This window comes from Phodopus roborovskii, unplaced genomic scaffold, assembly GCF_943737965.1.
Source record: "Phodopus roborovskii unplaced genomic scaffold, PHOROB, whole genome shotgun sequence".
Classification (NCBI taxonomy): domain Eukaryota; kingdom Metazoa; phylum Chordata; class Mammalia; order Rodentia; family Cricetidae; genus Phodopus; species Phodopus roborovskii.
In genome coordinates, this window is record NW_026126515.1 from 735,001 (window position 1) to 1,792,500 (window position 1,057,500).

General features: G+C 42.9%; 13 protein-coding genes and 2 pseudogenes across 29 annotated transcripts in view; 6 read left to right on the forward strand and 9 right to left on the reverse strand.

Moving 5' to 3' along the window:
* Atp6v1d (ATPase H+ transporting V1 subunit D) overlaps positions 1 to 5,348 on the reverse strand; it is a 15,276-nt gene extending 9,928 nt beyond the window's left edge. Inside the window, exons 1-2 of the mRNA XM_051196196.1 lie at positions 5,157 to 5,348; positions 971 to 1,088 (exon numbers count right to left, since the gene is read on the reverse strand). Of these exons, the coding sequence (XP_051052153.1) occupies positions 971 to 1,088; positions 5,157 to 5,197 (159 nt within the window). The 5' untranslated portion in view covers positions 5,198 to 5,348. The remainder of the gene's footprint in view (positions 1 to 970; positions 1,089 to 5,156) is intronic.
* Positions 5,349 to 5,457: 109 nt separating this feature from the next.
* On the forward strand, positions 5,458 to 27,154 carry Eif2s1 (eukaryotic translation initiation factor 2 subunit alpha). 2 transcript variants are annotated; one of them, XM_051196195.1, is made up of 8 exons: positions 5,458 to 5,595; positions 10,230 to 10,471; positions 15,890 to 15,969; positions 17,309 to 17,460; positions 21,604 to 21,710; positions 23,269 to 23,366; positions 25,010 to 25,153; positions 26,618 to 27,154. In XM_051196195.1, the coding sequence occupies exons 2-8, from the start codon at positions 10,231 to 10,233 to the stop codon at positions 26,741 to 26,743; spliced, it is 948 nt and encodes a 315-aa protein (XP_051052152.1). In that variant the 5' UTR covers positions 5,458 to 5,595; position 10,230; the 3' UTR covers positions 26,744 to 27,154. The 2 variants fall into 2 exon arrangements, with proteins under 2 accessions (XP_051052152.1, XP_051052151.1); XM_051196194.1 differs by lacking the exon at positions 5,458 to 5,595 and adding an exon at positions 5,717 to 5,930.
* Positions 27,155 to 30,435: 3,281 nt separating this feature from the next.
* Plek2 (pleckstrin 2) lies at positions 30,436 to 46,026 on the reverse strand. Its single transcript, XM_051196193.1, has 9 exons — positions 45,957 to 46,026; positions 40,653 to 40,817; positions 37,372 to 37,553; positions 35,767 to 35,858; positions 35,287 to 35,474; positions 34,969 to 35,070; positions 33,400 to 33,483; positions 31,841 to 31,919; positions 30,436 to 31,198 (listed from the first exon to the last, which is right to left on the reverse strand). The coding sequence occupies exons 1-9, from the start codon at positions 45,996 to 45,998 to the stop codon at positions 31,071 to 31,073; spliced, it is 1,062 nt and encodes a 353-aa protein (XP_051052150.1). The 5' UTR covers positions 45,999 to 46,026; the 3' UTR covers positions 30,436 to 31,070.
* A 37,611-nt stretch (positions 46,027 to 83,637) lies between these two features.
* LOC127230867 (40S ribosomal protein S23-like) lies at positions 83,638 to 94,692 on the forward strand (annotated as a pseudogene).
* A 5,697-nt stretch (positions 94,693 to 100,389) lies between these two features.
* Positions 100,390 to 142,139, reverse strand: Tmem229b (transmembrane protein 229B). Of its 12 annotated transcripts, none has more exons than XM_051196202.1 (3): positions 142,011 to 142,139; positions 114,918 to 115,098; positions 100,390 to 103,746 (listed from the first exon to the last, which is right to left on the reverse strand). In XM_051196202.1, the coding sequence occupies exon 3, from the start codon at positions 103,723 to 103,725 to the stop codon at positions 103,222 to 103,224; it is 504 nt and encodes a 167-aa protein (XP_051052159.1). In that variant the 5' UTR covers positions 103,726 to 103,746; positions 114,918 to 115,098; positions 142,011 to 142,139; the 3' UTR covers positions 100,390 to 103,221. The 12 variants fall into 12 exon arrangements, with proteins under 12 accessions (XP_051052159.1, XP_051052157.1, XP_051052156.1 ...); XM_051196200.1 differs by lacking the exon at positions 142,011 to 142,139 and adding an exon at positions 141,661 to 141,991 and having other exon boundaries at positions 100,390 to 103,743; XM_051196199.1 differs by lacking the exon at positions 142,011 to 142,139 and adding an exon at positions 141,661 to 141,991.
* Positions 142,140 to 165,932: 23,793 nt separating this feature from the next.
* Plekhh1 (pleckstrin homology, MyTH4 and FERM domain containing H1) lies at positions 165,933 to 212,828 on the forward strand. Of its 3 annotated transcripts, none has more exons than XM_051196189.1 (29): positions 165,933 to 166,072; positions 174,708 to 174,859; positions 183,036 to 183,098; positions 184,050 to 184,199; positions 187,455 to 187,538; positions 189,541 to 189,622; positions 189,713 to 190,467; positions 193,393 to 193,471; positions 193,977 to 194,068; positions 195,681 to 195,831; positions 196,006 to 196,142; positions 197,174 to 197,284; positions 198,292 to 198,372; positions 198,660 to 198,821; positions 199,680 to 199,760; positions 200,110 to 200,292; positions 200,844 to 200,952; positions 201,764 to 201,876; positions 202,592 to 202,768; positions 202,992 to 203,089; positions 203,769 to 203,946; positions 204,417 to 204,572; positions 205,634 to 205,734; positions 206,458 to 206,599; positions 207,545 to 207,687; positions 207,797 to 207,926; positions 209,669 to 209,755; positions 210,019 to 210,165; positions 210,621 to 212,828. In XM_051196189.1, exons 2-29 carry the CDS (start codon positions 174,737 to 174,739, stop codon positions 210,774 to 210,776), a joined length of 4,071 nt encoding a protein of 1,356 aa, XP_051052146.1. In that variant the 5' UTR covers positions 165,933 to 166,072; positions 174,708 to 174,736; the 3' UTR covers positions 210,777 to 212,828. The 3 variants fall into 3 exon arrangements, with proteins under 3 accessions (XP_051052146.1, XP_051052147.1, XP_051052148.1); XM_051196190.1 differs by having other exon boundaries at positions 196,006 to 196,133; XM_051196191.1 differs by lacking the exons at positions 207,797 to 207,926; positions 210,621 to 212,828.
* A 6-nt stretch (positions 212,829 to 212,834) lies between these two features.
* Pigh (phosphatidylinositol glycan anchor biosynthesis class H) lies at positions 212,835 to 221,827 on the reverse strand. Its single transcript, XM_051196198.1, has 4 exons — positions 221,566 to 221,827; positions 216,359 to 216,568; positions 214,921 to 215,004; positions 212,835 to 213,830 (listed from the first exon to the last, which is right to left on the reverse strand). The coding sequence occupies exons 1-4, from the start codon at positions 221,743 to 221,745 to the stop codon at positions 213,738 to 213,740; spliced, it is 567 nt and encodes a 188-aa protein (XP_051052155.1). The 5' UTR covers positions 221,746 to 221,827; the 3' UTR covers positions 212,835 to 213,737.
* Positions 221,828 to 252,316: 30,489 nt separating this feature from the next.
* On the forward strand, positions 252,317 to 276,894 carry Arg2 (arginase 2). Its single transcript, XM_051196192.1, has 8 exons — positions 252,317 to 252,517; positions 253,324 to 253,396; positions 267,608 to 267,785; positions 269,805 to 269,964; positions 270,887 to 270,981; positions 271,089 to 271,193; positions 271,946 to 272,082; positions 276,411 to 276,894. Exons 1-8 carry the CDS (start codon positions 252,383 to 252,385, stop codon positions 276,614 to 276,616), a joined length of 1,089 nt encoding a protein of 362 aa, XP_051052149.1. The 5' UTR covers positions 252,317 to 252,382; the 3' UTR covers positions 276,617 to 276,894.
* On the reverse strand, positions 276,854 to 293,757 carry Vti1b (vesicle transport through interaction with t-SNAREs 1B). Its single transcript, XM_051196197.1, has 6 exons — positions 293,481 to 293,757; positions 286,304 to 286,362; positions 284,793 to 284,984; positions 280,096 to 280,269; positions 278,366 to 278,427; positions 276,854 to 277,165 (listed from the first exon to the last, which is right to left on the reverse strand). The coding sequence occupies exons 1-6, from the start codon at positions 293,593 to 293,595 to the stop codon at positions 277,069 to 277,071; spliced, it is 699 nt and encodes a 232-aa protein (XP_051052154.1). The 5' UTR covers positions 293,596 to 293,757; the 3' UTR covers positions 276,854 to 277,068.
* Positions 293,758 to 296,739: 2,982 nt separating this feature from the next.
* On the reverse strand, positions 296,740 to 312,448 carry Rdh11 (retinol dehydrogenase 11). Of its 2 annotated transcripts, XM_051196212.1 has the most exons (7): positions 312,361 to 312,425; positions 309,461 to 309,579; positions 308,971 to 309,126; positions 306,963 to 307,067; positions 305,809 to 306,018; positions 303,181 to 303,370; positions 296,740 to 297,486 (listed from the first exon to the last, which is right to left on the reverse strand). In XM_051196212.1, the coding sequence occupies exons 1-7, from the start codon at positions 312,423 to 312,425 to the stop codon at positions 297,381 to 297,383; spliced, it is 951 nt and encodes a 316-aa protein (XP_051052169.1). In that variant the 3' UTR covers positions 296,740 to 297,380. The 2 variants fall into 2 exon arrangements, with proteins under 2 accessions (XP_051052169.1, XP_051052168.1); XM_051196211.1 differs by lacking the exon at positions 309,461 to 309,579 and having other exon boundaries at positions 312,361 to 312,448.
* A 16,245-nt stretch (positions 312,449 to 328,693) lies between these two features.
* Rdh12 (retinol dehydrogenase 12) lies at positions 328,694 to 339,711 on the forward strand. Its single transcript, XM_051196215.1, has 7 exons — positions 328,694 to 328,834; positions 330,644 to 330,762; positions 331,202 to 331,357; positions 332,125 to 332,229; positions 333,027 to 333,236; positions 336,423 to 336,612; positions 339,538 to 339,711. The coding sequence occupies exons 1-7, from the start codon at positions 328,767 to 328,769 to the stop codon at positions 339,638 to 339,640; spliced, it is 951 nt and encodes a 316-aa protein (XP_051052172.1). The 5' UTR covers positions 328,694 to 328,766; the 3' UTR covers positions 339,641 to 339,711.
* A 7,286-nt stretch (positions 339,712 to 346,997) lies between these two features.
* Zfyve26 (zinc finger FYVE-type containing 26) lies at positions 346,998 to 408,733 on the reverse strand. Of its 2 annotated transcripts, none has more exons than XM_051196214.1 (42): positions 408,611 to 408,733; positions 407,860 to 408,136; positions 406,079 to 406,157; positions 402,485 to 402,574; positions 399,957 to 400,479; positions 399,376 to 399,497; positions 398,651 to 398,815; positions 398,431 to 398,519; positions 397,411 to 397,571; positions 396,580 to 396,792; positions 394,445 to 395,056; positions 394,159 to 394,245; positions 393,099 to 393,167; positions 392,579 to 392,730; positions 389,292 to 389,493; positions 388,100 to 388,363; positions 387,338 to 387,457; positions 387,060 to 387,224; positions 386,075 to 386,293; positions 385,005 to 385,107; positions 382,364 to 383,109; positions 380,324 to 380,520; positions 379,256 to 379,360; positions 377,782 to 377,904; positions 377,252 to 377,428; positions 374,926 to 375,172; positions 373,928 to 374,026; positions 370,939 to 371,102; positions 368,747 to 368,883; positions 366,890 to 366,921; positions 365,925 to 366,061; positions 364,396 to 364,616; positions 360,868 to 361,015; positions 360,415 to 360,624; positions 359,014 to 359,232; positions 355,556 to 355,753; positions 354,315 to 354,514; positions 353,406 to 353,547; positions 352,865 to 352,924; positions 351,212 to 351,394; positions 350,575 to 350,619; positions 346,998 to 348,949 (listed from the first exon to the last, which is right to left on the reverse strand). In XM_051196214.1, exons 2-42 carry the CDS (start codon positions 408,051 to 408,053, stop codon positions 348,746 to 348,748), a joined length of 7,623 nt encoding a protein of 2,540 aa, XP_051052171.1. In that variant the 5' UTR covers positions 408,054 to 408,136; positions 408,611 to 408,733; the 3' UTR covers positions 346,998 to 348,745. The 2 variants fall into 2 exon arrangements, with proteins under 2 accessions (XP_051052171.1, XP_051052170.1); XM_051196213.1 differs by having other exon boundaries at positions 397,411 to 397,574.
* A 958-nt stretch (positions 408,734 to 409,691) lies between these two features.
* Positions 409,692 to 923,804, forward strand: Rad51b (RAD51 paralog B). Its single transcript, XM_051196216.1, has 11 exons — positions 409,692 to 409,747; positions 411,033 to 411,141; positions 412,501 to 412,614; positions 415,259 to 415,375; positions 429,464 to 429,600; positions 439,295 to 439,414; positions 441,382 to 441,565; positions 772,329 to 772,425; positions 876,737 to 876,840; positions 912,867 to 912,945; positions 923,357 to 923,804. Exons 2-11 carry the CDS (start codon positions 411,058 to 411,060, stop codon positions 923,371 to 923,373), a joined length of 1,053 nt encoding a protein of 350 aa, XP_051052173.1. The 5' UTR covers positions 409,692 to 409,747; positions 411,033 to 411,057; the 3' UTR covers positions 923,374 to 923,804.
* LOC127230909 (small nuclear ribonucleoprotein-associated protein N-like) lies at positions 564,855 to 565,560 on the reverse strand (annotated as a pseudogene).
* Positions 923,805 to 978,051: 54,247 nt separating the features above from the next.
* Positions 978,052 to 978,615, reverse strand: LOC127230881 (NADH dehydrogenase [ubiquinone] 1 beta subcomplex subunit 11, mitochondrial-like). Its single transcript, XM_051196167.1, has one exon. It carries the CDS (start codon positions 978,613 to 978,615, stop codon positions 978,157 to 978,159), a length of 459 nt encoding a protein of 152 aa, XP_051052124.1. The 3' UTR covers positions 978,052 to 978,156.
* Between the last annotated feature and the right edge of the window lie 78,885 nt (positions 978,616 to 1,057,500).

The following is a 1,057,500-nucleotide window of genomic DNA, read 5'->3' on the forward strand; positions in this document are numbered from 1 at the left end:
GGAAGCAAGAAGAGACCTAGCAAAAGAATCTTTAGTTTTGAGAATGATTCTGTATTGTTCACACACTACTGCCCAAGATAACCACTGAACAGAGCCTACTATGTGCTGACACTACTTCAGGCACTGGAAATAGAGTACTGAAAAGAAAAAATCCTTACTCTCGGGAAATCAAATTTTCTAGTAGGAGTGAAATAATCAAGTAAGAAAATACCATACAGTAGTCTGTGCTAGCATAAGAATAAAATGAGAGGTCACCCAAGTAAAAAGAGTAGTCACTTCACCTTGGATATCAGCAGTGGCCTCTCTGAAGACATCAGAATGACCGCAGAAGCCAGTCAAAAGAAGTCCTAGGGGCCAGATACAATGTCTTATGCTGTAATCCCAGCACTGAGAGACAGAAGAACTGCCATGAATTCAAGACCATCCTGGCCTACAGAGTAAGACCCTATCTCAATTTTTAAAGGACTAAGAGAAAAGCATGTTAGTCACAGAACAGAATGAAAGGCCCTGGGAGGGGACATCAGGAAGAGAACTCCCCGAGAGGCAAGCATGGCACAGATGAGACCAAGTGACTCTGCAGACATACGACAGAATTCAGGTGTTATAATGAACTCTTTGCAACTTAATCTCTATGTGTACATGTGCCAGTATTCTTTTGCTATTATTACACCTATTATAAAGGATTATTATTTTTGATAGGAGAAAAATTGTTTTAAACAATGTAAAGAAATATTAGGAAGTAGATATTTAACTCAATGGTGTGTATTTAGCACACATGAGGCCTTATGCCCAATCCCCACCACCAGAAAGAAAGAGAGAGAGAGAGACAGAGAAGGAGAAGAAGAGAGAGAGAGGGAAGGAAGAAGAGAGGAAATATTGGGAGGAAAACTTTCAGTGCCAAAGGCCTTGCTTGATTTTCCATAGACATACATATTAAATAGATACCCTGTTAAAGCAAAGTTTATTCTACCTCTATTATCTTCTTCAGAATCTGTCGAAATCGGAGAGTTAAGGCATCAGATTTTTTCTTCAGGAGGTTTCGACCAGTCTGTGCTCCTTTTAATCGAGCTTTCATGATGGTCTGTGCCCTACAAAAACAAAGAAAACACATTTATTGTCACCACTTAGAAGACACAAAAATACCTCCACAGCAGAATGTGTTTGTTCAAGTGCAAAGAACAGACCTATCTACAAGAAACCAGACATGACTTTCTTTAGGAAATGAGGCTTAGGAAAAACCTCATGATCTTACATTTTTACTGCTATATTTTATGGTACATTCTACACCTTATCCACAATGATGCATTGTATTTCTATTACTGGCATGGTGTTAAAGTGCTTCTGTGTCCTAAAGCAACACCCTGTTCACCTGTGAGTGGCAAGCTAACCTTGGAGTGAAGCCTCCTAAACTTAGTGCATTTGTTCCTCACCAGAAGTCTCAACCCTGAAGTAACAGTGATATCTAAAGTGATATTGCTGTTGTAGTTTTCACATGACAGATAAATTTTAATAGTGAAAAAGTGTTTGGGTAATGTCTCAACAGACTGCCCAGCCCAGAAACAATAGCAAAATAGCATGTAGCAATGAATCTATGGGCAAATCCTCTGATTACTAAAAACTTTCACTAAGAGGTTATGGTAACAGATAAGTAATTCTACAAATGGAAGAAAAAAAAAAAAAAAAAAAACCCTTAGCCTTCACCTTTAGGAAAGTGGGGCTCAGAAAAGTAGCGCAACTTCCCCACAGTTAATCACTGAAGAACAGGCAAGCAGGAATCTGAACCAGATTTGATTAATTCCAGAACCCACCCAAGTCTCAAAAGATGGCTCCAACCTTGGTTCACCAGAGCTCCATTCCACACTGCCTCCCCTGAAAGATGCTAAGTTACAGCACCAGAACAATTCTCCATCTGAGAGATAGTTAGCAGTGGACGACTGCAGAGACTGGCCTCGCCAGGTCTAATCCTGCTTCAGCCTCCAGCCTCAACAAGAGCCATCCACAACAATGTGTACACTGAACATTCTTCACTGTTGACACTAAATACCAGGATTGAGATTCAAAAGATTGGGTGAGGGACTGAGAAGATGAGTCAGTGTGTAAGGGCACAGGCTCTTCAAGCATAAGGAACCAGTAGACGGCCGGGCAAGTCTGCATGTGTCTGTAACCCCAGCACTGGTAGGCAGAGACAGACAGATCCTAAGAGCTCCCTGATTAGCCAGTCTAGCCCAAACCACAGGCTTTCCAGGGAGACTGTCTCAACGAAAAGTGGAGAAAGCTATAGAAGAAGACACCAGACATCCTGTTCTGACCGCCACAGGCACATGCACCCATATACCTGCATGCAGTGTGCACACGCGTGCACAGGCGTGCGCACACACACACACACACATACAGTGCAGGCACACACTCACATAACTGCATGCAGCGTGCACACGTGCACATGGAGTGGGAAGAGAAAGTTGGGTAAGATTTAGGTTGATTGGAGCACTACAGATACCTGCAAATTTGGAACTCATAGATGAAACTTGAGTTCACTCTAGATGACTGTACTTCTGTGAATGGGAAGTTTTCAGTAACTGAGATTCTAGAGCAACTGGAACTGAGTATGAAGTGTGAACGCCTGTAATCCCAGCACTTGGGGGTAGAGGCAAGGAGACTGGAAGTTGAAGGTCAGCCTGGGATATATAATGAGTTAGAGGCCAGCCTGGAATTTTAAAGAGAAAGGACTTCTATTAACTTTAAGGTTATGTGCCTTTTTTTTTTTTTTTTTTTTTTTTTCCAGCTTGAGACAGGGTCTTATTTATCCCAGGCTTGTTTTGAACCCCTGACCCTGACTCTGCTTCTTGGATGCTGGGTGCTGGGCTTCAGGCATACGCCACCACACCCAGTTTTATGTGGTACTGGTATCTGAGAGCCAAGGCATTGTGCATGTTGGCCAAGTGCTCTACCACTGAGCCACCCATCCCTAGGCCCTTTTGGGCCTCCTTTGCTCCCACCTAAAATTGTTCCATTTTCCGGTCATGCCTGAATGAAAGCAACATTCCACAGGAGAACAGCACCAAGTGTATGCACATGGAGTCACAATCAGTACTGTGTGACCTAGACCATGGCTGTCAAACCCGTTCCTCTCTATTTCAGAGCTGCTCAGCCATACAAAAAAACAAAAGTCTGACCTTCAGCTAAAACAGTGACTTTGTCTCCTGCTGAATCAAAGACATCTGACTGCATGACAAAGAGCCTGCTGTCAAGCTGTGGGAAAAATATTGACTTCCTACACCTGACTTCCTCTGGAGCAGCTGAGTGCTCTCAAATAGCTGTTTTCACCCTCACACACCTATCATTTGTCTTACCTCAGCCCAAAGAAGCCCACTTTCACCTCCTAGTCCTAAATTAAAAGGTCCAAGTAAAAATGAAAACTCGCAGCATTATGAATACCGATTAAATATGGCCAGACATTATTTGAACAGTGAGACCACTGACAGCAAGGCCAATAAATAAAAAAAGTGAGCTCCATTCTGGGTCATGCAGACATGCCTGTGTATTTTAAAGATGGTGAAAACTGAAAACCACTAAGGTTGGTGAGTCCACCAGTGGCTGGGTCAGCCTCGTCTGCTCACTGACAATTAGACAAGTTAGGATTCTAGCCTTCCACAGAGTCACAGAGATGCCATCCTTCTGGTCCATTACCTTTCAAAGAAGGGCTCTCTTAGGTCCCTGACACATGAGTTACACAAAATATATATCCAATTGGAAAAACTCCTTTTAATACATGTTCTGTGGGAGAGAGGTCTAGGATCAGGTATTAGCTAAAACAAATATTTACTTCTGTCTGCTTTAGAGTTTTGTTTGTTTCACGCAGGCATGGTTATTTTTAGTTTTGAGGAGCTGGGGGATTCAACCCAGGACCTTGTGTATGCTAGGCAAGAGGTCCACCACTAGTTTCTAGAAGCCATGTTGGTATCTCAGTAAAGTTATTACATTAAATGTTGAGGAAGTCTTGCTCTGTATCTGATCCATAGGCGTTGCATTTCTCCACAACTAGCCCATTTGAACAGTTAGTACAATCTGCCATTTCAAAGTCAGTGAGGTAAAGGCTAAAAAGTATTTAAAAAAAAAAATTGAAACTCTTTCACTCATTCAGAACTACATGCACCCTGGCAGAGACAGGGTTCAAATATAACTAAAGAGTCCTCAGAGTCTGTGAGGAGAAAAGAAGAAAGATAGGATAAGGGAAAAAATACAGTATCACACACATACCCCACCCGCCCCAATACAGAAACTCAATGAAAAGACCTAAATATTAAGAGTATAAACTGATGTCCTTCTTCAGAAACAAAAGAGAACACAAATAACAATCTACACGTTGTTATGCATATTTGAGAAAACTTCAAAATTTCCTTTACAAACGTCATTTCCCTGGACAAAGATGTCAGGCCAAAACAGAAAGGCAGCCTGCAACTGAGCCGATCCCAAGACGGGGCGAGGGGGGGGGTGTCAAGGAACATTTTTGTGGACCGCCTATGCATTTACAAATGCTTCCCTCAACCAGGGGGTAGCCCATAGATGGGTGGGAGAAAAGATCCCGCCAAACAAACATCCGTGTGACAATGACATATGTGACACTGCTAGAGGTAGAAAAGAATACCGTTATCACGAGCTTGAGGGGCGCAGGTAGGTCACCCAAGGCAGGTGACATTGGACGGGACCCAAGATTAAAACGGACAGCTGAGCTAGGGCGACTCATTCAATGCCTCTTTGGCCTAGAGGTCTATCACTGACATAACTTCCATCTGACAGCTCTGCTCAAAACCACCTTAGCTTCTACCCCTCAGCACTGGCGAGCCCTGTGAGGCAGAGGTGGCGAAGGCTCGGTTATGTAAACTGTGTGTGGCTCAGAGGGTGTGTGGGGGAAATGAGTCAAGACATCAGATCTCCAGAAGAGCCAGCAGGAGGAACCCCCTTTCGTTTGGACTCAGAAGGATCAGTGAGGGGGCCATAAGGAAGTCTGGCTCTGAACGCACGGGCAGACCCCGGGGAAAGAAAGCTCTTGAGCGGCCCAGAAAGCAAGGAAGCTGGCTGGTGGCCAAGGGTACGAGGGATGCGCTCCGGGAAGGTGTTCCCGAACCTGGAGCCACTGGTCCTATTCTTCCACTTACATTCGCGAAGGGAAGATTTCGATCCGGTCTTTGCCCGACATTCTGACGGCGACTGTTCGGGTCGGGCCCCAAGCCGGGCAATCGTGACTGCAACACCGCCAGAACTGGCTGCCCCAGAGCCTTCCTCCACGGGAGTCAGCTGATGGGGGTCACTTGACCCTCTCGCGTTGCTAAGAGGCTACAGGATACCGGTCCCTACTTCCGGTTCCTATTGCGAGAGGACTGAGAGGGAGGAGAGGGCTGGGCGTGAGGAATGCCCGGATGTGGAGGCGCGCGCAGCCCGGAATTCCGGGTCCCTCCACAGCCCCTCCCGCCGGCGGCTCGCCGGTGCAGATCGCAGCATGTTCTGAGTGACGAATCAGAAGATCACGCCCCTCCTCTTCCTCGGCTTCCCCGGCTTTCGTCACAGCGCCATCTGTTGGTTGAGTAAAACTTAAACGTAACCATTCTGGAGCAAGGAGCAGAATCTGACCTCTTCTTTAAGCCTTGCAAGTCCCCTCCGCAGAATCTACCAAGTGCGGAGGAAACGAACTTTTCAGGTCGTCCTGTGGTTCACACCGCTCACGTCTGGAGGACCAAGACTCTATGGTAGTGGTAACGAAGGGCCTTTTCTGTCGGCGCTTGCGCAGTGAGAGGTGGGGCCGCATGCGCGCTGGGTTGAGCGAAGCGCACGCTGAGGAGCTTTGGCGTCCGGTCCTGGTGTACCGAGTTTCTTCGTTGCTGTTGAGGAGCGCGGCGTGGGACCCTAGTTCGGGATTCACACATACACCGCAGGTGACTGGCCCCGCACCTCGCTGTCCCCAGGAGTTCACTTCAGCCGTGTCCCGTGACAGGAGTGATCGAGCGAGGCTAGGCCCCAGGCCATCAACCCCCGTTTCCCGTCCTTGCGCGGGAAGTGCCCGGACCCCGTCGCCCCCGCCCGCTGGTTATTCCCAGGGTCGTCTCGCCAGTCGGGTGTCTGGTGCTGTGAACCACAAACGTGGCTGTTGGGGCTGAGGGACCGGCGAAGGAACGTGGCCAGCTAGGTGCCTACACCTTCTGGTGGGGAGGCCTCCGGAGAACGCCGCGACACCCCACCCCTGGCTCCCGACGACTGGGCGCTTGGCTTTTACCCGGCCTGAGAATTTGGGCTTTTTTTTTTTTTTAAAAAAAACCTTTTCTGCCCCAGGATAATACCAAAACTTTCCTGACTCGGTGAAGACTGAGTCTTCGCCAAATAATAGGATAGATCACCGTGTTTCAAAAAAATCAGGTTCAAGATACTCCATAATGTTACCATTAAAGTTGAAGATCGTTAAGTTTTCTTTCTAGTTATGCGTTTCGGGAGAGTGAAATCATCCCTGGAATTGAAAAATTATGCCATTGGCTACTGCAAGAATAGAAATGGCATCTTTTTAAATTATGGAAGCTGAAAGCCTAAAATTGTGGGAAACTAGAGCTAAATGTGTGTTCACACTCGGGGCCTTTTAATAACCCCCCCAAATTTAGTGTTCAGTTTTCATCACTGTTTCTTGAAGAAAGGGGGCATCCACGAAGTCTCAATTTTTCTCCCCATTAAGTTGTGGGGGGGGGGAGCTTGACTGTCATGTCAGTTACATGAAATTGTAGTGCCTTTTCTCAGTGCTTATGACGCCAGATGGCAGGTGCTGATCTCAGAAGGTGTGGTTGTACTGGTAAACTTCAGAGCTGAACAAGTCTTTGCCCAACCGCTATGGTGACATGACACTGCATTGGTTCTAGTAAACACCTACTGTTAACAGGGGCAAAATGCTGATAATGTAAGGTATTTGAATTTAACTTCGATTTTTGGGCAATATCTTTTGAATAGTGGGGTTTTGTTTGTTTTTCTTCCCTTAGACAGTGTTTCTCTATAGCTTTGGAACCTGCCCTGGAACTTGTTTATGGGTTTTTTTTTTTTTTGTCGTTGTTGTTGTTATTTACATCAAAACGACATAACAGCCTGTGTGGTGGTGTGTGCCTGTAACCCCAACTACTTTAAAGGCAGAAGTGGGATCTTGAGTTTGAGGGGTGTGAAGTGCTTTAATCCCAGCACTCCGTAAGCTTGAGACTAGCCAAAGCTACAACAGTGAAAACCTGTCAAAAACGGGGAGTGGAGAACGTGTAACAGTATTGTCATACTGTGATATATTGAGGCTTTATGGATAAAAGACACATCAGATTTAGTGTCAAACGACTTGGGTTTGGCTGGGTTTGGCTGAGCATACCTGTAGTGCTAGCACTCTAGAGGCAGTAGCAGGTAGATCTCTGTGAGTTAGAGGCCAGCCTGGTCTACAGAGCCAGTTCCAGGACAGGCTCCAAAGCAATACAGAGAAACCCTGGGGGGGGGGGGGACCTAGACATAGTGTAAGCAGCATACAACATACCATTAGCAATGCCCCATTATTTATTCTTTATGGGGGGGGATTTGTGCCTTCTGAAGTAGTAGCTATATCTCCCCTCTGTGTCCTCTTACCCTGTTGCTTGTATTTAACCAACAGATTAAGCCAAAGCATCCCTCTACTATTTGTTGAAATTTTGTTGAATAAATAGGATAAACAGCTATTAAATCCCCTAAAATTGTTCCACAATTATTTATTGAAAGTCTGTTTAATTCTCAAGTTCTCTATAGGTATTTGAAAACATTTGCACCCCTACCCTTAAGAGAAGCACTGTTTAAAAATGAAACAACTGTTTCCAAATGAGTAATTCTGGCTGAGTGTGGGATTGCTTTTGTTTACTAAATCCCTGTTTTGTTGAGCTGAGAAAGAAATTAGTCTGTTGCTTTTGGTTAAACAGTACTGTTGGTTCTGTCATAATAGTTTGGCCTAATTTGCGGCATATTTTTCCAATACTTAATGTGTATATCAGTATTGCTTTTTGTTCATGTTAGATGTTTCTACTAGTGATATTTTTTAATGTGTCCAGATTTTAAGAGCACGCCCCTGTTCAAAATTTAATAGGCTCAGATCTTGACTTTCACTACACATCTGGAGACTTTATTCAAGAGCCTTTATTCAAGCTTGAGCTTGGACCCTACATCTATCCAACATAGTGGTGAGGTCAGAAGAGCCACAAGCCCAGTTGGGGTTATTGCGGTAAATAAGGATCAGGATAAACAAATAGGCCGAATAGATGTTTATTCAGGGAGAAATAACTTACAACCTAGACAGATGAACACCAGGAAATTCAACCCGATCCTCTCCTGTCCGAGTCACGCCAGAAAGAGAGAGCGCCTTCCTGGCCCCCTCCGACCTCCTTCCTCAGGTCACCTCCGCCCATCGCTGTTCAGGCTTATATTTGTCTAGGAGTGTCTTGGCGAAAGGAGGTGGGTGTTTGCTATACTAAAGGACGCATGGTGATCCTATCTATAATGATTGGAATGTGAGGTATTTTCCCCTTGGATGGTCCGTTCCTGGGTTTTGTTTGGGTGGTCTCAGTTTGTGGTCTTTCTTGGAACCAGGTATTGCTTTAGGGTAAACTGAAACTCAAGCCTACTCTTTGGCCAATCTGTTGAGCCTGTCATGGCTAGGCCCTACACCAATTAAAAGTAAGTTACTGAATTTTCACAATTATATCCTTAGGCCTTTAGGTGATGCTTATACTACCTATCTTCTGGGCTCTGACACAGTAAGTAGGTTGTGATTAATAGAAAAACATAAAAGACCTCAGCTACAATTAAAGTTTGAGGACTGGCTTTTTAAAGTATAGTGCTAACTGTGGTATGATTTTTCAGCATGTGGGTCACTAAAGAGATGGTGCTGGAAACTGGGTGGATCAAAGAGAATAATTTTAGGTATCTTTAAAGGATGGGGATTAAAAGACAAGAGCTATGGAGATGTATAAAGCATGTCTCAAGATTAAACAAAATAAAAATAAGACTGGAGTAAAGATTGGTGGTGAAGTACTTCCCTAGCATAGGCAAGATCCTAGAGTCTCAAAGTATTGGAGAATAAATAATACATTAGATTGTAGTCACTGAATTAAATTACTTGTTTTTAAAGGAAATAAATGAAAACAAAGTCTTTTTGTCTTCAGAAACAGCATTTCTTTGTAGTTTTGGCTGTCCTGGAAATCTCTCAGTATACCAGGCTGGCCTTGAGCTCACAGCAATCCACCTGCCTCCTGATGCTGGATTAAAGGTTCATGCCACTGATGCCAGGCAAGAAAATGAAGTCATTTTTATTTTGTGGGTATTGTGTCATATGTATATCTATACTGTGTGCTTGCAGAGCCCACAAAAGCCAGAAGAGGCAAATCACCTTGAATTTAGTTAAAGATGGTTATGAGCAATCCTGTGAGTGCTAGAAACCAAATCTGCATTTGTTGGAAGGGCATCCAACCACTGAGCCATTTCTCTAGCCCCTTAATAAATTTTTAGGTTGTGATACTGTAATTTTGGCACTAGGGGTGCAGCTCATGAGAGACAAGAAAGGATTGTTTTGTGTGTAAATAGAAACTTAGCTCAGTCTGTAGCATCGCAGAAAGGATTGGTTGTAATATTTGCCACAATGGTTAAGGAGTAATCTTCCCTTTGTGTGCTGTGTGTTAGCATATGCCATGTGAGCCAACAGTGATGACTTCCATTCCATATTTCATAAAATGTTGGGTGATGATTTATTGTATTGGTGGGGTTTGCTTTGTTTTTGTTTTAAGATAGCATCTAGTTACGTTGCTCAGGCTATCTTTAAACTTGTAATCGTTTTTTGGCTAAACCTGGGAGCTTTGGGATTACAGGTATGCACCACAATGCCCTACTTAAGTGGTAATATTAAAATAGTGATTTACTCTTGACATATTCCTTTAATCCTGAGGTTTCACGGCACTTTATAGATAGTCATTATTTTTTTATTGTTCCTCCAAAGTGATTGCCTAAGCATTATGAAACTATGGAGCAAATAAAAACTAAACCTTGGTTCCTGGGTACCTGTCCATTTTCTGACATTTAAGACGTTTAAAGAGATGAGACTAGAGTCTACTTTCCTTTGTCATGTTCTTTCATTGTCAGAATCTTCAAAATAATTTTTACCCTAACTCAACTATTTCTATTTGTTTGTTTGTTTGTTTGAATTACAGAATGCCGGGTCTAAGTTGTAGATTTTATCAACACAAATTCCCTGAGGTGGAAGATGTAGTGATGGTGAATGTAAGATCCATTGCTGAGATGGGAGCCTATGTCAGCTTGTTGGAATACAATAACATTGAAGGCATGATTCTTCTTAGTGAATTATCCAGACGACGTATCCGTTCTATAAACAAACTGATCCGCATTGGCAGAAATGAATGTGTAGTTGTCATTAGAGTGGACAAAGAAAAAGGTAAGTGAGAAAAAAAAAGCTAAGAACTATAAATTACAAAACTACAAAAGTTTGTTGTTAGAAGACTTATTTTAAAGTACATATTTTAAAATACACTGTTGTTAAACTACTAAAATTCTTTTATACATGAAGTTGTTAAAGAAGCTTTTGGAAGCTGAAAAGATAGCCAGTCAATTAAGTGCTTGAGGAGGGTGAGTTCATTTCCAGAACCCAAACAAAAAAGCCAGGTTTGGAGACACAGGCTGATAATCCCAACCCTGGGGTATTGGGAAATCTGGGGATTTGAGACCAGCCAGCTGAACTTACTGAGTTCCTGGCCATTGAGAGATCTATGTCAAAAGTGAAACTAAACAGCTCCTGAGAGTCTCCTATAGCCTTGACTTACATGTGGCATACATGTGTATACACATATGAAGCCACATGAACATACTCACATCTGTATATATGCACAAGCCTCATTTCTCTAAAATTGTACCAGTTAGCCAGCTAAGAAAGAACCTTTCACAGTAGTAGTAGTAGTAGTGGTAGTTTAATAAGTACATTCTAAAGTTAGTTTTGTGGCCAAATAACTTGAAACTTCGGTATGTATGAGGATTTTGGTAATTAACTCATAACCAAAAAGAAAGAAACCTAGAATAATAGTTAACTTATCTGTATTTATAAGGGGAAGCCCCTGGAAAGAGTCAGCTCATAACACTTCCAGACAGCAAGTTCTCAGTACAAAGGTATATTAAGGGGTGAGGGGGCTGCCACCTCTGGACAGGACAAAAGCAGGCAGCAGGTATTTCTGCAGGGGAGGGTTTTTAAAGATCTTAGGTGCCCTACTTGAAGAATCTTCAGTATGCAAAAAAAAGTGATCTAGCACAGTTCCTTTCTTCCAGTGTGGACTATCAGTTTTGGACAGCTTTTTGATTTCACCTTATTACTTACACAGTTAATTTTTATGCATGCCTGGTGTTTATGCTGCTGGTAAATGTCTTGTCTAACAGGATCTAACTTTCTCATATTAAAACAGATCTCCTTGTTGGACTTGATGGTACACACCTTTAATCCCAATACTCCAGAGCCAGAGGCACACAGATCCTTGAGTTTGAGGTCAGCCTATTCTAAAGAGTGAGTTCTAGAGCAGTCAGAGCCACACAGAGAAACCCTGTATTGGAAAAACAAAACAAAACACTCAGGTGACGAAGGCTGCAGAGATGGTTTAGTGGTTAAGAGCACTAGCTTCTACTCTAAAGGACCTGGGTTTGACTCCCCAAGTACCCATGATTGCTCACAACTGCTTGTAACTTCAATCCTATTCTAGTTTCTGAGGGCACTGGGCAGGCAAAAGACCCATACATGAAAAAAAAATTAACTAATAGATGAATGAATAAATAAAATTAAAACAAAACTCCTACAGGCTTTGTATTTTGCTTTTGTTCTTACCCTGGAGTTCTCACATTAGAACAGTCAGATACCATTTTATTAAAATAAATAAATAAATAAAAATGACAGCATAGTTAACCAAACTACATTTTAACTGCTTCTTATTTTAAATTGGCACAGTACAAATAGGTTCTGCTATAGAAATAATCTTACATGTATCTGTTCTATTTTTCTGAAATATCCTTCTTAATGGCATCTGAAAATATACCTGATTCCTTTGCAGTTATTTTATGTAATATTTTATGTAATAAAGAATTATAAAATAAGGCAGTATTTGGGTCCTACTGTTTTGGGACAGGGTTGTGAAGACTTAAAAGCTGAAAATATGTCAGCAAACTCAGTGGTGGAAGACATTAAAAACAAGTCTAGTCATCATAGGTATGCAGTTTTTCACTCCCGACCACTAATTAGCTGACCTGAAACTAACACCTAATAAATTATAGTGAGAGTGATAAAGCCAGTGCCTACTTAATAGTCCAGCATGATTTACATGGAATCTGGGGGAAAAGATGAGTTAAAAAAGAAAATGACCATTCAGCACTGACTAAAAGATTTTGCAGAATCTGTGGGTGGGGGACAACACAAACATTCTAAGTGCCCTGAATAGCCACAGCAAAATGAAAAATAGTGGTAATGGTAAAGAATCAGAGCAGTAGTTCTCAGCCTGTAGGTAATGGCCCCTGTAGGGGCCTGTAGGGTCAACTGACCCTCACAGGGGTTGCCCAAGACCATCAGAAAGCTCAGATATTTGAATTATGATTCATCACAGTAGCAAAATTATAGTGATAAAGTAGCAATGAAAATAATTTTATGGTTGGGGCTCACCACAACATGAGGAACTGTATTATAGGGTTGCAGCATTAGGAGAGTCCCTAGTCTTTATATAAATTCTGCCTCAGTCTGTGTGATGCCTCAATTGATAGACAGGTAGCCTTTAAACATCTAAAATCTGAAGATTAAAATTATTTCCTACTTGAGTCCACTTAAGTAGTTAATTTTTCCTGATGAAACAACTTCCAAAAAATCCATATGCTTAAAGGGAATATATAGTAAGCCAGAGCCTACCCCAAATATCATTCATAATGTCAAAGATATATCTAATACTGTTACACACAGGAGACAGGAAAAACAAAACAATGGCCAAGGGATAGTTGTGGGGATAGTTACTAAGATCTACCAGAGATAATCTTTGAATTCAGTGACAAAAGTGTTTAAAGTGATTGTTATCCAAACACATTAGGAAACTGTTCTTTTAAAGAATGAATAAAAGGAAATCTTAAGAAATTACAAAGTCTTACAAATTACTACTGAAATTCTAGAAATGAAAAATTCACTGGATAGGCTAAAAGATTGAAGATGATAGAACATTGGTAAACACTGAAAATTAGCCAGTCTAAAGGGCAGAAAATATTGGGGGAAAATACAGATAAAACATCAACAACCATCCAGTATCAAAAGTACTATACCAGTAGATGAGAAGGGCAGGAAATGTATTTGAAAAAACAAAAACCAATGCCTGACTGCCTAGGTTATAGTGAGACATTCCCCAAAAATCGAAGGTTTCCTGTAATTATTGAAAATCAAATCTTGAGTTTACAAACTGGAAAAAACACAAGTTTTTATAACGTAAATAATAATTAAACTAAATGCACGCATGTCAAAAACATTGTGGGGATGGACACACACACAAACAGTACATAGTGTGTACGGGGGTAGAGATACAGAGTACGCTGCTCTACTCCGAAATAGAGGCCAGGCCTTGGAAAGAAAAAGTCGTTAGAATTGTATATCCAGTGATAAGTAATACCAAACAAAAGTCAAAATAGAGGTGTTTGTTTGTTTGTTTTTGTGGTGAGAAACTAGGAATTTACTCCCAGATAGAACTGCACTAAGGAATACTAATACCCTAGGCTAGTCTTGTGTTAACCTGAAATGAAATGTTTAATAATAATATTTTCCCTTTCTCCTAATTTCTTTACAGTGTATTTAGTTGTTTGTCTTATTTATACCATCGAGATATAAATTTATGAAAGTGACTAAGTGATAACACAGGGAGTGATGGCAGGGAACAAGCAGGTGTTAAGCAGTTCTTAGCCTAGGTTGGCCTCAAATTCACAAATCTGAGCTACCTACAGTACCTGCCTGCCAGTGCCCTCTTAAATTCTGGCTGGGTGGGTGACTGACAGAGCTGACCAGTTTGAATAATTCTGAAAGGTGCTGTGATAAAAAGGTTGCCAATAATTTATTTAATTCCTCCTGATTTGATAAGGGCTAACTACAATATTGGCATACTACGTAAGGATATGTAGATTCCTGATTGGGTAGTTAATATAATTATAAGCCCATTGATAAACTTTTCTAATAATTGGTTGGCCCTCAGAGATCCTTTCTCACTGAAATTATTGAGACCACAAGTATAAGAACAACATTGAAAATACATAGATACATGCATGGTGGTGTAAGTCTTTAGTCCTCAGGAGGCAGAAATAGGCAGATCTCAGTTTGAGGCCAACCTGGTCTACAGAGTTAGTTCCAAGACAGTCCGGACTACACAAAGAGAATCTGCCTCAAAAAAAAAAAAACAAAAAGCAGGATGTTAGTGGTATAAATCCCAGCACTTGGGAGGCAGAGACTAGTGGATCTACTGGCAGGCCATTCTGATCTACAGGAAAACCAAGACTACACAGAGAAACCCAGTCTGGAAAAAACAAACAAAAAAAGACGGGGAGAGGGGCATACTAGACTCACTGGTGCATGACTATGCTCTCAGCTAATCAGAAGATAGAGGTAGAAGGAGCACTCTAGAGTTCTTGGCAGTGTAGAAAGACTGTCTAGGCTGAGAATTGCTTAGAGTGTTTCTCTAACATGAAATTGAAATCTTGGGGTGATCTCTGATACCATAAGAAAAGATAGGGGAGAAAAAACAGTAAGTATAGTATTATTGGCAATTTTGATTTGTACTGTTTCAGTTACCTACAATCCCAAAACACTAGTAATTGTCTTAACTCAAGAAAAACACCAATGCACATAAAAATAAATCATTTGAAAAATAATGCTGGGACAATTGAATGTCCGTATGCTAAAAAATGCAGAACATGATTCATAAATACTCCTTTTTTAAGAAAAACCTAAAATCATAGACATAAATTAAATTTTAAACTAGCACTTTTAGAAGAAAGCAAAAATAAATTTTTATAACTTTTGCTGCAATTTCTTAGATTAAAACTTTACTTCTGTAAGAAGAAAAGATAATTGGACTTCTTCAGTGTTAATAAAGATTAAGGTTGTTTGGTAAATATTGTTAAGAGAATAAAAAGGTAAAAAAATTTTGTGTGTATATTTTGTATTGTGGTCTCGTGACCTTTGTTATGACCAGACATATGATTGTGGGTGTGTCCATGGTCTGACTATTTGACAAATTCTGTCATCTTTTATGAGTCCTATTTCTTCAGGTTATAAGGCCAGCATCTCTGAAAGAGAATCTACTATGCAGATTTTTTTTAATGGGGTTAAAAGATGCTTTAGTCCTGCCTTCTGGATGTATTGGTCATGCAGAAGAATGTTATTTTAATTGAAGATCACCTCTCTTTGGATTGTTTGGTTTGGCTTTGAGATAGGGTTTCTTGAGCTGAGCTAGATTTAAACCTACCTGCACCTTCTAAGTTCTTGAATTAATAGGCATTTGCCACTACATCTGATTTGACAATAATAGCCTCTTAATCACATCATGGTAGGAGAGGCATTTAAGTAGCTTTCAATTAAATAATTAAAAATTATTAATTCCTTCCAACATGATCAAGAATGTATAACTACCCTACCCTATAGTAAAAATATTTCTGAAATTTTATATAAATTTCTCATAGTATTTTGTCTATGATTTTCATGGAGATAATTATAAGCTCAATCAGATATTTAATTTGCTCATAAGATTGTTTCTAATAGTGTTTATATTTGAACAAATAAAAATTATTTTTAAATATTTTCTCACAGGCTATATTGATTTGTCAAAAAGAAGAGTTTCTCCAGAGGAAGCAATCAAATGTGAAGACAAATTCACAAAGTCCAAAACTGTGAGTTGATTCTCTTTGTTAAATTATTAATGTATATGAGGGTTTTGCCTGCGTGTATGTGTGTGCATTATGGTTATGTCTGGTTCTCAAAGAGGTAAGAAGAGGCATCAGATCCTCTGGAACTGGAGTTACAAATGGTTTGAGTCACCGTGTGACTGCCTGGAATTGAACCTAGGTCTTCTGCAAGACCAGTAATGCTCCTACCAACCAAGCAGTCTTTCTAGCCCCTGATCCTCTGTTTTCAACGACATTGTTTCTAGTTTCTTTGCCTTTTATTAGGATTTTGTTCTTTTCTGCTGTGTGTGTTCCTGTCCACAAAATACCAAGAAAATATTTAAATAAAAAGTTTTTGGTTTTGTTTTTTAATTTGGGTTAATCCAGTATGATAGTTTGACACCTGAAAAGCAGCTCTCGGAGTGCACCTGTGAAGGATTTGTCTTGGCTAAGGTTAATTGATGTGGAAAGATCCATCTTATTTGTGAGAGGGACTGATAACTGACCAGGGGATCCTGGCATGTATGATGTAGAGTGCAAGCTGAGCACTAGCATGTGTACAATGATTCATGCTCTCTACTGTTGACTGCTGATGTGACCAGCTTTCCCAGACTTCTGCCTCTCACTTCCCTGCCTGAACTGTAACCTGGTGTTGGAAGCCAAATAAACCCTTTCTCCCTTGTGTTGCTTTTGATGTGAAATGTGAAACAGCTTTTTGTTACATTTATTTGTTTTGGTAAGTGTGTGCACGAGCACACATGGCAGATGTGTAGTAGAGGTTAAAGGGCACTTGTGGAAACCTAGTTCTTCTACCATATGTGTTCTGGGGATTGGACTCTGGTTATCCCTTTTAACATTTACCTACTCACTGAGACATCTTGCTAGCTTATGAAATACCTTCTTAAATATTTTTCTCTAAACTTGTATTATTTTTTGGAGTTTGTTGGGTAAGAAAGTAGAACATAATTATTAAATAGTAAACAACAAAAGAAATATTAAAGCTCTTAACAGTTTTCTCCTTAAAATAGTATGGTTTTCTATATACCTGATATATGCAAGAGCTCTCTTGGTAAGGAAAGATACTAAGTTACAAGTGAAACAAATTTAGAGATGTTAATCTGTTTGAATGTCCCGAGTTGTGTCATATTTCTGCTTGTTATACCCACTTCAGTCAAGTATTATGAAGTACTGAATATTTCTTTATGGAGAAAGAACTTGTAGTTAAGAGATGTTACTGTTCAGAAATTATTGAAGTGTAAAATTACATCTTCTAGTGAAGTATGAAAAGCTCCTTATTTGTGGATCTCTAATTTTCAAATTACTGAGTTCTTCATTTTGTATCTAGGTTTATAGCATTCTTCGCCATGTTGCTGAGGTATTAGAATACACCAAGGATGAGCAACTGGAAAGCCTGTTCCAGAGGACTGCCTGGGTCTTTGATGACAAGTACAAGAAACCTGGATATGGTGCTTATGATGCCTTTAAGCATGCAGTCTCGTAAGATAACCTTGATTCTGACTTTGTTTCATCTACCAAGTATTAACACACAGGCTGCTTAGCTAGGATCTAGTCATACAATATCCATATATTAGGTCCTTGTCATATTTAGCTTTAAAAATATTTCAGTGAAAGGCCTGTGATATGGGACAATCCTATGTGGTCAAGGATGTACAGTTTTCATATGCCATATTTACTTGGTTTCATCTCACACTACTTTCTTATAAATTTCCTTTCCTAGTCATTGGGTCATTGGGTGATGTCAGGACCAATGTGGATGTTTCATCCAAAATAGTACAGCTTCTTGCTTACTGCAGTTGCTTGGACTTTCATCCCATGCCACATTAACGAAGCTTCATGTGGCCTCACCATGGACCTTTTAACCAAGTTTGCTTTGCCTTAAAACCTGTAGTTCACACATTCTGTTCTTTTACCATAATCCTACTGTGTGTCTTCTTAAATTCTTATGTATTAGGCTTTGGTCCCAAACCTGTTTTTACTGATATCCAGCCTTCAATTGACAACTCCCAACTTCTCTGCAATTGTGGATTACTGACTACTGCTGGAAAAAGTAGTCATTTGGTGTCTCTGTTTATCCAAGGTCTCACTCAGCTATGTCTTCATTGCTGCCCTACATCTCTCAGCTCTTGGCTAGTTCCTCCTCCCATTTTTATGGTGTCTGTTTTAGAGTTTCTCGGTGTTCTTCCTCAGAAGCAGTCACTCACTCATGGCGGATCTGCACTCTACCCATCTACTTTCAGACCATTTGACCAGATCATTTCTCCTGTGCTCTTGGGGTTCATGCCCTTTCTGTTCTCAGACTAATCCTACAGCCTGTCAGCCATTCCTTTGCTTGGATCTTCAGCCTTTTCCTTTATTGATTTCTGCCCTTACCATAAAAATATTCTCATTTTTTCCATTTATGCCAAAAAAAACAATTTATCTTTCCCTTGACTTTCTTATAGGTAGCATCATGTCCTCTCTTGTTACAAGTTGTTTTCCCTCCAGCCTGGTCCCACAGCCGTGCCAGCCCCAAGTAACACAGAGAGATGCTGTATTAGATATAAAGCTGTTGGCCAGTTACTAGTGTTTCTTATTGTCTAGCTCTGTCTTAAATATTAACCCATTTCTATTAATCTAAGTGTTTTCCACATGGTCTTATCTTACCAGAGAGAGGATCTAGACCTCTATTTTCTCAAGTCCTACCTGTTGACTCTCCCTCTCCCTGAACCTCCTGAGACCTAGTCCCGCCTATCTTGCTTTCTTATTGGCCAACAGGACTTTATTCATTAACCAATAAAAGAAACACTCTCTAGTAACCACTTACTTGTCCCTGCTTGCTGATTCTGCATATTTTCCTCCCATTCCTTCATAACCGTTAATGCTGCAGGAACTCCTCCCCACCGTTAATTCCTAGCCCCTGGGAATGAGAGAGGAAGACTAAGCCTGTTAGAATCTTCAGCATACCAAATTACCTGCTGTGACTCTGTATATGTGAGAATTTGTAAGAGAGAGGAGGATAATAATAGATTACACTGCCATAGTCCTAACATCTTCTAATATATGTTATTGTCCTTATGTTATAACTGAAGAAACAGAGGCAAAGATCAGTTTGTTCAAGATCAGACATCCCAAAATTTGTGTCACTGATATTCAAACCCATGCACACTAGCTCCATCCAGATCGTGTACCGTTCACTCTTAAGCACTATCTATCCTTCTGTTCCGTACTCCTTAGTCAATAGTTTGGGGGGTTTTGTATGGGATATAGAATCCTCTTGGGTGGCTTTTTACCTCTCCTTAATTCTGCATGTCTGTGTCTCACTGGTGGCTCTCTACACACCTAGGTTCCTCCTCCTCATTTCTCCCTGGAAATCCCACTTGTACTTTCCTGGCTAGCTAATGGCCATTTAGCTTTTTATTACATCAATCACAGGAACACATCTTCACAGTGTACAAATATTCCACAGCACTCATTAATGTATATCATTATCACTTACAGTTTTACAATATACATTTTGAGCGCCTCTAATCCAGAAGTACAAAACACCCCCAAATTCTGAAAGTTTGTGTACCAACATTATGGCCTAACCTTCTGTGACAAATAATAGTTAAAATGCAGACACACTAAAGATTGTAGAAAATAATGTCTTTAAGGTATTTATATGAGCTACACTCGATTGTAAATGAATTTCTTGTTCAGACTTGGATCTACTTCTGGAAATACTTCATTTGTATAGATAAATACTCCAAAATCTTAAAATGAAGACTATTTATAGTCTCAAGATTATAGGGTTTTGTTTTTGTTTTTTTTGGTTTTTTTTTTTTGTTTGTTTGTTTGTTTGTTTGTTTGTTTTGTTTTGTTTTGTTTTTACTCTTGGCTGTTTGCCTGCCACCTAGCTCCCAAATAGTCACACAAAGGCTTGGTCTTATTTATGAATGCCTGGCCTCACCTTGACTTGTTTCTAGCCACCTTTTTTAAGATTATTTCATCCATTTTTACCTCTGGGCTTTTACTTTTCTATATACCGTTCTTTACTTCTTACTTGTGTGGCTTGCTGTGTAACTGGATGGCTGGCCCCTGACATCTTCTTTTCCTCCTTCCTCTCTCCTTGATCTCCTCTTCCCATATTTCTCCTATGTATTCTCTCTGCCTGCCATCCCCACCTATCCTTTCTCATATCTCACTACTGGCCATTTAGGTCTTCATTAGACCATCAGGTATTTTAGACAGGTGGAGTAGCACAGCTTCACAGAGTTAAACAAATGCAACATAAAAGAATGCAACACATCATTAAACAAATGTTCACACCGCATAAGTAAATGTAACACTTCTGCAACTAATATTCCACAGCACAAGATTTCACAAGGATAAGATATATAGTTAAACTTTAATCCATTGTTTTATCTCTCTGAAGTTGCATTTTGCCTTATAAGGTTGAGTAAGGTTTTTCCATATTGAAGATGTATACCTACTTCCTCTTAATCTGTGTATCATTTCATTTTGGGAATATACACTCTATGTTCCTCTATCAAGAGATTTAATTTCTCCATTTTTCAAGTAGTATTGTGAATAAATGTATGTGTGCCTTTTTCTAGATTTAATAAATATTTACATCTATTTGGTTTTGCCAAATTACACTCCAAATTGGTTCTATAGCTTATATTCCCCAGCAACTGCAGAGGTAGATATTACTGTTTTCCCTCCTCTTCACCACCATTTGGTGTATATGTCAGGTTTTTTTCTTTTTTTGCCATAATTTGTATGCCCCTGCTTATTGCTGAAGTCAACAGCTTTGTATGTTTATTGATTATAAATGACAGTCTAAGTCTGTCTTTGTCACCGTATGATGTTGTAGATATCTCTGTCATTTGTGCAAGCTAAATGAAAAGTCCTTCTTATGCAGATTCTATCACTTTTCATTGAGATCCCATGTTAGTTTGGATCCTTATTCATATTAGTCCTTTATTGCATAATATAACTTATTGTAATGTTCCTCCTCTGCATTTTAAGGTCTACTGTCCTTTTAGTTACCCTTTTGGGGGAGCAGTTCGGGGCAGGAGTGCTGGGATTAAAGGCATGTGCCACCACTACTCAGCTCCCTTTTAGTTATTTTTTTCTCGTTGTCATTTATTCAGTTTCATGCCAGTGTTAGCTAAGCCCTTCCCTGATCTGGGTCTTGGACCCTTGGTATGATCTAATGAAATGCTGATTTTTGCATGAAGTCCCTCTGAACCTCACTAACTGGCAGTTCCTGTTCCACTGCCGAGGTAGATTCTAAGTCCTTGAAGTAGATTCTAATTACATGAAAATGTTTAAGTTAATTATAATAGAATATCAGATTTATATTAAAACGTATTAAATTGCTTATTTTAGCCAGATTTTTGTTTGAAAATCAGTTGAGTGATTTCTGTTTGTCACATACTAAGTACATTGCTTCACTTAATAGAGCAGTTCTATGAGACACTTGTTCCATCCTCAATTTACACATTTGGAAAGGGAAAAGAACACATGCAAATCAAGATTTCAATTGCTATACTAAAAGCTTTGCTTTGTTATTTGTATCATTCTGTGGTCATGTGTTTGGTTTCCTAGTTATCAATAATGTTACCATTATATTTCTTGTTTCTTTGTTTTTCTCAGAGACCCGTCTATCTTGGATAGTTTAGATTTGAATGAAAATGAACGAGAAGTACTCATTAACAATATCAATAGGCGTTTGACACCACAAGCTGTCAAAATTCGAGCAGGTAAATGGCTTCTAAATGACTTTTTAAATACTGTATGTTCCTAAACAAGCTGTTAAATAATGAGACCAAAATATTTGTTGCTACAAACCTTTTTTTTTTTTTTTTTTTTTTTTTTTTACTTATTTAGTTAGTTTTGGTTTTTCAAGACAGGGTTTCTCTGTATTGCTTTGGAGCCTGTCCTGGAACTAGCTCTGTATACCAGGCTGGCCTCAAACTCACAGATCCACCTGCCTCTGCCTCCCGAGCTCTGAGGCTAAAGGCGTGCAAGTATAAATTTTTCTAAATATTTTTTTTTTGTAAAAACAGTTTTAAGTTTTGGTTAGAGTTTGGTTGAGTTTTTGTTTTTTTTTTTTTTTTCCCCGAGTGGGGTGCTTGTTTATTGAGGGCTCTGGGGTTTTGTTTTTGCTCTTAGAAGAATCAAACCAGGGCTTCATAAATGCTAAGTTAGTACTCTACCGCAGTCTCATACTCCCAGCCCAAGAAATTACTTCTACAAAAGCATAAAATATATTGAATGAAAATAGTCCTAGAAGTTCAGTTAACCTTAATTTATCCCTTTTACAAAAAGAATTATTATTTTGCCTTAGTATACAATTTAAAGTATTTCAACAGGACAGTGATATCCTAATATGCTTCTGTATTTGACCCGATGTCAGTTATCTAGAATATTTTCAGACATTCTTCCTGTATACATAACTTTACAAGATCATGTGTCACCCTGTGGGTCTTGACCCTTTTGGGGGGTGCGTGACCCTTTCATGGGAGTTGACTATCAGATATCCTGCATATCAGATGTTTACGATTTATAACGTAACAAAATTTTATGGTTGGGGGCCACAGCAACATGAGGAACTGTTAGAGTTGCAAGGTTAGGAAGGTTGAGAAGCACTGTTCAAAGGGGGAGAGGTATAAAAATCAGAGTGGACCACATTCTTAGCATTTGCGAAGTCCTGGATTTGCTCCCTGGTAAAAGTGTATAAATATTAATGTTTCTTCCTAATAAACATACGGGGGGGGTGTTAGCTCAGTTGTAGAGCGCTTGACTAGCATATGCAAGGCCTTGGGTTCAGTCCTCAGCTCCAAAAAGAAAGATACAGATTTTATTAATTTTTCACAATTACAAAACTATATACTTACCTGTCTATTACAGGTGTTCTAAAAGATTTGCTGGGTTAGGCAAGATGGCGAGAGCTGCTCCCGCATGTTTTCTCTTTGACCTCCACACACTTGTATGCACCTACATACACAAGATAGTAAGTGTAATAAAGTAGAAAGAATTGCTGGACCAAATGGGTGCAGTTTCCAAATACATATTTTGCTGTCAGAGTATTTGATATTTTTTGTCTTTTGTAAAATTATCCTGCCTCAGTTTCCCTATGCTGAGATCACAGGTTTGTGACTACATACATAGCTATAATCGGGTATTTTCAGCTGTAAAAATGTATTTCTGATTGAGGTTAATGTCATAAGTATACTGGTATAACTTCAATATCTCTGATTCTTTTGTCTTTCCTTATTGTCATTTCTGATACCAGCTTTTGAATTTTTGTAATTTTAGATATTGAAGTAGCTTGCTATGGTTATGAAGGAATTGATGCTGTAAAGGAAGCCCTGAGAGCAGGTTTGAATTGTTCTACAGAAACTATGCCCATCAAGGTAAGTTATGCATTTTCTCCCACCCTGCTCATTAGAACCTTGTGGATGACCTGTGTGCTGGCACTTGAACCCAGTCCAGTCTCTCTCTCTCTCTCTCTCTCTCTCTCTCTCTCTCCCTCTCCTTCCTTTCTTCCTTTCTTCCTTTAGGTTGGTTGTGTTGGGTAGGAGATACAGCTCACTGGTAAAGTGCTTGTCTGGCATATTGAGTGCCCAGAGATTAATTCCCAGCATCTAAAAAGTAAAGGTATCATGGGGATTGAAGAACTACTTCAGAAGTTCTACTCTTGCACAAGATCTGAGTTGAGTTCCAGCCCTAGATATAACACTTCAGGCACCCATATACCATACACACACATCAGGTACCCACACATAATTTAAATAAATAAATGTCGAAAACCTGTTATGTCTCATTTTTAAAAATCCCCCCCCCCCCAATCTCAGTGTTGAACAGTCTCTTTGTGATATTTCTTGGGAGGTTGTTTAGATCTGCCTGCCTCTGCCTCTGAGGGCTGGGATTAAAGACATGAACCACCACCACCTGCCTTTTTGTTGGTCTACCATCACAATGAATGGGAGAAGGGTTCCTATTGTGAGTGGACCAGCAATATTAAATCTTTACAGTGAGGAATTCAGTGCCCAAAATGTTCATAGTCCCTTGAGAAGGGTAGCATTCTCAACAACATACATTTAGCTTTGAAGAAGCTTGTCTAACTGGATAGTCATTACTGGATTTCTTCCATCAGTTTAGACATAAATAGCCCTTTACTTTTACTTTCTTTCTTTTTTTATTATTGCCAGGCATGGTGGCACATGCCTTTAATTCCAGTCCTTGGGAAGCAAAAACAGGCATGTTCCTGTGAGTTCAAAGCCAGCCTGGTCAATAGAGTATGAGACCTTGTCTCGAAAGGGGGAGAAAATATAATTTTTACTCTATGCAAGTGTACCATGTCCATGCCTGGTGCCCATAGAGGCCAGAAGAGGGCATCAGATCTTCTAGAACTGAAGTTACAGGTGATTGTGAGTCACTATAGATGCTGAGAACCAAACTGGAATCCTGCCGAGCCATCTTTATAACTCTACTTACCCATTATGCTGATGACAACTATCCGAAATGCCCAGTCCCAGTAGTTATAATTTTTCATATTTAGTATTACAGTAGACTATATGAGCTGGATTAGATCATTGTATCAGTGGTCTGTTGCTGATTGATGGTTAATATTAATTAGTTTACAGCTTAACAGATTTAGAGTCCACCTGTGCAGAATTGTCTTAGTTATGTTTGTTGAGTTTTACTGACCCACTCACTGTATAAATGGAGAGGGAACTGAGTAGCTACATGCATGCATTCATTTCTGTCTTTTGACTGCAAACTGCAGACATAGCTTGACTGTTTCAGATTCCCACTGTTTTGACATTCCACCTTGAAGGACTATGCCTTGAATTGTGAGCTAAAATAAATCTTCTCCCATAAATTGTTTTTGTTGGAGTATTTTTATCAGCTCAATGAGAAAAGAGGCTGTTAATAAACTGATGGAGAACTAGGAGGCAAGTTGAGATGATGCCTTCATAGAGCAAATTAATAAAGTAATTCTTGAATTCTGGTTAAGTATATTCATAGCTTCATTTTTTTCTTTCTTCTTTAGATTAACCTAATAGCTCCACCCAGGTATGTGATGACAACAACGACGCTAGAGAGAACAGAAGGCCTCTCTGTTCTCAATCAGGCTATGGCAGTCATCAAAGAGAAGATTGAGGAGAAGAGGGGTGTGTTCAATGTTCAGATGGAGGTGAGATCATTGTCTTATTTTTTACTTTGTTCTTAATGCTGTTTTGTTTTATGCTGTTGATATAGGAGATCCCTCGTAGTCCAGGTTGGTCTCCAGCTCGCTATGTAATCAAGGCTAGCTTTTAACTCCCTGGTGACCTCTATTTATTTTAATTTTCTTTTTAGTGTATGTTCACAGGTATGCTGACTCATGGGTGGACATATGACAGCCAGAGGCCCAGTGTCAGAGATACTATGCCTTGTTTTGTAAGACTCACTAACCCTGAAGCTTAAGAGCCACCTATCTTCGCTCCCCTTGGTCTAGGTTATAGATGCACACCACTATGTCCAGCTTCTGTATGGCTGCTGGGTTTGAATCCAGTCCTCATACTTGTACAGAAAGCACTTCATCTACTTAGCTGCCTTTGCAGCATCTTAGTGCTCAGATGTGGGGCCAGCACGATGGCTCAGTAGGTAAAAGGCTCTTGCTACCAAGCCTAATAATGACCCATATTTGGTCTCCAGGACCTATGTTAGAAGGAGAAAACTGACTCCCAAAAGTTGTCTTCTCAACTTCAAAAGCACACTATGGTTTGCATTCCTACACACACAAATAAGGTATTATTGTTATATCAGATGAATTGAATATGATGGTTCTTGCCTATAATCTCGGCACTTGGAAAAATTGAGGTCAGGATAATTGCCTAAAGTTCAGAGCCAACCTTGTCAACATGCTTAGGCTACCTGCCCAGTCAGACTAGTTGTTGGGAATAAAAAATTATGAAGTATAAAGTAACCATTAATACTGAGTTCCTAAAAAAGGGTTTTTGTTTGTTTGTTTGTTTTGTTTTTTTTGTTTTTTTTTTTTTTTTTTTGGTAATGAGAACTATTAGCACTTGACTGTCATATTGTGGGACAGATATTTGGGCCAATGGTGTTAGGGTCTTTCCCCTCAGGAAGAAAAAGAAAAAAAAAAATTGCTGGGCATAGTTACAGAAATCTAATTTCAGCACTGGGAGCCAGAGGCAGAAGGACTGCCTTGTCTATATAAGAAGGCCTGCCTGCCTCAAGTAGTTATCTGTCTTTCCCTCGTCTCGATATAAACAGAACCTAATTTCTATATGCTGTTTGTCTATGTGTATAGAACAGTTCATTCTCTGAATATTGAGCCCAGAATATCCATTAAAAAAAAAAAAAAAAACAGGACGTTGGTGGTTCTCTGTTGTGGTCACTGAATTCTTGTTTCCTGTTTAGCTTATTAAAATGGCAGACGTATTGTTCCATTGTAATGTGCACTATTTCCTTGTACTGTTTCGTACTTTATTTTACCTTTCAGCTAATAGAACTTATTCACTGCTAAGTCAGCATGGGTATGACTGAATCATTAGAAAAGAAAGAACACTGGCCAGTAATACTATTGAAGTCCAATTTGCTCCACTTTTTTTTTTTTTTTTTTTTTCATTTTGAAATTATACCTCTTCCACAGCCCAAAGTGGTCACAGATACAGATGAGACTGAACTCACAAGGCAGATGGAACGGCTGGAGAGAGAAAATGCAGAAGTGGACGGAGATGATGATACAGAAGAGATGGAAGCCAAAGCTGAAGATTAGCCTGTGGAAACAGCCCAGTTTCAGGAATACAAAGCAGCCCTTCCTGGCTGTAAGTCCTAGACTTGAAAGTTTTCCAGTATTGAAAACTTCAAAGCTGAATATTCTTATTTCCAAGTATTTAAGTATTCAACAAACCAGAATCTAAACGCCCTCCTTCGTGTCAGCTGTTTTCACACAGAAGCTCTAACACCTCGAGCATTTTCAATGGAGTGGCTTGATTTGACCAGAGACAGATCTTCAGAGCAGTCCTAAAATTGGGCTCTCGGTTTCCATTTCTGATGTTCATGGATTGGCACTCTTATGGTTCAAGGCCTCCATGAAATTTACCAGGGACACCCAACACAAACAGTCCCAACCTTTCTATACAAAATGTATTCAAGCAAGCATCAAATAAATTTCTGGGATATTTAACTTAGGCTTCTTCCTTCTCGTCACCAGTTAAACCCAATCTGAATGCTCAGATCTTAATTATCTTTCTATGTTAGAAGTAAAAGGGTAAGTAATCAAGTGACCTTTGAGTAACAGACTTTCAAAAGGAAAGTTTAGGGTAGCAATTGTAAATGTAACCATAGTGAATTTGGTCCCAAATAGAGAAAAACCTTGAAATTGAATTAAAGGATTATGTGCCTGTTAACCAGTTTGAGACCAGTGACAACTTGTATGAGAGGTCATCACACTTGGTCCCTTTGGTGTATACTAAATGACTTACCTTAAATTTTATAAAGTACTGCTGCTTTGATGTAGTTAACTTTGAGCAACATCATCCAACTGAAGGGGACATTTTCCTCTTTATCTGGTAGATGCTACTTAGATCTTTAGAGTTAACACAATTTTTTTTTTTTTTTTTTTTTTTAAATACAGTGTTCTGGCCACATGTATGTATCCCTGCAGGCCAGAAAATAGCACTAGATCTCATTACAGATGGTTGTGAGCCATCATGTGGTTGCTGGGAATTGAACTCAGGACCTATGGAAGAGCAACCAGTAGTGCTCTTAACCTCTGAGCCATCATTCCAGCCCCTGACCTTTTTTTAATATTCCTATTTTTACCTTCACAGATTAGTAACATGTATGAACTTACAGCTACAGTAGTCAAATGTAGAAAATCATTTAGTTTGCATGCTTATCTTAGGATACTTGTACTATTTATTATCTGTAGGCAAACTTAAAAACCTGGTTGGTCCAGAACTAGACTGAAAATCAAGGGTTCTAGAATTGGGTATGGTAGCATATGCTGATGGATATAGTACTTGGAAGGCTGAGGTGAAAAGATTCCTTGAGCCCAGAATTATTGATCAGCCTGGGAAACCATTGCAAGACCTGTATCTCAAAAAGATGGAAGTTAGTGTTGGAGAGATACTTTGCCACTTATGAAAGTTTGTCCCCTTATTTAACATAGTAGTCTATGAACTTTCTGGTTTTTTGAGACAAAGTTTCTCTGTATTGTTTCGGTACCTGCCCTGGAACTCGCTCTGTAGATCAGGCTGGCCTCAAACTCACAGAGATCTGCCTGCCTCTGCCTCTTGAGTGCTGGGACTAAAGGCGTGCGCCACAACGCCCAGTGAGCTTTTTAATCTAATGATCTAACCTCAGATGACCCATTGCCAGTAGGCATACCATGTTACTGGTATTATTTTCATTGCTACTTCATGACTTAATTTTGCTACTGTCATAAATCATGAAAATGTCTCTGGTTTTTGAGTCAAACATACTCACAAAAGGGAGCCCAACTCACAGGTAGAGAACTGCTGGTTTAAAATCATCAAGAAGCAAGTTTAGGGCCTGGTATGGTAGTGTATGCCTTTAATTCCAGCAGGTACGGAAGCAGTTGAAGGCCTAGCTGATCTATATATCAAGTTAAAGGCCATGCAAGACTGCATAGTAAGACAAAGCAAAACATGAAGATATATGACCAAAGCTTCAATGACAACTATAGTCCCCAACTATTCTGAGACACAGGAGTAGCACAAATTAGAGACCAGTTTGTGCTACTGCTCTAAGGATTTAATCATATAGTTGAGTTACCCTAGTGTGCCTAGCATGTCAAGGCCCTGGGGAAAAATGCATTATGAAATATAACAATGTCCTTTTCCTGGTAATTATTTACTGAAATTTTTTTATATTAAAACAAAATTTAAGACAGGCATGGTGGCATACACCTAGATCAATCAGCCTGGTCTATAGAGCAAGTTCTAGAACAGACAGGCTACACAGAGAAACCCTTGTCTCAAAACTAAAAAAGTAAAAGTAGCTGGGGTTCCATGATGATTTTTATCCCATCTTAGCTGTTTTGGTAGGTTCTACAGTTGTGTAAAACGGTGACCTTAGCCAAGGGAAAGATCAGTCATTCACTAACACTGATGAAAAGAACACACTAAGATATATGAGGCCTAAACTACTCACCCAGCCATGGGAGACTGAACAGAATGGACAAGGAATGGAACAGCTTACCATGTCTTGGTTTTCTCACCAAAGCCTTTTCATTAAACGGTTCTGTGTTCCTTCTTCTGCCTTTAATTGGTCATTAATCCATACAACAAAATGGGCAGTATTTTGTCCTACATTAGTTGGTTGAAACTGGCCAAAAAGAAATGTAAACTGCTTAAAGTTACAATTTCCATGAATATGTTCAAGTTTTTGGGTTTTTTTGTTTTGAAGATCAAGTTCTTCATGAGCTGCAGAGATGTGCCTGCCAGTCTGCCAGCCTCTGTGGCACTGAGCAGGTACACAGCAGAGATTTGTGTCCTTGTTTTTTTGTTTGTTTTGCATCAGGAACAGTTGGCGTGGGTAGGGATGGAAATGGTCTAGTACCTTGCCAGCTTTGTCTGAAGCTGACGATACCTACTTTAGAATCCTTGTCTCGCCCTTAGCAATGGGAAGTATGGCTGTGTTGGTTTGGAAGCAGGAAGCTATCAAACCAAATACAGCTTAATTCAGATAAGCACCTATCAATGCCCTAAAAGTAATTCTGGGTACATTAAACCTGGAAAGATGCCAAATGAAAGAAATGGTGCCTGAAAAGGCAGTCTCTTACAAAGTTAGGATAAAGGGAAACAAGTACGCTCTTGGGATGCCTGACTATTCAGTGTCTGGTATTCCAGACATTAAGAGGAAATCTATTTTAAGAGAAGTTTTTACTCAGACACTTTAGAAATATCCATTCCCCATAAATGTAAGATATATTTTATCAAAGTCCATGCCAATGTCCTTGGCAAGAATGCTGGTCATAACTTGTGCCAGATTACTGTATAAACTTAATAAAAATGTTTATAAAAACACTGTATGATACAGACTTTTCACTTTAGGTTACCCTTCCTAATGGGAAAGTTTTTCACTTATTTTAATGTTCATTTTTAGACCAGTCTTATCCCTGGATTTAACTTTTGTCATTTTGTCATTTGTATCTTTGTCGTTTAGAGGGCTCCTGCTCCACATTTTGTATAGAAAAGCTGTATTTCTGCCTTTTTTTTTTTAAATATCTGTAACAAATTTCTTCAGGAATATCTATGACCTCTGCAACTTGTGATATTTGCTGTCTTACTCTGCAAAGCAAACTATCTTATGAACAGTCAAGTTTGCCAGCATCCCTACCTTAAAGTGACAGGTCACTTGAGGTTTTCCCCATAACTAGTCTCTGTAATACATAGGGCCTTACAGGGAGTAAACCTATGAGGACCATAAAATTGCAATAACTAGAGACTAATGTCAGTCTTTATTAATTACAGGGACGTAAATTGTTGAAATCACTTAGAGCTGTCTTGAGACTAGAGTAATATAGCAAAGCCCAAATTAGTGTTCCAACAAAGAGATGCACACTACTATGGTTCCCAAAGACACAGATGTGCATGCATGCATTCATGTGGTTTCTCAAGACAGTTTCTCTGTAGCCCTGGCTGTCCTGGAACTCACTCTGTAGACCAGGCTGGCCTCAGAGTCACAGAGATCCACCTGCCTCTGCCTCCCAAGTGCTGGGATTAAAGGTGTGTGCCACCACCACCTGGCAAGACAGATTTCTGTCCTGAAGGGCAAAAGTCTAGATGATGCCACCTGACAGCCGTCCCAGCTTTTCAGGTTGGTGATCAGAAGACAAGTAATCGCACCACCACTGTGAACTGAGGAGCCATCTTGAGCAGTCTCGCTCCAAAGCTGTACAAAATGGACAATGTTAACGTCTTTTCCAATAATTGAACCAGGGCCTCAGGATTGCTCAGGCAGATCCTCTACCACTGAGCCATATCCAAGTCCAGTATCTGTTTTGCTCCAGTTCTCCATGAAATCCCATCTCTATCGGTTGATAAAAATGAGGACCCTGGTCCTGTTCCCTTAGGTCATGTTAGCTTCTTGATAGCTTCAATCCACTCTGCTCTCTCAGCCTTGCTGCTGGCCTGGATGTAATAGTGTGTGTCGTCCTTCGTGATCACTTTGAAGAGATTTCCTTGGACATTCCCTTTGACTCCTATACATGAGGGGGGAAAAAAGGATTGAATAACCATGACAACTTCCAGCTTGAAGCTACGCATCAACTAAGACAAAAAAAAAAAAAAAAACTGGAGTATTTCCACTTCCTACAGCCATAAAGCCTACCAGTGGTTATTCTGAGCATTTGCAGCTTCCTTGCTTGCCCACCCCATGCTAACCATAGACCTACAGTTTTATTCACATCAAAGAATCCCCTGTTTATGTTAAAAGAGGCACAGAATTTGATGTTTGCTTTGATATTGAACCTCAATTTCTACATCCACAAGATAGAAGTGATACTACCTTGTAAATTAGTAAAATTGTAAAATTAGTGTGAATAGAAAATGAAAGCATGCCATTAACATTAATACACTGTAGCCCTTAGCTGTAACTTAGGTGGAAGTTTACAGGCCATCAGCACAGAAACTAAGAATATAAATAAGGATTATTCAGTTGTATTCTTAAAACACAAGAATATTAGTTTTTAAAGTGAACTTCAAGAATCACATCACTGTCTCATTAAGGAAAGGCCCACTTGATTCTCAGAGCTCAGGCTCCCCCTACCCTACCCATCAAGGGACATGACATGCAGATGGAGGCCCCAGAGATCTTTTAAGCCAGAGCTGAAGTTGCATCTTACCAGTGGGAACACCATTATCCTCCAGAGCAGACACAAGGGACCCACGAAGAGAAAACCCACCTACCGGCCTGTTCTCTTCCTGTGGAGGAAGAGGCCAATTAGTAATTCCATGAACAAACCGAAAAAGAAGACACATCTCCCCTGTAACTGACCTGCCAAGCCACTTCAAATTCTCTAATAGATGTGGCTGAACCTGGGCATCATTTGCCCAAGCAACTTGTACCAATGAGGCAGTTACCAGGTCTGGCAGAGTTGAACAATGGTTTCGTTCCACATTCTACCAGAAGTATGCACCGGCTTCCTTAACCTTTGTCAACAATATATAGTTATGACGGGTATTCCTGCACATTGGACATTGTTGTGTAAGTCTCTAATGTGCTTGACATGAAACAAGACTGGTTTATGGTATCTGGATGGTTAAAGAGCAACTTTCTACACCAGGAGCACCGGCCCTTGGTCCCTTCTGTTAATAATCAATACTAAATGGGTGGCTCCCGCAAATAACACTAAAACAGTTAAGTAACAATGCAGAACTGTTGACAGATACCAGAGGAGGGAAACATCAAGAAGGGGCCCATCGCTGCAGCCATCTACAGCAGGCAGTCTCAGGGGACACCGAATTAGCCTTGAGAAGCAGGTCCTGGGTACTGGAATAGATATAGCCCAGCAACAGGAAGGGTAAACAGCAAATAGCAAAAGGCTCTGGACTCATCAGGGGCACAAAATAGTTGATGCTACATTAACAGTTAAATGTAACACATGCTTATACATTTGTTGATATTTTCCAAGTCTCAGAATTTGTGTGGCCGGTGAGAGTTTGAGGTTCAATCTGGGATGATAGCACATGCCTGTAATCCCAGCATTCAAGTTCATCCTTGGCGACATAGTGAGTTTAAAGACATGCTGTCTTTAAACAAAATTAAAAAGGATTTGAAACAGCCATGGTAGCAATACCACTAGAACCCAAAGAAAGGTCAATGGGTGCCTTCGGGGGGGGGGGGGGGCCCAAGGGTTTCATCCCTCAGTCAGTTTTCCTTCTAATCCTCTTCCTAGGCCTTAGCCTCCTCATTGTGCTTGGCAGGGAACAAGAGGGTTCCTCTATGAGGCTAAGGATTCCTGACTGAAATTCATATCAAAGGCAAGGCCGAACACCCTAACTAGAGAGCCATTTTCCTTTTGATGAGAATTAGATTAACTCTGAGTGAGGTGGTATTTATCAGAAATGAGGAGCAGCAATTCCTGACACAGGACAGCAATTCCTGTGTAAATTAAATACAACAAAAAGAAAATTTTCAAAGGTGGATGAAAGGGATGAAGAGCCTGGGAGCATCACTTAGGAGTCTTCCTCTCTCCCTTTGTCCACAAAGCAGGCTTTGGGGAAAGGAAAGGGTACTTCTCAAAATAATGAAGGTCCATTCATGAGATGTGGGCACAGAAGACCATGCACTGAGCAGACAGAGCAGTGTGGCCTGCAAGGAACCATGGTGTGATGTGGGAGAGGAGACACTGCAGCTGCCCACTCTGCTTGAGACTTTGGAAGCTGGACATGGGTCACTCACTTTGGAAGGGTCATAGTAATGCAGGAAAGCCGGGTCCTTCCTCAGAACGAATCGGCGCACCTTCCAGTTTTTCCTCTTGTGCCCCTGTAGGAAGGAAAGGGCTCAAGCTCTACATTCCCTTCTCGTTTCCATGCATCCATCAAACAAAACCGTAACAAGCCTGCCTGCTCCAATGAGACTACATTCTAAGGACAGTTTGAAAGAAACTCAAGGATTACAGTGACACGGTCCCTGCTTAGTGGCACCTCAGCAAAAATGCCACACTAGTTGACAGAGAGCTAAGAGTTAGCGCTGAAAGAAAAGAGGCACATTACCCCAATACTCAGGAATGAAAGGATAAGGGGCTGAGTCTGGAGCTCAGTAGTAGTGTTAGCCAAGTAAGCACAGGACCCTGAGTTCAATTCCCACCACTGAACAGCAACAAAAAGGCAAGGGGGCTGGAGATAAGGCCAATCAGTTAACAACATTTGCTGCTCTTGAAGAGTACTCGGGTTCAGTTCCCAGCACTCAAATGGTGGCTCACAACCATCTGTAACACCAGTTCCAGAAGATCCAATTCCCTCTTCTGGTCTCTGTAAGTACTGCACACACATACATGCAAACAAAACACCCATATACACACACACAAAAAAAAATCTTTTTTAATAATACTAAATATTTTTAAATAATTTTAAAGGAGGACAGAACAAACCTCAACTAGATCACCAGTTCACAAGCCACATTGCACACAAGGTCACCAACATTTTAAGGGTCAACTTGGTCCAAATCAACCCTATAGCTACATGTATATTTGTGCATTTTATTGTGTGGAAATCAATGTAACATTCTATATCAGAAAAAAAAGATCAATTGCCAGGGCGGTAGTGGCACACACCTTTAATCCCAGCACTCAGAGGCAGGTGGATCTCTGTGAGTTCCAGACCAGCCTGATCTATAAAGCAAGTTCCAGGACAGGCTCTAGAGCTACACAGAGAAACCCTGTTTCAAAAAACCAAAACCAGAAAGAAAAAGAAAAAAGGAAAAAAAAAATCAATTACAGTCTACGATACAGTGTATGGTAAAGCCTAAATAGTCAGATATTAACCTCTGTGTGTGACTGAGTGTGAAAGAAACTTTCTCTGAACTCACACCCCAGGTCACAAACCTCCCTTAGCACCTAGAGTCTCTCTCATCCCTTCTTCCACTCCCGTGGGGACCTCAGTTCTTCCCTCGGTCAGGGCCACTGTCAGGCCCAGCAGCAGCAGGACCCTTGAGATAGACCATTTCGTCTATGGTAAAAACAGCAGATGGTTCCTAATGTTCGACAGGCTGGTGACACATGTGACATGGAGCAACAATACACAAGTTGCTATTTGATGTGACAGTTACTTGTGTTATATTTTTTCATGTGACAATTCTTGGGTCTGGTACACATATGTGAGAATAAGCATGCGCCGGTCTTGGATTTGCCTCTTGTGGCTGGGGAGGGGAGTTCTGTGGATTTTACTAATAAAGAATGTACTCCAGCATCCTCAGCTCCTGCCTCCCTCTGGGCTCATCCCATGTCCTCCTGCTCAAAGACAGCCATACCTGCTTGGATAGGTAGCCTTGTTTGACCACTAAGCCACTTAACTCCATGGTGCTGAGACTGATCTCTTCCTTGGAGCTTACCTTCTTCTTGTAGCTTTCAGCCTAGTGGGAAGGGGAAGGCGAGGACTTGTTACAAAGGAACCCAGTCCCAGGCCAAGGGGGCCACAAAGACAAAGAGAATTCCTCATCACAGAAGCCCCTTGAACTCCTCAGGATAGAACTGTTCCCCAACCCTGGGTCTTCCCTATGGCTCCAGACCCCCAACTCCTACCCTTGCCATTTCCTCCCCTCCCTAGAAGAACCCAACCTCTAACTCACAAAAGTGTACAGGGCTGTAGAATCATCCAGAAACTGCTCGGCCAGATCCCCTGAGCGAATAGCTCCCATGCTCCGGACCCCAACTGGCCTGAGGAAGTTCTCTTCCATAAGCATGGAGGCCAGGGTCACTCCCTCCAGACGGCTGGCTGCAAAGCTGCTGGAGATGAGCCAGTCCACCAAGGAGGAGCCTGTGTCAGTACAAGGACAGGCACCTGTCAAACCATGTGTTAGCTATACCCTAGCCTACTCATGGGACTTGGTCAATTACCCCATTGACCTTGACCTCCTGAGGAGTCTCAGGTTCTACCTAAGAGCAGCCTGACAGTCATACCCAATGCTCAGAGCTGTAGCCACTCCCTCACAGACTATCCCATTTCTTAGCAGACAGCTCTGTCCCCATTATAATTGGTTAAGCAGTTAGATGGGCTCTAGTCACTATGTCCCAGGTCTCCAATCTGGCCATGGGATGGATAGGCTCACCCAGGAAGGTCTTTTTGTAGGTGCTTCCCTGCTCCATGTTAGGACACGGCCGGATTCCACTGCTGCTGTCATGCATCTTGTCCACAATTCGACTACATAGGAAGAAGGCAAAGAAAGGACCCTGGTCATAGTGTCCACTACAGGGAGGCTCCAAGAATCATGGTATCAGTTCATGATACAAAGCAAAGGACAGATGATATGACATACACTACAGTGATGGGAGATGTCATTCTGTAAATGTTTCTCATACTGGTTAATGAATAAAGCACTGTTGGCCAATAGGAAAGGAAGATAGGAGGGACTAGGAGACAAGGAGGAAATAGGAAGTAGTAAGGAGGAGCCAAGATGGGGAGGCTGGAGAGAGCAGTACGCGGCAGCTGGCTCCGGGTAAGAAGACCACGTGGAAATACATAGATTAACACAAATGGGTTAATACTTAAGACAGAGCTAGCTGATAAGAAAGTAGTAACTGGCCAACAGTATAATATCAAATACAGAGTCTCTGTGTGTTATTTGGGGCTGGCACGGCGGCGGGACAAGACCAGGCGGCGGGAGGAAAAACCGTACTTCTTACACTACAGAGACAGGCTTTGGTTATAAATCAAAATCCAAAAGACATGGTTTTCAGATGCTCTTCTTCTTGATTGTGTAAATGTTCCAATATTTCCACACTGGGCAACTATTACTGGTCATATAAGCTAAACAATTGTGACTGCTTAAAACCTCATGGCTCCATGTGATCTGTTACATGTTTTCTGAACTCCTCCAGCTCCGCCTCTGTAGGTTTCCTTTCAGGACCCACCTCAGGCTGTTCCTGCCTGCACTCACCCTGGCTTAGCAGCTGTGTGGACCCACAGATGGTGTGCACACTAGACTTCAGAGGCTGGTGTAGAGTTCTTTGAGTTCAGGGATGGACTTGCATCCCATCTAGGATGGTCATAATAGTGCAGCTGCCTGGGAGGCTATGGGGCATGTCTGATGGAAACACCTGTCATACATCTCTATGGCATGGTAGATATCACCATCACCATTAGTTGCCTGCTGTGACAACTGCTACCACCAATGAAAGACCTTCTGTATGCATGTCCCTGGGGTGAAAGGCCCCTGAGGATGCATCTATTAGTGCTTACCTCTCTGAACACCTGGCACAATGCATGACATTCAATAAGCACTCAATAACTATCTCTTTTTTCTTTTTAAAATTGACACATAATAGTTGTACATATTTGTTATGTACTCAGTGATTTCGTAGATGGCTGAATGAGGAATCCCTCCAAATAATAAGGCAGCCATTACTGACCACCAAACTGCCGATGAGAACTATCTAAGTACTCTGCCTAAAACAGAATGGTGGTCTCTGCTTCATTCACTGAGGTATTATGACTTGGTGAGGCCCTGAAAGGTTACACAGGAGAGAGGAGCTAAATAAGGCAAGCTCCAGGAGTCAACCCAGCATGACCGGGACAGAGAAGACCGCTGGCCCTGAAGCACAATGGTGGAATAGCCAAGCCTGTGTTGTACCATAGGGTCCCTCTCCCAACTAAACAGACAGGAGAGGCTTCAGGGAGGCCGGACAGAGTCAGGGACAGGCAGGTGGACACTCACTGCAGGCTGATGTGTGGGGGCAACTTGAAGGAGTTTTTCTGTATATGGAGTTGCTGGACCTTCCCCGGCTGCCCCGCGTGGATAGCCCCTGTTATCTCAAAGGCCCAGGAGTCCCTCTCCTCTCGAGAACAAGCCTCCAGGAAGTACTCAGTGGAAGTTCGGGTCTTCAGCTTAATGAGGAGCTGTGAGAAGAGACAACCAGACACTAATACTCAGAGGAGAACTGGGTAAGGAAATGTTGGTAGCAGGAATGACAGGATCAGAGAGGCTCCTGGAGGTCATGTATCCAGGGATGCCTAGGACCCAACCCTGCCCACACTCAGCAGGGGAGGCTGTACGGATTGATTTGGATATATCCAAGCAAGGAGTGCATGGCCTCCTAAAGCAACCTTTCCCTTCCGCACAGGTTAACGCAGTGCTTCCCAACACGGTGGCTCTGACTCACCCTTCCAGAGCCACAGCCTTACTCCTTATCACAGCCCTTCTCTGAAGAGGGAACCTCCCAGGCTCACTCAGATGGACCTGAACACAAACCTCAGCCCTGCAACTTGGCTAGGAAGGCTTGATCACCCCAGGAGCCTCGCTGAGCTGAGTCTCCCCTTGTAATAACACACTACCATTTACCCCTACAAGAGTGCCAGTAAGAACCCTTCCATCCCTGTCTCTAGTTCAAACATTACCAACTCATCCACTCATCCTTCATGTGACACGGTTTCAACTCCTTCCCAAAAGGTTTGCCCTCTGCTACATGCTCAGCCCTTGGTCAGCATTCTCAGAGAACCCACCCAGGATGGAACAGCCTGCTCCAGGACTAGGTGGAGAGAGGACTGCACTGCTAACAACCCATGAGCACAAGGACTGTGAGCAGATACTGACACAGCGGACTCACGCTTGGTGGACTTGGGGGCCACTTCTCTACCCTCTAACTGGAGGCTTTCTTAAACCTGCTGCGGAATGTCACACGTTGGCACTCTTAAATGCTACGTGTAAATTAGGGCGTCCATCCCCAGTGATGGGGATCAAACCCAGGAGCCTCTCTAAGACATCTTCCTTCTGGTTATGGCCACCAGCATATTCACAAACAGCCTGTTTTGCTTTTGAACTTACAAATATCCTTCATTTAAATCAATAGGAAACATGGGATTAAGTCATGGCTGGCTTGCTGTCCCAAGGAATATTATGCAGATGTTTTACCAAGTTAGCATCCACTGGCCAGCAGTATGGAAGATTGAATTGAACTTGTTATTATCCAGCTGCAGTTCACCATTTTACTGAAAAAATGTTTCAAGAGGGCCTAAAAATGACAAATGAAACCCAAACACACTCAATAGCATGCAAACACGCATGTATGCATGCACGCACATGCACACACACACACACTTTATGACTTGTTTCTAGAAAACCTATTGATTGTTCTCAATCTTTTTCAACCCAAAATACCCAAGCAAATACTACAAAATATTCATATAAGTAACACCATTCCTCATTCTTCCTAATGGTTCTTAAGGGGCAGCAGGTTGAGAATGTAACCTATGAGTTCAAGGCTTCATTCACTGATACCCATGGATTTCCTCTTTAGAACCATCTGACATATCTGCCAATCTTTCTTCTTTGTTCAAGATTATTAACTCAACAAACATAAGCTATCTGCATGTACCTAGATGCTGTATCAGTCTTCTGGAGGGTGACATTGTTTGCATATAACAGTATTATAAGTCTACAAAATAAAATCAACTTTATCTACCCCATATCCAAACCTTTTCTTTATTTACTTTTGGTTTTTCAGGACAGGGCTTCTCTTTGTGTAACCCTGGCTGTCCTGGAACTCCCTCTGTAGACCAGACTGGCCTCGACCTGCCTCTGCCTCCCCAGTGCTCGGATTAAAAACATGCACCACCACCATCCAACTCCATCCCCAGTTTTGATCAAATTATTTCCCTTATTGTCTGTGTGTTTTTTGAGATAGCATCTCACCATGTTGTCTAGGCTGCCCTGAAATTCTGAGTTCTGACACTCCTCCAGCCTCAGCCTCCTGAGTGATGGGGATTGCAGGTGTGAGCCCCTATGCCCAGCATCTAAAAAGACTTTTCAATAGTTCATTCTCTAACTCAAAACCTCCAGTAGCTCCGCATTGCCTCCATCTGGTCCCAGACAATCTCCCATCACCCCTTCAGTGAGCTTTCCCTTCTAGCCCCATCAGCAGGCCTTCACCCCCAGGGTCCCTACTTCTGAGGCTGTACTTGCCCTAGACAACCCATAGTGGTGCCCTCCTCTGCAGCTCATATTTACACCATCGTCTGGGACTCTAAATGTTTTCAATGACGATGTGTTGCTGATGAATAGAAGCCACTGGACAAGTGCTCTACCACTGAGCTACACTACATTCTCAGCCCCTGACTTGCTTAAAAAGAAGATTTATTCCCCGTGTGTGTGTGTGTGTGTGTGTGTGTGTGTGTGTGTGTGTGTGTTTGTGCACCTCATGCCTATAGGTACCTTTAGAGGCCAGAGGGCCAGATCCCCTGGGACTGTAGTTATAGTTATAGGTACTGGAGTTACAGCAGTTGTGAGCTGTCTGATATGAAGGCTAGGAACCAAATTAAATGCTTTTAACAGCTAAGCCACCTCTTAGCCCCATTAAATTATAGAAAGGGTACATTAGCAGCCCTGGCTAGCCTGGAACTCCTTATATAGACAAGGCTGGTCTTGAACTCACAAGGGCTTGCTCTGTCTCCTAAGTGCTGGGATTAGCCACCACACCTGGACAATTTTTTGATGTAGGGTCAAAGCTGCCCCTCACTTCTGAAACAATCCCAAGACAGCAAATTTTCTTGCATTTTATGCCCCCAAAATTTGTGGTCATAAACCTTGAAGGAAACTGCAAAACAAAAAAACAAACAAACAAAACAAAACAAAAACCCCTCACCCATGCTTCTGTCTAAGAGACCATTGTTGCTGACATCTGGTGTCTTCCTCTGGCCTCTTCTGGCTAGTTTTTAGTTTCTGGTTTTGTTGTGAATTAGTGCCTGCCTCCTAGAACACTAGCTGTTTTTTTTTTTTTTTTTAACAGATCATCACTTTCTCAAACAGCCTTACCACATGTGTGTAATGCTGTCACATAATCGTTTTATCCCAATTTTTATAAATGACAAGTGAGAGCTGGGAGAGGTTTAACTATTCGCCCGAGTTCATGAGACAGTCAGAATCTGAACCCCAATCAAACAATGATAACAAAGGGGCAAGGTGTCTAGAACAAGGGACCAGGCATCAGGATGCTCACATACCGGCCGGTTTTCATACTCCAGGCAGGGGCAGGTGATGGTGCAGCCATCCAGGAGTATCCTTCCCTTGGGTGGGGTCACTCGCCGGCCACCCTCTAGCTTGTAATACAGGAGCGTGTTCTGCCGAAGGATAAACCATCGTGCCTTCCAGTTATGGACAATGTGGCCCTATGGACAGACAGACAGACAGGAAAGGCTGGTGGTGAGGTGATGCAGGGGGAGGATACTGCACTAGAGAGAGGAAGCCCATGCTTAGGCAAGCAGTGTGGGCTGAGAGTCAATGTACAGTGAAGGAGGGAGCAGGCATTTTGTCTGGCTCTCCTTCGCTCCTCTCTCCTGAGTTGAAGCAAAAGCTTTTGACCTTGACATTTTATTTCCTATTGGCCTTTGCCAGTGGTAGGGCTCCAACTCAGGCCCTCTGGCATGTGAGATGTTTTACCTGAGTTATACCCGAGTTATACATCCCAGAACCGGTTCATAAAGCTTGAGAGAAACTGCAAGATATAAGGAAAAATCACTCACCTGTAAACTCTTTTAGCACAAGGCAGCCATTGCTAACATCTGGTGTTTCCTTCCAGTTTTCCCCCTTTACTGTGTCTGTCTGTATACAAGTATTCACAAATGCATGTATGCATTTAGACAGGATGTGTGTGTGTGTGTATTGGTTTAGACAGGGTATGCATGCATGTATGTACATATTTAGACAAGCTCTACGTAATCCAGCCTGGCCTGGAACTCATGTTTCTCCTGCCACAGGTAAGGTAGTGCACAGCTTTAATCCTAGCACTCCTGAAGTAGACAGGCAGATCTCTGTGAGCTCAAAACCAGCCTGTTCTACATAGAGAGTCCCAGGCCAGCCAGGTCAGTGTCTCCAAAAATAAATAAAAGCTTAGAAAGAAAATTCAGTGTGTGTGTATACGTATGTAGCTAGGGACTGAATCCAGGGCATCATGTGTGTGAGGTAAGTACTCTATGACCTTATTATATCCCTAGCCCCTAATAATAAAATTCTAAAAATTAGTATCAATGATTTTTTTTGTGGGTGTGTGGTGGCAGAAATCAAACCAGAGCCCCTGAAACACTAGGCAAGCACTCCACTATTGAATTGCAGTCCCCAAAATGTTTTATTTTTGTTTCTTAAGGACATCAGCGTCTTGCCCAGGCTGGGATTACAGATGTATATTATAATACCCAGAAATTGGTGTATTATTTTTATAATTGTAAAATAAATTTAAATTCAAATAAGCAAGCAATCTCGATGAGCAATTTAGGTTTGTCTGATGAAGAAGGCAGGCAAGAGAGCACACAAGAGCACTACGGGGCATGTAGCCCGGTGGTGGAGCCCTTGCCTAGTCCTGGCAAGGTCTGAGGTTTGAGTGTCAGCACCAAAACCATTGTAGCATTTCCTCTTCAGGAGCATCGCATGCTTCTACGTGACTCTGGCACTGAGTCCTGTGGGGCGGGGATGGGGAAGTGATGGGTTCCTGCTAGGCACAGTTTGATATTCAGACCATGAGGAATTTATAGCAGAAGCATAACAAGCTCGGAGTCTTAGGTTTATAAGATCCCTCTGGAGCTAGGGATGAAACCCAGCAGCCACACTAGTTAGCCATAGAGGCTGGGCAGTGGCGGTGCATGCCTTTAATCCCAGCACTAGAGAAGAATAGAAGAAGGGAGGAGACAGGAGCTCAGGCAGCCTGCAATCATGCTAAGGACAGGATCTCCTCTTTTGGTCTGAGCCTTGGAAGAGGCAAGAACTCTCTAGTGGTTGGCTGCTTTGCTTTTCTGACCTTCAGCATGAACTCCAATATCTGTCTCTTGGTTTTAATTATTCGTGCTACAGTTCAGTCACCAGTACCACGCAAGCTGGTGATACAAGCCTGTATTTAAGGGGTAGAGGTAGGAGGATCAGAAGTTCAAAGTCATCCTCATCTACATAGTGAGTTCAAAGCCAGCCTGGATTAGAGACTGTCTCAAAACACAATTGGTAAATCAGTCATCAGTCTGGTCAGGATTATCGACACACGGATCTGTAATCACACCTGAGACAATCATTCTGACCATAGTGTGTTGGGACAAGTGAATGAAACAATGAGACTGCTGTGGGGGCTTCAGCAGAAGGCTCTGAAATAACCTCACACCTTGTAGGAAACCACTGCTCTATGGACAAGCCTCGGTGCACACAGGCAAGGTGAGACTAGATTCAAATAAACCCAGCCTACAGCCCTCTACCTAGGCACTGGTTCCCATGCATGGAGAAGCCTCTCTCTTCAGGCCTCTTGTCTGTAAGCCACTGACTGGGGCAGAGGCCAGCTCCTTTAGGGGAAAGGAGGGGCCCCATGAGATGGGCCGGCACCTCAGGGCTGTGCCCTTTAAGGAGGATACTATACTCCCTAACTCTCATGATAAGAAAACAGCCAGGCAGGGTAGCTGTGAATCCCAGCACTTCAAAGACAGAGGAAGGCGGACCTCTGTGGGTTCCAGGTCAGCCTGGTCTACAGAGCAAATTTCGGGACAGCCAGGGCTGCACAGATAAACCCAGTCAAAGAAGAAAGAAAGAAAGGAAGAAGGGAGGGAGGGAGGGAAGGACAGAAGGAAGGAAGGAAAGAAGTGGAAAAGGAGAAGATTTAATAACAGGCTTTTTTTTTTTTCTGTATTACAATCATTTATCTCAGGAGTTAGATAGGTGGCAGCGGTGTCTGGTTTATTATTGGTTGTCTTATTTGTTGATTTGAGACAGAGTAACTCTATATAGCCTAGGCTAGTCTCCAACTAAGGATCCTCCTCCCTCATTCTCCCAAGTGCTGAAATACAGGTGTGAGAGCATCTACACCAGGCTTCTGGAATATTTCATGCATAAAAAAATATCTTCTTGGGCTGGGATGTAGATCAATTTGGTAGAGGGCTTTCCGAGCTGGATTGAATCCTCAGCACTGAATAAACTAGGCATGATGGTGCATGCCTGTAACCCAGGACATGCGAGGTGGAGGCTGACAGATCAAAGAGTTCAAGGCCGTCCTTAAATACACAGAGTGTTTGAGGCTACAGTGGACGGACTACATAAGATCCAGTCTTGAAGAAAATGATAAAGCTTTTACTGTATGTCCTCGAGATGAAGTCCCAGAGTCCTACAAGTGATGCCTCCAGGCCTCCAAGCCTGGCTGCAGCACCTGCTTCAGCTCTCCTCACCACAGAGCTATACATACTCCTCCACCCCCACCCCTATGCCCCACCCACACCCACAAACAGACTCAGCTGCTCCTCTCCTCTGAGAGCCAGGCCTGGCAAGTGCCCTGTGTTCTGCCTAGAGTCTGGTTCTTTCTTGTCTGGGCAGGGTTAGGAGCCAAACCCATCATGCCGCTGCTTGCCTCCAGCCAAGCCTACCAGGAGTTGGCTGTTCTGTTCTTTTGCTTCCAGCTCAGACTTTCTACATCCCAGAGCTGGGAACCCTCCTAAACCACCCAGGGCCACCGTGACCTGTGAGCACGTGGGTTACTACTGCCACTTGAGAGGAAAGTGGATTTGCGTGGCAGTGGGAACAGGCGGTGATCATAGCAGGGGTCTTCGGCCGACTTCCTCACTGTGCCGGCAGGAACAAGCGCAACTTCCACTTGCCTCAGGATGGGGCTGGAAAGAGGCATTGGCGCCTCAGCCACCCTGTGCTGACTCTCTGGATTCTAAGCCAGGCCCCCAGAAGACAAGGGCAATCCTCTTCCATGTCCTGGTGAGCCTAGATCTCCTGTCTCTACGCAGTAGTGGGAGTGGGAGTCATGTCGGTAACTCCAGAAACAGGCAGAGGCCCACAGACCCTGTCTGAAGGATTTGACCAGAAGGTGATCCCTCTCCTTCACAGGCCCTTACCACAGCCTTGCAATCACCAGCAAACCACACATCACACCAGCTCAGCCACCTCACAGGCCGCAGTAGAGTGGACACAGACGTGACCTGGGTGAACCATCTCATCATCTAAATGACGAACACACAAAGTGAACATGGAATTCTGGACAGCTGGACACCAGCCTGACCCCCTGACCTGGCATCAGCTTCCTATCCTCCTTGCTTGTAACTTTGAACAAAGCACACCTGGTCTCCCTGTATCACGCACTGTGCAAAACAAGGCAGACATATGTAAACAGAACATGAAAGGGACTTGAGCCTTCAGCGCTATCAGGCTGTGTGGCCAGGTAAGCCAATGAGGACAGTCTCTTTAGCCTCCATCATCCCCACTTCGTAAGGCTGTAAGCCCAGAACAGCCAAAGGGCTCAGCTTTAGATGTATATCTGTATGCTTTGCTAGTATACTAATATAAATGTTAGTGTTGACATCAATGTTAAATTTGTTTTCAGATGTTAGGGATCAAACCCAAGGTTTCCTGTATGCTAGGAAGTGTCATACCACTGAACCCTAAAATTTTCTCTTCCAGGTCCTTTCATTCATTTTCCCTGCCCTTGATCCTAGGTATCCTGGAGTCCCAGAGTCCCTTAGCTTCTTCACTGTGGGGTGATGGGCAACGGACTGGGCAACGGACTAATGATGGAACTCATGTTCCATCTAATACTCACTCTAGGCAAGCTATTCTATCTGATACTCAATCTCCTCATCTATAAGTGATAGCAACAACCATTCTGGTGCCAATCACTAATCTTGCAGGACTTATGAAGGATGAAACAATACAGACAGCTAAGTGGTAACACACACACACACACACACACACACACGAGAGGGGGTACCACCCTCCCAGTTGTAAAGTACACAGCAAATCCATGGTGCTTTATATTTCAATACCATACTGTCATGTTTTAATTGACACATGACTGTGCATATTCATAGGTACATACATTGTGATGTCAGTCATAGGCATGGTGTGCAACGATCGCTTCAGGGTAACCAGCCTATGCATCACCTCAAACATTTATTATTGTTTCACGGTGTTGGAAGCATTCAAAATCCTCTTAGCGATTTCAGAATACACTCTTAAGAGCAGTCCACCACAGTTAAACTTCTGCCACAGGATGTTAGAGTCATTCCTTCTTTCCAGCTGTCCACCCTGCACCCCACACCCTTAGGATATTTTAAGGCATGTGGGGTGTGTGTGTTCCTGGGACTGAACCTAGGGCCTCTGGGCTCAGGCTCACCCCCACCCCCACCCCCCAGTAAGTTGTTTTAAGAGATTCATTCTAGAGCCAACCCAGAACCACACTAACCAAGCCGGATCCGCCAGCGGGAGCCTACCTCGTCGGCGCGTCCAACCACCACCTGCTCCGCTGTCCCCATGGCCACGCGGGCGCAAGGCCGGAGCACACTCACCCTCTTCACGAGGAATCCCTCCTTGAGCACGCCGTCCTCCATGTCGCCAGTGCAGGTGAGCTGTCCCCCGCGATCCCGCGATCCGCCGCCTGTGCCGCCCGCGCCCAGGAAGCCGCTCCCGCCCAGCGACGCCCCCTGGCGCGTATCCAGTGCCAGAGCCTCCGGCCCGCGGGCAGGAAGTCTGGCCGGGTCCGGACTTCTACACAGACCTTCCCACGCGAGGTGCCCAGCCTGCCAGCCCCACCCCGCGCGACCCGCGGTGATGGCCCAAGTAAATGGCCCTGGACGGGTGTCTAGACTTGTGAGCCATCCATGAGTGCGGAGGAAACAGAGGCAGGAGAGTGTGTACATAGGATGGAACTGAGCCAGGAGGGCAAGACAATCACAAGTTTAAGGCGGCTGGTGCAATCTACAGGATGATGATGATGAACAGAATATCCTGAGAGAATCAACGCACTGTCCTACTATGCCATGCTGGCACCTGAAACAGAAGGGAACTATGGGTAGTGCTGATTGGCTTGGAATTCCTGATATTTCTTCTTTACTCTGCAGAGGGAAGAGCGCAGTAGGCAGAAGAAAGGTCCTGGGGTGCCTAGAAGGAAGGAATGAGACCTCCTAGACTAGAAGAAAAGTGGACTGCTGGCAATAGAAAGACGACAGCTCCCAACCCACCCTAGGGTTCTATGCTGGGCTGTGCCCACTGGTATCTCTGTAGGTCTGTAACAGACCTACACCTTCACCTCACATCAAAGCCAGGAGACCTGACAGGGCTCACGGTACTGTGTTACCAGGCAAAAGCTTCCTAGGTTTTGAATCCAAAACAGGGTTTGCATTCCCTTTTCAATAGTAGTGCTAGGTTGCACTTTTACTATCCCAACTCCAGGAGGCAAATCCTATATTTTCCAGGAAACTGAACTGTCAAGCCATTAACACTTGCTGAAGGCCTCACAGCCCCAGGGCATTTTTAGCAGGACTCAGACCCAGGGTAGGAAAGGCTTGGAAAGTTTGATCCTCAGACTGCCAGCCTCTGCTTCTCGGAGGCTCAGACACACTTTTTCTTTGTGTACATACTCCCCTGTTTCCTCCCAGCTCAGGGATGGATGGCTCACAAGTCTAGACACCCATGAGTACTCTGAAAGGGTCAAGTTGGTCTTTTCTCCCCCAGTACATCTCAGGAAGGCCTCTGCACTTCGGTGGAGGGAAGCCCCTGTGGTGGGCCATCCTGTCTGACTCACCGGACCTTCAGCATGAGTCACCTCCCCTGTCTTCCCCAATCTGTGCTGACTATACCACCAACTCACCAGGGAACCATGATGACATAAGCCCAGCTGAACCACAGGGAGGAGACTGGAGGGGGACAGAAGTAAGCAGAGATGCAGATAGCTTGGATTTGGGGAGGAAGCAGGGCGAACCTCCAGGCTTGGAAAGGAAGGTAATGCCTTTCATGTGTTAGTGTGTAGAGAGAGCTGTTAGGTCGGTGTTTGTGTGATGACTCTGCCTGATATGAATTCTACAACTAGAGTCATTCCTCTGGCTTTGGATAAGAATCTTCTGTTTACACACAGTACAGCCTTATTCACAATTAACACACATTGGTTTAATGAGTTGTCAGAATGGCCACCTACCCCTAGAAATCATCTAATCAAACACACACACACACACACACACACACACACACACTGAGGAAAAATAATTTGCTTAGGGTCTTCATCCATGTTGTGTCAAAGCAGGGCTAGAATGCCAGAATCCAAACTAACAGAGCAGTATGTTGCAAGGCTAGCTCTTAGCAAACACTGGGCCATCTCCCTCAGGAATGGTCAGCTTCAGAGACAATGGCTAGAGAACCAGAAAGCACTTCAAACTACTGTTCCCAGGAACTGAGGAGATTGACAGCTCGGCTGTTAAGGGCACTTGTTGCTGTTGTAGATGACCCGAGTTCAATTCCCAGAATCTACACGGTTAGCTCATAGCTACCTATAACTGCAGTTCTAGAGGATTCAATGCCCTCTTCTGATTTCCATGGCAACTAGGCATGCACAAGATACACATATATGCATGCAGGCAAAACACTGATATATATATATAAAACAAATAAATAAATCTAAAAAAAAATCTGCTCCTATAGGGCAGTGTGGTGAGGGATACCTGTAATTCTAGTACTCCAAAGGCAGAAGCAGGAATTTGGTGAGTTGGAGGCTGGCCTGGTCTACATAGTGAGCTATAGGCCACCCTGGGCTAAACAACGAAGCCCTCTGTGTTAATTACTTTTCTATTGCTGTGATAAAATTCTAAGACCAAGGTGACTTAGAGAAGAAAGTTTATTTATGTTTCAAAGGAATAAGAACTTATTTATATTCCAAAGGAATGAGCTTGTGTTGCAAAGGGGTAAGGAAGCGGAAAGATCTGGTCCTGAACTGCAAGCACAGAGCAGGAAGACAGAGCTGTGAGTGAGCTGAAGCTATCTGACTCTCCAAGCCAGAGACTCTTCCTCCAGCAAGGCTGCACCATTTGAAACTTTCAACCGTGACCTTCTTTTACTTCCAATAGTCAGCATGCATACCAACAAATCACTAAAATGATTCAAAAGGATGGTTTCCATAGTTGCATAAAATTTCATTACGCTGGCATCATAACATTTAATCATTTCTATATTGGTTGGTTTAGGGTCTCTTTATCTAACCCAGGCTGGTCTTGCACATAAGAGTCTTCTGCTTCAGCCTCCTGGGTGCTGGGATTATAGACATGTACTAAATCCTCCATACTCATACCAAGCTGCTTTTCCAGACATGTGATCTCCCCACCAGCAGCCCTGTGTCCACGCCAGCATCATGGTGTCCACACCAAACATCGTATATGGTATTTTGGGAAACTGCTGGTTTCCTTATGAACCATAGGCTGTACCATCTGTCAGAATGAACCCCAGCTTCCTTGAGCAACTCCCCCTGGAAGTGACTGAGCATTGGAAGAAGACTGGGTCAGGGAGGTTCCAGGCAGATGTACCTAGCACAGCAAAAGGGGGCATATAGCATCCTAGAGCCTATGTGTGTCCAAAAGTACTCCTAAGCTTGAGCAGGGTGTGTAGCGCAGGTCCTGGGTTTGGTCTCCAGCACTAGGATAATAAGAACAACAATAATAGCAGCCATTGTAAATCAGGGAGTATTCCTATTCTCTCTCCCAGCATTTCCTTCATTCATTGACAGCAGATGTGTAGTGAGTATGTCAGGTATGTCAGAAGTACAAAGCAACAAGACCAGTTCACAGGGCTCACCCTTGTCAATCAGCAGCATAACACGATAGATGCCACTCAGTGACATAGTGAGAAAGGGAAGACGATCTAGGCAGTGGTGGCAAGTGCTTTAGTCCCAGCACTCAGAAGACAAGCAGGCAGATCTGAGTTCAAGACCAGCCTAACCTGGTCTACAGAGTGAGTGCTACACAGAGAAACCCTGTCTTGGGGAGGGGGAGGAAAAATAAATAAACAGATAAACAGGCAGGCAAAGACAAAAGAAATTTTGCCTAATTCATGACTCTGCTCAAGTTCATCCATTAAGTTGCCTTGCTAGAGAAGGAATACTTACCAGCCCACAACTTACCCTGATTCTCCTTTTCAAATCTATCAACGGTTCAAAAGCAGTTCAATATAGAAATTTATTTTAGATTTTTTTCATTTAAATTTTAGTCTTTTCCCAGATGAATGATGTAATCCTCTTTTCTTTCTTTTTTCTTTTTTTTTTTTTCTTTTTTCTTTCTTTTTTTTTTGAGTCAAGATCTCACTATGTAGTTCAAACTGATCTCAGACATGCTATGTAGCCCAGGTTGGCTCAAACACAAGATACTCCTGCCTCAGTCTCTCAAGTGCTACAGGTTGAGGGAACATCGCCTTTCTGACACACTTTCTGTGGGGACAGTGCAGTGAGCCACAGCTGAGCTGTGACATCCCACAGTGTTAAACACATTTCAGTTTGAAATGGGTTTATGGAGACAGACCCTCACTGTGAGTCAGCCAGTGTCCATGTTCTTTCATTCACTGTTTTGTTCTTTCATTAACAGACTGACACTATCAGAAGCGCCAAGCATGAAGTGCTATGAGCAGTTCGCAGACTTTGCCCTTGCCTCAGTGCGGACACTACGGATGTCACTCACCACGGTCCTCTCTCCATCCCAGGTGACCCCCTTCTACCCTGGTGCTTCAGGAAACAGCATCTCTCTAGAATCTAGATGCTGAGCAAGTCGTCTGCAAGGGCCAGAGCCCAGCTTCCCTGCTTCCTGCCTGTGGGATCAACCCTGCCTACCCCTTAGAGAGCCAGGCTTCAGAGAGCCACTCCCGTGTGGACTTTAGTAAGGTTCTGGGTGGAGCAGGATGATGACTCAGCCCTGTAAGCAGGCAGGACCCGACCTGTTGGAGAGAGATAAGGGCCCCTCCTTGCCTGTCTTGCCCATTTCCCTCCCTTTTCTCCCTTCCCTAATTGTTATTCTTGGAAATTAGGTTTTCCTTTTGTTTGTGTGTGTGTTGGGGGGGGGGGGGACTAGGGGAGGCATAACCTTGGTCTGGGGATGTCTGGGTGCAGGGCAGGAAAGACTGCTGAGGTGCCCGGTGTGACTCTGGTCACCTCCTCTCTGCAGGCCTCAGGAACTCCAGGGCTCTTAGCAGGACCACCTGCTCCCGTCGCTTAGAACAAGGAGATTGTGCAGCACCTGGCTGGGCCAAGGGTTCAGCTTCACACAGGGCTGCCTCCTCCCAAGGCACTGCCCATTCACCAAGCCACAACCTTGCAGGACTGCAGCCCACAGGTTCCGGCTTTTTTTTTTTTTTTTTTTTTTTTTTTTAAACTTTGTGGAAAGTAGCAGCAGGGAGATGTGAGTCCTAGATTAGGTAAGCCTCATTCTAAGAAATCTCTCTCACAACCTAGATGGAAACTATTCAGGAAGAGAAGAAGTAAAATCCAGGCGACCCTGAAGGTGTGCTGACACCGGAGGAACCTGGAAATTCCCTAACACGACCAGCCCTCCCCAGGCAGAGGCTTTTAATTCCAGCTGAAGATCAGTCCCCTGGGGAGGGTGGAGAAGCTACAAGGAACCGCTGGCCCAAGGGCTCTACCCTTTCCCGGTACTCTCACTGACTTGGGGCGGCCAGAAAGTTCAGCTAGGCCTTCCACCTGCACCTTGAGGCTGGCAGGTAAGTGTCCTGATGGCGCTCCTTACTCCAGCCCCACCCTTGGGAGAGGCTGCCTGTTGCTAGGTGGAGCAGTTTGCTGGGGAAATTAAAGTCGGGTGAAGGCAACTCCAACCAGCCTCAACAGCAGAGCTAACAAACTGAACTGATTCGAAGCCATCACGCACGCTCTATGGTTCCTTCAACCGGGTTGCTCCAACTAGAAATGCCCAGGGTGAGTCTGATGCTTCTAGGGCCAGTGGCTGCTGAGAAAGTCGGCCTGCATCAGGCGGCCCCTAGCCAAAGAGCCAGGAGACAACCCACACTTCCCTGCTGGGCCGCTCTGCAGGGAAGCAAATAAATAGCGGCAAATTTTAAGGAGGCACAAGCTTATGCAAAGGCAGGATCTGGCCCTGAGAGTGTGTGCCTCCTTAAATGTTGCTCCCACTCAACTTCCCCGGGCCAGCCTACGCAATCCTAGACTTGTCTGGAAGTGGGACGTCAGAAGCCTAAAGCGGTGCTTTTGATTCCTTGCAGGATGCCTGCCCACTCTGTTCTTAAACTCGAGGATCCCCTAGTTTTCTGTAGGTAATAATACTCTCTTCACATTCGAAGACCAGAAATTAAGATTAAGGTCTATCGAAGGCAAGTAAGGGTATGTTTCTAGTAATTGCAAAAATGGAATAAGCAAACCACAGACTGCAGGCTCTGGATTTGATCTTGGTAAAGTGTATATATAGACAACTACACTGAGCCTGTGGCTTTGTTTAATTTTATTTTTAAAGAATCATTTTTTAGAGATTTATTTATTTTTAAGATTGATTTATTTAAACATTATATACATGTATCTAGCATGTGTGTATGTGTACCACGTGCATGCCTGGTGCCCAGTGGGGGGCGGTGCGGAGGGGCTCTCAGACTCCCTAGAACTAAAGTCATAGATGGATGTGAACACTCTGATGTGGGTGCTGGCAACTGAACCTGGGTTCTCTGTGAGAAGAGCCAGGTGCTCTTTTCCCCATTTATTATTTTTTTTTTTTAAATTTGGGAATTTCACACAATGCACCCCAATCATACTTGCTTCCCATTCCTCCCAGGTCCACCCTCCCACCCTTTTGTCCTCCCTCATAAAGAAAAAGAAATACATCGAGTATTATTCCCACTGGGCAAGAATGAGACTACTACCATCATTTTGAGCCAAGTTTGGAGCAAGCTGTGGTGGATTGAATAGGTATGGCCCCATAGACTAACGTATTTGAATGCTTAGCCTATAGCTAAGTGGCACTATTAGGAGGTGTGCCATTGTTGGAGGAAGTGTGTCACTGTGGAGGTGGGATTTGAGGTATCATATGCTCAAGCTACACCCAGTGTGGGACACAGTTCACTTCCTGTTGTCTGCAGATCAAGATGCAGAACTCTCAGTCAGCTCTTTCTCCAGCACCATGTCTGTCTGCATGCTTCCACGCTTCCCCCCATGACGATAATGGACTAAACCTCTGAAACTGTAAGCCAGCCCCAATTAAATGTTTTCCTTTGTAAGAGTTCTGTGTTCATGGCGTCTCTTCACAGCAATAGAAAACCTCACTAAGACACAGCTTTAATTAAATACTGGGCAGGATGATGGATTCTGGCCAGGTCCATTCCTGGGTTCCAAGAAAATGGTGACCAATCACATTTTGCAGAGGTTTTTTTAAGGGCAAACTCGTAAGTCTCCTGTATTTCTCATCAGATCCAATCAGGGGCAAGCACACATCCTGATGTATTTCCTGCCTATGTACCTCCTACCTACATGTGTTCAAGCACATCTGGTGCAGCTGGGTCAAACAAACTTGTTTAGAAGGGAGAAAACAAACAAAAGCCTCCAGTATTTCAGGAAGTATCTGTCCTCGAGCAAGGGGCTTACAGGCTAGAGGCATTTTTGTTTTATTGATCTCTTAAGCACAGTAATTAAAACCTAAAACATAACTCTGACTCTCACACAAGTCCAATTTCTGTTGCCCATATACTCTGGGAACATGGTCAAGCTCCTAGTGGCCAGCCCCTTAAAGATAATTGAATTCTCCCTCACCTCTGTCACAAGCTATCGATTGTGAAGAGCTACATTCAGCATCTTTATCACAGTTTTAAAGAACCTCTCTCTCCAGTGGCTTCCTATCTGGACTGTTCAGTGTGTGTGTGTGTGTGTGTGTGTGTGTGTGTGTGTGTGTTTAGAGGGGAGAGGTTGCCACAGAAGCCTTAAATGACTCTCATTATCAATTATGAGTCTGCAGTCATCAATGCCACTTCAAAAGGAGCTTCCCTGTCCATAACATCTGGCTGCAGCATGGACCATGGATTCCCACATCAGCCCAGTGCTCTTAAACACTGACTAATCACTACTGACTTTCTGTTTTAAAAGATTATTTATAAAAGACCATTGGAGCAGAGGCTGAGTCCTCTCTCTAGCTCCAGGACTCTGCTTTTTTTTGGGGGGGGAGGAGGAACTCACTATGTAGATATAGACTGGGGCTGGCCTGGAACTCACAGATGTAGTCCTATCTCTGCCTTGGAAGTGCTGAGTCATGCCCACCAGCCACTTTGTACTCTCAACATGCTGTTAGTCACTTAAGCGCTGTTTCATGAATCAGGGACACACCTTCAATTGGAAAGTTATTCCCCTCCTCCAAAAGAGGAGAGACAGCTGAGGTTCAGCCGCTGATAGACACTTTCCACCAAGCCGAACAGCCTGAGTTGGATCCCCAGATCCTGCAAGTTGTCCTCTGAGCCCCCCCACAACATAAATAAATCCAATTAAAGATAAAAGAGGACTCCTTGAATCCTGAGCCAGCTGTATAATTTGTGGCACCTGAGATAAACTGAAAATGCATGCCCCTGGTTCATATTTACTTCAGACATGAGAAGTCAGGTCTTAAAGATTCCATGTAGTGGCTCTTGTCTGTCATCCTAGTACTTGAGAGGCTGAGGCAGAGGGAGCTGGGCTTGATTCTGAGACCCTGAGACCCCCGCAACAACAAAACAAATAACAACAAAAATCAAAAACCGAACAAAGGCACCGTACCTTTCAATGCACACAGGATTCTAAGAACTGGGTGTGAGCTTCATAAGGTTGTTGAGCAGACGGGAAGGCCTCCGGACATGCTCAGTTCACACCACATCTATTTACCTGAAATTAAAATGGCATTTTGAAGGTGCATTTAGTAGTCTGTTTCTAAGGGTGCCTGCCTCCCCAGGCTAACAGGGCTACTGGTTATGTAACATGGTCTCCAGGCAGGTCTGGGAAGCTCTTTCTTCTCTGTGGTGGCCTGAAGACCGGGGAGGGCAAGTGGGTAACTTTGCACATCTCAGATGCCAGGGTATGCTGGTATCAGCCAGTGATCCCCCATTTGGGAGATGGAAGCAAGAGGGCCTGGAACTCAATGTCATCCTCAGCTACTATTGAGTTTGAAGACAGTTTGGACTACATGAGACCCTGCTCTTGTCAAAAAGGGGATGGGGGCCTGGAGGTTGTGGAGATGGCTTAGTAAGAGCCCTTGCTACATGCTCTAGTTTGTTTTGTCAACTTGACACAAGTTAGCATTGTCTGGGAAAAAGGAACCTTGATTGAGAAAATGTCTCTATTATTCTGGCCTGTAGGCAAGTCTGTGGGGGCATATCATTATCATTATCATCATCATCATCATCACCATCATCATCAATGATTGGTGTTCAAAGATCTAGACCACTATGTGCAGTGCCATCCCTGGGGAAAAAGGAAGCTGAGCAAGCCATGGGGAGCAAGCCAGTAAGCAGCATTCCTCCATGGAGTGCTTTAGTCCCTGCCTTAAGTTCCTGCCCAACTTCCCTCAGTGATGAACTGTGACTTGGAAGTCTAAGATCAAATAAAACCTTTCCTCCCCCTAGTTGTTGCCAGTGTTATATCGCAGCAACAACAACAACAACAGCAAAACTAGAACACCACATGACCCTGGGGACCTGAGTTAAAATTCCCAGCAACTGCATAAAAGAGCAGACATGAACACCTGGAACCCCAGTGCTGGGGAAAGGAGAGAGAGAGAAAGATCATTGGAGCTTCCTGTCCTCTAAGCTCCAGGTTGGGGAAGACCTTGTCCCAAGGGAATAAGGTGGAGAGTGATGGAGGCGGACACCTCACAGTTCCTACCCTGGCCACTGCATACACAAGTATATGCAATCACGTGTGCATATACAACACACACACACACACAGAGAGAGAGAGAGAGAGAGAGAGAGAGAGAGAGAGAGAGAGAAAGAGAGAGAGAGAGAGAATCGTTCCAAGCTTGATGATGGCCTCCAGTAGGCCCCACAGAGATAACATTGTAACCATTGAGTAATTCACCTGACTGGCTTCTAAAGATATGGTCTGAGCCTTTGGGAAGAGCTTGAAATGACGTGGGAGCTGCAGAGATGACCCTCCCCATTTGATCTCTGGAATAGACACATGCTATCGTGCTTTGTGCGCTTCCAGTCTGTGTGTTGGGCTTTTGTATCTCCCCCCTTGCTGTCACATTTCATTGCTTTCAGAGTGCTCCTCCGGGAGCTACTCTGTAGACTGCTGACCACCTGATACACTCTAACAAATAACCCAGCGTTTTAGAACAGGGGCTTACCCTAAAGGACAAATGGCATCTACTGAAGACATGGGAAACATTCTAGTCATATGCATGGTTTTCCTTATAATGTTTTTAAATCATTAAGAGCTAAGCCTGGGTTGAGGAGATAGCAATTAGCCAAGTGCTTCACTTACAAATACAGGGATCCAGTTGTGGTGTAACATACTTGTAATTCCAACCCTGAGTAGGAGAGACATGAGGATCCTTAGGAATTCCTGGCCTGTCTAACCTACTTGATGGGTTTCAGGCCAGTGAGAGACCCTGAGGTTGGCCTTTGGCTTCCACCAGGCACACTTGTGAGCCACTCCTCAAAACCTAGGATGAGGACTAGACTTGTAGCACAGTGGTTAATGATTGCCCAGCATGAGAGACATGGGAAGAGACAGTGAGTCCTAGCGTGGGAAGAGATGGCCTCATTTGGAGATAGCCAGTTCTTAGAAATAGAAGGAGCATACCTTTGATATCTAGAGGCACCCCTCTCCTATCTGGCCTGTACACTGAAGGAGACAATACTCTTCTGCCTTAATCGTCCCTTAGCCATCCCGGGGTCATGTGGCAGGCAACTAGGGACCACCCCTAAATCTTAGAGCTGCTTGTGGAAATTTCCAGACTGTCCCTCCCTGCCTGACCTTTCCCATACAAATCTCACTAAAGACCATGGCCTATGTCTTCTCCTTCCTCATGTCCTAGACTTCCTGACCACCCAGGGTCCTCTCTGTGGTGAGGCCCTGGGTGGTGTGGCATGCTGCACTTCCTGTCTGCAGACATGTGAGTACAATGAACTTTGTCCATATCTTTCTTGCTTCTTCTTCCCGGGTGCATCTGGACCATCACGTTAAGCGTCCCAAACACAACTTCTCCAGGTTTCCTTTTGTTCAGCTGATCTGTGAGCTTGTGCTTGGTGAACAAGGCTGCCAGGTACTGGATGAATGGAATATCTGTATAACCTACAGGGAAATTGACAGCAGGAAAATGCATGTTTTCATATAATGCCATTGTTATTATTTTAGTTGTTAGAGTTCCCAAGGGCTAGAGAGATGGCTCAGTGGTTACGAGCATATACGACTCTTGCAGAAGCCCTGAATTCGGTTCCCAGCACCCATAACAACCACAGCTCCATGTAACTCCAGATCCAGGAATCTAACACCCACTTTTGGCTTCCATAGTGCATCACACTCACCTGCACAAATCCACACACAGATATACACAAATGCATGTAATGAAAAAGGAAAATGAAAAAGGAAAGGAAAGGAAAGAAAAGAAAAAGACCAAAAACCTTTGAAACAGTCTCACAGTGTTGGCCTGGCTGGTGTGGAACTTGATGTGTAGACCAGGCTGGCCTTGAACTCATAGAGATCTGCCTGCTTGTATGTCTCTGCCTCACATGTATGCCTGATGCCTTTGGAGGCCAGAAGAGGGTGTCTGAACTACAGTTATTAATAGCTATGAAGTGCCACATGAGTGCTAGGAACAGAACACATGTTTTCTGCAAAAGCAGCAAGTGATATTAACCGCTGAGCCATCTCTCCAGACCCATGTAATCAACCTTGATAGTAATAACAATGACTGGACAGATGGCTTAGTGATCAAGAGCTCATACTCTCTTACAGAGGCCCCAGGTTTGATTCCCAGCATCCACATCTGGCAGCTTACAACTACCTGCAACTCCACCTTCAGGAGCTCTGATGATGTCTTCTGACCTCCACGGGCACCTGCACTAATATATACTTACCTCTTAAATTACACACACACACACACACACACACACACACAGAGCTAAAAATCAATTTAACAACAGTAAATAATAATACTACTACTACTAATAATAATATCTGCAATGTATTGATTGCTTTTCTATCACTGTGATCAAAATCCTTGACAGTAGAGGTTTCCCAGGGCATTCAAAGTCATCCCCACACACATTGAGTTCAAGTCCAACCTGGGCTACTTGAGTCCCTTTCTGAAGAAGAAGAAGAAGAAGAAGAAGAAGAAGGAGAAGGAGAAGGAGAAGGAGAAGGAGAAGGAGAAGGAGAAGAAAAAGAAGGAAAAGAAGCAGCAGCAGCAGCAGCAGCTGGACATAGTAGTGCACACTTTTAATCCCTGCACTTGGGAGGCAGAGGCAAGTGGATCTCTGTGAGTTCAAATCCAGCCTGGTTGATGTAGGAAGTTCCAGGACAGCCAGGGCTACACAGAAAAACCCTTTTTTGAAAACAAAAACAAAAAGAAAAATAACAAACAAAAACAAAACAAAAAAGCAAAACAAAAAATGTGGTCAAGCTTGAGTTAGTGATTTTTTTCTTTACTAATGTTAAAATATAGAATTCCCTCAACATTGTCCTTGGCATTCTTTCTTCTGTTTGATTTAATCTATTGGTGACATTTTCTGTTGTTTTTGTTGCTATTATTGTTTGTTTTCTTGAGACAGGGTCTTACAAGTAGACCAGGCTGGCCTAGAACGTACTATGTAGAACAAGCTGGCCTCAAACTTTTGGCAATATTCTCCCTTCTCTGAAGGGTGAGTATATTATGCACTGTGGTTTTTGTTTGCTTTATTCAGCTTTTTTATTTTTATTTTTTTAATTGTCATCAGGCTTGACAGTCACTGCCTTTACCCACAGAGCCACCTCACTGGCCTTTCATTGAGGTTTTCATTTCTGAAATTTCAGATTGAACTCCTCCCCCATCCCAGTTTCTTTGCTCAGTTTCTCCTCCATGTGGTGGCTTTCCTACACCTTGATATCCTTACTGTATTTCCTCTACTACCTTCGTTGTTGGTGGTGGTTGTTTTGAGACAGGTTTCTCTGTGTGGCCCAGGCTGTCCTGGAATTTGCTCTGTAGTCCAGGCTGCACACTAACTCAGAGATCCCCTACCTCTGCCTTCCAAGTGCTGGGACTAAAGGCATGATCCACACCCAGATTTTAAAAAAAAAAATGTAATTTATTTATTTATATTTTTGAGCCATAGTCTCATCATGTAGCACTTGCTGTCTTGGAACTTGCTATGTAGGCAAGAGTAGTCTACACAGCCAGTAATACCCTTAAAGTGTATATATACATACATACATACATACATACATATATATATATATATATATATGGCCCCATCAGTGACCATAAGGGGAAAATGGCAAATATGTAAGTAGGAAGCAAAAAATTAATTATGGTAAAAGTGATGATAACAAATGAAATAGACGAAGGGTCCAGAAAAAGGAGAAAGAAGAAAATGAAAAACAAACAAACAAACAGAAGATTAGGGGGAGGGGAGGAGAGGAACAAAGGGGAAGTACAAGTAACCAACAATCTCACATTGTGTGGCAGCCAATTTTAAAAGCATTTTCTCAGAGTGGCCACTAGGGGACAGCCAAGCCCTGGGTAGTTGAAATGGTCACTGGCGGATAAGGAGGCTGTGACCCATAGCCTTAGCAGCTCAGGAGATCCAAGCAGGAGCCCAAACCTCTGTCCTGTGACCCCTCCTTTCTCTCCAGGGTCCTCACAATAAATCAAGACACAATCGGGGCTTTCTATCTGCTGCCCAGGACCCTACGAGAACTTCATTTTAGGATTTATTTACCTTTGTCATCCAATTTTAGTTCTTAGTTCCCTGGTTCTATTAGAATACTGCCTACTCTGCAAAACAATGCATTGCTCCGAGGACCTAGTGGCTAATTTAACCTTCCAGATGTACTCAGACTGGAGGGCATTTGATCCCCAAGCATAGAGGTTGAAACCGTTTCTTGAGAACCCTGCTTGGGTTGTCATATTTTCCTCCCATTTAGGGATCATTGCTAAAAGTCTCTTGCATGCTTCCCTGGGTCCCCCGGAGGTGTTCATAGGAGCTTAGAGATGTCCTATTGGCCCCCAACCAGATGGGGTACCTCTGACAGCTTCTAGAACATTTAAGAAATTATCTACCCACATACACAAGGTGTCCTCAATGCACCAAGCCCAAAGTTGCATCTTGTTCCTTAAGACCATAGAGAAATACACAGGGGTAGCTGGGAGATGACTGGATGGCTAAACGCTGGTCACTCAAGGGAAAGACCAGAATTCAGGCCCATCTGAATCCAGCCTCAAACACAAGGGACCCTCCCCCCAGAGTGATATGGCAAGAAAGACTACATCAGCTCACTCTGATTTGGCAGAGAGACCGATAAGAGAAATCAAGAATAATTTCTGAAATCAACTTTGGACCTCTAAATGTATATCGTACACATTTGCTCATGAACATGTAAACACACACACACACACACACACGGATGCAAATGAAAAAAATCTAAAATTTATAGACTGTTGTGGGATTTTCCAACAGAGAAACAGGATAAAAAGCTTTCTGCCAGGAAGCAGCATTTATTTGTGCTGGCATTGGCTCAGCAGATTTACACCCAAAGGCTGAAAAGTGTGGCAGGGTAGCTTTCTGTACCCTTCGTTAGTTCACTTTTATGTTTTAGCCCCTTCTTTATCTCCCTTATATGGTAACATACATTCTACTTGGCAGTCTGTTACAGGGTCAAGACAGAGTCATGCATGCACACACAGACAGACACTGGTTATGACATGCTCCTTTCCCTCTGTTCTGGGAGGACCCTTTACCACAAACCAAACCATGCTGTTTATCATGTGCCTTGTTCTAAGTACTTACATGCATTTAATATTTGAAACAATCCTCTAGGGGGCGCTATTGCGGTGCCTGTTGCATGAATGAGGATGAAGCATTTTTACTAAAGTCGAATGCTAAATGCAAGGCTTCAAACTTCAGCAGCCTGACTCCTCAGCTGGCTTCTAAGCAGTATGCACACTGCCTTTTCAGACAACCAAGCTTTAATCTACCTTACAACCTTCTTCCTGCACTGGACTAAGTCAGGGAAAGAAACTTGGTTTATTCAGCTCAGTCCTGTCTTTCCAAGCTCAGACTTGAGGCTGGTCCTCTTCTTCCTTACGTGTTGGGCATCTGCCATTCTGTGTCTGTGGGTGAATTCCTGCATCCCCTCCTTTGGGCAGCCAGCTGTAGTGGCATCATGTTTGGGGGAGCAGGCACAATGATGCTAAATAACCACAGGGATCTTCTGTCCATGGAGGACCAGGGTCTTCAATCCTGGATGCTGAAACCACAACCCCAGGGAGCACCCAAATGAGCTCCTACTCTTCCTTATAAGGGATCACATCAGTCCCAACACCAAAGCCACACCCTAAGGCCATTACCTCAAGTCGATTGACAGAACAAGATGCCACTACAGACATCCTCCTCATATAATGTTAAGACAAAATAACACTTTTAAAAAAATATGTTCCTCTTATTTTGTGTATATGAGTTTTGCCTGCATATATAACTATATACACATGCGTATATGTATGTATGTATGTATGTAAGTGCACCAAATGTGCCTACTGCCTAGAGTTACAGAGGGTTGTAAGCTGCAATGTGGGTCCTCAGCAAAAGCAACAATTGCTTTTAACCAGTGACCCAACTCCAGTCCTCCTCCTCCTCTTCTTCCAGGGTTTCTCTGTGTAGTCCTAGCTGTCCTGAAACTCACTTTGTAGACCAGGCTGGCCTTGAACTCTGCCTCTGCCTCTGCCTCTGCCTCCTGAGTGCTGGGATTAAAGGCATGCACCACCATTGCCCAGATCATTTAAAGACCTTAATGTTGGTCTCCATGGCAAGTGGAATTACCTCATAGAAGTCAAAGAGATGGTAGATCACAACATTGGGAGAAGTGTTAAGGCTCAAGACCCATCATGCCATTTTTTATAAATGAGAGCCCACAGAGATGAAATAACTTGTTCAAACCCATGGGACCCCATCAGGCTGAAGCTAAACTAAAAGCAGAACATTCCACTAACAACGGCATCATCGATGATTAAATCTAATGTCTAGATGATCATTGCAACACCCCAGCAACCAACAGTGAGTCCTTCGTATTGCCTTTCAGTATAGCTTTAATTTGGAATGAGGGCAGAGAGTTTTATTTACTTTCGGTTCTTCATTGAATGTTTTCAAAAATCATTGTTTTTAAAGACAGGGCTTCATGTATTCCAAGCTGCCTCACACTTGAGATGCCCTTGAGCCTCTGAAACCCCTGCCTTCACCCCCTCAGTGCTAGCTAGGATTCAGATGCATATACTGTGCTGGAGAAATCTTTGTGCATTCCAGGCAAACAATGGAACAACTGAATTAAATCCCTAGCCCTAAAATGTTTTCCGGGGCTTCAGAGATGACTCAGGGTTTAAGAGCACTTGATGCTCTTCCAGAGGACCCACATCAGGCAGCTCACAGCCACCGGAACTCTCGTTCTAGGGTATCTGACCACCTCTCCTGGCTTCTGCTGGTCTCACACACACACACACACACACACACACACACACACACACACACACACACACACACACAATTTTTTTAACATTTTATTTCAATAAAGACATAGAGCTGAATGTGGGACATGATTCAGTAGCTGGATATGCCCTGAATTTGATCCCCAGCACCCAAAAAATAAAAATAAGAAACTAGGGACTGACTTCAGAGGAGGCTCATGGGTTTATAGCTGGTACTGCTCTTCCAAAGGACCTGAACTCAGTTCCCAGTGCCCGAGTTAGGTAGCTCACAACTCCCTGTAACTCCAGCTCCAGGGCATCCAATGCCTTCAGGAGCACCTGAAGCTGCATGTACATATACATAATAAAGCATACACATACATAATTAAAATAATAACCATACATCTTAAACAATCAAAAGACCCAGAGCCAACACACCAAATGAGAAAGATACAGAGTGACACATGTAACCCCCCCCCAAACCTTCACACTGTCCCTCCTGCCCCATGGGCCACCACTAGTGATTGGGAATATCTACCCAGAGGTTCACCATTTAAACAATAATTTTTCATACATCATCTCATTGGAACCTAGCATCAACTCCCTAAGATACACTGGGTATAAATGGTTATTATCTCCATTTACAGACAGGGCTTCAAAATGGTTAGTGACTTGTCCAGAATTAGGTCTCTAAAAATGGTAGAGCCAAGATCGAAAGCCCAGTGGTCTGAAACTTTTGAATTATGTCCCACAGTATCCCTTGATGACAGAGTCCTGGGTGCTTAAAATCAGAAGGAGCTGTAAATAGTCCTGCTACAAAGACAGATTTGCAGTTGGTCAGGAAACAGGAGAAATGTCCTTCCTTCATGTTTGCATGCCAGAGGGGACTACTCATGCTCGGCGTCGGGCAGGCTAGCAGGACACCCCTCCTCTGTCCCAGCTGATCCAAGGATGAAAGGCCAGCAATGAAGAGACTCAGGAAGACAGGAGTTGGGTGGGGATGAGGGTGACTGGAGCCCTACAGCTGCCCTCCAGGAGAGAGAAATGTGTATTCTCAGGGTGTCCCCTGAGAGGGGTGTCCTTTGGAGGGTGGAAGTGAACCTGTCCTGTCTCTCTCCTAGGTCCTGGATGATGTTGGCAATGTCCAAATGTCTTGATTTGTAGACACATCCCTTTCACCCTCTGCCTCATTCACCACATGGCTTCTCCGTGTGTTTTCTCTTTTATAAAGACACCAGTCATTGGCTGAAGGGTTCGTCCTAATCCAAGTATGACCTCATTTTAATTGATTCTGCTTGCAAAGGCCCCATTTTGAAACCAGTCCCATTCAGATATTTTGGTGGCATGAATGTTGAGGAGACACCGTTCAACTTTTTCATATGTTAAATAGAGACAGCACTTATGGAATATTCTGAGTCTTTTATTGAATGAGTAATGTCCTAGCCCGGGAAGGCAGTGCAAAGATAATTCTGCCCATTTACAGGGAAGGAAAAGGAAAGAGAGAAATGCCGTTGTAAGTGTCCTCAGAACAGTACAAAGGCGTCTGCTGGGTCAGGAAGGCAGAAGTGTATCATTTTAGCCACGTGGCTTTTGGGTGAAAATGCTTTTATTTTGGTAAGACTGAGGACGAGAGCGGCATAGGAGAAGGAAAGGGGAAGAACAGGCTTACTCAAAACAACCCAGAAAACAAAGTATGTAGCCGGGAATGAATCTACTTTGGAGTAAAATGTATTTACTTTTTAAATAAAAAAAAAAGTTAAGTGGGAAGAGTAAAGAAAAACCAGATCCATGAAGGGCTACATTTTGATTCTGATTTAAAAAAAGGGGGGCCCGCGCCCGCCCCCCCCCCCCCCCCCCCCCCCCCCCCCCAAGAAGAACTTTTGTTTTTAGTTATATGTCTGCGTGAGCATGTGCACATGAGTACAAGTGCCCTTGAAAGCCGGAACCACGGGACCCCCTATAAGAGCAGTTGTGAGCGTCCTGGAATGGATACTGAGAGCCACACCCCACTCCTTTGTAGGGGTGGTACCTGCTTCCAACCACTGAGCCACTGAGTCTGTATGGGGTTTTCCTTTTGGTTTTACGTTTTGTTGTTGTTTGAGACAGGGCCTAACAATGTAGCCCATCCTGACACGAACTTTGTAATCCGCCTGCATCAGTCTTGTCAGTGCCGGATCACAGGTGTGTGCTATCATGTCCAGCTCAAAAGATACCTTTTGAGGAAAAAGAAATGTGCTGATGAACTCAACATACTCACTATATTTTATCAGAACAAAAATAAGAAAAGATAGCCCAGTGTAGTGGCTTGCAAGCCTTTAATCCCAGCACTTGCGAGGCAGTCAAATTGATCTTTGTGGGTTCGAGGCCAGCCACTGATACACAGTGAGGCCTTGTCTCAAAAACAAAGAAAGGAGTTAGGGGACTAGCACGGACACTGTTGAAACAGATGTGTTGTTTAAAGACTTAGCTTGAAGCGAGCAAGCGTCCACACAACAGTGCAAGAAAGAGTCGCTACCCAGCAAACACGTCAGCACGGCTCAGCGTCAGCTTTGATCCAGCGTGCTCCTGTGGGTCACACAAAACCAGAGGAAGACACGGCAATACAGATGACTTTCAGCTGTGACGGGAGAGCGTTTTAAATATCCCTGCACCAGACATCGGATACAGGAGGGATGATCTAAATCTGTTCTTAAAAGCCTTTTGTGCCACCAAATGCAATAAAGCAAACAGGAAAATGAAAGCCACAGATGGGGGAGAAACACATATAGCAAATAAAACATTCTGCCCAAAATAATTGAAGAAGTGCCCCAAGTTAAAAAAAAAAAAAAAAAAGCCAGAATCCTGATCCATTTTGATAAGAATCAAAGGAAGAGTTCACACACATAAATAAATAGGACGAGCAACCAAACTGCAAATCTTGAACTTGCAGTCTAGATAGCTTTTCTATGATTTGTTTTCTTCTTCCCTCGTGTGTGTGTGTGTGTGTGTGTGTGTGTGTGTGTGTGTGTGTGTGTATACTGCACATATGTGGATGGGTATGGATGTGTGTATGTGTGTACTGAACATATATGGATGTGTGTGTGTGTACTGCACATATGTGGATGGGTGTGTTGCATGTGGAGGCCCAGTGTTAATATGTGAAATCATCTTCAATTGGCTTTCCATTTTATCCTCTGCCAGTATGGCTAATCTTGCTGGCTAGTGTGTTCTGGGGGAACCTGCCTCTCAGTTCTGAGACTAGAATTACAGGTGAGCCACCAGTGTTTCTGAACCATTTTCCAGTTCCGTTTCCCCATTCTTTATTTTTATTTATTTTTTAAAATATCTTTTTATTAAGTATACAGTGTTCTGTATGCATGTACGCCTGCACTCCAGAAGAGGGCACCAGATCTCATTACAGATGGTTGTGAGCCACCATGTGGTTGCTGGAACTGAACTCAGGAGCTCTGGAAGAACAGTCAGTGCTCTTAATCTCTGAGCCGCCCCAAACTCTTTATTTTTGAGGCAGAGTTTCACTACGTATCCCAAGCTAGCCTACAATTCTTCATTCTCCTGCTTCAACAAACACTTATGTTGTTATAAAAACCAATTTAAGGCCAGTCTGGCATAACACATCTTTAATCCCAGCACTTGGGAAGCAGATGTCTGTATAGGTTCGTAGACCAGGTTGGCCTCAAACTGGCAGAGATCTGCCTGCTTCTGCCTCCTCAGTGATGGAACTAAAGGTGTGCACCGCCGCCGCCGGCTCTCTGTAAATTTGAAACCAGCCTGGTCTACATAGTAAGAAGTTGTCTCAACACCCCTCCCCCTCCCAACTAGTAGGTTCAGGAGTTAAAGGCCAGCCTTGGCTACATAGTGGTTCAAAGGCAGACTGCAATACATGAGGCTCTTCCTCAAACAAAACAGAAATCAAATTTAGCCAAGCATAGTGGTAGATGGCTATAACCCAACACTTAAGAGGTGGAGGCAGGAGGTTCAGAAGTTCAAGTCCAGCCTGTGCTATGCAAGCCTGTCTCAAAAGGAAGTAAAATCTATTTAAGTGCTGCAATTTTGTGTTTGGTAATGCAGACTTCCCTGAAGCTAGTGTGGTAACACCGAAAGCATCGTTTGTACCCTTTGATTCCAGTCTAATTTCCACAGATGTGACTAAATAAAGTCACCTAGGAGCTGGGGTGCGGAGTCATTGCTGCAAAATGCTCATTATGGTATTACTTAAGTTAAAAAACAATTCAGAAATTAGGTGTTTGTATGAGGATTCTCATGGTGGAGTCTAGGGAGTTGAGGCAGGAGGATGGCCAGCCTTAAAACTCTGTCTTAAAAGTAAAGGAGTCAGGACTGGGTAGATAGCTCAGAAACACTGAGACATTCTTGGAATAAAGATCTTCCAGGGCTCATCATTCAGAATCTTTAAAGAGAGCCCGTGAACAAGCATTTTATCACCGGACCAGATGATCCATTACCGCACTCACGCTGCACTCAGCCAGACTCTAAGCAAACCACAGACATGAAAGCCCTTGGAGGACTGAAGAGGGATTGAAACAACAGACCATGGACGCCCGCAGAAGTAAAAAGATGGTTAGCAAGGGTGCAGAGAACATTCCAGACCCAGGGGCATCAGCAACTGCCCCCCCATGAGATGCCCCTAACAGGACGCAGTGGCCATGGTAATTGCATAGCCATAGTGTTATATTTAGTTCTAAAAGCCCCCTCAAAATTCAGAATGGTCATACAAGGATTTTTTTTCTTTGTATTATAATTACATTTCTCCTTTTCCTCTTCTTCCTCTAAGTGTCCCATCTACCCTTCCTTGTTCTCTTTGAAATTCGTGACCTCTTTTTTCAGTAATTGTTGTCATATATATATATATCTATATATGTATGTATGTATGTATGTATGTATGTATATAATATTCATGAACTTCTCAGTGTGTATAATGTTAGGCTTGTTTTCAAGACTGACTGCTACTGATAACCAGTAGGTGTGCTCTTCCCTGGGGAAGACTATTTTCCCCAGTCTCAGCGTCCCTTAGTTTTCCGTAGTCCGTTGTGTAGGGTCGAAGCCTCATGGTCTTTCTCCATCCACTTTGTCCTGCCTATTGGCGTTGTCCTTGCTCAGCTCACGTTGGTGTCTTTATGGATGCGGCTTCTGACATTGCTAGGAGACACAGCCTCACAGCAAACTCCCTGATCCTCTGCTCCCACAGTCTTCCCACCCCCTCTTCCACAATGATCCCTGAGCCTTAGGTAAGGAATTCATACAAGGATTTTTGTTTGTTTGTTTGTTTTCATCATAAGCCCAGGCTGGTCTCTTGAAGAATTAATAGGACACCTACAGAGAGTCTGTGGGATTCTTGCCTCTAGCCATCTGTTTGGGTACCACTCTTTCCTTTAGTCTCTCAAGACTCCAGGCTTCAAGTGACTAAAAGTCACATTGCTGTTCCTGGTCTGGATGGCATGGCATAAGCATCACCCCACTGTGACATTAGCCTTGTCAATGGAGACACCACTAGGTGAGGGGTGCCCGTTAAGTTTGCTGACCACATTTTTGCACTGTATACAGTATCACAAACAAACCATTAGAGGAGGCTCAGCAGGCCACTTACTGAGGCTGCCAGTCTTCTGCAGGGGAGGGACACAGAACTGATTGCCAGTTACTAATGCTCTTCTGAGCCTCTCTGGCTCCCAGGGGGCTTCCTTCCCTGCACACTGATCCCTGAGGCCCAGATGTACCACCACAACTCTGCTTCCCACAGAAGACGTCTTCCTGGAACCTATAGATCCATTCTTGCCCAGAGTCTTGGGGCTTCTTGCCAGGACCTGGGGGTGTCACACGATACTACTTTCCAGCCAAGGGTGGTCAACCTCCCCCAAGAAGGATGGGCCAATGCCGAAAGCCAGGCTAATAGACTCCTGTGTGGGAGTAGAGAGTCTACTTTCTACCAGGGAGCCAGTAAGGAATATTATGGTAGCCAGGCCTATTTCAACAATATGCCCAAGTTCTGTTCTTGATGCTTACGGCCCTGAGCATAATATACAAACTTCTTTTGAAACAGTTTCTTTTTTTCTTCTTTCTTTTCATATTTTTTAATTTAAATTGGTACCAGCTTGTTTTACATGTCAAACCCAGTTCCCGCACCCTCCCGTCCTCCCCTGTTAACCCCCACCAACCCCCATCCCATCCCCTTTATACTTTTGGTATTAAAATATTCTCTCTTCGGCTGGTGCAATGGCATGCACCTGTACTTTCAGCTGTGCAGGAGGCTGAGGCAAGGCTGAGCTTCAAGGGTTCCAGACCAGCCTGGGCAATGCAGTGATACTAGTGTCAAAGCAAATAGAGCAAAACCCAGATATCTCTTCTTTTATAAATTATAAGTGAGAATTGTTGGTGCTGTGGTTATTCACAATAAATTATGATAATTTATTCTGATTCATGCAATCTAAAATTCTGTTTACAAATGGGAAACTGAGCCCAGAGAGAAGAACCCAAAGCCAGGAGCCTAGGGCCCCTGATTTCCAGCACAGGTTTTTGTTTTTCGAGGTAGGTTTCTCTGTGTAACAGCTCTAGCTGTCCTGGAACTCTCTCTTTGGCCAGGCTGACTTCAGATTCACAGAGATCTCCCTGCTTCTGCCTCCCCAGTCCTGGGATTAAAGGTGAGCACCACTACCACCCAGCCAGTACAGGGCCTTTCACTAGAACCTTCCATAGCTAGTTTGGGCCTTTTTCATTTGCAAGTGATTGAAATATAACTCAAATAGCCTGAACCAAAGTGAAAAGACAAGTCTTTCAAGGAAAAAGAGAAAAAGATTCTTGACAGAAATAAACAAAACAAAACCCCCGATTCCCATTAATCTCCTAAAAGCCAGTACTTCCAGAACCAAAGTCTGGGCTATGTGGCTCAAAACCTCCAACTAACTTAGGAGGCAGACACAGGTGGATCTCTGTGAGTCTGAGGCCAGCTTGATCTACAAAGTGAAATAGTAAGACTTTGTCCAAACAACAACCAAAAATAATCCAATGTTATAATTAGAAACCAGACATACTAGCATACACTGATAATCATAGAGCTTGGGAGGATGAGGCAGGAGGATTATGAGTCTGAAGTTAGCCTTGCTTTCACAGGGAGCTCACCTTTCAAAACAAAACAGCAAAACTCTGTAACTGGGTTTCCCATCTCCTCATTCATACCAGTAAACACACACACACAAACTCCCTCTTCTCTCCTCTTGTCTCCTCTCCTCTCCTTTTCTGAATCTACTCTAGGAGTCATTCTTTGCTGACTCACAGCTTCTCTTAGGACACACCTGCACAAATGTCTAAGCAACCCAGGTCCAACTGATCTCTCCTGTTGCTGGGGAGGTGGGACATCTTCCCTAGCAACCACCATCAGAACACTCTGTCCTGGCAGCCTTCAGCTGAAACTTATTAGCTGAGTAATTGTGGGAAGTATCAGGATTTTCTTTATCCTGTTGCTGATGATCAACACATACCCCAAGAACTAAAAATAAGTGACAAGTCAGCCTTGTTTGAAGCTGAGTAACTGAGTTCTCCTCAAAGATCAAACCTCCTTGATATGGATGAGAAGTTGTCTTAAGTACTAGTGTGTGATTCCAATACTTAGGTGGGTAAAACACTAAAGTGTAGCTTTGAATTCTACCTCGAGATGGGACAGTGCCATGGTAGGCAAATCACCATGGTTTCACCGGTGCAGCCCTGATTCACTGAGCAAATGGGTTCCTTTCCTACCCATCCGCCTGGCTGATGGGCAGAAGGAGGCAAAGCCAGAGGAAGACATCAGACACCATGCCTAACAGTTGTGGTGCCATTAGCCCCTCACAAAGAACCTCATAGCTTGCCTTGTTCCTAATCCATTTTCCCAGCTAGAGACCATTATTTAAAAAAAAAAATTGAAGCCACAGGATGAAAAAAAAGCATCAACTTCCATTTGAGGAAAATAAATCTGAATATAATATGGAGTAGAATGCAAAACTTAGATAAACATTTTAATTAATAATTACTTCTAAAAATGTTTTTAAGAGACAGTTTCCACTATCTTGCCTAGCCTGGCACTGAACTCCTGGACACAAGTGGTTCTTTTGTGTCAGTCTCCAAGTCCTTGAGGCTACTGATGTGTCCTACCTCCAGGTGGGCAATCTTATATCTTTCATTTTAGTATGTGAGTGTATGTGTGGGTTCTTGTATACATGCGCCATCTACTTGTGTGGAGGTGGGACACACACACACACACACACACACACACACACACACACACACACACCCCTCTCCTGGATCTACTCTAGGAGTCTGTTTTCACCTGCCACCTTGATGAGGCAGGTGGCTTTCTTGTGTAAGCTGGTGTGATGTGTACAACCCATTAGCTGACCTGCAAGCTTCTTGACAATTCTGTCTCTACCTCCCATCTCGCTGCTAGAGTGCTGAGGTTACAGGTGCAAGTTACATCTGGCCCTTTTAAAAATTTTTTTTTAAGTATGGTGTTTTTCGTACATGTATTTATGTGTGCTGTATGTGTGCAGTACCCAGAGAAGCCTGAAGATGGCATCAGATCTCCCTAGGACTGGATTTAGATATGGTTGTTAGCTGTTGTGTGGGTGCCGAGAACCCAACCCATGTCCTCTGGAAGAGTAGCCCATGCTCTTAACGGCTGAGCCACCTCTTCAGCCCACACATCCAGATTTTGGCATTGGTTACAGGGATCAGGCTTGTGCAGTAAGTCTTGTCACATGATAAATCATCTCTCTGGCCACGATGAGCAATTTACAATTAAAAAACTACATTGAAAAGGAATGCTCCATTGTACTTGTCGCTCTGTCTTAGAGGAAGTGCTCTTCCTCCAAATCCCTCCCTGGTGAACTTCATCTCTAGACACATTTGGTACGATCTTCAGCAAGGGACAAGGAGTTTGTGACACAGGAAGACAAAGTTAGTCCTCCCAGGCTCTGCCTCTTTCTCTCTTGTTTCTCCCCACTGAAGATTAAAATGAACTTCTAAATTCAGGTTCCTGCTCTGTGAACCCAGCTGTTTCCTTAGCTTTCCATTCGTATAGCGAATACTACAGACAATGGACTTGTTAACAAGAAAAGGTTTGTCTGGGTGTGGTAAAACATGCCAGTAATCCTTAAACTAGGGAGGGTGAGAATGGATTGCTGTGACTTTGACTACATAATGAGTTTCAGATCAGCAAGAGCTACAGATCCAAAACACAAGCAGATGAGAAGGCGCAGTAGGTAAGGGTGCTTGGCATCAACATCAAATCTGGGAGAAGAGAACCGATTTTTTTTTTTCTGAGACAGGGTTTCTCAGTGTAGCTTTGGAGCCTATCCTGGAACTCCCTCTGAAGACCAGGCTGGTCTCGAACTCACAGAAATCTGACTGCCTCTGCCTCCTGAATGCTGGGTTTGAAGGCGTGTGCCACCAATGCCAGGTGAGAGCCGATTCTTAAACACTGTTCTCTGACTTCCAGATGTGCTTGTGTATGTGCACGAACACATTTTGTGTGTGTGTGTGTGTGTGTGTGTGTGTGTATGTACATATATGTATATACATACATACATATATACATATATATATATAAACAAATGGAGAAAGAGAGGAAGAATATTTGTTGTTGTTTTGGTTTGTCTTGGAAGCTCATGACTCATTAGCTCCCATGGCTTTGAGCCCTCAATGCAGCGTGGCAAGAATGCAGAACTGTTCATTCAGGCTAAGAAGCAACAGGAAGGGAAAAGGTCTGGGTGTGTGATTTCACAGTAGAGCCCCATTCTGAGGGAAAGACAAAGGGCAGAAGAGAAGAGCGGGCCCTTCTCGTGTGTCCTAAGGACACCACCATTTCTCTACAGTGCCCTCCTGGGGACACAACCTTTACCACATGAGCTTGTGGAGAACAGCCAACATCCAAACTGCAGACCCAGATGACCACAGTATCAACTTCCATTTGAGGAAAATAAATCTGAATATAATATGGAGTAGAATGCAAAACTTAGATAAACATTTTAATTAATAATTACTTCTAAAAATGTTTTTAAGAGACAGTTTCCACTATCTTGCCTAGCCTGGCACTGAACTCCTGGACACAAGTGGTTCTTTTGTGTCAGTCTCCAAGTCCTTGAGGCTACTGATGTGTCCTACCTCCAGGTGGGCAATCTTATATCTTTCATTTTAGTATGTGAGTGTATGTGTGGGTTCTTGTATACATGCGCCATCTACTTGTGTGGAGGGGGACACACACACACACACACACACACACACACACACACACACAAATGGGAAACACACACACACACACACACACACACACACAAAACACACACACACACACACACACACACACACACACACACACACACCCCTCTCCTACAAAGAGTAACCTCACAGAAAGGACCTTCCGTCCATCTTACTCCCACACATACCCCCCCCCAGGGACAACTTCTCCAATAGGTTCAGGACAGGCAGTGTCCAGGGCTCTATGATGACTCAGTGGTAACTTAGTTACCCAGATATTTCATTAAACATCATTCAGAGTATCTACGAGAGTGTTTCTGAATTAGATTAATATCTGAACCAGGACACTGACAAAGTGAATTGTGGGTAGGTCTTATCAAATCTGTTAGCAGCCTGAAAAGAAAAAGGGAAAGGAGGGGTAAGGTATGAGCAGGCTCCCCTGAGACATTTATCTTCTGCTTTGGAATTTTGTCTCTGATTGGAACTTAAGAAATGACTCTCCAGGGTCTCCGGCTTGCCAAAGGCAGATGACAGGATGTTTCAGTCTCCATATGCACAGGAGACATACGTATCTTCACCCTGTTAATTCTGTTTCTTTGATGAACATAGACAGACCTATGAAAATATTTTTAAATTTTAAATTGTAATTTCTTTTAAAACTGTTAGGAAAGGGCTGGAAAGATGGCCAGTCAGTAAGTGCCAAGCACAAGGAAGTGAAACCGTATCCCCAGAATGAAGGGCTCCAGCAAGCCTGCACATGGCAAACACAGACCTGAGCGCAGCAAAACAGGTTTTGCCATTTACCCCTTTCTCTCTCCCTTTCTTAAAACTATTAGATTACTTTCCCAAAGCTAACCCCCAAGACCCATTCCTTTATCTGGCCACTGACACATCCCTGAGACAAAACATCAAGGTCCAACAATCAAAATTTACCATTTGGCTAACATGTCCTTTCCCCCTTAAAAGCCCAATCCTGCAGGAACAGCCTCTGCTACCCTGCTTCACAGCCCCTCTCCCCAACTCACCCCTCCAGGGTAATAAATCTCCTTTGTGCTGAGAACTTGGTGTCTGGGTATGTCCTGTACCAACCCTGAGGGGGCCTGGCTTCCCTTACACAGAACACATGTAAATCTGTCACATCCAGGATCACACAGAGAGAGCCTGTGTCAAAAAACAAAACAAGTCAGGTACAGCAGAGTAGTCCCATCCCTGGGAAGGCAGAGACATGGGATCTCTGAGGGTTACTAGCCATCCAGTCTAGTGAACTCAGGGAGTTCCTTTCTTCAAAAAAAAAAAAAAAAAAAAAAAGTACACTGAACAGTGATGAAGGAAGATACCTATTGTCAGCGTCTGGCCTTCACGTGCAAGCACATGCATGTACTTGCACACATAACTATTAGAAGGAAAGCTAGCTGTGGTAGTGCACACCTGTAATCCTAGCACTGAGAAACCAAGACAGGAGTTTGAGACCAGCCTGGGTTACAACCCCCACCCCAAACAAACAACAAAAAACACTTGAGGTGTAGCTCGGTTGGTAGAGTGCTTGCCTACCACACACAGAGGCCTGGATTCAGTCATCAGCACCAATTAACCCAGTGTGGTGGCCCAAGCCTGTAATCTTAACAAACAGGATGGTGGCGGCCAGACTCTGTAGTCCAAGGATTGCCTGAGCAATTTGAGTATCTTTTTCAAACCAAACCAAACCAAACCAAACCAAACCCAGAGCCATGGTTTGAGAGGCGCCTCATAGGTAAAGTGCTTGCTTGCTGTGCAGGCAGTAGGGGCTGTGTTTAGTCTGCAGCATCACATAAAGGCTGAGCATGGCAGCACACGTCTGTAACTCCAGCCCTGTGGAGTAGAGGCAGGTGGGTCTGGAGGCCACTACCTAGCTAGTCAAATAGAAATGCACCAGGAGTTTTCTTTGGGACCACCAGCCAGCTCCCAAATCATGACATGGAGACTTATTAATTATGAATGCTCAGCCTTATTTTAGCTCTCATAATCTGTTTCTCTTTAATCTACATTTTGCTTCCTTCCTTCCTATATATGTTACTTTCCTGGTGGCTGAGCAACTGCCTGGCTTCTGGCCACAGGTGTCCCTCTCTTTCTCCTCGGTTGTCTCCTACCTTCTCTCCTCTCCTCTCCTCTCCTCTTCTCTCTTCTACTTATTCTCTCTGCCTGCCAGCCCTGCCTATCCATCTTTGCCTAGCTATTGGATGTTCAGCTCTTTATTAGACCAATCAGGTGCCTTAGGCAGGCAAATCAACACATCTTTTCATAGTTAAAGAAATGCATCAAAAAACAAAGGTAACACATCTTTAACAAAGGCCGCAGAAACAAATATTACACATCGTCACATAGGTAAAGTAATATTCTACAACATAAATAAGTGTAATACATCTTTGCCTAGTTAAATATTCCACAACACAGAAGTGGCAAGCTTCAGGTTTAGCAAGAGACCTTGCTTCAAAAACGAAATCTAAAACAAAAGGTGTTGAGCCACAGAGTAACACACCCAACATGACCTCTGTCCTCCATGAGTGCATACAAAGGCATTGTATCTGGGCAGGCTTGCGCTATACCTGCACACACATGTGTATACCCCACCACACACGAAATGACAATAATGAACATATACAAATGAATACAATTCAAAATGTTTGCCTCTTAACAATGAAAACCATAAAGTTTTAAAAGGTTTTCATTGGAACCAGCACAGTGGCTCCGTAGGTACAGTTTATTGAAAGGCTGATGGCCAAGTTTGATTCCCCAAACCGGCATACAGGTGGAAAAAGAAGTGATTTCCACATGAATGCTGGGCTGTGGCATGTATGTCCCCACATCCATGATATACACACATAACAAAGGAATGATCAAATGAATGAAAGAATGAGTACTGTTGTATGGAGGAATAGACCCACAAAGACACAAAACCTAAGACCCATGCCTTAAGACCCTGCTAACATTTTTCAGCATACCCCCTTCTTGAGCCAAAGTCCACCTGAAGAGAGGACATGGTGTTTCCATGACCTTCCACTGACCCTGAAGAAGAAATTATTTTGGAGTCATCACTTTGAGTTTTGTCTAAGAATAGAATTATGTGTGTGCTGTGGAATGCTGGGGAATGACCTGGTCATAGAGAGGCTTGCAGGCAGGATGAACAAAAGGTGAGAAATATTTTTTTCTGACAAGGATGGCTGTCCAGGGGCTGCCCGCCTCCTCTCCAGTCTTTTCTTCCTCTGTGACCTGTCCTCTTCCTTGTTTGATCAGGTTGACCTCTGCCTCCTGTAGACCAGGACTCAAGTATTTACTGCCCATGGTAGGCCAGCTACCCTCTCAGGAGGTAGAGATGAACAATTGAATGTGGGTGTCGTCAGGGAGATGGCTCTGTAAACAAGCAGCTCTAACTACTCAGCTCTGTGTGCTCTCACGGGGATCTGGATGAAGGAGGAGTGCTCCCAGAGAGGAAGGAGCTGTTGAGCAAACTTGGAGGCATGAATGTGCACTTGACCATCAATGTGGCCTCAGTGGAAAGGGAGGACCGCAGAACCTTCCATAGGGAAGAATTTGTGATTATCAGAAATGGGATGAAACATAACAAAGGCTGCAAAGAGTTGATAAAAACCTGTTCTTTGAAGCATAAAGCTATTTCTTCCAACTAAGAAATAGAAACAAAGGGCTGGAGAGATGGCTCAGTGGTTAGAGTTCTTATTGTTCTCTCTTCCTCTCTCTTTCTCCCTCTTCTTCCCTCCCTTCCTTCCTTCCTACTCCCTTCGTCCCCCCTCCTTTATGAGACAGGGATTCTCTGTATATCCATAGCTGTCCTGGAACTTGCTCTGTAGGCTAGGCTGGTAGGCTGGTCTTAAACTCTGAGTTCTGTCTGCCTTTGCCTCCCGAGTGAACTTGTAACTCCAGCTTCAGAGGATCTGATGTCCTCTTCTGGCCTCCATGGGCACCTGCATGGGCATCTGATCCCTGGAATTGAACTCAGGACCTCTAGCAGAGCAGCCAGGTCCCTTAACCACTGAGCCATCTCTTCAGCCCCCATGTGTCTCTTGTTTTTAATTGCCCTCGACTTTGAGGAGGAAAGGGGGTACAGCAGGCTCCTCCGAGGCTTTCCTTACTCCCTTCTCCCCCTGTCATTCCACTTCCTCCCGATGCTTTAGCTGACCAGAAAGAAGATCCACCGGCATGGCTAGAGGAACTGACAATATTTCTTAGAATCACAGAACTCAGACCATCCGATGCTCTTGCTTAGTACTAGCAACAGTGGGTTCAAGGCCATCATATGATACAGCTAGAGAAAAAGGAGAGAGGCAGCCCCTGGAGTAGACCCCACCCAGTGTGCAGCTGCCTTACCCTGCTTTCCCCTTCCCTCTCACCCCTGAGTCCCGCCCCATTCAAAGGCGGAGCTTTGAGGAGCTGGTCCCCTATCTTCTTCGGGGACAGCTTTGAATGAACCAATTCATTCCTCCCAACTCTCATCTTCCTGATTTGATCTCTTGGGGAGGTAGGTGCAGGATGTTGATTGTAGTAACAGGGAGTAGCCATTCTAGGCAGGTGGTTCACACCTCATTGGCAGTGGGGAGAATTCCAGGGTTCTAAGAATGCAGGTAGACCCTCATAGTCGGAAGGAGAAATCTAGGAGAGTCTGGCCCACTTAAGGCTGGCTTTTTTTTTTTTTTTTTTTTTTTAAGATTTATTTATTATTCTGTGTTTCTGTGTTCTATCCACATGTTTCCCTTCCCTTCAGGCCAGAAAAGGGTACTAGATCTCCATATCTCTTTACAGATGGTTGTGAGCCATCATGTAGTTGCTGGGAATTGAACTCATATCTTCAGGAAGAACAAACAGCCAGTGCTCTTAACCAATGAGCCATCTCTCCAGCCCCAAAGCTGTGTTTTAGTTAGAGTTTCTAGTGCTGTGACAAAAAACCATGACCAAAAAGCAAGTTGGGGAGGAAAGGGTTTATTTGGCTTTATACTTCCGGATCATAGTCCTACTGGAGGAAGTCAGGACAGGAACTCAAGCAGGGCTGGAACCTGGAGGCAGAAGCTGATGCAGAGGCCATGGAGGAGCGCTGCTTACTGGCTTGCTCCCCTTAGCTTGCTCAGCCTGCTTTCTAGGACCAACAGCCCAGGGATGGCACCACCTAACATCCCTCCCCCCATTGGTCACTAATTGAGAAAATGCCTTACAGCTGGATCTCATGGAGGCATTTCTTCAGCTGAGGCTCCTTCCTCTGATGACTCCAGCTAGTGTCAGGTTGACAAAAAGCCAGTCAGTACAGGCTATTATCTGAAAACAAGGGCGTTCAGAAAAGGAGAGAAGGTTGGCCCTTGCCAGTTGAGTTGTCTGCACCAGGCACTTAGAGGCTGTCTGTTAGAAGCATGGACTTTTCACTTGGGTCTAATGATGTCTACTGTCAAAGAGCAAATCTTAGCCTGGCATCACTGTCTCTATTTGCCACCCATTTCCTTTGCTGCTTTAAGCTTTGGGTCCAATACCTGTACAACCCTGCACTGAGACCTGTCAATCATTTAAGGAATACTCATTTAACACTGGTAGTCCCAGCTCGTCATGGTGTTACCCGCCTTTAATCCCAACATTTAACTCCAGCACTCAAGAGAGGCAGAGGCAGGCAAATCTCTGTGAGTTCAAGGCCAGCCTGGTTTCCATGGTGAGCCCTTGTCTCAAAAAAAAATTTTTTTTTTTAATTAAACACACTGGTAGTCCTCCACATCAAAGCTGACATCATAATTACCAGATTTCACAACAGCCTGCTCCAAATCACCAGTGTAGTGCCTGGAAGTTGTCAGTCATTATGCTAAATCTAAAGACAGGCTTCATTGCTGACCTAGCTCTGCCTTGGCTTTCCTTCCCTTCCTTCCTCCTCCTCCGTCTAATTCTTTATTTTCTCTATCTCCCTCTCTCCATTCCTTGGTTTTGTTTTAATTTTTAATTATGTGTATGTGGGAGTGTGGTGTGTGCACATGCGTGCAGGTGTCTGAGGAGGTCAAAGCTGTGAGATCCCCTGGAGTTAAAGGGGGGTTCTGGGAACCAAACTACCGTGCTCTGCAGGACCAGCCAAGTGCTCTCAACAGCTGAGCCATCTCTCCAGCCACCTGTTTGGTTTTGGTCTGTTTGCTGAGCCTCACTGGGAGAATTGCAAAAACTTGCAGTTCTTCCTTGGCTCCATGCTGTCTCTCCCACTTAGCCTTTCTCGGAGTCATCTCTCAAGCAGTTGTCTTGGATTCCAGTAACAAATCTGATCAACAAGTGTCTGTGGCAAGAGGAGGAACTACCCCACCCCTAAGGCAGTGTGCATTTCCTTATCTGTTGCAAGATTCCTATGATGGTTCTTGATATACAGAATCAATCCTGTTCCTATTTACCAACAAGTTTTTTCCCGTTTGGTATTGGGGGCAAACTCCCTGCCTGGTCTGTTGAGACCCACCCCTGATCTAGGCTTCCAGACTAGGACTGGAGTAATGTTATGAAACGTGGCTTTAGGCTTCTAACCTGTAGTGTCCTAGCTTCTTGGAAAGTTTAGCCTAATGAAACACAAATAGTGGATTGCCCTTTGACTCTGTGTTCTTGCTCCCAAACCTGTGGTATTGCCTGAATGATAACAAACTTGTTTCTAAACATGCTGGTGTTCACCATAATGAGGAGAAAATCTAAAACATCTTCAGGATGGGGGTTGGATGCCAGAAAAACCAACACATAATTAAAGGGCAGGGATACTGACCTCTCCCAGGGAGGGGAGAGGCAGGAGAGGTTGAGCTATAAACTCTTGAACCATTAAACCCAAGACAATTCCTTGTTGGTGAAGAAACACATTGCTTCATATGTCTCTGACTGTTCTGACTTATGCCCTCACTCTTAAAGCCATCACCATGAACTTTCCTGCACTCTGTTCTCATGAATAACCATTCTGAGAATGTAGTTAGAATCCCCTATTCTGTGGTCAACCAGATAGTGCACGTCACCTGGGAACCCAGCCCTTGGCAGGCATTATAATGAGAAGTATGGATAGATGTACAGGGATAATCCTTTAATTTCAGAATTCTAATGCAATGCCAGGCATGTAGTGTCAGAACTGGGTAGCCAGGTGTAGAGAGCCACCGGTGCCACTCCCGAAGATGGCGCCCGTTTCCTGTCCATGAGCCAGCAAGGCACGGTTGTTTTCCACCCAAAGGATAGCAATGCGCATGCGTAATACACGTCATGGGGTGTTTGTCATGAGTATCGTGGGCTGCACCAATCAGTAACGGACACGACTCCTCTGAGCATATATAAGCAGAGCCCTTTTTCCTCCTCGGGGTTCTTCCTCATCTTGCAGTAAGAGCCGCACAATAAAGCTATGCTACAGAAGAATCCTGTTGTTGAGCGTTGTTCTTGCAGGCGAGGCGACAGCGCTTGACAGCCAGGCTATATAGAAGAAATGGTATAGAAAAAATAACACATATTTGGTACCACACATACCCCCAAACAAACTACCTTCAGAAGTGACATCAGAAAAAAACACACACACAACGGTTATTCACAAGGAAACATTAACCTGGCTTAAGGGGAGTGAGTCAATGAGCATACAAACACACTATGTACCACACACATATACCTCCACACACACCACATCACACACACACACAAACATACCACATACATATACACTACATCACATACAACATCACACGTACACACACATACCATGTACCACACACACATAGACACACCACACACACACACACCATATTATGTACCACATCACACACACACACACACACACACACACCATGTCACACACCATCTCAAATTAAAACACCAAGCAGCTCAGATGTCTTGGCCTGTTCTGTGCTGTGTAGTAAAGGACCCTTGAGGGCTGGAGAGACACTCAGCAGTCTAGAGCACTTGTTGCTCTTGCAGAGGACCTGGGTTTGATTACCAAGCACACTTGTGGCTCACACGCATCTGAAACTCCAGTTCCAGAGGATCAATGCCCTCTTCTAACCTCTCTGGGCATGAGGCAGGTATGTGGGACACAGACACATTGAGGCAAAACACTAATACACATGAAATAAAAATAAATCTTTAACAAAGACTACTCTAGACTGGTAAATCTATAAAACTAGAGTCGGAAGGCCAAGATCAAGGCAGCAGCAGGTCCAGTGTGTGAGGGAGGCCGGCTCCTGTTTTAACACGGCACCTTGAAGGCTGCATCTCCTGGAGAAGGGTGGCATTGCCCCTCGCTCATGGGGAAGAATCATGAGAGAACAAAAAGGAATTTGCTCCTACAAGTCTTCTTTAAAAGCCTTGAAGTCCACCCACAAGGGAGGGACCCCCACTGTATGATCACCTCTTAGAGGCCTTGTCTTCCAGACTGCTACAAAGGTAATAAAATTGCAACAAGGACTGAGAACTAAATATTCAATAGAGGACTAAGAATAACTACATCTTCTATTCATTTTAACCACAAGCTGGGTAGTCCTGATAGAGCCCTCATTGCATGCCTGTAATCCCAACTGGAGGATTGTGAGCTGGTGGGGTTAGCCTGGGCTACATGGCCCTTGAGATACACAAGTTTCCCCCAGCAATCTGTCCTCTTAACCTCCAGGCTGGTGAAAGGCTCCCTCGGGCTTCAGCACATGGAAGCCTGGGTGAGGCCAGTTCTCTGGGAGGATGCAGAAAAGAAAAGGCAGGCTAGGGAGCACCATCCCAGCTACCCCACACATTTGTAAAATGGGGGAACCGAGGCCCAGCCCTAAAGTAGGATTCTATGATTCTAAACTCAGAGCTCCCACACTCTGACACACGTATCCCAGCGATTCTAGAGTAGAACAGCGGACAAGGGGCTCATTGAACAACGGGATTCTTAGGACAGCCAACAGCCTCCACAGTACCTCTGTCCCACCGGTAGGTCAAACATGCTCTGTGAAACTGAAACCAGAGAATGGAGAACCAAACCAAGAGAGGCTGTGCTCTGGCTACGAGACAGGTGTTTGCCAAGTACCATATCCACTGTTATCCTGGCTGCTCTCTAGTATAACCTCCCTCCAGAGGGGCAGAATGGGGGTCAGCTCTTGCCACCTCAGGGGTCCATGCATCTGATGAAACTTTAAGATACCAAAGCTTCTGGTTAGGGTGGGTGATGACTATAATCCCAACAGAAGGGTCACGAGCCAGGGGCTAGCCTAGACTACATAGCAAGACTCTGTCTCAACAAACAAACAAATAAATGAATGACATGAAAACTCAATTACTATGCACATGACCTACCTGCTATTCTGGTTGAGGCCAGCCTATAAGACATATTGAGTTCTGGGTTAGTCAGAGCTACAAACAAACAAACAAACAAACAAACAAAAACCCCAAACAACAACAACAAAAACAGATAAAAATGTTGCTGACTTGTAAGATGGGTTAAAGCAGGTAGGAGCACATTTAGTTGCTGAGAAATAAGGATCCAAACTCAGATCCAAATAGAGCAACTAGATGGATGAACTTGTGTGCCAGATCTAGCCTCTGCCAGATTTTATTGGCTCATTTTATTATACTTTTTCTGCTTTGGTGCTGGGGTTTAAACCCAAACTTTCAGAACATTAAGCATTCCCTACCCCTTCTGCCTATTACTGTAACATAAAGTTTTATTGGAACACAGCCCTGTCCATTTGTCTCTATGCTCTCCATGGCCTCTTTTGTGCTGTGACAGCAGACACATGGGGACAAAGCCCACACATCCTTAAAAAATGCCTGCTATCTGGCTGACTTATCTGGGCAAGAAAAACCAGAGAGGTGTGCTTTACAAAAGCAGAGGGCTGCTTTACAAAAGGACTGGGGGACTTACATGTACAATCGAAATTTGTCTCTCACATTCTGGGAACTGGGCTGTTAAGGCACTAGTAGATTCCGTGTCTGATGGGGCAACTCCTGGTTCAAATACTGCCTTCTGACTGTGTCCTTGCTTGGTAGGAGAGAAGAGGTCTCTCTTGGGGCTCCTTTAGGTCTACTAATCCCAGCACCAGAGTTACACAATGATTGTGACTTTAGGTCTCCTAATACCGACACTTTAGGAGTTAAAATTTCCACATTTGAAGGAGCATATACTTACCAGGGAGATTTGAGTTTATAGCAATTAATGTGACAATGGAGGATAGTTATCTAGTCTGTATTAATTAATAGCATTATGACATTTAGTCGTTGTATTAAGCAGACCGAATGCAATATCAAATTGGCTCAACACAAGGATGCATTGGAAAGATGCCCTGAGGGAAGGCAGGTGTTCCCCAAGAATAGTCTAAACAATACCTTTCTTCCAATCTCTGGCTTGTGCCTCTCCCTTTGCATAGATTAGTTACCTATGCGTCAAAGCAAGGAAGTAGCCAAGCAAACAAAGACCCCAAATGCATATAATGAATGCCCCCTCCACATCTAAAGCAATCCTCTAATCACTAGTTCACTTTTCTTCTTTCCCATCTGCCCCAGGAAGCTGGCATCCCTCAGCCTCCCCTGCAGTTCAGGGAAACGATTGATTGACACCTGACTGATGAACGTGGGGAAAGCAGTCCACAGCCCTTTCAGGAGGAGGTCAACAGAGCTGGAGGCCTTCTCCATGCCTACCCATGTTCACCCTCTTCCTTGCAGCTGGAGATGGGAGATTTTTATTTTACATTAATTTTAAAAAATGCATGTGTGTGTGTGTGTGTTTGTGCCATACGTGTGTGAGTTCTGAGGTTAGAAGAGAGCATTAAGATCTCCCCAGACATGGTAGTTGTTAGCCTCCTGACCTGGGTGCTGAGAACTGAACTTGGGTCCTCTGAAAGAACAGAAAATATACTTAACCACCAAGTTGTCTCTTTGTTCATGATTTATATTATTTCTTTAATGTGTGTGTGTGTGTGTGTGTGTGCGCGCATGCACATGCAACATGCATGCACACATGCAAGTGGGTACAGGTGCCTGCAGAGGACAAAAGAGGGCATCAGATCCCTTGGAGCTGGAGCTACAGATGCTTTTGATCCACTAGATGTGGGTGCTGGGAGCTGAACTCTGGTCTTTGCAAGAGTAGCAAACCTTCCTAACTGTTGAGCTGTTTTCTCCAACCCCCTGTTTGTTTGGTCTCAGAAACTTGTCTCACTATGTAGCCCAAGTTGGCCTCAAACTCAAGGTTTCTCTTGCCTTAGTCTTCCAAGTTCTGGGCCTGCAGGCATGTGCCCATGTCCAGTTGATGCTGCATATCTATCTTCCATTTTCCATCATCAGAGAGGCACCGGGGCCCCAAAATTCTGTGAGACTAATTAGAGAAGGTTAAACTGAGTGCCAACCTCTTAGCTAATTACCTGGGCTTGGGAGCAGAACCATGGTGAATCTGGAAGCCTCTACTGTCATCACAAGAATGGACTTTGGTGGGGAATACTCTGTTTCTGGAAAAAGTGGCAAGTTGGGGAACGGCAAGGTAGAGAGTGACAGAAGGAGGCCCCAGACAAGAATGCTGGCCCGCTTTGGGACAATGGGGTGTTGTGTTCCCACGCAGCACAAAGACCCTGAGTCAGGGCTCCTGACAGACCCATTAGAAAATGCTGGGAATACAGGAAGTGGTGTGGTGACCTAAGCCAACCCAAGGCAATTGGGGATAATTAATCTACAGATAGAAGAACTGGCAGGGCAATTGTGATTCTCTTCAAGGTTGGGGAAGGCTGTTCCAAAAGGCCCAAAGAATGGTCAGATCAGGACAGTCTGATGGTAGCCCAGCTTCCAGAAGAACTTCCAACCAAGAGGGTGCTCTCTGCTGAGGACAGGGTGCTGTACACTGCTCCCCACTACACAATCCCCTCCAATACTGAGTCTCAGAATGACCTCTAAGTGTTTATCCCATCTGCTCAAGAGAATCTCTGCCCCACCCCTCACCAAGCTGCCTCCAGGTGGGCCTTTTCTGTCATCATCTTAGGTAAGGCTTCCTTAGTCCAACTTTTGTGTGCTAGAAGCACAGGAAGCTTCAGGCCTCACACATGGGGAAACTGAGGCACAGTGCAGTCATAGTGATGTATTACTTTCTGAAAAGAGGACTGGGTGGCTGAAGCCTCTGGCAGATGTACTTTAAATCAGAGGCTGGTGGTGAAAGTGACTGAAATGTGAGCTTGAGGGCCGTCTGCTCTGCCCCCTCCCAGGGACTTGCTTGGTGCTGTAGCACTGGGTCACAGAGAGTGAATTGACAGGTTATCTGTCCCATTGCGTGGGAGGAGGCAAGCCTACCTATAGTCCCAGCACTCAAGAGGCTGAGCAACATAATGACACCTGTCTCAAAGCAAACAGAAAACAAACAAGCAAACAACAAAACAAAAACAAAGAAAAGGAAAACAAATAAAGACAAAGGTAAAATTAAAAAGAAAAGAAAAAAAAAATCCCCATTGTCTGGTTTCAGATACTTCCTGAACCTGTCAGTCCTCTGCAAATGAAGCCCAGAGAGACAGAGCAAGAGAGCAGGATGGGGCAGAACCAAGGGCATCCTGCGGGAAATGATCACAAGGTCTGCTTGGAGCTGCATGTCCCTCCCACCTGGACATCTTGCATCATCCCACTCAGGTGCTCAGTGCTGACTGGCTGAGTCCTTGAACGGCCTTCCCTTAGCTCGTCTGTCTCCATTCTTCCCACCAAGGACATAGACAAAGATTTTAGCTGTACCTATTTCCCCCCAAATTGCTGATGCTCCTGGTCGTTCCTCTCCTATGCCAGGTCAAGGAGGTGTCCAGGTCTTCATCATGGCAGAGCACAGGTTCAGGGCTGGGGCCCAGAGAGCCAGCTGCTGACTCAGAAGTGTACGTGGAACCATCTGCTGGGCAGCACTGGGGTGCCCAAGCTGCAAAGAGAGTGACATTCAGAGGTGACCTGAACCTACAGCTCAGCTTTGGGCATCTGGGAGACACACGAAGCAGCAGGGTGGCCGTCACTGCAGATATTGGTTCGGTAGTTTATCAGCTGCCTGAGTTTTTCAGGTCCTCAGTTATCTTATCAGTAAGTGTGTGTGTGTGTGTGTGTGTGTGTGTGTGTGTGTGTAGGGGGAGGTCCTTCCCTCTTAGGAGGGCCTTTAAAAAGGTGCCCAAATGGTGGCACAGGGCTGTCATCCTAGCTACTTGGGAGGCTGCCTACACTTCAGAAGGTCAGGTCAAGGCTGGGCCAAGCAACTTCATAAGAACTCCTGCAATTCTTGCTTAGCATCCACCACACACACACACACACACACACACACACACACACACACACACACCCATCAGCAGGGCAAAGGCTGGCTGTAGGACAGCACCACTTGTTACTTCATGCTGCATTTCCCAGGACCAGGGCAAAGGGGTTTGTGCATCACCCTCTGAGCTCCCCATCTTCAACATAATCAAGTGCTTTGGGGGTTAATGTGGAAAATTGGATGGCTTCATGCTGCATTTCCCAGGACCAGGGCAAAGGGGTTTGTGCATCACCCTCTGAGCTCCCCATCTTCAAAATAATCAAGTGCTTTGGGGGTTAATGTGGAAAATTGGGCGGCTTCATACTTGGCAAAGCACTCTGAACAATGCTTGGCATAAGAGCGTAAGCAGCGGGTAGAGACACACCTGGTGTTCTCTGCACCCTTGCAGACCTGTTGAAATTCATTCCCCAGCATTTGATAAACGTGCCCTCTTTGAAAATGTTATTCTCCCTTCCTTCTAAGAATGACACCGTCAATCCTTCCCTCCTTCATGTGGCACTAAATTCATGACTTCCTTTGATCTCTCCATTTTCCAGCTTTCTGACCTCTCCCTCTCCCATCAAAGCCAGCAAAGCCCTCTGTTCACACCCTCCGGTTTGCAGCCCAGACTTCCCCAGTGTACAGGACTCTGAACGCCCGCCCCCCTGCACTCTGTCTTGACCCAGGCAGCAGGACACAGGGTGCACAGCCAGGATCTCTGCCTTAGCGGGTGGGTGGGGGGGGGGTAGAGTGAGCAAATGGATCATTAAGCAGGCCTGATATGAAAGGGGGGCGTAGCCCAGCAGCGGTAGTGCTTTCTTGGTGTGTGCACAGTTTTGCATAATTAGAGGCAGCCTCCTGGGGGTGACCAAGAAGGGGCTGGGAACAGTGTCCCAGAGGAGAAGATGGCTCTGAGGCCAGGTCAGCGATACCAAACACTTCGCATTTTGCTGGTCCTTGTGCTCGCGCTATGGCCACGCCAGGGGTCTACTATAGACCCTAGTGGTCCCATCCTGCTATCTCACCTTTCCTACGCCCCACTACCCCTCAGCTTCTACCTTTCCTGTGCCTGCAGTGTGCTTTCCCATGGCTCTGGCTCATGGCTAGCAGCCCGCTTCCTTATGAACTTGGTACAGCTATGGCTTCCTCCTGCTGGCCTTGATCACGGACTCCCATTGCCAAGCCCCCCCCCCCCAAACCAAACCATGCAGCCTCATTTTGTAGTTCTGAGGTTAATTAATTCGTTTTCCTTCCTTCCTTCTTCCCTTACCTTTCCTTCCCTTTTCTTCTTCTTCTTCTTCTTCCTCTTCCTCTTCCTCTTCCTCGTCTTCTTTTTTTGTTTTGAGACAGGGTTTCTCTGTGTAGCCCTTGCTAGCATGGAACTAATGCAGTGGACCAAGGTGGCTTTGAACTCAGATCTGTTTGCCTCTGCCTCCTGTGCCCAGCAAAGTTATCTAATTCTTATTTCTCCTATAGTCCAAAAATAGGTTGGAGTAATAACTGGAGGAGAGACTAAGAAATGGATGAGGCAGGACAATGTGTTTGTTAGTCCTGAAAAGCTATGAAAATTACTGTTTCCTTTAAATATCACGAATAACAATCACTTATTTGTAGTAAACTAACATTTATCAGCTATCATAATGCTGCTGACGAGTTCATTTTTTTTTTCATCCATCCAGTGTTTACTCAGCACTGGCTTTGGGAGAGGCACAGTTCCCAGCACTGAGATGCGGAAGCTATGCACACACGGTTCTTGCCTTCTTACATTTGGCTGGGCCCTGGGCACACTGAAATCCCTCCCCAGGGGCTGAAGAGATGGCTTGGGGGTAAAGTGCTTGTTGAACAAGCCTGAGGACTTGGACCCCCAGCATCCGTGGGAAACATGGGTGTGGCAGCACACATCTCTTATTCCAGTACTGAGCAATGAAGACTCCCTGGGGCTCTCTCATCACCCACCCTAGTCAGTCAGTGAGTTCCAGGTCCAGTTAGAGATGCTGTCTCAGAAACTAAGGTGGAGGGGCTGGAGAGGTCTCAGTAGTTAAGAGCATCTGCTGCTCTTGTAGGGTCCCAGATTCGGCTCCCAGAATCCACCGGGTGGATTGCAACCTTTGATTACTCCAGCTCCAGAGTATGCAACACCCTCTTGACTTCTGAGGGGGACTCTAGGCACACATGTGGTGCACAGACATGCATGCAGTCCAACACTCATAGACATACAATTAAAAAACAACAATGAAGTGAAGAGTAACAGTAGAAGACACTGCCACTGACCTCTAGCCTTCACACAAGTCTGCATAGGTATGTGCACTGCACACACATGTGTATAGGCACATATACATACCACACACAACCTTAAAAAAAGAAGAAAAGCTAACTTTTTAAATTAATTTATTTATTTTTATTTTACATGTCGATCCCAGTTCCCTCTCCCTCCCTCCCTCCTTCCCTCTTACCTTCTCTGCCCCCTCACATGCACCCTGACCACCCTCCCCTCCCAACCCCCTACCCTAATTCCACATGTAGGGCAATGCCATCCAGGTGGGGTCATGTAGATCTGTCAAGTCATTTGAAGCAGGGACTAGGACTTCTCTCCTGTCTCTAGGTTAAGGCAGTATCCCTCCATGGGGGATGTGTCTGCAAGGTCCTTTTGTGCACCAGGGATACATCCTGGTTCCACTGTCTGAGGTCCCTTAGACTGCTCAGTCCTTCTGGCTGAGACTCATATTCAGAAGGGCCTGAGTCAGTCCCATGCTGGAATACCAGCTATCAGTCTGGGGGGCCGTTAGCTCCTCCTTGTTCAGGTCAGCTGTCTCTATGTGTTTCTGCAACCTGGTTTTGTCCTCTCCACCTGCATCTGGATTCTAGTTCGACTCAGTGTTTATGTATGGGTGTTTGCTTCTGTTTCCAACAGGTACTAGATGAGGACTCCATGGTGGTGGATAAGTTAGTTGTTGATCTAAAACTATCTGGGAAGGGCATTTATGGTAGCCTTTCCACAGTTGCTCAAATTGTGAGTTGGCAGCAGTAGTCTTGTAGGTCTCTAGACCTTTCTTTAGGTTCAGTTTTCTCTTCAAACCAATAATGGCTCCCTCTTTCATGTTCTCTCTCTCTCTCTCTCTCTCTCTCAATAGCCCAGAGCAAGGAGTCCATTGCGGTTACAAAATGCCGGGAAGGACCAAGGTGGTTGGCTGATGACTCTGGGGCCTGCTGTCCCTTACCTCAGCAGCCAGGAGCGGGAAATGAAGGGTGAGCTGGCTGATCAGTTGTGGCAGCGACTCCTGCAGTCTGTGAAATCTGAGGAGTTAGGCTGAAGACAACTCTTGCCTCTCCTTCCCTGTCCTGGCGTGAACTTTGAGACACTTGTCACAGCAGATACAGATGACAGGATCAGGGTGCAGACTGTCTGGAGAGGAGGGATCTGTATGAAGTGCTTCATCCTCAGGTCTGATGAAATGCTATGGTGTACACTGTCTTTTATGGACTCATCATAACATCTGCTAGTTCCCTGATTCAGTCAAAAACAATGTTTACTGAGCTCCTAGATCCATGCTGTACTGGGGGATCAGTCTACCGGAGCTGATGAGCTGTGGTCCCCAGCTTCCTGTAGATTATCTGGGCAATGGTTTGCTCTTTATTATCTTAATCTGAGTGTGTCTGATATGGTGTGCATGGGTGTGTGTGCATGTGCCAGTCTGTGTGTTTATGTGTAAATGCAGGTGCGTATGTGTTTGAGTGTGAAGGTCATAGAACAACCTCAGGTTTCACCCCTCATCCTCCACCTTGTTTGAGATGGGGTATCTTCTTGTTTGCCACCATGTACACCAGGCTAGCTGATCTGGTAGCTTCCAGAGACTTGCCTGTCCCTCCCCCACTCTCATGGTGGGAGTGCTGGGATTACAGATCCCTGCTACTATGTCTGGCTTTCCATGGCTTAAGTCTGAACGCAGGTCCCCATTGCTTTCCGTGCATATACTTTATGCACTGAGCCATCTCCCTAGTCTTCTCTCTTTTCTTGCAATTAGTGTGTTTATCTTTGTTTCTTTGGTTGTCTGGGATAGAGTCTCACTGTTGCCCAGGCTGTCCTTAAACTCTCACTCTCCTGACTTCAGCTTCTTAAACTCCAGGGTTGGAGGTGTGGACCATCTCATCTAGTTTAGGATTTTGGTTTTTTTCAAATGTATCAGTTAGGATCTCCACTTGATCTTCATCAGTGTTGAGCATAATCTTCTAAAAGGTGGGACCTAGCACAATGCAATATAGGACATGGGAAATGGCATGGCGTGGATTTTGAAGGAGTAAATTCATTCTTGGAAGAGTGAATTGTTACAAATCAAGGATACGGACACATGCCTGGTTTCATTCGTAAAACACCAGCACCATGTTCTGTGGACTCCCTAGCCAGCAGAATTCACAGCCAAATAATTTTCTTTACTTTGTATGTTTTCCAACCTCAGGTATTTTGTTATCAACACTGGATGGAGAAATATACTGTTGTTTCCATTTAATGAACAGGCAAGAGAGACAGGGGAATTACTGGCATTTTTCTTTTTAAAAGTTTTTTAAAGCTGTTTCCTTACTGGTGAGAATTGTTTAGTGTGTGAATAACTGCCCAGCTTGATGTGTCTGTGGGAAGATCACCTGGTGATCTTAATTTCCCTTGTGAATTTTGTTTGTTTAGTTTTTGGTTTCGAAGCAAGCATTCACTCTGTAGCCAGGCTGGCCTTATACTTGCCATACTTCTCCTGAGATGCCTGAGTGCCAGGTTCACAGGTGGGCCTAGAGTAAATTTTAGAAGATTCACCTAACCTCAAGAGTCTGACATCAATGCTTGGTGAACTAGCAGAGGCTCCATAGCTATCCTGAGTGAGTTTTTCCTATTCACAGTTTCATTGTTAGTAGCTTCTAGCCATATCAAGCCCTGGATAGGTTGGATGCCTATTTAGAGTTCTTCGTGACATTCCTCTCACCCAGATGCCCATCTGGATAAACTCTGCTTAAGCAACCTCATTGGCTGGATGCAGACACAGCTGAAAAGTCTCCCTGGTTACACATAAACTCCTTGGGGGTCAGGGACACAGCTAAGAGCATATTGCTCTCAACTCAGGCACTCAATAAGGCCTAATTGATTAGCTGATTGGGAACAACAACCACAGAGTCAAAGTGCCTGGAAAGACAATCTCCCAAAGGCTGCCTGCAGGAGTGGGGGCAGGGAGGTTCGGGAAACAAGTGATTTCAAATCAATGTGCTTGCTCATTCCCAAGGCAAAGTTTAAAGTGAATGACTGAAACATTATTTTAGAACACTGTAAAACTGTAAATCCAATAATGGGGGAATAGTTAAGCTAACTAGGTTATATATTAAGACCTTGAAAGGGTCTATAGTTATTTAAAGGCAAGGATGTTGTCTATTTCAATGCAGAGAAATGCATACCAGGTACTAAAGTGGGAAAACCCAAATCTGTAAAGAATGCAGAAATACATACATACATACATACATACATACACACACACACATACACACACACTTAAAAAGACAAGAAGAAAGCATGGCTGTGCAATAGCTCATTTTCAAATTTTAGTTTACTATCATTTCATTATCTTATGTGTATGGGTGTTTTGCCTGCATGTATATCCTTACACTTCATGCATGCCTGGTGTCCACAGAGGCCAGAAGAGGGTGTTGGATCCTCTGGAACTGGAGTCACAGACAGTTGTGAGCCACCACATGGGTGCTGGGAATAGAACCTGGATCCTCCAGAATAGAACTGAGAACAGCTGGTGCTCTTAACTGCTGAGCCATCCCCTCAGGGTTTGCATTTTTTAACTGTGTTTTTATTTATATGCTGGGGAATGATGCCAGGGGCATGCCATCATATGCATGTGGAGGTCAAAGGATTTGCTTCAGGTTATCAGGCTCAGTGATTGGTGCCTTTACCTGTTGAGGCACTTTGCTGGCCTACTAACTCATGTTTTAAAATATAAAATTCATAAAGCAAAGACTGGTCATAATAGAGTCAAATGTCATGGGAGAAGAGGTCCCTGAGCCAGATGACCCAAGGATCACAGTACTGACAATCTAGATTATGTGATCTTAACCGTATCCCTCTCCTTCTCAGCTTGTTATGTGTGCAGTGGCAATTATAGTACTTGGCCTGCCTGTCTTACCAGGGAAGGATGGATGTATCTTTCTATATCCCATGACACATATTCATAAGCATAAAAATAACAGTACCTTTGATGATAGGGTCTAACTCACACATGGCTCAGATGCTACAAAATATACAAGATAAAAGAGAATGTTTGGTGCTTGCTTTTTCAGGAGGCAGAAGCAGAAGGATCTGTGTGAGGCCAGCCTGGTCTATATAGTAGAGTTAGTCTAGCCTGGCTACCAGTAAGACCCTGTCTCAAAGGCAAATAAATGATGATGATAGACAGATAGATAGATAGATAGATAGATAGATAGATAGATAGATAATAAGAGACAGATATATGCACACACAAACACATGAGACAGAGAATATTTTTCTTATGCTTTGCATGCCAGGCACTTGACAATCACTGTCTCAGCTAATCTCTCCACTTCTCTGAGAGGTCAGACTATTATTAGCTCCATTTTCAGATGATGCTCAGACAGGTTATATAACATGCCCCAATGCATGAATCAGGGGCCTGGAATTCAAATTCAGGGCCAAAGTCTGGGATACCAAATCTTTTGTTGGGCAGTCAAGATGTTCTAAGGGCACATGGGGTGTAGATTGCGATGTCTGAGAAAGGGGGCTGATGGCAAACATTCACGAATATGAAGCAATCTGGTCCTTCCCTTCTGTGGCTCTTCCTCTCACCCTCCCTTCTTCTAGACAACAAAAATCAGTGACCATCTCTGGGGATGACATGCAAGCCAGGACTGGGTCAAGTGCCTTCCCAGCGGAGTTACTGGAAGGAAAAAAGTACACAAATAACTGCAAGGGATAGACAGACAGACTCAGAAGACGAGGAAGTATTTCTTAGGATGCGAAGGCAGGCACAGTGAGATGTTTCTGTACACGGTGCCATCTGGTCCTGCTGGTCAGCAGACATGAGGTCCTGGGGGAACAGATTGAGAGAAAGTCAGCAAAATAACGTCTAATGTCATTGTGTTTCCACATCTAAAGGAATCCAAAGAAAAGTCTTGCCACTTTGGTGTTTAATGGGTCCAGACAGGCTCCTGACTCCCACCTTGATGTCTGGCAGCTCACACCGTTACAGAAGCTACCCATGAGAAAGGCAGGAGGTGCTGGGGACTAGCTGACCTTGACCGCCTGTGTCGAAAGAACTCCCGTGTAGCCCACTGCAGAGAAAGACAGCAACTAAATTGGATTAGTCCCAGAGGGATCAGTCTGTATTGTGGTGTATATGTAAAATTTGAAAGGTCTGGATGCTTTCTCTAGATTTCAGCAGTTATCCCAAAGCTCAGGAAGTGAAGCTATGCAGAGCAATAGAGCACAGACTGTGTCGGGGCACATCTACTGGGAGAGCTGTGGGAGTGAGGTTTGAGGTATGAATAGTGAAGAATATATACACTTGCTAAATCCTGGCCCAACCTTGAGCTGAGGTAGGAAGGTCAGCCTGACCCTCAGGTATGCATAGCACTTTACAGGACCCATAACTCACCTGCCATTGTTCTGATTCTGTAATTGCAAAGCTTTCTGTTCCCCTCCCTGACCAAACAGAAAGACCATAGTGACACACTGTATTCTTATTAAAAACTCCCATATCCTGTCATATTTGCTAACAGCCATCACAGCTACCCTCAACAGGAGATACCAAACTTGTGGTTTTTACCTTTGTAAACTCCCTGCTGGGGCTGGAGAGATGGCTCAGGGGTTAAGAGCACTGGCTGCTCTTCCAGAGGATCCAGGTTCAATTCGCAGCACCCACATGGCTGTTCACAACCATCTGTAACTCCAGTAGACCTGACATCCATGGCAAAACACCAATGCACATAAAACAAAAACAAATGAAAAAAACAAAACAAATAAAGAAAAACCCTACCTGGGCACAATCCCCTGACTGGGTTTATGTTGTTCAATAAAAACTTTAAATTCACAAAGAGATTGTCCTGGTCTCATTCTCTTGGTTAGGAACAGTGTGGCTACAACAATAGCTCATGAAATAGGAAGAGAGTTTGAGGGCTAAGTGTTTAAAAGCAGAAGATCAAATGCTTTCAAAGGGGTTTGAAGATGTAGTTCAGTCTCTAGAACACTTGCCTGGCTTCAGCCCCCAGCGTCACATAAATAGGTAGAGCGGTGTAAGCCTGGAATCCCAGCAGCTGGGAGGTAAAGTAGGAAGATTAGAGTTCAAGGTCATCCTTAGCTACATAGTGTCACCTCAAGGCCAGCCTGGGTGACATGAAACCCTACTTCGGAATATTATTTTAACTGTGTAAAGATGAGCTACATTTGTTTATGTTGTGGAATATTATTTTAACTGTGTAAAGACGGGTTACTTTTGTTTATGCTGCATTTGTTTAAGGATGTAAAGATATGTGTTTAATTATGTAAAGACATATTACAGCCAGTCGGTGGTGGCGCACGCCTTTAATCCCAGCACTCGGGAGGCAGAGGCAGGCGGATCTCTGTGAGTTCGAAGCCAGCTTGGTCTACAAAGATACATAGAGAAACCCTGTCTTGAAAAACCAAATAAATAAATAAACTAAACAAGCATTTGCTCTCAGGCCCGTGGCACTGACAAGACCGGCAAATGTCATGGTCTCCATACTGCCAGGAAGCCCCGCAGTCGTGGACAGGACCAGAAGTGGCATTATAAAAAAACAAGAAAGCCCGCTTGGGCACAGCTTTGAAGGCCAATCCTTTTGGAGGTGCCTCTCATGCAAAAGGAATTGTGCTGGAAAAAATAGGGGTTGAAGCCACAAACAGCCGAATTCTACTATCCGGAAGTGTGTCGGGTGCAGCTCATCAAGAAAGGCAAGAAGATCACAGCTTCCATGCCCAATGATGGCTGCTTGAACTTCATTGAGGAAAACGATGAAGTTCTGGTTGCTGAGCTTGGTCGTAAAGGTCATGCTGTAGGTGACATTCCTGGAGTCCGCTTTAAGGTTGTTAAAGTAGCCAATGTGTCCCTTTTGGCCCTGTACAAAGGCAAGAAGGAGAGACCAAGATCCTAAATTTTGACAGTGGAAAAACAGTAATAAATTTTCATATTCTGAAACAAAAAAGATGTATTGCATCTGTTTCTGCCTAAGGCACCTGATTAGTCTGATAAAGAGCTGAATGACCAATAACTAGGCAGAGAAAGGAGAGGCAGGGCTGGCCGGGAAAAAGAATAATAGAAGGAGAACTCCAGGCACAAGGAAGAAGAGAGAGAGAGAGGAGAGAATGAGGGATACTCCCGGGGCAACAAACAAACAAACAAACAGGCAGCGGCCAGCCAGCCAGCCACGGAGAAGCGGTGAAAGTAAGATGTGCAGAAGTAAGCGCCGAGGCAAAAGAGAAACGGTTAATTTAACTTAAAGGAGCTAGCCAGAAATGAGCCCAAGTTAGGACAAGCATTCAAAATTATTAAGTCACTATTTGGGAGCTGGTTGGTGGCCCAAAAGAAAAATCCTGGCACAAAAACCTTGCCTCAATAAACAAAAGAGCAACAACAAAAAATATCTTAGAAGTGAGGTGTGTGGTGGAGATTTGCACTGTCCACAGAGCAAGTTCTCTTTGCTGGCCATGCTCAAGAGAAGGGCCACAGCAGCAGGAAAACCAGTTGATGTCAAACCAGAAGAGAGTTTGTTGGAACCCATGAGGGGAACAAAGTAGTTAAAGGAAAGGCTGAGAAAACAGCGGAAACCCAAACACGTCCAATTATCCAGATAACAGGAATTAGGGGACAGCCAGCTTAGGCTTTGAGTTGAGGTTCAAATGAAAGAGAATGATGCTGGTTGCCCTGGTTCAGACCTGAGGAGAGGACCCGCCAAGACCACATCCAACAGGAAAGAGGACATTCTGCCAAGTGGTATGTTGTGACTAATACAAAATATGTTTCCACTAATGTGTTTTGTTTTGTCAGCTTGGGTATTAAAAATCTCATGTCCTGGGACCCCTTAGCCTAGGATAGCTGGCCATTCTATAACCAACAAGGTGGTGGGCTAGAGTGAAAAATCCCCCAAAGACCTTACCCTCACATTGCTTAATAATATGGATGTGTAACACTCCGTTCAAGATACTTGCTAGGCAGACTGGAGCCCAATGTACGTCTTGCTGCGGTGAACCTTTGCGGTGGTCATCCTGGGGATGGGAGGGTCAGTATGCATCCTCAATAAAATGAGCCAAATCTATGAATGGCACTGTCAGAGGGACACTGCCTCAGCGTCTTGTCAAATGCTGTCTTAGTCACTGCTCTGTTGCTGTGAAGAGATGCCATGACCAAGGCAATTCTTATAAAAGAAAACATTTAATTAGTGACTTCCTCAGAAGAGTAGTCCATTATCAACATGGCAAATGGCGTGGTTGAAGGCATGGCAGGCATGGAACTGGAGAAATAGTGAGCTCACAGAGAGAGTGATCCCAGGCCTGGTATTCATTTCTGAAACCTCAAAGTTCACCCCTAGTGACACACTTCCTCTGGCAAGGCCACACCCACTCCAACAAGGCCACACCCACTAAACCCTTTAATCTGTTCAAATATTACCGTTCCTTGGTAACTAAACATTCAAACAGATGAGTCTATAGGGCCATTCTTATTTAAACCACCACAAATGCCACACAGATGGTAAGAGGCAGAAACAGAGGATAGAACTAAAATTAGTCTGACAATACACATACTGTCTGCCTCTCATGCCCTTTTGTTGGGTGTTCTAACACTGCCAAGACCTCAATACTCCACAGGTCTACAGGAAGGATGGGATCTGAGTACTCAGATGGATGGCTCTTATAAAAGATTTGGGTGGGGCACATGTATTTGCAGGTTCACAGGCTCTCAGAACTCACAGGTGTTGTCTATCCCAGAGCATGGGTTCTCATGTAGCTGGGAGAGAAAGGGTTGCAGAAGCCAGACCTACCTTTCAATCCTGCCGACCTCAATCCATGACCCAGCCTCTGAGAGGGGAGGCCAGATGCTAGGGTTACAAGGACTTCCAGGATCTCCCTGTAGCCTGTTCTTACTTGGTCCCCCTCCTCAGTAAGGATTCTCTATAAGGACCTGAGCAAGACCCTGCTTCTTTCTTAGAACCCTGACATGTTTTAGATAAGTTTCCCTTATAGCTCTGTGTAGTAAGATCTGCAGCCAACGCCAGTATTGGGAAGTGATGGACCTTTAATAGGTGGGGTGTAGTTAGTTACTGGGTTGTGCTTGTGAGGGGGTCTTGCATCCTGACCTTTTTCCTCCTTTGTACCTGGCCATAGGGGTGGGCAACAGGTCTCCTCTGACATACACTCTTGTGCGATGATCTGTGCTGTCATAGGCCTAAAGTAAGGGAATCGGTTGGTAATGGACTGAAATCTCTGAAACTGTGAGCACAATAAACTTTTCATGTGGTGGAAACTTCCTGTTCAGAAGGTGCGATTACAGCAGAGGCAAAGACTATACATCCTCAGTGGATTTTCTTCTGTAAACTATTTGACTCTAAACAGCACCCTTCCCCCAATATCACAATAACATGCCACCAAAATGAACCAATGGGTGAATCAATAGAGCTGTGTCTTTGGCTCCAAGAGGATGCTGGCAAGGCTCAGGGACTAGTGGATTTGGTGGGCACAGACTGGGAGAGTTGTCTGGACAGAATTTCTAGTTTTGGCTCCCTAAAAGAGTCTATGATATTCTGAAACACCAATGTCATTTCTCAGCTGGTCAAGTGGATGGCTCATGCTGAGGCAGGAGAATCACTGTAAGTTTTAGGTTACATAGTGAGTTCCAGCATAGCCTTGGTTACAGTGTTAGGCTGTGTTTTAAGAAAAGAAAATGGAAAGAAAAATCATTCATCAAGAGGTCCCTAAGGCACTCACTGTGTTCTGGCTTCAATCTTCTCCACTCTCAGGTGAGATTGCCCAGGCATAGAAAACCTATGTTTTCAGGACAGTGAGAACCTAGCACATCACAGGATGGCCTTCAGGACAGCACTGTGTTCTTCCTGGGTTCCCTTACCTGTCCCTGCAGACAAGCAGGGTCTCTGTTGGAGAGTGCCCCCATGGAGAAACGCTGGCACAATGTCAAAGTCTTCCTCCATGATCATCCGTCATTGCCACCAGCCTGGTCCCTGCTCTTGGAGGTTTCCAGTATTGAGCTGAAGAACTACAAGGGTGAGTCCTTTGTCCTATCTGAATTTGCAGAAGGGCCTGGCAGAGGGTTCATGTCTTGTCATGAAGAGGTTTCATCTGGTAGTTTCAAGCCCTGTGAGAGTACATACACCCAGGCTTCTCTCAAGTTGAAAATAGGATCATTGAGAAAAGCCTGGAACAAAAATACAACTGTGTAGGAGGGACAGAACGGGTGTCATGGATAAATCTAGCATGTCAGAGGCCAGACTTTCACAGCCTCCTCTTCCAGGAGGGGTCTTTGGCCAGTTGTCTTGTCTTGGCTACGATGGCATTCCATACTGCCTACATCTTAGCCCTCAGAGGCCCCATCCTGCTACTCACAAATATTTCCATCTAGCTTTGCAAATAGCACTCACAGAAGATGAACTCAAGGGACCCAGAAAGCCCTCAGTACCGAAGGGCACCTGACGCCTCACAAATCCTCCTTGAAAGATCTTCTGTCAAAACAAGCGTCACAAAGCTAGGAGTCTTGCCATGTGCCTGTTGCCAGCTGAGACCGGAGTGGTCTGGCCTAGGAGTTTAGGCCAGTGTGGACAATATAATGAAACGATGTCTCAGAAAAGGGGGTGGGCAAATCCAGGCTAGGCATGGTGGTGCACAGCTTTAATCCCAGCACTTGGAAGTAGAGGCAGGTGGATATCTGTGAGTTCTAGGCTAGCCTGATCTACATGGCAAGATCCCAGAAAGCCAGAAAAAAACTAAAATTTAAACAACAACAACAAAATGTGGCGAATCCAAGATGGTAGCCTGGATGTCAACAGTCCTCCTGTGTAAACCAGGGACGTGATGGTACCCATCTGAAATGGAAGAAAAGGAAAATGTGTGTGGGCACCTGGTGCCTGGCTGAAGAGCCACAGGAGCCACAGCTGCAGTTAAGTGAGACCCAGTGTCTCTAACCCTGTGGCTCTATCTTCCTGTATCACCTTCACAAGGAAGGAACTCATCTGTCTTTTTTTGGCTGTGCCAGCTCACAGGGCAGCAATGCACACTTTGGGAAACCTGCTCTGGGAGGAAAAGCTAAGTTTAAATACTTTCTTTGCTGTTGCTAACATTAGGCTTTTGCAAAGGTTGGGAAGGTTTTAGAAAATGCAGACCCTGGCATGACCTCTCCTAAGCCATTTACATGAACACTGTCTTTTGTTTTTCCAAGACAGGGTTTCTCTGTATTGCTTTGGAGTCTGTCCTGGAACTCACTCTGTAGACCAGGCTGGCCTTGAACTAACAGAGACCTGCCTGCCTCTGCCTCTGCCTCCTGAGTGCTGGGATTAAAGGCTGCGCCACCACCTCCTGGTTTGGACACTGAGTCTTTACCCTCTGGATTGGGTTGGGGGGGGGAGAAGGAGGAATGGGGTAAAGTGCCAAGAAAAGAAGCAGACTGAATTAGCATAAAAACGCTGTGACATGGTGATGTACCTCTTGTTGTCCCAGGACTGGAGAGGCAGAAACAGGAGTGTTCCTGGGATTGGCTGGCCAGCCCATCTAGCCTTATTGGTGAGTTCCAGAACGATGAAAGACCCTGCCTCAAAGGAGGTGGACAGCATCCCCAAGGAGAGATACCTGAGGTTGTCCTCTGGCTTCCCTATACCTGCACACATGTGTGCATGTGCACCTGCACATACATACATGAGGGGATAACAGGAAAAAAGCCACTCACTGAGCTGCTCCCTAAGAATAAGGCTTAGATCCTCTCAGTGCAGGTCCTGCCTTTGTTTCTAAGACTTTCCTCATTGGCCTCTTTCTACAAGATCTTACTCTGAATGAACCACCTTGCAGATTTGTTAATACTAACATGCAAATGACTGTTAGAGTGCTTTATACTGGCTCAATTTTATAAGATGAATTCTCAAAGAAATAAAAACTTTCAAGCGAAGGAGTTATGTGCATATGGTAAGAGCAAAGGCCTCCCCAGGGACTTTTTAAAAAACATACTGCTATCCAGGCTCTGTAACCTGGCTGTGGCTCAGGGGCCAAGACATTTGAGTTTAGCAGACCAGACCAGATAGCTGTTTTTGAGACAAGGTCTATGTAGCCCTGGCTGTCCTGAAACTTGAGCTGTAGACCAGGTCTGAGAGACTTTTCCTTCCGGAATGAGGAATGAGGAAAGTAGTCAGGGGTATGGTGTGTGTGGCAGAGCCAAGGTACTCAAAGTAGGAAAGGTCTGCGTCTTCCAACGGCCATTCTCAGGGCACATAGCATTACTAGTAAAGGGCTGTGTGTTCAAGGATTGTTTTCATGTTGTGCAAAAGGGTTCTTGCCTTGTAGCCTTTCTTGGAGTACCCCCAAGCCTTCTCTAATTATGGGGCATACCAGGTTATTGCCAGTATGTCTAAGAGTGGCTCATCTCATGAACAGGTGTCAGCAACCCATACGCTGCTGGGACTCTGCCTTTGGCCTGGGACTGCAAGAGCTAGGGAGCATTGGGGTGGATTCAGGATACTAGAGAAGATCAGGCTGACAGCAGGGCTACACCCTCCTCACCACCAGCCATCCTGGCTCAAGAAGGTGTGATGCAGATAACGCCAAGCATGAAGGGCCCAACCCCCAGTAGCTCCTTGGAAAAGGGCCCCAGCTTGGAACAGATGAGTCACAGGCCGTCCAGGAACACAAACACCAGTATATTTTATGTGCACAATTATGAAAAGGAAAAGACAGACAGAGACATAGCAGGCAATGGGCTCACAAATCAGTCATGAGATCTGTCCAGTTGGAGGACAGTCCTATCCACTTCAGAGGCCCTGTTCCAAAGCTGGGGCCTGTAGCTCATCCAGGTATGGGTAGCCTCAGGGCAGAAGGCACTTCCCTTGCCTTATTCACAGTTCGTGGCTAGGCCTCTCACCTGCTTCCTGCAGTGACACTTTGCATAGCCCAGAGCTTCAGAAATAGATTCTCACATGGGCTGACCCACTCAGCAGCCTTCTGGGAGATCCACGAAGAGTGAGGGACCAGGACAAAAGGGACTCACAGATGCTCCCTATGTATTATTGCTGTGAAAAAGCACAGGCCATTGTGACTCTCTGGCATGAGGAGGGGCCAGGGCACTGGAAGCCTAGCAGACATCCAAAGCAACTCAACCATGCAGGGCAGCATACTTACTATCTGCAACTCTGAGATGGCTGCTTTGGGCCTGGAAGATCAGAGGCTCCCTTAAAAAGCCAGCAGACTCCCCGCTGCGCAGAAGGGCTAGATTACCCCAAACTTCATGCCCCGGTGCACTAAGGGGTTGGAGCCCTGAAGATAGTAAAGCAAGAGCTGAAGTCTGGGCTATTTGATGATATCTGAGCCTGCAGGTCTGTGGCCAGACCTTACGCCATAGCCTCCCCTGGCTGGGGATTCTGTGCCTATGGGGGCCATAGGAGAACAGGGGCCTACATAAGCAGACCGCTGTGCTGAGTATCGCCAGGCAAGCAGGTTCACTCCAGGAAACCCACCTGGCATGGGTTAAAGGGTCTTGAGAAAAATGGTGCCAGGGGATTCTGCAAGGCAACATCTGGAGTGCTGAGGCCAGGGGCCACCCAATGGCTTTCTCTAGTTGAGAACTGGAGTCTTAATGCTGGGAAACCTCAACAAGCCACTGGATTCAGTTGTAAGGTGGCCTGCAGAGGCATGAGGATTCAGGGGATTGAGATAACATGAAATTGGAGGAAGGAGCCTACAAAATAAGGAGTTCTCCCCACGTGTGGATGGAAAGCAACCACTCCCTTCGGAAGCCTGAATCTCTGAAACCCACAAAGCCCTGGAATCAGGGTTACAACAAAACCAAGAGATGCTCCTCCCCTCCTCCCCCACAGAATGGTGTTTGGTGATGAGATGCCTACCCAGGGATACACTACATTCTGTCCTGACCAGAGAAGTCTCTCTCCCAGCCTAGGACATCCCTGCTGCTGCTGGCACTGGCCTGGGGCTGTCTGCATACTTCAGAAACTCTCTCCCCAAGAGGCACTGTCACTTTTTAAATGATCTGTAGGAATGAAAAGGCTGACTTCTACCTCAGAGCCTCCAGAGTGGCCAAGAGGAGAATGCAACGTGGGATAGACACTCTTCGATGGACTGACATCCTTTCAGAGAGTGGAGGACAAAATCAGAAGGGCCTAGAGTAAGGATTTCACCCGTCCACTGCCAGCAATGGACCCATCACGGGAGGGAGACAGCCAAGCAGACAATGCCCATGAGTGTAGCAGGGTTAACACTGTTTGAGGAGCAAGCTCAAAGGGGCAGCCTGGCCAGGAGCTGGAGGAGAAGCAGCCCGGAGGTTAGCTGCTGAGCTGAGGCTATGGTAGAACTCATCTTTTTCCAGAAAAGGGGCTCCAAAGAGCCTTCCATGGGCTTTCCCACACCTGTCTTGTTCCTGTGGGTCTCCAACTAGATACGTGCTCCCCTTTCTCACAGAAAGACACATTGACCAACTGGCTTATAAATAAACCAGTATGGGAAAATAGGACCTAGAACTCTGCCTTTTTTTCCTCCACTATGAATCCACAGAACACCTCTAGGCCCAGATGAACACTGAGGGAATACTATGGATTTCCAGTAGGACCTCTGCAGGGAGGGGGCATCAGACCACTGTCCCCAGGCCAGGGAGAAGGCTGCCCCCAGTCCCCAGATGAAGGTAGAGGGAAGGCTGCAGGAAGGCAAACGGGATCCATTTTAGAGCTGTGCCGCTGGCCACTGCTGTGTTCTGTAGGGAGCTGGGAGCGGGGAGGATATGGTGACTGACACAGGGGAAAGGGCTGCCTGCTAGTGGTAAGTGTCTTCAACATAAGAGAAAGGGGAAACGCCACCGAACACACGGGATCGAAACCTCCAAAAGCCCAAGGTTGGTGGGAATCCAGCACCACAGGGGCCCCCAGAAGGCCAAGGGAACAGCATGGGGCCTTTGGGGAGGGAAGGGGGCCAAAGGAAGTTTTCCCAGCCCTTGCACAAGAGCCATGCCACCAAGCAGCCTATTGGCTGCTGGGTCCCTCTCAGGTTGCAGCTCAGAGGCCCCTGGGGAGGTATTGGTTGCAAGCAAGCACCTGAATATTGTCTAATGGGACCAGCCAAAGCCCAGCTGAAGCCAGGGGGCAGGTGGGGTGGTGGCCCCAACAGCAGCCAAGACCTCCTCAGACCTTGCCTCCCACCTGTGACCCCAGAGTTCAAGTCCCTTTGCCAGAACAGGCCTTCTGCTTCCAAAGTTATCCATGAAGTCCAACTGTTCATTGCCCAGGCCCCAGCCCCCAGGATGAATAGAGAGCCATGGACCAGTCCCAGTGTCCTTCTGTTGTCTGGACCCCCAACTTCCCAACACCATCCCACTGCCCACCATATGTGGTTGTGATTGCCCTACTGGGGGCAGGGCTTGTGCTGAACCAAGAGGTAACCCCACCAGCTGGTCTCTCTGTCCTTGAGTTCCTAGGAGAGACCTTAGGTCCTCACATTAGTCTTCTGACTTAGTCGGTCTTGACGTGGCCATTGGCCAGGGCTGGCGGACTGGCGGGCTCCCCGGGCTCTGCGTCCTTGTCGAAGCGTAGGCGGAGGGTGTTGCGGATGATAAACTGCTCCATGATGAGGGCCCCACAGAACCAGGGCACAGCGTACTCCAGGGTGATGAGACCCATGAAATCAAAGTCGAACTGGGAGTAGTCCCAGGGACAGGCGTTGAACTGGCGCAGAATGAAGCCGGTGGTGAACTCCCACAGGTAGGTCCAGAGCGTGTAGATGAGGCAGCGCACCAGCAGAGGACAGCGGCCGCGCAGGCGCAGGTACATGCGTTCCACGATCAGGATGGAGGTGCCATAGATGAAGAGGGCCCATACGCTCGTGACCCCAGGGAACTTCCAGTTAAAATTCACCACAAACTCCCAGGCCGCAGTGAACATCACCTCGCAGAAATAGCCGTGGATGGCATACAGGTACCAGCGGGACAGCGCTGTCAGGGGCTCGGCAGAAGCCATGGTGACAACTTGGGCTTCCTGCTGGGGATACAGGGAGACACATGAGGGAAGCCACCTTTCACCTTTCCCTGCCTCCTGTTCCCCATCTCTGCGGTAGCCAGGCTGGAGGCGATTTCAAATCCGTTTCGCCTTTCCCCGTCCTCTCTCGAACTAACCATAGTCCCAAACTTCTATCCTGTTGCACTACCTTAGTTCCCTGTTACCCCTTAGCCAGGCAGGCCTGGGAAATGACGGGAAGAAAGCATAACCCATTGCTTCTTTTGAGCAACCCTACTCAAATACTACAGGGAGATGTCTGCTGAGTCTACTGAACTCTGTAACACTTATATGGTTGTCTGAGGTTAGTTGAAGAAGTTAGCTGCCTTGTGCTACAGGTGCCCTTCCTCAGCAGGTCCATTGGGAACCATGTTTCTCGTTGCTGCTCCTACAACAAACAGTTCCAGGTCACTCAAAATCTGAGATTAAGTAGTCTCTCTCTCTCTCTCTCCATCTCTCTCTCTCTCTCTCCATCTCTCTCTGTCTGTCTCATACATACACAACACTATTTTAACAACCTGTTGAGTCTCTCATACATTTCTCTCACATTTATGTATACAGAATGTCAACATCATAACGATATATCACCATTTTTATAGTTTTCAAGTGTATGAATTGATAGCATTAAGACATTCACAATGTTGTACAATCATTATTGCCATGATTTCCAGAACCTTCTTAACATCCCAAACAGAATCTCTGCACCAGGGCTGGGATGTTGCTTAGTTGGTAGAGCTTGCCTAACACCATGCAAACTGGGTGTAACCCCAAAGAGGTAGAGATAGAAGGATTAGGTCGTCTTCAGCCGCATAGAGAATTCAAGGGACAGCCTGAGCTATACTGGCCTTGTCTAAAAAAATGAGAAGGAAACTATTGTTAATTGCCAATCCTCCCTTTCTGCAGCTCCTGGCAGCCATTGTTTCAGCCTCTGTAGACTCTCACGATTTTTCTCTTGTGGCTGACTTACTCGATTAATGTAATGTCCTCCAGGTTTATTCAGGTTGTAACCTGTGTTGGAACAAATCCCCTTCTTTTGGAAGATTGGAGGAATTCCACTGGATGGAACATTCTGTTTCTCCACTGTTCATAGATGCCTGGTTGACTTCCATTTTTGAGTAGTGCTGTTACACATGGGTGAACAAGCATCTATTCAAGGCCTACTTCCAGATCTTTTGGGTCTATACCTAGACAGGAATCATTAGGCCACATGGTAATGTGTGGCAGCCTTTCTGAAAAACTGCTGTACTGGGTTGGAAAGATGTCTTAGTGGTTAAGAACACTTCCAGAGGACCCAGATTCAATCCCCAGCATCCACACGGTGGCTGTCAAGTATCTCTGACTCCAGTTCTAGGGAATCTGACATTCTTCTCTGGCCTTCGTGGGTACCAGGCACACATGTGGTCCACATGCACATAAAACACAATACACATTTTAAAAAATTATCAAGAAATGTGGTGCTCGTTTATACATTTCACAGCCTCAGCAGAACATGTACAAATTCCAGTTCCTTTGTATCACTGTTAACATTTGAGTTTTGTTTTCTCCATAATATCCATCTTAAACTAGGTACCTTAATATGATATCATTGTGGTCATGTTTTATTTTTAACTGCTACAGTAGATGAGTCTTGGCCAACCCCTTTTCCCTCCTCCTCTCTCAAACCTCACTGCCAGTCTTCAAGGCCTGGCTTTCCTCCCATCAGGCATCCCTAAAGCCTTGTCTGGCTCCTAGGCCTCTGACTGTTATCTAGGGCTCTATCTTAGAGGGTCTGGACCACTCATGAGGCCCATTATCAGAAGCCAGTCTATTTACTTTTTGATGCATGAGCCCTTGTGATTCAACTAGCTCTCTAACTTCTTGAGTGAACTCCCTGAGAGTGACTGTTTCACAGTCCTGTTACCCAGCTACTTGCCCCAGGCCTCTCTTCTGTAAGAGTCTAAATAACACATCTTGTTTATGAAGAGGGCAGTATGGGAGAACTCACTGTTTATCAAGAATGAGTTTTGTCAGCTACCAGTGGGCATCCAGCTTGACATTTACCAAATCTCTCTCCTAGGTAGGGCAAGGGATAGAAGTTACCAAGGTAGATTCTGCAGTTTGCCTACCTGACTGAGAATCCTAACACCATCTTTCAGCTATACAGGCCTCACTGCAATAATACTTACCCACCTTTTTGTCCCTTAATCACATTTTTTAAAACTTGCTCTTACTTAAAACTCATATGAAGCCAAAGTGTGGCGGCATGTGCCTATAACCCTAGCTCTCGGAAGGCTGAGACAGGAAGATTGCAAGTTCTAGACCAGCCTGGAAGACACAGCAAGACCCTTAGTCAACACAACTTAAAGGGGGGGTGCTGGTTTTCCTACCATACAGAGGTCCTACATTCAATCCCCAGCCCTATGTAAACCGGGCATGGCACTACATGACCATATTCTCACCACTTGAGAGGAGGAGGAGGAACAGAAGAAGTTCAAAGTCATCCTTAGCTACATAGTGAGTTCCTGTCCAGCCTGAGCTGCAAAAGATCTGAGAGGGTGGCAGAGGGGAAAGAGAGGAGGAAGGGGAGAAAGGGAAGAGAGGGGAGGGAGGACATTTTACTGCTGTTTGATATGTGAGACTGGGAGGGACTATCATCTGCCCACATCCCCGGGGTCTGTAAACAGAAGAGCTCACAGGAGAGCCAGTTCTCAGGTCCCACCCAAGACAGCCTCCTGCACAGACCTGTGCCTCCTGTCTCTTCATCACCTTTCCTAATGAAACATGATAGCATCCTTGACCTGCCATTCAAGGCTCCCTTATACCTCTCCCACCTTATTCCACTATCCAGGCCTCTCAGCCTGGGTCTTGTTTATTCTGTTTGGTATGCCTTCTCTAGTCCCTTCAAGCACAAACCTGGTGTCTGGGTGATCTTTAGAACAAATTTCTCCTCTCCCCTGAATTTCCACAGCACCCCCACCCCTCTGATGCTGATTGTTTTATTAAATTCCATTGATAATTTTCAGTACCAAGCCAGACCTTATCCACTCGGCCAACATAGCCTAGACCTCTTCCTTCAGTAATACAACCAGATTCAGTCTCTTTCCGGGACACCTTTTCCTGTGCCCTGTGGGTACCTCAAGCTCCTTCCTAAGTCAAACGCAGTATCTTTCCCCCAAACCAGTTTCTCTCCTTTGACCCTTCCCGATTAATGGCTACTGTGTTGGGTTCATTGATACCCCACAAGGATGACAGTAGTTCTCAATAAGTAGCAAATGCCACCAACCATAGCATTTATAAACCGTGTCCTAAGTCACCGGTCATTTCCTATTGTAGTTCAGGCATCTGTGGGTCAGAAGATCTCGGCTGGCTTAAGTCATGAGGCTGTGAGTCACCATGGCTCTGTCCTGTGCTCAGCTGGGAAGGTTAAACCAGGGTGACTCTACTCCCTCCACCAGTTTCTCATCTTCCTCCTGGACCCAGCAGACTAACACTTATCTCACAGTAAGTGGTAAGGCATAAACCCAAGAGCAAACCCGCCCAACCACACATGTGTTTTTCACTCTGGCCAAGAGGAAGAAAGAAGGGAGGGGGTCACTGTTAATGGTCCAGGGTACAGTTGGAGATAAGGAATAACATCTAAGGTTCTGTAGTATACTAGGTTAGCTATGGCTGATTGCAATTCATTGTGAATCTCAAAGTAGCAAGTTGGGAGGACTTTGAATGCTCTCAAAAAAAAGGACTCATGTTGTAGGTGCCAATCACCCTGATCTGATTATGCATTGTGTACATACGTGGAAATGTCACACTGCACCTCATAAATAGGAAAATTTACTACATGTCCCTTAAAGGGTTTATGTTTGGCAGGGTCTGATGTATCCTAGTCTGGCTCTTGAACTCACTGAGTAGCCAAAGATAACCTTGAACTTCTGATTCTCTTGCCTCTCCCTACCAAGAGCTGGGATTACAGGCTTCCTGTATGCTAGGCAAGCACCTAATCAACTGAACTATATATATATCCCCATTCAAGATATTTTTTGATATTAAAATTATTTAAATTATTTTAAAAAATAAAAAGGCAACCCATTATTTTAAAAAGCCCTGCTTACGCCCTGTGAACATCTCATTGGTCAAAGTCAGTCACATGGCAAAGCTATGAACCCCTGGACTTTGCATCTTTTGACCCTCTTGGGAATCCATCTCCTCCTTGCTGCTGTTCTGGTTCAACCTCATCTCACCAGGCAGCTGTAAAAGTCTCCCAGCTTTGCCTTGCCTACTTCCAGTTCAAACCCATAGCAAAAGTGTATAGAGAAGGCGAACTTTCTAAAATGCCAGTCTGATGTTTCTCTCCATTAAAAGCCCATTAGTGGATTTTCAACATCAGCATCCCTCAGAGATAGCTGGCGAACTCCTCCTGGGCCCTACTCTGCTTCTGGATCCCAGCCAGCTCTGTGCTTTGGATGCCAGCATCACTGTCTTTGCGGGATCCCCTTACCCCTACCCCTATCTGCCATAGCCCATGAATTGCCATTCCGCAAGACTCAAGTGCTGTCCACCGTCCTGTGTGCCACCTCCACACACCTTGTTCATCTGTCCCAACAGCCAACCCTCACTTTGCTATGATTCGTTCAAAGGCTAACTATGTGAACAGAAAATGCCAGGACTTGAGGCTGTGAAATTAACATTGGATTTTGCAAAGGCATATTCCCATATAAATGTGCAAAACATTCAGCACAAATTGTCATCGGATAAGATTATATATGGGTTTTCATTACATTTTTCTGTATATTCTAGACTTGACAAGTAAATGGACCCAAGAAACTTGAAGTCATGTAAAACCGATGTAGATTTTTTTCCCTCCTGAGGCATCCTCAATTCAATTCACAACTTAAATGTGAACAGTGTAGTCACTGAGCTCAGGAACCCTAGATCCTAACTGTTTGAGCCTCAGATCCCAAATCTGTAAGATCCTTAGCAAACTACCTCACTGCACACAGCCTCAGTTTCCTTTTAAGTAAAGTAGGGGTAATATGAATGACTACCAGTAATCATGAGGATGAATTATCTAGCTACTGCTAAACATTGCAAAAAAGGGCTAGAGAAATGACTCAGGTTAGGATCACTTGCTGTTCTTGCAGAGGACTACGGTTCCATACCCAGCACCCACATGGTGGTTCACAACTGATTATAACGCAAGTTCCAGGCGGTCCAATGTCCTCTGCAGTAACTTCATGCACATGGTATACTTTCATACATGTAGGCAAAGATTTACATATATAATCTAATAAAAAATAAAATCTTAAAACACACACACAAATATTTCTGCAAAGATCATGTCCTTCCTGGCATAGCTTCTCTTGCTCCTAGGGTCACCTTCCACTTCAGACCATGTACTATGCCCCTGCCCTGGCAAGCCCACTGGCAGCCTACCCCACTAAGCAGGCTGCAAAGATATCGAGCCATGGAACCAGAAAAGCCTATGAAACAATAGTCCCACACATACTGCAAGGGAGACCAGATGTGAGGTCCCTGCTTCTCTGTGGCTGCCTACAGCTGAATTCAGAGAAAGGCCAGCCCTGAGGGTCAGGCTTGAAGATAGGATAGAATAAAAAAATAAACCTTCCTGGCACAGCCTTGCAAAGCTCCACTGTTTTGTAAATTTCCTCCACAGACCAAATAAGAATAGACTTGGGCCATAGGTCACAGCAGAAGGGGCTGGCAGTTTAAGACAGGTGGGCCAGGCACAGAGTTCTAAGACTGCTGGGCCCCCTAACCTGACTCAGGCCCCTTTAGACTCGGGTCTGTCCCCTTGCCCTGCACTCAAGCCCCTGACTCCTCTCTAGGTAGGGAAATCCTGGGATGGAGAGTTTCAGTGGTCTCCCTAAAGCAGCCTGATATGACTGTGTGTGTGTGAGAGAGAGAGAGAGAGAGAGAGAGAGAGAGAGAGTGTGTGTGTGTGTATATGTGTGTGAGAGTGAGTGTATGTGAGAGAGAATGTGTGGATGAGGGAGAGTAAGTGTGAGGGTGAGTGTGTGTGTGAGAGACAGTGTGTATGTGTGTGTGAGAGAGTGTGTGAGTATGTGTAGTTTGTGTGTGTGTGTGTGTGTGTGTGTGTTGTGTGTATGGTGCTGAGGATCAAACCCAGGACCTTGAACATGCTAGGCAAGTATCCTGCTACTGCACACCTTCCCTAACCCAATCCTCTCCCCCCCCCCCCACGTCTTTGTGTTGACTCTAAATCCTGTCCTACTTGTCTCTGATCTCTCCTTCCTAGATTGGCCAAGATTAGTTTTCTCAGCTGGGGAAACCACCATCCCTAGCTTTCCCAGGTGACCGGAAGAGCTGAACTTCAAAACCTTATCAGCAGAAGCAAGATGGAAGGAGTCATGTCTAAGGAAGGGAGAAATCTAGGACAAAGGGGAGCCAGCTCAGGGGGAAAAGTGAGGAGGACACGACAGGGAGCAGAAGGAGCCTCAGGCATGGTTCCATTTCTTGTCAGCAGGAAGTAGTTGGGTGGCTGGAGGGGAAGCATACCTAGGCAAGGTCAGACCTTGTCCAAGGGTGGTGTCAGAACACAGCTGGTTCACGAAGGATGAATGTGAGCAACTGAACGACCTGGCTGGGGCAGAAGACAGGGGTGAAAACAAAGGAATATGAGAGTCTTTTTGGTTGGAACGTGCTCAGGTGCCAGGTAGAATACTGACCTGAGAATATTTCTGAATATCACCCTCAACTCCCATTTCTTATAATCTAGGTGCTGTGCCTGAATTTGTATCTCGGACAGGCTCATCCCACCTTCTACGGAGCCCACCAGGGCCACTCTGTTCTTCCCTCCCTCCCACCTGGCTTCCTTTGCCCTTATGCCCCTTCCAATAACTCCTTGCTCCGCTCTGGAATCAGAGCCCTGGGAAAGTCTACAGCAGGAGCCAGCAGCTCTGAGGACAGTAGCCCTCTTCTCCTGGTGATAAGCACCACATTCTAAGGACCGTGGCAAAGACGGGACAGCCCAAAGGCAATCAGGGTGGCACAGAGGAGAGTGGCCAGGATTGGAAGCATGGGGGAGGGTAGTACTTGGAGAATGTGGACGGTTCACCCTACTTTGTTGGTCTTTGTTGGTCCAAGAACACGGTGTCCCTGAGAAGGATCAAAACTCAAGTGACTGGCAGCATAAGGAGACAAGGGGTGGGGTTAAAGAACAGCTCACCTGGAGCTCTCAGAGTCTGCTGAGCTCCACCACAGGGTAGCATCACACGGAATGGGCTTTGGAGACAGGTGAATCGGCCTTAAGAGACCAGGATAGTCAAAGCCAGATGGAATGGTTGCCTTTGGCTTTTCCGTAAATTCTGGTCTTATTCCAGGAAGGTAAGATGTTGCAATACAATAGCTCTGGGGATTTCTGCCCAGGGGAACGTCTTGCTAGGCTTGGTATCCCATTCTCTCCCTGAACTTTACCTCTCACAGCCAAGCACCTAAAGCACTACCATTCCATGCTCTGAGGAGCCACACAGCCCATCTAGAAGATCTCTGGGCAGGGCCGGGGGTCCGGCCCCCCCCGCGGGGGGGGGGGGGGGGGGGGGGGGGGGGCGGGGGGGGGGGGGGGGGGGGGGGGGGGGGGGGGCCGGCCCCCCCCCCCCCCCTTTTCCCACCCCCCACAAACGAAACGGCCCCCCCCCCTCCCCCCAACAAAAAAAAGAAAGGAAAGAAGCAACCGGGGCACAAAGGGCCCGGCGGCCCCCCCCGCCGCCCCCAACCCCCCCCCCCCCCCCCCCCCCCCCAAAAAAAAAAAAAACAAAACCAACCCCCCCAATAAATACCAGGTGTTCTTCCCAGCACTTTCCTTGTTTTAACTCAGAGAATTCTGAAGCCCATTTTACAGAGGGGCAAAAAAGGAGGCAGAGAGATGCCAAATAATTAGTGTATGTTCTCACAGCTCTAAATGGCTGAGCTAAGAATTAAACCCTCATAAGTGTGGCTCCAGGGCCTTCAACCCTAATCAGCATCCTGTGAGCCCAAGACTGGCTACAGGCAACTCTGAGGTACATTTTCCAAGGTGCTGTCTCTAGATACTGAAATGGCATCTGGAGGATCAAGAAGATTCATGGAAATGCATGTGTGCTTCTCACTGAACTATCCAGCACGCTCAGAACTAAGTGTTAGACGTATCACAGGCTCCTTGCCTATTTCTCAAACCAAATTCTGGCAGGAGCCATGCACAAGTACTCCAAGGTCAAAGCTAACCCTCACAGGACTGTGGCAGCAGCCACCCTTCAGGGCCTCAAGCCATGAGCCATTTAAAGACCCTTTGCCAGGGCACACATTACCTAGTACTTTCCTAAGTGCCAATCCACCCTGGTATGGAAACCTGAAACAGCTCAGCCCTGCTCTGGAAATGCCAGCCAATAACAGTGGCCTGTGTACAGGATGTCCAGAGAAGCCATCTGTCCAACAACAGCCAGGGTGTCAGAAACAGCCACCTCACACAAGGCTTTGGAAGGATTCAGACACTGAGCACATCCCATACGGGAAGGATGGAGGTGGGACTGTTCAGGGGAATGGGAGGGCCTGGGAAATGGAATCTGTCCTGGCCCAGAGATTTGCTGGGCTTCAAATGCAGTGGGTAAATAGCAGGTTGGAGGCCACAGGCTCGGCATCCTGTGCACCGTCTAGAATGCTGTTGTTAGACACTTCCGTGTGGCTGTGTCTCTGTAGTCACTCAAGTCTCGACTAAGCTGTCACCCCTCTGAGATCTTCCCTGAGCCCCCAATCAATCACAATTGGACTTTTTATTATTCGAATCATCCCATCTTCAATCGTCCCATTAGAAAGTGTAGCACTTTCTAATAGTTTGCTCCAATTGCAGTGAAAACCCTGTTAGGGATGAGGTTTTGTTTCCTTCGCTGAGGTCTGGCAGTGGTGCCTAATAGGGTCTGGGGTAGATGAACAAATAGATTTGATGTGGGTAGATCAATGGGTAGATGGATAGCTAGACCCAGACAGACACAAGGCCTTAAGCATGAGAATGGGTATAGAGAACTAGCTAGCTCAGCCTTTCTCCTCTCCTGCCTGTCCTCTCTTCTCCTCTCCTTTCCTCTCCTCTCTTTGGGAAATATAGCCTTTTAATTTTTTAATTCTAAAATTTAAAAGTACATTTTTTCAATTACTAAAGTAACGTGTTCACAGCTAAAATTTAAATGTTATAGAAAGAAATGACTTAGCAACCAACCCCCCCACCCCCCATTCCACCTCTCAGAGAAAGTCACTATTATTAATGGTGCCTTCTGCAACTGCCCTGATTAAACTGTTGTAAAAGAAGCCAGCCCTGGCACCACAGAACGGAAGAGCATTCATAACAAAACTGAAATCACAGAGCCGGCATCTCTTCCCCTTTGCAATCTTCCCCAGGTGCACTTTATAAGTCGCTGTAAGGTACAGTCTGTTACCTACCTCTTTCACGTAGATCAGAACCATCTTTTCCAAGTTCTGCAGCCTGTGTGCTCATCCTTACAATAGCTATATAATACCCCGCCAAGTGGAAAACTATAATTTACTTGACTAAGATATTCAACAAAGGTAATAATTGTTTTCCATTTCCCCTATTACAGAGAACACCACAGAAATACCTTTTACGCCTGTAACAAAAGAAATGTAGTCATAATCTTCTTGAGACTATTTCATAATAAAAGACCCACCTATCCCTTCCTTCCCTTCCTTTCTCTTCCTTCCTATCTTCCTTCCTTCCAAATTTTCATTTTAAACAGAGTCTCATTCAAAGCTGGATTCAAACTCCTGATCCTCTTGCACCTCAGTTAAAGACATGCACCCCCCACATTCAGATAGCTTTCTTGTTCTCTTTCTTTTCTTCCTTCCTTCCTTCTCTCTCCTTCCCCCAGTTCACACAGGGCCTTGCTATATAACCGAGACTAGGCTAGCCTCTATCCAGATATCTGCCTGTCTCTGCCCTCCAAGTGGGGGTTTACAGGCGTGTATTCCCATGCCTGGCATGAAAGCCCCTCCATGAGTAATTCTGAAATGAAACCCCTGGATCAAAGATGTGACAGTCTTCAGACTAGGGGTGCAGATTGCTATGGGAACCTGTGCTGTGTGATGAGTGCATCTCTCGTCTGGGTCACTACATCCCCACAGTGACTTCCATGAATATTTTCCTCCCCCCAGTCCCCCTCAAGTGCAGGTTAACTCCTCCTATTCTGGCTGCCAATCAACTCAAGAACACCTCCTTCAATGACCTGTTAGTAGCACACTGACTTTGCAAGCATAAACAGACTGGTAAATAGGTTCTGGCTCTCAGCTAGGAGAATGGAGATCTATCTACAGCTGAGAAATGACCCAGTTGCCATGTCCCCACTCCCTGCATACGCCAGTATGGAATCAACTCTGGCTCCAAGAGACCAGCCCATGCCCTCTTTAGAGGCTGTCCCATCAAGATGACCTCAGTGCCAAGATAGCCATAGTGTCAACTGCCTGCCCTGCCTTATTGGAACCTTCTTCTTTCTGGTCCCTGATCCCTCTGCATTGACATAATGGCCTTCAGGACTCTGAGACTTGGGTAAGCATTCGATTATCATTCTTTAAATTATCATCAAGGAAAGGCCAGTGTCAAATACTGGGATGGGGGCCAGATGGAGACAGGCACACTCTTCAGTCAAGGCCTTTCACCCTCTGTGGCGCTTGCCTGGACTAAGGAGCCTCTGCTGAAAGTGGGAGGGACTTGTTCTGCTGACTTCCTGTCTCTTTTATGGTATCTAAGAGCCTGGATGCTCTACCCAACTCTTTCAGGGCCAGGGCATTAACTGCTCATGGTGTGGGAGCAGAATTCAGATTCTAGGTAAGGCATAGCCCCCATCGTCTGAATGGAAAGCATCCAGGAGTCTCTTGAGGAAAAAAGGACATGGGAAGCTACCCTCTCCCCAGTGTCTGGTTTTATCCCTATCAGCCAGGCTGGGTCTGGCTCAGTTTAGAGGCTATAAGACAGCTCCAACAGTGACATGGCCTGAAACTGCTCAGCACTTCCCTCCTATTCCAGAACTGTAGCCATGTGACAAGCCCTTGGACAGGAAGCAGGCTGAGAACTTGAACCTCATGGCCTGTATCCATGCTGATGAGGTGCCAAATGGGAAGGCAGACAGGGTCAGTGACCCCCTACATGTCTGGAGCATACTCACTTAACACAGCCTTGACTATGTGGCTGGGAACAGACATCAGGATCGTTGTGCTGCTGAGTCCCAGCTTAACCTTGTCTTGGTATCAGGCTGGACCTTGGTGCCATTTTCAGCGTTATAAACAAGCATTCACCCCGGGGCTCAGCTAATTCTTGGCTGGTTGGCTGGCAGCTTCCAGGTGTCTCTGGGAATAAAAGAGGAGGCCATCATTAGCTTAATCTACCCCTATCCTTAACCACCAGGTTAACTAAAAGGTAGATCTAAGACCAAGTACTCAGCAACAGGCCACCAAGGTCCCTTTTCTAGGACATTTCTGCCATCCCTTCTGCTCAGGGCAGGTCAATCCAGACATCAGAGGCTGGGATGGTTCTCTGGCGATCATCTTGAGGGGTTAAGACTTAGGGGCGTACATGAATGAATGGGCACTTTGAAACCTAAAAGGAGATAGCATTTTAGAATCCAGCTCTAGTCTGAGCTTGAAAGCACACCTCCACAAGCGGTTGGAGACATCTCTTTGCAAGGGTAGTCAGAGCTGCAGGGAAGGAAGGCAACACAGGATACTTGGTTTAGCATTTAGAGAATTAAGTATACCATACAAGTAAACAGAGGAAGTAGAAAGTGTGCTAAGTACCACCCACAACCTGAATTGAGCCCAATTGTATACCCCTTTAATCCCAGCACTCAGAATTCCCCAAGTTCGATGTCAGGCAGGGCTATGTAGTGAGACCATGTCCAAGAAACAAACACAGCAACGGAAAGCCCCAAACCTTAACTGTAATCCACTATTGTAATACTCATCTCACCGTATCAATACCCTGATTATTGGTGAGGTTCTTTATGGTAAGAACTGGCTATAAACTGATAAGAATCTTACTTCATACAGCCCTTTGCCACATACATTCTATTCTCTCGACGATATTCTCAATTCTTTTTTTTTTTTTCTTTTTATAAGACTGGAGATTGGACCCAAGACTTGGCATATGCTAGGCAAGGGCTTGACTACTGAGTTATATCCCCAGATCTTTAAAAATTGTCTATCTCAAGTAAGATACACCCAATCCTCCTGCCTCCCAGTAGATAGAATTACAGGCTAGGCTAGCGAGACTAGCGAAACTTGACTGTTTACTTCATGAAGACTCCAGAATTATTTTGTCCAAATTGAAGGTACCAGAGCTGCCTCCGCACTCCCCTTGATACAGTGCCATCTATGCATGTCCCCAGACTGGACTTTGCCCAGCACATGTGGCCATTTCAAAGCTGACAATAATGTGGGCGCTGGCTGAGAGGTGGCACCCTCACCCTCACAGATGGGAAGAACTTGGAGGTGCCCACTTGTGCTGCTACCCAGAGGCTTCTGAATGGAAGCAAATCCCTTCTCACCGTCACCTAAGCTACCAACTTGTCAGGCAACAGACTGCTGACAAATTTAAGGACAGGGACCTAAAATGTACCCTGCTAAGATTGCTTTGGGGACACACCTGTCCCCATGTCAGCTCTTTCCCTCATCCCCAAGGCCTCTGCACAGAGGAAAGTGAAGGTATACACTCTGTGTGTGTGTGTGTGTGTGTGTGTGTGTGCACGCGCGCGCACGTAGGCTGCTATGCTCAACCCTGCCTGTGTCTCCCCAATTCCTCCATAAACAGGAACCTCAGCCCTCTCTCAACTGTTCATCTCCCTCCCCTCTCCTAGCCTGCCTGACTGGGGAGGGGACAAAGGTCACCCTGGCACCTACCTATCACCTTGAGGAAAGAGTCCTAGTGAGGCATGTTCCATTTTCTCCACTGTTAGCTCCGCCATGGCATGTGGCCTGGTGAGTTCAATCCCACCCATGGGCACTTCCCCTTTCCTGGGGCCAAGGCAGGCCACAGCAATAGCACATGTCAAAACAGAAAGAGAAACCAAAAAACCACATCCTGCTCCTTCAGCCCGCTGCTGCTGCAGCAGTCCACAGCCAGCAGGAGATGACACCTCTGTAGGAATCCACCTCTGCCTGGGTACCTTCTGCTTCTTTGTCTGCTGGCTTTTTCGGAAAGATGGATAAGATGCTAGGGTCACAGGCATCCCACCTTTTTCTGCAAGTGTACAAACTGTCCCCAGATCCCTCTCAAACTCCAGTCTTCAGGAACAGGATCCTGGGGACAGAAGCTCAGGGGCTTTCATGGGTCTCATAGCCCAAGTGAGAAGCATGGGCACCGTGTGAATGTGTCAAGTGCTCCCCCGACAGCTAACATGCAGGTAGGGTTGGACTTTCTCAAGCTTAGCAACTCTCGGGATTTCCTTAGGACACCGTGGTGCAGGGAGGTGGTGGTGTGGACATCTACTAAGGCATAAGATGTTAAGAGATTTGGTCAAATCTACATCTCTGACTCAAGCCCCAGGCCTTGGGTACCTCACTCCTTTGAAGCCCTGCACACTGTGTCTTCAAGCTGCTCCCCACCTGAACCTCAAGTGCAAGACCCACATCTACTCAGGTCTTTCACACAGTGTGATCTACTCGGTGCATCCTATGGCCAGCTATGTTGCACACAAACAGCACTTTCTTTCCCTTTTCTCCATTAGCAGGCCTGATACGCTCCTGGGATATGGAAGGATCAGGGATGACTACTCAGTTTCAGGCCCTCTCTCCTCGCAGCCTGCCAGCTCCTACTCTTCCTACCACACTGCTCTGTGAGACCATCCACAGCCTCTGGTCACCCTATCATTATATTCCCAGGAGACTTTGAGCAAGTTTCCACAAAACTTGTCTTCCCACTAGAAAATAACCTCACTCGTGTTTATTTCCCCTACCACAGGAGGAATTCCTGGAGACCACAGATCTTCTGTGGGATGGCTGGGTAAGCAGAGAAGAGAAGGATCCGGCTAAATTCTTGAGTGATGGAGTCATCTAGCCTGGTATTAACCAAAGCTAGCAATGCCCAGAGTTCGTCTCTAATATCTAAGGCACCTTCATGAAAAGGAAACTCTCCCATTAAGCAGCATCAAGGGGGTCTGCAAGGCTGCCTTTGCAGATGAGCAGAACAAAGGGGATGTTCTCCTTTCTTCCACGTCCAGGCACCATCACAGACTGGGAGTGGATGGCCTGGGTCCGGACAACACAGATCTGTCTGAAAGCACAGTGGGAGAGGGGCTGGGAACAAAGTGTCCCAGGGAAGTCATCCTTGGGGATGCTACAGGCTCATACACAGGCAAAGGTCTAAGTAGGTCCAGGTTGGAGGATAACAAAGCCCATTGTTTCTACAGTATGCACGGGCAGTCCGTTCTCATGAGGAGGGTTCATTTCCCAAAGAGGCTTAACCAGCAGCTGCTGGCAGGAAAGTCTCCACATCGTTTTCTCTCCCCTGTAACTATTTAGGGTAAGCTGGGCTTGCAGGGTTCAGTCTGCTTCTCTGACTGGAATCTAAATCCTCTCACCTACTCCATCTCCATAGCCCGGGACCTAAGAAGAGAGCCAGAAAGAGGAAAAACAAAACAAAAACAAAAAATAAAAAAACAAAACAAAACAACAACAAAAACCCCCACCCATTTGCAGGCCTTTCCCAGCAGAAATTCCCAAATCTCCCAGGGAAAAAAAAAAAAAAAAAAAAAAAAAGGTAAAGACCAAATATTCAAACCGAGCTTGGCATGTGCCTGTAATCCCAGCACTCAGGAGGTAGAGGCTAGAGGGTCAGGGGTCCAAAGCAAACTCAGCTGCTTATCAAGTTCTACATAAGACCTTGTTTGAAAACAAAAACATCAAGCCCACTGATAAAAAAAAAAATAATTGATGGTTCACCAAAACAAGCAAACAAAAACACCCTTATAATCAATACAGAGTACTTCCGTAACCAGCTCTGGGGGAACCAGAGAGAGATTCCTCAGCAGATACCCACGGCTTATCCTAACAGTTTATTTTTACTCTGGCATTATACTCTGAGATAATGCCAGATCCCACAAAGTTGAGGGTTCCCTCCATATGGCTGCCTCACCTCAGATGCCAAGCACAGTTTCCACCAACACTTCTGACCACTGACTACAAACCATTACTTCTAGGCCCCCTGTTTCCACTGATTCCTTTGCTAGGATGTCTCAGAGAACTCACAGAGACACCTACCTTGACCTCGGCAACCGGATGAAGAAATAAGTGGAACAAGGTAAGGGTAAACGTGGTAGGTTTGCACTCCCAGGGCCCTCTTAGCATCTGGGAACACAGCAAATGTTGATAGTCTTGTCATGAGTTTTTATACTCTGAGAGGTTGATGCTAGGGCTAGAAGGTCCACCCCTCTAATCTCTTTATCATGAGGTGTTTTGGTGATTGGCTCCATCCTAGCTAGGGCTCCACCCTAAGCATTTCATTAGTGAAAACTCAAGTGTAACCAAAGGGGCTCATTCAACTGTGTGAGCTTATTCTATAGTGAGACCAGCCCTAAAGGCTTCGGATTTGGCAGGTTCCCAAGCCACAGAGTGACCACCCAACGCTACAGACACAATTGGAATCCAAGTACCCTAAGGGACAGGCGATTTATCATTATCCCCGGGGAAGTGAATAGGAGGCACAGGCATGGAGATGGCAGCTGACCCCACAGTGCACTTGGTTTTGGCCTTCCATGTGGCTCCTTGCTCCTCTGGATATCCCTGCCTGCTCCTCATCTCACCCCCATCTTCTCTTTAACTTACGGACACCTTGTCCTGTCACCCTACTGTCGTCTCTTTCTTCCTCATCTAGACCATTCTACCTTATTAAGTCCCTTCCAAGCCCTCTCTAAGAAAAACCCTGATTGCCTAACTAGTACATCTGGGAGTGTGGTCCTTGACACCCCCCCAACACACACACACACACACACACACACACACACAGACACAGAGAGAGAGAGAGAGAGAGAGAGAGAGAGAGAGAGAACCTCTTTCTTTTCCCTCCCACAATGCTCAATGGCACATGGTAGCTCCTGCCTGCTGCCTGAAAAGCTGGACAGCTGCTGAGCTTTCTAATTAGCCGCCTGGCTGCTGTCCCAGAGCTAGGCATGTGTTACAGTAAAACATCCCTCACCACCTCCTTTCATCCATAATCCCCCCCCCCCCAATACTGATCCCAACAGGTCACAGTTAGTGGCTCTAGAAGCCCAAGCACATGACACTAGCAAGACACCTCCTGTCAACCGTAAGAGAAAAAATAGTGACTTTACGCTATAGAGTGACCAGGAATTTGTCTGCCCCTCCCCCACATCACTATCTATGTCTTAGAGTATACCTCAGGTCTTCTGGAGCAACAGGGTCCCCTCAGAAAGTAGAGGTCATTTTTGTGTTTGTTGTTTGTTTGTTTTTATTAAACCACAGCTAGACTGGCCTAGCATCATGGCACTGGTGGCTTGCTTCCATGACTAAGCTACCCCTGAGATTTCTACCTGGCCCAAGAAGTCCTTTTATTCAAGTTCACTGTAGACCAGGCACTTATTCACACCAAGGTGTGAATAAACTAATGTTCTTTCCCCTTCACCCCACAGACAATTCCCACCCCGTTGCAAGGTACCCAGTGTTCTGTACAGTTACCAGTTCAGCCACGTAAAAACCCTGCCGGCCAAGCAGAGGTCTACCAGCTAGAAATGCTCCTTTCAGGCAGGGACTGGGTCCTTGTCGGCCACAATTTAATAACAGGTTTAATAAGTGAAGACAATATGAAATGCATTGACTGATGGTCTAAATGTCCATCTGCCTGTGATCAGAATTTAAGTAGCCTTATCACACCCCACAATACTATAGCTAACCTAATAATAGTTCATTTTAATGAAAAAGCTCTTACAGCCTCCCCTACCCAACCCCGAGACAGGGTTTCTCTGTGTAGCCTTGACTGTCCTCAAATTTGCTTTGCCTGCATGAATGTCTTTATGAGGGGATTGGATCCCCTGGAACAGGAGTTACGGACAGTTGTGAGCTGCCATGTGGGTGCTAGAAATTGAACCTGGGTCCTGTGGAAAAGCAGTCAGTGCTCTTAACTATTGAGCAATCTCCAGCCCCCAAACTTGCTTTATAGTCCAGGCTAGCCCTAAACTCACTAAGATCTACCTGCCTCTGTCTCCCAAGTGTGTTTTCACCGATTGGCTATTGAATATTCCATCTTATCCAGTTAATATGATGAGTCTTCTGTCACTGTCAATCAAGAAAATCCTAAGACAGGCATGAGGATCACACATCCACATGCCCAATAGCGGCAGCTCTGTTCCTTGCAGACAGAAAGGGAACCATGGAGAACAGGAGAGAGGTCAGACCTCAAACATGGTGAGTCAATTTGAGCAGAACAGCTATGACTTCAGACATTCGAAATCTCCCTTCTGGTCATTGTCTGGACCTCAATTGCCAGAGAGAAAAATTAACCTTCCCTTTGCCAGCAACCTAGCAAACCTTAACCATCCCCTGGAAACAGCACTCATGGGGACCAGAGATAAGGCATAAGTCAAGAACAGGTTTGACAGACTTTGAAGACTCCCCATGGAAGGCATCACCCTCCCTGGGGAGCAGAAAGGGGATGGGATAGGGGATGGTGGGGGGAACAGGGGAGGATGGTAAGGTGTGGGAACTGGGATTGACATGTAAAACAAACTTGTTTCAAATTTAAATTAAAAAATTATTTTAAAAAAAAGAAAAAAACTAAATAAACAAACAAAAAGAACAGGTGGTGCACAAATTCATTTTTTTCTAAAAATTCCAAAAACATGATGTCCAATTGGACAGTCACCACACACAGGAGGTTATTTAAGTTTTAATACATAAAAGTGCATGAAATTGAAAAATCAAGGTCTCGGATGAACTAGGCACATTGCAAGTATTCAAAGCTATACGTGGTCCTTGTCTGCCATATTGGACAGCAGATATGGAATATTTCCACCATCCCAGGAAATGTCACTGGATAGCACTGCTCTAAATTTGCTAACACTGAGTTCCATTCTCTTGGAACTTGGAACAGAAGGCCGGAAATCTTGGCCTTCTGAACAGGTATCTGCCTTCTCCAGAAACAGATCTAGGTGGCCAAAGCTACCATTTGAAATGAAGGGAAGGTCAACCTTTCATAGAAGTCATAGTCTACTGTCTGGACAAAAACTTCTTTTTGTTTGTTCTGTTTTTTGACACAGGCTTTTTCTATGTAGTTCTGGTTGTCCTGGAATTCACTCTATAGACCAGGGCTGGCCTCAAACTCAAAGAGATCCACCTGCCTCTGCCTCCTGTGTGCTGGGACTAAAGGTATACACCATTACCTCCCAGCTCTGAAGAGTGATTTCTATGCAAGAGACCAGAAGATGGTCATGGCTATTGATGAATGAAGCCAGCCCTTGTGTCTCTGGCTATAGCTCAGTCCATGGGTACTGCTCTTCCATGTCAGACAGCCTTTGACTCTATACACATCTATGAGACACACATAGACCCCAACTGATTTACGAGACTGAAACTCAAAGTGGTTAAGAGACTCACATAAGTCTATAGCTAAAAAATTGTCTCTACTAGTATCTACCCCACACTCAAACACACATACACACCACTCATGGAAATGGAGACTAAGGGGGAATGTCTAGGAGGATTGATTTGCCTATAGCAATGGGCCATTTATAACTGACAACAGTTCCTCATAGAAGAAAATCTCATATGGACTACCAGAGATCACCTATATGCCCAGGAGAGCCACCTTCTGAGGGTCTGCCAAACAAGGCTTGGAAGGGACTATACCATAACCACAGGAAGGCTGCAGCATGGAAGATAAATCTGTGATGGCAGTTGGGGTCAGAAGGAAGATAGGGCATGCCATTTCTCCTGAGTAAACAGGGAAAGGGTATAATGCAAATTTATTTTAGGATGCTCTCTGTCCTACAGGCTCCTGATCTTTACATCCCCATGTTCTAGACAGCACTTGACATAGAGTATCCATCTGTCAACCTGGAGGGAAGGCAGGGTGTGTGTCCTCCAAGAATGAGGAACTTTGCTCAAGAGCAGCCTGAAGGGCAGGTATACTGGGGTGCCAGGTATGGACCAAAGTTCCTCTGTGGAACTGTGAATGCTGCTGTTGCTCTCCACCTGATTCCATCTGGCCCATCGCTTTCAAGTGATGGCATACAGGAAAGGTTGTCAGACATTTGGCAAAGCAGACACAGGCCACCTCAGGCACCATCATCAAGAGTTCAGCAATCCTGGCCCCTCCCTAGGCCTCTTGCTGGACAGCTCCATCTACTGAGCAAGCACCCAGCCTTGCAACACACTCAAATTATGGCTCCAAACAGCAGTTAGGCAAGAGTAATTAAAGGCAATGTTATCTCAGTCAGCCTCTCATTAGCCACATAATTAGACTGCTGAAAATAATTAACATTCCTTTTGACAAAGGAAACAGAGGACCCATTACATTCATTAAGGCAGCCTCAAGCCAGCCCGAGGAGGCTGAAGAAAAGAACTCATCACCTAGTCTTGCCGGCAGCACAGTGGTGCTGGGTGACTCAGACTGAGTGGCAAGTCCCTCTCCAGGTCAGGCTGGTGGGTGAGCTGATGCATTGTGACACTGCATACCTCCATGGATCTGTTACAGATAATAATAACACACATGAACACAGGGAGAAAACAACCAGTGAGGGCAGGAAGCCAAGGGTATGCACCTACCTCCTCCTGGCCCTGAGCATGACAGAAAAGACATTTTCTAGAAACAGTCAAACCAGTACTGCACCAGGAAACAAGAAGGAATCACAAGGCCCTCCTAAAGACAGAAAACAAGTGAGGATAATTAGAGGAGACCACCCTCCAACCCAATTAAAAAAAAAAAAATGAACTAGCAATAAGGATCGCTGACTTTCACAAAGCACATGTGATGGACTTTGGTCCAAGCATGTATTAACTCACCGTGACTTAGCAACTGTCATTGCCTCTCCTATATAAAAAGACCCAAAGTGGCTACAGTAAACTTTGCCGAGATTGCAGTGCATGGGCTCGTACTGCAACGCCAGCAGCATGGCCACGGATTCTCTGTTCCACCAGAGGGGCACTGTCCAGGGTCCACATTTAAAGTGAGCACATGTGGGACACCTGGGTGGGGAAGCAGAGGTGGACACTGGGATAGAGGGGGAAGGAGACATCTAGACCCCGATGCTGCCTAGCAGGCATAACCTAGCTTCCTGGAAATAACAGGGCACAAATGGTGGCCTGCGCTGGTGCTCAGAATGACATTCCCAGAGAAGTGACCAGAAAACTCGAAAGGAATGAACACACAGTATTCATGCAAAACTGGACCAACAAAGACAAACAGGGTAAAATGATTTAAAATATGATAAATAGAAGTCGGTTCTCTCCTCCACCATCTGGGTCCTTGGAATTGAACTCAGTTCATCAGGCTTGGTGGCGAATACCTTTACTCACAGAGCTATTTAGCTGACCCCAGAAGCTACTTTTTAAAATATCTAGCATGATCCAAGTACTTAATAGGATTTTGTTGAACAACGTAAACCAGCATTAGGTCCTGTCTCCTACACCAACCAGACCTTACCAGAGCTGTCCATAACTGGCTATCCCTCCAACACATATTCTAGCCTCTTGGGGGGGGGGTCTTTGCTCAGAATTCTTACCCCCTACTCCATCTGGAATACCTGTCTCTCATCGTTGTTCACCACTTGTCCTACATCACACACTCGAAGAGTACTGTCTCAAACAAAATGAAAAAGAAATCACTCTCTGTGGAAAGAGTCTACCACAATCCTGCCCTGAAACTCTTAAAGGCACTAATTTTCCAGGGTCCCAGGACAGCACTGGTTGACCTGTGCAGTGAGCTCACAATATTGACAACTAATAGGCCTCTTACCTTTCAGCAGGTTCAAGCCTTGTCTTGGTAAGCAATAGAAAGCTAAAGAGAGGGCCCCAGGGTTCCTTTAATACCCCAGTGCATGCAATAAAGCTGAGTAACACCAGCAGTCACTGTTTGCTGTCCATGTCATCTGCAGGAATAACAAACCAGCTTCTACTGATGGGAGAAGGACGAGGAAATCAGGTGTGGAGAAGCCGTCACTCGGTGGGCCAGGCTCAGCACAGCTGGGCTCTCACACGAGGGCCATGCCTTCCAAATGACCCACCAGGCGGTAGAGAGATTTGAACTGCGTGACTCACTGGGCTAATCAGGAATACCTGTGACCCATTGGGCTAATCAGGAATGCTGTAAACACATGGCTGGTTGGGAACCTGAGCAGAACAGACATGAGAGCAAAGCAGGCAGAAAAAATAGCAAGAGACAGCGTCTCCAGACACGAGAACTCTACCCTGAGATGTCAGTCACCTGCCAAAGTGTCCCTCACAAGCATGCTCTCTCCCTCCCTCCCTCCCTCACCTTGCTTCTCTGCCATTTTATTCCTTCCTCTCTCCAGGATCAGGTGTTCTGTATTCTAGAGCCAGAAGATGGGGTTAAACATTTGGAACTACCCCTACATGTAATTGATGTATTCTGACCACTTGTTTTATCCATGAGCCCCTAAAAGTGAGTCAGGCTACCAGTTAAAACAAGAGCTTTTGAAGTTTCAAAACCTTGCCGGTCTTGTTCACGCGTAGGCCTCTGGGCCATGTTTCTCCCTTTGAAGGCCTCACTTGGGCTTCCTCGGGCAGATGGTCCATTTCTAACACCCTCTACCATCCCCTCTTACACATCTCAGGCACTAGCCCCTCCTCTGGTTCACTACCCAGCTCTGTGTGGCCACTTGAAATAACACTCAGCCAGAGGGTCTTTAAAGAGGGTCATGGAATGTAGCAGGAGATGGAGCAAACAGCCCATCACACAGATTCATTCACTTAGTAATGCAGAAGCCCTGATGTGCATCTCAAGTGCAAAGACCACTGAATGCTAACAGGCCAGCAGGAATGCTGGAGCACAACAGGGAATCAGGCTGTTCCGTTTGTTTGTTTGTTTGTTTGTTTGTTTGTTTGTTTGTTTTTAATGTATGCATGTGTGTGCTCCATCTGCCTGCAGGCCCAAAGAGGGCATCAGATCCTATTATACATGGTTGCGAACCACCATGTAGTTGATGGGAATTGAACTCGGGACCTCTGGGAGAGCAGCCAGTGCTCTTAACCACTGAGCCCCAGAAAAACCAATAACATGTTCCCTTATTTCAGTGCTTTTCATTGTAATAGTGGGATCTTTTAAGTTTATCCTATTATCCATGCATTCACTGATATGTTCATTAAGCAACCAGGCAGCACCTATTTATTCCGCCAGGTGTGTATATGCAAAGACTGTGGAATCAGATGCCCTAACCCAGACCAAGCATCTTGACACTTTATCAGGCACACTCATACATGCAGAGGACACCAGAGAAAAATTATTTACCCACTGGGATTGAGGGTGGGCTCAGTGGCAGAACAACAGTTAGTTGACTAGCATGTTTGAAGCCCAGGTTTTGGTACCCAGCATGAGAGACCAGATATCCGTTCTGAAGGCCTCCAAAAATTTTAATCCAGCCTAATAGTAAATTAGGGATTGTGATCCCAAATGCTAGTGAGGATTGAGTAAGCAACACACTTAGTTAAAGACTATTAAGAAACCCAACACGTGTCAGCCCAGAGCCATCATGAGAGGTGACTGACAGGACCCATGAGTGATTAACTGGGAGGAGTTGAAGACACACCCACACTCTGCCCCTGGCAGTTATAGTGGGGTCATTCCAGGAAGAGGTGCAGCTCTGGGGACCCACAGAAGCTGTGTTCCAGATCTCTTTGTGTTTGAGATGCCAGTAGGACAGCCATCTCAAGGCTGGACATGGCCTTGGAGCCTGGACAGGGTGGAGCACAGCAGGGGAGGAGGGTGAGATCTGAGGCTGATAGAGGATGAAGGAGCCAGAGGATGACACAGGAAAGCAGGAGAACACTCGGAAAAGGATACTGGGATTCTGGGGAGGTGGAGGCAGGAGGATGCCAGAAACATTTAGCTACACAAAGACTGGTGACTGTTTAGAAAGAGGTGGCTGTGAGAACGGCCACTGAGCTGCACAGGGATATGCTGAGGACTTGAGAAATCAGCTCACAGAGCAGAAGCTGCGGACGCAGACAGCCCCATCTCCCCTCCCCTTTCTCCTTCCTTCTTTTCCTTCCCTTTCTCCCTTCTCTCTCCCCCTTTGAAGATAAGTCTAAGGGTTTGTAAGTGTTAGAAGGAAATCACAGCGAGGGAGGGTCTGCGAATGGGATGCATCTTGTGGGGTTCATACTAATGTCCTGGACTGGGCTGAGTGTCCATCTATAAAGAAAGCATAGTAAGCTCCAATCCCAGAGTAGGCAGGATACATGTGCCACTTTATTTTTATCTTGATTTATTATTATTATTATTATTATTATTATTATTATTATTGCTGTTGTTTTTATTAGTAATAGTGGTTGTAGTAGTAGCAGCAGTACTGGAGATGAAACTCAGGGCTTCTCTCATGCTAGCAGGACTTAGCACTATATCCTCAGCAAATGTATATTGCTTGAATCTTCTTGACAGAGGAGATACTCAGACATGTAGAATCCACTGTAACCTATGTAAGGTCATACAAACACTGTGCTACTATAAGCTAGACCACAAGCAGCCAGTGCCTGGCCCATGGCTCTTCCTCCCCAGAAGAGAGGGTTAGAGAGCAGCTGTCAACACCACAGTAGATCCTACAGGTTCTGAGAAGTACAGCAATACTAACAAACAAGGACTGGGGATGTGATTGGGTGGTTCCCGCTTGTTTTTTACGTACAGCCATAAACCCTTGGCCACATTTACAATTCCTACATGACTTCCGAGTGTTCCAAGGAAAGGAACACTCTTAATTATGATTATAATTATATTTGTTTTGAGGTGCTAGGAATTGAACCCAGATCCTTATCATACCAGGCAAGCACAAGGTCATGGCGACAGATTCCCAGTCCCTTTTACATGCTCTTTGTTGTTTTATTCTGGTTTAGTTGAGACAGAGTCTCAGTATGTATCCCAGGCTGGCCTCCAGTGGAAAGCCTCTTCCCACAGCCTATTAAGTACTGGGATCTCCGGTATAGGCCACCACACCCGGTCTTAGCGTGGCTTTGCTGGGTGCCCAATTGGCCAGGAATACCATTAACATGTAAATCAAAAGAATATCCTACTTTATAGTCTTTGGAACATGACTAAGACATCATTTTGGAGAATGGCATCAGTCCTCAGGAGCACCTTTCCTAGTATGCTGAGTCACCCACAACACACACCTGTATCATCTCATTTCTGGTGTCACCCACAACACACACCTGTATCTCATTTCTGGTCGTCCCATTCTCTGTGATTACTGTGCAAAGATTTCAGCCTGACTTCCAGGTGACTATGCCAAAGCAATTAATTACACACTAAATAGCTGACGTTACAGGATAATTAATTTCTTCCTTTGTTTTTCTTTAAAATTAAAGTCAACTTTTTATACTGACTTTAAAAAAAAAATAATGTAGAGGCAACATGTATGGTTGCACCTGTCTGTAATCTCAGCACTTGAGAAGCAAAGGCTAGAGACAGAGAATTTGAGGTCAAAATAGTTCAAGGCTAGCCTGAACTAATCAAGACTATCTCTCAAAAACAAAACAAAAGCCTGAAAGGCATGGCTGCTGGTTCATGCCTGTAACCCCAGCTGCTTGGGAGGCTGAGGCAGGAAGGATATAAGTTTGAGACCTTACTGGGTACAAAGTAAGTTTAAGGCAAGCCTGGGCAACTTAGTGAGATCCTGCTTTAAAATAAATATACTGCTAAGGGCTTGAGCTATAACTCAGCGGTAAAGTACTGGGACCAAGATCCAGTATCCCCTCAGAGAGAGAGAGAGAGAGACAGAGACAGAAACAGAGAGAGAAAAGAAGAGAGAGAAAAGAAACACAAATAAAACCAATAATAACAAACAAGGGCTGGTAATGTAACTCAATGGTTGAACACTTGTTTTTTTTTTTTATGTACAGCCCCCAGTTTGATCCCCAGAACTGAGAAAATAGACAAAGTTTATGTATATATAGGCAGGTGTCAGTGTCTGTGAATTGTTTTCAGATTATATGAATTTTATTCAGAGTAATTAGGAGACACTACAAATTAGTTGACTAAAAGGGGGTTGTGTCTTCAAAAGTAAAGGAAACCAAACCGCCAGGTGACAAGAAGGTGGGCAGAATTACAGTCGATTCAAGACCCACAGAGTAAAGACACTGGTCTTTCCCTGACACAGACTGGAGCTCCCAAATGATCAATATATAGATGAAATGGCCAATCTTCAATTGAGCACCTTTGGGAAATGTCATTTACCTAACAAATTCAAGTTACGCTGTATCTCAGCGTTTTCCAGCTCAATATAACAATAGAAAGTTCGAGAGTAATCTAGAGAGGACAGGGAGATGACAAATGGTTCAGTGTCTGGGGGCTGAGATGTGCTTAGAGGAAGTCCAAAGAACAGGTGCCAAGCTGAGTCTGTGGGATATCTATCTGCCTTAATGGATATGAAGATGAGTAAACAATATGCAAGAGGATGCTTAGAGATATTTATGGAAAACGCCATATCGTGAGGAGTCATGGACAGGAATAGGGACAGAGAAGGGGCAGCTTCAGAAAACTCCTGAGGGTTAAAATGGCAGAGCTAGAAATGTTTACAGCTCAGCCTCTAGAGAGGAGCTGATTAATTAGTCAGGGCAAGTGGCCTAACCTTCCACAGGCCTAGCCATCACTTCTCAACAGGGACAAAGTTGTGTAGGGGCTGTGGAAAGGAGGAAAAGGACCGGCTTTGTGGGAAGGTCTAGAAGCAAGGCCTATGTCTGGCCAATGTGCAACTTTGCACCCTAATTCCTCCCAGTTTCCTAGCATAAAGAGGAGGAGAAAAGGAGCACAATCATAACCTATATTCTTTATTGTTTTTGCATGTCCCATGAGCATTTGAAACTACTTTTTAATTTTCAGATGTGAGACCAACAGGAGTGGTGGCTTATGCTTGTAGTTCCCAGCCCTTGGAAGGATGACGTAGGAAGGCAACCATAGCACAGGTTTTAGGCCAGCACCCAGCAATTCAGCACCCAGCAAAGCCACTCTAAGACCGGGTGTGGTGGTATACACCGGAGATCCCAGTACTTAATAGGCTGTGGGAAGAGGCTTTCCACTGGAGGCCAGCCTGGGATACATACTTATCTCAAATAGCCAATCTAAACAAATCAATAATAAAATGCCCAGTCAACACAACTATAGGGATCTTATATAATAAGCAAACTGATGATTAATAAGAAGTTGCATTACTTCCCAGATGGAATAGGGTCAAACAAGGTCTTGGGGCTCCAAAGACCCAAGCACAGCAGATGCTTCCAGAAGACTTCAAGTCTATTTGTGTGAGCTTACATGCCAAGGAGGGAACAAGGTGTAGCCTCTAATAGGTGTGCCCCAGTTCATCTTAGAGCCACAGCCTCAGAGGTTCAAGAGTCCTTCAGTCACCAACACGGAGTCCATGACCAGGTGAAACAAGAAAAGCGTTGGCAGCTGAGTGGTGTAATGCTCAGTGGTGATCACACTTGGGATGTTGAAGCAGGAAGGTTCGAGGCCAGCTGGGGCTACATAGCAAACCTCAGCTCAAAAACAAACATGACTTGCTTGAAGCCCAAAATTGAAAGCAACTTAGGAATGAAGATTGTGTGTGTGTGTGTGTGTGTGTGTGTGATATTTATGTATACCTTTACAACTTCTGGAAACAGGTCAGGGTGAGCCATCTAACATGTGTGCTGGGATCTGAATCTGGTATTCTGCAAGAGCAGCAAGAACGCTTAACCATTGAGCCATTTCTCCAGCTACCAGAAATAGTATTTTAATGCAACATTTTAAAAACTCTGTAGATCATGGGCAGCAGCAGAAGCTTCATGGGACCAGGGCTGGGGTTCAGGAGAAGTCAATGAAGTAGAGACTTCACAGAAGTTCTGTAACATTTGAGGAGTTCAAGAACCTGTCCCACCATCAGAACCAAAAGCAGCTCTACCGAGAAACATAAACGTAACATCCCATGCCTTTGCAATTCAGAATGTTTTAGATTTTGAAAAAGCAATTCTTAGCACATATTGTAAATGACACAACCAGGGGTAGGGAATATTCCTGTAGATAAACATACTAACATCTAACATCCCTGCCGTGACAGCTATGAACACACACACTCTGCCATGAGAGTAGCTACCCAAAGATGATGCTCTTAGTCCAGATCAGGTCCTACTATCACCAGTTAACTCCCAGTTTTACAATGTTTCTATTTCATTGCCATTAAAGAGGCCTGGCCATGATGAGATTAATTAGGTCTCTAAAAGGGGGAAAGGTAGCAGATTGGACCTGGAGTGTTTGTTTTAAATTTACTCTGAAAAGAGTAAATCCACAGAACCTTCACCTAAACCATGACCACCCAGAGAATGTGATTTATAAAATCTGGTCAAGTCTAGAACAGACATTGTATGAATTATTTTCCTGACTATATTATACACATCTTCTGCATGTAAACTGTTTGCAGAGTCCCAAACCCTCAGGGTCTTAAAACTTAATAGAAAACAAAAGAATAAGTAAGATGTGGTGGCTCCCAACTACCTGTAACTCCAGTTCCAGAGGCTTCCCCGCCCTCTCCTGACCTCCTCAAGCCTACATCTACGTAGTACACATACATACACTCAGGCAGACTCAGATACACAATTTTAAGGGTAAATACAATCATAGACTATTGCAAGTTGAAGGGACCTGACAGCCTAAAGGGGATGGGACAAAGGCTCAGAGAAGCCAGAGCTTGGCATAGGTTAGCACTAGGCAATTGGTGGCACAGAGAGATGAGAAGCTATGATTGCCAACTTCATGTTCACTGACCTTGGCATAAAAGCATGCAATACTAGCAACTTGGTGATGAAATGACAAGAGGAGTTGAAAGTTACTAGTAGAAGTGGTTTGGGCCAAATATACCTCTGTGACTAAGATGAGTTCTAATGTAGATAGACAGATGACAGCCCTGTAGCTAGCACATCCGTGGGAGGCAGTGAGGGCATGTGCATGACAGGTCATTTAGGCAGGTGGATTCAACTCTGGTAAAAGACACAGATGGAGTGGTTGGAATGGGGAGGTGGGGAGAGGGAAAGACAAGGCCAGGAGAGTTCCACTGCAGAGTGAGAAACCTACAAGTACCACTGAAAACAGCATCTGTCCATCATATGTGTGTCATCTTCATGACCCCTCCCTTATGGGAAGCAGCAGAGCTTTGTGGTTTGAAAGTGCATGCTCCAGGGTCAGATTTCCTCCATTCAAATCCCAACACCAAAGCCAACTGTGTGACCTTAGGCAAATTGCTTTAACCTCTCTTTGCCTCAGTTTATTCATTTGTAAAGCAGAGATAATATAAGTACCTCCCTTGTGGGGATTGAGAGTGCATGTTCACTGTACTAAAAACAGCACTTAGCACTACAGTGATCCTCTGTGTCTGAAGGCCACTGCTTCTAGGGAACACCCACAGATACCAAAACCTGCAGAAATGCAGATTCCCCTATACAAAATGCATATAACCTAGGTACATCCTCCCCATGTTTTGAATCACCTCTGGATTGCTTATCATACATAATAAATACTACATAAACAGTTGCTGTGTTGTATTGCTTGGAAAATAATGATCAGAAGAGGCTATACGTGTTCAGTATAAACACAATGTTGGTTTCTTTTCTTTTCTTTTCTTTTTTTCTGAATTGTTTTGATCAGCAAGTGATTGAATCCAGAGATACATGACCTTTGGATATAGAGGAATGACTATGTAAGAACTCAATAAATGTTAGTTGTTCTAATTAACCTATTAGATCAACTCTGTGTGTATGTTCATGCATGTGCATATTCCTGGGTGTGTGTGTGTGTGTGTACATACATCTTGTGTTGACGTTAGTCTTCCCCCACTTTATTTTTGAGACAGAATCTCTTGCTGAGCTTGCCATTCACTGACTCAGGTAGGCTGGTTGACCAGCTAGCTCCAGGGATCCACTATCTCTGCCTTCCTAGTGCTGGGCTCATAGGTATATGTATATGGTGCCTCATTTGTACACAGGTTCTGGGGTTCAAGTTCAGGTCTTCATGCTTGCATGAAGCACTTTACCAATGAAGTCATTTCCTCAGCCTCAAAGACATGATCCTTTCTCCTGCTTTAGCTTAATGATTGCTGAGTACAAACTACGACACCCACCTTGACAGTTATGGTTGTTGTTGGTTGGTTGGTTTTTTTTTGAGAAAGGGTTTCTCTGTGTAGCCCTGCTCATCCTGGAACTTTTTCTGTAGACCAGGCTGGCATCAAACTCAGAGATTTGCCTGCCTCTTCCTCCTGAGTGCTGAGATTAAAGGTACGTACCATCACTACCAGGAATATTTTCTTAATTATATGTATGTATATGTGCCTGTATGTGTGGGTATATACAAATGAGTGATAGTGCTTATGGAGATCAGAGGCATTGGATCCCCCTGAAGCAGGAGTTGTAGGTAGTTGTTGGGGTCAGAGCTTTGGTCCTATAGAGGAGAAGTGTGTTCTCTTAACTACTGAGCCATCTTTCTAGCCCGGATAGTTATAGGTTTAATGAAATACATGTAACAAGAGTTAAATCAGAAATCCTAACTAAGATATCAAGATACAAAAGGTGTGGTGTTCTCAAGTGTGACACAGTCAAGGATGAACATTTTCCAAAAAAGGTGTACGGGCTCCTCCCTCACACTGAGGGTACAAATGGCCAGGATAAGTGGGCACTGGAAAGTATCTGTGCAGAGGAATGTGGAGGGCACTGCTCCTGAGCTACGGCCTCACCCTCCTGCCACAGAGAATTTGCTCTGAGGGCTGGGTGGTGAGAAGAGCTGCCACAGGAGGACCACTCAGGAAACTTGGTGTCTGGTCCCTGCAAGTGAGAAGACAGGGTGAGGATATGCAGATGGTGAGGCATGCAGATGACAAGCCAGACTGACCATCAGCTGCTGGAAGATGAAGGGAGATGCTGAGCAAGCAGTAACCCTGTGTTCCAGGATCACTGCTCTGAAGGAAATGGGATTGGTGTCTAGGAGTACCATGAGGGGGTGAAGGCAGGTCTCACCCAAAAGGCCTGTTTGGACAGACTAAAGAGGAAAGAGGCTGAAGGTGAATCGCTGGCTTTGGAGACCCCAGGACAAGAGAAATAATATGGATGAAGGCTAATTTGCTCTTTTTTTATTTGTTTATTTTGAGACAAGGCATCACTTTACAGCCCAGGTTATCCTGGAACACACTATGCAGCCTTCACTGGTCTTGAACTTGTGTCAAACCTCTTGATTCAACCTCCCCGATGCTGGGATCATAAGCTTGAGTCACCATGTCAAGTGATACATTTTCCATTGTGAATATCTCAGCAGCTAGAGAGAGAGCGCTCTCTGAGAAACCCGTGAGCATGGGCACAAGAGAAAGAATCAGCATTAAATGCATGCTGGGCCCAGGAAACAATAGTGCTGGCCTGTCCTTTGCAATTCAGTGGCAAACACACGGATGATGAAACCCTGAACTGAAACCATGTGTGTGGCTCAAAGTGACCACAGGACCCTCTACTGCCTCTGAACAACCAGAAAGCTTAGAAAGCCTGACTAACTGTCCATCCCAGGCAGACAAAGAACTGACTCACTCCGTAAACATAAAGGCATCATGGGACACAGTACTGTTTCTTGAGAAGCTATTAGAATGAAATGTTTGTCCTTGCAGTTAAAATGGCCTCCCATGGAGCTGGAGGGGTGGCTCCATGCTTTTGAGTCCTGGCTGCTCTTCCAGAAGCCACGGGTTCGAGTTCTAGAATCCCCATGGCAGGTTATAGCCATCTGTAACCCTAGTTTGAGGGTTTTCCAATGCCCTCTTCTGGTCTTCTTGGGTACTACATACACATAGTGTGTAGACATACACGCAGGCAAAACACACACTTAATTTAAAAATTTAAAATAGTCTCTCATACCCTCAGAGGTATGGTAATCACTATTAGAAATAACTGGTAGAGGGAAATAGAGAGCAAGGAGGAAAAGGCAGAGAAAGCAGGAACAGAAATGATTGGTTTGGTGGGTCCAGTGGGACCTCGCGCCTTCCTCAACCTTGAATGCAATCAAATGAAAGCAGAGGATGTAAAAGGATGAATGAGAGAGTGGGCAGATCCTTATATACATGGCCTTGCTCAAAGGAAACTCCGATGTCAGCAAAGAGGTCATGACCTCAGCACACAGGCTGAGCTCATGGTTTGGTCTTGTCCCTTCAGGCAGAGATAGGGCAGCGGTAGAGGTGGGGCCTCATAAACACGGTGTTACCCAAAACATGTCAAGCAAGGTCCCAAAGTCCTGAAGACCTAGGGAGCAGCAGGGGAGGAGGAGAGATGACTCTGCCAAACTCAAACGCAGAATATAAAACATCCACAAATGCACAGCTGGGGACAGTCCCTGAGAACTGTCCTGGGACCATGAGTTCTCCCTGAGAAAGGCCAGAATTACCCCAGCCCATCGGATCATCCAGTACACTTCCTAGAAGGAGGTTAGAGACAGTCTCATCTGGAAACTCCTATTTTATAAACGAAGAAAGCAAATGCCAGAGAATTAGCATCCCTGTAGAGAGTGACCAAACTGAGACCAGAACTTGTCTTCTTGTCCCTACCATGTGATTTCATCAAACAGCATTTCAAACTCTAATATGGTCATCCCACCTCTCCAAGGCCACCTCCAAAACTCCCCTTTCTCTCCATAATTACCTCCAAATGATATGGGAAATAAAGTCAAATTGTCTAGGAATGAGGACAGCTACCATTAAAGTAGCTGGTTATCTCTAAATGGAGTAATTAATGGCCTAAGTCCTTTCTCAGACTAGAGTAGCCTGATGGATATAGGGGAACCTGATGAACATAAGGTAAACTGATTTTTTCAATGCTAGGGATCAAATGCCTCGTCTAATGTTTTGTGTACGTTGCAAAGTATATCTGGGATTCAAGTCATAATCAAATTCCACAGATGTATAATGACAGGCAAGGGAAGAGCTTGGAGGACAAAGACCAGAGTCAAGAATTAGCTAGGATGAGCTGCTGTGACAGGCAGGAGGGAACAGAAAGGGAAATGCTACCCAAGACCCTGTTCAGCAAGAGGAAAAATGTTAGCATCAGAATGAAACAGGGTTTAGAAGTTATATTGCTATGCCAAGCAGAAAGTCTGTTCCCTTTACAATAACTTCCAGGCCATCTGGTCTACTTCCTCACTACAGGGTACACACTTCACCCTCTCCTGAACACTTATGAGGATGCTGGTTTTTAAGACTCCGTGTGTCTGTCTTCCTTTAGCTGGCAATGTTTAACCCACATCAGACTCTCCTTATATGCTCACACCACCTCCACTTTCAGTCACTCACCATCGTTTGTTCTACCAGTCAACCAATTCAACACTCACAATCTGCATGCAGCAGAATCAGATCTCGTCCCAGGCCCAATCCGGACACTTTCTAGCTGCATGATAGGCAGCCACTCTTGAAGAAGCTGGATCTTTCCAGCTATAAAATGGGGATGATCAATAGTAGCTTCTTCACTGATGTGAGAGAACATATGATGAATGCTTAGCTCAATGCCTGGCATATAGTAAACATTCAGTACATGGCGGCTGCTAACTGTTAATGCTCTGACCGATGAAGCCAGTTGAAATTCCATTTGTGGAATTAAGTCTCAAGGCACTGAAATGGGTCACCCAAGGTCAACTGAGCAACCGAGTTGTGGAGTAGCCCCCAGATTTCCTGATTTTGGAGGTGTTTGGCAGTCATTAGTTTCCTTAGAACAATGTCCAGTAACCTAGAAGCCTAGATGTCTGACAATATCCAACTATCACAGCTGGTGATTTAATAAGTGCTCTCATATGCCAGAAATTGGGCAGGCATAGGAAAGTTTGAAGGCACCTAAATTAGGTCAGTATGAGAAGGTTACCTCATCCCTTTGGGAAATAAAAAACAAAACAAAAGTCAACAACAACAAAAAACCAATTCCTGCACAATATCAGAGAAAACTCTGGAGATGCTTATGCTCCCCAATGATAACAATATTTATTGTCCATATTTATATTATGATATAGATATAAGTGTGACCAATGTCCAGTTTCTTTATTCCTGGCTTTGTGTGTGTGTGTGTGTGTGTGTGTGTGTGTGTGTGTGCTAGGAACAAGATGAAGGGAGAGTCTAAAGACTAGGAACTAAGATGAAAATAAGTTGAGAACACCCTTTAGACAGACAATGGGGGTTGTACATGTGCTAGAAACAGATCCGTGATGCTCCCTGAGGACTAACTCTCATAGTATTGGAAGGAGCTATGCAAGCTGCCAAAGGAGAAAAGTAATCAATAGCCCGACCCAGCTGTAAAGGCTATGCACTGCAACAATGATGGGCCTGGCAAGATACCCCCGATGGTGCAATAGCTGCACTTTTATCTTAGTGGTGACCCACAGCTATCTAGTTGGACTTAAGGCCTGCTTAACAGGAAAGAAGTCATGCCAGGTACTGCAAACTAGCCAACTGCTCATGGCTGGAGAGGTCACAAACACCGAGAGAAGAACCCACCACTGTCAGTTTCCTAAACCAATATCATTTCTAACAGTAATCTACCCGTTTATCCTTATACCTACAGGTAAGTGTAGTTCTTTAATTAAAGAACTTCTTTTCATAACAAGTGGAGACCATCACAGAGACCCACAAGTGTTCAATGTAGAGAATAAATGACTGTCATGGTCCCCATCCCCAACTGATGCATCTACAACACAACCCTAGACCTAAGGGTCAGAGAAAATCACTGTATAAAATTCTCAAAATTTTAAATGATAACAAGACATAGAATGGCCATTATTAGCAAGAATCCAGGCCCATTGCTGTTCTGACTGGAACCCTATATTTACATTTATCTCAAAGCATGACCGGCTTCCTCAGAAGTTCCTCTCTGTGTCCCTTCAATCTCTTGGCTGGCATCTCTACACTTAGGGCTGATATCAAGGCCCTACTAAAACCTCTCTTGTGAAGATGGACCAGTCCTGAAAATCATGGGATAGGGGTGCCTCTTAAAAACTGAAACAATGAATGCACAGACCAACTAAAAGTCATTTATCATTCGAGCCCAACTGCAAAAGCAGTCAGAAGTGGATGACCCAGTGTGTTCCAGATGCAGGGCCTCTGGAGAGAAGAGGTGTGACACAAATGTCCTCACTAATTATGTCCCCTTACCAATTATATCTCCCAACACTACATGGTCAGTGAAATGTTGCCAAGATTCCAGAGGAAAGAACAATTTTAAGACCCAAGTCCTGCCACGTAGGCTGCCATAATACTAATGTCTTTTCTACAACACCAGTTATGACAGAGACAAGGAGGTCTCACGGTCCCCAGGGCCATCAGAGAAAAAGGGATGGTGGAGTCTAGAAGTTCAGAAATGCATACGGCAATAATTGTGTTTATTCTTTAGATTGCTAGACTTGACTATGTCCAACCCCATCACAAAACTGTCAGCATTAGAAAGGGACGGAAAGTTTCCTTTGAGAGCCTACAATTCACCCCCCCCCTAAATTTACAGGTAGGGGAACTGATGTCAAAATGCACATTAAGTAGAAGCTTTGCATGGAGACATGCAGGAACCCACTCCTGAAGCCTAATTCGTGTGAGCAAACAGGAGCAAGCAGGCGTTCCATGTTAGCCTGAGAATGAGCAGGGTCACCCACTCAGCCTCCATTTTATGGTAGGTAAGTGCGCCAGAGGGAGAGACCATTTCCTTTTCCATAAATGACAGCAGCATGGAGCATCCCATAGCTTGATCTCAGGAACTGTATTATTTTTTCCAGCCAAGGTGTCATTATATAATCCTGGTTGGTCTGGAGCTCTATTTGTAGACCAGGCTGGCCTCAAATCCTCTGCCTTTACCTTCTAAGGTCTAGGACTACAGGCATTTGTCACTATGCTCTCGAACCAAACCTACAGCGCCAAAATTCTCTTCAAGTATCTTGGAAAAGTATAACCCACTAATCATAAGATAATTGATTGTAACCCTTCTCAAATCCCAAGAGAAGACTGTTAGCACACCACAGCCAGTGTACTGGGTGTGTCTTAAGGACAATAAGCAAGTCGCCGGCTCCTGTCCCTTCCCCTCAAACTCCATTACTCTTTATGTTTCAATAACAAACTCTGGTTTCTGAGGGGGTATGGGGGGAAGAAGCCGAAAATATAGCCACTTTGAGATTATCTTAATCCCTTTCTTTACTGCCCCCCTCGGCCAGGTATGAACAAAAGGAGCGAAGAGTGTGCTAAGGCCAGACTTACACTTTTAAAAGGAATGTTTCTAAGCTAAAAAACAGAACAAAACAAAGCCCACTAAAATCCAAACCATCTTGTCTGCAATTATCGGGTGGAAGGGAGGAGGGGACAGGAGGGACACAAATTCGAGAGCAGTAGAACAGGGGAATGTGCACCTTTTTTCCCCCAAGGACAGCCAGATCTGATACGGCTGCTGCTAACCAAGCTGCCTCACTTTACTGCCCCGAGCCAGCTCTCCCTTTAATTAATACCAGAGGCTCCCCACACCATCAGAGACCCTTTTCAGAGCTTTGAAGGCAACTGTCACTGATGCCCTGGCTTGTTTGTCATCTCCTTCGAAAAGCTCCATGATGTCCCATGAGCACAGGCAGACAGAGCAACTTTTCTGATAAAAATGACACTTTTAAAACTAACACCAGCCTTTCCCTATCGCAAAAGCTGCAATTTAGCCCTTTCCTGTAAAATGACACTTTCCACCTTTAGAAACAACACACAGACCAGATTCAACTGAAATAAACGTAGAATAAAGCTTACTAACTCTTCTAAAGTCTTCCGTTCAAGAACCCTGGCTCTTAAATCAGTTTATAAATGTAGGAAATCATGTCCCACCACTTTCAAAGAGAGTCAGAGGAGCTTTATCTTCTTACCTGGAAGTCTGTGTATCTGGGGAGCAATCTGCAATGCCTTCTCGAACCCTTTCTGCTGGGGAGGTCAGGTCAGTGCCACCGTCCTCAGCCGTGAATCAACAGCTTGGGATAAACCCAACTTGGACTGAGCAATCATCAACCCTGCCTAGCCAGAGGGAGGAACTCTACAGAAGTGGGGCTGTCTGTGTCACCTGAGTTAGCTACCTGACCTAACCTTAGCCACTTTAGTTCTGGGACCACAGATGGAATGCTCGGGGACACTTCCTTTTTTCCCAGCCACCCCTTACAAGTCCTGGAATCCCCTTAATTCTATCTTGAAGAGGCCAAAGTCAGCAGAAAGTCAATTTGTCATTTCTCTCCTAAGACCAGCATTCCATCTCCCTTACTGCCTGACTCTGCTGCTGAACACAAAATCTCAGAAAGGAGAAAGAATGCTTCATCTCAGCCTACCCCATCCATGTGTCTAAACCCAGCTGTCCTTGCAGACCCACCCTTGGTCCAACCATGGTTGTCACTAGCTCCCTCACAGAGACACAAGATGATCACCCCGAAGTCCAGAGCTTACTGCACCTCCTGTCTCCAGGCAGACCATAGAGAGAAGCAGATGGGCTCTGCCTTCTAACCAGTTAAAGGGCCTAAGCTCCTAGACGACAGTGCTGCCACAGGACAAGAGCCAATGGTCACAGGCAAGCCCTCTGCAAGCTGTAGGACCTGGTCCTGGAGACAAAGCCTGGGGATTGGGACCTTGGAATACAGCAATTTTGTTTTCTATGGAGAAAGATCCTATACTATCCATAAGGCAGGGTCCACCATGCCTCTCTTTGACTCCTCAGGAACTTAGGCTTCCTGAGGACCCCAGTCGGAAGATCACTTGTTATTGGGGTGCAGAGATAATTGATGAGCAGAGCCCCCAAGGTTACACTGGTTCCAGTAAAATCTAACCGATGTCAGAACAGCCTGGCACCACCAACTCTGTGCCTGAAGTGATCATACATACACCCACCTCTGGAGAAAACCCTGGGAAGAGAGGAGAAATTGGTGAGGGAAAGCAGGGAAACGGTTGGGTTTCTCACTGGTCATAGAAAGGGAGAAAAGAAGACACATGGGAAAGACTCCATAGACTCGCTGGCCTTGCCAGAAACAGGGATAAATAGCTCCCCATCCCATCCCAGCCCTCCATTTCCCACCAGGAAACAGAGGTGGTGGTTGCAGAAGAAGAACTGGGCACTGACCCAGGCACCCACCTGAAAAAGAGTGTCAAAGAGTGCAACGTACCATCACCCAGTCCTTTCATGCACACGGGAGAGAAGTCAATACGGTCCTTTTGACCAGCAAAGTCAGGAGGGTCTGAGGTTCTCACTCCCAAGATCCGACTCTCCAGCTTCCATCCAGTCTGGCGCCCCCATCTGTCCTTTCCAGAGGGCCTAAGGGTGCACTCCACTGGGTTGGGGGGAGGTGACAACCTTCAGAGGTCTGAGATCCTCAGCCGGATCTTTCACACTCGCCTCAATCCGGCACCTCTTTGTTTCAGGCAGGGAAAGTTGCCAGTGTGCACCCCTTTAGCCAACACGCCCCCCTGTGCGCCCATCCCCCGCAGGGAATCCAAGCTCAGACACCATCTAATCTGCCGCTCGCTCTCGAGCCCCAGCAGACGCTTCGAAACCGAAAGCAACGAAGAAGCGGGATCCGGTAGTGTCCCTACACGGGGTCGCCGGGTCTTCCCCATCACCTCCCCATCACCCGCGCCCCCGCGCTCGGCGCTGCCCGCCCGGATCAGACACCTCTCTCCGCGGCAGAAAGGCCTCTCTGCGGACATCGCGGGCACCTACCGGTGCGGGGCCGGGGACGAGGACAGGGCAAGGCAGAGCAGGGCCGGGCGGCTGTCTGCCCGACGCAGGTGCGGCCAGGAGCACGGTCTCTCGGGCTGGCTCCCGCTCCTCCTCCCGCGCCGGGACTCGGGGCGCTCTCCTGCGCCGCCTGCTCCCCGCCCCCCACGCCCGGCGCTAGGGCTCCCCCCGCGCCGAGTGACCCGCCAAGCCTCCCCTTCGCCGCCCGCCCGTCCGCCTGCGACTATTCCCGCATAGAGTGTCCGCGGCCGCCGGGGCGGCACGGGGCCCGGGGAGCTGCAGCGGCTGCTGCCCCACCGAACCCAGCCCCAGGCGGCGACGGCGGCACTCACCCATAGTACGGATGCGGCGCAAACTGCACATGCTCGCGTCTGACAGGCGCTCTGCCCCCGGCCCTGTTTAACTCCTTCGGCGCCCGCGTGTCCTCCGGGCCCGCTGCCCCCACCAACCCAGCCTCCTCCCGCCACCCATCCTCAGCCTGCTGTCTCCCCTGCCAGGACTCCACCCGCAGCCCCGGTGGCTCAGGTGGCTGCAGTGAAGATTCCTTGGCCCTTCCTGCCCGGGCCACTTCTGCATTCCAGGTGTGGAGTGAGGGTCACCTCCCGATTTGTAGGAGTTGTAGGGAAACCCTTGCCCAACATTCACTCTGGTTATCGTGAAGACTCAGGTTACCAGAGGTCCACACTTCACACGGTGTTGCATACCCACTGTGTGCCCATATTGTGTTCCATGAAACTCAATCATAGAAGCAGCCACGCCAGGTCGGGTTATTTGTTTGTTTGTTTTACCATCGTCATTGTTATTATTCTCATTTCTAAGATGCAGAAACTAGAGCTTGTAAAATACTAGAATTGCCTCATTCCAGGCCTGAGTCTCCAAGGTTCACGATATGGCTCATAAAAATTAAATGGAATATTTCTTTCTGAGGTCCTCTTAGGAGGTGCAAAACAATGTATGTCACGGTAAAAAACCTTAGCGATTTGGATTACAGAATTTGGGAAATCAGCTCAGAGAAGCCAAGTGTAGATAGACCTCTCAACTAGTTGTGGGTCCTGTAAGAAACCGGAATGAAATTTCCCATTCCTGCACTAACCCCAGGACCTGGCACTTCAGCCAAGAGGAAAGGATAAAAGTCTATAATGCCTCATGGGGAGTTTTGTTTTTTTTTTTTTTGTTTTTTTGTTTTTTTGTTTTTTTTCTTTTTCTTTTTCTTTCTTGCTTTCTCTCTTTCTTTTTGTGAGGTCTGATCTTGAACTCCCCATCCTCCTAACCTCCAACTGCCCAATGCTGGGATTGCAGGAAGGCCCCAACAGTTAGCATGCAAGTGCAGGGATGTCCTTTTTGAAATAACCAGAGGGAACAGTCTTCCACAATTCTCACATACTCTGAGTGCCTAGGCCTAATCGGAGAGCTCTGATGGTTGCATCTCTAGGCTGAGACTGAAGCTCGGTGGAAGAGCAAGTGTTTACCCTCCTGGAGGCCTAAGACTCAACTTCAGTGGGCATTCATACATTTGTGTGCATGCATGCTTGGGGCTCGCACATGCCCCTGCACACACAAATCGGCCTAGAAGGAAGAGGGACATTTAGGGAGAGGCACGACTGTAGTAGTCAGGGTTCTCTAGAGGAACAGAACTGATAGAAAAACATATATATGGGATTTATCAGAGTGGCTTACAGGCTGTGGTCCAGCTAATCCAAAAATGGTTGTTGCCCAAAAGACGGGTCCAAGAATCCAATAGTTGTTCAGTCCAGGAGGCTAGATGTGTTACTTGGTGTTCTGTGTACATTGGAACCCAGTAGAAGTAGGTTTTAATAGCAGTGAAGGAATTATCTCAGCAGCAGAACAGATAAAATTGCCAGTGAGCATGAGACAAGCAGGCATAAAGCAAAAGTCTTTTTTCTACCATGTCCTTTACATAAGCTGCTACTAGAAGGTGTGGCCCAGCTTTAGGGAGAGCCCTCTAACCTCAAACAATTCAACCGAGAAAAATCCCTCACAGATGTGTCCAGCTGTTTGAGCTTTTAGTTAATTCTAGACAACCAAGAATATCCATCCCAATGACCAAAGAAATGGCAGAACTTACTTCCTTAAAAGAATTTATTTGGGTGGTAGTGGGCACAGGGCCTTTAATTTTAGCACTAGGGAGGCAAAGGCAGGCAGAACTATGTGTTTGAGGCCAGCCTGGTCTACAGAGTGAGTTCCAGGACAGCCATGAAACCCTACCCTGAAAAAAAAAAACCAAACAAGCAAACAAAAAATTATGCATTTGAGTATTTGCTTGCATGAATGTGTATCACTTTTGTGCCTAGCGCTCTTGGAGGACACAAAAGAATGTTGGAACCCCTGGTACTGAGTTATAGACAGATGTGAACCACTGTGTGGGTGCTGGGAACCTAACCTGGGTCAAGAGCAGCAAATGCTCTTAATTGCAAAGCCATCTCTCAAGCCCCATAATGTGCCAGATGACTAAAGAGGTGTCACAAGTCCAAGGCAACACAAGTCTAAGAAAAGAAACACAAGGTTCATTCAACCAGTCTTGCCCCACTCGAGACAAGAAGCCAGGCTGCTTTTCTACTTTCTGAAGCTCATTGGATCCTGTGTCTTCCCTAGATTGCTTGATGAGGCCATGGGTCTGCCATCAGTCTATGTCCTATCTAAACTGGAGTGGGCTCTGTGGACCAGGGGCCTTAAGCCCATCCCCAAACATACCTGTTCTTGGCCTGGACAATCAATCTGTTCTGTAAGAAACTGCACTGGGGCTGGGGATGTAGCTCTGTAGTAGAGCACTTGCCTAGTACATTCAAGGGCTGGATTCCATCTAATACCATGAGGGAAGCAATGGAGTTCAAGTAGGAATGATAGGCATTATCATGGGCTCCTCAGTAGGGGAAGGACAAGGCCATGTGATGCCACTGATGAGAACTTTTGGCCTTCATTGTCCTTTCTGTACTAGAGACAGTATCACCTACCTTATGACTATGATATAATAATTCAATGATATGATACATGTGAAGTCCTCAGCATACAGTAGGCTTTTAATAACAAATGTTCTGTTGTGGGTAAAGCAGGGTGAAGCGCTCATGTGGGTTATACCCTGGACCTTGTCATAAAGACATAAGACTGCCCCCCTGACAGACATGTTGGCTAGAGTGATCTCATTAAACCTAGCATCAAGGTTGAGCTGATGGAGGACATCCTCTGCACCCCTTCAGGGGACAAGGTCTCCTAGACCTCTCTGTTTGGCAGCAACTTGGCTGTGCTGGGCTCTGGGAGGCAGCACTGTACAGACAAAAGTGTCAAGAGCTACGGGTAGCAAGCTCTGAATTCCCAGCAGTTTAGGTATTAGGTCCAGAAGGCACAGTACCTACTGCCAGGAATATTTTTAGGGGACGACAAAAATGCATATTTTTTTTTACAAAAATTGATGCAAAAAATAAAATTTGGGGTCAAAGGAAATGTTTTCATGTAATATTAATATTTCCATCCTTATTCTGGAACAAGATGCCAGTAGGAGAATGCAAAGGAAGAGTCAGGAACTGAGACACGGGCTTAGCACCATGCCATCTTGTATCACCACTCCCAGGGGATTTTCCTCCCTCCTTTAAAAGGGATCATTTCCTCCTACCATCAGTTTACACAGCTGACCTTTCTTTGGGCAGGGCAGCTATTTCTATCTCTCATTACATAAATGGGGAAATAAAATCTGTGTAGCTTTGTCAAGGTTACACTGCTGCTAAAAGCAGAATATAACTCAAACTCAGGTTTTTTAGCATCCTAACCAAGATCTTTTCCACCTGCACCGGAATGAGAAATAAAATCAGTCATACCCAGGACAGAGCAGGGAACCTAAAAATAGTATTCAAAGCAATGAGTGGGTCCCCAGGATTTCCACCCAAAGAATGCTGAGCCCTTCATGCATTGTTGTGACAAGGAGCTGGGAAAGCAGCCCCTGCTGAAGGCAAGAACCACAAATTCATGGCTTTAGCGACTCAGGTATACATTAAAGGTAGAGGGGCCCTGAGAGAAACCAAGACCCAGCACTCATACATGCAGAGACTGTCAGTTCCTTTCTCCTTCTTGTCTTAAAAAGTCAATGGAGCAGTGTGGTGGCCCGCACAGGCATATATTTTGCACACACAATCCTGGGCATATATGTATCTTGGGTCCAGGGATATGACTATATTTGCCATGCAAACCTGAGGACCAGAGTTTGGATCCCCAGGAACTCACAGAAACATTGGATGAACATGGGGACGTGCTTTCATTCCAGCCCAAGAAGTCAAAGACAGAGGACCTTCAAACCAAGCTGGTAGGTAAGACTAGCTATGTCAGTAGCTCTGGGTTTGATTGAGAGACCGTGCCTCAATGGATGAAGTGGAAGAGAATGATTCCTGAAATCAACCTGGCACCTCCTCATGCACAGGCACACAGGTTTCCCCACAAATATGCAAAAACATGCAAGCATTCATGCACACCACACATACACACATAAAAATGGGAGAGGTCTTAATTAGGATTTTTGCAGTACCGGAGATCCAGACTTCATTCAGACTCCATATCCTAGCTGGATGTCTTAAGGCAGCCCATCTTCCTCAGCCTATTTCTTCATCTGCAAAGTGGTCATGGCAACATGTGACTATCATGTCATGTGAATAACATGATATGTAAAAGGTGCCTTGTAGGGTACCAGGCACAAATTACCTAGCAGCACTATTAACACCATCATGAAAAGTCCCTGCCACAGTCAAGATGCATCCCTATGATGCAAAACTAAAAAAGGTCTTAAGTATCTGTGCCAGCTAATCTTAATGTCAACTTGACACACAAACCAGAGTTATCTGAAAGAAGGGAACCTCTTATCTTAATTAGTGATTGATGGGGTAGGGTGCAGCCCACTATGGGTGGTGCTGTCTCTGGTAGTCCTGAGTTCTCTAAGAAAGCCTGCTGAGCAAGTCAGAGGAAGCAAGCCAGTAAGCAGCACTCCTCCACAGCCTCTGAGGCAGCCCCAGCCTCCAGGTTCCTGCTCTGTTTATGTTCCTGTCCTAACTTCCTTCGATGATAAACAGTGATATGGAAGTGTAAGTCAAATAAACCCTTTCCTCTCCAACTTGTTTTTGGGTCTTGGTGTTTCATCACAGCAATTAGTAATCCTAACCCAGAGAGTATCTATGTAGTCTTTAAAATGTATTGTTCAAACTAAGATCTTGGTCATATTTTCTGAAGGATGTGAGATTTCTGCTTTTCCTAGAAAGCAGACCATCCATAAAGGGCTTATTCTTGTCTCCAGCATAAGGAATGCTCTTGGTGATTTTTGAAGGGATTCAGAAAGATTTCTTCAATGCTTATTACGAAGTACTAGTTCCCTGGTGTTGCCCTTTGACCGTGAGTCAGGACAGATATGGCTCAAGAGATTAATTTCTATGAAGACTGGCCCAGAAGAGAAAGAGTCTGGGCACAAAAACCAGAGACCAAGAAAGGACCACATACAGTCTACTGAAGATGCTGTGATAAGAGAAGTGAGGCAGAGGCAGGAAGAACATCATATTTGGATGGGCTTTATAGGGAAACAAGTGAGGTGAGAGATTGGGGGGAGGAGGAAGCAGGTATCTTGGTAAGAGTCAAAGTAACATGCTGGCATTTAAAAATGGGAGTTTGAAACCCTTTCTGAGATAGTCTTACTCTATTGCCAAATCTGTCTTCGAACTCATGGTGATCATCCTGCCTCAACTTCTCACATGCTGAAATTGCAGGCATGAGCCACCACTTCCAATTAACAAGCCTTTCTTCGAATAGGAAAGAAAGGTTACCAAAGAGGCTAAGGACTATGAATCTGTATCATTTAGAATTCGTTGACTAGGAGCTCACGTAGACCAGGTTGGCCTGGAACTTGCTGTGTAGCTAAAGATGACCTTGAAATTCTGACCCTCCTACTTCCACCTCTTGTTTAGTGTGGACTGTGGGGTTCAAACTCAGTTCTTTGGGCTTGCAAGGCAATCACTTTACCAACTGAATTCTCTCCAGCTCCTCATCAGAATTCTTACAAACTTTTAAAAAACAAAGCAATAAACTCAGACATGGTGGCAGTACCATTAGTCCCAGCACTTGGGAAGCAGAGGCAGGGGAATCTCTGTCAGTCTTACTTAGGCCAGCCTGGTCTACATAATGAGTTCCAGTCTAACCAGGGCTACAAAGTGAGACCCTGCCTCAAATAAATAAATTAAAAAAAAATGACATGTGTACATTGGCATGTGTGTTATGGCATGCATGTAGAGGTCAAAGGTCAATTCTGAGGACTCAAGTTTTCTCCTTTTGCCTTTACATGGGCCTTAGGGATCATCCTCAGGTCCCCAGGGTTTCATGGCAGATTGAAGGCGTGCGCCACCACCACCCGCCTCCCCCTTTTTAAATCAGTCTTCTGTACTGTCCCAGTAATTTCTACTAAGTACATTAAACTACACAATTAAGCAAATTAATAAAATAGAGATAAAGTATACGTGAAGGAAGGAGAATAAAGGAAGGAAGGAAGAGATAAAAGAAAGGGGAAAGGCAAGCAAGGAGCAAGAGAACACTGGGTGGGGGGAGAAGGAGAGGGGAAAGACTGGGCAGTGGTGGCGCACGCCTTTAATCCCAGCACTTGGGAGGCAGAGGCAGGTGAATTTCTGAGTTTGAGGCCAGCCTGGTCCATAGACCTGGTTCCAGGACAGCCAGGGCTACACAGAGAAACTCTGTCTTGAAAAACAATAAGACAGTATTCACTTAGAGGATGCCAGGTCAGGAGCTGCTTGCTTACCTCCTCATGGATGTTTGCTGTCTGGAATCTGTTTAGCCGCTAGCTGCCCTTCCCTTCATGTGGGTAACAGACTTCCGACTTCTGACTTCCGTTTCACTGATCACCTCTCACCCACTATGGCTGGGGCTGGGAGGCTGATACTTGAGAGGATCCTGCTGGGCCTTTCTTCCCATGGCCAAGAACAAAAGCGCCTGACTGACCTAACACAGGAAAACTGTGAATAGACACAGTAAAAAAGTTGGAATCTAATGTTTCTGGTGGCAGAAAGCCTTGAGGAGACTCTCACGTACTTCTCATGACCTTCACTCCCCAAACTGACCTAGTCTAAATCGCACGCACACGGGTGATATTCACCTTTTATTTTATTTATTTATTTTATTTTACTTTATTTTATTTGAGATGTCTCTCAATGACCAGGAGCTCAGTGATTCCCATCAGTCCAGTTGGCTACATCTTCCCAGCACTGGGATGATTAATCCATGACATCATATCCAGTGATTTGTTTGTTTGTTTGTATAGTTTAATGTACTTAGGAGAAATTACTGGGGCAGTACAGAAGACTGACAATAAAAAGAGAAGGGAAAAAAAAGGGCCAGATGGTGGTGGTGCACACCTTCAATCCCAGCACCCAGGAGGCAGAGGCAGGTGGATTTCTGTGAGTTTGAGGCCAGCCTGGTCTACAGAACAAGGTCCAGGGCAGGTTCCAAAGCTACAGAGAAACTCCGTCGTGAAAAACAAAAATATAAGAAAAGAAAGTAAAAAGAAAAAACATGTACTTGAGGGCTGGAGAGATGGCTGTTAGGCAAAGGCATTTGCTACCAGACTTAATGACTCAAGTTTGGTCCCTGAGACCCACATAGTAGAAGGAGAAAGCACACTCCCAACAGTTGTCCCCCAACCTCCATACATTCAGTGGCAGGAGCTCCCCCCGCCCGCCCCGCCCCCTCACCGTGTACATACACATACAATTTAGAAAAGCATGTACTTGCCTATAGGACAACTCAGAAAAGTATAGTGAACAGACAGAATCTGCTACAAATACCACTTCATTGCCACCAATAAAAAATTTATTTTGTTTTGTCTTTTCTTTTTTTTTACAAATCCATGAGCTGGCATTGTCTAGAAAATTTTATCAGGTTTATTTATTATAATGTATTATTACAATTTTAGAACCTTGTTCACAGAAACATGACTTACATTAACATTTCTACATCCTGCATTTATATTAAACATTCACACAAAAATGACTGAGGAAAAACTTTCAATATGTGATTTCTGTCCCCTATTTTTCCATATATTTAGGTACCTTTTGACTGCAAGTTTAAAAAGAAATGTTCATAACTACTAATAACAGGAGGAAAAAGGAAAACTCGTTTTCAAAATGAAATGGTTTCCCTCACAGTGGACCCAGACTTAGGGCAGGATATTTTCTGGCAGTTTCTAAATGCTTGGCGTAGATAGCACACAGGTTGCAGTCTTCAAAAAGTCATGCTAGCGAGGCCTTGTTTGCTTTCTGCACAGCACTATGGAGGGCCACGCTCTAGAAGCATAGATCTGTTTTGACTGTCAGAGGAATTTCTCCCACCAGGCTCCACAGAAGAGTCTGAATTGGTTCCATGGAGTTCTGATTAACTCTTAATTTCTCCCAGTGCCACCACAGGAGACCTGTCACAATAATGTTTCTTCACCCCTCCAGTAGAGGGCGCACTTTTACGTGTGTGTGTGTGTGTGTGTGTGTGTGTGTGTGTGTGTGTGTGTGTGTGTGTGTGTGTTTTGTTTGTAGCCAATTGCTTCCTGGATGCTTTGCATGAGCCAAGTTGTAAAGGACCCCCTAATTTATCCATTTCTCCTTTGACTGCAGCTCACAGAGCTAAAGGTAGCTCTGGCACAGTGGTTAGGAACACAATTCAGTTTTATCATTGTTGATGTTTGGTTTTAAGTGAGAGCCTCAATGTATTGCTTAGACTGACTTCACACTCCAGGGTTCAAGCAATCTTCCTGCCTTGGTTCCTTGAGAATCTAGAATTACAAGTGTGCACAACTGCTTTGAGCTTTCCCACAACCCCCTATGCTGGGGATTGAATCCAGGGCTTCCTATGGCTTCCTACATGCTAGACAAGTATGGTACCATTGAACTGTACTCCTAGCAAAATGAGGTTTTTCTATATACCCCAGGACAACCCAAGCCGTATTGATATCCTTCCACCAGGATGGCTTATCTATCACAATTGGCCCCCATACATTCATATATTTGATTCCCAGTTGGTGACCTGTTTAGGAAGGATTAGGAGGCATGGCCTTGCTGGAGGAGATGTGTCACTGGGGGTGGGCTTTGAGTTTTCAAATGCCTCTCTCTGCCTCTTGCCTGTAAGCTCTCAGCTACTGTTCCAATGCACAGCCTGCCTGTCGCACCTTGAGCTGTAAGCAAGCCCCCAATTAAATGTTTCCCTTTATAGGCTGCCTTGGTCATGGTGTCTCTTCACAGCAACTCACTTTTATTACCAAAGTCCACAGTTAACACTAGGGTTCACTTGCACATTTTAGGGGCATGCCCAACAGTGTAGCATGTTATACAGGATATTTTCACTGTCCACAGAAATCTTCTGTGCTTGCCATTGCTGCTAGGCCCCTGGTGACCACAAATCTTTTCATTGACTTCTCCAAATTTCATATATTTGGAGCAATACTTTTTAATAGTCTCTTTAAGTAGGCTTTTCCCGTTTAATAGTATGCATTGTCCAATGGTTTGGTGGTGCATTTTTTGCATAATGAGCTTAAATATTTCATATCCTAGCTTCATCATGGAAAAAACACCCACAAACTTCCCTTATTTAGCTTTTAAAGCAAATATTAGGAATTACATATCATTCCTGATTCATTGTTTTTAAATACTGAATAACATTTTGTTGTGAGTGTACATACAATTTGCTTATCCACTCTCCTACTGAAAGGACAACATTGTTGCTTCCAACTTTGGTGATTAAGAACAAGGCTATTAGGGTTGGGCTGTAGGACTGTGGTATGGCATGTGCTTCAAATGAGCAATCCTAATCCTCAACATTGTGACAACTATCTGAGTATGGTAGTACAGGTCCCAGTTCTCAAGAGGGAAACCAGGCTTGGCAGGTAGAAGCGCCTGTTACCCACGGAATCCACATGGTACGGGCAAAGAATTCATTCACACAAGTTGTCCTTTGACCTCCACATTCATGCCACCAAATAAATAGATAATACAAACATAGGAGGAGTCAGGCATGGTGGCACACATCTTTGATCCCAGTACCTGGGAGACAGGAACAGGAGGATCTCTGTGAGTTTGAGTCTAGCCTGGTCTACACAGCAAGTTGCAGACCAACCAGGGTGACATGGTGAGACACTCAGAACGAATGAATAAATACATAAGAACAAAGGTGTTATAAATGATGTGGGGGTTTGGGTGTGGGCATACATTTTCAGCTGCTTTGGGTGAATACCAAGGACCTTAAGTGATGGATCACCCAGGGAGTAGGTGTGGTCTAAGAAGTCACCAAACTGCCCTCTCAAGTGGCTGCACCATCTGTATTCCTACCAGCAGTGAAGGAAATTTCCTCCACACTCACCCCACCAGGAGTTTCGAGTGCTGTTGATCTGGGCCTTTCTGTCAGGTGTGTGGTGGCATCTCCTCACTATTCTTCAAATGCTTCTCGGTTATGAGAGGAGAGGGGAGAACTAGTTAGGTCTCAGGAAGACCACAGAAGGCTCTGACATAGTTGTTGGCCAATATTGTTTATCTTGCGGAAGTTAGTGTAGAGCTGGGTGGCATGCAGCCATCAGCCAGAGCACATCATTTTTATAAGGGAAGTTCATAAATTACATTACAGAGGCTGATGTGTGGGCTTCACCCACCCAGTGCTCAGGTATGAATGGATTTCTACAGGAGAAGCCAATGCAAAATGTCAGTAACAGTCATTGAATGTTTATAGAGCATCAGAGGATTGAAAAGAGAAAGTCATGGCCAGACAAAAAGCATTAGGCTCTGGGGACACGATCAAGGTGACTGAAGGGACAGGAATGTACACTTTTACGGAGCTCACAAATAATTTTTCTACTTTGGGGTATATTTCCCCCCACCACAACCCTTGGCCAACATCTCACTATGTAGCCCAGAGTGGCCTCAAAGTCACAACTTCCCTCCCTCAGCCTATAGAGCACTGAGATTGACTACCCTTACCCTTGGCTACCTTGGGTTATTCAGAAGTCATGTCCCCTCCTTCCCTTCCTCCCTCCTTCCCTTCCCTTCCCTTTCCTTCCCTTCCCTTCCCTTTCCTTCCCTTCCCTTCCTTCCTCCCTTCTTCCCTCCTTCCTTCCTTCCCATTATTAGAAAGAAAACGCAGGGGAGAAGAACTGTGCACCTTGAACCCGAAAATAAGGAGCCCACGATTCTGCACTAATGGGAATTAGCCATAAAGCATTAAAACATTAACCAGGGTACCGAGGAAAAAGCAGGGTGCTGCCCAGCACCATGACAGACTTGAGTGGGACAAAGAGACCCATCCTCAGGTGCAGGGTTGTCTGCCCAAGGCTCCAAGGAGAAATCGTGGGCTGGCCCGGCACCACAAAGCTCCGGACAGACTGGCGCTATTATGGTGAACTGTATGGTGTGGAATGGGGGAGGGAACGGTTTATGTCCCGTGGACAGAGGCACATCTGAAAAGGTCAAAGTGGTCAGGACTGGGCTGACACGAGTGATTTCATTGCCACCTAGGGCCATAATGATGTCTGGGCCTGGGCTGCTGCCAAGGCCCGAGTCTGGGTTCATGGCCCTGATGCAGCCATGGTCTGTGTTGATGTCCCTGGCTCCTGATACCACAGTGCTGCAGCTGGTGAGGGGCAGGACCAGCTCTCCCACTTGCCTCAGGCAAAGAGGGGTGTTGGGGAGGGGAAGACATCTCTCCGCCACCCTTGCCACCATGTGGCATGCTCACATTCTCAGGGTGGCTCACCTCTGCTCCAGTCAACAGGGTCATCTCTGTTGGGCTGCCCAAGTGAGGTGCAGGGCCCGCTTCCCCAAGTGTTGCCGATGGTGAAGAGGAGGGTCAGTTGCAGCCTGTGAGGGGACCAGGCCAGCTCTGCAGCCCTAGCCTATCCCAAGCATTGGGATTAAAGACAGGTGCTACTATCTATGATCTGTGTGTGAAGGGGCCAGTCCTGCAGACCCAAAACTACAGGATCTCCATGATGCAGGACAATAGGATATCCAAGAGGAGTCCCAGTGAGGGCCCAGCACAAACCAGAGGCCTGGAAGCAGACCAGTAACTCTTTGCAATGAACACTTTCAAAGTAAAGATATATGGATAAAAGGATTTACTGCATGACTCACTGTGTCACACTACAGCTTCCACAGCGAGATTGATTTTTCCCTTTTATTTCCCCTTAAGTTTTGTTTTATTTTATTTTGGGGGGAGATTGCAAGGGCAGAGGGCAGGTATGAAGGGATGGGGAAAAGAATCGGGTCAAGATGCATGATGTGAAAGACACAATAAATAAAGAGAAAGTCAACAAAAAGGATAACAACAAAACATTAGTCACAACCCTGAAAATTAGTGCAGGCTCAAAAGGCTGCAGCAAATTAAGAGAATACAAGGTCATAGCTAAGGAGATGAAAGTGAATGGCTGGAGGTGTTGCTCGCTTCTTAGAGTGCTGGCCTACATGCACAGAGCCCTGGCTTTGATCCCCAGCGCCACATGATCTGGGAGTGGTGGGACATGCCTAAGACCTCATCTGTGAAATCCCAGTACTCTGGGAGGTGGGTGCAAGAGGGAAATGTCCAGTTGTCCTTGGCTATACAGCAAATTTGAGACCAGCCTCGAATAAAACCTGGTCTCAAATAAATTTTAAAAATACGGTATTAAAGGGAAAATTTAAAACAAGAATAGGAACACATATTAAACCACATCACTTCAGATATCTAACTGGGTTTAACTGGGAAGGCTGCACAGTTTCTGTAGGAGATAATTGGCTAGAACACATAGGAATCATGTCTCTCTCTCTCCCTCTCTCTCCCTCACTTCCATCCCTACTCTGCTATTGTCCTTTCTGGTCCAGCCAGTCCAGACACTGGCCATGATGAACAGAATTTCTGCCCTGGAGATTAAAAACCAAACCCCTAAGCTGATCGCCTCCCTCCCCACAGTGCCTCCCTTTGCTAGGATACAGGGAGCTCAGTCGTCAAAGGGACAAAGGAGTATTGTTAAGGAGAGCATGGCTGTGAGAAGGCTTCTCAACTAAAAGCTTTTATGCTGCTGTCTAAGCCATTCTCCCCCCAGGGGACACCGTGTGCTTGTCCCAACTTTACCATATCAGTTCAAAGGAAATTTCAGCCAGACATAGGCTAAGAATTTCTATCATGACATCTCATCCAAGCTGAGATCACCAGCCCTACTAGGTCCTGGGATAAGGTAGAATGGGAAAATATTTTTTTTGCAGATCTGAGTCCAGGGATACTTCCCCTAGGAGCTGGTAGAGAGCAGGCTGCCCTGGGGTGCAGAGATATGTGGATTGCATCACAGAAAGTAGGGTAAAACCAGGCTCTACTCTTATTACCCTTCTTGTCCTGGCCCTTGGAGAATTTAGTCACCTTAAGGGGAAGCTGGGACTCTGGGAGGGTGATGACAGCTTCACGGAGTCTATCTTGTCTGGAAAACTAGTTCACTTGAGGCATCGCATTAGCTTCAGATGCGTGCTGCTCCAGAAACTTCTATCTAACATCCATTGATGTACTATATATTTGGTTAAAGATTTAGACCCCATGGGTAACAAAGATTTACACCTATCCATTATGGAACAACAAACACACAAGACAGATTGTAACTTACCCCAACTCCAAGAGAATGTCTCAAATTCTCACCTGCTGTGCAGTGAAGGGCCTGTGGCTATGTGCTCCACAGCCAGGCTTTACTCTTTAATACACTTGATTTGCAAAGAAAACCCTCTAGTTTGAACTCAGAATTGACCAGCATTTATACAGCCAAGTACTCACATTCCCTCAAAATACTACTGCTCTTCTTTCTGGCTCATGTCTTAGATCAAGGTCAGATATATCCTTCACAAAGTGCAGATATGGGGAAGGCACAGTAACATCTTCGCTAGGATTTTTCTCCCAGTCTTTATAGGCCTAAGCAGTGATGTCAAAGTATAGATCTATAACTTCCCCCCTGGAAGACTAGGGGAGGTCTGGGGTTAGGGAGGGGAAAACCCAGGGTTTCCAGTGACTCAGAGGAACAGCATGATAGGGAGTGTCTTTTGTAAGAGATATGTATTTAGAGGGTAGCCTTAAAAGGAAACTGTTATTCAGTGGGGTACCCTCCTGTAACCCCAGCTTTTGGGGAGTGGAGGCAAGAGTCATCTTTGGTTTGAGGTCATCCTTGTTTGAGGTCCTATCTCAAAAATCAGAAAATATGGTGTGGTGGTATGTAGTGAGATATTCACTTTGTCTCCTTCTGTGGCACTGACCACGACCTTTAGGGGGTGGAGCCAGGGGCGGAAGTGACCTGTAGAAGGAGGTCTGAGGAGGAACCCAAGAACGCTCTTGCTGGCTGGACGTGGAGAGGAGAGCATCTGGTGGAACCTGCTGGTGTTCATCTGTCTAGGTCGTGAGTTATTTCTCCCTGAATAAACATCTATTTGGCCTATTTGTTTATCTTGATCCTTATTAACCGCGATAGTGGTGCATGCTTGTAATCCTAGTACTTGGGAGGCAGAGGCAGGGGGATGGGGAGTTCAAGGCCAGACCTGGGGAGATAGCTCAATAAAGGAGAAGGAGACGAAGAAGAAGAGGAAGAAGAAGACAAAGAAGGAGAAGGAGAAGAAGAAGAGGACGAAAGCAATCAAAACCAAACCAAACCAAACTTAAACACCACCCTGTTGCACATAAGCCTAACGACCTGAGTCTGAGTTTGGCTCTTCATTACTGCCATCTGTAACCCCAGAAGCCCCACCAGAAACAGGAAGTAGAGACAGGAGAGCCTCCAACAGCTTGACCGCTAGCTACTCCAATTTATGGAGAAGCCAAGAACTCCTCTCTCAAACCCAAATCCTGCCCTCTGACCTACACACATGCTCAATGGCATGTGTGCACCTGTACATACACATACAAAAGTGCACACTCATGCATATGACACATACACAAAATCATTTAAAATGATATTTTAAAGGAATTCAAAATCAGCCCTGGAGACATACCAAGCTAGAGCCAGCCTAAGTTATACTAGACTGTCTCAAATCAGCAAAACAAATGGTTTGCTCAATGGCCCATGATGACCCCTTCGTGTTCTCTATGATTGTGAGACTGTTAATATTTCATCTCATCCTTTACTTTTCACTGCCTAAATCAAAATTCATGCTCTAGAAACACACTAGACCTTGTGGGCTCCAATCTTTACCCTAACTGCTGGGTTTGAGTTTGATGAAGCCCCAGGGCTAAGATCAAAGGAAGGACCATGAGGGAATCAGGGGGCAGTTAGAAGTAAGGATGGATGCGGGTGGTTATAAAAGGGTGACAAGAGGCAGACGAAGGGAGACAGGTTCAGGGCTTCCTCCTGAAAACCACTCCCCAGAACTTTGTTAAGCTAGGCCTCTGGGCCACACCCAACTAGCACATGCTTCCTTCTTTTCTCAAGTGTGGAAAGTGTCTGAAAACAGCATCTCACTGGTGGGATGTGAGATGGACTTGGATTAGAAATAGAAGGCCAGCTTAACTCTGTCCCCCAGACTTGTGTCTGCTTCTTTAATACTTGGGCAACTGCCAGGCCACAAGAACATAGTGTATAATAGGAACCCAGTAATGCTGTTGTGGTCATAGTTTAATTGCTTTGAAGAGATAATAGGGGATCCACACAATATTAGAGGCATGTGAGTCTCCTCTGACCTAAAATTGATTCCCAACTCCCCAGGGTCCCTGTTGCCATATTCCTTCCCAGTATCTCATCCAGTTGGAGACAGGACTTACAGGGCTGGCACTAAACCTGAGGGATGGGGCCACATTTGCTCTTGGACAGGGAGGTTGTGGCTTTATTGAGTTGGTTGTCAACTTCCCTGAATCTCAGCTTTCTCCCTTACGCATGAGATCAATACATTTTAAACATTTTAGTAGCTTTTATTAGCAAAATGATTCATGCTTCTTTTAAAATGTTTATATAATATAGAAAAGAACAAAACATAAACTAAAAAAAAATTATATTGAATTTCTTCTTTTTTCTTTCTTTCTTTATTTTTTTTTTTTTCAGATGGACAGAGTTCATCTGTGTAGCTTTGGCCATCCTAGAACTCCCAATGTAGATCAGGCTGGGCTCAAGCTAGGTGATCCACCTGCCTCTGCCTCCTGAGTGTTGAGATTAAAGGCATACACCATCACTATTGGGTTTATATTGAATTTCTTTATCCAAAGAAAAATCATGGTTAATTTGGGGGGGGCACAGGTCTTCCGTATATGCTTATAAATCATATTTCACATACTTTTATTTATTTTTAAATGTTTTTGTTTAATTTGGGGGAATTTCATACAATGTATTTTGATCATATTCATTCCCTCCCCAACTCAATTTTTATATCTATTTACTTTATTTTTGTGTATGAATGTTTTGTCTGCATGTATGTCTATGCATCCCATGTATGCCTGGTGCCCTGCAAGGTCAGAAAAGGGAGCTAGAATCCCTGGAACTGGAGTTACCATGTTTGCAGCCACTGTATGGGTTCTGGAAATTGAACCCAGGTCCTCTACAAGAGCAATACACTCCCAACTGCTTAGCCATTCTTCTAGGCCCTACCATTTTTATTCTCCATACTTTTAAAGAAGTTGCTTCACATGGCATTAAGAATTTTTCCATATCAATAAATGCAATCTTTTACCTTAAGTTTTAATACAATATGGTATTTGAGTCACCATAATATTTATTTACTAGGCCACAATTGAAGATTTGCATCCTTCCTCCTCCCTTTATTTTGCTCTTATTGCTCTTATGAATACTAAAAATATCTCTTGTTCTTCTTCTTGAATGAGAACGGCCCCCCAAAGGCTCATATGTTTGACTACTCAGTCCCCAGTAGGTGGAACTGATTGGGAAGGATTAGGGGTGTGGCCTTGTTGGGGAAGGCATGTCACACTGGTGGTAGGCTTTGAGTTTTCAGTCTCGGTGTGTTCTCTGCCTCCTGCTTGCCATTTTGAAATGTGAGCTGTCCCTGCTACCGAGCTTTTGCTCTGCCGCCATAGACTCTAACCTTATGAAACTATATATAAGCCCAATTAAAAGTTTTCTCTCTTTCTTTCTATTTATTTATTTATTTTGGTTTTTCGAGACAGGGTCTCTCTGTGGCTTTGGCGCCTGTCCTGGAACTAGCTCTGTAGACCAGGCTGACCTCGAACTCACAAAGATCTGCCTACCTCTGCCTCCTGAGTGCTGGAATTAAAGGTGAGTGCCGCCACCACCACCTGACTCCTTAATTAAGAGTTTTTATTACTGTGAAGAGACGCCATGACCACAGCAACTCATAAGGAAAACATTTAATTGAGTTGGCAGCTTACAGTTTCAGAGGTTCATTATCATCATGGTAGGAGCATGGAAGCAAGCAGACAGAGGGTAGCTGAGAGTCCTACATCTTGCAAGCAACAGGAAGTTGACTGAGACACTGGGCAGTATCCTGAGCATAGGAAACCTCAAAGCCCACCCCCACAGTGACACACTTCCTCCAACAAGGCCACACCCACTCCAACAAAGCTACACCTCCTAATAGTGCCACTTCCTATGGGGGCCAATTACATTCAAACTACTACAGTGTATTTGTCTGTGTATGGGTATGTGTGTGCATGCATGTGCAAGTGCCTGTGCAGACTAAAGGCATCAGATCCCACTGAAGCCAGAGTCATGGGTGGTTGTGAGCCACCCAATGTGGGTGATGGGAACCGAACTTGGGTCCTTTGCAAGAGTGGTTTGCACTCTTAACAACTGACCCATCTCTCCAGCCCCTTTTTAAAAGGTGCACTGTCTGTACCCTCCCTGGACTCATATCTGCTGAGCAAAGCCTCCAGTGAGGCGTGAAGCTGAGTACGCTCAAGCTCATCCCAACTCAATGTCCCATTGCTTTACTGCTAGAATACCAAAGATGACTCTTAAGCCTTGCAGCTGAGGAAGGGAGAGAGCATGCTTTCCATCTTTCCCAGCTGTGCCCTTTTCTCTCCCTAACATCCAGTGCAGGAGTTTGAGTCCAGGCCCTGACATAAGCCAAGCAAATGCTCTACCACTGAACTACATCCCTAGCCTTGCCCTCAGTGTTTAGAATCACCAAGGTTTCCCGTCTGCTCCCCTGAGATTATATAAAATCGAATAGGAGGGACTGAATACTGCCTAGAGTAAGTGTTGTAGATTGCCAGTTCTGTCCCCAGAGCTGCAGAAAAACAAAGGAGAGGAGTAGGGATACTACAGAGAGTTTAAAGTCTTCATTTCAGGTTAAGGAAGTGGCTTAGTTGGCAAGGTGCCTTCCTGACATTCCGGAAGCCCTGGGTTTAATCTCCAGTACCACAGAAACTGAGGAAGCAGCCGGGAGGTACATGCTGGATAATCAAAAGTTCAAAGTCATTCTTTGCTATGTAGCGAGTTTGAACCCAACCTGGGCTACATGAGGCCCTTTCTCAAAAAACAAAATATCTCTACTTTAAACAGAGCTTAAGGCTCCACTATCGTCTCCATTTGAACAAAGTACACAATGGTCAAATCAAAAGGGAACTGATCTGGCCCTTGGCATGTCTGGGAGTCAGAAAGCTGGAGTTCTGGGGCCTTTGGAAAATTAAACAGGCCATCGTGGCCACTAGATGGCACTGGGAGATAGCCTCTCATTTCCCTCTGGGTCATGCCCAGAAGAGGGAGGACAGGTTCTGTCTGAGGTGATCGCCAGGAGCAGTGTCCAGGAAGCTATGAGGCTGGTGCGTGTAGAACGTGGCAGATGAGGCATGACCTGATGAAGGAGATAGCTTCTGTTGGCCTCTAACTAAACCAGTGTGACCAGACCTATCAGTCCCTGAGGTAGGCCCCAAGAGTGACTAAAGGCATGCTCTTTTGAATAGTCAGGCAGAGCAGGGCTTGAGTCCTGGTTTGGCTGCATATCTGTTACCTTAGTTCAGCTCACTCGTAAAATGGAGATAAAAACAGCTTCAGGCATAGAGAATTGTGAGAACTAAGATGACTCCTTAGAAAGGTTTTCATTATTTCCCTTCCTGATTTTCTTATTCAAATGCCTCATAAAACACTTAGCAGACACCAGACAGTGGTGGCACATGCCTTTAATCCCAGCACCAGGGAGGTAGCAGCAGGTGGATCTCTATGAGTTTGAGGCCAGCCTTGTCTACAGAGTTCCGGGACAGGCTCCAAAGCTACAGAGAAACCCTGTCTCAAAACAAAACAAAACAAAGCAAAAGAGCACTGATTAAAACTATAGATTCCAGGTTCTAACCCTGACCTTCTGAATCAGCAGGCCTGGGGGTGTGTAGGATGCTGTGTTTTCTCTTCCTTAGGACCTGTCTGGTATATGTATTGACTAGTAAGCCATACATCATATTCTGACATTTTTGTGCTTGCCTCAGAGCATAGCAACTCCAGAGGGAAACACAGGGTAGAACGGATATAATTACAGCATTATGTCAATGCAAAATGATCTGTCCAGTGCAGCTGTGGGCAAGGAGGAGCCAAGCAGGGGCAGCTGAGTGGGTTGAGAACAGAAGGAATGGAGAAGGGAAGCTGAGTGGTGGGCCGTGGTACTTAGAAAATGAGAACCAGATAAATATATCCAGTTCTAGATCATTGTAGAGCTTGCATCTAGATCCATTGTAGAACTTCAATCACAGTTTTATGTGGTCTTGTTTCTCCATCAGCATTCATCAATGATGAAAACAGTGACTGCTCATATCAATTCAGAGAAGGATGTGCTGGGCAGGGACCAGTCCTAAGTGGGTGTCAGATTATCCAGCAGAGAAGCCCATGTGGGGAGAGACCCTAGAGTTCTAAGAAGCCAAGAAAACTCAAGTCAATGACAGCTAGCTGTGGCCTTTGGCTCCTTTTCCATGGTAAATACATGGCAACATCAAGTACATGAGTTTTTAGATAACAACATGTAATTTCTGGAATCCTATTTCCAGAATCCAAATTGCTGTTCTAACACTTAGCTTAGTTCTTGGCACTTAAAAATGCTCATCAGATGCTGACCACTGTTACCTGTTCAGCCGATGACAGATACAAGCTAAAGAAGTTGTCTTTCTCTCTCTCAACCCCTACCTCACCAAATTGACTTAACTTCAGCCTCCAAAAGCTCATTTGGGGTTCGGATAACAATGCAAGAGGTCTGGGGTTCTGATTTCATATGTTCAAGTCATGTTTGCTGCATATGCACTCTGGGCCAGGAGGAGAGTGTGGAGCACAGCCCAGTCCTAGGCAGCTGGGCTTGCAGGACCTCACCATGTTCTCTGTCTGGTCCTCTTCTGAGCCCCTGTTTTCTCCAATAGGGTTCCAGCTTTCAGGAGGCAGAGGCAGGTCTATCTCTGAGTTTGAGGCCAGCATGGTCTACATATCAAGTTCCAGGACAACCAGGACTGTTTCAACTCTCCCACACACACACAAATATTAAAAAACAAACAAACAAACAAATAAAACAAAAACTCACTTAGCAGATACCCAAGGAACATGTTCACTCCTTGATGAGTATTAGCAGGGTCTCCCTTATTTTCAGTGTCCTGGAATGACTGGCTGTGACCAAGCTATGTTTAGTGATGTTGCTTTTATCTCATCTGGCAATTCTCACACTAGTAAGCACAGTGCTTTGTGCCAGGTCCTGGCCCTCCTGAGGTGTGGGATTAAAGGCTGAACCACCACCTCCTGTCTTAATCAGTGCTCTTGGGATGTTACAATGTAAAGTCAGATTAGGAACATGTCTATCCACTCATCAGGGTCTTCCTTGACCAGATTCTCTTTCCATTCCATTCTTTCTTGTTACCTTTAGGCACCATGCTGATCCTTCCTGCTTTGTTCCTTCAGGTTTGCTTTTTTTTTTCACTAACAATTCACACATGCTTATAACAGGCCAGACTCTAGGGCTGGCCTTTGATCTCCACCTTTTAAACGCCATTTTAGGAAGTAACCGATTCCTGTTCCACAGAGGAAAACCCTGTCTTCCCCACCCTCTGCCTGGCTAGAGGGTGTAGCTAGATATGTGGTCACTGAATCAGGGCCATCCTGTGTACCCTTCTGGGAATAGCCAAGAGTCTAGGGTAAAGTCTATGCCAAGAGTTCACATGTGTCTTCTTAGCTTAGAAAGTAGCAAGTACTTAAGACATGTGTATTGGCAAGGAGCTGAATGAGTGGATGGAAGAAAACGGAATACTGGAAGTTAGGGTACCTTTTGCTCATCTACCTTCAACATTTATTCATATTCCTCTCTCACTCTCCACACTTCCTTCCTCCAGGTCCTCTGACAATTCTCTTTATGCCCAAACCCTGCCCTTCTAGCCCACCTTAGGATGATGACCCCAGACTTCTCTGGCTCAACTCATAATTATGCTAGCTGCTTCCAAAGGATCAGTAGTAAGTGACCTCTTGATGTCCCTAAGGGCTACCATATCCCTGGCTATGAGGGAGAGATTAGACTAGGACTATCCCTACTTCTCTATTCCTAGAAGTCTGGGTTCCTCTCCCCTTTCTCCTCTGCTCACCCCTCCCTATTCTTCTAAAAGAAGCAGGCAGAATGAAGGCTACTTTGAATTGTGGAGGTTTTAGTGAAATGAGGGGGAATGGTCTTTGCAGCCCAGAATCCTGCTCAGAGAAAACAGGCAGTCTCTTGAGGAGGTAACTTATTAATCACTCTGTAATTCTAGGGGTCTCCTGTTTCTCTATCCACGAGAAACAGGAATTGAAGTTCTGTAACAAAGAAGCTCTTTAAAAGCAGATTGCTTGTCTTGACCATCTTCATATCCTCCCACCCCAGACTTAGTGGAGTGTCTGCTAAATATTTGACCTCCAGAAAATACTGCTCAAAGATTGGATAAAAAAGCTACCACATAGAGGTCACTCGTGAAATGTCAGATATCATACTATCTTATTCAGCTCTTTCAGATTTACTTTTAATTTTTACTCACGTATGTGTGTTTGTGTGTGTGTATGTGTATGGGTGCCCAAGGAGGTCAGAAAAGAATGTTGAATTCTTGGAAGCAGGAGCTACAGGCAGTTGTGAGCCACTAGAGAATGTGGGTAATGAGAACTGAACTCAGGTCCTCTTAAAGGACTGCAAGCCCTTAATCTCAGAGCCATCTCTCCAGCCCCTTCAATTAATTATTTTTAAAGAATTTATTTTTAACAACACTTTACAAAAGAAGAATTAACACAGAAAATCCGGCAACTTCTGGAAAGTCATGTGGCCACCAAAGTGACAAAGTAGGGTCTTGAACTGGCGTCTTCCCTTTGCCACAATGCTGCTCAAGAAACGAAGCCCAGACTAAGAGACTGTTACACTGATTCTGTCAACATGCCAGCCTCAGCCTTATAGTGTGTGTATACAAACAGACTCCTTCTCTACTCCCAGAAGTGGGGTTAGCAACTGAAGTGTTCTAATCACGAATCTGCACTCCAGAGCTTGGTTACAGAAGCACTTCAAAGGCCATCAAAATCTATATCCAAGGCCTTAATGTGCTTGAGAGATACTAGAAATAATCTTTCCTTGGTGAAATAAGTGGTTTACACAACACAGAACCAGCCAGGAAATTATGTGGGCCCTGTTGCCCTTGAATGAATCAGAGCAGGCCAACTGTCTGCCTGCCTTGAAGTAGGGTAGGTAACTATTTTGTGCTTGCTTGCTGACACATTAACATTTAGCTAATTTGGTCTCAGCCATTTTTAATATCTCAACTGTAGGAATGTATAAGAGGACAAGAGGCCTTTGCTCAGAGGTTCCATTGCTGCTAATACCAGAACTGTGCCACTGCCAAGGAGCCAAATTGGTTCAGGCTGGATTTCATCCCCACCTTCCAAGAGTGTCCTGTGGGATCGTTGAAGCCAAGGTGACAGAAAATGATAATGTCAGGAGTGGAAAGCAAGCAGGATGTGGTGGTACATATTTTTTTTTTTTTTTTTTTTTTTTTAGTCCCAGGATTCTGGAAGCAGAAGCTGGCAGAACTCCATGAATTCAAGGGCAGGCTGGTTTACAGAGTGAGTTCCAGACCAGCCAAGGCTACAAAGTGTGATCCTGTCTCAAAAGAGAGAGGAGAAGTGAAAAGAAGAGCTGCTTTATTAGTGATGAAAGTAGGTTATAAATACATATGCATGAATATAGATAAATGCATATGAATAAATGAATATGCGTGTATGTGTATGGATGTATACACACATACAGTATATACTTAATGACAATAGTTGTGTTTAGTAGGGGTGATCTGCCACACTAAGGACCCGATGGGAGAAAGACCTAGTTTCCATTGTTAGCCCTCTGTATTTGAAAGTCACATTTTGCTCTTGATTGCTTATTCAGACTGAATGGTGGATCTCCCTTTCACAAAACCCAGCGGTCTTGCCTATAGGCCACTTGTGCCACCTACTCAGTTTAACTGCTTTCCTTAGTGCCTGAGCTTTCAAAATCGTGCATGAGAATGCCTGAGGTTTGCCCTAGGATCCACTCCCACTCCCAGATTCAGATTTAAATCTGGGGTGGGGCCAGGGACTTTTCTTTGTGGGGGTTTGGAGTGAATGTCCCAGCCCTACTTGGAGTTTTGTTTCTGTTCGGTCTATGGAACTGAGAAAGCCAGCTCTGTGTCTTTTCTTTTTTTGGTGCAGGGGATGGAACCTAGAATCTCTTTCATGAGGCAGGCCCAGCCAAAAGAAGTAGTATCCCAAAGCAAGCGATCCTTTTACTAGGATTCTTCACTTGCATCTTCCTCAGCCCGATCGCCTAACCAAACATCAAATGTCCCATTCGCTCTGGATGTGCGATTATTATGGTGTGAGTTAGGTATTGCGACAAAGGCCCCTTGCCTTTCTGACTCCCTGGCCGTCGTCGCCTTTAAAATAAGAAATACATAACACAAGCAAACAAGTTCTGTGAGCTGTAGTGGCACGCTCCCCCTTGGCTACAAACTACAAATCAGCTGTACTGCTCCCAATAACCAGGCGGTACTTTCTAACAGGTGGCTAGACACTCTCCGGGACATCCTCCCGGGGAGGGGTCCGGTCTTGGGAGCATCCCGCGGAGGTCCCAGCTGTCTGGGGGTCGCGGCGCGCAGCCCTCCCGGCGGCCCGGGCCGCGCCCCGCGGTGGGAGGCTGCGGCTGCTGAGGTCATTTCCTGTGCCTGGCCGCGAGCTGCCCGCCGAGCGCGGTGCGGACACAGCGGGCGCGGCGCTGCAGCCGGCGCCGGGGCGGGCTTTGTGCGGAGCTCCGGGGACCTTCCAGGCTCCGACCTCCGCCCGCCACGCCCACCGCGACCCCTGCTGCGGGGGCGCGGAGACCCGGCGGCCTCTCGGGACGGGGCTGGAGCCGCTGCAGGGCAGAGGCGCGCGTGGCGGCCGGGGGCGCGGCGGGACTCCCGGCGGCTCACTCAGGTGAGCGGCCCCGGGGGCCGGGCCGGGCCGGGGCGGGCCGGGAGGGCCGGGGGTGTGCCGCCGGGAGAGGGCGTTCGGCGGCACGGACTCGGCTGAGTCCTCGCGGCGGGGAGGGCGACTCCGGAGCAGGTGCCTCCCTACCTGGGAGCCGCCGGTCAGGCGCAGGCAACCGGGAGCTCCTGGACACCCGCACTGGGGGGCGGTGACGAGCCTGCCCGCGCGCCGGAGGTCCTGCCATTTGGCACCGGCTTGATCCAGTTGCTCCTGGGAAGGGCCCCCGAGACGTACGTGCAGGCTTCCTTCCACCTCGGTGCTCGCCGCTCTCAACCCTTCCGCTCCCCTCAGCACCTCGTCATAGGTTGTTTCTGATGTGATTTCTAGATGTCTCTCCTAGGAGTCTTAGGCGTCAGGCTGGACTCCTACTGACATTTTGGCCAAGCCAGGAAAAGAGCCCAGATTGGGCGCTAAGTGACATCAGGGGCTTTGTGTCCTAGCAGCCTTAGGAATACATCTCCCACGGAGGGTGGCAGAGGCAGCGGAGACCGTCCTGTGGAAATAGAATGTTCTCCCTGTTGCTCCTTCAGCGTACTTCCTCCCTGCCAGTGTTTTGCCTCCATCAGCTTCGACTGTGAATCCACCTCATAAAAGTTACTGACACTGATAAAAGTCTGGGTTCCAGGGGAACGCTCGAAAGATCGTTATTTGAACATGAATACCCCCCATCCCGGCAATGGAATAGCTATCCTCAGCACCAGACTTTCTAGACTATCTTCTGTGCCCGACACTGTGGGGTGCAATATTCATCACTCAATTCATCACCTGTTCACCTTCCATTGTAGAGGAAATTAGGACTCAGAAAAATTGTATCTTGCCCAAGGTTATAATGAAAGACTGTAAAGGTCACGTAGAGACGAGACTCAGACCTAAGCCTTCTGGATTCCAAATGTGATATTTTTGCCCTCCCCTAGCTGCCTAAGGGAACTGCTCAGAGCTGTGATACTGTTCACTCTTTGGTCCCAAACTTGGGGAAATTAACAATTACCCTAAAATAATGTGCTGAAAAAGTCACCAGCAATAGGAGAGAAGTGCGTTCCTCTCATTCCACTCTTCACAGTGTGTGTGTGTTTTCTTTTTTCTTTCTTTATGTCTGTTCATCTTTCTCCTTTCCCCTCCCCTCTTTCCAGATGCTCATACCAGCCCCCCTGCCTCAACCCTTCTAGTGCTGACATTATAGCCACTCGTCCCTCTTTATCATTCTCTTTCTTTCTAATCTGTACCCCTCAGAGAGTGGGGAGGCTTATGCATGTAGGCATTGAGGGATATTAAGCTGTGCAGGGATCCTCTCCCTCCCTGCATGCTGCTGCTGAGCCTCCTGATGGGCCAATAAGCTGTCTAACCTTGCCTTGCTCTCTACCAATAGCTGGTTTTAAACTGAAATTGTATTGCAGCCTGGCATGGTGGCCCATCCCTATGATCTCAGTACATGGAAAGATAAGGAAGGGGGATCACTAATTCAAAGCAAGTCTACTATGTAGCAAGTTCCAGGCCAGCCTAGGCTGCACAATAAGACCCTGAGAGAAAACCAAAAACTGAAGTTGGTTTGGAGAATAGGCACTTAACTGTTGGCTGAAGTATGAATTAGGAGAGCCCCAGGGGATAGCACTTCACGATGTACATTACTTAATCCTATGATCCTGTTTCTAGGACTTGCCTTCAGATCTATGCTGATACATATAAAGTGAGGCGTATTCATTGAATAGTCATTGTAGTAGTGTTTATTTTAGCAAAAGGTTGGAAACAACTCAAATGCCCATCAACAAGGGATTCTTAAATAAGATCATGGAATGGCCTCACGATGGAATCTATTAAGGCCCTTGAAAGCCTGGGGGTTAGAGAACACAGTAAGGATGTGTGCCGAGAGGAAGAGCTTCAGGTTCTTCCGGTAAGTACAGTGAAGACAGTCTACAGGATGGTACAACAGTTGAGAGGGCTTGCTGCTCTCACAAAGGATTTGAGTTTGGTCCCCAGCATCTACTTCCATGGTAACTCCAACTCCATTCCATCTGACCCCTGTTCTGGCCCCTGTGAACACCAACACACACATGTGAAAACACACACACTATATGTATACATGCTATGGTGTGTGTGTAGCTTATATGTGAATGCCTGTACTCTTGTTAGTTCTAAAGAAAAAAATACTGCTGAAAGTACAAGGGTGGGAAGGAACCTTACTATGCACCTTATATTCTCCTTTTTAACGCTGAAAAACAAAAAGACAGTGTAATTGTTAAAAATTACCATTTGGGGATGGCAGTGAGCATATTCATGAACCATATGCTCAGGAACTGCTGGTTTGCCTTTTGTTTAGTGGCAGCAACATCAGCTGTAAGTATCGATGCTTATATACTCAACAGGGGTTGGATTTAGGTAAATACTCTTTTAAATTTTCAAGGAAATTCTATGGAGTGTCTTCCCCCTCCCTCCCTCCCTTCTTTTCCATTGTGTCAGGTTTAGAACCCAGGCCCTCACACATAGTTACACACACCCCTCCCAACCCCCCACCACAGCCCCACTGTGTTAGTCCCAGCTATCCTAGAATTAGTCTCCTCCTGCCTCTAGCTCTCAAGTACTGGGATTACAGGACACCACACCCAGTTGAAATTACCTTTGTTTGAGACAAAGTCTCTCCATAGCATAAACTGTCCTGGAATTTGAGGCTGTTTCTCTGCCTCAGCCTCCTGAGTGCTGGGATTACAGGTCTGAATTATAGCTTGAAATAGCTGTTTTGACAGAAAGATAGTTAGATGTAGGCAGCTTCATAGGTCTCAACTGCTATCAGTTCTCTCATTTTCAAATATCACCATCAATTTCAAAGTGGGACAGAGAACCAGAGAAGTTAAGCAGATGGGTTACTAGGTGTCTGAGCCAGTATTCAGAGCCAGGAGGTTTGGCCTCAGCTTGGAATCTTCAGTGCTATGCTGTTTTTCCTTTTTGATACTTAGGTTCTCAGGGCTAAGGCAACCCCCCCCCTTCCTTTACCTCCTCCAACACTGTCTGAAGCCTGATGCCATTACTCAGTAGAGATGGAGTGTTTGCTGCTGTTTTGCTCAGAGGACAGTGCTGAGACCAGAGGAAACCCCATGTCTGCTCACCATCTCCTCCCAGGTGCATGAAAAGGAGGCAGGGAGGTCTTCCTTTCCCACAATTGGCCTTTAAAAGATCAGCCCTGTATTAGGTGATAGTCCATCCTTAGAAATGGAAGTCACTAGGGTCCTCACATTCCAGAAGTAAGAGGCTATGTCACCCTTTTCTTCTTCTTTTCCTTTTTGGCTTTTTTAAAACTAATGGTCCCTGTGCCTCAGCCTCCAGAGTGTGGGGATTACACATGCACAGCACTGTGCCTGGCTGTCTGGTAATGTTATTGGAAGCATTACTTTCCTGCGTCTGCAGTGACCAGACTTGGAGGCTTGCAAAATAGCAGATCTTTTAACAGCTTTACAGCTTCAGTATTACACATAGGGATTACCAAAAATTAGCTGAAGTAAGTTAAATCTCAGCATTTTGTGTACTTCTGGCTAAATTCTCAAGTTTGCCCCAGAGATCCCAGGGCAAGTTTGTTTTCTCTGATACAGACTGAATCCCAAATCACCAAAATGTTCTTAGTGTCTTTCCCCCACAACCTCTTCTACCTCCAGCCCTTGCCTCCAGCATGGCCCTGGGGTCTCTGGCTGGGATTGAGGAGCTTCAGAACTGCAGGTAGGGCTCTGGCAGTCATCTGGCCCACTTGTCATGGGGTGATGAAGTTGCTGAGTGAGGCACAGGAGTATTTATTGTGCTAGAGTCCTTACGTCATTTGTTTCTGTTTATCCTTGAACATCTTTTTGGGTGGTACAAGTGCAAGGAAACTTAGCAGGTGAAGTTAAGTTTATTAGTACCTTCCCTTAACATCTCTTGTTTTATAGCTATTGGTCTTAACCACCTGCTTTAGCCTGAAGAGCCCCTCCCCCCCACCCCCTGGGGCCTTTGACTTGGCAATAGATACCTTACTCTAGATCTGATTCCAAACCCTTAAATCCCCTCACATGCCCAGGCAAGCCTAGCACCAGCTCAGCCTTCTGAGGACTTGTTAGCATCCCTAAGGCAGGGAAAAGGATTTACCAGATCACTTGATAGTTCAGAACTATGAAGTCATGAAGCTGCCCGAATGCAGAAAGCACTCCTGGAGTCTACGTGTAATCTCAGATATGAGAGCCAGGTGAACACTAGAAATAGAAACAGTTCCAAAATTCTAGGAAACTGATAATCTGGCATTTCTCGGTCCCCACAGAATCTCTGCAGCACTTGGTACAATCAAAAGGACTTAAGTAATTAAATCAAACTCAGGTCACCACATTTCCTGAGTCCTGCCCCCAACCCCTGGGTCTTCTTGGGTGCTTTAGTTCTTAGCCCAGAACAGAGAACAAGACTTCCCAAGTCCTAGTCTCAGATCTGCCACTTTTCCTGTTTATAGGCTGGAAAACAAAATTTCCCTAAAGGACAAGGAGATTCAAATGTGAAGCCTCCCAGCTTCTCCCAGCCCTCCTAGGCTCTGTTTGTCTTCACAGCAGAGATCTTAGCTCAGATAAGGCCATGTTTTGTTTTTGTCTTTTGTCTTCCTGCTTGTTCCAGTTGGTTCCAGTCTTTTGAAGTGGGAATGGCTAGGAGGTCACAATGTCCCTATTGTCTAGGATGACACTTCTGGACTCAGGTCATGTGTCCAGTGTTCAGAGGCTCCCAGAGCCTAAAGAACCAGACACTAGACCTCTCAGTGGTGTGATTGTTCTGCCTTTCTCTCCAGGTCTCACATGGCCAGTGTCTGAGCTTGTGGAGGTTTGTGGTGGCAGGGTATAGTAGTCTCAGGTGCCTTGGAAAATCTGGGATCTAGGTTTACCTTAGTGCTAAGGCTTTTGAACGATACTTGAAAGTACTTTTCTTATTCTTAACAGTTTACCTTACTCTTTGTAGAATCAGGAAAAGAATGCCCGCCACCCCTAGGCTAGCAAGTGTACTGCTGGTGACCTGTATCCTCCATTTTGGGGGTGATGGTGAATGAGCCCCAGGCTATGGGACTGTCTGTAGAAGTTACTCAAACTGTTCCAGGTGACCTTCTGTGTGGGGACAGTAGTGCCTTCCTACCACTTTTAGATTGACCTGAGGGTTAAAGAGACTGCATGTTCCTGCCATACAATAAGGACTCAAGAAGTGACAGCTGTTTGTAATGCCTAATGGGAGAGGCCTAGGGCAGGCAGAGGTAGGCAGATCTCTGTGAGTTCCAGGTCAGCCAGAGCTACACAGAGAAACTGCATGTCAGAAACAAAACAAAACAATAAACAAACAAAACATAATGGGAGAAACCAACTAATCAAAGTTAAGTGTGAAGGGGAAAGCAATTGGTGATTAGTATTGCTCCCAGGTGGTCTTACTGTCTGGCGAGAGATCGGAAAGTGACTGGGTTTTTAGAGGCCACATGGCTCCTGAGGATCAGAGAAGAGGATTCAAAACATAACACATTTGGGTCTGGAGAGATGGCTCACCGGCTGTTCTTCCAGAGGTCCTGAGTTTAATTCCTAGCAACCACATGGTGGCTTACAACCATCTGTAATGAGATTTGGGTCCCTTTTTTGGCCTTCAGGCAGAACACTGTATACATAATAAGTAAATCTTCAAAAAAATGTTTTATTATAGAAATTTCAAAGCCTAAGAATTAGGCTGACTTCATGGACCGACCACCCAGCTTCCCAAACCATCCAGTAGTTAGGGCTAGGGTATATCAGAGAGGTAGGGAGGACACTTAGCACACATGCGTCCCTAGGTTAAAATTTACAGCAACAAACACACACACATACATACACATACTTGTTACTTTTTTAAAAGTAATTTAAAAATATTTTGAGATTATAACTATATCATTTCTCTCTTGCCTTTATCCCTTCTAAACTCCCCCATGTATCCTGCCATAGGTGTGTGTGTGTGTGTGTGTGTGTGTGTGTGTGTGTGTGTGATGCTTGTTCAGGTCACACTTGTCACTATTGTTTTAACTTTTGTGGGGGGGGTTGCCTGCATGGGTGTTCACTATCCTGCTCACCCTGTGCCTCTGTCCCCAAGCTCAGTTGTGAGCAGAGGCCAGAAGGAGTTGGATCTCCTGGAACTGGAGTTCCATAGGGAATTAAGTCAGGATCCTCTGGAAGAGCAGCCAGTGTTCTTAACTGCTGAGCCGTCTCTCCAGCCCCACATTGGCAGTTTTGACAAGTCTTACTTTGACAAGTGTTTTTACCCCACTCTGTTGCCATTGGGTATTTTTATCAATTTCTCTGAAAATCCCATGTAACACTTAACAGATGATGTTAAAGAATACTATCAACCTGGAACTATTAACAGTCATTTCTTAAAATGATTTGGTAGTCAGGTGGCCGTATATCACAGTTTGGGAGATTACAAGTCCTGATGCCGATGGAGCCTTCCAACTTTCCTCTCTTGGTGGCCCTGTGCCTCTGTCCCCAAGCTCAGGCACACTCATTCCTGCTTCTTTTCTCATCCTTGACCCAGTTTTTCTTGTCTGAACTACAGGTAGGAGGCATCGGGGTAAATTCCCCTGCTGGCTGGGTTATGAAAGGTGGCTTTCACCAGAGCCTGGAGCAAACATGTAGAAGTCTTCTGGCTTGCGTCTTATGACTTGAAGGGGATGAGAGAATGAGTGTTTGTTTCCAGTCAGAATGAACTGATGACAGCTGGCAAGAACCCAGCTAAACAGAAACGTGCCAGTATTTCCAGTCCACTGTCAGCCCACCTAACATCCGCAGAGACAGAGAATCAGGACTAAGGTGAGAACCAGAGCTCTGCCTCCACGTAGCCGTGTGTGACCTTGGACGAATCTGTATTTCCAATTTAAGGTTGACCTAAACACCAAGGCCCCCACCCCTACCCTCAACGCTTTTCCCTGCACCTGTTTATCTACATGTCAACTGTGCGTGTTCAGTGGAAACCTTGAAGGCAGGTGCTGGTGAGAAAGTGAGGAAAGAGGGTCACTGCTAACAGGAAGGTAAATATGCACTAATGCAAACAGGAAGGTAAATGTACACTAATGCAATAGAGAGATCACTGTGGAAGTTTCTCAAGAAATTAAAAACACGGAAGGAGTTCATGGACCTCCACCCCTAACTGAGGAGCTATGAACAGTTTTCTTTGAGGGTGTGGCCCCTGGTAGGTACATCATTCTCCTGTGCATGGCTTCATACCCACAAGTATATGAACACTATGAATCATAGTCAAGTGTTTTTTTGAAAATGTAATAAAAAATTAAAAATAGAACTTCCAAATGACCCAGCTATATTACTCCTGGGCACACTCCCAAAAGACTTCATATCCTACCACAGAGATACTTGCTCATCCATGTTTCTCGTTGTACTGTTCATAATACAAAGGGAACGGAACCAGCCTAAATGTGCAACAGATAATGAAAATGTGGCATATGCCAAATGGAGTTTTGTTCAGCTATAAATAAAAGTGTCATCATGAAATTTGTAGAAACATTGATAGATCTGGATATTATTATATTAAGCGAGGTGACCTAGACTCAGAAAGACTGTCTTGTACCTCACATGTGGATCTTAGCTTTCTGTGTGTGTGTGTGTGTGTAGCTTTTGAGCAAGCGTGGGTATAGGCTATTATTGTAGAGCACCATCCTCTAAGTTTAACTGCCATCATTTCATCACAACAGCTGTGACTGTTTGCAAGTGACCCCCCAGATAGGGCTTGTTGACTGTTGACATTCCCGAATAGAAGGAGGGGTTGGGGAGGGTCTTTGGGCCCTCCCCTGAGATTCCTGAAGCTCCCAGCTCACCTCCCAGCCAGTTGTATGTAATTATGCCCTCATTTCACATGGCCTTGTGGTGCTAGATGATATAGGCTGGAATGTTAACTGGAGTGAGGAGAAGCCATCTATGCAGCTATGGGGGAAGTTGTCATTCATGCTGGGGTGAGACTACTGCGTGGTCGCCCACATTCCTGTAAGTACCCTTTACTCCTGTTCTGTGGAGGCCTGATGAAGTCATTGGTCTCCCAAGTGTGTTGTTGGTGCCCTCCCTATAAGGAGGGAGTTGGTGTTTTTTACGTCTCCCCAGGGAAGGAGTTCCCGAAACTGTTGTGAAACTTTAGGGAACGAACAAGAGAGGGAAGAGAGGTGTTGAGGAAGGTGGGCGGGCAATAGAATGCTTGAGACGAGAAAGTGAAGAAGGTGCCAGTGGCTCCCAGTGGGGCAGTGGGCTGGGGAAGGAGAATCTGACAAAGACAAATTTTATTTGAAAATACCACAGTAGAACCTAATGCTTTGTGTGCTAATTAAGAGAATTTACATGCTTTGTATGCTAATTAAGAGGATTTAAAGCCTAAGGACCACTCACCAGGTTCCTAAGGTGTCCCAGAAGCAGCTCAGCGCCTGGCCCTGCAGCTGGGCACCCTGGGCCGAGAAGCTGGAACACGAACGATCTCGGGAGAGCTGGAACCACCTCTGTTCCACACCCTGATTTCTCTGCCCTTTGGTCATCTGTTCCTCCTTCCTCACGTTCCTCCTCCTCACTCTTACCTTTCCCTTTCTCAGTGTGCTCCCGGGAACATCTGGATTCCACCATGGCAGAAGTCAAGGTGGAGGTAGCCCCCGTAGACTGGCAGAAGCGTTGCCTTTCCCTGGAGACACAGCTTTTCCGCTTCCGCCTTCAGGCCAGCAAGATAAGGGAGCTGCTGGCCGACAAGGTGAGTCCCTGGAGAGCAGGAAGTTCCCTCACATCGGGGCTGGGGCCAGTAGCCATTGTCAGGGTCGGAGTTGAGAGGGGGAGTTGGGGAAAGTGAACTCCTACTGAGACTTTGCTGTGTTTTTAATTAAAAATGAAAACTTCTAAGGTAGCTTTTTTTTTAAGTCACTAAATTTTTCTCCTGGCTATGACACCTCAGGTTCCACACACTAAAGAACGACGCAGTCCAGCTGGGTATGCTGTAGTGCAGCTTTAACCCCAGCACTTGGGAGGCAGAGGCAAGCAAAGCTTTATGAGTTCAAGGCTACAATAGTGAGACCCTGTCAGAAACAATTAAAACATTTTAAAAAATGATGCAATCATCTTGGTCCTCTGTCACTTTGAGTCCCTCATGGCTCATATTTCTTTTACTATGTATTGCCACAGCTGTTAACATCAGTTTCATTCTCATTGTGGACTGGATGATTTTCTTAGAACAACAGAAATCTCCAACCTCCTGCCCATCTCCATAAGCAGATGAGCCTCAGCAAGTGCCTGATTTTCTGGGGACAGTAAATAAGCTTTGGAGCCCTGCCTGGCCCCTAGCTGCCTGGCTTTACAAACTGCCACCTCTCAGGCCTGGACATGATGTATACCTTAAGTTATTTTGAGACTGGAATCTGATGGCTTATATAAGCATGAGGACGCTAAGTAATGCCAGCAGGTGTTGTCTGTATAAGCTTAGGTAGGCTGGTCTGCAGAACTCATCTCTTGTCACATTGCTCTGGGAAGATACATTCAAATGGCTGACTCTCAGAGGTACAACCTGTTTAGAGAGTGGAAGCCTGCAGTAAAAACATTTGTGTAGAAATACGAGAGTTTAGTGACTCAACTAACTGTTCCTTGGCGGTTCTTAGCTAACCCTTAGTACAAAGGTAAAGTTCAGCTCGCCCTTTTAAGTAAGGTCCAGGCCTTGATTAGTATAGCTGGAAAGAATGGAACACATGACCTGCCCTTCTGATAGCCTGCATACTGAAGTTTGGGAAGGCCAGCGGCATTCCCACGGCCGAGGTGTGGCTTTGGGCTAGATTGGCTTTGGGCTCTTGAACCTTGGGTCTTTTGGCATTGCATAGGGTTCCTATGGGTGCCAGCCAGGTACTGCCAGTGGAATGGCAAGACTCCAGGCATCTGAGGGAGAGGGCAGCAGGTCAGATGGATGGTATGGTCAGAACCCCTTTGCCAGAATCTTCTGGGGGGGGGCTACTGGCTTAGAGTATCTGTTCTTGGGTCACTGTAGTCCTCTTATTCTAAGTCTCTGGGGTGCTGTTAGTAATCTGTGGTTAACAGGCTCCTAGAAGATGGTTTTGTCACTATGGAGTTTGAGGACCTTGCCTTAGGCCCTGGTCTTGGGGGAGAGGAAGAAAAGTTAAGGGGGACATGCTCAGCCAAGTGGGCTGAAAGGGGGATAGACACCAAACAGCCTCAGATAAAACAAAACAAAGGAAGGACGCGTGAATGAAGAAGGGAGCACATACTTCTAAGTGAGTAAAGTAAGGAAGAACAAAACAAGAGTGCTCAGCGTTAGCACCCGAGTGAGGTGGGGACAGTGGCCCCTTAGTCACATAAGTTCCAGGTTTGAATTTTTATATCTGTGGAGTCAGATGAGGTTTGGCTGCCTGGAGCTAAAACTGAGTCTCCTGTGTAATCTGGACTGGTTATAAATAGCAAGGTAGATGAAGGTAAGGAAATCACCCACCAGCACCACAGATGGCCACAGCTTCTCAGACTTAAGGCTCTGGGGAGAACAATAGTTTACTGTTAGACTTATATAGCTGTGTGATTTAAGAACCTGAGTTCTGGGTCAAGGGTGACATGGGAGAAATTCTAGGAACAGAATTGCAATCTCCTTGGAGGAGGAGCAAGACTTCAATCCAGGTCACTCAGGAGTTCCAGGAATCAAAATGAGCCTTAGTGAAGATGAATGTGTTACCTAAAATGACTAGTGCCCGGGGGTGGGGAGAATCTGTAGTTAGGAGTTCACACACACAAGAAGTAATTGGACTTCTAATGATAGACGCATGGACAAGAGACTGTAAATTCATTGAAAACACACTGATACAGAATAAAGAAATGGAATAACAGTGTCCAAGAGGATCATGTTCCCATTAAATTAGTATTCCAGTGGGTAGGTTAAACATCAGGTTGGTACCGTAAGCTACACCGCGTGTCTGTTACTAGAGATCAAACCCAGGGCCTTATGAATAGAAGGCAGGGGCTCTGCCTAGAAGATAGGAACAGGCAGAGACCACCAGAGAAAGCCACTAAGAAGACAGCACAGAGAAATAAAGACACAGCAAGATGTGAGAGCTAGGACGAGGAGGCTCTGTATGTTCCAAATCGCACACTATCACAGCCATGGAGGAGAGCATGAAGGAGAGGGATCATCTGAGAAGATAATGACAAAAGCATTCCCAACTTGACAAGAGACGTGAAGCCTCAGATTCAGAAAGCAGAAGGAATGAGGACAGGGTGAAACACTTAAACATCACTCTCTTCTGTTTTAGCTGCTTAATAGTGTGTCCTGCTATAAGAAAGAACCAACACAAGGGCTCAGGTCAGACAGGTGCTTGTGTCTGTCATGTGTAACTTCCCAGACAGAAGCAGTCCAACCCTGAGCTTAGAGATGGTTCACCCTGATGCCCATGGTTCCTCTCTTTCCTTCTAAGTGTATGATCCAGAGGGTGCATGTGTTCTTCGGCCCAGATTCCCACTGGCCATGTCTTAGACACGTGGTTACACACAGCATCAAAGAAAGCTGGGAGATGTCTTTATTCTCAATAGCCGTGTGCTTAGCTAAAAGTAGCCGGGCGTTTTATTTTCTAGAGGAGAGAACCCATGCCGAAACAACCAGCTGTTCCCCTCCCTCCTCATTTTGTGGTACCGGGGCTAGAACCCAGGACCTCATGCATGCTAGGCAAGCATTCTGCTGCCAAGCTACCTCCTCAGTTGTCTGCTGTCTTTGAGTCCAGAATAAATGAAAGTTATAATGAATAAAACTAGGTTATACATTAACTTTCAGATCACTACAGTGAGGAAATGAAATTAGGGAAAGTCTGTTGAGGACAGACTACAAATAGGAAAGTAAGTATAGAAGAGGGGAGTATGGTCCAGGTATGATAGTGCATGCCTGTAATCCCAGGAGGCAGAAGCAGAAAGATCAGGTCAAGGTTGGGCTACATGAGACCTTGTCTCAAAAAAAAAAAAAAAAAAACAAAAAAAAACAAAACCACCACAAGAGGAAAGGAACTACAGGAGGGACAAAATGCAGTGGTAGAAGTAAATCTAAATACATTAGTCACAGAGGACATGTAAGGAATACATGAAGTGGGAAGTGTTCTAGTTCAGTGCTTGTAACCTCTGCACTCCGGAGACCAATGCATCCGCCTCCAGCCACACTGGGGCATCAGCTAGGCTTCAAAATCTTGGTTTTTCCCTCAGCTGTTTTATCCAGTGGGTAAAGGGTAGTAGTAAGAATGTTGGACACCCACTTTTGAGGTGCTGGGCATCAAGCCCAGGGTAAGCAGTGCTCTAGCCTCTTGAGTTATGCCCCCAGCTTGGGGTTGTGGGGGTTAACAGTCTCACAGAGCCCAGGCTGGCTTTAAACATCTAAGTAGCCAAGGATGACCTCAAACTCCAAATACTTCTGCCACCAATTCCCAAGTGCTTGGATTATAGGCAGGCACCACCACACCTGGCTTGAACCCCCTTTTCACAGCAACATTTGAAAACCAGAATGACGACGTTTCTTAGCTCAGGTAACCCTTTGGCATGGTGGTGCTGTGCTTGGGTGTAGGAGACTTCCTGCTGCTGTGGAGCTGGTATTTCACAGCGTTGCCACGCGTCATAAGTTGCTGTGGACATGGGGAGTTGAATACCAGATCGGTGCCAAGTGCTTTTCATCGGGTTGCTACAGCCAAGTTCTGGGGAGCTTATGAATCTTAACTGCAGCTGGTGAAAGTAGATCCTTGACAGCTGCGTAAACCTGACACCTCCTTGGCTGGCACACCACTACAGACCCACACACCAAAAGGATAACTGAGGACATGGTCTTAGGGACCCCTTGAGAGGAAGAACAGAGCCCAAATGAAGGGTGACCTAGGCCCCGGAGCCAGACCTCACAGCTCCAGGTGTGCCTCTTACAGGAGACATATCTGCTGCTGCTCATGGGGGGGAGTATTCAGGGGAAGGGAGAACTGAAACTTAAAAGGTGACATTTCAGCTTGAGTACACCTGTGAGCACTCCAGCGGCAATGGAGAAAATCTGTTTTCATAAAAGCAGAAGCATTTAAAATTTCCCTACATTCAAGGCCAGTATTGGTAATTGATGAGTCCAGCAGAAGATGCATGCGTAGGCATCATGCTTTGCTCCTTAAAAAGCTTCCGAGCGTGGTGGTGCATGCCTTTAATCTCAGCACTCAGGAGGCTGAGGCAGGAGGATCGAGAGCTTGAGGACAGCCTGGGCCACATAGGTAGACTCCTCATCTCACAAACTAAACCAAAATAAAAGTTCCTGTAAATTTTATTTTATTTTGTTATGTGTATGGGTATTTTGCCTACATGTATGTATATGCCTGGAGAGGTTAGAAGTAGGAATCGGATCCCCAGGAACCGGAGTTACAGACAATTGTGAACCACTGTGTGAGTGCCAGAAATCAAATCCAGGTCCTCTCAAAGAGCAGCAAATGTTCTTAACCGTTGAGCCACCTCTCCACCCCCTTGAAAGTCCTTTTTAAAAAGAAGGACAGGAGAGATGGTGCCAGCGTTAAGAGCGCTTGCTACTCTTGCAGAAGACCTGAATTCAGTTCGCAGTGTACATATTTGGCAGCTTGTAACTGCCTGTAATCTAGGGGATCTGACACAGGCACCAGGCACTCATGTGTTGCACATACATGTATTCAGGCACTCACACACACATACATAAAGTAAATCTTTAGAGAAAAGGGGTGAGGGGAACAACCCAGAAGTTCTAGATGTTTCAATGTTCAGAAACTAGTTTTGGGAACTCCTTCTCCCCGCCCCCCCCCCCTAAAGAGGCATAGAAGTGATGCAAATTGCTCTTGAGTGCCAAGTGTCCAGAAAGATACTGAAAAGGATGGTTGGCAACAAAGGAGCATTGGCAGTTGTGGGGCAAGGCTGCTTGCTCATGGCTGACAGGAGGTGCCTGGCTCCGGATGACCTTACGTTTCCTTCTGGGTCTAACCATTGTTGGCCACTCTTGCCCCAAGTGAAAATGCTCTGTCTCCATGGGACAAAATTCGAAAGTGTCAGATAGTTGTGGAAGGTCATAAATGTGAGTTATCATTTCCCACAGAACGCCTGTGGCTTCTGAGCCACAGAGTAGACATGAGGACGAGGACTGCAGTTTTCAGTATTCCATTGCATTCTAAAATACCCCCCAGTCTTTGAATTAATTAGATGCTTTCAGTAAGGTAACACCCTCAATACTGGTTAGCCAAAGCAAACAGAAACTCTATCAGAAGGACCAGGGCAGCAGGAAGGTCTTCATTTCTGTCCAACAGCCTTGACATGGTGAGGCTTACACTTCTGTGCAGCTCCTGACCTCACTCTCGTGACTCCAGGCTTCAGAATTGTAGAGATTTATCCTGGCCAGTGCTGAAGGGAGAATTATTTAATATGGAGTTGGTCGGCACCACTACCTATCATCCGGCCTTTTTCTCCAGCCACCTAGTAGAATTTTACGGGCATGACAGCCACTTCTATGACTGTAGTATTGCTCTGTGCTATGTGAAACTGCCTGAAGGCCAGGGAACTCCAGGACTTCTGGTTTGAGAAAGTTCTCCATGCTCTAACCGATGCCCGAGTGGCTCATCCAGCCTCTCTCTTGGCTTGAGTTGAGGGTTTTGGTCATGATGATTCAGTTTAGTAGAGGGGAAAAGAGGAGGAAGTGCTTGAACCTTGGTCCTTTTCACGTGATGGCAGACCTGTGAAGTATAAGTCTTTGAGTTTTACTTGGACCTTTGGTAGAACATCCCACCAGCTGCTCCTCAGGTGCAGTGGATACAGAAAGTAGCTGTGTCTTCTTGATCCTAGAAAAGATGAACAAACGGACAAGGGAAGGACAGCCTCAGAAAAAAAACAAAACAAAACAAAAAACCCCTCAGGTCCTCAAACATGACCTGAGGCTCTAGTGTGACTTTCCCTGTCCTACACCAGCAGGGCTTCTTCTCTTCCTGTCACATCTCTGCTCAAGGAAAGTAGAATGTAGCTGAGGTGTGCCCATGAAAAGATACAGACAATTGCTTGCTGCTGTCTGGTAAATATCAAGCCAGGGCCTAGGCTAAGGGAAAGAAGGTCGAATATCTGGAGAGGTCAGATCCTCAGTGAATAGTGAGGTGAGGGCTGGAGCTTGGTAAGTAGGGGACACTGATTCTATCCAGCCGCCAAGAGGACAAGGGTGAGGTATGCGTCAACTGAATGAATAACGTAGGTGTGTTGCCCTGGGGTGGAGGGAGGGGAAGCAGCTGGCACTATCTCAGGGAAGGCACAGGACCCTTGACATGAGAGTCAGTCATAAACATTTGCCTTTGTGTGAGTGGTTTATGTAGCACATAGAGGTGTGTCAGCTGAGGGAGAACCTATACTCCACTTGTTAAGCTAGGAGCTTGTGCGGCTGAAGAGGAATGCTCTGAAGGCCATGATCTGTTCCTTAGGCTGCAACTTAGATCTGGTCCCTGATGAGCCTGTGAATAAGATTCCAGAATTAGTCAGGTGTAGTGGTGCATGCCTTTAACCCCAGCACTCAGGAGACAGGCAGCCAGATAGATCTCTTTGTAAGTTTGAGGTCAACCTGGTCTACAAAGAGTTCTAGGACAGAGGACACCCAGGGTTATATAGAGAGACCTGTCTCAAAAAAAAAAAAAAAAAAACCCAACAACTCCTCAGACCTAAACATTATGCCTCTCCTGGCAGGGAGATAGACTCTCCCTGACCTGTGTGCTTCCAGGGCCTTGCACATGCGAGGCAAGGGCTTTACCACTGTACTGTACCTCCAGCCAGCAAAGTAGTGAGTAGGTAGGGTTTCTTTTCAAATTAACTTTTCATAATTTTTTAAATGTGCATGCATGCATGATGTGTTTGTGTAGGTGCACATGTCATGCCTTGTGTGGAGGGTAAAGGTCAACTTTGTGAAGCCACTCCTCCCACCTGAGATTGAACCTAGGTGACCAGGCACAACAAGTGCCCTGAGCCATCTGCCTGGTCCACTATATGGTTTGGTCCGTCTGTCTGTCTATCTGTCTGTCTATCTATATATCTATCTACTTATTTTTTAGGATCTATCTACCTATCTATCTATTTATCTATCTATCTATCTTCTATCTATCTATCTATCTATCTATCTATCTATCTATCTATCTACTTGTTTATTAGGACATGGTCTTGTGTGGCCCAAGCTGTCAGGAATTTTTTTTTTATGAGGTTATCTTGTGGTTTTTTCTTTTTAATCTTTCTGTCTCCATCTCTCAGGGCTGTAATTGTAAGTGTACACTGCTATGCGCTGTACAAGATAGACTTTTAAAAGTTCGTTTTATTATTTAGTGTGCACGTGTGTGTACATGTATGGTAGTCAGAGGACAGCCTTCGAGAGTTGGCTCTTGCCCTCCTCTGCTGCCACCACGGCACTACCTGGCTCATTCCCTGCCAGTCCTGTTTCTGAATGCCATTACCCTCCAGCTGGGAAGATACCTCTGGTGGGGAGAGCATTCCCTTACCAGTGGCAGAAGGTGGGCATGCATAGACGCATGCTCCACGCTGGGTACGTGGGCAGTCAACAGCATGGCCTTACCCATCACCAGTGTAGAGAGGAAAAGTCACCAGAGAGAAGAGACTAAGGCAGGGTTGGGGCAGCGGTGTTCAGGAAGAAAACAGTGACCTGCCATCCTATACAAGGGGCCTTTGTCCTGTAGTGATGACCACAGCAGTGACACTTCATCTGCTCTGTAAACTTGGGATCGGGGAGCTGAGAATTGCCATGAAAATCTTTACCCTGATAGCCGGGAGCCATTTAGGCAGGCAGTTGAAGTCTGGCCTTCAGTGGTGTCTGTGTCCTTGAGTACCCTGATGCCACCTTCGACATCAGGCCTTGGTAGTAATATCTCCCTTCATCTCTGACTGAACAGATGCAGGAGCTGGAGCAGAGGCTGCTGGAGGCCGAGCAGAGAGCTGAGAATGCGGAGACTCAGGTAACTGGGCATGGGGTGTGGTGGGAGAGTGCTAGGGCAAATGATCTTCCCATCACATGGGCACACTCTTCAAGAAGAACCTGCAGCTGAACACATTAGGTACAAGGAGCTTTCTGTGCCAGTGAAGGAGCCTTTGGGTAGGCTTGGTGTAGTGGATGGGTACATTAGTCCACGCTGGCTGTGCAGTCCTGTGCTGCAGGAGCAAACTGAATGTGCAGCCTGTGATTCATCGTGTTTAGTCCTCGTGCCTGGTACACTGGCAGTAGGATTGACCGTGGAACCAGCTTGCACTGTGATTGAGGAATCCAGCCCGAAAGAGGCTCCATGTCTTTTAGCCGGTCACACAGGCATGTAAGCCTATAGGGTCCACATGCATCCCAGGATAGCACAACAGATTTGTAGGTGACACTGTCATGTTACAATGTCAGTGTTTGGACACTCCCGCCTGGAACATACAGCCCTCTTGGTTACCACTGGGGAGAATTTGCTGGGGATTTGTGTACCAGGTTTCAAAACCTTGAGTCCAATACAGCTAGTTCAAGTCATTCCGGGCTACATAGAAAGATCTTGTTCAAAACAACAACACATGGACGTCCTATGAGAAGTATCTTTGTCCCAGTGGGGTAGGAGCAGATGTCCTCCCGAACCCAACTGTTCAACTCCTTCCTCACATCACCCCTCCTCCCCACCCCACAAAGATGGTGGCCCAAGATGTAGCTGGTCTTTTCAGAGTAGCCAAGGTAAGTTTCCCTTTTGTCCGTTCCTTCTTTTGCTCAGAGAAAAGCATCAGTGGTCACTTCATTAATTGGTTGAGATTGTCCTGTGTAAGAACTCTGCCTAGGAGGCATATTCTGAAGCATCAAGGGGTTAGCCCACTCCACATTGTATTAGCCATCGCACACTCTACTTGAGTGATCTGAGACCTTATGAGGACTTGTTGGTACTTTTCAGGTGGGTGTGATGGAAGAGAAGATGAAACTGTCCAATCTGAAGAATGTGGACTCCACAGGTAGTTTGCACCAAAAGTACCAAGAATTGCAGAAAGCCATGCAAAGCAAAGATGAGCTCATCAGCCAGCTGGAGGCACAGCTGGAGAAGCAGGTAGGGGCTAATAAGAGGCAGAGCCTACTTCCCTTCTCAGCATCCGTATCAGTTGGCCTCAGCATCTCAGCCCCTGTGCCTGAGCCCTGCGTGATGAGGAACCCATTTTTTCATGAGACTGTTGTTTTATGTGGCAACCCTTAGGACTTCCTCACGTTTGTTCATTAGAAGCTCAGGGGATGTAGAGGAAGCAGACCCTGAGGCATACTGATCTGGAGGTGAATGTCACCTCTGCTGCTCACTGCTCTCTGGGGAAATTGCCTGACTCACTGATTCCCATTTTTACAGCTCCATACAATAGAGGTTATGAAACATCGGGGATAATTTCCTCTAGGTATCTGTGTATATAATATCAGACACGTGGTTGGGGCTTGGTAAGGAGATCTTTTCCTGTTCTGTAGAGGCCTTGTGCCAGGCCAGCATGTGCTACTTGATACTTGGCTGTAGTGTGACTGAAACTGCATAGGACTGGATGGTGAGCCTTGGTCAGCTGGTGGGCCAAAGTTTCCCAATGAACCTGAGCAGGCAGAGAATAGAGTTGCCACTGAAAGTGGAGACTTCTCACAAGTCCATGGGAGCCTAACAGGGCCACTGTCCAGTCCTGCATGCAGCAAGTTAGCATTCTTGCTCTTAGGGACTTCATAACCCCACTGGCCCTTCTACTACTTCTGTGCCCAGACTTCCTCCCTTTCATAGCCTTATTACCACCATCATGCAGCCCAGTATGGCTTTGAACTCCTTATCATCCTGCCTCTGCCTTCCAAGTGCTGGGCACATGCCACCGTATCTTCTCCATCCTAGTTCCAACTCTCTTGTCGCTGGTTTCAACTGCCCATTTTCCCCTGGTGCCACCTCCCCTCATCCCCAATCACAAGCCCAGGGTAGAGTTGGGAGACTTGGAAGTAGGCTCTGCAAAGGTCTCAGCTGATGTAATCATTGTGGGTGAATCTTAATTGTCAGTATTCACTGAACATTCCCTTACTGGATGTGCCTTGTATGCAGTTGGATACATTGTGTCCAGGAAGATAGAATTTTATCCACTGATTTAGAGATTTTTTTTTCCCCCTTTGAGTAGTTCATAGTTGAAAGAAGTGGTCAGTGAGGCAGAATGACTTGATTTCAGGTTATAAAAAAAATTGCTTACAGTTATAATCAGGTAAAGATCAGATGAGAAAGAATGCTGTTCTTTCAGTCATGACTGATTGAAGATGAGCTGTTTCATTTCATCCCTAGTCCTCAGTTTCCATGACTATACTGAGAGGATGTCAGGAGTCCACTGGCGTTTTGTACAGGGCCAAGGAATTTAATTGGCTTTGGCTTTGCAGGCCATATAGCCAGCGTTGCAACTGCCCAGTCCTATTGTCATAGGGTGAAATCAGTATCAATGATCCGTAAATGAGTGGGTATGGCTGTGTTCCAATAAAGCTTTATTTATAAAATTATGTGTGAGACAAACAGGGGAAGGCTGAGTTTGGCCTCAGGGCCATTGTTTTACCAGCCTCGAATGAAGTCTTCACATTCCCAGTTCCTTTTCATAGACTTCAGTTGGAAGTCTGTTTCCGTTGTCTGAGAACTGTTTTTTCCTAGAAGTTTAACAAGAGTCATTTTTGCTCAGTTCTGAAGAACTGGGGGTCACCATTGACTCCATGCTTTTCAGGTGCGAAAGTAGTTCTCATCGTAAGCTGGCTGACAACTGTGCTATATGCACTGAACTCTGTCCTCTTATTTTACCCTCAGAATGGCCCAGCAAGAGAATATCTTATCTCTCCTTTAGAGGTGCAGACTCAAGGCCATAGGTTTAGTCCCTAATATTTTACAGCAAGAAAGTTTCATGTAGAATCAAGTCATATTTCATTTCATCCTGTAGTTCTTTTTAAGCCCTCCCCCCCCCCAAGTACTGACACTCAAACTTACACTCTTATGTGGTACTCCACTGTTCTGCCACTGAGCTGTAGCCTCCGTTTCCACTGTCTTTAGTTGCAAACCTTTTCTCTCTTGAGATGAAGTTTGCTTACTGTATGGTGATAGCTGTCCTAGAACTAGACCAGGCTGGCCTCAAACTCAAAGATCTGCCTGCCTCTGCCTCCCTAGTGCTGGGATTAAAGGCCTGGCTAGATGAGTATCTTTTCAATTATTATTTTGGGACTACTATGTCTGTGCTCAGTTAGCTCTCTCTTTTTTTAATTGTAAGCATAATGTATGCTATAGTAAAGAACAGAACATCTGGAAGGGTCTAAACTGCTAAGTAGCATTTCCCTCTCTCCCCGGTGCTTCACGTCCACTCCTCACTGGTCTCTTGGGTATCAAAGCTCAGCAGTGACTCTCGTTTTGTGGTCCTGCTACGTTTGTTTAAGTATCTCCTACTTGTGGACACTCGGGCTAGTTCAGGTTTTGGGTTGCTATGTTGTGTTGCTTTCTCAAATGGTATTGCTATGACCGCTTCCTATGCTCTGTTAGACCAAGGGTATGTATGTTTGAAACATGGCTTGATGTTGTCTGTATCCACAGAGGCCTTGAGTTTGTGTGAGAATTGCTCCCAATATTCTTGACATTTGCGGGTAATATCAAACTGGTCTGATAGAGGGAAATAATGTCCTATATATCTGTATAGGGTTAAGCTTCATAACCTCTTCTGGGCCCTTTTTTTGTTGTTGTTATTGACTTCCTGTTCGTATCCTTTGCATGTTTATTGTATTGTTCACGGTAACCAGCTGTCTGTATGTGTGTTGTTTTTGTTACAAATCTTTCTCCAATAGGTCTTTTGTTTTGTTTTGGAAATGGGTCTCCCTATTTGCCCAGGCTGGTCTTGAACCTGTGCTTAGCTGCTCTTCTCACCTCAGCCTGGTGCATAGATGAGTATACAGGTATACACACCCTGGCTGACCCTCCATTGATATTTTAGTTTGTTTAGCTGCTTTTCTTTGTCACACAGTAGCTTATAGAGACGGTATATGGATTTAATATTTTGTTTTTCCCTCGGTGGGTTTTTGGGGTTTGTATTATGTATAGGACAGAGCCCTTCCCACTTTCAGTTTTGTTTTTTCAGGATTTTGTTGTGTAGTCCACCTGATTGATCTTGGGATCCACCTGCCTCAGCCCCCCAAGTGCTGAGTAGTATCATGCCCAAGAAGATATTTTTAAAAGCCTTAACAGAGTCAGTTTTCTCTGCTGCGTCCGTCACTCCATCCGGTCCTTCTCCTGGCGTCCCTCCTCCCTTGCTGTTGCTGCAATTAACTAAAGGCTTTCTCCTTACAGAAGCAGACAAGAGCCGAAGAAGCCAAAATTGTTCAAGAAAAAGCTGCAAAGATCAAGGAATGGGTGACAGTAAAGTTAGCAGAGGTGAGTGGAAAGCTCAGCCGAGGTCCTGCTCAGGAGCCCGCCTCTGCTGGATCTGCTGTCTCGCCCACAATCCTGCAGAGTGAAAATTCAGACACACCCAGCTTCACTTCCCTTTTCTCCACATGTCCTTCCAGTCACTTCCTTTCCTCTTACCTTGGTCAGCGTTCCTGAAGCCTCCTTCTAGCCTAGTACTGGGTTTGAGGTTGGGGAGATGGGATTGGTATCATGAAGTTTCTGAGAATCCTGTCAGCTTCTTTTTAGGCAGTATATTACAATGCCGTTTATTCTTTCTCTTGTAAGATATTGTAAAGTGTAGGCTGGAGAAATGGCTCAGGGATTAAGAGGGTCTAAGTTGGGTTCCCCATTCCTAAATTAGGCAGCTCACAACTACTTTCACCTCCATCTCTGGGGGCTCCAACTCCCTGGCCTCCATAAGCACACACGCACACATGCACGCACGCACGCACGCACGCGCACATCAATACCAACTAAAATCAAATCTTTTTAAAAGAATGTGGTCAGGCTTGATATGGTGGCACATACCTTTAATCTGGGAAGGCAGAGCTCAGTGAGTTTGGGGCCAACTTGAACTATACAGTGAACCCTGTCCTCCCCACAAATTGTGGTAAAGTATACATAAATATTGCCATTTTAACTTTTTTTTTCAGAATGGTGCTAAGCACACATAATATAGCAGCCATACTGGGTGTCTATCACCACCACCTGTTTCTAAAGCTGCTCCTCACCCCAGATGGAAACTTTGTTCACATCAAGTACCTCTGGTCCTCTCCTGTCTCAGCCCCCTCTTCCTGTCTAACCATGCATTCTGTGGTTTGTCACTGGCTGCAGCTGTGTTTAGGAACCCAGAACTAGACACGATAGCATTACTGGCAAGCAAATGGCTTTCTAACAGACAGAGGGATGTGAGTTCTTGGAGGCAGAGATCTTAGAATAAACTAAGGATCCACAATCCCCTTCTGGCCCTTGCTTGAAAAGTGTTCAAGAAAATTGTGCTGGGCTCAATTAATTTTTTTTTAAAGATTTATTTATTGTGTATACAGTGTTCTGCATGCTTGTACACTTGCATGCCAGAAGAGGGCACCAGATCTCATCATTGATGGTTGTGAGCCACCATGTAGTGGCTGGGAATTGAACTCAGGTCCTCTGGAAGAACAGCCAGTGCCTTTAACCTCTGAGCCATCTCTCCAGCCATGGGCTTAGTTAATTTAATGGAAAATACAGTCACCACGAGGACAGAATTCACAGATAGCATTCGCAGAGAAACAAAGTGGATGTAGAGAAGAACACTCTATAACTACTTAGCTAAAGAGCAGATGTGGGTCGAACTTAATTGAAGTGTAGGAATGCACCCGGAGGAGGTAAAATGCAGAAAGCAGGGGAATCTGGTAAGCTAAGAAGAACCGTTGTCTTTTGGGGGGAGGGGACAGAGTGACTGAAGGGACAAGTCAGGAGGTGTCAGGTGCTGACAGCTGCTGTCTCAGCTTGCAAGGTGGTCAGGAGTAGCAGCTTCAGAATCGCTTAAGCACTTCACTGAAGGGAGATGCGGTTTTCTGTGTGTGCTATATTTCACAATTAAAACAAAACAAAAAACAAACAAAGAACAGTAACAGTTCCAGGCTGGCATGGACTATGTAAAGAGACCCTGCCTCTCCAAAAAAAAAAAAAAAAAAAAAAAGGGTATCCAAGTCACGGTGTATCTATGTACACACACACACACACACACACACACACACACACACATATGGGGGGAGAGAGAGAATAAATTAGAAAAGCAAGTGCAGGGGCTGCCAGATGGTACCATGTGCTATTTTCAAAGATTTGGACTTCCAGGCTTGTCTCGGATTACACATGAGCAAGCAGGGGTTGGGCACTCTAAACCTGTTTCCTTACTCCTGGGTATTAAACCCAGGCCTCGGGTGTGGCTTTACCGCTGAGTGACAAGTGGCACAGCCCCCTAACCCTTCCTTTCCTTTTTGCCCAGCTTGAGACAGAGAATGAACATCTGAAGGCCTGCAATCAGCAGCTGGTGGAGCAGGTGGAGACCCTTCAGGGCGCCCTTGAGGGTAGGCAGACCCGGTGTCTGGGTACGGCAAGGTGTAGGGCAGAGTGGGAGACTTTCTCAGCGCATATGCCTGATGTTGCCTCATCTACAGATCTCCGGATGACACCTTCCGAGAAGCTGCAGGTGGTCCCCGAGGGAACCCCAGAGGGGAATCCTGCCCCTACAGGGCCCAGAGCCCAGCCTGTGGAGCAGGACAGTAATCCCCACACTCAGGTTTTGAAGGTGGCTGTGCCTGTACCTTCTCTGGGTACCCTGCAGAACAAGGACTCTGTGTCAGGAGCCAGAAGTCTCGAGGATTTGAGCTCCAGTGTGGTCTACCCTGGGGAAACAGCAGAGGCCAAGACCCTTAAATGTCATCCTCAAAGAGAGGGCTCACCCAGCCAGCTGTTGGAGAAGCCTGGCGGTCCCAAACATGGGTCATCCTCTTACAGGGACGATCTGCTCCCTGCTCTGGGAGGGACCTTCCCTGGGACTAAAATCTCTGCCAGGGAAGGTGGCCCTGGTAGTAGCTTGACTCTGCCGAAGGTTCGGGCTCCCAGTAACCTCCGGGACAGCTTCCAAGTGGCCAAAAGGCACCACAGTCAACCCCAGGTGGGCCCTGGGCATTTTGACCATGTGGTAAACATTAAGATTGGGGCCCTGCCAGCCCTGCCCTCATCTGGCTTCTCCAAGTCTGAGTGCAGAGCTAAAGCCCGGGAAGAAGCAGAGAAGATGGAGATGGAGGGGCCATCTCCAGTGGGGAAACAGGGAGGAGGAGAGCGCCTGAAGCCCCCCAGAGCTGCACCAGAGGAAGTGGAACTGGAGAAGAAGCCACCCACACCCCCCCTGCACCGGTTTCCATCCTGGGTAAGTGACGTGGTCGGGGTTGGGCAAGGGGCAGAGCCAACCACAGGCATGGTGTTCTGAGAACATGCGGGCCCAGGAGATAAGGCTCGTCCACACAGCCTTGTGGAGGGCTGGTAGCCAGGCCTGCCTGACCCACTCACCTCGGCAGGGCAGAGCCAGAATCTGAAATGATATGTGCCACGCGCCAAGCTGGGTGCTCTGTGATTTCCTCAGTTCCTTTGATCCTGAGGCAACACACGTGGAAGTCAAGAGCTGTGTGTGCTCTATATCAAGCCGCCGGTGTTGAATTTCTACCTGTGAGCCTGGGCATGAGTTCCGTGGCCCAAGTTTCCTGTCTTTAAAAGGAGGGTGATAGTGACTAGTAGGCTTGTGTGCCGTGGCGCCCATGTGAAGGTCACAGGACGCCTTACAGGAGCCAGTTTTCTCCTTCCACCACAGATTCTGGGAATCAAGCTGTCAGGCTTGATGGCAGGTGCCTTGACCCCCTGAGCCATCTTGCTGGTCCAGCTAATGGGGTTCCTGGAAGGATTAAATGTATGTTGAGGGGATGGAGGGATTATGCAGCTGTTCCAGAGGACCCAGGTTTGAGTCCCACCCAGTACCCACATGTTCCCTGTTCACATCTGTCTGTAACTCAGTTTCAGGAAATCGAGTGCTCTCTTCTGGCCTCCTCCTGCACCAGATGCACAAGCGGTGCACAGACATACATGCAGACATACCTCCCTACCTACTAAATAATCAATTAAAACATGTAGTGAACAAACGCTTGTCGGTGATTAGTGGTCCACCGTTACTGGTATTTTTGTCTCTGAGCATCATGTCACAGAGACATGATGTCCTGAGCAGAAGTGGTGGTCCAGATAAAATACGACTGAGCATGCATTAATACAGAGTAGAAATGGGGCATGGGGACCGAGGTCATTCTTTCTGCTGTTCTCCTTCTTTGACATCTGTGACAAAGGTTAACTAATAACAAGGAGGGTGGAATATCACTGGTTCACAGGTTGGTGGTGAGGATGGCCTGGCGGCCTGGCACAGAGCCTGACATTTGGGGGTAGCCTCGTCTGTATAAGGGATTGGGTGCTATTTCTCCCTTTGATAGACAGGAACCTGCTGCCTACAGTTTGGTCACTTTCCCCGGTCATGTTGTTGGTGAGGGAACTAGCCTTCCGGTAGAGGTCTGGCCGCCTTGAAGCACAGCCCCAGCACTCTAGCTGCACTGCCCCTGGGGACATGGGCACGTGTGTCAATCTTTGAATCGAACCCAGCGCTGCAGAAGTGCAGGGACATCTGCTCCTGGCAGCAGAGACAATGGGCTGCTCTCCGGTGGGTTGGAGGCCCCTAGTTTCAGCAGCGTACTCCCAGTTCAAGGAGCTTCGCACCCGGGCTTTTGGCTGTACCCTTAATGGTCACTGCAGGGCCAGCTTGTGGGTTGCTCCAAGAGCACCTATGGGACCCCAGTCAGAAGTGTTGAGTAAGTCAAGTGTGGCCCATCGCCAGCTGCACTCCAGGGTGGCAGTGTTAAGGCTGTGTCAGACCTGACCCTGGCTTCCCTGCTCCTGCTGGCATCCAAGAACCCACATTATCAGCATGAGGAGAATTTGTCTGCAATTTTCACTTCCCTTTGTAACTTGCTCCTGAGGGAAAGAAGACATACTGCTTGCTCACCCAAGCTCCCTAACGAAGCTTAGGTGTCTCCCTCAGGCGGGGCCAGCCAGGCAATAACTTTCAGGAGCAAAGCCTGGAATCCAGAGAAGGGCATTCTTGGTCCAGGTAATTGGCTGATCAGTACACCTGCCTTTCGAGTTTGTACGGCTCTTTTTCTTTAAGTCTTTCAACATCGTGAGGGAGACCCTCGGTGCCCCTTGGCCAACAGAGCTATCTTTCATTTGACGTTCTTCCCTCAACCTTGAGCTTTGTTTCCTTATGCAGTGAGAGCCTGTCCTTGGTGTAAGTCCGTGATCAATATGAGCAGAGATCCCTATGCCCAGTTACTCCTCACATTGATGAGCTGCCCTGCCTGAGCGTAGGCACCCTGCCCCAGTCTCTGTGTCCTGCTCCTGTCTTGCTGTAACCCTGGTTACCTCAGCATATCATTCCACGTCACCCCCAGCTGTGCTGCTCTGGGGCCAGTATTCATCCCAACCCCTTCCAGCACGGCCCTTAGTTGCTTCTCTAGTCCAGCACGGCTGACTTTCCTGGTCAGCCCCTGTGACTCACCAGTCACCTGAGAGGGGATGTGTATTCACTGTAGGGCTAGCAGAGCAAACAGCTCTGGAGCAGCCTGGGAAAGGCCTTCTTGGCTGTTGGAAGCAAAACTCTCTTCCTCTTGAGTTCACTTCAGACCCAAAGGCATGCATAGTTAGTGCCAGAATTGTCTGCAGAAGTGTTTTACCTTAGGGGTCTGGAGCCCTGTTGGACTACACTGCTTTGTGATTGGCCTTGGAGGGCTGACACATGCACTCTGCTACATACGTGTGTCCTAGCCTTCAAACAGCTGAATTACAAACATCTCTATCCCTGTGGCTCTCCCTTCCTCATTGTCAACACTCCCAACCTCTGGGGTGAGACCCAGGGGTCACTAAAATAGGCAAGAATCCAAGAAATGGAGAGACATTTACTCACCCGCTCTCTTTGAACCTCCTTTGCCTCAAGGGGAAAGGAGGAGGCCAGAGGGAGTGAAAATCTGCTGGGCATGAAGTGTTTACCATATGCATTAATTAATTACTTAATTTGATTCCATTGAGTAGACTCTTAAAAAGTCAGTAGTATTTTAGAGCTGGGGAATTTGCTTAAAATTCCTCAGCCAGTGACCAGCTTGTCCTGGGTGGTGGACCCAGGTCTGCCTATCCCTCAGTCCTGTTTGCCTACACTGTCATGGAGGGGCTGAGGTGAGCAGTCCTTGACATCTTGGACTTGTTACAGGAGAGCCGGATCTATGCGATGGCCACATCAGGCATGCAGCTGTCAGATGTGTCATCCCAAAGTGATGCTGCCTGCTGCAGTGAGTACAAGAGGGGCAAGAAGGCCTAAAATGTCTTTGGTGGGCCTGGCTCCCGTTCCCTGGGGTTCAGCAGGCAGTGAGGGCTGCCTAGAACCAGAAAGGGGGTTGGTTGTATAAGTTCAGCTCATCACCTAGCACGGAAGTGTCCTAAAGTCCTGCCTTCTAGCTCACAGTGCTTGCCTCCTGCAGGCCTGAACTGGCTGGGAAGAGCCCTGAGCCCCCTGACTCAGAGGGGCCCTGCCCCTGGCTCAAGAGTCACGGACCACCCATAGCATCTGCAATGATGGGCGCACATTCATAACTGACTTGAGCAAGAGCGGGACATGGTGCAAGCTTCCCGGGGGGAATGATGGGCCCTTTATCCACGGGGATCATGATCCCCAGGAAGTCAAGGGAACAGGAAGCAGGGAGAGGAGATAGGAAGACTTTGGCCCAGTTCTCTGCCTCCCCAAGCCTCTGGCTGACTTGTACCTCCTGAGTTCATCTCTTCCCTCTTCCCCCTCAGCTTCAGGCCCTCCTGCCCTTGCATTCCCTGGAGCTTTCTCTGGCCTCATCTACAAGAATGTCACTGTGCCTGTCTACACAGCACTGAAGGGGGTAAGAAACTGCTAGGACAAGAGGGGCTGTCCCCATCAGGACACGTACCTGCACTGGGGTTGGAGGGTCAGGTGTCTTCAACAGTGACTGTGGTCTGGTAGCTCAGCCCACCATGTGTGGGTTTTTTTTTTTCTTTTTCTTTTTCTTTTTGGACGAAAACAAGTTTATTCGTTCACTGCAGAAGGCAACAAGCTAGGCAGTAACAAGAGCACTGCCCACCCATCATTTAATCTGATTTATAATTTATCATGAGAGTTTAGCATGTAACTGCAACATGATATTTTCATCTTTTTGCTACTAGTTTTTGTTTGATTTTGCAGTGCTTGAGTTAGAACCCAGGGCCTCTTTTTGATAGACTGTGCTATACCACTGAACTACACTCCCAGCCCTTATTCATTTTTAAATCCCATTAGCAGATTTTCTTAGATGAATAAAAACACAAAAGTAAAAGGAAAGCTTTCTCTCACGTTGCTTTCTCCCAGTTCCTAACCCTAACGTAGGCTACCATTAATGTGCTGGCACTTACTCCGTGAGGCCATCTGATGCAGTTGCAATGGTCTACAAATGTGCATGTGTGCTTGCACACAGGCTCTCCCTTCCCTCATCTCTCTTCCTCTGTCGCTCTCTTCCTCTCACACATGCAAGCACACACATACTCACAGAGGATCCCATACACATCAGCCCATGTCTTAGTTCCTCACCTAACCACGTGTCAGCCTGCCCTTCAGTGTCTTTCTGTGTGTTGGAGTAGACAACACTATAATTGGTTCGGGTCTTCCTCTCCTGACTTAGAGTAGCATGTATCTGTCTCTTTCTAAAGTAATGTGGCAATGGGCACCATTGTATGTACACACCCTGTGCACTTATGTTTTTGGAGAATACATTTCTCAAGATAGAATTTGTGGGCAGGGTCTGTGAATGCTTTAGATTTTGTAGGTTCTGCCAAATTACTTTCTAAAAGCACTTTGTGGGCTGTGGGCTGGAGATGCAGCTCTGTGATAGTGCACTTGCCTAGAAAGAGTGAGACTTGGTGTTCTATCTTTAGAACTACCAAAAAAGAAGAGAAAAAAAAAAAAAAAACCAGGGACGTTTAAATGCTCTGTCACAACAGTTCATTGTTTTGAGACAGGTTCTCAGTGTGTATCCCTAGCTGGCCTGAAACTTGTCATATAGAGCAGGCTGGCCTCAAACTCTTCAGCGATCTGCCTGCCTCTGCCTCCTGGGTGCTGGGATTAAAGGCCTGTGCTACCATGCTCAGCACTGGGGTCATCTTTTGGCTGTGCCCCTGCCACACTCTTACAACACTTAGAGGGTTAGTCTTGTGTTTGGAAGATGTCCTGTCCCACACTTGGCCTGTGGAATGGCTTTCTGGCCCCCTAGTGGAAGAAACAGGAGCCCTCTGGAGAGCCACAGAAGTTGGGGTAAGGGAGTTGGGGACCCGAAGAGCAGCATGGAGGTGAGACCACAAGAATGAGCTCACTACCTGGGACTACTGGCTAGTCAGCAGTGCCCCAGCTGGGTGATGGGCTCATGCTGCCCCGGACAGGCTGTGCTGTTGTGGGAGGGGCTTGTTCCGAAGCCTGAGCTGTAGTTGAGGGGGTCTGTCTTCCAGAAAGCCACACAGATCAGCAATGTGCCTTTTGTGGATGAATCCTCTGGATCTGATGATGACTGCAGCTCTCAAGCGAGTTTCCGGATGTCAGTCCCCTGCTCTGAGTATAGGAAGACCAGTGGCCTGGGCAGCCCCCGGGCCATCAAGAGAGGTACACAGAGGAGAGGGGACTCAGTCTTTTCCTGCTTCATCTCTGCCAGGGCTCCTACCAGTTTTACCCTCAGCTCTAAACCCAGGGGATCCCAGTACATAATGGAAGCATCTTCTGGCCATGGGTATTGGGAGTGGTGGTGACCCCAGCCTTCATTCCTTCCCCTGTGACCAGGAGTCTCCATGTCCTCGCTGAGTTCTGAGGGTGACTACGCCATCCCTCCTGATGCCTGCTCACTGGACAGTGACTACTCAGAGCCTGAACACAAGCTGCAGCGTACCTCATCGTACTCCACTGATGGGGTGAGCAGAATACATAGCCCTATGTGTGAATGGGGAAGGGGCACTGGGCAGGAGCGAACCTGAGCAGAGGCTGCCTGAGCCTCAGTCCCAGCAGGAAGCAGGGAGAGAGAGGAAGGGCCCGGAGATGGTAGAGAAAGGAGGCTCTAGAAGTGTTACAAAGACAGCTGTGCACAGACCCCAGGATGGAGAAAGACAAATCCAGGGAGCTCCTCAGACCCCATGAGGGTTAAACCTGTCACCTTGTTTAATCTTCAGCCTGACCTCAGATGCCACCATGAGCTAACAGTTTAGCTTTAGCAGGCCAGGTGCTGGGGCAGTGTTTGGCTTGTGTTTCATGTCTCATTTGCCTCATGGTCATTGCGGTGTTTATGGATGGGCAGCCTGGGGCTCAGAGACCTCCCTCCTCTCTCCTGCCTGTGATGCCTTGAATGGCCCTCCCCTCAACTGGTCTTGGTAAAGGAATCTGGCCTTTGCTTTAGAACAGCAGGTCATACATCAGATATCCTGCATATCAGATATTTACATTGAGATTACACATCAAACAGCAGCAAAATTATAGTTATGGAGTAGCAACGGAATCATTTTATGGTTGGAGGTCCCCACAACATGAGGAATTGTTCTAATGGATCACAGTATTAGGAAAGCTGAGAACCACTGGCCACTGTTTCCTGAAGCCTACCGTGGCTAGCTTCTCTCTTACTTGCAGCCCTGATCTACCACCTTCTCATAGTGAGTTAGGTGTTTCTTCCCTAGTTGTCATTGGGGTCCACACTTACTTCATTTTTCTTCTGGATCTCGTCAGTACAGAGCCTGGACATAAACACTCATAGGTGGGCAAATGATCTTTTCCCTAACAAACAAACAAAAACGACATAGCATAGTAGTAGTCTAGATTCTTTTGTCCTGTGTGGGGTCCAGGGATCTCATGTGGCCTCCCTTCTGTCCCCTCTGTCCCCCTGTCCCTCCTTGCCTTCCACCCCTCAGGAGCCTCATGTGACTCTCCCTTTTTGTCCCTTCTTTCCTCCTTGCTTCCACCTCAGGAGGCACTGGAGAAGTCAGGTTACCTGCTGAAAATGGGGAGCCGGGAGAAGACATGGAAAAGGCGCTGGTTTGTCCTGAGACAGGGACAGATCCTATACTACAAGTCTCCGGTGAGACCCTGCCCCGGACATGATCACGGGGACCACAGCCTGGACACACGCTGTGTAAGGGGCTGGAGGAAGGGCAGTGTGGCTTCAGGCCTTCCAGGTGGAAGATTTGGCAGCCTGACTGGCCTTGGAGGTGCTGAGCCACACAGGGGACTCTGAGGTGGTCACCTATTCTGAAAATAAGCTGGGGAGGCTATCAAGGCAGACCAAGGCCAGATGGCTGGCAATTTCCTCTTCCTTCAGAACTGATTTCTTCTTGCCTTGCAAAAGGATGTTCCCAGGCTGCCCTTACCTTTTCTGGATTGTTTACAGAAAAATCCATTGCTTCCTCTTTTTCTTTCCTCCAGTGTCTGGAATTGAGGGCCTTGAATGTTGAGAACTAGTTTGGCAGAACCAATCATGTTTTAAAGTGAACAAAAATGGATTTGTCTCTTGCGTAGCTATTTGCCTAGTCAGAGTTGTCTCTAGCTCTGTGTTAAGGATTGGGCTAAAATTCCCCCCTGAGAAACGTGGCACTATCAATTAGTAATGTCTGCAATAATGCTGGAAAGGATAAGAGTGACTTATGTGCCACTTAATTTGCTATACCTGTGGGTATAAGGATTAAATAGAAAGGTTTGGTTTTGTTTCCTCTTTGAGCTGGGTCTTGCTCTGTTGCCTAGATCAGCCTCGCCCTCCTGCCAGGCCTGCTGAGTAGCTGGGACTATAGGCACTGGGCACCACACATAGCTTTGTCAAAGGACTGTGGTGGCTTTATAGAGTGATAGAAACCTAGTAGCTTCTGATCAGATTTCTCTCCTTTCTGAGATCTCTTGAGGCCTGCGGTAGAGGGTCTCATGTTCCTAATTATGGCTTTGTTTTGCTAGAAGAAGAATCTAGAACAAGTCACTTCACTCATTGTACCATAGCCTGGGAAGCTTGGGAATCACTTTGTGCCTGTAACTTGGAATAAAAAATGATCTGAGAAGCCTCCAAATTCCAGCGTTCTCTTCCTTGCTCCTCCTTTACAGAGTGATGTCATCCGGAAACCTCAAGGTCAAGTGGATCTGAACTCTCATTGCCAAATTGTTCGAGGAGCACAGACATTTCAGGTGAGCCTTGTCGTAGCAGCTGGATTTTAGATATACAGGATGGTGTAAGGTTTAGATATGACTGTGATTGAAGCAAAGATGAGGCAAAAATAAGCATGAATGAATGATTTCATACCAGGAGTAGGACATGATTTTAGGTTGTAAGAATGAGAAAGACGAGACAGAATGAGAGGTGAAGGGAAGAAAGTCAAGGAAAAGGAGGGAGAGAATAGGTGGCAATTTGGAAGGCCCAGGAGGTCGAAGGATTTATCTTTCACTGGTTCTAATCCCCCTCTCCACCCCCACAGCTCATCTCGGAGAACAAAACCTACTACCTAACAGCAGAGTCCCCCAGCCTCCTGGAAGAGTGGATCCGCGTCCTACAGAGCCTCCTGAAGGTGCAGGTCATTGGACCTCCAGCTCTGCATCAAGGGGGCACCAAGCCTACTGTGAAGGGCTGGCTGACCAAGGTACAAGCAGAACGGGTGAAGTAATGAAGCCAGGCATGGGAGTGCCCAGAGATGGCGGGCTCTTTCTCCAAGAACTGCTTAGCCAGTTTGCCCTCAAACCTGGTCTGAGCATACAAAATGATGGTGGTGATTCTGGAAACAGACAGAGGTGTGGGCTGTTAGAATAACTGTTCTCAAGACAGAAGGGAAAGAAATGTTTTTCCTTAATCGTTTGGGAAATTTGGCACTGCCCCTGAAGTGTAACTAGCGGTGTCAGGATTAACAGTACAAAAAGCCCTGCATAAAGCCAGTGTGGCTGCATTCAAAGCCTAGTACCCCAGGTTTGCCTGAAGGCAAATGCCTTTAACTAGGGTTGTCTTGGAAGCAGAGACCCTAGTTAAGCCCAGCAAAGGGAAGTTAACTAGGAAGCACACTAACAGGGTGAGTTATTGTGGATTAGATCAGGAACAGTTATTGTGCCCAGCAAGCTTGGTGCTCAGACTCTTTCCTTCTGAGCCTCTGCCTTCCAGCAGCCCACTCTTCATCCCTGGGAGTATTCAGTTGCTGTTCCCTTCTGATTACAGTACCTTACTTAAGGCTCCAGACTGTCAGGGCCTTTATTTACCTTGCAACATCCTTACAGCTCTGGCCTATGCTAGCTAGCAGGTTCTTCCATGTCCATATTCTGATTTCCTGGATAACCTTTCAATGGCAGGTCATAGGTCTCTGAGTGGCCCAGTTGTGGCTGGCTTACCACAGGGTACGTATAGTCTCACTGTGAAAGGAGACAGGTCTCTGGCAACCTTCCTGCCACCTGTCTTGGCTAGTCCTAGATTTATTTTGGAGTCCTGGTTCTAATGAAGTCGTTTCATTTCACAGGTAAAGCATGGCCACTCCAAGCTGGTCTGGTGTGCCCTTGTTGGGAAAACCTTCTACTACTACCGTAGCCATGAGGACAAGGTATTTCATCAACCTCCTAACAGCACCTCCTCCAAACTGTGCACAGAGCATGCCACTATGGCAGTCCCCAGCTTTACCTTCTACCACACCACACCCTATGACAAATACAAAGGTCACCTGTCCCACTCCCTCGGAGCATGTGACCAGTGTCATGGCCGGTGTAGTCAGCTAGCACTTTCTGAAGCACAGTATTCTGCCTCTGGCCTGGCTGCAATGCTGCAGCCTTCATCTCCTCATCCTCCCTGCTCTCCACACCTTTGATCTCCAGCCCCACATTGCCTAAGCATTCGGCAAAGGGAGACTCCCCTGTCCACCTGTTGTCCTATTCACGGAAGGCTCGTGTCCACAGAGACCCCTGGGCTGCCTCCCTGTGCGGGGTGCTCACATAGAGGAAGTGGATCGGTCCTGTGACTCCGATGAAGACTATGAGGCTGGAGGAACTGGACGGTTACTCTCCTCCCACTGCACCTTGGTGATCCACCCCCCAGAGCACAGCCCCACCTACCTCCTCATCGGCACCAAGCATGAAAAGGTAAGGCATGAGCTGGCCCTTTGTGGCCTAGCTTGGACATGGGTTTTAATTTCCCCGCTCTGTGTTCTCCTGAGCTTTCCAAATTCAAGTTTATTTCCTCTTGGACACTGAATGGGAATGCTACTTTAAAGTACCTATTGAACTCATTCCTAGTGACCAGCATAGCATGTCTTCATCACAGGCCACAATATAGTACCATACACACTTGGAAATGTGGGTTTACACCCATCTGATCCTGTCTTTCTCTTTAGACTGGTGACCTTGACTCATGCTAGCTAAACTAGTGAAAGTTTACTCCCCCCTACCCCCAAGACAGGGACCCTCTGCCTCAGCCTCCCAGATCCTGCTATGACATCATAACAGGTACACCTCCATTCCCATCTTAAAATTGCACACTTCCTTTTTTGCAGGGGAGTGGTGGGAGTCGAACCCAGAACCTCACACGTTAGACAAGTGCTCTGTCACTGAGCTCCACCTCCTGCCCCAAATCCAACACTTGCCTCCACTCTTTCTACTTCATTAGCATCTGATTCTTTTCTGCCCTCTTCCAGGACACATGGCTTTACCACCTCACGGTGGCTGCTGGTGGCAGCAGTGCCAAGGTGGGCACTGTTTATGAGCAGCTCATTAGGAAGCTGATGGATGGTGAGGGAGACCCAGGTAAGGCAAGAGTGGCTTGGGCTGAAGGGGAGTGGCAGGGCGCTTATTGGACAAGAAGCAGAGAGCACTCCTATATCTAAGCTGTTAAACATGCCTGGGGAAACTCCCACCCCATGCCCCCGGGCCTCTGTCTGGTCAAAGCACTGAGGTTACCGCTGGATGTGAGGGAATGTGGGAAACAGACTTTCCAGGCACCTGGGTAAATGTTCTACTCTGTTTAATCTGTAGCTTTGCTAGCTATGCAGAAGACTTGGGGGTAGGGGTTAGGGTAGGGGCGAGGGAAGGCAGCTGGTTAATCTATAATTAAGAGTTTGTTAATAAATGAAGCCTCAGTTTGAACCAGACTAACCTAATCCTGGGATGTCTGGAGTTCTTATTTGACAACTAATTCTCAGGGCCCTCATGAACTACCCAGAGGTGCACACCAGGCATACTTTTCTACTACTGCTCTGAGGGCTGGTCTGTTTCAGATTGTGCATCTGCCCCTTCAGCTTGATCTGCAAGGAAGGCTATCCCTGCATGCAGACACTTGTGCTCATCAGCACTCACCACGTCATCTCCTTAGCCTGGGTGTGGCTCCTCAGCAAAGCTTTGGCTGCCTTCCTCAGCAGCCGTGTGAGGGAATGTGCTGTGTACAGTACATACCTAGACGGCCTTCAGTCTGTAGATGATCAACCCAGAAAAACCCATGTTTCCAGAGTTAAGCCACTGCCTTCCTTGCAAGTCAGGGGTGGTGGTGGGAGGGTATGCAGCAAGCTCTTTCCTCTGTGGTAACTGCTACCACTCTCTGGTCTGTGCTCTGTATGTGCAGACTCCCCGCTCTGGAGGCACCCCATGCTATGCTACAGTCGTGATGGGCTATGTAACTCCCTTACCACCCTGCCCTCTGAGGCCCTGCAGACCGAGGCTCTCAAGCTCTTCAAGGTAACATGGGAATGCAGCCCAGGCCTGTTGGCTGTTGGTGCCCACATGTCCCTGGGCTCTGCTTGGCACAGCTCGAGCCCATCACCACACAGGGGACCTGTGTGGTTATGGGATGGCCCAAGGGTTGTGGAGAGGATGAGAAAGTCCCACAGGGTCCCCTTTATGACTTCCTTTATAGCAGGTCTATAACCCTTCTGCAGGCCAGGAGGAAGCTCCTAGGGCTCTGGGAGATGCCAGCCAAAGCTCTCCCTTGAGGAGCTGCCATCCCCTTCAAGTAACAACAGAAAAGGCCCAGTTCGCACCACAGTTCGCACCACTTCTGAACATCAGAAATTCTGACCTAGTTTAGTCTTCTTTGTGCCCATCTGCATTTTCTGGGGGGAGGGGAAGAATGTGTGAGGAGAGGAGGCCAGTGTGGTGTTAAATGCCCACAATCACAGCACACAGGCGGCAAAGGCAGGGCTTGGACTTAAATGTCAGTCTGTGCTACCTTGTCTTGCAAACATGTTTTCTGCTGATGCAGGCAAGCTTATGTGTTGCTTATGTAATGAAAACGGGGCTATTCTGCTCCTAAAGGAGTCCCTTCCAGCCTCACCAGCAGGAACAGTGCTCCCTCTAGAAGGGGCTGTCTGTCCGTGAGCTTGAGCTTCCCGGTGCATGTCGCAAGAATAACCACTGAACCGCCCTGCCCATGCCCACTGTCGTCTCCTTCCAGTCCTGCCAGCTCTTCATCAACGTGCCTGTGGAGGCCGCCTCCGTGGACTACCACGTGTCCCTGGCGCAGACAGCACTGCAGGTGTGCCTTGTTCACCCTGAGCTACAGAGTGAGATCTACTGTCAGCTCATGAAGCAGACCAGCTGCCGCCCACCGCAGAAGTACTCTCTTATGCAGGTGGGCACACAGCTGTTTAAGGATGGGGGGGGGGTAGCGGGTGCCTGGGCATGGCTGCCCAGTCTGTGCCTGTCAGGATGTGATTGCTGTCCTGGGCAGGGCTGACAAGGGAGTTGAGATGCTGGTGTGGAGAGAGAATGGTGAAATGGTGAAGGTGGCGTAGCTCGGAGCTGCGAGCGCGGGGCCCCAGCACCCATCTCATGCTGCCTGTGCTCTGTGGCAGTGCTGGCAGCTCCTGGCTCTGTGCGCCCCACTCTTCCTGCCCCAGCATCACTTCCTCTGGTATGTCAAACAGCAGCTTCACCGCCACGCAGATCCCAGGTGAGAGAGCATTTCCCCTGCCACTCCTACCCTGCTGACGGCCATGCTCCAGAAGGGGGAGGGGGAGGATGGGGTTGAACTGCCTGCATCTCCCCTCAGATTAGCTTGCTTGTTGAGACTTTACCCACCACCACGAACCCATGAGCAGGTGGAGACCTGAGCATACTTTAGCTTCTTTGAACACCAATCATGTGTCCTTGGGTATTCTGGGAACATTCTCATGTGGAGCCATGCTATCCCAAATTATCCTCAAATGTTTAGTCTGTATTCTGGTTTCTGTAAGAAAATATCTATGCGGGGGTTGGGGTGTAGCTCAGTGGTAGAGCACTTACCTGGTATGTATAAGACCCTGGGTTCGATCCCTAGTACTAATTTAAAAAAAAGAAACCAAAGAAAATATCTATGGCAGCCCTGTGCTGTAGATAGGTCCTCGGGGACAAATTGCAGTGGAAGGTGCTTGCTAACAAGGTTGACAATTAGGAGCAACATGGTAGGACAGGGCCAACTTTCACAAGCTCTGGTTTCCACAACAGTGCCTGCACCTGAAATAAAAATGTAATAACATCCCATACTAGTTTTAGGTCCCTACACCCTGTCCAGTTCTTATCCTGGCTAAGTCTGGGTGTGCACCTTAGTGTGCCAAGGGGAAGGAATTCCTACCCTTCCCATCTGTTTTTAGAAGTGAAACTGGCCAGTATGCCACATACTGCCAGCGGGCAGTGGAGCGGACCCTGCAGACAGGAGAAAGGGAGGCCAGGCCATCGCGTATGGAAGTAGTCTCCATCCTGCTACGAAACCCCTTCCACCACTCCTTACCCTTCAGCATCCCTGTGCACTTTGCCAATGGGACCTATCAGGTAAGGAAGTTGCGCATGCTCCCTAACCCCAAGTCTTTCCAATCACTGTCCAGAGAACACTTCTAAGTGTGCTAAGCCTTGTAGGCTTTCAGATTAATAGGCACATCAACAAAAGAGAGGGCCTAGCTCTGAGGCGGGAGTGGCATTAGTGTAGGTATGAAGGAGAGAGCTTGAGTCCTGAAGTGCTGTACTATGGTGCCCTTTAGGTGGGTCTTCTGAGCCTGCTGCATGACCAGGGAAGCTGAAACACTGGGCCAGAAAGTAGCATGAGATAGACCCCGAATATTGACTGTAGGGAGTGCCTAGGCCTCTCTCATGTCGCAGTTTACAGTGGGGGCTCAGGTCCCTCTGCACGTGAGTGTGTGAGTGTGTGAACCAACTGGCTTTGGCCTCTTGCCCTCACCCTGTGCCCTCCCCCGTGACAGTGCTCAGGAAGTTTGTTGATTCGTGGTGCCTCTCCCTGTTTCCAGGTCGTTGGTTTTGATGGATCCTCCACAGTTGATGAGTTCCTCCAGCGGCTGAACCAGGAGACAGGCATGAGGAAGCCATCCCAGTCTGGTTTTGCCCTCTTCACAGATGATCCTTCTGGCAGAGACCTAGAGCATTGTCTTCAAGGGCGTGTGAAGGTAAACAACCCCCCCAACACACACACACACACACACACACACACACACACACACACACACACACACCTCTTAACTCAGAAATGTAGGTGGTGGTGGGGACAGAGCTCATTCGGTGTGTACCTAACTAACAGGTCAACGGTCTGTCTGGTAATGGAGACCAAGATGATCTCTCCAGGCCGGCATTCATGTGCCATCCTAAAATATATCTGTGCATTCAGGAAAAGTTACATTCGATCTTGAGTCTGGAGACAAGATCCTCATAGTTCTGTCTCCCTTAAGGGACTATGTAGCATTCAAGGGAAGAGTCTCTTGGCTCAGTGTAGGGATGAGCAGGCCTTGCCCAGCCTGCCACCAGTTATATCTGCCCACTTGGGTCAACAACTATAGAGTAGACCCCATGGGAGCCATGTTGTGCACTATCACCCAGCTTTTACTCGTCTGCCTATACTTATAGATTCAACCATGGTTTAGGGAGGTGGGTCCTCACCCCATACCTCTACAGGTGAAAGCCTTTAAAAGAGACAGCTGGACTGTACAGTGGTCTGGGGCTAGTTTCACAAGGGTATAAAGCATTTGTGGGAATGTATTTCCACACTGGATGGGTGCATTTCGCCCTGTCATCTGCTCTCTTTGCTGTTCTAGAACAAAGGGCTACTCTAAAGCAGTGCATGGAAAAATTGCCACGCTTCTTTCTAGTAAATGTGTGTAAGGCTCTGGCCATAGCAGGCATTTTACTGAAAGGAGAATGTGGTGAGTGAAAGACAAACAGAGGCACGATGCCACGGATTTTAACTGGTGCCTGCCTAGTTCCCCAAGAGGTCAGCCCTCACTCACAGAGCCAATGAGGCACAGTCCTTTCTTGGGTGCTCAGTACATCATGGTGCCACCTACCTCTTCACTGAAAGGGAACTGGTAGGCACCTCCCATCCTGGCAGCCTGGGGCCTCACAGAGCAATCTTCTTAACGACAGAACCCTCACTCGGCTCTATCACAGTCCAGCTCTGGCTGGCCCTTACTCTCCTCACAAGGGGCTTTTCCAACTATATTTTTGTCTATTTCAGATCTGTGATGCCATCTCCAAGTGGGAACAGTCGCTGAAGGAGCTGCACCCAGGAAAGTCTGAGGGTGGGACACGTGTCGTGAAGCTGATGTATAAGAACAGGTCCTGGGAGCTGCCTGACGGGGGTGGGGGGGTAGGGGGGTGTGAACATGAGGGCTGCCATGGGGCACCAGCTCATCCCCTCCCAAACTGTTCCGATAAGGCAGACAGGCCTATAGTCACCACCCTGAGTGACAGATATCAGGTCCTCCTCCCAGCAGCTCAGGGGTTCATTTGGTCAGCCTTCTCTGTACTACATTGTGGACATGAGTATACATACATGTCACAAAAGCATACCAATGTCATGGGATGGCTGTATGTCCCCTTCTGTGAGGCTAAAGATATTTAAGGCTAAAGAATAAAACTTCTCTGTATTTCAGGACACAAACAAGTACTTTCTACCAATTTAAATATGAGAAATCTATCCCAGTATATCTCCAGGCATATAATTTTCATAGTCTCTTAGAGTCTTAACTTATTCATAGTCTCTTAGAGTCTTATCCAGACCCCGAATAAGCTGTGATTCAAGGCACCAGATTACTCATGCAAAATGCAGTAAGTCTAGTAGTGTGTTCAGAACGAATCTCCTGCTCCTGCAGGTGAGACCTGCATGACCACAGCTAGGTTAGGCTTGGCTACACATTCCTTTGGTAGTAGAAAAGAGGCTTACAAATGGCATAATCAGTTATCTCCACTTTAGGGATCAACGTAAAGATCCAGAGGAAGCCCTGTCATTCTTGGCTGGGGTGCCAGCTGAGACCTGGCTTCTTACTGTCTTCCCTATAGACTATACTTTCGAAGTCAAGTCAAAGGGGAGACAGAGCGAGAGCGGCTGCTACTTGCTTTCCAAACCAGTGGAGAAATTGTGGCAGGAAGATTCCCAGTGACCAAGGAGCTAGCTCTTGAGATGGCTGCCTTGATGGCCCAGGTGAGTTTCTCTCTGGTAGAAACACCATGAGACCTTCAGGAGACTGCAGATCCTGTGGCAGCAAGGAGAGAGGGGCTCTGTGGTACAGAGAAAAGTGACGCCTTACTCACTGCAGAGGCTGTGTGTGGAATAGGACTGGGAATTGAAAAGCTGTCTCTGAGTCCCAGTCTTCTTCCAGTGTGAGCACTTGGCCAAGTTACTTCTCAGTGCTTCTGTTTTTCATGTGTACTTGGGAAACGCAATTCTCCCCTCCCTGCCTCCAGGGTATGTAAAGAGGCAGAGTATGTGACACAAAGCACATGGTAAATTTATGAACCACCCCAATGCTAAGTAGAGAACTAGAAAGAGCACAGCTTCAGAATGCTTCTCCTCTGTATTGCCTTTAGGAGGACATCTGCATGGGCTGTGTAGGATACCTTAACGGTTCCAGTAAGAGCAGATTTATCCAGATGTGGTTGCACAGGCATATAATCCCGGCATTTGGAGAACTGAGGCAGAGCTGGCATAAATTTAAGTCCAGTCTGGGTTCCAAGCCAGCCTGATCTACACAGTGGCTCTTCATAATTATAATCATCAATATGAATACTCTGTAGCAAGCCAGATGTGTTCTTCTCATCCCTACTTAGGAGAACAACATTGACACTCAGAGTTTAACTTGAACAAAGATCCAATGCTGACAAGTGGCTGGAGCTAGCTGTCCTGACACCAAGCCCTCTTCTGTCCTCTACAGTCTGTGGCACCTTCCACCTTCTAGCATTTAGCTGCAAATGGGAGCTGATCTAGATGACCTAATATTGTAGGACCCTAAGGATGCTTCTCTAATGTCTATGGAACATGGGATAAATCCTTATCATTATGTGATAAACAGCAGTAATATGGTAAGGGCTGCTTAGCCCTCAGACAGCAGCCGAATCACCCCCGGACTGTTATCTCTTTGTTCCTCAGGTGGAATACGGGGACTTGGAGAAGCCTATCCTGCCAGGTCCTGGGGGTACACCTCCTGCCAAAGCTCAGCATCTCCTCCAGCAGGTCCTCGACAGGTTCTACCCAAGGCGCTATCGAAATGGAGCCCCCCCTGAACAGCTGAGGTAGGCTGGGAGGCAAGGTCTTAAGAGGAAACCTGTGGGACCCTCAGGGCTGTGATGAAAACAGGTGGGCATTTCACTGGTACCGTCTCTTTCCATCCACACAAACCAGGCACCTGGCAGACATGATGGCCACCAAGTGGGCAGCACTACAAGGCTGCTCTCCTTCTGAGTGCATCCGCATCTACCTGACTGTGGCTCGGAAATGGCCTCTCTTTGGTGCTAAGCTCTTTGCTGCTCAGGTGAGTGACAGGAAAAGGAATTACCCAAACCCCCAGAATGCTATTTCTCCTGGAGCTCCGCCCTCTTCTCTGCTCATATGTCCTTCAGTCCAGTCTGTAGCCCTCACCTCCTCACCATCAAACCCTAGGAGTTGCTATCTCCCTACCCATTTCTGGCTGATTCTGAGTTCCATGGTCCACAGTGGAGTTATAATTCATTGTTTATCTTCATGCTTCCTTTATTGACTTGTCAGTGCTTCTCCTGCACAGACAAGCTCAACTGATTCACACGTGAAGATTCAGACTTTAAAGGTTTGGAAGACAAAACAGCGTATAACCTAAACAACTCCTCTCTACTGGCCACCCAAAGGCCCAGAAGTAGACAGAGATGGACCACCCAGGGGAATCAGCCTACTCAGACAACAATTACTTTCACCTCTGCACTAAGGCCAGGAGGCAAACAGTAATTTCGGTTGGAAGTTTTCCTCAGTAGGTATCTAGTATGCATGAACTTTACAGATAATCACAGACATTACCCTGTGACCAGACATTATAATCAGGCATTGAGACTGGATCAAGGTCCTGATCGTTACAGCTGCAAATCAGAAAATGGACATTGCTCATCTATCTATCATACACAGACAGGTTGTTGAATACATAGTATTTCTAGTTCTAGCTGTTTAAAGTTTAAAAAATGAAGGAGATGGCTCAGCAGTTAAGAGCACTGCCTGTTTTTCCAAAGGACCTGGGTTTGATTCCCAGTCTACACAGGGTGGCTCACAACTGCCTATAATTCCAGTCTCAGGGGATCCGACATCTTCTGGCCTCCTTGGATTCAGGCACACATATGAGACACAGACATACATACAGGCAAAACAACCATACACATTAAATATAAACTTTCAAGAAACTTTAGAGAAATGAACAAATCAGTCCCTTGCCTTCAGGAGACTTTCCAACTAGTGGGAACAGAATAATCGGGGAGTTGTACATTATTGTTCATAACCCTTCCTAAGCAACCTTAATCTGATTAATTTTGGGGATATGCTGGGAACCAAACCAGGACCTTGCACTTGCTAAGAATACTTCTGCTATACTTCCCTAAGCTATACCTCCAACCTGTGTGTGTGTGTGTGCACAAATGCCGTGCAGTACAAGTACAGTGGTATTATAATAGAATGCCACTGGCCTGAAAGGTTGGAAAAAGCTTAAAAAACAAAACAAACAAAAACAACAAAAAAGGATATCTGTCTTCTTCCGCTAGGCCTTTGCATAGAGAGCAACCTGGAGTATTTCACTATAGCCCTGAAAAAAACACCCAGGAAATGGACACCAAGTAGTCCCAAACTCACTGAAAGGACCCTAAAATCCATCCCATTCAACTCTTGTCTTCCTACTTCTTTTATAGTCCCAAGGAAATTGGTTAAAGCAAGATGTACTTTGCTTGTGAGAGACTGAGGTGTAGGAAAAAATATCCACCAACTGGGCTACACCCCAGCCCCCAGGTTGACTGTACCCCACTGCTCAGAGCTTGCCACCCAGTGTCTTCCAGGTGTGATTCCCTCCCTTTTGGGGGGGCGTTAGGTGGCAGAACCCCAAGGCCAAATGCCTCGTGCCACAGCATTCCCTATGTTATATAAATGCTATTTTCTGTTTTCCACAAGATATGGTTACTCATCACTCTCTGAGCATATCTTCTTCCTCGGAAAGTACTTAGGTTCAGTATCTCTCAGGGTGGGTCTGACTGCCTTTTGTTTCTGCAGCCTGCCCAGTTGTCTTCCAAGGAGAACACTCTGGTGTGGATCGCTGTGAATGAAGATGGTGTCAGCATCCTGGACCACCACACCATGGTATGAGAGGAAATGGCTGGTTCCAACCCTTCTGAAACACTAGTCTTCCCTGCCGTGGACTTAAGACGCTTCAACCAAGTGGCATGGTCCCCTCTTTCTAACCTCTGCTCCAGCAGTGTTGTCCTATAGTCTAGATGCAACTTATAGACATCAGGATTTAACTCCCCCAAATTATGGCCACCTTGGGGCTCTCCCTGGTAAAGGCTCCCTGTGTCTGAGACAGGGTGGAGTTTTCCCTGAACTCAGTTGCCTTCTTTCCACAGCAAGTGCACATCACTTATCCCTACTCGTCAGTGACGACATTTGGTGGCTGCAGGGATGACTTCATGCTTGTGATTAGATCCACTCCAGACCAGAGCTCTGGGAAAACCCATATTGACAAGTTGATCTTCAGAATGCCTGCTCCCAAGGTGGGTCTGACAGCTACTATAACAATTCACTATGGCTTGGTGTAATGTGGTAAGCTTGGTGCTTAGAGAGAAAACTTTGGACAGGTTCTGCCCCAAGTACAATTGTTGGCCTTGGTATGTCATCAGCATCCCACAGGGTTCAGTTGGAGTAGTATGTCCATCTCGATACTGAGCTGGTACTCGGTGGAAATTACCTGGTTCAGCTATGGAGGTTGCTGTTCCTCCATTTTTCAGGAAGAAACTGTGCATCTCAGAGGTTCTCTAGGCCAACAGAGGTACATTTTACTGGGTCTCTAAATATCACAGTAGTCTCTTTGGGACTTTTCTCCCGAGTGAGCAGTTTAAGAAAGCAGCTAAAGCCCAGGAGGACTATGTGTACCCAATATTATAGCCAGTGAGAAAATCAGCATTCAAGGCAAGGCTATTCAATCTCTTCACTTCTCTGAACTTCTCAGATCACAGAAACTACCTTTATGATGGCCAGCTACATGAACCACTGTTCTGCAACTGTGAACCTATCTACCAAGCTGCCTGCAGCCCGCCAGCCCCGAGACCTGGATGGACAGTTCTTTGCTTCTGCGTCCTACACTAAGGGGCCGGCTTTGCTGTGAACGTTTCTCTCCTCCATATCCCTGCCACTACTGGTGCCTCTAGGGTTAGATTTATATCCTGGAGCGTACTACTACTGTGATGGGCCTAACGGCCCCTCCCAAAACTGTTCTGTGAAATGTGTATTTCAGGGTCTCTGAAACTTTTTTGTGCTCTTTAGGTGCCTTATCTTTCAAGGCCCAACATTTTAAAATCTGGACCCAACATCAAAACCACTTACTATTTCCTTTACAAGAATAGTGACTGTGGATGCTACCTGATTCTAGACTGAGACAGGGATGGCCCATTGTTACCAGGGCAGTGGTACTGTACTGTATTTGGGGCTTCTGCACTGATGCTCAGGGAAGCTTATCTTTTTATACTGTACGTGGTCCTTATGTGGGGGCTTGTTATACTTGAAGTTTTCTGAGCATCCCTGAACGTAGGACTAAAATTCCTAATTCACCTAAACTCTGGCAAATGCCTACAAATCTGAAACTGGACGACTTTCCCAAATGGAAATAATGACAGAACTGGAGAAAACACGACAAGCTTTCCCACTGCTGGTGAGGAGGCATTTGCTATGCCTATTGGGGCTACAGCTCTATTCTATTCCTGTTAAGATTCAAGCTTTTTCTCTCACACTGGACTAGGACAGGCAGGGATAGACCAGTCTGCACCCTCCCTGTGCCATTTTAAGGCCCAACAGGGCTTAGTGAAGGCTGTGCTCACTACTGAAGGACGAGGTAGTCATTATCTCCCCACCCTCTGAAAGACCAAGCATGTGAGTTGTGCTTGTTGCTGCTCTACGAGTCCAGGGGACAACACATCAGGAACACTAAAGACTCCTCCATTCCTGGAAGGCCTGGGTTGCTGACCAACACTTCTGGTAGATTATCTTCTGGATGATATCTGCCCTAGTAATATGTGGAAATAGAAGGTTTCTTCAGCTTTTGCCTTCCTGAGAACATTATAATCCCTCTCAACTCAGACTTTCTAATTGATTTTGATGAAGTTCTTTATCTCCACCTCTCCGCTAAGTAATAAAACCCACAAGTTCTTACTTTGATTTTCCAACATGTTAAAAAACAAACAAACAAACAAAAAAAACTTAAGTTTATTGTGTAGCTCTAAGGCAGTTCTTTTAGTAACATGGACGAGGGGATAGGAGCAGCACCCAGAAAGTAAGCCTTTAATCCAACAATATGTATGCCACATACTACAAAAAAACTGCAAAGCCAAAATTAGTTTGTTCAAATGCCTCAGCTGCTGTAATCTTTTTTTTTTTTTTTTTTTTTTCCTCATCCTTTGACCTGACAAACAGGACTTTAAAAGGCACAAGTGTCTGCCTTCTGAACAAGTTTGACTTGCAAGGCCGGCAGCCATTTCTGTTCCAATCCCAACTCCTGCCCCAGTACTGGGATTCTAGTGGACACAGGTCTACCTCAAGTCACATCACTATAGTGTCCTGACAACTCCTTCAAGGCTAGTGTGAAAGGTAGAGAATGCAGTTGCAGTGGGCCACATCCTAAGTGGTTCTTAAAGCCAAAAAGGATATGGTCCACTTTCTGGTTGTTTTTGTTTTGTAAATAGAGCTCCAAAGAATGGAACTGTTTGTACTAGACTTGGAGGTCAGATTAGCTGCCTCCTTTTCTCTTGAAATTTTCTCCTTTCCTCTCCTTCCTCTGGAAGACAGGGTCTCACTATGTAGTCCTGGCTGTCCTGGAACTCACTGTGTAGACCAGGCTAGCCAAAAACTCAGAGATCCACCTTCCTCCTGAGTGCTGGGATTAAAGGCAAGCACCACCTAGTCCAGCTCCTTTTCTCCAGGAATCTAAGAAACTGCCTTAGAAACAACAGCTTCTGTAAATTGGCTGCTTCATCCTTTAATATGACAGTCCCATGTCTGGGGACCAACACAAAAATTTCTCTTTTCATCTAAGCCCTCTTGGCCAAAGCAGCTTTTGAAACAATAGAAAATACCAAGTAACAGAAAGGTACTAATGTGCTTGACACCCATGGCTGAAATGCTATGTATGCCTGTCAATAATAAAAGCTGTCAGTGAACCGGGCAACTATGGTGTGTTTTGGATATTTATTTATTATAGTTTGAGACAGTGCCTCACCTGTTGACACCCTCTATGTGCTGGGACTACAGGCATCCACACCATTCCTAGCTAAACTGTGGATTAAGAAACATCCTGCACAGATCATAGGAGCTGGGTGGACCAGAGGCTAGCCCTTTGTAAGGCATTTTATTCCTAATTCATACATAAAAAAAAAAACAAAAAACATTTTCCCTAACTTTTAGACAAGAGTTCAATACAGATGGAAATTATATTTTTATATTTTTCTTATAAAATTTGGTACCAGACTCAATACTCCACAGATTTTAATACAAACACTTAGAAATATCAAAGTGCTCTTCATGCATATTAGCCCTGGATAGCCTCAAACTCAAGATCACCTGCTTCTGCCTCTTAAGTCCTGGTATTAAATGTGAGCCACTATGACTGGCCTACTTTTTTTTTTAATAATTTATTTATTTTTATTTTACATGCATTGGTGTTTTGCCTGCATGTTTATCTGTGGAGGGGTGTTGGATTTCCTGGAAGTGGAATCACAGACAGTTGTAAGCTGCCATGTGGGTGCTGGGGATTGAACCCAGGTCTTCTCTAAGAGTAGCCAGTGCTCTTAACCACTGAGCCATCTCTCCAGCCCGACTGGCCTACTTTTGATATGACAAAATCTTTACAGTCTCCCCTTGATTAGTAATGTAAATAAACCTGTAAGGGGGACTTTATGATACATCAAGACTCTGAGTCACATTCCAGCCGCCTCCTCTATGGCTCTGAGATCATCTCATCCATTTTGGATCCCAGGACTGTGTCCACCTAATGGTTTTTACAGTGTACAAGATAAACCAGCCATTATGGTCTAGGAGTCCTCTCCCATAAAGACAACAATGCTTTGAATGCTGAGGTTCAGGGGCTTGTTGATGTTGCTTTCTGGTGTGCCAGAATCTCCTGGCAGCTCCTGTATACTTCAATCAAGCAGTCCAACCGGGGCTTGGCACTCTGAATTCCAAAGGGAGAAATGCAGAGTCAAGGAGAACAGAAGAAGAATCCACCTGCAACCTCAATCTCTCACATATGTCATGGCACAACTATGAGCTAAGAGACAAGGTCAAACCTCTAAACTCTCCAAATCTGGCCTTTGTGAGAAATAAGACAGCTTTTTTTGTTTTAAGACAAGCCCTCTGTGTGTATGCTGGCTGTCCTGGAGCTTACTATGTAGACCCTGGTGACCTCAAAAGACCTGCCTGCCACTGCCTCCTGCTGGGATTACAGGCATGCAAAATATAGTTTTTGGCTTGACAAAATTTTATGACAGTGAGACAGACCATCTCAGAAATTGTTACAAGTTGTGAAATACACCTCAGAGACAAGATGGACAGCTTAATAAGTACATTCTGAAAAGATATTGTATTATGAAATATAAAGTGTAATACAACTAAAATTAAAAGTCACAGAATAGGAAAATTATATGTAGAAAATCTATTTAATAAATGTTAACTATTCAAAATAACACAAAATTATTACAAATATGTAACTGATTTCTAAGTTCAACTCAGCTAGTAGAGGAAACAGGATTTAAAACAAGAGGATTACAGGCTTATGCCACCAGTGGTTTCTTATTGTAAGATCTAGTCAATCTAGTAATCTAGTCAATATTTAAAACCCAGCAATAAAAAACAAACAAACCCTAGCAATAAAATAGTTAAATAAATACTTCAATATAATGGAACATAATCTTTAAATATACTGGCTGTGGTAGAAAAGGCATTATATAGACAGAGTGAGAGCGAGAGAGATAAATACATAAAGTATCTCAGTGGTAAACTGAAAGATTTGAAGTAGAAGAATGTGATTTGTAAGCAGAAGTGGTTATATGACTGGTAATTGTCTTCTCTAAAGTTTTGGTGAATTATTACTATTTTAAAGTGTACCTTTATCAGAGAGGGGATCCTGAGATCTTAAAAAGATCCTTTTATTCATCTCCAATACTCTGAAAACAGACATTCATGTCTGCCTGGACAAAAGAGGCAAGGGGATGCAGACAGAGAAAAGACAGGCTTTCACAGCAGAAAGGAAGAACACTGCTCACCTGGAAGACAGGAACTACTTGGGAGATCTCATGTGGCTTTCCTGGGTCCTTCAATAAGATGCAGAGATAGTAAATCACCTTTTGCTGTAAGAAAAGGCACCAGACAGGTCTCAGAGAAATACATCTTGTTTTTTTTTTTTTTTCCTTCAGGGGAAGATTAAAATCCTTTTCACAAATTATCTCTAAGTAGAAAAATATTTGATAACTTTTGAAGTAGAAGAAAAGTTTGTTTTCCTCCTTTATTTTTATTTGATATATAAAAAATATCTTTTTGCTTTGTTCCTGAGTCAGGGTCTTACTATGTATCCCTGGATAGCCTGGAACTTGCACATAGCAAGTTAGCCTGGTTCACAGCAATCCACTTGCCTCTACCTCCCAGATTCTAAGATGAAAGGCACAGCCACCATGCCTAACAACAAAAAAGTCACCAAACTGTAATGTACTCACAAATAGAAACATCATAGCTAGATTAAGGTAGCCACCCAAGTCTCAAACTCTGTATGATCAGAATGTCCACTCTGAAGCCACAGAGCTTTGCTTAAGGCTATACTTATACTTTTATGCCACATATCCACAAGACAAGAAAAAAATAAACAGAGTTGAAACTGGAATAATATATCTTCTGTCACATTTCATGTGTCCCTTTGACTACATTCTGTCCTTTAAAAGACATCCCCCATCGGAAAAAGAAAGGAAGGAAGGAAGAAAAGAAAGGAAGGAAGAAAGCAAGCAAGCCAAGTATGTTAGTATGAACTGGGAGTCCTATCAACCAGGAGACCAAGGCAGGTGGCTGCTTGAATTTAAGTATTAGAGGCCAACCTGAGCAACACAGTGAGACCTCCTTCCCAGAGAAAGCAAACAATCAAACAAACAAAAATGCTTTTGCATCTGAGCTAAAGATAAAGTTGAGATGCTGACTCTCTTCTTACACAACAACATATTACCTCCACAACAGTCAATTTATGCATTTGCTATGCTTTTTATTAGAGTACTCCTATTTATAAAAAAAAGGAAAATAGTTTGTTAGCCAGGCATGGTGACACACATCTTTAATCCCAGCACTCAGGAGGCAGTGTCACACTTGGCAGCAACTGTAAGCATCTTGTTTATTACATCTTGACTCATCAATGGGATGTCTGAGTGAGTAAACTATACCATTGTGGAAATGTGTTCTGTGATGTCTGTACAACCAGCAAACTGGTAAAGGATGCATTCCTTAGAATATACCCCATCACTGAGGAAAACATGACTTAATTTAAGTTTCTCTTTTATGGTTCTCAGGTATACTAGCCAAAACCAAACTACTTGTATTGGAACGGAGGCTCCTTAAGTTTAATTCTGTGGCAATGAATGCTTTAAAACTCAGTTTAGATCCTAGCACACCCTATGGGCTGACTGCCTCCTCTAGAGAGCCCAGAGATACCACCTAAACACTTACCATGTAAATAGCCTCATTAATGATAACATCCTTGACCTTGTCCATCTCTATAAAGGTGGTACTTTCTTTGCCTGAAGCATAGGACGAAGTCATCTGGATGCCAAGTGAGTCGATGATTAATAGAGTCTCTTGATCAATCTTAACAAAATGAAGGTAACCAAGCAGGCCTATGATGGTGATGAAGATAGCAGCAGAAAGGATCATGCTGTTCTGAGGAGAGAGCCAGGCAGTAAGATCACCAAATGCTCCTATGCATATATCTATGTTACATGGTGAGTTAAATGGACACGGAGGGAGTAGGCTTTGCTAAGGTCACTATGCTGTGAAGTGAATAGATGGGGGAACATGCATGAAGGTGAATCACTTTCTCTTGAGCTCCTAAAGTGTTTGAACAGCATGCAGAGTGAAAAGGATCCAGACTACTAATGTTTCTGGGAAGCTCCCAGAAAAACATCTGCCATCACATTTATCTCAGATAATTTTCTTCTCAACATTTCAACCCAGTGCTCCCCTTCTCATATTCCCCTGCAGAGTTTATAGCACAAAATCACAGACAGAACAGCTATGAAGTACTTAGCACAGTACCTGATACTATTCCTTAAGTGATAAATAGCCACTTAAATTTTCCTAACAGAATTTGGAATAAATTTTGGTTTAGAAGTGGACGTGTTGCAATCCTAGCCAATGAGATGTGGTAGTCAGAGGTCTATAGACAAGGCCAATTTATTATTATATTTTTCAAAAGATGTGTAGAAAGAATGGAGAAAGGAAAGCGGGGAAGGGGCATTAAGATGGCATCATCCAGGAATAGTCTATAAAGCAGGATTTAATTGGTGCAGAGATGTATTAGAGGTTTGTGGTTTCTGGTGGATACACTCTCCCACAAAGACAGTTTCTTTCATTTGCTTCTCACACTCTTTGCTCCTCTGATTCTTCAGAAGGAAAATGTAATCACTGAATGTCTTAGGGTTTCTACTGTTGTGATAGAACACGACCAAAAGCAACTTGGGGAAGAAAGGGCTTATTTCCGTACATAGTTCCACAACACAATCCATCACTAGCACTCAAGGAAGTCGAGCAGGAATTCACAGGGGCAGGAACCCGGAGGCAGGAGCTGATGCAGAGGCCATGGAGGAATGCTGCTTACTGGCTTGCTCCCCATGGCTTGCTCAGCCTGCTTACTTACAGAACCCAGAACCACCCAGCCAAGGTTGGCACCACCCTCTCTGAGATGGGCCCACCCACACCAATCACCAATCAAGAAAATGTACCCCAGGCTTTCAATGGCCAACCTGGTGGAGGCATTTTCTCAATTGGAGTTTCTCTCCCAAAATGACTCCAGTTTGTGTTGTTGATATAAAAAGCTAACCAGCACACCTATAATCAAAAAAATTGAGTAACTTTGGACCACATTTACAAAGCCAAGAAATGTCTTGCTCTTCATACTGACTAGTCCCCTTTACTCTAGTCAGATTTTTCTAAGTATTCTATGACCGCAGTGCCTGTCTTTAATGGACTTGCCCAGTCGTTCAGGAATTGTGCTAAGTCAGCTTAAGAGAGGTCATCACATGCACAGTATCAGATCACAATGTCCTTTGAGGGCAAACCCCAATGACAAAATACCCCACACAGGCCCCATCTCTTACAGTTTCCACATTTTGTATTGTTGCCTTTTCTGTTTTTTTTTTTTTTTTAAACACATGAGCCTTAGGAGGACATATCAAATCTAAATTGTAGCATCTGCCTTCTGTAATAATCCTAACTAGACATGCATAGCAGTGCACACTTTTAATACCAGTACTAGGGAGGCAGAGGCAGAATGATCTCCCTGAGTGGCAGGCTAGCCAAAGCAATATAATGAGACCTTGTCTCAAAACAAAAGACAAAACAAAACCCAGCCAGGCATGGTGGTACACTCCTTTGGTCCTAGCATTCAGGAAACTGAGGCAGGTGGATCTCTGAGTTTGAAGCCAGCCTTGTCTAGAGTGAGTTCCAGGCCAGCAAAGCCTACACAGTGAGACCCTGTCTCTAACAAACAACAACAACAAAGAACTAAAAACAAGCTGGAGAGAGAGCTCATCTGTTCTTTCAGAGGACCTGGGTTCAATTTCTAGCACCCACATGGTCGCTCACAACTGTCTATAATCCCAGTTCCAGGGGATCTGACACCCTCTTCTGACTTCCTTGGGCACCAGGCACATATGTAGTGCAGACAAACATACAGGCAAAACATCCATATAAAATAAAATTTAAGTAATAAAAAGGACAAAAAGAATATGGGATAGAGGCCTACAAAGCTTATAATAGTAAAATGGCCTTTAAAAAAAATGTTTGCTGACTTCTATTCAGATAATTATTTTTGGTTGAGAAACAGCAGAAGACCCAGAAACACCAAGTTTCAGGTAATTAACTTCCAGGTGTAGGGCAATGTCTTGTAAACAGTCCAAACCGAATAAGCATTATGGAAGAAAGGCTAGCTAAAACTCAGATGCAATACTGATTTACTGACTATAAGTGTCAAAGGAAGGGAGTGGAAAGGAAGAAAGGAGAGAGAAGGAAGGGCATAAAAGGATGAAGAGGGAAACAGAGAGAGAGAGATCAAAGTACACAGGACTGTTCCATGAAGACTTCCAAGTCACATGACCTCATTGGTGCAGAGAAGGCAGTGCGTGCTGATGGTTGGAATAATGTTCACAGAACTGTGAATTCAAAAGCAGGGAGAATGACAGGGTGAAGTAAATGCTTAGAGAATTTCACCCACTTAGCTTTCAGTTAAGATAATCTGCCTCAAAGTCCATTTTTCTGGCTAAAATTCTAACAATGCACTATTCATTTGAGTCAGGGTTTTAAGCCACATATTTGAATGTCTCCTTTCAGAGTTCTTTTCACTGCAGATACTCATTACCTTTGTGAATAATTTGAATAGGAGCAAAGATCTGAAATTCTGGCCCACAGAGCCCCTGGGAAGTGTCAGAGTATAGGGGGTATGCATTACTTCTGCACTTAGGGAGCATTAGGGTAAATGTGCAAGAGAGAGATGAGTACCATAATTGGCAGAACCAATTTTGAGCTGGGTGTGGTATATACACCTGTAATTCCAGCACTTGATGGGGGCTGAGACTGGAGGATGGGAGTTTGAGGACAGCCCAGGCTACATAACAAGGCCCTGTATCCCAAAACAAACCAACAAATATCAAACGTAACTGCCTGAGATCTGTTAGGCTAAAGCACAATGGAAAGGGATTTCAAAGTCAAGCTGCCCAGGTTTTGATGCCAAGACCTTTCCCAACACCAAGACTATTACATTACTATTCTTTCTGAACCTTTGTCTGCTTCTAAGGCTGAAGTTAGAAATTCAGCAAAATAGCTAGCACTCTGGGCATTTAATATGTTCCTCCTTTCAGATAATTGCACAGGTATGTGGAACATAGGCTAGCGTTAAAGATCAATTGGGCACAGTGATGCATCCCGTTAATACCAGCATTTGGGAGGCAAAGGCAGGTGAATGTCTTTGACAAGGCCAGTCTGGTCTACATAATGAATTCAAACAAGTCAGGGCTACATGATAGGACACTAATGCCCCTCTGCTGTGGAATAATCCTTCTGTACACTGTGAAAATGTGTTGCTCTCATTGTTAATAAAAAGCTGGCAGGATTTTCAGGAAAGAGAGAATGCTGGGAAGAAGGACATAGTCGGAAGAAGCGACATGGGAAGTTCACAGATGAGGTAAATGAGCTTGGGGCAGCACACAGATTAACAGAAATGAGTTTATTTAAATTGTAAGAGCTGGCTGGAGCCAAGCCTAAGCTACCAGCTAAACATGTATAATTAACTTTCCATGTGGTTATTTGGGAGCAACTGCCAGGACACAGAGAAACTCTGCCTACACCCCTCCAAAAAAGAATAAAATTTCAACTATATTATAAATTTGGGAGGGGGGTTAGGTCAATTTAGTAACTTCAACTGACCTGTTAAGAAACTTTCAGATGCAAATTGGTACAAACTGGGGTCTTTAAAAGGTACTATTTATATGTTTTGTTTTGTTTGAGATAGGGTCTCACTATGTAGCCCTGGTTGTTCTGGAGGTGAGGATATACACTGATATAGACCAGGCTGGCCTCGAACTTAGAGATGTTCCTGCATCTGCTTTACTAGTGTTGGGATTAAAGGCCTGCTCCATCATATCCAGCATAGGATTTATTGTGTGGTGGTCAGAGAACAACTTTTGGGAATTGTTCTTTCCTTCGTGTGGGTTTTGGGGATTCAACTAAGGTCATCAGGTAAGCAGCAGCTTACCTTACCTGCTGAGCCATCCCCCAGGCCCTAAATTAGTGGCCTTAATTTCATCTATTTCTATGTAAGTTATTTTGCTCTGCCATATGCTTTGATAACACAAAACCTAACAGGCCAGGTATGACGCAGCACATCCTTGATCTCAAAGGAAAACAGAGAGACAGGCTCTACATAGCTTGGCCTATAATTCATATATACACTGAGACCCTGAAAAAATAGTAAGAAAAAATCGAATAGATGTTCTAATACAAGCAATATGCAAATTACAGAAATATACAGTTCTGGTGTTCTTAGCTCTTTTAAGATCACTCTCGGAATAATATATTCATTTCAGGGCACTATACAGGGAACAGAACTCATCCCAAGCCAAGGCCAGCTGGATGACCCTTTTTACTTGAGAACTGTCACAAACTCACAGCATTCGACCTTCACAATATTATGAACCATTCATTCCACCGTAGATATGTGAAAAAGTAGGCTCTGAAAGAAAAAAACACTAGAGAGTCTGGAAACTGAGCATAAAAAAAAAAAAATGCTCTAAATCTGGCAATTCTTTAGAAAGTGCACTTAAATTGGTGAAGGGTTGGGAGAGGGGGAGGTAGTTGACATGAAACGCAGAGATAAGGAAGCAGCAGAGCACTCCTTCTGCACGCGCAGCTGCGTGGGCAAAAGCACTTTTCTGGAATTCTGTGGTGGGCTGGCTATTACGGACGGCGAGGGGTGATGGGGAGGTAGGCTCTGGGGGTGAGCAGGGCCGCCGCCGAGGGAGCACGAACTGCTTGAGAACAGTCCAGCCACGCGTGGGGCGGCGTCCGGAGACCCAGCGAGTCCCTACCCTGCGGCCGGGTCCCGCGGGTCAGCCCCGAGGCCTTCAGAAGCCGGCAGCCTGCGAGGCTCGTGAGCCGGCCTTTACCTCGCACAGGGTGAAGAGTCCGTAAGCCGCCAGCCACACGGCGCAGGTGACGGCGGTGAGCGAGCGCAGCGACAGCCGAGGCGAGCTGAGGCCGAACTCACGGCAGTAGGGCGAGTAGTAGCGGCGCCGCAGGGCCAGGCGGCCGCCGCAGATATCGGAGAAGCTCTCTTCTTCCTCCATGGCCCAGTGCGCCAGGCGCTCGCGCCGCTCTAGCCCACCGGGAGGACCGAAGTCTCGCTGGCTCCCGACCGGCCTGGAAGCGGCTCGGCCCCGCCCACCACACGCTCCGCGCAGCCGTATTGCACAGGGGGGGGGGGGGGGGGGGATGCAGGCCGGCGCTAGAGGATTGAAGCTGGTTCTCCCAGTTTGCCCATAGCTCAGACTGCCCCTGTTTGTGGCACCAGTTTTGGGCAGATTAAGATCTCTGTTCACTGGACTGACTCATTTATATGGCTACACCAGAATGAGCCCCAAGAAGTGGTCCACAGGTGTATTCATTCACGAGTTCATTTCCTTGCGAAGGCATTTTAGGTAATGAAGATCCCTGTCCCCATGTAGCTTCTTTCCTAGTAGGAAAAACAGATGTGGACGTAGCTTAAAATAGTAGTATTGGCAGAAAAAAAAAAAAAATCAGACCAGTAGAGGAGGACTGGGAAATCTTAAGTAAAGCTCCCATCACTAAACCTACAAGGATGAGGACCACACTGGTCTGGGGGATGTTTTGGGGAGAAAAATCTCCGGGGGCGGGGGGAGGACCAGGAAAAGCAAAGCTCTGAGGCTGGAACAGGGTTAAATCACAGGGATCAAAATACTAGAGAGGCTAGTAAGCACGGATAAACAAAATTAGGAACATGGGTAGGCCAATGACTCGGGTTTGAGTTGGACAGATGGCTTAAGCTGTTGAAAGAGTATGTTAATCACAGACACAAATCATCATGGCCACATTAACTAAAGCAAGCGATTAATTAAAGCAAGCTTTTTTATTCACATACACCGGCTGCCTCCCACTAAGACAGGGTTCAAGGGTCAGCGTTGGATTTGAGGAAGACAAAGCTTTTCTAGCTCAGGTTTCCAAATAGGGGATGTTGGCAGACAAAATAATAGAAGAATATAAGCATAACAAGTTAGTCCCTCTTGGAAGAAAGGCAAGGTTACAAGGTGGGCATATGAAGGTAGTCATAACTAAGTAGTCATAGGTGGTCATATAACCTTTTGAACAAAGGTTGGGTTGTCAGACAGCTATAAACAACTTTTTCAAACAGACATGATTGCTGTTCCTGGAACAGGCAGGTACAGGACCATTTGTAGTTAAGGTTACATGTGGGGCATGGCCCAATATTTGAAAAACAGGTTTAATCATGAACAGGAAGGAACCTAGTTTGTCTTTACTGTAAGATGAGTTTTAAGCCTAAGATGGTGGCAGTCTGGGGAAAAACAGCCGGGGGAACCACTACTAGGCAGTCTGCCACACTTTCCAAAGTCTTGGATTTTAGAACCAGGCAATACATTTGCATGGATGGACCACTACTGTGGCAGTACATGGACATAATCTTACTTCTGATGATGGGTAATTATTTATACTGATTTTTTTTGAGAACTTGAGTCACTGTAAATATGAATAATGAAGAAACAAAGGTAACCAAATAATTCAACTGACTTTTCATTCTGAGGCTTAGACTGGGTTTTAAAAATCTTTTTCTGGAGCCTTTGTTTAGTAGTTCTAAGAATACTGTGTTATGAGCCATCCAGATGGCTCCAAGGCTGATGCCTTGGCTTTCCTTCGTGAATCCACGTCATGGAAGGAAAGAACCAGCTCTCACAAGTTGCCCTGCGATTGCCACATGCTCACTAGCTATGGCAGGCGTGCACTCACACATAAACAAATAAGCAAATACTTTTTAAGAATGCTGTCGTATAGTGTAGCTTGTATTCTATTTGATTTTGGCCGGGGGTATTTCAAAACAAGTTTCACTCTATAGCCCAAGCTGGCCTCCAACTTGTGACCCTTGAGCCCCAGCCTTCTGGGAAGTGCTGGGGTATGTTCTAGTTCACGTGAGAAAGTGACAGGCTGCCACGCATATAAGGCCAAATTCCAGTCCTTATTGGCCAGTTACTGTGAACAGGCCAGAGCCTCAGGAACACTCTGGGCCCCAAAGCTTAGGGGTATAGCATTTTTAAAGGCAAAACCCATAGTGACATCATTATCAGGTGTAGGTCAGAGAACCTTGTGACAATTGTTTGGGCGACACAGTCAGCAGATGTTTTGGTTGTGCACTTGAACCGTGGCCAGGGTCGTGGAAGGTCCTGAATTTGTCACCAAGGCAGGCATGACTATTCATGGGTTCAGGGGCCAAAAAACACCTGAGCAGACATAAAACGGAGTCAGAGTAAGATCGGGACAAGTGACATTTCCTGAGTCTCTTCAGTTAAAGGCATAAGCTACTAGCCTGACTTCTGTTTAACTGTTTTGTGTCTTTTACGACATATGGAAATGTCTTAGTTACTTTTCTATTGCAGTGACAAAAACACTATGACCTAGACAACTTACACAAGAATACATTTAATTGGGCCTCACCATGCCAGAATGTTGAGTCCATGCAGGCGGGTGGGCACTGGAGCCTTAGCTGGGCTGGCTGGTGGGCACTGGAGCGTTAGCTGAGAGGTCACACCTGTCCACAAGCACAAAGTGATGGGAGCACCAACTGGAGTAGTGTGGGCTTCTGAAGCTACAAAGCCAGTCCACAGTGACACGCCTTCTTTAACAAAGACACATGCCTTCCAATCCTTTCCAAATAGTCCTACTTCCTAGAGACCAAGTATTCCAATATAAGAGTCCATGGGGTCCATTCTCATTCATCCCATCACAGGAAAAAAGTAACATCTAGGACTAGGAGTGGTTCCCACTACTCCACGGGGATGGAAGTTGCTGCCCCCTAGTGGCAAGTTGAGGCAAGTCCTTAGACCTGGTGAAGATAAAGTTTGGGCACTTTTCCTACGGTGTTTGGCAACAGTCATAGTGTGAAGTTTTCTGTCTTCCTCCTTCGGCAGGGGGAAGCAGGCTTTCCTGCTTTCCTCCATGCATGTGTGTGTACCTACATTGCTCTCTTCTTCTGCATCTGGGCTGAGGTACGCAAGGAAAAGGCAAAATCAGGGAGTGAAGCACTGGGTTACTCCTCAGGCCCAGGATCCCTAGCTGGTCTTCTGGAGTGAAAGGGTGTAATGTCTTTTCAATTACCTATCACAAAGCTCATGGCCAACAGGCCTATAACCAAAGGTGGGTAATAAGCAAAACTATAACTATATTATTATTATTATTATTACTGGTTTGAGACAGGGTTTTATTGTGTAGTCCTGGCTGTCCTAGAGTTCACTCTGTAACCAGACTGGCCTCAAACTCACAGAGATCTGCCTGCCTCTGCCTCCTGAGTGCTGGGATCAAAGGTGTGTGCCACCATACCTAGCCAGGCTATTGTGATTTGAACTGTGCTAGTACACACCATTTTGTAAATACAAATGAACAATTTGGGAATTTTAGCTATTTCTACAGACTTTATAATTCATTTAAAATAGCCACATATCAATTACTAATGTGGTTTATCCAATAAAGGTGCTTGCCACAAGTCTGTCAACCTAATTTCAATACCCAGAATTCACATGGTGGAGGGAGAAAACTGTTGACTTCTGATCTCCATTTTTATGTCATGTACCCCTCCCCTTTATTTAGGGGCCTAAGGGATGGCTCAGCAGTTAAGAGTGTTCCCTGCTCTTTCAAAGGACCAGTTTCCAGCATTCATGCTGTATCAGGCAGTCATAACCGGCTGCAACTCCAGCTCCTCTTTTGGCCTCTGCAGGCACCCATACAAGGCAAAAGATAAAAATAACAGTAAGCTCTAGAGTAGCGATAAACAAGAGACCAACTCCAGTGAGTCAACTTGTGAGTTCAAGGCCAGCTAGAGCTACCTAGTGAGAGTGCCCAAAATAACCCCAAAACAAAAACAACACTATTTGACCTGAACAAGGGGGAGCTCATGGACCCCAGACTGATAGTTAGAAAATCATCATAGGACCGACCCAGACCCCCAAATGTGGTTCTCAGTTAGAAGGCCTGGGCAGTCTACGGAACCTCTGACAGTGTAACCAGGATGTATCCCTAATGCATGAATGGACTTTGGGAGCCCATTCCCCATGGAGGGATACTCCCTAGCTTAGAGACACAACGGAGAGCCTAGGCTCTATCCCAAATGACTTGACAGATTTTGATGATCCCTCATGGAAAGCCTCACCTTCCCTGAGGAGTGAATGGGGGAGGGTCTGTGGGGAGCATGGGGTGATGGGAGGGGGAGGGAACTTGGATCAATAGGTAAAATAAGAAAAAAATTAAATAAAAAACACTACTAAAACAAAACAGTAACCTTTTTTTTTTTTTTTAAATTATTGTTCTATTATTTTCCCACTCAATGAGAAAGTCTATGTAAGAAAAAACTGTCGGAGCCTGGAACACACCTTTAATCCTAGCACTTGGAGGCAGAGACAAGTAGATCTCTGTGATTTCAAGGTCATCTTGATCTACACAGGCACAGGACAGCTGAGGCTGCACAGAGACCCCCTTAAAACAAATCAGAACAGTGATGTCAGAGAGAAGGCTCATCCTAAACAAAAACATGAGGACCAGAATTCAGATCCACAGCCTCCTGGGCGGGCATGATGGCCCATCTGTAATTCCAGAACACCAGAGATCCCTAGAATGAGCTAACTACCTAGACTACTCAAGTTTGGGAGCCGGGGTCCAAGTGAAAGACCCTTTGCCAATATGTTAGGTGAACAGGAATTGAGAAAAACACCTGGCATTAACATGGGGAGTCTACACACTCATGCATGCACACACACTTGCATATACATACATGAGTATACATATGCACATATACCACACACTTGGTGTCCTGGAAGGCCAGGGGTAAGAAACAAAGTGTAGCAAGCAGAATTCTTTCTCATGGAGTCACAGCGCCATCTTGTGGTCTTCCACAATAGCGACACAATTTAGTTCTTGGCTTTTGTGTGGAAGGGGTCTCTCTCCTCCTGACGTCAGGATGTCTTGTGTCCTTGTAACCTCAAGTGCTGGGTCTACTTTTGGTGTGTTTGGTTGGTTGGTTTTGTGACACTGAAAATTGAACTTGGGGCTTTCCTTGTACAAGTGATCTATCGAGTGACATCTTCACTTTTATTAACCAAACTTACAGGAAAAACGTTTTTAAAAAGATGAACCTAGCAAGGCTTGGTGGCTCACATCTGAAATCCCAGCACTAGGGAGATGGAGGTGAGCAGGACCCTGAGTTCAAGGCCAGTCTGAACTATGAGTAATGAGACTGTCTCAAAAAAAAAAAAAAAAGCGGCTCTAAACATAAATGACAAGTAGATTCAGCTAGATCTTACAGGACTTGTAATCACAGTCTATGAACCGACAGACCAGGTTCGCTATTCACCTCCATTAGCCAATTAAAAGAGCCAAATTAATGGTGAAAAGCAAAAAGAGGAGATTTATTACATATGGCCACATTGTAAGAGGGACAAAGAGATCCAGTGACCTCTCCCTCCCTGGCCCCACCCTTAGGGCCCCATCCTTAGTCCATCATCATGACCCCAGCATGAAGGTAAGGCTTAAGGAGAAGGCAGGTCATGTATAATTAGATAGTCTGGCCAAGTATGGTCCTCCAACTAGACTTAACTCAAGTCTCTCCTGCAAGGTCAGACAAGTTGTCCGTCTTTCTCTTGGTGAAAAATTCCCTCCTCTGGCTGCCATCAGGGCTTCTACCTTGTCTTCCAGCAGAAGATTCCTGGGGAAATCCAAAGAAAGGAGCATATCTGTTTCTGCAGAACACCCATTCCTGCCAGGCAGGCTGCTTACACTTTCAGCTCATTTTTATGAGCTCATTTTGCACTACCACATCCGAAGAAAAACAGGATTATTCTTCAGGACACAGGCTCACTATTTATCCCTGGCTATCCTGGAACTCACTCTGCAGACCAGGCTGGCCTTGAACTCACAGAGATCTGCCTGCCTCTGCCTCCGGAGTCCTGGGATTAAATCACTGGCTACTGTGCTTGGCATAGAACTCTGACTACTGGATTATCTAACTCACTGCATGCTAGAATCACTGGGGAACTTTAAAAACCTGTGCCTGGATCCACCTCACTGTTAGAATAAAAGGTTTTGGATGTGAGTATTTTCTAAAACTCTAAGTTCCATTTAAGGAGCTGCCAGGGTTGAGCTCTGTGAGGAAGAAATCTTGACATCCTCAGTTCAGAGTCCAGAGGTGAGAATATTGATTCTCAACCCATGGATGGCAAACCCTTTGGGGGTTGAACAACCCTTTCACACAGGCTCTGTGTATAGTGATATTCATAACAGTAGCAAAATTACAGTTATGAAGTAGCAATGAAATACTTTTATGGTTGGGGTCACCACACCACGAGGAGCTGTGTTAAGGGGATCAGGACATTAGGAATACTGAGAACTACCGCCATAGTGGGTAAAGGCCTGGGAGTTAACTGACCACATACAGAGAGGATCGTTTACACTGTGGGGGAATTGCTCTGTTGTAGGGTACCCACCAGAGAACACTGCTTTAGGACATGGGTTTAAGCCAGTAGAAAGTCTTTATTAGCTGGCCAGCAACTACCCTGGATGTCCAGGATCCCAGTGTAATTCAGAGCCTTTCTCAGGGGACATTTTAAACAAAAACCATATCCTGGGTTGATATACTTTAATTAGCAGTTACCTGGAAAACAGAACTGCAGAAGCCACGAAACAAGGTTAGTACATTTAGAGGCTTTTCCAGAACTGTGGTCTTTGATGGATTAGGTCTTGTTTTCATTTTTGGCAGGTGCTGTCTGTGTGCTGAGTTTTACAGCCTGAATAGTACTTCCATCATGGAGTCAGTTGCCCTAAGATCTGAAGGCCTGTTACAGCTAAGTTATGAATAACTCTCTGAAGAACCAGACAAAGGTATAGTTATAATAACAAAAGAGTGGGTAGTTCTGCCCTTCGGTGAAAAGGGGCTGGAAGGTTCTCTTTGCTTTCTATTTGGTACAAACAGAAAACAAAATTAGTTCTATCTGGTGCTGAGTCGTTCTTTTCTGAGACAAAATTTCTTTTTTATGTTATGTGCACCCAGCTCTAAATATTAGTATTATTTTCTTAACCTTTATGACTGTTTTGGTATTATTCCCAAGAAAGCTTTTCTTTTCTGTCTTTGGTGTTGTTGTTTCAAGTCTCTGTGTAGTCCTGGCTGTCCTGGAACTTGCTCTGTAGACTGGGCTAACCTCAGACTCAGACATCTGCCTCTTTCTGCCTCCTGGGTGCTGGCGTTAATGGCTAGCACCACCACTCTGACAACTTTCTTACTGTAACTTGGGTATATAACTGCTTTCTATTTTTGAAATTCAAGGTCATTAGCTGGGCTTTACTGCTCTTGCTGTTGTATGGTAGACATACTTGCCTGGATACACTTCTATTCTGGAACAAAGATTTCTAACTAATCCCAGGGCTGTGCTTCCTAGTGCAGACCCCATGACCTCCTGGTTCCTTCCTGTTACCCCATCTCCATCCCTTTGTGACACCTACTGACCCGAAGAAGCACCCTCTACCAAGAACCTCACAGCCAGTCCTAAATAGGGTGTCTTCATCTAATATCTTCCCTAAAGGCTTGGACATCTGTTCAGAAGAGGAGAAGGAATGAGTCTAAGAGCCAGAGGTGGTGGATGAATCCAGACACAACAGGATTGATACAGAGACCACATGGGTTCAAGCTAGACAGACAGGGTCCCATCCCTAACCAAAAGCCTATTTGCAATTGATTACTGCACTGAATACTCTGGGCATATCAATCAAACTCCAGGGTAGGCCCCACACCCAGGAGGAGTTGGCCAACACAAAATGATCCCCATGGTTTGTTTTGTTTTTGTTTTTGCTTGTTTGTGTGTGTGTGTGCTTTTTTGTTTCATAAAATCTAGTTTCATGATTATAACAGGTGCTAAAAGTGTACTTGTATGTTTTAAGATGTGATAAGACAAAGTGTTAAAAACCATACTAGAAGCTGGGCAGTGGTAGTGCACACCTTTGATCCCAGAACTGGGGAGGCAGAGGCAGGGGCATCTCTGTTAATTAGAGGCCAGCCTGGTCTACAAAGGGAGTTCCAGGACAGCCAGGGCTGCATAGAGAAATGGTGTCTGGGGGCAGGGGTGGATTTTTCCTGAGAGGTAAAATGACTAGCTACTTTCATTAATTTCAGAGGCATGGCTGAGGTGGCGCTCTGAAGGGACAAAAAGGACTGGCTTACACAGAGAAATGTCTTCCTTGGCTTCCCACCCTGCTAGCTGTGCAAACCCAGTATTTAGGACTGATTGGTTGGCATTGACTACAGGATGGGGGGAGGGGGCTGGCTCAGTAGTAGAGCACTTGCCCAGCATGCTGGTGGCCCTGAGTTCCATTCCTTGCATCACAGGGGGGGGAAAGAAAGTTGACTGCAAGTGGCAGAAGGGACTTCCTGGAGGCTGTTTACCTTGGCAGTTGGAACAGGAACATGCCTGGGCAAGGGCTGCAAAGTTCAGTGTGTGATTATTCCAGGAACATAGAGTACCTGGGTGACCCCCATTTAGAAGATAGCAACCGGACTTTATTTTGAACATGGGTCCAATTAGCCACTTGGAGCCTTATTTGGAGACTCAAGAGATGTTTCTGAAGTGACTGCAGGTGTGACACTTGTAATGCAAAGTTTATTCTTAGACATTGAGTCAGAGAGACCTTTGTCACTGCTGTGGCCAAGGGTCATCATGTTTTTGCAATAGCTTCTCTGGTCACTCTTTAAAGCACCGAGACACTTCTGATTGTAGACCCTCACACTTGTGACAACAGACAGGTGGTACTGGGATGGGAGTTGTCCCAGTATGGGGGGGGCAATAAAAATTAGGATGACAGAAGGCCCCTGTGAACTAGATGAACCTGTTGCTAAGGAAAAGCCCCTGAGAGCCAGGCACACACGGAGCAGTGCGCTGTGTATCTTATGTATCTTACGCTGGTAACTGCAGTTTTCCTGCCTCTTGCGGGCTGCTGAGACACAAGCTGGACGCCAGTGTCCCTCAAAGGCAGTGACCGGAGCAAGTGTTAGCAAAACAGAACCAAAACTTATCTAACACTCCTCTTTCGTCTTACATCGCAACAGTCTGACTGACGAAAGAGGAGTGTTAGATAAGTTTTGGTTCTGTTTTGCTTTTTGTGGTTGCTGGTTTGTTTTGGGGGACCCTCAGGAAAGTTTGTATAAGTTGACCCCATGCTTCTGGAGAGATGGCTCAGTGGTTTAGAGCACTTGCTGCTCTCTTCCTAGAGGTCCCAAGTTAGATTTCCTGTACCCACACCAGCGGCTCACAGCCCCAGAAGATCTGATACCTTCTTCTGGCTTCTTTGGGTACCTGCCCACACGTGGCAAGCATACATGTGCGCACACACACACACACAGATAGGTGTTGAGATAGGGGTAGTGGGAGAGCCGGCTCAGCAGTTACTGGTGCTTCCTAGAGCCCATGTCAGGTGGCTCACACCACCTACAACTCTAGTTCCAGGAGATTCAACTCCTGACCTCCACAGGCACCTGCACTCATGTATACTTATTCACACAAAGACATACCCAGAGACCCCAGAGAGGAGGGATGCTGCTCTCTTTACATGGGCGTGGTCAGCTTGCTTTTTTTTTTTTAACCCAGGACTACTTGCTGGAGGGGGGGTGGTCTGATCTCTCTCTCTCTCTCTCTCTCTCTCTCTCTCTCTCTCTCTTTCTCTCTCTCTGTTGATAACAAGCTAGTGGGCTCTCCCTAGTCTTGCCTTGACTGGTCCTCACAGCAGGGATCTGGGTTCTGCATGGTAGGAAGTATCTGCCTTTGCCAGGGTTTTGTCAGAGGCCCCAGATCCCAGCTGTTGCAGCCCCAAGGCAAGCTCTGCTCTAATCTGAAAGCCTCATTGGACCAGGGAAGTTTTGGGTAATTCTGAGTTAGTTTTGTCCAAAGAAACAGCACATTACAACTCTATGGACAGTAATTTTAAGTCATGAAGATGTTTGGAATGGAGGAGATTGCTGGTCATTAGAAAAGGCTATAGAACATAGATTACTCACTTTTCACTCACCTAATGGAGTCTCTGAAATATTTACTGGGTAAGAAAATTAAGATAAATATGTAAATTAAAGTGTTTATACTTGATCTTGAAATACAGTTTCTAAGTCCTTTGTCTGGAGTGTAGGAGGTTTGGATTCAGGAGGACTTGTCTAATGTAATCCTTGTGGACTAAGAGGAGGAGCATGCTAGGCAAATTCTCCACCACTCAGGCAAACTTTATTTTAAACAGTGGCTTGCTATTGGGGAACTGCAGCAAAGCACAGGGACACTAGTTTGGATCCCTAGGGCCCACATGAAAGCGTGGCAGTGTGGCATGTCTGTAATCCCAGTGTCAGGCTGAGGGGAGGCCTTTGGGGACAGGTTTATAGTCACCAGGCTCTCCAGAAACATGAGCTCCAGGTTCAGTGAGAGATCCCCTCTCAACAAATGAGATGGAGAAAAATGAAGAAGTTAGCTTTGATCTCTGGCCCCCACACATGCTCATGCCTGGGCAAGCCCAACATGGAAACACACACACACACACACACACACACACACAGAGAGAGAGAGAGAGAGAGAGAGAGAGAGAGAGAGAGAGAGAGAGAGAGAGAGAGAGAGCCTGTAGACCAGGGGCTGGCTTGTGTCAAGAAAGTTTCCACACTGTCAGCAAACAGAGACACAATACCTGGGGAACAGTCCTGACTGACATTTAAATTTGACTGCAGGTGGCAAAAAGAAGCTTCTGGAAGCTGCTATCTTGGGGTTGAGACAGGGACACATCTGAGCAAAGGCTGCAAGTTTCAGTGTGTGGTTCTTCTAGAACACTGTGCATATGACCTCTCATTGGCAGCTGCCTATCAGACTTGGCCATTGAACTGAGACCCAATTAGCCACCATGGACCCTTCTTGGAGATTCAGCTTTGCAAATGGACAGACAGATTAAGAGACATACAAGGCAAGGTCTGGAAGGTCTAAGTGCAGGAACATTCCTTTCTACAGGACTGGGCTGTCAGACTCCTGGCTGTGGGTGTGTTCTTACTTCCTGGAAGCTCTCTGATCTCAGTCTATCATTTATTCATTTATTTAATCTTTTTATTTAACTTTATTTTATGTGCATTGGTATGAAGGTGCTAGATCCCAAGGAGCTGGATTTACAGACAGTTCTGAGCTGCTATATGGGTGCTGGGAATTGAACCCAGGTCCCCTGGAAGAACAGCCAGTGCTCTTAACTGCTCAAGCCATCTCTCCAGCCCCTATCATTTATTTATTTAGTTACAACTTCTTACTGTCTAGTTCAGGCTGGCTGTAAGATTACAGCCATCCTGCATCCTCCTTCTGAGTGCTAGGGTTTACAAGTGTGAGTTACCTCGCCTTGCCTAGGATGCTTTCATTTACTCCTGTGAGTTTGTTCACAGGCAAGAGGCTGGTCCTGTAACCCTGTTGTTACAGTTTGGATCTGAAAATGTCCACCTAGACTGGGAGCTAACAGATTGGTTGGCAGCTGATGGGGAGGTGATTGAATTTTTGACCTCATTAATGAATATATTCTTCAACATCCTTGTTCAGTTCTTGGCACATTTTCTCATATATAGTCAAGTATATGATTAGTTCCAGAAATGGAACCTACAGCAAAAATCAAACAAAAAGTTTATAATGTATATTTTATAAAGGTATTTTGACTAATATAAAGCTTGATCGCTTTCTTTCTTTCTTCCTTTCTTTCATTACTTATTTATTGAGACAAGGTCTCACTCTGTAGCCTGGAACTCCGTATGTAGATCAGGCTGGGCTTGAACTCATAGAGATCTGCCTCTGCCTCCCAAGTGCTGAAATTAAAGGCATATATCATCATTAATGGTGGTTTGGGTGAGAATGGCCTCCATAGGCTCATTTATTTGAATGCTTGGGCCCCTGTTGGTGGAACTGTTTGGGAAGGATTAGGGGGAGTGGCCTTGTTGGAGGAGGCGTGTCACTGGCTTGGAAGTTTCAAAAGCTCACGCCATTCCTAGTTAGTTTTTTTTCTCTGCCTCCTACCTGTGCTTACAGATGTGAACTCTCATCTGTTACCCCAGGGCCTGCCTGCTTGCTGTCAGGCTCCCTACCATGACAGGCATGGACTCAACCTCTGAAATTGTAAGTTACCAATAAACTCTTTCTTCTATAAGCTGCATTGGTCATGTCTCATCACAGCAGTAAAAAAGTAACTAAGACACCGTGCCTGGCTAGTAGAAAGCATTTCTATGTCCTCTCATTTTCTGTTACCCTTGACTATCAAAAATTAGGTAAGGTGGCTAGGGTGATGGCTCAGTGATTAAGAGCACTGCATGCTCATCCAGAGGGCCTGGGATCCATTCTCATCACCCACAAGGTAGCTCACACTGTCTGTAAGTCTAGTTCCAGGGGATTCAATGCCCTCTTTTGGCCTCCATGAGACCAGGGATGCATGTGGTATGCAGGCATACATGTAGGTAAAACATACATATAAAATAAATAATAAAAGAATTTTATAGAGGGGTAGATAGATGGCTCAGTGATAAGAGCACTGGTTGTTTTTCCAGAGGATCTGAGTTCAATTCCTATCACCTTCATGATAGTTCACAGTGGTCTACAATGGGACCCAATGCCCTCTTCTGGTGTTCAGATGTAATGCAAAGTACCCACATACATAAAACATGTAGATAAAATCTTTTTTAAAAAATTTTTAAGAAAGATGATCTAAATTTGTATGGAAAGTTCGATTGAAGAGGTCTTTGAATACATAGTTAAATCCAAATTATATTTACAATAAAATCATCTGCTTTTATTTTACATTTTTGTTGTAAATCCTTGTTATCAACCTCATAAACCCATAGCAAGGTTTCCCTTTTCTTTTCCAGCCTCGATTTTCAGAATCGACATTTAAAAAGCACCAGATCAAAGCTATCTGCCTGGAAGCTCAAAGTTAACATTTTAATCTCTGTAGTTTGGTTAGGCCATGCCAGGTTTCCTATCGGTGGTAATGTGGGGTGGGATACAGCCAGGCAACCATCCTGGCCTCAGTCACAAAACCACATCTTAGATTAGACACATGAGGAATTTATCCTGCACTGAATTTTTTTAAATACAGTAAAGAGGAAGTAGCCACAGGCACATTGGTTACTTTTAGGGTTATAGGCTCATCTCATTGCTAATTGAATAGCTAACATTAAGGAATCTGTTTAATATGTGCTGCTTACTGGGAATTGCTTCCCGGCCTGTTACCAGGGGGGTGGAGTTCCCCTCTTACATGTCTTGGGGACAAATCCACTCCAACAGATGTGTAAAGCATGACAAAGGGCATAATGATCTGGGGGGCTTCCGGGATGGCTCAGCAGGTAAAGGTGATTGATGCCAAGCCTAAAGACTTTGGTTCAATCCCCAGGACCCACATGGTGGAAGGAGAGAGCTAACTCCCAAAAGTTGCCCTTTTTACCTATTTGTGAGCTGAACACACACACACACACACACACACACACACACACACACACACACACTCACTCACAAATAATAAATGGAACAGAGAGAGGGAGGAGGGGAGGGGGGGAAGAGAAGAGAGAGACTATTTTTGTAAACCTCAAATCTGACACATAGAATCTGGAGATGATTATTTCTTGAAAAATTCAGCCACAGATCTAATTGCAAACTTCCTTTTGAAAGTACCTTTAAAAATCTTGTTTTGTGTGTATGACTGTTTGCCTGCTGCTGTATGTGCTGTATGTGCACCACATGCCTGGCTGCTACTCATGGAAGCAGGAAAAATCCAGACAAGGGGTTAGAGCCCCTGGAACTGGAGTTACAGACAGTTGGGAGCTGCTATGTGGATGTTGGGAATTGAACCCAGGCCCTCTGGAAGAACAGTTAGTGCCCTTAACCACTAAGCCATCTCCCCAGCTCCATGAGTGAGAAAGAGGTATGTTTAATAGATTGTTTCAAAGTGCAAGTTTAAGAAAAATAACAGAAATGAACCAACAAATAAGAGATGGACAAACAAGTCATAAGTTAAAAGGGTTTTTGTTGTTACTTAAAAAAACCAAACACTTTTATAAGAGACAGGAGCTTGAAGCAACAGGTTGGATTTTACCCTTCCACAGCAGCCAGGAACTCAGCTAGGAACTGGAGCAATGCTATATTGAAGAATCCAAGGACTTCCCTGGATGAAACTGACATCGGAGAAAACAAAACAATACACTAATTGAGTATTTTCTTGCTATCAACAACAGAAAGCATTCTGGAGGATGCTGGAGATAAAAATCAAAATTTTTATGGCCTCTCAGGGATGTGTATGGGGCTGGGGCTTGACTCTGAGGCGCTACTGTATGTACCAATAGGCCTCAGGAAGAACAATAAAGAATCTACCACTTCTTTTGAAAAAGCACTGGCCAGAGTCTTGAGTTACTTAAAACTAGAGGAGGGGTTGCTATTACAATATGTAGCCATCCTTATACAAGAACAATGCCTAACAAGCACCATTAGGCCTTTAAAGTTACAGGTCTAACTATGATAGAAGACAGAAAGCTCCCACCTCTTTGTGTCTCCCTGTCTCTTTGTCTCTCCATATCTGTCTTTTTCTCTCTCTGTCTCTATATATTTCTCTCTCTCTCTCTCTCTCTCTCTCTCTCTCTCTCTCTCTCTCACACACACACACACACACACACACACACACACACACACACAAAGACTTGGAAGCTCTAAGTAGCCTACCTTGGTTTCAATTTTTAGCACAGACTTAAAATTGTGTTGCCCAACAGAGAGAAGCTGCTGCTCCCTCAGGTCTCAGCCAGCCAGTCATGAGCAAAAGTACATGCCTAGCATCCCAGCACTCTGACAGTTGAGGCAAGTGAGTTGTGGTTTATTTCCTTTATTATTTTTTAAAGATTTATTTATTTTGTGTGTTTAGTGTTTTGCCTACATGGATGTGTGTTCACTTATGTGCATGCCTGGTACCCAGACAGTCAGAAGAGGTGTCATATCCTCTGGAACTGGAGTTATGGATAGTTGTGAGCTACTGTGTAGGTGCTAGGGATCAAACCCAGGTCTTCCGGAGGAGCAGCCAGTGCTATTAACCACTGACCACTAGGCACCCACCGATTGTGGTTTTAGGCCAGTCCCAGCTACAAAGTGAGACTGTCAGAAAGAAGGAGGAGAAGGAAGAGGAGAAAGCAAAGACCTAAACCACTAGAGGACAGTCATGGGATGGATTTCCTTGGTATTGCTGGATTTTTGCTAGATTTTAAGACTTCAATTAGTGTGCCAGTCTGTAAAGCCTTAAAGGGTTTGGATTCTGATCCGTTAAAATGAATCCATGCTTGCCAGCAGGACAGAATATTGAGGTTTAATAAGGATCAGGAGAAACAGATAGGATGAATAGATGTTTTATTCAGGGAGAAATAACTCACAACATAGACAGATGAACACCAGCAGGTTCCTGGTCCCAAGGATGCCTCTGGATGTTCTCCTGTCCCTGTGCTGCAAGCAAGAGACCTCCCAGAGCCCCTTCCTCAGACTTAATTCCCTCAGGTAACATCCACTCCTGTCCCCACCCCCAATGGGTGTGGTCTGTGCCACAGGTGCCCACAAAGTGAATATCTCACTACAACAAGAGGCAACAAGTTCAACTGGAATGCTGATGGCAAATGCTAGGGGATGTTTCCCAGCTAATTGTGTACTACTTACTCCAAACAGCCGTGAAAGCAACAAAAGGGTGTTTCCCATGGTTGAACCATAGCTGCCCTTCACCGCACTTTACTGGATGCTGAGTTTTTCACCCTGCGGACCTGGGGAGATGGTTCAGCAGGGAAAGCACTAGCCATAGCAAGTGTAAACACCAGAGTTCAGATCCCCATGTCCGGTAGAAGAGATGGCAGAGACAACAGGAATCCCTGGAGCATGATGGTTAGCTCAATCAGCAAGCTCGGGGCTCAAGTGAGTGAGTGAGAGAGCCTGCCTCACTGTTTAAGTGGGGAGTGAAAGACGAAGATACACAAAGTCAACCTCTATCTTGTACATGTGCATACATGCATACACACCATCACACATGCACATAAGCAAACATAAACACACATACCATCCAAAAAAAAATAATTTTTACCAACCAGGTGCCGACTTTTAGAGCAAAGTGGTGCCAATTGCCTAGAGCTAATAAAACAAACAAACAAACAAAACAAAACAAAACAAAAACAAAAAACAGGCAAATATCAGGCTATAGTACACTTCAAATGACTATGGTTCCAAGTCATCATTGTACAAAAGCTGTGGCCTAGCCTAGTAAAGCAGGTCTGCCCTGACAAACCAACAAGGCAGGGAAGTTTTCACTGTTGGATAGAGCTTCTTTGGATGAGGGTGCTGGCTTATGAGTTATACCATAAGAACTATATGCCTTCATTGGCCAAGGGATAAAGGCAAAGCTCCTTTACTGAGATATCAGCAACAGTGTTGACAAAGACTCCACAAGTGCCAGCCAGGAAGAAGGTGAAAATATGCACAGGTTTAGGTATGCCTTTCTTGTCATTCATCAACATGCAAAAAGTTGGCCAAAAAAAGAGAGTATGCCACAGCAAATAAACTGCCCGAATGCCTATCATCCCTGGAAATTAGACACCTTCTCATACTCACGCACATGGAAATGCCCTCAGAAGATCAAGGTTGTATTAAAACAAATAATCCCCTGGTTTTGGCTGCTACAATGGTAAAGAATGACAATAGATTGGCTTGTGTTTTGTGGTAGTATGATGAGAATGACCATCCGTAGGCTCATATGTTTGAACATTTGGTCTCCAGTTGGTAGAATTGTTTGGGAAGAGTTGGGTGTGGCCTTGTTGATGAGATGTGTCACTGGGGGTGGGCACTGAGGCTTCAAAAGCTCATACCATTCTGAGTGATCTCTTTCTCTCTTTCTGCCTCATGTGTATGAATGAGATGTGTGCCTCTCTCTCAGCTTGTGTGTTATCTCTCAGCTACTGTTGTAGCACCATGCCTACCTGTCCACTGCCGTGATGGTTACTGACTCACTGTGCTAGTTTGAATGTAATTGCTCCCATAATCTCATAGGGAGAGGTACTACTAGGAGGCTTGGCTTTGCTGGAGTGGGTGTGGCCTTGTTGGAGGAAGTGTGTTACTGTGGAGGCGGGCTTTAAGGTTTCCTATGCTCAGGATACTTCCCATTGTCTCAGTCAACTTCCTGCTGTAGAACTCTCAGCTCCAGCACCACACCTGCCTGCACATAACCATGTTCCCCATCATGACAATGGACTGAATCTCTGAAACTGTGAGGGAGCCACCCCAATTAAATGTTTTCTTTATAAGAGTTGCTGTGGTCATGGTGTCTCTTTACAGCAATAAAAACCTAATGAAGACGTTCACCCTCTGAAACTGTAAGCCCCAAATAAACTCTTACTTCTGTAAATTGCCTTAGTCCTGGTGCCTTATCACAGCAAGAGAAAAGTAACTAAGACACATTTCAAAAATGGTAAAGATAAAATAACTTTTGCCAAGATTTACCTCTTTGTCTGTTTGTGTTAGAGTGTCTCTTTGGAAGGGACTAAAATCAAACACACTTAAAGTTCTGTTCAGCAAAACCTTTCAGGCACCTGGAACACTTTGCTTCTCATTGTAAATATGGAGGAATTTTTTAAATTTTAAATTTAAAATTTTAAATAAATATTCTTATTCTAGGTCTGTCTCCATCACATAGACCTCTCTACTCAGGGGACCAGTGATGGTAACTTCAAGCTATTCTTTCTTTCTCTCCCTCTCTCCCTCTCTCCCTTTCTCTCTTTATGTGTGTGTGGGGGGCAGGGTGTTTTATTAGACACAGATTCTCTGTGGAGCCCTAGGTGACCTGAAACTCATTTTGTAGACCAGGCTGGTCTTGAACTTAGAGATCCACCTGCCTCTGCCTCCCAAGTGCTGGGATTAAAGGTAAGTGTCAGCACACCCAGCTTCAAGCTATTCTCAGAAACGTGTTTTGTATCTGGTCTTCCTGGCTATCCTGATGCATGGAAGGATAAAGTTTAGTCTGAATTAAAACTGCCTGATGGAGAGGCAGCAAGATGGTCAGTGGGTAAAGGCACTTGATTCTGAACCTGGTGACTTGAGTTCATCCTTGAAACCCACACAGTGGAAGGAAAAGGCAGCCTCCTACAATTGTTCTCTCATTTCATAAGCATGCTATGGCTTGGGCCCTAAATAAATACTGAACAAGTAAATAACAACACAGACACCCCTGTGACTGGGGCAGAGGAGATCAAATCTCCTGAACCCACCATATAAAGTCTGGCATGACATCAAATCTTTAAACTCTGCTCCCGCATTGAGAAAGGACATGGAGATAGGAAAATCCTTAAGAGCTAGTCTGGCACATGCAATGGTAAATAGCAAAGAGATTCTGTCTCAAAAAAGGTGGAAATTAAAGACCAGCATGCAAGGCAGTCCTCTGACATCCATATTTCACAAATGTTTTCTATTTATTTGCGTTTTTAAAAACAGTCTAAATATGAATATACTGTAAGCTTTAAGCTTGAGCCTTTTCTTTTATTAAATCAGGTGGACAAATTTGACAGTTAGGATCTCTTGGCCAGGAATGGTATGAAAAAACATTGAAAATAAGTAAAAGTTTAGGAAAGAAGATAGGAATATGCTAATGTTATGGTGCATAAAGTAATTAAATATATTATCAAGGAGACTGGGATGCAATGGGAGATGACAGAGGTGGCTATATTTATATATGTATGTCTATTTGAGAACTAGGTATATAATTTTTAACATTTTTAAATGAGTACATTTTTAATTTTTAAGAAAAGGTTTATTTATTTCAGGAACACGAATGCTTGGTCTGCATAAATGTCTGTGCACCATGTGTGTGTCTGGTGTCCAGGAAGTCCAGAAGAGTGTGTCAGATCCCCTGGAACTAGAGTTACAGATGGTTGCAAGCCACCAGGTTGGTGCTGGTTGCTCAACCTAAGCCTGTGCAAGAGCAACCTGTGCTCTTAACCACTGAGCCATCTCTGCAGCCCCAGGTGCCTGGTTTTTAAATGAGAGGCTAATACCATATGAGTTCTCCTTGTGTCACGGTATATTTCACCACTAGAGGTGGATTATCATTGTCAGCAGAATGTCCAGAGTAAATCAAACACTGTAATCCCAGGTAGAAGGTAGCCTGGGTGCTTAGCTAGCAAAACCACCTGGGGCATGATTCTCCATCCATGATAAAGTATTTTATGGCTGAAATGGAGAAAGTTGCCATCAAACAACCACTCAACTCAAGCCCCAGTGGGTCCTGTTCTGGCTCGATGCACTTCCCCTCTGTTCAATATGGGCAGCATGATCTGAGACTGAAGGCCCAGAGCCCAAAGACTGAAATAGATAGACATCTGACAGCGCAGAACTGGAGTGAAATGCTAAGTATATTTCCATTCCTTACCATGTGTTTGGCAATCAGCAACAGGGCCTTGGGGCAGCCATCCCATCTAACCTGCCCTTTGTGACATAAACAGCATTGGCATAAGCCAACCAGCAATAAGGATATTCTCGAAATAATGACCTTTGCTCTCAAGATTAAAAAAAAAACAACTGAAAAATATCATATGACTATGATGGTAGGGATCAAATGCGCGTCATCTGCCCACCGACTTTAGGAAGATATCCCCTCACCCCCAATTCTGTGATTGCTTATCATCTGCTTGGAGAAGCCTGGGAACACCCCCAACCATATGTATAAACTACCACTTCCTGTCAAGATGGACTTTGTAGGAAAAGAGTTCTCGATCCCTACCAACCCCAGGTGTTATGGACTGGAGTTTATGAGGCTGTAATCAGAACCAGCCCATGAGCCCCGGTCCATTCCTGAGTCAGGGTGTGTGGATGAGGGTAAGGCTAGCTATTGACGATGAAATAAAGACAGAGACATAATATGATGTCAGGAGGGCAGATTTAGTCCATATTGAATGAATGTGCTCAGTTTATTTCATACACCAACTTAAGTAATCAATCAAAAGTGGGACAATGACAGAAGACTTATATTATCATGTAGGAAGGGCAAATAGCAATTACTTTCCTTAATCCTAAAGACACCCCATAACTGTTCATACTCTTTGCCTTTAGGGTGAGTGTAAACCTGTCTGGGCCTGTCTATTGTTATTTAGATAGGAGCCTTTCACCTTTGAGGCCCGGGCATCCTGCAGCTGTTAAGCTAATGTCTTAAGGATAATAGGAGTCATGTGAACTCTCTGAACTCTCTGACAAGAATGGAATGGATTCCATATACAGGTCCTGACAATCCCCTCTTCTTAAATTAATAAAATAATACCTGTGTTTCTGTAACAGGACAGATGGCTGTCTGAGGTTTCCTTCTTCAACTTACCAGTGCTTACCCATCCTTGGAGCAAACATTCTGTAATGTGTGACCTGTCTTGGGTTGCCTGGAGAGAAGATCTTACCCATCCTGGGTTATCAGCCTCTGTAATGAATGTTAGGGGGTGGTGTATAGCTTGATGCTACGCACCTTTAAGCCAACTTTTCATGGAGAGTTCACAATCGAGCTTGTCAATGCTAGGTAACATATGTGCTTTTACGGCTACCATAATCTCCTGCAAAAGGAGAGGATGAATCAAGTTAAAATGGCCTTTTAAAATTGGTCTGGGGTGTCTTGAATGGCTTTGGATCTATCAAAGTCTAAATCTGCCTTTTTCATCATATTGTATCCAAAGTCTCCTGTCAGAATGAGTTCTGACCTTTTACGCCCATAAACACTTACATAGCATAGCAAAGGTTACAAACATCAATATTTCTAGTGTGATTAGTAACAATAGGCATACAAATCGACTGGGTTACAATTCTCATAACTTCAATTTGATCAAAGGATAATAAAATGGTCTCATGATGGGTGGAGTATGAATAACTCCACAATTCTGAGCTTTTCCCTTTTCCTGTCTAAATTCCCATTCTCCACTGCTTGTAAAGTTCAAAAATAGGTTTGAGATACCACAGTCCTTGTGTGCTGAATATTAACTGCAAACTTTTGTCCATGCCCTGTTCAAATGCTGCAGAGGATCTTCTGTCACAGATCACACCCATAATAGTGTTCAGTTGTCCTAGATGAGTCCTCCCCCCTCCCAAAGGGAAAAACTGGCAAAAACAAGTTCTGTGTCCCAAGATGTGAGCCCAGTGAATCTTGATTCCCGCACTTGATACCCAGGGTCTCATGTATTCTCACGCTGGCCTCACACTCATTATGTAGACAAGGATGATCGGGAACTTCTTTGTTTTATATGTATTTGCTATTCTACTTTATAAAGCTACTGCTTTAACCAGAGTTACTCCATCTGGAGTACAAGGGCCAAGATAGAATTAGTCTACATTTTGTTTGTTTGTATAAGCAAACCACCACCATTGGCCAGCACACTAGGAGGCACAAACCGATGGTGTCTGTGTGCCAGTGAAGAATTGCACCTGTGAATGTACCAAATCAAAGGAGAGACACGACTTATAGGTGTCACTAGACTTATCCCTCCCCTGAGACATAGAATGGAGCCCAGCAGGACTGGGAGGTGGCAGACACTGAACAATTACTTTGTTGCTCACTGTGATGCTGAGTTTTGATTGCAGACTTGTCATAATACAGGGTCACCTAGGAAGGGAAACTCTGTGAGGAATTATCTGGATTAGGTTGGCCAGTATGCCTATAGAGAATTGTCTTTCTCTCTTTCTTTTCCTCTTCCTCTCTCTCGCTCTCTCTCTCTCTGTCTGTCTCTTCCTCTCTTAGTTTTTTTGAGACAGGGTTCCTCAATTACCAGCATCCACATGGTGGTTCATGATTATCTGTACCTCCAGTTTTAGGGGATCAGACACCCTCTTTTGGCCCCTCTGGGTTCATGCCTTTAATCCAAGACTTCCGAGGCAGAGGCAGGCAAATCTCTGAGTTCGAGGCCAGCCTGGTCTACAGAGAGAGTTCCAGAACAGCCAGGGATACACAGAGAAACTGTCTAAAACAAACAAACAAAAAAAAAGAGAGAGGGAGGGAGGGAGGAAGAAGGAGGGAGGGGGATTGGGGGAGGGAAGAAGAGAGGGCCCTTGTTCTCCAGATGGAGTAACTCTGGTTAAAGCAGTAGCTTTATAACGTGGAATAGCAAATACATATAATATAAAACTAACAGCCTTAGTGGTCCTGGAACTCCCTTTGTAGACCAGGTTGGCCTCAAACTCACAGAGATCTGCCTGCCTCTGCCTCCGGAGTGCTGGGATTGAAACTCCCACCCAGCTGGGATTTTCTTAATTGGGCCAGTTGAGGTAGGAAACCCTCCCTTGAATGTTGCCAGTACCATTTCACGGCTGGGTCCAGGACTGGATGGAGAGGAGAGGGAGCTGAGCACTCACGTATGAACTCATCACTCTCTTTTCTTGACTGGAGGAATAGTGCGACTGCTTTGAGCCTCACCACCTCAGTCTCCCCACTGTAACCCAGAAATGTAAGCCAAATAAAGTCTTTCTCCCTAGGTTGCTTTTGTTAGGGTATTTTATCACAGAACAGAAAATAAAAAACTAGGGTATTAATCATGATTCATAAGCCTTGTCCAGGAAAAATAGCAGAGCAAAAGACCTCCACAATGGTCCTGGGCTCCAACTCAAGGGCGTTTGCTGTAGCGTTGCAAGTAGAGTTGCTGCAGACCAGTAACCCTTCTGCTCCGCAGGGTTGTCTCTCCCTCTCTCCCTCTCTCCTTCCCTCCCCCACCCACTCCCTCCTTCTTCCTCCTTCTCCTCTTTTTTTTTTTTTTTGTAGACCAGGCTGGCCTCGAACTCAGAGATCTGCCTGCCTCTGCCTCCGAAGTGCTTGGATTAAAGGTGTGAACCCAGAGGGGCCAAAAGAGGGTGTCTGATCCCCTGAAACTGGAGGTACAGATCATCATGAACCACCATGTGGATGCTGGTAATTGAACACTAGCTCTTCTGCAAAAGTAGCAAGTGGTTTTAACCACTGAGCCATCTCTCCAGGCCCTACGAATGCATTTTCACCATATAGCTTTTGAGCTTGCTGTCCCAGAGTAAAGAACAGGCTCATCTTCCTTGAGTCTCTGGCTCGAAAAAGAGTTTGGAGAGACGCTTTGGCATCCTCTAAATGTCTCTACCTCTTAGCCCATTACTCTGCTTTATTTTCTTCATGGCATTTCCTACCATCTGAATTGTTATTTGTAAATTTCTTTTTACCTCATTATTAATTAATTTGTTTGTGGTATTGGTGGGCATGTGCAGCAGTCAGAGGAGGATGCCTGATGGCCCACGTTCCTCTCTCCTTTATTCCTTTGAAATGGAGCCACTCACTGGACTTAGAATGTGGCTTTTGGGCAGCAAGCCCCAGTGGTCCTCCTGTCCCTGCCCACTCCAATGCTGGGGTTATAGGCCCATGTGAGGCCATGCCTGGTTTTTTATTTGGTTTCTGGATCTAAACATAGGCCCCCATGCTTGCGTAGCAAGCTTGCTTATGCACAGAGCCATCTCTCCTGCCCCCATCTGAAATCGTTTGACTGTTTGAGCCAGTGCTCCAGAGGTGATGATCTACTTCACCTGTCTTTGTATCTGCTGGCGGCAGGTAGGGAAGTTCCTTGCACACACCAGGAACTCTGTCCATACCTGCAGCGAGTGAAGGAATGTATTTTTAACTCTATGGAGAAGCTCTAAGGTATGGTTGATGATGGCAACTAGCACATAAAGGAAAGAACTTTCTGGGCAAGGGCTTTGGTATTCCAAAGGTTAGCCACAGACCTAGGCCTGTGAGTAAGGGCTTTCACAGTGTCATATTTGCTGTCTGTTGCAGCTGTGTGTCAAGTGCTGTACACAGGGAGTAATAAAATGATGGCCAGAAGGAGTCACGTCCCCGCCTTTGAGAATTTAATTTTTGCTCAATTCTCTCAGACTCACAGTCTGAAACTTGTCCTTAGCAACTTGTCATTTTCAGGAAATTTGTAAGCTACTTATTAAACATTGCCTTCTTTAAAAATCAAGTTATATAAACTTAAATTTAAAAATACAGGCATGACTGTAGTCCCAGCACTTGGGTGCCAGAGGCAAAGAATTAGGAGTTCAAGGCCAGCCTCAGCTACATAGCTAGTTTGAGACCCTAGGAACTGGGAGAGAGCTTGGTTGGTAGGAGTCTGTCTGCATAAGCCCAAAGGTATGAGTTCAGGTGCACAGTGCCCCTGTGAAGAGCTAAACCTTTGCACTGAGTGTGGGACTTAGGGGAGACAGAAGGGTTTGCTGGATTGCCAACCTAGCAAACTACTTGCCAGATCTAGGTTTAGTGAGACCCTGTGTAATGAGTCTTTTTTCTATCTGTCCAGCCAGCCCCCCCAAAAAATGACATGGAGACTTACTATGAAAGCCTATCTTACAGGGTGGGCTTGTTCCTGACTAGTTCTTATAACTTAAATTAACTCATTTCTATTTGTCTATATCTGGCCATGTAGCTCATGGCTCTTACCTCTCCTCCTGCAAGTCCTGCTTCCTTTGCATCTGGTTGGTGGATCTCTCTGCCTGGAAGTCCTGCCTTTACCTCCTGCCTAGCTATTGGCTGTTCAGCTTTTTATTACATCAATCACAGCAACATGTCTTCACACAGTGTACAAATACCCCACAACCCTGCTTCAAGGGAAAAAAAAGTGAGGAATAATAAAAAAGGACTTCCCCTGTTCCCCTCCTCGTGTGTGTGTGTGTGTGTGTGTGTGTGTGTGTGTGTGTGTGTGTGCATGTACTGGTACGTGCAAACAGGCATAGGGCACACAGACACACACAAATAAAGACATAAGTCCCAACCATAACATTTTTGTGTTGCTAAATAAATAAGGACAATATATTCAGCACTTATTACTGCCATTAAAACAAACAAACATCTCTCACTATTATTTATGCTCCTGAGCTTAATTCTGTGCGTTGTGTCCACGTGGTGAAAATTTTACATAATGAGCACCTTTCTCAATGCCACCTTTGGTTCATATGTCAGAAGTTTGAAGTCAGCTTCCAGGAGTGTTTACACCATGGAAATCAGCAAACATCACAGTTAGATTTCACTGGCTTTTATTCTCCTACAGGCACTCAACAACACCCCCCCACATCCCTCAACCCCCCCCACCTCCCCACCTCCCACCCCTCACCCCCCTACTCCCAGCAGTCCATGAAAGATAGAATGTGGGTTGCAGTCATGGGATTAAAGAAGTGGAACTCTAGGTCCTCCCATGAAGAAAGAAGGGCTGGAGAGCTGGCTTAGTGTTTAAGGTACTGATTATCTCTGCTGGAGTTCAGATCCAGCACCCACATCAGGCAGCTTATAAACAACTGTAATTTCAGCTCCAAGGGATATAACACCTCCCTTTGGACTCTGTGGATATCTGGGTACACATGTGCGCGCGCGCACACACACACACACACACACACACACACACACACTTATTATTTTATTTACTATTATTTTATTATTGTTACTAATTTAGCTGGGCATGGTGGTGGGTACTTTTAATCTCAGACTTGGGGGGCTTAGGCAGGATAACTGCTGCAAATTTAGACTGACCTGTGCTACATATTGAGTTCCAGGCTTTCCTGGACTTCAGAGTAAAAATGTCTCGGGAAAGGGAGGAGACTGGAGAGATGGCTTAATGGTCAAGAGTTTGTACTACTTTTGCAGAGGACCTGAATTCAGTTCCCTGCAACTCACAACCATCTGTAACCCCAGGAGATCCAACACCTTCCTCTGAATTCCGTGGGCACGTGCAAACACTCTAAAATTAAGAAAAGTAAGTCTTTAAAAAGAGAAGAAAGAATCCAGGGAGAGTGGTGCATGCCTTTAATTCCTGAACTTGGCAGGTGGATCTCTGTGAGTTTGAGGTCAGCTTGGTCTACAGAGTGAGTTCCAGGACAGCCAGGGCTTCGTGGAGAGTCTCTGTCTCAGAAAGAAGAGGAGGAGGAGAGAGAGGAAAAGAGGATGTTTGCTTAGTATGTGTAAGGTTTGGTCCCTAGGACCACAAAAATAAACACATAAATAAATAAGCAAGCCAGGAAGAAGGGTAATCCCAGCACTGGGAAGGAGGGAAGACAGTGGGTTTGAGACCAGCCTGGTTACATATGGAAGTTATAGCTAGCTTGAACAATATAGCTGTGTGAAAATAAGAAAATAAAAACAAAGCTAACCAAACAAATAAAAATCCCCTCTAAAGCCTGGTGGTGGCGGCACACACCTTTAATCCCAGCACTCGGGAGGCAGAGGCAGGTGCATCTTTGTGAGTTCAAGGCTGGCCTGGTCTACAGAGCTATTTCCAGGGCAGCCAGGACTACACAAAGAAACCCTCTCTTGAAAAAAACTAAATTGAAACAGAATCCCCTCTAAATTGCTATAATTTTGCCATTTAGCAAATCTAGACAAACTATTTCAGACATGTGGAAATAATAAGTAATACTTTTGAATTTGAAGGGATAACAGTGTGAGGACTCAGAACACAAGACCCCCAGAAAGTGAGTGGCATGCTGTCTACTTTGAACTAAAGGACATTGGAAGGACAGTCTCTCCCCTCCTATCTCCTGTAACCCTCTCTTCTTTATTTTCAGAGAACCCAGAATTCCTCTTTCCAATGGTAGTCCATGAAGACCACAGTGAATTTTTATTAATTTTTTACATTCCAATCCCAGTCCCCCCTTCTTTCCACCCAAACCCTCCACTCCCTCCCCTCCTCCATGGAGAGGGTAATTCTCCCCTAGGAAGTCTACTAAGTCTGTCCCATCATCTCCTTGAGGCAGGACCAAGGCACCTCTCCACCCCCACACCTCTGGGTATCTAGGCTGGGCAAGGAATCTCTCCATACAGAATGGGCTCCACTAAGTCAGTTTGTGCATTAGAGTTAGATCTTGGACCCACTGCCAGTGGCCTCATATATTGTCCCAGTCACAGCATTGTCACCGATATTAAGGGAGTCTAGTTCAGTCTTATGCAGATTCCCTATTTGTCAGACCTGAGTCAGTGATCTCTCACGAGCTCAGGTCAGCTGATTCTGTGGGTTTCCCCATCATGGTCTTGACTCCTTTGTTCATATTATCACTCCTCCCCCACTTTGATTGCACTCCAGGAGCTTGGCCCATTGGCTAGTTGTGGATTTCTGCATCTGCTTCTATCTGTTTCTAGAAGATGGTTCAAGTAGTTATGGATTGTAGGCTGGCTATCTTTTGTGTTATGTCTGGTATTCACTTATAAGTGAGTACATACTATATTTCTCTTTCTGGTTTTGGGTTACCTCACTTAGGATGGTTTCTTCTAGTTCTGTCCATTTGTCACTGAATTTTAGGATGCCATTGTTTTTTACTGCTGAGTAGTACTCCATTGTGTAAATACTGTGATTTTTAAAAAATGATTTATTTTTTAAAAAAAGATATTTATGAGCGCTCTATCAGCATGTACACATTTATGCCAGCAGAGGGCATCAGATTCCACTATAAATGGTTGTGAGCCACCATGTGGTTACTGGGAATTGAATTCAGGACCTCTGGAAGAGCAACCAGTGCTCTTAACCACTGAGCCATCACTCCATTCTCCTAAAGATTTATTTTTATTTTATGTGAGTTGGTGTTTTGCCAGCATGTATGTATGTTTGAGGGTGTGGGATCCCCTGGAACTGAAGTTAGACAGTTACAAGCTGCCATGTGGGTGCTGGGGATTGAACCAGGTCCTTTGGAAGACCTTAACCACTTAGTCTTAACCACTCTTAACCACTAAGTCATCTTCCCAGCCCCAACTACAGTGATTTTTGTAACTTTGGGATGTATTGTGTCAGAATGTTTGACTTTAAAAATTGTTGAGTTGCTGACTCAAGTTTATGAAAAATGTTCAATGAATTATGCCTGGGAATTCAGAACAAAATTTCCAACAATTACTGAAATGGCCCTAAATATTTATTTGCTAGTTTTTACTATATATTATATGAAGTGGTGTTCTCAGCATTGACATTCATAAAAATCAAAGCATCAATTCTAAAAAAAAAAAAATGTTGAAGAGTTCTGTCCTACTTCGCTTCTCGGTTGCCTTGAAAAACTGCTGACCAGAAAGGTCTTTATCAGGGTTACTATTTCTTTGAAGAAACACCATGACCAAAGCAACTTGGGGAGGAAAGGGTTTAATTGGCTTACAATTCCACATCACAGTTCATCATCAAAGGAAGTCAGGACAGGAACTCAAGCAGGGCAGGGGTCTAGAGGCAGGAACTGATGCAGAACAATGGAGGGTGCTGCATATGGGCTTGCTCTATCTGCTTTCTTTTAGAACCCAGGACCATCTGTACAAGGATGACACCACCCACAGTGGGCTGCACCCTCCCCCCATCAATCACTAATTCAGACAATGCCCACAGGTGGATTTTATGGAGGCATCTTCTCAACTGAGGCTCCCTCCTTTCAGATAATGCTAGCTTGTGTCAAGTTGACATAAAACTAGCCAGCACAAGAACCAACTTGGGGAAGAAAGGATTGGGGCAGGAGCCATGGAAGAAGCTACTTGCTTTTTATGTCTTGCTTAGCTTTCTTTCTTCCTTTCTTTCTTCCTTTTTTTGAGAAGTGCTGGGAGGAGATACTAAGTGAAAATTGTCCTAGGTTTCTTACCTAACACAGACCACTGTAGGTGGTGCCACTCATAGGTGGGTGGCCCTGAGCAAGCCTGTAAACAACACTCCTTTGTGGCCTCTGCTTCAATTCCTGCAGGTTCCTGCCCTGTTTAAGCCCTCAGTGATGGAGTATGACCTGAGAGTTATAGGCTGAGGTAAACCTTTTCCTCCTCAAGTTGCTTTGGTCATAGTGTTTTATCACAGCAATAAAAACCCAGAGCCCTGGGGGATGGAGAGATGGCTCAGAAGTTAAGAGCACTGATTGTTCTTCCAGAGGTCCCGAGTCCATTCCCAGCAACCACTTGGAGGCTCATAACCATCTATAATGAGATCTGATGTCCTCTTCTGGTGTGCAGGCATGTATGCAAGTGGCACACTGTATACATAAAAATACATCTTAAAACAAAACCAAAAACCAAAGCCACTTTAAAAAAATCACAGCCTTGCTAGGTTCAAGTAATATTGGGGTGACATTGTTTACAGCACATTAAACCAGCAGAGGGGGGTGGGAGGAACACTTGTGCTAGCTATCCCCTGAGACTAAAAGCCTTTCTTTATACCAAGAGCCTTGGAGTTAGTGTTGCTATGGAGACTTCTGAACTACTTTAGAAAGAAGCATGTAAACTGACATCAGGTGAAATAAATTTCAATAAATTGGAATCAGGTGAAATAGAATTCAGACGTCTTTAGGAAAATGGATTTGGGAAAGAAATGGGTTTAGATTTTTGTTTGCTATAGTGTTGCAGTTAAGAGTGTGATGTTAATAGTCTTGCCACTGTATGAAATATTAAATATGTCTATTCTATCAAACACTGCAAACTTGTGTTTACTGCAAAGAATTCAAATCTTTTTATCTGCCCTGCCTTGCAGTGTCTGTGTAGTCAACAAGCATCTGATTCCCCAGAAGCTGGAATTGCAGGCTGAGGACAAAAGTCTGCAAAAACTTAGGTCCTCTGCAAGAGCAGTATGTGCTCTTAATTGCAAAGCCCAGCAAATCCATTTTACTATTAACACCACGAGTAGCTGTTTGCTATTTTGGGGTTTGTTTTAGCCTCCTTTTAGTTTAGAATGGTCCAAATATGTTGGTATTGCTGGACTTTAATAACCAGTACTCTCATTATTCGTGTAAAGAATTGAAAACAGGGGCTGGAGAGGTGGATCAGCAGGTAAGAGCACTTGTTGCTTTTGCAAAGGATTTGGGTTCGATTCCCAGCACCCTCGTGGTAGCTTACAGAGGCCTGTAACTCCAGTTCCAGCAAATCCAACATCCACTTATCACCTCCCCAGGCACATGCACGAATGTGGTGCACAAACATGCATACAGGCAAAACACTCATACATGTAGAAAAGAAATAAAGCTTTATTAAAAAAATTGAAAACACCTAGAAAGTAGTTGCTTGGTAAATCCTAACTCCCCCATTAGGAATATCTGAGGTAAATGATGAGTCTTTATTAAGAAGCCCACGAGGATTCTGCTCCGAGTCTTGACTATTCAAAGACGGGGTAAAATTTTCTAGGATTTTAAAGCTTTTCTAGGATTTTTAAGCTTTGGGATGGAAAGCTGCAGATGAATGCTGGTTTGGTGGGCTGGCTTGGTGAGACCAGACCATAGATAGCCAGCGCCAACTCTTCAACTGAGATAGCGACTGCGGCAAGTACAAGTGTGTGAAGAAACCTAGAGATCATGTGTGGAGTTCGTGTGTTCCACCGAGGTCTCCAATCTGGCGAGGACCTCTACTTCCCGGGAAACTACACACCTGCCACTCAGACCAACACCTAGTTGGATCGGATCGTCAAGGCTTAAGCATCGGGACGTGTCCAGGGGAAGAGGACACGCCCACTTTGGTGACTCAACAGGGGGCGTGTCCCAAGACCTAGAGAGAAGTGGTCCTCCGAGAAGGTGTGCCGGGGGCTGGTCGGGGGCGTGTCCAAGTGATGCTGACATCACAGGGCGGGGCGCCCGCCTAGTAAGGCAGTGAAGCCTTGGGGTGGCGGAGCTCACTCGACATCCTGAGTCGCACGGAACAGCTTCTTCTATGGTGAGCCCCTCCCTGCCAATCATGTTCCTGAGGGGCAGCGTCTCGAGTCTCCTCCGCGCGCAAGTGCATTGCCTCCTGACTAGATCTGCCCACTCTGTGGCTGTGGTCGGAGCCCCTTTCTCTCAGGGACAGGTGAGAGCTGGGACCCGAGCAGGCTGGACGGGGAGCAGAGAGAGAGTGGCGTGGGCTAGGGGTGGAGTGGGGGGCGAAAATGAGGGGAAACGCCACGGGGGAGCTAGCGGGTTCCCGCCGCTAGCACCAGAGCGCACTTGGGATTTTCTCTGACCCATTGAAAGATGAGGGACGGCATCGAGAGGGCAATGGGCATCGAGAGCGCAGGGCAATGGGCATCCAGAGGGCGGGCTTCTGAGGCTCCCCTCCACCCCCAGGACGACAGAGAGGTCATTATTTCCAGCTTGGGGTGGTTAAGGGATGGAAAAGGAAGAGGACTATATGGAGAGCTGGAGAAGGCAAAACCGGGGTCGTTGAAAAATTGTTCGAGAGGTTAGAGACATCGACCTGGGTGATTAAGGAAGGCTTCAAGATCTATTCTTGCCCAAAGAGCATTAACCTGGAAAGAAACCAATGCTGGTCCCCAGGTGCTTTGTTCTGTCCTCAGTGAAAGAAGCCTGCTGCTGGGGAGGGCAGGGCGCTCACTGAAGGGAAAGCCCAGCCAGTCACACAGTCCCAGCCCCTGGATCACAGCCTCACTCAATCCCTTCCCAGTCTGGGACTCCTCTGATCCGGCTCTCAGTGAGATACTCAGAAGGTCGGTTTGCTTTCAATAACGGAACTTTCCCTCCTCCATCCATTAAGCATTTAATGAAATGACCAGACCTCTCTAGTAGAAGTTTTGGTGCTGTGGAAGGTTTGCAGAGGAGTTTGTTGCTTCTTTCCTTAACCTTTCCTTACATCTGTGGGATTTGTATGATTCACAGAAAAAGAAAGGAGTGGAATATGGACCAGCTGCTGTTAGAGAAGCTGGCTTGCTGAAGAGACTCTCCATATTGGGTAAGTGGTTGGTCGGATTTTCAATTTCGGGAGTGGAACCAGCCTGTTTAGAATTGTGTCTCTTATATACCGGCCCTGTGGTATCAGCTTCACACCTGTTACTGGGTTCCTTCTGCAGAGAAACATTAGGGAGTCTTCAGGGGAAGTGTTGTTGCAAATATTGTGGAGGGAGTGAGGCAGAACAAAGTAGTAGGTCCTGGAACAGTGAAGGACACGTGCAGCCAAGGATGCTAACTAGCTGTGGCTTTAACTGCAGTTAGCCTTTTCCCGAAACATGGTAGCTCCCCTCACTCAGTCTTTATATGTTTGAGTCATCAGTGTCACAAGTTGCCTCACTCCAAACTATTTCCTCTCTGCAGTTAACAGGCTTGTATTATTGTAATCAGGACATAGATGGGTTTTTCAAAACTACCTAATTATGAATTCATTTGAGTGACTTGTTAAAAGCAGTTCCTAAACTCCTCCATGGAAGAGTTTTGACTCAGATCTGAGGCGGGGCTAGATAGAGCTGTGCATTTTTATAGGCCTCCTTGTCATATTTGCAAGTTTCTGTGTTGCAATTAAGGCAGTATTTAGGCTTTTAGGACCAGAAATAAATCTAACCCAAACATATATGCCATATCTACAGTAATGGAGGGCTATTAATACCAAAGGCACCAAATTTTAATACCTTTATGGTATCTAACCCACATATTTCTAGCCTGTCCACAATTGTCATTAGGACTATTCACATATCTTTCCTGGTGCTGTGAATACAAAATTTACAGTCAGTAGAGAGCTTTGACAATGGGAATGCAGAATCTGGGTGAACCATCTTGGTCCACTCTCCTGTGAAACAGTTGCTGATTGTGAGGCCATTCCAAGGGCCACTCTGTCTTCCAAAATCAGGAATAATGAAATCGCCTAATGTGTCCCTTATATGTGGGACCACAATGGGAAACCAAAGACAGGTGAAAGAAAACCACCAGCGTTGAGCAGGTGAACCAGTGGCTTCATTAGGCTGACTTCCAGGAGGATGGATGGGTGAGGGGTTACTTACAGGGACATAAGGACTCAAAGGCAGCTACACTATTGAAATCCCACCCTAGTTTGAATATCAAAATAACTGTAGTGGAGTGCACTTTCTAATTAGCAAGGGTCAAATTTTAAAGGAGAGAAGGCCTTTGACAAGGTAGAGATTCGAAGATTCGAGATGTCTTTGAATGGACTTGAGTAGATTATGGGTGATTGTGTGAAACAAAAAAAAAAGCAGATTTTTTTTTTTTGAGGCATGGTCTCTCTATGTATCCCTGGCTGTCCTAGAACTTGGCCATATAGACCAGGCTGGCATTGAACTTGAAGAGATACACCTGCCTCTCCCTCTGGTGTATGTCGCCATGCCTGGCAGGAAAGCGGATTTGAAGATGAAATAAACTTGGTTGGGAACATGATGGCTTTTCCAAAGGAAGATGAGGAAGTAGAACAAAGGTGGGGAAGCAAGCAGGCTTCCTAGAGGAAGGTCATAATTGGATGGAGCTGCACAAATGGAGGGAGGTTGAAGAAACGTCTCAGAATGAAGAACACTTGCTGCTTTTGTAGAGCAGGTTTGGTTACCAGTACCTGCTGTGGCTGCTCACCGCTGTCGGTAATTGCAGGGGGTCTGATGCCTTCTGGTCTCCATGGGCACCAGGCATGCACAAAGGTGCACATACACATGAGAGATTAGGGGTTGGACTTCTTGGTAGATAAACTGATAAGGAGCCATGAGAATTTCAAGACTTCTTCCTCACCCTCCAGACTTAAGACAAAATAAAAGCCTGGCAGCTTAAAACAAAGGCCTTATAGACTTTTGTCTCCCACCAGCAGGGGTCCTGCTGATGGACTGACAAGTTCAAAGCCAGATCCAGGACATGTTATTATGACAGTTGTGTACCGATCAACCAACCTCTTTCTACAAACTGACCAGTTCTTCGGAGGCTTAACCCCTAGCCCTCAAGAAGAGACTGGATTTTTCCATCTGTGCAGAGGCCCTTTTTCTCTGTGTGTCTGCTACATGTGTTTCCTCAACCCCAATAACCGTTCCTGGTTGCTGTGTTTGAGATTACACTGCTGTAACCTGTTGAACCCAGATTTCCCCTGCCTAATTCTTTAACTGGCAGAAACCAAACCCAATCAAGACCCCTGGGCTGTATCACATACAAACACAATGTGCAGGTAAAAACTCATACACAAAATGTGGTTGGTCATCTGGCTCTGCCATAATGAACAAATGCCAGAGACACATCATTTGTGTATTTTTGGGTCTCCCAGGAAGGGACCTAGGAAGGACCAATCAAAGAAGTGAAGTCTTGACCCAAGGAGGGGAATGTTTTGGGAATAAAGCAGGCAGCTGTGTGATAAGAAGTCTAGCAAAATAAAGGATGGCAGGTCTCCAGGCATGAACAGGAAAGTTTCAGTGTAATGGTGGGAGGGAGCCAGGCTGAGCCATCTCTGTCACACAGTTCTGCTAATGCTTAAATGCTACTGCTGGCTCTCCATCAGCCATACTCGCATTAGTAAAAACAAATTTCTCTTCTGCTATCAGAAAAAGTGTCAAGTGAATTCAAGAAGCAACGCCTTAGGAGAAAAGTAAGGTGAACTTTGTGATGAGGGACCAGAAAATTCCCAGGTGGCTTCTTGAATTCTGACACTCGTGGCCAGCTAACAATGTCCAGTGCTTTTATACAGCGGTCCTAGTAATTGTGGCCTCTTTACAACCATAGCTGAGTCACGTTACTGTAATTACAAAGTGAGACTTCAGAGTGTTCACTGTGGCTTGTTGCAGCCTCTAAGCACAGCACGTTCCTTCTACTTGTAATAACAAAATGGGGATTTCCATGGTGGTCAGAGCCTAAGTAGACTCTGGAGCAGATGAACGCCTGTGAGCCTTGACACAGCAGTACCCCCCCACCCCCTCAGGTTCTTCAGTTTGCACATCCTGCCTTGTTTTCATTGCAGCTAAAGCTGTGGCCACTTGACCTAGGTTCCACCAAGGAAAGCATGCATAGCAAATTTTGATTTGTAATTCCAGAAGGGACTGCGACAATGCCTTCATTGGAATATTCTGTATCGTGGGTGTCATTAGACTTTTTTATTTTTTTTTTAACTTGGTGTCTTACTGTATAACCCTGGGTGGCCTGGAACTCCAGGGTGACCTCAATCTTGCAGCAACCCTTCTGCCTTTGCCTCCCTAGTCCTAGGGTTATAGGTCTGTGTCGCCAGGCCTGGCTTTAGATTTAAATTCTTAACGATTCTCTTAATGATTTCTGGACAAGTCTCAAGACTAAGTTGTTTTCCTGCTCAGGCATGTTTCTGTTGTTGGCAGCTTAGAGCCCCCTAACTAGTAAGCAAGGGCCAACGAGGAAGATTGCTGTGAGAGCCTTGATTATAAAGTTTTGATTTTCTGCTCCCATCCACTTACACAATCTTTTTGTGAGTTAGTCCAGTTTCAGTGGCCTTTCATCTTAGGCTATATCTAAATTCTTTTGTATTTCAGTAACTCCCTGCTCTGATAGGTGCTTTGATTTCTGAACTGTCACATTCCTTACTATAACTTCTGGAAACTTCAGTCTAAAGTCTTGATTTGCTTACAGATATCTTCAAGTTCTCAATAATAATCTACCTATTGTAACATGGATTTTTTTTAATTCTGATTTTAGTATGGTTTAGAACTACATAGCCATCAAAACACACTGAACTTAAAATGTGAATTAATATAAAGTATGCCTCAAATCTGTTTTGCATTTTTCTTCACATCTTCCCAAGTTTCTTTCTTGTTCTGTACCTTCTTTGCTCTGTACCTTCTTTTCTCCCTCCTTCCTGTTCTTTCAGTACCTATCACTGTGTATCCCAAGCTGGCCTCAAGCTCACAATCTTCCTGCTTTAGCATCCTCAGTTAGGAATTACAGGCATGTGGTACTGTGTCTAGCTTAGGCTTATTTTTCTTAAGACCATCGTTCAGGCATTAAAACTATAATGAACTGGGCATGGGGGTGCACGTCTTTAACTTGGTGGTGGAGGTGGGTGGATCTCTGAGTTTGAGGCCATTCTGGTCTAGGTAGTGAATTAGAGGGCTAGCTGGTGAGAGGCTGTCTCAACAACAACAAAATGATGAGCATATTCATTTACTGATGTGTGTGCAGGGTTGAGCATATTCATTTACTGATGTGTGTTCAGGGTTGAGCATATTCACTTACTGATGTGTGTGCAGGGTTGAGCATATTCATTTACTGATGTGTGTGCAGGGTTGAGCATATTCACTTACTGATGTGTGTGCAGGGTTGAGCATATTCATTTACTGATGTGTGTGCAGGGTTGAGCATATTCACTTACTGATGTGTGTGCAGGGTTGTAATATATTTGCATATTTGGTGTAGAGTGGTGCTAAACTGGAGATGCTAGACCTACCCTAGTAAACAGAACACGTTTCTGTTTGAAAGAGGTATGACTGGAAACGGAAATGTAAAACCAAGGGAAGTATGTCAGTGGGTGTGAGCATTTACAGAGTAAGGAGAAACCAGGCATGGGGACAGCAGAGGTCAGAGGTGGGTAAGCACTGTACCTGAAGATAGGAGACGTTGCTGGAAGGGGCTAAGTGAGCACACCTGGACAGGAAGGAAAGGAGTCTGAGAAAATTTAGGGGAACACTATTTCAGGCAGAGAGAACAGTACGTACAAAGACCCTGAGGCAGATCTAGAATATTAATGGTACAGAGCCCATTCCAGAGCCCAATTCAAGACTGCTGTGTTCAAAGGGGTGGGTCATCTACTTCAGGATTTTAGCATCGACAAACAGTTTGAGGAAATTCTCATTATTTGACAATTCCAGTAGTTTCTCCGAATGCTCTGTTTTAAAGGTGTTTCTTTACTTGACTGATGCAAGTCAATAGGAAAAAGAATAATCTTTTTATAAATGGTGTCAGAACAATTGGATACCCATGTGCCAAAAATAATTTTTTAAAAAGGACTCCCCCTTGATAGCATTTATCAAAATTCCTAATTGTCTCAGGCTGGAGAGATGGCTCAGTGGTAGTTATGGCTGTTCTTACAGAGGACTGGGGTTTGGTTCCCATATTTCTCCATATTGTAGTTCCAATTCCAGGAGACTAAACACTCTTCTGACATCCAAGGGCACCAGGCATGCACATAGTTCACATATATTCATACATACATGCTGGCACTCACACATGTACATAAAATAAAGATAAATAAGACTTTAAAACTTTTTAAAACTTGGCATGTACCAAAGTTCTAAATTTAATGTGAAGATATAAAACTGACAAAGAAACCATAAGTGTGAAATTTTGTGAATTTGAGTCAGACTGTAGTTTTTTAACTATCTTACCCAATCACCAAAATCACATATAACAAAAATAAGAATAGAGCTATTGGATTTCATCAAAATCAAAACTGTGAACCTTGAACACATTTATTTTACGAAAGAAGGTGGATGTAAAAGGCTACCCATTGGTTCCTTAACTGTGAAATGTCTAGAGAGGGCAGGTCTTTGGAGGAAGCAGCTTAGTGGTTCCTGAGGGCTGAGGAAATGAGGAATGACTGCAAACAGGGTTGAGGAGGAAGGGTACTGAAGCTGTCTTAGAATTAGATAGTATTGCCATTTTTACAACTTGGTGAATATATTAAAAGCCACTGAATTGTAAATTCTAAGAATGAATTTCATGGACTATAAATTATATTGCTAACAAACTACATAGATTGCTGTGACTGAAAAGGAAATATGGGACCTGCCTGTTTTCTTACATAGTGTTTGTTTTACAAACACCGAAAAAAATATTTTACATAGACTTTACAAATCGTGTCTCTTGACAGATTAGATCTTAGGTTATCAATTTAACATTTCTTGTTTGGGGGGAAATCTACATTAAAAAATGAAATTAATGTCTTTAGGATGCTGTTTGAAACACTGGTTTGTCTTTGGAACAAAAATTGGTTGCTAGGTTGCATCAGTAGTGAATAGCAAATATCAGAATTTCTTATCACTAAGGGAGTAGGGCATTGTGTAGTCACTCTTTGGTATAAAAAGGACAATCTGCCTTTGCAGGGAGAAGGAAATAAAAGCGGAGCAACTGTGAAAAAGCAGCCAAGCATAACTTGTGTAGGATTGTATATGGGATAGGAAGCTAAGCTGTTGTTGAAGTGAGCTTCTTTAAAATGAAGTTTTGCATTCTGCTCTTGTCATTAACATCATGTGGTCTTTGGAAGATCAAATGACAGAAAATTGGCTTTATATTTCCTTTGGTGATTGTGTCAGTCCATTTTGTATTGCTTTAACAGAAAACCTGAGACTGGGTGATTTATAATGAATAGAAATTTATTGGCTCTGTGTGGAGGCTGAGGAATCCAGGATCAAGAGACCACATCTAGTGAGGCCTAAGTTTACTGTCTCTTAACATGACACATAGTATCCCATGGCAAAAGAAACCAAGAATTGATTTATAGCTTCACACTCTTGTAATCATTACAAGGAGACCCCACGATCTATATGTACACTCTTCCCATCAAGCCCCATTTACCACCACGGGTGCATTAGGATTAGGTCTTCAACACATGATTTTGAAGGGGCATGTTCAAAACCATAGCAGCAGTCTAGCATGAGACCAAAATACTGCACTGGCCTGAGCCATCTTGCCCCTGTGGGATGGGCCATCTGTCATAGGGAAATAGGAGCTGAAGCTTGAGTTGAGAAATACCATCTTTTTAGGCTTCCCTTTTGTTCATTTATGTTTGTTTTATGTGTTTTGCCTGCATGTATGTATGCATGTGTACCAGATGGGTGCCCGGTGCCCTCAGAGGCCAGAAAAGGGCATTAGATCCCCTGAAGCTGGAGTTACAGACAGTGCTAGAAATCTAACTTGGGACCTCAGAAAGAGCAGCAAGTACTCTTAACTTTCCAGCCCTTTAAAAAACATTTCTGTGTTTGTACACAGTGTGCACATAAAAGTCAAAGGGCAACTTGTACAGTCTAGCAGGCACAGTGGTGCATACCCATAAACCCAGTCAGGACCCAGGAGCCTGAGGCACAAGCCAGTTTGGTTTATACAGTGAGATCTTGTCTTAGAAAATTTAAAAACAAAAACACATGGTTTTCAACACCAACGTCTTCTGAAGATCCTACTGTAGTCCTGCTTACATTTCCCATGGTGGTTCCTTATCTATGATCTCAAGCCTTTACCAACTCAGATACAAACTCTTAAGTTCTCCTCATCATCCCCCAAATTAGTTGTAATAACAAGAGCCAGTTTTTCCTCTATCATCAGAGTCTGCACCTGAGCTTACACAAGAACCTGAGATAGCAGCAGTTGAAAAAAAAAATAACTTTACTTTCAAATAAACAGTCTGGAGAGAGGTCTGGGACTGGTTTAGTAGCTATGGCCTCAGGCCTAGATTGTTACTTCGTGCTATTGGCCAGGCCTCTACTTAATGGTCATACACTCGTTTCTGGAAACAGGCTAGATGAATGAACAAAAGCCGTGGCAGGACATTTCTTTCCATGTACTTGTTGGCTGGCACTGGTTGTGTGGGCACATCCGGTTTCTAGGAAAGCCTTCTCTGTGGACAGAAGGCCAGATGTTAGCCTTCAACCATGCCATTAAGGTCTAGATTAGGGGTAAAACTTCTTCCTTTTCACCTGAGAACATTTTATACAATTCTATTGTATAGGTATACACATCATTTTCTGATAATCATAAATTTGCTTAAAAAACAACCAAACAAACCCCTTAGTATACACATTTTAACATTTATTAAAGACAGTAAATAGCAAATCCATACACTAATGAGATGGGTGTGTCTAGTCTAGTTTTATACAAAATTAAATTTTGAACCAGGTGTGCTGGTTCATGCCTATAAATAACCCCAGTGCTTGAGAGGATAAGGCAAGAGGATCATGGCAAGTTTGAGGCTGTCAAGGGACATAGTGAGTTCCAGGCAAATCTGGGTACAAATATAAGACTGTATTAAAAAAAAACTTGGCTGAATTTTTTTTATTTTTGCAGGATGTAGTTACTGTCAATATTTTCAAAGTTATTTTTATTCTATAATCATCAACTTTGGGAATGCTGTTTCACACAAATATATAATACAAAGTGGAAGAATTATGTTTGGAGTTATGTCAGAGCCACAAATTCAAGCCAAAATTCATGTAATTAGAAAAACATTTTAAGTCAATTTTATGAATGTTTTGCTGCATGTATGGATTGCATCATGTATGTGCTTGGTGCCTAAGGTGGTCAGAAGAGGCAAAGGATCTCCTGGAACTGGAGTTACAGACAGTTGTAAGCTGACATGTGGGTGCTGGGAATCATAGCTAGGTCCTTTGCATGAGCAACAAGTGCTTTTTAACCTGTGAGAAAAGCCATCTCTCTAGCCCCCATGTAATGACTTTTTTTTTTTTATTGAAACTGAAGTCAGCAACTCAAACAGTAAGTGTATTTTTACCTTTAAATTACTTCATTTATTGTGTGTCTCTGTGAGTATTGGGTCTTCTCACCCAAAACTATTTAACAAAAATGATGCCGACTTATGATAAACAAGTTTTGGGAAGTCTTAGGTTACAACATCTGTTTCAAAGAAAACCTAAGAGGAAGGATGGAGAGGGAAACCACAAAGATGCCTCATGTAACCTGTAATCCCCTAGTCCTGCCCTTCCTTGATACATTGTTAATATTATTACCATGTAAACACTAATGGCAGGAAGGGCTTAGAAACTCACTGTCCTTTGAGATCATCACTCTTCTATGAAGTCTGGGGACAGAAGGCTGGGACTCTTTCCCCGGTGTATGTGATTACAATTTTAGGCCACAAATTTTAAGTCATTATTATTAGGCTCAAGCATTTTTTTTTTCTTTTTTTAAATGTAGGGTCTGACTATGTAGCCCCAGCTGCCCTGGAATTGTTACATAGACCAAACTAGAACTGAAACATGGTGATCTGCTGCCTCTGCCTTCCAGGTGGGGATTGAAAGCACACACCACTATGCCTGGCTCAAACACACCATGATTAATTAAAATAGAAACCATTACAATCAACACATTTTTTGCCATGGTGAAGTTTATTCCTGTAGTGTAAAACATTCCTGCTTTGGAATTTGGAAGCACTTTCGGCATCCTGCTGGTTGCATTAAAGGCTGTCAGGATGTTTGAAGAAATGGTAGTCTGATGGAGAAAGGTCAGGTGAACATGGTGGATGAGGCAGGACTCCATTGCTCAATTGGCTCAACTTTTAAAGTGTTGGCTTTGTGATGTATAGTGTGGCCTTGTTGGGGAGAACTGGGCCCTTCTGCTGACCAATGTCTGCTGTAGGCATTGCAGTTTGTGGTGTGGTCTCATAGGTTTGAACAGGCCTTCTCCATGCCTTTTTCTGTCACTGCTGTCTTGAACCTGGGGAGACCTGTTCTTAGATACAAAAGAGCAAAACCCTAGGTATGACAGAGCCACAAGCCAGGCTCCTGAATCACAGAGGAAAGCCTGCTGTTTACCTGGATGGTACACAGACATGGCTGCATTCAAGCTATCTTTTTGAGTAATTCGCTGTAGCAACTTAGCCTATTCCATCTAATTCAGTCTTTAAAACTTTGCATTATGCATAAAGGCCCGTAAGAATACAGTTTTCAGGTTTGGGGAGTAACATAGGAGCCTGTAGCATTAGATACTTATTCATTTTTACAAAGAATTTCTATTGCATATAAGGGCAGAGGAAAAATATACAGCAAAACAGCATGGGTACAAATTGTACTTGCAGAAGGCCCTTACTTGACTCCAGCAGTTAGAGAGGCAATCATATTGAGTAGTAGGTCATTTAGGTAGGGCTTTTCAAGACATAAGCCCCTTTAGGGTCTGCCTCTTAGTTTTGTATGAACACGAGGCACAGCTCATCAAGTTTTCATGGCCAGACTTGTGTTCACTATGTAAATTACCAAAAAATGCATGCAACTGGGCATAATTAGATTGAGAAATTTTCCTCCCAGTATGCACTGTCAAGAAGCCCTTGTAGGTGCTTGACGCACCTGGGAAGTGAGTGGGAAACAGGAAGGCTGTTGGGTGAGAAGGAATCAGTAAATAGAATGGATAATCTGTGTTTTTAAAAATTATTTTTATTTTATATGTGTGGCTATTTTACCTTCATGTCTGGTGCCTGCAGAGACCAGAAGAGGGCACCTGATCCTCTAGAACTGGAGTTATTTATAGGGAGTTGTGAGCTACCATGTGGGTGCTGGGAATTGAATCTGGGTCTCTGGAAGGTAGCCAGTGTTGTTAATCACTGAGGTATCTATCCAGTCCTCCAGAGTTGGTAATCTTAGAGTCCATATTGAGTATGAATGACCTCCAGCAGTTTAGTGTCTGGGGGATCAAATGTAGGATCTTATGCATGCTAACCAATTGCTGCCCTCCACCCCACCCCCCTCCTAACGTTACTGCTGGTGAGTTACTGCCTAGTCTCAGAGCTGCACAGTTAATGACCAAAATCCTCTCATGAAATACAGTCTGATCCCCCTGGAGTACTGCAGGAAGACTGCCAGGTTCTTTTTAGACCCGATGCAGTGCATGTGAGTAGAATGTTGTTTTCTGTCAGGCTTATCTCACTTTACACCCTGGTCTTCTTGATTGGGTTGAGTGTTCCCTAAGTTCTATTATCTTATCCATTGGAACTTTAATATCCTTGTTTTTCTTATTGGTCATTAGGAGATTTCTATGAGTTAAAGGTTTGGCAAGTAGTTCTGAAAGTTAATATTAACATTATTATAACCTTTTGTATTAGTCAGGGTTCTCTAGAGAAACAACTTCTAGAATGACTCTCTCGCTCCCCCCCACCTCTCTCTCTCTGAGTGTGTGTGTGTGTGTGTGTGTGTGTGTGTGTGTGTGTGTGTGTGTGATTTATTAGACAGAATGGCTTACAGGATGTGGTCCAGCTAGTCCAACAATGGCTGTCTACCAATGGAAGGTTCAATAATTGAGTAGTTGTTCAGTCTATGAACCTGGATGTTTCAGCTATATTTTAAAAGATTTATTTATTTAGTGTACATTGGGGTTTTGCCTGCATGTATAAGAGTGTCAGATCCCCTGGATCTGGAATTACAGTTGTGAGCTGCCTTGTGGGTGCTGGAAGTTGAACCTGGGTCCTTTGGAAGAGCAGCCAGTGCTCTTAACTGCTGAGCCATCTCTCCAGCCTCTCAGCTGGTTTTCAGTATACACTGAGAATGCTGAAGACATAAGCTCTAATAGCAGTGAAGGAAAGAGGACTTGCTACCGAGTGTGAGAGCAAGCAGGCAGACAGAGGGCTTTCTTCTTCCATGTCCTTTATTATAGGCAGAAGGTGTGACCCAGATTAAAGGCCAGTCTTCCCACTTCAAAAGATCTGGATTAAAGGTGTATCTATCCACTTTAAATGATTCAATTAAAAAACCTCCATAGGTGTGCCATTAAGATTTTAGTTAATTCCAGATGTAGGGAAGTTGACTACTAAGAATAGCCACCATACCTTTTCTAGTGAAAATTGAAATATTACAAAACCCCAGGTATGTCCAGTTTCTTATACCACATTAAGAACCTCATGCTTGATGTGGTGTAAGGAAGTCCCTGAGACAAACAAGGACATAGAGACATTCTAGAATAGGAATCATGGATCTGTCCAGCTGGGCTGGAGAGATGGCTCAGAAGGTTAAGAGCACTTTACTGTGTTAGAGTACCAGAGTTCAGTTCCCAGCATCCACACTGGCTTCCCAGCCTCCTGTAACTCTAGCTCTAGGGGATTTTACACTCCCCTCTAGCCTCAGAGTGTCTGTATGTGTGCCATATGGATCCAGGTGACTGGTAAGCTGGAAGAGGTTTCAGGTGCCCCAGAGCTAGAGTTAGAGGAGGCTGTGAGCTGCCCAGTATAGGCACTGGGGACCGAACTCCTGTTTCCCAAAAGAGCAGCAAGTGCTCTTAGCCGCCTCACTGATCACACAAATGTAAAAAATATTCTTTTTGTTTGTGAATTCTCAAAATTTTTTTTTACATTAATCTATTGTGTGTGAGAGAGCACACATGTGCTGTGGTATGTGTATAGAGGACAGAGGACAACAGTTGCATCTCTTCACCCACCATGCATGTCCCGGAATCGGAGATCAGACTTAGATTGTCAGGATTGGGGCACAAGAGCCTTTAGTCTATTGGCCACCTTGCCCAGCCCTCCCCTCAAACTTTTTTATTTAGGTATGTGTGTGTCCAAGTGTACATATGTGTACCATGTATGTGCAGGAGCTAGAAGGTGTCAGAGCACCTTAAACTGGAGTTATAAGTGGTTTTGAGTTACCGTGTGGATGCTGGGGTCTAAACACAGGTCCTTTGTATGAGCAGCAAGTGCTCTTGACTGCCGAGCCATCTCTCCAGCAGCCCCAACCCACAAAGACTTTTAAAACAACTGTTTTATTTGGTCATTTTTCTGTTGGTTCATGAGCTTGTTGGTTATTTTGTCCGTTTGTTACAAGCTAGAGTCATCTAGGAAGGGGGAATGCCAATTAGAATTGTTTCCATTAGATTGGCTTGTGAACAAGTCTATGAAGGCAGTTGCTTTTGTTGTTGTTGTTTGAGACAGGATCTCTCTATGTAACCCTAGCTGGACTGGAACTCCCTACAACGACTAGGTTGGTTTGGAATAGAGAGAAATCCACCAGCCTCTGCATCCTAAGTGCTGGGAATAAAGCGTATGCCACCATGCCCAGCTGTGGGGCATTTTCTTCTTGAGTGATGATTGATGTGGAAGGGGCCAGCTCATGTGGGTGGTGTCTCCTCTGGACAGGTGGTCCTGGGTTGTACATGAGCAAGCTATCAAGCAGCATCCCTCCAAGGTCTCTGCTTTAGTTCCTGTCTTCAGGTTCCAGCTTTGAGTCCCTGCTCTGATGTCCCTCAGTGATGGACTATGACCTGAGATGTGTATGCCAAACAGAGTCCTCCCCAGGTTAACTGTGGTCATGGTGTTTGTTTATCACAAAAGACAGGCAAACTAGAGCAATTCTTAGTGTCCTCAGCCTGTTGTCATAGTCATCATCTACTTGCCTGTAGTTTCTTCTTTCTTTAGTTAACTAGATCTCCTTTGGGACCTTATATAATTATTTCTTAACAGTGCAGCAATCAAAAGGCTCATAAAAAATTTTTAACCAAATTATCTCTCTTGAGAAAAGATGAAAGTTTTCTGTTTTGCTTCCAGTATCCATTTTTGTTGACAACTAAGGTTGGCCTTAATGTCCCAGGTGATTGCTGCCTCATTGTTTTATCTGAAATAAAGTTATATTAAGCAGTTAGAACAGGGCCTGAGCTCCATAAGTAATGAATAAATGTTAGATTATTTTTCTCTTTATGCCCACCAACTTCTTATTATTATTGGGTAAATAATAATAATTTGGCTTGCCTTGACCTTGTTTATGTAACCATGGTGACAACGTCTGAGCCTCCTGCCATCACTTCACAAGTACAGAGGAGTGCCACCACGTGCATAGCGTTTTGTATTGCTAGGCAATACTCTACCACTGTTACATTTCCAATTCCTGACTTCTTAAGACATTTAGCGTTATGTATGTATATTTGCAGTATGTATATTTGCATGTGTGTATATGCTATGTGTGCTCCGGTTCCTAAAGAAGACAGAAGAGGGCACTAGATCTCCTGAAGCTGTAGTTACAGGCAGCTGATGTAAGCACTGCCTCAGGTCCTCTGGAAGAGCATAAAGTGCTCTTAATTGCTGAGCCATCATCTCTCCAGCTCAGCTCCTGATCTCTTATTCTAGAAAAACTAATTGATACTTTATTTTTCTTGCAGTGCCAAGGATCAAATCAAGGGCAAGTATTTTTGTCCTAAATTAACAGTACTTTATAGCCTGATCGGTTTTTATTTTAATTCCATTTTATAATTCTGAGATGTGAGGTCTATTTGTTTTTCTACCTATCTGGTAGTTCTTAGGTCAATAATGGCTCTGGATTTCACTGTACAATGTGCAGCTTCTAGAAATGGTGTTCATAAGGGGGCCTACTTACTTCATAGGATTGAGCTAACCTTGTCAGTCAGGTGACATTCGGAATTGTTCTCCAACAAAATGAGGATGATATGACACAATGTTGTCTTCAGTTACTCATAGCCCATGCCAATAGAAGTTGGATTGGTACCAACAATTCATTTTATTGTTCTTTGTTTGCTTCAGGATGCCACCTAAAAGACTTCGGAGACCTGAGTTTTACTAAGGTCCCCAAAGATGATCCGTACAATAATCTGGTAGTGTACCCTCGATCAGTGGGCCTTGCCAACCAGGAACTGGCTGAGGTAGTCAGTAGAGCTGTGTCAGATGGTTACAGCTGTGTCACCATAGGAGGAGACCACAGGTAAGCTGGGAGCATGAGTTCTTTGGGCTTAGTGATTAGTTTCTTCATTTCAGTGTCCTTACTTGGAGAAAAATACACAACAGACAAGACCACGCATGCTCAACACAACAAGTGTGTAGGTAGACTAAGCAAGGTCCTTGAGAAGCTGAGCTATTTTGGAGAACTGGTAGGATCCATTCACAGGTTGAATTTACATGTTTTTATAAGCATTTTTGCTGTTACAATTGTTGGTGATCCTTCCTTGGGATGCTAATACATTCTCTCTCTAATACAGATAGTCAGTCCTTTCCATCTTTCTTAGTGATTTTTTTCCCCCAAAGTATGAGAATCCTCAACTAAGATCTATTAGGACTAGAGAAAATAAATACATGTAAAATGAAAACTGAAAAGTACCAAATACTACCGGATTGCAGTGGCGAGAGAGGTCTGGGCTAGCGTAGTCAGATTTCACCAGGGCGTGCGGTATGAGCTAAGCAGTGAAAGTAGGAGGGACTGCACTACTGGCATTGAACACTTACTGCTACTTTCAGTTAGTCAATCATCCTAACAATGTCATCAGGGAGATACGGCTTTATCTCATTTATTGCTAGAAGCTCTGAGGGACAGAGGTTAGATAACTTGTTCTAGGCCCAGTGCCAGGAAGTAGCAAGAACTGGCATCTAAATCCACAGTTTCTCTTTTTGATTCAGCCTAGTAATTTTCCCTGAGGTGTTCAGAGAACTTTCTAGATAACTATCGGAAGTTAAACCTTTGCTCCAGCTACGGAAGCAAGTAGATTCCTCTTTAGGAATAAAAATTCAGGCAGGATAAGAAACGGGTCAGACTCAGGTTCTCTAGCGACGACTGGGAATTCAGTGGAATCAACCAGAACAGAGGGCAAGTGTCCTACCTCCTACCTCAGTCCCGTCTCTGAATGCTTAATTTTGTAACTCCCCCCTCCCCATTTGGGGTGAAGTCTCACTGGAGGAGACCTTGTCAATGTGATAGCCATGGTCTTTAGGTTTTCTTTTTGTCTATAGCTGTATAGACTGCAACCAGGTTACTTATCTTCAGTTCAAAGCTAAAAGTTGCCAGAGTTTTAGAGTCTGTTAAATTCTAGCAGGAGGGAAAAAATGTATAATTTGAATGACTTTTTTTTCAGTGGTATACATGAGCCTTTTGACTTTAATGTCTACAACCCCATTTTCCAGAAGTGTTACAAGAAAGCTTTACAGCTGATTGCGTGTGTTGTGCTTGGAAGTAACTCGGGATTTCACACATACTAAGGCAAATGCAGGGTCTTGTAGCTACACCTGCAAACCTGCTTCCTAGTTTTTATCTTTAAAGAAGTTAGTGTAAGTTGGATTTAAAGAAGTTAGTGTAAGTTGGATGTAGCGGCACATACCTGTAGCCCCCGCTACCTGGGAAGCTGAAGTGGGACAACTATATGAGCTCCTTAGACACCAGCCTAGCCAACGTGCAAGACCCCGTCTCAACTGGACAATAAAACCCCCTTTAATGTTCCATATTTTTTGAAATGGAAGGTATTAAGCAGCTTTTCTGCAAACTGTCATAGGCAAGACCTCATTGCTTAACTAAAATGCATTCACTGGACAAATGTTAATATTTGAGCTCCTCCTCTGGGTCAGAGCTAATGGGTCTGGGGAGCAGCAGTGACATGGGTCTCACTGCAGATAGCCAATCACCATACACAATCTTTGTGTGTATGGGTGTTCGGCTTGCCTGTATGTCTGTGCACCACGTGAGTATAGTGTCCCCAGAGGCCAGAAGTGGGTGTTGGATCCCCTGCGACTGGAGTACTAACTCTTAAAGCTTCATCTTTCTGTGGTCTGATCCACTTAAAAGTTAATCTTTGCGAAGTACAACTGACGGACTTTTGGCTCACTGGAACCCAGCCTCAGGCCAGACCCCGACTTTGCCCTGGGGACAGAGTGTAAGCAGTGTTGGCTGAGGTTATCTGTTACCAGGCATGTTTGCCAAGCAGAAAGCCTTGAAGATTATTGTATTTGTTCTTTGCAGCCTGGCAATAGGTACCATTAGTGGCCACGCCCGGCACCGCCCAGATCTCTGTGTCATCTGGGTTGATGCTCATGCTGACATCAATACACCCCTCACCACTGTATCTGGAAATATCCATGGACAGCCACTTTCCTTTCTTGTCAGAGAACTACAAGACAAGGTAAATGGACCAAAATGAGAAGGCAAATGGCTTGCAGGGTTATTATCCTGGGGCTTTAGGAATCTGATTGAGATTTGGATAAAGGATGGGCTGAATCTGGCTACCACAACTCTTCCACTTGTTACATTATTCAGGACAAGGCAGCAGCTGGATGCTAGGGCTACAAAGATAACTAGGTCTCTGTTCTCAGTGGGGGCCATAATCGGTTAGAAATTCAGTTTGTGGTAGTAAGTGATAACTGCAGTTATCACTGGACACTACCATAGCCAGAGGCTATGTCAGAGGTTCCAACACTCTAAAACACACTGAAACAACACTGATTTAGAGGCTAAGTGACCCTGTGCTTACCTTTGGGTACAATTCTTCTGGGTTCTTCAAAAGACAGGGGGGTCTATGCTAAGCAGACAAGACTATATCCTTCCCCAGTGAGAAGCCAAGCTAAGCCAGGACAGATGCAAGAAGCAATCTGTAATAAGCAGAGGGGTAGGAAGGACTGACCAACATATTCCTGCTACCTAGGTAGTTAATGAGAAACCTGGTCACCTTCGAACACTTTTTAGTTTATATTGTTTTTGTTTTGAGACAGGGTTTCTCTGTGTAATCCTGGCTGTCCCAGAACTCAGCTCTGTAGACCAGGTTGACCTCGCACTCAGAGGCCTTGAACCTGCCTTTGCCTCCCGAGTGCTGAGATTAAAGGTATGCACCACCTCCATGCAGCAGAAGATTTTTTTTTTTTTAATATTCTCAAGAAACCTGTATTTTGCAGCTGCCCCTCTGAAACATTTCCAGGGGACAGTTTTCTCTCCTAGCTCAAGCACGCTCTGTGTCATTTAAAGCATATATAGAATGGACAGGAAAGTGACAGTATACTCTTAGGATCAAATGGTGATTATCTTAATGAGTAAAAATTTCCTCTTTACAGGTACCAACACTGCCAGGATTTTCCTGGGTCAAACCTTGTCTCTCTTCCCCAAGTATTGTGTACATTGGCCTAAGAGATGTGGACCCTCCTGAACAGTAAGTCGATGTAAAAGAGTTAAGTTTCAGGCCGGAAGGCAAGAGTCCCAAATACACATTTATCAAAACTGCCTTTAAAACTAGAGTCTTTCCTTTTATCTCACCAGTTTTATTTTAAAGACTTATGACATCCAGTATTTTTCCATGAGAGAGATTGATCGACTTGGTATTCAGAAGGTCATGGAACAGACATTAGATCTGCTGATTGGCAAGTAAGTCATGATAATGCATGTCTACTTCTAGGTCCCAAGGGAACACAGGGCAAACTCTGGGAGAGCTGCACACTTAAAGCCCTTATCTTGAATACAATAACTTTACTTCTTAAATAAAAGAAAAACACGGACATATATATTCAAATCTAATTAAGCCACTGACCCATTCCGATTCCCAGGAATTCTGTGAGCATCTCCTTATGAGAAGTCTTCATCCATTGTTGCAGTGGTCACAGTTCTTCCTCGTTACCACTACATCTGAGGTTCTGTACTAAGCATAAAACTGCATGCTGGTTAGGATAATTTTCTTATCTTCTGGGTGGTCAAGGTCAGAATGGCTGGCTAAGGTCACTCTCTAAGCCACTAAGAAGGTCATTTGCTAAGAAGATGTATGTTTGTTTCAGTCATGGGTTAGCTGCCCTCAAGTTAGCATTGGAGGATAAATTTACAAGCCTAAAACTGGATTGTGTTCAGCTGCAACAACTATAACTTAGATGAAGCTAACTTAATTAGTACATCATGTAAGTGAAGAATTATGCATTGGAGTTTTTCTGAGGCATACAAAATAAATAGCAGTATCTTAAATTACAATGTAAGAAATTTATATGCCAATCTGAGTAATTAATTCCCAGCAATAGAAAAATCTAAAAATATGCTGAATTAACAAAGCACCAGGACTAGAACAAAATCAAGTTGTCAGAGTGAAGCCTACAAGCATAACCAAATACACATTCTCTTGTCTTCCTTTTCAGAAGACAGAAGCCAATCCACCTGAGTTTTGATATTGATGCATTTGACCCTAAACTGGCTCCAGCCACAGGAACCCCTGTTGTAGGGGGATTAACCTATAGAGAAGGAGTGTATATTTCTGAAGAAATACATAAAACAGGTATGTAGTAGCTAAGTTTGCAGCCTGTTAACTACATATATGAAACAATGCCAAAATTTCTTTCTGAAGGGGCTCTTTTTCTATATTATTGAATTTATTTTTGGTTAGAATTTTATGGCCCAAAATCATATAGCCAGATTAATAGAGGATATAGATATTTAGAGGTATCTTTGGATCTGGACTGTACCAAAATATGCTAATACTGAACAGGAAATCATGTCACTCACACACTTAGTAGATTCAATATACGAACAGAACACAAACATGCAGTCCCATATCTAAGCTGTCTAAAGGCAGATTAAGATAAACAAGGCCAAGCAGCTCACTTTCTCTAATTGTCAGGGGTTGTTGATTTCACTGGAGATGGGATTTGGAGTTAAGTTCGTCATAGTCTTCTTTTGGAGACAAGGTCTCATGTAGTCAAGGCTGACTTGAAACTCATGTTGGGGGGGGGGGTTGACTCTGAATTACATGTCCCGCTCTCACTGCCCAGGTGCTCAGAGTACAGGCATGTACCAGCCACCATGTCTAGCTTTTAAGAGGGTGTCTTGAATAAAAAATTAAATATGGTCAACCTCCAATATCATTTCTCAGGTACCACGCATATTGTTTCTTGGCTCTCGTACTTATATGGAACTCACTGACTAGGCAAGTTGGCTAGCCAATGAGCTCTAAGATCCACTTGTCTCAGCCTCCCTAACTGAATCACAATCAAGTGGCATTATGCCCAACTTTTTTTTTTTTTTTTTTTTTTTTTAACACAGGCTCCCTAGGATTCAGTGCAGATCCTCACGCTTATACAACAAAACACTTTTCTCCCCAGTCTCAATCTTGAAGACAGTTTAAGTTATTACCTTTCTCTTTTTAATCTCTTCCTGGAGCTTGGCGGTAACCTTAATAAGGAGGGTACCTTTACAAGAATGACTGATAAAGGATTGAGGTGAATTCTAGATTATAGAGAGTAACTAAACTACCACATGATACAACTTCACTCATTATTGCATGAAACTGGGAGACAAAAGCAAACAGAACCCCAAGATTCAAAAGCCAGGGCCTTTTGTTTTTATGCAGAGTCCCACTTATGTAGACCAGGCTGGCCTTTAACCCATGATCTGCCTGCCTCTGCCTTCCAAGTGCTGGGATTAAAGGCACACACCTCACAACTGACAAGGAATCCTTTAGAAATTACTTATTGTGTGTGTGTGCGTGCGCACACATGGAAGTCAGAAGACAACTTTCAGTCGACTCTCTTGCACATCAGACCTTTGCCCTCTGACCCATCTCACCAGCCCTATCTGGATGGAACCCTTAACTAGTAGAATAGAAATGGGGATTGGGTCCCAGAGTGAGAATTGCCTATCAGATCTGACAATAGAAAGACAGACTTATTCTTAGATCCACAAACAAATATTGTCAATGATCTTTTAGTTAACAGAGAACTTGGAAGTTTAATACTTCGCATTGCTTCATCCTGGAGGGGATTAATAACCCTAGCAAGCAGTTGTAGCAATGTGTGTCTCATGTTCCCCTTCTGTTGTGTTGACATAACATTGTCAACACAAATAACAATTTGCTTAAACTAATCTGCAGGATGTCAGTAATCTGGAATCAGAGGCAATCTACATTTACATTTTTTTTTTTTTTTTTTGATGGTGCAAACCCTCTTTAGGATACTTTAGGATATGCTAGACACTAGGCTCAACCAGCAGGAATATGACAGAAATCACTAGGGACACAATTTGTGCAGGAAATAATGACAATACAATGTTAACATCCTTGGTCATTGTAGTTTTGTACAATAAACTATGTATCACTAAGAATGCAGGAACCAAGCTTGGCAGTGGTGGCCCACACTTTTAATCGCAGCACTCAGGAGGCAGAGGCAGGTGGATCTGAGTTTGAAGCCAGCCTGGTCTACAAAGCTACACAGAGAAACCCTGTCTTGAAAACAAAGCAAGAATGTACAGTTTGTCATGTACCATAATGTAATATAAATAAACCATATATTAGAATATACTTTGGCTTTATAGCCATCCTAAATATTCTTAAATACTCCTGTTACTGAATTCTAGTTTGTTCAAACTACTCTGTAAGAGGTAGATTAGCCCAGAGTAACTGGTTAAAAATGTAATCCAGGATCTTGGGGAATAGAACTTCTGGGGAGCAAGCAGAGGCTTGCTTAGCTTAATGACAATGCTGTTTCTCTCCCCTCTCCTAATGCGCCCAAAAGGGAAGCTTCTGGTGTCTCAGACTTCTCCAGGGATAACATACCATTCTGATTTCTCTGTATTAACTGAATTCTTGCCTTTCATGGGCTCAGGCTCTCTTGGGCTCCTCTGCATCTGAATTGTAGGCCATCAGATGTGTCTAGTACATCTCTAACGTGTCCTGTTCTTGGTGTCCTTAGGGAGGGCGAGGTGAATATCCGGTCCCCTGGTGTTGGGGATTTTGCCCCCCACCCCCACCCCCCCAAAAAATTATTTTTGTTTAAAGAGCCTAGGCTACCATCATCCGAGTTTTTATCCTATACAAAATTCCCCAAAGGGAAATATCAAGAAACATTAGGAATGAAACTTAAAAATGTGCTCGACAAGTGTGGTCTGTCTGCAAGGTTGTAATGTTGGAACTTTGTCAGAAGGCAACGGTCACCAAGTGGTGGTTCATGCCTCGCCCTTCCTCTTGATCCATATGCCCTCTTTCACTGTATACTCCCTGTAAACATGTGAATGAATAAAAATCTAAGGGATGAAAGGCATGTTGGACAGTGGTGGCACACACCTTTACTCCCAGTACTCAAGAAACAGAGGCAGATCTGAGTTTGAGACCAGTCTGTTCTACAGAGTGAATTCCAGCATGTTCAGGGCCATACCGAGAAACCCTGTCTTGAGTTGGGGAAATCTGACGAGAAGTAGGCCAGGTAAGGGGGAGAAAGAAGTGGAAGGCAGATATGGATAGGTTCTTCCCTTCCCTCAACCCACTCCAGACAAATCAACAGTACTGAGGACCTGGGCACAAACTCATACCCTCAGAGAAGGCAACTGGAATCCAGATTGAACCAGTCAACATATGGCTGGATCTTTCTTTTAACGAAATGTCAAGGTACAGGGCCAGTCGGATAAGAGACAAAAACGTGACATAATGTGGAACCTCTTCTTTGATCTAAGTTATGAAAGTTTGGACTAGCCTGGGATAGCAAGATCTTGTCTCAGAACAAGAAGTTTACAGTAGTGGCATGTGGGGTGGTGCTTCAAGAGACATTGATGGTGAAGCTAGGGGGATTAGGTAAATCAATTGCTGCACAAACATGAAGACCTGAGTTTGGATCCCACAGATAGCACATGTCTGTAATCCTAAGGTTCCTGTGGCAAGATGGAGACATGAGAATATCCAGGAACTTGGCCAGATATGCTGGCATATGCAACTAAAGACCTCCACATGCATACGTTGGCAGATGTGTACACACAACACACACCCATACACACCTTAACAAAAGGGTAAAAGCAAGCACTGGTGGGGCTGGAATGCAGCTCTGTGGTAAAGTATGTGCTTAGTATGCATAAGACCCTGGGTTCAGTCCATAGCACTGGGTGGGAGGGACAATGACCAGTAAAAACCCCAACAGATAAGACGCTTATTACAGTAGTTGAACAGGTATAGACCTTGTAATTTTTTAGTCCTAATAGTTATTTTTAAACTTGTCAAGTGGATGAGCTGCAAAGGGCTTTGTTTTTTTGAGTGATATGAGTGTCCTACCTATATATATGGATGTACATACACATTGATTGATGCCCAAGACAGCAGAAGGTGTTGGATCTTTTGGAATTAAGAGCTGTAGACACTACTGAGCCACCATGTGGGTGCTGGGAACTTGTAACCATTGAGCTATCTTGTCAGAGCATCATAGTTTGAGTCAGGGCATCTCTGTAGTTTTGGCTGCCCTGGAACTCACTGTAAACCAGGCTGACCTTGAACTCAAGATTTGCCTGTCTCCCTCTGCCCCCCAAGTACTGGGATGAAAGGCATGCACCATCACTGCCCAGCTGTTTTTTAAATTAATTTTTCGTTGATGTTTGTGGGGAGTGGAGGCCAGTGGACAACTTGCTGGATTGGCTCTCTTTAACACCATGTGGGACCTAGGGATCAAACTCAGGCAATCAGGCTTGGCAGAGGCACCTTTACCTACTGAGCCATCTTGCCAAACTCAGAGGGCTTTCCGACAGCAGGCAACTTTATGTTGGAAAAGGACATTTTACCAGGTGGGACAACCTCAATGAAAGCAGCATCGAGGGAATTTGCTAAGGTCATCTTCTCCTATCTTAATTGTTCAGGACTGCTGTCAGCTCTGGATCTCGTTGAAGTCAATCCTCAATTGGTCACTTCAGAGGAGGAGGCCAAGGCTACAGCCAGCTTAGCAGTGGACGTGATTGCTTCGAGTTTTGGTCAGACAAGAGAAGGGGGACATATTGTCTATGACCACCTTCCTACTCCCAGTTCGCCAGATGAATCAGAACCTAAAGAACGTGTGAGGATTTAGGAAATACTGTACACTGGCACCTTTCACAATGAATGGCACTCCAGAGTTGCAAGGCATTTAAGGGGACAAACATTAAATGGCTGTCTGGATCGATAACTGTCTTACTGAGAACTTCTGTGTGCTCTCACAATTGTAAAATTTCCCTTCTCTATTTGGTAACCAATAGTACTACTGTAAATGTATTTGTTTCTGTTTTTTTTTTTTTTTAAGTTTACAAGATATTAATGTTATGACATGTAAATTTGAAGGAGTCATAAACAACATTTATTACCTTAGTATATTATACTGGTCTTGTTACTGTTCCTTCACAATTATGTGGTTTTCCATTGCCCTCCCTCCCATAGTCTGGCTACACAATGCATTCTTGAACTGTTAGCCCACAGCAGCAATATTTATGCCTAACACTATTCGGAGTCAACATTCTGGTCCACAGTCCCTTCCCTCCAGGAAGTTCAATGGTGTCTAAAGAATTTGTAGTACACAAGCCCGACCAGGATGGCTAGCTCCAGGATGATGATGATGGAAAGCAGTAGCTTGTTGGTTGTCACTCTACAAAGACAAGCACAGTAAGTAGACATGAGTCTGGGTAACCTTATTTCTAGCTGTTTCTAATGCTGTACACAGTGAGGCAGATAGAGTTTGTTCACACAGCCACTTAGCAGTTAAGTTCTACACCCTTTGGCTAGTGACAATTCATGGTTTGCTTCAGCTGTAACTGAAGGACATCACTAAGTACATCACAGCCATGTGGGAAACAGGGATATACATACCAAAACATAAACACAGACTCTTGATTGGAAAAATAACCTCCATTTATAAAAAATTTCTGCTGCTTAAATATGGTCCTGTTAGTTATACATACTGCTTTGAGTGCACATTAAAAGCAGGGTTTGGGGTACACTTCAGTTTCAAAGTTAGGCTCATGGATGAGTCCTGCTTTTAGGGGAAGTAACTAGGGGCCCTAAGTAATGCTTTTTAGTTTCTTGGAAACTTCCCTTCCCTATTTCTCCCTTTCTGTTCTGCTATCTAAGTAGACACTCTCTAAAAATTTTACTTCAGATTATCACCTGATTTCTCCTTATCTTACAGGAATTCACCACTGTTTGGGAAAATTCTACTCCAAGTGCTAGTTAAATGAATGAGTTATTGTAGTTCTTGTTAGCTTACATGTACACAAAGACGTGCCACACTACTATGCACCCAGGTTACCCCCAGTGTCAGCTCCCCTTTGGCCTTGTTTTTGCTGCTGTGAGTACTTACCTCAGGTTGGTTGCTGTAATTAGTCCATGTGTATGCCCACCACAGTTCACTTGTGGCAACTAGAGGACAACTTTGGAGATGCTTCTCCCTCTCAACTCATCCCAAAACCACTTTTACCACCTTCCAGCTTATTTTGTTAATATACAACTCTGAAAAGGGCCTGCCATGAAAGACAAGGACCAAGCCTTATCAGTACTCACACCGGGTGCTGACAAGGCTGCTCAGTGAGTAGAAAGCGTATCAGTTCCTTAGGTCTCCTCTGAGAAATGGAGATCAATGTCCAGCAGACAGGCTTCCTACTGCTTTAACAAAGGACTCTATCCTGAGATTTTAACTACACAAACTCTATTCTTTGGGTGGGTGGAGTGCTTGTATAGCACTAAGGTTATTAGGATATTTGGTAAGTTACTGTTTTAAGCTTTCTTAGTTGGAAATCATTACATCTCAAGAAGTTATGGGCTTCTTTTCCTTTCTTTGAATGAAACTTACTTTCTGGACATTGAGCGGAGAATCTTTCGGCTTTTGCTCAAGTTTTCATTTGTGTTTACCAGCTGAAAGAGAAAGTAACAATCATTTTCTTCTTTCAAAACATTCTATAGAATTTGAACAGTGGGCATGTAAAGATCTTCATTAAGAAATGCAAAGAAAGCCGGGCGGCGGCGGTGGTGCAAGCCTTTAATCCCAGCATTCAGGAGGCAGAGAGTTCGAAATCAGCCTAGTCTACAAGAGCAAGTTCCAGGACAGCCTCCACAACCACAGAGAAACCCTGTTTAGAACAACAAAAACAGAAATGCAAAGAAATCAATGAGGAAAAATCACTGTATCTCACGTTGTGTAGGAGTGGGTGGCTGTGAGGAAACTAATTCTTCACCTTGGCTATTGAAAAGAAAGGCTAAAAGCATGGTAGCACACACCTTTAATCCAAGCACATGGGAGGCAGAGGCCAGCATGGTCTACATAGTAAGTTCCAGGACAGCCAGGAAAGAGGTGTGTGTGTGTGTGTGTGTGTGTGTGTGTGTGTGAGAGAGAGAGAGAGAGAGAGAATAGTGTCACAGTTGTAACACCCAACTTTTCTGACTGCTTCCCCTGTCAGTGACTGTAGAACAATTTAATATTTGTCAAACACTAGGAGAACCTTCTTAAGGGTTTATTTTATGTGTATGAATATTTATACCACATGCATGTATGGTGCCCACACAAGTCAAAAGTGAGCATGGGGTCCCCCAGACCTGGGTCCTTCATAAGAGTAGTAAGTACTGCCTTGTGAGTTAATGCTTTTGGGATCTTAGCTTTCTTCCTTTTTCCTTCCTTCCTTTTTTTTCTTGCTTGAGTAGAACTCAGGGAACTAGCCCCAATGTACCTTTCTCATTTGATTACCTGTTACTAATCTATTTAGAAGGACATTTCAATGATGCTCCTTGTTGTCTCTCAGATCAGTTTTAAGTTCAACCAATCTACTTATACGATCTGTTTGCAATTGTGTAACAATTCCATAGCTTACATTGAGATCAGCATTTTATTGTGAATTTGCACAAAATGAGAAAACGGGAGAATTGCTTTAAGATGTACAAGAAAATCTCTTCAAATCCTCCCAATGAGCTAGTACTTTTCCTGTCCGAATCCTGACTAAAATGTTTTCAGTTAAAATTTGCCTGAGGACATACTAAGAATGTAACATGAACAGGCAAACCATTTTTTATTCTTTTAATTCATTGTAAACTAACCCATTTTATATAAAGGAAAAAGGAATTTCTCAAATCCTCTTGTATACAATCATAGTAGACCAGAGAACCCTAATATTATCAGTTGACCTACATATTTCTGCTTTCTTTCCTCAATAGACCAACTTACCTTAGATACAGTCACAAATATATACATACATATATGCATTTTTTTGTATGTATGTGTTGTATGCACACATCTGTGGGAATGGAGGGCACCTTCTAAGGGTTCTCCACCTTACTAAGAAAGGATCTTTCAATCAAACCTGGCCACACTGACTAGCAACAAGCTCCAAAGATCCAACTGTTTCTAATGCTTATCTCTCAACTCTGGGGTTTCAGATATATGAGTGGCTTTTATTGACTGACCCATCTCCATAGCAATGTAAAAATTAAGTACAGTATGGGACAGGGAGAGTTATTCCCAGAATTCAGACCTCCTGTAGTGTCTAGCCTTTGTATGGAGGAGCCACTCCCTCACACATTGCATAGACTTACTCTATTCTTCGTGCGTTCCAACTGGTCTCGCTGCTCCCCCAACTCTTCTATGATTTCTGTACCAATCTGGTCAGTTTCTGTGGCAATCCGATGAGAACGCTCGATGCTTTGGGTGGCCCGGTTCAGGCTTTCCGTGCCTTGTAGAAGCAATGCTCTTTGAGACTGTAGCCGATTCTGGCAGGAGTAGGGGAAGGGACGTGTGAGACTTATTTATTCCATTATAAATTTATTAATACATTCCTTGTGACCTTCTTGTGCAAAAGGGAGGTAGTGAGCAATCATTTCATTAGTTTTTCCTTTAAATCTGCAAGGCATTGGTTCTAGGACACTCTTGCTGAAGTCCCATGAGCAAAATAGTGTAGCATCTACATATTAACATACAGACATCCTCCCGATAAATTAAATCTTTAGATAATAAAAAGTAAATTCTATGTAAATATGGTTCAAGAGAATCATGACCAGATAAAGTCAGATGTCCTGCATATATAAGAAAGTTTTAAAAGATTTGTATGTGTGTACCAGGGGGCCCATGGATGCTATAAGAGGGCACTGGATCCCTCAGCTAGATTTTTTTTTTTTTTTGAGGCAGGGTCTCACTGTGTAGTTCAGGCTGGCTTTAACTCAGAGATCCATTTGCCTCTGCTTCCCAAGTGCGAGACGAAACAGGTTAAGTGACACCATGCCTGGGAGGATGCAATACTTTTAATCCAAAGCTCAATATCCAGTTGCAGTGGGCATGAAGCTAGCCAGCTGTGCTTTTAAAACAGAGTCAAAGATACTAATGAATTGTAAGATCCTGTTCAAGGTCACAGACTAAAGAGGTACATCTCACTGCCTGCTATACTTTGTGATGCAAGAGAAGAGACTTAAAAAAAAAAAAAAAAAACAAAACAAGCAAAAAACAAGCCGGGCATTGGTAGGTAGCGCACACCTTTAGTCCTAGCACTCGGGAGGCAGAGGCAGGCAGATCTGAGTTTGAGGCCAGCCTGGTCTACAGTGCTAATTCCAGGACAGGCTCCAAAGCAATACAGAGAAATCCTGTCTCAAACAAACAAACAAACAAACAAACAAACAAAAAAACCCCCAGCATTTTCCCTGTGAACAAGCATAAACTGGTTCATTACTAGCAACTTCAGGCAGCAGCCAGACTGGGCAGGAGGGTGCAAAAATCACTTGATAATGCAAAAAGCCTGCAACTTTAAAACTATTTGCTTAAATATTTACTTATTTATTTAGAGACAGTCTTACTGTAATTCAAGCTGGCTTCAAACTCATCATGACCCTCCCAGCTCAACCTACAAGTGCTGGAGGTCCAAGTGTGTGTCATTATGCCTGGCCACTCTTTAACTTCAGTAGTGCCACAAGTAAACAACTAGCCTCTACAACTCTGGAAAATGATTAGTTCAGGGAAGATAGGCTTGACTGGTACTGAGGGCATTCTTTTTCAGCACAGAAGTCATTAAAAGCCGGAACCATTGCCACATTCTTATATTTAAAAAAAACAAAAACCAAAAAACTTATGTGGCTAAACCCTCATGGCAAACAGTACTCTAGTTACTTGTTTACAGGGAAGGTAGAATCTGTGCCACAAGCAAGCTTCTTTGCTGCCCTAACTCCCAGGAGCTCTAAATTTTAAAGTCCCCACTGAACTTTTCCTCCATTTACAATCCTAAGCATGACCACAAAAGCAGCCTAGGTCAGGCCAGCATTAGTAACTATGGCAGGGTTGGGTACAGTACTATGGCAGGGTTGGGTACAGTACTAAGTTCTAACCTACTGGAAGCACATACAACCAAGAAGGGCTCAGTTCACAGAGCTTATTACAGAACAGGTAGCAAACAGCACAGATGTTCTTGTTCATACATACAAAATAAAGGATGTAATAAACATATCGGGGCTGGAGAGATGGCTCAGGGGTTAAACTGCCTGCTCTTCAGAGGTCCTGAGTTCAATTCCCAGCACAAAGTGGTGGCTCACAACCAATATAGTGAGATCTGGTGCCCTCTTCTGGCGTGCAGGGATACGTGCATGCAGAACACTGTGTATGTGATAAAAATAAAATAGGGCTAGAGAGATTAGTGGCTAAGAGCACTGGCTGTCTTCCAGAAAACCTGGGTTCAGTTCCTAGAACCCACAAAGTAAGTGGCTCACAACCACCTGGAACTCCAGTTCCAGAGAATTCCAATAACCCTCATCTAGCCTCTATGAGAACTGCATGCATGTGATAAACAGACATGCAGGCAAACACCCATACACATAAAAATAGACCTTAAGGAAATAAAGATGAAAAGAAAAAAAAAACATTTTTTTTTTCCAAGACAGTTTCTCTGTGTAGCTTTGTAGACCAGACTGGCCTCAAACTCACAGAGATCCACCTGCCTTTGCCTCCTGAGTGCTGGGGTTAAAGGTGTGTACCACCACCGGCCAGCTGAAAAAAAAATATTTTTTTTTAAAAATAAAATATGGTTTTAAATGATTAGGCTAAAGAAAGCAAGAAATGGCAATAATAGCACATAAATCAAACTCAGACATGGAATAATCCTATTAAAGATAGTGTTATCTACAATGACATATGGACTTGGGTCAGGTACAAATCCCTTATGATGTCAGCTACTCCAATGCTCAGTCAGGAGGCTGGATTGGGTACTTGAGGCCAGTCTGGGCAACACAGTGACAATCCCCTTTCAAAAAAAACTTGTAAGTTCTGAAATTAATAAATTTAAAACAAATGTTTGAACTTGTCAACCCTGTTTTTTTTTTTTAGGGGAAAGTAGCAAATGACCAAGGTAATTATTTATTTGGTATACAATGTTCTGCCTACATGCCAGAAGAGGGCACCAGATCTTATTATAGATGGTCTGAGCCACAATGTGGTTGCTGGTAATTGAACTCAGGACCTCTGGAAGAGCAGCCAGGGCTCTTAACCTCTGAGCCATCTCTCCAGCCTAACCAGGGTAATTTTTACAATTTTTGTTAACAAAAATTTGCCTTTTTCCAGTCTGCCATCAGAGGTATGCTCACACGTATCCATTTCAAAGTTTTTTTTTTTTTTTTCTTCAAAAATTGTGTATGAAAAGCCAGGAGCTAAATGTAAGGATTATGTGATCAAGGCTTTGAGAAGCAAGTATTTGCAGATTAGGTTCTAGGCTAGAGCAAAGCTGAACAGCTTCCTTGCTGGTACTGTTCTTCAGCTGGTACCCCATCAATGTCTGGGACCCTGGTACTGAGTGCCTGCCTATGCTGGTACACACAAATGTGCTGGTCTGGCTGCCATTTGAGGAGCACTGGTTATGGCTGACACAGCATCAGACTCTGCAGCTGCTCAGCCATTTCCCACAAGCTTAAGTCTCTAAGCACAGTCACGGTGAGCTCTGTACCATAAGCCTCCAGATAGAAGCTGATGAGCTTGTCAGTGAGGTCTATGGTGTCCATCTGCATCTGGGCCCCCAAGGCATCAGTCATAACCCTTGCATGGTAGCATTGACAGCAGCAGCCTCACTTTGAACTCTTTGAGCTCATCCACTGAATGGCCTCCCACACCTGCCCCATGACTCTTGAGTTCCCAGCCTCTTACCTTGACTGCCACCTGCCTCCATTTTAAAGTTTTACATTACTCCCAAAACACGGTACTTTAACATCAAGTCAGTATCACTTTGTTTCCCAAACACTAATGAAGACCCATCATAAAGTACCATTTAAAATTCTACTGCTAGCCTTTCTGTAGATGTTAAGTTTGCAGTGCTGGCCTCCTTTCCATTTTTTTTTTTTTTTGAAAAATTCTATGTCAATTTTGTTCTTTGCAGAATATATCCAAATGCAGCACACTAAACCTAATCTTTGTCAAGTTTTTATTTTATTCCTTTAACTAGCCAGTTCTCTAATTGTTTTCAAGATATGGGTTCTTGAAGTCCAATTTTATGTCAGAATCCTTTGTGTTAGAAGCATTTTAGCTGTCTTTACAAGACTAGGGTGTCAGGATGGCCCTACTAGGAAGCACCCTATAATTCTTCTCTACCAGTTGCTGAGTCATCTTGATATTAAGCTAACAGAAAGCTTGTATTAGTCTTGTAAAACAAAACAAACCATCAGGAGGTTAAGATAGGATGATAACTTGAGCTAATACAAAACCCTACCTCAGGCTGGAGAGATGGTTCAGTGGTTAAGAACACTAGTTGGTCTTTCAGAGGTCCTGAGTTCAATTCCCAGCAACCATATGATGGCTCACAACCATCTGTAATGAGATCTGGTGCCTCTTCTGGCCTGCAGGCATACATGCAGGCAGAACACTGTATACCTAATAAATCTATTTCAAAAACAAAAACTTACAAACCTAACTGAATTTTGGGAATATAGCTGAGAAAATGATTCTAAAATTTATATAAAATAAAAGTTCAAAAAGAAAAGGAATTAGATCAATAGGTCAAGATAGAGTATAACTAGGAAGCTTCTAGGTTGCTAGAAAAAAGTCCTGTTCTATATCTATATGTATGCACACAAAGAAATCTGGGAAGATTTGCATTAAAAAGAGTATGTACTCGAGGGGAGAGTGGGACTAGATGCAGGAAAAAGACCAGGACAATAAAAACCCAAGACTCCAGTATGCACTGATGTAACTGTCACCCATCTGGTTCTTGTACCACACACTCCTTACGGGAGGAGCAGCCATTGTTCGTTCTTATCAAACACTTACCACTTACCAAATGCTCGTTCTCTACGGCATATGCTCCGTACTTCACATCTCCTCGGCCTCCAGGTGTGGCTGTCAAAGGTGTACTTCTCACCTCACGGTGGAGTTTGGCAAGGTCCTTCCGGTAGTTTCGAAGCTTAGACATCATGGGGTTACGGAAGGTCAGGGGTGCATACCGTAGTTCTTCCTCCATTTCTGCCAGCTGGGATGGCAGAAAGGGGTAAGTAGACGGCCTGGTTTCTCCCTAACCTGGGCACACACTTATTTTAAACTTTACCACTGGCTACCCAAAACAGCTACTATATTTTTGTGGTACACAAACACCACATTCACTTTTAGTGCCTGGAATACTTTCTAGTAGACACTCACTCAAGAAAGTACATTATGGGGCTGGAGAGACAGTAAAGTGCTTGCTTTGCAAATATGAAGACCTAAATTCAATTCCCAGAACCTATGTAAATAAAACTGGGGGTGGCAGTGTACTTATAATACCAGTACTGGCTGGCCAGTACAGCCTACTTGGCAAGTTCCAGGCTAGTGAGAAACCCTGTTTCAAAAGAGAATGAAGAAAACAGCAAGGTGGATGGAACCTGAAGAATAAGGTCACTTTTGTTAATGTGACCCACATGTACACATGTACTTCTACAACACATGTAAGTGTGACGCATGTACCAGCGGGAGAGTGCCTACCTACCAATCCCAAATATGTGTAAGGACCTAGGCTCTACACCTAACACTGCAAATATGTGCATGCAGGCACGTGCGCGCGCACGCACACACACACACACACACACACACACACACACACACACACACACACATACATGCATGCTCCATGAAGTATTCATCTGTGCTAATAAGTTTAACAAAGGTCAGTAACTGATGTCCATGGCCAGCTTCAGGAAAGGGATGGGAATGGCCCTACTACTTATATCAGGAGTGCCTCATCATAGGCTTGTACTTCAGCAGTCTTCAAAACTTTATTTGTGTTTGTGAGCTTCCTCAACATCCATTTCCACCAGTCAGCCTCATTTAGTAAGTGTGATGACTAGTGGTGTTAACTTGGCAGGATCTACAATCACCAAGGAGACATAATTCTGGACAGCCTGTTATCTAGGGTAGCCTCTAGGGATGATTTTGATTGTATACTCAAGGCTGCAAAGGATTGCCTACTGTGGGAGGCACCATGCCCTACCTAGCATCCTGGACTGAGTGGAGAAAGGCAAGTGAGCAGAAGCATGCATTCACCATCACTCACTGTGATTTGACCAGCTGCTTCAAGTTCCTGCTGCCTTGTTTTGTCTACTACAATGGACTGTGCCTTGAAATGTGAGCTAGAATAAACCCTTTCTCCCTCAAAACACTTTTGCCAAAGTATTTTATACAATAATGAAAGAAAACCCAAGAGCTATAGTCAAAATCAATAGTAGACAGGAAAAGGTTACCTGTTACGAAGTCATAGAATTTCTAGAAAAGACCAAAACCAAGTACAAGAAACAAGGACTTGTTCTCTGTCCTCACCGTTTCATTTGCTTCCTGTTGTTTTTCATCGAAATCTCTGACCAGCTTCTTCTTCTCTTCTAGAAGAGACAGGTGCATTCCAAACATTTATTACTGCTTCTATGCATCTGCAGAGGCCATTCATTCCCTGTGCTTAGAATACCCTTCCCATTGTTTCCTGGATGGGGTGGTAACTCCTTGCAGAGGGTTAGAAACATTTGGAGACGTACTCTCTGTGCCTGAGGGTACCTACTGCATTGGCTTTTAGTATCCAGGAAATATTCCTGCTGAGGACAAAGTGTAGCATAACAATTATTTGGTTCTAAAGTCAACAGCATCCCTATTACAGGTTTAAATTAATAATCATTTTTAACCTTTTCTCCTCCCCATACTCATGGAGGGGCAGGCACTCTCATCAATATGAATGTCTGCCACTACTGTGTTTCCAAAGTGAATGTATAACCGCCACTATTCTGCAAAACAAACTCAAAATTCACCTACTCTGCTCACTAGTGTGATACATCTCTCTATGAGACTGTCATTCTTTGTTCAGCCCTCCACATGTCATTGTAAGTACTGCACTTGCTTGTTTGTTTAATTAGGCTCTCCCTAAGTTGGCCAGGCTGCCTTCAACTGTGCAAAGCTCCTGGCTTAGTCTCCAAAATGCAAAAGTTATAGGTGAGTTCACCTACTCCTGCCTGGCTTTGTCTTCAACAGAAATTACTGATCTTCCATTTTAGCAACAAGAGAAAAAGCTTCAGTGTCAAAGTAAAAAAAAAAATAGGTAAATTAATATTATTTCACCTTTACTATGTTTCTTCTGATCACTTATAATGTGAAGATTTTCCGCTTAATATATATATTTCTTTTAAAGCTAACTGTATTAGCTGGGCACATCTTTAGTCCCAGCTTTTGGGAGGCAGAGGCAGGTGGATCTCTGGGAATTCAAAGCCAGCCTGGTCTACAGAAGGAGTTCCAGGACAGACTCCAAAGCAATACAGAGAAACCCTGTCTAGAAAACAAACAAACAAACAAAACAACCCAACTATTAGACACACATATTTTACATGAATACACTGATAAGGAAGAATGTCTAAATAACAGTAAAAATGGCATCTGACATAGTAAAAATGACTAAGGTACTTGGAATTCTATCACCTGGTAAACCCTTATAGGGGGAGAGCACTGGTTATTGGGGGGGGAGGATTAGGTTCTAGAACCAGTATCAGACCTGCCTTAACACGAAAGCATGGTAATTTTCTTCTTTTTATGGCTATAAAACAAGGAAGCAGATCATCCCTTCATCTCTAACAAGCAGCAATCAGTTTTATTGTGAAGAATTTGAATTTTTAAAAATGAATAATATACATTCACTGGGTGTGGTGGCTCACACTTTTAATACCATGCAGAGGCTGGTGGACCTCTGAGTCTGAGGCCAACCTGGTCTACATAATAAGTTCCAGAGCTACAAAACAACAAAAACCAAAACCAAAAACCAACCAACCATAAAAACAGACAAACAAAACCAAAAACAAAAACAAAAAAAAAAAACCCATTTGCCTAAATGAGCTACATGAGGAAAGCTACACATAATCTACTTATTACAAAGTTACCATTTTGAACTCATTTTTTTTCTCTTTTGAGACAGGGTCATATATAATTCAAAACTCACCATTTAGTAACCAAGCATGACCCTGAACTTTTCATCCTCTTGCCACCACCTCCCAACTCACCATTTGCTACGTTCACCCACTGCTGTTTGATACTCCCTTAACACAAGGCACTCCAGCAAACTATTTTTTTGTACTGCTTACAGAACAAAAATCTCCCCAAACAGGGATCCATTAATTAATTAACAACAATAAAAATGGGGAAAGGTTTAGCCCTGGAAAAATGGTGCACACATCTTGACCATCTGGGATGTAACTGAGATGGACACCAAAGCATGTTACTGTTCCTGAGGGGCTGTGCTCTGAGCCACCAATAATGAAAACACAATCCTTGCAGCCAAAACCGGCCACTTGCATGGAGCAATAATGGATTCTTGTAATCACGTGCCTCAAAAAGTCAAGTGTCACTACTCCTATGACTCAGTCTATCTCCAAACTCAAGCACACCCTCTTCATGACCCAAGCTAGAAAGCACATGACAGCAGTACTGCATACACACTTCTATCCCCTCCCTAGCCTGGATCTTTCTAGAACTGTGACATTCTTTATTCTGCCTTTGTTAACCGATCTGAAAATCTACACTCAAGAAGCAAATTCTAGAACTACTCAAAGTGAAAGTGGCGGGAGAGGTAGCAGTTTGATGAAGGGGATGTGCTTTCCCCATGTCTCTGTGTCACTGGTTTTTCCGGAGCTGCATTTCTGCCCGATTGTACAAAACCCAAGTGTACTACTGTGAGTGCTCTACAGCTCATATGCTATACTTCTAGGAAATGCACACCTTTCAGAATATAGCTTCATGTTTCAGCTCTTGTATGGAGTCTGAGATTTATCACAAAGGGGAGGCCTAAGAAATCACTCCTTCCTGGGGAAGATGTTAGAAAAGCTCTTCCCAGTCTTGGTTCCAAGATGACCAAAAAAAAAGGAACAAGTCACATCAAAAAGGCAATTCACTGTATGATCTGAAACAGGTGCATGCCCCAAGACAAGCCATTAAGAGGCCTGGAACATTGTACAGGCTGCTGCGGTCAGAGACATTTTCAAAGCGAGTGTCTTTGTGCTTATGTGCTTCCCAAGCTGAATTGCTTTGGGAGCTGTGCCATTCCTAGCAAGGGAGTCAGGAATCAATCTTGTGAAACCAGAATGATTTAGACCTGCTGGTGCTGCCCCTCAACCTCCACCAAAGCCCATTAGAACAGAAAAACATCTGGGAAAAACAGATGCTGGAAAAGCAAATATTCAGAAGTCAAGAGGCTTGTTTCTATTCCACTTTGAGGCCACTAACTGCCTTTTTGTGCTTTAGTTTTACCCACCAGTTAACATTACAGCTAGGATGGATCTCAGAGATTATCAACTCATTTTACAACTTTAGAAACTAGAATCTGGACAACTAAGTATATTCCCTAAGTGGCGGGGACCTCATGGTGACCACTGCTGCTTGACAAAGTTCCAGTATTTCAACATTGCAGACCATACTTCTCCAGCACTTATTTTTACTTTTATTTTTAATGATTCTCATTACTAATGCCTTTCCTTTTGGGAAATTTTGTGAAGGATATAAATGTGTACAATGGTAGCCTTTCTAAACAAAATAATTTTTTTTGGAAAAAAAAAATTGCCACCACTGTGGAGCCAGGAATTCCACTGTGCCTTCCTAATTACACCAAGAACAGGAATGTTAGAGATTTCATCCCAAGGATGAAATGCCTACAATTTAGATCCAGAGCCTGAGGCCATTAAGGTAAAGGGTTCAGTTAATAAATCCAGAGAAATCAGAATGGTGTACAATATAACGGAAAAGAGTAAGACATCAGGACCTTCCCTTTTGGGAGAATTATGAGGGGAACAGGGCCATGTAGTAAGACTCAGAAACTGTACTATAGCATCTGCTCCCCAGAAGTCCGTTTCCAAGGTCAGGCTTTGGAAAAAGGTCTCCATTTCCTAGGGAGCTAGAGGAAAGTTCCTGTTTGATAAAGCAGTTATTCTTATCTCTAGCAAGAGGAACTTATGACCGTTCCATTAACATATGACTGGTGTCTATTTTCAAGGTCAATGCCAGATTCCTCAAACCCTGATCTTAAGCCACACTCCAGCTCACATGGCCCTGTCTCCCATTTAATCCTATATGCAAATATACAGTATAAACGTGTAATCTTGTCTCAATTAAAAGCTGCTGGCAGCCAACCAGATTCACCCTCAGGTCTTGTCTGTCTCTTCCTTGCCTTCCCCACCCCTCTAAACACCCACAGATCCTCTTTGGGACCTGAACCCCTGCTGAAGCAGGTCTCCGGCACCTAAGGCCACAGGAGTTAAGTATATGGTAACACTAGCTTTAAGAAGAGAGTCTCTTGACTTGGAATTCATTTCTTCTACACATGGCTGTGTACAACTGAAGGGTGTTTGGGTACTCTTAGAGTGGGCACCCTTTATTATTTTCTTTTGTTTGTTTGTTTGTTTTTTTTTTTTTTTTTTTTTTTTTGAGACAGGGTTTCTCTATGTAAAAGCCCTAGCTCTATAGATCAGGCTGGCCTCGAATTCACAGAGATCCCCCTGCCTCTGTCTCCCGAGTACTGGGATTAAAGGCGTGTGCCACCACCACCCGGCAGATTGCATCCTTTAACAACCAGTAAAATATACTAAAAAACAAAATAAAAATCTCTTACTCTTTTTAGGGAGCTAGAATTCATGCTAAAATCAACCACAAGGCAGAACTATATAGTGGGAAGGATAGGCACCCCCAACCAAGAATGAGTCAATGGCAGCAATATGCATACACCTAATCTGTCAGGTATGAGTGAAGGGTGAGGGATCAACTGTCTCATTTGATAAATGGGTTAGCACCATATTCTGGAATAAAGTGGAAGTAGGTTTTGATAAGCAGAAAAGGCTCAAGTTAATGCACTATGAATGCTGGCACCCTATCCTTATGGAATATTGGCTTCTTAGTGAAAAAACATGAGCTCCATTTGCTTTTTGCACCCAAGTGTGGCATTTCTATGACCTGTAACTTCTATCTGTAGACTAACAATGTACTCATATGTTGACTAACCCTTTTATCAATGAAACAGTTGATCCTTCACCATTTCATTTGTAAGTGCAATGCGGTCATACGAACTCCAGAGGGCACGGTAGGCATTCAAATGGTATAGATTAATGAATTATCATACATGGAATGCCACAAAAACTTCCTAACTAGGACACACAGTGATAGTTGTCCTTCAAGGGCCAAGAGCAAATACAGACTACACTTTGGGGAAATAAGTATCTCTTTTGCTTTTATTGTTTTAATAGGCGTATATATCCATTTGAAAGAGTAATGAAAATATGGGAAAAAAAATAGAAATTATTCTGCCTACTCAGCTATTTTCTTCTAAGAACTCATAGTACCTTTAACAACCAAAAACATTTTACAAGAGTTTAAAAAGTATATATTTTGTTCATTTTATTGTTTGAGACAGGGTCTCAACTGTATACTCCAGGCTGGCCTCGAACTCAGAGAGGGACCTGCCTCTGCCTCCTACATGTGCACTACCACACTCAGGTACAGATGTGCTAGGCACTCTTCTAGGGAGTTTATGATACATGCTACACAGAACAAAATACTATCTCATTTCTAGTTCATTAGTTCCCAAACTTAAGCTAGCCCCAGAAACCTTTTGAGTGTAGTAAAGATAGACTGCTTGTCCCAGCAGTTGCTGTTTGTCTGGGTGGAGGTGAGCATGTGCGTCTAACAAGTTCCCAGGTGGTGCTGATTATAGAGCACATTTCCAAACTGCTTTTCTAGTCACAGAAAGCCAAGCAATACAAAATATCATAAGTATATAAAGTGTTAAGTACATTAGGAAGTAAATGTTCTGAGACTGGGTGTTAGTGGAGCATGCCTTTAATCCCAGCACTCTGGAGGAGGCAGAGGCAAGTGGATCTCTGAGTTTGAGGTCAGCCTGGTCTACAGAGAAGAGTTCAGCCAGGGCTACACAGAGAAACAAGAAAATCAAAAGTGAAAATCAAACAAACAAAAAAGAGCACCCTGAAAATATCTGTATAAAGAGCTAATATTTTAAATGTAAATAAAACAGTAAGTTCCCAAATATTAATAACAGCTAGTAGCTCTTGCTATTGTCAGATGGCATTTTTAAGGGTATATTTTAAGGGTATTTTTATTAATTCATTCATTCCTCACAAAAAAACCAAACCAAAACAAAACAAAAACCCCATGAAGTTAGATGCTGTTTCATTTTGTAGAGGAAACTACTAGTTTGGTTAAAATAACTTGCAAGGTCACATAGCTACTAAGACAGTCTGAAGCCAGCCTTCCCTCCCTCCCCCCTCACTATATAAAATCTATGTCACACTCTATAAAATCTAGTCTGGACCTCTACGCTGCTAGGTAGCATAGGCAGTTCAAGCTGCCCTTTAACTCACACAAGATTCTCCTGTTTCTATAGACCAGGTGCTGAGATTATAAGTGTTTGCCACTGGGGCTGGTCATTGGTGCCACATGTCTTTAATCCCAGCACTGGGGAGGCAGAGGCTGGTGGATCTCAGTGAGTTTGAGGTCAGCCTAGTCTACAGAGAAAGTTCTAGGACAGGCTCCAAATCCTGTCTTGAAAAACAAAACATTCTTGGTTTTTACTCTACTATATTTAATAAATTCTCGATGATGGTTTTAATGGCAGAAAAATATTTTGTCATGCTAGATACAGAATACCTTCTATTCTATAGGTGGACAGTCACATCTACAACTCAAACGAACCTGCTCCTCATATTTAAGTTCATCCATTCAACTGATCACGTGAGAAAACACGGAAACTTTTCTTTCTTCCTATTCTTATCCACCATTCTCATAAGTCTGCCTCAGAACCACCTGTTGGATTTAATGCTCACTCTCCAGAGTCCCATGCTTACCTAGTCAACTGCCACGGAAGCTCCTAACACAGCCTCATATCCATTCTCACATCCTCTATCCAGCTACCGCAGCCTTGCTTCTAAAATGAAATCCACATTACTCAGCTGCTTATGTTCCTTACGGATTTTCCCCAAGACATCCAAGAGTCTCGAAGTGACACATCCCAGTTCCTCTTCAACGTGGCTGGTTGACTTCCCTCACTTCCCGCCTCTGTCTCACCTATATGCTAAACTTTATGGTTAGAATTATTTAAAATTCTTCATTGCCTACCAAACGCCTACATCCCCAACCTCCAATTACGATTTTTTTTTTTTTTTTTTTTCCCGTCTTACTAAAACACAGGACCGCAGATTTATGAACCTCCTATGCTCCTGGGAGAGGCAGACAGCCAGATAGCTAAGATTTGGGGAGGGAGGGCGGGGACCTAGGACATGAGAGGATCCCTAAGAGACGACACCCTGATGTCTACCTCATTGCACGCCCCGTCACGCCAAGCGGCTGCAGGAGACCCTGGGCTTCGGACAGCAGCAGGGGGCGTGCCCGAATGGGAAGCAGGGAGCCGGGGATCCGCATCTGGGAGGACAGCACCCGGCGGTGTTCTGGTCTGGCCCCGCCCCCGCCTCACCTGTCCCCGCGGTCCCCAGCAGCCGCTCGGGCACTCCTCGTAGGTCTTCAAGGAGGCCGCGGAAGATCTCGTGCAGCTTCTCGAAATGCTCGGAGGAGGCGGCGGAGGTGGCCATGGTGCAAGCTGCACGTGAGCGTCGGCCTCTGAGATTCCGGGCACAGGGCCCACTCCCTCCTCAGCGCTCAGCTGCCGGGTCCCGAAGCCATCACCGCGACCGCCGCACCCGGGCCACCCGGAACCAGGCGCTTCCGGGGTCCTCTGAGCCGGACGCCCTCCCCCTGCTGTCACCGCGCGGGCGCTGGGCGCCGAAGCCTGACGGAAAGCGGGGCGGGGACCACTCCCCGCTACTTCAGGGGCGCGGTGCCGCGCGGGGGACGAGCAGCTGCCTCCGACCTGGAGACGGCCAGCCGGAACTGGGGAGCTATCAAGGCGAAGGGCCAGAGGGAGCCCGCGGGACGGGCGCTTCGGACGCCTTATCCGGGCCCGCCGGCCCTGCAGTGCATGCTGGGGGTTGTAGTTAAGTGAGGGAGCTCGGCTGATGGTTGGCAGCAGGGCAGGGGCGTGAAAGGTCAGCCCTGTTGCGCAGTAAGAGGCTGGAAAAGCATAGGAGCCTCTACATTAACCTGTTATCGCAGTTCTTTCAGCGCCCCGCCCCCCGACTTCGACTAAATGTTCACTCTTAACCCTTGATAGATAGATGAGCAGAATCCTGCCTGCCCTCAGATGGTAAAGCACTAATATTGGGGAGATTACGTGTCGCATGCTTTCAGAAGAGGAAACTGGTCCTCTAGGGGCTTCACCTGTGTGGTTCATTAGGCTGTCCTGGGTTCTCACATCAGGTTAAGCATTGACGCTGTGTAAAGACCGAGTCATATGTTGAACAAAATAGGTTTTGTCTCTGCCCTTGGATAATTTATGATCTGGTGTAGAAGACAGACCCGTGTTACTGCATCTAATCTGCCGTTAACAACAACCATGAAGTCCTTCCTGGCCTTCCATGGGTATTAGTTCCTATGTATACTGATGACATGGATTGCACAAACAGCCCACTCTCAAGTTTACGTGAGAGCTTGGTATTTATACATGGAAAGATATGTATATATGGGTTCAACTGAGGGGAACAACACTTATCTAGCATAAGCAAAGTCCTACAATCCATTTCCCAAGGTGTGTAGGGGAGTGGGTTCCTGGGAGAATGTTTTGGTGATTTTTGTCTTTGAGGCTCTGGGTTTTACTAGCTTAAACTCATTGACCATTGAATTCAATAAAATGTAATATACATTGTGCAGAGATGAAAAAGTCTAGGGTTGGCATTGGTGGTGCAAAGTCCTTTTTTTTTTTTTTCTTTCTTCTTTTCTTATAAAGTTAAAAGATGGGCCAGGAGTGATGTCACATGCTTTTAAACCGAGCAGTTGGGAGGCAGAGGCAGGTGGATCACTTCGGTCAAGGCCAGCCGGGTCTACAGAGTAAGTTCCAGGACAGCCAGGGCTACACAGAGAAACCCTATCTTGAAAAAAAAAATTAAAATATTTAAGTGTGTGTGTGTGTGTGTGTGTGTGTGCGCGCGCGCGCGCATGTGTGATTGCAAGTGTACTGCCTGTGGAGTCCAGAAGGTGGTTTTGGAACACCTGGAGCTGGAGTTACAGGAGGTTGTGAGCTGCCGGTCACCCAAGTAAGAGTTGTGTGACCCTAACAGCTCTGTTGTCTCTTCAGTCCTAAGCCTTGCATTTCTTTTTCACATAAAAGAGGTACAGATAAGGAGAGCCTGCCATGACCAAGAGCTATGGAAAGTGATTTTTGAACAGTATCATGAAAGGTAAGAAGGAAATAGATAATTTGATGATGGGTCTGATGATCACAACTCAAATTACGGCATGTGGATGGTAGTTGTACTGTAGTTATTCTCAGACATGTCATCCGTTAGAAGGGAAACAGCTGTATACAGTGTTTTCTTTAAATGACAATTAAACTTTTGTTTCATTCTTACAGTTATAATCTGGAACTAAAAAAACATAATAATTCAAAAGAACCTTTATTTTCATTGGCAGTGGAGTATAAATTAAGTAAAATATTAATTCACTTATTCACTGCATTATCAAAAGTTTTCCAATTTCCCCCATAAACTCACTTTAAGTATATAGTTTAATGGTCAGAACAAGCCCATCAAAATTATTAATTTACCAATATTAGAAGTGTAAGATTGTGGTCCTATCAGTCTTACACATTCAGATTAAAATATAATTGTCAGTCCAAGAAAATGGCAAACTCTCTTAGAATAATATCCTCCAAAAAAAGTGATGGGACATGAGGAATTCCCGACTCCCTTTGCTGACAAAAACTCTCCAAATAAAGCACAGAATCTTAATTGACGCTATCTCTACTGTCTTTTGCCTCACACATACCAGGAAAGCACTCGCCTCCATTCCTGAAATTGACATCATTTTTTAAACAAAATGATTTGTGTGTGAGTGCCTGCATGTGCCCATGGAGGTAGACTTGGGTGCTGGATTCTCTATGACTGAGGTTACAGATGGTTGTGAGCTGGCATTTGGTCCTAGGACTTGAGCCAGGATCCTTTGGAACAGCAGCCAGTGCTAAGTCATCCCCCCCCCCCCCCATTGACATCTTAAGCTAATATAAGGAAATGCTCTGAAAGGTTATGAAATTCACTGTAATTACCAGTGTCAGTCCTTAGGATAAATTTTCTAAATAAAGACATTAATTTTTCACTCTTGTGTTTTGGACTGTTTCTTCACACACACACACACACACACACACACACACACACACACACACAGTTCAATGGTGTTGCTTTCTAAGCTGTCTATTACTGGTTTTCAGTTTCGTTATTTGTTCATTTGTTTGTTTTTTAAGATTCTTAACTGAACCCTTCCTATCATTTATTACCTCCCAGGATTTTTTTTTTTTTTAATCTTCCCTGATGCATCTCTGCTTCTCAGTGACTGATTACACTGTACAGGGTCCCTCTCTTTGCAGCCATACTCATGAAAGCAAAGACTCTACATGGGTTTGCTTCACCTCTGGTCATTTGTCTAAACTACAGTCTGATTTAGGACTTTTCCTTCGTGGCCACCTTGGATTTTGTGGAAACACTCCCAACTGCATGAATACACAAGAAGATACACAGAGATCAACACAGTGAAAATGAAAAGGCCTTTCGTCTTCTCATTTCCTAGGAGAAACAAAGGCATAAAAAGAAGCCTCCATGGATCTGGGGTCAGTAACTGAAGCCAAGTGACCCAGCTTCTCCTAAAGCTTCATTACCTCCTCATTGGGCTGAGAAACAGGAAAATGACAGTTTAGCTTTATTTTTATTTCTGTTCTTCAAATTCCACAAACTTCATAGAGAAGGAAGCTCATCTGTGGTCTGGACATGGGAAAGTGTTTCAGCAGCAAACACTTCAGACTGACAGATTTAGTCAAGACTTTCCTCTAGGTATCCAGCCGTTGGGGCCACAAAGGCCTGCTCCTGAGCCAGGTCACTGGACTCCTGGGGTTCAGCTGAGGTTGCAATGGAGCTCTTCAGGGAAAGCTTGGTTGATGGGAGGAGCTACACCTAATCCACATTGCCATGCCCCAATCCTTCTAGGGTTCCCATTTTCCTAGGAGTAGCTTTCCAAAGGAAAACAGGAGCTCCATAGGTCATATGAGGGTCTTCTGTCTTAGTTCATGAAACCACTAGAAATGATGGCAGGAGCAGGAACAAAGTAAATAGGTACAAACTTAAGGTGTTTAAAGGCACTGGCAATGTACTGGGATTTAGCTGGATAGATACCAAGCAGGTAAGGCTCCAAGTTCTGCTCTTTGTACTCAAGGTTTTGGCCACTTTGAAGAACAATCATCATCTCATCCAATCTTCTTTTGAGTCCAAACCACCACTTACCAATCCATAGGGAGTCCCAGCAGGTCACAGCTGACATCCCACAGCCGCCTGGCTATTGTCTCATTACGACCTTGGCTAGAGACCCATGCCAAGTGGCAATCACTGGAAGGGAAACAGAGACATTTGAACTGAGGGTTAAAAATGGAATTTGTGCTCGGTGATGGTGGCAGATGTCTTTAATCCCAGTATTCGAGAGGTAGAGGCAGAGGCAGAGGCAGGTGGATCTCTGAGTTCTAGTCTACAGAGCTAGTTCCAGGACAGCCAGGACTATACAAAGAAACACTGTCTCAAAGAAAAAAAAAAAAAAAAAAAAAAAAAAGAATGGAATTTGCTTTTGGCTTAGTATAAAAAAAAAAAAATATGACAGGAAAACAGTCTAGTGTTCACAGGCCCCAGGTACTACACAGGAACAATGTTCTCTGATCCTTCTGTTTGTTGGCACCTCTCTATCCAGCCCAGGCTGGCCTGGCAGACTTGCTCTCTGACTCAGCCTGGCTTCAAACCCATGAACTTTCTGCCTCTACACCCTGCCCTGAAATGCTAGGATTATAGGCATATGCCACTACATGATTGGAGATGTCATTCTGTAAATACGTTTCTCTTATTAGTTAATGAATAAAACCCTATTGACAAATAGGAAGGCAAGAGGTGGGATTAGAAGACAAGGAGGATTCTGAGAGATGTAGTAAAGAGAGTCAAGATGTAGAAACTTGAGGGAAGAGATTTGGACCCTCTCTCAGGTAAGATAAGACCACATTGAAACACTTAGATTGACAGAAATGGGTTAATATTTAAGACAAAGCTAGCCAAGAAGAAACGATAGTAACAGGCCAACAGCTTTATATCTAATACACTGTCTCTGTGTGTGATTTGGGGCCGATGCAGCTCTGGGACCAGGCTGGCGGGAAAACTGCTTGTAACAACTACATCCAACTTATTCTCTAGTCTTTTCCCCCAAGAAAATATTTCTACCTTCTCCCTATTACTATCTCTTATCAGAATGCTTTGTCTGTTACACAGTGTGATCAGTGCTTCCCTGACACCTGGATAGCTCCATCTACTTCAAATGAGGTGGCAAGTTCTACCCTTCAAGGCCTTGGACAGTGACAGGCACTAAGGTCCTATTGCACACGGTGGCCGCAGAAGGCATCAGTACACGAGTGAAGAATGCTGGGGCCCTAGCTCAGTGATTGAGCACTACCTAGCATGCTTGAAGGCTGTCACAGGGGGACCTGGGGGAGAGAGAGGGGGACAGGAAGAACAAAAGCCTAACAGAGTGAGAGGAAGCCACTTCCACAATACCAAGCCAACTCTGAAATAATGGCAATAATACCGATCTTCATGGTTCTGATTCTCAACACTGTTGTGTTGGGGACACAGTTAAGCCACAGAAAGGTATTCATATGTCTTCTCTGCATTGCCATAACTGCAGGGCAGACATCCAAACAAACTCTGTACCACCTAGAAAATTCTTTCAAGGACAATTCTTTTATTCATTGTAAATTCTCTGCATCTAGTACATTTTGTATGTGCATGTATGTGTGTATACACCGCTCATATGCACACATGTGTACATGTCATGTGTGTATTTGTGTCTGTGGAAGGCAGTGTTTGACGTCCAATGTCTTCCTCAATCACCCTCTACCTTATTTTTAGGACAGGGTCTCTCACTGAACTAGAGGCCACCAATTCAGCTAGGCTGGCCAGCAAGCCTCAAAGATCTTCCTGCCTCTGCCTCTCAGTGCTGGGATTGCAGGTGTGTACCATTGAGCTGGTGAGTGAACTTAGGTCCGCATATGTGAGATGCTAGTTACATGAGAATCATTTTATCCAATGAGTCTGCCAGAAATGCTGGTGGGAACACAAGCAAAGAAACTCTGAACAAACCAAAGTGTTTACCAACTGAACAACTGCCCTGTCCTCTTGAGTACATACTCATGCTGGGGTTCTCCTTGTGCTTTGTCCCTGATTTGTCCTCCAGAGCAGTAGTTCTCAATCAGGGGTGACATCCCTCTCCCAAGGAAACTTGGTAATGTCTTCCACAACTGTAGTCACATTGGATAGGGGCCTACCAGTATTTAGTAGGGGGAAAGCAGGCTGCTAAAGATCTTACTGTGCACAGGGAAGTCTCCCACAAGAAAGGACAAGTATTGCAGCTCAGAAACTCTGCTTTAGATTTAAACTTTGCTTGCCATTAGAAAGAACTCCTCTGAGGACAGCTGGCCTCCCCATGACACAAAGTGTGAAAGACTCTGTCCTCATCCCTACAGCTATAGGAGGCTCAAAGTCTTTCCCAGCAAGACTTCCCACCAGCATTGGTATAGCTAGAATTAGATGTTCTTTCAACTTGCAAGGCTGGCCACAGGTAAATGAGGCATGTGTTGTTCTCCAGGACCTAGCCACGCCTCTCTGAACTGAGCATCTATATGAACTCTTCTCCCCTTTGGTCAGCTATTTGGTCACAGCAAGGAGGAAAGTAAATAACGTGGGCCTTGATATTGTATCACATTAAAAAAAAAATTGACTTGAATGGATCTGAGCCCTCACTGAAATGCTAAAGCTGAAAAAGGTTAGAAGGAAATATAGTACGGCAGTATACCCCTGTGATCTCAGGTAAGGAAATGGTTCTTGGATATGACACCAAAAGCCCAAATGGAAAAGAAGAATGATAAATTGAACTTAATCAAAATTAAAATTATACACTTGAGCGTTAGGGATGTAGCTCAGTGATTGAAGCTCTGGGGTCAATCCCGGCAACACACACACACACACACGCACGCGCTTGCACGCACCATATTTAAACATGTTTGAGCTTCAAAGTATACTATTGAAAAAAGATGAAATGATAATTCACAGAATATGAAAATGTATTTGTCTGTATTTGATAAAGGACTTATATCTAGACTACAAAGAACACCAAACAATAAAAAGAAGAAAACCTAAGTTAAAAGTTGGTAGAGGAGTTGAAAAGACAATTCTCCAACAAAGATGCACAAATGAACAGAGCATTTCAGAACAAAATGCTCAATACAATAGTAGCAGGGGAAGGAAAAGGACAAGCTTCTATTTCACACACACTGGATGGCTGTGGAGAAACCAAACAGTCATACACTGCCAGTGGACATGCAAAATGTTACAGTCACTTTGGAAAAGCCTGGTAGTTCCTCTACAGTAAAACACGAAGTTGCCCCATGGCTCACAAATTCTACCTCAGACCATAAGAAATGTTCATACAAAAATATCTGCATGGGTCAGGTATATGTCTACATGGTGGTGTATGTCTTTAATCCAAGTATTCAGGAGGCAGAGGCAGGAGGATCATAATTTCAAGGCCAGCCAAAACCAAACCCAAAACCAAAAGACAGAGCTGGGACACAGTTAACTCACACTTGTAATTCCAGCACTTGGGAAGCTGAGACAGGATAGCTGTCACAATTTCTAGGTCAGCCCTGTCTCAAAAACTAAAGTGAAATCAAGCAAGCAAATAAAAATAATAAAATAATAACTATGTGAATGTTTATAGTATTATTTAAATAGCCAGAAAGCAGAATTATATGTTCATTTTATGCATGGTAAGTGATGCTATGTCCATACAATAAAATATTCTTCATAATTAAAAAGTAATTAAATAATATGTGTTTTGGCATGGATGAAACTTTAAAACATTATGCTAAGAGAAAGAAGACACAAGATTCTAGGTATATAATTCCATTTATACAGAACATTGAGAATAGGTAAATCCTTAGAGATAAAAAGCAGATTAGTGAAACCAGGCAGATGAACAGTCACTAAAACAGTCAAGGCCTCTGTCAGAGCAGACTTCTACATGACTCATCTACATGACTGCTGCTGAATCAAATGAAGTAAGATTAATATCCACAGTATGAGAAATGTCAGTTCAATAAACAGATGTGCCAGTACATACCTGTAATCTAAGCATTTGGGAATTAGAGCAGGAGGATTATGAGGCCAGCATGAGCTACAAGAGTCCATGTCTCAAAAATCAATCAATCAATCAATCAATCAATCAATCAATCAATCAATCAATAAGTAAATAAGAGACCAGTATGGTGATTCACACCTTCAATCCCAGCACTCTGCTCAAGGTCAGCCCGGTCTACATAGCAAGTTTTAGGATATCTAAGGCTAAATAGTAAGACCCTGTCTTAAAAAAATGGACAAAGCTATTTATCTAGTGTACAGTGCTTTTAGAGTTTATATAGTTCTTAAACTTCAGATCCTCATTTCCATCTATCTGCTATACATTTCTACTTGTGTAGCATGCTGATATCACATACTAGAGACATATAGTCTCAGGTAGACAACAGTTACTTCAACAAAATATCCATTTCATTTTCAATTTTTTGGCAGTAGAAAGCTTACCCTCCTAACAAATTTGTCCTCTTTGGAGAAAGCATGGGAAATAATGGAACTAAGACTCAAGACAGTTGGTTCCAAAACAGTTCCCAGACAGCTGATTGGCCATTGACCATTCCAAGTCTGCCCTGTGGTCTTCCCTGTAGATAGAAAGCCATTCCCATCTAATACTGTAGCATATTTCCTTCTGACTTGTTAGCCAAACTTCATGGCCACAGCTGAAGATAGATAGTAGGTATAGATGGGATTTAATATGCTAGTTATTCTACTTGTGCATATGTTCAAACTTTACATAATAAAAGTTGAGGCAGAGGTGGGCAAATTGTGAGTTTGGGGTCGGTTTGGATTATACAGCAAGACTGTACCTCAATAATAATAATAATAAATAAAATAGAAAATAAATAAGAAATAGGACTGGGGGGTTAGTTTAGTTGGTCAAGTGCATGCATACCTTGGAAGCATGAGGACTCATGTTAAAAAAAAAAAAAGCCCAGATGTAATCCCAGGGCTGGAGATTGAGATGGATGAGTTCTGGGGTTCACTGGCCAGTTAGTCTACCTTGGCATGTCTCAAGCTAAAGAGACATCTTTTCACTTTGTGTCCAGCCCCTTCAAAAGGTGTCACCTGAAGCTGTCCTCTGGTTTCCACATGTAAGACACACATGCACCTTCACTCACACTAACATGCTTACAACACATCCAAAAACCAAGAACAGGGCAGGGGATAGAGAGCAGTGAGAACACTTGACTTTGCACCACAGAGGGCCTGGGTTCCATCCCAGCACACAGAAAATCATAAAACAAAATACAAGCAATCTGTTGGCACTATTTCAAATTTGAAGATAATAGAGAAATATAGATTAAAAATAAAACAGAAGCTGGGATCCAAAAATAGAAGAAAACAGGATTGACATGAGAGATGGGATGAGAGAGAGAGAAAAAAGAAACACAGAGAGAACACTATCATTACTGTAAATGATGGTATAAAAATAAAATCAAACCTAGCAGGTACTACAAAAAATTCGAACAGGCCAATTCTCCTATTAAAAGAAAAATCTTAGAGTTAAAGGACAAAAGCTATTTTAGGAAATGAACTTAAATTGTAAAACTTTATTGCTATTTTTATTTCATATGTATGAGTGTTTATCTGCCTGTACATCTGCGCACCATGTCCATGCCTGGTGTCCCTGGTGGCTAGAAGAGAGTGTCAGATTCCTGGAAACTAGAGTTAGGGACAGACAGAGTGACTAGGTACTGTGAACAGAACCCAGGACCTCTCAAAGAGCAGCCTGTACTAACACAGCCATGTCTCCAACTCTGGGAAACACACATTATACAAAAAGCATGTACTATATCAGACAAACCCAAGTTTTTCCTGCAAGCAATAACAGCTCATTTTCAAAGGTGGATACATTCATACCTGAAGTGACTGCCACTTAGGCTCTCAATGCCTTCCGTTAAGGCACAGTACAGGCTCGTCTGGGCTCCCTGTTGAGGGGTCTTGATGAAAAGGAAGAAAAGTTGCCACATCCATCTCATAAGTGATGAGTGCCGAATCAAATCAGAATCGACTGTGCCAGGGTGGACAGAATACGTCGTCACTCCAGAGCCTGGTACAGGCAGGTGTCATGTCAAGAAGGAAGAAAAGACTTGATGTTACCAACTAATCAGAGCAAGGCATGTGAAGACACGTATGACTCCCATAGACCAAGTCCATGCTTCTGGTGACATCACTCACACTACTCATTGTGATTTATGCATGTTATAGATTCAGGAACCAGTGTCCAGACAGGCTTTACCCTGCTCTACGGCAACAGAGCTGGGACCAACCTCAGAGCAGCTCTTTACACTGTTGGCATCCTCAAACTCCCTCTTAGGCTTCCATGACCCCATGCCTCTTCCAGTGTTCTTCAGTCATTAGATGTTTTAACTCGGTTCTAGATATCCTCAGTTATCACTTTCTACCCAAACACCAAGCCTCAGAATTCCCATGGCTCACTAAACTCCCACCTTATAATTCTATGATACTCATGCTTGCTTGATTGTTTTGAGATAGGGTTTTCCTGTGTAGCTCTGGCTATCCTGGGTCTCAATCTGTAGACCAGGCTAGCCTCAAACTCAAGAGACTGGCCTGACTCCTGAGTGCTGGGATTAAAGGCGAACATCACCACTGCCCAGCTGAGGTTCACACTTTCAAGAAAGATTTCTGTTTTGCTTTGTGTGTATGTGTGTCTCTGTGTGTGTGTGTGCCATGTGTGTGGGTGCATGAAGAGGACAGAAGATCCCCTGGTGATGGAGTTATTAGCCAGGGACTGAACTTGCAGCAAGTGCTCTCAACTGCTGTATGCTCACGTTTATACATCTATACCCCAAACTGCTCCTTTGAATGGGGGTAAATTTGTATTCATTACATAGAAAGACCACTGAGATCTTGTTAGAATTATAGTTCCTCATGTATGCAAATGCATAGGAAAATGACTGGCAGCTGCTGACGGTGGTCATTTGAAGGGTGGGGCATGAATGGAAGCCTTTTGTCTTTAGTGTACATCTAAACTATTTGAACTTTTTTTACAGTATTATCCACACATAACTAGAGTGACTTTACATGTATTTATTGGTTACACAAACACTTAGTAAATTCTCTCTTCCTCATTAGATGTAAGCCAAGTCAAGGAAGTACCTGAACATGTCTTATCCTGTACTTCATCCCCAAGCCCTAACTAGGACATGGGATGCATGTTTGTGGATGCCAGATCTTCTCTCGCATTAGGGTTCCTGTATTATACCACTATTGTCCACTTAATCATCACAGTTGCCAGGGTTCCCTCACCGTATACTCTGCTTTTTACCTAACTCACACTGGATGTATGTCGCTACCTCCGGGTCATCTAAACTTCCTAACAACCCTTAGTAGTTCTTACTGTCACTTCTCCTTATCTATTCTGGGCTGATAAAGGATGCCTTGCCCTAGGCATGGAATCAGCATTGGGACGGAGCTGACCACTTGCTTCCTTCCTCTCATTCTTGCAACTTTGTGGCTGCCCTTGCAGTTTGATTACCACTTCAACAGTATAGCTCTAGCTCCTGATTCCCTGAGCTTGAATTCAGTCTGGCTCAACTCCTTAGCACTGCCCACTCTAGATTCCCTTTCTCTTTATTATAATGCACAGCAGGGGCTGGAGAGATGGCTCAGTGGTTAGGAGTACTGGCTGCTCTTCCAGAGGTCCTGAGTTCAATTCCCAGCAACCACATGGTGGCTCACAGTCATCTGTAATGATATCTGGTGCTCTCTTCAGGCATACACAATAAATAAATAAATCTGTTTTAAAAATGCACAGCAGACAATGGTAACTACCTCTGTGTACTTGTGACTACAAATTCCCCATCTCAAGCATATTTCCCCTTTTATTTTTAAAAAACTATTTTATTGTTATGAGTGTTTTGCCTGCATGTAAGTATGTCACATGTGTGACTGGTCCCCAAAGAGGTCACAAGAAGGCATGCGATCTCCTGGAACTGGAACTGTGGATGGTTGAGCCATTATGCGGCTGCTGAGAACTGATTCTGGGTCATTCACAAGAGCAACAAGCACTCAGCCCCTTATTTGACCTTTACCCATTAGAGAGACGCCTGCTCCCACCGTCCACTAATCCCAGTGCGTGTTTCATACTAATGTCTGCTATTAAATTCCATTCCACTTTATCAGTAGAACTGAAAAACCCTGACTTGCTTGTGAGGACTGAATGGACTGTGACAGTGACCCAGGAAGCAGTCCTCACTGTACCTAGGAGGAACAAAATCTTGGAAATGTTGGTAACTTGCTGTAGGTCAGACAGCAGTAAGCACTGGGGACAAGTCTTCAGAGTCAAGAGTCAGAATTTCCCTGCCCCCAGCCAGCCACCTCCAACAGGCAACGTGCTCTACTTACAAAACCATACCCGGTAAGACTCATGGCGCGTCCATGAGTCCAGGCCAGGGGCTCTGGAAAATAGTTCCCATTCTGCAGCTTTTCGCTGCCTCTCATACTGCTCTCTCCTCCCATGCTCACCTTTCAGCCTCCTGGCCAGTTCCTGAGTGAAGAGAATGTTGGCTAATTTGCTGTGGCAATAGGCAAGACCTGCACTGTAGAACTTCTCGCCTTGCAGGTTATGGAAGTGGATCCTTCCCAGGTGATGTGCCAAGGAGGACACATTGACTACCCTTGATGGGGCCGAGTCCCTCAGCTTTCCTAGCAGCAAGTGGGTCAAGAGGAAGTGACCTGTTGAGAGAAGGTAAGGCTATCAGAGTCGTTCAGCGCCCGTGTGGGGATAGGAAACATGGGGGCAAGCAGAGCTCAGCTATGGGAGCTGGCTGTGATGGCAGCCGTGATAAGGTGACATAGTACTCAGGAACGAGGCCCAGCACTGCGACTTTTCATTATAAACTAGAGCGCAAAGTCACAGGGGATTTAAGGAAACAGAAACAGCCAAAGACACGAGACACCCTTACACAAGGCAGGTCTGTGCTAAGGCTGAGTCCTGTTTCACTTCAAGAGCCAGGAAGACCACTCTCTGAGAGCAGACAGTGGCTCACACTCTGGAGGCTAAGGCAGAAAGATCAGGAGGAGTTGGAAGGGAGTCTGGACTGCATAACAAGACTTGTCTGCAAAACAAATGACCATAAAGAGCACATGGCCTCTACCTGATTCTGACCATAAGGATAAGCAACACATCCGTCAATCTAATCAAGCTGTTCAAATATACCCCCGACAGAAGCCAGATCTAAATTACAGATTTAAAAAGTAGGGAGAGGACTTGAAGTTAAGAGTGCTTGCTGCTCTTCCAGAGGACTGGAGTCTGGTTCCCAGCACTCATATGTGGGGACTCACAACCACCTATAACTCCAGCTCCAGGGGACCTGATGCTTTCTTTCAGCTTCTGCAGACACATACATACATATATAGCATATACCCATACAGATATATGAGTGCTCTGTGTGTGTGTGTGTGTGTGTGTGTGTGTAGTAATAGTAGCTAGCAGTCGTAGGCAGAAGTTGAAGCAGGCCTCAGGGTTGGTTAGCTCTCAGGTTTCAGGCACTTCTCATCTATTTATTATGCATGCCCTGAGCCCCAGTGATGCCACAGAGAGGGTTCAATTTGACCCCTGAATTTCCCAAGAGAGTTTTAGGTTTCCTCTGGCTTTAGACTGAGGACAGACTTCTCACCCAAGTGGTTGACTCCAATGTGCATCTCAAAGCCATCTGCGGTCTTGGAGTAGGGGCACATCATCACTCCTGCATTGTTGATTAGGATGTGGAGGTGCTTTTCCTCTGCAGGAAGAGAAAACAGCCATGTTTTCACATCTCAGGAACCACCCTCACTACCCGGGCCTAGGCCTCCAAGCAGGGAGTATGAAAGCAGGAATGCAAGACTTCACTCTTTCCCCCATATTCCCTTTCGGTTACTTCACTATTGTTCTTTTATTGTAAGACTAGGACTGATATCACACTTTTACAGGGCAAAGTTCCACTTTCCACCATAGAATAGTATATCCAGGCTTTCCAAAACTCCTTACCCAATGTCTTGTGCAAGTACTCCATCCATCCCTCCCAGCAGAAAAACTTCCCAAACTGAATGGAAAGACGTAGAAGCCGGCAGGGAAAGGATACCCCATAAGCACTCATATGTCTAGGATTGGGGCCCCCAAAGAAACCTGGCACCTCTCTCTTGTAGTTTATTTGCTTGTGTGATTTGTAATTCATGACTGTAAACTCTTACAGGTGGAAGTTGTTTTCCATAAGTCTAGATCCCTGGGTGATGGGGGTGGGACACACCTGCGCAGTACTCTTGGGTCTACTTTTGGTGAAACACTACAGCTTTCTAAAAAAAAAATGTTATTGTCTTTATTTATTTCCATGAGAGAGAGGATACATGACATGGAGTATGTGTGGAGGTCAGAGGACAACTTGTGGGAGTTAGTTCTCGCCTTCCACCATGTGGGTTCCAAAGATTTGAACTCTGGTCATCAGGCTTGGCAGCAAGCACCTTTACCTGATGAGCCATCTTGCTGGCCCCACAGGCTTTTAAATTAAGATGCTACAACACTTAGTAGAATGACTTCATGATATAGCTTGGATTCTAATTTCTTGCAGATAATTTCTTGCACCCTTCCTTCATCTATCCGGATCCTACATGTGTGTTTGAATGAGATGCTCTGTACATCTTGGGCCTTTGAATGCTTGGTCCCCAGTTGGTAGCTCTTTGAAGATAATTAGGTACTGTAGCCTTGCTGGAGGAAATTTGTCACTGGGGACAGGTTTGAAGTTTCAAAAGACTTGTGCCATTCCCAGGATATCTCCTATGACCTGCTTACACAAGATGTGAGTTCTCCGCTGCTCCTGCTGCCTTGCCTTTGCTCTGCCTTCATGGACTCTAACCCAATTAAATGCTTTCATTTAAAGCTCACTTGGTCATGGTATCTTATCACAGCAAGAGGAAAATATTCACTACACCAAGAAAGGGTAAGCTGCTTTATTATGGCCCTGAGGTGGGGCCAGAGGTTTGTTTTTCTTTTTAGTACTTACACCACGGACCAAATGACTCTCTATGAATCTCAACCTCTTATAGAATTCCAGCTTTCAAAGGCCTGAGGCCTCATCACTTCCCTATCCCAGCATGGACATTTATGACAGACCCTACCAAGCCCAGCCCATATTAAGTTCTGATGTTCCTGCTACTTTAGATCTTACTCACTGTGGTGGGTTTTGGGCTCTGTGGTGGTTTGGATGAGAATGGCCCCCATAGGCTCATGTATTTGGATACTTCATCTCTAGTTGGTGGAACTTTTTTTTAAGAAGGATTAGGAGGTGTGGTCTTATTGGAGATGGTGTGTTACTGGGGTTTTGAGGTTTCAAAAGCCCATATCATTCCCAATTAGCTATTTCTGCCTTGTGGTTACAGATCAGGATGTGATCGCTCAGGTCCAGCGCCATGCCTGCCTACCTGCTACCTGTCCCGCACTATGAAGGCCAAAGCCTGTAGCCTTCTGGAATTGTGAACTTTTATAAGTTGCCTTGGTCATGGTGTCTCATCATGACAACAGAAAAGTAACTAAGACAGGTTCTCTCTTTGTTTTTACATCCAGAAGATGTCCCTTTGATAATATATTGACATGACATAAATAAAATTATGTTGCAATGGCCATTAATATATATAGTCTTTGTCTCCACTTACCAGCTAAGAAGTCTTTGGCAAAGGCTCGAATGGACTTGGTATCAGCTAGGTCCAGTTTTCTTACCAGGACCTGATTGTTCCCTGTGGTGGCTTGGATCTCGTTAGCCACCAGTTCCCCCTTTTCTACATCCCGGCAAGCTAAATACACACGGGCTCCTGTCAACCAAATGAAGGAAAAATTGAGAGAGTGAACAGATGCTGAATGTCCCAGATATCTTACAAAACAGGAATTTTTATCCCTTACTTCATAACAGTTGTATTTGAAACAAACGAGCACAGAAAAAAAATTGAGATGGTATGTGTTATTTTTTAAGTTTTTGTTAAGTGCCCATTATATGTAGAACATCATAGAAGACTCAGACTATAGTAGGAAATAAATGAGGTGCTTGGAGCGTTCTGACATTCCAAATCTGGGAAGAAACAATGAATATGGTCATCACTGTGAGTGGCAAAACATCAGCAGGGGCGAGTTGGGAGCAGGTGCACTTGCCTCTTTGGGCCAGGTCTTTAGCAGTCTCTTTCCCAATGCCTGTGTTAGCGCCAGTGACTATGGCTACCTTCCCAGGAAGTTGGACTTTAGATGTACACACCCCACTGGACAGCATTTTCCTACAGACACAGGAAAACATATGAGTTCTTCATTATCTGTTCCTGCTGAGTGCTCCTGCAATTCTGCCTGCCTTCCAATGGCAAGGCTGAAATTGCTTTCATTTCTTCAATGTTATTCTTTTATAAGCTTAAGCTGAAAAGTGATGAGGCCAGCAAGACACCTTAGCAAGTAAACATGATTGCCTCTAAGCCTGTAGACACCAGTTCAATATCTAGGACCCATATGATGGAAAGTGAGTCCTCCTGGAAGTTGTCCTCTGACCTCCACATGTACACCATGGTACACACATATATATCCATCCCAATATACGATAAATATATACACACAATAAATAAATGTTAAAAAATGAAAAAGAAAGAAGGCAGCCTTCTGCTCTTAAGCCAGGTATAATCTTACCACTTTGGAGATAAAGAATTGAGTCCAAGGTCAGCCTGGGCTACTAAGCAACTGTCTCAAAAAGAAAAACAAACAAAACTTTATGCTCTTGTTTAAGGACAAAAAAGTGATAGCATTTTAAAGACAAAATTAGATCTGGCTGGGCATGGTAACAAATATCTTTGATCCCAGCACTTGGGAGGCAGAGGGATCTCTATGAATTCCAGGCCAGCCTGATCTACATAGTGAGTTTCAGAACAGCCAGGGTGACGTAGAGAGATGATATCTCAAAAAACTAAAGCAAACAGAGGTTCTATTTGCTCCCTAAAGCACAAGACCTGGGTGAGTGAATGATTGTTCAGGCACCTGATTTCCGTTTTAGGCTTAGGAAATCATAAGACTCAACCAAGCAGAAGAAAACTGATCTTTGCATGTCCATCTGTGACAAATGGCATTTTATAATCTTAAGAATGGCTAATCCAATTCAAAGAGTAGAAATCGTAGTCTTATGAATCTAGGTTGAAAATAAGAAAACACATTCACATATTTTTAAAAATACATTTAAGAATGGGTAGGGGCTAGAGAGATGGCTTAGTGTTTAGGAGCACTGACTGCCCTTCCAGAGGAGTAAGGTTCAATTCCCAGCACAGACATGATGCCTCACAGCCATCTGTAACTCCAGTTCCAGGGGACCCAGCACCCTCACTGAGACATACATGCAGGCAAAACACCAATGCACATAAAATAAAAATAAATTATATATATATATATATATATATATATATATATATATATGGACTTAGCTTGGGATAAAAGTATGTATTTGTCATGTGGAAAGCCCCAGGTCTGATTACTAAGGTCACACATTAATAATACACACAGAAAAGTGAACATTTGCATCTTGTTGTCTAATTGGAGTTCTTGTTCCTATGTTGTATGCTCTATAGCCTTTCCAAATGGACAAAGCACAAACACAACTCTCAGATGTTTTCTTTTTATCTACAATCTTTGGATTAAAAGCATCTGTTGACTAAGAGTGTATTTTGAAAGAGCATTTCAACCTTTTCCATTGAACCTGTTAATTGTGAGCAGCCACTGAAGCTACTGCTTTAGGCAAACTAACTCATGGTGCCAACTGAACCTCTCTGCTCAGGCATCAGGGCCCCTGGCTGTCTCTCACAACCCTTCAGACTGACTTCAACACAGACAAATCCTGGAGACCTGTACTTGGTTCTTTCTCTGTAATCAGAAAAAACAAAAGAAGTAGTCAACTGTGAAAGCCCATCTCTGGCCCCACTCCCACAACCCCCAATGGGGATACTGCAGGCCTTAGAGTGTTCTGTTCTCAGAAACATCTCGCTGGACCAAGTTCCGGTTCAAGTGTTTGTTCAGATTCTATGTGGATATGAAGATCTGGTGGTAGACAGAAATTCGTGTTTTCATCTGCGTACAGGCACATGTGTGCCTACTACACGTGGGAGCAGTGAGTATTCAGAAAGAGGCCATCAGGGAGAGAAGGGAAAATAAAAAAGGGAGGGAAGCCGGACTTCATAACCATTTACTATGGTAAGAAATTACAGGATTATCAGGCACAGTCTCAGATCCAATAGGAACTAAGGCCATGCTGCCAGAAGGAAGGGAGGGTTTATTATTGGTCCGCCGTCACTCCTGGTGACTTATTCAGAACCAATCAGTGGGCTGTCCCTGGTGTAGACCGTGGCTGATTCTCTGGCGGTATATGGCCAGCTTTGGGCTGATCTGACACCTGGTCAAGAGACCATTTTGCTCTCTTTCACTCGTTCCTTCCCATACTGGTCCCTAGGATTCTAATTCAACCCCCCACTCCCCCAGGGAAAAGAAAGCAATCTCCCCTTTCAATTCTCTCCTCTAACACCTGCACGGAGGAGTGAATAGCAGCAGTGTGTGCAGTGGAACTACAGATAAAACTCGGGTCCGGTTCAGAGATCAAAAAGTGCAAGCCTCTGTAGTGCCTCAAGGGCTGAAAGCAAGCACTGCTAGACAAAGGCTGGTTCTAAGCGTGGGAGTGGAGGAAATAGCGTTGAGGGTTGCACCCCATGTTAGGGTCTGAAGCCCGCCATGCTCTTCTCGGGCTTTCCCTGAGCCAGAAGCAGGTGGCGCTAGAGGAAAGGCAGTCCAGAAAAGAGCAAAGCAGGATGCTGGGGACCGGGAGCCCTGACACTACCACCAGGGTCTGGTGTCTCGCCATGCGCACATTCAGGGCACCAGGATCTCGCCTGCAGTCCACTGGACTCCAGATTTTGGCTATCTAAAGGTCTCCTCCCGTTTTCCCAGTTTTCCTAGTCAGTCTCAGTTTCTCAGTCTCTCTCTCTCGCACGCGCGGGGGCGGGGGAAAAACCTGGCAAGAAAAGGCAAATCGCACAGACCTGATTTTTGGCGCAGCCAAGTACAGGATGAAGGGAAGACAGAAGAGCAGCAGGCACACAACCATCTCGGCACCACCGTAGCACAGTGGAAGTTGATGCTCCAAAGTAGCTGGCCAACTATGGCTTCTCGTTCCTAGACACACCCCGATTCAATTGTAACCGCCCGGGAGCAGAGCCCTCTGGGAAATGTAGTCCAGGATTTGGCCCACCACCTAGCGGCGTAAGTGCAGAGTGATTTAGTTCCAAGCACTACCAGACTTTGAACTATGAGCTTGAGGAAAGCAGGAGAGGCAGTATCCAATGGCCTAGGCCCTATGGGATCATTGAACCAGCCCTTCTCCGCCCTCTGCTCACTAACGATTCTTTGGAAACCACACCGGTTTGCTTTCTCCGGGAGCTAAAGTCCAGTGCTTTGTTCAGTTTTCCCCAATCATATTTAGAAAATTACCACATTTTGTCTGGGAGATAGCATCTGGTAAGTATTCTGAGGCCGAATGCACATGAGAGGAGCCGTTAATTTGACAGTTGGTGAGATAGAAGGCATCCTTTCTCAGAGACTCTTTGTCCTATGGGGGCAAAGCAAGTCTTTTTGCCCGAGAGAATCACTGTTGTCTGCTTTGAACTATGATGGTATCCATCGTAATTTCCCAAGTACTTGATTATTACTTGATAATAAAATAATAGTTTTTACGATGGTGTCATGTGTTAATCCTCAAGGTAGCAATAAATTTCTCAGAATGGCACAGTTGATTTTGTTCACTTATGAAAATATTTAATCCTGTCTTGAACTAAGGCCAGTAACATTTCTCTGGGAACAGGCAAGCTCTGTTCAAGTTTTTCTTTCATCTTAGATCTATTTCATGGGAATGAACATGGTTTAAGTTTTAGCAAGTCATTATCGATCTGTGATTTCTCATCTACACTGATAGTTTCTGGTTCTTTTGCTTAATTAATTTCCATTTAGTTGGAAGACACCTGTTCCACAATTTGAAGCAATATGTTGTATAGCAATGGAGAGGAGGTTCCTTTACAGGATACATATTCTTACAGATTTAGCATTTGATTATTTAGTAATCATCAGAGTTTGTAACTTTGTCATTGTGATGTCATTTGGATAGCAGCTCACGGCTCAATAAAAAGTCTTTTGTGTGTTCCCTTCCTTGTGCATTTTACAAAAGTTTACAGGTAACCCCTCTGTGAACTAGACTGTGCTGAGCCCGGAGGGAGCCAGACAGACATAACCTCCACCTTCTCAAGCTTAAAGGATGTCAGGGAAAGCCTTAAAGGGGGATTACCATAAATAGATCATGGGAAGGTTGTGGAGGAGAATAGAGAAAGCTTTGTCAGTTGATGAAAGGCAGGGCTGTCCTGCTCTAGAGATCAGTAAGAGAAAATGGCATTTGAGTTGAGGCCTCAGGCACATCAACACATAGTGTTGTAATGAAAAAAAAAAAGTGGCTGGAGAGAAAAAATATGCTATGTGACAGAGCTCATGTGGAGAGGGTTTTTACTAGGGGAAAGGGAATGGGAAAAGGGGGAAAGAGGGGAGAGACCAGCCTCTGGGGACAGGAGCAGCAGAAGAAAAAAGAGAGGCAGAGAGAGATGGGCGGGGGCAGAGAGCCAGGCACAGAGAAGCAGAGAGAGAAAAAGAGAGAAAACTGGGAGGTAGACAGAGCACTTTTTAAAGGGAACTTAGTGAATGTGCACACCTCGTGCTCTTAGTCATTGCAGCTGAGGAAATATCCTGTCAGAACCCCAAGGGCAGGCCAGTACAGATGAGATGCCTGAATACTAACACATAGGAGTGCCAGAGGAAAGACCCCCCCTCACCACCCCCACCAGCAAAGGGCTCTGAGTTGGGAAAAGCAGGATAGAGTGCAGAGGACTTGGGGGCAAGGGGAGCTGGAAATGACAGTGGCCTATGTTTATATGGGGCTTATTCTGTGGCAGACCATGGCCAAACACTTTATGTTCCCCCTTCTCCTTTATATTCTCTTCTCCCCCATAGCCCATTGCTAAACTGCCTCAGCTAACCTCAAATATATTAGCTCTTTAAGTTCTTTAAAAAAAGTTTTTAAATTTACTTATTTTATGTATATGGGTGGTTTGCCTGATTGTAGGTATGTACATGATATAGAAGGAAAACTAGTAGATTCATTGTATCTTTAAAAATAGTTTTCTCTGTATCTAAGGTAAACATCAGAATGAATAGTTGTTTTCTAAAAGACCTTGAAGAAATCATTGTGGAAAACAGTGTTCTGCTATCTTCAGAGTTGTGTTTCTGAAGGAGCTCTACAGCCTTTGCATGACTTTCGTCACAAGACAGTCCTGGCACACCTGGAGTGTCTTGCATTATTGGATCCTGCAAAGAGTACACAATAAGACTAGGGTTGCAAGTGTGTGATGTTTTCCATCAGAAAACATAAAGATTAGATCAGAGGCTGTGGTATGAGGAACTTGTTTTACCCAAAACACAACTTTCATGTAACAATCAATAAATAGGCCTTTGCATGGCTGTTTGAAGTTCAGTCAGTTCATAGAAACTATTCTTCCCTGCTGCGACAGAGCCTGGATTGCATCCTGGAGTGACCCTCTTTCTTCAACTGACCCAAGCAACACAGCACAGTGCTCATGCCTGGTGCTCAAGGAGGTCAGATGAGGGAACTGGATTCCCTGGAACTGGAATTACAGACAGGGTGAACCACCATGTGGGTGCTGGGAACTAAACCCTGGTCCTCTGCAAGAGCAACAAGTGCTCTTAAGCACTGGACCATCTCATAAACTCTAACTCTTCTAATTTCTTTGTGTTTTTGTTTTTTGAGACAGTGTTTCTCTGTAGCCCTGGACATTCTGGAACTCTCTTTGTAGACCAGGCTGGCCTTGAACTCACTGAGATCTGCCTACCTCTGTCTCTGCCTCCTGAGTGCTAAGATTAAAGGTGTTCACCACCACTGCCCTGCTTGTTTGTTTGTTTTTGAGACAAGAATTTTTTTGTGTATCCCTGGTTGTCCCAGAACTCACTTTGTACTAAATCAGGATGGCGTTGAACTCACAGAGATCCACCTGCCTCTGCCTTCCTAGTGCTAGGATTAAACAATGTGGCTCACCACACCTGGCTAACTCTTTTAATTCTTGTAAGTGTGGAGCAGATACTAAATTTTTCCCCCATTTTTACCAACAAGGAAACTAAAGTTCAGCTAAAGTATTAAGTTGGTTTGGCCAGAGTAAGGGTAGCAGCAGTGCTGGAGCCCAGACTTCAGCAGGTAATGTCCCTGGGCTTTTCTGTCCTTAACATTAAACTGTAAGACCCTAATTTCGGGATCCGGATAGGCCGATGGGAGAGCCCCCGAGACACAAACACCAAAACCAGTAAGAGGTGTCTATTGAATGAGTGCACTCAGGTGTCAGCAATCTCGGGGAAAGCTGCACACCCCTCAAAGGTTTTTTTTTTTTTTTTTTTTTTTTTTTTTTTTTTTTTATAGAGAAAGACCGCAAATCAGCATACATGCACCAGGCACAAGGAGACTGATTACAAAATATAATCTCATGTTTGAGAGATCACCCAGGTGTGACCTGTTCTTCAAAGGATAAAGGAAAAAACACAGAATGTACCTTGTAAAGTCCCCAGAGTGTCCCGTTGGCCAGGAGTGACCCAGACAGGGCTGGTCATCTGGAATTATTTGTTCCAGGGTTGGGGCCTATTTCCTTGTTGTGGGCCAAGACCTGAGAGAAAAGTCTTTCATACTCTGGCTTTCTCTTGGCTGTAACTAGCCCTATTTAACAAGATCAGCCTAGTATATAACCACTAGCCCCATCACCATAGTAACCTTTCTTGTTCTCATAATTCCTGATCTTTCCACCCATGTCAATGTCCATTCTTTGTGATTGTCTATATTCTGCTTGCAAGAACTATTCTCCTGCCCTTTTCCTACATCCTTGCTCTACAAATTAAAGTCTTTCAAAACCATACTGCCAAAAGATGAATCTGGAAGCTTATCCCTGTACATATACATATTTTCATACCCAACAACATTAGCATATAATTTCAGGTGATTTGATCCATCATCCTTACTTGTGAAACCTAAAAAACATTAGTTAAGGGTCTTGAAAAAGGGCTCAGCAGTTAAGAACACCAGCTGCTCTTTTGGAAGACCTGGGTTCAGTTTCTAGCAACCACATGATGGTTAACAACCTTCTGTGACTCCAGGTCCAGGGGATCCAATGGCCCCTTCTGGCCTCCTCAAGTCTCAGACATGCACATGATGCACAGACATGCATTAAGGCAAAACAGCCATATGTAGTTGGATTTTCTTCTACTCTAGCCTCACCTTGGGCACCAAAAATTTTTTTTTAACTCTTTATTCTTTGTCCTCTTTGGCTCTTTACTCTTCTGGGGACCTGTCACCCAGCTACCAAATAAATCAAACCCAGAGTCTTCTTTCTCCTAAATCCCAGCCTTAGTTTGGCTTATTTCTTGCTAGCTTTTCTTAAATTATCCCAACTACCTTTTGTCTCTGGGCTTTTTCCTTTTCTTACTTCTGTATCTCTTACTTTCACTCTTGCTCTGTGGCTGAACGTGTGACTGGGTGACTAGGCCCTGATGTCCTCCTCTCCTTGTTCTCTCTTGCTCCTCCTTTTTCTTCTCTTCCCAGACTTTTTCTTCTGTTTATACTGTCTACCACCAGCCCTGCCTATCCTAATCTCCTGCCTCAACATTGGGCATTTAGTGCTTTGTTAGACCATCAGATGTTTTAGACAGGCAAAGAATAACAGCTTCACAGAGTTAAATAAATGCAGCATAAACAAAAGCAACACATCCTTAAATCGTTAAATAAATGTTCTACAGCATAAACAAATGTAACACACCATAAAATAATACTCTGCAACACCCATGTGCATAAAATAAGAATTAAAAAGCAAAAACATTGGTTAAGCTGAGCATGGTACCAAACACTTTTAATCCCAGCACTAAGGAGGCTGAGGCAGTTGGATATCTGAGTTCCAGGCCAGCCTGGTCTAAATAGGGCTACACAGAGATACACAGAGAGAACTTGTCTCAAACTCCCCACAGCAGTGATGATGATGATGATGTGGGTCATTTCCTTAGAGATGCTGTTTCAGAGAAGAACCTGGAGGATCACTAAAGGAAGGAAATAGTGGCATGGAATGGTGATGAAAAAGGCCAGAGAAATTGGAGATGTATCAGGTTTAATTTGGAGGAGGAAGGGTTAAATATTAATTAAAACTTTTTTAAAAATGTGTATGAATGTTTTGCCTGTATGTATGTCTGTGTACCACTGAAAGACTTTAGTTTGCAGAGCAAGGATGTAGGAAAGGGGCAGGAGAATAGTCAACGGACGTTGACATGGGTGGAAAGGTCAGGAATTATGAGAACAAGAAAGGTTATTATGGTTATGGGGCTAGTGGTTATATGCTAGGCTGATCTTTTTAAATAGGGCTAGTTCTGAATCATCAAACCTTTGTGGAATAAATGAAGGCTCTAAATGTACAGCCAAGAGAAAGCCAGAGTATGAAAGAAGTTTCTCCCAGGTCTTGGCCCACAACAAGGAAATAGGTCCCACCCCTGGAACAAATAATTCCAGATGACCAGCCCTGCCTGGGTCACACCTGGCCAGCGGACAGCCTGGGGTCTTTCCAAGTCACTCTGTGGTTTTTCCTTTATCCTTTGAAGAAGAACACACCTGGGTGATCTCTCAAACATGAGATTATATTTTGTAATCAGTCTCCTTGTGTCCGGTGCATGCATGCTGACTTGCGGTCTTTCTCTATAAAAAGAGCCTGAACCCTTTGAGGGGTGTGCAGCTTTCCCCGAGATTGCTGACACCTGAGTGCACTCATTCAATAGACACCTCTTACTTGTTGCATCTCCTGGTTTTGGGGACTCTCCCGTCGGCCCATCCGGATCCCGAAATTAGGGTCTTACAGTTTAATGTTAAGGACAGAAAAGCTTTATAAAAAGAGCCTGGACCCTCTGAGGGGTGTGCAGCTTTCCCCGAGATTGCTGACACCTGAGTGCACTCGTTCAATAAACACCTCTTGCTTGTTGTTTCCTGGTTTTGGTGTTTGTGTCTCCGGGCTCTCCTATCAGCCCATCAGGACCCCAGAATTAGGGTCTTACAAGGTAACCCAGAATGGCCCTGAATTCAGTCCTTCTGCCTCAAAGCCCTGAGCATTGGGATTATAAGCATTAATAAAGGAAGTGAGCAGGGCATGAAGATAATGAAGCTACCTAGGTCAAGGCAGAGCTAAGACAAGACTGAGAAGCAGGACTCAAAGTTCTCAGGGAAACAGCAGAGTAAGAGGGACCTGATTATAGACAGGGACCAGGAACTGCATTTCCACCACCTGAGCTAAATTGGGACCAGCATAGTGGGGCATTGTTGTGACAGACCTGACCATGGTGTTTTGGGTAGAACTGTGGAAGTACTTTGGGCTAGAAAAGCCATTGAGTTGAGAGCTCAGTGGGATGTTCCAGGGAGCTTGGAAGGTAAGAACATTAAAAACAGTACAGATGATGGAGGCCTGTTTGTATACCAAATGTGTGCAATGTTCACTGGGTGTGTATGGGGGGACAGGAAAGACGGTGTGGGTCCCCTGGAACTGGAGTTAAAGATGGTGGAGAGCCACTATGTGTGTGCTGGGAACTGAACCCAGGTCCTCTGGGAAAGCAGAAATTACTCTTATTAACTACTGTATTGCTTTGGAGCCTGTCCTGGAACTAGCTCTGTAGAACTCACAGAGATCCCCCTGCCTCTGCCTCACAAGTGCTGGGATTAAAGGCATGTGCCACCAACGCCCGGCCTAGGTGTTTGATTTTTAAGGACTGTGGGACTTTTAAAGTTTGTAAAATATTTTATGTTGTGATGTTGATGCTAATGAGTGATCATAGGAGGGAACAAGAGAGGAATGGTTATGGCTAAACAGTGATAAGTTTGTGTGTAAATTGTAAAGGGGTTAATTGTCCTGGCTAATTTTATGTCAACTTGATAAATCTGAAAGGGGGAACCTTAATTGAGAACATTTCTCTAGAGGATCCAGATATAAGGCATTTTCTCAGTGGTTGGTGGGGGAGGGCCCAGCCCATGGTAGATGGGCTGGTGGTTCTGAGTTCCATAAGAAAGCAGGCTGAGCAAGCCATGTGAGCAAGTCAGTAAGCCTCCAAGATCTTGTCCTGACTTCATTCAATGATGAGTATTGCCATGAAAGTGTAAGCCAAATAAACCCCTTCTTCCTCAAGTTGCTTGAGTCATAGTGTTTTGTTGCAGCAATACAAACCCTAACTAAGACAGATAGATGTTCTTGAATGTGGCTGAATCTGGATCAAAGGGTCATTTGAGCAGAGACAGTCACAAGTCTAATGTGTTGCATTATTCTCAATAGCTAAGATACTGAAGCGCCAGGTGCCACAAACAGATGAAACGGCTAAAGAAAATATGGCTGTAGTAATTACTTTTTTTTTTTTTTACTACTGTGATAAGACATTATGACCAAAGCAATTTATAAATGAAAGCATTTTCTTGGGCTTACAGTTCCAGAGGACTGAAGTCCATGATGGCAGAGCAAAGGCAGCAGGAGCAGCTGAGAGCTCACATGTCAAACCACAAGCAGGAGACAGAGAGCACACTGGGAATGACATGAGCCCACCCCAGTGACACACCTCCTCTATCAAGTCCACACCTCCTAATCCTTCCCAAACAGTTCCAACAACTCAACTGGGGACCAAGTATTCAAACATAGAGCCGTGGAGCCCATTCTCATTCAAACCACCACAGTGATAAATACATACAATAGAATGTTATTCAACTATACAGAATAATGAAATTATGTCATTTTCTAGAAGATGGATGGAACTGAAAATTGTCATGTTAAGTGAAATGAGCCAGACTCAGAACGACAAATATCTCATGGTTTCTCTCATATGCATAATCCAGATTGAAATATAAATATGGTAATATATGTGATATGTATATGAGGGAGACTATAAGAGGAAAGTAAGGGGCCTAAAAGAGGGCAGAGAGAAGAACAAGACAGAGCCCTCCCCAGTGAGGGTGGGAGAGAAAAATAAAATAGTGCTTGTCTTCTCTCTTATGGAATCTGGATTTAACTCTCTTCCTATCTAACTATGTATTTATCTATGTATCTATGTATCTATCTATCATCTGTCTATCTATCTATCTATCTATCTATCTATCTATCTATCTATCTACACACACATTAAGAAAGTATTGGGGAGAGAAAGCAATTTTGTGGAAGGAGGGATAGGAGAGAATAGTAGAGGGCACATATTATAAAGTGTATGATGATATATATGTAAATGCTATATGAACCCTACTACCTTGTTTATATGAACCCTATTACCTTGTTTTCTAATTTTAATAATTTAGAAAGGTGGATGCAAGCAAGGGATGGCTGCAAAGGTCAGAGGTGCAGACAGCAGCCAGGGAGAACATGATAGGCCTGTAATGCCAGGCTGGAGCTACACTTTTATGTTATATCAAGCCATGAAGGGTTTAGACAGAGGAAAGAGGCACTGAGTTCATGTTCTGTCTCATCTCCCAAAGAAATTACAATGCTCATCAAATCCATTTCTCCCTCCCAGACTTCTCTGAGAGCCAGACCTATGTTTCCCACCACCCACAGGCCCCTTTATCTGGATGTCCTAGTCCTCTCCATGAATCCCTTTGGTTTGGTGAATAATATCATCCTTTGTATACCTTCAGAGAGCCTGATGGATGCTGTTTGATAGTATCTTTCCCCTTGGATAGGTTGGGACCTGGCAAATCACCTCTCCAACACCACATTCATTAATCCATACTGGTAAAGTGCTCAACTGACATTTGGAAAGAAATGAACAATCTTACGGCTTAGCACTGATTTATAGATCAATATCTCGTTCTCTCTCAAATTTACACACAGGTATGGATTCCAGGGTTGTAAGATGTCATTAGTAAGGGATCTTTGTTTTATTGCTTAAGGTATTTATTTTGCAAATGTGAGTTGAGTAACAGTTCTCCAGGGCAGTTTTGTCAAACCATTGTTCCAATTATTCATAGTTGGGTAATGCTCCACCCACACTTAAGAATTAAATAAAATTTACTTTAAAATGGTCATGATTTAGTCATGATTAGGAGTTCAGGAGGGATCCACAGGGTGATTCTTCTATGCCCTAAGGAGCTGACTGTAATGGCTCCATGGGGTACAACTGACATGTGGGTAGGTCTGGGGAAATCCAAGAAGTTATCCCTCAAATGTCTCAAGTTTTGACAGGAGTAACCAGAAGCCGAGCTTGGGTTTGGCCACTCTCTTTGTAGTCTTAGGACCTCCCTATGATCCTCCCAGAATGCTAGTTGATCAGCTCCTCCTCCTCCTCTTCCCCTTCTTTCCCTTCTTTCTCTTCCTATCTGTTTTCTTCTCATATTTTAGGAATCTTATTATTTATTTACAAACTCCTTTGCATAGGATAGTTATAAAGCAAAAACTCAGGTAATAGAACACTGGTTATACCCATACACAATAGAATACGATTTTAGCTGTGCATGCAGATCCAGTTTGTTGGATTTCTAATAAAGATGCCTTTGGGTTCCAGGAGTGATGGTCAAGAGACAGGAAGACTCCTAAGTCTGAATATAGAAAGCTGCATGATGCCACCTTTGTATGGTCTGTTATTCAAGAAAATGACATGGAGGTCACCTGGCCTTTAGCTCTCCATAGCCAAGAAGACTGAGCACTGATGCTGTGCTTAATCTCACAGGTGTGACTCTACTGAAATTAGCCTTTTGGTTCTCTATAAGACAGTAACAATTGTTCTCATACTAAATGTGCATGAAGACATTTGTCTGGTTTTTGATGTTCTTAAACTTTTTTTGGAACTATACATTTTCCCCCACTCCTTTTCCCTCTCATCTTCCCTTCTACCCTCCCATATACCCCCTATGCTCCCAATTTACTCAGGATATCTTGCCTTTTCCCCCTTTCTAGGTGGATCCATGTGTGTCTCTCTTAGGGTCCTCTTTGTTACTTAGGTGCTCTAGAGTTGTGGACTCTTTGCTTGTTATCCTTTGCTTTGTCCACTTATGGATGTATACATATTATATTTGTCTTTCTGGGTTACCTTACTCAGGATGGTTTTTTCTAGTTCCATCAATTTGCTTGCAAATTTCAAGATATCATTTTTCATGGCTGAGTAGTCCTCCATTGTACAAAGATACCAAATTTTATTTATCCATTCTTTGGTTGAGGGGCATCTAGGTTGTTTTCAGTTTCTGCTATTACAAACAATGCTGCTATGAACATAATTGAGCAAATGTTCTTGTGGTGTGAGTGTGCATCCTTTGAGTATATCCCCAAAAGTGGTATTGCTGGGTCTTGAGGTAGATTGAGTCCCAATTTTCTGAGAAACTGCCATACTTGTTCCCAAATGGCTGTACAAGTTTGCACTTCCACTAGCAATAGAGGAGTGTTTCCTTACTCCACATCCTCTCCAGCATAAACTGTCATTAGATCTTGGCCATTCTGACAAGTGTAAGATGGTGTCTCAGAGTTGTTTTGATTGGCATTTCTCTGATGACTAAGGGTGTTGAGCACTTTCTTAAGTGTCTTTCAGCCATTTGAGATCCCTCTGTTGGTTATGCTTTTATTGTTATGTGTGTGTAGAGGTCAGAGGACAACTCCTCCCTCCCCCACCCCCCAAGACATTGTTTATCTGTGTAACAACTCTGGTTGTCCTGAAACTCAGCTTTGTAGACCAGGCTAGCCTGAAACTTACAGAGATCTGCTTGCCTCTGCCTCTTGAGTGCTGGTATTCAAGGTATGCACCACCACTATCCAGTTTAGAGGCAAAGTTCTCTTCTACTTTTCTGTGGATGCTTGGGCTCACACTTGGGTTCCATATGAGCTTTGTCTACTGAGCCACCTTGCCACGTAAACTTTTATTATTATTATTATTATTATTATTATTATATATTCATTTTATTTTTTATTTATGTGTATGTAACTGTGTCTGTGTGTCCTATATGCCACCTGTGTGTAGGTGTCTGAGGAGGCCAGAAAAAGGTGTTAGATCCCCTGGAGCTGGAGTTGTAGGTGGTTGTGAGCTGCCATACAATGTGGTTGCTGGGAACTGAATTTGGGTAGCTTAGAAGAACAGGAAGCGCTCTTACCTAATGAGCTATCTCTCCAGGCCCCCTAAAGTTTGCGTTTTTTAAATCAATGACTTTTACAGGGAAGGCATTTTATTACATATTTTCACTTGCAAGGATGAAGGTTTCAATTTCTCTGCATCACTGCCAACACTTGCCATTTTGTATTTGATTTTAGCATTTCTTGTGAGTTAGTTTTCCCTGATGATTAAAGAGGCCTTTTTGTGTACTCATTGGTCATTTTGGTCTTTGGAGACTTTTTTTTTTTTTTTTTTTTTTTTTTTGAGAAATGTTCTTTGTAATCCATTATTTGTCTGATTACCTCTCCTACTCTACTGCCTTTTGCTAAACACAGTGGCCATGAAACAATACAGATTTATTTTGTCTTATTACAATTTCTTTGTGGAAAGGCATTCGAAAGCAGTTTCTCTTAGGAGTGCACACAGCCTTGCTGTCTGTGCAACAGCCCATTCAGCCAAGAGAAGGGAAAAGTATTGTCTCAAGGGAGTTGACTACTTAAAGTTTAAAAAAAAGCAAAGTGGTTGGGCATGGTGGAGTATGCCTTTAACCCCAGCACTCTGGAGGCCGAGAGCAGACTCTGAGTTCAAGGCCAGCCTGGGGGAGCCAGTTCCAGGACAGTCAGGGTGATAGAGAAACCCTGCTTTGAAAAACAAAAGCAAAGTAATGGGGAATTTTTCTGGACTGACAACTGGCTAAGGTTTATGATGGTAAGATTAGTGAAGCTAAAGGAAAGGTGTTCAGAAATGCTCTGTGTGGTTTCCCTCCAATATTTCTGTAACATTTCAAAGTAAGATGTTTTACAAAGCAAATGTGATCTGCCATGATTCAGGAAAGGCTGAATACATGTTTTTGGTTTCTCTACAGAAAATCCTGTCTATAAAATAATAATTATTAGAAGAGCTTATCAAAGCACACAGCAAAGAACCACAAAGGAGCACTGCAAACTGGCTTGCTCCCTGGCTCACTCAACCCTACACACAGTGTGTTAGGCCCTCCCACACCAACTGTCAATTATGAAAGTGCTCCACAGACTCACGTGCAGGCCAATCTGATGAAGGCTATACCAGATAGCTTTATGTCAACTTGACACAAGCTAAAGTTGTCTGAGAGTAGCGAATTTTAATTAAGAAAATGCCTCCAAAGACTGAGCTGCAGGCAAGCCTGTAGAGCATCTTTTTAAAGTAGTCAGTGAGGTATGGTGCCTAAGGACCTTGATGAGATCTGTGGACACTCAAGTTGGCAGGAGTTTTTGATGACTTTGCCCCCTCCACCTCTGAGCAAATTACCATAGTTTTTTTCTTTTCCTTCTTACATTCCTTCCTTTCTCCCCTAATTCTGTAGTCCTAAGGATCAAACTTATGGTCTGTGGTCTTGTGTGTGCCAAGCTAGCTTTCCGCCAACTGAGCTAACCTCCACCTCCTCTGTACCGTCCTTTTCACTTTATATCCCTTTCCAAACCTAGTGTTCAGCTGTCTGCATTTGGATTAACCTCTGTAGGAGTGTCTTCACCACTCCTCTGAAATCTATTGTGGTGGTTTGAAAGAAAATGGCACCCAAAGAGAGTGGCACTATTAGGAGGTGTGGCCTTGTAGTAGGTGTGGTCTTATTGGAGGAAGTGTGTCTCTGAGGAGGCAGGCTTTGAGGACTCATATATGCTCAAGATGCAGCCCAGTGTCTCAGACCATTTCCTGTGGCCTGCGAGGTGTAGGACAGTAGGCTACTTCTCGAGCAACATGTCTGCCTGCACGCCTCCATGTTACACAGTGATGAATATGGACTAAACTTCTGAAGATGTAGGCCACCTTAATGACATGTTTTCCTTTATAAGAGCTGCCATGGTCATGTCGTCTCTTCACAGCAATAGAAACCCCATCTAAGATACCTATGATGTTTAGGTTAGCTTTAAATTCCCCCTGCAACCTTCTGAGTAACTGAGGCTGTAGGCATAGGCCACAATCTCTGACTTGTCATCCTCTCCTGTTGGACTTTGTGAGTCTTTTAAGATTCACAAAATTGTGTGAAACTAAAAAACCAGAGAAAAATTCTCTGGACCGAGTAAGCTTATTTAGGATTAGATAACATTATATTGGAGTACTGATGCTGCAATAAAATATCAGTGTATTCAGGGGGTGAGGGTATGTGTTTTGGAAGTGTAATGAGAATTACCTGAGATATTTTTGAAAGAACAATGTATAGTAACTATTATAGGATAGGAGTGAAGCAAGTCTGAAGATGGACTATTCTTGGGCAGATATCTTGGAGAAATGGTTTTTTTCTCTCCTTTTTTTTCCAAATAAGTATAATTTGAGAATTTAAAATAGATACAGTAAAATATTGATTTTGCTTTCCTCTGTTCATCAAGCCATGATATTTTATTAATACATTTAATCTACTTAATACAAATAGAATAATATTTTCTGGATTTTGTGATATTTGTGGCAACTGTTAGTTTTTATATTTGTAATATACTATACTACTAACATTTTAAAAAAGATTTTATTTATGTGTATAACTGTTTTGTCTACATGTGTGTATGTGTACCATGTGCATGCCTAGGGAGGCCAGAAGAGAACATTAAATCCCCTAGAATTAAAGTTACAGACTGTTGTGAGCACCATGGTGGGGCTGGGAACTGAACCTGGGTCCCCTGCAGTAAGTTCTCTTACCTGTTGAGCTATCTCTCCAGTCCTGGTATTGACTGTTTTTTGTTTTTTGTTTTTTTTAAAGTAAATTAAAGGTATCAATTTATTCTAAAAACTTCAGCATGTATATCATTAACTATAACTGAATATTTTACTTAGTTTTTTATTTTTATGTGAAATTTATGTATGATGAAATATAAAAGTTTTAAATGTATATTTTTCATTTTGATCAGTGCATAGGTGCATAGATCCATCATGGGTCCCTGGGACTGAACTCGGTTCATCAAGCTTGGTGGCAGGTACCTTTACCCAGTGAGCCACCTCACTGGCCACTCTAAAGTCCAACCCAAACCTCTACCAAAGCAGAACATTTTTTATCCTCCCAGAAAGTTATTCATGAGAGGTATGGCTTTAACTTTTTAAAACATTGCATTTATTTATTCATGTATATGTATTTTGTCTATGTGATCGCATTGCACAGAATGCACATAGGAGTTAAAGGTAAATTTTAAGAAGCTGGTTCTTATCTTCCATCTCTTGGATCCTAAGGATTGAATTCAGGCCATCAGGATTGGTTAGCAAGGATTTTTACCTGATGAGCTACCTCATTAGCAGGAGAAGTGTGCTTTTGACCTGCTCATGTGCATAGACCCCAGATATTGTAGGATAATGGGGTGAGCAGTGGTAGACTGGATGGAACTGTGAGGAATAAACTTTGGAAGGTCAAAATGATTATTAGGTGAACAGTATCCTGGGCCCTGAGAGATATGAGTCATTTGCTGCAGGCTGTAAGCAGAATAGCTTGGCTGGACCTGAGTAAAATGTACAGGATCTAAGTGAAACTTTGCTGTGCTCTGATGGGAGATGTCATTCTGTAAATATGTTTCTCTTATTGATTAATGAATAAAGCTGTTGGCCTGTTATCAGTGTTTCTTATTTGCTAGTAACCCATTTCTAACAATCTAAGTATTTCTGTGTGCCAATAACATACCAGAGCTGGGCTGCATCTCAGTGTTAGAGAATGCAGTTAGCACAGGTGAAGGTCTGTATTCACTCTCTAGCATCAGAACCAAACTCTTACACAGGATTCTCCCATGGATTCTACATCCTGAAGGACAGTGTTTCCCAGTAGAAGTGATTGTGCCCTACAGTGGACAGTTGACTATGTCTGGAGACATTTTTTGATTGTCACAGGAGTAGTGCATAGGTATCTTATTCAGTGGAATCCTGGCATCCTGTTAAACATTCTCCAATGCACAGGACAGTCCTTCACCATTTTACAACCCCAAGAAAAGTCAATGGTAGTTAGCAATCACAGCAAATTATTATTATTATTGAGAAAAGTGATGTGTTATGTTACCTTTTAAGATCAAGAAGAGAGTCTGGAGAGATGGCTCAATGGTTAAGAGCATATACTGCTATTACAGAAGACCCTAGCTTAACTCCCAGCACCCACACTGGGTGGCTCACAACCACATATAACTCCTGTTCCAGAGAGATTGGAAGCCTACCTTTGTGAATACCTGCATTCATCAGTCTATACCCTCTCCCATACACATGATTTAAAAAAAAAATTTTAAAAAGGTCAAGAAAGAGGAACAATAATTCATTACTGAATAAAAGAAATACAAGCAGGTATAGTGAGTGGCACATGCCTTTAACCCAGCACTTGGGAGGCAGAGGCAGGCGGATCTCTGTGAGTTTGAATCCAACCTAGTCTACATAGTGAACCAGTGACAGGCCAGCCAGGATTATGTGGTAAGACCTTTTATTTATTTGGGGGTTTGTTAGTACATGCATATGGAAATTAGAGGGCAAATTTTCAGGAGTCAGAATTGTCCCTCTGCCTTCTCTTTGAGGCGTGGCATCTCTTGACTCTGTTGCACTTTCAGTCCCTCTAGCCCCGCCCCCCAGCTTCCAGCATCCGTTTTGCATTAGTATTACTGTGATTACAGTTGGGAGCCACCTCTTCTGGCATGAGCCACCACATCTGGCTTCTCCGTGAGTTTGGGGGATCAAACTCAGGTCGACAGGCTTGCTTGCTTGGTTTACCCTCTCCCGGGCCCTCACTCTTCTATTTTAAATATTTCAAGCATCGTTGGGTCTTGGGCTTTTGTTTGTTTGTCAGCATGCTTGCTTTTTTTGTTTGTTTAACAGGATATTGTTATATTGTTTAGGCTAGTCTTGAATTTGTAGGCTCAAGGGGTCATCCTGCTTCACCCTCCCAAATAACTTGGATTGAAAGAATGTGTCACTATGCATGGCTTTTATGAAGTCTGCTGATAAAATTAAACATATTCTATCTTGAAGATACGGTGGTTGGGGGAACTCCAGTTTCACCAAATTCTCTCTGCCAGTGAAAGGTGAAGCCCTGATCTTCCCTTAAGCCCCACCCTCTCCAGGACTACATCTCCCAGGAGGCTGTGCTCTGTGGGTTCTCGGATTTAAGTAGGATTCTGAGCTCCGTTTAAGCCAGCCTGTTGCAGAGTGCTCTAGAGCACTGCCAGGAGTTGGAGCCAGAGAAGGATCCCGAGGCCAGGTTGAGGGTGGAAGCTGGAGCCCCAGGAACCAAGAGGTTGACAAGATGTTAGTTATCTTGGGACTGTTCACGTCTTTCCTCTCGATCTTGTACCTGACAGCTCCATCCATCAGGTTTGTCTTAATCCAGGGATTCAACAATATTTAAAAAGTCCTGCAGTGGTAGCTGGCTGTGACTGCTCAAGGAGAATAGAGACGGCGGCGAAGGAGAAATTAGTGCAGTAAAAACAGGAAAGGAGGGGTTGTGGATGCCACCGCTGTGGAAAATGAGAAGGAAGCACCTGGGTGGGCAGAGGAGGGGCTGGTTTGAATTCTGATGCTAAGAGAAGGCTGAGGGGATTGCTGTCCTGGATCTTTCCTTTGATCCCTTTAGATTTCTCTGACACTTTCCCTTTCTCTTCTGACCCTAGGTAAGGTGGGGTGACATTGTTTAGGGACTCATTGTGAAGTAGTAGGTACTCTGGGAAGGAAACAAAATCTCCTCCCTTGATACTTCTCTCAGTAAATGTTTTGGAAATTGCTCATTCACTGTGGGAATCTCTGGGGCTGCCAAAGAAAGGGCTATTCTGGGTGGAGAATTAAAAGTTTGCTAATGATTAAGAAAGGTCCATAGGATCCAGGCGTGGTTGCATTTGCCTTTAATCTCAGTACTCAAGCGGCAGACAGACAGATCTCTGAGTTCGAGGTCAGCTTGGTCTACAGAGTGAGTTATAGGATAGTAAGGGCTAAACAGAGAGACCCTGTCTTAAATTCCCACCCCCAAAAGAAGGTTAGATAGACATACTAGGGACAGAGTGTCAGAGTATGATACTCCATCCTGACCACTTTTAGAAATGACTTGAATATCTTTGGGCTTCAGTTTTCTCCTTTGCAGTGTAGAAATAATACTGAAATGGCTGGGGTGGTTAATATAAATTACTTATGGAAAGATAGTATTGTGGACAGTATTTAGCTTGGGAAAGATAGTGAGCATAGAGACAGTCTACCCTGTCTACCCTGGGGTAGACAGTGAGTGTAGGGAGTGTCTAACATGGAACAGACATTGAGTGTAGAAAGTCTAGCCCTGGGTGGACAGCGAGTGTAGAAACTGTCTAGCCTAGAAAAGACGGTGTATAGAAAGTGTCTAGCTCAGTGTCTGTCAGCCAGTGATGTTCAGGAAGTGTTCCAGCCTCTCTGGTCTTGTTTTCAACAAGAAAGTTTTCTCTGTATGCCAGCGGACTGAATAAAACCCTTAACACAGTGTCAGGAAAAAAAAAAGTCTCTCAGGATGCTCTCCTCTCTAAAACTGAAGAGACAGCTGAAGGGTGATACTTACACGTGTCAGCCCAGATGTTGTTCACCAGTTTCTGTGGTGACTATTGGAGCCATAGGGCTCAAGGCTATTGAATCCGCAAGTGTTCTCACCCATGTGTTTCCAATGTGGGTCAGAGGAGGAAGCTGGCCTATGGGAATCTAGAGATTGGATGGATATCTTTGTTATCTGACAAAGGATACCTTCATTGGCCCTGGCTCAGGAGTACTTTCTCTGCTCGTTCCAGTGACTATTATCTGCTTCTGGACACACAACCTTCCCATCTATGCCCATGGGCTGGCCACTACTTTGCCCAATCAAACAGTGACTTATGCAAATTAACTTCTTTTTTGCTTGTTCATTTTTAGAGAACAGGGTTTCTCTGTGTGGCCTTGGCTGTCCTGGAACTCTGTAGATCATGCTGTCCTGGAACTCACAGACAGCCATCTACCTATGCCTCCCAAGGTTGGGATGAAATGTGTGCACAACCACTGTCAGCTCAAATTCATTTCATAACATTTTATGACTCCAATTTAAAGCCCTCCCTCTTTGGAGTTCCGTGGCCTTGTTTTTTATGCATCTCAGCATGAGATTGGAAAAATGGTGTCTGATTTTCATCCCTTTGATGACAGGAAGTTCTTTGCTGGTGGAGTTTGTACAACGAATGTGCAGATTCCTGGGAAGGTAGTGGTTATCACAGGTGCCAACACAGGCATTGGCAAGGAGACCGCCAGAGAGCTTGCTCGAAGAGGTGAGTGTTTTCCCTGTCTCCTTGGGGCTACACCTCCTGCCCTCTTCACTGGGATCCTACCTGGATTTCCTTTTTTTTCTTCCTGGGTTTGGAGGCTCTGATGGGGATTCAAGGAGACTGGAGCCCAAGTCCAATGTGACACTAATTTACTCTGGCTTTCAGCGTAGCTCCCTCCCTCCCTGTGCCTTCCCTACTTTGGGGAGTAGGAAGAATGATGTCTCTCTGTAAAATTGGTCAAGTCTGTTATTCTAAGGTAGACACTGAGCAGAATTAAATATTAGAGTGTAAAATGAGGGTTCCCAGCTGGGCTGTGAGAACTCAGAAGTGGCAGTATGGACACTCCACAACCATACAGACAGCTGTGAGTACGCTCTACCCATCAGCTGCAAGCTCACTTCCTGTGCCTCTTTGCACATTGCCCTTTCTCCTTTGGCTCAAGGAGCACGAGTATACATTGCCTGTCGAGATGTACTGAAGGGAGAGTCTGCTGCTAGTGAAATCCGAGCAGACACCAAGAACTCCCAGGTGCTGGTGCGGAAACTGGACCTATCTGACACCAAATCCATCCGAGCCTTTGCTGAGGGCTTCCTGGCAGGTAAGGTTCCCATGAGTAGCCAGGAAGGCAGGGAACTAAGTGTAGGGATGTTGCCCCGCCCAGGACCATATATGGCCCTTGCATCATACCCATGATCCCACTGGACAGGTTCAGCCACATGAACCAGCAGGACAGGGAATTGGCAAAGGGATGGCAGGGGGACAAGCTGGGCAGGATCTTTATCAACATTTTGCTCCACAGTGGGAATCTTGGAGGTTTCATCTCCATGTCTGAGCTTGTATCATGGCATGAGGTGTGGCCCTGATGCTGCTCTTTTCTTTCATCCAGAAAATCAACCTTCTGTGACTACAAGCACTAGATGAGTTTGTGCCATTGTCAAAATGTTCCCATGTCTTGGAAAATTGCCAGCATCTACCAAGGACTACAGGTCCTTGAGGGACAAAGTCTAGGTGTGCCTTGTTTTATCATGTCTTCCCAGGGCCCATCAATGTGTGTCTGGTCCAGAATTGGTGGCTAGTACACATTGGCCATATCAATGAACAAATGGTATCCAGAAAGATATCAGCAAGTAAAATCAGAAACCCAGTGACAATGGTGATTCCATATCAGGCAGACAGGTCCACATGGGGAATAGTTATTGACTTCTGAGGCAACATCTTATCTTAGAAGACAGGAGAAAGATGAGTGATAACCTTGCCTAGCAAAGAGTGTTCATAGGTGAAAGCTGGGGGCAAACACTGGAGACAGTGACTGGTGGCTAGAAGATGCATTGCTAGCCACAGGATCTCCCTGATTGTACTCAACAGAGGAAAAGAAGCTCCATATTTTGATCAACAATGCAGGAGTGATGATGTATCCATATTCTAAGACAACAGATGGCTTTGAAACCCACTTGGGAGTCAACCACCTGGGTAAGTATCTTTGTGTGGCTAAAAAGTGCATTATAACCCACTTTGTTTTCTGTAGGAAGATGGCCCTGCACAATGCTTAGGATCTCCATTGATCCTCATGGAGCCTTGTAGGGTCCTCATGGGGTCCTCATAGGATCCCTTTACATAAGACACATTGCTTGTTTGTGCTTTTCTAAGCAGTCAAAAAACATGACTCTGTTTCAATTCAAAAGCCCCCATCTCAGAAGATACTAGGGAGAAAAATGTCATCCTTGGATGGTCTAGTGGCAATACAGGGCTTGCTGGGCAGGGCTAACCTGTGGGTATTTAGGAATCTGGATTTGACAAGGGAAGTAACAGCTATATGAAAACCAAAGCAAGCCTTGGGCTAGTGTGTGTGGGTGAGTGAACCCTGAGAAATTGACACACAAGATAAATTGCTGTTCAGAGTTCAAGATTAATGTTCTAGTCAAGAGAGCATGTGGCATATTCCTGAGTCCCAGAGTACCCGACTTACTATAGCTTTCTTTCTGATGAGTACATGGGGACCCGTAGAGTTATGCAGAGAAATTGGAGGCTAGCAGGTGGGCATATAAACAATAGGTACAAAAATCATTACTACCATCTAGCTTTGACCCCTGCTTTGGAGAATTGATTAACTTAGAGGAAGTAACCATTTAGTGTGGAGTGACTCATGGTATCAAATTTTATTCACACTCAGAAGACAGTGAGCTACTATGCAAGTCCTGTCATAGGTTTCCATACCCCGAGTCTAGAGCCATTCTACCCTTGAGTTTTCCTTTTGGATTTGTTTGTAGGCCATTTTCTTCTCACTTACCTGCTTTTGGGGCGGCTGAAGGAGTCTGCACCTGCACGGGTGGTAAACCTATCCTCAGTGGCCCACCTTGGTGGCAAGATCCGTTTCCATGACCTCCAAGGCGAGAAGCGCTACTGCAGTGGTTTTGCCTATTGCCACAGCAAGCTGGCCAATGTGCTTTTCACTCGAGAGCTGGCCAAGCGGCTCCAAGGTATGTGTGCAGAAAGAATAAAGTATCCTATTATTTAAACAATAAAAGCAGGGTCTGGGGTCCAGATTATAGGTTCATTGAAACTTCTGGTACGTACACATTTTAGTATTATTAGGTATGACCCAGGGAGTGATCTATGATAGCCATGCTCTTTTGTTTTGAATAAGTGAGTTTATTAAATATCTACAAAATAATAGAAGGATGGATAGTAGTAACAGTTAGAAGCAGTGGGTAGATTCAAGACCATCAGATCAGGCGCTGACAACATCTAGCAGAGACAACTGGAGTCACCCAGTTGAGAGAGCAAAATAAAAGGTGATGTCACCTCATCAGGGGCTTACAGACATCGAGTGGAAAGTAACTGAGGAAGCCCCATTGTGGCAGCCAGTTGGAGTTCTGATTGAGAATACTGGATAGAGCATAAAATTGCTTCCAAGTAAAAGAACAAATAGCTTCGGATAAACATAACATTATCAAAGCAGGCACCTACAACACCCAGCAGGAACGGACTATTGAAATTGAAGCAGTCAGATGGAATTCCCTGTTGGGCTTTTTCTCCGTGGACGAGCCTCCAGTAGCTGAACTTTGTCCCTGTCCAGGCGTTTTAACGTTACAGGATAGGCAATAGTAACCTTGGTTGGAAGCAGTTTGTCATCTAGCTGTCCTCAAGAACCCATTTTTAACACTCCCAGCTGCTTGCCATCTTTCCCTCTTCCCATTCTAGAGACAGGGGCCATCTTGACCTAAGAAAGGATGGAGTTAGGGGTGGTGGTGGTTGGAAGACATTTGACATAAATATGCTTGAGTCTGAAGGGGGGCAACCCCATTTCCAGAGCTGGCTTCCCAGTGAGCTCAAATAGAACATAAAAATTTACCAGTACAATGTACATACAAGAAGGGACTTGGTGTGCTGAAGAGAAGGAGGCTGCTAACAGAGTGGAGTCATTGTCCCATGGGAAGCATCACACTGAAGAGACGCTGAAACTCTGCAAAGTTGCTTTAAGTTTGTTGCCTTTTTGCCTCCTATTATTTCGTTTCATTTTCACAGCCCTTTGTAACAGTCAGAGTGGCATTATTACTCCTATTTTGTAGGTTAGGGCTGAAATCCATCGTATGGCGAAAGGAGTCAGGGATTACTTTCATAGTTCATAGAAGCCAGAACTGGAGCTTGGGCTTTGTGCTCTAAGCCTTGAGTCCCTCCTCCTGTTTACCTTCCCCTATGTACTTTTCTCTGAGCTCCAAAGGGGACTTTGCCTTCCATCAGGGAGCTAGGGCTGGATTTCAGGCTCCTGGGTCTGAGTTCTTGCCTGTCTACATACTGTGCTCGTGTATATGTAGACATGTTCCTTAAACTTCTCCAACTGCCTCCTTAGCTGTGAAATGAGGCCTTAATCCTTAATAATTCTGCTCTTCCCTGGGGTCTAGATAGTCTGTGGGCTCTGATGTCGCTTGAGTTTAGGGACTATTTGCTATTGTGAATAATTCAGAATGCCCAAGCAAAAGGGTAGGATAATCATGGCAACAAATAGTAATAACAGGAAGCCTTATGTGCCAGGCACCATAGAAGTCCCCAAATGTTCTTATGACATAAGCGTTTCTTTCCCCTCCATCTACAAATGAAGAGAATGGCAGAGCTGTATTGATGAATTCATTTAAGTACATTTCCTATCCAAAACAGTCCTCACCAAGAATCTAGCAATGGGACTCACACTCTTTACTACTCTATGTGGGGCACAGATCTTCGTCTGCAGGCTACTAGATAGGATGTTGGGCAATTTATTTAGTTGCTCTGTGTCTCACTTTGCTTTTTTTTGTACGCGGCATTTTAATGTTACCTATGGCATAAGCCTCTTTTAAGAACTGAGGCATAACCAGCCCCTGTCCCCTGCTCTCCAAGTCCCCCTGCCCCTGATCAGTTGAGTAAGAAGCCATGTTCCAAAAAGGAGAAGGGTGGCACAGAATTGCCTGACCTTGGTGTGACACCGCTGCTGGACAGAGCTGGTGTGAGAGGAAATGACCACCTTCCATCATCAGATGAATGCCGTACCATGATGCCTTGAACTCAGAAAAACCTGCATGTTGCTGGAATGAAGTCTAAATTGCTGTTCTTGTGTTGATTTTCTTACCCATCTCCTCCTTTGTCAGACCTCGCCTTTATTTTCTTCCAGCTTTGAACAATATCTACTTTCTAAGATAGTTACAAATTGTCCAAAATTGATGAGTTTTTTTAAAATAGAAAATATGTATTATGTGGCCAATATCCTCTTTAACTTGGGTGTGAGAGATTCTCTGCTGTCACATCAAAGAAAGGGACAATATTCTAGTGTCTATTCTTGTTTAAGGGATCCACTGTTAGAGATATGCTTTATGTTCATAACTGATATGGCTGGAGAGCCATATTTAGTTTATATCAGCATCAGAAGTGAAAAATGTGGTATGTTACATGTGTCAGTGTACAGGAATGGCCTGCTCTTTACATAGCAGAAACTGAAAATCAGACACTCTTTGCATTTTCAAATTAGAATCTCAAAACTTTTGTAGCTTTCATTTAAGTCACCAGGAGACTCAGAGTTATTAGTTAGACCATCTTCCAACATATAGTTTAGCATCTCACTGAATAACTGATGCAAGCCATTAGTGGCTGATTGATCCAGTGATAACTCTGTTGTATAAGCCAAAAAACCAAAACAAACAAACAAACTAAAAAAAAATGAAACAACACAGGGAAAGTGGCCCTTGCTCATAAAAAAATACTGAGAATGAGGGGGTACGGAAGTCATGTTGGGGCAGCTTAATGTCCAATAATTCCCCCATTCCCCCTCAATCCGTACCTCATAAATGTGCTTGCCCAACTAACCTCTATCCCCAACCTTTCAAACAGCTCCTCCCATAGGAATGACAAGGATACTGCTATTAATGATTAATGCTACTATTTCCCACGTTTTTATTAGTAGTCTGTAAGCCTCCATATAAGATAACATTGAAATAGGACTCTTCTTTTGGAGCATAGAAAGCTGAGAAGGCTATGTAGATCTTTCTCAAAGAGATGAATTCATTACAGGGCAGAGTGAGTAGAACCTTTTGAACCCTAGAGAGGAGGTTTCCTAAGTCCCTTCTTTTCATTTGGGTATTTTGCCACAGGGTTCAGAGTATGTCCTTGGTCTTACTGTGTTCTCTTTGTTCTAGGAACGGGGGTCACTGCCTATGTAGTACACCCAGGTATTGTCATGTCTGAGATCGTCAGACACTCCTTCCTGCTCTGCTTGTTGTGGAGGCTTTTCTCACCCTTCTTCAAGTCCACCCGGCAAGGAGCTCAGACCAGTCTGCACTGCGCACTGGCGGAGGGCCTGGAGCCCCTGAGCGGCAAGTACTTCAGGTACGGGGTGGCAGTGCAGGGTGTGTTCACTATCCATGTGTCTGTGAATCCCAGCTTTGCACTGGTCAGACCTTTGTGCTGGATCATGGAATCCAGGCTTGGGATGGGTTTGCAATCTGATTGCTGTGAGTTTTCCAGAGGAACTTATGTTAGAAAGAATTGCTTTTGTGGTACGTTTCTGTGAGCACCGTTGCTTTCTGAAAACCGTTATAGGCTTTCCCTGTTGGTTATGCTATATAACGAGAGTGTTAGGGAACCCTCTGGATTTTTTTCCTTTAAAGATCAACTGATCTGACGTTTGCATTCTTTGAAACCACTTTGGCAAAAAGTGTTGTGCGTGTGTGTGTGTGTGGGGGGGGTCACGTCTGCACAATGTGAACCCTTACTTCAGTGATGTCCGGGTTGGCCTTGCCTGTTGCTGTGTAAACACAACTCCATGTACAGTCAGAGCTTCCAAATAAGAAGTTCAAGATAAAATCTCCTTCCCTTTCCTTGACTTAACCCAGCCTGGTCCACTGTCCATTGCTCAGCAATGGGAGTCAGTTTAACGTCTGCACTAGGGGATGGATGACTTGAGTTCTTGGCATGTGTTTGACCGTCATCTAAGTGTGTTATGTGTTTTAGTTCATATTGTCATCTCAGCTGGCCTTAAATGCAAGAGTTCCAACTGCCTCTGCCTCTGGTATGTGGGATTGGAGGAGTGTGCCAAAGCCAGCCCTTGATTTAGTTTAGAGGGTTTCTCACTATGAAGTCCACTCTGGCCTCAAACTTATGATTGTTCTGTCTCAGTCTCCTGAGTGCTGGGATTGCAATGATGTCCCAGCATGCCTACTTTCTTTTTCTGTTTTAAATTGTCTGCTAGAAAAATCTGAATTATGTATGTGGCTCATATTTGGATTGCATAATTTTTTTGTTGTTACTGGTTTTGTTTTATTTTGGAGGAACAGAGTCTCTATGTTGTCCTGGAACTCACTATGTAGATCAGGCCGTCTTCAACTCACATAGTTCACCTCTGCTTCCCGAGTGCTGGGATGAAAGGTGTACACCACCACACCTAGCATACATCCAATTTCTATTGAACAAACCTACCCTTACAATCTGAGCATTAACATTACTGACTTATGAATGTGACAGATATTTACTGACTTATGAATGTGACAGGCAGTCATTTAATATGACTTCAGATAACAATTGATAAGGGATTTTCATAATACAATATGAGAAAACAAACAAACGAAAACACTTAGAATATAAAACCGTAGGGACTGGAGACATGCCCCAGCAGCTAAGAGTTTTTTCTGCTCTCACAGAGGACCCCAGTTCAGTTCTCATCACTGAATGTCTCATACTGTCTGTAACTTCAGCTCCAGGGGGCGGTGTGTGTGTGTGAGTGTGTGTGTGTGTGTGTGTGTGTGTGTGATGTCCTCTTCTTGCCACCCACCATAGGCACTCATTCATATGCACAAGCTCTCACACAGACACATGTGGATACATACAATGAGAAATAAAATATTTTTTTAAATGGTTTTTCAAGACAGGGTTTCTCTGGGTAATAGCCCTGGCTGTCCTGGAGGTTACTTTGTAGACCCGGCTGTCTTTGAACTCACCGAGATCCGCCTGACTCTGCCTCCCAAGTTCTGGGATTAAAGGTGTGCCGCCACTGCCCGTCAAAATAAAATCTTTTTAAAAACAATCATGTGAACACCTGTTTCTAATACATAGTGAATATTCTAGAAAGACTAGTTAGTGGGTACTAACTACTAACTACTTCTAGGGAGTTGAGGAAGAGTCAGGTAAGATGTAAAATAGGATTGCAACTTCTTATTCTGGCTGTTGCCTTATTATTTGAAATGTTTTGGAGGGTCATACATATATTTTCTATCTATATAATTAAAATATATTTTAACAACAAAAAGACTTCTTTCTCAAACTAAATACAACATAATCCCACTTTTGTATAAAAATAAAAATAAAAATAAAAAAAAACTAACATAAAAAAGTCCAGCCAAATGATAGGCTTTTATTTTTATCAGAATTATATTTTCCAAATACCATATAGAAGTGTCATAAATATAAAAGCTAGAACTCCAGTGGGGTGGTCTATCTCTTTTCCATTTTCCTTCTCATCCTTGGCTCCTCTGCTCACTCTAAAATAGGGCAGTGTTTAAGTAGGTCTCATTGGGCACAAGTGGCTCTGGATGAATTCAGAATTTCTCTAAATTTAGTAAAAAAAAAAGTCATTGTGATGTTATCTGTGACTTTGCCACCACAGAGTTACATTGAATTATTGAAGATATTTCAAAATGCCTCTTTGCCTCACAATTACTTTGAAATAGTTGGGTATCAGTATTGCCTCTTGTCGATCATATTAACAAAAAGCCTATGTGTTATTATTTCAGAGTTTAAGTATATGTGCATACATGTTTGTATTTTTTTTAAGATTTTAAAATTTATGTGTGTATGTGAGTGTATGTGCATGTGGGAGGGGCTCACGGAGGCCAGAGAGGATGTTGGGTCATCTTGATCTGGAGTTTCAGGTGCTAGTGAGCAGCCTGGTGTGGTTCTGGGATGCAAACCTAGGTCCTCTGGAAGAGCAGCAAACACTCTTAGTTACCAACTCATCTTTCCTGTCCCCACAGTTTGGTTTTTCAAAGCCTAACTGTATGTAGCACAGGATAGCCTCAAAAGTCACTCTATAGCCAACGATGACCTTAAACGTCCGCTCTACCTGTGCCTGCTTCCCAAGAACTATTTAGGATTATTTAGGCTGACCACTACTCCTGACCCTGGAATACTTAAGAATTCATTTCAATGTAATTTCTTCAAATCCAGTGCACCTATTTTATACAATTAGAAGTCTATTCTGAGAAATGTGCCCCGAGATTGTCAGTTTTCACTCTTTTGTTCACTCTCTGTGCCTGCCAGTGACTGCAAGAGGACCTGGGTGTCCCCAAGGGCCCGGAATAAGAAAACAGCTGAGCGCCTGTGGAATGTCAGTTGTGAGCTTCTAGGAATCCAGTGGGAATAGTTGGCCAGAAGAACATGGCCTTTTCGGGCCCAATCCACACTGTAGTGAAAGAGGACCAAAGAGAAGGTCAACCCCGAAAGGATTATCCTCCTGGCCTGCTGACTCCACACCTACTCAGAACCTTCTAGAACGCTTTATACTCACAACGTTCTTGTGAGGCAGGGCCATAGTGCGGAGTGCTATTCACACCTACAGACCATTCTCCTCAAAGACTTAGAGAACGCACAACTCTCTGGGGTAAGAGGTCTGCATCGATGCCAGGCTGGACATGGGGTGGGCAAGGAACCTAGGAAATTGGGTCAGTTTCCTCAGCAGCACCATAAACACTCACCTCAATGATCACAGGAGCCCCAGCATTGCACATTTCTGTGAACTACAGCCTCACACTCTAGATTGGCCTCTTCTCTCTTTGAAATGAAATGCTGGTCGCTGAAGTCTGGGCCAACTCAGGAAGAAGTGGGTCATTTTGGCCAAACTTCACTTTTCCCTTTGAGGATCCTGCAACTATTGCTTGAAGCTGCGCCTTCCCATTTTCCACCATGTAGATCCCCCCCCCCCCACTAAACTGTTCTGTTTACCTCAATTTTTAGAGAAATAAAGATTTGTGTTCATCTCATTGCTGTATTTATTTTCTCAGGGAGAAATGGAAGAAAGGAAATCAGTTGGTTTAGTGATCCATATGTTACCTTACTGAGCCACTCACACTTACATCCAGAACTTTCTTAGAATACCGTGTCTGGGTACAAAGTGAAGCTAGGCATTCACTCGGGTTTCTTTCAGTGCCAGGGTTTTATTATGAGAAGTGAGAGGTGCAGCTTAAAATATAGAGCCTCTTAGCTCCACCATGGATTATGACCAGATAGAGATTCAACATGTAGATACAAAAAGAATTTCAGACGCCTACCAATCTGTCTCCCTAAAGCTGATGGCTCTCATTCCCTCTGGCTTCCCTGTCCTGTGTTGTGGCCCTTATGACCTCCTTGCTGAAGGTTACTTAGAAAAGGTGGGCTGTCGTGGGTAATATTACAACCCACTGGCCCAAGAAGTCATGTTACAGATCCCAGATCTGAGGAATCCAAAGGACCTCTGGTGATACTCTCTTTTCTTCAATACAACATAGCCTTAATTTTTTTATTATATATTAATTGTATGAAGTTATGGGTTTACTTATGACATTTCAAACATGTAAATGAAGTTCTTAGATCATATTTATCCCCATTATCCATCCTTATCCTCTTGCCCCTGGAAGTAGCCTTTAAAATCTTTTATTGTTAATTCTCTCTTTTTATGTAATGTGAGTGTGTATGTGTGAGTATGTATATGAGTAAGTATGTTTGCAGGTGAGGGAGTGTGTGTGTGTGTGTGTGAGTGCACATTGTAATTTAAAAATCAGCGCTACAGAGAAAGATGCCATGCAACTGAGTTCACTTGGAGGGGATTTTTTTTATTGGGGAAAAATGAATGGGAAAAGGCAGGGGGAGAAGGGAGACTGGCCTGAGAGACAGGAGCAGTAGGAAAGAGAGGCAAAAAGAGAGAGAGACAGAGAGAGAGAGAGAGAGAAACAGAGACAGAGACAGAGAAGCAGAGAGAGAAGGATGGGAGGTGGCAGGCCCCTTTTAAAAGGGAACATAGTGAATGTGCACCAATAGTGTGCTCTTAGTGGCTGCATTTGAGGACATATTCTGTCAGAACCCCAAGGACAGGCCAGTACAGATTCCTGAATACTAGTGTGTGTGTGTGTGTGTGTGTGTGTGTGTGTGTGTGTGTGTGTGTGTGTGTAAGATGCCAGGCACATCTTCTGGGCCTAAGAGATCTAAAAGATGCAGTGGGAACAGTGATGCCGGGGACAAGCTTGAGGTGGGGTTCACATATATGTCAGAGGGGGTTAGATAGAGGCAAAAGCGGGCAAAGCCGTGTGTAGGCTGCAAGAAGCTCGCTGCTCTGGCCCCAGGCATCATACTCATACTGAAGTCAGCATTAGATGCTGTAATGGAAACTATGTTTGTCAGTTGTCACATGCTGTTCAAGTTTGAAGCTGGCTCCATTTCAGACCCAGACATGTTTGTCCCAAAGTGTCCCCTAAAACTCATGATCCAGGAAAGGCTGGCCTTGTGTCAAGGAGAAAAGAGGACAGCAAAACATCCTGAATGAAAATATGCCCTTGAGAACAGGAGGGTGAGTCAGCAAATCAATGCACTGTTGTCGAGCGCTATTGCCTTGCCTGCAAGAACAACGCTCAACAACAGGATTCTTCTGCAGCTATGTTTATTGCGTGGCTCATTACAGCAAGTTGAGGGAAGATCCCGAGGAGGAAAAAGGGCTCTGCTTATATATGCTCAGAGGAGTCATGTCCGTTACTGACAGTTGCAGCCCGCAATGCTCGTAACGGTCACCCCATGACGTGGATCACGCATCCGCGCCTTGCTGGCTTATGGACAGGAAACCGGCACCATCTTCTGGAATGGTACCTGTGGCTCTCTACACACTGTACTCTTAAGAGCAGCTGGAAGGTAATCACATAATATGCAAATTCCTGTGGGAACAGCTAATTGCAAGTCTCACGGGAAAGGAAGGCATTCTGCCTGGGACCTCGTTATAAATCAGGGACTCAGGCTGGTGGTTTTCCTGGGCTTCTTGAGCTGCCCTGCCAGAAGATGGAAGAGCCAAATCTGATGTCCTACCATGCTATTTGTCTTTTACTTTTTGTTTTCTATATGTTTAACGTATTCCTTTGAAACTTTGAAACTCTAGATGTAGCAGATGACAGACTCCATCATTTCCCCTGCTGTTCCTGTGCTCCCGTGAGCCATAGCCTCCCTCAACCACAAGCTACACACCATCTCTCCACAGCTTCCAACCAGCACCCAAAGTATTATCTCCTGTTCTGTCTAGGCAAGGAAGAAGTGTCAGCCTTGACATTTTCCAGATGCGATTTTTCCCAGTGAGTAACCCAAAACCTTGGCCACACATCAGCAATGCTGTTGTCGGTGGTGGAGAAGAGCTCAGGGGTGACTGTTGTCTCCACCTCTTTCTAACCGTTCCAGCTCCCTTGCCACTGTTATTTCTGGATCCTCTGAGGTTCTGACACCTTTAGCTAAGCCAGCCTACTGGTACAAAGTATCTTTCCTTTAGCTTGTTTGATAGACTCTCCTGGATTTCTATAAAACAACACTAGTTGCTGGATACAGTAATACAGTGTGGCATTGAGCTGAAAGATAGAACATTTCTAATATTCAGCCATTTTAATCTATTGCCAGTCTAAAGCAGACATTTCTCTGTTTTTTTTTTTTTCCTGAGAAAGAGAGAAGGACAGAGAGAGGAGAAGGAAAGAGAGAAGGAGAGGGAGAGAGAGGGAGAGAGAGACTGACTCAGTATGTACCCAAGACCAGTTTGGAACTTGCTACATGGACCAGGCTTGAATTTGCAATCCTTCTGGGATTACCAGTGTTTGCCACCATACCTGGCTTCCTGGCCTACTTGCATCATTCTCAATTTCTTCATCTTCCAAATAAATTTTGACACCAGCTTTGCTTCAGTATATTTTCCTCCATCCCCAGGTCATGTCACTGTCAGGTAATTTCAGTATTTATGTGGTTGACTGATTATTAGAAGTGAACCTTCTAATACAGAGATTTTTATTTTTGAGATAGGGTTTCTCTGTGTAGTCCTGGCTGTCCTGGGACTCACTCTGTAGACCAGGCTGGCCTCAAACTCACAGAGATGCGCCTGCCTCTGCCTCCCAAGTGCTAGGATTAAAGGTGTGTACCACCACTGCCCAGCCTAATTGAGACTCTTAATAGCCTTAGTATACATTCGTAGGAGTTCATCCAAATTTTATTCAATATGTTCGGCCTGTTTTCTCTATGATCTCTATTAGCTAAAACAAGCAGCCAAGGAGACAGAGAACACAAAGAACAGCTTATTCTAATAGAACAAGAGTTATCTGGAAAAAGAAACAATGCTAAATTTCAGTTGCTTACTACAGTTAAGAGTTTATTTCTTGTCCTTGTCACAATCTGGAGAAGAGACAGAGTGGCCTGTGTCACACAGCCATTAAAATGTCAATAGTGGACTGTAGAGATGGCTCAGCAGTTAAGAGCCCTTGCCGTTTATGCAGAGGACCCGGGTTCAGTTCCCAGCACCTACCTGGAAGCTCACAATTTTAGTTCCAGGAAATCTTATGCCCCCTTCTGGGCTCTGAGGGCACCAGGTGTACATGCGATGCACAGACATATATGCAGGCAAAACACTCATACACATACATAAAAATACACGAACTCTTTAAAAAAAGTCAGTGGCCCCATTGACTCCTTCACTGGATGTCGTCTGTGTGGAGCAGGGAGGACATGAGGCCCAGTGATGTTCAGCTGAGTAGTTACAGCCACGTCTGATGATAAACTATCATACATGTTTTTTTATACAATTTATTTCTCGCTTTCATCCCAGCTTTGATTTAAACGTTTCATTTTGTTCACTTTTTTACAAGTAAATTCTTTTCCTGTCTCAGGAAATGACTTCTATATTTGGTGTTTTGGTAAATGAGTTATTCCTACCTACACATAAATAGTCAATTTCACAGAGAACAAGAGTCCAATGGAGGTGTTACCAGGGGATGTGGGAATGTTTTTGTGAGACATTGCCCATTCCATAGTGGGCTTTTCAGTGATGCAATTCCAGAGACCTACCTACCTATGCTTCTCTTAATAACCACAGTAAGCTCACTGGTTCACCAAGCTATGCTTGAGTGGAGTTATTTCTTTCCTCTGTCATCAGTACCTGAGGCCAGGTGAATATGTTTTTCCATACCCAACCCCACCCCAAGAAAAATAATGCAACATAGGAGAGAGGGTTATACCAAGAAGAGACTATTTCTGCCAGGGTAATGTGATTATTGATATTTGCTTGCCCAGCCTGGGTATTAGAGTCTAATTGCCTGTGATCTACTTTGCCTAAGCCTCAGCCAAAGACATCTGGCAACTTAGCCTGTCTCAGGGTTCTAAACACAGTGCTCATCGGTCTTACACTCAGATGGAATGTTCCAATATTCTTTGTCGTAACATGTCTTCCTGTCATAGCCACACCAGATCTCATTCCACCACTGGCATTTGTTTGCTGTGTTTGTTTTTTGTTTTGTTTTGAATGAGAAACCGGATGAGCTCAGATTTCTGGGGAAAGATGATGACAGCAGCGATGCGAATCTCTCGGCTCAGGTATCATCCTGCAAACATATGCCCCGAGAGGAAGGCAAGCAAACAGTTTTAAGCTTGAGTCTTGCTCTTCTCAAATATCATACAGGTAGGCTAAAAAAAATTCCATAGATCAGTTGGTAGTAAAAACATAGTTGGCTTTTTTTTTTTTTTTTTGTCATCACGATAGGAGTCCCAAAATTTAAAAAATGGCAACTAACTTTTAAGAAGGTCTCAAGATGCTATCTGTCTCCCATCACCTGAACAAGAATCTATGAAATTGAGACCCTATCTCAAAAGCAAAGCAAAACAAAACAAAGCAAAACAAAAATCCACAAAGTTTGTGAATGGTGGAAGGGCAAGAATGGGGGAATGGTGGTAACCTTTCACCTATTTCCACCCCTTCACCTGAAGCAGGCGCAAAACATACCAAGTTTTCTGATGGTAAAGGGTACACTAAGAGGATTTTAAATGTAATTTTATCTTTTATGGTGGAATTGGGGGACTGAACGTAGGGCTTACACAGACAAGACAATTGTTGTACGTTTAACCACATTTGTAGCAACTAATAAAACAATATAAACATAAACTTTTCATTGTTTATGTATATGGGTGTTTGGCTTGCATATATGTCCGTGCACCATATGTGTGCCTGATGCTCTTGATGGGGAGAAGAGAGTGTCCCATTCCCTGGATCTAGAGTTGTTGGGAGGAACCTGCTGGTCAGAGATTGCCTTCTGCCATGGCTTGGCAGCTCTTTCTGAGCTCAGCAACATGGAGGTCTCCCTCTGCCCAGTAGGGGGTTTCCTGCTCTCTGACTTATTTCTAGTGTGACCCTTGACACAGTTCCTTGGAGAATCTTTCCCCCCTGATGCCTATATGTTAATTAGACATAGTGCTAGATAGGGCTGTACTTCCACATGTGATAACTAAGACTTGTACTAGGAGCTGTATAATAGGAACATGATGTTTAGTGAAAATTAGGTGATGTCCCACCCAGTGTCTCATCCTTTACAACTCCCCTCACTCTGGAATAAAGCTGATCTCTCTAACTGAAACAGTCTCCTGGAAGGCTATTTCTACTGTGTTCATAGGTCATCCAAAGTTCTGTTCCTTTGTCCTTGTGGACTGGTGGCCAATGGACCATGAGGAAAAAGGGGACCCCACGTGGAGTTACAGATGGTTATGAGTCTGTATGCAGGTTCTGGGATAGAACCTGGGTTCTCTGGAAAAATTGTCAATGCTCTTAATCCATCAGCCATCTCTCCAGTCCCAAAGGGAGCTGAGCAGGAGCATTCATTGCTTTCCTCTTTGGTTTGAGACAGAGTCTCACCATGTAGAATTGGATGGCCTGGAACTTACTAAGTAGAAGAGGTTGGCCTTGAACTCAGAGATCTGCCTCCTGAGTGCTGGGATTAAAATGATATGCATCACCATGCCCAGCCCCTTCTCAACGTTTTAAAATTTACAGTATTTATGTCCATAGTGTGTGTATATGTATGTGTGCATATACATTCATGCCATGGTGTGTACATGGAGGTCAGAACACAATTTGAAGTCAGTTCTTTCTTTCCATCTTTGCATGGGTGTCATGGACCAAACTCAGGTTGTCAGGTCTATGTGGTAAGTGCTTTACCCACTGAGACACCTCCATGACCTACTAGTAATTTTTTAATACACAGGGAATTTGATAAAAATGCAAACTGAAAGTCACCAGTTACTACAGGAATTATTCAAAAGAAAGTTAGCCAGTTGAACTTTCTCTCACTCTCACCTTTACTTCCCATAGAACTCACGAGCAAAAGGAAACAGTCTGGAAACAAGGAGCATGAAGGCAAGAGGATTAGGAGTACTAGATCACTTTCAGCTACACAGCAAGTTCAAAATCATCCTAGCCTACACAAGACCTTTACTCAAAACAAATAAAAGTCATGGGCTGGAGACATGGTTAGGTAGCTAAGAATACTTGTTCTTATACAGGACTTGGATTCAATTCCCAGCAACTCTGACAGCTTACAACTACCTATAACTCCAGTTCCAGGGGATCCCATACCCTCTCTGACCTCCACAGGTGCCAGGGATGTATGTGGTACACATACATACATGCAGGCACTTGTACAAAATTAAAAAAAAATAAAGTGTTTATATAAATGAAGCCATGAAGCCAAGAATAGGTGGGATAGGCAGTTTATTGTGGCTTGGTTGTAGAACACATAACCCTCAACAAGTACAATGGTTTTGATGTTATTGTTGCTTTGCAGGAGACCACAGTGATGTCTTAGGTATGCAGTGTCTTCTCTGTTAACCTGGTCAATGGTTAGCTATTTTGTAGTTCAAGTTAGGAGAAAGTCAGGGACTTAGAACCCAGGCATGTAAAGTGCTTATTCTCAGTGCAAAAAGGACAGCCTTGAGTGTAAGCAGACACCGGGCAATGGGAGTTCCTGGGAGCTGGGCGGTGTGTTCGACAATACAAGGAAGGGAAGGTCAGACTGCACCCTTAAGGGATCTAGTATTTTCCTTCAGCCTTTCTTCTCTAATAGGACCGAAGTTTGGACTCTGACATTAACAGTTGTTTATAAGAAAAACTTGGTTCAGAAGAAACGAATAGGGCTTTTAAGCACCAGAGACACTAACTTCAGTTTCCAGTTCCTGTTGCCTTGGCAGCAAAGAGACCAATAGGCTGAGCTCTGCCTGGTGGGAGACTTGGGGCTACAAGCCTTTCTTTAGGGCTCTCATTTGCAAATCAGTCACTGAATGACAGAGCCTGTCTCAGCACTGACTCATCTCAGGTGAGAAGATGCGCAGATGCATAGTAAACCCTTCATCTGGTTCCCCACCATCAGATGAGACTTATTTGTTACCCCCTTGTTCTGATTCATCTGAGGACCCAACTGTGATGTGAACCCCATTCCCTTAGTGTCCTGCTACCTCAATGAGCCAGGTCTTTGCATATTCCAGTCCATGGTCCCAAGGAGACTGAAGGGAAACATGAGGGATAGAGAAATAGTTTCTTAACTAATTTCAAGAGGCACAATCAAGAATGAAACTCAAATAGGTAGAGCCCAGCCGTTAATTTAGTCCTGGATTCTGGCTACCATCTCTTTCCCTAGATGCTGAAAGGAAAAGCCATGTGTTCTTACCCATTCATCCTGCAGCAGGGATACTGACAAGAGCCAGCTCTGTGCTCCAAGAGACCTGTCGTGTCCTCCCCTCCCCCACACCATGAATGTGATGGGGCCTGGCCACAGCCTGTCCAGATCTGACCATTTATGCTGTCACCAGAGCTTTCAGATGCCTGCACCTGAGAGCCTTGTGCTTGTGAGAGGTATTGCCAGGAAAGCTGTCATCTTTCACAGGCAAACTCCTGATGCTTTCTCTGAATTTTGGGGAGAGAGAGAAGAAGCAATCTTTTTGGCATTGCTTTGTAATTCTCTGTGAACCCCTCCTGTTAAGAGGAATCGCTAAAGCGTGTCTGCACAGCAGGGAGGAGCTGTGAACAAACGGGATGACCTAGGATAAGAACCAAAAATGCAGGGAAGGTTTGCAGACCAGCAGAAAGTAGGAAGTAAAGTGCCTCTCTTCAGTGGAGGAGTCTCATTTGTTTAGAAAATGCTTGGGCGTAAACATGAGTGCACAGGAGCATGCACACGTATGTGCACACATGCACACACACAGTCACTCTGAGGTAGAAAGAAGTGGCTATCTCCAGACAAACATAGATTTTACAACTGTACATGGCACTTGTGTGAAAGGACCTGCTCTTGCCCACACAGACAAGTAGGGTCCAACCTACTCCCTCCAACCTGGGGCAGGGCCAGAAGTTCCATTCCGTAGGAAGACGGGCATGGAGGGCATTGCGTAGCTTTGGGCCTGTGGTCAGAGCTCCCAGGCTATGGTTCCTAGGTTCTGCTGCCCAGGGTCACTTCCTGGAGCCTGAGCCATGGGCACCACGGGAGTGGCTTGTCAGAAGCCACTGAGCACAGATGTCTTGTACTACAGAATCGCCACTGCTTTTGGCTGCCTGCTGCACCTGCTGGACAAGGGCGGCAGCCTGTGAGTGTTCTTGCTTCACAGCGATCAGGTAGGCAGAGCGCAGTTTGCAACATGTCAGATAGGCTCGAACCTAGTGATTGGGTACAAGATATTTGAAAAGAAATGATCACCAAAGGAACACGAACAAACATAAGTGACATCTGAAAGCACCAGTAGATAAACAGGACTTCTCATTCACCAAAGTGATAGCTAGGCTCTTACCTTCATTATTTCACAAGAACTTGCAATGCTCTAGACACCAAGCTATTGCGTGGCTTTATGTTCTAATGTAAAACGCTATCACAGATAAAATAAGAATTTAAAAACCAAGGTAGCTGGGTGTTGGTGGCACACACCTTTAGTCCTTTCCGAGGACCTCATTGAGATGTTGCATAGACAGTGAGGAGACGCTTAGAACACACTCTCCTTTGGATCTAGACTGAAAAAAAAAATGGCCAGCAGGTTCCACAGGGACTGAATGCCGCAGCTCTGTGGTTGTGCAAGAAACCATTGCCTGACACTAGTTTTTATCCTGAGGGACTCCATACTCCATAGCTGGAGAAGTTGTCTCCCGATTGCCAGCTGGTCTGGCTTTGTTTCTTCAGGACTCTTCTAGACTGGAGGCCTTCCTGAAGATGGCAGGATGATTGATCCCATGACTAACTGCAATCCATGACACTAATAAAAACAAACTGGCTGGCACTTCTCACAGAGGTAAGGTAAAACAAAAGACGCAGTTATTTCCCAAACAGGGAAGAGTTCATGGGCCCCATGGGAACACTGTCTTCCAATGGGTTGAGTGGATGTTTTGGTTTAAATGTGAAATACCCCCCACAGGCTCATGCATTGGAACAATTGATTTGTAACTAGTGGTGCTGTTTTAAAAGGTTGTGGCACCTTTGGAAGGTGGAACCTTGCTGGTGGAGAGACCCTCCCCACTTCCTGTTTGTCCCTCCTTCCTTCCTTCCTTCCTTCCTTCCTTCCTTCCTTCCTTCCTTCCTTCCTTCCTTCCATTCTTTCTTTTTAAAATAGCTTTTTAGAGACAAAGTTTCTGTTTAGCCCTGGCTGTCCTAGAACTAGCTCAGTAGACCAGGCTGGCCTCAAACTCACAGAGATCCACCTGCCTCTGCCTCCTCAGTGCTAGGATTAAAAGCCTGCACCACCACCACCTGGCCTTTCTCTGCTTGGTACCTCTGGATGTAATGTGAGCAGCCAGTCGTCTCCTCTGGCCAATGTGCCTTTCCTTCCCCACTACAATGAAATTCATCCCTCAAACTTTTAAGTTAGAATAAAAATTTCCTGCCTTAAATTGCTTCTTGTTAAGTATTTTTTTTTTTTTTCATAGCAAAGAGAACCGTAGCCAATTCAGTGGGTTTTTCTTACTGTACTCTATTCCCCTCTCCCAGAATAAAGACCCCTCCCCTGCCCCAGGAACCTCGTACAGTGAGTCAGCCTGAAAATGGAAATGAGTTGCTATGGCTATCTGGTAAGAGACCTCAGAATCACATGGAGGTTTAAAAACACTCACAGGGATAAAGAATTGGGAAGGCAAAGGCTTGGGCAGTCAATATTCATCTGCCCTATCTATTCCCTCTGGAGTTTTAAACCACTGTCTAGGTCCTGGGAAACAAAGAAACTGAAACACTGTGTGGGGCAAGGAAGGCCTCAGCTAGTCTCTCAGTAGCAATGCCAGGGCTACGAGACACTTTTGCTCACCTTGTTGTCATCTCTGTGTATTGCCTGGATCAGTCCCTCCAGCTCCTGTGTACAACAGAGATATAGCAGCCATGAGAGGAAGAAGAACCTCCTGCCTGGGAGCCTCAGCTCAGTCACAGCCACTGTGACTCCACGGTGGGCATGCCCGCTTGATCCTTCTCACTACCTCTATTCCCACTACGAGAATAAGGAATGATGGCTAATGAAAATGCTCTGCTTGGGACTGTGGCACAAGGAGCATCTCCTAAGAGGCCCATGCTGAGCTTTCACAAATGAATGTGGCTCTGTTCACCTCGTCATAGGGAATGATTTGCAGGTACCATGCTTCAAAGGCCCACTCTAATCTATCTCATCAGAACACAGGAGTAAACTGATGGATGCTTTCTGGAGATAGACATCATACTCATGACCTCTACAGAGGTAGACAGTTGTTAAGGGTGAGGTCCTGTTGCCGGGCCGCTCCAAAGCAATACAGAGAAACTCTGACTCAAAAAACAAAAACAAACAAAACAAAGAAGAGTGAGGTCCTGGTTTCAGAGAGTCAGAGAGAGAAACAGATCTTGTGATGAGGAGGAGGATGAGGATGGGATGATCCTGAAGGAGATAGTGGACCCAAGAGACCCAGGAGTGAGCGCACCTGTGGTGGGATCCTCTTGAAGGCTTCCAAGCAGTTAAGGAGGATGGTGTCGCCATCACTTTTGGCTGCCATGCCTGACTCACTGACACATTTGAGCAGCTGTCGGATCTCGCTGTATTTCTCTCTCTCCACCAGCTGCCTGGCAGCTCTGCAGTAGGTTGCAGCAGCATCCAGCTGGAAGTCCTAGGACAGAATGTGGGACGATGGACTTAGGACAATGGGAGATGTCCACAGTGGGAAGTGATTCAGTAACAGCAGGGAACACAAATATAACAAAAACGGGAAAGCAAGAAAGTTCTCTTTGGAGTCAGGCAAACATTTAAGAAGTGAGTATAAATTTGAAGAGAAAACAGACTCTACAGAAATGTCCAGAGACCTACAAGGATAACCCCAACTAACAATCTGAGCAATACTAGAGAGACTACCTTAAATGCCCTTCCCTAGAACCTTCCTAGAATGCCATCCTAGAGCCTTCATCCAGTAGCTGATGGAAACAGAAGCAGACACCCACAGCTACACACTGAGCCGAACTCCTGGAATCCAGTTGCAGAGAGGGAGAAGTGATGAGCAAAGGGGTCAAGCCCAGGCAACAGAAACCCATAGAGACAGCTGACCTGAACAAGAGGGAACTCATGGACCCCCAGACTGATAGCTGGGAAACCAGCATTGGACTGACCCAGACCCTCTGAACATGGGTCTCAATGAGATGGCCTGGGTAGTCTACACGACCTCTGACAGTGGAACCAGGATGTATCCCTGGTGCACAAAAGGACTTTGGGAGCACATTCCCCATGGAGGGATACTTCCTTAGCCTAGAGACAGGAGGGAAGGCCTAGACCCTACTCCAAATGACTTGACAGATTTTAATGATCCCCTCCTGGAAGGCCTCACCCTCCCTGTGGAGTTGGTGTGAATGGGATGGGAGGGGGATTGGGGGACATGGGAGGATGGGAGGGAGAGGGAACTGGGATCGATATGTAAAATAAGAAAAAAAAAAAAAAAAGATAAAAAAACCCAAAACTGTCTCCTCACGATATGAAATGGTACATCCTACTTGTTTCTATGGGGCTTTCTTTTCTTCAGAACAGGGTCAAGGCTGATTTTCAATACCCAAGTTTCCTGTCCCCATTTCCCAAACACTGAGATTCCAGAGTTTGCCACCATCAAAGATATTCTACTTAATTCCTAAGACCAATTTCTCTCCCCTGACTCACCTTTCTCTGGGAAATGGTACATGGAGCTAGTGTTTCTCTGTTAAGAGCTACCCTAGTGTTGAAACAGATTATCAAGACTGACTTGCTGAAACCTAGTCCCGGTTAGTCAGTATGCCGCAGGACGTGGGAACGATGACCTGGCTACTCCTTCTAGACATGTTCTGCTGAGAAGATGAGTGGCATTTCTGCAGTGAACCAGTTGTGGGGAGCTGTCTTACATGTGCTCCTTGATATGTTTTGAGATGCTAAGGTTGGCTTCTGGCTAAGTGGCATAGAATCTGGCATCTGACCCAGTTCTGTTACCGGTTCTGATTTCCTCCTTAACGTACATGTAAATCTGCTCTTCCTGGGACAAGAGTATTTTCTAAGGAATAGCCTTTCCCAGAAATGTCAGGTGTGGGTTCCCTTGCCATACTCTTGAATAATACATCATACATACCTGCAGAACACGGAATGCAATTCCAAAACCATCTTCCACATTTTTCCCTCCCAGCATAACCTGCAGGGAGAGGGAAACACACTTAAAGGAATCGTAATTGTTCAAATACCTTCTCAATAAAAAAATCAGGGTATTTATCTTTATCATCATCATCATCATCATCATCATCATCATCACTATCAAGTTTTTATGGAGACAGGATCTCCCTACACAGCCCTAGCTGGTTTAGAACTCACTGTGTAGCTCCAGCTGCCTTGAATTCACAATGATTCTCCTAACTCTGCCTCCCTAATGCTGGAATTACAGATATGAGCCAACACACCAAATCCATTTATTCAGTTATTAAATATATGTTGAGACTCTACTGAGCATCCAGGTAGAGGTACAAGTGACCAAATGGACTCTATCACCCGCCTGAGGCATGAATTCCAATGGGGGAGGAAGCCATCAAGCAAACAACTGAAATAATCCGATAATTGCAATTGGGATAAACATTCTGAAAGATGTCAGCGGTCTGCTACAGGTGAAACCCTACACGTACCTTGCAGGCAACTTCCATTTTCATGTGGTTATTTCCAAAGAGTGTTGGCAGAGGCAAAGTGGTGACTTGAGAGGTCCCAGCACTTTCACAGCGGTGTAAGAATCTGGTAACTTCCATTTGTAGCTGAAGTGTATTCATATGCCTATGGGGACAGGACACGCATGGTCTAGCCACACCGGCTCTCAGAGGAGTGCGTGTCTGGGGCTGGGTAACTGGCTCATAAGAAGATGGCAATGGAAAGACCGAAGCAGTGACATGAAAGGAAGGAATAGCCTCCAACAGCTATGGTTAGACAGAAACGAAAGCCCCACCCCTCCACCCCATAATCGTTAAGGTGTACTGTGGGGTCGGACCACGTTCCAGCACTGGATCAATAAATATTTACTGAGTATCTACGTGGCAGGTACAAGAGTGAGAAGGGAGGCTTGAACCCTGCTCTCACAGCTCATGGCCTACAGGAGAGATGGACACAGAAGAGGCTTAGTGTCTGAGTCTAAGGGGACAGTAAATGGGAGTGGTGGAAAATTTGTTAGATCTAGCCACACTGCTGGCCTCAAATTCACAATCCTCCCGTCTAAGCATTTATTTTAGACATTATGTTCAAAATAGAGGGGTTGACATGCAAAAAAAAAAAAAAAAAAAAAAAAAAAGCTTGGGTTGAGGATCCTGGAGGCCAGTGGCTGATGTGTCCTAAGGAGGAAAAGAGGGACAGAGGGAGATCATTGTTGCTCATTGTAAGGAATGTGGGGTTCAGTCTGGCCACAGCATGGGATTTTAATCCCTCCCTACAGTAGCTTTTCAGGCTGTAGCAGACACTGTCATCCAAGGCTGACGATGCCTTTCTGTCCCCAGTGACACTCAGCCCCAGTCTTTCTGCCTTTCTCTGCCTTCTCCTGAGCCTTGCCATACCTGGACACATCAGCAGCGGTCATCTTCTTCCGGAAGAAGGTGGTTTTCTTCTTTCCGGAGCTGCGGGATGTTTCTTGGAGGTAGATCTTCAGGTGGTCCTTGGCTTTAAGCAACCATGAGAGCTTCTCTCCCAGCTCTGTGTAGGACTTTGCTTCGTGACTGAAGAACCAAATACAGGTCATGGCAGCCCGGACTTGGTCCTAGGAATGAGAAGTGACTGTTCGTTTTGGGAGAGATCAGAGATGTCAAGGTGGGGGTGGGTGGAGGGAATGGGTGGGGTGTCATGGGAAGCCTGATCTGTTATCTCCTGATAAAGCAGACCTTCAGGTTCTGGCCCTGTGATGTCTCCATCCCTAGATCCTCAATTCCTCTTGACAAGTGTCTACTATCACCAGCCGAGTAGCATTTTACGTCAGTTATCACAGGGTCCCAGAGACTAAAGCCTGTCAAGCTCTTGGGTGGAAAACTATCTCACCACTGTAGAGTTCTCAAAGAAGATCCTTCTGATTCTCCATTAAATACAGATTCACTCTTGATTTGGCATCAGAAGATCTCATTTCTTTGAGATTACAGTAGTGAGAACCCTCAGACAGTTAGGGGAAGCTTGGTCCTTCTCCTTTCATGCATTTTCTTTTAAAGACACCAGCTTTCCAGAACATCATTCCTTATGGATTCTGTATCTTCTCCTTCCTTCGTTCCTTCCTTTGTTCCTATCTTCCTTCCTTCTTTCTCCTCCTCTTCTTCTAATTCTCCTTCAGTTTTATATTCCTTGAATTCACTTTTCAATATTAGTTTCATTTTATTTTATGTGTGTAGTATTTTGCCTGCATGTATGTTTGTGCACCCATCACATGTGTGCCTGGAGTCCGAGGAGGTCAGAAGAGGGCATTAGATCCCCTGGGGCTGGAGTTATAGATGGTTATGAGTCACCATGTGGGTGCTGAGAACTGAACCTGCATCCTCTGGAAGAGTAGGCAGTTCACTTAACCACTGAGCCATCTGTTCAGCCCCACATTTTTTGAATTCTGAAGAATGTTATTATGGGCAATATGAAAGTTTGGCTCTAAATGTAGGATGAAAATCTCAATATTTAACAATGTTGGGGGCATGGTAGATTTGCTCTAGGGTCCAATACGAAGGTCAGGGATCAAATGACTGTCCTGTAAGCTCATCGTGCACAGCCTCTCCTGCATGACAAAGCCCCAGTGATGGGAGTGGAAGGGAGGATGGGTGATTATTACCTTCATAAACTGCTGCAGCTCATACAGAATGTGGTAGTAGTTTTTCTTCTGCAGGTGTTGGCAGGCAGCGATCAGGTATGTTCCCCAGCTCTCCAAGGTTGGATCAATGGATTCCAGTAAGTTTTCCAAAGTGTGTAGCTTCCCACTTTTATAGCTTGGCTGGAAAATGCCTTCTATGAAGACTTCTGGAGGACTTTCCTGGAGCAGGAAAGAAGGTCAGATGTCAGAAGTGTGGGACTGGTCCTGGTGGTCTAGGGTTTGCTCTGAACCCCAGCATCCTCCTAGGGCGGTGCTCCCTAGCCTTTGCATCACAGGTTCCTCTGAGAACCCCTCTCTAACGATGCTCCGCTCTACTCCTTCCTGGAATGGCTCTCTACACTCACTGCTCTTCTTTGTCTCCTAGGATTTATCCCTCTAGTAGCACTTTTGCCCCACCCCCAAAAGCTATTGGCATTGCATGCTCGATAACAAGGAAACTCTACACTGTCAATTCTATCAGTATCAGTTCTTTGTGGTATTGAGGATCCAATCCAGAGGCTCAAATGCTAGAAGAATGACTTATTGTTCCCAGCTAGTCCAGCAGCTTTTGATGGAATAGTGACTGCCTCCTCCTTGAAAAACTTTAAGCTGAAAATTTTCATTTTTACTAGAAACTAGTCCGTCTAGGTTTTCTTTTAACATCTCTGGCCACTCAATTTCCTTATCTGGTTCCTCTCATCCTTGTAGGATTCCGTTTCTATCTTTACTTTTCCAGTGATTTTATCCTGTCTTGTGGTTTTCCATGCTGTGTGTGATGATATCCATACCTCTATCTCCAGCCTGCTTATCCCCCTGAACCCCATAAACTGCATCTCCTGTGGGACCCAGCTGCCTCTCAACATGCTTTCCAGCAAAGCCAACAAATTCAACACACAAAAAACCCTTACTCTTGATTGTTCAATGAAACTTGCTCCTTGCACACTCCCCTCTTTCTCAGTCATAATACCATCCTTCCAATAGCTCAAGTCAAAAGCCTCAGGACCATTTTCTCCTCAAACTCTGGTATAAAATACTTCAGCAAGTTCTACCACTGGGATGCACTCAGAAGCTGCCCATGTCTCACACCCACAAGCTGACCCACACCACCATCCCATTCACTTGGATTACTGAAAGGGCCTTCTCCATGGTCTACCATCTCCCACTTTGTCTCTTCCATAGAAAGCCAACAAATCAATTTTGTTGACATATGACTCAGTTAAATTACTCTTCTGCTCACTACCTTCCAATGACTTTATTTCTCATTCACTATAAAGCCCGGCTTCTTACAATGTCTCCATATACTATGTTTTAGCTCTTACCCTCCCAATTGTATCTGTTGTGGCCCTGGCCCCATCAATTTGGGCTTCAGCCACACTCACCCTTGTATTTGTTACTTCCTCTACCAGGAGCACAATTCCTCTAGTCGTTCTTGAGTCTTTTAGCCCTTTACTCCGACACCACCTCCTCTGGGCACCTCATCTAATATTTTATAACCCTGCTCTTCTTCTGCCACCTCCTCCTCTTCCTTCTTTCCTGTCTACCCTTCCTCTGCCCTCTTCTGCCTCCTTCTCTTTTACACTCTTCTTCCTCTTTTGATACAGGGCCTTTCTACGTAGTTTTTCCTGACTATCCTGGAGCTTGATCTATAGACCAGGCTGGCCTTGAACTCATAGACTCTGACTCTGCTTCCCAAGTGTGAGCTCCAGTTCTAAGGATCTTTAACCTCTGATAAGCTTGAACGGATTAAAAGAACTTCTCCCAAGAAAAACGAGGAGGGGCTGGGCATTCTGGATAGATGGAACAGTGCATGAAGACTAGCAAAGATAAAGATGTTAACATTTCATGAGTCTGGGATATAGAACATCAATAGCATTTGTGGTGGAAAAAAATCAGAAACATGGGAGTTGGACCGTGAGCGTGCAGCTGCATACTAAGGAGTTGGCTTTCATCCTAACGATTCACAAAGGTCTTTTGGTGAGAGGGTGTTGTTTAGTAAGTTCATAGGGGGGGGGGGGGCAGAGTGACAGGGAAGGGAACAGACAGAAACACATTTTCTGTGTCTTTCCCACCCTGCACTCCTACTTGCTTGAGGACAAAGGCAAGGCTCCTAAAAAAGTTCAAGGGTAGCTGATGACAGGGGACAACAGAGATGGTTTCCTTGCTAGCTTTGTCAACTGTAAAGCAAGGACAGTGCTGTCATTAGCTTCCACTGGGACAGCACCATAAGCAGCTTATCTCTGGCTGCACTTATCCAAAGCAACAGGACTTGATGGTTTATACCCTGTCTGTGCCTGGTAGAAACATCTTTACTTCTCAATTCATGTGCAGAGGGAGGGGAAGGGCAAATTAGATTCCAAATAAGGCTCATTCTATATGGTTCTTAAGACATGCTTAGCAGCGGAGACACAGTAGTAGCCACGCAACAGTCTCCATTTCACTGATTACGATGCTGGATTTCTCTTGGAGTCATCTAGAAGATGTGTCGATTTGCAAACCATTGTTGGATGTTGTTCTGATTTAGTGTGGCTGCATGATGTTAATCTGTGGTAAGCTCCTTCAGTTTCCTATGGAATTTGCTAAATATCAGTCACTTTGTCAGAAAGTTACTATGGAATGTTGAGATAAAAAAGGAATACCGGGCCTGTGAGGTTAAAAGGTCTTGTTATGCATTCTGACCATCTGAGTTTGGTTCCTTGAACCCATGTAACAAGCAGGAGTGTGTATCTGTAAGCTCAGAATTCCTATGGAGAGATGAGAGGTAGATGCAGAAGGAAGCTTATGGGCCAGCTAGCCTAGAGTATGCAGAACAGTGCAGAGACAAGAAACCCCATCTCAAAGGTAGAAAGTGAGAACTGACTCCTGGAAGTTGTCCTCTGATCACAACCACGTGCTTTATAGCCTCTGTGTACAGACTCTCTGACACAAATAAATTCTCTCTCTCTCTCTCTCTGTAAGTAAACAAAGGGTGATGATCAAGGAAGCAACGCTCTAGGTGCTGTTGTCTCCAGTGAAAGGTGGCAAGGGAGTGAGAGAAAACCAAAGGAGAGGACATGCTACCTCCTATGGGATGCTCATTTCTGTGACAGCTCTAGATACACACTGCCCTAGGCCAGGTGGAAACCAAGAGGTAAGCAAACGTGCCTGGGGTTCCATGAGACTCCCACTGAACATCTCACTGCAGAGACCAGGCTGATTGTCTCACTGTGCTCTATGCCATGGGAGAAGAATAGAATTTGCTATTGCTGGTCAGGAGAGAAATTTGGGATTTAATTTGAGACTTGCTGACTGCATCGGATGACTGTATAGACAAAGCCTTTTGACGTGACTCTGTTGGGAATGATCTCATAGCCGGACACTGAGTTAAGCCTACAGGGAGTGGTCAAGGCAACCACTGCCCTTGGGCGGTGTCCGAACTCTCGGGCAGTGTCTGAATGTCTCACCTTGTTGAGCAGGTGCAGTAGGGCTTCCCTAAGGCAACTATGCCTCACATAGAAGCTGATGATGGCCAGGTTGGTGCTGTAGTTGTGCAGGTAGAAGAGACATTCTTGGTAGTAGGTGTTGTTCATGATCTTCCCATCAGGGATTACCTCAAGGAAGAGGCTCTGGGTCCGAAGGGTGGCTTCCAGTTCCCTCAAGGTGGCAAAGTAGTCGTCATCTTGCTGGCAGGGAAAGAGAATATGAGATAAAACATGGGAAGTACTGAGTCTGCGCAGCCATTGCAAGTGGAGTCCACATGCCTCTATTGAAACCTGAGGGAACATTTAACGAGAAGAAACATAGGGAGGACACAAAATTCTCTACAATAGGGTACAACTCAAGCTTCATTCAAAAGCATAAACCCAAGAATTAACTTTCATTTTTCTTGTTTATTGAGACAGTCTTCCTGTGTTATGCAACTTGGCTTTGAACTCCAGCACCTCAGAAGTGGTTCTCCTTCTTCCAAGCTTCCCCCTCCCCGCTTCTCAAGAGGCATGCATCACTAGGCCTGGCTCTCAACGAATCTTAACACTAGATGGGCTTGGCAGTGTACACAAGGCCAAGGCATAGGATTCATGAGTTCAAGGCTGCTCTGGATTATACCAAATAAAGCCAGGGACTGGGAGATGGCTCAGTTGTCAGAGAGCTTGCTGTGTAAGTCTGGACCCCAGCACCCGTGTGAAGGTTGGTGAGCTGGTGTGTATCTGTAACCCGGGTTCGGACAGGCAGATTCCAGGGCCTAGGGGCTAACCAGAGAGTTTATCTACTAGAAACAGTGAGTGCCACGTTCGTTGAAAGGCCCTGATTTGAAAGGAAAACAAAGCGGGGTGCAGCAAGATGGTTCAGTCAGTAAAGGCACCTGAGACCAGCCTGACCTCTGAATTTGACCCTGGGAACCCACTGGTCTGACTCTGTAAGTTGTCCTCTCACTTCTGTGAGTGTGTGGGCTCACACAGATACACATACCCAAAACAAATGTAAAGAGTGATAGAAGACAGCTAACAATGACCTCTGGCCTCCAGACATGCATGCATGGGTGAATACATATATATGTACACATATGAATACACGACAAAGCACTCAATTCACACACACAAAATGGAATATTAAAATTAACTGATCTGGGTATGTGATTCTAATTTTTTGGATACTTCTATAGCTTCTTTTAGAATATTGACTTTGTGTTACTTATTTAATGATACAGTCACTCATTTAACTACACATAGTACAAACAGACAAACAAGCAAACACACACAACATCAGCCTAGCAGCCTCTGAGCACTATTAACTGAACTGAAGCCAGTCCTCTCACTGGATCCTTATGGTTCCTACCTCTTACTGGATGGGGCCTGCTTTGCTCTTACCAAGGAAACGAGGGGTCTTGCTGTGGACTCCAGGTACTCAACCACATCCTGGACTAGCCTTGAGCCATGACTCAATTGATTGAGGTCAAGGGGAGGCTTCAGGCAGCGACTGAACTTCTCCCGTGCAGCAGCGAGGTTCCCAGCTTTGAGGCAGGCCATGCCCCAGGCATGCCATGCCCCCGTGGAATCGAGCCCGGTCTTGGTCGAGACCTGGAGGAAAAATTGCTCCATCTGTGAGAGTTGTTTACCTTCAGGTCTAGGAGTCTGCCTAAGCATCTCTTCCTTCTCCCTAGCCACCTGCCCACCATCCTCGTGCTGTATTTCTCACACTGGCTGGCTGCACCCTGGATGCATCCAAGGTCCAGACAATGGAGAGATGGTGAGACCTGTTCCAGGGCTAAGCAAAGGAAACTCATGACAGCCGGGTAGAAGGACACTTTATTTTAGCCTCACCTCGACACCCAGTTGGTAGTACTCAGCTTCCAGAAGCTGGTTTCTCAGCCTGGTTACAGCAGCTGGCTGCAAGATTTGGTCTAGAGATGGCACATGGCGATAGGCAGCGGCGACTAAAATATGCAGGACATCTACCTTGCTGAGGTAACTACAAGGAGAAAGAGGGCACCGTACGTGAGTCTGTGTTGTGTTTTGGAGTAATTGTTGCTTGAAGGTTCTTTATTTCATCTTCAATGTCAAGTGTGATTATAAGAATTATAGCATAGTTTCTAGAGCCAGGTTATTTATTTATTTATTTGAGACAGGGTTTCTCTGTATTGCTTTGGAGCCTGTCTTGGAACTAGCTCTGTAGACCATGCTGGCCTCGAACTCACAGAGATCTGCCTCCTGCCTCTGCCTCCTGAGTGCTGGGACTAAAGGCGTGCGCCACCAGTGCCCAGCTGAATCAGATTCTTTTAACCCCACTTCCATCTTAATAGTTCTGAGACTTGGCTCAACTCACTTATCTCTTAAGTAGATATAAAGCAGGAAATTTTAACTACAAAATGAAATGTATCAAATGAAAGAGCTTGGGATAGTGTCTGGAACTTTTGTAGCATTTTATAATTTGTTAATATTTGAGTTGGGATGCCCTGGGTTTCTGTCTGAGACAAGTCCTCTATATTGAATATGGGACGTTACCCATTTGCTTTTGGCTCTTTGGAACTCTGCTTGGTTTCAAGAGAGTAGGGAATATGAATCATTGACTCAGGGGCTAGAGAGATGGCTCACCAGCTAAGGGCACTGGCTGCTTTTCCAGAGGACTTAGACTTGGTTTTAGCACGCACATGATGGCTTACAACTACTTGTAACTTCAGTTTCAGGGGACCTGACACCATCTTCTGGATTCTCTGGGCACCAGCCACTCATGTGGTACACATACACACACAGACAGAACATTCATACATATAAGATAAAAATAATTCTCAAAAAAAAAACAAAAAACAAAAAACAAAACAAAAACCCCACTGACCCATATTCCTGGTTGGAACAGCGGATTCACCATTACTATTTCCTGGCGGTGGCACTAGGCAGGGGCACCTTGGCCCTTCTCGGCTAGTCTCTTGGACTTCATATTCTCTCTCCATTCAAGGATGGCCTTCCTTATATCCCACTGACAATCTTACACCTTATTCCTTTGGCAATCTTACTCCTGACAGTGGAGGACTGGAAAAACACTAAGACATGGCCCAGAGGGCCAGACCATTCCTTCTGCCTGACGTGACAAGCACAAACCCATGGTTCCTGTCTCAAAACCACAGCAAAAAAAAAACAAAAAAAAAAAAAAAAAAAAAAAAACAAAAAACAAAAAAAAACAAAACAAAACAAAAAAAAAAACAAAAAAAAACCTTGTGGCTCCTGACTCATCTGCTTAGCAGTTTTCCTGGAATCCATACCTTTAGTGATTCTCAATCTGGTGGGGACAGGGTAGGAGAAAGAATAGTGTGTGGAATAATATTTGAAGCCATAATATAACTCTCCATTTGGAAATTGAAAACATTTGAACTAGATGATGTGTTTTTGTTTAGAAATATATTCATTTTATCTGTTCGTTCATCAGACATAGTAGGAGAAGTGATAAGAAAAGGGGTCAAGACTAGGCTACAGAAACCCACAGAGACAGCTGACCTGAACAACAGGGAGCTCATGGACCCCTAGACTGATAGCTGGGAAACCAGCACTGGACCAACTCAGACCCCCTGAACATGGGTCTCAGTTAGAAGGCCTAGGCAGTCTATAGGGACCTCTGACAGTGGAACCAGGATGTATCCCTGGTGCATGAAAGGACTTTGGGAGCACATTCCCCATGGAGAGATACTCCCTTAGCCTAGAGGCAGGAGGGAGGGCCTAATCCCTACTCCAAATGACTTGACAGATTTTGTTGATCCCTCCTGGAAGGCATCACTCTCCCTGTGGAGTGGGTGGGGAATGGGATGGGAGGGGGCGTTGGGGAGCATGGGAGGGAGGGAGAGGAACCTGGGATCAATATGTAAAATAAGAATATATATATATATATATATATATATATATATATATATATGAACGAATGAAGGGGACATAGTTCAAAACAGCATAATCGGGTTTGTATGGTGCTGGACTTGCTTCATGAGTCATGAATTTGGGTGGATAAGCAAGGAATTAGGAGTTTTCATTGTCAGGTTAATGAACAGAGTCAGAGCAGGTTGTTCAGGAATCTGAGGGAAGTACCAGGCACATCCTTCCCATTTCCACCGATGACTCATGTTCCTGCCGTGAATCAGGTGCCCACTGCCTCCCCAATTAAAATTTTTTTTTTTCCTTCTTGTGTGCGTGTCAGTGCATGTTGGTGCAACGGCATGTGTGTGGAGGTCAGGGGGCTTGTGGGAGCTGGTTCTCTCCTTCCACCATGTGGGTCCCAGAGATAACTTCAGGTAGTGAGGCTAGGTGGCTCCAGAATGTTTTTAAAGACTCATTATCCAGAAGTCCTGGAGGTCACAGGCAAGACCAGGGTGGAGTTATGTGTTCTTTTAAAAACTAGAGAGTTCCACAGACACAAAAGCTACTTCCCTAAATGATTTTAATGACAGATTATCTAGTTAAGGTCCTTACTTGCTTCATGACAGGATGTAAGTAGGGAAACTCTATGTACTGGCTAGTTTTATGGCAACTGGACAGAAGCTGCACTGATTTGGGACGATGGGCCTAGACAAGTATATATTTTCTTGATTAACGATTCATGTGGGTGGGCTTAGCTTACTGGGGGGGAGGTGCCTGTTGGGAACCAGCAGACTGCTGACCCCGCCCCCGACGATGGGCGGGACGCTCATGGCCACGTCTTCTCTAAGTCATGGCTTACCTGGCTGCTCAAGCTTTACCTGGCTGCCAGGGGACTCAGTTACACATGCGTAAGTTTCCCTTTTAAAGCAAGCACGCTAAGCTCGCCTCTCTCTCTTGCTCTTTCTCTCTCTCCTCTGCTTTCGGTTGGCCACCAGCTACCCCCCTTCCTCTCCCCTCTCTCAATAAACTCCACGTGGGTGCTGAGTCTCGTGTTTGTGTTTTATAGGCAATAGTTGTATCAAAAGAACAACAGTGCCAACCCTGGACAGGTGGCCCTGAGTGGTGAATAAGAAAGGATTGGAAAGCCTGAGTAGCAAGCCAGCAAGCAGCATTCTCCATGGTCTATGCTTTGGTTCCTGCCTCCAGGTTCCTGCCCTGACTTCCTTCTATGATGGACTATGCTATGTTACTGTATGTCCTTTCCTCCCATAGTTTTATCATGGTAACAGAAAGCAAATGATCATAATCAGTGTTTGAGGACTTTGGGCTGACAGAGGGCAAGGATGAGCACTTGTGATTAGGTACTTGCATTTCATTAACATCAAAATGAGATGTGTGTTAGCAGGTCTCACCAGAGCAGATGGGAAGATGGAAAGTCAAAGTAGAGTCAGAAGAGGAAGCCAGATAAAACACTGTCACCAGGTGAAAGAACGGAGGCTGGTTCTTATGTACCTGTCACAAAGAGCCAAGTCCTGGCTTCGGCCAGCCTTGACGAACATCATCTTGGCGCTGAAGAGCAGCTGCTTCATGATGTCTATGAGCAGCCCTGCGTCCAGCTCTGGGTTGGTGAGGCCTTTGGACAGCCTGCAACAGTGCTCGATCAGCTGGTGACCACAGGCAATGCTGTCTCGGTGCAGGTTCAGGACTGCAATGCATAGGGAGGCACTGGGGGCCTGCTCAGGGCAGAGAAGGGAGAGAAAGACAGTGAAGTCAGGGACCCAAGCATTTTTCAAATGCAGCTGGATGGGAGAAATCACCACCCCCACGTCAAAAGGCTGGAATCCACCGCAAGAGGAAGCCAGACATTGCACAGCAAAGCAGAAGCAGAAGCAGAGCTAGCCACATGTCAGATGCTTTAAGTTTCACTGCTGGGGCTGCCGCTGCTAGGTTTTGTCACATGGTGGGAAGAGGACAGTTATGGCCACAATTCCTCCTCCTCGTCCTCTCTCTCTGTGTCTTTCTGTCTCTCTGTTTCTCTCTGAGACATAGTCTCTCTACATAGCTCTGGCTGTCCAGAAACTCACTTCCAACTTCTTGACAATATCCACAGGTGGCCTCCTTTTTCTCCTCACCTGTCCCACAACTGCAATCGTTCCTATCAATGGCTTAGATGACAACAGTCACTCACTTAGCTGAAGTCACTGTTTCATGTCCTGAACATGCTGCTGCCCGATCAACACCCATGAAGCACACCTGTAAAATTTCCTAGGTGTTTATACCTATCAGTCACTTCCTACTGTAGTCTTTCTCAATCTTACCACATGCCCTTTACTTCATCAATAATGTCTCCTGATGCCCTAATCATGCCCTGTGATTTCTGACTCAGTGCCTTTGCTTAGAAATTTTAGTTTTTGTTGTTGTTGTTGTTGTTGTTGTGTGTTTGCGTTGTGTTCACGCATGTGTGTGAAGGTGTGCGTGCACTTATGTGTTGAGGCCACAGGCTGGTATTCTCTTGAATTGCTCTCCACCTTTTTTTTTTTTTTTTTCTTTTTCTTTTTTGAGTCAGGGTTTCTTCCTGAACCCTGAACTTGTTGATTCAGCTAGAACTTGTTAGGCAGCAGGCCTCAGGGATCTGCCTGTCTTTGTGCTGGGACTATATAGGCACATGTTGCTGCATCTGTTTTTTTTTTTTTTTTTTTTTTTTAGTGTGGATGCTGGGGATCCAAACTCAGGTCCACATGTTTGTATGGAAAGCACTTTACCATTCACTGAGCTAAACTCCCCAGCCCCTAAACAGTTCAGTTTCGTGCTCTATCCTTCCTCTATCCTCACCCTCCCTTCAATCTCCACCTTTCTGCTTATCATACTCTTCCTGGTTTCTTCCTGTACATTTCCTGGGATGTCCCTCATCTTCTGCCTAACTGGTTTATTTGCTTTAGCTTTCACATAGTTGTATAGTAAGCAAAGACCAGGCTGTAGTTATCAACTGTCATACTGTTAGACATCATAAAGAAACTTAAGTGGCCATTACACTTCATTACCTGCTCATAGTAAAATTCACTCCGCACCAGCTCATTTTCTTCCTCATTTAGGCTCAAGATCCATTCCACCTCAGTTGCTTTGGGGACTTTCACCACAGCTGAATATGGAGGGCTTTCATCCTTAGAGCTGTCTGAAACTAAGAGAGAGTTGTCAGTCACTGGCTGGTCATGCAGTCCGACAAGCTGGTGTGCAACACAGAGAGGTTTCTTCCTGCTGTCTGAGGGTCCCTTTTCGTTCCCTTTTAAAAACTTATTTATTTGTTTGTGTGTGTGCCTGCATGAATTTATGTGCGCCATGTATTTACATGTGTCCACAGAGGCCAGAAGAGGGCATCAGATCTTCTGGAATTAAGAGTTACAGGCAGTTTGAATCACTGAGTTTGGGTGCTGGGAACCAAACCCAGGTCCTCTGCAAGAGCAGTAAGTGTTCATAACTGCTAAGCCATTTTTCTAGCACCTTCCCTTTTTCCTTTTGCTTTCTTTAGGAAACCCCATAGATACTTCAAGTCCTCTTTCCCAGCCATAGGGCTGGGATGAATGTCACAGTATTTGTGTCATGACTGGTGTTTCACACAAGAAACCCTGAAAGACATTTCTCAACTGTTGGATACTCCAAGAACTAACCTGCTACGGAAAGAGACTGGCCAAACTGCTAACAGTGATCACCTGAGGGTAAGGACAAAGCACTGGATGATAGGACCATGGAGGAGGGAGCTGGGGTGCAGTAGGATGGGGTAGCCTATAAAAGATAAGGATCAGATTCATGGGTTGTTGGCCTTCTTGGTGCTGGAGGCTAACAGGCCTAGATAAAGGCCAGTGTGAAGACTGTCGAGGGAAACAGCTGATAGGAAAGCCAAGATTTCTCTCTGGCGAATCCACCAAATAGATTGAGTAGCCATATGGGATCAGTTGAGAGCCACCTCCAACACACAGTCAGAGCCACAGAGAAAGTGATCAGGCCTTACCTTCTGACTGGCATGGGCTCTCCTCTGGTGCACTAGAAACAGAGAAAGAAAACAAACATCTTAACCATTTTGAGCTTAGTGAATGGCACTGACATTTGCTCTATCAGTCACTGGTCAGGGAATTAATCATGCATTAACTCCTTCTCTCCCCAGCTGGTCAGTCACAACTGTCTCTTACCATGTTTTGTCTATTTTACCTCTTACATATCCATTTAAATGTCCCCATCTCTCTGTGTCTGAGGAGGAATCTCATCATTTTTCGCTGGAGTAACTCTCCTTGACTTTGCCTGCCTCCCCTCTACTTGCGACTGCAGGGAGATTTCAAGAATTCACATCTGGTCGTATTCTGCTCCTCCCATTGAAGAGTCCTTCAGAAGCTGCGCGGGTTGAAAGGCCTCCACACCCACAGTGCAGGAGAAAGGCTCTTGAGACCGGTCCTGACTGCCTCTTTAGTGATCTCTTTTCACCCATGACTTGCCCCCAAGCCATAAAGGCCCCACTGTCCCACTACCAGCTCAGGCCAACTTCTACTGGTGCCACCAGGGGCCACATTTAAAATGAGTACATGGAACATGCTGACCAACCCCAGTCCATGATGTCACCAGGGAGCAAGCCCAAGCCTTGTGCCAGTGTTCAAGTCTTCCGGATTCAGCTCCCAGCTTTAAGTACAGGGTCACCGGTCAGAACCCTAGCCTGCTACAACTCCTCAAATGGTTGATTTCTTTTCTCCTGCTTCTGCCTTTGATGGGCCTCCCCGACTTCTGGGCATAATGTTTCTTTTCTGTTCTGTTCTTTTTTACATTTCTTTTCTAACAACTCCTCATTCTCTAAGACTCACTTCCTGGGGTCCCCTCCAGAAAATTCTCTGGCCTATCTGGGCCAATTTGTGTGTACAGTAGTCACTATACTCACCCAGCCACTTTGTAGAGTGTTTAGTGGCTGTCTCCCTAGTCAAAAGGGGGTTCCTTCAGGGTAATGTAACTACTGCAGAGTCCCCATCAATATTGATGGCTCACTTAAAACCCTGTAAGGATGGTGTTTGAGTCATCCCTGTCTTACCTTTGGCAGGGGAAGGCACAGAGTGTATGTTAGGGTCTCAGGAACTATACAATGCATATGGCATGTTTCCCTTCCTATGCTGTCAATATGCATGGCAAAACTACTGAGTAGTATATAAAATCTAGTTGTAAAATAAAACATGAGAATCTGAAGTGATATTGCTTTTGTATGGCTGATTTCACCCAGATGCTCTAGGAACCTTCTGCTTTACACTCTCACTGAAAAGTAGTAGAAAAAAAATCCAAGCAACCAGGAGGCAGAAAACATCGCCTTCATCCATCTGCCTTGCCAGAGGGAGGGAGAGTTTCTGAAATTTACCTGAGGCTAACCCTATGCAGGAAAGTGTAAGGGCTTGTCTGTGAGTAACCAGGCAAGAGGACTACTCAGTTTAGGACTGAAGCAAATGAGCTCAAACATTTCAGCGGGTGTGGACATGTCTCCCTGAGTCCTGCGGGAGACACACGAAGCAGGAGTGACCGGGAAACAGGACAGGTGGCCAAGTGGGATCATGACCTCAGTGTGTACGTAGATGGGCTGAGGACCAAAGTGTCTTGATTTCAGAAAAGCCAGCCTGTTTAGAACTCTGACCACTTCCTTCTCATCCCTACTTCTCGGCAAGAAGTTTCTCTGATGAGGTCATCCCGTAAGCATTTCACAGTACAGTTAATGACACTGCCCGGTGTTCGTGTTAAAGCAAACACATTTGAAACACTGCACAGAGAGAGTGCTAGAAGTGTAAGTACCCTGGGGAGGCGACAGCGGTACACAACAGTGTTAGTCCTGCTGCAGGACACTCACTCTTTGTTGTAGTAACTGTAGCACTGGTCACACACTCGTGTAGGGTTTTCCCGGCAGCCTTCCACCTCCATTTTCTTAGTGGAGCAGGAACCACACACTAGCCGTCCACAGCGGCGACAGTGATGACGCCTGTTAAACTGAGGAAAGCCGAAGGGATGGAAGGAAAGGGAGGGATGAAAGTGAGATTGTCGCCCACACATTTACACTTGGTTTTTGCTAACCACGACTTATTAAGAATACCAGGCACTGGGGTTTTCACTGAAAATGAGCACACTGTCCCTTGTCCTTAGGGGACTGGGGATTTCGCTTAGTGCACAAGGCCCTGGGTTTGATCCTCAACACCTTCCCCACCTCCATATACATGAAAGAAAAGAAAAACAAAACAAAACAAAAAGCCTTCCAAACTGAAATTTTAAAGTATTATTCAGTTAAGGGACAAAGGTTCCAAGTCCTGAGAAGTCTGTATTCAACAGCTCCCGACAAGGGTTGCTTCTATGTGGAAACAACATGCCAAGACCCTCTAAAAAGCAACAGTGAAGCGGGGCATGGTGGCTCACATCTATAATACCGCCACTTGGGAAGCTGAGGCAGTAGGATTGCTACGCAGTGAATTCTAAGGCAGCCTGAACTATAGCAAACCCCAGGAAGGGACCTCGGAGTCCTGCTCTCACGACCATCTGACAAAATAACTGTTTAAGCTCCTTTTGAATGTGGCCATAGTGTGGGGGACTGCAGACGGGGGGGGGGGGGGGGGGACAGGTTGCAGAAACAGTGACCAAAGCATGGCTGAGGCCTTCTAAGAGCTTGCGGTCTATGTGAACAGCAGAATCTTCACTGAATATAGCTGGTCTTGACTATTAACATACTCCAAGCTTAGTAACCCAAGTAAAAAGTTTAAAAAGTTCAATAAGAAGAGTTTTGCTTAGCCAGTGAGGACCACGCTTCTATAGAGTGGATGAAGGCAAAGCAAGAAGGCAGCCTTTACCAAATGGTTTATGGTATTAAAACTTTAAAAAGCTTTATTTTCTTTTTATTTATGTGTCTGTGTTTCTGTTTTTGTGGGTGAGTTTGTGCATGAGAGTTCAGGTGCCCAAAGAGGCTAGAAGAGGGTACAAGATCCCCTAGAACTGGAGTTACAAGTAGTTGTGAGCTGTCTGGTATTGGCGCTGGGAGACAAACTCTGGTCTTCTGTAAGAGCAGCAAGCATTCTTAACCACGGTGCCATCTGTCTGTCTGCTGTCTGTCTGTCTGTCTGCCTGCCTGCCTATCCATCCATCCATCCATCCATCCATCCATCCATCCATCCATCCATCCATCCAGGCAGTGTCTCTGGTAGCTCAGGCTAGCCTCAAACGTTCTACATAGCTGATGATGACTTTGAACTGCTGGTCCTCTTGCCTCACCTCCTGAGAATGGGAGTTACAGCTGTATCACCACACCCATTTTAAGTGGTGTTGGGACTGAACCTGGGGCTCTGTCCACATTAGGCCACCACTCTACCAAGTGAGCTGCAAACCCAGGTCCCTCCAACTGTTTTTGTTTTTACAGAAGTACTGCTTTATTTTATTTTAGAAACTGGCGACAGTCATTCTACACTCTTTATCATAGATGAAGAGATGCAGAGAAATGTCATCACTACTGCTGACATTACTGCTGAACCGATCCTCTAGACAGGTGCTGGTACTATGGTACTATGGTACCAGAGTAACTATGGTACTGTGTGCAACCATAAGTCGTTTTAACAGCTCCATGAGCCATATCACATGTCATCTGAGGCTTACAATAGACACATGAGATTAAAAATGTTTATAGTCACATTGCTATTAGGAAGTAGAGCTGAGAGTAGGAATTGAGTCTTCTTTCTCCTGAGTTAGCATATATAACCCACTACCAGGTCACTGTCTTATTGTGAAGGACACAGGAACTAAATACCAGACCTCCAAAGACTTGGTGACTCCTGCCTGTCTTTATTATCCAATGCGAATGACAACTGTTTTTATAGTTTAAGGCTCTTTGATGATGTCTACTACATGAATGGACCCTGGAAACACACTCAGGTCAGGTCAAGGGCAGATCCAGGCGTGGGTTTGGTGATCTGAAAACATCCCGGTCTTGGGGGACAGCTGACTGTGAACCTGGCCCCGCTTTGCTTTTCTTCCCCTGCAGTGCTGCTGAGGAAGGGTGCAGCTTACCATAGTGAAGCGCTCTCTGCAGCAGACCATGCAGGTGCACTCCCTCTCATCTGGGACCCACTGGTCCTTGGCAGGGGGTGCTTCTGGGGGCACAAACTCCAGCGGCAGCTGAGTCTGAGGGGAAGTCCTCTCCTTGGGACTGGGGGAATGGGCTAAGGCACTTCCTGGAGTAAGGAGTCAGAGAAAAAGCTCATGAGCGAAGGGGAAAAGACAGAATTTTACTGTTTTATAGGGCCCTCCTGGAGTGATAGATCCAGTTGGTAATCAGTGGCTGCTTGAGTTACAAAAGAGAGACAAGGGACACTGTGTGTCCCCCATTGGAAATGTACCATAAAAATCTATCAAATATAATCAATAAAAACCACTAATTCTGGGGGGGCGGTGGAGTGGTGATGGTTCAATGGGTAAAAGGGTTGCTTGCTGACAAATCTGAAGACCTGAGTTTGAGCTCTGGGACCAACATTGGAAGGAGAGAACTGATTCCTGAAAATCCACCTTAACACTGCACTATGGCATGCCATTTAATAAAAATAAATGTAATTTAAAAAATAGTAAGCCCCACCTTAGTTCTAACTACCGCTACACTAGAAACTTAGAGGACATAGACCCTTATTGTCATAAAGATGAAGTCAGCAAAATATAGCATGTGGCTCAGGGGTGGTGACACACCTGTGATCCTGTCACTCAGGTGACAGAGGCAGACTGACCTCTGACCTCTGAGTTCGAGGCCAGTCTGGTTTATAGAGTGAGTTCCAGGACAGCCAGGGCTACACAGAGAGACCCTGTCTCAAAAAAAAAAAAAAAAAAAAAAAAAAAAAAAAATCAAATCCAGCAAGTGGGATAAATGGCCTAGTTTCCTCCATAAAGAGGCTGGCTGACCAATTAATTAAAGCAGACATGAGATACTTCAACTAAATGCCACATGTGGATGTTATTTGGAACTGGATTTAGGTCAAAACAACTGTAAACAAACAACATTATGTGACGACTGAGGATATTTCAATGCTGACTAGATATTTGATAACAATCACTAATTTGTGTTTAGGTCCAATAATGAGCATTGTTGTTTGATCTTTTTAAAAGATTTTATTTTATTTTATATATGTGTCTGTGTGTCTACGTGTGGGTATATACACATGTGAGTGCAGATACCCACAGAATCCTGAAGAGGGTGTTAACTCCTCTGCAGCTGGTGTTGCCACAAGCAGTGAGTGGGTTCTGGGAACCAAGCTTGGGTCTTCTGTAATAGTGGTACATACTCTTAGCAGCCGAGCCATTTCTCCAGCCCCCAATGGTTTGATACTATAAAAGCATTTGTCTTTTGGGAATTTATAACAACATACTTAACAAGTTAAATAATGTATGCCTAGGATGTATTTGAAAACAACCCATTAGAAGGATAAGCACACAGACGAATCAAGAACACACATACACACACACACACACACACACAGAGCCACCTCCCCAAACGCACAAAGCTGTTTAGATCCCCAGAGTCTGGGTCCTCCCTTCAGGTTTGCTGGTTATTGTGAAGCATGGCTAGGAAATGGCAGTCTTTGCTTTATGGTATCTGAGGAGATCTCTTATCGTCTAGAGGAACAATTTCACCATTAGCAGAAACCAAAGAGCACTGAAAACACAGCACTTCTCGGCAGTACTCAGAGTCCTGCTGTCCTCACCGTTTGGCAACACAACTGCTGAGCCTTTTCTGAATATGGCTCAGTGCATGGTGGGTTGGAGACTGGAAAAGATGGGAGCTGAAAAAAAGGTGATCAAAGTATAATGGAGGCCTCTGAGGAGCTTGTCCCTTTGGGCAACAGAATTTTCATGAGGGCTAAACATAACCAATCCCCATCATTAACAGATTCCGTATTTACAATGCTGTCTACTCACTAAATGGGTAACTTCAGAGTCAATACTCTGGTGCTGGCTAGCTTTGTCAATTTGGCACAAACGTGGGAAGAGGGACCTTCAGTTGAAGAACTGTCTCCATCAGACTGCCTGTGGGCATGTCTGTGGGGTCTTTTCTTGATTAATGATTGGTGTGTGTATGTATGTGCACACGTGTGCACGTGTGCGTGTGTGTATGTGTGTGTGTGTGTGTGTGTATGTATGTATGTGTGTGTGTGCAGTCCAGCCCACTGTGCAGATGGTATGGGTTGTATCTGGAAGCAAGCCTGTATGTGCTGATGGTATGGGTTACATAAGGAAGCAAGCCCTACTTCAGTTCCTGCTGCAAATTCCCTCGGTCATGACCTGCTACCTGGAAGTTTAAGGTAAAAGAAACCCCTTCCTTTCTCCTCAAGCTGCTTTTGGTAAGAGTTTTATCACAACATCAGAAGTAAACTAAGACACCTCAAAACCAATACTCCCACGGCTTTTACAACTACTATGGGCATGTCTGGACTGGAGAGATTTTTTTTTTCAGTGACCCAACATTCAGGTTCTCTGTAGAGGTTGACTGAGGTGACATTCTTTCCTCTTGCCTCAGCTCTCACTTGGTGGTGACAAGAGTATGGAAATAGCAGGGGGTAGGGCAGGGCTGGGCAAGCAACTCTGGTTCCCTATGAATGGACAGGGACTTGTTAGTGGGGCAGGTCACTCCTGAGACTCTTTTCCCTTTGTGAGACAAAGAACACAGATCTGCTAGGGTGAGTTACTTTGTTAGATTTTAATAAGATAATCTATGCAAGGGGTGTGTGTGTGTGTGTGTGTGTGTGTGTACACATGTCCATATGTATGTGGTTCCTTCCTATTGGAGCAACAGTTCAGGGCTCACTGATTCAGTGTTTTCAGAGACTTTTATAGACACATTGTCACAGATGATGAGAGTTGGCTGTATGTTGAAGTGAAAAGCTGGAGTGAATTATGACAAGAAGAAAAAGGAGGAGGAAAAAGAAAAAGAAAGAAGGAGGAGGAGGAGTTGTTGAAGTTCTTAGGTGGGAATGAAGAGCAAAAGAATGAGACAGTCAGAATAAGAAGCTCTTACCAGGAGCAGTAGCAGCAGAGAACTCAGCTGACGATGATCTAGACAGGGTCTCAGAATCTGAAGCTTGGTGGACAAGCTCCTGGAGGGGAATCACAGAATCTGTGGAAAGAGAAAGGGCCAACAAAACACTGATCTACCACAAGTGTCTTTATTCCCATGCTACACATTCAGTGCGAACCTCTGTTGATTTTGTTGACTATGGCATCATGATTATATTAAATATAAACAGAATGGTAAAAGAACTTCTAAGCTGGCTGGGTGGTGGTACACACCTTTAATCCCAACACTCAGGAGGCAGAGACAGGCGGATCTTTATGAGTTCAAGGATGGCCTGGTCTACAAAGAAAGTTCCAGGGCAGCCAGGGCTACATGGACAAAACAATGTCTGGAAAACCAAAAACCAAAACCAAAAAAAAAAAAAAAAGCAAACCAAAACAAAAGAACTTCTAAGCCAAAGATGTATGTATGCTTTTTAAATCCCTCAAAAAACAAAAGCAAAAACAAGACAAAATAACCAACCAAACGAACAATCATGAAGCTGTGTTTAAGGCATACGAGACAACAGAGCAGATTTTTTAAAGATAAATTTAAAAATGCCCAGAGAGAAGTGGAAGACACTAAAATGATGAGCCTGGAGGCTAGGAAGCTAGCCAGGAGCATCATCTAGATGAGTTTCTCTTCCTTCATTCTAGAAGTTCAGTCAACTTACATATAACTGATATTTCACATGACCCTGGAAATGAAGCATACCCCTTGAAAAATGATGGCACTTATGATCCCACTGTCAGGGCAGACGGATTTTTCTAGCAATATCCGATGATCCACCCTTTTGCATTATCATGCATGTAGTTTTTGGCCCTTCTCCTCAGATCCAGATCTTTCCTAAACAATAAGGAGCTTCATCTCCCTTTCAGTTACTAAGGAGAGAAGACTGATCCTAAGAGTAGCATGCATTTCTTCTTTGGTGCAGAATTGCTGTCTAGCACGCAGCCAGTCACCTGATCGTTTTTCCCGCAGAGGGTACGGGAGGTCCAGGGCTTTCCCTGCATATTTGGAGAGCAGTGAGTCAACCTCGTCCAGGGTGAAGCCGATCTCCTGTCTGGCCAGCAGCTGGCGCAGAGTTTGTACAGCCATGGTGGCCCAGTCTACCTTCATGTTCATCAGCAGCTGCTCTAACATGAGCAGAGGACTGGAGGACAAGTGGGCATAGCTGGCCTGGTGCTGCTCAGGCAGGGTCAGAAGAACCTGTTTGCAGGGTAGAGCCAAGAAAATAGCACACACATTTCAGGAGACCCTTGTCCTTGCAGGGAAGTGAAAGGATTATAGACACAGAGCCCCATTGTGGCCAGCCAGGGGTCATTTGGGAACTGAGGCTGAACTTCTAAGTCCTCTAGGTGACAACTGAGAAGCGTCCTAAAAACTCTTACCGAGACAAGGGCTTGCTAATCTTTTTCTATAAGGAGTAAGAGGGTAAATATTTTAGGCTTTAAGTCCTAAACCTATTCAGCTCTGCCAATGCAGCATGCCAGCAAGCACAGGCAGATAATAAATGGATATATGAATGGGTGTGTCCTGTTCCAATATAACTTGATTTACAAAAACAGGCTGAGGACTAGATCTGGTCTACAGGTGGTAACCAGCTGACCCCCTGGCCTACACCGTCCACGCGTCGCTGAACTTTGCCTAACCCATGCTATCATTCCATGTGAGGTTTTAGTTAGAATGAAAAGCACAAGGTGATGCTAGTAGGCTGCCCAAATCCTAGCAGCTCCAGTATCTTAATTGTAAAAGATAGATTTAAACACCCTTTGGCAGTCAGTCATGAGGCTTGGGATAGGGTAACTGCTCTGCTCTGCTCTGCTCACTACCATTCACCCGCCCCCAACTAATAAAGTGACATGAATCAAAAAGAAGAGCTGAGCTGGGCGGTGGTGGTGTAGCCTTTAATCCCAGCACTTGAGTTCGAGACCAGCCTGGTCTATAAAAGCTAGTTCCAGGGCAGAGTCTAAAGCTACAAAGAAAAACGCTGTCTCAAAAAACAAACAAACAAACAAAAAGAAAAAAAAAAAAAAGAAAAGAAAAACAGAGCTGAGCACGGGAGAAGATTCTGACACCCCAGCATGCAGAAGGTAGAGGCAGAAAGACTGGGAACAGCCTCAGTTATGTAGTGAGTTTGAAGCCTGGGCTAGATGAGACCCTCCAAAAACAAATGGACAGACAGCCAAAACATAACACCCCCCCCACCCCCACCCCCGGCCCAAGAAAGAAGCTTGGTATTGGTGGCACACGCCTTTAATCCCAGCACTCGGGAGGCAGAGGAATGTGAATCTCTGAGTTCGAGGCCAGCCTGGTCTACAGAGCTAGTTCCAGGACAGCCAGGACTGTTTTACAGAAAAACCCTGTCTCAAAAAACAAAAAACAAAAAACAAAAGCAAAAAAAACAAAAACAAAAACAAAAAAAAAAAAAAAAAAAAAAAAAAAAGAAAGAAAGAAAGAAAGAAGGAAAAACAATCTCTTAAGGGTAAGGCTGTGCCCACGGCTCTCTTGGCACTTGTTCTATCTGTGAGTAGTGTATATGAAAACTCAGAAGAATTAGAAAGGGGTTGAGGGTCCTGTCTCTCCAAACTCTGGGTTACTGGATTAGTCTTGTTTGTAATATCTTCTATTGGTATCTCTAACCTGTTTTCTTATATAATTACAAAGACTAAAATAAGCCTCTTCCATGAGAATAGATTAGCTTATCATGCAGTAGTTTTAATTTTAAAATTTATGTGTGTATATGTGTGTGTTTACCTGCATACCCACCTCCTATCTATGGAGGCCGGAAGAGGGCATCCAGTCCTTTGGAATAACAAATTGTGTGCTGTCTTACATGAGTGCTAGGAACTGAACCCAGGTCCTTTGTAAGAGCAGCTTATGCTCTTAGCCACTGAACCATCTCTCCAGCCACTCAAGTAGTAGTTTTAAATCCTCACATTCAAATCCTTTTGGAAGAGAACTAGTCCCTATCCCATGACAAATTTAATTGGTCTGGTGTGAATGTCAGCCTGATACATTGTCAGGCTTGAGAGACAATGATACAGCATGCATCATAGAAAGCCCAAGAACAGCTTGAGAGGCCTGGGCAAATGTCTCTTTGGAGGAAGTACAGGAAGACAATGACAAGTCCTGAGACACTCAATTAGGACAAGGTTAAGTTTTTATACAGCACAGGCCAAGGGTGGCAGGTGCCTGGCACAAGAGGCTATGCAAGGGCAGATCTGAAGTGGAAGAGGCCAGCAGTCCCCACTTAAGGCATCATTTTCTCAAACCTTTCTTCCTCACCTTAGATCCCACGTACAGTGCCTGGATTTCATGGTGTCGGTTGGTGGTCAGTTCTCCGTAGAAGTGGGAGGTGAGGTAGTTGGCCAAGAAGTGTGAAGTAGCTAAGCTAGGGTGCTGGTCAAGGGACCGCTCTGTGACCTCAAGGCACATGGTGCGATCAGGGATTCGTTGCAGGAGCTGCAGCAGAGGATGGAGAAGGCGGTGAGACCTACAGAACTCTCAGCTACCCTTGTTTGGTGGGAGAAGATAGTATTTAGGTTCACTTATTTGGGGCTAATTATTTTCCCTCTCTACTCATTTGTAGCCATCCCCATGCTTTACCAATGAGCTGTGGCCCAGGACCCAGATGCTCCACCTGGCACCTAAGATAGATCTAGGTACCGAGCTCAAAATGAGTGTGTAAGTAGTTTTTGGAGCACAGAAGGGGCAGGTCTGCAATTGCAAACACTGAATAGGATTCAGTAGGAAAAGCCACCTGAGAGGACTAACCTCTCCCTTCTCGCAATGAAAACTAAAGCATCAGAACTCACCTGAAGAGCCTTTTCCTGCTCTCTTCTTTCTAGCAGGTGGAGAAGATGTTTGTGGTGCAGACTGATCAAATGTTCTCTCGGAATGGAGTACAGACGGTCCCACTCCTCACATAGTTCATACTCCTGGAAGAGAACACATGCCTTCAATCATTTCCTTTAAATTACTAATGGTGGTGGGGGCTGAGAGATGGCTCAGCCGTAAGGGCATTGCTGCTCTTCCAGAGGACTTGGGTTCAATTCCCAGCACCTACATGACAGCTCACAACTGTCTAACTCCAGTTCCAGAATCTGGAACCCTCATACAGACATACATGCAGCCAAAACACCAATATCCATAAAATAAAAATAAATCTTTAAAAACATTTACTGTCATTTTTAAAACTTAAAAAAAAAATGAGACAGAGTTTCTCTGTGTTGCTTTGGAATCTGTTCTGGAATTCTCTCTGTAGACACTGGTCACGAAACTCACAGAGATAAAAAAGGTATGTGCCACTACTGACTGGCTTAACATTCTTTTTGTTGTTGTTGCTGGGTTTTTTTTTTTTGAGATAGGGTCTCTCTGTTATGTAGTTCTGGTTGTCCTGAAACTCTCTACGTAGACCAGGAGGGCTACTTGAACTTAAATATATCCACCTGCCTCTGCCTCCTGAGTGATGGGAATAAAGGGGTGCACCACCACATCCAGCTTCATAACATTGCCTTCAGTCTACCTTCTTGGTTAGGTGCCCTGTCTGACTCTGGGCTGAGTTTTGTCATTTGATGTTAATATCAAAATCATTTTGGATGTGTCTTATATTGCTCTTTTCCCTAAAATGTGAGTTACTCAAGGGCAAGGACTAAGCTTAACTATCTTTGTTTCACCACCATTCAGCACAGTGCCACCAACATTCTGAATGTTGACAGTTTTATTGAATCTCTGCATTTTGAATTATGATGCATCAGTTTCTTAAAAGGCAGACACGCTCCTATTAGTGTCAAAAATAGACAATAAACACAGGAAAGAGATTCTCATTCATGATCAATCATGGAAATGCAAGTTGGACCAATAAGATACCATTCTAGAGGCGCGTGAGTGCACGCACACGTACACACACACACACACACACACACACACACACACACACACACACGGCAATATAAAGAGTTGGCAAGGATATGGAGGAATTGGAAGTAGGAGTGAGAATTGACATCTGACTTGACTTCATCCTGGTCAAAAGGGTTGCTCATGAACAGCAATTCCATGTGTAGAAATATTCCGCAGATTATAGAAAATCTCACACAGGCACGCTATGGTGACAGTATTATCCTTTCTATCTCCCTGTGTTTTGGCAAATCTTATCATTAAAAGAAGGAAAGATTATATTATAGTTATAAAAATCTGTGGACACTGACACCTACAAAGGACTCTATCCACACAAGCAGCTAAGGGGCTACAGTTCAGGAAGGAGGATGAATCCATCCTGGAAAATGGTACCTGTGCTTCCAGAATCATGTTCATGACAGATGATGGGTCTTCAGTACAGCAGGTCCTCAGAGTCTGCCAGTCACGCCACACCGGGGGATCCTGCAAATCTAGGACCTAAGGAAACATGGGCAAACCCATGAAGCACCTGGCAGCTTCTCCCTCTGTGAACAATTCATCCATATGTCTACAGAAGGGCCATCCCATGAGCTCTGCCCCAGACTCAAGCTGTCTGAACTTCCCAGGAAAGAGGGGGAAGAAAGCAAACAGTAAAGGTTGTTTAGTGACAATGAACTTCTTCAGAAGTAAAACTGGGGGAAAGTCTGACCAGCAGCCAGGACAGGAAGTTCTCACTGGGGAGGACAGTTCTTAGCAGCTCAAAGCCTGTACAGCCTCCCGAGGTCATGAGTTTCTCTACCTCAACTCTCTATCCAGCCTGAATGCTCTGTGAATCATCCTTCCCACAGCATCTTAGCTCAGCATGAAAACTGTTCAAGGGGTGTGGGAAGGAAACCTTCCCTCTGCCATGTTCACCTTGCTTGGTGAGCCCCAGGCTCTGCTCCAGGCCACAGAGAAAGGGTCACATATATTGTATACCCTATGCAGCTGGACCTCCCAAGTTCACCTCCCTGAGCATCGTCAGCTTGGATAGCACACATCCTACAAGATTCTTTTACTGTTGAAAGATTCAAAATGGCTCTGGAAATTTAGTTGACCTTTAGAGTAATCTTTAAGAATAGACACGATGTAAGTAGAATTTACACAAAGCTCATCCATGCATGTGAAAATACCTTTGTGGACTGTACAGCAACATTCCAACATTAATTTTGATACTATCCTTTCTTGATGTAAGTGTATTTAAAAGAACAAGAGTAATAACACGGAGCTATACAAAAGGCCTCTTTTCATTCATGTAAAAACAGAAGTCTGATGTAGAGGAAAAGCCCAGCCTACATATTCTGTTTCTTAACAATACCCAAGCCTAAGAGAATGGGCTAAGGGGCAGGGGGAGGGTAGAGGGGGCAGGATACAACAGTGGTTAAGAGGCCTGCCTTCCACTCCTGGTACCATAGCCTGTACCTTCTGATAGACCCGCAGTTCCATCAGCTTCCTCTGAAGCTCCGATTTTAGTTCTTCCTGGACAGCCATGTCTGAAACACAGTAGTCCAGGATCTCCAGGCAGGACTCCAGGGGCCACTTCTCTATAAACCGTAGGGCTAGCTGACTTCTCAGAGATGCATCCTTCACAGGAAACAGGTACTGCCAACCTTCCTTGTCTATAAGACAAAACAATGTTCAGGAATAGTAAGCCTGCCTGTCCTGAAGGGCTTTGTTCTGTCTTATGGCCAGGAGCCTGCGGGGGTGTGGAAGGGATCCTTCCAATCCACTACAACTAGGTCTTATACCTAGAATATTACACGACAGGGGAGAATCCTCTACTCCTAGTGCCTTTTTATGCAAACTTGTTACAGTCATGGTATTTTCTGAAGGGAGAGAAGGAAGGTCAGAGGAGAGGAGAGAGTGGAGGAGAACAGAGGAGAGGAGAGCAGAGCAGAGGAGAGGAGAGGAGAGAGGCGAGCACAGGAGAGGAGAGGAGAGCATAGGAGAGGAGAGGAGAGAGCAGAGGAAAGGAGAGGAGAGGGAGGGGAGGGGCTGGGAGGGGAGGGGAGGAGAGGAAGGGATGCTTCCCACACTTTGTCCTGCTGCACATCTGGTGCCCTTGCAAACTCATCTTGTCTGTAAAGCTTGAGTACTCCCTGCATTTTCTACTCTGCATCCTATATAAAAGTTATTTGGGATAAATGAACCTAGATCCTGTCACTAAATAGCTCTCTCTCTCTCTCACACATCCATTTATAAATATGATCTTGGAGACACAAAAAGATAGACCCCAAGCAATTAATATCATACAGTTCTTTTTACTGGATTTCCTAACCTTTTTGGGGATGTTCTCCTTTCAAAGGGCAACTCTGCCTCTATTACAAAGCTACCTTAGATAGAATATCTGGCTTTTGCTCTCTACAGTGGAACATATGACTTACTGATTTTTCTATTTTTATTATGCATGAAAATGTTTTCTATTTACGTGTGTGTGTGTGTGTGTGTGTGGGTGTGTACATGTGGAAGTCAGATGATGTTGTCTTCTATTGATCTCCATCTAAGTTTTTAAAAATCTTATTATTGTGTGTGTGTGCACGCGCATATGTGTATAATGTGTGTATGTTAGCAGTTAGCTGCACACATGCCCACATGGCAGAGATCTGCATTGGGAGTTGGCTGTCTCCTACTTTTATGTCGGCTCTGGGGCTCAAACTCAGGTCACCAAGCTGAACCATCTCACTAGCCCCAGATCTTACTTTTTGAGACAGTGTCTTTCACTGACTTAGAACATGCTGTTTGGTTTGACTTGCTGGTCAGCTAGCCCCCAGCATCTACTTGTCTTTGTCTTCCCAGGGCTGGGGTTCAAATGTATGCTGGACCACACCTGGCTCTTACGTGGGTGCTGGGATCCAAACTCAGGTCTTCATGCCTGAGCAGCAAGTACTTTTGCCCACCCAGCCACCTTCCTAGCCCTTTGTTTTGTTGTGAGACAGGCTGGCTTCAATCTTCCTATCCTCCGGCCCAAATGTTGGATGGACTATAAGCACTGACTGCCAGGTACAACTCACATTTCTATTAGCACATGGATATTCTAATCCCTTATATGTGGACTTCGGCCATCTTATGCCCCACTGGCAGGATGGCATAGGTGCAACAGAGACCATGTGCTCTATAGAGTATTTTCTAGAAAAAACTGCTAAATTCTTCTATAGTCACCATTTCATTGAACTTCATCCTGGACCTCTGAAGGCAGGGCCCTGACTGTCATTTATACACTTGGTAATGATACTGATATGCAGAACTGGAAAGTTTGAAACTGGGTCTAGACACCCATTCCAAACTGACACAGGCTCAGGTTCCAGACTCCACTGTGCTCACGGTCTTCAGTAAACTTTCTAAGTGCTTTGAGCCTTAGTCTGGTCCCAGGACAGTGAGGTTGTGGTGACACAGTAACTCTCCCTGGAGTTCCTGTGAAGACTAAATGTGCTCACAGTGAGGGAGAGGGAGCACTCTGCTTACCACACGCTGTAGCACAGCTCAGTACTGCATCCCTTATACTGCTCAGGTCGTCCATGTCTCGCCCATACACTTCAATGAGCTGAAGGGCCCGTGGCCAATCTCTGGCCACCAAGGCTTCCTCAAAGGCCTCAGTTAGTATGTCCAGGGCCACAGGAGAATGCAGGCCCAGAAGCACAGTAGAGAGACTGGGATGACCACAGAGAATGGCTGCGGGACCCTGCCCCGACTCGGAGGCTTGGTGTAGAGGCTCCCAGGCAGCCAGGAGGGCAGCCTCGAGCATAGGAAACTGTTCCAGGAGGTGTGCACACTCCTGGGCTACCTTCTCTGCAGTCAGAGGCGCCTCCCTGCGACCACGAAATTCCTTCCAGGACAGGCTGGGCTTGCTGACCTTTGTCCCCCGGGAAGCCTGCAGGCAGGCCACTGTGGCCAGTATCTTTGAGCGAGACTTAAGGAAGGCCAAGGCAGAGGAAGTAAAGGCTGGGAGTGATGAGTCCTTTGGGGAAGAGCGAGACTTTTTCTCTGCTGAGGGATTCTCGTTCGGTCTAGGGGAGCCCAGCATAGGGAGGGGCAGGCCATCCAGAAAGTGAGAGGCGTGCTCCTGAGCCAGCATGCCCAGGTGGGTCACAAGAGATGAGGCCTGCTGGCTTTGTCGAGAAGGGCAAAGAGTAAGGGGCTCACAGCAGCAGCTGACAATGACCAGTGGCACACTGAGGTTGAGCCCTTCTTGGGCAAGAAGGCCTGCCAACCTAGAGGAAAAGAAGCAGAAGGCATATGAGGTCTGAACACACAGGTACCATTACCCAACATTACAAATGCATTCATTCATTCATTCATTCATTCATTCATTCATTCATTCATTCACTGACTATTCAATACCAGGTTTTGCTGTGTAGTCCTGGCTGGCCTCAAACTTATTGCCTTTACCTCCCAAGTGCTGGGCTTACAGGCAGGTGTAATCATTCTCTCTTAAGAATAATATAAAAGGCAGTTGACTAGACGCACTATTCAGCTCCATTTCACAGGCTGAAAGACCTGGCCACAGCCCTCTATAGGGAGGTGATTTTTCTATAGTTATTAAGTATTATATAACTTAAGTCATCTTATCTTAGCAGACCATTGAGCCTTGTGGTGCATGTACAACCAAGGTTCAGGAGAAATTCCCCTTCATGGATTGCTAGGTTAAAAGACCTATTAATTTGTTTAGTTTTTTTTTTTTTTTTTCTTGAGACAGAGTTTCTCTGTGCATTCCTGGTTATCCTAGAACTCACTCTATAGACCAGGCTGGCCTGGAACTCAGAGATCCACCTGCCTCTGCCTCCCCAGTGCTGGGTAAAGGGTCACTGCCACTTCTGCCCAGCTAATTTGCTTAATTTTAAATAGCACATACAATAGTAGATTTAATTATGATGTTTTCATGGTTTGCTTTTGTAGACCACCCTTTGACTCTTCTCCTCTACCCGTTGAGTCCGACACTCTTAACTTTAGTAGTCCTCCTTCTTTCTGGTTCCCTTCCTCCTCCTCCTTCTTAGTCCCCTTGTCTTCTTTTTGTTTAGCTCTGGCTGTCCTGGAACTCACTCTGTAGACCAGGCTGTCCTCAAACTCAGAGATCTGCCTGCCTCCTGAGTGCTGGGATTAAAGGCATGCGCCACCACCACCTGGCTGTCTCCTTTATTTTCATATCCTGTGTATCTGATACAACCCCCTCCCCACTTTGTCTTCCCATTTTTGCCCTTTCTAGTTTTATGACCCTATGATCATATATGTATGTTTGTACGTATGTGTATATACATATATATACACACACAACACACACAGACATATATATATATATATATATATATATATATATATATATATATATATTACACACACATTAAAAGCTTGGATCTCTATATGAAGAACATATGTTGTATTTGCCTGAGTCTGTGTTGCCTCATTTAATATATAATTTCAAATTCATCCATTTTTCCACAAATTTCATTTTTCTTCATAGAGAATTAGCTTCCGCTGTGCACGCATAGCACACTTTTCATGTCCATTCTCCTCTTGATGAACACTTCAAATGATTTCATTTCCCTCCCTGCTATTGTGAAAGGGTCGGCAACAAACTTGTCAGTATAAGTTTCTTTGTGGTAGGATAGAGTACTATATGCACAGGAATGGTACGGTGAGGTCATAAGGTAGCCCTATTTTTAGCTCTTGGAGAAACCTCCAGACTGATTTCCATAGTGGCTGTACCAGTTTATTCTCCCACCAGAGTCTGTCATGCTTTTCTGACATTAGACTAGCGGAGATGGACTCTCCAGGTAGTTCTAATCTCCATTTTCCTGATGGTTAAGGATGTTGACTACTTTTACAAATATTTGTGATCAATTTGGAATCTTAATAAATACTGATAAAATGCTTTGCCGCAGGAGTTATAGCAATTTTTACACATTACCTGCAATGCCTGAGAAGGCTTATTTTTCTGTAGCTTACAAGACTACTGTTGCTGAACCTCTGGCTATTGTTCATCTGTGAGTGAAGAGTCACCATTTGTCATCGACTTACACATTAGCGGGGGCAAGAGAGACAACGAGAAGAAGGACGGTGACTTTTAACATACTATAAAAGAGTAAAAGCACCTGCAAGTGACGCCCACCTGTCTGGAGGAACCTGTCTCTCAAGCAGGAGATGTGACACCAGCTGGGAAGAGCTCTGCTGCAGGAGAACAAAGGGATTTCCAACCTTGACCTCCACATTATCTGAGAAAGTAAAGACATGATCTTTGTTTGTCCTGCTGGGTGCAACTGCCCAGGGCTTTGTTTCAGAGAACCTGCTAGTCATATTGTGAACCACAATGATGGCAGCATGAAGAACCCTTTTGTTGATCCACAGTAGGTAAAGGCATTCTCAACATGACTCTGGATACAAGTTCATTTATACCTTACAGTGTTAAAGACTTCCAATCTAGACAAACGGTGGCCAGGCTAACTACAGATAGCACATGATGCTCACTTCAACCTGACTGAAGTTGAAGTTGACAACTTGAGCATCCTGCCTCTTAAACACTTGGGACTAGATGTGTTTTGGCTCCTAGAATGTTTGCATGCACAGAACAGGGTCTTGTGGGGGATACAATCTAAGTCTAAACACTGATGTTTCACTTATATCTTATATATAGAACCCAAAGGTAAGATGGTATAGTATTTTCATGCATCTATGGCATCAGGCTGCTGGTGAAAAAGGTTTGGAAATTTGGAAAATTTAGTATTTCAGATTTTTATCCCTTTACCTGGTACTTGCTATAAAATCAAAGAATCTGGGACTCAAGTCAAAAGCTTGATTTTTCTACTGGACTCTCCAATTTATGATGGGGCCCCAGGTCTGACAGAATTTTTGCTCTGTTTTCTTACAGGGTATTATATAGCCCAGGCTGGCCTGGAACTCCTGATCCTTCTGCCTCTGTCCTCTGAGTGTTGGGATGATAGGCATGTATGACCACACCTGCCTTCAGAGATATTTTTGAGGCACCAATTCCATGAGATGCTATTGAGGACTTCCATGTGCTGTATAATTTTACTCAGCACAAAGATGCAAAACACAGACAGATGAATAAGAGAATTACACAAATCTTGTACCCTTGGATATTGTGTACCTAGAAAGAGCCTCTTAAGGAAGCACGTCTTTGCTTCCTTTCCCTAAAGATTCCGTATCGTTCTCACTACTTACCGGGATCAGAGCTCAAACTCCGAAGAAGAGCCGTTGACAGGGTGCTGCAGTAGCTGAAGAAGGTGCCCACATAGTCAGTCTGTCTGCTGCCTGCTGGCGCCTGTTTCCCCAGGGTCTTCTGGAGGAGCTGGCTTTGGATGTGCACAGGGTGGGCCTCTGCCTCAGGGGCCTTCTGGGCTGCCTGCTCCACCAGGGAAGTGAGTGGAGTACTCTTGGGCTCTGAGAGGAACAGGGTAGGAGAACAGACATGGCTTTCATCTCGGCTTCTAGCTTTGGGTCAATTTCTAAAAATAAATATTTATTTTAATATATGTGAGTGTGTATGTAGATCTGGGGTGCCTGCAGAGGCCAGAGGAAGATGTAGGACCCAATAGGAGTTTGTGAACTGCTCAGTGTGAGTGCTGAGAACTAAATTCGGGTCCTCTGGAAGAGCAGCAAGTAGTCTTAACCACTGAGCCATCTCTCTGGCCCTTTAGCTTTGGGTCAACTTTTGACTTAATGTGTAAGACAAGCTTCCTACAAAGTGCCCTGGGTGTCTATGGGACATAGGTGACTACGTGAGCAGCACACGTAAAAGGTAGACAAATAAAACAACCAACCAACCAACCAACCAACCACAAATCCCAGTTCAGCCACATGGACAAGTGATCTTAGCCAGGAAGAACTTGGAGTCTAGAGGCTATATCGTTGTTTTACCCAGTTGTCTCTGGGGTGAAGCAGCTTTATGAAGAGCACATGGTGCTTCGGGGGGGAGGGCTGACCAATACCAACTAACTGGTATCAGGTATACTTCTCACCAGGAATGAAAACATGGACCTGCAAGTGAGAGTGGTAAGTATCCTTTCAACTGAGAGCTGGGGAAGAGGGAAGCGCCTTGCTCTGATAGAAAAGGCTGATGGAGCTCTAGAGTGCTGAGGATGTGCTCACATATCCTCGGCTGTCTCACCTCCCTGGCTTATCTGTTCCCCTGCAGGCAGGTCTGTACCTGGTAGTGCTAGTGCCTCTTGTAGTGACTGGAGAGCCTGATCCAGTTGTTGGGAAAGGCTGGTGTGGCTGGCAACACAGTCCTCGGTGAGGCTGGGCCAGCACATCTGAAGCAGCTCTGAGATGCTGTACCGTGGAGCGCCTCCTCCCCTTTCTTCTAGAGTATCTGTGGAAAACATGCAAGGAAAAGGAAGAGGGGAGGAAACGTCTGCTGACCCACTGTTCCAAGTCCAGGGAAAACAACGGTGGGAGAGGAGATGGCAGGGCAAAGCATCTCACCTGCTTTTGTTTGTCCCGGTGAGGTGAGCGGGTAGTTGAGAATCTTATTAATGTGCTGAAGGACAACAGGAAAACCTCGAATGCCATCGGGATTGAGGACAACATGGTCTAGCCGTCGGCCTGAAACAGATGAAGGAAGAGGGATGCAAGGAGAAATGGATTTTCAGAGGCTGGTGCTCAGTTCCTTGTGTAATTTTCTCTTTTCTAATAGTAAGCATGAGGTACACATTGTGTCATGCAGTCCCAGGGTAGGGTCTTACCCAAGAGGGACTGCAGTCTAAGGTCACTCCTTCACGTGTCCCTTCACTGTGTATGCTAGAAGATCGAATCCCGGGTTCAAGCATGCTACACCTTCACCCTACCCACCCATCTGTATCATCCTTGAAAGTGTTTCTTTCCTTTTTAAAAAAGTACCAATTAGTGGATTTCTTTGTGGCATCTTCATGCTGTGTGCCATTGTACTTCTCTCCTACTCATCCTCCTCTCTTGACTCCTGTTAGGGATCCCTTCTTCCCTGCAAGCCTATTTGCCCTTTGACTTTCCTGTTGAATGCATGCTTCTTCCTTCAATTTCCTCAAATGACTGCAGATTGCTGTCTATGAATTTAAGACAGTCTGTATGCCATTAGGATGATGGTATTAACTAATGTTTAATACTTCCTCCTTTTACTCTCTCCACAACTTCTTAAGGTTTGCTGACAATGAATGAATGAATGAACAAATGAATAGAGTGAAGCGATATGAGTGAGTGGCTCCCACTTACCCCGGCTCTCAAGGCTGCTGCTCAGTCGTCGCTCAGCTGTTTCTAAGAGCTGTTTGCAGGTCTTCCAGAGCTGGCACTGGCAGCAGGCTAGGTCAAATGCAGCCATGGCAGGGGGACTGAGGTCTTCCAGAACTTCTCTAAGGGGAGTGGTGGGCTCCATCGGAGTAGCATTTATCCAAAACTCTTCCTGGAGCGTGGGGATGGGGTCTTCGGAGGGGCTAAGGAGCTTGTCAGTCACATCAGAGATGGAGTAAAACACCATTCCTGGACATGCATCAGGGGAGCACAAAGCGAGGGTGAGGGTGAGTCCAGCTACCACCGTAGTAGTAGTAGTTTGTCTGTGATTCTTCTGTGCGCACTAACACTTTCATTAGGACCGCTCTTACAGAGCCAAACGGTTATGATAGGAAGGCCCCAATAAACCCAGCAGGTATTGATGAGGGATGGCTTCTTCCCAATGGGATCTAAAGCAGGCCGAGAAAGACATTGCTAAAAAAGTAGACAACACTACCGCTGTAAGAGCCCCTTTCTATCAAAACCTTTGAAAAGATGTCTTCAATAGGGGGCTTGGGACATGCCAGTGCCAGCTCAGTGGGTAATATCACCTGCTGAACAAGCGTGAGGACTTGGTTCATATTTTAAGTAGGTAGGACGGAAGCGTTTCTGGACGCATATGTACAGGGCAACATATGATGGTAACCTGGGGAGTCTGGGGAGCCAACCAGAGAGATGAAAGTGTGGGACAAGCTTGAGCTTCAAGAAAGAAGGGAGGGAGGGCAGTTGCCGGAGTGTGCCGCCACAGCTGGAAACCAAAGAGATATGGCCTCCAGGCTATAGACATTAACAATTTTCACTTTATCGATACCCTTTATCGATGAAGAACTACATGAAACAACTAGGAACAACTAGCACAAGTGACCCCGAAATGCACCAGGACAACAGTCTTATTCTTTAGCTTAAGTTGCAGAGGATGAACAGGGATGGCTTGAGTGGCAGGCATGTGACCACCATAGTCAGGGAGGCTGCATGCAGCTAGGAAACTAACTGCGTGGAATGTGTCGGACTGCTGGCTTTGGGATGGGTGTCCTGCTTTTCATTTCTGGCAACTTCTCATGAAGACTCAGGTAGTTTCTTCCCCTGTGCCACCACCCCGGCTACCCTTCCAACCTTGACGTCGGTAAGGAAGACCAACCTGCTGCTGCAGCGCTGCCAATGGCTTGCAGAGTTGAGCGCCCACTGCCAGTGCGCCGAACGGTGTTGTTACCCCCATCCGAATTCTGGTTTTCAATTTTTTGCTCTACACGGGCCAGCTCCTGGATCACCTCTTGATAACGCTCTACAAACATCAGCTCTCCAGCACTGGGTGAGGACTTTAGGTTGAACGTGAATACCACCTGTCAGGGGAGGGGGCCATGACAATGGTGGGTCAGCATAGTCCGGGAATACATAGAGAAAGGATGCTGGGCCAATTCATTACACCAGGACCTCAACATGGCTATTTTAGAGCACCAGAGAGCACTGGACTTTTTTTTTTCTTTTTTGAGACAGTGTTTCTGCGTAGCACTGGCTGTCCTGAAACTCACTCTATAGACAAGGGCAGCACTGATCCACCTGTCTCTTCCTCCCAAGTGCAGGGATTAAAGGCCCATGCCATTACATGCAGCTAGCACTGAATGTTAAAAAGAGACCAAATACAAAACAGCTCATAAAAGTCTATAAACAAATCACCAAAGTTCAGAAGGAGATAAGCAAATGTCATCAGTGATTTCAGAGGAAACACCTATGGGAAATACACAAACAAGAAGCCATTTTTCCTGACCAGGAATTTATGTAATGATACTATTTCAGTTGTTGTGATAAAACACCAAGACCAAAGCAATTTGGGGAGGAAAGGTTTTATTTGGCTTCCACTTTCATGTTGTAGTCCATCACTGAAGGAAGTCAGGACAGGAACTAAAACGTGGAAGGAACCTGGAGGCAGGGGCTGATGCAGAGGCCTCGGTGGCAGGGGTGGGGTGGGAGTGGGGTGGGTGTGGGTGATGCTTACTGGCTTGCTCAGCCTGCTTTCTTTAGAATACAGGACCATTAGACCAGAGGTGGCACCACCCATTATGGGCTGGACCCTCCCCATCAATCACTAATTTAAAAGCCCTACAGGCTTGCCTACAGCTCGATCCTATGGAAGCATTTTCCCAGTTGAGGCCCTGATGATTTTAACTTGTTTCCAGTTGACATAAACTAGCACAGATACTATTTTATACCTGACACACTAACAAAGGGTAAGAGCTAATTTTCAAGGGGTAAATGTACTTCCACAAGTGCTGTGAATAGTTTGGTAAATCTTTTAAACATTAACCATGTATTTTTTTAAAAAAAATTCTTATATTTATTTCTTTATTTGGGGAGAATGTGTGTGGATATGTGAGAACCATAGTACAGATGTGGAAGTCCGAGAGAAACTTGCAGGAGTTAATTATCTCCTCCAACTGTGTGGGTTCTGGGGGTCAAATTCAGGTTTTCAGGCTGGGTGACAAGTGCCTTTACACTTTGCCCTAAAATGTGATTTGAATCAGTAATTTAGGTAAGACCCCTTTCCTTCCCTTCCCATAACCCCACCCCACCCCCTTTTTTGAGGCAGGCTCTTAATCTATAACCCAGGTTGGCCTCAAATTCACAGCAGTCCTCCTGCTTCCGTGATGGGCTTACCAGTCAGTGTGAGCCACCATGCCCAGCTATGAGAACTTTTCTTAAAGAAATACTACCAAAGGCTTTACACATAAGGATGATCATGTTTCCACAGTGTTATTATAAAGCTGAATACAATCTGTGTGCTGGACAGAAAGGAAATAACTTAAATGCAACATCATTAGATGATTATCACTGGAAAAATATTGGCCAAAAGAAATACATCTTTAACATTGGTTCTTTTTTACTTTTTGGGTTTTGACCTCTAACTCAGCCTGCCTCTGCTCCTCAAGTGCTGGGATTAAAGGCCGTGCCACCATTGACTGGTTTACATTGGTTGTTCCTATATGATAGTGTTAATAGTGCTAAAACTAATTTTATTTTCTTGTTAATACTACTTGCAATACATGCAACTTATTTTGTAACTAGGTTAAAAAATAAAGCACGTGCCATCCCCCCCCCACACACACCACAGCTTGAGGAAAGGAAGAGAAATGTGTGGTATATGGAGAGAAATGCCATGCAAACTCCTAGCCAAGTCGTTCAGGTTGAAGAAAGGCTGGGAAGTAACAACAGCAACGACAGCAGAACAATGAGATCCAGGATCCGGTTTTTGATCCAGGAGTGTAACTCATTATAAAGCCCAGGACAAGTGAGACCCTCAGTTCAATCCTCAACACTGCAACAAAACAAAACAAGACAAACAAACGAACAAAAACCACAAAACAACAACAAACCCCCAAAACCCAAAACCAAACCAAAAAACCACAAACAAAGGGTGAGGTAGAGGGGTCCCTATCCTGTCCAGGGGCTCCTAATTATGAAAGTAGGAACTCTAAAAGGAACAGGAGGGACTAAGGAAAGACCACGTTAGCAGAGATTTCCCCTACATTTACTAACACCTGGAGTCATGCCATAGAAAATTCTAACTTGGATGTTTCAAATAATGCACGGAGCGTTCAAAGCACAGAAGAGTGACACTGAATGCTACTGAGTTTAAACAACGCAGAGGCCTGCATTTCCACGGTTCCTGAGTAATCTTCTTAACCCGGAACAAGCAGGAGTTACACTGACCTACAATTGTCCATGGAGGATCAAGGTTCAGAGAGTTTGGGTTGTTCAGACTGCTGTTGTCATTCTGACTGCTAGTCCAGTGTTGTCTTCCCTATGTCCCACGGCACACCAGTTTACCAGCCTGTGCTGAACACTGAACTGAACTGTCATTCTGTTTATTACCAAAAGCTATCTGCATTATAATTTCTTAAAAGATTTGTTTATTACACGTACATTGTTCTGCCTGCATGTACACCCGCAGTCCAGAAGAGGGCACCACATCTTATTACAGATGGTTGTGAGACACCATGTGGCTGCTGAAATTGAATTCAGGACCTCTGGAAGAGCAGTCAGTGCTCTTAACTGAGCCATCTCTCCAGCCCCATGCATTATGATTTTTAACTATATAAAAACACAGATATGTACCCAGGAGTATGAAGAAAGAAATAAAAGTTTCACTGTTTAGAGGTGATGAGACTGCGCCTACTTTAGTTTGTTAAAACCCTACTTGTATTAAGAACACAACTCAGTGTCTCTAAACCTGCAGTGCCAAGCACTAGACCTGCACATGTAGAAATTCCCTTCTGTTTGTTTATTTTTTCTTTTCCTGCTCAATGTGACTCCCTGCATGCATTCTCAAGTACTTTTGGTGTCACATGCATTTAGCTTTCCTGGAGGCCCAATATGACAGCCAGTCAGGGACTGTCTTAGCACGCTTTACCATGAGAAGTCTCCCCTCACCTGATGGGCTTCTGCAAAGTTCCCCCTGAGGATACAGGATGCCAGCAGTGACTCCGGCGGGGAGAACATCATAGGGATGATGGAACTCTGAGGTTGGGGCTGCAACCGGCTGTCGGCCTCTACCTGCCCAGACACAGCGCTCAGACTCCCTTCTGTAAGGTGTAAGAACATTGGACACAGTCAAGATAAAACAGGGTTGTCACCTCTCTCCACATTTCTATATTTTCTCTAAAAGGTCTATAAATGGGTCTTGGTTTTTGTTTAAACGAAGAGCAAACGTTAATTACCATCTTAGGATACAAGTACCAACTACCTTCCTTGAATAATTACCTTCTGTCTGCTGTTGGGTAACTTAAGTGAGACAGAAAACCTTTTCCCTTTTTATAGTGGACATCTACTCCATTATCGGCAGAATAAACCTTGAACAAAGGTTCAGCCATGGTGTTCACACCACAGGGAACGGCAAATCTGGACATGGCCAAAGCTACCTAAAGTTATCAGCTGGTTGGGACCCAGATACCTGAAGTACTTGTGCTCAGCTCACTGCTGGTACTCTCCAGAGAGGGGTTGGAGCCTCTTTCCCGGCCATCTGGAGGTAGAAGTGTGAAAATTGCTCATCAACTCCTTATAGTGTATAAATTGCAAAGTCATCCAAGGTATGGGTAGACTGAGGATAAAAGTTGACCCCAGCAAGGATGGGTGGCAGGGACGATGTGGTCCCAGAGCTCTCTGGGTAACAGTCTACACCAGGAGCTAGTGACCATCACTGCTGATTAAGTACTAGCAAGAGCCTGGTAAAATAAAAGCATAATTATCATGACTAGGAAACAACAGGGGCAAAGAGGAGTCATGACTTTTTTGACAGAGAGATATATCTCCAAACAAAAAGGTAGGAAATGTAAGTGTAAACCTGGGCTGCCAAAGGCTACCCTGTTAAAAGCTCAGGAGGAAAATTGGCTTAGCATCAGCTTTCCTAAGTGCTGAAGTCTCAATGGAGGCTGGCTGTTCCTTAGGGTGGCCTTATGAAGGCTGTCACCCATCAAGGGAGTCTCCTTGGCCCACTACTGAGGCAGCCTCATGGAAAGAAGAGGCGGCTGTAGGGAAAAGGAAATGGAATGCATGTTCTGGGCTGGACGAAGCAGGTGGATGCAGTTTGGCCTTGTCCAAAACCAATCAACTGAGCAGCTTCAGAGCTGTGGCAACATCACGGTACATTTCCCCAGGTTTCTCTGATGGCATCCTTTACCCTACCCAGAGTGTTACTGTGTGTGTGTGTGTGTGTGTTTGTGTGTGTGTGTGTGTGTGTGTGTGTGTGTGTGTGTGTGTGAAAGGATATGTGTCTCATGGGAAATTTCTGGATGGCTATGTAAGAAACTGTTATGACTTGACTGGGGAAGGGGTGGGACTAGGAGGATCTTCCAAGCCATTGTTAGTACTTAGTCTTAGCGAGCAGACGATGGTTATCTTGTTAATTTGACCATGTGCTCTGCCTAAAAGAACGTTAGACAAGCATCAGTATGCCTCTTTGTCAGGTACGTGAGAACAAGGCTTGAGAAGACAGAAGAGAGTTTTTGGATCACCTGCCCGGGTCTTTCTAGTCCGACGACCTCGACGGAGACTAGAGTGCCTTGTGGCAATGGGCCGGTATCTTCGGGAAGGTTGTTCTTCTGAAATAGCAAGCACAGACACAATGACTAGTTTTGATTTGATCTCTTTCGGAAACAGCCAGGGGTAATCCTCAATAAGCTCTAAGATGCCATATTCCCTGGATTAGGGTGTGGCTCCCACATGCCTGCCCTTGCCCATGTTGCTGGAATCTTTCTCCTTTCCTACTTCCTAGATCTTCTAGTTCTGTCCTCCACTCACCTGAGCCCTGGTTGCTTGTTACCACCTTGTATCGCCACTGGGCCTCAGAGAGAACCTTCGAGAACCGGTGTACGCGGCTCTGCAGTCCATCTCTGCCGGTTGAACAGCTCTGGCCTTCTAGCAGCTTTGCCTCTTCTGGGGTGCTGTGGCTGCTGATCTCATCGAGCTGCTCCTGAACAAGGCTGAGGATTGCTCCTATCGCAAACTCATCAGCCAGGAATCCACTCAGGCCACTAGTAAAGTGCTTTAGGTCCAAGTAGCTGTGCTTGTGAGGTCCAGGAGAGCTGTCTTTTGGCCCTGCCTTCGGACAGCTTGGCATTGTGTGATGAGCAAGGCTCCTGGGTCCCAGGGAACCCCGCTCTGACTTCCTCTCGGGTGGGGCTATGTGCTGAGGACTCTCTGATGGAGACCTCAAACCCAAGGATCCTCTCCCCTCAACGTCCTCATCCTCAGCATAGTCCTCTGGGAGGTGAGGCTCCGGGTGGAGATCGGCAGAGGTGATGAGGAGCAAAGAGAAGATGTTTTCCAGAATTTCCAGGCACAGAGAGTCGGGGATACTGCGTAAATACTGTCGACATCGGGTCAGGTATATTGGGAAGAGAAGTGAAGCACCTAGGGAGCATGAATACGAGAAGAGGCCGGAGGAAGGGAAGAGAGAGCAAACATTAAAAAGCACAGTCCACTGCACACTCCCTGCGTTTCTGCTCTTAAATTATGACATTATTCCTTACCGCCGACAAATACTTCATGTTTCAGTTCTAGGAATTAAGGAGACATAGATTCCTTAGCCTTCAATTCTATTTTAACCTCCTGTTACTATCACAACAATCTTAGTCTGCCTATGTCACTAAAACATTTGATACTCGATAAGGGTGTGGCAGCACAATTCTGATCCCAGCATTCAGGAGGCTGAGGCAGGAAGACTGCCACAAATTCCAGGCCAGGCTGAGCTACAGAATAAAACTCTGCCATAAAAAACAAGGGGCTGCAGAGATGATTTAGTGATTCAGAGCACTGGTTATGCTTGCAGAAGACCTGGGTTTTATTCCCAGCACCTACACGATGGCTCATAACCTCTGTAACTCCAGGTTTAAGGAGATCTGATGTGTCCTGGCCTCTCTGTGGGAAGCAGGCATGTGCATGGACATACAAAACACCCACATGTATTTTTTAAAAAAGTCCAAAGAATGAATTTAGAGGAAGAGAAGGAGGAGGAGGAAGAGGCAGGGCTAAGCAAGGTATTTCAGGCCTGGGATCCCAGCGCTGGGGAGGCTTAAGAGTTTGAGGCCAACCAGGCCACATCAATTTTCACTTGGACTACACAGTACAACTTGGAAAAGGAAAAAAATCCTAAGCATGTTCCATTTGGAGTACTGTTTCTTAAAACTAAGCTTCAATTTATATTTCACATACATAAATGCACACATATATAAGGACATAAACTGCACATGTAAGTTTAAACCAGAGTTGATGTGAAATGTTATTCTTTCTATTATTTTAAAAGATCTATTTATTTATGTATTTTATGTATATGGGTGTTTTATCAGCAGGTATATCTGAACATCAGAAGAGGCATCAGATTCTATGGGACTATAGTTACAAATGATTATAAATTGCCAAGTGGTTTTTATACACTGCTGAGTATTGAACTCAGGACCTCTGGAAAAGCAGCTAGCCCCCCCCTCCACCCATCACCCCCCATTTTTCAGGACAGGGTTTCTCTGTGTAGCTCTGGCTGTTCTGAAACTCACTCTGTAGACCAGGCTGGCCTCTAACTCAGAGATCAGCATGTCTCTGCCTCCTGAGTGCCGGGATCAAAGGCATGTGCCACTACTGCTGGGTGGCAGTCAGTGCTCTTAACCACAGAGCCATCACTTCCAGCCCCTGAAATGCTATTCTTACTATGGTGTCTAGCTACAAAAAGGAAAACATTTGGCAAATACTACTCTAGATCATCAGATTAAGATCCATTAAGATGTAAGCAGGTTCCTTTGATGCAGAGACTGATAAATGGATAAAATTAATCCTGAGTGATTTCAAATCAAGGGCACTCCATCCTGGAAGGAAATGGTAACCACACAAAGCAGTCCCTGAGGAAGGTGTCTGTATACACCACAGACTGGGGAGCTCTGTACCTGTAGAGGGGAGGGAGTCATTGCCTGGCTCCACCATGGCCAGGTCCTCGGAGGAGGCGGCGGCGGCGATGTCTCTACAGTCCTGGCACTGAGAGTGTTGATGTAAGTTCACACAGAGGGCATAGACGGCATACTTCATAGCACAGAAGCCCTGGTAGAGGGTCAGGTTCTGACACTGGCTCAGGTGCTCAGGGACTGAGGCATCATGGGTATCTGAAGCGGTGAAAAAGGTAGAATTTCAGAGTTAACCTTTTCAGGCATGAGTAGCATGCATGGCTGAAGCAGAGGGTTGACCTGTAGTTCTTACCCTCCTGTGTGTCTGACCTGCAAGTTCTGAAGGTAGTGAAGGCCTTTACCCTAGTCAATACCAGCTTTGTCCTCTTTGCTTTTCTTTTCTCTACCAGTCTTGGCCTCCATTGTGTGGGCTCTAACTTATACTCTGTACGGTTTGTACCCCAGTCACAGTCCGATCACTGCCCCTTTTAGGGTTAAGCTCCAAGTACATCTCAGTGGTTTCAGAGGACAAATGTCAAATATATCCTTGGAAGTCTTTTATACTTTGAGGTGTGAATCAGAATTCTAGTTCTTTTAGGAAATATGCTGAACAAGTTGCCCATTTTTCTGGAGGCAGGGTGGGGGAGAACAAGGGGGGAAAAGGAATGTGGAAAGATGGGTTTGTGTGTGAGGAGTATGAATGGCATCTCCCATCATTTGTGGTAGGTTTTCTTGAAAAGCAAATCAAAGCAACATCTCCCTACTGGAAACATCTGCTCTCACCTGAGAAAGTTCTGAACCTTGTGACACAATGTGACTATACTAGGGCCAACTCACCACGTGCTCGCTGGAGGTCCTTAGCTGGCACCTTCTGAAAGAGCTTGAGGACTTCTTCCTCCCTGAGGGCTGGAAGGTTTGTAAGGTGATGGAGAGAGTAGAGCACTGAGTGGCTGTCTCCGCCATGTAAGTGACACAGGAGCTCTCTCTTTGGTATGAGGCTGCTGAAAGGGAAAGTTGGAAGGATGGGCAGGGAGGGAGTTTATATTATTGCCCTACAGAGAGAGACAACAACGTTTCTTGTTCTTCTTCTCTGGCCTGAAAACTCTTGCGGTTTCACTTTGTCAAACTATATTTTACTAGGTCTAGGATAAGAGGTAACATTTATCCACCTTAAGGAATTATAGCCATCAAGTTAGCTTCTTGTCTGGAAAAGACCTAGGAAAGGCCTTTCTGATCAGTGGAGTCTGAGAAGGGTCTGAAGATGGAAGTTCCTAAATTCTGTAGTCTCTGTAGCTTTCAAATAAGCTTCTTTGGTTTATTCAAAGAGCCCCTTCCTACTCACTCCTCCAATTACTTTCTGAAGCACTGGCTAACTGAACAAAGAACAAAATGGATTTAGGCTAAGGCAGGTCTCACTACCTAACCTTGGCTAGGCTGGAACTTGCTATAGAGATCAGGATGGCTGTGGATTCACAGAGATCTGCCTGCCTCTACCTCCTAGGGGCTGAGATAAAAGTGTGAGCCACCATGCATGGCCCTTGTTGTCCCACACTGAAAGCAAAAATCAGGTCTATAGCTAGTTTGCCAGAATGTTGTGAGGGGCTTAGAATAATGTCTGGCCCATATACCTAGGGATCGTGAGCTGTTGTTTTTTTAGACTCCAAATTATCCTTTGGCTGTGACATGATGGTAACAACTGGAAGCTAATCATTACTTACATTTCCTCCAACCCTTGGTTAACAGATGAACCAGTTATTCGTGTCTGGACAACATTATTGAAATTATCTTCTGAAATGGACTAGGATTGAATGTGCCCCAGGTATGGTAGGAAGGGGGAATGAGTTGACAGGGACATACCTGCTCTGCTGTATACACCACTCCAAGACTTCTAAGTGAGCCCACAATCCATCACAGGCGTCCCTGAGAAGCTCATCGTGGCCTTGGTCCTATGTCGATAAGGAAGAAATGCTGACTCAGGCATCAGACACAGTGGCTGACTGTGAGGCCCTGAACTCTTCCAGGCCCAAAGCCCCACGGCATTCACTTCTGGAGCACTATGAGGTGCTGAATTAGTTACCTGGGCCCTGTAGAGGGTTTGGAGTAATTGTTTAGCTGATTCAAGGCTCTGGCAGTGTGTCCATCCCAGGAGCACAAGCAGGTGACTGAGAGGCCTGAACTCTCTATCAAGCAGGAATCCAAGGCTTGGGAAGTCTTCCTCTTTCAAGAGGGTTAGCGCTGTTACCTGTAAGCCAAAGGTCACCTGGTTACCTGAACTGGAAAGAATGAGTTCCAGGTCCATTAGGGTAGTCGTTCACATAAAAATAAATGTTTACAAAAGCACTAAGCATTTTGAGGAGAGGGCTGACTTCTGTTGTAACCCCAATCGTTTGGTAAAGTACATAGCCTCAAGCAGGGATTCACAAATATCTTTAGAAGTAAATGAGCTTCAGTTGCAGTTCGGAAGGCAAGAGTTAGAGTAATTAAAATTCCCTGCCAGGTAGGCCTTGTCTTGCTGCCTACATCCTTTGCTTGTGGATTTTGCTACCCTCCAGTAGCTGACACATAGCCAACATCTTATTTCCTACCAAAGGTTCAATGGAAAGTGACTACAGATCAATTATGACTGGAACTGGTTCTCAGAGGCCCTTCTCTTAGGGACTTTAGGATGATAACCAGAAGATGACTTGTCACTGGTTAGATTGCAAGAGCTGATACATGAATGCGAGAGAAACAAAGAAAACCAAATAGCTTGGGGAGACTTCTGGGGCCTTCTATGATGGACAGTAATTAAGCTTGACTTACCAGGATCTGCTCCAGGAAGTGTTTGTTGTTGCTCAGGCAGTAGAAAAAGGCCATTTTCCAAGTGTGGGCTGGGTCAGGAGTGGAGAATAGGGCCAGCATTGCCCTCTCAGGATCCAGATGATCTGGGGAGACCAAACATCACACCAGGAGGGTTACTAGGAAATAAAGAGCTCCTTTTTCTCATGCTACAGTCCACACTGAAGACCAACTAATATGAAACTAGGTGCTTATATTTATTTGCTTAAAATCTATTATCATTTTTTATATTGTGTGTGCAAGTGCACATTATGGAGGTTAGATGATAAGGTCTAGTTCAAGAGTAGACTCTTGTAAAAGTTAAACTCAGTTGTTTACACTTTATCTTAAAGACGCGCCATTTTTCTCAGCTTCTGCAAAGCTCTTTGCTGTTTGTTAGTTTTTTAAGCTCTGATTTAAACAAACAAACACAACAACAGAACATGCTATGTGGTTTTGCTTAGTTTCTCACGTCTTGGGCAACAAGTAAGTAAAATTTCAGTCCAGAACTTCAGAGGGCACATTGGAATTACCAAAGTACAGGAGAAACAGCAAAAGAAACATACCTTTTCCTGAAAGTGTGGCCTTTGGTGGCCTTTCTGCCACCTTCTCTGCATAGGTTTGGCCATAGAGGGACAATAGGTTCCTCCCAGCCTTGTGTAACAGGCAACCAAGTAGCTGTTCCTCCTGCAAGGGACTGTCCTCAGTCCTGCAGGTCTCCAATATTTCCTCACATAGGACATGCCATTCACTCTCTGGTAGCTCTACAGTGCAACATAGAGCCTGAAGGGCTCCACAGACAGCATCGGCCACCCCGGGGGCCTGAGAGGCAGGGTCCCGAAGGGTCTGCAATGCCTTGCGAATGAGGTCCAGCAGTATCTTCTGTAGATGACTGTGACAGAGGCTGGTGCTCTGATGATCCTCAAGCAGGAGCTCCAACAGGGCCTGGGCTAGCTGGGGGGCTTGCTTCAGAAGATTCCAGAGCACGGAGACAGCGTTAGGGCTGAGCTGAGGGGTCCCGCTCTCCCACCTTGGGCTTCTGTCAGGTATACTGCCTACTGGGCTTTGTGCTAAGGTTTCAAACAGCTCCTAGGCAGAGAATAAAGACAGGGATTGAGGTGGCCACCAAGATGGCTATATGCCTTGTATGCCGTGAAGGCTCAGCAACGGTAATGAACATTTGTAGAGGTGTTTGTATCGCCAGCCACTGTTCAAGGCTCTTTTTGGAAGAGCCAAATCAACCATTATGATAATCCCCACAGGAAGTTACTGTAGCTATTCCCATCTTACTGATGAGACTGTTGTTAAGTGATTAACTCAGTTACCCAAGTCCCATCCCACTCTCCTCATATCAGTGATCTTAACTAAGGCTATACATTTACAAACCAGGTAGGTATAAGGCATTGTGTATACCTAAAAGTAATTCAGTTTGTTCTTTGAAAGAACATTACATATCAGCTTTTAACTATTCATCCTGAAATTTGTCCATGTCTATTTTTTATCCTCCTATATCCTGCTCTGGTGTTTGAATGTGAACCTTAAAAGTTCACATGTCAGTAGCTAGGTATGTGGCACATACCTAGAATCCCAGCACTCGGGAGGCTGAGACTTTGTGGCTAGCCTGGGATATATGATAAGTTATCAAACAACAGCAAAGTAGTTCATGTGTTGGAAATTTCATATGTTAATATTTGGAGACTGAGCCTTCAGGAGAGAGTTTAGATTAGATGGAATTTATTCTCAAGGCCAATCCTGATGATAATAGCAGCTTTGAGAAGAGAGACCCCTGAGTTAGCACACCTGTCCCCTCTCACTTTGTGATGCTCTCTGCCATGTTATAGTGCAGTAAGAAGGTTCTTCCAGATGCTGAGCAGATGCTAGTGCTACATTCTTTTTTTCCTAGTGTCCAAACCATGAACTAAACAAATCTCTGTTTTATAAATTACCCAGCCTGTGGTATTTAGTTATAACAACAGACATCACAGGCACTTGCTTGATGTTTTTAATTTACACACCTTCAAACAATTAAATGAGTACCATATGGTTTATTAAAAGTATGTCTCCTGTGTATTAGCTCAACTAGGTATTGAGTCTGCTTCCTCAATTAGACAGTCAAAAGCATGATTCTCTATAGTCTGCTTGTATAGGTGGACTGAAGGAGAAAGGAGCATGAGGATGTGCATTGTTTCCCACATCTGCACATGTTGTTCAGAGATGGCTCTTTATTAATTGCTAGTCCATGAGCCCTTTAATTAATACAAGTCAGTTCTCACATAAGTCCTACCACAAATGTACCATAACTGGTAGCACTGTCCTAAGAAAACAAATAATGATCTGGGGTTTAGATCAAGACAGGCTGCTTGTCTAGAATGTGCAAAACCCTGGACTTGATGCTAACAAAAAATAAAATAAATAAATGAGGTACCGAGTCTTAAGCACCTAAGTTATCTGTATCTACAGAAAATGCTAGCAATCCATAGATGACGTAGATATAGTTACTTATATCTACAGATATATAAAAATCTATATATCTATATAAATCTATACATTATCTATCTATCAATTGCTAAATTTTTTTCTAGGAGTTGGTGGCAGTAGACACAGGTTTTCACTATGTAGCTCAGGCTGGCTTTAAATTCTTGATTATTGGCCTATGCAATTATGCTTACCTAGACAGAGAGAATATTTAGTTGGAATCTGCCCCTAGAAGATTATTGTAATGATTAGGTATAAAATATTATTGTGTCTGTTATAGAAGACAAGTTCTTCATATATTAGTTCCTTCCCTCCCTCAAATTTTCTATTATCTACTGATCAAAAATTCAAAAACCTTAAATTAAAACCAAGTAATGAGTTCCTTCTAGGTGTAATGCAAAGAACAATTGATTGCCTGTAACAATCAGTATGGCTGGGTAATCTGCTTCCAGAATTCTAAAATCAGGTAAGTCATACTCACTGTAAACTCCCTTTGGAGGGGCATGCCCATTGCTTTCTCTGAAAACAAAGGACAGCCAACAGCTTAGAGACCTGTCTCCTCACAGTCCTGAAAGTTGAACATGTTGAGTGACTGAAGACAGCCCTCAGTCTCTTTTACCTGGAGGATGCTCTCTGGAATGTCATCTTGGAGGTCTTCTGACAAAAAAAGGAACTCAAGTTTTCTCCGGAAAACAGCAGAAAGTAATTTCTAGAGGAATAATAAGCAATTATAGAGGTCAGGCATATGCTTTGCTTAACAAATACAATTTCTCTTTAGTTACTCTTAATTAATTTCTGCCATTTCTCTAAGATAAATTACATTTACCATTACCTCCCATACATTTTAAAAAATGATTTATTTTTATTTTTATGTATATGGGTGAATTATGCATGCCTGTGCATCATGTGTAATTCTGGTGCCAAAAGAGGCCAGAAAAGGACAGTAGATCCCTTTACACTGGAGTTACAGGTGGTTGTGAACTGCAATGTGAATGCTGGCAATTGAACCTGGGTCCTCTGGAAGAGCAGCCAGTGCTCTTAATCTCCAAGCCTCCTTTAGATAAGCTTTGGAAATGAAGTTGGCTAAATTTGAACATTGAACATTCTTTAAATTAATAGACAGGGGTTTGGAAAGATGATTCAGGTGTAAAAGTGGTTGCCTCACAAGCATGTGGACCTGAGTTCAGATCTCTAACACCCACACCAAAAAAAAAAAAAAAAAAAAAAAAAAAAAGTCTGGGTGTGGTGGTATATACCATTAATCCTAGCACCTGCCTTTAGTTCTAGCACTTGGAAGGCAGAATTTGAGACCAGCCTGGTCTACATAGTGAGTTCCAGGTAGGGCAGAGCTACATAGTGAGACCCTGTCTCAGAACAAAACAAAACTAAACAAAATAATAAAAAACCTGGCCTGGAGAAATGGCTCAGTTGTTAAGGTGTGCAGACATACACACAAGCAAAACACCTACATAGATTAAAAACAAACATAACAAAAACATGATAAAAATCCAAACAACAACAATAAATATCTAGGGTTGAATTCATATAATCCTACACAAGAGGATCCTGGGAGATTTCTGGCCTGCCATCTTAGCAAAACTCATGAGTGTCAAGTTTATTGAGAGACTTTGTCTCAAAAACAAAAGAAAAAATAAACCAAAAAAAAAAAAAAAAAAAAAAAAAAAAAAAACAAGGAAAGAGGCAGGAGTGTTGATTTTCAACCCCCTCACATATTCACACAAATATGTGTACATGCACATGAACACACACACACACACACACACACACACACACGATAATGCCTTCACTGAATAACTTCAGTCTGTTCATTTCAAGTGACCTTTCTTTTTTCCCTTGGCTGTTTTGAGACATAGTCTTGCTATATAGCCCAGGCTGGTCTTATATCTGAGACCTCTTGCCGCTGTGTCCCCCTTCTGGAATGAAGCTGACACCATGCCTGACTCTCTTTTTTTTTTTTGAAAAATCACTCAAGTTTTTCATCAAGATTTTTTGTTGCTGTGTGTAAGACAGTTACAGGAAAGCTTTAGAGGTCATGCCCTCATAAGCCTCTTTTAATCCAACCATGCTTTTGATATTCACTATTCTTTGTATACCAGTTGTTGAAAAAACAAAACAAAACAAAACAAAAGGGGAGAGATCTGATGTTTATTTAGCATGCAAACCTGGCACAGGTGCTAGATTTCATTTCCAAATGCAAGAAACCTGAGTTATGAAGCTATGTGTTTGTTTGTTTGTTTGTTTTTCCACACAGGGTTTCTCTGTGAAACAGTCCTGACTATCCTGGAAATCTCTTTGTAGATAGATCAGGCTAGCCTTGAACTCACAGAGATCTACTTGCTTCTGCCTCCTGAGTGCTGTGATTATTTTTTAAAAAAGTGATACATTTTCAATGTAGAAAAATCAAAATATACAAATATGTAAACTATAATTAGCCTATAATATATAAAACATAAAACTCTCCAACAGAGAAGTATTACTGACACTGAAAACTCATTTACCATATAATTTTGAACAGCAGCAAGTGTACTGCATATGGATATGCTTCCATTTATTAACCAGGCCTGTGTACTACGGGCATGAGGGTTATTATTTCTAGTTTTCTTCTAGAAGCTTATCAGCAAACGTCTCAGCAGCTAAACCTTTATACACATGCTTACACATGTAGTCCTAAACCACTGCAAGATAAAGACAAAGAAGATAAAAGTGAATGAAGGAAAGAGAAGCCGCTTCACTGCTTCGCCGAATAATTAAAAGGCAGCTCTTGGCAGGCGGTGGGAGCATACAAAAGTAAACAGCTTCAGAGCATGAAGCCACAACTGGCTCTGCAGTGCTTCCAAGTGCACCGGGAGGCCTGGTTCTTATAAAACAGTTTATAGTTCTCCAAACAATGCAACTCTTCCTCTAATCGTTTAAAGAAGCGAGTCACCAGGGCTTTAAGCACTACATAATGTCTGATATTGGCCAAAACAAGAACAATTTCCTGTCTAGCCGAAGGAGCCAGGGAAGTGAAGTCCACCACCTGATGCTGTTGAGCAACCCTCCACGGAATGAGCAGCTGATGAGGTCACAAGTAAGCAAGAAGACCTCTTTCCCACAAGGGGAAAGGTCAGTTAGTACAACAGGCTTCATGTTTGTAGTAGGGAGATCCTAACTCAGTAACAAAACCCCTCTTTCCCCTCCCTTCCAAGATGCGAGAAAATCTTTCTTTTCTACTTTATCACATTTTTTGTTGTCTCTGTTTCTTTTTAGTACTGACTCATTTATCTTAGATTTCATTATTTTACAATTTCCCTTCTCTTACTTGTTCTCTCCGTTAGTCTTTCTGTAATTCCTCTTTGCTAAAAGTCTGTCTAAAAGATACATTTAGGTTGGGCATTGGTGGTGCACACCTTTGACCCCAGCATTAGGGAGGCTCAGGCAGGTGGATCTCTGTGAGCTTGAGGCCAATCTGGTCTACATAGTCTGTTCTAGGACAGGCAGGGCTACAGGAGAAATCCTGTCTTGAAAATCAATAACAACAAAAAAGATACATTTAATTCAGGAATTTTTAATACAGTTATGAGAGGGACAAATGTCTAAAGAATGGAACTAAAAAAAAATTAATTCTGATGAGTGAAAGCAATAAAAACAAGGAAATAATATGGACATTTGAAATTGAATTTCGTACTTTGAAGTCCATGTAGACTAAATATGATGCTGAAGTGGGAAATGGGCAGGGGTTGGGGTGTGTCAGATCTTGGTTTCTCATCTCTAGCATTGCTGGAATCATTTCTCTTGAGTCAAAAGTTCCATATATATATATTTTCTTTTTTTAATCAGAGTCTCATTATGTTGCCCAGGCCAGCACTGAACTCTTGGATTCAAGTGATTTTCTTGTATCAGCTTCTTGAGTAGCTGGGATTACAGGTTTGTACCACTATACCCTACCTGTCTTGGCATAGCTACTGAACTCTACAACGTTCTCTTCAAGAGAAAGACTTTTAGAGCTATTTAACAAAACAGTATACTCTTAATGATATTATATGCTAACATACCAGGGTAAATCAGTAAGCAAATCAACACCAAGAATGACCACAACCAACCATGAAATAAAGGAAGTAACAGACAGTAGGAAAATCTCCTAACTCCTTCTAAGTTCTTCTCAGTCCTGGCCTCACAAAAAAAAAAAAAATTTAAATGTAAACTCACGTACTTTTTCTTGGGTCATCCATTTTTCCAGTACAAGAAGCCAGAGCCAGGCTAATCTTTGAGGGTTGATATCAGACCCACATCTGAAAAAGAAAAGATTCAGTAAAAAAGGAGTTTCAACCGACCCTTTCCCTTTTGTAATTTGAGATTTGTATTTCAGTTTTCAGTTCAGTCCATATTAAATCTGAACAGGCAAGTCCTGATGAGAAATTCTCAATTGCAAATAACAGTTCAACAAAACAACTACATAACTTCCAGCTTCCACTCATGCCTAATACCACCTTATCTAATTGTATTTTATCTTCCCAGCTGGAGTGTTGTTAGGATGGAACTCCAGGGCTTAGGCGATCTTCCTCTGTTTCAGTCTCCAGACTGGAGCTACCGATATAGCCCCACCATACCTGGCTTAGTCTTATTTTTAGAAATACTTGTACAGAGCAAGTCACAGTCCATTTGAAATATGTGTGCATATCCATCCATACATGCACATATATATTACATGCAAACACACTCTCTGTCACTCACTGTTTTGAGGGAGGGTCTCATACTGTAGAGTTCAGGATGTTTTTGAACTTAGAGCAATCCTCCTGCCTCAGTTGTGATGCATGAGTTAAACTACCATCCTCAGCCTCTAAGTGTACTTTTGAATACCAAAAATGAACCAAATACAAAAGAATAAAGGGAGTTCATTGACACTAATTTTTAACTATATAGTTATTCATAAGCCTTACTTTGGAGTCAGTAGTTTGGGCAGTAACAGCCTAGGTCCCAAATTTAAGGGGAAAAAAAATAACAGAAGAGTGATTTGCTTCTCTGGTCCTTATGTGCTGATACAAATATGTCCACAGGCTTATAATAGAACAGTTAAAGAGAAAGAACAAAATACATTTGGCCCCTATAACACTAGTCCTGAACTTAAAAGATCTATGATGGAGAACTGTGGTTACCAAGAAATAAGAAGTATAAGCATACAGTATAATAGCAAGAAGTAAGAGAATTCATGTGTAGCGATACAGTACTTAAGTCTTTATTACAGTGGGGTTACATCAACCCTTGTGTGGGTAAAACTGCCTAGAACTACCAGTAAAAAGCAAATATAGATTTAAAATGGTGAAAATCAAGAACTTCAGTTAATGTACTAAGGTAAACTTCCTGGTTTTGATGCTTTACTACAGCTGGATGAGATGTCACAAGTAGGGGAGGTGGAAAAAGGGGTACCCTGAACTTTATTTTTCAACTTTTTGTGGGTCTATGATTACTTTAAAATACAAAGTTTTAAGTTAATGTACTTTCAGTCCTTTGTTAAAGCAACAACACCATCAGTCTTATAAGCAAGATGAGAGAGTAGGTTTGTCATTTGGTGACAAAATTTTCTTCTATAGATAATAAACAAGGGACGATTTCAGGAAACTTTTGGTAGCCAGGCTTAAACTCAGCCCCAGAGGGCAATCCAAGGCCAGTGGAGTACATTAAATGTAAAATATATCACACAGATAAAATATCAGAACATTGACATGTGCTCTACACTTCTGCTACTTTGTTTTTCAAGACAGGGTTTGTTTGTGTAGCTTTGGAGTCTGTCCTGGAACTTGCTCTGCAGACTCACAGAGATCCACTCTTTTCTGCCTCCCAAGTGCTAGGATTACAGGTGTGCCCCTCCACCGCCAGGATTCTGCTAACTTTTAAAGAAAGTAGTTGATTAGGGGTATAAAGACCAGAGACCAAATACTGAACCACCTGTCTTCCTCTCGCAGGTCCTGCCTGGTAAGAAGGGAGATCACTTACCTTAGCAGAATGGGACACTGCACCAGCGCGTGTAGTATCTCTTCCACCTTTTTTGGGATATCCCCTTGTCCCTTGTGTAGCTGAGGTACACATGCCTGTGCCAGCTCCCAGTCGCCTCTCCGCAGGCACTCACAGAAAAAATCAAAAAGCTGCTCCTCGGTAGCGGTTTCCTCTTTTCCAAATGGGTAACTCATTTTCCCAGCACAGAGTGCAGGGAGATAGAAAGGGAGTCGTTAAGCGGAATGCATTCTCAGTTTTCTCATTCGAGGGGTACCTCCTAGAAATAACACACCAGCTGAGAAACGAAACTGTTTAGATAAAGCACCTGCTACTAGCCGAAAGGAAAAGGCAGAACTTACTTTTCTAATTACTGTTTTGGATTTAACTTGATCTATTACTATCTCCTTTTGAGAACCGCCTCTTTCTCTAAGGGGTGGATCCCATCTCCTAATGCACACCCTATATATAATAATCTTAATATTTGTGTTAGCCTGGGGCGCAGACACGTAAATTTACTTCCGCATTCGCTCCTGAACATTTTGTCAGTCGGATTACAAATCTCTAGGTGGGTGCCTTGGTGAGAATAAGAACTCCTTTGGGTTCAGCCTTGTGTTAAGGCAGAGGATTAAAAGATCAGGAGATCATCAATCTGGGACCTAACGGGAGAGCCGGGAGGCTGGGGGAGAGGGATGCTCCCCCTAGCGGGGTCGTGGACAGCACCCTAGCCGACTTTCCTGCGACTTACACTCACCTGCTCCGGGAGTCAAATGCATTTTAGCTTCCAGGGCAGCCATGTTTGAGCCCAGTCAGGTGACAGATCCCATTGCGAAGAGTGGTGGAAGGGGGTGGGATGACGAATGAGAGAGCCACTCCTATTGGCTCAGAAGAAGGAAGATGCAAATCAAGTACCAGATTTATTTTAGTCACGTGACAGCACCGGATCGCTAGGGTGAAGCTAGGGAAGAGTAAATCCTCTAGCTACAGGGCCGAGGACCCTTCCTAATCACTATCGCTCCTCTTTGCAACACCTTCAGTTATGCATCTCGGGGGAGTTGGCGCCAGGAATGTCAGCTGTGTTCCACCGCTCCACTCCCGTCACTGTCTCGGTGATAACTAATGACAGATGCGGCGGATGTTCACGGCAGTCCTGGATCCTCCTGCATCATTATTCTGTCTACTTGCAATATATATTCATTTATACATAAATACCACACTCGTATATTGTAATGCATAATTATATATAAATTAGAAGACCGAGGTCGACACAGTAGTTGCACAACCTAAAGCAAAGAGTGAGCAAAGGCTTTTTCCACAAATTCAGTAATGAAACCAGTTCTTAAATTTATTAGTTTTTCTTACCGCATCTACTTTACTATTAAACCTATTTGATTTCCTTTCTTTTTCAACTACACTCAAGTGTTTTTCCCCAATATATATTTTAGTTTCAGAAGCTTCAGTTAGTTTCATTTTCACCATCCAAGGGTGGTGAAAAATGCTAAGCAAAACAAACACTAAACTCTCTTTCTGAAACTGTAATAGGCAGATAGCCAATACTTTTTTCAATTCCTCAGCCCCTAAAAGACCCTTATCTGGCCTAGGAAGTAGGTAAAAGTGCGATTCACTAAGGAAAAGAATTCCCAGATACGGTTTTCCTTGTTTCGCACTCGTCTTGAAAGGTTCCTCCCTGGATTTTGATAATTACCACAACGGAGAAATTTAACTGGTTTAAGTGGCTAGTCTGAAAGTATGAACTACAATTCCCAGAATGTAGCGGGGCCAACCCAAGCTTTTGCCTACTTCTGATTGGATAAGTCTCTAGAGTACCGGCCAACCAGCACTGTAGTTGTTGCAATGTGCGCTTTTCGCGGGTAATTGTGTGAGGGTGGGGGTAAGTTTGAAAGTTCTGTGCTGCAGACCTGGTACTGGAGTTTTCTGAGGGGGGCAGTTGTGGGGAGTCGGGTTTGCTTATCTCTTACCTCTCTCCAGGCCTGTGGCTGTTGATACCGGGGTGGCGGAGAGTCCTGGGTGCCGGTCACGCCCTTTGCTCCTGTGGGGCTCGTCCCTGGAACCCCGCCTTGGGTCCTGGGGCTTCAGACTTTGTCTGGGGCGGGTGATCCTTGGAAGCTGTCTTGTTCTTTAGAGCGTTCTGCATGATGTTTTCTACCCCTTGATGCCTCTCCCACTGCTTCTGAGCTGTTAGGGATCTGGGCACTATTAGGGACTGTCATACTTGTGTTGAAGAGCGTGGAATTTGCAGTCAGATCTCTGGGTTCGAATGCGGGTTCCATCCTTGGTTAGTTTGCACTTTCCTCAGCTTAGTGTTTCAGAGAGGCCTTATGTGTAAAACGAAGCAAAAACATTCGAAGCATTTAAAACCAGTGTCTGGCGCGTATTAAGAGCCCAGTAAATAAATGAATCCCCCAAACCCTACAAAACATCTATTATTCTTGTTACAGTTCAATGCTGAGTTGCTATTGAAAATGCATCTTGAAGATTACATAACCAAATGAAATTTGTAAATAATGATCAATATCTTAAGGTCATTGTAAGTGATGGCTAGTCTTGGTAGTTAACCTGACACTTGACATTCATGAGAAGAGGGAGCGTTAGTTGAGGAATCACCTCCATCAGATGGGCCTGTGGGCATTATCTGTGGGGATATTGATCCTTAATTTATGGAGGAGAGCTTGAATGACTTGTCAGAGGTCCTATTCTTGAGCTAGAATGCCTGTTGAGTGATCAGGTGAATCAAGCCAGTAAGCAGATTTCCTCTGTGGTATCAGCTTATTGCTAATTCAATTTCTTGCCTTGAGTTCCTGCCTTGGCTTCCCTTGACAATGGAATTTAATTTGTAAGCCAAATAAACCTTTTCTTCTGAAGTTGCTTTTGGTCAGTCTTTTGTCACAGCAACAAAAGGCAATCTAGACTACAGTGTAAATGTAAAGTACTATTAAAATCGTGTAGTATCAAAGAATTGTGTGGAATGCATTTTCTGAGGTTGCTTGGTCAATAAACAAGTGTCTCTCCTACTTTTGTTAGCAATTTCCCATGTTTTGTTTTGCATGTAGAGAGGTTTATTTTATAGGGTGTTAGTATAGTGTGTCCACTGCCATTTTTATTACTTCTGTATTTTATTTATTTATTTATTTATTTTTATTTTTTTTTTTTTTGAGATTCTTCTTTGGGAGATCTGGAAACATGAGCAATAAGAAACTAAGACGAGTGGGTTTATCACAAGAGCTGTGTGACCGTTTGAGCAGACATCAGATTGTTAATTGTCAGGTAAAAATTTATGTATTTTTAGATAAATTTAATGTACAATCTAATTTTAAGTTTACCTTAATAGCTGTTAAGGGTGGGTTATGAAGATTGAGGGTTGTAGGGACTGAGGGAAATCACAGAGGCAGTAAAGTCCTTGCCAGGCAAACATGAGGACATAAGCTTGAATGCCCAACACTGTCATAAAAAGCCAGGCCTGGAAGTGCACATCTGAACTCCTAGATCCAGGGAGGCAGAGACAGGAGGATCCCTGGGGCTTGCCAGGTAGGCAGTCTCGTTACATTGTGATCTCCAAGTGTGTCTCAGAGATCAGATCTTAAAGAGTCACTAAAGGAGACATCCAATATTGACTTCTCACCTCCACATGCTTAGACAAAAATAGAATAAAAACACAGATGTACAAAAATAAGTGAAATAATGGCGCTTCCTATAAATAAATGATTTAGGTTGCATTTCCGGCTGGAATTTTATTTACTGAAGTCTAATATTTTTTGTATTTTAGGATGAGAATTGTCATGACACAAGGAAATATGTCTGTGCCATTTATTTGGGGTATCTGAGAAGTTTAATCCACTTAAAAATTTTTTATTATTATTTGAGAAACATGACTTAAATGAGATTATAGTGAGGGTGACTTGTCTTAGGAGAGACAATAATTAGGATTATTATTATTATTTACTAATGTTGAACATTGACAGAAGGTTTAAGTTCTCTGCAACTGAGTTATACTCCTGTCCAGCCTTAAATTTTTAGGACTGACTTGATAAATGTATACAACAGAAGTTGCTTTTTTTTTTTTCTTTTTCAGATGCCACATCTTTTTAAGTACAGTGATGAAGAAAATCCCTCTTAGGAGGATAGATTAAGGCTAAAGTTTTAGTTTAGGATTTTTGTCTTTAATACACATATTCCACAACACATAATTTTGGGGATATCTTTGTTTATTCTGTTAATACATTCAATAATCATGTTTATTTTAAATGGTTTACAAAGTATGAATTAAACATTTTATCCTGTATTTTGAATTAAGCATTAAACATCCCGATTCTCTCATTTGATACTTTCCTCTGAGTTAATTGCAGAGTGAGTTCCAGGACAGGCCCATATCAATACAGAGAAACCCTGTCTTGAAAAGCCAAAAAAAAAAAAAAAAAAAAAAAGAAAAGAAAAGAAAAAGAAAAAGACCTGGAATAAATTTCACTTATGTCTAGAGATGAACAGTGACGACTGAAAAGTTTCTCTCTGTTTTATATTTGCTTATCTTTTAAATTAAGAAAGCCCATGATGAAAATTTCTTCCTAATCCTTACATCTTTGTTACATATGTATGTTGAATGCTGATTTTTACTCTTTTTCTTTTTAGGACTTTTTAGGTCTTTCCCCACTGGAACTTATGAAAGTGACTGGCCTGAGTTATGGAGGTGTCCATGAGCTTCTGTATATGGTCAGCAGGGCCTGTGCTCCACAGATGCAAACAGTATGTGTAACTTCACAAGAGGCATTGACGCCTCTGGGGATCAGGACAGCTGCCCTGTGTGCTTTAGCTAAAATGTGAAGGGTGAATAGGGGAGACAGGCAAAGACATTAAGGGTGGAGCGGGAAGAGTCTGGCTGTTGGCATATCAGATGCACAGGCTCTGTGATTAGCTTAGGCTGTGCCCATGGAACACAGTGAGGAAGAGAGTTGAAAAGATGCAGCCAGCGAGAGAGGCAGGGGGCAGGATGGGGCCTTGTAGACCAGGCTAAGGATTTTGGACACTATTCTAAAAGTAGTAAATCATAAAGGGGGGACAGTTGGTGAATTTGAAGAAGATATGTCTTGAATGCACATTGAAAACAAGCAAGAAAATATCTGCTAAAATATCTGTTACTGTGTTCTGGAAAAAGTAACGGGTTATTAGTGAGGTATTGTAGCAGAGGCTGGAGTAGTGATCACTATGAGAGCAGTTTCAGAGAGAAACTGATGGCCTCCGATGTTTAGTCCTCCAATATAACACCAATCCACCTCTTCCTGGTTGCCACCACTCATGACAATTTGGATTTAATATAATCACAGGAGAAGTGTCTGCATGCCACTCTTTGTATATCTGATTTATAATGGCTAAAATCGAGAAGTTGGGATTGATATATCAAGTGGTTCTAATGGTCACAGAGGATCCACGGTTTGGACTGTAGCTTTGTACACAAAAGAACCTTTGTAGATGATGGTTTAGTATAGAGAGTAACTTGGTCCAGGTGTTTCACTGTGGCTGTGGCTGCCATGGCCTTAAGTGATGACTCTGGAGGCTCCTTGCCGTTCTTGTCAGTATGTTAGGTGAGCATGCAGCCACTTGATTTAATTCTTGCCCAGTCAAGCTCCTCTGCTTCCCTAGACTGCCCTTCTCGGTTGTCAGTTTGTGTAGCTTGCTGTAGCATGAGTTCACTCTGTTCACTCTTTTGTTCTATTATGAACTGAGAGTATGCTTGAAGTCATTTACTTTCTGATGGCATTTTGAAAATTCAAAAATGAGAATTTGTCATGTTAAAAGCCCTTGAGATTTGTTGTGCAGCATTCATGAGTACTCTGTTTTTAGTCCCACTTCTGTTAGTCTCCCTGAGCTACCATTTTCATCCTTTGAAATGGTTGTAATAGCTTCCTGACACGTGTGATCCATCTTTAAGCCAGTGGTTCTCAACCTTCCTAATGATGCGACCCTTTAATACAGTTACTCATGTTGTGGGGACCCCCAACCACAAATTTTTTTTGTTGATACTTCATAACTGTAATTTTGCTTCTGTTATATGAGTTGTAATGTAAACATCTGTTTCCCGATGGTCTTAGAGGGGTTGTGACACACAGGTTAAGAACCTCTGTTCTAAGCAGACCTTAACATTTCCTCAAAATGATAATTTGTGGGGTTGGAAGGATGACTCAGCAGTTAAGGACACTGGTTGCTCTTTCAGAGGACTCAGGTTTAATTCCTAGTACCCACATGGCAGCTCACACCATAACTCCAGCTCCAGAGGATCCGATACCTTCTTCTGGGCTCTTCAGTCACCAAGTGTGCATGTGATACACAGACATGCATGCTGGCAAAACACCCATATACACAAAAGAAAAATTAAAAATGTGGTAATTTGTTATAATTGCCACAATGGGTAGACTGAAAGAAGAGAAAGTTGTCTCACAGACTGCTCAGGCATAGCTGCACCCTCTGCAGAGTATCTAGGGGGAGAACCCCTTCCTTGACTCTTCCGGTTGCTGAAGACGGTTGGCATTCCTCAGCTTGTGGCTACTTTCCCCTCTGTTCCATCTTCACATTGTTGTCTTCTCTTGAAGCTGCCTTCCCTGTCTGAGAAGAATACTTTTTGTTAGCATCTGTGGTCCACACACATAATCCAGGGTTATCTCCTCATCACAAGGTCTTTAAGTCATTCCCATCTGCAGGGATTTCTCCAAATACAGCAACATTCGCAGACAGGCTCCAGGGATTTGGTGTGGATATCTTTTAGAGGCCATTTCTCATCCATCTCTCCGGCCCCCTGCAAACTGTGCTTCATAAATCAACCTGAGTGTGAAATGATCACATGGCCACGTTTCCTCTGCCCCAGAGCTCCTGGTGCGAGGCTCCTGCTTGCTTCTCCAGCCTTGTCATGTGCTGCACTGTTGTGACAGTCTATCTCTCAGCCATCCTAAGTGAACTTTGTGTAATTGTTTATGGTTTGCAGTTTCCAATAACTTCTGCTTGTATCCCCCACGTCTTGGTCTCTGTGTGTGCATCCTCACCTTTGGCAGGAATGTTCCCGTTCCTTTTGCTTATCTAACAGTGGATTCAGAGTTTTGCACAGACACCTAGCTCTTCAGTGAAGCCCTCTAGACCACTATGTCTGATTAGCTTGTAAGTCTCTGTCTCTTGTTAACAACATTGTAATCAGCCAGTGTTCCAATCCCATGGTCTTTGTTTTGCAATAAGCCTGTGAGCGTGATAGCTGTTTGTCATAGTCCATCCTTATAATTTAGCCTGGTCAGTGGCACTGGGTAAATACCAACCAGTAAAATGAGTAATGGGGGAAAGAAGGCTGAATTATGGTTACAGAGTTGGTTTGTAACAGTTGAATGGAACTTAATGATTTTCTTGTTAGGCTTATGAGATAAAGATGCAGACATCTGCCAAACTCTCCCCAGCGTTCCTGTCTACTACGCTTTCTGCTTTGGATGAAGCCCTGCATGGTGGTGTGGCCTGTGGATCTCTCACAGAGGTAAAGGAAACCCTTAACTTCTATAAGTATTAGAGCCAGGAGAAATGTTTAGTTAAAAAAAGAAGACATAAATTGCCTCTTGAAAACGAATGTGAATAAAGGCCTGAGTACTTTGCTGGTATAGTCCTACAGTCAGTATCCGTATAGTTGTTTTATAAATGGAGGCATTAAACACTTCCTCGCTGACTGACTAGATGTGTTCCGGGCTTTGTTTCTTTGAATTGCTTTAGAAAGTGATGTGTATTGGGGTTTGAGGAAGTGGCTGAGCGGGCAGAGTCTTAACGCTTGCCCTACAGTCATGAGGGCCTGAATCTAGATCAACGGCAACCGTGTAGAAGCCAGGTGTAGTGGTGTGTATCTGTATTCCCAGCAAGGTGGGAAGGGGCTGAGTGTCTCAAACCACATGATGTAGAGGAGAGGAAGACATCAAGTGTTGATCTCAAGCCTCAATCACATGCTCACACACCTGCACATATACACGCATGCATGAATACACCCATATGCATGCCACCACAATATTATGAAACATATTAGGAAACAATTTGAGTGGATTAAGAAAAGGGATCACTACTTAGTAGATTTCTAGTGCAAGTCAATTTTTATAATATTTGAGCATATATTAAACTATATTGAGCTATTTTTGTTTCCTGCTACTGATAGCATTTAATCTAGGAAGCAATAGTTTACTGTATTATTTTATGTTGTTGCATAATGAATTGTTCTCAAGCTAAGTGGCTGAAAGCAACAGTACACACTGACTTCACAGTGTCTTTGGGAGTGTCTGAGCTTAGTGAAGTTGGCAGTGCCTGCAGTCAGCCAAAGCTCAAGATGCCCAGAGGAGCTGGCTCACTCACTGGCAGGTTGGTGCTGGTGTTTTTTTTTTTTTTTTTTTTTTTTTTTTTTTTTTTTTTTTGGCAATTTTTCCCTAAGTGGGGTTTTCACAGTCTGCATGTATCTTCTCAGGAAATAGTGGCTGACTTCACTCAGGACGGGTAGTCCAAAAGACAGAAAGATGGAAGAGATGGTGTCCCTGGTGATTACTCCACTGCTTATGACGGGTAGCCCAGCTCAGGGTCAGGGAAAGGAAATTTAGGCCCTGCCTTTTGAATGAAGTTTCAAGAAGCTGAGGGCATGTCAGGAGCACTGAGGCTCTTACCTTGAAAGCTGTATTGGTGTGTATGGGTGTGGCCATATTGGTGTGTATGGGTGTGGCTGTACCTGTATACTGCTTACCAGTAAATCCTGAGAATTTCTTGCCTGAAAATTTTAGGAGCAAATTTGTAAGAGTAGACACATTGTATGTGACTGTGTGTCTGTTCCTGGGTATCAAACCCAGGGTCTCAAGCATATTATGCAATGTCTGGCTCATTGAACTACATCCCCAGTGTTTTCTTATAGTTCTAATAATCATAATTTGACTGTAATTTATTTTCTTAAAGACAGGGGCCCTGTTTTAGGGAATATTTCATTTTCTATATTCCTAGAGAGATTTAAAGGCTGCTGTGTCTGGTAGCTGCCTGTTAAATAAATAGTTGTTGGGCGAATAAGCTATTTGAAGGACTTGTTGTTGTCATATATTGCCACCAGATGGTGCCAGAATTATACTTTACACATAGTCATTTTGAGGGGCGGGGGCTGGACCGTGTCAGTTAAGGACTCTAATACTGATGGAGTTATAAATTTACATATACAGCAAGAAATGAATCTACTTAACCAATGCATGTGCTTCATGTTTGAATTTTATGGTGATTTTACCCCACCTTGTCACTTTCATTTTGCATATCAATTCTGTTTGAACTCAAGTGAAGTTACAAACTTTTTGGGTGTTTTGTTATGATCTATCTAGCCGGTTTATAATACTGATTAGTAACAAACTCTTTACTTTCTGACCTCCTTTAGGTCATTTCTAAAATCTTTTGGGGGCTTTCAGGGAATAGTTTACCTACATCCTGAATTTTTACCATTCTCTGTAGTTTTCTTTTACTTTATAGTTACATAGGAGGTATACAGTTTTTTTTTTGCCTAACTTTGAGCTTTAAGAACCATATATTTGTGATTAAGTCATATCTCATATCTCCTTTATGAATTACTTTTCTCATTTTAGTATTTCTTTTTTAAAATATTTATTTATTTATTATGTATACAGTGTTCTGTCTGCATGTGTCACTATAGGCCAGAAGAGGGCACCAGATCTCATTATCAATGGTTATGTGTCACCATGTGGTTGCTGGGAATTGAACTCAGGACCTCTGGAAGAGCAGTCACTGCTTTTAACCTCTGAGCCACCTCACCAGCTCCATTTTAAGTATTTCTAAGATTTTTTTTTTCCCCATGTTACTTCTGGGAGTAAGAACATGCTTTTTATTGCTGTATATTTCATTTTGAAAATATGCCACAATTCTTTTGTTATTAGTGAACATTTAGATTGCTTCTCTTTTGCTGCTGATATGAATAAATCCTGTGAAAACTTCTGTACATGGCTGCTGGCTAGCCAGGAATGGGTGGCACACACGTTAATGCCAGCACTCAGGAGGCAGAGGCAGGTGGATCTCTATGAGATCGAGGGCAGCCTCCAAAGCCACAGAGAAACCGTGGCTCAAAAAACAAACAAACAAACAAACAAAAAACAAACAAAAACAAAACAAAACAAAAAACCTGGCTGCTGGCTACCATAAGGAAGTTTTTTTCTCTGGGGCAGGGATTGTAGAACCACAGCCCAGCACTTAAATTCAGCTTACTGCCTGTTTGTGTAAATAAAGTTTTATGGCCAAGCTCAGTTGTTTACTTTTTGTGTGTGGTTGTCTTGTGACATAAAGGCAGAGTTTAATTAGTTGTGACAGAGACCTTATGGTATGCAAAGCCTGAAGGATTGTCTGTGTGGCAGCTGCCTCGAGTGTCTGCCCTGAGTGGTTTGGTGGTTGCAGCATAGGCACATGGGTACCGCACACACTCAGGACCAGCTTCCTCTAGAGTGCTGTGCTGGCTCCTTCCAACCAAGCACAGAAACTCTCCCTGGCTTATAGCTTCTTGCCTTGGTATAGTCAGAATTCTGTCCAAACTTAGGATTTTAGTTTTATTTTCCTACTACTAATGATCTTTTAGATGTCGTTTGGGCTTTAATAACAACTTTATTTAGGTATAAACTAAATACCTAGAATCCAAGCATTGTATGTGTCTGGCTGTGCAGTCACCACTGCAGTCACATTCAGGAGGCTTACATCGTCTTCGTTCCACTTGTGGTAAGTCCTCACTTCCATCTTAAACCCAGGCAAACACTGATCTGTTTTCATTCTCTATAATTTGCTTCTTGTAAGCATTTCACACAAATGAACTCATGTAATTCATAGTCATTTCTGTTTAGTTTCTTTCTCATTTTTAAGCACATATAAGGAATTGGTTCTTTTTAGTCAGTAATATTCCACTGCACAGATATGACATATTTTGCTTACTATTCATTAGTTGATAGGTATTGCTTTACAGTTTTCATCTATCATAAATAATGTAGCATTTATGGGTATGTTTGTATAAAATAGGTTTTGTTACTCTTAGGTAGATACTCTCTTAAGAGTGAATGGAAAGACTGGAATCATGTAATATATTTAGCTTTTTAAGAATCTGTCAGACTGGTTTCCAATGTGATAGCATTCTGCATCCTCACTAGAATGCACAGTAGCTTTTTTTTTTCAATGCACTCTCTCCAACACGTTTGGATGAACCTAGGGCCTCACATATGTTAATTACAGTCTGTCATACATCTATGTCAGTGTGTACTGTTGCCTGTTTGTGTTTTACTTTAGCTTCTCTAATGAATATATGGGTTATTTCTTTGTGGTGTTTTTTTGTATTTCTCTAGTGTGTGTCCATCTTTTTGTCTGCTTTTCTCTTCCATTGCAGGGCCTGGCTTTATACCTCAGGCTGGCTTTGAACTTATGATCATTTTGCTTCCTAGGTATACTGTGATTACAGGTGTGCACCACCATACCCAGCTTCTTTTTTTTCTAAGAATCATATTTTACTTTTATTTTTTAATTTTATTTTATGTATATGGGTGTTTGCCTGCATATATGTATATATACATTGCAAAGGCCAGAAGAGGGAGTTGGAGTCATTGGAACTAGAGTTACAGATAGCTGTGAGCCACTGTGTTGGTGCTGGGAACCGAACTCTGATCCTCTGCTAGAGTAACAAGTGCTCTTATCTGTTGAGCCATTCCTTCAGCTCAACTTTGAATTGAATTGTTAATATAGCTGATTAAAATTGTATTGGGACCATCAAGATGGCCCAGTGGGTAAAGAAGCTTGCCATCCAGCCTGGTGTTCCAAGTGTGACCTCAGGAATCCACATAGACGTTGGTGATAAAACCACCGCCAGGAAGCTTTCTTTTTACCTCCACATGTGTGCACAGACACAGTAACGATACATAAATTAACTCAAATAATTACTGTAGTAAGCAACACCCTTTCTGGTTTTAAAAGCATTGCCCTTCTCATATTTCATCATTAAAAATGATGGTGAGTCTTACTGAATCAAGAGCCAGAAATTAGCAAGCTTAGCAATGTTAGGTTCCTGAAATTGTTAGTAATTGTACTATGATAATATAAGAGAATATCTTCATTAGGAAACACACACTAACATATTTAGTAAATGACTTTGATATTTACGACTAACTCAGGTAGCTGAGAGAAATTAGTATCGTAACATACATTGGTAGACTTAGGAGAGGGTGAAAAAAAGACAAACAGTGGGCAAATGTTAACTAAGTAGATGTGGGAAATGAATTTAAGTGGTTTCTGTTGTTACTACTGCAATATTCCTATAAGTTGAAATATGATTTCCAGATAGTGACAGGAAATCATCCAACCCATTTTTTCTGTATGTGTTTGAGATTTATCCTTGGTTACAATCAGGGTAATTTCCTTGGTTTAGTGTTGAATTTTACCAGGCACCTTTTTTTGCATGGATTGAAATGAACTTTTTTTCTGTGTTTGTTGTTCTAACATGAAGTGAATAACATTTCCACATCCTCTAACTGTAAATCATCATTGTCCTTTGGGACAAGCCCAGCTTGATCATGATTTTTTTTTTAACTCTTGGATTCAGTTTTCTGATATTTGACATTTTGTTGTGAGTAGTTTTTCTGCCCACCGCTGGTCTTGTCCCATCGCTGCACCAGCCCCAATTAACATCCAGAGACTCTGTATTAGATATAATGCTGTTGGTCAGTTACTAGTTTCTTATCAGCTAGCTCTGTCTTAAGTATTAACCCATTTCTGTTAATCTAAGTACTTCTAAATGGTTTCATCTTACCGGGGAATGGGGCAGGCATCTGGTCTCCCCAGTCTCTCCATGCTGACTCCTCCTTACTACTTCCTCTTTCCTCCTTGTCTTCTAGTCCCTCTCTTGCTTTCCTATTGGCCAAAAGTGCTTTATTCATTAACCAGTATGAGAAACATATTTACAGTATGACATCTCCCATCATCTCCTCTTTTCTGTCTAAAATAAAAAGAAGGGTTTTAACTTTAACATAGCAAAATATGTCATACAACAGTAATCAAATAAGAATCACAGTTAACAATATTTAGTTCATTAACATTTAGTAAGATTTAAGAAAATATTTCATTATCTATCCTATCTTTGTGAATCTAAAGTCTTATATGTAATTTATCTTTAATCCTAACTAAGGAAAACTATAACCACAACTATTTGTCTTTAACTCCTTCAAAGACCACAGAAGGATAATATATAAACTCTAGAAATGACAGAGACAACTCACTGCTTGGTTAGTCATCCAAAGTTCTTCTGTAATCTTTTATCTTCAGTCTATAGGCCATAGTGTGTCTGGCAGACTCTTCAAAAGCAGGGAACTTTAATCTGTCTTCTTGTATTGGCAGTTTGTCAGTCACTTTTCTCTGTGCCCTGCAGACTATCTGGAAGGCTCTTCCATGAAGCAGGAACTCTGTAGCAATGTCTACCTTGAATCAGCAGTCACTTTCTTGTGGGTTCTGCATGTCTAGTTTATACAGCATAAAGTCAAACAGTCCAGACAAGAGCAGTATCTTGCCCAAATGTCTAGTCTTGCCATATTGAAAGCAAACTTCATAACCCGTTTCTTCGATGTCTATCTTTCTTTCTGGTGCAGGTGGTGTTGCTAGAAGCATTTATGTCTCACTGTCAAGAAAAACCCTAAACTATTTTAAATGCCATATTTTGTAGGTCTTTGAAAGGTTTGAAGAATGCCTATTCATCTCAAAAACATGTCTGTATATGTAGAAATCTTAATTAACTATAAGATCTGACTATCATAGATACTATCTATAATCTATATTCATGGTGGATCTTGGAATATAAATATCCTTTCTAGTAGTGTCTGCATTAGAATCTCTACTCGTTTGATGGATTGTGGAATATAGCCTCCTTTTTATATTGAATGATAACATTCACATAATTAAGATTGCTTGCTCTTCAGAGCTTTGCCTTAAAGATTATCTGGTATTGTTATATTTTTTGTGGGAAGGTTAAAGGAAAGAAGAATTCAATTCCTTTAATGTTTGTAGGACTACTTATGATTTCTATTTCTTTCTGAGTAGTTTTGGCAAATGATATTTTTAGGATTTTGTGTGTGTGTGTGTTTGAGACAAAGTTTCACTATGAAGCCTTGGCTGTCTGTAGACCAGACTGGCCTGGAACCCACAGTGATCATTCTGTCTCAGTGTCCTCAGTGCTGGGATTAAAGGTGTATCTACCACTCCTGTGGCTTATAAGGCTGACATATTCTTTAAGCTTTCAAATTTATTATCATAAGGCTGTTATTTTTCCAGTAATTTAAGTATGATTTTATATCTGGCTTTGTACTTATTTTCATTCTCAATTCTACTTATTTTGTCTACTCTCTTACTATTTAAAAATACATAGTCAGATATTTGAATATTTTATAGTCTTCAGGGTTTTTTGTTGTTGTTTTTGTTGGACTTCTAACTTCTTTGTCTACTATTCATTTATTTTTATTTTTTTTTTTGCTTATTTCTTGTCTTCTAACTACCTTTCTCTGTTAATTATTGTTCTTTTAAAAAATATTTTAAACATTTAATATATACTTTGTCTTATACTCTTTGTCTTATACTCTTACATTTAAGTTTATCTTTTGGGGAATATGCTTGGCCAGGGAGCTGCCCTCCAATTCCAGATGTTCATCCATGAACAGTGTTTTCATTTTTAACCAGTTTTAAATGTATCTTATGATTTCTGTTATGATTACTTATTTTCCTCATGAGTTTATTTTGAATTTCAAAAAAATCTAAATTATTTAATTAAAATTATTTTAAAAATTTAATAAGATTCTTGCCTTAATTGCATTTGTGTCAGATTATGACATGATGTTAAGGATTCTTGAAAGTCCCTTGAGAAGATATTTCTCTCTCTCTTTAAAAAAAAAAAAAAAAACCAAAAAACTGGGTCTTCCTATTCAGTGTCTCCTAAGTGCTTTGGTTATAGGTTTGTGCCATTATTCCTGGCCCTTGAGACTTTTTTTAAAGTCTAAAAAATATAGATTAGCTTTTGTAATTGTTCCATATATGCTTGGACAGAATAATTGTTCTCCAATTATTGGTTGTACTGTATATGATCATTAAATTAAGCATGTTATTTAAAAGTTATTTACAAGGGTTGAAGAGATGGCCCAACAGTTAAGAGCACTGGCTGCTCTTCCAGAGGATTTGGGATCAATTTCCAGTACTCACATGCCATTTACAATCATTGTAACTTCAATTCCACAGGATCCATTATCCTCATCTGGCCTCCATGGGTACTACAGACACATGGTGCTTAGCCATACATGAAGGCAACACACACACACACACACACACACACACACACTAAATATTTTAAAAGTTATTTAAATCTACTTTACTTTATCTGTATTGATCCCTCCTTTTCAGGGAGAGTTATTTAGCACATTTCATTTTGGGGTAGACAAAAAAATTTTTTTTGTTGTTGTTGTTGTACATTCTTTGCTTCAAGAATTTGAGAGCTGTTTAGTTGGATGTTTCTGGTTCAGATCTGCTGTGAGATTATATAGTCAGAGTATTGGCTGAGGCTGACATCCCCTGAAAAATTGGCTGGACCTGGGGAACTGTCTCCCAGGTGGTTCACTTACATGGTGGGGGAGTTGTTTGTTGTGTATGTGAATCTCTCCACAGGACTGTTTGAGTGTCTTCATGCTGTGATAGCTGACTTCCAAGGGAACAAGGTAGGAATGGCAGTCTTAGAAGTTATGTGCCATCATTTCTTATATATTCTGTTAGACACATGGACAAACCTGTTACGTGGAGGGGACCACAAAAAAGTGTGAAATGCTGGGATTAAAGACATGTGCCACCATGCCTGGCAAAACCATTAATTTATTAAGTTACTGTGTCTCTCTTCTCAGAGACATTGTATCAGGCAAAATTTCTGAAGTAGCTTCCTGTGATGGGTTAAATAAGAATGGTCCACACAGGCTCTTATATTTGAATACTTAGTCATCTGGGAGGGGCACTACTTGAGAATTAGAAGGGTTAGAAGGTGTGGTCTTGTGGGATAGGTCTGGCCTTGGTGAAGGAAGTGTGTTACTAGGGTTGACTTTGAGACTTCAAAATTGTATAGTAGGCCAGCATCTCTGTCTCTCTCTCTGCTTGAGGTTAAGGATGGATATAGCTCTCAGATACTTCTCAAGCACCATATTTGGCTGGCTACCGCCATGCTTACTGCCATCATGCTCCCTGCCTGATAATTGACTAAGCCTCTGAAACTGTAATCCAGCCCCCAATTAAATGCTTTCTTTTATAAGAGATACTGTGGTCATGTTGTCCCTTCACAGCAATAAAACAGTGACTAAGACACCTACTAGTGACACTGCATTCTCAGCCCTGGTGACTGTGATTACGATGAAATGTTATTGCTATGACATGGCACAGTGGCTTTCAGATAGGAAAGCCCCTGGATCTTGTCCTGTGAACTCTCCAAAGCGGCCATCATTCTCTAGCTGATATGAAGAAGTCAGAGTCAAAGCATGGGGCGGACTAATGGTCTTGCTGCTTTGGGAATGAAGTGGGCATATGAATAGGAATGCATGTGGCTGCCAGGAACCAAGTTCTCAGATGACAGCAAGAAAGAAACCTCAGACCTAGAGAAACCGCAAAGATTTTGCCAACAGCCTGACTGAACTTGGAAGTTGACACTGGTTTTTCCAGACAAGAGCCCAGTGCAGCTGCTACCTTGATTTTAGTCTTGTGAGATACTGAACAGAGTTCTGTCAAGCCCGTCAGGACTCTGACCTCTAGAACTCTTTAAGATAATGAATGAGCATTCTTTCAAGCGTCTGAGCCTGTGGATATTGGATATGGCAGTAGAAAAGTAGTACAGGTATGGACGGAGGTATCTACTTGCATTGTGCAATCTTTGTTTCTCATCCAAAGGTCTGGAAATGATTGAGGAAATAAATATAAATCTGGAAACATTCTCTCATCGTTTTTATAGTTGCTCTTCCTTAACTTTAACTTTACAATCCCCAGATGTATTTCTCGTCAGTTTTAACTTAGGTGAACTCACCGAATCTGGGTATGGTTAGTTACATCATCAGTTACAGCACCAAGACGGGAAGTGGAATCAGAGAGTGCTCATCAGAGACAGCAGTCCTACTCAACAGTTAAGCAGTGAGCCAAGGGCTTTGTCTTATTGCCTGACAGAATTGGGATTCCTTACTTGTGGAATATACAAGCAAGTGATTCTGAATCTATTATAATTGAAAAGAAACAGTGAAGATAAGTTTGAAGTCTAAACTTTACAAGTTTGTGTTATGTCAATGATTATGAACCCTCTTTTCATTACCACCCATTAAAGAGTCTTTTAAATGCTTTTTCTCCCTAACCCTCTTCTATCATCACTGTCTGGAAATTTAAATGCCATAGATACTCTGTGTATTTATTTCTGTACTTTGTGTCTATCTGTGCTGATGTTAAAGAATAAGCCACTGTTTGACCCCACTGTTTGACCTCTGGGACCAATGTTACCCCGGATAAACACCAGCGAGATAGATGTTACTGTGAGTAGGTAGAATTAGAGTTGTATTTAAAGGTATTGTCCAGGGCTGGAAGAATGGCTTAGGTAAAGGTGCTTTCTGCCAAGTCTACTGCCCCCAGTTCCATTCCTAGTACCCAAATGGTAAAATCAGAGAGCCGACTCCTGCAAGTTGTCCTCTGATCTCTACATACACACTTTGATGTACCCCTAATAAATAAATGTAAAAGGAAATTTAAAAAGGTATCATCAAAGGGTAGTTTCATCTTCTTTTTTTATTCATTCATTCATTGTTTTTTCAAGACAGGCTTTCTCTGTGTAGCCTTGGCTGTCCTGGAACTCACTTTGTAGACCAGGCTGGTCTCAAAGAGATCAACCTGCTCCTACCCTCTCGAGTGTCTTCCTTCCTTCCTTCCTTCCTTCCTTCCTTCCTTCCTTCCTTCCTTCCTCCCTTCATTTTCTTCCTTTTTTCTTTTTTTGAAGATAATTATATTTTCTTTTATTGGGAATACCTTTTTTTCGTCCTCAAGCGAGTCACTAGTTTTTGCTATCTTGCTGATGTTTGAATAGACTTCCCTAAGGATTTTCTTTTAGATGTTTTTGCATTTCTTGTGGAGAGGTGTTAAGGTGTCAGCTTAATAAGTGCAGCTGTATCTTATGGGTGTTTCTGTGTGCAGATGTTTCATTCACTCTGAGTTTCCAAGAAGCAAATGACTTTGGCTGTTCTGGCTTGGCAGGTTTTTCCTTTCTAACCACCCTTGGATTGAAGCTGGGAACCAAACACAGCTTGAAATCTTGTGGTTTGGATACTGGAATTCAGGGCTAAACTGTCTAAAGCTAAAATTATTAATGTTGAGATATTTTCCTCCAATAAATAAACCTGAAAAATAATGAAATTTAACTCCTGACAGCCTATAAAATTGTATATGGGTGTACACACACACACACACACACACACACACACACACCTTGCTAAGAAGGAAAATACAGTCAATATAGTTTTATTCAAACTCAAAAAGCCAAGCAAACCCAGATATTGCTTAAAGTTACTCACATGATGTTGTGTTTTCCCAGATTGTACTAAGGCAGTTTGTAAGTGAAAAGGACACTTTACTTAACTTTTCAGCTTTTTAGGAAGATGTTTTAGAAGAGGGAATAGTAAATTAACACTGTACATTTTCATGGTACCTGATACTTTACTAAATATTTTCATATATTCTAAATTACATCACTAAAATCACCAAGCATTTAGCAGTTTTAATCTCAATAAATCAGAGTATATACTCAAGACCTGGCAATAGACAATACTTGTAGAAAGATAGCCAGTCCTCCATTTTTCCACCCATTCACACTCTAACATACACATGTTTCTTCGCTTTCAAGATTCCCGTGCAACTTGTACCAACTGGAGTTTCTCTTGTTGTGATATGCAATGAACAACTTGGTCTGTGTTGACTTTGGTAATGATGAAAGACCTGTGATGTTCTACTTATCAAAACAGATTGTTCAGTTTTAATCAATATATATTCAGAAATATTTTTGGCTAGATGTGGCACATACCTTTAATCCAGTACTCATGAGATAGAGGGAGGTGGATTTTTGTGAGTGTAAGGTCAGCCTGGTCTATATAGTGAGTTCTAGGCTACCCAGGACTATAAAAGTGAGACCCAGCTTAAAAACATTTTTTTAAAGGGGGGGGGGGATATTGAGATTAAGAGAGGAAGATGCTTGCCATGCAAGCCAAAACTTGAGTTCAGTGTCCATATCCCATGGTGGAAGGAGAGAATCTACTGGCTAAATTTGCTGTTTGACCTTCATATGTGGGCTGTGTACAATATGCAAGTGTAATAATAATAATAATAATAATAATAATAATAATAATAATAATAATAAAAAATACATTTGGGCTATGTACAATGTGCAAGAGTATTAATGTTAGAAATAATAAGGAGTGTAAAGTGTAAATATTTCTAGTATGGTCTATGTTATCTGATTGGCTAGATTCTGTTTCAAAAATGAAATCCATTAAAAACTACTTTCTTGAGCATATGTCATTGAGGCAAAGATGTTGATAGGGAAGGTATAGCCTCAAAAATAAAAGACATCCTGCACACAGATGGTCTTTGTTTTGTTTTTGCAGCACTGGATGTGGAACTCAGGACCTCATCCATGTTAGACAAGCACTGTACTGCTGAGGTACATCTGCTGCCTGCCTTGTACACTGCTCATTTTGAGATAAAATGCTGCCTAGGCTGGCCTTGAACTCACTCTATCTCAGATATGCCTTGTTTCTTCCTGTCTCAGTTTCCCAAGCAGCTAGGACTATAAGCCTGTACCACCAGACCCAAGACTTCTTGACAAGAAAATAATACATGAGGGCACTTCGTGGAGGTAGTAATGTATATTTTATAGGAATTTAGATTACATATATAGGGTTGGAATAGTGGCTCAGCATTATACTACTTGATTAGCACACACCACCCCTGAATTCAACCCCCAGTACCATAAGCAAATGTGTGTGTTTGTTAGTGTTCATCAAATGATAGACAATATTTACATGTTATGAGAAATTCAAAAGGAAAAACACTATACCTATTAAATTCTAGAGAATATATATGCAGAATTGTTGGGAGAAAGCATGTTGATGTCTTTGGCTTACTTTGAAGTACAAAAGAAAGCAACCCAAAATGTATTGGTAAATAGATGGAGAGATGGACAGACAGGTAGATGATATAAGAGAGTATAGTAAATAAAGTAAAATGGTAATTGTTGAGTGCAGGGGTGGGTGTATGGGTGTCTCTTGTAAAAATCTTCTGGCTTTTCTATGCATTTGTTCTTAGGTTACTGATAGCACAGAAATTGATTTTAGATGTGCAAAAGAGTGTTTCAAATGGTATCAGTGTTGCTAGATTTTATAAAAACTTGTTTGAATTTATTACTATACTATTTTCCTTAACAAAATATTGGAGGTTGGGTACTTTTATATAGTTAAGAGATTTATTTGGCTCGGCTCAAAATATGGTGGCTAGATGATCTGAACAGCACAGTATTAGCCTGTTGGTGAAACTCACCTGGCTGTGTCACAATATGGCAGAGAAGGAAGAAGGAAAATACTGTGTACAGAATGGGCCTATAAACTAATACGTTCCACAAGAGGGACAATGATTCCTCCTGCCCTCCTGTCTGACCTAATTATCTTCCATCACCCTCCCCCACCCCGTTAAAGTTTCTGCTACCTCAAACTAAGGACAGAGTTCAAGGGCATGATGTGAGCCTTTGGGAGAACACTCTGCTGTAAAACATAGAATCTCTGTGTTACTCTGTGATTAGATGATGATTGATCATGGAACTCCTTTGAAGCACAACTCAGCAAAGACCGTAAAAAAGGAAGAACTGATTTTTTTTTTGGTAAAAAGATAAGCAGCTGGATGTGGTGGCACATCCCTTTTCTCTGCACTCAGGTGGAGGCAGACAGACTTCTGTGAATTCTAGGCCACCCTGGACTACATAGCAAGTTCTGGGCCAGCCAGAGCTATGCAGTGAGACCCTCTTTCAAAAAATAAAAATAAAAATAAAAAATTGGAAAGAAAGGACAGATAAGCTATTTGCTATGTCATATCTATTAACCCTATTGTACGATAAGTAGCTTGGCCATATACTGCCTAGAAGATTAAAAGACCTCGCCAATCAGTCAGTCTTCAGTAGTATTTTCACAATGTTAACACCAGTATATGCAGAGAGTGGGTGGGTGCATCTTCTAGCCTTTCTTAATTATCATTTCACATCTGGTAACAAAGCACAGAAGGTAATTGGTGAGCACTTTTGCATTGTTCCCAAGGATGTACACCCCAGGGATACACCAATGAGGGGAAAGTTTGTTGCATACAGTGGGTATCTTAGGGAAGCAGGGCTTAATTAGATTGTTTTTTTTTTTTTTTTTTTTTTTTTTTTGTAGCAGATCCTAAAATAATTTTCTTTGACTAGCTTTCAGTGTTTATACACATTTTATATATAATATGCACTTTGTTTTTGTAGATTACAGGTCCACCAGGTTGTGGAAAAACTCAATTTTGTATAATGATGAGTGTTTTAGCTACGTTGCCCACCAACATGGGAGGATTAGAAGGGGCTGTTGTGTATGTTGACACAGAGTCTGCGTTTACTGCCGAAAGGTAGGTTGCTTTATTTTTCCATTATAATGCTTTGCTTTTATAACTGCTATGCACCATGGGTCATTTACAAATAGGTTAACATTTAATTTTTAAGAGCAAAGAGTGTTATATACTGTTTTTAAAGGATGTTTTTCTTTTGAAATTGATACAGAAAGCAGATTGTTTCTTCCTATTCTGTTCCTTTTCTTATTGGTTTAAGTGGGGTTACTATGTAAGCTGGGTTTTGTAGAAGGCTGAGAAGAAACAAGGTAAAGAAACAGGGAGGAATGTTAAGTAAAAAAATAGGGAAAAGGGAAGACTAAAGAGAAAAAGGTGTGCTGCTTTATACGTTATTTCTAGAAGGAAATAAAATGTGGATGAATGGACACTCACCCAGTAGGAGGTTATGTGTACAGAGATCACCTCTTCTCTCCGAATCAAGACACACTGCAGACACTGTCTTTGGAGTCTTTGTCGTTACAGCTTTATTTCTCCCTAAATAGTAGCAGTGAGATATGTTGTTTAACATGGGTCGTCAATAGTCAGGACCTGGGATTGCCTAGGACATAAGCTTTCAAGTATACCTATGGAGGATTATGTAGGTTTGGTTAACCCCTGGGCAGGCTTGGGAAGGATTGTCTTGATTAGGTAATTGAGGTGGGAAAACCTACCTTAAAGGAGTGTGTCACCCACCACTGCACCCTGGACTGAATAAAAAGGCGAAAGCTGCCTGTGGGGAGTGTTTATCATTCTCTGCTTCCTGACTGTAGCCAGACTTTCTTTTTGGGACCATCAGCCCCGAATAACGACATGGAGATTTACTCATTAATTATGAAAGCTTGGCCTTAGCTTAGGCTTGTTTCCAACCAGCTCTTATAACGTAACCCATTTTTATACTAATCTAAGTTCTGCCACATGGCTCTCTCCCCTTCTGTATGCCTGACTTCCTCAGAGTCTCCCTGGTGTCTCCTGCATACCAGATTCTAATCCTGAGTTTCTCCCTCTCCCCGGAAGTCCCGCCTATTCTCTCCTGCCTAGCTATAAGGACTGTCAGCTCTTTATTAAACCAACCACAGTGACCTATCTTCACACAGTGTAAACAAATCTCTCACAACACCAGCTGAGGCTTTCTCTGCTGTGTTGGGCTGTGCCCTGAACTGTGCCCCCAAAATCCCTTCTCCTCGAGTTGCTTTTGTCAAGTGTCAGCAACAGGAACCATAACGGACACATAAGGGAATTTCAAAGTGTAGGTTTCTTTAGCCTTATGGGCCCTGTAAGTTTTCTGAGATTCCTCTTCTTCCTCCCTTTAAGAGGGAGGAAGTAGCAAGTAGTAGTAAAGCAACAGGAGGCAGTCTTCGAATTTCTGTATTGTGAAGATGTTTGCTTTTATTTCTTTTCTTTGCATATGGCCTTAATTATAGTTTGGATTTTCCATATTTACTCTCCATCCTTTTCTGCCTTCATTATAACACTATAACAATAATAGTGTTATTATTTACATCAGAGGCAGGGTGGAAAACAGGTATAACTTTAGTCCCTTTATATTTATGTTAATTCATGTTACATAGTTCACAAGAAGGTCATTTGAGAATAGGGGTGAAAACTTATATTGGTTTTAGTTTTTATTGCATTTTCATATAGCTTGTTAAGTGGGGTAAGGTTGCTTCCACATAGCATATGTTTTGAGATCTGGTGAGGATGAGGTAGGAGCGGAGGTGCAGTACCTATGGTTTAGCCTTCTGGAGTATGTTGTGGTGGAGCATGCATGGGTGGAGCTTACTCTTTAGTGTCTGGTTATCTGTTATTTGTACTGTTGCAAATCTGCTCGACCTTGTAGAGAAGATTTGTCAGTGAGTTGTGTAAGCTTTCTGCCAAAAGTAAACTGAATACCCAAAGAACAGTGGCTTGAACAAAATGGGTTCATTTTTCTCACATGTAAAGATCTGGGTTAGCTGTTCAGTGATGACAGGGACCTAAGGCTGGTTTATTTTAGGCATCTGTATCCATTCTGTGCTTAAGTTACTAGGAAGAGAAAGGACTAGCCACACTTTTTATCAGTAAAATAATCCTTTGAAAATGTCTGTCTGTCTGTCTATCTATCATCTGTCTATCTTTGAGGCAGTGTTCCTGGAACTCACTATGTAGTTCAGGCTGACCTTGAACTTTTCCTGCCTTTGCCTCCTGAGAGCTGGGATTAAAGGTGAGCACCACCATGCCTCCCTCCCCAATGAAAGGATACCTGCTTTTTTCATCTTCTTATCTGCAGATGTTTTCTTAGGCAGATTTCTCACTGGACCACTTCTCTGTGGGAATATGGGAAAATGAGGGCAAAGGTTATCTAGCAATCATGATGAGTTGTGAGAACTTGTTTATACTGCTGCTTCAATAAAAGAGAGACTCATAGCATCAGGAACCGGAAGTGGGTTGGGCTGGTAAGTTGCAGTGTTTAACCATAGCTTTGATTGTTTAAAGATTTAGAGAAGAGATAGATCAGGAAATAGGCTCAAAAGGAATTTGAGAGACTCCAGAGATGCTGAGTTGTAGATACCCTCTTCTGGATAATTTGGGAAAATGCCTGTTTTTATTTGTTTTACCTATTAGACATCTGCTTAAAAAACAGCAGTCTTAGATGCCATATTTTTATGTGCACCTTGACAATATGGGTAAGTAAATAATCCACTGACCCAGATCTATATTCCAGCCTATGGAAATCTGGCAACTATGAAAATTCCTATACATATGGATGGAATAAGCATTATGCTATGTTTATTGATGACAAGTAGGAAAAGAAGGACTTGGTAGCAACAGTGAGAGATGCAGCTGACTTTAGCATGAAGAGTTCTTTTTAGGGAGCTTCACTGGCTGGGAAGGGATCTTGTCTTAAGCTGCAGAAAGAATTTTAATGTGAGTCAGCATGTAGCAGCATTGGGATTTATTAGAGCAAGGAGATAATGCATTCTTTAGACTTGAGAGGGCAGGGAGAAACCCCTAAGCCGCCTCCTAACAATAGCTGTTTGTATGATTTGTGGCTTGTGGTGTTACATTGTTCAAAGTATGTCATTTATAACCAGGGCCAAAGATGAACTCAGTTTAAAAATTAAGTCAAAGGAAAGAGCTGTTTGCTTATTTCTCTTATCTTAAGGAATTCATTTTAAATGTGAAATAGTGGGGTGGTTGATAGTGCATTGTTCAGGTTTATGGCTGAGGAGGGTTAAACCCAAAGGTCACGCATGCTTTGCCTTAAGCGTGGTTCATTAGTGGTGTGAACATTCTTGTTTCTGATACATCTCAGTAACAATATTATCTCTGTAGGCATTCTTTATAGCTATTTTATTTATTCATTCTAGTTTTTTATTCTGTCAAGATTGTGTGCATGCAGTTGCAAGTACACATACATGAGTACCTGTGCTGGTTTGTGTGTGTGTGTGTGTGTGTGTGTGTGTGTGTGTGTGTGTGTGTGTTGATGTGCATGTGTACCCCAGAGGGCAAACAACCTTGCGTGCCACTCCTCAGGCGCTATCTACCCCCTTTAAAAAATTATATTTATGGGTATTTGCCTGTGTGTATGCTTATCACTTGTGTGCCTGATGCCTTATGAGGTCAGAAGAGGGTATTGGATCCCCTGGAACTAGAGTTACAGATGGGTGTGAACTGCCATGTGGGTGCTGGGAATGGAACTTGGGTCAAGTGGAAGAGCAGTAAATTCTCTTAACCACTGAACCACCCCCATTTTTTTCATTGAAAAATGCCTCCCCAACTTTGAGATTATAAGGCTGTGCTGTCACTCCTGCCTTTTTTAAAAACATGAGTTAGGAGGGTTGAACCCAGAACCTCATGTTTGTAATGCAAGCATTTACCGACTGAGCTATCACCTGGCTCTTCCTTTTGTTTTTGACTCAGTCTTGTTGTATAGCTCAGGTTGCCTCCTCCTTCTCTCTTTATTGTGCTGGGATTAAGGCCTTGAGCAGCCCCAGCTCTTAGTCTTTTGTAGCTCTTCAGTTCTGCTGTTATAGTGCAAAAAGAAAAAAAGAAAAAAAGAAAAGAAAAACTGTAATAGGAGGTGAACAAATAAGGTGTTCAAATAAGACTTTACTGACAACAACAGATTATTTTCTGGTTTTGGTCTATAGTAAATAGTGTTTGACAACCTCTATTTACCTATTTAAATACATTTATAAGATTACAATTAGCTGTTTCTGCGGGCTTTAGTAATGCAATCATCTATATAATTTCTAGTCTTTTGTTAGTGATTTACATGCCTAGTAATTAAACATTTAAAAATTTTCTGTGTATGAGTGCTTGCCTGCATGTGTATATCTGTATGACATGTCCATGGTGCCCACAGAGGCCAGAAGAGGGTGTCGTAAGTTACAGAAGGCTGTGGTCTTTCATGAGGGGTCTGGGTTGGAACTGAATCTTTTGGAAGAACAGTGAGTGCTCTTAACTGCTGAGCCATCTCTCCAGCCCCTTTCTTAGTAATCTCTGAATTGCTTGTTAGATACTGTTATTTTAGATGCTGGAATTACAGATACAGCTTTAAAGCATTAGATTTTTTGTTTTAATACTAGTAAGATTATTTTGGTCACTTTAAAGCTGTCCCTTCACATTTGTTACAGCAGCTCTCACGCGGTGTTTGAGACTGAGTAAGCCTCTGAGGACTCCACCAGTTGCCTAGGGTGTAATGAGGTCTCTGCACTCCTTGTTGACGTGGGAACTTGCACTGTTCTCATTCCGCGTGAGTGCTGGGAAGTGTTTAGTCTCTGTGTTGTCCCCTGGTCCCTCCTGAGTAGTTTCCTTCCATGCATTATGCGTGTTAGTTCTGGAGTGTACCCATCCACAGGTCCCCGCCAGACCTCACACCTCCGCTTTTCTGCACTTGAGTTCTACCAGCTTGGCCTTCCCAAACTCTGATCTCATCTTCTCCACTCAGGTTCCACCAGACTCATTTTGGCTTCCCTTTTTTGTTTTGTAGAATGGAAAGTGCCTCTGGTGTGAGCCTGGAGCACACTTCAGGTTCTTTTATTAGTTTCCTTTCTCATGAGGGTCACAGTTTTGAACTATTGTTCAGTGTGTGAAACTGTTATTTCAGATATTTTGTCTGCTTTTCTAGTTGTTGATGCTATCAGGGCAATTCCCAAGCCAGTTAATCTTTTGTGTACAGAAGTAAAAATCTCCCTATTATTTTATCTTGAATCCATTCCACACTGGCTTTATCTCCTAGCCCTATATTGAAATTGATTTTCAAAACTTTATTTAACTCAGAGCCATATGTTGCTTAATGGTGATGGTATGGTCTGAGAACTGCATCGTGAGACAGTTTGTCCTGTGATTGCATTAGAGTGTACTTACTCATGTGCTCATCATGGATATGGCCTCTGTATACAGTCAAGAGACATGGTGAGCAGAGACAATGTGAAGCCACTGCATTGCGTTCTATTGAACTTGAAAATGCTGTAATTTCAATTGCTAGCAGGGTAAACACAATCAGAGACACAGCTGTCCATTGTAATTACCAAGTGTTATATATTGTGCATAATTATATATTTCTGTGCTCTTATATGACTGATAACATAGTAAGCTTGTCTACACCGATATTACTATAAGCCTGTGAATAATGCATGGTCGCTGTGGCATCACTAGGAAGTGGGATCTTTTCAGCCCGGTCATGGACCCACCATGTGTTTGGTCATGTAGCACTGTTGATTGCTGTTGACTGTCCTCTTGAACGTTGTTCTCTTTAGTTGGCTTCCTAGCAGGAGTCAGTCTCTCTTGAATTGATTCCTATCCTCTGACTACTTCTTTAATCTGTGCTGCTGGAACTTCAGTTTTCAGCTTCTAAGCCTTGGAGAACCCTAGAACTCAGTTTTGGGATCTTGTTTCTCCTTTATCTGTCCCAATCTCTGTTATCCAATCTCATGTTTTTAACAAGTTTCTTGATTGACAGAAGGGTCGTGGGCTCATGTTCTTCGCTTTCCCACAATCCCCATATTCATATACATTTGCCACTTGATATAATAGCATGTTATAGTTATGTTTACCTATGTAGATAACTTGATGTACCTGAAGATGAATTCTGGATTACCCCATAAACACACACACACACACACACACACACACACACACACACACACACACACACACAGGAGGAATACCAATAAAGAAAATCCTGATTGATTGAGTCTCCATTTTTCTAGTTATTCATCTAATTAATCAAATTCTTCCTGCTCCCCCTTTGAATAATGCTTTAAATCCAGGTTCTTCTAATCATCTGAGGTATTATTTCCCTAGGTCAGGTCACCATTGTGATGGTGCAGTACTAGCTCATCTTGTATGGATTGCAGTACTAGCTCATCTTGCTTTCACTCTTGCTCCTTCTATAGCCTTTTCTTCATTTGACATCTTGAGCAAACGTGTGAGCATGTGTGTGTGTGTGTGTGTGTATTCACGCACACCTGATTGTTGAGGGTAGAGGATGATGTTGGTGTTGATGTAAGTGTCGATGTATCATTCTTCCCCTTATTTCTTTGAGACATGGTTTCTCACTGAATTTGGAGCTAGGCTAGCAACCATCAAGCCTCAGTCATTCTCCAATCTATGTTTCCATAGTGGAGATTTGAACTCAGGTTCTGATGATTGTATAGAGGCACTCCTATCTGCTGAGCCATCTCCCCAGATGCTGGAGCACTCTTAAAATAAGAGAGATTTATTTATTATTTTGTATCTTATGTGTATGAATGTTTTGCCTGCATATATGCAGGAGCAATGTGTGCCTGACACCACAGAGGCCAGAAGAGAGTGGCAGACCCCCCCAGATCTGGGGTTAAGGATGGTTTTGAGCCATCCTTGTTAGGAAATGAATTTCATCTTCTGAAAGAGTAGCAAGTGCTTTGTAGCACCATCCCCCACAGCAGTCTTTTTATTTTTAATTTTTAAGGAAACCTATGTGGGATGTGGTGGCTGAATGGGTAAGGTAAAAAGAAAACCTGATCGTGTCAGTTCTGCTCCCAGACGTCTCATTTTTTTCTTAATAAACTCCAAACGGATGACCATAGATCTGAGATTCTGAGGGGACCCTGGTCTCCGGCTAGCTGGCGTTCCCCTTTTAATCTTTCTGTGCTCCCTGTGTCCCAGCTACATTATCCTTTTCACTGTGCAGCGATGTGAGGGATCTTACCTGCTTAGTTCTGTTCTTCCAGACAGCACGTTGTTCGCTTTCTCATCTTTAAGCCTTTGCTCAAATGTCTGGATGACTCTGCATGAAATCCCACTTGCTTTCACCTTTCTCTCATCGTACTTCAGTGTTCTCTAGAGCACTGTAGCTGGCCTCTGATATGTTTATTTGCTTTTCTCTCCTTCTGGAGTGTCTTAGATAAAACACATGTCCAAAAAAAGCAACTTGAGGAGGGAAGGGTTTATTGGGCTTACATTTCCACATCGATGTTCATTATCAAAGAAAGTCAGGACAGGAACTCAAACAGGGCAGGAACCTGGAGGCTGGAACTGATGCAGAGGCCATACTGTCTTGCCATGGCTTGCTCAGCCTGCTTTCTTATGGAACCCAGGACCAACAGCCCAGGAATGGCAATACCCACAAAAGGCTGGGCTGTCCCCCATCAATCACTAAGAAAATGCTCTCTACAGGCTGGCCTACAGCCCAATCATATGGAGGCATTTTCTCAATCGAGGTTTCCTCCTCTTAGATGACTATAGTTTGTCAAGTTGACATAAATCTAGCCAGCACATGGAGAATGTAACTTTCTTTCTCCCTGATGTTACTCATTTCCTTTTTGGGGCGATGTTGTAATACCATATGCTCAGTACTTACAGTAGTGCCTGGCACATTGTGTACATCCCCAGTAAATCTTGAATGAATGAATTTTCTTTTCTTTTATTATTTTTTGTTTTTTGAGACAGGGTTTCTCTGTGTAGTCCTGGTTGTCCTGGAACTCACCCTGGCTGGCTTCAAATGCACAGAGATCCACCTGCCTCTTCCTCCCAAGTGCTGGGATTAAAGATGCACCCCACCATGCCTGACTGAATGAATAATTTTAAATGAATCTTTTCAAAGGAATGCTTTTTTTTAATTAGAAAATAGCCAGTAGGTGGCACTATCTTCAAGCTTCCGGTGATGATGTTGGAGGAAAAGATAGGTTTTTCTGTTACTTGGCCTGAAAAACAAGGTCTTGTGAAGAAGATTGTCATAGGATACTACTGGGATTAATACCAGGCATGTAGAACACATTTATACTTAGCTTTGATTTATATTTTTTAAAAACTTTTCCTAAAATAAAAGTCGTCTGGAGAGACCTATAGAAAATTGGAACATATTGGTTGGTATGTTGCTGACTATTCCCTATAGTTATTCAGCACGGCAACTGTGAGCAACAGTAGCTCCTGCCCATGTAATAACTGAGTGCTGAACTTACTGCGTAGTCGCATCATCATCATAAAAAGTACGTGTTTCTAGCAAACCTTCCCAATTTGCTCATCTCCCATGACCAATGGCACATCATTTCTTCCTTGCTTTCTGTTCTCCCCCCTTTAGTCCCTGTGCTTTCCTCCCTTCCTGTCTGTCTTTCCTTAGCCCCCCTGCCTCTGTCTAGCAGTCCTCACTTGAATACCTCTTTAAGTAGTATTTTTTCTCTTGAAGCATTTTGAATCTCTTCTTATTGAACTAAATTATTTACTTTTCAGCTTACTGAAAATACACTTAAAATGTTGACTGTCTTTATTTTTTCTCTACTTTTTTCCTGTTTTAGGCCCAACCCCCCTTGCTTCTGATTATAGCTGTTTAAAGGGTTTGTTTTGTTTATTTTGCTTAAAGATCTCAGCCTCGTCTCAGAACCCTTTAACTGTTTGGACGCTGATCTTTTGTACTTCTGTGTCTCTAACTTGAACATGGAATATGGGGTGGCTTAGTGTTTACAGTTTCTGTTCCAGGTCCCCAGGATGACCACATAGGGCTGACAAATGTCATTTTAAGTGGGATACAGTTATTCTCAAGAGTTTTGTTTTTGACTTTTAAATCCTATACATTTGTAATTTTTACTAATGCCCTCTGTGCTTCATTCTGCTAAGTGATGATGTAATTTCTGTTCTAATTTATCACTCTTTACTTGAGCTGCCCTGGATTATATTAGATTTTGCCCTGGGGTATGAATTCAGTTATAGAAAATAATTTTGTTTACTGAGAAGTAACTGAGTATCATTCACTTGTTTAAATAATACTTTTATGTATACCAAGGAACTACTAGATATCACTATATTTTAATTGGGAAAACATTTTTCTAGAGTGAGACATGCCAACTTAGATATAAGTTATCATTAGTTTAATATACTATATTAATTTAGATAGATTTTGTTCATTGAAGCAGCTGAAAACTTTTTCTGATTTTTAAGTATACTAACATAGCTGCTAGACAAAAATGTTACTTGTAAACATATTATTTCCAGAAAATGAAATCTTGGAGACGTTGTTGCTTGTTGGAAGTTGGGTGAGACCCAGAAGCCTTGCTAGAGTCTGTTCTGACAGCTGACCTCTGCTAATTCACACAGGGGGCGCCTGGTGCACGCCAGGCTTCTGTGTGCAGCCTTTGGCCTGCACCTGACAATGGGACAGTCAGGAATTTCCCAGATAGCATGTGATGGAGGCTCACCAGTGTGACTTTTAAGCATTCACTGTTTTCTTTTGTGTTTCTCTCCCCTTTCTCCACAGACTGGTCGAGATCGCAGAATCCCGTTTTCCACTCTATTTTAACACTGAAGAAAAACTGCTTCTGATGAGCAGTAAAGTTTATCTTCACCGGGAACTCAGCTGTGAGGGTGTTCTGCAGAGGTAGGCAGTTTCAGATTTTGATATTTCATAGTGCTTTGAGGGTTTCTTCTCCTCCTTCTCCTTCTCCTTCTCCTTCTCCTCCTTCTCTCTCTTTTCTGAGTAAAGGAATTCTTATGTAAGAGAATTAAGGAAATAATTATTTCTTTACTCTTTATTTGTTGTAGTTTTTTTGAAATGTTTCTTTAAAATGGAAAGACATTTAAAATGAATATTTTAGCATCTAAGTGGTTCATTAACTCTGTGTTGTTTTGTTAGCATATTACCTCAAAGTGTAGCAGCTTAATAGAACAGATATCTATTTTCTGGGGGCCTCTGGGAGTGGCTTAGCTGGTTTTCCAGGACGGCAGTTGACTCATGGCTCAGTGGGCCTGGCACCTGTTTCCAACCTCACTTCCGCTTTCTTACATGTGGCGGTGGTAGTCTTTGTGCCTACTGTCTAGAGTGAGAACACCACTGTCGTCAAAAGCTTTTGTCTCACAGACCAACTCTTGCATCACATGGGAGGGAGGTCACATACACACAGGGAGGGTATATTTATATAAAGATGTGACATCCCAGGAAATGGGAACAAGAGGCAGCCATTTTGGAGGCAGGCTACCACAAGTAGTCTTACTTTAAAGTTACAGCTTTTATTGTATTGTAGGACAACATGAAAACACTGCCTATTTCCATAAGGATGCAATATGATAGGAGTGCTGGGCTGAACTAAGTTCTATGTGCCTTTTTTTTTTTTTTTTTAAAGATTTATTTATTATGTATAGAGTTCTGTCTGCATGCATCCCTGAAGGCCAGAAGAGGGCACCGGATCTCACTACAGATGGTTGTGAGCCATCATGTAATTGATAGGGATTGAACTCAGGACCTTTGAAGAAGCAGCCAGTGCTCTTAACTTTGGAGCCATTTCTCCAGCCATATGTGATGAATTTTATGGTCACTACTATAACTTAGGGAAGAATGTGTGTGTATATGCATGTGTGTGTGCATGTATATATATGTGTGTGTGTGTGTGTGTGTGTGTGTGTGTGTGTGTGTGTGTGTGTGTTACTAGGATTGAACCAAGGATCCAGTGTATGTCAGGCAATACTCTGCCAAAGAGCTGCATCTTAGCCATTCTTAAATTTTTTACTTTGAGACAGGGTCATGCTACATTACTCAGTGTGACTTTGTACTCCCACTATAGTCCAGTAGCCTTTAGCTTGCAAACTTCTTTCTTCAGCTTCCTGAATAGTGAGGACTACAGATCTGTGTCACCAGACCTGGCTTACTGTTTTAAAGCTGATTAATCTTTGTAATGCCACAGTATTGTTGTTGTTTTAGATTTATTTATTTTATATTTTATGAGTGTTTGTCTGCATGTTTGTATGTATATCACTTGCATGCCTGATGCCCTTGCAGGTTGGAAGAGGGGGTGCTATCTGCTAGAACTAGATTTACAGATGCATGTGACCACCATGTGGGTACTGGCAACCAAATGCCAGTTGCAAGAGCAACAAGTATTCTTAACCACTGAGCCATCTCTCCAGCTCCTTCACTCTGTTTTAACAACTTACATCTGGGCAGTTACTGACAGATCTTCGTTGTTAAGCCTGCCCAGTTTTCAGAGTTCTAACTCCAGCATGGCTTTCCCTCTCCCCACTTTCTCTCTCTTTGCTGGGTACTAACAGAAATCCCAATCATGTTTGTTGTCAAACTCCAGGCTTCTCACTGTTTTCTCTGACTCTCCCTTCCCTTCACAGATGCTTGCAGATCTCCATTTCTGACCCTACCCCAAAGGGCATGATGCTGTCTCTTCTCCCCTAACTCCTTCCTCCCAGAAGCTGCCAGGATTTACAGCTTGCCCAGCCAGTGGTTACCTTTTCTCTCAAACCTTAATATAATGTTCTTCCATCTTCCTCCTGTAAAGAAAGACACATAAATAAAATTATGTCTTAAATTTGTTCACTATTTTACAAATTATATTTTCTCAGGCTCGAATCTTTGGAAGAAGAGATTATTTCCAAGGGAGTCAAACTTGTGATTGTTGACTCCATTGCTTCTGTGGTCAGAAAGGAGTTTGATCCTCAGCTTCAGGGCAACATCAAAGAAAGGAACAAGTTTTTGGCCAAACAAGCATCCTTACTGAAGTACCTGGCTGAGGAATTCTCACTCCCAGTAAGTGTTCTCTTTTCCTTCTTTTCTCTTAAGGTCATGACCTCACAATATTGAGTAATAAACTCAAAGAAGACTAGTAAGCAGGCGACCTTTTAGAGTCTGATTGCTATAGCAGACAGCTCTGGTTTCGTAAGTTACTCTGCCTGCTGAGATTATGTCTTCTTTATAACGTGACGTTGGGGCACATTGACGTGTTTTTGACAGTTCCCATCACCACTTTCTTTATTCTTTCTTGTTGTTTACTCATTCTGGATGCTTTCTATTGCATCTGTCATGCTGAAATTACTACTAAGCAGTACAGCTCACCAACTTGCCTGCGTCTATTTCTGTGAACTTTCTTTGTAGTGGTAGTGTATCTTGTTGATTTTGTAAATTAAATCTTTTAGGCTTTGTTCAGGTTACTGTGTTTTGGTTTGCTTCCAGTGGGCAGAGGTCAACCATTAGTGGAAATGCCAGTGAGAAAACTTTAAAAAAGAGCTGTTGAAATGGCTTTCTATTGTGAGCACGGTGATCAGGACGTCTGGGGGGGGGGGAGATTGTCCCGGTTTGGGGTGCATGATGGACAACTCAGAAAGGCATATTAGGTTCCACCCCACTCTGCTGCCTGTGGGAGGGCTGAACTTATTCCACAGCCCAAGGAGCACTGAGTATTGTTAGGCTTTCCTTTGTTTTTTTTCAGACAGTCTTGCTGTCCAACCCTGGCTGTCCTCTCCAGACCTTCCTGCTTTGCCTTGGTGCTGGGGTTACGGGTGTGGGTTACCAAACCCTGCCGGGCTTTTCAGGTTCAGCTATGTCCCATCCAGACAAGGCAACTCTTTAACCTGAGATAAATTTTGTTTGAGACTTTATAATTTTCATTTGTTTTGGGCAAATTAAAATCTTGGGTCTTTGTATCATAAATGATACATACAAATTACGTGAGCCACAATGCAGCTTTTCATTTGTAAAGCCAAGCAGGAAGTCTGGGAAAAGAAATCATACATGTACGTTCTACATATTTAATGGCTCTAGAACTCATACTTTGGGCAGGGCAGTGGTGGCACACAACTTTAATCCCAGCACCTGGGAGGCAGAGGCAGGTGGATCACTGTGAGTTCAAGGCCAGCCTGGTCTATAGAGTGAGTTCTAGGACAGCCAGGGCTACACAGAGAAACTTTGTCTTAAAAAACCAACTCCCCCCCCAAAAAAAACCCACCACCACCACCAACAACAACAAAAAATACTTTCATACTTTGGATGAAAATCAGTTACTACAAGTTTATCTTGAGATTAAAAATTTTCAGTTGAATGGAAATTTAAGATTAGTTGCACACTTATTTTATTAATTTAATGTTGCTTGACCTAAGAGCCTGTGTAAAATGTAAAAATTCACTTTTTAAAACTTGTTTAGAAATAGCAACTATAGGCTGATACTTTGCAATTTACTAAGGTAATTTATCTTTCTGAGTAAGGAAAAGGACTTTACTTTTCTTTGTTTTCAGCAGAGCCCCCTGAAACACCAGATACTCATTGTCTGTATTCTGAAAGAACATGGGCATGAGTGTGATCTGATGTATGCACCGTGATTTGTCAGTCCCTCATCTAGATCCTTCTCCCTAGGCCCAATACTTAGGGTCTGATGCTACTTCAAGCACAACCATTATCTTATGGCGTTAGGAGGTGCAGCACATCCCTTTAATCCCAGGAGGCAGAGGCAGGCGGCTCTCTCATGAGTTCAAGGCAAGCCTCATCGACATGGTGAATTCCAGACCAGACAAGGCTATACAGTAAGAGTCTTGTCAAAAAAAAAAAAAAAAAAAAAAAAAAAAAAAAGGAGGAAACATAGGAATCTAATGATTTCTTGTATTGTTTCAAGGCACTGGCTCCCTTCTTTTTACCATTTAAGGAAGTTTTATTAGAGCAAGAATTTTATAATTCAAATTGTGTTTCTGTGCTCAATTTCATTCCGTAATACAGAATGGATAGCCCAAGCTATTCCACATTAAAGAATTGCAAACTCAAAGAAAGGAATGCTTGACATTTTTGTACTTTGCTGAAAATTATTTTTTACGGTCTATAAAACATTAATTTGTTTTTATATTTTACCTTATTTTAAAACTCAAGTAATCCAGGAGTAACATTGTTTGCTAGACCTGGCATTTGCTCAGTACATAAAGTTCAAAGTTTCCTTTCCTTTTAAAATTTATTTTATATTTTGCAATTGTTTTCATAATATTAAAACTTTCAATGTTTAGATATTTTTCTTTTCTTATTTGTTTCTTTATTGTGGTCCCTGATCAAATTTAGTCATTTGAAACCCTTTTGGCACTGTTCACTGCTTTCTGGACAGCCTCTTTTGCTTGATGTACTTGTAGTGTGGCTATGGTGTCGTCAGCCTTTGAGTCGAGAGGCTCGGAGACTTCAATGTGAAGGAATTCTACAGCCTGCTGTTCATGTCAGGAACCATTAACTGCTTCCCTGTTGGCATCTGCACCCCTTTGAGAGCAGCAGCAAATATTGGGTGAACGGCTATTTCCTCTTACTCAGCCCATGCACCCTACTGCTGCAGATATTCTCTCGAACCCCCATTGCTGATTCCAGTGTTATTACCACAGAAATATGATGAAATATGAGTAATACTTCATAACAAATATACATAGGAAATAAATCACCAGGTGTGCTGCATTTGTAATCACTACAATGCTGTACAAATAATTACAGCTAAGTTAGTGGTATAGATGATAACTTGATAGGTTTATATGTTTATAATGTACATATATTCACCTATGTTATAGCTTCTTTTGATTTTAACATCCATATAGTTAATGCGATGACTCAGTTTTTTTGAGCTACTAGTGAACCTTTTACTTGGGAAGGGTGACATCATTTGGTCCTCATGTGGACATGAATGTGTTTATATTTTAATTCTGTTATGGCTCTTGTCTACCTATCGTAGTCATTGACTATCAAAGAAGTTCTAAGTGACACCACTCTACTGGAAAACCCCATATTATTATGTTATGGAGGATCTGAGTTATAAAATTAAACATTCTCGGGAGAGAATTTTATAGACTTGAATACATTAAGACTGTGGTTTGAGAAGCACAGTTGCAGAAGTCTGGTGGAGTTTTTCTCTCTGAAGCTTTGGGGAGCTTGGAGGCATGCTGCTATGGGGAACTTTAGTCTTTAAAGGGTGTTGATGATGGTAGTGGAAAAAGTAGTAGATTCTGAAACTGTTTATAGATGTGCTGTGGAAATAATATGAGAAAAGAATTTAGATGTCGCCTTCTAAAGTCAGTGATGACTATGGTTTTATTGCCTGCTCGTTGCTAACAAAGCAATAATTTCACATGGTGAATTGTGTAGGTTAAGATAGGGTATTCTTGTGAAAAGTAGTTGTTAGACAGTTCACAGGAGCCTTCCCCCTTTCTGTTTTTCAGATGATACTGAAAGTAGGTGTATCTTATTTTCACCTATAGTTGTGAAAATTTAGTTTATTCTAGGACATGGCCATAGCCATTTTTTCCTATGGTTGCCCTCTGTGGGAATATGCATCGCTCTAATTTATTGCTTATCAAGGTTTCTTTTGAAATAGTAACATCCATTTTTATGATTAAAACTTTAGAAAAATGAATGAAAATATATGTAGGATCATCACCAAGAAGAAACTGTTTCTGTTTTAAGTAAAGAAAACACAATATGATTAAATATTTTATTATTTTCCCTCAAATTAATCTGACCTAACTTTATATAGGCCAGAATTTATCTTTTATTTTAGCTTCAGCTGTCTCATCATGTAAGGTAGGTTTAATCTTTAAGATCATACCTTATCACTGAAATAAATAAATACTAAATAATTAAATTAGTGGGCAGTGTATTAAAATAATTAAGATTTTGTTAATTGCAAAATTCTCGACGATGGTGATGGCAGGCCACGCTTTTAATCCCAGTACCCAGGAGGCAGAGACAGGCATATCTGTGTGAGATCAAGGCCAGCTTGATCTACAGAGCAAGTTCCAGAACAGGCTCCAAAGCTAAAGAGAAATCCTGTTTCAAAAAACAAACAAACAAAAACAACAACAATAAAAATTCTCATTTTGTTTCTGACTTGTGACATAGATTTATGTGCCCACTTTTGCCATTTAGTCCTTTTATGAATGTTCAGAGCTTACTCTTTTTTAGGATAGTCTCATGAAATTCCTCTATGACATAGAAATCACAGATCTTCATCGTATTAAAATATGGGAGTCGTTCACACTGTGTATCTTTATTGTGTGACTTTTCTGGAAGTCAGACCTTTTGGGTTTGGTCTGACCATTCATATGAGTCACTGAGAGCAAACACCTCAGATTCTGAGGGGAGGAGTGCTCTGTGGGGCCTTCTGTTTGCTCACACTGGAGACCTTGATATTTCAACTACACTTGCTCCAGGGGCCTTCAACTCACCGGGTTGTAAGGCTTTATTTTATCAGCTAATGAAATCCTAGAAATCTTTACTTTCTTTTGTGGAGCTTTCCCTGATATGGGAAACTTTGTCAACTAAAGTCAGAAGCTAGAAACAGCATACAGGTTAATGTGTAGGTGATTGACAAGGTAGCATTGGTGTGTCCGAAGAGGTGGGATGAATCAGTGAGGAAAGGGTTAACTCTGCTGGCTTGAGTTGCTCAAATCCTGCTCTTTTCCAGAAAAAGTATTGCTTTGGGCCTGATCCTTGTCTGGGTCCTGGGAGATGAGTTCCAAGGCCTGGGAATATTCTACCTAGCAAGTGTTTTTGTAGGTGTGAGGGTTGAGGCCACAGGTACCAATTTGTTCACATTGTGAACAATGTGGTTTGTGGTAAGCATTGGTTTTGTTCTTGGGATTAGAGTGAGGTCATTTAAGTGGTGCTGCGTACCTCCTGATTGACCCCTAATAAAAATGCTGGACACAAAGTCTTGAGCTAATGTCTCTGATTAAAACCACTCCCCGCATTTGCCCTGTGTCATTGCTGAGATGGTTAAGGACATCCTTGCCGCAGCACTGGGAGAGGACACTGGGAGCTTCTACCTGGTTTCCCTGGGCATTGTCATGCTTTTTGCTGTTTCCACCTGTCTGTGTCTCTCAAAAGTCGTAACCGAGGAAAGGGAAAGGAAAGGACAAAGAGAGAGGCAGCCTTATAGCTGTGACATCTTTTCTGAGCTTGTTTTTTTTTTTAGAACTATTTTTATTTTTGTATACTGACAGTATCTAATTTTATGTATTGCTGAGATTCAAAGTGATGTTATGATAGTTTTAATGGTAACTGCTTAAGACTGGCAAGATTTAGCTAAAAGTATTCCAAGTGTAATTCATTAGTTTTGATGAATTACTGTGATGTACTTTGTATGATGGTAGGAGGGGCTGGGAGAAGAGAACTCTGTATTCTTTTTGCAACTTTATGATGAATCTAAAATTATTGCAAAATGGACAGTGTTAAAAAGGAGGTAAAATGGGTGGTTTTCTTTGCCATAGTTGGCCTGCAGACTCATAAAAACTGTTATGGTTGTGTCTGGAGAAGGGGATGTGTGCATTTGAGGTACTGGCTCTCCTCCCTTTGGCCATCTGGTTCTATAGATATTATCTGTTACCTCATTATTTTTAACACTGTTTTTTTTTTTACCTTTCAGCAAATCCTCCTGGTTTCATCTCCATGATAAATTTAGTGCCTGGTTACTTCAACCACCTCAGTCAGTCTTACCTCCCTGGGTCCTAGTAGAGTGCAGCATTGGCCTTTTCTAGTTTGACTTTTCTTTGATGACATGAAGTTATTAATTATGAAAGCTTGGTCTTTACCTTAGGCTTTCCCCCAGCTAGCCCTTATAACTTAAATTAACCTGTCTCTATTAATCTACATTTTGCCACGTGACTTGATCACCTCTCTGTACTGTTAGTTCTACTTCTTTAGAGTCTTGCCTGTATCTCTCCACTTCTCTTCTCCCCACAATTCTCTCTCTCACCGGAAGCCCTGCCTATCCTCTCCTGTACATCTATTGGCCACTGAGCTCTTTATTAAACCAATCAGAAGGTCCCTTGTGCAGAGACACATGTCTACAGTATACAAAAAGACTATCTATCCCACAACAGCTTTGGATTTAGATGTTAATTTGAGTGATAGCCCATTTTTGCTGATATTAAGACCTTGGGCAAGTGTGTATCCTGGCTCTGACTCTTAGTTTTCCTGTTTGAAAGTGGGCATAATATCTGACTTGTAAGGGTGTGGGGAGTAAATGAGATGTCTGTAATGTTCTTCACCCAATACTTGGCGAATTTGTGAAAGGCAGCTGTTAATTATTAATATTAGGAATTACCTCATTCCAAATGCTTTGTATACTTTCTGCCCTAATATTTGTAAGATATGTGATACCTTCATTTCTGTCACTGGGGCTACAGATTACACAGAGAAAATAATGGGAAAGTGTTGACCTTTATTTCCCTATCAAACCCTTTCTAATGTCTAGCCCTGGCCCATACTGTGTCTTCCTAATCCAGAAAGGGAATGTTCTTTTGGAGGTAGGCACTTGTTAAACTGATGAATGCACCTGTAATTGTAAAGTTACTTTGCTGAGAAGAGGTTAGAAATGAAAGTAAGTTGCTGTCCTAGTGTTGCCCTGCACTTATCACCTAGTCCCCCATGAGCTGTATGTTTTCCAGTTGAAGATCTTAAGCCTGTGGCTGAGTGACAACCTTTAGTTTTCCAGTGAGAACAGGGATATAGTGAAATGAGGTGACTTACCCAAGACGGTTTTGGATAATCGAGTAATGTTATTTACCACTTGTAGCACGAATCTTTATTCAGTATCTAGTTGGTTCGCTTCTGAGTTTACTGCATAGGTAATGGTATGATACAGATCAGTGCAATGGAACTTTCTCCGAATCATTGTGTGGTATCATGTATAATTAAAGTATCGTCTATAACTACAGGCAGAGAACGTATGTGTCTTCTTGTTAGGTATACCTGTAATTAGGTCAGACTATTGCTGGATTGCATTTCTGATAAGGCACTCAGGAACATCCTTCCTTCTGACTCCAGCATATTCCTCCTGTTTTGCCCTTTTCTATGCATGTAGACTGTTGGTCTACCTCTGCTTTTAACTGGCTCCACTTTCCATTATGGTACAAACATTATGAACTTCTCTTTGGGACTTAAATGATTTATTTGCCTTACAATATCATTTAACCTTTAGTGTGTTTGTGTCTGAGCCCCTGAAAACAGGACTGTGCCCTCGCCATAGATACCTTGAAAAATGTCTCATATTAAGAAGGTGTCCAATACATATTTGTAGACTATTTTATACTTTTAATTATACAACTTCTGAAATGAATATTTAATTAAATGCTTATTTAATTCCTATGCTATTTGAAAGGACTACACTCTAGTATTGTTTTTAAAGTATACAAAATCACCTGTAAGCTAGGGCTTGGTGTTGCCATAGTTTTTGTTTGTTTGTTTGTTTTTTTTTAAACAGTTGACCATAGAGGTTGATTGATGATTGGAAGCTCTGTTCCTCCAATTCCTTGAGCTGTTCAAAGTCCTGTGAGATGTCATTGCAATTTTATATTAAAAGTGGTATGGTATGAATTCATCATCTGTGCTCTGTAGAGTGCTAAGAATGCCCTACTTCTAAAGCAGGCAACAAAACAAAGTCAAATGGGACTATATCAAACTTAAAACTTCTGCCCCACAAATGAAATAGTCATCAATGATCTGAAATGCAAACTATGAGAAGGGGAAGTATTTGGAAATCATATATCTGACAAAGAGGTAATTAATATTCACAATGTGTAAAGAGATCCTATACCTCAATAGCAAAGCCTGGATAACAACAAAAAACAAGCTGTTTAAAAACTGGCTTAAAGACCTGAGTAGATGTTCCTCAAAGGACTCACATAGCCCAGTGTGATGGCACAGCCTGTAATCGCAGCACTTGGGAGCTGAAAGCAGGAAGACTCAGTTTAAGGCCTGTTTTGGCAATCTCAGGATCTCAGAGTGATACCTGTATTCCCATGTTCGCTGTAGCATCATCTCCTAAAACAGAGCCATGGGAGCAGTCTAAATGTTCACTCATACATGAACAGATAAAGAAAATTTGGTATAGACACATGATGGAATATTATTCAATATTAAAAAGAAATCCTACAATTAGTGGTAACATATGTGAATGTGGAGGACACTGTGCTAAATTAAGTAAGCCAAGCATAGAACACATATTCCATTTACATGTGGAATATAAAGTAGTCAAACTCTTAGAAACAGAAAGGTGATTGCCAGAGCTGGAAGGGCTGGAAGTATTGGTCAAAGGTGCCAATTTCCAGATATTAGATATGAATCAGTCCCGGAGGTGTGTACATAACCCACTGTCTGAGTTAATAACATTGTCTTCTATCCTTGAGAGTTGGCTAAGGGTCAGTCTTAAGTTTTTATTACATACACAGCAAATAGTGGAGGGAAAGTTTAGAACTAATGAATGTATTGAGTATAATAATTATGGAAATATTTTCATGATAATACATAATAGTTGTGGTTTAAAAGTGTTTCTCACTAGGCTGAAAAGATAGCTCAGTGGTTAATAGCACTGGCTGATCCTCTAGAGGACAGGGGTTCAATTCCCAGCACCCACATGGCAACTCACAATTGTCTGTCATCCTCACACAGACATACATGCAGGCAAAACACCAATGAACATAAAATAAAAAGATTTTCTTCAAGTGCAACTTAGATACTTTAAAATAGAGCACATTAAAAGTTACATAGTTCTCGTTTGAACAGTTTGCTCCCCCTTTGCCTTCTGTTACTAAATTTTTCATGTGTCTGTGTGAGTGTACAGTGTATGAATTCATGTGCATGGTGGTGCACACAGCTGTGTGTGTGCAGAGGTCAGAGTTTTATGACTCCCTGCCTTACTCCCTTGAGACAGTCTCTAACTAACCCTGTAGTTGCAATTGTTGGCTGGCCAGCAAGCCCCAGCAATTCTCTTGTTCCCTCTCTTACTATGAAGTGGGTTACTGGCAAGTATGTGACCCCACCCTGCTTTTATGTGGGTTCTAGGGATTTGAACTCATGGCAACATGTTGCACAACAACAGTTCTTGCCTGCCAAACCATTTCCCGATCCTTATTTATTTATTTATTTTTGGTGCTGGGAGTTGAACCCAGGATATTATATGTGCAAGCTAGTATCTCACCACTGAGCAACATCCTGTCTCCTGCTCTTTGCTTTTCTTTGATAGAGAAAGAGATAATCTTATCAATTCACATTTCCTTGTTTTCATTCTGATTGTCAATTGGGAAATGTTATATATATATTTTTTTTCCTTGAGTTTTCAAGACAGGGTTTCTCTGTGTAACTTTGGAGACTGACCTGGAACTAGCTCTTGTAGTCTAGGCTGGTCTTGAACTCACAGAGATATGCCTGCCTCTGCCTCCCAAGTGCTGGGCTTAAAGGCATGTGCCACCACCGTCAAGTGGATTTTGGTATTCTTAAAACAAAAATGGTGAATGTTTATAAGAACTTAAATCGTGTGATAAATATGTTGCCTTAAAATAATTTCTAAATGATTTGACTTTGTGCCCCCCTTAGAGCTCACTTGAGACCTAGAAGGCCTCCTAACATCCTGTTGTGAGGCTTCATGGAAACCCAGTATATGCTGTGGGTATGCAGAAGATGTTTCACTTCTGTGGTTTGTCAGATATAGCCAATAAAATGGCCTACTTGGGAATTTAACTTAAAACTCCTAGGGACTTAAAACAAGATCATTTTTATAGTCAGCATGACTCAAAGGAGTTTTCACACACACACACACACACACACACACACACACACACACACACACACACACACATTTATGCTGTATATGTGAGGAAGGAATAGTTATGACCTGAACTGGATAAGTAATATCCACAGTTTAGGGATAAAAATATGGTTGTGTGTATGTGTGAGTGTGTGTGAATCAGAGAGAGAGAGAGATAGAGAGAGAGAGAGAGAAAGATTGTGCACCTGTGTGAGTGTGCTTGTGCATGAGTGTGAGGTGTGTGTGTATCAGAGTTCATCCTTCAGTGTTGTTTCTCAGGAACAACCCACTGTATTTTTTGAGACATACTCTTTCACTGGCCTGGGGCTGGGCTGAATATGGACTGTCCAGCCAAAAGTATATTATTTTAAAGAAATTATTATAGTATGAAGCTTTTTTTATGTTTCCAGTTTGAAGCCGCCAAAGTTAGTTCATTTCTTAGGTCATATTATAATTATTTGCTTTTGTTACTCTGTATGATCTTTAGCTTAGTCTACAGGGACATCTGGTAACATGGGATGGACTGCTTGGTGGTTTGGGAAGTAACAGATCTCTGTCCACATTTCTCTTCCAGTCTTTGGGAACCACAGTTTGATGTTCAAGGATTTCATAGCAACAGCATGGTGTGTTAGAAGAGAATTTGAGGTCAGAAAATAAGTGTCTCACTAGCAAATGTTAGACCTGGCTGTATGACACTGCTCTATGTATGATCAATTTTCTTTTCTGATACTTGTCCTATTAATGTAGGAAGGGATCTAGTTTCTCTATCATAATGCCTAATATTATTAGTAATATTTATAGATGAATAATAATAATTTAATATGTTGCTGGATTACTAAATTTATTTTTGTTTTTTTACAGTTTATAAATTACTTCATGTATGATTTTATAAGAAGATATGTTTATATATAGTTTTAAAAGAGTAAGAATATTATGTGTATGTGAGTGTTCCTTTGTTGATTGGTGCTCATCATGTGTGTGCAGGCACCTGTGAAGACAAGAAGAGGGTGTTAGATCCTTGGAACTGAGGTCACAGGGATTGTGAGCTGCCCCATGTGGTTCTGGGAACTGAACTCAAGTCTCTTGGAAGAGCAACAGTGCTCTTAACTGCTGTTCCATCTCTCCAGCCTGCCTTCCTCCCCCTCCCCCCTTTTAAAGCACTGGATGGCCTAGAATTCACTATGTGTGTTAAATTGTCTTCGGGTTTGTGGCACCCTTCTTGCATCTACCTCCTGAGTTCTAGGATTAGAGTCATGAATCACCATTTTTGAAGAAACTTCTTTGAAAAGATACTCTGCCTCAGTTTTATATATATATATATATATATATATATATATATATATATATATATGTGTGTGTGTGTGTGTGTGTGTATTACTATTTACAATTAATCTATTACTATATATGTATATACATATACATATATAGTAATAAACTAGTATGGATTATTTTCAGCTTTAATTATTTGATTGATGGATTATAATTTCCTAAACTTAGAGAATATACTTAATACATTTTATTCAGAGTTTTGAAGTGTTATGTGACTACTATTGATATTTCTTTAAAAACAACTTCTAATAGTTATAAATGATCAAAAGTAGTTGGTCCTAGTGCCATTTTTGAGGACTGTAATGAGGTTCTTTTTTTTTTTTTTTTTTTTACTAAGAGTATGATTGCCATCTAGTAATAATTCAGTGCATTTATTTAAAAATAAATATTTAGCATTTATGTTTATAGAGTGCTCTGTGATTGCTTAATTAGCCTGAACCAGTGTTTATCTCTGTAAATGTCTGGCAAGTGCTTGTGTGAGCCAGCTTTGGGCAAGATTTCCAGTCAGCATTTGGAGAGCTTTCACTCTGAAGTTAGCTGATATTAGTCTGTATATTGCAGATTCTTCAAAGTATATTTGATTTTTTTTTTTAACTCTACCAACATTGTTTTGGAGAAATTCTGAAATGTTACCATTCTAGATGATGACAAATGCTTTGTCTTAATTTGCTTTCTGTTACTATAACTGAATGCCACAGGTTAAGTAATTTATAACGAATAAAGATTTTCTCAGCTTGTGGTTCAGGAGGCTGGGCATTCCAAAAACATGGCTTCAGCAACTGCTGAAGGCCGTCTTGATTCCCCACAGTGTGCTGTGTGAAACCTGGTGTCTAACATCTAAACCTTTGGAGATACATTTAAACCTTGTTAGCTGTTGTATTATTTTAGAAACTCACATCTTCTGGGACCTAAAATTTCTTAGAAAAATGTAGCCCAAATATTTCCCTTTATAACTTGGCATTTTAGAGCATACACCATCAAAGTCATTTTGTATTGCAATGGTTAATAATGACCAATGGCAGGCTATAGAATCACACAGGAGACAGACCACTGGGCATGTCTATGAAAGCTTCTATATTGAGTACATGTGGATAGCACCTTTCCCTGGGCTGAGGTCACAGGCTGAATAAACAGCAGAAAAGTGATCCAAACACCAACATTCATCTTGTACCAATCTTTGTTGTTATCTCTCTCTCAAGTTTAGTTTTTCAAGACAGGGTTTCTCTGTGTAGCCCTGGCTGTCCTGGACCAGGCTGGCCTCAAACTTGGAGATCTGCCTGCCTCTGCCTCCAAATGCTGGGATTAAAGGTGTACACCACCACCAGGCTGTTCTTTGTTTTCTTGATGATAGCTATTGTGGAACGTTACTTTAACTAGGCAAAGATGGGTTCCATTTGTTTATGTTGTATTTGTTTAATTATGAAAAGATGTGTTGCTGTTTCCCCTTGCCTGCCTGAGGTACCTGATTTGGTCTAATAAAAAGCTGAATGGCCAATAGGTGGCAGGAGAGGGATAGGTGGGGCTGGCAGGCAGAGAGAATGAATAGAAGGAAATCTAGGCTCAAGAAGAGAAGAAGGAGAGAATGAGGGGGAGAGAGAATAAGAGAGGCAGAGACACCAGGGGCCTGAAGCCAGGCAGCTGCCAGCCAGACACAAGACTCAGTGAAAGTAAGACATACAGCAAGAAAGGGAAAACGCCCCGAGGCAAATATAGGTCATGAGAAACAGGTTAATTTAAAAGATTTAGCCAGAAATGAGCCTAAGCTAAGTCCAGCATTCAAAACTAATGGGATGATATGGAATTTCACTTAAGTTTTGATTTGCATTTCCCTGGTGTCTAACCTCCAATTTCTGAGTTTTTTTTTTTTTTTGTTTGTTTGTTTTGTTTTTTTAAATACTTTGTGGGTCTTAATCTCTTGTGAGAGGGATAGGTGGCCAAGATTTTCTTACTTTGCATAGGCTGTTTCTTCACTTTGTTGTTTCTTTTTCTGTGCAGGAGCCTTTTGATTCAATGCAGTCCTAATTGTCAGTTCCTGCTATAGGACTCTTGGAGTCCTGTTCAAAACACATTGCCTGTATCGCGATGTATTTTACCTTTAATTTTAGCTTAAACACAAAAAATATTGGTAGATACAGACACCAAGAGCTCTGTAGAATCCTCAGTGGCTTTTGAAGGACATAGACATTGGAACTAAAGAGTTTGAGTGCTCCTGCTCCAGAGGATAGATGGGAGAGTCTAACATTGGAAAAACAAACGTTTACTACAATAACCCAGAGATGAGGGGACAACAACTCCAGCTAGAGTACCAAGTGAAAGGGGGCACAAGATGCATAGCTATCCTATAGATGTTGAAGACTGAAGATAGTGATAATATCCAGTGTCAGTTGTGGTGTGAGGAGTGGAAACTGCTAGAGAGTGTGTAACCTCTCACCGGTCCTTCCGGGGGAACAGCTCGGCACAGTTTACCTCAGGCTGTAAAAATGGACCTCCCTGGAACGCAGGCTTCCTTTGTAATGAGTGAGGATACAGTTTTATGGATACAAACTTGTAATGAATGGTAGTGTCTGTCAGCAGATCCTGATTCAATGGGTTGCATTCATTCCTTGGAATGTTGTGTATGCAGTAATAATGAGGCTGATGGATTTTTTTTTTTTACGATGTACACACTGCATTTAAAAAGCCATTTGCATAATATGGTTTCTCTATTACCCATTTGGCATGTATTGGTTTAAGGTTTATGCTTTGAAGTACCTCTTTTGTAAAACCTCAGGCCAACCAATAAGTATAATGTTTAGAAAATTAATTTTCCCCTCAACCATTTTAACCTTTGTCCTGTTTTTAAATTGTAGGTCAAGATATCCACAATAGACATTGCGCTTTTATGAATATAAGTATAACGAACATTAAAAGGCACTGTGTGACAACACTTTTAGAAATGATAGTTGCTGCATGTTTGTCTAAAGTTTCAGGCTCTATGGATATTTAAAGATGCATCATCTTTCAGGGAGGGAATGGTAAGTGAATTAATTGTTGGTTAAAAACAATTTAGAAAGCTAATGCCCTGCTTAGCTGTTCCCCTTAGCTCTTTGTCATCACTTGCTTTTGAATTTTTATGGCCAAGGTTGATAATATGCAAATTTTCATCTTATTAGATTGATGTACCATGTTTGTGCAGTGATTTGTACTAATTATCAGTTACATTCAGGTTGAAAATCATAGACCCACATCCAAAGAAAGTCTTGTTCAGTAATATATCATGCTTTGAAATAAGAGCTCTCTCTTTACCATGGTAGTGCTGAATCCTTGGGGAATGGTGATTCCAACTTGCAGACTGCTTGCACTCCTTTACATTATAATTACTAGGTCTTAAAGTGTGTCTGGTCAACCAGCTAATTATGCCTGGGATGTTTGCCTTTATGTTGTGAGTGAACAGGGAGCTTTTTACTGAGGAACTACATGCCCGAACCTCTGTGTGGTAGAGCAGCATTCTTGAACCCATCTTTCTTTTTTCCTCTTTTCATCTCCTCGCCTTGCCTCCACTTCTTGAGCTTATGTGGTTCTGGAGCCCGAATCCTGGACTTTGTGAAAGCTAGGCAGACATTCCCCAGACGGAGATATATCCCTAGTCACACAATTGTATATTTGGTTTTCCTTTCAAAAGGGCCTCTGATGTAGTTTATCTGAAACTATTTTTTGTTTCAGTTAAACAGATGATGTTTGGCATTGATGACATATGTGCCTAAAGTATCTTTTAGAGGTTTTCCTTTATAAGATGTTCTTATAATTTTAAATAATTTTAAAACCATCTTTATGTCACCAGGCATTGGTGGTGCATGCCTTTAGACCCAGCACTCAGGAGGCAGAGGCAGGTGGGTCTCTGTAAGTTCAAGGACAGCCTGGTCTACAGAGAGAGTTCTAGGACAGGCTCCAAAACAATACAGAGAAACCCTGTCTCAAAAAAACAAAAACCAAACCAAAACAAAACAAATCAAAAAACCATCTTTATTTTGTGGAGCTGGGAATAGACAAGTGTTCTGATTCTGAGCTACATCCCTGTTTGCCTTTTGAGACAGTATAATGTTATGCAGTTTAGTTTGACCTTGTACCCACTGTGTCATTTGCTATGGCCTTGATCTTGGGGTCCTCTTTTTCTGTGCTTCCCAATGATGGAATCGCATGCCTGTGCTGTTGTGTCTGACATAAAAGCAGCCTTCCCATGCCATAAAATCCATTTTAGGAGGACATTTTGCCTCTGTGGAAAGATTGTTAGATTTCAGACCACTCCACACATTACTGATCTTTTATTTATACTTCTAAAACAGGCATTTATTTATTGCTTTATTGTTAGATAACTATAGTCTTGTTACTATTGCTATCTTTGTTGTATTGTAATTTTAAATATTTTGAAATAAGTTTCCTAAGTGGCTGGGGCTACAGATGTAGCCTTCTTTGATATTTTGACAGAGTATTTTGAAATTATTTCAACAGTTGTACTGTACATGTTGGTATTATTTGGACTGCTGTGGATCAATCCCAGGGATTCATTTAAGTGGTAGTCAAGGATCGGTCCCTTATGAATCAGCTTCAGCATACTATTGTATGAGTTTGAATAGATGAAGGAACGAAAGCCTCCTTAGAGGTTCGGTAAATGTTTTAATGGTGTTCTAATGGATGGATTTCAAAAATGTGAAAGATGATGCAGTGAGTTCAGATCTAAATGGTAACGTTGCTGGATGAGGGAAACAAAATCCATTTTATTGGCTATTGTTTCTAGCCTGTAAAGCATCTATTTGTAACACGATTAATAAATGAATCAGAGACTGATGTTGGGGTTCAAGCTTCAAGCTGAAGATCAAAAAAGCAAAGCAGCTGGGCACTAGCTCTTACTCTACCTCAGAATGAAAGGCAATCCTGGCTCCATCAAACCACAGACTGTAACCTCTCCTCAGCGTGGCTGGAGAATCCTGAGACTTCAATGTCTTCCTATCCTCAATGTGGCTGGATAATGAAAGCCTGATATTGACTACTGAAGACCTCACTTCTATGTTTATACCCCTCTAGTGCTTGAATTAAAGGTGTGTGATCCCAGGTGCTGAAATCATCATTGTGTGAGCTGTTTCTCTTTAGAACTGAATCAGTCTTGTGTAGATCTGGGTGGCCTTGGACTCACAGAGATCCATGTACTTCTTAGTCCTGAGTCCACTGTCTGGTCTCAATTGCTTTCTGAATCCTTAGGCAAGTTTTAATAAATCATAAATAATATATTACCACATCTGTTCTTTTCTCCTTGTTAGTGGTTTCATGAGTTTCCCTGTCTTGGTCCCTTCTCTTCCAACATGCGTCAGGAAAGTGGATCCCATCCTCACGTGGGGCTGATTTGTTCAAAGATCACTTTAACCCTCTTAATGAGAAGTTTAGGCATGAATATATGATCCAATTCTGGCAAATGGGATGTCAGAAAATCTTTAAAAAAACATTTTATTCATTTATTATGTATACAGTATTCTGCCTGCATGTATGCCTACAAGCCAGAAGAGGGCACCAGATCTCATTATAGATGTTTGTGAGCCACCATGTGATTTCTGGGAACTGAACTCAAGACCTCTGGAAGAGCAGCCAGTGCTCTTAACCTCTGAGCCATCTCTCCAACCCTTAGGAAAGCTTTTAAGCTTCTGGGAATATTCTTGTTCTTGAGTGAGATCTGTTGGACACTACTGTCTTTTTCCAGGACATGTCCAAGAGTATATGACCATGAAATCCTGGATGACATTAATACACAGTCTTACTTCTAGTTTTGCATTTATGTTTTTTAAAGGAAAATTTAAAATATTTAATTTTTAATTGTTGTATGTGTAGATGCACACATGTGTATGAAGATGTCCATAGGGGACTGAAGGGAACATTGGGTCCCTTAGAGGTGGAATTACAGGCATTTGTAAGCTGCCTGATATGGGTGCTGGGATCTGAACTCTGGCCCTATGATAGAGGAGTAAGTGATCGTCACCACTGAGCTATCTCTCCAGTACCTGTATTTTTGTTAACCTGTGTATTTTCTTTTAGCTTAAATTTTTGGGATTGAAATTGTGGTTCATAGACTGTAAGCAGCATCTTCTCTGAACTTGTTAGAATTTCAGGCCCTCCCTTCCTCCTGCTAAATCAGAGTCTCTGGCTGATTCCATGTGCATAAAACCTTCAGAGGCATTGTTTAAGCTTGGGTTTTTATTTACTGGCAGCTGGAAACATCCTGTTCTAGTTTCATTTCTGTTGATGTGATAAAATACTCTGACCAAAAGCAACACAAGGGAGTGGAGGGTTTACTTGGCTTATATTCTAGGTTATAATCCATTATTGGAGGGAAGCCAAGGGAGGGAACTCAAGCAACTAGTCACATCACATCTGTAGTCAAGAGCAAAGAGAATAAACATATCGTTGCTGCCTTCTGGCTGGCCTGTGCTCAGCTAGCTCTCTTTAGCCCTACACAGTTCAAGCCCACATTCAGGCTGGGTCCTTTTACATCAATCAACAAGAAAACTCAACATAGACATGCTACTGTCCAACCCAGCTTAGACAGTTCCTCAGTTGAGGCTCTTAGATGATTTTAGGTTGTGGAAAGCTGACAGTTAAAAACTAGCTGGGCACAGTGGCACAAGCCTTTATTTCAAGCATTTGGATACAGCATTTCTGAGTTCAGGGCTGTCCTGGTGTACATAGTAAGTTCCAGGACACCCAAGGCTACATAGAGACACTCTATCTCAAAAAAGAAACAAAAACAAAAAGCAAAAACAAACAAACAAACAAAAAACCCCAATACCCCCAAAACCAAAACAAAAAACAAAAAAGCAAAACAAACAAACAAAACAACCCAGCTACCACATTCTTTTAGAACATTTTAGACTTTCTTTCTCCAAGGAGGACTACCTTTCCCATCATACCATATAGAAGCAGGGTAGGGCACTATTTCCTACTGTAATAGAAACATCATTTATTGGATCATTGTATAAACATAGTTTCATCATACTTTGAATGACATACAGCTTTAAAATTTTAAGAGTTACTTTTGGTTGAAATATAAAACTGTAGTCCTTATAACTGTGGTTAAAACGACTTTAATGTTGTTTTTGGCAAGTTAGGGACTATGAGCTTAGCTCCACTGGTTACAAGTCAGCTCCGAGAATCACATTTTACCTCCCTAAGGATTACTCCTTTAGCCTCCCAGCTCTGCTCCTGTTTCAGCTAAACAGGGTTTTGAACTGCATTTCTATTCTAGAATCATAAATCTCCAGGGACCAACTTGTGCAAACTGCTGACTTGTGCATCTCAATTGCAGTTTCATTCCCTGCTGTCTGTGTCCATTAAGACAAACAGCAAAGACAAATTAAATCTGCCTGCAGTCTAGGAACTGTACTTAGTTTTTCTTGTGCTCTTTTACATAGATTCCATATTGCAAAAAACAAAACATCTTTAAAATTTTTCTTACTTGTGTATCTGTCTAGAGATCTTGAAAGTACTAGGTGGGAAACATGGAATTACTCTGTTCAGAGATTAGACTATTATTCTGTAATTAATAGATGACAAACTATGTCTGTGTTGTGTTTACAGTGAGAATTCACTAAAGTCGTAGCTCTGAAGGCAATACTTTTAAAGCATGTGTGACTATGTTGATTGCATTTTATTCTTGTACTTTTCTAGTTTTCCTGTGTTCTAGGCTTTATGGTAGAGGCTGTCAAAATGAAGCTCTACTGCCCATTTTAGACATGATAAAATTGAGGCCAGGAAGATGCATGGCTACAGAGTAAGTGGGCCTTCTGAGGTCTCATTACCCTTAAGGACACCTTTGCTGTTGATTGAGTTCTCTATTAGTGCTTTTTTTTTTTTTTCTTGAAACACTGCTTTTATTTGGGGGAAAAAAGCATTTTGATTATTTAGATTTTGATGTCTGAAGATATTTAAAAAAAAAAAAAAAGAACCAAAATGAAATTGTTATTGCTAATAGTAAAATTTAAATTTTGAAACAAAAGTGATAATTTGCAAAACTCACAGTGAGAAATATTTCTGATAAGACTGATAATAATTGGCATGTGAACATTAGGAAGATCTGCATAACATCTTTCACATGATTGGTGTGTGGATTATAAAATATTAGTAAAGATCTCTTTGGAGTACAAGGTATAACAATAGATTTTAAAATAGTAGAGTAAAATAAGTTCATTTCTCTGCAGAGTTTGTAGGGCAACTACTTTGTAAAACTTGACACTTGTTGGGGGTTGTTGCTTTATTTTCAAGTAAACATTTCTATAGTTATATGAGAATGCCATTAAAACACTTCTTTTTCCAACTATGTGGGTAAAGCCAGATTATCTTCAGAGACAGCAGCCAAATCAAGATAGTGCAGCAGATTACAGATATAAGCATGAGAGCATAGTTAGTTGTTTCCTATTGTGATTTGCAGACTATTTTTTTTAAAATGTATTTTTGTGGCCAGAAGAAATGACTCAGTGGTTAAGAGTGTTGACGATTCTTCCAGAGGACCTGAATTCAGTTCCCAACCTACATCATGTGGCTTAAAACTCCAGCTCCGGGGATCTGATACCTTCTAGTCTGCAGGACAACTGCATGCATGTGTTCATGCACAGACATGGATAAACACACACACACACACACACACACACACACACACACACAAATAAAACATTTGTATTAGATGTATTAACATGAGGTGAGGTTTTAAGTGGCATCATTAAATAATGAATTATCATACAAATAATAAAAATCCCTGGCTGGGCATAGTTCACAGACCTGTGATTGTAGTACTTGGGAGGTGGAGACAAGAAGATCTGAAAGTCCAGGATGTTTGAAGCTGTTCAGGAAATCTGAGACCAGGCTGGGATATATAGGGCTCTGTCTTTAAAAAAAAGTATATAGACACTTAATTGGAATTCGCTTTATTTCAAATATGGTAAATATTAATGTGTAGTCTGTATGTCTGAAGGTTCCTTGGGAACCTTACTAATTTTTATCAATATAAAGCAGTTTTATTTTTATTATATATGTATGGGTGTTATTTTATTTTATTTTTTTTATGCATGTCTTTGTCCCATATGTTTGCTGTGTCCCCAAGGGCCAGGAAAGAGGGCATCAAATCATCTAGAAGTGGAGATACAATTGATTTTGAGCTACCAACATAGGTGCTGGGAATTGAACTCAGTTCCTCTGGAAGAGAGGTCAATATTCTTAATATCTAAGCCATCTGTCCCTTCCCGTCCCTTGTTGTTGTGACAGTGTTTCATTGGGAGCTTGCTGAGTATTTTGGGTGGCTGGCCAGCTAGTTCTAGAACTCGTCCTGCCTCCCCTCTATAGCCTTTCCTATACAGAAGTGAACTGGTTCTCCAGCCTGTGTTTTAAAAACTAACTATATTTATATGTGTGTGTACATATGGATGTGAGTACAGGTGCCCATAGAGAACAGAAAAGGACACCAGGTCCCTTGGAACTGAAGCTTTAGGTGGTTTTGATTTGTTTTACATGGGTACTGGGAATGTAAGGTCCCCTGTCAGAGCATTATGTTCTCTTTGTCTGGTGAAGCACCTCTCCAGCCCCATGTTTTGAGTTATTTTATTGAAAATAGATTCTTTCCATACAATATATTCTGATTAAGCTTCCCCTCCCCTAACTCCTTCCCAGCTCCCTATCCACCCAAATCCACACCTTTTTTTTTTTTTCTCTTCTCATTACAAACAAACAGGTATCTAAAGAAAATGATGATAGAGTAAATAAGGTAAAAATTTAAAAAGATAAAATAAAAACAAACTAAAATGAAGTAAACAGACAAAAAGAGCCAAAGAAAAAGCATAAGAAACACATACTGGTGCAGAGACACACATTCTCACACACAGAAATCCTATTAAACACAGTACAGGAAACCATAATGTATATGCAAAAAGAAAAACCTGTAAGGAAAAAAAATTAATGATCAGACAAATCATTATGAGTCAAGGAGCCTCCAGAATGCCATTGAGTTCATTTTGTGTTAGCCATCTTCTCTTGGGCATGGGATTTGTCTTTAAGAGTGGTTGCATACCCAGTGAGAAACTGTTGGAGAAAACTAATTTTTCTTTGTGAACAGTTATTAATTGGAGATAGCTTCTGAGTTGGTGATGGGGGCTTATGATGGGGGGGGGACCCTCTCAGCACTGGGACCCCATTTTGCTTAGACCCATGCAGCCTTTGTATGCTTTCACAGTTTATAAATGCGTTGGTCCTACTGTGTTTAGAAGACCTTGCTTCCTTGTGTCTTCCATTTTCTCTAGCTCTTTAACTCTTTCTGCCTTCTTTTGCATAGGGTTCTCTGAGCCCTGAGGGGAGGGATTTGATGGAGACATGCTATTTAGGAGTAAGTGTTCCAAGGTCTCTCTCTCTCTCTCACTCTCTATACATTGTTTCATTGTAGGTTTTTGCTTTTGTTCTCATCTGCTGCAGGAGGAAGTTTCTCTGATGTTGACAAGCAAGACACTGATCTGTGAAGAAAGTCATTAGGAGTCTTTTTTTTTTTTTTAACAGAACAGTAGTATTTGGATTTCTTCTAGGTCCCTGGTCTATGGGTCTTAGGTTCTGGGTCATCTAAGCAGTGTTGGGTATGTGTTCCATCTCATGGAGTGAGCTTTAAATCCTATCAGATAGTTGGTTACTCCCACAAGCTTGTGCCTGATTGTACCAGAATGTCTAACAGGCAAATCACCATTATCAGTAGAAGGGTTTGTAGCAGGGTTAGTGATTATCCTTCTCTTCTGGTAGTATGCATAGTACCTTATTTTCTTTCATTCTTTTTCTTTTTTTGAGACGGTCTGAACCTTGTGATTCTCGTGTTTCCTGAGTGATAGGACCACAGACATTTACCACAGTACCTGACTGATGGTGCTTCTCTTACAGATAGCCTGAGTCATTTCCGCCAGATCACCTTGAACTCTCCCTTTCTTCAACTCTTCTTACTCCTCCTGCCCCATTTTGACTTTTTATAACACACCATTTCTCTCTTCTTTTTATTAAATACCAAATATTGACATAATACTAATTTACTCTAGCTGTATATCATTTTTATTTCAAATTTATAACATTTATTTTATTCTGTGATATTTTTATCCTTACTTGCCTTTGACCTCTGGCACGTAGGAGGGAAAGTTAGGAATTTTGTCTGGTAGCCATCTGATACATCCTAGCTGGCAATTGTAAATCGGAAGGATGGAAAAACAAAACTAGGCACAGGTGGACCAGATAAACAATGAATTTGGTAATTTCACTATCTAATTTATACCAAAAAGTTCTTGTAGGCACATCTATAAGATGTTAGGATTTCTTAGGAATAAGAATTGTATTTCTATTGGCTTGTTTCTTTTGGGTCTCTTTGCAGTTTCTGACACTACCTGAGATATGTCTTCTTGGATCTCTCATAAACACTTCAGATTCATTCTGACTAAAACTGCACTTCAAAGGTATTGAGTAACTCTTTTCTGTCTAGATCAGGAAGTCTAGTCTCAAACGGTTACAAAATGGGCAGAACTAGTTGAAACACTTATCTTGTTAGAAGCCAAACCTCAAAACAAACAAACAAAAACCCTGTCATAGTTACTGAAAGAATGGCAATCCAGGTAACAAATTAAGCATCTACTCAAGTTATAATATTAACTGGGAAACTTATACTATTTCAGGGAAATCAAGTAGTAAGTAATTTATAGAAAATCCAAGCTATTACATTTAGAAGATCTATAGAAGATTTCCAGACCATCAGTTTTCTTTTTCTTCTTTCTTTCCTTTTTTTCCTTTCCTTTCTCTCTCTCTCTCTCTCTCTCTCTCTCTCTCTCTCTCTCTCTCTCTCTCTCTCTCTCTCTTTCTTTCTTTTTTTTTTTTTGGGACAGGGTTTCTCTGTATTGCTTTGGAGCTTGTCCTGGAACTAGCTCTGTAGACCAGGCTGGCCTCGAACTCACAGAGATCTGCCTACCTCTGCCTCCTGAGTGCTGGGATCAAAGTCATGTGCCACCAACACCCATTTTTTTTTTTGTGAGCATCAGTTTTCAAATGCTAACAAAGTAGTGATTTAGGAAAAAAACATCAATGGATGATATTGATATTGAATACAAATATGTCGGTTATGATACATGTCTTAGTCCTTGCCTAATATGCATTAGGTCTCTTTGCCTAAATAGGCATCTAAAATAGTACTTGAGTTTGTTGATAAGATTCAAGTCACTCTCCTTTTGACAGGTATGCTATTGACGTGTGTTCCTTTCAGTGTGTAGCAAAAGATATACAGTCTTAATTTGTCCTGCTAGTGCTATTAACTTGGATAGCCCTGTTTAGAAATGTACCTGGCCAGTTTCTACACTACAAAGTTACTGCCTTTCTCTTTGGCATCAGTGATATTTTGTTTTGAGACACTGTAAGCCTGTGAATGTCTGTAACTCCTCAAATTTTGAATATGTTATGGCATTCACTGATAGTCCTCATCCATATCACAGGTTGAGCATCCCTAATATCACAGTCCATATGTTCTAAATTTCAGAACATTTTGGGCACAATGTAAATAAACTTTTTTATTACCATGACAAAGTTTAGAAAATATAAAGAGAGGATTGGTGTCTTAGGGTTTCTATTGCTTTGAAGAAACACCGTGACCATGGTAACTATTATAAGGAAAACATTTAATTGGGTGGCTCACTTACAGTTTCAAAGGTTCAGTCCATTATCATCATGGTGTAGAGCATGGCAGCATGCAGGTAGACATGGTGCTGGAGACGTAGCTCAAAGTCCTACATCTTTCAGGTAATAGGCAGTGATCTGAGTGTCACACTGAGGGAAGCTTGAGCAAAAGAGACCTCAAAGTCCACCCCCACAGTGACACACTTTCTCCAACAAAGCCACACCTACTTTAACAAGGTCACACCTCCCAATAGTGCCACTCCTTATGAATTTATGGAGGCCAATTACATCCAAACTATACAACAGATGTATTCTGGCTCAAAGTTTCAGTTCACCTCACTGTTTCTGGGCCTGTGTTCAGGTAGAGAATGATAGTGGGAAGGTCGGTAGGGGCAGTGATGTTCACTTGTGGCCACCACAGAGCAGTTGAGGGAGGAAGAGGATAAGACATAGCCCCTCAAACATGCCCCCAGTGTCCTACCTCTTCTACCTGGCCCCATCAGCTCCCAAATAAGAATCATATTGTATTTCTTGTGCTTTAAAATTTTTCTGACAGAAGAGAGTGTTTTGTGCTCATCTTTTGGTTTTCCAGTTCTAGCCGTAGAAGCAGTCCTTAGTCCTTAAGTTGACTAATTGGGCTAGAGTTATCATAGTGCAGTTACTTCTCAGTGACTGAATCTATAAGCTGTGACCAAGCCTTCAACACACGAATGAGTCTTTGTTAGGGAATGTCACTTCATAGCCAAGCTGTGTCAAGCACTCATCACCTCATGTCACTGGGGACGACATTAGAAATGGCCACACTGGGAATATTTTATAAAATTATCCTCTAGCTATAAGTTGTAAATGAAACAAGTGAATTTTATATTTAGAATTGGGTTCCATCCCAAAGTCATCTCATTATATATCTGAAGAGATCCCCAAATTAAAAATAATGCCGAAATCTAAAAAAAATTGGTTTCAAATAAATGAAATAAATAAGTTGGTGTATTTTTTAAGGCTATTCTTAGAGCCAGCCCTTGCCTTTTAGGAGGCAGTAATGTTCAGGAGCCCAAATCAGTTCTTGTACTCACTGATTCTCAGTCCTCTGTGGAGACGGGAAGGGGAAAGTGTTGTATGTGTACTTGTGTTCTTTTGCACTTGTATGTCTGTCTGTATCTTTGTTCATTTCTGCTTTTCCCTATATAGTCCTGACCTCATGTTCACATGCCTGGTTCTGATCTAGTATCATAGGGCTTGTTCTGCCCCCCCCCCCAACAACCCACCATATTTGTAACTTCTTTCCCTGGGACTGAGAGACACACCCACACTGCTCAAAGTGTATTTACTTACTTTTTCAGTTTTAGACTATACAGAAAATAGTTTCAGAATTGCTAATATATTCCTCTGGGGAAGTATCTACTGTTTAGACTTTGCAATTTATTTGGAGTTAAAAAACAAACAACTATGACCCAAGGGAATATATATCAAAGAGTGTGGTTAAAAGTTGCTTGGGTTGCCTATCCCCAGAGCAACCACCATACATTGGAAATCAGTGCTATTAGCATCCCATGTTAGGACTGGCTCCCACTTTTATGTATTTATTTTAATATAATGTAAAAGTCAGATTTGTGCAACAAGGCACACTCAGGTGCCATATTCCCTCCTCATCTTAGTCCCATCTGTTCCAGTCACCAGCCTATCATGCATGTCCTGCCTGTCCATACCCTTAAATTTCCTGCCTGTCAATCATATCTGCCTGTTCATCCCCTTACATAAGTTTCTGGGTCATCTTTTCTATATTCTTGCTCAAGCCCAATCCATGCAGACTTTATTTCTCTTCTTATAAAGTCAGAATACTGTAGATGCTCTTTTAAAATTTTTGTTGATATAGTTCTTATACTAGAACATTTATCTTTGTGCAAGTACTACCACCATTTCGTTCTAGAATTCTGCCCCTACTCTAGACAGGACCCCTTCTGGAACCCCTTAGTAGTCATCCTCCACCCACCCCCAGCCCCAACAATCAGTCTCTATTGACTTGTCTTTTCTGAATATTTCTCATAAGAGGAATCTTACAGTATGTAACTATTGTGTACTTGATTTATTTGCTTAACTGCAAATAACTTCACCAGCTCATAGATGTTTCCCTGGCTAAATATAGTTTTTAAAATTTTTCTTTAAATTTTTTTAATTTTCTATTATATAGAGTGTTCTGTCTGCATGTTTGCCTGCAGGCTGGAAGAGGGCATTAGATCTCATTATAGATGGTTGTGAGCCACCATGTGGTTGCTGGGAATTGAACTCAGGACCTATGGAAGATCAGTTAATGCTCTTAACCTCTGAGCCATCTCTCCAGCCAGCCCCTAAATATACTCTTTTGTAATCAACTAAATGAGTCAGTTTGGCATCTGTTTACCATATATAGAAATTTCCTGTTTTTAGTTTTTAATGTATATCCTAAATAGTCCATATTTAAAAGCATTTTATAATTACCTTATGAAATCTGATGAAATCTTATTAAAACATGTAAGTGCTCTGTATAAGTTATATCACTGAAAGAATAATGCCCTTTAATAGCTGACTAAGGTGCCAACTAAGTATTTTCTATTAAATATGTACAACATGGGCTGGTGAGATGGCTCAGCAAGTAAAGGCACTTGCCTCCAAGCCCAGCAGCCTGGATTTGATCCTTGGAATCTACACAGTGGAAGGAGAGAACCAGCTTCTGAAAGTTGACCTGTGACTTCCATGTGCTGTGATACACATGCCTGTACACACACATGTACACACACACAAACAAGTAAATACAAAACATTTCTTGCTGAAAGCTTAGAGACATATTTTGCAAGCCATAATTTTCTTAGTACCTTTTCGTTTTCCTTCTTTGTGGTTGTATGTATGTGTGGTGGTGGGGGCTATGTGTGGTATGTGTGTGTGGTGTGTATGTAGTGTATGTGGGGAATATGTGGTGCATTGTGTAGTGTGTGGTGAATGTGTGTGTGTGTGTATGTGGGATGTGTGTATTTAGTGTGTGTACTGTGGTGTTTGTAGTTAGTGCATTGTTTGGGGAGTATAAGGTGCATGTGTGTAGTGTGTGGTGTACGTGGTGTGATTTGTGGTGTGTGTGATGTAGTGTGTTGTGTGTGAGGTATGGATTTAAACTCAGGTCATTAGGTCTCCCTATCTCTTTTCCTTATCCTTTTTTATTATTTTTATTTCTATTATTATTATTATTTGAGACGGGGTCTCATGGAACCCAAAGTGGTCTCAAATTTGGTTTGTATTCAAGACTGGCCTTTTAACTCCCAGTCTTCTTCTTCTGTCTCCTAAGTTTTAACTCTTTTCTATCATCCACATGTCAGCATTATAGCTTTATGGCATACATGCAATGGTGGCATTTCAAACATAAGCTAGGACTACTCAATGTTCTTGAGTATTGCAAATAAAAAAAATCATTTCACTTAGATCTTTGAAAGAGAAAATAGCATGCTTTGTTTAAATAAGAATTCCCATAGTAATATTAGTTTTCCCAAGTTTTTGCAGAATAATTGTTCTTTCTCTCATTAAGATGCTTATAAGGGTGGGGTGATTCACACACACCCCCCACCCCTACAAGATAGCACTGACCTGTGAACAGTCTGCTTCCCTCTCTGCCCTGAGCGCACAGACGTGTCTGTGGCTGCTGTGGACTTCCCCAAGAGCCTCTGGCATCTCTCTGCCGTCCTCTTCCATCTTCAATAAGAACCTTCTCTCCACCCGTGGAGTGGCCTGTGGGTACTTGCAGTTTGCTCTCACTTATGCCCCTTACAAAGACCTTTCTGTGCTTTTTGTGTAAAGTACTAACATCTCTGAACATTTCTCCTTTGGATTTTAAATTTTCTTTCCTTCAAGTTTTGCTTGTGCTGTACCTTAGTGAAGATTTATTTTATTTTCTGTTTTATGTACGTGTGTGGGTATGTACAATGGGAGTGCAAGTGCCCATGGACGCCAGAGGCATTGCATCCTCTTTAGTTGGAGTTCCAGGCAGTTGTGAACTGCCAGATGTGAGTTCTAGGCAGCAAGTTGAGGCCCTCTTCAGGAGCAATGCATACTCTTAACCCCCGAGCCATCTCTCCTGCCCCAGTGAATTTTTTAAATCTGTGATGTTTTGCAAATAGTTTTCCTATTAGTTCTTTGACGGCCAGTTTTCCCTATGGATAGGCTTTCCCCCCTTCTTTTTCTTTAAACAAGTGTGTGTGTGTGTGTGTGTGTGTGTGTGATGTTGCAGGGATGGGGAGGAGGCATGCCATGGCACACATGTGGAGAGGTCAGAGGTGAACTTGTTGAGTCAGCTTTTGCCTTCCCTCTTTGTCTGGATACTGGGATTTGACTTGTTAGGCTTACATCATTGGGTGGCAAGGGCCCTGCCCACAGAAACATCTCAGTGGCTCCAGGGTTCTTATTTATGTATAATCAAATGCATCTGTATTTTATTGTGCTCGCATTTTCTGCAAGTGTGCATATATAGTTGATCCTCGTTGTTTACAGACTCAGGATTGTGAATTTGACTCCTCATAATCACCAAATTAACATTCTTGGAACTTTCTGGTCATTTTCAGACATGTACCCCACCCTCCAAGTGCCTCCAGCACTCCCAGGGCCAGTCTTTTCAGATGAAGGCTTGATTATGTAGTCAGATTGATTATGTCCCTGGCTGCAGAGAATCACTTTAACTTCCAGGCCCTTTCTTCTCTCTGGAGGTGGGGGTGTGAGCCCCATTCCTGTTAGTTAGCATACCTTAGTCTCCATCTTGATGCTATCTGGGGTTCCTAGCCAACAGTCCTCTTATCAAACTAAGGATTCTTCCATCACTGTGGAGCTTTGTCTTAGAAAAAAGGGACAAACCGCAAATCTGTATTTTATACTCCCCCAGCTTTCTCATTTCTGTATGATGTGTTGGAGACTAGCCCATCTCATTATGTCTACTGTGTCAGTGGGGACTTGTTACCCTTGTTGACATGCTCTGCCCTTATGTTGGGGATGCCACCCCTTTAGTCACATTTATCTTCCAGTGTTTTGGGGGACTTAGATTTCTAAATAGGGTCCGTTTTCCAGAAGAAGGGAGATTGGATATCAGACATTCGGGAGCAGCTGTTTACTGAAGGATCTGGGTAAGGCTTATTGGGTAGGCTTGAGTTGAGTTAGCACATGGGTAAGCTGTGATATTTCTGAGAAAGGAAAGGTCCTGAAGGATTTTTTTTTTTTTTTTGGTGGAGGGTGGGGGGAATTCCTTTCTGTTTGTTTTCCATCTACTTTAGCAATAGCTAACTGTTTCAGGACTGATTACTCTAGATTTATGGGCTTCAGTCATCATTGCTGGAGGGAAGTGATGTCAAGAAAGGAGCGAGTGTGAAGGAAAATAAGCATAAGGGCCCTGCTTGCTTGCAGCTTTAGTCTTGCCTACCAAGACACATAAAAGGCCTTCCTCTTGACTTAAGGGGCAATGTGTCATTCTTACATAACACATAAAACATGTATCAGATTGCATACTTGTACCACAGGAGTTTGGTTCTTCTTGTTAGTATTGTCTAAAGTTACAACATGTAAAAACTCTTTATCCTACTTTCTAAGCTTGCCAATACGGGAAAAAAAATATATTAAGGAACATTTCCTTTTGGAGCCTGGAGCGTTTTTCCTCTCTAGCTCTTATTTAAAGAGAATATGTAATTTAGACGTTTGAATGGGAATAGGAGAAGTGGCCAAAAGCTTTTCAATAGACTGGCTAAACTAGGAGACTGTTTCTATCAGTGAGAACCCATACAGAGCAGAGTACCCTTGGCTTCCCCCACCCCTCTCTGGTAAAGGTTGTTCCTCTCAGGATGAGTTACTTCTCCTGAGTATCCCTTTTCTCCCTTCCCCTTCTCCAGGCTCTCTTCTGCTTCTGAAAGGATACAGAATTACATGTCCGAGTCACAGGAGTATTAGACTCCCCCCCCATCTTTCTATTAATTTAATTTTTCTCCATTTGGGAGCATTGAAACTGATCTCACTCTCTCTGTCCTCTTGGTCCCAGTCCTCTTGTCAGGCATACTTGGCAGAACTGTTTTGGGCTATGGATGTTGGGTTATTCTAGCAGGAATCTTTCTGGACATTGAGCTGTGTGTGTTAAGGTGCTTTCACATTCTGCAGCTCGGCAGCAGCCATCTCGGAACTAAGCTGTTCCTGCTCGTAGGCATCTTCACCTCTTAATCTGTTCCACGGTCTTGCATTTGGTTAATAGTGGCAGGCCACATGGTCAGATTCACCAGCTTGCTCACAGTCTGTTCAGTGCTTCACCGAGTTTAATATTTCACAGCAGACTTTGCAGGAGGTGTCGGGGCCTGGGTATTGGTACCCTTTTTAGTTTTAGTGCTTACTGCCTCTTCTCTCACTGTTGACCTAGTTAGTGATGCTGAGGCAGTAGGATAGCTGCAACCTCGCCTCTTCTTGGAGACCAAACTTAGATCTTTGTTTCATAGGGTTTAAAGAGTCTATTAAGTAAAGGGTCTCTACATACTTGTACTTTTTGTCAGAAGCAAGTAACCACTGGTAAGAGACAAGATCAATGTACGTCTAAGTGCAAATATTTATCATTGGTAACTCACAGCTTGGTTATAGAGGTTAAAGGGCACGATGAGAGTATCTGATGCTTCCAGGGGACCAAGCCCAGATGAGCAAACAGGAATTCAGTCCTTCTGCTCATTTCAGGTTCCTGCACCTTAGGGATAGAAGGGCTAAACCACTAGGGGGCACTTTGTAACTAGAAACTATGATGCCTTCCATCCTTGCCAGTAGAGACATTGTGGCCTGCTCAGTAAGTAGCAAAGCAGTTACCAGTTGCCGGTGGCAGTTCCTGAAACCCAAGAAAGGCTTCAGATAAGAGAGGAGGGGAGAAATGGAGGGAAAGGAGAGAAAAGAAGTATGAAGTCAAAAGGAGAGAAAATAGCAAACAGTTGTGAAGGTAGCAATGAAATGCAGTAGTGCCCTTGGGGGTGTGGTTTCAGTACCATTTGTTGCTTGAAGTTGATTGGGCTCTTTGTTTATCTATTCACTGACACTTATATAACGAGAGACAGGGTTTCTGATTGAGATACCATGGTGGACAGGATGCTGTTCCCAGCCTCTCAGGCTTTACAGGTTAAAGGGTTTTAAAAAGCGGAACTTAAATGTTGATATCCTTTCTTATAGATCGTGTTAAATAATGTAGAAAACAAACCTCCTTTGTTTTGGGTTGCTTCATATTCTCCATTCCATTCTCTTACCGGAAAAAAGGATATTTGGTATTAAAAAGCAATCTTGTTGACACACATGAGATATTTCCTATTGGAGGGCAGGTGCTGCCCTGGACTCTGGAGCATGTAGTCAGCTCTTACTAAGGAGGTAGTGCATGCATGTGTGTCTGAAAACATTCTGTGTTTCTCCATAATGGTGAATTATTTTACAGTAATGTCTACTAGTAATTTGAATTACTTATATAATCATGTTTGTGAGTCTGTGCATGCTCTGTACATTTTGGTTGAGTTAATAAGTGAATCTGATTAGTTATAGTATAGCTGGTGTAAGATGGCTTTCATAAAACCCTTTTGAAAGGCTTTGTTTTGAGACATGCCAGAAAAACCTTCCTTTACCATCCCACATATCTGCTCATGTGTAGGCAATTGCCTTGAAGTACAAAATACAATTCATTTTTAGAGATATCCAGAAGACAGAGTGCAGTGTCCATCCTGTAAATATGTCTCGTTTCCATTTTAACATGGACTCTGTTGCTTCCTTGTGGATACACAGTCTAGGTGTGGTTTTCTTGTTTTTGAAATAATAGCGGCTGGTGACACTGACTAGGCCTGCTAAAGCCTTCATTACAAAGACAAGAGAAGCAAAAGATGGCAGAGAGTTTTTTTCCTATAGCTGAACTCAACTGTACCAGAGACTAGTGTCTTGGGTTATGATTTGTCCATCTTCACCCTCAAGCAGCTGAGGCAGGAAGGCTGAAGTGAAAGGCCAGCTTGAGCTACAGAAAGAAACCCTGTCTGAACCAAACCAAACCAAACCAAACCAAACCAAACCAAACCAAACCAAACCAAACCAAACCAAACCAAACCAACCCAACCCCTCACACACCTATTCACTGAGTGCCAGGTTTTTATATTTAACATAATATAGATGCTGTTTTCTAAAGTACACATTTCAGAATCTTTATAGAACAGAGAGTTGTTTATGTGGTGTTGAGGATTAGAACCAGGGCCTCAATCATGCTTGGATAAAAACTTAAGTCCCCAGCCCCTAAAGTAGTTTATTGAGAAATAATTCTCATGCTGTATTGCTTCTATGAAGTGTATCATTCCATTGTTAAGGACAATCACAATTGTGCAGTTATCACTCACTATTCTCTAGTCCCAGAGTTTTCATCACCACCCAAAAGAAACTCTGGACCCCAAAGCAGTTACTCTCCATTTCTACCTACCCCCGCAGCCTTTGCAAACAAGTTTTTGTCTCTATAGATTGCCTATTCCAGAAATTTCACAAAACAACTGGTCTTTTGTGACTGGTTTCTTTCACTAAACATATTGTTAAGATTTGTCTATATTGTAGCATGCTATATTCTTTTTCATTATAAAATAATATGCCATTATATGAACAGACTTCACTTTATTTATCTACTCATCAGTTGATTGGCATTTGTTTTGGGGGAATTATAACTAATATAGTTGTAAACATCCGTGTTCAAGTTTTTGCGTGGACATATGTTTTCATTTCTCTTGATTATATACCAAGGGGTAGAATAGCTGGATTCAACATTTGAAGATCTGCCAAGCCATTTCCCAAAGCGGCTTTACCATTTACAGTGCTGCCAGGGCTAAAGCAGTGTTCCATCTCAGCATCTTCATTAGTACTCACTACTGCTGAAACAATTGCAGCCATATCTCATCAGTGGGTAGGAGGTAGCCCTCTCACCGGGACTTTTATTTGCATTTCCAAGTGCCTGCTTACCTTGGCAGCCACTTTTGTGCTTCCTGGCCATTTGTATATATTTTTTTGAGAATATGTTTAAAAATTTTATTTATTTATAAATAGGTTATCTTTATTATTGAGTAAGAGCACATTATATATTGGATACAAGATCCTTATGAAATAATTGTCTTTCCCCCGTCTATCTTTTTGCTTTTTATTGACAGAAATGTTTTTACATTTATTTATTGTGTGTGTGTGTGTGTGTGTGTGCGCATGCGTGTGTGCATGTGCATGTACCATGCGTGTGTGCATGTGCATGTACCCACACATGCCAGTGTGCACTGTGGGGGTCAGAGTACTGCTTTTTGTAGTGGGTTCTCTCCCTCTTCTATATGGGTATCTGGGATTGAACTCAGGTCACCAATCTGGGCAGCAGCCCCCTTCCTACTGAGCCATCTCACTAGAACTACTTTCTTTAAACATTTTTAAAAGTTCTCCTTTGACAGTTTCATACATTTATATTGTAATTTGATCATCACCCCAGTCTCCTCTTATCTCACCCACTCTCACTGAATCTGTGTTCCCACTTTCTTGATAGTATTATTTGAAGCAGAAATGTCTTATATTCATATAGAATCGATTGTTACAGAGAGATAACAATTGTCTTTATTGAGACACTGTGTCCTTGTGCAGAATGCAATACAATTATAAGGCCTTGCGGAGTGTGGATTGCTGAAATGGGTGTGAGAGCTTGTCCGCCCACTGGCCATTCTCTTCCAGGACTTCAGGTTCTTCGTCCCCTCATCACAGCTCCAGCCTGGCTTCAAGCACATTGGCAATGTGAACAAGGGTTGATCATGGCCGGCTAGTTAGAGGCATGATGAGTGTTCTCTCTCTCTTGCTTTAGCAGCTGAATGTTAACAGACCTTAGGAGAAGTTGTTCTTTCCCCTCAAGGTCTTCCCCTTGAACTGCCTATCAAGATGGGCAGTGTGAAAAGGTAGGGGTTTTGTGAAGTAGCCTGTGTGTGCTGCAGTTCTTTACAATATGCATATTTTCAATCCTTCGGGAGTTATGGGGGGGTGCTGTAATCTCAGCTGTGCAGCTGAGGCAAGAGGATTATGAATTCAAGACAGGCCTGGGCTACATAAAAAGAACCTGTCTCAAAATCAAATAAGATAAAAGAGAGGGAGGAAGGGAAGGAGGAAGAAAGAAGTAAAGGATGGAGAGAGGTGGTTATCCCTTTGACTGGAGTCTTGTGAGCTGCTTAAATCTTCAGCAACTTTCCTTCTGTAAAGAGTACGTTTTTCCTCCTGCCGCTGGTCTTGTCCCACCACCGCGCCAGCCCCAATTAACACACAGAGACTCTGTATTTGATACAATTTTGTTGGCCAGGTACTAGTTTCTTATCGGCTAGCTCTGTCTTAAGTATTAACCCATTTCTATGCATTTCCACGTGGTCTTCTTACTGGGGAATGGGGCCAGCGTCTTGTCTCCCCAGTTTCTCCATCTTGACTCCTCCTTACTACTTCCTCTTCCTCCTTGTCTCCTAGTCCCTCCTATCTTCCTTTTCTATTGGCCAACAGTGCTTTATTCATTAACCAGTATGAGAAACATATATACATAATGGCATCTCCCATCATCCCTCTGACTCATTTCCACACCCAGAATGTAGAATGAATGCTGCCGTTCCTCCATGCTCCCCTTTGAGCGTTTCTCGTTGGAAAGGGGGATTTTCAGAGGGAGCATGAGCAAAGCCCTTACCTCAGCATGGTTTTTAAGTCCCTGACTCTACTGTCTCTCAGCAAGTTTGGGCCCTAATGTACCTCAGATGGCATGGTCTTGTGCTCTGGGCACAGTGAAGGGTGAGTCAGAGAGGGTTTCCACTGATGCTGACTTTTGTCAGGGGGCTCACATAACCTTATCGAGTCTCTGAAATGGCATTAACTGTCACTTTTGCTTCTTTGAGAAATTTGTAACATGAGGGTGTTGCATAAGGCTGACAGAAACGAGGGTGTAGGCCTCTTTTAGAACACAGCCCCCAAGAGTCTGTTCAGTACAGAATGTAAAGATGCTGCGATGACTGCAAATCTCTGCTGCCGAATCACAGGGATGGACGCCTCCTCCAGTTTGTGTATGCTCTGCTTTGTGGATGATGCTGTTCTTCAGTAGGAGACCTTTTTATTTATTTACTTACTTTTGGGCCCCATGTCCTGTTGGCACCTGTGGTTAACAATAGTTCACTTCCTATTAATTGAAACTTTCATGTGTGATTGTGTGCTTGCCCAGACTAAAGGTCAGCTGGCGTGACTAAGGGAATGTCTGCTTTTTATCTACTGTGTGATGAGGTGACGAGATGACCATTGCATTGATTATAGCCCAGGGAGATAGTTGATAAACAAGTGTCTTGGGTAGGAAGAGGTGTACTAGATAAGAAAAGCAGGGCTCAAAGGGTCACTATGTAGTATTTGTTGTTGGTCAGCTCTGACTGTGACCACGTAAGGCATTTGGGTGGAGATTAACTGAGAAACACTGACTTAATACCCAGCCAGTTACTGTGAACTCAGAGCAAAGCCAGCTGGGTTTCCTTGTCCCTAGGGACTTAGACTTGCTGAGAGGCAGTATAGTCAGGTGCTTAAAAAGCAACTGAAGTCAAAGCTTTGCTCATGTTCTCTCTGAAAACTCCCTTTGCAATGTGAAACATACACAAGGGGAGCATGGAAGGAATGACAGCAAGCCTTTCTAAGGCTTAGGTCTGTACCCAACACACGTTACATGTCACATTACCCTGGGGCATAAGCTTTAGAAAGGGAGGCGCCCGTGTATGTCTGTAGTGTAGCTCCCTGTACAGGTTAGGTGGCAGACCTGTGTAAGAAAATGTAAGAGGGATACTAAATTCCTTAAAAGAAAGCCCAATAGCTGTGGCCCCAAACAGTTTTTAAAAGAAGAGATGAAAACGAAATATGTGCATAACTCAGAATACTGATGACCACTGGGAGGCCACCCTGTGGGAAGATGGCCTCTGTGGCTGCCTCGTGTCTTGTCAGCTGGAGGCACTGTGGCACAATGGACTGGGCCAAGTAGGCAGCATTCCCTTCTGAGTATTCTGTTCACTGAGCGCAAGCAAGACCAGGGTCTGATGAGGTCAGTTGCTTGGTGAGGGCCTTCTTCTCGGGGGGCCTCATGTGATTATGCTCTCAACTGGACTCTTCCCAGCAGGGTTTCCACCTTGGAGACTAGTCTAACAAAGCCTTTGTCCAAAGCTTCATGGACCATCACCCCATCACATCAGAGATTAGGGCTTCAAAAGATAATTTTTGGGACAGTTGTAAAAGTTTGGTCCACAGCAGATTACCAGATTGGAAATTCTTCCAGCCCCTATCCTCCTTTCTCATAGCTAAGGACTGAACCCAGGGTCCTGGGCATGGTAGGCAAGTGTTCTGCCACTGAGTGATTGTCCTAGCTTTTCTGAAGAAAATGGTTGGCAGGTTCATAGGTGTGCATTCTATAACTATGCTTCATAACCTACACAGTTGTGTGTCTTCTTTTGCATTTGCCAGATGTTTTATTTATTTATTTATTTATTTTTTAAGTCATGACACATTTTGGTAGTTAACTGTTTTTCAATCTGAGTTTTTCCAGGGCTTTTGTTTATGTTAAGTTGCAGTTTAGGATATTGAAGACAGGGGCTTAGCCAAACTGTCATCTCCTACCTACCTTCATATTTTATACAGCCATTCACTTTTTTATTGTTACTTTTTGAAGCAAAGTTACAGTCTACTGAGGAGAGACTTTTTGGGACAGGGTTTCTCTGTCAAACAGTCCTGGCTGTTCTCATGCTGTAGACCAGGCTGGCCTTGGACTCACAAAGATCCGCCTGCCTCTGCCTCCTGAGTGCTGGGACTGAAGGCGTGTGCTCCCACTGCCTGGCTTGAGGAGAGATTTTCATAGAAATTTAGGTGTGGGAAGCAGAGAGAGACAGACAAAGAAAAGGAAAATTGCACCTCTCACTTTAATCGTGGAAGCACAACCTTTCCCATGGTCCGTTCCTGTGTCTCTGACCACAAGTTTCCATGTACTCTCCTCAGGCCCAGCTTCCAGGTCAAAAGTATTCTGTCTGGGCTCGTTGGCCAGACATTTAAGTATTCATTACCTCAGTGAGTGCCTGTGTATCTGTATTTAATGATGTTTGCCTTTGCTTACTTAGGGCTTTTGAAATCTTTGCAGGCTTTCCCTACTGAAAGGCAGTTTTAGAATTAAGGGTCATCATTGGGGGAGAGGGGAGCAACCAAACAGAAAAGGACTGTTTTCCCTTTCATCTGTGTCCCATATTATACAAATGTTCCCTGAAAATAGCAACAGTTTTCTGGGAAAGGTCCCGACAGAGGCTGTTCTCACCCTTCACTCCTGTTCGCCGATTCATGTTTCCTTCTTCCAGTGTGGTCACGTGCTTGCCCAAGCCTGGCTCATGAACCGTGTAGGATATTCATAGGGTTTTGTTTTTTAAGCCATGCACTGTGCACATGATGCAGTATTTAATTTGGAACGAGCTCTGAGTTTAGTCACACGTGCTTCTTGTGGTGTTTATCTTGGAGTCCACAAGTAGGAGGAAAGTATTTTTGCATTTATACATCTGGACACTGTTCATGGTCTTTCTGTGACTTGGGAATTGTGTGTGGGGCAAAATCCAAGGAACAGTATTAAAATAACATGGAGTTATAATGAGATCTGAGTGCGGGCCCTGGAGAGCACCCTTCTGATCACAGCAGAGTTTGATTTTTGAGGTGGTGAACTTTTTCAGCTGTGTGGTTCACTGGTGGCCCGAGAAGACGGGTGGTATGTTACATACGGGATTGTATGTTACCTGACACCTCCCATGCAGTGCATGCGCTGCCAGACATGATGTCTGGAAGCCTTTGGCAAATTTGGCTCTTTAAGGAGAAGATTTTGACTTGATTTTGTATGGGGCAAGATAGGCCAAGTGAATTCTGCTCACTGCTTCGACGTCTGCTAATCCACTGTATCTTAAGAGACTTTTTTGGGGTCTCTCCAGTGCTCATTCCATCCTGCCTGAGTCCATGCATCCCAGAACCACACCTGAGACCATCTCAGGCTGTGTGTGAGGGCTGAGGGTGACGGCGGTGATGGTGCCTGTTGACCTTATCCTTTCACGATCTCACATGAGCAGTCATGTGAAATGGGGTAAATATGATGTAGTACAGTGCCACCTTCTTTTAGATGGGGGTCTGCTAGAATGGGAAAGGTGAGAAGGGGTGTGTATAATGTTGCTGATCTCTGAGAGAGTCTACATAAGGACAGCTCTAATTTTTTGGCCTCAGCCTAGTTTTCTTTAATTTCCTTGTCTCATCTGTAATGCAACTGCGGAAGCAAGCTGGGGAAGCAGAATAAAGCTTCAAATGATTTTGCACTTTAATGAAAGAGAGCAGTTGTTGTTTTGCTGTGTTGTTCATAGCAGACATTTGTTTGGAAAGCTGTTACGAGTGTGTTTTTCCTTGCCGGTCTGGTCCCACCACCATGCCAGCCCCAAATAACACATAGAGACTCTGTATTAGATATAATTTTGTTGGCCAGTTACTAGTTTCTTTTCGGCTAGCTCCATCTTAAATATTAACCCATTTCTATTAATATAAGTATTTCCACTTACATTATCTTACCGGAAAGAGGGGCTGGTGTTCTGCCCTCTCCAGTCTTCCATCTTGAGTTTCCTCCCTACTACTTCCTCTCTCCTCCTAGTCTCCTCGTCCCGCCTATTTGCTTTCCTATTGGCCAACAGTGCTCTATTCATTAACCAATAAGAGAAACATATTTACAGAATGACATCTCCCATCAGAAAGCTGTTTGGATTTTTACTTTCAGTAGAAGGCTGTTTGCTTTTCCTTCTTTCAATGCAGTAAAGAGAAGAAAATATAATAAAGTAATTGGACCTCCTGGTTATAATTCATACAGAATTTTCAAGTGTATTTACTAGTAGTCTCGCATACAACTATAAAAATTAAGTAATTGGAGAGAAAAGGTCAAATTGTATTGAAGTTTGGGAATCAGACTAGTCTGAGGTGGTTTGAGTGATTGAGTAGATTGCTCATCTGGGAACTGTTTCTTATTGCTGCTTTTTGGGTTTTTCCTTTGGGATCCCCCCCCCCTTATTTTTATAATGTATTTTGCAACTTTCAGTTAAAAAAATAGTCGTCAAAAATTTAGATGTTAGCAAATAAACATTTTTCAGTTCTATGATGGGAATCACTAGGCAGAAGGGAATGGCCTGGTTTCACTTGAAGAGAAAGACAGGTTCATGGTAGGAACTGCAAGAGTGGACACCAGGATCGTGCTTGTTTAGAGTGTTAATGAGTCCCAGAGGAAATGGTGAAATCTGCCCATGATACCAAATTGTTTTGCTTGATCCTAATAGGGGTTTCTGGGAAGCTGCTTTGTAGTATTGGAAATAGTGGAAGGATTGGGCAATATGGGCAGACACTGAACTTCAAGTGGAGGTTACGTGAAGGAACAGGAATACACCAGTGAGGTTTCAGAGCCTCAGTCTTCCCCTAGGAAGACTAGAGTCTCCGGAATGTGACGACTAGGACAAAGAACATTGTGATAGGAAACAAAAGCTGTTATGGTGGTAGTTAGAAGCTACAGGGTATAAAAATATGGCATCTGAGTGTCTTTTTGGAGGCCAGTAGTAATTTAGATGAGTGGGAGTTATTTCTTCTCAAAGCAACCATGGATATTATATACTTCATATATGCTTGTGTTTTTAGTGGGAGAGTCTAACCCTTCATATGTCCTTTTAACTATTTTCTGTGGTTTGTAGATTATTTTTGATTTTCAATAGTCAACTGTCATGTCGAACCTGAGTAAGATCAAACTTAACAATAGACTTTAAATGTAAATGAAGTATAAAGTAATAAAGGGAATTGTTTACTTCCGGGACTGATTCTGAAGGAAGTTACCATGAGATATTGCAAGATTTGTGTAATAGTAGTAGGCTAAGGTTTTAGTTGATATAGTTCACAAGTGTGACTCATTTAAATATGTAAATTATAGAGGCGTGTTAACATATCCACTTCATCATATTTTAGACTCAATTCATGGGATTTAAGCCAGTACATTATACATGTCAAGAGCACATTACCTCTGAACCCCAGCCCCAGCTCCACACCTCACATCTCTTCCACAATCCATTTCTCCGTCTTCAATCATCATTCTTAGAAGAAGCAGTACCTAGAGATTCCCTTAGTATGTTGTGTTTTCTGTCTATAGTGTCTGCCTAGAAATCACTTAAAATGAGAAAATCAGGGGGGGGGGCCTCTACCCAAAAGTAGAGGAATTCCTTTTAATGGATAATATTATCCTGAATAGTCCAAGCACACACACACACACCCAAAATAAAAACCTTCCATGCTTCTAAATGCAAGGCCACAGACTGGTTGCATCAGAATCACTGGAGGCCACTTGTTAAAAACAAAGATTTCATATTATAGGACTAGTTGTGTAGCTCATCCGTAGAACTCTTGCCTAGCATGCACAAGGTCAGCGTTTGATCTCTGCACTGCAAAAACTGAAAACAAACAGAAAGACAAAGATGACTTTGATTCCAGTTTTGACACACTGAATTAGAACCTGCAGCATAGGGATCCTGTGTTTTAGTACATTCTATATTTTAGTACTTTCTAAAAATAGACACACACTACAACTCCCACCCCAAAGCAAAGAAATCAGAAAATGGAATGGTGCTAGAATGTGTTGAAATAAATGTCGTGTTGCAGTTTGTTCTCCGAAGTTCCGGTGAATGGAGTGTGTTTAGTAATGCTTCTGAATCCATTGGTAGTAACAAAAATATTGATATTGTGGTTAAAATTTTACTCTGAGGCCAGAATGTCTGGTCACTTACTGGTTATGTGACTTAAGCAAAATACTTAATGACTCCTCAGCACTTCCTTTTCTTCTTCTGTAGAGGTTTTAGATTTGATCCCCAAGCTTGCAAAGGCAAACAAACACAACAAACAAAATCATTGTTTCCTCCATTCCCCTAGTACACTGTGGTGCTTTTCTCTATGGTCAATCCTATCTGGTAAGGAGGTGGAAAGAAAAGCCCAAAAGGGTGTGTTGGGGGAAGACTGGCGCCTTTGGCTTCGTTGGGACAAGACTTCCAGGTGAAGTTCTGAAAACACCCTGCTTTCTTTCCATTTCCATTTCCATTTCTCAGCACTCTCTGATCGGGAGAGACGTGCTAGAGCAGACACAGCAGAGGGCGCTTTCGACTTACTTTTAAAAGAAACGAGTGTGGGGTAGCGGTGGGGGAGGGGCCAAAGCACATTTTAAGAAGCTCTGTCCCCAGCAAGCCTACATCTCTGTGTACGTGACTCTGAGAAGTAACTTGTTTTTGGACAGAGCTAGAGAATAACCCCAGCAAAAAGAAAATCTCTCAGTTGCTATGTTTGTGGGATCTTGTCACTTGGAAATTATCAATTGTGTTCCGAGCCAGAAAAATATAAAGGAGTTATTTTCTTTCAAAACATTTCCTTATTTATGAGGGGTTTCCCCTAATTGTCTCTGTATTTTATTCTTTCTATTCCTTCCTAGGTTTTTCTGGTCTTTTTTTTTTGTTGTTGTTGTTGTTATCTAATAAAAATGTGATTTTGAAGTTTATTTGAATAACTCCAATTATGATTAGTCGTCTTTTAAAAAAGTCACATTAAATACCCACTCAAACAGTATGTGTCACATTAAGGATAATTTAGTTTTAAATTTTGTTTTATTATGTGTATAGATACGCGTTTTGCCTGCTTGTATGTCTGTGTATTGTGTCCATGGAGGCCAGAAGAGGGCGCCAGATTCTTTGGAACTGGTGTTAACAGCAAACTGAGCTGCCCTGTGGGTCTAGGAATCAAATCCTGGTCCTCTTGAAGAGCAGCCAGTGCTCTCAACGGCTGAGCCAAATCTCCAGCTCCAATAACTAATTCTCTACTGTGCTTTTATGCAATTGGTCTTGTTTAATCTTTGTAATAACTCTGAAAACTATTATCCCTATTTCTAGTAAATTGTCTTGGAAATGCTCAGTGAATTGCTAACTTCTCATACTTGCACTGTAGCTCCTGCAGGAGCTTTGCCTGTCCATTGATGTTGCAGCTTTTGAGCACGTCTCACTATGTGCCAGGCATGCTGTATGCTAGGCATACAACAGGGACCAAAACTAATGTGGGTACTTACAATTACTAAATGCTCAACAGAGTTCCTTTGAAACCTGATGCCTTGAGAGTGGGTGAAATACAAAGGGAGAAGGGCCAGTAAAGGGGGATGACTTGCTGTGCAGTCATGAGGACCTTAATGAAATCTCCAGAACCCACATGAAAAAGCTAGGTGTAATGGCCTGTGATCATACTCTCAGCTCTGGGAAGATGGAGATAGAGGGGTCCATAGAGCTTGCTGGCCAGCTAGCCTAGCCAAATTCACTAGGTCTGGGCCAAATGAGAGACCCTGTCTCAAAAAATGGCACTTGAGGAACATCTGGGATTGACCTAGCCTCTACACACTTGCATACATACATGCATGTATATTAACACCCACATATGTACCACAAAGACACGGATACACAGACACATAGACACACAGACACACACATGGTGGGGGGGGCAGGTAACAAAGATGTTTCAGTCTTTGGTTATTGAATAGGCCAGGGAGCTGCATGTTCTTCAAAGAGAATCATATCTACCTCGTATATATGTTAGTATACTAATATTCATTTGGATATACTTCTTTTATCTAAGGGAAGAGCAAGACCTTCTTCCTTCAACTCGGGCAGTTGAACTATACAGTCAGGGGTTGGGAAGGTTGCTCAAGGGAAAGTGCTCACGGTGCAAGCATGAAGATTCAAGTTCTTATCCCCAGACCGCGTGTAAAAGATGGACACTGTGGTGTGCTCCTGTAATCCCACTGCTGGGAGGCAGAGACAGGAGAACCCTGGAAGTTTGCTGGCGAGGAGCTAGACTAGCGAAAATGGTGAGCTGCAGGTTAATGAGAGACCCTGCCTCAAAAGGAGGTGACATGACCGAGGAAAGACATCCCAAAGTTAACCTAAGCGGTCTTGATGATTCACTGCTTCAGGGTTGTCTCTTTCTAATTAGGCACTGCAGAGAGGGAAGGACTGTTTTGGTTCCATTTAAGGACAAAAGTCACGAGGGTCTTTGTGCATTTGGGGTGTGAAGGTGTGTAGTATGATGTTTTTTCTCTTTTGGGAAGTCCACCTCCGAGCTCCCAAATGAATCACACATGGAGGCTTATTCTTAATTATGAATGTCTGGCCTTAGCTTGGCTTGTTGCTAGCCAGCTTTTCTTAACTTAAATTAGTTCATCTACCTTTTGCCTCTGGGCTTTTACCTCTCTTACTTTTGCATAGCTTACTTCTTACTCCGTGGCTGTCTGGATGGCTAGGTAGCTGGATGCCTGACCCCTGACATCTTCCTGTCCTTGTTCTCCTGTTCTTTTTTTGCTCCTCCTCCTTTCTCCTTCTGTTTATGCTTTGCCTGCCAGCCACACCTATCCTTGTTCCTGCTATAGCTATTGGCCATTCAACTCTTTATTAGACCATCAGGTGTTTTAGACAGGCAAAGAATCACAGCTTCACAGAGTTAAACACATAAACAAAAGTCACACACCTTAAAATAATATTCTACCACAAAGGTGTGTGTTTAACCCTGGAGTTTGGGAACCCTCCGGTCTTAGGTGGCCTGTTTGGAAATGGAGACTGCCTTGAGTCAGGTGTATGGTTATGTTTTGGAAATTAAATAGAAAGGGAACAGTAGGAAAATAAACACCTGGAAAAATTAATTAAGTTTGCATCACATTAAAACAGTGGGTCAAGGCACTTGATGCCAAGCCTGGCTACCTGAGTTTGTTCTCTGGGACCCAAGTGGTAGAAGGAGAGAACCAATTGTCACCAGATGTTCTGTAATCTCCAGGATGGTTAGAATTTAAATCTGCAGTGACATTGTCTCTGATTCAGTAGTGAACACTAGCTCTAGACAAAAGAATCAAGAAGTAAAGTTAGACTTTATTAGTTTGTCTATTTAAGTTCCTTATTAGATCAAATTTGTTTTGTTTTTCAAGACAGGCTGTCTCTGTGTAGCCATGGCTGCTCCTGAACTCACTGCATAGGCCAGGTTGCCCTTGAACTCACAGAGATCATGCACCACCACCACTCAGCAGTAATAGAATATTTTTGATTATGGTTTATTCTGGGAGGATAGCTTGAGTCCAGGAATTGGAGACCAATATGGACAATGTGGCAAGAGCTGGTCCCATACAAACAAACAAACCCAGTGACATTTTAATAATAGCCTTGTCATACATAGTAATAGGGTTTTGGTGAGGAGTAAATGTGATAACAACTAAATATTGTAAATAACTGTAAATAGTGCAACATTAGGATCTTAGCTGCTTTCTAAGCAGTTAGCGCTGCTGCTGTGGTTGTCATTGTCGTCGTCATCAATAACTTTTACATTGTATATTCCCACGAGTGAATGTATGGTGTCTCAAGCATGAATAATGAAAAGATCCACAGATGTAGACGAGAGGAAAGGTCAATCTGATGAGCCTCTTGTGACAGGGATTTGGAAAGTGTTTTTTATTTTAATTTTTATTTGTAGTGTATGAGTGGTTTGTGCACCATGAGACTATAGTGCCCACAGAGGCCAAAAGAGGGCCCTGGATGGATTCTCTGGGATGTGGGGGGTCCTATTAAAGATACTTGAGCTCCCATTTGGGTCCTGAGAATCAAACTTGAGTCCTTTATTAGAGCAATCAGTGATCTTAACATGGAGCTATCTCTCCAACCCTCTGAAAAGAGTTTTTTTTTTTTTTTTTGTTTTTTAACAAGACATCTAACTTTTATTAGTGGATAAATGACAGTATAGATAGTTCTTTTGTTATGACAAAATTCTAACAATGGGGTCATATTAGTTAGGAGCTTCATAAGTACAGAGACAATATCTGTTTTTGACCATATGTTCTTAGTTCCCATTTTAGTCTTTGACTGAGGAACGTATCACATTACTTATTTTTCTTAGTATTTTTCTTTGTCTTCCTTTTAGCTTTTAAAAAAGTAGTTGCTGTTTTTATATCCAACATTTTTGCTGAAAGTCAAATCAGTAATTTAAGCACTAGACTTGATGGTTAAAATAGGATCTTTCTTGGAATGAGATTGTTATGTTAGAAGCAAATGACTTGGGAGACAAGATTTAATTCAACCTAAGACTATTTAGACTTGCAATGTTTATGTTAGTATGTTCTCTGTTGCTATAGCAGAATACCTGAGATGGCACAATTTATAAAAGTCGTTTATTTTTACTTTGCTTTTGGAGGCTGGGGTATCCAAATGTGTGGTGCTTGTATTGTTTTGACTTTTGGTGAATGCCTTGTGCCGCTTTAGCATCATGGTAGGAAGCAAAAGGGCAACTGGGATTGTGTAAAGGAAAAAGAAGGGCTCAACTCCTCTAGTAGCTAACCCATTCCCCCAAGGAATCATGGAAGCATGGGTCACATGGTCAGAACCCTCTTACTAAGCTCTGCTTTCCAGCAGTTGCACATTGTGTGTGTGGGGGGAAGCCTCAACAAAAATTAATAAATTTCAAATCATTGTGTGTGTGTTTTCAATTGAAAACAATAGATTTTATCTAAATTTCAGTCAGGCAGTACCTAATGTCAATCTATAAGTTGCTTTTCATTATAGATAAATATGTGACAATGGAAAAATCAGCCAAATGGTCTGGTTTCTCCTCCTCTCTTGTCCTCCCCTCATACCCTTCTCCTGTCCTTTCCTCTCATGCCCTCCCCCATCTCCTTTTTTAAATTTCCCCTTTTCTCCCCCTCCCTCTCTGGAATTGGACTAGGTAATTGATCTGCCAATGTGCTGAGTCCCAACCCAGCTGTATTTTCAGTAAGGTATCTAACGCATGCCACTCCCCCTGACACCCTGTCCAAACCTCATGAAATTCCAGTGTTTCTAAGCTGGCCAGGAACCCGAGGGTTCAAGTGGTCTTTCTGCATCAGCTCCCCAAGAAGCTAGGAATACAGGTGTACCACTGCAACTTCTAAGAGTGTTTCTCAAATATTTTATTGAATCTGTTACAGTGGTGGGGGTGTGTAGCTCGAGGCACTTGGGAAGGCTAATGCAAGAAGATTGTATGAGCCCAGGGTCTCAGGACCAGTCTGGGCTATATAGTGAGATGTTCTTGGAGACAAATAAATAAACACTTAGTTAAAAAATATTTTTATTTCAAACATGTGAGTGTTTTGCCTGTATGTGTATATATGTATGACTTGCATGCTTGGCGCCCTCTAAGGCAACAAGAGGTTGTCTGTTTTCCTGGAACTGAAATTACATCTGGTTGTGAGTTGTCATGTGGATGCTGGGAACTGAATCTGGGGTCCTCCTCAAAAGTGTCAAGTGTTCTTAATCAGTGAGATCTTTCTAGCCCCAAATAAACACCCTTGACTCTCCCATCTTAGAGGAAAATTCTGTGTAGCCCACTTCTAAACATATCTTGGACATTTACAACTATAAGAAGCAGCCTGCCATGGCAGAATGTGACTAGAGATGGTCCTGTTCACCTGGCCTGGTTCATTTGAGGAATTCCCAAGATTGACTTGGGACGTGGAGGCATTTAGAACTTCTGCGGTCATGGAATCACTCCACATTTTCTATAAATATGCAATGAACTTTGGACATGTTGTGGACAGAGTGAAATGGTATCAAAGTCTGGAGATGCAAACAAACTTCACATACTTTCAGTATTTTTGTTTTGATAGTGGATTTTCTTACTGTTTATGCAGTTGGAATCCTGTGATTTATAATCTACTGAAATGTAATACCATTCATTTGGTCTGGAATTGGGTGAATGTTGTAATAACAATGCCATTTTCTGCTTATCAGAGACATCGGACCTTTCTCTTTTCTATGGTTGGTAGGATGGTACTGTCAAGTGAAAGTTTTATAAACCTTTAAAAATAGAGGTTGAGTATTAAGTGGTTTGTTTACCAAAACAAGAGAATTACTTTTAGCATTTGATGTAGCATTCATTTTCACCAAGGATTATGCCCTCTGGTTTAAAGGCTTGGGTAGGGAGGAGTAACAACACAGATAGAAATGGAAAATTAGAGGCTGTTTGCTCTTGATCCTGCAAGAACCAAGAATCAGAAGAGTAGGGCAGAGAGCCTCACTTCACCAGTGATGATATTTTGGGTTTATCTGGATTTAGAACCTATTTCAGCAGTACTGTTGGTAATTATGTAAACACCGTTGACATTATGCTACACTCTTGTTTTGTGAGGTGATGTCATATGGTTTCTGAGTTGTTTATGGTCCACTCTGAAGGTTCCTCATTGTGATGGGGTGTCCTTCATAGCTTACTGCTCATTTGCAAAATTGTGACACTTTCCTCATCTTATTAAACTGATGGAACAATTTTGAAGCATATGGAAACATTTTCCCCCTCATGTTCTTTTAACAAATAACCCCATGTGACTTACAAATGTTGTGAAAGCAGTAGATATTTCCAAATGCTTTGTGAATGATTACACTAATATATCCTTGAGTACTGAAAAGGATTTGCACAGGGACAAAGAAGGCCAGAATGAAATATGGCCATGTTTTCAAAGAAGCCCAGTTCTTTCCATGCTACTTCCAGAATTTCTTTGACTTTCTTTTATTGTCCCTATCATACCAGTATTTTCATAAAAGATATAACAATCATTTTCTTAGATGACCAGGTAGTGTGTAATCTATGTGTACAGAATTTTCTCCAGTTCCATGTATTGAAAAAAAAATGATAACTGGAATTAAACACTTCAAAACTTCTTAAATGTAGTAATATATTTTGAAGTTTGTCAATATTAAGTTCACGGGAATATGATATTTCAAACAGTAATGAAATCTGTACCTAGAAGAGTAAATGAAGAGTGTCAGTAATATTAATGAAGAAACATGTAGTGAAAGAAGTAATGCTAAATTTTGTTAAACATTTACCAAATGTTTGCATTTAATGAATGATGTACCTGAACAAAGCAAGAGTGATTATAAAGATTAGCAACATTTTATTGAAACTGGGTGCATGTCCTGTGCTTAAACTTGCTTCTAAATGATATGTTGATATTTGCCTGTGGCCAAAATAACTTTTGAAGGACTATTGCTATCTTCAGGTGTGGGGGGGCATTCAACCTTATATTAAATTTAAGGTAGAGTACTGCATTCCTCTGAAGAACTAGAAGAAGGAAGAGTAGCAGAAGAGGAGGAAGAGGGAAGAAGAACCTTACCGACCCAACACTAAGGCAGGAAGGAGTTGGAAATATGGTGTCTAACATGCAAGAATGCCGACTAAGAGATTAGCGGTAGATTGCCACTCTCTGGAGATTCTGGGAGCAAAATAAAAGCATGTTTTGTTGTTGTTTTTTTCTTTCAATGTGACTTCTGAATCAGATGGGTTTTTGACATCTTGAACAATACCTATAATCGTTCTTTTAACAAATAACCTACATCAGCTGTTTTGTGACTTCAGTAATTCTATAGACATTCTAATCCCACCTAGTAAACAACATTATCCTGAGTGTTGCAGAAAGAGCAAGATTAATAAGATATTGCATCCAGGGGAAAGTAAGTGTTCAAGGATCTATGCAACAGAGAGGACGTAATCATGGGGGCAAGCCAGGTTTGGTTCTCTCATTAACATGAATGCTTTCTGGAGCAGGGAATTGTGGACAAACAGCATGTGAGGAGTGTGGATGAGTAGGATGGAGTCAGGTCATGGCAAAGACAACAGCACAAACTGAGATGGAGGTAAAGTAGAAATGCAGGGCCTTGATATGGCAGTGGATGCTCAGTTCTGACAGCTTAGCTTTTCCTTTATTGTTGGTTCCTGGAATTTTGTTTTGTTTTGTTCTTTACCCCATTGCTCTTAAACCAAGAAGAAAATAAACAGATGGTGTATTATTTAATTTGAGCCATAAATATCTCCATTTAACTTAATGGAATGTTTAAAAAATCTTTAAAATATTAACTATTTTGGTATATATAAGATGATTATGAGCAAGATCTAATTCCTGCCCTCAGAATCCACATAGTCAGTTATGAGAAATTTCACTTATGGAATAACGTGAATTGTATCAGTAAGCTTTGCTTCAGCATTCAGTATGTATAACATGTAAGCAAGCCAGGCGGTGTATAATATTTCATATTCCCACTGAGACTCTAGATTTAAACTGTTAAATATGTTCATCACTAACCATATGTGGCTAGTGAATGAAAGTGCACTGGTTAAATTTCAGGTGTTGAATAGCCACATGTGGCTAGTGACTAGACTACTGGCCAGCACAAATATTAGATATTACTAGTTTTGCAGAAATTCCCATTGGGAAATTGTGTTCTAGAGGTGTATTAACATTTTAATTGTCAGTCATGTGAGTGGCCTGTCATTCATCTGTTCCACCAAATGTCATTAAGTGCCTGCTGTGGTGGCTAGTGTTGTCAATTTGATAGAACTGGAATCACCTGTGAGATGGTTTTCTGGTTGTGCTTGTGGGGGATTATCTGGGTTATGCTAGTTGAGATGGGAGGACCTGCCCACTGTGGGTATCACCACTCTCTGACTGGCTTACTGAACTGGATGTATATGGATGAAGGGGACCAAGCAACCCGCATGCATTCATTATTCTCTTGTTCTGAATGTGGCTGTCATGTGACCAGTTGTTTCAAGGATCTGCTGCCTTAGCTTCCCTCCTAGGATGAACTGTACCCTGAATGATGGGCTAATATAAACTCCTTAAGTTGTTTTTGTCAATATATTTTATTATAGCAGCAGGAAAAGAAACTTAAGACAGAGATTGGTGTTAGAAGTGGGGTTGTTGCTGAACCTGACTCTGCAGTTCTTAGGCCCTTGGAACTGGCTTTCAGGAGGAATGTGAAAGACTTTGGAACCCGAGGCTACAAAAGTCCGTGAGTACTGCAAGCAGAGCATAGTGGGACATTTAGATGGGAGCTTGAAAGATAAGAATGCTGGGAGAAATGTGTATAGTGGAGGCCTGGCTCTTGAGGTTTCAGAGGGGAACTAGAAGACTATCAGCTGCTGTGCTAGGGGCCATTAGTGTGGTACTTTGGCAAGAATCTGATTTCATTCTGCCTGTGTCTTGAGAACTTAAGTTGATTTTGAAGATTATGCACTGATTTGTTTGGCAGAGAGAATTTTCAATATAGTAGAGTATAGACCAGTACTGAGAAAGCAGCTGTCATTGTTAAATTGATCAGTAGTATTAAAGAGAAACTTTAGCAAAGGTGTTTTGAGGGCAGAATCCCACTCCTTGGTGACTTCATCTTGTAAAGATCCATGTTTATTTAAAAGAAGAAAGCCTAAACTGAAGGAATCCCCTGCTCTGCAAAAGAACTGCCTAGGAAAGTGACACATCCAAGGGACCAGGCTGGCAGCAAGCTTGGCAAGATCACACACATAGTATGGGTTTTAAAGGCATGAAAGGTGTGAGATTGAGGAAATCATGGTAAAGTGTTGGAACTGTTAATGTCTATGGTTACTTTTAAAGTTGGAATGTATTTTACATTATGAAATAACATGAGACCAAGAGGACAAGGAGTGGAAAGTTATGACTTAAAAGTGATGTGATTAAGTGTCGAGCTGATAAGGGTTAGAGTTGTAATGGGCAGTGGCAACCTGACAGATTGTAGAATCACCTGGGAGATGGGTCCTGGCTTGCCTGTGGGGGATATCTGTGTTAGGTTAACTGAGCTGCTCATTTTGGGTACCACATTCCTTGGTTGGCATTCTAGACTGTGTAATTGGAGAAAAGAAACTGATTAACATTCACACCTTCATCGTTGTCTTCTTCTGACTGCAGATGTAGTATGACCAGAGCTGCTTCAAGCTTTTGCTGCCGTGAATTCCCTACCATGGAGAAGTCCCCCCGCCTGTCCCCCCCCCCTCTGCTTCCTTCTTGAAGTTGCTTTTCTTAGGGTATTTTATTGTAGCAGCAGAGATAGAAACAAAGACACCATGTGGCTTGTACTTTGTTAGAGTTGGGTGGAAGATTCCTTTCAGTCCTATGAGAGGTTGAGATAAGGGAGTAGATGATAAAATGGGATCTGGCAAGCACCAGCATAGAAGGGAAAAGAAGATCTAGAAAGGTTTGAGAAAGTACAAAAGCAAAACTCCAAAGTCTTGCCCCTAGGGAAAGTTGAGTAAGGTTTGGCACGGTTACATTTGGCTTGATTGAGTGGGGAGGAGAAGGAGGCGTGATTAAAGCAATGTAAAACCCCGGGTGTGAAAGAGCATGGCATGTTTGAGGGCCCGAAAGATGCTCACTGCCTGGAGCCCGGCAGTCTCTATGCAGATTTTGTTTTCTTATGATGCATTTCAAAACCAGAGTCTTTTCTTTTTCAAAACTGAAGAAAAGCCTGCATTTCCGGCTGCTTGGGAGACTGTGTCAGGAGGGTCACTTGAGTCTTGCCATTGGCCAACTGGCAACATCGAAATACCATTTTCTTATTAAAAAACAAAAACATAAAGTCTTTGATGAAAAAGCCCCAGCTCCTTCCCACTGTTTGGGAAGCTTCTTTAATCATTTTTAAAAATGTCTTATTTATTTGGTGTTCATGTATGTGTGGAAGTCAGAGGAGTCTGTTCCCTCCTCCCGCCATAGGGCCACAGCAAATGAACTCAGGTCGTCAGACTTGACGACGACGAGAGACTTTCCCTCCTGAACCAATCTGATGGCCCTTGGGGGGCTTTTTATGTTTCTCTTATAAATGTAGATCTCACGGCCAAAGCAGGACAAGAAAAAGCGAAAAGACAAAACCTACAGGGCTAGGCAGTGGTTCTCAAGCTGTGGGTCACAATCCCTTGGGGGTTGCCGAGTGATCTTTCACTTTCACAGGGGTCACCTAAGACCATTGGAAAACAGATATTTACATTATGATCCATAACAATAGTAAAACTACAGTTATAAAGTAGCAACAAAAATAATTTTATGGTCGGGGGTCACCACAACATGAAGAACTGAATTAAAAGGGTTGCAGTATTAGGAAGGTCTTGAACGGCTGGGCAAGACAGATGACTCTGGTTCAGAGGACTGCAGTTTGGTTCTTAGTTTCCAAATGAGATGGCTCGCAGCCATCTGTAATTGCAGCTCCAGAAGATCTTATGCCCTTTTCTGGAGTCCCATAAGGGCACCTTCAGTGTGTGTGTGTGTTTGTGTGTGTGTGTGTGTGTTACATTGTAAAGGTTTGCTTGTCAGACATTTTATTATAGTCAGTTATTAAACTCTGTTGGGTATACTTCCTGGAAGTATATTTGCTGTCTATTCACAGTTAATGTGTCTTGAGTGAATAATCATTTAAAAATTTAAATACTTTATCTTCATTTCAGCTTTTGTAGATTTCAAGTAAAATTAGAATTTTTTTTTTTTTTTTTAAATTGACTACAGCCTTAGCCCAGAAGTAATAAATTTAGTTCTACATCTCCATCTGTCTGTGTGTATATGTGAATGGTTGTCTGGAATGATTCAGCAATTGTTGGATAGTTTCAGTGATATGAGATTTTTAGATGATTTGCTACATTTTGGGGGTTATCTTCTATTTGAGTATTGCTATGAGGGAACTGTAATGAAAATGCTATAATGAATTTATTGTGGTGAAAAATGAATTTGTGCTTGCATAGTTTTATGCCTCTTTCTTTTAAAATTGACCATGAGTTTCCTCTCTGCCGCTTTTACCAGCAGCATGGTATTTTATGGGTCCTCATTTCAGCTTCTTTATTTGTAATGACAGAGATGGACTTGGGTCTAAGTGGTGGCATCTTTCTCATAAACAAAACAATTTATAACTCTTGACCAAGCACCTCATACATAAAAGCTATGCATATTATTAGATAATTTTAACTAGGTTTTGGCCAGAGTCCTCATTTCATTCCCACTTTTTTTTTTTTTTTTTTTTTTTTTTTTTTTTGGTGGGTTAGGCATTGGACTCAGGTCTTCTTGCATGTTAATTCTACCCTGAGCTAAATTGCAGTACTTAGCATCAATATGTTGAAGTTAAAGGGGTCTTTGAAAACTACCAGTCTTTCCCTAACATTAAGTTAGGGAAAGTGAAGTGAATGAAAGTGAGCCTAGATCTCCTGGTGTCCTAGGTTGTTGTTTCCCCCTAAGTAAACATGAATGCTCTTTTTTATTTTGTTTTGTTTTAGATGCAGAGGGAGGGCTAGGGAGATGGATCAGTTGGTAAAAGCTCTGGCCAAGGAAAGCTGACAATCCAACCCGTGTTTGGATTCCCAGAAACCACATAAAGTCTAGATGTGGTAGCACATATCTGTAATCCCATGGCTCCTACAGCAGGATGGGAGTGGGCCACCTAGAGCAGAGCAGCAGAAACAAGAGGGACCCGGCCTCCAAATAAGGTGAATGGCCAAGAACTGACTCTGCAGAGATGTCCTTTGACGTTTGCATGCCCATCAAGGTGTGTGAGCATGTGCATATGCACACAGACACATACCTACACAAGCAGATAGAAAATAAGAGAGGCAGATAGAGAAGATGAGAACCGTATAGTAGCCCACTTCACACTTAATTTATAAACATTTTCTTCATCACAAAAAGAGACTAGGTGTTTGGCCATTATTGAACCTTCAAGCTCCAGGGATTAGACAGGAAAGTTAGTGGGATTCTGGTGAGGAGGAGAGCGGTCACTTGTAAAACATTTGGAATTTGCTGTGGTTACTGAGATTAAATAAAACAAAAGTTTCAGCTGGCAGAGGGTTAAAAACAGAGTTGCTCCCAAGTGTGGCAGTCCTGGAGAAGATGTGTCACTCATTTCTTCTATGAAGCTGTCATTCAGTCCTTCAGAGTGGCGGGGGCGTCTTTGTTTCTGGAGCTGATTTATTTAGCCATGATTTCAACATGCCTACAAGGCAAACCCCAGAAAACATTGCACAACAGCATTAACCAGAGCAAATGGTGCTTTTTTTCGATACCTCCCGCAAGGTCTTTAAAATAAAACAGCAGTGAGGTTTCCACCCCCTCCGCTTCTTTTTCCCTCAAGTTGTTTAAATTGCTGGGGCTATGTTTGACCAGTGGGTGTGGCAGGCTTTAGTATAGGTTCCTGAGCAAGACAGAATTCAAGGTGATGAGACTCCATTGTTGGACTCTGTGGAATGTGCAATAGTGAGAGGCTGCTCTTAACAACAGATCTTCTTATTAAAAGCCCTTTTGTTACTGCACCTTTATTTTGGAGAGCAAAAGAAATTTGACAGAAAATGAAACGAACCATTTTTGTCTCAAATTTTCTTTCCATACAGACACTTTGAAGAGATATCTTAATATTGTCAAGTTTTGATTCTCCGGGCCCAGGTTAGCATCCTTGCCATAATCATAGACTTAATTAAGCACATGTGGCATTTCACTGAGTACCCAGCACAGGGGAAATTAGCAACCATGAGCTTTATTTTTAGGAGCTTAGTAAGAAAGAAAAACATGGTGTGTACTCTCTCCTAAGTTGATTTTAGACATAAAGGATCACCCGTCTGCAATCCACAACCCCGGAGAAGCTAGGAAACAAGGAGAAAACTAAGAGAGACATACATGGACCCCCTGGAGAAGGGAAAAGACCTCCTGAGAGAATTGGGAGCATGAGGGGAGGGGGCAAGGGAGGTAGGAGAAAGGGAGGCTGGGAGAGGGGAAGAGAACATGAGGGATCAGGAAGGTCGAGTTGGGGGAAGAACAGAGAAAGCAAGGAAAGAGATACCTTAATAGAGGAAGCCATTATGGGCTACACAGAAACCTGGCACTAGGGAAATCTCCAGAGACCCACAAGGACCCAACTAAGAATCTAAGCAGTAGTGGAGAGGCTACCTTAAATGCCCTTCTCCTATAATGAGATTGATGACTACCTTAAATGCCATCATAGAACCTTCATCCAGTAGCTGATGGAAGCAGAAGCAGAGATTCACAGCTAAGTACTAAGCCAAACTCAGTTACAGAGAGGGAGGAGTGATGAGCAAAGGGGTCAAGACCAGGCTGGGGAAACCCACAAAAACAGCTGACCTGAGCGAGTGGGAGCCCATGGACCCCAGACTGACAGCTGGGGAACCAGCATAACACCAAACCAGGCCCCTGGAACATAAGTGTCAGTTGGGGTGCTTGGGCAGTCTATGCGGCCTCTGGCAGTGGAACCAGTATTTATCCCTAGTGCATGAATGGACATTGAGAGCCCATTCCCCAAGGAAGGATACTCTGTCTCTCTCAGCCTAGATACCCAAGGGAGGGCCTAGGTGCTGCCCCAAAGAATGTGACAGACTTTGATGATCCCTCATGGGAGGCCTCACCCTCCCTGGGGAGTGGGGGGGTGGGATGGAGGGATGGAGGGATGGTGGGGGGATGGGAGGATGAGAGGGAGAGGGAACTAGGATTGGTATGTAAAATAGGATTGTTTGTAATTTAAATAAAAATTAATTAAAAAGATTTTGTACCTAGCAAGCAGTTTAATAAACTTCAGTCTCATTTTTGCATGCACACATCATACACCGGCCCTCTTCCCATGTTTTTATCTTCATTAACGAGTTCTGCATCATCCCAGTGGAAACCTCACATTCATCTTGAGTCTTCATGTTCCCTTTCTCTGAGACCAGTCTATCAATGAAGCCCTGTCTTCTCTACCTCAGAAGTTGCCTTTGAAAGTGTTCATACCCTTTTCTCCATCCCCTGGAAAACTGCCCTGGATAGACCCCTCTCATTGTTCACTGCTGTTCTTTGGCAAGCCTCTTACCTACTTTCAGTTCTCCTAGTTTCCTAATCTCACTGTTTCCTTGTGCTTTTGGTTATGCTGGTCCTTGCCCCATGCGAACAGACTCCTTTGTCCTGGCTTATTCATTGCTGCTAGTATTGGAAGAACTGTGGAAGCCAGGGTTTTAAAGACTACCATTAGCTGGGAGTTAATGGTATATCTGTAATCCACCTCTTGACTTTAGCAGGAAGATTGCCTTGAAAGTGAAGCCAGCCTCTACTCCAGTGAGTACCAGGCCAGACTGGGCTTTGTAGCAAGACTGTGTCTCAAAAACAAAAGCCAAACAAAATAGCAATAAATAATCACAGATAACAAGCTATGGAGCATCAAAGGCAGGATTCAGACTAGCTTCAAACATGTGAGAAAATCTAGAGGCAGCTCTTAGTTTTGCAGATGGAGATGGAAGGAAAAAGGCACTGACAATTCCTGGGGTGGTGATTAGGTTCAAGAATGAAGAGAAAACTCATCTGCACCTACCTAAGGCTTCAGCCCTATTTCACCTTTCAAGGGAGCAATGAGTAGATAAGAATCAAGAGTTTCACATTAATGCATTTAAAACACTTAACAGTTTTGAGGCTAGGGGTATAGCTTAGTGGTCAGACATAAGCTTAGGCACATGTAAGGTCCTGGGTTCAATCTCCAGCAAAAACAAAACACATTAAAACCAAACCTGGGAAGCTGGTGTAGTTCACTCTAGTCCCAGTATCTTGAAGGCTGGCGTGGGAGAGTTGCTACCATTTTTGGGCACTGTTGAGTGCTAGTCTAGCTTGGGCTATTGAGTGAGTACCCTGTCTCAAAAGAACCCCACCCAACCAACCAAAACAACTACAATATGTCAAATAGACTCAAATATGGTGACTTTGGAACAGACCCAATGCAGGATAACAGAAGCTTTTACAGAGAGGAGGGGGACCATTCTCACACCTGTGCCTTGTCTTGCAGACTCATGCATATTCACGTTCAGCACTTTTCCTTTTTATCCACGCCTTATTCTTTGGAACAACTAGCTTTATTATAAAAGTAGTATATTAACATATACAAATATCCAGGATATCTCTAAAGTTCCCCTCACCTCCATCATGACAACAATCGCCGTTTTGTCCGCACCCTCGATTGAAACCAGTGCCACTGCCATTTGGTTTCTATCCCCTGGACCTGTTCTTGTGCATCCCCTTGGGGAGGATGTGCAAATGGATAAACAGGCTTATTCAGACATGTAACTCTGCCTTGGTGGGAGTGCTCCTGGCAGGAACATACCCTGGCTCTCATCCTGAATCTGGCTTATAAGTATACCATTTCCTGTTACTGCATATGAATGCTTTAACCACTTTTTTTTTTGGGAGGGGACTTCCACACAGTAGAATATTTGGGATTGTCTTAACTCTATCTTCTTTCATACTAATTGCACATGCACAGTTAGAAGGTAAAAATGGAAAAAATGTAGTAAGGCGGTATTAGGTTTGAGGCCAATTAAAATATGACGAAAGTTATAATTGTTGGCTCAGGGAGAAAGCTTTCCTTAAAAATTAGACCATCTTAGACACTGTTGGATTAAGTTCAGAGGACACCCCGTTAACACTCTAGACCCCCCACTCCTCAATGACTACTGCTGCTTGAAGATTAAACATTCCTGAGGCTTTGGTGATATGTCTACATCTGTGTTTCCCTTTCTCAATGCCGGAGGTTCTACCCCCTCAATTGCTTCTGTTAGCTCAAAAATTCCCAAATTAATTCAAGAAGTATACTTGAAATCTGTGAAATGAGAGGGTTTTGTAATCTTTCACAGCTCTGGGATTCACTTAAACTATTGGAGTGGAGTGTTTTCAGAGAATACATTTTGCTAAAATGAAACTTCTTGTTGATTTAGGCTGTAACTAATTTTGAACATAAATAATGAAATTAATGAACTTGTGCCACCTATGAACACCCTTTCTAGAAGACTATTAGTAAGGATCATTAAATGTTGCAGGCAAACCTGTCAAGTTACTTGATAATCATCAATATTATTTTCAGCAAACTCTTGACTTAAATCAGACTGCCAATATCTGATTGTTTTTATTATGTAAAAACTAAGAAATAGAAGATCATGAGTTTCTGAGAAAGCCCTTGTTAAAGGTTTGCACTCAATATGCTTTGAGTGTCAGATTCTTTGAAGGCACCTTCAGGTACCAGAATAGAGGGTTGGGGCCAGGAACTGGAGAATCATTCCCAGGCCATTACTCTTTCTTTGTAGTTGTTAGTACCCCTTGTTTACTTGTAGCATGTAAACAATCATTTTTCTCAAGTGGCCCCAGTGTGTTTTTTTTTGTGAAATAATAAAGAGCATCACTTTGAGTTATTTTATGTTCCTTAGTGAAGATACAGTTGAATGGTGGTGGAGGATAAGTGTTAAACTGTTTAAGATCATTCTTGAAAGCAAGAGAAGTACAAAGAGCAGGTTACTTCAATTTTTATTTCTTGGGGCAAAGTGTTCTGTCAGAACACTCATGAAAGCCTGCACAAATGCTGGTCTAAGGCCACCGCAACAGCCATTCTATGATGCGTTTAGTTCTTTCCAACTCTAACATCTCCACTCATTTCCATTTTATGGAAGTTTGCTGCTTGCCTATTGCACTGCTATAAAGTTATATTTGTATAGTTATTTTTGCTAGAATATTCTTTGTGAGTTCTGTTATGTAGGTACCCTCCAAATACAAAGTTATGTAAACTTTTCCCTTTGCTCAGTGTAATGTGTTTTGTGTTAGAAATCCTGTCAGAGTTTCTTCCTAAATTCCATTTTTATTGCTTCTGATTAGTTGCTTGTTGTTATAAAACCATGAAAAAAAAGACTCTTGGCCTGTTAATTAGAAAAATGAGTATATTTTCTCATAAAGGAAAAACAATTGTACATAAATGTAGATATTTCTTAGAGGGATCCTTTTAAAGAAATTCTCTCTCTCTCTCTCTCTCTCTGTTTTTTTTTTTTTTTTTTTCATTTTCTTCTTTCCAGAATGCTCTCAGCCATTTAGTGTAGGGAGTCTTCCTTCCAATGTTTGCTGTTGATTTGGGGAACAAAAGCGACACTTGATTGCCTGAAGTCCCATTGCCTTTACTGTGTATTTTCTGCACCTGGGGTCTATTCTGTTACCATATAAAAATATTAAACATTGCAATTTAAAACTATATGTTCCACAATCAAGTATGTATAAATACATATGAAACTTGTTGCAAGTATAACCTGTAACTGAGATAGGACAGCCGTGTTTATAGTGTGGAGGCAAATCACTCTGGGATGTTTCAGATCAGGCTCAGTGGCTGCAAGATATTTTGAACTGATGTTGTAAGAAGATTTGGTTTGGTTTTGTTTTCCCTTTTCAGCAGTTTCATGTGAACTAAAACTATAACTTGCATTTGATTAGTTTGCAGCTTGAGTTTGTTATACTTCTTATGCCAATACAACTTTTCTTTCTGTCTGTAGATTTAGCATTCTTCATAGAATTTGATTGTGTGGATAAAAACAAAAGAAGAAAAACCAAGTTACTGTTTTTATTTCTCTTCAGCTTCAGAAACCCATCAGTAGGTAGAGTTACAGTTGGAGAGGACAACCAGGGACTTGCCTTGTATTTTTGTTTCTTCTTTGTTTGCAGATGTAAACTGACTAGAAGCTTTATGCTTACACATAATTACTGTGGCTTAGTGGATTGAAGGCAACAAACTACAGTAGACAGTACTTGAGTTTGAACTGAGTCTTGAAGAACACCTGGTTCTTGATAGTTTCCAGACTGCTCCTGGGAGAGTTTTTTCTTTTGTGATTGCTAAATGTCATGTGACTGTTTGCATCATGCTGGCTTGGTGGAAAGACTTGCTGTTTATTTTCTAACTCCAGTGGAGTCTTAACACATTGCCTTGGGTGAATCAGAGCAGTTTGCTTTGCCTCAGTTACTCCATTTGGTAAATGGCTGTGTAATTTGAGATTCATTTAATTTATTGGAACTGAGCTTCAATATAAATGAATTTAAGACATAGGATAGTATTGCCTCAGTAGTCTATTCCTCCACCTTTAAGTCTACTCTGTTTCTTTATCTGGAATAAAAACAGAGTTAGGCATCTTAAATTGTTTGCATGTCCTAGCTGGCAATAGTAATTTTAACCATTTTGTAGTTAGCATCTGATTTCTATGTGGGATGCCTATAATTAACTAGTAGTACTTCTGAATCGTGGGGTTTTTTTTTTTGTTTGTTTTGTTTTGTTTTGTTTTTTAAGGGTTCATCATATACTTTAGGTCATGTTATACTTCAGGCAAAGGATTGAATAGTCTCTCACCTAGAAAAAATTTGTCTTCATGATATTGATAGAACAAAATATGCTTAAAAAATTACTTTCCCCGCTCATTTAACATTATTAATGGCAATATTGCCTAAACAGCAAAAAGAAGCTAAAATTTCTTTGGTGTGGTTTTAGAAGTTTAAGGCAGTTGGAAAGAATTCAGGCTTTAGAAGGGTCAGGGTCAGCTTTAAGGTATTCAGGAATGTTATGCAAGAAAAAGTTATTAGGGTATCTTCTTTTCATGTATGTACTTTTGCCAAAATAAAAAATTAAAAAATAAAAATTAGAGGCCACAGTTTGTCTCAGTAAAAGTATGCATATTTTATCTTCTCAAGGACACAATGACTTCGTAATAGATGTTAAAAACTCAAATACTTTATCTGTAATATCACATAATGTGAGTCTGTTTCCTGATTAGCTATCAAGTTAGTCATACTCATGTGCACGCACATACATAAACACACACACACACACACACACAGTGCACAGGTATAATTGGAAAGAAATCTGTGTTTGTGCTTGCCAGGAGAGCATGCTACTACTGTGCTGTATCCCGAGCCCTGATACATGTTCTTATTTCTGTGTTCCTTTCAATCTTCATTATCAGAGAAATGTTGTTAAATACGATTGTCTGAAATGACACTTGATAATCATATTAGGCTCTTTTGGTTGGAATTATTACCACACCATGAATTAAGAGCTGCTTGGTCAACCCACTCCTTTGGAAAACTCTCATCTCAAATTTTGCTTGAAACCCACGATTTCTACTGGAAGGGGCATGATGAAAGGCAACACTATTTAAAGTCTAACTCTTTTCCTAAAAATCCCAGTGGTCAAATTGCTTTGTTCGGGCTAACATAAGGCTAGGGATTGGTTAATTTCAAATTCAATATTCTTCAAGAGCTAGGTCTATGATAGCTAGACCTATACCAAACAAACAAACAAACAAACAAACAAAAAACAACAACATGGTGATGACAGTGTACTTAGTCACATCTATCAACAAGGGACAATCAGTCCTATCTAAGGCCACTGAGATGTTAGCAGTGAAAACTCCGGCTCCACCCATGAGAATTAATGACCTTGAGGATTTTGGATTAGAGCTTGGAAGTGGGTATGAATATAACCTGGAATCTCCTCTATTCTTGTCAGTAAACAGTGTGCTAAGTTATGAAACTAGATCACAGTGAAACTTACTGATGGGATACACTGTGAAAGAGCGAAATTTCGGCAGCAACAAGTTTTAACAGACAAATGTGTGCCACTACCGGACTTAAAACAACAAACAGTGAAAAACTGCACACTGCTGAAGTGGATTTTATGTAAATTATTCATGCTAAATATTCCCTGTATATATCTATTCCTCTGTACTTCTCATTTGATGAAAATTTCAAACTGTGGTTTGATGGGGGTGGGGTTAACCCCAAACTCAAACCACATAGGACAAATTGAATTACAAACCTGGTGTGGTCCTTTAACTCAATTACATCTAATTTGTGTTATTTTAGTCCTCCTGGGGGGCAGCTGTTTTGTGTAAAAGCCCACAAACATTTTCAATGTAAGAATTTGTACTGATTACAACTTCTTAAGATTGGTAGTGGCCTATTTATATTTTTAAGTGACAAAATTGCAGATTAATTTGGGACCATTTTAACAATTGAAAATTTTATTGTTCTTTGAATAAACTTAAAGATTGAGCATTCAGTGTTCACTCTAAGCGTCAGTTTTTAAACACTGCATATTCTTATACTTTTTAAGTGTCTTTTAAAGGCAGTTTCCTAATTACTTTAGGTAGTTATCACTTATAAAAGCCCTTTGATGTTTTAACCCCCAATTTAGGATAATTCGGAAACAAAAACATTCAAGATTATGAATCTTGGATCATAGAGGTCAGTGTAAATAAGATGGAGGACTGAGTTAAGCTTGGAGCTGCAGTGAGTGAAAACTTGGAATTGCAGTTCTGCGAAAACACTAAGAGTTTACCTAAAACCTGCTCCAACACTGGCTTCCGGGCAATAACTCCGACTCCCTCCTGCTTACTGCATGCCCCTTGCTGGCTTCAGTCTATATTAGTTATCGATTGATGTAACAAATTGCTTAAAGTTAATCTTAAAACAAGGAACATTTGTCACCCCTGTTTCTGTGGACCAGAAATGTCCCATTTGTCTTATGTGAATGATAAAGCTGAGACAGTTAGTAAATGCTCAGTGTTTGGTAAATGGACACTCTCAGTCTGAAGCTTTAGGCTCCACACACGTAGCTTCAACAACTTCTTGGCTGGCTTCTAATTTTTGTCACATCATTTTGAAAGACTCATGTTGCTGCATCCCTTGTAATAACCAATTAGGACTCATTGATCTAATCTTCAGGTTTATATTCGCCTCCCTGGCATTGAAATCCTACCGTAAGCCAACTTCCTCCATTTATTCAATTGTTGTTTCTTTAAAAAAATATTTATTTATTATAAATTATGCCCGTGAGTGCTTGGCTACATATGTGTATGTGTACCACTCATGTGCCTGGTGCCCACAGAGAGCAGAAGAGTGCTCTGATCTCCTGGAACTGGACTTGTGGATAGTCGTGAGCTACAGGGTGGTGTTAGGAATCACACCTGGCTTTTCTATATGACCAGCAAGCTCTTGTGACCACTGAGCCATCCCTCCAGCTCCACAAGCCCCCCCTTTTTCTTTTTAATTTTAAACAAGCCCCTACTTGACTTAAGTTAATTGTTTCCACCTTAGACTGAACTCCATTTTAATCCCCAAGACCACATGTAGAAATTGACTTCCTTGCTTTATTCCTTTACTTACACTGTCTCCCCTCTCATCTTTTAACTTTTACTGATTCTGTCCACTCAAATCTCATTATGTCCTTTCCACGCTTGTAAAGCCACTTTAGACATTTCTGGCCCAACTAGTTACTAAACTTCAAATTCCTGTTGTATTACCATGTAATGCTAGACAGTTTATTTCTTTATTTTTAATTAGTTTAAGTGGGTTTGTTAATTTCTCTTTCCAAAGTGAATTCCAGTTTTTGGAAAGCAATATCCTTTACTTCCTGTATGCCTTTGCAGTGTGCTCTGAGTGCATGCTGGCTGATTGAGAAGTTAGGAACCTTGATTTGGCTGTAAAAACTTCTTCTTGTGATGCTGATGAATGACGGATAACTCCCAGAGCATTCATGGGGATTAGCTCACTTCAGTACAGTGTGCAGCTACATTTTGTCCTTTTCTCAATGAATTGCTGTATGAAGAGATTTATTAAAGAAAAACTTTTCCTTCTGGCTAAGGACCAGAATTGGCATTTAGCCTTCAGTTGTCAAAGCAAAACTGTACAAGTTGCCTGGAGCAGGACAGATGCTAACTAGCAAGTAGCTCAGGGGCTCTAACCCCATCCTACTTCAGTTTGAGCTGGCCTTGTCTTTTGGCTAAGATGAGCAGAATTTACTAGATAAACAAGGAATTTACTTTTGTCTTCTCTTGGAAGTATCTTGAATTTGATGCTCACATACACACAAAAGAGGCAAATAACTGAAATTTAGTTTCAGCCTTTTCTCACCGAGAAAAGTTAAAATAAAATGATAATATGAATTTACAAGCTGAAACATAGCCTATAAGTAATGTGCCTAATTGTGTTTCATAACATTCTTGGTATTTCTAGTACAACCCTGAGGAATGAGGTCAGAGAGGGAGCCAGTGGGAAAGAAGGCCTGGTTCTCTTGGTGACTTTACGTTCTATGCTTTTGCTAAGACATAACTCTATTTGCATTATTGGTCCTACTAATCTTCTTTCAGTTTTCCTACTCCTCCCCTTCTTCCTCCTCAGTCCTCCATCCTCATTGTCTACTTTTCCGTTCTTCTACTTTTCACCCCTAAAGACATAGGCAGAATATTTGGTTAAAATCAGAGTACAGAGGCACATTTGACCTATTTTTTTAATTGAAAGTAGATTTTTTTTATACAATATATTTTGACCATTGTTTCTCCTTCCCCATCTCTTCCCAGATCCTCCCCATCCCTTCATCCATCCAACTCCATGGCTTCTTTCTCTCTTTCTTTAGAATATAAAGAAATTCCCCCAAACAAACCAGAATTAAAAAGAAAGAAAAAGCACATGGAAAAACACATAGACACCAAACAAAACCCATAAAAACACAAAATTCAGAAACAGTAATATAAAAACAAAAGACCAGATAATTTAAAAAAAAAAAAAAAGCCCAAACAAAGCAAAAAATCTACAAAAATCCTGCTGAGTTCATTTTGTATTGATCATCTACTATTAGCCTTGGGGCCTAAGTGGTTTATATACTTAGTGAGACTCCTTTGGAGAAAATGGATTTTTCCCTTTGCAAGCAGTGGCTGTGTTCACTTCCCCATCTCCAGGCTGGGATCCCGTCTGGCTTGAAGCCTTGCAGGGCCCCATGCTTGCTGTAATGCTCTCTGTGATCTCATATGTGAGTGAGTGCTTGGGTCTCCTTGGTGTCCTCCATCCCCTCTGGCCCTTACAGTCATCCTGCTTCCTCTTCTGCAGAATTCCCTGGACCCTGAGGGAGGGGATTGATAAAGACCTCTCATTTAGGAATGTGCGCTCCCAATTCTCTCCCTCTGCGTTGTCCAGTTGCAGTTCTCTCTGTATTAGTTCCCGTCTACTTTGAGAAGGTTGCTTCTCTATTGATGCCCCAGTGAGACACCGATTCAACATTTGACTTTTTCCATTCTAACCAGCTCATATTCTGTTTAGGCTTGGTTTTAGGATTACTTATAATTTGAGTCTGTGATTCAGGTTATTATTTGAAAAGTTTTGGTTTTCTTGTGGCTAAATTACCGGTGTTTACACAAAACTAAAAAACCAACAAAGCAAAACAATAACCATTCTTTCCCTGTTATTTGTGCATATGTGTGTTTGGGGGGGGGAAATCCTTACTTTATTGCAGAAACACTTGAATTAGAGAAATTTAAGGAGTAGAAAAGGTTACAGCTTTTGAATCTTACCTTTGATCCTTATAGCTAATGATTTTGGGGGAAAGTGACCTTGGGAAGGCAAGATATAGATAAGGGCTTGCCTGTTTACTGTCTAATTTCCTCAGTTAGCACCTCCTGGCTGCAGCCCATCCTTCCATAGAGCACCCTGCAGATGTCCACCCTCTGACATTTCTTAGTTGTCCTCTCATCAGCCCTGTGCCTGGCACATGTCGCCCTCCCTGGCTTGTGGGAAGAAGGTAGAGGAGTGATGGGAGTGACAGGCTTGGAGTGTGTCTGGAAGAAGCATGCTGTAGCTCTTCCAGGGCCTTCCTAGCTCTCTCGCTGCTGCCCCCTTCAGCCTCACTCCTTTTCCTGCCACTTCACTACGTGGATCAGGGTTTTACAATAAAAATTAGTCCATTTACTTGCAGAGTTCAGACCGGTTTTTCCAAAAATCTCCCACGTCCTGAAGGATCTTACGGTTTTTGCTCAGTTTCCATCTTCCTTGATCACTCGGCTGCATTTTGAACACATTTGAACATTCCCTTCTTGACAAAAGGGAAAGGATTTATTGAATGCAATGTTTGCCACATGAATCTTTGTCTAATCAGGCTGACTTGAAAGTGTACATTTCACTGAATGGCATTTGCAAATTGTTTTCCTCCTTACCCCACCAGAGCTGACACTATGAAAATGCTTCCATATGCTGAAAGCCTGTCGATTTATCTTGCTAGAAGGGTGTGTGTGGGGGGGGTTGGGGTGGGGAGTGTACTTTACTCCCTAGTTATCATATAAACATGAAACTGCAAAGTGGGCAGATTTTGCAATGGAAGCCCTGGGAGTTCACTGTAAATATCTCTAGAGCCCCGAGGCTTCACTACTGTTCGAGATAAGTGTGGAGAGTTGTTTTTACCCCACGAGAGTAGAATTTGAAAGTGCAATTATGATTTGCATATGGCTTGAAAATATTTAATTGAGTGCAGTTAGAACACAGTGCTAAACTCTAATTTTGAACAGGCCTGAACACTTTAAGTGAATAAATACTTTTGCTTGACTACCTCAAGGCATTTCAGAATGGCCACTGGAAGCTCCTTCTCCATGATCTTCCTAGCTGCTCCCTCTTTCCACTTGCCCTGCCCGGTGTTAGTAGCATGGTCTAAATACCATCGTGCTTTCTTCCCATTGACTCCATTTTTCCTAGTCTCATCACCACCCTTCTCCAAACCCGGCTTCAGTTTCCTTTAGAGAGCCTTCATAATAATCCTACTGGGTTTTGTTTTCCCATCGTGTCTTTGGACCACATATTCCCTCTGTTATTTTTATGTTGATTTATTGACTTTTGTAAAGTTAATTTATATCTGTACTTTACTTCTCAAGTGGAGTTCAGTACAGTAGAAGCACAGTCTTCTATTGCCCTTGAATGGAGTTTAGTACACTTCTAAGCATGCAATAGGTGTTATATATGTAGTCTGTTATCAAGTTTAAAATTGGGGCTATTTGTTTAAATGATAAAAATGATCAGATATAAACTGAGAGATGAAATGTGTAACACATACAGCAGGAGAATGTTGCCAAAATCTGCACTTTTTATGCTTTAAAATCCAGGTGTAGTGATATATATTCCAGCACTCTGGGAAGGGCTGAGGCAGAAGGATAGTCATTAATTCAATACCAGCCAGGACTCTGTAGAGAGTACCGTCTGTAGCAGATAGTTCTTCCTGCCAGCCTGGTCCCACAAGCTGCAACAGCCCCAATGAACACACAGTCACTATATTAATTATGAAACTGCTGGCTGATGACTAGGGATTCTTATTGGCTAGCTCTGTCTTAATTATTAACCCATTTCTATCAATCTATGTATTGCCACGATGCTGTGGCTTGCCTGGTAATGCCCGGCATGGTGTTACTCCTCCGGCAACATCTTGACTCTGGTGGGCTCCTGCCTGCCTTCCCAAGAATTCTCCTCCTTTGGTATTTCCACCTATCCTTCCTGCCTGGCCACTAGCCACACAGTGCTTTATTCATTAACCAATAAGAGAAACATGCAGAATAACATCTCCCATCATCCGGTCTGAGAGAGAGAGAGAGAGAGAGAGAGAGAGAGAGAGAGAGAGAGAGAGAGAGAGAGAACCAGCAAATAAGCAGAGGACTTCCTCTGCCTGATTTAAAGATGGATGAAGCTAGAGTGACCAAGGTTGAGCTCAGGATTGCTACAAAGGCAAAGGAACAGATCAGTGGAGTATGGAGAGTTCAGGAAGCGGTGCATAAATAGATGGGCAACTTAGTATTGGTAAAAGTGTGATTAACTGGAGAAAGACTAGTCTTTAAATTTTAAGAGATGGTACTGAAATACTTGGATATTTATGTGAAAATTATTCAAATTACTCTTTGTATAATATGTAAAAAATTAATTTAATGGATCATAGGTAAAAGTATAAAATTTATAAGAGGATAAATAAGAAAATTTTTGTTGCCCCGTGGCACAGGTTTATTATATATTCACAACTTATAAAAGAACCAGTAGATACCCTGAACATCAAAATTAAAATTTTATCTTTCCAAAAAAGAATGCTTAAACAAACCATAGACTGGGGAGAATATTTGCAATACTTATAATGAATGTGAATAGATGAGATGGGGACTTAAAACCAGAACATTAAAAAGGAAAACAAACCACCAAAACTATGCACACTCCTGATGTAAATAATTTGAGAATATATGCAAGATTTTAGTAGTTGTGACATTTAAGATGTTTGGATGACAAACACAAAAAGAAGCTTGGTGTCAGTACCAGAGAAATGTGAATTAAAATCACAGTGAGATGCCACACCTATTTGTAATGCTAAAATTAAATAAAAAAGACTCACCATACAAAGTGTTGGTGAGTGTGTAAAGGAACAAAACTCCTCTCTGTAGACAATGTAAGACACAAAGACACAATGACTTTGAATACCAGTTTGGCAATGTTTAAGATATTAATTATATACCTACCATATGGTTTAATCATTGTTTTTTTTATACAAGAGAATTGAAAACATACATTTGTTTAGGCTGGTACATGATTACCATAGCAACTTTATTTGGTATAGCCAAAAGCAGTAAGTCACACAAAGACCCACAGACAGTGAATGGATAACACATTGTAGCATATACATACAATGGAACACTACTCAGCAATTATAGGGAATTACTGTTGTATTTAACAACATGAACAGCTCTCAGAATAATTATGCTGAGTGAAAGAAACCAATTAAAAGAGAATTAAAAACTATGTTTCACATGTAAATAAAATAGAAAATAAAAAATTAATCTATATGGATGGCAGATTAATAGTTGCTTTGCAATGGGAACAGAGAGGGAAGGATTACAAAGAAATTTTTCTGATTTAAGGATGTTTTGTCGTAACTGTGATTATGGATTCTCAGGCATGTACATAATTCAAGATTGTCAAATTATCCATTTAAATGATGTACAGATTTTTATAATGCAATAAAATTTATCTTAAAATACATAGAGACAATTCACCCACAAAAGCAACATTATTTAGCATTTCTGTTGCTGTTTATAAATATATACACACAAAGTTAACAATTAACATATATATCATGATGAAGTCTGAGGGTTGTTTATGAGCTTTTGTGGTGTTGTTAGGAAATCATTAAAGAAGGCCATTTACAAAATAATTTACTCTTTTTTTTTAAAGATTTTATTTATTTATCATGTATAGCGTTCTGCCTGCATGTATGCCTGAATGTCAGAAGAGGACACCAGATCTCATTACAGATGGTTGTGAGCCACCATGTGGTTGCTGGGAATTGAACTCAGGACCTCTGGAAAAGCAGTCAGTGCTCCCAACCTCTGAGCCATCTCTCCAGCCCCCAAAATAATTTAATGTAACCTGGTCATCCCTTTTATATGCAGGATTTGTACCTCTATATAACTTAGAAAGAATTGCATCTTTTTTTATTATGTTATACCACCTCGGTCTTTATAAAAATAAATATTCATCTTGTACTTTCTTGAAAGCTGTGTATTTTTTTCCTTCTTATTGTATTCTCTTAACAAAAATCTGTACAAACAGGAGGCGGATCTGTAGGAACCATATAATGCTATTATGTCATGTGGTGGTTTGAATGGGAGTGGCACTATTAGGAAGTATGGTCTTGTTGAAGGAAATGTGTCACTATGGGGGTGGGCTTTGAGGTTTCCTATGCTAAAGATACTTCCCAGTGTCTCAGTCAGCTTCCTGTTGCTTGTAAGATGTGGGACTCTCAGCTACTCCTCCAGCACCATGTCTGCCTGTATGCCTCCACGCTCCCCACAATGATAATGGGCTGAACCACTGAAACTGTAAGCCACCACCTCAATGAAATGTTTTCCTTTATAAGAGTTGCTGTGATCATTATGTCTCTTTGCAGTAATAGTAACCCTAACTAAGACATACCATATTGGTCAAGTGACTCATTTGTAATATAATTTGGGGAAAGAAATTTTTGCATTTTACCACAATTGAGGATTCAACCAAAGTAATATAGTAGTTTAAATGAGGAACTCAGTCAAAGAGAGTATGAGGTTCTCAATGTGTTTTATACATTGTGCTTAATTTAGCCATTATGAAAGTAAGCTTAGATCCCTTCGGCCTCTTTATATAAAAAGAAAAACAAAAAGGGAAAAAGAATACTATGGAGGCTTCTTGAGCCAGTTGGGATGCAAGGAGATTGTGCATTTATGCCAACAAAGATGACACCAGACAGCTCCCTATTAAGGTATCACAGTGTGAGAAAGTCAGACAATTTACTCTTTTTGAAGTAATTAGTAAGTAATTGTTTATGCATAAAATGGTATTTACTGAATATTTATGGGGGCTGGAGATATATATCTCACGGTACACTGCTTACCTAACACACACAGGCATGGGTTTAAACATCAACATCATTATCATCATCTTCATTGTCATCCGCATCAACAGCATCAGCACCACCACTACTGTAAGAGCACAAGTGTGAGAATGACTTACACTTATTTAAAAGTTCTGTGTTGATTTGTCTATTCTTAATCTTAAAAAAAAAAAAAGAAAACAAACCTCCAAAATGCCACCCCAGTTATAGTATTAAGCACCTAAGATGACTTTTTTTTTTAAAAATATTTTTGGGGAAAGAGTATGACCAGCTAAAATTTTGGTTATAAAGGGATAATTATCAACCAAATGGAATGCACTAAAAGTTTCTGAGTGTTATCCCTTGATGGAAAAACATATTGGTCATTGGTAGATGTGAAACAGTTACATAATTTCTTCAAGTAAACTAATAGGCTGAGCTAGGGTTTTCCTGCGTGTGTGTGTGTGTGTGTGTGTGTGTGTGTGTGTGTGTGTGTGTGTGTGTTTGTATGTGCACTTGTGTTTATATAGGTTCCTGTGCATGTGTGTACATGGAAGGCAGATGTCAACCTTGGATGTTGTTCCCCATTTGGTGTCTACCTTGTTTCCTGAGACAGTCTCTCACTGGGTCCTAGGGCTTGACAATTTGTCTAGACCAGATTACCATTGAGCCTCAGCTCTGCCTGTCCCTGTCTTCTCAGCATTGAGAATTCAAGCTTGTACACCACACCATGCTTTTTGTTCCCTCTCCTGTGGGTCTGTGGATTGAACTGAGACCTCACCATTGTGTAGCATGCACTTTAGCAACAGCTATTTCTCCAGTTAGAGATAGGTGTTAATTAGCCATTCCATTTGTCTTAGAGGTAATAGCAATCCCATATAAGTAATGTAATAATAACTTGCCCATCTCTCTGAATTTATTCTGTAAAACATGTCTATGGATTATTTATAAACATTGGCAGTTTCATGACACCACCTTATTGGAATTCTTTCAAAGTCACTCTTTACCTAAATAATTATCAAATCCTCCCTTTTTAAAAAAATATTTTATTAGTGTTTAAGGTAGCATGCAAAGTAGTGGGTTTCATCATGTCCTTTTCAGACACATTGTTCTTATTCACCCTCTCCCAACTCTCCATGGTTTTATATTTAAAACCTTTTCAAATCTTTTACTAAACTATCTTTTCTTTTATCGTTTTCCTTCTTCTTTGAGATGTGGTCTTCACATTTTGTACAGCTTAGCTTCATCTTACTGGCTCTAGGCATCTTCCTAGACCCCTTCTAATGCCTCCTGAGCAGCTGGGACTGCAGGTGTGCACCCCTGATCCCAGTCTGCAAGGTTTTATTTTAGCTTATATGTTCATTAAGGTAAAAAAATTGAAAAAGTGAAAGTTCTGAGTATAATACAATCAAGTCTTATAAATCATTCAGATATTTTTTATCAATTGTTAACAGTTTGTCGCATTTTTTTCTTAATTTCTTAAATACACATATACATGCATGGAGAAATGTATAATACTGTACTGTTTTTCTGAACCAATTGTTGGTAAATTGTAGAGGTTATGCTCTTTACTATAAATACTTTGATGTGTATCTGTTTAAGAACAAGTATATTTTCTTATACTATTATTGTATAGCAATCAAATTCAATATGTTATTATTCAACCTCTTGACCCAATGTAACCCTTTGTAGCAACATTTCACCAACCTAACTATTGAGAGAAAATTTCATTGTTAGATGTCTATATTTTTACCTTCCTCTACTAGATCAAATTCTTAGCTTCCCCCTGCCTTCCCCACTGATATTTATTATGAGTATGAACTCTTAATTTTGTACAGTGCCTCATTGGGATTTGTGTAACTGTTTTCACTGGATCTTGATTTATTTTCTTTTGGGATTTTAATTCAGTTGTGTGCACCTGCACATTATATTACACTTTTGCTTATGTTGTGCCTTTCTTTCTAGATTATACATTCTTTGTGGATGGATGATTCATCCATTTAGCCTTCACTCTTCACATCTCCAAGAACACATTATGCATAACATTTCATAAAAATTAGATATGCCCATGTCCAACATCCTTGCTGTTCTGTAGATTGAGTTGTTAATTTAACAGAGAATGACATATATCAGACTGATAAGCTCTAAGAATAAGGATGTCAAGAGATGTCCAGGAAACAATGGAAGGAAAGGAAATTGGGTAGTTCAAAGTATAATTAATGCATGGGATGTGCCCAGAGCACTGAGAATTCTGAACTCACTGACATGTGCTGTTCCATGTATTTTTCTTTTGAGGAAACCTTTTGCAGTAAGTAGTTTTGACTGCCTTCTCATGTGCAGGTTCCGAGAGCATTCCCAGGTGACCCAGCATTTTAGTGGGCACTGAAATTATCATGGAAGACCTTTGACTTTTACAATACATTTCTCAAGAGTAGAAATATCTCGGGTATGAAGTTTTTTAAATATTCTATTTGTTAACAAATAAACATAATTCCAAGTTTTAAGATATATTCAAGAAGTTCAAGAATATCTATTTCTATTTTTCGTTTAAGTTGACATCTGACAAGTTAATTACAGGAGGTCCTCATTTCTCTGAAGCCATTCACTTTCTTGGAAAAGGCCACAATGGGCTTACATTTATAATTCAAGACTGTTTAGGGTTTTGAGTCTCATTATTCAGAAGGCCTTAGAATTTTGTTTTTCCTGTTTCAGTGAGGACTATTTAACACCCAGGCTCTTTTCACTGTTGCCCTTTGCAGCCATCATCTGGGAAGGGTTCTTTTCTCAGTTGAGTGCTTGTCTCTGAGGTCCTGACTGTACGTCCATCCCTACTTAAGGAGAACTAACTCTTCGTTACTCAGCACATACTGGAGCAGAGAGTCTGAGAAGTAGCAGCCGACATTCTCCATATTGTGGTTTGTCTGTGTGCATGTGCCTGTGGAGAACTTGGCAATCGTTTCCCCAGTGAAGTAACAGCCAGTGTGGTTCAGCCAAAGTTTAGAGGAATAAAGTAACTCAAGTGGGAGTCTATCTATTTATTTATTTGAACAATGCCCAGTGACACTACCCTCGGCTGTTTTTCATTGAAGTGTGGAGTCTACTTATTTATTTGAATAATGCCAACGGACACTACCATCGGCTGCTTTTCCTTGAAGTGCTTAGTTGGTGGGTAGTGTTTCATGGACATGGCAGATATTAAAAACAAAGCAAGCAAAGAAAGAAAACACTAACCAACAAATGGGGGGAACCAGGCAATTCAGATGTCTGCTCCTCTTGCCATACCATGAAACTGAGGACCTTCCTGTAGCTCAAACATTCAGATGAGATTCTGGTGTAGAAAATGAAAACAACACCCTATTTTTTTCCCCCAGAGTCAAATTTAATAGAAAACTATTTTTCACAGATGTGACTTGAGAACATTTTATATGCTTGTGATTTTTCTTAAATAGGCTTCTTTGGGGGCTTATTTCAACTGCAGTACAGGAGACTCGGTGATTCACCAAATTGTGTGAATTAAAGGCATGATCAAGGAACAGGCCATTGAAAATGATGGCCCCACAGTATTAAAAGTACTTTGATCTTTTGTTTTGACACGTTGAATTTATCTTTAATTATATGTGATGACATTTGATTACTCTACACTTACACTATTATAATGTGGCTTGTAAAATGTAGTTTATAGTATGTAATAACTTCAGCACTCATTTTTCTATACTTGTGAGTTTGTAGAGTGATGTTTTAGTTTTGTATAAGTGAAAACTATTACTCTTCTGAGTTAGCAGAATTTTAAACTGTAAGGGCAAAGTGTGATCCCTATATACTCAGGTTTGTGCCTTCCGAGGCAACAGAGTTATGTGTGGTGGTTTCCTGATGTGTCCACTAATTGCCAGCTTTACTTCAGGAAAATCACTTAAGTCCCATGAACCCTTGAACACAGAAAGCCTTAGACTAGATGATATTCAGAGTTTCAGTTAGGAGATTCTGGGATTCTCCTCTGATTTCTTTGGTAGACAGACTGTCTCCACGTGTGATAGGTATTTCAGACACATTTTCTAGAAGGCTATTCTAAAAATACTGCAGGTCAATGATTTTTTTTTTTTTTTTTTACTCTGTGTTTGGTAGAGAAATGAGATGCCAGAAAATTTTTAAGAAGGAAAGAGCCTTTTTTTTCCACCTTGGAGGGAGGGGCTATGCAGTGGGAGCCCCCATAGGCTGCTCTGTAGGGAACGTTCACTTGGAATTTCCTGTGTTATGCCAGTGCATAGCCTGCAGGACTTGGTGTTTTTGTTTGAAATCTGCTTTGCTTGCATTTACTTGTTCAGCCTGGGATTTATCCCCGTTCAGGCAGTTGTATGTCCTTTCTGTGATGAGTCTTTTGAGTTTAGGTTTGATCCTAATTAACTAGGGGGTATTACAAAGTTATTCTTTCTTTGCAAATAACAGTCATATGAATGACTTGATTCTTAACATTATTTAATCAGTTTTTCTCATTTTTCCTTTTTTTTTTTTTTTTTTTTTTTTTTTTGGTTTGTTTTTTGAGATAAGTATTTCTATATAGCCCTGGCTGTCTTGGAACCTACTCAATATTAGACCAAGCTGGCCTTGAACTCACAGAGATTTGCCTGTCTTTGGAAGTCCTGGGATTGAGATGCTGCTGTTCTCAGCTTTCTCATGTTTCTTACAAGGAAGTCAGACAGAAAGAAACAAAACAGCAAAAAACTCACAATTAGTTTTAACTACTAAAAATGGACAAGTCCAATAGCTTTGTTACTTAATTCTGTCAGGAGGTATAAATGGTCTGTGTGTTTTTACCCCAAATTTTGCTTTTTTTTGTTTTTTGTTTTTTTCTCCATACAACCAATTCTTTTGCTTGCTCAGGGGTTTGTCTTTTATAGTCAAAGGTTTGTTCCACAAAATTATTGAGTGTCATTATTTACTTCCTAGCAGCTAGGCAATGGTGCTGTGAGTTTCTGCACAGTGTCATCTCAGCATGTTTGGTCTATAGTAGGTACTTGCTTGTGATAAGGAGTTGACAGCATGAAGAGCCCACACTCCTGAGGAAGGTATTGCCCTGCAGCCTTAGCTGAAACTACTCTTTTGCTTTAGATGATGGGCGTGTTAAGGTCTGAACATTTGGGTTTTCTTAGGGTGAGAAAGGGAATCCTTGCTAGAAACCACTTTCAAGATTGCTAACTCTAGATAATATACTAAGGGAAAAGAAAACTAGTCCAAGGGAACTAAAGCATTAGGTAACTATGTCTCCTCTTGTTCCTTATAAAAACACGAGGAAATGCAGCTGGCAATAGGAACTGGGTGCGTAAGTCTAGAAACCCCATTTTTTTATGTTAATTGTGTAAAGTAATGGATGACATCTGACATTTTCATTTATGTGATTAAGGTATTTTGATAGCATCTAGCCCACTATTGTTATTACTTACCTTCTCTCCCCAGCCCCTGCTGGTTCCCTTCTCATTCCTGCAGACTCCTCCCACACTCCTGTCTTTCTGTTTTGTTTGTTTGTTTGTTTGTTTTAAGGTTCAGTATTCTTTAAGTGTTTTGAGATTTATTTGTTTTTATGTGTTTGGGTGTTTTTCCAGCATGTCTGTCCATGTACCACACAATACATGCCTGAGTTCACAGAGGCCTGAAAAGGGTGCCAGATCCCTGGGACTGCACTTCTGGTAGTGTTGAGTTGCCAGGTGGGTGTTGAGAATTGAACCTGGATCCTCTGGTAGAGGAGCCTGTGCTCTTAACTGGGGAACCATCTCTCTAGCCTCTTATTTTATTCTTAAAAGGAAGGAAAAAAAAAAAGATTATTTTGCTGGACAATGCACACCTTTAATCTCAGCACTGGTGAGGCAGAGAAAGGCAGATCTCTGAATTTGAGGTCAGCCTGGTCTTCAGAGTGAGTTCCAGAATGGTCAAGGCTATGAAGAGAAACTCTATCTCAAAAATAGAAAAAAAATAAAAGATAAAAAAAAAAAGAAATAAAGAAAAAAAACAAAAGAAAAGAAAAGAAGAAAGAAAGAAAAGAAAGGAACTTCAGAGATCAGAGATGCTGGAATTCTCTGCAACTGGAGTTCCGGCTGTTGTGAGGTACCAGATGTGAGTGTTAGGAACCAAACTTAGGTCCTCAGCAAGAGTAGTATAACCCATAACTGCAGAGCTATCTTTCAACCCTCTAGGCAATTTTCTTCTCTAGATTTGCTCACAATCTATAAGAATCTGACTTTTATGAATCTTTTTGACTTGGTATGTTATATCACTGATAGTGATACAGACTGATGGGATAATATAGTTATACTTGATATGTAACTGGTTGAATGTCCATATGAAGAAATAATTGAATTATGTTAGTCTAGAAAGAGGACCTTGATATACTACAGGAATCTCTCTCCATTTTCCTGTTTTATATGGAAAGAGTTAAAGAAAATATAGCTGGCACATTGATCAGATTTGTAGTTGATACATAGTAGGGAGGGATGGCAAAATTATTAGGTGATAAGTAGGGTAATCAGAAAGGGTAAGCCATTCTGACCTGTTAGATTTGACCAGTATGATAAAAGTTAATGAGGATGGGTGTATACTGTAATATATAATGCTGTGTGCTTTGTTTTGCAGTTAAGAAGATATGGCTTAGATGTAGGGGTAGAAGAAAGAGCTAATGTCTTCACTTAACTACAAACTCAATATGTACAACTTTGTCACGTTCTTTTCCAAAAATGCATTATGATCTTGGACTTCCTCAACAGAGTGTCTAGAGCAAGATTGATGATGGCCTTTTAAAATTCTGCATCAGATTATTCTGTTTGTCACATTTTAAGAGTGATGAGTCTCAAGCACATCTGTAAGAAAATGGCTATGACCATAGGGGGAATTTCCCCTCATATGAGCAAGCTAAAGGATGAAGGACTTGCTTATAAGGCACCATAATGACTACCCCAAATAAAGGGAGGCTAGAGTGAGAGGGTGAAATTCCAAAGGCAAAAAGATGACTAGCAGAGATTTTCTTTTTGTTCCATATAAGTATGAACTTTCTGTTTCATAGAACTCTTAGAAAGAAAGAAAGGAATGAAGGAAGAAAAAGAGAGAAGGAAGGAGAGAGAGGGAGAAAGAGAAAGAGAGAGAGGGAGGGAGGGAGGGAGAGAGGGAGGGAGGAAGGAAGGAAGGAAGGAAGAAAGGAATGAAGGTAAGATGGGTGATGGTGGCGCACACCTTTAATCCCAGCACTCAGGAGGCAAAGGCAGGTGGATTTCTGAGTTCGAGATCAGCCTGGTCTACAGAGTGAGTTCCAGGGCAGCCAGGACTACACAGTGAAACCCTATCTTGAAAAACAAAACAAAGCAAAAACAAACACAAAAACAAAAGGGGGGGAGGAAGGAAAGAAGGAAGGAAAGAAAGAAAGAAGAAAAAGGGACAATGAACTAGCATGAATGCCTGTCCTGGGAATTAAATAGTGCCATCTTCAGGGTGTTGTTGAATTGGCTCTGGGCATGAAGCAATAAAAGAAATTTATGCATCAAATAGCAAATGGAATTAGTAGAGTTGTAAGATTCAGGCTTGTTCTTTTTGGTACTGTGTTCACAACTTGTTTGCAATTAATCTTCTTCTCTGCCATTCTGCTAAAAAAAAGAGAGAGAGAATGTCTGTTGCTAAAATGATTAACAGGAATCATTAGTTTATGTTGCTATTAAAACACTCCTTTGTGCTTTACAAGAAACCATCCCTGAATACTCATTTCTAAATACCTTTTTTTGAAGTTAAAAGAAGGTTAGAAGGGAAAAATATTTCAGGAAATATTATTAATATTTTACACAGTTCACCAAGTCCAAGGTGATCATATTGCAGCTGTGAGGAGATACTTCTGTGAACTCAAACTCCCCATCAGTTTACTCGTTAGTATGTTAGCTCGTTCACTAATGTATACATGCTGTTTGGTCATCTGGTGTGTTTCAGTCATTCCACTGGGCACTAGGAAAGTTGATACCTACTGCATTTTCTTTGAAAGTTCATTTAAATTTTTTTTTTTTTTTTTTTACTAAGCTTGTTTCTTATACCCTGTCAAGAATTTCTTTTATCAAAATAATAAAAAGTACTGCTCTTTATATTTGTACTTTTTATGGTGCAAAGTATTAAAACAATGCCAGAAATCTTGATCTTAATTCTATACAGTAGCTATTATGTTCATATAAAAATTCACACTCCATGTCGTCACACTGGATTTTAGACTGGATCTCATTTTATTTTATTTATTTTTTAAAAACAAATCTTAGTCATTTGTAGTTGTAAAGGAAAAATAAAATGTTGGTTGAGGGGTTTAAAAGTCACAGTAGCCATTATTCTTTCTCTCAGCTAAATACAATTTTAAAGCAGATTAAATTTCAGTGTGTATCATTGCTAAGTGGACAAGAGGGATATTGAAATGAGAAAAGCTTTTGAAATATTAACAATAACCAGCATGGCCTGCATAATGTTAATTGTTACACAAATTCAGTGGATAAATGGTGAATTTTTTAAAAAAGGTTTGTTTTTATTTCATATGTAGAGTTATTTTGTCTTCATTCCTGTGTACTTTGTGTGTGTCTGGTGCCTGTAGAGGCCAGAAGGAGGACATCAATACTTGGGAACTGGAGTTACAAGAGGTTATAGGCCACTGTGTGGGTGCTTGGAATAGAACCCTGGTCCTCTCCAAGAGCAACAAGTGCTTTTAGCCACTGAGCCACCTTTCCAGCTACAGAAGTGTGAATTTTAATAGCCCACAAGTTATTCTGATGCACACTAACATTTGAGAGTTGTTCTTCTATATATACTTAGGGTTTTCCTTTAGGGTATGACTTCTGGAGTCTTTGTGTAATGCTCTAGATATTGAATGATATTAATTGGCTAAAATATCGTACAATCTTGTATGAGCACTGAAAATTTTTGTTTCTAGTAAAAATGTGTGGTGATACTTTGTTTGTCCTCTAACAAATAAGGCTTGCTTGGAGATCAGAGGGTGGAGCTAGGCACTAGCTAACCATAGAGGTCTGGAGGTCTGTACAGACAGGCAGGAAGAGATAAGGTGGGGTGGAGACAGGAGCTCACCTTTTTTAGGCTGAGGAGTTAGAGAGGTCAGAGTTGGCTGTGGCTTGTTTCTTTGTCTGTCTGATCTCTCAACATTTACCCTGATATCTGGTTCAAAGTTTTTATTATTAAGACCAATTAAACTCGAGTTATAATGTGCCATTGATGGTCCTTTGCTTGGCTTTGCCCAATTTACTCTGTGAATATGCAGTTTAGTTTTCACCCAGAATCTCCCTTGTGCAGGTTGTGTGAGCCCATCTCTGTACAGCTCCCTCTTCTGTGGTGCTTTATTCTGAAGATTCCATCCCTTCCTTCCCTTTGAACTCTGAACTTTGCCACCCTAGCAATGGTAAGACAGCTCTCTGGCAGGGTTTCCATTCTTTGGTATGCTCTAGGCGATTTGGGGCTTAATTTTCATTCTTTTACAGATCACAATTCCATACTGACTTTTGTCCAATGTGTGACAATAATTCTTTTCATTTTTTTTTACAGTTTTGTCATTATTTGCAGTAGGATGACAAATATAGCTTAAGAGTGTTAGTGCTGGGATCTTAGGTGCTGGTGTGGGGAGCATGTGTGCATGAGTGCACTGTGCACTGAGCCTTAGGTCAGTGTCAGGTGTCTTCCTCAGTCCCTTCTCCATCTTAGTATTTGACAAAGGGCCTCTCATTAGCCCTCGAAACCCTCCCCCTCCCCCGTCTGTGCTTATAGATGTATAGTGCTGTGCCGGGCATTTTTTTTTTTTTTTTATGTGAGTGCTAGAGATTTGAACTCAGGTCTTTGTGCTTGTGTAGTAGGTATGCCAAGTGAGCCATCTTCCCAGTCCCTTGGGTAGTTATTGGTTCTATGATCATGAAGTTATACAGAAACTAATGACATGAGGGAATCAACATTGTACTAATTTCTAAAGATGACCTCAGGCATTTCCAGAGTACTACATGAAGTGCAGTGCATACTGTTATGACAGGGTATTTCAGACCTAGACAGTGCTTTGCCTTCAAACATCTCATAGCCTATAAGATTAGGTTGGTGTATAAACACATTCTAATTGAGTTTTTAATATAAATATTGCGAATGGGGCATAGTGGAATTGTAGGAAGACATGAGCTTTGAGATGAGATGGGCTTCATGTCAATCTAAAATCTGTGGCACTGTTGAGTTCCATAACCTCTCTTCCTTAGCGATTTATGGAACTATCAAGAGGATTAAGATGAGTTTTTTGTTTTTTTTTTTTTTTTTTTTTTTGTTTTTTTTTTTTTGTGAAACTTTGGCATGTAGTAAAGATTCACTAACTGGTTTCTTTATCCTTACAGTATGTTTAAGATGGATAAGCAGTTAATTTTATTACTGTGACAATTTTCAGGATAGAACTGACATTTAAATTGTGCCTTGAATGTTGAGTAGGATACTGATATTCATTATGGGAATTACATGGATGCCTACTTTATTATTTATTGTGTAAATGCATGTACATCTGTGTGGGCATGAGCATGTGAATGCAGGTGTCTGGGCAGACCAGAACAGGCTGTTCGATCCGCTGGAGCTGGAGTTACAAGCGTTTGTGAGCCCCTCCACGTGGGTGCTGGGAGCTGACCTCAGGTCCTCTACAAGAACAATATATGCTCTTGACTGCAAAGCCATCTCTACAATGGGTTTCTCTACTTTTAAGAATGGGTTCTCTCTACTTTTAAGAAATTTCAGTGAATATGGATTAAAACATATAACAAGTGGGAATCTTGCATACATATTTATGAAGTTAATATAGTCTAGAGCTTTAAGAAAAGCAAGTTTTGGCTGGTTGTGTGGTAGTTTATGCCTCTACTCCCAGCACTTGGGAGACTGAGGAAAGAGGAGCTCTCTTTGAGAGCTGAGCTGACGGTCTCATTAATGGGTTGTTTTTCTCTCTTACCTGTTTTCTGCCTGGTTTTTTCCTTTTCCAGTAGGACTGGCTCTTTAGATTTACTGAAGGGGAATGTGGGAGCCTTCCAGAGACTTTCCTTGACTCTGGCATGTTCATTTAGTGTGAGTGTTGTCATGTGCTTTGTGAAATTGTACCTAACGTGTTTTTTATGCTTCTAAGAGATCAGCATCTGATCTCATTGAGGTTAATATCTGTCTTTAGAATTTGTTTGGTCTTTTTAGACTGTAGCTCAGCAGTAGAGCACTTGAGTAGCAAAGTACAAGGCCAGAGAACTGAGGAAACACGAAAAAAGAAAGATTTCTTTCCTCTTTTAATATTTCTTGTACTATTAAGAATCAGTGGCTTCTTGGTCCATTTGTTCAGTGGATAACTCATCTGACCTTTGACTTAATATTACTTGGTTTGTTTTCTGAAACTCTGTAGTTATTTAGAAGACATAATAGGGTAGGGGTTGTTTCCTCTGACACTGATAAGACAAGAAATGGGATAAATAAAATTCAGATGTCAGCCTTGAAATGTGGGGTTTGGTGTTTTAAAAAGAAGTTCTTGTTTGTGTCTGGCACTAATCATTTAGGCATCTGTCTATCTGCTTTTCTAAAATGTTCATGCTCAAAGTCCTTTTGGAAATGTATTGGAATGACTTTGAGTTCATAAGATGAGGAGATTATGATATTCAGTCATGGAAATGCTTTATTTCTCTACTTAGGAGTTTTTTATTCAAGAGTTTCGTCACCAAAGACTTTGACATTGTTTTCTTGTTACATTTACTCATGATTTTAAGTATCCTTTCTTTTTTTTTTTTTTTTTTAAAGTGGGAGTTACTTTTATTACATAATTGATGTAAAAAGACTGGTTTTTATAGGTAGATTTATGGTTAGCTTTCCTAACTTGTTAAAGTAGTTTGTAAATTTCCCTGTGTTTTTCCATGGGGAGAATCACATATGCAGCGGAAATTCTTTTGGTTCAGACCTCATACTTTGTCATTTTAAGTGTGCACAGTGATAATGGGGTCTCGTTTGTCCCAATATGAAAAAGACCCCTAACAGAGCTTTTCATGTTAGAAGGTTTTGTTGCTGGTAGTTCTTTCCTTAAGTAATAAAACAATGCAGGGTTTTATGAATGTCTTTCTAGCTGCAGTGATGTGCTTTTGCTCTTATTCTGCTAATGTACATTTATTAATAGATTTTCTAGCATTGAACCACTCTTTATGTTCTCAGATAAAATGAGTTGCTGGTGGATTTCTTTTATAATTAGTTTTTAGGAGTGGCCTAGAGATTGTCTCTACAGCACTGAACCTTTACAGATCATAGGGTGATTTGGTAGCTATGATGGTTGATTTCAGTTGCCAGCTTGGTAGGATCTGGAGTCAGCTGGGAGTGGCGTCTCAGTGAAGGTTCGATGATGTTGGGTTGGCACGTGGGGGCATTTGTATTGATGCCTTCATTGATCTGTGGAGGTCTATCCTAGTTGGGAGCAGGCTTCCAAGCTGTACAAGCAGAGAGTGGACACTGAGCACAAACACACTTACTGTCCTTGTCTTCTGATGGGGATATAATGTGACCTCTTCAAGCGTTGGCTTCTGTGACTTCTGGGCCGTGATGCACAACAATGAATTTCTCTTGTTTGGGATATTTTATCACATCAAGGGGAAAAATTCTGTCTTTTCGAATTTTTTATATGACAGAATTTCTAAGAGGTCCTTGATTGTATGTAGATATCTCGTTTTAAAATGGTTTCATAATGTTAGCAACATTAATAATTACAAGATAATTTAGCCAGTCTTATATTGATGACAATTTAATATGTTTTTAGTATATTTCTGTAACAAGGCTGCAGTGATATAATTTCATAAAAGAGCACTAATGATCTCATAAATTCCTGGGCTGCCACACTATTAATTTTTGTGTTTATTTTTGAGGCTTCCTTTGTTGCCCAGGATAGCTTCAAGGTATTCTGTTTCTGGTTTTTTGAAAGTGAGTGTATTTCACATATAGTAAAATTCATCATTGTAAAGTATTCCTTTCCGTCTGGAAATATATGTAGTTCAGTGGGTAGAGTGATTGCCTAGCATATACAAAATTATGAGTATAAAACCAGGGTATCGTTGAACACCTGTAATTCCAGTACTTGGGAGATGGAGGCAGGAGATCAGAAGTTCAAGGTCACTCTTGACTACATAGTGAGTTTGAGATCTCACGTACATACATAGGTGTGTGTGTGTGTGTGTGTGTGTGTGTATACCTGTGTGTAACTGTGAAACTGCCAGACTGTTTTCCTCCGCACCACTGCCGTTTTCCATTCCTACTAGCAGTATATGAGTGTCTCAGCTTCTCTGTCACCTTTAAATCGTAACCGCTATTCACTCTCTGTCCCCTCTCCCCAGCTTCTCGCACAAGCTAAATGAGTGCCTGGCCACACTGAATTACATTCATGGCTTTTAAAGTTAAAAACAAAAGAGGTACAGCGTCTATTCTGGTGTAGTGGTATACCTGTAGTCCCAGCACTCAGGAAACTTGAAGGAAGACTGCCATATATTAGGACAGTTTGGGCCAGGCTTGGAAAAAAAAAAGCAAAACACAAAATAGTAGCAACTAAGAAAGAAGAAGAAGGCTGGGTATAGTAGTGGCTCATGCTTCAATCCTAGCACTTGGGAGGGTGTGGTAGGAGATTGTAAAATTTAGACTATTGTTAGTGGAATTCCAAGGCAGCCTGGATTGCCAATGTTGCAATCTGTGAATTTTGGTTTGCATTTTAATATTGACTAACGGTAGATTTTTCCAGATCTTAATTTGTATATCTTTCTTTTGGAGAAATATGTATACAGATTATCTATAGTTGGTTCTTTTTTCCTTTCATTATTGCACTCAAAGCATTCTTTATAGAAATATTTATAAGATGATGATGATAGATATCTCTGAAGTGTACTTAAGTCAGAAAATAAACCCTAACTTGTAATAGAAAAATGATCACATGATACATTTTTTTTTAGAAATTACAGAATATAACAAAATAGGAAAAAAGAAAAAGAAAGTTACACAAATGAAGTAAACGCAAATTAGAATGATGAGATGCTATTCTTATGTCTCATGGCTGAAGAACTTAATGCCTTTAATGGGTGAGTATGGGATGGCATGCTCAGACAGTTTTGATGGTAGGAATGGAAGTGAGGACATTTGATGGAACCTATAAAGTTTGACACATAACTGAAGCAACATTTACTTTTTGGACGTTTATTTTTTAAAAAACAAAGCCAAGGCCAAGTGCATGCCAGGCAAGTGCTCAACTGTGCGGTTCCCTTGGTCCTCTTGAGGTATATTCCCAGATAATATTATTTTCATGTAGTAAGTACAGCACTGTTCACCCTTGCCTCTTTGATAAATCTGGACTCAACAACAGAGGACGGCTGCTTCTTTACAGTAGAATATTTTGCCTTTATTAATTTTCATATCTTAAGGGAGACAATTGTTCTCTGTTGAAAAATAGTAAGACACAAGACTTTGTAAAAAGCATGGTAACAATTGAGCTGGGTGATGTATCCCAGAACCCCAGAGGCTGAGATAGGAGGATCATGATTTCAAAGCCAGCCTGGAGAAAAGTAAGTTTGCTAAAAATTTCTAAAAACATACAAGATTCATCAGACATATGTAGAGAAATGAATGAAAACAAACACGCATCATCCTGACAGACAGCCTTCTGAGAATGTAGTAAGGTTGGTACATTTTTCCCTATGTAGTTCTGAGTCTGCCTTCCTTCCTTCCTTCCTTCCTTCCTTCCTTCCTTCCTTCCTTCCTTCCTTCCTTCCTTCCTCCCTCCCTCCCTCCCTCCCTCCCTCCCTCCCTCCCTCCCTTCCTCCCTCCCTCCCTCCCTCTCTTGCTTCCTTTTAGATAATCTAGAATGGATGTATATCAAGGATGAATATATATTGCTTTTGGTAATTAGTAAAAAAGCATAACATTTATGAGTAGTATATTTTCACATAGATTAAAACGATTATTATGGGCTGTGTGTTGGTGGCACATACCTTTAATCCCAGCACTCGGGAGGCAGAAGCAGGTGGATCTCTGGGAGTTCGAGGCCAGCCTGGTCTACAGAGCTGGTTCCAGGACAGGCTCCAACGCAAAACAGAGAAACCCTATATCAAAAAAACAAAACAAAACAAAACAAAAACAAAAAATGAAAAACTAAACAAAACAAAAAAGAAAACTGATTATTATGATATGGTGAGAATTTTCCCCCTATGGTTCTGACATTTTCTTTATTTGCAAATGTGTTGGCAGTTGTGGGCTAGATTGCTTAGTGATAGAGATCAGCTTTGGGATGAACTATTTTAAGTCCTAAGAGTTACACCAAAGAAAATATGGAAGCAGAGAGTACCAGTATAGCCTGATGTGTTTTGCTAGCTGGTCACTAAGTCATTTAATATCTATAATGGTGACCATGTTTTTCTTCTTTGTTCCTTATAGCCCCCATCTTACACCTTTTCAAGCTCCTCTAGATATTTCTTTATTGATGGGCCGAATGCTGGGTTATTTAAACAGTTCTCTTTCATTCTGTCTCACTTTGAAAATATCACTTTTCCAGTAAGTTGTGCATTTTATTTATTGTTTTTAAACTGGAATTTCCCCAAATATCTCCTTGCCTTTTAATCATGGCCTCTTTAATTCTAGTGGAATTTTTGTGTTTTGTCCAGCATGAATATTTTGCTTTCCTCCGTCATATCCTGTCACACTGCTTTTGAGGGCATTTCAGAGAATTGCCCACAGTCCTTGTCACCCGTGGTTCTCTTTGGAGACTTTTTAATATAAGGGAGAAAATGTCATACTAATAAAGCAGTGACGTTAGGTGTCACTTTATGGGTTTAAGTGCATGCTTTAAAATTTAGTAGTTTTTCCTTTAATTTCTCCATATCTTTATCTGTACAGCAGAAGCAACATCTCTTTACTGTCTTTGTATTTTTCTCTTCTCTTCAGTGAATTTATTTATTTCCGTTTCTTTTTGGTAGTTGAGACAGGATCTAATGTAACCTAGGCTGGCCTTGAATTCCTGATCTTCCTGCTTCCACCTCCCAAGTGCTGGAATTATAGTTGTTGTTCTTTTGCTGCAGCTAATGCCTAAGAAACACAAACACGAGACTCAGCGCCCACATGGAGTTTATTGAGAGAAGGGAGAGAAAGAGGGGGTAGCTGGTGGCCAACTGAAAGCAGGAGACAGGGGGGGGGGCAGAGAGAGAGCAAGAGGGGGCAAGAGAGAAACCAGAGAGAGAGGTGCACTTGGTGCACTTGCTTTAAAAGGGGGTGTGCACATGCGTAATTGAGTCCTCTGGCAGCCAGGTAAAGCTTGAGCTGCTAGGTAAGGCTGACTTAGGGGTGACACGGCCATGAGCATCCTGCCCATCCTCGGGGGCGGGGGTCAGCTGGCTGCTAGTTCCTAACAACAGTTGTGTGAGCCACCATGCCATCTGATTTTGCTTTTTAATTTCTAAGGCATTGTGCTTTTCAATGAATCATGGTACTGCATAATTGCATAGTCCTTGTGGCCCCTAATGTCTTTTGTTCATGCATGCGTTTTTTTTGCATCTGTTATGGGATCTTCAGTGTGTTGGTTCCCAGTAATTCTGTTCCTTTCCTGGAAACACTCTCCTGCATATAGCCATATAGCTGATCTTTGTATTAATATAAAGATTGTGTTAAGCATCTTTTTCTAGAGAATAACATTCTCCAATTTTTTACAACTTGTTTTATTTTTCTTATCATTCATACTACTTATATTCCAATATATGTACAACTGTATATACTCTTATACTATAAATATATACTATATATATATTTTTCTTGTTTAATTCTTTTTCTCTCAAATATAAAATCTGCAAGCTCAAAGATTTTGTTTTGTTCAGTCCTTTACCTCCAGTTTCTTACCAGATTTGTATGACCTCTTTAAATGAATAAATGAATAAAAACTGTTACACTTATGAATGAATAAAGGAATGTCATATCCTTTATAAAGTTCTTATGGAAATGCAATGAAAACCTCAGTGTTGCCTCTTGCTTTAGTTACCTTTCTTGTAGACATGACCACCACCTGAGGCAAACCACTTAAAAGAGAAACCTTTTGTTTTGACTTGTGGTTTCAGAAGGTCCAGTCCATCATGGTATGAGCAAACCACATCATGATTGAGAGGAAACAGAAGGAGTCGTGTCTGGCATATCCTTCTGCTTTTCCTACTTTGTTGAGTCTGGGCCTTTAGACCATGGGACGGTTCTACCCATTTCCAGCCTGAGCCTTCTCTCTGGAAGAGTCCTCAACAGATACTTCCAGAGGTATGCCTCATCAGTCTTGCAGGTGATTCTAAGTGTAGTAAAGTTGACATTAGCCATTACAACCTTCCCTAGTAATTTATGTAAGCAACAAAAATGTTGGCTACATGATGTTACTCAGAATTTTTTAAAAGATGTTTTATGTGTATGTGTTTTGCCTGTATGTATGTCTGTGTACCACAAACACATGAGGTGCCAATGGAGGCCTGTGAGGGCATCAGATACCCTGCAACTATAGTTACAGGTAGTTTGGAGTCACCATGTGGGTCCTGGGAATTGAACCAAGGTCCTCTGAAAGAATAAACAGTGCTCTTAACTACTGAGCCATCTTTTCAGCCCCTACTCAGAATTTCCAATTTTTACAACAAATTTACAAGACTTGAATTTTTATTAGTATTTTATAGTTGAGAAAATTGAGGCACAGTATCTGATTAAGATTTAGTTAATTTTGAAGTAGAGAGGGTATTTCTGGGTTTCAAATGTTTGCAATGATCCTGAACTGTAGTTCTTTTTATTCTGTTTCTCTCAGAGAAATAAAAGGAATGAAGGTTTGTGGAAAGGTAACTAATGAACTAACTTGGAAAGATGAGGAATTTGACACTGAGTTTGGGGACAGAAATCTAAGCAGAGGGGATGCCACGAGTATTAAGGTGAACCAGGGTTGTGTGTGTGCATCTGTGGAAAGGAATCTTGTCTGTGGTATACTTACTCTAGACCCAAATTGTCTAAAATGGTAGCCACGGTCTAAAATGACTGTGGCTGATTAAATTTAGATTAAGATTAAAGTAAAGAAGTCGCACTGCAGATGCATGAACTATGTAATGTATGTGCAGTAGCTTCAGGGGCTGGTGGCTACCATGTTGGATAGAACATGGTATATCATCATCATGGAAGTATTGATTGGAGAGCATTGCTGGAGACAGTCAACACAGATAGGCTAGGAAGACTCTAACAAATCGATATATAAAATTATAAAACAGAAAAAAAGCTTAAAATTTCCCAAATTTTAGGCATTCAAAAATGGGGTTGAGCTGACTCAGCCTAAAAGGCTTAGTGGGCTTTTTTTGCTTATGGATGTAAGCTTCAGTGGACTTAATGGAATCGGGATACAAAACTGTAAGTCTCAGCAGGCTTGCAGAATCTGTGAATATAGACTAAACAATTATCTATTGTCCTTTCTCCCTTCCCCTATCTAATTGATTACCAATTATATAACAAAGTGATATTACCTAATATGGATCTATAGTCATCTTCACAAAATATGCAGACGTTTATATACTTGCCCCACTATTAAAACTTCACACAAATCCTCACATCACCTGCCCCCCTCGGGAGACTGGCTTTGTTTCCTCAGATTACATCGCTAAGAGTACACATGGACTTGTTCAGTGTTATGTAGTAGCAGAGCGATAGAGCCTGTATGGAGTAGTAGAGGTTCTGGTTCCTTAAGTAAGTATCACATGATTTTGACAATAGAGCTGTGTCTTCTCTTTAACTAGGATAAAATAACTTGAAATCCTCATGACCAAGTTTAGAGGAGCTCAGGTGAAAGGTAGGAGAGGACTTCGAGAAGTGATTGGGGGAGCAAATGATTGAGTCTCTATGTCATTGGCCGTCTCCAGAGCCCTCTGGGAGTAAGAGTAGCGCAGTGAAAGGTGTCTGGGGAGACTTTGGAAGCTGACTGGATTAGCTTGGGTCATTGCTTGATGAAGTATCATAGGCCAAAATGGCAGTGTGTGGGCTTTGTTAGTACAGAGAGATTTACGGGGTAGGTCAAGATGCATTTTGAAGAGAGTACCACAAGTTGGCACAAATTTCACTACTTTTACCATCACTCATCTTAAAATGTTCTGGCTTCTACTCAGGCTTGATTGTATCATCTTTTGGACCTGTAGCATGTTGTTTACCAGTATGTGACAATTCCCACTATGGTCAAACTTCACTACTTTTATGGACTTTGTCTGCCTGATGTAATCAAGTTATGAGTACTTAGAGAACCTAATGATTTTAAATTTTTTTAGTGCTTCGGACAAATTAAGATCTTAAGCCATTGTTGCATCAAGCTATTTTCTTCCTTCCTTCCTTCCTTCCTTCCTTCCTTCCTTCCTTTCTTTTTTTCTTTCTTTCTTTGTTTTTCATTTCCTTTTTATTTATTCCTAGAAACTGCCCATATTGCAGATTTTTCATGGATGAAATATGGAATTGAGCAGATTCTTTTTTCTTTCTACAAAATTATGGTATTAACTTGCTCAATTTTCTATCTCATTGCTAATAACACTTACAGGTGCACAGTTTGTAAAGTAACCCCTTGAGGACTGAATGTGTAGAGCATGCTGTAAGTACAAAAAATAAGCTACATAAACCTACATTGGGACCGACACAGTACTGAATGCTTATAAACATTTATCATAACACAGGGAGAAATTAATAGAACCAAGCTATTTTCAGCCATCCTTTCTTATTCTGTTATTTAGTAAATTATTAATGTTTTGGGTGATTGTATATATGTGGCATATTGCTTTATTGCTGGCATAGTGGCTACATCTGAATCTATTGATTCTCAGCTACTAACTGTGACTCCTCAATTACTGGTCAGCTTCTTGGACCAAAGCCCAGTGGGCCTTCTGCATCCTAACAGAACCACTTCTGCCTGCAGCCAAATGTAGTTTTTAACTAAGTCTCTATCATTCTATTTTACCAATGAAGTGAGGAGTCAGATGCTGGGGTGAAAACTTGCTAGCTTAAAGAGGCTGAGAAGCAACCAGTTGACCTTCCTCCTTAGCCAGTGACCCAACAAGAGTCTCTTCTGCTGTCCCCAACCAGAAAAGAGCACCAAACTCAGTCCCTCCCTACTACTTGTGCATTTCTTTATCCTTTTTCCAGACTCCCCCTCTCTATGACTTCTTCCTGTCAATTAGTTGCTGACTCTGCCTCATGACCCAATGTTTTATTTAATTAATACAAACTCAGAGTTTACAGTGTGACCAAATATCCCACCACAGTGGTACATGATTGTGCATGTGTCTCTGTGTGTGCTGATGTGTGCAGATGCATATGCACATGTCTTCTTGTGTGTATGGAGGCCCACACAAATGATATTTCTTTGACTGCTGACTGTCTGCAGACTCTCTCAATCTATTTGATAGTTTCTGGTCCATTTCTGCTTTTCTTCCCTACTAGCTCAGGTGTCTGCTAAATTTTTTGCAACAACTGGATAGTGACTATTATAATTTGACTTCGTTTTTCTTCTAGTTTCTCTAATCCATCCTGCCTAAAATATCTCACATACTTCCTTTCGAATGTTGATGTTGTCATTTCACTGTTTTCTAGTGGTTGGCCATAGTTCTCTGAATCAAGTGTCACCAAAAGCTGTTCCCTCCTCGCTGGAGCCTGTCTTCCTGCAGCTCTGGGACAAGAATTGTTTACATCTGTGTCATTTCTGTGGGTTTAAAAAGACCTAAGAAATATGAAGAGAATTAAAAAAAAAAAAAGACATAAATAATAGTCACCTGCCCTACCATGTGATTCAGTCTCAGTTCTATTGAAGTTGAGAGACAGAGACAGATTATTGAGACTTTGGGTCATCTTAGGTTGTATTGGTTAAGTCCTGAATTGTTTATTCATGTTATTCAGACCAAGTAGCTCCTGTTTGTAACACAACTTAGAGATCTGACTTACAGGCTTGAGTTTGTCGGTGTGGGAGTATTTCTCACGCTGAGAGATTCAGCTTATATAGTCTTGCTTAAATGTCGTTAGGTTCTTTCCCAGCACTGTGAAAGTGTGTCCTTGGAGCATTTTCTTCCGGGCAGCTTCTGCTATGAGCACTTGGTCTAAAATTATATTGGATTAATTTAAGGAAAATTAGAGTTTGGTAGATTTATAGCATTTAAGTATATATTGTAAAATTCAGGTTTCAGGCAAGGGATGGCCCAATTTTAGCACAACTTATTAACATATTCTGTCAGTTAAATAGTAACAGAAGTTCATAAAGTGTTAATTATGTGAGTGACTAGATTTCTCTGTATGTTTAGTTGCTGCTTCCCCAACCCCCATTTTGGATGATTTCCTGGGTGAAAAGTCTAGATGTACAAAATAGGAAAAATTCAGAGGCCCTGGGGTAATACTTAGATTTCTTCAGCTTGCTATTAATGGAAGAAGTATATTGGAAGGTTGTGATTTTAATGAATGGATTGTTTATTCTCTGCTGATTACTTTAACTAGTTATCTGATTCCTCTTTGGGACAGTTTAGTTTATTACCATGACATGTCTGTTTTACTTACCAATAATCAATTCCTATCTAAAGTCTGTAAAGAGGACTGTGTGTAAACCTCAGCTTAGGATGTTTTACTTATTTTTACATTCTTAAGCAAAGTGAATAAAAATTTGTTTTTATACATATGAGTTCATTTCCTCACTCCTATACTCATTCCAGCTTCTAAGGGCCTTCTGATTTATAGGCTCTCGAAAATTTTTCCCTTCCAATTTAAATTTAAGTAATTAGCTTCTCCCTAATTTAGAACTTCAGTATTAAAATGGTTGTGTTTAGTTTGGCACTAGACCAGGCATCTCACTGAGTGAAGTCATGAGTCTCAAGCTTCGATGATCACAGGAGCAGGCCCCAAGCAGCATCATCCTTGGCACATGAGGAACAGAAAACAGCTTTGCTACTAGGATTGAGTCCCCTTGGCATCTCTCTAACTGCAGCTGTTTTCTGCTTACCAGTTCCAGTTTAAATAACTGGATTCTGAACCTGCGTTTGATGTGATTAAAGAGTTTATATGTTTAAGAAGACAGACGCAATCTGTTAAGGGTTGTAAATGCTGTAAAATCTGTTGATTAAGTTGTGTGTAGACAAATTTCTAGGGGGAAACAGTTTCCTAAAAATTCCAGTTCACTTACCCACAAAAGTAGTCTGGCCTTTTCTCCCTATTTCCCATAATTTCCTGCCAAGAATAATAAACATTTTCTTGCAAAGCACAGACACTAAAGGTTAGAAGCATTCAGTGTTTTATCGGTTACAGTGTACTGTCATGAAGCTCGTAAACAAATAGAGATGTCTGCATACATACTTGGAGAAGCAGTTGGAGCCAACAGAGGTAACTTCCTTTAGACAGTATTCTAGAGAGTGTCCCTTCATTTGTTGTAATAGGCATGATGAATCGTTTGACCTACATTTTCATTTATCAAAACAATTCAGGGAAGTATGTGCTTTTAGTGTATAATAATGTGCTGACCAGAAAAAGGCGGTGGGTTGGGAGACTAATTTGGTATATAGATTCTGCTATATATATTATACTAAGAACAAGTCTACTAATTTAATGTTACATTATAAGAATCACCTTATCATGGTTTTTTACATAAACTGTGAACTTGTGGAGGGCCAGCATATTTTTGTGGCATCTGCAAGGTAAAAATAATTGTACATTTAAAAAATGCTGTAACAAATAAAATCCAAGAAGAGTAAGCCAAAAAGACTACATGAGCCAGGCATGTTGGTGGTACAGACCTTTAATCCCAGCATGTGGGAGGCAGAGATAGGTGGGTTCAAGGCCAGCCTGGTCTACAGAGCTAGTTCCAAGATAGCCAGGGCAACACAGGAAAACCCTGTCTTGGAGTGGGGGTGGGCGAGAAAACAAAACAGAACATCCCCCCCAAAACAAAACAAAAAAAGAAAAGAAAACAAAAAGTTATAAATCAATAAAAATAAAAGACAATGTAGAAGAAAAATTTTTAAGACTAAATTATTTTTTTGTTTGCACGTTAAGAAAATTTCCTCCTGCTCCATTCTAACTATGTCATACATGTTTTTGTTTTTGGTGGTGGATAATTGAATAAATATATGTTTGATAGCGAACGTGTAAAATCCAATGTGAAGCTCCACAGATTCAGAATGGTTTTCTAAACGTAATGAAGTTAATTAAGATGTATAGATTTTGGCCTGGTTAATTTCAGTGTTTGATATTTTTTATTTGCAAGTTTTTTATTATAAAGTTTATAAAAATAAAATTAAAAAGGAATATTTTCTAATATCTGTTGTGAATATTATATTTGGTAGCAGTGTTGGCTGACTTATGAAACTTTAGTAATGAATTAATTCTGTGTCCTTTTATGAATGTCTTATAGTGATAATTTTACTTAATGGCCATTTTTTCCTATTTTGGTATTGAAATCAACCTGTTGATTGTGAAGATTAGTAATTTGAGTTATATTCAGTTTTCCTTATGGTTAAAGTATTTTGTCAGGGACACAGTTGGCTCTCCCCTCCCCTCCCCACCGTCAGTTGGTGGAGAAATACTGCTTTGTATAAATGATTGTTGGGAATATTTAAAAGCTTATGTATTTATTCACTTTTGCATTTGGTGATAAATTTGGAGATTTATCCATTTTTTGAGCAAGTTGTTTGGAGTTTTTCGATCTTCTTTTTAAACTCTGTGTTCTATTCTAAGCATGGGCTAAAGTGACTTCCATCCTGCTATATTTGGGACACATTTACACTTGTATCTTCTTGTCTTTGAACATAACCAAGGAAGCAGTATTTGTGTAATCTTGTATAAACTCAAGTGAACCATCTCAAACACTTTTAGAATATTTAAGTGGTGTTTCCCTTCTAATTAAAAAATAATGCTAGTTTATAAAAGCCATTTGTATTAGGGGAAATGGAAAGAAATTCATATAATTAAAACCTGCTGGGACTCACACATTTTACTTTATTTGCTTTACTTTGGGTGTCTAAGATAGAGACCTGTGCCCTGTAAATGTTAGTTGAGCCAGGCAGGAGTGAAATGCACCCCTGAAATCTCAGCACTGAGGAGGCAGAGGAAAATATCACCTGAGTTCAAGGTCAGCTGGGGCTACATAGTGAGGTTTTGTCTCAAAAGCAAATCATAGCAAAATAAACAAAATAAAGGAAAAATGAGCTTCTGATGGTGACTGGAGACATAATTCAGAAGTATGCACTTTATGCAAGAGTGAGTTTCTTCAGGGTAAGCACAGCCTCTCTGTGCTGGAAGCTGGAGGGTGCGGCAGGCACTTGGTGAGGCGGGCGTGTGTGCGAACATAAAGACACTCCTGAGATGACCGTGTATTGATCTGAATGTGAGGTGTAACCTCCGCTGAGTTTTACATCTAACACTTGTGTTATACTTCAATAAGAATGAATAAGAAAGACAAACTTTAACAATTAAAACAAGGAGTGTTTGTGAAAGGATATCTGCCATTGGGTCCTGAACCCACACTGCTCATCCCTTTATTGGAAGGAGTCAAATCCTGACCTCTAGCCCTCCATGGATGCTGCATTTTCTGATAGATGTGTGAGAGTTACATTTTGCCAACTGGATACAAACGAGTCAGTTACCTGAGAGGAAGGAACCAGTTGAGGAAATGCCTTCATCAGGCTGGCATGTGGGCATATGTATGTGCCATTTTCTTGATTGTTGATTGGTGTGGGGCCGCAGAAACAACTGTGGGGGATGCCACCTTTGGGCAGGTGATCGATCCTGCGTTATGTACGAAAGCAAGTTAAGCAAGTCATGGAGAGCAAGCCAGTAAGCAGCATTCCTCCATGCTCTCTGCTTCAGCTCCTGTCTCCATTTTTCCACCTTGAGTTCCTGCCTTGGCTTCCCTCAGCGATGGATTGTGACCTGGTAGCTATACGATCAGATAAGTACTTTTCTTCTCCCAAGAACTTTTGGTCAGTGTTTTATCACAGCAACAGAAATTAAGCTAGAACAAATGGTGTGGCCTATGTGGTAAAGAGCAGGGACTCTAGGTAGGGAGCCTGGTAGAGCTACAGTGCAGATACTGTCAGATAGCTGGCTGGCTAGCTCCTTAATCTTAGACTCATTTCTTATTCACTCTCTGTCTTGCTTTGCTCATCTGTAGACTGGCTGGGTTTCCTTCTTGATAAAAATAGTACGCACGCATGGTGTTATTGGTAATAATAGCTCAGTATATGAAATTGCTCAGCATGTCATCAGACCAGAATGTGAATTCTTGTTCACCAATCTGTCTTCAGTCATTAATTAAAAGACACACATTTATTGAACATCCGCTATAACCCACAGATAGTGAGTATTTAGGAGCTAGGAGAGGTGACCGGAGCAGAAAGAGTCTCTTCTATTCGTGGCAGCCTTGGTAGAGGGATGCAGTGTGATGTGTGGCAGGCTTTGAAGAGGAATGAGAACTGGTGGGTTCTCCCCCTGTGCTGGGAGCGGAGCCCAGAATCTATCCATGCTGGACCAGCTCTCTATTTCTGAGCTGCCTCCAGCTCCAAGTAGGGAGGTTTTTTTTCTTAGCCTTAAACAATTATTTCACTTTTATGTGATACCATTTATAATTCCAAACATTCCTTATTTTTATAGACACTTTAGAATCGTTCCCACAATATATCCTCTTTTTAGATCCTTGCCTTATTTTATGGTCTGGCAATTCTGTTTTCCATCTTAAATCATCGTTTTTGCCTGTCTTAGACATTTCTGCATTTCTAACAGCCACTTGGCATGATTCGCTCAAATGCTGTGTGGAATGACTGAGTGACAGGAGCCACACTGATGAAGATGCTTACATGTCAGCTTCTGCTGCCCTCTCTTTACAGTTTATTTTACTCATATTTCCTTTACGTTATTTTAAATATTGACTGACTGACTGACTGACTGACTGACTGACTGACTCACTCACTCACTCACTCACTCACTCACTCACTCACTCACTCACGTGGAAGGCACATGTGTGGAGGCCAGAGCACAAGCTGTAACTGTCAGCTCTCTCTTTGTACCACCTGGGTTCGAGAGATTGAACACAACTTGTTGGTGGCAAGAGCCCTAACCTGTTGAGCCATCTCACCACCCCTACTCTTGAAAGGTTTTTAAAAGGCATAAATTTATAAAAAGATAGTAGTGTGAGGCTGAAATAAATACCAGTATAGTTCACTATGTGAGTAGTCAGGGAAATTTCCTGGGGTTACATGGTGGTAAGAAACCACAATGAATTGCATTTTCCACTTTCCAGAATGTGAATATTTGACATGGACAGTTCAGGTCATTGTCATGATGTCACTGAATAAGTAATTGGGAAGAGGTGTGTGCAGCAGAACACTGTTATATAGTGTTCCCTTTAAATAGATGCACTACTGTTACAAATGCCTGCCAGCAAAAATAAGAGGAAATTAGAGTAGCTTGAGAAGCAAGTGATGAGTTATCTTTGTTATCATTTATATAATTGTGCATTTATAGAATTTCATTTTTTGCTGGTATATGTATTTAATAATTATTTTAGAAATGTTTGAAAATATAAGTTAGGATCCATGAATTCAGTACAGTTAACTACCTTCATCTCTATGTGACTCTGGCTAGTAATTTCAGTACTAGCAATTGTACTAGGGAAGTCACCTACACATTGTACAAAGCACAAAAATATTCCAGATGGCGTTATTAATAACAGCCAAGAAAGTGGAAGCAACCCAATTATTTAAAGTGACTTGTGGTTACATAAATTCATTGGAATGCTTCCCATAATTAAAAGTGACTTCTTTGAAGTAACATCAAGAAAATGCCATAAGTTTAAATAAAGACAAAAAATAAAAATAAAAAAAGATGTTGAAAATCTGCTTCATATAGAATGGCAACATTTTCTTGTAAACATGCTAATAGAGGTAAATATTAGTGTTTAAAGATTATAAGAACATGGCTTCGTCTTCTTTATTCTCATCCAAATTTCCTCATATGTAGTGTTCCTCATATGTATAATGAAAAATAGTACCATCTTTTGGTCATAAAATGAAATTCTAATATCCCTAGATTTTTGCTGCATTTAAGGATATTATCAAATACATATATATTTTAATTTCAGAAGTTAGTTATTTTAATCTAGCAGCCAGGAAAATATATACAAACTGAATTCACTTTTTAATAGATTAATATCCAATTCATTTTCCCTAGATTTTATGTATGAGCTACTATAGATTTCCATGGTGGATTTGTAATTTATATAGAAATGCTACTTAATTTTGTAAAGATCTGTAAGTGGGCAGGAGAGATGGCTCAGCCATTAAAGGCTAGGCTCACAACCAAAAATATAAAAATCCATGAGTGCTATTTTAAAACTGTATTGTAACTAGTTAGTTGTCCCGTAAGAAAATTAAAGGTGTGGTTCTAACACAGCCTGGGCCCAGTGAATTCTACATCCTTGTCTAATCTATGGGTGTCTAAAACTTTATTTGGATTTATAGCTTGTCTCACTTCATGAAGGAATTTCTCAGATCTTTTAAAATTATCTTTAAAAAAATAGATAATCTAATTTCACCCACTTCTAGAAAATAGTTTTAACTATGCTGTCTGTCTTTTTTAGTCAATAATGGGTTAATTTTGGCAGACAAGCTAAGCTTCTGTATAATTTTCCCTTCAAGATTAAGATGTGATGAAACAAACACCCGTCGCACATGGTGGAGAAGGAAATGCCTACTTGATGACTTTTTAAAGGCACTAATTTAAACGTCAGAACAAGCTCCTGTAAGCTTTTCTTCATCCCAAAGTTGTAATATCTCTTCCATTTTATTGACTTGCTGTGGACAGGTTTCAACAGGGATTTGGTTTTAAAAGTAATTCTTAGTTATTTTTATAGAGAAGAAACAGGAACATTTCATGATCTCCTGAATTCAATGTTCTTCCCTCCTGGGAATGCCTGTCGCTATTTTCTTCTTCTTCTTTTCATGTAATGTTCTTAACTTTTAGATTCATTCACCTTTTTGTTTGTCTTCATGATGCTCTCTACGTGAAACACGGTTATCTTTTTGAGAGACTTGTATCAGGGGTATAGTACAAAAAGGACTTTGGACTTTATTTACTAATATGCAAGGGTCCAAAGTTTGGTTTATCCAGTTACCAGCTGTGACATCCTGGATTATTATTTGGGCCTTGGACACATCTCTGAAATTAAGATAATTTTCTCTAGCTTGCTGATAAAACATGTACTAGTCCTGACACATATTAAATATTTTGTAAAGTGCTAGTTAATTAATAGTCTTTTGTTTATAGTTGAGTGAATAATTGGGGGCAAAGTTTTATGTCCAAAATAGCCTTAAAATGTGTGTGTGCGCACACACACACACACACACACACACACACACACACACACACACACACACAAACTTACATACAATGTCTGGATCAGAACAGTTTAGAGGGTTGGCTGCCAGGTTGTAAAGGAGCCTTGCAAGGAAACTGAAAAGAAGTAAAGAGAGGTAAAAGAAAACGACAGTGGAGTGATGAGTTTTGGAATATTGTAATGGTTGGCTTGGCTGATCCTGTAGCGAAATCAAATAAGGAGAAGGTTGAAATTTGGTCTTCTTTGGATTTGGTAATTTTACTGATTTCTAATAGCATGACTTTTATGATCACTGCAGTGTGTGTGTGTGTGTGTGTGTGTGTGTGTGATGTATGCATGTATACATGTTTCTGGGTGCACCTGTCTGTGGAGGCAAGAGGTTAACAGGTGCCTTTCCCTATCACAGTTTTTTTTTTTTTTTTTTTTTTTTTTTTTTAAAAGAAACAGTGCCATTCACTGAACCCAGAGCTTGTAGATTTGGCTGGATATAGATCAGCTGGCCAGGAATCCCCTGGGGTCCCTCCTGTCCCTGCCTCCCTGGTGCTAGGATTACAGTTGTGTACCACTGTGGTCAGCATTTACAACTTTTATGTATGTGCTGAGGATCTAAACTCAGGTCCTCAAGCTTGTGTGGCAAACATTTTACTGACTGATTCATTGTCCCAGCTTAGATTCTTATAGACTTGATGATAAAGTAGAATGTTATAACAGATGCTTGGAAAGAACAGTGATTTAGCAGGCAATAGCATCAGTTATTATCAGTTAGTTATATTAGGACAGCTCTATCTAACAAAAGTGAGGCAACTGTATTATTATTTCCTTAACTTTGGAGTTTTTACATTGTGGTTCAAGATGCTGCTAGAACTTCATCGATCCCATCAATATTACTCTTAGCAGTAAGAGAGGGACGAGAGAGTGCCTCTTGCTTTTCAGAACTTTCTTGGAAATTATACACAGTACTTCTTCTTTGGCTAAAATATGTCACATGGTAATGACTAACTACAGTTTAGAGTCTTGATTGGATGCATTTCTACTGTCAGTTAAAAGAATTAAAAGGCAGGAACTTCCCCAATGCAACAGGTAGCAATGGGAGAAATCTCAGACACAGCAGACAGCAGAAGACAGAATCAGCTAGTCAAGAAAAGCTTTTATTAGAGGTGAGGAAGCACATACAGCAAGGCACAAACGAGAGAAAGACCCTCTACAAGGCAGAAGTAGACTCAGGAAGCCTCTCCTTGACAATGAAGCTTTAAGGGTCTTTGAACATACCTTCTTTCCCCAACATAGAATTGACCAGTTGGAACAAGAACAGAGAGGCTAATAGGTCCACATATTTGGTGTAAACATGCCTGCCTATCAGGGACTCTGTCTAACTCCCAGTGCCTTATAACTACTAACAAGGATCAGGAAATATTGTCTTTAGGTGATTCTCATTACTAAGAAGAAGGGGAAAAATTGGTACCAAGCAACAGTGATCTATGGTGCAGTAATCTCTTTTTATTCTTCTCTCATATATTACATATAGACTGCAGTTTTCCCTTCTTCCCTTCTCCCTAGCCTTCTCCCTACCTCTCCCCCCGCCATATCCACCCTCCCTTCAGGAAAGAGCAGCCCTTTCTGGGACACCAACCAAACATGGCATAACAAAGCCACAATAAGACCAGATTGTGACATACCATCACATCAAGACTGGACGAGGCAACACAGTGGGAGGAAGAGAGTCCCACAAGCAGGCAAGAGTCAGTGACAGTTTCTGCTCCCACTATTAGGAATCCCACAAGAACACCTCGCTACCCAGCCATAACATATATACAGAGGACCCTAGGTCAGACCCATACAGGCTCCCTGATGCTCAGAGACATTATTAGTCTTGGTCAGTTGATTTTGTGGGCCCTCTTTTCATGGAATCCCTGACCCCAGTCCTTCCTCCCCTCCGCCATAGGACTCCCAGAGGTCAGCTTAATGTTTGGCTTTGGAACTCTGCATCTGCTCTCATCAGATGCTAGTCTTTGATGATGGCCAGTAATCTCTTTTATGGTGTAATAGTATTTATTAGCAATTGGTGTGACTTTTTTCTATTCTGTAAACAAATAGAAAAGTTGAAATTCTTGAGATCATTTCTAAACCTTGTAGTCCAATTCTAATAACCAGTGTGGCTCCTAGTCCTTCTCTTTTTCAATTTTCAAACTGTCAGTCCCTAAAAATCACTTAAAATCAGAAGTTTACACCAAGAACACATTTTCTTTTAGGTAAAACTAATCAAGAGATATGGAGGACTAAAAAGTAGGAAAAATTACTGAAATTGAAGTGTCTATTGTTAACATTCTTGGCATGCATCTGTTGATATTTAATATTCATAGTATGCTATTGGTACTAGGGATGGATAGTGGTGGTGGCTGTGCAGCTATGTAGCTGTGTTCCATGTCACCAAACTGGACTCTTGAGAGTGTCTAAAATTATATATTTTATATACATTGAACTATAATAAGAACCAGGCTGGGCACATAGCTCAGTGATAGATTTGTTTGCCTTGCATGTGCAGGGCCAGTCACCAGCACCATAGCAAACAAAACAAAACCATGGACTGTTTACAAAAATGATATAATACTCAGCATATTTTCTTGTAATGTGCCTTTTGTGTTCATAAATGAGAACACCTTTGCACGGAAATAAAAACAATTTGCACCATGATTTTGTGGCCAAGTGTTTTCTTTAACCTTTGGATGGATCAACATTATTGAGGGGCTGTTGAACAAATGGAAAGGAGTGTTAGTCTTATTCTTTTAACATGAATTTACAGAGAGCTGTGTGATGCATAGAGAAGGCTGAGGACATAACCAGATGTGGCAACACAAACTTGCTTGGGTCCTGAAATGGTGTCTGCTTGTTCAATCAACTCTAAATAAACCTCTTTGCTCAGCAGAGGTCGGCTTGGCAGTTTCTATTGCCTTAAATTATCTATCTATCTATCTATCTATCTATCTATCTATCTATCTATCTATCTATTGTTTTAATAAAATGGTGTTTTTCTTCTTCTCAGATTCATAGTTTTCTTGGATTTTTTTTCCCCAACTATCACATTAGAAGAACCAGGGTGAAAGAGAAGCATACATGGGAATCACAGTGTGAGAAAGAGTTCCTTAACACAAGCATTGGACGTCAACTGAGGCAGGCATGGCTCCAGTCTTGGCATTGTTTAGCTACTCTCAGAACCATCCTCCCTGGGCTGAGGTCTGCCTGGCCCCTGAGATACTGTCTCCCTACAGCCACTCTGAGAGGGTACTTGCTATCTTCTCTCTCATCTTAATTACTGTCATGGGCTTCCCCCTCCCCAATATTCCCTGCCACTTTTAGGTCATCACTTTATTCCCACTGCTGTAACACATTCCATTTGAGGAAGCTTTTGCAGTCCAGCCAAACTAGCAGTTACTTCTCTCCCAGCAGTTGTTAACAGTTGACCTCTAACTCAGCAACTCTTCTCTACCCTCTGCCATCTTACACCTTCATTCTCCCCATGACTCTCCTAATACCCTGTTTTATCTTAAAACAAAACAAAGCAAACCCCCCCACATCTTTGAATCCTTTTCTTTTTCTGACACTCCCCCCCCCCCCCGTCACTACCCAGCCACCTCTTGGTCTTGCATGCTTTTCTCTGTGAATGTGAGAACACGTTTCCCTTTCGGACTATAACTTCCATATATTTCCAGTATATGCACCACCTTTTCAACCTGAAGGGACTTAGTGATTTCTGCAGAATAGATTCCTTGCTATCCTCCCTGCCCTGCTTTATATTCCACAGGCAGCATCTCTAACTCCTCTCTTGCTAAATACAACTCTGATGCCCTATTATTAGTTACATCTGTCTAGTAAGTTCCTAGCAGTGAACGACGCCGATTTTTCTGCAGTTGCTCCTGAACTGCTCAGTTCATTGAAGAAAACTATAGCCTGAGATTCATGGTCTTGTATGTTCGTGGACACCCACCTCCTCTAGCCCTCAGTGTTAATCAGCTACCCTTTTTCATTCATTACTAATTATCTTCATGTCTCCATGACAACATGTTTCAGATGGACTCCCACCAGCCTCAGTGGTTGTCTACTTCCTCACACATTTTCCCTTAACACCTTGTATAAAACTGTTTTCCATGGACACTGAGTCATATTGCCCATTTCATTTTCCTTCTTCCCATATCATACAGGAAAATTACGTGTTTAATTATTCATTCTAGGTCTTTATCTACAAAAAAAAAAAAAAAAAGATCATGGGAAAGGAATTTTTCAGCTGCCTCCCTGCCTCCCTCCCTCCTCTCCCCCCTTCTTCTTCTCTTCCTGTTTCCATTATTGGTATAACCTAGTCATTGGCATAGTATCCAATGAATAGTAGGTCCTCCAAGCAAAACCATTGGTTCAATAAAGAAATTAATTTCAATCTTCTAATCATCTCAGATGTCAATTTTGTTTTGATAGTCAGCAAGTTACTAATTCCAAGTCAGTGGAAAGATGGGAAATCTTCAGATGGAAAACTCCTTCATCTGCCATCAGATCAACAAATCTTCACATGGGGACTTTTCTTTCTTTCTTCTTTCTTTCATTGTTGCTTTGTTTTGTTTTTTAGACAGTTCTTCTTCTTCCCCTCCTTCCCCTCCCCCTCCTCCTTCTCTTCTTCTTTGTAACCCTGGCTGTCCTGGAATTTGCTCTTTAGATTATGCTGGTCTTGAACTCAGAGATCTGTCTGTCTCTGCTGCCCAAGTGCTTGGATTAAAGGCATGTACCACTATGCTCAGTCTCCACTTTGGTTTTAGTGTAAGGTCTATTACTATGAAATATTGGACAAGGAATGTGAGATCTCTCAGTCTCAGTTTCCTTGGGTGTCAGATGAAAATAATAATGCCTGCATTGTGAGGTTGTTGTGAATATTAAAAGTTGATAAAAAGGCTGGGTGGTGGTGGCACACACCTTTAATCCCAGCCTGGTCTGCAAAGTGAGTTCCAGGACAGTCAGGGATACACAGAGAAACCCTGTCTCTGAAGAAAACAAAGATAAAATGGATTCTGAGAAATGGCTTAGTGGTTAAGAGCACTAGCTATTCTTCCAGAAGACTCAGGCTTGGTTCCCAGCACCCATGTGGTGGCCTAAAGCCATCTATAACTATAGTTCCAGGATATCTAAAGGCAACAGCTATGCAAATGGTGCATAGATACATGCATATAGACAAAACAAAATAAAAACTTTTAGAAAAATGTAAGAAGTAATAAAACGCATGAGAACTAACTCTGTGGCTAGTTTGTTGAAAGGTCTTGTGTTATGATAACTTTTCTATTGTGACCCCACCTTATTCTTTCACACTAATAAAATTTGTCTTACTTAAACTGGGGACTTGTTGCTCTCTTTTAACTGGCACAGCTACTCTGAGTTCTTTAAGTCCTATTCATTTTGGGGTCCACTTCTGTCTAGCTTTGGGAGCATTCCAAAGTTTATCCTTAATCTCATTTCTTCTCTACCCTTCTCCTGTTCTGCCTCCCACGACTTTAGTGGGTTCAGGTCAATAGAATATATATATATATGCCTCCCTACATTCCACTATCAAGCAAACCTCTGACAATGTGATCTTCAGATAGTTCCTAACATTTTCTGCGTCTCTTTTTTGGATACCATCGTTCTAGTCCAAGTCCCTGTCGCCTCCACAGCATTGTGGCAGTAGCCTTCTACCATTCAACCCTTTGCTATACTATTCCAATACACTGTGTAGTATTCTCAAAAGTGGAATGCTCACTATGTTGCTTCTCCTTTTTAAATAAAAGGCATATTTCTGTTGTAAAGGCAGGGCATCTTGACTAGGCCCTATTCATCTGTCTTCCTGTGGCCCTGTCCATGCCTTCATTCCATTAGGATTATGTTCTTTTCATCCCACCTAGCTGTAGGTTGCATATTAGCTGCCTACATAATGGTCCTGTGCACCATTCACTGTCCATGTGCTTTGGCTCTTACCTAGCTTCTGGCATCAACCTCAACGTCATCTTCTCAAGTGACTTCTCTTATAGGCTGCTATCTCATGGCTAACCCATATTACCTTATCATCACAGCACTTGTTGACTGTGTATTGTTTCTTGTCTCTTCCCAAGATCTTGAGGAGCAGGGGCTGTGTCCTTTTTGGTTGTTAGTGTATCATCTCTGTTCTCCAGCGTGGAGCCTGGCTTTACAGTAAGACACATTGTTAAATGCTGACAAATTCTTCAGCTGGGAGAAACCTATCATATATAACAGCATGTGTTAAGATTTAGAGCTACATATGGTAACCCTGCATTTAGTTTTGAATATTTATTCAAACGTAAGATGGGGAAAATAATAATGTGTCTTTTCAACACATGCCCTTATTTTCTGTTTTCACAATTCCCTTGCTTTGAAACCCGTGTTTGTTTCCACTCTGGATTACAGGCACCGGTGCCTCTTTTTTCCTATTTGGATGTTTTTTGAGAATAAAAAGCTTTTTAACATCAGTGTTTCTGTCAGCTTTCAGTCACCTTAGTATATTTGGATTACATCCACACGGGCAACTTTGTGAAAATTTTCAATTAAGACATTGAATTTCTATCATGCAGTCTTCGGTTCAGCACACCCTCAAAGAGAATGAAACCCGCCCAGCTGTCAGATTCCCCAGAAGCTGAGTAGATCGCACTGGGAGGCTGGATGGTGGTAGCTTGCTCTCATTTGGCTGCCTCACTGCATCTCCTACAAGTCTCTCTCCTCCTCGCGGGGACTGTTCAAGGGTGAACCTTTTCTTTCTACTCAGCCGTGTTCTGGACTAGGTTATGGGGCCTCCTCACCCCTGACAGGGCAAGGCTCTGGGATGACCTGGGTAATATACACTGTCTTCCCTTGACTGTGGTGGTGTTTCCTATGCAGTCAGTTACGCATGATCAATTACAGTATTAAAATATCAATGGAAAATTTGAGAAATAGTATTTATAGATTTTTTTTTTAAAGATGAAAAACTTTTGCTGATGTGTCTGTGTCTGTGTGAGTATATTATGCACAGGTGTGCAAGTGCTGGAAGATGAGGTCGGATCTCTGGATGTGAAGCAGTTGTGAGCCACCCAGTGTAGGTGTTGTGGGCCAAGCTCATTTCCTCTGGAAAAGCAGCAAGCCCATCTCTCTAGCCCTAGAATAAGTTTTTAAATAACACTTACCATATTGCTGCCATTGCTCTGTTTACTTAGTTGTTAATCTCTCACTGTGTCCAGTCTATAAGGTAAATATCATGATAAATAGAGTGTATAGGAAAGAATATAGTAAATGTAAAGTTTATTATTATCCTTAGATAGCATCCTGGAATACATCCTCTGTGACTAGGAAAGGGGATTAATGTAATTTAGCTGAGAAGCATTTTCTTAGGCTTGGTGTAGTAGCTCATTCCAGGATCTCTGAAGTTCAAGGCTAGCCTGATCTACATAGTGAATTCCAGCTAGCCAGAGTTACACAGCAAGACCTTGTCTCAACAACAACATAGTATAAAATAAAAAAGAAGCAGTTTTTTTATTTTTGAAAAATTGGTGTTAGACAGTTGCTACTGATTGTGCTGGATTATGTTGTCTCAAAAAATCTTTTGTTTTATTTTTTTATTTTTAAGTTTGAGGTACAAAGGAATCTCTATATCAGTTTTACTGGCCTTTTCTTGGTGTGACCTCTAATATTTAACTGTTTGGTACTGTTTAGGGACAGTTTTGTACACTTCTTGCAGTACTTTGAATTAAAACATTAGAAATACCTCTATTCTCAAAACTACTGGTTGGAAAGACCTGATGGCATACTTAGTGATTCAATGATTAAACATTTTTGCTTTGTTTTTGTGTCTTTTTTCAATTTACTTTTATTTATTTATTTATTTATTTATTTATTTATTTTTGTTTTCTGAGAGAGAGGTTCATTGTATAGCACAGACTGACTTCCCATTAGTCTCATGATTCCCTTGCTCATTGCCCTGAGACCCAGGATGGCAGGCCAGTGGCACCATGCCTGGCTGGTTTTAGGTCAGTAAGGATTGTTTACCTACAAGATGCTAAGAGTTTATAATGAATGTGGCATGTGTTGTTTTAGGACAGAGATCCAATTGTTAGCCAAAATGATAAGTCTCCAGGAGGAGTTCCCCAATCCCAGTCATCCAGGAGGAATTCCCCAATCACAGTCCTCTAGGAAGAATTCCCCAATCACAGTCCTCCAGGAAGAATTCCCCAATCACAGTCCTCCAGGGGGAAAGGACCAACCATGCCATTTCCCCACACTCTTCTCTGGTAAGGGTCTACATCTGAGAACCTGAAGGCTCCACAGCCTCAACAGTATTGGGACCTTAAAGACCAATAAGACAATACCAAAAACAAACAAACAAACAAACAAACAAGCAAGCAAAAAAAAAAACAAAACAAACCAACCAACCAAACAAACAAACAAAAAAAAAAAAAACAAACAAAGCTACCACCAATTCATTTTGTGTTGACCAACTACACCAGACCTGCACAGGTTCAAGCCTGTGCTTGACAGGAACCCAGCACTGAGAGGGAGAAATTGATACAGCACACTGCCCCTCACCAAGACACTAACAGCAGTTGGCACCCATTCTATGTACAGGAAAATGTTACTAATACAGGAAAGCTAATGTTTTCTAAAATGAACATACCTGAGTTCCACTCTTGAATGAGATATAAATGTGTATTAAGAAAACTCTACACGAGACTTCTTCTCTTGATGAGTTCTAATATGCAAGAAGAGGCTTTCCTTTTCATTATGTTACAACGTTAACGCTCCAGGAAAGGATCCTAGCTGCCATGTGTAATCCCGTTTCTGAGAGAAAACCGTATCCATAGCTCACCAGGGAACAGAAAGCAATCAGCGCCTTTCCCCCATCCCCACTTCCTGTCAGGGCTGCCCCTTGTCATATAATAGCATATTAAGTGTCTGGCAGTTAAGATGTGTGGAGTATTGTAAGTTAAACTTTGGGGAACATAAGAGCTAAGCTGTTGCCATCATTATACCTTCCTAGTTAAAAATGGAAATTATATGAATTACAGACCTGAGAACCTTTAGAGAGAAGATCCAACGGAAAACACTGTGCAACAGCCCTTAATAACTTAAATGCGAATCTTGGCCTGTGTCCAGAAACTAAGTTTCAATTAAATATAATTGTTCCATCCTACAAAGTCTTCTTCCCACCAAGAAATCTTGGCAGACTTAGTGATAACTTCTCATGAAAGAGGCAGGAGGGGGCTGTAGAGAGAGACCTGATGAATTTGTGATAGTAACTTTCTAAGTCTTCTTCTAAAGTAAAGGAGCTGAGTCTACGGCCCCCCCACCCCCCCACCCCCACCCCTCCCTGGTTTCCTTCCTCTGCTTTTCTAATCACGGGTCTCCTTTCTTTGCTTGTCTCTTGTTCAGAAGTTGTAATTTGTAGCAAGGGCTTAAGTGGATGTTATAGAAAGTGGAAATGAGATACAATCTAGATGGCTGTTTGTGGGTTTAGTTTCAAAGACCATATTTATCTAGAAAATAAGCAAGTAGGGTCAAAAGGCATTTTTCCCCATGAGCAGTATCTGCTCCTGGCATTTCCCCTTGGCCACCATTGGTGTCCCCTTAATCTCTCAAAGCTTCCTTGCTTTGTGTCAGAATGCCCCGCCAATAGATCAAAGCTTTCATGTGTGCTGTTGATTGTAGCCTCACATTGTTCTGGTACCATGTGACTCTGTTTTTCAAGCCAAGTTCAGGCCAGGTAAAGCTCACTTGGCTCATACAGTGAGGCAAATGTGCTGCAGAAAGAGACTGCTTAGTCACCCTGGCCCTTAAGCTTCAGGTGCAGCAGACCTGTCCTGCTCTAAACAGGCCTTTGGCGTGTAGCATGTGTGAAAGTGTATGACCCCACCCTAGTGCCTGGTACTGTAAAGGACGGAAGAAAACAGCACTAATGCCTTGTTTCAGCAGCCATGAGCTGAGCTTTGGGCAGGAAGGCATTTTATTTGGGGGAGTTACTTTTCTGTTTTTTTTTTTTTTTTTAATTCAGATTTCATATGTGGCAGCCAGACTTTTGAAACAATATTTATTTGAAAACTAGGACGCAATGTAAGAGAATTATAAGGCTATATTTTAAAAAATCAATTTTGAGAATTTCTTACATAAACACTATATCTACTTGACATCTTCCTCTCCCGCCCCCAACCTAAAATCCTTCATTTTAAAGCGGATTTTCATTAACCTTCCAATTTAACAGTTTACTCCTAATATAAAGTCTGAATGTTATTGGAAAAATAGATTAAATTTTAAGTTAATTCATTAATCTATATTGCTATAGATTAAAATGCTTTAAAATGCCAATCTGTGTGCCTTGTAATGTATTTTGTTATAAAATAGTTTTCAACTGTATTTTCCATTCAAAATACCATTCAACTTTATTTTAAAGTTTCTGTTGTTTTTTACTTTTTTGAAATAATTTTTTTACTATCCAGATACTCATTTGGAATTCTCAGTGCATGAGAGAAATTGCTTTTCTTTCCTTTTTTTTTTTTAAGGACTATTTCTCAAATTAACCCTATGCTTAAACCAGAGTTGCAATTGAAAAGGAGCAGTGAAACCCATCTCATGCCTTTGTTTTGTGAAGCCCAGATTAGGCCCACGTCCTATGGGTGTTTTAGATATTGTCATTTCTGTGCATTCCTCCATCACTACCAGTACCTTTAGTTTGTGACTGCCTCCCAGTGCTGTTTTGTTCTTACACGTTTGTCCTGTAGTGTAATAACACATGACAGCTATAAATCTTTCCATATGTTCCATCTTGTAGAGATAAACATTTCCCTCAGCTTTGAAGACTTACTTTTGAAATAAACAACTCCAGCAGACTTTATAGTAGGTTTTGGAAAGCTCTCACATAAGCAGGGCTCTTTGTGAAATGGAAGGTGGTTGACTTTCCACCCTTGTAATATAAACTAGGTAATTGAACTTTTCCAGGGCACTAGGAGTACCTTAATAGGTTTTTGTTTTTCAAAGATTTGCCAAAGCAGTTCAGACCCATGTTTGAAAGTCTTTACAAGGACTAGTTACCATCATAAATGACTATTTCATGCAATATAAATTCTTTAATTCACTGAGTGATTTACTTTGGCTAAAAGGATTAGTGAAATAGCTTTGGATTTGCTTGTAATTTCCTCTTTTATCTTCTACAGATTAAAAAGTTGGTATTGTATAAAACGATGCCATCAAAAGCACATTTTGGAAATTGTCTTAGAGAAAACACCCTTATGATGTGTTTTAAGTAACTGCTTCTTTAATTTTTGTTCCTTTAGTAAATCAAAACTTTCTGAGAAATTTTATTTGTTAAAATCCATGTAAACATCTTTATTTTTAGCTTGATGTTCCCACTCCCCAAAGTATGTTTTGCTTATGTGATACTTCACTCCCCAATGTGGGTATGGGTACTTTCATTATTTGATTTCCTAAAAGCCTGAAGGTAGAAGTGTTTCGTAAGTTTTCCTATTAACTATAAACTCAGGTACATAAAACATGAATTATAATACCTTTAGATTTACTTTTTTTGTTATTATTGTCATCTCTGTAGCATACAGATTTTATTAGATTTATTCAAAAGATTTTTTTTTTTTTTATTTTAAGAAGTCAGCAATGGCATGTAAATCTGGTACGTGGGATGTGGTTCACAGCCAATGTGTGCCCCATCAGGCTCTTCTGGTCTCTGAAAGCTAATGATTAAACTTTCAGAATTTGTGTGAGCTGGTTATCATTAGATACTAAAGTATAAAACTTACCACTAAATAAATTGTTTTAAATAGGCCTCAAAAGTCAGTATTTTGTAATTATTTTACTACATTTTATTTTTATCTGATCATTTGAAGTTATTTGTGTCTATTGTGGGTACAGATCACTGGGAACACTATGTAATGGTATTTACAACTCTGATTTTTCTAGGCAGCTTCATATTCACTGACATGTTTGCATTTCAAATCAGCCTGGTAGAAGTAATAACATTGTGGAAGTCAGCAAGCACAACAAATTAGATTTGTTAGTTTTATTCTCCAGACTTCAGACAGATGGTGGAAATGTTAATAATGTATATTAAACTTAAAGGAATATCATGTCTATATGTCATTTATTTTATGAATATTGCAAAAAATTGAGAAAATAGTTATTTCGGTGTTTGAGAGCTATTTTCTAGTCATGAATCATGTGTCCATCTTATGAACAATTGAATGAATGAAGTTCTGGCACACATTTGTTCTCATTTTCTCATCAGCTAGAACAAATCTATCAGCCACATAGAAAAGGCCTTATAGTAAACAAGTGTTGTTTCAGGCCCTGTAGATATCAGATTCCAAAGGTGTCAGGATACTGCATAGTTTCTTTTGAGAACAATACTCCTTAAAACATGATGCCTCCTTTTGAAATCTTATATGGCCCCAGATTTCCTCTTTGCTCTAAAGATTGCTATTAAAGGGTACAGTGTTTATAATATGCTCACTCATCTACATAGAGTGGTATTATAAAGCTTTGTGGGAAAAGAGAAACATCATAATACTGAGTATAAAAAAAAACATACCTTACCTTTCATTGGGAGAATAATTCTGTTATTTATCTCATTTGGAAGAGGTAGTTTAGATTGCTTAAGTGTTAAAGAGCAAAATAGTTATAGCTAACAAGTTTTGTTTTCCTTTATCTTATGGCTTGCTAGTGTAGCTGTGCAGTATGTGATAAGGATGGGCCGTCCATTGGTTGAAATGTGGTTTCACATGTGGTTTCTAAGCGTTGAATGACCAGAAGCCCAGTACTGCAGTGCATCCTCTCACCTTGCAGGTAATAAAAGCCTGGAGTCCCCTCTGCTTGCCTTGAATTAGAATCTGGAGTTTAATAAGGTCCCCCAGCTGATTCTTCTACGTACTAAAAGCAGAGGGTCCCTGACACCTGGGTGTTCTACCTCCCATGACAGATGGATGTCCTGGTCCCTAGTTTGGCATACCTTTTCTCTCTGCAGTATTATTTTTCTTTGTTCTATATTTTTCCAAGTTACAACTATTTAAAAAAAAAAAGTTGGTATTGATGGGATAGTAGGAGATAATATCCCAACTCATTTTGACTATGTCTCTCCTCTAATGTCATCTTTTGTTCATTTTCTGTAATTGGGGTACCACGATAAGGCCTAGAGATTTTTTACTCATCTCTGCTATTATGTCCTTAGTGTGTGCCCTTGTCACAACCATGTTATTCTTTCTTTGCCTTCTCCAAACGTTGACCCTGAGAATTGTTTGAAGACCAAGTGCTAATTCTTAGAAGGTTTTTTTCTTTCCATGTTAGATTATTATCATTATTATTTTGAATGCTGGGGATTGAATACAAGATCTTGTACAGGTAGGTGAGTGCTCTACCACTGAGCAAACCCAACTCTCCTGGAAGGTTTTGATAGTATGTACATACATCATCCTTCCTTGGTCTTGTTCCCTGGCACATAGCTCTCAAAGATGTGGCTATCTTTTCGTTCGTGAGGCCTGCTTTCCTTTTGCCATGAATCCTTCTGCTGTGTGTTTCTTGCTTCTCTCATAATTGCATGTTTTCTATAATCAGCAGGCTGGGGAGACCATATAAATGCAGCCTTCTGGAAGTGGTCAAAGTTTGAGGAATTTGATGGCTAGAACCCCATAATGGTAATCTCCTGGAAGCAGTCATTGTGTCTGTGATGGATATAGCTGGCTGCTATTCTAAAGTGTTCTGGTACATCGTCAGTGTTCTATCAATGTATTGTCTTTGTGGTTTCCTTATATTTTTCCTTTGAATCCTGTGGAGTTAGTAAACTGTAGCAGAGGTTTGTACAGTTAGAGGCCCTCTTTCTTGGTGGTTATTTAGTTGTTTGTTCTGTCTCAGAATTAGTTACTTGAGAATAGAAATTTGGCCTAATTCTGAGACCGGGGCTTATTTTCTTGGTTACCAATGGCTTGATATATAGTATATATAGTGCATAATGGTCATATATATTGTATTTCATGTTTTAAAATTTGAGTGGGATTAAAAGGGAGTTGACTCACTTGAATTAAAGAAAGTACTGAAAGAAAACTTGTATTCATTGTCAGAACAGTGGAAGAAGAAAAAACCCCTCTATTATTCATTACAGTTTGTAAAGCAAGAAACAAAGAAGTATAGTTGTTTCTTACCACAGTCATTTCAGACTCGAGAGGTTTGTTTATTAGCCAACTCCAGACAAACCCCTCTCCTAAGCCCAGACTTCTTTTAATGGTCTTCAATTTTGCAATCATTTACAAGAGAACTTTTTTTTCTTTTCTGCCACATTTTTTAGTACACACCCTTTTCCCTCCTCTTTGCCATACTTTTGTTTCCTTGAGAAAGGAGAGTCCCCTTGAGCATAGAATAAACATTTCTTTGTGAAGTGTGACTTATTTATGCGTCAGGGGTTGTCAATGTATACACAATAGAGAAGGTGATGGAGGCTTCTAGGCATGCCAAGTCAGCACTTTGTGCATGTCGGGGCCAAAGCTTGCTCTAAGAAGGCTGAAAAACTTTTAACAAGTCAGAACATTTTTGCAGTTTCCATATTTATCAAACATGTCAGGGAATGGAATCTTGAAGCCTTCCAGGGATTAACTGACTGTAGGACTTGAATGGTTTTGTTAAGATGTAGGAAGCCACCTCCTCAGGTCCAGTGATTTGCTCTAATAACCACAAGAGTGGGAATGTAGGTGAGCACTGTTGGATGAGCGGTAACCCCGAGGCTGAAATCTCTTTGAATGGGAAAAACATCTTTCAGCAGACAAACTGTGAATCTTTTCACAGAGCTCAGCAGATTGACGCTTGTTTACCCAAAGCTTCAGTTTTATTAATTCTCTGGGTTGGTGGTTCTTGACCTTTGACACAGACCATGATGTGAGCAAAAGGAACCAAGAAACCATGCAGATGTTCCCAAACGCAGGTGGCCATTGGTTTTTAGGACTTGGTAAAACATGCCAGAGTTCTTACTTGTTTTCAGATGTTTGGGGTTTGGCAGACTTTCACTTGCATTTTGCCAAGCACTTTCCTTTGAATTTTAATTCAGGGATATTTTGGATGGAATTTAATTGGTGATTCATTTGCATGACACCAGGATGTTGCCCTCAAAAGGATGTGTGATATCTGAGAAATATTAAGAATATGACTTTTTGAAGCTCCCTTTTCTAAGACTGGGAGACACAGTTCTCCAATATTCTCTGTAAGATTTGGAAGCTGGAGTCTTTAGCTAAGGAATGGTTTCCAAATCTATGTGGAGAGCTTCACAAAGCAAAACAGACTTTACCTCTCTGGCACTGCCTATGAAACTTTGGAAAAATCACAGGATTGAGCTATAACCCTGGGACAATAGTTAATCTGAAAATGCATGTTTAAAAGGGGGTTCAGCAGCTAGATGTGGAGAGCAATCCCCTTCTAGAGAAATAAATAAGAATAATAAAAAAAGGATAAAACCCATCATAAAATGTGTGACACCAAAGCCAGATTACTGGAGATGACAACACCCCGACAATGCTGGAGTTACATAAAGTGCCACAAGGTGACTCTTCCATTAGAGTTGGCAGGAAGAGGAGATGCACGCTGCAGCTTTGAGTGAGGATTAAGTCATAAGCTTTTAAAAGACAGAAAATAAAGTGTGGTGAAATATGGCGCCCAACTTGTAACTGCCTCTCAGGTTGCGGGGGAGCATGGCGATGAAGCAGGTTTATTTTTGTCCGCCACCAGCTCCCTAGCATTCGAGACCCCAGAGAAGTAGCTCCAGTGACTGTGACAGTCTCTGAGCACACAGTGTGGATGATCCTTCAGCAGAAGGAAGTATTTTGAGGAAATCAATGGGATTATTTTGAAACCCATCAGCAGGAACTATTGGGAAATTGTAACTCTGAATTGTTCAGTCACGAGAGGAATAGACTCTCACTCCTCTTGGTGAGGCAAAAGTTATAAGCCTATCTGGGTCGGTCTCCATGATTTTCTTCTTTGTGTCAATCAATGTGTTCTTCAAATAGCTTAAAATGCCTCCAAGGCAGAATGTGTTAAGTCCTTATCCCACCACTGATTTAGCTAGTCAGAACTGTGCCTTCAAATCTATGGAGAGCCACATTGGCTTAGGTCTAAGACATTGTTTACATGCACATGTATCTAATTTTGTCATACAAAAAAATCCATGGTTTTCTTTTTAAACTTTCTTTCTGGTTATATTAAAACACACAATTCAGTAAACAATGATGACCTCCTCCCTTCTCTTTCTTCCCCTAACCTGAGATTTCTTCTTTCTTTCTTTCTTTCTTTCTTTCTTTCTTTCTTTCTTTCTTTCTTCCTTTCTTTCTTTCTTTCTTCCTTTCTTCCTTCCTTCCTTCCTTTCTTTCTTTCTCTCCCTCTCTCTCTCTCCCTCCCTTCCTCCCTGCCTCCCTCTTCCTTCCTTCCCTCCCTCCTTCCTTCTCCCCTTCCTTCCCTTTCCTACTAATTATAACTTAGTGATGGTGTATCACTCACTAGTGGGAACACTTGCAATTTACATGTTCAGCTGTAATCTGTTGTAGTGTGTGCAGCTTGGTGAGGTTGAAAGGCAAGGGCAGACCTATGATTCACCTTTTAAAATGCTCAAACGGGTTGTTCCACTGTGAAGGAGGCTTAGGCTCTAGTAATAGAGAAGTTCCTCTGCCACAGTGTCTTTTGCATAGGAGGGCCTGATGAAATCATTACTGTTTTGAATGTTGAGTGTGAAGGAATGTGATTTAGTTCTGAGTCTTTAATATATAATTCAGAATTGAATACCACTTTATGCCAAAATCCATTAACTTCATAGGATATAAAAACTAATGAGGATTGTGTAAGTCAGGAACAATTCAATTTAATTTTCACATGTTGACTTATATTTTGCTTTTTTTGTTGTTGTTTGTTTCTGTTTTTTTGAGACAGGGTTTCTCTGTATTGCTTTGGAGCCTGTCCTGGAACTAGCTCTGTAGACCAGACTGGCTTCAAACTCCCAGACATCTACCTGCCTCTGCCTCCCGAGTGCTGGGATTAAAGGTATGTGCCACCAACACCCGGCTCGACTTGTACATTTTGAAGTAAGGTCTGCACATCACCTCAGCCTTTTTAGTTACAGTCAAGAAGTAGAGCATTCTCATGAGTGAATATTTAAAATTACATTAGTTCTGTATTGCTATTCTACGGCACATACTAATGACATGGAGACAGGCCTATGTCACATGGACTTGGAGGGGCAAGAGCAAGACAGACAGACCCTCAGGGGTGACAATATGGTACCTTCGTAACACTCAGACAAATGATTAGTTTAAGGCGTATATGAATGCTGCCTTTCCCAAAGCTCAGAAGTAGACTCTCCTGTTTTCTTCCCTTGGCAATGCCACACTAGACCCTATGGTGGCTCCAGTGGAAATTGAAGCTCCTGCATCTCATCATACAGCAAAGGGTTCTGGGGAAATACTGGTTTATCTTTTTACCTTTTAGAGCATTGCTCTAAAAATGTTGAAAGCCATCTGTACAGTTTCTGTGGGTTTTGGTATAAAAACGTTACTATTGCTCCTTCTCAGTGAATGAGACCTATGCACATTCTGTGGTTTTCAGTTTTAAAATGGGCCCAAGTATCGATACTTCTCAGTGAATTGGGTGACATGGTGCTGAGGCTCGATGTAAGCACAGTATTTATGCTATGTGTATTGCAACTTTTTGAGGAAAAATATTTAAGGATAATAGTGTTATGCTTTCTGTGTCTCTTTTTTTTCTGTCTCTCTCTCTGTGTGTGTCTATGTGTATGATATTTAAAGTTCCCTGTTTACCTATAATATTAAAAGGCATTTCATATCATATATTTGGTATAAGACATTTTGTTATAGTATGTATATACATAAATGAAGGCTCTTCTTAGAAGTAAGCCTGAGGTCTCTCTCTCTCTCTCTCTCTCTCTCTCTCTCTCTCTCTGTGTGTGTGTGTGTGTGTGTGTGTGTGTGTGTGTGCGCGCGCGCACAGTTTAAATGATCATTCTCTGAGATCCTAAAGAGTAGCAGTTACGTGGGCTTTGAGGAAGCAGAAGGACCAAATATTAGAGGAGGAAAGTAAGATTTATGGAACAGTTGTAGCCTCATCTTCAAGGGAGCCAAGGCTTCAAACAGAGAAGGTTCTGTCAGTCTGTACTTGCCAAAGCAGGAAATCCCCCACTGGCTCCTCTTATGTGTAAAAAAAAAAAAAAAAAAAAAAAAAAATCAGTTATTCAAATAGTGATTTTAAAAGAAAGGTATTTGCATTGTGGGAAATTTGAAAAAGAATAAGGAAAACCAAAGAGCAACTACCTCTCACCCACTCCCAATAATGACTTCTTACTCTTAGTGTATTTCTCTCCCTTTCCTTTTCTTTAATTATTATGACTACATGTATCCATAGACATACAATATATAAATACAACATACTGAGTCCGTTTAGTGGTGTTTTTTAAATTGTGTTATTTTTCAAAAAGCTGTGTTTAAAATGTCCCTGAGCTTCTGGTGTGTATGGAGAAAATAGAAAAGGTTACTACTTTTAAAAGGCAGAGTCGGCAATCACATACTCGGGGAAAGGGACTCCTAGGACCTAACAAACATGAGGGCGCTTAGCCTCAGCACAGCACGGTGAGGTGTGCTGGTGCTGACAGATGGACCAGTGTTGCCCACATCCTGGAACCGAAGCAGCCACTTTGTGTCTTCTGCATGGTGCTGTGAGGCTGTCAGGATGTAGTTCTGGTTGGAGTTTAGTTGCTCTAAGCTGTCCCACCCTGAGGCCTGTGGTTTGGCTTGGCTTGGCTTCCTCAGGAACAGGCTGATCTGTTTGAAGCCCACTAAGGCAGCATCTCAAGCAAACACCTCACACGGTTCTTCTTGCCCTGGTTCAGCATCAGGGTGGCCATGCCTGTGTGCAGATGGCACAGCTGCAACTGCTCATCTGTGGTGATGTAGGACACTGACACACTCCTAGGGAGACCCACTGACCCGGTCCACATGGGTTCTGAAGTCCACGGATGCCACCTCTGGCTCCGTTGAAGAGGCCTCCACCAGAGTGTTTTCCTGACTGACTGTAAGGAACCAGGGCCTGTGCTGAGCTGGCTGTGACACTGAATGGCTGTCCTGAAGACACCCAAGTGGGTGTGGCCTCTCTGTATCCTAGACCACTCTCTCAGGTGGGGAGCTGGAAGAGCCACTATTTTCTTGGTGTATTTTTTTTTTTTTCTGATCATTAAAAGAAAATTTTATTTCATTCATTCATTCATTCATTCACAGATGAATGTGAATGTGTGTGTGTGTGTGTGTGTGTGTGTGTGTGTGTGTGTGTGTACATGTACCTGTGCATTGCTTGTGTGTGGAGGTTAGAAGACAACTTGCAGAGCCAGTTCTTTCCTTCTGCTTTGTTCAGGAGATCAAACTGAGGTCATCTGGCCACCAGAGCCTTTCCCATTGAACCATCTTGAGATTCCTCTTTCTAATCTTTATTCATGTCAGTGTAACACAGTTGAAATGAGGCTAAATAAACACTTTCTTGGCCTGCTAAGTTTTCATAGTATTTTTGGCTTTCAGTTTGAGTAATTACAGTGCAACATTAGGCATTGTCATATTGTAAAGCCTTGAGCTTATATTTCAGGGAACGTCTGTAAATTAGTCTTAAGTGCAAGAGAGAAAGCTAGACATTTTCATGAGTTTTTGAGGCTTAATATTAAAGGGAAACAAGGAACAATCCTCTTTAAAGAATGAAATATTTTCAACTGAACCCTTTTATATAGTGTTTAGTATGTCAGCATATTTTTTTTTTTTTAAATTGGAGTAAAGACTACTTTGAAAATGATGAGAAATATTTACTCGGAATTCACTCCTCCAGTGCCTAGATACAAGCATGCAAGGGAAGAAATGAATGTTAAAATATTTAGATAGTGATTAATCACAGAATTCATGAGCTATTTAATAGAGGTTTAAGTTCAGCCTACCTAGAGCTTATATGACAGAAGTAGGTCCAGAATCAGTCACTTGGACACTTGTTAGCTGTTAGAGGTCCTGGGCTAGCCTAGTGCTTCCCTGGACACATCAGAGTGGGTAGAGGTAGCACTAATCCAGCTATTAGGGTGCTGGGCTAGCCTAGTGCTTCCCTGGGCACATCAGAGTGGGTAGAGGTAGCACTTGTCCAGCTGTTAGAGGTGCTGGGCTAGCCTAGTGCTTCCCTGGACACATCAGAGTGGGCAGAGGTAGCACTGGTCCAGCTGTTAGAGGTGCTGGGCTAGCCTAGTGCTTCCCTGGACACATCAGAGTGGGCAGATCACCAGATCTCATTACAGGCAGAGGTAGCACTGGTCCAGCTGTGGAGTTCAGAGCCCTGGCCTTCTCTAGTGCTTCTTTCTCTTCTTTGAGTCCTGACTCTAGATTTATTGTTTAAGACATTTCTTCCCTGTTCTTCTTTCTCCAAGAATGCCTTGGGAATCTACTTGTCCCTCAAGGCCATCTGTAAGCAGTGTATCACTCACAGAGTTCCTCCTCCCTCTGCCTTTCAAGTGCTGGGATTAAAGGCGTGTGCCACCGCTGCCCAGCAATGATACACTTCTGTAGAAACTGTATTTTGAATTTTGATTTTTTTTCTCGGGCTAGAATGAGTGTGATCCTTCCCCTCCACATGGACAACTGCAATGTACTGAAGTACTGGTCTGCCATGTGATCACAGTAACACACAGTGGATACTCAGCAGTACCCCATGTTACTATGATGTGAGGCGGGTTAGGATGGGTTTGTCAGCTACAACACCAAGCAGTCAGGAGCATCTCTTGAAGCATTGTTGTCTGTGAACCTTACTTAGCATTTTCCAGCTTTCTAATAATACCCTTATAAAGTTAAAAATCTCAAGTCATGTGTTACCTTCAGCTACCATGCCTCTTAAAATCTACATTAATTTATAACAATTTATTAGTCACTCTTTGTCTACTATACCATTAATATTTTTGTTCAAGTACAGGCCTGTTATTAAAAGTATAAAGAGGTTTTCATTTGGATTTGTCTAATGTTTCCTTATCATTAGATTCATGTTACACATTTGGGGCAGCATCTTGGTCTTATTTTCTGTTTCTGTGAGGAATCCCATGACAAACCATTTAAGGAAGAAAGAGTTTATTTATCTTGAAATCCAGTTTACAGTCCATTGCTGCAGAGCAGCAGCTAGCCGGATCACATCCTCAGAAAAGAGCAGGGTGTGATAAGTTAATGCATGCCCATTTGTGTTCAGCTCATTCTCTCTACCTTTATACAATCCAGGATGCCCCAGCCAAGGACTGGTGTCAGCCACAGTGGTGGATCTTCTCCATGATCAAGACAGACCACCTCCCTGCTCTAGACACTCCCTGAGACTCCCCCCCCCCCCCCACAAGGTGATTCTAGACTATCAAGCTGACAAAACTGACCTCCACGGGGCTGCAATGATGGCTCCTTGGTTAAGAGCACTTGTGGCTATTGCTGAGGGCCCAAGTTTGGTTCTCAGCACCCACAGGATGGTTAACAACCACCCCTAATTCCAGTCCCAGGAGCTCTGATCTCTCCTCTGCAGACACCAGGCACACTTGAACACTTACACCATCATGGGATTTCAAACAGAATGCTGTTACTTGTATTCAGTATAAAGTTTTAGTGTTTTAAGGTTTTAGCTTTAGTCATACAACAAAAACTGTGTTAAAGTTACTGGGGGCGGGTTAGGTTGTTGGCTCTCTGGGTAAAGCACTTGCCCTGCAAAACTTTGATTGGTTCCTTGCCTGGAGGAGGCTATCTGACCTCCTAGTGACTAGCACAGGCCCGGCAAGGTCAGACATGTGCTAAGTCAGAGGCCTACATGTCTTTTCTGCAGCTTGTCATTTCTGCTAAAGCAGGGGGCTGGGTGAGGGTCTGGTCCCTTCAGAATCTTTAAAAATGTAAGCATTAGAGTTGTGGCCCTTGTTTGAGTGACCTACTGGCAAGTACCATCTCACAACATGGTATTTAAACATGATGGCAGTACTTAGTAAATCTCACAGTTCTGGCCAGGTGTTTCTGGGGTTGGCTCTTTGCTGAGTTGTGAGGTAGAGATCATTGCTGTAATCATCCACAGCTGAGAAATAGATGGAAGGTGATGGCAGCAGGTTGATATTGTCTGTCGGTGCTGGCTCTGAAGACTGCAAGTGTCAAGAGATCCTGGAAGCTACATGCCATCACTCTGATCGTTGGAATAGGGCTGCCTAAGGGGCTGGAGACCACCTTCAATGACCTTTTTTGTACCTTAAAAATATTACTGAAGTGGCCTCTAGTGTTGTAGTTCTTTTCGGTCAACAAAGCCTTTTCTTATTTTCCTTTCAGGTCAGTACTTAAGCCTACTGTTTACTTAGGAAATATTGATTACTTTGGGTGGAGTAGGCTCCAAAACACGAATACTCTGAATGGCCCTAGATTTGGGTGGGAACTGTTTAAACTTACTTTACAACAAAAGAGATAAGATTGCTGGTTGGAAGGAGAGCGGGAGAAGAAAGAAGAGGGCTTTCAAAAGAGGATGGAAGCCATCAGCCATCACCGGTGACCTTTGGCTCTGTCACCATCAGCAGGCCTGTCTTTATGAGCCCTAGAGTGTGTTTATGGAAACCTTAGTCTACATGCTTTCAGTGCCAGCTGCTGACTTTTAAACACATGCTTGCAGTTTTAATGAAGTTTAAAGTTGTGTATCATTTTCTGAAAAGTTGTACAAATTAGTTTGGATATGGGAGATGAGATTTGAAATCAAAATCATGTTATAAAGTTGGGCAGTCTTAAAATTTTCATTCAACACATAAAATATGTCAAACACATTTATAACCACTTGAAAAGTAAGTCTGAATATATTTATGGTCCATTTAATATTGAAGTTTTTTTTTCAGAGTCTCACAGATGTGCACTGCATTTTTTTTTTCCTCCTTCAGTAGAAGCCCTGATGGTTTCTCCTCTTAATAGATCAATCATGCTTTCATAGCTATAAAAACATTAAATGATGCAAATAAAACCTGCCATCTTCTCAGAAAATGACTTTTCTTTTAGATTTTTGTGAAGCAGATAGCTTTTGGTTTCCTTTTTACCTTCCTTTTCTTTTTCTTTTCCTTTTGAGACAATCTTATATCTTGTATAACCCAGGCAGGCCTCAGACTTGTAACCCTCCTATCTCCACATCTCAAATGCTAGGGAATCTACTCTCCCAGCCTGGTTCTTATAGGGGAAAGTGTGTGAAAAATTGTTGTGGGACTAAACAAAGTGCTTATGTTTGATTTCAGATATTGGTGCGCAGCCCACACTGACCTCAAATGTGTAATTCTCCTGCCTCGGCCTCCTGAGTACTGAGATTTAGGGGGCATGGGACATATGTTTAGTTTAGTTAATATTTCCTTCCTATATTATTGTATAGTACTTAGTTTTCTCAGTTTTATTTACAGTACACTGAAGGAAAGGAATTTATCACTATAATGAGATAATTGGAGCAGGTCAGGATTTTTTTTTTTAAACCTATATCCAATTAAAAAAAAAAGGATGAGGCTTATTGTAGTGATAACAGAATTCCCAAGGCTTGGTACTAAATTAAGAAGAAGAGGTTTACTTAGCTGGCTAATGTTTTTGGAGACCAACAACCCGAGGTCAGATGCTTTGCTGATTTTGACTCTGGTGAACATCTCTGGCTGTGCCATGTATTAGTAGTTGCCATGATGACAAGAGTGTGTGCAAAGAGAGAAAGACAGAGAGAGAGACAGAGAGAGAGAGAGAGAGAGAGAGAGAGAGAGAGAGAGAGAGAGAGAGAGAAGGAGGGAGGGAGGGAGAGAGAGGAATCTAGAGAGCAAGGTAGGGCCAGTAATGCTGCTTTATAGCAACCTTCCCATGAGAACTAACACGATTTCATGACTTTCTTTTTAATTTGTAGAGCTGGGATGAAGTACTACAATTCTTGATGCAGGCTACAGGCCACTGATCTCTGAGAAATATGTCTTATAACCATCATCATGATCAGCTATAAAACATCTCCATCTTCTCAGAGAATGTCCTTGTGTCCCTGTGCTGCAGCCCCCACCCTGTCCCCCAGACAGCAATCAGATCTTTTTCCATCACAGTAGAGTAGTTCTGTCAGTTTTAGAATCCTATGCAAATGGAATCAGTAGCATATATTCTTTTTGTGTCTGGCTCTTTTGTTTGGATAATGATTTTATGGCATGTCTGAGTAGTTTGTTTTTAATCGCTAGGTAGTACCCTGTGTACAAATAGTCTTTTTATCTCCTTATGTATGGGCAGACATTTTTCTCATCTCCATTTTGGCTTTATAAATAAATGGTTCTGTGTGTGTGTGTGTGAGAGAGAGAGAGAGTGTGTGTGAGTGTGTGTGTGTGAAAGAGTGAGTGTGTGAGTGAGTGTGTGAGTGTGTGTGTGAGTGTGTGTGTGTGTGTTTATATAAATGCTTGTTTTAATTGGGAGTAAGTTGCTGGATCCTATGGTGAATTATAGTTAATTTTACTAGCAACTGATGAACTGTTTCCACAGTGGTGACTGTGCCACTGATTAACACTCTGGACCCCAGTTGCCATTCTTTTTTATTTTCATTCTAGTGAATGGAAAGTAGCATCTCATTGAGTTTGAGCTTATATTACCTATTATAACATTGACCATCTTTTTCTGTATTTATTGGCCTATTAGGGTTTTCTTTTGTGAAGTTCCAAATATTTTGCTGGCTTGTGTTATCATATCTGAAATTATACCTAGATATTACTTCTGGTTCCTTCTTTCATTCATTGTATTTTTCTTTTCCTTCCTTCCTTTCTTCTTTCCTTCCTTGGCTTTTTGAGACAGGGTTTCTCTGTGTAGCCCTGGCTGTCCTGGAACTCACTTTGTACACCAGGCTGGTCTTGAACTCACAGAGATGCACCTGCCTCTTCTTCCGGGGTGCTGGGATTAAAGGTGTGTGCCACCACTGCCTGATATATCTTTATTTTCTTTTTTTCCAATTGCTCTATGCATTTATTAGCTATAATTAATGCGTAAGAATGGGTCATAAAGCTTTCAGGCTATACAATTTCACAAGACAAAATGCAGGGAAAAGGAAAGGCTGATATTTATCAATCATATCTTAGGGTCTTGGTGGATGCATTCCGGGGGAGGTGGGCCTCTGATTCCTGGTGGTGGGGGTCTCATTTCCCGAGGGGGCATGCCTATAGGTGTCTCTTGAGCAAGGGGAAAGCCAGTTGGTAGGCCCATGGGTGTTCTCATACCAGATGGAGGAGCCATATTCCTGGAGGTGGAGTTGCTCTGCCTACAGGTGGAGGAGGTGTCCTATACCCTGGTGGGTACCAGGTTGGAGCTCCAGCAATGCTGGTGGTGGCAGCAACTGCAGCAGCTGCTACAGTGCTATGGAGTCTTGACCTGCTGGGATGGACCTCCAACTCCTCGGAGAGGACCTGCTAATCCAGCAGGAGAATAGGTCCACCAGCTGGTACTCCCCTTCCAGCTGCCCTCCCAACCCCAGGGCCACCTGCAGTGCCATCAGGTGTCACACAAGCAATACCAGTATCTTTAGGAGGTGGGCCCTCCACAGTCATGGATACCAAGTTCTCTCCACATAGCAAGACCAGATCCATGAACCATTTTTCTTCACGATCTGGCTGTTTTGCGTTCCTTGGCTTGATCTCCCTGAACTCATCATAATCACAGAGGATCAAATTCATATGCTTATCAAAATCCTTAAAAGTACCCATGGAAATTCTTCCATCTTGCAGGATATATCTCATTCTATAGTCAATATGCTGTAGCATCTTGCTCCTCTTACCCACAGTCATGATTGCTGTTCCATAACAGTTTTAACAGTAAAATTTCAAGATCCTCGATACTTGGGGAGGGGTATCAATAAAGGTGTGATACAGGTTCACTTAGACACAATGTCAGCTTGACTGAAGCATCACAGACAATGGATGGGTCCTGTTTTCCTTGATCTCCACCACCATTGATGTTTCAGTACTGCTTTAACCACCTCTTGGTGTCTTAGATAAAAGTGCCTGTCTCAGTTCTGCCTGGAAATAAACCACAGGAGCTTGGTGCTACTGCTGCTGCTGAGAACGTCGTGGGTACAGGTGACACTCTTGGTTGCTCAGTGACACAGTCCTTCTATGTTTGACCTGGACTTCCACCTCTGGCACGTGTTGTTCAGTAGTTATTCTCAGGTGTAAGCGATCCATCTGTGGTTGCAAGGATTATGTAAGGGAAGAGAGGGGTGGATCAACAGCCCCAGAGCAGCCTGGCATACTTACCATGCCTTGCTCGCTCCATCACGTCCCAAATTGCTCCTCAGAACCAAGTCAGGCATCTCCAGCTCCCTCTTCACTCTGCCTCTATTTTTTGATGGCATCTGTTGAAGAATACCAGGTTTTAGCTTTGAGGAAGTTTAATTTATCAGTGCCTGTAGTTAAAGGGCATTAATACCATGGCATTTATTTTTTCATCAAGAATGTGTATGTGTTAGGAGATAATTAGATTATATAGTCAGAAAACAGTTGCTGCTGATCCCTTTTTATTCCATGCTTGTCTAATTTTATTGAAAAATAAACCGTTCCTAATCATTTTGAAATTTTAATATTATTCAAGAGCTTTCCCCTCTTCTTTGCCTGCTTTCTGTTCTTTCTTTAGTTTTCTCTTAGCGTTTGCTTTTCATTTCTCCAAGAAAACATTCCTCTGTCTATATTGTTATTCTGAGTACAGTGACATTTGTCTTTGTTTTGGTTTGATGTAACTATAGGAAAAACATTTGAAATTTCCTCAAACTTATGCCAGCTTTGACTCTGATGATACTTGTCAGTTTTGCGCACATATAATTTAGTTTCATTCTTTTCCTTTATTTTAATGTCTCTGGATTTTTGCTTCTCTGTATGTGAACATACCACGTGTGTACGGTGCCCTTTGAGGTCAAAAGAGTGTATTGGATCCTCTGGGGCTGGACTTACAACTGATTGTGAGACACCCTTTGGGTACTAAGAACCAACCTGGAACCTCTGGAAGAACTGTTCTTAACCAATAAGCCGCTCCTTCTATCCCTGTTGAGCTTATATATTCCTGAATAACACCTATAGCAATATGAAAGAACTAGACAAAACTCCAGTCAAACTGAACCGATTTATAATAGTGCAGGAGTTCCTGTGTCTAAGAGCAGTAATGGAAACAAAGTGAAGTTCTAATAGAAATATTTGCTGATCTGTAACACATTTAAACCTGAAAGTTGTTATTTTTCAATTTGAAAGGCACATTCAAAATTTACCTTTTCAAGCTTTGTTTTGTTTGAAGACAATGCCTGATGCTGTGTGTTGGGGTTGAAGTATGAAATTGCAGAGCTGTGTTAAATGTAACATGGTGTTATAACAGCAGGAGCTTAGGGTGGACAGTGGGAAGTTGACAAGGTCTCCTTTGTAGTCCAAGCTATCCTGGAACTCATTCTGTAGACAAGGATGACCTTGACCTCACGGAGATCTGCCTGCCTCTGCCTCCCAAATTGACTTCCTAATTCTACTATTAGGAAATGTATCTTAAAGATATGACATGTGTATTTATATGTAAATATAATCTATTGCAGTGTAGGTATCCCATACTTAGATTTGTAGATCTGTATAGATAAGGACCAAGCAGTTAGAACTGGCTTCTTCAGTTCAAAGAGTAGTTATCTGGAGCCACTTTGTAGGGAGGCTACCAAAGAGTTTCTTTCCTGAGTTGGAGGGTATCTGAACTGACAAACTCAAGGACCATTCTTCATGTATAATTTTTGCATTTAAATGGCTCAGAAGAGAACAACCCGGTTTTTCATTTATTTTATAAACAAGTATTACTGTTTTTTTTTTATTTGTTTTGTTTTGATTTTCTTTTTAGAAAATCAAATAGGGTCTCACTGTATAGCTGGCTGGCCTGGACATTGTTAGGTAGACCAGGCTCAAACTTAGTGATCATCCGGCCCCAGCCTCTCAAGCACTGGGATTATAGATGTACTCTTGCCTAGCATTTGCTTTCATTCCTTTCTGGCATTTTCTACCTCAAAGTCAAACTGCTTGAGGCACTTTCAGAATTCAAGGAATAGTTTAAAAGAGAGTTCCCTTGTTTAACCATGAGGGCTAAAACAGTGGTCCTCAACCTTCCTAATGCTTCAACCCTTTAATACAGTTCCTTATGTTGTGACTTCCACCATAAAATTGTTTCATTGCTACTTCATAGCTGTAATTTTGCTACTGTTTGCTACTGTTATGAACTGTAATGTAAATACCTGATATGTGATATGTGACATATCTGACATGTGACCCATATGAAAGGGTTGTTTGACCCCTAAAGGAGTCACAGCCCACAGGTTGAGAACCACTGGGCTAAAACACCTTGAGAAACTGCAGACCCTTTCCTTTAGTGTCTGCCAGTGAGAGGTTCAGCTTACATCTGCCTAAGTAACTGTGGAGTTGAGAGTCTCTGGCTTTCGAAGTTTGAGTCATGAGTCTTTCTTTGAGTTAGCTATGGCCAAAGTGTAGGGCCATGTCATAGCAATAGGGCTAAAATGAGTTTGAGTATGTGTGGGCATTTCTAAGAGGAGAAATAGAATCCGTTACGGGCTAGACCTCAAAAGATAGTTATTACAGTTCCCAAGTGGCAGTGTTGGATAGATCTGGGTGTTGACTTGTGTGGCTCTGTTTCATATCACCAGCATGTCTTGTATGACCTTAGCATACAAGGTCCATGCTGCATGAGGAGCAGAATGTAGTGGACAGCACATCTTCCTGTTCTGTATTTTCTTACAGTCCCTTTGCTGAGTAGAGTGCTCATTTTCTAGTTTCACCCGGCTTGGCTTCATCTATGGGAAGGACAGCCTACTGGTTTTATTGTAAGGCTCCATTTAAACTTTTGGAGAAGTTCTGAGTTCAATATTAAACACAAAAATATCCACACGTGTAATGTTTATGTAGATCATTCCAAACAGGCAATCATAAGCTTAAGATGAAACAAAAATTCCAATACCCAGCTTATTTATTTATTTATTTATATTTATTTATTTATTTATTTATTTATTAATAAAGTCTCACATGTACCATAGGCTCACCTTGAATCCACTGTGAGCTTGGGCTGGCCTGAAACTTACAGTAGTCCTGCTATCTCAGCCTTCTGCATGCTGTATGCTGTGATCACAGAGGCATACCACTTCAACCAGCTCCAACACTCTCTTTTGAAACAAAGAAAAGTTTGAGTTGTATGTTTTCTTAATTACTTTTGTGTTGCTGTTATAAAATACCCATGGGAAATGATTTATGAGAAGAAAGGTTTATTTTGGTTTATGGTTTCTGGAGATTTAAGACCATCCTGGCAGCATGGTGATGCAGTTCAGCTAGTGGTGGTAGAGGTCTGTGGCTGAGGCTGCTCACATGGCTGTGGACCAGGAGACAGAGAGAGATCAGAATTTAAGGGCCAGGCAATAAAGCTTCAAAGGCTTGTTACTCCTACATTCTTCTGTTAGCTGGTCACCATCAGTTAAAGATTCCCATGGCCTTCCAAAGTATCACCACCAGATGGTGACTAAGCATTCAAAGTACAAGTCTAGGGCCTGGAGAGATGGCCCCATGGTTCAGAGCATCTACTACTGTTGCAAAGGACCTAGAGTTAGGTTCCCAACAACTGTATTGGCAACTCAGAGCCGCCTGTAACTGCTGCTCTAGAAGATCTCATACCTCTAGCCTCTCCGTAGGTACCTGCTCACATGTACCCCCCTACATGGGTATAATTAAGGAAATTAATATTAAAAAAAAAACAAACAAACATGAACTTATAGGAAACATTTTTGATTTAAGCCATCTTTCTTGTGTTGCTTGGAATATACCCCATCAAAACATGTGCTTGCTCTAATTCATGAATAATATAAAAGATAATGAACATTTTGATTGTCCATGTGCTACCCACAACCCAAGTATGTCACATGATGTGAAGATATTATATGCAGTGTTATGGTTATATAATCTAATTTGTTTTTAGGATGCATTAATTCTGAGTAAGTGAGAATTTCTTATTTCTGTATTCAAGATGTATTTAGGTTTTAAAACTATCGTTTCTGACTAGATTTCAGCTTTAGTTCTTTGTGTCAATGGAATTTTTTTTCAACAAAAGGTGACAGAGTAAAAATAGTATGACATATGTGTTAGGCTTTAAATCCCTCACCTTTCTTTTACCTTCCCAGGTAGTGGTGAAGAAACTTGTCTTGTTACAATGTCATGTTAGAACACTTTAAAGATAATTAGTAGCTGACTTAGGGAATTGCTGGGATGTTTCCCAAGAGACTGGCTCTAGCTGTGATGCAAGACATACTTGATCTTGAGTTGAATAGGTCACTGGCTCTATCAAAGCTACACATTTAACTATAACTTGGTCTATTTAAAATTCTATATTTGTTTGAAATGGGTATTAAACATTGATGTCACAAAGGAGTTATGTGCTGTCCTTTTTTGGTTTGGCAGTCTCTTTGGTTTTAGGAAATAATCAGTTTTGGTGACAAGAGTTCTCAGAGCCTGTTCTTTCAAAATAATATTTGGTCACATTGTTTCCTACTGTTTACATAGTGCTAACTTTCCACTGTGCAGATAGAACTTTAGGAAAGATCAATCCAGGCATGTTTAGCCAAAACATTTGTAAGTAGATTATGATCCATGTACTCTTTTTTTTAATCTCATGTAATCTTGGCAAATCATTATTAAATTGTATTAAAACTTTGCTTAGAAACTAGTTCTCCCATTGGTTTGTATAATGCTTGGTCATTTAAACAAATGTCTGCCAGTCTGCAATTTTGTGTTCTTCATTACAACATTGAACATTTCCTATTTCCTTTTTACACTGATGGGGTTAGGTGCCTCTTTAGCACAGTAGGTGGTGTCTCAGTCAAACACTAGTGTGTTTGAGAAATCAGAGTCACATGATAGAGTTTTCGCCTTCATTATTTGTTGGAAGATATAATATTGTTGTATAAGTAAAATTTAGACTTAAGCTGGCTGTGCTGGCTCACGCCTTTAATCCCAGCACTTGGGAGGCAGAGGCTGGCAGATCTCTATGAGTTCGAGGCCAGCCTGTTCTATAGAACATCTTTCAGGGCAGGCTCCAAAGCTACACAGAGGCACTCTGTCTCAAAAAACAAACAAACAAACAAAGTAGAATTACCAAATCTATATTTTTGAACTAAATAGGAATATTTTGTTTCAGTATTATTTAGTCTAAGTACATTGAGCCTTTTTTAAGGCTGTAGAGATGGCTCGGTGATTAAAAGCACTTGCCACTGAGCTTTTGTATTGGACTCAGGTTCAATTCCTAGCACACTCATTTGCTGGCTCACTGCTGCCTCTAGCTCCAGTTGCAGAGTATCCAGCATTGTCTTCTGGCTTCCATGGCACCAGGCACTCACACACTGTGTAGCCTTGCAGGCAGGCAAACACTCATTTACATAAAGTAAAAACAAGTCTTTAAACTTTTACATTTATTTATTTTTCTGTGTATGGATGGATGCTTTGCCTGCATGTAAATCTGTGCACTGTATGTGTGCAATGCCATCAGAGCCCATAAGAGGGAGTCAGATCCCGTGGTACTGGAATTACAGATGGTTGCGAACCACTCTGTGGGTTCTGGGAATTGAACCTGGGTCCTCTGGAAGAGCAGCTAATGCTCTAACCACGGAGTCATCTCTCCAGCCTAAAGAAATCTTAAGACCTTGTGGCACAACAGTGGCACATCTGACTCCCAAGAAATCTTAAAAATACATTTTTTTCAAGTGAACATCTTTTCTCATTGAGATTGCAGCCATGCCATTTATCTTGGTCCCGATTTCATTCATTCTCCTCTATTTTCAAAAAGACATAAGATTGAATATGTTGTCTCCTGCATTCTCTTACATGCACACTTTCTCCCTAGCACACAAACCTCCTGGAGGTCATTGACTATGTTTTCTCCCCTTTTTGTCCAAATCTTTTTTTTTATCCCTGGCCAAAATTATATTCTGCTTGCATAAAAGTGATTTATAACTTGGTAGTTACTAGGAAGGCCACAGAATTTCTAAACAACAGGCAGTAAGAGCTAATGGAGAGAGTGCTTCTCTGGAACAGGTGGGACAGTTTAAAGTGGTAGTGGATAACGTGTCCTTGTTCTCCATCCGTCCTTCCCGTTGAAACCTGGAAAGCCTGTTGTCTTTTCTTCCTCATTTACAAATGAGGGTAGAGAGTTGCTTTCTTGGGGGAGATAAAGGATAAATGGGCTAGTATGTCCATCCCCACATGTGTTAACTTAATCTTGTTTATTTTCTGTCTGTGTGTCTGATTCCATAATGTCCAATTGTGTATATGTATTGCCATTTCTTTATTTACATTCTTTTCCTTCTCTGGATTTTTTCAAAATCAAAGTATGTTAATCACATTTCATAATGTACTTGAGTCCCTAAGATAATCTGCAGATATGGGCAAATGTTTGAATAGCTGCATTTGCTTTGGAGTGTCTGTAAATCTCAGGCCCAGGCTATCAAAGGGCATAGTAAGCAGGGTGTCCCCAGTCTGAGAGGCTGACTGGGTAAAGGTGGTGCTTTGCAAAGGTTTGCTCTTGGCAAATGCCTACCCTTTCTAAAAACCTCTGTCTTCTTTTGACCTGAAGGCTCCCTTTTGAATTAGTGCCCTGACTGGTGGTCGAGTTTGATCAGTGTGGGTTCTCTTTGAGAGCAACTGAAAGTCTGTTTTTCATCTGAAAAAAAGACATTTACCACCACCTTCAACATGCATGTGCCTTGTCTGTCTGTCTGGTATTGGCCAAGAAAAAGAAAAAATAGCTTAGTAGTCAACATCTGGTATCACCAGCAATTTCATATAAACTATTAATAACTCAATGCCAGAAAGGAGGACATTAAAACTTAGAGAAAGTATTCATTGATAGCATTGCACACAAAAAGACAGAGACAAAGTAATACTTAACCATTTATGAGGCTGTCTGTCATCCTTGGTCCTGATCTCATTTAGTATAACACAATAGGGATTTGGCTGAAGACCCAATATTTTGTAGCATGGCATAGAAAAAGTTACCATCTTGCTGGTTTTGAAGACAGTTGTTAAATGATTATAATTATAAATTAATGATTAAAAATGTGATATGGCTCATAGAGTTCAGAAAGTGTTGTCCTAATTATTAATATGCTAACCAAGGGGCGCAGTTGTTTGGTACTGTTCTTTTGAGCGCTAAAGAGTGTTCCATGGATGGTAGATTGGGGGTTAGTGTGTGTGTGTGTGTGTGTGTATGTATGTGTGTGTGTGTGTTTGTGTGTTTATGTATGTGTGCATGTGTGTGTGTGTGTGTGTTTCCCTGTTGGAAGGTGAACAGAAACTCAAATGCTTCCAGAGATGTTTCTTAGAATGTTCCAGTAAGGCTGTAGTCCCAACCTGGAAAGGCATCCTCAACTTCTCTTATCTATGGCCGAAAGAAACATGTCTAGGTCACACTATTCTGTCATTAAGTCACAGGGAGAAGTGCTATGGCAGAGGCTTACTTTATGGAATTCAACTGTGTAACCACGTTTGTCCAAAATGTATGTATTTCCTAACATAATAAACATTGACTTGTGAAGGAGAAACATATTGAAAGTCTGTATTGGGCTTTGTGTTGTACCAGGCACATGAGCACAGAGGCTTATGGTGACATTTCATTGACAGCTGTGGAAATCACAGTGACTTCGGGGAGTCTCAAGGTACCGATGGGCAAATAGGTTGGGGAAAAGGCATCTTCAAATTGTCTTCTTCTTTTGAGAGCAGGGAAAATAAACTCTATTAGCAGTCTTTTTAATTGTTTTACACACTTCCTTTTTGCTGTGATCAATACCTGGTAGAAGCAACTCTAGGAAGCAGAGGTTTGGTTTGCCTCACTGTTCAGGGGATACAGCCCACTGTGGCCACAGAGGTGTGTACGGAAGCCAGTGAGGCAGCTCTAGGCTCAATGGTCACACTGTGGCAGCTGACAGTAGGCAGAGAGCTGTGGTGGGCGTGAGGCTAGGCTGTAACTCTCATGCCTCTTCCAGCCATGCCTCCCATTCCCAAAGCTCAGCAGCTGCCAGAAAAAGTGCCATTGCCTGGAGAGCAAGCATTCAGTACCTGAACTGAACATGTGCGGGATGCTTCACATCAAACTGCAACACTGCTCAACCTCAGCACTGCTGTCTTTTCATTGTAAATACTGCTGTGCTTTGCAAAGAGAGTTTTGAAGAGGATACATCTGCCATACATGCATTTTTTTTAAGTCGGTTATGTGTTAGGCACTCTTAGAAGAATTTAAAGTTTTTAACTTGTTTGTTTTTAAATTAAAAAATAATATATTCGCATGGTACAAAATGTCAGAGGCGTGGGATGAGCCATTTTGCTCACTATCATTCCTTTTTTAAAATAATTTTTTTATTTAAATTTGAAACAAGCTTGTTAATCCCTGTTCCGGTACCCTCCCATCCTCCCCTGTTCCCCCCCACCAATCCCCATCCCATCCCCTTTCTGCTCCCCAGGGAGGGTGAGGCCTTCCATGGAGAGTCTTCAAAGTCTGTGAGTGAGTACACTTACATCCATTCAGTTATTAACATGGCTTTTTGTTTAGTTTCCCCTTTTGAATTAATTTTCTAGCTGCAGTCAGGAATCACATTATTAGTACCAAGAAATAGGATATTCAGTTGGAGGGATGGCTCCGTGGTTAAGAACAGTTGCTTTCCAGAGGATCTGAACTCAATTCCCAGAACCCACATGTCAGGTCACAACTACCTATACCCCTAATTCCGAGGGATCTGATGTCCTCTTTCGTCCTCTGTGGGAATGAGGCACACATGTGGTGCAGAGACATCCATGCAGACAAAACACCTATACACATAAAATAATTCTTTTAAAAGGATGTTTATTCTGTTCTAACACCTCTGAAGTATGTGGGTGCAGACATCTGGCAATAAGGAACGCTGTTGACCTGTCTAGATCTAGCCCCTTTCCTCGGCAAACTCATCTCAAGTGCTACTCATTGTTGGAATCATTATGGGTTTCAGCACCTACTGTCAGAATAGGAAGTCCCAGCCGCTAACATGAGTTTTGATTCCTCTTGCAAAGGCTCTGTTTCGGTTGGAAGAAACAACCCTCACTGGGTGAGGTACAAGGAGTGAGAAGGAAGCCTGTATCCTTGATCAGGTAGGGCTGACAAAACAAGAACCATCTCAGTTTATAGGGAATGCTGACTACAGACTGTCAAAACAGTGTTACTTTGATTTTAAACCCAAGTTTGTCATTCATTTACCTCAAACAGCCCCACACAGGACACAGCTGGTGCATTTCATGACCACCATTCTTACGGTAGTGATTGAACATAGTAGCCAGACAACGCAGTCATGGAATAGAGCTGCTGGCCTATGGCAGACTGCCCAAATTTGGACCATATCATATGCAGGAAATACAGAAAGGAATATAGTCATAGTAAGCAAGGGAGGTTGTGATGGTCAGTCACTAGGGTTTGTGCCTGTACTGGTAGCTCCTGCTCTCTTAGCCTGCTTTTATTTTTACAAAAAGCTTCATTTGTTAAAATGTGGTATTTAGGAAATAAAACTAATAGAAGAAAGCCCTTAGACAGAAATTGATACGATACTGTTTTGATGGCTGTTGTTTTAAATGGAATATTTTTTCTTTTGTCATGGAGAAAAACATCATGTAAGAAGAGAATACTGGTTTAGGATTTTTGTTTTTGCCTCTGTGTTTGTTTCTCCACAAAGGCATAAAGGTCTACGTATTTACTTTCAATCTTGGGGAAAGGGAGCCTATGAAGTGTGACAGACAGTAAAGTTTACTCCCTAGCACTATTGAGGTTCATTAAATAAAAACAATCTTTTTGTTATGAAAAGGTATGAGAAGTGATCAAACACTGTGTGTGCCTTTGGGGGTCTTTGTTATTGTGTTTACTTGGGTGGTAGGGATGAGTTAAGTAGAGGAAGAAAGGAGCTATCCACAAGGAATTTGTTATTAGAAGTTGTTGTGCCTGTCTTTATAAACTCTAAGTCATTATTTAATTTGTCTTGTCTTCCTTTGACATTGGAGACACTCCTCAGGCTTTACTCTGAAAAGAGGGGTTATCCTACAGAGGAAATAAGCAGCATTGTTGTTCCATGGTGACAGCCTAACCCTGCAGCACCTTTTGCTTAATTATTTTAAGATAGAGTCTCACTATGTCGCACATTCTAGTCTCAAATTTGGGATTTTCTTGCCTCAGTTCCCCAGGCAGTGACATCATAAGCATGTGCCACCATACTCAGGTTGCTGAGTGCGATTTCAAAATGCTACCATGGCAGTGCCTTGCTTTCGTAGCTACAGGATCTGGTGCCACTGGCATGTTAGACTAGATTGTTTCTCAGAAGGTATATTCTGGTGTTTAGCAGCCTGCTTGGCTTCTACCCACTGGGTGGCAGTAACAGCACCCCATTGGGAGACAAGATTATCTCTACTTGACATACCTATTACACATACCTTATGGTCCTACATACTCAGTAAGGGGTCAAATGAGATGACATTGGTTTTACAATTAAAAAAGTATCCACAACTTTCCAAAAGCCTTTTTGATAATATGGTGCTTGCAAGGATTTAGTAAATCCTTGGTCAAAGGTGGGAGTAAATGGGAGGGGAGTGGGTAGAGACGATGCTCTGTGTGTTTTGTCTATGGAAAGAAGGATGGAGGGTGTGAAGTATGGGTCGAGGGAGGGCTGTCGACTTATATATTCAAATGGTCATAGGAAGCAGTCTAGGAGACAGAGGTCCATAGAGAGGAGGAAATGGGGATCGGGCAAGTTGAAGTAGGATGAATCCAGAGCATAGAGAGAAGAATGAATTTTATGACTGATGTTCTACAAGCTGGAGACTTGTTTGTGATGAGGAAGATCTGTATTTTGCTGCTGTGATTGGATTCTAATTTGGGGGCCTTTAGAGGGAATAACAGGTCTGGCATTTTCTCAAGACTTGGGACTTTTAGCATAGTGTACATGATTTCTGCATGTCCTAGAATTCACAGATCCTCAGATCCCCTGTCTCTGTTTGGAGTATCAGGCATATGCTGGAATGCTGCACGAGGACTGTGGATTAGGTTTGGGTATGGGGCCCAGGTGTAGTCTAAGATTCCAGACTTACCAGGTGTCACAGAAGCTACCTGTGGCTTGCCTGCAGCCAGCCTGCCCTATATTAACGAAGTTGTCATTGTCATTATGCTTTAAAATTCTTTATTACATTTATTTTATTGAGAGGAGAGGGAAGGACTAGATAACCAGAGGGAAGTGGGAGAGATGGGAAGTGTGAGAATAATGGCTAGGGTAATTGTGCTGGTGGCTATCCCCCCCCCCCCCTTCTTGAGAGCAGTTCAGATGTCTGGCTCTGGTTCAGTTGCTCTGTGGGCGTAACTTAAGAAGGGGCCTGAGGAGGGGCAAAAGCAATTAAAACCTTGAACATCATAAATGCTCTTCCTAATTAAGTGGTAAGGATGGAAAATCAAGTCACTTCTTGGGCTGTGTTTCTGTTCTTATAAAAGCTTGCTGAAAGGCTGGTTGTTCTTGTCTTTTAGCAAGGACAGAAATTTTAGAATAATGCTGAGAAAAATTTTAAAGTTCTCTCATTGTCTTTTTTTTTTTTTTTTTTTTTTTTAATGAGCCTACCCATTTGATTTCCCGGGCTCCTTTACCTGTATCCTCTTGCCCGGTTTCACCGTCATTCCGATGCTGAAGCGCCAGACCCAATTCTCTAGTGTATTAATGGAGACAGTTCAAGTATCTAACTGCTGTTTCCTTTGTTCAGGTTGCTTTTGGTCCTTGCTGGGAAATGCTCTGAAAACTGAACTGGGCACTGAACACAAAAGCCAGCCCATGTTGTTCCTCCCGGTAAACCCACTGTGTGATTTGTTCCCACCTCCTGTTCATGAATCATTAGTCCCTCAGTACAGAAAGGGTTGATCCTCAGGAATAAAGGGAATAGACGTAACTTGGAGTCCTTTTTCGCCCTTTCCTGTGTTTTATTTGGGTGCACTCACAGTTCTCCATCTTCATTAGTGACCTGGCAGGGGGCTGGCACAGTGCAGAGACTAGCCTTTGCCGGTTCCCTGGAGTGTATCAGAGACCTCAGAACTCAATACCCCACTATAAAAATAAAACACTGTGCTTCAAACGACCTTTTGATGGAACAAAGCCATACATCCCAATCTGCCTGGGCCTCTCGAATTGCATTCTTGCCAAGCACCTTCTTTATATTTTACACATGCCTTCCCAGCCCCCACTTTCTCCTCTTTGGGATACAGTTCTTTAGGTGGCTTGTATGTCAGGTGTGTGTGTGTGTGTGTGTGTGTGTGTGTGTGTGTGTGTGTGTAAATGCAGGCTTTGGAAAAGACCTGCTTTGTTTCAAGCATGATCATAAGTAGCTTCTTGGGAGGGAGCAACAGCAAATATTTGTGGGATTTCACACTGCAAGTGATTGTCACCTCAGGGTTGCACCTACAGTTCGAGGAAGTAAGTGAAAGCTAGTGACTCTAAAGTTAGTTACTGGAGAGATGGGTCAGTGGCAACTAAGAGTTCCTACTGCTTTTCCCTAGGACCTCAGTGTATACAGGACCCTGTATACAGGACTGTGGATTCACAACCTCCTCTAACTCCAGCTCTAGGGGATGTGATAACTCTAGCCTCCCAGGGTACCTGCCCTCATGTGTACAAACACAGACACACATGTACATGTATTAAAAATAAAATCACAGAATAAGTTACATGTTTATGATTCAAGTTAAGTTTCTAGATTTTTCAGGGTAGCCCAATTACTGTCTTATACTTAAGTTCCTAGAGACCTTTCCTTGACTCCAGAACTCCATGTGTGTGAATTTCATAATCCAGTGTAATGCTGACTCATCAGACTCTTCCAGAGAGTGTTTGGAGCTCCCAGAGCACTGCATCTTGTTAAATGTTTAGCATTTGTACGCTACAGCTCTTGGAAACTGCTTGCAATGCTTATATTAAGGTAGCCCGAGAAAGTAAACACAGGGACTGTGTGGGGCTGAATGATCTACCTAACCTTGGAAAACTCAGTTCTTCTACCCTTTGATTGTTATCTCTTTGTAGTTGCAGTAATAGACTCAAATGAGTACTCTTGACAAGTTGTTTGAAATTCCTTAAGCAAGTTCCAAAGTTTATTGCTATGTCATTTCACTGATACTTTATTATTGTGTTTGCATGCATGCATGTGTGTGTGCATGTATGTATGTATTGGGTAAGCAGGTTGATATGTGGGCACACATGTACGATGATGCTCATAAGGAGGTCAGAAGACAGCTTTTGGGAGTCAGTTCTCTTCTTCAACTATGTGGTTCCAGGGCTGAACTCAGGCTTTTTCTCAGGCTTGAGAGCAAATGCCCTTCCTTTCCCTTTGAGCTATCTCACCAATTCCTAAATAATATTTTTAAGAGTATTTGAGATAGTTAGGGTTTTAGCTTGTATAAATTATTCAGTAATTTAATGGAATACATTCTGATTCTATAAAAAATTCATTGTGTGCAAATATGAAGTGCTGTTTTATACATAAATTGCATGGTAGGCTCATCGTTGTAGGGATTCAACCCAGTGTTGCTTGGGCTAAACACCTACATCCCTAACTCTAGACTTTTTAAAGCAGTTTCTGGACATGAGAGTTATTTTCATAGCCTAGCTTTAAGTCATTTCATTTTATATTTTAAAATAATTGTCTGGTTTCTGTCACCATAAACAATGGGGTGAAGATAGCCTGCTTTTCTCAGGCTATTCTATTCTCTGAAGAATAGAATTGCAAAATCACATTCTGAAGGTCACTAAGTATCACCAGTATTGCCAGATTGCTCCCTGGAGTTAAGGCACGAATAGGAACATTTCCACTATCGTGTTTGTTGGCTAACACTTTACTTTAAACTTTCTCATTTTCTAAAACTAAATGACATAAAATTTTGTCTATCTATCTATCTATCTATCTATCTATCTATCTGCTATTTTTTTTTGTTTTTGTTTTTTTTTGTTGTTGTTTTGTTTTGGTTTTTTTTTTGAGACAGGGTTTCTCTGTGTAATAGCCCTGCTTGTCCTGAAACTAGCTCTGTAGACCAGGCTGGCCTTGAACTCACAGAGCTCCACCTGCCTCTGCCTCCCGAGTGGGATTAAAGGTGTGCAGCACCACTTCCTAGCCAATGGTATTTAATTTTAAGCTGTACTTTTATGTTTACTAATGAAGTTGAGTACTTCTCTTTGTGTATTATTTTTGCTATTTTATTTTTACCATTGTGACTTATTGGAGGCATATTTGTAGATCTTGATTTTAAATTAATTGAACATCTTACCTTTTTCAAAATGAAATTGAATTCTTAAATACTTATTTATTGTATGCGTATGTTGTGTATGTACATGTGCATGTATTTTTGTATACGTCCATGTATGCTCAGGTGGAGGCCAAAAATTGATGTCAGGTGCCCTTCTCTAAACCTGTGCACCTTAGTTTTGAAGTCAGGGTCTCTCTCTCTCCCTCCCTCTTTCTCTCTCTCTCAGTGAATCTGAGCTCAAACTTTGGGGCTCTACTCACTCATCTGTCTTTCCACATTAGGAGTTCATGCAACACTTCTGTGCCCATCTTGTGTGTGTATCTGGGGATCCAAACTCATGTCTCTCTGCTTACAAAGCAAACACTCTACCCAACAAACCACCTCCCAGCTCTAATCACATTTATGTTTAGGCTTTACTTCACCTGTAAGGTACCTTTGAATATAAAGTCATCATTTGACATAGGAGAATCATATTTTTGAATAAGATGCAACAGTTTAGTGTGAAATAGAAGACCTTATTATATTTTGAGTACAGTTTGAAGACTTGTTTGAAAAATATAGAAAAGATTATCCATAGCACATGACTATATATAAAGTTTAAAACACACATACACACATATGAATGTACCACACGTGCATGTGTGCGCGCGCGCGCACACACACACACACACACACACACACACACACACACACACACCAGAAAAATAAAGACTGATGCCAGGAAATGAAGCATTTGCTTATTTGGTGTATAGAATAGGGGATAATGCTCCCTGTGGAGTGGGGGGGGGTGGGATGGGAGGGTGGTTGGGGGCATGGGAGGGAGGGGGAGAGGGAGGGAGACAAGGAGAGGGAACTGGGATCAATATGTAAAATAAGAAAAAAAATAGAATGGGGACAATGAAGAATGGAGACAAAGATAAGAAAACCCAATAATGGCAATATCATGTGCTGGATAAAGGAGCATGAATTTGGAATAGAGTCAATATAATTTAGGGGAAGTGATACAGAAACTACATCAATAATAAGCCAAGGTGAAATAAAATATCTTAAGTGTTATATCTCATAAGTGAAACATCTACAAAGAAAAATGCTCCTGAAGTGGCTACATCTGGGTGTGATTTTTTTTTTAAACTTAAAGCATTTTGTGGGAGAAATGGCAATTTCTCCTTTTGCTTAGGTATCTGTAAGAAGGAAAGCAGATGTGTCTTCAAGCATGTGTGCACCTGCCATGAGGCGAAATGAGTAGTTACTCTTGAAAGTTGGCTCTGGTCATTCTTTATGCTGCCTGTTAAATTAAAATTCTCTTCCTGGCAAGTATAGGTTTATAATTAAGTCATTTATCATACACGTCTTTTTGGCTACATTTGAAATTTGATGATACACAGAAGCAATATGTGGGTGATTTCATAGAAATGAGATAAATGAGTGATTTTATTAGCACTTATCATTGATGTGTAGGTTCTTCCTGTTTATACCAAACATGGAATGCTGACTAATTATGTGCAACTGACGGAAGGTGAAAGGTCTTGGTCCTGAAAATGCCTTGAGAATTGTATTTTGAGCTTACGAATACTCAAGGAACATGGTGTGGCATAGAACCATATTCTATTGGCAACATGCCAAGGGATCCTCATTTGGAGATATGGATGCTTTCTCTTCTGAATTGTTTCTCCCACTGCCTTCTTTGCCCCTCTCCCCATTTATTTGGAAGTCCACATACCCAAAATTGTACTCAATTAAAATGTATCTTGTTTGGTCCTCTTTATATCCTGCATTTTATAGATGAAATAAGCAGATCCAGAAAGGCCAAACAAATTCCTTTGTTCACAATATCGACTAGAAGAACTGCAATTTGGAACCACGTCTTACCCCAAATCTTACTATATTTCTACATGCTCATACCATATTTTTTTCATGGGCTATATCCTGAAATTCATATTTGTAATATGGTGTCCTTCATAAGGTGCCTTAATTTTTGAAAAGCATATCTGAATGATGTGGACATGTTTAAGTTCATTATAGAAATGTGTATTTATCTGGATGTGATGGTGCATGCCTTTAATTCCAGCACTCAGGAGGCAGAGGCAAATGAAGTTCTATGAGTTGGAGGCCAGCCTGGATTACATTGTGAGACTCTGTTTATAAGGAAAGAAAGAACAGAAGAGAGGAAAGAAGGAAGAAAGGGAGGGAGGAAAGGAAGGAAGACAATCTTTATTTAAGATTCCTTTAGATATTGTACAGTTGCTGAAAAACCCGCCCATGACGAATGGGATTATTCTGCATCTACGTCTTCGAATTGTCTTCAGTTTGGTTTTAGGCCAGGTTATAACGTCAGAAAAGCCACATACCTGGACCCAGCCACTTTCACTTTCTGTGAGAATCCATCCTTATCTCCCACCTTCCCTCCTTCCCCTTCCCTCTCATCCCTCCCTACTACTTCCTCCTTCATGTACTTACGGTGAATCTTACGTGTGGCTGTGTTTCTTCTTTGCCTTGGCTGGGTAGGAAGACTAGAGCTATGTTTGCAGTCTTCACTTAACAATTACTCAGGAGTTAAACTGTCTCTGCTATTGCATAATTGTTTATGTTGAATGAATTTTTTAAGCTACCAAAATCATTTTGCCAGTGATAGATATAAATATGCAAATGACATGGAAGAATAATTAAATTTTCCTGAGCTGATAACTAAATCACATTTTTTCTAGGGAGGTCATTTATTTATATTTCTCTTCCTCATTTTGAATTCTCTTTCAACTATTATGTTAATTCAGAACTATTATATTTAAAGAGCCATTTTTCTAAAAAAAAAGGTATCCTTTTAGTTTTATGTTTTTAGTTCACATTTTTTATTGAAGATATGAATTTTACTAAAGATTCATAATTTTTATGAATAAGTTTTGTTTTCCCAAAGAAATTTAGTCATATTGAATAAGTTTTTGAATAGCATAGAAATAGGGAAATTTGGAGTCTCAATGATATGCCAACCACAGAGGTTTGGGATAACTTATATGCAATTAAATAATTTTCAGCATGTTTTCTTACCTGTTGTCTAAGTGGGTGTTCACATGGCACTGTGGACCATCTGAAGCTTCAGATACTGTTTTCTCTAAGGTAGCCTTTTCCTGCCCCTGCCATTTCCTGTTTTGGTGAATGACGCTCCTGAATCTCCTCTTTTAAGTCATGTATGTGATAGTCCCGCCACACTGTGCTAATTGGTCACCTGGTCCTTAAATTTAACCTACATGTAGATTCCAAGCTGAGTCTTTTCCATTTTTCTGCTATTACCGTTTCCCAATGCCTTGTGCATGGTCTTACTTAGTAAAGCCAGCATTAAAAGTTTTTTATTGGAAAGTGAAGAAAGAATTAATGAATTCAGGGATGGATGTTTTTAGTTTCCTTGTTTCTATCTGAACTATTACAAAACCCTCCTTTTCTGTATTGTTCCCCCTTCCCGTGTGTGTGTGTGTGTGTGTGTGTGTGTGTGTGTGTGTGTGTGTGTGTGTGTGCACTTATGTGCAGGAGTTCGACATGTACGTACAGAAGATTAAACCAGTCATTCTGTGTTGGGGATATGTTGGTAGACCATGAGACTCTTAATCCCAGGGTTGTGTTTTCAGGACTCATGTTGGGCCCCAAACAAACACATAGACTGTTTGGTTTGGTCACTGGCTCAGCCTTTTTTTTTTTTTTTTTTTTTTTTTTTCTTGCTAGGTTTCTCTTAATTACTAATCCACAACTTCAACTACTAATCTATGTATTTCTACAGGGCCTTATCTTACCAGAGAATGCTGGCATCCTTCCTTCCCATAGCCACATGGTGTCTCTCTGTGGCGGCTCTTCTCTGCATCCTCTCCCCATAATCCTCCTGGTCTGGTAGTCCCACCTATACTTCCTGCCTGGCTACTGGCCAATCAGTGTTTTATTCACCAACCAATATATGCAGAAGGACATCCCCCATCATCTCCTCTTTTTTGACTAAATAAAAAGTTTTTACTTTAACATAGTAAAATTATATATAACAAAAGTTATCAAGTAAGAACTATAGTTAACAATATTTAGCCTGTTAATATTTGGCAAAATTTAAAGAATATATTCTATCATCTATCCTATCTTTGTGAGTCTTATCTTTTATCGTAACTCAGTAATACCATAACACAACTATCTGTCTTCAACTCCATTCAAGACCTCAGAGGGATAATCTAGAATTGACAAAGACTTCTCTCTGTCTGGATAATCACCCAAAGTTCTTCTGTAATGTTGGAGCATACATCTTCAGTCTATAGGCCAAGAGTGTCTAGCAGACTTCTTAGGGAAGCAGGAAATTTGAAACTGTCCTGCCTGTATTGGCAGTTTGTTAGCCATTTTTCTCTGTGACTTGCAGAATGTATGTCAGACCCTTACCATGAAGCAGGAACCCTGCAGGATTGTCCCATCTTGTTTTGTCAAGTTAAGCAGTCCCTTTCCTGTAAGTCCTTCATGTCCAATTTATACAGCACACAGTCAAACAGTCCAGGCAAGCACCGTTTCTTGCCCAAATGGGATTTCTGCCATATTGAAGCCAAACTCTGTAAGGAGTTTCTGTGATACCCATCTTCCCCTCTCATGTAATTGGTGTTGCCAGGAGCAATTATGTTTCACTGTTGTGAAAAACCTTGAACCAATTTAAATGTCATATTCTGTTGGTCTTTGAAAGGTTTGAAGAATATCTATTTGAAGTATATCTCTCTATATCTAGAAAATCTAACATAAGTTTTGAGTATTATAGGTGACTATATATAATCTGTATTCATTATATATTACATTTTAAAAGAGCTATATTCCATTGGTCTACCTGTCTGTTTTTGTGCCAATACCAAGCTGTTTTCAGGACTATAGCCTTATAATAGAGTTTGAAGTCAGGGATGGTGATGCCCCCAGAAGTTCCTTTACTGTACAGGGTTGTTTTGGCTATCCTGGGTCTTTTGTTTTTCCCTATAAAGTTGAGGATTGTTCTTTCAAGGTTTGTGAAGAATTGTGCTGGGACTTTGATGGGGATTGCATTGAATCTGTAGATTGCTTTGGGTAAGAGTGACATTTTAATATGTTGATCCTACCTATCCAAGAGCATGGGAGATCTTTCCATTTTCTGGTATCTTCTTTAATTTCTTTCTTTAAAGACGAAAAGTTCTTGGTATATAGGTCTTTAACTTGTTTGGTATTTTATGTTGTTTGTGGCTATTATAAAGAGTGATGTTCCTCTGATTTCTTTCTCAGCCCCTTTGACATTTTTATATAGCAGGGCTACTGATTTATTTACTTTTTTTTTTAGTTAATCTTGTATCCTGCCACTTTGCTGAAGGTATTTATCACCTGTAGGAGTTCCCTGGTAGAGTTTTTGACATTATCCCCACATACCTATGAACACCTGACAAAACAGCTAAAATTATATAATGGAGGGAGGAAAGCATCTTCAACAAATGGTGCTGGCATAACTGAATACTGGTGTGTAGAAGACTGAAGATAGATCCATGTCTATTGCCATGCATAAAACTTAAGTCCAAATGGATCAAAGATCTCAACATAAGTCCAGTCACACTGAACCTCTTAGAAGATGAAGTGGGAGGTGCCCTTGAACGAATTGGTACAGGAGACTGCTTCCTGAATATAATACCAGTAACACAGTCACTGAAATTGACAATTAATAAATGAGACCTCCTGAAACTGAGAAACTTCTGTAAGGCAAAGGACACAGTCAACAAAACAAAATGGCAGTGCACAGAGTGGGAAAATATTTTCATCAACTCCACATCTGACAGAGGGCTGATTTCCAAAATATACAAAGAACTCAAGAAGCTAAGTCACCAAAACACCAAATAATCCAATTAAAAAGTGGGGTACAGAACTAATGAATAGAGAATTCTCAATAGAGAAATCCAAAATGGCTGAAAGACATGTAAAAAAGTGCTCAACATCCTTAGCCATCAGGGAAATGCAAACCAAGGCAACTCTGAGATACCATCTTACTTCTGCAGAATGGCTAAAATCAGAAATACCAATGACAGTTTATGCTGGATAGGATGTGGAGAGAGGGGAACACTCCTCCACTGCTGGTGGGAGTGCAAACTTGTACAGCCATTTTAGAGATTAGTATGGCAGTTACTCAGGAAAATGGGAATCAATCTACCACAGGATGCAGCAATTCCACTCATAGACACATACTCAAAAGATGCACATCCATGCAACAAAGACATCTTTTCAATTATGTTCATAGCAGCATTATTTGTAATAGCTAGAACTTAGAAGCAACCTAGATGTCCCTCAACTGAAGAATGGATAAAGAAAATGTGGTACATTTATTCAGTGGAGTACTACTCAGCAGAATAAATCAATGGAATCTTGAAATTTGCAGGCAAATGGATGGAACTAGAAGAAATCATCCTGAGTGAGATAACCCAGTCACAAAAAGACAAACATGGTATGTGCTCAATTATATATGAATTTTAAACATAGAGGAAAGGATCATCAGCCTACAATTCACACTTCCAGAAAAAGCTAGGATACAAAGGGGACCCCAAGAGAGTCATACAAGGTCCCCCATTGAAGGGGAAAGGGACAAGATCTCCTGAGCATATTGGAGGGGCAGTGAGCATATTGGAAGGAGTTAGGAGAAAGAGAAGGGGAGAAGATGAGGGGAGAGAAGAACATGAGGGACCAGGAAGATTGAGTCAGTGGATGAATAGACAAGCGCAAGAAAAGAGGTACCATAATAGAGGGAGCCATTATAGGTTTGAAGAGAAAATTGACTCTAGAGAAATGTCCAGAGATCTACAAGGATGACCCCAACTAACAATCTGAGAAATAGTGGAGAGGCTACCTTAAATGCCCTTTCCTGATAATGATATTAATAACTACCTTATATGCTATCCTAGAGCCCTCATCTAGTAGCTGATGGAACAGGAGCAGACACCACAACTAAACACTGAGCTGAATTCCTGGAATCCAGTTGCAGAGAGGGAGGAGTGATGAGCAAAGGGGTCATGACCAGGCTACAGAAACCCACAGAGACAGCTAACATGAACAAGGGGGAGCTCATGGACCCCCAACTGATAGCTGGGAAACCAGCATAGGACTGACCCAGACCCCCTGAAAGTGGGTCTCAGAAGGCCTGGGCAGTCTGTGGGACTTCTGATAGTGGAACCAGGATGTATCCGTGGTGCACGAAAGGATTTCGGGAGTACATTCCCCATGGAGGGATACTCCTTTAACCTAGGGACAGGAAGGAGGGCCTAGGCCCTACCCCAAATGACTTGACAGATTTTGATGATCCCTTCTGGAAAGTCTCACCCTCCCTGTGGAGTGGGTAGGGAATGGGATGGGAGGGAGATGGGGGGGTTGGGGGGTAAGCATTGGAGGATGGGAAGGATAGGGAACTGGGATCTATATGTAAAATAAGAAAAAATGATTTTAAAAAGTAAAAAAAAAAAGTGCTGTATAAACACAATACTTAAGAGTAAAAATATACATATAACAAAATTGACCTTAAATTTGTATCAATAAACCAAAATTCATACCAATGCAGAGTATTCATTTCTATCTCATATTCCCTTTTATTCTTTAAAAAGAGATTGACTGTGATAACAACCATTTGTAATCAACCCCATTAAAATGAAAACAAACATTTATAAACAATATTCGGGAATGTAGGTGTACTTCTCTCCAAATTGCTTCTGGCTATTTAAGGGTGCTGTCAATCCCGAGGGTATTCTAAGAAAACCCAGAAACCTGGCCAAATCCTGGCTGTAGTAGTCTTAGGCTGTATCATCTCAGCTGTTTTGGATGTTGGATCGCCTGGGCCACTGCTTCAGGAGGTCTTGCTTGATCAAACCATGTTAGGCTGAAAGGAATCCACAGCTTTTCATCTGTGGAAACAAAAACAAAACCTCTTTTCCAAAGTAACATGTTCTTAGGGTTAAATTTTGAAGTCAAAGAATTTTTAAAATATGTAGGTTGACTTAATCCTGTAGCATTTATAATCAAATGTCCTTTAGCAGCTTTTGCTCCTTCCTTAGCAATCAAACAATTCAAAGAAAACTCAATAACGTACAGTATCCAGATTCTCTGTGTATTTCCCATCTTTTGTGGCTTATTTTATTCTTTATTTTTATTTTTTGGTTTTTCGAGACAGGGTTTCTCCGTGTAACTTTGGCTGTCCTGGAACTCACTCTGTAAACCAGGCTGGCCTTGAAATTACAGAGATCTTCCTGTCTCTGCCTCTGGAGTGCTAGGATTAAAGGTGTGTGCCACCACACCCAGCTACTATATTTCTTTTTCTTTCTTTTTTTTTTTAAGGACTTTCTCTATTCATTTTTTTTCTCCAAAGCCTACATATATTTATTAACACACTGTAAACCATTTAGAGGTTTTTCTTCATTTGAATCTACAATTCTATACCTTTGTAATCTGTGGTCCTATATTCACAGTGTCTGCAATGTGCCTAGGAGATCTGCCATGCCTCTGCTTACGCTGTCAGAGCTTCCCCCAGCTTCCAGGATTAGCTGGGCATCAAGTGTCTTCACTAAGTCTCAATCTTCCTGGGTTTTTTTTCCCATTCTTCTCCACTATCTTGCTTTCCATGATATGCGCCTATATCACGTTTCCTGTTCGTCCCTTGAAACACCTGATGGAAAATTTCCCTGGAAGAACTTGCATGTTCAATCTAGATGTCATTCTTCCTTGTCCCTGGAGTTCTTTGTGCACAATCTCACTGCTCATCCCATATTGAACTTCCTTACTTGGATGCTTTCTCTTGATCAACACAGGTTCTCCTAGGCAGCAGCCAACATTTAGTGAGTAGCAAGTGCTTGTTTATTGACTAACTACATAAATATGAAATAGAATAAATTTGTATTCTAACCATTTATACGCACTTATTGTGTGCTAGATATTGTTTGAGATGCTGGAGATACAGTGAGCAAAATAGTACTTTCCCAGTAAATAGAACTGGGGACCTAGCTGGGTGGTAGAACACATTCTTTGTAAGCAGGAGGCCCCAGGATTGAGCTCCAGCAATACAGAAAGAAAAAAGAAAAGCAGAACCCTGTGGCAATAGGGTTACATTAACTGTGGTGAAAAAGATGAAGAAGTGCAGGAAATTCTGGGGCTGGAGAGATGGCTCAGTGGTTAACATCACTTGCTGCTCTTGCAGAGGATTGGGCTTGGATTCCTAGCACCCATGTAGAGCAGCTCACAGCTGCCTGTAACCATATCTGCTGGAGGATCTGACACTCCCTCTGGCTTCCATGGGCACCTGCACACACGAGTTTACAAATGCACATACACAGGAATAAAAATAAATGCATCTTTCAAAAAGGAAACGTTGTGTGTGTGTGTGGGGGGGTGTGGGTGTGTGGTGTGTACTCGCTCACATGTGTGTCTCAAAGAAGCTCTAAAGAGGAGACCTTGGAGCAGAAAACTGAGTGAAGTGAGGAACCATGTTCATGGTATGGTGTTGGGGAGGGACGGTTCTGGTCAGAGAGCAAAGCATTCCTATACAATTGTTAAGTAGCAGACACTGTTCTAAGGGCTCTGGAGACAGCCATGGACTAGACTGTTCAACATCAGCATTGTTTATTGTTTAACCATGCCATCTGTTCTTTTTCCACAGTATATACCATGATTCAAACCCTTTGTTTCTTTAATTGCTTTATGTTTTTGAAGTTGGAAAACCCAGCATGGGAAAGTCCCTTTGTTCTCCCCGACTGCTTATCACTTCATATTCTTTCCTGCTGCTTCAACCTGATGCCCCTGGCATGGCCCCTGGCATGAAGGGTTCCACTTCAGGCTACAAACCCTCACTCTCCCCTTATGTAATCTTCATTCTTAAGAATGTGTGGAAGTGTGTTAGGTTTTCAGTGTCTGGAGTTTGACTCAGGCTGTAGATACTTATAAAATTCCCTCATTATAATTAGATATAGATACTATTTATTGCTGTTGCTCAGCTGCTCATAGCTGCCTGTAGCTGAAGCTCTTGGAGAATCTGACACTCCCTCTGGCTTCCATGGGCACCTGTATACATTGAGTTTGAAAATACACAGAAATTAAAAAAGAAATACATCTTTTTAAAAAGGAAACTCTCCAAGTATATGTGTGTGGCCCAGCTTATAGGACTCTTTGTCTTCAGCAGTAGCAATGCACACACAGTCATAGTTTGGGATTCTGTTTGTTTCTTCACCTTTTTACTGTAGTTAGGCTCTGTGGAAGAACCAGAAGGGCACTCTTCTGAGTAAGTTGGAAATTCATCTTTAATAAGTTCCTATGCCCTTGAAGGTTAAGAGCTCTAGGCATGAGGAGAGAGGAGGAAGGAGAGAGAAGGAGGGAATGGGGGAGGAAGAGAAGGAGAGAGAAAGGGCAGGAGACCTATGCAGCTGACAGGTAGAGTGACTACCCAACAAATAACACTAGAGCTATTGTGATGTAAGGGCACCCAACAGTGTTATTATCCATTTTGATGAGATTCACGTGAGGTTACCCAACTCTTGAATTGAGAATGCCTATTTGAGCAGAAAGGGTTTAGTTTCTAAGTTTAGAGCAGCCAGACAACCGAGGGAAACCGATCAAATCTGGAAGGAGGCAGCTCACCCCACAGGCTTTTCCAGGCATCCCAAGGAGAATCAAAGATAAATAAATACTGTTTTATGAGCAGTGTGTGGGGTGAGAGGGAGGGCCAGGACAGGAGTTAACATTTCAAAGGAGAGGGAAGTTCTCTGACTTTCTTCCCAATCAGACACTTGTCTTGTGATTCTGCTTATGCTTGGAATAGTCTGCCCGTGTAAACACGTGTGAGTTTTCTTGGCACGGAAGAAGACAGAGTTCAGTGTCCTTAGCATAAAGAGAAGCATGATCAAATATAAAGGTCTTTGTTATGAAATGAAGCTTTACAAACCAGCTCACACCTGTAAAAACCAACACTTGGAAGACTGAGGCAGGAGGATTACCAGGAGCTCAAGGACAACTTGTGCTGTATGGAAAGCTAGCCAGCCAGGGATCTTGAAAATTCTTTATGTGTAATTTTATTTAATGAATAAAGGTAATACAGAGGGCCTTACTTAGATAGTCAGCTGGCTAAAAATAATTCATTATTGTCCTAGGTTTATATTGGAGTTCTCTCCCTGCTGCCCTGGTCATTTTCCCCTTGTTGAGGGTAGATTGAAGTCCTAGGAAGAGTAACTGCCTGAGATTTCCACCAGTGCATAAGCATATGGGGACTCTGCCCAAAGTCTGAGCCCCATGCTGTTTTTTCTATACCAATGTGTGTCGTTTCAACTTCTGAGAGCTCAGTATTAGTACAGCGAAGGAAGTTACAGCAGTTCTTTATTGACTTATAGAGACTAAGTAAAGAGCAGGAAATGAATTCCCTTATAGTTCAGAACCTCATGAGTCATCAAAACAGTTTCAGCCCTTTACCATCACATCTTTTATAAGAAACTAGGAATAAATCATCACACTGAGTTCTAATTTGTTGTGGGTTTTGTTCCTGCTGCTGAGAGTAGGATGATATAAAAGCAAAGCTGGGAGCCCAAAGTCTGGCAGCCAAAGGTGAAGAACAAAGCCAGAAGGGTTAGATTAGGGCCTGTCACTGAGCTGCTCCACTCTTGTTCCTCTGAAGACAGGGTGGCCTGCTGTGATTATGGTTACAGTGCTTTCTGTCTGGTCCCACCCCTACACTACACTAATTTACCCCTCTCTTTTCCCCAGTACACAAAGTCAACTGAAAATATTAGTATAGAGAAAGGGAAGGGACAAAGGAGAGGAGACTGTGTCATTGACTGACTCATACAGACCAATTCAGATTAGGATCAGTACTTAAAAATTAAGGGACTGGAGAGATGGCTCAGTGGTTAAGAGAACTGACTGCTCTTCCAGAGGACCAGGGTTCAATTCCCAGTACCCTCTCAGCAGCTAACAACTGTCTCTAATTCCAAGATCTGACACCCTCACACAGACATATTTGCAGGCAAATACACCAATGCAAATAAAATAAAAATGAATAAATTAAAGGAATTAAATTTAAGGGTGTAAGGAGATGGCTCCATTATTAAAGTGTCTGCCATGCAGTTTTCAGGACCTGAGTTCAATCCCACCTTACACTCTACCTTCATAAAGACTCACTACAAAAGAGCACCAGTATATAATCCTGGTGCTAGGGAGGCAGAGGCAGGAAGGAGAGCCTTGAGGACTAGGTAGCATAGCCCAATTGGTAAGTTGTAAGTCAATGAAAAGACCCTGTCTCAAAAAAAAAAAGAAAAAGAAAAGAAAGAAAGAAAGGACTGGTGGGTCAAAAATACAGGAAGGAAGGAAGGAAAGAAGGAAGGACTGGTGGGTGAGCTCATCAGATGCCTCAGTGGTAAAGGCATAGTTGCCAAGCCTGATGATTTGAGTTCAGTCTTTGCAACCCACATGGTAGAAGCAAAGAACCTGTCCCTGCAAATTGTCCTCTGACTTCTGTATGAGCACAGTGTCAAGAGCACATCCACACACTTGAAGAAATTAAATGGACCTATTTTTTGCTTTAAAAAAAAAGGAAATAAAAATAAAAGATAATGTGAACATCATTAAGGAAGAAACCCATGTTGTACAATAGCCCCAGATGCATGTGGGCACATGTACATGCGTGTACACAGACAAGCATCACAGACCAAAACAAAAGTTTAAATATTAAGTGTAAAATGTATTCGGATCATCATTATGTATGAACGATATAATTAATCAATGCTGTAAAATTATAGGAAATTTCACAGGTTTGGTATATTTTGTTTTCTATTAGAAAAGCTAGTTGGCATTTGTCTGGATTTGTGGATTTGCATTGTGACTTGGGGGTCTCTCCTTCTGTGGTCATGGTAAGGAACAGGGTTCTTCTGGTCAGTTTTGAGAAGGTCAAAGCAACCTTCTTTGGTGTGACATTAGTACTGTTTATCTTGGAGACAGTTCCCAGAAACCCAAGGGAATAACATACACAGAGGGAAGAGTTATACCTGGGAGATTTTATTTGGCTTTTTTTTTTTTTTTTTTTTTTTTTTTTTACTGCTAACAATCTACAGAAGTTTCAGTGCATATGCCAGGCAGGCTTAAGGGGTGATTTTCAATTTCTGTACGACTGCGAAAGGTTTAAAGAATCATCAGACAGTTATGTAATGTGAACTGGGGAATGACAACTCTGGCTTCTATAGAACCTCTCCAGGTTCAGCTATGAGCTGCATTTATGTTTGTCTTGAAAGAACTTAGAAAAGGAATAGTAGTTCTTTGAACAAAGTCTTTGTTGTACAGATGGCCACTCTCATAAATATGACCAAGTCCAATTCAAAAAGCAGGTAAACTGAGCAATGGCACTTGGAAGGTCGTCCTCAGCAGAACCGTTAATGCTGTTATCCGACTGCCAGTGCACTGCATGTCCTACCATGGCCTCTGAGCCCCTTGTCAGTACAAAGGAAACCTGCAAACTCAGCGCTTGTGGGCAGGGCATCTCTAGACGCCATTGACATCTTGTCTCTTCTCACATACTGACTGGGTGAAATCTGGCCCATGGGATTCTTGTAAGTGGATTATAAGAAATCCATCATGGAGTTCATTCACTCCGGATGAATCTGAAAACTTTGCTTCTTACTCTTAATGAGACCCTGCTATTTTATCACACAGACAGGCAGGTTCGGGCATGTGAGTGCTCTGAATTCTTAAGGGACTGAACTGAGAAAACTAAATCCATGATTTTACTGTGCATGCCCAGAAATTAGCTAAGTTCATAAGATTTATATCTGAGTTTTGCTTATTATCTTAAGGATACAGGTGTGAATACATCTGTTAAATCTGCCCAGGAGGCATAACTGTTGTTTTGGAAGAAACTAGATTACTCCCTCCCTCCACATGCTATAAACAGATACATTAAAACAATGGAAGAAAGTTTAGCAGTTTGTTGCTTCTTCAGTTTAATACCTCCCATTCAGAAAAATATTCTGAGTTCTATTAATAAGCAGCAGTATCTTTGAATACATACACAAAGAATAAAGTGCTCAGGCCTCAGTGGTATTAGAATAGCTCAAGGAGTGTCTAGCTCTGGACAGTTTAACTCATTACCAGAGCTATGAAACAAAAGCCTGTAAATGGTCTCTAATGTTGCTTCTAACTCTTACGTTTTCTGTTCCCTCTTTTAGAGTCAAGCAACGATAATAAAAATGTGAGATGTGCATAATTTTATTTTGCTTTATATTTTTCAATATGAAATTTAAGTTTCCGTGTGTAAGTTTGAATGCAGAAAACTTGAAGTTGCTAGTAATAAATAATGGTTTCAGGCCTGGAGAGATGTCTCAGCAGTGAAGAACATTGGGTTCAATGTCTAGCACCCACATAGTGGTTAACAGCCACCTGTAACTTCAGTTCCGGGTCCTCTGACACCCTTTTCTGATCTTTGCAAAAACTGCACACATGGTGCACAGACATACAAGCAGGCAAAACACTCATAGACAGAAAATCAATAAATCTTAAAAGTAAATAAACAGTTATTTCCTTGGGGGATGACTAGGTCTGAAGATCCAGGAAGGAAATGTTTACATTCACTTTATGCTTTTGATTGTTTATGTGTGACAGTTTAGAGAAGTGTCTTCTTTGGATTTGCATCCATGAACATGAAATAGGAGTGGTAAAAATGACTGTCAAACCAACCAGTTAGTAATTAGTAAGGCCACATTTAGGGCATTTCAGAGTATTCCTGCTAGTACCTCCCTCAATCTTTTTCAAAAGATAAAACGTCAGGACGTGATCAGTTGAAACATGAGAAGGCATTTTCTGCATCTGCAGATGATCATCTGGACTTGAATTTCAGTTTGTATGCTGATTGTTCTATTTTCTTATTTCTAATATTGAACATTTCTATGAGGTTTTGAGAATCTTAGGAACTGTCTGGCCAATTTTATTTGTGGCTTTCTTCTTTAAATTTTTCTAATTTCCTTTTTTATTAACTTAAGAAAATTTACTAAAAATAACAACCTATGGAATATTTTATTCTAATTTTGAAGAAAAATAGTACTTTCCCAGCACCTCTAATGTAATTATACCATTATAACCAGTGTGACATAGTATTTTGTTTTGATTTCTGGTTTTGTTTTTTTGAACTTGCTCTGTGATCACTTGAACATTTTCCTTATCTGGCACAATATTCTCTAGCTTTTCCCATATTCAACAAACTCCAGAAAGCTTAACCTAATTTAAAGATGTCCTACAGTGTGGGTCACAGTAGAGTTGTTCACATTCTCATTATTCTCAGATTTGTCTTGTCGCTAGCTAAATTTATTTATATTTACATATTTATTGAATGGATGTATGTGTGCACAATGGCACATTTGTGGAGGTCAAGGGACAGTTTTTAAAGGTCAGTTTTGTCCTTCTACCTTGTGGGTTCTAAGAATTGAATCTAGGTCATCAACCTTGGCAGTACGGACCCTTATGCACTGAGGCATCTGTCTTGACTATTCTTGTTAGAGTATGGTATCGTTACAGTTCAGTTTAGTTATTACTTTCACCAGAGCATCATGTTATTTATGCTTGAGAACTTGCTAGACCCAAGGTGTTTATCTAGGGGTTAGAGACTAGGGATAATTCATGAATATGAGGAAGTCTTGGCTCTTAAGAAGTTTTACCATGCTGTTTCTAATCTATGTGACATCTTTAAGAGTAGATAGTATTATAATTTATGGATATTTCTTATATCTGTAGCAGAGGCTAAAGGAGAACAGTTGAAGTATTCAGTAGCCCATGACTGATAGCTTTTACTTTAACCTGTTATTTGATCACAGTCTGTACTGGGTTCTCTTCTATCTCTTCAGAGTAGACCAATATTCTAACTCTCTTTATTAAGATGTTTGTTAAAGAATCACCTGGGCATGTATGACTATGGATGTGGTTAAACTGCCAGGGATATAACATAGGCTATGAAGCTCATAAAGAACATTTCCTCCAGACAGCATGGTGCTGATATGCAGAAAAGATGAATTAGAATGAAAATTAAGAAGTAAACTCCTTTTAAGGTCATTTGATTAAAAATTTAAAAAATTTTATGTCTGTGGGTATTTTGCCTGCATCTATGTTTGTATACCATGTGTATGCCATATGCTCAGAGGTCAGGAGAGGATGTTAGATCCCTTTGAACTGGAGTTACTACTGATTGTGAGCCACTATGTGGATGTTGGGATCAAATTTAGGTCCTCTGAAAGAGCAGCTACTGCTCTTAACCACTGAGCCAACTGTCTAGCCTGCCACTGCTTTTTGATAAAGAGTGTGAGGAAAGAGTCATCTCTTTAACAAATAACACTGGTAGAATTGCACAACCACATGTCAAAGAATAGAGTCGAGCAACTTCATACCATTCACAAATGGATCAGATTCCTTAATATGAGATCTGCAGCTGTTGAACTGTTGTTGGAAGGAAGAATAGATGTAAACATTATGACTTTGAACAGGTAATAGCTTTCCAGATATGACATCTAAAGCTACCAAACATGAAACTATGTCTGCATCAAAATTATTATTTTGTATTTCACAATACCTCATCAGGACATTAAAAGTCAATCCACAGAAGAAAGAGATTGCAAATTTTCATCTAATAAAGACTTACTATCCATATACTATAAAAAAATTTTATAGCATATCAATGCAAAGAAAATAATCCAATTAAAACAAAGTGTTTGAATATATATTTCTCAAAAGAGATACACAAATCACCAATTAAACACACAAAAATGACACTCAATTGCATTATTCATTGGCAGAATATACATTAAAACCATAATAAACAATAGCTTATTACTGATATATGGCTATAATTTAAAAAGATAGGCAATACTAAATATTGGCAAGAATTTACAAAAAAAACCTAGAGCCTTTATACATTACTGGTGGGAACGTAAAACAGTGCATATAGAAAAATTTGACATTCTTTTAAAAAGTCAGAGTTACCATATGACCCAACAAGTCCACAAACTAATGTATGCTCTAGAGAACAGAAAGCATTTCCACAAAAATCTTGAACATATTCTTTGTAGCATTTATTTGTTATAGTCATAAAGTAGAAACAACCCAGGTATCTATTAACTAACAAATAAATGAACAAGTTGTGCTACATCCATAATTTAATATTATTTGTTGATGAAAGAAATTATACATGCTGGATAAACACTGTGCTATGTGAAAAAAACCAGTCCCACACAATTACTGTATTATATACTTGCATGCATATGAAATGTTCAGAATAGATAAATCTATAAGAACAGAAAATACATTAGTGGTTGCCACACTCTAGAGAAAGGGGAGAATGTGGAATGGCCTACTAATGGAAGTGTTTTTTTTCATTAGGGCTATGAAATTGGACATTAGTAATGCATACAAATCTTTGCATATACCAAAAGCACAAAATTGTATACTTTACAATGTTATATCGTTATATATCTTAATAAAACTGATATGTGTATTTAAATATACCTGTTACTTTGGCTTTGAGAGTTTGGATTCAATCTACTTTTTCAAGTATCTGTTTATAGGTAGATTATTTCAATTCAAACAGTATAATCTCAACCCTTACTATCTATTAGGAACTCTAATTTTTTTATTATTTTAATTATTTGTTTATTAGTTTATTTTTTGATAGGCCTCACTATTCAGTCCAGGTTACCCTTGGACTGCCTCTCCCTCCCAGATGCTGGGATTACAGGCATGTGACATTGTGCCTGGCTCTTAATTTTCTTCACATATATCTGTATTTTCTGTTCCCTTACTTTATACCTTCTGGTCTTATTGCATACAAGCAATACAGAAGACAATATGTTTCCTTCTTGATCTTTTTAAACCTAAATGGTATAGTAATTGCCAAACCAGAGTGACCTATCATGATTATATCACTTGCAAATATTATTTTCAAGAGTACGCATTTGATTTAGAAACTTTTTCTTTTTTCTTTATTTTCTGTTATTCATGGCTCTTGATGACCACACACTAGAAATATTCCCTGGCTAAAGCACAGGAGTCCTGGAGGTCAGTGTAGAAATGATTCATGGTTTGATAGAACCCAGTCAGGTTGCATATGACTTTTATAATGTGGCTGTGAGCCCAGCTTATGATATGAATTTATACATTGTCTTTCTTTTCTAAACACAATATTCAAATAGGTTTTATTTTTCAAGGGCTTTGGCAGAATGCTAGTGAGAAATATGAGTGTCCTACCCAGAGCATTATAGAACAGGAAGCAACTTTTCTTAGGGAAATAAGGAACTTAGACAGAAGATAAAATCTCAATGAAGACGTTTTTTCCTTTGGCGTCCCTTTTCGTATTCCCAGGGGTGTGGCTGGGAATCCTCTTCTGTAATGCCTCCTTATTGAGAGTGATTGGATAAAGAAACTAGTTATTTGGGGCCTGGTATGTAGACAGCAAGGAGCCATGTTTCTGGATGTGGTGTTTGGCCTGGGTATCCTTACTAGTGATGAAAATGTGGGGCTGGCGGGAGCCGGGGGGAGTGAGCAGTAGTAGTTGATAACACAAGATGTTGGCCACCTTCATTTCTGGTACTCCCTTTTAAAGTAGGTTGTATTTTAGATTCTTGTCAATTGAATGTTAAACATCCCTGTAGACGGTGCCTGCTAAATTGTTGGCATGCTTGGGGAGAGTTCTACACCACAACCTCAGTTTGTAGCCACATTTAACTTGCTAATTTTAATCAGCTATGTTGCTTTTCCTAAAGTTCCCTTTTCATGGTTAGTCTTTCTTCCAAACTCAATCAATAGAATCCTCCAATTTAGCTCCCTTAGTTCTCGACTTGGCCTTCTAGTTGTTGATTACAGTGGTTCTGTGTAGAGATGGCATATTTAAGGTAGGTTTTTACTATTTGTTATTCAAATCAGTTTGGAATCAAGATGAATAGGTAATCCCTTTTCCCTAAACAGGCCTAGATTAATCAACTTTTGAAGTCAGCAGGAGTGAGAGGTGTCATAGCTATTGCTTCACTTGAGTTTCTAAAGATGATATGATCTCGAGTTGGAAAACATGTAGTTATTACACCATCTTGCTCTTCAGTGGAGTCATGAGCTATCATTACCTGTTCTTCCTAGCATAATGTTTCACCTGAAAACATCTGAGATAATAATAGTCTAGTAATTTTAAAAAATTCTCTTTAAGAGCTAACTCATTCCACTTGGCATTTTTTCATATTAGAGAAATTGTGCTTATAAAATTCTTGCATTGATTTCCTCTGGCAAGGTTAATTCAATGTTCTCACTTATGTTTCCCTATTTTATTAGGTAGAAATTAAATATATGTGCCCTAAATATGAAACAAGTCATTCTTTTATACTTTGTGCTAGATATTTTACCACTAAATAAGGAAAATTCTCTTGTATAAGACTCTGTGGCCAAGATTCTTAACTCGCCTATGAAAAAGACACAGGCTAACAGAATGGATACCAAGACAGAATCCCTCCTTCTGCTGCATACAAGAAACACAACTAAGCTTCAAAGACAGACATTACCTCAGGGTAAAGGGTTGGGAAAAGATCTTCCAATCAAATGGACTCAAAAAGCAAGCACATGAAGCTATCCTAATATCTAACAAGTTAGACTTCAAACCAAAATCAAGCAAAAGAGATGAAGAAGATCCCTGGCCTCTTCTTACTCTTGCTGTGTTGCCAAAGGGACTAACTGTCAGCTCCATCTCAAGGTTGCTTCTGCATCTTGGGGAAGGGGAGCAATATGCAAATAGTAATTATTAGTTTAGAATTTATTGAGCATAAGAATTGCACCAAGCTCTTTAAGGACATTACTTAATCTATATAACTCTATTGCATAACAATTTCTCTACCAGTTAAAATATAGTATCTGGAGTATGTGTCCAAGAAATAATGTTGAGGGGGACATATGATCTAACAATTACACAGTATTATGGTTCTCTGTCAAGAAGCCAGTTAACTCCTTTACCAAAAACTACCTTACTGTCCTCCTATACATTCTAGGATCAGATTTATTTAATTCTATTATCTTACTAGTTCCATTTCCTAAGTTGTAAATTCTATGGTTGTCCCCACCCCCATCCTAGGAAAGTTCGTTTTTCGAATTATCAGGGTCTAGGCCAAATTTATTTATTGAGAATGTTTATTTTTTTTAAAACAAGGTTTACAAAAGACAAGTAAGATAATTGAATGAAAGGATCTGCTCAGGCTCCTTTGGTGTGACGGTGGCCGTGGTGGCAGCATCACAGTGGTGGTGGCGATGATGGTGGTGAACCAGACAACCTTGGCACCACCAGTTGCCTAACTCACCATTTTGGCAGGATAGCTGAGTTTCAGGCCAAAGTTCAACTTTTTCCTTTTTAATTGTTAAATTCTTTCATTGTCACCAGGAAACTAGAGAAAATGAATTCTTCACAGTGTGCTCAGGCATGCAACTTGAAACTGCTTGCACACTAAGTGAAATTCAATGAAAGCCAGCTGTTTGGGAAAGAGCTGTCAGGAACTGCTGGGGCTCTGTTAAAGGAGAATTGTCTAGGAACACGTTTTCAGAAACAGGATATGAGCCGTAGAAAAGGCAAGCACATTTACATACTCAAACTCTCGTGTGATTACACTGTCATGTCTTTTTAGCTCCTTCATCTCAAATTATTATTTGTTCTTGGTGGGTAGGTGTCTGCTTTCAAGGCTTCTTTTCACATGTCCTGTGTGTGACAGTTCTTACATTTCTGAGAACTAAATACAGTCCAACCTACTATAATGTCTTAAGTACTTTGATTTTGGTTAAAGTGAAAATTCACATATGTTTACCAAACCATTTCCTTTACCCAGTACCTCTCTGTTCTTGCCAACAACATCCAGGGAAGGACTACCTTGGGCAGCTTGCCAGAGGTGCCATCCAGGTCTCCTGAAATGGCTGCCAGCAAGAAGGGAACAATTATATCCCAGAACAGACTCAAAGCAGATGCTTGTCAGTGGTGAGGAATGTCACATCACCAAACCTTTGATTTGTGATTGTCCTTTGTGCTTCCCAGGTACTAAAGTTATGTTACCTGTTGGGTGAGCCCCTCTGCTCCTGGGGTCTTGCTGCCCATTGTATAGGTGTATTTTAAACCATCTGTGCTAAATGTCTTGCCCAGGTCCTCTAACCCTGCTTGTGTAGGGTTGGCTTGTATAGGGAAAGCCTTGTCGGGTTTTATTATTAAAGCATAACCCATCCACTCAGGTTAGCATCCAGAGTTAGGGATCCTAGGATAATGTTTCACACACCTTTTATCTCTGGAGCCTCTCTCTATGCTGTATTTTCTTGTTTTCAACCCCATTTAGTCTTCTGAAAATTATTTGAGCCCAGTCTTGGAGGTCTTCCTTGATTTTCCTTCAGCAATGTGTGTGTGTGTGTGTGTGTGTGTGTGTGTGTGTGTGTGTGTGTGTGTGTGTATTAATTTAGAATGCAAACCCACAGTACTCTTTGGAAGTCACATGATTATAGGGTACCCATTTATAGCTCCTGTTACAGTGTGGATCCCAGGGTATCTGCTCATGGGTTACTAGAGAAATGGCAAATGGCACTAAGCACAGGGGTGCATTCAGATCTAGCCATTGGAACTGCCCAGGATCCTACAGTTTCCTATTTATAAAGCCATGGTCAGAAACAAGTACAAGATGCCAAAGTGTTAGTAGGCCTTACTGTAGACCCAGGCTTTTCTTCATCCAGGAGCTAGAGCTAGTGGAGAAAATGTACCCTTACCATTCCCCCACCTCTCTGCTGTGACTGCACTGTCCGCATGAGCAAGGACAGCATGGCGGTTGTGTCTCTACCCCTGCACTCACCAGCTGTGTTCCACTCCTACAGAGTGAGGGGATGGATGCTGAAGGTTTCCCAGTCTTTAGAAAGAGTCTTCCAGAGGCATTGCCTGAAAGTAAGCTGTAGATTTACCAGTGAACATGTTGGTGTGAATGTTTGCTTCTTAGTTCTGGAACTGCTTTTGGTAACTTCTATGAGATATTTCCCTTTTGTCCCAGTTTGACTCCACAGTAGACTTCTTCCTAGTAACCAGAGTACCCTGAAGTACCCATTCCCTGTGTGGTGTTTGAACAAGAATGGCCCCCACAGGAGCCATTAGTCATCCGGAGTGACATCGCTTGGGATGGAGAGCAAGTGTGTCACTGCAGGGTGGACTCAGAGCCATGGCCCAGTGTCTCTCTCTCTCTTCCTCCTGTCTGAGGATCCAGATGTAGAACTCTCAATTCCTTCTCCAGTACAATGTCTGCTTTCACACTGCCATGCTTCCCCCATGATGAAAATGGACTAAGTCTCTGAAATTGTAAGCCAACCCTATTGAAATGCTTTCTTTTAGAAGAGTTACTGTGGTCATGGTGTCTCTTCACAACAAGAAAACACTGACCAAGACACAGTGGAAAGGTGAATAATCTACTCATTTCCCTGCATCACAGACTGTAGAGTTCTCCTTGTTCCAACATACCTGAAGAGCTATTTCTGTCACTTACTATATTCCATTTCTTATCATTCAGAGTGCTTTTATTGAGCACTTGTGCAAGATGCTGTGCTAAGACTGTCAGAAAACTGATAAGCTATGGCCCCTGTTCTTGAGAAGACAATGATCTGGCTGATGTTGGGGGGAATGTTTTTCTGAATGTCACGGTCATTATTTCCTTTGCTCTCCACCTGTCTCAGTATAACCAATTCTTCAGTATGAGATGACAAAAATGTACATAGAGAGAGTTATAACAACCTCAGACCTGTTTCCTCAGTCATAGTCTTTCTGATTTCTTGGCACATTTTAACACAGTGAGCCTTGGTCATAGTAATTTGGGTTTAAGTCTCATGTGCTGAAATAAGGGTGACTGTTTTTGGTTCAGTCATAGGAAATCAAAGCCAACAGCTAGGCTGCAGCTGGGTCTTGGCTGCCTCCATCTGAGTAGATTTCAGAAGGAAGGGTGGTGGCAGCACCCCACTTCAGGCCACAGTCTTTGGTTATACTATGTAGTACATCACAGAAGCTTTTAAAACCAATATGGTTAACACTCAGGAAGTGAGACTTCAGTAAAAACTGTTTAGGATATAGGATGTAGTATATGTTCAGAGGGTATAATATCATTGTTTTCTTGTTTGCATTATTTAAAGATTTAGTATGTGTGTGTTTCTGCCTGCCTGCCTGCCTGCCTACCTGCCTGCCAGTGTGGGCTATTTCCTCTCAAGTACAGGTGGCCACTGAGTCCAGAAGAGTCTGTTGGGTCTCTGGGAGCTGGAGCTACAGGTGGTTGTGACCACCTGGTCTAGGTGCTGAGATTCTAGCTTAGATCCTCTTCAAGAGGTGCCTTTAACCACTGAATCATGTCTCCAACCCCCTCTCCAGTCTTAATCAAATGTTGTTGTCAAGTGTTTTTTTTCCTAGCAAAAGGTTTTTCCAGCTATACTGCATCAGACTTATTTTGCAGAACAAATCTAATGAATAATGAACTCAAACTCTGTTTACAGTCTCTCAATGAAGGACCAACAAAGATTTGGTCTGGCAATGACGTTTTGTTTTTCCTTTCCTGTCTCCCCTGATTACTTGGAGTTATGGCATCCACTTGTTTTATTATTTTATCTGAAATATCTGTGATAAATATTAGTGACAGCCACCCACTCCTGAGTGGTGGTGGATCCTACACCCATTCTGCATGTTTGCTTCGAACTTTTGCATGTGTATAACATCTGAAACTCTTACAGTAGTGTTAGACTATTTTCCCTTATATAATTTAAATTGTTCCAGTTGCATTATTAGAAACTGTTTGTAGAATTGGAAAGATTGCTTAATGGTTAAAAGCATTTGCTGTTCTTGCAGAGGATCCAGATTCAGTTCCCAGCACCCACACCACACAAGTGCCCTTACCTCCAGTTCCAGGACACCCCAAGTCCTTTTTAGGAGTACATACAGTACACTTAAATACATGCAGGGAAAACACTCATCTGTCCCATTCATATAGATTGTATACTGTCTAGGTCATAAACTAAAACCTTTACCATGCAATCTATGTTGTATAATTGAATGGCAACTTTTAAAATCTGCTGTTTCATATGATAGTTATTTATTATTGTTTGTATACGTGTGAGTGCCACAATGCATATGTGGAGGTCAGAGGACACTGTGCAGGAGTCGTTTCTCTCCTCCAATCATGTGGGGTGTTGGGGCTCTAAGAGGTTGTCAGGCTTGGCAACAGGTACCTTACTCCTGAGCCATCCTGAAGGCCTATGATAGTCTTCAAAATGGAGCTTTTGAGGGATATATTCAACAATGTAAAATTTATGCAGTTCTCCTCGATGGTGTCTGTGATTTGTTTTCTACTAAATGAACATAATAGCATCACAGCAAAGACATTTGTTTTGTCAGCTTTGTCCCTTCCTGAAGGTTTGTCCTTATCAAATATGGGCTAAGTATTTCTCAGGTGTGTTTCACAGTCATGTGTCTAGTATAGAAGCAGAGATACTGATGCTTGTCAAATCTTCAATAATTGAACATCAAATGATCTGACAGAATTATTAATTACATATTTTATGTGCATTACTGCTTCTTTTCTTTCTTTTTTAGGGGGGTGAGACAAGGCTTCTCTGTGCAGACTGGGCTGTCCTGGAACTCTGTCTGTAATCAGGCTAGCCCCAAACTCACAGGAATCTTCCTGCCTCTGTCTCCTGTGTGCTGGGATTAAAGGTGTATGCCACCACCTGACCATTACTGCTCTTTAAAGTCATTCTTTTTTCATTTGTTTTTAAGACACTGTAGAAAAGAATGGTTTTTCTCATGGGCCCCTAATTTGGTTTTGCTGACCATCGTCCCTCTCTTCTTCCCTTTTTGTCTCTGCGATCTTTCTCTTTCTCCCCTTCTCCTCAGTAGCCCACTCCACTTTCCCACCACATGTATTCCAAGTTACTATTTGTTGATGGTTTGTTTATACATATCAGGTACTGTGCAGAATATTCCATATAGGGTCTCGCTTAATTGTGTGCATAATTTTTAGTATGAAACCAAGCCTTCAACTTCCCAGCAGCTTCTGTCTGGCTAGGTAAAAGTGGTAATTAATCAAGAAAGTAGATATAATTAGAACAATGGGAACCAAGTGAGTTAAATCTTGGTCAGATGTAAAACTGTCTTTCATCCTTAGAAGAGTCTACTAGTGAGAAAATGCAGTCTCATTTTGAAACGGAGCATTCAGAAAGCATGGCGCTCTATCAAGCCCTTTTACATCTTATATTAGCTCTCCATATATAGTTACTCCATTTCTGTTGAAATTCCCAGCTGGAAATGCTGAGTGAATGTGTCACCTTGGTGCATGTGGCATGTCCATAGGCTCAGAGGTCAGTGACCACTGATCCACTTGGTTCACCCTTATGTGTTTTCCTGGCTCTGCATCCTATAAAGAACAGTCTGTGAAGCCACAGGCAAGAGAAGCTGAAATTTCTTCCTTGGGGAAATCTCAAATGTAAAGTTATAAGCAAATATTAAGGTTCAAAGGAGGCAACATAATGAGTACATTCAAGGAACCAGCAAGCACTTATGTAACATTTTGTGTTTGCAAAATGTTTTACAACTCTATCATTAATTTCCTTAAGTCTCCTGGAAGGTAACAATGTTATTACATATGTTTTATATGCAAGGCAGGCAAATTAAGTGGCAAAAAGGAAGAGAACTTCAGGCATTGATTTTAAGGTTTGGGTTTATATCCTAAACCACACTGCTTCATCAGGAAGATAAATAAAATGTTTCTGTTCCCTTCTAGAATGGGGAGTGGTGCCCATTGGGCAATTGTTTATGTGTGTTTAAATAGTGGCTCAATGACTTCCAACTTGTGTTCCAGTGAATGACTAGCTAAGTATTTTAGCTAATGGTTATAAGTCCTCACTGAAATATGGCATGTGGCATGGCTGACATGTTAGCGACTAACCAGGGATCTTTGGTTATGTCTAGCTAGAGTCATGGTGAGACCAACAAAGGTGTGGTTTGGAAGAGCTAGCACTAATAGCTGCCTGCTGCCTGCCCACGTTTTCTCTGTGGCTATTTCCTTTTCCTTCCCCCCCTTTCCGTTTATAGAAAAGCAAATTTATACTAAAAGGTAATAAAATTTTCTCAAAACTCCAAAAGAGTAAAATGTATAGATTTTCCATAACAGAAGAAATTGAGAAAGGGAGACATAATAAGTTATTGCCTTTGGATAGTTTTTTGTTTTCTTTCTTTCTTTCTCTTTTCTTTTTTATTTACAGAGTATCCAAAAACTGCTTTTACGCTTTGAGGTGTGACCAGAAGGTAATGAAGAGTGATTTTTAAAAATAAATATTTCATAAGGTGCTCTGTCCTTTAATGTATCACACTTTAACTTATCCAATGACGTTGTCATTACAAAAAAAATATTTTTAGAACTCGTCTATGACATGCCTTAAATAAGTCATTTATGAACTGTAAAAGAAAACAGTCTTGAGTATTTTTTAATTAGCCCCTCCCTTGCAAAGAAATTTATTACTCAGATAGATTGGCGGCTTTCTTTTTAGACTTTGTTCTACATCCGTTTTTCTTTTCTTGTTTTGTTTCCAAAATTCAGTCTATAACTTAAAAAAAAAAGTTTAAATTGGTGAGGCTATTTCATTTTAACTTTCTATTTTGAAATACTTTGGACTTAGGAAGAAGTTACGTAATGGTATAGTTTCCATATATCCTTTATTCAGCTTCCTTTAATTCTCTACTGAATTTCTTTTAAAGTTGTAAATTTCTGTTTTACAAACCTTTAAATGTTTATAACATTGTTGTCAACTAAAGTTATCCTGAGGTAATAGAAAGGTTAATTTACTCATTAACCTTTATACACACACACACACACACACACACACACACACACACACACACACACACACGCAAGCAAACTGTACTCTGTAAATAAGTACAAATATGACATCAATTAAAAAATTTAAAAATGAGACTAGTGAGATGGCAAGGCTGTTAAGAGCATGTACTGCTCTTGCGGAGGCACCCACGTTGGGTAGCCTGTTCCTTCAGCTTCAAAGGGTCTGATGCCTCTGGCCCCTAGAGCACCTGCCCTCTCATATACATCTCCCTCCAACCCTGCACACGTACTTTAAAACATTAAAAATTAGTGACAAGAAATGCAGAAGGTATCCATGTATAATATATATGTTTATAAATTTAAAATTCTGTATCATCTCACTCTCAATTGAATGGTAGATTTGTCAATCTTATTAGTTTATTCAAGAATAAATTCCTAGCCTCTTGTTTTTATGGTGCTATGGAGTAAGTGCAGGATCTTACACATGCTAGTGCCCAACTTGCATATTTTTAAAATTATCCCTTATTTGGGCCTTCATCATATTGTGTGTGTGTTATCTTTTGTTCTTCTAACTTTTGGTTCTTCGTTTTTAAGTTATATTTTATTTTTTAGCCATGTAATATACATTTTGTTTTAAGTACCATTGTAGCTGCACCCCTCAAATAAGAATAAATAGCAGTGTCATTGACTCAAAGTATTTTCTCCTTTCCTTATGATTTCTTCTTTGACTTAATCCTCATAGTGGCTCCAGAGCATCTATTGTAGGAATCTCTGAGAGGTTTTGGAGGCCAGTGTTTAGAGTATATTCTTTGAGGATCTCAAGGGAGAGGAGATTGTTATTTGCCTCTGCACCTCAGGAGATGGCAGCAAACCAATATTCTAATATTAAAGCTTTTATCTGTGTCTATGTGGGTGTCTTAGATTTCTTACCCTAAATCATATCATCTAGGCTTTAGTTAGAAATTTTCGTGGGGGAATTTGTTACTTGAGATCTTCATTACCCAAGGTGTAGAATGTACCTGACACAAAACAGGCACACAGGGAATTGCTGAATGAAGAATGAATGAATGGAAAGGACCCACCTCCTTTCTCTTTGTGAGCCTGTAGCCATCATTATGAAAGGTAGGTCTCTTCATCAGGGGTTTTCCCTCCTACCTACTGAGGCTTTGGAATTGCAGTCCAAAGTGAGGAGTTTACTCTTACCTTTTACTCTGTTTGGGCCCTTGATTTTGACTTTTATCCCCACCTCTGAGTGTGCCAGTGGGTACACAATGGGTACACCATTGCAAGCCAAGCTTTAGTTTACTAAGGAGTGGTAGATACTGCTTCTAAGATTTTTCTTTCTGAACATTTTTTTTCCACGTTGTTTCTGACCTATATTTTATCTCTAGCTGGACCATGTTTCTAAAAGATACTTTATTGGGGTAGGGTCTTTATGAACTCTGAACTAATTGAGTCAAGCCTACCTAGCTTGATCTGGGGATCCATTCCCTCTATCTCAAGCAGGTACCAACTTGCCTGATTAAGATTTATTTTAATTATGTGTTTGTGTTTTTTGGAAAGTGTATATGTGCATGTGCCCTTTGGATGTCTGAAGAAGACCTTGGATCCCCTGGAGCTGGAGTTATAGGTAGATATGAACCCAGTGTGGGTACTGGGCAGTGAACTCCCGTCCTCTGGAAGAGCTCCAACAGCTCTTAACTGCTGAACCATCTCTCTACATAAAAGCCCCTTCCTGGCTTTTTACATAGCTTCTGGAGATTGAAACTCTCCTCCTCATGCTTGCTGAGCAAGGACTGGCCAAGGGCAAGATGGTGATTCTCAGACCCATCTCCCAGTCTACCATTTAAGTCTTGATTAAGATTCTTAATATTCAGGCACCATAGTGAATGTCTCAGTGCCAGCACTTAGACAGTAGAGGCAGGAGGTTCAGGCAGTTCCAGGTAATCTCCCACTACATAGTGAGTTCAAGGACAGCAGCAGGCCATGCAAGATCTTTTCTCAATCTTCCTTTCTCTCTCTAAAACCCAGTGATAATAGTATGGGTTTTATTGACTGCTTCTTACATTTTAAGTACTTCTGTGGGTACTATGTGCACTGAAACTCCTCTAAACCTCCAGAAAGCCAGTTTCCGCTTAACTGCAGTAATATTAATATCGTCACAAAGACCACACAATTTATGTGTAGAACAAGTTCATTCTGGAGTCTGCATTTAATCACTGTGTTATGTTGTCTTTCATGTAGGGTACTGACAGATAGCCTTATCCTCAAATAGCAGAGTAGAATAATTATTTAATTATAGAAAGCATAAGCGGGTATTTTAAGGGGGGGAAAAAAGTCAGACCATTTAAGATAATCTCTGCATGAGAAAGGCTTTTCAACATATAATACAAAACCTACATACCATAAAATATAGTATAATCAAATACTTAAGAAGATTAATGTATAGGTAGAGAATCCATTATAAGCTGAGTCAAATGACAAATGAAAATCTGAAGAAAATATCTCACACCACAGACTTCTTTTATAAACTAATAGAAACATCTACAAACAAGAGAGAAAGCAGTGACAACAACCTACACCAAAGTTTGCTAGAAACCAGAGACAAATCACAGAAAAATAAACATAAATGTTTTTTTAAATTTTTGAAAAAAAGATGCTACCTCCTCTCATAGAGATAAAAATTCAAACATCATTTGATTACAAATAAATACTCATGTATTAGGTTATTGGAGATGCTTAAATTTTGCTCTAGACTGGGTTGGTTTAAGTGCAGTACCATGCTATTGATGAAATGATGAATTGTTTTGTCTTTTGTGGATATTTTTTAAATTTTAGATGCATGTGTCCTTTCACTAGAATTCAATAGAATTCTATTTTAAAGGATTTTTCTTCATTTTCTCTCATTTGAATAATAAACCTGATATTAGCATGAATATTATACCGTTGCATGGAATAGCAGAGGATTATGGGGGGATGACCATCAACATGGTCATCCTAAATAGACTAAATAGATCAGGGAGTATCACGGAATAGTACAGAAAATTCTATTAAAATAACATGGGATTTTTATAGTAATATGGGAACAAACTCCCAGATGCATTGTAAATAAAGCAAAAGCAAGACACCTGTATGCTACCAGTTTGCATAAATTACACACATTATTTACTTATCTGTTTCCCTATTTCCTTTCCTCTCAGTCCCCTCCTCCACCTCCCCTCCATGCCACCCATCTCCTCCTCCTCCATTTTTATTCAGAAGAGGGCAGGCATATCAAGTTGAAGACTGGACCAGGCAACCCAAAAGCCACAAAAAGAGTCAGAGACAGTCCTTGTTCCCTCTGTTAGGGTCCATAAGAAGACTAAGTTACACAACTGTAGTATATATATGCAGAGGGCTAGGGCAGTCCCATGCTGGTTCCCTGGTTGTTGAGTTTCGCACTTTCCTTACAAACAAATAGCTTGCTTTTGCTATATTATTTCAACATGGGGAACAGGTATCTGGAAGCAAGTGACAGCAGGGACTTCCTTTTACTGCCTATCTCCTTATATTTTATGCCATGTTCAGGCATTACCCGTTCAACTAAAATAAAATTAATCATAGGCATGTAAATAATTTAATCTTTTAAAAGGTGGGATTATAATCAACTCATGGTGGAATGTGATAAGTTTTATTGAAAAGACCTTTGTGCACAGGGAACAGTGTGGGGTTTCATTTATCCTTCCTGAACAGCAAGCTAAACTGGCCATGCTGTGATCTGACTCAGTGTTTCTACAGGGCTTGAGTATTTTGAAATGGTGTATTAGCTCCTGGGTTCCATTATTAGTGGTCTATGGGTTGGGGACCTGTAAGATGCTTTTTAAATTACCTGGCACAAGTAGATGCTGGGTGGGTGGAGCCCCCTTTCTCACTTTTAGAAGAAGAAATGTGATTTTCAGTGGAGGCACATCTTAAACATTATGAAGAGCAGCGCCTTCCTTTTGGAAATGTCTTAATGGAAGGAGGAAATTGCAGCTGGAAATCCCACCTGACAATGTGGGTTCAGCCTTGTTTTTCCATTCTTACCCCTGAGCTATGAGGGCTCTGAGTAAGCAGGGTCATCCCACTTGGTCAAGCCCCTGCATTCCTCATGACAGAGTGGATGTGTTAGTTGGTATTGTTGTGTCAGTGGCAGATTAACGGGATGCAGTAACTTCTGGTTTCTAACTAGACAAAGAAGGCCTCTATGTACAAGTGATGTGATTTAGCATTCAGATAGTTCACGTGGAGACTTTGTTCTTTGAGGCCATGGAGATAGTTTTCCTAAACTAACTTAGTGTCACTAAGTTTTGTTCATTTTAATTGATGACTAGGCCTTGCAAGTCCATACTAATAATAAGGGAAAAAGTAATCAGGTTTTCTTATTTTTGTTTTAAAGATGAGATAACTGTACAGTTGAAAGAGATTATGCAACTTTCCCAAGCTCTCATGAAAAACAGGTGACAAAGCTAAATTTTCCCACATAATGTCATGTTGGAATGAGAAATGTGTCCTTACTTAGAATATTACATCAGTGAATCATATGCTCTACAGAGCACTCAGGCCAGTGGGAACACTGCTGAACCTTATCCTAGGCATACAAGAAAACGGTGTGAATATAGGGCGGGGTGGTAGCATTCATTTACACAGCACTCAAAAACAAAATTAATTCTGTATTGGGCACTTGGAATTTCAGACCATTGTGGAGTGTGAAATTGATTGTCCTGTGTTTACTTCTCTTTTTTATCCGCTCATTTTCTCTGGTTGATGCTCTTCTCCGATGCCAGAGGCCAGTCATTGCTGCCAGGTGACTGGGCTCTGCTGGCTCATCAAGGGGCTGTGGCAGCGCTTGTTTCCATGAGCTCTGGGAGAACAGATGCAATGGAAAAAGCACAGGCAGTTGTTTCTAAGTAGCTGGCAGCGTGATTCACAGTGCCCTGTATAATGTGAATGGAATCCGATAGCTCTTGGAACCAGGCTTCCTGAGTAAAGTTACCATTGCTGGCAAACTCAGCAGACACTGAGCACTTGGTTAACATGTTCACACCCGGGCTTTAAGGAATATTCTGTGCAGGTTAGCTTCAGCTCATTTGGTTGTCTGGAAGGGGTATTGCCTACTTTCTAGGGTTATCTAAAAAGATGTGATTTTGAAGGCAAATTCCTCTTGGGGGGGGATGAGTAAATCAATCTTAAACATCCCATAGTCTGCAATAAAATCTGATAATAGGTTGTTTTTAAGATTCTACTGCTAGACAGGCTTAGTGGCTCATGCCTGTAGTCCTACCCACTGGGAAGGTTGAGGCAGGAGGGCCTGGGAGTTCATGGTGAGCCTAGGGTAACCAACCCTTGTCTCAGCAATGCAAAACCAAACAACAGTGAACCTTTCCATTTCTAGTGAAACCCATTCTAGAAGTCGTGTAAAAGGTGTAAGAAATGTAATAGGCCTCAGGGTCTCATGGGGACATATGAAAATACAGTTTGCAAAACAGTTGTTTAACTACCTATGGAGCCAACACAACATAATAATTCATAATAATCCATATGATTTCCCAGGGATTTTGTGATGCTAGGTCTGACTTTGACACAATAATTGTAAATAAATGGAGGCTGTATTGTATGCATCTGTGTTCCGTAGTCATGGAGTTTCTTTTTGCGGATGTTGCTTTTTCCTGTAGTGACAACACCAGACTTTAAGTGCTCATAGCCATCTTTAGTCCTTTTCTTGTTTATATGGCCTCTATCCTACTATTTTTGCTGCCGTTTTTCTATTGGCACGCATGCTCTTTTCTTCTTCTGGATAACCACTTAGCTCTTGTATATGGCAGGGGTGGCAGCTGGGGGGGGGCTTGGGGAAGCTCGCAGTGATTGCAAAATTGCATGCCATCCTTATGGACTAATCTGTATCCTGTAGTCCTAAATCATCCCAGGCATTATTGCAAGTCACAGTCAGAAGAGTTCTAGGCAAATAGAAATGGGTTTTATGTTGCGACACCTCTGTCAGTCTAAAATTGCTGGGCTGAGGAAGAGGCTGTGCAGTGACTCTCATGACAGCCAAGGTGCTTTTCACTCCCTTAATGCCTAACCTCCAGCATCTGGTCCATACCCAAGAGTGAGCAGCTTGTTTTCCAATCACGGTGTATTCTGCAATTCGACCTTTTTTGGAAATTAGGTACACTTTCCAACATATATGCTTGGAGGCCCTTGGGTATTCGAACCATTTCCTAGTCTACTTTCCCAGACATAAAAGATACCATGTGTGAAGTATGTGGAATGAAAATGTCAAGGTGTTTGGGTGGGTTCTTTCTGCAGAAAATATATTTGCTTATTGCAGTCCCTCTGTGAAGATTTTAAAGTAACTAACTGAGGGACAGTTTAAAATCACCTCAGCAGAGCTGAAATAATTTACATCTGCTGTATAAATAGAACCTTCCAGAACATAAACCGATGAGCCACCTCAACTCCCACCTCTTTTATGAAGCCTTCCTCAGTGCCCTCGTTGTAACGAATGCAGTCATCCTCTGCTCTTCTAAAGTGTGTTGACCTTCCATCTCATATCCCAGTCTGCCTCCAGTGCTGTATCTTTCATCGCTTTCCCATCCACTTTTGAAATTAGAGTCGGAATTTTATCATACTCACTCGTCTTTTTTTTTTTTTTTTAAACTGTCGGGTTAGCTTCCCCCCACTTTACCTGGTTTCCTCTCGGTCTGAAGGTGCCTGCTGACTGCTTTCTCCTTACTGGGATTGTATGCTCTCAGAAGCACCCACCATTCACATACTGTGGAATGGCTTGTTTATATAGCTGCCTCTCCTATTAGACTGTAAATTCCATGGGGGTAGAAGCATACTTTTTCATCAGTATTTCCCCATGGCCTAGCATAGTGCTGGAACACAGAATACTCATTACAGTTATATTGAATGAATGTTGGACTTCATTCAATGGGCTTGACCTGGAGTATATTAATTTGGAAAGGTAGAGGCCTGTTTTCCACAGTTAGCTGTAGTGCAAAGCAGTAACTTTCAATTAACCGTTTCATCTTATATATGTGCATCTCTGGAGAGCTGTAAATACTAATGAAGTATGCTGCTTTGTTACAGTCAGTATTTCAAGGCAGCAAGACTATATTTGTTTCTTTTTACTTCAAAACCCAAAGTTAGTAATTTGTCATCTTTCATAGAAGATTACAAGTTGATAGTTACTGTTTTTAAATTTTTTGAGTTCCCATTATACCTAATGATAGGATTGTCTATTAAGTGGTCCATTCTCCCATCTCCTAACTAAGAAATGTAAGCACTCAGCCTGTACCTACTCACCGTATGCCAAGTTCCTACCATAGTGCCTAGAGAGAGTGGGAGATGATCAATAAGTGTCTACTGCATGAAATGTAGGATTTCTTAAAAGTAGAAGTCTTGCCAGGTATGGGGGTGCATGACCTTTAACCCCAGATCTTTGGTGGCAGAGGCAGGTGGATCTCTGTGAATTGGAAGTCAACCTGGTCTATGCAGAGAGATCCAGGATAGTCAGGCTATACAGAGAAACCCTGTCTCAATAAACAAAGCAAACAGGAAAGAGGTGAGGTCCAATGGCTTCTCAGAGAGATGTTAGAACTCTTAGAAGATGATATTGCAGACCTAGAATGTGAGTCTGGCATTGGTTGTTCCCAGGTTCCTCCCCAAAATGATGCTGCATCCTTGTTTTAGGAACTTAATCTTATTTGTTTTCCTAATGCTTAAATACCTCCTCCAGAGAAATAGACTTTCAGAAAAGGTAACATGAGGAGAACCACCATTTTGGGCTTTTTGTTTTACTTGTGAGCAAATTGAAGCCCTCAAGTCTTAAATGATTGTGTAAGATTACACAACCCATCCTTGGCTAGATCTCTTGAGAGCTTGCTTTTCTGCTATGACTCATGGGATTTCTCTATGTAACAAGGAAGGATGCTCACTTCCCAGCAAACACTGGCTTCTGAAACTGTAAAAATTCTGTCGGTTAAGACTTCAAAGGGACAACACATAACTAAAAACCATTTAAATATAATGAATTGTTGTTTAGGCAGAGAGCCACATACTAGGGGAACCTACACACCACAGGTAAACAAGATATATGCTTCTCAGTAGTGAGGGAAATGAGGATTTTGCTCAGTGTTTTCAGAGGTTAGATGTGCTAAGCCACAGGATATTTTCAGCATTTGTCTTGAAGAGTATTATCCCAAAAGCACAGAGTGGACTGGAAAGTAAACAGCAGGTATTAACATTCCCAAGGAAAGAGTGCGTCAGTCAGGAAAGATTGTCCTTGGCTCCAGCAGCACGGTCAAAGTGCCTCCTCCCTCACGTGTGCTTTGGCAACTTTTATCCAGCGTGCCTTAGAGTCAGTGAGAGGGATTGCAGGATACAAGATCTGGAGGCCTTGCTGTCAGATTCCAATGCCCAAAAATTTGTACCTTTTAAAAGTTCCCATGTGGCCAGGCATTGGTGGTACATGCCTTTGATCCCAGCACTCTGGAGGCAGAGGCAGGCAGATCTCTGTGAGACCAGCCTTGCCTACAGAGTGACTTCCAGGACAGCTCCAAAACAATACCGAGAAACCCTGTCTCGAAAAACAAAAACAAACAAACAAACAAACAAAAAGTTCCCAAGTGAGGGGGCTAGAGAGATGGCTCAGCAGCTACAGCACATGCTGTACTTGCAGAGAAGCTGAGTTCCATTTCCAGCACCCATATTGAGTGGCTCACCATCTGTAACTCCAGCTCCAGGACGTCAGATGCCTTCTGGCCTCCTCAGCCTCCCATAAGCACATGCACATGCCCGTCCCCCAGATAAGCATACATACCCATAATTCAAAATTAAAGTAAATCTTAAAAGTCCCCATATGATGTGGAGTCTAGTTGGTGACTTGGGAGACTAGGAAAATGGCTTTAAAAAAATTAACTGGACATTTTGTTTGAGTTAATATGAACTTTTCTGTCTTAATTTTATTCATGTTTTTTGTTGTTGTTGTTTGTTTTGTTTTGTTGCTTTTCAAGATAGGGTTTCTCTGTGTAGCAGCCCTAACTGTCCTGGAACTAGCTCTGTAAACCAAACTGGCCTTGAACACAGAGATCTGCCTGTTTCTGCCTTCCAAGTGCTGGGATTAAGGGTGTGCACCACCACCACCACCACCACCACCACCACCACCACCACCACCACCACCACCTGCCTAATTTTATTCATGGTTTTAATTCAAGAGAATCTATACAATAGGAAATTGAAGATCAGGTAGGGAACTGGCTTAGTTGATGGGTGTGTCCATTTCTATTGTGGTGTGGTTACAAATTGAGCAGTTTAAAGCAGTGCTCATTTACAGCTCACAGTTCCAGGGATCAGGAGTCTGGGGAAGCTGTGCTGAAGTTCTCTGTTCAGACTGAAATCAAGGTGTTGGCCAGCAGTTCTCATCCGACTAAGTATCCATCCTGGATGAAGATAAACTCACTAAGATGAAACAAAGTATTGGGAACCAGTCCAGACAGTTTAGGTATCATTTCTTTATGGCTTTACTGTTGTTCTTGTTCTTCCAATATTCAGATTAAAACCAAGATCAAAATTAAAAGGGGGAATTTCTCAGAAACTAAAACCTAGTGATTTTTTAAAAAATCAGTCTCTTGAAGCTTTCTCTATGTGAAATTTGATTCTTTGGTGTTGAGACCTCTAAACAATTTTGAACAGAAATAAGATCATGAAAATCAGGTAATTAAATATGAAACATTGATAAGTTCCTTCTCATTTGAATTCTTGGGCTGCTCAATAATAGACAGTGATGAAGTAAACCAGAAGTTCTCAACCTATGGGTCCCAGTCCCTTTAGGGACCACATATCACACATATATCAGATATTTACATTATGAATCATAACAGTAGCAAAATTAGTTATGAAGTAGCAAAGAAATAATTTTATGCTTAGGGGGTCACTACAGCATGAGGAAATGTAGTCGCAGCATTAGGAAGGCTGAGATCCACTGGAGTGAATCTACCATGTTTAAATATCTAGTCTGAATGCCTGAAGTATGTGTGATTTTTATTTGATGTATTATTTATTTAGACACTTGGAATTTTCTAGCTTTACTTATTTGAATATTAGTGGGTCAAGGATTATTCTACATAAGTTTACTTAGTTGATTCTTTTCTTAATTTATTTATTTTTATTTTATGCATTGGTGTTTTGCCATGGGTGTTGGGGTCCCCTGGAACTGCAGTTACAGATAGTTATAAGATGCCATGTGGGTGCTGGGAATTGAACCTGGGTCCTCTGGAGGAACAATTAGTGCTAGTAACTATTGATCTAGCTCTCCATCCTACATAGTTGATTCTTATACATAACATCCAAATGTAGAATTACTTTATAGAGAACATTGGTTAAAAGTTGTCATTTCTCACACTATTAGAGAATAAAACTGCCAAGCTCTGCAGACTTAGCTAATTACAGGCTGAAGTGGTAAGATGTAAGCTATGTTTTAAGATGTAAGCTATGTAATGTAGGGTAGCATTTGGTTTATATACAAAAGTTAGTATAACAAGACTAAAATATTTAGCTGGCTATAAATTAAAAATCTGTCCCCATGACATACGCCATGTACTTTGGTGCTCATTAATAGAAGTGCATGGCTAGATTTTTCTATCTCTGTAAAGGGTTAACCATTTTTTTTTTCTTTGACTATTATGTGAGTAGAATGGTTTTTAGAAATAATTTAGGTGAACATCAACAAGATTATAGATTAGAAATCAAGTCACATGAAATTGTTTCCCACAAAGAGTTCTTAGCCTTAAAAAGAGAAGAAAAAACATAGGGGTTATAAGAAAGTTCAGATTCTTTGTCTGTCTAAACTAATTAGCTAACTCTGACTGGATACCTGAGTTAGCTTCAGTACTGGAATAGGCACACACTCCATGATTTTTTTCAGCCTTTTTTTTTTTTTTTTTCTTTTCCCAATTCAAAACTGGGTGCCTTTGTTTGTTAATTCTTCATTTGAAGAAAGATAATATTCATTTTTTTTTCTAGTTGAAGAAAGGCAGGCCAACTTGATGGAAGTTTCAAGCAGGCTGCATTCAGTAGGGTAGAGATTCCCAAATTAATGGGCCTCTAATATATAAAAATGATGGGTAATGAGGATGTGAGGCAGTAGTCCAGGCAGGCTTGCTGTGTTTTACCATGACAAAGAAGGTTCTAGCCATTAGGGTTGCACTGTAACATTGTGAACTCATCTATCATAGGTTATTCTTTTGATTGCATGTTGTAGATGCATGACCTTAAGTTTGTTCAAAGAGAAAAGATACTATTAAGTACTTATTAGGAGGAGTCTATAAATATCTCCTAATAGAAAGGAATGGACAGTCCAGCTGTGGGAGGACAGGCATCCACTGGTCTTCACAAACAACTGGAAGCAGAGACTCAAAAGCAGGCCTTATTTCTCCTTTTTTTTTTAAATCCCCATCTCTGCTTCTCTGAACAATCATCTTAGTTTTTTTTTTGCACAGCAGTCTTGGTTTTTTTCTGTATATCATGTGAATCATTCAGGGTGCCTGAATTTCCCCTCTTAACACACTATAGAAAAACGCACTCATATTTAGAGAGAAAGGTCTTAAGACTGGTTGAACTTGACCCAGGTGCTCAACTCTGGGCAAACCTGCTGAAGTCCAACTTCAGCAACCTTGTTTATAGTTTCATGCCTTCTTAAGACAGACCTGAGGCCTGGCGGAATGCTTAGTTACCACATTGCTTTTTGTACCCCTCCTTGAGTTTTTGTTCAGGAGTATTCCAGAGACCTCCAAAAATATCTAGACTATTGCCATTGTTCTTGGTTGTCCACGAGAGTTTGATGGTAAGACCCTGCTGTTGGACACAGTTACACTTTGGCATGGAGAGATAAAGCTGGTACCCACTGGGAAGATTTCTCCCCAGTGTCTGGCTTTCATAGGATATGAAGGCACTGTGTAGGAAGAGAAAAGTTACCAATAGTACTACCCAGCTCTGAAATTTGTGAGTTATAAAATTACTGGCAAGTCAAGATATGCCCATCGGTACAATAGTGTCATGATTATTATAGGGGCAACTAACAATTTCTGACCAGATTTCAGGCCTTTGCCACAGGATGAAATGTATGTCTGGTACTGTGAAGTTGGTCAAGAACCCATGACTTGTGAGCTCCTAGGCTTCAGAGACAAATCTGCTATGGTTATTTTGCTAAATTGACATAATATCGCTGCTTTCTGGTACATCCCTGTAGCCATACGTTAGTGCAGCTCTCCATCCTCATCAGAGAAGCTTCTTTGTTCACTGGAGAGAAGCTAATGTAGAAGCAACCATCAAAGAATAAAGATTAAGTGTCCATGGGATGCTTGGCCATAAATGGGACCTCTATGTTATGCCCGCTTCCTCCAGAGTTCAGGTAACACTGTGAAAGAAGGGTCAGAAAGATGGTGAGGACTAAAGCTTGGGGAGGACACAACAGGACCACTGCACTCATGAACATAGAGCAACTGCAGTGACCAGCATAAGACCTACACAAGCCCAAGCCGTCAGCATTCTAGCACAGAGTGAGTGCAAAGTGGCTTATGATCCTTATCATTGCTTGGAGGCTGTGGGCGTGATGGCTGCTAGAGGAGAGAGAGCCAATGTCTGTGTTCCAGTGGATGGCTTCACAGCCATGCATGTACAACCAGCATGAATTGGACTCCGGGTAATAAAAAAGAGAAAGGGACACGAAGGGACAGGTGGGTGGATTTGGAAGTTGGGAGGAGTGGAGCTGAATATGTTCAAGATATATTGTCTGCACGTATGAAATTCTCAAAGAACTGATAAAAGTATATTTAAAAATTCTCACCTTTAAAAAAGTACAGAAATGTGGAATGTACAGAGGGCCACACACATTTCCACCCTGATTCCCATAGTGCCACACCCTTGCACGAATCTCATAAAGCAACAAAACTAAGAGGCTGACATGGCGCAATACATACTTTACTTTGTTACTAATTACTTTTGCATTTATTGGTGTGCTTTTCATTTTAGTAGCACATGTAGCTGTATTTAATTGTCACCACTGCCAAAATATCAGTCACTTAGAGGTTCTCATGCACTAACCCTTTGCAGCCATTCTAACCTCAACAACTGCCCTAAAATGTTGTATCCACTAATCCATTTCTCTTTCTTGAACTGTGTTGCTTCACAGATAGTCTATAAATGGAATGACACAGTATGGATTTTTCTGAGATGTCTTTTTTTTCACTTTCCTTAAGGCTTGTCCATTTTTTTATTGCTAATATTTATACCACAGCTTGTTTAATCATACACAAACACACACACACACACACACACACACACACACACATATATATATATACATATATATATGTATATATATTGTTTCTAATGTTGAGTTTTGAGAGTTCACTTTATAGTCTAGATGTCAGTCTTTGGCTGGATATGTGCTTTGCAAACACTTTCTCCAAGTGTACTCTGTCTTTTTTCCCTTTAACATGGTCATTCCCTTTAACATTCACAGAACTGTAGTCTTTGCTGAAGACATTCTCTATCCTTGAACTTGTGGTTTTCTTGCTTTGGTCTCCTGGATGCTGGATTACAGCTGTGTGATGCCAACTTGGTTACTTTTAACTTTTGATGAAGATGTTTGTTTTAAGTAATGAAGAATAGATTTTTCACATTAGTGATTGAGCTAAAGGATTTTAGATTTCCACCTTCTTCCTTAGCCTAGATGTTATGTTACCAGTGTGGGTATAGTTAAACTGGAGATGAGTGAGCATATTCAAATGCAGTGGAGTTCTATATCTCTGACTGTTTTGAGACATATATTTTTCTCTTTGGTGGTGTTTTATTTAAGCAGAAAAGGAAAATTCAGTTCCATTAAGGAAGCAAGATGCCTTTACAGACTAAATGGATCTGTGATTTTGTTTGTACCACTGACTTGTATAAATAGACACCTCATACTAAAGAAATGCAGCTTTGTTTATATGTGCTTTGCTTTTAGGATCTCCTGAAGGGAGTCTGCTGGTTTGTTCTAAAAATAAAGAACATCTTCCAGTGTGTAGGAATTGCACACACTGGATTCTGATGGTGAACAGCATAGATGTGGGTGCTGTGCCTACAAGCTTACCACTTTGTTGAGTTCTTCTTTCACACAGTCCCCTGATGTCTGTCGGTGATTCACGGGTTCAGTTGAGTGTCCTCATTTCCCATCTACCATAGGATCATTATTGCTTCTTCAAAATGCAGCTTGTCTTCAATCATAAGTGACTGATTTTTATGCTTTAGGAGATGAATCTGTGAAGATGAAAACCAATCCAAGCAAGTCACTCTTACAAGCCTGTATATGAGAATATGTTATAAGGAGGAAACTGTCATATTAATTACTGTTCCAGTTAGGGAAATATTTTTGCAAAGCCTTATGTTACCTTAGGGTGATGGAAAATTCTAAATATGAGATCCTAGCATCCTCTTTATTACATAACAAAAAAGCCCAGCTACTTGAATGAGCCAGATAGTCAAATCCTTTTTTCACAGTTTACATTTTTCTTTCAAATGTTAATCCCATATCATTTATAAAAGCTTGGTTCCATTTTAGTTCTATAGATTAAATGACTTTTCCATAAACTCAAGGAAAGATTCTACAATAGGTTCTAAATATTATCTAATAGTCAAAATTAGTTGTGAATCAACATTCTGACATTGAGTGTTATGCCACATGCCTCGAGTCTCAGTAATCAGGAGACCTACAAAGAGGGATGACCCTGAGTTTGAGGCCAACCTAGGCTACATAATAAGTTTAAGACCAACCTAAGTTATGTAGTGAGACTTTATTTTTTAAAAAAAGTTAACATTCTAAATGGAAATTTATTTTAGAGTTAAATTGTTATCCCTTTAGGTAACAATTTTGTTTTTGCTTTTACTATTTTGTTTTGTTGTAAGCATATCAAAAATGGCAAACTACAGGTAGATTTGTTATGATTTTTACATTATTGTAGCAAAGACATATTTTGTGATTTTTGCAAATATTAATCAATAAAATTCTCATGATAAACCTATAAGAAAGATGTTATTAGTACCATCTTGTAGATGATGGAATTGAGGTACTACAGAGCTAGGAGTATGCTCCAAGCAACACAGTTACTAAGAGTCTGAGTTTAAATATAGACTCTCTAGTTCCAGACTTTGCTTTTGACATACCCAATAATCCCAAATTGTAGTTAGGTGGGCATTTTCCAATGTAATACAATAAAGGAATTGAACTGAAACTTGAGGTGCAGTATAGAAAAACAAAATAGATGAAAAATTTTTGATAGGAAAAAAACTCCCTAGAGTCAGAAAATGTGTATTCTTACAATTTGAATAACTCTGGGGAAGGCTACTACTTTAGTTTCTCATCGGTACCTAACACACGTTACCATAGATTTAATAGTACAAAGCAACATGCATTTATTCTATTGAAGATCTGGAGGTGAGAAGCTTAAAGGCAGAGTGTTGGCAGGGCTGTCTTCCTGTTGGAAACTGTAGGAAAGAATTCATTTACTCATCTGCCAGCTTCTAGAGACTGCCTGCATTTCTTGGCTTATGGCCCCATGCCTCTAAAGCTTATTACTGCAATCTCTAGCTCCATTGTTACATCTCCTTTCTGATCTTAACCCACCACACCCTGCCCTCTGCTTAAAGATAGTCTTTCTCTGTATCCAAGACTGCCCTTGAACCCACTCTGTATCCCAGCCTGGCCTCATTCGTAGAAATTCTCCTGCTTTACCTACTAGGATTCTAAACATGTGCCTCCCCCGCCCCTCATGAGATATCAGCAGTATTGGATCTCTCTGGTTGACTCAAGATGATCTCCCACCCCAAAATCCTTAACATAATCATGTTTCTTTCTCCATGTAAGGTAGCATATTTGGGCATGAGGATGGGAACATCTTTGGGGGCTGTTTTATTGATCAATAACTTTATTTTTGTGAATCTCACTTTCCTTAATTGTAAGGTGAAGAGGCTGATCTAATTCTGGCCATTGAAATTTTTTGTTTTCTCCATGGAGTGGAAAGTTTCATGACTGAAATCTTATTTCTAAAATATTTTTTTTCTTCTTCCATTTCCAATTTCAAGGGGAATGTGATAGGTTAATGAGAAGAGAGAGAAAGAAACTAAGATGCTTAAATCTGTGCAGGTGTACTTCAGCTGAGATTTGAAAGAAAGGTTCAGTGCTTTGGAAGCTTCTTAAAGATTTTTTTAAGCAGTATATTGGTGGATTTGAACTTCTTTTTTAAAAAAATTTAAATTTATTTTTATGCATGTGTTTTGCCTGCATTTTTGTATGTACACCATGTGGAGACCAGAATAGGGCATTATATCCCCTGAGACTTGAGTTTTAGATAGTTGTGAGCTACTGTGTAAGTGCTGGGAGCCAAACCTATATTCTCTGCAAGAGTAGCAAGTTCCCTTAACTGTTGAGCCATCTCTCCAGCCCCTGGAATTCTTTTATTATAGAGTAATGAAAAACAAAGCTCAGTTAATAGTTTGTATGACATAAATCTCCATCTCTAAATGGTATAAGCCACAAGGACATTTCCATCTTATTACATAATGAAGGTGCAGGGTTGGAAATAATTCAGCTCGTTTGTTTCATTTCACATTCCTATTCTTTTCAGTGTTTAGCCATTTTTATGAAGTAGGCTTTGCTAGCAACACCAGATCCCATAATAGCTCAACATTCTCATCTTGTCCTAAATTGACACTGGTCAATACTGAAGATAGAACAGATATCATGTGACTTGTTTGCTTCATGTCAAAACAGCTTTTTTTGCAAATAGCAGGATGTTCTATATTCATACTGTCCAACATTGTAAGCCCTTAGCCACACATGGCTTTTTGAGCACTTAAAAGAAAATGGCTGCTGTAATTGAGAAACTAATTTTTTAAAATTTAATTTATGGAGCCATATATAGCAAGCGGTCATGTATTGGGCTATGTATGACTAGATCAATCATCTGGGGAAGGTAGGTATTCAACAGTCAATTTACATATTAGATTTCACTCTAATTATTGATCCAAACAAAACCAAATAAATAAAACCAATGTAGTCACATATAAAAGCTAGCAGTAACCCCACCCCCATATGTCTTCATGGTAAAGGATACAATGGTAAGTGCTGATAGCTCAGAACAGGTCAGCATATGGCATGCTGAATAGTGGAGATTTTCTTGAGGCTTAACCAGACAGGGACCCTGCTGCTAAATGTGTTCTTCTCACTTGCGAAGCTGCTTGTTTGTTTTTGTTTGTTTGTTTTCAGGATATTTATTCATTGTCCAGGAAAGCTTGAACCTCATTCTGTGTCCCAGGTGGTCACTCCAAAGCTGGCCAGCCTTGCAATTCATACAGATAGGAAAGTACATAGATGGCATCTGGTTCCATTCATTCGATGACCAAGTATAGGTTGTTTATTGTGAGCTAGGTATTGTTCTAAGTTTTGAAAAGATAGCAAATGGGCCAAGAGCCCTGTTTTTATAGCATGTGGAAGTATTACAAGAATAAGTAATGCAATTTCAAATTGTGATGAGAATTAAGAAGCAAATAAAGACAGTGAGACTGGATGAATGAAGGAATCCAGGGCTTTCCTTGAATAACTCAAGTGATTTGCGTTTTTTTTTCCCCCCTCAGGAAGAAAATGTTTAGGCTCATTTATGTTTTACTTTTACATCAAAAAATAAGAGGGCCTAAACATTTTCTATTTGCTAAAAGAAAGAAAGTCGGATGAGTTCTTGAAAAGGCACATTTCTTCTGCTGTGCAAAGCTGTTTTGCCTGAGATGTTCTGATGGACCCTGTGTAGCCCAACACAGAGCAAAGTTTATTTCTCCTTTGTGCTCCCATATATCACTTGCTTTGTCTGGAGAACTTTGGTTATCTATAGTGGGTTTCTGGCCTCCAGCTTTCTCACCATAAAGTAGGATTATCATCATCATATTTATGAATCATATAGTTCTGGAAAGATCTGTCATTAATCAAAATAATTATTAAAATGTCTCATAAACTTATAGGCCAAAGAAAACATTTAATGTTTTTATTAAAATTGTACAAATCATTCAGCAAGTTCAGGTTTTCATTTTTTTGTCTTCCAGTTTTAAAATAAAGTAGTTATAGGATTGTCAAGAAAGATAAGAACTGGATCCCTACAGGAGTAGTAGAAATAGTCACAAGCACAGCCTTTCTGGAGAGCCAATTGGCAGAACAACAGACAATTCTCTAAAATACTCAGATTTACATCTTTGCCTCCAAGTATAAAATTGAATCGGTGTTCAAAGATGTTTGGGGGCATTCATCATAGTGTTATCCATGATGACAACAGACAGTGTACAGCCCAGTTATTTAACTAAAGGGACAGTTCAGTTGTGTGTCCAGTGTGGAACCATGTGTAGCTATTAATGTAGTGATGGCATTAATAGGGATTAATGGACTGGGAAAGAAGTTCTCAGTGTGCTAGTGTTTATGCTGCCCTGTGCTGCTTCTGTCTGGGTAACTGCAGTCAAGGATGGTAATTGTGATCACTTGTAAAAACCTTGATGTTAATGGCATGTTAGTGTTGAGTGCTAAAGTGTCTTGGGCAGTGTGCTGAGTTTTGCTCAGATGTTATCTCAGTGAACTTTCACCCCAACCCCACTGATCAGGCAGTTTGGAGTCATTCAGAGTCATATATTGTAGATGAGGAAGCCAGCTTTTAGAAGGATGTAGTAACTTATGTAAGGCTGTGTACTTGGTGATAGAAGAGACATCAATTATATCCAAACATTTGTTTCTAGAGTCTATAGTCTCCAAGTTTACAGAGAAGCGTTCTAGCTTCCTTATATCCTAGAAGAATGTCATGAAAGGCACATTGTAGGAAAGCCTTTTTATCATTTCCTGTAACTGTACCTTTATTTGAGGTTCACATAGGTGACAGGGAAGAGATGGGTTAATATGTAGTAAATATAAAGGTCAGCAAATAATAACTCATGGGCCAAAGCCAGTCTGATTGTGTGTGCTCTTTGTAAGTCATTTTTTATCTCAGCAACACTGTGCTTGGTTACTATATACCATTGCTTGCTGTCTCTGCACGTTATGGGCAGAAATAATTAGCTTCAATAAAGATTGTGTGGCATGCAGAGCCTAAAATTGTTAATATTAGTTCCTTTACAGAAAAAAAAAAAAATCCAAAGCCTCCTTTATCTAATACATTGAAACCTGGAAGGATGTCTGTCTGTCCTGTTGGAATGATTGCTTTCTGTTGGAGTTTCTGTTTTGCCCACTAGGCACAGGCCACAGGTGTCCAGATAGTTGATGAAGGTTTTCTGAGAAAATGAACGGACAGCACATTTCAGAACTTCTGAGCTCCCCACCCCCACCCCAGTGCATGGCTGACTGGCATTCCCTAACTAGGCCTTCTGTGTTGCCCTGACAGACGGGGTTGCTGCTCCTCTGAGATGGAATGTGTATTCACAAGTGAGGGCTCCATTAGTCACGGAGAATTTCCTGGGCCCTGGAGACATGGCCATGACATCATCAAGAGCCAATGAGAAAGGAGCCTCTCCAGTGCCAGCCTTCAATCCTCTTTGGAAGACTGTAGACTATGTGTTCTATTCCTAGCCCTCAGGGTGTGATTTGAGACTGCCTTTCTCATCCAGCCATATTCCGGGCACCAAAGTCTAGCTTCCAGACCCAAGAGGCAAGGACAAGCTTGAAAATCTTCAGAGCTCCAGGCAGATTCCCACTGAACATTTTTTTTTTTTTTCTTCCAGATCTCAGGTTTTTCTTCCCAGAGATTTCCACTCCAAATGACATTATTGCTTTATGTGGCAAAGGGTGGGTAGTGAAGGATGAAGTCTGTATTAGATAAAAGATTGTTGCCAGTTAAAATTTTGAATAAGTGTAGGTTGGTGGCATAACAAAATCAGAAGCATATTTTGCTGTTTTGTTACATTGCTTTTTTTGTGTACTTTAACAGCTTTTAACAGCAACTGCTCCTAGTAAAATTAGTGTGGTTTAAAAACAGGGCAATTACCCAAGGAGCTTTGCTGAGGGTTTTAGAGTACCTCATTAAATCTTTTATCTTCAAGAAGAAAAGATCCCCCCCGCCCCATGCACATACACACTCCTCTTTTGGGGTTTACAAGCTTCTCTCCTTTCCTTCTTTTCCCCCTTGCTTTCTCCTCCTCTCTTTTCCTCCTGCCTCTCAGTTTATGAAAATAATTTGTAGAATTTGGTTTTAGACATAACTTTGTTAACCCTTTCTTCAAGAACATCCAATCAAATAAGTGTTTATAATTGCCTCAATCTCTTGTTAGTAAACTATAATAGTAAAACGCTTTTACAATTTGTTCAAGGCTCACATTTGTAATCCTCGCAGTTCTTAGAGTGAGGCAGGGGGATCTCAAGTTCAAGGTCAGCCTGAGTAAGAGCTTGTCTAAAAAAAAAAAAGAAAAACAAAATTAATCCTGGAAATTGAGGCTTGGAACCTAAGGCAGGCATGGTGACTTGTGCCTGTAATACTTCAGAGTATTAGGCTGGCAAATTTACAAAAGTTCAGTGTCAGCTTAAGCTATAGAGAGTGAGATCTTGCGGTAAAACAATCCCCAAAACAACAAAAACAGCACCCCCCTACACACACACACAGACACACAAATCAGCAACTAAAACCAGAAAAACTCTTTATGTGGGTTCATATAAACAAATTTTTATAGTTTAATCCAGTAAATGAACCCCAAAATTATGCATAGTCAGTCTATTTGATACTTTTTCATGAAATCAAAGAGAAATTATTAGAATAACCTTCATTATTAGTTTGTCTGCAACTACTGAACACTGCCTCTGCTATGTTAGAAATTTTCCTTGTTCAGGGGGAGCTCATGGACCCCAGTCTGATAGCTGGGAAACCAGCATAGTACTGAGTCAGACCCCCTCCCTGAACATGGGTGTTAGGAGAACTGGGCAGTCTATGGGCCTTTGGTAGTGGATCAGTATTTATCCCTAGTATAGGAATGGACTTTGGGAGCCCATTCCTACATAGAGGGACACTCCCTCAGCCTAGACACATGGGGGAGGGCCTAGTTCCTGTTCCAAATGATATAACAGACTTTGAAGACTCCACATGGAAGGTCTCACCCTCCCTGGGAGCAGAAAGGGGATGGGATGGGAGTTGGTGGGGGGCAGGCAGGGGAGGACAGGGGTGGGGGGGGTGAGGGAACTGGGATTGACATGTAAAACAAGCTTGTTTCAAATTTAAATTAAAAATTACCCAAAAAACTTTTTCCTTATTTTTGCAAGATGAACATAGTGATGCTATATTTTAGGGGTTTTATTTTAAAGTGTCTTGAAAGCACAGGAATTGATTCTTATTTTCTGAGAACATATATACTCAAAACTAGAGATACAGACTCTAGGACCATGTAATATACTGCAAAAGAAGCACTTTTAAAAAGCAACTGTAGAGTTCTTCCCTTAAAAATCTCTATGTCTAGCGCTAGAGAGATGGCTCAGTGGTTAAGAATACTGGTTGCTTTTCCTGGGACCTGGGTTTAATTTCCAGTACCACATGATGGCTTACAACCATCTGTAATGCCAGTTCCAGGGGACCTGACAGTTTATTCTAGCCTCTATAGGCACCAACTATTCACATGGTACACAGACATGCATATAGACAAAAGCACTCATACACATAAAATAAAAATTGGAAATTAAAAAAAAAAATCTCTATGCAGTTCAAAGCATGAGTCATGAAAACCTCAAATTTTAACTGATTTTCATTTTTATAGGTGAGGAAACTGAGGTACAAGCAGCTTGTACCTTCTACCAGATGTCATTCACAGAAGTAGACACTGAATAGAAAAATCCCATTGCTTTATTATAACCCTTAAGAGAACAGCCCTTTGTATAATTCCATATATTTGTTCCTGTTTTCCTTTGATAACTTAAAGCTTTTCCTCATAAACAAAATGCTCATTTTTACAACTCTCTGATTGGTCCAAAACAGCGGGTTGGTGTAAAGTAGACAGAGCTGGGGCAGGCCCCCTAAAACCGTGGCTTTCTGTGTGGTGGCTGCACTCTGTGAGCTCTCCCGTGGCCTGATTCTTAGAAGAGTATGCATTCTCCTCGCCCACACACCCGGCCTCCCACCTGAACTAGTATTTGCACCTCTTTACTTGGATGGTTGTCATGACTGCTGATGGCTCGACGTTCAGAGTGCGCTTCAGGCTTTTGGAAGGAAGATTTTCTACAAGTGCACAGTCAGCACTGGCCCCGGAGTGGCCACCAGGCGCTTGCCAGTCAGGTTAACCACACTCCTGACTTCGGTGAAGCTAGGCCATAGGACAAGTTCTACTGTTGCCTTGAGAGCATACGTCTGGTTTGGGTGCTGAAAGCCAGGTGAATCTTAGAACAACCACACTACAAGGTCTCTTTACTGCTTCTGTCGTCTGTAAATTTGGGATGAACAGATGCCTCCCTCAGAAATCTCTCCGAGAGGGCCAGCCTGCCCTTATGGGATGTTGATCATCCCATAAAGCCTTAAACCTTTCCTGCAGAAGAAAAATTCTCCCAGGTTCATTCCAGAATATGGCAGTGAGAGGTCATGACAGATAATCAGAGGAGTGTATGAAAAATTAAAGGGGAGCTATGTCACTCCTAAAAGGGCTGGCATCAATTTATTACAAAAACCAAGCACAAGAGGAAGAAAAGCCTTTAGTTTCATTAAGGAATCCAGACAAAAATCCCACTTAATCTGTCTGCTTTTCCTTTAACTCCAGTTCAGCTGGTGTGCAGGTGTAGGGCAGCCTTGGCAGAGGCTTCGGTCACTTGGAAAAAGGAGTCATTACTGAAAGTCACTGACACACACTTCCCTTGGAATGCTGCTGATGTCATGGAAAACCAGGACCTTAGCAGTAACCCCTAACAACCAGAGCTACGGTAAACACTAAATGTTACCTCCACCAAGGCATTGGTTTTTTTTAAAGACTTTTAACAGGCTAGAGCTTGCCAGCCACAACTCATAAAAAACGTTCTTATAATTTTGCTCTCCTTACTAAAAGCCCTGGATAACTGCTAAGGTTTCTTCTGCACTCAGGGACTCAAAGCCAAATGCATGTCAGTTTCAAGGTTTACTAAGCAGATTTTACTGCCCTCCTTTTCCAGCCCTCTTCATGCCCCCTGCCATGCTCCTGGGGTTAGGCCTTGGCAGACTTAATATTGCTTCAAAGAAGTCCCTTGTCTTACTGTATTGCCTCAATTTCTGGTGGTGAGGTGAACTGGTATGCAGGGTTTTGCCGAATGTTTTGTTAGACTAGTGGTTAACTCAGTCTGTTAATTGCTAGTCTTAATTTACAAGTTACGTTTCAACCAATTTGAGGCATTTGAACAAAGTGACATCCCATCATTCAAACTCTTTGTACAAAGCAAGGAAATAGCAGGGGCTGCTGTAGAGAACTGTTAATGGCAAAAGATACAGAAATGAAGAGATTGGAAAGCGTTTTCTCCCAGCATTGTTGAAATATTTAACAAAATCCAGTGTGGCTTGTTTCTATCCATCTGTGTGGTGGGAAGAGGCAGTCCTTGCATTGCTTTTAAAGGGCATCTCCAAGGTGACCATAAAATTTATCACCAAATTAGGATAGTTTTGAGAATGAAGGGGCTCTTTTAATAATAGATGCTCTGTTTTTTAAAAAAATACCTTGAGACTTCCCAAGGAAACAAGGCATATGGTCGTCCTTCTCATTCTTCTCATTGTGCCAAACCCTGCCTATCCCAAGCCTTTTGAGAAAGCACTGTTCACTGTGCTAGAGACCAGGTCATCCACACAGCTCAGCTTCTTCATTTACAAGACAATAACTCCAATCTTAGAATTACAAGATGAAGCTATGGACCTTAGTCCTGAAGTTAAAGCTACAAGTAAGTCTGAATCCACACTTGGGTTTGCACAGTTTTAAACATGGACTTCTATTGCTAGGGGAACCATGGTTCTTAACATGTATGTGATCTTGGGTCCCTAGATGCTCCCAGGAGGCCCAGGAGGCCAAGCGATGCTCAGAAGCATCAGAAGACATCATCTGCCTTCCTATTCTTACTCTGTTGTATACACCCTGGTATCAAGGCTGATCTTAAAAGCCAACTGGCATTTAACAGGCTAGACCTTAAACAGATTTGTAAGAATGTAAATGATGGCATTCTTTCACTAAATCTTGTTTTAAAAAATGTTTTTTTTTTCTTAATGTTATTAAGATGTTATTATTAAGGTGTTATGGGCTTATATTATGATTTTAACAAAACAAATGCCTTAAAAGTCATCAGTTATGGTTTCTAATATGGTAAATATAGTTGTTAGGAGTAAAATCTCTACAGGGCTCCAGTAATAAAAAGTTTAAGGTTGTGACTCTAGACCTTTATTTGTCCTCAGGAAGGGATTTGTAGGTAAAATACATTCCAGTGATAAGAAAGACCACATCAATATGGGTAGGCCAAGCTTCTGTGATAGCTGTGAAGTTTCCATGTTCTCTGATGTTTGGGTATTCCATTCATTCATATTGTTATGTTCTTGACTCTCTCTCTCTCTCTCTCTCTCTCTCTCTCTCTCTCTCTCTCTCTGTGTGTGTGTGTGTGTGTGTGTGTGTGTGTAAATACGGAGACCAGAAATTGGTCACTCTCTACCTTACATTTTGAGAGCAAGTCTCCCCCTACCCCAGACACTTAGTTACTGGTCAGTGAGCTCTGGAGAGCCATTTGTTTCTGACCCCACAGTGTTGTGGCTACAAACATGCCCAGCCACCCCTGACATTTTTATGAGTGCCAGAGATCCAAACTCAGGTCCTCCTGCCACAGACACTTCACTGGCTGAACCATATCCCCAGCCCCTGACCCATCTTTTGATATTTAATTTTATGGTAATCCTATTAGTCTTATTTTCATGTTATTAATAATGTCAAATAAGTTTATGGAGTATATAAAATTCTCAAGTACAGTAAGCACATTAGATAAGAAAGTATGAAAATAATCAGGATGGGACTCTTTTTTTGCGTGTGGCACTGGGGATTGAAGCTGGGGTCTCTGTGCTTGTGCTCAGCATGTGCTGTCCCACTGAAACACTCTCTGTCCAGCAAGGCTTGACCTGCCTTATTCTGTTCCCCTTCATTTCAGCTGTCACCTTCAGTTTTCCGTCCTGGACCAGGGAAGTCAGGCTGATCCAGAGGCCGCCCAGTATGTTTTGTAGCACCCTTTTATCACTGTGCCTACTAATCTGCCTTGCCCTACTCACATTTTGGTTTTCCTCAGTTAATTTCATGTGTCTTTATGTCAGAAGAGAAACTTTGTTCTATTTTTCCCAGATGTGAGTTCAGTTATTCTTCCTTCTCTGCAGGGGATATTTTCCAAGATGCTGCTTGGGTGCCAGGAACCTATATTTTCCTGTGTTTATGTGTGTGTGTATGTGTGTGTGTGTGTGTGTATAGTTGACTGAAAACTCGATGATAAGAGACTGCCATACCATAGTGTGTGTGTGTGTGTGTGTGTGTGTGTGTGTGTAATTAACTAAAAACTGGATAATAAGAGACTGCCATGGTACATGATTCAAATACTAAAGAATATTTAATTTTAAATATACAGGAAGGAGGAAAACAAGTAATTTCACTACTCTACTAAAGTGTTATTTTTTAATGTCACATAACATGGATTCTGTGATTCTGAAAAATACTTTGCTTTTGGAGTAAAAGAAATCAGATTGAAGAAAGAAGGCAAATTTCACTTCCTATTTTATTTTTTTGCATACACACACACACACACACACACACACACACACACACACACACACACAAAGCACGCACACACTTGCCTGTGTAAGCCCATGGAGTCCAGACATTGACAACAAATGTCTTCTCTGTTTCTCTCCAGTGTGTTTACTGAGGTAAGGTCTCTCACTGAATCTGCTCATTGTTTTGACTAGTCTTGCCAACCAGCTTGCTCTGGGGATCCCTGTCTCTGCCTTCCTAGTGCTGGGATTACAGACGGGTAGCTATGCTTGCCCAACTTTTATGTGCTAGAGACCCCATCTCCAGTCATACTTACTTTATCCATTGAGCCATCTTCCAAGTCCCTATTCTGATTTTTAAAATTGTTCCTTAAGTTAGAAATTCTTTTTCTTTTAATATCTACTGTCCTGGATAGTTAACTTGATTCAGGATAAAGTCAACCAAGAGGAAGGAACCTCAATTAAGAAAATGCCTGCATAATTTTGGACTGCAGGCAAGCCTGTAGGTTTTTTTTTTTTTTTTTTTTTTTTTTTTTTTTTTAAATTAGTGGAATGGCACAGACCATTGTGGATGCAGCCATCCCTGGGTTGGTCCTGGGTTCTATAAGAAAGCAGGCTGAGCAATCCATGGAAAATAAGCCAGTAACCAGCACCCCTCCATGGTCTCTGCCTTAGCTCCTGCATCCAGGTTCCTGCCCTGTTTGGGTTCCTGTCCTGAATTCCTTCTATCATGAGTAGTGTTGTAGAAGTGCAATGAACCCTTTCTTCCCCAAATTGCTTTGGCCATGGTGTTTTGTCACTAAGAAACCTATGTAATTTGAAAGATGTCTCCATGGCATGAAATTAACTTGCTACTTTAAAAATTAACAGGGAAAGCTGAGACCATAGCTTACTTGAATAACAACTGTGACTGACAATTATGTATGATAAATGAAACTCGAAATTCTAAGTTTTATCATGGCACCTGTTTTTTGTTTGTTTGTTTTTGTTTTTTCTGTTTTGGGGGGTTTTGTTTGTTTGTTTGTTTGTTTTTCAAGACAGGGTTTCTCTGTGTAGCCCTGACTATCCTGAAACTAACTTTGTAGATCAGGCTGACCTTGAACTCACTGAGATCCACGTGCCTCTGCCTCCCCACTGCTAAGATTAAAGGTGTGTTCTACCACCCGCCCCAGCTTCTGGGTTTTAGGTTTGTTGTTTTCTAGTGTTGCTAAATTTTATATGTCTCTAGATTTGTTTGTTCCTTTCTTCTGGGGGAGGTAGCAAGCCTTTTGAAAAATTACTTGCCAACCTTAATATGCTGAGAGATGCATTCTTGCTCAGAACTTAGAGAGTGAGAAGGAGAGAGGGTGTGATTCTTATAAAATCAGTGTTAACAAGGAGATGGGAGTAGATTCTCCTGCCTGAAATGAAACCTTAAAGAGGACTGATGTTTGTGGAAAGGTCCCTGGCTCCCTAGGGGTGGAAGGACTGGGTGCTTGTCCCTACTTTGCTGTTCTTAATAGTCAGGTGTTAGCAAGTCCCCCTGTTCCTCTTAACCAGTGTTAGCTTGCCTGTCTGTAACATGAGGTAGGATCGAATGCTCTCTAATGTCTCTTACAGGGGGAAAAAAAAAATCTCCTATTGTTTGCTTCATGCTATGACATGAGTTCACACTCTCCAAATCCTTGGTTGACAGATATGGTGTGTGAGGAAATGGTGCACAGTGCAGCCCTGAGTAACCAGAGCGGATTCTCGGATTCTGACCACACTGATGTGCTAATCCCTGAATAAGAAGAAAACACAGAATGGGCCAGGGGTTGGGCATGAAAACGGTGACAGTGAGAAAAACATGGAAGCAGACAGCTGAAAGCTTCATTTCCTGGCCTGTCTGCCATGAGAAAGGCCAAGCCTGCCAAGTCCTTCAGGCGGTCAAGGCCCAAAACTTTGGCTAGCTCTTATTTTCAGCTTCCCACACCGCATGCCCAAACCACACAGGAAAAGTGTCTCTCTCCCTTCATATTTGTGCCTTTTGGCTACATTTCTGTTTATGCCAAGCCCTTGCCTAACTCTCTTCCTTCCAGCTGTCACTGTGTCCTGGGTGCTGCTTTCTGGGGGCCTCTGGGGAGGCACAGGCTGGTGGGGGTGGAGAGAGGGTGTTGGTAGGGTATCTGGACTATGAAACTGCAGTCATTTTTACCTACTTTCTAGACCACCTCAACAGTACTCTCACTCTGCTTCTTGGCAAACGTTAGCACTGATGGCTTTAATTTTTTCCTCTCCCTCCCTCTTGGGGAGTCCCCACCCCCCTGCACATTCTTTGGCAGTTGGGTCTGTGAACATCCTGTGGAAGATTTGGGTTGTCTTGTTTTCTTTTGCCAGACTGTTCATCATCTTTTCTTCTTTCACACAAAACATATTTATCTATTGAGAGAAGTTAAGACTGATAAGACCAAGACAGAGCCACTGGCCTCACAAGCTTAGAAATTTGGCTTCTTCTCAGCCTGGACAGTCCATCCCAAATGTAAGGTCCCCCAAGGCCCTGCACATTCCAGGCCATTTGTTATCTGTCCAGCCCCAGCTGTTGTGGTAGCCTTTCACCTCTGCCCTGTGATGGTCTCCTATATGCATCCACCTTCTATTGGCTCTTAGTGATGGTAGCTAAACAAAGAGGCACTTTCTCATTGTTTTAGAAAATCCAGGAAGAATCAGGAAATGTGACTGAAGAATCTTGGCTGGATAGAAGGAGAAGCTGTGTGTTATGAACGTTTTAAATTGTTCTGCCATGCTTGGTCTTTGCTGCTCAGTGTGGAAAGCAAAATCAAACAAAAGCCCCACACAGTCATTGTGTTCTGTTGCTGAGCATTGTCTTTTGTGGATGAGTAGAGCTTTTGCAGAAACAATAGCTTGTTCTTGTCTGTCACTCTTTCTGGAACCTCCATGAGTTACTATGCTCTACACTTGCCAATTCCAACCCACACTTTTTTCTAAGGGGAACTCCACGTGGCTTTCAGAATCTCATTTAGCAAAAAACAAACTCAAAATATGTTTGTACTTGGGTTTGACATTTATTTGTGGCTGTCTGTATTTTGTGTTTTACTTAAATAGTTAAAATATTGCTTGATGTTAAGTCGAAACACACCAGTATAGTTGGTAAAACCTTTCGGTATAGGCTTTGTTTACTTGCTATGCATTATGTAATGTCTTCTTCATCGTATTGCCAATATAATTCCACAAAGTTTCTTCTTCATTTCTGCCTGTCTAGTTAGTTTGGCTATATTGTATCCAATTAAACTTTCTCTTATTTATCTTCCCTCCATTTCCATATTTTTTGCATGGTGTATAATGCATAGAATCATAGTATGCTATTAAGAGCTAGAGTTTTAGATATTAGTTATCTGAATTCTTCATGTCATGGATGAGAAAAAAAAGTCAAGAAACAGAAGAGATTAAGATTGCACACTTGCCAGAGCCTAGGCTCACAAGCTTCATGACCATGGTCAAAAGTTTCTCCTCTATACCACCTAGTCTAATGTATCAGGAACTTTTCAAACCACTGATAATGGTTCCTCCAGCCAACAGGAGGCCATCCCATGTGAAGGACATGGGCCCTGGAACTAGGCAGATTTGGGCTTGATTATCTAGTTCTGCCACCTGCTGGCAGGGTGACTTGGGCAAGGGAGGAATGCTTGGGGGAATTCTGTTTCTTCTTCCATGTTCTAGGAATATTAATAACACTAATACATTTGAGTTATTGTAAATATGAAATGACATAACCTATATAATGTATCTGCTACCCATATCCTGTTTAACAAATTACCATAAACATTTGCTGATCATTTAAATAATAACTTGAAGGCATTATCTGGGTCTCTATCATTCAGTACTAGTTTTTTAATTTAGTGTTAATATATGAATGGAGAGTTGCCTGGAAGTAAATTCTTGAAATTATTTATAGCATAACTGTGTATGTATTTCCTGTTCTTTATGGTTTTCATCTGGACTCAGCAATACTACATCTTGTCCAAAATGGTTTGTACCCAAAGAAGACATCTGAATTATCTTTGGTTTTGTTTTCCCCTTTTCATTTAGCCACTCATTGTTAACCTAGGATATAATCCATGTAAAATGTTTCATTCAGACTTTTTCAGCAGTTGGGCAATTTAGTATTATTATTCTGATCCATACAGAACTCTGTGAGGAATGGTCTCAGTGTAAAATCGTCTGTACTGGTTTGAAGTATAAGAAGTTATAATTTATTAAAAAGGTGTCTGACACTGCTCTGTTAAAAGAGAGCAGACTTATTTTCTGAGATTTACAACCTTGGTTGGGGAGGGTGAACTACAAAACCAAAGCTGTGAAATTAGCAAAGACCAAAAGTCCAAAAAGGAAGTCCAGGAGATTTCGTCTGATGTCTTCTCCGATCACCTGGGTGATCGGCTGCCTGGAATGGGCTTGCGTGTGAAGAAGACAAAAGAATTTTGGGAATAGGCAGAATAATGAAGAGTTTAGTTGGCTTAGTTTTCAGATAGAAGTTAAGTGTGACATGCTAGGCAACATAGTGCATGCCTTTGCTTCCAAGAACTCAAAGAGGCCGAGGCAGGAGGATCACTTGAGCCTGGGGATTCAAGGCCATCCTAGTCAACAATGTAAGACCTTACTTCTTCAATTAAGTAAAACACAAGTAGTTGTCACTTTATGGAATCTCTAGCTGCCAAGGGACTTCGAAGCTCATTGACATGGTTATAAAGGAAACTGTAACCTCTCCAGGATTTAGATAGACGTTTTAGTTAGGGAAAAGTGCACACATAGCTGGAGAGTGCAGAGAATGTTCCTTGTGCCTGTTTGTGCCTTATGCATTAGTATATTAAGAGCTCTAGTTGGCAATTCCTTCAGGATATAAGCAAACATGATTTTGAAGGGATATTGGATAATCAAATATGGCTGGAAGTAGAAGGTGCTATTCAGCTATATTTTCAGTTCATTCAGATTCAGGATCAGACCAGAGGAATTTGGTAATCACTGAGACTTACCACTTAGAACCACACTCAAATAGTTGTGGCAGCAAAAGAATTTCTTCAGGAGTCTTACTCCGCTTGAGGCATAACAGCCAGAGGTTTCTGGCCTCAAGTCCAAGTTGGTGAATTTTAGAAAAATCTATTGAGATCCATAAGCCCATGAGAAATAATTCAATCAAATGAGAGTATGTGCTTCTTTAATGTTCATAGAGAAGATATATTATGAGTGCTTGTGATATGGATGCCACTCTTTATGATCAGCTCTTTCTTAAACTCATGGCCTCCCACTGAGATTTAATGTACTCTTTAATTTAAAATGAGAACATCATTAAAAATGTAAACTTTAAGACCTTCTATTTGACATCTGTGTTGTTGAAATTCTGACTTACCCACCTGGCCAAATCTTCCCTTCTTTGTTCTCTCTCCTGCCCCCCTCCTCTTCCTGTTCTTTTTCACCTTTTCATTCTCTTTTTTGGGACAGGGTCTCACAATGTAGCCCTGGCTAACCTAGAACTCATTATGTACACTAAACTGATCTGGAACTTGCTATAATCCTCCTGCATCAGCCTTCCAGATGCTGAGATTACAATATGTGCTCTCCTACTGAACTAATTTTCCAAGCCTTAAGGCTTTTTGTCATTAGCTGTTCATGATCCTAAACTTGGTCTTCTTGTTTAGACATTCCCTGAGCGTTTTTATACTCTAGAAAAGAAAACGACACCTACCATTTATACTTCATCATCATCAGTACTATTTATCCCTTATTATTTGACGGCTTCCTATAGCATCCAGTGGTTCCTAGTCTACTGGTTTACATATAATAGGTTTTTAATAAGTACTGTTAATTTAATGATGAATAGAGAAATAGTTCTTTGTGTTTTAAACAACTGACTGTCATAGAGAGAGACTTATGACATAAGAACTATTTTATTTAAAATTTGAACATATATATATACACAGACACATATATATGTATATATATATATACACACACACATATGTAAAACCTTAATAGTCAAATAAAGGAGGCTATCAGTTTGAGAGTGAGTGAGTACTTGGGAAAGATGGAGGAGGTGATATGGGAAGGACAGGAGGAAAGAAAAGGAGAAATAGGGAAGTGATATAAGTATATTTTATATAAAATATATTTAAATAAAAATTGAACATAGAACCAAAACAGGAAATTCAAGTTGATCTTTCATTTTTTATTTTATTTTATTTTATTTTTTCGGGACAGAGTTTCTCTGTAGCTTTGGAGCCTGTCTTGGAGCTAGCTCTGTAGACCAGGCTGGCCTTGAATTCACAGAGATCTGCCTGCCTCTGCCTCCCGAGTACTGGAATTAAAGGTGTGTGCCACCAATGCCCAGCACTCTTTAAATTTTTTTTAAAACAATAATACTGAATCCTTATTGGCATCTAATAAATATTTCAAATAGAACAGTTAGTAAAACTTGGTAAATTTTGATATATGTATATAGTATTCGATCATAATTACAATGAAGATAATGTGGCAATGGCTTCCCATCTGCCACTCCTACCATTCCTTTTCAAGTAAAGAACTATCACATTTTTGTTTTTCTAAATTACATTTCATCTTGATGAGTTTTACATAAATGGGATTGGGCATCTAAGTTTTTTAGCTTTGTGTGTTTTAAAGTATTATTTCACTTTAAAATGCTTTCATTAATTCTTTGAGAATTTTATACTATGTATTTTGATCATAGCCACCTCTTTCCCTCAACTCCTCCCAGATCTGCCTTCTACCCTCACCTATCTGCCCATCCAACTTTGCATTTTCTTCTTTTGTTCATTGTTTAAACCCATGGAGTCCATTTTGTGTTGCTGAACTGCTCTTGGGAGTACAGCCTGCCCTACAGGAGTCACACCATTGAAGAAAACTGACTCCCTCTCCCAGAAGTTATCAAATGTCACCTTTGCTTTTGAAAGATACTTTTGCTGGATACAGAAATCTAGGTGAATTTTATTTTTTCTTCCACTTTTTCAGAATCAATTTTTAGGCAGCCCTCTTTGTTTTCTGGTTTTTGGTGTTTTTCTGTTTTGTTTGTTTGTTTTTGTCTGTTTTTTCTGGGTGCAAGATATATATATATATATATATATATATATATATATATGTTTGTTTTGTTGCCAAAAATGTTGAAAATGCTCTGAATTCCCAACACTTGGGAGATTATAGGAGGGTCCAGAGTTGAAGGTCAGCCTCAGCTGCACAGTGAGAACAAGGCCACCCTGGGCAACATGAGACCTTATCTCCAAACAACAGCAATGTGAGTTCTGATTGCTTTAGACAGTAGGGTCAGTCTTGTTACTGCTATTCCATCTTGGTCAGAAGCATAATTTCTATAGGCCACACCCTGAAGCTTTGCAGTAGTACAGAAATGTCCAGTAGCAAAACAATCCGTAATGGAGAATTCGAAAGGGAATTAATTTCAGAATTATGGTAATATACCTCTCCCCATCCTCTACATACATTTGCATACAGATTTCCTTGTCAGGACTATGGACCACACCAATGGGTAGGTTATTGGGTTGTGGAGGAGACGAATGCTTAAGCTACTAGAAGGAAGTTTCATAGACTGTGTTACATAAAGAAACGATAAAGGGGATTCTCATTGGTGTCATAATCAGGGTTCACAAACTTGAAACAGTAAATGGGTCACAGATTTTTGTTTTGTTCATTTTGTTTTGTTTATCATTGTTGGGTATTCCTTGGGGAAACAAATGATTTTTGTTGCTGAGGTTTTTTTGTTTTTTCTTTTTGTCAAGGGGCAGAGGGGGGAAAAAAAAACTTAAAGAAATGCATATTATCTTTTTCTTGTTCTTACATCCCCTTGTAATGTTAGCTAAATCAGTGTCTGTAAAATCCAACCTTTTATCTTTTTATAGTCTCAAAAGTAGAGACACTCATATGTAGCAGTGACTAATTGCAAAGTGTTAACCCAGAAGTTTGCAATTTACAAGTGTGAGTTTGGATTTGACTAAGTCCCCAGTGCAGAGATGCCTAAACCTGGCTAGTAATACCGGAAGGTTTGGAGTTCATGCTGCCTACTCCGTGACTAATTAGCGTGCAGCGTTTTAGAGGCTAGTGAAGTAAGAACTACATAAACGGGAGATTGTTGTCCCTGTCATGTCCTGCTTAGAAGAGGACACAGGGTGTTGAATTGCAGTGAACAGTTAAGCAGACTTTAAAATTAAGCCCTTAACGTGCTGTTTATTCCCAGTACTGTTGTGTCGTGGCTGCCCCAGGCCAGAGAGAGAGGGAATTCCGTGTACTTGTTTGTCTCTACATGATTTCCTGTGTCATCATATTTTTTTGTGAACCAAGTGTTTGAGGTCGATGATGCTGATGGAGACCTTACAAGGTGGAAGGGGCTCATCTCCACCAGGAAAAGCCTTTGTGTTTCAGTGTTTAAAATTCCAGATCATTTCGCTGTTAGTGCTGTTTTTCTGTGCTTTTGTGGGAGAAGTTACACTGCCTTCTGTTAGCCTTTAGGATAAACCCTGTTTTAAGTCAGTCGATCATTTGAAGAACCATCACCACCCTAGATGAAGCTGTTAGCAGCCTATCTGGCCCTGCTTGGATCTTATAATTTGGCAATTAAGATGTATATTCGGTGCTCTCGAGGCTATATATTTATTCATTTATTTATTTGGTGTCAGCCTTATAAGTCATATTTAAATTTCATTCTAAATGGGGTCATTAAGTACTATGTGAAGTGTTGGGGAAGCATATGTTTGAGCTTAATGAATTATAAGTTTTCCTTATTGCTAATGGTGCCCCAAGTTGATTCTTGATGGTTTCAAAATAGAAACCTTGATAACATTTATTTTTCCTTTATGTGCATTTGTATCCCTTTACATTAAGAGTTTAACATTAAGAGTTCCTAATATGACTTCATGCCATCTCTTTGATTCACAGTGGTGGTGTAGTTTATGCAAGACTTTCTTCGTGTACTGCTGTTGGGATGGTGGGGGGAAGGGCAAAAGGATGAAATATTCAAACATTTAAAACCCACTGTGGGTCAACTCTCCGTAGGAGGCTGTTCTGAACCCTGAAATATAGCCTGAAGTGGGATTTGGGAAACAAACAAACAAAAAACCCTTACTTTCTTCTGATTTCCTTGTTTTACTCATGTCTATAAACAAGTGCTATGTGTCAGTCCTTCATTTTCTGTTTTGCTTCACATTCTAACAGTTTTTACACAATCAGCGATATTGTGAATAATGCAGATACTACATAGAAGCTATCGAGTTAGGTAATCTGAGAATTTTAGTAATCTCAGATATCCAGCAGACCACTTAGGTAATTTGATAGATGAAAAAGCCGCTGTTGTGAAGTGTCTCAACCTGGCCTAACAGAGCTAGTAAGTGCAGAATGAAGATGGGAACCCGGGCTGCCCGAGTGAGTGCCGGCTCTGTTCTTCCTACCACAGGTTGACTATCTCTTATCCAAAACACTGGGACCCAGAAACGTTCGAACTTCAGACTCCTTTGGAATGTGGAATATTTGCATCTTCAGGCTGATATATCATGGGGGGGTGGGGACCCAATCTAAATGTGCAGTTCACCTGTGTTCATGTATACCTCATTCTCACAGCATTTCATACAGTACTTGCAATGTGCCTGATGGCCTGTCGCATGAGGTCAGGTGCGAAATGTCCCACTCATGGCATTATCCTGGCCTTTGCATAATTTCAGGTTTTGGATTTAGGTTAGGAAAGCTGAAGCTGGAGATTTTAGTTTCAATTTCTGTTTTTATTTTCGTAATAGCAGTTCACAAGAGTTCCATGTCCTGAAGAAAAGAAAGCATGTTGGTAACCATTATTTTTCAAATATGTCTTAAGCTTATTTGTTTTGGTCTTTTTAAAGTTTTGTTAATTGACATTTGGTTTGTCAGAAAGTCACAGTATTCTATCTTCCAGGTTGGCATGAAGCTGCCAGAGAAGACCCCCTCTTATATAGAGCTTTAAACTACTTGTCTGAGGGTTTAATAAGCTATGATTTCTCTGTGACAGTCCTAGAAGACAGCGCTCAATCACAGCCAGCTCGTCTTGAGACCATAAGAAAAAGCCTTCTGCTTTTGGCATATCCCACAGGATGACTAATAAGACAACTTTCAGGGAAACTAGCTCATGACGGACTTCCCACCACACCCTCTGCACAGCTTTCCCCCTGCTTCTCCTACCAGATCCCAACGTGCCTTGACTAAACTCAGTGAACAAGACCATTGTGTGGCTCGGAAGGAAAATGTCTAAACTATACAGAGTTCCAATGACTTGGTAAATGCTGTAAGCTCTCGGAGCTGGAAGTCACATCACTTGTGCCTTTGGCAGTATGGAGTAGGCCCAAGTGGTATAATTCTTCAGTATAACCCTGAGGTAATTTTTGCATCAGCCAAGTAAATGGTTTAAAGTTTCAAGCCTATGAAATGGCAAGCTATAATTGTTCAGTTCCAGTGAGGCACAGGTGTGTTTAATTTTCCTCTTTATTTCTTGTTGTCTTCTTTAGGTAAGCCAAGCCAAGCAAGGAATGTGCTTGTCTGGACCTACACAGTGAGCTTTAAAGCCAGTGAACACATGAGAATGTCCACATATTACATAACACACTTCTCTTTTAAATAGCATAAGTATTTCCTTTGAAGAAAAGAGTTGTTTTCACGTAGTAACAATACAAATGCTATTTAATGATGATAGAGCGTAGAGAATCAGAAAGTATGGATTTCTTTTTGCCTCTGCTATTGATATTTCATTTGATATGACTTTAATAATTTACTTCATTTCCTATCTCAGCTCAAAGCCAGTGCTGATATTTTCAGTGGCCACAAAGAGGTGCTGGGAGAGTGAAAAATAAATATTCCCCAAAGCACATTCTGTTGACTAGAAGAAAGATGTATTTAAACAACAGACAATTTCATTTTCCATCGTATTTTATAACAATCACCTATCACAGAATCAGAAAATCCTTTAAATGCATGGGCATTTTTTTTTTTTTTTACAACTTCATGTGCAGAGGTTAGAAAAATTGCTTGTATTTTCCAAATATGGAAACTGAAGTTCTCAAAATATTTGCTTAATTTGAGTTTAGAATGAACATCCCTTCATGAGTTTAGGTAAAGGTACTACAGTTGGATGGGATAATAATGACCAGGAGTTGATAATTCTTGAAACTAGCTATAATGTAATGGACAGCCACTTACATTGTCATATACACTTTATCTGTGGTTGAAATTTTGCATGTAAATCTCAGTGGAGAGTTCTTTACTTTTTAAAGTTCAGAAAAAGAAAGAAAGGAAGGAAGAAAAGAAGGAAGGAAGGAAGAAAATGATAAAAGCTTATGTTTGTGGAAGCAGAACGTAAATTTTAGTCTTTCCTGTTATGCCTTTATAGTTTGCAGTATTGAGACCCTCGCTACTGTCAGCACTTTGACCTCAGACAGAATGTTAGAAATTGCTTCTCTTTTTTGTTATTCCTGCTCCTGCTTGTCACCCTGTCACGCAGTTGTTGATTTTAGATTTTCATTTTCCTATTTGGAAATTATAAGGAGTCATTTATTAACCCGATTGCTTTCTGCTTCAATGGACTTGTCAGTGGGTGGCCTTGTGAATTATTTTTGCTTTAGAGACACAGATCAACCATGCCACCCTATACCCACAACACAAAGCTGCCGACTTCTCTATTGTAGGACCTTGTAATTGAATGGCATTTGAAACATGTATGAGCACTCCCCTTCCCCCCCCCCAAATAATGCTTAACCTGGGTTTTATTTTCTCAGTATACTTGAATAGTTGAAACTTGTCATTTCACAAGCATAAACGTTGAACAGGAATTACAGCATACTTGGTGCGATTTATTTCTGGTCATCAAAAGCAATCAATTGTACAGTAGAATTGTAAAACTTCAGAGCTAGGTGTAACTAATAACCAGGTATAGGCCTTTCAGTTTATTTAAGAAAAATCTCAAGATCAAAAAGGCTAGGTAATTTGTTAACACTACATTCTTTAGTGCTGGTGAAGTTGGGACTTGAACCTGGGTTTCTTCACTTGTCACTCAGAATTCTTCATTAGCCTACACCTCCCATGCTTCTGAAACCTTGACTCTGCTTTTGAACATTAGATGATGTCTCTGCTTGGAACAATTTAGAAATGTAATTGTATTTGCTATTCCCTGCCAAGCTATATTGGAGCCTGAATCAAAAATGAAAGGCTAGCTATTTTAACTCTGTTTTTATCATGGACTTTTAGCATTAATTTTTTTTTTATTGTATTGAATAGATATCTTAATTAGCAAATGATTTATTCCAATCCCAGCCCTGTTGCTTTACTTTAATTTATAAACTATAAATCCCCTCTTTCAGTCTTCTGAAATAAATAAGGACATTAGGGGGATATTTTCTAGTTTATTAAGAATTTGAAGTCAAGTCAGGGGATCTGTTGTTTTCTCCTTCACTATACTGTGCTTTGAGCCTTTGTATAATCATGTATGTGTGATTTGTATGGATTAGGAGTTTAAGGAAGCTCTTTATAGGCTATTACATTCATTACTGTGCCTGGTTCTATCAACAAACGTTTGAGATAGGTATTATATTGGGCAAGAGTTTTTTCCTAAGTGCTCAGGTCTAAGTCACACAGACTTACAAAGAAGGGATTAAGGCACCCAGCACTGCTGATGCATCTGGGGATAGACCTGATTTTTAACATTAAGCATTGCTTCTTCAGGCTCCACTTTCTTCTCTCCCCATTTTGAAGTTCCAGCTACTAGCTGGGTAGCTGAGCAGAAAGAGCACCTCTTCTGATTGCTCCAGCAGGAGGTTGCAGAATTGGGTCTAATTGGCCCACCGCAACTCACATGCTCATCCCTGAATCAGATAGTAAGGCTTAGAGATACATTTATTTCACTAGTCAAATGTGCTTCTTGTGCTCTACCCTGGGGCAGAGCCTTTGGACTGAGAGCAGAAGAGATGTAATTCTTCTAAAGGAAGAAAGGATACCTTAAGCCTCCCCACCCCAAATGAGATCCTAGAGCTGGACCTGGTGGTACTAGCCTGTAATCTTAAGCATTGGGAAGGTTCTCTCTATTTAAGTCCAACCTGAGCTACAGAGACCAAGGCCACTCTGAACAACTTATAGAGACTGTCCTCAAAAGCAAAAATAAAAAGATAGCTGAGGGCTATAGCATGTTGGTAGAAAGCTTGCCTGGTTGGCGTAATGGCTAGTTTTAATTATCAACTTGAGACAGGCAAAATTACCTGGGAAAAGACTCAATCAGGTTGGTCTGTGAGCATGTCTGGTGGGGGGTTGTCTTGACTACATTAATTCATAGGAGACGACCCTTAAATTAAAAGTAGGTGGTACCATAACCTGGGGTTGGTTGGTTCTTTAAATGTGTAGAGAAAGTAAGCAGAGAAGTAAGAATACATGCATTAATTTTTCTCTTCTCTTGACTGGGGATGAGATGTGACCAATGTTTTAACTTCTCATCTCTTTGGCTTCCTCACTATGATGGGTTGTAACCTAAATTGTGAGTGAAAAGAAGTCTGTTCTCCTCTAAGCTGCTCTTTGTCAGGGTATTTAACCAAATCAACAGAAATGAAGCTAGAATACCTAGCATGTGTGAGACCCTCAGATCAGTTCCCAGTACTTCAAAGAGGTATGGCGTTTGGTATTGTAGGCAGGCAAACAGAAATGTCTACTATAATGTGATTATCCCCTTCCTCTTTTGAGGTAGTTGGGGCTCCTTAAATTAAGGAGCCTAAGACCACACAATAGTGAGTAATGGAACCTGAATGTCATCCATAGTTAACTACATGCAAAGCCATTCTCTTCCCAGTGCTTTGTTGTATCCATACACTTAAAATTGTAATGCACTACTCTCCAAGGGAATGGTTTTGCCCCTAAAGGACATTTGGCAATGTTTGGAGATGGTTTGGGTTGTGGTGAGTATGCATGGAGGTGGTAGGCATGCTGGTGGATAAAGGCTAGTGGTGGTTTACACACAGTTCAACTCTTTCTAAGAAAACCTTTACCCAGCCTACAACGTTCACAGTGCCAAGGGTGAGAAATCCTCCTTTCTAGGCTCTAGTTCTAGACTAATTACCCTTAACCTAAATTTTGAAAGAAAGTATTAATATTGAACAAGATTGAAATAATTTTAACATCTAAGTAAAATTAGCCTCATAAGTCAATTTTATTTAAATTTCATAGCATCCAGCTTTAGAATATTGACTCTCATTTAATGAGTAAATTTAAATAGAACATAAATTACTGTAAAATTAATTTATACAGGTTAACTACCCAGAAATAATTTTTATTCAAAATAAGCCATATAAATTTTCCTCAGTGGAAATCTAAGCTCAGATGTGGTAGATCAGGCCTGTAATCCCAGAATTTAGGAGACAAGCAAATTATCGTTAATTATAGTGAATTCAAGGCCAACCTGGGCTACAGAATGAAAAGGATGCGACCTTTTCTTCAGTTGTAATCTCTCTCCCTCTCTCTTTATTTATATATATATGTATGTATGTATGTATGTATGTATGTATGTGTATGTGTCTATATATGTACATAGTACATATACATATGTATATATGTGTATAATACACACACATATATTAGGTATTTTAAATTTAATAATGAATATTTTTAAACAAATAATTAAGATTATCTTGGAAGCCTTTAAAAAATTTAAATATTCTACACTTGAAAAAACTATTTTAGTTTTTTATTAACAACTATTTTAGAAGCTCTTGGCCAAAATATTAAAAAAATGTCGATAACAATAAAGGAGTTTATTATGCTAGACAATGGATGTTTCTTGTTACTAGTGAGTGCTTTTTGCTGTCCCCACAACACCATGTGCTAATGCTGTAAAAGCCATGTAAAAGCAGGTGCTTTGTCATATCTCCATGAAAGCTGGCCTTGTGAACTCAAGGGCTTTCTGGAAGAATGATGGAGACGGAAGTGAGTTTAGTGCGTTCTACTGTTTAGCTCTTCAAAGAAATCACCCTCCATATTTAGTGACATGAAAATAGTTGAATCCATTTCCCTCCTTGATACTTGAATTGAGCAGATATATCCAGATGAAACCTAGGAAGTTAGACCACAGCTAGTCTTCCAGTAAAACAGTTGAATGATTGAAGCCATACCATTCTGATGGCATTCACATCAGAACATTTCCACAACCCAGTAGTTCAAAGTTATTGTTGGAGTGCGATTTGAGGCTTAGCATTTTCTAATTCTGCCAGTTTTGTACAAGTAATTTCTTAGTGCCACATTCTAAATCCTCAGGGCTGCTCCTGCTTACAACTATTAATGTATTCCTCTTGGATTCTTTTCACCTCTGTTGAGTCCTATCCAGAGTAACTGACATTTACTCAGATTTCAGTCAGTAGTTCCTGCTCGCCTTGCTTTCCCTCCCCTCACTTCTCCTCAGCCCTCAATGCTCCTGTGACACCATGTGGTGTAGACCCCACTACTTCACCTGACTATACTACTTAATCCCAGAATGCTCATTGTTTTTTTTCTGTTTCTTCTCCTTTTCTTTGGCCTCTCTTCCCTCTTCAGTATTAAATTCCCTTCTTGCCTATTATTCCTACCTCCTTCTGTTTCTCAACCCCCTAATTACTGGCTCCATATCCTTAGGCTTCTAGTTCACGTCCTCATCCACTAAGGTATCTGATGTCCACCCACCTAGTGTGTGTTAGTAAGGCTTGTGTGTTTGGAGAGGCTGTCTATTCATTGTTAATAGAATCCAATTTGCAGTTTCCTTAGAAACAGGGCAGCTGCTGATCTTCAGATTACCCACGGTTTTCATGCAAATTCCTCTGTTGAGTTAAGAGGAGCAACATTTATCCACAAAACATGTCAGAAAAATACCTTAATAATTGGTGTGCCATAAAATGGCACAATTTATTATTGATCTGAGCTTAGTGAGCTAACTGCTTTCTCTCGGGGGGGGGGGTCTTGAAGAGCTGGCATTTTTATCTCTGATTTGCAAACACTTTCCCTGGTACTGTCAGAAGGGTGCTCCTCAGCCCAGCATTGAGATGAGAGCACAGAGATGAGAGGTCTCTTGACAAACAAGTGACTTGTTTATGATTTCACAGCAAGCTAATTGCAGAGGCCTTGAATTTCCTGCCTCTTAATCCCTGTTACACGGATAGAAAAGAACTTATTATGTATTGCTTATTAAAAGGGTGCCTCAGAGCATTTCCTTTGCCTTAGTAAAATTGTGAAAATTATTACCCAGTAAAGGAATTGTTAGAATAGAAAACACATAAAGTAGACACAGGGGGTACCTGAGTTTATTCCTCGTTTTTCATCTGGCTAATGATGGAAGCTGTTAGTTCCTGGGCTTCTAGAACCTTGAAGACTATACTCATTTTATTCTACACAGTGTAGTTCCTTGAAGTCCTTTAAAAAACAAAATTCAAAATACAAAATGTTATTATTGATTAACTCAAACCAATCCTTGTTTGTTTGCAAAGTTCCCAGGATTCCATGGGGCAGGGGATTCCTGGTGGTGAGTTGGTAAGCATCCTGTGAGAACCAAGCATGTCTTGGAGATGTATTTTGGATTTCTGAACATGTCTTTCTCTTGGGCTGAGGTAAGGAAAGAACTCGTGGAAGTGTTCCAGCAGAGTGTTTGGGACTAAAGCATGCATTCCAGTACTATGTTAGGGGGAGGTTAGCTGGTCAGGAAATAAAACCCTTACCAAAGGTAATGGGTCCCACTAGCATTTTCAGTAAGGAGTACCAGATGTGGGTAGTTAATTATTCTCAGATCTGATAAGGACCTGCCAGCCAAGGCTAATTTTATTTTCAGTAAACAGTGGCCAAAGGTCTTAGCTGTTCATTTGATAGGATAGGGCCTGTTTGCACTTATCTATTAATAAATGCACAACACTCCTTTCGTTTTCCTTTCCCAGGGCCAGATAAAACATTTCAGACACTCAAATTATTTGTCTTAGTAAATCAGACAAAGTAAACAAATCTGGTGATTAACTTGGTAAACAGAGAGTGGCTAAGTGTTACCTTTGGAGTTTAACTTAATGCCAAACAAATAATATTAATCGCATGGCATTTTCAATAACCTTTATGAAGTAAGACAGAGAGGATTTTCCACCCTCTTTTAACCACCAGGGGTATAAGTATATCTCTTTAAGTGCTTTCAGATTTTTTTTTGTAGGGAAATTGTGAAAATCACTTTAAAATGAGATTTATTCTTATATACCAAAAGTGAGTAACTCATTGGGAACATTGTACTAGTTAACATTGTGTGTAAACCTGGGAATCTCTGTGGTTCAACCCAGAGGCAAGACTGCCCAGGGCCATGCTGTCTTTCCCATACAGAGATAATAGCCTTCTAAAGGTTTGATTTGGATGAAGCTCTGAGAAGGTGGTCCCCCTGTATACTATTAAAGAGGGTAGGTAACAGAAATTAATTCTTTACTTGTCAAGATTTTTGTCTTTGGAGCAAAGTGTTTCATTAAGAATTGAACTGTTTATTTTGTACATGCTTGTCTGGTGAGAACTAGTGAGAAATAGACCAGTTGTTTCATACTAGGCAACACAGCACTATGGTATCAAAGTAACTTCCTTTCACTCCAAGCCTCGACTAGATTTCACTAGTGATCCAATATCTCTGTTTCCTGCCATCTTTTCTATCATTACACTTTCTTCTTTACTTTGATCAAAACCTGCCTTCTCTGCCAAATGTAATATGTTTTGTGTTGGCTTTGTACTTGAGACTGAAAGTAGCTTAAGAAATTCTGTTTCATTTCCCATGATACGTAATAATGCTAATTTACTAAACACCAAGCACAAAAACATAGCTGGGATGCCAGTACCTAATCTGCACATCTCCATTTGGAATATCTCTGCATCGGTGCCTTACTCCATAAGAAAGCGTTCTGGCACAGTGCCATGAGCTCAATGCAGGTACTCCACAGGAGTGGTAGTGTTTGACACTGATAGTGTGGAGGAGACATGCAAACCTAGAGTCTGAAGTCTGTTATGTTTTTCCAGCTTCATTTTAATGACCTGCTGGGAGGCCAGGTGCATTCCTTGTACTCTTTTTATGTTTTAGTTTCTGCAGCTGTGCAGAGAACTTAAAAGCTCTATCCATTTACCTACCTGACAGGCATGTCCTTAAAAGTAATGAAAGTATCAAGTTCTTGTAGCTTAAAGGGTGAAAAATATTACTACTGCTACTACTACTATTTTCACACTGAATTTTTCTTCCATCCTACTTATTATTTTTTACTACATTCACTAACATTTCTTTATACTATATACTAATATTTTTATATTTACTAAATAAGTGTTATGTTTATTTCATCTAATTATATTTACTTGTATTTAACAATCATTTGTCCTATTTACTTTTTTCTTTATTTTTTTATTTGATATGTATATATCTTAAAATATATGTTACATACATACATATATATATATTTAAGGTGAAGTCTTGCTGTGTGACCCAGACCTCTACCAAGCTCCTGTGCTGAAGGTATTCTCCTTCTTCTGCCTTCTAGCTAACTGAGACAGTATTTAAATTAGAACAGGATTGTAGTAAAATCCATAACATGTCTTTCTGGAAGAGCAGTTTTATTATCTAACTCTTCACTTAAGATCCTTTTAGCTATAAATGTAGTTGCATCTTCAAGATATCTTTGATTATAGGTGGTTAGATACTATTTATATGGTAAGATAGGCTAACAAAAGTGATGGGGGGGAGCTGTTAAAAATGTTGTAAAATTCATAGAGCCCAATGAGCAGTATTCTGCTACTGATTCCCACATCTGTCTTTCTATACCTTTTTACTGATCTCCAGGCATATAAGTCCATATAACCAGACAACTTCTCTATTTGGCTATGCAACAATATTTTCTAGTGACTGAATTTACTTTTCTCTCCAGTTAGAATCACACCTAATCTCTCCCTCAAGGCATCATGCTCTAACCATATTCCCTTAATGTCTGTCCATTGACCACCTTAATGTTTTATGTCCTTTCTGTCCATTCTTATTATGATTTTAATCAGGCTGTGCCTGTCTACCTTCCTGCCACCAGACTTGTCTCATTGCTATCTCTGTGTTGTATTCAGGGTAATATTGTAAGTATATTGTCCTGATTTAAGATTTGTGGTGGCTCCTTGTGAGCTGAGATGAACTTCACATTTGTTTTGGTTACTGAGGTCCCAATGATTTTCACTTTAATTTATTCTCAAATCTTATTGTAGCCTTTGTTGTATCCCTTAAATATGCTTTTTTTTCCCTACCTACTCGGGTTTACTTCTTTTCAGTGTTGGAGTGAGATGGCTTAAGAAGAATTCATATTGGATTTGATGTGGTGGGTAGACTAGGTGTTTACCTAATTGATATGATTGTAGTCATATCAGTCCCTATACCTACCCACAGATTTCATAGTCTGAAAATTAGCCATGGAGACTCATTTATTATTAAGAAGCTACTTAAACATCTGGGCGGTGGTGGCACATGCCTTTAATTCCAACACTTGAGAGGCAGAGGCAGGTGGATCTGTGAGTTCAAGGCCCGCCTGGTCTACAGACTAAGTTCCAGGACGGAGAAACTCTGTCTCAGAGGATGGGGTGGGGTGGTGGGGAGCTCCTTAAACCTCACACATCTTTAGAAAGTCTTTCCATAAGCATTATCTTAATTTTTAAAATAATTGTATCAGACAATTTTCATTAAATATATTTTAGAGATTAAAAAATACAACTTCAGAACAATTCACTGATATCCCTGAGGACATGTGATGATGGAGTTTGAGCCTGGATCTACTGATCCTCCTAGAGCATCCTTTTCTTCTCAGCTTATTGCCTTGGAAAGACACATCAACCTATTTGCAGCTACGTATCAAGTCAAGTGTACATTAGTGAAACAGGTAGCTTTTTCTTCATGTAAGCTCACCAAGAGTAGAATTTTGACTACTGTACTGGGAAGGAAAAAGAATATAGAGAATAGATGGAAGATAATTTTGAAGTCCAAAGAAGTTGGGTTTTGGTTTTAAGTGACAGTGACATTAGGGTGGCACCTAATATGTAAATGAGGCAAGTTTATATTGCCTTGTTAATTACTCCTCTGGTGAGCTCAATTTGATAAAATGAGTCTACCTTTATATTATTATTTAGATCTTATTGAAGTAAAATGCTAAATATTGCAAATTATTCTTCTGTGTGCATTCCTAGAAATGTCCTTCAAAAGTTTAACATGACTGGTTTATTGAGAACATAGTTTCTTTGTTTTGGTTTGGTTTTTAGGTAGTTAACACCTGTGTGGTTATGATTTGTTATTTGTCTTTCATGTTGTGTAGACTTTCTTCGAAAGTCTGATGATGTTGGGCAACCCTTCCATATCCAATAGTAAGGATCCATGCACACACATAAAGTCGAAGCTCTGCGTAACAGGCTTTTTCTTTGGGGCCAGCAACCAGCTCCCAAATCATGGCATGGAGACTCATTAGTTATGGTACTGGGCTGTGTAGCCTAAGCTCATTACTTGCTAGCTCTTATAAGTTAACCTGTTTCTCTTCAGTTACATTTTGCTTCAGGGCTTTTTACCTTTCTTTCCTTTTTTATCTCTAACTGTCACTGCTTGTCCTGTGTTAGCAGCTATGTGGTTTCTGGCCCCAGGCATGTCCCTCTCTTTCTTCCTTATTCTCTTTTTCTTCTCTCTCCAGCCTAGATGTCTCCTCCTACTTATTCTCTTGCCCACCCACACCCTTCACCTGTCCCTCTCCTGCCTACCTATTGGCCCTTCAGGGTTTTGCTTTGTTTTGTTTTGTTTTGTTTTTATTAGACCAATCAGGTGCCTTAGGTAGGCAAAGTGAAACAAAGGCATCACATCTGCACATAATTAAACAAATGCAGCATAAGCAAAAGCAACACATTTTTACATAGTTAAAGTAATTTCCAGTACAGCCCTGGGTGTGGAGACTTCCATTAGACAGTTTGAGAGAAGATCCTAATGTTTTGTGTGGGGGATTTCCAGGTGTCTGTGTCAGCAGCATGCCATGTCATCTCTTTGTTAGAGAACTTCCTAATTTTCAGTGACTAAAACAACTGATTGCCAGAGTTTGGGGGGGGGGCTGAGGGAGAGAGGGGGATGAGATATTAGGATGTGTCCTCTCCCAGGGTGTGAATATTCACTTTCTCATTTCGGTTGGGGTTCGGGTTCAGTACCCCTCTAAGCCCCAACTTTGCCATACCCAGTGTCTCTGAGTTCAAACCCCTTTAGATCCACTTTTCTCAAGGCCAGATAGCTAAGCACGTGTAGGATAGAACATCTAAACTTGTGAAATACATGTAGGATTTGAACGCAAGGAGAAGAGAAAGTCTTTCTGCAAAAGAAAGTGTGAAAAGATAGGAAGCTGGTGGGGGAAAAAAATAACAAGCAAATTGGAAATTGCAAGTAACGCAGTTTAGAGTGGATGGAGCCAGAGAGATGTGCTAAGGGAAAAATAGAGCTAGAAACAGAATCCAGAACTTCAAAGACGAAACAAGAAACCTGGAGTCCCCCTGCCCCCATAGGTGCTAAAGTGCCAATTTGTGCACACCCCTTCACTAAAAGCTGCTCGACAGGACAGACTCTAAGTGCCTGAGTCACCAATGGGGCCTTAACGGGTGAGGAAAGCTGAGGTGCTGTGACTTTGACATTGTGCAGAATTGTTGCAGTAGAAGTCTTGAAAGAATAGAAATGTCATGTATATAGAATTTGAGCTTGCGGATGCTAAGGCTGGCTATGAAGCTTGGTTTGTCTCTTAATTTGTACACTCTTAGCGAGCTGGTTTTCTAAGAATGCAAGAGCTTGGAAGTGTTGGCTAGATGTTATCAGAATATGAATGTCGTCACTGCCATGGGCCAGCCGCGTGGTACAGAAATAAAGATCCTTGAATGAGAACAGATTCAAAGGAAGTACCACTTTGTGCCTGGAATGTTTTTACTTTTAGTAGAAATGCCTCTCTATTGGAGTTTTATTCCATCTAATCTGGAACAAAATATAAGGCAGAACTTTTGTTCATTACCCAGCATGCTATGCTGCACAGCTGTGTAGAAGTCAGTCATGCTTTCAGTAACAATATGAGTGACGATCTAGAAGCCTTTTTATTTTCTGCCCCCCATCCCCCACCTCAGGGTTAAGCAGTTTTCTGCTTTTTCGGTCTGGAAGGAACAGTATTTGTATTGATCTCAGATACAAATTTCTCTCCTTTGTACTGTTTGCCTGAGCCTTAAAAGTGTGACAGCATTACATAAGCACTCTGGAATTTAGATTAAACAGCATTCAATTTGAAAATCTAATCACATCATCTAAATATCATTAACTTATAATAGACTGATTGATAGGGACCAAAGCCGTTTCAGCCTGGTGCTGCATGCCTTTCACTCAGCCAGCCTTTTCAAACCAAGATGCTGATAAAGGGGTCTATAAATCTTAATAGTTGGAGACAGTTTAAAAGCATAGTTCACTGGGCAAGGTCACACCCACTTAAGTGACCTATTTTGTATACTTTTCAAAAATAGGTTAATTAACTTAATAGAAATAATAGGTCTCTGGTATTGATGTGCAATTACTACAAAAACAACTTTTTTTTCTCCTTCCTTTCCAAACGAACATGATGTTCATGAAATTGAGGGCATAATAGCAGTGACAAAAACCAGGTTTAGCAAGGCAAGTCGTGTTCAGCAAATAACATTTAAGACTTGCCCTTTAAAATCCACCTTTCTCCAGGTCCTAGGACATAGGCATACCTCCAGCAGCGCATTCTGTTCCTGGCATTCTCCTATTGCAGTTTTTAGGAGGGATTACTCTAGCTGTCGTTATTTCCCTAATCGCTGTAACAGCAGTTTATATAGCTCTTGTCCCCTGGAGCCTCAGCAGGCATAATGATGGCAATGAAGGTTGTCCTCTTTTCATTTTAAACTGGGGGTATTTTCTTTGTTGTTATAACACATGGGTCATGTGCTAGTGTAGTTTCAGGGAAGGGTAAATTAGGGAGGCAAGAAATGGCCAGTCCAAAGTCCTGTTTGGGACAGGCTGCAGCCTCCTAATATGTCCTGCTTTATTTTAATATTGGTATCGTTTGGTTGCTTTTACGGCTATTATTTGGTACTCAAGTCATTCTCCCAAAGTATTTTATGTTTCCCTTAGGTAGGACCATTATAACTTTTGTTTTCTACTATTGGCTCCTGAAATTATGTAATTTGATTTTTCTGTTCCTCTGTTCCTTAAGACCTAAAACCGTAATATCTTATGGAAAGGGTTGTTTATTATATTTTTCTTTAGAACTTTTAAATACATTTTAATTAGAATGTCATGTTTAGAAAAGTTAACTCCCAGCCAGCCATGGTGGCAAACTACCTGGGCTTTACAGGGAGACTTGGCCTCGGAAAAGAAGGAAGAAAGAGGAAAGATGGGATAGAGAAAAAGATAAAGAACAAACTTTCTGTTCTTCTCTCAGCTGGATTTGTGTATCACACACAACTCTCAAGTATATATTGCTGAGTCCAAGTGGGTTGCGTTTCCCTGTGGTGTAGGTATCCTGAGGAGTGATGGTGATACTCGTTCACGTGAGGATCTTGCAAGGTGCATGAGATGGGTACATTTTGAATTGATGGGTGTATTTCTATCAGATAGGTTGTTCTGCACTAGAAATTCTAGGTAGACTCCTTGGCCACCCTACAGCAATACCACCACTTGCTAGCTGCGGCCTTTTCTACCAGCCCAACCTATTCTTTTCTAAAAATACAGTATTTTTATTTATACCAGGGCAAATTTATACATGCATGTAACACATTTGCATTCCTCCCCCTCTTTCAATATATACCTCTATCCCTCTGTGTTTCCTCTGTTTTTTTGTTTTTGTTTTTATTTTTAAATAACCCACCACCAAGTCCAATTTGTGCTGCCCGTTTTCCCATGGGTATGGGACTGTCCGCTGCAGTGTGGTTGGCCTATATAGGGCCACATCCTTAAAGGAAACTGAATCCCCACATCAGTTTCCATAGCTCCCCAATTAGAGATAGGCAGCTCAGTACCCTCCTTCCACATCATGCTAAACTCTTGCCTGGCTTGATCTGGTGTGGGTCTTGACCAGGCATCCATAGCTGCTGTGTGTTCAATAGTACAGTGGTCCTGCCATCTTCAGAAGACACTGTTTCACTCTAGTCCCCTCCTATCTCTTGGAATCTTTCTGTTCCTCTCCTGCGATGGTCCTAAGCCGCAGGGAGAGGTTACAGTATACATGTTCCATTTATAGCTTAGAATTCCACTCACACTCACGCTCTTCACTGTGAGTTTCTGCACTAACCACGGTCCATTGGGAAAAGAAGCTTCTCTGATGAGGTCTGAGAACTGAACAAATTTAGAGAGTAATTCGATACTATGATCGTAGTCAGTTCACCCCTGAAGTTTATGAGCTCCCCATCCATGAGTTCTTGGCTAGATTTACAGTACTGGACATGCTTTTCTTCCTGTAGAGCAGGCCTTAAATCCAATCAGAAAGTAGTTGGTTACCTCCATAATATTCATGGCACTCTATGCAACCATGGGATATCTTTTGATCTCTGTTGTTATTGCGGCTCACAGGGATGACAGCTGGCTAAAACTGTTGGTGCTTTTCTCTCACAGCCCCTGTAAACACCTTTTGGTGGCACCAACATTTTCTAAATGAGACAAATCTAGTTTGTATGTGCATGTGTATAAATGTATGTTTAAAAAAAAAAAGTCACAAATTTTACTGTTCTGTGGAATCTTAGCTGAGGTGTAAGAGCCTCTTAAATCTCCCTGCTGTGGTTGGTTCCTCATTGGAAAGATGGGATGATATCTTTTTAACAGGGGAGTGTAATAATTGATGCAGTGCAGATAGATGAGAGATGACTTTGGTTTTGTGTTGAGTGATAGAGCAGTTCACTCTTCAGTACCGGGAGGTGGGGTAAGAAGTAAACTAGAATTTACTCTGCTCTTTTATTCCTATGTCTGTGTGGTAGTTTCCCCTTGAAGGCAACCCAGCCCCCAACTCGAACTCAGTTTAGCAGCATCCCTTGTTTGAAAGCAAAGGCCTCATTTCCTGGTTTTTTGTTTGTTTGTTTGTTTTTGTTTTTTTGTATCCTCTAATTTGCCAAGTGTAGGGTCCAGTTCAGAGCAAACATTCATTAAGAACCTTTTAGTTAATTAAATACAAAGTATCTGGCTTGAGCTGGGTAAAGAATGACAGATTGGATAGAGGAAGTACTGGCACATAGGGAAATTAAAGAGGTTATTTTTCCTATTAGTAATTTTTTTCTAATAATGATAGTACTATTCATTCCTTATAGAAAGTGTGGAAGAACAAAACTTTAAAATACAACCACATATCCACTCCTACGATAGCCCTAGGATACCTGAATGAGATGTACCGAAATGTTGGTAGCATTATTTATAATGTCAAAAAAAAAAAAAAAAGTTGAAACAGTCTAAATGTTCATCAGTGATGAATGAATAAACAACATATGGAATACACATGCAGTGCTGTGTTGTTCAATAATAGAAAGATATGAACTATGGGTACATGGTCAATATGGGTGAACCTTAAGAAAAACATGGTCAATATGGGTGAACCTTAAGAAAAAAGTGCAGAAGTTTATATGATGTCAAGGGAATCTGCAGAGCAAAAGTGAGATCAGTGTTTGCTTAGTTCTGGGGGAGAGGAATCCCTGGGTAATAGAGTAAGCATTTAGAACCCCTTCTCTCCGTTTTCCACTCCTTTCCTTTTTCCTTTCCCAGAGCACTGGGGCCCAAACCCAAGGCTTCCTGCATGCTAAGTAAGGGCTCCATTCCTGACTGTGCTTGCAGCCCTGTAATTCTTTTGGACATGATGAAACTGTTTGAAGTAGATGGTGGTAATGATTGCACAGCTCTGGAAAGCTGTTGAAATGTTGCCAATGGGTGAATTGTTTAGAATGGGAATGGTGTCTCAGTGAAGCTGCTATAAAAACCCCACCCTGAAATCACTGATGTTAACAGGATCTATAATATTTCTTTATAGAAATATTTTATACAAATCTAAGCATTTTATCTAGTTCAGCGCATACTCCACATGTCGTTTTTAGATTTTATTTCTATTTTATTTTCATGGGTATGGTTATGGGTGTTTTACCTACTTGTATGTCCATGTACCACATTCATGCAGTACCTGTGGAGGCCAGAAAAGGATATAAAATCCCATTGAGCTGGTGCTAACTCTGGTTGTGAGCCATCATGTGGATGCTGGGTCCCTTGTAAGAGTAGCCAGTGTCCTTAACAACTGAGCCATTTCTCCAGCCCCTCACATATAATTTTCTCCTTCAAGACAGGGTTTCTCTGTGTAGCACTGGCTGTCCTGGAACTCACTCTGGCCTCAAATTCTGATTCACTTACCTCTGCCTCCCAAGTGCTCCCTAAAACTTGTATCGTCCAGCTATATAATTTTTAAATAGTAGTTTTCACTTACTATTTTATCATGAAAGTTTTCTCATCCTAATTGAACCTCCCTTGTGAACATTCTCGTAAAAGCAACAGCATAGTTGACCTCATAGCTTTAACATAATTTCTATCACTATTCTTCTGAGGGTTGGACCTTTAGATTATCTCCATTTTATCACGATCGTAAATAGCAAGTTGCAGATTGGGAGGCTGTGAGGCTTGTCTGCTCATTCCGGAACAACCTGTTGTAAAAGAAACAAACTGTATGGGGAGTGGTGTTTTCACTGCATGTTAGACCAGGGTTTCAGGAAAAAGAAGCTTGATGTCTTTGTTATGAACTTTGAGCAGAACACGTGACTTTTCATTTGGTGAGACCCATGGGGGAAACCCCTGAACAGGACACCCAGGCCCCTCTTCCATCTGCAAGTGCAGAAGTCCTGGCTTCTGTGAACAGGGCCTGATGGGTTCTCTTCCTCTTGAAGAGGTTTTGAGTTATTGATCTGTCACTTTCTCTTATTTTGTAAGAGCAAGGACAGATGGGAAGAAAATTAGGTATTTCTGCAGAAAAAAAAAAAAATCTTCCTTTATAGAAAAAGGCTCAGGACCATAGAATTGTTCACTAGAAAAGTAGTTTTCTAGAGAAAATATTAAAGACCATGATATAGGTATAGATTATCATTCATCTTATGAACTCTTATATTAATAATTTAGGCTGATGGAAATGTTAAAAGCAACACTTCTGTCGTAGCCGCTCAAACCTGTGCCTCTACTAGCTGATATTTTCCTGTTCTCCTTCCCTCTTTTCTTCTCCTCTCTATCTCCCCCTGCACCTCCCACCTTTTTTCCTGCATGCTAGGGAATCACATTATACGATTTCAGTATGCTTTTGTTGCTTCCTATTAAGTCTTGGGTTGAATAGTACCTTCTAAAATTTCACTTTGTAACTTCCCTCCCCTCTGCAGGCAGAGTTCTCCCTTTGAAGAGATTAGGAAATAAATTGTCAGTTTCTAAGAGGAGTTTATGGATCCTATAGTTTATAATTTTCTGCCCTTAAATTCTTAATCGACTACAAATATGTTTGTCCTATTCTTATAACTTGAACCCTGATAGCTTTGCAAAATATAAATATATTGCTTAAGGAAGGAGAGCTGGGGTTTGTCTCTTTGCTAGCCAGAGCCCACTTCACAATTACTATTTTCTAACTTGGGGAATAAGAAGCTTAACTAGATGAAAAGGCTTTTCTAAGTTACATACCTGCTTGCTAGCAGCTAAGACCGAGAATAAGAAGGCTTGCCAAAACTTCTCTACGAAACCCAGAAGCCTGTGAGAGCTCATTCATATGATATGTAAGAACTTATAGGCAAAAATCATAATAATCAAATCTCTATACAGCCTCATTGAAATGGTCTACCACTCCAATTTTGTTTGAAGAAAGACTCTTAAATTAAGAGAGGTCTTGAAGGGATGGAGACAAAGTGATGGGAGTGTGGTTCCCTCTGCATCTGATTCTTTCTTTTTTAACCATTCATAGTGCTTTGTGCTTGGTTGGGTTCACTTCCAGCTAGTCAAGTCTATGTTATGAAAGAGAAATAAGACACTTAATCCCGAGAATGATTAACCTGCATTGGCTGCCCTCCCTAGTAGCTTGCCCTTCTTTTATTGTAGTATGTTTACTCATTCCTGAGCCAAATCTCCAAGCACTGTTATTATTGAGCCCAGGGACACCTGGATCACAGGGAGTTGGACCTTTGTTTTAGTCTGAAGGGAAGCTCCTGGCATTTTTCTGTTCTTTCTATTTTATTATTTACTTATTCGTTTGTTTTTGAGACAGGATCTCATTACATAATCCAGACTGGCCTCAGTTCATTATTCTGTAACCAGTGTTGGTCTTGAACTATCTTCCCTCACCCTCTAAAGTGCTAGGGTGAGAGCATGTTCCATCACAACCAGCTTTGCAAGTTTCAAAAGCATCTTTAAGCTCATTGCTTGCAAAAAAAAAAAAATACCATTTTAAATTTAACTTACAAGGAAGTCAAATTTACAGAAATTTTCCATGCCAAAAGCTCTATAGTAGAGTTCCAATGAATGTACACTCTTACCTATTTCTATCAGTGTCTGGCTCATGGAGGGATAGTTTTAGTTTTGATTTGTAGGGTCAACTAGGAATGGCTAGAGTAATTTGTAATAAATACATTTAAATCCCTTGCCAGAAGGCTCTGCAATGCAAACCGGAATCATACTGTTGTACTCTTTGCAAAAAGATGATTGTTACCTTGTTATGGGAGCCCCTGACCTTAGAACATGACTTATTTCCCCTAACATCATTCAGTGAGTGTGGTGACACCTAACTGGGACCTGACCCTTATGTTGAAGATTTTGAATAGAAAATCCTGTTCAGTATTTCAGAGATGACAAGATCAAGGTGATTGCTCATTGGATTTAAATTCTTAGATGTGGCTATCTACTGTGGGATCAGAGTCACGGGAAATATGAGTGATTTTGGTAGAACTTGATCCAAGGGCAGAAGCTGGGCTAGTTCTTCAGTAGAAGGAACTTGGGAAGGGCACAGCTCCCTCATCAAATTGAAGAGCAGTAGCAGAATACCAGATGGTATTCATGTTGGCTGGCTTCTTTCCTCGAGCAGTAGACTGCACAGATAAATATTTACTCAAAGAAGAGCATAGAGTTGGAAGAGCAAAGCCTTAAAACTGCTAAAATACACAAATCACCCCCACATAGATCCTTATATTGACATCTGTTGCCACAAATTGGTCAGTGAATGGGGAACTCCTAGTCACTGAACATGCTCTGCAGCACATCTTGTAATTATACATTGACTAGCCCCACTCTCAGATTGTCCCTTCATGTCCTTTCCAGTTTCATAGTGACATATATATTATTAGCAGCTGTCTATTAATTCTTGCTTTCCTTGTCTCCCTAGTGATCTTTGTTTTGCCATTTGCTTCTTTTCAGTATATTTTATTTTTGCTCTGCATGTTTAGAGTGTGATGGAGATGCTAGAGAATTGTACTTTTTGGCTGATTTCAGAGTCTTTTATGAGTGATAGATAAATGTGGTTGCCAGAATAGTGGGAAAGCAAACAATGCCATTTTGACTAAGATAAGGATGTGGTCTCCATAGACCTCAGTGTCTATAGGCTAAGATAAGAGCAGTTTAGGTGTGGTGCCTAAAGCCCTTTAATGAATGTTATTTTAAAATGGTATGGCCACAGTATAGGTTATACTGGTAATACTGAACAATGCTGGCGGGAGGCCAACAGCATGTGGGTAGGACTATCCAGTAAGGCCAAGACCAAGGGGTATTTGATTGGATCAAGATTAGTGACTTAAATATTCTTCCCTGATATGCACATGACTAGCTCCCTCACCCACTTCAAGTTTCTGCTCAAATGTTACCTTCTCCAATGAAGCCTGAAAACTTATTCTGATCCACCTATTTAAACTCAGAATAAGTTGAAAGAACTAATTGAAACCTCATGCTGATTAATCCTCTTTTCAGGGCCTGAGCTGCATTACACAAGAATATTTAACATTATAGTTGGTGAACTCAGTGATTCAATCCGCATAGAAGTTTTTAGCTTTATTCTCCTTTGAAATAATAGTATTAAGTTTGTATAAATATTAATGTTTGTCCATGAAAAGGGAACAGAATGTTCTCTCTTTCTGGCTATACTTTGAATCCTGGAGATCAGCATTTCCCAGAAAGATTAAATTTTAAATGAAATGCAGCAATACATTGGTTCAGTTGAAATATTGACCTTTTAGTATATGGATATATCACATTCTTCCCTGTAATGTTTTTGGCTTTGTTTTGTTTTTCAATCTCAAGTATATAATGCCAACTCTCCTTTTCATATTTGCTGTTAAGAAGAAGGAAGGAATTCAAGGTTAATTTTCTGACCCTGCAGAAAGTGGGTATGTTCATAGAAAAATCAAGATACCAAGGAGATCTAGCATTTGAGTTTCACCAGCCAGAGTAATTTAAATATTGAATGTATCAGAAGGATTATTTCCATTTTATTCATTATTGCCAGGGCTTATAAAGAGATGGTAGGTACACCTGTCCATGGTCAGCCCTCCTGCTTTGCGGATGAGAGGACCTAAGTGTAGCTGGCTGACAGCAGCCTTTAGATTGGGAAAGGTGACTAAGAAACACCTATTTTATATTATGTAGATGAGATTTTGCTGGCATGTTCCAAGACACCTTTTTTTCTCACTGAGTACTGGGCATGCTGCTGAAGGTACCAGTGCCTCAGTTGTTTAGGTTCTTATATGGTTCCCTAGCCAAATTCAAATTCTAGAACAATGATGTCTGTTTAAGTTAGCTCTTACTGTTGGAGTCAGCAATGCCTACTAAGTTCAGAATACTGTTTGGAAATATATACTGAATTTGACCTGGGCTCAGCCATGTCTACTCCCTCTGATCATGTGGATTCTTCCAGATGAACCTCTCTGGAACTTCACTTTCTTGTTTGTAAAACCCAGGTATTGAGTGAGTGTAGGACTTTTCAATAACACATCCATCCATTTTCTGGAAAACTGTAATAGAATTTGTAGTATCTGTTGTTGAGATGTTACCAGTTTCTCCTTCCCTAGCTCTTCTACCATACATTGTCAGTGGCAGTAAAGCCTGCTTACTCCTTTATTAGTGAGTTACCAGGGTTGTGACGCAATGGCTGATCCTTCTACTGTGCCTGGACTCCATGGGGTTGCACTATTCTGTTGCCTGGACTCTGAATGTGAGCAGACTTTCTAAACTATCTAATCCTGAAAATGCCCCCAGGAAATGAGGCGGAGGCAAACTTGATCTCAGGCATTAGTCATGGAAAACACACCAAATAATGTGGATTTACTGTTTGGGGGCTTTGGAAATTGAGGCACACAGAGAGGTTAAATTGAGGCTCATAATAGCAGGTAGAACTGGAATTCATATCCTGATCCGTACATTCTAAAACATTCATCTCAATCAATGCTGTTCTCAAAGAATTAGCTTTCAAATCCCTCATCACTTCTAAAGTCTGATAATAAAATCTAGTGCTATGCAAGTACACCAAGAGATTTAGATTTCCTTCTGAGCTGTGCCAGTGACTTCACCTTTGGCAGTAGGAGTCATCATATGATTTCTCCACGAGGAAGTGAGAGTCACAGTGGCTGTCACTTAAGGGTAAGTAAGCATTAGAAACTAAAACTGACTAGCACCTGTGAAAGTCCTGATCTCCAGAGAGCATGGAGTTTACATGGATTTATAATACTAATATTTAGTGGTGGAAACTTCTCCAGTAAAAATGATTTGAGCACAGAAAGGTAAATTCTGGACCTGGCATTTCCAGATGCAGAGAATTAAGTCTAACTGAACATGAAACATCCAGTCATAGCACTAAGGAAGAAGTCTGATAATAGAACATGGTCACCCAATTAACCGCCACAAAAGGTCTCTGGCTTGTTTCAGTTAACAGTGAGACTATGTATTCTAAGGGTCCAGGACATATTAATCAACCCACTATGCCAAGAGTTCCAAGAGATCTGTTCTAAATCACTGTTTGTAATATTGTCATCAAGTTTGCTATCCACAATTGAGCCACATCACTAAGTGAGCAAAGGAGGTCCCTAGGCAGAGTATAAGTACCAGAACAGCAAGCCAGGCACCCAGACACAGAGGATTAAGATCTGTTTCTATAAAGGTTTTTGTTTCAAACAAGAAGCCACCAAGCATTCAGTACCACATTGAATTTCAGGAGCAAACAGCAGGAAATTCTATTCACAGACACACTCGATGATATTTCTCCTGTAAACTTAAGAAAGGCCACTTTTCTAGGTGCCAGAAAGGAGGTCAGCCTATACACAGCTTCCTCTGTCTGCACACATGTCCAAAGTGTCTTGTATGGGTGTGCACACCCATACCCGTGTGGATGTATACAGGTATGCACCTAGATATTTTGTTTTTGTTTTAATAGGATGATCCTTGATGCTGGCTCATAACCAGGATGCTCTAATTCACTTGTTCCTTCTTACAAAAACCCATCTTTCAAATCAAGTAGATTTCCTCAATGGACTTTTCTGTGAAAACATGCAAGTAATCCCATGTGGTTAACTCTTCTCTCACTAAGAAAAACCTCATGTCCATTTACAAGATCATACACAATATTGCTTTGATTGTGACATTATCACAAAGCTTCTTCAAGCTACTTAAATTGATAAGGGGACTAGTTGAGGTGGATAAAGAAGAGAAATGGAAACAAAGGGTAATTAAGTTCCTGGCAACATATATAAACAAGCAAACAAGAAGTAAAGTCTGTGGCCAGTTGTGGTGGGGTATTCCTGTAATCCAGCACAAGGAGTCAGATATCATGAGTATGAAGTCAGCCAGAGTTACTTAGACATTGTAGCCCAGCCTAGGCAACACAGCAAAACTCAATTTTGAAAAGCCAAAAAGGAAAGAAATCACCTTTTAATGCTTAAACTTATTTATATAGTTCAAACCTTTTCTAGCCTTTGACTAATCATTACACTGTTTGTTGATTGTTGAGCCACTATTGGGAGGACTAGATGTACTATGCTCAGAACACTACATACCAAGTTATCTTGCCAGGCATCATTTGCATACTCAGATGTCTTAAACTGTTCAGTGCACCTGGCCTTGGCTTGGCTTGAAAGGAGGGTATTCATTCAAATAGGTAGAATTCATCGTCTCCACACTTTCTCCCTCACATCATTTTCCTAACTTTACTAAATTGAGATGATGAACTTGCTACATTCTGCATATTTGCAATAACAATAGTTGTCATCTTCCCTTCCAGAATCCTCTTGCCTGCCCTGAGGCTGTTTAACAATAGCCTGTATAAACTTAAACCCATATTCCTTTTCAGAATTTACAAATAACATGATAATTAGATGTAGCTTTTTATAAGATACCTAGCCCTGAGTCCATTTATCACAATGCTAGTTTTACATGGTTGCTTCCTAGTAATGCAATTAATTGTAATTGTTTTTTGAAGGCTAAGTCTCACCCAGCTGCTGTGAAGACTGTGTATATGCACTAATTATATGTACCTTGCTATACATAAGAAAAGACTGATATGCTTCAGGAGGTTTATTGTTACTTTACCCTTTCTAACTTTGCAGAATTCTGAGCATGTTTTCTTTTGTTTCTGTGTTTGTTTTACTTTGTTTTACTAGCCAGTTTCATGAACAAAGAAGGGGGTTAGCTATTTGTGAATAGCCACATGAATAGCTGCCATTAAAAATTGAATGAAATCTTTTGTTGTTCAAGTAATTGGACTGTGAGTAGTTGGTCCAATTGTATTCCCTCTCTAATTTTTGCATTTTAAAAGTTTGGTGGAGGATATTAAGTTTTTCCTTCTTGCATTAAGTTAAGAAATGAATATTTAGGCTGATTTGGAGGGTGTGACTTCCTGATGTTGGCTGATAGCTAGCATATTGCAGGTTGACAGAAGGTAAGGGTCTCAGAGGAGGATATTCTTCCTTTCACTTATTACATACACCAGTGCCATTGCCTCTGCTTTCGTGTGGCTCCTGGCTGATATTATCTGAGGCTGTTAAAAACTACAACCATATTACCCCACTTTCTCAGGAGAAGCAGAAATTTGTGAGGCTGGAATTAGGGCAGAACATTCGATGATATTAAAGAAGCTGAGTAAGAAACTCTTTGATGGAGAGGCATTGATAAAACCTCTGCTCTGGACTGAATCACAGCGAATGCCCAGGATTTGATTGTACAGGGGTTGTGGGAGGGTGTGTGCCTGTTGGCATTTTGACAAAGAGCAGGCAGAATCAGTGCCAGCACCCTGCAAAGTACCGTAAGATGCCTCCTTGTTAAGTCCCTTAAAGATACAGGGACTGCTTTGTGTACATATTACACATTCCTTTTCCAATTAAATTACTGCTTATTGGCATGTGATTTCCTTCTTATAAGGGGTAAGTGGTAGAATTCTGTTTTTTTTTTTTTTTTTTTTTTTTTTTTTTTTTTAATCTAGCCTTAGTCATCAGGCTTCTTTTTAGATTGAAGCTCTATGAGTGTTCCCCCTTTTGGCAAAATGTTCCCCGGATGGGATACATTTAAACACCAAATTAAAAGAAATATTTTAAACTCACTTTCTTTTTTTTTTTTTTTTTATCAAAAACATTCAAAGCCCTTGGAGCAGAGGTCATTTGTCTGAGGCAAATGAGTTTATTTTACCTTTTCCTTTGAGGTAAGATGTCAAGACATAGACTATTAACCACCTTAAGGACTCCAACTCTCAGTAGCCTCTGAACCATGGCTATGTTGGAGAGTGTTTTGTGTGATGGGGGTCATGTGGTGTGGGGAGCACCATCTTGTTCATTTCCATCTCTGTCTAGTGCAATGTTTTGCCCAAATCTATTTCTCCTACAGCTTATTCACTAATGATTCAGTTTACCCATGGTAACTGTGGTTTGGGAATATGAGATCATCTTGCCCACTGTTAAATGAGAGGGCTATAAAATAGCCAAAGGTAGAAGAGTGCCCTAGCGAAGGGAAGTACTTGAATTGATCATAAAGGTATCACCTTTTGTTTTGTTTTGTTTTGTTTTCACAGGGACTTTCTATTATGTAGCCCTGGCTGCCCTGGAACTCACTGTGTAGACCAGGCTGACCTCAGACTCACAGAGATCCACCTGCCTCTGCCTCCGAGTGCTGGGACTAAAGGTGTGCACCACCACACCTGTCGCTCCTGAGACCTTTACACTTCAGTTCACTCATAAGACAATAAGATCATTGTCTTTAAGTTTCTATTGCTCTGATAAAAACCATAACCAAAAGCAACTTTGGAAGGAAAGAGTTTATTCAGCTTACAATTGTAGTTCATCACTGAGGGAAGTCAGAGCAGGATGAAAGGCCGATGCCTGGAAACAGGACTGAAGCAGAGACCATGGAGGAATGCTGCCTCCTGGCTTGCTCCTTGTGCTGTGCTCTGCCTGCTTTCTCTTATCATCCAGATCTACCTGCCTTGAGCCTACATCAATCATTAATCAAAAAAAAAAAAAAAAAAAAAAATACTCCACAGGCTTGCCTACAGGCCAATTTTATGGAAGCATTTTCTCAATTGAGGTCCCATCTTCTCAAATGAGTCTGTGTTTATGCCAAGTTGACAAAAACCGACCCCCACAATCATGTACTCCATCCTTACGACAAAGGGAGGCAGAGTAGCTATTTACCATTTGCATGGCATCATAGGCAGTGGACTTCAGAGCCAGAGTGCAAAACCAGAAAGTCCGGCTCTGAAGGCTGTGGCCCTTACGCTCTACTTCTTCTCTAGGTAGCCGTGAGGAGTGCTAGCTTTGTGAGCAAGTAGGTAGTAACAGCCACCACAGTGGCTGGGTGAGTTTAGGGCACAAGGCACAGATAAAGAATGTGGGAAAGTGAAGGGATTGCCCTGGGCTGGGGCAGCCATTCTGGCTGCCTTGGAAAGTTGGAGCTTGCTGGTGACCACGGTAAGACTTCTCCATAACAAGGTGTGGCAATGGTAGGATAAGTAAGACGCACTAGCATCTCTCCGCATGACAAGTGAAGAAAGAGAAGCAGACAGCAGAGACACTGTTGTTTTGCACTTGGGTGAGCATGCTGCTGCTAAAAGGGAAAAGCCAGGGCCTCTCAGGAGAGCTATGAGAATGATTGGATTTGAGGGCGGGTCTTGGTCTTGACCCTGGGCCACAGCAAGCAAAATGAATGCCTCCTCGCGCCAAGATAATCAACATGAAAGTGTGTTTATACAGACAAACAGTGGGATTTATCCAGGATTTTGGGAGATAATCCCTGGGTTCAACACTCCATGAATAGCATGCCATGTTTCTAAGCTGAGAAATTACTGTGAGCTTTTACGGGAGTGGATTGTGGGAATCATCTAGGTGAAATGTACCCGGGTTTCACCTTGAGTCCAAGGCCTACTAATGCACTCCAGGTGTGCAGGCTGCTCAGACTCTGTTTTGGAAGCTCAAAGAAGAACTCACAGCCCCACAGGGAGGCTTTGAAGAATGTCAAGGACCTTTCTATCTCTCCTAGTGTTTTGTGTTTTTTCGGCCCACATTTGGTAATTGGAGATACTCGTGGTGTTAAAGCCGGACTTGTTCATTCTTAGCCTGCTCCTTCAATGGTGAAATCTTAAGCCTGTGGCTTCAATTGTGCTTGTGTGCAGTGGTGATCTCCCTGCAGTGTCCCTCGGATGTAAGAGGAGAGCAGCTGAAATACTAGAAAGGGGGTTATAGGAAATCACCCAACAACAATTTTCCGTGTCTATGGATGCTTTCATCTGAGGGCAAGAGAAGCTGGAGGGGTACCTACAAAAGGAGTGGGTGCACAATTTAAAATGCTCTGGTTATAGACTAAGAACTAAAGATCAAAGGGCTGGGTCCTCAGAATTACACAGTGAGTCACTGGAAAAACTGAGTGGAAGTCAGGCATCCTGTTCTCCAGTTTTACATGGCTACTGAGAGCAATTGGCTTTTAAGCAGTACCTGTATTTCTTTTCACTTAGACCCAATCCCATCCTAAGGAATATAATTATGCGTACATTATAGATTGCCAAGCCCTAGAGCACTATGAAGTATTTTACCATGATAATATGGTAGATGACGTGAAAAGGTAATGAGAAGCCACACATCTGATGTGTAGTCCCTGTGTTCCCAAGGGATTGTGGCCTTTTGTACAACCACTATTCTGGCCATCTCATGGATTCAGTTTAGAGCTTCTTTTAGAGAGAATATTTCCAATGCTAAATTGACAGTGATAAAGTTATAAGCAACTGACTTTTTACAACCTCATCTGCTGTATGCCCTTCAGTTTGTTGCCTACTAGTTTATACCAACTTTATCTCAAAAAAGTAATGAGTGGTTTTAACATATGATAGACAAATGTTTGCAGTTAAGGGTGGCAAGGTTTGCTTGAACAGATAATATATAAGTACTGTAAATGTTTTAATATTCCATTCAATTGGGGTTTTTTTTTTTTTTTTTTGTATACCCCATGTACATATCCTGGTTTTTGATAATAGGTAGATTTCTTTGAAGACCAGGTGACCCAAAATTAAAATGCCTAAAGCACATGTGCCCCCCCCTCTCTCTCTGTATGTGTGTGTATAAAGATAGCCAGAAAAATCTTAAATCTTCTGTGAGATGGAAGGGATGTGTCCTGCAGAAATGAGTTTTCAGGCACCTTCCTCAAGTGAACTGGAAGAGGTATTCTCTTGGAGCAAACATGCTTTGTTTCTTAACTGCGGACTTAGTGACTACACCTCAAGAAGACACAGGGCAATCAGTACTGGAAACATTCAGGAAGTGTGATGGCATCAGGGTAACTTTCTCAGCTCTCTTGGGATGTGTGTAAATACCTAGATAGCAAGAGGATAGCAAGCATAAACTCCGAACTGGCTGGATTAGGGTTTAATGCTGCACTTTCCAGATGAATAACTCTGGGCTAATCATTTAATTGTTGTGAACCTTAGCTATTTCTTAAAATAAAAAAGGATGGTAATGACCACATAGGTTTGTTGTGAGGACTAAGTAGAAGCAGGTATGTAAAACCTTCCAGATATTTAAGACTTGGTAAGTGCTAGTTTTGCTTTCTCTCCTTCCCTTGTTCCCTCTTTTTGTTCCCCATCTCCCTTTATCTTCCCCTCCCTCCCTTTCTTCCTCCTTCCTTCACTCCCTTTCATCATGCAGAATTATATACCACAATTTGTTTGAATTACGGCTCATCAATGAAATACTATCAAAATCTCCAACATTGAGTGAACATTTGAGTTGTGCTAAATCTTTTCATGAATCACTTTTTTTTTTTTTAACACACACATGATTCTATATACCAGTTGATAGTCTTAACCTGGTGAGTAAGTTCACCAACAGAAGGTAATACAGCATTTGACTAGCAAAACTTGGCCAGCAGGTCCAACCATAGACTTATGAAGACAGCCTGATCCAAAACTGTATAGAATCTGGCCTTACCCACATGGCTGAGCCATTTGTCATCCATCAGGGAGCTGACAACACTTGTCCTCATGATGCAGTCCCTTAAATCTCTGTGGCTTAGTACAAAGTTAATTCTTCCTGGGGGGGGGAGTTTAATCAAATGTCAACAGTCATGATTGGAGGGAGACTTCTATAGGCAGTAACTCTCAGAATGGGTTAATCAACTTGTGACTCTTCAGGCTTTAAAAAATGACCTCTGTAGTTACACTGGAAGAAGAGGACATATGAAGAAAGATCCTGAAGGAGGAGCAGGTGCAAAGTGTGTAGGGGAACTATTCACAACTTCCTGCCCACATTGCTTGGATATACATGACCAAATTTCTGGAGCTGAAACTGTGGCCTGTCTTTGTGTCTACAAAGAGGAGGAAACAGGTTTTGTGAGCAACCAGCAACCTCTGACAAATGGCTGCTGGCTCAGCCTCCCTCTTCTAGATCCACATTCCTTTCCCTCTTTGACTGATTCTTCTTCTAGATTATAATGTTAGTTTATGATTCAAGTTAAATTTGGTTCTGGGGCTGGAGAGATGGCTCAGTGGTGAGATCACTTGTTGCCCTTGCAGAGGACCTGGCTTCAGTTCCCAGTATCCACATCGTGGCTCATAACTGCCCGTAACTCCAGTTCCAGGGATCTGATGCATCTTCTAACCTCTGTGGGCACCAGGCATGCATGTGTTGTGCAGTCATCCATGTAGACAAAACATTCATACAGATAAAATAAATTCAAATAAAATAAAGTCAAAATAAATTATTTTTAAAATTAAGTTTGGTTAACTCCTCCTAATTGGGAGGAGTGTTTGCTTACTTACTCTCATCTGAAAGCCTATTGATTCAAATTCTTTACTTTTGGCCATGCTTCTATTAAAAAAAAAATAGAATTATTTATGAGTTAAAGAAAATATTAGAGACGGTTGAGTTTGGACAGTCATTTTCATAATGAGATTGCTTCTCTCTAAAGATTATTGTTGGCTTTCCTTTTGAATGGAAATAAAATAGAATATTTTAAACACTTTTTATTTATTATTTTTTTCTTATTTTACATATCGATCCCAGTTCCCTCTCCCTCCCATCCTCCCACTCCCCCCTCCTCCCCTCCCCTCCCATTCCCCACCCACTCCATAGGGAGGGTGAGGCCTTCCAGGAGGGGTCATCAAAATCTGTCAAGTCATTTGGAGTAGGGTCTAGGCCCTCCCTTCTGTCTCTAGGCTGAGTTTCCCTCCATGAGGAATGTGCTCCCAAAGTCCTTTCGTGCACCAGGGATATATCCTGGTTCCACTGTCAGAGGTCCTGTAGACTTCCCAGGCCTTCTAACTGAGGGGGATCTGAGTGTCCGTCCAATGCTGGTTGCCCAGCAATCAGTCTGGGGGTCATTTAATTCCCCCAGGTCAGCAGTCTCTATGGGTTTCTGTAGCCTGGTCTTGACCCCTTTTCTTATCACTCCTCCCTCTCTGAAACTGGATTCCAGGAGTTCAGCTCAGTGTTTAGCTGTGGGTGTCTGCTTCTGTTTCCAACAGCTACTGGATGAAGGTTCTAGGATGGCACATAAGATAGTTATCAATCTCATTATCAGGGAAAGAACCTAAGAGATTCATACAAGGTCCCTCACAGAAGGGGAAAGGGACAAGATTTCCTGAGCATATTGGGTGGGGGGGGGGAGTGAATAGAGAGGGAGTTAGGAGAAAGAGAAGGGGAGGAGAAGAGAACATGTGGGATCAGGAAGATTGAGTCAGGGGATAAATAGACGAGAGCAAGAAAAGAGATACCATAATAGAGGGAGCCATTGTAGGTTTGAAGAGAAAACTGACTCTAGGGAAATGTCCAGAGACCTTCAAGAATGACCCCAACCAACAATCTGAGCAACAGTGGAGAGGCTACCTTAAAATAGAAAAAAAGCTGTATTTGAAGCTATCTTCTTTATAATATGTGGGCATTTTAAAAGACAGGTGAGTCAGAACGAAGGGATTTCCAGGTAAAGTAAAAAATATGCTTGGATTTTAGCCCTGGTGAGCCATGTAAGTGACTCATCTTGAAACTACACATCCACATAGGAAGAATGTTTCATATGGTGATAGAACTGTTCACAGTTGGTTTTGTTCCCTTTTTGTTTTATAACTGATTATTTTCTGTCTAATTTCTGACTAGGGCCACATTCCCTCTGTATTTTCTCGCCTCCCGCCAATCTCTGTTCAAAGGCGAAAACCAAGAAGAAAGGGCAAAGGTAGTGTCTAGCCAAGGCTACATCATGGGGCCCAGGGCTCTGTTTGGAATTTGAAACAATGTGGATGAGCACACATCGAAGGGTTTAGACTAATCACATGATGGAGCATTACAAGCAGGTTAGGCTCTACCTTAAATTCAGAGTTTCTGTGATGCAAATAGAACAGCCACCCCTCCAAGACACTGCAATCCTGCAGGCCACACATGCAGATTTAGTCTTCACAAAGACAGTAATTTAAGATTAGCTGCTAGTGCAAATTCGTCAGCATTAAATGATGATACTTAAAGCTGCAAAGAGAACAGCATCTTCACAGACTCACAGTGTGTTCTGGGGTGAGCTATCAGGGAATGATGGTAAAAGGCACAGTAGGTGAACCTCAACTGCTAAACTAAAACTGTTCGAGTGTGTCGTATGGACCACATGGAAATGCACAGAACCTGCTTGTTAGTGGTGACTGTCACATGGAACCGCTTAGTTAATTTACCTGGCTTCCCACACAGCCTTTGTGATTACAGGCTACCATCAAGAGATTTTATTTAAATTAAGATGACCTTTAGTATGTTTTCCTGTTTGTGAAAGTAATACAAAAATCTTAAAATTCCATCCTTTAAGAAACTTTATGGAAAAGGGGGGAAATCTCCCATAATTCTCAATACAATTGCTGTTAGCATGCTTTTGCATATATAGTCTTGAGATACTTTCAATGGATATGTTAACCTTTTATTATTCATTTTCTTAATAATAGATGGGCTCCTGTGGTCTACATTGTTTCTCATATTCCCCCTCTTGCTACATCATGGGCATTATTATAGCAGGATTTTTTTTCTATGACAGTTTTCCTTTCTCATATTTCTTCAGAGTTCCATGGTCCCATTGGGTGGTATATAGTCTAGAAAATAAAAAGAAGAGCTCTGGGTAGTGTTTATCCCCCCCCCTTTCTCCTCTGTATAAGAGTTTTCTAAAAGAATGGTCACTAAAACACTTTTAAAGACAACAGTATTAGGTTTGTCCATGGATCTCCTTTCCTATTGGCCAGTTGTCACTTCTGATTGATGTATTGATAGTGTGATGCATGAATCGATGACTTCAGAAAACCAGTTCCCCCTCGGTCATTCTTTTTAGCTACAGGCTAGTGTGGTGTAGGGATGATGTTGCTGTCTTCTAGAAAGATGGGCTAGGTTGTTTGCCTACAGAAAACCCAAGCTCTGTGAAGGACAGAATCCCAGTTCATTAGATTGTTTTGCAAGGTTTTCACGGCCCAAGTCTCACATATCAACTTCCAACACCCCATTCCATGTGCTCATGCTTCAGACATGTATTTCTTATGGCTTGCCACCTCCAAGTCCTGACTGACTTTCCCTGTCTTGGGATGCTCTTGTTCCTTCTGTTTGGCTAAGCTTGCAGGCTCACACTCTTTCGTGAGATATCACTTGACTCCCAGGCAGAACTCTTTGTCCTTGAGCTCAACTTCTATTGTGTGGCTCTGATGTTAGGTCATATTTTACTTTACCTGCCTCAATTAATTAATTGATTAATTAAGTTTTGATTGTGTGGTACTGGAGGTGTACCACTGAACTACATTCCCAGCTCTCTGTTTACTGAGTTTAATACACCCTCAGTAAATTTCACAAAGCTTAATCACCTGACTAATTTATCAGGTCAGATCCTTACAGGAAAAAAAATCAACTATTTCCTTTCTTATATCCCTAAATCTAGATTTAGATTTTTAAAAATGAAGTGATGTTCTGTTTCAGGTTTATTTCTCCCACTAAGAATCGATTATACATTTTTGTGGAAGGTACCTATATAGTTTTTTTAAAGCTAGCAAACAGAACATTTGCTCAGAGTAATTTGGTTCAACAGAAGGGCTTAGTGGTCTTCCTGGAAAGAGTATCTTGAGATCTATCTCTTTCGTTTACATTAGGTTCAAAGGAGGTAAACACAGTTCCCAGTTCAGAAGGCTGGCCTAGTTACCTCTTCTGCATACGGAGTCCAGGTGGAGAGACAGTACTACTTGACGCTGTCTTAGACTCTCAGCTCTTTTTTTGAGAGGTATACATGGAAAGACTACCACTGAACCTATTTAGCCAATCCCTTCTCAGCTTGTCCTAGTATTTTTATACAATTGTCTTTCTGTATTAGTCAATTAATGAGCTCATTCACTCACATAATCAGTCATTATTGGTGTTTATTTCCAATGTATTCTTTGCTCCTGGATATCAGATTAAAATTTTGTCGACCACTTTTACAAAGGCAGTTTTATTTCTTGTAAATAATTGACTTAATTGAACAAGTATTCATTTAGAATCTTCCCTGTGCTCAATAAATAAACTATAATCTCTCTAGAAGGTAGCATGTTAGCCCATTGATTTACATAATAGCTGATGAGTTTTAAGTTCTTTGTGTGGTTAATTTTATAGATTTCATTAGTAATTATGAAATGGAAGATTCAAACAAGCTCCCACCTTCCACCCCTGCTTGGAACAATATATCTCATTATTTCTTAGTATTAATTATACGAATACTTGTCGCTAGTTAATCTATATTGCTTCAAGCATTTTTCTGCTTGTGTATGTGTGTGTGGTGTGGCATGTATACATGTTTGTATACGTGTTCATACTTGATGTCTGGTATCTTCCTTGACTGCTGTCTACTTTATGTATTGAGGCAGTGTCTCTTGCTGAACCCAGAGATAACTAATTCCAGCTAATTTAGTCAGGGGTACACCCAAGTAATAGGATTACAGGTGGATACTACACTGCCTAGTCTTAATGGAGTCTGGAGATGGGACTCTGGTCCTCATCCTTGAGCAGCAAGTACATTAACCATTGAGCCATTTCTCCAGCCTGCTGCAGGCTTTTAAAAGACAATATCCTTGTTTTAAAAGGTTATTGTAAGTACAGAAAGACTTATTTGTGGTAAGTATATACTATAGTTCTTTTGTAGAAAAAAATCAGAGGATTGTTGATAGGTTTGTGAGTAAAATGCAATTGTTCAGATCTTAAATTGAATATTCATGCTTCGAAATGCTCCTGCTATAGTGTCAATATCTGAACTAGGGCAAAGCAGATAAAAACTAAGTATCTATACTTGGATCCTGGTTTTGGAGAGGCCATAGATCTGTATGGAAACTTGAACTTCTATGTAGTAGCATTTGAAACTGCTATGAGATCAAAGTGTTAATAGACAGTCCAATAAAAGGTAATGAGGCCCTGTGATAAGAAAGTATTACTAAGTTATATTTACTTAATCAGCTGGAATGGAGAAAAGTAAGGCTCTGTCTTTCCCATGAGGACATGTGAAAGATAGTAATTAGAATTAGATCCCCACCTGCCTCATACTTGCGGAACCCTGAGGATTCAGAATGCTTTCTTTCTTTCTTCCTTCCTTTCTTTCTTTCTTTCTTTCTTTCTTTTTCTTCTTCTCTCTCTCTCTTTCTCTCTCTCTGATTTTGCTTTTGTTTTTTTCTTTTTTGAGACAGAGTTTCTCTGTGTAGCTTTGGAGCCTATCCTGGCACTGGCTCTGTAGACCAGGCTGGCCTTGAACTCATAGAGATCTGCCTGCACCTGCCTCCCCAGTGCTGGGACTAAAGGCCACCACCACCAGGCCAGAGAATGCTTTCTGAGGAAGGACAGAAATTAAGTATCTGTCATTGGATCATCGTTTTGGAGAGGCCATAGACCTTCCGTAGTGGTGGAAGACCCTTTCCTCTTGTCTTCTGTGGTCTAAGTCTTACTCAGAAGTAACTTCTCAAAGTCAGAGAAAACTTAAGATTGTTTTGGTCTTTGCCTGTAAATCAATGGTTGACACTTTGTGTGTTCACCTTTAGTAGAGTTTTGCCCTTACTAGAGGGCAGAGAAAGAGTCTCTGTCATTAATCACAGAGAACTGTTTACCACTATAATCTAGAGGGCATTTGCCTATGGCAGGCAGTAAAATTACCTTGGTTGTGTAAGTGTGGTTTGCTTAGACTGGCCCCAAATGTTTGGGAATTATTCAGGAGCTGTCTGAGACTGACCAATTAATTATTTTTTCACTGTTCTCTTCAGACTCACCTTTACACCTAATCACATTGACAGGATTGGAGGTTCCAGAAATTGCAACATTACTGACTTCCAGCCATGTGACATAGGATTTCAGACACCCAGTTAAATTTTAAGCCAGACATTTCTCTTCAATTGAGGTCACCTACAGGCCAGACAAAGCCAAGGTCATATGTTGAACCAATATAAGCGTTCTGTTTGTTCCAGTAACTCTCCTGTTGTTCATAGTTTGAAATACTATACCACGGTTAATCATAAGTGTCAGCTGCTGTGTCCTTTTATTTATGGGCCCTTAATCAGGAGGACACAGCAAGAATTGCTGTTCACGAGGAGCCTTTCATGAGGCCTTGTTGGACACTCCTTCCTTTGTAATTGTGAAGAGGATTTGATGTTGACTTGCAAAAAATGTTGAGTAGTATATATTGGCCTTTCTGAAAGCAGCACTTTCTGTGCTGTAACTGAATGATCCTTCTGTACCGTTTATGTTGCTGCTATTACAGAGCAAACGACAACAATGAATCACTAAGCCATTTCTCTCCAAACAGCTCTTTGAATTGATCTTTACTGCCCCTAACCCTGAATGTTACCTATCTTTCTCTCCCCATCTCTGTTTCATAGATACATAGTTTTGTAAGAATTCAAAACAAAAGTTTTGTCTTTGTTCAAAGAGGGCCAATATTAGGAGTTTAGATAGGATCATTTTATGAAAAACATTACATTAGAATTTGTAGTCATAATTTAGTGGCATTTTGTATTTTCATATTGTATCTTTACCAGCTTCCTTCTCAGATTTACAGCACAAAACATCATGTACGGTCTTTTTTTTTTTTTTTCCTTTTAAGGCAGTCAGAATGTTTCTAAACTTTCAATTCCTGTGTACCTGTTAGAGCTAGCATTTTTGTGGGCTTCATTCCTGTGGACTTCCACTCTTTGCTCTGGTCCCACATGAATCCTCCATTCCAGCCACACAGGCTCCATGTGGTTACCTGAACACAACAGGCTTTTACCCGATTTTCTGGGTTACATAATGCTGTCACCCCAGCCTTCCATTCTTTCCTCATCACCTTCAAGACAACACATGGGTGATGCTTCCATCCATCATCACATTTCCCCTTGGTTTGTACTTGAATGTCAATGCTGCTCCATGCATCACCTTATTTGCCCAATTATTGAAGTACTCCATTCTAGCGTATGTGTTAATCATTTTGTTTTTGTTTCACATTTCCTCAAACAAGCAACAAGGGGCAACCGTACTGAGGACCAAGGTCATATTTTCCAAGCAGCATCCAAATGGTTGGCTTGGCACAAAATTGCATATTTCTCTTCTTTTCTCATCGATAGATGGGAAATACTAGCTTTTGATTTCTTAGAGCTGCTCTGAGGGAGGGCAAAGAAACTCAGAGTGAACTCAGAATTCTCTTGAAAGTAGTATTTTTTCCAAAAGGATTACCACAAAGGTTCAGTGACAGCTGCATGACACTGCAACCTGATTTTTCTACAGTATCTGAAAATGAAAATGGACAATCAGCCACAGTAAAAGGTGATACACTTACCCTTTGCCTCCAGTCTGTTTAACCAAGCCAAGATGAAGCAAGAGTGCCAGGAACTGAGCTTTTCTGAGTAATGTATTTGTTTAGGCTGCTTCTGAACCTCTGCTTCCTCTCCACGGTATCCACCTTTTCAATGCTCTTTTTGTGTAGGATGGCATGTTAGCTGTTAGAATAATAGGGATCACGCCCATTGTGCCAGCAACAGTCTATCCCAGTGTGATCACATTCACTGGACTGTTTACCAGCAGGAGCTCAAGGGAAAACGACTTGGGACATTAAACAAATAAGTCAGCTAAGAGGGCTGTCTAGGCCTAAGGAACAGTTTCTGGATTTGTTTAAAAAATTAAACTTATGCACTCCACTTTCCCCCTTTGCAACGCAGATAGAAATCTTTGCTGGAGGAACATTTCAACATCCCAGCTGCAAGTATAACTTACAATGGAAAATGTTTTTCAGTTTGGAAAGAGGCAATTGCTATTCTGTAATGAAAGGGAAGGATGGCCAGGGAGGAAATGTGTTCATGATTGACATGGCTTGATGAAGGGAGCATAGTTATTGTTAGTCCTTGAAGTTAGGAGATCTCTGTTTGCATCTTATTGTCAGATCGGTCAAGAAATATCCAGTGTCCACTGTGTTGAGGATTGTTAAGCATTATGAACATTACAGTAATAATAGAAGGCACAGTTACTGCTCTTGAGCGAGTGAACATTGAATAGGCAACTGACACAGATTAGGACCAGCAACAGAATGATGTAAGTCGGGTATAATCAAAGAGCCCCAGACAAACTGCAGACCAGAAGGTAATGAATGGATTACTGTGAGCTATACTGCTATGTAGCTGTAAGTTACTTAGATATCCTCCACAAAGCATATCTTTTCTTTTAAACAAGGTTGTGTGTGCCCTTTACCAAGTATAACATTTACAGCTGTGAACTTGGAACTTTAAGCCTTTTGCAAAACTTTTGTAAACAGAGTAAAAATGAGATTCAAGAGTGTGACAAAAGATGACTTTGGAACACCAAATACTCTGCAGCAAAAGGACTCAGGGTGCTTAGTAGTGTGATTGTAATGGAGATGTCCTTCATCAGCTTTGTAAAATGTGACTTTTAGTTATAACTTCAAAGAAGAAAACTATTCTAAGTCAGTTTACTTTCCTTAATTTAAAAAATATAGAATTTAATTTCCCCCTAAGTCCGAATATGTTTTCATTTTAATTTGCTTTACTTATTAGTTTATCTACACATAACTACTTTTGGCAGGCTTCTATCCCTTGTGCACTGTGGATATAAGGATGGGGACCTGGGCTCTGTCTGGAAAAAAGGAAAACCAAGAAGTAAAGCACATGCCTACAATTTTAACTTGTTAGGATATGTGTGCCTTCTGTGGTTAACTTTAAAGAAAACTCATATTTTAGCTAGATTTACCATGATCTGATCATTACTCATCTGTTCGTGTGCTCATTCATTCATTTTTTTCAAGTTAATGATTACTAGAAATTTAACCATGAGTCATCACTGACATCCTCTTCAGTTCATCTCAGATGAAGCCATCAAGTTCTTTCCAAAGTCTCCAGAATGTGCTAACTCTATCTCAATGCTACTTAACTGGGCTCCCAGTTTCTGTTTGCTTCCCTCTTATAGTAAGTTTCAAACTTGTTCACTCTGAGCCACTGTAAGAACTGCATTCAGACATGCACTGGTGGGATTCATGCAAGTCTAAAACAGAACCTTCATGTAATAACATATGCCTTTACTGTAGATGTTCATTGTGATACTTACTGTTTTAAGTTATATTTTCTTTTCTTTTTCATGCTTGACATGGTTGTCCAAGTTTATTTCATGAACCAATAATAGCTTGAGATGTCCTGTTCAGTCCTATTAATCATAGCAGCCAACCTGGTGCCTTTGTATCATTTCCTTGTTGGGAGTCTTTCATTAGCTTCCAGTTGCATTCATGATTCAATGTAGAAATTGTCACATCTATGACATCCTACATGGTCCCACCACTGCCTCACCTTTGCCCTTTCCTATGTCACAGCATCTCTATCTAGGTTCCTCCCTTTTCATGGAGTAATCATTTTTCCTCTAGTTTTTACCTTCTCAACTTCTACTAACCTTTTCAGATTTTTGGGTAGAGATCACTGTGTTAAGAAAATTTGATTACTATTCATATTTGTTTCTCATCTCTACTTTTTATTCACTGTGGGTTTATGAGTAAGTGTCTCTTTTGTTTTAAGGTTTGTGGGATTTTTCTAAGTCACCCAGGCTGGCTTTGAAGTTACAGTCCCAGCAGAGCTTGAGGGTCTGGTCCTCTGGAATAGCTGTTATTACAGGCCTGTGTTTTGTTTCTCTGTATGGCTTTTGTAGCTTCTGGCAGAATGCAGGTTTGGGTGAAACAAAGATGGCTGATTATGTGATGTGCTGGAAAACAAGATATCTAAAAAGCAAAATGGGTCATAGTCATAATTAAAAAGTCATTAGAATGTTGTGTGGCATAAAATCAATGCATTCTTGAGTTAAAGATTCTAACTTGGGGAAGTTACTCAAAATGTATAACCAAGGCTCTGAAGTACTGTTAAATCACTATGAATAAAATCTCTATTGATTTGAAAAAGATTTAAGACACTGATTTGTACTTCTTAGTGTTATTTTTCTATCATTATGTTGTTCACATGCTCAGAATACCAAGACTTTCCATAATAAAATAAAATTCAAGCAATATATATCTACAAAGCCAGTCCTACAGAAGGTTCTAGAAGGAAAATTCCAACCTAAACACACCCAAGAAAACATAGGGAATAAATAATTCCAGACCAGCAAATCAAAAGAGGAGAAACACACAACACACACATACCCTACCACCACCACCACCAACAACAACAACAATAAGAAAATAACAGGCATCATCAAGCACTGCTCATTGATATCTTTTGACATCAGTGTTCTCAATTCCCCCAATAAAAAGGCACAGACTAACAGAATAGATGTAAAAACAGGATCAATCCTTCTGGTGCATTCAAGAAACATATCTTAACATTAAGGATAAATATCACCTCTGGGTGAAAGGACAGAAAAAGATATTCCAAGCAAATGAATTTAAGAAGCAAGCTGATATAGACATTTTAATATTTAATGCAATAAACCTCAAACCAAAAATAATCAGAAGAGATAGGGAATGGCACTACATACTCATCAAAGGAAAAATCCACCAAAAGGACATTGAACCAAACACAAGGACTCCCAATTTCTTAAAAAGAAATACTACTATAGTTTAATCAAATATTGATCTTTACACACTGATAATAGGATACTTCAATACCTAACTTTCACCAAAACACAGGACATCTAGACAAAAACTAAACAGAAATGCTGATGCTAATTTATAAACCAAATGGACCTAACAGATATATACAGACATTTCAACAAACACACAAGAATATACATACCATCTTCTTGGTACCTCGTGGAACTTTCTCCAAAATTGACCACATACTCGGACACAAATCAAGTCTTAACAGATACAAGAATATTGAAATAATAATCTGCACTCTATCTGACTTCTGTGGATTAAAGCTGTAATATTAACAACAGAAACAAGCTTACAAACTTTGTTTGAACATCTCACTACTGGATGAAAGATTGGTCAAGAAAGAAATTAAAGACTTCTTCATGTTGAATGAAAATGAATACACAACATACCTAAACTTGTGGAACACAATGAAGGCAGTTCTAACAGGCAAGCTCATAACACTAAGTGCTTAAATTAAAAAAAAAAAAAAAAATGGAGAGATCTCATACTAGTAACTTAACAGCATACTTAAAGCTCTACAACATAAAAGAAGTCATACTCAAAGGAGTAGATGGCATGAAGTAATCAAATTCAGAGGTGAAATCAATAAAATAGAAACAAAACACAAGAGTACGATGAACTAATGAAATAAAGAATTGGTTCTTTGAGAAAATCAATAAGAATGACAAACCATTATCTAATTAACTAAAAAGGAGGGAGAGGATATCCAAATGAATAAAATTAGAAATGATAAGAGATACATAACAACAGTCACTGAGGAAATTCAGAGACTCCTAAAAATGTACTCTAAAATCCTATACTCCACCAAATTAAAAATTTTAAAAGAAATGGGTAATTTTCTTGATACATACCAGTTACCAAAGTTAAATCAAGATCAGATAAACAATTTAAATAGAACTATAACCCCTAGTGAAATAGATGCAATCATTAAGTCTTCAGACAATAACAAAAAAAAAAAAAAAAAAAAAAAAAAAAAAAAAGGGCAAGGCCAGATGGTTTTAGTGCAGAATTCTATAGACTTTCAAAGAAGAGTTGACCCTGATACTATGCAAATTATTCAACAAAATAGGAACAGAAGGGACATTGCCTAATATATTTTACAAGGCCAGAGTTACCCTAATACCCAAACTGCATAAAGATCCGATAAAGAGAATTACAGACCATTCTCCCTTATGATAGATGTAAATTTTTTCAATAAAATACCAAATCCAAAAACATTTTTAAAAACTCAATCACCATAATCAAATAGGCTTTATCCCAGAAATGCAGGAATGGTTTAATATACAAAAATCAATTAATGTAACCCACATTATAAACAAACAAAAAGTAATCATCTCATAAAATGCAGAAAGGGCCTTTGACAAAGTCCAACATCCCTTCGTTGTAAGAGTAAGGTTTTTCCTCCTGCCTCCAGTCTTGTCCCGCTGCCACGCCAGCCCCAATTAACACACAGAGACTATGTATTTGATATAATGCTGTTGGTTAGGTACTAGTTTCTTATTGGCTAGCTCTGTCTTAATTATTAACCCATTTCTATGTATTTCCACGTGGTCTTACTGAGAGCAGAGGAACGGCAGATCTGCTCTCTCCAGACTCTCCATATTGACTCCTCCTTACTACTTCCCCTTTCCTCCTTGTCTTCTAGTCCCCCATATCTTTCTTTCCTATTGGCCAACAGTGCTTTATTCATTAATCAGTATGAGAAACATATATACATAATGGCATCTCCCATCACTTCATGATAAAAGTTCTGGCGAGATGGGGATACAAGGAACATCCTCACCATAATGAAGAAGTTTACAGCAAGCCTATAGCTAACACCAACTTAAGTGGAGAGAAACTAAAAACAGTCCCACCAAAATCAGAAACAAGATGATAGTACTTGAAGTCTTAGCTAGAGCCAAAAGACAACTGAAAGAGATACAAATTGGAAAGGAATATGTCAAAGTATCTTGATTTTCAGATAATATGATGATATACATAAGTGATCCTAAAATTTTACTGGGAAATTCCTACAGCTGATAAACACAGCAAAATAGCTGGTTACAAAATTAATTCACAAAAAATTAATAGCCCTTCTATATAATATATAATGTATAATATAGAATATCTTGTAGTGACTCTAAATATGTTAAAGACTTATATGATAAAAATTTTAAGACATTGAAAAATTGAAGAAGATGCAGAAAATAGATCTCCCATACTTATGGATCTTGCTTCCTGAAGCAAGTAAAAATAGCCATCCTTCCTAAAGCAATCTACAGATTCAACACAATTCTTCACAGACTTTGAAAGAACAATTTTAGTTTCATATAGAAACAAAAAACTCAGGATAACTTTTAAAAATCCTGAATAATAAAAGAACTGTAAAAGGTATCATTGTCCTTGATTTCAAGTTGTACTACAGAGCTATTGTAATAAAAACATCATGGTATTAACATAAAAACAGATACACTGATCAATTGAAGACCAAGACATAAATCCACACACCTATGGGCACCTGTGTTTTTATAAAGAAGACAAAAATCCCCACTGGTGCTGGTAAATGGTGCTGGTAAAAATGGATAACTAAATGTAAAAGATTCCAATTAGATTCATGATTCTCAATCTGCATAAACTCAACTCCAAATGAATCAAAGACCTAAACATAAAACCATGTACACTGAACCTGGTAGAAGGTAAAGTGGGAATAGCCTTGAACTCATTGCACAGGAAAAGAATTTCTGAAGAAATCACCTTTAGCACAGACTCTAAGATCAACAATTAACAAATAGGACCTCATGAAGCAGCGAAGCTTCTGCATAGCAAAGGACACCATCATTTGGACAAAGTGACAGTCTACAAAGAGAGAAAAAAATTTTACCAAATACACAACTGATAGAGTACTAATATACACATATTAGATATCAAGATATATATGTATGTGTGTATATATATGTGTGTGTGTATATATATATATATATATATACATACATACATACATACATCAAGAAAACAACCCAATTTTAAAATGGGGTACAGATTTAAACATAATTCTTAAAAAGAAATTCAAATGGCTGAGCAGCACTAAAAGAAATGTTCAATATCCTTAGCCATCAGGAAAATAGAAGTCAGTATAACTTTGAGATTGCATCTTACACCTGTCAGAATGGCTGCGATCAATAAAATAAGTGACAGCTCATACTGGCAAGGATGTGGAGTAAGGGGAGCATTTATCTATTGCTGGTAGGAGTGCAAACTTGTACAGCCACTATGGAAATCAGGAAGATGGGAATTGATCAACCTCAAGACCCAGCTATACCTTTCTTGGGCATATACCCAAATGACTGTACCATGTACTACAGAGACTCTTCCTCAATCATATTTGTTGCTGCTCTATTTATAATAGGCAGAAATTGGAAACAATATAGATGTCCTTCAACAGAAGCATGATTAAGAATATGTGGTACATTTACACAGTGAAGTATTATTTGGCCATAAAAAATGACATAATAAAATTTGCAGACAAATGGATGGAACTAGAAAAAATTATCCTGAGTGAGGTACCCAGACCCAGAAAGACAAATATGGTATATATTCACTTAATGTGGCTATTAGCCATTAAGTAAATGATTACCAAACTACAATTCATAGAACTACAGTAAGGGAATAGAGGGTACAGATAGATCTCATTAGTAATGTGAAATAGAATAGATAGTTATGGTTGGATGTGGGAGATGCTAGAGCAGGAGGATCAAGTAGGGAGGGTGTATTGACTAGTTGTTTATCAACTTAACATAAGCTGTAGTCATCAGAGAGGAGGGAACCTCAATTGAGAAAATGACTCAGAAGGATCCAGCTGTTGGCAAGCCTGTAGGACATTTTCTTAATTAGTATTGATGAGGGAGGGCCAAGCCCATTGTGTGCAGTTCCCTTCCTGAACTGGTGGTCCAAGCAAGCTAAGCAAACCATGAAGAGCAAGCTAATAAGCAACACTCCTTGTGGCTTCTACATCAGCTCCTGCCTCCAGGTCCTGCTTGAGTTCCTGTCCTGACTTCCTTTGACAATGAACTGTGATGTGTAAGCATAGGTTGAATAAACCATTTCTTTTCACAAGTTTCTTTGGTCATGGTGTTTTATATAACCATAACTAAGAGGGGAAGGTTAAGGGAGGGAATATGGGACGAGACAGCTAAAATTAAGATGCATTTGATGGGTGGTATGGAAACCTAATAAAGTAGAATCTTCCTAAAACACATACACATATGAAGGTGAGAGTCCCAGCAGGCCATCTCTTTTCAGCAAGTGAAGTTTTAGATACCAGTATTGGGTTATATTTAATTGAGTTGTTGATCAAAGGGGTCCTAAGGGGATCCCCAAATAACCCAGGCTGTTGCAGAGACTGTAGTTTGCTCTCCAGAAAACTGACTCCATTGCTGAAGACAACACCCACACAACTCATTGAACATGAGGAAGATGGGCTGGTGCCTTCACCCCTACATTCTAGTGTCTTCGGTATAAGAAGGGACTCTACAGGCTACCAAAAGAGAAAGTAAATACCAACTCAGCCACAAACCCTTTGATCTACAATGGTGTCCTGCCTGCAAGATACTAGAACAATGGTAGTATTCGGGAGTAACCAATCAATATCCAATTTGACTTAAGGTTCACACCACAGGAAGGAATCCATATCTAACATTGCTTGGGTAACCAAGAACCTGAGACTAGATAGCCCAGAGACCTAGGATAACCACCACCACCACCCCCCAAAAAAAACTCTAGCTGTAAAATGACTTTTAATGACATTCTGCTATACTCACAGATAAATGTTTGCTCAGCCATCATCAGAGAAGCTTCTTCCTGCAGTACATGGGAACAAATACAGAGACCCACAGCCAGACATTATGCAGAGAGTGAGAGGCCTTGGAACACTCAGCCCTAAACAGGATGCAATGCCCATCAAAATCCCAGCACAATTCTTCACAGACCTTGAAAGGACACTACTCACCTTTACATGGAAAACCAAAAAACCCAGGATAGCCAAAACAACCCTGTACAATAAAAGAACTCCCACAACATTTTTCTTCCCGTGACTCTTTTGATATGCTCCAGTTTTTCTGTGTATGCTTTAAAACTTGGCTCCCACCTAGCTATGTCAGACAGTGCCGGGCACAGTGTGACTGTGTATTTTCCTAACTCTGAACACTATACTTTTGCTAATGTGGCCTTAAATTGCAGTGGGGCTTTCACCAGCCAAGTAATAGTATTGGCGTATATAATGTTCACAATCAAGTACACCCCCTAGATCTTTTCACATGAACTCTTGTTCAGCCTGTTCATTCTCCCATCCCAAACATATGCGTTTCCATTTATTCTCATCCAGTCTCATCTTATTAACTTCAGCGCAATCTTATAGTCAATCTTTTGTGGGGTCTACAAGCTTGGCAGAAGAAGAAGCAGGAAAAAAAAAAAAAAAAAACCCTCATACTCCAGTGAATACCACAAACAGCATTTGCTTTAGGTTCAGGAAATGAAAAGCTCTTCTGGTTTTAAGTGTCTCAAATGGCCTCCCTCTTCCAATCCACCCCTCCCTCTTCAGCTCTTTGGTCTGAGGCCCCATGGAGGATGTTTGCAGCTAGACTCCCTTTCGGGAGGGTGCCACTCCCATCCTCCACATTGCCACTCAATAAAAAGCTGTGATAAGTCTTGCTTTAGCCAGGGGCATCTTTAACCTCTCTGAGTAAACCTTTGCTGCCTAGTTGTATATCACTGAATGCAGTGTAGACCTGGCCGGTTGTTTCCCAGAGGACAACATCCTCTCCGCAAAGCCCCGAAGTCTTTTGTCTCCACAATTCATCTCTGCAGAATATCTGAAGGCTATAGAAGTAGGAGTGCCCTATCATGTTTATATTGGCCATCTTCTTTTCCTTGTTTTTCTTTTTTTAATAATCAGGGTAGTAGGAAATGTGGAGAATTAACTGCATGACAGCAGCAGAGGAATTCATTAGAGAAACTGAGATGCCGTCTGCTCAGATTTCAGCCTCTCAGGCAAGAGTCACAAAGGAATTATCGTCTTCTAGTTGTTTTTAATCATTTCTTTTGTGGAACCTCCCTGGTCCCGGAAACAAATCTCAGTGTCCAGCATGGAGGTGCCTGGGAACACAACTGCCAGACAGTGGTTTTTATTCAGAGATTACTACGGTGATGTTAAAGAGGTCCCTTTAACTGGTCTCGATGTGATGGACCTTGTCCACCACAGAGACTTTAACAGACAGTGATCTGTCACTACTTTTGTTTAAAGTATTACCCACCAAAAATTTGTTTTAAAAATGTAACATTGAACACAAAATTGTACTATGTAAAGAGGAACAAAATTTTGTGAGTGTCTTCTTGCCTGACTGAGCGTCACCAGAGGTGATCCTTTCATGGGCCCCGGAGACGCTTTATGATAACTCACCATGACTTAAAGTATGCATAAAAGTTTATTTGAAGGAACTCAGTGAAAGAGCAATGATTTCCTCTGTAACTATGTAAAGGCATCTGCTGGACCTCCAGTCCACAGTTGCCCGTGTCTTGCTATTCTAGTTCTTCGTTTCGTGTGTGTGTGTGTGTGTGTGTGTAGCTTAGTCACACTAGGAGGCTTTATATTGAAATCATTGAGAAAAACCTTTTCTCAGATATCTTTATATGCCTTAAAATTTCATATATAATTTTCTGACCTTATAAATAATTGGTGTCAATTTTTAAAAAATCAAGTTCTATAAGACCACTGCTTAATTATTATTTTGTAACTAGTTCTATGAATAAATATACCCATCAGAAGACAATGAAAAGTGTTTCAACAAGAGTGTTATTTCTTGAGAAAGAACCCGAAGCCTGAAGGACTCATGCATGTAACTGATTTGAAAGCCATTTGGTTTTAACTTCAGACAGGCCCATCCGCCTTTTGCTTTCACCACACATTTAGAGCTTCACATAGGCAGGTCTAGACTCAAACATTTTCCAGGGTCTACATTTCTCACAACACAGCTCACCCTAGAGATTCAGAGTTAGTCTGTTTCAGCACCTTGTCCATGATGGGTTTTCCCTTTCAAATACAGGCACAAGCTACCTGCCTGTCAACGAGAGAAACCATATCAGTTTTTATGTATCAGTGATTAACAAGAGGGGTAAAGATGGAGGCCCCAGCAAGGCCTTGACAAATACATAGGGCATGACCTTGTTGTGAAGATCTCTGCTAGAGAAGCACTGGAGATAGTTTCCCTACTTCTGATCTGGGTTGACATGAGGCCGTTTAAGAAGAGGAACAGGAAACAGATTGCAAAGCAAAGAAACTTGCAGTGTGTACAGCAAACAATGAAAGATGTGATTCAGTTTAACTTAAAAAATAAAAAAAATCAGTCATTTTGGTCCTAAGGCAGTCTTTAGGGAGTCACAGATATCTAAAATGTCACCTAAGGGTTTCATTTGTGCTGCTTGTTAAGATAAAAAAAATGGGAAAATAAACATCAAGGAGTTGACTAAAGGAATTAGATTCCTTTATACTGGATAGTTGCTAAGTATACTGCATAGTTACTAAAACTCATATTGAATAAATGTATCTATTCACATGGAGAAATAGGATATAGATGGTAGTGGAAAAGGTAGGTTGTAAAACTGTACTATGAGCCCATTCAACAAAATGTATTTATTTTTGAGACATGGGAAAGAGAGAGTTCTCAGTGAATACATCTGCCAGAAATCAATGAAAAGCATTGATTCATGAAAACAAGGGTAGTGCCTCGCATTAATTGAGACTGAGTTATTTTAGACTGACATATTTTGATTTTTTACCAGGAAAATACTGGATTTCACAATCAGCTTTTTAAAAGTTCTGTTTTAAAAGTTAGCAGTTATCTATTAATTGATTTAATCATTAATGTATTTTTCTGGTGTTGTTAATTTATTTTAGAGTCCTTTGTGAGTGAAGGATGAGTAACCCAGAATTCATATTGTTGGGAAACATTTAGTACATATGTATGAGATGTTGTAGAGAAAGGCTAGTTCAGAAGTGGTAACTAGGTTGTCATAATAATATATCATAAAATGCTAAGTGGTAGTGGTAGGAATTCAGAAGGAACAGATAGGAAGTATGATAAAGAAGTCTATAGTGAATATCCCTAAACAAGTTTTTGTTATTACTTAAATACTTACTTTCTTTTCTATTTACTTATTGTTTTATTTTTATTGACAGAATAAATCCAATAAAGGGTAGAAACAGCAAGGGCTAGGAAAAAGACTCATTCTAGGCTTTTGTCTTTGGCCGGTTTGTGTGTGTGTGTGTTGTCAAGGTTTTAATGGCATCTTTTTAAAAATGTTTTATTTGGAAGTATAAAATTTAGACAAATGCAAAAGGCATGTATTCCATTACTCATTTGCTTTATAACTTAGTTCTTCTATCATGGCTTTACACACACACACACACACACACACACACATACACACCATGCACATGACATTATTTTGAGCTGCATTTTTATTTTTTAATTCCCCAAATGTTTCAGTGTCTAGTTCCAAGAAAGAACATATTCTCTTATATAGCCATAATAGAGTTATCTGTATCAGTAAATTTGATAAAATATTTTTTAATCTACCATTTGTATTCTAGTTTTACCAGCTAACCCAATAACACAATAGTGACTTCCATAACATTTCTTCCTTCCAACATAGATCCAATTTAGAAAAATCTTATAGTTAGTTCATGTAATTTGTTATGATGATCATTTAGTTTCCTTTAATCTAGAACTTTGCAATAGCCCTTCTTTGACTTTTAGAAGTTGGGCTGTTTTGAAGAGTTTGGGGCCAGCCTTCTTCTTAATCCCTAGACTCTTTAAAAATACATTTGATGTTTCCTTATTTGGTTCAGGTTACATCTTGTCAGCCATGTGGTGTTTTGTCCTTAAGTTATTGTTTCTGGAGGTACACAGTGTCTATCTGCCATTCGTTGGTTATGTAAAATTTGGCCACTGAGTCAAAGCATATTTAATTCTCCCTCTATATGTAACTGGTTTTCCCTTGCAAGCACAAAGCAACCATCCCACTTCTCATAACACGCATGGATCTAGTATTCTGTGCTCTAGGCTCAGTAAGATGACTGTTAAATCATGATTTCCAACTTCAACTTTCTCTTCATATTTGCCAGTCAGTAGTGTACCTTTTTCTTATAAATTAGAGAGGTATTTTTTTCATCTCAGCTATCCACACACTCATTTATCTATCTATCCATCCACCTATCCATTTAGCCTACTCACCACCCATCCATCTATTCACACATACATACTTACACTCACTCACTTACTCACTTACTCTTCCATCCATCCATCCATCCATCCATCCATCCATCCATCCATCCATCCCCTACCAGCTTAGACTCATGGGTTTCTATTCTTTTCAGTGGTCAGTACTATATTGAGTTATTTTAATGTTCATTTTATCCCTTTGGTAGCTGGTACATTCTTGTGTCATAGTATCCCTATCATGTTTAGTGTTGTTTTACTTTTGACACAGTAAGTTATCTTAGTCATATCTTGCACTTGTCTTGCCTCAGCATGCAAATCATCCATTTTTCTAAAAATCTTCTGTTTCCTTTCAGTGGAAATTGTATCAGCTACCAGGTTCTAGGCATACTTGTGCTCATCACTATTGTGGTGTCTGTGCTTTCTGGACCTTTCAATGTACAGACATGGTTATAAAAAGTGTATGTACACACACACATACATATAACATACATATTATTTTAGAAATTGTTTACACACTGAAACTTTCAGTTTCAACCTATTTACAGATTTCTTACTGCTTGATTCAGTTTTATACAGTTTTCAAGCTTGAGTCATACAGTAGAGGGAAATAGAAAATTGAAACTTACATGAGATGATTAAGGTTAGTGGTCAAGACTAGGAAATCAGCCACACAGAGCTAGAAGTCTGCCAAATCCAAAGATGAGAATCTAAGAGAAAAATACTGACAGAGAAAAGAGCTGAGAGTATTCACTGAATTATAAGATATATTTGATAACTACTGTAGGAGATGAAGGAAATAAAAATAATATCCTGGGAAAGAAATGTAAAAATTGAAGTTCAAAAAGTAGCTAGAGCTATGGATGAGGCTCACTGTATGGTGCTTGCTGTGCAAGCATGAGGACCTGAGTGTAGATCCCAGAACACATGTGAAGACAGACATGGACTGTAGATCCCAGAACACATGTGAAGACAGACATGGATTGTAGATCCCAGAACTTGTATAAAGACAGACATGGTAGCATGCATCTATAATCCCACAGTTCCTGTAGTGAGATGGGGAATGGGAGCAGGATAATGCCCAGAATCTTACAGGCCAACTATCCTGGTATGTGTAACTGTGAATAAAAGACTGTCTGGAACAAGGCAGAACCGTGGAGTAGGGATTCACAACTTTAATCCCTGCACTTGAGAGACAGGGGCAGGCTGATCTCTATGAGTTACAGGCTGACCAGGATTACATAGTGAGACCCTGTCTCAAAAAATAAAATCTAATAGGTTAAAAAAAAATGGTGGAAAGGAAGAACAGACATATGAACTTGTCCTCTGACCTCCTCATGGAAGCCACACACAGCTATACTTACACATATGAACACACATACACACATAAAGATGATAAGTAAAATAAAAAGAACTTCATCATTGTGCCTCATGCCTGTAACTCTAACACTTAGGAGGACTGCCTTAAGTTTGAGGCCATCCTAGATTATATAGATAGCTCTGGGTCAGCCTGGGCAGCAGAGTGAGACCATCTCAAAATAAAGTAGACTGAGCCAATATTCTATAGTGTCAGGGTTGTCAAGACTGGAATAAATTTAAGAAGTCAAAAACTCAGCTGGACGTTGGTGGGGCACACCTTTAATCTTAGCACTTGGGATGCAGAGGCAGGTGCATGCATCTGTTGAGTCCAAGCCCAACCTGGTTTACAGAGCAAGTTCCAGGACAGCCAAGGCCACACAGAGAAACCCTGTCTAAAAAGCAAACAAGCAAACAAACAAACAAAAAACAGGAAAAAAAAAAGGAGAAGGATAAGATGATGAAGAAGTAAAAAAGCTCAAGGGTGTTGAGAGAAAACTGAAGATCAAGGTTCTGTCTTTAGATTTTATATTTGATTTCCAAAGCTTTTTAAAAGTCTGACATTAGAAACTCATTTGAGCCATTTTTGAGAGTGCAACTTTGAAATAATAAACCAGCTCCCATTAATTTCCATTTCTTTAGTCTTTGAAGGATATTTACATACAGCTTTTCTTAACCTTGTAGATATGGTCCACAAATATTTTGTTCCTAATTGCATGCTAAGCAAGTTATACTCTATGCAGAAAGCACATAAATCTGTGAGGCATTGTAGACAGGCTATTTTTAGGGAACTTGTGTTTTTCTTTAAAAGCTTGGGTAGCATTTGGAATTGATACGCAGTATAATATTTAAAAGGAAAACAACACATTTCCTCATCCCCCAAGAGGTTTCCTAAAATAGCATGTAATCTTACCTACATTGGGAAAAACCCCAAATTTTATAAATTGGGTTGGATCTAACCCAGATTACCTGACCAGGACAACCCCCAAGAAAAACAAGGTGTGGTAAATGTTATAGTAATGGCAATTAAGAAATTTGTGTCGTGCCTGCTAGACCTCACTGAAAGCAGTGACCCAGCCTGTGGCTACTGGCGTCCTTTCCAATGCTGTCTTTTTGGAGAGAAATCCAAACCAAATTTTTGCCCACTTTGAAAGCCAAAATATTCTTCTAATTCCTTTCAGCCACAGCAAAAGCAAACTTGTAGGATCCATGACTGTGGGACCTGCCGCATTAACCTGTTTTCTGTGTACTGTGTAAGCACTTGAAAACTTGGGGTTTTGTTGCTTTTTATCATACTCATGGAATGTGAGAAGACAGAAAGTAGCTTTGATGTTACCCTCTTGAAAACTTTTACTTTGCAGAGGAAAACACCAAATATTCAGGAGAGCAGGATCCTGTCTGTAGCTCCATAGCTGGAAATAGTAGAACCCCAACTTAGGTACCTGGCCCTCCACCCAGGTCTGCAGCCAGCTCATAAACAGCATTTGTGTTCAACTGCAAAAGCTCTCTAGGGTCATACATTCCATTACACATGTTGACCATCGGGCCTGTGTGATGCTGATAAATAAGCTAATAACAAGCTCTTCTCTGTTAGAGGTATACTATGCTCAGCAACAGCTCAGTAGCCTGCACACAGCAGCTAACTCTTTGCACAAGGTGAAAGCCAACTCTTCACTGACCAGAGTGGCATCTGTGGAGAACTTTGCTAAGCTCCTCTTGAGGTGGAGAGAAAGTACTTGAAAGGGTGCTTTGAAATCTCCATAGCAACATGCAAAAGCAAAGAAACAGTTTTGTGGTCCTTGGGAGGGAGTCCATTGCCAGAAGTTCATGAGGTGGTCCAGAATGAGGATAGAGGATACAACCATCAAATTTCCCCAGCTTGAGTTGCCAGAAGCTGAGGATCCTGAGAAGTATCCCTGTTTGAAACATTGATTTCATTCTCACATTGCATGCTTTACCAACAAAGGAGTTTCCCTTCATCACTCATCCCTTTCACTTTCAAGTTCTCAGGGTTGGTTTGCTGTCAGCAGCATTCCCACGCTTAGATATTTGCTTGACTTCTCTACTTCATGCTCTAGCCAGAGTAGAGCCCTGCCTGTGTAAATTTTCTATGTAGACATATCTAAGAATGAGTGACCTGCCTCAGAACATTCTCTGTGATCTCCTCCACTTCCTTCCTCCCATGGCGCTTGGTCACTGATTTGTTTGAGGATAGACTCTTTCCACCTCTAGTGCAAGTACTAGAGTCCCTCTGCATGGAGATCTCTCTGGTCTCAAGGCCTTTTCCCACCCTTTGGAACCATTGTTTGGAGAAAGCATAACACTGAGAAAAAGAAACTTATATTTGTTGTACTTTTACTGCTATATTACCTATTTTGAGAGGTACTACCAATTGAATGTGATGAATGGCGAAAGAAAGAAAGAAAGAAAGAAAGAAAGAAAGAAAGAAAGAGAAATTTAAAATGTTAATAGGCTGTGTTAGGTACATCAAAGACTTTTTAGGCCAAAGTTAATTATATTGTAGGGCATAGGCTAGACATGAGAGTTATTTGGTTGGAAAATAAAGTAATACATCAAAGTAGTAGAGAATGTGTTAGGTGGATCTATGAAAAGCAACCATGAGTTATCTTTAGGCCTAAGCAGGACAGACGCATCAAGTGACATGCAGACGCACCAGAAAGATAGATATCTATCTGGTCTGTCCAAGCACCTGTAGGCCAGCACTGATTTACTCTCTGCCCCCAGAGCTGTCTACAGCGATGGGAGTGTTGACTGACTTAAAAGTGAGTGCTACCAGCCATACTCCTCCTCTGTGACATATTCCTAGAGCAAACTCCTTTTACTCCAATGGCCTGTTTTGATAGTTTGCCTCTGTGGGCAAAGATGTCTAAAAAGAAAAATTCTCCTGTCAAACTGTTAAGTATCTGGTCTGTGTGAGAAATGCATGTGACAAGATCAACAGACTGGCCTTTGGTTTGCTAGACCTGTTTCCTGTGAACTTGTTAGGTAGAAGCACTTTGTGTCAGTTACAAAACTTCTGTAGACTTAGACTACAGACTAAGACTTAGACTGGTTTATACAACCAATATAGTGCCCTTTGTTAAAAGGGAGATTGGAAAACTTGGGCCCTGGAACCTAACTGACCAGGGTTTGAAAGGGTTATCCATTTGCAGGCTATATGACCTGAGTCTTATTTCCACTCTATTAAAAAAAAAAAAAAAAAAAAAGATGCCATGATAGCAGCTTAGAAGTATTGCTTTGACAATTAGTTAATGCAGTTTAAATACTTGTGTCAGAGTCTGACCCAGAATTGTTGTTGATGATTATGATCATCAATCATAATCATCAACTCACAACAACATTAGCACAAAAGAAATGCCACCATGTGAGTCTTTTGAATGGCCAGCAAATTAGACTGGATTCTGATCACTGCTGGGCCCTTCCTTTGGAACCACAAAGTGGAGTAGAGAACACACTGCTATATGAACACATGTTTATGAGAAACTCTAGTGATAGAATATGGCTCAGAATGTTTAAGAAGGCAGGCATCATTCTAATTTTGAAAAGAGTAGGGAGGGGGTAGAAGGTACATTCTAGAACCTACAGCACTTTGGTCTTTAGAAAAAAAATAGGATCATTAAATGATTCTCATAAGAAAAATATTTGGGGACAGTCTAAGCTTTCTAAAAGGCATTCCTATTACTAGCCTCATTTTGTTCCTTCACAGCTTGACTATGGGGCAAAAGCATGGATTTGTATTTCTAGGAGCAATTTGGCAGATACTCTTGTGTTGTTGAGGTTGACTAAATAGGTTCGGAGCTGGTTGAACAAATGTATCTTGGTAATTTTGAGCTCAGTGATGGATTGATGTCCATCTGAAAAGACATCATGGTAAACCTCAGGAATTTGTTTGCTGACCAGTTTTCTCATTTCAGTTTTTGATGGATGCTCCAAAGATGTGCTTTCACAACATACAGTTGACTCCAGGTTAGAGGAGGTGACTAATAAATCCAGTGAGACTGGAGTTTGTAAATCTGTGTAATTTTGTTGGACAGATCTGCTACTAACATGTGTCATTATCATTTATTGAGCACTTGCTGTGTGCTGAGTAGAATCAGCATTTTACTATATGTGTGTGCTACATGGGTTCCCTCATTTGGTCCTCACAATGGCCCTCTGAGATACATGTGGCTACATATTCCATTGTAGAAGAAAATGAAGGCACAAAGAGATGTTATTCATTCCATCCCATTGCTGATTAGAGTTAGAACTGGAGTGACTAGGAGAGAGCTTTGATTGTTGGTAAGAAATGAAGGGAACTCTAGGAATACAAGTTAATGGGCAACTGAGCATGAAACAATATTGTCCATATATGTACTTTGTGAAGAGTAAGAACTAGCTGAGTCTCGGGTGCATTAAGATATAGTGCTGGAGTTTGGGTGAGGGAGAGAGAAAGGGAGAGGGGAGGGGAGAGTGAAGATAACTGGTGTTTAAGAGTGCCAGAAGTTGGCTGGGTAGGGGTGGTGCACACCTTTAATCCTAGCCCTTGGGAGAAAAAGGCAGGCAGATCTCCATGAGTTTGAGACCAGCCTGGTCTACAGAGTAAGTTCTAGGACAGCCAGAACTGTTTCACAGAGAAACCCTGTTTTAAAAAACAAAAACCAGAAAACCAACAACCCTAGAGTGCCAGAAGTCTTGTTTTCCCTACTTTCTTGGTGAAGGAAGAGATTCAGATATCAGAGTGACTAAGAACAAGATGACAGCATTAGCCCGGAAAACCATTTTGAAGACATGGCCCTTGCTTCTCTTCTCTGGTTAAATGTTTCTGGAGTTGGTTAGGCAGCTGGATCCAAATAAGCCTTGTCTTGTGAGGACAGATCAGAGGAGAACTGTGCATTCTGAAGCCAGGAGTCTGCTGATGACTCTGTTCTGTGTAAAAGAGAAGGAAGCCAAACCTCAGCTCCACAAAAATGTAACAGTAATAACTAAAGAGTCATGAATTTGAGAGGACATGGGAGGAGTTAGGGGTGGAGGTTATAAGTACAATATTCATATATGAAATTCTAAAAAAAAATACATAAAATAAATGATAAAAAATCCTTCTTGAACCCCTTAGAGAAGAGCTCTGAGAAAACTGGGGTGGTGCTGCAGGAGGAGGCCCTTCGTGGAAACCTTAGAGCAGGAGAATATGCTACCAATGGCATCTGTCACCAAGCCCAGGGTAATTTTGTCTTTGAAATGTTAGGCCTCTTTACATAATGGGGTGAAAAAGACTCTTCCATCTTGTGGGAGGGAAGCGTCTAAATAATCTCTACAATGCCCCCCCCCACCAATTCCCTTGAGATTGGTCAAGACAAGCATTGGTAAACAACAAAAACTCAGTTAAAGTCAGTAGTAACGGACTTAGTTTGAGCAATGGGAGATGGAGTGCTGTGATTGTGTTCTCAAGTGGCTTCGCTCCAGCTGTTTGTTCACCAGTGTTTTGAGTTAAGGGGAATGACAGTCTACAAATTTATGCATATGGCACTCAAAGAACAGAAGGGGCCAACTTCTGGGCTCTGGTATCCACATGCAACAAATATAGCTGTGTCCTTCCCCAAGGACTCAATTTGTAAGCCTCTTTATTACATTGTGCTGTAGGGCTAATTTTCCAGTCTTGTGGACAGTCCATGAAACCAGCCTCCCTTTGCTTCAGCTTTCTTGTTGTTTTCCCTTTATGCCGTGAATTAAATTAATCCTTAGGGGTTCCAATTATATTATGGAGGAAAGAACTCAGAGTTCTGAGAACATATAGAACAATTTGTTTTCTTCAACTGGCTATGAAGATCATTTGGATTTGATTGTTATTTACTTTTTTTAAGAAGATTACTCTATCACTTTTAACCTCTAGTGACAGGTAGGAACATTCAATTCATTCCCAAGTTGTCATTGAAGTAATTCTATGTTCTTACATGTTCTTCACACTTTTTTAAAAAAATTCTGTCTTATATATTTATTTTTATGCGCATTTCTGTTTTTCCTGCATGTATGTCTGTGTGAGTATCAGGTCCCCTGAAACTGGAGTTACAGACAACTGTGAGCTGCCATGTGGGTGCCGGAACTTGAACTTGGGTCCTCTGGAAGAACAGTCAGTGCTCTTGACCGCTGAGCCACCTCTCCAGCCCCCTCTTCACATTACTTGTTAGAAAGGATGCTGTTTGGAAAGTAAAGCAGAAGAGGAGAGGAAAGACAAGTGTAATTATCCCCATTTCAGAAACAAGAAGCGTGTGTCACATGGGGCAGTGTTAACCACCTATGATTCTTAACCCTTGCACTGTTCTTCATTTAGGTACTGTTATCCCCATTTTGTCACAGGGAAGCTGTCCCTAAAAATGCAACTTTACCTAACATCATACAGTAGTAGCAAAAAAAAAAAAAAAGAAAGAAAAGAAAGAAAGAAAGAAAGAAAGAAAAAGAAAAAAGAAACAGAATTGAACCCAGAGCTTCCTGATTCTGAGTTCCACATGCTCAATTGATAGATTATAGAAAGGTCATGAGCCTTTTCCAAAGCCACAGGCTGCCTACTGTCCTTGGAAGTTGTAGTCCAGCCTGTATCTTTAGACCTCTTAGCATTCCTCCACATTCTGTGATAAGCCCAAGTTTTCCTCATAACGTAGAGAAGTATTTCCTGATAACCTTTTCAGAACCACAGAAAGGTTAAGCTCTCCCAGGGTCTTTAAGTGCCTGTGTGCTCTTTATATTATGTTTCTTCACCATCACCCAGCCTCAGAGTTTACATGGTTCTTACATAATACTCTCATAAGAGTTTGAGCTAGGTACCTCTATTTTACTACTTTGGTAGAGGCAGTATGTTTCTCGACACACTTGGGAAAATTGGTTCTCACCTTAACTGTAGTGGACAAAGAAGTAAGAGTGTCAGTGAGGTTGAGTGGAAGGAGCTGGCTTTTCCTAAAAGAGGGACCTTCAGTGCATTCTCGAAACCCACTGACAACCTATTTCAGCATAAGGTGAAGCTAACACTTGGCCCATGGGTTTGCTAGAAAGAACACATTGCAAAAGTGGTGGCCGTGTGTTTGTTGGGAACGAACTGTGTTGTGGATGGCATGCATGCATTTGCCTCAGCCTCAAGACAACTAGATGAATAAGCGATCAGTCTCAAAGGAATTTGATGGCTCCCTTCATGTGAACTGCACGTGCACACGCACATAGTTGCACATGTGTTCATATACACATATCCTTACTCCTCTCCTCACTGTTGCTTTCCAACAATTCTTTATTCCTCTCTTCTTTAAAAAAAGAAAAGTCTTCCTGCCTCAGAAGCTTAGTGGATTGCTGCATAAGTCCAGCTGGTTACTATGGCGCTCCTAACTCTTTCAAAGAAGGTGGGTTGTGGCTCTCTCGAGAAGGTCATGAGAAGGTCTTGAGAAATGCCATGTCATGTGAGTTGTGCTTCTGTCTCTCTGGTTGAGAGCTGGACTCTTAACCCACTCAGAATCAGGGACCGCTGTGGAAACACAGATCCTGCCCTACTGTGGTGTTCACAGCGTGGCCATGGAACAAATTAAATCTGTTATGTCTCACTTTCAGAGTCTTTGTGGAGGGATGAGGCAAGACAGAGCTGGGCATTCATGGAAAACAGAATTATTCTAAAGATGACATCATGGAAGACTCAAGGTCTAGGGAAGGGTTTGTCTACTAGGTGTTGAAAAAACAGCTTTGTGTACTTTATCGAGGCCTTCTTGTTTAAAGGTGGTCTTAAAGCAAGAAGGCTCTTTGGGTTTCTCAGTAATTCACAGTAAGTACCAGCTCAGAGCTATTCCTTATCTGTAACAGGTCTTAAGATTATAGACCTAATGGGGATAACTTTAGTGCTACATAATTAAACCAACTCCATGCTATTTACAAGCCATGTCATACAACACTGAGAGGAAATTGGAGCACGTGAAAAGTCTGCTGTTAAAAGGGAGCAGCAAAAGGAAAGGCAGTGTGAACTGCTGACTCGGACAATGGGGCAAGGAATAATTTTAAGACTTGTTCTGTTCTGAACTATAAACAGTATTTGATGTTGCCCCCACCCCTACCCCCTTCTACCACCAGAGGTTAGGGGAAAGGTTGTGATAGTGCTTGGTTAGTTTCTGGTCTAACTTGATGCCTGCCTCAGCAAGGAGAATTGCCTGCTTTTAGTGAAGTGTCATAGGCAGTGGGCAGTGTTTTTCAGGACAGTTTATGGGACTGACAGTGACGTTTGTGACCCTCTGAGGCTACACATTTGAGAAATATGTGTTTATTGGAAAGCCTGATGCTTTTTGAGTGATAATTTTATTGTTGTCTGAATGTGAGTGTGATTGATACTGTATTAAATGTCAGTTAATATCTATTTATATCAAGTAACAGAAATCAGAGCTTCAAATATGCAACTATGATATAATTATATTTGTTTATAGCCCATGTTAGCCTTAAATTACAACAATTCTCTAGCTTAATTCCCCCAAGTGGTAGGTATAGGCATGAGCCAAACACCTAACTTTTTTCTTCAGTGATAAAAAGCACAGTTGAGAGTTACAAAAAAATATCCACAATCGTGTTTTAGCAATCCGTTCATTTTGAAAGGGTAGACAGCTAACCCAGTTTGCATGTAACCCCAAAGTTTGAATCTGTAGGATTTTCAGCAGGATGTGTTAGATGTAGGGTGTTTAGATACATTAATGGAACCTATGATTATTCGTGATGGATTATACAATCGGATCATGCAATCACTGTAATGGACAGTGACAGTGGAACAGTGTGGTGACAGGGCAGTGGGAACAGCTCTACAGTGTGATGGACTGGATAGGTAGAGGGAAGTCTGCCGTCGGGGGTACTTTCAGACTCAGGGGAAGACTACAAATATGAAAAACATGTGTAGAGAAAGCAGAACTTCTCCCCAGCTGAAACTCCCAGCGTGTGTGTGTGTGTGTGTGTGTGTGTGTGTGGTTGACTGGGCTCCTCCATGCTAGGTGTGAGGGCCTCGCCGTTCTTTTGAGGCAAGAAAATTAGCAGCGTTTGTCTTTTGTTCAGGGGTTTGATGAAGAAAAAAAAATGGAAAATCAGAAATGTTTTATTTTTTTTAATTGAACATAAACCTGAATGGACTTCACCTAGTCCATAACGTGTCTTCCTGTTTATCCCATGGAGGCGATTGAATTTTAAAATAAAAAAGTATTGTGCAGAGTGATGCAATGACAAGTTCACAAATACAGCTTTGAAAATATTCTTTTTCAGTTTCTTTTAAAGTTTTTTATTTTACATCATAAATATGAATGTTTTGCCTATGGGCATATAATTGCAATACACACACACACACACACATAGTAGTGGTGTGTGGGGTTATGGATGTTTGCAAGCCACCATATGGGTGCTGAACCCAAGTCCTTTTTAAGAGCAACACTCCCTCTTAACCACCAAGCCATCCGTCTAGCCCTTGAATACGTTCTTGAAAAGTCCTTCGGTGTCAGTGTCCTGGTTTTGAAGACCTTTAGTAGCATGGACCATTGTTATACTCGAGGTGTTAGGACACCCTTCCTGTGTCTGTCCTAAGTCCACTACTTACCTTTGGAGCCCTCTTCTGTCTCTCTGCTCTGTCTTGGAGAAGATGGAAAGCAGCTGCATTCTATTTTCTGCTCAACAATCCTTGTATACTCCAGGAAACTTTTAAAATCATCCCTTTGACTTGAAATTTTTAGATAGAATTATTTCCAGGACTCCAGTCTTCCATATAAATCCTATTTTCCTAGTATAATCAGCCTTGAAATTCTCCTTTAAACCATCTGGATTCTAGAATGTGCTGCTACAATCCGTAGGGTCTGAAGAAAAAAAAGAAAGATTGTTTCCTAAGTGATCCTCTTTATGAATCGCATCGTCCTGTTTGAATTATTAGACTTTTTTTTTTTTAAAAACTGATATCCAATTCATGTACTATAACATGACTAGCATGGATAACCATCACCAGCATCTAATTCCAGATCATTTCATCACTGTGAAAAAGGAATCCAATGCCCATAATCCCTCACTCTCAATTTCTTCTCCAGTTCCTGGAAACCACTCCTGTAGGTTTGGGATTTGTAAATTTAGGACATTTCCTGTAAATGGAACCATATTCAATGCATTACCCTTTGTGTTTGGCTTCTTTCCTTTAGTACAATGTTAAGGTTTATTCATGTTAGATCATAAATTATGATCTCATTCATTTTGTTACTGGATGCTATCGTAACATATGGGCACCCTACATTTTGTTTATTCTTGCTTATTAGTTAAGTTTGTCAAATAATCTCCATCTTCCCCACAGGAATACTCTGTTACTTTTGAGTTTTTAAGTCTTGTTTATTTAGTGCTTTAAGTTTTTTATTCCACAATCCAATAAGATCCTCTTTAATCCCTAATTTCAGCACTCAAGATACTGCTCACAAACTGAGGAAACTAACCCCAAAATCTGCATAGAATTGTTACTTATTTCATTTGTAGCTGAACATCTATTATTTTATGTATATAACAACTCCTTTTTAGTTGAAAATTTTCATTCTCAAAAGTTTAGACAGACATTACTTTTGTCTTAGAGGAGAGAACTTCTCACAGCTTGATGACTGATTTCTTAAGGTGGTCCAGGGTGGTGGGAGTGCTTGGTGGAAGAGGCCAAGTTATTATAAAGTTTCCCCACCATCTGTGGTGAGTATTAGATGTTTCCTGTACCCGAGGAGGAGACATGCAGAAACTTTTAGGAGCATGGGATGGCTTCTAGAATAGGAAGTAGATGTGAATTAGTTATGTCATTGCTAGCAGTTACATCCCAGATTGTAGCTTCTATAAAGTGAGATGATAATATCAACTGTGTCGGATTATTGTGCAATTTAAGTAAAATAACCTCTACAAAACTCTTAACAATAATGTCTAATGTGTGGGATGTGTTCAGTAAGTGGTAGTTATCAGTCTTATGTAAAGCCTATACATTTTCAAAACTATATGTAAATACTGATATCAAAACGCTCCATACCCTAATAGTAGGGGCAAAATTGATAGTTAATAATGCTAAACTTAAGGATAAAAATCTATGGGAATGGAGAGATGGTTCAGTAGTTAAGAGCACCCACATGGCAGCTCACAACCATCTGTAACTCCAGTTCCAGGGATTCAACACTCTCTTCTGACCTTTGCAGACACTGAATGTGTGAAATACACATACATACATGCCAGCAAGAAGCATATACAAAATAAACATAAATAAATCTAAAAACAATTTAAAATTTTTAAGTTTTGGAAAATGTACTAAACAGGCACAGAAAGTATGCAGTAATAATTGTCTTACTTTGGTAAATATTATAGAGTAGGTATAGCTAAAGTACTGTTAACATCGAGAAAAGATTTTTCTTTCTAATATATACACTAGAGTAGAAATCTCTTTTAGGGCTGGAATTCTATTTTCTTTGCCCCTCTATGCCTCATAGAGTGATTACATTCAGTGGCCATCCAAGACGTAGGCCAACATTCCTGGCTCTCCAGTGATGTCTCCCCATCCTCTGACCAATCCCAGATTCTCTACCCCTAGCCCAGACAAGACCAATCCCAGATCTCTCCCTCTATCCCAGACATGACCAATCCCAGATCTATACCACTAGCCCATACTATTCTCCTAAGCTCCAAAGTCATGTGTTCCAAGAGTCTCCTAGATGCTCAAGTCTGAACTCTTTTATTCATAATGACTAAATCTCATACACCCCCTATCTTGATTAGTAGGAAAGTCTTTATACAATTCCCTATGCCACAATGTTGGGCACATTCTCCTTCATTATATCTCTTATAGTCATATGTTTATGTTCTCTTTTTTAAAGTCTGGTTTTGGATCCCCTCCTATAGAGATTCTAAGTTATTGTTTATTATCTCTGCCCATCCCACGGCCTGATTTAAAATATATATTTCCAATACACGGGAATGTTTTCTATGCCTCTTCCTTTTTTATGGAAACAACATGCATACACTCATAAACATGTGTGTGTCTGTGAGCATATGCGTGTGGTGCTCACACAGCCTTTTGAGTTCACCAGTCTTGTCCAGGTCTTCATCTTCTGGTTTCCTAGTGAAATTGTTATGTGGTCTAAGGCAGCAGACATATGTCACTGTTTAGAAGGCATAGAAGGAAGACTCTGCCATAATGCATAATTATTTTCGGCTAGTTAAGCCACATACCAAATTCCACTGAACTCTTCTCAGGCATTTCTCAACTACTTTCTCCTTTGTTAAAATTAGTTTTTAATGGAAAAAGAAATTAGGAAAGGAAAGAAAATCCTAACTTAAGACCTTGCCTTGGCCTTGGTGAGAAGACACTTTGGATTCCCAGTTGACCATTTTCCATCCTGTCATTGCATCTGGAGAACAACAAACCGCCGAGCCTTGCCATTGTTCCCAGGGTTTATGTTTCATGCTCTGCTGCTTCCTGGCTGGGAGGAGGCTTAACTGACAAAGCTGATTTCTATAGCTTTGCTGATATCATCCATGATTCAAAACCACACTGAAAAAATGACAAATTAACCTCAGCCACATTTTTGTTATTCTTCTTATTGAGAAATACCCATGCACAAATCAAGAAGTTCATCTTTGCCAAGCAGGGCCAAACAGTCTCCATGCTGAATGAAGAAAAGTATTGTGAACCCACAGACAGCAAACTTATTTAAAGTAGAAAAAAAAAGTGAGTGACACTGTTTCCTTGAGTTTCTAGACCATTCTTGGGTGTTTAAACCGCTCCCTTTATGCAGTGTCATCCCGCTCATAACCTTTTGTTCATTAGTTGTTTTCTGATCCAGAGGTTGCGCTGAGATGGTCTGACTCTTACAGGACTTGGGTGATTCTCAAGAACACAGTTGAAAAAATTATCATAAAAAACAGCATCTCTTCTGGATCCAGTTTTACTCATTCCTGGTTACTCTTTGTCAACAGCATGTTGGCTGGCTCAAGTGATGCCAAGCTGCCTGCCTCGGCTCACGTTCCTCTGCTTGCTGTGTCTTCCCTTAACTTCAGCACCAATCAAAAATCCCACTCATTCCATGAGGTCTGGCTTCATGTTACCTCTTCTGAAAAGCCTTTCAGGTTCACAGCTTGGCCAGCTCTCTGAGCACCTAATGTGCCCAACACATCCTCAGTATTTTTAAGCTGATGCTAATTCAGGTTCAGAACCCTGTTCATGCTCATGTTTTCTTAAATAGAAGCAACAAGATGATCTGTAAAAATTACTTTCTTTACAGCACATATAGAAGACACAGGAAAGAAGTGTTCTGGTTTTAAAAGATAGGTATGCTATTGTATAGTCTATAGAAACATTTCTATGGACATTTAAAAAAAATGTGCCAAACCCAGATAGCACTGTATATAGGGACAGTAAAGTAGGTGTCTTAGATACCACTGAATAATAGTTTTTATAACATTATTTGCACCAATGGAGGAGCAGTGAATGACACACAAGTCAAACCTATTTATGTTTGTGTGTACACACACTCGCACACATACACGTACATACTTATACCATGGCCCATATGTGGAAGTCAGAGGACAACTTGCAGGAATTGATTCTCTTCTTCCATCACGTGGATCCCAGGTATTGAACTCAGATTGTTAGATATGGCAGCAAGCACATACACCCAATGAGCCATCCTTCTGACACTCTTGCTTATGTTTAATACACATTTTAGGGTTCCTGTTCTGCTTATTTCTTCTTTATTTCTTCCCCAAACTCATTTATTTGTTTGTTTGTTTGTTTGTTTGTTTGGTTTTTCGAGACAGGGTTTCTCCTTATTGTTATTCTCCTTATTGTTCTAGCCTATCCTGGAACTCACTCTGTAGACCAGGCTGGCCTTGAACTCACAGAGATCCACCTGCCTTTGCCTCCTGAGTGCTGGGATTAAAGGCATGGACCATTACTACCTAGCACCCAGACTCTTTAAAGTTACTGATTGCTTGCAAAAGTATTGAGAAGCATGCTTCGAGTCAGTTTACATTTCTGTGCCAAAAAAAAAAAAGTCTCCTTTTTGGCTAGATTAAGGTGGCTTTTGCAGTACCCAAGCATGATGGTGGGGTGTGAATTTAGAGTACTATTCTGCAGGAATTGTGACAAAATTATCTTGCCAGTTAACATTCATAGCCATAATTGGAAATTGCACCCAGTTTGTAATTAATGTGGAAGAGTTCAGTCTAGAGGTGGCCAAGAGTTCAACCACAAAGGTGATTAAAGGATTGGGAAAGAACTATGAGGGAATTTTAAGAAACTGGGATTAGTGAGCATGGAAAGAAAGGAGGATAAAAGGCAATTTAATATCAGTCTTTATGTATACAAAGCCACTTAGTAGAACATAGTGACCAGTGTTTTCCAGCTCGCCTAAGGAAAACACAAGAGGCTTATACTATAGTATGGATTAAGTATAGACAAAGGGAAGTATCTACTGACAAGCAAACTTGGAGTGAACTCTTGAGAAAAATAATTGAATTCCCATCTCATGATATCCATCCATCCATCCTTTCATCCATCTGTCCATCCATCCCTATCTCAGTTGTTTTAAGCTGAGTCTTGCTGGGCATACTTGTACATAATAATCTTGGCACTTTTTTGAGGTGGGGAAGGGGAAGATTATGAGTCCAAGGCCAACCTGGCTCAGCCAACCTGGCTCAGAGCAAGTAGAAAGACCCTGTCTCAAAAGAAAGGATGGCTCTTGCTTAAAGATAATGGCAGATAATTGATGACTTCATGGAATCCTGTCTGTTGTGAGATGGTGATGATGGTGGTAGTGATGATGTAGCCATGGAAATTGAGCATGGGATCCTGTCCATGTTTTGTGGTAAGCAGACTCTCTGCTACAGTTATACCCCTAGATCTGCATTAGTATTTTGAGAAACTTCTTTATAAATAGCCATGTACACTAATCAAATGAGGAGACAGTGTGTTACAGTTTCATTCCATTCTCTTAACTGACAGCAATAACTCCTAGCTTTTATTAAGGGCCTATTCTCTTCCAGCAGTGGGCTAGATGCATTTCATGCATTATATCTAATTTTCCCAGTAACCATCTATAATTATAGTCACAAACTAGTAAATAGCCGAGTAAAATGTAAACTTAAGCCTAGGTGTCTTAGCTCCAGTGCCCAATGCCTTTTGCAGAATAAATTTCTCTGCCCCTTCCAGGTGAGACTGGGTATCTGGTCTCTAACCTGCAGACATGAATCCAGAATAGTTTACTGGACTTATTAGTAAGTATTAACATAGTGGGACTGTTCACTATTTCTGCTAACTATTCAGTACATTGCTTAATTGATTCTAAAACTTTATTGTTATTAAGATTGAACTTGTTCTCCTGCCTTTACCACAGTATGAAAATTTTGTGTAGTATCTCTTGCCATAAACAAACTTGTTTGATAAACTCATGCTGAATGAGATACATGAAGGAGAACTTAACACACTCATAAACGGTTTTATTTTAAAGCATTCGATATGATGAGATGGCTCTGGACACAGTAGTGTAAGCTGTCTGTTCAAGGACCAAATGCGGATTTAGGTTATCACTGCTTTGTGGCTGGGTTGCACACGAAATCTGTCCTTGGCAAAATGAGGGAATTTAATGCAAGTGCTTGCTAAGTTCCCTCCTAACCTCTGCTTCTGTAACTTTCTGTACACAGTGAACATGGGAATAAAATATGGTTTCTTAGGTCCTTGATCTGAAAGCCTAGGAACTAGCAAATTTAGGAAGGAGATCTAATGTTCTCTAAAAATACTGTAAAAGTTCTAAATTTGCAGAGAAGTCCTCAAAGTCCTCTTTTTCGTAAACCCCTAAAGAACTTAATTATAGATTAGCTGATAGCACCCTTTGTTGGTAGACAGATGGGCAGGCATATTTAAACATGGTGTTATATTTGTGCTATTACATAAGTTGAAAATTCACTTGGATAAGCTTCTATAAATAACTGAGTAGTTATTTTCTTGTGTGCTGCATTAGATAAATCTGAATCTTTTGTATGGAATTGTGTTTATCTCACTGGTCAAGCTGACATGATTTATTGGCCAGGAACTAGAGAGCTAAGTTACTACTGGCCTAATTGTTTTGTTGGCCTGCCTATAGAATTCTTGGCAATTAGAGTTTCTTCTAAAACTTTCCTAATAGTGCCTTGTTCCCTAGAGGGAACATTGTACTTTAGGATAGTATTTGATAAGAACCAAGATGATGAAATAAGTTTTGAGAGTTCTGGGCAATTCTCAGTGCAATTGAAACTGTGACAATTTTATGTCTGTAGCATATGCATCTTCATTATAATTGCCATTTCATATGTTGTAGGATGAGGAAGAAATAACTCTAGGGAGAAGACATTGTCTGTGCACAGCTGCTTTCAGAGGACTGCTGTACCCAGGGTGTGGGGTGGACCTAGGCTTGTTCTCCTGATGTCGGTTAAGCTGAATTCTTTTGTCATATAGTGAACTGTGCTCCTATTTCTGCTCGTTAGTCCCCTTATCTCCAGGCAGGTCATATTGTGCATAGCTCCAGTGTGGAGCTCCCTGTAACTTTTTGGTTAGGCAATTCTTAAATCTGGGCATAGGATCAGAGGTGTATCATAGAGGTTATCTTAATACCTCGTTCAACTCTCAAGACTGCCATATCTAACGACTAATGCCTTAGGATTTGAAAAAGTGTTCATGACTAGATTCTGGTGCCATGTGGGCAAGGCTGTCTTCCCTATCCCGTGCTAAGATTTTAGCTTTGACTAAATGGAAGCAACTTATATCATTTGGGGCATGCTGGTTTGCCTTGGCTGACTTGGAGGAAAGAATAATTCTGGATTGTTCTGGAGCAGTTACTAGGATGAATCCACTCCAGATGTTTTCTACCTGAGTTATTCAGATTCTCAAGAAAGTGTTTGAGTGACTGGCTTGGATTATAAACTTGCCCCTTAGACAGGAAAAGACCTCAAGCCTTCCAAGACAGTATTACCAGCAACAGCCACAACAATATGGATGTCAAAGCCTGGACTAGAATCTCCTCATATGAAGGAGGACTCAAAGACACCTGATGCCCACTGTGGGGTTTTACAGTGAGGAGCAAATTCAGTCTTTTCAATGAATGAAGCTGGTGGTGGTTTTGCAGTGGCTTCTGTTTCCTTAGCAGTTGCCTAAAACCTCATCAGCATAGGAGTTCTTGGCTATGATTTAATGTCTGTTTGCCTCCAGTATAACTTGACAATATAGATCAGTGATTAACAAGATATATCTCTGGTCATTATAGTTGCCTGGAAAAGAACGAATCTCTTAAATTCTCTGAATGTGATTTAAATGCCATCGTTATTATATATAGAAAGCCCAAATCAAGGCCAGTCAATAAAGGGAAAGTATCAGAAGTCCAACCTTGTAGTTTCTCATCTTGGACCTGTGTAGAACAGCAGTTTGAGGGCTTTGACTCAATGACTAACCTCAGAAGAACCAAGCAAAGTGTTTTCTGCTCCCATAGGCTGAAGGGTTTGCAGCCAGAAGCTGCTGTGGGTAGCAGATTGTCATAAGAAGCAGATAGAGAGGTGACACACTGGTTTGGAATGCTTCCTCATCTGTGTTTACTGATGGCTGCACTCTGTGTCCTTTTCAAGCTGCGTGACACCTTTTCCCCTTCTTTACCTCTGCTCATGGTTTTTCTTTTCCCTAACCACTCTGCTTTCTTTCCCCTAGCTTGTGTATTCTCTGTAGTAAAACATTTCTCTATCTTTATCTTATGACTCTTTCCTCCCGCCCCCCGCCATTTGTTGCTTATTCTGTAACTTCTAATCCTTTTCCCAAAGTTTCCTTGCTTTTTCCTTCTCTAAGCCACCATTATCCCCCCACAAAAAAAAATAATTCTTTTTTTTTCTGCAAATCCCCAGTGTGTTTACTGATCTGTGAGCCAAAAGGAAAATTCCCAGGCCATCTCCATGCCAATGCAGTGAAAATCAGCAGCTGCCATTGCTCAACAAGGTCCTTGTGGCCCATAAATCAATGGATAAGAGCTCTTGCCGAGAACATTGACATGGGTGTGTTTGTATGAACATGACAGTGTTTGCTGCATGGGGAAGTACTTGTATCTTTTCTGATAGGAGAATTAAGCAGAAAGTTTTGCCTGAATCTTTTTTTTTAAAGTTATTATTAAGTTAATGGTTGAGATCCTATGAAGTTGTATAATAAAAATTAATGGCATTAAAGAGAGAAACAGACACAGGGGATTGATAAATAATCAAACATAATATCCTGCTGACACGTTATTGATAGCAGACTCAATACATTGTAGGTACAGTGATAGGACAGAAAGCAGAAGCAAAAAAAAAAAAATCTGGATATAAAACCCAAGTGATTTGTTAGTGTAGATGAAAGAGAGAAGCAAGTCTAGATAATGTAAAGGGGTAAAAAAATGGAGGCAGAGACATATGTAGTGAAGACAAGCACATCAAAAAGCTGAGACCGCCCCCTCTGCATCAGTGTAGCATTACAAGTGAAAGAACTCATGGAGGAAAGCACACTTCTTCCTCTCAGATACACTGGCTGTCTCTTTAGGGGTCTGGAAGTTAAGTGAGACCAGAGTAGCATCTTTAAACAACAAAACAGTAGGGCAGAAATCAAGGTCCCAATAAAACAGTTGGGGGAATGTGAATAGGTAAAGCAGGGAACACTAGAAAACGATACTAATCTTCCATTGGAAAAGCGAGTTGGAGGAGTTGTGCTACAGTGTACGAGCTAGCAAAAAAAAGAAAAAAGAAGAAGAAAGAAATGAAAAGGAAGGAATGAAGGGAAGGAGGGAGGGAGGGAGGGAGGGAAGGAGGGAAGAAAGAAATAAAGAAAATCAAGATGGTGCTGTATTTCCTGAGTTGGGAAACCCACCTGGCCTGACAGAAGGGCAGACCCTCCTAACTTTGCCAAGGTCTGTGCAAGATGCTTTGTGTATACGTCTGATTTCAGCCTCGTGTTAAAAGTGAAGCCAAGGACTGAGATTGCTATCCACTGGGAGGGAAAGGCAGAGGGGATTTTCTGAGCCAGTTCCAAAATCATAAGGCTCAGGGGGAATTACTTTGATTTTGTCAAGTCAGAGTGTACAGCCAAAGGCAGCAGACATAGGATATTGTCAGAGGTAAATCACCCAGCGAGATCTGTTCTGTCTTATTGCAGGGTCAGAGGAGCATAGCAAGTCGGCCAAATGTTTTCGAGCATGGAAATCCCCTAACTTTCCAACTGCTGCAGTCCCACAGCTCTGAGCTTTACTCACACGATGGCTCCATTCCAGCTTTCAAATCTCTCCAAGTTGATTAATCATTTTCTTGTTCTGACTCATCCAGGCTTCTTCTAGAAAAATAGCTAAAGGTACTAGAAGAGCTGGGTGGATCAAGGAGGTCAGATAAATTGGCTTGATGTTAGTCTATAGAAAAACCTAGAAGAAATTGCCAAAAGCCTTTAAGCAAGCATTCTGTCCTCAGATGCTATGTATGGGCTGGGGCCAAAGGCCATTGGCTGGTTTCATGTGTTTAAAGCAGGATATTTCCATGTGTGTTAGGAAACTCGGGTATGTGAGGATTCATTTCTTAATGTAAGGTAAGTTATCATAGGCTAGTAACTTAGACATTAGGAGTCCATTTTCACAGAGTATCTTTGTGTCTATGCAGATGGACTGTGGACCCATGTATAACTCTCTAACACTGAAAAGGGCAAACACATACACAATGTTGATTATTTATCAGACACTGTGTCTGTTTTACCAAGAGACATGTTTACAACACTAAAAGGTCAATTTTGATTGTCTTAGCCAAGACCATACATAATGATTATACTATTTGGTCTGGCTAATATTCCTCACCATGATGTTTATATGTTAAAAAATAAATTATTTTAGTTTATAATTATATTGAGTCATACTGGAAAGTCTGCTTCTTGGCTTTTGTGACATATTAATCTCTGGGCTTATTCACTGAGTTCATAGACATTTATTAAGTACCTGAGTGTACTAGTCACCAGAGATAGAATTGTAAAACCTGAGATGCCACCCCAGACCTGAAGTCATATACTGTGTTAGTGCTTTTTAACTGAGTAAGTAAAGCACATGGGGGAACACAGAACACGAAGCAATTATTTCTGCAAAGGAAAGGAGCAGGAAAGATTTGCATTGGGAATTCAAGAATGAATAGAAAATTTTTAGAGCAGTAAGGCTGGAAGGAACATCATCCTCACAAGGAACAGTGTGTACAAACGCTGAGATGTGTGAACGAGCATAGTACATTTAAAATAATGATAGTTTTGTAGAGTCGTGGTGGGGGCAGCCTGAGTGGGTTAAACTGAAGTGAGATTGTGATGGGCCTTGGGTAGAGAGTTCTAGAAGGACATACGGGAATTTTTAAAGAAAGAGAACAACTTCATTCGATTGTGTTTCAGAAAGAGTTCTGAAGATGGTGCACGTGCACGGAGACTGCAGGGTGACAAGGGGGCCAGATGGAAAGCTTTTGTGTGTCCTGTGAGTGGTGGCAGGTGGGAGGTGAAGGATGAGACCGGACAAGCCTTTTGGAAGTCAGGTGGGCAGACTGGAATCAGAATTGAGAACAGAAGATGATGTTTGGATAATCCCTTGGTTAAGGGCTTGGGTGCCCAGGTGAATCTTATTGCCTTCAACAAGAAATCGTAGTCAAAGGGAGTGCTGAGATTACTTTTTAACTTGTTAACTTTAAATGATGGCACAGATTAGAGAGAAGGCATCGAGCTCACCTTGAAGCCAGGACAACTTGGTGTCGACCAGAGGACCGAGCAGAGTGTTGTCTGCTAAGATTCTGTCAAGGACTCTTCGTGATGTGGGAGAGTTTGGGGAAGTACAAATGGGGATGGTTTTTGTCTGTTGAGCACTTCAGATCCTGTTCTTTCCTCGAACGTGACTAACGCACTTTTGGAAGAGGTGTAAAAGTCCCTGCCAAAGGCTAGTAAGATGCTGACCCCTCCTAGGCCGTTATCTTTAAAGTCTGCTTTAGGGAGCCACTGGGGAGCCGTCCCTCAGACAAGGAAACCTGCTTCTGTTCAGCTTTGCCCACTGCTCTGTGTTCCCAACCGCTGTGGCCGTATAGATTTGCAGACATCTGTACCCCTTAACTAACTGCGGCAATCTGTTCCATACATCTCTGAGAAAGCACACAAATTGATTCCCCAGCAGTGTCCATATCCAGGGACACCTGTATGTCCCTTTGTCAGATCAGCTGCCCCTTCACCTCGTGTTCACCTGCTATTTCGATTATGGGAGCAGTAATAGATCAGCCTCAAAGGTCCCTGTCCTGGGAAATTTCTTCAAAACAATCATTGGAAACAGCATTTTGGCTGTGGAGCCAACTCGTGGGTTTAAGTATCTTCCAGCCGGTAGAGCACCTGGACTCGAATGTCTAGTCCCTTCTAATTGTGAAGAATGAGCTGTACCTTAAGCAGCTCATAAGCACATGGAGAAGCGATGATTCTGCTACCTCCTGCTGTTGGCTGAAGCAATGTAAAGTAAATGAATTCAGAAGGTCCAGAGCCAGTTTGAAGCATCACAAGCTGGGGCCTTAACAGTGTGCAGGGATACATGCCCTTAGGATTTAGTGCCGTGTGTACAATTGTCTTGTGCAAGCTGCTGGAGATGGCTCTTTCTCTGAAGCACCGCTTGCCTTTTGAGATGGAAATCAACTTCTTGTATTTCATGCTGACCCTAACTTCTAGTACCTTTCATCTAAGAGTTTGATAGTGAATACCTGTTGACTGGTTAGATTCTCCAAGCTGTGGAGGTTGGTTAACCTCTTGAGTTTGAGCCTCTTGAATTCAAGCAGTCCACTTCAGTAGCTGCATAGGAAAGATGGACAGGGACTGAGGGTCACATGCTGGCAACCATGAGGTCCAGTAGCCTACAACATTATTTTACTTGTATCTATCAATAATGTCTTTTTTAAAAAATGAATTCAGCATCAGCATTTAAATGTTAAGAAACTTCATATAAAATCCAGGCTTCTGGCTTTGTTTCAAAACTGGAAAAACAACCTTATGTCACATTCCTGCAGAGTGACAGTTCATAGGGCTAAGTAGTGGCTGCCTCCTTTAGGATAAGCATGCCATTCAAAATTTTTTCAAAGTCTCTGTTACTTCCTCTCTTTCTTACATTTGATCCACCCCACTCAAATAATGTCATGTGCCTTGTGAAATTTTAGAATATTTTCACCATTAGCAGTGACCCTTCACTCCCTCCCTCATTCCTAATACCATCCTTCAGCCTCAGATTTCCAACCTTTTGTCTCTAGGGATGTGAATTATTTCTCTCTACTTCTATCTATTAAAAATACTGCTACTGTGAGCACCTGTATACAAGTTTTTGCATACACATGTCTTCATTCTGTTGGGATCGTAGCTAGGATTGGAATCACTGGATCATATGTTAACTGACATGTTGAACAACTGCCAAATTGATTTTCAAAGTGACCACACCAACCATATATGAGGGGTCCAGTTTCTTCAAATCCTTCTCAACAAATTTTACTGTTAATGTTATAGCTCATCTGTTTGTTACTATAAGGTGATATTTCGTTGTAGGTTCAACCAAAACATTTTTTTTTTCTTTTCATACAAAGTGGAACTTCTTAAGTGTCATGAGGAAATGTTCCTGATAGTTTGTGGTGACAGCTACTCATCCCTAGGACTCTCAACCCTTAAGGCCAGATAACAGAATGCCATGTAATGTAGTATGTGCCTGGGTTGTGGTCTGTGGAACACCTGCAGTGAATTCCATCAGCTTCATTGGATGCTTGTTACAAATTCAGAATCCTGGTCACACAAGGATTCAGAATGTGATCTGACATAGAATGTGATCTGTAGGAAGTTACATAGCATTGCAAAAATTAGCAGTGTGTATAGACCCAAATAATAATTTTTCATCTTCCTATTTACATGGTAAATTACATCAAAATGGCTAAAATGTTGTAGTTGAAAAACCAAGTCCTTGTGAGTACACTATATTTAAGGGGACAGGGGTACAAAAATCTTTAAAGTAGCCATACTATTTCTGCATAGTGGTATGGGAGAATTGGACATGTTGACATCTATGTTCCTTTTCAGCTGTAATGAAGTTGTAGCCAAACAAAAGTAGTAACTCTTGTTAGAAAACACTACTTTTGGGGGACCTTTGGCACTTCAACAACCAACAAAAGAAACATTGACTGAATAGTCATGACATGAGAGGCATCATGCTGACATATCTGGCCACATAGATGATGAAAGGGCATCCTGACCTTGTGGAGTCAGGTCTCCTGAGGAGGATCCCACTGTATATATTCCATATATGATATAATTCTCATCTCAAGAAAATGCCTGTAATTCTCTCTGTCATGTCCCTTGGGAGCGCCTGGCAGGTGGGTGGACTTGTACTCTTCCTATGACTTGTTCATCCAGTCTCCTCTTCCTTGATTGTTGTATGTGATTCTCTTTCTCAGGATGCCATAGACAGCACCACAGCCACTTGGTGGTGCTGAGTCTGCGGTCAACTCCCCTGTACCTGCAAGGCCACAGTCTGAGCATAGGGGTGTCCACAAAGGCATCTGGGAACAGAAAGACCTTTTCCAGCAGTCCTGTCTGTCCTTGTCAGCAGAGGTGGTTTTTAGGGCTCCCTTATTATTGCAGGCATCCAGTCTTACAATGACAAAGATGACCTCGGAGAACAAACCTCATTGTGTATATTTGGGGCTACGTCCTGAGGCTGCTGCGTCTATGATAAGTATTAGAAAGCACCTTTCACTCCAGGATGTGGAAACCTTTAACAGCTCCCATTCCACATAGGACCGCTGATGAAGGTGCAGACAATATGCGGGAACATCTGGGCATGAGAGAAAAGGGAGGGGGTATCCATGAGCAGCCTGAGCTTTTCTCCTTAGGCCAGTATGACTCAAAGCCCATGTGAGTGACCAGAGTTCTGCAGCATACAAATAATTAATGCCTTTTACTCATCTATCATGGCATTGTGAGTGCTCACTCATACACTGCTGGGAGGTGAAGTGACAATAAAGGACAGTTATTTTCCTAACTCAAGGACAGACCAAGGTTTCAACTGACATAGGACCTTACTCTTTCCGGTGAATCACCAGTTCAAGTTGGGCTAAGTGTGTAGGTCATTTGATAGAGTGCTTGCCTAGTGTGTGTGACCCCTCAGCTTTGATCCCCACTGTCACAGAAACTGGGTGAGGTAGTTCATGCCTGTCCTCTCAACACTCAGGAGATGGAGATGGGAGGAGCAGGTGTTCAAGGTCACCCTTGGGTACATAGTGAGTTAAAGGGCAGCCTGGGCTACATGAGACCCTGACTATCCTCTCAGGGAAGCAGCTTCTTTTGTCACCTATCTCAACTAACAGGTAATTTCAGGCTCCACAGCATTAGCCCGTGGAACTTTGGCTCGAAGGTTTTCTTTCTCAAGAGTTATAGGATTGTTTGATATTTTTCCAGGTTAAAGTGTCAGAGAAAGAAAAAGCCATCCCATCCTTTGTTCGCTCCAAGTAGGGAATGAAAAAGAACCAATATTTGTTTCCTCTCAGGCAGTGTGCATCAGGTTAAATTAAGAGGCAACTAAATTCATACAGATGCATCTTCAGAGCGCCTTGAGGAACTGCTTGCCATTTGTGTATGTGTGTTCTGTTATCCATGACTGTGCTGTCTGGGCTTTAAGCCTAGTTATCCACCAACACCTGCCCTGAGACTCTTTTTGCCTTTCATTGTAAATGTTGCCCTGGTACCCTAAGAAACCTGTGTTCTTCCCACTTGGAAGCTGCTACACAGCCTGCTTTTCCTCTTTCTTTTTGGTTTTCCTGTCTTGTAGAGAGAAAAATTCACGATGATCTGTTCCCAATGTCAGCTGTGGCATCATGATAAGAGGTTTGGTTTTATCCTTTTGGTTTAATCTAATGAATGTAGGCATCATCTATATTTAAATTCTTCTAGTTCTCAGATTTTAGTTTTGAAGTATGTATTTATATATGTGTGCCTGATGTATGCATAGCGATCACAGGACAACTTTATGAAGTAAGGTTTCTCCTCCCTCTTTTATTTGGGTTTCCAGGCTTATAAAGCAAATGCCTTTACTGGCTGAGCCATCTCACTTGCCCTTTGGTTTTATTTGACTTTACTTTTAAAGTCATATTTATTTGTGTGCGCATGTGTGGAGAGTAGAGGACAATTTGCAGGAGTCGGTTCTCTCTTTCTGCCATGTAGGTCCTGGGTTCAAACTCAGCTGGTCAGGTTGGGTGTCAAGCAGCTGTACTCACTGAGAAATTCACCAACCCAGATTTTATTTTTAGTGTTGAATTTCTGCTTCAGTTCCCTACCCCTACAATAGACAGGCTGACCAGTATGTTTTTTTCTCTTCCATTTCCAAGACCATCACATGACCCCTGCGCAATCATATCCCTGAACTCTAAAGTTCAGACCCCACCCTAGCTTTAGGGAATAATGTGGCCTTGGGCATGTACTGCCTTGGTTTGCCCATCTGGGGGCACTTGTGAGTTGTCATGAGGTTTAATGTCAGGCAGTATCCTTCCTGTCTCAAGTTTTCCTGTGTGGGTCCACCAGAACACAGCTGTCAGTTCAGTTTGTCTCCTCATCGTCCCTGCAGCTTCTCTGGTTTCTACCACTTGTGCCTTGGCATCTGAGGCTCTTCCAGGCAAGTCCACACTGCTCTTTCTAGACCTGTCACTCACCACACCCCAACACCAACTCCTGTCCTCCAGCCAGCCCAGACTAGTCAACATTCCTACCAAGGCATTTACTTTCTTCACTTGGCTCAGCCCATGCTGTTTGCACACAGTTGCCTCTCTTCTTTGCCCATCACAACCCCAGCAAGAAAGGTACCCACCTTAGCCATCCTAACCAAGGGTCCCTTGATGTGATTAGTAACCTAAACACCCAGGTTGTCTTTACTGAGATGATACTTATCATGTATTATCTAGAAATAGAGGATGTTGGCATACTTTGTTTCCGTTTCTAGGCTGTAAACCTCTTGAAGGCAGGAAGTACACTTTCTCTCATATGTGTGCTCAATAAATATTTTCAAATAAATGAATAAAGTACCTTTGTTCTCCAAGTTTGAATCCAACAGCTTCCTCGAATGACCAAACCAAGGAAGGTAGATGATGTAATCACCAGGGTTTAGCACACTTGTTTGCTTACTCTTCCACTTTCTCCCTTTGAAATGGAGACCTTACTACACTGCCCAAGCTGGTCTCAAATTGTTGGACTTAAACAACCCTTTTGCCTTAACATCCTGGTATCATACACATCTACCACTCCATCTGGCTATAGCTACACACATTTTTGAGTACCTGATAGGTATTAGAAACTGTGATAATTGCTGAGGTTAAAAATAATTATGGTCCAATTTACTGATTCCTAGGTGCTAAGCACCACACTAAGTTAGTTTTTTTTGTTTGTTTGTTTGTTTGTTTTGTTTTTAATCATTGCAAGGAATTCTCATGGCAAATGCCTGTGGTTATTATAGCATTATTGTGTATTTGATAGGTCAAAGAAGTTAATAAATTGCTAAAAACCACCCAAATAGAATCTCTTAGTTACTCTTGAAGGCCCTGACTTTGGACAAGATGGCCCTCCAAAGCTAAGGTTAACCCTGATGCTAACTATTTCTCATACTTGACATAAAATCCTTCCTCAGCAGGATCTGGCCATGCATTATGAAAATGTTCCAAATTTTCAGACAGGCTCTCTCATTATATAGCATTTGTTGGTCTGGATCTTGCTATATAGCTCTGCCTGGCTTCAAACAGACAATCCTCCTGCCCTCACCTTTCAAGTGTACCTCCATGCCTATAAGATGTAGTCTCCAGAATTACTTAGGATCGTGAAGCTGGAGCTGTTTATACCAGACAAATCAGTACTGATTGCCTTCTAGTCATTCAGTGCTTTAAGTAATATATAATGACAGTTTTCTTTCTTCAATGTAGCCCATTTTCTTACTATTATACATTTTAACGTTCTTATTTTTGGTATGATAATCTCCATTTCAAAAGACATGTCCAGAGTTTCAATACCTGTTTCTTGCCTAGAGTTATATCTTTAAGGTGATTAAAGTTTTAAACTTTTGGAAGTTTTGAGAAACTGGTTTCTTTTCTCTTTTTCTTTCTTTCCATGAAACATTGTTCATATTTTTCCCGTGATAAGCTTCCTTGTATTCTGCCGGTCTTCTTCTGAATACAGGGACTTTCTGCATTGTTTGTTTTGTTTTCTGTTTATCTTTTTCCCTAGGTCATCTAGCTTGTAAAGCTTATAGCTCAACATCACTATTAAATTGTCATGGCTGGTGTTGCTTTGTGTTTTGTGGGGCCTAAACTCACTGATTTTTTTTTTTTTTTTGGATCTGGACCTCTTCTTCGTGGGGGAGTTGAGTTTCACTTTGTTCACTTATTTATAGCCCTGCTGTGGGTATGGTTTGGAGTCTTGGTTTTTATTGCTTCAACTGCTCTATAGTAATTGACACACTATACACAGTCCAGGTTCCTGCCCCTTTACATATAGACACACACTGTTCCATGACTCAGACAGACTATAATGAGTTACCCTTATCCTGGGGTATCTGAGATTCTGGGTTGCTGAATTGGTCTGTTCTTCCTAAACACAGAGCCAACCACAATGCCTGTTGTAAACAGGCAGAGTTTCCTTTCTGCTGGCACTTCATTACCATGGGTGCTTCTCAATTTAATTATATGTTGATTTGTAATCAACAGAAGCTTCCTCTCATTTGATTTCATGTTGACTTTAAATCCTACACACACACACACACACACACACACACACACACACACACACACACACACACCATTTGGAAACCTCCAGAATTATTGCCTTAACTTGAGTTTCATTGAACAGGTCCCCTTTCATGGTGGTCTGCTTTTAATCTATTTCTTTACTGTTCAGTTATCCTGTCAACCTAAAAGTATCTGTTGTCTATTTAAAAATAAACAACTAAAACACGGTGATTTGTTGCTGGACTCCATGTGTCCACCTAAACTTTAGATTCTGAAGTATTGGGGAAAACACAGACATTGCTATGGATTAGTTCCATGCCCTACATCTCTCTGCTCTACAATTTCGATCAGATTGATACCTGACCTCAGAAAACAAAAACATCTCAGCCAGAATCCCTTAGTGAAGCCTGATTTGGGTACAATGAGAATTCATCAAATTGTGGAAGCTGCATTTCCTAGGAAACCTAGGCTTTCCTATATTTGTGAGTGGCGAAGGATATACCCAAGGACTTGGAACAGATACAGAATTGGCAGACAAGCAGATGATCTGTAGAGCAAGGCTTCCTTTCTCCCTGCTGAGCCTCTTCGCCCATTATCTCTGAGAAGATGAAGCAAATATGCAAACAGAAGCTGCCTTGGGATTGTCTCTTATTGATAGGCTGCCGTGTTCAGTGATTCCCCCAGCCCATAGTGTCTGCTGGACGGTTGGAAGCTTTTTGAAGCCATTGTATTGTTAGAGAATAATTAGGGTGAATGGAGCAGGGAGTAGGGGTTAACAACAAGTCTTTGTTGTAAGCAATTGCTAGTCTTGGCACCAATATTAGTAACAAGGCCAATCTACTGGAAGGATTCTAAACAAAGGATAGAGAGGTTGCGGTTGGTTTGTCTAATCCATCCAGTAAATCCACCCATGCATGGCCATTGTACCCTGTGAGGTCTCTGGAAATGCCTTTGGTCACACTGCATTCCAAGCCACTGGGTGGGTGATCTCTGCACCGTCTCGTACATGGGTTTCCTAGAATGCTTCCCATATGAAAAGGGGATCACAGGTGGTGCCTTGGCAATTAATCAGCATACATCACAAAGAAAGTAGTCTCTTGATATTTGAGCTAAAAAAAAATTTAAAAAATGGGCATCTTATGAAAGGCCCATGTCCTTTCTGTGGCTGGTGGAGTTAGAGAACGTCCTAATGTAAAGGGATAAATATGTCTATTGAGACTGCGGCAGAAACACCTAGATTAACCCTGACCTGGGTTCATTTCCCTTCCACCTGCTCCAGGCCAGTTGGTCCCAATCTTAGAGCCATCATCTAGTCCAGTGAACCAAGGTAGCTATAAACTTAGTATTTCAAGGACAGGCATTCTTGGAACTGCATGTTAGACATAGAACAGTTGCTTGGAATGTGCTTAATCCACCACACTGAACACAGAACAAAACAAGACAGATAGTAGTTCTTAACACTGAATGTCTGTTTCTCCTCACCCATGTGGGAACCTGGAGCTGACAGTGAATGCCAAGTCCAGTCAACCTGCAGCTCTGGTCGATCAGATTCTTAATCAATACACAATAACAGTGCCTTCCATAGAGACACGGAGTCCTGCTTGGAGCCTGCCAATCTTATTTTTAACAAATGAGTGATATAATGTACCTTGCTCCCAAATCAGCTTTCTGCCAAAGGTCCCCAAGTACAGAGGTTCAAATTGTGTAATAATGCTTACACAGATCTTGCTTTCTGTTGTGATTTAGAAAAACAAACAAACAAAAAAGGACAGAGATGCTCAGGAATATAGACGTGGAGGTAGAAATGTCTCCAAGAACACCTAGGACCTTAGATACATATCCCTAAAAGGCAAATTCCTGCCTCAAATACTGAATAAGGTTCTAATCTCAGTCTGAGTTGAGCCAAGGATGACTGTGCAAGATCATCACCAAGGCCAAGGTGATTTTCACCTACATAGGGTTCCCAGAACATACCCGACTGTCCTGTCTGTGTGTGAAGAGTCCTGAGTGTCCGGAACTGGGGAGGGGTTGTGTGAGCGGGGAAGTGGCTGGACAGCAGTATGCTTATTTTCAGTTTCTCAGCTGCTCTGGAAAGCAGCCAAAGTGAACGAGATACAACAAGCTTCAGAGTTATTGTAAGCCACGGAGAGGCACGGCCCCTCGTTTTTAAAAAAAACTCGTGGAGTTTAAAGTTTCGTGTATATTTTGGTCTGGGGCAAGTATGAACCCCTGAGTTTTCTCCAGGAAAATGTTTGCTTGCAGGAGCATCCAATGGGCCCTGACTCCCTGGACAGATTGTGTCTTGGGGAAAGTAAAACAATGTAGCATCCCATTGAGGCTCCAGGCTCTGTTTAGCTAGTGGAGAAAGATTGGTACAAATCTTGATTAGACCTGTCTTCACAGTCTCTGTCAGATTGTTGGAAAGGCTTGAGAAAAATTCATTTTCCATAGAGGGTGGATGGCCTAGCAGAAGAGGGAAAGCAAAGAGCTGACTTTTCTGAGACCAGTGTGCTTGAGTGGTATCCACAACATGAGGGACTAGGGAGACTAGGCAAAGCTGAGCATTGTTTTATAAGCCAAAATCCTGGCATTCTCCCAACGGATGGAAAAGCTGGACATTCAAAATAAGTCACCCTCCGTACAGAAAGCTCATAAGCCTGAGGTGACTGTAAGTTATAACGGAAGTCCATGGCTGGGCTTTTTATAGGTATGAGTTGTGTCCTAGCCTGGCAGTCATGTTTCAGGCTCCATCACTTTTCAATGTGACTTTGATCTGCAGTTCATGTCAGCAGGCTCTTTTTATTGTCTTCCCAAGTTGTGTTGACATGTGTAGGGAGAGAGGAAATCTGGATAAATAAAATTCTTTTGTTGACATTGTTGAAAAGCATTACAAGAAAGAGCAGAGGGCATTTTCCTAGCTAAGCAGAAGTAAAGGAGTTCATTGCCAATGTGAAAGGCCAGGTGCCTAGCTCGTTGAGCATTTCAGGCCACAGCCATTTGTGAGCATCATTGAGACGTTCTAATGTGGATACCAACACATCCATACTGCAGTAGCCACCTCCTTCTCCCTAAGGCTGTCTTTTCCATCATACAGCTTTTAGGGTTTTTCTGAAGAATTACATTATATCTGGTTTGAGATGAGCTTAAGCTTTCAGAGAAATTCCAGTGGATCATCAGAAGGAGGAAGAGTGGATCTCAGAAGCAAACCTTGTGTTTTCATCTCAGAACTGGAAAGAGGTGGTGGTTCAGTCTGTCTCTGACTGTTCTGTGCATTTGGAAACTAAAACTGAGGACAGTTGCATGGCTTTTCCTGAAGTTATACAAAAAGTGAGTCCGGGAACAGCAAGAAAATCCTGTCTCCCTGTGCCTGGTTTGCCACCACAGTGCAAGCTCTGTCTATAAGAAGGGAATTCAGTCTAGACTCCTGTTGCTTTAAGAAATGTTGTGAATATGCCAGTCATAGAAGCAGCTCATCGGGTGGGTTTAGCATCCTCTAATTTTGAACTGCAGTGGTAATTCCAATGCACAGAGTATCCGTACTAAGTGCATCTACATCCATTTCTAACAGATTCTCACAGAAGTGTTGTGGAAGCAAGAAATGCATCTAAGCTGTTTTCCAGAAAAATGCACCTAAGTACAGCTGTTTTCCAGAACACAGAACTGGGGCTGGAAGCTATGTGTGACCTAACCACACTGCTAGGAAGCTGCTGAACAAGGCTCACTCCCAGGCTTGAAGTCCAAGGCCACAGCTCTTCTCATTACCCAACAATGTGTTAGTTGCTAAAGTGATAATGTTTTAAAAAGCGTTTCCTTTTCCTTTCCCCGTCCTCTCCAAGGCAGAAACTACAATATGCTATGCTTTTCCCACCTGGTTCCACATAGTTCTCTGTATCCACAGTTTACCTGGTGTGCAGGAAACAGTCCTTTTCAGATCACTGAGTAGAGTTTTAAGGTTGTATTCCTTTCTCCTCTGTGTCCTAACTTCAGATCCATTACTCTCTGCTTCCTCTGCAGATGAGGGGCTGACGTAATTATTGGCAGCACCTCACCAGGCTTCCAGTGTTGAGACCTTCATTTTTAGAAAGAAAGGTGTGGGGTGCTTAGCAAAGTTCATGGCTCTCTTTTTACTGTTCTAAACTCCGCATGCATTTTAAGAGGTGCTATTTGTTTCCATATGTAACACTAGGTGGCAGGATAACTACACCACAAGGCACCATTTCCTTTGTTGCTCACTAGTTGGGGGTACAGGGACTGGAGTGATGAAGCCTACACCATCTGTGGCTCTGGGAGATTAGACTAACCGACCTGGCTGATATTTTCTTGACAGAGACCTGGCTGAAGTGATTCTAAAGCATATGCTTCCAAGATACTGTCTTTAAATTTCTTTCTTCCTATATTCCCTCAGCTCACTTGCATTTTAATATTTCTGCCCCATTGCATCCTGGTAGCAGAGGGCAGACACGCCTGCAGGCAGCTGCTTTGAAAGGCAGATTGGGATGGATGCGCCCAGTGGTGTTGGCACTATTGCCTTGGCATGTCATAGATGGTCTGATGGTAAGGCACCTAAGATCTTTCCCTGAGTTAACTAGACACTTCTCAGAGAAACAGCAAACTGAGCCTGAAGATCACTGTCCCCACTAACTCAGATACATCTAAGATCACTGTCCCCACTAACTCAGATACACCTAAGATCACTGTCCCCACTAACTCAGATACACCTAAGATCACTGTCCCCACTAACTCAGATACACCTAAGATCACTGTCCCCACTAACTCAGATACACCTAAGATCACTGTCCCCACTAACTCATGTACCTAAGATCACTGTCCCCACTAACTCATGCACCTAAGATCACTGTCCCCACTAACTCAGATACACCTAAGATCACTGTCCCCACTAACTCATGCACCTAAGATCACTGTCCCCACTAACTCATGCACCTAAGATCACTGTCCCCACTAACTCAGATACACCTAAGATCACTGTCCCCACTAACTCAGATACACCTAAGATCACTGTCCCCACTAACTCATGCACCTAAGATCACTGTCCCACTAACTCATGCACCTAAGATCACTGTCCCCACTAACTCATGCACCTAAGATCACTGTCCCCACTAACTCATGCACCTAAGATCACTGTCCCCACTAACTCAGATATCAGAGCATGTTTTTGTTTTGCTGGCACAACATCTTGATTCTGCTGTGTAGCTGTTATGGGAGTGCTGCTGTATGTGGGTGAAACATGGCCTCCAGGGTTCCCCCCCCCCCACATAGCTTACTAGGGTCTGCTACCCTGGATACCTCACACACCACAGGCCATAGTAAGCTAAATAAAGCTCCACTACCAGTTGTGGACTTTCATGTAGTAGAGAGCATGAACTTGGGTTACAGAAATACTTCTTGGCATCTTTGGGGTTTTGTTTTGTTTTCTAAAAAAAGAAGGACCAGCATTTCAAACAGAACATCACATACCAACTGATGACAGCACTCTGAAAGTACCCGCCTTGAGATGCCAGTAAAACCAAGTCTGAATGTAGCAAATTATATCATGTAGAAAATTTTCATTTTAATTACAAAGCATTCTTTACTCACAGCTGAAACTACGATCAGATCTCATTAAACAGTGAGTAGTGAATTCATGATGTGAATTATAAATGATTCCATCTATAAAAATGAAAAAAAAAATTGATGGCACACTCCTTTAATCCTATCTCTCAGGAGACAGAGGCAGGCGGATCTCTGTGAGTTTGAGGCCAGCCTGGTCTACAGAGTTAAGTTCCAGGATAGCCAAGGCTATGCAGAGAAACCCTGTCCCAAAGATAAATAAATAACTAAATAAACCAAGAGAAAAAAAGAAAAACCTGTTTAAGTCCCAACTTTTCAGGAACTCACTTGTTGCATAATACCGGAAACCAAGTTGCTTGTTACTTTACACAGATGCTTACATCACATCCTACACCACTTCCCAACTGGGGAGCCCCATGTTATTTTTCAGTTTTTAGCTGGGGGTCCTGATAATATCCTAATTCTGCACATACGACATTGGTGACATGAAAGGGCCTCGTGAATGTGTCCTCGGTTGTCCAACAGAGTTGTGACTCTTACATTACAATCAGCCATATGACTTTTGCGGTATCTCAGACAACATGCCTAAAGCAGGCCAAGCACTTTAATTGCAGGCCACCGCCACAGCCACACTTTGAAGCTGGGCGAGGGTGGTGAGACCTTCTCCTTCCCTAAGAAAGAAATGTCATAAAAATGATCTCCAAAGCAGAGACCATATTTCCAGGGAAGGGGTCTCTTGCCTGTTCTTCAGGTAGCTGCCCTTCATGTGCTGGCATTGCCACAGAAGAGTCCTGAGCAGAGACTGAGCCACAGCCTGCGCCCCCCCCCACAGCTCCCCCCCCCCCCCCCGTAGTTTTCATCCACCCTGAATTACGGTTATAGGATTTTTGCTCTTGTTGGTCAGTCCTTTCACTCCCCTCCTTCCCTCCCCCTGGGTGTCCTGTCTTTATTTTCACACTTTTCTAGTTAATTGATTCCCTCTGCTCTTAGGACTTCCTGTGGATCCTTATGTGGGTCTTCACTGTGTGCACCATGCTTCAAAGTTTCGGGAATAGAGGGATGGCGAAAATGAGTCACAGCTTGTTTCTATATTTGTTTCTGTGTCAGGCAGCGTAATTCTCTTGCTACAATACCGTGGATGTTGAACTCCATAGCTTACTTTTTTCAGGGAAATAAACCAAAATTCAGCCAGTTCCTTTACTTAAGTGTTTCCAAATACTGCGGAGTTCTTTGCACCCCCCCCCACACACACACACACTGAACAACACAGTGATGGAAGCTTTAGTGTTTTTCTCCACAGGAAGAAAAAAAGAAAACATACTCCAAATAGGCATCCCACCCCCACCCCAAGTCCTCTGTGTCAGGCCTTTTGAGTGTTGCCCAGGCCTGTTCATAGCCTTAGGCGCTAGCACTAATTCACTGAAGGCCTCATACCTCCTTCTGAGGGACAGCTCAGCACAGAAGACTTGAGAGCCTGGGGTCTAACAGTAAGAAAACCAGAGTGGAGCTGGAGGTCAGGAGGCATTTGCAAGGGGAGATAATATGGGAAGGCCATGATGGCTGCCCCAGCGCAGGGCTGCAGCCACTCCCATCCTAGTAGACACAAGCGGTTACATATCAGCTTGCCTTGATTTCCAGCTTTAAAAAGCCAGTGACTCCTCTTGAGTGTCAGTTTATTGAGCTCTCCAGCACAGCCTCATAACTTACATTAATTGGGAGGGAAAATGCTTCCAGGGAAAAGAGAAATGCTCGGCAAACAACTTTGCCTTTGACCAGTTGTCAAGGCCCTGCTGTTTGGAGTCATCAACAAGTCCTTGATTCTTAAATGACAGACCCAGGGGAAAGGCAGTTCATCCTTGCTGCGCTTTTTAAGAAGGAACTATTTTTTTTTCCTCCAAAACATATTTTGTTTATGGACTTACCATCTCTGTAAGGTCTAATTTACTATCGCTCCTTTCCCTAAGTTTGAGCACCTCAAGGAGCCTCGTTAAAATTCCTTCTTAAAAGCATAAGGTAAAAGCGTCAAATGTGGTATTTTCTAGAGGGGGGGTGTAGCTTTAGAGGGAACAGGGCCCAGTCCTTTGCTATTTTAGGTGCTGGTAAATAACTTGAAACCTGTTAATGCTTTTAAAGGAATGCAAAGGGATTGTCCTTTTGGCTCTTGTGTTCCAGAAAGCAAACAAAGAGGACAGTTTTAAGAAAAGTTAGTCTTTGATGAGCTCTATTCTTTGCAATATCTTGCAAATGTCACATCTGTCCCTATAAACACACATACTGATTCACTTGCCTCTATGTCTTTTTGTTTTTTGTTTTGGTTGTTTGAGGCAGGGTTTCTCAGTGTAGCCTTGGTTGTCCTGGAACTCACTCTGCAGACCATGCTGGCCTTGAACTCACAGAGATCTACCTGCCTCTGCCTCCCAAGTGCTGGGATAAATGTGTGTGCCACCACCACTGACTTTGCCTCCATGTCTTAACTGGTTCAACATCCTTGTCTACTCCCCAACTGCAGTTTTCAGATTTTTGTGTTATCCTTGCCCAGCCCAGCCATTAGAAAAGTATGAAATATGCTTAGGGCTGGCATGCTAATCTATGTATGTTTAAAAAAAAATCTCCATTCTGTAAACATCAGCGTGTGTTGGCACTGGTACAGTTCTCAGCCCATCATTTTATCAGTCATGCAAATTAAGATAAACCTTCATAGCCAGCAAGGTACAAAGGGAACTAACTGGGCTTATTAAGATTTTAAAGGAATGCTTTTCTAGCCTCCCCTCCTTCTTTTTATTAATTAAATTTATTTATTTTACATCCCTTCCCCCTCTCCTCCCATTTACTTTCCTCTGACCCCATACCTCCCCAGTCCACTCATCCATTTCTGTTAGGAAAAGGGCAGGCCTCCCATTGAGTATCAATATAACATGGTATATCCAGTTGCAGTAGGACTAAGCACCTCATCTTGTATTAAAGCTGGGCAAGGCAATCCAGTATAAGAAATAGGTTCCTTAAAGCCAGCCAACACAGTGGGGACAGTTCCTGGTCCCACTGCCCAGAGTCCCACAAGTAGACCAAGCTACACAACTGTAGAGGGCACAGGTCGGTCCCATACAGGCTCCCTGGTTGTCAGTTCAGACTGTGAGTTCCTATAAGCCAAGGTTAGTTGAGTCTGTGGGTTTTCTTGTGATGTACTTGACTTCTCTGGCTCATACAATCCCTCCTCCCACTCTTCAGCAGGATTCCCCAAGCTCAGCCTTATGTTTGGCTGTGGGTCTGCATCTGTTTCCATCAGTTGCTGGATGATGTCTCTCTGATGACAGTTGGGCTAAGCATCACTCAGTACAGTAGAGTATTGTTAGGTATCATTATGTTGACATGCCTTGTGTTTTGTTCTATGGCCCAGAGTCCCTCCTTTATTTTTTAAACTCTTGTATGTAAAGGGTCTCTGTAGCTTCTGCAAAAGGGAAGAAGCTCAGATTCCCTTCTAATCCCACAGCTGTGGGAACTGGTATACCTGCAGCAGGCAGTGGAAGCTCCAAATAGCAAGGTCATGATAGTCTAACGTTGCATTTTGGCTCTGGAAACTTTGAAAGCAGCTTGGTCCTGATTTTCTTGGAAGTCTCTAGAGGAACTCAAATGTAGGTCTTCTCTGTTATTCATCCCAATTGCTTGAGAAATGATGTGAACAGAGGAGGAGAAATAGAAGAAATAATGTAGATGTGGCATGGATATGTGTTTGGGGGTTTACATTTAAATATGGCTATACCTCTATTCTGGAAATTTAATACATTCATTGCAGCCTTCATCTATTTTCCAAGTTCACACACACACACACAAACACACACACACACATATACACACACACACATACACACACACACACACACACACACACACATACACACACACACACACACAGTGGGGAAGCTTTGACAGTGGGAAACTGCTAATTTCATTTCTTTCCTTTGTTTTCTTTTTTGTTTTTTTGTTTTGTTTTGTTTGAGATAGGGTTTCACTGTGTATCTCTGGCTATCCTGGAACTCCCTGAGATCCATGCTGGCCTTAAGTCACAGAGATCACTTGCCTTTGCTTCCCAAATGCTAAGATTAAAGGTGTGTATCATCATATCTGGCTCAGTTTTTTCTTTTTAATTTTTTTATTAACTCATGTTTTTACATTCCAATCCCAGTTCCTCATTCCTCCTCTCCTCTTGCTCTCCCCCCACCCCCATCTGCTCCTTGGAGAGGGTAAGGCCTCCCCTAGGGAATCTACTAAGTCTGTCCCTTCATCTCCTTGAACCAGGACCCAGGCACCTCTCCACCTCCCTGCCAACACACACACCCCTGTGTCCAGGCTGAGCAAGGTATCTCCATATAAAATGGGCTCCACTAAGTCAGTTTGTGCATTAGTGTTAGATCTTGGACCCATTGCCAGTGGCCTCATATATTGTCCCAGTCATACCATTGTCACCTATATTAAGGGAGTCTTCTTTGGTCTTATGCAGGTTCCCCATTGGTCAGATGTGAGTCAGTGATCTCTCACTAGCCGGGTCAACTGATTCTCTGGGTTTCCCAAATGAGCAAATGTTTTTGTGGTGTGAATGTGCCTCCTTTGGGTATATGCCCAACAGTGGTATTGCAGGGTCTTGATATAGGGTGATGCTTAATCCTCTGAGAAATCTCCATACTGATTTCCACAGTGGTTGTACTAGTTTTGAACTCCCGCCAGCAATGGAGGAGTGATCCCCTTCCTCCACATGGTCTCCAGCATAAGCTGGCATTGGTGTTTTTGATCTTAGTCATTCTGATTGGTGTAAGATGGAATCTCAGGGTGGTTTTGATTTGCATTTCCCTGATGACTAAGCATGTTGAGCATTTCCTTAAGTGTCTTTCTGCCTCATGAGATTTTTCAGTTGAGAATTCTCTGTTTAGATCTGTACCCCATTTTTTTTATTGGATTATTTGGTAGTTTGATGTCTAGTTTCTTGAGTTCTTTGTATATTTTGGAGATCAGCCCTCTGTCAGATGTGGGGTTGATGAAGATCTTTTCCCATTCTGTAGGGATCCATTTTGTCTTATTGACCATGTTCTTTGCTTTACAGAAGCTTCTCAGTTTCAGGAGGTCAATATTTTTAATAGAACTGTTTTACAATTTTCCTTTTCATAGCACTATTGCAAAACCAATAAACTTCATTCTTTTTTTTTTAAACAATTCCTATTGTCATATTAAAAATATACATACTATGTATGTTTTTTACTCATGTGCTATTAGTAGACATTTAGGTAGAGTGTTAGTCTTTTTAAATGATTTACTTTAGCCTGGAATAGTGGAGTAGGCCTTTAATCCCAGCACTCAGGAGGCAGAATGTTGTGGAATATTATTTTAACCAAGCAAAGCTGTTTTACATTTGTTTATGCTGCACAATATTTAACTGTGTAAAGATGTGTTACTTTTGTTTATGCGACATTCATTTAATTATGTAAAGATGTGTTGCATTTGTTTTACCTTGCCTGCCTAAGGCACCTAATTGGTCTAAGCTGAATGGCCAGTAGCTAGGCAGGAGAAAGGATAAGCAGGGCTGACAGGCAGAGAGAGTAAACAGGAGGAGAAGTCTGGGCTCTGCAGAAGAAGGAAGAATGAGAGAAGAGGAGAACAAGGGGCACACCCAGGGCAAGAACCAGGTAGACACCAGGCAGGCAGACTAGTGAGGCAGTGAAAGACAGATGTACAGAAGCGAGCGATAATGAGCCCAGAGGCGAAAGGTAAAGAGAAATGTGCCTAAGCTAGGCCAGGCATTAAAGAGTAATAGTAAGTCTCTGTGCCATGATTTGGGAGTTGGTTGGTAACCCAAAAGAAAAATCCTGGTACAGGATATCTGAGTTCAAGGCCAGCCTGGTATACAGAGTGAGTTCCAGGAGGGCCAGGGCTACACAGAGGACCCCTGTCTCTAGGGGGTGAGGAGGGGGAATCTCTTTTACTTTTTAAGATTATAATATAATTACATCATTTCCTTTTATTTACTCTAAACCTTTCCACACACCCTTCCTTGCTCTTTTTTTCAAATTCCTGGTCTCTCTCTCTCTCTTTTTTTTTTTTTTTCATTAATTGTTGGTGTGTGTGTGTGTGTGTGTATGTGTGTGTGTGTGTGTGTGTGTGTGTAAATATAAAGTATAACCTGCTCAGTCTATACATTATTACTTGTATGTATGGTCACTGACGCTTGAGAAGAACAGTGTGAAAGGATGAATTACTCCTTGTGGCTCACAGTTGGAGGTTTCAATCCATGGTTTTCTTGTATGTAGGACCGTGGTAAAGCAGAAGGTCATAGAGAAAGGGTGTGGTAGAGGAAAGCTGTTCACCTCATGCATCCAGGAAGCAAAGAGGAGTAATAGGAACAGGCCAAGTTCAAAAGCACTCGTCAGCAACCCTCCTCTTCCATCTAGACTCCAGCTTCCACATCCACTAACAGATGAAATCATGGACTGCATCAGAGCCCCCATAATTGTCTCTGGAAACACAAAGCCCAGTCAGGTTGACAAGATGAGCCTTAGCAGGTGGTTTTAAGTTTCCCACTCCTTTAGGTAACACTATATTTCCATACTCATCTTTTATAAGAAAGAAATATTCTGTGTAAATGTGGCCAAATTCTCCACTATAAAAAGGCAGAAACATATGTAAGAAAAAAAAACTTTTTATAGTCATTATCTTCTGTCTAAGTGTGTTTAGCATTGTGGTATATTTCCTTCTAGACTTAAAAGGCTTTTGTATGTGTTCACAAAATTGATATCTTGCTATTGGTAACATTTTTCACTTGACAGTATTCTCACATCCTTCACTCTTGGTTTGGAAAATGTTTATCCTTTGCTCTTTTTTCCTACCGAAATGCTAATGTGTATTTTATATTAATGTAAAAGAAATCTTTATGTAGTAAAGTTTTAACCTTTTTCAAAAATTTTGTTAGTTTTTCTAATTTTTCTTTGACGTTTTTTAAACAATTCTAGTTGTATTTCCTTCTGTTTTATTGTTTATGTTAAAAATTACCTGAAGAGAAGCTATAACACTAATAAATACATCTTTCTGTCATTTATTAGCTGCCATTTCAAGTGGTGTGTGTGTGTGTGTTTACTATTTGTAACAATCCTGTGATGTGTATGATAGTACATCTATTTTTACCAATTAGGATATTAAGGTACAGGGGTCATATTTGTAGAAGTAGCATAAATGAGATCGAGGTCTTGGCCTGTGGCTCAGTGTCAGTATCCTTGCCTACTGTGTGTATAAGTTCTAAGTTCAAGGCTTATTACTACCTGAGAGAAAGGGTCAAATTCAGACAGCATGATTATATGATTATTTATATTTGCCTATTATAATATGTTGCTGTGTGTTCTGCTGGCTCAGTAACAATCCTACTCCATCTCAAGCATCATTAGAAAATTATTCATCATTTCTTCTAATTTAATATTCTTATATTTCATTGTTGTTTGTCTGGATTTTGCCTGTCTGTGTGCTGGGAAGTGGGCTAATGTGTAATTCATTTATTCAGTGTACCTCTTTAGGAACTTGGAAACAACTTACCATCTTCAAAACCAGCATAATCAATGCCACCAATTGTTCCTTTAGTTATTTATCTCTTCAGAGTTCTTGGTTTGATTTCCTTACCTACTTTGGTCTGCATGATTTTGTAGAATCTCATGTTATTTTTAGTTTTAAAAGTTCATAAACTAAGGACTAGCTATTCAAGTTAATTTATATTATTATGCATATGCATGTATATGCATATGTATGCACACATGTCCACATGCCTAGAGTGTTATTACTCAGGAGGCTAGCTCAAACCAGCTTAGGCTAACCTGAGCTATGTAGTTATACCCTGTATAAAGACTACAAAGAGGTTTCTTAAGCTTCACTTAACATTCCTCATCCCCCAAAATGTAGGTGATCCATGAACTTGAAAGACAGAGATCTATCTCCATTTACAATAAATGCAGCTAAAATTGAGCATTTCCTTCACTTAAAATACATAGTAATCATAAATGAGCAGAACCTGAACTGTAAACCATGGGTACTTAATATTATAGATATATAATACTTCTAGTGCTTAAGAAGCATATCTATTGGGCTGGAGAGATGGCTCAGCTATTAAAGGCTAGGATCACAACCAAAAATATAAGAAACACATCTATCAATATTTTATATATTTTAAGTAATTTCAAAACTATTTCCATGACATCGATCCCATTATATTCTTATATACCCAGAGCACTGAAGGCATTGGCTTGAGCATGGCCCCTACACCAGAATGTTAGGTGTGCCAGTGGGCTGCATCCACAGGGGCTGAGTAAGCAAGTGGATAAGAACTGGGACAAAGGCCACCCCTCTCTGATGCCTTGTTAAACTGTTTCTTCTCTCCCTTCCCATCTTCTTACTGTGCCATCTCTTTCCATTCTTTTCACTTACGTTCCTTTCCTCCCCTGTCTTCTCTTGCTGCTTTCCTCACTCTGCTCTGCCTTTTCATCTTCTTTTTCACTTAAAAACATTAATATTTTAAGGATTCCACATATTCCTTTTAAGGAAAACTTTTCCCTTTCTGGTTTATGAATGAATTCAAAGACAGAAAAAAAAAAAAGGTTGATGGGATAAACAACAAGAATTTGAAAGCAAAATTTGCTAAAGATTAGTATATAGCTAACTTGAAATTGGTTTGTCTGGCCCTGGGTAAGCTATGGACCTTCACTCTGGTCCTCTGATACCAAGTCTGCTTTTTGTCACAGGCCTTTCTGTGATTTCCAAAATACACAAGGTGGCCCTATTTTGAGAGAATGAGACAATTAGGCCATATTGTTGAGGTGTAGTCATTTCTTTGGGACTGTTTCAAAAGTGCCTATCTTTTATGAACAAAAGTTAGCATAAAATTTTCTCACCCAAAGTGCAACTTGTGATGCCTGTAATAAGTTGGTGTTTAGTTACTAAGGTGTTTGCACCATGGTCTTCCCTGTCTGCTGCAACATAATAGTCACTGGCTGCAGATGCCATTTATATAATCTGGGTGGCTATAGAATTTTTCTTTCTAAAAGTAATTTCTGCGTCTGGGATAATGCCATTTTTCTACACCAAAAACATTAGCTCGTCTTACAGTTAATATAAGCTGAAAATTAGAGGTGCCTGGGGGAGGGAAATGAGGCCCACAGATTGTTTACATGAGTGCTATAGTTTCACTTTTTATGCACCAGTCACCTTGGAAGAATTAATGCCCTGTGCATGTGCCAATCAGATTGCCCCCATCATCGCTAAACATTCCATTTGCTTTATTAGAATAATAAATACTGTACAAAAAAAAAAGTTCATCTGGATCCAGGCTGTGGTCAGCTAAAGAAATATATGCTGCACCTTACCTATGGCTAGACCCTTTCAAAGGATGGGGGTGAAGGGGCAAACTGGACAAATGAATACAGATTTCCTAATGTTGAATTTGATGACTAATCTCCAGTCTTGACCCTTGAAAATTCTTGTCAGCAGTGCATGGCCAGTGTTGATGGCCCCTTGGCTGGCTATTCCCATCATGCCTCTCTCCATCTGATGTGTTGAATAGCCTGTTTGGAACGACTTAAAAACAATTTTTTTTTCTTTCCAGGTGTGTGTGTGTGTAGTCAACCTCCAAAAATGTTCTCAAAAGTCTATTCAATGTTTTATCTGATTTCATGACTATGATTCTGAACTTTAAGAATTATTTATTTAAAAAGTTGAATTTTCAAGTCCTTTTATGATAGATATATCTTCTTGTTTTATTGAACTCAAAACCAGTCATAGATCAGCTTTCTGGTCTCTACTAGGTTCTTGACTCCCTAACTCATGCCTGTAATCATTCTTTAGAACCTCATTACCCATTAGAGATGATCCATCCAACATTCCTTTGTAGATCTTTGTCTCCTTTGTAGACCTTTCCCTCCATCCTCCTTCAGAAATTCTCATGCCCATACCTTGCACCCTGATATTACCAGTTATACCCTCTCCTCTCTAATTTCATAATTTTAAGTGTCCTTTTCTTTAACCATCACTTCGTCTACTTTATATCTCAAGCCTAGCAACATGTCAACTAATGATTATACACCTGTTCATTCCCTTAACCAAACTGAGTCAGTAGCCCATTGTTATAATCACTAGAGTGTATAGACCCTCAACATCTGTCCCTTAATTATAGTCAGTGAGGAAGTTCTCCTTACTATTAAACCTACTGATTCTCCATCTACTTGGTGGCTTCATTGGAGAAACACATCCTGTCTAAATCTGTCCTTACCATCTTACTTGAATACCTTCAGTCCTTCCTAGAATCCATTCTAACATTCCTCTCCAAAGCAAACATCCAATATCCTTTCCTTTACCAACTCTAACGCTTCTCTTTTACTTCCTCATAGTCATTCCTCTGACTTCTCCGGGGACTTGGAAGTCATGCTCGTGTTGTAACTAACAATCCCTCAACACCATGCATACTCGGGTTCTTCCTCATCTCAGGTGTTCACTCAAACAGTAGTTCCCAACCACTTTCACCTCCTCAAACACTTCACAATGATATTTATTCCCATTCTTTCCTTTCTAATTTTCATTAAAAACATGCTGGAATAACTCCCATCTTGGAAATGAACCCTATATCTCATATTTCCCCTCTAGATACCCAAGCCAACTCCAAAGACTGTTCGTTCTCATTTACATTTTCCAGACCCACCCCTCAGGCTTTTGTTTCCAGGGTTCACCATAACTATTTTTGTAAAGGCCACTCATAACTGCTTGCCTTGTTGACTCTTTTCATCTTGTATGCCAAGCATATTCCCACCTCAAAGGCTTAGCTCCACGGGTTATTCTCTCTGCTTCTGCTGTTTATTTCTCAAATCATGTGGTCTCACTCACTTAAATTCACGTATCTGTTCAAATGTTGCAACTCCCAAAGTGCTCTCAACAGCTGAGTCATCTTGCCGGCCCCATTTATACTGTATCTCCATCAAAGGAGCAGCTGTAGGAAAATGAAAAAGAAGATTGAGTGCCCAGTCTCAAAATTCAGGTTGTAAGACTGGTCCTTTATCACATGTGAGATCCAGTTTTCTCCTGTGGGAAAGCAAGAATAAAAAATGGAATTACATTATTGCAAGAATTAAATATCCCATGTAGAAGTAACAAGAATAACTAAGACAATGCCAGATACATTAGAAAGCAGTCTAGGAAAATAGTGTTTGTCTGTTCACCATAGTTTGTTACAGTCACATTACTGTTGGACATAATGAAATGTCACTGCAAAGTATAGCACTTTGGTGTGCTAAATATTTTTGAGCTAATGAAGATCGAAAGGTCTCAAAGGAGCCAGGTGTAGTGGTGCACTCCTTTAATCCCAGCACTCGGGAGGCAGAGGCAGGTGGATGTCTGAGTTTGAGGCCAGTCTGGTCTACAGAGTGAGTTCAGAACCACCAGGGCTGTATAGAGAGACCCTGTCTCAAAGAAAGAAGGAAAGAATGGAGAGGAAGGAAGGAAGGGAGAATGGAGAGGAAGAAAGGAAGGGAGAATGGAGAGGAAGAAAGGAAGGGAGGAAGGGAGAGAAGAAAGGAATGGAGAGAGGGAAGGAAGGGAGAGAGGGAAGGAGGAAGGAAGGAAGGAAGGAAGGAAAGAAGGAAAGAAGGGAGGAAGGAAGGAAGGAAGGAAGGAAAGAAAGAAGGAAAGAAGGGAGGAAGGAAGGAAGGAAGGAAGGAAGAAAGGGAGAGAAGGAAGGAAGTCTCAAAGGTAGTCAAGCACCCCTCTGCTCCTCTTGCCCTCTGGGTCTTTATCATCAGAAGGCCCCATGTCACATAAAACTTTGACTGTGTGCATGGACTATGCATTTCTGTTGTTAAACTCTTTTGTTACAGGAGACTCTGTTGTGACCCTTAGGATGGCTGAGGGAAGATGTCACCTCTTTTTGCCCCTACATTATTCCTTGCTAGCTATCAATGTCTTTCATAGCTCAGTGTATAGGGAAACAGAAACTCATTATGATCGGTTCCCATGACTGTGTATTATCTTTTGAATGGATTGTTAGTCATGGTAATAAATGAATCTTGAAGTCAGTACTCTTTAAGCCTCACCTGCCATGTCCTGTCAGTCATGCTGGTTTCTCTATTTGCATTAAGCCTCCATCATTAGGGTGTTTGTGTGGAGCTCACTAATTCTCATGCTAGTGTCTCCCACAGCACTCAGCAGCATGTGGTCTGTGATGCCTGCTTAACAAAGGACTTTTGAACTGAATTTCTTTCGCAACATCTAGGGGAGGTAATGGATATGTTCTTGCGGGGAATTAGGCATCAATCTAATGATTAAGCTATGGCCATGTTTGCTGCTGCTTCTGGGAAGTCCTGTGGTCTTGGTGAGGCTGATTGGGCCAGACAGGTGCAGGAATCTTAGGTTTTTAATTAATGGCATGGAGTGATTGGTTCTTTGGAGGACTCAGCGATGAAGATACCCTGATATTCTTGTCAGGTTATGGCTCTGCATCTCTATATTTTCACTCTTCAGTAAGAAGAAAGGAAAGATGTTATATAGAGAAACCTTAAACCAGTCAGTTCCTTGGTGGTGCTTGGGCTTGTACACTGGGCTCCTGTTTTCCCTCATGGTTCCTTTCTTAGTGTTTGGAAGAGTTAGGCATGGTGTCTTGGCCAGAATACTGAAGACCAGACCTTTTTGTCTCATAATCATTTATTTTCTTATTAGATATTTATTGGCCACCTTCTTGGGCTGCATATGCTAGCCATTGAAGAGCAAGTGATGATAAAGGCAGAGGTACTATCTTCCAGGAACTTGCATTTCAGTAGAAGAGTTCACATGATATGCAAAACAAGGTGTTTCCAGGTAGTGAGTTAGTGACAATGGGCAGGAAGACTGTCCTCTGCACAGTGATGGTCAGGGGAAGTCTAAAAGGATTGATCTGTGACTTACATCATGGGAGAGTCTTCCAGTCATGAGGAAAATATTCATACAGAAAGAACAGCTGGAATGAGAAGAAGTTTGCCTATGCTGTCCTGTGTTTATGGACACATAAGTGGATGAGGAGAAGGTATTGTAATTTAAGAAAAGCAGCACTCAAGAGAAAGATGCCATGGGATAGGGTTCATGCGGAGGAGTTTTTATTAGGGGAGGGGATCATAAAGAGACCAGCCTCTGGGGACAGGAGCAGTAGGAGAGAGGAAAGAGGGGCAGAGAGAGAGAGACAGAGACAGAAAGACAGAGAGAGGAAGACAGGAAGACAGACAGAAGGAGAGAAAGAAAGAGAGGAGGATGGGAAGTGGGCAGGGCCCTTTTAAAAGGGAGCATAGTGAATATGTGCAGATGGTGCTCTTAGTGGCTGCAGCTGAGGATGTATTCTGTCAGAACCCCAAGGACAGTCTAGTACAGGTGCCTGAATACTAGAAGAAGTATAGGGAAGAAAAGTAATGTGACCATTGTAAGGGTCATGATTGACACCCCTATATCTAAAGACAGATTGACAAATTTAACCAAAGTCTTAGGTGTCTTAGAGTGAAGACCCTGATCCAAGGAAAGCTCTATTTTTATGGCTAGCTTTGATCAAGCATAGGCACTTGAAAAGATTTATGTTTGGATAAAATGAGGGTATGACCCAACTTGGAGTAACTTGAGGGGAACTTAGGAAGGCCAGTTTGTTCACATTTTTCCTGCCATGTTTGTTTGTCTTTCCTTCCTTCCAGGTAGAGAAGAAGATAGCTGTCACATCAGTATCTTCAGAATGGAAGATCATGGAGACTTTCTTCCCTTTCTAGTTTACTCAATTCTTTAGGTTAAAAATGTGCAGTATGCCAACATGCCGTATCTTTAACTAGTATTTTTTGCATCCCATCATATTATAAGGCCATATTCTTACATTTAGGATGGTGTTCAATAGACGATGTGGAGATGACTGGGAGATGGGGGAGAGGAGAGGAAAAGGACCTTGCATGTAGCCCAAACTATTCCTAAATTCAGATCCTCCTGCCTCCACCTCCTAAGTGGTGGAACTGCAGGGCTTGTACCCTATTTAAAGATGTCCTTATTGCTATTTGTTTTTAGTTTTGCTTCATCTTTTCATTTCTTTTCTTTTTCTAAGAGACAGAGAGAGAAGGAACAAAGTTGGGTGGATAGGAAAGTAGGGAAGATCTGGGAGAAGCTATGGGAGGAGAAAGAGAATGATTAAATATATAGTATGAAAAGATTTAAATAAAACAATTTAAAGGATGTCCTTATGTGAATTCTTAAAAACAATAAGCACATTCACACAAATTATTAATCTTCCACTAATTGTTAAGGGCTTTATCTAACTAGTGTTTTAACTCCATGTCAGCGAGAATGTTTCTTCACTTTGTTTTGAGAAGACTTCCCATCTTCACAGATTTTAGGCCACCCTGTCATGAAGACCCTCCATCTCTAGGCTTTGTGCTGTGAATGTCGCAGTTTAAGGAAACATTTTAAACTTGGCATGGTCTACAGCCTAGTGCAGAAGTTACTGCCTGCCATTTTTTGCTGGCTTTCTCTTTCAGAATTTTTTTTTTTTTTTTTTTTTTTTTTTTTGTTCCTGCCACAAGGCAAAAACAGGAAAGAGATGTGTGTGAAAGAATGCTCTCTCTTTTCCTTTTGTGGTGATTGTGTATCTTATGAGAAGGCCTCAAAGGTTCCCGGAGCTGTCTGCCTTTTCATGTAAATGGAGTCCTTAAGCCTATTTAGAAGTGTGTAAAAAGCCTATGGGAGCTGAGGTGAAAGATACTGGGCTGTAGCATCAGCATCTCATTTAGTTTATTCAAGTTCAACTGGGCGCTCTTTCTTCTACATAATTAAATCTACTTGGGGACTGTATTTGACACTTGTCCGTTGTAAATGACGTGCTATGCATATTACTGTATACACATATTACTGTGCACCATTATAACTACAAAACCAAGTATCTTGTACTGGGAGGGCAAAGGGATTTTCCAGGGTAGTTTTGACAGTGTTAATTTTGCCTTGTACTACCAACGTTAGAATGCAACTCCCATGTAAAGTGACCCTCTGTCTTCAATCTCCCCTTATTCACTAGTGCAGGAATTGACAGATCCGGGGTTCACAGTCACACCCTACACCTAAAACAGTAGTCGCTGTTAATTGGCAAAGGACTTTATAAGAGGCAAAGTGGAAAGAATTCTGGTAGAGAGCAGGGATAGAGATCAGAGATCAGAGAGTCCCTAAGTTGGAAAGCTGCCATGGCGGTCATGGGTGCACTTTTTCCTCCAATGAATGCAGGGCTCAAAGCAACGCTAACCATGGGCTTGCTTTATTTATAAGTGAGATTAAGCCTTTCTAAATGGATTTCAAGTCCCTTCCCTTGAGACTGTTCCACAGACTTGTTTGTGAATTTTTTCCCCCTGTGAATGTTGCCGTGCCTGTGTGCATACCTGAGTTTGCAATGCAGCAGGGCCAGAAAGAGGGGACACGGAGAGAATTTGAGGAGTAGACCAAGTTCTGCCTGCCTCCTGCCCTCCTGCGGCTGGGGTATTATGGAAAGAAGGGGGTAATGGAATAGTTAGAAGAGTGGAGGCTAAGCCTCCCATCCCCTGTTACAGGTTGTTCTGGAGAAAGACTCCCTTGCTCTGGTCCCACCTCCCCTCCATCCCAAGGAAGAGTGGGTTTAATCAGATGTAAAAACACTGGTAAACAACTCGTATCTCCATTTCAGTGCAATTGAAATTTGTAGCCGTGGACTCTTGCTGTAGGATTTTTCACCTGCCCTTCCATCCCATTCCCTCACAAACCCTTCAGGAGGCTGATAGAGCTCTAAGTCAGATCCCCCTAAGTCGGGATCCTTCTCAGAACTTAGTGGTGTTAGAGTTACAGATATGCTGCTCATGGTACCCTGATATTTTCTGAACCCCATAGAAGCAGGAAGATCACTGTCTTCCTCCATCCCTATCCTCTGCAGTAGTCGTAAGACCTTACTAGGCAGGTGCCTTCTCCTGACCCAAGGGAAAGGAACATTTTTTTATTCTGAAGATCTTGGGCCACAGAGAAGAGGCCCGGTTAAGCCCTCTCCTGTTTCCCTTTGTCCAATCATAGTTCTCCAAATGTCCACCCCTTAGTTAAACCTAGGCATAAAAATAGAGCTCATTTTCCAAATCTTCATTTCTGAAGAGTTTAATGCTCATAAAACTTATATTCAAGGGGCTAGAGAGATGGCTCAATGGTTAAAAATACTTGGTGCACCTACAAAACGTCTGGATTCAATTCTCAGCAACCACATGGCAACTCACACTGGCCTCATCAGACACCAGGCATGCTCATAGCAGATACACATGTATGCAGGAAAACACCCATACACATTAAAACACACACCCCTTATAATCAATAAATGTGTATGCTTTCTCTTGTTAATCTGTTGCCAGAGATACTTAGCCAATGACTTAAAAATTAGATTAATTTTAACTAAAAATTAAACCTTCTTCTTTGTAGTAGCTACTGATTTTCAAGCAAGACTCTGAGGCTTGGTTACCTCACCTGCGCTGTGGGGTTGAGAGAAAGTGAATGCCTGTAAGTACTTTCTTGCAATCTGTAGACTGCCTGTAAAGAAACTGCCCTGGAAAGAAACTTTGAACACAGATAATTCTACACAGCATGCATCCTGGTGTATTGTAAAATTCCCAGGAACTCAAATCTAGCTAGTATGACAAGAGCCAAGGAAGACCTATGGAATGAAAAGGAAACACAGGTAGGAGTCAGCAAGTAGAAGCCATGTGGCAGCAAGGACACATGGGACAGCCAGTCCTAATGATGGAAACTTACTTTCAACAGTTTCGGTATGGTTTTTTAACTTAAATCTTATTTTAGTAAGAATACATATTCCCCATGAGTACTTATTTCTACATTATTTATATTTTTTAGATTTATACAGTTAGGTTAATTAAATGTACAGTAAAGATCAGCATGTTTTATGGTACCTTCCTGCTTCCTGACACCAATTCTTATTTGAACACATTGAACACACAGAATTACACTTTACTATAAGCAAAAACAAAAAAAAAAACAAAAACAAAAAAACAAAAACCAAACAAACATACCAAGCTTTCAGTTCAGAAACCTGAGTCAAATCAGCAGTCTCTAGGAGGAAGAACATTGTAAGGCCTGTGTTCCTTAGTAATAGGCCTAGCCCTTCCCCCTTTATTTGACATGTTCCTGTGGAAAACATCTGGTTTAAATAAGCACTAGTGTCAGCCTTGATCATCAGAAACCAAAGTGCAGAAATCACAAACAATGTGTACTCAGTACAGGAAACACCAAGAAACAACATGCAGAGAAAGTCAGCAGTGTTTCGAGTTTATGGGTAAATGTCACCCATCCAATGCTTCACTTCCAACTCTCTTTTGGAAGCAACAAAGGACCTCAAAACATAAAGGTGTGTGATTGTCATACCCTGTGAGGCCCTTGAGATGGTTCAACAAAAACCAAAACAAAACAAAAAACAAAAAAGCCCACCTTCGGGGCTGGAGAGATGGCTCAGAGGTTAAGAGCACTGGTTACTCTTCCAAAGGTCCTGAGTTCAATTCCCAGCAACCACATGGTGGCTCACAGCCATCTGTAATTGGGTCTGGTGCCCTCTTCTGGTGTTGAAGCAGACATGTAAGCAGAGCATTGTAAACACAATAAATAAATCTTAAAAAAAAAAAAAAAAAAAAAAAACCCACCTTCACCCATGGTCCCTCATGAGGCAGGCAGGGATTATTTCAGAGAAGTTAGGAGGAGTTTCAAAGTGCCGAATGATATATCAGAAGTGTTCAGAATCTAAGGGAGTCAATGGAAGGACGGTAAGAGACGAGTGTCAGAGCGGCATATAGTCAACCTTCTTTGCCATTTTTCATCTGCCCTCCTGGATATAGTCTATTCTAAACATAAAAGATAGGTCTGGAAGCGAGGATATAGAAAAACATCATGGCCTATCAACTCTGAAACCCTTCCACTCTTAGGTTTGTGTCTCTTAGTAGCATATAAAACTCATCACAAGGTTTGATGTGAATAGAAGGGATAATGTATGACAAGCAGATTGGGGAGAATATTGGCAAGTGACCAGGCATCTTGGAATGCCTGGATACATGCATTTCAACTTCCTTTCCTGTGCCTAGGTCATTTTACTGTGAGGAATTCCTGTTACTGATATCTGGAAAGAATATGCTTTTATGAATATGTAACAGTTATCAGTGTCCAAAACAGAATTTAAAAAAAAAAAAAAAAGATTATTTTTATGTGCATTGGTGTTTTGCCTGCATGTTTGTCTGTGTGAGGGTGTCAGGTTCCTGCAACTGGAGTTACAGACAGTTATGAGCTGCCATGTGGGTGCTTGGAATTGAACCCAGGTCCTCTGGAAGAGCAGCCAGTGCTCTTAGTCCCTGAGCCATTTCTCCAGCCTTCCCCCCGCCCCCAACAGAATTCTTAAACTGAATACAGCTATAGGATTATAAATGGAAGTTATTGTACGTTTGGGAAAATGACTTGATCTTAGTAAAGTTTATCCTCAAGAGTTATCACTCGTTTATACAATAAGTATATCGCGGATATTTAGATACCACAGTGGGTCTTCAGCCTTCATTTCCTTGGTGCCTACTGTGTTATTCTACACCAACGGCAATGAATGAGACATGGTTCTTGTTTAAAAATAGTCCGAGATCAGCAGGAGAGAAAAAATAACTATACTTCGTAAGATAATAAGTGTTACTCTGTTTGTACAAATCAAACAGCACAGAGGAAGAAAATAATTCACTCCAGAAAATCAGGAAAGAACTCATAGAGGAGGAAGTAGTAGGGCTCAAATTCAGAGAGGTAAATACAGCCTTGCTCAGCAGAAAAAAAAAAGTGTAAATTTAGTATAGAAAATACATAACTATGAGCTGAAGGACATCAAGTCAAATTAAGTTTATAGATGGACAGTCCCATCATGTATTTCCCTATTCTGGAGGATGTTCTTATCTGGCAAAGTAATCAGTGTTTGTATTGTTGGTAATAGGCTTTAGGTCTCCTGTTCAGGTACCAGAAACCAACAGGGAGAAAAGATAATATTCTTTCCTTACTCATTACAAGGTTCATGGCTGACATCCCTGTCACAGAAATGGATTAACAAGAAAAGCATAACAAATATATGTAACTAAGGTTTATATGACAGAAGAGACTTCAGACACATAAGCCTAAGAACCCTTGGGAACTATTTTTATGGACTGTTAGGCAGCATATGATGAGAGGTCAAAGGGTATGATGGTGGTACTAACTCAGGGAACCTAGCAAAACCCATTTGTTCCAATTCTCTTTAGTCTCCAAGGTATGTATAGAACTTCTCTAGAATGGAAAACTTATGGCCTGCTCCTTGAAGAGGTAAATCAGAAAAGAAATTTTTTTGGCTTATGTCAGAAAAGATAGGCAGAATAAATCACAAAGTGTTCTTTTTTCTTTAGGGGAAATATATTTATATTTTATTTTCTTTAGCTTAAAATACTCTGACAAGGTGCCATGTTTCATGGACTCATGTTCTGAAGCCCAACATTTCTTTGGAAAGGAAATGATTTTTGATCTAAGTGAAGCTAATACAGCAATGTGTTATAAATGAATGAAGGGGGTGAGGGGCCTGGAGAGATGGCTCAGTGGTTAAGATCACTGACTGCTTTTCCATAGGACTCTAGTTCGATTCCCAGCACCCTGGTGGTTTCTCACAACTGTCTGGGACTCCAGTTCTAGGAGATCTGATGACTTTTTCTGGATTCTGCAGGCACTGCATGATATACTGCACAGACTCACATGCAGGCAAAACACCCATGAGCATAAAACTTAATCAATTAATTAATTAGTTAATGAATTTACCAAGTGGACTTTACCATCTAAGAGCCAAATAACTTCTGATAAGTTAGACATTCTGGTGACTCTGGTATCTTTGTGCTATAGGGCTTGATGTAATGCCACCCCCATAATGTCATGCCTCCAGGGAAGTTGTCAGCACACCATTTATTGTGTAGCTCTTTGCATTACATAAGTCACTACAGCAATACAGAACCCCTTCATCTTCTCAATGTATTCTATTTGAATACAATGGATGAAGTAAATTTGAAAGGGAGAGAATACTGTGCTTTGAGCAAATATCTTGATGGGGGGGTTACCCTTTTGATTGTGAGCTCTGGAGGTGAGCAATCCAGTTGATTCAGATCTCCAAAGTATCCCTAATAATAGGAACATGATGACAACTGCGAAGACTAGGCAACTTGTGTAACATAAACACATATAGTATTATATGGGGAAAAATCATCTATGCAAGTCTAGGAACATAATTTAATGATGTTACATTTAATAAAGAGATCATGATGACTATTGGGAAATTCAAATGAAAGAATTAGTTTCTTATACAAAGGCAGTAGAAGGAAAATGAAGGTGAGTGATTTCTCTTAATAATGAGAGGAAAACTTACAAGATTAGAAAAACAGCAAATCTTTTAGAATTCTATTTATATCTAGAAAAGTGCATAGCTTAATGAGTTTTGGCACATATGTATACCTAATAGTTTCTATCACCCAGAAATTTTCCTTGTGTGCCTTTGTAACCAGTTGTCTCTCTTTAGCATCTGACAAACATGGATTTGCCTTTCTTTTGATGATATAGCTTTGTTGAGGTCTAATTTTAATTTATATTCTTCTTGTTGGTCAAAATTATGATAGTTGAACATCATCAAAATGTGGGATTCACATCTTCCATCTGGTAGAGAAAACAGTTGCAGAAACTTCTGAGCCTTGGTATTTCTTGTACTTCAGTGGAGATGGTACAGATTTTTCTACTTCATGAATCCATGGTGAAGAATCCAGAGAAGTCATGAATGAAAAAAAGAGTTAATACAGGCCTATTTATTATTTGGAAAATATAACTTCACTTAGAAGAGTGATGCTTTTACATATTATCCCTATATAGGGAATATGCCAAAACTCTCATGATGGTCATACAAACTATTCAAGGGTGGTGATCAGATATGGAGAGGAAATTGTATTTTTGAAATGTTTGGCTTAAGGGTCCATAATTCAGTCTTCTGTCTCTAAATGACAATAAAAGTGAACAGTTCACTTGGCTGATATATCTCAGTTGACATCAGATTATTTATTTTTCTTTAGATATTAGTGTAATATAAACTATCCTCGATGGTTGCTGGTTTTGTAATGTCATAACTATATGATTTTGTCATGCCCAAGTACCTACTGACTAATTCTGAGCTTGTCAGTTTTACAGTTCCCATTTTCCTCAGATAAATCTGCATTTTTCAAGTAATATGCCAGAGGCTTCTCTGTGGTATGTCAGCAGCTGTGACAAATCACTGTTGTTTGAACAATTGACTTACCTGCCATTTTTATTGGAAACTGAACAGAGTTCTATTAGTTTTCCTTGAGCAAAACAGAAGAATTGCATTTCTTACTAGTGAAGGGATCCAGTTCACTTTAATCGTCTTTATCCGGAAGGTATTTCTCTGACATTTTGTAGGCAAAACTAATATGTTCAGATCTCACTTTTTTAAACTGAGGTATTAGAATGTACACGCACACACACGTACACACACACACACACACACGTGCACACACACTCATGCACACACACATGCACACATGCTCACCGGTGCCTTACCACATCTGTGTACCCCTATATATCATTGTGTAGACTGTGCATTTTCAAAAAAAGACAACTGGCCGTCAGTACGTCGCTCTCACTTCCCCCTGTGTACATTTTGTAGCTTCCCCAAAGAGAAGTGAAACTGGTGGTGCTTGGAAGAGATTGACTGTGTTGAAGTAGATTCTCTGCCTGGTTGTGGACGACCTTTGTCTTCGGGTAATACCAGGAGCTGCAGGGTTCCAGCAAGCATCTGAAACATCCCATCACTATCAGAATCTGAAAGCGCTGGCTTTGTGCATGTGTTCACTTAGATGGTGATGAACCAGGAATCAGGAGATCCTGGTTGGGCTGTCTCTACACACACATATATATATATATATATATATATATATATATATATATATATATATATATGTGCAGCTAGCTTTGTGTCACTGTTGATATTTTCCTTCTTGTGGCTTATCTTCTCTATAGAACTTTCAAGTCCTCAAAGGCACATTGCATCTTTACCTTTTGCAGTGTTCGCTTTTTCATCTTTGTTTTGTAGAGATGTAATAAGTACTTGTTCATTGAAAGAGTTAGACCATACCTTATCTGGGATTTCCCAGATGGAAGGATTCTGTCTGTGCTGTCTGTACTATTAGGACTCATCTGGGCAGATGTAAAATGATCAGACTTTCTCCTCCTCACTTTCTCCTCAGCTATGGGGGAATCCTAAACTCTAAGAAACCTTTTATGGGCCATTCTTTACTATGCATTCCAACTTCATTGTCCAATGTCTCACTCTGCATCTCTCTCAACTTTTAGGAGCCTGTAGTCTATTAAATTAGAAGTCTATTAAAAAAAAAAAAAGAAGATCTATTAAATGTTTCCTCTTATTTTTCCCATGCCAAGGATTGGACACTCATGAATATTTTAAGCAGGCTACACAGACCACAAAAGCTGTACCTTTATGGAAAGGACTGCATGTTGAAGCTATAACTTTCATATCAAACATTTAAAACATAAACCAGATAATGTCAGTCTTCTCTTTCAAACCCAACCATGGCTCTTTACCATTCTAAGACCAAACTCTAAGTCATCTTGTGGGTTCCAAGATGCTGACTCAGACCCACCCATTTCTTGACCCTGATCCTCAATCATTAATCTGCAACCAAAGGTCTTTGGGTTCCCAGATCATCTCAAGCTTGTTTCTCCTAGAACCCTTATACTTACCTCTTCTATCGGGACTCTGCCATGAACTCTGGGCAAACTCAGGACTGCCCCTCAAATTTCATCCTAAATGGTGTCTCTTGGCAAGAGACACCCATCAGTTCCCACACACACCTAGGATCTTGTTTTTTCATGTCTCTGAAATTCTCTTGCCCACCTCCTGGTTTCCTTATATATTGTTAGACCCTGATTAGGGGGCGTGTTCCACAAGGGCAGGGTGTTCTTTGTTGACATGTTCTCTATTGTTGCTCTTCTGGAAGGTTGTCTAACTCCCCAGTGGACTCATTGAGGGGTTAGAACTGAAGGTATTTACCTTGCCCTCCCTCCCTATTCCTTCCCCTTACCACTCACATGTGGTGGGGACTGCATCATGAAAATCTGTGATCTAGGACTGAAGCACATGCCTTGGATCGGGGTCCTTGGTTCACTTGTCCCCTTAATCTGAAGCTTCTGGTCCTGCAAAGCTGCAGATTTGAAACAGCAACCACATCATTCACCTATCCCCAGGGGTTGACAGGTCAGCCAAGAGCAGAAATGTATCAGATGACCAAGTAATGCTGTGTCAACATCCCTGCCAATAACTTTTGCCTTGTATTTCCATCATCAACTTGATGCCTGTGCTTCTTCGGGGTCCTTACTTTGTGGTGCCAGGACAAGAGAGGCCATGAAGATGCATTGTGGGACCTCAAATGTGCTTATGATCCAACGCCCTTAGCTTTTATACTTTTCTGCTTCTGTAGTTAACACATAAGATATCTCAGAGTAGGATTTCTCTGAAAAGATTTCAGGAAAGTAGGTATAGAGCTGACCAGATGTGTATCTCCGTGCTACCCCCAACTCTCCAGACTTTTATAAAACTGCACCCCATTCCCACACCATACCAAACCCACTTACCTTCATCCGTTGCCCATAGCTTTTAGGCCTTTCCAGCCCACACTATCTCTTTTCATTTGTTCTTCTTATCAGTCCCTCCATTGCTTGACTATAGACTCCTCTTGGGAAGGATTTGTCTGCTTTATTCCATTGTGTCTAAGTGTCTGGGTCAGTGCTTGGTGCAGAGGGGCTCCTGAGGAGTTGGGTAGATGACCCTCCGTATAGAGGCCATGTGGTGTAGTGATGGCGAGCTTATGCTTTGCAGAGCAACCACCCTGGATTTGATCCCAGTCTTGTCACTTTACTGGCTATGTGTCTTTAGAGAGTGATTTGGCCTCTTTGAGATTTGCGTTTCTTACCTAGAAAGTGGAGATGTATTGTGGAGATGAAAAATAATAGAGGCACTAAAACACTGGTTAAGAAAGAGGACTTCCTATTTCAGTCCATCTGGATTCAGGTACTGAATTCCAGTTCTGCCTGTCTTGTTGTCTTATCTTTATAAACTTTTAAGCTTACTTTTCTTCACCTGTCAAATGGATATGATACTGTGGATATGATTACTGAAAATGACCAAACAGGGATCTATCTCCTCATTACTTAATAAGGAAAAGACAGAGGCAAACTGGCCGTCAAGATGGTGCCTGAGGTAATGTGGGATGGGGTGAGGGAAACTGCAGAAAAGGAAGCTGCCTGAAGGTCAGGAAGTCTGACAAGGCTCTATCTGTGGATCAAGTTTTGACCAAAAGCTTATCATATTCAACTGCAAAGTTAAGTTAGTGTGCACATGGAGATGCATGCCTGCCTAAGTTCCCCTTGAAGGCCGATTAACTGAAAAGTCAAGTGTTGACCTTTGCGCAGTAAGAACAGAACTGGAGAGGGGAGTTCAGTGGTCCAGCTGCTCCTGACATTGGGCCTGCTACCCACTTCCCTCTCTGCACAGCAGCTGACCTCTGTGCCCTCTTGAATCACACAAGGCTCCATGATGGCACTGGCAGGGTTGGGACCCGATTCTGCCATCATCTGCCTCTTCGATTTGTTAGGTGACCGATTCCTTCCCACTCCATCCTAATGTGCACATCATTTTTACTTGTAGCTTTCATCAAAGTAACATGCGTGTATTGTTTCATAGGTCTGGTGAGAGTATAATTCTCAACTGAAAACAGCAGTGTCCTCCCCAATAGCCCCCCTCCTTCTTGTGTCTTCTTCTCTGGAAGCTACCACTGTTGAGGCCTCTGTTGCTGACTCCGCTGGCATGCCTCTCTTTCTAACAGATTCACTTGAGCTGGTCTTCATTTTCTTATTTTAGATGTCATCGCACACCTTACCAAGCTCTTGTGTCCTTTTCTCTTCCGGCTTCACTCTTCATTTGTTTGTTTGTTTGCCGATTTCTCTGTGTAGCCCTGGATGCCCTGTTATTTGTTTTGTAGACCAGGCTGCCCTTGAACTCAGAGATCCACCTGCCTCTGCCTCCCAAGTGCTGTGATTAAAGGCACTACTGTCCACCTTTTGGCATCACCCTGAATATATCTTTTTTGTTGTTTGGTTTTACTTTTTGTTTTTAGATTTTTATCTGTTTGTTTATATTTAAATTTATGTGTATAAGTGTGTTGCCTGCATGTATAGATGTGTACCACGTGCATGCCTAGGGTCCAGAGAGGCCAGAAGAGAGTGTCAGATCCCCTGGAACTGGAGTTACAGATGGTTGTGAGTCACCATGTCGGTGCTGGGAATTGAACCCGAATCCTCTGGAAGAGCAGCCAGCACTCTTCACTGCCATTGCTCCAGCCCTCTTAATATTTAATTAAAGCCATATTTAGTATGTATAATATTTATATTATTGTGGCAATGTAAGTATTCACAGTGAGTTATAAAATATACCATGACTATACCCCCCCCCTTTGAGACAGGGTTTCTCTGTGGAACAGCTTTGGCAGTCCTAGAACTTGCTTTTTAGACCAGGCTAGCCTTGAACTCACAAAGATCCACCTGCTTCTGTTTCCTAAGTGCTGGGATTAAAGGCTTGTGCCAATTCACCCAAACAATTTTAGGAATATTTTATATAAGCTTTGGAAAAGAATTATGCTGTGTGCATACACACACAATAATTGAACTCCAGAATCCCTGGCAGGTGGAACATTTGTGCCTCCACCCCCCCCCCAACCCTATTGTGTCACCATGCCCAGCTATATCCCCCTTTCTTGATAGTGTTTTAAAATTTCTCCCTGGAATCTAGCACATTCTAGTGCTGGGTATTTTGCTTGATTGGTATAGTGTTTACCTAGCATGTAGGAATTCCTAGTTTGATCCCCAAGCATAAAATCCAGTGCAGTAGTGCATACCTGTAATCCCAGTAGTCGAGGATAGAAGCAGGAGGATCAGAGATTCACACTCATCTCTGGCTAAATAGTGAGCTGGAGTCCAGTCTGGGCTACAGGAAACCCTGTCTCAAAAATGAATAAGGTGACGATGATGATAAATAAATAGGAAAAGTATTCTCTTCCTGCCTGCCATCTTTAAATCGATAAAGACTTTGAAACCATTGCTGCTATGCCTCCAGCACACCTAACATTAGCAACAGTGTGTTAATACTGCTCTAATATAGTGTCTAATACCCAGCTCATACACAGATTTCTCTGATCATCTCTAAGATGTCTGTTTACAACTGTTGGTTTGAATAGGGTCTCAATAAAGTCCGTATGTTATCTTTGTTTTGTTTTGCTACTTTCTTCACATCAGTGGTGTTGAGATATTACAGGAACTGGATGATGGCTCCTCACTGTTTTCTTTAACTGGTTCTATATCTGATATTTCCATAAACTAGTGACTGCAGTTAGAGGCTTAGATTTTGATTTAGGTTTTTTGTTTTTGTTTTGTTTTGTTTTTAGGTACAATATGTGCAGCTGTTGTATCATGCTGCACGACACGAGCTGTTGAACCACTTCTCAGGCTCAGCTGGTGATAGCCGGGTCTTCCCCTCCCAGGTTCTCCACCAGCTGTTTACTAAATGGTTTTAGTATCTGTTTGTGACCCTGCTCCAGATTCACTATTTTGTGTCACTCAGATTTGGTCCTTGTGCAGTTCTGCCTGACCCCACCAGTGCCCACTTATTTTACTACTTATAAATCTGTGTTAGAGTCAAAGGGTTTCTGTGCGACCCCACATTTTATATTTATACATCACGACTATATTTATGTGAAAGTAACACCTTTACAGTTATGATGATTCCACTTTGTATTTGAGTCTCTAGTTGAATTTTTCTCTTGGCCTTTAAGATATAAACAGAACAGTGGAAAGTGTTCTTGCCTGTCATGATGAGGAATAACCAACTGAACAGACAGGCTTTTAAGATGACAGAGTGAATAAAGGGACTGCCTTGTCACCCCCCCCCCCGCACCTGGACAGGGGAACTCTGAAGTCTGATGGAGACCCTCCTGAGTGAGAGTATTGAGGGGAAGCTGCCAGGATGGGCAGCCATGACACAGTCTTTGAGGATGTTTTGGTTGTGGGTTTAGTTTTGCTGAATTTGACTTCTAAATAGAATTTGAACCTTGGAGTACCTCCGTGTGTGTGTGTGTGTGTGTGTGTGTGTGTGTGTGTGAGAGAGAGAGAGAGAGAGAGAGAGAGAGAGAGAGAGAGAGAGAGAGAGAAGAGGGGTGGGTGACTCATAGCTGATATGTTTTATTTCTATAAGAATCTGTCCTGTGAGAACAACCTTCCATGGCAGGCAGGGGGTGTTGGTGCCTGCTCTTCCTGAAAGGCTAGGACATAAGCATCTGGTAGAGAAGACAGTATCCTGGTGCCTCTCAGCTGAGGTCCTGTTACCATGCTTCTCTGTCTTGAGTTCTTTTTAAATACAGATATAACCTTATATACATGTCTGTCTGTAACTGTACAAGAAAATGGGTGGTCACTTTGGACTTCTATAGGGATCAGATCTAAAATACTCTGCAGATCCAATTTCTTTTTCTTTCTTTCTTCTTTCTTCTTTTTTTATTTGTTTGTTTTTCAAGACAGGATTTCTCTGTGTAGCCTTAGCTGTTCTGAAACTTGCTTTATAGACTGTATCAAGCTTTCTTGTAAGTTTATCTTTGGATTGACAGCCCCCAAATAATGACACAGAGGATTAATATTAATTGTGAAAGTTTGGCCTTTAGCTTAGGCTTGTCCCTAACTAGCTCTTACTACTCAAATTAACCTGTTTCTATTAACCTACTTTCCTCCATGTGACTTGATTGCCTCTGCTCTGTACTGTATGTCCAACTTCTTCAGGGTCTCATTGGTGTCCCTGTGGCATAATCCATGTGCCTAGGTCCCTCCTCCTTCCTCTCCCTGGAAACCCCGCCTATATCTCCTGTCTAGCTATTGGCCATGCAGCTCTTTATTAAACTAATCAGAAGGTGCCTTAGGCAGAGACAGATCTTTACAGTGTAGATAAATATTCCACAACAGTAGACCAGACTGGCCTCAAACTGACAGATTCCACCTGCCTCTGCCTTCCAAGTGCTAGAACTAAAGGTGTGTATCACCACCATCCAGCTCTAAATTCTTGTAACAGGGGATTTTCTGTCATTTGGAATTACCTTCCACACAATTAAATGCTCTCCTTTCAAGATCCGGGTCCAATGACACTTTTCCCTGAGTCGGCAGGGACTCATCTCTTTCCCGATCACTATGCTCTCATACATCTCGGTACACTCCCTTATGACAAGGATTATTTGTTCCCTTTCATTGTAGTTCATTCACAGAAGATACCTGTCTGCTCCATTTTAAGTAAATATAAGATTTTTAATTTTAATAGTGAAGTCAATTACTTGAGAAATTTTGTTATTCATTTTATATGACAACCGTGCTTCAGATATGTTTAGAGTGAGTCTGTCAACCAATGTAGAGTCAAATATTAAATTGCATCAAATATTAAATTCACAAAAGGGAAGAAAAGTACATGCAGGGGCGCTAATATGGATTTGATATCAGAAATGCTGGCATCCAGATCCACAGCTGCCGCTTCAGAGTTACTGCTGTAGTGGGGCCTTGGTGACATAAAGTCTTGCAACCAGAGTCACCTATAAACCTTACTTAAGATGGGGTTTATCTGAAAGAGGAAATGGAGATAGGACTGCAGGTTTCTGTGTATTGGGTGACTCATGGCTGAGACCATAGGTTCTCCAAGCTTACTTTGCAAGGAGAGGAGATCTGCAGAGGTGCAACTTTAGAAACTCTGAGAAGGACAGGTAATAACGTCCATTGGATTCTCAGGGCAGAGAACACAATGGGCTTGGGGGGGTTTGGGGGAAGGGACGGGACTGGATGGGATAACTTAAACACGAGATTCACTCTTAGCTTAGTCTGAGTCTTCCTTGACTGAGATACAACTTTCTCTCATCTCTTGCCTCTATTGCCCTCTCTTGGGAACTTGGTGGCTAAGTCAGTTGAGGGGACAGCTTGCAGTAATGTATGACTATCAAGCTTATATTGGCAATGGAGGACACCTCAGCAATAATGTGTGTTCTAAAGCTATTCATAATGAGTAACCAGTAGAGAAAACAGGGAAGCAATGACTCAGTTTCCATACAAGAATACAGGACCCAGACAGTCTGTCCTGACATCAAAGACAATGAGATCTCATTCTTGGGGCAGTTTTCCTATCTCTGGGAGATGATCTCCCTTTTAGATCAAGGAGTATCAAGAAGGTGGGATATGGAGTCAACTGGACCTGGGTTTGGTTCTATTTAAATGTTGTAGACTTCAGACAAGTTGCTCTTTCTCTCTGGTTGTAATGTCCACATTGCTGGCAGTGAGGTTCAGATAGGAGTTTATACACATATTATACATTATAAAAATATTCTGAAATAACCTAAGAATTCTTCCCCATGGCCACGTTATTTTAAAAAAAGCTCATCTCATAAGTATGAAGAGGGTCATGTCATTCTTCGGCCTACCAGTGCAATTGGCTCCTTACACCCCTTAGCACCTTGCCTCTATGTCCTCAGTAATGGTTGTCTTGGAGAAGAAACTGATCTGGAGAAAGTAAGCATGGAAAGCATATGCTGCTGAGTCGCCAGTATGTCACTTCCATCACTGCCTGGAGTTCATTTCTTCCAATGCGATTTAGGGTGCAGCAGTAGATTTCCCAAATGGGGTCATCTAAGTTAGGAAAGATTGTTTTATAGTCACATGATGTTGCTTGCTACAAGCTCAGCAATTTGTGCTCTCTCTCTCTTTCTCTCTCTCTCTCTCTCTCTCTCTCTCTCTCTCTCTCTCTCCCTCTCTCCCTCTCTCTCTCTCTCCTCCTGTGTGTGTGTGTGTGTGTGTGTGTGTGTGTGTGTGTGTGTGTACCTTGGGTACCATTCCTTAGGAGATGCCCATCTTCTGTTTTAAGACAGAGTGTCTTGCTTGCTGGGACTTAGGGCTTGTCAGTTAGGCTAAACTCTCTGGTCAACAAGCCTCAAGAGTCGGCCAGTTTCCATATCCCCAGGGCTGGGATTACAAATGGGCACCACTGCACTTGGCTTTTTATGTGGTTGTGAGGGTTGAATTAAGTCCTACTTTACTGACTGAGCTAATTCTCCAACCCAGTTGCTCAATATTTTTTATCTATGAAATAGAGATTATGTCATCTATCTCAGGGTTGTGATGGGTGTTACAGAACTTGTTTATTTATTTCAGGACCTTGTGTGTGCCAGGCAAGCACTTTATCTCTGGGCTACACCCCAAGTCCCTTAAAGAAGGTTGTTTAAACAGACATGGAACACAGTGATTGGCACTCTGTAAACATTGGTTTTCTTCCTCCAGCCCTTTTGGGTTTTGTGCTGGTCAGATAGCATTTGTTGGGTATTCTAAAGAAGGCATGGCCTCGGGAACTTTAATTCTGAATTAAGAGGTGTTTGGGGAAGTTCAGCTTTGAGCAGAGGCAGTAGGAGTCAGTGACATTTGCTTGTTTGTTGTTCATTAGTTCATTTGTTAATAAACAATAGCAGCTTCTCTTCCCCTTCCTGCGGCGGTCTTGGGTCAGCTGAGTCACTCACTGTTCTAGCCCGTTGGCCCATGATATCTGCTATGCCTTATGGAATACAGCAAAAATCCATGGGAGGACAGCACCAATAAAGGTCAGATGATTTGAGGGACTTTGTTTGCATTCCACTGCCTGCTCCCCTAGTAAGATAGGAAACCTTTACTAAAACTTTTCCTAAATAATGTTGCATGTGAATGGGGAATTTCCCCCTCTGTTCTTCTAACGAATGACCATTTCATGAGGTTTCTTCTCATTTTTTTTCTTCATCTTTCCTGCTCTTAGTGCATTCCACAAAGAGTTCATTTCTCTGCTAGTTACTGATTGATGGGTCTGCTCTGTGTGCCCTTTAATTTTGCAATAAGCCAACAAGAAGTTGAGACCACAGAGTTAAAAAGAATTGACTTATTCACTTATCCAGATTCACTGGAGTAACAGGCCAATTTAGTCATTTGGTAAGAAGGAATGTTGTTTTGTCAATAACCAGAAGAAAAGAGTGTGCTTGTCCTCCAAGTCCAAAGCAGTTGAACATCTGTCCTCAATAGTTATCCCTTCCAGGAATTCATCTATAGGACTTGTTCCCAACACCAGGATTCAGAATTCCATGAGCCATCAATTAAGTAGAAGTGGGCAGTCACCACCCATGGTTTCTCTGTCACTTTATTATTTTTTTTAAAGGAATCATGGTATTCCATAAAATAAAACAGACAGATCACAGACATCTTGATATGAGTGAATTAAAAGGTCAACGGGAAACCTCTGCCCATGCCATCCCTATCCCAGCTGAGTTTTCCCTGTAAGGCTGAATGCCCATCAGGATGCAGAGGCATTGTTACTGTATGTAGCAACCAGTCTGAAAAGTACAAATTCCACTTCAAGCAAGAAAATGAGAACAAATCCAAATGGCTCAAGGAGATCCTAAGTAAGCTACACTCTGCAGGTGAAGGTGAAGCTGGAAAGACAAGTGTCCATATGGAATATGCCCCAGCTGTCACCTCCGGCTAAGACCCCAGTATTGTATGTGTCTGTACCACACATGACCAGCTAACTGCCTGTCTGACCAGTCTGATGTGATTTAGCAGCTTTTCTCCTGAAACTCTCGTCATCACATTTTAGCAGAAGTGAAAATATTAGCAGAGTGGTTTGTGGCCAAGATAGAAATAGAATCCAGGAATCTGTGTCCTTTCCCTTGCCACACCTACCAGTGTATGTTTCCTCCCTAGCCTGCAAATTCAATGTTTCCAGGTCTACTGTGTAGACTGTTGACGGTTGACTGACTCCCTTCCTACTGAAAATCTGATTTATTCTTAAACATCTCGTTTAAAAATAAAGACATTCTTCTCTCTTATGTGAATGTATGGTGTGTGTGTGTGTGTGTGTGTGTGTGTGCGCACACACACACACACACACACATGCGCGCACGCATGTATGGAAGCCACCAGAGGTTGATGTCCAGGGTCTTCCTCTCCTACTTTCCTCTTTGCTTCTTAAATTATAAACAAAATATAATTAAATAATTCCCTCCCTTCACTTTCCTTTCCAACTCATCTTATGTATGCCTTCCCCATGGCCTCTCTCAAATTCATGGCCTCTGTTTATCGTGTGTGTGTGTGTGTGTGTGTGTGTGTGTGTGTGTGTGTGTGTATACAACACACACATATGTGTGCATGTATGTATGTCCATATAACCTGTTGAGTGCTTTTTTGTTTCATGTAGGCATGTGATTTCAAGGCCGATCACTAGGTATTGCAGAATCAGCTAGGGAGATCATCCCTGGGGAAGACTAATTCTCCCTCACTCAGCAGTCATTAGTTGCCTATAATGGGGACCCTTGATATTTCCCCTTTCTCTGTTAACATTGTGTACATTGCCATTGTTAGGGAGTGTGTTATTTCAGTATCCTTTGTGTCCACGTCATTTCCAAGAGACACAACCTCACAGCAGACTTCTTGGCCCTCTGACTCTTACATACTTTCTGCCCCCTCTTCTGCCTTCCCTGAGCCTAAGGTGCGAGAGTTATGTTGTGGGTTGGTCCCACAGGGATTGGGTACCCTATGATCAGTTGTCCTCTACATTTTGACCAGTTGTGATTTTCTGTGACGGTCTCTGTTTGCTGCAAAGAGGAGCTTCTTTGATGAGGAGTGAGAGCTAGTCTTAGCTGTGGGTATAAGGATAAGTATTTAGTCTGCAGTTTGGAATTCTGCTAGTCTAGTAAAGGGTAGCAGTGGGTTCTCCCTAAGATCCATGACCTCACTAGCCTCAGGAAGTTAACTAAGTTTCCTGTACCAGACCTGATTTCCCTCCTGTTGAGCAGGACTTACATCCAATTACGTATCTTCTGGTTACCATTAAGATATGAGCAATGATATACATTGTTGTGGTTCATAGGTGTAGTTCTACCTTATTTTTTGAGACAGAATCTCTCCGTGAACCTGGAGCTCACTGATTGGCAAGACTGGCCAGAGTGCAACTTTTCTGGGACTCTGTTCTTTCAACCTCCCAGCACTGGGGTTACAGCCTCAAGCCTCCATAACTGGATTTTTACATGGGAGCCAAGGATCCGAAGTTAGGTTGGCAGGCTAGCACAGCAAGCACTTTACTCACTGAGCCATCTTCCCAGATTTCTTTATGTGATTTTTCGTTGAGCAACTTGGAGCTTGTTTAATCTAATATTAGTATGCCTTGCTTTGAGGAACCGAATCAGCAAGTGTCCATGAGGCCATGAGTTTTCATGCAAAGAACTTTTCTTTGGCAGAACCAGTATAGACTAGGGAGCCATACAGAACTGATCTGAATCTGACCCATGGTGCTGTTTGATTTCAGAAAACTGTGTGACTTCTCTGAACCTGAGTTTCTTTATCTCAAAACCCAGGACAAAATGTTGACTTCACTGAGATGAGAGGATGAAATGAGCTAAATAAATGTCAGACAAGCATTCAATGTGCAGTCTGTAGGTGGGAAGTACTGAATCAAAGCTAGTTTCTGTTCTCACTTCCCTTGTTTAGAATAGCACCAGGGACCCAGGAAGGCATCAGATCGCTTGAGGTTTACACTGTAGGCGATTAGAAGAGCAAAGCTTTCTGATTAGTCCCATCATAGATGGTTGGTATTACCTGACTTCCCCTCCTTGGACTTATTTGAGACCAAGAAATATCTCTGTTAAATCTGGTTAAAAGAAAGATAACACATGTATCATTGAGAAAAATTTTTGTAGTAAGTTGCTTAACACTGATGCTGAAGTAGGTATGTTAGAACTGAGAGATTAGTTGAGGCTAAAATTTTTGGGAGATTTTTCATGAAAGCATCAAGCGTTTACCTGGGCCCTGAAATACAAAAGAATGAAGAATAAATAAAGGAAAGGTTTGGTTTTTGTTGTTGTTATTGTTTTGTTGTTTTGTTTTGTTTTTGTTTTCTGTGTTTTCAGACTGGGTCATTTGGGATGGGATGAGTGAGGAGCAGAGTAAGTGAACAAATAGGTCAGAAAGAGAATGTCACAACAAAGGTAATATTCATTAGGCGCCTATTAAGTGTCAAGCCTTTTTAAAAAAGCACTTTTTTAAAGTCCTTTGTCCTCACCATAGAGATAATTCCAAACCCAATTATGCAGTTGAGGAAAATGAGGCACAATCTACCTGAGTAAGTGTAGTCCTGGTGTTCTGCTGCTATTACGAGAAGGGAGCCATGATGCTTGAGTCCAGAGCCTGTCTACCCCTGACCAACAATGGCTGCTTGACTTAGTTCCCAGCTTCCCTCATGCACTACTAATGATCAATTAAGACCAGTCTTCAAATAAACCTTGCAAAGTATAAAATACCATGGTACCGTTACTCATGTAAATGATGTCATATGAGAGGTGACAAATAGCTGTCTGAAAATGAGGGAAGGAAAGATACAAAGCATTGGCTTCAGTGTGTAGTTATATCGATAGACTGAGCCACTGGCAGTGCTCTGGCAACTCTGAGGCCTGATAGAACCTCACATTACCTCTCAGACATTGCTCCAGATGGCCATTTCCAAGTCACAAGAGTGGCTGACTGTCAGAGAGAAGGAACTGGTTTGTTGTCTGGCATGTGCCCTTGCCTGGATACCTGCTTCAGTGGGCCTGACTAAGGGTTTGCTCCCTAGTGGCCATGAGGGAGCATGCCACACCAAGGACTACTAGGTAAATATTCCACCACTTCATAAATAAAATTGTTCTAGACCTATTCCTCTTTTATCTCTCCTTTGTTGTCTTTGTTTTAATTGTGAGTTGTTATTGTTTATATTGATGTCATTTAAATGTGGACATAGAAGCATGATGTCATTCTTCCTCAAAAAGTAATAGCTTATACAATTGTCCTTCTTTGAGGACATGCAGTTATTTTTGTGTAAGAGTGCCTAACAGAGCTTCTGACTTGGCAATTTCTAGGCAGACCTTTTAACCAACCTTTGAATAGATGATGAACAGAACTTATCTCATGCTATAGAGTCACTCTGGAGACAGAGATAATTGCATCTATCCAGTCAGGGATTTGGTGAGTCTGTGCTAGCTAGGATGATACACCATTCCTGTTGGTAGCGTAGAGACACCAGCAGGGAGGTAATCACTGGAGGTATCCCAGGCTCCTCTGAGCTCCTCCTGACTGCTGTAAGTATTGATGAAGCTGGCAGATCAAAGTTGGTGTGGATAAAGTTGGACTCCCCAAGAGCTATATTTTCAGTCTCTTGGGGGAGCAAATGACTCAATATAACTATTTTCTTGGTCCCAAATGAGTGTAAGAGGGGAAGTGAATTAGTACCAGCCATCTATGATGGTACTTACCACAAAGCTGTTCCTTTCTAACCCTCCTTGCAAACTCAAAGGAGGGGAATCCCCAGCACCAAGGCATACACGTGAATAGAAAGCACCGCAAGTAACAAAAGCACCTAAAAAGGTCATCAGAAACGCAGGGGCCCTCTGGAAATTCACCTCCCTGCCTTTCTGAAGAGCTCAGTAGTCAGGGACAAGGAAGTGGGCAAAGACAGCCAAACAAACTTCATGCAGAAGTGACTGTGCCACAGAAGATGCACAGCACAGCTGGTAGGAAAGTTCCTTTCACATCGTGTGAAGTTCCGAGTCATCTGACAGTTGGCTGGCTTCTTTCCTGTACCTAGGTGGCCAGACTCTCTTGGCCCCGTGCTAACTGCAATATTGCTTGTAGTTTGGAATTTCACCATTGGGAGCCACACTGGCTACCCTGTCACAACTAACCGAGGGAGTGTGTCATTTCCTCAGTGGGCCCAAGATGACAGATACACCACCGCCAGATTGGACTAGAGCACACTGGCCTGCTACTTGTGGCTTCCTTAACTGTTGCTACCCCACCCCCAACCTAAGTCCCAGAACCTAGATGCTAACGTCAGCCCACTGGGGTCAGGGAACAGTGTGTTGATAAGCAACTATAGTTTGCCATGCCTATGGCCGCAGCGCCACAGTTTCTGGCCACAGGCTTCCCCTGAAGTGTACATTCTGGGGGAAGTAGGCCAAAGAGAAAAAGCCTCACCATTGTGCAACACTGTGTGCTTGGTTTGAACAAATGGCAGACACTATCCTTCCTCAGTACATCTCTGAATTCAGTGGTGGAGGTGATGGATTCGAGATGGTGCCCTCTGTGACTGGACAGGGATGCATGAAAAGCTGAGGAGCTTCAGCCTCCCTCCATGTGTTGCCTCTCATGGAGCAGGTCCTTCCTCCAAGGACTCTTGTGACCAGCAACTCACTTCTCCAGTTTGGCTTGGATTATTTTGGCCTCCTTCCCCCAGGGTATACACTTCAGGGGAAGCCTGTGGCCAGCAACTGTGGTGCTGTGACCATAGGCATGGTGGTGAGCTCTAGTTGCATGTCAACATGTTGCTTTCTAGTCTCATGGGCTGACATTAGCACCTGTTGGTTCTAGAACTCGGAGAGGGCAACAGTAAGAAAGTCAGTCCACTAGAGCAATTTTTACTCCCAGGTCATTGTGAAGAGTGTGACATTTTTGGACTGAAAGAATTCTCACAATAAATGCAAATATGCCCAAGATCTCTCCCTCACTGTTTCTCCCTCCCCTTTTCCTCAGCCACTGCCAGGTATCTCTGGGCAGAGATGCTTCTTAAGGTTGAAGACAGTGAGACTCAACAACGATCATGGAATTTTGAGTAAAACACCAGAACTGATGCAAACTGAAACATGGTTAACATTTTTCTTTGCAGCCTCCTCCACTAACATTAATCAGAATATATTAATTCTCTCCATAACTTTTATGGACCCAACACTTTAGAGCACAGAGCAGTCAGGCACATTTTTAAGAATTGCACAGCAGATTAAGGTCAGAGCCAAAACTAAATATAGGCAGGCTGCTGGAATCCCATAGCCATGTTTTCTTCAGGCCAAATTGAAGCTTGATGTTTTATGACAAATATTTAAAAAAGAAAGACCCTGACAGCATTCACATTGTCTCAGATAACCATTGACTTACAGTCAGTTCTTCATGATGAGAATAGCAGACCAACATCCCAAAGCCTTATCAGTTCTTTGTTCTAGAACAGACAGTTGATATTCACCCAGCTGAAGGGGGAAAATGATCTTTTTTTCATCATGGAATGATTTATAATTTTCCAGAGCTTGGCAAAACTGAGCCAGTGAATAGTAAAACCAGATTTGTTTTTGTGATGCTCAAATTCCAGCATATTTAGTCTGACTTTTCCTCATAACAAATGCTGAGTATCTCTTTCCAAAGATGGAAGTGGGTAGAAAGAGAGTGGGCAGGGCAGGGACCTGTGCCTGGGAACATAGCCTTTGGACCTGCATGGTGGGCCTACCCTTTCTTAATCCATTTCCCTCTGCTCATGTGGGGGGGAGGGGCACACGCGCACTTGCAAGCACACACACACACACACACACACACACACACACACAGAGAGAGAGAGAGAGAGAGAGAGGGAGAGGGAGAGAGGGAGAGAGAGAGAGCATTCCTTTTTTTGCTCTTTTTCCTCTCTCTCTCTCTCTCTCTCTCTCTCTCTCTCTCTCTCTCTCAGGGCTCTCTGGGAACAGAAGAGTTGGGACAGATACTTCATGGTCAGGAAGCAAGAGCGCATGCTAAAAACCACTCCAGGGCCTTTCCCAAGCCTCGGTGTGATGAAAGGAGTCAATGAACCTGAACAATTTCTCACAGGAGAGTTCCGGCCTCTGTCTCCTTAAGAGCAAGGCATTCTGTAAATTTTAACAGAGTTGGGATCAAGATTCAGAATGCCTGACTCACCCAAAACTTAGTTTGACTAGAAAGGCCAGGTCATTGTCATACCTGCAATTAGGATGCTTTAAGGTACAAAAAGTAATATTTTAATAATGTTGCCTGGAGCAGATGGACTGTTTTCAGTACAGAAAGAAGATTATGCCTTCAGAGCCCATAAAAGGCAGTAGCCGGTACTGTGAAAGCGCTGTACTTGTGCCCAGCTGATGATGTGTGGAGTGAATGCCCACATTCTCAGCAAGCTGCTCTCCCTCCCACTGGCCCTCTCCGTCAGTGGTCTGACTATTTACAATCACTGCATCCAGCCCTCCTGGACCAGTTAAGGTGATTTTGAAACTCCACTGATTCTGGGTAGCAGGCTGTGGTCATTTTCTGCCAGGGCGGGGCAGAGGAAGAAATGGTGTTCTGTGCATAGAACTCCCTGAGATGCCTGAGGTCACTCCTTGGTTTCTCTTACCAGTCTACCCATTGAATTCTGCTGCATATAGACATGAGTCCCATGAAGAGTTTCATTTCCAAGCCACCCGTGGCCTCAGAAATGACAGGTTGCACATATCAGAAAGATTGACACAATGTATGTAGACTCTCTTGCATGCTTGACTTTCTGGAAACTGAAGCTATTTGCCTATGTAGCTCAGAGTTATTTATTAGTATGACTAATAGCTTGTTATCAACTGGCTTTGGACAGTCTTTTAGTACGTGTCTGGCAATGAGACACTAAAATTAGATCCCATGACTAATAGATTGAGTTCTATAAGCTAGCACATCAAGGCATGGAGAAGTCACCTGTTGAGTAGGCCTGGGTTCAGAGACCCTCTCTCCTCTTCCTACTGTTGCTTTAGAAAGAAATCAAGTAAACCTACAAGCCCCTCTTGTCATCTGGACTGTTGAACATGGGAAGGTAACTACTTCACTCAGTGGAAAATAGAGATGATAAAAATCTGTCTCTAACATGCCCACACACAAAGCTAATGATAGCATTTGTCATATTCGTGATGTCTTTAAGAAAAAAAAGTCTGACTTGTTTGAAAAAACATGTGGAAACCTACTACTTTATAATTTTTGTGTGTGGGGGGGAGTTAATATATGCAAGGGATTATGCTCATCTCAGAAACCAAATAAAAAGCCTAGTGCAGAATATGGGATCCCTTCCCTCAAGTTGTTGATCAGAGGTATCCTAGAGACCCCCAAAAGAATACAAGCTATTGCCATTACTCTTAGTTGTCTACTAGAACTTGATGCTAAGACCCTGTTGCTGAACACACTACACACATTGTTCATAGGATGTAGAGAAATTAAGTCATTACTGGCCAGGAAGCTTCCTCTGCTCGATAACTTTTATAATACTGTAAGGTGCTATGCAGACCACTGAAGGGAAAAAGTCATCAACAGTCTTACGTAGCTGTGGACCCTGGGAAATCTGGGAACTGCAAATAATGACCCTCATATTAAGATATGCCCATGGGTACAATAGTGGCATTAATGTTATAGAGTAACCAACAATTTCTGATCGGATTTAAAGTCTATGCTACTGAAGGAAACACATGCTTGGTACTGATAAGAACCCATGGTGGGGTACTCACAGGCCCTAGGGGTGAGCCTACTACTAGTCTCTAACTAAACAGACAGCATATGAAACTGTTTTCTGAACTCATATCTCTCTGTAGGTTAGTGGCACTCTCAGAGCTCATCTGAAATGTTTCCTTGTGCATTCGATGGTGGTTAATACAGAAACTCACAGTTGGTCAGAGTGTAGAGAATAAGTGTCAGTGGTGTGCCCACCCACAAGTGAGACATCTGTCTACACCAGACTCCCTCCTCACTCAAGGTTCAGGCACCATGTAGAAGAGGAGACAGAAAGTTTCTAAGAATCAGAGGTCAGGGAAGACCCAAGTGAAATGGTGTCCTCTGGACATGATTGGATGGCTGTGCTCATGAACTTACAGCAGCTAGAATTGCCTATGCAAGACTTGTACAACATCATACTAGTCAACATTGTAGCATGGAGAGAGAAGGGATTCCCAAATCCCCACCCCAACCTGAGGAGCTACGGACAATTGATATATTATGGGGAAAAGAGTCACTTTTCTCTAAGAGAGTAGTTACTGATAGTCAACTTGACCCACATCCAAGAGTATATAAACAGCACAATTGGGGCCAGTTATTTTTAAAAAAGATTTTAAAAAGTACACAAAGTTGGAATAGAGAGATGGGTGGATCGGGGAGGATTGTGTTGGGATGAATGTGATCAAAATACATTGTATGAAATTCTCACATAATTAAGAAACATTTTATTGACTTACAAATATCTAGTTTACTAGTTTGCTGACTATTAATATTTCTTCTGCAGCTAAACAATACTAGATACTACATTCTATCTGTTCTACCCCTGCTGACCACAAGCTTTGTATTCTTTGTTATCTTCAAAGAGTTGAGTAAAAGACACCCATTCTATCAAAGGCTGTGCCTTTGGGCCTGATAGTCCTCCATTCTGTTCTCTCCAATTGATGCTGATACTCATGGTAGGCTATGTTATACTTGATAGCCACTCATAGAAGCCCTAACACTGATATTTCTAATCCTTCAATGTAGTGTGGATCAAACTAGACACAAAGCAGACTGTATTCTGGACCAGGATCAGTAATCTAGAGGATGGTGTGAGTATTATAGCATAGCTAAAGATAACACAACTGCAGCCAGTGGTCTGTACTAGGCTCATACACTAGTAGAGTTGAGCTTAGTTGTTCAAGTACCTTGACCCTGAGGCCTGATGACCAGTTTATTCTGCTCCCATCCTCTGTTAGCAAAGCATCTAACAGCTTACTTAATGTAAGTGAGTCATATATTCGCTTGTGTGTATGTTTTCCAGGCAGAACAGAAACTCCACCTATAATCTTCCTTACTAGTTCCCATCTCTTCTCCAATTTCTACATCTTCTCTGTGATATCAGTGCCTATTGTGTTTTTTTATGAGTCTGTACTTGAATTTACTTCTTTCTAGAGAAGTATTTCCTTTAAATGGACCATAGTGCTATAGTGCACAAAATGATGGATAGGGTGCAGTTATAGATGATAAATCAAGAGGAAACTTGGGATGCAGGATGTAGAGAACAGAGAAAGCCTGAATATGTGCTGTTGACATGAGCATGGCCATGTCAAGGACCCAGTGGCCTCAGATTCAGAGGAATGGCAGAAACTTCCTTGGCAGACCAAGTGCTTGTGTTAGTAATGTGTGCTGAACCTATCAACCATAGCTTTCTCTCCACAGATATTTACAGTCTGAGACTGTTGCCATAGAGACTGCTCCCATGGATAGTAGCTAAATCTGTCCCCTTGATCCAGCTCTACTCCATAAACTCTACCTCATTATTTATCTGTATGTAATAACCCCACATACTTGTTCAGCAGTATATAATAAACACAATGAGATTACAGGGTGCTGTTTTCTCCAGCTGAAGCCCAGGCTGCCCTATCCCATGTGTTTTCTGTCCATGTCCCCATATGTCTGTCTTTTATTCTATTTCTCACCATGCTAGTCAGGTTCATCCCTGAAGCCATGGTGGACATGGCATGGGAACTTTAAAGGAAGAAACGCCCCCCTCTTTATGTTGGGAGGGAGTATTAGCAATGAGACTCATGGTCTATGTTCCATTTTATGAGGATTCCTTTTGTATACAAATGTGTTTTTTATGCATCCTATTGCCAACTCAGTGTTAGAAAACAAGTAAGTGGTCTCTTCATAAAAAGACTTCAGTCAAGTCAGTAGTTACTCTATAACTTGTGGAGCTCCTTGTCCCCCTGCTTAGTAGGAAGATGGTATTCTTCTAAGTAAACATTGAGCCAGATGCAGCTTCCTCCTGATTTCAGATGAAACCATGATTGTTGAAACACTTATCTTCCCTTTTGTCCATGAGTCCCCCACACCCCCGGCTTTATAGTTATAGTTGATGCTGATGTACATATGTTATGTTTTCAATTAGCCATGCTTTTAAGGAAATGGTGAAAATAACAGATGCACTTTCAAGTGAAGTTTTATTGCTTTTAAAGATATAAATAGCAAATTATGTTCTTTGTCAACATTGAACAATATGCTGTACAAAGGGGCCACTGACTTTTGTGAATTTTATTGTTAAAGATGAGAAACTATTTTTTAAAATTTTTAACAGCTTAAAAAAAAAAACCCATACGTGTACATAGTAACAGGCTATTGTGTAAAGTTGGACATAAGATTTCTGAAAAAGCAAAGACTTCTAAATCAGCAAAGGATGGGCTAGGGATAATGGCAAGTTACCATTTGTCATAGGTTGGATATCATGCTAAACACTTTAACTAAATTGTCAAGTCTAATATTCAAGCTCCTGGGGGTGGGTTAAGTATTATCACATCAAGAGAAGTTACACTGGCCGTGTGATGTAGGTCAGAAACAGTAGAGCCTAGATCTGAACTCCAGTCTGTCTAATTCCAAAGCTTCTGCCCTAAACCTCTGTGCAAACTGCTCCCACACAAATTTATTCCAATATCAGAAGCCCCAATTGCTCCAGTTGAACAGTTTATGAATAGCCCTCTCAAGTATCAGTCGGAACTCATTTTCAGAAACCAGACAGTGTTAAGACTCTGTTTATAACTCTGTAGTAGTATTTTATAAGTTATTTTAAGAGCAGAGTTTTCACGTCTGCTCATTGCCTTGGAGAAAAACACATCTGTAGGCTTCTGTCCAAGTTGTGATTATTTGTAATTGATGCTTTTGGAAGTGTTTCTGCTTCATAGTTTTGCTAAACATAGATTTAGAAATCCACACAATTCCATCACATGATGCGATTAGCAACCCCTGAGTTTCCAGGCAGTGGATCCCTTCAATGCCTTGGCTTTAAGACTCATGATAAAAAGGCAGAGCCACCTGAAAGAGAGAAAAGGTTGTCTTCTCCATCTACTTCAGTGGAAATGTGTATTTTCCTTTGTTCCTTTCCTTATCCTCCTCCCCTCCCATCCTGTCATTCTTATGCTGGGAACACAACTCAGATCCTATCAGTTGCTAGGCGAGTGCTCTGCCACTAAGCTGCAACCCCACTCAGGGCAGCTATTTTTAAAGCCATCTGTAGCTTGCTAGAGATTTGCAGACTGTTACCAGTTCCGTGCAGTAAAAGCATCACCTCAGCGCATGTTTCCGTTACAAAACCAACGTTGAAAAAGAGTGATGGAAATATTTTAGCTGATGCCTTCTCATTAATTTATACAGTTCTGGAGAAGCCATTCCGCTCCCTTTCCTCTTAATGTACCCAGTGTATGTGGTGACAGGCTTTACTTTACATGATAGATACTACATTCAGTGGGGGGGGGGGAATATATATATATATATATATATATATATATATATATATATATATATCATATTGTTAGAATTCTAGTTATTCTTGCCAAGCCATCATCTGCAAGAATCTCACAAAAATGAAACTCACTTTTTATTTTCATTTTCCTTATTCCAAACCTAGCCAACTAAAAATAACCTTGAAGTAGTTCAGAGGAAGCAACCATCATGCCCCTACCCAATAAGCATAACATAACAGAGAGGTGTAGAGTATGTTCAGATGTATGGACAATGATATTTGTGAATGAACAGACTGTTGTTGTTGGGCTGGTCCTAGTGTCACTAACTTTCATTTCAGCTCTGCAGAGGCCAGCATGATCTCCATAATGAATTCCAGGGCAACCTGGACTCTTTCTCAAAACAATTAAATAAGTTTTAGAAAGAAAAAAAGAAAATGTCAGTTTGAAACTCATCACTTTGTACAAAGAATATATGCCAATAAAAGTTTTTAATAAACAAAATCAAGGCTTATATATCTAAATCTCTCAGAAGTCACAGAAATAGAAAAAACCAAAACTAGAGCATACATTATTTTGCTCCTTGGTAGATGAGGCACATAATATTATTAGAGCAATGTCAGTGTCTATTTGGCTTCGCTTCAACTAAGTATCTTTCTATGATCTATTCATGTAATATTTTGAAATATTTTACTTATTACTGTATGTATAGGAAAATTTTGTGTGCATGCAATATGTGCAGTTCCTGCTGCAGCCAAAAAAGGACAACAGCTCTCCTGAGCTGGAGTTGCAAGTGGTTGACAATTGGCCTGTGGGTGCTGGAAACCTAACCTGGGTTCTCTGTAAGATCAGCAAATATCCCTAACCACAGAGTTGTCTCTCAAGACCCTTTTTACACAAAAATTTGTGGTTAGCTTAAAAAATAAAAAGACTAAGCTTAGTGAGAATGTTCTGCTTTAAAACTGTCTGATATGAAGATCACTATTTAATGTTTGTTATTAGAACCAATGTCTCTGAAGAATCCTATGTTATTAGCTTCCATGTCATCCTTCTAGAATAACTACAATGGCTTCTGGCTAGTGAACATTGGCTTAGTACCAGGCACCCCACTCATATTGATTATCCAACTTAAGTCACATGAAAATTCGGTGAGGTAGCTACTATCTTGTCTGTAGGATGGGGGGGGGGGGCTCAATGGTTTAGTAACTTTTCCAAGGTCCAGGCTGTCAACAGCCACAATTTGAATTCAGCTATATTAAACTCTGAAATTTATACTATATATTATGAAGTGAGAAGTTCATAATTTTTCATTTGTAGCCTTCACATGAACAGTTGTTATGTTTAGGCATCTTCATTGAAGACAGCCCACGTGATTCTTTCCAGTCTAGATGGAAAGTAGCAAAGCAAAGGAATATGAGGTATGGGCATGGCAAAAACTGTGTGGGCTTCTAGGAAGTCTGACCAGCACTGCAGAGTGGCCGAATATGCCAAGTGTCCTCCATATGACTCCTCTGAGACCTTGTCTCTGCTAATCCAGCCCCTCAATCTTAACCTGACCTTGTCATTCTTCTCCCTCCTCACCCCTCAATTAGGCTGCCATTGGTTCAGGATTTATATATGCCACTGGCCCATTAAGAGATAGTGATAGAGATATGGTAGAAAAGCTGGGTTATGTGGATGCCTTGCATTGTAGCCAGAGGTAGAGTACTTGGCTAGCATTCACAAAATCCTGGGTTCAATCCCCAGCGTCACAAGAAATCTTTAAAAAGAGAGATTATTCTGTTTATAATAGGATGGCAAACCCAAAAGCTAACCCTCTCGACAGACCAAGACAGTTCTGTTCTATTAGGTACACATTCCAAGCACTGAGTTGTGCATGAGGAGATGTTTCCTTCAAGTGACCACGATGCCCAGTGGTTCCTATTGGTGATGAGAACTTCACCCAGGACTTTTGAAAATGAGTTTGCTTTTGGAATTTTTTATCTAACCAAGAGTCTGCACTTTATTCTCTCTTAAGATTATTAAACAATAGAATGCACTTCACTAATGGAAATTTTTAAGGGAAAGAACGTTTCTTGGCTTACCACATATAAAAGCCTTGTATAGCATTGGGTCATGTGCAGCAAGTCCTTTCCAGGAATTTTAAATGCTGTGAACTTTAGTTTTTAATAAAGTCATGTTAAACTTATGCCTTAAATGCATAGTGACATGGTACTTCTCTGGTTTCATCAACTAACTTAGAAAGAAGCCTATGTTAGTCTTTTAGAAATGAATCTTATTTCTGTTTCACACATTGGAAATAAACCTGACTCTGGGGATGACGGGAAGAACCCAGTGGCCTCCAAACTTTAAATGATTGCTTTTGAGTCAGTAAGCTAAGTGGTAGCTTAGATTTGGGACCTAGTTTTCAAAAGATTGATAAACTTCATAAAATGTGGGGTGTGCACTTTTGAGCCTGCTCAGCATTTGGGGAGACTCAGTCATCCATGTTAGCTCTGAAGAAAGCCCACCTGCTTCTGTTTTCTGGGTGTTGAATATCGCTAGGCCCTGCCTGAAGATAAGCTGGTGAAAGTTAGAGCTGGGGTTTTCCTACCTGGCTTTATCACTCTCCTCCTAAACCACAGTCTGCCTTTTGATAGCTCTAATAATTAATTTGGTCTTCTCTCTTTCTTCTCCCCACCCCCCTGTCTGTTCACAGGTTATCTTGACGAATCAAATTACGACCCATCTGAGTGGAGCCCTCCCTTCTCAAGCAGACCTGGTGTCTCCGGCTGATGATTTGTCCCTGTCTGAAGGTAAAGATCTGTCCTGGAGAGACTGAAACTTGACACTGATATACAGCCTCCTGCCTCCTGCTGAGAGCTTGGAGACAAGGCTACTGGACACTGGTCAGTGCAGCCTGCTGGAGCCTGGTGATTTAGGCTTGGACTTCTTACCTGGCACCTGATCTATTCTTGTCTGTCTCTGAGTGAGTTCCCTTTGAGCCATCTTCACACACATCCATCATCTCCCCGGGAGGGAGTCTTGTCAGCCCTCTGTGGTGCCAGTTGCTGCTTCTAAGACTGATGCTCCAGCATTGCCTTTACTAGTGGTCCCACTGCGATCTCCCCATCTTTTTGTATTGAGCACCTCTGGACTGCCTAAAAATGTGCCATGATTCCATGTACAAGAGGTGTGCCATTCCTGGTCAGCTTTGCAGAAGGAGCAAGACAAAGTCTCCGCAGTTGTAAATCTGCCCATTTTCTCTACCGCCTCCTACCAGCAAAGGTCAGACTGGCTGGGATTTTGAGGGCAGTGAACCTTGAGTAGTTGGGGAAACTACATCAGCAGCCAGAAGGTGGTTTCTAATTTTGTCAAAAGTCCTCCCTTGGCATTTATGAGCTTTTCTAGTAGCAGCTGATTTTGGGGCACAGTGCTAGGGTAGACGCACACAGCTCTTCCAGGCTTACCTTCCCTCTCTGCTTTCTGAGAACTGGTCAGGATGGAAGACAGGGGACTTGCAGACCTAGAAAAGCTCCTGACTGCCTGGCCAGGTAGTCTTCGAGGATCGACACTGCTTTTGTCTCAGGTTGGAAGCCCCACATGCCTGCGTTTTTGGTGTTCTTTTTCATAGTGAGAACTACTGACATAGTAATGAAAACTGTTCTCTGTCCCTTCTGTCCACATTCAGTGATCTGTCACCCTCCTGCCACCTGAGCTGAGAACCTCAAATAGCTGGAATTCACCTCCCTTTTGACTCCTCTCATCAAATTGGCTTTAGATTTCTTTCCAAATATATCTTTCATGTGCCCCGTCGTTTCCTCTGTGATTTGTGTTACAATCAAGTGATTTATTAAAACTCATAATTGGCTCATTTTAATAAACCCTATAAAGCACTCTGTTTCCATTCTGCTGTCTGGCCTTCCTCCAGGGTGTCTCCCTCCTACTCAAAGTGCTGAAGATAGCCCTTTCTGAGGATGTGCTAAAATAAGTGTACCAATTAAAAATATTCAGGGACTTGGGGTTTATTGTAACAACCATGTACTACAAGGTGGGGTCAGTAAAAGCAAAAACTTCAGTGTTTTTCTTTCGAGTGGACTAGTTTCTAGATCCCCACTAAATAAGGTTAATCCTTCTTAACCTTTCCGGGTCAGCCCTCCCCTTGCTGGTCAATCCACTAAGTCCTTGAACGAAGCATCTATGTCAAGCATGCAATCTTCTGTTGCCCTTCCCTCTGTTTCTCTTTTGATCCCTTAGCCCTCTTCCCAAGGCCACTCCTCTGGACTCAAAGGCTGCTTCTTGCATAGAATCCCCTGACCTGCATCATTGGTCTTACTCTCTCCCTCCTCTTTGTCTTCTCTGCCTGCTTGGGTATGTAAAGAAACGTTCTAAGAAGGTCCACTGTTCATAACAGTTTTAAAACATCAGTAGATGTTTCTTATTGTGTTAGATAGTGAACTTACTGCCTCATGCATGTTATAATAGCAAGTGCTTTACTACTGAATACATAACCAGCCCTATGCTGTGTTCTTTTTGTATGCATGTTTTATCACAGTGACCAACCAGAAGTCTTAGGCATACTGTAAGCAGTGAGAGAGATATTAAGTGAGTGTCACAGAAAGTAGTGACCAGCACTCTGCCTAGATTGAATGTCACTAAAAATTCTTTTACATCACACATGCGCGCGCGCACACACACACACACACACACACACACACAGCTGCTTGCCTTGTTCAGCTCTGAGGGAACAAGAAGAGAATATCTTTCTTCTTTATTTGAAAATAAGTGAATTTCTTTCTCTTGGCGCCCTGATTTACATTAAGCAAAGAAGTAGAACAAAATGAAGAGGCAATAAATGGCTTTGAATTCTAGTGTGATGGCAACAGGAAAATGAGCTGTTCATAGAAACCGGGGTTCCTAGCTCATCTGTGGGTAACTAACTATCCCTAATTATGAAACCCTAGCAGCAATTGAAACAGTTGGTTTTTTGTCTTGTTTTGTTTTTTAAGGCATTTTCTTGTATTGTGGGGACATGTAAAGAGGACATAGAAATATTTTTCCCAAAGTTTATAATGGAGTTACTTACCAGTGCACTAAAATAAACATATTTTGGCTGGGGAGAGCACTTGCCTAATAGCCATGACACAGTGATATTTTATCCCCAGAACTTCAGATAAAACAACAACAACAACAAAACACAAAAATAAACAAAACAAAAAACAAAAACCACACCAAGGGGGAGGGAGCATTTCTTAGAACATTCGCTCTTGCTCAAATGTATTGCAGTGGTCCCTAAGTTTCTGCGAGAGAGATCTGAAATATATGACACAAAATAGAATAAACTACTTGTGGTTTTAGTGCTTTATTTGGTCACCTTTGCCTATGTGATAGCTATGACCCTGGGCAGATCTTTTGGACCTCAGTTGTTTTTTTTTCCTGTCTGATGTTACTTTGAAGGAGTCAAAGATTGCTCAAGTCTTTCCCAGTGCTGACATGTTGAGGTGGGTCTGCAGCTAAGAAGCACCCAGCCAGGGGAGGCTCCTCTGGTTTCCAGAGTCGTGTAATGGGTTTCAGCTGCAGAGCAGAGCCCCCAACCCCCAGCATTAAACTGTTCTCTCTTGAAAACAGTTGTGGGGTGAGAGCAGGCAGCCAAGAGCAGCCAGCAATAAAATGATCTGGGTTGACCCAGATCACCCAGCAGGAGCTGATCCGGGAAATGAAGTCCCTTCTGCTCTGATGCAGAAAAGGGAATGCAAGTGACCTGGTCCAACTGAGCCATCTCTTCTGCCCAAGCTGATCCTGTGCTATTAATATCTGCCAGCTGCAGGCCCAGAGCATCCCCTGCTGAGATCAAAGACTCCCCTATCTTAGCTGGAACAAGGTCATCTGCACAGGGCTATAAAAGTAAGTCCTGGCTGGCTACTATGGGGGAGGAGAAGTCAGGAGATGGGAGGCGCCCTCCAGCTCCTTTCATCTCAGCTGACCAGCTGTTGCCCTCCCAGTGTTTGTAGAGTTGAGAGTTCTTTGTTTTTGTGTTGCTGTCTCTCCCTTAGTCAGTTTGTGCCCGGGTTGTTGTCTGCATTAAACACTCCCAGTGCTGGGTCCATGATCTGAGTCCCTGCATTGAGGTTTTCTCCTAGGGTTGAGTTAGTTACCCTGGATGGGAGGGCCAAACAAGGGAGGAGTAGACCCCATAGGCCAAGGCCTTTCCCAACCTACCTACTCTTGCCTTATAGCTTGTGCCTTGAGAAGGAATTCTTAAGAGGACACCTGCAATTACTTGGTATTTTGCAGTCTGCCTTTCACAAGCTCTCTCATTAACTCAAGAATATAGAACTTTCAGGGTTCATGCAAACTTACCGAAATTGTGAAGTCATCCCATCCCAGTGTGCTTCTTAGTCCCTCGGGGTTACACACACTTCCAATTGTGTCTGTGTTTGTAGGGAAGAGATCCAAAGAGAACCGAGAGACAGACAAGCCCAGAAACATATGCAAAGTGAGAAAGACGAAATATAGGGGGAGGAGGCATGGAAGGTATGCCGCAGCAATGAGGTAATTTGCCCCACTCTGTATATTAGAATTACAATCTCACCAGTGGGTTGATCTTTAGACCCCCCTTATGGTCTTACAGTAATATCAGGGCTGGAAAAGACTTCAACAATGTTGTATTTGCCCAACCTGATGTTTCACAAAAGAGATTGGGTAAAAATAATTTTTATTGTTTTACATTTTCCATAATTCTAAGCCTGGGTAGGTACTGTCATTCAAAGTATCTTTCAGTTTCTTGTTATATTGGCAGAAACCCTTCCACCTAAGTTGTCAGAGTTCAGTTATTTCAACTTTCCCATTTCTTAGCTCTTGCTTCTTCCTTGTATCCACTAAAAAGACCACAGGTTGGGCCCCTTCAATGCCTGGCCTCAGTCACAGGGACTCTTTCCCCATTTGATCTTTAGAGAAAGGATCTAATGATTCACTGCCCATAAATGCATATCCTACACTGATCTGGGATTTGAGCAGAACTATCCTGGGGCGTAGTTTATAGGTGACATTGATGTGCAGTAGCAAGACTGCAGTTCTGTTCAACCGATGCCTTTAGCTTGCTTTCTTCTGATAGGTTAAGAGGGTAGCAGTAACTTTTCAATACAGTGGCATGGCCTACTCAAGGAATCTCAGGTGGCTTCATGGGATGGAAGGCATTACTAGGCTTCTATCTTGCATTCTGGCATCTGGCATGTTGGTATCTTCTTATCTCTGTTAGTAGTCTTTGGTAGATTATAGCACATGGAAACTAACACTTGAAAGTGCATGGAAGGGTCAAGGATAGAACAAAAGAAAAGTAAAACGCATGTCTTACTAGAACAAAAAGTGTTTTTTTAGTTTCAATGCTGGAACGTCTTTCTATTCCTGTTGCAGTCAAGGGAATTGATGGCTGATTTCATTTGCAAGAAAAAGTATTTTTGGGATTCAAATTCCCTAACAAGCCACCCTTGCAAAAAGCTGGAGTCCATTTGAAAGATTATATGCAAGTGTGTGTGGCTTGTGTGTCTTTTAAAATAAATTTAGCAAGCAAAAGCAGCTCAGAATGGTTGGGGCGAAGCAGGGACTCGTGGTTGTGAGAGAAGCAGACTTCAAAGCATGGTATGAATTTTCTAGTTTTATTTCCACTCTTGCTTTCCAGCTGGATCTGCTCTGGATTTACTGCAGGATGTTTGAAAATGTGGCTCCCTGCTAATCTCAGACAGTTGCTATGATCAATGGTTTCTTTCATTTCCGATAAAAAACACTGGTGTTTCTGCTTAAATTGTGTGTACTTTCAGCTTTATTATTTTAGTTGTGATTTATTGTTCTACATTACCCAAATTTGTAATCCATTAACCACAACTTTTGGGTGGGTTGGTCAAGTTAGCCAACTCTCTCCACAAGTTAATTCCAAGGCCTTTCAGAGTTCAAGCTCACACTGAAGTTCATAGGTTTGTGTAGATCATGTAGACGAGGATATGGGTGGAGTGGGTTCATACCCACTCTTCAGGGGTTTGATGTATGGCTATAATTGGTGCTTTTGGTATAATTGGCATCAGGTATTACCATGTGACTTTGAGGTTAATAGTAACTGCTCTTATTAACAGCATTTGCATTAGCATTTCCATAGTGCTATAAAATGTCTTAAAATGATGAATTTCTTAGTACGCCTCAAGCAACTGAAGCATGAAGGAGAGAAGGGGATTGATTGTTCAAAGCCACACAGTGTGTGAAAGGGGTAGTGCCAGGGACAGAAGTCACCATGCTTCCCATGAAACCTTAGATTTGGTCACTGCAGTGCCTTAGGAGTAAGTTTTAGATCAAGATATTTAAGGATCCAGTGGTCTTTCAGATTTTTATTCCAAAGCCACAGACATATGTCAACATACAAGGCATTTCATGTGTTTCTCTTCATAAGGGCACACACATCTGCCCGCATCTCACATTCCCTACATTCTAGAATTTGTGGTACTTGACTATGCCTATATTATTTCCAGCAACTGTTTGGATGCCATGAAAAGTCTTAATTTATAGGAAAAAAAAAGATTAAAAGCACAAAAAATGTGTGGTGTTTGGCTAAGGAAAGTCTAAATATTATGCGAAACTGGAGTTGAGAGGAGATGGGCACAGCCTACAAATGTCAGAAAAGCTGTAAATCTCAAGGGGTGGGGAGGTAGTTGAGGGTTTTCAGCAAGGAGCCAAGAAGGCAATATAACCATGGCTGAGGGATCAAAGCAGAAAGGGAACAGTGAAGTCAAACTCCAGGAAGTGCTTCCAATCATGAGATCTGTACCCATTTGGTAAAGGAAGCCACAGGTGAAGCCCAGGTGTGGTACACAGCCTCATTAATGACCAGCAGAGAGAACAATCTTCCGGGTAGTTTTGGGGGACCTGGATATATGTATGGGTTTTTTTTTTCTCTCATTTAAATTTTTAAAGTTATATTTCTTTATGTATGTGGGCACACATGTGTGTGTATGTATGTGGCACAGTGGCACATACATGTGGGCAGGTCAGAGAAGAACTTGTGGGAATTGGTTCTTTCCTTCTACCATGTAAATCCCAGGGGTGAAATTCTGAAGCATGTATCTGATTATTTTTTATCAATTAAAAACTCGGGGTAAGAACCTGAGTGATCAGAGAAGTAACCAGTGACCTCCTCTCTCTCTTTCTTCCATCCAAAAGAGCCAAGAATCTATGTAAGCCCTACTCTACTACTTCCTGTGTCTCTCTCTATGTCTTCAGTCCTCCAAAACCTCTATAGCAAATTTTGGTCAGCTAGTAGCAATCTCAGCCCTCTGATTCAAAGTTAACTTTATTGTCAGTCTCAGGAGTGTCAGGGTGTGATCAAAATAACCCAGAGCAAAATTCATCATCAGGCTTAGTGAGCCCCTTTACTCATGAAGCCATCTTATGGACTTGGTTTTGTTTTGAGACAAGGTTTCACTACATAGCCCAGGTTGGCCTTAAATCTGTGACCCTCCTGTCACTGCCTCTGAGATGTTAGGATTACAGGCATCCATCTCAGTGTCTTGCTCTGGGACAGATATTATGAAGATATTTCCCCTTATTCTCATACCTCTTTACCATTTAGAATTTACTATCTGATTTTCCAGAGCTGCACACCTTTTGTTAAGGTCTAAGGGTAAAGAAAATCAAAGGTATGCAGTCACCCAAACCTAGCTTTGTGGGTTGCCTCAGCTGCAGAGGTAACTGGGCCAAAGAAAATATATGGTCCAGGAGGTTTTCCAGGTGGAAGGAATTGCTGGGAAGATATCCTTATTGGCTATCATCACAGAGACTATACCAAGAGTGGGAGGCCAATGGGTCAGATTGATGATGAGAAGGAGAAATAGCTGATTTGTTTAGTTTGTGTTGTAATGTGACATGAAGTCCTTTCAGAAGTTATTTGTAGAATTGACTGTGATTAGTAGATGGAGTGTCACAAGGCCCAGCCCGGTAGAATAGCTTAAGAACAGCCCAGCCAAACTCTGACCTAGGCGCTTGTGTTATTCCTTCCAGAGCCATGTGCTCAAAGAAGATGGGGGACTTCTCCAATTAGATCTGCTCTTCAGTGAAAGTGTGGAGACATTTCTCCACCGGAGCCTTTCTTCTGGTGGTTCTTGGGCTTTAGCTGGGAACCCACGTTCCCAGACTTCTGCTCCTAGAGTTTCAGTTGCTCTGGGTGGTAAATAAAGATTTTATCAGACACCCAGGTTCTGAGCTGTTGAGGATAGGATGGTGGTGGTCCAGAGATCGCAATTTGAGGATCACTGATGGTTCAGTGAGTCTCTATGGGAAGTATCATGGGTACCAAGATGGATGTGTTTTCCTCTCAGTTCTCACTAGTTCGACAGTGGTGTTCCCTGTAGGCTGGGACAGAGAAGATACTAGAAGGTTTCAGGACTCTTTTGAAAGCAAGAACAGAAGGATGCTAAATTTCAAGCCCATTAATAAACATTACTAGTGTGTATGAACCATGGACTGTGTGCCTGACATTGTTTTGCCATTATCATATAGAATCCTTACAACTCTATAAAAAGGCAGTATTCATTATCCCATCTTACAGACAAAGGGGCTAGGCCTAGAGCCTAGGGCTTATATGGCAGCAAGTAGAGCCTAGATTCCAATCCACAGAGACTGGTTCCAAAATTTACATATTAACCTACCCAGTTCTTCTGTAAAGATTTAGTTGAGATTCTCTTACCTATATGCAAATAAGAACCAAAATATAGCCAAATGGCAGTCAGATGTACTGAAGCTTAGTCATTCTATTCTCTTTTATCTGCACTTTGGCTTTCCATTGTACTCTGCCTTGATCTTATAGATTAGTTGATCCAGCCAACCTGGTCATTCTATGCATTGCTTATATTTTCATTAAATCAGTTGGAATCAAGAAGTTTTATGACAAATGAAATATTCAGTGCTCTTCTCTTTTCACCGGGTCCCACGAAGTGGGGCAGGATCCTTTGCTGCAGGCACAACATAGCATCTAATGGAGGGACTTTGCCTGTTGAGAAGTCTTAGGGTAACTTGATAAGAGGGCTATGTTCATTCTTTCAGACCTGCCCATTCTCGGTGTCCTCTCCCTTGAGATTTTAGTATTAGTTACCTATCATGAGCCCATATCTTCAAGACAATGTACTGTGATTTTAAAAAGCTGGGCAGTGGTAGCACACATCTTTAATCTCAGTACTTGGTAAGCAGAGGCAGAGGAATCTCTGAGTTTGAGGCCAGCCTGAGCTATAGAGTGAGTTCCAGGACAGCCGGGGCTACACAGAGAAACCCTGCCTAAAGTTTTCCTTCATGGGGAAGAGAGATCTCTTTTGTTTATCCAAAGTTCACTATTTATTTTGAATTATTAATTGTTAGTTTAGATATGGGGCCTAAACCTAACTGTAATTACTTTGCCTCATATCCAGGAACAGATACACACTAGCACAGACTATAGTCCTTGAGCAGCCATCACCTGTCAATGGCTTAGAACAGTGTGAAGGTGGGGAGACCAGTTGTCACCTTAGTAACTGAGAAGCATGCACTGGAAATTCTACACCCACAAGCTGTATTCTTGCTGTGATCTGAAATAAGCTGGAGCAAAACTGCTATATGTAGGAGAGGCTCTAGAGTTATGAGTTAAGTGCTGTGTGTGTGTATGTGTGTGTTGAGCAGTTGTTGATTTTATTAATTATATTTCCATCTATATTAGGCCCATAAAAAACAGCTAAGAGAATCCATATTTCCTAGCAATATCACTTGTAGCTATAAATAATGGGTAATAAGATGGTCAAGAAATTAACAGGACAGTCTGTTTTAAATATGATATATAAATGAATGAAGCTGAAAAAAAATATGAAAATAAGCTGAGTGTGGGGATGCATGCCTGTAATTCCAACATGGGAAGGCTGAGGCAAGAAGAACAGAAATTCAAGGCCTTTCTGAGCTACCCACCAAGACTCTGTCAAAGTAAACAAATGCAAACATGGCACTATCAAATTACTTTGTACAAATGATCTGTTCCAATAACAACAAATGAATTGACAAGGAGAAGTTGTTCCCCAAAGATATTTATATCAGACATACAACTGAAATCTTCAAAGGCAGAGCTCAAGAAAAAGTCAGTGTCAGAGTGGCTTGGATTATCAAGGGTAGATCCAAAGCCCGGATCTCAAGGGAGAAGTTGCTTGTTCCTCTGGGGATGAAACTGAACCCTGAGAAAATAGCATTCTCTCTCAGCTGCTACCCCCAAATTACAGTAAACCAGCAAGAAAATCCTATCTTGATTCATTAAAAATGTAAGCTCCATGAGGCAGGACTCTGTGGACTCTTAGGTCCTCACAGACAGGAACACTGACAGGAAAGATAAGTTGCTCAACATGTCTGGTGGGTGAATGAGGCCTCTGCAGGCAAAAGGGGAAGTCTTGCTTAGAGCTTTAGGGCTAAGGCATGACATAACCGTTGCAATTTTTAATGATTTCACACATCATGAATGTCCCTAAATTCCTTCAGTGTGTATCAGCACTAACTGTAAGATGAGTGGTGATGAGGGGACAGAGAAAGTGTCAGACCAGAAAGCGCAGAAGTGCAGGGACTCAGCTTTTGAAGGTGCAGCCTCTCACTCACACAAGGGTGGTGACTGGGGAACTTTAATCGTATGCTCTAAGGGAGTTTATTAGACACCTCTGATCTGTTAGCTCCTGTGTTAGATAGGTGTTCAGGACTCTGAGACAGACACTCCAGTCCCTACCGATTAGGAAGCTCACAGGTAATGGTGTGTGTAATGAACAGTAATGAACAGGGTAACAAAGTGTATTTGCTGCCACAGGTTTTTGAGAGATTGTGGTGTGAAAGCATGAAACTCCTAGCTCGGGGAGGGGGCTCTGTAGGAAGACTGTACAGCAAACTGGAACTTCAATTGGGCCTTGAAGGAGCCTTAGCAGTTCCTAAGAAGAGAGGGGTGATGCTCCAAGCAAAGGTTTAAAGGAAGGAAGGGAGAGAGGAAGAGACAGACATATGGACAGATGGACATATGGTGGGAACAAGGAAGAAAGGGATGAAGGAAAGAAGGAAGGAAGTGTGATTGAATAAAGGAAGCTATAGATAAGAGCTGGAGACCCAAGTGTGAAAGATCTCCATTAAGCTAGTCAGTTTGAGTTATTTTCATGAGGCTGATATCCAGCCATCAAAAAAAGAGAAGTAATCAAGCCATTTTGTATTTAGAAGATATTCCTCAAGTAGTAATTTATAGACTAGAAGTAATAGAGATGAAACAGGTGCACTCCGATCTTGATCTCTTTGGGGTAGGGATAATTCTAACCTTATGTAAATCAGAACTTCTCAGTATACATTAGCCTTTCTTAGGTTCTCAGTGGCCAGATCTAGTTCTGATTTCCTATCTCATTGGCCTAGGAGAGATTTATTTGGTATATTAGGTTTCTGAAAAAATATCATGTGAGTCTGACTTGGTAACTCATGTTTGTTAGCCTAACACTTGGGAGCTGGGTAGAAGGAAGATCGGCAGTTCAAGATCATCCTGAGCTACATAGTGAGTTTGAGACCAGTCTGTGCTATAGGAGTCCCTGTCTTAAAATAGTTCAGCTCTCCATCCATTTATCAAGGCATCTTATGGTTAGAAATAATGTCAGGTTACCTATAATTCATTGTTAGGGGGTAAAAGAAAAATAGCAAATTATTTAAAGTTCCAGATGACACTGTGGAAATAAATATATGCATGCTTCATGTTCCTTTTACCAATGGTTGCAACAGTAATGTCAGCTGACTAGTATATACTAGACACTGTACCATGCACTAATAAAATTCAATAAGTTTATAAGGGTCAGTTTTTTTCCCCAGTGCTGTGATCAAGCCCTTTATGTTGTTTCTGCTCTTTTAAGTTTTTTTTTTTCCTCCTTTTCTGTTGCTTGAAAATTTCACACATGGTTATAATTAAAGTGTTTTGATCAAATTCACCCTCATTACCTTCCCTCCAATTCCTTTTCTATCTTCCATTCTTTTCTCCCAACTTTATGTGTCCTTTTTTTTTTTTTTTAACACACTGGGGTCTACTTGGTGCTGTCTATATGTGCATGGGTATAGAATGGGTGTTCTCTCAAAGTTTATAACCCTGACAAAAACTGACTCTCCCTACCTCAGCAGCCATCAGTTGCCAGTAGTGCCTCAGCTAGGAGTGTGACTTCATAAGCCCATCCCCACATCTACACTGGGAACTTTGACTGGCTTGGGCTCCAGCAAGTCTTGTGCATAGAGCCACAGCCACTGTAAGTTCAGGTGTGCAATGGTGCTGTTGTGTCCATCAAATACTGTTTCATTGCCAGTGTCCATCACCTCTGGTTCTTATAATTCCTACCCCCTTTCCCCTCGGTGATCCCTGATCTGTGGATGGAGGAGGTGTAATATAGATACCTCACTTAAGGTGGAGGATTCCACAGTCCTCTGCATGTTTACCAGTTGTGGGGTTCTGTGTAAATTACTATCTACTACAAAAAGAAGATTCTTTGATGAGGGTTGAGAGAATCACATATGTATTGGTAAAAAGATAAGAACTTGGGGCAGTGTATTCTATGCCCATTTAGCCAATTAATGAATGGTCTTAAGTTCCACTCTAGAACCTATGACCTAGCTAGCCACAGTGTTTTGGCTAGAGTTATCTGAAAGGAGGAAACCTCAATTGAGAAAATAGCTCCATAAGATTGGGCTGAAGGCAAGCTTACATGGAATTTTCTTAGTGACTGATGTGGGAGGACCCAGTCCCTTGTGGGTGGTGCCTTCCCTAGGCTGGTGGTCCTAGGTTCTATAAGAAAGTAGGCTGACCAAGCCCTGAGGAGAAAGCCAGTAAGCAACACTCCTCTGTGCCCTCTGCATCAGTTCCTGCCTCCATGTTTGAGTTCTTCTCCTGACTTCCTTAGATGATGAACAGTGATTTGGAAGTGTAAACCAAATAAGCCCTTTCCTCTCCAAGTTGCTTTTGGTCATGGTGTTTTATCATAGCAGTAGTAATCCTAAGACCCCCAATAAACTAATGGTACCCGGCATGAGTTTTATCTTGTAGTGTAGGCTTTCAGTCTAATCAGAAAGTGGTTGGTTATTCCCATGACAGTTGTGCTACTATCTTGACAAGGTAGTCATTATTGTAGTTCACAGGGTTCACAGCTGTATAGGACTGTTGGTTACTCTTCTCCCCTGGTTCCTAAACAGAACCTTTCAGCACCAAGAAAGCTAGCGAATGAGGAAGGCAGGGAGGTGATTTCTCTTTGTCCTATAACTCAGGTATGTGGTATCTTCAACAGGGTCTTACCATCAAGTTCCAGGGAGTAAACAAGAGCAAAGACAATAGCCTTTTTCGGGGGCAAGGAGTGTTCTATTAAGTTCCAAGTTCCACTGACCAACAACTAGAAAAGAGATAACCCATATCAGGCACTGGGCTTATTATTAGATATCCTATGGTGTCTGGGAGACACATTGTCATCCTATCATGAGTAATTTTAGAGTAACTCCATTTAAACTCTCTCTCTCTCTTTCTCTCTCTCTCTCTCTCTCTCTCTCTCTCTCGTGTGTGTGTGTGTGTGTGTGTGTGTGTGTGTGTGTGTGTGTGTGTGTGAATTTTAAGCTTCTGCCATAGGTGGTTTTCAGGTGACATTTTCAAAGGTCTTTAGAGTTAGTAATCCCTCCCATACTCATTCCTCCAATCTGCCTCCCATCCCCCATCACTCCATTTAACCATTCCTGTTCCTTTATTTTCCCCTCCCCCTTTATACTTCCTATGCTCTATTCTCCCAGTTTCCTGCCTTCTGTGGGTACCACAATTTAATTCACATATCAAAAGATTCAAAGCTAGCATCCATGTATGATGGAGAACATGTGTCATTTGTCTTTCTGGATTTAGGTTGCCTCACTCAGAAGGATTATTTCCAGCTCTGTCCGTTTACCTGCAAATTTCACAATTTATTTTTTCTTATAGCTGAACAGTATTCCATCATATAAATATACCACATTTTCATTATCCAATCATCTGTTGGTAGACATCTGGGCTATTTCCTGGATATTGTGATCAGAGCAGCAATGAACATGAATGAGTCAGTTATCTCTAGTAGGAATGTGCCCAGGAGTGGTATAGCTTGATCCTGTGGTAGATCTGTTCCTAGGTTTTTTTTTTTTTTTGTTTTTTGAGCTTCCCAACTGATTTCAATAGTGACTGTCCTGCCTTACATTTCCACACACAACAATGTATATCTTCCTTTCCCCACATCCATGCCAGAATGTTTTGTCTTTTCTTTTTTTTTTTTTTTTTTTTTAATCTTAGCCATTCTGACTGAGGTAAGAAGAAATCACAAAGTAGTTTTAATTGTGTGATGATTAAAACTAAAAATTACCAGACATTTGTATTTCTTCTACTAAGAACTCTTTTTAGTTCCATGCCCCAAATTTTAATTGTGTTGGGGTGGGTTTTGTTGTTGTTGCTGTTGTTGTTTGCATTATTTACTAACCCTCTGTCAGATGTGCAGCTAGTTAAAAAAATCTATTCAGTCGTCTGTCTCTTCATTCTTGAACCTAACTCTTAGAGGAGCTTGTGAAGTTCACTTATTTATTTTGTAAACAAAGGAACTGAAGCACAGAGCACGTATGTAGCTTGCTGATGCTGATATCATCACAATAATCAATATGGTGTCAAATCTGATGTCTGGCTTCCGAGCCTGCTCATCAGCACAACATACACAGGTCTCAAGTGTCTACACAGGGAGACTTCCGGTCACATGTCTGTTGTTGCCAGAGCTGAGTGGACTCAAGGCTACTTCCTAGTACCACACCAATCCCACTCCTACCCCTGGAATCTCTCCATTGGCAGATATTCAGGAAGGAGTCTGTGTTAACAATGACAAAGCATTGCATTTCAAACAAGGGAACTTGGATCCAAGGACTACCTCTGTTACCAACTGCTGTTTAAGCAAGTCTCTGGCCCTCATTTCACTTGGCCACTAAATGACATCTATTGGCCTTTTTCAGTGTTTATAGAGTTGCATTCCATCTTTACAAAGCAAGGGCTGTATCCTCTGAGTCTCAGGCAGGCTTCTCTCTATATACTGTAATGATAAGCAGTGTAAACCCCATACTGGACCAACCCCTGTACAGGCATTTGGCATCTTCCTTGCCAGTTTTATGCCGGTTATCTGAAGCAGCAGTCTTTGCATTTTGAATCTACAACCCATCAATATTTAGCATATTATCTGTAAAGCCTAGTGAAAACAACTGTGCAATTAAGTTATATACAACACATTAGGAATAGGAAGTTTTAAAACCAGAAAGTTTCTAGTTTTTGCTTCCCATGTCCCACTGAGAGGGATATATATTTCTGGCATTGGGTCTAGTTCAACTGTCTCCCTTGTTTTCTTTGGAGAATTCTTTATTATCTCAAGACAAGTAAGACTGTACAACCACATTTATGTATTTATTTATTTATTTAGTTAGTTAGTTAGTTGTTTGAGGTGTTCATGCCACAGCATGTGTGTGGGGATCAGAGGACAGTTTGCAGGAGTTGGTCCTCTCCTTTCATCATGTGGATTGCAGGGGTCAAACACAGATCATCAGCCTTGGTAGCAGACACCTTTACCCACAAAGGCATCTCTCACTGGCCCTAAACCCCGAGTCTGAGCATCAGCTCCATCCATTCAATTGTTTGTTGATTAATCCATCCATTCATGATGAGTAGAGCACCTATAACATAAAATTCTTTCTAGTTGCTCAGAGTATAACAAGGTCAGTTTTAGCTTTGGCCCTACTGTCTGGAAGTAAAAGCTGGTTCAGATGGTCAGCTTGTCTGATTGGAACCTTAGAATTTCTGCATACCATACTGAAGCTAAACCTAAGATCTGAGTTGATCAGGTGTTGTGCTTTAGTTGATTAGATGGGGAAAGATAAACAAAACAGGAAGGCCTGATAGTGAGGTTCATGTACATGTAACAGTTTGGGTCTCACTGCTATTCAGCACCTAATGAGTTGCCAAGAATGAGGGAGAAAGGTCAAGTCCAGTAGGATGGCTCAGCAGGTAAATGCTGCCAAGCCTGACAACCTGAGTTTGATTCCCGGAACCCCCATGATCAAAGGAGAAAACCAAATTATTCTATGATCTTCATGTGCATGTCTTGGCACACAGGTGCCTGCCAATAAATAAATACATAAATGTTATTAAGGGAGAATGGAGGGAGAAGGTGAGCCTTTGTTAATGACACGGTCTTTGTGGTGATGGCATGGGCTGCCATCACAGGATATCAGAACAGAACTAAAATAGACCCCTTGACTAGGCATCTTGAGTCACAGCACATGCAGCATCCCGGATATCATCTGATAGACAGGCTTTGGCACTGTCACATCTACTGGTAAAGTGACAGGCTGTGATTCAACTGCATGCTTCACTGAGAATTCACCAGACTGGCCAACTTAGCTCAGTGTAGCTTATATCTGAGGTGGGCAACTCTTTTTCTTGGCTAGCTTTTTACTGAGCACCAAATCAGATGAACTATTCCTTGGTTCCTAGTCTCACTCCAGACACAAACAATTAAAAACATGCTGGTGCGTGGTTATGTCAGGGAACCTGGCTTCCCTCTGCTGATCATCTGGTTTTTCTGCCCCTTGGGGCTATAGTTCAATGTAACTATTGAAGCGGTTTTGAGAAAGCTGTTAACCCTTGAAAGTGTAGCTGTTCATCAACAAGAATATTCAAAAATGGTTGTCAGCCAGGGCCTCACTACCAAAGGCAGCTTAAGATAAATGTCAGAATCATAATGTAATTTATTTCCCTCTCCACTCAAAGAAATAGGAGACTATAATTCACAGGTCATTTCTGGTGTTGCAACCAACTTGTAGTCTCAAATTAGGTTAGTCACCCCTTCCCACCTCCCTTTGAGAGTTGCTCATCTGTTACCTGGGCTAATGCCTCTGGTAAAATGCCCGAATGAAACCTCACTTTGTTTCAGATTTTTCAAGAAACCATTTCCTTTATAGTGATGTACTTATCAGTTGAATTTAGTGTGATTTATTCTCGATATGAATTAGTATGAGTCAAACCTACACAATCAGGAAAAGTCATCTAAAATTAGTCATGGCCTTTGTCCAACTGACATTAAGAACCATAATAGGAATTGAGAGAGTATAGTCTTGACCCATTGGCCTACTAGCTAGCATTCTTACAATGGTGAGCGTACTACAGTTTGGGACATCTTTGTAACACATAGTTGGTAACACATGGCTTTCGGAAGAGGTGCTTCCATGGCTGAAGTCAGGTTGCATTGGGAGTGGTCTGGGAAGGAAAGAGGTAGAAAATATGTAGGTACCCCTGAAGGACAGGGACCCCTGGGGGCAGGTGATAGCATATCAGGTTGTGAGCTCTGCCTTCAGGAAAGGAATCTAGAAGGGTGGGGAGACTCATGGAAAAGAGGCGATTCTGTTGACCCTTGCTCAGACGAAGTGTGGCTGGGAAAGGAACCTAGCTCCTCCTGGGTTGGATGAAAATATTGAATTTTTTTTTCTAGCTGGAATTTGACAGGGTCAGTTCATGTCTGGGTTTTCAGCACTTGAAACAGGGCTCTTTTGTCTTGGGAGGCTGTTGGACTGGTTTTTCCTCCAGGCAGGTGCACAGAAGGCGGTTATTGTAGCCTGAAACACAAACACCAAGCCCCTCCACCCTGATGCACACACTCTCCAGCATGGCTCAAGGAAGTAAAATGAACAATGAGTCTTGCAACAGGCAAGCACTGTAAATGCCACTCCTGAATGAAATATTTCTTAAAACTTTGTATCCGTAACTTGATCAGCTCTTAAAACTTAATTATATGTCAGGGGAAAGGAAGCCATTGGCTCCTCCAGCTGTCCAGGTTGAACAAGAGCGCACAATGAACCATATCCGATTCGCTGCCATACTTAGGTAATCAGATTAATATCTCTTGAATTGAATTTACCCTTTTGATACGGACTCTTTCAGCTGCCATGTTTCACATCTCAAATTTTGACAAAGCAGCGCGGCCTTTGAGTCAGTTCCCTGAAATCTATATGCGGGAAGCCTGTGCTTTTTGGAGCACTTTTTGGGACGTGTACCAATTAAATCTGTTTCTGGCACACTTTTAATGGCATACTTTCCCCTGCGAGTCAACAACTGCTCTAAAATCTGAGGTCATTTATTTAATTTAAAAGCAAAGGTTATGGAACAACCATTGCAGGCTTCACCCGCCAAGTCCCCGTGGCTTTAAGAGGGAGGCTGAGGAAGTGGGAGGCTAATAAACTAAGATACACATACACAAAATACGGTAAGTACTGTGTCTCTGTTAAGTGAGTACCAAACAGGGTTTGTCCACACCCACCGTGCCAACCTCCTTTCCCTTCCAAACCAACCCCTTTCTTCTAGAGCTTTCATACTCTGGAGGGAGTGTCACCCAGTGACTGTTGGTCTCTCGTAGGACAAACATCTGGACTGGATTTTTCTCAGCTGGAGCTGAGAGAGAACTGTAAATGATGCAGTGACTTTTTTCATCCTTATTAAATTTATTTATAGCCAGTCTGAAGCCAGGAAGCATGCCTGAGCCCTTGATTGGATGTTCTCGAGGAACGTAGGGCAGATGGCATTTCCCTCCTGTTGTTTTCTAAATAATATCAAAGATAGTGTTACATAATCCCCAGATCAGGATTGTCTGTTTGTTACCCCGAAGGACACTTCATTAGGACATTTTGTGCGTCAGAATTCTTCCACTGTGCTAGCTTATCCAGTGTGCCTTCCTTTCTGTCAGAGAGAGAAGGAAATGTGCCTGGCACGGCCTTTGAAAACCTGCAGTGATGGAGAGTCCGCGTCTGGGTTGAGACATAAACCAGTGTCCTGGGGAGTTTCTTTGCCAAAGGAACTTCAAGCTGGGTCCCATTGTACCTTTTCCACTTAACAAACCTTCAAAGCTTAAGGTTGCCAAATCTCAAAGGAGGAAAAAAAAAAAAGGCTCATTCATTTGTTCACTTTTTTCATTATTGAAGATAATACAAAGCTCTACATGAGATATTTCCAAATACTTTGCTCTGCCCTTAGACGGTATTACATAACAATGCCTTATTTAAGAAACAAACCTTCTGACTTAGTTGAATGAAGATCTCTTGTGGGCCCTTCCCAGTACTATGATTTGAGATGATCCTTTGATTTTCGGACACTGGCACTTATAAGTGCACTGTTTGTTTTGTTTTAAGGCTTGGGAATGAAGCTTGCTACCCACAGACATTTTCTTCTCCAGAGTATAGAGACTGTTCAGCTTCCTGTCACCCAAGTCAGCTCCTCAGCCTGACAATGGAACTTAATGTTGCTCATCTTGCTAAGGGTTAGTCTCTGTTACTAAAGCGAATTGAAACCAAATGCACTTTTGTTGGAAAAGCTGCCACTGATGCCCACTCCCAGGCACTCCTCCGAGGGAAGACTCTTGGGAAACAAGGGATCCTGCTGCAGTATCTCAGCACCCAGGTTCTCAATCTCCAGTCTACCAGCAGATGGCCATTGCAACACCTCTCTTTTTTGTGATGTTTCTGGTCCCACTGGAAGATGGTTGTTCTTGAAGATGTCAGCAGATTCTTCCACAGGTCATCTTGCTTATGGAGTAGAGAAGCGATTCTTAGAGCAAACCTCTTGTGAGCTCAGGGTGGTCCCATGTCCAGGTCTGATGGAAAGCTTCATCAAGTGGGGGTGTCTACTATCTACTGTTGAGCCAACTCAATGGTGTGACACTGGCCCCGGCAGTGAAATGAGCCAGAGGGAGGTCGTTATTCATTCTTATTACAGTTCAAATCACTAGGTCATAAAATGGGAGAGCCAAAGGTAAAGAATGTTTGTTATCAAGTAGGAAGAAAGGACAGATACAGAGATGAAGGGTAGAGAAAGGTGAAGGGCATTAGGGGGCGCAGGCAGACTCTAAGCAACATTGCGTCTTTCATGATCGTGAGGCCACACTGTTCCCGCTAGATTTAGCTTCAGAGTTTTCAGAGATAGGAATTATAGGTTGGGTGAAGGGCAAGGGTTCTCTGTCAAAAGATTCAGCCACATAATTTTAATAATAATAAAAGCTTTTATTAAGTTGCCCTGAAGGTTTTTTTCTTCCTTTTATCTCTCTCTCTTCCTGAACTGAAGTCTACTCTCCTTCTCTTGTCTTTCTTGGTACCCATAGAATTAAGCTATATCCTATCGCGGTTAAATAAGGATCAGGATAAACAAATAGGCCGAATAAGGATCAGGATAAACAAATAGGCCGAATAGATGTTTATTCAGGGAGAAATAACTTACAACCTAGACAGATGAACACCAGGAAATTCAACCCGATCCTCTCCTGTCTGAGTCATGCCTGTAAGAGAGCTTTTCCTGGCTCTCTCTCCGAACTCCTTCCACAGGTCACTTCCGCCCATGGCTCCACCCCCAATGGGCGTGGTCAGTGCCACAGAAGGACTATCTCACTACAATATCCCACATAGCTTTCCCCTCCTTTATGTATGTATTTATGTATATGATATTTTGCCTGCATGTGTGTCTGTGCTCTCTGTGTGTGCCTGATGCCCACAGAAGCTTTGGATCCCCTGAAACTGGAATTACAGATGGTTGTTAGCCTCCATGGTAGTGCTGGGAACTGAACCTAGGTCCTTTGCAAGAACAAGTGTTCTTAACCACTGAATCATCTCTCCAGTCTCTGTCCTCCCTGCCCCGTTTTGAGACGGTATCTCACTGAGTTCCCAGGCTAAGCTTGAAGTTCTTATGCAACCTAGGTAGGCCCTGAATTTGCAATCCCCCTGCCTCAGCCTCCTAACTAGCTGGGATTACAGGCTTGTGTCACTATACCCAGCAAAGCAGCATTTTTATTTTATTTTTTTAATTGTGTGTGTGTGTGTGTGTGTGTGTGTGTGTGTGTGTGTGTGTTCATGGAGGTCAAAGTACAACTCTGGAGTGATTCTCACCACCCATGGTGGATTGTAGAGATTGAACTCATGTCAGTAGATTGGCAAAGCAAGTACTTTACCCACTGAGCCATCTCACCAGCTTCAAAGCAGCATTTTCAAATGCATTGTTGTTGCTGTGAAAGGTGCCAGGTAATGGAGTTTAGATGTCTGTCAAAGATGTGGGCATGAACTAACACAGTGGTATTATACCCTAATAAAATTAGTTCTTCTGCCAAAAGAAGTGAATGATGATGGGGAGATTCCAGCTGTAGTGCTTAGTAGAACATGGTGGTGTTAAAGAAGGAAGCATTTTAAACACACGGGAGACTGTATCTAAGCTAACTTGACCGGCTATCATGGGGAAACATTATTTGATGAAAACATAAGACTGTCTTTAAGGTGATATTTGATGTTATGTTATTATGCTAGTTTGGAGCCATCATCAGGCAAGGAAATATTTTCATTTATATTTCTGTTTTTTTATGATTTAAGTGGATTTTGTCTCGGTATGGTGGCACATGCAGGTAACCTAGCATTTAGGAGGCTGAGGCAGGAGGATCAGGAATTCAAGGACAGGGTCAACTACATAATGAGTTTGAGGCTAGCTAGTATGAGACTCTGTTTCAAAACAAATTAATGAAAAAGTGGGGTTTCAATCAGCATCCAACTAGTTGCTTAACAGAGAACTCCTGGCTTTGTAAAGCCTTATGAGGATGCCCACATCTCTGGCCAAAATTCCTCTGCCTCTGGCATCTATAGCCTCAGGGGGGAAAAAACCAGCATATAATTAAGATGTGATGCCCTGTGCCCTCGAGGATGGAAGGAATCACACCAAAGTTTTGTAAGCTGTTTTCCCCTTAGGTTTCCAAACTCAGCTTCCTCTTGCCATCTGATGATTTTTCAACTGTTCCCTCTCCATCCTTTTTTGTGTATATTGTTTGTAAGTCCATGAAACCTATAAGCCACAGGACAGATATGGCCATTGTCAGGGCCACTGTTACAAGTTTGAGTGCTTAAGGTCAGACAGATCAGACTGTATATGATGAGGGCATAGGATGGTCTTTAAAATAAACAAACAAACAAACAAAACAAAACAGATCCCTTTCTCTTTAGGAAATCAGAGGGTGGAAGGCTTGTGGACTTGTGCTAGACTGTCCTCCTGCCTCTTCTCACAAGTTCTTTTGTTTCTTTTCGTCCTCACAGATCTTCCCAAGACACTGGCTGGGAGACAGCTTCCCTTGTGGAGAGTTTGAACCGAGCTGTTCTCCTACCCAGAGCTCATGTCAGTCATTGATGGTTCATTAGTGATAAACCTGATAAGCCTTCCATTGCCCCTTCCCTTTCCATCTTTCCTTGTACATCTCATCTTTATAGGGTATGACCTAGTCTCTCCAGCAACTTTTTTGGAGTGGAGACATGTAGATTATTGATAACATGTCAACCTTGCTGATTGCAATCTAGCAAATCTTTTATCATTTAGTTTTAAGAGAAAAGCAAATAAGACCATCCTAATAAACTACCCCCAAATGGCTTTATTAGACTTAATAAAGCCATTTGGGAAGTAGACAATGACTGTTCCAAAAGCTGAACACCTGAACATCTGTGTGTACCATTTTCTCTCATCTCTGACAAATAGATAATGATTTACTTTGGGAGAATGTTCAGGGACATGCCCTCTTTCTCCCCAGGAACTCTGGCCACAGGGTTTCTGTTGCCCATGGTAAATGGAAATGCCATCAGTCATGACTTAGAATATCCAAACGCATGCTCTTCTGAGGAACCCACATTCTCTTTTCTAGGCGTGTCTCCTCAGGAGTAGCATCTCCCACTGCTGTCATGCCTGAAAAGGTGTTGATGAAGTTTCAGTGCTTTCCCATAGATGTCATTTAAGAGAAGGCAGAAATTAAAGAGAAAATAAGTAGATACTGGCACCACACATTATAATTCAACAAATAGACCCACTGAAACCTAATACTTATGTCTGTTCATATTGAACACATCACATTCATTTGTGGAGGTAACTATTCTCCATCTAAAAAGGCCCAAATCCATATGGGACAGTACTATAGTGGAGGACAAATATAGTTTTGTTTTGCATTTTAGTTAATGAATGGAATTCTACCCAAGAGGAAGTTACGAACACTGGTGGTAAGATTACTCAGAATGTCTGCACTAATCATGCCAAGTTGGTGAGAAAACCATGGAGGAGTCCTGAAGCCTCCAGCTGCCTGTGTCCCTGTGTGTTTAGAGCAGAGCAGAGAACTGATCTACTGTTCTTCCCGTGGTCTTCCCACTGGAAACACCCTGCAAAGCAAAGTCCAGAGGGAAAAGGCTCCATTACTGCATCTTTGTCCCACCCAGCCATCAAGGCAAGATAGGAAGAGATCAGTCTGTATGGACCACACAGATACACCCAACACTACCCCATACTCCCACCACTGTAAACCAGTGGGAGTCTGAGTCCAAGTGGCTGGTACCTGGTACACATCTTATTCCCAGAGAACAAGGCAGTCAGACTTTCAAGGAAGAAGGAAGGAGTGAGAAGGAGAAGGAGGCAGAAAGAAAAGATAGCACAACTCTGGCCATTATTCAAGTAGTCCTGGCCTCAATTCCAGGAGAATGTCTTGGTAGCAGTTCCTTTCTACAGGTTATAGATGTTGCCAGCATATCCTCTAGCGTTTAGTGTTTTTCCTTTCTACATCTTGTTCTGTTTGATTTATTTAATGATGTCGTAGCATTTCTATTTTTAGAAGTAGTAGAAGATAAAATGTTGCTAAGAGCAACAGGGATGGTATTGCAAGTATTAGGAAGGAGATGGAGCAGGGATCTTTAGCAAACAGCCTGGCTATAAACACTAAGTATGAAAAATGAGGGTTAAGGTCACTGGCTGTCTACAATGCCTGTGTTTTAAGAAAACAGAAAAGGAAGGTCTTGTGGCTAGGACCTGGGGTGGCAGAATCAGAGGCCATTAATTTCGGACCTTATGTACCAGTCACCAAATGCTTACTGATCCCTTTCAGAGTTTGTAGGGAAAGGGTAGGATGTGAGTGTGTGCGTGCATGCGTGCTTGCGTGTGTGCCTATGTGTGTGTGTACATGCAACTGTTACGCCTTTGCAGGTACATGTGGGTAATGCATGTGTGGACGCTGGAAGATAACTATGGAGGTGGTTCTTCCCTTACCCCTCAAGAATCAAGCTCAGGTTGTCAGGCTTGTGTGGGGCCTTCACTCCCACCCCCTCCCAGCCATCTTGCCAACCCCTTTGCTGTTTTCTTATTCAAAACACGGTTTCTGTTCCAAGCATCTGACCCCAATTGTGCTTGCTTCTACCTGTTGCTTCTGGTGTTCTGCATGGGAACCACGCTGCATGGCCATGGCGCCTTCCCATCTGCCTCCTTGTGAATCTCTCCCTCTTTCAGTCCTCCAACTTGGGCCCCAAAGAGGGATCCAGCAGCTGAATGTCACTCTCTTGGGCCTTGGCCCAGGCACACATCTCTTTGGAAGGATGACTGAATCCCATTCTTAAGGCTGAAGTTCCTCTTGATTAGCAGCCCCTTTTGTGTGTTGTTCTTAACAGCGTCTCTGTCTCTCCTGGGTAGCTTACAGGGATGTGTTTGAGATTTCCTTCCAGCTGGGAAACTGCCCAGCTCCCACCAGCTGAGTTGGGGGATGACTTCCCGTTAGTTCCGCTGCCTGTGGACTACAAGGAGCCCACTTCCAGCCTGGCCACAGTGGCCCTTTTCTGCTGTGCAAATTTGGCTCTGTATTCCGGTTTTCATTCTCCAGCCATCTGGACATTTTGAGCACCCCTCTTATCTTAGTACCTTGGCACTCAGAACCACATGTCATCCTACCATAGAGATGGAAACAAAGGAATCCTTCACCTCTGGCTTGCAGTTCCCTGGAGCCATCATAGGTTGAGTGACAGTCAGGGAGATTGTGAGAGCTGCATAGATCTCCAGTGATGTAAATGGTTTTGCTGATGGAAAGCATGCCGAGTGGGTGACAATAGCTATGATTGTTCAGTACCAGGGTTCTCAGTGCCTAGCTTCCTTCTTTTCTCTCCCTTGGCTAATTTGTAATCTAGGAGAACGATAAATAAAGACCCTAGTGGCCTCTGATTGCCATAGCCTAGTCAGACCTAGAAGACTAAGCTTGGGACTGGGTATGTCATACAAATGAATATAGAAATATAGCTAAGAATTCTGGGCACTGGTTACCATTATCGAGAAGGTGATTTTCCCAGGGTAAGCCTCCTCCATTGCTTTCAGAATGTGATTTCCCCAGTTGTGAGAAACTTGATTTCATTATTTGTAAAAGTGGTAGACTCCATTCTCTCTCCTCTTGTTTATTAAAAAAAGAAGAAGAAAAAGAAGAAGCCCTATGGTGGAGTGTTTGCCTAGCTTGTCCAAAGCCCTGAGTTTGAGCCCCAACCTCATTTCATGAGCATGACTAGTTCTTAAAACTCCTCTTTCTTCCTTTTCAACTGCTGGCTTGGGGAGGGTTGGATCAGAGTCACTCTTCAGAGAAGCATCTGGGAAAATTAGTTCAAGCATCCTAGTGGTAGGTTCACTATACTTGTCTTACTAGAGAAAAATAAGCATTTGACACAAAGACAGCTCTGTCATGCCCCCACCCCACCCCAACCTCTGGCTCTCAAGCATTCATTCTGATCCTTCACTCTGCCCAAATATCTCTTGGAGGAGAGGTTAACAAAACAAGTCTTGAACTATTTCTCAGGGTGCCCCTGCAGTCGGGAGGTGGGAAGTGCCCTTTCAAGGTTCTCTTAGAGTACTGTGTCATTCAGAGAGTCTGACTACACATTAGTGGCTGGCCATTTAGTTCCTAGCGTTTATGTGTTGTACAAACCCAGCCTCCACATATGTGATGCTTTAGAGCAGTGTAATATTAAGATATTGCCTTGGTTTGGGGACAAAAGGCAGTGCCATTTCATTCCATACCAAATCTGTGGCCCTTATTCGTTTTGATACTGGTTGAAACCACAGAGACAAAGGAAAGGCCAAGAATCCATTCATGATTGTCCTTTTTGAGCCCAAGTTTCGATCCTCTGGTCTCTGTGACAAGCATGGATGGTCACTTTCCTATAAAATGTCATCAAATATAGCCAGAATCACGGGTTCTAAATTTGACTTCCATTCTCCACCCACTACTGCCACCCATAGTTATCAAAACCCAGTCAGTGTTTTGTAAAAGACTACCTAATGACACTTGATGTGGGTTCCTAAGACAGCTTTTGACTTTCATCTTGTTCTACTTGCATATCCTAGTCATCAAGTGAGGATCAGGTCTCCACATGTAAAACTGACCTCTTCTAGTTAGCTCTTTCTTTCTAAGAATCAGACATTGTCAGTCTCTGGCATTGTATTGAACAAGCAAACCTGTCCAGAATATAGGATTCTTGTTCCCTAAGTATAGAGACAATGTATGTATCTGTAAGTGAAGAAGGCATGCAGATTCTGTGGCACAAGCTGGTTCTACCACATGGTTTACAGTAAAAGGCCGTTCTATTTCCCATTGGGAAAGGTTTGGAGCAGCTTGGCAGCAGGTCTGTGGCTACCTAGTTAATCTAAGAACTGTAGCTTTCTTCCACATTAGAGATTACATGCCTGCTTTGGGTCAGATCAAAGCTGTCCTCTTGTGCTATCTCATGGGGCAAAAGGCCACATGTTGGGCCAGCGTGGCAGTCTTTGCTCCTGTTGCTCTCTGTTGTAAAAGGGGCCTTTTTGTGTGAGTGTAAGTAATTTGGATCACCAGCATTTGTAGTTTTTTTTTACTCCCAGTAAAGCATTCGTTTCACTCACATTGACTTTATTATGGGTCTTCTACTATTAAAATAAGTCACTGTCTTCCAGAGTTGGTGAAAAAGCAATCCTACAGGGTATTTCTGAATGAGAACAGTCACACTATCCTTTGGGTAGTGTATCTTAACATCAAGGGCCTTTTATTTGGGCATTAGCAAATAGGGTGTATAAGCCTATCCTTCGTTTCCTTGCATCTCATTGATAGGTATCAGCTCTGCATTCTCCATCTGTATAATGGAAAAACCTGAGCATCACACTCAGCTTGGACAGATGACAACAAAGAACGAAGGCATTGTCTGAGCCATACTGCCACAAACATTTTATATTTTCTAAGTTCTACATTTTGCCAACCCAAGGGAATGTGGGCAGTGTACAGCTCAGGGCAGGGTACAGGTCCACAGCCAGGTTGAACTGGACAAACAATGGAACTGGTTCCAGTTTTCCACACTAGCACAGATTATGTGCTGGTCAAGGAAATGTTTTTCAAATCATGGGGAGCCACTAGTGAAAATCCACTGGTGCTTTGATGGTGGCCTTTGGAGGTACTTTAAAAATTTGAAACCATTCCCATGGCAGGCCCAGAGAAAGGTCTTCCTTTAGCCAACATGCAACATTAGGCAGAAGAAATAGGGCCTTTCTGGTTGATTTGGCTGTGGGTGGGCCTTTTCCACATGTTTCTAATTAGGGGATGCAAGAAAGAGTAGATGTTCTGTGGGGACTCTCCCTCTTCGCTATGAGACAGAACAACAGTGCCTTTGTGGTGACCTTTGTAGAACTGTTTACATTTGGTGACCTGCCTGCACACTCCCACTAGAGTGGACTCACCTCCCGGCTAATGAGGAGATATCTCTTGCTGTGGTAGGCCGTGGAGTCAAAGATGAAAATTAAGAGGATTCTCTGTTGTTCGGTCAACTTTTTTATAGATTTATTGAGGTCCAATGTATATGCCATAAAACTCATTCATTGTAAGTATTAATTCAATGATTTTTAGTAAATTTATGAAGCCTCTATCCAATTTTGGAACTTTAGTTGGATTGATTTCAAAAATAGCAACAACCATAATTGGAATGCAAGTTGAGCTGCAGTGCACAATAAAGGCTATCTAGGGAGGGGCCACCCAGGAAGTCACTTGAGACATCCAGTCTCAAACCCAGAGTACACAAAGTCCTGAGATTAGCATTTGCATATAGGAAGATTTTTCTGTAATTTTGTTTTCCAAATGACATGGCTTCATTAAAAATACTGAGCAATTGCTGCAGAACCTCCCTCCCATGGCAGCCTCAATTCATGTCGCCTTCTTATACAGGGGATATACAGAAAGTGAGCATGTGAGCTCTCCTCGGTGAGCTTATAGGTCACTTTAAACATCTGACCAAACCTTTATCCCTGTGCCTGCTTACTTAGGTACCACTCATCCCAGGCACTGTAGAACAGTGAAACCAGGTGCTTACCTTCCAGAGCTAATGGTCTGGTGACTTATGCGGTCATTTCCACATGACATTGTGAGTTCTGTGGTGGACCGTATGGAATTGAAAGGTCATCTGTAAAGACTACTTAGGGGAGATGTTACCAAAAGAAAAGATGGCTTGGTGGTTAAGAGCCCTGGCTGCTCTTACAGAGGAACTGGGTTCAATTCATAGCACCCATATAGCAGCCCACAACTCTCTGTAACTCCACTTCCAAAGGATCCGGCACCTTCTTCTGTCCTTCTTTGGAAATGAATGCATATAGGATTCTTATAGACTAGGCACTTACACATATTTTACAAATAAAAGTATTTAATTCATTAAAACTTAACATAAAAGGCTTTTCTTTGAATAAGACATGATTTGGGCCAGGCTGGTAAGCTGAACCAGTTCTGTTTATCCAATTTAGACTGGCTGTGAATCTTTGTGCCCTGGCCATAAGTTCAACATGAAAAAGATAGCCATGTTGCCTGCTTACCTTCTAGAACATAATCTCTATACTTGAGTAGCTTTAAGGAAAGGATCTGAGAAGACAAAACAATTGCAGAAAGTGTTTGTTTAAAAAGATGCCAGGGTGAATATTCTTAAATTTAAGATAGTGAAGAACCTAGAGTTCTTTGGAAACATTTAGAAAGTAGGGAATATCCTTGGCTCCTGTTCAGAAATGGGATGAACTTTTTGGTTTTGATGTTACAGAGGAAGAGGAAGCTTTGTATTTGTATTTGTTTGCTGGTCTACCTACTGTATCACCTTGTTCATGACATGGCCTACCTCTCTCTGGAATTAACGTGATTGGCCAAACCTCAGCTGAAGCTAGAGACAATGGCCAATACCACTGAACATTGCCCTTTGAGTCCCAAAAGTAATATCATAGTATTTAGTGGTATTGAATCTGCCAAAGAAAGTACTGCTTTATTTGGAGGAGTGTGATTTCTGTATTTTTTTTTCATAAAGAATAAGGAAGAGAGATTTTTTTGAAAGAACATGTCTTAGCCTATTGGCCTTTCTAGATAACCAAAAAAGTAAAAAAAAAAAAAAAAAAAAAAAAGACACCTTGAAAATGTCACGTCTGAAATGTCAGCCTACCAATAACTATTTAGAGGCCATAAGACAGGAAATCCCCTCACGTTGTTTTTTTTTTTTTTTTTTTTTTTTTATCTAGACCAAGATAAAATTTAAATTTTTTTTTAATTTTTAAAAGAATTCCAGTTTGGGTAAATCTATGAATTTAGAACAGCATTACTGAGAAATGGCAGACCTAGAAATTGTATGTGGAGTTTTGCTTTGGTTTTGTGCTTTATTTTCTAATGTAGTACTAATTATGATGGGGAGGGTAGCTTAGCTTTGCCACTCTGCATATTAAAAAGGGCAAGTTTTTGGACACTGTTAAGGTTTGTCAAATAAAATCCAGGATGCTCAGTGAAATTACAATTTTAGAGAAACCACACATAATTAGTATAAATACATCCAAGCTATTATGCTAGGATGTGCCTATACTAAAAAACAAAACAAACAAACAAAAAAAACAAAAACAAAAAAAAATCATTCATTGCCTGAATTTTGTTAATTTATTTACTTTAGCCCAAGTTCTCATGTGACCCAAGCTAGCCTCAAATTTGCTATGTAGCCAGGTTTTAAACTCAGAGACCTCCTGTCTCTACCTCCCAAGTGCTGGGATTATAGGCATGGGCCACCAAGCCTAGCATTTTCTGAAATGTAAATTTAATAGAGCATTTATTTTTTGATAAACCTAGCACCTTGTTGGTACTTCTACAATTAAAAAATAAATACTCCCCAAGCAGCTTAGGAAATTTTACAGTCATTGAAAGCCAGCATCAAGCTAAAACTGTGAACTAAGACATTTGTCTCAAGTGACAGGAATGGTCTCTCATCCTTTCAACTTCATGTGGCTTACTCTGAGGGTCCATTTCTATTGGAAGTGGTCTTCTTACTGCTACTTATAGACCCCTTGTATGGCTGAACTCCATTTGTTCAAAACTGGGGCTCCCTTTGACAGTTAAGGTTCTTGACCTCCTTAGAATACTCTGGGCCCTCCTAAACTCTTACTTCTGTAAACTTGGCCCAGTGAAATGGAACCCTACTGGACATGTCTCAGTGAATGATAATAGCGTCACTGAGTGCTCAATATGTCAGGTGCTTTACCTCCATTGCATACATCGCCCTACATGAGTTTACATATTAAGCTCATGTTATTTCAGTTTTCGAGACAATGAAACAAAAGACAAGAAAGGTTTAGTAACTTCAGCCATAGGAAAGCAAAGGTAGCATAAGCAGGCAGTTGAATGCTGAATTGCCTGGCCCTAACCTTTGTGCTGAGCCGCTTCTGGCCGTACCCTTAGAGCCCTGCTTTCTAACTTGTTCCCTAATCCCCTGGCCTGATATGCTGCTAGAAGCATCTCTTCCTTTCCTTGTCCATCCAGAATTGATCCTGCACAATCTTTATCTGTGCGTGCTACCCAGTAATATAACAGACCAGAAATCTGAGCACTAGAGAATATTAACCCCGAATGCTTCCTGTTGTGTATGAAATTGCTTAAACCATGAGAAACACAACGCCCAGGATCTTGATTAGAATATTGCTTAATGTGTTCTCATCTTGCCATCTGGGGTGGTTTGAATAGGAATGGCCCCCATAGACTCATATATTTGAATGTTTGGTCATTAGGGAATGGCATTACCTGACAGGGATTAGGAGGTGTGGCCTTGTTGGGGTAGGTGTGGCTTTGTTGGGGAAGTGTGTCCCTGGAAGTGGCCTTTGGGGCTTCCAATGCTCAGGCCAGGCCCGTTGTCTAACTGCACATCCAGATGTAGAACTCCCAGTTCCTCTCTGCCTGTAAAGCAATGCCTCTCATGCTTCAGGCCGTGCTGTGCCTGTAAATCAGCCCCAGTTAATTGTTTTCCTTTATAAGAGTTGCTATAGTCATGGTGTCTCTCCACAGAAATAAAAGGATGACTAAGACAGCATCCTTAAAGAGGCTCAAGATTCTCCATGGAGCAGCAGGCTGTAAATAGCTACCAGCTCCAAGATGTGCTAACACAGAAATCTCATGATTGACCCCAAATGGCTGCTGCTCTAATTGTAGAGTGGCTATAGCTCTCAGCCAAGGCAAAAGGCCCCTCTTTGCTGCCCCTGCCACCCTCTCAGTGTTCTTCTTGATTAAGAGTACCATATACACCAAACACTGTTTTCTTTTCACACATCTTCCTTTGGTTTACTCCTCACGTAAAATGACTAGTCAGCATTTTAGTCTTACTGTGTAAAAAGTTTTACTTGCTCCAGCTGGAAAAGTTCATGAAGTTTGCCATTCCATCCCATCATCTGCTGTGGCCACAAGTTGTTAAGTGTCAAATATCTCCATGGGTGTGGTCTACCATTTAAGCCAGTGACATTTCTTAAGCTTGTGGGTTGTAGACCCATGGGTCTAGAGGAATTTCTCTCTTCAGGTCACAGGGGATGGCTGCAAGTTTTCCGTCTTCTGGCTCCCCATCCGGCAGTGCCACAAGCCCACCTCCCTTGTCATCTGTTGTCTCGGGGGCTTAAAATCAAGGCCATCCAATTCTAAAAGGAACCCTAAGAGTAAAAAATGGGAAATGTAAGTAGGGGTGGTGAAGCCTAATGTTGCAGTCTGTTCTGCCTTAGCCCTCCACAGTTGAAAAGGAAGCAGTCTCCTCCTCAAAACCGGGTACAGCCTTGGTTGCCCTGCCCTCTGGCCCTGCGCCACACTCCTCTGTCTTTTTCTCCCCGTCTCCCAGTGCAGGTCTCATTTCATCACTTTATATGGTGCTCCCTCCATTTGAGTACTGGAATGAGGGTGTCATGGGGCTTCGGGGAACAATTTAGTAGATGGTAGCCTTAGAAGATTTCAAAAGCAGTCTGGGAAGACACTATTGATTAGTTTTTGCCCTTGGCATTCTGTGGCCTCTTAAGGGGCTCGGCAAGCAGCAGGATTCAATCCGCAGCCAGCAGGAGAGGCAGCAGCAGGAGAGGCAGCCAGCAGTGTAGACCTTTAAAGTGATCATTCTGGCTCCAAAGTGACACTGTGAGGAGCTGAGGAGTTAACATTAAACAACCCCCAAGGGCATCCTTTGTACAATAAACACGATATTAAATAAACATATATAGTATAAGCAAAAAATGATAATGTTCTCCCTTTAATCCATGCCTTAAAAAAAAAAAAAAAGACATTGAACTGCTGCGTATAGGTCCAAACTAGATGCAAGTGGCAATTTGCAAGGATTAGAGTCATACATTCTGTAATTTCCTTCAAGGACTTTGATGGTCTGTCCAGCCCTGATGCACTCCTCAGTACATTTTGGCATCATTCCTCTTCCAACTCCCTGTTCAACTCTCCTTCCTTCCTCCACATTCCTCTTGCTGCCCTGTCCTCACGTGGCCTGTCAGCATGAGTGGCCCTGTGTTATCAGGCTTCTACTTAAATGAAAAGCTTTCTTCCCTTCAAGTCTTAAGTCCTATTGAGGTGTGAGGCCTACCTCTCTAGTCATTATGTCATTCTGCAAGTTTTATACATGAAGTGATTTAAGTCATAAGTGGGGTGGGCTCTAGCCTTATGTTTTGATTGTCTGATTTGAGCTTGAGCAGAACGGGAAAAGTTTGGTCTGGATCTGAGGGGCACCTAATAGCTAACAAACGTCTTGCCTCCAGATTTCACAGAAACGCTCAATAGAAAGGCAAACCCTCCTGCTTTGTGCTGTGACAGTTAAAACCACCAGCATAGGTCTCAGTAGAAAGAGCCACTTTGAAGTTAGTGTTGTGAGGGAATACTGGGATTTGAGCGTGGGGTGATGGGAGGAGCATCTGCAAGCATAGGGTCTTAACTTTGCACAATTGCCAGGAACTCAGTACCTTGAAAGGTTGCCTAAAGTGCACTTTGTGTAGTGATATGAAGGGTTGCCTTTGCAAAGACTGCAGCTCTGCAGGCTGAGGAAAAAAGTAAATACAGAGCTGGAGGAACCCATGTAACCACTTTGCAAAGGTTCACAGTGGAGCCAAATGGGGAGAGCATCATGTGCATTGGTCTCTACAGGCAGCCAGAAGTATGCTCTTTTAATAGCCTATTCAGGTTCTTCTGATAAATAAAATCTATAGGAGAAACTGCTTTTCTAGATGCAAATTCTGCCACTGCTGTAAAATGACACATACATCCTCATTATCATAAATGTACTTTTGCAAACTCATGTAGTCATGTACCTTCACATGATGGAGATAAAATTGGATGAATTAGAAAGTACTCTTCTTATGCCCTGGACTTTGGGGTACCTTTGCTGTTTGTTAGATACGTGGTTTTAATAACCTTTTCAAGTAGACTGGTACTTGAGGATTTCAGAAGGAAGGGGCCGGATGAAGAAAACATCTCTTGCTTTCATAGGTCAGCCTGCAGCAGCTCACAGGCAAGGCTACTTTCCTCCAGGCAGAGGATGGTGATGAGATAAACAGTCTTGACTCAGAGATAGGGATTTCCAGGGAGCCCATGGGGTTTGGGAAAGGGAGCTGACTGGAGGGATGTAGTTTGCTGGTGGGACTGGTGCTAGCATCAGCTGGGCAGCCTGAGGCAGATGAACACTGCCGTTGGTGCCATGAATGACAGAGTCCCTTAGAGATCCAGAGTGTTCGCTGTGTACCAGACAATGGCCATCGAGTCCAAGATGTAGTCCTGCCAGACATGAGGTGCAGAACAAACAAAAGAGAGATGTCAGGGAAACGTAACCTGCGTCAGAGAAAGTGACGAAGAGGATACTCCACATCCTCAGAGACACCTTGAGTATTCAGGCTTGACCTTTAGCCATGAGCTCCCCTGCTAAGAGAACATACAGGAAGAGCCCAGAGGCTCTGTTGACCAGAGGAGACCACTGTGCTTAGAAGCTACCCAGGCAGCCTCAAGCATCAGGGAAGAAGCTAAGAAAAACCAGCACATACACGTCTAGTCACTAGTGGCCTCTAGAGTTCTCTAAGCTCTAGAGAATGAAATCAATAGTCATGCTTACTGTGATTTGACAAGTACCCAATGTATCAGTGAATTGTGTATTGTAGGGCTTACAGAACGGTTTTGGCAGTTCTCCAGTAACATCTGGTTTTCTACTGTAAAGTCCACTGAGGTGAGGTGAGATGGGCCATCCAAGCCCAGGAAGACTTAGCAAATCCTGTGCTCCCAACTCACACACATCTGGGCTGTCACTTGAGGAGCCTTCCAGGTGTCATCTTACAAATTCTGTTTATCCCTGTTATCATGGAAACTACAGAATCTTACAGTCAAATTCATAGTACTTTCTCTTTCTCAAAATCCTCTTATTCTTTTCCCATTCATCTCTTTATCTCTAATAGCTGCCACCGAATCCAGCACAGTTAGGTCCAGAATAGGGACTGGGCCATTTTGGATGGGATAGCGACCTACAGACCAAAGCTGGCCCTGGGCTCAGATGATACTTGCCCTGTTTGTCAAGCTTCATTTTGTGGTGATGGAGAAGACTAGAAACTTATGCCCTCATATCATGTAATAAAATATTTAAGAGGGAAACTTTTGTTTCATATTGTAGATTGGTAATGACTATATCTCTGTTAACTAATTGCTTCACTCTTTCAATTCTTCTCATTAATCTTTCATCTCTGTATTTCTGTTCAAATTTCCTTTTCTTGTAGATTATCAATTTCTCATAGGTTTTAGATTTTCTTATAGATTACCAGTCCTTTAGCTGCCTTTGACCTGTCTATTCATGCTTGGCCTTAGTGGGCATTATGTGAGGGATTCTACTCCTGTGACTTTGTAAGGGGAAACTGTTCATGATGTCTGTAGGTCTCTCAGGACAGCTAGCACAGTACCTGATCTGCCACTCCATGTTCGTCAAGGGCATGCCAATAAAGGTCCACTCAAGAAGTGTGTATTTAGTGGCAGTAGAAGACCAGTTACAAAATAGGCACACTAAAAATAGTTCCATAAGACACCTTCAGGCTGTGTGTATAAAGTATACACAGAACACCATGAGATGCATGCTTAGTCGGTCACCCTTCCTGTTCTTATGATGTCTGGGCAGGAATGAGTCTTCAGATTTCTCTTTAGAGTACTTTGTGTTCTGCACATCAGAACTGTCTGCTCCAGATGACACAGAATATCTCAGTTATATTTTTTAGCCTGTAGTCCTTGAGCTATATTTATCTTTTGGTGTAGAGACAGTACAAATCTTTCATCATAATGTCAAAGGGGAAGTCCGCATTCCAAAAATAGGTCAAAACCCACCGCAGAGACATCATTGGTGTTCTATTAAGAAGAGCAAAGCTGGTCACCATTATAATCCTAACACTCAAAAGACAATGGCAGGAAGATTGAGGTCAGCCAGAAATATATAGCAAGCCTGAGGCCAGCCTGGGCTATGTAGAGAGTCTCTTGATGGGAGATATCATTCTGTAAATGTTTCTCTTAGTGGTTAATGAATAAAGCACTATTGAACAATAGGAAAGCAAGATAGGTGGGACTAGGAGAGGTGGAGGATTTTGGGAAACATAGGACAGAGTTCCCATGTGATCTCAGGAAGAGAGGATGTGTGGTAAGATAGGACCATGTAGAAGTACATATATTAGTAATTATGGCTTAATAATTAAGGCAGAGCTAGCCAATAAGAAGCTCTAGATATTGGCAAACAGCATTATAATTAATGCAGTGTCTCTGGTTGTTATTTGAGACTGATGTGGGACCACGCTGGTGGGAAAGTGCTCATATAACAGTCTCTAAATAAATAGAACAGTAAAGGGCAAGTATGAGAGAAAAACCAGGCACACAGTAGACATGTACAGCTAGAGTACACAACTACAGCTCCCATTAGCTCCTTTACCATCCCATGGACCTCAGACTTCAATACCATGATTCATGTCAGCAAGTGTTTTCAGTGTTCACTAAGTGCTGGGTGTTTCCTCATCCTGAGGATTAGGTGAACAAGGCATTATTCTTGTGCAAGTATGTTGCTGAAGTTTTCTTGTCCCACCAGGTCCTGTGGCCATGGAGAAGGGTCCAGATCTGTTACTCCTTTGGCAGCTAGCTACATGTTGTCTGTTTTGACAGGCTCCCTATGCCTACATTTCCCAGAATTCTCCTCGTCTCCTAGCCCCACTTATCTTCCTACCTCATTGGCCAAACAGTGTTTTACTCATCAACCAATAAGAGAAACATATACAGAAGGACATCCCCCATCATCTCCTCTTTCTGTCTAAATAAAAAGGTTTTAACTTTAACATAGTAAAATTATATATAACAAAACAGCTATCAAGTAAGAACTATATAGTTAACAATATTTAGTTCCTCAACACTTGGCATAATTTAAAGAAAATATTCTATCATCAGTCTTATCTTTGTGAGTCTAAAGTCTTATATGTAACTTATCTTTTATCATAGTTAAGGAAAACCATAACCATAACTATCTGTCTTCAACTCCATCAAAGACCTTAGAACAATAATATATAAACTCTAGAACTGACAGAGACATTTTCTACCTGGATAGTCACCCAAAGTTCTTCAGTAACATTGGAACATCCATCTTCAGCCCATAGGCCATAGTGTGTCTGGCAGACTTCTCAGTGAACCAGGAAATTTTAAACTGTCCACCTGTATTGGCAGTTTGTCAGTCACTTTTCTCTGTGTCCTTCAGACTGTCTGACAGACTCTTCCATGAAGCAGGAACCCTGAGACTGTCTCATCTTGTTTTGTAAGTTCAGCAGTCATTTTCCTGTGGATCCTGTCTAGTTTATATAGCATACAGTCAAACAGTCCAGGCAAACAGTCTTGCAGAAATATCTATTTCTACCATGCTGAAGGCAAACTTCATAATGAGTTTCTTCAATGCCCATCTTCCCCTTTGAAGTAATTGGTGTTGCCAGGAGCAATTGTGTCTCACTGCCATGAAAACGCTAAACCGTTTTAAATGCCATATTCTGTAGGTCTTTTTAAGGTTTGAAGACTATCAATCCATCTCAAATATATCTCTGTATATCAAGAAACCCTAACTAACCTAAGTATAAGTTTTGACTATTATAGGTGACTATATATAAAATCTGCACTTAGCTATACATTACATTTTTAAGTGAGTTGTATAAACACAATATCTAAGCAATAAGAGAAATATATCTATAACAATTGACCTTAAATTTGTATCAGTAAGTCAAAATCCATGCCAATACAAAGTATTCATTTCTGTATTGTATTCCCCCCCCCCTTTTTTTTTTTTTTTAGAGATTGGCTGTGATCCTTAACCATCTATAGCCAACCACATTTAAATGAAAACAAACATTTATAAATAGTATTTGAGAATTTGGGCATCATTCTCTCCAAACTGCTTCCTGTTGTTTGGGGGTGCTGTCAATCCCATGGGAATCCTGAGAAAACACAGAAACCTGGCCAAATCCTGACTGTAGGAGTCTGAGGCTGCATCGTCTCAGCTGTTTTTGGATGTTGGATCACCTGGGCCACTGCTTCAGGGGTCTTGCTTTATGATCAAGCCATATTAGTCTGGAAGGAATCCACAGGTTTTCATCTTCTGTGGAAACAAAAAACATTCCTTTCCAAAGTAACCTTGAAGTCAAAACATTTTTAAAATATGTAAATTATATTAATCCAGCAGCATTTATAATCAAATGTCTGTCAGCAGCTGTTGCTCCTTCCTTAGCAATCAAACAATTTAAAGACATCACAATAATATACAGTACCCAGACTCTGTGTATTTTCTGCCTTTATGTGGCTGTTTTTATGATTATTATTATTATTATTATTATTATTATTATTATTATTATTATTACTCTATTTCTTTTACCTCTATTCTTCCATACCCATTGAGGTATTGCTCTTCCCCACTTCTGTTAAATACTAACTGGATAATGTCTTTAGTCATTAGTTAGCTGATCTTACCAAGTTCTCAGTACGGTCCTGGACAGCATTAGCAACACCATCAGTGAAAAGAGTGGGTAGCAAGTTCTGAGAACAAGCATGGATTTGAGGGAAGGAAAGGGGGAAGCCAGCCTGGACTACTGTGATGAAAGCCACGCTGACCAGGTTCCCGGGGTCATGGGTAGAAGAAGGCTTTTTTGATCAGAGATTTCCTTGTGCCTGGGCTTGGCCTGCATTCAGTTCTAATAAAACAAATAATAAATGTCAGTACTAGTCATAAAAATAGGTGGTTTGCCATTAAAACATTTTTTTCTATATCATAATGTCTCTTTCTTCAACTTAATGCCTTCCACATTGTATCAGCCAGGATGCTTTCAGGAAAGAGATGCTTTAATATAATTAGGATGGTTCAGAAGACTTGTGTAATCACAGGACTGTTTTCAGGGGAAAGGTAGGTAAGAAAAAAACTTACAGGACTGGGCAGTAGTTTAGGGGTGCTCACAAATGAGCCACATCAGCATCCCTGACTGAGAGCAACCTCCTTCCTGTCTCCTGATGATGTTCCCCAGGGACTGTGCTCAGGAGAATCCTTTTACGGTGATCCACAGAGTCCAGGTTCCAAAGGCAGAGGTGGGGTGGACAGGGAACAAGAGGCATTCTGGAGAGACACTGGTTGATGTCTGGCAAGCTTGCTTTCATTTTTAATTCTAGAAGTAAATGTATGTGCTCCCATTTTACCTGTTTGGGCAAGCTAAGATTTTAATACCTTCTGCCATAGTTATCACGCTATCAATTTGATGATCTCAAATATTTTTCTGTCTGATCAGTTTGGTTTTTTTGTTTGTTTGTTTGTTTTGCTTTTTGTTTTTGTTTTTGTTTTGTGAGAAAATTATTAGCCTCTTTTCCTCCAAAGCAAACAGTGAGTGAATAAAAAAACTGTTCTTTGGAAATGTTGCTTCTTGCACAGGGAATCATTCTTTTTCTCTCTGGGTTTCTCTCTCCTACTTTCCCCTTCTGTGTTTAGGCTGAGAGTGTGTTACCTTTGGAGACATCGAGCATGCTACTTCCCCAGCCCTTATCAGCCAATGTCCTGAGGGATCCTTCTAAAGTCCCTGGTTCTGTTTCGTGTTTAACACCGAAGGCTGTATTCCCCAGTAAGATTATCTTTATTATTTACAAATACTTTTATAATTAATCCAAGACTCTACATGGAACCAGAAGTAAGCAGACTGCAGTTATTTCAATTTCTAATGAATTTGAATTTCAAATGAATATGAATCTTGAAGAGAGTATTATTAAAACAAAGAGTAGAATAATCATAAATGAAATATCAGTTTATAATAGCAAAAATATATGTGTACCATAAAAGGCACAATAAAATTAAATCTAAAAACCAATCAATGTGCCTTAGTAAACATGATTATAGCACATTTGACACATTATTTTTAGTAGCTTTATGATAGGATTTTTATTCTAATTACTACCTTGCCTACACTTCTTTTATTATCAGTATTTGACAAGAAATTGCTTAAATCGCTTTCAAAAGGTAGTGATTTCCCGCCTTCCTGCCTTCCAGGCTCTGCCTAGAGCCTCATAGACACTTATTCCCTGGGGATCTGCCCCTTGCTCACTTTCTGTGCACACTATGCACACTAGTCCAGTTTTGTTCCATGGACACCCTGCCTGTTTTAAAGTACTGCTCCAAGTCACTGCAAAATTTTGATCAGAATGTTACTGACTTGGGCAACAAAGAAATTTTAATCACAAGCTCTGAGTATACTCCCCTCCTTAAGGTTGTGGGAGTCAGTCTTTCCTAATTCTTTGGTTTCTCTCCTTGGTTCAAAAAAGACTTTGTCTTCTCAAACCAGCCCGACTGTGTTCCTGTAGGCCCTAAGTCTTTGAGGGCCTGTGCTAACTGAGTCAGTGGTCACAAAGCTAGCCATTGGACTCATTCTTCGAACCTTTGCTGATTCTATACCATAGATTCCTAGAAAGCCACGAGACTCTAAGGTTTGGATAGAGGAGTACTGTGTTATCTTCTGCTCAGCTTCCTGACTTTTATAAACAGCAACTCAGCATCCCTTTAGGGAGTCTTCCCACCCTACTCTCCATCCCATGCCATTCACATGCAGCTGACATCATCATCCAATGCTATAGGCTGGCTCTGATCCTAGATTCAACCAAGCAGGGTTTCAGGGATTGGCTTTAGAATGAATTTATGGAATTTAATCAGGACCACCAGGAAGGAGGAACCCTGTCTACCAGTACACCAACCTGGCAGAACACAGAATGTGACCATAAATTGGAGGATCCTGTCTTAGAATATTACCACACCACAAAGAAGAAGTAGATGGTGGAGAAAGGTTCCCAGATTTGTCTGCTCTCACTCAGGTGCTTAGTGGTGAGGCCCATTAGGTCTGCCCCCTAGCCCTACTGTTGCTTTGCCTAACAAATCAATCTGACTATGTGCACTGTCACTTATAACCCAGATTCATATCTGAGAATTCGACACTTTCTGAATCCACAGCCCACCAATGGTGTAACCCCTGCACTAAGACCACTGCAATACGTGTTGATTGCTTTGATAAAATACCTGAGTAAAACAACAGAAAAGGAGGGTTATTTATCTTGACTAAGTTTTAGAGATTTTAGTCTGTAGTCTTTAGCTTTGTGGATTCTGGGCCCATGGTGAGACAGAACATTAAGACACTGGGAGCATGAAACAGGCTACTGAGCTCATGGCCAGAGACACCTAGAACACAGTATGGCCTCTAAGGACACATCTCAAAACCTCCCAGGGATAGTACCACCAACTGGGACACAAGCTTTTAAATCAGGAGCTTTTTTTCCGTGGAAGGGAGGGCACATCATACCCCGACCATAACAATCAGTTTGAGCTGGGAATTCCAGAAAGCTGCAGAAAGTATTCTTCCTTTTCCTTGGTTTCAGAAAACACAGTGATACACACTTGGAATGCAGGAATTCCAGGAGGAAGCCTGGGACTAGTAACACAATATATCACTGGCTGTGTGGAGCATCTGTAATTAAATGCAGTCCCCCATGGTATAGGAGGGGGAGTCTAAGAGGACCCACCCAGCCCCCACAAATACCAAACTCATGGATGCTTAGACCTCTTACATAAAATGATGCAGTATTTGCATTTAACTTACACACTTCCTCTTGCACATTTTAAATCATCTCTAGATTACTCATAAATGCCTAATAGGATGCAAATATATGTAAATGGTTGTTCTACTGTATTGATTAGGGAGTAACAACAAGAGAAAAAGTCTGTATGCATTCAGTTCAGATGTATTTTTGTTTAGTCCGCAGCTGAATCCATAGATGTTGAACCAGCAGATATAGAGGACCAATTGGAATTTAAACCCTGGGAATCCAGATTTTACTTTCTACAAACTATCCTAAAGAAGTTGGATGTTTTTTAGTTTTAAATAAGCTAATGTTAAAAATGTTTTTATGGCAGAAATTTGAAGTAAGGGATCTATTACACCTTTTTTAAAAAACAACACTTTAAAATCAAACTTCGTATTAGACTATGTTCCTAGAAGACTGGCCAGAGAAGCAGGGCCACCATTTTCAGCATTAGGAGGGTGCTACCCAAGTTCTCCTTCACTCCCATCCCTGGCTTGGGCTTCTGGGTTTTCAAAGGGTATGAAATGCACCTGAAATGATAAAAGGGATGAAAAAGCAGATCTCTGAAGAGCGATGAACATGGGCTATTTACCAGAAAGAAATCAAATGACATTCCAGTACAGACAGAATTCTTATAAAGAAAAGGATGGCCAGATGCTTTCTGCTTCCACTGAGTGTACTAAAAGAAAATGGCCTAGGACATTCCACATAGATGAAAGAGGTGCATTTTCAGGCAGATCAGGTTCTTAAACCAGGTGAGAGGTTTATACTGTAAGGTTCCTCCTCGATGAGATTCCGCAGCTACAGATGTCTTTAGAGCTGAGATGAAGGAGTGCCAGCTGCTCTGCTGCAGATGCACTTCTGCCTGGAGTAACTCCCAACACTCAGAACTCACCTGGAAAGACGCAGGTATGGTGTGTAGACAAACAGCCAGCCCGTCGGGGTCAGGGGAGGACACTAGAAACACAAAAGGGAAATACTAGTGAGTTAGATTTTTGTTTGTTTGTTTGTTTTTGTTTTGTTTTGTTTTTGTTTTCCGAGACAGGGTTTCTCTGTGTAGCTTTGGAACTTGTCCTGAAACTAGCTCTGTAGACCAGGCTGGCCTCAAACTCACAGAGATCCGCCTGCCTCTGCCTGCCGAGTGCTGGAATCAAAGGCATGCACCACTAACACCTGGCTGAGTTAGATTTAAAAAAAAAAAAAAAAAAAAAAAAAAAAGCAAGGCTTTCTGTTTTATACTCTTTCAGTTTAGCTTCTGAACAACATTCACAATTGCTTTTCTACTAACCATTCAAGTGGGGCAAACCATGGGCTAGCTGAACCATGCCAGTGCTCTGGCATTGTTTAAGTGAATGGGTTCCATATTGAGCTGAAGGCATCTAATTTCAGCTCTAGTGAGGAGTGGTCTTATTTTTTCCTGTGACTTAATTAGTCTAGCCTTGGCTCCAGATGCTTACGGACTGAGAATAAGGAATTCATTCTCATTTTCTCTGTGTAACCTCTGTGGCTGCCCTGGAACTCGCTTTGTACACCAGGCTTGTCTCGAACTCACAGACATCCACCTGCCCAGTACTAGGATTAAAAGTGTGCACCACCAACACCCTCTCATTTTTTTTTATATGGAAAAATCTTGTACAGACTAAAAGCTTTGCCAGTATTATTGCTTGGCTGGATCTAAAGTTAAAAAAAAAAAAAAAAAACCTACTAAAGGCTGTATGTTGCTCCACATTTGTTTTTACACTAGTCAACCATTTCATTAAGTTCTAGCACGTGGTACTCAGCATGCTTTGTACGGGTACAAGCCCCTCCCACTGTAGTGATTCCTGCATCCACATACCCACTAATTAGCTCCATAACTGGGTTCTTCAATTTCCTGGGCCATGAACGTCCCATAGCAGCAGTCATTTCCCTGTATTGAGCCCACTTGGTCACTTGAATGTAATGTATTAGGGAGGTTTGTCAGCCTTTAAAGGACTACACTAATAGCAGAGGTTCACTGACCTTGTCATCTGTTATTCTAGATAGATTCGGGTGATGGTGTGATAGTGTCCGGCTTTGAAGTTTTCAAGTCATGAGGAGTAATTGGAAGATAAAAGAATATCAATTTTACAGATTTAAAAAACAGTAGATGTATTTTTTCCTGCATGTATATATTTGCACCATTTGTGTACTTAGTACAGAGGAGGGCAGAAGTACCACGTGGATGCTGGAAATCAAATATCAGTCCTCTGTAAGAGCATGCATCTCCATTTGAGGGTATCAGAAGACCTGGAACTGGAATTACAGATGGTTGTGAGCTGCCATGCAGGTGCTGAGAATTGAACTCAGGTCCTCTGGAAGAGCAGCCAGTGTTCTTAACCACTGAGCCATCTCTCCAGTCCTGCAAACTTGTTTTTGAGGGAAATTTTGCTGAAGATGGTCATTTTGATGGAAAAGGACTTTACAGTGCCCTGTTCACTCTCATTTTCCAACTGAACCATGAAAAAAAAAAAATGAACTTGGAAACAAAAGCAAACAAGCAAACAAAAAGCCTAACCAAAATGGTTCATGTGATGTGCTTACCTTTGAAAACATGTTGGGAACCAAAAAGCCAGTTTCTAAATTTATTTCCATAGTTGCCTTCTGAATCCTGTCTTGCTGAAAACTTCAAGATATCAAATTCTCCCCCATAATTTCCTTTCAACAGAACCTACCATATTACCCACCTATCCCCCAAGCATAAATGGCTAAAACAGCTGCCTCTTTCATTCTGGTATATACATACAAACACAAATGAGATGCGCTCCCATCTGTGTATAATATACATTTCTACATATATAAACACACACGCTTTAGTCATTCATTTTTTAGTCATTAATCAAAATATAATTCATTTAAAGAGTACAGGCTTGACATGAGATCATTAGTTCAAGAAAACCCAAGGAGACTGACCTGCTTTTGACAGTATCATTTTCATTCAAACTCACTGTGGGGTGTATAACTCTTCTCTACTGAGAACTGTAAAGACAGCACCATGAAGCAGTCTGTGTCCACATGTTAAAAGAGCCAAGTTCTCCTGGAGAAGGAACTTATACCATAGACTGAGGACAAAATGTGGAACCTTTTGGTTTTTAAGTTGAGGCTCTCCTTAGATAGCTCTAGTGTAGAAAAACCAACTACATCCTTTACCTCTCAGAAGAAAAATAGAGATTCCACAGAATAAAGCTAATTATCTTCCTCTCACTCTAGTTTAGCTTCTTTTCATGTTAACATTTTGTAAGCTAGGGAGAAAGATTTCCAAGTCATCTATTTCTGTACTCTCCCCCTGAAAGCTCAAGAGTACCCTGAGTCAATCTCCTTCCTCCTGGGATCCAAGGGTGATTGTGAATGGTTGGTCCAGAGCTCTTCTTTCTACTTACAAGGAGCTAGAAGCATCAATAGACTAACCAGGATGATGGCTGTGGCTAGGCAGTAAAAGACAGCTGCCCACCGAGATGAGTTGGCAGTTAGCAGGCTCCTTTGCAGGATAGCTGTCCTCGCCCTTCCTGCTTTTACTCAAAGGCTCTGCCATGAAACCAGCCACCAAACTGGGTGACTCCTTGTCACAATCAGGACCAACTAAGAGCTCTTTTATCCTTAAGAAATTAGACACAACCAAGGGGTTGATGATAGGGTTCAGTAGTTAAAGCACTTGCTACACAACCATGAGACTCTAACAGAATCTGTTTAAATCCAGATGTGCTAGCATACACTTCTGTCTCTAGAAGTATATGGGCTACCCATACATATCAGAAAAGTATCAGTAAGAAAATTTGTTCCAATCAAGGTAGAAGGTCAGGGCTCTGCACTTGAGGTTGCCCTCTGACCTCCACATGTGAACACATGTGCTTATATTCATACATAAAGATTAATACTGATGATGATGATGGAGAAGGAGGAAGATAGGCATATTTGTATAATAACCTGTAAAAGTAATTCACAAATCAGTAACAAAACTCTGTATAAAAGTAGACCAAGGTAACCTAGGGCTTGAGAGATGGCTCATTGGTTAAGAGCAAATCCTGCCCTTCCAGAGGACCTGCATTCAAGTTCCCAGCACCCATGGTGGGCAACTCACAACCTGTAACTCTACCTCCAGGGAGGATCTGACACCTTTGGCCTTCAAGGGTCCTGCACTTGTGTGCACATACCCACCCACAGACACAAACACACATTCACATAAGTTAAAATAATAGTCTTTTTAAAATCTCATAAAAGAATCAGAAACCAAAGTGTTCATAAATCACTAAGAAAATAAAAAATAATACAGAAATGAAATGCTACTTTCACCCATCAGTTTGGTAACATAAAACAGTTTCCCCCCTCCAACACCCAGGGAAGCAAGAACACATACTGATAATGAGAGGGCAGAATGGAGCAGACACCCAGAACCAGCCAGCAATGGTGCGTTCTACATAAAAAGACATAAGGACTGCAGCCCAACCTCTGTGCTGGGTTACCTGCCTCGGAGATGCTCTGAATTTTACATGTCACATGACATACAGGGTAAAATGACTGGATGGATGTCAATTTTTGAAAGGGGTTGTCATTGGAGAAAGCAACGGGATTTTGCTTTTGTCTCATGGCAGGGTCCTCATGTTAAGTTGCCTATAGAGCTGATACTGTTGCTATACACCACTGCATCTAGAAACTTGATGTGTTGTTACATAATATCTACTAAGAGAATATACGAGTAGTGTTTATAGTAGTTTTCTCTTACTATTCTGCATTCAGGGCTTTTAGTGTTATACAACTTTCACCATCCTGTGTGCATGTAGCTAGTGCATGGCACTCCATCATCCTTCGTGTGTTTCTGACTTGTACCCTTCTGGTGTGGGTGTAGTTGGCTTTGCCTTAGGACACACATGGGTCTTCCTAGAACTAACTTGTTCCTTGCCCAGAGCTGATTGTAAGCTCTGCACAGGAGGCCCTTAAAAAGCCTGTGGACCTGGGAATTACAGAAGAGATCTAGAATCTTTCCCTGCAGCCTTTCATGGCCTTTGACTTGGTCTCTGTGATCTCTACACCACCTTTATTGCTGTGAGGAAGACGGAGCTTCCACAAGCTTTACCAGACTCAGCTGACTGACTGAAAGTTGAGTGAGGAACATCATGACTACAGATTTTCTGTAGCGAAGACTTCACTCCATGGAAGATAATGAAGGTCTAGGGAGGTTTCACTGTGGCAAGAAGGCACTCTCTGCGAGATTGGGATTATGAGATTGGTCATTAGGCCAGCAATGCTTCAAGCGAATAAAAGGAGAAAAGTGAAAAACCTATGTGATGGACATAGTCAAGAAGCAGGTTGACTCAGAGGTTAGAGTTAAAAGGTCAATCAGAAGCCATGTCTTTGCCTGTGCATCCTGGTCCTGCCATTCCTGGCTCATTTGCTAGGCTGAATTATTACTCCACCTCTCTGTGTCACTGTTGTTTTCGTGGTGAAAGTGAAAATAATAGTAGTTTTGTTACCAACATAACATGTGAGGATGACAATGATATCTAATGTATCTAACAAACATTAGCTATCATTACATCATCTGTAGAACCATTGAAGAAACCAAGGATTTAATAATACCCCTCCATCTATTGTCTTAGACCATTTGCTTCTCAAGACTGTCAGGATTGTGTCCTATTGTGTTGGACTTGGACTAGTCTCAGTTTTACAGCCTAAAAACTAAAATCGTGTATTTGCCCAAGAACAGCGCCATAAATACACACCAGTGACCGTGGTTCCTTCTTGCTAGAGTTCAAGCCACACTTACTCAGCTTTTGAACATGTGAGGCATATTCATGACAAATAAGTTGGCCAAACAAGTGGAGGACCCAGTCCTTGGGGGTCTGATTGTCTAACTGGCACAGTGCACTCTGGCTGCAAGTAGTAAAGGTTCTGAAGGAAGATGGTACCCCAACTTCTGAAGTCAATTGGATGGAAATACCTTGAGCCTTAATATAAGATGGTACAGCGCTCACCTTCTAGCCAAATTATCTCTGTTCTGTGGGTGAGGCTTCTCAGTCCCCAAGCACATTCACTTTCCTTGTATCAGTGCTATTGCATTTTAATTCTGAAAAGCCTTTCAGACTCCAACTGTGTACTGGGAGGGTTTCATTCCCAGGTTTTGCAAGAAAGCTAACCATATCATCATTTGTCTTTGGTTCCTAAACAATGTAATCTTAAATATAATGAATTCTGGGTTAGTGAAATGGATCAGTGAGTAAAGGCATTTGCTATCAAACCACCTGAATTCAATCCCCAAGATGCATGTGGTAAAAAAAAGAAAACCAACTCCCACAACTTTTCCTCTGACCTCCACACCCAAGACAGGCATGCACTCACATACCACGCACACACTAAATAAATGCAATAATTTTCATTTTTAAAAATCAAATTTTCTTCATTTACTTGTTTAGTTAGTTTGTTTGTTTTAACAAACGTTCCAGTAATTGTTCTCACATAATTCTAAAAAGATCCATGTTCTAGCCCGGAATAAATTCCTTTGTCAAAGTAATAAGAGGGTGATTTCACTTGCAGTTTACTTACTAATTTATTCCATAATTTGGGTGTTAATCTTGCTGTCAGATGAATGCAATCAGTTTTTGGACTGGATTTCTTCCGGTGCAGGGGGATTTTTGCAGCACATTCTCCTGTAATTGCCTCTCGCACACACCCAATGTCTCATTTTCATGTGGGCCCAGCCAAACCCATCACAACCTATAATTAGCAACTAAATAATGTTTTTTAAAATTTGATGCCATGCATAAAAGTGATTTGAGTTAAGATTTCAGTTTATTACATTTTACTTTTATGACCAGATCTCACTGTGTAGCACAGATTGACCTTGGAACTCAACAATACTGCCTCAATTTCCTGAGTGCTTTGATTTACAGGTGTGCACTAGCACACCCAGAAAGCTAGTTTAGTGATGTGTATGTCAGGCAGTGATTTCAACTCTTTTGGATGCTTAAGTCTTTTCTAAGGTAGATGGCTGAATTTGCCTAGTGTGGTCAGTGTGAAAGTAGATGCTGAGGGGAGCCATAGTAGCACTCCGCTTATGGGAGAGGTGAACCCTGTGAATCTTCCTTCTGTTTTCCATTGTTGTTTGTGATGATTAGAGTTAATCATCAGCTTGAAAGCCTCTAGAATCCTGGGCCTATGGGGCATGTCTATGGGGGATTAGCTTAATTAGGTCATTGATATGGGAAGATCTGTCTTAACTGGATAGTAGCAATCTTCAACTGTATGGACTGGAGAATGTAAGCTGAACCTAGCATCCATCACTCTCTGTTTCTTGACCAGCTCCTGCTACTATGACTTCCCTGCCATGATGGGCTGTACCTTTGAATTGTGAGCCAAAATAAGCCCTTTCTCCCTTAAGTTGCTTTTGCTGAGGTATTATTATAGGAAAAGAAATGAAGGCGTTATCCTGGTCAAATGTGCCCTTCCAAGTGCCTATCTGCTACTCAACAGTTGCCATTCTGTGTATCATAGCTCCTAAAGATGTCACCTTGTCGTGGCTATATCCCAGACCGTCTGTGTCTGATTCCTGAAGGCAAGACAAGAAGAGTGGCGGTGTTTTTACAAACCTCTTTAGGTTGTTCTAATGCTCAACTTGAATGAAGAGCCACTTTTGTTGTCTAGATTAAGTCATCTGTTAGCTGAAATCTTCCCAAACTATCTTAAATGGAGGGATTTACCATGGGGAACCAGAATATTCACAACCCAGCGGCATAAAATCTGATGGGGTTTCCTAAGACCAGAGCCAGAATGGGCTTACTAGGAGGGGCAGGCTGGGTAGCTAGTCTGCTCCTCACACAGGTTTGTGCACTCAAGCCCTCATAGTGCCAAGAGCCAGTCGATTCTGTGTCTACTTTCTTGTTTTCTTTTTCTTGGCTGGCCACTTCCACTGCTTGGTGAGTACACAGCCAGATGCATCACATCCCAAGGACCTAATTAAGTTCATCTGTTTTCCCTTCATTTTTCCAGCCTGGGTCAACTGGCATGGATCAATTTACATTCTCAGGGGATCTTATTGGCCTAGCCTGGGTAACATGTCTACCCTTTATCCAATCAAATAATGTGATGTGAACTGGCTTCCAAATGCCTAAACCTATTCTCTGAATGTGCCGGTTCAGATTAAAGGCTGTCTAGATATCCCAGTGTGCCATACTGCTGTTTTGTTTTTGAGACAGGATCTCACATAGCCTAGGCTGACCTCAAACTCACTATGTGGAAGAGATTGGCTTTAAACTCCAGATTTTCCTTCCTCCACTGCCTGATTGCTGGGATTACAAGCACACACTACCACCCCCGGATCAAATTGTGTCTTTATTTTCTATAGTCTCCTATCCCAGAACTGTATCGAATGACTTTCTATTTCGGCCTTATTGAAGACCATGTGACTTTGTGAAACAACCTCATTATATTAGAGGAATTTTCTTGCAGATGTTGCTAAGAGGATCTATGACCTGTAGTCCTCTTTCTGTGCCCCCTTCTCCCTTTTCTGGGTATGACACCATCTATATGAGAAAATCAGAGCCTTGGGAAGTCTGACCCTAGATAGTAAAGTTGAAGAGTAGAGAGTAGGGTGAAAATGCTTGAATGCACAGGCACAGCCATTTTCTACTCTGTGCGCACCTTGAATCACCTCAGTGCATCCTGTTAAAGGCAACCGGGTTTATTTGCCATGGAGATGCTGAGATGGAACTTTATAAAACTGCTTTTTCTTTGTCCACACAAAGATTCAAAAAAGGAAAGAAATGAAAGAAAGATAGGAAGGAAAGGAAAGAAGGAAGGAAGGAAGGAAGGAAGGAAGGAAGGAAGGAAGGAAGGGAGGGAGGAAGGAAGGAAGACTGGGCCAGCAAGATGACTCAGCAAATAAGCAAGCAAGGATCCTTGCCACCAACCCTGATGACCTGAGTTTGATCACTCCACATACATGGTGGTTGGAGAGTGTCAACCCTAAGTTGTCATCTACACACAAACACACAAATAAATAAACATATTTTGTTTTGATGTTACCAGGAGCCTGGCACATAGCTATTGTGCTTGCTAGTTTCCTATCAACTTGACACAAGCTGTAGTCATCTGAGAGCAAAGAGCCTCAATTATGAAAATGCCTCCATAATATCAGGCTGTAGGCAAGCCTATAGGGCATTTTCTCAGTGATTGAAGGGGGAGGGCCCAGCCCATTGTGTGTGGTGCCATCCCTGAGCTGGTGGTCCTGAGTTCTATAAGAAAGCAGGCTGGCCAAGTCATGAGGAACAAGACAGTAAGCAGCACTCCTCCATGGCCTTTGTATCAGCTCCTGCTTCCAGGTTCCTGCCCTGACTTCCTTCGTGATGAACAGTGCTATGGAAATGTAAGCCAAATAAACCCTTCCCTCCCCAAGTTACTTTGGTCATGGTGTTTCATCACAGCAATAGTAACTCTAAGACAGTATTCAGTACAATCTTAAAGACAGAGTTTACTTAGCAGTTTTTAATAGAAATTATGGAGTTTAGACTGATGGAATGAATTTCCAGGGAAAGTAGATAACCTTCTCCCATTCTCTCCTTTTCCATCTAGCCACTGTCTTCTGTATATGGGATAGCCAAAGGAATTCATGAAACGTGCCTCTCTAAGAACTCAGATTTGGTAGAGGAATCAGTCTGTCATCATTAGGCCAACAAGGACACGTTCTGACATAGACTTCAGGATATAATCCTCACATGCTGTATCTTATCTCTATAGGACCAGCGAGAGGAAGCAGGGCTCATTATGGATCAGTCAGTCAGAATACCTTAAAATTCTGATTTTGCTGATTTAGCCTTTCAAGGAAAGTAGGAAACAAGAGCTTTCATGAATGGGAGGTGATTATCATTGAAGAAGCTGTTGAGATGGTCTGGGAAGACAGTGTTAAGGTAGAGCAGTACTCATCATTGTATGAGAATCACAATGAATCTATTGTTTCATGGACAAAAGAATGGATAAAATAAATCATAGAGCAATGAGCAGCATGATAGGAGAAGTTCAAGCTACAAATGACGGTTGATGAATGATTCTACATCCAAGAAGCTTCACCAGTAAACAGCCCAGATGTCATCGTAGAGGCACTGGCAATTCTTAGAACAGATCTTCAAGTATTAACGCAGGATGTCTCTGTGATTCTGAGTACATCTAAAAACCTAGTAATAGATTAAAAGGACAGCAGACCCAATCCCTAAGTAATGTTTGAAAGTAATTTATAAATAGTGGTGAAATCCGATGCCAGGTGCAATGAAATTACCGTCTAGTATAGGTGGAGAAAGGAGGAGGCTACAGTCAGGTTGCCAGCGTGTTGCCCATCTCTGATGTACTTCCTTCCTTCCCTTTTGCCTGCTGGTTTGGCACCTGTGGGTTTGGTTCTTAACTGCTACTTTTGCCAAGAGGCAGCAAAGCAGCTTCTCTGATTCTTACACTCAGGACCTCTGAAGGCAGGAGGGCCTTTTTCTCTCTGACATTGAGTCAGCAACCCCCTCCCGCTGAAGGAGTCCTGTTGGCTCTCAGGATCATGCCCCTGTGGCATGAAGACAGGGCCTCCAAGGAGGGCGAGGGCAGTTTTCTCAAGAAAGGCTTCTACCGTGAGATGTGGGGAAGGGAAGTCAGTTAAGTAGAAAAACCACATGTCCACCCATTCGTTACACAGTAGCACACAGGTGATTTTACATCCTGTAGCAAACGAGAAAACTTCACACTGATGGAAAAGCACTGAAGGTCCCAAATGCTGTACGCAGTGGCTAGCTGGGACAGAAGAGCCGCTTGGTCAGGCCTCATCCTCCAGCCGGAGTGTAGTGATTCAGCTAGACTTCCTGGCTGGCAAGCCCCAGAGACCTGTCCGCTTCCATAACACTAGAATTATAGATACATGCCGATGTGCCTGGCTTTTTACATGTGCTCTGGGCATTGAACTCTGGTCCTCATGCTTGCAGAGCAAACACTTGCACTTGGCTGACAGTCATCTTCCCAGTCCCTCATTCTTATACATTTGTAGTGCATTGTTTTATTCACTGTGCAATCTATCATTCACTACCCTATGCAATATATCCCGATGTTCAACAACAACAAAAGTTATTCCTCCTGCTTAATTGAAGATCTGGACTATGACTCTTGTTTCCACCAGGATTCCTTCCCTCCCTTCCTCAGCACAGGTAACCATTCTCAGCTTCCAAGGTCCACATACAAATGAGAACGTGCCAAATCTGCTCTTCTATGCTTGGCCTTTTAACATTTGTCAGCTCTGTACATTTTGTTACAAAGAAAAAAATGCTTTCTCTTTTTAAAAATTCAAACCCAATTTTATTGTACTCTGCATCTTATTCAGACAACTTGCACATTTCAAATCCCATTATACTCTCTCTCCAGAGAGGTGAAAGATAATAAGAGAAAATATGGAGCATATCCAGTCATTAATCAGCAGTCCAATTTTTTGAAATATGTGTGATATTATCTAATTCAGTAGCCCCTCAAACCTCAAGAAAGGGTTTTGCAAAGATTGTACATTTGTCTTTGAGTATGTTTGGAGAATAGAGTAGAATCTAAAAACATTCACACTCTATATATTACTCATTTATACCTCATCTTTTCCAAAACAAACTTACAATGGCTTCAGATTTGACATGGTAATCTCATGCATGACATTCAAAAGCCACAGAGACAGCAAAAGACTCTCCCTGGGTACCCTGAATCATAGCTTCATCTAATATGGTTTCCTAGCCCAGAATATAATCAGGAGGGCACAGACTCTTCAAAAGTTTTGTGTTGTGTTTAAAACAAAAATCCCTATTCTTCTATTCCTTCCCATGGCGAATCTCCCCAGTAGTTAATCAGTTAATTGGGAACCTGGGAATCATCTTAACTTCTCTCCTCTGTGGCCTTTCCCCACCTGGCCTACCCCTGAGTATTTTTCCTGAGTACCATCTTGCCCTCTGCCTAGATTCATGCCTTAAGCTTCCCTCATCTGGCTAGTTTGAGTTTCCCTCTCTTTAGCTTGTCCCCCATCCATTGCTCCAGGACCAAGTGTCCATTCTGACCTAATAGTGTGATTGCATCATTCCCTTACTTCCCTCGATGTCTTTCTGTTGTCTCTGGGATTTAGTTGAAATTCTTGCTCATGCTCACAGGACGCTCGCTGACTCTCTCAGCAGTTGAGCCCTGTAGCCTCATCTCTCTGGATGGCCTCTCCATAGCCTCATTTTTCCATCACCTCCCTCTAAACACCGAGCCAATGTCTGTTACTCAGAGTGGCTCCTATGGTCTATCTGTGTGTAATTTACCTTTTCCTACATTGCCTACTCCCATTTTCCCAAAGTCAAACTCATGTTCAAGACTTAGGGACACCTCGTGGACAAAGCTGAATTCACAATCTACCCCTTGAAGATCATACATCCTCCTCCTTTGTTTCCCCCTGTTTGGGCCTGTGAACTGTTTGTCATAGTATTTTCTCTTCACTGGAGTGAATGACCTTAGGAACAAAAGCCACACTGCGCTGTTTCTGTTGTCCTTAGTGTATAACATTTTACCTACACATGTATAATATTCTATAAATGTTGACAAAGCCCATAATCATATGTGTGGATAAATAATTTAGGACTTTTTGTTAGTGGCATTCTTTGCTCTTCTGTAATTGTGGGGATGAGCTCTTCCCTCAAAATGGTTGGAGGTTCTGCATGTTTCAAAGCTCTGGCTGCAGAGAGCAAGCGTATGAACAGTAGCAGGCTCTCAGCTACTGGTACAAGCATCAACTCCTTGTAGGGCACAGAAAACTGCTCTTCTATCTTTGGTCTTTACTGTAATACTCAGAAAGACGGCATGGGAATCTAAGGCTGAGGATATCTGTAATTTGGGGGGAGCTTCATAGTTTTGGGGAGCCCCATTCTTCTCGGTCAGTTGAAATATGTACCTTCCCAGGGCATGGTTGAGATCAATGAATCACTCAGTGTTTCATCCAGGCTCTGAAAACTGGCAGGGCAAGAAAAAGTGAAGAATGCTGTTAAAATCATCAAGTACTAAGTGACCATTGCAGAGTCACACTCGGAGTGTGTATGTGGGGGCCATAGTTACAAGAAAGTGAAGACATTCCTGAAACACAAGCCACCACTATCATGCTATTACTGTCACTGCAACTCAGATGCCCTCCTGTGACAGGTTCTGATGATAAAGTTAGTTAAAAGGGAAAAATACAGTGTAAAGCACAGGAAAGTTTCTTAAAGCCTGCTACAGTAATAAGAAATGGTTGAAAAATGAAGACATGTTTCAGAGTTAAGAATGGCAATGGCCAGATCGCAACTGCTGTTTGCCAGGACTAGTATCACAAGATTTTCAAGCTCTGGAAATTAATAAAAATCAAGGTTTTCCTTTCTTGTGGTTCTTTGTGATCTTGGGTGTGAATGGGTCGTGTGTGACTTGATGGCCTGAGGGAAAACCTACAAAGACTCTGTATGTGGAGATTCTGTAGAAACACAGGGCTGTTTAACTCACTGTGCTCCCTTAGGCATAACACAGAGGCACATGGAAAAGCAAAGCTAGAAACTAAGGAATACTTTTATCTCATAGTAGAGATCGGAGAGGCCAAGAAGCCTTTCTACAAAGGTCCTGAATAATATGTTAGGCTTTGGCCATCAGACGGTCTTTGAAGCTTTTCCCATTCTGCCATTATGGCAGCAAAGCAGCTACAGGCCATGAACAGTTAAACATGGCTGTGTCCCAGTGAAATCTGAAGTCTGGGAACTTGAATCTTAAACAGTCTCCACATGTCACAAATATGTTTCTTTTGTCTTTGTTAAAAATTAAAAAAAATCATTAAAACAGTTCTTAGCTGGTGGGCCATTTAAAAAGAGGAGGCAAGCCTCAACACACAGATCAACACTAGATGATCGTCATTGGAAAGTCTTGATTTTAGTCTATTTAAAGCTGATCACCACCCCTTCAAAAAAAAAAAAAAAATCTAAGCTGCTTTGTCCTGTGTGGAAGCTAAGGGAATTCTCTTTTCTCTACTTTTCCCATCTAAAGAAGATGGTTGATACCCTGCATGAACGTGGAGAAGCCAAATTGTTCACCTGTGTTTCCCAAACCCTCAGAGACTAGGCTACATTTCAGACAGCCTGGGTGATGAGTGAGCCCTGTGTTTCCCACAAGGAACCCTATCCCTTAAGCATCTGTGTCCCAGTCAAATGTATGCATGGAAGGGCTAAGTGAAATCTATTAATATCCTAGCTAGAAAGAAAACTATAAAATTACACATATATGCAAGTGTGTGTGTGTGTGTGTGTGTGTGTGTGTGTGTGTATTCTGCAGTTCAAAGTGTAGTCAGCAGAAAAAGCTAGCACACTGTTGCATGGGGAGGAAACCGGTGTCTTTGAAATAAAATACCCTGCCATTGGCATATCCAGGCTTGAAACCCGGCTGCAGCTTTTAGCTCCCACCACATGTTTACATTGGAAATCTCTCTGTGCACATATAGAGTTTGTTCTCTTATGAAATCATGTCTCTAGGGAAGGATAATTTAAAGCCATTTCCGTTTGTTATGTCTGAGCTGAACTAGACTATTAGGGCTTGTTAACGCTGGATAAACTTGAGCCCTATAACTGCCTTCATCTGCAGATTATAGAATCTATCCAACAAATTGCATTCTGGTGTCCTCAGAATGATGGCTCAGCAATCAGGGGTCTTTTAATTTATATCCCATCACTACAACTGTCTTAGGAATCCTTCTTTGGTATAGCAGAGGTGATCTAACCGTCAGATGGCCAAATGCAGCCGTGATGGAGACACGAAACTACATCTGAGTGCTTCGATAGCCAAGCAGGCAACTGCTGGCAGCAGAAAATGGCTGGCGAAGCATCTTTCCTCAGCATGTCTCCCTGCCCCCACCCCCTCCACCCCCAGTCTTAGTATAAATCAATGTTAGGCCCACTGAAATAGCGTGTGTGGTCTGCACTTAGAAATTTCATTTGAAAATTATATTGTGGCAACCATGAGACAGAGGGATAAACTACAATAAGTTTCTCTCAGCTAGTGTTTAAGTAAACAGAGCTAAGTGAAGATAGACGGTTGCCCTGATTTAGTGAAGGGGAGGTGGTGGTTGCCCCTGTATATTCAACTCCCTCCACCTTCATTCATCAATCCCGCTGACTACGCTTGCCCTGATGCTTACACAGAAGGCTATGGCTTATTACCGCCCCCTGTTTCACATACCAAGATGATCCAGAATAAAAACTACATCAGTCAGGCTTCATTTCTGAAAGAACCTACCAGAATTTCTGGCCCAGCTTCAGGAAAGTCATGGGTGGGATGACATAGCAGTGGCTTGCCCATGCAGTGTGTCAGTCTCCAGTTCTAGAAAAGGAATCTTTTCCTTATGGCTCGGTAGAATTCAGTTTTACAGTAACCGAAGGAAGGTGCTGCCCTAGGCCTTCATGTTGGTGGTCTAGCTGGCCGTGGGATATGGAGACAGATATCTGGTGGACCTTGCTGAAAGGCAGCTGTGTGTTCAAGACATCCTGAACTAAACCAGACCTAAAGCATGTCAGGAATGGAGTCGAGGCTAGACGTGAGGTAGTGGCATTAAGCGTGGGAGTAGAATTTTAACGTATGGGGGAAAGAATCTGCTACACTAAGGGAACAAAAGTTCGACCATTAGAAAAATACAGAATGTTTCAGGGAGTAACTCCTACATGTCCTTTGGTCATCTTTTGATCAATTAATGAATGCCCAAGGTGAACCAAGACAAGTGTGGCCTTTGTCTGACAAAGCTTATAGTCTGAAGGAGGAATAAACATGAGTCAAAGAATAAACATCACCTCAAACTAAGAGCTCTCAAGAGAGAGTCGAACACACTTTGCAGGCCTTCTCTAAGAAAGGGAGTAGGCATTGGTGAGAGCATTTCATGGAAGAAAGTCATCATGTACACAGGAAATGAGCACATGTGCACACGTGGACTGGAGTCAGGAGGCAGCCAGAAATGGACAAATGGGAACTGTTGACCTGTTTTAAGCCACAAAAGGGATTAGGAGATGAGATTTGCTTGTTGTAAAGACACTATTGTAGTGCAGAAAAGGGATTAGATAGGTAAATGAGGGAGGGTCCCCCCCATTCCCCCACCCCCACCCCCACCCTGGGAAGCAGATGTGATTGTCCAGGTGGGTGATGTTAATTGCATTGAGGTGATGTGGGTCAGGTTAAAGAGACTGTATTTATGGGCTTGGAGCATATCTCAGTAGTAGAAGAACATTTTTCTAGTATATTCAGGGCCCTTTGTTCCAAAACTGGGAGAGGAGGGGACTGAAGTGTAGGAGGTGAATTCATAATCTAATTATTATCTTGGCCATGGAGACATTGTCTGTGGTAGCTTTGGGATAGTATAATGAAGAGGATGAACAGTCCTGGGCATTTGAGAGTCATTTCTCCACAGGGGACGCCTGAGCCAAGAACTTAGATAAGTACGTATTAACTGAATGCCTGATAGAATTAGTCAATTGATGAACCCAGGGTTTTGGGGGCATGTACTTAAATAGCATATAAGTACTATTCCACTCCTCTTGTGAGGATAATCAGATGTGTGTATGATCCTCTCCTATCACCATTTTTATAAAACAAAGAAAATTCAGTGCAGTGGTAATGCTTTACTGACCATAGATTACTCACAAAAATATTAAGAAAAGGAACTATGTTAGAATCTCAAAAGGGAGCTATGGTCCTTACTGATTATGGTGTTTGTTATATATTGGTGATGCCCTATTATATTAATTTAACATATCACTTAATTTTGAGGCCAGCCTGGGTAGACTGTAAGCTCCTCCAGCTTTAAATAAGTAGAGAAAGAAGAGAGCAACTCAGTGTGTCTGAGTACTTTTGGGATTTAAGCAAGAAGTCTGGTAAAGTGGACTCTGTGACTAAGGTGGGACCATGATGGGCTCAGTGGGGTGTAGGCAGCCATCCTGTAGACTCTATTCAAGGATGATAGAGTTGGCACTCTGGCTTTGATGGGCGAGAGTAAATATGTTTTCTATATCCCTGTATTAGTTACATTTCTCATTGCTGTGACAAAGTATCTGACCAAAAGCAACTTCAGAGAGGAAGAGATTGTTTGGGCTCATCATTAGTGGTACAGCCCATCACAGAAAGGAAGTCATGGCAGCATGAATGACATGCCCGTGTCAGCAGGAGCATCAGGCTACTTGCTCATATCTCATTGGACCAGAGAGCAGAGAGAAAGAGGCCAGGGTTGGAAGTGGGACTTCACTATAACCACAGACCAACTCCCTCCCAGTGACCCACTTCCTCCAGCAGACTGACCTCCTAAAGGTCTCATGACTTCCAAAAACAGCATCACCGGGGAACCAAGTGCTCAAAGACAAGATAAGTCTTTAAGGGATGTTTCACATCCAAAACATAACTGAATACCTCTGGTCCCCCAGACTCGTGGCCATATTCAGTCCATCTTACAGTAGCAACACTATCCAAATGTCCAAAGTCTCTTCTGAGACTGAGGTCATATCTTAACTCTTGTTTATTCCCAACATACAATGATACAGAATAAATAAACTTTCTCATTTCAAAGGGAGGAAATCTGGCATAGCAAGGGAAGAACTGACCACAGCAAGACTGAAACTCAACAGGGAAAACACTAAATCCTTCAGCTCCATGTCATCTAGTGCTCATAGTGGATTCTTCTGGCCTCAAGCAGGCTGGGTAGCCCCAGCCCTATAGGGCTAATGCTTGAAGCACACTTTTCCCAACATTAACAAAGCCTCTGATATCAACTGCCTGTCACTGTCTTTCTGGTTCTCAATCTGACAGTTTTGCTGTTGAAATTATTCTAGGAGTTTAGGGTTATTTTTAATCCCATTGAAAATAGACCAATTATTGTTGTTGTCTTAATTAAAAACAAGACACTGGGGTGGGGAAGAATATGATCAAAATATATTTAAAGTTAAAATTTTCAAATAATACAAAATTTAATAAAAAAGAAATGTTAGTGGGTTTTAAGTGCTGGGGGAAAAACACAAAATGTATAAATGGAAACATCAATTAAGCTCATTCTCCTGAGAGAAATAGGAATTTGGTGAGCCCCAGGGACCTCAGCTTGTGCATGCACACACACCCCCATCAGAAACAGTTGCATTCATCTGGCTGTTGGTGACCTCTTTTTTACTGTGAAAGTCTGTTGTGAGCAAGCTTATGTCTGTAGGAAGTCACACCATCCATCAGTTCTGTTGGCTAATATTCTGTGCCATTTCCCAACTGTTGATCAATTCATTTTTGCCAATTTTTCTATCATTAAGAACTTATGATGAGTATTCTTTTGTATCCAGATTTCTGTACTTGTCTAACTGTGTCTTGGGATGTATCCCTGAGTAGCCTTGCTGGATCCTATACCTGTTTCCTCAAAAGGCCTGTTGGCATTATATCATTTGCATGACGGTCAGGAGTGCCTGTGAACTCTCATCATGCACACGGTCACTGGACTGGTGGTTAATTGTTTCTCAACCTCTGTGACTCTTATACGTGAAAGTAACATCATACTGGCTTTGTGTTTGCTTTGCTTTGATTGATTACTGGAGGCAATGTCTTTTTTTTTTTTTTTAAACAATATTTATTTTCCATTTGTATTTTTCTTGTGACGACTTGCTTGTTTGGGCCTGTCTGAACACCCTGTGAGAGTTATGGTCTGTTGGTCTATGGAATGCAGAATCTGGGCTATAAATTATTCTTCAGTTGGATCATATAATGTGCCAACCCGTGATAATGAAAATATTGAAAAACATCAGAAAGAATTTTGAGAATATTATCTCATGATTAAGTATTCCATGGAGCTGGAGTTTCCTTACAAATGAAGAAATTCATAATACCTGTTAAAGATGTTGTGCCTATCCTAGACAGGATAGAACTAAGCTGAGCCCTTGTGTTGCAGTTCAGACAAATGCCTTAGAAATGCTAAAATAATAAAATGAAATAAAAGAAAATAAAAAATTCCCCAAACCCACCCTGCCAGGGGAGGATATGGCAGCCCACCCCACCTGCCTGAGCTGCTTTGGGCCAGCCTCTCCTGGTACAGCCCATCCCACCTGCCTGAAGCTACCTCTCCAGGTTTTATGATGCATCTAAGATGGAATTTTTACTGCATTCTCCTCCCACCTCCCACCTCCCCCAAAGCCATAGGGGGAAGAAAGGGATGCAGACCCCATGGAGAGGACTGGGCAGAGCTGTCTGAGGTGGGGAACTGGCTACTCCAGAAGGCAGCAGACAGGAAAGTACAAAAGACATAAAGCACACCTCTCTTTAATCCCTTCCGTCTGCCCAGCGCTCCCAGAGAGCTCATAAAGTCTCCCTTTCTGGGTGACTGGATTCCTTTAGCTAGGGCCAGGCAGGGTTTTGTTGTTTAAGGAGAGGGCTCGGGGAGCTGGGGCGAGGAGAAAGGCTATCACTGGGGAATGAAATCTCCTCGCCTAGTTCAAGGTACTGAACTATAAATACAAACAGCTGTGGAGGGAGGGGCCGGGTTGACCGGCAGGCCTAGGCCGGCACCTCTGGCCAGCCTAGAGAGGTGAAGGTTCACCTTTGTGTCCCGGGGACAGACTCAAGGGATCATTTTGAATGCTTGAGTGTAGTGGGTGGCATGCTTTCGCTCTATGAAAAAGTGATTGTTCTGTGCCAGTGTTTAGAAGCGGGGGCTGTCCGTTCCTTCTGTTTGAAATAAAGACTTTAGAGACCAGTCCTTTCGGGCAGTGGAAAAAATGAGAAAGGAGGGGGAAGTTTTCTCCAGTCTGCCTTTGGTGGGAGTCTCTTTTTTATGTTTGCTTTTGACCTTCTGTGGTGTTTGCAGGGTAGGGGAACTGGGCCTGCTCCATCTGGGCTGAGCTCCTGGGTCCACAACAGCAAACATTTAAAACAATCAAAACAATTTATTTGGCAGTTTCAAGAAGAATCTCCTGAAGTGTGTCTGGTCTCTGCTGCCTTTGAACTGCTGGCAAAGGCAGACATAGCTTGTTCCTTGCCCCAACCCTGCCCAATCTCTTCCAGGTCTCCTCTTGCTGCTCACCCCTTCTGACCTGTGGGCTGTTTCCCCCTTCATTCCTGTAAGGCCTTCCCCACCTCCCCAGGGAAGCCATCTCACCATCATGCTAGGCTGTATGGAACGTCTGGTACCCTAGGAGAAGACATGGTATCTTGATTTCTGTTTCTCCCTTTCACTGGCTGAAGTCCTGGAAAGTAGAGCCAACCATGGGTGTCCAGCCTTTGGGGGCAGCAGCAGTCATGATGACTCCATTGTTTTTCCATGTGTTGGGCACTGTGCTCTGTTTTCGTAAGCAATGTCTGCTGTCTTCCCAACAACCCTGTTGTCATAGGTGGTCTCTCCATTTACAGATGAACTTGAAACTTAAGGGTTTGATTGAGCTTACATAATTAATAAATGGCTGAACCAAAGTCGACACCCAGAGCTTTACTCATCTCCATTTCGGGACCTCGCTTGTATTAGATGCTTGAGAAAGACTTGCTAAATGATGAACTGAAACAGGTGTTGCCGCCTGGGGAAACTTTGCCAAGAATTTGAGGAGCCACAGTCTTAAGTGTGGTCTAGTGGTTTTGTCCTTTAGAGCTTCAGTAGTCCCTCTACTTCAATGCTTCATACACACACACACACACACACACACACACACACACACACACACGTACGTGCGCGCGCACACACACACACACACATACACACACACCACCATACTCATCCTCGTTTAATGGGAATAGGGGTGAGGTGGAGAAGAGAGGTTACTGGTGTTTCGCCTTCTTTCCTTAATGTGCTTCTTATTCCTTTGCAGTCTTTATAGTTACCTCCAAAGACATTAAGCTAACCAGAATAAAGCCACTGTTTTATCAAATATCAGCCTTAAATTAACAGAGAGCTCCTAAGAAGATACCTACAAATGGACCTCTGAGGAATACAGAAAAAAAAAAACAAAACAAAATAACATATAGAAAGGTCTACCGGTGCCTGACACATCAGCTTTCATAAACAACAACAAAAGGAAATGCTAGCTTTTATCATGCTTATTAATCCATGACTAGAGGACTTAAATTCCTAAATGGGAGTAAGCCAAGAGGACTATATTAATATCAGCAACCATTACGATTAATATTTCTACTACTTGCCAAGCACTGTTGCAGAATTTTTCATTTATCAGTTCATTTACATAAGCTTTTCTTTTCTCCTTTGTAAAATATGCTTTTATTATTTTATTTTTGTATACATGAACCATCTATGCCACTTCTGCCCACCCCACATCATTTTCATAACAACCCATTCCATGTGAGGAAGTGGAAGCATACAGGGTAAGTGCAGGATGTTGAGTTCATGCTTCTGGCATACACGTTTCACAGTTACCCCGTGGCAAGCATAATGGAAATGTCACATACTTACCCGGTTCTCATCACTGCCTCTAGCTCTAGTCTGCTTTGGCAGGAAATGCGTGTCTATCAGAGCTGATGTCAGTGGTGTTTTGCACTGTCCTGGGCACTGCAGAGGGGAAAGGCAAGCAGTCGGGAATTTGTTCTGATAAGCAACTCAAAATGGGCAAAACCTTTTTGCACCAAACCCAGCTTCTCTCAAACTAGTATTTCCCAGATGCCAATTTGGCATAAAAAACCTACATTGCCACAGCGAGGCCTCTCCTAAGAGAAAGGTTTTTCCTAGTCAACAAACTTAGCACTTTTGTTACTCTCCACTGAGGAACACCATATCTTCATGTTTCAGAGAGACCAAAACAAACCCTATGAATGAAACAAATTTGTTTCTAACTCTTAATATTTAGGAAACTGGTCTTGTTCATAGAGAAAATGTTTGATGAGGTAACACAAATAATCAATGGGTAGGAAAAAATGCATACACCTGTACAGTATGCACATCCACAGAATTGCTTGTATATAAGAATTTCACATGTAAACCATATATTGAAATTAATTTTTGTTACATGTTCTGTATCAGGTCGAGTAGAAAAAGAAGTATCTTCAGATGTCAGATTGCTGTACTCCCCTCAAGTGTGTGCACTCTGGCATCTCCCTAGTTTTTTCCCTCACCCATTGGTCAATGTCACCCTGTAGTTCAAACAATAGGGCTGGAGTTGGCATCACTTCTGAAAGTAAAGTGTAATACTCAAATACAGTTTCTCCTCTGAGGGAACCCTGAAGTCAAGACGTGTGGAGAGTCTCTGGGGAGTATGTGCACATCAGCCATTGTGTCTGTGTGCCCTGGTGTGAACTGGGAATTCAGTTTCACAGACACGGGGAGAAGACGAAATTAGAACAGTGTGTTACAACCAATGATGGAGACTGGTTGCACAAGGGAAGGTACACCTCTGACTAGGCTGCTCGCTTGCTTTCCCACACAAGTTCCAAGGGAGAGCAAGGCCACAATGAGCTGCCTTCTCTAGCAAACGAAAGCCTGCTGAATATTTATTTTAGCCTTGCTTTGCCGTCATCCTTTCTCTCTCTCCCTCCCCTCCCCCACCTTCCTGGTCTCTGAATTGCCCTTGTTTACATATTCCCTACACCATCCCCGGCTTACCCCCTCATCCTCTCCCATTGCTCACAACCGCTCTCCCTGGCCTCAGAAGACGCAGGACACGCATGAAACTGAGTGCGACACAGGCAGCCACCAGGCATTTTGTGGGGGAGACCAATTAGAGTCCAGAGTGACCAGTGTGAGCAGCAGGACATCCAGAAGGATGCTTTGCTGCTGAGGAGTGGAGCCTAATCCCGTTACAGGCGGGATAGAGACTCCTGGGGCCCACAAGCCTCCTTCCTGCTGCGCCTGGAGGGTTATCATTGGAGGGCTCTGCAAGCCCGCAGCTCCCTTCCCCCGCCCTCCTGCCCCCTAGATTCTCTTTTCTTTTGCTGCGACACACACTGCAGTGCCTCTGAGGTCATTTGTTTCCCACAGCCTCACAGGGCGCTGTGGCAACAAGGGGGACAATGGTCTCTCACAGGAATGATGGGAGGCCTTGTTTTGCCTTTAATAAGCCCCTTCAAGGGAGCAGTAAGGTCTGTTGTGTGTGTGGTTTGTTTTTTCAGAAAATCCTCTTGCCCATAGTTGCAGTGTGAAGTACTCAGGCGACTTCAATTGAGGACATAAAGAATCCTATGTGTGTGAGAGAGGGTTTAATTTTATTTTTATTGCCTCTTTGAGACCAGAACTGTGTTTTCCCCTCTCTCAGTTACCCTCTTTTGCACTCATGATCCCTGGAGCCCAGCATTCTTTGGATATTTTTGGCAGGAATTGGCAGGTGCTGGGGGCAGAGCATCGATCGATGCCCACATCTCCTGTCAGCCGGCCTCCAGTTGCCCTCTTTGGTGAGGGAACTCAGCAGGACTTTAGAAATTCACATTTTTCACCTCATCCTGAGTCTGAAGAAAGTGCTTGAAAGGGGATATGAGGGGAGGGGCTGGGATTCCTAGCAAAGGGAATGTAGAAAGTGAAGACAGAGGAAAGCAGGCCCTGAGTGCCACCTCAGAACACACCAGAGCTGCTGGGGAATGCTCAGGAAGGAGGCTTGTATAGGAAACAGAGAAGTCAGGCTCAGTGCCTGGTCCAGCTGTGTGATAAGCAAAGACAAGAGTGATAGCCCCGCTAACAAAGAAAGAGCTCTCCTTTTGTCTTATGGTACTCCATCCAGTGTTTCAGGCCTTCAGGAGCATAGCTTGACTGTGGAGCCTGCATGAGTACCCTTGACGGACCAGCCTGTGCCATGCAATCTTGATATTTCATCTGAAGAAACAGATTAGACAGATGAAAGTAGTTTCCAAGACCACGCCATGAGATCAGCTAATGTCACAAATTCAGATTATAAATAAGATGCTTTACCTTCCAGTCCATTAGCTAACCAGTGTAGTCTAGAAATTCTTTCTCCTTGTTTCAAAAAAGAGAAGAAGAAGAAGAAGAAGAAGAAGAAGAAGAAGAAGAAGAAGAGAAAAGATAATTAAGATAGTCTGTGATCTGAGCTGTCAGTAGTGCACATCAAAAATTGTCTCTTGTGGGGCTGGGGAGATGGCTTAGTGGTAAAAAGCACTTCCTAGAGGACCCGGGTTCAATTCCTAGCATCCACACAGCAGCTCACAACTACCTGTAACTCCAGTTCCAGGAGATCCAACATCCTCATACAGACATACATACAGGTAAAATACCAAAGCACTCAAAATTTAAAAATATATATATATAATTTCTTTTTTATCTGCATTGGAAAGTTTTGCTTTAAGGCCATCTTTTCTTCATTTGATTTCTATAAATAATACTGCTGTGTATAAGATTTTATCATGTCTACCAAGCTCAAAAGCAATTGGCTTTCTGACACTAGGAAACAATACTTTTCTTACATTTTATTAATTATATTAATTACATTTTATTAATGCCTCTTAATTTCCTGACTTTCAGTATCATTTTGAATATTTTTTGTGAAATACACAGGAAGTTGAGTCTTCCAGATGTGTGCACTAATTATGCTCTTATAAACATATAACAATTCAAAGGCTGATATCACTTTGTGGTACATTTTAAAAAATGAGTTATCTTTGAGTTTAATGAGCATCTCCAAGATTCATTCTTGACTTCTATATCGTTTTAATTCTTCTAGATTCCGAAGTAGGTTCTCTGGAAGTTTTGACAAATGCACTAACATACTGTTTTCTTTATCTGCACCATTGACTTATTTTAACTTATTATTTATTTTATATGCATTGGTGTTTTGCATATATGTCTGTGTGAGAATATCGTGTCCCCTGAAACTGAAGTTATAGACAGTTGTGAGCTGCCATTAGGGGGAATTGAACCCTGGTCCTCTGGAAAAGCAGCCAGTGCTCCTAAGTGCTAAGCCAAATCTCTAACCCCTGAACCATTAATTTAATGCTTATTCTAAATTGAAGTAATTTTCATCAGCTTCAAGTAATAAACATCCTATGATCGATTCCAAAACATACCCTATGTCTCTTTCTAACAGTGATTAAGACATTGGCTAGAATATCCTTTCTGACCATAATGGGAACAAAAAAAAAAAAATATAATAACTTGGGCTTTGTGTTAATTCTAAAATAAATAGCACTCAAAACAAATAAGTTAACAAAAATCACCAAAATAATAAGATCTGTGGCAGATGATAGATGGTGAAAGAAAACCCCTAACCTCTAGTAGGCTTCAGAAACATCTGCCATAATTTGCCTTGTGACCCTGGACTCGAGCAGCCTTCTTTTGGGGATCACCTCCCCATACCCCCAGAGCTTTTTGCCTGTTGACACATCCCACCACAGCTTCCAGATATACAAAAGACTCATCAAATCCAAAATGGTAACCAAAAATGTTGAACTGCAAGGAAATGGCAGTCGTGGCATTGAGAGCTGGTAAATAAATAACAGGCCTGTTGTCCCCCACCCCAGTTTAATGCTCTCAAGAGGTTCTTATGTTGCTGGAATTAGTGGGCATGTAAATGAAACCCCTGTTGGCCTTGGCAGATATTGGCCTCTTCCTTGACCTTGTTTGACTGAAACAAAAAGTCATTGGTGGAACAAAAATTCAGAGCTCTGAACTTGGTTGAAAGAAAAGGGCAATTCTCTGAATTGGGTAATTGGATCACCCTCCCAAGTGCCCTACGGCTTATATCAAACATATAAGAAGGGGATTAATAACTTCAGTGTGTAAGTGAGCTTCAGGCAGCTTCTGACTCTAGCATTTCACTCTCAGGAGCTTTGGGACACTAGCAGATTTTCTTTAGAGCATTTGAAGTGCTCTTTATAAAATACAGGAAGGGTCTACAGACTACTATGGAGTCCTTGTCATTGTGGATTGTCCTACTTGACAGGCAGGCAACCTGGAAGCCTCTGCAAAAGGGCCACTTAATGACACACATGAACAAAACAATAACAACAATGTCATTCCAAACTGTGCTTGGTAGTCACATCCTTAGTCATGACTTTATAATCCAGACTAAATTAAGTTTGTGTGTGTGTGTGTGTGTGTGTGTGTGTGTGTGTGTGTGTGTGTGTGTGTTAGATGGAAAGCTCACCACAGTCCTATTTCTGACAGAGAAGTTTGGGGATCTCAAGACTTAACCACAGACACATAACCTTACATGTCATCTGAAAATCAGGTCCTTTTTGTTAATGTATTTTAATTGGCTTATGATGTTTTCACTCAGTATCGAATGCCTGCTGGATAGCAAGTTTCAGTGTATAAATAGTATAGAGTAGAGCAAAGGTCATTCAGAGGTATCTGAAATGTAGGTTCCTGAAGGTTGAAGGGACACACGCAAAGGAACCTTTGCTTCTTGGGAACGTGCAAGTACAGAGAGAACCAAAGGCAATGGCGAGTGAGTTTATGAAGCAGCAAAGCAAAGAAGAACATTGCAAGTAGAAGGCACAGCACTTAAAGCATTTCTTTAAAGCAGCACTGGATATTAATCTAGGCCAGATAGAAAAAAAACAAACTGAAATCGCCATTTTACCATAGAGACTGTTGTACTGGATCCTATGACATGGGGTCACCAGTAGAAGAGACACTTTGTTGAATAAAAGGAAGTGGGGAACATTTGTGAAACTTTTACAGGTACGGGCATTCTAAAACTTCTGGCGATCATGCAGATGAGTTCTTAAGGGACACTCTAGAATCAATTCTTATCTTAATGGCTATAGATCAGTTCAAAGTCCAAAAAGAGTTAGTAGAATCTTACTATTTATTGATGATTTAGTTTAGAGATAGAGTCTTTTAATGAAATGTTACTAAAGCTGTGTGGATGTATCAGCCAGAGTTCTCTAGAGTAACAGAACTGATAGAATGAATCTATACAGATGTAGAAAAGGATTTTCTTAGATTAACTTTACAGGCTGTAGTCTAGCTGGTCCAACAATGGCTGTCTATCAATGCAAAGTTCAAAAATCCAGTAGTTGTTCAGTCCAGGGGGCTGCATGTCTCAGCTGGTCTTCGGTTTATGTTAGAATCTCAAAGTAGTAGGGTCTAATGCCAGCGAAAGAATGGACTTGCCAATGAAAGCAAGCAAGCGTCCTTTGTGTAGGCTGCCAGCAGAAGAAGTGGCCCACATTAAAGGTGGATCTTCCACCTCAAAAGGTCCAGATTAAAAGTGGGTATTTTCACTTCAAATAATTTAATAAAGGGAAGTCCCTCACAGGTGTGCCCAGCTACTTAGGGTTTAGTTCATTTCAGATGTAGTTAAGTTGACAACCAAGAGTAGACATCACAGTTGAGTTGCTTCTGAGAATGAGAATACCAGAAAAGTAATCAAGAACAGAATTAACTTTGGTCTTGAGCCATTTTTCTTTTCTTTTCTTTTTTCTTTTTTTTCTGTTAAGTCCTATAGAAAACCCCGTGATGCAACTGTTTTGCCTATATTGTAACAAGAGAACAGTCTTAGAGAAGTTAAGTAACTTACTAGAGTAAAGGCAGACGATTTTATTTTACTTTTTATTTATTCCTCAGTAATAGTTTCTAGCCAGAGATGACTAAAAGACTGCACCATGCTAGAAAATGTGTTTGGATCACTGTGTTGAAATTCTGATACAACTGCCCCCACTTGCTCCGGTGTGGGTTGGTAGTAGTGTGTGACCTGCATGTCTCCTATCAAAGAGACAGGCTTTGAATTTTTACTTCATCCTGAAAGATGAGAAAAGTCACCTAAAGACCAACACAGGAAAGCTATGCCTACCTGCCAAAGTGAAAAACACTCTGTTGTTGCATAAATAAAATAGGCCTGTAAATTTATGAGAGCTATTTGCTAAGACTTGATGGGAACTTACGTGTAAATAAAGTGGGTTTGTAGCTTAGATGTGTATCTTAAATGTGATGACAAGTTCAAGTTTGTTTTGATGGCTTATTTTTGAGGATATCTGCTAGAATCCCTTTGCTTAGACTAATGCTCCACTTCTTTCTCTTTATGGAGTGAGATGGAAATCACACACACACACACACACACACACACACACACACACACACACACACACACTTGTAATAGTCTTGGCTATAATGTTTCTTGGTTAAACAGTTCAGTTCTTACCCAGCTCTTTTCTGTACAGCTAGGGCTTTGCTTGTCCTGAAGAGCCCTATGAGTCATCTCTCAGGGGAGATGAGACATGGTTCCATATTGATATCATCCATTGGGCTTATGGATGTGTGAACCCACAGATTGTTCTAGTGTTTGCTGACTTTTTATCTAAAAATAAAGTCATTTAAGTCACCAGTGTAGTGACAGTGGGTCTGGTTACTTGTAGAGTTTAGGGAGCCATTTGGAAAGCCTCCATTGGGATGTTCTTAACGCTGTATCAGCAGGGAGTGACACCCTTTAACACACAAATTTTTGCACAGGTTGGGCCCACTGAATTGAATTATGGAGACCCAAACTCTCCCCTTAGAAGCCAGGAGGTAGTTTTGATGCTCCTCAACGCATCTCTTCATTCTACCATTGTTTTTTCTCATGGGTGAGATATCAAACAGTGGCTCTGCCTTTCTCAGGGTTACTTGTAGCTACTTGGCTTTGAATTTGGGTGAAGTAGTCAATGAAATTCCTCTCCTGCACTCCTGCTGTTCTTTAAATTGGATACTGTGTCCTTCACTTCCCCCTCCTAACTCATAGTGTGCCATTTCTGACAGCTGAGTATCACCTCTTGCATTTAGGTGATAGATGAAATGAACATGATGATTAGTGTGGTGCAAGCTGCAGAGTTGGAGACTGTGACCTGGCCATTTCTCCAGATCACACAAAAATCAACCCTGAAAAAAAATGCTATATACAATATATATTTTTAAAAATAATCTTTATTCTTTTTGCTGCAAAAACAAACTTTGAGAGAATGATTCTCTCACAGGATATGGAAATGACCTTGGACAAGGTCCAGGATTAGTGGCACAGCTGCTATTTCCTGCAAAGGACATCTATATCCAGAAGGGGAAAAGACAAAGTTAAATATATAGCAGGAAAATAATACTTGACCATATTAACAAGAATGGAAGAATTTGCCTGTAACAGAATATGTCTATAAAGATATATAGACATGGGCAGGAATTACAGTTTATGTTTAGAAAGAAAATATTTAAAACTCTCTATCAAAGGGTAACTGATCTATCTGCAAAAAGTAGCAATAATAACAGCATCCACTTGTGATACCTAAAAACTTTTAACCTCCTTTGAATATCTATGTTTATATTTACAACAACTTAGTATGGCTAATAAATTGATTTTAAAAGGCTAAGACCTGTAGAACCCGAGCTGGGATATTTAAACCCAGGAGAAGACTTGGAATTTTCTTCTAAACATGGTACAGATTTTAAAACAGATAGACATGACTTATTTACGCTTTTAGAAATTTACATAGACTTAGCTGGAGCAGGAATCAGATGGAAGCGGGGAAATAAACCAGAGAATGTAGCACCAGTCCTGGAAAAGGATTGCTTGGGTGCTTTAAGGGGAGGAGGGTTTGAGAGGATGGGACTGGTCCAAAGGATGCCTCTCTCTCAGCTGTGGAAGACCTCTATCTGCATGCACTACAGACCCAACAGTGAGTGAGGGAAGAATGGTGTCACTGGAGAACTTCTCAGAACATATTCGGAATTGCTGGTGTCAATTAGGATTCTGTTGTTGTAAGATTCCTGCTTCATATTTGGGAACTAGAAAGCACAAGGCTGGTGGCTAATTAAGAAGAAATAGTGATATTAAGGGCAATTAGCATTTTGTTTTCTTTTGGAATGTCTGAAAGAATGGCAATCCAGCTAGATGGTGGTGGAGCACACCTTTAATCCCAGCACTCAGGAGCCAGAGGTAGGAGGATCTCTGTGAGTTCAAGGAAAGCCTGGTCTACAGAGTGAGTTCCAGGACAGCCAGGACTGTTACACAGAGAAACCCTGCCTCAAAGAAAAAAAGAAAGTAAATCTCAACCTTGGTGCTACCTCTCAGCAAACTCTAGACCCTGTAAGATCAGAGAAGAAGTCTGCTTTTTCCCTTGGGCTTTTTTGTTTTGTTTTATACCAGTGAGCTAAATCCCAGATCCCAGGCAGTCTGTTTTCAGAATATTATATCTCTCATGTCCACAGCAGGGTCTGATTCCTGGTGTCTTCCAGTAGATGTTGGGATGCTACTATGTGAAAGTTCTGTGAATTCAACCATGAAAACATGAGTGTTTCTGATCTACAGAACTGTGCTGTCCTCACGGGTGTATAGTTTAAGTAATAGAATTGCTTTTCTGTTGATGGGGAAACTGAAACACAGAAGTTACCTTGGCAAAGGCTTTGCAAGTCAATGAACAGTTTGTGACACAACCGGAATTTTGAGATTCTCACCTTTGCAACCTTAAACCACTTAACAACCCTGTGGTCCTGGTAGGGCCATAGCTTTTCATAAATCTGGTACTTAATCATTTAAAGAGATGGCAATTTATCTTAACTATGTGCCTCATTATGGATGCGACACACTTAGCACAGATGGTCTCGGCAGTTTTTCCTGGCTTTCCCTACCCTAACATATCTAGCACGCTAATGTCAATATTAGCTTTACTGTTTTAGGTAACTTTGGTGTGCTTCTCATTAGCTGGAACCATAAAGAGTTGAGTTTTACCTGCGCTAAGGGATCGCTAAATTCCTGCTGGCATCTGTGCGCACAGCCCCATGTCAAAAGTGAGGTCATGTTTCTCCTGGATTGTGCCTGTATCTGATGAGCCTGGGCTGGCATGAATCCGAGACAATGAAATAATCACACCCATTAGCTCACCAGGGCCTTATTAAGATGTGGCCTGGCTTTCCATCCATTTCTCCTGCTTGGAAAAACTGACATAGTCATGGTGTGTAAAGGTTAGTGGAGATGAAGCTGCTTCAGCAACAGAAAATCAGCACTCCCTGCTTAACGGTGGGATGGAGCTGTGGCTGATGGCAGGGAACAGCACTTCAAAAGGCAGATGTAGGGGGTCTCTTTTTTTTTTTTTTTTTTGACGATGTTTTTTACCATGAAGCCCTAACTAGCCTGAAACTTGCGTGATGATCCTGTCTCTATCCCCAGAGGAGGGCGCCACCTGGTCTGATTCAAGAGTGTCTCTGATCTGCGCATGTGTGGTGGTAAACACTGAATGCCCCCCCCCCCTTCCTACTCCCTTCAGGGCCACACCGGAGCAACACTTTCCAATTTTTTTATTACATTTTTCTTTGTAGAGCCTACCCCCACCCATGCAATTTGGAAGGTTTGGGTTTATGTAGAAAACAAGCTATCTAATTAGTAATTACTTTGTTCCCCCATTGACAACTCTTATCATTGTGCCGAATCTTCTCTCCCCACCTTTGTCTCTCTCCACAGTGCTTCCTTTTCTCTTTCTTCTATTGTTTGTTTTTGATTTTCGAGACAGGGTCTCTCTGTCTAGCTTTGGAGCCTGTCCTGGAAATAGCTCTTGTAGACCAGGCTGGCCTTGAACTCACAGAGATCTGCCTGCCTCTGCCTCTCAAGTGCTGGGATTAAAGGTGTGAGCCACCACTTTCCTTCTTCCATAGAGCTTTCTTAAGAACACTTTCCCAAACCTCGTGGCTGGCCTTGGATATGACCATCAGTTATATGTCCAGGATACCCTCCACTTCACCCACGGAGACCCGTTCAGGGTCACAGCACCTATCACTTACAAGTACAGGTCTGTCTCGGTCATGACTGCTTCCCTAATCTTTGTGTCTTTGCTTGGCATATGCAATTGGCACTTTGTAAATATTTGTTGAATGAATTGGGGGATTAGGTGACAGAAACAAAAGAGACATAAAAGAATTCTGGGTCTTATATTGGCTTGCAGAGTTTTAATCTCTATAAATTTGGTAGGGTTCATGAAGTGTTGACACCAGCTCAAATGTAAGCCACCAAGTTTAAAATAAAGGTTAACTCTTGGTGGGGAGTGAGATAATGCTTCCAGCACATTGGTAAGGTTCCAGTCATTAGTAATGAGGACTGCTCATTTCAAGTATACCCATGGCAGAAGTAATGGAGACACCTTAAGATTTTGCAAACTGTAAGGGCATTTTATTTTTACAGCTAATATGCTTGTTCACCCAACTGTCTTGGAAACACTCATTTTCCCTGGTCTGATCTTTGGAGATACTCAGGAGCCCTGCATATCAGCCATCCTACCTCTTTTTTGTGTGCCTGCTACCTCTTGAACCTATCTTACTCCCTAAACTAAACAGTGCACAACAGTGTTTGGTTGAAAGCCTACTTTATGCTTGGTGTTATAAACAGTAATTGAACACCTGGAGTCTTCCATTCAGCTTCATGTGGTCTTTGCTGGTAGATAGCATCATATAAGAGAAGAGCCAGGACAGTCTTTATTAATGGTCTGACATGCTCTGTTGAGACACAACCTGCAGAAGTATTAGGGATTTCTTGGCAAAGTCACTGCAACCAACACCCTTGGACAGGGAGTAGAATGATGTGCTGCTCGGCTCCCCAGCATTCACCTATTACCAGAAGTTTGCCAAAGCTGGCTCTTAGGGAGAGTCAGCTAACAGCCTCAGCCAGTCCTCTCATCAGATGGAAATCAAAAGTTGCTTGGTAAATCACTCAAGCTGAAAACATTCCTGGCAGTTTAAACTGCCCATGGTAAGAACATGCTTTCTTTCCTTGCAATGAGTTCATTATCCAAGGGCCGGAAGTGCTCAAAATCATTGATTGGCTAATTATGAGTAACTTGGGGCCATAATGCTCCAGTCCCTCTGTGGGAATATTTATAAGCGCTCAAGTTCAGCTCAGATAAAAGAGAGGGAACTCACCCTAGGGAACTGCTGCAGAAAGTCTGGAATGGAGATGGCATAGGATGTTGCCAGTCTGAAATAGCAAGGTTCTATATATCACTGAGTTTTACAAACAGACCCTGGAAAACATCCCCCCAAGTCCCTCCCAGCTTTCAGATGGGATGTAAAACTAGAGGCTTGAACCTTTACTCATGGTGGTGAGTCTACCCTATTTTTCTTAGGAAGGGAAGCAGTTGCTTTAACATCCTGGCTACATTCCCAAACTGAACAGGGTGGCCCGTTTAAAGCAGGCCTGTGGATGCTTCTGTGTGAGGGAAGGGCAAGCTACATGTGGGTGTTTAATGAATATGAGCTGATTAAATTGGCCACCCTGAATTATAACCTCATTCCTCTGGAGCTCCTTTCTTGCCTGTAGCTCAGAACCATGGTCTTCAAACTTTCTGCCCATACTTGTTAGGCAGAAATGAGTCTCTTCAAAGCTGCTTGCATTTTCCTGCCTAACTTTTCTTTGTTTCAAAGATGCGCAATAGAATGTGGACATGCGATTCGCTTCCCTTCCAATACAGGCCCAGCTACAGTGATGGCAGCCACACCCACAGCACTTCCCCTCAAACCTGCTCCCTCCATCTGTTTCCCTGTCTCTGGACTACTACAAAGCCAGTGTCTGTCTGAGACAGATAGTGAGCTGTGCTGCAGACAGAGGAGGCCTTGTCTAAAGGAGGAAAAACTACTGTTCTAGAAACCGGGCGACCTGGCTTTCTGGCTGGATTGTGCTAAGAGCCATCTGTGTGGTTAGGAGAGTCATTTGTTCCTTCACCCATAAAAGACAAGGGAGAGACAAAAATCAACATTTCCCAGATTGTAGGCTTTGGATTCTTGGGGTCTGCAAGTTCTATAAGATATTTAAGAGTTTATGCCCTTATCATCAAAGATTTTTTTTAAATTATAAAGTCAATGTAATATAGTTGATAGATATTTCAAAAATAAATAATTGGTGATTCTGAAATTTACATAACATTTGCTAGAGGTTTCTGAGTGTGTTGGGGGAATCTCAAATAATTATTCAATTTTTAAAAGAACTTGATGTATCAGTTAAGTTTGAAATGGAGGCAAATCTTACTATTAAGTTGTTGTTGTTGTTTATTCCCACCACAATATGCTTAACTATTTTAGTACATGGACTTCTTTTGTTTTTATATCCAAAATATTTCTCTTTCACAAAACCTGTATATTAAATTGCAAGCAGTGTTTTTCTTACAAAAGTCCCTTTTCCATTTGAGATTCAGAGCTTTGGTCTGAGGAGATGACTCAGTGGGTGAAGTACTTGCCATGCAAGTATGAGGACCTGAGTTCAGACCTCTAGGAGCCATGTAAAGCTGGTGCCATGGCCTGTCTGTGACCCAGTGCTCCTATAGGAGATGAAAAACAAGAGAATGTCTGGAAACTCTCGAACCACCGAACCTGGTATTTGGAGCAGAGAAGAGCAGAGACCCTGCCTCAAAGTAGCAGTCAAGGAAGGACAGGGATCTTCTGGTCTCCACTCATACCTTGACACACATGTACCCTGACACACCCAAGCACACACACACACACACACATATATGTGTGTGCTGCTTGGTGTATGCTTGGTATATGAGGAAGCATGGTCTCATATATGTGTGTGTGTGTGTGTGTGTGTATATGTATATATATACACATATATATATGTGTGTGTGTGTGTGTGCATGCACACACATATATATATATTCTCACACACATACAAATTCAAAGGGCTGGAGATATGGTTCAGTAGTTAAGAGCACTGTTTGCTTTCCCATTGGACCCAGGTTCAGCTATTGGTACCCACATGGTAGCTTACAGACTATTATAATTCCATCCATGAGGGATCCGGTACCTTCTTTCAGCCTCTTCAGGTACTCCGTGCACACAGGGTATAGACATACATGCAGAAAAAAATCCATGTACATATAAGAAGAATCAGAGCATTTAAGTTATTTTTGACCAACCTTGTTAGCTGGGACTGCCTTTCTTTTATTTCTCAAACCTTATAAAGGTTCATTAAACCTGAGATTGAATTTATGTTTTATGTATTATGCATTTTACTTCATGGCTTACAAAATGCATTTGTGTATATTATCTATTTATTTTGTGTATGTGCAAAGGTGGGTGTGGAGCACATGTGGAAATCAGAGGACAACTTACGGGAGTTATTGTATCCTGTCATGGGGGTCTCAGGGACCAAACCCAGGCTTTCGGGTTTGGCAGCAAGAGCCTCTACTACTGAGACGTCCCACTTTCTGGCTTTCTCTAACTTTCTGTCCAGGGCTGATTTCCTAGGCTTCCAAAGGGCCATGGTAAACAACATCTTTTCTGTCGTGGATTGACCGAAATTGTCACTTCCCATGGAGAGAAGACAGGTATAACCATTTGACCGGGTGTGAAGAGTATGTTGACGGCAGCCAGGTGTGCCCCGTGGGAAGATGGGTGGGAGAGCAGGGGAGCTGGCGGGAAGACTGTGGCTGTGGCCAGAACATGTCTGCATGGAAAGGAGAGAGAGACTGTCTGCTCACATAGTGTGGTTTGGCTGCTTCCCCGTTATTCCCCAGGAGAACTCTTAGTGGCCAAAGACATCATATTTTAATCGAGCCAGTTCTAGCTGGACTGGTAAGCTAGGCTCCCATGGGTTCGGTGAAGTTGTAGCAGGGGAAAGAGGGAAGCTGATGCTCACAAATGGTTCTGCTCACTCCCCTCCACGGCTGGCGACTGCTGTGGCGTTATAAACATGCAGTGTGTCTTCACATGCTCATAAATGCTGCTTACTGCCATATGCCTGCATTGCCTATGGAAGTAGGCATTGCCTATGGAAGTGGCTTGCCTGGAAAAACTGATTCGGTTTCACTTTTCTGTGCTCTTTGTTCCTGGAACCACATCCTGAAATCCCAGGCTTGTGATTTGCTGCCATTCTCTTCAGTTGCCTTTCTGTGGGAGCCTGGGAGTTCTAGACAGGTTCTTGTGCTTAAATCGCACCTCTGACTTACTTACCCCTAGGAACTCCATTAGATAGCCTGGTTTTGCTTGGCCAATGAGGAAGTGACAGAGGTTGTTGGCCATCTTGGAAAGCTAAGAATGTTGGAGGGGGCCAAAGTGAAATTGCAGAACATATTCACTCAGCCAAACTGAAACACACATGATTAACTGGCCACACACACAGGCTTAAGATGACATCTCACTCATTGTTAAAGCTAATGTACACCTATGCTTTCTGCCAGGTAGCTTTCATCAAATTCCTGGGATGTCAATATGTGTGTGTAATTAAGACTATTTAATCATATTAAAATTTCCACAGAGATGAGTGGAGGATGCAATAGGGTAGAGAGTCTACCAAGAGTCAGCCCTGTCTTAGTTAGGGCTACTAATTATGATAAAACACCATGACCAAAGCAACTTGGAGAGGAAGGAGATTTTTTTAGCTTATACTTCCACATTGTGTAGTACCATCATCTAAGGAATCAGGACAGGAACTCAAGCAGGTGGCAGGAGCTGACACAGAGGTCATGGAGGGGTTCTGTTTCATGGCTTACTGCTCATGGCTTGCCCAGCCTGCTCTTAGAGAACCCAGGACCACCAGCTCAGGGGGGCACCCCCCTAATGGGCTGGGCCCTCCCCATCAATCACAGATTGAAAATGCCTTACAGCCTGATCTTATGGAGGGATTTTCTTAATTGAGGTTCCCTCCTCTCAGATGCCTGTAGCTTGTGTCAAGTTGACATAAAACTATCTAGCACAGGGACTAAAACAATACAATGAAAAGACCAGTCATGGGCTACATCTATGTAGTAACTCACCTAGAAGTCCACCTTGCAAATTTCTTTCTTTACTTTTCTTTCTTTTTTTTTTTTTTTTTTTTTTTTTTTTTTTTTTGTTTTTTCAAGACAGAGTTTCAGTTTCTCTAACAGACCTGGCTGTCCTAGAATTCTCTGTAGACCAGGCTGGCCTAGAACTCACAGAGATCCATCTGCCTCTGCCTCCCGAGTTGCCTTTCAAATTTCAATAGTCTCACCATTTCATTCTATTTGATTCTGTTAACTTCTTTGGTAGTTTCTGGGGTTCCACCCAAGGTAAATGTTTTAGTGGATCACAGAAGGAAAGCTCTGTCTTAACTCCACTTCCATCAAGGTTGTAATTTGTGTGCATTCACACAGAGCACCCTTTGGTTTCAAAGAGTGATGGCTTCAGTCTTATAAAAAAACAAATGAGGTTGGCATTCCAATCATCTGGAGTTAGATCTGATCAATGACTACAGGGTAATCAGCACCTGTTGATAGACTTCTATATTAAAAGAACAAATATTGACTCATCAGTCCAAGCCAAGAGAGCATTTTCTTGTTTAGTCCAAATCCTTCACTTTTGCCAGTTTCTCTGTATATTGTTTTCCTTGTTTGATCAATTATCAAAATTAGGGGCTGGTCCTGATCTCTTATTTTGTATGAGGGAATCAAGTCCAAATGGCAATGACATTTTGTAACCACATAGCTAGTAAGCTACTTAGAAACAAGTTCACCAGAATTCCAGTCATTCTACTTAACTAAATAGTCTTCTAATGTTTTAATTGTTTCTTTGAAGAGTTGACTAATGTGAACCTGGCCCAGAGCAGTCTCATTTATGGCAAACTTCTGTTAAAAGGCTGTAGTCCCCTCCATAATTAGGCTCTGACACCACCTCTATCCCTGAGTAGTAAGAGAGTCATTATAAATGGACAAGAATAGAACGAAGGCATAACAGAATTGAGCCATAATCCTTCCAGGCTGTTCTTCGTTTCGAGAAGAAACAACTTGTGTTCTATTTCTGTCCTTTATGGGACCTTGATCATTGTTTCTATCACACCATCCTATAGTAAACTCAGAGTATCTTTGAAACAATCAGATCCAATAGTGGATGAAAATACATATAATATTTGGCATCAGGAGGCTTGAGAGGGATAGATAAATACAGAAAAGATTGGTCTGGAGAGTTGGCTCAGGGATTCAGAGCACTTGCTGTTCTTGTATAGGACCCAGGTTCAATTCCTAGCACCCACTCTATGGCTCACAACCATCAGTAACCCCAGTTCCAGGGGTTTGACGCCCTCTTCTGGCAGACACACATGTGATGTGCAGACAAAATGCCTATACATATAAAATGAACATTTTAAAAGAAAGAAGAACCTAAGAAGAACAAAAATAGGAGCTGGCACAAGATCACTGGGAAACATATCTATTTCTTTGGCTCTGGCCGGTGGATTTTCTGGCCCCAGGATTTCTCAGCAGGACCATCACTGATATGTAGAGCCAGCTACCCCTTGATTGTGGAAGGCTGTTTTGTACATTGTTATGTGATAGCTGCACTTCTGCGTTTTCTCACTCAAAAGATGCCAGTGACACCCTTCCTACCATTTGTGACAACAAAAATATAGCTCTAGACATTTGTACCAAATAGCCATGAGTCAGGGTCAGAGGAGTCTTATTCTTCATGGAGATTCTTGTTCTCTTTCAAATGCATGGCCTGCTTTTTCATTAATTGTTGTTGTTGTGTGTGGGTATGTGAGTGTGTATGTATTCCTAAATACATAAATACAACCTGCTCAGTATAATGTTACTTTTATGTATATGTTTTAGGCTGACCATTTGGTTTGGATAACCCTGGGGAAGGCTATTTCTCCTGCTCTCCGCATAGCTGCCTGTAGTTTTTGTGTGAGGTGAGGATGGTGGAGCTTTCCACCATCCACATCAGCATGTCTGTCACTATCATCCTTGCTCAGCTCATGTTTAGGCAGCCATCTTGTTGAGACTTTATAGGTGTAGCTTCTGACATTCCCAGGACACATAGTCTCACAGAAACTCATGGTATTTCTTGCTCTCACAATCTTTCCATCCTCTCTTCTGCAATGTCCCCTGAGCCTTAGGTACAGAAGTTGGGTTGCAGATGTATCAGTTGGGACTGGGCTCTACACTCTGCCTTTGATTGATTGTGGTTTCTCTAATGGTCCCCATCTGTTGCAAAGAGATGTTTCCTTGATGAGGGGTGAGGACTGCATTTACAGAGTTATAACCTGGAAAAGGCTGTCTTCTTTTTTTTTTTTTTAAGTTTCTGATCACCTCATTGAATGAAATAATCATAGGAGAGGAATTAATTTTCAAACTTCCCTCTCCTTATTCTGAAAATGTGCTTATGTTGTTTGCATAATTGGAATTGTACTATTACAGAAAATGTTTTTAAAATGAACTAATACTCAAAAGACAAAGCTTTTCCAAAATAGCTGTCTTAGCTGTTATTGGCACCAGGCAAGTCTCACAATTGGCAGCTCTCTTTAATACCGTCTGGAAACAATGACCATTGGAAAACATGTTTGTTTGGTTTCTTTTCTAGCAAAAAACAAAAAAAAAAAAAACAAAAAAAAAGCAAACAAAGAACCTTAAAAGATGCACAAGGTGGGCCGGTAAAGGCATTATAAGATACACTTGGTGGTAAAGGCATTTGCCACCAAGCCTGACAACCTGGTTTAGATCCCCAGGCCACTCCTGGGGAGAGAACCAACTCCTACAAGTTGTCCTCTGACTTCCACAGGTGTGTGTCAGCATGACAATGAAGTTGGGGGAGGGGGCATAGCAGACAGGCATGCAGGCAGGCAGAGTTGCAGACAGTCATTTGCCCCCCTCCCCCACATTATTCTCCACAAGTCTGTGTTGCTGTGTTGTCTGGCCAAGACTGCTCTCCACCAGCCTGGAAAGGAAACTGTTCCATGGTCTATAGATCTGAGTAGAGGAACTTTGTTTTAGAGTCAGAATAAAAGTTACCCCAAGTAATATCACATTCTAGAATTTTGTAGTATTCCGTAATATTGGCTACTAGTAAATAGGAATTGTATCTTGAATATAAAATAACAAGAATTCAACAAAAATCACTTTGTTTCTCCTCTAGAACCAGGGCTATCTCCCCAAGGCTATCAGTAAGAATTCCACTCCACCATACACCAATCATGGGCAACAGTTGTGTTTAGAAAGTGGTCTTGTAGCTATTTTCCATGCAGGATGATTACTCAGTGGCCATGACCTTCTGGGGTGGACGAAAGAGCCAGGCAGAGTTAGATAGTCCAAGGACAGAGGAGACGCTGTGGGAGTGCATTGCAAACAGAGATGGGCGAGTTAAGTTACTCAGTTGCCATCTGTCTCTGTTTTGCTAACTCATTAGCTCGGACACCACATTGTGTTAATCCCCACTTCCCGTGGCTGTGAGCTTGATCCAAGTCTCCAGGGAACGCAGGGACTGCCCAACCTGACTTTCCCTTCAGCTGGGTGGCAACTTCTCCATGTGGACAGCATGCCAGGCCTGCTACCCTCCCCTCAACATCACATGGAGGTGAAGTGTACCCCTCACATCCACCCCTCACCCCCAACCAATCCAATTGAAATGGGAGCTTCTAGGTGTAACTGTTCTTCCTGGCAGTATGATAAATGTTGACCTTTCACTTCTTAGTACTCCTGTCCCTTGCGTCACCCCTTCAAGGCCCCTGATAGTTTTAAGCTGACCATCTTGGAAGCTTGATGACAGAGTGTACCACACCAGCTGGCAGACTCTTGCATGGTTTCTGTATGCCCAGCTAAGAGCCAATAAGCAAGGCTGGATTTGTTTCCCAGAATCATTCCTAGAAGGTAAGACCCTAATCTAGACCCTAATCTAGCATTAAAAACATCCAATAATTATGAGGATAATTCTTCAGAAATGTTGGGGGCCAGAGAGAGATGGCTCAATAGTTCAGAGCACTTACTGCTCTCACAAGGACCTAAGCTTTTGTCCCAGCACCCACATGTCTGTAACTCTCAGACATTCATGTGGTACACATTCATATACATAAAATAAGTAACACTAAAAGAAAATAATAAAAAATGTCATCTCCCCTTATGAGCTTCCTAGAATATACAAAGCATTTTCATTGACTTATTTTGACCTTATTATTTTTTTTTTAATGTGAAGTGTGTTTTCTAAGCAAGACTAGACGTCTGTATAGTCTTTCCCAGCTTTAACAATACAAGGGTGATGGTGTGTGGTAGCCTATACCTACAGTCCCACACATGATGCTGAGGTAAGAAGAGCGTCTATGAAAATGCATAAAAAATTGGGCTGAGGATGCAACATGGTGGGTAGAGTGCTTGTTTAATGTGCATGAAGCCTCGGGCTCTGTGCACAGCACCCCATGAACAGGACATGGTAATACATGCCTGCAACCCCAGTACTTGGAGGGTGGAGATAGAGAGTTGAAGTTCATCCTCAGCTACCTTGGGGATCTGAAGCCAGCTTGAGCTGGAGACCCTGTCTCTAAGTAAATCCTGAAAACTTACCATGCTGTGGGTAATGGGACTTGCTGATATTAATGGTTACCAGATGACCAAGATACTGAATGTACGTGACCCCATCTAATTCATGGTTCCCAGGAGGTAACATCACTGTCTTTAAGCCACAGATCAAGAAACACAGAGAGGTTACATCCTTTGTCCAAAGGGAAGCCGCTAATAAGTATCGGGGCAGATTTGAAACCCAAATGTTGTCTCCAAAGTCTGTGGCCTTAGCCTTTCAGTGTGGTCACTAAAGCGGTCCCTCGGCCACTTTGTTGCCGCCTTTCCTGTGTCCTTTCCAAAGTTTTGGGATTCTCAGATGTGAACTCATCAACAATATCCCTTGGATGTTATCAGTTCCTCCTTCTTTCCCTGCAAGTGGTACCCTGAGGTAAAAGCGGGGACTTAGAAAAGCCACATACCAGCTAGCAGAAGAACTCAAATGTCCTGCTGTTGTGCCAGGGCGTATGTGCTTGGGTGTGTGTGTGTGTCACACTCATATTTAGGATGGGCAGAGCAGAGCATTTGGATGTTAGACAGGCAGTTTTCTTAGACTCACTTAAGCTTCCAACAGGAATGGCCTGCAGTCTGTCTTCATAGGCAAATGCATTAAGTTTCCCACTCAAACAGCGGATGATCTATGCAAGATATAAGGCATTTACAAGGCCCTGACTCACGCACATGGAGCAATAGCATGCCATTCCTGCTTCCCTTTTTGGCTGAAAGACACCCACTGAATGTCTAACACCTCTCTAGATAGCTAGAGTTACAGTAAATTCTGCAAGTTCCCTCCCACACTTAACACACAGGCCCATTGCAGACATTTTTTAGGACATGGTAACATATTTGCTCTTTCTGTCTCAGCCCTCACAATGCCTAGTACCTACCTGCCTCTTTGCTCTTTCCAACTCCTCCAAAACCACTAAATTACTTATGCCCACTCTTATCCACCAGTAAGAAGGAGATTGTTTCTGCCTCTCATTTGGTCCAGTGACTCTGTACCAATGCAAAGACACCCTGGAACGCAGGATAGCCTTTACAACCTAAAATGTCCAAAGCTGTCTTCACCTTTTCCATGTGGATCTAGGTCCCTCCAGGAAAGGAACACTGGTCCTGAAATAGCCACACTTAATCCATCATGAAATCACTAAGGATTTTTGAGTCCAGGTGTCAGGGATGGCTACGGCTTTTCCCACAGGAGACATCAACCACTAACACATTTCCTCTCAGACTCCAGTTCCGGGTTTAACTTGAGACACAGAAATAAATGCTTGCTGGCGGGAAGACAAGAGCTGAGATGAAGCAGGAATATGCTGGCTGATAGAAAGGCTGTTGTTTTAATTTCTGTTACATTGGGGCAGTCTCAGATGGATAGTCTCCAGGTATCTTGTAGGCCTGCACCTTATTAAACTCCTGTTTGATTCCGAATTTACATCAAACGCACCTGGAATTCTTCAAATAGGAACTAGATTTTTGGCTCATTTGTTCACAAAGGAGGCTGACAAATTGATTGTGTAACTGATGGCAAACGCCCTAGAAAGCCAAGAATAAAATGGTGGCACATTTTTCTTAATAACTTTCTTAGTTTATAAATTCAGCTAGGCTGATTTAACATCTGCTATTTGACAGGCATGCCACCACTTAAACAGGATGCACCCATAGGCACGCCTTCTCTATCTCTGTCTGCTTTTATTGCGTGTGACAGGAACCATACTCAAAGTAGGAAAGCAGAAAGGGAAATTGCCACAAGGACATTGGGTATCTAGAAAAGTGGAGGGTTTGGATGCAGTTGACTGCAGGAGCAGATGGGAACATTGTTAAATATGACGTTTGTTTTTCCTTGTGCCCTCGGTCACATAGAGGGCACCTCCACCACCCCCAAATGGAAGCCTTCTAGACCTGCAGTGCCAGGCACAACTGCAGAGTATTTGAAACACGTTCTAAGTGTAATGTACACTGGACTTCAGAGACTTCATATGGGGGAAATAATGTGAAATATATTAACTGCTATATTGATTATACATTGACCTGAAAGTGGTTTGGACATATTGTGCTAATTGAAATAAAATCTTACCATTTATTTCACTTATTTTCACATAGCTGATAAAAAATTTTATACGACATGTGTCCTAAACTGTATTCCTGTTGGATAGTGGTGTCCATCCAGATAGTTTTCCCAAATGTGTACAGCTGATACCTCCCATGCCTTGGTTAGCTCCTTAGCTTTCCTGAGGAATGCTGAATAGACAATCATCCCCCCAGTACATCCTTTCCTGTTCATAGTAACTTCTACTTGAGCTAGAACAATCCCATTTTCTTTCTGAACAGAGATTTAAACATTCACACATGTCAAAAGTGTTTCTTGAGCCCCTGTTTTGTTAAGAAGGATAAGTTGTATTAGGAACGTGGGATACAAGGTCCCTGCCTTCTTGAGGTCCCCTTCTAGAAGATTCAGCCCCTTGTCTTCATAAATTTGGGCTTTGCTCTAGGAGTGTACCTCTCCGTGTGATGTATCTGGTCCAGAGTCAACCTTTCTGAAGAGCCCGAGCTGAGTGAAAACACAGACTTTCAGAGTCCCCATCAATCCTGTGCTGTCAAGAAGAGTCGAACGCCGCCGATCTCTGCGTGCCCTGACCCTTTGCTGATGTCAGTTCATGTTTTTCTTCCTGGTTAATGGAAGCATATTGCAGAGCTCCTTTCTTAGAGCGGTGGAGGCAGAATTGTCTCTTCCTTGTCATGAACACCTCTCAAACTGCACAATTGAAAGTGCAGTTTGGATTCTCTCTCCCCTGTCTAGGACGAGCCATTCCCTAGATTTCCTAAAAGTGTAGTATGGTGAAGCCTCTGAGTTAATACCTTCTTTGTTCTAAGAACAAAGTTACAGCACCACTAACTCTCTCTATGAGCACACATGTGCAGCCAACACCTAGGGTAGGAAGCAGAGCATCATTGGTCTGCAGGAGGTCCCCTTCCTGGCATTGTCCTATCCCACCTAACCCTCTCATCCTCAGGGTAGCCACCTACTCATAGGCTTCTGCATCCACATAGTTTGCCCATGTCTGAACTCTGTGCAGCGTCACATAGCATGTCTTCTCTTTGGTATCAGTTCTTTGTTGTCCATGAAAGTTTACCCATGTTGTTCTGTATATTGATATAAAATATGCTTACACAAAGACACATATAACTCTGTATAATAAAAAAATGAGAAAAATAGAGATGGCTGAAAAGGAAAGTGAAGATTATGATCCCACTGAACACAAGGGAGGCTAAGACAGAAGGATCAAGTGTTCAAGGCCAGCCTGGAAACAAAGGATTTCTCTTTGCTTATTGGACAGTAAGATGCTGACTCAAAGACTAGATGCATGTAAACACTTTCAGTGGGGGCTTTTTTTTTTTCTCTCTCTCAAAATTTAGACCATACTATATGTGATTTTGTGCTTATTACATCAACAAGCTCTAAATATAGTCATCTGGAAGAGGATGCATTTGGACTTGAACCAAAAGATAATATAGAAGAGGGAGGAAATACTCTCCTAAGCTAAGAACCCAGATCAGTGTTTATATTAATCATCTTGGCAAGTCTAGATTTGGCCTATCCTAGTTAGAATTCCAGAAGGTTCCCAGACTGACCCAAGTCACTGGGGAACTCAGATACCTGAGACCTCTTCTTTCTCGATGACTTTTCTAAATTTCTATGTAACTCACTCAGGTATCTGCTAATGTGTTAGAGATTAGGAACTGCTTAATTCTGAAAGTGGCTTGTTGGAATCTCTGTTCAAGCCTGGCTTGCTCTATAACTTACTCTGTAAAATGTCCCTCACTTCTCAGATGAACAGCTCCTTCCCCACATCTGTTTGGGATCATAAGAAAAAAATCCTTACATAACATCTTGGAGTCCTTGAATGAAAAGTTCCTTGGAGATGCTGACTATTCTTAAAACTTCCTCAGCTAACATTGTGGAAACATTGTTATGGGTAGAGTTACTGAGCTGGATTCTTAAGTAGACTGAGAATGTTGGATGGTGAGAAAAATATCTGGCCATTTATGTTTTTTAAAAAAAAAAAAAAAAAAAAAAAAAAAAAGGCTACCTTCTTAATGCCCTAGATGCTTACCCTATGAATTTAACCTTTAGGCATGTTTGTTTATGTGTGTTTCTTGCTAAGCCTTCACATTTGGGGTCTTTGCCTTAGGTTTTGGATTAGAGCTCTTGAGTATCCTTGGTTCCTGAGGTCAGCTGGGTCATGAAAATCCTGTTCAATTCTGCCTTGTAGGGGTGCGAGAAACATTTGATTGTATTGGCCAGTAAAGCTTCAGATGGTGAGCAGAGACTCCCCGGACACTGTTAGGCATGCTTGGGGACAGGATTCAGTGAAGCCTGAAAGGTAGAGAATATAGTGTAGCCAGAAAATGCTACAGCTGACCCTGCAGAGAAGGTTGTTTCAGGGGATCTCGGAGGATGGATGCTAGAGGAGCTCCAGTCCTGTCCACAGAGGGAGTTATTTTGAAGTCTCATCAACCACCCAGATGCTTGCAGTGTTTAGGAGATAGAGGGAAAGGTGGTGACCCTCTTATGCCAGTACTGTTCCTGGTTGGATCTGGGTGCTGACTCTTATCTGGGTTTGCCCAAAGTACCAGTTCATTCCTTTTCAACGTGGGGTTGTGAGGGGAATCTGGCATTTTATCTACTCAACATTAGAAACTTGAACTTCTTCTAGAATATTCAGAAATTCAGTTCTGGAGAGATTCACCAGGTTATTTCCTCCCAAAACAGGCTGTCCTGGATGTTAAATGCATGAGATTAACCGCCGCTGTTGTTATTAACATACCACACACCCCCTTTTCTTTTTCAAACTTGTTTCTGATGACCTCTTTACCCCGCTTTTCAGGTTTTATTACATTTCAGTTGTCTCTGATAGCAGCTGTTGAATCTGCAACATGCAGAAATGCCTAGGTTTGCCCTTCCAAAATTCTTCCGGGGTCAACTCCCATTATAGTCTGCATCCAGGAAATGAGAGTATTTCCAGTTCACTGGGGACCATCTTGGCTTTGAGCAGAAATGGGGTCTGAATCATTACCTAAGAGAGCTTTGTAGATTGTCACAGTTGGCAGCCTCAAGATTTGAGCTAATCCTGGAAATTCCTTAACTTCCCAGAAAGAAGGTCCCACAAGGTCAGGTTGAGGTCCTCAGAGACAGCAGATGGAGCAGAGCTGGCAATTGGTGGCCCTTCCAGCTGGACGAGGATATAAATACAATCACCCCCCCCCCATGCCTCTGACTTTCAGGAGATATTTATTCTTTATTCCCTTTACTCTGTTTAAGAACAGTGTTCTCGAGTCTCTGCGGGAAAAGCAAGCAAACTTGACTCAGTTCCCATGGTGAATGCAAAGATCAGGCCAACAGAAACAACCTAATTACTACAAAAATGTGCTGCTTCTGTCAGCTGCTGCACAGTCAGCCCTTTATCTCCGGTAACCATAATCTCCCTATCACCTCAGACCATTATTCTTTACCATTATCCAAGGTCATTATTTTTGTGGCAGGAGCTGCTTCTACAAACAAATGTTGATTTTACCATCTTACCTCTCCAACTCCTGTGTCAGATGAGCAATACTATGAGAGTTAGGAAAAGTTAAGTGTTGAGGATCACAGAGATGGAGTATGGCGGGTTTTCTAAAGGTGCAGGCTTATGGAGATCCTGCACCAAAGTATAAACTATGAAACCTGTATAATCCAATTTTAATTAACTTGGAGATCAGTGCTTTTTCATTAAGATGAAATTTTGTGTAAATGGAAAACTGCCACTACAGGGTACACTGGGCCATTGTTCACATGGTCTAAAAGGGCTCGTAAATCCTCTGTCAGGAAAAGCCAAATCAAGTCCTATTGTCCCCTGGCCTCCTGTGCTTAGGGGGACTTCCTATGCATTCCATGGGATATAGGATATGTCCCTGGTTCAGAGGGAGGCTCAGCTCACCATCTAGTTGCCAGTTTTTCCTCTTCAACTCTTCCCTCTATGACTGTTTTAGTATCTTCCCGCTCTCAGTATGCATCCATGTCTTTTGGCTATAATGCATCAGGGCCACCCCTCTGCTTTGCCCATGGCACACCGGCTGGCCTGATGCTTGCTGTCATGGGTGGATGGCACTCCAGACTCACAAAAGGAATGAGGCCTAGGTGTTCACAGGGACCTGTGAGCTCTAAACGCTGTCTTCTGAAACTCTTTCCTCACCTATCAGTAAGAGCAGGAGGGAGGCCACCAACCTAAGCACCTCCCTTTTCCTAAGGAAGGCGCTGAGACTCTGGTGGAGAGCCTTGTCTGACCTAAGTCTTGCCATCCGAATGCATCCTCCATCTCAATCCAGCCCTTTCCCCTCCACCCCAGTGTCCAGGCTCCCTCCAGACACTCCGATTACAAAACAGTGCTGAGGAGAAAACCCCACCCTGTCAGCAGATCGGTTTTACAGGCTGGCATGGGACATGTGCACATTTGGAGAGTGGCTGAGTTGTGCTTCCAATCCCGCTTCTGCTTTGCTGGCTTCAGCGAGTCACTTCTCCTTCCTTTGTCTATTTCCCCTATTGCTAAGGAGAAGATAATGAGCCTTTCCACCTATCAGGCTCGCTGGAGTGCCATAAAGAATAATGAGGTGATATTTGTAAAGTGCTTTGAGCTGCTGGGAACGAAGAAGGGCGAGCTAAGCAGAGAGCATTATGAGCTGGGAGCACTTACCAATTGAGCTGCCTAACAATGGCAGGGAGTAAGAATACTCAGAAATGAATTCCAGGGACTAGCCCTGCTTTGAATTTAGGAGGAGGATTAGTGGGGACCTAATAGGTATCCCACTTCTCCAGTTTCTTTAGTGTACCGTCAGACTAGAAAAGGTAATTACATTCTTCTATGTCCGATTCAGCCTGTAGTTTCAATTGGGATGTCAGAGCGTGCTTGTCTTCTATTCTCATACTGAGGCTGTTATGTCCTGACTGTTAAAGCCTTGGGCATCTTCTGTCCCCCAGGGGATTTCACTTAGGAGCTATACAAAGTCGTTTCAATGCAGAGGCTGGGCTCTCCGTTATAAGGCTGATTAGTGGGACTTCTGAGTCTAAAGTGCCTGGGGAGCAGTTTTGCTGAAGTAGAGAAATAAAAGGCAAGGTCTTTATCATGGCCGATTGTTTTTGCTTCATGGGAATTTTCTTGGCAACTCAGATCACTGTGCATACAGTATGACACATGAGACTTGATGGCCACTGTGGTATCCTCATCCAAGTCAAAAGGGGGCCTGGCTGGCTTCAGGTTAAGGTGTCTTTACTAAGTCACTAAAGATAGTCAGAGCCTTCTTTTAATCCCTTCTTTACCATAGAGGATCAAAAGTGAAAGTTTATGAGGCCTGATATGTATGGGAATGTTTCCAAATGTTTGTTCTGATGAAGAGTCAGTTTCCACAAACCGGTACTCCACCGCCTCAGGACTCAGGGCCCTGAACAGGTTGTTGCCGTTTTCAGGGCCAAGGGAAGAGAGAAAATGCAGAAGTGGGAAAATGTTTTGAGCTCATGTAGCTCCCTGAGCTGCCTAAACATTGAGTGGTAAGAATTCAGCTCACTTCTAGCCAGCAAGTGGAGGAAAGAATTTATCCTTCCCATGTAAAGGGTACCAAGAGGTCATGGGGGCAGTTGGAGCAATGATTCTCCTGATCGAAGTGATTGACACGGATTGCATCTTAGTCCCTGGAAGTTTATAAGCCTCTTTGTGATTACTGCTTCTGCAAACTGTTCCCCTCTTTACTGCTTCTCCAGTCCTGTCTGCAGAGGCTGCTCCACTTTCTCCCTCTAGAAGGCTCAGTTCACCGGCCTGCCAGGGCTTCCTGGGCTAGCTATACTTTGAAATGACTTGTAAGTCCCCAGTGTGGTACAACTGCATTCACCAAGCCCTCTGGCATCCTGTCCCCACTCCAGACAGGCACACAAGGACATGCCTACTCCTCCTCTGTCCCGCCGTTCAGTGCCAGGCAAGTGCACTCTGATGCCTGACCTTCTTCAGGGGCTCACTGGCCTCTGAAACTGACCCAGGTTCCTTCCTAACCCATGTTTGCATTTTCCTCAGCGAGTCACTCTTGTCCTTTCTCAGATTCCCAGGTTTCTTGTTTGTTCTTTGAAAGGCTCCCTCTTCTTAGAAAAATGCCAAGACTCTTCCTTTCCCTCTCCTAAGGTATATCCATTTGATCCCAGACATGCCCTCCCGAGCAGTTTCTCAGGGGAGGAAGCAGGGATTTCAGCCTGGACCCCTATCCTGTCTTTCATGTCTGCCGGCACAACGTCAAGAGCAAGGCTGACCTTCCCTGGTTGTGTCTGAAGAGAAGCTGTGATGCCTGGATCTTAACGCTGCTGCTGGCAGCTGATACCCACCCCTTTCTTTTTCTCCCTGAGCCTCAGCGCCACCGCCCCAGTGGGCTGCTGGGAACAGAGGTCTGCAGGGTACTCTGGCCTCCAACACAGAACATGCAGTCATCAATGGGAAACAGCCAGATCTGTTAGCATTGCCCTTTCTTCGGGGGCCACATTCTCCACGGCCATCTGTTCCCTTTCACCTCTCTGGACAATGTTGCTTTTTAAAGCCAGCGATTCTTCCTCTTTATCCGCTCTTCTCCCGCCCCCTTCCTCCTCGCTCCCATCCCTGTCCTTCCCTACCTATCTTATCCTAAGATAGCACCCTCACCCCAACCCGCCCCGCCTCCAAAGCAGTTTGCGACCCCTGTGGGGTTTTGAGTTTTTATTTAGAATTCCTTTTTGAAGTGAGAGCTTCTACTTTTGAAGGTTATGCTTGTGTTAGGGGTAGTCTCTTGAAAAGGCTCAGGGAGGAAGACAAACCACTTTCCAGTCATGAAGAAAAACACAGAATAATGAATTTAGATTCCTCTGGCAGACACTTGCCTCTTGAAAGAATGCCCCCTTGGTGACCAGTTTAAAGAAAGCTTTATGCCTTTGAGGCCTTTGTATCATTTATATTACTATTATTTTGTCCAGCTTGCTATGTTATAGTACTACTATTTATTTGTGTGTGTGTGTGTGTGTGTGTGTGTGTGTTTGTGGAGATCAAAGAACAGCTTGTAGGAGTTGGTTCTCTCCTTCCACCATGGGGGTTCCAGGGATCAAATTCAGCTCATTAGATTTGGGGGCAAGCTCCTTTACCCACTGAACCATCTCACCATCCCTGTTGGGCTGTTTTTAATTTAGAGCTGGAGTTGCTATGGAGTCTTTCATCCTAAACAGAGCCATAGACAGCTACAGAAGTTCCTAGATGCAGGCAGTAACCCTGGTCCAAGGAGTGGATATGAAGGGGTTTGTACCATTGGCTGTATAGTATGTGGCTTTCCTAAGGACTAATGATAATAATTTATTTGAAACAATTTTTTTTCTTAACACATGAGGTTTGTTTTGTTTTGTTTGTTTGTTTGTTTGTTTGTTTGTGCCATTGCTGTTTCATAAATATGATGAACCTGTGGTAATATCATAGGAAGTTTATGGACATCATTGCTTCAGAGGCTGCCATGGCCCACTGCTAGGACTGAACTCACCTATTGTGACAGAAAGTCTCCAGGCCCAACATCCCAGCTTCATTGCCTGGTAGAATTGAGCATAAGTCTGACACACCGTCCCTGGAGCCAGACAGCAGGAGTTTGAACCACTTGCTAGCTATACAAATAAAGATAAAGTTGTGTCCTCTCTAAAATGGGAACAATGAATTAGGCAGTGGTGGTGCACACCTTTAGTCCTAGCACTTGCGAGGCAGTAGAAGGCAGATCTCTGTGAGTTCGAGGCCAGCCTGGTCTACAGAGCTAGTTCCAGGACAGCTAGGGCTTTACAAAGAAACCCCATCTTGAAAAACAAAACAATAAAACAAACAAACAAACAAACAAATGGGAACACTGATAGTATCTACTTCATATTATTGTCAGTATGGCTAAGGCTTTTTACTTTTATGACAGTTTCTGGTACAGATGCTTATAAGTATTAGATATGACTATTAGCCATCTTCTTATCCCACATAAACAGTATGGAATAAAAAAGTTAACCAGCTTTCAAATGTTTTTGGGGGTGACAGTGGGGTTAGGCTGGTGGTAGGCAATCATGCCATGGGAATTGATTTTCTTCTTCTGTCATGAGAGTTGGGAGGATTAAACTCAGGTTGTCAGTTTTGGTGACAAGTATAGTCCCTAGCTGGCCTTTCCAGAGCTCTTAACTCTGTCACATGTATCTCCGGCAGCTTTTCATTGTGAGCTAACACCGATGAAAATAAATCATGAAATTACCAATGGAAATTGAAATGATGACTAACATAGCACTTCTACTTAAAGATGTCATAAAACACAGGCATGTCCAAAGACAGAAAGAGATACATAATCACATATTTCTGGCAAAGAAGGTGATCCAGATGTGTAGATTATGATCACAGAAAGAAAGTCCAGCCATGATTTTAGCAGCTGGGGTTATTTTTACATATTTCCAGTTGAAGAAAAACCTGGAGATTTATTTTTCTTTGGTATCAGTTTCTCAACTCAATTCCCCAACAATAGAGAGAGAATATTATTATAACATGCTTTTCTAGAAAAGCACAGAGGACTCCAAATGAGAATTTATATATTACAGTTTATTGAGGAAAGAGAGGATATCTGGAAAATGGGGTGAGCTTGAGGGTTGGTAACTTTTCCCTCCCAGAAGGAAATAATGAAAGGAGAAATAATGAGTTAGTCTGTGGGGCTCACATCCGCGTTCTACCACTTGCCAAGTGGCCTTGGGCAAATAACTTTCTTGGCAGCTCAGCTTCCTCCCTTAGAAAATTGGTACGATGGTGGTACCTCCCTCACAGAGACAATGTAAGTTGAGGTGTTTAGCCCAACACCCGGAACACACTCGTTATCCTAAAGTGTTACCTCATAAGTCTTTACTGTTATGTCAACTGACGTCTGAGATGTGGGACACATTACACAGGTTGGTGGTCTTGATCGCTCTCCTAGTGCTGGTCATTTTCAGAGAGCCCAGAGTTTCAGCCCATTGCTGGATAAACAGTGGCTGAAAGAAGAAGGAAATTGCTTTGCTTAAGACTTCATATTTTGCAGATGTGTTCTGATCGCCTACTACCCACTGCAACCAGTTTCCCCAGTAAAAATAATCCTGCTGCCATCAGCATATTTCCCTTGTCAGTTTCCTCTCTGCCATGAGGCAGCTTTCTGAAACTGACTAAATCTTGGAGATTGGGATGCCTCTAGGGAAGTAGAGAATGATGAAGCAAAGTTATCTTCATCGCCTAAAACTACCTCCACCCCTTAGATGTGTACACAGGCACGTGCGCGCAACACACTCGTTCACACTAGCATTCTACACATTGTTGGGACCCTCCAACCTACCATCTAGAGTTCACCATGAATGCTTGTTACAAATAAGAGCTTTTCCTCTCTTCTGTGGCCCTACTTTGTTGTGAGCCTTGTGTTGATATGAGGGAGACAGCCCTCACATGTATGTAATCCCTCATGTGTGTGCACAACCCTCCAAAAGAGAAGTCTGGCAGCTTCTCCTAGCCTTGGACCAACGAAACCTTCTTCCAGATGTATTGAAAAAAAAAAGGTGGTCCGCAGTGAGGGAACTGAGTCAGCCTGTGCAGACTGAGCAGCTGTATAGACAGGGCAGCGTGAGAAGTGAAATGCTCTGGCAAGGACACTGGGGAGGCCTTCATGGAGGAACTCCAGCTCGGCATGGATCTACTCCCCCCCCACCCCTTCTCAGTGCCTCCCCCCTCGCCCCTTCTCCTCAGTGCCTTCAGGGGCAGCAGACATGTGCGCCGCCCACATTCCATCCTCTCCATGCAAGAGTATATACTGATTCCTATCAGTCCTTCTACTTCCCAAAGGGGCAATTGAGATGGGTGGGAGGAAAGCATAACAATAAATCCTCACATTCATGCTAGGTGATAATTAAAAGCATTCTCCACAGCAGTTTGCTCTCAGATGCCAGAAGGGAGGCAGCTGGGCCAGCAGATCTGCCTGAAGCAAGGTGGGTTTCAGCGGCCAGGTCACCCCCCCCCCTCTCTCTCTCTCTCTCACACACACACACACACACACACACACACACACACACACACACGGGTAATGACTATGCCCGTGTCTTGATATCAAAGGAAAGAAACTTTAGTCGACTTTATCAGCTATCCTACCAAACCTCAGAGGTAGAGATACCTGGGAGTATCTGTTTCCTGTCCCCCCCCCCCCTTTTAGTTATCCTGACTCCGAGCAACACTGTTCCTTCCTGAGTGACAACAGAAGCTGGACCTCTTGAAACCTGAATTACTCTGGTACCTTGAAAACCTTTAGGCCAAGGAACATAGCCAAGGAAAGGTCTTAATGAGGGTCCCTAAATGAGGGACCTGGTCCATTCTAGCCCTGGCCTGTTTTATGCCACAAGCTGTCAGCTGTCCCTCCTCCACCCTTTCTGGATGTTTTGGGTGGCGCCTCTGACAGCAGCTCCAGACAGATGAGTTATGGCCACTCTGAAAAGCACTTACATCTTTCTTCCTCCTGGGAGCTAAGATGAGGATAGAGTCAGCAGACAACATTTTTAAACTCTGGGCCAAAGGGCATTCTCCAGAGCTGTTTTCTCCAAGATGAAAAGGATACAGAGCCATGTCACAAGACACTGAAGATTTCCCAATGCAAACATACCTGAGCCATTGAAAATAGAAGTGTAAATTCCTATGATTAGAAGTGTGTGTGTGTGTGTGTGTGTGTGTGTGTGTGTGTGTGTGTGTGTCACCCACACATATTCTCAGGCAGTGTCTGTAAATATTTGGGTGCCTTAGATTTGTGTCAACCCAGAAATCGATGCCTTACAGAGTTAACCAGGTGATTCAGGTGTGAAAAATACATATGTGACCCAACCCCCCCCCCCCATCCTGCTGTTGTAAGTGACCCGACCCATCTCTCACAGCTGCATTTTCATACAGGAAAGTCCCAAGAAAAACTACAGTGAACTGAAGCGCCCGTCTCCTAGGCTGCTAGCTTTCTGCTTCACCTGTTCTATCTCTCTTGCTTACTGTCCTTACCTATCTACTTCTTAATATCATTAAGTTGTTATTGTCTTTGTGGCATGTGTCATGATCCTCCATTCCCAGAGACTTTTATTTGTCACTCAAGAACAATTTCTCTTGTATAGCCATGATGCGTTTATCCTTTCACCCAGGAAATTAGCATTGATACAATACTGTAATCTAATATACAGGCAATATTTAAGCTTTTCCAGGTGCCCCACTAATGCTTCTGTGGCAAGTTTTCCCAGGGTTCATTCCAGGATTAGACACTGTGTTTAGTTGAAATGTCATTGTATATTAAGATCTTTTGGTCTCTTGAAACCAGTTTCACAGAAATATTTTTCTTCAAGAATACACTTCCTGATACATTGCGTTTCTTTTCGCCTCCTGTCCTTGCAGAGCTAACACGCCGATACAGGCATGAGGCAGGGGCTGCTGGCACAGGTCTGAGTCCACATCAGCCAGACATGAAGAGATTGGCTCCCAGACCTGGATTGCCATGTCCTCGTGTGCAGATTCCCAAAATCAAAGCATGGCTTGCTTTTGAGTTAAGAGGGTTGCCATGTGACTATCTCAGTGTCCAAACTAGGTCCTGAAATATGTACAGCTTCCAGATAGTCTCCCCAGGAAGAGAAACTGATAGACTGTGCCTTCTTTTTTTCTCTTTTTTCTTTTCTTTCCTTTTCTTCTCTCTCTCTCTCTCTCTCTCTCTCTCTCTCTCTCTCTCTCTCTCAGCTCTCTTCAAATGTAGGTATCTGAATGTACATATCTGAGGGTAATTTCTCGAGTAGTCAGGGTTCTAACCAATCTGATGTCAGACTAAGCAGCTGTGTTCCTTCGCCATCGGCCAATGTTTCCTGAAACAAATATCAGATGGTCAAAACTGAGATGATGACCATATATAACACAGATTTACTGAGAATGCAACACCGGTATCCTCTTGCCACCTCAGATACCATGGTGGGACCAGAAAAACAAAGCGCAGACCAAGGCAGTTGTTAAGTGCAGTGCAATTTCAAAAATTCACAGCAAGGGGATAGAAATACATCTGGGGACAAGGGACATCTCATGTAAACATCCTGGCTTATTTTAAATGAACATGAAAATTTAAAAAATGTGCTTCAGGTTTCTTTAAATAGTTCAGATTTTGCTTTCTTAAGCTAGTGTTATCTTAAGGATGGTGTGTGTGTGTGTGTGTGTGTGTGTGTGTTCACTCTCGTAAATGAATTCATTGTTAATTAAAAGTTTTTCTAGTGCTGGAAAGATGGCTCAGCAGATATGAACACTTGCTATGCAAGCACGAAGACCTGAGTTCAGATCTCCAGCACCTGCATAAAAACCTGGGCAAACTATACTGGGCTGTAACTCGGAACTGGAGGGAGTGGAGACAGGAGTATCACCGGGGCTAGCAGCCTAGCTCCAGATTCAATGCAAAACCCCTTCTCAGTAGGATGGCCGAGTGATAGAGTAGGCTACCTGATGAACCCCTCTGGCTTCTGCGTATGTGCATAGATGTGCACACCTGCACACACAAGTTCTTTTCATAGCTGAAACACTTAGTTACAGGCCATCCTTCAGGACTTTCCCATATAGACAGTATCAGGAGAAAGCAGCATTACTGAAGTTAGGGGAGGGGATGGGAGGCAGAGGGAGGGGCGTTACCAGCTGAACCATGGGAGTAGATTGGTTTCTTTCTGCCCAAATGCTAGGACTATTCTTCTGATACACATACACACACACACACACACACACACACACACACACACACACACACACACACATATATATATATATATATATATATATTTTTTTTTTTCCTAACTATATTTAAGGACATTGGTGTCTGTCATTGTGAGCATAGCAAAGAAGCCCTATTCAGAATGGTTTGGTTGCCAAATGGATTGGTTTTCAGACTTACCTTTTCTAAGAGGGAGCCTCCTCAACCTGATTCCAGACAGTTCCTACACGGTGTTCCTACAAGATGACCCCACCTGGGTTCATTCAAAACAGTGCCAATTTATCTCTACTGTCCCATTATGACTTAAATGACCCCCATCTCCATTTCAAAAGTATCCTGATTGGATAATAACTTCTATGACCATTCCAAGACTCTGGGAAACTGTAAGTATCTTTTATCCATACAAAAGTTAGTGGCGCTGTTTGAAGGATTTGTGCCGGTGCATACCAGGCTCTAGCCTAGCGATTAGCTCACCTCCCCACCTCCTCCACCCCACCCCACTTCTGCTCCACCTGCTGCCATAGGAGATTAATCCACCTCTAAATCTTGCATTCCAAAGGTGCTGATTGCCCCCACCTTTTATGGCTTCTGCCTCACATTTCTTAGTTTCCCTAGTAATGAGTATTACTGAGACTTGAGTCAGTGTGAGTATGTGATGTGAGGAAACACTGGACCAGTCATTCATCTCTCCTCCAGACCCTGGAGTTTCCCTTTCCCTAAGTGAAGCAGCCTGCTTCTCTAGCAGGGCATTGGGCTGTGAGCAGATGGTATTGGGCGAAGCAGTTGTTGCATGATTTTATGCTCCAGATCCTTTATTTGTAAATCTTAGAGACTAATAGCTCCCAAGTATTTTGAGAATCTCAAAACTCAGAAGATTATAAATAACAGGATTTTTTTTTTTTCGTCTAAAATGGCAGTGCAGATACTATGGTTGTTTGATGAATAGTGTGTGGTTCCTGAGCCAGGCACACAGCTGATGGTTTTTTTCCAGCACTCTATTTATAGAGCTAGGTCAAAAATGTCACTTCCGTTGGAACCTGACCTACAGACAATTGTCAGTTTTAGAGACCCAAGGAAGTAGAGTGCACACTAAATACAGCTGGTTCACAGGTTCAGTTAGTGAACTACAAGCCCCCAAGGAAATTAATTTTGCTGGAGAATAAATGTTTAAGCCTTCCCAATCTCTTTATTTGATACTTTTGCCCTGTGGCCTCATGGAACTTGTAGGTCACCTTGAGTCTTTATTCTAAAATACTGTCCCAGCCTGTGTCCCCATTCATCTTCTTCAACTGTGGCTGTTGGAAGTCATCTTCCTGCTTCAGACAGAGAAAACTGATGAGCCTCCAACAGAGGCAGTGTAGACTACTTAGAAAACAGACAGAACACAACTGAAAATTTCCCCTAGTTCATCTTTCCACTGGGGTAACCAGGATTCTCCAGTTGCTTCCCTAGATCAAATGGAAGACCCAATGGGAAAATGTCTTCCACAGCTCAGCAGCTCCCCTGGCCTGGTCTGAAAGAGGAGAGAGGGGATCAAATGGATGGTGACCCCCTTCTGATCCTATTCTACCACTCAGACTCTGGTGTTTAAGCTTTGTTGATTTGAAGTTGCATTTGCTAAAAGGTTGTCATCATGGGTTGTAGTAGATAGAACAGACTAAGAAAAACAGTCCCTGATCTGGAGAGAAGTCAGACATCAGAAAAGGGATTGCTCAATTACACTGTCTTCAGGTGTAAATGGTTGCTGGGTAGGACCTGGTGATTCAAAGGCAGTGTGGAAGCACTGTATACACAAACCACCTAGAAAAGGTGAGGCCTTGAACAAGACACCAAGTTTTTGTCGTCAAAATACCTTAGACTCAGGATGTTGTGTTTGTTGCTTGAAGTAAAACCAAGAACTTTTGAAGCCATTTGGAACAACTTCTTCTGACCATGGGTGAAGGTACTGCAGGCGTGGAACACAATCTGGCTGGTCAGTCCTGAAGCTCACTTCTGTGTTCTTTGTTATAGATGCTAGACGCTCCGTCTCCCTCATGGTCTCGTTGAAAACCTGTAGCTAAATCAGAAATAGAACCACCTATCAAGCATGATAGAGAAAGTTCCCATGGTAACCCACCACCCTTACCTACACTGACCAGTCCTGCAGCATTCATAAGTGTTATTGTTTTTCATTTCCTACTTCTTGTCTCAGTAAATTGCTTTTTTATCCATCAGGACAAGAAGGACCAAGTGTTTAAAATACTCCCTTTTGTCCCTATTTTGAGAGTCACTGTTTTGTTAGTTTGTTTGGGAGGGATGTTGTTTGTCTGTTTGTTTGGGGGCAAGTACCCCCCCCTTATTTTTAAACATGCAAAAGTCTATTCTTTTCAAGTTGAACCCTCTGCCACAGGACAGACAGGTTTCTGTCATTCACTAGCAATTTAGTCTGACCTCTCAGAAATGTTTAGCTGAGAAGTCGTAAATTCAAATGTTTTCAGAAAAGAAAATTTTCATCACAGTCCCCCTCCCCACAACAGGCCCCTTCTGAGTACTGACACAGAGTGGTACCAGCTGGCTATCACCTTCTAGAATCCGGGTTCCATAGCAACTTGGCTGACCTCCTCTAGCCTGAAATCATGAGGGTTACACCCTGTGTGTACAGCTCAGGGAGACCATGAGAGATGTGTGTTCATATCCAGCTCCCACTAGAACTTGGGAACTGGCTCCAAAAGATAGCAGTTCTGGGAGAAATTTCAGAATCCGCATCCTATTCCTCGCCACCTCATTCCTAAGCTTTGCTATCTTGAATAACGATTAGGAGGAAAACCAGAGAGAGCGGTGATTAAACTTCTTTTCTTCCTCAACTTTCATCTTCTGCGTTTGATCATCACTGTTCCTGCCATTTATCCATATCAAGTATCTCCATCTAGGGTCACCAAGAACCTTTGGTTGCCTGGAGGCAAGAATTATTATTCCAATTTTACAGATGGGTAAGCAATCACAGAAGGGGAACAGCAGGCTTGGGCTCACCTAGGCGGTCTCTGCGAGAGTGGGGAAGGAATATCCCAGTCTTTTTAGAGAACCTTAAGTCTGTGCGAATGAACACAGGGATCCTACTCAAACACATCTGCAGACTCAAGATGGTGATGGTGAGAAATCCCAAACAATGAAAATATTTTCAAAGCTCAGTTCATTTATTTGATGTTTTGAAATTTTGTATTGGAATCCACCAAATTCCAGACAATGAAGTCATACAGCCTTGGCAGGTCTAAATATCACAGTTGTTCAAAACTGGGAGGAAGGCGGAGTGCCCCAGTTTTTAGAACCTCTACTTCAAGTGAACATAGAGAAGGCTCACTTATCAGTTTCCTGACCAATTAGGTCACTGGGCAGGAAATCACCTTTTACAAAGAGCCCTAAGCAGATTCTTCCTACTTTAAATTTCCCATAAACAGCAGTAATGGTCATTTATGACAGCCCTCACATGGTTATGCTAGAAACTTGAAAGACAGGAGGAAAATAAGGCCATGAGTGTATAGTAACTGACGGCTTCCTCATCAACCTGTCTCAAGTGATTCTACCAACACAATCACCTTAGATTCTTGTGAAGTGGTTAGAGTTTAAGCCTCTGACCAGGGAGGGTCAGTTCTAGGCCACCTGACTTTACATGAATCCAGTTCCTGGTCCATTTGAGCAATGCTAACTAAATGACTTGCCAAGCCAGGGCATGTGCTGTCTGTGGAAACCTCTTGCCCTGAGCACCAGAACAAAGACAGAGGAATGTGGAGCTTGAGTGATATGTGGGGTTCAGATGAGTGATAGGATGCCTTGTCACTGCTGTTCCTGAGATGGGCCTTTGGGCAATCCAGGACCTTCTGGGACTCCTGTAGACAGGACAATAACTAGATAGCTGATCTTCCAGACATGATGAGCCCAGAGAAGGCTAATCAAAGTAGGGGTTAACAGCTGAGTTTTGAACCCTAGCTCTGTCTGCCATTAACCAATCATGTGACTTTGGGGAAGTGACTTAATCTCTCATAGCTTAAGTCTGTCAATAGAATTGATAAGGGTGCCTATCTCATAGGCAATTGTGAGAATAAAAATGGTGTACTAAGATATGAAATTCAAACAGTGTAAGCCCTCTCTATTTGAGGAGCTTCTGTAGTGCCTAGAATATGGTACCTCTAAAGGCATTGCCTTCATCGTGATTAACTGTCAAGGCCTTGCAACACTTGTAAGTGCTTAGGAAACATGCATCCTCAAGGTTACTTTTTCAGAGTTTTCTATGGAAGTTTTTTTCTGTAACTTGCCCCTGTGATCCTTGATTAGAACTGAGGTTTACCTGTTCAAAGAACAGACAAGTATCTGCTACACATCTATCCCTTTCTTGGTACAGAGTTTTTTTTTTTTTTTTTTTTTTCCTTTTGGTTGCTCTAGTTTTGCTTTTTAATCATTTGCTTATTTATTTCCTTTTATGGAATTTTTAAAAGAGTTGCTCCTGCCCTGACTGTGGCTCTAATCTCTAAAAACATCCTTTGCTTCATGTAGAACTGGGACACTCCTCCAGTTTTATCACCACCAAAAAAAAAAAAAAAAAAAAAAAAGTTTTAAGTTCTTAACCAATTAGTAACTCCTAATTATTCACTTGTAGCCTTTTCTTGGCAAACTGCAAGGCCTAGCCTCATTTAATCCTTTCTCTTAGCAGACATATAAACAGCTAGCTTCTACAGTTTGCTTGAAAAAAATGCAAACCTATTAATTTTAGCTTAAGGTAGAATTAAGAATGTAAATATGCTTTTTAAAACAAGTCTATAACATGGTTCAGCATTTAGTGGAAATAACTCACTAGTCATTTAATCAGTGTAAGCATCCTTGTGTTAAGTGACTCAGGCCTGCTGGCACAAACCAGGCATGCCTCTGGCTCTTTTATAATGCATATTAATCAAAAACCACACAAATAACATACCACAATATAAATGGAGGCAAATGAGAGAAGTTTTTTTTAAAGTATTATGGAACTTTAGAGGAGGAAGACACTAATTATTTCTGTGATGGTAAGAGAAGCTGGCATTTGGAAGGCAGCTCTGGACACAGGATAGACATGTGGCCAGACCACATTAGGCCAACTTTTATGTGTGGTGCTGTGGAATTGAACCTAGGGCCTTGTATGTGCTAAGCAAGCATCTACCACTAAGCAATATCCTCAGCCCAAGGCAGCATTTTTAAATCAGAAAAATTAACACAAAATACTTATTTTTAGCTTCTCTTTTTAAACATCAGAAGAGGAGATGGAAAGATAATGTCTCAGCAGTTAAGAACGTTTGCTGCTCTTACAAAGGACCTGGATTTAGTTCCCATCACCCACATGGTGACTCACAACTGCCCATAACTCCACTTACAAAGGACCTGGTGCCCTCTTCTGGCCTCAGAGGGCATCATGCACACACACGGTGCACATGCATACACACAGACAAAACACTCATACACATAAAAATAATTTCCAAATTAAGGAACTATCCTAGGTCTATTAACACAGGAATGGGTAAAGAAGACACAACATATAATAAATACATGGAATTTTTTTCAGCCATGAAAACTAAAATTATATCAGTAAAATGGATACAATTGGAGATATTAAGTAAATTGAGTCCCCAAAAGGCAAATAATGCATAATTTCTCTTCCTCATGGTTCCTAGATTTTATGTAGATCCATAAAAATCATTCATATATATACATATATATGTATATATGTATATACATATATATATATATATATATATATATATGCACACATAAGGCATGCATATAGAAAGGAAACCATAAAACTGACTAATGAGGAGGGAGAAGAATGAAGACAAAGGTAGAGGGATATGGGTGAATGTGCTAAAAGTACATTACATACTTATAGGAAAATGTGTGACCCTGTACCATGAACAAAGAGCATACACCAATGGAGGAGGGGGGCAGATGGGGAAGGAAGATTGAAAGGTTGTGTATCTCAAGAAAATTGGAATTGAGTTCATCTCTGATGTAATAAAGACCTGGCCTCTTACTCTGTGTGGACCCCAGGGAACCCTGTGTGGCCATGGCCAGTTGTGTTTTCTTTTGTTTTCCCCTGTTTCATACTAAATGCTGAAGAGCCATTGAGTGGCTATGAAATTAATGTTCGTTAGAAAGAGGGCAAAGAAGCCCCCATGGTAAAGGTCAACAGAGGAGGCCAGGAGACTCTCTGGCAAGGAGCAGGGAGCTTTATCAACTGCTGACAAGAGGTCAAGGATGATGAGGACGGAGAAGTAAAAAGGTCACAGCAAAGCCATTCAGTGAGGAAGCTCAGAGGGGTGAAGTCGGGGGAGAGGCAGGAACAGAAGATAAAGCCCCAGAATGCATTGTTCAGGCATTGGCGTCTCATCCTCAGGTATGGAGAACTACTAAGGATTAAGTCGGGGGAGGGGGCAAAGTGATCAGATTCCCGCAGGCCTGATTATTTGTTTTCACCTTCATCTGTCCTTGTTTTGGATTGTATACACAATGAACCAGGCTCACTCTAAAGTTTACTCTTTTCTATTCTATGTTAAGTAAAACAAATCTTCAGATCCTCTTTAAATCCCCTTATTGAGGATATTGAGGATATTGTTATTGATTTCCATATAATTCATTTGTTGTCTAACTGTAGGGTTCCAGAACTGCTGTATTGTGAGGTGGGTAGACCTTTGCCATAGTTCTGTTCCATTCATTGCAGCAACACTGGCCTCTACCTTCTGGGTGGCAGTAGCCCTCCCACTAGCCATTAGCCAACAAAATCTCTTCTAGCTAAGACCCACTGAACATCATTTCTCAGTTGTAGTATTTGAACCTAAGAACTTAAGGGTTTATGGAGCTGGTACCATCTTAAAGTTTGTCTGTCCTGGGAAAGAGGACCAGTTACTACTTAACCATGACGTGCAGATGAGATAATACAATGAGTTTTGGTGCCTCATTTTGTTTCGGTTAATTTAGTGAATCTATGTTCTCAGTCTCATTGAAAAGAGATGGTATCTCAATGATGGGAGGCTAAGTATTCAATAGGGCTCCTCAGGCCGGTATCCCTGCCATGGCCTGGAGTCAGAGAGGGCATAAGATTGAGGAGGAAACCTCAAGATATGTCAGACATGATTAGAGGGATCTGGATACCCTGAAGTAGGGCTTGGCAGTTTGCCCCTAAAGAGAAAGGAGTTGGGAAGCAACTCCTTTGGTCATGTCAAAAGGGGTCAGGGCAGCTGTACGATAGAAGATAGTTGCCCATGTACAGTAAGCTTGGAATTCAGATGGAGTCCAGTTCAGATCCTCCGCACAGCAAAGTCTTAGGAGATAAAGGAGTGTTTCTCTTGAAATAGAGCAAGCTAAAGCAGACTGGGTAAGAAAGGCTAAGCTCTTCCAGAATCCTCTTCTGGGTGTGGATATACTTCGGGGGAGGCAGGCAAAGGAATGCTTTGTATGTATATGCAAGAGAATTGATAAGGAAAATTGAGTTAAGATGCGTACTGATTTAAATGAAGATCTACTAATTCAACTAAACAAAGACAGCTCATAAACAGTAGAGAAGCACTGTGCCCTCCTGCCGGGGATGGGTAGAGGTGTGGTTATTTAGCAGGGGTAGCTTGGTTGCTGCATCATGCATCTTCTTTGTTTACCCATTGGTAGTCACTTATTTTCATTAAGGCTGAAGGACCCCATGCTGGTTCTTACTTAGTTTCTTCATGCCATCCTCCTTCAACTCATCCACATTTGTAGTGATGGACTGAGCCTTGAGTATGAATAATAACGGAGTTTATCTCAAAGGCCGTATAAGGAAGGGCCTCTGAAAACGGGTTTTTGCCTTGTCTCCTTTCAGGTGCTTCTGGATCCAGCTGTGTGGTAGCTGCACTGGGAAACACATGGAGTCACTGTGTGAACACCCGACTGATTCTCCAGTACCTTGACTCAGAGAGAAGGCAGGTGAGTGAGTGTTCCCCTAGAGTTCTTCCAGTGTGAGGGAAACTTTGCCTGTCCTAACAGCAACTAGAATTTTAAAAAGGGGGGAAGGGAGGGGGAAGGAAGAGACTACACACAGAAAATCAGTGTAAGAGTGGATCCTGTGGAGTTAGCATCTCCTTACCGTTTGTGAATGTCCAGGGAGCACACTTGGAGTTTTAAATCCTCAGTCTCTAAGTGATTATGTCAATAGATATTTGTTGAAGACTAGCTAATCTGTGAGCAAATTAAATGGTGCCATGCTTTTTCTTAGCATGCATGTGTTTTGTGACCTTAAGATGGGCATCTTCTGCTAGGTTCTAGATACTTTTACATTACTGCAGATACTAGTACTTTAAAGTGCTAAATGATCTCAGAGGGTCCTCTGAATGTTTGATGACTTCTTCAAGGGAAAATCCCTCCATTCCGAAAGTAATACCGTTCACCCTTTTCTTAATCTTCTCTCCCAACTCCAGAGAAAGGAATGCTATAGTCTGATCTCCTCGAAATTCAGGAAGTTGACATCTCTTGATGCCCTACCCCAACTTTATTCCACTTTTTGACCAGACTGAATTGGCATCACTCATGAAAGAGGGCAAAGGAAAAAGACAGGGTGGGCACGCTGATGCTTTGAATGGGGGCAGAATTCAAGGCCAAATCTGATGACTAAATACATGGTAAATCCAGGTTAATAAAGGAGGTGGTACTGGGGAGGGGGTGCTTTCCAGAGGAGATGGAGCAGGATGGTGTTGCTTTTACCAGCAGGAGATAAATTGACCCTTTCTAGCAAGGAGGCAGGAATCATCTGATATAGATATGAACATTTGCCTTCTCCAGACAACTTTATAAATGTCCTTGGTTACAGACCAGAGGATTCTTCTTGGTTTTCTTGGGCCTGTGTAAATAACATTCCAGCCTGGTCACTGGGTCAGCCCTTTTCTGAGAAGATAAAACAGGTTATTTCCAAGCAAGGAATCATTCTTGTGTTTTCAGGGCCTGGCACATCTATTGTATCAGAGACATATTTTCACTGGTAATTCCAGTATCCTGGGCGCTCTGTCCAATACTTTTCTTGCTAGAATATTTCTGGAGAACCCAATGATCTTTGTTGTGTCCCTTAGGTGGTAAATGTTGATAAATAAACATTATTAGTAGCTATGAGATATAGCACTAATAATAGCAGCATTCTCTGTGAATTAGTGTTGGTGGGGGTAGGGGAGGGGCTATGTGATCACCAGGGCCGGCAGAGTAATGATCTACATGAAGCAAAAAGAAAACTCAGTTCAACACAACTTAGTTATCTGGTGTTGGTTCAAACTTCTAGCATCTGATACCAGGCAGTTTACTTTAGACACACTCAAGTACAGTGCAACTTTGGCAAAAAAAAAAGTTTCCTGGTGATAGTTATCTCAATCCTATGTGCGCAATAAAGATTAAGGCGTGACTACATGGAAACTCTTTTGCAAAATATATGTGACCTCTTCCATAAAGATGGATTCTATAGCTTAAGGGCCTCGGATATGGTGTTATCTTGGCTATACAGATAATATAGAGGTCAGCAGGCTATAAAGTACAAATGACATCTCCCTTAAGGATGGGTTCTATTCACTGAGAAACAAGATAAAGATACAGCTCTAAGGAGGAAGGGCCTGGAATAAACATTCTGGGGGGGGGGGTGTTGGTTGGTAGCAAAGGTCACCAGGTTATTAACTACATCCACTACCAGCCTTCTGGGTAGGGAACATGTATCCATCCCTTCCATTGGAGAGACAAGCCTATGTGTTTTAACATTCCTGGTTTCCCTAGTGCTTATCTGTGATTACAGAGACCTTTGCGTTCCCAACATTGGTGCTGATTCTTTCACTTCATGGGCCCTAGACCCTACTTGTTGAAAACCTACAGATCTCTGCCTTCTGTTTGAGATGGCTTCTTCCTATAACATACTGATTCTGTGGTCTCTCACATATAGTATTGTGGAATCAGGCTTCCAGATTCTAGTTTTTCTAATTCTAGATGTAATTTGTAAATAAATAAATTAAAACTATATTTTTGGTTTCCTTATGATAACATGTTCATCCATGTCCATATTATCAGAGCCAACAGGAAGTATTTGATAGAACAAGTACTGTTCTTTTTTATATCTTTGACTTGAAGATTTGGGTGACCACTGATCACAAGAAGCCCTAGGAACAAAGTGTGGCTAGATCAGTGGCAGTGTATGAATTCATATCCTATTAGATGGGTCATTGGTGTTATCTCCAAAGGAAAACAGGTTGCCCTGGTTACTAGTCAATCAGCAGCAGGCTTGAATGCTTTCAAGCCTGGCTTTCAAACAAAAGTGAACTATCAATGAAAATAAGACAGGACTACCAGTCCATACAAGAGAACATACATTTAATTTCTCTGTAGAAATAAATTGTTAAATTTGTGACCTAATACCGAGAATAATGTTTGATATAGGAGGCATGTCTCATTCATTCGGATTACCTTGTCTTGCCTTAGTAGATAGTGGGCTTAGTGATTCTCTTCGTCTTTCCTGTGGCCTTAGTTCATGACAAAGTATTGAAACCATGTGAAGATAAGGCTTTTTTGATGACATGAGCAACAAAACAATCCTTTAAAATTAGTCTGGACATACCTTCTTATTATATTTCTCAACAGGAGAGTGTGTAGGGCCATTCTAGGATAGCCATACCTCTGAGACACCAACTTCAAGATAGCAGATAGAGTTTTTGTTTCTTGGCTTTTGTTTTGTTTTGTCTTCAGTCTGCAAACAGAGACCACTCTAAAAAGCCTATGGAATGAGGAGTATGTTTTATCCTGCACCAGGGATATTGAATATAAGGCTCAGTCTGGGATCATAGGGCCAGAAGGGGTCAAGTTAAGCCAAACAGCCCAAGAGTTAAAGTGTATTGTCCAAGAGAAGGAGTCCACCTTGGCTGAATATTTTCTTTGCACCCTGGAAACTTTGTAAAATTATATAACTGGGAAAGAAACCTCCTTATCAGGGTACAAGCCAAGTTCAATGTCTTGTTTATTCTGCTTCAGCGTCTGCAAGATCCTTCTTAAGATGCTGAGATATGTTTTCCTTTAACTAATTCAGGGCTCTTTTCCACTTGGCTTTTATTTACTCCTTCCCTGTGCTGCTTCAATCCAGTTCTACCCATTTTACAATATTTTTCTTCTCACCAAAACCATGTCTTTAAGGTTGAATTAAAGAGGCTTCTACTAGGTTTACTGTAATCTTTGTCATTTTAAATCACTGAAAAATGCATGCAAGCTCACCATGCACATGGCATAGAGATGCCAGGAAGCTCTGCTCTCAAGTGCCTTCCAGTCAGGGATGGAAGACTTTATATATTGCACATGTATGCACTCGTGAATAATCAAGGGAGTCCAGAGTGAGGGATGCTGAGACATCATCACAGGCAGTGTCTGTCTTATTCCTGTGTGAATGGCTGAAACAGTAACTACTGTGAATCTAAAGAAAGATGAAATCATCAGGGGCATCTTTTGAAGATACCAGGAAGAGGGTGGGACATGAGCAGTTCCAACCAGTAGTTCTCAAGCCTGACTGCACTGCAGCTTCAGCATGACAGCTTTTATAAGATACCAAAGCCAAAACTCCACACTGATGACATAAAGCAGCAAAATCTCTGCCTGGGAAGGGGCAGCAGGGGCGCACACATGGACCCAAGCATTGGTTTCATGTGTAAAGCTCACCCAGGTGGCTCTAGTGTACCACCAAGGATGAGAGCATGTGTTTTAAATGACAGATAACCAAGGATAGGCAGGAAGGGGAGATGTGAGGATGGTCCCCAGCACACAGAAGAATAGCAGGGAGCTGCTCATATCTGGTGGCACAGACTGGATTCTGCCTTGTAATTGAGCAGAGGGTTCCTCTCAGCATTTGTTTGACAAATCTTTATTGAACCGCCTCCATGTCTGTTCATTACTGTGGAAGATGCTAGAAGCAAAGAACTAAAGGTAGCCAATTCCCCCTCGTTGCTTAGCATACTTGGAATGACAACCACGGGAATGGTATGTTCTACAAGAGCATCAATAATTAGTAAATGTAGAGGCGACAGAAGGCTCTGCCACTAATAAAGGTTCTGGGATGATTAAAGAGACAGCAGCATACACAGTGAATTGGCCAAGACCAACATTTGGGAAGTTCTTGAAGTACCAGGTTCCTTGTGATGACTCAGAAAGTTCTAGTGTGGGTGGCTATGCTTGAAAATGATGCAAAACCTGATGGAACATCAGAGTATTTTTCATCAAATCCTCATGAAGTCTGTTCCTACAAACCACATATGGCATTATATAAATTTTGAAGTGCCCTAGAAGAGTAATGAAATAAATGAATCCCGGCTAAACCTCACACCCTCTTCATGAAATAAATATTATGACTTTCTTATTTCAACAGATTGGAAGTTGGTGACCTTTTCATATAGGCAGTTTATTTGAATAGTAATAATATTTTCATCTTCTACTCAGGAGGCACCCTAAAGTTATTGAACACTTGAGGGAGGGGCCAATATGTTGTTGACAGAACCAATACTATCACTCAAGGCCCTAATCCTGATTTGGATCTGTGGCTTTTCTCAATGCCATAGGTTGTTTGCATCTTGGACTTGTGTCCTTATTGTTTCTTTTCTGATGATGGACTTCTCTCAGAATCCATTTTATACTTTTCAAAGACTCAGACACTGTCACTGTGAAGACACAAGCCTTCATTGACCCCACTTTCCTCCGGATCACAGCTTGTATCAGGCATGTACATCTCTTGCTGTATTCACAAGCTCTGATTAGGACCCCCATTGAAGACGTAGCTTCGGAGCGAATGACGTTGTCCGACACACAGGTAATATCTTTGTTCTGAAAGAAGGCGAAAAAGGAAGAGGCGCTAAGGCAACAGGATGCCAGTTCCAGGCCAGTTTGGGCTATTTGTGAGCCATTGTCAGAAAACAAATGGAGATAAAAGAAACATTCTTTTATTATTAATATGTGAACCCAGTCTTATATCACTCTTTCCCATATTGAATGTTGCAGCTTAATAGTTCCTTAAAGCACTAGTAGTCAGCTACAAAGGTTCACATCAGACGGTGACAACTGCAAGCAAACATCTGTATGGTAGTGTTACAGGAATGCTGAACATGACGACACTTCAGAAGCAATCCGCTGAGAGCTGTGGAAGAATGGAGCCAGTCTAGTCCTCAGAATCCTCCTAGGAATTCCTTTATATAACCAAGCCAGAGCTCTGAACATGGCCGTGACCCATGTCACATGAGGGAGGGACCCTGCAGCCACCTTAAGGGACAGGTGCCTTGAGCACTTGATGTTAAACAGAAGTCCTTAAGGTAGATATGGGGCGGAATACAAGACTTAACCCATATTCGCTCAAACATTAAGGTGATGTTTTAGTTGTGATCAGTCATAGTTTTGTGTCCCTTCCCTTCCAGATTCCTCTGTAGATTTCTGCTCCAGAGAGATCAGACTTAGTTGCCCTAACTCAAACCTCAAACATAAACATAAATCCTTCCCACAGACAGTTTCCGGGTGACCATACTATTTTGCTTTTTACTCCAGCACATCTGCTCACCTGCTGTTTTTAGGCAGGCAGAGGGAGAGAGAGAGTCAAAGCTCACACATGCAAAAGAGAATTTGGCCATGCTACTACTGGGTGGGAGGAAATTCTTTAAAGCATAAATATCTAATATCTGTGGAAATAGCCAAGGGAACATGGAATTCCAGCCAAGTACATTGCCTTGAGTATAAATGTTCCCTCCCTTTTCATACTGCTCAAGTGTGAAATCTGAACCTCTGCCCACACTCTCCAATCAGAAATGCTCTAAACAGATATTGAACAGACTAGGAGAATGGTGACTTTTAAGGGATTCTTCCCCCTGCCCCCAGGCCATCAGATAGATAGGTAAAGAAAAATCTGAAGAAATTCTACTTGAAGGAATGCTGTGACCACTAATAGTTGACTTGGTGTCACAGAACATGAACACAGACCTAATAGAGAAGTAGAGAGCACAGTTATCAAGCCAACAACCCCTATTACTATCTCCATACTTAAGTTACAAATATCCATATCCTTCTTACCACCTAAAGGATACACACATGCATGCATGCACACATACGCACACATGTATACATGCACACACATACAAACTTGATATGACTCCTTTGGAAAAAGTCAGTGTCTAGAGACTAGAAAATTGGCTTAGCTTTTAAGAGCTATGGCTGCTCTTCCAAAGGACCCAAGTTTGATTCCCAGCATCTGCATGGCAGCTTACAAAAATCTGTAACTCTAGTTCCAGGGATCAGACACCCTCTTCTGACCTCACAAACACTGCATGCATGTGGTGCACAGACATGCATTCAGGCAAAACACCCATACATAGTAAAAGTTTTAAGAAGGAAAAGAAAAAAGTCAATATACTCACCATCACTATTTAAAAAAAAAAATGTTTAGACTTAACTTATTTCTTATGTATACAGCATCCTGCCTGAATGTATGCCTGCAGGCCAGAAGAGGGCACTAGATCTCATTACAGATGTTTGTGAGCTACCATGTGGTTGCTGGGAATTGAACTCAGTACCTTTGGAAGGGCAGCCAGAGCTCTTAACTGCTAAGCCATCTTTCCATCCCCAGCCATTTCTCCAGCCCCTCACCATCACTATTTTTTTAATAGACTCCAGTAAAAGGACCTCTCTTTTAAAGACTTGGGCATTTTCAGTTAAAAACACAGGTGCAGTTGGTCCCTGGTGCTTCTGCTGAAGGTCCCTATTCAAATCTTCAGCTATGCCAGGTCATGGACCTTGAACCTTCACTCAAGAGTGGATCTTTGCTAGAAGATTTTGAGCACCTTAAAGACTGAAAGTTTAAATAAAAATAAAGCATTTTTTTTTGTCCAGTAGTTGTAAAACTGGTTCTTACCACCATCTCAAAGTAGAAAAGACCTTAAAACACCAAAAAAGTGGAGGAGACATACACATGAATAAAGAATATATCTACTAGTGCATTTAAACCATATGCCTTTATTTTTGTGGCTGGCTTATTATTACATGTTCTTATTTCTGACTTTGAGGATCCTGGTCTCCAACCATTAGGGACCCAGGGCCGGGTCTATGCACAGAGTTCAGAAAGGTGAATCCCCTGGAATAAGCTTCTCTCTCCATCATTCTTCTCTAGCTCTGAGAAGTTTTATTTTTACATGCTATTGTCTAGTTCTAAATCCCCTGGTGCAGTGACCCTCCCAGCTCTAACTTGCAAAGGAAACTAGGCCAAATAGCTGGGTGAGATTCTTTTTAGAGAAATCTGAGTATTTACAGGAAATGAAAGAGACACAGGGCTTTGGAATCAAACTGAAGACCCTGTTTGTCTAGCTTTTAAAAAAAGGGGAAAAAAAATGCTTTCAGTTGGGAAGCAACGTCAGAAACAGCTATGAGATCTCTCGGACAAGGCAGTGACCTGGGAGTCAAGGATACTGAAATATATTTGGCTCATTTGAGAAGGAAGGTTGGACAGGATGCTGGGTTTTAGCCTTGGTTCTTTAGTTAAGGGTGAAGAAACCACAAGCAGGTCTGTGATTGGGGAAAGCAAAGGGAAAGAAGAGTCCCACATCTGCATGAACTATGAACGGACCGACATTTGAATCAGCACTTCCACCAGAACCTGACCGTGACTCATTTGAAATGCCTCCTAGTTTATCCAGCAAGCCTGGTTATAGTGATCCCTGGATAAGCTAAGGTGCCTGTGGCCCGTGAGGTCCTGGGCCCTCTCCCCATGGCTGGACTCAGTTAAGGTGGGATCTGAAGTCTTTAGCAAGCTCCTGTTGACTCTCACAATAGTGACTCTTAGGTTCATATTCTCTTCTAACCTCTTCCTCTTCTTCTTCCTTTTGTTTAGTTTTGTTTTTTCTTTTTTTACACAGTTGATTAATTATCTGGTGTTAAGTGGTTGATTCACAGTCATAAAGCTAGCAAGTAAAAGAAATGGACATGGAATTCAAATTTACTTCTTTTCATTCCTGACATATTGCTGTTTTCGTTTTCCCTGATGACTCTTTAGGATAGATTCTGAGTTAAAAGAAAAAAAGTACCCAAACCCAGCCAAATTCCTAGGCTAATGGGTGATATGCTCTTTTTATCTCCTATGACTCCTATGACTCTCAGTAGTGAAAAAGGGGGGGGGGCAAACTGCTACAGAACTCTGCAGAAAAAATACTCTTCCGAGCACCATCGCACTGTATGCACAATGAATTATCAAAGTCAATCTTTGAATCATGGACTTGGTAGCCTTTTCCTAGTTGAATTTCACAGTGAGCATTAAATTCTCAGTGGAGGATTTGTGCTTGTAGACAGTCCCCTGCAAGCGTCATTTGTGCACTTGGAGGGACACCATTAGCCCCCGGCTTCCTGTTGCCCGCCTCCTCTTTTCCTGACATTTTTTCTGGTTTTGCCAGTGTGGAAGACAACTTGTGTTTATACCATTTTTGAGTCATGCATGTTAGTTGTGAAGACGCATTGCAAGGCAGGAGTCAGCTCTATGGCACCCTTTTTCTGCCGTCTCGGGGCCTCATACTTGGTCCCAGAGCTCCAGGCAGAACTAAAGGACTAAAGGTTTCTTACCTTCCAGGAGGGAAGGAGTTGGCCTGTACACAGTACCTGCAGGGTGAGAGTCTTCAGGTTTGACTCTCTCACGTGCTTGGGTTCTATTAATCCCCACAACAGTCCTTCAACACAGACCTTGCCATCTCCAGTCTGACAAAGGAAAGCCAGGCTAGTGACATAAATAAGTTATATACAGTGGAAATGTCAAGATGTGGAGACATGTTTTACCTCTCCAGAGTCTGCTCTTTTTGCCATGTACCATGTTGTCTGAGGTATAAGAGCTTTTGTTGTTATTACTGTTGTTACATTTTTAAGTGTAGGAATTAAACGAGGGACTGGAAAGTAACGTTTGTCTTGATGATTCTTTTGGGTCACAGTTAATAGATCCTTCCCGTCCCTCCTTCACCCACTCCTTCAACTCTTATTTTTCCTGAAAGATAGCTGAATCTAGAATGGCATTTAACTTACCTGCAAAGGGTACTGAGTTACCTGTGAGAACAGCACCTCCCACGCGGGAGCGGGGACATGAGGGACATGTAGGGATGGTAGGCAGTTTGATGTTTTCTTCCCTTGTTCTCAGCATTGTTTGGCTTCAAAATATTCCTGACAATGGCTAGTGAAGAAGCTCCCTGTTCTGTCTAGATGTGTGATTCCAAACAGCTTGCTGCATTGAAACAGCTCAAGGCCATACATAGCACTGCTGTCTGGCAGCTGTTGCCCGGGAGAATCCACACTGTGCTCTTGCAGGCTACCTGGGCCTACGGCCTCTGCTGTTTCCCTGATGGAGCTGTGGCTGAGAGTACAAAGTAAGGTACAGTGCTTGTTTGCGTTTTTCATCCTTTCTGAGGTCACTGATTGGAGCAGTGGGTAGAGTGGGCTCTTTCAGCATCTAAACGGCTTACAAAGTTAGGGGGCAAAGACTAGATGCAGACAAGGGAGTTTCATGATGGAAGTGTGAGGGTAAATGAATATGCCTCTGGCATTCGGTTTGAATTTATGAAGTCTTATGTTACCATAACATTTTATGATATGTCACACATTATCAAATGCACGATTGGTTGTCAGGAGCAATATAAGTCATTGGGCTTTCCCGATTTCTGCTGCTTTATGTAATTTGGAGGTTTCCAGTTGACATACTCCTTCCTTTCCTTCGTCTTCTTCTTGCCCTGTTGCCCCTCTCCCTGTCCCTAGCCTTCTCTATATTTTTTAAAATAAGGCAATGACTTCTGACAGCTGCCTTAATTTAAATGCTTGAAACAGAGGTTTTTCCTCTTAAGGCTCCCTTCTGGAAGTCTCCCTTCTGGGCTTGGCAGGGCGTAGGAGTCTTGGCGTTTTGGACAAGACTGTGTGTGCTTGGCTCTTGGGCTCCTGCTTTATTGTTACCAAAGGGACTGTGATTTTGAGAACACCTTTGGGTCGCCAAGCTGTGGTGCTTGTAGCCCACGGCCTACTTTCTGAAACTTTCTCTCCACAGCTGGCCGTGAGGCACTAAGCTGGAATCTTGATGTAGCACTCTCCAACAGAGTTTCTCCACTGCCCATCAGAACCTCAGAAGAGACATCTTTACAAAGCTCATACAGCAGGAGTGAGGTTCTGGGTCTATTTGGGAGGAATCAGGAGCCATTCACCCAAGGCCCCCTCAGCCCTGCTTTGGGGTCACTTTGCTTTATTATCCCAGCTATTTATTCTAAGTTCTTTATGGGCCTTCTCTTGTTCAAGCCTCTTAATAACTCTGTGGGGTAAGCAGTTCTAGGTGTGATTTGTAGGTGAATACACTGAGGTTTATAGAGCTTTAAAGTCCGACCCTAAATCGCGTGGCTTCTGGCCCAGAGTTTTCCTTCTCCTTTGCGTCCAGCTCCAATATGTCTCCCTCATCTGGACTCTGGGTTCCTAACCTTCATCCTGCACTATATCCTATGTTAATGTAAGGTTGCTCATGTATGTTCCTGGAGTTGATTTGTCTGTTCAACCCTGTGGAGTGACCACCTGAAATGGTTGTATTAGATTAAGTGCTTCCTTCCAAGAGCAGAATGATCTATTACTCAGAAAGCTATCTTGATCTTTGTCTGGCCACCCCGAGTCATTCCCTGTATCTCTGTGGCTCCATGTGCCAGCTGAGAGGAAAGAAACTGGGGAATCACCCCTGACTCTTACCATTCAGTCAGAGAAGTCCCCCGCCCTTTCCTCTCTCAGCTTCCATGGAGTGGCTTCAGTATCAGGGTTGTGTCCTTATTGTCAATGAAGAAAGAAAGGGCAACCCTGTGCCCATCTTTATGACAGACCTTTGCTCATCTGCCCAGGGCAGGAACCATGGGAGACCCCACAAATGCACCCACAAATGGGTGATTCAGAATGACATATTATTTACACCTACACCCTTACTTTTCCCCTAAAAAAGTCATTTGCCCACATAGTAAGCAACTTGGTGGTTTACCTTTAAATTCTGAGGTGTCCATTCTCTGAAAGTCTCATCCCAGCACCCTACTAAGGGTTCAGTCATTGTTTAGAGAAATAAGATGACTGGCCATCCTGTGTTCTTTTACTGGTACTTCTTGAAAAGGAAAGGTTTAGCAGATTCAATATGACTTCCAGCCTTCCGACAGCTGTTCTTAAGCTAAGCCGTTTGCTTTTACTAATAGTCATTTATACAAGGTTCTCTCTAGGCATACTGTCCTGTATTGAGCTACTCAGGGATGTCTGACTCTTCTTTGTAACTGAGCTTGATTTCCTAGTGTGACTCCATTCTGGCACTGGCCTTGCCTTCGTCTGCCATCCATCCCCACCACTGCTCTGAGACCCTTGTGACTGGCTCAGCTAACAGCCATCAGCAATTCATCCCATTGATTTGAGAAGGCCAGTGCTTCTAAATTCTGTTCATAATCTTGGTCTGAGGGGACCAGCAGTCTCTGGGACTTCTCCACAGTGAGGCTCTTGCTACATGCTGTGACTGTCCAGAAACCAAGTATTTCCTTATCACAGAGATAAGTTAAATGAGTGACTGCCATAGCATTGGTAAGGCCTTGCTCAGTTTTTCATCTACTAAAACATATTAAAATGTGATTCGTTTTCCTCTCAGTTAAAAAAAAAAAGTATATGCTACAGTCTGAATGTGTCTCACCCTAAGCATATGTTGGAAAGTGGATGGCTACTGTAAGTTACGGTGTTAAGAGCTGGGACAGGGGCACGGTAGGGAGAGGGCTCAGAAGGTAAGAGCACTAGACACGAAAGCCCGATAATCCAGGCTTGTCTCTGGAATTCACATAAAAGCCAGATGCAGAGGTTTGAATCTTCAATCCCATCACTCTGACAGCAAGATGGAAACAGGGGACTATCCCCCAAGGCCCGAAGACCAGCAGGCCTGGAGTATGAGGTGCAGTAACAGAAATGAGAGATTCTGCTTCAATGAAGACAAGGTGAGACGGTTGTCTTCATGGCATTTTTATACCAGCACACATGCACACTTGGCGCACACAATAATTCGTTTTTAAGGCAAGGTATTTAAGAGGTGGCTGGGCCATATAGTGGGAAGGTATCCCTTATAAAAATGTGAATGTGGCCCCATTTTATTTATTTCTGTGACTTCCCTTTGCCCTTCCATTGTGTGATGATGCAAGAAAGGCCCTTGCTAGATATACCCTTGCCATCTCAGATTCTGAGGCTCTAGAATGGAAATATGTTTCTGCACATTATCAACTACCCTGTCTGTAGTATTCTGATATAGCACCAAAAATGAGACTGAGGTGGTATGCAATGCTAATAAAGCCTTTGGTAACGAACTTTATTAAAACGTTAATAATTGTGATCATAGCCCTTTGTGTATGTCTAGCCATTAACACAGGCCTTCCACTGATGCTCTGTCTCTAGACAGCGGCGTTAACTGTTCTTTCTTGTTGGGCATCTCTGTTTTCTCCTCACCTTCCTTCTGTGCTTCATGTCTTTCCCAAGTGGGTATATGTGCCAGACACTGGGAATATGAGGTCAAATAAAGCCCCTCTTCTTGACCAAAGAACTACCTTAGTGAAGGAGACCTAAGAGGAGGAAGTAGACATGTGTCCAGTGGAAAGCGGGTAGGGAAGCAGGTGCTGGAGGCCTGCAGTGAGTTCAGTGAGGGTTCAGTGTCGGGCTGCTTAAACTCGTCAGGAGGGGAGGATGTGAGAAAAGATGAGGGGAAAGTGTTATTTGAGACAACACTTGAAAGTCATGTTGGTATTTGCCATGTACATAGAGGAAGTCATGAGTAACGGCTCGGGGGTAGGAATGCAAAGGGCCCTTTCTCTAATGTTCCTGGGAATATACATGTCTTTACAGCAGGTAGAAGAGAGGGAAAGTAGACCTCAGCTGAAGACCGAGAAAGGATAGGAACTCCCCTCCAAGCTGTGACTTCAGATTTCTTCACAGGGATTCCTTGGACAAGAGTTTGCCATTTGGATCTGGAGACACTAGCAATAGAATGCAAAGAAATGAGCCTGCGGTGGCTATGGGACTGAAGAGTTACGAGATGGTGAGAAGACAGGATTAACAGCAGCTGAGCACAGGGAAAGCTATCTGGAGGAATGTGAGGGAGTGTTTCTAAAGCCATGGGTGAGTGGATGAAGCTACCACCCGCTGACGTGGGCTACCACCAGAGAAAGAACAGATGGGGGTGGGGGACAAAGGCTTCCACTGCTCGGAGCATTCATAGTTCCCTGCTTATGTGACAGGCCTCAGTGACTCCCATCAGGAATTAGTTTAGAGATCCGAACGAATGTCTTATAATTGCACAGAACCCTAAGTAGAAATGTCATCATCCCCTGTCTACTCCCACTGTTTCTTACCCATCATTCTCTTCCCTACCCTCAAGGCCACTTTCTTCTGTTAGAGTCCTGCCTTCTCCATGGACAGCCATCAAAATGAAATGCTAGAGGACAGGAAAGAATGGACTCTGCAGCAGATCCCTGCTCTCTCAGAGAAGGGAGTCTCCTATGGGGGTAGCCATGCCTCCTTCCCCAGGCAATTCTGGCAAATTCCAGGTCGGGGGTATATGGTTAACAGAAAAATTGGAGAACTTGCAGCTTCAAGGTTTTTTATAAAATCCCTCTCTACAACTTGGCAGCCAGGAATCTGCCTCCCACATCACTTTAGCCAGTAGCTTATTTCTTCTCACATGTGTTCCCTGTCCCTCTAGGCTCTGCTTAATAATCATAAGAGAACTGATGTTATGATTGGTATTGCCAAGGCTCCCTTTCTATTTGTTCTGAATTAGCACCAAGAAGCTATATACTCCCCACCCCCACTCCCTGCCTCCAATATTATCTCAAGCAGTTGTTTGGGTTCCACATCTGTGATCCCTTTGGGGTCCAAGGTCCAGTAGGGTGAACTTCTTAAGCCTCTGGACGCCAGCATCAATGGAAACCTCTTTCTTGATTGTTCCAGCCCTAGTGCTGGAGACAGCTTCCTGTCATTGCTATTCTCTGCCTTTCAGCCCTTCCACAGCGTGTGGGACTAGTTCCAAAAGTTAAAGTCTCTCTCTCTCGAACCTCCTGGGGTGAGCCCTGTTTCTGTGATTGACATAGACAGTACTGATCTGGAATGCCCGCTCTTGATAAATGGTTTGTGTAAGACTCCAGTTCTCCAAAATACTCCTCTTTTCTCCAGTGGTTCTGTAGCCCAAGCTGGCTGGCTGTCTCAGAGGGCAAAGGTTTTGTGCAGCGCTTCCTGAATGGCATGAGAAAAGGAGCTCTTTTGGCCCCATCTTCTTCCTGTAGGATTTTCCAGAACTCTCCAGTTGTATCTAAGTTCAGGAAACATTTTAATACCTGGAAATTGTGTCTTGTGGGGGGGGGGGTGTTGAAGCTAGCAGGCCCTCCTCTGAAAAGGGTGCATTGAAGTATTTCAGGGATCTGTACCCACAGGTCCATACCCTGGCCCTCTTGGTTGAAGCGTGGAAGGCTCCTGTGCTTAGAGGGGGTCACTGTGGAGGAGAGGCCAACTGCCCTGGTGACACGGAGAACAATTCTACCGCATTCTCTGCAAGAAGAGGGGATTGTTAAGTAGTTAGTCATGGGTTTTTGGTTCTTACTCAGGGGCAATCTCCTATTCTATGAGGAGACCTCTACATTAAATTTGGAGGGGGGCTATTTGCCCCATGGTAATGACTATAAGATTGGCCTAAATCATAATAAATACTTTCTAAAGCCATAGTTAGTAACTCAGTGAATTAGAGTGTTCTGAGATTTGTGTGAAGACAGCTGCAGGACACACGTGGTTTTCCTTAAACAGGCCACGGCTTCATCACTGACTTCATTACAACTCTCAGAAGGGACTGTGCTGAGGAACACAGGCCACTGCTACTTGGAAGTAGCCTCCACGGGAAAGTGTGGAGGAGATTTCCTAACATACCGCTCAGATCCCACAGCACCATACAAAGAAAATAAGCTTTCCTGAAGCTGAGAAGATGGGTCAGTGGTTAAGAAGAGTGCTGCTAACTGCTCTTGCAGAGGACCCAGGTTCAGTTCCCAGCACCTACATCAAATAGCACCAGACCCAGGAAACCCAATACCCTGGGCTCTGGAAGCACCTGCACTCATGCGGTCCACATAAGTTCACACAAGCTCACATACATACAACATTAAGAAAAAAAAAATAGGGGTTAGAAAGATGGCTCAGCAGATAAAAGCACTGGCTGCTCTTCAGAAGCCTCAGGTTCATGTCACAGGACCCATATAGTGGTCCTCCGCCATATGTAACTCCCATTCCAGGAACCCAGTGCTCCCTTCTGACCTCCATGGACACTGCATGTATGTGGTGCACGGACATGCATGAAGACAAACACCCATGCATATAAAAATAATTAATTAATTTTTCCAAATCATAAACAAGGAAATTGCCATTCTACTTTGGGGTAGAAAAATCTCAGAAATTTGTAAGATATTTTCATGTCTCTGTCACTACCTGCAATAGCTGAAAACCCCATCTTTTTGAAAATGACTTGAATCCAGTTCCTTACTCATTTAATTAGATTTTCTTTAGAAAGTTCACGTAGCCTTTAACACAGTGACTGCTAACCAGGGTACTTAATATGGTTATTAAAGAGTAGAGTCCTAACAAAAAGGAAGCAGGTGTTATGACTGTGGCTCCTGATTTCTCTGCACTACACAGCATCGTAGATGTTGTAAGTTTTTAACCACATTGTCTTCACCAGCCTGCAATGAATCCTACACCATTACTCAGCCCCGCAGGAATCATGGGAGCATTTGAGTGCACTGAAAGTTAAGATTCATTCATTGGTTCTAAAATGAAATATACATCCAAAAGGCACTGTCTTCGTCTTTAGGTACCATGGAGGAGAAAAAAAAGATTTTTTTCATTGCTAAAAAGGTGATAGTTTAAAATTAATTTCATGCTTTGTCTCTAGTGAAATATGTGATCTCAAATAACTTTTCTATAACAGAGAGTCATAGATTCTTCTAAATTTTTACAGAAGCTTTTAATTATGTGTGTATGTGCATCTGTGTATGGGTATGTGCATATGTGTGCAGTACCTACATAATCCAGAAGAGGGCACTGGATCCCCAGAGCAGGAGTTAGAGATAATTGAGAGCCATCCAGTGTGGGTGCTGGCAACTGAACTCAGATCCTCTACAAAAGCAGTATGTACTCTTTGCCACGGAGCTATCTTTCTAGTCCTGAATTATTCTTCTGTAAGAGAGAGAAATGGTCTTGAAGGTGATTGCACTTTCTGGTTCTATAATGAAGATGCTATTTCCCACTCTACCTCCTATTCTGTGATGGTAGCAACTTCAGCTCTACTGTCTGTTTCCTGTCTGCAAGCCTTGTGCCACCCAGATGATTTCATCAGACCTTTTCATCTCTCCAGGACTGCTTCCTTATCTATATAATACAGGAGTTAGAGTAGTCATCTCTGAAGAACCCTTGGGTTCTAGTGGCCTGTGAAAAAAATAGTTCTCTAGTTACTAAACCAATCTTAATAAACCACACTTAAGTGCCAACTGTGTACTAGACATCGTGTGACTGTGTGTGTGTGTGTGTGTGTATGTATGTGTTTACACATACATATGGTGCCTACGTGCCTGTGGAAGTCAGAGGTCACTTCCAGGTGTCATTCTCAATCACTTTCCTCCTTAGGTTTTTAGACAAGACCTCTCAATGAACCTAGAACTGACTAACAGCCCCCATGGACTTTTATCTGTGTTTCCCAGACACTAGAATTGTAGGCACGCACTACTGCACAAGCTAGCTTTTTACATCTGTGCTGCAGGTACTAACTCGGGTCCTCACACTTACACAGCGAGCTCTTTACCCACTGGACCATCTCCCCAGACCCCATAACTGTTATGTGTGTCATCATTACCATTGTCATCATCATCGTCCCCTCCTCTTTTTTTCTTGTACTCAAGATCAAACTCGGGGGTAAACATTCACCACCATGGAGCTATAGCCTCTGCCCACATCTTCAGTAACACATGCTATTGTTACTGGTCACACTTGAGTTTAGACTGAGGCTCAGACAAGTGAAGCATCTTGTCTGTGTTTGCGTAGTAAATGGGGCTACAGTGAAGTAGGCTCAAACCAAAGCCTTATACAGGTGAACAACAGCCCAACTTAGTATTGGCCCAGAGCTGCCCACGGACTGGCCTCACCCATTAAACTGCTCGCCCACGGCCTGTTGCACTCTCCAGCAGAGGAACCTGGTTTTGGTTTTCTCAGATGTTTACTTGGCCTCTTGCTTAAGCGTTTTCCTTTCCTACTCAATAGCAATGAAAGGACCAAAAAAAAAAAAAAAAAAAAAAAAAACATCCCAAGGCTGGAAACATTTTGTTTCCTACAAAAAGAATATTTTTGCAGCCAGCTCTGTGGTCGAAAGCATTTTTTCCTGTGGTCTAGGGATGGGTTGAATCCCATCTTTCCTTGGCTGGTGACTGAGAACTCAGCCTGTGGCTTCCCAGCAAGTCAGTACATAGCACACTGTTTTTCAAAGGGGTGTTTAATGGTGTTGGATGTGTGCACAAGTGGACAGATTAGTCTGTTTGGGTGTCTACGAGCCTATACATGGGCCTCTGGATGTTTCAGGGCAGAGAGAACCTGGGAGTGGTTTTCCACATGCTGGACATATCAGCATAGCTTTTAAGTTTTCACCGCTTACACGACGACCAAACAGACTCTGATGTTGACAGGAGAGGAGGGTGATAGATGAGCTTTGTGTGGATTTGCAAGGAATCAGAAAGCTAGGGAATGTGAAATTGTGACCTGTCACATTTCTTTCTTTCTCTTTTCAAATGCTCAAGCCCAAGGCCTGGCATTGGTCTTATTTGACAGCAGGGTGGTCTGATGGCAACACACAAAGCGGAAATTCTGAGGTCTCGGCCTCCAGCTTGGCCATTTTTAGGATTCAATACAGTAATCTTTGCCCGGCTCTGGATAAGTCACTTTGTAAAGATTGCATTTCACGGTCAAAAAAAAAAAAAAAAAACAAAACAAAACAAAAAAACCCAACAACTTTGTACTTAAAATTAATTTTTAAGTTTTGTGCTTCTAAGAATAAACACACTTTTAGTAGGATGGATTTAGAACATTCTGGCAATCCACAGACACTCATATTTGCTCTTTATTTATAATTTTATGTTTTGACTGAGAATTTGTAGTATGTTGTCTTTCCTAGAAATTTTCAGTGTTGACCCCGTGGCCTAGCCTTAGTGATTCTGTCCCCTACATTCTTGTCAACCACCACACACAAAAAAGGAGCTTCCTCTGGCTCCCATTGCCCCTGGCTTTTAAGTGGAATCCCAGTGACTGATACAGAACAAACGCCCAATAAACACTGGTTGACTTGCAAAAAATAAACTAATCTAGGGATGACAGCTACTGTCTGTAACTTCAGCATTCCAAGTGGAGGCACATTTAGAGCGCAAAGCATCAGGACTTCTAGAGAGGAAACTTGAAGTCACTGGATTTTTGGGGCCGCCATTTGAAGAAACAACTAGATTTCACTGACAGAAAGAATTTTGAGTCCCTTTGTCTGTATTCTGAGGTGTAAGTGGCCCTTGAACCATAGGACTATTTCCCTTTCCAGACCTACTGATAGACCCCACTCCTGGCATGGGACCCAGGGCTATTCCTCATGCGGCTATAGAAACTGGACGATCCAAGTCAGGCTCATAGGAAAAGATGACCACAAAGAGATCAGGAATCAACCAGTGGGGAAAACTGGTATTGTTTCCATCCTATCACACAAGGCAATAGGCCTGTTCTCACAGTAGGGGGTAGGGAGAGAGTTGGGAGAGAATGGTAGTGATTTTAGTACACTGGTTTATGGATGGGGTTGGCATTTCTGTCTTTACCCTTGACAATGAGACAACAACCCAAATAATAGATCCCTTGCTATATCAGAATGCCAAGGCCAACTGGACTGGTAGAGCTTTGTGGCTTTGGCTCTTGGCTGACAGGCATATCCATGCATTCGGGCCATGGCTTGGCAGTAGACAAAGCAGCTGTGTGGGTCCTGGGAGAGCTCTCTGGCTCCATGGGTTTCTTTGATGCACAATTGAACTTTGGCTAATTTTTCTTCTCATGGCTGTTTATGAAGTCCAGAGCTGGGCACCAGCAAAGGAGTAGAGGATGTGTTCCCACAGTTATACTTTACTCACAGCCTTAAAGGGTGGCCCACAGGCCTACCATAGCAAAGGGACACGTTGAGGTTAGAGGCTACAGAGTTACCTCCCCAGTTAAGTACTGCTCTACCTAGAAGTTGACCAGATCCCTTGAAAGCCCCCTTCCTTCAGAAAGAATGGCTCTCTCACTTGGTAAGGGTCAGTATAATTACTGAATTACTTCTCTCTAGTGCTGCAATGCTTAACAACAGCCATTGTTTACCAAGTATGCAGACACCTATGAGGTGCTAAAGTGACTCCTGTGGATAACCCACCCAATCGTCATATCTTGTAAGGTCAATACTCATACCTCCACCTCCCTATTCATACATGAAGACACTCGATGGCAGAATTGCTAATGATCATGGTTCTTGGTACTCCCCAATTTAAGACTCAGTTCCACAAATATGTCTGAACATTAACTGATCTTCTTGAATCCCTACCTCCTTTGGCCTGTAACACCAGGCCAGAGATAATAAAGTAATTAAAGTTAGCCTTCTTAATTACCCACTTTAAATTGTAATGGACATGGGCCATTTTCAGGCACTATCATTTAAGAAACCTGAGACTTTGGTCAAGTCACAGACAAGTGTATAGGTGATTGACTTACGATGGAAACTTCCATCTTATCAAATGCATGTAGCAGAGTGGTGTCAGACTAGGGAGGGTTAGGAGATTGGAAACATGGATGCTGTTTAAGTGCCAGTGGACCCTAGAGAATTTGGCATCAGAATTAAAGCACTGCAACTTTTTTCCTGGTCGTTTCCACTCATGTCTTTGTGTTTTTCATTGCTATCCCTAAGAAACGGTGGTATCAACAATAACAGCTGCCAGTTAAGTGTCAGACATCCAAGAGTTGTGGGGACATACCCCTGTAATATACTATGAGATGGTTTTCACAATAATACTTGCAAGCGGGCGCCCATGACCCTCAACTTACAAATGGAAAAGTAGGCTGCAAAATGTGTCCTAAATTGAAAACAATTAAGTAGCAGAAAAACAAGTCAAACTCCCAGAGACACATTTTGCCTGTAGGTTGTCTTGCTCCATAAACATCGCAATGAGCACCTGGCATTTTTCTTGGCCCTGACCTCTTGCCCTTTTCCTTTAACGTGAGCACCATGGTTTTTCTGTAAGGAAAAACCCTCCTTCAATTTTCAACCTGTGTGTCTAGGGAGGGCTGGCTGAACCACTGGCTCCATGTCTTACCAGCAAAGGGATCACATTCCTTTTCTACAGAGATTGGTTTGCAGTAATTGGGTAGCACAAACTAAGCCAATTAAAGTAAACCCAAGACATAGCTGAACAAGGATGGCTAAGTTGGTAGAATTATGCAAGCATGGAGCTACTAGGGACCATCTTCACCGCAGTATGGGAGGAATCCCTTAGAGATGACTAAGAAGTCCATCCAGAGAAAAAGAGATACAGGGACTGTACCCTGGAGAGAAGCATTTATAAGGTTGTCCACACCATCCCCCCCCCCCCCCACTCCTGCTTTAGACCTGGATTTGGTTTCGAAAATGTTATCATTGGATTGGTGATTCTCTCCTCCCACTGGGCAGAGACACGTTCTGATCCCCCAGGTGGGTCTTTTTCTAAACCATGTCATTTCTTTGCCTCTCCTCCCCTGTGCATTTGCCCTTCTTCCTGTTTTCCCGCTGGCCTTTTCTCTATGCCCCAACCACAGTAGCAAGGGAAAAGGCCGGAAACCTAAATCAGGCAGCCTTGCTGGCTCTCTGCAGAGGTTCAGATGAAGACTGAGTTAAAAATACTGACTTATGAGGCTGGAGAGAAGGTTTGCAATGTAAGAGTGCATGCTGCTCTTGTAGAAGACCCAGGCTTAGTTCCCACACAGGCAAAACACTCATATACATACACTTTTTAAAGCAAATAAATAAAATATTTAAAAACATAGTGACTTGAAAGCAACTTAAAAATTGTTCTGGGGTTTTACTTAACCATTCTGTCCGTGGCTTCTTTGTCACGTTAAACTTGATGAAAGCCCTTGATGTCATTACTCCCACTACAGAAATACAGCCTTTTTCTGAATTGGTTTCACTTAATCATCAATGAATGATGGGGTGTAAAATATTCTTTCCAGTTCAAAAGTAGCATCAAGTAAATAAAATGAAGCTAGTAATGGTTTGGGAAATGAGGTCATACAGCAAGTTGATACTTGGTAGCCATCTACCAGGCTAGGTTATGGAAAAGGCAAAGATGAATAAAAAAGCGTTTCCAGAGTCTGGCCAGAGTAAGTCTCAGAGCCACTGACCATATAATACAGTGTGAGGGACAGGAATATAGTGAGAACAGCCGTGACTGTGTAAGAAGGGGCCATTCAGAACAGATGCCAGGACTTGGAGAAAGAAGGGTGAATTCTGGCATCATCTCATACACACACACTGCTGCTGGATTGTGTTGGACAGCTCTAGGGCCGAGGCTGCAATGGGGGCATTCATGTATAGACTAGAGGTAGGGGCTATTTGCCAAATGAAATGGCAGAATTTCAGTATCATAACCAGAATGGCTGACCTAATACAGTCCAGCTGAGCAAGAGCCCACATATTGTGCTCTACTCAAGATCTCCTAAAAGCATATAGCTGAACTCTCATCATGCCTGAGAGTGAAGACTTGGAGATGGACTCTAACAGACCACATTCAGAATTCAGAGATAACAAACGGTCCAAGTAAAGGTAGCATCCCAGTGTTTATCCCTCGGGGTCAGATTTAGGGATGGTAGGAGGGGAGAAAGGGGACGCTGGGGCAACAAGTCAGCCTTCCAGGAGAAGGTCCTGCTGAAGGGTGTGAAGAGTCAGTGCAGGGGAGCCAGTGGTGGTTCTCAAACTGTTAAAAACATGGTAATCTGACTGGGCATGATGGTGTGCACACCTTTAATCCCAGCACTTGGAAAGCACAAGCAGCCGGATCTCTGTGAGTTCATGGCCAGTCTGGTTGGTGTACAATAGAATTCCAGGACAGCCAGGGCTACATAGAGAGACCCTGTCTCCAAACAAACAACAAAAAATAAATATGGTAATCCAGCAACTTTTGTTTCCCATGCAAGGGCCTTGCTTGTGTGACTTCGATGTTATTTAGATATACGGTCCATACACATTACCAGAACATCTTTGAGATAGTCTTCAGGTTACTCTGAAAAGGCCAGAAGTACAGGCATATAAGCCACCGAATCCCTAGACTGCTACTCACCCTATGCAAGGAAACAAGAAGCCCGTGTTTTTTCAAGGCATGTGTCATCTCTGGATTCCCGAGGCCTTCTGGGTTACTTCAAAGCTAGACCTTTTGACTGCTTATGGGCAGAGATGGCATCATATTCATCTTTGTTTTCCCTAATGTCTAGCTCAGTACCTGGGACATAGGAGGTGCTCAGTAAATATTTGTTGAATGAATATAACATTAAATAAGTCATTCAGTTCTAAGTAACCATTGCTTATACTTCTTGTAAATATGGGTTTATATAATTGCAAAGTGTGTCTGCCCTTTTTAGGTCTTGTATTTTCACTGTGGCCTGAGAGCTGTCAGTGTACTCTGCTAGAGTCGGCCTGCTCTGCAGGAAAGCTCTGGCAAGAGCAAAGTGAGTATCCTAGCTTGACTACTGACCGAATATGGCAGAGTTCTCACTCCCTTCAACTTGACTTTTCCCTACCTGAGAAGGGGGGGGGGGTGAGGTTTTTGTTTGCTTTTTCTAAAATGGGAAATAAGATGCAATGCATATGAGGTGTGGGAAGAGAACCAGGCAATATAGAACAAGTCTCCAGTAAGACGAGGCCATGTAGAAATACATAGATTAATAGCTGTGAGTTAATAATTAAGAGAGAGCTGGCCAATAAGAAACCTGAGCCACTGGCCAAACAGTTTATAATTAAGTGTGTATGTTTATTTGAGGCTAAATGTGGGACCAGGTGGAACAAAAACCCCATCATCATGGGGATAGCTCAGGAAACTACAAGTGACTAAAGAAATCCAAACTCAAAACAATGAAGTGCCTAGAGCCTGTTCCCACCTCTGATCCCTACCCCAATCTGTCCCCAAGCTCCGGCTCAAACTCCCTCATCCTGTGCTAATGAAAGATTATACAGCGAACCCCTAGAAGCCTGAGCTGTCTGTCTCTGCTCCCTTTTGCCCTTGTTCTCATGAGGGTCTCACTCCTCTCGGGAGCACTGACAGGTTCCCCCAGAGGCCTGTCTACCTGCTGATACAGATCTGAGGTCTCCATAGGGTCCTTTCCCCCTACACTCATCCTTCCTCCTCCTGTTAGGGATTCTCCCGAGCAGCAAAGAAAGTCCCTGCAGACTCCTGTTTTGTCTTGGGTAACACTTTGTCCCATGGTAATTAGGCTGAGCTCTGATATCCTTCTAAAACATGATTCATTGGTTAGGAAAGACAGAAACTTGAGTTATTTAGGATAGAGGCCCTGGGGACCAAAGCAGTGCTCTTCACCAGTTTGGCCTCCTCTTTTAGGCCACGCCCCAGGTTGCTATGCTGTGTGCCATTCCCAGACGCAAGCGCCTGCTGGAAAGACAGGAACCCAGGGGTTATGGACTGAGGCTCACCTCAGAAAGACATTCCCTGCCCTTGAGGTCTCCTAAAGATTAGACCATCTGGACTAGCCCTCACTTCAAGTTCAAGTAAGGGACAGTGTATACCTATGCTATGCCTCTTGGTTCTTTAGACACGGAATTTTCCTCACCAATTTGCTGAGAAGGGGCTGGTTTGCTTGTTCTTCCAGCCCTCTGTCTTGAACATGTGTTATTTATGTAAGTGCAAAGAGTTAAAGCCATTTCCATAAGATGAGGAGACATTTAGTCCTATAGTGTTATCAAGTCAATATTAACTAAAGAAAGGCTTATAAAATTATGATCTTGTAGAAGGTCCCTAACATGATGATACGTAGGAGGACTTTAACCCCTCCTACTCCTCTTTTTGGAGCTGAGTGGCAAACTGTGCAGAACCCCCACAAAAGACCTTTCTACACACCCTGACACATAGTCATCTTATTTTTATTTGTTTGTTTATTTATTTATTTCGATTTTTTAAGATGGGGTCTCTCTATGTAGCCCTGGCTATTCTGAAACTCATTTTGTAAACCAGGCTGGCCTCAAACTCAGATCTGCCTGCCTTAAAAGTATGTGCCACCATTGCCTGGCCCATTTTAATTCCCGATTTCAAGGCTTCAGGTTCCAGGCAAGGGGATCTACTGAGTCAGGAGAACATGTCTGCTATTGGTATGTGTGAATTAAGTAGGTGGGACGCCTGTTTGCACAGCTTAAATGTAGTATCCTAATGAAAAGTGCTGACATCATGGTCATCGGTGGGGGAGGGGTGAAGGAACACCTCCTAGCACCCCTCAAGTCACATCTGGTAAATGGCTGGTGGCTCTGTGAGGAAATGTCCTAGGCATGGAGAGGCAGTCCTTCCCCTCTGCTGATAGTGGACCTGTTTAACCAATGCCAATTTCTCCATCAGTAAAATGAGGGTAATAATACTTACCTGTTAAGGTTGATATGAGGGTTGCATGCCCTAGTCCTGGGCATACAGGAATAGAATTTAATGAATTAACATTAACTCTCAGCACTGATTATTCAAACTCTGCCAAAAGTTATGGTGCTGGGAGTAAGCTGCCAGATGGCAATCTGGTGGTTTCCCAGTGTGGTAAAGGCAGTACACATCCAGTCAGGTCCTGTGAAGTTCTTCTGGGCTCTTTCTCGGGCCTTCTCCTGCAGATCCCCCTTTTTTTAAATTATTTCAGCGTGGGGGAGGTCTAGTTCTGTGGGCTAAAGGTACTGTGAGTTTCCCTAACACTTCATAAATGAGTCGCCCAGTGCTTGTATATGGCATGAGATTTGGACGCAATCTCATTAAAAATACAAAAGTCTAAACATATAGGTTTCTGATTACACTGACTGCATTAGAATAAAGTTCCAGCTGTCCTCCATGTTATAGAGAAAGAATGTTCTCTCTCCCTTTCCTTCTTCTTCCCTCCCTCCCTCTCTCTTCCTGTCTCCCTCTTTCTCTCTCCCCCTCTTTACTTCCCTCTGAACTCTGTCTATTGTTCCTTTCTTGTCCTATGACCTCTTCTCCATGGAAGGAAGGCTTTAGGGAAATAGTAAGAACCCTGTGGTAATAGGAATTAATCTGAAGAATGAGCATGTTGACACCTTTACACTGGTCCCCCACCCATCACAGCACTGCCAGGGATGTGGTACATTACATAAGCTAGTCCCACTTGACCAGCCACCTTTGGATGTGTCAAGCCCAGATTTCAGCCTCTTTACACAGAAACATGTTGCCTTCCTTGAATCAATTCTTGTGAGACTAAAGAAAATCCCATGTGGCCCAAGCATGATGTAATAGGGATGTGTGCTTCAGAATTCAAGACACGCCCTCTGAGTTCCTGGCATCTTTTTACCATAATAATCATTCAACCACAGCTCTCCTCTGTGACCCTTGATGCCGGAGCTGCCTTGCCTTGGCTGTATTTTCTAGCAAGCCTGGACTGGAGGATCCAGCTCTGCTTCCTGTAGGTCTGTAGAGGACCTGGGAGGACAGGCTTACATAACTGGGTGTCCAGAATGTGTGCTCCGTGTACTGGTGCTCCTGGTTTTTGGGTGTCTTGTTTATTCCACCTCTTGTAAGGGAGGGAAATAGAGTGGTTCTTGGTCATTGAAACTGTCCCCTACAAAAAATAGTGCAACAAACTGCAATCCCCCACTTCAGATGACAATGAAATAGTTCATTCTTACTTGCAAGTTGAAATTTGAAATTGGTTGTACTGTCAACCTATTTGTGTCTTTGATTCTAAAGTGATTCCTATAGACAGACACAAAAAAGGTTAAAAGTACAAAGATTAAAAATTATATACTACACTAAAAATTTTAAAAGACAGGGGAAAGAAAACTATGTGAATGTCACATAAAATAAACTTTAAGACAAAAAAAAAAAAAACAAAAAACAAACAAACAAAAACAAACCTTTAACCAGAAACAAAAATAGACATGTTCTTGTTGTTAATGTTTGAGACAGGGCCTTGCTATATAGCACAGGCTAGCCTCAAATTCATGAACCACCACACCTGGCTTAAAGGGGAAATAGATACAGGGTTCCACCCTTAACCTAGAAGTTATTTGCAATTGGTACCCTGGGACAAAGGGAAAGTCAGTTTTCTTCAATGGAGTGTCACTGGGTATATAAAACAACTCCAGGAGAGGCTCCGTTCCAAGAGCAATTGACCAACACAAAATCCATGGTGTTTGGGTTTTGGGTTGTATGGGTTTTTTTGGTTTTGTTCTGTTTTGTTTTTTGAAAGAACGAGAACATAAAATTCAACGGGGAGCTGGGGAAAGAGGAAAACATCAAAATATATTGTATGAAAAATTTTTTAATTAAAAATTTCTATCAGGAATACTTAGCTATTATTAATATATGTACATCTAAAAACTAAGCCCCAAAAGAATATGTGAAACAAAAATAAATTTTGAGGGTCTATATAACAGTAATATTAAGAGACTTACACATCCCATTTTCAGTTAAGGAGAGATCAGTTAAGCTGTATTTCAGCGAAGAAACAGAAGATTTTAAGGATGCTGTGAACTTAGTAGAATGTGTTTGTGGGTCACTTCCTGAGGCACAGCAGATGCATTTTCCTCTGAAGGGTGATTGGAGCACTCACTAGTATTCACTATAGATGGCATAAGTCTCAGAACATGTAAAAGAACTAAAATTATGAATGAAGTTAGTAACCAATAACAACAGAAATCAAGGGACTTCTGAAATGCTTACAAGCATACTCAGAAATAACCAACAGACCAAGAATAAGTCACAATGGAAATTTAAAAATGGAAATGGTGTATAATGGTGTTCAAAGGGAAATCTACAGATTAAATGCCCATATTAAGAATAACTTTGTTGTGTGTAGAGCATATTTCAATGAAACATGCTACTACTGAAAGATTAAGGATCCATAGCTTTACTGGTTGAATTTGTATAACACCACAAGTATATAGTCACTGCATTCTCTTTAATTCTATTATATCTGGGAAGAATCACTAATACTTTCAAGTCACATAATGTATACTTTAAAAAAAAAAAAAACAACATGGTTGATAAGATGTACGGACAGACCTTAATCTTATAGTTCCTTATATGCATGTGAAAATATTTAGGCAAAAATGAGCTGATGTTTGCAATTTACTTTGAAATGTAACTAATGCAGATGAGTTGTAGCGTTGGCGCTGAGGCTTCTGTGTTCCATGGAGAGTGATTTTCCTAGTGACAAAGCAGATTCTAATCAGAGTAAGATCCAGATATACGCAACAGCTGCCCCCGCCGCCTTTCCTGTAGTCCCTTCAACACAATGACAGGGAATTCCTATGAGGATCCCTGGGTGTGCTTCAGACCCCTCATCCTTGCAGTCACAGACCTTCCTGTCTGAAGCATTTCCGGCCCTCCTGTCCCTTAGCTTGGAGGACTCAGCTCAACCTGGGGAAAGGACAAGACTTGAGTTGTCAAAAACCTCTTGGAATATTGACACAAGGCTAAGCAGCTCCCTTCCTGGGCTTCCTAGTACTAAAGGAAACCATTTTCGAAGTCTTCAACAAGGAGAAAGAGTCCTGGCATGTGGGATTGTTGTCATAGTCACTTGGCAGAGCTAGAAGAAAGGATTGTTTAATTTAGCACTGGGTTTTATTAGCCCAGACTCCAGATGAAATAAGATAACGGAGTCCATGTTGAAAGACAAGAGTCCAGAGGTTTCTCCCAAGCTCCTTAGTAGGACCATGCATACAAATGAAAGGCTCAGATGTGTCCAACAAGCACATCACAGCTTAAGGCACGAACAACTATATAATCTTGCTGATCAACGGAAAGACTGAGAGAATTGAGAAAGCTAGCAGGACAGGAAAACGTGGGTGGGTACACGGTGTCACTGCTGAGTTGGCCCTGGGTTGCTTCTTGCCGCCGTTTCCTCAGCTGAACACACTGCATCGTCACCACCATCCAACAGAGAGCTGAGAGCCAGCCCAACCAACCACCTGCGCCTGCTGGAGAAAAGTGTTTTGTGTACACTTTAACTCAGCCAACCCCTTTGACTCTGGCCTTCGCCCTCCGCCATTGTGAGCTCTGGGGTGTGGGTGGGAAGAGGAAGAAAAAAGAGGAAGTGTTCATCACCAGGGTTAAAAGAACTTCCTGGCAGAGTTGGGGAAGAGAAAGTGGAGAGCTGGTGCCAGGCTGCCTCCATGCATGGCTGCCCATTCAGACTCGCTTTCCTAGCCACAAAGACGAGACTCACTGTTTCCCAAGGCTGGCCTGCGTTGCAGGAACTGATGGAGCCTGCCAGGACCAGATCTCTCCACAAGCAGCCTCCAGAATAGTCTGTACCCAACACTCCAAGGTCCTGCTCCCCCTTGTCTGCCCTAGCCAACCATGGAAGAGGGCCAGGCTGGCCTGCTCCAGATGACGGCACACCTGTGTCAGAGCAGAGGACACAGGCACTATTCCTGGAAGGCGTCATCACCCTGGAGAAGGTCCCCTGTGCCCAGCGCCTTCTGTCCTATGGCTCCCTTTGCACTTTTGAGCCTCGTAGAAGTCAGATCAGGCCAGGAAAAACATATGATGCTATAGCAAGCTGGAACCAATGGCTTGACTTTGGGTCTTGCCCAAGATGAGTCTCTTGGCAGGAATTGATGAGGTAGCCTCCTCTTTTCTATGACATCTTCCAAGTACCCTAACTGGAGGAGAAGTGACGGGTAAGTTTATAAATAGATACAGGTCAGTGGAGCTCTGACAGGTCACCACTTTGTACGTGTGTCCCCATTACCCACACAGAAGCTCACATCTCCAGTTCCAGGGACCCCAACACTCTCTTCTGGGCTCTGCAGGCACCACACACCATGGTACAGAGACACACAGGCAGGCAAAACACCCATACACATGAAGTAAAACTACATTTCATTTATTATTTTTTAAAGAGTTATTTACTATGTGTATAGTGTTCTGTCTGCATGTACACAGAAGAGAGCCCCAGATCCCATTACAGATGGTTGTGAGCCACCATGTGGTTGTTGGGAATTGAACTCAGGACCTCTAGAAGAGCAGTCAGTGCTTTTAACCACTGAGCTATCAGCCTTCATTTATTTATTTGTTTTTAAATAACAGTGGGGATGAAAAGCTTGGACACTCAAAGATGAAAGAAGTAAGAATGTAACATGGAAGCCAGGAACAAGTGAGGCCACCACACAGTAACACACACAGACACACACATACACACACACACACATGCACACACATGCATGCACACACACATACATGCAATGCAGAGACACACACACAGACACACACAAACACACACAAACACACACACATGCATGTACACACACACAGACACACACATATTAACACACACATATGCACACACATGCATGCACATACACGCACACACAGACACACATACATGCACATACACAGACACACACATATGCACACACATGCATGCACACATGCGCACACACACAGACACACATACATGCACATGCACAGACACACACACGGACACACAGAGACACACACAAAGACATGCGTGCGTGCGCGCGCCTTATTTTTTTCTGTCTGCAATAATCTTACTGTAGGGAGAGAATGCCCTTATGCTATTATGCATTTTACCTCAGCTGGTATTTTACCCCCAGAGAAGTACATTGGTCTGTATATGCCAAATTGGAGGTCACTATTTAGCATTTCAAGTATAGACTTCAGAACCCTAAAAACCAGAACCCATTTCACATGCTGCATGCAAGACTGTGTGGAATCGGGATTCAGAGTTTTATTAGTTTGCAGGCCTCCTTGTAGGCATATGTGTCAGAGAAGATACTGCAACACTTGATGACAGCACACATGCACACACTAGAACACTCCAAATGTGGCAGCGGGCTGGACCTCTGAAATAGAACAGCCTGACTTACAGCTGTAAAGCTGTTTGCTTCAGAGGACAGTTTCTGCTGAGGAGATGGCCTAGGTGGTAAAATACTTGTTATAGAAATACCACTGCCTGAGTTCAGATGCCTAGAACCACTACAGAAAGCCAGGCATGGTAGCATGTATCTGTAACCCCAGTTCTCAGAGGGTCCCCAGGGGCCTGATGACCAGGCAGTCAATCCAAAATAGTGAGCCCTGGGTTCAGTTAGAGACACTGTCTCAAAAATATGGTTGAGAGCAATAGTGGAAAACATCTAAAGTCTATAACACACACACACTTACTTACATAGGCTTACATAGGTGTTAGCTTATGGTTTGGATGGCCAAAGGAACTGGATACTGGGTCAGTTTTTAAGAGAGAGGAATCTTTTTTGTTTGTTTGTTTGTTTTGTTTTGTTTTTTAAGACAGGGTTTCACTGTGTAACAGTCCTGACTGTCCTTGAAATCGTTTTGTAGACCGGGCTGGTCCCAAACTCACTAAGATCCGCCTGCCTCTGTCTCCTAAGTGCTGGAATTAAAGGAGTGCACCACCACCACCCAGCTTGAGAGAGGTGTCTTTGCTGCATGTTTACAAAGACATACAGCATGCATAACTGTCCTCCCTGACACCTATGAGGCTAAAAAGTGATGTTATACTTTCCCCCAACTCCTGTGTGTGAAACACACATAGGAAAACTCAGAAGTAATGTGGGCCTTCGCCTCAGCCTCCAGCCTTCTGGTTGCATCACAGTGTTTGTGATCATGAATTGCTTTGGCCATTTAGCGACCTGTTTGTTCTCCTCCGGGTGTCCTCCTAGTTGTCAGTTTGCCTTTTGGATTTTGGCCGCTATCCATACACACTGCACTCATTAGGTGTGGTTTGCTGACACAACCTGCCATTGCCAATGCTGAGCTTACAACCTGAGACCACACTCGGTTTTTGAGTCATATCTCACAGCTGATTCATTTGACTAACATTCCTTGTCCACTTTCTGAATGCCAGATCTCTCTCCTACTCGGTAACTGACAACCCAAAAAAAAAGACCTGATAGTTATTTCAGTGAAATTTTATCCTATAAGGTGTGTAGGGTTTTCTGGTTACCTCTTAACCTAAGTCCTTCGCCTTTTACTAAAAGAGACATTTTAGCCAAACTGAGATTCATTTGGGTTTCACGGTTGTCTGGTCTAACGTAAAGCTCCTCTCTACGTTTGTCTTTTGCCACCTCCCCGCCACTCAGCAACCCTTCAATGCATTTGGTTACCTGATCCTCAGCCCTCTTTAGTGGTCTTCTGTTTAAAACCGACCACCTCCCTGATCATAATCCATTTCCTGTACTCTTTGCTATTTTCCCCTTCATAGCATGCGCCATCGCCTGGCATACCACATTCGCTCGTTTTATTACCTTTTGTCTCCTTTGGAAAGTGGAAGGTGTGTTGCGGTAGCAGTTTCTGTGGATTTCTTTCCTGCCGGGCGCCATGTTTGTTAAAGGGTGTGGTTGAACACAGCAACATCCCCACCTATCTCAGTAAAAGCGTTGAACCTGACAGGGCCAAGGCTCGGTTCAGTGCCACCTGCTAGAGGTTGCTAAGGACGATGTGAACACTTACAAACCCACTTCAGACTGTCGGCATCCAGCCTGACTCATCCTCACTCTACCCAGTGGAGTATCAAGAAAGTTGATCACATTTTTTGCTACAGTTAGATATTTCACGTTGGAGATAGCGCTCTCATCCACCAGTCTGGAAGTTCCCTCTCTCCCCATCCCCACAAGAAAACAGGCTCCATTGGACATGTGTTAGCCCAATGCCTCTTGCTAACTGCATACAGGTCATCTTTGTGATGTTTCATCTGAAATTCTGCTCCAAGACAGAGCATTTTAATCAGTGGCCTGTCCAAACCCTGTGACTACCTTCAAGGACATCCTTCCAAATACACTGTCCCTTCATCTCAGGCTTGGGACCTTGTTCCTAAGGCACCAAGGGTCAGACGGCTTAGATTCAAAGGCAATGTTTCATCAAGAATTAGAATCTTATTTTTTCTATTTCTAACCTCTGTAGTCATTAAAAAAATTGTGTAACATTCAACATATAATACTATTTATTTCTATGTGATTATATCCTTTTGGCATTGCATCTAGGTGCTACAAATAAACAATAAAGATCCTAGTTTGGGGTTTTTTTTTCCTTTAATTTTAGTATCGGTTCATTTCATCCTCATCCCAGATTTACCCCAGTAGCCTCCTGACTGGCTCCAAGCATCTCATCTCATGCTTTTCCAGTTTAGACTCTTCAGTCAGGGCACTCATGCATGATTAATGGGAGCCTGTGAGAATCACATCTAGACTTTTCGGGCCCCTTTCAAATCTACCAAATCAGAATCCATGTGTCCATGGGTCCTGCAAGTGATTACATTAAAGTTTGAAACACACTCTCCTCTCTTATGCCATGCATCCTTAAACTATACATGAATCATCCCCAAACTGAACTTTCAGATGAGATGCTTTTGACATCATTGGCTCTAAGAAGGGTGACCAAGTGTCAAGTAACTTTAGAGTTACTTCTAGTAAAAGTAAAGTGTATTGTTTCTCCATGGTGTGAGGGCATTTGGGAAGCACACGTGATAGGCTGAATTCTTGGTCATTTCATACTTACTATGTATTTACTATATTGTTGCACTTATAATGTACTTACTTGATGGGAGATGTCATTCTGTAAATATGTTTCTCTTATTGGTTAATAAGTAAAGCACTGTTGGCTTTCTGGGAGAGGTAGCAGGGGATTCAAGATGTAGAGACTTGAGAGAGAAGAGGTCCAGACACTCTCTCTGGTAAGCCAAGACCACGTGGAAACACTTAGATTAATAGAAATGGGTTAATATTTAAGACAGAGCTAGCCAATAAGAAACGCTAATAACAGGCCAACAGCCTTATATCTAAAGCTGTTGTTATTTGGGGATGACATGGCTGTGGAACCAGGCTGGCGGGGAAACTGCTCATAATGAAATGGCACCTACAACGTGGATACTAAGAACTTCCACTTAAAACTTGACAAAGGCTTAAAAAGGGATTTTAAAAACAAAATAACAGAGACAAGCAAGGCTTCTTGGTAGCAGCATTTTTCTCAGGTGGGCTCTGTTTTGCTAGAGACACGCGGCTCCTTTAAGGGAGGTTTCCTGACTCAGCATAAGTGGCAAACCCTGCTAACAACTTAATGGTGTGTATGAGAGCTGGAGACGGCAGTGACCACAGACAGCTCTCAGTGCTGTCGGTAAATGTACAAGCATTTTTCCTTAATGTAATCCTTACCATAATCTATTTAGATAGGTATTTTCCCACATTTAGTTGCAAAGTAGGCACAGAAATGTAGGAAGTTGGAAGTTACTAGAGAGAAAAAGGAGAATTACTAATAAGACAAACCCATAGATTCTGCCCAGATGCCTAACTGAAGGATGAGATTCAAATCCTGTCCCCAAACTTGTGATCTTTTTTATATAATTGACTGTTGGTAGATGTTGAGTTGATGTGGACTAAAATATATGTATGTATGTATGTATGTATGTATGTATGTATGTATGTAATGATTTGGAGTCATTTAGTCCTTTTCTTTGTTTCCTTGGCCACCAAAGTATCTCTGTGACAAACTGTCACAATTTTTAATGAAGCTATTTTTACTTATAAAACAGAACACACTGGGTGGTGATGACAGATGCCTTTAATCCCAGCCCTTGGGAGGCAGGCACATCTCTGTGAGTTCAAGGCCAGCCTGGTCTACAAAGTTACACAGAGAAACCCTGTCCTGGAAAAAAAATTAAACAAACAAAAAAACAAAACAAAAAGGAAACCAGACATATATCATCTCTGTTAGGCATAAATATCATAATAAAATAATCAATTATTTTCTATTCTTCTTAATGAAATTATTTTTTATATTTGTGTGTGTGTGTGTGGGTGTATGTGTGTCTTTGTGTCTGTGTGTTTGCATGTACATGCCAGGGCGTGCATGTGAAGGCCAGGGGAACATTTGATTCTTTGTGATTCTTGTAAGAGTTGATTCTTTCCTTTCCTTTCACCATCTGGGTCTTAAGTACCAAATGCAAGCTGTCACAGGCTTGATGGTAACCACCTTAACCCAGTGAGCCATCTTGCCATTCTGAAATTTTTATTTTATTCCAAATAAGTACATACTGATTGTTTTGTGTTCAGATATCTAGTCACCATACCCATTGGTAAGCACTTGAGATATATATATGTGTGTGTGTGTGTGTGTGTGTGTGTGTATTCACATATATATGCACACACATATATACATCCTTACAGATAGGCACATATATATGCATGTATACACATGCAGCACTTGATATATATATATATATATATATATATATATATATATATATATCTCCACCCAGATACATGTATATGTGTATATATATATATATATATATATATATATATGCATGCATGCATATTTGAAAAATAATTCTATACAAATCATTTTTTTTTTTTTTACCAAATAATCACCTTCTTTATAAGAGTCATTTGCCTTAGGAGAATGTCATTGTTCCAAACACTTCTGAAATTTCATGTTTGCTGGAGTGCAGGTCAACTCATATACAATAATACTTCCTAACAGCACCAGCAAACATTCAGAGGCATGCAGCAATATTTAGCTCTCACACGTATGGGCCCCCTGCAGCTGTGCCTGGATGGCTAGCTCTGTCCCGGGCATCTCTGGCTTTCCTGAGATAGCTGACTAGTTTGAACCTGTTTTCCTCTGGCTATGGCAGAGCATAAGAGAGCAGATGGAAATTCTTGAGGTCTAGGCTGGGAACTGGCATAAGCCAAAACAAACCATGTAGCCAAACCCACAGTCAAAAGCCAGCAAAAATGCACAACGAGGCTTTCAGTTAGAGAAAATACAGTCACACAATAAAGGGTAAAGCACACTCAGTAAGGAATCGGGGCCAGGGCCAATGAAACAGCTTACCATTGCTTTGCCTTAGCAAGTTATTTTAAATATTTGTCATGATAGTAGCTATTTTAAGGGTAGGTTTTTTAAATAGCCAAGTTATGAATAAAATTAGAAAATTGGGGTAGGTTTATCATTGAGCGGAGAGGTAACTATTTGACCATGTCACATAAAATAATCTTTCTTCTGGAAGAATTTGTTTAAGAATATAGTATTTAGTGCAATGTTTCTCAACCTTCCCAATTCTGGGACCCTTTAATATAGTTCCTCATGTTGGGGGGACCCCCAACCATACAATTATTTCATTGCTACTGTATCACTGTAATTTTGCTACTATTATGAATCATAATATAAACATCTGTGTTTTCTGATGGTCTTAGGTGATCTGAGTGAAAGGGTTATTCAACCCCCCATAGGGGGTTGACTCACAGGTTGAGAACCATTGATTTAGTGGCATAGTGTTTGAGATAAATGTCTTTCCTAGTTGACTACTTTGAGATGATTAAAACTCACTTGAACATTTGGTTCTAAAACAGTTTTGTTGTTGTTGCATTTTTGAGACAAAAATCTCTCCTCATATCCCTGTCTATCACAGAACTTACTGTATACCAGACTGGCCCCAAACTCATAGAGATCTGCCTGTCTCTGCCTCCTGAGAGCTAGGATTGAAGGTGTGCACTGTCATGCCCAGCCCTCTAAAAGATTTTTAAAAATAAATCCAATGTATTGTAGTCACGTGCTATCAAAGGAGAAAGGGAGCTAGCAGAGGCTCATGCTGAACTTCTAACTCTGGAAAATATGCTTTCTGTGCAGATTCTCATTGCCAAATCCCCTCTGGCTGCCTTCACCTCCTTCGTCTACACCATCAAAGAGGAAGGCCTGGTTCTTCAAGGTAAGATCCTTTGTCTAAATAGTTTCTGTAAGCATGTTCTTCTTGTGCTGCCCATAGTCAGTGACAAGCACTGCTTGGGTCTTTTTAGATGCCAATTCAAAGGCCAAGGCAAAATCATCAGTGATTTTTCTAAAACCCTGATTAGATCAAGAGATTTGGCAAGTTGTAACAGGAATTTGACAGGAGAAAGGAAGAAGTATGAGATTTAATAACAGAGTGGAAGGGATGGGACTGTTGTTCAATGGTGGAATGCTCACTTATATTGTTGCATTATAACAAACAAAAGAAAAAGAAAAACAAACAAAAAAAACCCCTCCAAATGGAACAACAATAACACAAAAAAATGAGGGCTTAATCCTTTAAGAGATTCTGCAGATCAATATGAAGTACTAAGACCATAGATTCTTGAGATATGCATGTGTGTATGTACACACACACACACACACACACACACACTTATATGGTCAGGTGCCTGTGCATATTGAAACTTGAAGTTGGCAGGTGTCTTCCTCAATTCCTGTCTGCCTTATGTTTGAGGCCGGGTCCCTTGCTGAACATGGAGCTCTCCCTTCTGGGTAGTAGGGCTCGCCGGTTTGCTTCAAGTAGTCTTCTGTCCCTGTCACCTATGTTGGGATTGTCGCCACCACCACCAACTTTTCACGTGGGATCTGGGGGGGGGTCTGAACTCTAGTCACCACACTTTGCCACACATACTTGGCCTGCTGAGTTGTCTCCTCAGCCCCATAATGATCTTGTAAATGACCAAACAACTGTCTCCTTTAAAGCAGGTATTTATTTATCTTAGGAGAATGTTAAGAGCACTTCTGATTATGAGATCTTGCCCCCACCATCCCCTTTGCAGATCCTATGGTGTGAACTTTGCAGAGTTGTCAGTGCTAGCCTGGCAAAGATCTCCCTCTTAGCCCACAGGGCTGTGTGTGGATTCCTGGAACCAGCTTCCCTGTACTGAAGTCCAGTTTGCACATTGTGACATCATGGTCCTTGACTTGAAAGCAGCTGGGTTCTTGCTCAAAGCTCAACTCCACTAGGCCATGCCCTGGAACTCACTTGAGTAGAGGTTCAATCCTAAATGCTCATTAGAAAAGGTTCTTAATGTGACCAGGTCTTTGCAGAAAACAGTTAACATGCAAGGGCAAATTTAAGACTCCAATGATTCTGCTTCCAGAGTTAAATGTCTAAAATGTCCCTATGGATTAAGAATGTTCAGGGTACACATTTGTCCCCCACTGTTGGGCCAAAGACCCCACTCACAGAGATGTATAGGTGAACATCTGTCCTGAACCAGAGCCTTGGCCATTGCTTTGCATTGGCAGGGTTTTATGAGTGCAGGTTTTCCTCCAGGTTTGTAAAGCAGGGTAGTTGCTTCAGTGCCCCTGAGGAGACTTCATTGCAGAGACCGAGCAGGGGCAGGATCGGGATTTCCCACTTCTAGATGAGGAGGAGGCTGCGACCTCCCCTTCCACCCCCTCTGAAATGCCTGCTCCTTAATGGACTCTCAAGCAGTGTGTTTGTTCGGTGCTGCCGAGCTCCCCAGCGGGAGGCTCTCAGGTCCACAGAAATTTGGGGTAAGAACCGCTGACCTTTGGCTCTTAGCCTTTGACTTATGCTATCCAAGTTCCTTGGTAAATATTTTTTTTTTTACAATTGCAAATATTGTTTTCTGACAAAGAAGCAGAGATTTTTAAGACCAGATTAAGCAAAGCAAACAGCAGGCCCCTTTGTTACACACTCTCTGAGGGTGTATAACTAATAAGCGATCAGAAAGCCAGGTTTATATTTACCCAGTGCACAGTGTGGGTTTTTGAGAGCTCCATTTTTAGAGGCTGTCTTGGAAGATTAGTGGCCTGGTAAATAGAAAGCTAAGATGAAGATTTCAGAAAGTCTAAGGAAGACTGCAAGCTAAATTCAAGAAGAAAAGAACCTGTTCTGCCTAGAAGGCTTGTATGGAAAGCCTTGCTAGGAAGCATTTCTAAGCTCCCAGTGTTATCAGGGACAAGATTCCCTAGTTTGCCTCCCTCATGTTCACTCCTAAGATCATGATTCAGACAGAGAAGAAGGAATTCTTTAGAGAAGGATAGAAACTGAACATACACTTGGTGGGTGGGGAGCCAAAAACCAATAGTAAGGGTCTCACCAACCCAACAACTTGAGTAAATTCACACACACACACACACACACACACACACAACACACACACAACAAAACAGGATGTAGTGGCCCACATTTATAATCACAGCAATCCTATGAAGAGATGAAAAGCAGAGACAGGAGACTCACCCCGAAGCTGGGCTAGCCTGGATTACATAGCATGGCAGAAATAACAAGAGGGACCCTGCCTCTCAAAAACAAGGGGGAGAAAAGCTGGAAAGATGGCCAAAAGTGACGGCTGCTCTTGCAGAGGACCCGGGTGTGATTCCCAGCATTCACTGGCAGCTCCAGGGGGTCGGATGCCTCCTCTGGCCTCTGTGGACACCAGGCACACATGTGGTACATATATGCGGCAAAACACTCTTACACATAAAATAGAATCTAAAAAGAAAGAACGTGGAAGAAGAGGACATGTCTCAAAAGTTGCCCTCTGACCTCCACATACATGCTATGTCATGTATGTGCATGGGCGTGCGCGTACGTACGCACGTGTGCACACACACACACACACAATGATGATGGTGGTGACGAAAAGAACAACTATAGAGAAAGCTAGGAACCAGCAAAGAAAGTGTTACTGAAGGGGATATACCTGGAGCAATGTGTCCAGCAAAGAGGAAAATTCAAGATGGCATGATGCAAGGTCCCCAACCAATAAGAACATGCCCAGGGGAGAGGCTCCAAACCCTACAGGCTGATTTCTAGGCTGCCATCTCAGTTCTGCTCTCCCAGAAGCACTTCCCTCTCTAAGGAACCCTGCTTCCCCTGTGAGCAATGCCTCTTAACACAACCTGGTGGGGGGGCCTGTATGCTGCCACATGCTCCTGGGTCTTGGGGGTGAGGAATGACAAGAAAATCAAGAGCCTCTTTTATTAGAAAGAACACTCGGTTTTCAGTTCCCATTTTGCTGCGATTTTGAGAAACATCTCTGTACTGTACAGTAACCTGTTAGTGGGCTGTAATGAAACTGAGGAAGCATACCCAACACCAAGGGAGAAAGGGAGGTAGGGAGAGAGGGGAGGAAGGGGGGGCAGGAGAATATCAGGTTATAGCACATGCATCCAATCTCCTTCCATGGGATATTTAGTCCTTGTGTGCACAAGTGTGTGCATGGTCAGTTTGTATATGTAGGTCTCGTGGCCTGCAGCATGGACTGCAGTAAACAGCCTGAGTGATCACTGAAGTCCCCCAGACACCACTTCCCTGCTTCTCCTGGGAGGGGACCACATGTGAACCCTTTACCTCTCTCCCCTCTCTGTTCAATTGTTCCCTTGAGATCAGCACAGCCGAAACACGAGCTTCCTCCTCTCCCCCCACTCCCGCCCCATTCTTAGCTGAAAGTCTGCATATTCCTCAGGTTTGAAGCAGAGAAGCCTTGCTGCCTCTGTCGTAAACCTGGGGAGAAACCTAAGTTAGGGCCACAAAGCTTTCCTGGTGGAAGGGGCTGCTCTGACAGGCAAAGTGAGCACGATGCTCTCTGGGTAGGACCTGCAACTCATGCCAGCAAGGGCACACAGAAGGGTGGCGAGGACAATAGCTGGGAGGCTGGGGCAGGTCTTGAGCTACCGCTAAGAGAAGCAGGTGCCATTGTAGCTCGACGCCAGTCTCTGGGAGAGAGCCTGGCTGGAGTGATGGGAAAGCGCAGTTAGCTCATGCAGGCTGCTCCGGGGGCGGGGCTGTTAGTGACCGTGGGAATGGTCCCTCGGGCCTTTTATCCTCAGCAAACCCCTAGATTCCTAATACCTGAAGCCTTCTGAGCGCACAGCAGAGGGAGAGAATGAAAGGTGAGGGCAAAATGGGATTGACCAGCTCCACAGGCCATTCCCCTCGCTGGTTCTCAAGGATTAGGATTCGGAGAGCAGGCGGCAACTGGGGGCCTGACACTGGTCCCTCCCCTTTGTTCCCTGGGATGGGAGGGACAATGAAAGGGCAGGCTGGAAAGACCAAGGGGCTGGGTAGAGATTTCTCAAGCTGCTTTTTGAAACACTTGAAGGAGCCAGTCCGTGCTATTGTTGTAGTAAAATAGAAAGCGGAACTATTCTCCTTTAAAAAAAAAAAAAAAGAGAGAGAGAGAAAAGAAAAGAAAAAGTAAAAGAAAGAAAACCACCCTCCCAGGCATCTTCAGGGGGCTGCTGGACTGAAGCCATTAACATGGTAATACCATCCTGTTTGCATCTTCTTTGTCTGCCCTGCATTTGTCTGGGTTTCTGCCTCCTGGAGCCCTAGACCCTGGAAATACTTAGGCCCTAAAGGGAGAGGGAGCAAATCACATGGCCAGCATGGCCACGGGCTTCCAAGCCGCCTGGCCTCTAGTTGGTGGCCAGGTGGAGTTAGACGGAGAGTCCAGCCCTTTGTACAACTGGAATGAGAATCTTGGGAATGGAAAGGAACTGCAAATCTAATTTTCCTTTTCCCCTTGTGGAAGCCTTGGGACTGGAAAAGCTTGCAAAGAGCTGAGCGAGCCAGAGAGGTGCCAGGACAGCTAGCCATGGAAAAGTAGCTGACTTTGGGGGTGGGTTTTAATGGTGTGGCTCCCACCCAGAGCACTTGGCTGCAAAAGGAAAGGGAGAATGTGCAGGAAACTTCAATTTGACCCAAGTCTCTCTGCTCATGCCCATTGTCTCAGTGAATTCCAAATGTGCCACCAAGAACAGAGCAGGGACTTGGAGTGGGCAGCTGGCTGTGTTGCTGATGCTGGGGGTAGAGGGATACAGGGTGGAAGGGGCCATCTGGTCCTCCTAGAGCCAGTCCTGATTTCTTGGGGTCTATGACTGAGTGAAGGAGCTTCCAAGGAGGAAGCTGGCCTAGGGAGTGGAGAGGACGGATGGCGAGGCCCACTATTTCTTCTTTGCCTTGCATTCTCCTTCCCTCAGGAATCAAAGAAGTGGTTAAGAAAGCAGAAAACCAAGTTGCTTTAAGCATGACAGAAGACAGCTTCATTGCCCACCCAGTAAAACAGAAATGTGTATGTTTCATTGTTTTTACAACAGCAGAGTCTAGCATGATATCTGGGCTCTGGGCTGCCCTGCACTAGTTTAGGTTTGAAGGAGCTGTGATGATGGGGTGGGGAGCCTGAGAGGAGACTGAGCTACCCCAATAAGGGACCTTAGAAGGTGCTAGACACAAAACTAGCTTCAGCCACTTACTCTGCAGATTCAGATGGAACTGGAAAATAAAGTGTTTCTTTGGAGAGCTGTGTGTCTGCTTTTAGCATCAAAATGCCTTGTTTGAGCACCTTTGGAAGCTCATGGGGAAAGACATTAATCTGCTCTGTATGTTTGTCACAAACTTGGGTTGCATTCTCCAATCCCATTTTCTTAGTACTAAGCCATTTGGGAGATAATATTGAAGAATTATTTTTCCCCAGATACTGCCATGGGTGCTTATTACCCTTCATTTGGAAACTGTAGTCTCTTCTCCTCTCTCTCTCTCTCTCTCTCTCTCTCTCTCTCTCTCTCTGTCTCTGTCTCTGTGTGTGTGTGTGTCTGTGTGTGTGTGTCTGTGTGCCTCTGCCTCTCTCTGTGTGAGTGTGTGTGTGTGTGCGTGCGTGCCTCTGCCTCTCTCTCTCTCTCTCTCTCTCTCTCTGTGTGTGTGTGTGTGTGTGTGTGTGTGTGTGTGTGTATGTGTGCGTGTGTGTACCTCCCTCCTGGACTCAAAGTGACCCAGAAAATTCTCAGTCTGTTTCCATCTGGGTACAGAATTGTGTGCATGGTGAATACATCTCACATACCTGGCATGGGCCAGCATTCATGTGGGACACTGGGCCAAGAGCCCTGGGATTTAGAGGAGCAGGTAACACTAATTCCTTTCCCAGAGGTCACAGAGAGGAAGGCAGAGCTGGCCTGTCACTGTGTCCCTGCCGCTGCCCCCAACCCCTGCCCTGCCAATGCAGGCTCACAAAGCTCCCCCAGGCCTCTTGGTGGCAGAGTCCCATCTGCTCTGTGCTCTTCTCCTTTGACATTTATTTGGCACCCCCTTCCATGTTGACTTTCGGCACCCACCTTCTGCCTGTTCACTTATTTTCCTCTGACCATTGGCTTCAAGGAGCTTTCTCTTTGTCAGAGCAGAAGTCAGGGCCGTGCTCACTGTAGGCAACTCTATTTCTGGCCTCGGCCTGAAAACATTTTTACTACAGAAGTCACAAAACATGACTTATACATGTGTGTAGTACCTATAATTAGGCTTGTAAATTCCCATTGTTTTCATTTTTTTTAATTATGGGATTAAGATTTGACAAAGCTCAAGTCTCTAAAACTAGCCCCATGCTAACCCCTCCAACATGTCACCCCTGTTCACAGGGTCAAAGCCGTCCACAGTGCCATACCTCCTTCCCTGCCATTCTTGAGCGCTCTTCTGTCTAGGTGTGAATCCACACGGAATGATGTCTTCCGGGGCACATTCTAGAAGTTCATTAAGTGCTTTGTCATCTACACTTCCCAACTTTTCTCTTATTTACAGTGACACACATAACTCATGTTATTTCACTTCACAAAACCATCACTGCATGCCATCCAACTCCCTGTTTATGGACATTTTTGTAAAGGTTTACTTGTTTTCATTTGATGTGCGTATGTATCTGTGTACTTCATGCATGTCTGGTGCCTGAGGTAGCCAGAAGAGTGGCAGATCTCTTGGGATTGGAGTTTCATCTGGTTGCGATGATCAGATGGGTACTAGGAAGCAAACCTAGGTCCTCTGCAAGAGCAGTAAGCACTCTTAACTCCTGAACCGTTACTTCAGTCTCCCCCAACCCACCCACCCCCTTTTTTTTTCTTTTGAAACTTTTAATTACTTAGAGTAAAGAATCTCTTTACAGATCTCTTGGTCTGAGGCTTCTCTGGGAATGCATGAGAAGTGTAATGTCTTCTTCACTGTTTGCTTCAACTTCCTCTCCGAAGAGATCTCTGTTTACACTCCCTCTGAAAATAGTGAGCCATCTTCTGTGCAATCGTATATAGCTACGAGGACATTGCTGATTTTCCCAGACACTTGGTGTGCCTGTCAGCCCTGCCTTAGACAGTGAAGTTTTTGTGTCCTCCACACAGCGAGTATGTGCTCCTGGCATCTGCTTAGGTGACTGCTGATGAGATTTTCTCCCTGCCCCTAAAGGCAGCTGTATACACAATTCCTGTAAGAAATGGCAGTCTCTCCCACCACTTTCCTCTTCAGGTAAGGAAGCAGAGTTGTGTTTGCTACCCCCTGGGTGGGTCTGGAGCCCTTTCCAAGCATCCAGCCTGGGTCTGAGGTTTAAGAAACTCATGCCTTTGGACCCCCTCCCCTGCTGTGGCAAGCCCTATAGCCACTTATTTCTCAGAATTCCTGGGCCTCTGTTGACATACTGCAGGCCAGTGCCGAATATTGAATCTTGAGATTCTAAGCTAGAAGATGTATCAGTCATACTGATATAATGATCCCTTGAGAAATGCCCTGAGGGTAGCTGGATTGTAACTTTGCTGGGTATAACTAACTCCTAGGTAAACAGTGCTGAGAACTCTGGCTTTCCCACCCCACAGTGCGGAGGAATGCACTCAGAGCTGGCCTGTTTGTCCAGGGAACTAGCCTATCAGCTTACCTCTCCATCACTCCTCCGATATTGCCATTGTTGATTCAGCCCAGAATGGCTTGGCATGATGTCCTCTATCCAGGCAGCAGGATTTGTGCTTGATGGAGAATACCGATGAGAAGAAACGCATTCCCCTTCCTTTAAAGACAATTACCAGGAAGCGTCACACTTTATTTCTGCATATATGATGTTGACAAGCTGTAGGTGAAACACATGACAAGAGAAGTTGAAAATGTTATTAATCTGAGTGGTCATTCATGTACCCAGATAAACGAGGAGCACTACTACCATTGCAGAAAGGTATTTCAAGGGCACATTCCCTTCAGAGGCCAGTTACAGAGATCATGGGTGCAGTAGTACAGACCCAGGACTGTTACAGCCTTGAAATGTGGCATGCATATTGAATGTATTAAAAATTCTCTTTGGTTCCAGAGACCGTAGGAGAAGAATAAGATACACAATAGCAGTCAGTTACTCTACCAAGGACCAGCACTTAAAAATCCTTTCCAACCCCATCCCAGCCCAAAACAGAACCTCTTTTAAGCAGGAACTTCAGTGTGTGTTCTACTAGCAATGGGGTATGGACTTGGGCTCGAAGTCATAGGCTACACACATTTCCCCCCCCCCAAATTTATTTTTTCCTGCCTACATTTTTGTTTTCTATAAACATTGAACAAAATGTCAGTTGAAATAAGGGTAGAGAAGAAAAATCTTTATTCTAAGACCTGGACTATAGTTAGGCTGGCTCCTCCTGTAGAACCTGGAAGCCACTGGCAGAGTTAATAAATTGCATTTGTTAAAATGCCCAGGATGATAATACCAATAGATGTGAAATCAATGCAGGTTATCAATTTTCTTTGAAAATTGCTCCAAAAGGACTCGGTGTTCTTTCTGGAATATGATTTAAGCTCCATGATGGTTAGTTCAGTTCAGAACACACTAGTTGAACATCTATTGTTTACAAAGCTACGTGCTCTGGATTCAGTGGAAATAGAGGCAGGGGAGTCGCTTTTGGCTCAGAAGAAGATGTAGTTAGATAAGTTTAATCAAAAACAAAGTGACACCTGTTACAGAGGCTTGAGTAGTAGGGCTTGGAAGGGATAAGGAGAGAGATTCATTCCAGCTTAGGATGACTGGGCAAGGTGCCTGAGAACACGGGGGACTTGAACTGGATTCAGATAGTTAATACTGACAAAAACCGCATCCCATTGTCTCTTGACAGCAGCCAATTTCTTTTGCTGTTTGAGGATAGATTTGGGGACACTGGGGAATGCTGATTAGTTCTGTCACTAACACTGATTAGTGACAAATGTTGAATCATGCTGACTAATGTGTTCTGAATGGATTGACTCAACAATAAAGGGAACATTGAGAGTCAAGAGTTCAGGTCATGAGTCTCACCCATGTGATGAAATGCAAATCTCCCTCCTGTCCTTTTTTCTTTCCCTCTTTTCTTTCTTTCTGGTTTGTTTGTTTGTTCGTTTGTTTTCTTTGTGTTTTTTGAGGGTTTTTGTTTGCTTGTTTGTTTGGTTGGTTGGTTGATTGGTTTCTGGTTTTGGACAATTACAATGTGTTCATCCTGAGAATCCAACAAGTTACCTTGACTAGCAAGTACTTTAAAAACTTCAAGGGTGACAGGAATGCTGAGCAACTACCAGGAAGGCTTATGCAACCTTACTTAGTTTTTTTCATAAGCCATACCAAATCAGACCGTCCGTCACACGCTGTTCCCTAGCCATGCGAAACTTCCATTTCTTCACATATGCCATGAGAGCCAACAAAGCGTGAGCTGCACTCACAAAACCTGACAAATAGAGGAGCTTTTGAAAAATCCTCCCTCTACCTACTGGGGTGCCTGTGCCTTTGGACAACAAATGTTACCACAAAACTAAGCGCTTGCCTTGCGCACATAGCTCTTTCTCTCTTTTGACATCTCCCCAGCTAGACTGCTTGAGAACCTGGCCTTCCATGTCCAGATGTTTACTGAATTCTGAAGCTCCCCCCCCCAAAGGGCCCAAATTCTTTTGTTGCTCTTCAAATCATTTCCCACAGAGACTGACCAATGTTCTGAAGGAGCCCTTCAATAGAGAGGATAAATGAAGGCAGATGAAGACATGACCCCCCGAGGCTTGCCCGCATCCACTCTAACAAAGAGCCTCAGGCACAACCTTGTAAGGAGTGTTTTGGTCAGCAGCATCCCTATGAGAGGCCAAGTCTCCCCCACAGAGCTGCTTTCAATGGCTATCATCATAGTGGAAGTCCTGGGCATTTGTTAAAGTTCTGGTGTGCTAGGTGTAGCATAAAACATCTAAATCATGGCTCCCAGCCTTTGTGAGGGCTTCCTGAGGCTACAGATGGCAGCTGGCTTTCTCAGGGGAAACTTGGGGGTAACAGAAACCCAAAGAGGGGCTCCTGTGTCTTTGGACGATCCTTCCCCAGCCAGCACAGATAGACTTACCCTTTTGTTTGGGTCTCTTGGCGGTCAAGCCAGAGTTGCTGGACCTAACCCTGACTGGGCCATTTCTGGGTGTCTCTTGGGCATGCCATGGTTGACTCTGTGGGAGGGGAATGCTGCTGCCAGGACAGCTTTATTTAGATTTCTAATGAGACACTAGTACATAACATGACAACATTTTCTTTCTAACTTTCCATTTCTTCTCTCTCTCTTTTTCCTTTTAGGCCAAGAAAGGCCATAGGGATCCTGTGACCTTTGTCTAGAGCTGATGGGGGTGTGATTTGTGAAATGAAACAAGATCAAGTCAGGTGCTGCTGGGAAAAAGGAACCGGAAGCCAACATAATGAGGATTAATTGGTTGATTGCTGTTGAGATGGTAACTGTGACTTCAGACCCGGAAGGGAAGGTGAAGATGAAGAAGCCTTTGTCCAGTCTCTAGACGTGGAGGGCTAGGGGCTTTACCACCGTGGGATGTCAGCAGCCATAATAATAATTTGCACTTACATGGTACCTTTCAACCGTGTACCTCAAAGCGGTTTAACCACATTAATTAATTAAAGCCCACAGTCCCCCTGGGGAGAGGAGGAGGAGGACTAACAAGATTTGTAATTACAGAAGGGAACACTCCGAATAAAGTATTGTCCAGCAAATAAAAAGAATAGGTGTAAAAGAGTTGGAGTCTCCAAAGAGTTACTGATTCACAAATGAAATCATGAAACCACGGGGGGAAGCTGGAGGCGGGCATGGATGTAGAGGTCTCTCTTGTGTCAGAGGGAGGTAGGTGGCCTCAGAACTCAGTGACAGGCTAGACTCCAACTTGTAAGCAGAGCGTGCATGGTATTAGTTTTGTTTGGAAGGTCATTAGTGGCATAACTATTGTAAGTATAAATTCACATTCCACTGGTATATTGTGTGTAGCCTTGCAGAACAAAGAGTGAGATTCTTGCAGTATTTAATAAAGGATGAAGTGATTTCTTTAGCCCAAAGCTGGACCACTCAATTAGCAAATAAATCAATTGGTGTCCCATGGGATAATTCAGTTCTTTCCCTTGGATGCCCAGCCCACCAGTTCCCACTGCCCTGAGGCTCCTAGGCAAAGTATCAGATTGAGCTGGTTCAGTACAATGTTTGGGGGCTTAAGCCCTGTCAAGGTCAAGTATTAGTCTTTCCAGGGCTAGCAAAGTAGCTCAGCAGGTAAGGATACTTTCCACCAAGTCTGCTGACCTGGATTCGATCCCCAGAACCTGCATTTCAGAAAGAAAGAACCAGCTCCAGTCTGAAGCCATGTGCATTCTCTGAGTGAGGGGCATTTTGAGAACTTGTGGTTTTTCCATAGAATGCTTTATGTCAACCAAGATGATTAAATATAAATTTCTCATGCATTCTCATGACACAGATTGGCTGATTTAAGACAACAAAGGAGTATTTGAGAAGATGGTGATGAGGTTTAGTATAGACTAGACCCATATACAAGGAAACAACAGAGGGAAGATTGATGCCTTCCCCTCTCTCTCTATCTTTTTCCTGAACAGGTCATAAAACCTAGCCAGCTTTCCCTTGAACAGGTCATAAAGACGTCATCCTAGAGGTACCCTCCCTGGGCCCTGAGGAAAGGAATGCTCTTATCTCTCAGAGGCACCAGATGAAGAGAAGACAGGCCAGCTGGATCTGCCCCTTAGCTTACTGCCACTAGATCATACCTGCTTATCTTCCAATCAGACTTCTGCCCACTCTCTTTAAAAAAGAAAAAAAAAAAAAAATCCACATATCTTCCTGTTTCTTTGGGTCTCAGTTTCTAAGGAGTCTGTGTCATATAAAACATTAGATAAATGTGTGTGCTTTTCTCTCATTAACCTGTCATTTGCCATGATCCCTGCCGTGGGGAAGGAAAACGTTCTACTGTTTTCTTGCCTACAGTTTCTGGTGCCCAGAATAGGGAGGCTGAGACACTTTACTAGAGCCTGTACATAAAGATCCTTGAACAACTGGCAAAGGCCAATTGCATAAGAATTCTTATCAGGGCCGGCTCCCCAAGACCTGTGCACAGTGCCTGGTTGAGAAGGGGGTAGAGAGCTTTTCTCTGCCTGCTTCCCCACATTGGTGTTTGCAGGACAACAGCATGTGTTTGGATTGACTGGCCGAAGCTGGCTGGGAGCTGCCTGTCCATGCTGGCCCTTCCTTCCCAGTGACCCCTCTCTTCCCCTCTTCTTGTGCACCTTTTCATGTCCCCAGTACTCGGCTTCACTTCCACTCGCCAGGGCACCCAAGTAAATCAGTTTTGCATATGCAGGCAGCCATCTTCAGACTGGAGAGCCACAAGAATATGGCTGCATGAACCTAGTGATGGGGGCTCTCTCCGTCTTCCCTTCTTCCTTCCTTTTGCCCTTCTTTGGTCGTGGCCATGGGTCTGGAAGAATTGCATCATTTTGTCTCTCTTTTGAGGACACATTTCCTCCAATGTTTACACACACACACACACACACATTCATATATATTATTTTGGATTCTGCATCACTTAATAGTTTGAAAGGAGAGAAGAGTAAGTAAATGTATAAACTTTTCTCATGTCCGCCTGTGCTTTTGTAAAGTAGTGTTAGCCACGAACCTTGTGGTAAGTGAAGAAAAGAGTTTTTTGGTTTTTTTTTTTTTTTTTTTTTTTTTTTTCTTTTCCACTGTAGGAAAAATGTTGCTTATTCTCTACCGCTCTTACTTAGGTCTCTCTCCACTTTGACTAAACTAAAAGACAAGTGTGAAGCACTCCACACTCAAATGGATCACCCAAAAGTCCCTGAGAAGACATTACAAAAGAAAGCCGTCCCCTGACCCGAAATGGGAACAGCTGACTAGGTGGCTTCGTCCTGGAGAATCCAGCTGGCTTTGTTTGTTTGTTTGTTTGATTTTTGGTTTTGACCCAGGAAGGATTTGAAAACTCTATACCCACACAGTCCCAGACCTTCTGCCACATGCTGCTGAGACAGGCCTGGGCACTGTGACAGCACACACCAAGCACTGCATGGAGTGTGACACTCTGCTCACACTTAGTGACAGTGATCCCTTTTGCAGTCTGGTGAGGCTAGTTGTCACTGAGTTCTTTCGGTACTAACAGGGCAGAGGCAAGAGACATCAACCTCTTGGTGGAAAGATGGGGTGGGGATTTGAACCCAAGCCCTTTGCCTGTGGTGTATTTCTGTTCACAGCTACTGTAGCCTCTTATTCCTGCACACTTCACTAAAGTACTCAGCCGATGCTATGCACAGGAGTCTTTAAAAACCAGGGATCATTTTCCACACAATCGCAGAAGAAACACTGCCGGTTGGACACTGTGCGCTGAGTAGTGGCTGTGCGAGCCTAGGCCTGGGGCTGAGGAAGATAACAGAAGTGTGTCACCATTGCCTTCTTCATGCCCATCACTGTTCAAATACCAGGAGACACATGCAGGAAAGATGCATGGGAGAGAAGGCACAGCTGGGAACCTGCCAGGCTGCTGCTACCCAGGATGTGCTAGCAAGGTGTCTCAAATTAGTGTTACTTTTACTGTTGGTGTCATTCTGATACATACATACATACATACATACATACATACATACATACATACATACATATGGTAGATGGTACTTTTGTCTGTCCTGTTGAGGTACTTCAGTCCTGGGGAAGATTCAGAAGGTCTGGATTGACCCAGAAATGCTGAACACTATGCACACTGTCTTTTGAATTGTGTGCTATAGGCAAAACCAAGTCTCACTTAGTCAGGGTTGCTAAAGTTTGTCTGTCAAAACCTCAGATTGCTCAAAGATAATTCTAGAAGTAGGGGAGAAGGGAAGGAAAGAAACAAGGACGAAGTATCTGATTCTGAGGACTGATCTTGGGTATTAGCACCACCTGGGTATGTTGATGACTATGGGCTTGGTTTCCATCTCGTGGATGTCACTTTGGTCCCGTAGCTATGGAAGGCCCACCTTCTCTAAAGAGTTCACACTTCAGTACTGGAGGTCTCTTTTCAGATAGATAGAAGGAAGGACCCATTGTAATTCTCAGCCGAATATGCTGGATTCTGCTGAAGACAGAGATCAAATGATATACATCTTTTCTAGCACCCCATACAGACCTGGGAGGAAAGGAAGTCAACAAACCACCAAGTATAAATCATGAGCGATTTGGCTCTGCTGCTCAAATAGCAGTGACTTAATTCTGTGCGAGCCCGAGAGACTGGGCACATGCTCCTATCCGTGTGGCGATTCCCATGTTGCGCTTCAGTGTCAATCTGCCTGTCCACATGCTACTTTGGTGGGGGACAGGAATTTAAAAAGTAATCAAGAGGCCAAGAAAATGGCTTAGTGACTAAGGGCTCTTGCTGATCTCCCAAAGGGATGCAAGTTCAGATCCCAGGACCCACAGCAGGCAGCCCATACTCATCTGTATCTCCCACTCCAGGGAATCCTCCAATCTCTCAATCTCTCATCCTAAACACACACACACACACACACACACACACACACAGAGAGAGAGAGAGAGAGAGAGAGAGAGAGAGAGAGAGAGAGAGATCAAGCACTGACAATTAAGTTCTCCCTCCAAGAACTTAAACGTCCCTCTTCTCCCAGACTTCATACTCATGTGTCCTCGCCCGAAGGGAGCAGGAAGGGACAAACTTCCCCCAAGAGACGCCATACTAGTGAGGGCACCACCGTCTGCCTCAGTATACTGGCATGGCTTTCCCCTCCCCTTGGGCTGAGTGGCACATATCAGCGATCTCTGTAGAGCAGCGCTGGGGGGGGGGGGGGAGACCGCTTTGGACAAAGAGGCTTAACCAGAGGGGACCAATTAACTCAGGACTCTTCTCTCCAGGCTTTTAGCTACTAATAGCTCAGGGAGAGAAGAGTGGGTTAAAAGGGGTGTCTGCCTGCTCTGCCTGACACTCTGAGCTGCCTGGGACAATCTTACTTTGTGTGAAAAGGCTTCTGGAAAAGTGCCTCCATTCCTCCCCTCTCACCAGACATGATTCAGATTCCCTCTAAGCCCTGTGACTTCCAGAAAGCAGCTCTCCCTGCAAGGGGGCGGGGCGGGGGGGGGATAAAAAACTTTCCCTTACTATTCCCAATAATGAATCCCTGCTCTGAGTGGATTCTGTCCATGTGTTTTTAGTCAAGTGCCGATGGCAGCCTTGCCGGGGGACATTTCCAAGAGGCCGTGGATGTAATAGATGGGGCCTTGTATTGACAAGAACTGTCCTTAGTTTTCCATCCAGTTCAGCCTTCCTGGGCCCTGAAATCAGAGAAATGATGAACCAACACGGTTGCCACACCCCTTTGCTTCCTTTGGGGTGGCATTGTTTCAGAGCTCCCTCCCCCACCCCCCCACCCCCGCCAGAGTCATGGATCTGGTAAATTAAGGTCTTCTGAGGACCAAACCATTTTTTGTAGATGCCAAGACTTCCTTTCTTCAGAACCCAAGCACAGTCTTAGCTTATTCTGACATCCCAAGAGCAAAGGAAGAAATTAGGCCACAACGTTTCCCAGGGATAGGCTCATTTCAAGTACACCGACAGCTTCCAAGTAAGCTGTGGTGTTGGCTGTGTTTGCTAAGACAGCCAGCCTATGCGTTCTTCCCAAAGCAACCTACCTACAAAGAACACCTACACTGGTTGAGATAAGATGGGCTCTTTTCATTCGGAAAACAAGTACACATTCCCTCAGGCAAAAAGAGATGTGTTCTTAGGGATACGAGTGGTACCTTTGGGACTGGAGGCATCCCAAGAACTCACTGTCCTACCTGAGTGTCCTGCAGCCTAGTTCTGCTTCCCTGGGGCTTCAGTTTACTTGTGGTTGCTGCACCCCTCACTCCAAACCCACTGCACCCACCCCACCCCACCCCCCCACAGCCTGGTTAACATTCCTAAGAAAGAGCTTGATTGCCCAGGCTCCTCCTATTGTGTCTCAGCACCAGTAGCCACTAACTAGCCTCATTGCGGGCTGGAGAAGTAGTTGAAAACATGACTGTGCAGCAGAAGGTGTGAGTGAGCAAGGCCTCTCCCATCAGAGAGGTTGAGAGAGGCCAAGGCAGCGATGAACTCTAGTCCACCCTGTACCCTTTAATGGCATTCTGCAGGGTCCCTCCCTTCTCTCATTCACTTCTTCCTCCCTATCCAGTCCCTGTCCCTTACACCCTGTCACAGTCAAAAACATGTTGTCCTTTCTCCATCTCTCAACCCCAGATGCCCATGTTAACGTGGACCCTGTTAACTTAAGTTACATAAGAATACAAGGAAATAGAATTGAAAATAACACCCTTTCTGCTGAAGAAAACCCCATTTCCCTCCTGAGGCCCTGTACCTTTCCCCCTTCCAGTCGTTAGTGTGATTTCCAGTTCCCCAAAATCACAAGCAAAAGAGAAGTCAGATGTCCTGACCGAGCAAATGGGGAGATAGTGTTTCCATCCATCTCCCTGATACCTGGTGCCTGGTTCTTAACTAAAAACACCCAAGCGTTTGCTCTCAGACTGAAGTCTAGAACACAACTAAAGGACTTGTTTTGGATAAAGTTTTTGCCAATTGTATTCTCTCAAAATGCCACAAAACTCTTTGAAGTGCTTCACACATCTTCATGATTTTGGAAGACTAGTCATGGGTGTACGCTACCCTCTTTCAGTTGTTATAAATTGTTGTCTGTGTGAATTCAGACACTCGACAACTAAGGGAAAAGTTGAATTGCAAACCCTCAGTTTTCCCATTTAGTCACTAGACAGGGCTATCTTGTGTGCCTCGTCAGATCTCTGAAAGCCTACTGCAGTCTGCCTTCAAATTCTAGGATGTCCATACATTTCAGTGTGACCATGGAGTTATGAACGAAGTAGGAGCCAACCTTACCCAGCCCTGCCCTGAGCCCTAGGCATGTCAGTGCTGATCATCAGTCAAGCTCTTCATGTGACTGACACTTTTATCTACCCACTAAAACTGCAGCATTCTCCTCTCGGAGTCTGATGCCCATGAAGGTAACTAGCTGTGGCTCTAAGCCTGCTGCTCTAGGGTTGTAGAGCCAGTCCTTCTGGACCACTTCCAGATTCCTGCTCATTCCATTTAGAGTCTGAGGTTGACGTCTATTGTCATTGGCTGTCCTCTGGGACCCCAGAACCCATCTGGGCTTTGTCCAGCCTCTCACGCCAGCAGCACCATCCAAACTCCACAGTCATTTCCAATCTGACAGCTGGGAGGCTGAAGTAGAGACAGAGCAGAAACCAGCTTGGCTTTCTCCCAGCTCTCTAGGCCCCTTGGGTTTAATCAGCAACCACCTATCTTTGCATTGATAGCATAAAGCTAAGTAGGACACCTGGAAAGGCCCTCAGGAAGGCTGGAGATGACATGAATGTCACAGCAGTGATTCTGGTCATCACTGTCTAAGCTAGATCCCCAGTCTCTGGACTAAAAACAATCTGGTCAACCCAATCAACTAGCTCAGTAGACCGGTTGCTCTGAGTATTCTTTCCATACTTTAGGCTTTGTATCTTCCATGTTCCACAGGTTCCTGATGCTGTGAACTTTTAAGCCACATTACACCATGGCACATGGGGTTCAGTGAGGAGGTCGGAGTCCATGTTTCTTTTTTTGGCATCTCTGCCCTTCCTCTATCCTCACAGCCCAAACTGGCACAAGTGACAACTTCTGGTAGTAGCTAATCTGAATGGGGAATTGCTTATACAGAGGAAATGAGGGAGGGATGGGCAGAGAGCCGGCGGACAGTAGCTGCCTGTTGTAGTATATTCAGGCTAGCCTGGGCAAGAACCACACTGTGTGGTTTAAACACCAGAGATGACGTTTTGAAGAACTCTGGGAACTGGAATTCCAATATGATGGGGGCCTCCTGAAGCCTATGACCATGGCTTGCAGACAGATGAAGGCATCTCCTGAGGTCTTTAACCTCAGGAGTTTGCAGATACATTCCTTTCTCTTTGTGTCTGTACACAACTTCCTGCTGTCTGTGAGCTCCTCTTGTCTCCTCCATTTAAAAAGACATCGGTGTTGGATTGGAACACTACCCTTCTGACCCATTTAGCCTTCTTTATCTCCCTTTTTAAAAAATGTTTCCCTCATTTTTTTTTATTTGTATTATTATTATTATTATTATTTTGTTGTTGCTGTTGTTATTTGAGACATGATCTCACTGTCCCTGGCAAACCTCACACTATATGGCCCACCCAGGTCTCAAACTCGTGGCAATCTTCCTGCCTCAGCCTCCCAAAGGCCTGAGGCCACACTCCTAGCTTACTGGTCTTCTTTTAAAGGTGATAACTACAAATAAAGTCATATGTGGTGTTAGTGTTTTAACATATGAATTCTGAGGGGATGTAGTTTGATCTAGGTGATATAGAGGGCATATGAGACCATTGGCTGCTCTCTTCAACAGGTTATCCTGTCCTTTGACGCTGCCCTTCCCTGAGACATGAAGGCGCGGCTGAGCAATTTGATAACTGCTAAGGGAGGGAGGGATGCATAGACAAGAAGAATGAAAAGATGGGTAACGGGTGGTTGGGTGAAGTAGACTGAGTGACAGGTGACTTTGGCAGTACATGGATGACAGTGGGGCAGAAGTTACATACTGCTGCCTTGACGTTGTACCTTCCCAAGCATTGTGGCTGAGATGTCTGTGAGAGGCGGGTCACAGAGCCAGTGCAAACAGAATGGTGGGGACTGAGAGTGGAGAGAGCATGCCTGGTCAAAGTCTGCTTCTTACTGGCAGAGATTGCCTGGCCAAAACCAAGTCACGCTCATCCAAGTCTTCTTGATAACTAGGGCTCTGTCCTTGGCTTGATTAGTCGTTTTACTAAGCACACTGCAGTGTCCCTTTATTAGACGTTCCCCGGCTGGGAAGAGTAGCTCCCAGTTCTTTAGGGACTCAGACATGGGTTCTGGTGTGAGTTTGAGGTCAGCCTGGGTTATATTTGTAAAGTCTAGGCTAGCCTGGACTACAGAATAAGACCTTACCTTCTGTGTTCTATGTTGCAGGCAGGTGGTATTCTTATTGTCGCCCCCCTACAGTTCTCCACCATGTCTCCTCTTGTTAACTTCTCAAGTGACCCCACTCCTTGGTTGCAAATTCCCACTCCTCTTTCTTGCATTTACTCCCTCGCTCCTCTACTGCAAAACCCCACTCACTATATTGTCCTTTCTTGAATAAGGCCGTCCTTAAAGTCGTTCACAAGTGTGACTAGAGAAGCTTGTAACAAACCAAAGGTCCACACACACAATGGGATACTGACACTGGGTTGCTCAAACGTCTGACTTTATGAGAAAATTCAGAGATCTGAATGTTAGATAAAATATCTCTTGAGTCTTGAAATTCAAACATTATAAGACCATGCAGGCTGGGTGTGGTGGCACACTCCTTTAATTCTATCATGGTGGCATACTCCTTTAATCCTATCACTTTGGAGGCAGAGGCAAGTGGATCTCTGTGGGTTCAGGGACAGCCTGGTCTACAAAATGAGTTCTAGGACAGCCAGGGCTAGACATGTTGGGATGGATATATGTGGCCATTCTGGTCCTGGAAGGACTTCCTGGGTTCTTAATCTAGTCCACCACTTACTACTTTTGTATCCTTGGCCATTCTCTCTATCACTCAGAGTTGTTGGAAGGGTACAATTAATGGGTACATGCTGGCACCTAGAACAAAATCTCTCTGCCTGGGAAGAAAGTCAGAACTGACAGTTATTGCTAGCTGGTACCATAGGTCTCTTGCTGTCCTTGTCTATAAAAGGAGAACCTTTGTCTTTCCCACAAGACTGGTGTGAGGTAAAGAAGAGTATGTATGAGAAATGATGCTCTCCAGACATTGCTTCTCTTTGGCAGTAATGGGGATGGGACCCAGGGTCCCACACAGTCTAGGAAGGGCTTCACCACTGAACCATGCACTGTGCCCTACTCTGTCAGGCATTAGCTTTGTTACTGTTCCAGTGCAGGGCTGCAAACCCCTAGAAAGAGAAGGCTTGCCTTAAAACAGACTGACTGCCTAGGGCTGGACTCTTAGGGTGTCTTCCTAAAAGTTGATGAGGGCCCCAAATGGTGGTGTACACCTTTAATCTCGGGATTTGAGAGGCACACACATGTGGGTCTCTGTGAGCTTGAGGCCAGCTTGGTCTATTTAGAGGTAGTTCCAGGACAGCCAGAGCTACTTGGAAAGACCTTGTCTATGCCTTCCTCCCCCGCCCCCTCAAAAAATTAGTGAGTAGTTTTCCCGGCAGCCTGGTCCTACAGTCGCACCAACCCTAAATAACACACAGCGACATTGTATTAGATATAAATCTGTTGGCCTGTTACTAGCATTTCTTATTGGCTAGCTCGGTCTTAAGTATTAACCCATTTCTATTAATCTAAGTGTTTCTACATGGTCTTATCTTATCAGAGAGAGGGTCGGGACTGCTGCTCTCTCAAATCCCTACATCTTGAATCTCCTCCTACCTCTCCCTGAATCCTCCTTGTCTCCTAGTCCTGCCTATCTTGCTTTCCTATTGGCCAACAGGGCTTTATTCATTAACCAATAAGAGAAACATATTTACAGAATGACATCTCCCATTAGTGACTTTTTCTTTTCTTACTTTAATTTACTGTGAAATTTTAAAGAGAAAATAGTGCAATAAACACCTAAATATCCTTACCTAGATTTAATTATTGTTAATATTTGCCATGGATGTTTCACTTGGTGAATCTTCCTGGAAGATATATGGGATAGAATACTGCAGGGACATGGTAAGGGAGTGGAGTGAAGAGTACAAACTTATTGAACCAGAGAGCTGGCCACTAACTCCCTCAATATGTACTTTTGAAGAAGAAACCAGGAACAAATCAGAAGTGAATCAAGAAAGGATTTTTTTTTCTATTTTTCTTTTTTTTAATAGTAGTTTGTTTATGGTGGCACATGCCTTTAATCCCCGGCTTGGGAGGCAGAGGCTCCAAAGCCACACAGAGAAACACTGTCTTGAAAAACAAAACCAAACAAACATAAGAATAGTCTGTTAGAAATAATACACTGTTTCTTCTTTCAATGCAGTGATCTAAACAGAGTAACAGAACTGACTTTGTTATTTTTAAGATTTTAGGCAGGACACGGAGGTGCATGCCTATAGTTCTAATTTAGGAGGAAGAAGCAAGAATATCAGTAGTTCTAAGCCAGCCTCAGTTACATGGATTAAGGTTAGAGTGAACTATATGAAACCCTGACCAAAAAGCAACCCCAAAATATTTTAATTTACTGTTATTTTTAAGTTTTCCACTCATGGAATTTCTGGAGACTTTAGAAGGGAAAATGTCTCTATTAGGGGGATCTCAAACTAATCATAGTAGATCATAAGGAGTCTGGTAGAGTTAGAGTGATAAAAATAAAAAATGAACAGCGTTAGAAATACAAATACTACTATTCGAAGAAAGTATACACTCGCTTCCTGGAAAAGCACTTAAAGGGGTTTCTATTCTAAACCTATAGCCCATTTCTCAACATCAGCTATCACTAAATGTAAATGTTCACACCAAGGGTGAGGGCAACTAAACTCAGCTTTAAAATGCTATTATTCAGAGTCCTCATTCATTTCAGCTGACATTCCTTCTCAACCCAGGCAGGTCCTCAAAGCGCTATTGTACTGAGAACCTCAAATTCAGCACAAAGGGTGTGGGCTATGGAGAGCAGCATGGCACAGAGGGAGGGCAGCGTGCTCCAGGGCTGGAAGGGAGCTGGGGAGGGAGAAGTACTGGAAGGACCACAGAGAGAGGCGCTAAGGCAGGCCTATGGAGTGAGCAGAAGACCCAGCGAGTTGATGCAGCAAACCTTCCACTAAAGTGAAGGGGAGAGGTGAACCTAGGGCCTGGAGATGGAACACTGTCAAATCAGCCTGGTAGAGAAACAAAGCCAGGTGGCAAGTTTTTCTCCAGAGTAAAAATTAAAAAAAAAAAAAAAAAAAAAGCTAGCGAAAGGCAAAGCGTTCTTTCTCTTCCTTCCTGGAGCTGCCTCAGGCGCTGCCTTTCCACCCGACCTGGACCTGCCAGGAAGCCCATCCCCGAAGGCCCTCTGGCCCAAGCCCCAGACCTGGCTGAGGGTCTGTCTGTGTCTGGTCATTGTCTGGCTAAGTTGCAACTCTACCCAGTCCTTCTTCAGGTGTACTCTCTTTCCCTGGGTGCCTGGATAAGGGCCACATGATGTGGGAGGTGCTAAGTGGAGTGAGTGCATTGGTCGTTGCTGAGCCACAAGACCGCAGAGGATCTTTTGAAATGGGAGGATGTGGTCCACTTCCACACACTTTCACTGACCAGCTATGATTTATAACTGGCACACAGCAAGATTCAGAAAGTGATCTGAGCCCAAGGGAAACTTCTCCCCCTCCTCCCGGTGTATAACCTTAATAATTAAAATATGAATTTCCCAAACCAAAGTCTTTTCAGGTGGTCTTTTTTTTTTTTTTTTTAATCCATGAGAATAATTCTCAAGTACACAGCCCTTAGTTGTTCATCCACATATCCGTGGCCAAGTGCAGGCACTGAGGGCATAATGCTCAGCCTCTTGCCTCCTAGCTCTGGACCCTCAGGTAATGTTGCAACCTCCCCAAGGAGCAGACCTCAGTGATACAGGGCAGAAATCACCTCCCTCATCTGTCAAGATACCTGAGAAGACCACAGTACAGAAAAGCTAAGCTTCTCGAAGCTCGGCCAACCTCTCCTGGAGGTCAGAGTCTGGGTTCTTGAAGCGACCCATTCTGTTTTATAGCATGAATCCAAAGGCCTTGTTCCTCTGCCCCAAACTTAAGTGACTGCCTTTATACTCAGTCCCCAACGGGACAGCCACCAACACCTTCTTTTTTCTTTTCCCCCTCCTACCCAGATACTTCATGCTTCAGCCAAATGGCTACCTGTTCTTCCCCTCCCAGTCTCCCTGTCACTCCCTTCCCCTGGATACTGTGGGACTCTCTCACCTCTGTTATCTTCTCTGAGCAGCCCACCTGCTTACACTCATAGCCCTCCTTTCTCCATATTTATGTTCCAGAAACACTTGTTGCATACACGGTGATAAATCGCTTGCTGTGTTTACCGTTCATTGGGTATCTCCCGTGCTATTATATAGGCTCTGGAAGGCAACCATCTTTGATCCGTTTGCCGATGTGTCCTAGGACCCTTGCAGTCTTATCAGGTATGTTAGGGACATTCAGCACATAATCTGGATCTGTCTCTGAGTGTGGGATATAAAATCAATCAAGAAAGGTGACCCTAGTTGAAGGGCAATGTGACTTCCAGATCCCTCATACCACCCCGCATGCTCTCCACAGAACGCCTGTAATTCTAACGAGCAAGGGTGAAAACTCCAGACATTGTCTCTGTGTGAAGCTGTTCTTGAGGCTCTGATGTGCTCTGTAATATGATGCCCGAACGCCTGGGTCAAGGTGGCACAGATACTAAAGGGAAGGGACAGACAGGGGTTGAGGTAGAACTGCCCCCAGTGTAGTATATAAGTGACCTCACAAAATTGTCACTGTCTCCCTAGCACCTTATGCCAGTTCTGATCCATATCGGGTGCTAGCCAATGAGCATTTATCACCCTAGCAAACTTCTCTGAGGCAGGAATTAGCTCTGTCTCAGCTGCCCCAAGATTCAAGTTTAGACAGCTTGTCCAATTTTGTGCAGGTCTGTCTGGTCACTTTGGGAAAAACAAATAAAGTTAGACCATCTCTTGGAGGTTTCTCCAAGAAGGCCTGTCTCTTGGCCTCACAGGATGGAAGGAAAGCATTCTTTCTCCTCCTGGGTCTACTGCTTCCCACTATGCAGTGGGAAGCACCCGCCATCTTTTGATTGATAGCGCTCCCTTATCCACTCCCACCTGGGCAGGATAACCCTAAAGTTAGAGCAGTTCATCTTGACTCATAAATCAAGTTCTAAAAGCCCTCATAGCTTTGTGCTCAAATCTCCCCAGAGGGGCTGGGAAGATGACTCAGCTGGGGACTGAGTTCAATCTGCAGAACCTACATTTTAAAAAAGCCTGAGGTGATTGTGGTATAGCAACTTTGTAATCCCAGCGCTTGGAAGATGAAGACAGGTGAATGGATCCCTAAGGCTGGCTGGGCATCCTAGCATGCTTGGCAACTTGGCAAGTTCTAGGCCAGTGAGAGACTCTGTCCTGAGAAACTAACAACAACAACAAAAAGTGCTGAGAAATGACACCCTTTAAACACACGTTAATACATGAATGAGCAGCAGACACGGTCTCCCCTAGAATTCAAAGTTTCTGTGAAGGTTATTTGCTTCATCAAATCCTTCCTTTAAGAAAAATCCAGATGCTATCTACTTGTTTCCCTCCCTCACTCCAAACCCAGAAACTTAAAGGGTCCATTTAATGTGGTTAGAATTCCTCCACAGCCCTAACACTGAATTTACACTCTGGATATACCCACTGCTATTTCATGGCGCATGAACTGAAATCACTCATCTCCAGCCCGCTCGCTGTGCTTCCCACATATGCACTATTAGCTATGAGTTCATGTCCTCACTTTGCTTGTGTCACACATCACCCAAGTACCATAATAGAGAGAAAACAATCTAACACATGTCCTTGAGCCATTTCACAGAAGACAGACAATTTCTGCAGCTCACTCTCCTAGAACTCCTGGTCCAGGAGAAAGCAGGTCCAAAATTCCATTGTGCCAGATTCAGTACTCTTGTGCAAAACTTGGGGTTTGTTTTGGGGTTATCTTTCAAGTCAAATGATGGCGCACAGATGTCAGGTAGTCTTTCTCTTTGGGGATGCTTATTTCACATAGAACCAACTGTGGCCTTTAAAACTGGATTCTCCCTTGACATTCCTTCTCGAGATTTAATGTTCAAAGACTCTAGACTGGATCTGGCTAGATATTTCATCATGTAAAGGAGCTTGTGACCAAGCTTTATGAACTAGAATCCACGTGGTAGGAGAGAACATGCGCATATATATACACACACACACCCCAAACAAACATATATTTAAAGGTTCTAAGTAAAGATGCTTGAGTCTGAAATCACTAGTTCCATCCAGATTGCTTTGTTAGCAAAAGAATGGTGTTGTTCCTCAGTAGAATGAGTTGTCCTGTGTAGGGGAAGACAGCCATCCTTCCAGAAACATTAGGTGCACACTCCAGTCACAGTAAAAGCCAGAAATGCCCATAGACAATATCCCAAGTCCCCTTCACAGATAGATGGTGAACTGGGGGCATATACACCTGAGCTCCACCAACAGCAAGAGAGTCAGCCACCCTGAAGGTACATTTCTTCCTCCTGTGAACTGCTTCCTATCTTTGCCACCATCAATGACTTTTGCTTACTGTCAGTTCTTGTCCTAGTGAACATTTATTTTCATCACTGATTTCTCTCTCATATATGGTGGACAGTGGGAAAGAGAAGAAGGAATATAGAGATATTCCCTAGGCACATATACTCCTAGGAAGGGGCTTGTTCTCTGTAAAACTCTGAATTCTCTACAGGTCAATGCTTAGGAGTGCTGACTACATATACATTCCCAAGCCCAATGATCAAAATTAGGGATAAGAGATAGAAAAGGGCAGAAATAGCAAGGCATGGTGTACATGTTTTCATTCCTACTACTCGGAAAGCTTGGACAGGACTATCTCAAGTCCAAGGCCAACCTCATGTACAAAACAAGTCCCATGCCAGCTGGGCCTATGTGGTAAGACCCAGTTTCAGAAGGACAAAGACAAAGAAACAGAGAAATACATGTATTTCCCAGGACCCATGCTTAGGCAGCAACCAGAAACCAGTAGACTTCTACCTTCATGCCATCACTTGGGACATTCCTCTAGATTCCCGAGGGATACTCTTCTGTCCTATGAGGCAGAGTGGGTTCTCTATGATATCTAGAAATGTCACTCTCTCTGAAAGCTGAGTGGCCAGAATCCTCACACCCAAGGAAGAGCGGGAACCCTCTAGATAGGCTGTGTGTCTGTCCTCTTGTCCTGCTTCTTGTTTCTCTGGGGCATGATTGTACACATGCCAATACCCAGGCTCCCAGGCCCTCTAGCCAGCCCTGCATCCTGCCTGCTTCTCTTGCTGGATAGTGCTCTCTGTGTCTCTGGCATCCTGTTTGTTCAAACCCTTTGTCTTCCACTGAAGCAATGGGAAAGAGGATTCCTCTGAGTCCTTTACTTTTGGCTTTGAAATCAGATCCTGGCCCACCTGATTATGCTCAATAGCTGGAAATGGCAAGGATGTCCGATGGCAGAGGGCTCTTGTTTTAAGCTCTGGGGGCCAGGAAGGCCAGGGGTTGGGTCTCCTCCTCCTCCAGGCTGCACTGGAGGGGACAGGATGCTCTAGCTGAAAAAGTAAACTCTGACACTGAAGGGAAGTTCACTTGAACAGAAGTTCACCAGAACCAGCTGTCAAAGGGCATGTAAACCATCCCCAGGACACACAGTGGGTCACACTCACACTCCCTCTTGCACATCCCCAGAAAGGAACCATTCGGTTCTAGAAAACCTATTGAGGGGGTTTATGGGATCCAGTGTCATGCCTTTCATTGTGGCAGTTGACTGAACTTTTTGGAACCTCATTGTCCTCATGTGTATGAAGGTGGCCACTGAAAGGACCACAGGATGTGATGCTTGATAAAGTGAAGCTGTTATTCCCATGAAAAGGAAAAGTCAGCACAAAGAATTAGGTTAAATTTCCCAGCAGGGCCTTGACATGTAGTCTCCTCCCCTCAGTCTTCACGCCTCTGGGCTGGTATGGGTGCTGAGCTCATATCTGTTTTGCTGGGCCACTAAATCCATCTGCTTTCAACACTGGGCTCAAACAGCCCCAACTCTAAGAGGCCTCTCCCATGCCTCAATGCTCCCACAGCCAGGATACCTTTGTTTTAAATTGCAGGCCTCAATGCCTCTGCCCTGTCTGTTGGCTTTGCACTGAGCTGCCTGAAGAGCAAGATGGGGATCAGGGCACTTCTCTAGCTAACAGGGCTCTGTTCAGTAAGAGTGAATGAGTGCATTGGTGAATTCAGTTAGCAGACTCTGACTTTTAACCCTAGCTAATGGGACAGTCTCCACACTGTTCTCATTCTGGGCATTTTGCTCATTGATGTTCCAAGTCTTCTAATCAAAAGGCCTTAACATTCCTCAAACAAAGCAGAAATGGGAGCAGAGAAAGCCTGGATGTAAACTTTCATCCCACCAAACTTCCTGCAGCAACAATTTCAAAGAAAACCCTGGGTGTTCATAAGAGAACCCGGTCCTTTCCCCCTAGGTGTCCTGTTCAGCTGCATTCATTTCTTCTTGAAGCCTATCAAAATTCTTAAAGACTCGTGCTTCTGGCCCAGAAAACCCACTTTACTGCCATAGAGCAAACTGCTGAGAAACAGCAATCTCGGTCAGGTGTTCTCGTCCACACCCATTGTTCGCTGCTAGGATGTTGACCTGCTGTGTGGAGACTCATCTTTAGTCACCAGACTTCAGGGGATGTGGCTTAGTGATGCAAATCTTATGGGTGTGATGGTAATCTTCACTCTGAACTGGTTTGGTGCATGGTATTGAAAATGGGAACACAGACACCCCAGTTAGAAAAACGTGAAAAGGATCGGGGTGTCCAGAGAGAGCACACAAGTCAGATTATTGTTTCTCTTTGACAATTAAATTTTATTCCCTTAAAAATTCACATATTGTAACATTGACCATTTGAAAGAGCACAATTTAATTTAGTACATTTATCTCTTCAATCTACTTTTAGAATGTTCTCACCTCCTCTAACCATTATACAGCTACTCCCAGCTCTAAGAAACCACCAGTCTACTTTGTCTTTTTTGGGTTACCTATTCTGGATATTTCATATAAGGAGAGCAGGTCCAGCAGGTGACATTTTGTGATGGCTTCTTCCACTAACAAGATTCATCACTAGGAGAGGGACACACAAGCCCTGCCCCTAGTGGAGGACCTGCTGACAGACATGGCTGCTAGGAGAGAGTAAATTGTCTCTAGGGGTGTGGTTCCTGACCATGTTCCAGTGGATGCTCTCACACCCATGTGAATATAAGCAGCATTAATTGAACTCTGTGGTTCCCTTAGAATGAAAAAGAAAGAAGGAAAGGAAGAAGGGGAGCGAGGAAAAGAGGGAGGAAGGAAGGAAGGAAGGAAGGATAGGACAGTTAAGTGCTTGCTGCTCATGAAGAGGACTAAGTTTGGTTCCACAGCAGGCTCACAACAGCCCATAACTCCAGTTCCAGGAGTGTGTGCATGAAAATGCATAGATAATTAAAAATAAAATAAATTCTTTTTTAAGAGGACATGGGATGGGATAGAGCTGGAGAGATCTTTAGTTGGAGGAGGAGTGTGGGCTAAATATGACCAAAATATACTATATGTGTGTGAAATTATAAAAAAAATTAAAATATTTTAAAAAGATGTATCCTCTGGGCAGATAATCCCAGCATTTGGGAGGCAGAGGTGGGAAGTATATAGCACTTACCCATCCATCCATGAGTGGACATTATTGGGCTGGTTCTAGCTTTGAGCTCTTGGGAACAAAGCTGTTATGAGTTTGTAGAGGCATATTTATTTGAGCCTCTGTTTTCAGTTCTTTGGGATCTATACCTAGGAGTTGACTTACTGGGTCATGTGGGGATTTGGTTTTCCCAGTTTCTAGGAAACCAGTCAGTATACTATCTTGCAAAATGATGGAACCATTTCACATTCCCACCAGCAAGGCATGAACACAGGTCAACTTTTAGCCTTGCAGGAGCCACGGTCTAAAGTAACACTCTCAAAAGGTCTGGCATGTAGAACACACGATATATGTATAAAGACACATATATGTGTACCGAAGGAAAAAAAAGTGAATATAGCCTTCAGCAAGAAGTGGCACAGTGGTTCAGAGATGTCACAACCTTTTTCATCTCCATTCTGTACTACGCAGGGGACAGACTGAGATGTCATTATTAATGTGTGTCTTATATGTAGCTATTATGACTTTCCAGTTAGTCACCAATACCACTTGTTCTCAAGACTGTAGGATCATAACAGCTTTCTTACCCTTAGCCAGGTTCCAGTGAACATGGGGAGGTGGAGGAGATGGGGGACAACTCTGTTAGTGTATGGTCCAGAGAGGCTAAATGTGTGTGAAGACTGAATTCTCCCCAGGGCTTGTTGACATCTGCAAGCCAGAAATAGGAGGAATGTCAAACAAACAAAACAAAACAAAAACCCATTGGAAAAGAAATGGTATTGTCTTAGTTAGGAATTTTATTGCTGTAGTGAAACACCATGACCAAAGAAACTTAGGGAGGAAAGGGTTTCTTCAGCTTCTGCTTCCACATACAGTTTATCATCAAAGAAAGTCAGGACAGGAACTCTAGACAGGAACTTGAGACAGGAGCTGAGGCAGAGGCCATGGAGGGGTGCTGCTTACTGGCTTGCTCCTCTTGGCTTACTCAGCCTGCTTTCTTGTAGAACCCAGGACCACCATCCCAGAAGTGGCACCCTCACAATAGACTGGACCCTCCCCCATCAATCACTAATTAAGAAAATGCTTACAGACTTGCCTACAGCTCAATCTTACAGAGACATTTTCTCAGTTGAGGCTCTCTTCTCTCCTCTAGCTTGTGTCAAGTTGTAAAACTAGCCAGCACATTTATTAATAGGAGGATAAAAGAAGGCCACCACCAGAGCCCATTGGACTGGGCACACCAGAAAGAGGGGCGTGTCCTTTGAGTCCCCACCAAAGGCATGACTTCCATGCACACAGAACACTTTCATGAAACCACCTGCAAAGAACTGAACTCCTTGTTAAAGGTGGTAGAACAGTATTTGACTGGAAGACTGTTGTATTATAATTTCTTTCCATCCTAGCTTGGAAGCTACAGAATAATCATGGTGTGTGTGGTGGGAGGGAGTTGGGGGGAACTAGATTTATGTCAACTTGACACAAGCTAGAGTCTTTTTGGAAAGGGACTCTCAATAAAGAAAATGCCTTTTTAGCCTTTAGGCAAGTCTACAGACATGTTCTTAATTAGTGATTGATGGGGGAGGGCTCAGCCCATTTTGGATAGTGCCACACTTAGACTGGTGGTCTTGGGTTCTGTGAGAAAGCAGGCTAAGAAGCCTTGGGAAGCAATTCAGTAAACAGCACCCCTCCATGGCCTGGGCACCCACTCCTGCCTGAGTTCCTGCCCTGACTTTCCTCAGCTATGAAATGGGACTTGAAAGTTGCAAGAGGAAATAAACCCGGGTTGTTTATGGTCATGGTGTTTATCACAGCAGTAGAAACTCCAACTAGGGCAGGGCCAAGGTCAGTTCTAGTGCACATGGATCCCCGGGAATGAGCGAGAGACTGAAGGAGGGAACAAATGAATGGTCAGGCCAGAGCAAGGGTGGAAGAGGTGCCTGAAAAAGAGAGAGAGAGGAATCCTGGGTGCCCAGACCTTTCCTAAGCACAGGGTCTGGGGAGGGTGGCATACGTGGAGAGGGTAAAGGGTCAGAACACCAGGCAATCAATGCTTTTTGGGGCCCAGCAAGAAGATACGGTCATAGCAAGCCTTCACAATTTGTTTGCCAGCCTCGGGGCCAAAGAAGAGTTCAAAACCCCAGTGTATTTGGCTGAGAGGAGACTCCAGGATGCTTTGCTGGCCTGAAACCCACCCTTGGGTGCAAGAGTTCCTGCCTCTTTTTGTAGGTTGAGAAGCACTTGTCTTCACTCCCTGTTGTTTGACAGTGGATGAAAAGTCATGTTTCACCATGAGGGTGATGGGAAACTCCCTTTTTGGAGCCAAGTGGAGGTTCAGGGATGTTGCTGCGGGGTAAAGAACACTTGTGACTTTTCAGTCTTAATGTGCCTGGATATTTTGCAGGGCTAGTGATGCATTCACTTAAAGAGTGATCCTCCCATTTTAACCTATAACTTATTAACGTGACCTTATTTGTATAAAAGGTCATTTTAATGGCAGTCAAGAGTCTTGCGGCTATATCAACCTGAGCCTATCTATGTGTCTCTGGTGAAGGACAAGTGTACTTATAAGAGACACACAATAGGAGGAAGAAGCCAGACCACAGAGACACACAAAGGTGTCAGTCTGGGAACACCTGAACCTACCAGGATGAGGAAAGACAAGAGTCCCTCACACCCTCAGAGGGAACACAACCCTGAAGACACACTGCTTTTAGATATCTGCCTCCCATCACTGTGGGAGACTGTGTGTCTCCTGAGTTAAAGCCATCTTGTTTGTGCCAATTTGTCCCTGAAGCCCTTGGAAACCAGTCCAGTGTGTCTACCCTGAGAGGTGGCATGTCTGGAGAGAAAAATTGGCTATATCCAGTCTTTCCTTGGGTTTTCTGCTGGTGATTGAGGTGGACTCTCTTAATCTCTGCTGAGTCTGCCTCTCCCTGCGTTTGTTCCTTATGTCAGTGTAGGGCACATTGGCCCCTGAGGATGCTACCCAGAACAAGGAGGGTAGGTCAATCCGATCTGCATGGCTGTCTGAAGGGTAGTGATGACAATGGCCAATTGAGGAAGCTAACATGTGCTAGGTGCATCACAGATATGATCTCATTCAGTTCTCAGAACAGTCCTCTGAGGTAATAGTCTCTTACAGATGTGTAAACCAAGGCTGTGAAAGGTCAGCTCACCTAGTCAAGATCACTTGGTGAATGCTGCCAGAGCCAGACATTGAACCCAGGTCTTCCTGTGTTCAATTTGTAGCATTATAAAAGTCTTAGGCTCTGAAGATGGCTAACATGCCATCTTAATGTTAACGGTGGCTTAACATGCTTTCACAGGGAAATAGTCACACCTGGAACCAGCCAAGTTCCTCTTAGAGGCAAGCCTCTGAGGTCTTTCTCCTTTCCCAGTCATCTCTCTGCTGTGAGAAATTGGAATTCCCACTGCGGTGTCTGTCCCCCCCTTTCCACTAACAGTCTTCATGGCTCTACAAAGCTCTGTCACCCAGTGGCAGGAGTACAGAGGAGGACCCTGGCCGGGGAGAAAAGCTTAGGTTGGTCCTGGCTCGGGCACACTGACGCTCTTTGGAGTCCCTTCTTTGCAGGGTTGCACTCCAGTCGGCACATCTCTGGAGTCGTGGGAAGATAGCTCAGGTCTCCGAGCTGTGGGTGAGGCTGCGGGGAGGCCAATATGGCTGCTTCTATCCACTCCGGGAAGAGAGACAAATGCAGGCTGCCAGATTTCCTCCCACACAGACCTCTGTTGGAGATAAAGTTGAGAGGCAATTGCTGTAGGACAACCACATGATAAATCCCCTTGGGCCTCCTCCTGTGTTCATTGTTCTGTCCTGGTTGTTTGGGTACAGTCAAAAGGAAGAGTCCTGTGCTATCAGACTGAGGAAGGAGGATGCTCGCTGGCTGCCCTTGGCCACCCTCATTTTAAATTCGAGGAAACCAGAGGGCACGGTGCAGCCTTCCCCCATCTGCCGGGGAGGAGCATTCAGCCAGCCTTGTAGCCTCTCAGCAGACCAGTGACAACACATTGGTGGCCCAACCCTTGGCCTTTGACTCAACCCTGAGGACTGATGGATGAAACAGTTTGGTTCAGGAGCTAGAAATAGGCTTTGGAGAGGCTGGGTTAGCTGTTATTCATGCCCTGGGTTGAGAATTGAGCCTCTAAGGCCATAGCCGTTAGAAATAATAGGCCAGAAAGGGACATAAAGCCCGAGTAACACTGACCCATTGCCTGCTTCTCAACCTCGCAGCTCAAGTTCCCAGGAACTGTAGTCTGCTTTAGGGGCCTGGGCTGTGTCCCAGGTTCAAGTGCAAGCACAGGGTGAACAAAATGCTGCCTCGTCAGCCGCCATGGCTGAATTTCTTCAAGGAACTGGAGCAGAAAGCCTTGGCTTTCCTTAAGCTGTGTGCTTCAGAGGTTAAAAGTGCCAAGCCGAGTGCTCCTCTTGAGTCTCAGGCTCAAGCAGATGTCTTCTCTGCCCAATGCCCAGTCTCGGACTGGACAGGAGCCTGGCTGCCATTGGCCGGGCCACCTTTGTCTGGACTAGAAGGTCATGTCTGAGTCGTCAAAGGGGTCTCAATGGGAGAAGATGGAAGTCAATGTGCTTCCTCAACCAGAAAGGTGATTTCACTTTGGCCGAAGCAGCCCCACCAAACAAGCAAAAGCCTGTCAACTGAAAGATAGGACGGCCGGGAGATCACACAACAGCAAAATGGGAGCCATTATCAGACTTGTCCCAGCCCGAAGGGGCAGAGCCTTTGAAGCCACAAACAGGCTGAACAGAACTTTCCACCTGGGAGATGCTGGAGATGGGAGGTCAGGCTGCACACAGCCCCCACAAAAAAAATGAAAACTGATCAAAGCCTGCTTGCAGAAAGGAGGGAGCACACAGCTGCAACCGCCTCCCCCCACGGGGCTGCCCAGGGCTTTCTGAAGGCAACCGGACTGTGGACTGCCTGTGCAGGGGCCTGTGGGAAAACCCAACACAGATGCTGCTTGCAGCAGAGCCCCGGAGCACTGCTGGGAGAGGGAAAATAAACCCTCAGTGGTCCTGAAAAGAAAAGCAGGGAATCAAAGCACAAAAACTGCAAAGACCACCCACCTGATGTGCGCCTACCTTTCGGAAACAAATAACTCTGGCTTCCAAGGCCTGTCTCTAAAAGAACAAACAAGCTGAACACTTGCCTCAAAGCTCTGAGCACTGGGGGATTTGTGGGATGCTGAGGCCCCTCCTAAGCTTAAATTAAAGTGGTGCCTATTCAAGGACTCCCTTGCATAGCTTTGCTCTCCTCCCTGGGAACCTGAAGGACAGGAACCCTCGGTTAGGGAGGGAAGGGGTCCTATGTGCATGTGCGCAGCTCCTCAGACTAGATGTTTGCCCATCCATCAGCCAGGGAACCGTCTAGATGCATCATCCAGGCTGATCCAGGGTAATGAGGCCATCTGTGAGTGGGCCATATCCTAGCTAGCTGTAAAGATCTTACCCCTCCAGTTCTGGGAGAGCCTCCATACACCCTGCTTGGACTAGCCCCTCCTCCTGCCTGAAGCCTTCTTTGGACTGGCCCTTCACGGAGCCTGCAGTTTGATCTTTTCCTGAAGTGGATACAACAAAGCAAAGCCACTTCCAACATACTTTCTCCTGCTCAAAAGAATGCAAGTGCTCTTTGCTTCTCCCTCTTAGGATTGGGCGTGAAGGGAGGCGGAGGGGAGACATCACCTGGAGGCCCTGGGGTTGTTCAGGGGAGGAGGGAAAATAGGCAGGACATGATGGGTGAAACTGAGATGAGAATGGCCCAGGCCCAACCAAGTGATATTCTTATCAAAACGGGTTAGAGGCTAAGCAGGGGACTTGTAGAAGGAGAAGCAGAGCCCAGAAAGAGGCTTCTCGTCACCCTTCTTCCTTAGGGGCCAGATCGTAAGAGAAGAGAAGCCAGGAACCACCCACTACTTGCTACTGGCTAAATCTGGGTCTTCACTTGACCTTGTGAGGTGAGGTTACAGGTGACAATACAGATTCAGAGGGGTGACAGAGTCTCTAGCAACATGTGGGGCACTATAGACTTAGCTCATAAACAACCTGACCCCAAGGCTCACACCTTTTCTCCTCACTCCAGTGCTGGCCACTCTGTTTCTTGGGATTAGGAAGATATTACTAGATTCTCCTTAAATAAAATCAAATGCATCCGATGGGAGTGGCCAAACACGCACTGGTCTCTTCCACAGAGAGAGAGAAGGGTAGGGGGAATCCTGTCGGGTCTGGATTCTGGAAGGGAATTCTCTGAGGTCAGCAAATGAGATTTTGCTCTGAGAAGCAAGGAGGCCTTTTTGTGAAATGAATACCTGGTAAAAATGTATGTAGACCACCCCCCAAAGGGAAGATAGAGCAGGAGGAGAATATAAAAGGCAGGGTAGTCAGATAGTAAAATGCCACCACTTTGCCTTCTATCGAGGAAGTGCAAAGCCTTCACAGGCTCTAATTACATCTTCCTCCCCGCCCTTCTGAAGTTGCTGCTCCACCTTAACAATACCCCTTATTTTAGGCATGGCACATTCCAGTACCAAAAGCTCTGGCAATTCTCCACAAACAGCCTCGTTCTACAAATCTGGCTGGATGTTACCTTTAGCATAGGAAACCAAGGTCCTTACTAAGATGCTTGGGGCCAGGGACAGCAGAAGCTCTAGGAGCTCACGTGGGCAGAAGTGAGCAGTTGGCTTTGCACGTTGACCACGTACCGCAAGAGTGCCCGTATGAGTGCCCGTATGTGTGTTCCTTCATTTGGGCACCTTCCTCTGTGTGCTCCAGCGGGCTTGCTCAGTCACACCAGTGCTGAGGTCCAGGCTGGACCCCTCAGTATACATGACGCTACACCACACAGCAAGCAGCTCTGCTGATGGAAGCTGGAGGAACCTGGTTTGGCAGGTGTCCATCATGAAGGTTAAGAGGACTCTGACCCTGGGATATGGAGGCTAAGAATGCTAGAGGTGGAAAGGGAACCAATATCTTAGTCTGCTAGATTCTGGTTCGACTTCAGTCATGCCATTTCCTGCTGGGGGCTGGGGAGGGGTGGGGAGAGAGGGAGGGAGGGAGGAAGGGAGAGAGAGAATATGAATATATATTTTACCCATTCTCCATTGCCAGATAACATTGGGGTCCATTGGTGGTATGGTTCCCTAATGGGAGCTCAGTTTTGTTTCTCAGTCCTCTAGATTTCTCTATTTATTCCCCATCGGTGAGCTGAAGACCCATGGAAGGCCAAGGGGAAGGGTAACCAAGAAGTCCATAACTATATGCACAGCCTGAACCAAGAGAATAAAAAATTCAATAGGACTTGAAAGGGCTGTCAAGTCTCAAGCAGCCTTTGTCTCTGAGGTTCAGTACCCAAGAAAATACCTTCTGTGTGGTACAGGTTTTCAAACTGGGATCCAAGGGACCTGAGAGATTCCTTAATGTATAAGGGAAGGATCATCATGGGCCAGGAGCAAATGGAACTCTCCTACACACACGCAGACACACACACACACACACACACACACACACACACACACAGATACAGACACGGAGATAGACACACAGAGAGAGAGACATACACAAACACACACAGCGATACACATACACCACACATACACACACACACACACACACACACACACACACACACACACACTTCCCAACCCTATTTTTATCAATCCTGTACACTATGGTTTTTTTTTTTTTTTTTTTTTTTTTTTTTTTTTTGCAAGATTTTCTTTGCCCTCTGCTGGGATGGAAAGCAGGGAGAACTTTACAAGCAAAGGCTGAGGACATAGTCCATGCACTTCCAGCCAGCCTCTTGTCACAGCTCAGGGGTGTGTGAGAGAGATAATATCCCAGCAGCCCAGCCCCTGCCCTGTGAGACTGTGAGCCAGCAGTACTGTGTTACCTCTTGTCCAAATGGATACAGCAAGAACTTGTGCACACTAGGACCATTAGGACTTGGTAATACAATCTCATATGCATGGAAACCCAGCATGTACAGTGTCTGCAGCTCTTGGAGGAGGGGCTAGGAGTTCTCTATATCAGTTTTTCCGGTGGGTCCAAATTCCCAGGGTGGCAGTTGTCACTCAGAGCCCATTGCTAACTCCTCCAGTTTCCATCCAAACTCATCCTTGCTGTTGGATTGGTGCCTGAGCTTTCAGGAGACAGTTTTCTTCAAGAAATCTGGACCTATAAAATCTAGAACGAAAAGAGGCCATAAAGTACCTGATTCCAGAGCTCCTTTAGCTGGGCCTCTGTCCTTCCAGCTTAGTCTCACACAGGACACAATAAATCCTCCCAACAGCCAGAGAAGTGCCCACTAGCCTGTGGAGATGCCATGTGGCTGTCGGTAACCCGGAGCCCATGGACAGCTTCAGACTCAAGAGAACTCAACAGGCCAGGTTGACAGGCATCTCCTGCCCTCTGTGAGTGCACATCTGGTAGAGGCCAGTGCAAAACAATAGCAACCAATGCCAGGCTTGTCAAGGCTATGTGGGAGCCAGACAGGATGTGTGGATGTGTATATATGTGAGTGTGCATGTGTGTGTGCATGCATGTACACACATGGGAATATAAACACCTCTGGCTCCTGTGTGAGTTTCTTTGCACGGGGGGGGGGGGGGTTGTGCAGTGGCGGGGGGAGAAATTCCATGTATCTAAGGAGAAGGGGAGGGTATGTGCACACTCGCTCGTGCACGTGCACCCCCATAATGGCAGTTAGACTTGTGGGAAGTAAGGGGAGGAAGTTCTGGGGAAAGGATGTGTGTCCTGGTTAGGGGCAGATGTGCCTGTGATGGGAGGAGGGGCCGGGGAAAGTTTGCTTTTGTTCATGTACGTACATGCATAGCAGTGCGCCTATTCAAGTATGCAGGGGAGATACTGACAGAAAGGTTACAGAGCCTGTGAATATTTTCAGGTGAGAAGCCTGGCGGTTCCCCATCCCACAGGCTGGTACATACTGAGTGCTGGTGAAGCCCATTTCCTGTGCTAATTACCAGCCCTTTGTTTATACAGGACACAAAACGCAGCTGATAGCAGAAACTCCAGGTCTCAGCCACTAGTGTATACAGTGACTCAGCAGGGCAGGAGAGTGTGAAGGGAGGTCCCTGCCTTGCTTCTTTTGAAGGCACATGAAATCAATTTCCAACACGAATCCACAGTTCCCACCCATCTGTGCCCTGGGGGGAAGCTTGCTTTCTGTGGTGTGGGCCTGGAACTCAGGCTCTGCTTTGAGCACCTTCCCAGCCCTTTACAATCATATCCTCTTCATTGCTCTGGAGCCGTCCGAGTGCCCAGACTGCTCCTCCGTGACAATCTGAGCATTTGTGGATGCCTTTATGAGCTTTTAAACTCCACTGGCTTGCTCTGCTTAGAGCTGAAGTTTGTCAGCCCAGCCCCAGGAAGTGTTTATGGGCTTTTTCTCTGTTTCATCCTGGTTTGCTTTGTTTGGTAGCCACAGAAGGGTACAGTAGAGCTTGGCTTAAATACCTTGTTCTTTGTGTGAAGGCTCACAATCCTTAGCCTGGCAGCCTACACTGAGTAAGCAGGGGCCAAACGTGACAAGGACATGGGACAGAGATTTCTGACCACCTCAACAGGGTGACACACTGCACTCTTTGAACAAACTCAGTAGTGTGTGACCCCTTCGGAGACTGACTTGCTACTGTGTTCATCCAGGTGGCGTCCTGTTCGCAGTGCACATGAGGTGGATGACTCTTCTTTAGCCCTGGTGCACTGCATTCCATGCAAGGACCAGGACAGCATTACCAGCTGTGCACAGTGCCCTCACTGTTTCAGCACAGCATAGCTTAGCTTAGCATAGCATAGCATAGCATAGCATAGCATAGCATAGCATAGCATAGCACATCTCATTAAATGCCTACTTGGCCCTGTTTGCATCTCTGTTCTTCTCAGTCTAGACTAAAGAAACCAATAGCAAAAGTCTCCTGGACACTGGGTTCAGCTTGGAACCAATGCTAGATAAAGTAGCTTTGAAGATTGCCCATGCTGCCAGAAGACCCGGCACTGGGGAAGGCCTGAGGGTCATTCAGAGGCAGGAGCTGGTAGTACTGTGGCATATTTTCCAACACGCTAAACACTAAACTCTACATAAGGCCATGTATAAGCACAGAGTCTCAAGATGGAGGGACTTGGATATTCTGATGGGGTCATTTCCCAGGGTCTACCCTGCCCTGCTACAAAGCTTCTGTTGTTCATGGTGATGAGGGCTTCCTCAGTCCCTGCCCAGATCTGTCGCCCTTGGGCAATTCACAGTCACTAGACACATAGAGACCTCAAACAATAGCAAGACTCTAAAGATCAGAAGTCTTTACTGACTGCTGGGACTCTTCAGAGCTGATGCCCAAAGAACAAGAAGGAGTATGCAAGGAAACCGGGGCACAGGTAGAAATGGACAGGGATGGTGAGGTCCAGAATGACGTTCTTTGTAGGAGCTTCCAGCTCCTGTTAGCCCACATCCCTGCTGAGTCAACATGCCATGCAAAGTGGTGTAGCACTCTGTGGATCTACGTATGATTCCAGGCCCAGGCATGAGCAGGGGGTTGAAAACCACTGTGATGACAGCATGCAGTCCAGGGAGGGCTCCACCCTGCAGAAATTGCCTCTAGAGCAGACCCTTGTGCATGCCAGCCAAACATTTCTTGGTGTCACATGTCTACCTGCCTGACTAGACCTGGGACCATGCCAGTTAACTCTTGCTTCCCTGATTGTCCTCCAAATGATCCCATGAATCATTTGGCCCCACAAGCCTTGGGAGGTCCTCACTGCCATCTGAATTTGAGTATCTCTCACTAGAGGCTTTGATCCCTCTGCCCCAAGCACCCCCAAGTGTGCTTTTGTTTCCATGTCCATCCCAGAATCAAAATCCTCTCCCTGTTTCCGAGGAGTACACAGCTGCTCCCTGGGATCCTGGATGCAGAAAGAGCAGCATGGACCTAGGGATCTGAGAGGAGGAGGCCTAGCTGCCCAACACTCACTCGCTGATGGTCCTTGAGAGAGATGGCTTTCAGGAGTGAGTGAGATCTAGCTGCTCCTGTTCTCATCCCTAAACCTCCACTTAATACCAGCTATTTTCCGTTGCCTCTGAAATGGAGGCATGCTTGCCCAAGGCTGGCACCAGCACCAGGTCATTTGTGAACTGGTAGATGTGGCACTTCAGGGTCGGTGTACCATAGTCCCAGCATCACATTATCTAACAAAGAGGAGGGTTGTGGGGTTCAGAGGTCCAGCTCTTCCTAAGTGCTGTTTCCCACATGAACCCCGTCGGGAGGTTTAAGGGTGACTGTCTCAGAAATGACTCTTCTGTGGATGGGAGAGGAGGGTTGCGAGGTCAAGGTCTTGGCATCCTTACCTCAGTGGCACTGTCTTTCGTTGGCATTGGTTGAATGCACACAGAAACACTTTCCTGCAGGATGATGTCTGGAAGGAATTGAGACCTGTAATATGTGGGAACTGGAGGAATTATAAGCTGTCCTTTGTTGTCCTATATGCAGAGTGCCTGCCCTGGAAGATTCAGCAAACTTTCACTGCAGCAGGGCAGAGAGTAAACATTTTCAGCTTTCTGAACTGTTAAAGCAGCCATAGACAATGCCTAAGGGAATTGGCACTGCTGTGTTCTAACAAAACTTTATTTACAAAGTCAGGTTGCCGGGCCTGATTAGACCAGCTGACCATGGTTTGCTGCTCTCAGCATTAACTTGTGGTAGATGCCCAGCAAGAGCTTGGGGAGTTAATTTGTTGAAGACTGGTGAGTAGAGGCCTCTGCTAGCCCAGATCTTGGTTTTAACTCTGTTTACATAGGCCCAAGTCCTGTGTGCCTGCCACAGGGTCAGTTCAACAAGACCCTCCCTGCCTCTTAACTCCCATCCCCCAGCTTTGAGAACTCACAGACTCATGCAAACAGGCTACTTAATGGAGAGCAGAGATTTTGTACCTTCCAGGATGCCTTTCCCCTCCCTTTTCCCTCCCCCTCCGCACTCAGGCCCTTTCCCCTCCATCCCAACTTTGTGGGACACACAATTTGTAATCTCCTTAAAACCAAAGAAGCGAGGTTTCTGATTCATGTAGATTAAAATCAGCTGCAACCTATTAATGGCCCAGAGCCCAAGACAGATTTTAGGAAACAAAAACACTGGACCAAATTAGACTGAACCAGCCCCTGTCTCCAGGGGAGGGAGGTGGAGTATGAGGCTGCGGGAGGAGGGAGTGACCATGTGGTTTTAATTAATTTGAATTCTCTTCCTAAAGCGAATTCACCCAACACAAAGCATGTGTAGCACCGCAGCAGTCTGTAGCCCCAGAGCCCTGCTCTTCCTGGTAGAAGAGCCTAGTCCTGTTGGGGAGCTGGGGCTGGTTGTGTGTCTGCAATTAACAGGCTTCAAAGTGATTATTTTGGAGAAGAGAATTTCAGTGGCACGTTAAAATTCTTTCATGAGCCATAAGCGGGTGTCCCAAGGCCTTCAGCAAGGTCCTGTTCACTTAAGGTTTCAGGCAGCCAGGGTTCTCAGGGTCCCCTTTGAGAACATGGGGGCTTTTGGCATGGTTTTTGTGAGGATGGTGGATGCCATGGTTTTCACGGGGATGGTGGATGTCAGCGTTTTCATTCTGTTGTGTGGTTACTGGGATCATAAAAAATGTTTCTCTTCCTCGAGAGTACCTATGATCATTAAAAAGGAAAGCCCCTGCCTCATATATTCCTGCCATGGGGAAGAGGCCGTGAGGCAGTGCTGGCATCCCATCTAGGGAAACTGAGGCTGCAGGAGTCCTCATCTGAAGTCCTGCACCATTGAGACCAACCCTCCCCCCACACCCCCAGCGGGTTCTGTTTCTTTTCTTGGTGACTTCAGGCTGTGAAAAGTCGATAAAAGTGGAAGAAGGGTCTGAATTCTGGCGACCCCTTTGGGACCCTTCTGTGTGGGAGGGAATGTCCGAATTCAGAGGCAGCTTTGAATCAGATGCCCAAGCGGTTAGAACGGCTGATGCTGGAGCCTTTACTTGGCACACAGAGCCCCAAGCTGAGCTATGAGAGGAGAAAGGTAGACAGCAACTTCTACACGCTACAGAGGTGATTTTCTTCTGGCTTCAGATGAAAGGCCCTTTTTTTTTTTTTTTTTTTTTTCCCTGCAACCCAGTCAAGATTCACCACAGGGACTTCTGTTACAGTGGCATCATGGATAAACTGGCTCCAGTCTGGGTCTTCTTCCGACTCTCTTCCAGAACCTCCTTCAGTGGAGAATGTGGAAAATCCTCTGGGGGAACTGCTGTTAAATAAGGATGCTGTGTCCCAGAGCAGCTGGTCTCACCGCCAGAGCTGTCCACAGCAAAGCTGTGAAGGCATGTTCAGAAAGTCCGACAGCAGCCCAGCGGGGAGAGGAGTTACAGTTCATGGGGGCTTTCCTTATAGGAATAGGGAAACCGAGGCATGCGCAAAACCACACAGCCCGCGTAGGGAGTCGTGCCCACAGTTCCTGAGCCACGATGCAGACTTTGCTTATCTACGTCATTCCTCGCCAGGTCAGCATTGTCCTTTGGCTTAGGGTTCTCACTGCTTCATTCAATATTTGCTGCCCCTTTTGTGTGTTAGACACTTCCAAGCACGGCTAACCTTGCTACTTTGAAGTTATTAAAGGGAGAAGGAGTTAAATTTCTACGATGCACATTAAAGAGGGAAAAAGACCCCTCCGCTGTCCAGTCCAGAGGAAAGCTTGGCATCTTGGGAAAACATTAGTTATTTCCGGTTGTGCCTTTCAGAGCAGTGTGGGGGGAGGGCACCATAATCGTAGAGATGGGACTTAACCATTTGAATCGACCCCACCTCCCAGCAGCCACGGAGCAGCAGGGCTCACAGGATCATAGAAAGTGGTGGAAATTCTCTGTATGCAAGTTTGAATGAGGTGGGGTGGGAACCCGGGGCCTCTGAAGGCAAGCACAGCACCCTCTCTCTGCCTGCTTTACATCAATCTCCCACGCTCCCTCGTTCGTCCGTTCTTTGCTCTTGTTTACCTCTATGTGAATAGTTCCCTGATTATAAATCAGAGGACTTGGCACTGGGTTTTGGATTATCTGTGATCGTTAACTTTCCCAGGGTAGCAGACTTTTAAGCAGCAAATCTCTTTGTTTCTCGTGGTTCAGGATCCAAATCAAGGAAGTGCTGCATAGAGTGAGCCATGTCTATGCCTCTGCCTCTAGGCCCAGCACTCAAAGCAGTTGATTATGCATGCCTACATTCACTCATTTAACAAGTATCCAGTGAGTACCCAAGTGACTGTAGACTCCGATCTAAATGCTGAACATGGGGGAGGGGGGCTCTTTTCTTCTTTATCCAGTTTATTGCCGGTGACAGACATAACCCAACAAGCATACAGTCATGCCTCATAATCATAGGGAACTGATTCCAGGACACTCACAGATATCAAAACCCACACATTGTATAACAGTACTCCCACTTAAACTATATATAAGTTGTCACATACTTTGGGTCACCTCGACATTATTTGTGACACTGAACACAATGCAAGTACACTGCAAATAGTTGTTCTACTGTACTCTATATAGAATAAAGACAAGGAAAGGGTTCTGTGCCTGTCAGGGATGTGGCTTTTTTACTGAATATTTTCCATCCACAATGGGTTGACTGCAGAGATTTGTGAGCTGATGTAGGGAGAATGACTGTATGTTAGTGATAAGCGCTAAGAGACAGTGGCACACATGCACTATTTTGCAATCACTAACAGACAGTGGCACACATGCACTATTTTGCACTCGGTGGGACCTCAAAGACCCCTCTGAAGAGATAACCTATGAAGAGGAAACCAAGTGAAGAGAGTAAGTCAAGTCCAAAGCAGGAAGAACATTCTAATCAGAAGGGACGAGCAGGTGTGAAAGCCTGGGCCTGGATAAGTTTGTTCTGTTTGGGGAACATCAGGATCAGGAGCAGAATGCAGGGTGGGGCATCAGTGGTGCCCAGGTCAGAGCCGAGGGCGGGACCTGGCCACAAAACCAACGACTTTAGATTTGCGATCAGCATCACTGATATCCTCGATGGCTTTGGGGCAAGGCTGATGAAGTAGAGGTGAACCCTGGAAGGTCATGGAAAGACTACTAAGACAGTGAGCTCTGGCTTGGATCCAGCGTTTGTACATAGCACATGGTAGTTGTACTTCATGGGTCTCAAGTGGAAGCCTAAGAAGGAGGCTACATATTATGATGGGGTGAGGCTGGGCTTTGGAGCTTACTCCCTTGCTACCTATTAGTTTATTAATAGTAAGCCAGAAAAAGGACATGCGTCTGTTTAAACAGTAGAGGTGGGAACTGGTGAGTCATGGAACCCTCAGCTGACAGAGCCATGGAGCCATGGCGGGCTCTGGTACAGGGTCTTCTTCTCCATCTGGGTTGTTTGGCCCCCACCAGGACCTCCAGCACAAACACAGACCCAACTTTTAGGGCCTGACTTTATTTTTGGCTGATTGCATATTGTCTAGTCAGTTTCCTTCCCATGCCTTTTCCCTTTGCACAATGCCAGGCACTTTATGGGGGAGGGGAGGGATGCATTTGGAGCACAGCCAGGCTTGAGATTGGCTCACCTTGTCAAATCACCAGCTTTTGAGTCACCTGAGCCACACAGAACTCCACTGGCAGATACAATAACCATTAATCGTGCATAACTATATTAAATAAAGATGAAATGAAGTTTAACATTGGCTCCTTGGGCTCACTCTCCATATGCCAAACACCCAATGGCTACACAGGGCTAGTGGCTCCCAGATTGGACATTGAAGACACAAACCTTATCCTTCAAGATAAGCATTTCTGTTGAATGGCTTCACTTCTTTACAGATCATGTAATTCCCAGGGAACTAACACAAAGTGCCTAGCTCACAGAAGGTGTCCAAAATGGTAGCTCCTGAGGCTTTTGTGACTCTCCTTATTTGACCCTGTCACTGGCTAGCTAGGTGGCTAGCTAGCTATGCCTCTGTGTTCTGACATGTGAAATGGGGGTAAGGGGCACTCTTGGGTACATTCCCCAAAGTATAACACGATCCTTATTTTTCTTAGTAATCCCAGACCCTTGAGAACTGCCCTGTCAACCCTCTGCTGACTGATCCAAGCCAGAATTCAGAAGCTCTGGTCCTGCTTTATTTAGTGGAAAGGTTAACATGTTGTGGTTCAATAAAGGAGTCTGGAGATTTTAGTCATCATGAAGGGCTTTGACCACAATTAGTGACATGAAGTCCTAATGAAACAAATGGATGGTTCTAATCATGAAAGTATGTCTTTCAATGCCAAGCATGAAGCTGAGGCAGGAGGATTGAAAATTCAAGGCCTTTTGGAGCAACTTAGTAAGACTTTGTCTCAAAATAAAAAACACAAAAAGGGTTGAGACTGCAGCTGGGCAGTAGAGCAGTTGCCTAGAATGCACAAGGCCCAAGTATGCACAATGCTGAGTTCAATTCCCAGCACTGCAAAGGCAATGAAATCGTTTGGATTCAAGCCAGGTGTTCAACCTTTCACAACACACTGACAGAAGCCAGGGCTGCAGATATGGGTCTGCTGGTAAAAAATGCTTGCCACACATGCATGAGGACCCGGAGTTCAATCCCCCGAACACAAGTAAGAACGACAGGCATGGCGCTGCGTGCCAGCACAGGGAAATGAAAACAAATACATCCTCACTTTTGCTGGCTGGCCAGCAGATCCTGCTTTGTGAGTTCCAGACTTATGAGAGACCCTATCTCAAATAACCAAGGTGGAGAAACAATGCCTGAGTTTAACCTTTGTTTATTTCACACACACACACACACACACACACACACACACACACACACACACACACACACCAAAACCAACAAAAACCCTGAAGTGCCACCTCTGTGTCCCTTTAAGGCACCATTCTGGAAAGAGGCTCTCAAGCAACCTTCTGGTATCTGTACAGATCAGTCTTCCTTTTCTCACGTTGGGTTTTTGTTGTGAGAGTTCTTTTGACACAGGCATTTGGAGGGTAGAAGTTGGGGTTTGCCTGGGGCTCGGAGGAAGTCATTTGCTGGGCAGGATAATGTGTGGCTTAAGAGCTGGAGCTGAAATTCTCCCCACCTGCTTCAAGCATTTCAGGGGAGATTTGTTTTCAACTTGCAATTACCTTCCAGAATTGTTCAACAGAGATCCTATCTCCACTGCCTGTTTTCTTTCATTTCCGATAAGAAAGACAAGGGGAAAGAACGAGAGGCCCAAAACTAACATTCTCACACTCGCTGAAACGAAATTTCACACACTCAGTGACTTACTTTGGTTTTCTAAGAAGCAGGCAGTGGAGAGAGCCTGCCCAGCTGTCACAGTCACTGCCCCGGGAGGCAAGGCTGGGACCCGGAAAACAAAAGGGGCTGGGGTCTTGTGGAAAGCTCAAGAACATTCCACCCAGACCAGTGAAACTCTCTCAGTCTCTCCTTTCAAACTACAGCTTTTTCAAGTAAAACAACTCCAGACTTCTAGGTACTTAGAGCAAAACCTTGGAATCATCCTTGATCTCTGTCCTCTCCAGGCATCCACACTTTCAAGCTTCCACTAAGTTCTGTTGGCTCCACTGTCAAAATATACCGAGACTCCAGCCAGTCCTCATAGCGCCACTGTTACACACCGGGTCTCAGCAACCCTAGTTGGTCTCAGCCACCCTAGGTGGCACATTCTAGTCTCTTCCCTAGTTCACTGCTACAGAAACCTCCCTCTTTCATCTTCCACAGGCTGGTCTCCCTCCTTCTAGTTGCTCTAAAAGGTGTTCTCAGTGAGGTTATTTCCCATATCCCTCAAACCCTTCCAAAAACACCCCTACCACATTCATAGTAAAAGCTAGTTTCTACCGGGGACCCTAAATCAATGCTCAGACCTCTCCCTGGCCTCAGGGGTTCCACTCTGGTCACAATGGCCTCCTTGCTTCCTTCAGGAAGCAGCAGATGTGTGTCCAGCCTAGACCATTTGCTGCAACTGCTCCCTCTGGCTAGATTCCTGGCCTTAATGTGTCTTTACTCAAATTTCCCTTCTTCAGTGAGGCTGACAGGGCCCTGATCATCCCCGTTAACCTCAATAACTCCCACAAGGCCTTGCATTTCCCTGTCTTCATTATTCAGTTTTCTCTCTTCTGACTTTCTAACACAATACAGAGTCTGCTTGTTTGTGATGTCTTTTGCTTCTGTGCCAGCCAAACATCTAGAACTGTCAACTCCAGAAGGGTAGTGACCTTGCTTGGGCTGTTTCCTGCTCGCTTGCTCTCCAGTGCCTATAAGCTCTATTATCAGCTGCTCTTCTTTGCTCATCAGTGACCCAACGCTTGGAGACCATGACTGTGCAGAGGGCCCGACCTAAGATGGACTAAAGAAGATGCAATCCCAGCTGTTTCTATGTGAAACCAGCAATAAAACAAGTAGAGTAAAGGGAAGAATTAAAACTAACAAGGGGAGGTTCAGGTAGTTCATTATGATCTAATAGGGGTTAATAGTCTGCATTGTGGCTACAGAAACCTTAGTTTGAATCAGAGTGGCAGCTCACAACCATCTGTAACTCCCATGTCAGGCAATCTTATGCCCTCCTCTGGCCTCAGAAGGTATCTGCACTCAAATGGTACACATAAAATTCACACAAGCACACACATAAATTTAAAAAAATAAATCTTTGAAGACTCAGAAAGGAGTCTTTAATAACCTGCTATTAAGCCAGACATGAAAGGGATTTTCAGAAAATGTACAATGTCATTTTTTCTCACCAAGTTTTGTTTTAGCACATCTAAGCAGTTTTATTTCATTTTTTAAATAATAATTGGTTATTTTTAATTCAAAAGAAGCAAGGCCTAATCTAAGGCTTGTGGAGGGGTAAGTTAATAAGAAGTTGCCTAAATGATGGCATAGCTACCAACAATAGGAGATATTAAATAAGTTAAATAGCAAAGACTTTAAAGATATAGACTAATTTCTCAAACCACTGATTTGTGCTCATTTTATTGACGGCCCCAAAGAGTCTTGTTTATGTGGATTGTATCTATGGGTAAATCTTGAGGTTACAGCCTCCGGATTCTCACAAACTAGAATTCTTGCTTGTGTGTGCTCACCCAGAACCAGTCCATGTCACAAATAAACAATGACAGAAGTGATGGAGTGCAGTTCGGAGGTAGGGCCATAAAAGGGCTGGAGGTTCTAATGGTCTCTTCTGCTCACTCTGAAGAAGGCCAGTCACCATGATTTGAGTACACTGGAAAAACTCACAGAGAAAAACCAAGACCTGCCATCAACAGCCAGCAACTTTCCAGGCTGTGAGTCAGCAATCTCAGGGCAGAGTCTCTAACCCAGTGGTTCTCAACCTTCCTAATGTTGAGACCCTTTAATACAGTTCCTCATGTTGTGGTGACCCCTAGCCATAAAGTTATTTTCGTTGCTACTTTATAATTGTAATGATACTGCTGTTATGAATCAAAATATAAATATCCAGTATGGGACATTAGGGGGTCATGATCCACAGGTTGAGAACCACTGTTCTAACCCCTGTACATCTTTCTGATAGGTCCAACTTCCAGAGACTCTGACCCACCCAAGGTGTACCTAGATCTCAGCAACTGTGGGAAACCACCAAAGAGTATTGTTGCTTTACTCTAACAGGCTGGGGGTACTTTATGATGCAATAAGAAATAATTAAATGATGTTTATTATGTTATACATTAAGACAGAAAATAATGTTAGTGCATTTATGTGCATTTATTTAAATGAATGAATAAATTTAATATTTGGTAATTTGTCAAAAATTAATTCGTTTAAAAATTAAAATAACTTTTTCATTGCAAAAACAACTACTTGCTAAAGCAAAACAAAACTTGGGGAGAAGAGTGGCAGCACTGTACATTTTTGCAAATCTAATGTGTGGCTTAATGGAAGACATCTAGATTCTCTTATCTACCTCTGCAGCCCATCAGCTGCACTGACGTTGTTTTGGTTGCAGCATGTGAAGGAAGCACAGCCTCCCGCCACAGACACACTGTTGGGAAAGAGAGGAACCCTTTAATGGCCTCTTCAGATAAGTACAGATCTTCTTTGACGTGATTCCGAAGTCAGCTAACAGCAGTTTACTGAAGGTTATTTGCAATGTGGAATCTGAAACCAAGTCAGTGAACTCTGTGTACTTGAGTATATTAAAACCTCTGGGTCCAGCTCGTACTTTGAATAGGTCTTTGGGGGTATGCCTGGGACATTTGGAAAATATTGCTTCATTAAACTATGCAGATCTTCCCAGTTTGATACATTCCATGATGAAAACTAAAACTTTGTGCTTGTTAATGACACCATTGATTTAATCAGAAAGGTCTGTGAGTGTGAGGGTGTGGAGGAAGTGTCAAGCACACTGTGGCATATACAAGTTCCCAAAAATCCTAAGTTTTACTCAAAGCTTCTGTGTTGGCCTCATGTACTATCAATTATCTTTGTATGGTCATCTCAGGTGGTTGCTTTTGCTGTGTTTTTTGTTTTGTTTTGTTCATTGTTTATTCTTTAGAAAGTATCTGCCAAATAGCCTGCTCTGACTGCCCATGGATATCTGGCCTTTTAACTTCTATGAAAGTGGCTCATTCCATCCACAGCACCCAATATACTTCTCTAAGACCATCAGCTCACAGCAAGATGGGCTAGCTGGGCCCCACACCTCCATCTCAACGCATACATAGTAGTAAACAAGTGAACTGTGGGCAAGCTTTTATAAACTGCTTCATCTAGAACATTCTGGAGTGAAATTGTTCTTAAGTGGCCAGTGACCTTGGGTCATATGAGCCCCTCATGGACCTCCTCCATTCTCTTTTGTCCTTTCAGGTCCCTGACACCCAATCTTCTCATTGTCCTCCAGGTCAAAGGATCGGATTGATGGGAGATGAGCAAAAAGCTTATCTGATGAAGTAGAAGCAGGTGTTTGAGATGCCCTTCCTGCCAGAAGCCAGCTGAGTAAGATGAGCAGTGGGACTGAAAGGAGCTTCCCATACTAACTGCATTTCTCCCCCCCCCCTCCTCTTTTTCTGGTTTGGAACTCCTTGAAATCGCTGAAAACCAGTCATCAAAGCAAACCATGAGAAGACTTAAGGATCTGGGGAAAGATTTAGAAGACATGAATCCTATACTAAATAGTGACCTTCCACACTAAAAGCCCAGCAACTAATATCCAGAACCATCCAGAAACTTCCATGGCATGCCACCACCCTGTGGTATGCTGGAAGCATGGGCTTGCACTTGTACCTTGTCCCAACTTCACAATCAGTGACATGGTTGCTTGAAGTGACAGCGATGGAAATATTTACACCACAGATATTGGCAAGCTGCAAATCAGACTCCCCTGCTGATTGTCATACATTTACCAACCCACCAGTGCCTCCACCATAGCAATTATCCATTTCTCCAGATATGATTCTCAGAGGAATTACATCGAAATTCTAGACTGATGAGATGGGGTGGGAGTGTTGTCGTTTAACATGTAGATTTCCTGGCCATCCTGAATTAAGGAGGGGGGGGTCTGTTTCTCTGGAGGCAGAGCCTGTAGTAAAGCTCCTTTAGCAAACCCCTAAGGCTATTAATAAATTCAATAAAATTTGAGACTTCAGGCTTAGGGAGTGGGAGAGGAGGGTGGGTGTGCATCTGGCTCTTGGCATCTGGAATAAACAGCTGGCGTCAGTCCCAGTTGGCTTGAGAACCGGCAGCTGTTTTACCTCGAGATATAACTTCGTGACAGGAAAAAGGTGGGAATTCTGGGGTTCCGGCTACTCACTGACAGCACAATTGCTTCTGCATTGGAGTCGGGGTGTCTCCACTTTGCAGCTTTGAGATTTTGCCCCAACACAAGCACATGCCCAGAGAGATCGAAGCCCCATTAAGAAGGAAGTCCTCATAGTTCCATCCAGCAGTGTGTGGTCAGATGGCATAGGGAGCCCTCAGCCAGCCTGACACTGGACTGCTCAGGACAGTGGTTCTTTCAGAAGTGTACAGGCAGAATCAAGAACTTACAAACCAGGCATGCCTTGCAAAGCAAAGACCTGTTGACCACCTCCCATTGATCCATGAAAAGAAGGCCCATTAAGGCGGGGGGGGGGGGTGGAGGAGGAAAGAAAATGGGAGACCAGGGAAGGCAAGATGGCTCAGTTAGTAAGAGCATTTTCTGCCAAGCCTGAAGATCTAAGTTCAATCTCCCAGACCCACATGGTAGGGAGAGAGAATGGTCTCTGGTACATTTGTACAAATGTGTGCATGTTTGCCTGTGCACACACATGTAATAAAGAATATTTAAAAAGGAAAAGAAGAAACAAATTCTTCCCCAGTTGTGAAACAGAAAGTGTGGGGGAAGCCCAGCTCTAGTTTAGACCGGTTGCATATCTGACTGAGCCGGCAGTTCAGATTCATTTTTTTCTGAAAGCTTGACTGCGTTTCCAAACAGTCTTGGGAGGTAGATAGTGATGAAGGAAGGAAGGGAGGAAGGAAGGAAGGAAGGAAGGAAGGAAGGAAGGAAGGAAGGAAGGGAGGGAGGGAGGAAGGAAGGAAGGAAGGAAGGAAGGAAGGAAGGAAGGAAGGAAGAAGGAAGAGATAAAAAGAGATGGCACATGGAAAAGCTGGGGTTTGCACCCCCAACTTCTGTGCACAATGCATTATTTCTTCTGCATGTACTGGGAGTTCAGGAGAGTCCCTACTGGGCCACTGAGGCCAATCACTGAACACAGGAGCGCAAAGGAATTCTATCAGAGCTGCCTATATCCAATGCAAATTCAGAAACATAGCCCAAAACCACATGTAAAACTTTCGGGGCTGTAGGATATTAAATTGTAAACTATTAGATTACTGGCTATTAGATTATGCGCTGCAGTGGATAACTGAGAGTCAACCTTGCTTGTGCACACACTGTAGGCACGCCCTGTTTGGGGCATTTAAGCTTTTAGTAGTTCATGATAGTGCCTGGTGTGTTTACCCTAACAATCCAGGGCTGTTATTAAACATGAAACTTCATCAAATACAAGGCAGGCAAGGCCAAATGGCCCACTTGAGGAAAACAAGATGTGATTTCAAGTGTTTTCCAGTCTTTCTTTGTGCCCACAAACTCTTCTTGACCACAGGAACTGAATCTGCTTTGGAGTCATGAGTTCAGAGCTTAAGGATATAGCTTCATGGTAGAACATTTGCCTCACACTCAAGGTCCTGAGATTGATTCCCAGTACTATAAACACACACACACACACACACACACAGAGAGAGAGAGAGAGAGAGAGAGAGAGAGAGAGACATTCATTCAGCAAATATATGGAAAGAACCTACTAGATCCATATTAGATCGCTCAGATCTGCATAAACAGAATAAGGAAAGTTAACGGGTAAGCAGTCACCTGTGCTAGAGAATAAAAGAAACTTGTCATTGTGCACAGGAACTTTATCAGGAAATAGATATTAAACAAATAAATATACAGATAAGTGTGTGCTTATGTGTTGTCTTTAGGACCATGAAAGAACAGTGTATGCTACAAACAGAAAGGGCAGCTGCTTTGGAAGGTCATCTGCTCTGAGAGAATTTCCACGAAGCTCTTGCTGTTATGGGGCTTGAATGGTCAAGGTTAGAGGACATTGGAAGTTCTGAGTGGGATGTTGGGAAGGGAAGGGTCAGCAGCAGGCAACAACAGCGCCCTCCGTCTGTGTGAGATCATTCAAGACGGCGAGAAAGGGCAAGGGTGAGACGGAGTTCGTCCCTGGATCGCTCAGGGCCCCCAGGATAGCCTCGAGTCCCATCTCTTCCTTCCCATAAACCAGGCCGGCAGTTTCTGGGTCTCAGAATTTGAACAGTCTCTGACTCAATCCAAACCCAGTGCTTCTCAGTGGGGAGGGGCTCTGGGAAACGCGCTAATTCTTATTTCTTGAGATGCCCAGTGGAGCAGAGGCAATAGGAAGTCTTCAGTCTGGAGTCTCAGGCAACCTGATGCTTAAGACAGTTAGTTCCCTTGGGAGGGAAGACTGTTTGCCTTCAAGTGTTTACACTGGCCTGCTCTCCGGGACCTAGCAGGACATCAGTAGCAGCCAAAATGCTGCGACACTGTAGCTTCCACAGCCACCAGGTACTCTCCTTCTCCACATGTGCTCTATCCTCCTGTTAAAGGCAGCCCCTCCTGTCCCTCTCTTTTTCCTTTTGCTCTCCCTCAGAGGCTGCCTCTGCACCTCCTCGAAATAAACCTCCCATGTGACCTAGGTAGTATGGGGTGACTTTCTGGTGTCCCTTGGCTCCAACCGTCCAATGTTGCCTTCCTACCACCGTTAAACTACCACAAAGACATTTGGGGTTGAGGGCTGATGCCCTTCCCTTTCTGCTTCCTCAAGTTGTTCTCATAGCAGCTTCTTTCTCTAAACTATTCAGACTGGTTCTTTTGGCAACAAAAAGCCCCGCCCTGACAGTTAATGTTAGCTAACATGTATTGAATACTTAGTATATACAGGTCCCAAAGCAGGCCCTTCATATGGACTAACTTCATGGAGACATCACACACTCTCTGAGGTTGGGTCAGCTGCTGCTCCCACTCCAGGCTGGAGGGGGGGGGGTCCTGTGAGTCAGCTGATTAGGGGTAGGCTGGGATTTAAATAGTTCTCCAGGCCCACACATGGAGCATACGGAAAGAAATACAGAGATTCCCCACGTTTAGGCTTACTGTTTTAAAAGCACAAAACAAATCCTTATTCTGGTTCTTTGAGGTGGGTCTTAGCCTGGCTGGGTTGAGCCTTATTCTGGGGTTGAACAGCCTAGGTCAAGTATATCGTTACTATTTTCAAACAAGGAGGGAGTTATGTATGGGGTCAGCTCCTGTCTCTTGAGAGAAAACAAAGCAAAAAAGCAAAGCCCAAACTTCCAAGACAGAGTTGAAGTCATAGTTTCTTCAGGCCAAACCTCTCAGGCAGTCTCGAAGGGACAGCAAAACATGGAAGGCTCCTGTAGCATTTTTGAGCCATGTGGAGTCTTTTCTCTCTGTAGCAGAGCCTTTGTGAGCTTTCTAATCCTCCTTGTAGCTCAGAGGCCTGGCCACCGTCTGTAAAGCAACCCAGGACCATGTGATTTGCAGCATGTACCAGCTCGCTTGGGGAAGACAGTAATTACCTCCAATTCCAGTTAGGAAAGCTGAACCCTGCCTTTTTCGTGCCTCAAACAATTATTGAAGTGCCTTTTGAAGCACTGGATAGAAGAGAAAAAGCAAAACAAACCAGAGCCAATTAGAGCCTGGGATTTGAGGGTGGCTTAGAATGGTACAGTGGGACTTGGGAGGAACTGTGGGAGAGGGTCAGAGGTTACCTCGAAGCTCCAGCTGCCAGCCCACTTTGCCTGTGCCAAAAGAGCCATTACTTTGCCTTTCGAATCAAGGCCCTCGCCCTGGCTGGGGAATGTTTTGCAGGAACAGCCTCTGCATGGCTGTTGAAGAAGGCTCCCTGATTAGATAAGGCCTGGAATGTGTTTGATGTTGTGCAAACCAGTCTCTGACAGCTTTCCTAACTCTCCATCCAAGGCTTTTCCTCAGCAGAAACCAGAAACCCAGTGCAAGAAACTGAATCACAGAGAGCTCTCGTGTAGGGGTATACCTTAGAGGAATCGGTGAATGTGTGTGCCACTGAGAGTCAAGGTCCCTGGACTCTGGAACTCTTCGGGCAGTTGGGAGGCAGCCTGAATAACCATTGCTGGGTGTGGAAACTAGGACACACTCCATGAGGGCTGCAAATAGACTTGGCGTGGGGTGGGATCTGAGGGCAAGCACTTCTTTACAGAATTCAAGGACAGTCAAAGCTGTGACCCAAAGTGCAGACCAGTGATTTGGGGCACTGAGGGTTAAAAGCCAGGTTAGAGAGGTCTTGGCCAGGATCTGGTCATGAGATGGATTGCCTGGAAGGCATTTTGAGTTAATAAATTCAGATTGCCTGTCAGGGCAAGGTGGCGCCATCCAGGAAGTTCCAGTTTGAGTTTGGGTCAGGATCTGGTAAACAGTGGGTACCAAATAGCCCACAGAGAAACCACTCTGCCAAATGTCCCCAACTTGAGCTGTGCAGAAAGGCTTTATTTTGTCCCTGACATGTCACTTTTCACATGCCTGTCATCTACTCATTTACTATGCCTTCATTGGCCCGTAAGAAACAGTCCTTGAAGGAATAATATTCCTAGAGAAAGAACAAGAAGAGAAAATTGCTTTGAAATTTTTTACTCAAATGGTGTGAATGCAACATTCTGGTGGCATCAAAAGCTGGCTCTGTCCAGCATGGTGGCACATGCCTTTAGTCTGTGTTTGGGAGGCAGAGGCAGGTGGATCTCTGTGAGTTCGAGGCCAGCCTGGTCCACATAGTAGGTTCTGGGCCAGCCAAGGCTATATAGGGACTCCTTGTCTCAAAACTAAATTAAACAAAACAAAACAATGAAAAAAAGTAGACTGGTTAAGTGGATGGGAGAGAAGAGATTTATGCTGCACCTCCTGTTTGGATAAGAATAGCAGCTAAGATATTCATGGCGTTTCTATTCGTGGGCTGTTGCCCGGTACACCCTCTCCTCACTCCAGCCCTATATGGGAAGTGCTGTCATTAGCCTTGCTACAGATTGGGGGGGGGGATCACAAATCCTCCCAAGGACACAAGGAGTGAAGGGTCCAGAGAGCACAGCTGTCATGACCCTGAAGGGACTTAGACATACCAAAGTTCGAAAATATGCTTCAGTTTTAAACTTAAACTCTTTAAGGCTCCCACGGAGCAGCACTGAGAGATGACCATGGCAGAGCAGAAAGAAAAACATACAGATGCCTTAAACCCTAAACCCTGATTGGGATTGGGGGATGGGGGACGTGGGTGTTGCTCAGTCCTCACAGGGCCCTGTCAAGATCAAGCTAGAAGACTGAGGGACACTCATTGCTCTGGTTTGAAGATGAACGAGCCCACAGGCTAAAAACTGATTTTAAAGGAAGAATTCCTAACTGATCTAAGACACACGGTTAGGGAATGTTCTAGGTTTTAGAACTGAGTTAACCATGGGGGTTGCTCATCTTTTCCTACAAACTGTTCCAGTCATTCATTGTTCAGGAAGGATTCAGACTCTGTCCGCCAGGCCACATATAAGGCCCTGCTTTCCTAGGTTCTAGTGAGGACCAGACACAGTGCAGCTCTAGTGTTGAGTGTTTCCCTGCGAGTGCAAAGACTAGAGCTGTCTTCAGCAGTGCAGCACCTGCCTACCAAGCCTGAGATCCTGGGTTCGATCCCCTAAGACCGCCTGCTACTTAGCCCACTCTACTAGATCAAGAGTATCATACCAGGGGATCTCAGTTTTTCCACTTGAGGCCTATGCTAGGCAAAGTAATGGCTTCCCAATGATGTTGACACCCTAATCCATGTTATGACGAGAAAGAATCAAGGTGGGAGATGACGTGAAGACTCAAGCTGGTTGACTTGAGAATAGAGACGATCCTGGATTGAGTAAGGGCTTAATTAACAGCAGAGATGTGCATGTCAGGGTTATGCAATATGAGAAAGACTCAAGGAGCCATTGCTGGCTTGAAAACAGGAGCTAGGAGCCAGGGACTATGGATGATTTCTAGATGTTGGCAAAGGCAAAACAATGGGTCTTACCACCACCACCACCACCCAACCTCCAGAAAGAAGTGAGGCCCTGACTGGTTTAATTATAGCCCCATGTCTGACTTTTGACTCCCAGAAGTATAAAGTAATAAATTTGCATTACTGTAAGACTCTGTATGAAAACTCACTAGAACAGCAATAGGAAATCATTTTACAGTACCATAGATTTCTACTCCAAGGTCATGGGATATCCTTTTGCAGGTCCTCTGACCTAGGGCTTGGAGCCATGATAACCACCATTGCATTTTCCTGGTGGTAGGCTGGAAGTCCTTAAGGTCTTCCTGGCTAAGACACATCTGAACATAAGCAGTTCAAGCCCTGGAGCCTCCCCTACTAGGACCCCTTCTTGGCGATCAATGTTCCCTGTCACGGCCTCTCTGCGGTGCAGTCCCCACACCCAGTGGTATCACGACAGGCTGTTTGCTCTCACCTCCAATACCAAACAGTGCTGGACAGCACAGAAGCAAGGAGAATTTTCTCCCCTTCCTGGAGGCCAGCGTGGCTTTTGTGGAGTCAGCAAGGCTGAAGGATGACATGCCAAGTGTCATTCTCGATGGGGAGCCATCCTTGGGACTGACAAGCTATTTGATGGGGAATACTTGGGACTTATGATTTCTCCCAATTCTATCACTCCTGTCACACAAATTTTCAAGCTGTTACAAATCTAGAATTCCTGGAGCTTTGGCTCACACTCTTACAAGCTCTGTCACACTGGGGAAGTCATTGAGGGTGGGGATACAGTTCAGGGATAGAGTACTTTCCTAGCAAGCATTAGGTCCAAGGTTCAATCCTCGGTACTGAAAGACAGAGAAAGAATATCACCTAACCCCAGACCTCAGTTTTCTCACCCGTATAATAGGTGAATAGGAGAGTCATTGTAGCCAGGTATAGAGAAGAAGGATGTACCAAGTGCTCGGGGCTTTATGCATTTGCTCTTACCACACTTGCTCTCCATCCTTGATATTTGTCTGCTGGTTGTTTAGTTTGTTCGCTTTTGAGACAAGGTCCTGAGACGTAGCCCTAGCTAGACTCAAACTCATGGTCCTCCTGCCTCATCCTCTGGAGTACCGGCATTACGAGCTTTCGTCATGACAGTCAGCTGCCATGTGGCACATCAGGCAAGCCATCTTCACCTTTCACTAGAAGGAAGTACTGATGCCCACAGTGTGGTAGCCTGGGTGTCTAAGTCATTTGAAAATCTTTTTATTCCCACGCACATCTCCTTCAGGAAATAGGCTCTGGTGTGCCGCTGCCAGATGAGTGATTGTTGGGAAGGCGAAGCCTGTGTTTAGAGTTATGCAAGTGCAATGGAGAGAGGGCATTTTGGTTGCTGACTCACCCACTGGCACCTCAGCTTGTCTCATCTCAACTTCGGCGGAGTGCCACACACGGGAAAGCATTTGCCTTGTTTCAAGCTCTCTGCAGGGCCAACCAAGAGTCGGTGGTAGTCAGGCCACTTGACGTCTCAGGGCTTAGCTCGTAGGGCCCCTAAGTGGTAAAGACAAGGGAAAGAATCCCTTCCTGTGAGCCAGGGGTGGCCCTGACTCCTGGGTTATGCTGGTGTTGAACAGTGGCTGTTAACAACAGCCTGTCCCTTTAGGAGTAGCAGCCAATGTTCCCCAACAACCCTGGGCCTGGATCTGCCTGAGGAAGTGTCTCTTTCAGTGGCTGCTAGGGAGCTGCTCGGATGCTTCAGTCATGATTTGTCTAAGAGGGAAGTTTTTACCCAGATCAGGGAGCTCAGCAGAGAGAAAAACCATGTCTGCACAAAGTTCCAGCTGCAACCCACAGTATGAACAACAACAAAACCAGACACCCTCTCTGGCGCAGTTGGAACTGAGTACAACAGAACCGAGCCTCACCACCTTCTCTCAATCTGATCCCCTCGGAAAAGGTCTGAATTACAATATCTTATGAAAACAAAACCCCATTGGGTACCAATGAGCTATCCTGCAGTCTGGACAGTTTAGCTGCTTGGCCTCTCCCATGAGGAGAAAATAGGAAGGAGAAAGGAACTAGGGCAGAGAGAGAAAGAGAGAGAGAGAGCTCCTTCCTTCTCTGTCTGCACTGGTCAACTGGGTCCTCTGACACTGCTAAGTCCCCATCAGACGCTCCTGCTCCCAGGGGTCACGATCAGCCAGGGGCAGCTGCCTGAATCTCTGAGAACGGAACATCTGCTGAAGGGAATGTGCTGCACAGACACACCCAAATGTGTGGGTTTGTTCTTCCTTTAGCGCTGTGTGATTTAGACAAATTACATAACTCCCTGCACACGGGGAAGATGTCCTCTCGCTTGCTGGAAAAGACACAGAATGATGGAACAAGGAGATGTACCTCAGAAGGCCATCAATGGGTAGATGCTATTTTCATTACAATTAAAACAACATTTGAGTCAAAGATGAAAAACATATAGAATCGTTTAGACAGAAAAATAATTGTAAGAAGTGAGCTAATGTAAGTTTTACATTAAAAAAACAAAACAAAACAAAACAAAACAAAACAAAACAAAAAAAAAAAAAAACTACAGAGCTAGTTCCAGGACATCTAGGGCTGTTACACATAAAAACCCTGACTCAAAACCTCCCCATCCCCCAAAATCTAGAGGTTAACTTAGTAATCACAATTGTTTCTGAATAGGATTGTCAGATTGTCTTTTCTCCTTTATACTCTTCTATATTTTGCAAATCCTCAATATATAGGCGTTTCAATTTTGCTTTAGTGTGTGTGTGTGTCTGTGTGTGTGTGTGTGTGTGTGTGTGTGTGTGTGTGTGTGTGTTCACGTGTATAAAGGTCAGAGGATGATGTCTGGTGCTTCCTTCTATTGATGTCATCTTATTTTTTGAGACAGTTTCTCGCTGAACCCAGAGCTTTCCCTTTGGCTGAACTGGGTGACTGGGCAGCTCTAGGATCTACCTGTCTCTGCTCCGTTGATGCTGGGTTCCAAGTTGATGCCACACCTGGCATTTAAATGGATGCCAGGGATGTGAACTCAGGTTCTCATGCCGGCACAGCAGGCACTTATCAAAGCAAAACCCCTCTGGGTTCCTATGAGCTAACCTGCAGCCTAGGCAGTTTTAGCTTCTTGGCCTCATGGAGACTGAGCCATCGCTTCAGCCCAAATTATGTATTTTCATACGCTAACATTTCTAGAAATGGTTTTCTTAAGATTTTATCTTATTTTCAACTATGTGTGTCTTTGTGGCAACTGTATGCATGTGAGTACAGGTACCTGCAGAGGCTAGCAAATGGTATAGTGTCCTGTGGAGGTGGAGTTACAGGCAGTCATGAGTTGCCTGATGTGGGTACTGGGAACCAACCTTGGGTTCTCTGCACACACACACTGTATGTTCTTAACTGCTGCTCCATCTCTCCAGCCCCTAAAAGGCATTTTTGTGTTTTCTAAGTCTTCAATCTGAGTCAGATTTGTACCAAGCCATTTTAAACCAAAGTTGCCCAGCCTGTTGCTAAAGTTGGGGAGAAGAAGGGCGGGACATGGATGGGACACAAGGCAGCAATCTGTACAGACTTCTGCCCCAGGATGCAGGATGTTCTGTGCTCCCAGGGTGGAGTGCAAACCAAGTGTTCTCCAGCCCGTTGTAGCCTGGTAAAGTAGTTACGGGCCGGCGGGTGAACTGCAGCCATCCGGTCACTCTTTGCATTTCCTCTTTTTTCCCTTTAGCTGCCAGGAAGCCTTGAACAAATTTAATGCTCAATTACAATAGCAATTAACTCAGGTTTTGGGCATAATTATTTTCCTTTCCTCCTCCATGATTTAAATTTCTCTTTCTTATTCAACCAACATATTGTACATATGTCTTTTATTGTATGCTGTCACAAGTATACTTTGAAAATTGGACGCAAATCAAAAAGAATGAACAAAGTAAATGGAGTTTTACCTGATTTCTTAGGAGAGCTCAGGGCCAGTCTGTTAGAATTCCTATGGCCAGATACATTGATCAGAGTAAGTGGAGGGAGTAAGGGAGGGAGGGAGGGAGGGAGGGATGACAGGAATCTAGAAGGGAGGGAGGGAAAAAGGGAGGGAGGAAAGGAGGGAGGGAATGAAGCATGACAGGCATCTAGAAGAAAACCTCAGAGACAAAGTCCTGTACTTGGTGGGAGAAAATGAATAGAAATGTTTTCAGGTGAACGAGGCAAGCACGCTTACACCACCCAATGAACATTACCTCTCCCTTTGGGGTTTCTCAATTTTTGATTTAAATTTCAGCTTTTTCTTTTCTTCTTCTTCTTTTTTTTTTTTTTTTTTTTTTTCCTTTGAATTTGTTGATGTCAGAGCTCTAAGCCTACTCTCATTTCTTAACTTTAGCAATTTGGCTTGAGACTTGTTTTTCTTCTTGTTATGCAGCTTTTAATGATTCATTTTATGAAGATTCAAGGCTGATTTAATTTTTGGGGGGTGATTGGCTGGGTGGTGGTATACACCTTTAATTCTGCCAAAGCTATACAAAGAAATCCTGTCTCAAAAAAAAAATCATTACATTTTTTTTTTTTCTAAAAATGCTTCTGTTTTTAACCTACTCTGTAATTCTAGTTTAGCTGGGTATAACACTCTAGAGTATCGGTTTTATTTCCTGAGATCTTTGAAGATATTTTCCCACTTCTCTGGATCTATTGTAATTGTTCCTTATTATAGTTGTCATTCTAAGTAACTTTTCTGGTCACTTTCTGGGCTCTCTCCCTCCTTCCCTCCTTCCCCCCCCCTCTCTCTCTCTCTCTGTGTATGTATGTTTCTGTATGTGTGCATTTCTGTGTGTGTGTATATTGTGTGTGTGTGTGTGTGTGTGTGTGTGTGTGTGAGAGAGAGAGAGAGAGAGAGAGAGAGAGAGAGAGAGAGAGAGAATGTCTATAGCCACATATGTAGAATCCAGAAGGTGGGTGTTCTATGTCTTCTATCTCTCTCTGCCTTGTTTCTTTGAGACAAGATCTTTCACTGAACCTGGGGTTAAAATTGTGGCCAGCAAGCCCCAGTGATCCTCCCTTCTCTGCCCTACTTAGCACAGAGTTACAGGCAAACCTAACTTTTCACATGGATGCTGGCATCCAAACCTCAGGCCACATGCTTATACATCACTTAAATATCTCTCTGACTCCCCCTTTTTTAAAGTTATCTTTTGTTGTAGAAGAAAAGGTTATCCTAAATTATGTACCAAATGATAGAATTTCTTATAGAGTGCTTCACAGGGGTGTAAGTCTCCTCATCTGCTTCTCGACCACATTGTAAGCTACATTAATTGTGTCACATAAGCCTCAAGAAAACCTGTAGGTTTCTAAATGGCTTTCAGAATCCTGCATAGCTGCCTTAATTAGTCCCAAAGTCAATAATGAATAAGCTGATTGGAAATCAGAAAAGAGAGAAGAGTTAACAGCTCATTCTAGAATGGCAGGGAGGTTTTCTCTGTTTGAACCTATTTATTTATTTATTTATATTTTTTATATATATATATTTATTTATATATTTATGTTCCTTAGTGTGATGTGTTTCTTTTTTCCTCATTACTTGTCTTAGTATATATTCCATCATGGGGGTTAAGGAGATGGCTCGTGTACAAAGAACTTGCTGTGTGTGAGAACTAGCATGGCCTTTAAAGACAGGAGTTACAGGGCCAACTAGGTGCCACTAGCCTGGATGTCTGAGCAGGGTTCTCCGGTAGCTATACATGCTCTGAATCAATGTCCAATACATGGTACTGTTTCTCCTATAGTCAGGATATATAGTCCAGGAATCAAAGGGTGGAAATAGGAAGGGTATCATTTAACATCAGCCCTAGTTGCCCAATAGCAAAGTTTTTGCTTTATGTTTCCATGTCCTGTGCTCTGCTGGCAGGATGGTAAATGGCCATGATTCTTCAGAAATGAAGGTGTGAGGCATCCTTCCAGTAAAGAACTAAGATCTCTGAGGCGCTTTCTGAGGGTGGAGGAAGTACAAAGGAAGAGGCCATGTGACCAATTACAGAAGTGAGAGTTGGAAGTCCCATGTGCTTTTCCGCTCTATTTTATTAAGAGTATATTCGGGATGCACATATGTACACATATCCAAAGCAGGTATCTGCTTTGTGTCTTCTGCTACTTCACCATGTAATGTAATGTCAACTGAGATATATCAGTGTCTGAGTGCTATAAATCTACATGACCATATTTAATTTCTGGGACATGAAGTGCTTTTCAAAAGGCTGTTCTGGTGGAACAAAAGCCTATTTTCAGTTGAGCATAGGATAGTTATGTTAGGGAGAACTGAAATCTTGTTATTGTCTTCATTAGGAAATTAAGCATAACATAAGGAGATATGGTTAGGTGTCAACTTGATAAGGGGGAACTTAAGATGCTTAATCTTGATGGTTAACTTGACTGGATCCAGAATCAACTTCTTTACATGTCTATTAGACTTCAGCAGTGAATCCATCTTTTCAGTTGGGATACTTTTTTCATTATTGCTTCAAGTCCATTGCTTGCTATAAATGTTTACATTGTTTATTGTATCATAATTTAACTTTCATGAGTTGTATGCCTATAGAAATTCAGCCATATGAGTTTTTTGAATTTCATTGCTATTTGTTGTAATGTCTTCTCCTTTTTCATCCCTACTTTTATTAAGTCCTTTCTTTCCTTGGTTAGTTTTGCTAAGGGATTGTGCATAAATCTTTTTTAAGAATCAACTCTTCATCTCATTGATTCTTTATATTGTGTTTGTGTCTGTGTGAGGCAATGTATGAACATATTTGTATGTGTATGCTCATATGCATGTGATTATAGGTGCACACATAAGTACATATTTGTAGAGGCCAGAGATTCTTATTAGGTATCTCAATCAACTGTCCTCCATATTTATTTACCTAATTAGTCATTTATGTATTTTGAGACATGGTCACTCACTAAACCAGGAGCTCATCAGTTCATCTATACTGGCTGGCCAATGAGCTCTAGGAACCTGCCTGTTCCTGCCCTTTCCATAGCAATGGGCTATGTACAACACCATGCCTGAATTTTATGATCATTTTGGTCATCCAAATTCAGGTCCCTATGCTTGCACAAAAGGCACTTTTGTCAGCTAAACTATCTCTCCAGCCTCCTTGCATTGTTTCAAGGTTTTGTTGTTGCTGTTTATTTGTATTTCATTATTTTATATCCTGAAATTATCTCTTTTGGGTTTTGGCTTGCTCTTGTTTTTCCAAGGCCTCAAGGTACATCATTAAGATATTTATTCTTGAGCTCTCTAATTTCTTAGTGTAGGCATTTGTAGATATAAACTCCTCTTAGGTCTGCTTCCATTGTATCCCATAGGTCTTGATACATTGTGTTTGAATTTTAGTTTGATTCTATGAATTTTTTGCTTTCCTTCATGGCTTCTTCAATGACTCACTTGTTATTCAACAGTTTATCTCCATGAACTTGTATTTTTTATAGCTCTCCTTGCTGTTGATTCCTAGTGTTATTCCACTGGAGATAGAATACAAGAAGTTATTTTGTCTTTCCTATGTTCATTGAGGATTGTTTTATATCATAATATATATTTTATTTGGGGGAAAACTCCATGGTCCGTTTGATTATGGTGTCATTTAACACAAAGGTTCTGTTTATTTTGTTGTTGTTGGAGTGACCTGTCTATTGGTGAGGGTGTGGTTCTAAAGTCACCAACCACCCCTAAGTTGGAGTTAACCTGTGACTTTATATGTAGTAGTACTTGATTTATGACATTAGATGTACTTGTTTGGTGTGTCTTTTTTTACAATGGGAATTCCCTCCTGATACTTTGTTCCCTTAATTAATGTGACATGACCTATCTCCTCTGACAAGTTTTAGTCTAAGGTCTATTTTGTCACCTACTACAATAATGACACCTGATTGTTTCCTCGTTCCAATTGCTTGAAATGCCTTTTCCTAGCCTTCACCTTAAGGTGAATCCATCTTTGGCAATCAAGTGTATTGCTTAGAGACAGCAAACATACAGATCCTGCTTTTTAATCCAGTCTGCTAGTCTGTGTCTTTTGATTGTGGAATTGGGGCTATTAATATTCAGAATTATCATTAAAATGCTTTTACTAGTTCCTGTCATGTTGTTGGTTTTGTGGGCTTTGGATTTTCCTCTCTTTTGTTCAACTAGCATGATTTGTTCTTTTCTGGATCGTCCTGGGTGAATTTAATTTTTTTCTTCAGTCTGAAGAATCCCTTCCACTGTCTTCTGTGGAGCTGGCTTAGTGGTCATAAATTCTTTTAGCCTGCTTTTATTGTGGACAGTTTTTCTTTCTCCTTCAATTATGACAGTTATCTCTGTTGTGTATAGTATTCTGGGTCAGCAGATGTGGTTTTTCAGAACTTGAAATACATCATCCTAGGCCCTTCTGGCTTTTATAGTTTTGGATGAGAAATTGACTGCTATTCTGGTGATATGGAATGGTTTGGTGTTTTTCTCTTGCACTTTCAGTAATATTACTTTGTTCTGTGTACTTGGTACTTAAACTATAATGTAATGTGGGAGATTTCTTTTCTGGTCTTATGTACTTGGTGTTCTAAATGCCTCTAGAACCCGGATGAGCCTCTTTCCTCTGATTTGGGGAGCTCTCTGCTATAATTTTATTTAAAATGCTTTCTATGCCTTTGACAAGCCCATTCTCTCCTTTCCTATGCCCGTACTTCAGGAAGTTGGGTTTTCATAGTGTGTCCCAAAGAACTTTCATGTTCCACTCATGTATTTTTACTAATTTATGTTTGCCCTTGACTGACTGTTCCAATTCTTCTACCTTGTCCTCAAGTCTTGATATTCTGTCGATCCCATGCTCCATTTTGTTCCTGAGGCTTTCCATTAACCTTTTTTTTTCTTTCAATCCCTTTAATAAGGTGCTTGGAGGAACCAGGAGAATAACAGGCAGGAGGTGGACAAAGTAGTGCTTCTTAAGCCCTTCTCAGTAATTCATCACTCATCTTCTGGTAACTGGATCTTGCTGGGATCAAAACAGTTGGATTCCATGATGGGGAGGCCATTGGCTTCTCCATATTTCACAAGTCTCTCAGCTTCTCGGCGGGCCCACTCTTGCATTCTGTAGTCAGGCAGATATGCCACAAAGGTGGTACCCAAGACCAGGACGATGGAAAAACCAAAGAAGAAGACAGCCCTCATATTCCAGACGTCCACCACAGGGTCCTGGTAATAACCATGAAAGTCTGGGTTCTTCGTGTAGATGTTTTCGTCCTCGGGTTCTGGGTCCTCCTGGCAGCGCATGGTCGGTTCTTGTTGCCACTTTCTCTCCACAGCAGACGGGGAGATTACAGCCCTGGAGGATTCCCAGAGGATGCGGGCACCTGGGAACCCTCGTACCGCTGCTGCTGCTGCCGAAAGGCAGCGAGCACACCAACTTAACAACCCGGCCGCCATGACAACTCGTGCTGCTGGCTTCCATTAAACTTTTTATTTGATTTATTTACGTTTCATTTCTAGATTCTCAGTTTGGCTTCTTTCTTTCTTAAAAACAAACAAACAAACAAACCAAGATATTACTATGCAGCCCTAGCTGACCTGAAACTCACTATGTAGACCAAGTTGTCCTGGAAATCATAGAGCCTCACCTGCCTATGCCTCCAGAGTCCTGGGGTTAAAGGTGTGTGCCACAGTACTCAGCCTCAGTTTAGGGTTTCTTCAGTATTCTCTTTGTTGAATTCCATTATCATATCCTGCATTTAATTCCTTATTCCATTATCTATCTTGTAATCCTTTTGAATTCATTCAGGAGAGAGTTTTTGTTTGGTTGGTTTTGGTTTTGTTTTGATTTGGTTTGGTTTTTGTTTTATTTTGTTTTTGTCCGCTTTGGTTCCTTAAACATATTTATAATCATTATTTTGAACTTTGAACTAAATCTTGTCTATCACCCTCATTGAGGTCGTCTACTACAAGGCTGATAGTTTTGGGAGGAAATATGCTGTCTTGGTTGTTCGCAGTTTGAACTAGGATTTGTGTGCATCTGGAGTTAGGTCGTTAGTTAAATTTTTTAACATTTTAAGTCACTTTTTTTCCTTTCAGTGGTAGTGTTTGCAATATTCAAGAGGGACTAGGTTGTCTTAGGGTTGTGGTGTTTTCATCTATTAGACTGGTGTTCAGAGCTCCAGGCTTGTTCTATAGTTTTCCCCTAAGAGTGGAGTTCTGTCTGCAACAACAGTCTGTATCCAGGGGTACACCCACTATTAAATTAGTGTAATAGTCAACTAACACATCCTCAACCCTTAAGTACCACTTGCACTGTGTGTGCTAATATATCAGTGACTGTGTGTATGTGCCTTACCTAGGGTTTCTATTGCTGCAGTGAAACACCATGACTAAGGGGAGGAAAAGGTTTGTTTGGCTTTCACTTCTACATCATAGTTCATCATCAAAAGAAGTCAGGACAGGTTCTAGAGGCAGGCACTGATACAGAGGCCATGGAAAGATGCTGCTTCCTGGCTTACTCCCCATGGCTTACTCAGCCTGCTTTCTTATAGAACCCAGGACAACCAGCCCAGGGATAATATCACCCAAATGGGCTGGGCCTTCCCCCATCGATCACTAATTAAGAAAATTCCATACAGGCTTTCCTACAACTCAATCTTATGGAGACATTTTCTTAATTGAGACTCCCACCTCTCAGATGACTTCAGCTTGTGTCAACTTGACAAAATATCCAGCACAGAGTGGAAGAAAAGGAGAAAAAAAGAATAGTGATTAGTGGTGGGTTGGTAGGAAGTAGAGGAGAGGAATGTAAATAGAAGGGGAGTGTGGGAACAAAAGGTGAGAGATATAAGGGAACTTTAGCTAAATGTACACTGGAAATAAGCAAGATAGGCAATCAGATAATGTAGAAAGCTCCATCTCCCAGGGCACCGAGCCACAAAGACCTGCAAATTAGTCCATTCTGTGTTTCTCAGACAAGAAAAAAACACTTCTTTAAAAGAAAGAGGAAGCAGACTGGGGCAAAGCCAGAGCAGGTAAGCTGGCCTGCTGAAACCACACTGGCGATTAAACAGAGGAGAAATGGCTATGGAGGGGAGAGGGGGCTGGGGGATACAGGATATGAAAGCTGTCTGTCCTGACAGCCGGATCCAGTACTGCATCTCTCCATGTTCTCAACCAGATCTCAGGAGCCTGTCTCACTCCTGGGAGCTCCCTTGTGATGGGCAGCCTTGTTCTCCCCTCCAGGTTAGCTGGGTGACAGCTGTGTCCAGTCTGTACCTGCGGTTTCCTTGGTGGAGGTCTCAGATGCTGGTCACCTGCTGCTTGTCTCCCTTCCCATTGTCCCACTCACTGCTTGGAGACTGTGTGAAGGCTCATTCTCCTGTTGACTTCGATTCCCACCAGGTTTTTAGCTCCCTGAACGCCACACTTTCGGCAAACAGTCCCGTGACACTTGCTCGAGTTGCCTAACAGTCCAGAGTCTCAGGCTACAGTGCAGTTGGGGTCTTTCTGAAATGTCTCCCTTCTGTTCCACTGGGTGTTGAGTGCCCAGCACCAAAGGGAGTAGTTGCCCCCCCCCCCACACCTTCCGTTAATGCTGCTGCCATTCTAGGTGTGGACTTGGTGCTTCCCCAACCCCTGTCCCTTTCTTTTTGGAGAGAGAGTTTCACTATGTAACACAGGCTAGCCTAGATCTTATAGAGACCAGCCCGCCTTTGCCTCCCGGTGGCCGGGTTTGAAGGCATACATTATCACACCTGGCTTCTGATTTGCTTTGTAAAGGTCATGGATATATATATATATATTAATCAAGGAGAAATATTCAGGCATCACATACCCATCTAATAGCTGCTTTTCACTTTCCCTGGAGAATTCCCTCAGACACCAGTAGGCGGTACTCAGTGTTTCCTGCTAGCTTTACACTTTATTTATTTATTTATTTATTTATTTATTTATTGTAGCCCATGCTGGCCTGAAATTTAGTACAACACTCTGTTTCAGCTTTCCAAATGCTGGGATTACAGATGTGAGCTGCCACACCAGGCTTCTGGTAACTTTCAGTTCTCCCTCCCTCCCTCCCTCCACCTCAGGCTGACCTCAGACTCACGTAGAGCTTTTGCTGGCTCCCATGTCTGTATTCCAGTTTATTTGTCATAGTGACCCAGGTACTTTCTGGCATCAGTTCCCAGATTTTCTTCACACACACACACACACACACACACTCATTTCCCCTTTTCATTATATTCAGTTCTACTCTCCTTCCATTCACACCGGGAAAACCCTCTCCCACTAACTTCTCCCAAGGAAAGTTGGAAGCATGTGGCGCCCACTTCCTCTTTTTTAAGATGATTTTATGTGCCTGAGTGCGTTGCCTGCATATATGTATGTGAACCACAGTCGTGCCTGATGCCTGAGGTCAGAAGAGTTTACTGAATCCTCTGTAACTGGAGTTCCAGATGGTTGTGAACCACCATATGAAAGCTGGGAATCGAACCTGGGTCCTCTGCAAGAGCACCAAGTACTCTTAACCATCTCTCCAGCCCTGGAGAATGATTTCCAAACATGTGATATTGATTTAAAAAAAAAAAAAAAGACTTGACAGTGGGCCTTAGGAGCTTCAGGATGACTCACTGTTATAGAGATTCCAACTACTAACACATCCTGGGATGGGTGCCCTTTGAAGTGTGATTCTCCTGGCCATTTTTAAGAACAGCTCATAGATGCAGTAAAGAATGAAATGAATGTCCCAACATTCCAGGAAAATGAAGAAAGGAAATGAATATGTGGGGGGGGGGGGAGGCCTGTGATGGTGTCATTGTCTTTGTTAAAACTCTGTGTCATGTCCCTCAGTGAGATATGCTCACACTGGGGCCGGGTGCAAGAGTGGTCACCAACACTTGGCAAGCTGCACTGGAGGTCAGTACTTGCTCTTAGAAGCCAGTTCTTGGGATGGGTGCAACAGAAATATCCCCCAAAAGAAGGTGGATAGGACTAAGGGGAGGCTGGAGAGCCAGTCTCAGAGATGGGTAATAAGTGGGAACTGGGGGTGTAGCTCAGTGATAGACTATTTTTTAGGCAGAATTTTCTGTTCCGCCAGCCAGCTTCCAAACAACCATACAGAGACTTATTAATTATAAATGCTCAGTTGATGGCTTAGGCTTGTTGCTAACTAGCTCTTACAACTTAAATTAGCCCATAGTTCTTGTCTACATTCTACCAGGTGATCAGTACCTTTCTTTAACACAGGCATGTTCATCTTGCTTCCCCCCAAGACTCTATCTCCATCATCCCAGAGATCTCCCCCTGTCTGCAAGTCCTGCCAAACCTCCTCTTGCCTAGCTCTTGGCCATCTAGCTCTTTATTAAACCAATGAGAGCAGCAAAAAGACAACTCCACAACACTACTTATCTAGTATCCATGAGGCCTTGGATTCGATCCCCAGCACTATAAAGAAAGGGAAGAAAGGAAGAGGGTAGGAGAAGAGGGAAGGGGAGGGAAGAAGAGGGAGGGGAGGGAGGGACAAACAAATTTTTAGAAGCCAGGAAGCAAGAACTGCAATAAAAACCACAGAAGTCTGGTTAGGATAACACACTTGAGCATGATGGAATTCTCAATACATCCATTCCTTCACTCCCTCACTCAAAATTCACTCTCCATTGAGGGGGCATCTGATTGGTCTAACTTGGTTCACAAGCCTTCTGATTATCAGCAATACCCACAGTCCTATCCTACAGGCTAAAAAAACAAACAAACAAACAAACAAAAAAACCCAACCATCCCTAGTGCCCAGTTCCTCACTGGAGATTTAAGGAATTGAAAAAACTCAATTTCCAGGCTTGACGGATGGAGCGGTGGCTAAAAGCACTTGCTGTCTTTCCAGGGGACCCAAATTCAGCTTCCAGAACCCGTGTCAGGCAGCCTATAACCTCCCCATAACTCCCAGCACCAGGGATTCAACAGCACCTTTTGGGCTCTGCAAGCATCCACATACATGCAACATATGCACATACAAACATACACATTAAGCAAAAGGAGGAGGCTGCTCTTTCAGAGGACCCAGATTTAATTCCCAGCATGAACACGGTGGCTCACAACCATTTCTAACTCCAGTTCCAGGAAATCTGAAGCCCCCTTCTGACCTCTGTGGGTATTGCATGCCTGTGGTACACAGACATATAGGCAGGCAAAATGTGTACACAGGCAAAAATCAGAGTTTCAGAAATAAACTCAATATTTAAGAATCTTTTTAAAACTCATTTTCCATACAGCTTCCTTTTTAGAGTCAGGCCTAGACGGGTATAGAGCAAGGGATATCTTTGGGCATCGGGCAGGCTTGCTTACACAGGTTAATCTCTCCCAAACAACACAAATTCAGGGTTGTTTCTGGTAGCCCTCGCTTCCCTTCATAAAATGTGGCCTTTTCTATGGTGAGGAGTTAATGTTCCTTATGTCTTTCAAGATAAAACTCCTGTCTTGTTGTTGACTTAGACCATTATGGAAAGTTTGGGGTATTTTTTTTTTCTGTACCCTTTTAAATAGACCCCACCCCCACCCCCAGTTGTTACCTTGCCCATTGATCTTCATTTGTTTAGAATCTAGGCCTAGCCAACAGTGATGGCATATGCCTTTAATGCCAGCACTTGGAAGGCAGAGGTAGACAGATCTCTCTGAGTTCGAGGCCAGCCTGGTCTACAGAGCTAGATCCAGGACAGCCTGGACTACAAGGAGAAACCTAGGCCTAACCTTACTACAGTGACCGTCACAATCATAGCCCAGGTCCTTTCTTAATGTTAACTATAGGATATTAGCGGTGGGGAAGAGGCACAGTCTCTGAAATCTGGAGGAGTCTGGTTCATACACACACACATGCATATATGTGCATATGGAGACCAGACACCACCACACCTGGCTTCCACCTTATTTTTTGAGACCGATTCTCTCACTGAACCTGTCCTCACCATTTTGGTTGCCTTGGCAGGCCAGCGAACCCCCAGGATCAGCATGTCTCTGCACCCCTCCCCACCCCAGCTCTCATTACCGACAAGGACTACCACACCTGACTTTTCTGTGGGTGCTGGGAGTCTGAACTCAGACTCTCATATTTGAGCAGCCCTGGACCACCTGCCCAGCCCCAGATCTTGGCTTTTGTTTTTACTACTTTTGCAACAGCCTTAGGCTGATTTGAGAGAAGACATAAGCCTAAGAAACTGATGGAAGACAAACAAAATTCTCAATGAAAGATACTGTTGGGAGTGGAGGTGTAGCTTAGTGACAGAGTGCCCACCTATTATGTGCAAGGCTGTGGGTTCAATCCCTACACCAGGAAAGAAGGAGGGCTGGAAAGATGACAGGCCACAGTTCTTCTGGACTTGGCCCATACCCGGGATTAAAAGAAAGGCTACCGAGGAGATTGTTTCAGTGAGTTCTTCATATATAGTTCCCTTGATAAAATCTGTACTTAAAGCAGTTGTTTTCTTGGCCATCTACTTTGTTTCTCTGTCACTATTTTTTAAAGTATTTTCAGAGATATAATTGTATTATATTTCTGGATTGGTTGAAGAAAGCACCTTACTCAACTTTATCAAGTAGAAATTTGTTCATTTAAAAAAAAAAATGCACTTTACCCAAGATCACATGGCTTAATCAAGACACTGTCACTTCTAGACATTTAATCAGGGAAATTAGAGGTCTCTTCAAGTTAGGCCAATTATGTACTTAGATCTTGGTGACTTGAAACCCAACCTTAAAAGACCTCATAGTGGTCCTATCCAGTGCCATGGACCAGAGAGAAATGACCGACCAAGATCGTGTTCCCCTTCTGAACACTGAAGAATCCTTGCAGATATGACCAAGTCCATCTGTATGTTCCTTTCAGGGCAGCCTGCATGTCACGTGAATATGGATGGCATCAAGCTAAGGGTAGCTATTTACTGGTGTAAGGGGACAGACAGTAGATGAGGTGTCCACTGGCTGTGAAGGAAACACAGGACAGAGCTGGGAATGGGAAAGGAAGGACTAAAGGCCCAGAACTCACTTCTCTGCACACTACCCCACCCTGCCAGGCCCCAAATTCCCTCTCTCAGAAACCCCTAGCTGTCCCAAACCCTGGTGTCACACCTGACTTCCTGGTTGTAAGAAGGCATGTTTTTTTGTTGCAGTTGTTTTGTTTTTGTTTGTTTGTTTGTTTTGTTTTGTTTTTTGGTTTTCACAGTTCATGACTTTCATTTCTATCTGTTAAATATTTAAACAATATTCAAACCTCCCTTCATCCTTTTGCCTCAGGCCCTGCAAAACGCTAAGGATGAGCTTTCGGTATTCAGAGAGATTTGTTTAGCCAACACATTGATTTTCTTGTTCTAGATCTTGAACTAATCGCCAATATTAAACAATAGGATGATTTCGTATAAGGAGGGGAGGGACGAATCTGCGGATGCGAACAAATCCAGCAATTTCGGGCATACCTACGCAAATGCAGAAAGGGCTGAAATTGAGCAGAAAATGCCTACTGTAGCCAGGAGCTGACTGTTTCCTAATTGGTCACAGTTCCCACCTGTCTCCCTTCACTCACTTTGGTGACCTCTAGCCTCTTTGGCCACTGGGTCGCATGAGTTTGTCACCTCTGATTTAAGGCCTCCGTTGAGATAAGTCCTTTCTGTGTAAAGCCGCTGTGCTGCTACATTTAACACCTGGTGTGCACCTCTCCTCTCCAACATGCCTCAAAGCAAGCTGGAGGCTGGTTTTCCCATTAGTAAACATAAGCTCCAAAACTTCAGGATGGCGGAGATGCCTATAATTTTGGCAACTTAGTCGATAACTTCGGAGTCTTGGGGACTCATTAAGACAATGATCTGGAATTCCGAGAGCAGCCTCTCTGCGGGGATCCTCTCCTTTCCCCAGACCACGTGAACTGAAAACCCCCGCAGCACGGATTCCTCACTTTGACCTCAGAGAGGGAGGCAGATTTTTGATAAGCAACAAAGGGCTTTTGTTCAGGTTTGTGTCAGGGTAGATCGGCTCTCCCCCATTGCATGGCCCCCTTACCTCTAGACTCATCTTCCCTTTCTGCCCCTATGAGAGCCTTCAGCCAGTCCTTCCTCCATCAGGGCTCTTTTGGTCCAATCCCCAGCACCCCATAACCCCTCCTCCACCCGCCTCTTGGTCTGGAAAACAGCTTTGCAGTTAACCTCCAGGGGCATTCGCTGGCTTTCCAGCGGGGTCTCCAGCCCCACAGGCTGCCAAAATAGGCTCTTTACACTCTGTAGATGAGAGAGAAAAATATGCTTGTTCCGTTGCAACTGTCAAGCAAAGGACGTGCTGAGCTCAGATAGAAATAGCAGCAGGGTCAGGGCAGGGCAAGGCCCCAGCATTTCATTAGCTCGGCCTGGCCCAGGGTGATTAAATGCACACAGTGGCTTGTGAATGGGGCCATGGAGGGCAGCGCACTGTGCAGCACAGGAAAATCATTCTTTGGGTGCTGTCAGCTGGCTGAATGGGACTTAATCATCGGGATAATGAGAGCCCATTTTCATTGTTTTAATTTGAGGGAAGGAGTGAGAAAGAAGGAACTTTTCCCCCTCTGTGGCCTCGGAGTCCCACACCCTCCATGCCGCCGCCGCCGTTGTCTAAGCCTCCGAGATTGCTGGGGGGTTTTTTGTCACTGGAGGAAGAATGTGAGCACCGAGTTCTTGTTTGTGCTTCCTTTAGGTTCTGTGTTTCTGATGGGACATGTCTCCAGAACAGCGTGTCTGATGGCATCTGTCCCCAGCAGCTGCACCAAAGCGGCATGGACAGAGAATCCACTGGGCAAACTTGACTAGGCTCTGCCCCTACAGAATGCTTCCAGCCATGAATGAGAGGAAGCATACCCGTGCCATCATCTTCCTTCTTCCTTATTTTTAAGAATTATTTAGTGTGTGTGTGTGTGTGTGTGTGTGTGTGTGTGTGTGAGTGAGTGTGCATGTACATTTCACAGTGCATGAGAGAGTGTGTGTGTGAGAGAGTGTGTATGAGTGTGCATGTACATTTCACAGTGCATGAGTGTGTGTGTGTGTGTGTGTGTGTGAGTGTGCATGTACATTTCACAGTGCACATGTGGAGGTCAGCGAATGACCTGCCAAAATCAGTTCTCTCCTTCCACCGTGTGTGTTCCAGGGATCAAACTCTGGTCATCAGGCTTGGTGGCAAGTGCCCTTACCCACTGAGCCTTCTCACCAGCTCTCTTATCTTAACTCTCTTGTCTTCCCTTTTCTTAAGAAAAGTGTGAATTCAAGTAACCTACTTAGAGGAAACAGAAGTCCGATCTGGGGTTCGAGTGCCCAAGAGCACCAAAGACGGAACTGTAGCACTGCAGCGCTTGTCAGAATTCAAGCTCCATGGAGAGCACTTTTCTACCATGTATAAAACCCAGGGGTTCAACCTCCAGCTTCACAAAGACAGAAACAGAACAAAACTACCCAGAACTGGCACACAGCCAGTGAGTTGGGCAAATTTCTGCCCCGCCCCCCAAGAAGCAGCAAAGCTAGTAATTGACTCCCACTCATTCCGATTGACCTTGCTGCCCAAGAGCTTCCACGTCATATGGAAATATGAGTTATTTATGCTCCAACTCCATCACTCATTTGCATATTTCTGTGGAAACCCATAATGACACATCTTCCAAAAACAAAGCAACAACAACAAAACAAAACAAAAATCCCAAACACTCGTTTGGAAGCCCTGAAACAGAAACATACCATAGGGCCCTAACTTACTGTGACTCTCTTCAGAAGGAAGTTGGGGCAGGGTTGACAGCTGTAAAGGACACTTTGTTAAAAAATAATAATAATAATAAAAAATAGAAGGCTTGTGAAGGTCAAGGTTGAGAAGAATTTCAACCAAGAGCAAAAAATGGGATTGGGTGTGGGTGGTGTGTTTGAGAGCTGGGAGACATGGTGGGAATGAAGAACCCATGTGGAGACTAAGAGTCCCTCAGAGAGTGAGACCAGATGATGTGGGATTGTGAAAGCCAGGCCAAGCTGCTCTTCTCTACTCCATCTGTGGTCATAAAAAGTGATTGTGGTTGCTGTCATTTGTTTTTGTTTTCATTCCTGCCCCCCTCACACACCCCCCCCCCCCGTTCTTCAAAGAGATAGGCAGAAAAGAATAGTCTGTGCTCTCTCGTGGAGAATACAAAGGGAAACACTTTTTGTTGAGTCCAAGTTTTCAGGCCTGGCCTACAGACCAGTGCTCATGTGTCTTTGGGGCTGCTCAGCTCTACCCCCTGGGAATTATGCAGGCCCTCCTTCTGCCTCACACAGGCAAGCTTCCTCTGTTGTTTAGGGATGGGGGCTCACTGTGAAGCCCAGGCAGGCGGGGAACACCCCTGAATGCTATGATTACAGGCACATCCACCTTCCCAGCCTCCTTCCTTGAAGATTTGAAAGAATATCGATAAAGCTCTTTACGTCTGACAGTAAGGAGTGGTCTCTGTGGCCGCAACAACGCTGGGTCCCTCCTTGCTGAAGACAGACTTCCTTTGCTTCAGGAACTTCTGTAAATCAGAGGGGAAAGCTGAATCTAGGTGTGCAGCATCCCTAGCATGGGTTTTCTCCGCCCTTCGATTATATGTCACCTAACAAACTGCTCCCTGCAAAACCCTAGTAAGCCTGTCCCAAAGAAGAGAGATGGTGCAGAGTGGAATTTGGAACCGCAGCTCTTAGTATTTATGTTTCTGTCCCAAGAGCTCCAAGCACTTTAAAATGGCTGCAAGTGTGGCAGTGCCGTATCGCTCTCATATTGGGATCCCCATTGGTTGTGTACTGTCTGAAGACACGGTCTCCTCACTTCTTCTTGTCTCCTGGGCAGTCCAAACTGCTCTGGCAGGGGAGCAGAGTTCCATTCTCAGCACTCAACCTCCTATAACTCCAGCTCCAGGGGATCCATGTGATGCCTCTGGTCTCTGTGGGCACTGGCACTCACATGCGCATACCCACACACAGGCACACATAATACACGCAATTGAAAACAATATAAATCTTTGTTTTTCAAGGCAGGGTTTCTCTGTGTAGGTCTGGCTATCCTGGAACTCACTCTGTAGACCAGGCTGGCCTTGAACTCACAGAGATCCAACTGCCTCTTGCCTCCCAAGTGCTAGTATTAAAGGCATGTGCCACCACCCCCCATCTGATGTTCGATTATTTTAAAAATTGCTATTTGAGTTGCTGACTTGAAAAAAGAAATTGTTAAATGAAATTTGGTTTGGGTTTGGAACAGAATTTCCAAAACTTTCTGAGATGCCCCTAAATGCACATCTAGTATTTTGCATTATGTATTTATGTAAAGTGGTATTCTCAGAACTGACAAGTGTAAAATCAAATTAATCAATTCTGAAAATGTTGAAAATGCTATACATCCTGCAGTATCAAATATTCAGTCAACACTTAATGTTTATGCAAATAAATATATTCATCTCATTAATATGCAACTTTGTTGTCATCCTTAATAAATGGTAAAGTTGCACATCTATTCAAGAGTTTTTAAATGTGTGTGTGTTTGTGCAAGTGTATATGTGTGCATGTCTTTGTGTGTGCAAAGGAAGGTTGGAGGATCACTTCAGTATCCTCAAGAATACTATCTACCTCCTTTAAGGCCAAGTCTCTCATTGGTTTGGAGCTCACAAATTGGTTTAGACCATCTGGCTAGCAAACCCCAGGGTTCCTCCTGCTTCTGCCTCCTTGATGCTGGGAGTCTAAATGCACCATATGCCTGGCATCTTTACTCAAGTCCTTCTGTTTGCAAGGCAAGTGCTTTATCAATGGAGCTATCCCTGTGGTCACCAAAGAACTGTTTTAAAATAAATCTTTTCAGTTCTTTTGTTTTCGATAAATGTTTGAGTTATAGAACACACTCATATATCTACATACCTGAAGTCACATAAAAACTTCTTGGGTAAAGAAGGGATAACTAATGAGAAAAAATGGGAGGGGACATTTGTCTTATTCATCACTTGAGAAGTTTCAGTCAATCAGGGCACAAAAGATGAGATGACAAAGAGCAGCCTGCCTCAAGGTAGCCAGGAAGCAGAGGCATAGAATTACCTCCCTGCACCAACCTGGTGTTTTTTTTTTTTTTTTTTTTTTTTTTTTTTTTGTTCTGCCTTACTTTATTTTTGAGACAAGGTTTCACCATGTAACTCTGGAATTCACTATATAGACCAGGTTGTCCAGAAACTCACAGAGATCCTCCTGCCTCTGCCTCTAAAGTGCTAAGATTAGGCTGTAAGCCACCACGCCCAGCCCCTGGTTTTGGTTGTTTGTGGCAAGGTCTTGCTACAGTTCCCTCGCTGGAACACACGGTGTCGAGCATGTTGTCCTCAAACCCAAGGTAACGCCCTTAACCTCTGCCTCCTGAGTTCTTCCCTTCTTTAATCCAGGCTGAGATGGTACCATGCACATTCATGGCAGGTCTGCCTCCTCATCTACTGTTCTCTGGAGGCACCCTCGGAGAGGACAGCACCCAGAAGTATTTTTTACTAATTTCCCAAACCTTTTCAGTCCAACCAATGTGACAGTCAGGATGAGTCATCACACCGTGTCTGTCATTGTTACTCAGTGCTGTCACTGTAGTGCAAAGACGGCCGTCACCAGCATGCAAGCAAATGGAACAAATGAGTCTGGCTGTGTTCTAATCAGACTTCCTTTACAAAAGTAGCGTGTGAGCTGGGTTTGGCCCTAGGACCACATTCTGCCAACCACTGCCCTATTGTGACTCTCCTACTTCCCAGTCTCCTTCTCCATGGTTATGTATTTATAAGCTCATCTATTTTTTTTTTTTTTAATATATAAGCTCATCTGTTCCAACAGGCTGAATCTCCTTAAGTTAAGGACCTTTGCTTCCAGATCTCCCCAGATCTCTAGGCCTGAGAGGCTGTTCAAAAAAAAAAAAAAAAAAAAAAAAAAAAAAAGGAAAGGAAAGGAAAAGGGAAATGGAGGACTATCAGGACTGTTGCATCGAAGCAGCTTCCTCTGGCCCTGACGTGACCATCTCACATGGCAGAGCAGATGGTGTGGTGATGTGCAGAATACTTCAGCGCCATCTTCATGGTAAAGAAATGGGTGAAGCAATATAACAATGGCTAGGTATGTGGGAACAGGAATGGGACTATTAAAAATTCCCCAGGAAACAAGAGACAGGTCACCAGACCATCCCCTGAGATTCTGTCTGCGACTCTCCTCTGTCCCCAACTTCAAATGCCTGTTTAAAATCCTCCCGTTGGCCCGAGCCACTTCATGTGCTCCCATTACCCCCCAGTACACACCTTGGTTCCCCAGTCTAGACCCGGATGGAATTATTTCTGTGATCTATTAGTACCTGATCATTCCAGAAAAAGTAAAGCCACCAGAATTGTCATTGTGATCCTGGTAGGAAAAAAAAAGTGAACAAAAATTCTTCTACTAGGTATGAGACTGAGCAACTTAACTTTGTTGTCTAAAATGAATGATTGTATGAAAATCCTGACAGATGAGGTAGAGAGTTTGGAGCATGTTTCTAATGGAGCAGTCAGGGTCCTGCCTCTCTATTTACTGTGTTTGTCTGCCCGTCATGCTTCAGCCCACAGCTTCCATAGAACCCCAGAATCACTTCATTTTCAATCCCTCTGCTACAGCAGAGGACAGCCCTTTCCTGTCTTCATAGGGTGCTTTGTGATGGTCAAAGTCAACGGCACAAGTCCCATTTCATAGACAAGGTGGTGCAAGCACATTAAGGGACTGACTTGATTGACGTTGCTGGGACTTCTGACTCCTACTCTAGAACTTCCATTAGGCCAGACAGACTCCCAGACATCAAATGAAACTGCACGGTGAAAAATGAACCCGGGGTTGGAGAGATGGCTCATCGTTATGACCACTTGTTTGCTCTTCCAGAGGACCTAGGTTCAATTCCCAGCACCCACATGGGGGCTTACAACACCTATAACTCCAGTTCCTGGGGATCTGGTGCTATCTTTTAGCCTCCTTTTATACCATCTGTGTACATGGTGACAGATATACATGCAGGCAAAATGTCTACACACATTCATAAAATTTAAAAAGAAAAAGAAACCAAAACAATAAGTGTGTCCCATTTGGAATATTCCAAGGAGACCTTGGAATGTATATGAGAATTTGGGTGGTATTTGTTAATGTGACCCAGTAGAAGAATAGACACCGTAACAAACTTTGCACAAGGAATATACATCTCAGAGTCATATCAACTAACCTTCATTTATCTTGGAAATACAAAACTTCAGACTAGAACTTGGCTTGAACGAAGAGATTCACACCAAGCTTGAATCCCCACCGTTCTTGTAAAAAATGTTCCAGGCTCCCCAGTGAAGGCCTCGCTGTTTTGCTTGACCATGGAGGCCACCTTCACACGCTGGCTGCCAGTGGAAGAGTTAACACTGACTTAGAAGCAAGAGAACCCCTGACTCCATCACCACCACTTACTACAACCTATGCTCTGTGTTCCTTGGAAACCTCCTGCCTCAGTTTGGGCTTGACCCAACCCACTTAGAAGGAGGAGAGCAATTTTACAGCCCCACATGGAGTGACTCCAAGCCAGTCGTATCTGTTTCCAAGTGATCTGACGCAGCAACCAGATCGTGTTTCCTTTGGAGGCTTGGCTGAGTATAGTGGGGCTGGCAGGTTTGAGCCAGAGTGAATAAAATGACTGTCAAAAAAAAAAATTCCCAAATGGCCTCTAAGGAGGGAGGACTAATGAAATGCTTAGGTCAGAGGTGGGACGCTTTCTGGGGAGATTGTAAAAAGAAAGGAAGATGAGGTGACCATGTGTGAAATTTGCAAGAGTCAACAATGATGGAGGACGCCAGGCACACTGGCACATGCCCAGAACTTTCCCAGAGCGGGCACCCAGCCTGAAACAACTCACACACACCAAAAATCTAACTCTTAATTTGAATCTTACCTTTAGTTAGAACTTTTATTGGAATTTCTTGTGGTCGGTTACCTGTCCACCTTGCCCCTACTCTGCCAAAGCCGGCAGTGATTCTAAGTGCATTTGCCAAAGACCAACAAAGCCTTGCATTCAATTATTCTTGTCTCAGGGAATAGAAATTAGGGAATTCCAGGAACGGGATGTGGGAAAAACTAAGCAGTCAGGCTTTGCTTAAGATCCTTGAGAAGAGATAAATACCCTGTTGTTGGGATGGAAATAGACGTGGTTCTGCACAAACCATCTGAAAGGATGAGCCAAGCCATAGGACCGGCTCCTAGCCCAGTGCCTTTCTGCTCAGAGTGATAAGAGCAGATCTTTGACCATCAGATCCCACGGATGTGTGTTTTATTCTTAGTTCTTTTCCTTGGCTATACAGAGATATTTTCAAAGGCAAAGACACAGTGACAGAGTTGTTTGTCTTGGGCAAGAGGTATGTGCCTCTGGCAACCCACTTGATAGTGGAACCGTCATGAGTCCTTTTTCCATCTGAACAGAATGGCCATTGGGTATGGTGGCAGCAAACAGCTGTTACTTCCCTTTGCCTCATGCCCTTGACAGTCAGCTGGCCTGTCTCAGGGCCCTACTACGTGCCAGTCATTGTCTAAGAATGGAACCAGGCTGTCCTTGTCCTTGGTATTTTGGCTATGCATCTGGAAGGGTGGTATTGGAGTTACCTGAGGCAGAAATGGTGTGAAAAACACTTGAGGGAAGGAGCCACTACAGTAGATGTGAGGGTGGGAGAGGCCATGCCTACCATCTTTATTCTTCATTTAGGGGCCCCACATACATTTGCCAACCTTTTGTTATTCATTTGTCATTTATACATGAAATAGAGTATGGAATGGAGAAAAGGATTGTGGGCAGAGGGCTAGTGTGGCTTAGTAGATAGACTTCTTGCCTAGCATGCATGAGGCCCCGGGTTGGATCCCCAGAACTGCATAAACCAGGTGTGGTGGTGCAAGCTTTGTATAACCCCAGGATTTAAAAGGTGATAGAATCAAGACAATCAGAAGTTCAAAGATCATCCTTTGCTATATAGTGGGTCTGAGCTACATGAAACTCTGTCTCACACTAAAAGTGGACCCGAAGAGATGGCTCAGAGGTGAAGAGCACTATCTGTTTTTCAAGAGGACTCAAGTTTGATTGCTAGTACCCGTATGGTAACTTATAACTGCCTGTAACTCCAGTCCCATGCAATCCAACACCCTCTTCTGGCTTCTGCGAGCACTAGCCAGGCACATACATGGTTCACAGACATATACGCAGACAAAATACTGAACACCCCCCTACACACACAGAGAGAGAGAGAGAGAGAGAGAGAGAGAGAGAGAGAGAGAGAGAGTAGCAGAAGCAGAAGCAGAAGCAGAAGCAGAAGCAGAAGCAGAAGCAGAAGCAGAAGAAGAAGAAGAAGAAGAAGAAGAAGAAGAAGAAGAAGAAGAAGAAGAAGAAGAAGAAGAAAAGGAATAAAAGTATTGTAGGCAGCAAAGTAGCAATGTGAAAACAGGTAGGGTCATGTGTGTTATGTTATTAGGCTTTGCTTGTCCAGCCATGTATGAACTTTGTCCTTTAAATCATGAATAGTTTCTGTTTTTCTTTCTTTCTTTTCTGTAGGTATATAGATAGATGCCCACCCTACTCCATTATTCCCTGCCCATTTCACTTATGCATCTGTTTGTTTCTGCTGGTTCCACAACTGGGATGTAAACCATATGAGCACAGGACCTCCTTCGGTCATAGGCACCTTAAGATCACCAGTTCTGAGCACAAAGACTAGCACAAACAGCTACTGTGTTTGAGCAATTGTCCCCAGTTTATGAAGGGGAAGGAAAACCAAGACGGAAAGATCCCAGAGGAGGAATCTGTCATAGCAGAGAGGTGTTAAGAGCTAAATCCACATCTGTGGTGGCATTCGTGAAAAGGACAGATGCTAGCCAAGGAGAGGGATGGTCAGAGTGGCTTTAAGGTTTCCATTTGGGTGTCTGCAGGATGGCAATTTGTTGACCGGAAGAGCGTGACGAGGAACATGTCATGGGAAGCAATGGGTGTGATAGTCAACCTGTTTTGGACATGTGTGATTTGAGGGAACCACAGAATGTCCAGCCGGGGTATCCAGCGAGCTTTTGGAAACATATGTGGGAAGCTCAGGAAGATGGCTGGGCCTGAGGTCACAGAGTTTTGGTGGTAAATGAAGCCAGCAGAGGGTGATAAGTTCGCTCAAGAAGAGCAACCGTGTTTGAAAAGCAAAACAGAAGCCCAAACCTAGAGAAAGCAGCCTTTGAGGAGGCAGCAGTAAGTGAAGCTGGGGAGGAAATGGAGGGAGAGATCTGAGAGGCAGGAGGAGGAGGAAGGAGGGCTTCCAGCTTCTGTTGACAGCAGGTCAGAGCAAAGGTCAATGAGTATAGAAGCTGCCATCACTGCAGGTGAGCAGTCTGTCCAGTTCTTAGCACGTAACTTCTACTGGGGAGTGCTTAGCAATTCTGAGATAGCAGAAACTAACTGTGTTGAGTCCATCTAACATTCCCAGCTGTGGCTGAGTAGTGAATGTTGGACCTATGTGAAGAAGTCCTCAGCGTCACAACTGCAGCTCCTGTCTTTCCTTGCCGCCTACATAGGAGCTTGGGGAACAGCGCCTATGTGGAGATCTGGGCCCAGGTTCCAGTAGGATGCTTCTGGGGCTGGCCCTCATGTTAGTGCTGATCCAGGCCTCTCCTTAGGTTGGCCTCCTTTCTCAGCATCCCCTGCCACACCCAGCCCATCTCTAGAGATATCTCCATCTGCCTTCCTTCTTGCCACACACTGATACCTTCCACATCCTGTCCACTCACCAAGAGACAAAATGAATTCTATACTTACTACAGTAACTGAAATAGACATAGAAATGCCATGAAAACTTACAGAGAAGACGGTACAGAAAACGCAGCTGTGGCTGAAGTGGATAGAGCTAGAGCCTAGGTACCCACTCACTCCAAAGAGCCCTGAAGCCAAATATCTGTATGAACCATGGAGGGAGGGGAAATACCTTGGTCCCTTAATCTTCATCCTCCTTAGTATATGCAGGTCCCTCCTAGCTGATGTTCTTTGGGGAACAAGGGGACACTCACCAGTGCCATACATTTTTTCCTGAGTATTCTTCCTCCCTCAGAAGGAACAGGCCAAGTTGGAGCAAAGCATATTGAGACACCCTGACATAGAACACTCCCTAACCTCCCTGGTCTCAGTGTCCAAAACTAAATCGCTCTGATCTTCAGGCCATTCTTATGGATGGAGTCCTTTACCCTGCCTAGGCTGGCCAGGACTACTTAGGAAAGGAATAGACAAGACATGGTCACTCTATTAAATGAATCCAAAGCAAAATCAAATACACACAAGAAACTCAACTTGGCATCCTGCTTTGGAGGCTCAGTGAAGCTCCTAGAGAGACAGGGGAAGCGACTCTCTGAAGCCAAAAGTGTTTTTCTCTCCCCCCATTGTTCTGCCCGCGTAGGAGGCTGCTGGCCTGATTTCCAACTCAAGGCCACTTCTCCAGTGCCCTGCACCCCCTGCTGGGACTGTCCTGCTCTTCCTCTGGGACTCCCTCTTCCCCCTCTGCCCTGCCCAACCCAACCCAGCCTAGCCCAGCCCAGCCCTGCTGCATACTTCCACCCTGGCTCCTGCCTCACTGCAATTCATCTCGTTTAGAGCCAGGCTTGGCCGCAGATGCTGTCAATATGGTAACTTTAGACTCCCTGATTGGAAAGGGTTGCAGGGCCGGTCAGGCAGCCCAAGGAAGAGAGCAGTTTGATTTACTCAGTGCAGCGTTGAGCTGGTTCTGCCTCTCCCTCTTCTTCTCCAAGCTGTAGCCTCCTCAGGTCCCATCCTGTGTTCAGAACAGAGGACAAGAGAGACGAACTAGGCAGTGTATCTAGGTCCTAGGGGTTGACTAACCCTAAAAGGCAGCTGAGGGGCCAGAGGTGCAGGCTGTAATGAGCAGGGAGAGGGACGCTGATGGGGCAAGACTATGTTCAGGGCCAGAGACTGCCTGGATTATCCTCCCACCCGGAGCCATGGTGGGAGCATGCTGAGGGGAAGGGGAGATGCCTGAGACCCCCTGACCCTTCTGAGCTCACTCCCCAATAGGAGGCTGTCACTCCCTGGGAATTCCCAGGGTTGTCAGCTACTGTCCCCCTACACCTCTTCCAGTGCTTAGAGGACATTTGCATGTGGTTTCAGGGCCACCCAGCTGTCTAAGAATCCCTGCAAGCCTCTCAGGCTAAGGATTCAGGCCCTAAGAGTTGAGGGAGCTGGGAATTATGAGCTCCGGAGTAATCAGGTCCCTCAAAGTGCCACCAGAGATGCTGGGGGCGGGGTCACCTGTGCCATCTCCTGTACTAACTTCAAGGCTCTTGACCCATGACTCAGTTAGACTTGGAACCATAAACACCCAAGGAAGGGAAAATTCTGATTTATTTGAACACAACCCCTCATTTGACCAATGAGAAGTGGTCTGTGCTGAATCACCTGCCCGTATAAAAAGGTCAGTCCATATCTGGGACTTAATCTATGTGCCAGACACATTTTTATAGAAGGATCCAGAAGAAAGAGGTCTAACAGGCATGTCTTTGCTCCCAAGGCTTGGGGGAAATGGGTGGAACCCTGCTGTTCTCCCTGCTGAGAGATGTTGGGCTCATGTTTGGTTGCCTCTGACAGGCAACTTGCCATCAAAAGGCAGCTGAGTCAAACTTGGCTGGCTCTGACCATTATTCAATAACTCTTTATTGCTGCACATTCCCCTGCTGTCACCAGCATCTGTTTTCAACCTGGGGGAGGACTGGGGGGACTCAGACAGAATGCAGGAATCTTCCAGCTGCAGGAAGAGACTAGAACTCCTCTGAGGGTGAAGGAGGAGCCGTCAACTCTTCTCCAGTCTGTGCAGTTACAGGATGCTCCCTTCCATTCACAGCCATGGGGTGCTCCCTTCCATTCACAGCCATGGGGTGCTCCCTTCCATTCACAGCCATGGGGTGCTCCCTTCCATTCACAGCCATGGGGTGCTCCCTTCCATTCACAGCCATAGGGTGCTCCCTTCCATTCACAGCCATGGGGTGCTCCCTTCCACTCACAGCCATGGGGTGCTCCCTTCCATTCACAGCCATAGGGTACTCCCTTCCATTCACAGCCATAGTGTGCTCCCTTCCATTCACAGCCATGGGGTGCTCCCTTCCATTCACAGCCATAGGGTGCTTCCTTCTTTGTACAATCACAGGCTGCTCCTTTTTGTGCATAGTCACATGGTGCTCCCTTCCAATCACAGTCACAGGGTGCTTCCTTCCTTGTACAATCACAGGGTGCTCCTTTCCATGTATAGTAACAGGGTGCTCCCCTCTGGTCCTAAAGGAACACCACATACTTGTTTCTCTCTCTTTCTCTCAAAAAAAAAAAAAAAAAAAAAGTGGACTTGAGAACATTTTACTCGCTTTTTAAAACTAGTGACCCTTTCCTATGTTGTCAACAGGACTTCAGTGGGTGGATCCTTCCAGCAGTTGTCTGCTGTGTGTGTCTGCTATCTGTAAGTCGAGTGTGATTATTCATGGATTCTTTGATACTAAGGCTGAGACATTAGTGAGACTTCACTGTTGGGACTAATTTGGGTGACATTCTATGGAACCTAGCACCCTCTAGAAAGGCAGTCTTAGTACCTCCACCCTAGAAGGGCCATCAGAATCCCAGCCAATGAAATCTTTCCTTTGGAGAGGTGTGCCGGGTCTACTCTTAAAAATGAATGCGCCTTCCAGCATAAACAACACTTGGGCTGTTGGAGTGAAAATGAATGTTGTTGTCATGCTTGGAGACAGTTTGTTCTTTCAGAGGATTTGCAATTTCCCCTGGAAATATTGTTCCTCAGTATTTGCTAAGCACCTCTCTCCATTGTGATATGGGATTCCCTCTCAGCCAGCCCAGATGAGTCAACACACGACAAACTTTGTTCATGGCCAATCCATCAATAACCCTGCGGAGACATGATCTAAAGAGCCAAAGGTAAGGTGGGGGGCAGGTTTTCTGGAGAGATGGGAGAATAACAGCAAGTTAGCTAGGACATTTTTCAAAACTCATGACAAAGAGCCATTGCTAATCATTGATAGAGACAATGAAATGGTATAGGGAGTATGCTTGTGACAATGAAGGAAGTCAGGACGTCATTGAAACTATACAGCAAGGATTCCAAACCATCTTACCAGCTCAACCCATGCACAGTTTTCATGGCCTCCTATACCACTGCCACCACTGACACTGACCTGAAGGTCTTCTATGTCACCAATGAAAGGCAGAGACCCGTGTGGATCCCTGGAGGCTGCTGTTGTTATGTGCTATCTTCTACCTTACTGATATTTTGGTCACATGATAACGTAAGTTGATAAGGTTAAAATAATTGCTTTTCCAAAATGAAGTTTGTTTCTGCTGCTGGTGCTCCACTACCCTGCATGTTTGGCCTGGTAAGATATCTTTCCCTGCACCCCCACCCACCCATCCCCAGACCCACCTCATACCATGCTGGGTCTGCCCATCGATCTGCTTCTGTCTCTTCTTGTTCTTGACTCCAGATCACTGTTTTCACTCTTCCACCAACAAATGAAGCACTCATACTCTGGCCTGGCAGAGCATGGCCTGATTCCCCAAGACCATTCCAGCCTCATGCCTTGCATGAAGCTCAAGGATCAAATCTGCCGCTGTAGGAAATGCTCAGGGAGTTCGTGCCACTTTCGTTAGTATTCTAACATCTACCTCCCAGCCTTTGCTCAGGCCATTTCTCTTCCTCCATTTCTGCCTGGCCAGGCCCCTTACCCCCACCTCCTTCACAAGCCTGACTGTCTCAGTTTCCCATATGTCTGATGTCAGTCACAGTTTTCTACCCAACCAGTTCATGATATTCATGGCCAAGGTTAATCTCTCTTTCCAGAATGAAAATATCTCCAAGCCAAGGGCTTTCTCTCACACATATTTAATAAGTTCTGAGCACCTGTATGCATTGAGCAAGGGTTTATGCCAGACTGCGAGATCCTTAATAAACATAATGCTAATGGTTGTTCTACTTTGTATGCGTTCCCCATGTGCCAGCCATGTGACAAGCCCACAAGTGCTATCCTTAGTTCCAGTTCCATGGACCGAGAAGTAGGGATTGAAGAATTTCCAGTGGATAGAGACATGGGTAATGAGTAATGGAATCATGATTTGAACCCAGGCCTGTTTGCTCCAGAATTTGAACTCATAAGAGTCCTATTCTACCCCTCATAAAAACAAGGACTGGGTCTTTTTCCTAAGTTGGAGTTGTGAATTAGCCACCTGAGGGCCAAGTCTGTCCCATGCATATGTTTGATCTGGCTTGCGCAGTGTTTTTTTCCCCAGGAAATTGTACATCACCATCTAGATTTATACCTTCTTTGGAAAGCCCGAGAGGTCCAGTAACCCTGAATCTCAGCTTGGTGGTGCTGGGCTGCTACTGAGAAATAGCTGTCTGGCTTCACGACAGCCCTTTCTCATGTGACTATGGAAGAGTGGGAGCCTTGGGGTTGCATCTTCTCTAGTCTACAGTCCAGATGAGTTCCCTTCTCCAGGTGTTGGCATCTGGGGTAAGTCCATTCTTCGTCTTCTAGGACTGCCGCACATGTTACAGAGGAACCCTGCACCATGCCCCTGTTCCCAGTCAATAGCATGTTTCCTTCAGTCACCCTGACAATCAAACACACTCCAAGCATTTCCCAAGTTCCCAAGTTCTAGGCAGTGTTGTACCCACCCCCACCCCCATGGAAAGCTGGTAGCTGATAGCCACTTGTCTTCCCAGTAGACACAGGAGAGCCTCCCAATAAACAGATCCAAACGAACAGAATGCAGCATCCACTGCTGAGTGGTTTCTGCTTGTCAAAAGTTCCCAGGAAAACAAAGACAGGAAAATGTAGCTATCATAGTACTCTCAAAAATAAATTATCCAAAGCAAATTTAGTGTATTCCCTTAAACCCCTGTTGTAAATGGGGGAGTTAGTAATAGCATGTTCCCTTTGAGGCATTTCCATTCTGCAATCCTCTGTTCCCACTGTGATGTTAGTTGCTTAGGGTTTTCTTTACTTCGAATCCTTACACATAACTAGGTACTGGATAGCTGTCTGCCCAGCACCACCCCAAGGAAGGCTTCATTTTAAGGAACAAGGAGAGAAACAGAATCATATGTGGTTTTCCCGTGGAGACACGTTGTTACTAGTATTTTCTTTTCATCTTCATTTTAATTATATACTACTACAGTCCAACAGTAGAAGGATCCATATGATAGCAAAGCACTAAGAATAAGTAAAAAGATAAACAGTATTTTATTTTGTCATATTTTTCTCCTTTATAAACTCCTATTCATGATTGTTGGTACAGACTGTTCGGCTTCTAGCAAAATTGGAGTCTCACTGCATCCAAAAGTCACCCAGAGCTACCTCCCAGCTACTCCCTAGTCTATTTGACTTCTGCTGGGCAAAATGGTGGCTTACCAGTTTATGTTTTTTTCAGACTCACAGTGACCAATTTCCTTATTCATAAATCGCTTTAGGTCATCCTGATCGTTTCTGTAGAAAGTGTGATTTAGCAGCCAGCACAGGAAGAGATCATCGTCTCCACTGGGGAGATGGCACTGGCTCTGACCCTGGAAGAGAAGGGTGGAGCTCACAGTAGTGAGGTATGGATAAGGAATGTCCAGGCAGAGAGATCTCATATTGCTGAACTTAGCCTCCCTAGTGCTGCTGAAGACGGCAATGTGTTGAGAGTAAGGACAGCTGGAGAGCCCCACGGTCATAATGCAGGGTTCCGGTTAACCAAAGGACGAAGAGTCTGGCAGCACTGGGGGCCCAGGCCAGGTCACACGTTGGCACAGACTCTATCCTGTGAGGCTGGGAGACAAAAGCCGGAGCCGACCGAGGCAGGAGAGTAAGATTATTTCAGACAAGGGAATGGCCTTGACAGAGCCAGCCAAAGGTCAGAGGCGCTGGATGAGCCTCGTGAGTCCTTCCCCACCCAAAACCAGATCACTGTACAGAGCCGCCGTGACTTACCAGAGAAATTAACCTTGCCCGGGAACCTGGCCTTACAGATGCCATGTAAGCGGGACATGGCCCCGAGTTCTGTTTATGCTGCCATGGAAAGCTGGGTGCTTTCTCTAACAAGTCAGAGTTCGCCGACGCTTTACGTAGAGTCCCATTTCCTGGCAGAGATGGTATCCAAGCTATCCTCCCATTTTGCTGAAGGGAAAACTAAGGCCAAGAAATGATGATTCCTACCCATTGGAGGCAGGCCATGGAAACAGCTTTCAGAATAGCTCCCTCTGCTGACCTGAGGTAAATCCTGAATTCCTTTTCCATCTCAGCATTTACAGTGACATCTATTTTCATGGTTCGTCTTTGTTTTCTCCAACAGAGTAAGTGAACAAGACAAGACATATTTTGCAGGACAGCTCTTAGCTGTCTGGGACCTTTCTCTTCAATTGTATTGCTACAGAATTATTTATTGGCTCTGTTACTCACTCCCCTCCCGCTCCCGCTCCCCCTCCCCCTCCCCCTCCCCAACCCCTCTGTAATTTGTTGTATCTATGTGGAAAGTCCACTGGGCAGGTGCCTAGTATTGTGCCTGATGTTCAGATTCACACAGATTTCAAATACAAAATTCTACCCACTCTAGAGCCCCTCTAATGCCGGAAGACTTTCTGATCCTCCTCAATGTGGTCTCTTCCCTCCTGGGGGGCTTGCTCTGGCCCTCTGCTTGGAACATAAGATTTCCTGATTACTCACCGTGGTCCCCCTCCTCCACCGTGGATCCCTCTAGATGGCTCCTAAAAGGTACAGTCAGTCAGGAGGATTACACTTTAGGGTATGTGGATCATCCCAGGAGCACACAGGCTGAGCAAGGGAAGGAGGAAGTACTCTGCGTGTGTGTGTGTGTGTGTGTGTGTGTGTGTGTGTGTGTGTGTGTGTGTCAGGTGTAGGGGAGGGTTAGAAGAGAAGAAAAAGAAAGGAGAGCACTTAGCAAAGAGGGGGCCAACAGGGAGTGGAGGAGAGGAGGTGGACAGGAAGCAAAAGAAAGTGACAACTGAAAAACAAAAGCTCCGGGAGGTCCAGGAGAAAGATTTTGCTCTGAAGTGCTGCACAGGAACCCCCCTCCATCCCCACCCCTCCACCCCCACCCATCGCCCATCCCACCTCCCATTCCTGAGAGCACAGGAGGCCTGGTGGCTTTTGCAGGCACGTGCTATTTTGAATGCACATCTGACTAGAGGTCATCCTCAAGTTAGGGCTGGCTCTGTTTATGCAGATTACAAGCACGGTGTCAATATCAGTGTCCTATGTCATCAACCACAGTCACGGGCCAGGCTCTAGAGATAGATGTCCTGTACCATCCCCCAGATAAGCCACGGAAAGGACAAACAGATGATTTATTGGACATTTTTCTGGCCCTCTAATCCGTGACATTCTCAGATGTCCCCAGCATCTGTCCCTCATCTTCCTCCTGTGTTCCCAAGCCTCCACCCAGAGCCTTCATCATCTCCAAGAGGCCTTTGCTGGTCTTCTTATCTCTTCCTTGGGACCTTTTGAACAGTTCCCTGCCTAGGGGCATCACCTTGATGTCACGGTGTTTGCTGTAACATCAACTAGATGCAAATGCCTTTTTAAATTGAGGAGTCAAGGTTCGAATTCCTTGGATCTTGGCACTGAATACAGCAGCGCCTTGCGCACGGAGTTTCTAAATTGTTGCTGTGAACAGACATCCCAGAGCAAGCGCTGCCCCCCCCCCCCAGGTTGCCCAAGGAAAGAGCTGGGAGAGGATAGGGCCAATTGACAGGCCCACTCCTTTGAGCCTATACACCGACTCAAACACCCTTGCTGAATTAGTACTGCCCTCAGCTGCCCTTTCCGATGCCCTTTCCGTTGTTATATGCAAAACAACGGGAAAGGTACCTGGCCCGTCTTTGCATTTCCTGCTTTTCAATTGAGTGAGGACAGACAGATGATTTATTGGGCATTTCCTAGCCTTCCCCTCGCCATAGGAAACCAGTCTTCAGAAGAAAAAAAAAAAAAGGTGCAAATTTTAAAAAGATGTGCAAATGTTTTAGGGGACTGGAGAGGAATTCCTCTGTACCATTAAAGGAGAAAGAGCAAGAGAGAACCTCTCTCTGACAGCAGGACCTCTGATTCAGGACATTCTGACCATAAATTAGCCTTTCCCTGTGAGAGCTCAAAGCACTCAGAGCCAGACTGAGGCAAGGCCGGTAAAGCTGTGACGTTTTAGCCTCCCTCTCTGCTCCAAAGACCCAAGCTTAGGCTGAGATGGTGGCGGCAACCTTCATAACCTTTTGGTTTGGGTTGGAAACCAACATCTGCACCCCATTCACTGCCCCTGACAGAGAACCAGGGAGAAGGCCAAGAAGGGAGCACTGAGCAGCGGGAGAGTCCAACTCTGCAATGGCTCCATCTTCCATTCTGCAGTGAGTTATATTTATTTCCTCGGCTGCCCTGGCAAAGGACCACAAATAGGTGGCTTGATATTTATTGCACCATGGATTTAAAAGTTAGAAATTGGAAATCAAGGTTTCAGAAGAGTTATGGCCCTCCTGGCAGCCCTAGGGAAGAGTCCTCCCAGCTTCTGGCGGACCCCACCATCCTTGGCCATCCTTGCCTTGCAGATGCCTCTGTCTCTACCTTCATGTGGCCTCATCCCTGTCATCACATGTTCTTCCTCCCAGAGGCTCTGTCTCTGCGTCTTTTCTCTTAAGGCCAGCAACTGCTTTGGGGTAAGAACTGATCAACTCCTGTATGTCTTCCTCCTTACTTATATCCTATATACCTGCAATGACTCTATTTCAAAACTGAAACGGGAGACTGGGTAGCCCAGAGACAACAGTAGAACCAAACACAACTGCCCTTAAAAAAAAAAAAAATAAAAAATAAAAAAAAAGTCAATGAAATGATTACTAATGATATTTTGCCATACTCACAGATCTGTGCCTTGTCCAGTCATCATCAGAGATGGGAGGAGATGGGAGTGGGTACAGGTACCCACAGCCAGACATTATGTGGAGAGAAAGTTTAAATTGCAGGTCTCCATCATGTTACTCCCTTTGGAACTCAGAGAATCCCACAGAAGAGGGGGTGGGAAGATTGTAAGAGTCAGAGGGGATGGAGGACACCAGGAGAACATGGTTCATTAAAAGTACAAGCAGCACTCACAGGAGCTCACAGAGACAGAGGCAGCAAGCACAGGGTCTGAACGGGTCCATACCAGATCGTGGCTGTTAACTGATGTCTTTGTGGGGCTCCTACCTATGGGAGTAGGTGTGTCTTTGACTCATTTGCCTCTTCTCAAGACTCTTTTCCTCCTGTTGGGTTGCCTTGTCCAGGCTTGGTGTGAGGGCTTTGCCTTGTCTTGTTGTATTTTGTCCTGTCATGTTTGGTTGTTGTCTCTTAGAAGCCTGCTCTTTTCAGAAAGGGGATGGACACAGGGTGGATCTGGAGAAGAAGGGGGGGGGGAAGTGTAGCTGGAAGGAGTGGAGGGAGGGGAAATTGTGGTAGGGATGTGTTTTTTGGAAGAAGAATCTATTTAAAAACAAAAAGAAAAAAACCTAAGGCCATAGCCACAGGTAAAAGGAGTGAAGGCTCCAGAATATCTTTTAGAGGGACACAATTCAACTCACCATAGGAATCACATGATTACTAGGTTACTAAGTCAATTGTTTTGTTCATGTGCATGTATGATGTGTATAAATGTACCTGTGATTTATATAATGCTTTCTATATGCAAACACAAATATTTATCTACAATTATAATATTCACACAAAAATCTACATATAACTATATTTAACTAAATACCTATATAAATGTCTGTGATTTGTATTTATAAAGTATCATGCCATAAATATATTTCATACATAACATATGTATACATAACATACACATGAAATATGTTAACAAGCATCATGTGACATATGTAATCAGAAGTATATGATACTATATAAATATATGTATGATAACATAAGTGCAAACACAAAAGCAATTCTGAGTAATATATTTTACTACTCAAAGGAAGATGATAGAATGTCCTCTGTGGTTTAACGTTGAAGAGATGGTGAGAAGGATCTGTCTTTGCCTCAAATCCAAGGGCTGGACCTCAGAAGAGGTCTCCAGCATTAGGCAGACAGAGTCTCTGCCTGCCTGCCTAGGTGTCTCCTATACCATGGGACAAAATCTCTATCAATGAGGTAGCCATCTTCTATGCCTTACTCAATGTGTATCTGTGTGCATATGTGTCTGTGTGTCTGGTGTAGGTCAAAGGCAACCTTGGGTGTTTCTTCCTTGGGAGTATGTTTATTTAAGGGTCTCTCACTGGCCTCTCTTGAGAGGTAAGCTAGGCTTGCTCACCAACACTCCCCAGGGAATCTGTCTACTTTTGTTTCCCCAGTGCTGGGGTTATAAGCACATGCCACCACTCCCAGCCTTTTTCCCAATTATTTTTATTTTATGTGTATTAGTGTTTTGCTTGCATGTTTATCTGTACATTACAGTGTGCCTAGTGCCCATGGAAGCCAGAAAAGGATGTTGGATCTCCTAGGACTGGAGTTATAGACAGAAGCCACCATGTGGGAGCTGGAACCAAACCCAGGTCTTCTAGAAGGACAGCCAGTGCTCTTAATTACTGAGGCATATCTCCAGGACCCAGTTTTGTTTCCAAGGCTTCTGTGCATTAAACTCAGGAGCTCACTTTTGCAAGGCAAGCACTTTACCAACCGAGCTCTTAATCTTGACCCCAATTTTGTTTTGTTGGGAGAGGAAACAGTGTTTTTTTATATTGTTTGTTGTTGTTGTTGTGTTTTTGTTTGTTTTTGAGACAGAAGGCTCATTCTATAGTTCAGACAGGAGTGAAACTCACTATATAGATCAGGCTTATCTCTAACTAACTGAAGTGAACCTTGGGAATTGAAACATGTCCCACCTCTCTCTCTCCTGTTCCTACCTCCTCTTTCTTCATAACTTTCTCCCTCTTGTGAGGCTATTTGATTTCCTTTCTGGATGACTCTGACTATTTCTTTCTCCATCCTGCTTGCTGGGATCTCTTATAGAAGACAAAAGGGATACTGCTTCCAGCCGGAAATGGACCAGCATCCTGGATGCTTGAAATAGATTCTGAGGCTTTGCTTGGAACATTTTCTGGAGAGTATTCTTACCAGGGCCTTTGGCCACCCTGGAGTTCCATATGGATGGCAGAAATATCGCCCAGCTTCCTACACCTTTCTCTGCCCCTCCTCTCACCTCTTTGTCCCAGCCTCTGTGCTGTAGGACACCAGTGTTTGCACCTTAAGTCTCAGGGAATTCTTCATAGCGCTCGCTCCTACCGCCTCGAAGTGACCAGAGGGTAGCTGGTGTCCAAATGGCTGAGTGTGGCTTGCCATCATTCAGAATCACTTGAAGAGACTCCCCCCAAATGCAGACAACCAGTCCCACTGCCAAAGGCCTTATGGAGGCCTCTGGAAGAACCCGAGAATCTTCTTCATAAGGCAGCTAAAAGGATTCTGATATGGCTTGTCTAGAGGGAAAACAGAACAGGAGTTAGACAGGCCACGCTCACACAGGCCTCGACTACACAAAGCCAACCAAGGGCATTTAAAGGAAATACGTAGGAGGAAGCTAAAGCAAGAAGTGTGAAGGTATGGGCTGAGATACAACTAAAACCAGATAGACCAGGCCTGGGGGTGGGCAGGAGCGGGGGCTCACAAAGGAGACTCGAGGGGCTGCTGTTCAGCAAACTGCAGCCAAGTGCTCCAGGTCGGTACACTAGCTGATTCTGAAGTATTCTGTCAGAGAGCTAGGGGAGGCTTCCCTTGGGGCTGAGAGAGCCATAGAGAGCTAACCATCCTGCAGGAATGTCTTCATCCTGAGGCGGGAACTGCTGCTTTCCCGCAGGGGCCACACATGCTGAGTACAAACACTGCCTTCAGTGATCACAGCTTTAGGTTCAGGTCCCAACTTCACAGGTCTCTCTGAGTGACTTTGAGCAATCTGTGCCTCAGTCTCCCCACCGGGTAAAGGAGGACAGCACACCTACCACACAGGGTCACATTTAGTAGTAGGTGCCTGGCGGAGTGAGGCCCCTTGCACATCAGCTGTGGTCTTTCTTATCATGGATGCTCCCATCCTCCTCACCGACCCACCCTGAAAGCTGTCTTTGTACGATTTAGCACACGAAGAATTGGGTTAAACCATAAATGTCCTCATGCCCTGCTCCCAGACGTGTTTGGTTCTCTGTCTCTCTGTGTTTCTCTATCTGCCTGCCTGTCTATCTCTGGCTCTGTGTGACTCTCACTGTGTGTGTCTCTCTCTGTCTCTCCTGTCTCTCTCTGTATCTCTCCATGTCTTTGCTGTCTCTATACATCCCTGTCTCCTTCTATGTCTCTCTGTCATTCTGCCTGTCTGTCTCTGTCTCTTTCATTTTCTCCCTCCCCCCCCCTCCTCCAAAGGTCCTTGTCAGCCTGCAGTTTAGAATAGGCAAAGCTTCTAAAGGCACAACCCTGTCCAAGTGACCCTCCCGTGTGGCATTTGTGTCACTCCAGGGTTGTAGAAAGAGCTGCTCAACAGATGGGAGCCAGACCTCTGCAAATGAAAACTCTACTTTTAATCTCCAAAGCTCTGTTCCAGGAAGGCTATGAGGCTGTATGATCTACAAGGCGAGACAGGGAGTTTGAAGGTTGGAATCAAAGGGTCCTGGGCAGTGGAAAAGAGAAAGGTAGGCATGAGGTGCCCAGATAACACCAAGTTACCCTGCCATTTCCAAGCCCACGGTGGGGCTTTAGGAGGGTCTCAGCTTCTGAATACTTATGCCTCAGTTTCTCCTGCGGGCACATTGTGGCACATGGCAAACAACTCCTTTTGCAGACTATATAATGTCAAGAGCAATAATGCATTGTCGCTATTATTATTGGTTCTCTATTCTGTTTAATTTTTGGGGGGTGGGTGGGTACAGGATCTTGCTGTATAGCCCAGGTCGGATTGAAAGCCATAATCCTCCGGCCTCAGCCACTCAAAGTGTTGAGATTATGGTCATGAGTCTTCATTCCCACTTCTGATTTTCTCCTCTGACCACCAGCTGTGAGAAGCTGAGCAGGTAAGAGTTGCTGTTGATCAGCTAGCAAAATAGCTGGGTGAGTTATACGGTTTACACAAATCCTGGCCACTGGATTTCACTCACTGGGACCCAAGTAGTAGAAGGAGAGAACTGACCCCAGAAAATTGCCCTCTGACCCCTGTATATGTACAGTGCCACACTGTACCCTCCCACACACAGATGAATAAATAAAAATGTAACTAAAAATTTTAAAAAGGCTGTAGCTGTTCTATAGTGAAACGATCTTGACTGATCAGCTCCACCCACAAACCGGTCACCCCTGCCTTCCTCAGCTTTGAATCTCTGAAAAATGTCCTGTTAGTGGCTCAGGGCTCTTCTGTGCCCACCCGAGAAGGCTTCAGACACCACAGGTGAGGTTCCAAGGTTGCAGGTGTGAAAAGGCCAGCATCCCCTGAAGACCGCAACTCAGAAACCTTTGGACATCTTCTGCATGGAGCCCTTCGCCAGTACATCCAAGCCCTGTCTCGATACGGAGGAAGAGCCTACCCTGCGTCCCACGGAAGGCCTTGGCGCCTGCCAATCCCTCCAGGGTTCACTGCTGGGAACCGCACGAGTGGCCTCTCTCATCCTGGCTGCCTCACTGGCCAGTGGAAGAGAGTTGGCTGAGGAACCTTGTGAGCCTTGTTCACTCTGCAGGGGTCAGGGAGGGCTTCACAGTTGACTTGTGGGAGAAGACTTGTTTATTTCTCCAGCCTTGAGGTCTGCCAGGCACAGAGCGGAGCTGGGTGGTTCAGTGCCCTGGTCTCTCACTCCTACACCAGTACCTGCAGAAAACAGAAAACAGTCCTTGCCAGCCAGGCCAGACTGAGGCTGCAGCAAGCTGGCCTGTTTCACCCTCAGCACAGGCTCCTTCCTCCCTGCCAGTTCAGCTAGCCAGGCCCGCCTAGTGACACTCCTGGGCCCGGTTTCTTTCTTTCTTCCTTAAGTCCAGAGCCCAGTTATTTACTCAGAGAAAACAGGGAAGTGACAAGGTAACAGAGTACACATGTTGTGAAAATATGCAGACTGGGGCTGAAGAAAAGAAAACATTCTTCCATAAGTAGCTGCCTTGTTAATTCATTTTTTTTTTTTCCCTTCCAGATTAGAACCAGCCATTGCTTGTGCTCCTTCAGGTACCTTCTGTGGTTTCCTGACAGCTGCATACAAGGGACGAAATTTGGCTTGAAAAATGGGCCATCGGTCATGCTTTGGGTGGGGTGGAGGAGGGGAGGGCAGAAACTAAAAGTCCGAGATTGCTCAGATTCACTTCTCTGTCTCTAGACGGGACGAAGGAGGGAGAGGTGGTGTGGAGAGGATCGTATAAACGTCGAGGCATAACATGATTTTCCACAAGAAGCCACAGCTTGGTAATGAACAGTCTTTGGAACGAGCTTTTCAACTCCTCTTGAAGTTGGTTTCCAATCCCTGGCAAACCTGGGCTCTGCAGCCTTGAGTAACGGCCATGGGCTGATTCTCTGCAATTAAAAATAATATTGGCCCTGATAGAGAACTCTTGGGCACCCCCCCACACACACCCTTTTCATTATGTGCCAAAAATCACTTTCCCAAACCTGTTTCAGAACAGCTGGCCGCACTGGAGGAGCAGGCTCAACCCTCCTGGCCTGGAGAGGGGCCGTGGTTATTAATAGCATTTGCTCAGTCTGGTGTTTGGGGCAAGATGGGGGTGACCTGTGTCTGTTAGAAAGTTGGGCCCTAATCAGTTTGGGGCCTGCTCTCCCTTCCCTGAACTTTCTAAGCCTCAAGCCCTACAGATAGTGGCTGAGAAAGCCTGCAGGGGGGCTGGCTAAGGCCAAATATCCTCGGCTGTAAATCTTCGGACTTCTCATTTTTTTCCTTAATCAGTGTTCTCTGTCTTTCAGCCTGTGGGTATTGGCCCAAGGACTGGCCAGGTTCCTTTCAGGGGAGGTCATACCGCAGAGGCCTGGATGGCCCCTGTTAGCACTTTCTGGTAACAGGGCCCGCTGAAGCCTGGTATTTCAGCTCAGGTCTCCAAAGCAAAGTGGGATGAAATCCTCCTTCCTAAAGGCCTGATGAGGGTGTGGGCTGGGGGAGGGCCCCCACCCTTTACAGCCACAAGCCTGTCGGCTGATGGCTTCCCACGGTCAGCACCAAGCAGCCTTAACCTCAGAATGGGTGGAAATCCCACTGTCTCCCCGCATGGCTGACCACAGCCACCACAGAGCTCCCTCCTGAGATCCCAGGATGGGGCTGGATTTCAGCCTGGAATGGTCTTGATTGTCAGGTTGGGTTGCAGCTGAAGTAGAAAATCTTGAGAACAGGGCAGATTGTGGGTCTGAGAATAAGGTCTCTCTTCCAGGTGGACATTTCCCAGGGAGAAGATGATGGTGGGTAGAAGCCATGTCCAATCAGAAATCACAGGCTCTTGGTTGAGGGGACTTCAGAACATGAAAGTTTAGTCATCCACCTTTGCGAGTATGCATCTGTGGCCACTGACTCCAAACAGGGTGCACACAGCCTCTCCCACACTGGGCCAGATTCCAGTCTCTGTCGATAGGTGAAAGACTATTTCCGGTGATTGTTTTCAGATATTTTATATCCAGTGTGTGAAAATATAATAGTGACCGGAAAAATACACACACGCACACACACCCACCCCACAAAGGTGGTCCCATCCTTCACTAGAAAGGTCAAAGGACCCTTTTCTCATTTAAGTCCTTGATGTGGATCCAAGGGAAGCAGTTTCTTTGAAGTCAGCAAAGGCCACAGCTGGCCCAGCTGTGAGGGTGTGGCCGGGGAGTCAGACAGGATGCTGCTGCCTTATCAGGGGCCAATCTAATTCCCTCCTGGAAGGTCCATGCTTCCTCTGGCAAAAGGTGACTTCAGAGCCATTTGTTCAGAAGTCTAAGGAAGACTCATTATAACCCGGGGAGGGCAGTGATCTTGTTCTGTCAAACCAAGCCTTGCTGTTGGGGAGTTTCTGCACAGCCCTTGAGAGTAAACCTCACTCTCCTAAATTCAGGCAGCTCCTGCCCTTGAACTATGTCCTTTATTTTCTCACATGTTGATTTTGGCCATCTGTAATTTGCCCGTAATTTAACAAATGATGGCAATCAAAAGGCTTGGGGTGGTGATGGTGAAGACTCAGAGGACAATGCCAATCAATTTTAAAAATCAGATATGGGGTTCTTGTGATTGTGTGGGTCTCCCCCTTCTCTCTGGCCTCTACTCCTAATAGTAGGATCTCGAGACCTTGTGGGCCCTGGTCAGGAATTCAACTTCCAGGGGGTGGATTCTTCCAGGACAGGAGGCTCAGGATTCTGTAAACACATCTGGATGCTGTTGGAAAATCTGTGCCTTTAGCAAGTTCTTTCTCACACTAAGGTGGAATCTGCCGCTCTGCTTGATCAACTGACTCAGCCCTGCAGTAATTCCAAGAGCAGCAGTGTGGCAGGGTTCCAGCACCAGGGAGAGCAGGCATGGGGAATAGAGAAAGAGCGAGAAGCCCCTCCCTTTTTTTCTGATCCTACTACTGTTTAAATCTCAAACCCACTCATTAGTGAGTGCCTTGCATACGTGTTGGCCAGACTGATTCATGCTTCCCCCCTAATGTGTTTTCATAATGTCTTGGCATGCCTGTGCCGGTGTTATCTCTTACAATATTACCCCAAGCCAGGTGTGATGTGCATTCTTTTAATCTCAGCACTCAGGATGCAGAGACAGGAAGGTCTCTGTGAATTATAGCCCAACCAGATCTCCATAGTGATACTCTCTCTTAAAACAATTGATTTTTTTTAATGTTATAAAAAATGTTTAAAAGACACAAGCTATGGGGATCGGGAGATGGCTCTGTAGATAAGAACTCTTTGAAGACCTGAGTTTGAATCTCCAATACCACCATTAAAATGTGGGTGTGGTCACATGCCTGTGACTCTAGCACTTCTGAGAACAGAGACAAACACATCCAGAGATGTGTTTGTCTCTCTCTCTCACACACACTCTCTCACACACACACCCTCTCTCTTACACACACACATACACACACTCCAAAATGTATGAACACACACCAAAAAATAGAGATAAACCAGTTTGGATAATGATGCTTTACTCCATTATGTTCCCAGTACAATGGGGAGTGGACTGGGTCTCTTCCCTCTAGGGATGTTGGCCACTCTTACCCTCGGGCACAAGCCACTGTTACTGATAGAAATTCTTGCTTCTTGTTCAACATATATTTCTAATTAATATTCCCAATCAGCTCATACTTTCTCCATATTTTGATAGACTAAATTTTTGGAGGCTTTTTAGACTCACAGTAAAATTGAGCATCAAATAGAGTTCCCATATTCCATGCTCTGGTATACTATATCAATATCACCCACTAGAGTGGTACATTTTTTTTTTTACACTCACTGAGCCTGCATTGGCCCAGCCTTTTCACTTGAAATCATACATTCTGTGGATCTCCACAGTGCATAAGGGTATTCATCTTTACAGGAGCATACAGAGTAGCTTCACTGCCCTAAGTCTCTGCACTCTGCATACTTTAAAAAAGCAAAACAAAACAAATCATTTTCATTGTTGACTGTGGATATCATGGATAGTTCAAGCTCTACCTTCCTCACCATGCATGCCTCTCCTAATGGCTATAGTCCACACACCCCTCTCTTCCTAAGATTCCTGGCACATCAACAAGCTGGACACCCTTGAGCTAGGACATTGTTGTTTCTTACATGTTGGTTTTGATCCTTGGATTCCACCATTGTGCTTGGTCTTTGGTAGGCATTCTATAAGCAGAGCTGAGGTGCTGCTTTGCTCCAGGGTTCCCGTTTACATGATATGGATGGAGTTATGCAATGTGATAGGCTTCAGTGGTTGAATTAAACTAAATCCAGGAACTGGAAACAACAACAACAACAACAACAAATACTAATACTACTACTAATAATAATCACTCTGACTGTGATCTGTTTGGTTGTTGGGCCAATCGTTCAACAGCTAGCCACAATGACATTAAGATGAACACAGTGGTTGACCCTATACTCCAAGACATCATTGTCTTGGGACACATAAAAAAAGTAAGTAAACAGAAGGCTGAGGCAATGACACAGTGGGTAAAGTTCCCGACACACAAGCATGAGGACTTCAGTTCAGAGCCCCAGCACATATATAAAAGCCAAACATGGAAGACAGGGGCAGAGGCAGACACAGGTAGATCCCTAGCACTGTCTAAACAGCCAGCCAGTCCAGCCAACTGGAGAAGTCTGGGCTCAATGAAAAATCCTGTTTCAAAACAAAAACAAAAGCAAAGCAGAAAATAATAGAGAAAACACCTAATATTGGCCTCTGCTTTCTACACACACTCACACACATACCACACACACAACAAAGATTGAAATTTTAAAATTCTTTAAGTAAACAGATCATCGACACACAGTGAAAAGAACTAAGATATGGATATGTCTGTTGACCATAGCACTTGATATGTAACTGAAGGGATCAGTAGGAAGTGGTGAGTGGGTGGAGAATATTCTAGCAAGAAGGTTTGGTATTGGAAGATGGAAGCAGAGTTGTAAATGGTACAGTTTTTTTTTTTGGATGTTAAAATAAGAAATCCAACATTAAAAGATCTCCTGCTAGCCTCCAGTAACCTATCCCAGATCACTGACACAACAAGACTGTATGTACCATCAAATACTGTTTCTAGAAGTAGTGGCCCATCCTCTCAACCATCCCTTCCTCTTTGGAAAGCTGGACCGTGTGTTGTTCTCACATAGAAATACTCTGTGTTGTTTTGCGCATAGCTGAGTCTAAGTTCCAGGAACGGAGCTGGGTCTCTCTAGGGCCCTTGCTGGAATGAGCAGCCATTCTCCACAGGCTTTCTTTGAAACGTCATCTGTTAGAAGATTACCTCGAAAAAGTAATAATCTCATTCTTATTCTTCTAAATTTCTTCTTTCTCTGCCCCCTTTCTTCTCCTTTTTCATCTTCGTCTGATATTCTGGATATTAGAAGTGTGGCTAACTACAGGGGTGGGGGGGGCATAGTGTGAGCAAAATAGATATTTCCTCCCTGCATATGGCTTCCTTTCCCTAACCCAGCTGCCAGCAGGTATGGACTGCCATGTTGGAGCTTGGATGGGGCTGGATCTTTGCAACACATGGCCCTATCCCTGAGTGTACAAACAGTGCTTGGGTCCGCTTGGGTAAGGGGGTGGAGGCCCAGTGTTGTGGTTCTGGGCACCTTTCATTTCCCTTCTCTGTTTCCCCTCTGCGTCATCAACTGGAGCGTGTTTGAGACTCTGGGAGCCTTTGTTTCACCTGGGAAAGTCCCTGCAGGGAGAGCTAAGATCTCCCAGAGGAAGGGGCTGGAGCCCTGACCTCTGTCACCCGAATTGTTTGGGCCACGAAGCCCCCATAGGGGTTAGGAGGGTGATCAATTGGCAAGCTGAAGAGTAAAGGCCTCTCTCTCCCTTCTCCTCTCTGCTCATTGTGCATGGAAGGGCAACGGGGTCAGCGGCAGCAAACTGAAGGGCCAACTCGCTGTGCCTTGAAAAGGGGCTCGTTTTGTGTTTCAGTAATGAGCACTCTTTCTCCTCTTGGATGCACTCAGATTTCACAAGTTACAGGGAACCTGTCAACTGCTGTTTTCATTGTATGAGGCTCACAGGGGACTTGGATATAGGGCAAGCCTGTTTCAAAGAAAGCAGGGAAAGAAAAGTCCTGAATAGTAGCAATGTGCTGTCATATGCAGATCACAGCTCTAGTTGCCATGGGACACCTCTGCCAGCCGAGAGGGCAAGATGCCGAACGTCCCTTATTGACGGGATCGCCTCCTTGGAGATGGGAATGCCACCTCTGAAAGGACTTGCCAGCAGCCTCCATGGAGCCTGGCCTGCCAGCATCCTGAATCCTAGCAGCCTCCGCCCCCCACTGGCTGTTTCCTAGGAAGCCCTCACCCAGTCTGAAGAAACAAGCCAAGCTAAGACTGGACAAGGGAGGAGGCAGGTGGAAAGGATCCCCACATGTGGGGCTCTAGGCCTGTGCAGGGGACCATAGGTCTGCTGGGGACAGTGGCTGAGACCCAGAGTCATAATGTTAAAGTGAAGTTTCACCTTCTTTGTTTGCCCTGCCCTCTGAGAACACTTGGCAATAACATTCCTTTCCTGACAGGTTCATTTTGTAGCCCATAGACATTGTTTTCTTTCCCTTGTTTACCTAAAGTGGCCCAGAGCAATAGGGCAGGCTGTGCCAATGAGGGAGGAGAGCCTGCCCTAGTGGCTGTTTGTTGGGTCATCACACCCAGGTCCCTCTGCCCTATAGTTCCTTGTCCTGACTCTCTTACCCCACAGGTGAGAACAGCAAGTTTCCAGAGTGTCCTACTTTGAGCAGAACACGGACAAACTGGACCTGTGGAGGAGCTAGGATTACCAGAGGGTCCAGAATGAAGACTCCAAGGGGTCCTTTGACATAGGGCAGGTAGGTCCCTCGGGGCCTTGGGAAACTATTCTTGTGACCTTGTGTAAGCTAGGCCAGTGGAACCATGGACTAGAAGGATCTAAAAATCATGAGTGACCTAAAAAATACTAAGGCAGGAAACTATGACAAATATGTCTCCAATAAGTGCTCACTACACACTGCATTCAAAGGAATAGAGTATGGTCAGACTGTCATCAGAGAGTCTAAGTCTGGGGCTGTGGTGAGCCAGGCCACGGAGTCAGAGCTCTTGGCAGCCTGTGGTGTCCCCCTACCCTCTAGTCTTCAGAACCTGCTCTTACCTCCGACTCAGCTTCTCCCTATGTAGGTTACAAAGATAAATACTAAAGTCACAACCCTTGCCTCAAGGAAGCTTCAAATCTAGTAGAAGACGTGTTCAAAGCCCTAAAAATAGAAGCTGTGCATGAATGCAGAGTCCTTGGTTCAAAGTCTAGAGAGCCAGCCACACATGCACATGGAATCACAAACTAGTTCATGTTTGCACAGTTTCCCAGTTTGCAAATCACCAACCTGCTTAGTATAGCCTTTGCACATGCCATCCACCCTGAGCCACCCTGAGCCACCTTGAGCCTCCTGATGGACATAGGATTGGATGATCTTTCCAAGAAGCCTCTGGAACATTGGCAGAGGTCAGGTACAGGGACTGTCAAAGTAACAGTGAACCTCCTGGTTGGTTGGGATCTGGAAGGTAACCGTGAGAGCTATAGTTGGACAATAAGGATGAGAACCATACGTAGTGTAGCACTGGGCTCTCCAGCTTTGGATGTTCATTTTCTGTCACTTTTGTAACAAGCTACCACAAACTTAGTGGGTTTGATGATGCCAATTAATTTTCCTACAATTTGGAGGCCAGGAGTCCAAATTGGATCTCACTGAACTAAAAAATCAGTGATACCAGGTTCTTACTTCCTTTTGAAGGCTCCAAGGGAGATTCAGTTTCCTTGCCTTTTCCAGTTTCTTGAGGTTGGCCACATTCTTTGACTCATAGTTTCCTCGCTCTGTCTTCAAGGCCGCCAGCATTGTAGCCTCTGATTACTCATTCTCCAAGCACATCTCCTTCTAATTGGAATTCTGCTGCTGCTTCTCTTTTCCATTTTTAAAGATCCAGGACTAACTGGATCTACTTCAGGGCAAACAACTAGCAACTTTAAATCTCCCTGTAAGGGAGCATATTCATGGGTGCATACACTAGAACCGAACATCTTCAAGGAACTATGACTTGCCTTAATATGTTTGGCTAGGTGACTGATCAACTCTTAGTTGTTTGATTAGCTCTTGATTGGCTGTGTTTTGAGATCCTATTTCCTTGCTTCTCACCAAAGAAACAGATAATCAGGTATATTGAAAGAAGAAAAACTAAAGTGAGCATCCCTAAACATGAAGAATGGGCTCTGAAGTGGACATAGATCTGGTCTCATTGTCTATTAGAATCAGCAAAAGTAGCACCATCGCAAACAACTGACAAATGTACCATTCTGAGGAGATTGTCAGCCCACAAACTTCACAAGCGCCTGGGACTCTGCTATTTCATAGTTCACACAAGAACATGTCCTCAAGTCCTCAGTGTCTCTGGCTTAGAAGCAGGGATGTCTGGCCAACTTTTTGAGATGCTATCTCTAATCCAAATACACTAGTGGGCTTTGCTAAGTATCTCTTGGTCCTTCGAATCTCCCCAGGCTGCAATGGGTTTAAGTCCCCCCTCCCCAGGCAGTAGCCCCATGCCTGCGTCATAAGCCCTGTCCACTGAGTCCCTGACCTCACATCTCAAAGCTGGAAAATGCCAGGAGCTGTCCTGCTTTCTGCCTTGTTGAAATGAAGCCACTCTTTAAGAAGCCTACCACATACTTGAAATAAGATGTGGACAATACTTGCTTCAAGCTGCCCTTGCTTGATACTTCCTGAGTATAATCTCTTGATCTTTGATCTGCCTGTATGCCAACTCCTTATGTCCTAATTTCCTTGGCTGGGGTACTTCATTCTATCCAGAACCTACCCACCACTATGCTCCTGCAGACTGGCCTCTGAATGAGCTTCCTCCTACCTCACCCAGGACTACCCACATAGCCAGGACCTTCAGCTTTTCCTGACATCCCTCCCTAGGCCCCACAATGTGTCTCTGAGCTTCTATGAATGAAATTACAGTTTGAGGCCTGAATGGTGTTTATGTTTGCTTTTGTTTCAAAACAGGGTCTCATATAGTCAAGGCTGGCCTTGAACTTGATGTATATATAGTTGAGGTTCCTGCCTCTGGCCCCCAAGCACAAGGATTACAAGTCACCATTCTAATCATGATGACTTCAGTATTGATGCAATTACTTCGTTATGGCCTTGACTGTTCCAATCAGCTCTGTTATAGCAGCAGGAACAACATAACACTTGTGATGGGTCAGGCCCTGTGCAAGCATTCGCTCATTTCCTCCTATGAGGAGCTCAGCAGACTCATTTTAAAGGTGAGGACACAGAAACATAGCAATTCACTTACTTCAGGTGATTTGGGTCATATACAATAGAGTATGGACTCAGTCCTGACTAGACTTAAAGGTGCTGTTGTGCCAACCTGGATTATTGGCTCAGTAGTCTTCTTTCTAATGTGTACTTAGTTACAGTTAATTCTTACCAGTCAGGTGACTAGGCATACTTCACCTGCTTTCAAATCTGCCTCCCATCCCCCAAGAGGCTCTCTCTTACACACAGGAAACCAGAGGCTACAGTAATCTTAGCCCTATGTTCCAGGCCTGCCCTTTCTTGACCTTCACCATCTGTCTGTCACCCTCTTCTCCCTTTATTCAGGCACATGGAACTCTTCACTATTGCCTAAGAAACCCAACAGCTCTCCTGACTCAGTGTCCTTGTCTGCTACCTCTCATCTGCCTGGACCGCTCTACATTCCTCATTCACTATATCTGGCTGTTTGTCCCATTCTCTTCTCAAGGATGTGTTCGTCACTCCAAACACCTGTCTTTGCTAATATCCTTATCTAAATACTCTCTACACCGCTGCCATGCATAATCATGATTTCCAACGTAGTGGGATTCAGAATCACCTACGAAACAACTCTGAGTGTGTCTGTGAGAGCATCTCCATAGAGTTTTAACTGAGGTAGGCAGGACCACTCTAAGTGCAGACAACACTGTTCCATGGGTTGGGGTGTCCCCCTGCATAAGAAGGAGGAGGTTAGTGGAGGATCAGTATTCATCTCTCTGCTTTTCCACTTGAATGCAATGTGACCAGCCATCTCATGTCCTGCTAACACACACACCTCCCATGCTGTGATGGTTTGAATAAGGATGACCACTATAGGCACATATATTCAAATGCTTGGTCATCAAGGAGTGACACCACTTGAGAAGGATTAGGAGGTGTGGCCATATTGGAGTGGGTGTGGTCTTGTTGGAGGTGGGAGTGTGTCACTGGAGGTGGGCTCCAAAGAGTGAAGTGTCAAAAGCCCAGGCCCGGTGTCTTTCTCTTCCTGCTGCCTGGGGATCCAGATGTAGAAGTCTCAGCTACTTCTCTAGCACTGTGTCTGCCTGCACATTGCCATGTCCCTTGTCGTGCTCCCTACCATGATGATAATGGACTCAGTCTCTGAAACTCTAAGCAAATCTCAATGAAATGCTTTTCCTTGTAAGAGTTGATGGCCATGGTGTCTCTTCATAGAAACAGAACACTGAGCAAGACACCTGCCATAGAGACTGAACCAAACATGCCTTTCCTTCTTTAAGTTGACTAGTCAATTTTGTTACAGACATGAGAAAAGTAATCAGTGCACCTGTTTGCCTGACTGCAACTTTATCTATGTGTCTGTCACCAAATAACACCTGAGATAGGTCTCATGGCTCAAGGTCCTCTCTCCCATCGGAAACAAGGCTCTATGGTGGCAGCACCTCATTCTGCATCTGACCCCTTAAATGGTAATTAATATGCACTTAATGAATGATTAGAGGAGACCTCAGGTCATTTCAGGACCTTGAGGTCCTGAGTTGACGCTAGGCTAACCCCATGCTATGTCTGTTCCTGATCACTAAGGTGGAAGAAGCTGTTGGCTGAGCCTGCAGACAAGATTTTAGCATCTTTGACACTTAGTCATGCCATGTAGACTGGCAAACAAGAACACACAACACACATCTCTGGATTGAACTAAATTTCCTTACGTGTGTGTGTGTGTGTGTGTGTGTGTGTGTGTGTGTGTGTGTGTGTGTGTGATATTCACCTATTGGAAGGAATTCCAGCACTCTCCCTTCCAGCCACCCCAACTCCAGCAAGCTGAGAATAAGAAACAGCTATGTAGGTGCTAACAATGCTGCTAACAATGTCCACACGGTCCTCTCAGCCCTCAAACTCTCTTCAGCATTCTTGATGTCACTGTTCCTGTTCTCCCACCATTTAGGGCACCCATGGCTACTCCTTAAAGATACCCAGACCTCAAGGCACGGTGATCCTGCTAGTCCTGCTGAAGTGCCTTGGAGCCTGGTTGGTGGATCAGAGCCACTGGAAGCAGTGGCAGCCCTGGGCACGTGTCCCTGGGTCACTATTCCAACAAAGGGTGGTTTGTTTTTGTGCCTGCAACAAGGTAGCACTTGCTACAGATACAAGAGCTCCTGGGCCAAGGAAGGCTGACTATTCAGCCAGGGTTTGTTGCAGGTGTGTAGGGGGGAGTGGAGGCTGCTGGGGAAATGGGACAAAGGTGAGGAGGAGAAAACAAAGCCTGCTTATCCAAATCTACTCCGATATTGAAAAAATAAGAGAAAAGAAGAAAGAATGGAAGAAAGAAAGAAAGGAGGCGAAGAGAGGAGAAGAGAAGGAAAGAGAAGGGAAGAGGAGAGAGACACAGGACACAATGTCTTTTGTCTTCTGGCTACTTATAGATAAGAGCATAAGAGCATTGCTTACTTCAGCTCCTAAGAAAGTTCTCAAGAATGACTATTTCTCTAATAAGAAGCCAAGGAGGTGGGGTTAGGTAATGCACTGTACCTTTGTTGCGCATCTGTGATGCACCCAGCATTGTGCCAAGCCTCTAGAGGCACCTTTCCATCTCTCCATTGGAAGCTGCTCAGCCATCGGTATTCTATCAGAGCACTGGTCTGCAATCCTAAAGGTCTGTCTGTCTGTCTTCCTTCCTTCCTTCTTTCCTTCCTTCCTTCTTTCCTTCCTTCCTTCCTTCCTTTCTATTCTCAAATTAAATAGGAAGATAGATCAAGTGAGGTCTCTGCAAGAAGAAGAATTATTTTCAGAGTAGTTTACCTCTGGGGGGGGTTGTCAGGAGGAGGAACAGTGAGGGGGCAGCTTACAGATGGTTGGGAAGTGACAGGAATGCTGAGCCCCCCAGGGACTAGCAATAGTGGAAAGCTGCTGTCATCTTGTCAAGAGGAACCAAGGGAAGAAATAATGTGGCTGGGCCTGGTGAGAGCTTGGACCCTCCCTGGTCAGCTGGGAGGGCTACAGAATGGAGAGACATGGCCCCCATTGGGGACAAAGCCCTGCAACAAGACCATAGAGGGGAAGAGATGCCCCTCTAATCTCTGACCTCTATCCCTGCCTCATGCTGGCCAAGCGAGAAAGGAAGTCAGGAGCAGCAGAAGCTGGTAGCTAGGTTCCCAGCAGTCATCCTCAGGGAACATGGAGCAGTGCTTCAAAGCAGAGAGAATGGTCTGAGTGGAGACGCCAAACGGAGGGCAGCACAGGGGCATCTGCCCTTGCCCACCACCCACATGCACTCCCACGTGACGACAAGACTCTGGAGGAGCGGACATCATGCCCAACACAAAAAGGCTAGGATACGTAAAACCAAAACCCCCACCCAAAGATAAGTCTCCTAGCATCCACCATCTCCGTGGCACTTGGCGATGAGCAACCAACTCTGCTCTCGGCCCTGGGCAGGGCTGGGCCCAGACAGTCCGATGTTTCTAGGGAAGGGTTCAGGCTTGGGTACTGCAGAGTTTGAGGGCAGGAGGCTTCTCAGCAGTTAGACCAGCAATCGTCCTCTAAGTGCGGTTGCACTTGAGATGAGAACTGGCTTAGACCTTGATTTGGGCAAGACTGAGTTCAACACGGGGTCAGCTGTGGGCCCGGCTGCTGGATATGCCTCCTCTTGTGCTGGAGCCTATGTTCTCTGCTACGCTTTCTGATGCCGGAGATGCTGCAAGAGAAGATATTTCAACATCAAGAGAAACAGTTCATTGTCTTGTATTTAAAAAAAAAAAAACTGGGTAAAGAAGAGAGAAACAGAGTGACTCCTTTTGTGGTTTGCTGAGGTTCCCTGGAAAGCAAGCTATGGAAGCCAGGGTCTATGTCAGAGCCTGAGAGAGCAATGCTCACACCAGGACTTGTATAAACAGAAGTGCTTAACAAGCTGACAGGAGTTATGGCAGGGAAGCTGGATTTTCAGCTTGGTTCCAAGTCTTTTCTAGCCTTGACCTTTAGCCTAGAAGCAGAGCCGAGCTGGTCTCTGCGTTTACTATAACCCACAAGGAGACACAATGGGCAAGGAGAGAGATGAGGAATACAGATGGGTTGCCATGGCACCTGTTGCCTCCTCCACAGGGTGACAGCAGCAGATCCCCTGGGCTTTCCTTGTCCTGTGACCTTGTCCTTGATTCCCACCACTGTGAAGATGAAGGCCCAGCTTCAGAAAGGAGTAAACAAAAGCAAATCTTCTCTTTCTCCTGTAGTCTAGTTGTCCCGTGAGAAAGTGGGAAATGGTTGTGGATGTGATTTTTTTATTCCCTGTTCTTCTGATTTTTACCTAAAAAGAAAAAAAAAGAGTCTCTAGAGAGATGGCATAGGATTCAAGGGTGCTTGTTGATCTTCTCAAAGGGCCTGAGGACTCGAGACTGCCTGTAACTCCAGCTCTAAGGAATTCAGTAGTCTCTTTTGGTCTCCATGGGCATCTGTAGGCATGTGTGCACACTCACTGACAGACACATACATGTATGTAAGTAAAGGAAAATAAAATTGTTTAAACATTAAAAGAAAGTTAAATCCTGGCTAGTTGTTGCCATGATGTCCTTAATCTCAGGCACAAACCAGGGAACCTGCCTTTTGCACTTCGCTGCAAATGGCCCTCACACTGAAGGCCAGCAAGGGACCTGCTCTCAGCCCAGCTCAGTGCTAAGATATTTAACTTACTATGAGATTCAATGACTTAGGAAGTTGAGTCCATATCTTTCGGATTAACTTTCTTAGACCTATATTGCAAGAGTCATTTCTGCCTTCTCATATTTTACCTGCCTATGTCCTTTGCTACAATGGCTTCCCACCCAACCGTGTTCAGCCTTTTAGGATCCACTCCTCCTCACCTGGGTCCTAACTGGTCACCAGCAAAGGGTCATTTCCATTGCCATGTGTCTGAGGACTCATACCTGAACCTGGCATCTACCCAATTGGTCAGCCTCTCTATTGACTGCCACCCTATGAGGAACCTTAGATGCCTAAGGCAGGTTTTTATTCAGGGCCCCCACAGCAAATGCAGGGGTTCCTCTCACCCCAACCAACTGTCAAACTCTCTGAATACCAACGGAAAATCTTCTTCTATTATTATTGTTGTTTGTTTGTTTGTTTTTTCAAGACAGTGCCTCATGATGGAGCTTAGGCTGTTCTGGAACTTACCACAAAGACAGGACTGGCCGAGAATTCACCAAGATCTGCCTGCCTCTGTTTCCCAAGTGCTGAGATTAAAGGAGCGCATCACTATGCCTGGTTCCAGCTGGAAATCTTAACAACACAATTCAATCCTAACACTCGCTGCTCAGAATTCCTCAACCGATGCTACTGTTTAAGGACCACAGATTTCTTCCCACTTCAGATGTCAGTCCCACATCTCAAGATGTCATGAGTACTTCTGACCTATAATTTTGAAAATCCCTACAACTTCTTTTTGCATCTAATAATCCAGAGGACCAAAAGCATAAATTAAGCTTCAAATGCCTGTCCCATCTCCCAGTAGCTCCATAGCTTTCAAAATAGCACCGTGCCTTCAAAACAAAAAAGTTTCAGGTTCAAACTCCACATATCATACCCTTAGACTTTCTATCGGCCTCCATTGTGAAGTTACCCACAACCCTCAGCCTCATTATTATCCTGGGCTTTAGGGGCTCAGAGCCCCTGGGCAAAATCCAAATGCATATAAAGATCTGCCCATCTCTCTGATTTTCTCCTCCAGGGAAGTGGAACAGTTGTCAGTGCATCCTAGAGCCTAGACTTCCAGCCTGTTCCCAGTTAAGGAGATCTGCTAGGGCCACCCAGCTCACCCTGAGCTCTGGGCATGGTCTTCTGTGCTGCTGCTCAGTGGCAGGAGAGGTCTTAGGTCCCAGCTGCAGATCTTTCTATCTTCAACCCCGCTGCCGACACACTTTATATGACATCTGCCTTCTGGCTCTGAAATTGAACCTGTGGCCTACACTGCTCCCCTACATTGATAATTCACTTGGCCTCATCCTCTCAGCCCACCCATTTGGCCCCTTCCATGGTTCTGGAAGAGTAAAATACAGAAGACAAGGCTCAGAGTGGCTCCTGATGTCAGCTCTCCCAACTCTGAGACAACACCAACTTCCCCGTGGTGTGTGGCCTCACTCACCTGAAATACCAGGGTCTGAAGACAGGTCACTTCTGCGCCTCGCACAAGTTTCCCATCTAGCTGATTCTACAGGGCCAGACTCACTCCACCCCTCCCTGCCCCCTACCACCCTCAAAGACAGAGGCCCTGGCAGGGCAGGCTAAGGCAGGGCTCCTTCACTGCAGGCAATGGGCCAGCTCAGGGAGAGCTTTCACCCTGCTGCTCGGGACTTAATGCAGGTCCTCTGAACCACCTGGCTGGCTTCACTTGGCCATATCTTGGGAACACCACCAGCACAGGGTGTTTAATTTGAGGGCAGGGCCCTCCCATGTCACAAAAATTGAAAACAATTCATGGAATTGTGTTTTTTTCTTTTTTTATTATAAATATCCTCCATCATCTATGTTTTAGTAAAGTATCCTCCATTATGTATGTGAGTGTATGTGTGTGTGGGGGGGGAGAGAGAGAGATGTGGTTCCCATGATGACTAATATGTCTGAAATCCTAATGTCACTGGTACTCTGCTTTCACTCAACCTTATTGCAAGGACCTTGCAAGTCAGCCTGCATAAAGCGAGCTGCACTCCCTACCCATACCCCTTCTTAGGAAGGCCCCACTGTCAGAGCATCCGGAAAGAAAATGGAAGGGAATAAATGCTCCTCGTATGTACATAGCAGTGCCTCCAGCTAGAGCCAGCCCTCCTCCTCTCCCCCTCCCTTCCCTCTCTCTGCCCTCACCCTTCTCTTTCTGCCCCCCCCCCAATGCAGCACCTCCCTGTCAGTCTCCTTCAGTCTCCTGTGTATTCTGGAAACTCTTTCAGTGTGGAAGTCCAGAAGGCCTTGCTGCTCTGTCCCCCATCATCACTGCCTCTTACTCCAGAGCCAGCTGCAGTTTGGTAACAGTAGGGTCGGTGCAAGAGAGCTAAAAGAAGCAAGAGGCTTCGGTGCCTCTAGAGACTTTTCAGGCCTCAGAAGGCCTCAGTCACTCAGAAACCCACCCTACCTCTCTGTAAGGCATGACCTGAGTGCCCACAGAGCAGCAGTTCTACTGGGGGTCATGATCCCATTGGGGACTGAACAACCCTTTCACAGGTGTTGCCTAAGACCATCAGAAAACACAGATGTTTACAATTCATAGCATTGGCAAAATTATAGTAATGAAGTAGAATGATATAATTTTATTGTTGGGGTTACCACAACTGGAAGAACTGTAGTAAAGGGCCACAGCACTAGGAAGGTTGAGAACCAGTACTCTAGACGATCCCGAACCTCAAGATATGAAGCCCAAGGGACATATTGGGAGAATGCAGGGCTATCAGATGGCCCTCTGGGCCTGGCTGGGGCTGAGAGAATGGTTTTTAAGGCATAGGCAGATCTTGGGATTCACCAAGGCTTTGAGTTCATTGGCTCTGCCTGTCTATCGCCCCTGCAGACCTGCTGAGACAAAGTGGAGCTTCAGAGACGAGACTCAGCTTAACAGTGATGCAAGTGGAGCAAGGCTTCGATGGACCAGGGGTCATAAGCCCACTCAGGGACATTGTGAAGCAGAGAAAAAGTCCAGCAGAGGCCAGCTTCCATATGTCCAAGCACTTGAAAGTTGGCCATCAAACTAGCAAAGTCTTCGACCTCTTCTCCTGCCTTGACAGAGGTCTTCATGACATCCTGAAGGTCAAGTGTGAATTGAGAGTTTGGAGTCACAAGTACTCCAGATGGAATGTGGTGGTCCAGGGAGAGCTAATCTCAGGCTGGATTCAGTCCCTAACCCCACCTAGTACCTATTCCTAGAAGACATCTTTAAAATTTTTAAAGTACGTTCGTATTTGTTTAGTGGGGGAGGGGGTGAATGCACCATGATACACATGGAAAGGTCAGAGGATAACTTAAGGGTTTTTTCCCTTCCATCATGTCAGTCCTGGGCATAGAACTCAGGTCTCCAGTCTTGGCGGCAGGCTCCCTTACCTGATGAGCCAATCTCATCAGCCCTAAAACGGCTCTTCATCACAAACATGTAAATACTGTGAGTCCAAGCCCTACTACTCCCCACCACACCACCCCTTGATTACAAGGGCCTGTGGCTATACATACCAGTGCCATAATTCACATGCTTTGGCAGACCAGACTTCAACTGACTGATTTAAGCTCAGAAACTCACTCAGGGAATTTGAGAATCGGAAAGCAAGGGCCGGCAGTGTGTTCTTGTCTAATCTGTTTCTTTATCCCAAGAGTATTCTAAGTATGGCTGGAACAAAATCCTAACAAATGGACCACAGTATGGACCAGCCTCGTGACCACCAGACCAAGGCCAGAGCCTGTCAGACACGAGGTCAGCCAGTGGGAGCTCAGAAGGGAAGCTCTGGAATTTCCTAGAAGGGTCCTCATGGTGTCCTGTGCCTCCTGTGGCTAAGACTGGGTGTCTGCCCATGACCTCATGCCTCCACATAGGTCCCACGGGAGTCAAGCAGGTGTTACCATCTCAGGCTCCCAACACAGTAAAGCTTGTTTTCTTCTGCCCTCACTCCTTAACTCTAATTTCCACTGTCCTGTGCTACTTGGCTGACCTCCTTGGCAGCGAGGTGACAAAGGACATGTCTCTGGAGGTTCAGATCCCTCTGCCATCAGAACCCAAAGTTTCCTTGAGGTCACATGAGCTAAAGGGCAAGAGTCCTACCCTCCAATCACTGACCTGATTTCCTTTCACTTCGCCTGGCTGGAATGTTGGTGGATGTCACTCAAAGTAGGGTGGTTCATCTGTGTAGGTAAAGAACATGCCCCTCTCCTCGTCTACACAGAGTCTCCTCACAGCCCGAGCCTGCCTTCATTACAGTTCCCAGCATGGGCTCAACCTCTTCTCCCATACCTGTTTCCTTGTCCCCACTCCGCTGCTCTTAATTCTGTCCAAATCCTTTCATCCTTGAAGTTGTGGTTTGGAGCCTTCCTCCATGAAAGATCATTAGCACATCTCTGAAGCCTTCTCCATCTTTATGTCCTATGCCATTAACCTCTCGAGCCCTGCATTTGACCCTGAGATGACATCCATGCGCTTTTGTACAGCATTTGTGATCTCTCCTTGCTGAATAAAACTAAAGAGACCTTAAAAGAACACCTACTCTAGCCATCACTTTTCCAAAGATGGAGGGAAGTTTCATAATGTACCCAGGCTGGAGGTCTGAGTCTGGCAGAGCTGGGCATGACATTTAAATTATACTCAAGCTCTCCAATCTAGGACCTGCCCACAACCCCCTGCTGCTTCCCTACAGGGAACTGTACCACCCCCAGGGGACCAGGCTGTCACGAAGGGCAACCACATGACATTCTCATCAACTGGGCAAACGGTGCCTTTCCTTTTACTAGCACGACAAAGCCTGCTGCTGCACGCCGCCTCTGCCCCTCTGCGTGCTGTGTGTTTCTCAACTTCTTTGCATTTTAATATCCACCAGGCAAAACAAGTAATGAACAGAGGTCACTTGGATTTTCTCAGAGCAGCTTTAATTCCCTGCTGGCTGCTTGTGAGGACTGCCCTTTTCTTCAGAGTGAATAAGCCCCATGCCTGCTCCCCATGCTAGGGCGGCCAGCCCCTTTTGCAGGCAGTCCTTTGCATTTTTAGCATCCCAACATCACTTTCCCTCAGAAACTGCCACAAAGCTCCAGGCAGAGGCTGGCGGGGACAGAGGAAGTAAGCAACCATGGTGCTTCAGAAATCTATGGGATGAAATAAGACACACTGGGAGCCAATGAGCAAGGAGGGCCAGAGCAGTGAGACCCCTGACTTGACGCAAATCCTGTGACTCAAAGTCAGCCTAAGAGGACAGAACAGACATTCCTTCCCCCACCCCATCCCGGTCGGGTCCCTTCCCTCATTGTCCTACTCATGCAAAGAAAAAACAATCAAAAAAAAACAAAAACAGACTAATGAGCCACTTTGGACAGTGTCACCCGAGCAGCCAGAAAGACGTGGGCAGACGCCTGGCCAGGCCACTGACTTTCTCTGTTTCTGGATTTTATAAATATTCGGGGAGCTTGATCTGAGATTGTTGGAGGGGAGGCCAGCAGAGCCTTGGAGGGGGAGATAACTCAGTCCCTGGGGGTTCTTGGCTCTCTCTGAGGCCTGCTTTCCATTAGTGTTGCCAAGACAACGGCTCATCTGCTGCAGAGCTCATTGCAGCCTGTGGAGCATCCTCAGCAAGGCCTGCTTCCTGTGAGACAATGAATCTTCATAGCAGAGCCATCTCCCTCCAGCACTGCCCTCTTCACCCCATCACCGCCTAGCCTGGGCAAGAGAAGATCACCAAGGGGACCCAGAAAGTGGTATGGCAGCTTTCTGAGACTGGAGTGGGCAGGCAGAGCTGTGTGATGGCCTTGTTAACAGGGTGGCAATCTGCCCTAGCATTGTTCAAAACAAAAGGCAGGGACCTCAAGTAAGTACAAGGCCCTGTAGCAACAGTCTGGGTCCAGCATGCCCTCCTATGCACCCCAGTCTTTACTCACCACACCCCATACAACCAACCTTTCCACTCCACACACACACACACACACACACATACGCACACACACACACACACACACACACACACACACACACACACCTTGATTTGATTTTCTTACTAAGGCAAACACTTACAATGTTCCTGGTTGTTGTACAACTGAGTTCCACATGTCTATGCCAGTATGAGTCGATGTGTGGCTCTGGTTTGAACTAAAGTGTCCAGTGGGTTGTAGAAGGGTAGTGTCATGGTAGAGGGAGGAGGGGCACTGGGGTCAGAAGAGACTCAAGTCAGCAAAGCAATATTTGAGTAAGCAAGTCAACCCCAAAAGGACAACCTGAGGCCAGTTAGAGAGTGTGTGCCGATGGCTTATGCCCCCTGTGGACTGTCAGTTACTGGATGAAAAGCCAGCTCTCTCTACTGTGAACTCCACAGGGCCAGCAGCTAGGGAGTCCCACTCACGGGCTGCATGTCAGCATCCAGCATGGCGCCTGTAGCCAGGAGGCCCCTTAACATGGGTTGTCAGAAGAGACCCTTCTGAGAAGCAGAGAAGAGAGTCACTAAGATCCTTCTGGGTCTTGGCCGAGCCTTGTGCTTTAGAGAAATTGGACCCCAGGTCTCTTCTACCCTCTCCTTACTGTGGCATGTAGACCACCCCAGCCCTCTCAAAAGATTTGAACTCTGAAACCCAGAGCTAGCCCTGGGGAAATACAGACTCTGGGCTAGAACTAAGCAGCTAGAGAATCTCTCTGTCTCTCTCTCTGTCTCTCTCTCTCTCTGTCTCTCTCTCTCTCTCTCTCTCTCTCTCTCTCATGGAATAGAACCAGGGACTTAGTCACAGCCCCTTGCCTCAAACACACACACACACACACACACACACACACACACACACACACACACACACACACCTCTACCTACCTACAAAACAGGGGCTCACAATACAGCCCAGGCTAGCCTCAAACTCTCAGAAAGGCTCCTGCCTTGGCCTCCCAAGGACTGGCTCGCCGCCTTAGACCTCTAAATGCCTTGTTTCTGAGACTGGAGGGGCAGACTCTTTAATCCCTCTGCTGGTCAGAGCAGGGGTGGGGAATTCCCCTGTGCTTGTGGAATAGGCTATCTAAAAGAGATTTCATCACATCTATCCGCTGAGATACCAAAATCATATCAAAGTCTTACCGGAGCCAGCCCCGGGGGGAGGCGGGGGGAAGCGGCTGTCTTCTGATCCTCACTGAAGAGGCCCCAGCTGGCCTTTGTGACTCAGGACTGTTGTTGGGGTGGAACAGGCAGCCAAGTTCGATAGCATGTGAGTAGCTGCATAGTGTGGTTTCTTGGTCAATCCCAGCCAGCATCCTGGTGGCAAAGCTTTACTGGACAGGCAGAGTGACAAAAAACCCAAATGGCTATGGGGTGAGGCATTGAAGAGGGTAGCAGAGCCCCCAGGCCCACAGCCTGCTTATTTCTTGCAGAACCTCAGGCCCCCACTGGATCAAGGAGTGAGTTTTCATGAGCTCTGTAGGTAACACAACACACAAAATCTGGGAGGCAGCAGAGCCCCAGGGAAGAACCTTGTGGATTCTGATTCCAATTTTGCACCCAGCAATGAGTAGCAGAAGGAAAATCAGGCCTCCGTCTGAGGCTCTCTCTTTCCCTTTAGAGTAGATGTGCTACAGCTACAGCCTATCACAAGGGCTTGGTGAGAGGCAGGCACGGGCCCCACATTAACAGTCCCCAATCCCCGTGGTTGATAGCAGACTAGACATTGCTCAGGGACCATGAGACGGCCTTTGCTGCCTTGATGTTGGGGCTTCACCTTGTCCTCCAACTGTTTCACTTTGCGTTTTCTGGGGGGGTATTTTTAGCCCCATTGCCAACGGTGGTCACCTTTCATCTCAAGTATACCCACTCATGTGAAATAAGGGTCCCAGGGCCGTGGGAAGAATGGAGCTGACTAACATAAATCAGATAGCTGTGTCAATGAAAGTTCCAGACCTGGCCAGGCTGAAGGAGGACTTCTTAGAAGAGGATACAAAACTAGTCTTCCAGAACCTTCCCCATTTCCCACAAGGAAGTAAAATGGGGGTCTGGTTTTCTTCTTTTTCACTACCTGTGTTTCCTTGAGAGTCAGAGGATTTTGTTGCCAGGGGGTCTTGCCAGTTTCCCTTTGGGGTGGCATGTTCTGCCACTATGGTTCCATCTGTACACCAAGGCTGATGGGATGGAGCAGAGGGATGAATGAGCCTGGGGGTATAGGGGTTTGCATGAATCCTGGGGTGATTTTGTACAGTGCTTGGCTGATTAATTTTGTGAGAGGGAAGAAGAGATAGAACTCGGACGGTGCTTGAAGTACACAACTGGGTGACCTGGGCATCTCTTAGCAATGTTTGGCCTTGGTTTCCTTCTGGAATGTAATACTCACATTAGAACCTTCCTGAAGACAGGCTTATATATTTCTACCCAGCAACACGACACATCCGCCAGAGAGTTCAGTGAGGTGATGCTTAGCAGGAATGCAGCACAGAGAATACCGTCTGATTGAGAAGTGGTACCCTGCCCTTTTGGAAGTTGTCAGAGCGGGCAAGCCTTAGATAGTGGGCTCAGACTGAAAGCACAAATAACAGAATGGGCTGCAATGTGCAAAATCAAATAGAGCTCCTAGTTCCTGCTGAGCTCGGGTCAGCAGGTCCCCCCCCCCCATCCCCTACCACTGCCTCCTCTTTAGCTGCAGAAGTTGAGACATGTGGCTCTCCAGGCAACCCCAGTAAGTTAAAGCTTTAGATAAATACACAGTCAAAACTGCTGTCACATCCCTGCCCTTGGCGGCCCTAGGCTCCTCCTTCTTTCCTCTCCTGCCAGGAGCCAGGCCTGGAGGAGCTCTGGAGAAGGTATCCCCTCTCCATGCACGTATGCTGTCCCAGGGGTCTGCGCTGGACACAGGGGGCATCCTGATCCACTGCAGACCCTCCTCTTCCTGGGTTTGTTAGGAGCCTGACTGGCCCTGAGTCGTATGACTTCAACAGATGTTTCTGCTTAAGGAGTCCTGGCGTCTTTACGGCCTGTTTTTCCATTCTTGCATCTCTTCCTCTGTCCCAGAAACCCTGAACACAATTTAGCCTTCATTTTCTTCCTAATGGTTACAGGGAGAGAAAAGGCTGGGATTTAGTTTCGGTTTTTGTTGTTGTTATTGTTTGTTTCTTCTTTTCCCCAGTTTTTTCCTTTTTGCGTAGCTCTAAGTTACATGCACACAGCATACATAGCACACACACACACACACACACACACACACACACACACACACACACACACGTTCATAGGCACTAAGGTCTATGCTCATGGTGTATGTTAATATTGCGGCAGCATCTTTGTGTTCTGTTTCAAAGCCTCTTTCTGCCATGGTGCTGATTTTGAAGGCTTAAGGAACACCCCATTGGCATCTGGGGAGGCTTTAGCTGACCAACAAGAGTGACACTCTCCCCAGACTCTGTCTAGCCAGCCTGCCTCTCTGAGCTCAAGTGGGACCAAGCTGACAGTTGTTAAAAATGGAACCAGTTTTCCATGGGCAGGTCGAAGGCTTGAAACCGGTCCAGCCACACTTCAAATCACACCTGTAATTCCCTCTTGCTTGCTGGCATGCCTGGGTGTTCCCAGTCACCTCCCCTGCAGGGCTTTAGGTGACCTATCCCAGGACCTCAGCTTATGGTTTGTGTATGCCTGGGGTTGAGACCTGTTTATTACCTGCCAAGACTGATGAGCAGACTAGAATTTCTCGTCTTGGCTCCCACAGGAATCTAAGTAGTTCTACCTGGAGTCCTAAATGTTGATTCACTTGACTACTTAGCTGGAGTTAGACCTGTTTCTTACTGTATCCTTTGTGTAAGACTCACATCCTAGAATACTATCTTGTTGGAGCTAACTGTCCCAGCCTGTCCAGATCCATTTTGATTTGGCCATGGAGCAGATGTGGGGCCAAATCTTTGGATGTCCATCATCAATGCCTTCTCCTGACAGCTGGGCCAAGCCCTTTGAAGTGTTCATTAGGTGACTACCCCCACCTAAGGAGGCTACCCTCCTGTCCCTCGCTCTTTCCCACGGTGCCACCATCCTCACCTCACCATGACCCTCTCCCATCTCCTTCCGGTTTAAATACATCCCAACTCTGATTCTTGCTTGCCTGTGTTTAGAGGCAGAGCTGTAGCATCCTTCCCCACTGAGGAGACTCTTTGGTGAAGGCAGCCTCAGGAAAATGGGTCAGATTACCCACAGCCTGACATCACACATTGGGATAGTGGGGAATGGATGCTGGAATAAGACTCAGAAGCAGGAGAAACATGAAGGTCAACTAGGCATGGTGGGTGTGCTAAACAGCAGCCACACCCGGAGTCTCAGGAGTCCCTGGTTTTGGCTTTACTTTATACTTGTCTACCAGTGAAGAGGCAGGAAGGCTGCCCCTTAGCTGTCCCATCAGCAAACAAATCTCATCAAAACCCCCCACCCACAGCATGGACACTTCCCCAGAAACCACTATTGATATCATAATCAGAGAGTTTATGGATGGCCAATAGCATGTCTGCTCCAGGAACCCTTGGCGTCTAATACACCTCTTCTCTGGGCATATGCCAGTGCCAGGCCTTGGCAAGTGGGGCAGTGGCATTGTGGCTCTTAAATAAGCTATGTCAGGTATTGCTCATCCTGTTGCTGAGGGATGGTGGGTTCCTGCTGCTGGGCAGTGCTCAGGTTCTACTAAGCAGGTCTTTAGAGACCCAAAGCCACTATTGGAGTTGCTAACAGCATATGAAGTGATGATTCAGTCATCTACATGCACCCTGCCATTCTGTGTCACTGTCTTCTCTCTCATCACCACTGGAGCCTGCTGAAGGGGTGGAGCCACATGCCTAGACCATGTGAAGCCAGGCACAGGCGCTGGTGACAAGTAATGTCCTGATGGTCAAGAGCAGCTTTCTTTCATCTCTGATGGCCTCGATTTCCCAGTGGCCAGACCATATTCCTCAGAGTCTCGAGTGAAGGATAACCAAAATACCAAAACTCTTTATCACCAGAAGACCCTGTAGGATGGCATATTCAATTGCACTGCCTGTGTGAGGGGAGGTACAGAGGTGTGTGTGTGTGTGTGTGTGTGTGTGTGTGTGTGTGTGTGTGTGTAAGAGAGAGAGAGACAGACAGACAGAGACAGAGAGACGGGGGCATGAATCAGTCACAGGATAAGTACATAATGATCTAAGATTCTTTAAAGCTATGTATCTCAGTTTTAAAATAAGAACACTGTGACTAGAAATATAGCCTAGAGGTACAAAGCTTATATCTTATGCACAAGGCCCTAAATTCAATCCCCAGTCTGAAAAAAAGGGGGGGGGAGGAGAAAAATGAACCAGCATGTTTGTAATCCCAGCATTTGGGAGGCAGAGGCAGGAGGATTGGCAAATTTTGAAAGCAGCATGGTCTACCTAGTGAGCTCAGGGCAGGTCAGGGCTCTATAACGATACTTCACCACGGGTACTTCTGTCTACAAGCATAATGGTAATAAGGACAATTATAACAATATCAAGAACTGTTGGCCCTCACTAAGCATGTGCAATGTGCCCGGCACAACTCTAAGTGCCTAACATAGGTTCCCTCAGCCATCACAAACCTCTGTGTTTGTTATTGCTGCCTCACTGTAGAAATGAGGGTATTCAACATGGTAGCATTGACTTCCTGCAGCAAGGCACACTGGGACACTTTCTGTCCAGGCACGTCAGTCATGATGAGTCTATGGTGGGCTAGAGATGGGAGTATATGTAAAAACAATACATCCTGGTGACAGCAGAGAAGGTGCGCACCCCAGGTGGTCTCCAGAGAAGGAACAAGATAGAATCTTGTCACCAAACCGAGATCAGAGGCGAGCGAACAGCAAGGCCATTTTTTTTTTTCCTACCTCCAGTGCAAAACCAGGCTGCCAGACTCAAATTCTCATTCCACCATTCTTTATCTGTGATCTTGGGCAAGTTTATGAACCTTCCTGGATATCAATAAAGAAGGAATGGCAAGTGCCCATCCTGTGGCACTAAAAAAGGTAGTAGTATACCTAATGCCCACAAACAGAGTATTGCCATGGTCAGCTGTCCAGGTGGCTCTCAAGCACCCATCAGCCTCTCATTGCTTTGAAAGTATCACGCTGGAGGAACAGAGCTATAGACAGGAGCTAGCTCATCCCTGAAGTAGAGAAAACTACAGCAGAAATCCGTTAGAGCCTGTCCCTGAGGCTTGATAGAGAGGGGAAGGTGACATCTAATGGGACACGAGAGGGACTTAACATCCTGGGTGTAAATGTTTGGCAACCAGGCACAGGCTCTCCCTTCTTCATCACCAGAGGCCAAGTGGGAGGTCCTGAGCACCTGGGCTGGTTGAAGGTGGGAATTTCTCCGGTCTGGCTTGATCATAGCATCCCTGTCCAATTATGGGCAAGAAGAGAGGCTTCCTCTGTCTCTGAACAGTTCTTTCTTGTCACCCAGGACAGGAATATTGATCCTTTCCCAGCCTCTCTATAAACTTCCCAACCCCAGCCTCAGGATTGGAAGAGGAGATGGGGTGGAGGGTGGGACTGCGGAGGGCAGCCATGTTCTGGCACAGTAAATCTTTCCTGGGAGATGAGACAGCTGAGCTCTTCAGCCAGCTCTGGATCTGCTCAGAATGAATCCTTCCTAACCCCCAGAAGACCCTCAGCAGCTTGGGAAAGGAACAGCTCTCTTGGGCGCTGGGTTTGTGTATACGGGACTGTCAGTCTGGGCAGGGGTGTCTGATGACATATGAGAGCAGCAGAGAAGAGAAGACCATTTGGAGTCGAGACAAAAATGTTGGCCTAAAGGGAAGATTGTGATCCTCTGGCTCTCCCACCCCCACTTGGAGAGCCAGCCCCATGACTTTTCATGAGCAGTTGAGCCCTCAGTTTCCTCTCTCAGAACTCCATTAAACTGAGTGAGCCATACGTGTGCACATGCACACACCATTTCTCCCTCGCCTGCTCCTCTTTGCACTCTGCCTTTGTATACATTCCCATGCCAGTCCCCTTGGAGCATTCCCTGCTTTAAGCCTTCCTCTCACCATCTCTTCTAGAAGCTTCCATGCCTCAGCAAAGAACAAAGGGGGTCTGGATTTTGCCTTACAAAGAAGAATTTCTTCTTAGTGGTTTCATCGAACATCTTGCTAAAGATGTAGACTGAGTTGGAATGGAAGGGGCAACAGAGCAGACTTATAAGGCCTCCCCACACAGCCCTTGCCCCTTTAATAGAGAGCACACTTGTCTGGCTTGCACTGGGACAAACAATAAAAAAATCCAAAAACAGGAGGTGCCCTGAGGCGCATCCCACACACAGCTAGATTTCTTGCAGGTGAGCTTCATTGGAGACCAACAGCCTAGATTTTGCCCCAGATTCACTGGTGTGAGTTCACCCAGTTCTAGAAGCCCATGCCTTCCATTCTCTGCCTCAGTGAGCCAGACTTCCTAGCCTGGATCCTTTATTCTAGTCCCCCTTCTGATTATCTCCTCTGATGGAGCAGAAGAAACAATTACTTTTATTTTCTGTGCATGGCATTTTGCCTGCGTGCATTCCAGATCTCGGAATTACAGACAGTTGTGAGGTGCCATGTTGGTGTTGGGAATCGAACCTGGGTCTTCTGGAAGAGCAGTCAGTGCTCTTAACCACTGAGCCATCTCTCCAGCCCCAACACTGAAAAATCTTAAACAAGAAAATTACTTCATTTGGCAACACACACTTCCAGTTGCTTCTTTCTGTAAGTGGACCTTGCATTGGGCATTCAGCTCCCATTGTTACCAATACTGAGTTTATATTTCCTGCTGAAGAGACAGCCATGGCTTGAGGAGATCAGTCAAGGGGACCCGGCTTGTCTATACTAACACGTCTATGAATAGAGTCGTGCTGAATTGAGTCCACTGTCTTTTTACATTGGTGGGTGTTTCTGTGGGTTTATAAGCACATTCTGGCACCGTCTAGTTTGAATAGTTTAAATTTACCCTTCTGTTCTGAGAAAGGGCTATGAAGGGTCTCTGGCCTCCAAATAGACCAGTGGCTTCTGAGGAAGAAATAAGTGACTTATGACCAGAACAATAGAGCAGCCTGAGTCAGTCTACCCAAAGTCTACATCGTGTAATTTATAGTGACAAAGAAACAGATACACAAACGAGAAACAGACACAAGTATATGGTGTTAGTTCAATTAAACATCTGCGAGATGGAATACTAGGTAGTCATTAAAACTGTATCAGAAGGAAAGCTTAACCCGGTGGGAAAATGTTCACATAACATATCATTAAAGGGGAAAGTGAATCGTGAAGTACCATGCACAGAACAAAACAGTTTTTAAGGAAAGTATCATGTACATAAAAAAAATAAATAAAATTAAATTAAATTCAAAAGCTGCAAAAGCCCATTGAAAATGGTCACACTACTGTCTCTGGGTAACAGGTTTCTGCTTTACTTTAATTTCTTTAGAGATTTTTCCAGTTTCCTCCCATGAACATGTATTTTCCAAAATCAGTGGGAGAAATCATTAAAGGAAGATTACGTGAGGGGCTAGCAGATGTGTCCCTTGCTTTTTATCCCCTACATCTTTCCTTGGATTCTCCAGCCCTTCCCACTATGAACGCCATGCCAACACCATCAGCATCACTAAGGTGGATCTACGCTAAGAGTCCTGGAAGGTTTTATGAATTTGACCTGACACTGGGAATTCATCAGACCCAAGCCATGTTTTCTCCCAGCCAGTAACGAGCATCTCCAAGGAATCTTAAGTGTACTTCCAGGGGTTCGAAGAGGACAATTGTAAACCCTGGCAGCTCCTCGGTGGTTTTCAAATGTGAGTGTGATTCATCCCTTCTCCCAGGTCTTTTCACGAGGCCTTTGAAAAATCTGCCTGTGGCTGTGAGAAAGAAAGGGGCCCAGGAAAACAATGGCCCTTCTCCCTCTGCCGAGCATGATGAAGGGGACCAGAGAGAACCAATCAGGGCAGGGAACAATTCGCCTTTGTTTTGTCTCGTTCATAGGACAGGGTTAGCCACCAAGTGGAGCCCAGTAAGCATATGGAATAATGAATGAGTTCATGAAGGGGTACAGTTGGGCCACTGTGAAATCGACTGCAGTGTAGATAGGCCCTGTGCATACCATTTCTGTCACAGATTTTAAAGAGCCATCTAGCTTTCAGCCACTCTTCACCGCCACCTCCTTCCCAAACAGAATCAACATCATGTCTCTTCTCACCACAGGGAAATGGCACTGAGATGATCCAGCTGTCTTGAAGTCACGAATCCCGTTGGTGGCAGATCACCAGACACACCAGTAAGTGGAGGGAGCAACGCTCTCCTCCCAAGGCAGCCAGTCACCTCCTCTACTCCAGGGGTACCATGTTACCTAATTCTGGAGCATGGTCAAATGATGGCTTTTCTTGGTCAGCCTGTCCTTGGAAAATCCACTGCCTAGTTGTATTGGAAAATTCCTCTTGTGCCTGTCATTGTACACAGCAGAAGACCCAGGTTTCCATTTTCTCAGAAGAAATTAACCAGCTTCTGTAACTGAGAGCAAGTCTGCTCCTGGAATTTTTTACTCATCCTCTCAGAGACAATCCAGGAAAGGCAGGCCAAGACCAAGGCTGGTGTTCCCCGGCACAGAAACCAACTGGCTAGGCTGGGTCTGTGCAAGGACACTGTGGTCTGGACTCAGAGGGGTGGCCTAGTGGTGACTTCTTTAGCATTATTGGGGTTCACTAAAGCGAAGAAATCAGCTTTAAAAAAAACAAGTTTCTTTGCCTTGGATTTCCATTGTCATATCAATCAAGTTCTAAATAGAAATGATGGAGTTCAAGCAGCTTATGGAAGAAGAAATCTGTTTCTACACTGACTGGGACCAGTGGGGATTCTTAGGCCTGGCCATTTTATCATCATCAGTCCTGATGAAGGTGAGGTTTCATGTTGACGCTATTTGTCAGACTAGACAAAATACAGCCACTCAATCATCATTCCCTCAAATATGCATCCATTTAGCAAATATCCTTTGATCATCTCATATGTCTATGGAACAAATATCAGGAAAGATTGCCAAATCAAAAGTGCTAGCTGGGTGTAGTGGTGCATGCATTTAATCCCAACACTTGGGAGGCAGAGGCAGGCGGATCTCTGTATGAGGCCAGTCTGGTCTTCAGACTGAGTTCCAGGACATCCAGAGCTAAATAGTGAGACCCTAATTCAAACAAATAAATGACAAAAAAAAAAAAGTATATTAGTGTATCCCCCTTTAGGGAGCTCACAGTCCAGGAAGAGGGATGTTCAAGAATGGAACTTAAATCACAGTGAGCCATAGAATACTGAAGACGACCATTAGTCTACCCATGGATCCTGGGGATGATGCACAGAAGAGGGGGAGACTTAGACATTGGAGTAATGTAGGCCAGTTTTCCAAACACCTGAACTGGCTCTCCATGGTAGGCATGAGTGTGTTGCACAATGGCCCTGAATTTTTAAAACAGAGGGTGACAAGCTCTTAGGGAATGTGAATTCCATTCACTGGAAACCCTAGCTATGCCCTTGGGCAGTATTCCAGTGGGCTAGTGGACTAAAGCATGTCTTAATGTTTGATGTAGTCAAACATCTTGGCACAGAGTTCCAAAGCCAGTAGCATGCTCCTCCTTGCAAAAGAGAAGGCCCAGGTCTGCTTAAACATGTAAGCAAAAATTCTTGAAGAAGTACTAAAGAGTTACTGTATGATGATGGGTCCAACCTTGCCATGGACCCTTCCCCTTGCTCCTTCTACCTGCCACAAACATCCTATTTTTCCCTGAGCATCTCAGCTCAAATACCACATCCTCTGGGGGAAAATGTCAGAACACTCTCCAGGGAAATGGTCATCCCGTTCCCTTAGCACAAAACTATCCTATCCTCACAAGAAAACTCCGCATTTATCTACTTGCCTGTGTGTCTTTCTGAAGGCAGTAAGAGGGTCTTTCTCACCCCTGATGCCCACCCGACTTTGGGAGGCCCATAAAGCTGTTATTGGCTGGACAGAGGCTACAATAAACAGCACATTAATTTGCCCTGGTCTTCTAACAGAGCGGGGTCAGTTGAGGCTTTCCTGATAAACCATAATGTCCTCATACCTTAGTTTCACATATAAAGAATCTAAAGTGTGGACAAGGGAGACTAATCCAGAACTAAATATGTGTCCAGCCCAGAAGTGTAACAAGTGCTTCTTAGTCTGGGATAAATCCTACCAGGGCTATGCTGAGGCCCCAAATTACTCAGTCCACAGGCCACCCCAAACAGATGGAAGTCTAAACAAGCCATAGTGCCAAGCTCCAGCATGTTCTGGTAGCTTCTCTAAGGCTGTGCCTCTAAAAGATTGGGATGGAGAAGAGCCCCATAGGCCCAAGACAGTGTCAGGTCCCCCTCCCCTTTAGTCAACAGGAATAGAAGAGCCTTTAAGAAAACCAAGTATTATTATTTGTTTGTTTTTACAGTGACTCAATCTGTAGTAACTAGGTTAAAGTCCACTTTGAGAAAAAAAGAGAACAAAAGGCCTCTTGTTAGTGCTGGAAGTTTGCCTCTTAAGATATCACTGAGGGGAACTGGGAAGAGAAAAAAAAAAAAAAAAAAAAGTCAGCCAGCAGGGCAGAGGAAGCAGCAGACCTTCAGGAACACAGCCACACTCTGGAAAGGAAAACATACCGCCTTTCATCTCCAGGCCTACCTGCCCCAGCTGCTCCCTTTGCCACTGTCTTATGGGCCCCTGCAAGATACAGGCCAGTGCCCAGTTCCCACACTCTTCGAACACATCGAGACTGCCAGGGTTATAGCAGAGTGGACAGATATCCACATCTAACCATCCCTAGGTGCAAGGGGAGGGAAGAGGGGGAAAGGGGGATCCCACCCTATAGAACTTGCAGTACATAAGATGCTGTTCTGACAGTGTCTATGGCAACCCATCTCCTCAATGCCCACCAGCTTAATGTACCATTTCCCAGGTCCAGGAGAAAGGAGAAGCAAGCTGGGGAATCTACTCTCTTCAGTCTTGTAGAGGAGCCATAGGGCCAGCAGACTGAGTAGACTCTTCCAGGTTATATACTAAAGTCAGCAGGAGTCTAGCACCCAAGGGCTCAATCTCACCTCTTAAAGTGACAGGAGAAGCTCAAGTTAAGACAAGGCAAGAGGAGTTCTCTTCCCACACCCTGCCTTTAGGTCATTAAACTTGTGCCTATGATCTTCTCCATCATCACCCTATGGAGATGTTCCTCCTACTGGTGACCTCCCAGATGGTGAGGTGGGTCTTTACTGTGATTGCCCATCCTGGAATTGATCTACTGAGCCTTGACTGTAAGAAGCTGCATGGAGACAGGTAAGAAAAGACAGAAACCCCATGACAGTCTCCATTAAGACTCCTTCTCCATGGGCAATGGTGATGCATGCATTTAATCCCAGTACTTGGGAGGCAGAGGCAGGCAGATCTCTGTTAGTGAGAGGCCAGCCTGGTCTCCAGAATGAGTTCCAGAACAGTGAGCTGTTACATAGAGATACCCTGTCTCAGAAAACAAAACAAAACCGCTTCTCATCATCTTTCCCTTCCAGGGTCTCCCAGAGATTAGGCTTCAGCCTACAGGCCCCAGACCTTGTACTATAGAGCATTTTGACCTTCTGTGTCTCCTAACTCAGTTAACACTTGTGGTAGGTAGTTTAAAAGAAAATGGCCCCCAAAGGAAGTGGCACTATTAGGGGGTGTGGCTTGTTGGATAGGTGTGGTCTTGTGAGTAAGTAAGTGTCACTATGGGGGTGGGCTTTGAAGTCTCATATATGCTCAAGATATTGCCCAGTGTCTTAGACTACTTCCTGTTGCCTGAAAAAAAAAAAAAAAAAGTAAGACACTAGGCTACTTCTCCAGCACCATGATGAAAATGAGAACTAAACCTCTGAAAATGTAAGTCACCCCAATACATGGTTTTCCTTTACAAGAATTGCTGCTGTGATCATGGCATCTGTTCACAGCATGGAAACGCTAAGATAACACTAATAACTCTGTTCTCTGAACAAGTTCTATTTTTGCTGGCTCATGATCAAAAGGAGAGGTTTCTCCACTGAAACAGTTGTGTGCTAACCTGCCCCTTGTCTCCTTTTGGAGCACCCCTGTTCTACAGGGGCAGAAGACCAACATGGGGAGCCAAGATCTACATTAGGAGCCACTCAGAAGGCCTGTCCTCTGGCTGGTGACTGTTGGCTGCAGTCAGACTTTGAAAGGAGTTTTTGCCCCAACAAAGCAAAGACTCAGAAGAAGCTGTTGGGCTCCTCGGGCTGCTCTATCACTCCGGCTGGCCTCAGGGGCATCAGAGCCCTGCAGTAACTGCTAAACCCTGGCTTAGCGCCAAAGTGCCAGTGGCCCCATTGAGTTTCATAAGCACTGAGTTGGGAATGTGAACTGCTTGGCCCACCCCAAAAGAGCTAGTCCTCGCTAGCTAAGTTCAGCAAGACCTGGAAAGAGTTTGTGACTTTATATCAGGCACACCTTTTGCAGACATGGCAAAGGCTCTGCACAGCAACACAGCTGTAGGAACCTTTGGCAGCCCTTTCCTCCTTGGCCTGGTAAAGTGTACACTCAGCATCAAGGTGACCAATGACATCCTTCTTTGTCTTCATCTTCTCCTCCTCCCCAGTGTGTGTGTGTGTGTGTGTGTGTGTGTGTGTGTGTGTGTGCGCGCGCGTGCGCGCGCGCATGAACACTCACATTAATATACAGGTAAACATGTGTTGCAGACACATGTACACATGCATGTAATGTATATAGTGGCCAGAGGATAGCCTCAGGAATACTATCCACCTTATTTTGAGACAGGGTTTCTCAGTGGCCTGGAGCTCACCAATTAGCCTAAGCTGGTTATCCAATGAGTCTGGGTATCCATCTAGTTCTACCTCTCCTGTGTTGGGACTACAAGCATGTGCTACCATACCAGGATTTTTTTTTTTTTCTGGTACTGAGGATCAAACTCAGGTCTTTATGATTACAAGGCAAAACCTTTATGTACTAAACCATTTCCTTGGTCCCTCAGTCATCTTCTTATTGGGGTGCCTGGATAGTCTCTGCCTTTAGGAGTTTGACTTCTGAGCACAGCATTGGGTCATGCAGAGCCCAGAGCATAAGGACTGCAATACCATTGAATAGCTCTAGATAGGTTCTTGTGAAAGGGTTGCCACGGATCACAGTCTGAGCAATTGCCTGTTTTCTTGGGCTTGATATTTGAGTTAATCCTTCAATTTCAGCATCTGCTTGTGATAAATAATCGGAGCCAGACAGTGGTGACACACATCTTTAATCCTAGCACTTGGGAGACAGAGTCAGGCAGATCTCTAAGTTCAAGGCCAGCCTGGTCTACAAAGTGAGTTCCAGGACATCCAGGGCGACACAGAAAGATCCTGTCTTGAAAAACCAAATAAATAAATAAATAATCAGATTGGAGCTGCTGGGGTCCCTCTGCAGTCCAACACCAAACACAGGAAAGACCTACAGCTGGCTCCAGAATCCCTCTGCCATGATCCTGCGGCTACTTCCTGAAGCATCAGATCCCATGGTTCATGCCGTAGCCACAGATGGACAGAAACATCAGGGAGAATGGGAATATTAGCAAGCTGTGGGATGGCTCTGTTGCAGAGGGGAGGGCCAGGTAGATATCCCCCACTACAGACATCTGGTGACTTTAGTTGACAGTATCATTCTCATCCTTCTGCCACCAACCTTCCCCTAAAGGATCCTGGGAAATTGAATTAATTAACATTTATTGAGTGTTTCAAGGTCTTTGGAGAAGGGCCTTATACATATAAAGCATGATTAAAAACTATCAGTTGGCTAGCTCTCAGTGGAAATATTTAATAGAATCAAGTCTAAATATCTTGAGAACTGAGCTTAATTCTTTTATTTAAATATGCACAGAGCTCCCATCACTCAACTCTGCTGCCCATTCAAGTGGTTGTTATGTTCTTTTTCCATTTCCATACAATCATAATGGAGGTCTAACAACATTTCCTCCCTATCCTGCCTACCCACTGTCTTCCCCTCTGTGTTGTTAAACCTAATGACTTTTGCTCATTCTTGATTCTTTTGTCCTTTATGCAATGGGACTTTGGTCATTAGCCTATCTTTGTCCTAAACAGTCTAGTTCTATGGTTTCCTCAAACTTAAATGTTCTTTTACTTTGGTGGTACTGGGGATTATATACAGGGACTTACATATTGGGCAAATACCCTACCATTGAGTATGTGCTCAGTTCTTTTTGTGTTTTGTGTATGTGTGCATGACTTCAAGTGTGTTACTTTGTGTGTGCACAAGTGTATAAATGCATGTGGAAGCCAGAGGTCAACCTCTGGTGTCATTTCTCAGTACTTATCTACCTTGCTTTTTGAAGTCAGGGTCTCTTACCCGGACTTGGAGGAGTTTGCTGACTAGACTGAGCTGGCTCACCAACAAGCTCCAGGAAGCCATGCACCTTTCTGTCTGCACAAGTAGCCTTGTATTGCAAGACCATATCTTTTTGTTTGTCTATTTGGCTTGGTTTGGTTTTCCAAGACAGGGTTTCTTTGGATAGCTCTGACTGTCCTGGAACTCACTCTGTAGACTAGGCAGGCTTTGAACTCACAGAGATCAGCCTGCCTCTGCCTCCCAAGTACTGGGATTAAAGGCATGCACCACCATCTTCCAGCTCAGACCTGGCTTTTTACATGAGTGCCAAACTCAGATCCTAATGCATAGCAAGCACTTTATTGGCTGGGCTGCATCCCTGGCTCATTTTTATATTTATCTTGACATAGTGACCCTGCTCTCCCCTCACTTTAGCACTCAGTTTCCCAGGATGGCCTTTCACAAGTAGGCCTTCAATTGTTTGTGTATTGATTTATGGGGGAGAGGGTGTCCATGTACATATGTATATGCACAAGTGTATAAGTGTGCATGCACTTGGGTACACATGTACGTCAAGGACAGAGGTTGACATCAAGTGTCTTCCTCAATCCCTTCTGCATCTTAAGATTTGAAACAGAGTCTCTTGTTGAACCTGGAGTTCACTGAATGGCTACACCATCTGGCCAGCAAGGCCTTAACCCTTACCTCCTATCTATCCCCCTTATCCCTATCCCCCCTCTATCCCCACCTCCCAAGCAGTGGGATTACAGGTGCTGGTTATCAAGCCCGGGTTTTTACTTCTGAGCTGGGGATCCACACTCAAGTCCTCGGGTTTACATGGCAAGCAAGCTGTGTACTTTGCTGTGTTTTTTAACTTGTCCTCTAGGGTCAAATGCAACTTATGCTCCCCCACCACCCACCTGCCCTACCCACTTCATCTTTTTACTTCTGAATCTGAAGAGTTCCAGGCTTTATCCTCAAGTCTCTCTTAGGCCCTCAGCAAACCTCTTGGCTTCTCTCTGAGATTAAGATGATCAGAATGGAGGGCTTGCAGCCATCTGTGAGGTCATAAAAAGGAAACAGTTAGGGTTTCATTACATTCAGAGTCAGGTAACTGTAGGACTTACAATGACAGCATTTGGAAGGTCAGTGATGCACTGTAAGCTATCATTGGGAAGGAGCAAGGTATGCAGGGACACGGCCTGTCCCCTCAGGCCACTCCTTCGGTCTGTCTTGCCCTGCCCACTAGTCCTAGGCTGTCTTTTAGCATGTTGTCAGGCCAAACACCCAGCCATGGTGGAAGCGACTGTTCTTTGAACTTTGTTACTGCCCCTGCTTGCTGGGGTCTCCGAAGGGAAGCATCCACCTCTAGCCCAGATGAAATGGGGCCCCAGAAGAACCGCAGCAGCCTCAGGCTCTGAACTTCGTATTTCTTAGACTGCCGGCATTGCTCACCACTGAGTGTCATATAACTCCCAAAAAAATGTGAAGAGGCAACCAAGGAGCTGAGGAACACAGATGTCCTGGGGCTGGTGAGGCCATCTAGAAAGTGAGCCTTCCCTGAGACGCCAGGTGTGTGACAGGAGCAGCAGGCCTAGGAGAAGGTGAGGGATCCCAGAACAAGAAGGCCAGAATTCCAGGAAACTTTGCTTTTGCAGCCAAATTTGTGAAATCCCCTGTTGTTCTGGAAAAAAAAAAAAATCTACACAAAGCGTTGGTGTTTCTAGTCTGATATTTGATAAGCACAAGTCAGCTGAAAACATTCTGGAGACTTCAGGTTTTATAGGGCCAGCGATGGTCAAGGAGGCCCTTTTCGCCTCCTACAGTGTCCCACCAGAGGCTGTCTGGCCAGCCTCCTGCCCACCTCAGCCCTCCAGGGCAGAATGTCTCACCCCGACAGGGTTACTTCCGCACTGGCTCACGTCACTGGCAGCCTTAATTCAGCCCTGACTCCCAACATCTGTGACCATAGAAAACACCCCCAGCCTCGTCTTTCTTTTTCCAAGTCATTAAATCCCAGAGCTGGAGGAATCCCAGGCTTACAGGCCGAGCTCTTTAGTGATATATTGCATTGGGGACAAGAATGGCTGTAGCCTTGGGTCCATTTGTGTTCTGAGAGCCTGGCTAATGGTAGGCTCCACAAGCCCGTGATGAATGAATGAATGAGGAATCCCCTTGTTCTTATCTTCTTCAGAGTGACACCAAATGGGTCACACCAGTTCTCTGCACTTTCCTAGAGTGTGACATCACCAGTGCCAGGCTGAATCAAACAGTGGCACTGGCTCCTCGGACAGACTTATGGTGTGGCAGGGTCAGGCCACATTCTCTCTTAGAACTCCAAGGAAAAGGCATCCAAATTCAGGTATACTGAGGACAGCCTTGGGCTGGTTTCCACAAACCTGGTAAACTTGGCTTAAATAACAGAAATGCGTTCTCCCTCAGTTTCTGTACACAAGGTGCTGATAGCAGGGACTCCTTCTGGGCACTCTGGCTCAGGCCTTCCTTCTGCCTTCTTGTTGCATGCAATCGCTGGGCACATGTTCAGGGAGCGTGGCAGTTTGAATGAGAATGCCCCCAGTGGGACCATAGTCTGACACCACAGCTGCAGACATCGAACTCTCTACATAGGATCCAGGGGTGGAACTCGGGTCCTTGGGCTTGCACGGACAAGCATTCCTATCCCTAAGCCATCTCCCCTGCTCTCCCCTCCGCCTTTTGTTCATGAGTGTTTGCCTCCTCAGTACCTCTTCCCCTCTCATGGTCTTCCTTCTCGGTTCGCAGCCGGTATCCACACTCACACCCACATGTGCGCATACACAAGCATGAGAGGCTGAGATCTGCATATGAGAGACAGCATACAGTTTTGTCTTCCTGAGTCTGGGTCACCTCATTTAATGTAATACATTCCAGATCCACCCATTTTCCTGAAAACTTCATAATTTCGTTTTCTCTTTACAGCTGTATAACATTCCATCACCTATGTATACCACATGTTCCCCTCCATTCATCCGCTGTTGGCCTTCTAGGCTTGCTCTAGTTCCCTGTTACTGTGAGTAGTGTAGCAATAAACACGCGTGTGCAGGTATCTCTATGATAGGCCAAAGAGTCAGCCCTTCGGGTATCTAGCCCAGGAGCTACGGTATAGCTAGGTTCCACCCTAGCAACAGACGCAGATGCGGGACTTTCTAGGGACACTTTTCCCAACCGAAGAGTCATGGGAAAAGAGTCAGACAACAGCCGTGGCCTGTCTTCCTCCAGCCTCAACAAGGCCACAGAAACCCTGCCCTGGCCCTCTCCTCCAGAGGAAGTCCTCCAGTCTCGCCCTGCCCCACTATCCCAGGCCCTTGGAGGCTCCCCAACCCCGCTGCCCTTTTCTGTTTACACTGGGAGATGAGCCTCTGCCGAGCTTAAGTGCAGTTCTGGCCCTTTTGTTTGTTTTGAAGTCAAGTTACGACTTTGCTCCTGGATTTATTGCAAATTCCATTTATCTCCCTCTGCCCAGGGTCTCTGCACAAATCCTTTAGGGCTTTTCTCCCCACTGAGGACAAATGTCAATTGACACAGGAAAGGGTAGGCGTGCACAAACAGATATGGAGGAGGCACACATAAGGGCCAGAGCTGTCCCCAGGCTGGTAGCACAGGAGAACCACAGAATACCCAAGGGGGGCAGGTCTCAGCAGCCTGCCTGCTACCCCTCACACCCCCCTTTCACAGACCTTACTAGGAAAGAAGAGCCAGGCCCCAAGAAATACCAGTTCTGAGGGACTAGAGTAAACAAAAGAAGGCTCTGGATTAGAGGGAAGAACCCTGTTGCAGTTTTTAGCAGGAAGTGGTGTGAGGCCAAGGGTCCTGGGAGGCCTGGAAAGGAACCTCCCTGGAATTGGTTTGACAAGGGCTAAAGGGTTAGGGGTTAGGCATAGATAGGTTCATGCCCACGGCCTTGCAGGGACAGCACTGCCCCTGAGAGCCTCTACCTTTTCCTAGGTATCCCAGCTTCTTCCAAACCCCACCGCGTCCATAAACCACGCCCATAAACCGCTTCTGAAGAGCAAACAACTCCCCATGATGCTCACTAGGGAAAGAAAGAATCAAACTGAGCCTAACAAATTGGGAACAGGAAGTCCCACTGTGCTGTTGGCTTGTCCTTCCAAGACAGGAAGTGCAGAGGGCCTGTCCCTTCCTTGCATAAGTTCCCTGGCTCTGGAGCATGCAGAGAACACTCGAGGACTCCAAGCCAGTCTGGTAAGGGGGGAAAGACGTTGACTCCCTGCCATTCCAGCCGGGAAAATGGACACAGGCTTGTGTGGCTACAGAGTGCTCTGGAGCAGGCTGTGGCAGTTGGCAGCAGGTGGCAAGTGTCACCTTTCTCACCCTCCCCTGGGCATCACCCAAGGCACAAAAGTAGAGCTTTAGCCTCTCAGCCAAGGACCCCAGGACATAGGGTTAGTGAGAGAGGGCAGAGCACCCACCGGTTGCCTCTGAGAGCACCCTGATTGCAAGGCGGGTGCAGCTGCTTGTGAGAAGTGCCTTCCACAGCCATTTCACCACAGAAGGCCCTAGGTTCCGTTCTGCGGGCCGCCTGGACCTGATTCTCCCTCAGTCTCTAGTCATCTGAGTGTGAGTGACCCCTCCTGCATCTCTGCAGACACTCTGGACTCAGCCCCCGAGCAGGCAGGAGCCTTCGCATACCTCCAACAGCCTACCTTCAGCCCAGGCCTCAGGCATTCCCTCCCACCAGTTTCTGCGGCTCTCTGTGCTTCGCTCAGTCCCCGCTCCTCTCATGTCCCACCAGAAGCTCTTCTGTGTCCCCTCACCAGCCTGACCTGTTCTCCAAATCCCTCTGTCCCTAACTTCGCCTGGGCTGCCCTGAATGACCCACCGAAAACAACCATTCCATTCTCTCTGCACCTGCAGCTACCTGGCCCTGCAGGGAGCAATTAAACATCATGGTGGTGGCACATTCAACAATTGAGCCACTGTCCCTGAGATTTCTCAGATCCCCCAACCCCAGCCCAACCTCTCCCAGTCATCTGGGGAACACTTCACGGTCGTCTTTGCTAGGGCCCTGATCTTTTCTCGGCTTGCTTACCTCACTCTTCATTTTGTCATCCTTTCCTCATGCCAGGGCAGCTGATGTCCCCACATCCTCTGTAAACTAACGTATGTACCTGGCCCAGGATGGCCCCTGTCCCTTTCATGCCATGTCATCATATCCGTCTTCTTACCCAGATCAGAAACTGTGTGAGCAGGCTCTGCGGAGAGTCAACGGCGTGTTCGTGCTTGAGAAGCCATACCGCAAAGCATAGCTGCCTCTTCCCTTAGGCTGGAATGGCTTCCCTCAGTCCGGCTTTCTCTCTGCTCACCACCCTTTTCTGCCTTTGCTCCACACTTCCCATAGGGTCCTGTACACCTTGGGCATCTGTCCCTTCCCTCAGACCCACCCCCACACAGCTTCCTCTCAATGGTGGCTCAGTAGCTCTCACAGCTGCCTCCGTGGGATCCAGGCCTCGGGACCACCACTTGGACTCTCTCCTCAGGTTCTCCTGGCTTCTCTCTACCATGCTTCTGCTGTCCTCCTTGACCACATGTTCTTCAGCTACCCTCCCCCCTGCCCATTCAGCCTCCTTTCCTCCCCATCCTGGCCATCCAGAGTCATCACACCTCCTCCTACCACTTTCACGAAGCCCACATCTCCATCTCCAGCTGCTGAAAATCCCACGTTCCTGCCTGTTGTCAGCTGCTTCCGCAGACACTCTGGAGAACCGCACAAAAATGAACCCATAGTCTCTCAGACTCAAGTCTCTTCTTGAGATGGCGTGGCCATATTATATCCCCAGCTTCCCACTGACAAGGCCGAAATCCTCCCCCAAAGTTAGTATCACCTTCCAGAAACTCAAAAGATCTTCTTCAGTATGAGTGTGTGTATGTATATGTACATATATGTATATGCATGTGTACTCCTTCATTCGCTAATATCTAAATTCAAACCCTTCCCGTCTGTTTCCTAGCCTTTTCTCCTTCTGTCTACTTACCTTTGGACACAGGGCCCTTCATAGCAACCTGTCTCCCTTTCAGACACCCAGGTGGACTGCACAGGGCATGTGGTGTCCCAGCCAGGGCCAGGGCCTTGCCTTGCTGCCAGCACAGTTCTTACCACCTGCTGGCAGCAGCTGTTAGCTTAGAACCTACTATGCAACAAGTACCTACACAGTAGCCACCTCTTCCCACTTGCAGAGCGAACCACTCCCTCACACACCCAGTTCTCTGCTAACCCATTTTGGTCTGCAACGGACTCCTCTTCCTGGTTTGGCACATGTATTTCCCAGTCTTGCTTAAGGCCTAGCTCTTCCAAGAAACCTGCAGACTTCCAAGGGAACCGCCAACTCCTCTCCTTCTTCATCCCCTGTGACAATAGCATCTGAATATTTGTGTCGTATCCCTGGTTGTACAACCCTGGCAGAGAGCAGTGCTTTTTTGGGGATTTGTTTGTTTGTTTGCTTGCTTGCTTGCTTGTTCTTGGTGTTTTGGGAGGTTTTCTTTGTTTGTTTGTTTGGTTGGTTGGTTGGTTATTTTTGAGACAGGGTTTCCTCTATGACTGTCCTAGAACTCACTTTGTGGACCAGGCTGGTTTTGAACTCACTCAGGTCGTCCTGCCTCTGTCTCTAAGTGCTGGAATTAAAGGTGTGCCACCCTGATTCAGTACCCAGAAAATCAAGGAATCCCTGAATCAGTGGCCCAAAGTCTTGCATGTGCCCTCTGCAGGTATGCTGACATTTCTTACACTCTCCCTTCTACCGACCTGGCGGATTCAGAAGAGAAAGACCTTGGATGTGCAGCCGGGGCTCTCCTGTCCTTTTCCCACAGTTACCTTCAGAGAAGATGTTCTCAGAACCCCTAGGGCGATTGCTTTCTTCTGACTCTCAGCACTGGATGTCCCCAGACCTTCCTCCTGCCCCTCCAAGTCTCGGTGCTCACTCTCCATCCCAAGCCCCCTAGCTGGGTCTCCTGCAGAGAAAGAGGTTTGTTCACCCTCCTATCAACATCTGCTTTAATGAGAGGAATTCTGAAGCTGTGTAATTCCTGGAAAGGAAGAAATAAAACGCATCAATCTGAGGCTTTTGTAAACCGTCTGTCACTGTCCACACAGTATTCTCACATAGAAATCTGAAGAAAGCTAAATGTTGTCACTTAGGAGGTATCCATGTGTCCTCATGCCTGGGTGCACACAATGAAGGTCCCTCTCGGCCTCCCACCGCCTGATTTGGCATGGGACACCCCAGGGCCCCCTGAACCCACCTCTGATTTCTAGTCTCCCATTCCCAGTCTAACTGTGCTCTTATGACAAATCCAGTGGAAGGTTTTCTCTTCTTTTTTGGGGGTGGGGGTGGGGGTAGAGGGAAGAAGTAATTGGTTTAATCACCTCCACGAAAGCCAGGAGAAAGATCTCATATGAGGCTCAAACCCTGCCATGAATCTCAAAGAACTGCTAAATAAATAAAAAGATCATGGCAGCCAAGGTTGCAGGAACTGCTGTGAGTAGCTGACCTGCTTTTTGAAAAGGCCCCACAATGCTCTCTGCAACTTGGAACAGAAAGCAGCACAAGCTGTCAGGGAGCCGGTGTTCTCCGTCAAGGGTGAGCTGGAGCAGGCTGACCTAGGAACGCGCAGTCACAGCTGAGTGCATCAGCTTGCGTGGGAAGGCCAGCTGTCTCAGTGGGGCCCAGGAGACAGACTGACTAGGGAAGAATTCCTGTGTTTGGAATTGGGCTTGAAAAGTCCCCTGTTTGTAGCACTCGACTCACAGAAGAGCAGAAAGAATTTCCAGCTGTCATCAGGGGGCAGAAAGTCCTGCCGATTCTGTCTGGAACTGTGTGTGTTTGTGTGTGTGTGTGTGTGTGTGTGTGTGTGTGTGTGTGTGTGTGCGTGTGTGTGTGTCAGACTCTGCTCTTCCTCCTAGCCTGGCTATCACATCAAAATCCCAGAGGGGTCAGCCCCAGGGCCCCATTATCCCTTGATATCAAGAAAGACAAAGCAGACCAGGCCTGGTAGCACAGGTCTCAAGCTGTTCAAGAGGCTGAAGCAGGAAAATCTCAAGGTCAAAGCTACTCTGGACAATTTAGCAGAAATAAAAAGAGGGTGGAAAAATATGCATACACACATATATTCCCATGGGCTGGACTCTGAGAAAATAGATTCTACATGGTGTGAAGGTCAGCCTGAATCAAGCCAGATGTGGGTGGGACACAAAATAGATTCTATCAGATTCCAATACTTGTTGAGATGTAATTCACATGTAATTAAAATTCACTATTTTAAAGTATGTGGTTTTAGTGTTGTAGAGAAGGAAAAAAATGTCCCCTTTCCCTTTGCCCTCTGGAGGGTCATTGGAGTGAACTAATAGCACAGATTAGAGAGAGAAAACAGCACACACATATTTAGCTTGGATGATGAAAAATCCCATGAGTGTGATTATCAGCAACCCGGATAGGCAGAGCTGCCTACACATCTGTCTTCTTCAGATGCAAGGAGGTGGGAAGTAAAGACAAAGTAGTAAATTATTGCAGCAAATGAACTTTTCAGGGAAGGGCCTGACTGGTGGAGCACGCCTGTCATCCCAGGATTTGGGAGGCAGAGGCAGGCAGATCTCTGAGTTCAAAACCAGCCTGGTCTATAGAGCAGAGTTCCAGGCCAGTCAGGACTACAAAGTGAAACCTTGTCTCAAAACAAAACAAAAATGAACATTTGGGGGGAATGAATGGGTTTAGAGTATAGAGGGACAGAGTTGAACTGCCTGAGGTAGATTAATGATACCAGGGGATACTGGGAAGAGGAAGTGCAAACTAACTGCTAATAGGTGTGGTGGATACTAAAAATGTTCCAGAATTAGATAGTGGTGATTGCTGCACAACATGGTGAATAATTACAAACAGGGAATTTCACACTTTAAAGTTATGTCTAAGGCTGGGCATGGTGACACACGCCTTTAATCCCAGCACTCAGAAGGTAGAGGAAGGTGGATCTCTGTGAGTTCGAGGCCAGCCTGGTCTACATAAGACAACCAGGGAATCATAGTGAGACTCTGTCTCTAAAAATAGAACAAAACAAAAATTATGTCTTAATTCAATTCATTTTAAAGCAAGAATTCTAAACTGTCCTCACATTTTCTTCATTTATTTTGCAAATATCTGGGTATATCTTCCTGGTGTTACTTATAATTTAATAAACTTGTGATTAAATTTCAATTTTTAAAAAATTGTAGCCCTTTTCCTTTTTTTTTTCTTTTCAGGGCTGGACACTGAACCCAGGAGCTCACACATGCTGGGCAAGGGCTCTACATCCCCAGCTCAAATGTAGTCTATTTTATGTTTGTCTGTCCCAAACTATAACCTACCTTACTGACTGCCTTGTGTAAACTTGAAAAGAGATGAGTGTCCTGTTGTTGGGTGGAGGGCTCTAAAAGTCTCAGCTCAAGTCAAGTGATCATACTGTCACATCTTCTATAGCCTTATTTTCTATATGTTCTATTGATTCCTGAGAACCACAGTTTTTTTTTTCCAAGCTGTAATTGTGTCTAGTTCATCTTTACATTTCATCCATTTTCTTTCATGTGCTATAAAATCCCATTTGTGGACACACAAACGTTGAGAATTATTACATCTTCTTGTGTTTTTCTATTTTTATAGGATTGTCCCTCTGCCTCTAGGGATGTCCTTTGCTCTGTAGCAGTAATTAAAGCATTCCAGATTTCTAATAAATGTTGCATGGTTCAGCATGGTTTACTTGGAAACTATTTGTGTCTTTATTCTTAAAGGAGTCTCCTTTCCAAGCATATGTAAATAGACCATGTCCTTTTCCTATTGTCACATCTGCTCCTCACTATCCTCTGAGCATCCCTTTCCCTACTTCATTTTACCTTCACTGTTGACTCCCTTGTGTTAACCACCTCTGGCACTTTTCACTCTTTTTGTGTAGATCTAAGCTTTCTGCCTAAAGTACTTCCTTTCATATTCCTTACAGTGCAGGTCTGCTTGCCGTGAAATGCTATAGTTTTGCTTTGAAAAGTATTTGTTATGCCTTTGGCCTTTTTTGTTAGTTTGTTTGTTTGGTTGGTTGGTTTTGTGTTTGTTTGCCTTTGCCTTTTTTTTTTTTGTAAAGAACATTTTCACATACAGAATGCTAGCTTGAGTTCTTGTTTTCTTTATGCAAATTTAACGTATTGTCCCACTGGCTCCTAGTTTGCATAACTTTGGTCAAAAGTCTGCAATATTCTTTATTCTTTCTAGAACACAAAATAGTATTTTTTTTCTGAGTTTTCTGAGTTTAAGATTTTTCTTTATTGCTAATTTTTTAGTTATTATATATTTTATTTATTTACTATTTACTTATTTATTTGTTTGTTTATTTATTTGGGCTTTCAAGACAGGCTCTCTCTTTGTAGCCCTGGCTGATCTGGAACTCACTCTGTAGACCAGGCTGGCCTCAAACTCAGATATCTGCCAGCCTCTGCCTTTCACATGCTGGAATTAGAGGTGTGTGCCATCACATCCAGTTTTATTTAATATTGGGAACTAAACACAGGGCTTTCTGCATGCTACACAAGCACTCTGTTAACTAAGCCAGTAATTCCATATCAACTGCAGCCCAGTAATTCCATTATAGTATACCTTAATGTGGTTTTGTCTCTTATGGTTGGGATCCATAGTCATTCTTGGATCAATGGTATTTATCACTCTTATCATCAAATTTGAAAAAAATGTTGGTCATCATTTTGTCAAGAACCTATTCACACCCACCCCCTCCACTTACAGTTTTATTTCCTTAAGTCTTTCTTTTCTGCCTCTATTTGGATAGTTTCTGTTGCTATATGTTTTTAATTTCACTTCTTTTTCTCCTGCAGTTTCCATTTTACTTCTAATCCCATAACTAGAAGTCACATTTGGTTCTTATTTTGCATCTTCGATTCTTTCCTCATTCCATTCATGTTTTCCTTTAAACTCTTGAGTACATTTTTACATCGTTATGTTTATTTCATTGTGCCTGTCTCTTCATCTAACCAACTGTGTCATTGTCAAGTATGTTTCTATTAGCCACATTCCCCTTTTCCTTGGTGAGCCTAGTTGTTTTGATTGAATGGTGGGTATTGTCAAGGTTCTATTGTTGACCATTTAGGTATTTCTTTAGGGAGTATAGAGTCTCTATCTGATAGGTCATTAGTAACTTCTGAATGTGACTTTCCTTTAGGGATTTGTTCTAAGTTTATTAGGATGAGGATTCTAAAACTCCCCAGCCACACATAGTTTGGCATTACTATTTGCAAGCTAGGTGGTATCTGTATGAGTCATTGTCCTGTATAAACTCTGACTTAACTCATTGCTAGCTTTTTGTCATTCTTTGCCCACTGTTACAGAGCTACACTCTAGGTGTGCACATCTCACTAGGAAACACATTTTCAAGGAGGCACTTACACAGATTTTTTTTCCCACACACTCCTTTCTGCCCTGACAGCTTCCATCTAAAGTTTCTTTGACCTTTTGTTTTTGTTTTTGAGACAGAGTCTTACTATGTAGCCCCAAACAGACCTTGAATTTTTGACATCCCGTTTTTCCCTCACAAAGAGCTAGGATGACAGGCATGTGACACCACGCCTGACAATGTCTTTGAATTCACCAAGGCCAACATACTCTGCATGGGATTCTTTTCACAGCTTTGAAGTCCAGAAGGTGTCCTAGTCCAAAATGGGTGATCATCGAGTCTAGCTGACTCACTCGCTTCGTCGTTGCTGTTCTGTACAGCCTTCTGTGCACCATCTGAAGCTCTCAGTTGTCCTACTTAGGGTTACTATAGCTGTGATGAAACACTATAACCCAAAGCAACTTGGGGAGGAAAGGGTTTATTTCACTCGCATTTCTGAATAACAGTGCATAATCAAAGATGGTGAGGGCAAGAGTGGGGCAGAAGCCTGGAGGCTGGAGCTGATGCAGAGGCCATGGAGAGCTTGCTCCCCAAACAATGCAACTTTCTCAGGTCCATGCTGGATATCACAGCACAGGAGCATCCCTGGCCACTTCTCCTAGTCAGCCTCACCACCCTCCCCCACCTCCACCCACACCTCTTCTTCTCTTCCTGTGGGGCTGGCGCCTTCTAAGACTTTAGGTTCAGTTGATGCTTCTGTGGGAGTCAGACCTCCTCAGCCTTTTTCTGACACAGGGTTGAATGCAGTGCTGCATCTTCCTTGAGAAAGGCTAGGGTTAACCTAACATTTGTTGACCTTTAG

What these genes read in the sequence shown, in the direction of transcription:
- Eif2s1 (XM_051196195.1), top strand. Translation starts at nt 10,231, where the DNA reads ATGCCGGGTCTAAGTTGTAGATTTTATCAACACAAATTCCCTGAGGTG. An exon ending in CAGAAACTATGCCCATCAAG is followed by an intron (nt 23,367 to 25,009) that starts GTAAGTTATGCA and finishes TTTCTTCTTTAG; the next exon opens with ATTAACCTAATAGCTCCACC. An exon ending in TGTTCAATGTTCAGATGGAG is followed by an intron (nt 25,154 to 26,617) that starts GTGAGATCATTG and finishes CCTCTTCCACAG; the next exon opens with CCCAAAGTGGTCACAGATAC.
- Plek2 (XM_051196193.1), bottom strand. Translation starts at nt 45,998, where the DNA reads ATGGAGGACGGCGTGCTCAAGGAGGGATTCCTCGTGAAGAGG. An exon ending in TGGAGTATGAAAACCGGCCG is followed by an intron (nt 37,554 to 40,652) that starts GTATGTGAGCAT and finishes CTCTTCTCACAG; the next exon opens with CTCCTCATTAAGCTGAAGAC. An exon ending in CTACAGCCCTGTACACTTTT is followed by an intron (nt 35,071 to 35,286) that starts GTGAGTTAGAGG and finishes CCTTCCCACTAG; the next exon opens with GCTGAAAGCTACAAGAAGAA.
- Pigh (XM_051196198.1), bottom strand. Translation starts at nt 221,745, where the DNA reads ATGGAGGAAGAAGAGAGCTTCTCCGATATCTGCGGCGGCCGCCTGGCC. An exon ending in TTAATGAGGCTATTTACATG is followed by an intron (nt 215,005 to 216,358) that starts GTAAGTGTTTAG and finishes CTTTTCTTACAG; the next exon opens with CAAAAGGTGATTTACTATCT. An exon ending in AAGTAGTTCCTGTCTTCCAG is followed by an intron (nt 213,831 to 214,920) that starts GTGAGCAGTGTT and finishes TTTGGAATTCAG; the next exon opens with AGTGCCAAGCCCCGGTTGGA.
- Plekhh1 (XM_051196189.1), top strand. Translation starts at nt 174,737, where the DNA reads ATGGCAGAAGTCAAGGTGGAGGTAGCCCCCGTAGACTGGCAGAAGCGT. An exon ending in CCTTCAGGGCGCCCTTGAGG is followed by an intron (nt 189,623 to 189,712) that starts GTAGGCAGACCC and finishes CCTCATCTACAG; the next exon opens with ATCTCCGGATGACACCTTCC. An exon ending in TTGCCAATGGGACCTATCAG is followed by an intron (nt 203,947 to 204,416) that starts GTAAGGAAGTTG and finishes CCCTGTTTCCAG; the next exon opens with GTCGTTGGTTTTGATGGATC.
- Rdh11 (XM_051196212.1), bottom strand. Translation starts at nt 312,425, where the DNA reads ATGGTTGTGTGCCTGCTGCTCTTCTGTCTTCCCTTCATCCTGTACTTG. An exon ending in CATTGGAGTCAACCACTTGG is followed by an intron (nt 306,019 to 306,962) that starts GTGAGAAGTCTG and finishes TTCTCTCAACAG; the next exon opens with GTCACTTCCTCTTGACCCAC. An exon ending in CTAAGTGGCAGTCACTTCAG is followed by an intron (nt 297,487 to 303,180) that starts GTATGAATGTAT and finishes TTTCCCTTCCAG; the next exon opens with TGATTGCCACTTGGCATGGG.
- LOC127230881 (XM_051196167.1), bottom strand. Translation starts at nt 978,615, where the DNA reads ATGGCGGCCGGGTTGTTAAGTTGGTGTGCTCGCTGCCTTTCGGCAGCA.
- Tmem229b (XM_051196202.1), bottom strand. Translation starts at nt 103,725, where the DNA reads ATGGCTTCTGCCGAGCCCCTGACAGCGCTGTCCCGCTGGTACCTGTAT.
- Vti1b (XM_051196197.1), bottom strand. Translation starts at nt 293,595, where the DNA reads ATGGCCACCTCCGCCGCCTCCTCCGAGCATTTCGAGAAGCTGCACGAG. An exon ending in GCTGGGGACCGCGGGGACAG is followed by an intron (nt 286,363 to 293,480) that starts GTGAGGCGGGGG and finishes TGTCTCTTCTAG; the next exon opens with AAGAGAAGAAGAAGCTGGTC. An exon ending in CCGTAGAGAACGAGCATTTG is followed by an intron (nt 280,270 to 284,792) that starts GTAAGTGGTAAG and finishes TACTCCTGCCAG; the next exon opens with AATCGGCTACAGTCTCAAAG.
- Arg2 (XM_051196192.1), top strand. Translation starts at nt 252,383, where the DNA reads ATGGTGAGCCCCTCCCTGCCAATCATGTTCCTGAGGGGCAGCGTCTCG. An exon ending in CCCCTTTCTCTCAGGGACAG is followed by an intron (nt 252,518 to 253,323) that starts GTGAGAGCTGGG and finishes TATGATTCACAG; the next exon opens with AAAAAGAAAGGAGTGGAATA. An exon ending in TTAGATCTGCTGATTGGCAA is followed by an intron (nt 271,194 to 271,945) that starts GTAAGTCATGAT and finishes CTTCCTTTTCAG; the next exon opens with AAGACAGAAGCCAATCCACC.
- Zfyve26 (XM_051196213.1), bottom strand. Translation starts at nt 408,053, where the DNA reads ATGAGTTACCCATTTGGAAAAGAGGAAACCGCTACCGAGGAGCAGCTT. An exon ending in GACTAGAAAGACCCGGGCAG is followed by an intron (nt 393,168 to 394,158) that starts GTGATCCAAAAA and finishes TTCTACCTCCAG; the next exon opens with ATGGCCGGGAAAGAGGCTCC. An exon ending in TCTGCGGGAAAAACGATCAG is followed by an intron (nt 374,027 to 374,925) that starts GTGACTGGCTGC and finishes CTCTTTCCACAG; the next exon opens with ATTCTGTGATTCCCCTCCAG.
- Rad51b (XM_051196216.1), top strand. Translation starts at nt 411,058, where the DNA reads ATGAGCAATAAGAAACTAAGACGAGTGGGTTTATCACAAGAGCTGTGT. An exon ending in ATCAGATTGTTAATTGTCAG is followed by an intron (nt 411,142 to 412,500) that starts GTAAAAATTTAT and finishes TTTTCTTTTTAG; the next exon opens with GACTTTTTAGGTCTTTCCCC. An exon ending in GTGCTCCACAGATGCAAACA is followed by an intron (nt 412,615 to 415,258) that starts GTATGTGTAACT and finishes TTTTCTTGTTAG; the next exon opens with GCTTATGAGATAAAGATGCA.
- Rdh12 (XM_051196215.1), top strand. Translation starts at nt 328,767, where the DNA reads ATGTTAGTTATCTTGGGACTGTTCACGTCTTTCCTCTCGATCTTGTAC. An exon ending in CTTGGGAGTCAACCACCTGG is followed by an intron (nt 332,230 to 333,026) that starts GTAAGTATCTTT and finishes ATTTGTTTGTAG; the next exon opens with GCCATTTTCTTCTCACTTAC. An exon ending in GCTGGCCAAGCGGCTCCAAG is followed by an intron (nt 333,237 to 336,422) that starts GTATGTGTGCAG and finishes TCTTTGTTCTAG; the next exon opens with GAACGGGGGTCACTGCCTAT.